Source organism: Delphinapterus leucas, chromosome 17 (assembly GCF_059928025.1).
Source record: "Delphinapterus leucas isolate spDelLeu-1000000601 "Yukka" chromosome 17, BTC_Dleu_Yukka2, whole genome shotgun sequence".
NCBI lineage: Eukaryota > Metazoa > Chordata > Mammalia > Artiodactyla > Monodontidae > Delphinapterus > Delphinapterus leucas.
In genome coordinates this window covers 37,578,626-38,601,471 of record NC_143145.1, presented here as the reverse complement: position 1 = coordinate 38,601,471, position 1,022,846 = coordinate 37,578,626, and the positions used below count along the sequence as shown (strand labels likewise).

Sequence of the window (1,022,846 nt, the reverse complement as noted above, 5' to 3'; positions counted from 1 at the left end):
AGCCCGTGTGCCACAACTACTGAAGCCTGTGCTCCACAACAAGAGAAACCACCACAGTAAGAAGCCCAGGCACCACAACAAAGAGTAGCCCCTGCTTGTTGCAACCAGAGAAAGCCCATGTGCAGCAACAAAGACCCAACACAGCCAAAAATAAATTAACTAATTAATAAAAAAGAAAATACTACAGCCTCAGGCACTAGTATACAGCTCTGGAGCTAGGAAATACTCTTTTCTACCATGGCATAGGCAGCATGGTAACAAAAGCAGCCAGACCAGAAAGTTGCTACCATCAACTAGGGACTGACTAGACATCAGGGCTTCTGCTGAAGCTGCTGCAAAAGCACCAAAATGGATGCTACATCACATGTGGAAATCCTCACTGCAAAGGCACCTGGGTAATGTAGTTTAGTTTTCCAGTTTCTGGTGTACACAGAGTCATGTAACTGTTGGGCTGGACTCTTACCAAGTGAGCCAGTTTGCAATATCTGCCACACTAATTAGAGGAATAAAGGGAATTTATTGGTTAATGTACTTGGGAAGCCTGAGGGGTAGAGCTGGCTCTAGACACAATGAGGAGAAGTTCAAACCATACTACCAGCCCTCTCTTTTTCTCTCTCTTCGTGTTTTTCAATTCTGATTTTATTCATTCAACAAACATTTATTGAGAGCCTACCATGTGCCAGACACTGTTAATAGTGTTAGGGGGCCACCCCCGCAGCCTATTCCAGCTGCATGGGTCCCCGGACCTGGCGCCCACCACCTGCAGGGCCTCTTCTGTCCACATGGGGCCCTGGGCCCAAGCCCTACCCCCACCAAAGCCTCCCCACGGGTCCTGGCAGCCCGAGTTCCACCCCTCTCCAAGGCCTCCTCTGGCTGCACTGGCCCCTGTGGGTGTTGTCCTGGGCCTGGCCCCTAGGTGTCTTGTGCAGGCATGTGTGCTCCAGGCCAGCTCCAGGAACAGATGCTGGTGAGAGGAACATTTGCAGAGGTGGGGCTGACACAGCAGGTCCAGAGACCTACCTAGAGGTCTTGGAGCTCTACTGGGGAGGCGAGGGTAGGCAATAGCTCACCGTGGGGCCAAGGACACTGATAGAGGAGGCACCAGGGAATTTTTTATTTTCGTATTTTTTAATTGTTTTTATTTTCTCTTACTTTTTATTTATTTATTTATTGCTGTTGTGGTTCTGTTTTGTTTCATTGTTGTTGATTCATTTTTATTGTTATGTTTTCTAATATATTTTAATTTTTTAAATTTAATTTAATTAAATTTTTTCTTTGTTATTGTTCTGCTCTTTTCTGTTTGTTGTTTTTTTGAGTTTTGGGGGGGGTTATTGTTTGTTTGGGGGGATGGTTTTGCTTTTTTGCAGGACAGGAACACAGCCCCACCCATCAAAAAAAAAAACGACAAAAATATGTTACAGACGAAGGAGAAGGTAAAAACCTATAAGACCAAATAAAGGAAGAGGAAATAGATAACCTAACTGAAAAATAATTCAGAGTAATGATAGAAAAGATGATCCAGAATATCAGAAATAGAATGGAGGCACGGATTGAGAAAGTACAAGAAATGTTTAACAAGGACCTAGAAGAACTAAAGAACAAGCAAAGAGTGATGAACAACACAATAACTGAAATGAAAAATACACTAGAAGGAAACAATAGCAGAATAACTGAGACAGAAGAACAAATAAGTGAGCTGGAAGATAGAATAGTGGAAATAACTGCCGAGGAGCAGAATAAAGAAAAAAGAATGAAAAGAAATGAGGACGGTCTCAGAGACCTCTGGGACAACATTAAATGTACCAACATTCAAATTACAGGGGTCCCAGAAAAAGAAGAGAAATAGAAAGGGTCTGAGGAAATATTTGAAGAGATTATAGTTGAAAACTTCCTTAACATGGGAAAGGAAATAGCCACCCAAGTCCAGGAAGCTCAGAGAGTCCCATACAGGATAAACCCAAAGAGAAACACTCCAAAACACATATTAATCAAACTAACAAAAATTAAATTCAAAGAAAAAATATTAAAAGCAGCAAGGAAAAAGCAAAAAATAACATACAAGGGAGCCTCCATAAGGTTATCAGCTGATTTTTCAGCAGAAACTCTGCAGGCCAGAAGGGAGTGGCAGGATATACTTAAAGTGATGAAAGGGAAAAACCTACAACCAAGATTACTCTACCCAGCAAGGATCTCATTCAGGTTCAATGGAGAAATCAAAAGTTTTACAGACAAGCAAAAGCTAAGAGAATTCAGCACCACCAAACCAGCTTTACAACAAATGCTAAAGGAACTTCTCTACGCAGGAAACACAAAAGAAGAAGAAAAGACCTACAAAAACAAACCCAAAATAGTAAAGAAAATGGTGAGACTTCCCTGATGGGATAGTGGTTAGGAGACCACACTCCCAATGCAGGGGGCCTGGGTTTGATCCCCAGTCAGGGAACTAGACCCCATACACATGCCACAACTAAAAGTTCCCATGCCACAACTAAGGAGCCCACATGCCGCAACTAAGGAGCCCACATGCCGCAACTAAGGAGCCCACCTGCTGCAACTAAGGAGTCTGCCTGCCACAGCTAAGGCCTAGTGCAACCAAATAAATAAATAAATAAATAAAATTAAATAAAAATCACTGATTCTTCTTAAAAAAAATGGTAGTAGGAAGATACATATCGATAATTACCTTAAATGTAAATGGATTAAATGCTCCAACCAAAAGACCGAGACTGGCTGAATGGATACAAAAACAGGACCTGTATATATGCTGTCTACGAGAGACCCACTTCACATCCAGAGACATATACAGACTGAAAGTGAGGGTATGAAAAAAGATATTCCATGCAAATGGAAATCAAAAGAAAGCTGGAGTAGAAATACTCATATCAGATAAACTAGACTTTAAAATAAAGACTGTTACAAGAGACAAGGAAGGACACTATGTAATGATCAAGGGATCAATCCAAGAAGAAGACATAACAATTATAAATATTTATACACCCGACATAGGAGCACCTCAATACATAAGGCAAATGCTAACAGCCATAAAAGGGGAAATTGACAGTAACACAGTAATAGTGGGGGACTTTAACACCCCACTTACACCAATGGACAGATCATCCAGAAAGAAAATAAATAAGGAAACACAAGCTTTAAATGACAGTAAACCAGATAGACTTAACTGATATTTATAGGACATTCCATCCAAAAGAAGCAGAAAACACTTCTCAAGTGCAAACAGATCATTCTCCAGGATAGATCCCATCTTGAGTCACAAATCAATCCTCAGTAAAGTTAAGAAAATTGAAATCGTATCAATCATCTTATCCGACCACAACACCATGACATTAGAAATCAATTACAGGAAAAAAAGTGTAAAAAAACACATTGAGGGGCTTCCCTGGTGGCGCAGTGGCTGAGAGTCCGCCTGCCGATGCAGGGGACACGGGTTCGTGCCCCAGTCCGGGAAGATCCCACATGCCGCAGAGCGGCTGGGCCCGTGAGCCATGGCTGCTGAGCCTACGCGTCCGGAGCCTGTGCTCCGCAACGGGAGAGGCCACAACAGTGAGAGGCCCGCGAACCACAAAAAAAAAAAAAAAAAAAAAAAAACACATTGAGGCTAAACAATACACTACTAAATAACCAGGAGACCACTGAAGAAATCAGAGGAAATCAAAAAATACATAGAAACAAATGACAACAAAAACATGATGACCCAAAACCTATGGGATGCAGAAAAAGCAGTTCTAAGAGGGAAGTTTATAGCAATTCAATCCTACCTCAAGAAACAAGAAAAATCTCAAAGAAACAACCTAACCTTACACCTAAAGCAACTAGAGAAAGAACAAAACACAAAGTTAGTAGAAGGAAAGATATCATAAAAGTCAGAGGAGAAATAAATGAAATAGAAATGAAAAAAACAATAGCAAAAATTAATGAAACTAAAAGCTGACTGTTTAAAAAGATAAACAAAATTGATAAATTTGAGCCAGACTCATTAAGAAAAAAAGGGAGAGGATTCAAATTAACAAATTTAGAAATGAAAAATGAGAAATTACAACTGACACTGCAGAAATACAAAGGATCATGAGAGACAACTATATGCCAATAAGATGGACAACCTGGAAGAAATGGACAAATTCTTAGAAAGGTATAACCTTCCAAGACTGAATCGGAAGAAACAAAAAATATAAGACCAATCACAAGTAACGAAATTGAAACTGCAATTAAAAATCTTCCAACAAACAAAAGTGCAGGACCAGATGGCTTCACAGGCAAATTCTATCAAACATTTAGAAAAGAGCTAACACCCATCCTTCTCAAACTTTTCCAAAATATTGCAGAGGAAGGAACACTCCCAAGCTCATTCTATGCAGCCAGCATCACACTGATACCAAAGCCAGACAAAGACATAACACAAAAAAGAAAATTACAGACCAATATCACTGATGAACATAGACACAAAATCCTCAACAAAATACCAGGAAACAGAATCCAACAACACATTAAAAGGATCATACACCATGATCAAGTGGGATTTACCCCAGGGATGCAAGAATTCTTCAATATATGCAAATCAATCAATGTGATACACCATATTAACAAATTAAAGAATAAAAACCATATGATCATCTCAATAGATGCAGAAAAAACTTTTAACAAAATTCAACAACAATTTATGATAAAAATTCTCCAGAAAGTGGGCATAGAGGGAACCTGCCTCAACATAGTAAAGGCCATATATGACAAACCCACAGCAAACATCATTCTCAATGGTGAAAAACTGAAAGCATTTCCTCTAAGATAGGAACGAGAGAAGGATGTCCACTCTCACCATTATTATTCAACAAGTTTTGGAAGTCCTAGCCACAGCAATCAGAGAAGAAAAAGAAATAAAACAAATACAAATTGGAAAAGAAGAAGTAAAACTGTCACTGTTTGCAGATGACATGATACTATACACAGAAAATCCTAAAGATGCCACAAGAGAATCACTAGAGCTAATCAATAAATTTGGTAAAATTGCAGGATACAAAATTAATGCACAGAAATCTCTTGCATTCCTATACACTAACAATGAAAGATCAGAAAGAGAAATTAAGGAAATACTCCCATTTACCATTGCAATAAAAAGCATAAAATACCTAGGAATAAACCTGCCTAAGGAGACAAAAGACCTGTACTCAGAAAACTATAACACTGATGAAAGAAATCAAAGATGATACAAACAGATGGAGAGATATCCCATGTTCTTGGATTGGAAGAATCAATATTGTGAAAATGACTGTACTTCCCAAAACAATGTACAGATTCAATGCAATCCCTATCAAATTACCAATGGCATTTTTCACAGAACTAGAACAAATAATTTCACAATTTATATGGAAACACAAAAGATCCTGAATGGCCAAAGCAATCTTGAGAAAGAAAAATGGAACTGGAGGAGTCAGGTTCCCTGACTTCAGACTATACTACAAAGCTACAGTAATCAAGACAGTATGGTACTAGCACAAAAATAGAAATATAAATCAATGGAAAAGGATAGAAAGCCCAGAGATAAACCCACCCACCTATGGTTACCTAATCTATGACAAAGGAGGCAAGAATATCCAGGGAAGAAAAGACAGTCTCTTCAATAAGTGGTGCTGGGAAAATTGGACAGCTACATGTAAAAGAATGAAATCAGAACACCCCTAACACCATACACAAAAGTAAACTCAAAATGGATTAAAGACCTAAATGTAAGACCGGACACTATAAAACTCTTAGAGGAAAACATAGGAAGAATGCTCTTTGCATAAATCACAGCAAGATCTTTTTTGAGCCACTTCCTAGAGTAATGAAAATAAAAACAAAATTAAACAAATGGGACCTAATTAAACTTAAAAGCTTTTGCACAGCAAAGAAAATGATAAGTGAGACAAAAAGACAACACTCAGAATGGGAGAAAGTATTTGCAAATGAAGCAACTGACAAGGGATTAATCTCCAAAATATACAAACAGCTCATGAAGCTCAATATCAAGAAAACAAACAACCAAATCCAAAAATGGGTAGAAGACCTAAATAGACATTTCTCCAAAGAAGACATACAGATGGCTGAGAAGCACATGAAAAGATGCTCAACATCACTAATTATTAGAGAAATGCAGATCAAAACTACAATGAGTTATCACCTCACACCAGTCAGAATGGCCATCTTCAAAAAATCTACAAAAAACAAATGCTGGAGAGGGTTTTGGGAAAAGGGAATGCTCTTGCACTGTTGGTGGGAATGTACATTGATACAGCCACTCTGGAGAACAGTATATAGTTTCCTTAAGAAACTAAAAATAGAACTACCATATGACCCAGCAATCCCACTACTGGGCATAAACCCTGAGAAAACCATAATTCAAAAAGACACATGCACCCCAACTTTCATTGCAGTGCTGTTTACAATAGCCAGGACACAGAAGCAACCTAAATGTCCATCAACAGAGAAATGAATAAAGAAGATATGGTACATATATACAATAGAATGTTACGCAGCCATAACAAGGAACGAAATTGGGTAATTTGTAGAGACATGGATGGACCTAGAGTCTGTCATACAGAGTGAAGTAAGTCAGAAACAGAAAAACAAATATCATATATTAACGTATGTATGTGGAATCTAGAAAAATGGTACAGATGAATCTATTTGCAGGGCAGGAATAGAGACACAGATGTAGTGAACAGACGTGTGGACACTGGGTGGCGGGGAGAGGGGTGGGATGAATTGGGAGATTGGGATTAACGTATGTGCACTGCCATGTGTAAAACAGATAGCTAGTGGGAACCTGCTGTATAGCACAGGGAGCTCAGCTTGGTTCTCTGTGGTGACCTAGATGGATGGGATGAGGGGTGGGGTGGGAGGGAGGACCAAGAGAGAGGGGATATATGTATACATATAGCTGATTCACTTCATTGTGCAGCAGAAACGAACAAAACATTGTAAATCAACTATACCCTAATTTTAAAAAAAAAGTAGTCCTGGGGATGGACGCCACAGTGAACAAAACACACGTAAATCTTTGCCTTCTTCTGTGCTTACTTTCCTCTCTACTAACTTTGTTCTCTGGCAGGTTCTCTGAAAATGGCAGCAGAAATGATTTCCGGTAGCCGTAAGCTTACAGGTTACTTGAGATTACACAAGGAGAAAGGACTTGTCTCCTCCCAGAGCCCAGATAAATTTCACACACAAAAAAATGATTCTAATTGGCTTTAGTATATGATGCACCTATGACCAATCAGAATACGGAGGGGCATGCATCATATGCCCACCAGATGTTGGTGAGGCTGTTCCCAAACAGAAAAGGTATGTTCCATCCCTAAACTACCCAGCATACTACACACACATACATACACACACTCAACTTTACTTCTGTACATTCATTTTAAAAAGAGTTCCTTTCTATGACAATACAAATTTCTCTTCTGCAAATGAGATACACTCTTTCTTCCTCCCCAAAGGAAGAGATCCCAAAACTCATCTAGTTACCACTTCATGCTCTAAAGTATAGAACTTCAGGTCCAGATATGACTCATCACCTAACAACCTATGGAAATATTAGAAATATAACTACCCCAACATATTCAATATTTCAATACTTAAGGGGAAACAGAAAACTACAAGAGTTCTTATTTGAAAATGGAAAACCAACCTCCAGCCACCAGTCTCTAACAGGTACCTATCCTGCTGGAAGAAAGAGCAAACATCCTGCCCTTGGAGAAGAATCCTTTTGCACTGTCAACTCCATGGACTAGTAACCAAAAGCCAGAGATCTGGCAGGGTCATGATACCCTAGCCCAGTGGCTTTTTCTCTTTGCCACAGACTTTGATGGTCTGCTCTTCCCCCTAGTCCTAGGTTTAACTGTATTCCTCCAGCTTCTGTTCCTAAATGTGACCCAACATCCCAGGACTCAAAATCTTTCTCTGGACTACATCCAGTGGTTGTCTCTCAGTGGTGGAATGACTCTTACCTTTATAGAGCAGAGAAGGAACAGCAGGAGGTGTCTGGGCGAGGTCCAGCGGTCACCATTCTACCCTTGCCAGTCTTACCTTGCACTGCACTTCCCATCACTAATTTTAGCTTCAGGTTCAAGTAGAGAATACCATACTTATACTTCTCCAAATGCACGTGGTTATCTGACTCTTGGGTATCTTGGAATGCTGGTTACAGGCAGAAAGGGCCTCTCAGCAAGTCTATATGCCATTGCCCTTCTGCTTGCTGTTTAGACTAGAGCCTGCATTTTTAAGTTTTATTGAGATATTTGCATACCATATTATTCACCCATTTAAAATGTACAAATTAATAGCTTTTAGTATATTCAAATAGTTGCACATCCATCACTGTAATCAATTTTGGAATATTTTCATTACTCCAGAAAGGAGCCCCATTCCCTCATCTCCCAGTCTTCCCATCCCTACCAGTCCCTGGAAACGACTAATCTACTTTCTGCCTCTGTAGATTTCCTTCTTCTGGACATTTCATATACATGGAATCATACACTATGTGGTCTTTTGTGACTGCCTTCTTTCACTGAGCATAATGTTTTAAAGGTTCATCCATATTTGTAGCATGTATTAGTACTTAATTTCATTTTATTGCTGAATAATATTCCACTGGAATAATATTCCACTACATATACAGCATCTTGTTTATCCATTCATCAGTTGATGGACTTTTGGGTTGTTTCCACTTCTTGGCTATTAAGAATAATGTTGCTATAAACATTCTTGTACACGTTTTTATGTGAACATATGTTTTCATTTCTTTCAGAGTATCTAGGAATGGAATTGCTGGAGCATATGCTAACTCTTTTTAACTGTTTGATGAAGCCTATTTTTTCTTGATATTATTAAAAACATCAAAAAGTCATTAACTCCAATATCGTGACGTTTTCTACAAGCCACTAAAGCATTAGTCACAGGAGGCATGTGATCAGATTTCCAAAATACAACAGGTGACAGTCTAATTTGTGTCTACCCTATAACCTAGATGTTCAGTTCTCAGGTGGGAACAGAAGAATTCTTGGGACTTCCCTGGTGGCACAGGGGTTAAGAATCCACCTGCCAACACAGTGGACACGGCCTCGAGCCCTGGTCTGGGAAGATCCCACGTGCCGCGGAGCAACTAAGCCCATGAGCCACAACTACTGAGCCCGTGTGCCACAGCTACTGAAGCCCATGCACCTAGAGCCCGTGTTCAGCAACAAGAGAAGCCACCACAATGAGAAGGTCCCACACCACAACGAAGAGTAGCCCCTGCTCGCTGCACCTAGAGAAAGCCTGTATGCAGCAATGAAGACCTAATGCAGCCAAAAATAAGCAAATAAATAGTTTTTTTTTTTTAATTTATTTTTTTTGCGGTACGCGGGCCTCCCACTGCTGTGACCTCTCCCGCCGCGGAGCACAGGCTCCGGACGCGCAGGCTCAGCGGCCATGGCTCACGGGCCCAGCCGCTCCGCGGGATGTGGGATCCTCCCGGACCGGGACGCGGGCGTCCCCTGCATCGGCAGGCGGACTCCCAACCACTGCGCCACCAGGGAAGCCCAAATAGATTTATTTTTTTTAAATTCTCATTACCACTTACCACACCTCAACTCAGACAATTCTATATTTTAGGGCCTTGACACTTGTTATATTCCACTTCCAATATTTATCTTATGATTGCAAGTGAACAAAAAGTAAGGTCTCACCTAATTGTGAGTTTGATTGTGAGATCTGACTTCAGATACAGCTGGATGCAATGGTTCAAAACTGTAAGTCAGACGCTGTCTCTCTTCTTTTCAGCAAACTTTCCTCTACTTTGGCCTAATTCTCAGTTGGGCTTGCTCCACTTGACAGCAGAAGTGCCCCCCCACCAGAAGCTCATGATTTGAGATTCCAAAAGGGATCGATATTAGTCCCTTCCAAAGAATGTTAGGGCTTCCCTGGTGGTGCAGTGGTTAAGAATCTGCCTGCTAATGCAGGGGACATGGGTTCAAGCCCTGGTCTGGGAAGATCCCACATGCTGTGGAGCAACTAGGTCCGTGTGCCACAACTACTGAGCCTGTGTGTCTGGAGCCTGTGCTCCGCAAAAAGAGAGGCCGCAATAGTGAGAGGCCCACGCACCGCGATGAAGAGTGGGTCCCGCTCCCTGCAACTAGAGAAAGCCCTTGCACAGAAATGAAGACCCAACACAGCCATAAATAAATTAATTAATTAATTTAAAAAAAAAAAAAAGAATTCCTTCCTGGTTCAAGTTCCAGGTCCAAGGTCTCAGGTCAGCTTGGGTTACATGTCCATTCCTATGGCAGGGATGGTGCAGTCAAATGATTAATATCCTCACTAGGTATGGGACAAGAGGTTTCTAAGAGAAAATATATACCGGGAAAAAAAATAGAAACAATAACTATTATACTCAGTTTCCTCATTTTCATTTTGATCTATCAATTTTCTTTGTGTTCTATGAAGTATTTTTCAAATTTGCCCCATACATCATTTATTCAGTTTTCTGAAAGGTTAAGTCTGTAATTAGCCTCTGACACTTTTGGTTTCTATTTCATTTTTAGAATATCATTTATTTAAAAAAATATTTACTATGGGTCTATTCTTCCCTGGATATTATGCTAGTGTAAGGACCCTGTGTTCAGAAAGATATTGCCTAGTAAGGAGGATGCAAATAAACGGAAACTTACAATACAGTGATACGATTAAGGTAAGCACAGTCGTCCAACTCAGCCAGGAGGATTCAGAGGTTTCTTCAAAGAGACAGCATCTTTAAAGAATGAGCCCTCATTAGATGGGGAGTGGGGACCAAAAAAAAGGAAGGGAATTTCAGGTCAAGACATAGTATGTGCAAAGGCACAAAGATGTAAAAGGGCACGCCTGAGAGAGGAACACTGATTAATTCCATGTGACTGGTACAGACAGAGCAAGGTGAGTGGCAAGAACACAGCTGATGGGGGACTTCCCTGGTGGTCCAGTGGTTATGAGTCCACCTTCCAATGCAGGGGACACGGGTTTGATTTCCAGTCAGGGAACTAAGATCCCACATGCGGCGGGGCAACTATGCCCACACGCTCTAGAGGCCGCGCGCCACAGCTGGAGAGCCCACGTGGGGCAACTACTGAACCCACATGCTCTGGAGCCTGCGCACCACAGCTAGAGAGAAGCCCGCGCACGGCAACGAAGAGCGTGCACCCTGCAAGGGAAGATCCCGCGCGCTGCATCGGAAGATCCCGCATTCCGCAACAAAGATCCCGTGTGCCACAGCTAGGACCTGACGCCGCCAAATGAATGAATGAATAAATAAATAAATATTAAAAAAAAAAAAAGAACACGGCTGATGGGGTTCACAGGGCCAGGTCATAAATAACACTGCAGCTGTGTGCCTGGGGGGTTGGACTTTATCCTGGGGGAAACGTTTAAACAGGAGAGTGTCATCATAATAGTTACATTTTAGAAGGGCAATTCTAATGGTAAGGTAGAGAGGGCCCTTCAGAAAACAAGACTATTCAAGAGGTTACTGCAGGGCTTCCAGGGTGGCGCAGTGGTTGAGAGTCCGCCTGCCGATGCAGGGGACGCGGGTTCGTGCCCCGGTCCGGGAAGATCCCACATGCCGCGGAGCGGCTGGGCCCGTGAGCCATGGCCGCTGAGCCTGCGCGTCCGGAGCCTGTGCTCCGCAATGGGAGAGGCCACAACAGTGAGAGGCCCGCGTACCGCAAAAAAAAAAAAAAAAAGAGGTTACTGCAGTCACAATAGTGAAAGCTGGTGAGGGTCCCAATTAGGGTCATGTGGCAGGTGTGTTACCTTCACGTGTTCAGCTCCTTCTCGTGATTAAGGCAGAAACTCAGCTGATGCCTGCACAGAGATTTTCTCAGCCCTTCTGGGAAGTGATCTCCATATGGCTAAATCCTCCTCATCTTTAGAGGAGGCTCAGGTGTTACCTTTTCAAAGAAGCTTTCACTGGCCACCTTATCTAAGGAAGCAATACCCCAAACACACGTACCTACTCAAATGCAACTTCCATGAGGGCAAGTACCTCATCCATCTTATTGACAGATCTGCCATACAAGTAGTAGAAACTTAAGAACATTTGTTGAGTAGATGAACATTGAATGAACAAAAGCCATTCTCATACTCAGGCAATGTGCAGAAGCCCCTCAGGCCCAGGTCACTGGGGAGAAAGGCTCCTGTGCTGAGGTCGTGGTGGAAAGGACAGAAGTCAGAGTCAGAGGGGTCTTCAAGGATGAACTTTCTCTGGGTCCTTTATCTTGTCTTCCATGTCACAACTGCTCTACTAGCCTCAAGTGTGTTCATTCATTGTTTAATTTAATCCCAAACAAACAATTAGCTCTAAAGGGTATGAAAAGCTATTTTTGTCAAAAGCTATCTTCCTCAGCCACACGGGAGAATCTATCTGCAGAATGAAGCAACATAGGGGGAAAAGAAGAAGAGGAGGAAACGGAGGAAGGAGAAAAAGCCAGAGCCAAGAGATGGAAAGAACAAGAGAGTTACAGCATCCAGCAACATCTCATCCCTCAGACTTTGCAATTATGTGAGACCACAAGGTGCCTTTGGAGGTAAGCTCATTTATGTTGGTTTTTTGGACTTTCAACTGAAAGAGTCCTGACTCAGTAAATAACAAATCGAATCGTCTCTCTGTCTCTCTACCTATCTATTAATATGTTCCTTACTTTAAGGAAGTTCACAAATTCACTTGTATGATTCTTTTCTTCATCTTTTTCTATTCTTCTAGGACTTCTCATCTTTTCCTTCAGATTTTAAAAGAGCCAGAGGGTGGAAAAAACTTTGTAGGGGTGATTCTCACAGTTTATTTTTGTTGTGTTTCTCTCAAATCTCCTTACATGTTTATGTTAGATACTACTGTGGGTCTCATGTTATCCACAGAATCTTAAAAGGGATTATTAGCATAGCTGTGGCTTTCTCCCTTTAAAATAAACCCCATCTGACTTGGAATTTGTATTCCTCAAGGGAGAGCCTTTTTCCAGATACACAATACTAAATATTTTAATCAAATATGTGATCAAAAATATTTTCCATTTTACTTCTTTTATTTATTTAATGGACTCATGTTACCCATGCTTTTTGGAAGAGAATTAATTTGGAATAAAGGCTCAGCTTTTATATTCCAAAAACTGAGAAAATAATTTCTTGTCTCTGGGACATATAAAATGTCAGTCTAATTGTGCATTGTTTGGGATAGTCATAGGTAGTTCAGGAATGGATTTTAAATTATATACACTAATACTAAATTAAATTAATTGTTCTCTTTGGGAAATCTCTGTCATAGCTAAGGGGTTGGGTTTTAGGGTATGTCTTGAGCAGGTTATGTGGATCCTTTTAGAATTCTCCCATTATTTCAGTTCTCTTCTTTCATTCCCCAGTCTGGTCAGATAGTCCCACGTGTCAACATCTTTGAATCCCAGGGCAGCAAGCTTAGGAGGTGGTTTCTGCCTTTCACCATGAGTACAGAAAAGCTCCTGGGTTGAAGCAGAGGTGAATTCATTACCAGGCATTAGGCCCTATTCTCACAGCTAGTCTCTGATCTTTCTGCCTAAGCCTTAGTCCGCCTTTTTTCTATTTCTGTTTTCCCTTCCCAGATTTGCATACCTCTTGGTTCTTACCCTCCTTCTGGGGTCTGATCTCCCACCAGCTCTGTTTCATGGCGGGTTCTGACTTTCCAGCTAATGCACATTCTGGCTTCTATTGATTCACAGGCTGCTGACCCCTGACTGATTTTTATTTCTTCCAAGTTTTGCAGCCAGACACACTTATTTGTGGGTAGGCATAATCCTGGTGCCGATTTATCACATCAGCTGCCAATGCTTAAAGACAATCAAGTGGGGAGATGCAGAAAGAGAATCAGGAACCAGAGAAAAATACAAGCTACCAAAACTGACTCAAGAAGAAGTAGAATATTGGAATAGAGCTATAACAAGTAAGGAAATTGAGTCAGTAATCAAATATATATATAATATAATGTATATATAATATATACATACAACTGACTCAAGAAGAAGTAGAATATTGGAATAGAGCTATAACAAGTAAGGAAATTGAGTCAGTAATCAAATATATATATAATATAATGTATATATAATATATACATTATATTATATATAATATATTATATATATATATATATATATATATATATATATATATCTCCACAAAGAAGAAACCAGGCCCAGATGGCTTTCCCAAAGAATTCTACCACGCATCCAATGAAGACTAACTATCAATTCTTCACAAACTCTTCCAAAAAAACAGAAGAGGAGAGAACACTTCCCAAATTATTCTATGAGGATAATTTTACCCAGATACCAAAATCTAAAAACACAACACAAGAAAACCACAGAACAATATTTCTTATGAATATGGATAAAACGGGGCAATAAAAAGAGATTTAAAAAATCCAGATTGGAAAGGAAAAAATAAAACTATATCCACGGATGACATAATCTTGCATATAGAAAATCCTAAGGAATCCACTTTAAAAACTATTAGAACTAATAAATGAGTTCATTAAGGTTGCAGGATACAAGATCAATATATAAAAATCACTTATATTTCTATACTTGTAAAGATCAATCTGAAAATGAAATCTAAAAAACAATCCAATTTATAATAGCATCAAAAAGAATAACATACTTAGGAATAAATTTAACAAAAGAAGTACAAACCTAATACTCTGAAAACTGAAAGTATTCTTAAAAGAAATTAAAGATCTAAATAAAAGGAAAAACATTCATGGATCAGAAAACTTAGCATTGTTAAGATGTCAATAATCCCCAAACTGGTCTATAGATTTTATGCAGTTCCCATCAGAATTCCAGATGACTTCTTTGTACAAATTGACAAGCTGATTCTAAAATTCATGTGGAATTGCCAGGGACACAGAATAGCCAAACCAATTCTGAAAAGGAAAAATAAAGTAGGAAGACTCACATTCTCAATTTCCAAACTTACTACAAAGCAACAGTAATCCACACTACAATGCCACATTGAGATGTGGTATGAGCTCAAGGATAAATATATAGATCCATGGAATAAAATTGAGAGCCTGGAAATAAATGCATACATCTATGGTCGACTGATTTTTGACAAGGGTACCAAGACCATTCAATTGGGAAAGAATAGTCTTTTCAACAAATAGTGCTGGGACAACTGGCTAGCCACATTCAAAAGAATGAAGTGGACCCTTCACACCATATACAAAAATTAAGTCAAGATGGATCAAAGACACAAATGAAAGAGCAAAAACTATAAACTCCTAAAACAAATTTATGGGCATGTCTTCATGGCCTTAAATTTGGCCATGCTTTCTCAGATATGACACCCAAAAGCAAGAGCAACAAAATAAAAAATTGGTAAGCTGCACATCATCAAAATTAAAACTCTTGTGCTAAGGGACTTGTATCTAGAACATATAAAGAACTCTTACAACTCAATAACTTTTTTAAAACTCAGTTAAAATTGGACAAAGGATCTGAGTATACATTTATACAAAGAAGAGATACAAATGGCCAATAAGCACATAAACAGATAATTGACAGCATTAGTTACCAGGGATATACAAATTAAAGCCATGAGGAGATACCACTTCACACCCACTAGGATGGCTAGAATCAAAAAGTCAAATAACAAAAGGTTTTGGCGAGGACATGGAAAAATTAGAACACTTATACACTGCCAGTGGGAACATAAAATGATGCAGCCACTTTGGAAAATAGTCTGGCAGTTCTTCAAATGGTTAAATAAGGGATTACAATATGATGCAGCAATAATCCCACTCCTAAGTATATGCCCAAGAGAAATGAAAACATATGTCAGAACGGAAACTTGTACATAAATGTTTAGAGCAGCATTCTTCATAATGGGCAAAAGGTGGAGACAACACAGATGTCCATAAACTGATAAGTGGATAAATAAAATGTGGTATATCCATGCAATGGAATATTTTTTGGCCATAGGAACAAATTCCTGATACTCTTCTATAACATAGCCGAACCTTAAAAACATTATGCTAAATGAAAGAAATCAGTCACAAAAGACCACATACCCTGTGACTCCATTTATATGAAAGTCCAGAATAGAGAAATCTATAGAAACAAAAAGTCAAGTAGTGGTTGCTTAAGGCGTGAGGTGTGGGTGGGGATGGAGAGTGGGGTGGGGTGATAGTCAAAGAATTGGGGTTTCTTCTTGAGGGGATGGCTGCACATATCTGTGAATGTACTAAAAACCATGGAATTGCACACTTTAAAGGGTGAATTGCATGGTGTGTAAATTATATCTCAATAAAGCTGTTAAAGGAAACATACAAACAATAAGCCAAATCCATTCAAGGGGTGTATTTGATGACTTTTCAAAACATTAGAAAGCTTTGAACATCTAGTACAGATTCCTGAAGGTTTAGTTTCAGGTATCTGTTCATTTTGCAATTAATGATGATGAACTGGGAGATTGGGATTGACATATATACACTAATATGTATAAAATGGATAACTAATAAGAACCTGCTATATAAAAAAATAAATAAAATTCAAAACAGAAAAGCAATTAATGAAGGCTAAAGGAGCATTCTCAGAAATTGTTACTTGGGAGCTTAGAATTTCTAGTTGTGACTCTAAGCACAAGTAAAGCACCTGTTATGTCTTTCAAAGGAGGATTTATTTGTCTTATTAACAAATCAAGAGTACTGAGTTTCTATCAAAGAGAGCAGAATAAAGAAAAAACATTAAATGTTTTATTTGCTCTGATTTTTAGAGAAATATGCTAGAGAATAATAGATGGATTTAAATTTCTTTAAGAGTTACTAGCACTTCAAGTTCTTCAAAAAGGAATCATACATTAAAGTCCATTTAAAACTTGTAAGAGTGATATCAATAACCATAAAGTAGAGTCTGAATGAGTATTTCAAGTTAAAATTCATTACTAGACCAACTACTGGCTATAAGCAATGAAACTAAATACAGAGTAAAAGAGTTAGGGATAAAAGGAAAAAAATAAATAAAGCCTGAGGAAGGAGCTGTAACAGTATCTGGATGGGGGGATGACAGAATTAATTAGGAGGCAAAACTAGAAAGAAGAGTAAACAAAAAACAAAACGTGAAATAATTAAATGGATGCTGGAAATATGATTATTTTGATCAGATCATTTTTTACTAATTTTCTCACATTTACCGATGGCTGAATGTGCACATAGACAATAATTTTTTATCACATAATAAAATAGTTTTTAAAAATAGTAAAGTAGGTCTGGTGATTTTTTTTTTTTAATGCTCTCTTGTACCTGCTTCCCATGTTAGCAAAGATAGGCTGAAAATTGAGGTTCCAGACTTAATCATTATTTGCCCAGTCTGAAGTAATAGTGGGAGGGAATCAAGCCTGTAAAAGGGAGATATATACACATTAGTGGAAATGTGAATGAAAAATAGGATTACTGAATATTTGTCAATTAGAGAAAAGCCAACTTGATTTCTGCAAGAAGAAATCATGCTTGACTAATCTATAAAATTCTTTCAGGAAAAAAAAAATAAACATGTGGAGAAAGGGGAAATCATGCATGTATTTTATTCATGGAAAAATCTTTGAAATTTTTTCACACCAATAGCTGTTTTTTAATTGAGTCACCTTAGGATTAGGCAGAGGGTTTTATTATGGATAAAGAATTAGTATCAAACAGTATTAAACGGAAAAATGTAAACTGTGGAATTTCCCAAGGAATCAATCCTAGACCAATCTGATTTAATGGTTTGTTATGTTTTGGAAAAGAGAGTACACAGTAAAATCTCTAAATTTGAAAATGATACTAAATTTTTACAGGGAATGATATGCCAAAATGACAGGAATAAACTATGCAAAGTAAAAATGACAGATGAATTTTGGCCTAAGTATAAGTTAAAAAACACATCAGTGGGAAAATAACCCAAGCTCTGGTTATAGATGGATTACAATTTTTAAGTCACAACGGAGCACAAGGCACTAGGCGTCACTGAGGCTGTTCTTTAAAGATATCTTGATGTGCTGTTGAGGTTCAAAAGGTCAATACAAGGTTATTGGAAACAAGACAACTGACATTGTTGATTATTCTGTGAGAAAACTGCTGTCCCGACTATTCTCAGCACATTTGGTTCTGAGACCCAGAAGCATGAATAGAAGGAGCTGGCCATGCAGAATGTGCTTTTCTACCCTGTGCAATGATTATCACATGGCATGAACATGCATGCTTACCCATAACGACAGAATGCCAGGTTGTTTGCGTCATTGGTAAGAACCCAAATGGCATTTCTTGGGCTCTTTTAGACATCAGAAAATGGAAGGAGTGACTCAGACATTTACTGAGAAACTACAATGTAAAAAGCACTTTCATTGGTGCTAGGGAAGATGCACAGATAAATTCCACAGTGTCCCTTCCTATTTGAGCTCCAAGTCTAGACAGAAAAATAAGGCCATTGCAATACAAAGGAGAGAGAGATTATGTTATATGAAAGGTATGGATGTGGGTGATCAGAAGGAGAAACCAAACACATTCATTTATTGTTCATTCAACTAACATTTATTGAGTACTACTCTTCATTCATGTATTACATCAATATTTATTTACTGTTTACTAGATGCTAGCTATCCTTTAGGTGCTAAGGACACAGCAGTGAACAAGACAAGGAGTTAAGATAGATTTTTGTTTGTTTGTTTTAAAGGATTAAGATCAACCTGATAACATCAGGTAGACAGTGTTATGAAGAAAACAAAACAAGAAATTCCCTGGCGGTCCGGTGGTTAGGACTCCGAGCTTTCACTTCCAAGGGCCCGTGTTCAATCCCTGGTCAGGGAACTAAGATCCTGCAAGCCGAATGTGATGGAGTGACTGGAGGTTGGAGGCTACTTTACATGGGATATCAGAAAAAGTCTCTCAGAGAGCTGGCATCTGATCTGACACCTGCTGATGAGAAGGAGTCTGCCACGTGAAGATGTTCAGGAAGAGTTCTCTAGGTAAAAGAAATAGCAAGTGCAAAGGTCCGGAGATGAGAAGGAGCTTGGTGTGTTTGAGAAACAGAAGAAACACCAGGGGTAGCTGAGTGAGCCTAGAAAAGTTAGACAGACAAGGCTGGAGGAAGACCTGGTTCTTCCCTTTGAGGATCCCTCAAGCCCAAGAGAAGAAAGAGAACATGTAGGCAATTACATGGGAACGCGGGGAGCGCACAGGCATATGAGAGAAATTAATTTTTCTTTAAATGTGAAACAGGCATTCAAGATGATAGGTTTTGAATTATATTTTCAGAAAGAGCTAGGAACAGAAAACTGAGGAAGAAGGACTATGGACAAGGATAGTCTCAAAACACAAAAGTCCAGACCTTGGGCTAAGATCAAACTATACTGCAGGGATAGAAGTAGCAAGGGTGGGCAATGGAGGTACTGTCCAGGGCTGGAATGCTAAGCTTCTTATCCAGAAGGATTTGAGTGATTCCTGAAACATCAATCAACCCACCCTCTTTTCCACCAGAAACCTCTCAGAACTCACTGAGGTCTCAGAGTTACATTCACTTAACTTAAGCTTTTGCCCAGTTAAAATGCAAAGATACTTTATAGTTAATTATCTTGCAGGGTATTATTAGTGCTTCATTTATTTGGGCATTTAATCTTCAAGAAGTTGAAGCACCCCTTCAAGAGGTTGAAGAAGGAATGGCAACACCTTGGTATGAATTTGTGCAGATAATTATAGCTCTTCCATCTTTATAATGAAGCAGGACATAGTAATGAGACACTTGCAACTTTTGGATCAAAACAAACTGATAGTTTTACGGAGACAGCAGAGAGGGCCATGTGAACCTAGGTTCAAAGTCTGTGGACTAGCTTCCCTGTGGGACCCGAGAAAAATTAATTATTTGGAGTCCCAGTTGCCTTATCTGAAAGAATGCCAGCCCAAGACATTTAACTGGATACGTTAAGTGAAGGTGTCTGCTGGACTCAAATGTTCAATGGTCTATGTCACTCAAGCCTGTGGCCCAAATTCCGGGTCATGGCTGGGGGTTCCAGGAGGCCCAGTCTGGGTGGTGCACACGGAATCCACAGACCCTGAGGAGAAACAGGGGAACAAGGTGGGGTCACTAGGAGAATCTAGTCCTTCTTACCATGCAAATGAGAGAAGATAGGCAAAAAAAGGAAATTTAACTTTATGCCTAAAATGATTTGAGTAGAAAAACTATGGAATCCCTAGAGTTATGATTTTCTCCCTTCTTAATGCAGGAAGCTAACACAGACATTGGTTTCAACAGTGTTAAAATAAAATAAGGTTAAAATCATTTATTGCCAGGATTTTGATAACGAAATCCAAACATAAGAACCACTAACTCCACTCATCAGAATTTAAATCAGGTTAACCTCAAATCAATCCACAGTACATCCACAGGGGGAAACCATTTACACTGCCTGACCTGGGAATCTAGCAAACAAACTTTAACTGTGTAACATCCTAGGCCTCTTTAATACCACATTAGTCTAGGTTCACGTCAATTGTTTCTTGCCAGGAAAATGGGTTTGTAAATGGGTTTCCATTTGGATATAGTTCAATGTCAGACTGAACAGGGCTTTTTGCAGGCATTGGAATGCTCAAATGTCACCAGTTACAGTCAATGCAATTTCAGCTCACGAGATTTTATTTAATGCAATTATTTAAAGAAACAAGAAGGCTGAAATAAGGATACTGGTATCAGAGGGACTGCAAAATCCATTGAAATGGCATCTACTGAAGCAGAAACCAGGTGACCTATGTTAGGCTCTTAGTTCTAAATGTAGGACTTAATTGGATGAAGTGGCATATGTCTAATATTTTTCATTCTGATGTACACAGAACAGGTTCAAACCAGCCTAGCATAGATTCAGGTACTCACCCTGTGGATTGGCCAATTTAGTTTGAGGCAAGGAGGCACTCCAAACATACCACACTCCTTGGAAATACGTTGAGTGGTATTGATGATGGCCAGAGGGTGTCAAATGCATTTGAAAGTGAGCAGAGCCCAGGCCCGCTGCCCCCTGGGTGGGGACACACTCGATTTTAGGTGGGTGTGCTCCTTTTTGTGCTGTGCACAGAAAGTCCCCAGTGAAGGATCTCGCCCCACACAGAGCACGTCAAGATAATGTGAAGGATGCTGGAGTTGCAGCTCTTGTCTTTGTGAAAATAGTCAGAATGGTGTTGGCATTATTAGCAGCATTTGCCTTCGCTTTTTATTCTCTTTGTTTCATTTCCTTTTAGGAGGGGCAGTACCACATTGAGGTGAAAGGCAGACTCTCAGCTAGTTTCCTTGGTTTTGAACACTGGCTCTACCACTTGCTAAATAGGTGACACTGGGCAAGTCACCTAACCGCCCTATGCCTCAGTTTCCCCATATATATAATGGAGATAACAGTAGCGCCCACCTCAAAGATTTGCTGTGAGGAATTCATAAAATATAACTGTTTAGAGCAGGCCTAGCTCTAAATCAATAAATAATCAATTAGTAATCAATAAAGTTAGCTATTATTATGTTTCTGCATGGGTGATTAGAACAATAAAACATGTTTACTATGAAGCAGTTAGTACACAAAAGTTTTTAAAAAATGAAAACCACCCATTACCACCCACATTCCCACTCTTCAGAGGCAATCTAAATATTTTGGAAAGGAAGTACAAGATACTTTACATGTCTAGAAATGTCCAGATTCTATATTTCCATTTGAATGAAAGGTTTTCTGGTATTAAAAGCTAGGTTGAAAATAATTTTCCCTCAGAATTTTGACAGCATAGCTCTATTATCTATAGCTTGCAATGTCAACCTGGTTCCCCTCACAGTAAGTTCAACAGTAAGAAAGTCTTAGTTCAAAGATGTGGAACATCTTGGCAAATGTTAAATGATATCGATTAAAGCTGAATAAAAGATTATTTCACAACTCAGTAATCCCTCTCTTAGGTGTACATTCAACAGAAATGCATAAATATGTTCAGCTAAAAGTCATTCTCATGCAACACTATTCATAATAGCCCCCAAATGAAAACTACCTAAGTGCCCATTAACAGTTGAATGGATAAATAACTTGTGGGATAAAACTATGCAGTGATGAGAATGGACAAACTATAACTCAACAACATGAATGAATCTCACAAATATAATGTTGAGCAAAAGAAGACAGGCACTAATGAGTAGGCCCTGGTTAATTCCATTTATATAAAGAATAAAAATCAGGCAAAATAATCTATGTTCTTAGAAGTCAGGACAGTGGTTACTTTTGGAGGGATAATGACTTAGCGCAGGAAACATAGGGGAGGCTTCTGAGACGCTAGTAATTTTCTGTTTCTTACTTTGGAAGATGGCTATAATTTGTGGAAATTCATTGAAGCACATACGATATGTATATTTCTGCATATATATTTCAATAGTTTTCTTCTTAAATTATGAAGCTCTGATGGTAAAGTTCCAAGTATCAGCCACTAGATGAAGAAGGATTGGTGGAATAGCAATTAAATAAATATTAGGAGGTTGTTGCCTCTCCTAGGAATGAGGTCAGTCCTGTATATAACAGGGCTGAAGCTAATTTATTGAGGAAAAGCTTGACTAAGCAAATTTGCTTTGAAGGGTAACCAGGAACTCAAGATGACAGTAGATATTTTTTCACCAAGTGAGAAACATCTATATGAAGTCAAGTAGTCATATAAATCCAGTAGAGAGTCCCCATGCCCAGTGCAGAGTAGCTAACATTTCATGAACTCCAAAGAAGGAATTTTATATATGTTATCTCTTTGAATCTTCGCAAGAGCGTTGAGAAATAAATATTCTGCCCTTCATTTTACAGAGGAGGAAATGGAGACTCTAAAACATATTAGACTCCCTGGAGATAGATGGGTATTATTGATGTCAGTCCCCTAACTGGGGTCTCAAGTTCTTTTGAAATTTGCTCTCACCACCTCTTGGATAGGCCTGTTCCACATGCAAGATGTTCTCCAGCATCCCCAGCTTTACGTCCTACCAATCTGGCAATCTAGCAAAAAAGCAACGATCTTTTCCGATATCTCTGGCACAAAAGTCTGGAGAAGGCTCTGACTAACCCAAGTAGAATCATGTATTCATCCCTGGACCAACTGACATGGCCGGGGAGGACAATTTTGTTCTCACCCTTTGTGGTTAGAGGAGATAAGATCATTTGCTAGCAAATCACATGAAATGAATTTCCTACAGGGAAGAAGGGCTCTGTTACCCAAAGAATGGAAAAAATTAACAGACTCCTACTACAATGCCTAAGGAAGATTTCCTGGGAACCCAAAATCTGTTGACCAGTAAGTGCTTAAATATCACTATTTCCATGCAGTATATGAATATCTTTTATTTGGGTAGCATTTAACATCAAAGAGCTTTGAAATTAATGTTCTGATTGAATTCTTACAACAAACACTGGGAATAAAAATTGTGTTCATTTCACAGATGAAGAAATAGGTCCATGAGGTTAATAATTTCTAAGGGTATAAGGTTAAACTTATAAAGTAGACCCAATCTGAGACCAGGTCAGTCTTGCACCAGAGCTTGTGTTCTTTTTGCCAAACCTCTTGGCCTTCCAACATAAGCAATACTAAGTGGCTTTTCTGTGTCACATTAGGTTTGGGGTTTTTTTAAGTTATTTTTATTAGTTATTTTTACAGCATAGGCCATTGCTTGGGGATACTCCCTGATAAAGGTATACCACATGCCTTTAAATTAGCAGCAGGCCAGTAATATTGGCTATAGAGTATCTTCCTATACATCAAAGTCCATCTTCATATTATCTTGCAATACAGTGGAACATCAAGACCTGCTGTGCCCTTGTTACTGCCCCGCAGTGACCGTCGTGTAGAACAGCCCACTAGCTTTTCTGTGAGGCCCAGAGCCTGCCCACAGAACAATGCACAGAGCTGCCTCAGTCTGTTTCTCCCTCCTGGCCATACCGTTCCCAGCCTGGGGAGGTCAGAGGCTCTGTAAGCAATGTTTCCAGGGTGCAAGACCATAGGCCCAGTGGCTGTGTGTGGCTGCTGCTCCCTGCTCTGTCTATACCCTGGAGCTGCACAGATTTCTCAGGCATGTTGCTGATAATGCAGAAATTCCAAATGTTGTGAAGTTCTCAAAGCACTTACTGTTGAAAGAGTGTCTGTGTCGAGTTTTTGAATTCCACCTCTTTGGAATTCAGAAAACTGAGTGTCCATTCTTCAGGGTCGGTAGCAGCCTTACATCATCAACAGCAAACATTCACTGAAAGCCTTTTATGTCTGGGGCTGTGGGCAGCTACCTACATTGTGTGACTGGGTCTCCTCTAGAATCAGGATCAGGCTCACCCTGTGACCACTTAATGCAGGTTACATGCCACCCCCCACCACGTGAAAAGAGACACTGATCCATGACTAACCAGCTTTTGACAAGGTGCTCCCCTGTGGAGGTAAGATGTGAGATGGCTAAATTCTGATGAAACAGAGGTAGTCAGAGGTACAACATGCTCCCAAGTGGTGAGGCATTGCTGTAGGTTGTACATGAGGTGAGTAGGAGCCCAGGAAATGTTGTATTGAATGTGCACTGTCAGATATCATACAAACGTTAACCACTGTAGATCGTTTTCCCCAGGAAACAGACTTGGGGATGGAGGTTCATTGGAAAGTGATGTCAGCACCACTGACATCACTTCCCAATGAGAGGGATTAAGGCAGCAGGATCGGGCAGCGGGAGAAGTAGAGTGATGATGCAGTTGCTATAGCGTCATCAGCCAGTCCCCCTATGGGAAGCCTCTGGAGCTGGGATGGTACTTCAGAGTTGTCCTAAACTGAGGTAAAGGGGTGGGGCTTCGTGCCCTCCCCGCAAATTCAGTTGATAAATTACTGGATGCTGGCTGACCCTGAGGAAGGGGCAGAATTTGGGGTGACTGACTTCCCTCAGCTAACAGCAATTTCTGAAAGAGGCTCAGCTCTGAACAGTCAGCAGCAGGGGAGGGAGGTGAAGAATGCCTTGGTCCCAAAAGGGTGATCTGGGCAGCACGTCACAGCATCCACTACGCTGTATTATTTAATGCACATGAAAATTCTATGAACCAGTTATTATAATGAGCATTTTAAAATGAGGAAACTGAGGCTCAGAGAGGTCATCTAACCTAACCTAACCTAACCTGTCTAGGTGCACAGAGGCAGGATTTGAATCCAGGTCAGACTGACTAAAAAATCCATACTCTTTCTCCTGCACCACCTGGCCTCAGAAGGGAAGCAAAGGGAAAAGGAGGGAGGGGATGAAGGAATGCTGGAGGCGACGACAACCACTGCACAATTTTGTCAGAAACAGATTAGGAGATGTAGACATAGTGGTTAACAGCACAGTCTCTAGACTACCATGGCTGACTTTGAGCTTCACCTGCACTGCTTACCAATCCTGGGCAAGTATTTAACTTCTCTGTGCCTGTTTCCTTACATATAAAATGGAGATAATAATAATAATATGTGCCTCAAGGGCTATTATAAATTTTAAATGAAAGAATAAATGTAGTACCTGCCAAGGGCCCAGCACTGTGCCAAGCCTGTACTAAGCACCTGGTAAACGTTATCTACTGTTATAACATTCCGTTTATGGGAACTTTTTTTTACAGTGCAGGAAATGTTTTCTTTAGGGTTCTGCTGAATCTTGCTACCATATCCAAAGAATGATGCCTCTCTCGGGGCACCATACACATAGCCTCATCACCAATGAAGTCTCCATGGACCTGGATATTTTAAGAAGCCAGTTTTTAGATGGTCAAGGTAACTTCAGAAATCTGAAAGAGAACCACGTGCCAACCACTCCTAACCCTTCAATGTATAATCCTGGAGGCAGAATAAATAAAAGAGAACTGTTAAAATAGCTCTTTCTTGTCTGCCAAACAAAATACTTTTTATTGAAGTCAGCTTTTTAGAAATCTTGGACAGTGCACGAGTAGAGGCTGTTCAACTCGCAAAGAAGCCTCACTTGAGTTTTGTAATCCAAGTCCCACATCCTGGGGAGAGAGATTATTAACCTTGCTGCTTCAGTTTCACCAACCGCTTCCTCTGGATGGCAAAGCACACGGAGCTAAACCCTCAGTACATGTTTCTTACGTGTGTGGCCAGTATTTTATTACCACATACCCCCCTAGAGCCACTCAGTGACTGAAAGTGGGTTCTGCCCTCAGCTCATTTCATCCACCATGAAGACAAATAAAAAAGGACCCAGAAAGTTAAATCAACCACTCTTTTAAAAAATCATTTTTAAGGAGAAAATTATTTATCCAAGTGTAGTGGGTTAAATGGTGACCTCACCTCCCCCACCCCGCCCAAATGATAGGTCCACCTGGAAGCTGTAAATGGGACTTTATGTGGAAAAAGGGTCTTTGCAGATGTAACTCAGTAATTCATTCTGAATTATCTGGGTGGGCCTTAAATTCAATGATAGGTATCCTTACAAGAGAATGGTGGACGGAGATTTGAGACATACAGAGGTCATGTGAAGATAGGCGTAGAGACTGGAATTGTGCAGGAATGCCTGCAGCCACCAGAAGCTGAAAGAGGTGAGGGAGGATTCTCCCCTAGAGCCTTCAGAGTGAGTGCAGCCCTGCCAATGCCTTGATTTTGGACTTCTGGCTTCTAGAACTATAAAAGGATAAAATTCTGTTGTTTTAAGCCACCAAATTGGTGGTAATTTGTTACAGCAGTCACAGGAAACTAATACACCAATTATTTCCTGTATAAGCCATAAGTATATGTGTACTATCCATCAAGATGTTTATGTTTCTGTTATATATCCAATAAATTTTAAATACCAGCTTAGGGACTTCCCTGGTGGCGCAGTGGTTAAGAATCACCTGCCGATGCAGGGGACACGGGTTCGAGCCCTGGGAAGATACCACATGCCGCGGAGCAACTAACCCTGTGCGCCACAACTACTGAGCCCACATGCCACAACTACTGAAGCCCGCGTGCCTAGAGCCCGTGGTCTGCAACAAGAGAAGCCACTGCAGTGAGAGGCCCACGCACCGCAACGAAGAGTAGCCCCCCCCTCGCTGCAACTAGAGAAAGCCTGCACACAGCAACGAAGACACGATGAAGCCAAAAATAAATAAATAAATTTATTTTTTAAAAATTCCAGTTTACATAATTCAAAAAGAGTCATGTACCACAATGTTCATTGCAGCACTATTTACAATAGCCAGGACATGGAAGCAACCTAAGTGTCCAATGACAGGTGAATGGATAAAGAAGATGTGGCACATATACACAATGGAATATTACTCAGCCATAAAAAGAAACGAAATTGAGTTATTTGTAGTGAGGTGGATGGACCTAGAGTCTGTCATACAGAGTGAAGTAAGTCAGAAAGAGAAAAACAAATACTGTATGCTATCACATATATATGGAATCTAAAAAAAAAAAATGGTTCTGAAGAACCTAGGGGCAGGACAGGAATAAAGACACAGACGTAGACAATGGACTTGAGGACACAGGGAGGGGGAAGAGTAAGCTGGTATGAAGTGAGAGAGTGGCATGGACATATATACACTACCAAATGTAAAATAGATAGCTTGTGGGAAGCAGCCACATAGCACAGGGAGATCAGCTCAGTGTTTTGTGACCACATAGAGGGGTGGGATAGGGATGGTGGGAGGGAGATGCAAGAGGGAGGGGATATGGAGATACACGTATACGTATAGCTGATTCACTTTGTTATACAGCAGAAACTAACACACCATTGTAAAGCAATTATATTCCAATAAAGTTGTTTAAAAAAATACCAGTTTAAAAAACTATGATCCAATTTTTACTTTTACACATTACATGACAATTATGCATTGCTCAATGAGTGTTTGGTCTATACATATTTTTCAGAAAAAAAAAGAAAAAAAGAGTTAGAAGGCTTTATAACCATACATGCACTTGTGGATAGGCCTCAGATCCTAACCTCCTGTCCAGATTTGAGGAAGTCACTTCTAGTATTGTGGGATTGGGCCAGTCTCCCTCCATTGTCTGGAAATATCTACTTATTTTCCCCACAACAGGCCCAGACCAGAGATCAAACATTCATAGGAGACATTCATAGGCAGGAACATTGTTCAGTGAAGTGGGCCCCACAGAAGATATACAGGTATTTTGGGGACTGTGGCAAACTGAGAAGAGCATCCTTGTCTCATATTAGAGCGTCAACTCAGCTCTAACGGCTTGTTGTCACAAGGAGCCAGGTTGAATGTTACCAAATCTGATTTTTCAAGAGACACTGGAAATTCAGAATTTTTACACAAAATCTCCTGTTTTTTAAATGTGGGCTTCTAATTCAAATTCGCCTGAAACATTTTTAGGCCAAATAAAACAGAAACTCAGATCTCTAGGTTTCCACTTGTGATTTAGACCTTTATAAATAAAGGCCATCTGACTCTTCCCAGAGGATAAAAGAAATCTAGGCCCCAGAACACCATGCCTGAGTTCCTTCATTGGAAGAGATACTGAAAAATTCCTTTCATTCTTTGCTGATCAGCCTACAGCCTTGAACACAAGATAAGTTATGTAATCAAGTTGTTCTGCCACATTAAATCTTTCATAAATTGCCCTGCTAAGTAAGCACTGTGCCAGGCATATGGTAAATGCACAATGAATAGTAGCTATTGTCTTTGATATGATGGGTATGAATTTTCCCCTCTTCCTTTGGAGAACAATTATCTTCCCCTCCACCCAAGAATAGAGATGGGGTAGGATAAGTGGTACCCAGAAAATGGTGGAAGAGCATCTATTCCTCGGGCTACCACAGTGGCAGATGGACCAAGCCTGCAGGATCTGTTCAAAGGCACGTGGTCTTATTCACTCCATTACCCTCAGTGCCAAGCAGAGCCATAGGAAATGTCCCTCGTGGCACCAAAGGCAACAGCTTTTAGTGGTAACTCTAGTCCCCAGCTCTGCTGCTCTCCATTCCTATCAAAAGCCCTGTCCCTTCTGGAGGACAATTTGGGAACAGCTGGTCTAATTGGCCCCCTTCAGCCCTTGAGGCTCATCTGTCTCTAGGACAACTCCCCTCCAACACCTGTAGAAGCCTAAGGTTTGGGGGGTTGGGTGAGGAAAAGGCTTTTAATTTCTCTCAGAAACAAAAGAAGGCCCACTACCTAGGCTGCTTAGAGGAGTGGGTCAAGGACCAAGAGAGAGATATTCCTCTCAGTTTTTGGTTTGGTTTGGTTTTCTTACAACAGGAAACAACAAAAAGTAATCTCAATGAATCAAGAAACCATTTTATTGTGTTAGGGAGAAATGCCCCTAAAATTCAGATCTCTGGCTGCCATTAGCAAAGCCAATAAGCCAAACAGTGCCCAGGAATGGAACAATAAACCAAAGACACAGGCAAGAGAAACAGAGAGGCATTTAGATTGGGAAGGACTACAGGAACACTCTCACCGTGCTGGGATCCTCAAAATTTTAGTCTCCTGGGTCTAGAGGAAAGCCTCTTGGAGCCAGAATATGTAGCTTCCATGCCTGAGACAATGATCGCCTCCCAGCAGGGCTCAGTCAACTTCATTGCTTGGTCGTCTCTAAGAAGCTGTGTGAATGAGAGAAACCCTCCATCTCTCTGTTTCAGCTTCTTCTCTAAATGGGACTCACATCAGCAACCTTGTCTGTCACAGAGAACTGTTGTACAGATCAGTATGCTTGAAAATTTGCATTTTGAAAAGTTAGAAATGCCCTTGAGTCAACTGCCAACTCCTCACAGAACAGATAAAGGAACTTTTATTCTGCCCAGAACAAAAAATCCTCACTATTCCGTTAAAACGCTAACATAGCCTTATAGTGTTATCTAAGAATTTGTTACACCTTTCCTAAACTTTTGTTAGCTAGGATGACTTTGATTAGATGGATAACTGTGATTTAGGATTGTGACATTTATTCCAAAAGGTTTTTGAAACAACATGCATTATCATATAATTAGAGGTTCAAAGAAAATAGTTCTTTTACCGTTTATGTGGGCTATGTAATGACCAGTCTGCCCATAGTTAAATACAAAAGGGCATTTTGATAACAAAGCAGTGTTAGGTCAGCATTTATAGTGCAACTATAATTTTATCAACTGTGGGTCTGGAATTTAAAATAATAGCCAGGTTGATGTTCCCCATACTGTCTCTGTTCTAGCCCAGGAGATTCTACAGCCTACTTTTCAAATTCTAGAGCTTAAGATGTTAGAACAATGTTTTCAACTATTTTTTAAGACTTTTCATTCTTAGGCTCACTTTTTAAAACTGAGCAATAATACTATGTTAATAAATCCAGTCATTCCACGTTTTATGGAAAAATAACTTTAAAAGCTATTGGAATGATTACTATATACTATTTTTTAAATGTTTTCAACACACTATTAAGACACAATAATAAAACAAAAGAATTACAGAACTTGAGGGGAGCTAAGAGAACGAGTTGATTTTATAATTTTACTGATGAAGAAGCTGGGCTCAGAGTTCTGGATGAACTGATCTGTCCCAAGTGACGTTACTAAACCATAGCCAAACTTATTGCAAAAATAACTACTGATAGAGGATTCTTTTAGGAAGATGGGTGTTATAAATTAGTATGCTTGTGTAAGCACACCCCTTCTCTCACTGAGGATGGGTTAATTGTCATAGGGTCTACATAATATAGTTAAGGAACTTATACATTTTGAACCTATAATAGGTGAACTTGAAGGTCTGCTCCCTGAGGGTATGAAGTGAAACAAACCTAATTAGGATGGGTCAATAGAGGAGACCAATTCTTAACAAATTTCCAGGAAGATATTATTAGAGCTGGTGACAGTTGTTTTTAAAGTCCAGGGACTAGACATTCCAATAGTTCACGGAGTGAGCAAATTTCATGAAAAAGATAATAGAGACATCAAAATCCTGACTAAAGGAGATAATAATGAAGTCGATGATAGAAGCTTGTACAAAGAAGGCCAGAACTGGGTCAAAAAGGACATGGTGGGAAGATCGAAAAGGTTTTAATCATATGTTGGTATCATCACCATAATAATAAATGACTGTCCAAAATTTAAGTATGCTCTTTTGGCTGCAATGGGTGCACATGTGTTACTAAAACGTGAATCCTAAAATCAGAAGCAGTTCCTGGGACCAGATTGAAATGAATTCTGTTGAAAAAGAATAAAACTAATATATTTTCTGTATAAAAAGAAACAATGTGGAGATGTTTTTTTCTTGTCCAAACAAATGATTCATCAGTTAAAAAAAAAAAGATGATTTCCATTTCCATCATTCCTTCTACACTGATAAATTGTAACTCTACTATATAAAAGAGCTTTCCCTTCTCCCTGTTTATTTATTCAATTATTTAGTTATGTCAGTATAGAATCATGAATTTTAATTTTATTCTATGGGTTATAATCCATTTCTATCATTATTTATTTTGATGCTCAAATTGTCCCAATTTGGCCACTAGGAGTCCTTTCAAGTTCCTTTTGACATATTCCTATCATTTGCAAGGGCTTCCTTGCTTTCTGTCACAACAGATGTTCCTGACTCAGCTTATATATTTTTCCCCACTCAGTCCTGAATCAAGGAGCTCTGTTAGTTTGGAAATTGATTTTCTTCATTTCTGGCAGGTTTTCTTGAATTATTTATTCGATAATTTCTTTTCTTTTTTCTGCTCTCTCTTAAATTCCTATTAGTCAGATTTTTGGCTTTCATCTGATCCTGTAATTTTCTTTCCTCAATAAAAAGTTTTATGATAGAAATTATAAAACTGCAAAAAAAAAAAAGTAGAGAGAACAGTCAAGCCAAACCCCATATGCCCATCACCCAGTACAATGATTATCATTTACCTCTTAAAAAAAGTATATTTTAGGGAATTCCCTGGTGGTCCAGTGGTTAGGACTCAGTACTTTCACTGCCAGGGCCCAGGGTTCAGTCCCTGGTAGGGGAATTATCCTTCAAGCAGCACAGCACAGCCAAAAAATAAAAAATAAAATAATAAAGCAATCCCAGATATTATATCACTTATCACCCATAAATACTTTAGTATATATCTCAAATATATAGGAACTTTTAAAAACATAACTACCATTATCACATAAACAATATCACCCTAATTTCTTTTTCTTTTGAATTTTTTATTTTGATTTTATTTATTTTTTTATACAGCAGGTTATTATTAGTTATCCATTTTATACATATTAGTGTATACATGTCAATCCCAATCTCCCAATGCATCACACCATGCCACCCCTCCCCATCCCCCGCAGCTGCTTTCCCCACTTGGTGTCCATACATTTGTTCTCTACATCTGTGTCTCAGTTTCTGCCCTGCAAACAGGTTCATCTGTACTGTTTTCCTAGGTTCCACATATATGCGTTAATATACGATATTTGTTTTTCTCTTTCTGACTTACTTCACTCTGTATGACAGTCTCTAGGTTCATCCACATCCCTAAAAATGGCCCAATTTCGTTCCTTTTTATGGCTGAGTAATATTCCATTGTATACATGTACCACATCTTCTTTGTCCACTCATCTGATGATGGACGTTTAGGTTGCATCCATGACCTGGTTATTGTAAATAGCACTGCAATGAACATTGGGGTGCATGTGTCTTTTTGAATTATGGTTTTCTCAGGGTTTATGCCCAGTAGTGGGATTGCTGGGTCATATGGTACTTCTATTTTTAGATTTTTAAGGAAGCTCCATACTGTTCTCCATCGTGGTTGTATCAATTTACATTCCCACCAACAGTGCAGGAGGGTTCCCTTTTCTCCACACCCTCTCCAGCATTTGTTGTTTGTAGATTTTCTGATGATGCCCATTCTAACTGGTGTGAGGTGCTACCTCATTGTAGTTTTGATTTGTATTTCCCTAATAATTAGTGATGTTGAGAAGTTTTTCATGTGCTTCTTGGCCATCTGTATGTCTTCTTTGTTGAAATGTCTATTTAGGTCTTCTGCCCATTTTTGGATTGGGTTGTTTATTTTTTTAATATTGAGCTGCATGAGCTGTTTATATATTTTGGAGATTAATCCTTTGTCCATTGATTTGTTTGCAAACATTTTCTCCCATTCTGAGGGTTGTCTTTTCATCTTGTTTATAGTTTCCTTTGCTGTGCAAAAGCTTTTAAGTTTCATTAGGTCCCATCTGTTTATTTTTGTTTTTATTTCCATTACTCTAGGAGGTGGGTCCAAAAAGATCTTGCTGTGATATATGTCAAAGAGTGTTCTTCCTATGTTTTCCTCTAAGAGTTTTAGAGTGTCCATTCTTATATTTAGGTCTCTAATCAATTTTGAGTTTATTTTTGTATATGGTGTTAGAGAGTGTTCTAATTTCATTCTTTTGCTTGTAGCTGTCCAGTTTTACCAGCACCACTTATTGAAGAGAGTGTCTTTTCTCCATTGTATATCCTTGCCCCCTTTTTCATAGATTAGTTGACCACAGGTGCGTGGGTTTATCTCTGGGCTTTCTATCCTGTTCCATTGATCTATATTTCTGTTTTTGTGCCAGTATCATATTGTCTTGATTACTGTAGCTTTGTAGTATAGTCTGAAGTCACGGAGTCTGATTCCTCCAGCTCCGTTTTTTTCCCTCAAGACTGCTTTGGCTATTTTGGGTCTTTTGTGTCTCCATACAAATTGTAAGATTTTTTGTTCTAGTACCATAAAAACTGCCATTGGTAATTTGATTGGGATTCCATTGAATGTGTAGATTGCTTTGGGTAGTATAGTCATTTTCACAATATTGAGTCTTCCAATCCAAAAACATGGGATATCTCTCCATCTGTTGGTATCATCTTTAATTTTTTTCATCAGTGTCTTATAGTTTTCTGCATACAGATCTTTTGTCTCCCTAGGTAGGTTTATTCCTAGGCATTTTATTCTTTTTGATGCAATGGTAAATGGGAGGGTTTCCTTAATTTCACTTTCAGATTTTTCATCATTAGTGTATAGGAATGCAAGAGATTTCTATGCATTAATTTTGTATCCTGCTACTTTACCAAATTCGTTGATTAGCTCTAGTAGTTTTCTGGTAGCATCGTTAGGATTCTCTATGTATAGTATTATGTCATCTGCAAACAGTGACAGTTTTACTTCTTCTTTTCCAATTTGTATTCCTTTTATTTCTTTTTCTTCTCTAATTGCCATGGCTAGTACTTCCAAAACTATGTTGAATAATAATGGTGAGAGTGGACATCCTTGTCTTGTTCCTGATCTTAGAGGAAATGCTTTCAGTTTTTCACCATTGAGAATGATGTTTGCTGTGGGTTTGTCATATATGGCCTTTATTATGCTGAGGTATGTTCCCTCTATGCCCACTTTCTGGGGAGCTTTTATCATAAATGGGTGTCGAATTTTGTCAAAAGTTTTATCTGCATGTATTGAGATGATCATATGGTTTTTATTCTTCAACTTGTTAATATGGTGTATCACATTGATTGATTTGCATATACTGAAGAATCCTTGCATCCCTGGGAGAAATCCCACTTGATCATGGTGTATGATCCTTTCAGTGTGTTGTTGGATTCTGTTTGCTAGTATTTTGTTGAGCATTTTTGCATCTATATTCAACAGTGATATTGGTCTGTAAATTTTTTGGGTGTGTGTGGTATCTTTGTCTGGTTTTGGTATCAGGGTGATAGTGGCCTCATAGAATGAGTTTGGGAGTGTTCCTTCCTCTGCAATTTTTTGGAAGAGTGTGAGGAGGATGGGTGTTAACTCTTCTCTAAATGTTTGATAGAATTTGCCTGGGAAGCCATCTGGTCCTGGACTACTGTTGGAAGATTTTTTTTTTTTTTTTTTGCGGTACACGGGCCTCTCACTGTTGTGGTCTCTCCCATTGCGGAGCACAGGCTCCAGACGCGCAGGCTCAGCAGCCATGGCTCAAGGGCCCAGCTGCTCTGTGGCACGTGGGATCTTTCGGACCAGGGCACGAACCCGTGTCCCCTGCATCGGCAGGTGGACTCTCAACCACTGCGCCACCAGGGAAGCCCTGTTGGAAGATTTTTAATCACAGTTTCAATTTCATTACTTGTGATTGGTCTGTTCATATTTTTTATTTCTTCCTGGTTCAGTCTTGGAAGGTGATACCTTTCTAAGAATTTTTCCATTTATTCCAGGTTGTCCATTTTATTGGCACAGAGTTGCTTGTAGTAGTCTCTTAGGAATCTTTGTATTTCTGCAGTGTCTGTTGTAACTTCTCCTTTTTCATTTCTCATTTTATTGATTTGAGTCCTCTCCCTCTTTTTCTTGATGAGTCTGGCTAAAGGTTTATCAATTTTGTTTATCTTCTCAAAGAACAAGATTTTAGTGTTATTGATCTTTGCTATTGTTTTCTTTGTTTCAGTTTCATTTATTTCTGCTCGCACCTTTATGATTTCTTTCCTCCTGCTAACTCTGGGTTTTGTTTGTTCTTCTTTTTCTAGCTCCTTTAGGTGTAAGGTTAGATTGTTTATTTGAGATTTTTCTTGTTTTTTGAGGTGGGCTTGTATAGCTATAAACTTGCCTCTTAGAACTGCTTTTGCAGCATCCCATAGGTTTTGGATAGTTGTGTTTCCATTGTCATTTGTCCCTAGGTATTTTTTGATTTCCTCTTTGATTTCTTCAGTGATCTCTTGATTATTTAGTAACGTATTGTTTGGTCTCCACGTGTTTGTGTTTTTTACATTTTTTTCCCTGTAATTGATTTCTAGTCTCATAGCTTTGTGGTCAGAAAAGATGCTTGATATGACTTCAATTTTCTTAAATTTACTGAGGCTTGATTTGTGACCCAAGCTGTGAACTATCCTGGAGAATGTTCTGTGCACACTTGAGAAGAAAGTGTAACCTGCTGGTTTTGGATGGAATGTCCTATAAGTATCAATTAAATCTATCTGGTCTATTGTTTCATTTAAAGTTTCTGTTTCCTTATTAATTTTCTGTTTGGATGATCTGTCCATTGGTTTAAGTGAGGTGTTAAAGTCCCCCACTATTACTGTGCTACTGTCAAATTCCTCTTTTATAGCTGTTAGCAGTGGCCTTATGTATTGAGGTGCCCCTATGTTGGGTGCATATATATTTATAATTGTTATATCTTCTTTTTGGATTGCTCCCTTGATCATTATGTAGTGTCCTTCCTTTTCTCTTGTAACATTCTTTTTTTTCAAGTCTATTTTATCTGATATGAGTATTGCTACTCCAGCTTTCTTTTGATTTCCATTTGCATGGAATATCTTTTTCCATCCCCTCACTCTCAGTCTGTATGTGTCCCTAGGTCTGAACTGGGTCTCTTGTAGACAGCCTATATATGGGTCTTGTTTTTTGTATCCATTCAGTGAGCCTGTGTCTTTTGGTTGAAACATTTAATCCATTCATATTTAAGGTAATTATCGAGATGTATGTTCCTATTACCATTTTCGTAATTGTTTTGGGTTTGTTTTCTGTAGGTTCTTTTCTTCTCTTGTGTTTCCCACTTAGAGAAGTTCCTTTATCATTTGTTGTAGAGCTGGTTTGGTGGTGCTGAATTCTCTTAGCTTTTGCTTGTCTGTAAAGCTTTTGATTTCTCCATCGAATCTGAGTGAGATCCTTGCTGGGTAGAGTAATCTTGGTTGTAGGTTCTTCCCTTTCATCACTTTAAGTATATCATGCTACTCCCTTCCGGCTTGTAAAGCTTCTGCTGAGAAATCAGGTGTTAACCTTATGGGAGTTCCCTTGTATGTTATTTGTCATTTTTCCCTTGCTGCTTTCAGTAATTTTTCTTTGTCTTTATTTATTTATTTGCAGTATGCAGGCTTCTCACTGTTGTGGCCTCTCCCGTTGTGGAGCACAAGCTCTGGACGCGCAGGCTCAGTGGCCATGGCTCACGGGCCCAGCCGCTCCGTGGCATGTGGTGTCTTCCCAGACCGGGGCACGAACCTGTGTCCCCTGCATCGGCAGGCAGACTCTCAACCACTGCGCCACCAGGGAAGCCCTTTGTCTTTATTTTTTGCCAATTTGATTATTATGTGTCTCGGCGTGTTTCTTCTTGGGTTTATCCTGTATGGGACTCTCTGTGCTTCCTGGACTTGGATGGCTATTTCCTTTCCCACATTAGGGAATTTTTTGACTATAATCTCTTCAAATATTTTCTTGGGTCCTTTCTCTCTCTCTTCTCCTTCTGGGACCCTTATAATGAGAATGTTGTTGCATTTAACATTGTCCCAGAGGTCTCGTAGGCTGTCTTCATTTCTTTTCATTCTTTTATCTTTATTCTGTTCTGCAGCAGTGAACTCCACCATTCTGTCTTCCAGGTCACTTATCCGTTCTTCTGCCTCAGTTATTCTGCTATTGGTTCCTTCTACTGTATTTTCCATTTCAGTTATTGTATTGCTCATCTCTGCTTGTTTGTTCTTTAATTCTTCTAGATCTTTGTTAAACATTTCTTACATCTTCTTGATCTTTGCCTCCATCCTTTTTCTGAGGTCCTGATTCATCTTCACTCTCATTATTCTGAATTCTTTTTCTGGAAGGTTGCCTATCTCCACTTCATTTAGTTGTTTTTCTGGGGTTTTATCTTGTTCCTTCATCTGGTACGTAGCCCTCTGTCTTTTCATCTTGTCTATCTTTCTGTGAATGTGTTTTTTTGTTCCACAGGCTGCAGGATTGTAGTTCTTGCTTCTGCTGTCTGCCCTCTGGTGGATGAGGCTCTCTAAGAGGCTTGTGCCAGTTTCCTGATGGGAGAGACTGGTGGTGGGTAGAGCTGGTTGTTGCTCTGGTGGGCAGAGCTCAGTAAAACTTTAACCTGCTTGCCTGCTGATGGGTGGGGCTGGGTTCCCTCCCTGTTGGTTGTTTGGCCTGAGGCGACCCAATACTGGAGCCTATCAGGGCTCTTTGGTAGGGCTAATGGTGGACTCTGGGAGGGCTCACGCCAAGGAGTACTTCCCAGAACTTCTGCTGCCAGTGTCCTTGTCCTCACGGTGAGACACAGCCATGCCCTGCCTCCACAGGAGACTCTCCAACACTAGCAGGTAGGTCTGGTTCAGTCTCCCCTGGGTCCCAATGCACACACTACCTTGTGTGTGCCCTCCAAGAGTGGAGTCTCTGTTTCCCCCAGTCCTGTCAAAGTCCTGCAGCCAAATCCCACTAGCCTTCAAAGTCTGATTCTCTAGGAATTCCTCCTCCCATTGCCAGACCCCCAGGTTGGGAATCCTGACGTGGGGCTCAGAACCTTCACTCCAGTGGGTGGACTTCTGTGGTATAAGTGTTCTCCAGTTTGTGAGTCACCCACACAGCAGTTATGGGATTTGATTTTATTGTGATTGCGCCTCTCCTACCATCTCATTGTGGCTTCTTCTTTGTCTTTGAATGTGGGGTATCTTTTTTGGTGAGTTCCAGTGTCTTCCTGTTGATGATTGTTCAGCAGTTAGTTGTGATTCTGGTGCTCTTGCAAGAGGGAGTGAGAGCACGTACTTCTACTCCGCCATCTTGAACCAATCCGTCCCAGTTATTCTTGAAACACTCTACCCTAATTTCTTAATATAATGTAATACCCAGTCCACATTCATATTTCTCTGATTATTTTTTAAAATATCTTTTCACAATTGGCCTGAAGTTCAAGGCAGGATTACATCAAGGCCCACGATGCTTTTGGTTATTAGGTCTCTAAATTTATAGCATATCCTCTACCACTCACCCCTTTCTGTCTATATTATTTATCTGTTGAATGAGCCATGTGTGACCCTCCAGTTTTCTTATCTCTCCCCAATTTCTATCTCTATGTCTCTCTTTTCTATAAATTAATTTTTTCTTATTTTTATTTAGATATAAGTAACTTATAAATTATATTAGTTTCAGGTGTACAGTGTAATGATTCAATATTTATGTATATTGCAAAATGATCGCCACAATAATTCTAGTTAACATCCATCACCATACATTGATATTTTTTTTCTTGTGATGAAAACTTTTAAGATCTACTCTCTTAGCAAATTTCAAATGTACAATACAGTATTACTAAATATAGTTCTTTGTCTGTTTTATTCTGCTTGCTGGGAGATTTCCTCAGCTCACCTTCCAATTTTTCTGCTGAATATATTTTTGGTAAAGAAAGTTAAATTTCATGTTTTCTCAATATTTGTTTATTATAGCAAACTGTTCTATTTTCATGAGGCGCTATCTTCTCTTATCTCTCCAAAGATACCTTTTTTAAAAAAATTATTTTTCTGCCCCTATGCATTATCCCTACTTCCCCTGTGTTTATTTTTTTCTGTTTATCTGCTTTAGTGTTAGTCCTTCTTGTTAGAAGCTTTCCTCGAATGTCTAGTGATGCTTGACTCTCTGTCCTTTATGTTTAGGAATGAGACTCTCAAAAGTGGATTATGCATGAGCAGGGGATGTTCACTTGTGTGCTCACTGTATAATGAGTGGGCAGGAACCCAGCCTTCTTTGTTAAGGAACCCTCAAATGTCAGTTGCTCTAGGACTTTTCTTTTGAGCTGCTGAATTTCCCCAGAGAGAAATAGTCTCCAGTCTCCCATCTGGGATGTGTAAGTTCAGCAGCCAGTGTTTGGGGAGCTATCCTACTGCCCAATATGCAGTTTCCACTTTGGACTTGTTTTCAGCGTGCACCTCATCCTACTGCAGCTGTGCCTGGCGTCCCTGGGACTAAAGCCTCTGTGGGTCAACCCCTCCATCAGGTGACCCTTCTACCTTCTGCTGGAAGGTGGGAAGAAAAGGCTGAGCACCAGCTTTTATGGTGGGGGGGGCCATATGCAGGTCTAATTCCTCTTCTACAGATATTCAACCCCACTGTTTTCAGACCCTCCTTGCCCCCTGCCTTTAGAAGTCTGGCATTATCTATTCTTGAGATTTTCAGAAGTTCAGTGGGATGAATCTGCTTGCTCCTTATTGGCTTTCTTCCTTGCAACCATTTAGGTTCTCTCTTATCCATCTGTTTTCCAGTTTCCAAATTGTTCTAGTCATTTCTTACCTTTATGCTCTCTTATACTATTATATGCATGGGTGTGTGTGTGTGTGTTTGTCCTTTTAGATTTTGCCTTTTTTATTCCTTTACTATCCATTTAGAAGGATTTCAGAAGGAAGTAAAGGTAAACATGTATAATGAATGTATGTTGTTTCACTAGAAATCCCTTGTATTCCTTTTTTAAAACTTTTTTATTTTGAAGTAATTATAGATTCACAGGAAATTGCAAAAATAGTAGAGAGGTTTCATATACACTTCACCCAGCTTCCCCAAAGGTAAAATCTTACTTAACTATAATACAATATAAAAATCAGGAAATTGACATTGGTACAATCCACAAACCTTATTCAGATTTCACCAGTTTTATATGCAGTCACATGCATGTATGTGTGTATAGTTCTGTGCAATTTTATAACATTGTAGATTCATGTAACTACCACCACAATCACAATACAAAACTGTTCTATTATCACAAATCCTTCATGCTACTCCTTTATAATCATGCCCACCCCCCCTCTCCTCACTCCCAACCCCTGGAAATAACTAATCTGTTCTCTATGATTTTATCATTTTGAGAATGTTGTATGAATAGAATCATACAATATGTAATGTGTTGATATTGGCTTTTTTCACTCAGCATAATTCTCTTGAGATTCATCCAAGTTATTGAATGAATCAACAAACCCATTATCTGTTCCTTTTATTGATGGCTTATATTCCATGGTATGGATGTCAACGGTTTGTCTAACCATTCACCAAACTGAAGGACATTTTTATTGTTTCAAATTTGGGGCTATTACAAATAAATGCATTGTTTTTCTAATAAATAAGAAACTTAAAAATATAAAATTCAGGGAAGCACCAAAATTTTGAAGATGATACCATCTTTAATTTTTTAAAAGAAGGGAAAGTTTGGCTTCACCATTACTTGTCACTGGTAAGTTCTTGTTCCAAAGTCCCTTTGCTCACCATCAAACATGAACCGTGTCCTCCACGAATCAGAGCACATCTGTGCTGGGGCAAGGAGGTGGGCCTGGTCTTGGTTCAGTTAACTAGCCAGTGATTTTACACCCTTGGCAAGATCAGGCTCTAGTATATTATGAGAAGTCTGTGAAAGTCCCTAAGGCCATTCTCCATAATGATGTGGTCGGTTACAAGTCAGTTATAGGTGATTTGTCCAACACATTTCTCATTGTTAATAGGGCAGTTCAATCGTTTGAGATTTATTTAATCTCTTTTACAAAGCCATGCCCAACCACACAGGGAACTTGGTAGTTGGTATTGCAGTATTTTCTGCAGTTTTTGGCAAAAACAATTTTTTTAAACAATGGTCCGCAGCATCACAAAACTTTTCTAAAGGATTCATTCATTCATTGAGCACATAATATGTGCTAGATACTATTTTAGGTACTTGGAAAATAATGGTGACCACCCCCTCTCCCAAAAGGATATGGTTACTGCCCCATGAAGATTATATTTTAATGGCAGAGATAAGTTAATCAAATAATCACAAATAAATGTGAAATTATAACTGGGATAAGTTCTACATAGGAGATGTACACAGTGCTATGAAACTGTGTAATGAGAGATTTGATCTAGTTGCTACTGGTTGTGGAAGCAGAAGGGGAGGTCAGGGAAGGCTTCCCCAAGAAAGTGAAAGTTGAGCTGAGATTCAAAGGCTAAATGGGTATTATATCAATCAGGGTTCAGAAAAGAAAACAGCCCATGGTGGGGGGGGAGGGGTAAATTAGGAGTTTGGGATTAACATACACACACTACTAACAAGGACCTACTGTAGAGCACAGGGAACTCTACTCAGTATTCTGTAATAACCTATATGGGAAAAGAATCTGAAAAAGAATGGACATATGTACATATACAACTGACTCACTTTGCTGTACACCTGAAACTAACACAACATTGTAAATCAACTATACTCCAATAAAATTTAAGGAAAGAAAGAAAGAGAGAAAACAGCCCATACCAGGCAGTTCACTAGGGATTTAATTTAGGAGGTGAGTTATGAATTACTAAGGTGTGAAGAGTAAACAGGATAGTGAGATTTTCAGAGACTACCAAGAACAGGAAGCTGCAGCCACCTCAGGGTTTGGGGTGACATAGTATAGAGCCCAGGAACCAGAGCTAGTGGTGAGAGCTGGGAATACAGAGGAAGGGGCTATCTGCAGATGCTGGAACCAGAGAGGTGATATAGGCACTGCTAGGAGATGTTTTGCAAGTTGGGGTGGCAGGGTTACCTGAGTTTCCACCTTTCTCCTGCCCTCTAATTTCCTTCCAGTGCTTTCCATTGGCCAAATAGAGCTAGATGCCAATTGGAAAGGAAGCCTGGAAAATGGAGTTTGCCTGGGTCAGCCCCCTACTACACAGAGCAGAAGACAGGTGGGAAATGGATCTGAGAAAATGGGGCAAAGGCGGTGGGGGACAGAGGTGGAGGGAGCAGTCAGGGGATAGCATTCTAATCAGAGGGGTGACATGTACAGAGGCCCAATGGCTAGAGGGGACACTGCACAGGTGGGGAACATGACAGAAGACAGAGAGCAAGCTGAAGCTGACAGGAAGTAGGGCCAGACCATACAGGTACAGCAAGTCATGTTAAATTTTGGACTTTAATGCAAAAGCAACGAGAGGACAAAAAAGTGTTTTAAGAAAGTGGTCACTGTAACTGACAACCGTACTTGAAATAAAAAGTAATTATCAGCTACTCTGCAGGGCTGAGGCCGTAAACTATCAACAGGAAAATGCTGTGAACACTAAGACAAAACAAAGCTCCGGTGAACCCACTGATCACCACGGTGGGAAACCACATCAAACTGGCATATAGACAGAGGGTGGGAGACACAGAATACCATTCTCCAGCTCTAACTGAAGACCTCCGCAACAGTGGTTATAGCACTTTTGAGCCCCTACTGTGTGCTATGGAAGGAGCTCAGAGAAGACAGAAGAAAATAAATATTTTTTTAAGGCTCACATATGCCAAGTGACACTAAGATACATGCATGCACACACCTACACACACATTGCCATTTAATTTTCACAAGGATCCTACGAGATGGGCGTTAACACTCCTAGGTTGCAGATGAGCAAAATCAGGGGCTCAGGAGGAGTGTTCTGTGTCACCAGCTAGGAAGCGAAGGAGACAGGATAGGAGCTCTAGTCCTCCTGATTTCAAAGCCTAACTTTTTGTTATGAACGGTAAACCCAGACCCTTCTCAGACTTCTAGTTTCTTCAACAACCCATTAGTAGCACTGAGGAACCGTTCTTAATGGCATCCAGGTCGAGGTGATAAAATAAGGCTTCCTCCATTGAAGCAGTGCTTCCCACTGTACTGTTTCCCTGGGCCAGGCGTGGTGTCAAAACAAAAGCACGATACCCAAGTTGTTGCCGTTTCTTTGTTTTAAATGGGACAACCACAAAACTGATGGGAATAAAACATTCTAAGGACCAATGATTCAATTCTGGTAGAAGGCTGGCAATCAGCTTCTTTAAAAATGTAGTCATAGGGAATTCCCTGGTGGTCCAGTGGTTAGGACTTGGTGCTTTCACTGCCAAGTGGGCCCTGGTCAGGGAACTAAGGTCCCACAGGCCATGTGGTGCAGCAAAAAAAAAAAAAAAAAATGTAGTGGCAGTAGAGATGAACTCAGGGCAGGGAGCAGCCAGCTGGGGTGACTCCATTCTGGACAAAGACACTAAAAAGAACACAGTATTAAGCAGGTCTGGACAAACCACAAAGCCAAGCAGTTACAGAGAATTTATGGCTCGAGAGCCCTCCCTGACTAGATGCCTGACAGTAGGAGACCAGCATGAAGCTGGGCAGAGGTAGCCTCTAACAGGGCAAGAGAATTGAGTCTCCACATGCTGGGGGAGGATCAAAGCAATGGCTCTGCAATCTGGAAGAAAAGGTTGGTTTGAGGTCTGAGCTGGTGGGCAAAAGCAAGTAGAGTGCACCGGGGATGGCAAAGGGTGGTCCCCAGTGCCTCCAGTGTTTGAGGTTTGCTTTGTGGGCTAGCAGGTGGACTAACTTGATTTACAGGGCAAGGGCTGGGCTGTATTCTCCTAGTCTAAACCAGTAGTTTTCAAACTTTTTAAAGCAGTGAAACATTTTCTCCGAAGGAAATCTTAAGTGGAAGTGTAAACAACCAAAACAAATAAAGTGGATTTGCTCTGGTGGAAGCCAGTGGTGGGGATCCAAGGTCCTGCCAGGTTGGACCTGCTTTCCCTTTTCCAGGCCTCCTGATGTTGAAGCAAAGAGGATTCACAAAGGGAATCACAATTTTCTCTATTGAGATTTGAACTCCAACTTTTTTTTTTTTGTGGTACCCGGGCCTCTCACTGTTGTGGCCTCTCCCGTCGCGGAGCACAGGCTCCGGATGCGCAGGCTCAGCAGCCATGGCTCACGGGCCTAGCCGCTCCACAGCATGTGGGATCTTCCCAGACTGGGGCACGAACCCGTGTCCCCTGCATTGGCAGGCAGACTCTCAACCACTGCGCCACCAGGGAAGCCCCTGAACTCCAACTTTTAAGTATGCAAATTAACTAGACCGTCTCAGGTCTCCTTTCGATGGAATTCAAAAAGAAAAACTTTGAATTAGCACACCAATAACCATTTTCAGCCTGCTCTCCAGGCAGTCCCCAGTGGTCCCTGTAATTTAGCTGGTTAAACATTTTCCTCGGGGCCAAACAGCTAAACTTGAGCCAGGTGGGCCTAAACGCATGAACCAATTCAGAGTTTACTGTCCAAAGATGAAAGAGAAAAGTCTGCCAGCATCTTCTACTCATCCACATAAGGTTCCCAAGAGCGGGATTCAGCCCTCATCCTCCCCTCCCCACACCCGCTGCAAACACACAGAAAGGCCAGCGCAATATAACTCCAAAGATCAGTCCTGCAGCCCCCTCAGACAAATTACACCAAAACAGGCCAAAGTGAACGCAACTGTCTTTACCAGTTTCGTAAGGGAATTGCCTGGGAACCATTCCTTTTCAGACCTAATTATAAAGTCAGTTTTCAATTACAGAACAAGATGGCATGAAAGCCAGTGTTTAACGAGCAGAACAAACAAACATGCAAAGATAAAATGCAGTGGGCTTTTACCTGAGGGCTGCTGCCAGCGACGGCAGAAATGGCCTCTTTCACCAAGTCTGAGGTGCCCTGGAAAACTTCATACCTCTCCAGTGAGACAGTTCCCAACCGCCACCACCCCTGCTTTACAAAGCAATCTGGTGTTAAATAAATAAACTACATTTCCCAGAATTCTCTTCGCTCAGGCGCGGGGCTATGTTTTAAACCACTCTGTAACTGTCAAAAAAAAAAAAAAGAAAACTTGAAATGTTTAAATGTGACAACATTTTGACATACAGAGTTGACTCAGTTCATTTCAAAACTCATCTTATCACTACTGCCCTTGGGTATGTTTTTAAAGATAAAAATACTAAACTATTATGCTATGCCAGGACCATCTAAGCATAACAGAAACAACAGTTCGATGCTTTTTACACTCGGTGTATCTATTACACGTCATTCAAACATTAGCATGCATCAGAATCGGCTGAAGGGCTTGTTAAAACACAGGTTGCTGGACCCCACTCCCACAATCTGTGATTCAGCAGGTCTGGAGGGGATCCCAAGAATGGCCATTTCTAACAGGTTCCCACGTGCTGATCCCAGATCACATCTTAAGAGCCACTGACTTAGATGATTTCCATGGGCTATTCCAAATCTATGGGAAAAGCAGGCACACAATTACTGATTTCTACTTATTTTGATTTCTACAAGCTTTGAACTAGCAGTATCTGTGGCAGTGAAGACCCTAGCCTTCCCTAGCAGTGTTAGGAAGGGTAAAAGGCAAAGCAACTAGTTCAGGAGGATCCAGAAACTGACACTATCTGGTCCAACACTTTCATTTTCCCAGTGAGGAAATTTAGGCTTAGAGATGTTTGTGCAAAGTCTCCCAGGGAGTTCATGATTGTGCTGGGACAGAGAACCCAGATGTCGTGGTTCCCACTCCACTGCTCCTGCCAGCACTGGAGTAAAATGGGACAAGTGGATCTGGCAAGGAACAGGGAAGCCAGCCTGACTCTGATCCATACCGATTTTTCCCTTGGCTCCTACCTCATCATTGTCTCTGCACTGGCAGAGGTAAAATTCCTCTGCTCAAATCCCCAACCCAGGACCTCCTAACCTCCCTTCTTTTTTTTTGCGGTATGCGGGCCTCTCACTGTTGTGGCCTCTCCCGTTGCAGAGCACAGGCTCCAGACGCGCAGGCTCAGCGGCCATGGCTCACGGGCCCAGCCGCTCCGCAGCATGTGGGATCTTCCTGGACCGGGGCACGAACCCGTGTCCCCTGCATCGGCAGGAGGACTCTCAACCACTGCGCCACCAGGGAAGCCCTCCCTTCGTTTTTTTATTTAGCTCCCTTGGAGCCTAAGACAGGCAGTCAAAATTGGGTGGCCAAATTGTCACAGTAGCCTTCAGTTACAATATTTGGGGGATGAATTAATGAATACAGAGCCATTTATTTGCTTTTCTATCTACCTTGTGTCTGTGACAGCAAGTAATGATAGAATCGTCCCAAACAACTAACCAGACCCTGTGCATCAATCAGCTACTCTGTTATTCTCAAGAAATTAGCATTTAAGAAAAATTGTGCACCAATCACTCCCATCAGCCACCAGGGGTCACATAAATAGGAATTTTCACTAGACCTTTATAACTCACAAACTACCCTCTTCCTCCAAAGGCCTCGGCACAACACATAATTCAGCAACTAGAGTCCCTTGAAGGCGAAAAAACAAACATCTATAAAACTAGTCTTTTTCAGATTTCAGAGACATGAAACCCTTTAGGAGTCTAGGCCAGGGTTCATAACAATCCATTATCTGACAACATAGATATACAGATAAACCATTATTTTGGTAAAGATACATCTTCTAAACACCACTGATCTGGGCATTGTGGTTGTCCTTGAATTGAAGAATGATCACATTTTATTGTCTTAGCCTTGAACATGGTTATCAATGACAGACACTGAGAGGCTTAATTTGAAAGATGGCTATGCTGTCCAACTGGCAAATGCCTTTTATTCAGTTAACAGGGACAGCTGAAAGCTTATATACTGTTGCACAAGCGAAAAATCTGACTTCCTAATGGTTCTTAAAGATGCCAGCTAGGAGCCTGTGCAGGCCAGCCTGCCAGGGCTGGGGCTGCAACCACAGCTCTGTGCTGAGGCTTTGCAGCTCGGCACCGGGTGGTGCAGCTGTTATATTGGCCAAAAAAGCACTGGCAGCCCCAGGAGAAACAGAGACTTAATTCACTTACAGGAACTTTCCTGAAAGAGTCCTTTAAAATGCATTTAAGGCAGACCAGGTGCACTTATTTTCTTTTTAAATCTCATTGCTTTGTCAGATATTCTCATTTATGGTTTTAATAGTCTTTAGGTACAACATTAGCCACCCTCTGTTGCATTATAAATTATAATAAGAACTTATAAAACATATTTAAGTATAATGATTTCTAGGTAGGTTCCTTGAAATATATAACATCTAAACATCTGTGCTACAGCACTCACAATAGATATACAGCCTGGGTTGCTATTCGGGTTGCCTAGAATTTTGTTAAAGATTTTGTAAGCCACGCATATTTTAAAAACGTAAAGCCGTTTGTGTGTGTGTGTGCGCGCACATTGCTCAGATATAAACAGTAGTAAAAGAAAGCCGATTCAATTCAATATATCATGCTGTTAAAAGACTTCCAGCTGTCAACTGTTTCCATTATAAACAGGAGTTGGGAAGAACGGGCTCCAGAGGGGAAAGAGGTTGCATAAAGATGAAACTTCATAATGTGAGAGATGGGGTGGGGATTGGATTCAAGTCATCATTTAGGTGAAAATTGCCAATAACGTGAATAATTCTAGGAAATACTCTCCGTGGTCCTTCACTACACTTTGAAAGCACCTCAGCCCACAAAGACTCCCGCACTAGCACGACAAAAGACCCCCCTATGCCAGTAAGTAAAAATGAGTGCCAGAGCCATCCTTAAAGGTAAATATTTGGGATAGGCAGCTGTTTGCATAATGTGATTTTAAGTGCGACAAGCATGCACCCCACCCAAAAAATAGCTGTGCTTACAGACCCGGGTCACGGATGCCTTGCAATTCTGCCATTAAGGAGTATTTCCATCCCAGTCAGAAACTTAGGAATCATCCTTGGTTCCTCTTTCTCCTTCTCTGACCCCATTCAATCAATGACAAGTTTCTCCTACAGAGCTCTTGACTCTGTCCCTTTATCTTCATTTCCCCTGACAGTACTATAGTTCAGGTCTCCGTCAGTTCCTACCAGGGCAACAGCAGTTCCCTCCTGACTTATCTCTGTGTCTTCAGTCTATTCTCCACGCTGCAACTGATGGGATCTTTCTAAGATGCAAATCTGATTATGACAATCCCCAGCTTAAAGCCATTAGCTGGTTCCTCATCCCCTCAGGATGAAGTGCAGGTTCCTTAACAGGGTACACGAAGCCCTCGTGGTACTGCTGTTGCTGACTGCTCAGCCGCGTCTCTTGCTAGCTCCTCCCATCACACATTCACCTTGTCTTGGTCCCTCAGCCTGGCTTCCAGGGCTTTGAGCACATCATCCCCTTTGCTTAGAACACTCCGTCCCACTTTCTACCCTTCCCGTCAAAGACTTCATAAATCTAAATTTATCCCTACTTTAGCACTTTCTTACTATGTAAGCTTTAGCCATTTGACCGTCCAACTGTTTCTCAACTAGGCTATGTATTTCATGAAAAACAGAACTGTCGCTTATTTACTAGTGTATTTCCAGGACCTAGCACAATGCTTGTCACATTACACTTAATAAATATCTGTCCATTCGATGAACAAATGAGTTCTAGTAAAGTTCTTATGTTCTATTAACATACTAATGTCGGGAATTCACACTTAGTGTGATTTTCCTTACTACAGCTCTCTGAGAATATGTTTGAGAGGGTTAATGACATAGAGGCAGAATTGGCTCTGGAGAACCAGGGAAAAGTAGAAAGGCAATGATTAGCCAAGATAGGAAGGCACTGGGAAGGAAGGAAAGAACAGGTACTATTGGAGAGTTTAGAATGGCCCTTCATGGGTATAGAGAAAATAACAACCAAAATTTGTTCCATCCCTGATAGCATCCCTGAGGCTACCACCAAGGAGAGGGCAGTTCCAAGGCCTGGGTTGAACATCGAGGTACCTGCACCCTAGCCCAGTGGCTTCACCAGAGCTGGCCTGATGGCTGTGTGCTAACCCCAGGCCCATGCTGTGGAGAAGCTACAAGGGCAAGGCAGAGGTGACTGGACAGACACACTGTTTCCTCCCGGCCAGTTCGACTGAATTTGCCTAGATAGAGATGGCTATGACTAACTTTCCGCTTATCACAGCCTTTTGAAGTATTAAAACTCTACCAGCCGCATACTTCATATATTTCCCTCCCCAAGTAAACTCTTTTGTCTATGATCAGTATAGAGGAAGCATAATGTGGAAGACAGTTTATTTATTTTACTACTGACCTGAATGAATGACTCAGTGAAGTTTCTGGGCAAGGGAAAAATATATCGTCTTCCTTCCATTCCATGATTAGGGCATTCACCAAGGCTCAGACATGTTTCTCCCATCTGGATTCTTTCCTTGGTGATCCGGTTCCATATCACGGCTCTCACTTTCAGATCTGGGTACCATACTAACAATGCCTAAATCTAAAACATCCACCCTGATCGTACGAGCATACTCCAGGCCCACATTTTCCATTGCCTGTAGGACTTTTTCCTTTGAATATCTCACCAAGAGTTCCTCCTCAACAAATCCAAATTACCTCATAGTCTTGTCTCCTCCCTGCAAAATTGACCCACAGCTGCAATGTCCTTACTTCTGCCAGTGGTACCATCATTCTCTCAGTCACATGTCAGGATACTCCACTCTTCTCACTAGAACATAAGCTGCCACCTCCTCAATGAGGCCCACCTTGACTACTCCATTTAAAATTGCCACACCATGGCCCCAGCGGTCTTGATTTCCCCCCTCACTTGCTCCACCTTTTTCATAGCACTTACCACTATCTAGCATACTAATTTACTTATCTATTTATTATTTATCAGTCTCTCTGTGACTCCTACTAGAATATAAATACCACTGGAGATAGGGATTTGTACCTGTTTTTATTCACTGATGTCATACCTGTGCCTACAGCAGTGCCTAACACACAGTAGGCACTGCTGTAGGCACTCAATAAATATTTGTTGGATTAATAATTCATGCCACAAGTATATATAACAAAGAATATATTTTAAAATACCTCTGTCCTCTAGCTAGAACTTAAGCTCCATGAAGCAGGGGACTTTGTTTTGTTCATTGTTGTGCCCCCAGGGATTGTAGGTATTCAATAAAAATCTGTTGAATAAATGAATGAATGGGAAGTCATTGAGTTACCTTTTTGTACCAAAAACGTACTAGGTGCTTGGGGATTCTAAGATAATTTTAAACAACTAACTATAATTCAGTGGGGGTGAAGAGATATGATAGGGGTAAGAACAAAATGGCATGGAAGCTCAGGAGTGACAGCACTGAAGGTAATTCTTCACACCTGTTCATCTGCTTTTTATGCCAGGCGAAGGTCCTAGAAAGAAAGTATATGGTATGGGGCAATGCTTCTCAAATGTTATCTGTATATGAGTCACCTCGGGAATCTTGTTAAAATACAGACACAGGTTTGGTGGACCTGAGGAGAGCCCTAAGCTTTTATATTTTTAACAGGTCCCAGGTGATACTGAGGCTGCTGGTCCTCAGACCACACACTGAGTTACAAGTATACTTAACTCAGCACCCATTCCCCCTTATATCCTTTTAGTAAACTCCAATTTTGTTCATGTATCTAATCTTCCCTTCCCCAGTACTCAGAGGAAGTGATCCTAGCCCCAGCCACAGGGTTAGACTGGGATGGAGCTCAAAGCCAATCAGTATAAGGCATTCTTCTGGCTGATTACTGGACGAGAATGGGGATGGGAACTCAGGATTTTTAGTCTATGTTTCGGGGAAAGGTTTCTCTTTCCCTTCTACTGTCCCTCAACAAGGAAGCATGTGGGTTGGTGACTGCAGGAGGCCATCCTATAACCTGAGCAGCAGCATCTTATGATGAAGCCAGTGCCAGGAGTGCTGAGTGAAAAGAGGGAGAGAACCTGGGTCATCAATGACATCACTTGGCTGTTGATCGTGCTGAGCCTGGAACTTACTCTGTCTCTGATCTAATAAATGTCCTTATTGTTTAAGCCAATTTGAATTCAAAACTTCTCTTATTTGCAGCAGAAATCATCCTACTGATTACACATAACTTTTTTTTTTTAGGGAATAAATATTTATTGAACACCTACTATGTCCCAGGCACCATCCTAAGGAAACTCGACAGCCATAATCCCTACCCTCATAAACTTTATAGTCTGTAAGTTAAAGTAATTTGAGCCCAAGTCAGTGAGATTAACAAAATTTCATTTTACTATTTACTTTCTTGGATGGAGACTACTTCTCCCTCCCTGACTGTACCTCTGAAATGGTTCTTATTAATTACCTGTTGCCCTGGTACAACTGCCTTAATCCTAAATCGGAGCTCTGTCTCCTCACACTTAAAAATTGCAACAGTACCCTAATACCACTCTGAGATCCAATCTACAAACAAGTAACCCATCAATCTTCCTAAAGCATCAACTTCACGGAGCAAAAACTTCCAGAGACCCTCCTTGCTTATACCAGTGATTTTTAAGCTTGTTTTATTAAAACAAGAAACAGTTCTTCAAAGGCAAAAAATGTTTTACACAGAGTCCCAAAGTATAAAATAGATAAACCAGTGTTGTGCTGTGGACATAGGGAAGGGTGAGGGGCAGACGGAGTCTCACCTGCCCCACTCCAGCCTACTCCCCACCTCCACTTGACCCTCCTAACACACCCCACCCCTGAGGAGTTGTGGTGTCTTCATTTCACACTATGTCACAAAATCAAACGCTTCCACTTGTCATTCTATTAACTGCGCCCATTCTTGATTCACTTAGGTCAGTCTTCCCACAACTCTTCAAACACACGCACTCATTCTCAAGTCTTTGCTCAGGCTGTTTCTTGCATCAAGAATGTTGTGTGTCCACCTTTATGTAAAACTGACCCACCTTCACAAGAAACCTGACAACAAAATACAACGCTCCCAGCACCCACAGAGCAGGCATCACCAATCAATCCCAATCCTTCAGGCATTCTTTCCTTTGAGTCTTTGAGTCTTTTCCATTGAGTTCACAATCCTTTTCCATGCATCATATAGCCAAGCACTATCAACCCCCAAAAAGCAAAGCGCAAAAAAATTTTTAAGTCTTTTTTATCCCCAGTATTAAGTACGGCTCTCATTCTGTCATTTTATAGACTCACATTATCACTTAGTTATAAAATAGTTCGATCTGTGTGGTTCCTCAGTTAGATTATAAATGACTGGAGAATAAGGCCTATATTTTCTCTTTCCCCTCAATTTCTAGCTCGGTTCTAGCCACTTTGCTATGTGCTAAATAAATAAACTGGATGAATGAATATTCAGGTAATGTTAACTTGTGTCTTCTAAAGCATGCTTATATGATCACCATGGAGTATCAGAACATGAGGCAGCGCTACAGCTGCTAGAACCACCTTAGGAATCAAGAAACCTGAGCTCCTCTCCCACAAACACTACGAATTACCTATGTGGCTACTTCGTCTTCTGGGCCTTGGTTTCCCTCATCTATAAGAAGGAACGTGATTAAATTATTTGTGTTGATACCGGGGCATTCTTTGAGTTTGCTGGGAGAAGCAGCACTCAGGTTACCAGGTCGCCTTGTGGGAGTGGGGCCCATTGGGAGGATATAGGGCCTCCTCCATGTCCTTGGCTGTATTCTGGGTCCCGTGACTTCCATGGCCACGTGGAGAACTGGAATAATAACTCCTGACACAGAGCACGACTGACTACCTTTCTTTGTGTGTGCGCATCATCAGTTTATCCCTATCCAGCAGACTCTGCTGGTTGCGCAGACTTTCACAGCAAACTCTGTCAAAGGCTGTTAACCTCCCTCAAATGCAGCTTATACATGATTGTCTTTGGATTGGACACCAATCTCTGGTCCAGTCAGCTGGAACCAAGGTCTCAGGGTTGGTTTCACTCAGGGACCACTCCTGCAACTTTATGTTGGAAGAACTGGTTTGGGCCACTCTTCAGAAAAGGGGGCTGCAGGTATGGCACAAACCTAGTGCTTCATAAACACTTCTCTCTCTTTTTCTAAAATGTTTTACGTTATTTAACCAAATATTCCCAATCTTCACAAAAAGCATTAAGAAATATGCATTATGAAGAAAGATTATATACCGTATTCACTTAGTAGTGACTTAATCTTTCTGCCCAGTAGAAAAGTATACAGGAAGTAGACCTAAAGAAGCGGGAAACTACACAAATGCAAAAATCCAACTCTCCTGAAGACTTTCTGGGACCCAAAGGCCTTAAACATAAGACAGTATTCCTTCAGTATTAAAAAGAAAAAAAATTTTTTTAAAGAGGACACCAGAGATTAAAGTGTTTTATAAACTTCTAATGTGAAGCTAATTCAAACACAGCCTGCCTGGAACATGCTCAGTCACAGCGACAAAATCTCCCACCTGTGGACCCTTCCCCACGCCCCTGTCCTGGAGTCCCCACCACCACGTGAGAGTGCTTTCCATGAGGGGCTGGAATGCACTTACCCATGCATCTCACACAGAGAGATAAGGGGCTGGCCCATGATCCCAAGGCCTTTGGCAATGGACACATTTTTATAAAGAGAAAGAAAAAGAAACACCACACACAACTGTGACTTTGTTTCTCAACTTATCATTTCAAAAAAAGGCTATAAAATGGAGTTTAATCAGAGTGCCATTTTTTTCCAAACAATTTTAATTATTGGAATGCAAAATTTTTTAATACTCAAATAAAACCTGGGGGAAAAAAAAGCAGAGCTTAAAATGTTAGGATCATAAACTGTTAGGCCTGATGACAGGATAGAGGATGCTGTAGGATCATCTAGGCAGCACCTCATGGGGGGAAGGAGCCTGGACTTTGCTCTCATACAACCCCAGGAATGAATGTCTATTTTGCCTTGTACTGGTTTGCTAAACCTTTTGCAAGGTGCTTAATATTAATAATAACTGTTCATCAAGTGCTTTATTCTGTGCCATAATATGCATAATCACGTTTACTTCTCACAAGAACCCTAGAAGATAGAAATTATTGCATCTCTGAGAGAGTAACTTTCCCAGTCAGCCAGCTTATAAGAGGGAAGCCAAGATGCAAAGCCAGATCGAAGTCTGTCTACTGCCTTCCCATCCACCTTCTCTGACCCTTCATTTCCTCAACTGTAGAAGGATCTCCCTTAGAGAACTGTAGGGAGACTTCAGTTTTGTTCCGTTTGTAAATGTGCGTGGAACATAGTAATTGTTCAATAAATGTGGACTAGTAATATAAGTTTACACAAAAACTGGAGTCCAGAGAGCTAAGTCACAAGGAAACCTCATGGGCAACACTGTTTTTTTTGATTTCCAGTCTGGAATTCTTTTCCTTTTTCTGTACTTAAAAAAATGTCAAATTTAACATTCCCCAAAGTGCAAAATATAGAGAGAATGTAAAATCACTCAAAATCCCATTATACCCACATAGCTTTCTGTATGTTTTCTTCTGCTGTCTTCCTATGTGTTGATTTTACATTGTTATAGTTTTATATTCTGTTTTTTTCACTTGACATTGTCATAAATACTATAAATGTCATGAATAATGTGAATACTATGTTACATACAATGTATGCTATTTGCAAATAGATGGAACATTTTTCTCTCGCCCTCACTGTCATGAGGGAGAGTAGCACAGTGATGAAAAGTTCAGACTCCCTGTGAGAGAAACCTAGAAAAGAATCCTCAGCGCCGCCATTTTATCACCATTTGACTTTAGGGAAGCTTCTTAACTCTCGAAGCCTCGGTTTATTTATCTGTAAAGTGGGGATAACGATTCCTACATCATAGTATTATTGTGAGGATTAAGAGAGATAATGCATGCTTTTATTATTCACTGTAAACACTTATTGTTAACTATAGCTATGTGTAATTCTAAGTTTCCTCTCCTTCTGCAACCAAACAGCATTACTTCACATTTTCAGTTACTCAATGGCTTTACAGAAATATGCTTAGAGATTACATAGGTTTAAGAGAGGAAGAGGAGAAAGGGAGAGTGGAGGAGAGAGGAAGACGTGGTTGCTGGGAGGCCCTGCTGTGTCCCCGGCTCAGCGGGAGCAGCGGGGGTTTCCAGGCTGAAATTCCATTCCCAGGTAGCTCACAGGGCAGAGCTGGCCTCCGCTGGGCAGTGTGGGCTGTGCCCACCTGCTCCCTCACCGCAGCCTCATTCCACGCCAGCTCCCTCGGGATGCTCGAAGCGCCGTGGCCTGGGATGGAAGCAGCTGGGGCGAGCAGGGAGGCCTTATGTGTTCTCAGAGAGCTTCTCAGTTGTCTGAAATCCTCAGCTTTTCAAAGGAAGGCTGATCCCCACATTTCACAGAAATATGAAACTGCTGTGAGTCAAATAAATCATTAACAGGCAAGCTGGGAAAGAATGGGCAATAAAGAGGGCAAAGGGTCAACCTCAGGCCTTCTCAAAAGGATTGTCTTCACATGTGGGCTCCATTCCTTATTCCAGTCACCCTCCTGACTCACAGGATGACTTCTGCTCCTCCAAGGGAGCACCTGAGGCTGTGCCAGGAAAAGTCCTGTCGCCTTCCACCCAGCTGAGCCCTCGCTGGTTCTTAAAACTCTATTCTCCTGGCTTCCCTGACGTCATCCTCTCCTGGGCTTTCTCCTCCTTTTCCATCTCACCCTCCTTTGTCGGCAGTTTCTCCTCTACTTGACCTCTAAACATCACAGTTCCTTAGGGCACGGCTCTAAGCCCTGTCCTCTTTTTGGGCTTTCCTTCTTCCCACATGACCTCATTCATTTTCATGATTTGAAATATCATCTACAACCTGGTGACTCCTACATTGTAATCTGTAGCTCAGATCTCTCTTCGGAGCCCTAACACTTACACATCCAATACCCTGGACATACAAATCTACATTTGGATGTCTCAGAAATCTTCTATAACTGAACAAGTCCAAAACGTAAGTTCCTCACATTGTCCCTTCATCCGGTGTTCCTGTCTCAGTAAATCTCAGTCACTCCCATCTGCTCAGTAGTTCATGCATGCCTGAGACCTAGCAGTCATCCTTGACTCCTGCCTCTTCCCTCCTCACCACCCCCATCCAGTTTAACGCAAAGCCCTCTCAATTCCTCCTCTACAATATTTTTGCATCCTCCCACTGTCACCATCCTCTTCCAAGCCTTCTCTTCTGATAACCAGCTAGCAATCCCCTGAGCCCTCCATGTGGCAACTGAGGATCATTTAAAAACATGATAAATGGAAAAAAAAACATGATAAATGGGATCGTGTCACTAAACACTGGTCTAAACCACTTCCCATTGCACTTTAATAGCCAGTGCATCAGGCACTGTACAAAGAACCCTACATGTATTATCTTAATGAATCCTCACAACCCTACAATTACTATCCTGTTTTACAAATAAGGAAACTGAGGCTTGGAGAAATGAAGTAATTTGACCAAAATAATAGAACTAGAATGAAGTAGAATTAGAATTTGAACTCAGTCAGTCTGAACCCTCACCCCAGGCTCTTCAATTATTGCTATCCTGCCTTTCTCCTAATCCAAAATCTCTAACACCCCTAACAGGCTCTGTGGGACCAGGACTCTATCCAGCTTTATCTCCATCATCTCCTTTATCTCCATTGTTCCTGTGCTCCAGTCACATGGTTCCTCTTTCAGTGACTCTAGTACCCTAAGCTCTTTCCTGCCTCAGGGCCTTTGCATATATGGTTTACTCTGTCAGTAACGTTTTCCCTATGTGTGAACTAACTCCTCTTCATCCTTCAGGACTCAACTCTATTGTCACTTTCTTACCGAGAGAACTTTGCCTAATTCCTTATCTAAATTATTTTCTTATGCTTTCTCACTGCATCCTGTCTTTTTTCTTCATAGCACTTACTACACACAAAAAATGTGTATATACAAAATTGTTTAATGTTTACCTCTCCCATAAACATAAGCTCCATGAAAGCATAGACCATGACCACGTTTTTCATCACTGTATCCCCTGAGGTTAGCATAGTAGCAGATGTTTTATTAATATTAGTTAAGTAAATAAATTTATTTATCTTGATGGGATAAATAATTTATGCACATCAATAAGAAAAACACTACATTCCCCGGTAGATAGAGAGGTAAATGATACCAATTAACAATGAACAAAATTGGAATAAAATAAATAAACAGGGGGATGGTCTACCTTATTAATAATCAGGTAAATTGAAACAGAAATAAGATATGCTTTTTCATCTATTTCAATAGCCAAAATGACAAAATAAATAAATAAAACTTCTTAATGTTGATGGTGAAACTGACCCTTTCATGTTTTGATTGTGAAAGTGTCAACCGGTTTAAAAAAAAAAAAATCTTACCAAAGAACAGTTTGATATGTATCAAGAATCTTAAAATATTTATATTCTTTATAATATAATTCTACTTCAGGAACTCTATTTTAAGAAAATAGCATTAAGACAGAAATTGCTTTTATGTAAAAATACTTTATCTCAGCATTATTTTTGTGTGTGTGAAAAAACTCATTTATTCCAAAGATGAACAAACACAAAGCAACCCAGCCAGGATCTATACAAAAAAGCTACAGAAACAATGAAGAAGGAAACAGTAAAACAGAGGGCTGGCAAAGATTTCTCAATAGCAATATTCCTTCCAAGGAGTGGATGGAACTTGTGACAAGTTATTTTACTGGGAATTGAAACAGGTCATGAAGAAGTGACCACTAATTACCAAGAATGTGTATCATTGGTAGAAGAGCCACAAGGGGAAAAGATTTTGAGACAGCAGAAACAGCTAAGCTCTGGGCTGACTAAACAAACGAATAAACAAAAAAGAGGAGGTAATATTACACAAAGAGGTTGCAATTAGGAGAACAAAGCAAATAGTGATTTATAGGATATAAGTGAGAAAAATAAACATAATAGACATAGAAGACTTAAAAGAATTATTGCTAGTGAGTGGAAACATACCTACATTTTGTATATTGACCTTTTCCCAGAGAATAGTGAGTGGACATTCACTTACTAATTCTAATAACTTGTCTATAGATTCTTTTGGATTTGCTATGCTTCTACTTGCTGGACAATTCTAATTTATTGAATGTCCAAATCATATCCCAGAAGATACTGACGCGGAATAGTGAAATACCTGGACAGCAGCAAAGGAAAAACATCAAATTGTTTACAAATGGGAAGAGCACACGATAGGTGTACAGAGAAACTCTGGAAATGAAGAGGGAACTCTTAATAATTATGCTGGGACAGCAGGCACTAAGTGGGCTGTCCCAGAACATACAGTGAGGCCATATGTACCTGTCTCTTGTTCTAAATTGCTTGAGTAAAAGTTATCTCAGCATTATTTGTAATAGTGAAAAACAAGGTAAATTAAGTGCCTAACAATAAACATTTGTATATCCGCCGCATTATATGCAGCCATTAAAATTATTTTTACCACAACTTCACAATGGCATGGGGAAATGGCTTGGCTGTGACCTTGAACGCATTGAATGAAAATGCATCATTTCTTATATTATATATGCCTGGACATGGGGCAACTTTGAATATTACACAATCCCAAAATATCCTATTAAAAAATTTAAAACAATTGAGCTTTTAGGGGCAGGGGACACGAAACTGGAATATGCAAACTTTTAGCGATGAAGATGAAATATTTAATTATCTTCTTATATGATTTATTAATTTAGTTTAAAATACATATCCAAAACCACATGCATAGAAAATATACTGTTAAAAATTTTTTTCCACTCTCACATTTCATGAAAAAATTTTATTCAAACTCCTCAGGGGCAAGTTTGATATCAGCGTCTTCATCATCTCTAAGGAGATACCTACCAATTTTCCAGGCCACCTCCTCTTCACTTCTGTCTAAATTGTTTGCAAAGTGATACTTTTTCCTTTTCAAAAAAATTTTTTTCATTACAAAACATTTCAAACATAAGCAGAAATATATAGAACTCTCAGCAATTACCAACTCACGGCCAATGTTTTTTTATACTCCCGCACGTCCTCCTTCCTGGATTGTTTTTAAGCAAATCCCAGACATCACATCATTTTATCCAAAAATATTTCAATATGTATCCTTGTGATAAAGGTCTTTTTAAAAATACAACTGCAACACCTTTATAGCACATTGAAAAGTTAATTATTCCTTCATATTATCAAATATTTAGTGTTTGAATTTCCGCAGCTGTCTCATAAAGTTGTTTAAATCAGGATCCAGACCAGGTGCAGCCATTTCATTTGGTCAATAAGTTTTTTAATTCTGTGTGAATCGATAGATGTCCTCCTTCCTCTTGCTCTTTCTTCCTTTTCATACAGTGTATTCATTGATTTGTCTTTGAGAGTTTCCCATATCTGGAATTTTGCTCATTCCATCCCTGCAATATCACATGACATGTTCTTCTGGTTCCCTCTCTTTCTGGAAACTTGTAGTTAGCTCTAGAGACTTTATCACAGTCACAGTCTATTTGTTCAGTGGCAAGAATATTTCATGGATGGTACTGAGTACTTTCACAAGGAGGCACATAATGCTTTGTTGTCTTTCTTTTTGCCATAATATGGCCATTACCTTGATCCACTATTGCATTAGGGGTGCAAAATGGTGAAATTCTATCATTCTTTCCTCATTTATTAGCTGGCATACTTCTACAAGGAGAAACTTTCTCACACCAACTCTTGACTACCCTAAGATGCAATATGCAGGATAAATGCTTGATTCTTTCTCTTTATTTATTAGTTTTCCGAATAAGGAGCTGATTTCCTAGCACTCATTAACAGTGACCTACAAGGTTTGTATGTGTGTGTCACTGCGTTTTGTTTTATCTTATTTAGGACATACACATTCTTTATTCCATATAAGCTTCTGGCCCTGGAAATTGTATTGCAAGATAAAACCGACTGTAGAATATTAGGACAGTGGACTTGTTTTTCAGTAGATAAGTATATTTTATTGATAGATGATGTTGAATTTCTTGTGCTCACTTGCTTTTTTTTTTGATAGAATCCTTGTACCACACAATCCACCAATTTAAAGTGTGCAATGCAATGGTTTTTAGTATATTCACAATTGTAGAACATTTTCATCACCTCAAGGAGAAATCTCATAACCTTTAACTGTCACCCACTATGTCCTTACCCCCTCCCCCAACTCTAAGCAACCACTAATCTACTTTCTGTTCTATAGATTTTTGTGTTCTGGACTTTCATACAAATGGAACCATATAATATGTGGTCCTTTGTAACTGGCATCTTTCACTTAGCATAATGGTTTCAAGGCTCATCCATGCTATAGCATATATGTGTACTTTGTTTCTCTTTATGGTTGAACAATATTCTACTATGTGGTTATACAACATCTAGTTTATCCACTCATCAATTGATAGACATTTAGGTTGTTTCCACCTTTTGGCTATTATGAATTATGCTTCTATTGACATTCATGTACAATTTTCTGTGTGGACATATGTTTTCATTTTGCTTGGGTATATATCTAATTTTAGAATTGCTGGGTCATAGGGAAATTATGATTAATCGTTTGAGGAACTGCCAGACTGTTTTACAAAGCAGCCACACTGTTCTACACTCCCATTAGCAGTGTATGAATGTTCCAACTTCTGCATGTCCTCACCAACATTTGTTGTTATCTGACTTTTTGACTCTAGCCATCCTAGTGAATGTGAAGTGATATCTCGTTGTGCCTTTGATTTGCATTTCCCTGGTGAATGATCATGCTGTGCATATTTTCATGTGCTTATTGGCCACTTGTATATCTTCCTTGGAGGAATGTCTATTCAGATCCTTTGCCAATTTTTAATTGGATTATTTGGTTTTTTATTATTCAGTTTTAGGGTAGCTGGTTTTTAAAATTCGCCACATAGTTGTATATTTGCAATATCCATTAATATAAACACAACGCTTTTTAAAAGTAATCTAGAAAAGGCTTACTTACAAATATAACCAACGCTTACAATTGTGTAGTTATGACCTCAGTGTATTAGGGTTCTCCAGAGAAACAGAACCAATAGAATATAAGAGGAGATTTATTACAAAGAATTACTCACGTGAATATGCAGACTAAAATATCCCACAATCTACAAGCTGGAGACCCAGGAAAGCCAGTGACGTAATGCAGTCGAGAGTCAGAAGGCCTGAGTACCAGGGGAGCTCGATCCCGATCTGAGGGCAGGAGAAGATGAGGAAGAGGAGATGAGTTGTCCCAGCTCAGCAGAGCAGGGGTGGGGGGGTGAGAGGGGTGAGGTGTGAATTCTTTCTTCCTCCACCTTTTGTTCTATTCAGGCCCTCGCCTCAACCGATTGGATGGTGTCCACCACGTTGGGGAAGGCAATTTACTTCTCTGAGTCCACTGATGCAAATGCCAATCTCTCCAGAAAACACCCTCCCGGACACACCCAGAAACAATGCTTAATCCTGGCACCCCATGGCCAGTCAAGTCAACATATAAAATTAAGCATCACACTCAAGAATGAACTATTGCCTTCGTATTAATTACTTAACTAACTTTTAAAGATTCCAGCAGGTGACCTGAAGAAACATGGAAAAATGGAAAGCTAGAACTGACTGCAGTTTTTTTAAAACTAAAATGTCTTCCCTGAATAACACATTGTTATTCAAAACAAAATAATTAATATTCTATAATATGATAGACTTTATAAAGACTTGAACATACAGTGACTCTCTCTTTTCTGAGGAATACTTTTTGGGAAACACTGGCTTTTATTGGATATATGTAGTACATAATTTACAACCATGTTTTTAAATGAAGCTATAGCTCCATGCAGCCAGCATTATTGGATGATTAATCATTAATCCCTCTCAGTTGCTGCAGGGTTGTAGTAGATAGCAATATTAAATGATATATACACAGGAAGTGTTCCTGAAATTTGTGTTCTGCCTGTGAGGGTGTCCTTCTTCAACTCAGACTCCAGAGGAAATGAGTCTTTCCACATCTTTAAGATGTCCTTCCCATGGTTACAGTGCCCAAGAGAAAACTGACTGGACAGAGAGATTGCAACCCCAAGGAGAGCATGGGTGCATAGCCCACTCGGGAGGCCTTAGCGGCCAGCCAGTGCACTCAGCAAGGGAAACAGAAAGCTGAAGTGTTGCAGGAGAAGCGAGGACGAGAGAATGGTCACATCCCAGGTCTTAGGCAAGTCCCTGGGATGGGCTGCCAAGTGAGCGTCCTTCAAAAGAGAGCCATAGTTAAAATGGAAGCAGGCTTTTTGAGAGGATACACATTCCATAGGCAGAATGAGGTGGTTCTCAGAAGGTGCGAGCAGGCCCCAGAGTATGGGGTTGTTAGTTTTTATGGGCTGGGTAATTTCATACTAACCAATGGAAGGAATATTCTAACTATTTTAGGGAAGAGGTGGGGATTTCCAGGAATTGGGCCACTGACCACTTTTTGGTCTTTTATGGTTGGCCTCGGAACTGTCATGGTGTCTGTCATGGCGCCAGTGGGTATGTCATTTAGCATACGCTAATGTATTATAATGAGCATATAATGAGGCTCAAAGTCTGCCGGAAGTCGAATTTTCCACCATCTTGGGCCTAGTTGGTTCTAACCAGTTTTTGTCTGTATACTGTTTTTCTCAGTGGTTGTGTCCCCCTCTTCCTTCTTTTGATGACTGTGTCCTGTCCCCTTCCTGTTTCAGAAGCACCGCCAGGCTCCTGATGATGCCCACACACAGCAAGGCAGCAGGCAACCAGCAGTTTTGCAGACTGCTGGAGGGAGCACACACTGGAGAAAGTTATGACATCCTTGGTGAGGAAGAACTAGGGACTGGAGTTATATGACACTCTTCAATTTTTTGTAGTTTGTTGCATGTAATCTTGTAAGTGAACTCCAATTCTCTTTACTAAGAGTGGGCTTGCAGAAATAAGAGTCACAGATGTAGAAAACAAACTTATGGTTACCAGGGGTAACGGAGGTGGAGGGATAAATTGGGAGATTGGGACTGACATATACACACTACTATATATAAAATAGATAACTAATAAGGACCTACTGTATAGCACAGGGAACTCTACTCAATACTCTGTAATGGCCTATATGGGAAAAGAATCTAAAAAATAGTGGATATATGTATAACTGATTCACTTTGCTGTACAGCAGAAAGTAACACAACATTGTAAATCAACTATACTCCAAAAACAATTAAAAAAAAAAAAGAGTGGGTTTGGTCCATCTCAACAAATTACTTTGTTGTCATCCTGAAGTTCTAAGTTAAAGAAGCTCTCTAATTATAGACAAATTAGATGGACCACAGCTAACTGTTAAGTCAAGATTCTGCCCTTGGGGTGATCAATAATATATCAGCAGCCTCCCTTACAAAATGACTAAGGCAGCTACAAGGGTATATTACTCATAGAAAATATTCTTAAATGAAATATACCAAAACATTGGTTTCGGTATATTTTGAGTGTTGGTCTTATAAGAGTATTTATCCTACTTTTTTCCCTTTTCCAAATTATGTTCAAAGGGCAAGTTATTTTGTTTTTTGTTTTTGCGGTATGGGGGCCTCTCACTGTTGTGGCCTCTCCCGTTGCGGAGCACAGGCTCCGGACGCGCAGGCTCAGCGGCCATGGCTCACGGGCCTAGCCGCTCCGCGGCATGTGGGTTCTTCCCAGACCGGGGCACGAACCCGTGTTCCCTGCATCGGCAGGCGGACTCTCTACCACTGCGCCACCAGGGAAGCCCCCCAAAGGGCAACTATTTTTAAATGAAAACTAATAAAATAAAAAATGAAAATGAAGTTTAATCCTAAATGATTCATATTTCTTATAGTTTATAGTTGCACTATCTAACCTTGAAATATTGACCAAAAAATTACTCCTACTCCAAAAAGATAGGTTATAGAAAAACATTAGCTGGGAATTTGCCTATATAACATCATATCTGTTGAGGTTTTAGAGAACTAAGCCCCTTTTTCCCCTCCAGAGTTTAAAACCGACTGAGAGACACAAGAGTTAGTTGAAAATCAAAACTCTTTCCTTGATTCCTACTAAGGCTGGATTAGAGGATGTGGCTTTACATCTGTGACCACAGTGGACTCACATGTTGCCCCAAATTAAACTTATCTGCCTGGTCACAGGAAGAGCTGGAAAACCAAAGGCTTTCCTCTCAAGGATGGATGGTGCCCTGCAACTATACTACGTGGGGAGCAGACCAGAGGACATGTTTTCTGCAGACAGCTGGGCCAAGAGGTAAGTGAAGTCCAAAGGGGCTGAGCCATGAAGGCCCAGTTCTTATGCCCAAACAAACCAGAGGTAGAGGGCTAGAGAGAGACTGGGAATGTTACTTTAAGGAAAGCCTTCTATATGGAACTACGAGACCAGGGGAAAAGAAGAATCTCAACCCACCTGCAACATAATAAATGGTAAAAACTTCATTCAGCTAACTAAGGCTATGTGACCCTAAGAAACAGTTTTGACTATTTCCTAAACGAAATTAATAAAACTTTTGGTGTCAAGTCAATGCAAAAAAAAAAACAAAACAAAAAACAGTCATTAAACAGAAGTAGCTCTTGTATTTTGAAAAGAAATGAGTTTTCTTTTTAAAATATGCAACACTAGGGACTCCCCTGGTGGCACAGTGGATAAGAATCCACCTGCCAATGCAGTGGACATGGGTTTGATCCCTGGTCCGGGAAGATTCCACATGCTGCGGAGCAACTAAGCCCGTGCACCACCGCTACTGAGCCCACACGCCACAACTACTGAAGCCTGCACACCTAGAGCCCGTGCTCCGCAACAAGAGAAGCCACCGCAATGAGAAGCCCACGCACCACAACGAAGAGTAGGCCCTGCTCGCCACAACTCGAGAAAGCCCATGCGCAGCAACAAAGACCCAACTCAGCCAAAAATAAATAAATAAATAAAATATGCAACAATATGTTTAATTGCCTTATGCTTCTTTCATATTCCACCAGTTAAGTGTCTTGCCCATGAAAATTAGAAAAAACATTATTATGCCTAATAGAATTATTTCTCCCTTCCCTAAACACTACTTAGCCAGAAACAAAGACATAAAAACGTCTTAAAAAGAGAGTAGAGAAACTGTTGTTTGTTTTTAAAAAAGTTAATCCAGTGTGTAAAGCTAGTAAGGAAAGCCCATCCTCTTAGCTGGAGTTGCATAACCTTCAAAGAGTCCCTGGAGAGTCATAACCAGGTATGTTGATTCAACACCCACACATGCTGTGCGCAACTTCTGGCCTTCATCCAGGCTCCTCGGGACAAGGTGTCTGCGTGTGTCTGAGCGCCGCCCAGGAGATGCCGGGGAAGGAGCTATTCACGTAGGAATTTCAGCGTTCAAGCCTGTTGCACCATGGTGCCCCACTCAGGCATTAAACTAAATCCCTTTCCACATTGCAGTGCTACTGAACCTGAGGAAAAGAATCTTCCAATCAGTCACAAGCAAATATCTCTGCTTAGGAGCAAACAGAAGTCCAGGAATGAGCACAGAGTCTTCCACAGTCATCGTTGTTGGCAGCCACAAGCTGTTAGCTGGGGCCTTTCTTTACTGAAAGACCTTGAGTTTCTTTCAGCCTCTCTGTCCTTAGCTCAAAAGTACTGAGGCTGGGGTTTCCCTGGTGGCGCAGTGGTTGAGAGTCCGCCTGCCGATGCAGGGGACACGGGCTCGTGCCCCGGTCCGGGAAGATCCCACGTGCCGCGGAGCGGCTGGGCCCGTGAGCCATGGCCGCTGAGCCTGCGCGTCCGGAGCCTGTGCTCTGCCACGGGAGAGGCCACAGCAGTGAGAGGCCCGCGTTCCACAAAAAAAAAAAAAAAAAAAAAAAAAAAATACTGAGGCTGGATTCATCAGCCTGGAACTGTGTTGAAATTCTACCGTTCTTCAGTTTCTTTCTATCCAAGTATTCCTATGGAAATCCAATAAATTAAGGTGAAAATTATGTTGGTGATTGATTGCTCTGTTAATGCCAATTCAAAAACAGATGCTTGTAAGGTAGGCTTCTGTGCATGCATGTACACACACACACACACACCCCACTCACAAAGCAAGGAGCTTGAATTATTTCAATTGTTTGTTCACACAGGCCCAAATTACTCAACCTTGCACTTCATGCCGCTGCTATTGACATGTTAATTGTACCAAGTTGTTTTTAGTTCTTTCAAACTGTCCTCATCTCTCTTTAAGTGGAACAGATTTCTAAACATGGGTCCTCAAAACAGGATGTTTGAGCCAGCACTGTGCGCTCCAGGGCATGTAAGAGCTAAACACGCTGTTACGCTGAGTATGTGCCTGAAAGACCTGTGTGTGACACAGGGCAATAAATAGTGGTTGATTGAAGGAAAAAGTGCTGAAACATTGAAGGGGAATACATTTTTCATTAAATGGAATCGTATTTTGTGTGTTGTAGGACAATTACCTATTTAGGACCATATTTTTAGAAGAACATTGGATTTAGTTCCCAATTAATCTGCCACTTACTGTGTAACTTTAGGCAAGGTCCTTAAACCCTCTCTTTGAGTTTTAGTTTCTCCTCTGAATAGTGTAGATAAAACACTCACCTCAAAGGAGGTTTGTGCGCACTGAATAAGAGACTCTATGTAAAAGTGCCTGACACAGTATCTAAAATACTCAAAAGTTATCTGGATATTATCAATAAAATAATTATTTTATCATCAGAGAAATCCTTTTGAAATGCAAATAATAATCATCGCTGATTGTGTATGTGTGTGTGTGTGTGTGTGTGTGTGTGTGTGTAATTTTAAAAACTGAGTCTTATTTTAAATGTCCCCAGGTAGGAGATAGTCATCATTCTGTCACACAGGGCACCCACCACTCAGAGAGAAAACATCCCCACCTCCACATAGACACATTCAGTTCCTCTACAAGGAGCAGTCCTCCCCAACTCCCAATGCCCCAGTGTTATCTCATACTGCCTTTTCCAGTGACAGAAATCAAGGATTAAAGGACCATTTTACTCCTTCTATTTTAAGATAGCTTTTCCAGAAACCATTAAAGGTAGAAGAAAATTCTTCCCGTTTCAAAGATCTACAAAGGAGCAGCAGATTCAACGTCTCCTGCTGGAAGCTCTGCAGAGTCTTCATTTGCTGTTTCAAATATACTTTTGATTTCCCTGCTGTGGCACAAGCCTGCACAAGCTCCAGAGGGCAAGCTTCCCTCAAATAAAGTAAATGTTAAAACTTTAGCTTCCAGCCTAGAGCTGGACATACAGGGAAGGATGCAAAAAATTTAAAAGGGAAAATAAGGAACAAGCACCATGTCTAGAGTCAGTGTCCATAACTGAGACTCAGTTTCTCTTTCTGTAAGGTAAGTACAATGGCCTTCCCTGTCCCCTCTGGTTGTTGGGAGGACCACATGGCTATGAGTGGCAGCAAAGCATTATCCAAGTGGAATGCACAATTATTAACCACCATGCATGTGACAAATACTAACTGAGATCACTGTTCCAGGCACTGAGGATTCAGCATTAAATATGCCCCCGGCCAGCCAGCTTCCTAAGTAATAGTAAAGTAATTTCAGTTTGGGATGAGTACTAGGTGGGAAATAAACAAAGCAATGTAATTTAAAAAAAAAAAAAAAAAAAAAAAAAGCAGAGGGAGATGGGAGTGGCTCTACATTAGTTAGGCCTCTCAGGATGGGGATTCTGGAGCTGAGACCTGAGGGAAGGGAAGGAGCCAGCCACAAGCAGATCTGGGAGAGGAGATTTCCAGACTGAGAAGAGCATCTGCACAGGTCCTGAGATGGACATAAGCTTGCTGTTTCAGTGGAATACGAAGATGGCCAGTGTAGCTGGAACACAGTGAGCAAACCAGAGACGAAAAAAAGGTGAAGTCAGAAAATAGATGGAAGCCAGGGCATCGAGGTCACGGTAAAGATTATTTCAGAGACCTGCCAAAATGCACACGTTTCTGAGAACCTATTTAATTGCCTCAGCACATAAAAGGCACTTAATAAATATTTATATTAGTTGGATTTCCTGTGGGTAATGCCTTGGATACATCTGTGATTAACAGCCATCTAATTGACCAGGACTCTAAGCAACCGGCAGATGTACCAACAAAGCCTTTTTTAAGAGGACAGCATGCAAATTTCTTCCCAGGGAGCAGAATCCAGAGGCAGCCTCCGTATTCATCTTGAGAGAAACCTCTCCTATCCCATTGTAGATCCCAGATCCCACCAGCCCCTTGCCAAATACCAGGAACTGAGCTCAAGTTTAGTACCATATCTTCTGGGTCCAAGGCCTCAGAAACCATCCCTGGAGTAGTGGGGTAGAGGAAGGACCACCTATTCAAGGCCCCTTCTTTGCTCCTTACTAGCTATGCAAACTTGAGTGAGTTAGTTACCTAGTAATAATATAAGAAATGTTTATATAGTGCTTTATATGGGTCAGACTCTGTTTTAAGGACCTTACTGTATTAACTCATTTAATCTTCTGTTTCACCATCTGTAAAGAGAGGATAATAACAGTACTTAGATCATAGGCTGAGATGCCAGGTATAACATTTAAATACCATAAATGGTGTTCCCTTCTTCTCCTCTAAAGACTAAAATGGATTCCTCCAAAAGCCCTAGTAGAGATAAAGTATATAAAGCACCTGGCCACAGTGGGTGCTCAACATATTATAGTTATAATGATAGCAATGTTATCAATTCTCCCCAGTGAAGCAAGCCCTAGTTCATCTGAAGGGCCAAAGCCCTACTGAGCAACTTACAGAGCCAGCTATTTGGGGTACCATTTTACTGATAACTTATCTTAGAAGCTGATTGAGAGCCTGGCACAGAACAGATGCTCAGCTGAGGCACAGTTTCACTATCAGACCAGGAACGTCATTAAAAGGTAGCTATCTTACCTCAGAGAAAACACCTGAATATCAACTATAGAAAAAAAAATCTAAATTTTGTGTTGGTGGCATTCTCCAATGTTCAAACCCGTCCCTCGGTTACAGCTGGAAAATGAGGAGGAGCCTGGTGCCTGTCAGCCATGTCAGGACCCATCTCAGAGAAAGAGGGAATAGCAGTGTTACAGCCAAGCAGAAGAAAGGGTCAGGGGAGCTTGGCTCAGGCAGATGGGCCCACAACAGTGAGAATAAGCCCTGGTAATGATGGGAGGAAGTAGAAAGATCTTTCTCTCATAAGCAAAGATCTCTCAAGCAAGATGTGCCTGTGTATCAGTATATTTGTACAGTTTCAGTATACAGTAGAAATCCTGTATCCCTCCCTGGCTAGCTTCACACACAACACACCCGGGGGAATAAGAGTGGTCTCCTCCAACCGAGCTGGCCACAGCCCTCACCTTGGAAGAAGGATCCTTTGGGTATAATACCTATATCAACAAAGACCTCTGTGAAATGACTAGACTTGAGAGCCTCAACATATCCATCCATTGGCACCTACCAGTAGATAGAGGTGTATTGTCTCAGCAGATAAGCTGGCTCCTGTCTTAGGAAACTGAGAGCAGAGGTCAGAGATAGGACACAGATAAGAAAAATCTTTGTCAGTTCTAAAACAGGCCAAAAAAAAAAAAAACAACACTGAGGTTTAAGAAAAAAAATCAGAACAATGGCTGTCTGGGGGGATTGACTGGAAAGGTACATGAGGGAACTTCTGGGGACCTGGAAATTCTATATTGTGATAGGGTATAAGTTACATGGGTGGTGTATCCATTTGTCAAACTTGTGCAGCTAAGAGCTGTGCATTTTAATGTATATAAAGTTTACTTTAAAATCTGTGAAAAAAATAAGAACGGAGTGGGGAGGGAGAGGAGAGGTATACATAATCTAGAAATAGCAGCATGGAATGGGTACAGGAGCGTTCATTATACTATTCGATTTCCTTTGTATATGTTTAAAACTTTCCATAATAAAAACCCAAAACATGCCTTTGTCAGAAGAGTTACAACCAGGGGCCAGGAAGGGACGATGTGGGATGAGGGCCCATACGGTCAAAGGGCAGCATGGGGAATGTACCAGAAGTGCCCAGGGGAGGCGAGCCCTTTGTCTCCTGCACATTTCTTGTCAAATTTAGTCCTGCATGTTGCATATTCTTTGTCTTGTTGATCTGATCCTTTTCCTTTGAATTTTCTAGCCATGGAAGAGGAAGCTAACACTTTTTATGTATTTGCACAGGCCACTGTCTTAATAGTCACAAGCACTCTAAGGGGAGGGTAGAAGGTAAACGTTTAAATGTGTCCCAGGCCAGCCCTGCTCGTACCCAGTGAGAGACTTCAGGGCAGAGGGACCCACAAACCCAAATTTCTTGAGAAACCTCCACACGAAGATCATATTCCCAGAAGAGATTGTCACCAAACAAAAACTTGGGGGATGGGGATAGGTTAGTGAATAGCCTTCATGTGTAGATGGATTTCTCCACCAGAGGTGGGGCTGACACACTGAGGCCTGCAAACTCATGGAAATTAGCAGTAATGAGACATAAACAGTCAAACCTCAAAATAACATCTCTGGCCTTTAGAATCAACACAGCTCTCCTGTCAGCCTGCACCTGGCCTGTCCGGCTGGGTCCGGGAGCCAGTGGGGTTATAGGCCCCTTTTAACAGCTGCCAAGAGCACATTACTCACGGCCAGGATGTCAGCCTTTTATGTTGCCACAAGTGGCCCAGCCGTTGTTTGGGCCTGGCGAAGTCCATCGACGGTGTTTCCCAGGGCTGAAGCTTTGCGCTCTGATTTTTCCATCAGCTCCAGTTTGTCCAAGTGTCACCAGTGTACACTGAGCAAGCCCCCTCTACTCCTGCGCTGGCCTGCAGCCATGCTCACTGCCAGCCCACATCCTCCGGTCGATGGAGAGACAGGGCAAGAGGCTGAAGTTAGAACAGCAAAGGGCAACAACTTCGCTCGAAGAACTTATCCACCTTGTCAGTGCCTGGGTCCCTAATACAGTGTCAACAGCTGGGAGGTGCCAGTTGAATGCAAAAAGCCTGCAGAGAGCATACCTGTGAAATTGCAAAAAGGCCTGATTGTAATCCTTGTGTTTGAAATACACTCTTGAAATGGGTCAGTGGCTTGAGCGGATGGGTGGCTGTATTAGATGAAAAGAGTCCCACCTATATCAAGTTGGTAAGGTCCTTCCTGGCTCAGTGGGGCCTGGCAAGATTGGATTTGGGGTTAAATGCTAGTGGGGTCGTTAGTATCCGATGATGATAACTTATATTTATCGCAGTTATTTGTTTACCGTCTTTTTTCCTCCTAGACTTTAAATTCTTCAAGGAGTTTGTCTGTCTTATTCACAGCTATGTCTTTGGGATCCAGCCCAAAGAAAATCCTCAAATAAATTTTTACTGAATGAAGGGATATGTTGAATTTTGACTCTTCAAGTTACCACAGCCTCTGAGGGCCTGGCGGCACTTCACATGACACCAGGTTCCTATGGCAGGAGACATCCTTAGCTGGGTAGCCAGGAGACCTTTCTAAACCCCTTCTCCCTTTCTCTCTCCCACTATAGAGGTTGGAAGGTCTCCCTTGCAGTTAGGGGTCTGGCCAATAACACATAAGCGTGAGTCTGCTGGGTACTTCTGGGACAGAATTTGCTTCCTGATTTAAAAAACAAAAAAAAGTCAGACAAAAGAAGAGAACTTGGAGAACTTGCTGGTATTGCTCTTTCTCCCTTCTTTTTGCTCTGAATGTAGATTGAAAATCCAGACACTCTGACAGTCATCTTGCTACCAACAGTGACAAGGCTGGGGAGGAAAATGCAACTTCTAAGGTTTATAGAGCAGAAACACAAAAATAACCCAGGTCCTTAGCCTTCACTGAGTCACAGAATCATCCCTGGAACCACCTACCTCTAGCCTTCTTGTTAAGTGAGATGATACAAACATTTGTAATGTTTGAGCCACAATTAGTCTATTTTCTATTCCCTACAATCAAATACTTCATAACTGGTACTTTTCTAATTTCCACATTAGATAGATAGGACAGAGACTGTGTTTTATTCATCTTGTTATTCCCAAGTACATAGTTCTGAACCTGGTACACAGTAAGAGCTCAATAATTATTGAATGAATGAATGAATGAATGAATGAGTGAACTAACAAATCAAGAAATGAATAAGAAGTGATTCAGGAATCATTTATTGAGCTTCTATTATATACAAGGCATTGCTGGTTGCTGAGAGAGGGCTGTGATTAGAATGTATTATTTAGCTGAATATTTTAGAGGAATAGTATTCTATAACGTATTGGTTACAAACTATTGTGAACCTTGGTTCTTGCTCTTTGATTTCTGTAAATTATGGTTTTTCAAAGTGCGTGCTGTTTGCCTATTTTCTTAATGCACACATACTCATTTGCTTTTAAAGTCTGAAGGAAAGTAACTGTTCCTCTATTATGTTTATCAGTGGAACTCTTTCTATGAAATATGGAAGCTATTTTTCATCTTTGAACTAGCGAAAATTGGTTCCGCTGAGGATTGACAAACTCTGGCTGTTTGCTGACATCACTTCATTTAGAGCACTAGGATACATACTATCCATGGGTTTTCAAAATGTTTGATGTTTGGAACTTTTAAATTAAAAAAAAATGTGGAGCCTTGATCAAATGGAAAAGTTTTAAATATATCCAATACAAATTGTAATGAAGCAAAATTTATACTAGCTTACAATCAATGACCCATGAGAGGAGAAGGTCTAACATAACAAAAAGAACAGAAAAAAATGCAAATATTATGTTAATAAGTCTGGGGATTAAGTTTGTGGGAGTTATAATAAATTTTCTCTTCCTGGCATGCTGATCTTCAGCAGGGCCCAAGTGAAACAAGTGTAATGAATTTTGCATCAACAGGTGGCAACACTTGTTTGCTTTTTAAAGTGGTTCTTGATTGCATTTCAACAAATGCACTGATAGCTGGTGAAGATGAATATATTTTTTAAAGCAACCACATCTAGAAATAACATCCTCATGCAAACATAAAATGAGAACGGTGACAGAAGAAATCATAGAAACAAACAAATAAGCCTGAAACCTAGCACTACTTGAGAAAATGGCCCAAGAAACCCCAGGGACATTTCCTCAGACCAAGATTGATTCTCCGTGAGCTGAAACTACCTAGAGTCCCATGGTAGGAGAATGAATGGTCATGCAGCCTAGATCTGTGAACAACCTATTCAGGGACCAATGGATTCCTTCCCAGGATTCTTTTTTAAAAAGGGGAATACTGCGCTTCCCTGGTGGCGCAGTGGTTGAGAGTCCGCCTGCCGATGCAGGGGACACAGGTTCGTGCCCAAGTCTGGGAAGATCCCACATGCCACGGAGCGGCTGGGCCCGTGAGCCATGGCCGCTGAGCCTGCGCGTCCAGAGCCTGTGCTCTGCAACGGGAGAGGCCACAACAGTGAGAGGCCCGCGTACCGCAAAAAAAAAATTAAAAAATAAAAAGGGGAGTACGTATAGCCATTAAAAATTTTAAGTTTGGAGTACCAGCCAAGTCATGGAAATGCATATGTGGAATAAAGTTAAGTGAAAAAAGCAGAACATGAAACTATGTATACACAGATTACAGCTTTGCAGAAACTCACGTGCATACGCTGACAGTGATGGAAGAGAATCTAGAGGCATGTCAATGGTTTTATGTTGAGCTAGCCAGTTCTTTTTCCTTTTCCTTTCTTCCTTTTGGAAGTTGTTTAGATTCATGATATAAGAAAAAAGAAAAACCCTAGCACTAAAACCATCCATGGTACCCTGAAAGATTTGTCACGCTTTCTTATGGGGCTCATGGAGGTTGGAGGGCCCAGAGAGCTCATGTCAAGAAAGCAGGGAAGCATGAAGACAAGGATGCTTTTGTTGCCCCTGAAAACTCTGAGGAGAGTGTTCCCCTCGCTTGGCAGGCCTCGCACCTTGCCTCCTCAGACTGCAGTTTGGACAGCAGGGAGAACCCTTGTCTGTTTGTGAACAAAGGCTGATTGCTTCCATTGTCAATAAACAAACATTATCTGCTTCTGTTTCTCTGCTAAATTGAATTTCTGCGTACCCTATCTGGTTATATAAAGGCTTTATGTACACAGGAAAAAGAAATGACAAGGTTGTGTAAGCAGGCAGCCCTGGGTAGAGTTGTGACGTTAGTACAGTTTTATTTCTTGGGGATCCTTGCTTCTTTTATGCATACTTTTCTCCCCTTCCAAAAGCCCAGGTGGCTCATGAAGCCACTATTTTCATCTTTCATCAACCTATTCAGGAGCCAATGGATTCCTTCCCAGGATTCTGTTTTAAAAAAAAGGGGGGCAGGGGGTGGAGATAGACAAAGGAATGAATCATTATAGACTGAATTTTGGGCATGGAGGTAGGGTTTATATTTGGGAATGAGAACTTTAAATCATACTATGTAGACAACTGTCCTTGTAAAAGCTAGAAAAGAGGAAGAAAGAGTTTAATTTACTGGCTCAAGGTCAAATGACTAAAAAGAGGGAAAGTCAGCATTAGAAGTGAGGTCTGTAGAAAGCGGTAGGTGTAGTGAGAGGCTGCAAGAGTTCAGGGGAATGGGGGTGAACCCAGCTTTCTTTTCCCATAGGAGAGTAGAATCTGTGATGGTTTCCTCCAACGGCTGAGCCCTGTGGCCACAAAATGCCTCATGATTGTTGCTGGTGGGTGACACAGTGTGATGCCAATCAGAAGGAAGAGGACAAAATCCTCCAGTTTTTTTTTTGTTTGTTTTTTTTGTGGTACGAGGGCCTCTCACTGTTGTGGCCTCTCCCATTGCGGAGCACAGGCTCCAGAAGCGCAGGCTCAGCGGCCATGGCTCACGGGCCCAGCCGCTCTGCGGCATGTGGGATCTTCCCGGACCGGGGCACGAACCCGCGTCCCCTGCATCGGCAGGCAGACTCTCAACCACTGCGCCACCAGGGAAGCCCGAATCCTCCAGTTTTGATACAGTGGAGAGGGACAAGGAAAGAGACCAGGAGAGAAACTACTTGTACCAATTTTTCAAAGCTAGAGTCCACTGGTAGGTTGTCCTGCAATGAGAATCATGTTGCCAAAGCTTCCAAAGTTTCCAAACCTTCTCCAGGGTAGCCACAAGAAGGTCAGATTGGCTGGACAGAGTGGGTGCTCTTCAAAGACCACCATCCATCAGATTCTGATTGCCATCTCTCCCTGTGCACCAGGCTGCCATAGCTCTCCTGACAATCCCTAAGACAAAGTTTTTAATCCATCTTTTGGCTCAATAATCCTAATTTTTCTGGCAGGCTTAAGGTTAGTAGTCATTTATCTTTCAGTTAAAAACTACAAAATAAAACATCCAGACCTGCAGTATCACAAGGCATAAAAAGACACTTTTTGAAAATTTAAAGAGCAATACACGAATATTCTGCAAAAAATTCATGGGCTTTCTCGAGATCATTGAGCAGATTGGCAGCAGAACTGTACTGTATGCTTCACTCATTCATTTATCTGAGGGACCCAGGTTTTGAGGAAATAGTGATATAAAATCCTTAGCAATTTACGCTATAGAAGGCAGCCCCCATAGCATTCAATGTCAAGAATCTAAACTCATTCAAATGCCTCTAATTTTAAGGAGTTTTTTTTCAGTTCTCCTTTCCATATGAAATTTGTATTGTTGTTGGCCCAAACACCACTTTTTGATTGCCCTTGCTGCTTGCTGAGAATGCAGTCTCTAAAGCACTCTGTTTAATCTTTGAATCAGCTCAGGAAGATGGAATTACCATCCCTGGAAAACTGCAGTTTTGTTTCAAGAAACTCACTGCAGCTGCAACAATAAGATGGAAATGTGACTGGCCTGGAGGAGGAGAGGATTAAAGGTATGGGATTAAGAAAGCCTTGCTTGCCCCAGTGAATAGAATGATCACATAAATCACAGGCTAACTTTGGCTCCACGCAGCTCGTATTGAAGTATGTCGTGTCACAGACTCCCCATAATTAGGATTTGTCATCTTGAGCATCAGGATGGAGGACGCAGATGCCAAAGAGGGGCCAGAGGGAGAACAGAGGATGAGGAGGAAATGAATAATTTTGGTGATGGTGACTACTATTTTGATAGGAACCAGAATGTCTGTAAGATTTCAAGAACCATGTACAAGGGCAAGAGCTGTTGGAAATGTGCCTTCCAACTTCAAAATGTGCCTAACCATAAGAACGCTGATAAGCACCGGGGGAAGAGCAGCTGGAACTCTGCAGGCTGCTTGTGTTTCCTTTCTTGATATTTATTCCGAGATCACATTTGCAGCTGCCTTTATCTGCTCCTTAGAAGTTCTTATATTTGGGGAATCATTAATTGTAAGATAAATACCTACTCACTGACATGGAAATGTAATATATCAGCCAGCTACAGAACTAGTTGTCTGCTAATGCATCTATAGTGAATCTGGAACTTTCCACCCTACCCAGGATGTCATTTATGGAGACTCAAGTTTACGCACCTCATGTTGCCTCCACATTAGTGCCCTAGGCTAAGACACTAAAAATAATGCTCTTTTCAAGAGAAAATTTTTTAAATTATGTTACCCAGTAATATGGATGGGGACATGAGAAGAGGTTTTTGAATAAGAGCCAGCCCTGAAGGAATGACCAGCAGAGAAGAAATAACATTGTGAATACAGTTGTAAGAGCAAGGTTGTTGAGAAGTAAGGTGTAGCCTGATCTTGTTAAAATGGGGTCAACACGTGTTGGGATTTGGGGCAACACAGGAAGAAGTTCGAGGACAGAGGTGAAACCGTGAGGAAACTGACCCCAGGATATCTAAGGCACAGTGTCTCAGGATGCAGCAAGCTGAGGTGTGGTCAGTACCAGTTCTGTAGCTGGCTAATAAATTACATTCCCATGTGAGCGAGTATCGACCAAACCAGTAGGTAAGGCAAGGTGCCGAGAGGATCCGGGCAGCAGCCGTGGGTAGTAGTGTGGGTGATCTACAGGGGTCACTGGACCAGAATCCAGACCAGGCTGTCTAAGGGCCACGGCCAAGCAAAATGAAGTTCATGGTGTGCCCCAGGTATATACAGAACCAGAATTTCAAGGCTGGGTAAGCAAGCAGCTATCGAGCTGAAATCAGGACATCTAGATAGGCCCAGTTCTTAGAGAGTGAGGGTGATGACACTTCCACTTTGGGGCTACATTAAGGCCCGGGCTCAGCCTCTGAGTGTGAGCTCCTGCTGATATTTCAACTTCATTCCAAATCACACTGGAAGGCAGGGCTGAGGCTGCCTGTTTCTTTCATGTCCTGGTCAGGTTTAGACCAGATGTTGGCCCTGTAGTAGACAAATGCCATTTGTCTGCCCAACAGTCCTTACTTTGGGAATGACTTCTCCATGACTCAATGTGATTTGGGTACTGCCCTCCCCAGTGCACATGGGTGGGAATGTGACTCAGGTCTGGCCAATCAGATCACTTCATTCCCCCTACCACACCGATTTCTCCAGAGATAGCATATGGCACCAGCTGACCCATCTCTTCTATTGAAGGTCTTCTCCTAATACTGGCATTTACTGAGTACTTACCATGCGCCAGGAACTGCTCTAAAATGCTTCAGATGCATTTAATCCTCATATCGATTCAATAAGGTAATGCTGTTATCTCCCCTTTACAGATAAAGGAACTGAGATAAGTATAGAGTAATTTGTCTAAGATCACACAGTCTGTCTCTAGGTGGCAGAGACAGACTATATAATTAGGCAGTTTTGTCCCAGAGTTTAAGCTACTGATGTGCAAGGGAAAACACACTTGCTTCCACTGGGATTGTAAACTTACAAGGACTATGTAAACTGGAGATACAAATGACCATCTTCCCAGGCCTCATGATGGGAGTTGTCTGCAGTAGAGGAGAATGAGGCTTTACATCATGAGTAGGAGAGAGAAAAAGAGAGAGAGAGATTGAAAAGAGGCTCTCATCATGTGGCTTGAGTTCCTGGATCTAGGTGTGCCTGAAGCTGTTCAACCCATGGACTTTGCAGTTACAGGGACCAGGAAACGCCCTTTATTGCTTAAGCTAGTTAGAGTCAGGTTTTTGTCGTTTGCAAATAAGAGTCCTGACTAACACAGGCTTGTCTGTAGGGTACTTCCGTATGCACTGGGAGGATTGGGGAAGTTGAGAACAGAAGAGATGAGTCAGGATGTTAAAAACACGTTGGCATCCTATGACATTTGTACAATTGCTATGGCATTCCGTGGCTCCAGTTGTGTGCCCTGCCTCAGGGATGGTCTATAAACATACTGACTATCCCTCCCCAGATATAGTCCACTGAACCCTGGAGAGAGGTCTAAAGTTAAAGCAATATGGGGCTATCACCTCATGAGGAGAAAATGTTTGATCTGCCTTATCAATGCCTGGGTTTATAGCACACTGCAAATAACCTGTAGAAAGCTGGTTGAACACATAAAGGCCACACCTGTGAAACTATAAAAAGCGAGATAATTGCAATGCTTGTGCTTTGCAATACACTTACATGCCTCCTTTTAAAAGGTTGGGGGATTGGGTGATTGGTTGGTGGGTCCCTCAGGAATAGCTAGTATGTTTTATACTTGTTCCACATTTGACTAGTTAAATGTGTCCTTTCTAGGTTCCTGGGCTTACAGAGAAGTGGGCCTTGCTGTGGTTTGGTCTTGGGGCTAATACAAGTGAAACTCTTACAACAGCGTCTGGGCACATAGTAAGTGCTCATTAATCTTTGGTTTTCCAACAACTTCAGTATCTGGTATTACTTTTCTAATGAACAGATTATGTGGTAGAATGAGTGGGGAAGGGTTTAACAGCTGGATGAACTATTGAAAGTCTCTAATCAATACTCCCACACATGGACAAGTCTTAGAGCTGGAAAGGTTTTTAATTCAAAGATCAGAACTGGAGAAACCGAGGTTAAGTGAATGCCCAGGTCACAGAGCTGATGAGTAACTACGGTAATTAAAAGATCAGGCTACCACAATTAAATTATGACAGCCTCTCAGTTTACATTGACAATGAGAACAATTAAATCCCTCTACTTTTTGAGTGTGGTATAATCCAATCTTTAACATCTGAATTAATTATCACCTTTTTCCCTGTCATCAAATGAACTAGTTTGGAAATCAGAAAGTGCTTGGTCAGCAAGAAACTGTAGAAAGTTGTAGCTGAAAGGAACTTTAGAAATCAAATAGGGATGGGAAGGCAGGGTTAAACAGATATCTCTCCTGTAGGACCCCTCAGTGCTAACATGACTTTTGATTGTCCAGTAGGGAATCTTGTATACACCTTTCTCAAGTTTATTTGACAATGGAATCGTTTTCCTCAGGAAAATTGTTAAAATCTTGCGGTGTCCCGAGTCCCTGAGTAGGCACACGTTTTATTCTATAAATCCTAATTATTTTCCTGCTAGCTGAGGCCCAGAGAGACAGAACCTTCATTTTCTGTTCAGTGCACTCCAACTCCCCTCACGACTGGGGTTTCTGACCTCTAGATCCCTCCCATTCTTTCAGCGTATGGGGGAGAAGTCAGAAATTGCAGCTGCCGCCCCAGGCCCCCAAACTCCCCTCCCCACTGCAGCTTTGAATTCCCTCCACGTGTAATTATAAAGTATGTGTTCAGTTATTTACTTTCCCTGTTCCATGCAGAGTGTGTTACTGAATAATACGGCTCACAAGTAAGCCCAGCTTTCCTGCTGCAAGGTCTGAATTAAAAAGTTTACAACGCTGTATCATCCCAGTTTAAAAAGAAACCACTACTTATATAGTTTTCTTTAAAAAAATAGAAACAAAAGTTCTCTGTCCTCTCAGAAATGCAAACAACATTGTAAAATTAAGACTTTTACATGGATTTTGTTGTTTCTGACGGCCCTAAATTGCCTCATTTAGAGAGGTAGAAAATACAATGCCTATGTTTCTTGAATTTCCAGGAACCGAGCCTGGCAGCTGGTTCACAGTTGTCTTTTAGAGTATGAAAGCAAGAAAAATTATAACCAAAGTGGTGTCAATTTGCTCTATTTATCTTGGGAATTAACTTTAAAGCTTAATTGTCAGAGACAGTGACCTCTATACTCATGCAAATCCCCAGGGCATTACAAAAGCGGACTACTAGAGGGGAATGTGAATGCCTTTACGGGGTGAATCGGCCTACACAGCGCCTGAAGGAAAACGCTCAGCCCAGGAGAGAAGGAGTTGACGCCACAAGTTTTGTACTCATTTCCCAGCACTCGGATCTGGTTCCTAATCGGCTGCTTCTCTCTGACCTGTGTTTCTGCCCCTGAGCTGGTCTCACAATTGCCCATGGATGTGCCTGGTCACAGAGAGACATATCTTAAAATGAGCTGAGCTGGGGTCCACCGAGGAGCCCCATTCAGCTTCTGAAGGCCCCTTAGGAGGTAGTGCAGGGGCTGGGTGGATAAAGTTCTACTTACTTAGGAGAGTTCCTGGGAAGGGTTTTGTCTGGAAACTTTCCCTTAATCTGGCAGAATTTGGAACAAATGTTTGGCTGAAACCGTATACTATCAAATTAATAGGACAATTGTAGGATAGAGAACAATAAGTCAGAAAACAAAAACACAAGCATACAGCTCCTAAAGTCTACCTTACGGAAGAAGTACGATGCTGAAAAAGTCCACATGGTCCTTGGTGGAATAACCATCCTCACCCCCAGCCTGCCCCAGCCTGATCCATCTTGCACATATTTAACTTAAAAAAAAAAGAGGAGTAAATCATCTGAGCAAATAATGCCCAGGCCTCAGCTATGGTCAGTGGTAAACCCAGATACTCAGCAGATAGCATCACTTGTAATGAGGTAACAGCGAACAGCCAGGAGAGGCAGTGGGTTTTGGTAAAAAACCTTTTATAAGTATAAAAAAATTTGTTGACTGGCCCTGCCCTAAATCATTGCCGCGTAGGAGAGGAACCCTTCAGAACAAAAACAATAACACTGAACTAGATTACACGCTAGTATATACAACGATCCCCTCTCCTGGAATCACCACAAGTTCAGAGCTGGGAACCATGGTTAAGTGCTTTCTTTTACTCTGAAAAACGGAGCTCATTAACTGACTTAGCCTCGACTTGCTCTGGGAATGTTGTTCCCTGGGACCAAATCACAACTTCAGGGATGAAGACATAGGTGGAGACTTGCGTTTAGCAAACCACATTAGTCAAATCAATTCTGCTGATCATTGGAATATCAGATAAGGCAGCCAGATCACTCTGATGAGTGGATCTCAGGATGGTATAAATAGGCCTCTGGGATACTTAGCTCCTCACTAACAGGGGGAAGTGGGAGAGGACATTTGAGACTCAGAGTTTACCTTCCCAAATCGGGAGCAAGTGAGACGCCAATGAAAGGGAAAGAAATAAGACAGAAAATATAGTCAGTAGAAAAACAGCTTTTGTGATTTGGCTTTTGAGTTTTTCTGAGAAAAACCAGATAGCAGGGAGAAATCCTTGCTGGTTTCCAAGGTTTGCCTATTCTAAATTATTCCAACACAACGTTTTAGATCACTTGTTCTCAAACAGCCAATTTAAGGACCCATGAAGGCCAGTCACCAGGGGACAGCTTTAAATATCTCGATACCCAGATCCACCTATAAAGAAAGTCTAGTATATGACCAGGGTTCTTAATGCATTAGAGGAAAATGATTAAATGGGTCTCTAAGGAAACAATGTTAAAATTGTTACAATGCAGATTCTCATTCAGTAGGTCTGGCTGCATTTCTAACCAGCCCCCAGGTCAGGCCAAAGCTGCTGGTCCTCCAACCACATTTTGAAAAGCTAAGTCTTGGAGGATGGCTGAGGCTGGAGTTCTGGTACTTGTAGAATTGGTATGGCAAAACAGGCTGCTGGGATAAAATCAACATCTTTTCCTGGAGGAAAATTCTACCTTCAGCCTAGAGATTGTGAGGTATAACAGAAAGAGCCCCTTCTGAAATCAGTAGTCCCAGCTCTGGGCTGTGCAAAAGTCAGCAGCTTGAGAAAATTACTTTCCTCCTGAGCCTCTGTGACCACACAGGTAAAATGACAGGACTGAATTATGTTGTCTCTAGAATACTTTCTCATTCCGTGATCCTAAATCCTTTAACCCGTGTACATAGAATAGGGTCAAACCAATTTAGGTGGCCTTTTCTAACTTTGCAGGTTATTAGTTACTGTATTTTAAGGAATCGGCATGAGTATCATACATCCTTTTGGTATGTTTGCTGTAAAACATGCATGTCCTTCCTATATATCAATTGTATACATTACTATTTAGACACGTAGTTACACCCTAAAGGGGGGAAGTACATTTGTATGTGGGGGGTTGATAAAAGAAAAAGCTATTGTATACAGACTGAAAAACATTATCCTTTATTTTTAAAATATTGTAAGAGCTGGTATAAACAAGTCATAGCTTACAGATGTGTATAAAAGCTGCACGAATTATGCACATTTACTATTTGGAGGAAAAAAAAACTTGGTTTTAAAAATTGTTTGGACTGTATGTTTTTTTCCTTTTTAGCAGGGTGGGGAGCCAAAGGAATTGAATTACAGGGTAGAATATAAAATACCTCCTTCAAGGAAATAAATGTGTAATAGGAACTATCTAGCCAGTTCTCTCAGGCATGGGAATCCCCCAGGGCTCGTGTAAATGTGTGTAAGTATGTCCTCAGTGTCACTCCAGATGTTTCTGCAGGGAAAGAATCCTCCTCCCCACACATTGGCATTAACGCCGTGCATGTAACCTCCATACTCAGAATTGCTCGTAGCCAAGCAGCATCCTGAAGGAGGACCCCAAGTGAGAATGGAGATACACAGGCCCTTCCCACCCACCTCTCTCTATACCTAGAAAGTCATGTTTGTTGCTAAGTATCCTCCTAGGCTTGGAGGGGTGAATAGAGCCTGTAGTAACAGAGGATAAGGCCCAGAAGCAAAGTTAACCAGGCTGAGAGGTCAGGCCAGGACAACTTTAAATGGTAATTAAGTCTTTCCACACTTATCTTTGGATATTGTCCTTGGGCTCTAGCTGAGCAGGGCCTTCTCTGCTATGTGAGGGTCCGCTTGTAGTTTTGACTCTGCCCCTCAGGGCAACCTGAGCTGCACATTTTTGCTGCAGCCTCGGGCTGTCAGGGCTGTAAAAAAGCAGACCCTAACTTCTACAGTTACCCCCCACGCCTGCTTTATATGGTGACAGGGCTAGGAGGAATCCAGGGCTTCCACTTTTCCTCTAGTGTGTTCTGTCTCATTTCTCATCCCATGTGCCAAGGGAAAAAAATGAAGTACTCCTGCAGAACGCCCACTCACGTGGCCTGCCTGACACCCAGGGCCCAGCCCACAAAGGGAATGCTGCCATGTGGTACCAGTGGTATTCCCCACGATGTCCCCAGGCAGGCTCCTAACACCACTTGTCTCCCAACCTCACCCACCTTTGTTCACACCTCCCCACTCTAAGCAGAAAGTCACATACCAGCAGCCACAACCAAGAGTAAGTAAGTAGTGGCAGTACGCTGAGGGGCTCCAAAGCATAATCCTGCCACTGTGTGTGGTGCTTAAAACCATGAAAGCAGCAAAGGGGACAGGGAATGTTATCCAGAACCAGTGACAGTGATTATGGTGCCAACACATGTAAGATTACAAATATAAAGGATCAAGCATCAGATCAAGACATTCTGTGGCAGAGACTCTTGGTCATCCCCCCAATATCCATTCTCTCCTTCTTCTTTAATAATAGAAGCCTGAACTTTAGCCAGGCATACAGCCACCCAGAGTAAAGACTACTTTTCCCAACTTCCCTTGCAGCTGGTTATGGCTGTGTGACTACGCTCTGGTTCTCTGGAATCTCCTTTAAAGAGTGGGGGCATGTCTCCCTCGCTGCTGGCTGGAATGCAGCCATCTTGGACGGTAAGGTGAAAGTCATTTCTTGAAGTTGGTGGAACAATAAGACAGAAGGAGCCCAAGTACCTGATAATCAAGGAGCTAGACACCATATTGACTATGGCTTGCCTATGTTTATGTGAGAGATAAAATAACTTCTCTGTGGTTTAAATCCATGTTATTTTGTATTTTCTGATACTCACAGCTCAACTGTATTCTAACTGATACAATCTCCTTCCCGGTAAGACCTCATGGGATGTTAATGACATCTCAAAATTAATTGCATCATTGTTTCATTAAAGAGTAACATCCAGGGGCTTCCCTGGTGGCGCAGTGGTTGAGAGGCCTCCTGCGATGCAGGGGACACGGGTTCGTGCCCTGGTTCGGGAGGATCCCACATGCCGCGGAGCGGCTGGGCCCGTGCGCCATGGCCGCTGAGCCTGCGCGTCCGGAGCCTGTGCTCCGCAGCAGGAGAGGCCACAACAGTGAGAGGCCCGCGTACCGCAAAAAAAAAAAAAAAGAGTAACATACAAAATAATAGCTTTGAAGCCTAAAAAATCTGTTCATCATAGATCTACTCCATGTATTCTCTAATTGTGATAAAATAAAACAACAGAGTACCATTACCAGAGTAATGCCCAGTACAATATTCCTATTTTTTAGTATCAACAGTAAAAATAAGTCTTGATAAAAGTCTTACTGTCAAGGCAGATGACTTTTTCTCTAGAAATACTTGTTGCAGTGACTTAATTTTTGTACTCTTGACAACTAGATACTAGACACTGGGTCAAATTTCTTCCCCTCAGTTTTCTCTCCAAATCCTTGAAGGGGTGACAAGAGTAATTTTGTGCTAAAGAGGTTATGTTAATGGGCAAGAAAAAATCATAACTTTGCATTGATATGCATTCGTGTCATTTAACCCTCAGAATATTCTTAATTTGCAGATTCAGAAACTGAGGCTCCAACCAGTGGCATGACTTATTCAAGATAATAAACTATTAACTAGGTACATTAGATCCAGGCTTTCTAATTCATACTATATCATAATTGACTATTTACTTGTTTATCTCCCCACTAGACTATAGCTCCTTATCCATTGTTGTATCCCTAGCACCTGCCACGGGGCCAACCATACTAAACATCCTCAATAAATACATGTTAAATGAATTAACAAGTCTAAAGTCCCACTCTGCCATTGCTCCCTTGCTCTGCAAGCGTTCTACAAACCAACACTCCTCATGTATTACAGGTCATTCCCAGGTCATATGGCCTGTCAAGAGAATGTGGTCAAGGATGAGACAGAGGGGAACAGGATGGGTGAACACACCCATATGACACACTCGTGTTCTCCTTCACACTCTCCTGGGCCTGGGTGGGCCCACCACATAGGGCATTTGGATGTGTGTCTCACAGCCTGGGAGACAACTTGCACTCTGTGTACTTTCCCAGGGAAAGGAAAAGGCAGGCATGGTCTAACATGCTAGAAACGTGGCTGCCTGGTGTCCTGACATCATAGCATCCACCCAGTCTGATTCCTGGAGGCAGGTCCACTTGCCAGGCATGGGCTGGGGAGGGTGTAGAGGGGGAGAACGTGGGAAGAAGCGTTGAACGCCGTAAAAATGGAGTATGTGGCTAAGACATGCAGTGTGACCAGGCACTGTGACACAGTGCAGAGCGGAAGAGTAGAATGGGGTCTTTCAGCTTCTCACATCGGTTTGTCTCCAGATCCATTGAAGCTGTCTGTGTTTTGTGCTTAGAGGCAAAGATAAAGAGCTCATCACTTCTTGTAAGACCTGGATTCCCTGAAGCAAACTGGATCTGAGCTGGTCCTGCTCCAAGTTCTCCCAGGGAACAATGAGGATGGAGCCAACCTAGCTGTCTGCCACTTCTTTTACCCCTCCCTCCAGCAAGGGTGCCAGAGGAAGAAGGGTGTTTTTCTTTCTGTGGCTCCTTACAGAGTCAGGAGGTGAAAACAGGCTTGAGTGAGCTATGGTCACCAATCATAAGGCTCTACAGCTAAATTATCACCTGGCATGATGGAAATAACATTATTGTAAAATGTCGTCATGACATTAAGGTCTTCCAGTTGGAAAGCCAAAAGTTAAGCCTGTGTGCTGGCTTTCATTTTCCAATAAATGAGCTGCTCAAACACTGACTTTCTCTCCTTGACTTGTAAAAATGACTTTAAAATGTAAGAGAAAGTTCAGTAAATGTTTTAAAGATTGCTATTAAGTACAAATACGTTAACAATTTAACAAAACCAGAGGAAACCAACCTTAAAATCCCACCTTCCTTGCCCTTGGCCCCACCCCAAGTCAGGATGAAAGTTCAGGGTCTCAAACAATAAAACAGTTGTCTAGTACCTGGTACATAGTAGACACTCAAAAATATTTGGTGACAAGGAATCCTATGTGCCTTATGAATTGGCACCTCACAGACTTTTTAGAGCGTTTGATGACTTGGCTTAGATTCAAGAATAGTGTATTAATGTTCTGGGGAATATTCACAGGCAAACAGCTACAGGGATATACATTTTCCTTTGTTAAAACTTGTATCTGCATTCAAATACTGGCCTTGGCATTTCTTAAGTGCTGGCTGCTTTGAATGTTACTATGTCAAACCATCTGCACTGGAAAGCAAAATCCTGTTAAGAAATATGATCACAGGTTGTAAAGAGATTATCATGTTCCTGACCATTATACATTTTATATTTTGAAAATCCCCATAAGGAAAGGTCATACTAAAGTGGCAACTCTTTGTCAAAGTGGAGCTGAGTACTCTTAGACAATTTATGACTAGGGTAACATGAAAATTCATTTTTGTTTGCGTGCATGTTCAGTGGCTTCCCTGCAGTGGCACACTAAAATGAAACTTTTCTTTTGACTGCAAATAGAAGACAAGAGGCTTCCAGTTAGTCCCAATATTTAAGCATCTCGCCACTGCTTAAGAGGCAGCGCCTTCCACCGTTCTCACTGTCCTACAATGAGAAAATCTCGGTGGGAAGCAAATGGTCCAGTGGAGGCAGCTCTTTGCCTGGCTGGGGACAGAAGTTCGAGTCAAGGTTCTAAAGAGAAAGTGCAAAGTGAAAGCTTAAGGGAGGCTGATTTGGTATAAGAAAACTAGAAAGTGCGAGTCTTCATTCGGAGTTTTCACTCTGTGAGGGGGAACAACAGATTTTGTACAACCAAGTGACAGTTAAGGGGATTTAACCCAATCCTAACGTGACAAATCCGCAGGTTGAGGATCACAACGCTAACGTCTGGGTACACCTGACCTCGGGAACCTGGTCAGTTCCGGACAGCTGGATGCAAGATGGGAGCCAGCGCGCAGCAGAGGCCCTGAGCAAACGTGCGTGTCAGTTTCAGGTGTCCGAAGATCTCCCTATGCAGCCTCAGGGAAATCCAAGGGCTCAGAGACTTTGAGCCCGGGTCCAAACACATCCCGCCCGCCGATTGTGACACTCCCACACCCCTGGCACCGAGCACTCTGACTCAGTGCAGGGAGGGCAGGTAAGGTGCGGGCTGTGTATGTCAAGGTGTGTGTGGAAGTGTATTGAGTAGACACAGAGTCCCTAGCATGTGATGAAAACAGGAAGAGAATAACATCAACCTGGGCGAAGAAGGCGGTCGCAGTCAGGAACTTTAAAATGGGGTGCGTTGCTCCTGTTTGGTCCTAGCAGGGATATTCCCTGAAATCACATCAAATCCAGTATTAGATTATAATAATAACAAAAAGAAAAAACTGACCATGAAAGGGGAAGGCATCCGTACCGCTTTCTCTTCCTTGCTCTCCTGCATGCACCTGGGCATTATCTCAGCACTGTCTCCAAGGACTCGGGAGGTGCCTCCGAAAAAGTCAGATGAATGAGGGAATGAATGAATGAGCGAATGAGTGAATGAGCTGCCCTAGGCCAGACATTTACACGGGCATTCAGTGGAGAGAAAGGAAAGAAGGGAAGGAGGGAATAAGGGAGGGAGAGAGCCGGAAAGACTAATCGCGCACACAGGCGATTGCCCCCCAAAAGTCAATTTTATCTAGGTCAAACTTTAGTTTGATCTAGGTCAAACTAAAGTTTGAGTGGTTCTCAAACTTTAGCGTGCATCCGAATCACCTGGAGGGCTTGTTCAAACACAGATCGTCGGGCCCCACTCCTACAGTGTCTGACCCAGCAGATGGGACCAGAGAATCTGCATTTCTAACAGGTTCCAGAAGTTGCTGATGCTGCTGGACCACATCTGACGACGGTAACTCTGGACCGATTCCACAGTCCCAGAGAAACGACCTCTGCATCTAAAAATGGAAACTCCAAGGCAATCCAAGGCCCGGCATTTTAAAAACACACCGCAGACAACAGAGCAGAGCTGCTCGGCTCCAGCCAGCTCACTGCCGCGTAGGAAAAGGAGCTCACTGGAAATCAAGATTTTCGTTAGAATTTTCCCAATGGTTAAGAATTCGCACGTAGTTTTTTGTTTTGTTTTGTTTTAAGTGAAAACCAAATAAAAATAGGTTTGCAGTCTTTTCTGAGGATGCTCTTGGCGCAGCCCGAGGGCTGGGCCAGTCCCACGCTGCCTAGGTGGAACTGCCCCAGAGGAGCACCATCCGCAGGGCTCTCCTCCTGGGAGGCGCCTGGGTCTTGTCCTCGGCAGCGGAAACCTCTTGTAAACCCGGTCTTCCTAGTCATTGACACCAGTGGGCTCCGTTCGAAGCGCACCGTGAGCTGGAAGCTGTCCTTTGTCGCGGGAGCATAGGGAGTGACTTGGCTCTCTCTGGCGAGGCCAACAGCGGTAGATCTGCTTCCCTGGGGCACTGAAGGCGAAAGCGAGTCGTTCCCTCGCGCACCCTGGGAGCCCTCGTCCAGCACGTGCCGGAGCCCGCCCGCCGCTGCTGCCGCCTGCCGCCCCGAGACCTCTCGGGACTCAGGGCGGGTGAAGGCGCAGGGCCGCTCTCCTGCTCGCGAGGGGCTGACGGACCGCCGGGCGGCCTCGTGTGGGCCTTGCCGCGGCGGCGGCCGACGACCTCCCCCGGGAAAGCCAAACTCGGACGGGACCCGGGCTCACGGCAGGGGCTGCCCCCAGGCATGCCCACCCTGGCTTTGGCCACGTAGCTAACCCTCCGACCCGGTCTTCGGCCTTCACAGGTAGCTCCTTTTTCCCGGTGACTCGGTGCAGCGCAAGCTGGTGGCTGGAAGGGCGCCCGCCGAGGCCTCCGGCGGAACGAAGCTGAGTGAGGGGCGCGGGCACCAGGAGGGCGTCTTTGGGCTCCACACGCCCTCCTCCCCACCTCCCCTCCCCCTCCTCCTCCCCCCGCCCCTGGGGAAAAGCCCAAGACGTTCGGCCGGCCTCGGGCCCCTGAGGCTATCTCGCCCAGCCCGACCCCGGAGGTGGCTGGGCCAGGGATGGCACGGCTGGAGGCGGCGGGTGGTCCTCAGGCCCCCAGACCCCGGAGGGCTCCCGCGCTATTCGCGCGCCTCGCGACGCGCATCTTCCCGCTCTCAGGCCTAAGGAGAGCACAGCCCGCCCAGGGATCCATTCCCGATAGGGCTTCAAAAGCTGGGTGAGATGAGGCGTAAGTCGTGGGGAGTGGGAGAGTCTTTCCAAATGGGGTCCCTGAGAAACCTCTCTTGCCTCTCCCGCAGGGACAACATCCGAGGCCTTGGAATCTGCTAGAATCTGAGCTGATCACCGGACCGCCGCGAACTCCCTGAGCGGGTGTCAGAACTAGTGTCTTTCCCTTGCCCTGCGAAAGTCAGAGCCGCCCTGGGCGGCGTCGTGAGTCCGAAAATCCGTCTCGGAAAAACCGGCCAGGAGGGGAGTCGCTGGGAGGCCAACGCGCGGGATGCTCACAAAGGCCCCAACGGTGGGGGTGGAGCGGCTCACTGGCCCTGACAGCAAGCCAGGCCCTCTCTCCAGCACCCGTGTCGCGCACACGACTCTGCCACCGCAGCCAAGGAGCCCAGGACAAGGTGAAAGGAACCCAGCGATCGGGAGGGTCGCTGGCAGCTGGACAGTCACCTCGGGAGCTAGCCGCCTGAGTGACTAACCCCGGCGCCCGCGCCACGTAGTGCTCAGACCGTGCCTCCAGGGGGCGCTGCGGCTCTTCCCGCGGGCCGCGGAGCTCCCGCCTGCTGCCGCGCTCTCCCACCCCAGCCCTTTGTAGAGCGCTGTCCCGAACCTACTTTTTAAAAGACAAAATTCTTAGTCTCCTGCCTCCACATCCTCAGTTCTGAGCCCAGTGCCCGCGACCCTCCTCTAGGTTTGCGCGGCCCTCCTCACTACTTTGGGGCTGGAGTGCACAAGCCCAGAGAAGAGCTGGGCTCTCAGTTCCTCCGGGCTCCGGCGAAAAGCGGCAAACAGTGTGGGAAGTTCAAATGCAAAAAGGTCCCCGCCCTGGAGAGGCAGGGAAGGCTGGAGAGAAGGGAGGCGAGCCCTCAGTCCTCACAGGCAGTGGCAGCTGAGATCCCTGTTAAAAGATGGTGTGTCCATAACTTCTGACATAAAGGGCAAAAGTCTTTAGGATGTCCGCAGCGCGCGGTTCAGACTGGTAGAGGCTCGGAGTCAACCTCAGGGAAGTGTGTGTCTGACACCTGTTCGTGGCTTAACTTGCAGAGCCTCCTGGGTGGGCCGGTGGGGCGGGTGGGGGTGGGAGGTAGGGGGGAAGGGGCCCACGCTGCCGAGCCCCCTCCTCCTCCCATTCCTCCGTTGTCCTCTCCCCGTCCTGCGTCCGGTCCTCCAGGGGAGGTTCGGGTTTGGGTTGCAACTGCTCGCGCTCCCCTCGACAGTCTGTTAGCCATTTCTCTGGAAGCGTCCTTGGTGTCGCAAGCCCAGAGCCGCAAGAACAGCAGTTGACCGGTCGGCGGAAACGTCGGCGTGAACCGCAGCGCTGCCCCTGGAGGGCGCAGGGGGAGTGGGACGGCGGTGCAGGGACTCAGCCCCCCAGTGCGCGGCTTGGCCGCTCTGTAGGCTCCAGGACTTACGGCTCTGCACACCCGGACCCACAACTCGCCGCGGGCCTATCTTCCTTGCCAGGCGTTGTCGCCCGGGGAGTCCGGCCGAGGAGGCTGCTCCTGGGTGGGCCCCCAAAGAGCGTGCGCTCTAGACGCCGGCGGGGGCAGGGGGCTTGCTTCGGGCAGAGCGTGGAGCAACTCAAGGGCCGGCCCGAGTGGCCGCAGAGGTGGCCCGGGAGAGCCCTGAGAAGGGTGCGGCTCCGCGTCCAGCCTCCAGCTTGCTCTCCGCGTGGGGCGCGCACCTGCCCGTTGCGGTGGCCGGGCCTGGAGGCTGCCGAGGCGCTGCCGCACCTCGAGCCTTCTCCCAAAGCCCGGAGCTCGCCGAAGCTTCCCTACCTTTCAAGCGGCTGCAGCGCTTGGGCAGACGTGGCCCAGACTCCACTGTGGAACTTCGGAGGCTGGGGTGGGCGAGGTAAACACGTTTATGGAAAAACCCGGGCTCAGGAGGTTTGCGGAAAGAGGGCGCAGCTCGTGAATGGTTGGAAATTATGTTCATCCTCGGGAAGAGCAGGCGGTTCCGCACACACCACACACACACACACACACACACACACGGTGGGAAGGTGTGAAACCCACCGCTGGGAGTTTCCTCCACTTGCAGAAAAGGAAATATGAAGCGTAGGAACACTCTTCAGGTCACCACCCCGGGAGTTGTGTCCTGGGGGTCTGAAAGAAGAGAAAGTTCCCTCCAAATCTTCCAAATTGAGAAAAGCTGCGGAAGGAATGAGGCGGTTAGAGAGAGGGGACCGCAGGCATCCCCGTAGCTGGGGCTCAGGACTGAGCGCTAAAATGAAAGCACCCCTATAGAATCCATTAGGGAAAACTTTTTTTTAAAAAAAGTCCTGAACTCAGGCATTCCGCTACTTCCACGCTGTTTGTCAAGTCTACTTTGAAGCAGTTCAATGCTGAAGGATATTAAACACTCGGGTCTTCATTCCAAGCTCACTTTTTAACTTTTGCAAATTTGAAATTGGAAAGAAAAGAAAAAAAAAGATCTGCTATCTCTGAATTATGTTTTACCGAAGGAACGAGAAATTCTACTTACCTCTGCATAAATAAAATGGAAGGGATTTTATCCTAATAATAATATCCCGTAGCTTCTGCCTGGCTTCCCAATCATCGCTTGACCTTTTGACAGGTTTTAGTCTCCTGCTTGTATTTGTCCACTTCCCCGCACGACTGAAATTATTTTAGTTGTCTTTTGGGGCGGCACATCCCAAACCACATTTTGGCAGAACACCTTTGAATTGTACAGCCTCTTGGCTTGAAGATCTGCGCCCCTTAAAGCGCGGACTTGCAGGGGGCTGATGTAAATCGCCTCTGGCGAACTCGTCTGGGGCGAAGGGCGTTTTGCTCAGTGCTGCTCACGCAGATCTCATCTGGAAAGAGGCTGTTTAAAATGAGAGTATGTCATCCCCTTTCTGTCACTCGGTCACCCTACTTCCAGAGTAGCTGAAGTGCATCCTGCAATTACACTCACAGAGGACCAACTCTTTAGAAGAACCTGAAAAATGTATCACTACAAATTCGATTACGTTTCCTGGCAACTGAACAATGAACTCTGTTTTTTGCTGGGAATGAAGATGTACACGTTTGAGAAGCTAGAAGAGTATTTTTCTAAATATTTTAAATGACTGCTCTTCACCCATTCCAGATGGATTCTTTATTGTTTGCCAATGGGTTGCAGATGCCCACCCCTTTAACCAAGTTGGTTAACTGTTTATGAAATGTACATTGGCTGATTAAAAGCTTAAATTTTGGAAGAAATTTCTCCTGGGATATCCCACATACGTCTTTGCAGTAATTACGAAATTAGTCAATTGTCACCTCTATAAACAAACTTCGTTTTGCAAACAGCAGGCGAAAGCAGACTGCAGATACAGTCATAACTGACCAAAAGTATGTACAAAACTATTTAAAATTGGAGGAAGGGTGATATATGCTGGAGAATACAATCTAAAAGTGATTGATTTTACCTACGAATAAGATAGTTACGTTAAACGTGTTAAGATGTGGAAACTAACGGGGCGAGCGCGCTAAGTAAAACTACAGAATGCCCTTTGAGTTTCTCTGCGGGGTCTTCGGGAGGCAGAAAACCAGTTGTTCAGTTTCTAACATTATAAGGAAAAGTGGCACCGAGAAGGAAGGGGGTGGACGTTGTGTTTGTGTGTGAGTTTTGAACTGAGTCACCTTGGCTCTGCCTCTGTAACAGGGAAACCTCGAGCAAACCTGTGCCTTTAAGACTCAGTTGCTATCCAAACACAAGTAAACAGAGTGGACCATTAGCGGGCGCCGGGCGCGGAGGCGGAGCCTGGGCGCTGGGGGCCCAGCGCGGCTGCGGGACGCCCGCCCGAAGGGGAGGCGGGGCCGCTACTAAAGCCCGGGTCTCCGGGCCGCGAGCAGCCTGGGGAGGGACGCGGGCGTGGACGGAGCTCGGCGTGCTCGCTGCTGGAGGGTGATGGCCCTGCGAGGCTGCAGACTCAGACCTTACCCCGAGTCCGCGGCGAGAGGCTCGCGGAGGCGCGAGGTTCCGGGCGAGCGCTGAGCGCGGGCTCCAACCGCCCTGGGTCTTTACACATTCTACGACCACTGACTCGGACGAAGGCGAGGATCCGCTCTCGTTTTGGCTGCTCGTCGTCCTCCAGATCATGTCCGCGGCTCCCGGGACTCCGCGCGGAAAAAGAAGTTTGTCCGGCGTGGACCCAATGACCTTTCCAAGCTGTGCGCCTCACTGCCTGGACCAGGTCTGAGTGACGCTGCCCAGGCGGACGTTTCTGGGGGAGGTGAGTGTCCACTCTGGGAAGGGGCTGCAGCCACCCTAAGGAAGGCAGGCTGCAGGGGGTGCAGGGGAGCGTTCGGATTCTCGGTCCGGCGTGCCACAAGTTCAGAAATTGAGAAAAGAAATCATACGGACGCACTCCCGGGGCATTGTATTTTTCACTTTATCGGATCCCAGGCAAGCCACTCCCAGCTAACACGCAACGACACACGCTTTCACGTACTGTTTTTAGTTTTGTTTTGCGACATTTAATCTAAGCACTCAGCAAAGCTTCTTCTAAAAGCTGATCTACGTACGTTGAGATAAAACCCCACAATATCATGTTCTTTCTCACTCTGCCATAGTGTTCCTGGTCCACCCGTCCGGGGGCAGCCGCGGCAGAGCGGACGGGCCGCGACACACAGTGCCTGCCGAGCCAGAGCGTTTCAAGAGGAAAGTAATAGTTCAGCCCTAGATAATTCTTCAACCTTGTGCCGGCCTTTTGATTTTCCTCCCATCCTCTAGTCCTGGAGGAGGGGGCAGAAGGCAAATCCCCCTGGGGTTTAAACACTCGGATTCTCGAGAAGTAGCAACAGAGCAAGGAGTTGTGTTTGTATGGTGAGGAGGGAGAAAAAGGTGTTTGTGGAGGGTGCTCTGGCTCTGTCTCACTACCTGTTAGCAGGGAACAAAAGAGGGCTGGAGTTTCCCGGAGCGAAACGGCGCAGACAGCTACTTTCTTTGCTAAACAAACTGCAGTCCTGAGCAGAACAAGAAAATTACTCATGCAGGGGGAGCGAGGGAGCAGAGAGAAACAGAACCCAGATTATGCGGAAGGCATCTTAATTTAATTAACTCCTTGGGAAGGCAGAGGCGCAGCGAAGGGGCAGGAACTTCGCGGCCCTTTCTCTCTGTTCACCTGATCCAATCTGGCCATTTTAATTTTATTATTACTTTTTAAAAAATGATCTCCTTAGATCTACTTGGAGTATAGCTCTCTGATTAATGTAAAATTTTATTGTGGCTTGGGCTGAAATTCAGCGAGCCTACGGATCCATCAGTCATTTTTCTCAGACACCAACCCACAGGTGTTAGCAGATGACCCCTGACTGTATACGATTTTTAGATAATAAAGTGTAATAACACATTACCAAAGAGCGAGCCTCCTTATCAAATGACCACTATTTTTTTCTCCAGTGTTTTGAAAGCTTCACTGAACTGAAATTAGTACGTACACCTCTCACTGGTTGACAGCCAGTGAACTAAATTTTACAAAACTTCTGTACATGTCTGGAAATTCCTGTGAAGAAGGCTGATGAAAGAAAACTAGTCTCAGTTCCACGGAAATATTTATGTCTTTTCGTTGGTTTAAGTTTCTCTCCTTGCAAAATTAAAAGTAACCAATGGTCTGAAACGGGATGGTGTAGAAGTGACAGCAGATGAGGGCTGTTATTGCCTGAAACTGAGTGTGAGAACTACATGCTCAGCTCTAGACAAAACGAAAGTACTTTAGATCTCTGCATTGACTTAAAATATCTTTTGACATATAGTTCCAGCTACTCAGCAGGAGAGTGGAAATCTAAACTCCCTAATTCTTTATGGCAAAAATGTTTAGTGGATCTTTAGGGTTGCTCTGTTTGTGAAGGATTGCTCTTCTTCTATGAAGAAACTATTTGTCCTGCAAACTAAAACGAATACACACCATGAAATAGCACTTTTGTGCCACCATGAAGCTGAATTATAAAAGAGGCATTAATTTTGGGTTATAAACCATTTGGTGAAAAGGGAAGGAAGATGGCACTCAAGTTTCTGCTGACAGAATTAACGTATAACCTTTATGGCAGAGTTCGCTTTGTGCATTTGGAATCAAAATCACAGGCCATGATATTCCTTCAATCGATAACACACCCCACACACATGCACGTACATACACAGAGAACATGGTGGGAATTGCACTTTGCCTTCTGTATTTATTTCTAAGAAATCCAGTCTGGGAAAACACCCAAATAATAATTTCGGTTTCCAATGTGGGGAGGCCAGTTTTTAATACTAAGGGAAAAATAATATTTTGAATCTCTAGAAAATCCTCCTATGCAAAAAGAAGGAAATAAAGGTATAACTTACGACTTTTAATGGAAGAGGAAGCAAATAGATTACCAGAGATGTTTGTAGAATTTTTTTTTTTCTACCTCTCTAGGAGAGGGCTTGAGGGTTGCCACTGAACAAAAATGAATTGTGATTTGTGGTGGGAAAGTTTATTAGTAATGGAGGTTTACAGTTTCGGTTGAACGGCCTGACTGAGACCCTCTGACTGTTACACACCTCTCATTAACTCCCAGCCTCAACTCCCAGACCACATACCACTGGGCAGAAGCGGTTCATTAATAAATCCCTGTCTCCAAGCCGTTCCAAACAGGAGAGGAGGGAGGGAAGGTGTGGGCCTCGCGGAGGCGGCCAGATTCTGCCTGGCCAGAGCGCTGTGTCATTAGCGCAGCCCTCTAAGCCTGCCCCCAGATAGAGCCACAGGCAAGACTTCACAACACGCTAGAGAAGAGCATTTCAGGCGCAGAAAGGGCTGATGGCAAGGAAGTCTGGACAAACTCTCCCATCTTCCTGCTGGGTTCAAAAGCCAGGCATAAAGGTTGATGGCTCAGATAGGCCTGCCTGCCCCTCTCTAGGGAAAGCGCTTAACTGTGAGTCCCAGCCTCTGGGGAGCCACCTTCAGAGGCAAGGCCCAGGCTGCAGAGCTGGCAGAACTCTCTGCTAAAAAGGGGCTGGTAGTGGGAGAAGGTGGGCCTACCCTGAAAGCAGATGAGGTGCCCCGGGAAACTGGGTCTGAAAGCAGACCTCCGTGTTGGCACTGGGGGTTCAGGGACAGGCATGTGCGTGCGCCCTGCTCAGGCCCAGGCCGCAGACCCGGGCCGGCTTCCCGGTGGCAGGAGCAACGTCGCACTCAACCCCAGGCCGACAAGCAAGCTTCCTCCAGGCAGGCAGAGGCGCACCGTACCCCATCTGCTGTGGCTCCCCTGCTGTGCCTTCCTTTTTTTCCTCCCCGGGGAACACTCTTGCCTCTCCTCTCTTCTCTTTTGCTGGGGCCTGGCCGGTGTAGGAGTCTCTCCTGGTGCCAGGTCGAGAAGCGCTCGGGCCTCCCGAGAGCTTGGCGCTCGGTCCTGGATCGGGGACTTTCTCCACCCCCGCAACACCCCACTGAGCCTGAACCATCTGGAAGGGATCTAGGTGGGGGGTGGGAGGAGACGGCCCCTGGGAAGGTGGAAGGGGTGATTCTAGGCCTCACCGGTCCCCGAGGTGTCACTTTTCTTTCCTGTGGCCCGTCACCGCTGATAAATGGGACAGAGGCAAAGGAAGGAAAAAGAAAACCTCTGAGGTCAGCGCCGGGCGAGGCGGGTCCCTCCGAGGGCCCCGCAGCCCCAGGAGCGCAAAGCGCCCCCGGCTGCGTTCCACCACCCCAGGCGCGGTCCGGGTGAACGGCGGTTGCGGGGCGGGTCAGCGGGCTCAGGGCGCAGCGCTAGGAGCCGCCCGGCTGAGCCAGGCCCTCACGCCCAGGTCAGACCCACAACCCAACGTTCCCCGGGGAGCTTGGAGGCACAGCGGCAACAGAGGCTCAGCCCGGGCCTGTGGGCGCTGGCACAGCGGGGTGTCACGGATGACCAAGCTTCACCCGATCGGGTAGGGGTGGGTGGGCTGGACTGGGTGCCGCCTCTGCTGGAGCCCCTGCTCACCTTTCTTTCTCCCCGGCCCGGGTCTTCGGCTCCTCGAATCAGTGCGTGCCTGGCATCCGATTTTCCCACGGGCGACCCGCTCGCCGCCGGGGACCACTTTTGCCCCGCCTGACACCCTGGCCCCGGGGGCTGTGCTCGAGCTTGGTGTCGACTCGCCCGCGGGGCAGGCTCTCCGAGGTTCCCTCACCACTCCGTTTGGGGGTCTCGGAGTGGGTGGGGAGGAGGACTTAGAAGGAAGGTGTTGTAACCCAAGCGGCGCCAAGGGACAGACCGAGCAGGCTTGGATAATAGTCACGACTTTCTCTCTCTCCCCCGGCCATTTTTAGGGTTTTCTCTGCGTGCCGTTGTCCTCCTGGGTTTTCGCCGGAGCCCCACGCCCACCCGCCTCTGAGTCCTGGAAAAAAAGGGTGGCTACCTCCGCCCCCCAGCACCCCGGAAAATGGGGAGCAAGGCCCTGCCAGCGCCCATCCCGCTCCACCCATCGCTGCAGCTCACCAATTACTCCTTCCTGCAGGCCGTGAACACCTTCCCCGCCGCGGTGGACCACCTGCAGGGCCTGTACGGTCTCAGCGCCGTGCAGACCATGCACATGAACCACTGGACACTGGGGTACCCCAACGTGCACGAGATCACCCGCTCCACCATCACCGAGATGGCGGCGGCGCAGGGCCTCGTGGACGCGCGCTTCCCCTTCCCGGCTCTGCCCTTTACCACCCACCTCTTCCACCCCAAGCAGGGAGCCATTGCCCACGTCCTCCCAGCCCTGCACAAGGACCGGCCCCGTTTTGACTTTGCCAACTTGGCCGTGGCCGCTACGCAAGAGGATCCCCCTAAGATAGGAGACCTGACCAAGCTGAGCCCGGGGCTGGGTAGCCCCATCTCGGGCCTCAGTAAATTGACTCCGGACAGAAAGCCCTCCCGAGGGAGGTTGCCCTCCAAAACGAAAAAAGAGTTTATCTGCAAGTTTTGCGGCAGACACTTTACCAAATCCTACAACTTGCTCATTCACGAGAGGACCCACACAGATGAGAGGCCGTACACGTGTGACATCTGCCACAAGGCTTTCCGGAGGCAAGACCATTTGCGGGATCACAGGTAAGGTGGGGAAAGAGGTTGGCCTGGGGAGGGAAGGACAGTTTATCCAGAATACCGAATCCTGATAGACATTGCAAGCGTCACTAAAATCCCCTTTGAACTAGAATATATCCCCCAAAGCCCTCCCCAGCCAGCCACAACCAACCCTCCAAATTTACCTTTGTCCTCAGCGGGCCCCTGCTGCCTGTTCTTGTTTGGGATGCAGGAGGGCCACCCCATCCTTAGGTAGTTAAAATCTGCTGGGTTGGCCTTGGTCCTGGGATCGGTTTTCCAGTTCCCACCTGGTCGACCTTAGCGGGTGGGGCAGGTAGAGCCAAGAAACCTCGAAGACCTTTCTCTGGTGGGTGCAGGTCCTGCCTGCGATAGGACCATTTCTGGAAATCTCCTCGGCCACCTCCACTGGGTTCCCTCCCTTCCCTGACTCACCCCCAGGTGCGCCCGAGAGCCTGCCACAGTGACCTTTCTTTAAACTTATTTGCGGGGGTCTTGAGATCACTGAATTTAGAAACAGCTCTTCACATTCCCTCCACATCTTCAACTATGCATTAATCAAAGGCAATTGAAGAAATACTATAATGTAAGTGTTTTCATCCAGTAAAAACTTCCCAGGAGTGGGGGTGAGAGTATCTTTTCCCTGGACTCTACTTGCTGTTGTTACCCCAAGGTAGGACTGCTGTACCGATCCTCCGCGGCTTTTAAGGGGTTCGCTAAAATTAGTCCCCCTAAACTTGGCCTTGCCTTATATCCTGATTTGACCAGTTTAAATCCCAGAGAAAACCGTAGAGGCCAAGAAGAGCTAGTTCGGCATGATTTCGAGCTCCAAAACACGCCAGAGAGGGCGATCAAGTGTAGATAAAGCCGGCGTCCAGTGAATGTTTTGAAGAGTCTGTTAGTTGAGGTTAACCATAAACAGAATTACGCGGGGGGGTGGGGGGGATGTAAAAACATAAATAATGGAAATCCTGTTTCTTTTCTTTTTTTCCCTCATGACTTCGTTTAAAGTAATTGCCAAAAGAAACTCCTCACCATGATGTTAAAGCCATTTCAATGAAACCTTATATTGATTTTCAGGTATATCCATTCCAAAGAAAAACCCTTCAAATGTCAGGAGTGTGGGAAAGGATTTTGTCAGTCTAGAACTCTGGCTGTTCACAAAACTTTACATATGCAGGTAAGTTTGTTTTCTTGTTTAAAAACAGTGACTGGTTCTGTTTTATCAGTTTTGCTCTAGAAAAGGTGTTCAATGGCAGGGTCTTTCTCATAAAAGGCTCTATTTAGATCAGTTTTCTAGGTGGAGAAAGCAGCACCCAGTTTTTCTATACATGAAATTAATTTTATTTAACAGAAAACATTTATGTGTTTTTCTTAAAGAACAAGCCACTCTCACTATTCTAAAATCCTAATTTTAGAATTATTATTTTTTTCACCTGATGTGCCCTGCATTTAAAGCTTTCGTGTTTGGGAGGAAATAAAGGTAATTTTGATAATGGAGGCATGGTGAAATCCCATACGTTCTTTCTCCCAGGGGCCTCATAATTTGTAGTTTTCAGAACATTGAGGAATAGTTTAATTTTCCACCAAAGAGGAGCCTTATTACCCGAGAGAATGTCGTTCCTTAAGAGAGGATTAGAGTTTTTCCTTCCCCCTTTTCCTGCCTATGACATGGTGATGAAATGTAAAGAGCTGGAAATCACAAAGCCCACCGCCAGTGGCCACCGGCGGTTATCAGTGTAATCCGGTCCCTGTGTGTGCCTGTGCGTGTGTTTTTGTGATTGGAGGATTAGGAGCACAGATGTGTTCCTGCAAGTCTCCTCTTTGTTGTCCTGCGCGTGTTCTGTTAACCTTGTGATACCGATAAGACAGAAACTATTGAGAAGGGTGCCGTGGTGGTGTGAAGGATTAATCCTTTGCTTGCTTCACATCTGAACAGGAATCTCCACACAAATGCCCCACATGTGGAAGAACCTTTAATCAGAGAAGTAATCTGAAAACTCACCTTCTCACCCATACAGACATCAAGCCCTACAGCTGCGAGCAGTGCGGCAAAGTGTTCAGGCGAAACTGTGATCTGCGGAGGCACAGCCTGACTCACACCCCGCGGCAGGACTTCTAGAGAAGCCCCGGATCTGTCCCGGGCCACCGCCGCCGCTCCCCTCCCCAGACACCTCTCCGCGCCTCCCACCCGGGGGGGGGGGCGCACCCCCAACCCTTCACTGACCCCCAGCTCTTCCCCGGCTGCAGCCACACCAGCAGCTCCAGGGGATTAACTCTTCTTCCCAAGGACTGAGAACTGTAGAAAGCCACACAAGTACATCTTTTCACAAAGAGCATATGCTAGTTTCTTGTAGATATTCACAGCTCATTTTAGAGCTCTGTACATAATGTCGTGGGTCTCTGTTTCGTTGTTTTGTTTTGTCTGTTTTTGTATCTTGTTGGATGCACCTAGGTATGGAAAATGGAAACCAAATTTATCTTTAAAGACTGTATTTTCAAAAATAAAATGTTTTCTTGTTTGTTTCAACACTCCTGCAAAAGTGCCTTGCTATTTGACTTCTGTTTTTCCTCTGGATTCTGGAAGAGTGGCATGTCTCTGAAATATTAAATATTGAAGGGCATTCTTTATCCCGAGGTTTCAAAAGTAAGACTTCTCACAGTTCTCTTACTGAAACTTCATCTCTTCCCTTTTCATACTGTGGCATTTTGGAATTGGTCAACTGTGCTGTCTTTCTGCTTTTTGAAGATATTAAAATTGATACCCATGAGGTTTTTCCTCCCCTTTTGTTTATTTTAATTCCTTGTGTATTATTCCTTCAGATAAAATCAATATGATAATCATTATTAATAACAAGGCGACTCCAATGGCTGACCCATTTGAAAACACAAGGTGGGAAGAAGCATAAGGAAAAAGAAGAGAAGGGAGCTTCTCACCACTTCACTTTTAGAAGTCCTTGACCTATTGTCATAGTTTATGATGGGCAACTTCTCTTGCCATTAGACTTTGAACACAATGATTTAGCTCTATAGACAGAGACTTTACCCCACCTTTAGGGGAAAAGTCTAAAATCCTGCTACAGAAGAATGCAGGCAGGTACAACCTTCAGAAGATGGGGGACAAGAACAGAAAGGAGAGACTACTCAGCTATGTTTGCACAAAATATTTTTTCCCAAGGGTGGAGACCTTTTTTTCTCGAAGGTTCGTATTTCTCTGCAAAGCAAACTGAGTTAGGTCACTAGCAAGGTTTCCATCACTGGTTGGCCTTTTGTCCCTGGGAAAATGCCGGAAGTACAGGTTATTCTGTGTATAGAGCTCATGGCAAATATGTAATCACCTTCTGAGGCATTTCAGTTCTTTCCCAAATGATTCTGGTGGAATATGACACTAATATAATGACAACCCCGTGTAGGATTTGAGTGGAAGGCTTTGGATGCAGACAAACAGTAGTACTATTGCAGAGTCCAGAAGGGAAATAATTTCACTTCAAGAAGGAACATTGGAGGAACTTGTGGCCCAGTGGCCCTGCTCTTGCAAACTTTAATACTGAGCAACAGGGTGAACTAGTTATCCTCAGATTTTTTTTTCATTTGTGTATTTGCGTGGGCATGGCATGTTTCATCATCAGGGAGATACCAGACAAAATGCCCTATGTTTGTACCTTAGAATCCTCCAAAAGAGTAGGTAGCGATTTGAGGACTAGACTCAAAATTTCTCACCTGTGCCTTACTCAAAACAACTTACGAGGCGGTTTCAAAAACTGTTCCTGACTCAGGGCTTATTCTGTTTGCGGGGTGCTGGCTGGAAGTCACTTCTCCTTCTCATGAGAGATCAATTCTCTGCAACAAAATGTCCACCCACTAAGTCTGTGTGTCTAATGCTCACACAAATGCATTTCCCAACATGGGATGGGCCCAAAGGCTTCACTGGGGAGGGGGGGCAGGGATGGAATGTGGGGATGCATGTGTGTGTGGCATTTAGAGGAATGAAACTGTTTGTTTTCTTTTGTTTGTACAGAATTAACTCAGTGACCTCCCTACCCCTACTCCCTCAAGATCCTGCCCACCTTGGCACAGAAGATTTGAATACTTTAGGGCAGGGTTACACATTGACTGTTCCTAGAGCTCCCCTAATCCAGCAGGCTTTTTCCATGTAGTCAGCCTCACTGCCCCACCCACTCCAACCTACTACCAGCGACACAATTCCGTAGCACAGGGTTCAGTCGAATTATCAAAGATTGACCCTTGCTCGATATCAAGCTCAGGCATACCCTTGAAGTCCCTGTCACAGGGAAATACAGATAGGTGTAACCAGAATACTCTTCCTCCCGATTTATTTTTTATTGAAAAAAATGGAAATCAGAAGTGAATGAGGAAAAACAGAGAAGGTGGAGAAAGCAGTTTCCCTTCCCGTATACACGCTATCAAAAGTTCAGGTAAATTTATATATAATTTATTTATGCAGTTATTTCTTTAACAAATGTTTATTATGTGCTTTTCATGTGCCAAGCCCTGTGCTAGTTTCCAATGATTTTCATGATCAGTTTCTGCCTTTCTGCATTTAGTGGCACATTTTTGGAATCTTGACTACTTAGATAATTAAAAAACCTATAATAGGGCTTAAATTAATGGACCTCTTCAATCTGGACTCTTAAACCCAGCGTCCAACTAGATTCAGAAAGGATCCAGTCTCAGAGTACACTCCACATTCTTCATGATGACAGGTAAACTTTTGAATAGTGGGTTCCTTTCCACATTCTGAGTTTTGTTTTCTTCTTCTTTACACATCCAAGTATGCAGGAAATGATTCTTACATGAGACGAACTTATGAGACATCATGGGGGAAATGATATCTTGTAGCTTATGAAATTGATTTGCTGGTTTTTTTGGGGGGGTTTTGGTTTAGAAAAGAGTCATTATCTGAGGTTTAGATTAGCCCGTGTTTTCCTTACACCCTCTACCATAGTCAACTCATGAATCAATACTCCTGGCCAGAGACCAGGAGTGGGAAATAGCACAAGTCATAACCACAGTGCTGAAGAACTTCATGAACAACAGTTAAGTATTTAGTTGTGACTTTAGTCTCATTTTGTAATCTATGTGTGGGATTTAAAAAATAAGTTTCGAAAAAAAAAAATAAGTTTCGTAAATGAATTACATTGTAATCAATTGTTAATATAAAATTCTGAATGTGTGTTAGGTGTACTTATTGATGCTAATATTGAAAGGTAGGTCCTTGGGCTTCCCTGGTGGTGCAGTGGTTGAGAGTTCGCCTGCTGATGCAGGGGACACGGGTTCGTGCCCCGGTCCGGGAAGATCCCACATGCCGCGGAGCGGCTGGGCCTGTGAGCCATGGCCGCTGAGCCTGCGCGCCCGGAGCCTGTGCTCCGCAACGGGAGAGGCCACAACAGTGAGAGGCCTGGGTACCGCAAAAAAAAAAAAAAAAAAAGACATGTAGGTCCTTGTACTACTAGTGCTTGATAAATGTACTGATTAAAATTATTATTTTGACAGGCATATCCTCTCTTACATGAGGAAGCTTTCCAAAATTTGACTCTAAGACAACTAAATATTTAAAAAGTAAACATATTTAAAATCTCAAATTATAAATGGGCCCAACCATTACTAGTGATGAAACCAGAGGCAGTTACTGGAGGTTTCTTCTACTGCTCATTTGTCAGATATTAGCATAGACATTTGAACTTCTTCACTTAAATCATGTTCAGTCAGGGACCCTTGCCCCAGTTTTGATTCTGGAAGGCCCTTGGGAAACATTAGTTCTTGAATATTGTCAATGTGATAGACTAGGTGCATTTAGATTAAACACAGTGTAGAATCCACAGCAAATTTTAACATGAGAAGTGAATTACCATGGCATAACGGACAGCCTTTCTTATTACCAAAGTAATTTTATTATAATAAAGAGAAAAAGTTGATGAAACCATGTAATGCTGCAAACAGGAATAGCTTTTGTATTTCAGAGGGTTATTTATGTTCACCCTTAATAGTGTGTTACGTTGAGACTGTATTTCCCAATTTTTCCTTCTGAAATGTAACTTGCCACTGATAACCACCTCTGCTGACAGCAATGAGCAATAAAGGGAGTGGAGATTCAGAATGATTCAGCTTTGATGACCTGAGATATTTCAAGTTCATTCCTGTTTCTTTTCTTTATAGCTTGCTTTCTTCCCCCAACACAAATTACATTACTATCTAGGCTATGTAACTTTTTTATTTCTTGAAACTATCCAAGGCAAAAGCAATAGTGAAAACCTGTAAGTAACACAAGTAGCCTACAAAAGGAAAATTGTGTAGGAAGTTATAATGCTATATCTGTTAGGATGCTTTCTGTTGCAACAAACAGAAAATCTGACTTAAAGGGGCTTAAACAATAGGGGATTTATTTTCTGACCCAACAAGAGGTCTCAGGTAAGGTCCAGGGATGTGCGATTGATTGGAGTGACAAGATCATCCCGAGCCCAATTCTTCCTACTTCCCTCTTCTTCCATCTTCATTGTGTAGCTGGCTCCCTTCATGGCCACAAGATGGATGCAATAGTTCCAACCACCAGCTCTAGTGTTTCCTTCTCACACACATCCCATAGGCAGAAAAGGGGGTTACCTCTTTCTTGTTAACCACTTTTTAAGAACTAAGAATCTCTCCCATAAATCCAGTCTGTAGACCTGCCCTCATATCTTATTGGCCAGAATTAGGTCGCCTCCTCCTTCCTTAGCCAATCACTAACAAGGGAAATAGAATTACACTGTGATTGACTTAGACTACATAAAATTCACTTTCTGTGCACCAAATGGTGCCAGCATTCCCTGAAGTTCTTGACTGCCTGAAAGACCTGAGCTCTGTCAGCAAGGAAGAAAGGAGAACTGACTATTGTGAATATTAAGCAGATGTTAAAAATGAAGTTTCCATTAGTAACCGTATGTTGGAAGAGGCTTATGTTATAAAAGCAGGATATTTAATGGTACATACAGGTATCCCCTGCTTTTTGAAAGTTCGCTTCACTTCACTTTCACAAAAGACCGACATTAGTACCTGTTCTTGCTAACTGGAAAGAAATCCGAAGAGGATTTTCACTTTTCCGAAAAAAAGGAGAAAATAGCATTCAGCATTTGTTTTGCAGGAGCTGTTATAAAGGCAGTGCCACACCCTGAGCAGGGAGAGTGGCACCACCAAGGTCCTTCTCCAGGAACTAGACTCAGCATCTCAGCATCGAGCGGCCATAGCTTTGAACTCTGTCTCCGAGCATATGTGCTTTATCTCAATTTACTTTGTGCATGCATTAGCAAGATGTGTGCTAAGGTAATTGTTTCTTTGCTTTACACCATTTCTTAGGAAAGGTTTCTCAGAAGGCTCTACTTCTGGATAGTGGGGTAAACTATATAACCAAACAAAACCTTCAAGAGACTAAGCAGAAACAAAGACTAGCAGAAGATATACCAAAATGTTAACAGGAGCTATTCACAAGTAACAAATTAAGGGTACATTCTTCTTCTCCTTTTCTTATTTTTCAACTCTTCCACAATGAATATATGTTACTGCTATAAAGGAAAATGGTAATAAAGGTTATTTTTAAAGTCCAAGATAAAGCGTTAATTTCCTCAATATTTTTATATTTCATTTTGCTTTATTGCTTCTGACCAGTCTTTGCTTTTGTCACTTTTCACATCCACCCTCATGCTTCTTCTAAACCATTCCTTTAATTTACATATTTACTTTAACTTTCCTTTTCTTTCTTCCTTGATTTCTATTCAAACCTCCTTTTCCTATCTTTTCTCTTCTCTAGGTTTCTGTATCCTGGTCCTTTTTTTCCTCCCCTTTAAGAGCTCCAATAATTCCAGCTCAGTGTTCCTCCAGGGTGTGATCATTAGAATTACCCAGGGTACTTATTTCTGGGCCCTCTCTAATTCAGTGGGTGACTTGGAATTCCTGGTGATAAAGACCCAGGACTCTGTATTTTAAACAAACACTTCAGGTAGTTCTTACATGTATTAGAAACTGAGAACTTCTGCATTAGACATCATCATCCCCTTTATCTTATCCATCAGCCATTTACTATGTGCCTACCATAATAAACATAAAACAAACCTCAACCCTCCCCCCCCTTTTTTTTCTCACTGTCCTGGAAGTTGTCAATTTTTTCTCTTTCTTGGTTCCTACTACTCTTCCATGGTCTCTCCGTCTACTTTTTCTTTTCTATTGCTGCTGTCCACAAATTTGATTTTTCCTTTTTACATGAGTAGATATCTTTTGCTTTGATGTTTTATTTTTTTGTTTTTCTTTGTTCGCTTAATCCACTCACTAATTTAAGAAGCAGGAGAAGAAAGAGAATGTGATAATTGATTAAAATGAGAAAGTCACAGAGAACTTTTTTACTTCTTTTTTCAATTGGCGTATTGAAATATTGTCACCAGATGACCTGTTACTTCGGCTTCTGTATGAAGAACAAGAATTTGCTATGAGTAATGTTTTAGGTGTTGAGGTGTGGGTGTATGCTGGTTTTAAGATCAGAGCTAAATGAAATTGGGTTTTTCTTTTTTTTTGGATTATTTTATTACCATTACACTAACATTTTAGAGCAGGAGGCCATTTTGTGATGGAAAGAGCCATGGACGTGAAGTCAGAAGATGGATTTAATTTTTTTTAAGCTCTGGAACTGTTTACAGACAAGACATTTAACCTCTCTGAGACTCAGTTTCTCACCTATAAAATGAAAATTTGCTCCACATAGTAAGCTCTTCTCTAGCTTGTAGGATGTATAGCTCTCATTGAGGTAAGCATACATGCATTGTTAGGTAAGTATTGTTGACTTCACAAAAGCTAGAAAATACCAAGAAATCATATCACTTCACTCCCATAAATTATTGTATTAATTCAGTAAAAATAAATGTGGGTTTGCAAATTAAGCTCTACTTAAAAATGTTATATGATTTGTCTTCCTAAAGCACTTGAACTCTTTTTTTATTTCTTTTTGGCTGCATTGGGTCTTCGTTGCTGCCTGTGGACTTTTCTCTAGCTGTGGAGTAGCGGGGGCTATTCTTTGTTGTGGTGCACGGGCTTCTCACTGCGGTGGCTTGTCTTGTTGAGGAGAACAGGCTCTAGGTGCACAGGCTTCCATAATTGTGGTGCGTGGGCTCATTAGTTGTGGCACACAGGCTTAGCTGCTCTGTGGCCTGTGGGATCTTCCTGGACCAGGGCTCAAACCCATGTCCCCTGCATTGGCAGGCAGATTCTTAACCACTGTGGCACCAGGGAAGTCCAGCACTTGAACTTTTAGACACTCTTTAGAAGACTGTTGATTGAAAGTAATGTTTTTAAATTGAAAAATAAATGTATTTCTTTATTATTTTTCAGATGATAAAACAGTCATGCTTATTGTAAAAAAAATTCAAATAATATAGAAGAGTATAAAGTAAAATTATTTTATTTTTCCCTCCTCCATTAATGACCCTCTTAATTCCACTCCCCAAAGGTAGCCACTATTAATATTTCTCGTATATCTTTCTAGACATTTTGCTGTGGATATGCAAATGTAAGCACATACTTAAAAGCATACACACACAAATATGATCACATTATAATATTATTTTGCAACTTGCTTCCCCCATCCTGTTTAACAATAAAACAATCTATATTGGTTCTGTTTTTCAATATCAGCACAAATAGGTATTCTTCTAAGGTAATGGAAAAAAACTCTAAGGATTTTTAAACCTGAGGATTAATTCTTTCATTAGAATTTAATATGGAGAAATAGGAAAAAACATTCTGTTACTGAAGTTATTTATAAAACGCCATCTTTAACTGACAACCTTTAGTCCCATATCTTAATGACAGCGGCTGAGAGAGTGCCTGAGGGTTTTGAAGATTCTTCAAGGTGTGTCATATTGTGGTTCACATCAGTGCACACTGATATACCTCCCTGGCAAAAACTGAAAGATACAGTTCTTAAATCCCCTGGTGACCCATTATCCATGGATCATTGACAAGATAGAATGTAATAGCTCCTGTCTTTTTACCAGGGTAAACTTCCCAGTGAAAGTGTACTGTTCATGCCCTACATCTTTTATCTAAACAAGAAAATTAATCTATGAAAAAGAAACTACATTAAGTAGATAATACAAATGCTCTCATTTTCTTTGTGATATTTTAATATTTATTGAATGAAGAAATATCCATTGAAATGTAGTAGCTGTTTAACTGTAGAGACAGACTGAAAAACTTTTCCTACATCCTACCTTTCCAAATAGATCATCTGAAATTCAAGGCAAAATGAATTGCACAAGATCAAGAATTTGGAACGTCAAGTTAAACTAAGATACTTTGCCTATTTAAGAACAGTGTTAAAACAGTAGTTCAATTGGTACTATGGGTCAGAATTTAACATTTCCCATTATTTTGCTACGGTCTGAAAAGTCAGTGCTTCTCTATCCTAAAAATTACTTCACTTGTGAACTGGGTCATAGTCCTAAGCTTTCAGAGGGACTTATTCACAGGCGTCTGCAATATTTACCATGTGGCACTGTGTTTTTGCAACATCGCACATTGACAGCGCTGTGTTGTAAATATCATTATGTGATGACAGGACATGGCCATGTTTTTATGTGATCCTGATCTAGATACATCTGAATTTCCTTATTTTATGTTAATCTTCTTGACTTCTCTAAGGCTTCTGCCCCATTTCTGTCTGGCTAGAGATAGAAAAGGTCAGAAATAAAAAGATGATGCTCTTGTCAACTTGGTTAACACTCCATTTCCTGCCCAGGTGAAAAGAAAAAAAAAAAGGAGAAGGGAAATAACTAGACCAACTATCTCCATAAAAATATAGGCAAGTGAATCAGATATTGTAGCCTAGACTAGTGAATTTGAAGAGGCATAGCCCTTCAACCAAGTGATTCCACTACAGAAACTCAAGCATATCTGTAGAAAGAGACATGGGTGAGAATACTGTTCGAAATATTGTTTACAATAGGAAAAACTCAAAAGAACATAAATGTCTACTGACAGGAAAATGGATAAATAAATCATGAATATTCACATAATGGAATAGAAGTTAAAATGGATTAGCATTACATGTATCAGCATGGATTAATCTCAAGCACATAATGTATGGAAAAAAAAGCAAGTTGCAGAATAACAAGCATATAAAGTTTGAAGACATGATCTGTAGTTTATGTAAATGTAGTAAAAGTATAAAACGTTCTTGGAAATAATAAACATCAACTTCTGGATAGTAGTTACCTCTGAGGAGAAAGAGGAAAGAAATTGGGAACTGGTACACATTGAGGGGGACTCCAATTGTATTTATGGTATTTTTTTAAAAAATCCGGGGCTTCCCTGGTGGTGCAGTGGTTGAGAGTCCGCCTGCCGATGCAGGGGACACGGGTTCGTGCCCCGGTCGGGGAAGATCCCACATGCCGCGGAGCGGCTGGGCCCATGAGCCATGGCCGCTGAGCCTGTGCGTCCGGAGCCTGTGCTCCGCAACGGGAGAGGCCACAACAGTGAAGAGGCCTGCATACCGCAAAAAAAAAAAAAACCTGAAGCAAATATAGAAATTGTGAAGATGGCAAATTTGAGTAATGCATGTAGGGGTGTTTATTATATTAGTTTCTATACTTTTCTATATGCTTGGAAATTTTCATAATAAACATTTTCTAAAAAAAAAAAGGAATCAGATTTTAGAGTTGAAGGGGATTTTAGGAACCATCTAATACTGGATATTTGATGAGCAGCTACTCTGTGAAACTAGAGATACACTGATATACCAGAAAGACAAATTCTCTACACCCTTAAAGCTTACATTCTACTGGAGAGAGGCCAAATAAAAATATACACATGTAAATATACAAAAACAGGTATTATTAAGGACAGCATGGAGTATTTTATTTCATTTGAGGATGAGGCAATTGAGGCAAAGAAAAGTTAAGTGATTTTCCCATGGTACAAGACAGTTCTAGAACCTTGCCTTCCCTCTTTGCCTTCCCACATACTTCTATTTTCCCCTTGTCACCTATTAACTTATTCTAATTATTCATGGTGTTAGTCACAAACTCATTGACAATGTCTCACTTGTTTTGTAGCCACCTTCAACGGAAGATATAAGGCAAAAGGCACAAATTTATCAAATGCTAAAACTTAGCTAAATAAGCTTTAAAATTATTGAAATATTTCGAACATGACATTAAATTTACGCAACTTTCTTATTAGGTAGATCAGGATTATCTTCATTTCATGGGTGAAGAAAGAGGTGAATGGTAGTGGGGTGAAGTGAATTGCCTAAGGCTCTGTGAGAAATAAGAGTGACAGCTTCTGGATCAGAATTCAGAACTCTGACTAATCTAGTGCAAAATTCTTGAGTACCTTTCTTTCTGATCTTTCTTTTCAGGTTGATGTGCTTCACTTCCACACATTCCTATAAAGTCATCACTGCTCTTGAAAGTTGTAAGAAGAGGGCCCATAACACTAATATTTTGTCAGACAAATTGAGCATTTTTTCACCTTCAAAGTTGCAAATTTATTGATAAAAATGTTTCATGTAAGTTTTTGTGTCCATCTAAGTGTGCAAATCCTTCTCTCCAGATAGTCTCAAAGAATGTACAGGAAAATAATTCTCCAGACTGCAACTATTCTATTCAGAGCTTTGAAGACAGATTTCAGGTGAGCTTCTATCCACTGTTAGCAAGTAAATGCAGTGGAAGAACAGAATGATTATGGTGACCTAATCTACCTACGTGGTGTTAAGACATCCATTCTACTTATAAAATGCAAGCAATTGTATAGTTTCTATTAATTATCTTCATATCTATTATTAAAATAACTGTTTTAAAATTATGATAACCAAAGATAATTGCTTCAACTTCTTCTTCCTGTATTCATTAAAAAAGTCACTTACAGAAATGAAGTTTTTATGGGGAAAATTATTCTAAGCAGAACTTAAATAGTCAACAACAGAACGTAGTATGGTCTAACACTCTTGCTTCCCAGGAGTCTATCAGCAGACTTTACCCCTGTCACTACACACTTCCCTACGAAGCTGATTATAGGGTTATGCTGTAAGTGCTCAATATTGACTGGTACAGGAAAACTCCAGAATTACTTATTATCTTAATTTTCCAATGAATTCTTTCTTTCCTTGGCTGATGTGTGAAGCTAGGCTTCTAAGGACTTCTTCAGTGTCCTTATTAAGAACATCTGTAAAGAACATCAGAATGAAGTGTTGAATTTCACCCATTTGGATTTCATTAAAGTGTCTATAGTTGTCAAGCATTTAGAAAGTCAAGACACTAAGAGTTTGGGGTTTGACCCAAAGGAAATTGGTCCTCATTTTAAGGCTAAACAGGAGGGATAACTGAGCCAAAGTTTTTTAGGGAGATTTTTTTTAAAAAAATCATTCATTTCAGATACATGCCCCTAAAGAACGAGAGCTTAAACAATCATACCTAATGATAAGTTTTCCATCTTGCCAAAGCAAAGTGTAGGCTTATTGCAGAGTTCTTAACCCAGAGTTCATGGACTTCTAGTGGGTCCATAGGCAGACCTCAAAGAGTCCATAAACTGTGAAATTTAAGCAAAATTTCATGTGCATATACACACGAGTGTTTTTTTTCTGGGAAGAGGAAGCTGTAGCTTTCATCAGGTTTTCAGAGACATATGTGATTCAAAAAAGATTTTAAAATGTTGGTTTGTTTTCTTACATATTTAGGTATCTTAACATTCTCAAAGTGTCTGAATGAGCGAAGTTTTAAATTTCTCTTTTTACTAAGAGTACATAAATGTAAATAACTTTTAAAATGCTAAAAAGGTAAATTAATTTTTAAATTAACAAATGACCAAAATTTTGGTAATTTTTGAAATCTCAGTTATGACTAAATTAACCTACATATACACTCTGATTCAAACAGGTTTAACAGAAGTAAACTGCTTGATTATTCAGAATAACATAAAAAGAGTAATTTGGTTGAAAAGTGAAAATATGTTGTACTAGTAGTATGAAGTGATAAAAAACTTAAAGCTTGAAAATTTTCCATTGTATTTAGTAATAATAATAATACTATTTGTTTGGTTAATTAATTAATTATGCTCTAATTAAAGTGGCATGAATTAATTTATATTGTGCTTGAAATCCACCTTGAGTAAAAACAGCAATTTCATTTCATAAAGAACACTAAGTACAATTAGTGAAATTCTAATGTGAAAAAATCCACTGGGTATTTTTAAGTTTGTAACATTTTAAATGAATACAAAATAATCTGATCATCATTACATTAATTCTAGCTACAGTTATATTTGGAACAGTTGGTAAAATTTAAGAGGTCATATTTTAAGTTCAAATACAATACATTATTTCTTCTCTGCATGTGATTTTTAAAAAGCATTGTTTTAAATGGATCCTATAATTACATTTGGCTTTTAAAATAGACTATTTAGTATTAAACTAACAACATTTTTTTCAATGTGGTTTTCCCAGTGAATCATCCACTTTAGACTGAACTCAAAACACAGAATGCAGAAACACAGCATGAATCTTTAATTTATAGGCTATCTGCCACTTGTCTTTGTTTCATATTGCAAAAATATATATAAAGTTATTTTTATCCCGAGTTAAACTTCAGAAATCAGTCTATTTTGATTTATCTTTGCTCCCTGTGCAGCAAGCTTTCTTTGGCCACTTCCTTGAATTACCGATCCGCTCAGATAGTTCTCAGCTTATTATACGTGAAGCTAGCTTATTTCCAAATTAACTTGGCTGGTCTCTTAATCTTTCCCATCTTCTCTCAAAACTCCTGATCAGCCCTCTTGATATTCACCAAACCAAACTTAGTTTCCAGCCTTCACATTCCCCTCCCCCTCCGCACTCCCTTGATACATATACTTTATTTTATTTATTTTTAAAATTTATTTATTTATTTATTATTTTTGGCTGTGTTGGGTCCTCGTTGCTGCACACGGGTTTTCTCTAGTTGGGGCAAGTGGAGGCTACCCTTTGTTGTGGTGCGTGGGCTTCTCATTGTGGTGGCTTGTCTTTGTTGCGGAGCACGGGCGCTAGGCCCGCGGGCTTTAGTAGCTGTGGCATGCAGGCTCGGTACTTGTGACTTGTGGGCTCCATAGTTGTGGCTCGCAGGCCCTAGAGCACAGGCTCAGTAGTTGTGACACGCACAGGCTTAGTTGCTCTGGTGCACGTGGGAGTTTCCTGGGCCAGGGCTCAAACCTGTGTCCCCTGCATTGGCAGGTGGATTCTTAACCACTGTGCCACCAGGGAAGTCCGATATATATACTTTATATCATCAACCTTTCTTTTCTTATATTATTTTTCAGACACTTTGTTCTCTCTTCAAACTTTGTCCTTCTAACTTTGCCTCAAAATATTTTCTTCTTCTTAATTTGTCTTTAAAACATACTTGAATTTAAATATTAGTGAAACAGGGACTCTTGTCTGTTCTTTGGCATCAAGTTTACCTCTTATTTTTTAAGTAGGGTTAAGAATCAGTAAAGTTATAGTGTATGAATTTTATCTCAATAAAGCTATTATTTAAAAAAACCCAAAAAACAGTGAAGCAGAGAAAAAAATCCAATAAAGTACAGGAGTGTACAGTGAAGTGTTTTGAAAGATATAAACTGCAATATGGACCCTAGATATTTATCATTATTGTAATTACTATTATATGCACTGTTTATCTTTACAAATTCTCTGAAGCCTTCCTATAAACTAATAATTTGAACTCCTCTGCTAACTCACTGTCCTAGAACTATTTATCCAAATGCAAGCTATGTGAAAGCTTCTAGCACAAAGGTTGGCATATAATAAGTCTCCAATAAGTGTTAAAAAACAAAAAAAGTTAAAGTACAATTGATAGAGTCAAATCATGTATATTAGTATAGGGTTTAAAGACTAGAAGAATTTAACTTATGCCTAAAATAGTCAGGAGCCAATTTAAAGTTATAAAAAAAAAATCTTATTCTTTGATATTAGAAATAATATATGCTGTAATAGTAATAGGGTTGGAAAACATCAGATTAAGAATTCATTTTTCAGGCCTTTCTTAGAAGACTATTAGTAAATATCAGTTGAAAAATGGTTTTGTAGAGTAATATGATGATTCCCAATCAGTTTTCTTCTCATTATGGGGATCTCACAGTTCTGGTGAACAAAGAGTATTCATTCCAACATGGTTCCTCCTTTTGAAAAGAGAGAGCAACTTTTAAATTTACTAGTAAAATATGCAACAGTGAATATGCAGTTCAAGATGTTTTAGTTGCTCAGAAGGTGCTTTATTTCAACCCCACCTCCCTCTCCAGTTCTCAAAACCAATGAAGAAGGAAACATTACTTATCAAAGAAGCTAAGGAGCAAAGCTGATGGGCACGAATTTGCTAGTCAGGAGAACTAGCCTATGTTCAAAGTGGTGGTCTTCATTATGCTTCAAGGATAGAGATGTCTTTGGATTGGAAAGGAAGTGTAGAAATGACTTTGTCCATCCCTCATATAGTATTACTAATGGAAAGAGCACTCACCATCTCATGAAGCTGCATATTCCATTCTTATATAATGCCAAATGTTAGAAAAGTCTTATGCTCAATTCAAAATCCATCTCCTTGCACCTTCCAATGATTGCCCCGAATCCTGTCCTCTACTTCCCCTAAGCTGTAAAGTTGTGGGAGGAGGAGAGGGAGGAGAATTCCCCTTCTATAAACAGATGAGATGTTTGAGTTGCACTTTGTAAAATGTTTAGAATTGTTAGGGAATGGTGTCACCACACCATCAGGTCCTCAGAAAAATGCATTGCTTATTCTTTCTTTACTTAGATTCTAGACTAAGAAGTTTTCATCTCTCTCATCCAAATGTGTCAGTGAATTTAGCAAATTTTCAGTCTTCCTGGGAGATATGTCAACAATTACCAATGGGGCTTCCCTGGTGGCACAGTGGTTGAGAATCTGCCTGCTAATGCAGGGGACACGGGTTCGACCCCTGGTCTGGGAGGATCCCACATGCCACGGAGCAACTAGGCCCGTGAGCCACAACTACTGAGCCTGCGCGTCTGGAGCCTGTGCTCCTCAACAAGAGAGGCTGTGATAGTGAGAGACCCGCGCACTGCGATGAAGAGTGCCCCTCGCTTGCCACAACTAGAGAGAGCCCTCGCACAGAAACGAAGACCCAACACAGCAAAAATAAATAAATAAATTAATTAATAAAATCCTACCCCCAACATCAAAAAAAAAAAAATTACCAATGAATCAATGTTAGCACACCTTATGGGAGGAGGGAGAGGGAACTAGAAGCTTCATTGCTTTATTTCCTTCTCTGGTGGTATGGTAGGAAGGAGGGTTAACTGCTTAGAGCTGAAGTCTTACTGGGTATGAATCCTTTAAATCCTTGGCCCAGATTAACTGAATGATCCCAGTGTTGAGCACGCAGTTCGTCAAGAGTACTTGTATCACACTGATTTGCCTGATAACAAATCTGTTTGCAACCTCCTACACATTTAATGAGGAGATTCCATTGTCCTCCTCTTGCAAGTTCTAACTTGCTATATTCCTATCTTGATTTAAAAGGGCCTGAATTGCGTGATAGTATCTCAATCTGCCAAAGACCACAGCTTCTTCATTTAAAAAAAAAAAAAAAGAAATTATTACAGATCAGGCAGCAGGACTCTTACAGTGTACCCCTGGTTGGCCCAGGTTTGGCTCTTCCTCATCTATTAATTCATCCAAATAATAACTGCAAAAAAAGTAAGAAAAAATGAGTCACTCTGGTACCAAGCCTGAGATAATGTATATCAGCTTTGATCACATGCTCTGAGGTTTGGGAAAACGAATTATTATACACCGGGTGTCATCCTCAGCTCTTCCCTGGAAACACTTTTCTTAAATGTTGCTTTTGATCATATTTTTAAGATGTAATTAAGGATTCCTTTTCCCTAGTCATGTTTTCTCTCGAGCTAAAACCTTATGGAAACAATCCAATGGAATTATACAGCTATGGTTCCACTCACAGGAGCTCTTGGTAATGATTAAGTTTGCCTGGACGAAAGGATATGGAATAGGTGTTTGCCTAGTGGGTGTGTCAATGGGGGCGTCCTTTTTACTTTTATACAACCTGAGGTCCTATGAAAATCCCTGAGACGTATCTGCAACCAAGAAATTCCTCTGACTGAATTTATTCCAATACTTCTCATTCATTTGATTGCCATTCAACAAATATTTGAGTATCTCCAAGGGTCAGGCACTGTCTTAATCTAGTATGAGAGACAAAAAAAAGAAAAACATGAATAAGTAAATAAACATTATGATCCAAGTATATGTTGTGTCTATGGCAATATGTAGAAGGTTCCCTAGTCAGAGAGAGAGGAAGGGAGGGGATAATGGATACTCAGTGGAGAAGGTAAATGGGATTTCAATGAAGAAGGAGAATTCACAAGACTTTCTCCAATGGAATTATGGTATTCCAGTAATGATCAGATAGTTACAACAAATAAGTTTCCTTTAAAGCATAATCCATGACACAAAAGTCTCTTTAGACTCTCTGAGACAAAAAGAATTTTGTAGTCAAATACATCTGAAACTTCACAATGCACATTAACAGTCAACATGGCTCTAAGAAGCCTAGTAGGAAAGAGATCTGATTAACAAAGTATAACCCAGCATTTCCCATACTGCCCTGACAACAACTCTCCACTTTTTTTCTTGGGGGGAGACCTATTGCCATCCTGACAGATGCCATTAAAAATTTTAACCTAAAGAGCATAATTTCCCATGAAAAATGGATGTTGTGGGTCAATGAAATACATTTCAGCTTTTCTATGCTTCACAGGTAAATATTACCATAAAAATGGTTAATGGAGATGGCTTTAGAATGTTGAAAACTGGACCACAACTTAGAGTCTCTTGCTTACTGAAGCTCTGTGCTGAGCCCTCAAAAAATCTGCAGAGAATCCCTACCTTAGAGGTAAACCGACTGGAGCCCTAGGGCAAAATATGTCTCTACATTCCTTGAAACAAGTGTGAAGAAACAAATAAAAGAACTGCCATTATGAATTCTACTAAAGCCATGATCAAAAGTCTCTATACTTTGAAATACCTAATCATATTAGAGGATTAAAAACACATGAGTGAACACTAACCAATAATTTATTCATTTCTTATATCTACTTACATCTTTTAATTTTGAAAACATAAATTTATGGTTCTTTCTTGATTATACTGACAAAACCTTTTTCTTACTTTCCATCTGATAGGTCCCTTTTGCTATACGTCTTGTTGTTGTACTTGGACTATAGTCAGTTTCTGGCTTTATCCAAACTCACTTTTCAGAGTGGCTTTTGAGTAGAAGAAGGGTTATGAAAGATTAAGAAGAGCTTGTATAAGAAGTCTCATCTTTTCTAGGAATTATGAAAAGGGTGTAACCCTCATATGAATGTTGGGCTTATTTTGTTGTGTTCTAATAAGGATCTACTGTTGAGGCCATAGTGTAAAGCCATACTTGTAGAGATAGACATGATCCTCTCTGAAGAAACTGAGCATCCCCGTATCAATCATCTGGAAGGGGCAGTTCCTCAGACCAATATCAAGATCTTGGAAGGTGGGTCTTGGACTTGGGTGAGAACTCCTGACTCCCTGTGGGATCACACTCTTGCTGGACTTTTAGGTATACTGACTATTTGATGATGCTCCCTGGTGGTATGGAAAAATGGCTTCTCCCAAGGGCTAGGCAGGAAGGCAGTACCCCTGTAGGGGATCCTAAGATGAAGTGACACTCTTTCAGATTATCAAGTTTTACGTTGCTCTCTGTGTTCATTCCCATCTAGCTATGCCCAAGTCTTTAGCAAAGTCTTATAATAGTTTAGACTGGTTCAGGTCTCAGTTGTACACTGAAGACCTTAGGTGAGAATTGGGAGTACATTTTCAGGCCAAGGAGCTAAAGAAGAGACAGTAACTTGTTAGCATAATTATATGTAGTTATGATTGTTAATAAGGATAATAACTATCAGGTATCGAGTACTAATTCTGTGCCAGGCACTTAACGTATGCTATCTCATCTAATCTTCACAACAATACTCAGAGGTAGGTTCTATCTGTGTCCTGTGTGGACGAGGAAATTGAGACTCAGAGAGATTGCAAATTTGCACACATCCTATAGCTACTGGGAGGTGGGATTTCAATCTAGGTTTCATCTGACTCCAGAGGCTGAACATACTCCAGTCAAATTACTTAACTTCTCAGAACTTAAGTTTTTCTGTTTGAAAACATCTACCTTCTAGGGTTGCCATAAGAATTCAGTGAAATAATGTATATAAAGGTCCCAGGCCATTGACTAGAAGACAATAGGTATTCCCCAAAATGGTGCTTATCATTATGTTTTTCTTCTGCCTTTCTGGACATTCCTTCTTAATATCTTTGAAGGCTTCCTCTTCTTTGGATAGCCTGCTAAATTGTGTTCCCCAAATTTGTTTTTTAACTAGGCACTTTCCTTAACCCAGGGCTTCAGCTACCATTTTTATGCTGGTGATTTATAAGTCTTTACCTTCAGCCCTGATCACTGCTGAACTCCAAACCCAGATATCCATTTATCTGACATCTCCACTTGGATGTCTCATAGATACACCAAATTCAATATGTCCCAAACTGAACACATCATCTTTCTGTTCCAATTCTGGCTTCTCTCTCAGTAAATGGCATCATCCAATCTCCAGATACCTAACCCAGAAGCCTGGGAATCTTTCTCTATTCCTCATTCTCGCTCATCCCTCACACTCAATTAGTCATCAGGTTCTCCCAAGTCTCTTTTTATTATCTCTTGTATTAGTCCCTCCCTCTCTCCCTGTCCTCCCTCAATTTCATTTCTACAGCCACGATCACTGCCTAAATTCAGACTCTCATCACCTCTATCAGGCACTACTGCAATAGTCTTCTAACTGGTTTCGCTACAATCTACTCAACCTATGTGCCCTCAACATTACTGACAAAACGATCTTTCTAAAAAGCAAATTGTATCATCTGTTTCCCACTTAAAATTTTTCAAGAGCTTCCCATAGCTTTCAGGACCAAGTTCAAATCCAGTACACAAGGCCCTTCAAGATACGGCTTCTTCCTGCTTCTTAAGCTGTATTTCCCACTATTCCTTTATTTTTCATCTTTACGCTTTGTATCTGCTTTAAAGAATTACTTGAACTTCTCTAAAGAAAGATATTTCTAGCCTTGGGCCTTCAGACATGTCCTTTGGATGCCCATCCTTCCTCCCCCCTCTGCGCCCCCTTGCCCAAGTGCCCCCCTTTCAACTCTTTCCTTAAAGCTCAGCTCATGGGGCACTTCTCTGGAGAGCTTTTCCTTGATCTTGACTCTGGTGTTTCTTCTTAATGCCCCCATGACACCCATATATTGCTATGTAACAGTACTTTTCATACCACCCAACTGTTTCACTAGTTTGTAAACTGGACCCCAAAGTTTGTTCAATATAGGGTCCCCAGCACCTAACCCCTAGTACCTAGCTCATAATAGATGCAGACAGACTGTTGGTTTATGAAGGAATGAGTTCAGGAAGAGAGAGTTCAACCCTTGGCTAAGTTGTATGTAAACTTAAGAAGCTAAAGAAAATTTGAGTTAAGATGCCACATTGCTGGAGATTCCTTAAATCTCATTTCTTTCTTCCCCATTCGGTCTTTTTTTCTCCATTTTACTTATGGCCAGGTTCTACCACTCACCCTAGGAACATTAAGACACAACAGCTTTTAGACACACCGTATGGAACAAGCAATTAAGATGCAGAGTATTCCAGTTGGCAATCTAGGGAGATGAGATAGTGTGACTGGGACCTACCAAACCAACGCACACCCTGCCCTCTACAAACCTGAGCTTCAGTGCTCCTTTGTAAACCTGAACCAAGGCTGAGTCTTAAGGGGTTCTGTTTGGTTTTATTTTCACCAAAGAAACTGGATACTTTAAAAATTATTATTACATTAATTGACCTCTTCACTTTCTTTTTCTTTCTCCCTTTTTTTTCAGACTTCTGTGAATGTTTTCTCCTTTTTAAGCTGTTTCTCACCTCTCTTTCTCCGAATGTAACAGATAAAAAGAGTTAAAAAGAAGAAAAGCAAAACCAACGAATTCAAACGGTCATCAAATTTTTTAAAAAGCCTCTTTATGGGGGAGAGTCTCTGAGTTGGAAAAGAGCACAGGAATCATATGGCTTACCCGACAACTTTATCTAGTAAATGGTGAAATGAAAGGAAAGAGGGAGTCAGTGTCTTGCCCAAAGACAGTTGACTTAACCAGTTGAGAGCAAGAGTTGTACTGTGGCTCTAAGTCCCCCAAATTCCGGTCTTGACAATCTTTTTCCTTGAAGACTCTCTCCACTTGTGCCCACAGGAAATACATTTGTTTATGCAAGAATATATATATATATATAATATAAATATATATATATATATTTAACACACAGAGCAGAAAGAAGCCACGTGCTCGACGCTCAGGGCTTGGGTGTGGCTCCCTATATCTTGCCCTTGGGAGAGTAAGAAATGTCGCCAAGGGACTCCAGACTCGCGAATACCAGGAGCCTGGAGCTGGACAGAGCCACTGTTCGTCTGGGGCCTTTCACCAAAAAGTGAGGTGAGACACAGAGGGAAAGCCAGGGCCATGCCTGCGGGGGCAGCAGGACCGTCTTCGAAACCCGGAGGCACGCCCTTCTCCAGCGCCTGGTGCGAGACAACTTCCAGGAACTGGTCAATAGGAAAAGTCTGCGGAGAGCTGGGCTGGCCTTACCTTTGGGCGCCGGCTCTCAGCTTCGGGGCTCGGGATGCGGCTGGGTCAGGGCGCTCCCACCGCCCTGATGGCGGGACCCGTCTGCACGCCCTGCTCGACAATGCGGCATTTTAGGGGCCTGGACCCCTGTCCCCAGTTTCTCACTGCCCCGTGCGCCACAGGCAAGAGACAGCCCCGGCCCTGTCTTTGAGTCTCCAGAGCCTGGGCAGTGCCCAGGTCAGAGATGGATGGTCTTGTGTTTTAACCAACGTAAAACTCTCCGGTTTCATCGATGGAGAACAAGGACCTTCGACTTTTCCAACGGAGGAAAACTCCTGCGTGTGGAGATCCATTTCCTTTCCTTTTAAGAGATTATTCTATATTTATGCAGCGCCCCTTGTATACCAGAAACTGTACTGTAGTTAAAGGATGAAATTAGCCTCACATCCGGGGAGAGTTTACTTCCATATAAACTTAGAAACATTAGGTTATGAAAGGTGGTGAGTGCCAAATAGATCTAAGTGGGGGGCGCGGGAGGAGAGGACGCAGGCGAGAGCGGAAGTGGGGGGAAGAGGAGAGAGGGTCGGAAGAGGAGAGGGTTGCAGAGGGTAGAAGAAGGGGGAGAGTGTTGGAGGGGAGGTGGGAGAGAGAGGAGGGAGGGGAGGTGGCGAAAGAGGAAGGAGAGAGAGGAAAGAGGGAGAGAAGGGTAAAAGGGCGGGGCAGGGAAGCACCTAGAGATCCCAGACGGACGGGTTGGGAGGAGGCAGGCGGGGAGGGAGAGGCCTAGCGTGTGTCCAGGAGGCCTCTCCTCAGTGCCCTCTTCCTTTAGGATAGTCTCTCAAGCCCCCGAAGACGCTTCCGGGATGCCTTCCCGCCTGGCCAAGCGCCGTCTGGCTGCGGCATCGCCGCTCACACCGCGTCCAGCGGTGCGCAAGCCTCCAGCTCGCCCGCCTACACCGAACAAGGGGCCCGACGGCCTCCGCCGGAACCAAGTGGTCACCCTCCTAGACAGCCCTCCTCTCCGCGCGCAGGCCGGAAGCCAGGTGGGCGCGACCCCGGCAAGGCTCCGCGCGCCAGTGGACCGCGGGTGTCCGCGTCTCGCGGCCCTGACCGCGGGCCGGAAGGTAAGCTTCTGCGGCGACCTAGGCGCTGGCCCAGATCTGGGAGAAACGCGCGAACCTGCGGACGTGCCCAGCGGGAGACCAGGCCCGGGCGCGAGTCTCCTCGGTTAACGCTTGCTTGTGCTACTTCTGTGCTGACTCGTTGATAGCCGCATTGGGGGAGTGAGAAGGGAACGCGCCCGGCAGGCCCTCGCGGGAGGTGGCGGGAAAGCAGAAGAACTAAGACTCGGGCGGGAACAGCGACTGCTCGCGGCAGCGAGGTCTCGCACCCCACGCTGGGAGCAAGCGGCGGCCGGGAACCGTGGGCACAGATGAGAGGCCGGCGCGCGGCCCAGGCAGGGTGGAAGCCTGGGGCCGGCAGCGGACGGTCAGCACGAGCGGACAGACCCTCGAGGGCCGCGGCTGAGGCGTCGGGTGTGGACTGCGTGGGGGCAGCCCTGGGCGGCGGGCCTGCCCTGGGTGCGCAGTAGAGGCCACACCGAAGCCGCCGCATCCTGGATCCTCGCCCTAGACGGAGCGGAGGCCTGCCGGGGTCACTGGGGCGCACACAAGCGTTCAGGGCTCTGTTCCTTCCCCGGGTGGGCACTTGCTCCGGACCCTGGAGGCTGCCCGCGTTTTCCCGCCTTCTGTGCGCAGCAGGGTCGGAGCGCGCCCGGCTGGCCCGCGGGCGGAGGGCGGTGGAGCCCGGGAGGCAGCCCGGCCCCAGTCCTCCATCCCCGCGGCGAGCGGCGGCCTTCAGAACCGGCAGGAGGCGCTGTGCGGACGAATTAGAACAGAATAACAGGATTTTCGGGGTGGCGTTTTCGCATTCTAGGACTGGGCTCCTGTAGTTGAGTGACCCGATTCAGACCAGCTCCTTCTTCATCTTCTCCCTCTCCACTTTAAAATGGGTGTGTTTGTGTGTGTGTGTGTTTGTGTGTGTGTGTTGGGTTAGTCAAAAGGATGAAGTGTCAGCCAAAGAGGTTGTAAGTAGAAAATCTTAAAATTTCAGATTCGCTGACGGTTTTAAAAGGAAGATGTAAGGCAGAAATTCTGATTCTTGACTATTTACAAAGGGCTCGCCTATCACTGCCAGTTGTTAAAGATCCTAGGGATCTAACACTCTTATAAGACAAACTCATTCATAGGGTTTGGTTCAAATTCTTTTCTGGAAATAAGGGTTTATACAGAACTATTTTAGCTTATTGCTCTCTGTAAGATCACATATCAGTAACAGGAACAAAAAGAAGTTAATTCCAATATATAATTGAAAATCAGTATAATTATAAAAATATTGTGTTTGGGATGGCCTTTATCAAACTATAAAAATCTTATTTGCGAATATGTAGTGATCTGTGAATCATTAGTGAATCCACTAGAATTGGAGCAGTTACGCAAAACAATGAAATGTATTATTTAATTTATCGTCATAAGTGTAGGACCAAATCAAACCAGTGAATAATCTTCTGAAAACTCCGATCGGAAGTAAAAGGAAATCCCTGAACTCATCGTGTTTATGGCCGGTGTAAACTCTTGAGTTCTGTACGAATGATGGGGCTATGAAGGGATTGAATGGTGCTGCCTTAATCTGTATGTATTTTCAGTCTCAGATCTGCCTGTTGGTAGAAACTGGTACAACTGGAGTTTGGTTTTTAAAGTGTTTTATGCCATTTTGGAAATTATTCAGCTGTGATTATAAATGCAAAATGACTAAAATGCGTGGACTATAAAGAGACATTTTATTCTGTTAATGACTAGTCTAATATATGGAAGAACTAATTCCCAAACAAAGCCTCTATCATTTATTGTACATAGTGTGATTTGGAAGTGAACCTGTTCTAGTAACAAATAACTATTTCAGGACCTCAGGATATTACACTTAAAACCTGCATGAGTTTTTGGGAAAAGGAAGAGTTTATGGTTTAAACATCCTCTGTGAAGTTCTCTGATCTCTCCCATCTGTAAACTCTCCTGGTGCTTTGTATGTCTCTCATTATTTACAGCTTTTATCTATTCCAGTTGCTTCCTATTTGTGTACATGTTTTTAATCTTGCCTCCTAGACTTTAAGCCTCTTGTGGGTAGAGACGTCTTACCTAGCATAATGCCTTGTACCATGTATTCCATTAATGTTAACTAAATGAATAAAACCAAAACTGTATACATGTACTATTCAATGTGAATTTACAAAACTTGATTATAAATTTTATGGTAAAATTTATAAGCAAATATATATTTGCCCTAACAAAATAAGTTGCATGCTCAGTATTGGTCATGATCATTTTCATTAGGGGTAGTTTATAATTTTTTACTTCATGATATAGAATTATATTTACTGCAACTTTCAACATTAACCTTATATCTAGAACAGAAGTTATAGGGATTTTCAGTATAACTTTTTATGGCTAACAGAATTCATTTACCAAATTACATACTACTTCTTCTCCAGACTACAAGGTGTATGATATAACAATCCCATTGTATATATTTTCCAGAATGGAGGACTGATTAACATTTTGTGTTTTCTAGTTTTTTTTTTAACACTAGAAAAAATTAGCACTTGAATGGCAAGATTAAAAAAAACCTGAGTCATAAGCAACTATTTTTTTTTACCCCTAAAACACGATTTGAGGCAAAGGGAGCTTCTTAAGTTCATTTATTCAGCTTCCAAAATTGGAAATGATTTAATCTCAGTGGGAGAATATGCTTTGGTCTCAGTGGAAAATTCTTGCTCTTCACACCAATAATTTTATGTATGCACTACTACCAGAAGTGTGCCAGGGACAGATATACTTGTTGACTGAAATTTATGCCATACCCTTGCAGAATGAGCACTCCAAGCTGGCTCTTCAGAATTGTATTGTATAGTAAGTTTGTTGTGACATTTGATTCTTACATTTAATTCAATTAACTCTGCATTGCAACTGCAGTAATCAGCAGCCAGTAATATCTTGATTTTCAAATTGCATGGAAGACTTGGTGTTCCTGAACCAAATGAATGGGTTTTGAGCTAGAGTATGCAGAAGCAAAGTTGTGATATAGTTTTGAAGTGTAAGGTTGGGAGAGGAGGGGATAGATGGTTTTTCTAGTCTAAGATTTAATATATAAAAGTACAAATTGTGAGTCCTTAAGAAGCAGTAATGTGATATGTTTACAGCTAAAATCGTACTGCTTTTTTAAAAAATTGAAGTGTAGTTGATTTACAATGTTGTGTTAGTTTCAGGTGTACAGCAAAGCGATTCAGTTATACATACACGTATCTATTCTTTTTCAGATTCTTTTCCCTTACAGGTTATTACAAAGTATTGAATATAGCTCCCTGTGCTATATAGTAGGTGCTTGTTGGTTGGTACTGCTTTCTTAAAAAGGAAAAAAAAAAAAAACACCCTATGAGGCTCAAAATTTAAAGTCACAATCCTAAAATGTCTTTTTTTTTGGGTTAATTTAACTACATGAAAGCAACTTTTAAGGGTTATTTCTTTAAACTTTGGAATGTAATATATTTTGGCCAGGTGACCTGAAATAGAAAACAGGTAAAGATGACTTACTGGTTAGTGAAACACCAGTCTGAAACAGACAGCTTACTTTTTTTCCCCTCTTCATTTCCCCTGGACCAGCTGTTAATGTTTAACCTTCATTTACTACTTCAAGAGTCATATTTACACTTCTCCAGCAACTCTTTATCCATATGTTCCTTGGCCTTATGCATTATATAAGGCTCTTTTGGGGCAACTTCCTAATCTTCTCATTAAGAAAATGTCACACTCACCCCAAATAACCCTATAGAAGATGTCAGATGGTATCACTACTAAAATAACCCCATAGAAGATGTCATCTGATATCACTTATAGGCCTCCTTTCATTTTTGCCAGTAACAGTCTTTGCCAGGTTGTTCCTCCCATTTAGACAGCTAGGTAGGATGTTTCCTTTTCTTTATTCAGTTGATAGAAAAAAAATCTTCTAAAAATACTTCACAATTCACTTGATATCAGATAATGAATTCAGCTTCTTTAGGAGGATCATAATACAAAGGTAATTTTTCTTTGTCATAATCAATTGTCCTATCTGAAACAAGTGATCATTATTTGGCTTATAAATTTCAAACTGGAATGTTACTGCTGTAATGTTGCTGCTTTTTACTGTGTAGGGGATGTGGCAAGAAAGAACAGAATGGACTTTACCTCTTGTCTGATAACCTGCTTATTCTAGTTCTTCTTTATATGCCAGATATTGAAAGAATTGACACGTAAGGCTTAGGAAGTGTTTTTTATGAACAAATCAATTTCATTATTTTGACTTCCTTGACCACTTAAGATAGTTATAGATATATTGGGGGAAAAGGTCAATAAATTTTCAAATTGCTTTGTCTAAGTTTGGTTATTGGTAGTTAGTGGTTAATTCAGTGAAGTTGGATTAAGATTCTTGTATTTAAAGCTTATTATAATGTACTGATTATCTAAATGAACTTTAGCCATTCAGTATCACCAGGTTCAAGGGTTTCATCTGTAAAATAGATATAATCATATTTATCACCTCTGAGGAATATTTAACATTTTAGTTTAAAAGATGCCAGATAAGTTCTATCATAAAAATAAATTTAATATATTACAACCAATATTAGATCACTTGTATCTTTGAAGTTGCTTAGAGATTTACAAATAATGTGTGATTTAAGTGAATGTGTCTCATTCCTGTCTGATTTTTTCTTGGCTTAAGAAGATACTAACTTTTACCAGAATCTACCACTCCTTTCAAGGTAGGCCCAACTGACCCAAAAAAACAGTTGAATTCAAACCTCATTTTGTCAAAAATAATTTCCTCTCTGCACAGAATTAGGCTGTCTCATCTAGGGCAGTTCTGTGTAGTGATATGGTGCTGATTCTCCACAGTCTTACCCTCCTTCATTTTTAAGTCTGTAGAGTCATCCTTATGCGTATCCATTCCTGGAATCAGGGTGAACGAAACTGTACCTGAAAATCCATATATCTAAAGCAAAAGTTGCAGTGATTTTTATCTAGTCTTTAGTGACTAATAGAATTCTTCTACTATATTACATGGTACTTCCTCTCCAGACTACAAATCATTATGCCCACTTTGACAGTTGAGAGATATTGACAGCGCTTGTTAAAATAAATTACAATTTGCAAATTTAAACTTACTACTCCCAATTCTGATGTCCTTATTGCTGAATCAGTAATTTTGGCACTGATCACAGTCTTGCATTTTAACATTTGTTTTATCCTTTGTTCTCCTTGAGACTGTAATGCTTCTGAAGGCAGGTTCTAGGTATTGTTAGATTTTTTAATGCCTCATGACCCTTGAGTATAGTTTTGGCATGTGGTATGCTCTCAGTGAAGAATTCTTCAAACATGAACTGTTTTTATTGGGTGTTGGGTACTTTTCTAGAAATATGAGGAATTAAAAGACATAACCTCTACCTTTGTGATATATATAGTCATACTAAGGTTCACATAATTTATTAGATCACAACCTTTTATGTGTAATTCTGAAATCCCAGAAAACTTATTTTGTTATTACTTTGTAACTTTTTAAAAATTAATTAATTTTATTTTTGGCTGTGTTGGGTCTTCGCTGCTGCACGTGGGCTTTCTCTAGTTGCGGCGAGCAGGGGCTACTCTTCGTTGTGGTGTGCGGTGGCTTCTCTTGTTGAGGAGCACAGGCTCTAGGCGCGCGGGCTTCAGTAGTTGTGGCACGTTGGCTTCAACAGTTGTGGCTCGTGGGCTTCAGAGCACAGGCTCAGCAGTTGCGGCACATGGGCTTAGTTGCTCCGCGGCATGTGGGATCTTCCCAGACCAGGGCTCGAACCCGTGTTCCCTGCATTGGCAGGCGGATTCTTAACCACTGCGCCACCAGGGAAGCCCTTTTTTGTAACATATTTGGTGGTAAAATCTAACCCAAGGTTAACTCATTTGGTAGAAAACCTGACTTGAACTGATGTGAAGCTTTTTATATTCATTTATTTCACTTAAGAGGAATATTCCTATGTTTAACTTCAAATATATTAATGATTTTAATTATGGTGGTGTTATGCTTTACATATGTGCTATATTACTTTTTGAAAGCTGAAAAATTCTGACTTCCAAAATGTATCTGACCTCAAGAATTTTGGGGATTGTGGATCTGTATAACATACAAAAATTTAAATGATAAAATATTTAAATACCAACTGATATAAAAATAGGAGAAATATCTCAAACCAGTACTTGGAAAGACACCTCAAACTTGTTGTCTCTGTTGGGTGTCCCTGCAAATGGGCAGGTACTCAGTCTTGGATTCCAGGGGCCAGAGGCAGATGACGTAGGAGTATTTTCCTGACATGTTCAGGCATAAGAAGAACCAGAGGATCTGTACAAACCAAGTTCTTTAGAAAGCACTGAGGATTGGAACCAGGGAAAGAGAGTTTAGTCCTCAACGGGTAAGAGATAGCCTGAAAAAAGGAGCCAGAAAGCCACCGGATAGAAGGAGGAATTAAGGGTAAGGTGAGAGTCCTGGACAGTTACAACAACCTTAAAGTGTAGAGTTGGGATGGGCTGGTACAGACAATTGTTGCTTGGATCTGAAAGGAGCCTTTAAAGCTCATTTACTTCTGCACCCTCTCCCTATTTTACAAATCAGTAACCTGAAGTTCAATAATTATTTTTCAAATATCTAGTTAGTGGCTGAGCCACAACACATATCCATGTTTCATATTGCCTATTTAGTGCTCTTCCTACTACCAAAGATAGTATTTCAGTCTGAAGTGGTTACGAATGATTTTTCAGAGGATATGAGATTTGAATTGAATTATTATAGTAGTTTGTGAAAACTTAATTCCCCATAAATCTAAGTATTTTTGTGTATATTTTGCATTTTTAAAGTACCTTGATACCAAGGACTGTCTTAATTTTTTAAATCCCTAGATGACTTAGGAAGTTTTTTGCACATAGTATAGAAGAAAAAAAAAATTGAAATGGAGCCAGACTGAAAATAAGTGTGTGTTAGAGTGGAAAGGATACCACTGGGCATCATAAGACCTGAGTTCTATTCTAGCCCTGAAGAGATTATCTGGATGACTTTGTGCAAATCACTGAACCTCTCTAAGTTCTGATTTCCCCCTTGAGAAAGGGTAAGATCAATGACCTTGAAACTCTCTTCTTCTGTAATTTAGGTCTGTGTCTGTATTTGCTAGGACAAAATAATTCCCGCAACACGTACTGGATTTAATTGTTTAAGTATTACAAAGGCATTGGTCATATGGATTTAGATTTTCCAGGGACTCTCTCTCAATGGAGAGAGATCTCTCAATATATCTGGAACATTGATTCAGATATTTTGGTAAAATGAAAATATAAAATAAATATCAACAATGCATTCAACAATAATCATTTAACATTCACTATATGTATGCAACGCATTGTATAAGATGTGTTCTCTGACTTCAAGTTGTTTAGGATTTAGTCAGAGTTTCCTTTAAATAATTTAAAAAGTAAGTAAACATAACAAGCTCAGTGGAGCTCAGATATGTTTAGTTGGAATGAATAAGTCTCTAAAAGTGTGGTATGACTGGCCGTTCAACCTTTTGTTGGGACTGTTTAAATTACTTAGCATTTCATAATGTAAATATTTTGATACCGTGCACTCCTTGATTAGTATGAAAGTGGTTTACCATCTTTGAAGAAAACTTATAACTCTTGAAAATCAACTCAGAGAATAATGTTTCGGAGTATCATCTGGGATAATATAACTATGTCCCCAAACCCCCTTTTCTGAATCCCAAGCATGTTAGAGAAGGATCATATTCATTTCACTTTATGTTGTATTAACTAATGGTAAAAATATTTGGTTGGAACTGCATAGCATTGTGATTGACTGGTGAACATTTTAATAAAGGAGATCTAAATAAAGATAACATTTTTCAAAAGAAGAACATTGCTTGTGCTTGACTACCTCTTTGGTAAGACATTTATTCAGTCTTGTCAGTTAATATAGACTGGAACATTTGAAGTTACCAGCTTGTGAACATCTTTATAGGATGAACCATTCTGTGAAATTTTCTTGCAGGTATTTTCCTAAACAAAGGCTTTTTTTTTTCTTCAAACTTTTGACTGTGATCCACAGTATGAAAAAAAATTTACATTATGACTCATTACATACATACATATATACATAACTGAAACAAAACTTTCATGAAACAATACTTACCTCACTATGTGTGAAGTATAATGAGTTTTTAAATTCTGCTCTAATCTATTTTATTCTTTTGAAATAGTTGGTCCAAAGCCCACTAAATTGATTCCTAACTCCCAAAAGGTGACAACCTGAAGTTTGAAAAGCTTGAGCTAAACTCTGTTTTGAGAGCAGTTAACTCTGTTCTATTTAACTTTTATTCCCCAGTGCCTAGGTCTGTGTTCAGCACATAGATGGTGCTCAAATAATGTTGGTTGAGTGCTTTGTTCTCAGTCTAGTTTCAAAAATGTTACTGTATCAGTGAGGTTTGTCTACAGCAGTTGCATGGAACTGTTGAAGGAGTTAGAAGAAAATTATTAGTAATTAGAAGATGAAGGTAAAACATATATGAGAAGAGGCAAAAGTCACCATTCGCTTAAAAAAATAAAAAAACCACAATAACAATGTGTTAGTAGTTCTCTTAGAAGTTATAGAATCAAGTCCTGACTTGTCTTTTTTTCAAATGCCACTATTTTAAACTCAGTATTGATTCCTCAAATAATTTTATCTTGAAATTATCATCTCACAAACAGATAGTGACTTTCTCCTAACTGCTTTTATGTGCCTGTCTGCATGTATGAAGCTTAACTTTGATTAGGTGTTATTTTTCTAAAAAATAAGATCTATATCTTGTAAACTTTCTTTAACTTATTCTTTATTACCATTCTTCAAATAATACTCTGAGCCAACTATTATTTGTATATACATCACATTTTTTTCTTTTTTTGTCTTCTAATAGTACAGAGTTTTTCTTCCCCATAGTAATGTTTGCTTAATTTTTATCTTAAGTATGGTCATTAATAATTTAAACTTTTCCATTCATACTCATTAATAACTTTTGGGAGCATTGATAAATACTTTGGTTCCTTACATGTTCAACTGAAATAACATTCTATTATAACAAATATTGTTAGAATTAAAATTTCTGAAAGATTGCCTGGTATATTCTAGCTGTTAATTTTTTTCTTTGTAGCAATAATTTGTATATAGGGATTCTGTTTAGCAAAAGAATTAGGTTAGTACAATAAAATATTCTGAGATTTGATTAATCCACATAAATAAAAGATACGTAATTTATTACCATCAGATTTGAGCAGGGTTAAATTACGCCAATAGATCAGGTAATTTATCACAACTGTTAATTTGCACTGAATGATATATTATCTTATAATTATTCTAAAAATTAATGTGTTCTTCTCAGCCATATACTAAGTTCTTCAATGGAATCTTCTCTTTTCTCTTTTTCCAATTTTTCCTCTCTTTTTCTATTTCTTTTTTGTATCACACAAATACTTCAGTGTTTTATACAATGTAGAAACTCAGTGAGTGCTTGCTGATTAACTTTAAGCTGTTTCCTAAATCATTTAGGATCTCTAAGCCTCTCTGATATTATGTAGTAGATAATGATTCAGTATTAGAAGTTAGACAACTAAGTCCGTAATTCTGTTTTCTACTAACTCGGTGATTTTAATCTTTATGTCCTTTTATTTTCTTATGTGTAATCTACATAGGGCTAATAATTGCTTTTGCCTTTTGTCTATTTCATAGCATGATATGAAGATCATATGGGATAATTACAGAATGCTCTTTGAAAATTTCAGAGCACTCTACATGTATAAACGGTTCGTGAGGCCCTTCATGTAAGGTTTTGATTAAATGAAATGATGTAAAATGACCAGTACAGTACTTAACAGAGTAAGCAGTTAATAGTAACAGCTGCCATTGATGTTACTTAACTTGCATATGTACTGATAAATTTCAGTTACTTTATCTTTCACATTTTAAAAATTTAATAGAGTCTAATAATAACTTATTTTTTGTAAATCTATTTTTGAAGCTTCTCATTTTCTATGGTTCTCTTACTTGGAATCCTCCCCCCTCCCCCAAATCTGGTCTATTGTTTTTTATACTTTTTTGCCTTTTTATAAGTTTTACATATAAAATAGTTAAAATTTATAACCGGATAATTGAAAATAAAAATTTCAAAGTAATTCTTTAAATTGACAATTAACCTATGAGATTGAATATTGTGAATTCCATGTTTTGTATTATGACAATTTGAATTATTCAATATGTAATCATATAATAAGGGGACATTTGAGTAATGGCAAGTGCTTTGAATTATATAATTTTGCTTAATTATATTTTGCCCTATAGCAGATAAATAAAATGTATACTGCATTTTTTTTTTTTTTCGGTACGCGGGCCTCTCACTGTTGTGGCCTCTCCCGTTGCAGAGCACCGGCTCCGGACACGCAGGCTCAGCGGCCATGGCTTACGGGCCCAGCCGCTCCGCTGCATGTGGGATCTTCCCGCCCGGGGCACGAACCCGTGTCCCCTGCATCAGCAGGCGGACTGTCAACCACTGCGCCACCAGGGAAGCCCTGCATTATTTTTTATAAGCAACAGATATTTTACCCAAAAGAGGAATTTTAGCCAGTTGAAGATAAAAAAGTACAAAAGCAATTTAAATTTAACAATTTAGATCACATTCAGGTAATTATATTTTACTTATTTATAATATCACTATAGATTCCTTCATATTTTTAAAAAATTATCATTTGTTTTATTGTTTTCCTTATCAAAAAAAAAGTGATCCCATTATAGTGACTGGAGCCTTCTTTCTTTAAGCATTAAAGATAATTCATGTTTTTTGTGATTCAAAATTATATAAGTGGGAGTTATTCAAGTAGTTTAACTCTTCCTAAAGAGGGAAAAAAGTGTGCTCCTGTGTGTGTGTGTGTGCGTGTGTGTGTGTGTGATTTAATTAAATTGAGTCTTTTTTTTCCTTTCAGGAACCTTTCCCAAAATGTTAGAAGAGGGATAGAAAAACATTTACAGCTTTTGTTTCACTTGGTGAACGAGTCAGGACCTGTTTGCACACAATAATCCAACATCAGCTTAAGTTTTTTGGCTCTGTTTTGCAAGAGCAAGAAAAGATTTTGCTGCCAATTCCTGCAGTATTCTTTTTTTTTTTGGTTGTTTGGATTTCCTATTCAGCACCACTTTATTTTGATTCTTTTGGTCATTAATCTGTTCATTTTGGAAGAATAAGTAATTAAAACAGTTTTGTAAAGTATTTTTTGGTGTGTGTGTGTGATATTTTGTTGGAGCATCTACAAAAGCAATAAAAATACCTGTCCAAACCCTCAAAGATGCAGATGGTGTCATGAATGTTTTGAAGACAGGAAACCATGCAGTCCTATTTTAAGAAATTCTATTTATTTTAAAGTCAAATAAAAATTTTTCCCTCCTCTTTAAAGTGCCTGACTGGCAATAGAATTTTTATGGCATCCATTTACAGGAAAAAAAAATCTAGTAGATTGAGGTTTGAATACCACATCTCTTGGAGATACAGAGATCTTTGCAGTTAACTTATGTTTTCACCTACTTACTGGCTGACCTCTTAAAAATGTGTAATTTTTCATCTGTTTTTCTATTTCCTTCAGTATAATTACATCATCTCCTTAACCAGGAGGATTGCTGTCTACTCCTCAGCTCTGTATCATTAATGAAGATCTTTGACTGTGTGTTGGGTTTCCTTGGTACAGGTTAGCACTTGACTTTTGGTTGGCTCAGATTCATTATCAGGATTTTTGTGACTGTACTATCAGTGCTTTCTTTCTTTATTTTCCATGTGGTAAATTCTTTCCTAAAATTTTTGTATTTTCTCATTTCTGTTCTCTAATTACTTTATCTTTCATAGTTGTAATAAAACTGACTAACCAAACAAAACCAAAAAAACCTAACCTTCCTGCTTTCTGAAACCTTGACTCTCTCCCTATTGAGTTTCATTTTTATTTCATTCTTCAATTATTATTACTTTTGAAAATTACATGGAATCTCTTTTAATCCCACTAGGTCATGCTCTCTTTATTCCTAACATTTCTCAAAACTGCCCCTTCTATATCAGTGTCAGTATGGTTTCTAGAGTCAACAAAGTCATCTATTTAAAACACAAACATCAACAGATTACTTCTCCCTAAATAAACATTTAATAACTCCCGATCACCTACAGAAGAAAATTAATCTTAGCATTGAATATAATAATCTATCCCCTGCCTACCTCCCTGACACTTATTTTGGAAATATGAGACTACACATAACTCCCAGAATTTACTATGATGTTTTCTTGCCTCTGTGCTTAGCTCATGTTTTCCTTTGCGTAAAACTTTTTCTCTTTCTCACCCCTTCTTTACCTGGCTAGGAAGGAAGATCTTCATCTTTCGAGACTCTGCTTGGATAACAATACTTCCAGGAGATCTTACTGGCTGCTCGTGTAACCTTTTCTCCTTTGATTTTCCGTTGGAGTCCTTGCCCATCTCTCTGATAGCACTTATCTGTTCATCTATTGCTATCATTCATTAGAGAATGGGCTCGTTGAAGGCAGGGGCCAAACTGTAGTTACCTTTGTGACCCATCTGTTGAACTGAGCTTTTCTCCACTCTGTGTAAAAGAAGTTCAATGTGCTGTGAAAGGTGTTGATAAAAGAGAAAACTATGCCAAACACACAAACACATTATAGGTTTCTGATAGCTTTACTGATACAAGGTAACTGATCCAATATCCTACAGTTCTAACTTTTTCCTACTCTGAATCCATTCATGGTGAGGGAGTGAGACACAGCATTACATCTTGAAAATTCTGGATCAAGGGAATTTTCTCTGTTTGCTTTGTGAAACTGTCTGACTTGGACAGTTTTTGACAAGAGTAATAAGCTCTCAGATTATTTTAGAAATGATGAGCTCTGTGTAGCAGGTGTCCTTCCCAGTGTAGGCTAACAACAGAAAGAAAAATACAGCTAACTGATTCCAGGTCTGAAACAGTCTCAGTCTGTAGCCATTCTCCAAAAGCCTTTGGCAGGAGATATATTGGAATGCTCTGATTGTCCACGTTCTTGGAAAGATGGAAATAGGAAAAAAGTTGCTTTCATCAGTCCAGTTTTCTACATGTCTACAGTTCATGAAGTTTAACCTCTCAAAGAACTTTTAAAAGAAAATAGAATTTTAAAACATTAAAGAAAGAGTACTAATATTAATCTCTACTTCTATCCATTCTCACAGAATTTGATTCATTCCTCACATATTTCTGGGAGAAGAATTACCCTAGAATTCATGGGAAATAAGCTTTTTAAAACTGATCATATATGTTTTGAAAGGTACACATGTACTTGTCAATTTATAAGTAAGAGGTGTTCTATAGTTTATGTTAATTAAAACAGTTCTCTATTGCATTTTTGTTAAATTGTTCAATTAACACTGTTTTTTTCAGCTACTTAAGTAGATTATATGAAGTCATGACATTACTGAAAAAGAGAAACAATTACCTTTTCAGATATAATTAAAATTTATTTACAACTGGCTAATAATTATACTGATTAGTACCTGATGCTATATTTAATTTATCTAGACCAGTGTTGTCCAATAAAACTTCCTGAGATGTTGTAGATGTTCTGTCTGTGCTGTCCAAGAGGGTAGCTAATAGCTACATGTGGCTATTGAGCATTTGAAATGTGGCTAGTGTGACTGAGGAACTAAATTTATAAGTTAATTTAATTTTAATTAATTAAAAATTAAATTTAAATTCATGAGGTTAGTGACTACCACGTTGGACAGGGCAGATCTAGGCTATACAATGTTATCAGTAAAGTTCCATAATTAGCTGATCCATAATCTATAATGCTGGTTATATGTCTTCCTACTAGACAGATGCACATTTTTGTATCAAAAATATCTTCATGGCCTGAAAAACTCAATGTATTTGATATTTTTCAGAGAACTAGGAATCTTAAAAGGTTACTATCATTGCTCTCAAGGGATCTATAATTTTGGTACGGAAAAGACAATGAATGGTGCTAGCTCTATATGAAGAATTTTAGTACAGACTAACTGGCACCTTTTATAAGATTCTTCCATCATATTTGCTGAGGACCTCTAAGATCTGGTTAACATTTTTAGAAAACTGAAAACCAGAAATTTTATATACTAGTCACCATCTAAGAATTTCACCATTATGAGGATATAATCAAACACTTTTGTTAATTGAAGTTTGTGAACTGGATTTCCTGGTAGAGGGCATTACCAAAGGGAGGAAGTTGAAAGGCAAGGGCAAAGGAAGGAATGAGGTAAATAAACTAATTTGACTTAGGAACTCTGAAATGATCTAGAACATGTGCACAGATTTTTAACTCCTCTCTGTTGTGATCCCCGGTTACTTCAGAGTTCTGGGAAGATGGATATTATGAAAGTGAGAAGACAAGGGAAAATTGCCTGGAAGATATTGTTGCTGAGTGGGTGGAGATGAGATTAATGGATAGCCCGAGAAGTCCAGAATAAATCAGGAAGTGTAGTCTAACCCCACTTATGCTTCTGTTACATTGGAATAAGTTCACCTTTATTTCAACTGGTTGTTTATTACCCTATTTTCTAGAAGATTACCATCTTCAATTAAAGTATATAATATGTTCACTATATAACATTTTAATGTTTCTTGGTTTGTGCCTAAAGAAATTTTGCTATGTGAAAAGCCATTATTATTTCTTATCTGTAGCACTTTCCTCCAAGGGGAATCAAATAAGGAAATCAATTACAGTGAATTTTCCACCAACCATTGAGGCGGTAGTTCCACCAATCTGAAACTGTTAGCCATTTAAAATAGTAGGAATGAATTATCAGAGAGTAAATAAAAACTGATTCAAGTCTTTACCGTTAATTAAAATAAAACTAATCTAAGATTTGATTAACTTTCTCTTGGAGTCATATTAAATTTTGATGATGTGTGTGTACCTCTGAGCAGGCAGGTTCTATTTAGATTTTCAATTGGAAAAGCCGAATAAAACGTCTCAATACATTCTTGGCACATTTAGAAGCATGAAGTGCCAAAAACTTTCATGAGAAAAAGACAACCAATTTTCTCAAGATTTCTAGTCCAGTTAGGGAAATTCAACAAAGAGGAGATTCTTAACTCCTAGAACTATCTTTAGCTTGTGGAAGAGAAATCAAAGACCAGAAGTTAAGTAACAGAAAGCAGAATAGTAAAAGGGTGCTGCCACCTGCATCTTTGCTTGATAAAAGGAAAAGATAAAGTGTGTGCACGTGTGCGAGCACAGGTATAAAGTGCAGCCCTTCAGCGGCTTAAGGTCAGTCAAAATAATGAGTATTGAAGCTGATTTGCTCCCAACTTTCAATTTGTTTCCAACTTTAAAAATGGTCTAATGAATATAAAGTACTCCAAATCAAAATCTCCTTTCTACTCATCAGCAACTTTCTTATTTTTCTTCAAACTACAACAATTTTATTAAGCAGTAATACCAGGATAAAAAAAAAAAGTCTTTTGCAAATATTTTGAGTCAACATTTGATTTTTTTTAGATCTGACATTCTTTTTTTTTAAACATCTTTATTGGAGTATAATTGGTTTACATTGCTGTGTTAGTTGATGCTGTATAACAAAGTGAATCAGCTATACGTATACATATATCCCCATATCCCCTCCCTCTTGCGTCTCCCTCCCACCCTCCCTATCCCACCCCTCTAGGTGGTCACAAAGCACTGAGCTGATCTCCCTGTGCTATGCAGCTGCTTCCCACTAGCTATTTTACATTTGGTAGTGTATATATGTCCATGCCACTCTCTCACTTCTTCCCAGCTTATCCTTCCCCCTCCCTGTGTCCTCAAGTCCATTCTCTACGTCTGCAGAGGTCTGACATTCTTCTTCTTTGTTTTCACGTATTAATCTACTTTTCTCTTTTCATAAGCAAATTTTCATTCCTTTCAAGTCACACACTCATGTATGGCTTTGGTTTCTTTCATTTCTCTATTTCATCCTTATATGCTACATCAGAACATTATACAAAAGTAGCAACTTGTGAAATGAAATTTGATTTTTCATTGTTTTGTTTTTCCGTACATTCAATTATTTTTTCATTTCCATTTCCTTCCCCCCCACCTCTGCCTCTCCCCAATTTTTATTCCATTTCCTCAGAAGGAAACAAACATTTATTAGGCAAGCTCTTTGCCTTTCACCTTTACAGAGAAGAAAATGCTGGCCTAGAGAAGTTATGTAATTTGCCTAAGGTCACATTGATAATGGATGAGCTGTTTTAAATACACCATCTGCCTGATTCTAAAACCGTCTCTTCTTCCGTATGCCTTGTTTATCCCTTTGTAGGCATTCTTCAATTCTGTTCATGCTTCCCACTCTTCTTCCCTTCTCTTGCCTCTTCTTTTTTTCTTTTTCTTCCCTCTTCTTTGGCCGCAGTTTTTCTCTATGAGTTTTCCTTCCAACATATGCTTTCCCAGCTTTCTCTCACAACCTCTCAAACTCTCTACCTTTTCTCCTCAGTTGCAGAGTTGTTTTTCTTCTAGTGAGAAAGCAGAAGTGGTACCAAAAAATGATTGCATTTTTTGATTAAATGTCTTAAAATTGTTTATATCTCCTGGCCTTGTAATTTTTAATTTATTCTAAGGAAATCACTGGAGCTGTATGCAAAATGTATGTACAAGAAAGAAAACCCAAGCATTATTTGTAGTTTTTAAAAATTAGAATAATTTTAACGCCTAACAGTAGGGTTAAACATGGGTTAAATAAACCCTAGAAGATATATAATGGACTATTACAGAGTTAAGTGAGGTAATGAATACGTAATGACATAGAAAAATGGTCATCATATATTATTTTAAAAAATTATTATGAAAGCTCATTTATTATAAAGTTATCCTTCATACAAAAGAGATTTAAAATGTACATATTTATGGCTTCCCTGGTGGCGCAGTGGCTAAGAAACCTCCTGCCAATGCAGGGGACACGGGTTTGATCCCTGGTCCAGGAAGATCCCACATGCCGCGGAGCAACTAAGCCCGTGTGCCACAACTACTGAGCCTGCGCACCTAGAGCCCGTGTTCCGCAGCAAGAGAAGCCACCGCAATGAGAAGCCCGAGGGCACCGCAACAACGAGTAGCCCCTGCTAGCTGAAACTAGAGAAAGCCCGTGCACAGCAACGAAGACCCAATGCAGCCAAAAATAAATAAATACATTTATAAAATGTACATATTTAATTTAAAGAAAAAAATGAATACCTATGTGTCTACCACTCATTTATTAAAATGAACAGTACCAGTTTCTTTAAATCCCCCTATACGACACTATATGATGGTAAGTACAAGAAACAAAATAGCATCTTAGAAATAGTATATAAAAATGCTAATAGTCGGGGCTTCCCTGGTGGCGCGGTGGTTGAGAGTCCGCCTGCCGATGCAGGGGACACGAGTTCGTGCCCCGGTCCGGGAAGATCCCACATGCCTCGGGGCGGCTGGGCCCGTGAGCCATGGCCGCTGAGCCTGCGCGTCCGGAGCCTGTGCTCCGCAACGGGAGAGGCCACAACAGTGAGAGGCCCGCGTACCGCAAAAAATAAATAAATAAAAAAAATAAAAGCTAATAGTACGTTCAGTATAACTTAAGTTTAGTGAAAAAAATATATGTATAGTAGAAGACTGAAGAGATACATATACACTAAAACATTAGCAATTGTTACCTCAGTCTAATGGCATTGTGGGTGAATTTAACTTTCTTAATTTCTAATATTTTATTTCATTCTTTTTTAATGAAAATTATCAGATTTATAATAAAAATACATAATAAATGTTATATATACATATAAATTTATTATCATTATGTTATTTGGTGAAAAGGGTAGACTGAAAAGTCAAGATAATTCTTTTTCCCTTTGAGGCTGGGAAGACAATATCAGAGACTGGAAAGTAAAAGGATTGTTTATAATTCACCATTAAACACAAAGGTTTTTAAATATCATTCTTTATCAGTATAACAATACTAATTCCTTTTAGGCACAAGTTCTGTACTATGTGACTGGTGTAAAAGAAGCACAAGTGTGTAAGTGCCCCAGGTATTTGGAGTAGACAGAGGAGAAGTTCTTCTCCAGTTGCTGTGGTCAAAGAGCTTATCAAGCAGGAAGGCGTTTTTTGGACTTTAAAGGGTGCAGAAGATTTAGATCAGCATTGTCAAACTCTTTGGCCTTAGGACTCCTTAATAATACTCTTCAAAATTATTGAGGACCTCAATGAGCTTTTGTTTATGTGAGATGTATCTATCCATATTTCTTATATTACAAATTAAAATCAAGAAAATTTAAAATATTTATCAATATATTTTAAAATAAATTACACATTAATATAAATAATATAACTTTTATGAAAAATAACTATATTTTCCCAAAAAAACCATTTAGTGAGGAAAATGGTAATGTTTTACATTTTGCATTTTAATATTTGGCTTAATAGAAGATAGCTGGATTCTCTTATCTGCTCTATTGTGATATCACATGTCATATGGCCTCTGGAAAACTCCACCGTACACTTGTGAGAGAATGAGAGTGGAAAGGGAAACAGCGTCTTAGTATTATTATGAACATAGTGTTGATGTCTTGGCCCCCCTGGGAACCATTCTGAGAATTATTGATTAATATAAACTGAGGGCAAAATAGAGGGATGGCATAATCTCAGAGGTGGGAAAGCATAAAGCATATCAGAGGGAGTAAACAGACCAATCTGTTTGCTGTGAAAGATTATATGGGGGGGAGTGCGAGAGATAGGGTTAGAAGTGTAGGCTGGGGGAATTATGTTATGTCAATTTAAAAATACCAACTTTCTTATTTATGACTGTAGTTGCTGACTTCTACTTTTGGCTTCAGAAAGCTTCAGGAGGGACTTCCCTGGTGGTGCAGTGGGTAAGACTCTGTGCTCCCAGTGCAGGGGGCCCGGGTTCTATCCCTGGTCAGGGAACGAGATCCCACATGCATGCCGCAACTAAGAGTTCACATGCCACAACTAAGGAGTCGTGTGCTGCAACTAAGGAGCTGGCGAGCTGCAACTAAGGAGCTGGTGAGCCGCAACTAAGGAGCCCTGGAGCAGCAAGTAAGGAGCCTGCCTGCCACAACTAAGGAGACCGTGAGCTGCAACTAAGACCTGGTGCAACCAAATAAATCTTAAAAAAGAAAGAAAGCTTCAGGAGAGGGGTGATAAAAGAGAAAAGTATAATGGCAGTATTCCTATTGAATTACTGGTTGCTTTTTCATTCAATTTATTTAGTGTCTCCTACATTTCAAGCACCAAATTAACACCTAGTGATACAAAGATGATAATGACACAATCTCTACTCTTTAAAAGCTCTCAATTAAGTGGGCAATTCAGATATTAAAAATAAATAATCCATTCTTTAAACTGGAGGAACACAGAAAAGAGGGCAGGTGACTCTGGGAGGTGTGATGAACAGGTTGTGAGATGGACAGGAAGTCTTAAAGGTTGAAGCCCAAGATACCAACAACCAGTCATATCTAACCACGGTGAAAAATACTAGGAGTATAGCATTGACAAATACAGAACTAGAATTAATACAGTAGATATGAGGAGATGGTCAAATAGTAGTATAGAATAATTTCCTGAATATATCTTCTCTTTTGGAAAGTACAAGTGTACAAAATCTCTTTCCCCTAAATCCCTACAGAATCTTTCCACTGCCAGACCTGGGAGACACCATCAATTATCTTACTGTCTCTCTTCTCTTCATTTGCATCACGTTTTTCAGTATTTTTGCTCTCCTCTGTGACCAGTAACTAGAGTGAAGGGGAGGAAGAAATTTAGATAATTACAACAGCTTTAAACCAAGTACTGGAGAACACCTTTGCTTGCCCATATAAGTATGATTAAATAAATAAGTAAAGAACCTGTCTCCCAGCACCACCTGCAGGGGATGAAGAAGTCTGCAACAGGATTTAGTACTTCTCTGCCAGAGTATCTTCAATCCAACATTCCTTTATTGAGCATCTACTAAGAGACTGATTTTAGTAGCTGAGGAGAACACAAAGATCAGTAAGAGACCATCCACTCACATTCTAAGGAACATTATTAGAACTTTTCGTGGTGACCAGAGTAGCTTGGAAGAAACTGATTAAATTTAAGGGAATCAGGTTTCTTTTGTGCAAATTGAATAGTAAAGCAACTACTACATTGCCTTTTTATACCCTCCATTGATAGAAACGGAGAACGAAGGTGATTTCACAGGTTTAAGTAGTGAAGTAATAAAGTCTGTTTTTGAGGCTTCAAGGCTGTTGAGCTTGTAATATGATGAGAAAGGCCTGTGTTGTATACCATTTTATGTGGGCCAGTTAAGGTTGTTCATTTTCGGATTTAAGGCTATCCCCAGACAACTGTCTTACAGGATGGTTCTCTGCTGGTCATAAGAGAGATCAGATGGAAGAAGATACGTGGCTGAATAGAAATCCATAAGCACCTATTTGAAATAAACTCAGAGTGTATACTAGTAAGAGCCTTTTACTTTCCTTATCAAATCATGTCCTAGAAGCTAGGAAGAATGAGGTTTCCAAAAGTTCCTAGCCTTCGATAGTCTTACAAACAAGTACAGAATGTTTTTCTGATTTCTGGCATTTAAAATAGAAGCAGAATGCACTGTATACACAAGGGGCAAAATAGATGAAAGGAGAGTTCATTACACTTTTAGAGCAAAGAAAGACCTCTGTTGGGTGAGTGATACAGAATATCATCCTGCTGATCTGCAGGATGGCTTTCAGTGTTTTTGTCTAGATTTGGAGTCTTCCTATATATACAGACAGGACTTTCAGGGGGAGCATCCAGTCAGCTATGACCCCTATCACCCGTCCCACAGCCCTAGGAAAATGCATACATGACTTTGGGTAGTCATATTCTGGTCTTTTCAGCTTCTTTGGACCAGGCATTTGAACCAATGCAGATTAAGTCCTGAATCAACTCTCCCAATTATACCTCTTTCTAAAACCACACCAGAAGTTATAAAAGCAATGGCATGGTCTGGTGAGTAAAATAATAATTGTCAGACGTAAGGGGAATCTTGGTATCATACAGTCCAGTATTTCTCAGAGTGTGAGTCCTCCATCTGCTGAAGAATTTCTTGCTATTACAAATGCAGATTTGGGCTCTACATTAAACCTAATCAATTTCAGTCCTTAAGGATGACATCTAAAAATCTGCATTTTTAATAAGCTCCTTAAATTGATATGTGCATTAATGTTTGGGAGCCACTCATCTAGTCAAACTTCTTCATATGACAGGTGGGGAAATAATATCAGAGAAATGAAGTGATTTAATCAAAGTGACAGAGCCAGTCAAAGGCAGAAACTGGATTCAAACTCAAATCTTTTGACTCCCATGTTAGAAGTCTTTCAAATATAAGTAGTTTGTATTTATTTGTAAATTCCCAATAGTCCTCAGTGAAAAGGGAATTTGAGTTCTTTGTTCCTTGATATCCCCCCAAATTTAATAATTTATCATTAGTGGGTTCCCAGTACTTGCTAAGCAAGCTGTTGCCTTGAAATGTTGGGAATATCAATTATAGAAGCTTGTGGACAAAAGTAATTTATCTTGTTACTGTTCCATTCACCATCACAATAAAATAAGCAAGATAATTTATCAACAAGGACATATACTCATTTTTCTCAAATCACAGGAGACAACAATAAAAAGTAAACGGAAAACGCTGCTACTAGTGTTAAATAAGAATATCCCACTCTCTGTAACAACATACCATATGGTATTTCCCTACCTTGTTCAGTATTTAACCTAACAATTTATTGCTAGGAGTCTTGGCAGCAAGCTGTGCAAGTTGAAGTGGAATCTGATTGAGGTGAGTTAATTAATGTGGTGGCAGCTTGGAATGTTGTCCAGCTGCCAGTGAGAATTATGTATGTTTGCCTTTGGCCCAAGTGTGAAATGGCTGGCTATTGATTTCAGAAGTGTGAGTGTGATTTTTATATCTCACACGAATGAATACATTTTTTGTATCCTACACATTTGGGGAAATGCTAAAATTTATTGGGTAATGTTATTTACCACTTGTGTGGCAGGAAGAGAAAGGTGGGATTTTGCCCCAGAGTTGACTCTGCATCTGTAGAAAAAGCAAAAGCAGGTGGCAAATAAATCTATGAGCAGGTAAATAAGCCATCTGAAATTAGCTCATCTGGGCTAATGTTTTCAGGAATAACTTTAAAAAGGAGGTAAGCAAGATTTGAACCAGAAAAGAATAGCTCTTGTAATGATGAAAGGATCCTGAAAGTAGAAAACACAATGTTAAACTTCCCTTTAAAGAAATGGTTTTTGGATTTACTATTGAATTACATTTAGAATTTTAATTTTCTCTTCACCAAACACAACCCTCTATTGAAGACATCACCTCTCTATGCAGTCTTCCGTCCTATCAATAACTGATGATAGCGATTCCTGTGAAGTGTTTTTTTTGTGTGTGTGTGGTACGCGGGCCTCTCACCGCTGTGGCCTCTCCCGTTGCGGAGCACAGGCTCCGGATGCGCAGGCCCAGCGGCCACGGCCCACAGGTCCAGCCGCCCCGCAGCATGTGGGATCCTCCCGGACCGGGGCACGAACCCGCGTCCCCTGCATCGGCAAGTGGACTCTCAACCACTGCGCCACCAGTGAAGCCCCCCTGTGAAGTGTTTTTGATGTTAAAGGTACTATGAAGTTTTGAACTAGTTGTTACTGATATGGGCAGGGGTTCTCCAGATCAAGTAGTCAGTAACTAACACTAAACAAACACAGTTCAAAATACATTTGAAGGGAGTCAAATATTATTGTTTCCCTACCATTTTTTTAATGTAAAAATACCATTAAGATAAAAGGTCTTGACAAAAGTTTACTTTAGTAGATTAAGGTAATGGATACTTAAAAATTTAATGTATACACACATTTCTTTCTTTTATGCCACCATTTGGAACAAATCTAAAATACACTGAAACTGGGGCTTTCCTGGTGGCGCAGTGGTTAAGAATCCGCCTGCCAATGCAGGGGACACGGGTTTGAGCCCTGGTCCGGGAAGATCCCACATGCCACAGAGCAACTAAGCCCGTGCACCACAACTACTGAACCTGTGCTCTAAAGCCCGTGAGCCACAACTACTGAGCCCACATGCCACAACTACTGAAGTCCATGCGCCTAGAGCCTGTGCTCCACAACAAGAGAAGCCACTGCAATGAGAAGCCCGTGCACCGCAAGGAAGAGTAACCCCCACCCGCCTCAGCCAGAGAAAAGCCCGTGCGCAGAAACAAAGACTCAATGCAGCTTAAATAAATAAATAAATAAATAAAAATAAAATACACTAAAGCTAAAGGAAACGGCAGGCAGGAGATGTAAGAGCAAATAATATGAAGAAAAGGTTGCAAACCTAACAAAACAAGTAATACCAGAACTCCTTTTTGATGATAAAAAATTTCCTTAAATTTTGATGTTGCCATGAGAATATTAATAAAACTTAAAAATGAAAGTGTTCACACTTTGGAAGATACTAAATGAAATTAGTTTATCAGGTAAAAATCTAGCAAAAATAGTATTTTAAAGGTAGAAATGTATAGAAAAAAATACAATGCAGTTCTTACCTCCTAAAAGCTTTAAGAAAATATGATGATAGCTTTCAAAACTTTTATTCAGATAACTGAGAGGTTCTGGAGGTTTGGACTTCATTTTATTGGAAGTTGGAGAAAGGTAATTTTTTTGGTCCCATGCTAAATAATAGAATATGATGTTTCCTTTTTCCCCAAGGGTATTTAATGTCATATTATTTATGATGTGTTTTTTTCTATGCTGAAAATTTTTAGTAATAGAAGAAATTATTATAATTATATATAAAGCTATAGTTATTGCCTGGTTACTTAATTTTTTTCTTTATTAGATATGGCAGTTTCAAATATGAGAAAGACATTTTATGCCTACCTTTCACATAAAAGGTCATAAAGAAAACGCTGGTAAGTATTGTACTCTTCAGATTATAGGTTTATCACATCCTTGACTTTTCAGGCTAAAGTAATCCTCAGAATCTTGTTTTAGATTATATTGCTTTCAGAGTGAATAAGAAATCAAACATTTTAATCTAATGTACACCTACTGGCCATCTCATAAAGTCGGACTTATCACAGATAACTGGCCTGAGAATGAACTTTTATAAATTATTTAGTTGTTATTGAAAACATTTTTTAAATTCAGCTTGGCATAGGTTTCTTCAGACAAAATGTTTTCCCCTTAAAATTTTCTGATGTTTATGGTATGTTTACAAGTACGTAATGACTGTGAAAGATGCCCTTACACAAAATTACCCTAAATTTGATGATTATTCTCATATAAACTTTACATTAACATAGCTAATGTGTTAAATAATTTTGGTGAAAAGCTAAGTTTTTTTAAATGTGGGGGTTTTTTTAAAGAAAAATCAGGACCATTTAATATTAATGAAAGATCCTCAAATAATTCTAACATCAGGAGATTAAAATAACACTACATTATATGTTTTCAAAATACTACAGCAAAAATTATGCACCTTCTATGTACAAAATGATACATCAATGGGGGATGATATAAGTTTAAATAAAATTTATTCTGTGGCATAGTGAGGTAATTTATAAGAAGCTTTCATTGTCTCTAGGTAATGAGTCCTGCCTTCACTTTGCACGACTTCATAAGTTCTGTGTGATAACATTTGAGTTACTATAATGAAATGGTCAGTTTTTAAAAAATTATTTTAATTTTAGTGAACTTGATGTTTTCTTAAGCATTACAAAGTCATTTGAATGCTTCTTCATTTTCCCATGTGCTCTTTTCAGATATAACTGGGTTAGTACAGTAATAGAATCATGGGTTCATAGAACTTTAGACTCTAAAGAGACTTAAATGTCCCTCAGTCTGTGAAATATAAGGTGAGTTAACTAATGTCCAGAGATTTAAAGTGACTTACTGCAATCATGAAGCAGATCATGGGTAGAGTCAGGCTAGGGACTCAGATCTGTAAGTCTGATATGCTTCCATCTGCATTAATTACTGTCCTAAGTAAGAATATGACTATAACTATATATGTGTATAATTTTTAAGAACAGTTTTAGGTTTATAAGAAAATTCTGAAGATAGTTCAGAGGGTTCTCATACCTCACACCCAGTCTATTATTAATATCATACATTAGTATGGTTACATTTGTTACAGTCAATGAACCATCATTATCATTAATTAAAGTCCATACGTTTTCCAATTTCCTTACTTTTTACCTGATGTCCTTTTCCTGTTTCAGTATCCCATCCAGGATTCCACATTACATTTTGTTGTCACGTCTCCTAATGCTCCTCTTGGCTATGAGTTTCTCAGACTTTCCTTGTTTTCAATGACCTTGACAGTTTTGAGGAGTATTGTCAGGTATTTTGTAGAATGCCCCTCAGTTGGGATTTGTCTGATGTTTTCTCATGATTACATTGGTTATGGGTTTTCAGAAGAAAGACTACAGAGGTAAAATGCCATTTTCATCAGTCTTATCAAGGGTACATACTATCAACATGACCTATCACTGTTGGTGTTGACCTTAATCAGCTGGTAGTGGCTTTCAGGTTTTTCCACCGTAAAGTTACTCTCCCCCACCCTTTTTCACCTTTTCATACTGTACTCTTTGAAAGAATTCACTATGTTCAGCCCTCACTTAAGGAGTGAGAAGTTATGCTCCATCTCCTTGGGTATGTGCATAAATTGTTTGGAATTCTTCTGCAAGTGAGATTTGTCTTTTCTCCCTCATTAATTTACTCATTCATTCAATTATTTATTAAAGTCAGTATGTTGTATAGGATATTTATTTTATGCTTTAGTTTATAATTCCATACTACTTTAGATTTTTGTTCATATTTTCCAGATTTGGCCATTGGGAGCTCTTGCAGTTGGCTCCTATGTCCTTTTGACATACCCCTATTACTCTCTCTCTGTGTGTGTGTGTGTGTGTGTGTGTGTGTGTGTGTGTGTGTGTGTGTGTATCACTTCCTTAATATCTGGCACTACAGGATGCTCCAGGCTCATCTTGTATATTCCCTGCCAGAGTCCTAAAACTAGCCAGGTCTCCAAGGAGCTCTGGGTCCTTTTATCAGAGAATGGTGTTAGAGAATAAGAGGTAGGCACTAGGTGTGATCATTGCTACTGGTGTGTCATTGCATCTATATCCTCTCAACTGGTAAAGCAAGGAAGTAATTGTACACATACATACACATATCTATAAATACTTATTTGTGTAACCAACTGCATCTATATTAAGGTAAACGTGGGTACATATTGATGTCTTTAATTCAGTATATATTTTTAAAAGGTCTTTTATTAGTTTTATATTATAAATGTAAAGTATATTCTTTTTTGAGGTGAAATTTACATAGCATAAAATTAACCATTTTAAAGTGTACAGTTTAGTGACACAGTCTTGCAACCACCACCTCTATTCAGTTCAGCAACTTTTTCATCATTCTGAAGGAAAACCTCATACTCATTGAGCAGTGCCTTCTCATTCCTCTCTCTCTCAGCCCGTCAACCACTAGTCTGCTTTCTGTCTCTACAGATGTACCTATTCTGAATATTTATTATAAACCAAACCCTATAATATGTGACCTTTTGTGTTCTTTCACTTAGCATAATGTTTTTGAGGCCCAACCATGTTGTAGCATGTATCAGAACATCATTCTTTCTTATGACTGAGTAATATTTCATTGTATGTATATACCACATTTTGTTTATTCATTCATACATTGATGGGCATTTGGGTTGCTTCCATCTTTTGGCTATTGTGAATAATACTGCTATGATATATCATAGTAGCAGAATATAGTTTCTGTTTGAATCTCTGTTTTAAATTCTTGGGGGTATCTACCTAGAGGTGGAATTAATGAATCATATGGTAATTCTATGTTTAATTTTTTGAAAAAGTTACCATACTCTTTTCCACAGCAACTGCACCATTTTACATTACCACCAGCAATGTGTGAGGGTTCCAATTTCTCCATATCCTCATCAATACTTATTTTCCCTTTTTAAAATTATAGCTATCCTAATTGGCGTGAAGTGGCATCATTATATTTTTGATTTATATTTCCCTAATGACTAATGATATTGAACATCTTTTCATGTGCTTATCGGCCATTTGTATGTCTTCTTTGGAGAAATGTCTTTTCAATTTCTTTGCACATTTACAAATTGACTTGTTGGTCTTTTTGTTATGTTGTAAGAGTTCTTTATACATCCTGGATATTAAATCCTATCAGATATATTATTTGCAAATATTTTCACCTAGTCTATAGGTTGCCTTTTGACTCTCTTTATAGTGTTCTTTTCTGCACAAAAGTTTTAAATTTTAATGAAATTCCATTTATGTTTTTTTTTTTTTGCCTGTGCTTTTGGTGTCATTTAAGAAACCCTTGTCAATTCCAAGGCCATGTAGATTTGCCTCTGTGTTTTCTATGAGTTTTATAGTTTAGCTCTTAAATTTAAATCTTTGATCCATTTTGAGCTAATGTTTGTTGTGTGAGATAAGGGGCTAAAGCCATTCATTTGCATGTGGATATTGAGTTTTCCCAGCATCATTTGTTGAAGAGATTATTCTTTCTCCATTGAGTGGTCTTGACATGCTTGTCAAAAATCAATTAACCACAGATGTGAGAGTTTATTTCCGGGCTCTCTGGTCTATGTGTCGTCCTGATGCCAGTACCACACTGTTTTGATTACTTGTAGCTTTGAAATCAGGAAGTGAGAGACCTCCAACTATTTTTTTCAAGATTGCTTTGGCTGTTTGGGGTAACTTGAAATTTCTTATGAATTTTAGGATGGGTTTTTCATTTCTGCAAAAATGCCATGGAATTTTGATAGGTATTACATTGAATCTGTATATTGCTTTGGGTGGTATTATCATCTTAATAATATTAACAATATTAAGTCTTTCCATTCATGAACACCTGCTTTTGCTTTCTTACAGGATGTAATTATTCTATCTTCTTGATCAATTGACCCTTGTATCAATATATACTGTTCATCTTTGTCTCATAACAATTTTTGACTTAAAGTCTATTTTGTCTGATGTTAATCCAGCCATCCAAGCTCTCTTTTAGTTACCATTTGCGTATAATATTTTTTTCCACCTTTTCATTTTTCAATCTATTTGTGTCTGTGGATCTAAGGTGAGTTTCTTGTAGACAACAAATGGTTGGATCACTCTTTTCTTTTTGAAACACATTCTGCCAATCTCTGTCTTTTAATTTGTGAATTTAATCCATTTACATTTAAGGTAATACTGATAAAGATGGATTTACTTCTGTCATTTTCCTATTTGTTTCCTTTATGTTTTATATATATTTTTTGTTCGTTAAAACACAAATACTGCCTTCATTTGTGTCTAAGTGTATTTTTTCTATTGTATCTTTTCATGCCCTTCTTTTTTTTTTCAGTATATTTTTTGGTTATTTTCATAGTAGTTATCTTGGAGCTTCCAATTAACATCTAAAAGTTTTAACAGTCTAGTTTGAATTTATACCCACTTAGCTTCAACAGCATAAAAAAGCTCGGTTACTGAACAGCTTTGTCTCCCCATTTTATTTTGTTATTGTCACAGATTATGTCATTATACATTATTGCCTATTAACATATATTTACAAATAGTATATAAATAAATAATTTTATGTATTTGTATTTTAAATCATATAAGAAACAAAAGAAGAGTAACAAACCAAAAATATCATAATACTGACTTCTACACTTACTTATGTAGTTACCTCTACTGGCATTCTTGCTTTCTTCATATGGCTTTCAGTTATTGTCTAGTGTCCTTTCATTTCCCTGAAGGAGTCCCTTTATTCTTAAAATTTTTTAACATCTTTATTGGAGTATAATTGCTGTACAATGGTGTGTTAGTTTCTGCTGTATAACAAAGTGAATCAGCTATACATATACATATATCCTCATATCTCCTCTCTCTTGCGTCTCCCTCCCACCATCCCTATTCCACCCCTCTAGGTGGACACAAAGCACTGAGCTGATCTCCCTGTGCTATGAGGCTGCTTCCCACTAGCTATCTATTTGACATTTGGTAGTGTATATATGTCCATGCCACTCTCTCACTCGAGGGAGTCCCTTTAGTATTTCTTTTTCTTTTTTTAAAAATATTTATTTATTTATTTTTGGCTACGTTGGGTCTTTGTTGCTGCGCATGGGCTTTTCTCTAGTTGCGGTGAGTGGGGACTACTCTTCGTTGTGGTGTGCAGGCTTCTCTTGTTGCGGAGCATGGGCTCTAGGCGCGTGGGCTTCAATACTTGTGGCATGCAGGCTCTAGAGCGCAGGCTCGGTAGTTGTGGCGTATGGGCTTAGTTGTTCTGTGGCATGTGGGATCTTCCTGGACCAGGGCTCGAACCCACATCTCCTGTATTGGCAGGCGGATTCTTAACCACTGTGCCAACAGGGAAGCCCCCTTTAGCATTTCTTAAAGGGCTGGTTTGCTAGCAGTGAACTCCCTCAGCTTTTTTAAAAATCTAGAATGTCTTAATTCCTCCCTAATTTTTGAAGAATAGCTTTGCCAGGTATAGAATTTTTGGGTGACAGTTTTTTTTCCCTTTGAACATTTAAAATATGTTATTCCACTGCCTTCTGGCTACCATGATTTCTGATGACAAATAGGCTGTTAATCTTTTTAAGAAGCTCTTGAACATGTCAAGTCACTTTTCTCTTGCTGCTTGCTGAATCTCTCAGCAAGTTTTTGACAGTTTTATTATAATGTGTCCTGGTGTGAATCTCTTTGACTTTATCCTACTTGTAGTCTGTTGAGCTTCATGGATGTATAGATTCATGTCTTTCATTAAATTTGGGCAGTCTTTGGCCATTATTTCTTCAAAGATTCTTTCTGTTCCTTTTTCTTTTCTGGGACTCTCACGTGATGAGATATTTAATGGTGTCCCACAGTCCCTTTGGCTCTGTTAATTTTATTTTTTTCATTCTTTTTCTTTCTGCTCCACAGACTGGATAATTTCCGTTGTCCTATCTTCAAGTTTGCTGATCTTTATTCTGCCTATTCAAGTCTGCTCTCAACACTTCTAATGAATTTCATTTTAGCTATTGTACTTTTTAGCTCCAGAGTTTCTATTTGGTTTCTTTTTATAGTTTCTGTCTCCTTATTGATATTCTCTATCCATATATTGTTCTTCTGCTTTTTTTGTTAGTTCTTTGCCCATGGTTTCCTTTAGCTTTTGAGTATATTTAAGATAGCTGACTTAAAGTCTCTGCCTAGTATGCCTGGGCTGCCTCAGGGAATGTTTCTGTTACCTTTTTCCTTTGAATGGGCCATACTTTACTGTTTCTTTGTATACCTTGTGATTTTTTTTTTTGTCAAAAAGTGAACATTTTGGTATTATAACTCTGGAAAGCAGATTCTCCTCCCTCCCCAGAGTTTGCTGTTGTGGCTTGTTGATGACTACAATCATCCATTTCTCTAGTGACATTCCCATACTCTTTTTGCAAAGACTATATTTCTTATTTGTGTGTGGTTATTGAATCTCTGTTGCATTATATCAGTGGTCAGTTAGTGACCTGACAGAGATTTCCCTAAGTGCCTGGAGCCAAAAAGAAAAAAAAACCCACCACACTCTCCTTATTTTCTCAGATTGGCTCTGAGCAGAGGCAGTCCTTCAGTGCTTGGACAGGCCACCTAATTCTGTCTTAGCTTTTTACTTCCTGCTTGTGCAGACCCTAAAGATCAGCCTTAGAGGTGCAAGCTTAGGGTCCACTCAGGTCTTTTTCTGAGCATGCATTGAGCTCTAGGCATGCATGTTGCATAAAAGAAGTATCAGTACTTCTTTTATTGCTAAATAGTATAACTTTTATTGCTAAATAATACTCCACTATATGGATATAACATATTTTATTTATTTATCCATCAATTGATGGACATCTGGATTGTTTCCACTTTTTGGCTGTTATGAATAATGCTGCCCTGACATCGTGGACTCTTTCTAGTCTAGTATAGGTAGATCTAACTCATTTATATTTTGAAAACAGACTTATTTATTAGATATAATTGATATACAATGCGCTGCATATATTTAAAATTCATAATCTGATGATGTGTAAGTCTGTGAATTCATCACCATAATGAAGAAAACAAACATTTTCATTGCTTTCATTTCAAAAGTTCCACATGCCACTTTGTAGTCCTATGCAACTCTACAGCCCTATCTGACTGCACCCACTGATCTAATTTCTGTCATGAAATATTAGTTTGCATTTTCTAGAATTTTATGTTAGTGGAATAGTACAGTATTGCACTTTTTGTCTAGTTTGTTTCACTCGGCATAATTATTTTGATTTTTTCCCATGTTGTTGCATGTATCAATAGTTAATTTATTGCTGAATGGTATTCCATTATATCACAACTTGCTTATCCATTACAATTACAAATGATCTTTCAAATGATCTGAGATATTACAAATGATCCTGTTTAAGCATTTTTGTACAAATCTTTTTGTGGACTAATTCTTTCATTTCTCTTTGGTAACTACCTAGAAGTAGAATAGCTGGGTTGTATGGTAGGTGAATATTTAACTTTTTAAGAAAATGCCAAACTGTTTCCAACAATGAAAAACAATGGCCATTCGGACAACAGCCAACAGTTGTATCATTTTACATTCTTAATAGCAGTGTATGAGCATTCCAGTTGCTCTATATCCTCACCAACACTTGGTATGGTCAGCCTTTTAAATTTCAGCCATTTTAGTATGTGTGTAGTGGTATTTAATTGTAGTTTTATATTATATTTTACTGATGACTAATGATGTTGAGCATCTTTTTATGTATACCAGTTTGCCATCCATTTTTCTTCTATGGAGAAGTGCATGTTCAAATATTTTGCCCATTTTAAATTGGTTTTTGCTTTTCATTATTACAGAGATTGAGGGATATGAGTTCTTAGCATATTCTGGATAAAACTCCTTTGATGGATATGTGTTTTAAAAATATTTCAGTCTGTGGCTTGCCTTTTTATTTTCTTGGCAGCATCTTTATTGAATTAAAGGCCAGCATGTAGATAAAGAAGGAAATCATCATACGGCCACAGTTCATGTGGAAGACTTGCAAGTTTTAATTGATCATGGTCTTAATACAAGTCTAGGGTGTGATGTAGCTAGTGAACTCAGGCTTTATCTATGAGTACATTTTGTAAATAATGAGAAGTAATAATCTTATGATACTTTGTACTGATCATATCACATTATTATTTTCAATTCTGGGGACTAAATGTTAAACGGAACATCGTCAAACTTAAGTGCATTCAGAGGAAGTAGATTAGGATAGTAAGAAGACAAAGAGAAAAGATCAAAGGAACTTGAGATAGTCTAGAAATAAAAGAAATAAACAGAGACAAAGTTTTCAAAAATTTGAAGGTCTTGCAGAGTAAGAGAATAGTTAAGTGCGTGGGATGTGTACTTAGAGGGACATGAATTCAAAAGCTAGTTACTCTTAATTGATTAGGCATAGTACTCAAAGGCTAAGTTTTTTCACTGGTAAAATTCATAGTACATATTAAATACTCAACAAATAATATTATTCTTAAGCTTACTATGTGACAATAGTATTGTTATGAACTATTTATTACATAACTACTTCTGGAAAATCATAGGATAATTGGGATATTCATTTTATTAATTTATTCTGAACAAAATTGGCACTTTATTTGGAAGGTCTGTCAGTGTTTTAGTTACCTATTGTTATGTAAGAAATTGCCCCCAAATCTAGAAGATTAAACAATGAACACTTATCTCACAATTTCTGCTGTGGTTTAGGAAATCAGGAGCAGCCTAGCTGGGTAATTCTGGCTCAGGGTCTCTCGTGAAGTTACAGTTAAGATGCCAGCAAGGGCTGTGATCATCTTAAGGCTGACTGTTGACAGAAAACCCCAGTTTCATCCTTGCCCCTTGGCAGGAGGCCTCAGGTTCTTGCCATGTTAACTTTCCCCTAGTGAAGCTTGAGCATTCTCATGTCATGGCAGCCGGCTTCTCCTAGAGGAAATAATACAAAGAGTAAGGAAGAAGTCACAATGCCTTTTATGTCCCACTTTCAGAAATCACATATTGTCACTTCTGCCTCCTTGAATTCCTTAAAAGTGAGTCACTAAATACAACCCATACTCAAAGAAAGGGGAATTAGGCTCCACTTTTTAAAAGGGTTATTATTAAAGAATTTATGGACATATTTTTAAAAACGAATGCAACCAAAAAGGAAATTTGTGCACAAAAATATTTTAAGGATGTTTCTGATGTTGACTTAGGAAAGAAAAGTGTTCAGCCCTCATCTCCGTAATCAAGTTTCTGGATATAGATTTCCTATAAAATCACCACACCAAATATATTTCCCTTTAAGTTTGCTTCCTAAAATATTGGGTCCACCTCAGGTAAAGAAATATTTCAATTATTTAATTATCATAAAACCCTGACCTCATGGAGAGATATCCAGTCTTTCCCTGTAAAATGGTCCTCATTGAGTTTCTGTCTGAAGTCTTTTGGCCATTCAAGATAAGAATCTTAATTTATGTTCTTCTGCTAGCTCAGGGTTAATATCTTCATATTATATGAAGACTATCTCCCCTGTCAATCTGACCTAGTATATTAGTTTCCTGCGGCTGCTGTAACGAATTACTGCAAACTGGGTGGCCTAAAACAGCACAATTTATTCTCTTTTAGTTCCAGAGGCCAGAAGTCCAAAATCAAGGTGTCAGCAGGGCTGCACTCCCTCTGGAGGCTGTGGGGGAAGAAGATTCTTCTTCTTCTTCTATTTCTACTTCTTTTAGCTTCTGGTGGCTCTTGGCATTCCTCGGCTCAGAGCTGCATCACTCCAGACTCTGTGGTCACACTGCCTCCTCCTTTTCTGCCTGTTATCTTCCTTTGTCTCGTTCTTATAAGGACACTTGTTACTGGATTTAGGGCCCACGGTAAAATCTAGAAGCTCCTCTTCTCCAAATTCTTAATCACATATTTTGCTATATAAGGTAATATTCCATCTTTTACTATATTACCAAGGTAATATTCACAGGTTCTGAGAATTAGGATGTGGTCATATCTTTTGTGGGGCCGCCATTCAGCACACTACCCCTATTATCACTATTAATTAGCCTGGCAAAATAGGATATCCTTAAGATAGTCCCTAAAATATGACTAAAACTTTTGTTTCTTTAAAATTTACTCTGTTATTAATATAATCAAATGTCTGAAAATATATAATTTCTTAGAAAAGGTGGGATTTATGGTTTTTTGAAGGCGTGATATAAACTTGAGAAATGTTGGTCTAATTGATTAATCTTTTGTTATCAAGTATTTTGTACATATATAAACATACAAAAACACCTATGTACTTACCACCTAACTCTCAAATATTAATATTTTGCATTATTTTAAAAAACATTATAGATACAGTTGAAGTACCCTGTATTCTCTTCCCTTGTTTTATTCTTCCATCTCTTCTTCTTTACAGGTAATTACTATCCTGAATTTGGTGGTTTTCTTTGTCATGAAAATATTTAATACTATTTATAAATATGTAGCTATCAAAATATAGAGCCATATATATCTTGGAATGCCATATATATGTCTATATATATTATAAATATGATATGCTATACTTATTGTTATTTTTTCTCAATGTTATATTTTTCAGATTTAGTAATGTTGTTAAATATATAATTTTGTTCAGTGTTTGTTTCATAGACTGAGCTGCAAACCATTAGTAGCGCAATCAATTTAGTAGGTCATGAACTACTTTAGAAAAAAAGAAATAGAATAACAGAGAAAATAGAATGCACCACATGCACATGTGCACCACATGCAATTTAAATATAGTTTTGTGAAAGTTCTCTCTTTTTCTCTCTCTTTTTACGTATAAATTGAGTCATGGTGTAAACTATATTTCTAACTAGGTAAAACATTTGAAAGACATAGCTCTAACTCATTTATTTTCATTACTATAAATTTCATTATATGAATGTACCACATTTTTCCTGTTGATATTCAATTGTTTGCACTATTTTACTATTAAAATTAATGCTGCAAAATACTGTTAAACAAGACTCCTTGTTCATGTATGTAAGACTTTATATTATTTACAAGTGGAAGTGCTACAGTATATGTATGTTCAGCTCTGCTGGATATTTCTAAATTCCTCTTCACTGTGGAGTTTTCATTAGCAGTGTACAACATCCATAGAATGTATTTACAGCATCAAGAGTGAACCCTACTGTAAACTATGGACTTTGGGTAATAATGATGCGTCAACATGGGTTCATCAATTTTAATAAATGTCACTGTGGTGGGGAATGTCAATAGTGGAGAAGGTTTTATGTGTGTGGGGACAGAGATTATATGGGAACTCTCTGTACTTTCAGCTCAATTTTTCCGTGAACCTACAACTGCTCTAAAATAAATAAGGTTTATTAATTAAGAAAAGCAAAAAACTTCACCTGACTCTGGAGAACTATTGCCTATATAACCAACATGGCTTAAAGGCTTATTGAGACTTAAAAAATGTATTTTTTGTGGGGGGAATATCTCAATAAAAAAATATAATAGTAGGACATTTGGGAAGGGGTACTTATTTGACGTTAAAAAAAAGCATGAGCAATGAAGGAAACATATTAGTGAAAAGGAATGAAATGTATCTTGACTACTTATGGAACAGGGCACAACAGAACACAGGTCGAAAACCACTACTTTTTGATTCTTAAAACCAAAGAAAAAAAGTCAGTGCCCAGATAATTTTTCCAAGGCAGGAATTCGGCAATTTTTTTCTTGGCTCCAAGAGAAAAATAGCACAAAAAAGGTTTAGTATTCCATGATTAGTTATTATTTTGTTTATACATCATAGTAAAAGATCTATTTTAAATACCTGGCTAGGAGACACTCAAGGTGGCAGAAGAGTAAGACATGGAGATCACCTTCCTCCCCACAAATACATCAGAAATACATCTACATGTGGAACAACTACAACAGAACACCTATTGGATGCTGGCAGAAGACCTCAGACTTCACAAAAGGCAAGAAATTCCCCACGTACCTGGCTGTGTGGCTGACAGGGTCTTGGTGCTCCGGCCAGGTGTCAGGCTTGTGCCTCTGCGGTGGGAGAGCCAAGTTCAGGACATTGGTCCACCAGAGACCCCCCAGCTCCATGTAATATCAAGTGGGGAAAGCTCTCTCAGAGATCTCCATCTCAATGCTAAGACCCAGCTTCACTCAACGAGCGGGAAACTACAGTGCTGGACACCCCATGCCAAATAACTAGCAAGATAGGAACACAACCCCACCATTAGCAGAGAGGCTGCCTAAGATCATAATAAGGTCACAGACACCCCAAAACACACCACCGGATGTGGTCCTGCCCACCAGAAAGACAAGATCCAGCCTCATCCACTAGAACACAGGCACTAGTCCCCTCCACCAGGAAGCCTACACAAGCCACTGAACCAACCTTAGCCACTAGGGGCAGACACCAAAAACAATGGGAACTACAAACCTGCAGCCTGCAAAAAGGAGACCCCAAACACAGTAAGTCAAGCAAAATGAGAAGACAGAGAAACATGCAGCAGATGAAGGAGCAAGGTAAAAACCTACCAGACCAAACAAATGAACAGGAAATAGGCAGCCTCCCTGAAAAAGAATTAAGAGTAATGATAGTAAAGATGATCCAAAATCTTGGAAATAGAATGGAGAAAATACAAGAAACGTTTAACAAGGACCTAGAAGAACTAAAGAGCAAATAAACAGTGATGAACAACACGATAAATGAAATTAAAAATTCTCTAGAAGGGATCAATAGCAGAATAACTGAGGTAGAATAACGGATAAGTGATCAGGAAGATAAAATAGTGGAAATAAGTACTGCAGAGCAGAATAAAGAAAAAGGAATGAAAAGAATTGAGGACAGTCTCAGAGACCTCTGCAACAAAATTAAACGCACCAACATTCGAATTACAGGGGTCCCAGAAGAAGAGAAAAAGAAAGGGACTGAGAAAATATTTGAAGAGATTATAGTTGAAAACTTCCCTAATATGGGAAAGGAAATAGTTAATCAAGTCCAGGAAGCACAGAGAGTCCCATATAGGATAAATCCAAGGAGAAATATGCCAAGACACATATTAATCAAACTATCAAAAATTAAATACAGGGCTTACCTGGTGGTGCAGTGGTTGAGAGTCCGCCTGCCGATGCAGGGGACACAAGTTTGTGCCCCGGTCAGGGAGGATCCCACATGTTGCAGAGCAGCTGGACCCGTGAGCCATGGCCGCTGAGCCTGTGCGTCCAGAGCCTGTGCTCCACAATGGGAGAAGCCACAGCAATGGGAGACCCGTGTATTGCAAAAAATAAATAAATAAATAAGTACAAAGGAAAAACATTAAAAGCAGCAAGGGAGAAACAACAAATAACACCCAAGGGAGTCCCCATAAGGTTAAAAGCTGATCTTTCAGCAGAAACTCTGCAAGCCAGAAGGAAGTGGCAGGACATATTTAAAGTGATGAAGGAGAAAAACCTGCAACCAAGATTACTCTTCCCACAAGGATCTCATTCAGATTTGATGGAGAAATTAAAACCTTTACAGACAAGCAAAAGCTGAGAGAATTCAGCACCACCAAACCAGCTTTATGACAAACGCTAAAGGAACTTCTCTAGGCAGGAAAAACAAGAGAAGGAAAAGACCTACTATAACAAACCCAAAACAATTAATAGGAACATACATATCGATAATTACCTTAAATGTAACTGGATTAAATGCTCCCAACAAAAGACATAGACTGGCTGAATGGATCCAAAAACAAGACCCGTATGTATGCTGTCTTCAAGAGACCCGCTTCAGACCTAGGGACACATACAGACTGAAAGTGAGGGGATGGAAAAAGATATTCCATGCAAATGGAAACCGAAAGAAAGCTGGAGTAGCAATTCTCATATCAGATGAAATAGACTTTAAAATAAAGACTATTACAGGAAACAAAGAAGGACACTACATAATGATCGAGGGATAGATCCAAGAAGAAGATATAAAAATTGTAAATATTTATGCACCCAACATAGGAGCACCTCAATACATAAGGCAAATGCTAACAGCCATAAAAGGGGAAATCGACAGTAACACAATCATAGTAGGGGACTTTAACACCCCACTTTCAACAGTGGACAGATCATCCAAAATGAAAATAAATAAGGAAACACAAGCTTTAAATTATACATTAAACAAGATGGACTTAACTGATATTTATAGGACATTCCATCCAAAAACAACTGAATACACATTCATCTCAAGTGCTCATGGAACATTCTCCAGGATAGACCATACCATGGGTCACAAATCAAGCCTTGGTAAATTTAAGAAAATTGAAATCGTATCAAGCATCTTTTCTGACCACAACACTATGAGACTAGATATCAATTACAGAGAAAAAATCTGTAAAAAATACAAACACATGGAGGCTAAACAATACACTACTTAACAACCAAGAGATCACAGAAGAAATCAAAGAAGAAATCAAAAAATACCTAGAAACAAATGACAATGAAAACACGACACACCAAAACCTATGGGATGCAGCAAAAAAAGTTCTTAGAGGGAAGTTTATAGCAATACAATCATACCTTAAAAAACAAGGAACAGGGCTTCCCTGGTGGTGCAGTGGTTGAGAGTCCGTCTGCCGATGCAGGGGACACGGGTTTGTGCCCCGGTCCAGGAAGATCCCACATGTCGCGAGTGGCTGGGCCCGTGAGCCATGGCCACTGAGGCTGCACGTCCGGAGCCTGTGCTCTGCAACGGGAGAGGCCACAACAGTGAGAGGCCCGCGTACTGCAAAAACAAAAACAAAAGAAACAAGGAACATCTCAAATAAAAAATCTAACCTTACACCTAAAGCGATTAGAGAAAGAAGAACAAAAAACCCCAAACTTAGCAGAAGGAAAGAAATCATAAAGATCAGATCAGAAATAAATGAAAAAGAAATGAAGGAAACAATAGCAAAGATCACTAAAACTAAAAGCTGGTTCTTTGAGAAGATAAACAAAATTGATAAACCATTAGCCAGACTCATCAAGAAAAAAAGAGAGAAGACTCAATTCAATAGAATTAGAAATGAAGATGGAGAAGTAACAATTGACACTGGAGAAATACAAAAGATCATGAGAGATTACTACAAGCAACTCTATGCCAATAAAATGGACAACCTGGAAGAAATGGACAAATTCTTAGAAATGCACAACATTCTGAGACTGAACCAGGAAGAAATAGAAAATATGAACAGACCAATCACAAGCACTGAAATTGAAACTGTGATTAAAAATCTTCCAACAAACAAAAGCCCAGGACCAGATGGCTTCATAGGCGAATTCTATCAAACATTTAGAGAAGAGCTAACACCTATCCTTCTCAAACCCTTCCAAAATATAGCAGAGGCAGGATCACTCCCAAACACATTCTACGAGGCCACCATCACCCTGATACCAAAACCAGACAAAGATGTCACAAAGAAAGAAAACTACAGGCCAATATCACTGATGAATATAGATGCAAAAATCCCCGACAAAATACTAGCAAACAGAATCTGACAGCATGTTAAAAGGATCATACACCATGATTAAGTGGGGTTTACCCCAGTAATGCAAAGATTCTTCAATATACGCAAATCAACCAATGTGATACACCATATTAACAAACTGAAGGAGAAAAACCATATGATCATCTCAATAGATGCAGAGAAAGCTTTTGACAAAATTCAACACCCATTTATGATAAAAATCCTCCAGAAAGTAGGCATAGAGGGAACTTTTTTCAACATAATAAAGGCCATATATGACAAACCCACAGCCAACATCGTCCTCAACGGTGAAAAACTGAAAGCATTTCCAACTAAGATCAGGAACAAGACAAGGTTGCTCACTCTCACCACTATTATCCAACATAGTTTTGGAATTTTTAGCCACAGCAATCAGAGAAGAAAAAGAAATAAAAGGAATAAAAATGGGAAATGAAGAAGTAAAGCTGTTACTGTTTGCAGATAACATGATACTACCTATAGAGAATCCTAAAGATGCTACCAGAAAACTACTAGAGCTAATCAATGAATTTGGTAAAGTAGCAGGATACAAAATTAATTCACAGAAATCTCTAGCATTCGTATACACTAATGACGAACAATCTGAAAGTGAAATGAACAAAACACTCCCATTTACCATTGCAACAAAAAGAATAAAATATCTAGGAATAAACCTACCTAAGGAGACAAAAAAACCTGTGTGCAGAATATTATAAGACTGATGACAGAAATTAAAGATGATACAAATAGATGGAGAGATATACTGTGTTCTTGAATTGGAAGAATCAACATTGTGAAAATGACTCTACTACCCAAATTCAATGCAATCCCTATCAAACTACCACTGGCATTTTTCACAGAACTAGAACAAAAAATTTCACAATTTGTATGGAAAGACAAACGACCCCAAATAGCCAAAGCAATCTTGAGAAAGAAAAACAGAGCTGGAGGAATCAGGCTCCCTGACTTCAGACTATACTACAAAGCTACAGTAGTCAAGACAGTATGGTAATGGCACAAAAACAAATATAGATCAATGGAACAGGATAGAAAGCCCAGAGATATACCCACGGACATATGGTCACCTTATCTGTGATAAAGGAGGCAAGAATATACAGTGGAGAAAAGACAGCCTCTTCAATAAGTGGTGCTGGGAAAACTGAACAGCTACATATAAAAGAATGAAATTAGAACACTCCCTAACACCATACACAAAAATAAACTCAAAATGGATTAAAGACCTAAATGTAAGGCCAGACACTAGCAAACTCTTAGAGGAAAACATAGGCAGAACACTCTATGACATAACTCACAGCAAGATCCTTTTTGACCCAGCTCCTAGATAAATGGAAATAAAAACAAAAATAAACAAATGGGAACTAATGAAACTTAAAGCTTTTGCACAGCAAAGGAAACCATAAACAAGACCAAAAGACAACCCTCAGAATGGGAGAAAATATTTGCAAATGAAGCAACTGACAAAGGATTAATCTCCAAAATTTACAAGCAGCTCATGCAGCTCAATATCAAAAAAACAAACAACCCAATCCAAAAATGGACAGAAGACCTAAACAGACATTTCTCCAAAGAAGATATACAGTTTGCCAACAAACACATGAAAGAATGCTCAACATCATTAATCATTAGAGAAATGCAAATCAAAACTACAATGAGATATCAATTCATACCGGCCAGAATGGCCATCATCAAAAAATCTACAAACCATAAATGCTGGAGGGTGTGTGGAGAAAAGGGAACCCTCTTGCACTGTTGGTGGGAATGTAAATTGATACGGCCACTATGGAGAACTGTATGGAGGTCCCTTAAAAAACTAAAAATAGAAGTACCGTACGACCCAGCAATCCCACTACTGGGCATATATCCTGAGAAAACCGTAAGTCAAAAAGAGTCAGTTACCACAATGTTCATTGCAGCTCTATTTACAATAGCCAGGTCATGGAAGCAACCTAAGTGTCCATCAACAGATGAATGGATAAAGAAGATGTGGCACATATATACAATGGAATATTACTCAGTCATAAAAAGCAACGGAATTGAGTTATTTGTAGTGAGGTGGATGGACCTAGAGTCTGCCATACACAGTGAAATAAGTCAGAAAGAGAAAAACAAATCCGTATGCTAACACATATATATGGAATATAAGAAAAAAAGTCATGAAGAACCTAGGGGCAAGATAGGAATAAAGGCACTGACCTACTAGAGAATGGACTTTAGGAAATGGGCAGGAGGAAGGGTAAGCTGTGACAAAGTGAGAGAGTGGCATGGACATATATACACTACCAAATGTAAAATAGATAGCTAGTGGGAAGTAGCCACATAGCACAGGGAGATCAGCTAGGTGGTTTGTGACCACCTAGAGGGGTGGGATAGGGAGGTTAGGAGGGAGGGAGCTGGAAGAGGGAAGAGATATGGGAACATATGTATATGTATAACTGATTCACTTTGTTATAAAGCAGAAACTAACACACCAGTGTAAAGCAATTATACTCCAATAAAGATGTTAAAAAAAAAACCCAAAAAACACATTCATGTACCAAAGTGTTCACTGCAGCTCAATTTACAATAGCCAGGACATGGAAGCAACCTAAGTGTACATCGACAGATGAATGGATAAAGAAGATGTGGCATATATATATACAATGGAATATTATTCAGCCATAAAAAGCAACGAAATTGAGATATTTGTAGTGAGGTGGATGGGGCTAGAGTCTGTTATCAGAGTGTAGTAAGTCAGAAAGTGAAATACAAATCCGTATGCTAACACATATATATGGAATCTAAAAAAAAATGGCTATGAAGAACCTAGGGGCAGGACAGGAATAAAGACGTAGACGTTGAGAATGGACTTGAGGACACGGGGAGGGTGAAGGATAAGCTGGGGCGAAGTGAGAGACTGGCATGGATTTCTGTATTCTACCAAATGTAAAATAGCTAGTGGGAAGCAGTCGCTTAGCACAGGGAGGACAGGTCAGTGCTTTGTGACCACCTAGTGGGGTGGGATAGGGAGGGTGGGATGGAGTTGCAAGAGAGAGGGGATACGGGGATATATGTATACGTATAGCTGTTTCAGTTTGTTATAAAGCAGAAACTAACACACTATTGTAAACAGTTATAGTCCAATAAAGTTGTTAAAAATATCTGGCTAATTTATCTTAATATATTGGTCTCATTTATTAAATTGCCACACAAATAAGACTAGGCCCTTTTTCTTCCCTAGCAGAATAACAGGACTTGGAGCTCCTGCTCTAGACCACCTAGGGCTTTCAAACAATTTGTGCAACCATTTATATTAAAACTTCTGAGCCATGGCTTCAACCTCTTCACTTTTCAAGTGAAGCAGATAACTAATTACTTGGATAATTTACTTGGCTGATTTAGTAGGCTTTAATAAGACCCAAGTTACTTGGGTTATTCATCAAGGCTTTTTGTGAGAGGACACCTGCTCTGAATTAGCCATTAGCTGCTTCTCTTTCCTTTTTTTTTTTCCTTCCTTCCTTCCTCTTTCTCCAACCCCCCACCTTCTTTCTTTTTGAAATTTAGTTCCTTATTTTCATTAACAAAACAGATCTAAACACCTTGGCATCCTCACTTATGCCTCTTTCCTATGGCAGTTTCTAAAACTCTTTCAAGAAACCTCAACTTCATCATATCACCAATGAATTGGGAGACTGGGATTGACATACATACACTAATATGTATAAAATGGATAACTAATAAGAACCTGCTGTATAAAAAAATAAAATTCAAAAATTAAAAAGAAAAGAAATCTTAAATCGAATTCCAATAAAGAGTTTTAGGAATTTACTTAGGAAGTGTTTTCAATTAAATGCAACGACAACATGGGTGGATATTTTAATAACCTTGTAAGGAAAGTCTATTTTCAAAATGCAGTGGTAGGTGTCTTCTTCAGAGGTTACCAAAAATAGTAAATACTGGTCAATAATTAGGCAGCATGTCCTATGCTATCACTTTAAGCCCAGTATATAGGTGTTTATCCGGTGTTGGGTGTTTGAGTTTCTTGACTTCGTAAGCTTGCAAAGTACTAGAAGGAAAGGTAGTATTTTATACATTCATTTCAGCCTAATAAAACCAATACTGACTTTTAAAGAACTTTGAATTCATTATCTATCAGCTATTTCTTTTCACTTTCTCTAAGAGTCTTATTTCCTTCTGCTATTCCTACCGCTTTTCTGAAGTTCCATATATCGGACTACAATCCAATGGACCTCCACGATTTTCTCTTTATTCCTTCCCCGCACAAATTTAAACATACTAAACCACTCCTTCGCCAGAGTAAAAGAACGCGAGAGCTCGTCTACACGTTTGGTCAAAACGCATTCTCCTAATCCTGATCCCTTCAACTTCTCCTTTCCCCCCGCGAATGAAGCTCTCGATCTAAATTTACCCCCCACCCCACCTGCAGCCTTATTATTACTGCTCTGCGCACTGAACCCAAGTTCTTTCCAGGTCTTCCATTTCCTAAGAAAAACAAAAGCCACTTGGTTTTCAGGGCTTTAAACACTAGGACCCGCTTTCTTCCTCCTCATCGGACCTATGGGCCCTCCGTGCTTCCTCACTCGGACTCGATATCCACCTCAGCTGCTCTCTTGCCGCAGCACCACTTCCGGATCTCCGGTGTCTCCGCTTTACCGGTCCGCCCACCTCCCCCGCGCACTTCCTAGAGCTTTGTGCGAAACACTAGCTGGGTAGGAGCGGAGACGCAGGCTGGCCGAGGGCCAGCGGTCTCCTCCTAGAAGACGCACTGAATGGCTTATTCAGCCTGAGAACTCCGGCCCTGCTGCGGAGTCGAGTGGTGGCGGTGGAGGGTTAGTTTGTTTCGAGCACCGAGCGGGGCACACCCGGAAGTGCGCTGTACGGGAGCTGCGCCGCCTCAGCAGGCGGGTGCCGGGTACCGGGAGGTGAAGGAGACGCCACGGTACTCTTCGGCGTGTCACCCGAGGGTGCAATACGGCGAGAGGCGTACGGCCTGCTTCTGGCTCTGTTTCTACGGTGGTAGATCCGGCCGGGTTCCGGGGGGCGAGGGCCTCCTGGGGCGGCTGGGCTGGCTAAGGGAGGGGTGCGGCGGCCAAAGGCGAGCCTGCCTCTCCTCATTTTCCCACTCCAGGGGACCCGCTTTCTTTAGGTCACCACCTCTTCCTCCCACTTCTCGCCAGGCGAGTTGAGGGGAGTTGTACTAGTGAGGCAGTCGCGGCTGGAGCAGAGTCCATTTGAGTTTTCTCTGCTTCTGGGAGAAGGCGAGCGGCCGCTTTGGTGGGGACTGTTGCTTTTCGGCCTCTTCAGCCTTTCCTGAGAAATGCCTTTTCCTTAAGGAATGCACCACAGACTCAGTTACCTCTAATGTTTCTGTCTTTATCCCTTTCAGCTTCTGACTTTGACTCCTCTGTACCTTAAAGAATGCTGGAGTCATATGTGACTCCAATTTTAATGAGCTATGTGAATCGCTACATCAAAAACTTAAAGCCGTCAGATCTACAGCTTTCATTATGGGGCGGAGACGTGGTTCTCAGCAAGCTGGAGTTAAAATTGGATGTGCTGGAGCAGGTAAGCGGTGTAGCTGTCACTGGAAACATTTTCAGCCTGCTTGGAAGTAATGTGTGCTTTCCTACACTGACTATGCTTTAAAAGCTTAGTTTTTCTGCTAATGTATTTTGGGCTATCTTGAACTAGAGACCTTGCTTTACAGAATTTTTTTTTTTATGGTTTGTTACTAGTGATGGATTATTAGAATCATAATCCCCCAAATTGCCGCAACAGATAGAAAAAAAATTTCATTGTTCTTGTCAGAATTGTTCACTCTGTTACTCAGTTCTTAAGCTTTACCGAATATGCTAATTTACATTGCTAGGATTCTGTATGACGCTGGAAAATATTCTCTTTTTCCTTTTTGGGGAACGAAGGGGTGCGAAAGACAGCAAGGTCACATCTTGAGGAAAGCTCTCTCAGTGGGAAAAATGACATTACCCATGACATCCTCAGAATATTGAATAGACAGACAGATTGAGAATGCCAGCATAGTTGAAAACTTCTTTCTTAATCACTTTTTTTGTTTCTTTTTTTTTAACATGGGAATGGTCTGATGTAAATGAACTGTAACTTCAAAGTTCATATATTTATTAATTCACTTAGTACACTTATTATTAACATATGCCAGGCAATTCTTTTAGGCTTGAGAATACAAAAATTATCTCTGGGAACTCAGGAGTCAGAGACCAACTGCTTTTTAGGAGCTAAGGGAAGACAATCTGATGGTGATGTTATTAGTAACTTTTAGTTATATTCCACTGCTTTCTGTACTATGGAATAACGTGGAGTTAACGCTGAGAAATAATATTCTTGGTTTCTTCCCCTTCCACTCTCCAAGGTTGATTATCTTAATATTTTCATTGTTTTTTAATGAGCACAAATCCTAAGTATACAGCTCAAATTTTGCATATGCATACACCTGTGTAACCACTATCCAGATCAAGAAATAAAATACTTCCTGCACCCCAAAACGCTCTCCTTGCCTTTTTGTAATTAGTACCTCACCCCTAAAACAAGTGACTTGTATTCTGACTTCTATCAACACAGATAAATTTCTTGAACCTGTTCTTGAAACTTAAATGAGAATCACTTGTGTTTGAATTCTTTTGTTCGACATTATGGCCAAGATTAACCCAGGTTCTTGAATGAATGACAGTTTATTCTTTGTATTGCCTTGTGGTATTCCCTTGGTATAAAGATTCACAGTTTATATATTTATTTTCCTTTTGAGGTACATTTGGATTTTTTCTGCTTTTGACAATTATGAAGAAAGCTCTTAAGAACATTCTTGTATTGGATAGAGGTGTTGATTTCCTTTAGATGCATACCTAGGAGGCAGGCATATATTTAGCTTTAATGGATACTGCCAAATAGTTTTCCAGGGTGGTTGTACCAATTTACATTCTCACCAGTAATGTGTGGGAGTTCCAGTTACTTCACATTTTTTGCTGTTACTCGGTAAGTTTATTATTTTTAGCCTTTCCCTGTGCTATTGGCTGCTTGTATATCTTCTTTGGAGAAATGTCTGTTAAAGTCCTTTGCCCATTTTAAAAAGTTTTTTTTGTTACTGAGTTGTAGGAATTATTTATATATTCTGGGTATCAATCCCTTATCAGATATGATGTGCAAGTATCATCTCCCATTGTGGGTTGCCTTTTGGCTCTGTTGATAGTATCCTTTGAAGAACCAAAGTTTTAAATTTTGATGAAGTCCAACTTACAACTTTTTCTTTTGATGCCTGGGCTTTTGGTGTTATATCCAAGAAATCATTGCCAAATCCAGTGTCATGAAGCTTTTCCCCTATGTTTTCTTCTAAGAGTTTTATAGTTTTAGCTCTCACATTTAGGTATTTGATCGCTTTTCAGTTAATTTTTGTATGTGGTACAAGGATCCAACTTCATATTTTTTTGCATATGGCTATTCAGTTTTTCTAACATCGTTTGTCAAAGACTGTCCTTTCGCTACTGAATGATCTTGGCACCCTTCTTGAAAATGAAATGGTCATTGATAGGAGGGTTTATTTCTGGGCCCTCCATATGATTCCATTGATCTGTGTGTCTGTCTTTATGTCAGTATCACATTGTTTTGATTACCATGACTTTGTAGTAAGTTTTGAAATCAGGAAATGTGAAATCTCCAACTTTTTTCCTTTATTAGTTTTAACATTTTTTAAATTTAATTAAAAAATTTTTTATCGGAGTCTAGTTGATTTACAGTGTTGTGTTAGTTATGCTGTACAGCAAAGTGAATCAGTTATACATATACATATATCCACTCTTTTTTAGATTCTTCCCCCATATAGGTCATTACAGAGTACTGAGTAGAGTTCCCTGTGCTACACAGTAGGCCCTTATTAGTTATCTGTTTTACATATAGTAGCGTGTATATGTCAATCCCAGTCTCCCAATTTATCCCTCCGCTGCCCCTTACCAGTTTTTTAAATGTTAGGAAAAATTAATCATGAAGTCATACTAGTTAGGAGTTTTCTTAGTTGGAAAGTTTTAATTCCTGATTTAATTGCTTTAACAGATATAGGACTGTTTAGATTTCTGTTTCTCCTTTTGTTAGTTTTGGTTAGTTACGCTTTTCAAGGAATTTCTCCATTTCCTCAAAATCAGCAAACAATGGTGTGGGCCTAACTTTGTAAATAAAATTTTATTGGAGCCCAGCTATTCTCGTTCGTTTACATGTTGTCTGTGGCTGCTTTTGAAAGCTAAAACGACAGGGTTAAGTGCTGGAACAGAGTCTGCATGGCTTGCAAAAGCCTGAAATATTTACTATCTGCTCCTTACTGAAAAAGTTTGCTTGCCTCTGCTCTAAGTTGTCATATTTAAGCCATAAAGTTGGTTTTTTTTGTTTGTTTTTCATTTTAAAGTTGCCTTAAAAAATCTAGGAACTGGTATGATATCCTCTTTTCAATGCTTATATTAGTAATTTGTATTTTCATTAGTATTGCTAGGGCTTTATTAAAATTAGTCGAAACCCAACTTTATTGATTTTTTTTCTATTGTATTCCTGCTTTCTTTGTAATGTATTTCTTTTCTTTTTTTAAATAAATTTATTTATTTATTTACTTATTTTTGTCTGTGTTGGGTCTTCTTTGCTGTGCACGGGCTTTCTTTAGTTGAGGCGAGCAGGGGCTACTCTTTGTTGCGGCGCGCAGGCTTCTCATTGTGGTGGCTTCTCTTGTTGTGGAGCATGGGCTCTAGGCACGTGGGCTTCAGTAGTTGTGGCATGAGGGCTCAGTAGTTGTGGCTCACGGGCTCTAGAGCACAGGCTCAGTAGTTGTGGCACACAGGCTTTGTTGTTCTGTGGCATGTGGGATCTTCCTGGACCAGGGCTAAAACCCGTGTGCCCTGCATTAGCAGGTGGATTCTCAGCCACTGCGCCACCAGGGAAGTCCCCGTAATGTATTTCTGCTCTTATTTTTTTTAATCATTTCTTTTTTTTCCTGTTTCTTTGGATTTGATTTGCCATTGTTTTCTCTAGCTTCTTGAGGTGGAAGCTTAGGTTGTTGATTTTCTTCAGCCCTTTTCTACTCTAATATGTGCATTGAATACTGTACATTTTTCTTTAACCGTCTATTTAGCTTTATCACCACAATTTTATATGTTGTCTTTTCATTATTATTCAGCTTAAAAAATTTCATTTTGATTTCATGTAATCCATGGGTTATTTAGAAGTGTGTTGCTTAATTTCCAAACATTTAGTGAATAATTATCTTTCTGTTATTGATTTCTAATTTAACTGCATTGTGGTCAGCACATTCTCTATAATTTTGATCCATTATAATTTATGACTTAGTACATGGTCAAAATTTTATTTTTATAAATATTCCATGTGTAATTGATGAGACATGTGTATCCTACAGTTGTTGCTTTATTCTTCCATAAATGTCAGTTGCTTCAAATTGGTTATTAGAGTTCTTCAAATCTTATAAATCCATATGGATTTTCATTGTCTGCTTGTTCTGTCAGTTACTAAGAGAGGTATGTTAATGGTTAACATCTCCAACTATGATTGTGGATTTGTCTACTTCCCTTTTATAGTTTTGCCAACCTTCACTTTATATACCTTGAAGTTACATTGTTAAGTGCATACAGATTCAGTACGGTGATACCTTATTGTTGAATATACTTAAAAAAAATAATTCTGAAATATGTCCCTCTTTCATTCACGCTAGTAATTCTTTTTGCCTTAAAGTCTTTTTAATTATACTCTTTTAAAAATTATTTCAGTTGCTTCTCTAAAGATTACAAAATGGATATTTGACTTATTGGCATCTACCTTAAATTAGCATTCTTACCATTTCCTGAATAATCTTACAATAGTTTAACTGCATTTGCCCTCTTCCTCTCCTGCCTTTTTTGGTATTGTGGTCCTTGTTTTTGTTTGTTCAGTTTGGGTTAGCTTGTTTAGTTTGGTTTAGTTTGTTTTTCTGCTGCCTGCAGGTAGAAGCCTAGGTTATTGATTTGAGATAGTTCTCTTTTTCTACTATAGACATTTACCATTTACAGCTCTACGTTTCTTTAGCTGCATCCTATGAATTTTGGTATGTTGTGTTTTTATTTTCATTCAGTTCAAACGTTTTCTGATTTTCCTTGAGATAGCAGTGTATTTTTGCAGATGTTGGATGGAATGGTTTATAGATGTAAGGTCTAAATTGGTTGATAGTGTTTTTCAGGTCTTCTATATCTTTGTTGATTTTCTGTCTGTTCTGTTTATTATTGTAAGTTATTGAATTATTTCTCTTCTCACTTTTGTCAGTTTTTGATTTATGTATTTTGGGGCTCTGTTGCTATGCTCATATATGTTTTATATTTTCTTCTTTTTAAAAAAAATTTTATTGGAGTATGGTTGATTTACAATGTTGTGTTAGTTTCAGGTGTAGAGCAAAGTGATTCAGTTATACATACACATATGCTCATTCTTTTTCAGATTCTTTACCCATGTAGGTTATTACAGAATATTGAGTAGAGTTCCCTGTGCCATACAGTAGGTCCTTGTTGGTTATCTATTTTATATATGGTAGTGTGTGTATGTTAATCCCAAACTCCTAATTTATCTCTCCCCACCACGTTTCCCCTTTGGTAACCATAGGTTTGTTTTCGAAATCTGTGAGTCTGTTTCTATTTTGTAAATAAGTTCATTTGTATATATTTTCTTCTTGAATTTACCCATCATTATAAAGTGTCCCATGTTATCTTTAGTAACAGTTTTTTTTCTTAAAGTCTATTTTATCTGATAATAGGGTAATTACCTCTCTTATGGTTACTGGTTGCATGATACATGTTCTTTTCTTTTTCCCCTCAGTACACTGCATTTTAAACTATCTTACCACTTTTGCCTTGTGTTGTATTTCTTCAAGCCTGGTACCACGCTGTTTGAAAGTTTTACAGACATGTTATTTGGCTTCAACAATTCTTTAAAATTTCATCTGCTGTATTTTCAACCTATGACTGGGATAAACTGTTTTTAATTGTTACTTACTTGCAATGGAGAACACTCATATGAAAACCAGGGGAAAATACTGCTGGAAATTAAGATCATAGAAATTAAAATTCTTTATATGCCTAAAATAGAATACCATACCATTTCCCTAAATAGCAAGAAAATATGGTGATTTGATGTATTCAAGGCAAGAAACTGGATCACATGACTTCCTGGGATCTTGTTTATTAATTTTTTTATTACAGTGTAAAAGACATATAGTGTTATATTGTTTCAGGTGTACAATGTAATGATTTGATATTTGTATATATTGCAAAATGATCACCAAAGTAAGCCCAGTTAGCACCTGTCGCCATACATAGTTAAAAAAGTTTTGTTTCTTGTGATGAGAACTTTCAAGATTTACTCTCTTAGCACCTTTCAAATATGGAATACAGTGTTATTAACTGTACTCACCATGCTGTACATTATATCCCAGGACTGTTTAAATTTTATAACTAGAAGCTTGTATCTTTTGACCACCTTTACCCATTTCGTTCACTTTCCACCCCATTGCCTCTGGCAACCACCAATCTGTTATCTGTATCTATACAGAAAAATGAAAAAAAAACACACCTTTTTCTTATTTTCAACCTATTTGTGTTTCTGAATCTAAACTATGTCTCTTGTGGAGAGCATATAGTTGGATCTTACTAGTTTTTAAAATCCAGTCTGACAATCTTTGCCTTTTTTTTAAAATTAATTTTTGTTGGAGTATAGTTGCTTTACACTGTTGTGTTAGTTTCTGCTGTATAGCAAAATGAATCAGCTATACATATACATGTATCCCCTTTTTTTGGATTTTCTTCCCATTTAGGTCACCATGGAGCATTGAGTAGAGTTCCCTGTGCTATATAGTATATTCTCGTTAGTTATCTATTTTATACATAGTATCACTATCCCAATCTCCCAGTTCATTCCACCCCGCCACCCTTCACCCTTGGCATCATTTGTTCTCTATGTCTGTGTCTCTATTTCTGTTTTGCAAAGAAGATCATCTATACCATTTTTCTAGATTCCACATATATGTGTTAATATACGGTACTTGTTTTTCTCTTTCTGACTTACTTCACTCTCTGTGACCATCTCTAGGTCCATCCACATCTCTGCAAATGACCCAATTTCATTACTTTTTTATGGCTGAGTAATATTCCACTGTATATATGTACCACATCTTCTTTATCCATTCCTCTGTTGATGAAAAGACAGCCCTCAGATTGGGAGAAAATATTTGCAAATGAAGCAACTGACAAAGGATTAGTCTCCAAAATATACAAAAAGCTCATTTAGCTCAATGTCAAAAAAAAAAAAACCCAACCCAATCAAAAAATGGGTGGAAGACCGAAGTAGACATTTCTCCAAAGAAGACATACAGACGGCCAACAAACACATGAAAAGATGCACAACATCACTAATTATTAGAGAAGTGCAAATCAAAACTACAGTGAGGTATCACCTCACACCAGTCAGAATGGTCATCATCAAAAAATCTACAAACAACAAATGCTGGAGAGGGTGTGGAGAAAAGGGAACCCTCTTATACTGTTGGTGGGAATGTAAATTGATACAGCCACTATGGAGAACAGTATGGAGGTTGCTTAAAAAACTAAAAATAGAACTGCCATATGACCCAGCAGTCCTACTACTGGCAGTATACCCAGAGAAAACCGTATTTCAGAAAGACACATGCATCCCAGTGTTCATTGCAGCACTATTTACAATAGCCAGGACATGGAAGGAATCTTTGCCTTTTGACTGGAATATTTAATCCATTCACATTTTGTTTTTATTCATATGGTTGGATTTCTGTCTACCATTTTGCTATTTTCTGAGTGTCTCATGTCTTTTTTGTTTCTCTCATAATCCTTTGCTACTTTCTTTACTATTAAGTAGATATTTTTTAGTATTGCATTTTAATTCCTTTGATTTTTAATTTATTTTGAGTTATTTTCTTAGTGGTTGCTTAGAGGATTACAATATGCATCTAATTTATCACAGTCTATTTGAGATTAATGCTGACTTTATTCCATTAAAGTACAGAAACTTTCTCTACTATAGCTTCATTTCTTCTCCCTCCTTTGTGGTACTATTTTCACATATATTGCATTTCTTTGTTATAAACCTAATATATCAATGTTATAATTGTTTTTTGTGATTGCCTTTTGAATCAGAAGAAAAAAGAAGAAAACATTTATACTGTCTTTTAATAATTATCTACATATATACTTTTATTAGTGCTGTTTGTGTGGCTTTGAGTTACAATCTGGTATTGCTTCCTTTCTGTCCAAAGAACTTCTTTTAGTATTCTGTTACAAAGAATTACCTGAGACTTTATTTTGGTATGCCTTTATTTCACCTTCATTTTTGAAGTATACTTTTGCTGGATATAGGATTTTTGGTTGATGGTTATTTTCTTTTGTTATTTAAATATATCATCTCACTGCCTTTTTGCCCTTATTGTTTGTAATGACAAGTTAGCTTTTAATCTACTAAGAGTTTTCTTGTATGTGACAAGTTGATTTTCTGTTTCTGCTTTCAAGATTTTCTTCTTGTCCTAGGCTTTCAAAGTTTTTGCTTCGATATGTCTGGGTGTGGATTTGCTGATTCTTTCTTCTGCCAGCTCAAATCTGATGTTGAGTTCTTTCAGTGAATTTTTAATTTTGTTTATTGTATTTTTAAACTCAAAAATTTCTATTTGGTTTTTTTTTTATAATTTCTATCTCATCCTTGGTATTCTCTACTTGATGAATCGTTGTGGTCATATATTCCTTTAATTATTTAAATATAGCTTCCTTTATTTCTTTGAACATATTTATAATAGATGTTTTGAAGTCCTTGTGTAGTAAGTCCTACATTTGTGCATCCTCAGAGATAGTTTCTCTTGACTACTTTGCATGCTTTTCATGTTTCACAATTTTTAGTTGAAAACGGGGCGTTTTGGATAATATGCTTTAGCAACTCTGCATTCTGATTTCTTCTCTCTGGGGATATTTGTTGTTGCTGTTGGTTTATGTATTTGTTTAGTGCCTTGCCTGGGCTAAATTTGTGGTGTCTGTTTCCTCTGCAGTGTGGCCTCCGATGACTGTGCTCATTTTTTTTTTTTTTTTCCTCCCCCAATTCTTTCTGTTTTTAGGCTTGGCTTTCTAGGGATTACCCCTGGGTCACTGTAATTGAGTCATCAGCCAGTGATTGGCTAGAGGTTGTTTAAGCTTTTGAACCAATAAGGCTTCTGCTCTTTGGCATGGGACATATGCATGTACTAGATAATGCTTTCAAAGTTCAAGGAGTTTACAAATCTGATACATGTTTTTACTTACTCTGTTTACAAGGCTTCTTGGTCAACCAAGGATGAGTAGATTGTTAGGGGTCTCTCCAGTGTCGTGTCATCTAAGTAAGCACAGCCTGGCACATACATACAGCTTTCCAGGTTACCAGGGATACTGAGGTCATAGCAAGGCCATCTTTGGCTGTCTTGTTCTCTGGATTTCTCTGTTAATTTTCTGGCTGGTCTTCTGTTTAGTTTCTTGCACCAACTGCTGTTGTGACCTCAGGGTAGCCTTCCCTTATTGCCCCTGAGATTTCTGTTGTTTTTAATAACTTTGTCCAGTTTTGTCACTGCTTTCTGGGGAGAGGATTTGCCAACCTTCTAACTTAGAATTCTTGAAGTCCTGTCTTACATTCATTTTTATTTTGTGGTAAAAAGCATATAGCATAAAATTTACCATCTTAAGCATTTTTAAGTGGATAGTTGTGTTAATTATATATATTGGGGTGGCCAAAAAGTTTCTTTGGGTTTTTCCATAATGTATTACAGAAAAACCTGAATGCACTTTTTGGCCAACCCAATACATTGTTGTTCAACAGATCTCTAGAACTTTTCATCTTCCAAAACTTAAATTCTGTACCCACTGAAAAACTACTTCCCTTTTCTCTTCCCCCAGCCCCTGGCAACCACTGTTCTACTTATGTGTCTAAGAATTTGACTAATTTAGGTACATTATAGAAGTGGAATCAAACAATATTTGTCTTTGTGTGACTGGCTTATTTCATTTAGTACAATGTCCTTGAGGTTCATTATATGTTGTAGCATATGACAGAATTTCCTTTTTAAAGACTGAATAATATTTCGTCATGTGTATATACCACATTTTCTTTATACATTTATCTTTCAATGGACATTAGGTTGTATCCACCTCTTGACTATTGTGAATAATGCTGCAAAAAATATGGTTGTACAAATATGTTTTCAGGATCCTGGTTTCAGTTCTTTTTAGTTTGTGCTCAGAACTGAGATTGCTGGATCATATGGTAATTCTGTTTTTAATTGTTTGAAGAATCTCCGTACTGTTTTCCGTAGTGGCTGCACTATTTTACATTTTCATCAACAGTGCACAAGGGTTCTATGTTCTTCATATACTCACCACACTTATCACTTCCTGTGGTGGGTTTTTTTTTTTGGGGGGGATAGGTGCCATTATAACAGGTGTGAGATGATATATCATTATGGTTTTGATTTGCATTTCTCTGGCAATTAATGATGGTGAGCATGTTTTCCTCTATTTGTTGGCCATTTGTATATGCTTTTTGAAAATGTCTATTCGAGTCATTTCCCCATTTTTAAAATTGGATTATTTGTTTTTTTGTTGTTGAGTTGTCATAGTTCTTTATAGATACTAGATTTTAACCCCTTATCAGATAATATGGTTTACAAATAGTTTCTCTCATGTGGGTTGCCTTTCCACTTTGCTGAGTGCTTTCTTTGCTCTGTGGAGGTTTTTAGGTTTGATGTAGTCCTTTTCATCTATTTTTGCTTTTGTGGCCTGCTATATTCATTTTTCAAGTATCCCTTTTTTCTGTGTGAGAATATTTTTAAATTGCTTACCTAGAATTATATTTATGAGAGCTAGTCAATACTCTAAATTTTTCATTACTATATCCTTTGTGCAGCCATAGATATTCTGGTTTTAGGGATGTATTTTTCACAATGTATTTCTGAGTAGTTACAAGTAAATAGAATATTTTTAAGTTGTACAATATATTTTGAGAAGGAAAAGGAATGAAAAGAAAATCATTTCTTTGTGGTTACCTCAGGATGATCCATTTATTATAACAGTCAGCATTTTCTTTTGCCTTTTACAAGGCATAAATGTGTTCTTATTTGTTTATCACAACAACTCTGTGATGAGGAAATGGAAATGATCTTGCTTTATAGTCATATAATTAATAAGTGTTGAACTTCAGTTGGATCTCCAACATGGGCCATATGGTTCAAAATTCCATGTTTTAATGTAGAATGCTGCCTCTTGTGTTAGTGTTTTGTTAGTTATTCAGATGATTAGTAGCATTCTGGTGATACCAAGGTCTTGAGTTTGGTTCAGGTGTCTTTTAACTTCTCCCTAAGAAAAGCCAATTTGTGCCCATAGACTGCGGTTTTGGTAGCCATTTCACAAACGTATCATTGTTACACAAGTCAAGGGTAGAGATGGAGATGTCATTGGAACATTATCCAAATGGATGTATAACCAATGGAAATGTATTCAGTGCTCATAATGAAAGTTAGGTGCAGTATAGTTGTTGATAAGAGGAAGGGCTCTGGCATCATAGTTTCTGGTTTTGAGTCACAGAGCTCCTAGCTGAGTCATTTTTGAAAGTTAGTTGACCTTTCCATGCCTCAGATTTTTTATCTGTAAAGTGGGTATAATAGTATTTACTTTTTGGGGTACTTACAAAGATTAAATTTTGCATTCAGGTAAAGTGCTTAAAGCAGTGTATGGTACACAGTAAGTGCTCAGTAAACATTGTCTTCATTATGGACACTGATCAAAATATAATCTGTTCCATTGATTAATGCTGGGAGAAAGTACTGCATCTTTAAAATTAATGAAATAATGAGAACTGTTTAAAAATTGTGACATTCCATTAGAATAGTAGAAATAGATTTTTAGTATTCTGCCCTTTAAAAAAACTTGTGAAGACATAAAGGAGGCTTATACATTTGTAATAATAAATAGTTAGCATCTTTATATTGATTGCTCTTTGAGGAAGACAGTGTCCTAAGTGCTTTATATAAATCAATTCATTTAATCCTCAAACACACTACTATTATCCAGTTTTACAGATAAAGAAACTGAGACACACATACTTTAATACAACTTGCCTATTGTCATTGTGCTAGTAAGTAGCAGAGGTAGGATTAAATCCACTTGTGCTGGCTCTAGAGTTATTGGTCTTAACCACTTTGCTGTACTATATCTGTATATATTTAGCTATGTTGCTAAACCAAGTAAGGGACAATTCTTAGATGAATGAATAGCTTAATATTTATCTTAACTTTCACAAATAGAGTTACAAGAATGTGACTGAGATATAGTCCAAATACAAATTTGTTTTTTTCTTTTGTTGGTTTGTAACATTTTATCTGAAGGTGAAACAATTTAGTATAAAGTGATTGTGGTAACATTTACGTTTTCATTTCTAACTTTTTTTTGAGAGGAAGTGCCTTTTTTTGGTCATCTTTACTGGAGTATAATTGCTTTACAATGTTGTGTTAGTTTCTGCTGTACGACAGAGTGAATCAGAGCTATATGTATACATATATCCCCATATCCCCTCCCTCTTGAGCCTCCCTCCCACCCTCTATCCCACCCTTCTAGGTCATCACAGAGCATTGAGCTAATCTCCCTGTGCTATGTAGCAGCTTCCCACTAGCCATCCATTTTACATTTGGTAGTGTGTATATGTCAATGCTACTTTCACTTTGTCCCAGCTTCCCCTTCCCCTGCTGTATCCTCAGGTCCGTTCTCTACGTCTGTATCTTTATTTCTGCCCTGCCACTAGGTTCATCAGTACCGTTTTCTTAGATTCCATATACATGCGTTAGCATACGTCTAACCTTTTTAATAATAATGGAAACCAGTCAGAAAACACTTAGAGTTTATGACCAAATAGTATCCAGGTACAATCTTTAATTAGGTAAAGCTCAATAAATTTTTTTTCTAAGTTGGTCCATTTTTATTTTGTCAGGTCATTCTCCTATCTTTAATTCCATTCTCTTTAAACTTGCCTTACAATCATATTCTGTTATTATTTCCATTTAGCAAAATAAGAAATAGAGGCCTACACAGGTTAAGTAGCTTATTAAATGTAACTTGCACAATAAGTTTTTGTAGTTTATCATTAACTATAGTTTAACAAGTTATTTGATGCTGCTTTTTAAAAAAAATAAATTTATTTATTTATTTTTGGCTGTGCTGGGTCTTTGTTGCTGTGCGTGGGCTTTCTCCAGCTGCGAGAGTGGGGGCTACTCTTTGTTGCTGTGCGCGGGCTTCTCATTGCAGTGGCTTCTCTTGTTGCGGAGCACGGGCTCTAGGTGCCCGGGCTTCAGTAGTTGTGGCTCGTGGGCTCTAGAGCACAGGCTCAGTAGTTGTGGTGCATGGGCTTAGTTGCTCTGAGGCATGTGGGATCTTCCCGGATCAGGGATCGAACTTGTGTCCCCTGCATTGGCAGGTGGATTCTCAACCACTGTGCCACCAGGGAGGTCCATTGATGCTGCCTTTTTTTTTTTAAAGACATTTATTCAGTGTCATGATCATGCAATCAACAGCATGGGTGAGAAAAAAAAAATCTACATTAAAACTCTTTGTTGGAATGCTTTATACTTTCCACAGAACAGAAACTAAAATAACCTGTTATACAGTTAGTCACAATTACAGTCCTTGAGTTTTTTTGCCCATACACATGAGTATTGTCTAAAACGTGTTCTTTGTAGCAGCTAGGCCCTGCCACCACTGTGCTTGGCTGAGTTCACAAATCTTTTGTAACCTGTAGCTTCCCTGTCACTTCTCTGGCTCTCCTCTCCTGCTAAGCTTTGTTTCCTGTCAGTAATTAAAACCTTCTGCCACTGCCATAGCTACTGCTGCTGCTGGAACCTCCATAGCCACCTTGGTTTCGTGGTTCGGCAAAGTATTGGCTTCCACCACCACAGGGGCCAGAACTTCTGCCTCCAAAGTTTCCTCCTTTCATGGGTCCAAAATTTGAAGATTGGTTGTTGTAATTGACAAAATCATTGTAGCTTCCACCACCTCCAAAATTGCTTCCATCATTACCAAATCCATTACTGCCATCCCCACTGCCACCACATCCACCACCACCGCCGCTGCCACCAAAGCCACCTCGACCACTGAAGTTTCCTCCATGACCAAAGCTGTCATTCCCATCAAAACCCCCTCCACGACCACCACCAAAGTTTCCAGAACCACTTCGACCTCTTTGGCTGGATGAGGCACTAGCCATCTCTTGCTGAGATAGGGCTTTCCTTACTTCACAGTTGTGGCCATTCACAGCGTGGTGTTTCTGAATGACAGTCTTGTCTACGGAGTCATGGTCATCAAAGGTTAAACTGAAAGCAAAGCCTCCCTTTTTGCCACTGCCTTGGTCAGTCATGATTTCAGTCACTTCAGTTTTCCCATACTGTTCGAAACAATCTCTTAGGTGATGTTCTTCAGTGTCTTCTTTAAGGCCACCAACAAAAATCTTTTTCACAGTTAAGTGGGCACCAGGTCTTTGAGAATCTTCTCTTGAGACGGCCCTCTTTGGTTCCCCAACTCTTCCATCCCTTATGTGGCCTTGCATTCATGGCTGCATCCACCTTCTCCACAGTGGCATATGTGACAAACCAGAAGCCTCTGGAGTGCTTGGTGTTTGGATCCCTCATTACCACACAATCTGTGAGCGTTCCCCATTGCTTAAAATGGCTCCTCAGACACTCATTGGTTGTTTCAAAGCTCAAACCTCCGATGAAGAGCTGCCTCAGCTGTTCGGGCTCTTTGGGAGACTCTGACTTAGACGTGACGGCAGTGGAGGAGGGAGACGTCAACGATGCTTGCTTGGCGGCGTCCATGGGCAGAAAGGAGTAATGTACCGAACGTATCTCGATGCTCTTTTTTGATGAAAAGTAATTTCCAGAATATTTTTTGTGTTGGAAATTTTATTTTTCTTTTCAGAAAGTATTTTGGATATTAGAATGAAAAAAATATTAAGCACTTCCTAAATTTTCTTTAATATTTTGTATTTTAAGGAATTGAAATTACCATTCACTTTTTTAAGTGGACATATTCACGAACTGAGGATCCATGTACCGTGGACAAAACTGGGTTCAGAACCAGTGGTAATTACCATCAATACAATGGAATGTATTTTGAAACTTAAAGATGGGATACAGGTAAGAAATTATTAAACCTAGTTGTTTATGTTAACCAATTTTAAGAAATTATTAAACCTAGTTGTTTATGTTAACCAATTTTAATAGTTATTAGTATTTGATATTTTTTTAACTTTTGGGATGTGTCAGGTTTTACATAAACAAATCTTAGCTTGTACACTTAATTTTTTTTTTACATACCTATTAAAGTAACATAATTAATTGCAAAAGGGTTTTCTTTTTTTTTTTTTAACATCTTTATTGGGGTATAATTGCTTTACAATGGTGTGTTAGTTTCTGCTTTATAACAAAGTGAATCAGTTATACATATACATACGTTCCCATATCTCTTCCCTCTTCCAGCTCCCTCCCTCCCACCCTCCCTATCCCACCCCTCCAGGCGGTGGTCACCGAGCTGATATCCCTGTGCCATGCGGCTGTACCTTACGTTTGTTAGGCAAAAGGGTTTTCTTAAATTTGGATAAAATATATCCTAATGGTTATTTTCATACTCATTTTACTTAATCTGATCATAGCCTTAATAGGGATTATGCATATTGCTTATTACCCATATCTGCCAGAAATGGGGCCTGATTGTGTCCAATTTTTAGGTGAAGGTTTTTGAATTTTTGCAAAGTGACATTTCTAAATGAGATAGAAATTTCTCAGGTTATTTTTTGAGAAGATGAAAATATATTGAATTTCCCTTCATACCTAATTTCATTGTGTCTTTGAGGTTTTGTCATCAGAAACTGATTTTTTTCTGACTTCTTTCTTTGACCCACATTACATTTCTTTTCAGTGTTTTTGTTAAGGTATAATAGTGATTTTAAGGAGTTTCTACCAAAAATTTTCTAATCTAAGAAGCAAACAGGTCTGGGCAGCAGCATATTGTGATGAATTCTTCCACTTTTATCCTGTATAAAAGTAGTATCTCTGTCTTTCATTTTTATTACTTTTTCCTTACCCCGTATTTAATTTTCAGTTTTAAGGAAGCCTTTCTAGATCAAGTGAGTTGATGAGTATTATTAAGTTTCAACTTCCGTGAAATGAGTAAAGGTTATTTATAAATTGCTAAAATCATTTCCTATTTGCAGTAGATACTTTGAGTGTCATATGAACCTACTGGGCTCAAAACTTTTTCTTTCTGTGAAATCTCTAATTCCAAACCTTTATTATGCAATTTAACTTAACTAATGTAGTTCCTGGAAGTGAGTAGACCAATGCTATACTCTCATTAAAATTTGTTTGGGAACTTTAAATATCTGGGAGATTGATTTAGGAATCTGTAGATAGTTATGTGCAACAAAGTTTTATTTTACATTTATATTTGGTAATACTTAAATGGTTCTTAATCATCATCTGTTCCTGGAATTTAATTTTTTTTTAAGAAGTCTGGACTTGGTTATACCACCCATGCGGTGCTCCATATTAAGTGAAAAAAAAAAAAAATCCAGACACTAAGTGTTTTTTCAATGGGAAGGTGGAAGTTTCAAGGCCAGATGTCCCATAAGAAACACATTTTAAAAGAGGCAAATTACAACTAATTATAGAGGCTGCAGAAAAAGATTTGTAACACATGACTTAGTGTAACCTAGAACTAATATTTGATATTGGACCATGCAGATGGCTACTGCAGGAATGATCAGATTTCCTGCTTATACGGTATTTGAGACTTGAATTTTGTGGTGTGTACAGCAAAAGGTCAAGTGTCATGAATGTAAACCACTCTCAAAACAAGTATTTTTTACAGATGTTTAAAATTTTGAGGTAGAAAGGATTTTTGAAAATTGCAGTTGACATTTGGACAAATTATTCAGCATTGTACACCTCTGGAGAGTTATACTTGAGTTTATGCTAGTGATTGGAATTAATTTCTTAGTAAAAACATTATAGATGAAACACATTTTAAAATAGTTTATTTTCCTATTTTAAGCTTTGATTAGTATAATAGGAAATTAACTTAAAAAACTATATATGTGTTAGTAAAATTGAGTAAGCCCATATTTGATTTATATTATTTCAAATTATTATAGACGCACAATGAAGAAAAGACTTATTTTCTAAATAAAATTAGTGTGGATGGTAGGTTAAATGAAGGGGCCTTTTAGAGTTATAGGTATGAATCTGTTAAAAATAATATTGTATGAGAATGTAATAAAATGAAATTTAAAAGTTAGAAATCTGAGGTTTATTCAGAAATCATAAAAAAACAATATTGCTGAATTTCTTGATAAGAAGGCATGTGTAGTTTGTAAAGTTCAATTAAATTCTAACATTTGTTGATTTTTATTTTACTCGTCAGTACACTGTAAAGCATTGCAAGATATTTATATAATTTCCACAAAAGCTACTTAGAAAATGAGATTTATAATGATTGTGACTCTTTTGATAATAGTTATAGTATACTTCCTTAACATGTCTTTGTGATCATTTTTAATTATAGAGACTTTTTTTGATGCACAGGTGACCAAGTTGTTGTGTTAGGTAAGATAAAGTCACCTTGATGTCCAGTCTGAATTACTTTAATATATTGATATTTTACTTAGTAAATATGCTATTTACTCTGAGAGACATATCTGTGTCAGTCATACCCACCTTTAGATCCTGTAGATTTGAACTGTTTTCTTTTTCTTTCTTGGACTTGAGACACAGAATTTGATTCATGACACATTATCAGTAGTGGTCCAGGTCTGACTTGTTTATTTAGCTAGTTTTGTCCACTCTAGGCTAATCTAATAAATACTTGTGGACCCAGCATACGGCTGAAGAATGAAAACCTTACCAGTAACTTACATTTAACTATGTGCTCCTCTCCTTTTGCATATTTTTGTTTATCCTCTGTGGGCCTCACCTGTAAACTAGGGCAAGACTTGCTACATAGTTCTTTTATTCTTTGATTGTTTATGCTTTCTCTGCTCATTGTGTTAATAAGTCTTGCAAAAAGCTTCTTCAACCTAAAGAGAGTAGTAAATTTATTTTTAAAGTACTAATTTATTCTGGCCTTTGTGCCACCTAGAAAGTAAACTTTCAAAATCTTTTGACCTAATAAATGTAACCATTTGTAAGGCTCTTTATAGAAGTGATACTTGTTATTCATAAAAACAAACAAACAAACAAACTTTAAAAAATCTTTTGAACCTAAACCAAAACTATAAGTACCATTCAAAACTTGAGATAAAAAACTAAGCTTTTTGTTAATGTATTGGGTTGGCCAAAAAGTTCATTTGGTTTTAAGTAAAAACACTTTTCATTTTCACCCGGAACTTTATTGAACAGCGTATTCATTAACTGAACAAACTCTTTGGCCAACACAATATGTGCTTTTTTTTGTTTTTTTTTTTGGTACGCGGACCCCTCACCGCTACGGGCTCTCCCATTGCGGAGCACAGGCCCTGGACGCGCAGGCCCAGCAGCCATGGCTCACGGGCCCAGCCGCTCCACGGCATGCGGGATCCTGCTGGACCGGGGCACGAACCCACGTCCGCTGCATCGGCAGGCGGGCCCTCAACCACTGCGCCACCAGGGATGCCCACAATATGTGCTTTTAAATCCTGGTTAGTGCTCGGAGTTACATAGTAATCTTGCCTGTCCTCTTTCCTTGCATGTTTTGATGCGGTGGAAATTGGTTATTGGAAGTTTTGCTAAGGCTATTAACAATATTTACATGGCCTTTTATTTATTTTCTTAACGCTTTAATTCTCTTATCTGAGACTGGATTAATCTGGTTGACTGCTGCTGTGGTTTGAGTATGTCCCTCCAAAATTCATATGTTGAAGCCCTAACCCCCAGAGATGATGGTATTAGGAAGTGGGCCTTGGGAAGATGCTTGTCATGAGAGTGGAGACCTCATGAATGAGATTAGTGCCTTTTATTTGTTTTTTAAATTTTTAAATAAATTTATTTTATTTATTTATTTTTGGCTGTGTTGGGTCTTCGTTGCTGCACGCGGGCTTTCTCTAGTTGTGGAGAGGGGGGGCTACTCTTTGTTGCGGTGTGCGGGCTTCTCATTGCGGTGGCTTCTCTTGTTGTGGAGCACTGGCTCTAGGCGCTCGGGCTTCTGTAGTTGTGGCACATGGGCTCAGTAGTGCCTTTTAAAAGAGGCTCCAGAGAGATCCCTAACCCCTTCTGCCAAGTGAGGATGCAATGAAAAGGCACTGGCTGTGAACCAGAAAAAGGGCCCTCGCCAGACCAGGTTGGCACCTTGACCTTGGACTTCCTAGCCTCCAGAACTATGAGAAATAAATTTCTGTTGTTTATTAGCTACCCAGTCTGTGGTGTTTTGTTATAGCAGCCCAAATGGCCTAAAACAACTACCTTTTCACACATTGAGTAAGGGCTCAGAATTGCTGACTTAGGTTGTGGAATTTATTGTACTATTATTGATTCCCTCGCTTGCACTACCACAGGTTAGTGATGGTGGTGATGATACTAGCAGATAGCGTAGTTTAGGTTCTGTGTGTAGATTCCTTCTATGAAAAATGAGACTTAAGAGTTCCCTATAAATTATGAGTAGCGTCTTTACTTCCCCTAGGGAATCCTTTTATATTGGGTGCATAAATATTTACAAATGTTACATCCTCTTGTTGGATTGACCCCTTTATCATTATGTAATGCCCTTCTTTTTCTCTTACTACCATCTTTCTTTCAAAGTCTATTTTGTCTGATATAAGTATAGCTACCCCAGCTTTCTTTTAAATGTTTCTGTTTGAATGGAATATCTTTTTCCATTCTTTCACTTTCAGTCTGTGTCCTTGTATCTGAAGTGAGCCTCTGGTAGGCAACATATAGTTAGGTCTTATTTTTTATCCTTTCACCACTCTATTTCTTGTGATTGGAGAATGTAGTCCAATTACATTTGAAGTATTTATTGATAGGTAGGTACTTAATGCCATTTTGTTAACTGTTTTGTGGCTGTTTTGTAGTTCCTTTCTTCTTTCTCTCTTCATTTGTGATATGATCACTGTCTTAGTGGTAAGCTTAGAATCCTTCCTTTATCTTTTGCATATCTGCTGTAGGTTTTTGCTTTGTGGTTACCATGATGCTTATATATAACAGCATATGTTTATAACAGCCTATTTTAAGTTGATAACAACATGTGTTTGAATGCATTCTAAAGCTCTACATTTTTATCCACCACAATGTGTTATGTTTTTGATGTCACATTTTACATCTTTTTATCTTGTGTATCCCTCAACTAATTATTGTAGTTATAGTTCTTTTTACTGCTTTTGTCTTTTAACCTTCACACATCATAGCTTTATAAGTAATTAATCTACTGCATTTACTGTATATTTACCTTTACCAGTGAGATTTATATTTACTTTCATATGTATTTTTCTTTTTAAAATTTAATTATTTTTAATTGAAGTATAATTAACTTATTATATTACTTTCAGGTGGGCAACATAGTGATTCTATATTTTTGTATATTACAGAATGATCACAGGATGAGTCTAGTTACTGTCACCATACAAATTGTTACAGTATTACTGCCTATGTTCCCTAGGCTGTACATTATATCCCCTTGATTTATTTATTTTATAACTGGAAATTTGTACCTCTTAATCTGCCTCACCTTCATTCTTTCTCCCACACCCTTCCCCTCTGGCAATCACCTGTTTGTTCTCTGTATCTATGCGTCTGTTTCAATTTTGTTATAATTTGTTAATTTGTTTTGTTTTTGAATTCCACATATAAGTGAAACCATATGGTATTTGTTTCTCTGATTTATTCATTTAGCATAATGCCCTCTAGGTCCATCCATGGTGTTGCATGTGGCAGGATTTCATTCTTTTTTATGGCTGAGTACTATTTCATTTTGTGTATGTGTGTATATACTACATTTTCTCCATTCATTTATTGATGGACACTTAGGTTGCTTCCATATTTTGGTTGTTGTAAATAATGCTGCAATGAACATAGTGGTGCATGTATCCTTTCAAATTAGTGTTTTGTTTTCTTTGGAAAAGTGGCATTCCTGGATCATATGGTAGTTTAATTTTTTGAGGAATTTCCTTATTGTTTTCCATGGTGGCTGTACCAACTAACATTCCCAGCAACTGTACGTGAGGGTTCCCTTTTCTCCACATCCTTACCAACTCGTGTTATTTGTTGTCTTTTTGATAATAGCCGTTCTGACAGGTGTGAGGTGATATCTCATTGTGGTTTTGATAATTTCATTCCCCTGATGATTAATGATGTTGAGCATTCCTTCCTGTGTCTGTTGGCAATCTTTATATCTTCTTTGGAAAAATGTCTGTTCAGGTCCTCTGCCTATTTTTTTAATTGGGTTGTTTGTTGTTTTTGATGTTGCGTTACATAAATTCTTTGTATGTTTTGGGTATTAACCCTTTATCGGATATATTGTTTGCAAATACAGTTGTTTGGCTGCCTTTTCGTTTTGTTTTTGTGTTTCATCATGCGTAGTTTTGTGAAACCACCGCCACCATGATCGAGATATAAAAGTATATCACCATAACAAGGCTTCCTTGTGCTACTCCTTTTAACTGTACTATCACTTTCCCTACCTCCTGATCCCTGGCAACCACTAACCTGTCCTCATTTTATATAATTTTATTTCAAAAATAACAAATATAAATGGAATCATACAGTATGTAATATTTTGAGCATAGATTTTTTCACTTAATATAAATCCCTCGAAGTTCAGCCAAGTTGGTATGTGTATCAGTGGTTTGTTCCTTTTCATTACTGAGTAGTATTCTACTGTATGGATATATATATATATATATATATATATATATGCTTTTTTGTGATACGCGGGCCTCTCACTGCTGTGGCCTCTCCTGTCATGGAGCACAGGCTCCGGACGTGCAGGCTCAGCAGCCACGGCTCATGGGCCCAGCCGCTCTGTGGCATGTGGGATCCTCCTGGACCGGGGCACGAACCCACATCACCTGCATCAGTAGGCGGACTCTCAACCACTGCGCCACCAGGGAAGCCCTGTATGGATATATTTATATCATGGATTGTTTAACCATTCACCCATTGAACAACCTTTTGGTAGTTTCTAGGTTTTGGTATTACAAATAAAGCTACTGTGAACATTTATGTACAGATTTCTATGCCTACATAAGTTTTTATTTTTCTTGGATAAATGCCCAAGGATGCTATTGTTGGGTCCTATGGTAATTTCATTTTTATTTTTAAAAATGATTGCTAAACTAATTTCCAGAGTGGCTATACCCACTATTCGTTTCTATGAGCAGTGTATGAGTGATCCAGTTTTTTTTGTATCATCACTAGCATTTGGTATTGTCACTATTTTTAATTTTAGCCATTCTGATAAGTATGTAGTGATGTCTCATTGTGGTTTTAATTGGCATTTTCCATATGGATAATGATGTTGAACACCTTTTCATATGCTTATTTGCCACATGTATTAGTGAAATACCTGTTCTTGTCTTATGCTCATTTTCTGATTTTGAGAGTACTTTATATATTCTAGACATAAGATCTGTCTGTCAGATATGTGGTTCGCAAATAGCTTCAATTTGTAATTTGTCTTTTCATGCTCTTACCAAGGCCTTTTACAGAGTGAAAGGTTTCTGTTTTGATTAGGTCCAGTTTATTAATTTTTCCTTTTATGTATTGTGGTTTCAATGTCAGATCTAAGAATTCTTTGCCTAGCCAAAGATCATAAAGTTCTTATGTGTTTTTTCCTAAAAGTTTTATAGTTTTACATTTAAATCTGTGATGCATTTTGAGTTAATTTTAATATAAGGTATGCGGTTTAGTTTGAAATTCATCTTTTTGCGTGTGGATGTTCACTTGTTTCAGTACCATTTGTTGAAAAGATTGCACCTCCTCCATTGAATTGCTTTTGCCATTTTGTCAAAAATCAGTTGGGCATGTTTATGTGAGTCTGTTTCTAGGTTCCCTATTCTGTCCCTTTGATTAATATATCTATCCTTGTGTCAATATCACACTGTCTTGATTACTGTAGCTATATAGTAAGGCTTAGTTAGCATTGGGAAGAATGCGTCCTCCTACTTTATTCTTCTTCAAAATTGTTTCTGGCTATTTGAAATAGTCTTCTTTCCAGGTAAATTTTAGAATAAGCTTGTTTAGAAAAACCTTGGTAGGATTTGCCAGAAATTGCCTTAAATGTATAGGTCAGTTTGGGGAGAATTGACATCTTTACCATATTGTCTTCCAATCCATGAGCACAGTGTGTCTCTCCAATTATTTAGATTTTCTTTGATTTCTTTCATCAGCATTATGTTTTTCCAGCATGTAGATCCTATATATGTTTTATTAGATTTATACCTAAATATTTTATTTTCTTTGGAGCATTTATAAATGTTATTGTGGTTTTGATTTTGGTTTCCAGTTATTCATTGTTATGCAATTGATTTTTGTGTATTGATCTTGTGTTCTGCAACTTTGCTTCATTTGTTAATTACAGGAGGTTTTTTTAGTAGATTTCTTGGGATTTCTTATCTAATCACGTCATCTTCAGGTAGAGAGAGTTTTGTTTGTTTCCAATCTATATGCTCTTCCATCCCTTTTAAATTTACAAGTTAATATTTATACCTCTTCACTGAATCTGGCTCCATGATGCCATTGTAAACACTTTGGCAGAGGTCATTAGGAACATCATTTTTGCAAAATCCAGTGGACACTTTTCATTTATCTTTTTCAATCCTCACTCAGTTACATGTGATGGTTCTTTTCCTGTCTCTCTGGCACCCTTTCTCTGGCTCCTCTTGTGACTTCATTTCTGCTACCCATCCCAGATTTTTTTTTTTTTTTGCCAGATTTTTATTTGGAGTTTCCCAGGCTTTCATTACTTTAGTCCTTGTCTCTCCTTGGGTAATTTTATTCCTAGTGGATTTAGTTATCACTATATGCTATTTATTCATAAAATGCTATTTTAGGGTCCAGTCTCTTTTTTTTGCCCCTGAGCTCCAACACCAAGAGCAAAATGGACCTTCACTTATATGTCTCATAGAATGTTCCAAACTGAATTTATCTTAAACCTCAAATCTGTTCCTCCTTATATATTTCCTATTTCAGTGAAAAATTCCACTTTTTACCTTTAATCCAAACTAGAAACCCTGACAACATGCTTAACTTTCATCCAACTCTGGATTCTACTGTTACATTATCTCTTCAATATTTCTTTTCAGTCTTCATTGGTACTTCTCTCCAAACCTTTTTTTTTACACTGCCTCTGGGCATGATATTTCTAAAATGTAAACTGGATTGGTACTACCGTGCTTAAAATTTCTTAATGGCTACCGTCCTTTTGCTTTCATAGTTCTTCTCAATTTTTTCAGCCTGACCTCTGGAATCACTTGCTTTTCTCTCATATTTCAGCTACCCTGAATCATTTGTAGTTCCTCAGACTCACACTGTCTTGATTGCTATAGCATCTATATAAATATAGTAAGCAGTTCATTCATGGACATGGGTAATAGATGAGAATGATTTTCCTGAGCACCATTTTCATTATCTTATCAATGAAGTCTAGATGCTCAATTTCCATTAATATATTGGTAAACTAGAATATCCTTTACTTCAAGCTTAGTATAAGCAATTTTTAAAAATGTCTTTTGTCCTTATAAAAATCCATAGAAAAATTCAATTCTTCATTATTTATATAGTTATCCACTTGGATGAATTGCACAAAATTTATGTGTTGCCTCTGGCTTTCCCATACTCTCTAGAGAACTTCGAATAAGTTTAATATTCACATAAACAAATTTGTTGATAGAGGCAAATCTACCAAAAAAATTCAATTAAGGTAATCAGAAATTAAATACAAATACTTTCAGTGTTCTATTGCATTTCTCAGGAAAAAAATTCCAGAAAGTTCCAAAAAGCAAGTCTTGAATTTGCCCTGCACCAGCAACTTTGTTTACATAGCATTTACATTGTATTAGGTATGATAAATAATCTAGATGATTTAAAGTGTATGGGAGGATGTGTGAGTAGGTCATATGCAAATACTACACCATTTTATATAAGGGACTTGAATATCTACGTAGTTTGTTATCCACAGGGGTCCTAGAACCAATGCCCCATGGATATTGAGGAATGACTATCTCAGGGTATATAATTTTTCAGTATTAGAAATATGAATTTTTTAGTAGTAGAAATTTGATTGTAGTAACTGTTTGGCGCACAGTGCTTTTTCAATTTTCAGGATTTTGTCTTTAGGGTAAATCTCCAGAAGTAGAATTCCTGAGTCAAAGGATATTATTTAAAAGCTTGTTTTTGGAACAAATATTGCCAAGTTGCTTTACAGAGGGTTTTATTAGTTAGCTCTTCCATCAGCTGATTGGAAGTGTACATTTTACCAAATCTTAATGGACAATGTGTATCATATTAAAGGAAAAAAGCATTTTTGAGATTTGATGATGTGAACAGTGTTGGTTTGTTGTTTTAATTTTTATTTGTCTGATGACTATGGATGTTGAACTTTGCCTGTGTATTTTAGTTATTTCCCTTTTCTGTGAGGTGTTTTGTGTCCCTTATTGTTTTCTCATTAGGGTTTTGGTGATTTTCTTAATTTTTTTCACCTTTTAGTATTAGCTCTTTTTTGGGGATTTATTTATGATTTTCCCCATTTGTTTTTTACATCTGGCTTTCTTTTTTTACTTTCAACATAAATGAACATGTTTAGATTGACACATTTGTTTTCTTTTCACTCTGATATTTTTCCATTGCTTTTAAATAGTTGGATTTCTTTCACTGTCTTATTTTATGTTTTCTATATTTCTCTCCTTTTTAATGCAACTTTCCTTTTTTCTATATTATTTGGATTGATTGTGCTTTTTAGATTCAGTTTTGTGTATTCCATTGGTTTTAAAGTTATACTTTTATTTTTGTCCTTTTAGTAGTGATTACTGTGAAATTTTTACTATGTATACCTAAACTTTAAATTGTTGTTATACTAATTTTACTCCTTCTTATTAATCAGTTTTGAGGATCTCAGAAGGCTTTAACTTATTATCTTCTTTCCATCTTATATGCTGTTATTATCTAGAATTTTAGTTTCATTTTAGTTTTATACCTCCCAAATTAATTGCTGTTGTTATTATTCTTTGTGTAATGAATACTTCTTTGATCTTATTTGCCTGTTTATCATTTTTCTTGGTTTGCTGTTTTTAGCATCTCACTTCTTTCTGGGTTTAATTTCCACCTTTATGAAGTACTCTAAAAAATATTACAAAAGAGATTCTCTTAGTGGTAAACATTCAATTTTCATTGTCTAAAAAAATCTTTATTGTAGTCTCTCTCATTGGTAGTTTATTTGGTTGCATCAGGTTGGTGGATATTTTCTCTCAGTGCTTTGAAAATATTAACTCCACTATTGAATTGGTTCTGTTTTTGCTGTTGAGATTTTTATATATTAGTGGTGTTACCATTTTATTGTAAAACGTGTCTTTTTTTTTCCTTAGTTGTAGTTAAGATCTTCTTTTTCAGATGTCTTTGCTGTTCTTCTATTTCATGATCATGACTCTAGGAGTGAATTTCTTTTTTGTTATCTTTTTTAAGATTTATTGTGTTTCCTATATCTATGGATTTATCTTTTTGTAACTTCTGAAAAATCTTTATCTCTTTGAATATTAATTCTGTCTTATTCTTTCTATTTTTGCCTTCTGAAACTTGTTTTACACACGTTACAACTTCTCAGTCTGTCCTTCGTATCCCTAATCTTTCATATTTATCTTGTTGTCTCTCTGTGCTACACTGTGGGTAGTGAGACTCAAATCTGAGTCTCTCAGATCATAAACTTTTGTGCAATTCATAAGAGGGTTTGAAGTTTACTGTACTCCAGTGGTTCTCAAAGTGTGATCTGAAGACCGCTAGGTCATGATTTACTTTTTTCATCATTATTCTCTTATGAATGTAGAGTGGGATTTTCCACAGGCTACCTGATGTATGACACTGTGGTAGATTGAAGGCAGAAGTAAATATGAGAATCCAACTGTTTTCTATTAGGCCAGATTTTTTAAAATGTAAAATAAAATAATTCCATTATTTTTACCAGTTTTCTTTTTGTTTTGGAAAATATAGCTATTTTTCATAAAAAGCAAAAACTTGAAGTTTTATAATTTGTTTATAATTATGTTAATGTGATGGATTTCTTATTTTTAAAAGCATATACTTAAACTTTTTTCTCCTTTTTTATTTCTCCTATGGTAAATATGGGTAGATGTAACCCATTTATACAAAAGGTCATTGGTGCTCTCAGTAATTTTTAAGAGGGTGAAATGTCCTGAAATCAGAAACTTTGAGGACCCTTGTGTGGAGAGTTGAGAGTAGGAAGCCACTGAATTATTTTAAGCTAGCAAGCAACTTGACTGAATTTGTAATTTAGGAAGTTGACAGGCTTTTCAAAGTTGAGGAATAGATTGGAGGAGGTGATTTCAGATAATTAGTTAAGCTCATTTTGCCATATTCTAGGAGAAAAGTGATGGGGCCTAGATGGAACTAAGTCATTGGCTGGGTGATAACTAAAATTATCATTTTAGTATATTTTCCTTTATTTGAAGGAAGCGTTGAAAAGTTCATTCAGCAAATCATTATCGAGTGCCATAGTACTGTACTAAATACTGAGAATATAGTGGTTAATGGGAGGACAAAACCTTTCTCCTCTCTTGAATGTTTTAAGGAAAAAATGTTATATCATGAGTAGCTTATGATTTTAATTTTAGCATAGAAATGTTGTCTTGTAGTCTTAGAACCATCAGATGGTAAAATACTTTGCTTTAGAGTTAGGTTTGTTTTTGAGCTGAAATAACTTGAGTAATTTAAAAACATTATTGAAAAGGAAATAAAAAACCGAAAACCAGGAACATCCACAGATAACTTGTGGATGAATCAAGATGAACATAAATGTGTTTCAAACTGTATTCTATGCCTTAAAAATTCAGGAACAGAAGAAATCATGGTTTCTTGAACTTCTACCTTTGTCTAAAACCTCCTAATCAGAGGTAGTAGAAAGAACACTCTTTTTAGTTAAGCTGTTTCAGAAAATAGCTATGTGTTATAAAGATCGAGTTCTTAAAATATATATATTTAAACTGTAGAATCTTTTATTATGTCATGTATAAGCTTGAAATTTGTGCCACATGAAAACCAAACGGCATAAGGTGGATTTTTTGGTTTAACAATTTTTTTTAACATTAAGGAGGTTTTAATTCTTGTTTGCCATTCTCAATGTTTTTGGGGGGTTCTGTTATATTTGTTTTATCCTTGGGAAGACTTTTATTTTCTTTTTTCAGCTGTAAGAGGTATTTTTATTCTCTCACAGGTCTTCTAATTTAGGAAGAAGAAAAATTGGGATTGAGATAAGAAAGGAAGGCTTTTAGTTTCATGAAGGACTTTCTAAGAATGTTATGAATGAATGAAAATATGGGGCTGTAATAGAAGTGCCAGTACAACCTTAATTATAGTGTTCAGTGCTGTGGACACTATAATTAATATGTCTGAATGCTGGGGGGAAGAAAAAAGCTGGTTTGAGACTTTGCAACTTGCTGGTAGTTGCAAGCTCTTTTTCCCCCTGTTAGCATTAATCCATCTCAATGTGTTATCTGGAAGTAAAGATAATGAACACAGACTGCAGCTTCTAGTTTTTTATTTCTGTTTGGTTCACAAGGTCTGTAGGTTCCCTTTTAATCCATAAAATGCAATGGTTCTCTGATTTTTGTTTTGATTATTAGGTGCTGCTAATTTTCTTTTTTCTTGAATTGGTTCATTTTTGCCTTGATTTTCTTTTTGAAACTTCAGGTATCTTATCTTTAGAAACTGTACCGAGCCTATATCTGATCTTAGTTTTCTATAGTCAGGTTATAATTGGGTTTTACTAGTCTGAATAACAATTTCTGCCTATTAATTGTAGTGTTTTAGATTATTCACATTTTATGAAATTTTCTGTATGTTCAGGTTTAAGTCTAATTTTTTGTTTGTTTACTATTTGTCCCATTTAATTTTTCTTCCTTTTTTTTTTCCTGCCTTTTTTTTGATTAGTTGAGTATATTTTAGCATTCCATTTTATTTTCATTATTGGCCTTTTGCTATAACTCTTCATTTTCTTATTTTGTGGTTGTTCTAGGGTTGACAGTATGCATGCTTAACTTATCATTGTCTACTTTCGAATAATAATATACTACTTAATGGATAATGTAAGTATTCTCCTTTAGTATGCTTACAACAATATGATTCTCTTTATACCCTGTCATCATTTGTGCCAGTGTTGTTATAACTCATATATATGTTACGGACCCCAGGACTACATCATCATCATCATTGTCTTCATCATCATCATAGTTATGATTGCTTTGAACAGTTAATTGATTTTTAAGAAATTAAAAAACAAAAAGTGTCTGTTTACCCACATAGTTATTTCCGGACTCTTCATTCCTGTATGCAGATCAAAGATTTTAATCTAGCAGCATTTTACTTCAGCTTAAAGAACTTCTAAAAATAGTTTTTGTAGTGCATTTCATATCTATAGACTCTTTCAGCTTTTGTTTGTTTGAAAAAGTCTTTGCTACTTTCTTTGCTTAAAAACTCTGACTTCTGGATTTAACCTTTGGGGTTATTTCTGCTTATCTGCTTATGGTTGGGGTTTTCTAATAGCAGCTGTGTCTACTTTGTTTTCAAAAGAGAATAATAGCAAGACTTGGAATGAGAGAAAGATGGCCAGCAGTTAGAAGATGAAAAGATCTTAGTAAGAGCAATATAAATAGCTTAAAGTAATTGCTTCTTCTATGAACTCTTTAAACACTTTGCTAACAAACTCTCTAATATTATTTGTCAAAAAATTTTGAACTTTATTTTTCTTATTTGTTAAATGAGAATAAAAATATCTTATAGGATGTTTGTGACATTTATGAACAATGAATATAAAGCTCTTGCATTACTATACCTGTAATAATTAATTACTCTCAATATTATTTTACAGCTTACGTCTTGTTTGCTTTTAAAAATACTCCTTTATAAATAATAAATATTCTGAAGTCAAGGACTCTTTCTTTTCCCACTGTTAACAACTTTTATCCCCTGTGCACTGTGCAGAGTATCCTGAATATAGCAGGTGCTTTCGTTCTTTTGACCCTTTACCACCTTCGTTCTACTTTATTATTTCCAGGCTCTTTTTTTTCATGTCTAGACCTAATGGAGTCTTTTCCTGTCTCATGTTACTCAACATCCACTTATTCATTAACTCACTGTAATATGGCTTCTTCCCTTACCACTCTAATTGAACTATTCTTTCAAAGTTCTGTAGTCATCTGTTAGTAGTCCTAGTAAATCTTAATTTTTGGTTTTCCAGTTTAAGATGATTGTAAATACTATAATAGTCATATTTGCCATCTTATTGGTGAAGAATTAAATTTGCCCACATTGTCCAAAAGTAGATTAATTTTAAGGAGTGAATCTTGTTTGGTGTTGATCGTTATTTTGTACATCTGCATACACAGAGGTACTGATGATGATCAGCACTCCTTAGTTGTTGAACTATTCCCGAAGGCTAGGCTCGCACCTCCAACATTGTTGCACTGTTTAGCTCAGGCATGTTTTACTGTTTGCCTCAACTTGTCTAAATATAAACTTCCCTCCAAGTTAGAGCTCATTCTCAGCTTTAGTTATCTTATTTAGTAGAACCATTATTTACCTCTGAATTGCATTTGTTTTATAAGGAAGATAGGAATTATCGTTGTTGACTATAAGTAAAATGTTTCTAATATTTACAGTGCAAATGCAATGCCAAGAAAAAGGGGGAAAATGTTATTTAGGGTCCTATTAAGTAGTTCAGATTAACAGAGGATTTTCCAGTGCATCAAAGAAAAGCCAGTAAGAGATTGGATATACCTTTAAGAAACAAAATATTATTATTCTTTTCTTATTTTTGAATGAGACAAACTTTAAACTGTTAAAGAGTATGTTTTCTGAAAAATAAGTTTATATATAAATTTTAATTTCTTAATAGATAAGAATATATTGTTGTCTTAAAACAGTTAAAGTATTTAGATCTTTCCTTAAGATTGTTTAAAGTATCTGTGAATATGAATGGATACTCAAGTATAGAATAGATGTTAGGGGATTTCAACTACAAAATAAACAAGTGTTTCTTATTTAAACAGAGATACAGTAAGCATCATGGCTCTTAAGGTTTTTTTCCTTTTTTTTTTTTTAAAACAGCACACTCATACTATAGCTCTACAGCCAAAGTCCCCTTCATAGCTAAAGTGAAATGAATCATTATAATCTGAATACTTAGCTATTATTAAATTTTAAAATTCTTACTATTGTTCTAGTGTATAATTTAATTCTTTTAACCTTTACTTCAATTATTTAAAATCTCAGCTGGCTTCATTAGTATTATTGAGATGTATTCATAGTACTATTGAGAAAATTCTACTGTGTTTTACTGAAAATTTACCTTGAAATGTATTCTTTTCTTCTTATGTACTGAATGGTCCTGGGTTTCTCTGTTTTTGGATTTATATATGATTAGAAGATGTTTCTAGCTTTTTCCCCACACTTATGTATCTTTTTCCCCAAATTAGTTTTAGATCTTATTTTCTTTATCATGTTGGCCAAATTTTTTTTTTTTTGCGGTACGCGGGCCTCTCACTGTTGTGGCCTCTCCCGTTGCGGAGCACAGGCTCCGGACGCGCAGGCTCAGCGGCCATGGCTCACGGGCCCAGCCGCTCCGCGGCATGTGGGATCTTCCCGGACCGGGGCACGAACCTGTGTCCCTTGAATCAGCAGGCGGACTCCCAACCACTGCGCCACCAGGGAAGCCCCACATTTTAACTTTTACTTTTGCATATGTTTAGAATGTGCTGTTTTGATATATATATTATTTCGGAAATGTTATATTTTTCTTTTCCTTGGGTCTGTCGAATCTTCTTCAGCCTATTTTCTTACTGAAAATTACTTTCCTTTCTCTTATTAAAGCTTTATTGTTTCATTAGAAATTAGTTAAAGGGGTAACAGTAGAAATGTCTTGTCTTCTTGGCAGTACTATAGCCAAGCAAAAATTTTATGCTTTTCCCCCTGGGCTATTTTATAAGATTCCCTCGTAATTTAGATATATTTGTGGTATTGATGTTTTTTGCCTTATAAAACAATGAAAACACTGGGTTACAGAGCAATTTCAGGTTGAATAATTGTTTATCCTGTACGTTTTTATTGAGGCAAATGTTTTAAAGCGGGAGTCATGAAACTATGGCCCATGGGCCTACTGCCTGTTTTTATAAGTAAGGGTATTTTGAAACACAGCTAAGTATTGTCTGTGGCTGTTTTATTTTATTTTATTTATTTTTTATCGAAATATAGTTGACATACAACATTATGTTAGTTCTAGGTGTACTACACAGTGATTTGATAATTGTATACATTAGGAAATGATCATCACTATAAGTTTAGTGTTGATCTGTCCCCATACAAAGTTATTACAGAACCACTGACCATATTCTTTATGATGCATTTTACATCCCCATGGCTTATTTATTTTATAACTGAGGGTTTGTACCTCTTAATCCCCTTCACCTATTTTGCCCGACCCCTCACCTTCCTCCCCTTTGGCAACCACCCATTTGTTCTCAGTATCTATGAATCTCTTTAGGCTTTGTTTTGTTTTTTAGATTCCACATATAAGTGAGATCATGTGGGATTTGTTTTCTTTGTCTGACTTATTTCACTTGTGTCATACACTTCCATCTATGTGATTGCAAGTGGCAAGATTTCTTTTTTTTATGGCTGAGTAATATTCCACTGTGTGTGTGTGTGTGTACACACACACACACACACACACCACATTTGCTTTATCCATTCATCTATCGATAGATATTTAGGTTGCTTCCATATCTTGGCTATTGTGAATAATGCTCCAGTTAATATTGGGGTGCATATATCTTTTCAAATTAGTGTTTTTTGTTTCCTTCAGGCAAATACTCAGTATTGAAATTGCTAGATTATATGGTAGTTTTATTTTTGATTTTTTATTATTATTATTTTTTTGTGGTACGCGGGCCTCTCACTGTTGTGGCCTCTCCCGTTGCAGAGCGCAGGCTCTGGACGCGCAGGCTCAGCGGCCATGGCTCATGGCCCTAGCCGCTTGGCGGCATGTGGGATCTTCCCGGACCGGGGCACAAACCTGTGTCTCCTGCATCGGCAGGCGGACTCTCAACCACTGCGCCACCAGGGAAGCCCTGTTTTTGATGTTTTGAGGAACCTCCATACTGTTTTACATTGTGACTGCACCAATTTACAGTCCCATCAACAGTTCACAAGGACTCCCTTTTCTCCACATCCTCACCAGCACTTGTTACTTCTTGTCTTTTTGATGATAGTCATTTTGACAGGTATGAGGTGCTGTCATTGTAGTTTTGATTTACATTTCCCTGATGATTACTGATGTTGATGAAGAGGCTGCTTTTCCCGATTTTATAGCCTTGCCTCCTGTGTCATAGATTAATTGACCATATAAGTGTGGGTTTATTTTTGTGCTCTCTATTCCATTGACCTAAGTGTCTGTTTTCTGTGCCAGCACCATACTGTTTGGATTACTGAAGCTTTGCAGTATAGTTCGAAACCGGGGAGCATGATACCTCCAGCTTTGTTCTTCCCTCTCAAGACTGTTTTGGCTATTCGAGGTTTTTTGTGTTTCCATACAAATTTTAGAATTATTTATTCTAGTTCTGTGGTATTTTGATAGGGATTGCACCGAAAGACACACACAACAAAACTTTTGTCCCAGTATCACTGATGAACGTGGATGCAAAATCCCCAACAAAATCCCCAGCCAAATTCAACAATACATTAAAAGGATCACACAGCATGATCAAGTTGGATTTATCTCAGGGATGCAAGGATGGTGTGATATCCACAAGTCCATCGGTGTGACACATCACATTAACAAATTGAAGAATAAAGACCATATGATCATCTCAATAGATACAGAAAAAACTTTTTACAAAATTCAACATTCCTTAATGGTAAAAGCGCTCGACAAAATGGGTATAGAGGGAGTACCTCAACATAATAAAGGCCATATGTGACATACCCACGACCAACACCATACTCAGTGGTGGGAAGCTGAAGTCATTTCCTCTAAGATCAGGAACAAGACAAAGATGCCCACTCTCATCACTTTTATTCAACATAGTATTGGAAGTTCAAGCCATAGCAATCAGACAAGAAAAAGAAATAAAAGGAATCAAAATTGGAAAGGAAGAAATAAACCTGTCACTGCTTGCAGGTGACATGATATTATAGATAAAGAATTCTAAAGAGTCCACCAAACGGTTATTAGAACTAATAAATGAATTCAGTAAAGTTGCAGGTTACAAATTTAATATACAAAAACCTGTTTGTTTCTGTAGACTAATAGTGAACTATCATAGAAATGAAGAAAAGAAACCCACTTACAATCGTGTCAAAAGGAATAAAATACCTAGGAATAAATCTAACCAAGGAGGTAAAAGAGTTATACTCTGAAAGCTATATGGCATTGATGAAAGAAATTAAAGATGACACAAACGGCAAGATACACTGTCCTCATGGTTTGGAAGAATTAATATTGTTAAAATGACCATACTAAACAAGGCAATTTACAGATTAAGTGCAATCCCTGTCTATGGCTGTTTTCATGTTTCAATGGGCAGTGACAGAATTGAGTAGCTGGGTCAGAGTCTATATGGTTTTGAAGCCTAAAATATATCTGGCTTTTTACAGAAAGAGGTTGCCTACTCTGTTTTAAAGTATACGATCATTTTAAAATTGACATTTAATTTCATTAAAATTAAAAGCAGAAAATTAAGAAAATCACCTTTTCTAGATTGATTATTATGATAGGAATTTGTATGTTGGTGGTTACTAAATTTAGAGAGCTCACAGACATATATGTTAAGGAAGGAGCTGACGTTTTCAATGTGGACAGTATAGTTATGGTGTATATTTATATTATCTTTATGTTGAAAAGTATGATTTAGAAAGGTTGATCTTTATTTAGTGTTAAATTACCAGATACTTTAAATAATAACCAAATAATTTGAGCACTTAAATAAATGGAGTCTTCCTGAGAAAATAAAAGTTAATAATGAATGATTAGAAATTAAATTATTAGAATATGTGTGTGTGTGTATTTGTGTGTTTGTTTTCATGTGTAGTGTGAAGTGGGAATATGGCTAACCAGTTCTCCCTGTACCATTTGAGTGGTCTCTCTTTTCCACTGATTTATAATGCCACTTCTATGGTATTTCAAGTATTCTTATCTATCTGGATCTGTTTCTGGACTGTCTTCCTTTTTTTTGTTGTTGTTGATTAAATTTTTATAATTCTATAATAAATCATACTGAAGGAGGGGCAGTCTCCCCTCTGTCTTTTTTTTTTTTTGCGATACGCGGGCCTCTCACTGTTGTGGCCTCTCCCGTTGTGGAGCACAGGCTCCGGACACGCAGGCTCAGCGGCCATGGCTCACGGGCCCAACCGCTCCATGGCATGTGGGATTTTCCTGGACCGGGGCACAAACGCGTGTCCCCTGCATCGGCAGGCAGACTCTCAACCACTGCGCCACCAGGGAAGCCCACCACTGTCTTTATGTGTTGTGTGTGTGTGTGTGTGTATTTTGGTATTTATTCATTCATATCTCTCTGTGAGGATCTTAATACATTTATTTTAAAATCTTTTAAGCATGTTTCAGAAGATTAATTTTATTGTGACTGAATTTCATTGATTTCTTTAGCTATGTTGGCAAAGCATAGTGGTTTGTAAGATAATTTTGAATAGGAGATCACTGTGTCTTTATTTTACCGTCTTTTCTATCTCAACCCTTCCTCTTTTTTGCTCATCCCTTCTAGTCTTGTAGACCAGTGACTTCCTCTGGTCTCTAGCCTAGAGCCAGTTCTCATCTTGGCAGTTCAGGGCTCCTGCAGTGTTGATATGGGGTGATGTAGAGTTACTTGTCTCAATTCTCATTTGCAAGGTTTTATCCTTCTGATTCCCTTGCAGTGCAGCTTGATATGAAGTTCTGGGCAGTAGTTGGCAGTAGCTCTTTTCAGCCTCCTTGAAGAGTTGGGAGTTTCACTACATTACTGATTTCAGGTGTTGAGCCTGGTAATGGTCTCCTGCCTTACATAGACCAGTTTCAGTCCTCTTTATTGCCCACCTGCCTTTGCCAGTTTTTGCACCTTGAGCCAAGCTAAAATTTTCTTTTTTTACTTTATTGTTAGCATTACCCCCCATCCAGTGTTTCCTGTTATCTAGTCTTCCATATTTTCAGAAGCATAAATAAATCCTTACCTTTCTTTTTTATTGGAAATATGGTAACTTCAAATATCACTTGTATTTGAATGAGTCCCAAATCTTTGCTTGATTACTGTTTTTTTTTTTTTTTTCTGATTACTGTTTTGATCTTTACTAGTAGATGTTTGGTTCCCTTGTGGACATATATAGTGGTGTGAAGTGCCTTCACTGGAGATGCCACATATCAAAAATTGAATCTGCTATTTTACTTTAAAAATTAGATTAAAAAAGTCAATTGGTTATTTTTGGGTAGTCTGGAGCTTAGACTCTGTCCAGTACAATTCAAGGTCAAGCATCTCTCTTTCTACCCTGAAGTTTTAAAGCTTGTTACAGCGTCATTTTGCAAAATTAGAGCAGATATAAAGAGTCTTAGGAGACTGAGAAAACGGTGGCTACATTGACTGAATTAGGATGTAAAGGACAGGGTGTTTTTGTTTTTTAAGGAATGAGGCTTAGGGGAAAGGAACAGAGTCCGTTGTGGAGTTTATGAGTTTTGTTTTAACACTGAGTTTGAGGTGCTAGCATTTAAAAAAATTCTCACTTCTATGTCTTGTATCATTTAATTTCTAAAATTTTATAATAACCTATTAATAGTATCTCTTCTTTTGCTTTTCATCACATTACCAGAAGATTCTTCTTCCTGAAGTACTTTATCTTGTTAATTTCCTACTCATAAGTTTCATTGGCTTGTCAGTATGTAGAATAAAACTTAAATTTTTTGGACTGATACTCATGTTAGAGACCATTTGCTCTAGCTTCTTTTTACAGCCTAATATTTCATTTCTCTCTATTTTACCTAAATTGGACTACTTATTCTCTTTTCAGTGACACATGTGCTTTCTTCTTTCCTCCTTTTTTTTTTTTTTGTTCAACCTCCCTCTTTTTTTTTTTTTTTTTTTTTTTTGCGGTACACGGGCCTCTCACTGTTGTGTCCTCTCCCGTTACGGAGCACAGGCTCTGGATGTGCAGGCTCAGCGGCCATGGCTCACGGGCCCAGCTACCCCGCGGCATGTGGGATCCTCCCGGACTGGGGCACAAGCCCGTGTCCCCTGCATCAGCAGGCGGACTCTCAACCACTGGCGCCACCAGGGAAGCCCCAACCTCCCTCTTTTTTTGTTTGCGGGGCCTAGTCTTTTCAAACCATGTCCTTTGTGATGTTTTCCTGACTACTGTAGCTCACTGTGATCTCTCCCGTCTCAGAATATATGGTGCTTAGTACTCTATGTTTAGTTGGCCTTCTCTCATCTGGAGGCAATAGAGCAATGTAGGTAAGATTGTGCCATTTAGTAGCAGTGTGATTTTGACCCATTTAATCTCTTTATGCCTCGTGTCCTCATCTTTAAATGGGGATCTTCTTTTATAGGGAATAGTGTCTACTTCATAGAGTTGTTTAGAGAATTAAGAGATGTGAATGTAGTGTCAGTAGTACATGACCCATTGTAAGTGCCATAAAAAAAATTGTTTTTTTCTGTGTGTCTCTTTTCCTCTCTGCCTGCCATTCTTCTTTCTTCCCTTTCTCTCTGCTTTCCTGTCTTTCATCAGTAATAATGCTAGGGGCTTTTCTATCAGATGTATCTGGGCATTCATCCCAGCTCTTTTACTTCGTATCTTTTTGACCTTAGAACCTCTTAAGCCCTAATTTCCTCCTCCTCCTTAAAGTTCTGGCACATATAAATGCTCAATAAATTTCACTGTTTCTTTTGTGTGCGTGACATATGTAATAGCTGACTAACTTGAATTGCTCTTGACCTTTTTATGCATATAAGTATTGTTCCTCAAGTAGGTAAAGTAAAGCTACCAGAATATGGGTACCATCTATTTGTATTCCCTATTTTCTCTCAAAATGCCTGACACATACTTTTTTTTTTTAAAAAAATCAGGTGTTCCTTGAGGGAAGTTATACATATAAGAAAACAAAGTGCAGTTTTATTAATCGGTTCACACACCCAGTCAACCCCAGTGAATTTTGGTAAATATTAGATGGTAGAATGTGGCTTAGGCCAGAATGCCTCTGTATATACTTTTGTTCTCTCATTCCTTAATTTCTGCCCATTTCACCTTCCAAATCTAAGGGTGGGTCTAACCACTTCAATCCAGTGGTTTAAAAACAGGGAAGGAGAGGTTGGCAATATGATATATACCTGCTGATACGAAGGAAAGGGATGTCATAGGCAATAATGAAGAGCAAATTTTTTCTAACATATGATGCTATTATATAACCAGCATAGTTTGATTGTTCTCTGGCTGGGCAGTATCCTGGGTTAGGTGGCTAGCTGTGGGTGTGAAAAGAAGGCAGAGGAGAGATGGCTAGTGATTGCATCATCTGGGGAACATGGCTCTGGTCCTGTTACTGAGTAACATGGATCTCAGGGGTAGAAGAGTGACTCCATCACACAGGTGTTTACAGTTAGTACAGTGATCTCTTTCATTATTAAAATGTAGCCTAATACATCTTACTGTATGTTAAGCTTTGGCCTGTCAGGTTAATTATTCCTGCATTTGAGAGGTTCAAGTAAAACAATGCAAGGGAGCATAAACTCTTTTCTTCTTCCCCAGCCTGTCGCAGTCCCTTATCCTCACTCTTATGGGAGAGAAGATGGAAGCAGCCTCCTCTGTGGGCTTAAGCTGACGTGTGAAGAGGTTGGGGGCATACTCTCCTTTACTGGAGTTGCTTGGCATTTTTTTTTTTATGGCTAAAATTAAGTTTATTAATATTGCTGTCAGGGTAGAGGGGTTCCAGAGATTCCCATTTTTACCACAAAAGGTAGTGTTTTGTTTTTTCTGGCTCACTCTCCAATTGTACCTCTGCGTTGCTGACTTGACTTGGCTCTCTGACTCTCCAAAGTAGAGTTACCTTTAGAGATTCTTTATTGCATCTATTGCCGTTATACCTGCTTCTGGAGGGGATAGAGGTGAATGTCTCTAAGGGCTTTGTAGCGGTTCATTTCCAAGGCCCTCACACTCTGTTCAGGAGCTTTTGGTGACCAGAACTTCCAGGTGAACCTTAGTCCTTCTCTGCTTGTCAAGTTTGGTGCCACAAGGCTGAAGAGCATAAGGCACATCGCTTCTTCTGTCTTTTGTTTTCTCCTTTTTCAACTCTTTCTTACTTTTAACCTTTGTTTTTAAACAAGGACTTCGAACGATTGAGTCACCTGTTTTAAGTTTTGTCCTCAACCTTATTCATACTATTGTGAATCTGGGAGTTGATGGTTTTCCAGTTTTAATTGACTAGCCCTGTGAGGGCTCAGGTGAAAAGCATGTAACATGATCCCATGATCAGTCATTATGAAAGTAATGGGTCTGTTTACATACGGTGTTTGCCACGTTTTCACTCTGTTAGGAACTTTTGTAAGGAAATGACATTCTTGCTTGTTTCATGAGGAGCAAAGGGCAGTATTTTCAGAAATAGCTATGTGGTCCCCAAGAGACAACATTCTTTTGCCATGAAATCTACTTACCAGAGATTTTGGAAAAATTGCATCCTAAATCAGAAAGATATAACTGTAATGTGTTTGGGGTTAAAAATTATCTCAAAACATTTTAGCTGGTATTTTTGAGAACAGAGTTTCTTGTATTAGAAATTAGAGGCTTTCAATGAATTAAAATGTGTAATAGTCCACAGTGATGCATACTGGTGAAAAGCAGATGATGGACTCAAACTAATGGTGGAAGTAATTCCAGTTTTAATAGTAAATATTATAATTGTTGTTTTGCTTTATTTTTTTAAATTTAATTTAGTTGGGGCAGGATTTGAATGGAAGCTCACTTAATTGATGCAATTAAAATGTAATTGAAATGAAAACAAGTCAAAATTATCAAAAGGATTATTTTCTAATTATAATACATATGCAACCATAATTTCCTAACCAGAATTAAGAAAGAAATGTTTGCACATTTGGTAATGTTTGTTTCATAGTACATATTCCTATGGGTACCATGATTAATGCCCATTTTTAAGGCACACTGAAATTCCAAGTTTATTAAAATTTTTGTTTAAGCAAATGAAGTTATTTAGTTTGCTTTTCTTTTAAGTGAAGAAACGTAGTTTGTAGGGAACTTTATTCAGTTCTTTTTTTTAAACTATTTGAAAACTCATTTAGTCTATGCACTTTACCCTTTTTTGCTGCTAATAACTTTTTAAAAATAAAATAACTTGTTCTTTCTTTTGCTTTAAAATGTTTGTCATCTCGTGTATGCCAGATTTATTGGACTGCAGTAGTTTTAGTGCATTTTGGCTGGAATGTTTATTATGACATCACTATAATCTATATACAGTATGTGATTTCAGATGGTTTCAGTGTTAAATATTTTCATAATTATGCTAGTTTTGGCAGTGCACTTGGAACTTTTTCACATCTCTTTAATGAATATGTTTTACTTCTGGGCTTTTGAGACAACCATATGTTTCAAAAATTAATATTGTGCTTTTAATGTTAACATTGTACAGAAGTGTATGACTACAGACATTTTTAAGGATCTAAGTTGAACTAAAAGTAATTACAGTAAGGTCTTATTCACAGTAGTAGTCTTTTAGTATTTGGAGACTATAACATCCCCCCAAATAACAGAAGATGTCATTATAAAGATTGAATAGTGAAGGTGTTTTGTGGAATGAAATGCTGTGAAGTTTTTTATTAACTTAAACGTAAGTTCGTGCAAAAATTTCCTTTATTGTTTGTTACAGTAAATTTTTAACTTTTTGTTGTAATGAAGTTTCAAACAGAAATTTTTTCTTTTGCTAATATATCACACTAGCATCTGAAGCCATGCTATATTGTAAAAGATTCATCTTTTATTATTGTATAATCCTCTTAGTGTGGTAGTGAATAAGAATTTTTGTGTCTTAAAGGAGGTCCTATCATTGTTCTTATTTGCCTCTAGTACCCTATTAGAATGGTAAATTTAGTGGGTATCCTTCTTTTTGTTCTTGAAATTTTCTCTTCAAATATATAAAAGAGAAAAACTAAATTTATCATGATTCTTTTAAGCATTATGAAATAGTTTTATTATTGATTAATGAATTGATGGTGCACAGTACACCATCTGTTGCCCTTTGTGTTGGAGAGATGTTTGATCTCTGCCTCCTCATATGCATCTCTCATTCAAGCAGAATGTGCTCTTTTATCCCCCCAAAAGGAATAAGATGATGTCAGATGCTTTTACCTTGTTTTACTACCTCATCTATTTCCTCCTTGTAATATCCGTCTTATTGAAAGAGCAATCTATGTTTATTTTTTCCATTTTAACTTGTTATTCACCCTTTGAACCACTCTTTTACTTCTCCCACTCCTGTCCCTCTACTGCAATTACTAAATGTCCTTTTTTTTTTCCTTTGGTTATTGGCACCCTCCTCCTAATTACCAAATCTTAAGTGTTAACGTCTCTGTGGTTCTTAATGTGACCTCATTTTTATTGAGCTAGTCCGTGCCTTTAGCTTCTGGTATTGTTCTCCCATCTTAAACATTGTATACTGTGGCTTTTTTTGACTAATCATTATCCTTGCATGTGCTGTTTATAGTTTTCCCTATTTAGCCTCCAATCTTAATCTAAAACATTTCTACACTCAGTTTTAACGGCCTCATCTCTCTAGTTCTTCCAAATAGAATGACTCTTTGTGTTCCTATTACTTGAAAACAAACAAAAAAGTACTCTTGTAGACTGGTTATATATGTTTTAAATAGATTCTGAAATCTTTGCGAACAGATATTATATCTAATTTGCCTTTGTAAATCCAGCAATTAACACATAAAAGCATTATATAAATGTTTGTTGAATCAAGTGAGGAAAAGAGTACTCATTTGCATTGTATAGATTTCAAAAATATGTATGATTTTTTTGAAGTTTTTATGTTATCCATATCAAAACCCAGTTAAACCTTATATCTAATCTGAACAATATTCAATTCAGTGAGCAGTGTTAAATAGGATGCCAAGATTTCTGAGGATGATTAAGATTAATCATTAAAGGTGATTAAAAAGACAGCTTGGATTCTTAATTTAACTCACAAAATAGTAAGGGTCTTAACATATAAATAAATAGGGGAATATTAAGACCCTTTCCATTTATTTTGCACTTTCAAATGGAAAATGTTTAAAAGCTTCCTTTGAATTGTCTTCTTTTGCTAAAACCATATATAAGAATTTTTTTTGACATTATCAAGTGGTGTCTTTTGATACCAACCAAAGAAATAGACAATTTATGATTTTAAACTACTACTTACTTTTAAAATGGTGTTTAAGAATGCAAATTATGAAAAATTTTGGTTACATAGATTTTTAGAGCTAAAAAAAACCCTGAAGAGTCTGTTTTATCACATTTTAGTAACCTGCACACATTCAACAAAACTTTTTAAAATTCTTGAATGGTGACTGATACTTTTCTTTCTTCAAAATAAAAATAGGATGACCATGAAAGCTGTGGTTCTAATTCTACCAACCGTAGTACTACTGAGAACACAAAGTCATCAGTAAAACCCAGAAGAATTCAGCAGGCTGCTCCCACAGATCCTGATTTGCCACCAGGTAACTTCTTTTTTATTTTTAATTTTGGTTTATTTTTGGCTGCGTTGGGTCTTCGTTGCTGTGCGTGCGCTTCTCATTGCTGTGGCCTCTCTTGTTGTGGAGCAGGCTCTAGGCGCATGGGTTTCAGTAGTTGTAGCACGTGGGCTCAGTAGTTGTGTCACGCAGGCTTCAGTAATTGTGGTGCACAGGCTTAGTTGCTCCATGGCATGTGGGATCTTCCTGGACCAGGGCTCGAACCCCTGTCCCCTACATTGGCAGGCGGATTCTTAACCACTGCACCACAAGGAAGTCCCACCACCAGGTAACTTCTAAGGGCATTGATAAAACCAAATTTTTGATTGTTATTAATCATTGTTGTAACCCTTTGTAGAATATATATTTTCCGTATTTTTTAGTGTCATAAAATATTTAAAATATATGTAAATTTGCTGCATGACATCAGAACAGATTGAAAGATGTTTGTGAGGGCTCTGGACTCATTCAAATTTTGATGCTCTTTTGCCCTAGGTTTATTCCTTAAGTTTCCTTCTTTCTTTTTTTTTTTCTGTTTACTCCTTTAAGATTAAAAGGTGGACGACTGAATGACAGTTACTTGAATATATTTTTGTCTTAAAATTTACTCATCTGTAAGTATAGGAATCACTGATCTAAACAACAAAATAACACAGATCATTTCAGACAGCTTCCAGTCTCCAGATTAAAAGCTTCATCACTTCAATTATATATATAATTCCTTTCATTTATTTTCTCATAGATTCTAATCATCTCTTGAGGATGATTAAAGGACAAATCCCAATAATTAATACATTGTTCTTACTTTGCTGCTGTTTGTCCCTATGCACGTGATCATATATCAGGACCCCTTCCCTTAAATTTTTCCTAGATTAAAGGTCAGGAATCAAATACATCTTCATGGAACACTAGTGCACATCTGGTGTTTTTAACAGCGTTTCACATTAAATAAAAAGGAGACATATTGTTCTGGGTAAGATAAGTACTCATTACATCATTAAGTTAAACAATAATCTTATCATTGTATAAAAAGTTCCCAGAAATTTAAGTTAGCTCTGTACTGCTTGAAATGTTTGTATAATAGTTATAGTCTTTTCCATGTGGCGATTTTGCAGAGCAAAGTGTCAGTGCAGGTGTTTCATTCTTTTTCTGTTTTTTTTTTTATGTTTCTGTTTATTTCTTCATTACACTCACAATCTTATAGTTATTTGTTGTCATCAGGGAAACAGAAAGAGGGATGGAAGTCAGCTCTTCTTGGGGACTCAGGACTTTCTTCCTTAGTTATATTAGTTCCAGTACCTAAAAGGTGGATCCCAATCCTGTTTTCACTCACAGAGAACTCTGAAAACAGGCTAATTTATCTGATGCAAAATCAACACCTGAGGAGACCCAAATCTTTTTTTACATTTTAAGATGACAACTGGGATTTTTTTTTTTTTTCTTTTTTTGCGGTACGTGGGCCTCCCACCGCCGTGGCCTCTCCCGTTGCAGAGCACAGGCTCCGGACGCGCAGGCTCAGCGGCCATGGCTCACGGGCCCAGCCGCTCCGCGCCACATGGGATCCTCCCGGACCGGGGCACGAACCCGTGTCCCCTGCATCGGCAGGGGGACTCTCAACCACTGCACCACCAGGGAAGCCCATAACTGGGATTTTTTTAAAAAAAATTTTATTGGAGTATAGTTGCTTCCTTACATCCTCTCCAAGCAAAGACTTGCCTCTGACTCCTACTTATAGTCTCTTTGTTCCTCTTGCTTCTTGATAAACAAAGGAAACTGAAATTTTTATTTATCTGGAGGAGTAGTGGCTTACAAATAACAGTTCCTTGATAAATGTTTAATGACGGAAAAAAAAACAATGATTGTTACATGTCAGCCCTGTGGCCAAAGTGCATTGATGCCTTTTTACAGTTAGTAGTTATCTGTCCTTCTCTTTCGATTTTATTTATCAGTTACTTCTTTTTTTTGAGGTATAGCTGACATTGGTATAACTTCTTTTCTGCCCCAAAGGTTTGTAAGCTGGTTTAAACCTAAGTTCAACCCAATTTCAAACCTATTAATTTTTGACAGTCTTCTGGCACCATCTACTTTACTTGTAAGAGGTTGCCATTAGGTACATCATTTCATAGCCCTCCTCCCTCAAATATAGGTTCTAAATTACATTTGAATTGAACATATTTAACTGGTGTTATAGTGATGTTAATGCTGATGCTTTGTGTTCTTAGGAACTTTACCTAACAGATCTCAGTATTCTCTCTGGCCTTAGAATAAATAGATTAATTGCTATGGCTGGAGAAGGTGCCAGAAGAAGTTATTTTACTTCTGAATGTTTCTAATTCTACTTAGAGTAGTTATGATGGTTAAAGAGCTTTCTAAATTCTTTTCATAATTATTAACTCCTTGGGAGAAGTCTAATTAAGATTAAGATTCTCCTTGGGTGAATCTAATTAAACTGTAAATTAAACTATAGCTTATTCTTACTTATGAAATGGGCAACCCCTTTACCCCTCCAAATTTCTGACTACATATCCCCTTAAAACTTCCTAAGCCAGCTCATTGTATACAACTCTCTCCATCAATATCCTGGCAAAGAATAATCAGTTTTAGGTTTAACTGTTGAGTCTTATTACATTTTTTTTTCTTTTAAGAACTTGTTTAAGAAAAATTTAAAGCTTTTGTCAGTTGTTGATTTCACAGATTAAAAATCTTTGGTGGGCTAACTTGCATGTCCTCAAAACAGGTCCCAGACTTTTAATGATTCTTTAGAGACTGTATTGGAATTTATACTGATATTCAGGATTGGGAGAACTGACCTATTTTTAGGAGCATAAAACATAAAAATAAACGTAACATAAAACATATTTAGTGGCATAAAACAGAGCTGTGTTCTACTGAACTACTTGAGGTAGCTTTTGGATTAACAGGTGCTTTTCTGCCTTACCTAACAGGACTCATATCCTCTTTTATGCTGTGACAAAAATCACAGTTAAAGGAGTTGCTTTAGGAAGTAACTGAACTTGTTGGACAATTACTGGCATAGCTTCCTCTTTCTTGATTTTGTCATGTAATTGTCTCTTCCCTTTTTTTCTCCTTACCCTTTTACTCAGAATACATGTATTGGGGTGGCCAAAAAGTTCCTTCGGTTTTAAAGCAAAAATAAAAGACACATTTTTCATTTTCACCAAGTACTTTATTGACCAACATATTCACAGTTTTGTTCCACTACGTTCTGCCATTTTCCAGGCCACTTCATAATTCCATCTTCCCAAAACTTTTCATCTTTTTGAGCAAAGAACAGTCTTCTAGGGAATTGCAATTTTTTCCATTAAGAGAATTTTATAAAGCCCGAAATGAATGGAAATCCGAAGGTGCAATGTCTGGTGAATATGGCGGATGAATCAGAACTTCCCAGCCAAGCTGTAACAGTTTTAGTCTGGTCATCAAAGAAACACATGGTCTTGCGTTATCCTAATGGAAGATTATGTGTTTTCTGTTGACTAATTCGGGATGCTTTTTGTCGAGTGCTGCTTTCAGTTGCTTTAATTGGGACCAGTACTTGTTGGAATTAACTGTTTTGTTTTCCGGAAGGAGCTCATAATAGAGGAGCTTCCAATCCCACCATATACACAACATCACCTTCTTTGGATGAAGACTGGCCTTTGGTGTGGTTGGTGGTGGTTCATTTTTCTTGCCCCATGATTTCTTCCATTCCACATTACTGTACAGTATTCACTTTTCATAGCTCATCACAACTGGTTTCAAAAATGGAACGTTTTCGTTACGTTTCAGTAGAGAAACACATGTGGAAATATGGTCAAGAAGGTTTTTTTCGTGCTCTCACTCCCTCTTGTGAGAAAACCAGAATCGCAACTAGCTGCTGGACAATCATCGATAGGAGGACACTGGAACTCACCAAAAAAGATACCCCACATCCAAGGACAAAGGAGAAGCCACATGAGATGGTAGGAGGGGTGCAATCACAGTAAAATCAAAGCCCATAACTGCTGGGTGGGTGAATCACAGACTGGAGAACAATTATACCACAGAAGTCCACCCACTGGAATGAAGGTTCTGAGCCCCACGTCAGGATTCCCAACCTGGGGGTCTGGCAACGGGAGGAGGAATTCCTAGGGAATCAGACTTTGAAGGCTAGTGGGATTTGATTGCAGGACTTTGACAGGACTTGGGGAAACAGAGACTCCACTCTTGGAAGTCACACACAAAGTAGTGTGCGCATCGGGACCGAGGGGAAGGAGCAGTGACCCCAGGGGAGACTGAACCAGACCTACTTGCTAGTGTTGGAGGGTCTCCTGCGGAGGCAGGGCATGGCTGTGTCTCACCGTGAGGACAAAGACACTGGCAGCAGAAGTTCTGGGAAATACTCCTTGGTGTGAGCCCTCCCAGAGTCCGCCATTAGCCCTACCAAAGAGCCCGGATAGGCTCCAGTATTGGGTCACCTCAGGCCAAACAACCAACAGGGAGGGAACCCAGCCCCACCCATCAGCAGACAAGCAGGTTAAAGTTTTACTGAGCTCTGCCCACCAGAGCAACAGCCAGCTCTACCCACCACCAGTCTCTCCCATCAGGAAGCTTGCACAAGCCTCTTAGAGAGCCTCATCCACCAGAGGGCAGAGAGCAGAAGCAAGAAGAACTACAGTCCTGCAGCCTGTGGAACAAAAAACCACATTCACAGAAAGATAGACGAGATGAAAAGGCAGAGGGCTATGTACCAGATGAAGGAACAAGATACAACCCCAGAAAAACAACTAAATGAAGTGGAGAAAGGCAACCTTCCAGAAAAAGAATTCAGAATAACGACAGTGAAGATGATCCAGGACCCCGGAAAAAGGATGGAGGCAAAGATCGAGAAGATGTAAGAAATGTTTAACAAAGATCTAGAAGAATTAAAGAACAAACAAACAGATGAATAATACAATAACTGAAATGAAAAATACACTAGAAGGAACCAATAGCAGAATAACTGAGGCAGAAGAACGGATAAGTGACCTGGAAGACAGAATGGTGGAGTTCACTGCCACGGAACAGAATAAAGAAAAAAGAATGAAAAGAAATGAAGACAGCCTAAGAGACCTCTGGAACAATGTTAAACACAACAACGTTCACATTATAGGGGTCCCAGAAGGAGAAGACAGAGAGAAAGGAACAGAGAGAATATTTGAAGAGAATATAGTTGAAAAATTCCCTAATGTGGGAAAGGAAATAGCCGTCCAAGCCCAGGAAGCACACAGAGTCCCATACAGGATAACCCAAGGAGAAACACGCTGAGACACATAATAATCAAATTGGCAAAAATTAAAGACAAAGAAAAATTACTGAAAGCAGCAAGGGAAAAATGACAAATAACATGCAAGGGAACTCCCATAAGGTTAACAGCTGATTTCTCAGCAGAAACTCTACAAGCCAGAAGGGAGTAGCATGATATACTTAAAGTGATGAAAGGGAAGAACCTACAACCAAGATTACTCTACCTGGCAAGGATCTCATTCAGATTCAATAGAGAAATAAAAAGCTTCACAGACAAGCAAAAGCTAAGAGAATTCAGCATCACAAAACCAGCTCTACAACAAATGCTAAAGGACCTTCTCTAAGTGGGAAACACAAGAAAAGAAAAGGACGTACAAAAGCAAACCCTCCAACATTAAGAAAGTGGTAATAGGAACATACACATTGATAATTACCTTAAACATGAATAGATTAAATGCTCCAACCAAAAGACACAGGCTTGCTGAATGGATACAAAAATGAGACACATATATAGGCTCTCTACAAGAAACCCACTTCAGACCTAGGGACACATACAAACTGAAAGTGAGGGGATGGAAAAAGATATTCCATGCAAATGGAAATCAAAAGAAAGCTGGAGTAGCAATACTCATATCAGATAAAGTAAACTTTAAAATAAAGAATGGTACAAGAGATAAGGAAGGACAATACATAATGATCAAGGGAGCAATCCAAGAAGAAGATATAACAATTATAAATATATATGCACCCAACATAGGAGCACCTTATTACATAAGGCCAGTGCTAACACCTATAAAACAGGAAATTGACAGTAACGCAATAATAGTGGGGGACTTCAGCACCTCACTTACACCAATGGACAGATCATCAAAAATGAAAATAAATAAGGAAACAGAAGCTTTAAATGACACAGTAGACCAGATAGATTTAATTGATATTTATAGGACATGCCATCCAAAAACAGCAGATTACACTTTCTTCTCAAGTGCGCACGGAACATTCTCCAGGATAGATCACGGCTTGGGTCACAAATCAAGCCTCAGTAAATTTAAGAAAATTAAAATCATATTAAGCATCTTTTCTGACCACAATGCTATGAGACTAGAAATGAATTACAGGGAAATAAACGTAAAAAACACAAACACATGGAGGCTAAACAGTACGTTACTAAATAGCCAAGAGTTCACTGAAGAAATCAAAGAGGAAATCAAAAAATACCTAGAGACAAATGACAATGAAAACACGACGATCCAAACCTATGGGATGCAAAAAGAAGTTTATAGCTGTACAAGCCTACCTCAAGAAACAAGAAAAATCTCAAACAGTCTAACCGGTGCTTCCCTGGTGGCACAGTGGTTGAGTGTCCGCCTGCCGATGCAGGGGACACGGGTTTGTGCCCTGGTCCGGGAGGATCCCACATGCCGCGGAGCAGCTGGGCCTGTGAGCCATGGCTGCTGAGCCTGCGAGTCTGGAGCCTGTGCTCTGCAACGGGAGAGGCCACAATGGTGAGAGGCCTGTGTATCGCAAGAAAACAAAAAAAAAATAACAGTCTAACCTTACACCGAAAGGAACTTGAGAAAGAAGAATAAACAAAACCCAAAGTTAGCAGAAGGAAAGAAATCATAAAGATCGGAGCAGAAATAAATGAAATAGAAACAAAGAAAACAATAGCAAAGATGAATAAAACTAAAAGCTGGTTCTTTGAGAAGATAAAACTGATAAACCATTAGCCATGGGATAGGAAGGGTGGGAGTGAGGGAGATGCAAGAGGGAAGAGATATGGGAACATATGTATATGTATAACTGATTCACTTTGTTATAAAGCAGAAACTAACACACCATTGTAAAGCAATTATACTCCAATAAAGATGTTAAAAAAAACCAAACCATTAAGCAGGCTCATCAAGGAAAAGAGGGAGAGGACTCAAATCAGTAAAATGAGAAATGAAAAAGGAGAAGTTACAACAGACACCACGGAAATACAAAGCATCCTGAGACTACTACAGGGAACTCTGTACCAATAAAATGGACAACCTGGAAGAAATGGACAAATTCTTAGAAAGGTATAACCTTCCAAGACTGAACCAGTAAGCAATAGAAAATATGAACATACTATTTACAGGTAATGAAGTTGAAACTGTTTTTAAAAATCTTCCAACAAACAAAAGTCCAGGACCAGATGGCTTCACAGGTGAATTCTATCAAACATTTAGAGAAGAGCTAACACCCGTCCTTCTGAAACTCTTCCAAAAAATTGCAGAGGAAGGAACACTCCCAAACTCATTTTATGAGGCCACCATCACCCTGATACCAAAACCCGACAAAGATACTACAGGAAAAGAAAATTACAGAGTAATGTCACTGATGAATATGGATGCAAAAATCCTCAACAAAATACTAGCAACAGAATCCAACACCATGTTAAAAATATCAGAAACCATGATCAACTGGGATTTATCCAAGGGGTGCAAGGATTCTTCAATATACATAAATCAATCAATGTGATACACCATATTAACAAATTGAAGAATAAAAACCATATGATCATCTCAGTAGACGCAAAGAAAGCTTTTGACAAAATTCAACACCCATTTATGATAAAAGCTCTCCAGAAAGTGGGCATAGAGGGAACCTACCTCGATCTAATAAAGGCAATATATGACAAACTCATAACAAACATCATTCTCAGTGGTGAAAAACTGAAAGCATTTCCTCTAAGATCAGGAACGAGACAAGAATGTCGACTCCCACCACTATTATTCAACATAGTTTTGGAAGTCCTAGCCACGGCAATCAGAGAAGAAAAAGAAATAAAAGGAATACAAATTGGAAAAGGAGAAGTAAACCTGTCACTCTTTGCAGATGACATGATACTAAACATAGAGAATCCTAAAGATGCCACCAGAAGACTCCTAGAGCTAATCAATGAATTTGGTAAAGTAGCAGGATACAAAATTAATGCACAGAAATCACTTGCATTCCTATACATTAATGATGAAAAATCTGAAAGAGAAATTAAGGAAACACTCCCATTTACCATGGCAACAAAAAGAATAAAATACCTAGGAGTACACCTACCTAGGGAGACAAGAGACCTGTATGCAGAAAACTATAAGACACTGATGAAAGAAATTAAAGATGATACCAACAGATGGAGAGATATACCATGTTCTTGGATTGGAAGAATCAATATTGTGAAAATGACCATACTATCCAAAGCAATCTGCAGATTCAATGTAATCAGTATCAAATTGCCAATGGCATATTTTACGGAACTAGAACTAAAAATCTTAAAATTTGTGTGGAGACAAAAAAGACCCTGAATAGCCAAAGCAGTCTTGAGGGAAAAAAACAGAGCTGGAGGAATCAGACTCCCTGACTTCAGACTATACTACAAAGCTACAGTTATCAAGGCAATATGGTACTGGCACAAAAACAGAAACATAGATTTATGGAACAAGATAGAAAGCCCAGAGATAAACCCATGCACCTATGGTCAACTAATCTATGACAAAGGAGGCAAGGATATACAATGAAGAAAAGACAGTCTCTTTAATAAGTGGTGCTGGGAGAACTGGAGAGCTACATGTAAAAGAATGAAATTAGAACACTCCGTAACACCATACACAAAAATAAGCTCAAAATGAATTAGAGACCTAAATGTAAGACAGGACAGTATAAAACTCTTAGAGGAAAACATAGGAAGAACAGTCTTTGACGTAAATCACAGGAAGATGTTTTTTGATCCATCTCCTGGGGTAATGAAAATGAAAACAAAAATAAACAATGGGAACTAATGAACCTTCAAAGCTTTTGCACAGCAAAGGAAACCATAAAGAAGACAAAAAGACAACCCTCAGAATGGGAGAAAATATTTGCAAACGAATCAACAGACGAAGGATTAATCTCCAAAATATATAAACAGCTCATGCAGCTCAATACTGAAAAAACAAACAACCAAATCCAAAAATGGGCAGAAGACCTTAGTAGACATTTCTCCAAAGAAGACATACAGATGTCCAAGAAGCACATGCAAAGCTGCTCAACATCACTAATTATTAGAGAAATGCAAATCAAAACTACAATGAGGTATCATCTCACACCATTTAGAATGGGCATCATCAGAAAACCTGCAAACAGCAAGTGTTGGAGAGGGTGTGGAGAAAAGGGAACCCTCTTTACACTGTTGGTGGGAATGTAAATTGATACAGCCACTATGGAGAACAGTATGGAGGTTCCTTAAAAAACTCAAAATAGAATTACCATATGATGCAGCCATCCCACTACTGGGCATATACCTAGAGAAAACCGTAATTCAAAAAGACATGCACCCCAGTGTTCATTGCAGCACTATTTACAGTAGCCAAGTCATGGAAACAACCTAAATGCCCATCAACAGATAAATGGATAAAGAAGATGTGGTACATATCTACAATGGAATATTACTCAGCCATAAAAAGCAACGAAATTGGGTGATTTGTTGAGATGTGGATGGATCTAGAGACTGTCATACAGAGTGAAGTAAGTCAGAAAGACAAATATCGTATATCAACGCATATATGTGGAATCTAGAAAAATGGTACAGATGAACCGGTTTGCAGGGCAGAAGTTGAGACACAGTTGTAGAGAACACATACATGGACACCAAGGGGGGAAAGCTGCAGGGGTGTGGCGGTGGTGGTGTGATGAATTTGGCAATCGGGATTCACATGTATACACTGATGTGTATAAAATGGATGACTAATAAGAACCTTGTTGTATAAAAAAATAAAGTTCTAAAATTTAAAAACAAAATAAAGGGGTTTTTTTGGTTAACTTACGTGGAACCCAAATATCAGAGCAATTTACATAACCAAGCTGGTGCAAATGATTTTACGTGGTTGATTTGGGTATTTTGAGTATGTTGGCTATCTCCCACGTGGTACAACATTGATTGTTCTCAATTAATGTCTTGATTTGATCGTTATCAACTTCAACTCGTCTATCCGACCGTGGAGCATGGTCCAGCGAGAAATCTCCAGCACAAAACTTCGCAAACCACTTTTGACACGTGCTATCAGTCACAGCACCTTCTTCATACACTGCACAAATCTTTTTTTGTGTTTCAGTTGCGTTTTTACCTTTCTTGAAATAATAGAGCATAATATGCCGAAAATGTTGCTCTTTTCCTTCCGTCTTCAGTATTAAAATGGCTACACAAAAATTCACCAATTTTGATTATTTTTTTTAAATGCACACTGATATGACAGCTGTCACAATACAGTCTTAAAAAAATTGTTTCAAATGAAGTTAAAGGCAACTAAGCACTACTAGAGTCATATTATGGAAAAAACCAGTCAAAGGTTTTGGCCAACCCAGTATATTTATGTACACACACATAGGGTGCAATGGAAATATTTAGGGTATAGATAAATTAAAAATTATGTTGCCCACTGGGTCTGAAGTTGTGACCTAGACATCTTTGATCTTCATCATCTAGCATGGAGGTTAGGAAATATTTTCTGTAAAGGGCCAGTTATTAAATATTTTAGGCTTTGCAAGCCATATATTTTCTCTTACAGCTCTTCCACTTTTTTGATGTACTGTGAAATCAGCCATAAACCGTAAATAAACTAATGTTTGTGACTATGTTCCAATAAAACTTTATTTATAACAACAGATGGCACAGCCTCATTTGGCCAGCTCTGATCTGATACAATGTCTGATTCATAATAGCCATTTATGTATTTACTGCAGTGCATAAAAACTGAACTGCATAAAATCACACAGGGTTTTCAGAGATCAATAATCAGAATCATAGAGTCATTGAAATGTAGAATAAGAAGCTGCTTCTGATTTTTCTGGTCTAGCAGTCTACCTTTTTTGGGACATGGACGCTTGAAAATCTGTTGAAAAAGTTATAGACCCACATAGGCACATTTAAAATTTGCATGTGACTTTGGGGTATTCACATACTCACTGAAGTCTATCTATAGGCCCCAGCTAAGCCTCTGATCTAGCTTATGTTTTGTGGATGAGAAATTGGAAACTTAGATATTTTGGTGTAGATGAGGAATACTTTATTATACTTTACAATACCTGTGGTATACATGAGGTATATATTATTAAATTATTAGTCATTTACTCAAGATTTTGTTTTCTGCAGAAAATATTGAATATTAAATGGAAGGCGTGTGTGTGTGTTTGCTTAATGTTTGCCACCTTAGGCTGTTAGGGCTTGGTTTTCTGTAAAAAATCTCTTGAAGGGAGTTTAATAATAGTTGGAGAGGGTATCAGATAATTTAAGAATATTTGTAATATATCAGCTGTTTGAGAGCCTGAGCCAAAAATGGCAATGTATTTTTATAGAAGATAGCACAATCATTTCTTGTCTACTTGCCTGTGGGGAAGCTCAGCAATTTCAGCTGTCTAATCACTGTTCCTTTCTGGAACATCTAAGAATAGAGAGAACCTTGTAGTAAATAAAAAAGAAATTCAGAGCTTATTTTACCTCTTCTATTTTTATGCTTTTACTGTTTTTAACATTTTCAGGAAAACCTTAAAAAAAAACCCAAAAAACAATGACCAGATGTGTAAGTTAAGTTAATATTAAGTGGTGGACACCTTAACTTCTAAATTTAAGGGGATTAGCACGACAAAAGTGTTTGTTTTTTTTATGTACCAGTCAAGGCAGTGTTCTGTCAGAAGCCCAGTTTCCTTTTATCTTGAGGCTCTGCTCTGCCCTACCCAGGCTTTGAATTATACTGCTTTCAGCCGTTTTTTAAAACATCTTTATTAGAGTATAATTGCTTTACAATGGTGCGTCAGTTTCTGCTTTATAACAAAGTGAATCAGTTATACATATACATATGTCCCCATGTCTCGTCCTTCTTGCATATCCCTCCCTCCCACCCTCCCTATCCCACCCCTCCAGGTGGTCACAAAGCACTGAGCTGATCTCCCTGTGCTATGCGGCTGCTTCCCACTAGCTAGCTATTTTACATTTGGTAGTGTATATATGTCCATGCCACTCTCTCACTTTGTCCCAGCTTACCCTTCCCCATCCCCGTATCCTCAAGTCCATTCTCTAGTAGGCCTGCAGACCTGCTTTCAGCCTTTTTAAGAGGAAAATCTGGAGAAGACCTATCGACTTCTTACTAACCCCAGGTTGGAAGTGGTATATATCCTTCTCAAATTTCATTGAGGAAAACTATCTTCATGGACGTTATGTATATCTTAGAAGTCATATCTCAGAAACAATTCTACATTCTGGAAGGGGAAGCACAAAATATTGATGGATAGCTAGCCATTTTTGCCATACAGGTGTTCTTTCTCATTAATATATTGATCATTTTAAAAGTATGTTATGCTTTTGTCAATAACCTTCAATATATCTAACGTGTATATTTTGTTTATAACAGAAAAAGTGATAACTGGAGAGCTTTTATTTCATTCTAATTAGATTGAGTTTCAAAACATTGCTTAGTGGAGGCAGGCTGTTCAGTTCCCCAAATCTTTATTGCTGTATGCTGGAGCAGCTAGTTGAAGGCTATTTTTGCCCTTAGAGAATTAATGGCTTAGTATACGAGATTTTGTAAACTACTAACTACAGTGCTAAACCAAAGCAAAGAGGAGCTCTAAGGAAGCACAATTAATATTTTTGGGATACTAAAAGAAAGGAGTGGTTATGTCCAGGTATTTGTGGCTTCTAAAACACAGAGGTAAAATGGAGAGGTAAGAAAATTGAAAATGAAAGGATGGAAAATCGTATAGTAGACAAGCACTATCCAAAAATAACATAAAGATCAGGCAAAATAAAACTTAAGGCAAAAGTATTGATGGACGTATATAATAGATGCTGAATTATAGTAAAAGGTACTGTTCTCCAAAAAATATATGATGGCTTTGTATGTACCTAACAACCTATGTTTGAAATGTGATAGATCAAGCAGACAAAAAAAAATACCCAAACTGGGTCTTTGAATAGCACAATTAACAAGATTATTTTATAGATACATGTAAAACTCTGCACCCAGCAGATAAGACAGTGTACATTCTTTTGACGCACACATTGGATATGTATAGACATTGAAAAAGACTTGGTCAAAAAGGAACTCTTGACAAATTTCAAAGAATCATTATCATAAAGACCATCCTCTCTGGCCACAATACAGTTAAATTAGAATGATTACCGATATGTTTGAATTTACTTCTATCATTTTATTATTTGTTTTGTCTTTGTAAGCTCTGATTTTCATTCTTCTATTTCCTCTCTCGTGCTTACTGTTTACTTTTCAGTGTCCTGAAATAGCTGCTCCATACTTTCTTTCCAGGCTTTCTGGCTACCTTTAGTGAGAAAGAGTGGAATGTGCTTACTTTATCTTACCCAGAACTTGGAACCTGTTAACATTTTGATGTACAACCTTTTAGAGACTTTGGTTTCTTTATGTGTGTGTGCACATACACATATAGATTGTTTTTTGTAATTTGTGTTTTTTAATGTTAGGAACATGTTTTAAGGACATTAATTTTTTCATAATGTTATTTTAATCATTGGCATGTATTACATTGTGTAACTGTTCCATAGTTTGTTTAATCAGTCCCTTTTTGTTTGTTACTTAGGTTATTTTTCATTTTCTGTTTTGTAAAATGCTTTAACAAACATACTGGTAGATAAATCTTTGCACACACCTCTGTTTATTAGGAGAAATTTTTATCAACTATAAAATCAAAATTTGTGAATAATTTTAAGGTTTTGGCATGTGTAACCAAATTATTCCCTGTGAAAAATTTGTTAACAGTATTTTCTAACAAGCACATTTTTGGTCCAATGCTGTTTTTTATTATCAAAAAATATTTCTTTGAAACTTTTATAGATGGAAAATGCTATCATATCTTTTATTGCTAGCTGGAATTATCATTTTTTTAAACCATTCTCTTTTCATTTTGTTATGAAGAATAGCAAATTTTTATATTTTGTTAGCTGATCTATATTCAGTATTTTTCAGTTATATCTTTTGGATTTTCTGTATAAAAAATAGTCATCTTCATGTAATGGTGATTTTGTGTTCTTCTTGTAAGTACTTACACTTATTTCTCTTTTTTACCCTTCCTTAGTTGTTTAGAAATTCTCTGTCTTAAATAATAATACTGGTAATAAGTATCTTCAACTTACAGCTATTTTCCTTAGCTCCTACAGTAACTGCCCTAAGTTATCTTTTAGTTACCAAAGCTGATGGATTTAAAAAAAAAAAAAATTATTGTATTACAGAACCTCTCTACTGCATTACCAATAAGGAATCCTTATTCTTAACCTTCTAAATAAGTTTTGTTTTGAAATAATTTCAACCTTACAAAAAAGGCAAGAACATTAGAGAGAACTAACTTTTCCTTTAACTATAAGTTGCCTATATTATGCTGCATAACCTCCCAAAATATTTTACACCAAAAATTTGATGAGGAAGTTTTTAGGTGCTGTAACCAAGTCATCAACCACGGAATCTCTGTTTTTGAGCAACTTGGCTTCCTAGTGACCATGTTAGGATAAACTGATTTCAAGTACTGTCTGTTTGTAACCCAAGTATTTGCCATACACTATTTAATTTAATCATATCAGATAAATAAATAAGATATAATCTTTGCTCTCTAGGATTTCATAGTTTAACAGAGAAGGTAATTATACATAAACATATACAAATGATAGGCTTATGAGGTAACATAAGCCCAAGAAAAGTGATACAGTCTCCTTAATGTTGATGTGTAGGGTGAGGGACATTGGAGAAGAGGATATAGGGCAGAGGACATTCATACTGGGCCTGAACAAGATGGGAGAATGGACAAAGTGTTTTACACAGAGGGAAGATCATGAGCAAAGTCAATGAAAATTCATAGTGGTTTTTTTGGCCCTGTGGGCATTAGATGTATGTGTTTGGAGGAATGGGGTTTGTGGGTGGGAGAGAGTTGGATAATGATAAGAATTTCTGGAAAGGTTGACTAGTAGGAGGCTGTTGTTTTAGAGCCATCTAATATGACGTCTTAGAGGTTCTTATCCCCAGAGTGACCTTGTGTTTTCAGATGCTTGTGGAATAGACCTGAATTACTGTTATTTCACTTGAACAGATATATTCCTAGGGAGTCTCTAAATATGGAGTGATGAGAGCTCTTAGATCAGCTCTTTTTTTTTTTTTTTTTTTGTGGTACGCGGGCTTCTCACTGTTGTGGCCTCTCCAGTTGTGGAGCACAGGCTCCGGATGCGCAGGCTCAGCGGCCATGGCTCATGGGCCCAGCCGCTCTGCGACATGTGGGATCTTCCTGGACCGGGGCACGAACCCGTGTCCCCTGCATCGGCAGGCGGACTCTCAACCACTGCGCCACCAGGGAAGCCCAGATCTGCTCTTTGACATTTTTCTGTAGCAAACTTTGAACTAAGTTATTATGAGGGATTAAGGAGATAGTGTATCATTTATTCTGTTGGTTAGTTCCTGTTACTTTGGCATTGCGTGGTTTAATAGGAAAACATAAATAGTCTTCTGTAGAAGTAGTCCTTTTTAGATACTTGTTTCTTTTACTTTGGTGATTTGGCTTATTCATCTCAGCTTATATAATGAGAAACTGAGAGAAGATGTTAATAAGTAGATGAAAAATCCATCAGTAGGTTTTCTGTCAGTTACAGTACATTTACAGCATTATGTTTCTTTCGTTACTTTGCATTATATGTTTTCTCTGGTTCTGTCTCTGAGAGTTTTTTTTTTTTTTTTTCTGGGGCAGGGGAGACAATAAAAACTCATAAACTCTTAAGAGGATTTTATGAATTCTCTATTGATGACAGGTTTTTCAGAAATAGGAAAACCAATGTTAGTCATGCTTCTTGACTTCTCAGAAACTGTTCATTTTTTTTTTTCTTTTGTGGTACGCGGGCCTCTCACTGTTGTGGTCTCTCCCGTTGTGGAGCACAGGCTCCGGATGCGCAGGCTCAGCGGCCATGGCTCACGGGCCTAGCCACTGCGTGGCATGTGGGATCTTCCCGGTCCAGGGCACGAACCCGTGTCCCCTGCATTGGCAGGTGGACTCTCAACCACTGCGCCACCAGGGAAGCCCGAAACTGTTCATTTTTAACATCTCTCTTGAGTAGTGATAGCATGGGGGAAATATGCATTTTAAGGTTGAACATTTTGATACTTAAAATTTCTTTTGGAAGCGTAATTTGTTAAGCATCATTTTAGCATCTACTCTCGTAAAATATTTGTTCCCTAAATTTATTGATATTTTGTATGTTAATTTTATGGCATATGGTAATTGGCACTCTAAAAGCTGCTAATATGAGAAAAACTTGAACTTAATCATTCTACCTTTTCTATTTGTATCCACTGGTAATTAATGAAGGAGTTGGTTTTTGCAAGCATTTGTGGTGGAATAAATTTAAGTAAGCTTTCTTCTAGCAGGCTTCAGTGTAGGTGTTAACAATGTCAGTTGCTGACAGAAGTTGATTCTATTTTGTCAGTAAAGTTCTGGTTTAAAGAATACAAGCAGATAGTTATTTCATGAAATAGCTAAAATTTTAATTATTTTTTACATAGGTTTTATAGTGGAAAATGCATTTGAATAAAGTTTTTAATCTTTTTCTCCTTTGTCTTTTTAAATGCTGTTTAGGTTTAGTTTCGCTTATATTTTCAATTATATTCCTCGGTAATATATCTATATACACATTTATTGTGTGAGAGACTTGTGAGATTATGAATTCTCATCATGCTTTATCTGTTTTCTTTCTTTCCCTACTTTTCTTCATTGTGTTCTTTTTCCCCTTTTTCTTTAATACTTTCTATGTTTTCTTCCTCAGTCATATTCTCCCCCTTTCCGTGTTTCAGTATTATACATTAGTAAGTGGAAATCATTGAATCCGTTATGATGGTCTTGTTTCTTCTATCTTTCTTCCTCCAGGCCTTGTTTTTGAATATCTTTATGGGTATTTAAAGTAGGAGGAGAAGACAGTAGCTGCAAAAAGAACCTTAAAGAAACTCTTTCCTCTTATGTATTGTATAATCAGTATATAGTAACATTGTTTCATTTGGGAAAGTGTTTATAAAATAGGCAGAAATCAGACAAAGTACTTGTAGATTAGGATAATCTTTGAATGGGATCTAGAATTATGTTGTTAAAAGGTATGGCTTCTATGGTTTCTCTTAGTATGTGAAACTTCATTATATAGAACTTCTTTGTAATGGTTTTTGTTGGGATGGATCTGCTACTTATTAGCTGTGTCTCTTTGGCAAGCCTGTTTACTTATCTGAATGTTAGTTTCATCTTTGCAAAATATGATAAATGATACCTATCTTTCACATATATTAAGTTTAGTAACATTTTAAGAATAATTATTTATTGATAGATTTAACTTCTAATTGGATTCTTTTTTCCCCTATTTTATAGGTTATGTGCAGAGTCTGATTAGACGAGTTGTAAATAACGTAAATATTGTTATAAATAATCTCATACTAAAATATGTTGAAGATGATATTGTTCTTTCAGTCAACATCACTTCTGCAGAATGCTATACAGTAGATGAATTGTGGGATCGTGCATTCATGGATATTTCTGGTGAGTAAACGTCAAGAAGAGTATAGCTTTTTCTATTGTTGAAACAGTTGTCTTGCATTCTGAACCTTTTTTTGGGCCACCAGGCTCCTAGATAAATCTAATGAAAGCTTTATGCCTTCAGCCTGGAAAAATGCACATATGTAAAATTTAGCATACAATTATATGAATTTTTATTCTTTCTTACCGGTCACTTTCTTGCTTCAAATATTATATATAGTATTTTACAATGCTGTGGGTTGAAGGAATAAAAATTAAATAATACTTAGTTAAAATTTTGAATGTTTGTGAAAGAGGAAAGGGGACATGTTGCTTTTGCATAGTTCAGTAATGGCAAAACAGTGTATCTGACTGATTTATGTTTTAGGTTTGTGTACTACAGAGCATATTTGGGATTTTTGGATAATCCCAAAGCCTCCTTTATTATGTGCTGCATTCTCCTTCTGCTTATAGTAAAAGAACTATTAAGTAATAATATAATTTAATAACTACCAAATATTTATTATTATTTTATTTATTATGTTCTACATGGAAGGTAGGCACTGTGTCAAGCCTTGAAATTAGAGCTCTGAAAAAAATAGTGCTGTTTCCTAGTTTTGTCAGAAGACATAATAGTTAAATAAGGCACAACACTTGTTGATACATGTTCTGATAGGGTAAGCAGTGGGTATTTTTGGAAAATATAGTAAGGAGACTATTGTGAACACCTTTTATTTGTGACTCGCCATTGTACCTAATTGTTAAAGGTGCTGGCACTAAAGTTAAGACTACCTGAGTTTGAATCCTGGCTCTCCCAACTTCATAGAGATGTATGACCTTGGGTGAGTTACTTCACTTCACTGTTTCTTTGTTTCCTCAAATACATACCACAGCATAAAAGTGTCTTATACATAGTCAGCACTCAGAAAATGAGCTATTATTATTATTTAAATTCATTTTCTCAGATTCTCATTACAATTCCATAAAGTGATATCCTTTCTCATTCGTTCAGTCATATATTCATTTACTTATTTTAAGTCCTAGTTACAAGAAAGCAAAGTGAAATTGAGTCTCAAGGTTACTTAACTTGTCTTGTTAGGGCATACAAATAGGAACTAGAAGAATTGGAATATAGTTTTGTTTTTGTATGTTCTTTAATGTTTGACCTTCACATTTTAATAATGAAGGATAATCCTGATCTTGAAGCTCTGTTGTGAGGCATAAATAAGAGCATATGCAAAGGCCCAAATTTTGTTTCTGAGACATTTTCAATGCCTCCTTCTTATCCTCTGTGGAAATAAATATTTGGTTAAAATGCCAAAATAAAAAGTTATGAAAAACAGAAAACAAGCAGAACTGGATGATGCAGGATTGAATAAATGAGTTGAAATTTTAGGGGAAGAAATGCCATTTATAGTTTTTACATAGAAGTAAAGCAAATATTACTCTGGGAAGTTATTTATAATGAATTAGAAAGAGTCTTGGATTGGGAGTTAGGGGATCTTGGTTCATATCTTCCCTCCAGCACTAACCTGGTGCAACCTTGGGTAAGTCATTTGTAAATGTGAATTATCATTACTGCCAACCTACCAGTGTGTTTATGAGAGTCAAGTATGATACCACATGAAAACTCATGATGGTGGTGGTGGTAAAGACAGCAAAGAGTATTTTCCATTTATTGAATGAGTGCTTGTTAACTGTTGTGCCTGGTGCTGTTTATGTTTTTTGTTTTTGTTGTTTTTTTAGTTAATTATCTTGTTTGAATCCTTTAGCTTCTGAGGTAGATACTGTTTCCCCTTTTATTAATTTTTAATGCAACATTTGGTACTTAAAAGGATTTATGTAACATACACTTGTTATAACACAATATAATGAACGCTTACCCTTTAAGTAACTAGAACATTAACAGTTTGCCCCTTCCAATGTATTTTTCCCTGTCCTATTCCCTTGCTTCCTCCTAGAGTTAACTGCTGTATTAAATTTTATCATTTAATTGCTTTAAAAAAGTGCTGTAAAAAGGAATGAAGTCCTGATACATGCTAAAACATGGATGAATCTTGAAAACATTATGCATACATGTAAGCATTTCTTTAGGGCATATATAGTACTTAGGAGCGGGTTTGTTAGTTGGGAGGATATGCAAATATTTGCATTTTCAAAATAATGCAGAATCATCTTCCACAGTGCTTGTTAGATAGACATAGTTATTATCCTCATTTTATAGATTAAATTGTAGTACATTATGTAAAGTAAGTACCAGAACCAGAATTCATTTTGTATCTTTTTAAGATAGTTCCTGTTATATTTGTGTTGAAGAAAAATATTTTTCAAAGCTTAATAATTTCCTCTCTCACTGAAAAATTTTCTAGGATATCCTTGAAATATAATCACTTAATATTCTTATAGCATAATGGATAAGAACGTGTGCTCTGGAGTAAGCTTGTCAGAGTTTGAATTACACCTCTGCTCTTTATAAACTGTCTAACATTACAGATTATTTACCCTTACTGTGCCTTTGTTCCACAGCTTTTAAACAGAGCCATATAAATATTATAAGGTAATGGATGTAAAAGATTTAGTGTAGTGTTTAATAGCAAATACTCAGTGAATTATAGTTATTATAAAGAGAGGGAAGGAAGCATCTAGCTGGTTTCTTTCATCTCTTGTCCTATTATGATAATTTCTTTAATTTATGTACATGTATATAACAGTAACTAAATCATTTATTTGATTTCAATTAATTTCAAAATGAAATTATATGGTGTTTGTTCTTTTCAACTAACAGACAAATTTGAAATTTATTGGCTGAATAAAACTTTACTGTTTTCATACATGTGCATACTCTTTATACTTCTTAAAAACTTAAATCCAAAAAAAGAGAAGATAATTAAATGTTGAATTAATTAGAGGTTGCCAGGATATATTCAGAAATAGAAAGTATAGTTTATTGTTTTGAAGATTCCCATGGCCATAGCATGTGGATAGTTGCTAGCTGAAAGTCACTGACCAAGTAGATTTGGGCCTAATGTTCACCTAGGAATTGCTTATTAGTTAGGAATAAATTTGCTAAAGGTTTTATTTTCTAGTTTGATACTTTACCAGCAATTGTTTCCATTTTTATTCCCTTGAAAACAAACCTTATACCATTACTGGTAATTTTGTAATTTCTTCATTAGTTATTATTTAGAGGTGTGCTGGCCACTAGAATATTCTGTGATGATGGAAATGTTTTATTTTTTACTGTCCAGTACCCTAGCCACTAACTGTATGTGGCTTTTGAGTACATGAAATGTGCCTAATGTAACCAAGGACCTGAAATTTTAGTTTTATATAATTTTAGTTAATTCATAGGTAAATTTAAATAACACCGTATCGATGGTGGCTACCATACTGAAGAGTGCAGTTTTTGAGAGTAGCAGTAAGTTTTTCAGTGTAAAATAAATGTTAAATGAGCGACTGTTACTCAAAATATTTTTTTAATGTGGTTTTTCAAGAACTTTATTTATTTATTTATTTATTTATTTTTTGCGGTACGCGGGCCTCTCACTGTTGTGGTCTCTCCCGTTGCGGAGCACAGGCTCCGGACGCACAGGCTCAGCGGCCATGGCTCCCGGGCCTAGCCGCTCCGTGGCATGTGGGATCTTCCCAGACTGGGGCATGAACCCGTGTCCCCTGCATCGGCAGGTGGACTCTCAACCACTGCGCCACCAGGGAAGCCCAAGAATTTTATTTTATTATTGTTATTTAATATTACATTGCAGATAGTGAAATGTAGCAAAATTTTTCATAAAGTTTGTCTTAAATTTGTAGTTAGGTGTCAAGCAAATTAGGGGCAAGCTGCTTCGTTTCTTTAGGCTCTATTTGATTCTTTGTACATAAAATGGGGATTATTGTGCCTAAGGTTGTTGGAAGATATAAATAATATAATAAATGAAAAGTTCTTTTATAGGTTCTGACATCATGTATTAAATGCGCTATTAATCTTATTTCTGCTATTATTTTTATTACTGTTATACTAATAAATAATTGACTTTTTTTCCTCTAACTTTACTTTTTACTTAAAATGTTTTTCTTTCCTTTTTAGCAACTGATCTGGTGCTGAGAAAGGTTATCAATTTTTCCGACTGTACAGTTTGTCTTGATAAACGAAATGCTAGTGGTAAAATAGAATTTTACCAGGATCCTTTATTGTACAAATGTTCCTTCAGAACACGTCTGCATTTTACATATGATAACCTAAATTCCAAGATGCCATCTGTTATTAAAGTAGGTGTTTCTTTTTCTAATAGTTGAGTTGCATGTTTCTACCTTATTGACTTTCATGCATGCTAATTATTATTAAAAAGCAAAGAAGAAATTAACCTCATAAATATATAAACCATTATTTTTTGTAAAAATGTTTTATTTATAACTTTTATGTTAATTGTTACATATTATAACTTTTTGTATTGTGTGTTCTAATAGAGGTATTTTGGGGACACCTTTTTTTTTGTGACTGTAGTTTCTTTTTTAGTTTGTCCACCTGATTAGTGTTTTTCTCTTCAAGTAGATAGAAGAGATCATATCAAAAAGTGTATTTATATCCATGGTGGACTGAAGATCAATCTTTATTTCAATCCTTATAAATTGTTTATGTGATAGCAATAGTTATTGACCCTTATCTTTCTTAGGTAACTTTACAAGACTTAAATTTGCTTATCTAATATCTTAGTTTATTGGTTTAGGAAATTTTAGCTTTTTATCTGTGGTTTCAAAATGTAATTACAATTTTCTGTCAATGGGAATTTTTCAGTAATGTCTTTTTTTTTGTTTTTAGATGAGCTTTATTTATTTATTTAACGTTTTTATTGGTGTATAATTGCTTTCCAATGGTGTATTAGTTTCTGCTTTATAACAAAGTGAATCAGTTATACATATATCCCCATATCTCTTCCCTCTTGGTCTCCCTCCTTCCCACCCTCCCTATCCCACCCTTCTAGCTGGTCACAAAGCACTGAGCTGATCTCCCTGTGCTATGCGACTGCTTCCCACTAGCTATTTTACATTTGGTAGTGTATATATGTCCATATGTACACTACCACTCTTTCACTTTGTCCCAGCTTACCCTTCACCCTCCCCATGTCCTCAAGTCCATTCTCTAGTAGGTCTGCATCTTTATTCCCATCTTGCCCCTAGGCTCTTCATGACCACTGTTTTTTTTTTTTTTAGATTCAATACATATGTGTTAGCATACGGTATTTGTTTTTCTCTTTCTGACTTACTTCACTTTGTATGACAGACTCTAGGCTCTAGGTCCATCCACCTCAGTACAAATAACTCAATTTCGTTTCTTTTTGTGGCTGAGTAATATTCCATTGTATATATGTGCCACATCTTCTTTATCCATTCATCTGTCGATGGACACTTAGGTTGCTTCCATGTCCTGGTTATTGTAAATAGAGCTGCAGTGAACATTGTGGTACATGACTCTTTTTGAATTATGGTGTTCTCAGGGTATATCCCAGTAGTGGGATTGCTGGGTCGTATGGTTGTTCTATTTTTATTTTTTTAAGGAACCTCCATACTGTTCTCCATAGTGGCTGTATCAATTTACATTCCCACCAACAGTGTATGAGGGTTCCCTTTTCTGCACACCCTCTCCAGCATTTATTGTTTGTAGATTTTTTGATGATGGCCATTCTGACTGGTGTGAGATGATATCGCATTGTAGTTTTGATTTGCATTTCTCTAATGATTAATGATGTTGAGCATTCTTTCATGTGTTTGTTGGCAATCTGTATATCTTCTTTGGAGAAATGTCTATTTAGGTCTTCTGCCCATTTTTGGATTGGGTTGTTTGTTTTTTGATATTGAGCTGCATGAGCTACTTGTATATTTTGGAGATTAATCCTTTGTCAGTTGCTTCATTTTGTTCTCCAAGGTACTGGTAAATGTTTTTAATATGCATAGTTATTCTCTAAGTGTAAATCTTGTGTTCTTTTATTGCATAACAGTTTTCGGTACCTCTTGTCTGTCTGTCTACCTATTTATCTGTCTTTGAAGAAGAATTCACACAGTGACTTGTGATCTTGTTAACTAAGTTTTAATGTGGAATGAATTTTTATTACTGAATTACAGGCTTTTGTACTATAATGGAAAAGCCAACCCCAAGTCTGAACACTGGGATTGACTACTGTGCCTGTTCGGGCATGGCTGTATAAATTATGTATTATTTTTACATTAGGTTTTTTTTTTTTTTTTTTTGCGGTACGCGGGCCTCTCACTGTTATGGCCTCTCCCATTGCGGAGCACAGGCTCCGGATGTACAGACTCAGCGGCCATGGCTCACGGGTCCAGCCGCTTCGGGGCATGTGGGATCCTCCTGGACCAGGGCACGAACCCGCGTCCCCTGCATCGGCAGGCGGACTCTCAACCACTGCGCCACCAGGGAAGCCCTACATTACGTTTTTTAAAACATAAAACACTTGCTATTTTATGTAGCTTTATTGTACTTAAGTTTCTATTTATATATGAAATACACCTATTTTTATTTGGTAGTGCTCAGTCATGAGTATGTTTTTTTTTTCCTTATGCATCCTACAGTGCACATTGTTTAAATTCTGCTACTTTTCCCTTCTATTTTTGAATTAGCTTCTTAGGCAAAGATAAGCATGGAAAAGTATTAATTCAAAAGTAATTATGCCACTGTCTCAGGACAGTGGACTTACTTTCCTTCTTTGACCTTAAATCTACTAGTAAAGTTGGGGAATGTTAAGGGTGGATTCAAGATATATTTTGAAAGCAAGTAATGGATATAGGGAACCCTTACTATATAAAAAAATCTTATTGATCATTAGTACAGATTTAATTGTCCATTCTAGGATGTGGCTAACTTAGAGGAAAGTAAAAATAAGTGAACTTGAGGAAAACTTAGTGTTGGCATATAAGTTTTTCTCAAAACTGACTAGCCATGATATTTTATTGTAAAAAGTACCTTTAAATAAACTTGTTGACAGGTGGTTTTTGACTTTTGTAATCACTGAGTGTGAGGTACCATTATTCTTAACTGAAATTAAATTTTGAGGTTTTCTTTTTTAGTACTACTGTGATGTAAGATTTACTGTTTCGAATTAGACCCATCATTCTTCCACCTCTTAGTGCTTGGAAATAAGTATTAAATGGACATGGTTAACCTCTTTGATCACCTGAAAGACAGGGAATTTCCCAGAATGTTCCAGACACCCTAATTATTTGTCTAAGACTCTCACATATGTTCAAGTGGCTTTTGAGTTTATTTGTATTTTGGGTGGGCTTTTTGTAATTTTCTATCTTTCGTGAGTAATAAATATGTCTTTAGAGATGTTATCATCTATGAGATGTAGAGCTTAGGGTATGTAATTTATTTAACATTTCCCCTGTTTTTGAAAATTTACTTTTTCTTAACAGTTTTTCAGAGGAATGAAATTCTACATATAAATCTTTGACCACATCTCTGATTAATTCCTTAGGAGAGATTTCTGTAATTGCAAATATCTTATTAATGGGTTTAAACTTTTCTAAGCCCTGTAATCTGTACTGCAAAATTGTTTCCAGAAAGGTTTAACCAGTGTATGTGCTCATGAACATTAGGGGAGTGCCTATATTACACTCCTGCTATCCTTAAATATGATCATGTTTTAAAAAAGCCAAGCTGTTCAGCAAAAATAATACAAATTAATATTTATTTGATTATTGTCAAAGTTAGATTTTTTTTTTTAAAGATGTTGGGGGTAGGAGTTTGTTAATTAATTTATTTTTGCTGTGTTGGGTCTTCGTTTCTGTGCGAGGGCTATCTCTAGTTGTGGCAAGTGGGGGCCACTCTTCATCACGGTGCATGGGTCTCTCACTGTCACGGCCTCTCTTGTTGCGGAGAATAGGCTCCAGACGCGCAGGCTCAGTAGTTGTAGCTCACGGGCCTAGTTGCTCCGTGGCATGTGGGATCCTCCCAGACCAGAGCTCGAACCCGTGTCCCCTGCATTAGCAGGTAAATTCTCAACCACTGCACCACCAGGGAAGCCCAAACTTAGATTTTTGAAAATATGTTCACTGGCCATTATTTTCTCTTTGAAAAATTCATTCAGGTTCTTTGTAAGTTTTTCTATTGTGGGTTAACTTTATTGATTTTAAAGATATTTACATGTATGTGTGTGTGTGTATGTATATATATAGTGTGTAAAGTATCTTATATGTTAAAGATATATATGTCGGTGTGTATAGTATTTTAAGCACATACATACATACATACACACACAGTTGACACTGGTTTTGCTAAGACAGCTTATCACTGGTGCTGTTGGTGCTGTATGGTATTTAAAGGGTATGGCAGAGAAATCTCAAATTGAATAAGAGCTTGGCAGGCCTGCGGTGCCCGCCCTCTCAACCTGTCCCCCATTTCAGGGTCTAGTCAGTGTATGATTTTTAAGTCAGTTTTAAGAAACCTGTACTCATATTTGACTATGGTATTTTACACTTCCCCACACAACTGTCTTCCCCTTCAAGTACAATTTTTTGTGCCTTTAGCCCTAAAAATATGATGATTACCATTACTTCTTTTTCATGTTTCATAGACATTCAAATACCAGTTAGTTAAAATAAACCTTCCAAGAGACTTGACTTTATGGCTTAATTGGTTTTATTCCGTGTTTATCTCACAGCAGGAAATCATTACACTGAGGCTGTCTTTATATTGAATTGATGTCTCATTCTATAAGGAGAACTTAGATTGGACTGCTTTGTGGATAATAATTAATCTTATTTCTTATAACTGATTCATGTTATAAGTTTTATACTATGTTTAAATCTTTTATTTAAAGTTGGTTTGAGAAATATTCCTGATCATGTTTTCACTTGGTTTTCCATATTTGACAATAATCATTTTACCATGTGCATACTTAGACAGTTATAATGTTAGTAATTTACTCAGCAACATGTTTTTAGGATGTGTGTATTCTTTTTGGTTCATAAAGCTGAAAAGGGTGATTAAAGTCTTACTAAAATGACATGAAACTTTTATTCTTAGTTGTGACAGAGATTTTTATGGTGTTTGTTGGAGTACTGTCGTACTCTTAACGTTATAAGGTGGGTATTTTGGTAACAAAAACTTTTGGGAAAAGTTATCTGGAAATCCAGTGTGACTGTATCTTTTCATTATCATTTCTATTTCCACTTATATAGTTTGGATTAATATAGTTTCTATCTAAAGTGTATTGATCATCATAGAATAATCTGTTTAAATTCCTAAGATTTTAAGCTGTTATTTTGGCTTAAATATTAGAAATGTTGGGACATTACTGTTTCTCCTATGGTTTCCATTTTAAGACTTAACATTTCTCTACTTATGCTAAATGGTACTCCCTTTGAATATGCTTTTGTTGATGTTTTTGTTTTTTTCAAAATACAGATTCATACCTTAGTAGAGAGTTTGAAACTTTCTATCACTGATCAGCAATTGCCTATGTTTATCCGTATAATGCAACTTGGGATTGCTCTTTACTATGGAGAAATAGGAAATTTTAAAGATGGAGAAACAGAAGAGTCTGCCTGTCACAATAAAGATATGTTAGGAAACATTGCAGGTAAATATAACAAAAACTTTTATTTTATAACTATTGTTTTTACAAAGTGTTTTTACTATTGTGAAACTGCGAAAACTACAACATTAGATTATGTTTTGCAGTGTTCTAATATGATGGTTTTTTTTTTTTTTTTTTTTTTTTTTTTTGTGGTACGCGGGCCTCTCACTGTTGTGGCCTCTCTCGTTGTGGAGCACAGGCTCCGGACGTGCAGGCTCAGCGACCATGGCTCATGGGCCCAGCCGCTCTGCGGCATGTGGGATCCTCCTGGACCAGGACACGAACCCGTGTCCCCTGCATCGGCACGCGGACTCTCAACCACTGCGCCACCAGGGAAGCCCCATGATGGGGTGATTTTATTTTGCTTGTTTGACACTAATTTTTTTCTTTCCTACATTTTGCATACTATTCTGACTTTCTGTTTTCTACATGTTAAAAAGAACTTGAATATTTATAATAGGTATAAGTGTTTGGAATATACATTACGTAAAAGTTAAGGCAGTCCAACCTCAAGATTTCTTAGTAAATTATAGTACAGTTGACCCTGAACAGCATGGATTTGAACTGCGCAAGGTCCACTTGTAGACAAATTTTTTTCAGTAAATACGTACTACAGTACTACATGATACATGGTTGGTTGAATCCTCAGATGCAGAAATGTGAATATGATGGAGGGTTGACTGTAAAGTTATATCTGGATTTTCAACTTGCACCTCTAACTGCCTTATTGTTCAAGGAACAACTATATTGATAATTTTTCTGCAGGGTCTCAGCAAGAGTTATTATAACTAATTAAGTTATTTATACTTAATTATTTTATGTAATTATAATTGACTATAATTATATGTAATTATATGCTTCATTGAAGGATACCTACTTAATTAATTGGAGCATTACTTAATGAAGTATATACTTCATTGAAAGATACTTAGTGGGTTAATTTCAGTTATTCAATTCATTATACTTTTACCAAAGCCTACTGTGTGTAAGACATTATTGCTGGGAATGTGGTAGAATGTAGAGATAAGGAAATGTGGGAAAATAGAGACAAATTCTCTTCCCTTAAAATCTTAATATACAGTGGAGTGGACAGACATGTGAACAGTTAGTTAAGCATGATGTATGGTAGAATGATAAGATGTTTGTTTAATAAAAGTATGAGTGATCTGAAGTAGAAAAATGGTGCACGGGATGATTGGCTTTGACTTGTGTTGGGTCTGAGACTCAGGAAAAATTTGGAGAAGATGATGATTAACTTCCATAGTTTGAGCCTTTAGAAAAGGGCATTTAAAACTTAGGAACAAATAATCTTATTTAAAAAAGGGCAAAAGACCTGAATAAACATGTATCCAGAAAAGATATACAGGTGTCCAACAAGCACATGAAAATATGCTCAATATCATTATTCATGAGGGGTAATGCAAATCAAAACCACAGTGAGATACTGCTTTACAGTCACTAAGTGGTGTAGTTATAATAAAAAAGACACATAATAAGTGTTGGCAAGGATTTGGGAAAATTGGAACCTTTATGTATAGCTGGTGGGAATGGAAAACAATCTGGTTTGTCAAAAAGTTGAACATAGAGTTACCATATGAGCCTAGGTAGGGTTCTATTCCTAGGGTTATATGGCAGAGAGTTGATAACATATGTCTAACATAAAAACTTGTATGTGAATGTTCATGGCAGCATTATTCTTAATAACCAAAAAGTTTAATAACCTAAATGTCCATCAGCTGATGAGTAGATAAACAGTTGTGGTGTATCTGTACACTGGAATATTATTCAACCATACAAAAAATGAAATACTGATACATGCTAAACTTTGAAAACATTAAGTGAAAGCAGCCAGTCAAAAAGGAACATGTTGTATGATTTCATTGATATGATATGTCCATGATAGCCAGTTCTGTAGAAGCAGAAAGGAGATTAGTAACCTGGGCTTGTGGGGAGGAGGGAATGGAGAGTGACTGCTAATGTGTAGAGGTTTTCTTTTTGGAGTTTCATGTTTCTTAGAACATGAAAATATTCTAAAATTAGATAATGATGATGGTTATACAACTTTGTGACTACACTAAAAACCACTGAATGGTATACTTTTAAAGGCCAGATTTTATAGTATTTAGATTATAGCTTAATAAAATTTTTTATCACCTTAAAAAAAGCTTAGGGAACATTAATAAGCATATGTAGATATAAAACATTTTATTTCATTTCACACTAGGCAGCGAATTCTTGTTAGACATTGTTCCTGTCCTAGCGATTCATTACCTAACACCTAGAACAAAACCTAGCATATAGAAGCTGTTCAATTCATTTTTTTTCACCATGCTATTATGATAAATATTAAATATATAGAAAGGTTGAAGGAATATTATACAGTGAACACCCACATACTCATCATCTAGATTCTACAATTAATATTTTGTCACATTTGCTGTATCATATATCTGTTCATCTAACACCATTTTCTCTCCATCAATTCAACCAGTTTTTGATGCCTTTCGAGGTAAGTTATGGACATCAGTATACCGCACCCCTAGACTTCAGCAGCATATCATTAACTAGAGTTTATATTTATTGATGGTTCTTTTTCTTTTTCTGAAGATTAAATTCACAAGGTGAAATGCATAAATCTTAAGTATACTATTTAAGAAGTTTTGAGAAATGAGTATGCCTTTGTGATGCAAAACACCCATTAAGATATGGGTCATTAACATCTCACCAGGTTATCTCATGCCTCTTTCCAGTCATCCCTTGCTCCAGCTGCCTGCCCACCCCCACTCCACTCAAGAAAACCCTGTTCTGAATCTTTAAAAAATCGTGGATCGGTTTTTGCTGTTTCTGGAATTTCATATAAATAGAATCATATAGTATGAATTCTCTTGTGAAAGGATTCTTTCATTAAGCATAATATTGTTTTTTACTTTTAATTTTAAAAAGCTTTTTATTAAGACAATTTTTAGAGCAGTTTCAGATTCGCAGCAAAATTGAAGGATAGGTACAGAGATTTCCCATATACCCCTGATCTCATACGTGCATAGCCTCCCCCATTGTCAGCATCCCCTCCAGAGCGATACATTTGTCACAATTGAGGAACCTACATCATTATCACCCAGAGTCTATAGTTTAGTTAAAGTTCACTCTTGCTGTTGTACATTCTATGGGTTTGGACAAATGTATCCATCATTATGGTATCATACAGAGTATTTTTACTGCCCTAAAAGCGTTGTATTTTGGGGATTCATCTGTGTTGTTGTATATATCAGTATTTCTTTCCTTTTTATTGCTAGGTACATTGTATGACTATACCATATGAATATAACATAGTTTATTTAGCCATTCCCCTGTTGATGGATGCTTGAACTATTTCCAGTTTTGGTTATTATAAATAAAGATGCCCTGGACATTCTTCTGGAAGTCTCTTATAGACATGTGCTATTCCTTCTCTTGGGTAAATGCCTAAGAATGGAATTTGTTAAGTTATATATATATATATATATATATATATATATATATATATTTTTTTTTTTTTTAAGAAAATACCAGGTTGTTTTCTCAAAGTGGTTGTGCCATTTAACATTCCTATCAACCATGTATGAGAGTTCCAATTGCTTCACATACTTGCCAACATTTGTTGTTGTCAGTCCTTTTTACTTTTAGCTATTCGGATGGATATGTTTTGGTAGCTCATTGTGGTTTTAATTTGCACTTCCCTGATCAATTATTTTGAACTTTTTTCATGTGATTATTGACAATTAATATATCTGCCTTTGTGAAGTTTATGGTAAGTATTTGCCTATTTTTAAACCATTTTTGGGTTTTATTACTGATTGGTGGTTCTTTTTTTTTCTTAATTTTTTTTAATTTGGAGTATAGTTAATTTACAATGTTGTGTTAGTTTCTGCTATACAGCAAAGTGAGTCAGTTATACATACACATGGTTCTTTATATATTCTGAATTCAAGTCTTTTGTCATATACATGTCGAATACACTTGGGGAGTATTTTTTGCTGGTCTGAGTTGCCTAATTCATTTTTAAATACGTGTCTCTTGAGCAGAGTTTTAAATTTTGATCAAATGTATTTTTCAAAATTTTCCTTTGTAACTATTCCTTTCTGTGATCTAAGAAGGTGAGTAGGTGTTTGTTTGTAACTATTGTGACTATTTTGTAACTATTCCTTTGTAACTATTCCTTTCTGTGATCTAAGAAGGTGAGTAGGTGTTTGTTTATTTGTTTGTTTGTTTATGTATGTTAAAAAGAGGGTTGCTTGCTTCCAAATGAGTCTGAATTCGTTTTTTCATCTGTCTAAAGCAGAGAACCTTAACCTTTTATTGTGTGTGCTATGGACTCCTTTGACACTCTGGTGAAGCCAGTGAACCTTTTCTCGGAAAGTTTGAAGCGCCTTGATTTTAATATGCCTTGGTGTCCTTCCCCAATTCTGTTATGTCTTGGGGATGTTTTTCTTTGCCCCTTTCTGGTGGTTCTTTTCATGGCCTCAGTAGTTTCCTTACATGAAACTGATTAATACTTAGGTGAGGACTGGAGTGGGACCCTCTCCAGGTCTCAGGAGCTCTCACCCTGAACAGGTCTTTCTTGTTTGGTACTCTGCCCTGCAAACTCTAGCCACCTCAGTCTGCCTGGACTCAATACTCTGTTTTCTCATCTAAGGATGTTAGGATACACCATTGCAAGGGCAAAGAGTATTTTAAGAATTCTGACCAGAGATCAAAGAGATGCTTTTTTCTGTTCCAGGTCACAATTCATTCTTTTTACAAGGAAGTAAGCAAAGATTTAGAACTTCAAAACCGTCTTTCATGGAAAATCCCTCTTAATTTTTAATTAATATTATGTATAAATTATAGTGACTGATTTCTTAGACTTCTCTTAGTGATGTTTCTTTCTTTTGTTTCAAAAGATCAAGCAGTGGGATACTCCTCCTGTTTATTGGTTTTGACAAGAGAGGTCCAGAGTCCATCTCTTTGGACCCAGCCTGGTCCTGGGTTGAGCTAACCTGACTTTTTGTTTTATAACCAAGATGATATTCACTGATGATGTCCAATTTGAGATCTTACAAGGGACAGTTAATAACAGGCTTTATTTATTCCCCAATAGAAACTTATATGATATTTATGGTTAATAGCAAGGTATGAAGATCAAGTAAAATGTTTTCTGGATTTGTAAGTTTTATATTTTATTTTGAAGTAAAATGGCTAAGATCTCTTGGTACTGTATTTTAGGTACTCTAGTTACTATTTATCAAGTCTTTTTTGTCCCACATGAAAGAGGTCAATAGCCATGTGTCATGACCTAAAAGTGTACGATGTTCCAAGAGTCTCCTGTCACGAGAATTAAAAAAGTTACAAAGTTTTTCTCACCAGAAAACCTGGAAGTGAATCTGAATGAGGATGATATTTAATGGAGTGTGTGTATTTATTGATTTATCATTGAAGAGTATATATGTTTGAATCTGCTGGAGGGTGCTTATACCATGAATTTTTTAAAAAGTAATTTCGTCTGTAAATTCCATGATGATCTGCATCTCTTTTGTTTGTATTGTTAGAATAACATTAAGGGACCTTGATGGATTTTGTCTTACAAAGGTGGAATAAGTTACAGTGGTTGGAATTTAAATCCTTAGTCTGCCAATTTGTAACCACATAAAAGTTCTTTGCTATAATTTTTCATCTATAGAATAGGAAAGGTGTTATTCACTAATAAGAAAGTCACTGTTTTTCTTAACTACATATGAGAATAGTTTCCTTATAACATTTCCTTTCATTCTTTGGGATAATTCTTTTCTTGGTGGGGGCACATTCTGCCTAGGAATACTTGCCATTCTCTTTCTCTGTTGGGTGCATCAGGAAATCAGGAACTTTTCTTGGATTTTTCTGATATTATGTTTCTGAGAAAAGTCAGTTTTTCAGCACCGTAGCCTTATTTTTGGAAGGTAGGTTATATGTTGTTGTTGTTGTTTAAATTAATGAGTGAAATCCTAAAGAATGAATTTATTCTTTGTATTTATCAAACACATTTAAAAGTATGTAATAAACTACTTCCCATATAACACTGTGGACTATGAAAAGAGATTTATACAGTACAATATATAGAAACTTGAAAATGGTAATGCTAAATTATTGGTTTCAAATAATAACCAATGTATGGCTTGTTCATACTTTATGAATCATGTGGGAGAAACTGTTATATAATTTAAATTCCTAATTGTCCTCTTGCTTTAATTCCCTTTATTTAAAATGACTTTATTTTGATTGTTAGGTGCTGAAGATGAAACACGAGTAGATATGCAGTATCCTGCTCAGTACAAAGGCCAAGAGCTGTATTCACAGCAAGAGGATGAGCAGCCACAGGGATGGGTATCATGGGCCTGGTCATTTGTGCCTGCAATTGTGAGTTATGATGATGGTGAGGAAGACTACCTTGGGAATGATCCTACATCAACCACACATCAACAAAAAGCACAGACTTTGAAGGATCCTATTGTTTCTATAGGATTTTACTGTACAAAGGCAACTGTGACTTTCAAAGTAGGTTTCTTTTTTTTTTTTTGCTGTTTATCTCTCAACTTTAATGCTTAAATTTTGACTTCTAGTAAGAATGTGGCTTAGTTTATTTTACACTTAGTAGATGTGAGACAAGAGTCTAACAATCTTTACTTCATAAAATTATATGTCCCTTCATCTGAAATCTCTGAATTTTGCTCTTTTTGTCTTCTTAAGGCCTTCTCCACTTTCCTTTTGTAATAGCTTCATGGAAAGTTTTTCTTTCCCTACTGAATCTTTCAATTGGCATATAGAGATGCCTTAGTATTTCCATTAAAAAAGAAATGCACATAAAAAAAACTCCCATGACTTCATGTACCCCTCTAGCTACTGCTTCATCTCTGTGTTGTCTTTTCATTACAAAATTCCTTTAAAGCGTTGTTTATATACATTTTCTCTTTCCTCATCTCTCTTTAAGATAGTTCAGTTTATTTTATTATCTAGATCTTGATCTAATGCTTTTTCAGCATTGTTTAAAATACTTTTGAGTACTTCCTCCACTAACAAATGCATGTAAAATACATTCTCAAAAGAGATTATATAATAGGTATTTTCAGGTTAAACAGTAATAAGGTGAACATCCTTTTATTTTAATTAATTAATTAATTTATTGATTGATTGATTGATTGATTGATTGCGGTACGCTGGCCTCTCACTGCTGTGGCCTCTCCTGTTGCGGAGCACAGGCTCCGGACACGCAGGCTCAGCGGCCATGGCTCACGGGCCCAGCCGCTCCGCGGCATGTGGGATCCTCCCGGACCAGGGCATGAACCCGTGTCCCCTGCATTGGCAGGCGGACTCTTAACCACTGCGCCACCAGGGAAGCCCATCATCCTTTTATTTTGAAAAGTATAATACGTTCTTCTTTGATCATATATTGTCTTCTCTGCCCCTCAGCTATAACTCATACTTAACTTTAGGTTATTTCTTGACTTTTTATAGTAGTATTATCACACATTTAATATTCCTGAACAGTACCTAATTCATTCAGCAAATACATATTAGTGTCATCTATGTACCAGGCATTGTTTTGTCTCTGGAGTTCACTGTGAACAGGTCAGATATAAATCCCTGCCTCTTAAAATGTAAATTGTTATTATAAACAAATAAGATATATAATATACCCGTTGATGATAAGGGTCATGTAGAAAAAAGAAAAGGAAAGAGGAATAGTGAATGCTTTCACTAAATGGGAAGGGAGTTTTGCAGTTTAAAAGAGGGTGATCAGGTTGCCAGGGGGAAGACGGGGGAGGGATGGATTGGGAGTTTGGGATTAGCAGATGCAAACTGTTATATATAGGATGGATGAACAACAAGGTCTTACTGTACAGCACAGGAAACTATATTCAGTACCCTGTAGTAAACCATATGTATATATGTAATAAACAGTATGTGTGTGTGTGTGTGTATATATATATATATATATATATATATATAAAAGAGGGTGATCAGGTGTCATACTGAGTGAAATAAGTCAGACAGAGAAAGACAACTATCGTATGATATCACTTATGTGTGGAATCTAAAGAAATGGTATACATGAACGTATTTGCAGTGGTATAAATGAACCTATTTGCAAAATGAACCTATTTACAAAACAGAAAGAGTCACAGATGTACAAAACAAACTTATGGTTACCAAGGAGGAAACAGCAGGGGAGGGATAAATTGGGAGATTGGGATTGACATATACACGCTACTATATATAAAATAGATAACTAATAAGAGCCCACCGTATAGCACAAGGAACTCTATTCAATAGTCTGTAATGACTTATATGGTAATAGAATCTAAAAAAGAGTGGATATATGTGTATGTATAACTGACTCACTTTGCTGTACAGCAGAAACTAACACAACATTGTAAATCAACTATACTCCAATTAAAAAAAAAATAAGTAAAAGAGGGTGATCAGGGAAGGCCTTAATGGGAAGTGGATATTTCAGTAGAGACTTGCAAAAGAGGAAGCTTTGCAGGTACGTGGGAATGAACATTCTAGGAATAGCAAATGTAGAGGCCCCCAAAGTTCAAGTAACAGCAGGGAGGCCGGTGGGGCTAGAGAAAAGTGGAAGTAGTACAAATCTAATGTGGAAGTAGTACAAAATCAGGTCAGAGAGGTTATGGGGTTGGGAGAGGTCCATAAATTGTGAAACCATGTAGATCATTTAAGGGACTTTATCATTAATCTTGGATGAGATAGGAAGGTTTTGGACAATTTTAAGCATAGTAGTTATAGGAGGATCCGAATTATGTTTTAAGTTGCATCAACTCTGTTTGCTCTGTTGAGAATAGATTATAAAGGGACAAAAGCAGAAGTAAGGAGATAGAGAGGATTGCAGTTTTCAAGCAAGAGATGATGATGGCTTGGACTAGGGTGTTAGCAAGTGGAGGTGGCAAAAAGTAATTGGATTTTGGATGTATTTTGAAGGTCGAGAGTACAGGACTTCCCGATAGATTTTATTGATTGACATAAATGAAATAAAGAAGATCCATGGGAGGCTCCTGAGCAACTGGAAGGGTTGAGTTCTGATTTTCTGAGATGAGCAGTACTATGAGAGGATTAGGTTTGAGATAAATTTCAGGAGTTTGCTTTTGGACAAATCAGTGAGGGAAACTGAAAATAAGTGACTAGTGATGTAGGTGGCAAACCAATAGAGTGCCTGTTTGGAAGCTAAGTGCCATAAATATTTTATACTGGTCATTTGTGAGAATGGATTCATTGGATTTGTCAATGTGGAAATCACTGGTAATTTCGACCAGAACAGAGATTTGAGACTGGTGGAATTGTAGTTGAAGTTGGTTAAAAACAAATGGGAAGACTGGTGGGAATGTAAAATGGTGTAGTCTGTGGAAAACTGGCAGTTCCTCAAAAAGTTAAACGTAGAATTATCATATGACCAAACAATCACACTCCTAGGTATATGCTAAAAAGAATTGAAGACTGAACTCAAGGAAGTAGATGTACCTGAGTCTTCAGAAAAGCACTATTTACAATGGCCAAAAAGTTGAAACAACTTAGATGTCCATCAGACACATGAAGGAATAATAACCTTTTCAGAAGATAGTGGCTATTGTTTTTTTTTTTTTTTTTGGCTATTCTTTTTTGATAGTACTCCAGACTCAGTAAGTGGTAACTTTAAAAAAGACCAGTTGTGTCTCCAGTTCTTGGAAATTGTCTGGTACATATTCAACAAATAAATGTTTGTTGAAGAAATCCATCATCTGTCCATCTACCCATCTCCTTATCTGCTTACCATTTTTAAAAATTTTTGGACCCTCTTTTAGATTATTTTTTCTTTGATTTTATTTGTCTTTGTGGGTTTATTTTTTTATGGAGGCGTTTTTCTGAAAAAGATAAACTCATGCGTCCAACCTGTGAAGTAGTATTACAGATACTATTCCAGGCAACTGTTACATACTGGAAGTGTAGCAAAGAAAAATCAAGTTTCTGCTCTGGTGTTTTTACTTTAGCTTATATTGTTTAACTGCTTGAAATAAACTTTTTCAATCAGTAGTAAAGCTATATAATTTATAACTGTAGCAGATGGTAGATTAAAAATATTTAAAAATAGTCTTTAAAGATTTTCCTAATTAAAATTATTCCATATTTTCTAATTTGACAAAAGCTAAATATAGACAATAAGTTTCAACAAAAGTTTAGTCATGGCTTGATTAGCTTAAAAGAGTTTTTCTTTTGGTAATAGTTTGGGGCAGAAGTGATAAAAAAATGTAAACGTTACCTCTACTATTTTGACACCATTGTTTATTATTTCTGAATTTTATGAAACAAATTATTATTTTATTAAAAATTTTGCAACTGAAATTCACTGATTTAGCTATGTTTAAATTAAAGGGATATGGGTCAATCTGCAAAATAAAAATGATAAAACAATAAACCCTTTAAATGTATAATAAAGAGCCAACTGTTGCCAACTATTGTTAGATGTTTTGCCAGTTTTAGATGATCCAAGTGAAATTATTTTTAAGTTTGTGAGGGAAGTCAGGGATTGCTAGTAAAGTACTATCTTTTTTTTTCGGTACGCGGGCCTCTCACTGTTGTGGCCTCTCCCGTTGTGGAGCAGAGGCTCCGGACGCACAGGCTCAGCGGCCATGGCTCACGGGCCCAGCCGCTCCGCGGCATGTGGGATTTTCCCGGACCGGGGCACGAACCCGTGTCCCCTGCATCGGCAGGCGGACTCTCAACCACTGCGCCACCAGGGAAGCCCTAAAGTACTATCTTTTCTGGTGACTTGTACATGTTTACTTTTAAATTTGAAATTATTCTGGTACATTTCTGTTAACTTCACTGATGAGAAGAGTTGTAATTAAACCGAGTCCGTCAAAACAGGCATTTATATACAAAACTTTTATAGACTTTTGGGGTAGTATTTGTCATTAGTCAATATATCTTTAAAAAAATTTGAAACATTTATGTCTCTCTAACGTTTCTCTAAGGGAAATATGTGGATATTTTGGAGGAAAACATTAGAATTATTGTTCAGCTTGGGTCTAAAGAATGTATGGAATTAATTTGTGGTTCATATTCTGGTCAGAAAATAAGGTCATGTTTCTACATTAGCATTATGAACAGTTGATATCAATCCAACAAAAATCATGCCAAATTAAATGTAGCATTTAAAAAATAATGTTGAAAACTTTTCTTGTAATGTTTGAGTCCTTTTAATCAATTAATTGCTTTTTTTCTACAATAATTGTAGACAGCTGAAGGGTAATCAAGTTTAAAATATTCAGTTTTACTTAAGCATTTTAGATTATAGAACTGTACTTTGAAATAACAACATTGTGTATACCATTTCTAGAAGCATCCAAGAAATAAAGGCTTACATTATATAAAAACTCGTTGGTATAAAAAATGAGAATAATTAGTTGATTCCCAGTATAAAGAGGTTATCATGCTTAGAATTATAGCTTTTCAATTCAATAAGTTCTATATGACCTAAGTTAAATATTGGTTTTTATTTTTTAAATGTGATCTTTGACTTTGCATTTAAGTTTGAAGAGTATATCCATTTCACACGAATAAGGCTCACTGAATCATTAGCAAACATGAGCAGAATACTTTTTTTTTTTTTTTTAAAGTAACATCTTTATTTTGGAATAGTTTTAGATTTACAGGAAAGTTGCAGAGATGGTACACAGAGTTCACATATACTCCTTACCCAGTTTTCCCTCTTATTAACATCTTACGCTATCACAGTTCTTTTGTCAAAACTAGGAAGCCAGCATTGGTGCATTATTGTTAAATTCCAGACTTTAATTTCATAATGACCTTTTTCTGTAACATGATCCAAACCAGGATACCACATTGCATTTAGAAAAGGAGCTTTTAAAAATAATTCAAATTATCTATTTTTTGGATACGTAGAAATAATATGCTGTAAGTTTCAGGGGAGCAAAAGTATATATATATATATATATATATATATGTATATATGTATATATATATTTTTTTTGTCAGCATCTATATCAGTACTTGTTATCTAGCAGGCACTCAGTGAGTATTTGCACGATTGAATGAGTCTGTGACACATACTGTGAGATTATGTACTTTGAAAGTAAAGCCCTTGAATCTGCCTCCCTCATAGAACTAAAAAAGTTTTGTTGAATCTCTGTGTTTCTTCACAGCTTTCTTTTTGATTACAAATAGGTAGAAATCTTATAAATGATTGAACTAAACCTGATTGAATATATTAGTGAATGTAAAATGAACTGCTGTTAAAATATATGTACATTTTTGGCAGAATATATGAGTCATTTTATGACTAGGGGACTGTTATAGCTACATAGCTTTCACCATTTTAAGCAATATTATTAACAAAAAGGAGTATTTATATTCTCTATATAAACTTATTAGACTAGCATATTCAACCTTTATACCGTGGATAATCTGTTACAGCTGTTTTTGTTGCACCTGTTTACCTGCTTCATAATTTAATTTCCCGAATCTTAAAATTGGCCTTGTTTCTATCAATTCATCATAGTAATGACAGTTTATTGCCATTTAATACTAATTTGACTTACTTAATATTCTTATATTGTTTCATAGCTCACTGAAATGCAAGCTGAGAGTAGTTATTACAGCCCTCAAAAAGTAAAATCTAAAGAAGTATTGTGTTGGGAACAAGAAGGAACTACAGTTGAGGTAATCCCATCAACATTGAATATACTTTAAAAAATCTTTGTAATTGTCCTTAAGGTTAATATTTAATAAATATAGGTTTTTAAAATCATAAATAGTATATTTAAAAATGTATTTATAGCTTTTTATTTCTGTTTTAGTGATCAGTAGTATTAATTCAAATAATAATTCTTTAACAAAGATTTTACCGTAATATGCAACATTAATTTATTCTTTCATTTTTTCATTTGACTTGTGTGTGCTCGTATGTATGTGTGGATTAATGTTCTTGAAGTGCCAGTCATTGAGGATACAAAGGTTTGAGGATACAGAGACAAGTAAGATGTTTCTTATTTTAATAGGATGTGTGATCTGAGGAGAATAAATATGGAAAGGTCATAATTCTAAAGATGTTTCAACTAATTTAGAAATTCTGCAAGGAAAGCTTGTAAAATTTTTATTGAAATTCAGGTTCATAATGCTTCCTTTCCTCTTATAGGCCCTTATGATGGGAGAGCCTTTCTTTGATTGCCAGATTGGTTTTGTAGGTTGCAGAGCCATGTGCCTTAAAGGAATTATGGGTGTTAAAGATTTTGAAGAGAGTATGAATAGAAGTGAAACCGTAAGTCAAAATCTCCCCTTTCCTCCATTTTTTTTTTTTTTGATAGAATGTAGGGATAATGAGGTGCTTATTGAAGTGTTTAACCATACCAGAAAATCTGTTAGACTACATATATCTTTGGCTTGAGAGGGGAACTTTACTATTTTCCCCTATAAGAAATTATAGAGCTCAGGGGAATTTAGAAAGTTGGTAGTACTTAACACCTGGACAGTAGTTCCAAGTACTTTCCAATTCATAAATGTTTCTTCTTTCTTGTTTATGGCAGCTACTTGGAGTTCCTTTTTGGTTTGTTAAAATGTTCTTTGCCAAAATAGGCAGTGAAAATGGAGACAGCATGCCTTGTCTTTTTACAGGACCTCAAGTTGTAGTGTGATTTCTATTGACTACTGAATTGCTGTTATAAAACCAAGGTTTTATTTTCTTTAACTGTCTAATGATTTTTTCTCCTGTTCAAAAATTTTGCATTTATTTTCAGGAAGCCTGTTTCTTCATTTGTGGTGAAAATTTGAATATGAAAGGTTTGACATACCTCACAAATTCATTGTTTGATTACCGAAGCCCAGAAAATAATGGTACTCGTGCAGAATTTATCTTGGATGCAGCTAATCATAAGGTCAGAGAATATATATTTGAGCCAAATTCTAGGTTGTGCTGGGGTGGACACTTCGTGTGAATACTTGTGATTGATGTTTCTTCTCCAGTAATATATTCTGAATGCTAGTTGTTTATTGAAACATCTAGCATATTTTTGTCCACCTTCTATATCTAGAGAGGTTTAAGGAGTGCACAAAGATCTCTACTTTTATATAGCATGCAGCCACAGTTTATCCATTCCCTACTGTTAAAATAGTCATGGAGGAAACATGTAGAATTATTTCTTTTAATTTCAGTTACTTTTGAAGTGTGGGATTAATGAAAAGAAGTGAAGAATTTAACATTTTACTATATGTAGTATTTGAATTTTTCATATAAGATTATATTAATGTACTTTTTATGGAATAAATTAAAAAACTCAAAGTTCCTGAAGATTAGTATAATAGAATCAATGATTTACATTGATTCTACAGACTTACTTCTGTAGTTGAAAGTAAAGAATTTAATTTTTACCTACATAATTAACATACATTTAAAAATATTTTAGTATATTTTTAGTGTTTGAACTGTTTCACATAAGTGTACTGAAATACTAAGGATTAACTGTATTTGAGAGTATATATTAGACCGTTTTGTGATGGTGATAAAGGTCAACACCATACTGCCCTACTCCATTGTAGGTATTCATTAACCAGACATTATTGACAAAGTGGTCAAATTGTCTAGTAGAATTATAGATGTCGTTTTGTGTGGTCCATAGTAGAGGTAACACTACGTTTTTTAGAAGCCAATTCTTTGTGTAACCTCTGTTCTTCTTTCTGTTTTGGTAATCCTTTGAGTTGGTACACATTCTCCATAAGGATATGTGTCTAATTCTTGATCTTTCAGGTTTTAAACTCAAAAGTCTGTTCTATACAATGTATGTTCTGTTTGCTTTGCTTGTTGGCAGGAGACATACACTGAGATAGCTGGAATGCAAAGGTTTGGGGCTTTTTACATGGATTACCTGTATACAATGGAGAACACCAGTGGCAAAGGTACTGGTTTCTTTCCTTTATATTTGCTTTTCCTTGAACAACAGAAACAAAGACTTCTTCAGAAACAATTGGTCCTTGACTGATTGTACTCTGTTACATCAGAGTTACCTTCTGTTACTTTGTGGAGTGGTTTAATTTTAATGTCATGTTAGAATTTTCTTAGATTCTTAACATTTTTAGTCCTTTCTTTGTGCAGCTGATTGAAAAGATTTTTATATAATCAACTAGAATTAGTTCTAATATGTACCAAATATTAAAAATTTTGATACATCAAATTTCATATTAAGTTGTCAAAGAGGATAAACATTTCCTTTTCTCTATTAAATATATTTTGAAGGTTATATAGATCTTTTTATTAAAAAAAGAGTTTGTTGTTTCAAACAGAAAAGTAGAAATATATTCTTCTAGAAACTGTGGACAGTCTTTTATTATTTTATTATGTGTTTCATTTTAGTAATCAAATGATTTCAGAAATTTAACTATACTATGTTGTGCTTATCATTCCAGCCTTTTTCATATTGAAAACTTAGTCAATATAGGGTTACCATTTTTTTGTTAATTTTTCATATTTCGATAAATGATTTCCTTGTTTCAGGTGATGAGTTAGATATTGTGAATGCAAAGAAGACCAAAGCATTTCTCAAGCAACCAATAGGTAGTGTTCATGCACTTAAATAAGTGATTCTAATATAGCATGTTAAGGACAGTAATGTAAACAGACAGCTAAAAGAGGTCCAGGTGAGAAGGGGACTACCTTTGTCTGTGGGGTTGAAGACTTCACAGAGGAGTTGATGTTGAAGGATCGTTAAGTTTGTTAGATGAAAACAGAAGGAAAGAACTGTAATTTTCTACTTCCTGCTTTCAAAATGGATTTCTAAATGTTGGTGTTCTCATTGGTCAAACCTGGATTCACTTCTTTCCCTAAAATCTTCCTGAAGTAATCTTATTCTTTTTCATGGATTTGAGTACCTTCTATATGTTGTTGATGTCCATATTTGTATTTTTAGTCCAAACTTATTCTTTCAGATTTAGAATTAAATATATCCAGTGCACACTTGACATTTTTACTTCTGTGTCTCACAAATATCTCAAAACTGAATATGTTGAAATTGAATTATTAAAACCCTCATGACTACCTACTACTTCTCCCCTATTTTCAGTGTTCTCTTACTGGAAAATTTTTCTACTGTCTTCTAATTGCACAAGCTGGAAATCTGGGAATCTTGACACACTTCTCTCCTGGCATCCAACCCATCAGTGCATTTTGTCAAATTTTATCTCTAGAGTCTCTCTTTTCTTAAGCTTCACCGTTAATGCTCTCATCCAATCTGTTATCATCTAGATTCTAATAGCTTTTTTACTGGCTTTCTCCTTCCACTCTTGCCCTCCTATAATCTATACTGCAATCAGACTGATTTAATTCTGTGCTTAAAATCTTCACTGCCTTCGCATTGCTTTATTTAAAAATAAAATTCAAATAGTTGATCAGCTTTTGCTGTTGAGTTACTTGGTAGATAATGATAACCACCAAGGAAGATAGAGACACAAAAGGAAGATTTTTGGAGGAAAAGATGTGGTGTTTTTTTTTTTTTTTTACATCTTTATTGGAGTATAATTGCTTAACAATGGTGTCTTAGTTTCTGCTTTATAACAAAGTGAATCAGTTATACATATACATATGTTCCCATACCTCTTCCCTCTTGTGTCTTCCTCCTTCCCAGCCTCCCTATCCCACCCCTCTAGGTGGTCACAAAGCACCGAGCTGATCTCCCTGTGCTATGTGGCTGCTTCGCACTAGCTATCTACCTTACGTTTGGTAGTGTATATATGTCCATGCCACTCCCTCACTTTATCACAGCTTACCCTTATCCCTCCCTATATCCTCAAGTCGATTCTCTAGTAGGTCTGTGTCTTTATTCCCATTTTACCACTAGGTTCTTCATGACATTTTTTTCCCTTAGATTCCATATATATGTGTTAGCATACGGTATTTGTCTTTCTCTTTCTGACTTATTTCACTCTGTATGACACACTCTAGGTCCATCCACCTCACTACAAATAAGTCAATTTCGTTTCTTTTTATGGCTGAGTAATATTCCATTGTATATATGTGCCACATCTTCTTTATCCATCCATCCGATGATGGACACTTAGGTTGCTTCCATCTCCGGGCTATTGTAAATAGAGCTGCAATGAACATTTTGGTACATGACTCTTTGAAATATGTTTTTCTCAGGGCATATGCCCAGTAGTGGGATTGCTGGGTCATATGGTAGTTCCTATTTGTAGTTTTTTAAGGAACCTCCATACTGTTCTCCATAGTGGCTGTACCAATTCACATTCCCACCAGCAGTGCAAGAGTGTTCCCTTTTCTCCACACCCTCTCCAGCATTTATTGTTTCTAGATTTTTTTTTTGCGGTACATGGGTCTCTCACTGTTGTGGCCTCTCCCGTTGCGGAACACAGGCTCCGGACGTGCAGGCTCAGCGGCCACGGCTCATGGGCCCAACCACTCCGCGGCATGTGGGATCTTCCCAGACTGGGGCACGAACCTGTGTCCCCTGCATCAGCAGGCGGACTCTCAACCACTGCGCCACCAGGGAAGCCCATGTTTCTAGATTTTTTGATGATGGCCATTCTGACCGGTGTGAGATGATATCTCATTGTAGTTTTTTTTCTTTTTTTGCGGTACGTGGGCCTCTCCCGTTGCGGAGCACACGCTCTGGACGCGCAGGCCCAGTGGCCGTGGCTCACGGGCCCAGCCGCTCTGTGGCATGCGGGATCCTCCCGGACCGGGGCACAAACCCGTGTCCCCTGCATCGGCAGGCGGACTCCCAACCACTGCGCAACCAAGGAAGCCCTCATTGTAGTTTTGATTTGCATTTCTCTAATGATTAATGATGTTGAACATTCTTTCATGTGTTTGTTGGCAATCTGTATATCTTCTTAGGAGAAATGTCTATTTAGGTCTTCTGCCCATTTTTGGATTGGATTGTTTGTTTTTTTGTTATTGAACTGCATGAGCTGCTTGTAAATTTTAGAGATTAATCCTTTGTCAGTTGCTTCATTTGCAAATATTTTCTCCCATTCTGAGGGTTGTCTTTTGGTCTTGTTTATGATTTCCTTTGCTGTGCAAAACCTTTTAAGTTTCATTAGGTCCCGTTTGTTTATTTTTGTTTTTATTTCCATTTCTCTAGGAGGTGGGTCAAAAAGGGTCTTGCTGTGATTTATGTCATAGAGTGTTCTGCCTTTGTTCTCCTCTAAGAGTTTGATAGTTTCTGGCCTTACATTTAGGTCTTTAATCCATTTTGAGCTTATTTTTGTGTATGGTGTTAGGGAGTGTTCTAATCTCATACTTTTACATGTACCTGTCCAGTTTTCCCAGCACCACGTATTGAAGAGGCTGTCCTTTCTCCACTGTACATTCCTACCTCCTGTATCAAAGATAAGGTGACCATATGTGCGTGGGTTTATCTCTGGGCTTTGTATCCTGTTCCATTGATCTATCTTTCTGTTTTTGTGCCAGTACCATACTGTCTTGATTACTGTAGCTTTGTAGTATACTCTGAAGTCAGGGAGCCTGATTCTTCCAGCTCTGTTTTTCGTTCTTAAGATTGCTATGGCTCTTCGGGGTCTTCTGTGTTTCCATAAAAATTGTGAAGTTTTTTGTTTTAGTTCTGTGAAAAATGCCAGTGGTAGTTTGATAGGGATTGCATTGAATCTGTAGATTGCTTTGGGTAGTAGAGTCATTTTCACAATGTTGATTCTTCCAATCCAAGAACATGGTATATCTCTCCATCTATTTGTATCATCTTTAACTTCTTTCATCAGTGTCTTATAATTTTCTGCATACAGGCCTTTTGTCTCCTTAGGTAGGTTTATTCCTAGATATTTTATTCTTTCTGTTACAATGGTAAATGGGAGTGTTTTCTTAATTTCACTTTCAGATTTTTCATCATTAGTGTATAGGAATGCCAGAGATTTCTGTGCATTAATTTTGTATCCTGCTACTTTACCAGATTCATTGATTAGCTCTAGTAGTTTTCTGGTAGCATCTTTAGGATTCTCTATGTATAGTATCATGTCATCTGCAAACAGTGACAGCTTTACTTCTTTTCCGATTTGGATTCCTTTTATTTCCTTTTCTTCTCTGATTGCTGTGGCTAAAACTTCCAAAACTATGTTGAATAAGAGTGGTGAGAGTGGGCAACCTTGTCTTGCTCCTGATCTTAGTGGAAATGGTTTCAGTTTTTCACCATTGAGGACGATGTTGGCTGTGGGCTTGTCATACATGGCCTTTATTATGTTGAGGCAAGTTCCCTCTATGCCTACTTTCTGCAGGGTTTTTATCATAAATGGGTGTTGAATTTTGTCAAAAGCTTTCTCTGCATCTATTGAGATGATCATATGGTTTTTCTCCTTCAGTTTGTTAATATGGTGTATCACGTTGATTGATTTGCGTATATTGAAGCATCCTTGCATTCCTGGAATAAAGTCCACTTGATCATGGTGTATGATCCGTTTAATATGCTGTTGGAGTCTGTTTGCTAGTATTTTGTTGAGGATTTTTGTATCTGTGTTCATCATTGATATTGGCCTGTAGTTTTCTTTCTTTGTGACATCCTTGTCTGGATTTGGTATCAGGGTGATGGTGGCCTCGTAGAATGAGTTTGGGAGTGTTCCTCCCTCTGCTATACTTTGGAAGGGTTTGAGAAGGATAGGTGTTAGCTCTTCTCTGAATGTTTGATAGAATTTGCCTGTGAAGCCATCTGGTCCTGGGGTTTTGTTTGTTGGAAGATTTTTAATCACAGTTTCAATTTCAGTGCTTGTGATTGGTCTTTTCATATTTTCTATTTCTTCCTGATTCAGTCTTGACAGGTTGTGCATTTCTAAGAATTTGTCCATTTGTTCCAGGTTGTCCATTTTATTGGCATAGAGTTTCTTGTAGTAATCTCTCATGATCTTTTGTATTTCTGAAGTGTCAGTTGTTACTTCTCCTTTTTCATTTCTAATTCTATTGATTTGAGTTCTCCCTTTTTTTCTTAATGAGTGTGGCTAATGGTTTATTAATTTTGTTTATGTTCTCAAAGAACCAGCTTTTAGTTTTATTGATCTTTGCTATCGTTTCCTTCATTTCTTTTTCATTTATCTCTGATCTGATCTTTATGATTTCTTTCCTTCTGCTAACTTTGGGGTTTTTTTGTTCTTCTTTCTCTAATTGATTTAGGTGCAAGGTTAGGTTGTTTATTCAAGATGTTTCCTGTTTCTTAAGGTAGGATTTTATTGCTATAAACTTTCCTCTTAGAACTGCTCTTGCTGCATCCCATAGGTTTTGGGGCTATGTGTCTGCATTGTCATTTGTTTCTAGGTATTTTTTGATTTCCTCTTTGATTTCTTCAGTGATCACTTAGTTATTAAGTAGTGTATTGTTTAGCCTCCATGTGCTTGTATTTTTTACAGGTCTTTTCCTGTAATTGATACCTAGTCTCATAGTGTTGTGGTCGGAAAAGATACTTGATACGATTTCAGTTTTCTTAAGTTTACCATGGCTTGATTTGTGACCCAAGATATGATCTGTCCTGGAGAATGTTCCATGAGCACTTGAGAAAAATGTGTATTCTGTTGTTTTTGGATGGAATGTCCTATAAATATCAATTAAGTTCATCTTGTTTAATGTGTCATTTAAAGCTCGTGTTTCCTTATTTATTTTCATTTTGGATGATGTGTCCATTGGTGAAAGTGGGGTGTTAAAGTCCCCTACTATGACTGTGTTACTGTTGATTTCCCCTTTTATGGCTGTTAGTATTTGCCTTATGTATTGAGGTGCTCCTATGTTGGGTGCATAAATATTTACAATTGTTATATCTTCTTCTTGGATCGATCCCTTGATCATTATGTAGTGTCCTTCTTTGTCTCTTCTAATAGTTTTTGTTTTAAAGTCTATTTTGTCTGATATGAGAGTTGTTACTCCAGCTTTCTTTTGGTTCCATTTGCATGGAATATCTTTTTCCATCCCCTCACTTTCAGTCTGTATGTGTCCCTAGGTCTGAAGTGGGTCTCTTGTCGACAGCATGTATATGGGTCTTGTTTTTGTATCCATTCAGCCAGTCTGTGTCTTTCGGTGGGAGCATTTAATCCATTTACATTTAAGGTAATTATCAATATGTATGTTCCTATTCCCATTTTCTTAATTGTTTTGGGTTTGTTATTGTAGGTCTTTTCCTTCTCTTGTGTTTCTTGTCTAGAGAAGTTCCTTTAGCATTTGTTGTAAAGCTGGTTTGGTGGTGCTGAACTCTCTCAGCTTTCGCTTGTTTGTAAAGGTTTTAATTTTTCTGTCAAATCTGAATGAGCTCCTTGCTGGGTAGAGTAATCTTGGTTGCAGGTTTTTCTCCTTCATCACTTTAAATATGTCCTGCCAGTCCCTTCTGGCTTGCAGAGTTTCTGCTGAAAGATCAGCTGTTAATCTTATTGGGATTCCCTTGTGTGTTATTTGTTGTTTTTCCCTTGCTGCTTTTAATATGTTTTCTTTGTATTTAATTTTTGACAGTTTGATTAATATGTGTCTTGGCATGTTTCTCCTTGGATTTATCCTGTATGGGACTCTCTGCGCTTCCTGGATTTGGTTAACTATTTCCTTTCCTATATTAGGGAAGTTTTCAACTATAATCTCTTCAGATATTTTCTCAGTCCCTTTCTTTTCCTTTTCTTCTTCTGGGACCCCTATAATTCGAATGTTGGTGCGTTTAATGTTGTCCCAGATGTCTCTGAGACTGTCCTCAGTTCTTTTCATTCTTTATTCTGCTCTGCAGTAGTTTTTCCTACTATTTTATCTTCCAGGTCACTTACCTGTTCTTCTGCCTCAGTTATTATGCTGTTGATCCCATCTACAGTATTTTTCATTTCATTTATTGTGTTGGTTATCATTGCTTGTTTCCTCTTTAGTTCTTTTAGGTGCTTGTTAAATGTTTCTTGCATTTTGTCCATTCTATTTCCAAGATTTCGGATCATCCTTACTATCATTATTCTGAATTCTTTTTCAGGTAGACTGCCTATTTCCTCTTCATTTGTTAGGTCTGGTGCATTTTTATCTTGCTCCTTTATCTGCTGTGTGTTTTTCTGTCTTCTCATTTTGCTTATCTTACTGTGTTTGGGGTCTCCTTTTTGCAGGCCGCAGGTTCGTAGTTCCCGTTGTTTTTGGTGTCTGTCCCCAGTGGCTAAAGTTGGTTCAGTGGGTTGTGTGGGCTTCCTGGTAGTGGGGACTAGTGCCTGTGTTCTGGTGGATGAGGCTGGATTTTGTATTTCTGATAGGCAGGTCCACGTCTGGTGGTGTGTTTTGGGGTGTCTGTGGCCTTATTATGATTTTAGGCAGCCTCTTTGCTAATGGGTGGGATTGTGTTCCTGTCTTGCTAGTTGTTTGGCATAGGGTTTCCAGCACTGTAGCTTGCTGGTCGTTGAGTGAAGCTGGGTGCTGGTGTTGAGATGGAAATCTCTGGGAGATTTTTGCCGTTTGAATATTATGTGGAGGTGGGAGGTCTCTTGTGGACCAGTGTCCTGAAGTTGGCTCTCCCACCTCAGAGGCACAGCACTGACTCCTGGCTGCAGCACCAAGAGCCTTTCAACCACACGGCTCAGAATAAGAGGGAGAAAAAGTAGAAAGAAAGAAAGAGGATAAAGTAAAATAAAATAAACTTAGATAAAATAAAATAATTAAAATAAAAAATAATAAGAAAAATTTTTTTAAAAGTAAAAAGCAAAACAAAACAAAAAACCGGATGGATAGAACCCTAGGACAAATGGTGAAAACAAAGCTATACAGACAAAATCTCACACAGAAGCGTACTCATACACACTCACAGAAAGCGGAAAAGGGGAAAAAATAATATATCTTGCTCCCAAAGTCCACCTCCTCAATTTGGGATGATTCGTGTCTATTCAGGTATTCCAGAATTTCAGGGTACATCAAATTGATTGTGGAGATTTAGTCTGCTGCTCCTGAGGCAGCTGGGAGAGATTGCGCTTTCTCTTGTTTGTTCGCACAGCTCCCGGGGTTCAGCTTTGGATTTGGCCCAGCCTCTGCGTGTAGGTTGCCGGAGGGCGTCTGTTCTCCGCTCAGACAGGACTGGGTTAAAGGAGCTGCTGTTTCGGGGGCTCTGGCTCACTCAGGCCACGGGGAGGGAGGGGCACGGAGTGCAGGGCGAAGCCTGCAGCGGCAGAGGCCGGCGTGACGTTGCACCAGCCTGAGGCACGCTGTGCGTTCTCCTTGGGAAGTTGTCCCTGGATCCTGGGACCCTGGCTGTGGCCGGCTGCACAGGCTCCCTGGAGGGGAGGTGTGGATAATGCCCTGTGCTTGCACACAGGCTTCTTGGCGGCGGCAGCAGCAGCCTTAGCGTCTCATACCCATCTCTGGAGTCTGCGCTGTTATCTGTGGCTCGTGCTGGTCTCCGGAGCTCCTTTAAGCAGCGCTTTTAATCCCTTCTCCTTGCGCACCAAGAAACAAAGAGGGAAGAAAAAGTGTTTTGACTCTTTGGCAGGTCCAGACTTTTCCTCGGACTCCCTCCCGGCTAGCCGTGGTGCACTAACCCCTTCAGGCGGTGTTCACGCCGCCAGCCCCAGTCCTCTCTCTGCGCTCCGACCGAAGCCCGACCCTCAGCTCCCAGTCCTGCCTGCCGTGGTGGGTGAGCAGACAAGCCTCTCGGGCTGGTGAGTGCTGGTCGGCACCGATCCTCTGTGCGGGCATCTCTCGTCTTTGCCCTCCGCATCCCTGTGGCTGCTCTCTCCTCCGTGGCTCCGAAGCTTCCCCCTCCGCCACCCGCAGTCTCTGCTCACGAAGGGGTTTCTAGTGTGTGGAAACCTTGCCTCCTTCACAGCTCCCTCCCACCGGTGCAGGTCCCATCCCTATTCTTTTGTCTCTGTTTTTTCTTTTGCCCTACCCAGGTACGTGGGGATTTTCTTGCCTTTTGGGAGGTCTGAGGTCTTCTGCCAGCGTTCAGTGGGTGTTCTGTAGGAGTTGTTCCATGTGTAGATGTATTTCTGATGTATCTGTGGGGAGGAAGGTGATCTCCCCGTCTTACTCTTCCGCCATCTTCCCCCTCAACTCACAAAAGATGTGTTGTGAGGTACCCGTGGACATTGGTTGAGATGCTCAGGAGTCAATTGTATGTATTAGGTTTCCTCCACTACAGCATTCGTATGAAACTTTGGTAATCTGAAATGGTGTAAAGTGAAGAAGCAGTTACCTTAGGACAGATCTTGTTAACTGATGCGCAAAATAAATTGAGAAAAGCGCGTGTGCTCAAAGACACAGTTCAAAGCTGTGGTGGCTTGATATTGAGATTCTGAGTATAGCTCCTGGGGAAGGAGTTTGCTGGTGCCACTCTAGACGCTAGGGGTGTGCGCTGCCTCTGTAATGCTTCACTGCAAAACAAGTGGTGAATGCTGTTTTCACCTTTTTGTTGTAAAAGTGAATATTCTCTTCACATTTATTTTGGTTAGGGAAACAGATCTTTTGTAAAAGTGAAATGGCCTAAAGCTAACTTTTGAAAAGCAAGGGATACCTGTATATGAAAGTACAATTCAGAAGTCTGTGTTCTAAGAACTTTGCAAGTTTTTATTGTGTTGTAGTTGCCAAATGTAAGCTGGTAGGTTTCCTTTTGTTTAGTATGATGTCTTACACATGTGCTGTGAATTTGGTATTTTGTGAGGTGGAGTATGAAGTAGTCCGCCTATCAAGTAAAGGAAACCTCTCACTGAAAATTTTATTTGTATATATTTGTTTCTGAAGTTTTTAAAAGATTGAAACATGATTTATATTTGCTAGGGTGCTTATATATTTTCTGCCTTAGAAGCTGGTAGTTTTCTACTTTTTGAATTTTTCACGTATTCCATTCCTGTGAATATTGTGCATTTTTGTATAGATATCTTAGTCTTTAACTTTTTTTAAACAAAATGTTAGATCATAACATACAAACAGAAAAGTTCTATACATTTACATACAGAATAGCAAAGAAATAGAAACACCTGTGTATTCCCCACACAAGCCAAGAGACAGGACAGTGTCAACATTGCTGGTCTCCTGTGTGTTCCTTTTCCATCACAGTCTTCTCCCTCCCTCACTGGAAGAAACTGCTCTTCTTAGGCTTGTGGTAATCATTTTCTTGCTTTTGGTGTACTGCTTACACAGATACTTTCTCAGCTGTGCAATTAGATAATTTTTTTGAGTAAATAATAAGATTCCACTGTTAATTTAACTTGTGAATGTCACATGTTCATTAAAAATGTGTTCATTCATTCACCCAGTAATCTGTTTGCTTGTTCTTTGCCTGCTTTTTGGTAGCTGCTTTTATATGTGTGTTTCTCATTGTGAATCTATATTCACTGATAATATAGTGATGGTGATAATGGCTAATATTTATTGAATGGTTTTAAATGTAAGGCACTCTTCTGAGTGTTTTACATATAGTAGCTAACTTAATCTTCATAATAACCCTATAAGTCGATAACAATATCCTCATTTTCCATATGATGAAACAGCCAGTCCTATACAGGTTTTGTAACTTGGCCAAGATCACACACCTGTTATGTGGAATTTGAACCCAGCTAGTTTAAACTCTACAGCTTGCATTGATAACTACCGTGTTCAGATTTTCTTCTTTCTTGGATTACTTGAAACAAGAAATTTGTGGAATTTTCAGTATTTATAAACCTAAGAAGAGTATTTTGAATTCTTAAAAGAGGTTAATTTTGAATTCTTCCAAGAAATATTTTATCTAAAATTCTTGGTTTGTTGTGATGACATTTATTTTTTTCTGTAGTCCAAGTTATCAAAAAGTGCCCTAAATTTTATCTTAGATATCTAAATGCATATTAAACTAATAATTTTACAAAGTTTGTAGTGGATTCTGAAATTTTGAAAGCAGATTTGATTGGTGTGCTTTAAGTAAGTTCATGATAGTATTTACTTAATGTAAAAAACTAGTAAATGCAGTAAGAAAAAGAGCTTGTATTATTTATTTTTGTTGTGATAAATGATGTCGTAGTACTTTACTCACATTATAAAATGACATATAAAGAAAAATTCGGTTAGTAAGTTTCTTGTGCTGCTGCTTGATATTAATAAGCATTCTGATAATTCATTTTTCTTTTGCTACTTGAAAGCACTCACTGTTTTAGAAACTAAATTATTTCTTATTAATATAACTTTAAATATTATTGCTGTAACTTTTAGTCTTTTTTATTTAAGAAGTTATTGCAAATGTTTTTATGGACCTAAAGTAGATAGCTGAAAACAACAGGAATATTTTAGAGACATAGAGATAAAATTGAAACTATTTAGTTATTGGATTGAGGAAAAGGATGAGAGAGAGGCATCATGGTTCATTACCCTTTTGAATCCGGATGTCTTGGGAGAGTGTTGGTGTTAATTTAGGGGAATGTTGGAGTAGAAGCATTTGTGTTTCCTAAATTATTCTATTTAAGGATTAATTTTCTAGTTCCTGGGTTAGAGCTACTTTTTTTCTTTAAAGGATGGGTTTTATACAGAGACTCAGATTCATAAGGTATAAGTAAAATACAAGCAAACTTTAATGAGAACCATTGGGGAAAGAAAGTAGGTGAATTTCTAGTAAAAGAAGACATGTAGGGATATATAGTTCTCACGAATGAAAGTAGAGTTCGTTGTGCACTGGCACAGATGGTTGGTGGAGTTGTTTTTGTAGCTTGCAGATTCCTCTTCACATAGGGAGAAGAATAATTTTCTATTAATAGGTATAAAGGTATGGGCAGATGTAGGCAGTACAGGTTCTTTTGCCTCTGGCTGTCCTGGAGAGACTGGCAAGTCCTTCATTTTAATTAGGCTAACTTGATATTGTCTTGACTCTAATAAGAATAGCCAAACATTCAGGGGTCTGGAGTGACCAAACTTATTGAGGGTGAGCACAAGTAAATACCTTGCTGAAAAGATGTAGCTAAAAGCCAGTCACAGTTTTACATTTTAGATAAGCTACTGGCATTAAAATCAAGTTGCATTATCTTAAAAAAGAATAGAAGCCTCTAGACTTCTGTTGTTTTAGAGACAATCTGATGTCTAAAAGAAGGGTCTTCTTGTAAATTGACATTTTTTAAAGAAGCCTAATAGCCTCTGTAGGACTCAAAGAAGGATATTTTCCTTGTTTTTGAATATTTTGATTTGCAACCAGAGTCCTTCTGGTTATCTTCAAGCTAACCTCATCCTAACAGGTAACTCTAGAAATGTCTGGTTTAGCTATGGAAAGTAGCATTTTTTTATGTTAATGGTATGTTATTTATACCTAATTTATAATGTGACTCTTATTTATGTATATCATAAAATATGTTTAAGATTAACTTTGTATGTTTTATTTGTGACATTTAAGTCTGTGTGTAGTCATCTTGTTAAGAATATATGAGGACTTCCCTGGTGGCGCAGTGGTTAAGAATCTGCCTGCCAATGCAGGGGACACAGGTTCGAGCCCTGGCCTGGGAAGATCCCACATGCCACAGAGCAGCTAAGCCCATGCGCCACAACTGAGCCCGTGCTCTAGAGCCCGCGAGCCACAACTGCTGAGCCTGCGTGCCAGAACTACTGAAGCCTGCGCGCCTAGAACCCATATTCCACAACAAGAGAATCAACTGCAATGAGAAGCCCGCGCACTGCAACGAGGAGTAGCCCCCGCTCACTGCAACTAGAGAAAGCCTGCGCGCAGCACAGAAGACCCAACGCAGCCAAAAATAAATAAATTTGAAAAATGTTTTTTTTTTAAAAGAATATATGAATAATAAATTTAATTATTTTTTCGTCTCTGCTACTGTGACTAGAGATTGAACTGGACTCCTTTGTTTGAAATGAAGGAAATGTATTTTTGAAAAAGTTACTAAAAGGTGTAGATATACAATTTTTGATTAACTGGGCCTTCCTAGACTCTAAAGGTAGTAAATGCTGGAAAGGTTTACTTCCCTATTTTTTTTTGAATAAACATAAGACTTAAGAAGTAAAATTTACTGTATGTTATCACTTAAAATGGTGAATTTATATATTAAAATCAAATCTCAAAGGTGTGGACAGGTTAGATAAGGAGAAATACCTGTAGGTAGTGCTAATATTTTCTTTAGAAGACATCCTTCGTTCCTCGTCGACATATGGGCAGATAAGGGATTGGGGAAATTGGATTCCACCCTGTGGAGCATGGCCATAATGATTTTATTCTGGAAAAAGTTCAAAGCGAGTAATACCTATTGTTTACTTCCATGGTCATTAGAAAACTCTCGAGGCACCTTTGAACATGTAGCTTTAAGCAATCAGTTTTTCCGTGTAACTTCTAAGATAAAATAGTAAAATGCAACTTCTTTGAGAGTCTCCTTTCCCACTCAACCTAATAGTATTGTATATAGAATTATTAGGTATAGGCCAATTAGGTTTTAGAGAATAATATTTAAGAATGACCATTTCAATTTTATAGCACATCTTATAACATTAAATAGATAACAGGAATAATTGTTTTTCAAATCAGCTGTTTTTTGTTGATAATACCTTCTCATCTACATAAAGAAAAATATAGATCAGCAGGGTTCTGTGTATCCAGTTGATGTAGAATTGGTTTTAAGGCATTAAGCTCTAAGCTAAAAAGATGAGAAATATTAAAATATATATTTGGTATATCTGATTGATGCTTACCTATTAATATAATTTTGGCTTCTTGTAGGTTCTGCAAATCAACCAGACTTTTCTTCGGGGAAAAGTGAAGATTTGGGAACACTTCAGGAAAAGTCTACCAAAAGCCTTGTTATAGGTCCTCTTGATTTTCGCTTGGATAGCAGTGCAGTACATAGAATTTTAAAAATGATTGTTTGTGCCTTGGAACATGAATACGAACCATATAGTAGACTAAAACCAGGTTTGTTTTTGGCTTAATTTTGAATCTTGCCAGTTGATCTGAATGACTGTATAATCCAACTTGTTGTATTTTGCTAACTTAACGTTTTTAGTATGTTTTGCCTATCTGATTTTCATATATTTACTTGTTAATTTAAAGAGTAAACTTACATGTGGAAGTTACAGGAGAGGTTGGTATTCCACAACTATTTGCATAAGTATGTGCTTTTTTTGCCAGCATTTGTCAGTATTTTATTTTATTTTATTTTTTTAACATCTTTATTGGAGTATAATTGCTTTACAATGGTGTCTTAGTTTCTGCTCTATAACAAAGTGAAACAGTAATACATATACATATGTTCCCATATCTCTTCCCTTTTGTGTTTCCCTCCCTCCCACCCTCCCTATCCCACCCCTCCAGGTGGTCACAAAGCACTGAGCTGATCTCCCTGTGCTATGCGGCTGTTTCCCACTAGCTATCTACCTTACGTTTGGTAGTGTATATATGTCCATGCCTCTCTCTCGCTTTGTCACACCTTACCGTTCCCCCTCCCCATGTCCTCAAGTCCATTCTCTAGTAGGTCTAGTAGGACACAGTCTTTATTCCTGTCTTACCCCTAGGTTCTTCATGACAGTTTTTTGTTTTTCCCTAAATTCCATATATATGTGTTAGCATACGGCATTTGTCTCTCTCCTTCTGACTTATTTCACTCTGTATGACAGACTCTAGGTCTATCCACCTCATTACAAATAGCTCAATTTCGTTTCTTTTTATGGCTGAGTAATACTCCGTTGTATATATGTCCCACATCTTTATCCATTCATCCGATGATGGACACTTAGGTTGTTTCCATCTCCAGGCTATTGAAAATAGAGCTGCAATGAACATTTTGGTACATGACTGTTTTTGAATTATGGTTTTCTCAGGGTATATGCCCAGCAGTGAGATTGCTGGGTCATATGGTAGTTCTATTTGTAGTTTTTTAAGGAACCTCCATACTGTTCGCCACAGTGGCTGTACCAATTCACATTCCCACCAGCAGTGCAGGAGTGTTCCGTTTTCTCCACACCCTTTCCAGCATTTATTGTTTCTAGATTTTTTGATGATGGCCATTCTGACTGGTGTGAGATGATATCTCATTGTAGTTTTGATTTGCATTTCTCTAATGATTAGTAATGTTGAGCATTCTTTCATGTGTTTGTTGGCAGTCTGTATATCTTCTTTGGAGAAATGTCTGTTTAGGTCTTCTGCCCATTTTTGGATAGGGTTGTTTGTTTTTTTGTTATTAAGCTGCATGAGCTGTTTATAAATTTTGGAGATTAATCCTTTGTCAGTTGATTCATTTGCAAATATTTTCTCCCATTCTGAGGGTTGTCTTTTGGTCTTGTTTATGGTTTCCTTTACTGTGCAAAAGCTTTTAAGTTTCATTAGGTCCCATTTGTTTATTTTTGTTTTTATTTCCATTTCTCTAGGAGGTGGGTCAAAAAGGGTCTTGCTGTGATTTATGTCAAAGAGTGTCCTGCCTATGTTTTCCTCTAAGAGTTTGATAGTTTCTGGCCTTACATTTAGGTCTTTAATCCATTTTGAGCTTATTTTTGTGTATGGTGTTAGGGAGTGATCTAATCTCATACTTTTACATGTACCTGTCCAGTTTTCCCAGCACCACTTATTGAAGAGGCTGTCCTTTCTCCGCTGTATATTCCTGCCTCCTTTATCAAAGATAAGGTGACCATATGTGCGTAGGTTTAATCTCCGGGCTTTCTACCCTGTTCCATTGAGCTATCTTTCTGTTTTTGTGCCAGTACCATACTGTCTTGATTACTGTAGCTTTGTAGTATAGTCTGAAATCAGGGAGCCTGATTCCTCCAGCTCCGTTTTTTGTTCTCAAGATTGCTTTGGCTATTTGGGGTCTTTTGTGTTTCCATACAAATTGTGAAGTTTTTTGTTCTAGTTCTGTGAAAAATGCCAGTGGTAGTTTGATAGGGATTGCATTGAATCTATAGATTGCTTTGGGTAGTAGAGTCATTTTCACAATGTTGATTCTTCCAATCCAAGAACATGGTATATCTCTCCATCTATTTGTATCATCTTTAATTTCTTTCATCAGTGTCTTATAATTTTCTGCATACAGGTCTTTTGTCTCCTTAGGTAGGTTTATTCCTAGATATTTTATTCTTTCTGTTACAATGGTAAATGGGAGTGTTTTCTTAATTTCACTTTCAGATTTTTTCATCATTAGTGTATAGGAATGCTAGAGATTTCTGTGCATTAATTTTGTATCCTGCTACTTTACCAGATTCATTGATTAGCTCTAGTAGTTTTCTGGTAGCATCTTTAGGATTCTCTATGTATAGTATCATGTCATCTGCAAACAGTGACAGCTTTACTTCTTTTCCGATTTGGATTCCTTTTATTTCCTTTTCTTCTCTGATTGCTGTGGCTAAAACTTCCAAAACTATGTTGAATAAGAGTGGTGAGAGTGGGCAACCTTGTCTTGCTCCTGATCTTAGTGGAAATGGTTTCAGTTTTTCACCATTGAGGACGATGTTGGCTGTGGGCTTGTCATACATGGCCTTTATTATGTTGAGGCAAGTTCCCTCTATGCCTACTTTCTGCAGGGTTTTTATCATAAATGGGTGTTGAATTTTGTCAAAAGCTTTCTCTGCATCTATTGAGATGATCATATGGTTTTTCTCCTTCAGTTTGTTAATATGGTGTATCACGTTGATTGATTTGCGTATATTGAAGCATCCTTGCATTCCTGGAATAAAGTCCACTTGATCATGGTGTATGATCCGTTTAATGTGCTGTTGGAGTCTGTTTGCTAGTATTTTGTTGAGGATTTTTGTATCTGTGTTCATCATTGATATTGGCCTGTAGTTTTCTTTGTTTGTGACATCCTTGTCTGGATTTGGTATCAGGGTGATGGTGGCCTCGTAGAATGAGTTTGGGAGTGTTCCTCCCTCTGCTATATTTTGGAAGGGTTTGAGAAGGATAGGTGTTAGCTCTTCTCTAAATGTTTGATAGAATTTGCCTGTGAAGCCATCTGGTCCTGGGGTTTTGTTTGTTGGAAGATTTTTAATCACAGTTTCAATATCAGTGCTTGTGATTGGTCTTTTCATATTTTCTATTTCTTCCTGATTCAGTCTTGACAGGTTGTACATTTCTAAGAATTTGTCCATTTGTTCCAGGTTGTCCATTTTATTGGCATAGAGTTGCTTGTAGTAATCTCTCATGATCTTTTGTATTTCTGCAGTGTCAGTTGTTACTTCTCCTTTTTCATTTCTAATTCTATTGATTTGAGTCTTCTCCCTTTTTTTCTTAATGAGTCTGGCTAATGGTTTATCAATTTTGTTTATCTTCTCAAAGAACCAGCATTTAGTTTTATTGATCTTTGCTATTGTTTCCTTCATTTCTTTTTCATTTATCTCTGATCTGATATTTATGATTTCTTTCCTTCTGCTAACTTTGGGGTTGTTTTGTTCTTCTTTCTCTAATTGATTTAGGTGCAAGGTTAGGTTGTTTATTCGAGATGTTTCCTGTTTCTTAAGGTAGGATTTTATTGCTATAAAATTCCCTCTTAGAACTAGTTTTGCTGCATCCCATAGGTTTTGGGTCATTGTGTCTGCATTGTCATTTGTTTTAGGTATTTTTTGATTTCCTGTTTGATTTCTTCAGTGATCACTTCGTTATTAAGTAGTGTATTGTTTAGCCTCCATGTGTTTGTATTTTTTACAGATGTTTTCCAGTAATTGATATCTAGTCTCATAGCGTTGTGGTCAGAAAAGATACTAGATACAATTTCAGTTTTCTTAAGTTTACCAAGGCTTGATTTGTGACCCAAGATACGATCTATCCTGGAGAATGTTCCATGAGCACTTGAGAAAAATGTGTATTCTGTTGTTTTTGGGTGGAATGTCCTATAAATATCAATTAAGTCCATCTTGTTTAATGTATCATTTAAATCTTGTGTTTCCTTATTTATTTTCATTTTGGATGATGTGTCCATTGGTGAAAGTGGGGTGTTAAAGTCCCCTACTATGAATCTGTTACTGTCGATTTCCCCTTTTATGGCTGTTAGCATTTGTGTTATGTATTGAGGTGGTCCTATTTTGGGTGCATAAATATTTACAATTGTTATATCTTCTTCTTGGATTGATCCCTTGATAATTATGTAGTGTCCTTCTTTGTCTCTTCTAATAGTCTTTATTTTAAAGTCTATTTTGTCTGATATGAAAATTGCTACTCCAGCTTTCTTTTGGTTTCCATTTGCATGAAATATCTTTTTCCATCCCCTTACTTTCAGTCTGTATGTGTCTCTAGGTCTGAAGTGCGTCTCTTGTAGACAGCAAATATATGGGTCTTGCTTTTGTATCCATTCAGCCAAGCTGTGTCTTCTGGTGGAAGCATTTAGTCCATTTACATTGAAGGTAGTTATCGATATGTATATTCCTATTCCCATTTTCTTAATTGTTTTGGGTTCGTTATTGTAGGTCTTTTCCTTGTCTTGTGTTTCTTGCCTAGAGAAGTTCCTTTAGCTGTTGTTGTAGAGCTGGTTTGGTGGTGCTGAACTCTCTCAGCTTTCGCTTGTCTGTAAAGGTTTTAATTTCTCTGTCAAATCTAAATGAGATCCTTGCTGGGTAGAGTAATCTTGGTTGCAGGTTTTTCTCCTTCATCACTTTAAATGTGTTGTGCCAGACTCTTGTGGCTTGCAGAGTTTCTGCTGAAAGATCAGCTGTTAACCTTATGGGGATTCCCTTGTGTGTATTTGTTGTTTTTCCCTTGATGCTTTTAATATGTTTTCTTTGTATTTAATTTTTGACAGTTTGATTAATATGTGTCTTGGCGTATTTCTCCTTGGATTTATCCTGTATGGGACTCTCTGTGCTTCCTGGACTTGATTAACTATTTCCTTTCCCATATTCGGGACGTTTTCAACTATAATCTCTTCAAATATTTTCTCAGTCCCTTTCTTTTTCTCTTCTTCTTATGGAACCCCTATAATTCGAATGTTGGTGCAGTTAATGTTGTCCCAGAGGTCTCTGAGACTGTCCTCAGTTCTTTTCATTCTTTTTTCTTTATTCTGCTCTGCAGTAGTTATTTCCACTATTTTATCTTCCAGGTCACCTATCCGTTCTTCTGCCTCTGCTATTGATCCCATCTACAGTATTTTTCATTTCATTTATTGTTTTGTTCATCATTATTTGTTTCCTCTTTAGTTCTTTTAAGTCCTTGTTAAATGTTTCTTGAATTTTGTCTATTCTATTTCCAAGATTTTGGATCATCTTTACTATCATTATTCTGAATTCTTTTTCAGGTAGACTGCCTATTTCCTCTTCATTTGTTAGGTCTGGTGGGTTTTTATCTTGCTCCTTCATCTGCTGTGTGTTTTTCTGTCTTCTCATTTTGCTTATCTTACTGTGTTTGGGGTCTCCTTTTTGCAGGCTGCAGGTTCGTAGTTCCCGTTGTTTTTGGTTTCTCTCCCCAGTCGCTAAGGTTGGTTCAGTGGGCTCTGTAGGCTTCCTGATGGAGGGGACTAGTGCCTGTGTTGCGGTGGATGAGGCTGGATTTTGTCTTTCTAGTGGGCAGGTTCACGTCTGGTGGTGTGTTTTGGGGTGTCTGTGGCCTTATTATGATTTTAGGCAGCCTCTTTGCTAATGGGTGGGATTGTGTTCCTGTCTTGCTAGTTGTTTGGCATAGGGTGTCCAGCACTGTAGCTTGCTGGTCGTTGAGTGAAGCTGGGTGCTGGTGTTGAGATGGAAATCTCTGGGAGATTTTTGCCGTTTGAATATTATGTGGAGGTGGGAGGTCTCTTGTGGACCAGTGTCCTGAAGTTGGCTCTCCCACCTCAGAGGCACAGCACTGACTCCTGGCTGCAGCACCAAGAACCTTTCATCCACACGGCTCAGAAGAAAAGGGAGAAAAAGTAGAAAGAAAGAATTAGTAGAAGAAAGAAAGCAAGCAAGGAGGAAAGAAAGAAAGAAAGAAAGAAAGAAGGAAGGAAGGGACGGAGGGAGGGAGGGACGGAGGAAGGAAGGAAGGAGGGAAGGTAGCAAAAAAAGAAAGAACATAAAGTAAAATAAAATAAGATAAAATATAATAAAGTTATTAAAATAAAAAATAATTATTAAGAGAAAAGAAAAAACGGACGGATAGAACTGTAGGACAATGGTGGAGGCAAAGCTATACACACAAAATCTCACACAGAAGCATACACATACACACTCAGAAAAAGAGGTAAAGGGGAAAAAATCATAAATCTTGCTCTCAAAGTCCACCTCCTCATTTTGGGATGATTCGTTGTCTAAAGGAGGGAAGGAAGGAAAGAAAGATCGAAAATAAAGTAAGATAAAATAAAGTTATTAAAATAAAAAGTAATTATTAAGAAAAAAATTAAAAGAAAAAAAGAAATCGGACGGATAGAACCCTTGGACAAATGGTGGAAGCAAAGCTATACAGACAAAATCTCACACAGAAGCATACTCATACACACTCACAAAAAGAGGAAAAGGGGAAAAAATCATAAATCGTGCTCTCAAAGTCCACCTCCTGAATTTGGGATGATTCGTTGTCTAAAGGAGGGAAGGAAGGAAAGAAAGATCAAAAATAAAGTAAGATAAAATAAAGTTATTAAAATAAAAAGTAATTATTAAGAAAAAAATTAAAAAAGAAAAAGAAATCAGACGGATAGAACCCTTGGACAAATGGTGGAAGCAAAGCTATACAGACAAAATCTCACACAGAAGCATACTCATACACACTCACAAAAAGAGGAAAAGGGGAAAAAATCATAAAGCTTGCTCTCAAAGTCCACCTCGTCAATTTGGGATGATTCGTGTCTATTCAGGTATCCCACAGATGCAGGTACATGAAGTTGATTGTGGAGCTTTAATCTGCTGCTTCTGAGGCTGTTGGGGGAGATTTCCCTTTCTCTTCTTTGTTCTCACAGCTCCCAGGGGCTCAGCTTTGGATTTGGCCCTGCCTCTGCGTGTAGGTCGCCGGAGGGCGTCTGTTTTTCACTCAGATAGGACGGGGTTAAAGGAGCCACTGATTGGGGGGCTCTGGCTCACTCAGGCCGGGGGGAGGGAGGAGTGCGGGGCGGGCCTGCGGCGGCAGAGGCCGGCGTGACATCGCACCAGCCTGAGGTGCGCCGTGCGTTCTCCCGGGGGAGTTGTCCCTGGATCACGGGACCCTGGGAGTGGCGGGCTTCACAGGCTCCCCGGAAGGGGGGTGTGGATAGTGACCTGTGCTTACACACAGACTTCTTGGTGGTGGCAGCAGCAGCCTTAGCGTCTCATGCCCGGCTCTGGGATCCGCGCTGTTAGCCGCGGCTTGCGCCCGTCTCTGGAGCTCCTTTAAGCAGCGCTTTTAATCTAACCCTCTCCTCGCGCACCAGGAAACAAAGAGGGAAGAAAAAGTGTCTTGCCTCTTCGGCAGGTTCACACTTTTCCCCGGACTCCCTCCTGGCCAGCCATGGCGCACTACCCACTTCTGGCTCTGTTCACGCCGCCAACTCCAGTCCTCTCCTGGCGCTCCGACCGAAGCCGGAGCCTCAGTTCCCAGCCGCGCCCGCCCCGGCGGGTGAGCAGACAAGCCTCTCGGGCTGGTGAGTGCCGGTCGACACCGATCATCTGTGCGGGAATCTCTCCGCTTTGCCCCCCACACCCCTGTTGCTGTGCTCTCCTCCGCGGCTCCGAAGCTTCCCCCTCCGCCACCCGCAGTCTCCGCCCGCGAAGGGGCTTCCTAGTGTGTGGAAACCTTTCCTCCTTCACAGTTCCCTCCCACTGGTGCAGGTCCCGTCCCTATTCTTTTGTCTCTGTTTATTCTTTTTTTCTTTTACCCTACCCAGGTACGTGGGGAGTTTCTTGCCTTTAGGGAGGTCTGACGTCTTCTGCCAGCGTTCAGTAGGTGCTGTGCAGGAGTTGCTCCACGTGTAGATGTATTTCTGGTTTATCTGTGGGGAGGAAGGCGATCTCCGCGTCCTACTCCTCCGCCATCTTCCCGGAAGCCTGTCAGTATTTTATTGTCACCTTTTGATACTCTTCCCCTTGTATACTCCTGAAATATGACCATTTTTCCACTTTAGTGGATTCTAAGGAGGAGACACGAAGAAGATGGGTTTTAAGCATATGAATTTAAAATTCAAGAAAACTTAGGTCCTACTGGTAAAAAAATTTTGTGTGACTGATATTTTCTGCATGGTATAAAGATAGGTTATCACAGTTTCATAAAATACAAATTTCCTTTTCATGCAATGAAGCACTCTAGAGCAGGACATAAGAGTATAATGAAGGAGTATAGAATAATAAAGACCTCAGCCTGTGGCATCAGGCTGAGTTTGACCCCCACTTCTTACTGACTTTAGGAAGTAATCAACATCACTGATTTTTCCATTTCTCTATCTCTATGAGTTTAATTATTGCGATAGAGTTGGTTAAATTGTCTCCCCAGTATCCATTCTCCTCTTATAGTAATAGAAATTTCTATGGTAGAAATTTTCATGATAGAAATAGACTTCACTTCCCAAATGCAGTCATATGACTAGGTTCTGGCTACCGGATGGGAGCAAAACTTCGTGTGAATTTTTGCGACAGTACTTTAAAAGGAAAAGAGTGTGCCTTCCTTTTTTACTGTTTCCCTTCCTTCTTGCTGGAAGGCAATTATAATGGCAGGGCTGGACCTGCTAGCTTCAACTCTGAGATGAAAACTGCGTGCTGAGGGTGACAGAACAATAAGATAGAGAGAGCCTAAGTCTTCAGTAGTGTGGTGGCACCATGGATCCTCTAGACTCAGATTGTTGAGTGAAAGAGAAATAAGCATTGTTTTTGTTGACACTTCAGTTATTTTCTCTTGTCACAGCAAATTTGCTGTTGTCCTAAATGATACACTTATAGGACCTACTTCCAAAGACTAATGCATGTAAAATCACGTAACATAGTGCTGTAAGTGCTTGATATGTTCATGCATTCATTTCTTGCACCTTGCTTGAATGCCTGCTCCATTGCCAGATACTCTGGTAAGTGCTAGGATAGTATGTACAGAATGGCTAGAACAGAAAACTGTGACAGCACCAAATGTTGGGGAGGATGTGAAGAAACTGGATCACTGATTCATTGCTGGTGGGAATATAAAATGGTACAGCCACTCCTAAAAACGTTTTGGCAGTTTTTTATAAAACTTAACATGCAGCTGCCATATAGTCCAGCAACTGTATTCCTGGGCATTTATCCCAGAGAAATGAGAACTAATGTTCATACAAAAAATAGTATATAATTAATTTTTCTCTTGTTAAAACCCAAGCTGGTAGGTACTCCAGGGGACTAGGGTGACTCTCTTTCATGATGTGGTCTTAGACCCAGAATTCCTTTTATCTTGTTTTTCCACCATCCTCTGAGGTATACTTCATCTACATGGCCAATGTTGGCTCACCATTACAGTGTCTAATTTTAATCAACAGGAAGGGGGAACAAGAGAAAACGGTAGACAGGTAGTTTCACTTAATGACATGGCTCTGTCATCTTATTGACCCAAACTTAGTAACATGTCCCTGCACCCAGCAGCCAGGGAGGCTGGAAAATGTATTCTCTAGATGGAGTCCATATACCTCACTTAAAATTCAGAGAGTTTTATTGCTAAAAGGAAGAAGAAAAGATTGCAATTAGCAATCTCTTCCACAGTGGAATTACGCCACACACACACACACACACACACACACACACGTTTGTATAAAATGAATTTTTACTTGAAGCAGTTTATCATTTCAGAAATATTTATGATCTCTATAAAGCAACTGCTGCTAACTGACTTTGTACAGGCAGTTCTCTGAGTAGTTAGCAGTTCCCCCCCTCCCTTTTTTTTTTACTTCATTATTGAAGTATAAGATACATACTGGAAAGCACACAAAACTAAGGGTATGGTTTTGTGAATTTTGTAAACTTAACCACATCTATGTGGCTAACTGTTCAGGAAATGGAACCTTACCACAACTCCAGTATTCTCCTTCTTGCCCTCTTTTGGTTATTACTCTGAACCCTGAGGGTAGCCACCCTCCTTATTTCTAACATCCTAGATTTAGTTTGGCATATTTTAGAATTCATGTAAATGTAATCACACAGTATATATTCTTTTGCCTGTGGCTTTAGCTTACATTATGTTTGTGGGATTCATTCTCATTTCTTTTTAGTATCCCATTTTGTGAATATACCATAACTTATTTATCCATTTTACTGTTGATGAGTATTTGGTTAGTTTCTAGTTTTTGGTTATTATGGTAGTGATGCTACCAACATTCTAGTACATACCTTTTGATTAACATATACTAATTTCTGTTGGGAATTTAAGGGTGGAATCACTTAGGTAAAACGATCATGTATGTTCACCTTTAGTAAATATCTCCAAACTGTTTTCAATTTGGTTGAATCACTTTACACGCCTACCAGCAGTGTAGGAGAGTTTTAGTTGCCCTTCATCAGGGGGTTAGCAAATTATGACTTATTGCCTCTTTTTGTACAGCTTAAGAGTTGATAATGGGTTTTGCATTTTAAATAGTTGGAAAAAATACAAAGAAGATTGATATTTTGTGACACATGAAAACTATATGAAAATTAATTTTCAGTTTTCATATGTAAAGTTTTATTGGAACATAGTCTTGCTCATTTAGTTATGTGTTGTCTGTGACTGCTTTTGTACTACAGTTGCAGAATTGAGTAATTGGGGTAAGCTGTATGACCCACAAAGCCTAAAGTATTTTTTTTTTAATTAATTAATTTTTGGCTGTATTGGGTGTATTGGGTCTTCGTTGCTGTGCATGGGCTTTCTCTAGTTGTGGCGAGCGGGGGCTACTCTTCGTTGTGGTGAGCGGAGGCTACTCTTCGTTGTGGTGCACGGGCTTCTCATTGCACTGGCTTTTCTTGCAGAGCATAGGCTCTAGGCGCGCGGGCTTCAGTAGTTGTGGCTCGCGGGCTCTAGAGTGCAGGTTCAGTAGTTGTGGCCCATGGGCTTAGTTGCTCCACGGCATGTGGGATCTTCCTGGATCAGGGCTTGAACTCGTGTCCCCTGCATTGGCAGGTGAATTCTTAACCACTGTGTCACCAGGGAAGTCCCCTAAGGTATTTTCTTTTCTTTCTTTTTTTTTTTTTAAATTTTATTTATTTACTTATTTTTGGCTGTGTTGGGTCTTCGTTGCTGTGCGTGAGCTTTCTCTAGTTGCAGCGAGCAGGAGGTACTCTTTGTTGCGGTGTGCGGGCTTCTCATTGCAGTGGCTTCTCTTGTTGTGGAGCATCGGCTTCAGTAGTTGTGGCTCGTGGGCTCTAGAGCGTAGGCTCAGTTGTGGCGCACGGGCTTAGTTGCTCCTTGGCATGTGGGATCTTCCCGGACCAGGGCTCGAACCTGTGTCCCCTGCATTGGCAGGTGGATTCTTAACTGCTGCACCACCAGGGAAGTCCCTCCTAAAGTATTTTCTATATGGCTCTTTATAGAAAAAGTTTGCTGATACGTATTTGCCAACTTTTAGTATTCTTAGTCTTTTTCATTTTAGCTTTTCCAGTGGATGTGTAGTGCTACCACATCGTGACATTATTTGCAGTTATCTGATACCTAACAATGTTAACTTGCTTTTGAAATAACTTTTGACCATTTGGATATATTATCTTTTGCTTGTTCAAGGCTTTTTTGCCCATTTTTCCATTGAATTATTGGTTTATTTTTGATTTTTAGGTAGTTTTAAATTTTTAATATGCTGTGCGTACAAGTCCTTTATGCATATACCTATGTCTATCTATGTGTCTGTCTATGGCAAATATTTTCTCCTAGTCTATGGCTTGAATTTGCATTATCTCAGTGGTGTTTTTATGAAAGGAAGCTGTTATTCTTTTGATGACAGAGATTAAAAATTTCTTTAAAATATTTTAAAATATAAAACAAATTTTTACATAGCAAAGGCATACATTTTTAGAGTAATTTATTCTTCTTTAAGGCAACATTTTTACAACTGCTTCATTGTTGAAAAAAAGAATTTGACCTTAAAATTTGGAGAACTGATTAATTTTTTCATTAATTAAGAAAATTATTTAAAAATAAATTTTCATTGCATTTTTATTATTTCATTTTAGATATTAAGGGTGAAAGTGAAACAATGCTGAATCCTGAAGAAGTGGCATCTTTGGAGGAATATATTCCTACTCGACATACAAGTATTACTCTCCTCAAATGTACCTTTACAATTTTCATGGCTGAATTCAACTTGCTGGATCATTTGCTACCTGTCATTATGGGAGAAAAGGTATATTTTGTCATTTACTACTTGTTTTCTCATACATGTATATTTATTGGTCCTGTGATATTGTAAGAGGAAGTTGATTAAGTAATAGAATATAAGAATATCTGTCTATATATAATAGTTATCCATGATGAAGTTAAAGCAATGTAACTACGATTATTAATTCTTAGAAAATAATTTATATATATTATATAAATAAATAAATAGATTAAAAAAATAACCTCAAGCTAAGGTTCTATAAAGAAATGTTGAAGAGCATTTGCCTTGTTGTCAGACCATGTACAAGCTATGACACCTTAGGACACTGCTTTGTATCTCTAAGCCTTGTTTTCCTTTTCTGAAAAACAAAAGAAAATTATATTTTTCATGTAGGCTGACAGTCAGCCAGTAAAGAAGCAACAAGCCCTGATAGATTCAGATAGTTTATTACTTACATAGACAGCAAAAGCAAATCAGTAATGGTGTTGGCTTGCCTTGTCCCTTTCAGGACAACCCTGAATCTAGAGAGCCAAATGACCTGCAGGGCACATGGTAGGGTACCTTGTTGACAAGGATTCAGTTCCACACTGCAGCTAAGCAGTTATATAGCCTACAGCTGTACTCTGAGAGAGTAGATGGAAAGCCCCATGAATGAGGGATGCTGATGAGAAAATTCCCCCATAGCAGTGTTTCTCAAGATGAGAAGTCGACTGAGAAATGGTCTTTTAGCAGTTCTGCACAAGACCGCCTATTTTCCCCTGTTCTGATAATATCATAGGGTGCTCCACCAAGGCTTAGGTCTTGTGTGGTTTAGCCTTGCCTTGTGGGCTATGTGGATTTTAAGATTGTCTGGGTGCTGGCATAGAGCAGTTCCCCCAAAGTACCTAGCTCCTAGAATGATTTTGAATATTCAGTGAGATAATGCATGTAAACCATTTTGCACATATTAGGAACCCAGTGATTATTACTGTGTTTTTTAATGAGGACTTATTAGTTGCTTAATATTTTAGGTCTGTATACAATGTATTGCTTTCTGAGTCTGCCATATACGTATAAGGTATTATCTGTTATTTTTAATTTATTATTTTGGGGGTTATATGTCTTTTAATGGTGACATGATGATGATTATGGAAGTAAAAATTGTCCTAACTTTAAATAAAAAGAACTTATGGAAGTATGGCAGAGAATTAAGATACATCAGTTTCATTTTGTATATTTGCTCTCTATCAGCCACTCATAATTGTTCATTGTATTGCTGGGTAAAGAGATCATCTGGGGAAAATTTCAGTGGAGAAGAATTGAAATATGACAGTATATGCATGAACTTTAACTATGGTTAATAAGTTCAAGAAAGAGACAAAAAAGTGGAAGATTTCAAAAGACCTCAATCCATTAAAAAAAGAACGAAATGAAATTCTGGAGCTGAAAACTATAACACAAACTAGAAATAAAAGGATGGAAAAAGATACACCATTTAAGTGCTAATCAAAGGAAAGATAGAGTGGCTATTTTAATATCAGAAAATGTAGAGCTTAAGACAAGAGGTATTGATAGAAATAAAGAGTCATTCCATAATGATAAGTGTTAAAGAGTGAACAGTAGATAATTCTCAGAGATATGTTGAATGAAAGAAGGCAGACATGAGTATGTACTGTGTGATTCTGTTTAAATGAAGTCGAAGAACAGACAAAAGAATATTGGCCACCCCTGGTGGGGATTTGATATTACCTGAGAAGGGATATAGGAAACCCTTCTAGGGTGCTTGAAATGTGTGGTGGTTACATACATAACAATTTGTTGAACTCTATGTTTAAGATTTTGTGCTTTACTGTATATTATATCTCAATAATCCAAAATAAAGTCCCTTAGTAAAGTAATTGCTCAATATGTGATGGTTTAAAAATTATTAATGAGTCAAAAAGGAAGAACTTATTTTTAGGCACAGTGTTTCTCAATAATGGTACTGTTGGCTTTTTGGACTAGGGAAGTATTATGTAGTTTTACCATCTTTAGCCAATGCCTGCTAAATGCCAGTACTGTTCCCCTATTATTATGATAATGAAAGACAGATAAAACAATTAAACTGTTCTTTCCACACCTCTGGATGGAGGGTCATACTGTTCCTCATTGAGAGCTACAGGTATGGGAATAAGTTCAAGGGCTGGAAGGGGTGGCTTGCTAATTGGGTTCATACCCTGGACATGTTGAAATTTATCTGCATTTACTTGGAAGCTTAGAAAGATTCTGTAACGCTGAAAATATGAAGCCTACCTCGAGATTCTTAGGACTTTATGAGCCTTTAGCATGTTTAATATTAGTAGATATGATGTGGATCGGAAATTTTTCTGTCCTGCAAACTTTGCTTATTGTATCTTTCAGATTGTCTTGAGTAGTGCACTTAGTCGTTTAGTCATCTAAATGTGTATAAAGGGAAAGAAGATAAAGGCTCTGAAATATCTAGGATTTTTTTGTGTGTGTGAATTATTGAGCTTAAGAAAATACCTTCAATGTACTGAGGCACGTTGTGACAATATTCTAGTTGACTGAAAAAATAAAAAGCTTTAGCTAAAAGGGCATTGATAATTTCACAGTAAATAGGCATTCTTTGAAATCTGGGATATACCTAAAAATAGGTAGAAGGTGTTTCTATTTGGTTACAGTAAGAGAGTCCCATAGAAAGGCATCATTTCTAGGATGATTTGATATCACTGCATAATGTGTCACTCTGAAGCTTGTATAGAGGGCATTGCACATCAGTCACTTTCTCCTGAAATATAAAGTGAACACTATTATTTTCTAGAACTCAAGTAATTTCATGAATACTACAAACTTCCAGTCTCTTCGGCCTTTGCCATCCATTCAGATACTGGTGGATAAAATTAATCTGGAACATTCTGTGCCGATGTATGCTGAACATTTGGTGCATGTGGTCAGCAGCCTTACTCAGCCTTCTGATAATCTGCTTCATTATTGCTATGCACATTGCTACCTTAAGGTATGAAAAGTGAATTTTCTTGTGTATTATTAGTATTTCGTTGGCTTCGGGAGAATTAAATAAATCTTTTTTTTCTTGGAGTTGTAATTTTACAGAATTAGTACCCTGTAAGATGAGATTTAAATAAGATATGATAGGTATATTCATTATTCAGCATAATTAATATAAAAGTGTATCTATTTTAAAGATTTCTTCAATTATTTGGTGTTGATAGCTTGATATCCGTAAGATAATAGTAATTATAATTTTTGAAGATTGCGTATATCATTGATTATAAGCAATGTAAAAGAGCACTAAGGATGTTTTAAAAGATTCATGATTTCTTTGAGGTGAATATTTGTGAGAGACAATGTTTTATAAAGCAAGTTTAATACATTTTTTTTAGTCATTTTCCTCTTGTTGAATTCATGTTAATTTCTTAATGCCAAGGAAAACTTTATTACTTTAAATCAAGTTATGTAAAGTTAATTATTGGAGACTTTGCTCAGCTCTTCCATCTCTTTTTTTTTTTTTTAATAAATATGTGATACATCCCACCGTAGGTACTTACAAATAGATAAGCTCAGATGTTGAGTAATAAGTGTTTTTGCTAAGCAAATACACATGTATAATCTAAGTAGAGATAGCATGTACCTAATTAAATTCTGTTTTATGGACTAAAGGAAGCTATGTCAAGTTGAAATCAAGAATAAGTACTAAAGTGAGAGAGTGGCATGGACATATATATACACTACCAAACGTAAAATAGATAGCTAGTGGGAAGCAGCCGCATAGCACAGGGAGATCAGCTCCGTGCTTTGTGACCACCTAGAGGGGTGGGATAGGGAGGGTGGGAGGGAGGGAGATGCAAGAGGGAAGAGATATGGGGACATATGTATATGTATAACTGATTCACTTTGTTATAAAGCAGAAAGTGGAACACGATTGTAAAGCAATTATGCTCTAATAAAGATGTAAAAAAAAATACTAAAAATGCACTAAATTTTATGTAAAGTACTGAAAATTAGAGAACTCCAAAAATAGACTCCTGGCTTTATTGTTTCGTGCTTTATAGTTTGATGTTTTGAAGTTCTTAAATATTTGTGTCTTTTTTTTTTTTTTTTTTCCGGTACGCTGGCCTCTCACTGTCGCGGCCTCTCCCGCTGCGGAGCACAGGCTCCGGATGCGCAGGCTCAGCGGCCATGGCCCACGGGCCCAGTCGCTCCTCGGCATGCGGGATCTTCCCGGACTGGGACACGAACCCGTGTCCCCAGCATCGGCAGACGGACTCCCAACCACTGCGCCACCAGGGAAGCCCAATATTTGTGTCTTTGTAGAGTAAAAAGAAAGCAATTTAAAGATATTAGTTTTAGATCACCTCCAGGCATATTTAAATTGAAGGTGTTAAAATTTGATTGTTTTCAAACCATGTAGAGTGGAAAAACTCATCTTTTTCTAGATGTCCATGCAAAGCCCATTTTTAAGATGATGGAGAAGGAAATTCTACTTCCTTGATGGAGGAGTTGACAGTATTATGTTACAAAGGGGTTTGGACACAGGAAAGTATGATTCTTTGGACATAATTATTATAATGATCTGTAACAAGTGTTTTATGTCATGCGGAGAGTAGCAGAAGGTATTTTAGAAAGTTAGATACATACTTGAGCTTTTTTATTCACTCCCACAATTAATACACCAAGGTGTATGATTTTTTTTTTAATATTGGCACAACTTGAATATCAGGTTATATTGTTAAGATATTTGCCTTGTTTTATCAAAGCAAGTATAATTTTAGGCAGTTCTTTCCAAGGTATTCTACTTTCGTGGGATTCATTCATTTGGTAAATACTGAGTTCTTTCCATACTGCAGACACTCAGCATTAAAGATGAAACAGGCATGCCCTGTCCTCAAGGAAAATGGTCACCAAAGCTATTGGTCACCAATATGGTTGTCATTCATACTGACATAAAAGTTATTGGAATAGTTGTTTACCACTACTATTTGTTAATATGTTAAATGCTCACTTGAATTTCCAGGGAAATGTAAGAGTTACAGTGTAGTCTAGATAAAGTTTTGGTAAGTTTGACTACAGCTATAATGGTTAAGTTAAGTGTCCCAGGAAGTCAGGTGTTGGGCATAGTATAATATATGTAGAAAAACTTTTCATTGGTATTAACAATATTGAATACTCTCGGGGCTTCCCTGGTGGCGCAGTGGTTGAGAGTCCGCCTGCCGATGCAGGGGACACGGGTTCGTGCCCCGGTCCGGGAAGATCCCACATGCTGCAGAGCGGCTGGGCCCATGAGTCATGGCCGCTGAGCCTGTGCGTCCGGAGCCTGTGCTCCGCAACGGGAGAGGCCACAACAGTGAGAGGCCTGTGTACAGCAAAAAAAAAGAAAAAAAAAGAATATTGAATACTCTAAAAAATAAAGCCTTTAGTCTTGACCACTTGATTACATTAAAAAAAATTTCATTGCATTTCTGGTGCTTCTTCAGTGGCCTAGTACATTTTAAAAAAACTTTCAGGACTTGGTAGAGCGTTTTAGTTTTGTGACTGTTTGGAACTGGCGAAAAATACCGATTTGTTTTAAAGTTTCTAGCAGTTCATGTTACTTGGGATGATTACTGTAACCTTTGAGGAAGTTTTCAAAGTTTAATTTTCATTATTACAGTGTTGAAATATTACAGTGGAGGATTTAAATGTCTATTTCATGTGTCTTTGGCATTTTAGACTCAAGTAATTTTCAATTAAATACTCAAATAAATGCTTAAGTTTTAATTTTGTGTACGTAAATGTGACTGTATTGACTATTTGACAAAATAGTATATAGTTCCCACTTCATGTAATGAAGTTTATTAATTGAGAGTTGGCATGGAAGAAAACATGCAGGTGAAACTTTCATATGTCTTACCAAGTCCTCTGTATTTAAATGCTAAACCCATTTTTGAATAAGTGTGGCATCAAGTAGCTAAGACATTGAAAGGCACCTAAAGTTTGAAACATATATAAAAAATAAGTTAGTGAAAGCATTATGTAAACTATAGAAAAATGTATAGATTTAAGGCCTTTTACTTATAAGGATCAGCTATGGCAGATGCTTCAGAGAGATCAGAAAGGTTATAGTAGAATCAAAACCCTTTGAATTTTTTGGATTTGGGAGTTTTTGACCTCCAGTAAATAGTTTTCCCTGGGGGTTTCAAGGAATTGTGCTTTCACACATGGCTGGTGGATATATAATTGGTATCATTTTGGAGAGTGCTTTCGCAGAATCTAATAAATTTGAAAACACATCTACCTTACACCCATCCATTCCAATTTTCAATATATATACTATAGCAGGGGCCAGCAGACTTTTCTCTGAAGGTTCAGATAGTAAGTGTTTTAGGCTTTGTGGGCCAAGAGGAAAAATTTAGGGTATTGTGTAGGTACTTAAATAATAGAACAAATTTCCATGAATCTTGAGTGGACAGAATTCAAAATGTAAGATAGGACTCTTTTTTTGTAATACAGTTTTACTAATGAGAAGAAGGAATTCTTTTTCTTGGGATAACATTTCACCTAATAGGGGTTTCAACTTAGTATTCCCTGTCATCAGTTCAGTTATAAATGTACTTGTGTAAAAATTATTCTTAGTTTGTAGGTAGTACAAAAACAGACAGTGGTTAGAATTTGACCTGTATACTGTAGTTTGTTGACCCTTGTCCCAGAGAAATTTTTGCATATGCAGATATGTACAGCTAGAGGTCTATAAATACCCACATGGATAGCTCTCTGAGGCATAATTTTTGGTGGGAATGTCAGGAAGCATAATGGTATATATAGTATGATGCCATTTATGTAAATTAAGAAAACAAAATAGTGCTAAAGATTGTTCACAGATATAAAAGGGTTTATAAAGGTATAACAAAAGGGCGGGATACGTTCTGAACTCCTGAAAGTAGATTTGGGTGATCTGGGCATCTAGGCTTGGTGGGGATGCCAATGAGACTAGCGTGAGGGTCATGGATCACGTAAACTTTAGTTATGTTGTAAGGTTTTAAATAATTTTATTGAAATAATTTACATACCATAAATTCACCTTTTTTAAATAATAGAAATTAGTGATTTTTAATATTTTCACAGAGTTAAAGCAACCATCACCACTATCTAATTCCAGAACATTTTCATCACCCCAAAAAGAAACCATTAGTATTTACTCTCCATTGACTCCCCCTACCCCCTGTAAACACTAATCTCTTTCTGTCTCTATGTATTTGCCTATTCTGGATATTTCATATAAATGGAATCATACAACATATGGTTTTTTGTGGCTGGCTCCTTTCGCTTAGCATAATGTTTTTCAAGCTTCATCTATTCTGTAACATGTATCAGTACTTCATTACCTTTTTATGACTGAATAATGCATTGTTTAGATATATACTATATTTTGTTCATCCATTTATCTGGTTGGTGGACATTTGTGTTGATTCCAGTTCTTGGTTATTAAGAATAATATAGCTATGAACATTTCTGTATAGGTTTTTGTATAAACACAGGTTTCATTTCCCTTGGGTATATACCTAGGTGTCGAGCTGCCTGTTCTATGGTAACTGTATCTTTAACATTTTTAGGAACTGCCAAACTTTTTATTCCAAAGGGATTCTTGCATTGTTTTACTGTCCCACTAGTAGTGAATTAGGGTTCTTATTTCTCCACATCCTCACTGACACTTGTTACTACTGTCTTTTTGATTTTAATCATCTAGGTGGTTGTGAAGAGGTATCTCCTTATGGTTTTGATATATGTTTCCCTAGTGACTAATGATGTTGAGCATTTTTTTTTCATCTGCTTCTTGGCCATTTGTATATCTTCTTTGGAGAATATTCAAATATTTTGCCCATTTTAAAATGAAGTTATTTTGTCTTTTTTATTGTTGAGTTGTAAGCGTTCCTTGTGGATTCTGAAGGATTTTATTTCATTAAAAGTATAGGTGACAACATGACATTCATTTAAAAAATTCTGGGTGATGAAAAAAATTACTTATTTATTGTTTCCTTACTTAAATTGTTGGTGGAAAAAAATTAGGAGAAAATAGTTAATTTCTCTCCATAAGAAAAGAATATAAGTATCAGTTTCAGTCCAGTGTTTCTTTTTGTTTCAATGGATACATGAATAGAAACTAGATTTAGAGGGTTTAAGGAATGAGTAGGCAATGAAAAAAAAAGGTGGCATTTTCCAGCCTACTTTTTCAAGATTTTTGCTGATGACAGATGAGAAATGGAATTTTACTGATGGTTGGAGGGGAGAGGTAGTGATGAGAAAGATTGTTTTTTCTTTAAGAGTAAGTGGTGAATCAGCCATATTTTTTTGGAGAGGGGAAGCAGGGAATAGAGAGAGGAAGCAAGGCAGAGTGAAATTGTGAGCTAATAGATGAGCCAAATCAAATGAAACATCATATTGCTGTTCCAGCAATAGGTAATTATGAAGAAGTCCTTTATCCTTTTTAGACTTCATTTTTCCCATATGTAAAATGAGGTGATTTAGTTAAATTGTTTTCTTATTGGATTCTTTAAAAGGTGGCACTGCATATTTAACTTTCCATTTAATGTCATGTGTAAGTCATCTTAGTCAAGTTGGCATTTCCTTCAGCTAAAACTTCTATTAGTAGTTGCGCTTACTGCTTCGTACATTCTTGATGCCTCAAACTGTTGGTTTGCAGTGTTGTTAATAAGTATTTTTATTCTATTTCTGAATATATGAACAATCCTGGTGAAAACAACCTCAATTCATACTGTGCTGGTTTTCCTTTTTCTAGATAAAGTATTTGTAATCTTGGTCAAGGGTTGTTGACAAGTTATTTGGTTATATAGGTATTGTAAATCTGTGTGTCTTACTGCTGTGATTTAAAAGAGAGTTGAAATTGGTTATTTTGAAATAATTATTTTTGCTGGTTATTTTGAAATAATTATTTTTGATTTCACTGTAATTTATACTTGCTTGAATGTTCTCTGGAGTCATCTCTGGACAACATGTACATTTAGTAAAAGCTTAAAAAAATTACAGAATAATATGCAGGACCTTCCCCAAAGTCCTTTGCAGTTCTGCAGACAACCAGCAGGGGATCTCCTCAACACCCAGTTTCCATCTGACTACATTAATGATAGTGTCTGTGATTATACTGTTGGGACATTTATAGAGTATTAGAAGGTGACTTGAGAGAGTTCTTAGTTGAACACAGATAATCTAGTTTGATAAAGTATTACCCTGATTCATATTCTAGAAATATTTGGAGGTTGGGCATCGTTTGAATAATCATGCTTTGTATTAAGTGGTATTAATAATTGCAAATTTCAGAAACTTTTAAATATTGGCCCTTTCCGAGGAAATATGAAATGCTGAAATTGTACAGTGCCCAGAAGTTCTTTGCATGTAGTGTTGCTTAGAGCAAGTCTTCAAAGAATATAAATGTGGAAAACTTAATTTTTAAGGCTGATCAATTAAGTATTAGAAACATGCTTTTTTCTTTTTCTTCTCAGTTCTTTATTTCTTGCATCTTGGTTAATAGTGGGATTTATAGTAATCAATAGGTATATCACTTTCATTTTTCTTGATAGTAATTAAGTAGGTAGGCCCTTTGAAATGCAGTTTTTCTTTGAAAGTACAAAATTCTAACTAATGTTCATTTTCCAAAATGTTACTTCGTTCACTGAAAACCGACTTTACAGGAAAAGATTTGACATTGTCAGTTTGATGAATGGTAGGAGCAGAATAGCTTTTTGAAACTGTTTGGAAGCAGTTTAATATTACTTTCTAAGAAATTGATCATTAGTTTATGTTCATTAAATGAAAGTATTTTGTATTGGAAATTAGTTACTGAGGTATATTTTAAACATGTTTCACTGTAGAATTTAACAGCTAATATTAATCCTAGAGATAAGAAAGTTAGTGCTTTATAAACCCAAGGAATAAAAAATAATAATGAAACAAATGTTGGGGTTAAACGGCTTTTGCATGTTGTTGGAAAACAGTAACTCTTTGTTTTGTATCTCTGTGTGTCAGTGTTTCCTGTTTGAGACATTTACTTTATTGAAAATAATGGAAGAAGAAATATATTCAGTTCTCTGCAACGTTTCATGTAAAATGTGATGTTACATTGATTCTTCCTATTAAGGCAAATGTAGTTTTCAGGAATTTCAGGGAATGCTTATAAAATTTTTGAGTGTGACATGCTAGTTTTAAGTATAAACTTATAAAGAGTAATTTATGCCATGTACCAAATTTCCTGAGGTGAAAAACCTCAGCCCTACCATTATTTTCACAAAAGAAAGGGAAAAGATGTAACATTATTTAGGATATGTTTGGATATCCTTTTTGTGTGTGCATACTGTAAGTTGAAGGCAAAATACTTTCTAAGATTGTTTTTGTTGTAGTTAATGTTCTTTTAGGAATAAAATGATACAACAATGATTTATTAACAATATCTGTGATGTGCACAATGTAGTCAGTTTAACAGAGAATATGTGCATTTTAGCAGACAATAAAATGCTAAATGAGAGTTATGTATAGAAATAAAATGTGAAACCTAAAATTGGTCAAAAGAAGAGTAATCTTGCAGGGATATGAAAGAAATATTGTGTATTTAAATTTCTTAATTCTGACTTAGTTAATGTCAGATTTAATAGAAGAAAATGTTGATGTTTGGGAAGTGGAAAAAGACATCAGAACATATTTAGTGTGCAGCTGTTGTAGAGCAAATTGAAACTGACGTATTTCATCCTGTGCTTACTAAAACTTTGTCTCTGTGAACATTTGGATCTTTTCTTTTTGTTGCAGATATTTGGTTTCCAGGCAGGACTGACCTCTTTGGATTGTAGGGGATCTTACTGCATACCTGTACCGATTATTCCCTCTTTCAGCACTGCTCTTTATGGTAAACTTCTGAAACTGTCCACATGCTGGTAAGTATTGTGTTAAAGTATGGTTTATGGTAATTTTCACTTTTTATCTTAGGAGGGGAAAAAACCCAATCGTATCTGTCTTATGCCAGTGTGTTAGTTTTATATAAAACCTTAGAAAAATATGTGAAGTTAATACTTCATGTATCTTTTTTTTACTGAGACGTTAAAAATCTCTTTTAAATATCTGAAATCTATTAGGTTATAGTATTTGTGGTGGTGATAACTGTTGTTGGGGTAATAACTATCAATCCATATCGCAGCTATAGTAAAATGTTGCTTTTTCACATTGTATAGGAACTCCAGGGCAAGTACTTTTTTTTTTTTTTTTTTTTCTTTTTTGAGAGGTTACAAAGATTTTTTTAATAAGTTGCAAATAATATCAAGGCCAAAGTATTTTTCAACTAAGTAACAATTTCATGTGTATTCCTAACCACTGAGTAAAGTATATCCATGACATAGATTTAGTATATTTGACATGTCTGTTTACAGTCACTCTGCATTTGGGCAGAAACTGATTTTAGCCCTTACTTTCATTTAGTATTGGATTCCTTTATTTGGAGGTCATTCCTCCTGAATTAAAAGAGATTTATAGAAAGAGAGTCAATAGTTACTAATCATACCTTTTTCTTTTAGTTGAAAGCAGTGTTTTTAATATTAAAGAAATAATTGTTTAAGTGTATGAAATAAGATTTAAATAAATGAAATTATATTCTAGTGAAATATTTCTGTATTTTAATCATTTCAATTATTGGGAATACATCTTTGCTTTTTCCTCCTAATTAGTATTAAGCTTATTTTTGTAGGATGTATTTTCATTAGTTATTTATGAAAAGCAGCATAACTTTCAGAAAATAGTTTTGACTTCTTTATCTAAAGTACTTCATTTGTTAAAAATATAGTTCCTTTAATAATATATAACTTTTAAAATGAAATTTGTAAAGTAAATGCTAACATTTTCAAAGAAATTTGCCTGTTGATTCAGAAAATTAAAAAAATACAGAACTTGAAGTTAATTCAGTCTTGGAACCAGTTCTTCTATAAAGTGAAATCACTGTTAAATTACTTTATTCTTAATTTCTCTTGATAAGTTTAATTTTGTCCTTAGTCATCCATAGTCCTCATATGGCACTTATGCTGTGTAGAGATTCACTTTTCAACTTTTTATTATTGTTTACATGTTGCATTTGAGCCAAGTATTATATTCTGATCTATTACAAAATACCATGGGATATGCCCCAGTTGAGAAGTCAATATCAACTTTAATAGATATTTGTATCTGCTGATTTATTTATCACTCATGACCCTAAAAGTTTATTAGATACAATGCAGTTCACCGTGGGAAACACTTAAGTTCTTTTTAAAAATAAAACAGCCAAAATTTCCAAAGTGAATTATAGCCTTTTTATGAAAAAAGCTGAATATTTAAATAGGTAAGACTTATGTCAAGGATGTGTAAGGCTTACTCTAAATATTGCCAAATTTGGTTTAAAATATATCTGCTGACATCTAAATGAAAATATTCTAATTAAATACTAAAAGCATGAGATCACAGAATGCTAATATTTATTTGGATGTGATTTTCTTTTTTTGTAGTTAAGACCACTTCTACATTATTTCAGTGGTATTTTTGCTATGCTTTACAGAAGTATGTTGTTTTGAAATAGTTTCTTTAAATTGTTTTCCTTAGCAAATACAAAGTAAACTATAATTATTCTTAGCAGCTCTAAATTGAAAGTAATCAGTACAAAACTCAATAAATTGAGATGTATCTTAGTTAAATGAAATGAATAAAATACCAGATAAAATACATCATATAATACTTGAATTAAATAGAAATCATATGAGAACTGAGAATTCTATTTAACTGTTGCAGTGAGTGAGGATTATGTCAGCTCTGTCCCCATTCATGGTCTCTCCCTTCCTCAAATTATACAAGCTGTTTCATTTGGACTTTTAAAATTGACATTTCAGAGTTTCTTAAAGCACATTTATGAAGCTGTGTTTATATTTCATGCAGTAATGAGAAGAGCGTATTTACTACAGGCCACAGCATTTGAAACAAAGGCATTTTATAGCATATTGAAAATATTTTAGTTGGTACGTTTGAGTTAGTAATGAAAATCTAGATTTTACTTAAATCAGCAAAATAGTGTATAATTTTTGTTTTAAAATATTTCTAAATTGAGATATTAATTATGTATGAAGCTGCAAACAAATAATATTTAATTTAATCGGGTTTGGTAATTTTTAAAATGTGTGGCTTAAGTAACATTTAAAAAAAGTTATTTCTCTCCCATTTAAATGTTCATGTTAATATATTTTAACCTGAATGAGCAAGCTATTACAAAACTCCAGTTTCTTAGATTTTATTTTTTTTCAAAATACTTTGGTTACATTGTATCTTTCATTCTATATTACATAGTTTTCAAACATAAAAAAAATAAACTTTTCAAAAAAATTTTTTTCATTTTTTTATATCAGGTTAACTTTAGCTCTTTTAGTTCCTTCGAACAGGACTGAAATGTGTAGGGTGTGGTGAGAAAAGCAGTGACAAATAATAATTAATGACATAAATCTTGAGCAATTAATTTAAATTTTAACTTGACTCTTTTTTTGATATGAGATGTTTAAAAAAGGGCAGTAAATGGTTGGTTAAAGGACAATAAAGTATCATAGCACTGTTTTTGCTAGCAGGATTAAGCATTGGTCTACTGTCCATAGTTATATTATAAATTTCTACAGTGATAATGCTTTTAGGCTTTTAGATATATTCTTGGCCTTAACATTTTTTTCAAAACAGAGAAATGATAAACATTTCAACTCTTTCAAAATTTCTGATTTAAATATTAATATCTTATAGAAAAGTACATATATTATGGTGTTTCATAACTGAACTGAATGCTTGGTAACCAGCTGCAAGATCAAGAAACAGAATATTATCAGCATCCCAAAAGCCTCTCTCTTTCATCCTCCTCTAGTGTTAACCATTATCTAATAGCATATATTCTTGGATTTAATATAAATGGAAATCATACAACATATATTTCTTTTTTGACTGGTTCTGTCACTTAAAATAATTTGTCAGATTCGTCTATACTGTGTAATGTAGTTTTTAAGATAGTTTGCCTTTGTCACTATACAATGTTATATTGCATGAACATTGATGATTTACACATTCTTGATCTGCAGTTTTAATTTAAAAATAGGTGCCTGAAGTTTGTGTCAATTTCTTTTTTTATTCCTTTGCCATTTTTTCTTTCCCTTAAGATGCTTCAGTTGTATTAGGGGATATTAGATGTCATTAAATATTTTTCATTTTTCTGTGTCTTGATGGGCATTATGCTAAGTGTTGGGATTGGGGAAAGAATAAAGTAGAATGCAGTGAGGGTAAAAAATATCCCCTCACCAGGAAGACTTACAGTCTAGTAGGGGAGGACACAGACACAGATGAAAACAGTTGTCATTAAATTGCAAAATTGATGCTTAAGCAGAATGTCTTTCTTGTTAGTTTAAAAAAATTAGAGAATTTCTCTAGGACCTCAGGAATGGCTTCAGAGAAATGGCATTGGAATTGGGCTTTAATGGCTGAATCAGATACCCAGGTATTCAGAGGCTGGTTAGGGTGTAGAGGCTTCTAGGTGACAGTATTGTCTGGACAAAGTCAGGGTTAGTCCATTTAGATCTGTGAAGGGATACAGTGGGGGAGGAATTTGGAAGACTACTTTGGGCCTGGACTGGTACACAAATAAGGATGTCTACACTTTTTAATATGAACACTTAAAAATAGTTAAACCAGCTAATCAGATATTCATTAGTCACATTACTTTCTGATCAGGCTGTTAAACTACAACCATAATATAGTTTCAAGTTCACTTTCTCCTATAATTGAGGGTTCAAAAATATGATCTTATTTATAAATAAATTTTGGAAGTTCAGAGAAAAATTACTTTGGCTTAGAAAGTCATGGAGAGAATGGAGAAGGTAACTTTCAAGCAGGTTATTAAAGAATGGGTAGGATTTGAAAGAGAATACTGTACTTTTTTATACAGTGTTAGGCACTTAGTTTAACAAAGTTTTCATAACAACCCTGTGAGGTTAGGTGATATTCCCTCTTATAAAACTAAAAAAACTCAGAGAGGTTACATAACTTGTCCAAAGTCACATAGTGGCTAGACAAGGATTCTCATGGAGGGTTATTTGATTCCAAAGTCCTTGATCCCTTCCTTACCCGAAAGGAGTGAAGATATAAATTATCTTTTGTTAATCATCTTTGAAAAGCTCAATATACTTTCTTGCCTTATAGTAAATATGAATTTCCATGTGTAGAGAGGCTAGTTATGATAGTACGGCTAGTAAGTCTGAATTCTCCTAGTAGCAATTAATAGTATATAGATACTACTATGCTGCTAATCTCGTAGAATTGAAGTTTATTAGAGTTAGGTGGAATCTTAGGTATTATCTCAATTTCTGAGACTTTATGACATAGCTTTGATTTATGGTCATCTATCCGAGGCTTGAACATTTTATTCAAAGGGAGTTAGCTACTTTCTGAGGCAGCCAGATTCATTGTTGGGCAGCTCTAAAGCTCTTTCTCATATTGAATGAAAATCTGTTTCATGTTTCTTCCTTTTCATAATTATTGCTTATTTATGTCATGAGCCATTTTCATACTCATAGGAATGTGGGAAAACACGTATTTCTTTACAAGATTAAGGGATCCATCTAAGTATCCATTCCTTACTTAGCACAGTGCCAGATAACTTGGTTTTGACTAGTGAAGTTATTGAACAGTTTATTTGTGGGAGGAAGATGCTTCTGTGGAATCTGTGTTTGAGTTCAGTGTTAAATAGGAAATACAGGATTTGGTGCTAGTAGGTTCATGGTATTGATAGGGACAGGTAATCCTTTTGCCTCCCTGAAATGGAAACTGAAGCAGCCATTTTTCTGCTGTAACACCAGAATAAATGCTTTTAGCTTTAATGGAAGCTGGGCCCTTCAAGTATAACAAAAATGCCCATAATATTTATTAGCAAACAGAGAATAAGTAACCCACCCAACAGGACTGAAAATGGTGTTTGCTTAACTGCCCAGTTTGAGGCCTTAGGAACATAGAGTTGGGTGTTTTTGATGTTCCTGGAGATAGATCTTTTTAATTCCCTTGTTTCCAAAGCTGTGTTTATTTTCATCTGTCTGCTTTTGTGATTCAGATTCACATTCTCTGTAGCAGAATGTCTTAAAACTGGTAAAATTTAACTGAGATGTTAATTCTCTTATCTCCACTTGAGTGGCAGCAGCCTGATTTTCAGCTTTGGTTCTTCTGGCGTCTGGAATATGATTTCATGGAATGTTTTGAACTGAAAAGAGACACCGACATCATCTATTACAATCTTCTCATTTCAGAGATGAAAAAACTGAATCCCAGAGAGGTCAAGTTACTTAGTTAAGAGCACACAGTTAATATCAGTGCCTCGATTTGATTTTCATTTTCTTGATTCAGGGCTCCTTCAACTGTATCACACCGCTTTAAAAATTATTATTGTTTTAATTTTTATCATGGTAAAATTTACCATTTTAACCTTTTTTAAGTGTAAGTTCTGTGGCATTATGTACATTCACATTGTTGTGCTGCTGTTACCACTATTCATATTACCACTATCCAGAAATTTTATATTCTGTACCCATTAAAACAGTAACTCCCATTACTCCTTTCCTTCAGCTCCTGGTAACTACTATTTTACTTTCTGTCCCTATGAATTTGACTATTTTAGATGCCACATGTAAATGGAATCATTGAATATTTGTTCTTTTGTATTTGGTATATTTCATTTAGTGTAAAGTTTCAAGATTCATCCATGCTATAGAACATATCAAAATATCTTCCCCTCCCCCCTTCCCCCCTCCTTTCCTTCCTTTCATTCCTTTTTAAGTTTGAATAATATTTCATTGTATGTAAAGACCACATTTTGTTTATTTATGCATCAGTGGACATTTGGGTTATTGCTACCTTTTAGCTATTGTGAATAATGCTGCTGTGAACATGCATGTACAAATAATCTGTTCGAGTCCCTTCTTTCAGTTCTTTTGGGTATATACGTAGAAGTAGAATTGCTGAATCATATGATAATTCTATGTTTAATTTTTTGAGAAATTGCTATTCTGTTTTTCACAGTGACTGTACCATCATTCCCATCAACAGTGCACAAGGGTTCCAGTTTCTCCACTTCCTTACCAACTCTTATTTTCCATTTTTTGATGATAGCCATCCTATTGAATATAGAATTATATCTCATTGTGGTTTTCATTTGCATTTCTCTAATGATTATTGGTTTCTTTTGAAGTATAGTTTGCATACAATAGTATGTTAGTTTCAGATGCACAACATAGTGATTCAGCATTTAAATAAATTATGAAATGATCATGGTAAGTCTAGTGACCATGTTACCATACAAAGTTTTTACATTATTATTGATTATATACCTTATACTGTATATAAGTACCCATGACTTATTTATTTCATGACTGGAAGCTTGTACCTCTCAATCCCTTTTACCTGTTTCACCCAACCCCCTACTTCCACCATCTTTTCAAGTGCTTATTGGCCATTTATAATCATCTTTGGAGAAACATATATTTAAGTCCTTTGCCCATGTTTAAATTGGATTGTTTTTATTGTTGATTTGAAGGTGTTCCTTATATATTCTGTATATTAATCCCCTATTATATATATGTGATTTTGTAAATTTTTCATCCAATTCTGTGGGACTGCATTGCTTTTCAATGTTAAGTCTGTCTACTTTAACTCCAAAGCCAGAAGCTGAGTTTATCTCCTTTATATCATTTACTTTTTGTTTGAAATGCTAACTTTTAGATTTGACACAGTTTTTCTTAAGAATTGGTATAGCTTAAGCAAGTAAAACGTGGTAATGTGTTTATTTGGAATAGGTCTACTTAATTTGGGGAAGAGAAGAAAGAGATGAATTTGTTAGAATTCTTTGGGTTGTTTACAAGTTTATCTTCACAGTAGTTTTTGCTCTTACTGTTTGTGAGATGGCTTACTTATAATAGATTGTTTCTCTACAAAATGATTTTGTAACTTTTTGTGATATAGGGAGATCTTTTTCTGCTTAATTTTCTTCTCATGTTTTAAAGTTATATATCTGTTAAGCTCTGCAAAAGGTATAGTGCTTGACGTATGGAATTTATAAGTCTTTAGGTTATAGACAAGTTCAGTACTGCAAAATAAAATAAAAATTAAAACAAATGAACAAATGAAACAAATGAACAATTAAATCAAATGACCATTCAGCTCATTACTTTCTTTTATTCGGAATAGGTTAGGAGGACATAGAAGGTTTTAGAAATAGTAGGAAGGTTGGGTTCTTAGTACCTATTTTTAACACGAATTTATAAACACCTCATGGTTCCCATTCTGGGTGGACATATATATATGTCATGTTTTGAAATCCATATGCATATTTGCTTCATCACCTTTTTTATTAGCAATAAGACTTATTAATTATGGAAACTTTTTTAAAAAATAGGCAGTGCTAAAGGAATCCAAAATTATTTTCGTGAGTATTATTTATTAAAAAAAATGCTATCATAAGCCTAGTGCTCATTGCTATTCAATTTGAAATCAAAGAGAATATTGAAATATAGCTCTTTGAAGTATTATCAAATGGTAAATCAGTTCAGCCAAGGCACATACTCTGATTACAAATTATTTCTCTAGTGATAGATATTAACGTTGAGTTTAACAATCTGATGATAGAGAATATGTTTTAACAAATACAAGCAGATATGAACACTTACCTGTGTATAGTCACATAGCTAAACATTTCAGGATAGACTGGGATTCATATGTTAGTTTCTGAAAAATCCAGCATTGTTTGCTTTTTTGCTCTGTCACATCCTCTTGAAATGGACATACATTGCAGATACAGGTTTCTGTTTCAAAGATAGGTGAATCAAGTGAATGAAAGAGAGGCGAATCAAATATTTCTTCATCAAAGTAAGATTCAAACTTATCGAAATATGTGAATGGCATCTATTCCAATCAAATAGCTGTACAGTTCTTAAAAATTTACAGATCTTTTAAAGAAGCTTAGGGAAGTTTGAAACTGAGACATACAGCAATCTTCATTTGTCTTTGACTCAATTCATGCATTCATTTTGTGTGTCATCTTTGAATTTCCTTAGAAAATACATTTTTTTGTCCATCTGAAATTTTAGATTGAGCACACAAGAATGTCCTATCTTGTGAGACCCTAAGTGTGGGGTAAGTCCAAATTTTACAGCCTTAAAGGAAACAAAATATGCGTGCTTTATTTTATCTAATTAGCCTATACATTAGAGGTGGTTAAACGTGATCACAATGAAAATAGCCCATCTGATCAATTTCTCCATTACATCATATGGTAAATTTGATTTGGAAAGTCCATAGTGCAAACTGTTCTCATTGCAGTTTTCTTTTTTGATTTGGATAACTTGCTGAATTTTTTTTCTTTTTTCTTGTAATAGCTCCCTTTGTAGCAAATGGTTAGGTCTTACTTATATTGTGTACTAAGGTGCTGTATTTTTATATGAACTGTAATCTCAGGTCAGGCATACAACAGTGGACTCATGCTGGATGCTCTGTACTTAATGAAACTTAATCTTCCATATTATGGGATTCTGTGTTGTGTGACTTGCCCTATTTTGTTAATGTAGCCATTTTTTCATTATAAATCAAGCATTTCTTTGCATATTTCTTAGAATCTTTTTTTGTTTTGCTCATACTGTTTTTGTCTTCTACTGCCTTTTTTAAAATGCTTAATTCTTCTTTTGTGTCTTCATCGTGTTGATTAAAGTAGGGAAGGCTGACCAGAATAGACAGGATGCATATTTTCTTCAATTTTTGAACAATGTTCCCTAATCCGTTACAGTTTTTTTTTGAAACTCCAGGGAGCTTTTCCACTATGTTTGTCTGCCTTTTTGCATACTTGAGCTTGTTCTTTATTATTCATTCAGGTCTATTCCACAGATGGGTGATGAATGCCCACTGCATGCCATACACTCTGCAGGGCCTGGCTAGAGATGCACCAATAAACAAAATAGGCAAGATACCTGCCCTCATGTCAGCAGAGAATACACAATAGATTAAAGGAATTTTAAGGAGAGAAAAACTGCTTTAAGAAGCAGTGTATATTGTCTTTTAAAATCTAATTATAAAATTGTCCTTTTTGCTGTTTTGGGCCTTGGAAGGAGATGCTTACATAGTTTTTAACTGCATAATATTTTAACATTATTCAATATTTTTCTGTTAAATTTTATTAATGATTTATGTTTGAAGTGAAAACAATCTAATTAGTATTAAAGCAAACAGTGATTGGAACTGAAATATAGGTTCCTACAGATAAGTGAAAACTAATTGAATTAATAAACATTGTTTTTTTATTTTCCAGCTTTATATAAGCTTTTCTAAAAATTTGATTTCTCAGCAGTTATTTTAACATCTACACGGTCTCCAGTATTTATGGAGGTTAACTTATATTAAAGCCTTTAAGACCTATTTATAAAATGCACATATTTTTAAATTGTATCCTTGCTTTATACTCTTAACATCCACTCTTCTACATTATAATGTTTAGTGTGAATACACCTCAAAAATCCATAAAGTCCTTCTAATTAAAAGCTTTATTTATTGTATTAAGATAAATATGTTCATGTGAAGATATATTCTTTGACTACAAATTACTGAGATTAATTTTTCTGGCAGTACTTTCAGAATATCATTACTTTATCATCACAGCTCATGCTGATAGTTACTTTCTATATTCATTGAGAAATACTTGTATTTCTAATTTGCATATAATTTATATTTGAAAAACTCATGAACAGAGTTATTTTTCAACTTATGTGTCTATGTGAGAAATTTGTGAGAATTTTAATAATATAGATTTAATATTAATAATAATAGCATATGTGTGCCAGAAGCAGTGCTAAGTCTTGTATGCATTATCTCTTTAATCTTCATAGTAACGTTATGAGAGACATACTATTATATACATTTTATGCATATCTTTGTCTTAGCTTCTGAATACTAATACATCTATAAATAGTTAAGCTAGAATTCAATTTTAGGTTTATTTGAATCCAGACCCAAGATTAGCAGTTCCTTCCACCATTGATGAGAGAGTGTATTGCAAGTTGGCATTAAGATCGCATCCTTAGACATCATTTTATAGGAATAGCTTTGCTAACTTGTACTTATGTTATAGTTTTATTGAGGCATACTTTATATAATATAAAATTCACCCTTTTCACGTGTAGAGTTCAATGATTTCTAGTGACTTTACCGAGTGGTGCAACTGTTAACATAAATCAGTTTTAGAACATTTTCATCCCTCCAATAAGATCCCTCTTAATCCATTTACATTTAATCCCCATCTCCAGCCCTAGGTCATCACTAATCTTCTTTCTTTCTCCATATATTTATCTTTTCTGTCATGTAAATAGAATCATACAAAATGTGGTATCCTGTTTCTGGCTTTTTTCACTTACCATAATGTTTTTGAAGATCATTCTTGACACAGCATTGTCAGCAACTAACTTGTCTTTTATGCTACATCTCTATGTTGCTTTCTTTACCCGGGTAAAATGTATTGAGGCTTACAAATAACTGTCCTTACTGTTATCCAGAGATATTTAAATTCCAGAGTTGGATGAGGGGTTTTAAAACCTTGTTACAGTTGCTGCTGTTAACTGTGGTGTTCTAAGAATATCCTTTTGTGTCATTAGCCCCTTCTTCAATCTCAAGTAGACATAAACTTTTGCCATAATTTTTGAGAAATTATAGAGGTGGGGTTGGTGTTTGAACTCCTTCTTGCTCTGTGATTATTGGTATTAAAACTCATAAATACAGAATTTAATCTGTATCAGACTTGTCTGTCTTTCTCAGGGGGATGAATAGCTGGTAGTAGGTCCTTTTTTTTTTTTTTTAATCTTTGCTAAATTAACTCACTTTGAAAATGCCTAGTCTTGTCATTATAGCACTTTATGATTTTTGCATCTTGACTATTTTTATTTTTCACATCTGCATTTATGCCCCAGGACCTAGCATATAGTTGATTTTCAATAAATGTTAATTAAAATGAACCAAACTAGAATTTAATTAATTTAATAAATATTTTAAAATCTGTTAACTTAATCTTTTGAAGAGGACAGCAAAAAAGAACAGGTGTAGTCAATCATATTAATGTTTAAGGAAGAAAAGGTAGGCAAACTACCCAAACTCAGTTTCCTTTTTTTGTTCATCTTTACTTTTTTTTAAATAAGCGAAGCTCTAATATTCTAAAGCAACTATTCTTATAGATTCTAGCATCTAAAGAGAAATATAAGTTAAATGAACCATTCTTGAATATCTTATGTTTTTATTCTCTCTGATAAATGCAAACATTCAGATATATGAGTGCTCTTGGAGTTTCTATTTCTAGATGTTAGTTTCTTTTTAGTTTCACTATGTTTTTTCTTTTAACTATTTTTTTGGAGGAATAATATTTGAAGGTGAATACTTAATTTTTAATACTTAATTTATTTCTCAAAGTATTCTTATTTTATTCTCATAAACTCCCTGTGAGTACTTTTAAAAATTACAAAAATACTTAGGGGTCTGGTTACACCTGAAAATACTATATAACTGTAGCAAGCTTTCATAGTACTTTGGAGCTGTGTAGAATGTGGTTTATAAAGTTCTCTTTAATGGTTTATAATATTAATTATACCAGTGTTTTCAGTAACATTATTTTCATTTTAAAATTAGACTATAATTTAAATACAACAAAGTTCAACAATTTTATGTGACAACAATTCAGTGATTTTTGACAGATGTATGTAGTCATGTAGCCATCATCAAAATCAAGATATGGAACATTTCTATCACCCCCAAAATTTCTCTCTTGCATTCAGTTCCTTTTCCTCCCCCTGGAGTGTGTCAGCTTTTGGTGAGGGCAGTTGGCTCATGGTAAAGGTAATGGCCTATCTCGATTCCCTTGTTGTAGGCTGACCAGGGCATGACTGGCTGGCAGCTTGTTAGCTAGTTGCCCTGCAGATGCATCTTTTGCCCTGCATTCCTGCAGGAATGTTTGAAGCCGAAGAAGCCTGTCTGTGCGGTGCATTGCAGCACTCTGGCACCTGGCATCTGAGCTGTGGGACTCAAGCAGCCAATGGAGAGCACGGAGATTTCTTGCCGCGGCTGCCATAAAAATTTCTTAAAAACAAAACAAACAAAAAAACCCTTGGAGAGCTTGACATGTGTCCCTTGAAGTTGGGTGGCCACAACAACTATGTATGTCTCATATGTAAACAACTTCTAAAAGTCAAAGTCTGACTGGAGCTGCTCGTTTAAAAAGAGAAACATGAAGTCTGCAGAAGTCTGCAGTAGGAATGAGTCACTCATCTACCACGGGCGACCAGAGGTGCTTGTTTTTCAAGAGTCAGTCATGGCCCCTGCAGAACTGAGCTAGAGCTGAGTCCTCCTAAAAGGAACCCCACATGCGAGGCCTAAATGGATGGTGGACGTCAACTCAGTAGAGCGTCTTTTTGCGGTAGAAGCCAGGAGCTGAGGGAGGAGTCGCCTATGAGGAGAGAGTCGACTGTGGGAGGTCACAGGTTTTAAAAAAATATTTCAACCAAGAGCAACTTCAACAGAGAGTTTCTGATGGCAGTACCAGAAGGTTCTTCTACGCTTTCCTTTAAAATGGTAAATGACTTGATGAGCAACATTTTTAATGCAGAAAAGCGACACCTGCCAACAAGCTGTGAACAAACCAGCGCTAAACATGCAAGGTTATGGAGACGCCAAGAGCTAAACTATGAATTCCTAGCTTTAAAAATTCGAACTAAGGTTTCTGAGTGGAGAGCCTGTCGTTTTTCTGTGAGACTCATCTAGGTCTTATTTTCTGCGTGAGTAGAGGGCACTGGTGGTCTTCTAATGTCTAGGTCCGTGCAAGGCTAAATACCAAGACTTTATGAATAATTAAGGGCTTCCTATCAAAATGTTTGTTCAGCTTAAGGACAAAGGGTTTCTGTTTTCTGGTCTTAAGGAAGAATGCAAGGGTTTGATTGGCATAGAAAGGAATGTGGGGACATTGCCGAGAGGGAGCCAGGGGGAAGGGCCCTCACCTCCACGGTCAAGTGCCAGCAGTTGATCTGGGCCAGTGCCCAGGAGCCCCAAATCTGCCTCTAGTCTGGGGAGTTTGTTGGGAAGTAGGATTGGGCCTTTAAGACAATCTTGTGTGTACCTTGTCTGCTAAACTGACGATTGTTTACTAATACTCTTGCCTAAGTTATTTCACAAGGATTGCTCCCTGCTACACAGTGTTGAAATTACATTCAGAGATTTAAGAAAAAAAAAAAAGACATGAAGAACACAGCTACAAGTAAATAGCACTTATCTTTGTACTAGTTAGATTTTTCCCTTTGATTCTTTTAGCAAGGGCACAAAGAGCATGCAACATATGTTAACAACTGGAAAGTGTTGGTCCAATGAGAACAGGTTTCCTTCGATTTTGCTTTTGGAAAATTTGGTATTTTCAACATGCAATTTTATGATCAGTTGGGTATAAAGTTGTATAGGTAATTATCCATCTATTTCCCTTGTTAAAAGTTTTAAACTTAGTAAAGTTGTTTAGTGGTAGCCAAATGAACATTTATAATTCCTTCTTAGATTATTGCCTTTAAATTTAAATTTCGGCACTGTAGAATATGACTATAAGACTTACATCTCTTTCTATGAGAAGAAGAATATTAATAGTAGCCTTTTCTCAGTATTTGGTTTTACCTATGTACAACAGTGGGAGACATTTTGTACTGTCTCGATGTCAGTATATAATATGACAACATCTTATATTAGTGACAATATCTTTTAAATACATCTGTGTTTCATTATTTTTTTGGGACTGAAACTTGAGTATATTCAAAAGAATTCTAAGTTGTTAGTATACAGTGTATTTATTAAAAGAGAAATCTCTTGGTTAGAAATCACTAAATTTAGTCTAAGTGTTGTTTTTGTTTTTAATAATTGCCTCTGAATTTCTTTCCTGTGTTTGATGATTTAATCTCTTTTAATATACTAACTTGAAATATAGGAACAAATAATCATTGGAGGTCCCTGTGCTCAAAAGATCATACAGTGCATAGTTAGTAGAAGAAGAAAATCTCCAAGAACAACATTGTAATACTCTTGTGTAGCATTTTGTACTTATTCCTCTACATACAGTGATTTATTTGAATCTCACAACCAACCTTTGGAATAAACAAGTCAGGTATTATTATCTCTTTTATAGATATGGAAATGGAGGATTAGGGAAGGTGATACTGTGGATCGAGAAAGATGAAATCACTTGTTTCAGTTGTTCCAGAGGTCTAGTTTAGTGTTGGTGTTGGAGCCATTAATAGCATGTTGGTAGCTATTAGCAAGTTCTTGATAATAGGTTTGATTTTATTCTTTATTATGATTTATAACTTTAAAAAATATTTCCAGTTTCCTAGATGAATTTGTTAATACTTAGCACTTTTTAACTTTCAACTTGTTAATTAGTCGTTTGTTTGTTTTAAAAATAATTTTTTGGTAACATGTGAGAATTGTTGTGTCATAGGCCTTGGAGTCCCATTATGAGTAAGATATGGTCTTTGCTTTCCCTAATTATGTCCTTCTCCTGCCTAAAATACTTTGCTTCTCATAGCTTTTGTGGTAAAGATTAAGATCTTTAAAACTTTCAGTGATGTCCTCCATGGTCTAGCCCCTTCTTGGCTGTCTAGATTCATCTGAGTATCTTCCTCTCTATCCCCTCCCACCTCCTTGCCTTTTTCATTGTTTCTTTTTCAGCCAAGTCTTTCACCATATTGTCTCAGTAATCAATAGCCTAAATAATTTTTACTTACTCCTCAGATATTGGTCCAATTGATATTTTCTCTGACTAGATCACATCTTACTAATATATTCTTCTTTTTTAAAAAAATTTATTTTATTTATTTTTATTTTTGGCTGTGTTGTGTCTTCGTTGCTGCGTGTGGGCTCTCTCTAGTGCGGCGAGCGGGGCCTACTCTTGGTTGCAGTGCATGGGCTTCTCATTGTGGGTGGCTTCTCTTGTTGCAGAGCCCGGGCTCTAGGCATGCAGGCTTCAATATTTGTGGCACGTGGGCTCAGTAGTTGTGGCTCGTAGGCTCTAGAGGGCAGGCTCAGTAGTTGTGGCGCACGGGCTTAGTTGCTCTGTGTCATGTGGGAACTTCCTGGACCAGGGCTCGAACCCATGTCCCCTGCATTGGCAGACGGATTCTTAACCACTATGCCACCAGGAAAGCCCCCCTAATATTTTCTTTAATGGGATATTTTTCCTATTTTTCACTGTAGTTTTCATAGAGGTGATTTTTCCACTGTTTTTTGTGATTATTTAATAGCTTTTTCCATTCTTTTTACATTAAGTTCAGTAAGGACCATCTCTTTTTCTGTGGAGGACATTTATCTTCAAAACCTTGAAACTATGGAAAGCACAACTAAATACTTATTGACATGCACTTGGTAATTTTTTCAGCCATCTTTGTGCTTTTTGGTGGTCTGATTGATTAGATTTTAGATTGTATGCTCTTTTGATAACCAAGTTTTTCTTCTTCTTACATACATAATATATGTAAAATGTGCCCTTGGCCAAAGCAAAAGCCAATGACTTTAATTAATTACTGAAATTGAACTAAAATTTTAGTGATTTCCCTAATCAGAATTCTCAAGATAATATTTGAATGTTTTTAATTACATATATAAGATATATTGCATGAACACACTTCCTCTTTCTCTCTTTCCCTGAGTAAACATTTTTACTTAAGTAGACGAACTGTCTATATTGAATAACTTGTCTGGGAGATGATGAGATTAATGAAGAGATAACATTTTCCTCCTTTTGTATTTAGTTTGTTTGCTACCACCTGTAGTTCATTGTAAGATTTTGAACTTTATATATTATAATAATCAAGGCATTCATTATATTTTTATTTTAGTGATAGACAAATTTTACTTCTCATTTTTTCTGTCCATTTGTTATCTAATATTTAAGTTCAAATATTTACTTCAGAAATTTGAAAAATGATAAAATATTTTCAAGTCTCAACACAGCAGGATATAATTTGTATTTTACAGCTATTTGCAAATGCTAAAATTATTTTAATTAAATAAATATAACAGTTAATATTTGTAGGGATGTTGAGAAAGCAATACACTGATACACTGCCTATGAATGTAAATCTTGATTCAGACAGCAAAATGTGAAGCATGCATTAAAGAGACCAACGTGGAAGAATATGTACTGATGTACAAAGATCTTGATCACTAGGACATATTGCTTAGTCATAAAAAGCAGGCTGTAGGGGTTCCCTGGTGGCGCAGTGGTTGAGAGTCTGCCTGCCGATGCAGAGGACACGGGTTCGTGCCCCGGTCCGGGAAGATCCCACATGCCGCGGAGCGGCTGGGCCCCTGAGCCATGGCCGCTGAGCCTGCGCGTCCGGAGCCTGTGCTCCGCAACGGGAGAGGCCACAGCAGTGGGAGGCCCGCGTACCGCTAAAAAAAAAACAACAAAAAAACAGGCTGTAGACTTTTAAATATATATATATATATATATCTCCATTAAAATTATAAGTGTATCTATGAATACATAAAATCAATAGAGGTCTGTAGGTATGTATGCTGAATTCATAAAAAGTGGTTATCTGTGGGGAGTGGAGTGGGATCAGGAGGAGGAAAGAGGAGCTTTAACCTTTCATTTTACCTACGATTTAGGTCAAAAATTTTTTTCCCCTTCCACGAGTATTGATATATTGCATAAGTTGAAGAGTCGTTGTGTGCAGAACTAAATACACATTTCTTAGTTTTTTAAACTGCTTTCATTTCTCAGTTGAGTAAGTGAGTTTTGTACTCATTTTATTTTGGAAAAAGTGATCTAATCTTATTTTACTGTACAGGATATGAGTAATAACAAAAATACATTTTTGGAACCAATTTGTACATTCAGACCTTGCATTTGGGGACTCTGTATAAATCTTTAGATCCAGCTGTTGCTGAGGATATTCCTTCAGTTGCTGTGAGGTGTGTTGATTTTAAAAGAATGGATGGTTGTTCCTGAAGTGTATGTATGGCAAAAATTTTATAGTACTGCTGTGAGTGTGAATGGATTGTTTAAGTTAATTCCTTTGCATTGAGGAATAAGAATGACTTCCATGTTTTTTATTTAAAATTTCAAAAGAAGAATTTTTTTTATAGCAGTGCCAGATTGGCCCAAAGCTTTTGTCAGCTCCGTATTGTAATTTGTCAGCAAATGGAACAGACAGAATCTTTTAAAGTGTTTGTTAATTAGGGCATATTCATTTTCAGTCTTCGTTACTACACAATCAAGACCTACTTGTTTCTATTTCCTTAAATTTATCCTGGAGTTTGTCCAAGTTGAGTTTTAATGAGTTGTTTATCCTGCTAGTTACATTAGGATTTATTTTTCCCTAGAGAGTAATGTTTGAATTGATAGTTTTTTAAACCTATTCTGTAATATGAACATATGTTCAGACTAGGATTTCTGGATATATGAAATAGGCATTTGTTAAATAAATTATTTTATTTTCACCAACTTAACTGTTAAAATGTAGGTTTAGTGATATTTCAAAAACATGAGGTAAGTCCAGAAGTTGTTAGATAATTTTAGTATGAATTTTATTGAGCTGTTTTATTTTAAGCCGAGTTTAAATAAATTTGTAGTGGTATAAATCACAAGGAAAATTTTACTTTTATTGTTTATTTTCATTGACTTTTTAATGAGCCCCCCAAATAGCTTAAAGTTGTAAAAGCTATTGATTAAAAATTTCTGAGGCAAATACAGTATGATGGTATGGTTTGATGAAATGGATACATAGGTGTTTATTATTTTCTATACTATTTAACCTGTTGGAAATATCTCAGCATTGACAAAAACAAAAGAGGAAAAAACCCCTCTTCATTGATATTGTTATACTAGCAGGTACATTCTATAATCTACCATCTATTGCCAAATCATTTATAAATGGTTTATTTTAGTTCAAATGCTACTGGAATATTAAACAGAAGTATAATAAAATGTACTTTTATTTGCAGTCATAGCTGGAAAATAAACCACAAAAACATGCCATACGTGTATGCTATAATTTACTTGTTTATTGTTGAATTCTGGCTTTTGTAAAGTGAGTTATTTCCTTTGATGTTAAATTAAATTGAACCTGAAGGAGAGAACTGTCCCCTACTCTTGGGCAGTATTAAAATGTAGAATAAATTAATCTTTTTGAATTTGCATATATTTAAATTTTTATTCAAGTCTGTGTTATCCATTTGGGAATCATTTTATGTGACATTTGATGGCTTGAAAGAGTACCATATACAGTAGCTGAAGTTTTTATGAAATAAGTAAAGACCCACTTGTGAAAAGAATCCTGACTGTAATTTTGCCTTATAAGTAATTATTGCTGTAGTTACAAGAACATGGCTCTTGCTACACCATAGGACTTCCTAAACACCAAGGAATATCTGGCTAAAGATAAAGTGGCTAGATTAATTATACATTTTTATATTGTAGGTTTCCAATGTCTGTTCTGTTTACTTAGTATCACTACTGGTAAACTGTTGTGCTTTTGTTTTTGTTTTGGTCAAGAATTTTGAACAGAAATTTGAGAACATAGTAGAAAGAGAACCACCACTCAATTTTTAAACCTGTAATAAGAGACAAGAAAGTGACGTAAAGAATGGCCACAATGTTAGAAAAGCAAAAGGAACCAGTAATGATAATGAAATATAAATTTATGAATTAGATTCTATTGTTTTTTCTCCTGCCTCATTTGATCTCTATTATCTTACCTGCTTGGTTTAAGGAATCTTCTATTCAGTGCATTTAAAAAATTTATTTACAAAGATTTAAAAAAAGATTTTTGGCCCCACTGCATAGCATGTAGGATCTTAGTTCCCCGACCAGGGATCAAACCCACGCCCCCTGAGTGGAAGCGTGGAGTCTTAACCACTGGACCGCCAGGGAAGTCCCTTCAGTGCATATTTATTTCCTTGTCTATTTATTATAATCCTTTGATTTTGTGGCAAAATGTGACCAGGCTTGTGGATTGAACGGTAAATCTAGGTAGAGCCACATATTGCTATTAAATATTTGAGAGCTGTATGGACAGGGTGGTAGATGTGTTAATGTGTAACTGTATATTTAAATTATGAGGCATGCTAATTAAGAGAGACAGGTGATCCCAGGGTTTTGTTTTTATTTTGTTATTTTCGAGTAAGAAAGGGCAGTCGTTAGTTGCTTGGACCAGTGTTCCTAGGAACAGAGTTCTGAATACTTCAGGGAGGTTTTAAATTTTAATTGAGATAAAATAGCATAAATTTACTATTATAATTATTTTAAACTGTACGATTCGTTGGTTTTTAGTATATTCACATTGTTGTGCAGTCATCATCACCATCTAACTCCAGAGTATTTTCAAAACTCCAGAAAGAAAACCCTGACTCTATCCGTGATTCTGGATGGAGAATGCCACATACAATATGTGGCATTTTCTGTCTAGCTTCTTTTACTTAGCGTGTTTTCAAGGTTTCTCCATGTTGTGGCATGTATCAGTACTTCATTACTTTTTATGGCCAAATAATAACTACTTTATAGTGATATACGACATTCTGTTTATCCATTTATCAGTTGCAAGTTTGGGTTGTTTCTACTTTTTGGCTAATAAAAATAATGCTGCTTTGAACATGCATATATGAGCTCCAGTATGAACAACATTTTCAGTTCTCTTGGGTATATACCTAAGAATATAATTGCTATATTTACCTTTTTGATAAACTGCCAAATTGTTACACACAGTGGTTGTACTGTTGTATACATCTACCTCCAATGTATGAAGGTTCCAATTTCTCCCCATCCTTGCCAAGACTCATTATTTTCTGCTTTTTTTTTTCTCTTTCTTCTCCTATTATGTCTATCTTAGTGGGTGTGAAGTGGTATCTCTTTGTGGTATTGCTTTTCATTTCCCTAATGATGTTGAGCATTCTTTTAAGTGCTTATTGGCCGTTTGTGTAACTTCTTTGGAGAAATGACTGTTTATGTGCATTTTTAAATTGGGCTGTATATCTTTTTGCTGTTGAGTTGTGGGAATTCTTTGCATATTCTAGGCACTAGACCCTTCGTAGATATATGATTTGCAGATATTTTTTGTCATTTTGTGTGTTGTGTTTTCACTTTCTGGATAGTTTCCTTTGATACACAAAAGTTTTAAATTTTGATGAAGTCCCATTTATCTGTTTTTCCTTTTGTTGCTTTTGTTTTTGGTACCATATTTAAGAAATTGTTCTTTAATCCAAGATTGTGAAGACTACACTTATGTTTCCTTCTAAGATTTTATGGTTTTAGCTTTTTGAACAATTTTGAGTTAATTTTGGTATATGGTGTGAGGTAGGGGTCTAAGTTCATTCTTTTGTCTTTCAATATGCAGTTGTTCTAAAACCATTTGTTAAAAAGACTGTTCATTCCCCACTTATTGGCCTTGACCATTTGTCAGAAGTCCATTGATCATAGATGTATGGGTTTATTTCTAGACTCTCAGCTCTAGTGCACTGATTTATATTTACATGTGTATTTGATTGCTGTACCTTTGTAGTAAGTTTTGAAATTGGGAAGCATGAGTCTTCCAACTTTGTTTTTCTTTTTCAGGATTGTTTTGACTATTCAAGATTCCTTGTAAATCCATATGAATTTAATTAGTTTAGAATTAGTTTAATCATTTATTCAAAATAGATGGGATTTTGATAGGGATTGTATTGAACCTATAGCTGAATTTGGAGAGTACTGTCATCTTAACAGTATTAAATTTTCCAGCCAATAAACATGGGATGTCTTTCCATTTATTTAATCCCTTCTTTAATTTCCTTCAACAGTGCTTTGTAGTTTTCAATGTAAAAGCCTTACACTTCTTTGGTGAAATACTTATTCCTAAGTATTTTATTCTTTTTGTTGCTATTATAGATGGAATAGTTTTCTTAATTTCCTTGTCAGATTGTTCATTTTAAGTGTATATGGGTATAAAACTGATTTCCATGTAGTTACCTTGTATCTTGGAACTTAGTTGAACTTGTTTTTAGCTCCATTCATTGGTGTGTGTGTGTGTGTGTTTATAGTTTTCAAGGTATGAGATCATGTCATCTGTGAGTAGTGATAGTTTTACGTCTTTTTCTACAATCTGAATGCCTTAAAAATTTTTTTTGCCTGGTTTCGTGGCTGGAACCTTTACTGCAATGTTGAATAGAATGGCAAGAGAAAAATACTTAACTTCTTCCTGATCTTGGAGAGAAAGCTTTCAGCCTTTCACCACTAAGTATGATGTTAGTTGTGTGTTTTTCATAAATGTCCTATATCATATTGAGGAAGTTCTCTTTAGTGTGTTGAGTGTTTTATATTATGAAAGAGTATTGGATTTTGTCAAGTACTTTTTCTGTGTCAGTTGATATGGACATGTTTTCTCCCCTCTTCTTTCTATAAATATGATGTATTGCATTGAGTTCTTGAGCCATTCTTTTATTTCTGGGATAAATTTCAGTTGTCATGGTGTATAATGCTTTTAATCTTCTTCCAAATTTCATTTACTGGTGTTTTACTGAGGATTTTGCATTTATGTTCACAAGGGATATCGATGTGTAGTTTTCTTGTGTTGTTTTTGTCTGGCTTTGGTACCAGGGTAATACTGATGTTATAGAAGAAATTGGGAAGGATTCCCTTCTGTTCTTTTTTGCAAAAAGTTGAAGAGTATTGGTATTTTTTTCTTCTTTAAATGTTGGTAGAATTCACAAGTGAAGCCTTTTGATCCTGGACTTTCTTGGGAGATTTCTACTTTATTTTTGAAGAATAGTTAAGTCGGAATTATAATAATTATTATTTTTAAAATAAATAAATTTATTTATTTATGTTTGGCTGCATTGGGTCTTTGTTGCTGTGCGTGGCCTTTCTCTAGCTGTGGCGAGCTGGGGCTACACTTCGTTGCAGTGCACCGGCTTCTCGTTGTGGTGGCTTTTCTTGCTGCAGAGCACGGGCTCTAGGTGCACGGGCTTCAGTAGTTGTGGCACATGGGCTTCAGTAGTTGTGGTTCGTGGGCTCTGGAGCGCAGGCTCAGTAGTTGTGACGCATGGGCTTAGTTGCTGCACGGAATGTGGGATCTTCCCGGACCAGGGCTCGAACCTGTGTCTCCTGCATTGGCAGGTGGATTCTTAACCACTGTGCCACCGGGGAAGCCCTGGAATTACAATTATTAATTGACAGTTCTTTCTTTCAGAACTTTGAATATTTCATCCCACTGCCATGTGGCCTCCATGGCTTCTTCTAAGGAATGTCTTCAAAGCTCAACCAGGCAGTTTTCAACTCTGCCACCTTTTCTTGTTGTGCATACCCTGAAAGTCAGCCAGAAGTGAGAGCTTAAGGCCTTTCTCTTGTCTTTTCTCTGCAAGTGCACAGTGCTTAGCATGTGTGTGGCCTTCCGTATTCCCAGGAAGGTGTCTGAGCTTTTCAGTGTTTTTATTCCTGAAAGCATAATTTCCCAGCCTTTCTAAGATTTTGGTTAGTCTCTTTTTTCCCCCTTGTCTTGTCTATCTATTATTCCAGGCAGCAAGGACTATTGCAGTACATTTGCCTGTAAATGTTTTCTACAAATGCTCCTGGGTAGTTGTTTTAGTATTGGGAGAGTTCTGAATTAAGAGAGAGAAAGCAGGTTCTTTGAGTTGGTCCTCCAGGTAGCCACCAGACAGGTCAGAACGAACAACCACAATTTCTTTTTTTAAGTTCATAAATTTATTATTTGTTAATAAATCTGGCAGTCATGGCTGTTAATTTTTCAGCCATGCATATGAGACCAAGAAGTACCAGAGCTCTTCCACTGACTTGACGTTGAGATCCTACAAATATTTATATCTTTTAGGAATACAGAGACGTCAAGTAACAGTTTATCAAGAAGTACAGGTCGTACTGGGGATAAGGGCTATTTGGTACTACTGCTGAGCCTGGGGGCCAGGGGATGTAACATGGGTAAATAAAAATACCACAGAGTTCACTGTTCCTACTGAGATTGAGCTGTTTAAAAATTTTTTTAGAATTTTACTTTATTTTTATTACGTGTTCCCGTGTTTGTTGCAGGCTTTTGGTTAGTTTCTAGAGTTCTGAGAAAGTTGATTTTTGACAGTTTTTGCCAGCTTTTGTGTTGCTTTTATGGAGGGACAGACTTTCGGTATACGTTACTCAACTGTCTTCGTTGATACAATTCCTCTTTTGGAGGTTTTAAGTGAAGTTTATTTCTTTTTTTAATTTAAAAATGTTTTAAATTGAAGTATAGTTGATTTACAGTGGTTCAGCATAGTGATTCAGTTGTATAATATGTGTGTGTGTGTATGTATATATATATATATATATATTCTTTTTCAAATTCTTTTCCATTATAGGTTATTACAAGATGTTGAATATAGTTCCCTGTGCTATACAATAGGTCCTTGTTGTTTATTTTATATATAGTAGTGTGTATCTGTTAATCCTAAATTCCTAATTTATCCCCCCCTTTCCCCTTTGGGAACCATAAGTTTGTTTTCTATCTCTGTGAGTCTATTTCTGTCTTGTAGATAAGTTCATTTGTATCATTTTTTTAGATTCCATATGTAAATGATATCATGATATTTGTCTTTCTTTGACTTAAAGGTGAAGTTTATGTCTATGAGAAGGTAAGAAATCATTTGATAATTCAGTGTCGGAGCAGGGAGTGGAGGTAGTTTGTTACATTGATAATGCTCATTTTTAAAACATTTTAAAAATGTTTTATGAAATTAATTCATTTTGACATAGTTTGTGATTTCTATAGTCCATTCTTGAAGTATTGCAGTTTCTTAAATTCTTTTTTTTTGAATTTTTTCAGGCTTTTAATTAATTAATTTATTTTTGCCGTGTTGGGTCTTCGTTTCTGTGTGAGGGCTTTCTCTAGTTGTGGCCATCGGGGGCCACTCTTCATTGCGGTGCGCGGGCCTCTCACTATCGCGGCCTCTTTTGTTGCGGAGCACAGGCTCCAGACGCGCAGGCTCAGTAGTTGGGGCTCACGGGCCTAGTTGCTCCGCGGCATGTGGGATCCTCCCAGACCAGGGCTTGAACCCGTGTCCCCTGCATTAGCAGGCAGTTTCTCAACCACTGCGCCACCAGGGAAGCCCCCTCTTAAATTCTTTTGAAAAAATAATGATATATATTTCTCAAAGGACCAAGCAAAACAATAGAGACATTTATATAGGGAAAAAAGGGAAAAGATCACGTAAAGTCATCCTCTGTTATCATCTTCCAGCAATGAATATTATCAATAATTCTATCCAGAATTTTTTATCTCAACATACAAACACATGCAGACATACTTTTATGTGTGGGTAACCCACCACTTCCTGCCATTACATGGAACCATATTATAATGCAACTACATACATTTTTACCATATTTCAGCATATCCTTTCATATCAGTAGGTTCATCTAACTTCATTCTTTTTAATATCTGAATAGTTTTGCATCAAGTCAATGTGTCAGAATTTATTCAATGATGAGATTTTCTCAGGTTTAGGCTATTTTAAATAATGCTGCAAACACTGTCTTTGTGTAAGTATTCTTGCAGGCTCGTGTGAAAATTCTTTTCAGATAGATTCCTAGAAGATGAGTTAGAGTCTGAGAGGTTTTGCTAATCTGAGAGGTTAAAAGAGTCATACATTGTTTTAGTTTGAATTTCCCTTTTTACTGGTGAGGCTTAAGAGTCATGTTTATGGGTCATTTCTAAATATAACACCTGCATTTTTTCCTCAACCATTTCAGTGTATCTCACAGGAACCTGTACATAACATTGTTATAGCACTCATTATGTTAAATTATAATTACTGGTTTACTTGTCTCACAACTAGATTCTGAATTCTTTGAGTGTAAAGATAGTGCCTGTATCTTCAGTTCCTAGCAAAGAACCTTGTATCTGTTAAGCTTTAAATATTAGATGTAATTGATTTTCACTATAGTCATCTGTGGTAGATTGGGCAGGGATAATTACACTTGCCTTTTAAAGAGGGAAGTGAAGCTCAGAGAAGTTATATATATCTTTTCCCTAAAAACATGAAACAAATAAGTGATTTCGCCAGAATTGGAATTGATATTTTAAAAATTTCATGTCCTACTTCTAGTACCTTAAATGAAAAACTTTGAAAATGAGGTTGAAGAGATTTAAAAATAAAAGTAAATTCCAGGAAAGTGAACCCTATGGAGTCAGACTTCGATGCAGTCTCAGATGAATGGCTGTGTAAAGCCTATTCAGATAATTCTTATGGATAAAAACCATGGAAAACCAACTTAATTAGTGAATTAGGTTATTATCAAACTGCTGCAACCACACTGCCTTCCTTGCCATTGCTTGGACTTGCCAGGTTCAGACCTACCTCAGGACCTTTTCACAGACTGTTCATCTGCCTGAATCACTCTCCAGAGATACCCACACAACTGTCACTTACCTCCTTCAAGTCTGCTCATGTCTTGCTTGGAATTAAACCTGTCCTTTTAATATGACCTACCCACCATATATGAAATTGCTCCCTCTTCAGTAGTTCCTATTCCATGCTCTGTTTTTCCATTCTCTTTTTCTGTTTCCAAGAGCATTTCTCTTCTAACTTCCTTATATCATTTGATTACTTATATTGATCAACTTTTTAATTTGTTTCCTGTCCCCATTAGAATATAAACTATGAGGACACTGGGATTTTAATTTTCTGTTTTGTTCATTGATGTTTTAAAACGGCTAAGATACTTCCTAGGTAGCTAGTGCATGACTGCTACAGAATAGGCAATTAATAAATATATGCTGATTTTATAGATTTTCTAGAGAACAGCTTTAAAATGAAGCTTGAAGACCAGCTAGGCCTAATCTGAGAACTAAACAAAGTCCCAGCAACATTATAGCTCATTTTTTTTATAGACCTAGGAACTGCAAAGTAAAAATCCAGTCTTAACTTTGAAGGATATTAGGTTTATTAGCAAGGTGGTTCTCAGCTGCAGTAGCAATGGCTAGAAAAGGAGCCCATTGACTTGAAAGATGACTGAAATTAAAAGTATACCTGGAAAATACAAAGGTAACCAATTGACATGAGACTCTGTCCGTATCTCAACTGTATAGGACTATTGCTTGAAATTCCTTTATATTCTTCTTACGGTTAAATAGTGCACATACGCTGATTGTTTTTACTAGTCTGTAGTGGACAGGTGGGAGGATAGTATAAAACAAGGGAAGTTCTGGAGAAGAACTGGTTCCTCCATGTTACATTTATTGGAATGAATGTCCATAGAATTTTTTTCTTTATCTGCTCTTTTCTCCAGGAACACTGATTATTTTCTGTCATCCATATCAGTGTCCTTTTCTAAAATCATTTTATACTTTTTCAAAAGTTTTATCTTATGTGACTTTCTGAATTTTATCTACTATGTTCTTAACTGTATTTTATGTTTTTAATTTCTAAATATTTGAGGATTTTGCAGATACCTTTCTTTTATTAGTTTACAGTTTAATTCCATTGTGATCAGCACATATACTCTGATTTCAGTCCTTTTAATTTTATTGAGACTTGTTTTTGTAAATGTAAATTGGTGCAGCCACTGTGGGAAACAGTGTGGAGATTTCTCAAAAGGCTAAAACTAGAACTACCATATGACCCAGCAGTTCCACTCCTGGGTATATATCCAAAAAAATAAAAACACTAATATGAAAAGATATGTGCACCCCAGTGTTCATAAGCAGCATTATTTACAGTCACCAAGATATGGAAACAATGTAAGTGTCCATCTACAGAGGAATGGATAAAGAAAATGTGTGTACACACACACACACACACACACACACACACACACACACACACACACTGGAATACTACTCAGCTGTAAAAAAGAATGAAATTTTGCCATTTGCAGCAACATGGATCAACTTGGAGGACATTATGCTAAGTGAAGTAAGTCAGACAAAGACAAATACTGTATGATATCATTTATATGTGGAATCTAAAAAATACAACAAACTAGTGAATATAACAGAAAAGAAGCAGACTCACAGATATAGAGAACAAAGTAGTGGTCACCAGTGGGGAGAGGGGGAGGTACAAACTATTGGATGTAAAATAAGTTCAAGGATGTATTGTACAGCATGGGGAATATAGCCAATATTTTGTAATAATTGTAACTGGAATTTAACCTTTCAAAAGTGTATAAAAAAATTTAAAAAAGGGAATAAGGCAGATCTGTTAGTAAATCCTATTTTAAGTGTTAATTAGTATTATTTTCACTGTTATTTTTGATGATTGACTTGATTTAAAAAGTATAATGCTTGAGCTGAATATATGTGTATGAATGTGTGTGGACATTATTTTAGTTTGTATTTTTATTTTTTATTATTGTTAGAGGTTCTGAAATAGTGAAACATTTAAAGTTAGTAGAATTGTGTATCTCTTTGATTTAATTCTAATTAAAATAATTTCTGTGTATACCTTTTCTTCCCTTGCATCCTAATTTACTTTATATGGTGTTGTTTATAAATGTTATTTAATATATTGTTTGTTATGCTTTGTATTTTCTTATGCAGGACCAAAAGATCTCAGATTGCTATAACTGAAGGTATATTTGAACTTCCAAATCTCACAGTTCAAGCTACAAGAGCACAGACACTTCTGCTGCAAGCAATTTATCAAAGTTGGTCTCATATTGGAAATGTCAGCTCTTCAGCAGTGAATGAAGCTTTGATGAATGAAGTTTTCCAAACTATAGGTAAGAACACACTCTTCTTGACAAGTGTATGGAAAACTTTTATTAGAGGTGACTAATATTTTATCATTCAAATTCATGTGTATAGTATGATCAACTTAAATTGTAGTGTATTTCTATGAAAGCAGATTTTTATAGCTCCTGTGTAAAATCCAAGATATGAGTTAAGCCATTCAGTTTTGTTCTCTGCCACCAACTTGTGGATATATTTTGTAGTTGCAAGAGATTATTTTTCACCAGCTCCTTGTACAATTCATCCTTTGGCCTTACTTGGATAACTTTTGAGGGGATCAGTCTGTATGGTTGAAATGGTAACCAAGTCAAGTATAAATACAATATGTTTGATTATGCTGGTAGAGTGGAATAAAATTCTTAATTATAGTACTTTAGCAATTCATAAGCAAGTTAATTTTTTTAATGTGGAAAATATTAGTCTTACACCCTGAATGAATGAATTAACTATGGAAAATTAAAAATCTGCTTTGATGCCAGTTTATTATCTTCATCTTGTCACTCACTTTGTAGATAAACAAGAAAAATTGCAGAAGGCTTGCTTCTTTTAGTTGTTTCAGCTCAAAATAATGTTACTTTTGCAGTGACACAAAAAGGATATATTTTTATTAAGTGCAATCATGCTTAAAATGATAACATTATTTTTATCTTATACCTCATTTGTTTATTAAAATAAAACTGGTTTTGTTGTTATATGACGCTTTCTAAGGTTTTAAGTTTAGACCTTACTATGGGGAATATCTTATAAATTCTTAAAAAATTCATTTTAATTAGAGCCTTTTCATTTGATATAGCCATTGCCTAATGTAAAATTGTACAGTTGTTTTGGAACAGGTTTTTAGGATTCTATAAAGAAATGATGGGACAAATGTTTCATTTGTTTAGAAGTTCTTAACTTGGGGCTTATGAAAGGGCTTCGAATTCTGTGAATACCCTGAAATAGTGTGCAGATCTTATGTGTGTATAAACATATACCCCTAAGGTCACACATATTTATGTTCTCTTTTTTAATTGATTCTTTTATTAAATGTAGTGAGTCTATTCCTTAGAGAGCCTTTTGACACATCTATTTTTTCTTATATTAACATAGTTACAATTAGTTTTTGTTTGGTTGGAATTTGATGTAATTCCTTTTGCATTCTTTACTTAAAACCTATGTGTTTTTATCTTTAGGTATATGTCCTGGAAATAACGTATAACTAGATATTATAGATCAAGTTTTCTAATTTGCCTTTTAGCTAGTAAATTCAATCCATTTATACTTGTGACTATAGTTTCTTTTTGTCTTTGTTTCTATCATGTTACTGTTTTCTTCCCTTTTATACTGATATAGCTACACTACTTTTTAAAAAATTGCTATTATTTCTTACTTAATATCCTCTTTACACTTGTTTGGAATTTGTATACTCCTATTGAACTATTATTTTTTAAATTTTTTAATTTAATTTAATTTTTTTTATACAGCAGGTCCTTATTAGTCATCCATTTTATACACATCAGTGTATACATGTCAACCCCAATTGCCCAATTCATCACATCCCCACCCCCACCCCCCCACAGCTTTCCACCCTTGGTGTCCATACGTGTGTTGTCTACATCTGTGTCTCAACTTCTGCCCTGCAAACCGGTTCATCTGTACCATTTTTCTAGTTTCCACATATATGCGTTAATATACGATACTTCTTTTTCTCTTTCTGACTTACTTCACTCTTTATGACAGTATCTAGATCCATCTATGTATCAACAAATGACCCAATTTCGTTCCTTTATATGGCTGAGTAATATTCCATTCTATACATGTACCACATCTTCTTTATCCATTTGTCTGTTGATGGGCATTTAGGTTGCTTGCATGACCTGGCTATTGTAAATAGTGCTGCAATGAACATTGGGGTGCATGTGTCTTTTTGAATTATGGTTTTTTCTGGGTATATGCCCAGTATGGCATTGCTGGCTCATATGGTAATTCTATTTTTAGTTTTTTAAGGAACCTCCATACTGTTCGCCATAGTGGCTGTATCAATTTACATTCCCACCAACAGTGCAAGAGGGTTCCCTTTTCTCCACACCCTCTCCAGCATTTGTTGTTTGTAGATTTTCTGATGATGCCCATTCTAACTGGTGTGAGGTGACACCTCATTGTAGTTTTGATTTGCATTTCTCTAATAATTAGTGATGTTGAGCAGCTTTGCATGTGCTTCTTGGCCATCTGTATGTCTTCTTTGGAGAAATGTCTATTTAGATCTTGTACCCATTTTTGGATTGGGTTGTTTGTTTTTTTAATATTGAGCTGCATGAGCTCTTTATATATTTTGGAGATTAATCCTTTGTCCTTTGATTCATTTGCAAATATTTTCTCCCATTCTGAGGGTTGTCTTTTTGTCTTGTTTATGGTTTCCTTTGCTGTGCAAAAGCTTTGAAGTCTCATTAAGTCCCATTTGTTTATTTTTGTTTTTATTTCCATTACACTAGGAGGTGGATCAAAAAAGATCTTGCTGTGATTTATGTCAAAGAGTGTTCTTCCTATGTTTTCTTCCAAGAGTTTTATAGTGTCCAGTCTTACATTTAGCTCTCTAATCCATTTTGAGTTTATTTGTGTGTAAGGAAGTGTTCCAATTTCATTCTTTTACATGTAGCTGTCCAGTTTTCCCAGCACCACTTATTGAAGAGACTGTCTTTTCTCCATTGTATATCCTTGCCTCCTTTGTCATAGATTAGTTGACCATAGATGTGTGGGTTTATATCTAGGCTTTCTATCTTGTTCCATTAATCTGTGTTTCTGTTTTTGTGCCAGTACCATATTGTCTTGATTACTGTAGCTTTATAGTACAGTCTGAAGTCAGGGAGTGTGATTCCACCAGCTGCATTTTTTTCCCTCAAGACTGCTTTGGGTATTCGGGGTCTTTTGTGTCTCCATACAGATTTTAAGATGATTTATTCCAGTTCTGTAAAAAATGCCGTTGGTAATTTGATAGGGATTGCATTGAGTCTGTAGATTGCTTTAGGTAGTATAGTCATGTTCACAGTATTGATTCTTCCAATCCAAGAACATGGTATATCTCTCCATCTGTTGGTATCATCTTTAATTTCTTTCATCAGTGTCTTATACTTTTCTGCATACAGGTCTTTTGTCTCCCTAGGTAGGTTTATTCCTAGGTATTTTAATTATTATTGTTGCCATGGTAAATGGGAGTGTTTCCTTAATTTCTCTTTCAGATTTTTCATCATTAGTGTATAGAAATACAAGAGATTTCTGTGCATTAATTTTGTATCCTGCAACTTTACCAAATTCATTGATTAGCTCTCGTAGTTTTCTGGTGGTATTTTTAGGATTCTCTATGTACAGTATCATGTCATCTGTAAACAGTGACAGTTTTACTTCTTCTTTTCCAATTTGTATTTGTTTTATTTCTTTTTCTTCTCTGATTGCTGTGGCTAGGACTTCCAAAACTATGTTGAATAATAGTGGCGAGAGTGGACATCCTTGTCTTGTTCCTGATCTTAGAGCAAATGTTTTCAGTTTTTCACCATTGAGAATGATGTTTGCTGTGGGTTTGTCATATATGGCCTTTATTATGTTGGGGTAGGATCCTTGTATGCCCACTTTCTGGAGAGTTTTTTCATAAATCGGTGCTGAATATTGTCAAAAGCTTTTTCTGCATCTCTTGAGATGATCATATGGTTTTTATTCTTCAATTTGTTAATATGGTGTATCACATTGATTGATTTGTGTATTTTGAAGGATCCTTGCATCCCTGGTATAAATCCCACTTGATCATGGTGTATGATCCTTTTAATGTGTTGTTGGATTCTGTTTGCTAGTATTTTGTTGAGGATTTTTGCATCTATATTACATCAGTGATATTGATCTGTAATTTTCTTTTTTTGTAGTAGTATCTTTGTCTGGTTTTGGTCTCATGGTGATGGTGACCTCATAGAATGAGTTTGGGAATGTTCCTTCCTCCTCAATTTTTTGGAAGAGTTTCAGAAGGATGGGTGTTAGCTCTTCTCTAAATGTTTGATAGAATTCACCTGTGAAGCCATCTGGTCCTGGACTTTTGCTTGTTGGGAGATTTTCAATCACAGTTTCAATTTCATTCCTTGTGATTGGTCTGTTCGTATTTTCTATTTCTTCCTGGTTCAGTCTTGGAAGATTATACCTTTCTAAGAATTTGTCCATTTCTTCCAGGTTGTCCATTTATTCTTGTTTCTTGAGGTAGGGTTGTATAGCTGTAAACTTCCCTCTTAGAAAAGCTTTTGCTGCATCCCACAGGTTTTGGGTCATTGTGTTTACATTGTTATTGTCCCTAGGTAATTTTTGATTTCCTCTTTGATTTCTTCAGTGAACTCTTGGTTATTTAGTAACGTATTGTTTAGCCTGCATGTGTTTGTGTTTTTTACGTTTTTTCCCCTGTAATTCATTTCTAATCTCATAGCGTTGTGGTCAGAAAAGATGCTTAATATGATTTCAGTTTTCTTAAATTTACTGTGGCTTGATTTGTGAGCCAAGATATGATCTATCCTGGAGAATGTTCCGTGCGCACTTGAGAAGAAAGTGTAATCTGCTGTTTTTAGATGGAATGTCCTATAAATATTAATTAAACCTATGTGGTCTATTGTGCCACTTTAAGCTTCTGTTTCCTTATTTATTTTCATTTTGGATGATCTGTCTATTGGTGTAACTGAGGTGTTAAAGTCCCCCACTATTATTGAGTTACTGTTGATTTCCTGTTTTATAGCTGTTAGCAGTTGCCTTATGTATTGAAGTGCTCCTATGTTGGGTGCTTATATATTTATAATTGCTGTATGTTCCTCTTGGATCAATCCCTTGATCATTATGTAGTGTCCTTCCTTGTCTCTGGTAACATTCTTTATTTTATTTATTTATTTATTTATTTATTTTTTTGCGGTACTCGGGACTCTCACTGCTGTGGCCTCTCCCGTTGCGGAGCACAGGCTCTGGATGCACAGGCTCAGCGGCTTGGCCCACGGGCCCCGTCTCTCTGCGGCACGTGGGATCCTCCTGGACCGGGGCATGAACCCACGTCCTCTGCATCGGCAGGCGGACTCCCAACCACTGGGCCACCAGGGAAGCCCACATTCTTTATTTTAAAGTCTATTTTATCTGATATGAGTATTGCTCTTCCAACTTCCTTTTTTTTTGGGGGGCGGGTACGTGGGCCTCTCACTGCTGTGACCTCTCCCGTTGTGGAGCACAGGCTCTGGACGTGCAGCATCAGCGGCCATGGCTCATGGGATCCAGCCGCTCCGTGGCATGTGGGAACTTCCCGGACCGGGGCATGAACCCGTGTCCCCTGCATCGGTAGGTGGACTCTCAACCACTGTGCCACCAGGGAAGCCCGTTCCAACTTTCTTTTGATTTCCATTTGCATGGAATATCTTTTTCCATCTCCTCACTTTCAGTGTGTATATGTCCCTAGTTCTGAATTGGGTCTCTTGTAGACAGCATATTATGGCTCTTATATTTGTATCCATTCAGCAAGCCTGTGTCTTTTGTTTGGAGCGTTTAATCCATTCACGTTTAAGGTAATTATCGATATGTATATTCCTATGACCATTTTCTTAATTGTTTTGGGTTTTTTTTTTTTAAATAGGTCCTTTTCTTCTCTGTGTTTCCCAGTTAGAGAAATTCCTTAAGCATTTGTTGTAGAGCTGGTTTGCTGGTGCTGAATTCTCTTAGCTTTTGCTTGTCTGTAAAGCTTTTGATTTCTCCATGGAATCTGAATGAGATCCTTGCCAGGTAGAGTAATCTTGGTTCTAGGTTCTTCCCTTCATCACTTTAAGTATATCATGCCACTCCCTTCTGGCTTGTAGAGTTTCTGCTGAGAAATCAGTTGTTAACCTTATGGGAGCTCCCTTCTATGTTATTTGTCATTTTTCCCTTGCTGCTTTTAATAATTTTTCTTTGTCTTTAATTTTTGCCAGTTTGATTACTATGTGTCTCGGCGTGTTTCTGCTTGGGTTTATCCTGTATGGGACTCTCTGCTCTTCCTGGACTTGGATGGCTGTTTCCTTTCCCACGTTATGGAATTTTTCGACTATAATGTCTTCAGATATTTTGTCCAGTCCTTTTTTCTCTTTTCTCCTTCTGGACCCCTATAATGCAAATGTTGTTGCATTTAATTTTGTCCCAGAGGTCTCTTAGGCTGTCTTCATTTCTTTTTATTCTTGTTTCTTTGTTCTGTTCCACAGCAGTGAATTCCACCATTCTCTGTTCCAGGTCACGTATCCGTTCTTCTGCCTCAGTTATTCTGTTTTTTTTTTTGCCGTACGCAGGCCTCTCACTGCTGTGGCCTCTCCTGTTGCAGAGCACAGGCTCTGGACGCACAGGCTCAGCGGCCATGGCCCATGGGCCCTGCCGCTCCGCGACATGTGGGATCCTCCCGGACCAGGGCACGAACGAGTGTCCCCTGCATCGGCAGGCGGACTCTCAACCACTGCGCCACCAGGGAAGCCCAGTTATTCTGCTTTTTATTCCTTCTAGTATAGTTTTCATTTCAGTTATTGTATTGTTCATCTCTGTTTGTTTGTTCTTTAATTCTTCTAGGTCTTTGTTAAACATTTCTTGCATCTTCTCGATCTTTGCGTCCATTCTTTTTCCGAGGTCCTGGATCATCTTTCTGTATCATTATTCTGAATTCTTTTTCTGGAAGTTTGCCTATGTCCCCTTCATTTAGTTGTTTTTCTGGGGTTTTATGTTGTTCCTTCACCTGGTACTTAGCCGTCTGCCTGTTCATCTTGTCTGTCTTTCTGTGAATGTGGTTTTTGTTCCACAGGCTGCAGGATTGTAGTTCTTCTTGCTTCTGTTGTCTACAGTCTAGTGGATGAGGCTATTCCTATTGAATTATTATTATTATTATTATTTTTAACATCTTTATTGGGGTATAATTGCTTTACAATGGTGTGTTAGTTTCTGCTTTATAACAAAATGAATCAGTTATACATATGTTCCCATATCTCTTCCCTCTTGCGTCTCCCTCCCTCTCACCCTCCCTATCCCACCCCTCCAGGCGGTCACAAAGCACTGAGCCAATATCCCTGTGCCATGCGGCTGCTTCCCACTAGCTATCTACCTTACGTTTGTTAGTGTGTATATGTCCATGACTCTGTCTCGCCCTGTCACAGCTCACCCTTCCCCCTCCCCATATCTTCAAGTCCGTTCTCCAGTAGGTCTGTGTCTTTATTCCTGTCTTACCCCTAGGTTCTTCATGACATTTTTTTTTCTTCTTAAATTCCATATATATGTGTTAGAATTATTAACTTAAGAAATAACTGATGCTGCCTTGGAAAACAATTTGTTAGTTCTTGAACAAGTTAAATGTAGAATTATTATATAACCCAGCAATTTTACTCCTATAAATACACCCAAGAATTGAAAACATATATCTACATAACATCTTGTACATGAATTCATAACATTATTTTTTCCTTTTTGCATGCAAAAGTATTATTTATTTATTTTTATTTAAAAAATTATTTTAATTTTCGGTCATGCCGCGTGGCTTGTGGGATCTTAGTTCCCCAACCAGGGATCAAACCCATGCCCCCTGCTTTGGAAGCACTGGACCACCAAGGAAGTTCCAAAAGTATATTTTTTTAATAATAATTTTATATATTTAAGGTATGCAACAATTTAAGAATGTTTTGATATACATGGTGAAATTATTACCAGGGTCAAGCTAACATATATATCTCCTCACATAGTTACATTGTTTTCCTGTGGTGAGAGCACCTGAAATTTACTCTTAACAAATTTCCAGTATACGTTACAGTATTAAGTAAAATCATCATGCTGTACATTAGATTTCTAGAACTTATCCTACATAACTGCAATTTTGTACCCTTTGACCAACATATCTCATTTCTCCCACTTCCTGGCCCTGGTAAACAGTATTCTGGCTTCTGCTTCTATGAATTTGACTTTTTAGAGTCCACATATAAAGGATTTCACATAGCATTATTCTCAATAGCCAAAAGGTGGATAGAACACAAATGTCTTTTAACCGATGGATGGATAGACAAAATGTGTTATATCTTTATGATGGAATATTATTCAGACATAAAATGGAATGAGGTACTGATAACATGCTGTGGATGAACCTTGAAAACATTATGCTAAGTAGAAGAAGCCAGATGCAAAAAGTCTCATATTTTGATTCTAGTTTTATGAAATGCTTAGCATATACAAATACACAGATACAGAAAGTAGATTAGTGTTTGCCAGAGTCTGGGGAAAAGGAGGAATGGGGAATGACTGCATGAGTTTCTTTCAGATTGATGAAAATGTTCTCGAATTAGTAGTGACGTTTTCACACTTGTGAATATGCTAAATTCTACTTAATTGTACACTTTAAAAGGGTGAATTTTGTGTTATATGAATTTTATCTCATTTAAAAAAATGTTTTAAATTGATGTATATTTAATTGGACTAAATTATGTGTTGTGGTCTGAATGTGTCCCGCCAAAATTCATATGTTGAAATTCTAATGCCCAATGTGATGGTGTTAGGAACTGGGGGGGCCTTTGGGAGTTGATTAGATCACGAGGGTGGAGTCCTCACACATGAGATTAATGTCCTTATTAAAAGAGGCCACAGAAGAACTCCGTTGATCCTTCTGCCATCTGAGGACCCAATGAGAATTTAGTAGTCTGCAGCAGGAGGAGGTTCTCACCAGAACCTGACCATGCTGGCACCCTGATTTTGGACTTTCAGCTTCCAGAATTGAGAGAAATAAATTTCTCTTGTTTATATGCTACTCAGTCTGTGGCATTTAGGTATAGCAGCCCTAATAGGCTAAAGCATTATGTTATTGCCATTGTTATGGCCATTATTTTATGTGGAGTTACTGTACAAAAGCTTTTCTTTCAGATCCTCACCCATAATGCCTATAGTGAAGCCTTCATTGGCAATAGCATTTATCACTGTTGGAAATTATCTAATTCATGTTTTTGTTTGTCAGGTTTCTGTTTTCTGTGATATTCTCTCCAGAGTTTTTGTTTCTTTGTCTTTTTTTTTTGGTTTACTGTCTCACAGTGTTAATCTTCCTTTATTTAAAATTTTTGTTTTTTGTCAACTGGCTTAGATAGCCTAAAAATTCATATTAAATTTTGATGGTGCTTAGTTTATAATTTTTATTCTGACAAACTAATTCCATATTTCCTTCTTTGAATTTATCAAATGGACTGTGTTATGCAAAAACATTTTTTAAAAAATTTCTTACTCTGAAAATATTCTTTCCTAATAGAATGCTGGCATAGGTCTTAAAAAGTGGAACAGACAAGTAATCACAGATTAAGTGATTAATAACCTGATGTTCTGACACTGAGAAATCTAAAATTAGTAGAACAAATTTTTTGGAGATTAAGGGAGTGGAGGAAAGTGGAACAATGTTAGGAAGATTCATCTCTTTGACAAGGAATCTTATTTTTATCAAATGAAGCAGCTATAAAATTTATCATAGATGAATTACAAGAATCAGCTAAAATATTTTTAAAAAGCTAGATTTCCAAGTGTCTAGTTTTCTTATGTCTTTTTTTGCCCCCCCCCCCCAAATCTTATTCTGTTTATTTTAGTCTTAGTACAGTGCTTGCTTATATTGTCCTCTAAATTTTCTGTCTTAAGATCCAGGAAATATATATTTAAGGTATAAAGTTGTTAGCATTTTATTATCTTACATCTGTGGGCGGTCAGTAGACAACCCTCAGCAGTGTTAAGCTTTGTTTAATGTGTTTGGTTTAACCAGTGATCCTTTGCTTTACATTGCAACTAGTTCTCATTTACTATATTAATGGAGTGATTATGCAGGCTATGTATGTTTTTAGACTTCTCAGACTTATATTCTGATAATGTTTGGAAGAAGAAACATTCTTCTATTTTACAGTTGACTCGAAGCTAAGCGCTTGTCTTCAATGTTTCTGCCTCACCTTCCATCATAATCTTTTGCCCCAGCCTACCTTCCTACTTCTTGCTATCTTGTTATTGATAGTTACTAACGCATAGCATCCAGTTTTCTCCTGTCCATGATTCTAGTGGCTTTTCCCTCTGTATCTATTGAGCATAATTCTGACTTGATAGAATTCTCCTGTATTATCCTTTTTTCTTTAATAGCTGTTTCTTTAACACAAGTCAACACAGTTTTTTCATTTGGATTAAACACTGTGGTATAGTCTGTGTGTTCCTTAAAAATTACATTCGCTTCCACATTCATGCCTTTGCCCAGGTTTACCCCTCTACCATATGCCAGAAATGCTTTAACTTGGTTTCTCTTCTCCTTCCCATTCCTTCTGTTCAGTCTTTTTTTCAAAACATCTTTATTGAGATATAATTCATCTACCATATGATTCACTTTTTTTTGGTATGCAGTATTTGGCTTGTTGTATATTCAGAGTTCTGTATTCATCACCACAATCAATTTTAGAACATTTTCACTGCCCCCAAAAGAAGTCCCACATTCTTTAGCCATCACTCCCCAAGCCTTCCATCTCCCCAAGCCATAAGCAAACACTAATCTGCTTTTTGTCTATATGGATTTGCCTATTCTGGACATTACATGTAAATAGATCATGTAAAATACAGTCCTTTGTGACTGATTTCTTTCACTTAGGGTACTTTTTTGAAGTTCATCCATATTATAGCATATATGAGTTTCTTTTTATTGTCAAGCAGTATTCCACTGTATGTATATACCATTTTGTTCATCCATTTGTCAGTTGGACTTTTGGGTGGTTTCTACTTTTGATATTTATGCATGATGATGCGATGAACATCCATGTACAAGTTTTTGTGTGGACATATGCTTTTATTTCTCTTGGGTGTATTTCTGGCAGTAGAAATGCTAGGTCATATGGTAACTCTAACCTTTTGAGGAATTGCCAGGGTGTTTTCCAAGGCAGCTGTACCATTGTATATTCCCACCTGTAGTATATGAGGATTCCAGTTTTTCCCACATTTTCACCATAATGTTATTACCTGTCCTTCTGGTTCTGGTTTGTCCTAGGGGCTATGAAGTAGTGTCTCATTGTGATTTTGATTTGCATTTCCCTCATGTCTAATGGTGTTGGCTCTTTGTATATCTTTGTGGAGAAATGTCTGTTCAAGTCCTTTGTTCATTTTTGAATTGGTTCTTTTATCTTTTTGTTTTGAGAATTCTTTATATATTCTAGATACAATTTCCTTATCAGATACATGGTTTGTGAATGTTTTCTGCAGTTCTGTGGGTTGTCCTTTTACTTTCCTGATGGTGATCTTCTAACTTTTTCACCTGTAGCCTCAAGTACATCTTTACATTGGACCTTGTTATCATTTATCAATAGAAATGCTTTGTTTCTTCTTTGTTCCTGATCCTGCTTCTTGATCTTCATCATTACTTTTAGCCCTTTTAATTCTTTCAGCCTTTTTAATATCACAGAATCCTCACTGCTCTTGTTACTCAGCTTGATTCCTGAGGCCGGCAATTTCAGTGATGCTACCCTTCTAGATTCATTTCTTCCTTTCTCCTTTCATCTTTGGTTTCTCTGTGCCTCTTCTGCAACATGTTCTGCTTGCAAATAAGAAACTTCTGTGTGTCCTACCTCTTCAGTCACCAGAACAACACTGTGCTCTCTGAACTGAACTGTTACTTATTTTGAGGACTTTTAGGAAAAATACATTTATAATTGAGTTCCTATCTTACCATTTCATTAAGTGCAGATTGTAACTTATTAGTTGCCTTTGAAATCAATGTCTTTGGTAACCACTAAGAGTTTGAAAAGAATAAAAGAGAATGAAGTAGAATGAATGCCGTATATTGGGTTGGCCAAGAAGTTCCTTCAGGTTTTTCCGTAAGATGTTACAAAAAACCTGAACAAACTTATTGGCCAACCCAATAGTAAGAAAAAGGATTATGTTTGTTATATCCATAAACGTGAAAGGTGTACGTTGTTAGTAAATACAATTATGCTTTAATTTTTTTCTTGGTGAGACTAGGAATTAAAATTCTATGCAATTGCTTCTTGAATGTTTGAGTCTTGGAAACTGAGAGGACATGGGAGATGCCCTGAATAACAAAAGGAAAAAAATCTAGTATTTTCCCAAAGAGAGAGAACTAAAAGAATTTGATAATAAATAATTAATGACATGCATTTGAAATTTTAAAATTCCTTAGCTAGAAAATGCATTATTGATTTTTATAATATTTTAGATGATGTGTCAGGGGAATGCACAGGGTCACTGACAAAACACATGTACACATAAAGCATAGGACACTCCTGGAAAATTTAAAATGTGAAAAATATTCATTACGCAATCTTGAGAGCCAAAATAAAATGGTTACTGATTTCCTGATTATAATAACAATCGATTCTCAGTGAAGAGTGACCGATATCAAGTTGTGAAATAATATAATTTTATCACTCAAAGGAAGTAAGTAGTTTGATAGTGAAGTTGTATATGTGTCCTATTTATGTAGCATTTTTATATAAAGAAAACTAAGCACAAAAATAGTCTTTTATTCTTGGTTTATAGGTACAAGATTATTTCACTGTTTTACTAACCTGATTAGTTTTTTTAAAAAAAATAACTATTTAATTTTATTCTTTTCTTTTAATAACCAAAACTGTTAAATAGGTCAGCGTATGTAAAATCAAGTAACATTAGGTTGTTGGATTTCATTGGGCCGTAGAATATGCAACAAGCTCGTGCGCCAGTCTTCTAAAATGTTGGAGTAATAATTGTGCTTCACAACTGAGATACCAAATTTCGTTGCAAGCATCAAAACTGCAAATGCCTTTAAGGAACAAAAGATGTTTTCTTTGATAGACTGTATTATAATATGTCACAAAAATGAAATAATTTTTCTACAGTCAAGTATTCTAATTTCTATTATGTGGATGAGTTTATCTAAGAGGCTTTAAGAGAATATCTATGTGAATATTGAATTATACTACATGTTCTTTAAAGTTACACTGATGATTTTTCTTCCTCAGCTCTTCTAAAAAGAGAATAAAATTAAAAGATACTAAAATAAATAGTAAAAAAGTTCTGTGCTAATGCTTCTTAGAGATTTAATTTTGTGCACTGAACTTTATTAATCCGTATGTTACGTAGATACTGGTGTGGTGAATGTCTTTCTCAGGTAAAAGAATATTTTTACTTTTCAACTATTAAAATTACTGAATTGTATTGTGGAAATCTGATTATATGTCTAAAGGAAGTACAGTTTGTTTCATTGAGCTTCAGTTAACTTATCTATAAAAGTGGTGTTAATATCTTTATTGTTTTTAATTTTATTTTTTATAACATCTTTATTGGAATAAATTGCTTTACAATGTAGTTTCTGCTGTATAACAAAGTGGATCAGCCATATGCATACATGTATCCCCATATCCCCTCCCTCTTGCGTCTCCCTCCCACCCTCCCTATCCCACCCATCTAGGTGGTCACAAAGCACAGAGCTGATCTCCCTGTGCCATGCAGCTGCTTCCCACAAGCTATCTATTTTACATTTGGTAGTGTGTATATGTCCATGCCACTCTCTCACTTCGTCCCAGCTTACCCTTCCCCCTCCCTGCATCCTCAAGTCCATTTTCTACATCGGTGTCTTTATTCCCATCAGGCCCCTAGGTTCTTCAGAACCATTTTTTTTTTTAGATTCCATATATATGTGATAGCATACAGTATTTGTTTTTCTCTTTCTGACTTACTATACTCTGTATGACAGTCTCTAGGTCCATCCACCTCACTGCAAATAACTCAATTTCATTTCTTTTTATGGCTGAGTAACATTCCATTGAAACACTACATTTTAAATCAACTGTACTCCAATACAAATTAAACAACAAAAAAGAAGGTGCTAGTTACATTGCATCTGGAAAAGGTGAATGCAAAAGGCAGGTTACCTCTTGTTGTCTTTCAGCTTTAACCACATGCTAGAGAAAAGTTTTCACTGGACATGCATCTTAACCATTAGTAGCAAAAACAATGTTAGAAGCTGGAAATACAAACTGGAGTCTATGGAATTCATGCCAGCTTATTTTGATGCAACTCTTGATACTTATTACGAAAACTCTTGATACTTATTATGAAAAGTTTAAGATAAATTCTGAAGGTATGGAGAAAAGGGAAGCCTTTTGCACGGTTGGTGAGAATGTAAATTGATACAGCCACTATGGAGAACCGTATGGAGGTTTCTTAAAAAACTAAAAATAGAACAGCCATATAACCCAGCAATCCCACTACTGGGTGTATACCTTAGGCATATACCATAACTCAAAAGGACACATGTACCCCAATGGTCATTGTAGCACTATTTACAATAGACAGCATATGGAAACAACCTAATTGTCCAACAATAGATGAATGGATATAGAAGATGTGGTACATATATACAATGGAATATTATTCAGCCATAAACAGGAACGAAATTGGGTTACTTGTAGAGACGTGGATGGACCTAGAGTCATACAGAGTGAAGTAAGCCAGAAAGAGAAAAATATCATATATTAACACATATATGTGGAATCTAGAAAAATGGTACAGATGAACCTATTTGTAGGGCAGGAATAGAGATGTAGATGTAGAGAACGGACATGTGGACCAAGCTGATCTTGTGCTATATGGCTGCTTCCCACTAGCTATCTGTTTTACATTTGGTAGTGTATATATGTCAGTGCTACTTTCTCACTTCGTCCCAGCTTACCCTTCCCCCTCCCTGTGTCCTCAAGTCCATTCTCTATGTCTGCGTCTTTATTCCTGTCCTGCCCCTAGGTTCAGCAGAACCTTTTTTTTTGTTGTTGTTTTTTTAGATTCCATATATATGTGTTAGCATACGGTATTTGTTTTTCTCTTTCTGACTTACTTCACTCTGTATGACAGACTTTAGGGCCATCCACCTCACTACAAATAAGCTCAATTTCATTTCGTTTTATGGCTGAGTAATATTCCATTGTATATATGTACCACATCTTCTTTATCCATTCATCTGTTGATGGACACTTAGGTTGCTTCCATGTCCTGGCTATTGTAAATAGAGCTGCAATGAACATTGTGGTACATGCCTCTTTTTGAATTATGGTTTTCTCAGGGTATATGCCCAGTAGTGGGATTGCTGGGTCGTATGGTACTTTTATTTTTAGTTTATTAAGGAACCTCCATACTGTTCTCCATAGTGGCCGTATCAATTTACATTCCCACCAACAGTGCAAGAAGGTTCCATTTTCTCCACACCCTCACAAGCATTTATTGTTTGTAGATTTTTTGATGATGGCCATTCTTACTGGTGTGAGGTGATACCTCGTTGTAGTTTTGATTTGCATTTCTCTAATGGTTAGTGATGTTGAGCATCCTTTCATGTGTTTGTTGGCAATCTGTGTATCTTCTTTGGAGAAATGTCTGTTTAGGTCTTGTGCCCATTTTTGGATTGGGTTGTTTGTTTTTTTGATATTGAGCTGCATGAGCTGCTTGTATATTTTGGAGATTAATCCTTTGTCAGTTGCTTCATTTGCAAATATTTTCTCCCATTCTGAGGGTTGTTTTTCGTGTTGTTTATGGTTTCCTTTACTGTGCAAAAGCTTTTAAGTTTCTTTAGGTCCCATTTGTTTATTTTTGTTTTCATTTCTCTAGCAGGTGGGTCAACAAGGATCTTGTGGTAATTTATGTCATAGAGTGTTCTGCTTGTGTTTTCCTCTAAGAGTTTGATAGTGTCTGTCCTTACATTGAAGTCTTTCATCCATTTTGTGTTTATTTTTGTGTATGGTGTTAGGAAGTGTTCTGATATCATTCTTTTACATGTAGCTGTCCAGCTAACCCGCACCACTTATTGAAGAGGTTGTCTTTTCTCCGTTGTATATTCTTGCCTCCATTATCAAAGATAAGGTGACCATATGTGCGTGGGTTTATCTCTGGGCTTTGTATCCTGTTCCATTGATCTATCTTTCTGTTTTTGTGCCAGTACCATACTGTCTTGATTACTGTAGCTTTGTAGTATTGTCTGAAGTCAGGAGCTTAATTCCTCCAGCTCCTTTTTTCTTGCTCAAGACTGCTTTGGCTCTTTGGGTTTTTTTGTGTTTCCATACAAATTGTGAAATTTTTTGTTCTAGTTATGTGAAAAATGCCATTGATAGTTTGATAGGGATTGCATTGAATCTGTTGATTGCTTTGGGTAGTATAGTCATTTTCACAATATTGATTCTTCCGGTCCAAGAACATGGTATATCTCTCCATCTATTTGTATCATCTTTAATTTCTTTCATCAGTATCTTATAGTTTTCTGCATACAGGTCTTCTGTCTCCTTAGGTAGGCTTATCCCTGGGTATTTTAATTATTTTTGTTTCAGTGGTGAATGGGAGTGGTTCCTTAATTTCTCTTTCAGATTTTTCATTGTTAGTGTATAGGAATGCAAGAGATTTCTGTGCATCAGTTTTGTATCCTGCAATATTACCAGATTCATTGATTAGCTCTAGTAGTTTTCTGGTAGCATCTTTAGGATTCTTTAAGTATAGTATCATGTCACCTGCAAACAGTGACAGTTTTAGTTCTTCTTTTCCAATTTGAATTCCTTTTACTTCTTTCTCTCTTCTGATTGCCGTGGCTGGGACTTCCAAAACTATGTTGAATAGTAGTGGTGAGAGTGGGCAACCTTGTCTTGTTCCTGATCTTAGTGGAAATAGTTTCAGTTTTTCACCATGGAGAACCATGTTGACTGTGTGTTTGTCATATATGGCCTTTATTATGTTGAGGTAGGTTCCCTCTTTGCCTACTTTCTGGAGAATTTTTATCATAAATGGGTGTTGAATTTTGTCCAAAGCTTTTTCTGCATGTATTGAGATGATCATATGGTTTTTATTCTTCAGTTTGTTAATATGGTGTATCACATTGATTGATTTGCATATATTGAAGAATCCTTGCATTCCTGGGATAAACCCCACTTGATCATGGTGTATGATCCTTTTAATGTGCTGTTGGATTCTGTTTGCTAGTATTTTGTTGAGGATTTTTGCATCTATTTTCATCAGTGATATTGGTTTGTAATTTTCTTTTTCTGTGTGTGATATCTTTGTCTGGTTTTGGTATCAGGGTGATGGCGGCATTGTAGAATGAGTTTGGGAGTGTTCCTACCTCTGCAGTTTTTTGGAAGAGTTTGAGAAGGATGGGTGTTCGCTCTTCACTAAATGTTTGATAGAATTCTCCTGTGAAGCATCTGGTCCTGGACTTTTTGCTTGTTGAAAGATCTTTAATCACACTTTGAATTTCATTCCTTGTGATTGGTCTGTTCATATTTTCTATTTCTTCCTGGTTCAGTCTTGGAAGGTTATACCTTTCTAAGAATTTGTCCATTTCTTCCAGGTTGTCCATTTTATTGGCATAAAGTTGCTTGTAATAGTCTCTTAGGACGCTTTGTATTTCTGCGGTGTCCATTGTAACTTCTCCTGTTTCATTTCTAATTTTATTGATTTGAGTTCTCCCCCTCTTTTTTCTTGATGAGTCTGGCTAAAGGTTAATCAATTTTTTTATCTTCTCAAAGAACCAGCTTTTAGTTTTATTGATCTTTGCTATCATTTCCTTCATTTCTTTTTCATTTATTTCTGATCTGATCGTTTTGATTTCTTTCCTTCTCCTAACTTCGGGTTTTTTTTGTTCTTCTTTCTCTAATTGCTTTAGGTGTAAATTTAATTTGTTTATTAGAGATTTTTCTTGTTTCTTGAGGTAGGATTGTATTGCTAACTTCCCCCTTAGAACTGTTTTTTCTGCATCCCATAGGTTTTGGTTTGTCGTGTTTTCATTGTCATTTGTTTTTAGGTAGTTTTTGATTTCCTCTTTGATTTCTTCAGTGATCTCTTGGTTATTTCGTAGCGTATGGTTTAGCCTCCATGTGTTTGTAATTTTTACCGTATTCTTTACGTAATTGATATCTAGTCTTATAGCGTTGTTGTCAGAAGAGATACTTGATATGATTTCAGTTTTCTGAAATTTACCAAGGCTTCATTTGTGACCCAAGATATGATGTGTCCTGGAGAATGTTCCATGAGCACTTGGGAATAAAATGTATTCTGTTGTTTTTGGATGGAATGTCCTATAAATATCAATTAGGTCCATCTTGTTTAATGTGTCATTTAAAGCTTGTGTTTGTTTAATTTCATTTAGGGTGATCTGTACATTGGTGAAAGTGGGGTGTTAAAGTCCCCTACTATGATTGTGTTACTGCTGACTTCCCCTTTTATGGATGTTAGCATTTGCCTTATTTATTGAAGTGCTCCTATGTTGGGTGCATAAATATTTACAATTGTTATATCTTCTTCTTGGATAGATCCATTGATCATTATATAGTGTCCTTCTTTGTCTCTTGTAATAGTCTTTATTTTACAGTCTATTTTGTCTGATATGAGAATTGCTACTCCAGCTTTCTTTTGATTTCCATTTGCATGGAGTGTCTTTTTCCATCCCCTCACTTTCAGTTTGTATGTGTCCCAAGGTCTGAAGTTAGTCTCTTGTGGATAGCATATATACGGATCTTGTTTTTGTATCTATTCAGCCAGTCTGTGTCTTTTGGTTGGAGCATTTAAACCATTTACATTTAAGGTAATTATCAATATGTATGTTCCTATTACCATTTTCTTAATTGTTTTGGGTTTGTTTTTGTAGTTCTTGTTTTCTCTTGTTTTTACTCCTAGAGAAGTTCCTTTAGCATTTTTTATAAAGCTGGTTTGGTGTTGCTGAATTTTCTTAACTTTTGGTTGTCTGTAAAGTTTTTTATTTCTCTGTCAAATCTTAGTGAGATCCTTGCTGGATAGGGTAATCTTGGTTGTGGGTTTTTCCCATTCATCAGTTTAAATATGTCCTGCCATTCCCTTCTGGGTTGAAAAGTTTCTCCTGAAAGATCAGCTGTTAACCTTATGGGCATTCCCTTGTATGTTTTTTCTTGCTTTTCTTGTTGCTTTTAATGTTTTCTTTGTATTTAATTTTTGATAGTTTCATTAATATGTGTCTTGGGGTGTTTCTCCTTGGATTTATCCTGTATGGGACTCTTTGCACTTCTTGGACTTAAGTGACTATTTCCTTTCCCATATAGGGAAGTTGTCAACTATAATGTCTTGAAATATTTTCTAAGTCCCTTTCTTTTTCTTTTCTTCTTCTGTGACCCCTATAATTCAAATGTTGGTGCATTTAATGTTGTCCCTGCGGTCTCTGAGACTGTTCTCAGTTCTTTTCATTGCTTTTTCTTTGTTTTGCTCTGTGGTAGTTATTTCCACTAGTTTACCTTCCAGGTCACTTATTTTTTCTTCTGCCTAAGTTACTCTGCTATTGATTCCTTCTAGAGAATTTTTAATTTCATTTATTGTGTTGTTTATAATTGTTTGTTTGCTCTTTAGTTCTTCTAGGTCCTTGTTAAACGTTTCTTGTATTTTCTCCATTCTATTTCCATTATATTGGATCATGTTTACTGTCATTACTCGGAATTCTTTTTCAGGTAGACTGCCTGTTTCCTCTTCATTGTTTGGTCTGGTGGGTTTTTACCTTGCTCCTTCATCTACTGTGTGTTTCTCTGTCTTCTCATTTTGTTTAACTTATTGCATTTGGGTTTTCCTTGTTGCAGCCTGCAGGTTCATAGTTCTCGTTGTTTTTGGTGTCTTTCCCCAGTGGATGATGTTGGTTCAGTGGCTTGTGTGGTCTTCCTGGTGGAGGGGATTGGTGCCTGTGTTCTAGTGGGTGGGGCTGGATCTTGCCTTTCTGTCGGGCAGGGCCACGCCCCACAGTGTGTTTTTGGGCGTCTGTGAACTTATGATTTTAGGTAGCCTGTATGCTATTGGGTGGGGTTGTATTCCTGTCTTGCTAGTTGTTTGGCATGGGGCCTCCAGCACTGGGACTTGCTGGCCATTGTTTGGAGCTGGGTCTTAGCATTGAGACGGAGATCTCTGGGAAAGCTCTTGCTGATTGATATTACGTGGGCCTGGGAGGTCTATGGTGGTCCTTGTCTTGATCTTGGCTCTCCCACCTTGGAGGCTTAGGCCTGACACCAGGGTGGAGGACCAGGACGCTGTCAGCCACACAGGTTCACTCTGTTCAGTGGCCACCAGTTGGATCCTTAGTTTCACTTAACTTCTTGGAAAACGCATGTTGTTGTTCACAAAGAGAACAGGAGGGCAGTTAGGAAATGTATCACTTCTTCTAACTGGGCTCCCGGCACCAGAATCCCTGCCTTGCCCTGTGGGCGAGCGGCTGTGATGATATCTTTAGATATACTCACAGAGTACTTGTGAGTGCAAAATATAGTATTATTTGTGGAGTTTATTTGTTATTCTTGTCCTGGCTATAGATTACTGCTGTAATCACACAAATGGGGTTATTACCTATGGAGGTAGTTGTAGGGTTGGAGGTTCTTGGAGACTGAGACACCCAACATCAGAATTGTAGCCTCCGGATCCATTGTTTTAGCTAAGGAGATATAGGGCAAAGATAAATACAAAGTAAGGCAAGAAAGTAAATAGGATAACGAAGTAGTCAACGTGATAAGAGAAGAACAAAATTCAAGGCGTTGGTTAGCTCTCATTGTTTGGACTTATTGAACAGACTGTATTGTGCCACTTTAATGTAACTGTTTACAAGACGCTACCACAGGCTCACAGTCACCTAGGATGAACCATATATTCTCTCTTCTGCTAGGGATTCCAAAGAGGTGTGGAACAATAGTGGGATACTAGAAATATTTTCACTGGGAGACTAGATACATATGAAACTCTGTTTTTTAATCTGCCTTTTCATGTACTGTACAGCTGTCTTCTAAGCATTTTTCCTCTACTGAGCTGCATATTGTAGGGACTAGATACCATAAAACTTACTTGAATAGTCTGAATTGGCTCACCTTCTTTAGGTTGATGTTTCTCATGCATTAATTTCTCTTGTGTTTTCCCAGTAATATTGATGTTGGCATGTTATGTTTCCTGTGTTACATGTGTGAAAGTTTATGCTTAGAACAATTTAGTGTTTTTCTTAAGTATCATCCTACAGAGTAAGCTAGTTTTTGAAGCCAGGCCTTTGGACCTTTCTGTTACTATTACTTGTGCTACATCAAACAACCTCTCTGGAAAATGAGACTAGAAATAAAGTAAAATAATTAAAGTTTGCTATTCCACTAGAAATTATGTAATGAAAGAATAGCAAATATTGGGAATTTAATTAAAAATATAAAGAAATTATAAAGAATAAAGCAGAGATGTTAACGTTTGGACTTTAACATATTAGTAATTGAGATTCTTGAATTACACATTTTTATTGTTCATGTTTCTGATGGTACTCAAATCAGAAATTATAACCTTTGTCCTTTTGCTAGATGATAAAATACAAAGTCACACATGGCTTTTGTTTGCTCAGGAAACAAAGACTTGTTACCAGTTTGTCCTTATTCAGGTAGTTCATTGTTTTGTTGACAATCTAGTTCCATTAATCTGGTATTTGCAGAGAAATTACTTACAGACTTTAAAATCTGTGCTGAAGGTGATCACATGGACATTTGAATCCGTTATTTAAGTGATGTCTTAATGTTAAAATAAAAATCTACTTTCCAGAATGTAACTGTAAAAGTATTTCATGCAAGATTTCATGTGGGATATCTTAATGGTTGAATAATAAATTTTACCTCATAAAAATGAAATTCAATAATACAGTAGCTTTCTCAGCTCAGTAGCATCTGGTCTATTCTCATGAGAGCCAATATTTTCCAACTCATTAGGATCATGTCGTTCTGTATGTCGTCAACATTGACTTAGCCAAGCTACCTTTACTTACATAACCGCCAAACTATTAAATAGGTCTCTTGTGGAGTGAAGTCAAATACTCCTCTTACTTTACTTCTGTCTTAGAAGAGGGGAAGAAAATGTACATACTGTAACATTTAAACATCTGGTCTAAAACCACATCAGTGTAACTCTGAGCAAAGTTACACGTTTGGTATTCTTCCCAGGTGTGCATATAAAAAGGGTTTTGGGGTTGTTGAACAGTTCTTTAACCATTTAGGAAAAAGATTGAGGCATAACGATATGCTTTTTCTATTCTTCAAACTACGTTTCCCCCCGACACCTCCAGTGTGTTCTAAAATATATATATATATTTTAATAAATTTATTTATTTATTTATTTATTTATGGCTGCACTGGGTCTTCGCTGCTGTGCGTGGGCTTTCTGTATTTGCGGTGAGCGGGGGCTACTCTTCGTTGTGGTGCGCAGGCTTCTCATTCCGGTGGCTTCTCTTGTTGTGGAGCCTGGGCTCTAGGCACGCGGGCTTCAGTAGTTGTGGCTCGCAGGCTCTAGAGCGCAGGCTCAGTAGTTGTGGCACACGGGCTTAGTTGCTCCACAGCATGTGGGATCTTCCCAGCCCAGGGCTCGAACCTGTGTTCCCCGCATTGGCAGGCAGATTCTTAACTGCTGCGCCACCAGGGAAGCCCTAAAATATACATTTTTGATCTGTTATAAAATTTTCCTTCCAGATAGAAGTATTGATTATAAAGTATCCTTGCCTAAAAGTAAAAATGACTTGAGTTAGATTTGCTTTAAAAAGTACCAATAAGACTTTTTGATGTTTAAATTGGAATAAAAATTTAATAAAATAAATTGAAGAAGACAAAAATGGAAAAGATATTCATGCTTATGAATTGGAGAGATCACTATTGTTATAATGTTCATGCAGCATAATGACTTGCCTTACGTTTGTTGGGAAATGATTTACCACAGTAAGTTTAGTGAACATCCGTTGCCTTGTATAGATAAAATAAAAAAGAAAAAATATTTTTTTCCCCCTTGTGATGAGAACTTTCAGGATTTCCTCTTTTAGTAACTCTCAAATATACCATACAGCGTTATTAACTAGTCATTATGTTGTACATTACATCTGCAGTACTTACTTATTTTATAAGTGGAAGTATGTACCTTTTGACCACCTTTATCCAATTTCCCTGCCCTCCATCTCCTCCCTCTTGTAACCACAAATCTTATCTCTTTTTCTGTGAGGCTTCCTCCCCTCCCCTCTTCTACATATAAGTCAGATCAAACAGTATTTGTCTTTCTTGACTTATTTCACTTAGGATGATCCCCTGAAGGCTCATGTTTTGTTTTTTATCGAATATGCCAGGATTTCCTTTGTTTCTTTGTGACTGAATAGTATTCCATTGTGTATTTAAACCATATTTTCTTTATCCACTCATCTGTTGATGGACACTTAGGTTGTTCTCATATCTTGCTATTGTAAATAATGCTGCAGTGAACATGGGAATTCAGGTATCTCTTGGACATAGTGATTTATTTCCTTCGGATATAGACCCAGAAGCAAATTTGTGGGTCATATGGTAGTGCTAATTTTAATTTTTTGAGGAACCTCCACACTGTTTTCCATAGTGGTTGCACCAACTTACAATCCCACCAACAGTGCCCAAGGGTTCCCTTTCCTCCACATCCTTGCCAACATTTGTTATCCCTTGTCTTTTTTTTTTTTTAAAAGCTCTCTCTTTTACACATAAAACAGTTGTTGGACAACCAACACCAGTATTGAAATTTACAAATTAGAATTTGACTTTATTTTATTCTTTTATTTTTCTTTTATTTTTTTTATTCAAACAGAAAGTTACAAAAATTATAATCATCCTCATCAGTTCACTCAGTCCCATGTAATTAACTTTTTTTATATTGATGTTTTGTTAGCACTTTTATGAATTCATCAGTTTTCCATTAGAGTTCTGAAAATGCTTATTCATTCAGTTCAGCAGTATAGTCAGTTACCAGAAAGCTGTACTTATGAGAGTCTTTTCCATGAATTCCTTGAAGATGAAACCCTTCTATAGGAACATTTTTGCAGAAGCATCAGAGTACACCCAGAACTGTCTGTAAATGACAAAAGACTTAAAAATGACCACGGTTAAAGATTTGATGAAAGTTCATAATAATGCAATTGACAAGGAAATTTAGTTATTTCTGAGATTTACATTTTTTTTTTTTTTTTTTTTTGCGGTACGCAGGCCTCTCACTGTTGTGGCCTCTTCCATTGCGGAGCACAGGCTCTGGACACACAGGCTCAGCAGCCATGGCTCACGGGCCCAGCCGCTCTGTGGCATGTGGGATCTTCCCAGTCCGGGGCACAAACCCACGTCCCCTGCATTGGCAGGCGGACTCTCAACCACTGCGCCACCAGGGAAGCCCTGAGATATACATTTTAAATTAATAACTAGAATTATGATTTATAACATTATACCAAAACATATAAGATTTTTAGAAATTTCATGTAATGTCTGAAATAAATATATTAGCATATTTCCATACAAATAACCCAAAGAAAGTTTATTATTAGTTGTTTTTTTGTTTGTTTTTTTATACTGCAGGTTATTAGTCATCAGTTTTATACACATCAGTGTATACATGTCAATCCCAATCGTCCAATTCAGCACACCACCATCCCCAACCCACTGTGGTTTTCCCCACCTGGTGTCCATACATTTGTTCTCTACATCTGCGTCTCAACTTCTGCCCTGCAAACTGGTTCATCTGTACCATTTTTCTAGGTTCCACATACATGTGATAACATACGATATTTGTTTTTCTCTTTCTGACTTACTTCACTCTGTATGACAGTCTCTAGGTCCATCCACGTCTCAACAAATGACTTAATTTCATTCCTTTTTATGGATGAGTAATATTCCATTGTATATATGTACCACATCTTCTTTATCCACTCGTCTGTTGATGGGCATTGAGGTTGCTTCCATGAACTGGCTATTGTAAATAGTGCTGCAGTGAACAATGGGGTGCGTGTTTTTTTTTTTTTTTTTTTTTTTTGCGGTACATGGGCCTCTCACTGTTGTGGCCTCTCCTGTTGCGGAGCACAGGCTCCGGACACGCAGGCTCAGCGGCCATGTCTTACGGGCCTAGCCGCTCCGCGGCATGTGGGATCTTCCTGGACTGGGGCACGAACCCGTGTCCCCTGCATCGGCAGGCAGACTCTCAACCATTGCAACACCAGGGAAGTCCTGCATGTGTCTTTTTGAATTATGGTTTTCTCTGGGTATATGCCCAGTAGTGGGATTGCTGGATCATATGGTAATTCTATTTTCAGTTTTTTAAGGAACCTCCATACTGTTCGCCATAGTGGCTGTATCAATTTACATTCCCACCAACAGTGCAAGAGGGTTCCCTTTTCTCCACACCCTCTCCAGCATTTGTTGTTTGTAGATTTTCTGATGATGCCCATTCTAACTGGTGTGAGGTGCTACCTCATTGTAGTTTTGATTTGCATTTCTCTAATAATTTGTGATGTTGAGCAGCTTTTCATGTGCTTCTTGGCCATCTGTATGTCTTCTTTGGAGAAATGTCTATTTAGGTCTTCTGCCCATTTCTGGATTGGGTTGTTTGTTTCTTTAATATTGAGCTGCAGGAGCTGTTTATATATTTTGGAGATTAATCCTTTGTCCATTGATTCTTTTCCAAACATTTTGTCCCATTCTGAGGGTTGTCTTTTTGTCTTGTTTATGGTTTCCTTTGCTGTGCGAAAGCTTTTAAGGTTCATTAGGTCCCATTTGTTTATTTTTGTTTTTATTTCCATTGCTCTAGGAGGTGGATCAAAAGAGATCTTGCTGTGATTTATGTCAAAGAGTGTTCTTCCTGTGTTTTCCTCTAAGAGTTTTCTAGTGTCTGGTCTTACATTTAGACCTCGAATCCATTTTGAGTTTATTTTTGTGTATGGTGTTAGGGAGTGTTCTAATTTCACTCTTTTACATGTAGTGGTCCAGTTTTCCCGGCACCACTTATTGAAGAGACTGTCTTTTCTCCATTGTATATCCTTGCCTCCTTTGTTGGAGATTAGTTGACCATAGGTGTGTGGGTTAATCTCTGGGCTTTCTATCTTGTTCCATTGATCTGTGTTTCTGTTTTCGTGCCAGTACCATATTGTCTTGATTACTGTAGCTTTATAGTACAGTCTGAAGCCAGGGAGTCTGATTCCTCCAGCTCCGTTTTTTTCCCTCAAGGCTGCTTTGGGTATTCGGGGTCTTTTGTGTCTCCATACAGATTTTAAGATGATTTATTCCAGTTCTGTAAAAAATGCCATTGGTAATTTGATAGGGATTGCATTGAGTCTGTAGATTGCTTTGGGTAGTATAGTCATTTTCACAATATTGATTCTTCCAATCCACGAACATGGTATATCTCTCTGTCTGTTGGTGTCATCTTTAACTTCTTTCATCAGTGTCTTATAGTGTTCTGCATACAGGTCTTTGTCTCCCTAGGTAGGTTTATTCCTAGGTATTTTATTCTTTTTATTGCAGTGGTAAATGGCAGTGTTTCCATAATTTCTTTTTCAGATTTTTCATCATTAGTGTATAGGAATGCAAGAGATTTCTGTGCATTAATTTTGTATCCTGAAACTTTACGAAATTCATTGATTAGCTCTAGTAGTTTTCTGGTGGCATTTTTAGGATTCTCTATGTGTAGTATCATGTCATCAGCAAACCGTGACAGTTTAACTTCTTCCTTTCCAATTTGTATTCCTTTTATTTCTTCTTCTTCTCTGATTGCCGTGGCTAGGACTTCCAAAATGAATTTGAATAATAGTGGTGAGAGTGGACATCCTTGTCTTGTTCCTGATCTTAGAGCAAATGCTTTCAGTTTCTCACCATTGAGAATGATGTTTGCTGTGGGTTTGTCACATATGGCCTTTATTATGTTGAGGTATGTTCCCTTTATGCCCACTCTCTGGAGAGTTTTTATCATAAATGGCTGTTGAATTTTGTCAAAAGCTTTTTCTGCATCTATTGAGATGATCACATGGTTTTTATTCTTCACTTTGTTAATATGGTATATCACATTGATTGATTTGCGTATATTGAAGAATCCTTGCAACGCTGGGAAAAATCCCAGTTGTTCATGGTGTATGATCCTTTTAATGTGTTGTTGGATTCTGTTTGCTAGTCTTTTGTTGAGGATTTTTGCATCTATATTCATCAGTGATATTGGTCTGTTATTTTCTTTTTTTGTAGTATCTTTGTCTGGTTTTGGTATCAGGGTGATGGTGGCCTCATAGAATGAGTTTGGGCGTGTTCTTCCCTCTTTAGTTTTTTGGAAGTGTTTGAGAAGGATGGGTGTCAGCTCTTCTCTAAATGTTTGATAGAATTCACCTGTGAAGCCATCTGGTCCTGAAGTTTGGTTTGTTGGAAGATTTTTAATCACAGTTTCAATTGCATTCCTTGTGACTGGTCTGTTCCTATTTTCTGTTTCTTCGTGGTTCAGTCTTGGAAGGTTATAACTTTCTAAGAATTTGTCCATTACTTCCAGGTTGTCCATTTTATTGGCATGAATTTCCTTCTAGTAGTCTCTTAGGATGCTTTGTATTTCTGTGGTGTCTGTTGTAACTTCTCCTTTTTCATTTCTCATTTTATTGATTTGAGTCCTCTTCCTCTTTTTCTTGATGAGTCTGCCTAATGGTTTATCAATTTTGTTAATCTTCTCAAAGAACCAGCTTTTAGTTTTATTGACCTTTGCTATATATATTTTTTTGTTTCTATTTCATTTATTTCTGCTCTGATCTTTATGATTTCTTTCCTTCTGCTACCTTTGGGTTTTGATTGTTCTTCTTCTCTAGTTCCTTTAGGTATAAGTGTAGATTGTTTACTTGAGATTTTTCTTGTTTCTTGAGGTAGGCTTGTATAACTATTAACTTCTCTCTTAGAACTGCTTTTTCTGCATCCCAAAGGTTTTGGATCATCGTGTTTTCATTGTCATTTGTCTCTAGGTATTTTTTGATTTCCTCTTTGATTTCTTCAGTGAACTCTTGGTTATTTAGTAATGTATTGTTTAGCCTCAATGTGTTTGTGTTTTTTACGTTTTTTTCACCTGTAATTCATTTCTAATCTCATAGCGTTGCGTCAGAAAAGATGCTTGATACGATTTCAATTTTCTTAAATTCACTGAGGCTTGATTTGTGACCCAAGATAGGCTCTATCCTGGAGAATGTTCCATGCACACTTGAGAAGAAAGTGTAATCTGCTGTTTTTGGATGGAATATCCTATAAATATCAATTAAATCTATCTGGTATCTTGTGTCATTTAAAGCTTCTGTTACCTTATTTATTTTCATTTTGTATAATGTGTCCATTGGTGTAATTGAGGTGTTAAAGTACCCCACTATTATTGTGTTAGTGTCGATTTCCTCTTTCATAGCTGTCAGCAGTTGCCTTATATATTAAGGTGCTCCTGTGTTAGGTGCATATATATTTATACTTGTTATATCTTCTTCTTGGATCAATCCCTTAATCATTATGTAGTGTCCTTCCTTGTCTCTTGTAACATTCTTTATTTTAAAATCTATTTTATATGATATGAGTATAGCTACTCCAGCTTTCTTTTGATTTCCATTAGCATGCAATATCTTTTTCCATCCCCTCACTTTCAGCCTGTATGTGTCCCTGCATCTGAAGTGGGTTTCTTGTAGATAGGCTATATATGTGTCTCGTTTTTGTATCCATTGAGCTAGCCTGTGTCTTTTGGTTGGAGTATTTAGTCCATTCACGTTTAAGGTAATTATCGATATGTATGTTCCTATGACCATTTTCATAATTGTTTTGGGTTTGTTTTTGTAGTTACTTTTCTTCTTTTGTAGGTCCTTCTTGTTCGTAGGTCCTTCTTTTGTAGGTCTTCTCTTTTGTAGGTACTTTTCTTCTCTTTTCTTTCTCTCTTAGAGAATTTCCTTTAGCATTTTTTGTAGAGCTGGTTTGGTGGTGCTGAATTCTCTTAGCTTTTGCTTGTCTGTAAAGCTTTTGATTTCTCCATGGAATCTGAATGAGATTCATGCCAGGTAGAGTAATCTTTGTTGTAGGTTCTTCTCTTTCATCACTTTAAGTATATCATGCCACCCCCTTCTGGCTTGTAGTGTTTCTGCTGAGAAATCAGCTGTTAACCTTACGGGAGTTCTCTTGTTGTTATTTGTCGTTTTTCCCTCACTGCTTTCAATAATTTTTCTTTGTCTTTAATTTTTGCTGGTTTGATTACTGTGTGTCTCGGTGTGTTTCTCCTTGGGTTTATCCTGTATGGGACTCTCTGCGCTTCCTGTATTTGGGTGGCTATTTCTTTTTCCATGTTAGGGAAATTTTCAACTATAATCTTTTCAAATTTTTTCTCTGGTCCTTTTTTCTCTGTTTTCCTTCTGGGTCCCTATAATGTGAATGTTGTTGTGTTTAATGTTGTCCCACAGTTCTCTTAGTTGGTCTTCATTTCTTTTCATTCTTTTTTCTTTATTCTGTTCCGCAGCAGTGAATTCCACTCTTCTGTCTTCCAGCTTACTTATCCGTTCTTCTGCTTCAGTTATTCTGCTATTGATTCCTTCTAGTGTAGTTTTCATTTATTGTATTGTTCATCTCTGTTTGTTTGTTCTTTAATGCTTCTAGGCCTTTGTTAAACATTTCTTGCATCCTCTCAATCTTTGCCTCCATTCTTTTTCTGAGGTCCTGGATCATTTTCACTATCATTAATCTGAATTCTTTTTCTGGAAGGTTGCCTATCTCCACTTCATTCAGTTGTTTTTCTGGAGTTTTATCTTGTTCCTTCATCTGGTACATAGCCCTCTGTCTTTTCATCTTGTCTGTCTTTCTGTGAATGTGGTTTTTGTTCCACAGGCTGCAGGATTGTAGTTCTTCTTGCTTGTGCTGTCTGCGCTGTGGTAGATGAGGCTATCTAAGAGGCTTGATGGGAGGGACTGGCAGTGGGTAGAGCTGACCCTTGCTCTGGTGGGCAGAGCTCAGTAAAAGTTTAATCCACTTGACTCTTGATGAGTGGGGCTAGGTTCCCTCCCTGTTGGTTGTTTGGCTGGAGGCAACCCAACACTGGAGCCTGCCTGGGCTCTTTGGTGGGGATAATGACAGACTCTGGGAGGGCTCACGCCAGGGAGTACTTCCTGGAACTTCTGCTGTCAGTGTCCTTGTCCCCATGGTGTGCCACCCCCCCCCACCCGCCCTGCCTCGCCTCTGCAGGAGACCCTCTAACACTAGCAGGTAGGTCTGTTTCAGTCTCCCCTGGAGTCACTGCTCCTTCCCCTGGGTCCTGATGCGCACGTTACTTTGTGTGTGCCCTCCAAGAGTGGAGTCTCTGTTTCCCCCAGACTTCGACTTCCTGTCGAAGTCTTGCAATCAGTTCCCACTAGTCTTCAAAGTCTGATTCTCTAGGAATTTCTCCTCCCCTTGCCAGACCCCCAGGTTGGGAAGCCTGACGGGCTCAGAACCGTTACTCCAGTGGGTGGACTTCCGTGGTATAAGTGTTCTCCAGTCTGGGATTTGATTTTACCGTGATTGCACCCCTCCTACCATCTCATTTTGGCTTCTCCTTTGTCTTTGGATGTGGGGTATCTTTTTTGGTGAGTTCCAGTATCTTCTTGTTGATGGTTGTCCAGCAGCTAGTTGTGATTCTGGTGTTCTCGCAAGAGGGAGTGAGAGCATGTCCTTATACTGCGCCATCTTGGTTACTCTTCTCTCTTGTCTTTAAAAAAAAAATTTTTTTTGTGGTATGTGGGCCTCTCACTCCTGTGGCCTCTCCCGCTGCGGAGCACAGGCTCCGGACGTGCAGGCCCAGTGGCCATGGCCCACAGGCCCAGCCGCTCCACGGCATGCAGGATCCTCCCGGACCGGGGCACGAACCCGCATCCCCTGCACCGGCAGGCGGACCCCCAACCACTGCGCCACCAGTGAAGCCCCTCTCTTGTCTTTTTGATGATAGACATTCTAACAGGTATGAGGTGATACCTCCTTGTGATTTTTGTTTTGCATTTCCCTAATCATTAGTGATGCTGAGGACAGTTTCATGTATCTGTTGGCTATCTGTATATCTTCTTTAGGAAAATGTCTTTTCAGGTCCTTTACCCATTTTTAAATTGTGTCATTTGTTCTTCCTGTCATTGAGTTATATGAATTCTTTATATATACTGTATATTAATCCCTTATCAGGTAGGTGATTTTGAATTATTGTCTCCCATTTCCTGAGTATTCTTTTCATTTTGGTGATTGTTTCTTTTGCTGTGTAGAGGTTTTTTATTTTTGATGTGCTCTCAGTTATTTTTTTTTTTGCTTTTGTTGCTTGTATTTTAGTTGTATATCCAATAAATGGCTGCTGATACCTTTGTCGAGGAGCTCCCTATGTTTTCTTCTAGGAATTTTATAGGTTTTATGTTGAAGTCTTTAATTCATTTTGAATTAATTTTCGGTGAGTTGTGTGAAATATAGGGGTCTCGTTTCATTCTTTTAACATTTGAATATCCAATTTTCCCAGAATCATTTATTGAAGAGATTGTCTTTTGTTTCATTCAGTATTCTTACCTCCTTACCAATTATTAGTATGCGTGGGTTCATTTCTGTGTTCTTGATTCTGTTCCATTGGTCTATTTGTCTGTTTTTATGTCAGTACTGTACTTTTTGGATTACTATAGCTTTATAAAATAGTTTGAAACTGGAACGTGTGATGCCTCTAGCTTTGTTGTTCTTTCTCAAGATTGCTTTAACTATTTGGGTTTTTTTTGTGGTTTTATGTAAACTTTAGGATTTTTTTTTTACGTATTTATAAAGAGAAATTGCTATTGGAATATTGATAGACATTGCATTGAATGTGTAGATGTCTTTGGGTAGTATGGACATTTTAACAGTATTAATTCCTCTAATCCATGAACGTGGGGTATCTTTTCATTTATTTGCATCTTCCTTGATTTCTTTCATTATTAATGTCTTGTTATTTTCAGTGTAAAGACCTTTCACCTCCTTGATTAAATTTGTTTGTAAATGTTTCATTGTTTCTGATGCTATTATAAATGGAATCATTTTCTTTATTTTTTCCAGATAATGTGTCATTAGTTTATAGAAATGCTGCTGCTTTTTTATATGTTAATTTTGTTTCCTGTCACTTTACTGAATTTGTTCATTCGATTAACAGTTCTTTGGTGGAGTCTTTAGGATTTTGTCTATATAAAATCATGTTATCTGCAAATAGAGACGATTTTATTTCTTCCTTTCCAAATGTGATGCCTTTTTTTTTTTTTCTTGCTTGATTGCTCTGGCTGGGCCTTCCAGTATTATGTTGAATAGGAATGGTAAGAGTGGGTGTCCTTTTGTTTCTGATCTTAGAGGAAAAGCTTTCAGCCTTCCACCATTGAGTATGATGTTAGTTGTTGGCTTGTCATGTATGGCCTTTATTATTTTAAGATATGTTCCTTCCATACCTGATTTGTTGAGGGTGTTTATCATGAATGCAATTTGAATTTTGTCAAATGTTTTTTTGTGACTATTGAGATGATCATATATTTTTTTTTTATTGATATGATTGTGTCACATTTATTGATTTGCATATTTTGAACCGTCCTTGCCTCACAGGGTAAATTCCACTTGATTGTGGTAAGTGATCCTTTTAATGTGCTGCTGATTTTGTTTTGCTCTTATTCTGCTGAGAATATTTGCGTCTATATTCCTCTGGAATATTGGCCGATAGTTTTCTTGTAGTGTCCTTATCTGGCTTTAGTATCAGGGTAATGGTGGCCTCATAAAATGAGTTTGAGAGTGTTCCTTTTTCATTTTCTGGAAGAGTTTGAGAGCCTGGTTGTCAACCCTGGGCCTGACTGGTCAGAACTTGCTGTCTTGTCACAGATGGACAGTCAAATAGATGAATGATGGATGAGTGGATAGCCATGGATGCACAACACCTTACCACATGTGCATACAAACTGCTGAGTGGAAACATTTCAGTGAGCGTGATAGCTTGTGGCAAAAGTATATGTTTGTCTTTTTGGACAAAATCTTTACAATTTACGATATGGAAGTATTGAAGAGGAGATGTCAAGGAAGCAGCAAAACCAAGGATAGCACCACCTGTGGATTCTGAATCTCAGGATGTGGGCAGGGCTGTGCTTTCTGATGAGTCATCTGTTAGGTCTTTGGGTAAATTAAACACTGAGCAAATTGTTTAACCAACATTGTGTCTTCTGGGACCCCTTAAGAAGACCATAGCAGACCCTGATAATAGGTTTGGGGCTGGAGCCATGTCAGTGAATTAGGATTGGAAGACTCCTGGCAGAGTGGCTTCATGCTCTTTTCTCTTCCTTTCCCTGAAGTCTTTCATCTCTTGGATCATGGCCCTGCCAAGACCAGATTTAGCCTCCATCTGCCGTTATCTGGCTACTGAAGTACCTCTGGGCTCACCCTTTCTAAACTCTGCATCAGGAGGGCAAGGATTACCTGATCAATCCACTTCTTAAGAATTATCAGTGGCTGTCCGTTGCCCTCAGGCTAAACTCAAAAGACTTTTGACTTGGCCTCTTAGGACCTGGGTTCTCCCTAACCTCATACCTCATCTCTGGTTGAATCAAATCCTGCATACCTTGCTCTACAAATTTCCTTGCCTTCATGCTCACCGCCCCCCGCCCCCACCCCCTCCCCAAAAAAGAAGTCCTGATTTATTACCTCTTTTCTACTTGAAATGTAACATTAATATTAATATTTAGTATTAGCATTAGTATTTCCTCTGCAAATACTTCTCTCATTCACCCAAGCAGAGTTAATTATTTTTTCCTTTGTGGTATCATTGTGGTTAATATATCAGCTCATTTCAACAGATGTTTAGTACCTAGTAACTGCTAGACTTGGACCCTGTTTTCAAAGATCTCTCAGTCTACCTGGGAAATATAATATTTGATGTTTGATTACACGCATTATTCTATACTGTTGCTATTTCTGTACTGAGGTTTTCTGACAAAATCTAATATGCTGTAATAGATCATATTGTTTAGACACTCATATGAAGTATCTTTCAGTTATTACTTAATCATAATAACTGGATTAAAAATGTATTGCCAATATTCAATTAAAGTAAATTCAATAAGTCATTGGTTTTACGTATCAAATATAACAACATTTACTCCAGATTTTATTGTCAAAAGTAAATAACAGATGGTTCTCTTACAAAAATTTTTATTAGTAAGTAGAAACAGCTTTTTTCTGTTTTATTGAAATTCAATTGATTATGAGAAGAAAGCATTAGAAAATTTCATGTGATTTTAGCTTAATATTTGTAAATTAGAAAGCAGAACTCATCAGTAAAATAGCTAATAATTTTTTCCATTATCTGACTTGACTTGTTTTTGTAGATCTTTCTCCATAAGAAATAGTTACTTTTTTGTAATTCCTTAGTTTTCTAAGAGCCTGCTTATACTCTGCACCACCTTACTCTTCTCCTCAATAGCTACAGCCACTTGATCTCTGCTTGGTTTTTCATTCCTGCCTCATGTCTGGGTTTGATTCTGTCATTAATCTGGGAATGATATAAGGAATACACCTCCAGGTTGACTCAGGAGCATCTACTAAACTTTGCAGTTAATCCTGCTTTGACCATGTGCCTTAGCTCTATTGACTGAACTTCTACTTGAATTGTCCAAGCTTCCATGTTAAACTGCCATTTCAGTTCCTAGATGTCAGTTTGTTCTTCTGGGCCATTCCCTGTCTCATCAAAGACTAAGGACATGAATTTCCTTTTCTAGACTGCCATAGATTCTGGAGGCTTTTTCCTAATTTCAGCCTTGTGGATGTGGTACTCCCCACTAAATGTTACCAGACCATTTTTAAAGGATCTACATACTCACTGCCAATTTTACCTTTTTTTTTTAAAAAGGTAATTATTGATTATATTACATTTGTCTGCTGGAATACTTACTGCATTGTTTCTCATTGGACAGGTATCTGATCTGACTACGTGGCTTTCAACTTTTGCATTTTTTCTGCTTTCTCTAGATCAGGGTTGGCAACTCTAGATCACTGCTTGTTTTTGTAAATAAAATTTTATTGGAACATAACTAACTTTTTCCTTTAGATATTGTCTGTGGCATCTTTTGTCCTATAATATCAGTGTTGAGTAGTTGCAACAGAGATCAAATGGCTCACAATCCAAAAACTTTTACTGTCTGGCTCTTTACCGGAAACATTTTGCTGACTGTTGGTATAGGTTATAACTTTGTACTCTTCATTTGATGCCTGTTTAAAACATTGTACTTTTTATTTTGTAGAGATTTTATGAGAAAATTAGCATATTTATTCTTGTGACTTCCATGTAATTTTTAAATTCACTTACTCAAATATTAGGCAGAAGATGTCCTAGACTTTAGATAATCTTCATTTAACTTTTTTCTTTTCTTTTTTTTTTTTTTTTTTGGCGGTACACGGGCCTCTCACTGTTGTGGCCTCTCCCGTTGCGGAGCACAGGCTCCGGATGCGCAGGCTCAGCGGCCATGGCTCACGGGCCCAGCCGCTCCGCGGCATGTGGGATCTTCCAGGACCGGGGCATGAACCCGTGTCGCCTGCATCGGCAGGCGGACTCTCAGCCACTGCGACACCAGGGAAGCCCCAACTTTTTTCATATTTTAACCAACATTTTGTTAAAGTGTTTCATCCAAAATAGAATTGGGACGTCCCTGGTGGCCCAGTGGTTAAGAATCCACCTTCCAGTGCAGGTGACGTGGGTTTGATCCCTTGTTGGGGAACCAAGATCCTACATGCTGGAGGAACTAAGCTTGTGTGCCACAACTAGAGGGCCCGCGTGCCACAGCGAAGAGCCCATGCACCACAACGAAAGATCCCGCATGCCACAACTAAGACCCAACGCAATAAAAAAAACCCCAAAATAGGTAGAATTAAGTGATTATGATAATTGATACTTTTTACCTCTGTTTAATCATCTACCCACAATAAATCAGTCACCAAGTATTGTCAAATTTATTTTCTAAGTACTTTTACAATATACCTATTTCTCTCCATTTTTACTTCTGTCACACTAGGGCAACTCCATCATTTCTTTTTCCCCTTCCAATCCATTCTCTACCATGTGCCCGAGTAAGCTTTGAAGAATTCTGATGTGATTGTAGCACTCAGCCTTCAATGATTTCCTATTAACTGTAGGATGAAGACTCAAATCTGGCTCTATACTTTATTAACCTTTCAGTTTCTCAAAAGAGCTGTGCTTCTTTTTGTCTTAGGGCTTTTCTCAAGCTTTTCCATCCTTCTGCAATGCTCTTCTCCCTCTGTTTCACCTATTTATATCAACTTACCCTTCAGAGCCCAGCTCAAATGTCAGTTCTTCAGAAGATTCAAAAGTAGAAAATAGGTTCCATGAGACTAGGTACCATGTTTCAATTTGTCTTGCTGTATCTCCAGTAGGTACTAATTACTATTGAGAGTGTCTAAAGATGGTGTTTCCTCATCTGCTTTTTTTTTTGGCGGTACGCGGGCCTCTCACTGTTGTGGCCTCTCCCTTTGCGGAGCACAGGCTCCGGATGTGCAGGCTCAGCGGCAATGGCTCACGGGCCCAGCCGCTCTGCGGCATGTGGGATCTTCCTGGACCGGGACACGAACCCATGTCCCCTGCATCGGCAGGCAGACTCTCAACAACTGTGCCACGAGGGAAGCCCCCTCGTCTGCTTTTTTGAGTGAGCATTCAGAATGTAAATAGTCGGTAAATTCTACCAATTTTTAAGATCATCTCTCTTCCCTACCCTCCCCCTCCCCCCATCCTGCAACCCCCAACATCATCTGTAGTACAGTAGATAGGAGCTAGGAGGTCTCTCTTTGCTAGTGAATGAGCAAAGTCAGCCACTTAAACAATATAATTAAATTTGGGAGATAATTGTTAGTAAGAGAATACTGTGATTTAAGTTAATTGTGAAAAATGATTAAAATAGAATTGCTATATGGGTTCTTATGTCTGGGGTTCTCAGGACCCCTGCATTTGGAAATTCTCTGGAAGAACTCAGTAGACTTGGCATACAGTTATACTTATGGCTACGATTTATTGTAGCAAGATAGTAGGGATACCTGTCTGATCAAAGGAGAAAAAGACAGGTAGTTTGGAGAAATCCATACACAACCTTCCTTCTGCCCTCTCCCTCCTGTGAAGAAGGTACACTTGAACTGCTTTTCTCTACCAACAAAATATACAGTAACGTGCACTGTTTCTGCCCAGGGAAACCTGTTAGTGATTCAGTACCCCAGACTTTTACTGGGGGCTCCTCATGCAGGCAACCTCTATCTAGCACATTCCAAAATTCCAGACTCCCAGAAGGAAAGCAGGCGTTTAGTATAAACTATATTTTTTTGTATAAAAGTCTAAGGAGAACAGACCATTCTTATCAGTTAAGAATGAAGGCAAGTCAGGTTCCCAGATGCTGTCAGTCAAGGGCCAACTTCCCAGGTAGGGCTTTCTAAGGATAGCAGCCTTAAGCTTGCTACTGTTAGTTGTGGCACGCAGGCTCAGTAGTTGTGGCTTGTGGGCTCTAGAGCACAGGCTCGGTAGTTGTGGTGCATGGGCTTAGTTGCTCAGAGGCATGTGGGATATTCCCGGACCAGGGCTTGAACCCGTGTCCCCTGCATTGGCAGGTGAATTCTTAACCACTGCACCCCCAGGGAAGTCCCTGCACAGTTCTTAAAACAGTGTTTATATTACCTGACAGCATCTGCTTTTTATTCTACTTAGGGAGGTGAGTATTTTTAGCTAGATACATTCCTACCCTGAACAAAGTTGGAGAATGAGTTTTAAGTAGACAACTATCAGTCACTTTATTCTAAGATTTTTTTTCATGTTTCCTATAGGGAAAATTTGAATGCCTGATGGGGCAAGTCATGTGCAACACTTATTCTTGTTTGCTCTGCTTAAGCTGCATTGATCTTCATTCTTTTCTTCACACGTGTACTCTAAACTCTCTTCTGCTTAAGGACTTTTTCCATGCTGTTTTCTTTGCCATGTCCTTCCCTTTTTTGCTTGGCTTATTCCCACTTACCTTGGTGTTTCAATTTAGACTGTATCTATCTGTATCTGTCTACCCTCTCCCCCAAATCTCTTAAAGGGAGCTCCCAGATCACTTTCCAACTGTACTAAGACTGTTTGCTTGTCTTTCTCCATTTCCAGAGGAATATAATCTCATCCTAACATATCACATAAATGAATGAATGAATGAGTTTAAAATTTGGGTGGAGAAGGAAAGGGGAGTGCTGGAAGAAGAGGAGGAGGAAGAAAGATTTAAATTTGTGCAACATTTTTGAGAATTATGTATTTAATAACTCAGAATTGTGATATCCAGTATGGTAGCTGTTACCCACATGTGGCTAGTCTGAATTGAGATGGCTGTAAGTGTAAAATACTTAACTGGGTTCAAACACTTTTTATAAACCAAAAGTATGTAAAATATAAATTTTTTGCATTTATTAAATATTAAATGATAATATCTTAGATATACAAAAATGTTATTAAAATTTCATCTAATTTTCCTTTTTAATGTAGTTACTACAAATTTTAAATTATATGTTGATCGAGAAAAACAGCGCATCAGTGCTTCTTTTATATTGGATTAGAAGTAGTTTGGGTGTAAAAGTGACACAAAATTTGCTGTTTACTTTTAAAATATCATTTAAGTAAATGATCAAAACAATTACAAGAGATCACTTGGCAGGTTTATTAAAATGTAGTAGTCCTTGTATACCCCTTCGAATAATAAATTATAATAGTAATAATAATTGTTAACATGTGAGTGGTTAGCATGTCCACTTTTCTAAGTGCTTTATATGTATTAACGCATTTAATACTTAGAAGTTCTTTTCTTAGATATACAATTATTCCCTTTTTCCAGATGAGGAAATTGGAGCACAGACATTACATAACATGTTCAAGGATACAGTCATGTCTGGTAATGATAGTACCTCAGAAGGTGATTTGCATGATTAACTGATGTAATATAATTTCGGATCTCTGGGAATGTGATTTATCACATACCAAGCATTCAGTAGTTTTGAGTTGAATCAAATTAAGAATTCATAGTTTTTCGTTCATACTTTTCAGCTATAGTATATATGGGTGTTTTTGTGTCCTTTATTCTTAGTAATATAGTGTAGAATCTCAGAAAACAAAAGAACATAAATATGAAGCTTATAATCCTTACTATTATAAAAGACATATGAGTTGACTCCTTTTCTATGCAAATCCTTCCAGGATAGAAATAGAGCTGTTACAAGGCTTCCCCCTCCCCCTGCCATATAGAAAAAGAAAACCACTAGCAGCTTGGCTTGCTTTGAGCCAAATGTGGTTGTACCCATTTGTTTACTTACTGTCTGTGGCTGCTTTTGCACTCTAGTGCTGGATTTGAGTAGTTGCAATAGAGATCCTATGATTCATAAAGCTTAAAATACTATCTGGCCCTTTTCATAGGATGCTTGCCTAATATAGGACCATATCAGTCCAATAAGAGAATCCAGGTGGCTGGACCACAATTAAGTTTGAATCCTAGATTTCCTTTGTCTGGGCTGTTACCTGGAAGGTGGTATACCAGTTAGGCTTGCTTGGGACCACTGTCATAGGAACGTAAGGTACATCCTGCTTAGGAGTGTTCAGGGTAGAAAGCCGAGGTTTCAAAATAAGTACATACCAGAGGTTGGCAGACTAAATCTCCTAGGCCAAATCTAGCTCGTGGCCTTCTATAAAGAAGGGCTATAAGCTAACACTGTTTTTTTTACAATTCTAAAGGGTTGGGGGAAGAAAAAGAGTAATGTGACAGAGATCGTATGTTGTCCACAAAGCCTAAAATATTTACTTTCTGGCCCTTTACAGGGAATGTTTTCTGACCCCTGTTGTCTTTATAATTCCCACTACTTTTTTCCTGATTATTACCCTGGGAGGTGGTCAAGAGGAGATGAACTCTTTGTTAGGTACTTTACTGAATTATGTGGACCTAAAGAAGGTGAAAGAGGTAGAGTCAGAAATCTTTCTTAGTTGAGTTATGAGGAGGCCATTCCAGTGCTCAACAATATTGGATGCCCTGGATTAGGTAGGGAGCATGGAATGTTCATCAGATATTCCAACTTTTGACATGGTGTGTGCCCTTTCTAATAGAAGGCACACCATTGTTAGCTGGTAAATGGCCTTGAACATGTAACAGCTTAATTTTGTTGGCCACGTTGGTATGTGCACATTGGAATTTGCTGATCAGACTGAGAGTTAGGGGTAAAATGTCTGATATAGTGAATTTGGCAGGAGTAGGCTGGGCAGGGATGGGGTGGCAACACCTAGGGCAGTGAGGCCTTCATCACCACATTATAAACTGCTTGACTTTGGGTCATGAGTGGATCATACTACGGTGACCTCTGCATCAGAAAGAGTCCTTTACTTTTTGCCCAATCCATGATTGTGGATGTTTTGCCATGTCTGATACAGTGATGGATTCAGGCAGCAGTGGTGGCAGTCTGGGTGGTGCATGTTTATTCCAGATGGTCTCATCAGTGAAAGGGTCCCTGCTGTGGGCATCAGCTTGAGTAACCCAGATGATTTGATCGCCTGCGATTTTTTTTCTATAGGTTTTTTTTTGTTTTTCCTATAGTTTCTTTTTTCTATAGTTCCCTGTGCTATACAGTAGGTCCTTGTTGGTTATCTATTTTATGTATAGTTGTGTGTGTATATTAATCCCAGTCTCCTAATTTATCCTCTCCCCCATGTTTCCCCTTTGGTAACCATAAGTTTGTTTTTAAAATCTGTGAGTTTGTTTCTGTTTTGTAAATAAGTTCATTTATATCATTTTAAAAATGCTTTTTGATTTGCTATTTCCGTTTGGCCTCGGGGTAGGGCACCTTACTGAGTCAGTTAGGGTGCCTACTTGTTCAAAGTCCACAAGTCCCAAATTGCGCCAGTCAGAATCTTTTTTTTTGGGTTTTGAACTTGGAACCAGAGAAAATGAGGTTAGTTTTCTCTAGTGGTAGAAGACATAAAATGTAGGAATTGGGAGTTATTATTGTTTTTGTTTCCTACCATGGCAAGGAAACACAACTCCAGAAAAGTAAAGTGATCTAAAGAGACCAAGGAGACAAGAGTTCTGGAGTCATTTGAGACTCTGGTACCAGTTTTTTCTGGGGCCTTGTCTTTTCCTTATCGTCACTGGGTTTTCAACCCTTCTCTGTATTCTGTAAACCAATTAATCTCAGCTTTTGGGTTAAGCTAGTTTAAGTTGGATTTCTGTTTCTGATCAATATGAGTCCTAACAAATACCTATCACTGTCTAATGCAAAGTATAATTATTGATGGTTTGGCATCTTTATCAGAGATATATTAATTGGTATTTCACCTAAACCCATTTCTATTTATTTATATTGATACCATGGAGGAGAGAATGAAAAATATATGCACATTAAATTAGGTATTATTTCTAAATTGGTCAGAGTTGTTATTCATATAAAGTGAATCTCTAAGACCAGGGAGAAGTATAAAAGGTTACAATGTACTTTGGATTAAAAGTAATAAAATTAGTACTAATTGTGACAAATGTGCCATACTAATGTAAGATGTTAATAGAGGAAACTGGGTATTTGGGAACTGTTTGTACTCTCTTCACAGTTCTTCTGTAAATCTAAAACTGTTCTAAAATAGAAAGCTTTTTAAAATAAAAATCAAAAATAAAACAAAAAAATAAAATTAGAAAGCAAAGATTTGATTGGAACAAACAAGAAAAGTTATGCGCTATACTGGACACCTAAGCGAGTATGAAGCTGTAGCTTGAACTTGAGTCAGTTCCATGGTGAAAGAGACAACCTAATTTTGGATTGATTCCAAATCAAAAGTTTCACCAGGAAGAACTAAGAAACTCTTCTTAATTTTATTCTTTAGTGATCAGAATTTTGAGCAGTATTGCTGATGACACATTAGAAAATATTTTTTAAAAAGTACCAGGGGCTTCCCTGGTGGCACAGTGGTTGAGAGTCTGCCTGCTGATGCAAGGGACACGGGTTTGTGCCCCGGTTCGGGAAGATCCCACATGCCACGGAGCGGCTGGGCCCGTGAGCCATGGCCACCGAGCCTGCGCATCCAGAGCCTATGCTCTGCAACGGGAGAGGCCACAACAGTGAGAGGCCCGTGTACCGCAAAAAAGAAGAAAGAAAAAAAAAAAAAAAGTACTGAACAGGTTTAGATAAGCTATTTGAAGAGGAGGAAAAATGAAGGCAATTATAAAATGAGAATAATGTTTCAAGTTTTTAAAGCCAGAGAGGGGTTTTAATGAGTGTTCTCTAAAGAATAAGTCTTTGAAACTTATTCTGTTACAGTGAAAACAAAACTTATATATCCTAATGACTGTTGCTTTTCTAAGTGATTCTTTTGGTCTGTAGTTTCCAATCCATAGACACTGTCATGTTCACAGATTTTAAAAGTCTCTTTGAAATTGTTTTTTTAGCCAATTTAGAAGACATATGAGGAAATTAGTACCTTAGCTTTAAATACACACTTCCTTTTCTTTTAAAGACAGTGTCAAAGAAATAAAATGTAATCTTGAATATGTATCTAGAACGATGCCTTGTGTTAGAATATAAAGAGTTGTTGCGATTTGGTGTCACCTTACTCACTGTTCTTCACTCTGAAGTGTATTTATTTCTTTCAAATATTCAGACTCACCCCTCAAATGATCAAGATTTGTCATCATTGGGACAATTCAGAAGAATGACTTATAGGCCATAAATGTAGTTGTAAATAAGGAGTACCAAAAATGTTTTGATCAATGAAACATTGATGTAGTTATTTTCTGACTACTTTGAAGGACAGTTCTTGGCTGTCTGCTAATTCACTATAGCATAGTCAGGACCTATGGTTTAAATTCTACTCCCGTGGAGCCCCCTCTTATCCAATTCCATTTACTAGTTGTGGGATCTTAGACATGTTGCTTAGATTCTTGAAGTTTTAGTTTTTTCATTGCAAAATATGGATAATAATACATTTTTCATGGTTTGGCTGTGATAAATTGCATTTATCGCAGTGTCTGGTGTAATAATTGGTAGCTACTGTTATTAATTATATTGATAGAAATAATAAAATATGTCTTGGATTATTTCATGATTTTACAAAAGGTACAGGGTTTTCTAATTCTGAAAAGGAAAATAATGAGCTAAAACTAGGAGGAATTTAGTTTTATGGAAAGAAGAACCAGTGGGGTTTTTAAATCTCTGAAACTGGAAAAGAACAGGATGACAGTTCTTCATTGAATGGTGTTGCATTATTTACTTGTTTTTAAATACTCCTTTCTTACAGAAATCATTGTGTATTTTTCTTGTAATAGCTATCAATGTACTGATCATAGGGTGTTATTTAAATATCTCCATTTCCTTTGAATGTATTTTTTTCCCCGAGACACGTAATTTTTAATGCGTACTACAAAAGATGGCCCTTATATAATTATTAAGGGTTCGTTACTGCTCTGAGCTTATCTGAGTGATAAACAAATCACTGTCGGTATTGGAGATGATTTTAAGTAGTATGTTGGAAACTTAGTTTTTTTTTTTTTTTTTTGCGGTACGCGGGCCTCTCACTGTTGTGGCCTCTCCCGTTGCGGAGCACAGGCTCCGACGCGCAGGCTCAGCGGCCATGGCTCACGGGCCCAGCTGCTCCGCGGCATGTGGGATCTTCCCGGACCGGGGCACGAACCCGTGTCCCCTGCATCGGCAGGTGGACTCTCAACCACTGCACCACCAGGGAAGCCCGGAAACTTAGTTTTTTAATTATAAAAATTATTTTTTTACTGCACATTGGAAAAAATTTTTCCCCTATGTTATACCCATTATTTCAGATATTATTGCTTAAGATAATAGTGGAAAAAGAGTTTGCTCATGAAATGAATTTATCATGAAGTAAAAGTAAAAATCTGTGGGCAAATATAAAGAAAAATATTAACAATAGTATTAGTTAATTACTTATTTAGTGCTTACTATGTGCCAGGCTCTCTTCTGAGTGCCTAATATCTATTGAGTCATTTAATCTTCAAAACAATTTTGAGAGGGAGGTTCTGTTATTATCCCCATTGTACAAATGAGACACTGCAGCTTAGAGAGATTGTCTTGCCCTTGGTTATAGATCGAGTGGCAGAGCTAGAACATCAGTCCATGTGCTCTGACAGTTTTCAAGCTCTTAGCCACTGTGCAATATTGCTGCTTCTTTACTTTATTAAGTAAATAATAGTACAAATGATACATGGATAGGGTAGCAGTAATATCATTAGTACACAAATACATGAAGTTTGTGAAAATTGCTCTAGATAATATAATATTTCTAATCTCTAATGAATATATTTCCATATATACGTATGTGGAATCAAATAGAGATGCTTTCAAAATATTTACCAAGGTTATTCTAAGTATTAAATGAATCATTATCACTTTATCATGCCTTTAATATAATGAAATAATGCTGTATTAAAAGAAATCACAGTGTTGTGAGATATAGTAACAGTTTTTTCACCACTTCTACACCTGTTTCTGTGAAAAGGAAATATTCGTACTTTATAACTAGAGAACATTTTTTTTAGGTAATTTACAACTGTATTCCAAACTGTTTGATATTTTAGTTTTAGGATTTAACTTCCCAGCAAAAGTCATGTGACATCAGCAGCGAGGTGCAGTGAAAGCTCTCTCAGGAATACTCTTAATAGAAAGGAAGACTTTAGGTCTGTGAGGTTGTGTGGGCTTGAATGTGATTTTTATTTGATATATGAGCTGTGACATAACTATTGCATGACTGAGATGTACTTGTAAGTGCCGTACTATGCAGATGGGTTTTTTCTGAAACAAAGCCAGAAACAAAATCTTGAATGTGTTCATTTAGTGGGGAAAGAATACTTCATAAAAACATATGGAAACATTTCTAAGTTTTTTTCATTAAATGAGGCTTTTACTTTCTAAGCATTTTTATGATTGTTTAAGTTTATATGTCATTTGCCTCATATTTTCCAAGTTTAGTGAGACATAGAAGTCTTATAGAACTGGGATGTTTTGAAACAACCAGATCGCTTTTAGGAATGTACATTTTAGAATTAGATTAGATGATTATTAGAAAACTAGGATTGAATCTTGGATATATTTTTCCTTAAATGATTAATCATAAGACTATCCATCTCTAATTAATTATTTTAACATGATGGGATTTGGTGAAGAGATGTATAGAGTGTTATTCTCTTTTTGCTCATTTAAAAATTGTAACAGCATAGGACAACATTAAAGGAAATCATAAAAGGGAAAAATACCACAAGTAAAACATGACTTTTTAATTTTCCATTTTCCCTTCTAACCCATGTCCCTATATATAAAGTTTTACATGGTTCTATTTATTATGTATATACCATTTTATGTTATGCTTTTCTTTTATAACATTATATTAACATTTTTTTTCCTTTTGGTGCTCACATACTTTTGTTTTTCCCATTGTGAAAGCATACAAAGAAAATTTCCTTGGATTCTGAATCCCTCTCAACTTCTCATTTTATCTTCCTCTTTCCCTTCACAGAGAAATAACTTAGAATGATAAACTTGTTGCCATTCCACTTAGCTTTGATGCTGAATCCAGTGTATGTTTTGCAGTTTTTATCTTCCTTGACTACATATTTGACATATAGAACTCTTTTTGATTTGTGGGCTTTTCTCCTTTGTCTTTCATCCTTGACCTTGAGGAAGTACATGGAGTAATCTCTTCCTGTGTGATATCAGCTACCAGCCATACACTGACAAGTGCTTTATTTAATTCTTTAGCCCAGAACTTATCCCAAAACTGATAAATTCATTTGGATGTGCCATGGTGTCTAATACTGACTATATTCAAAATGAAACTTAACTGTTTTCTCTAATCATAGCTAATGGTATCACTATTTACCCATTGTCTAACGCAAAACACCTAGGAGTCATCATGTTCTGTCAGTTCTTCCTCTTAAATCTTTCTGATCTCTGGCTGCTGCTTTGTATTAACTGTGTCTTTATTTCCAACTGGGATTATTGTAGTATTATATCAAGTGATCTCTCAGTCCTCTCTTGTTCTTTTCCAATTCTTTCTCTCTATTGCAGTCTAAGTGATCTTTATAAAATAGAATTCTGATTATGTCCTTTGGTGGCTTTCCATTTGTCTTCATGATAAAATTGGAACTTCTTTGTGTGTCAGTCCAAGGTCATTTCATGATCTCTCAGACTCATCTCTAGAAACTTTCTTCAAGTCCCTTCCTTTAGCCATTTTGAGCTACTAGGTGCCCAAATACACGTCTCCTAAACATCCTTGCTGTTGCACATGGTATTGCATCTGCCTGGAACACCTTTCTTAGCCTCATAACCATCTCTTCCTCTTATCTGCTTAACTACTTTTCATTTCAGACTTAACTGAAGTTTCATAGCCTTCAGTCTGAGTTAGGTGTACTTCTTTTATATTCCCAGAGTATGCTGTCTAACATGATGCCAGATATATAGTATATGCCTCAAAAATGTTTATAATTGAATTATTAAATAGTATTCTTCTGAGTTAATGTTTTGGGAATCCATTAACACTTGGAACTTAGGTGATTAATTTATTGGATAAAGTCTTTTGCATCTTCACACATGTTAATATTTTTTAAAGTTATTTTCCTGCAAAACTATTCCAAGAAATAATTGAATTAAAGGTAAGGACACTTTATGGCTCTTGGACATCATCCTTTGGGTAATGATTTTTAATATCAATCTTGACCAAAATAGATGTTAGAGAATAGGTATAGTGATCTTCAAAATCAAGAATATTGTTACTGGTAACATTATCTCAGTTTAAAGACTTTTTTTTTTAGCCTTACGAAGAAACTGACCTCGGTATATTCATTAATTTTTGCATTTAGTAAACATACGTGGGCACCGTTGTATGTCGCTCTTTGTGCCAGTCACTGGGAACACAAATATAGTAAGATTCCGCCCTAATTCTTTTCTTGGTTAATTGCAAAATAGGTTTCCCAAGAGCTTTGTACATAATACATGTGATATAATTCATACATGTTTATTCCACTAATTGGAGCCTGTCTGTTAAATAGGAAGATGGATCAATGTTAAAGTTAACCTATTAATGCCATAAAAGTTTAACAAATTTTTTGTTGTTTATATTTGAGAGTGGCTTCATTACATGTAAAATTGCCTTTTTCTGTATTAACATAGTATTTTTGCTTTTATCCCTTATATTAGAGGAAGGTTGTTTCAGTTAGGATCAGTTTTTCATGAGTAATAAAAATGAAATGATGTTTTTTTGTTGGAAAATATAATAGATTGCTGAATGAAGTTATTTTTTATTTAACAGCTTGAACTAATAGTATTTATAATATAGTTTACCTGTGTTTATTTCTTTACCTAAACTGTTCTGGTATGTTACATATTTCAATATTAAAATATAAGCAGATGGTTATAGTATTTCTTTGTACATGATACCCACACAAGAACTCTTTGTACTGTTGGCGTCACTGTTACACAGTTCCTTACTATAGTAAGTAAATACATTACCTCAGCCCTTAATCAGCCTACCATTGCCACTGATGACCCAGTGCTTAAGCTGTAACACTATGCTGCTGACCCAGACTCTCGGGGCTTATTTTATTTTATTTTTTGATGCATTGCTGTAGGCATTTTTAAGGGTGTGGAACCAAGCCATTTTCTCCCTTGGACTCCTTTCCACTTCTCTTTCCTATGGGAGACTTAGCCTTCCTTTAAAATACTAGGATTTTTAAATCGTTCACCTATTCTCTGATTACTGCGTGGAGGAGTAATGCTACTTGCCCACTTTAGCTCACTGAATTTAAAAAGAAAATTAGTATGGCTTAACCATTGGTGTTAAACAATTCTCAAAATTAAAATTTTCGGATTTATAAAATGCTTTTCTAGTAGACACTTTATTCTTTTGTGTATGTGTGTGTGTTTCATGGTTTAGTTTTGTTTTATGCTTATACGCTAGGGATGTTTGGCCTGATTTTGTCCCAGGAGGGTGTAATTGAGAACTGACAGGTTATATGAAGTTGAAAATAAATTTAATGAGTTGTAAAAATCAGTGCTTCATTTTTCCTTGGTAACTAATATGTTATCTGTAAGGAAGTGTCCTAAAAAGTTCAAAATGAATAGGCCTCTAAATTGCCTAGTAGCTTTCAATTTTAACAATAACTCCCTCTCGAAAACAAAATGAAGTTTATTCACTAAGAAGAATAAAGTTATTTTATTTTTAGAACATGTTAATGTTTGGGGCTTGAATATGCTGACCATAGTTACTTAAGCTTACAGATTAAATTTATGTAAAAATCATATGCTTTTAAAAGTTTATCTTTTAAAATTACTCTTATTTTAGTTCATTTAATTCATATCCTTTCTTCATCAAGAAATTTATAGAACATCGTAGTTGAACCAGGTGCATTGTAAGGCACTGGGGTTATTACTATGAGGCAGGAACAGATTAAAAGAGCCCCATCTTTAATAGGGAAATAGATATATAAATAAGCAGATAATTGTAGTATGGTAGGTACTGCTAGATGTTCAAAGGAGAGGCACAAAAAAAGATCAGTTAATTGTTTTTGAAGACTTCATGGGGGAAGTAACATTTGAATTAAGACTTATATGTAGGGGCTTCCCTGGTGGCGCAGTGGTTGAGAGTCCACCTGCCGATGCAGGGGACACAGGTTCGTGCCCCGGTCCGGGAAGATCCCACATGCCGCGGAGCGGCTGGGCCCGTGAGCCATGGCCACTGAGCCTGTGCATCCAGAGCCTGTGCTCTGCAACGGGAGAGGCCACGACAGTGAGAGGCTCGCGAACCGCAAAAAAAACACCAAAGACTTACATGTAAATAAACTAAGAATCTGCTAAGTGCCATGTGGTTACAAGTTTGGGGGAGTGTATGGGTGTGTCTGTGTGTTTGTGTGTATGAACATTAGTGGGGAATGAGGGTGGTGGTAGTTATTTCATCAGATGCTTGAAATTAAATGAATGTTCTGTGCACTGTTAAAAATGGCTATTTTAATTGGTAGGCATTAAGAGTGATTTTTTGAGTTGGAAACAGTGCTTGTGGGGTTTTCCAGGAAGCAAACACTGAGATGAAGTTCGGACTGCAGATTGTTTACTAGAGAGTAGCACCTGTGTAAAGAAAAGAATGGGAGCAGGATTGGTCAGGAGCAGCCCTCACATTGTGAAGCTGACTTGGCAAAGTCTCTGCTGACCCAATCAGGGACCTTCGGAACAAAGTTGTTGGAGGAGTCCTGCATCCGGTGGAAAATACTACTCGATCCATGGGTGGTTGAATCTGCAGATGTGGAACCCGTGGAGAGGGAAGGTCAACTGTAAGGGACTTGAACGTCCGCAGATTTTGGTATCCTTCAGGGGTGTGGGAACAGGGGTCTTGGAACCAACGTCCCACTGATACCCAGGGAAGATTGTGCGTCATTGACTGGAGAGCTGAAGCAAACTCTAAGCAAGCTAACAGCTGGAGACTGTCCGCTAATAACACTCCTTGCAGCTGGGCAGTGCGTCTTTTGTTGAAGGGTAATCGAAGGTGATCTATGTGTCTGCCACAAGGGTGGGGTGGACCTTGGGATATTAAGCATTCATTCATTAACTATCACTGGACACATGTGCTAAGAATAGTGCTGGGCATGGGTTTTGTGAGCAAAGCAGATACATTGCTGTTCTCATGTAGGGCAAAGATCTGGAAGAAGAATATTTCAAGCAAAAGGAACATTGGGTATAAAGCCCCTGTTATGGGCAACAACTTGGCGCAAAGGAGAGAAAGAAAGAAGGCCACTTTGGCTGGAGAGTTCTGAAAGAGAGAGAGAGAGAAAGAGAGAAGGGAAATGAAGTCAGAGAGTTGGAGGGAGCCAGTAAACCCCTGCAAGCCACAGTAAGGACTTTGGATTTTCTTCTAATTGCAATGGGAGGTCATTGGAAGGTTTTAACCAGAGGAATGACACAATTTGACTTATGGTTTGAAAGTTTACTTCTGTTTACCAGCTTTCACATTTAATAGTCATGGTGCAAATATGTCTTGACTTTTGACTTAATGATACACCATGTAGTCACTAGGAGAATTCTTTTACATTGCTGGCAGTGGTATAATATCTGCAGAAAAGATGCACACATACACACCACACCCACATATATACATGTTAATTCCTTTATCAGTTTGTTTAGACCCATTTCCCTTATTTCTATAGTAACTCATTAATCAGTTCTTTTGTTTTTAAGTGACTATTTGATACTCAGTTACAAGTCATATTATAATTTTTAGCTGACTATGTATAGACTTTTTTTTTTGGCCTATTCTTAGCTCTGAAAAAAGTAAGTAAACTTCTTTGTTGGAATTTTATTTAGGCATTTGAAACTCTTCATGAGAATGTGTTGTGAGTATTTAAAGTTTAACTAGTCCCTTACTGAATCCATACAGCTCTCTGGTGTAGTGCAGGACAAAATTTAAAGATCCCGGGTTTCTTGCGATAGCAGAGACCTGCACATTGCTGGCTCCCAGAGCTGCTCTTATTTTTCTTGGGATCAGAATTTTGCCCTCCTCCCATAGGAAGTTTTAAGACTCTATCTCCACCCACATTATTGACTTGCCTAATTGAGAATGATTTTAGTTATCTATGATTCTTATTTAAGGCTTGTAATTTTTGCTGAAACTGTAAGTTTTAGTTTTCTGAGAAGCGTTTTCTCAGTGCTAAAGTTTGAACCTTGGCCCCACTATTTATTAACCATTTGACTTAGGTAACTCTCCTTACCTCTTTAAGACTCAGTTTCCTTCTCTGTAGAATGGGGAAGACCAGTAGGACCTGTTTTTATAGGCCTATCATGAAAAGCAAGTGAAGTAATACAAAATGTCTGGCGTACCACGACTGTTCTATAAATGAAAATTGTTACTGTTTTCACTCTTCCTTTAATTGTAGTTTTTACTTTATTAGGGTTGTATGGAAGTACAGATTCAGTTTGGATATTCACCTAAAATCTGCTCTTTGGCTTTAGTTCTGGCCTCAGTCTTTGAAAGATTGAATAGTAGAATAGCCACTTCAGTGTCATTTTTGGCGTTCTTAAATTGGTGTGTAAAAATGCTTACAGCCTAACAGCATCAGTTTAATAAATGAGTCATGCCACTTGGATTTATTATTAATGTCTCAGTTTTCACTTTTCAATTACACGTAAGCATTCTCTATGTAACCGAGAATGAGCATTTCCTCTTTGGTTTTATGTATAGAAATTCTGTCAATGAGTTGAAATGTAAATATTTATTATAAGAGTAAAATACTATAAGTACCAATGGTTTTAAACAGTGTTAATTTTATGTGCAACAGTAATTATTGTTTTGAAAGTTCAATGATTAGGTGTAGAGATTGATAGTTAATGTAAATATTAATAGCATACCTTATTTAGGTAACTTTATGAAGATCTTTATAATTTTTCTAAGTTAAAAATGCCCTTAAACATTTAATAAAAATAGATTAATAGAGGTTGGATTATAGTTTCATTCTTTGTAGAATCTACACAATTTTTTAATGTGCTAGCATTAATAAAACTTTAAATTTGTCTTTGTTTTCTAGTTTAAAATTAGCAACAAGTCTCTCAAGATAAGATCCTATTTGGGAATTCAAATCTTATAAGGTTAATTAAACACAGAAATCAGAATGTTTGAGGAGGGATAACTCAAAATGATGTTCATTAATATCTAAGAAAATAATCTTTGATTAAAATGTAAAAGTGAAAAAATATAATAATGAGTATGAAAAGAAGAAAGTGTTAGAGAAAAGTAAGATGTCTAGAACACATTCTATTTTTCCTGATCAAAATTAAAAACTTTTACAAGAATACTTTATAGCCATTCCTATGGAAGTTTAAACTAATTATTTTATAGAGGTAAGAAAGCTTAATAACTTGGTGGAAACATCAGCATAGCAGTGTTAGCCAAAAAAAAGTCTTGTACCCCCATCTACTTCAGTGGGAATTGAGCATTTATTTAGTATTGAGTATGTGTAGACTAGAGACTACAGAAATAACCTAGCAGCTGACAGCAGATGAGAAATCGTATACTATACCGTCAAAAGTCAGCTCTTAAAATGCTTAATAAAAAATTATAATGATAATTTTTTACTGGAATATTTACTCATTTCAGAAATCCATTCTGTTATGATGATATATGGCTTTGGCTAGAGATGAGTGGTATGCTGTTTTTTTTTTTAATAATATAGGAAAGTAGTAAACTTTTTCTGTTTTCCCTTCTATGTGCCTAAAACATTTATCAGTTTACCAAAGGTATATAGAATGTTGGGTAATTTTAGAAAAATTTTTAACATCAAAATCTTGCATTTTCATTCTACAGATACTCAGAGGCCAGTTTCTATTTTAATTAATAATTTAGTAGATTGTATATTATACATGTTCAATCAGAACGATTGCCAAATATTTTTCTTCTTGCTTATTTTATTACCTTGAATCCACATTGAAAAAAAGAAACTGAAGTACCTTCTAACATAATTTACATACAAAGAATACTACCATGAAAACATTTTCTGCGCGTTATTTCGTTTTCCCCTTAGGTCAATACTTACAATATTTACTCCCAGTTCTTTCATAAGATAGTTATTAAACCACTAACTGTGAAATAGAGGGTGATACATAAATAAAATAAAATTTTGCTTTTTTGTTTTTCCTGCAGTGGAACACTGTGGTCTATTGCTTCCATTAGCAATAGATGAAACAGAATAGGTGGGGGATGGAGCTCCTAAAGTTTAAAGGCAATTGTGTAGTATCCAAATAAGTAATACAGGACATATTTTAACAATACACAAACTGGTTTAATTTAATTAACTGAGGTCTAATATGGTGTGCATCCCACTTGTGGTAAACCACAGTGGCATTTACTGGCTGATGCTTCAAAGCACTACTGTTTTCATCCACTTTTATTGGCCAAATGTATCATAGAGGCATTATCTAAGGTCTGGAAAACAGTTCTCATGGATTTGTTTTTTATAAATTTATTTTGCTCTTGGCTGTGTTGGGGCTTCGTTGCTGCATGCGGGCTTTCTCTAGTTGCAGCGAGCGGGGGCTACTCTTTGTTGCAGTGCATGGGTTTCTCATTGCGGTGGCTTCTCTTGTTGGGGAGCACGGGCTCTAGGCGCATGGCTCCTGTAGTTGTGGCGCGCAGGCTCAGTAGTTGTGGAGCATGGGCTTAGTTGCTCTGCGGCATGTGGGATCTTCCCGGTCCAGGGCTTGAAGCTGTGTCCCCTGCATTGGCAGGTGGATTCTTAACCACTGCACCATCAGGGAAGCCCCATGGATTTTGTTTTAATGATAAGTCTAATCTATAATTCATTTTTTGATATCAACTTAGCAGAATTTCTAAAATCTGTTATTAATGACTTTTAAGTGTGAAACTGTTGATTTTACCATGTTTGCTGAAGCAGAGAACAGTTGAATTAGAAGAATTCGGTTCTAGCTCAGTCAGTAGTGATCATCATGACCTATTACATTCACCCTATAAAATAACCTATATTGCTAAAAGGAGGCAAGTGGACAATGGAGAGAAAAGGATTGTATTTTTTATGTGTAGAGTATCCCAGAAACTCTTACCATTTCATAGTCTGTGTCAACTGTCTTATGCATAAAGCATTTACAAAAAAATCCAGTTCTATGATCATTTTAACTTATGGAGTAAACGAGATACCTGATTTTATATATATATATATATATATAAATAATCTGCAAATGTTTAGTTTTGCTATTACAGATACTTTTTGGATTACTTGATAAGAACTTTAAAAATTGCTATGAAATTAGAAGATTATAACTCTAAAATTCTATCACAATTATCTTTCAATATGTTGTCAATGCAAGGGTAACAATTAAGGTCTTATGTGAAAATGGTGGGGGCTAGTGACCAGAGTAATAGGTTTATTTTAGTTAACAGGAAAACAGGTCATGAAAATATATTGTCAGTAAGAAACGAATAAATATTAATAAAAAGTCATGATTAAGACAGAAACAGTGTCATGGATGCCTTTGGACGATGGGCACACTGTAATGATATGTAATCAGGAAGCATTTCTGTTACTTGACTACAACAGTAATGCAGTTTGGGGTGTTTTGTTTTGTTTTTTTTAAACTTAGGAGTAGTCAAATTCCTTACAAAACTCTCTAGCTTCGTCTCATATCACTCTCACCCCACCCTCCAATAAGTTCCATTTCCACTGAGCTTCTATAACAACTCTTGCAGACAGTCCTAGCTGTTTCCTCAGGTTCCTGGATAGTGCTTTTACATTGCCTGGAGTACTCCAATTCACTCTGCCCTCACTCCTTTTTCTGATTTACTTGTCTTTATCCTTTAGTCTCAGTTCTCTAGATCGGGTTAAGGGTCCCTTTCTATATAATTTAAAAGTACCGTATACTTTTCAAATTAGTATTTTTGTTTTTGTATAAATATATACCCAGGAGTGGAATTACTGGGTCATATGGTAGTTCTGTTTTTAGCTTTTTGCGAAACCTCCATACCGTTTTCCACAGTGGCTGCAGCTATGTACATCCCCATCAACAGTATATGATGCCAGCCAACATTTGTTATTTGAGTTCTTTTTGATGATAGTCGTTCAGACAGGTGTGAGGTGATATTTCATTGTGGATTTGATTTGCATTTTCCTCATGATTAGTGATGTTGAGCATCTTTTCATATGCCTATTGGCCATGTGCATTTCCTTTGGAAAAACGTCTGTTCAGGTCTTTTGCCCATTTTTAAATTGAGTTTTTGTTTTTTATTGTTTTGATTTTGAGTTGTATTAGCTGGTTATATATTTTGGATATGAACTCTTTATAGGTCATATCATTTGCAAATATTTTTTCCCATTTGGAAGGTTGTCTTTTCATTTTGTCAGTGGTTTCCATTGCTGTGCAAAAGCTTTTAAGTTTAATTAGGTCCCATATGTTTATTTTTGCTTTTATTTCCTTTGCTTTAGGAGATAGATTCAAAAAGATATTGCTACGATTTATGTCAAAGAGTGTTCTGCCTATTTTTCCTCTAGGAGTTACAGCTTCTGGTCTTACATTTAGGTCTTTAATTCATTTTGAGTTTATTTTTGTATATGATTTTAGAGAATGGTCTAATTTTATTCTTTTACATGTAGCTGACTAGTTTTCCCAGCATCACTTATTGAAGAGACTGTCTTTTCTCCCTTGTGTATGCTTCCCTCCTTTGTCATCAATTAATTGACCGTAAATGCATGGAATTATTTCTGTCTCTCTATTTTGTTCCATTGATCTATGTGTCTTTTTGTGGCAGTACCATACTGTTTTGATTACTGTAGCTTTGTAGTATAGCCTGAAAACAGGGAGCATGATTCCTCTAGCTCTGTTCTTTTTTCTTAAGATTGTTTTGGTTATTTTGAGGTCTTTTTTGTTTCCATACAAATTTTAAAATTATTTTTTTTAGTTCCGTGAAAAATTCTATTGGTGTTTTGATAGGGATTACATTGAATCTGTAGATTACCTTGGGTAGTATGGTCATTTTAATAATATTAATTCTTGCAATGCAAGAACACAGTATATCTTTCCATTTGTTTGTGTCATCTTTTACTTCTTTCATCAGTATCTTGTAGTTTTCTGAGTACAGGTCTTTTATGTACTTAGGTAGGTTTATTCCTAGGAATTTTATTCTTTTTGATTGCAATGGTAAATGGGATTGTTTCCTTAATTTCTCTTTTTGTTAGTTCGTTTGTAGTGTATAGAAACACAACAGATTTCTGTATATTAATTTTGTATCCTGCAACTTTATTGAATTCATTGATGAGCTCTAGTAGTTTCCTGGTGACGTCTTTAGGATTTTCTATGTATAGTGTCATGTCATCCGCAAACAGTGACAGTTTTACTTCTTCCTTTCCAATTTGGATTCCTTTTATTTCTTTTTCTTGTCTGACTGCTGTGGCTAAGACTTTCTTTTTTTTTAAAATTAATTAATTTATTTTTGGCTTCACTGGGTTTTCGTTGCTGCACGCAGCCTTTCTCTAGTTGCGGCAAGCGGCAGCTAGTCTTCATTGCAGTGCGGTGGCTTCTCTTGTTGCGGAGCGTGGGCTCTAGGCACGTGGGCTTCAGTAGTTGTGGTTGCAGGCTCTAGAGCGCAGGCTCAGTAGTTGTGGTGCACAGGCTTAGTTGCTCCACAGCGTGTGGGATCTTCCTGGCCCAGGGCTTGAACCCATGTCCCCAGCATTGGCAGGCAGATTCTTAACCACTGCACCGCCAGGGAAGCCCCAGGACTTTCAATACTATGTTGAATGAAAGTGCTGTGAGTGGGCGCTAATTTGAAAAGATACATGCATCCCAGTGTTCATAGTAGCATTATTTACAGTTACCAAGATATGGAAGCACCCAAAATGTCCATAAACAGATGAAGATGATGTGGTATACACACACACACACACACACACACACACACACACACACACACAATAGAATACTACTCAGTCGTAAAAACGAATAAAATTTTGCCATTTGCAACAACATGGGTGGACTTGGAGGGTATTATGTTAAATGAAATAAGTCAGAGAAAGACAAGTACTGTATGATATCACTTATATGTGAAATCTAAAAAATACAGCCAGCAAGTGGATATAACAAAAAAAGAAACAGACTCACAGATTTAGAGAACAAACTAGTGGTTACCAGTGAGGAGAGGGAAGAGGGCAGGGGATTAAGAGCTACAAATTATTGTGTATAAAGTAAGGTACAAGGATATAACACAGGGAATTTAGCCAGTATTTTAAAATAACTATAAATGGAGCGTAACCTTTAAAAATTTTGAATCACCATATTATACACCTGTAATTTAAATAATATTATACACCAACTATACTTCAATAAAAGAATTAAAGTACCCTATATTTCTCCCATCATACTTATCACATTTCATTGTAATTCCTGACTTAATTATTTATTTCTCTAAATAAGTTTTAGACAGTTTTTGTGGGAAATGACAATGTCTGTGGTTAGTAAGCACAAAATAAATGTTTTGAATTAATGTGTTCTGATTCTAGTATTTACCAGTTTTTAAATTTAGGAAACATTTATTAAGTTCTTAAATATTACCTCTTAGTCCTGCCTGGTGGGAATGGGAGAGAACCAGTGGCCGTGAGGCAGGGTTAGGTGGGAAAATGATGCCTGTATTGAGTTTTGAAAGATGAGTGAGGGCTTCCCTGGTGGCGCAGTGGTTGAGAGTCCGCCTGCCGATGCAGGGGACACAGGTTCGTGCCCCGGTCCGGGAAGATCCCACATGCCATGGGGCGGCTGGGCCTGTGAGCCATGGCCGCTGAGCCTGCGCGTCTGGAGCCTGTGCTCTGCAACGGGAGAGGCCACAGCAGTGAGAGGCCCGCGTACCGCAAAAAAAAAAAAAAAAGATGAGTGAATCTGGATCTGGTAGCTGGTAAAAATAGATTAAATTTTGTTATGAATTTTTTTTTCTATTTATTCTGGAAGGATTTTAGTAGAATAAAAAAGAAGCCAAGGGATGCTGGCCTATAATAAAATTCATATTTATATTGGACAAAGTAAAAATTTTATAAGAAATTAATTTCATATGAAAAATATAAAAAAGATAGTCCAAAATGTGCAGATGCTTCACATTAATACTGACAGTTATTGTCCAGTTTATCTTATTTCAGTTCATGTTAAAATGAAAAGAATTAGAAAAAAATAGTTATAAGCACTAAGAGATTAACCGGGTATTGAAGAATAAATAGCATTATGTTTAACACATAATACACCTAATGGTGACATTTTACTGTTCTATAATGATTTATTTAGTATAATGAATGATAATAGTATGTTTTAGATATATCTTTTAGGATTTCATAAAACCTCTCTCCGCTCCGCAAAAAATTCAACTCAGGTTGAAAGACTTAGCCAAATAACATGAGAAAATACCTCAAACTTTCATCTGCATAAGAATCACTTGGATTCTAAAATGCAGATTCTCAGGCCCATTTGTAGGAATGCCCTTGCATCTGACTTTTAATGAGTATCCAAGCAATTATGATACTAGTTATTGACCCTTACTCTCCTGACCAGTTAGTGGCAGGACTGATACATTCTGCATAAGCCTGAAGTTCTTTTGAACAGTACTCTCCATTCTTTCATTAGTTTTGAATATTCTTAAGGACATTGAATGGGATGTTACTTTGAATGCATGAAGCTTTGTATATGGATTGATAAAATCAGTCCAAGTACTTTATACTTATCCAATGGGTACCCGCCTTTCCAGAATAAATTGTGTTATAAGCCTTTTTGTTTATTATAGTCTGTGGAAAAATAAAAATGAACAATATTACTATAAAGGGCTGCAATGTTTGATAGTCTAAATAATAATTATTTATCTTTATTTATCTTGCATAGTTTACTTTGGTATTTCTGGCATTCCACCAATGCCATATCCTGATAGTAAGTACAGCTTAATAATCTCTGGTAAACTGTCAATTTGGTTTTTAAAGGATAGTCACTTAAAAAAACGTAATATAGCAGTATATTTTCCTTTTCTTTTTTAACCTTTTCCCAAGCTTTATTGAGATATAATTGGCATAGAATATTGTATATGTTTAAGGTATACAAGGTGTTAATTTGATTCATTTATACATTGCAAAGTGATTACTACCACAACATTAATTAATACCTCCATCCAGGCACACAATTACCATTCCTTTTTTGTGGTGAGAACATTATAAAGATTTACTCTCAGCAACATTGAAGTATATAATACATTATTATTAGTTATAATCACCATATTTTTCTAACTGACTTTGTAAGAGAATAACTTTGTTTTTAATCTTGGTTATTCCTTACTTATATGTTGCTCATAAAAGATACAAAGCTTAGGCATTTATTTTGTTTTTTACTGTTAAATTTTTTTATTAAGTTAAAATTAATACCAGGCCAATTCTTTGATGAATATAGATGCAGAAATCCTTAACAAAATATGAGTAAACCGAATCCAGCAATGCATAGAAAGGATCATACACCATGATTAAGTTGGATTCATTCCAGGGATGCAAGGATGGTTCAACATATGCAAGTTGATCTTTGTGAGACACTACATTAACAAAAGGAAAGACGAAACCACGTGGTCATCTCAAGAGACACAGAAAAAGTATTTGACAAAATTCAACATCCATTCATGATAAAAAGTCTCATAAAAGTGGGTATAGAGGGAACATATCTCAATATAATAAAAGCCATTTACAACAAACCTACAGCCAGTATAATACTCTGTGGTGAAAAGCTGAAAGAAAGCCTTCCTGCTAAATTCAGGAACAAGGCAAGGATGCTCAGTCTCACCACTTCTCTTCAACATAGTATTGGAAGCCTTAGCCACAACACTCAGACAAGAAAAAGAAATAAAATGTATACAAATTGGAAAGGAAGAGATAAAACTATCACTATTTGTAGACACCATGATTGTCTATACAGAGAACTCGAAAGTCTCTACCCCAAAGTAATTAGAACTAATAAATGAATTCAGCAAGGTAGCAGGATATAAGATTCATAGTCAGAAATCTGTTGCATTTCTTTACACTAATAGCAAAATATCAGAAAGAGAAAGTAAAAAAAAAAAAAAACCTGTTTAAAATCACATTCAAAAGTTAAATTCCTAGGAATAAACTTAACTGGAGAGATGAAAGACCTGTATGCTGAAAACCATGAAACATTGATAAAGGAAACTGAAGATGATTCAAAGCAATAGAAAGATACCACTGCTCTTGGATTGGAAGAATTAATATTGTTAAAATGGCCATAGTATCCAAAACAATCTACAGATCTAACACAATCGCTATCAAAATACCCATGATATTTTTCACAGTGCCAGAACAAATAATCCTAAAATATATATAGAATCATAGGAGACGCAGAGTTGTCAAAGCAATCCTAAGGAGAAAGTACAAAGCTAGAGGCATAACCATTCCAGACTTCATACTGTACTACAAAGCTACAGTAATCAAAACAGCATGGTATAGCAACAAAAACAGAGATACAGATCAATGGAACAGAATAGAGAGCCCAGAATAAACTCATGTACCTTTGGTCAGTTTATCTATGACAAAGGAGGCAGGAATATACAATGGAGAAAATACGGTTTCTTAAACAAGTGGTGCTGGGAAAGCTGGACAGCTAAATGTAAATCAATGAAATTAGAACACTCCCTCACACCACATACAAGTGTAAACTCAAAATGGTTTAAAGATCTAAATAGAAGACATGACACCATAGGAGAACAATGGTGAAATATTCTTTGACTAAATTGTAGCAGTATTCCGTTAAATCAGTCTCCCAAGGCAAAAGAAATAAAACCAAAAATAAACAGATGGGGACCTAATTAAACTCAAATGCTTTTGCACAGGAAAGAAACCGTAAACAAAACAAGAAGACAACCTATGGAATGGGAGAAAATATTTGCAAATGGTGATTCTGACAGCAGTTTATTACCCAAAATATATAAACAACTCATACAGCTCAGTATCAAAAAACCAAACAACCCAATTAAAAAATTGGCAGAGGACCTAAATAAACTTTTCTGCAAAGAAGACATACAAATAGCCAACAGGCATAAGAAAAGATGCTCAAAATCACTAAATATTAGAGAAATGCAAATCAAATCCACAGTGAGGTATCACCTCACACAGGGCAGAATGGCCATTATCAAGAAGTCTACGAATACTAAATACCGGAGAGGGTGTGGACAAAAGGGAACCCTCCTATGCTGTTGGTGGGAGTGTAAGTTGGTGCAACAACTATGGAAAACAGTATGGAGGTTCCTTAAAAAAGTAAAAATAAAGCTACCAGTATGGTCCAGTAATCCCACTCCTGGGTATATTTCCAGAAAAAAACAAAAACTAATTCAAAAAGATACATGCACTCCAGTATTCCTAGCAGCATGATTTATAACATCCAAGACATGAAAACAACCCAAATGCCCATCAACAGATGATTGGCTTAAGATGATACACACACACACACACACACACTCACAATAAAATATTACTCAGCCATAAAAATAATGAATATTGCCATTTGCAGCAACATGGGTTGACCTGGAGAATAGTATACTTAGTAAAGTAAGTCAGATATAGAAAGACAAATACTGTATGATAACATTAATATGAAGAATCTAGAAAGTAATGAAAATGAATATATATACAAAACTGAAATAGAGTCACAGACAGAAAACAAACTTATGGTTACCAAAGGGGAGAGGGAAGGAGGGATAAATTAGGAGCATGGAGAAAAAAGCACCCCACATTTGTAGGTTTGCGTTGGGTATGTGTATGTATTTCAGTGAGATCGTATGCATATTCTGGAACCTGCCCTTTTCACTTAATACCATGTTATGGTTATTTTTTCAGCATTGTAGTATTAATATAACTTTTATTAAATATCTGCATGCTACTTTATAATATAGGAGTACTATTATTTATTCACTCATTGCCCTCTTGATGAACATATAGGTTTTCCTCCTTTTTGCCACTACTTGTGGTGGTGCAACATAACTTTGCATATAAAATCTCTACAGTTTTGATTTTCTTTCTATGAGATGGATCTAAAATGTGAGATTGTAGGTCAAAGAGAATATGAATTTCAGCTTAATGAATTTTCTTTTGAAGAAATATAACAGTTTACCTTTTTATTACAAAAATAGGTTGTAGAATATGGGAATTACTATAAAACATGGAATGAAATAAAAGTCATCCATAAATCTGTGACCAAAATGTAATCAATGTGATAAATCACAGCATAATTTTCCAATTATTTTTTCTCATTATCTGCTTTTTCCAGTTCATTACATCAATTGTGGTATAAGCAGCTAAAGTTTATTTTTACCTCGCGAGGAAGATTTTGCAGTTATTTCAAGTTCCTAATTTATAGGTAATCTTTTTTTTTTAAACCCCTCTATTTTGAGTGTAGACTTGTCTTTGTTTTTCCTGCTACTTTTACTTAGAACAGCTGAAAACTTCGAATAAAATTCATAATACAATCTAGAAATTACAGTAGTAAAGAGAAAGGAAAAATAGCTCTGAATTAAGACAGAACGCTTGAGTTCTGGATGTGGCTTCTACGTGATTAGTCATGGAATTTTGGTTAAGTTACTTGACCTCTTAGAACCTCAGTTTCTTCCACTCTTTCCAAGTGTTGAAAATAACGACTTAGCATTTTGAGAGGGTTACTTACTTGCAAGGTGAAGAAAAAGAAGCAAAGATATCAAATGATTTGTTGATAAATGGTCTTACTCTATGTCTTAGAACCAGAAATAATTTCAGAGTTTTCAGACTCAGTAATAAGGATCTTCTTTATGCTCCCCTGCAAGTCATTCCTGATCACCTCTATAGTTAGTTCTTATTCTGATTTCTGTTACCATCAATTTCATTTTGCCTGTTTTTGAAGTTCATGTAAATGGAATCATATATATTCTTTTGTATCTGATTTCTTTTTCTCAACGGCATGTTTGTAATTCATCCATGCTGTAGCAGTATACTATATAGCTATGCTATGTAATATTATGCAGTGCTTTTAAATATTAGTCATGTATTAAAATAGGTAGGATAGGTTGATTGGTTCTAAATAAAAAGTAATTTGCAGACCAATATGTATAGCACCACGCCACCTTTATTTCATTTTTTATTTTTTTGTGGTACGCGGGCCTCTCACTGTTGTGGCCTCTCCCACTGCGGAGCGCAGGCTCCGGATGCACAGGCTCAGCAGCCATGACTCACAGGCCCAGCCGCTCCGCGGCATGTGGGATCTTCCCGGACCGGGACACGAACCCGTGTCCCCTGCATCGGCAGGCTGACTCTCAACCACTGCGCCACCAGGGAAGCCCCGGCACCTTTATTTTTAAGAAATTGGTGTGTGTATTTTTGTGTGTGTGTGCATACAGGGGTGGATATGTGTGTATTACTGGTGGATGGATAATTAATAGGTCAGATAGGTAGGTAGCCTGGTTGAAAGTTTTGTGTGGAAAAGGTTTTGTACATATAAAACAAGTGCCAGTTGTTACCTCTTGGGAAAGTGTAGAGCATGGGTGAGATGGAGGATGGAGTATGTTAGACCCATTTCTTTATAAACTTAAAAAAGCTATGTAACTATGGGGGTGTTTTGCCTTTTCATGTTTTTTTTTTTTTAAGTATTTTTTAAATGGGGGGAGGGTAAAACATCACCCTACCAATTAAATAAAAATTTGAAATATTCCCATTTTTCCCTGTTCTCCTTATTTCATTCTACTTATCTTCTGAAAATTCTAATTTTAGCGGGTAACATTTCATTTAATTTAGCTCTTAGAGGCATAAGAATTGCTGTTAAACTCCTATAAACAAGACTGTTATGCCCTTTATGGTTTTTCTTGTGTGTTGTCTACATGTGTGTGTACATGTGTAGATAACTGGCTATTTGTCTAGTATAATTAACCCTGCTTCCCCTGATTCCTTTAAGAGATCTCTTAAAAGTTCTAGTAATTATTTACTAAGTATAGTACTTTTAAATAAGTGAGATATGATTCATTTAAGTAAATGACAAACTTTTCAATATTAAACTCTTAAAGACTGATCATTTTTGGTGACTGAGGTAAACTTTCAATGTTTATATTTGGGTGTTTAAAAATATAAACAGAAGTAGAATTAGTTTTGGGTATAGATTTAACCTCTAAGGAGTTAGTGAAACCAGCTTGAAATAAATGAAATGTGTATCTTACCTTGCTATCTCTTAGTCACTCTAGTTTATAATCAAATCCACACATATTAATATCATTAGTAAATAACAATTATAAAATAAAATAGTAACCCTTTAACAGATTGCTAGCAAAAGAGGAATTAAAAAATTTTTTTAATTTTTACTTTATATTGGAGTATAGTTGATTTTCAATGTTGTGCTAGTTTTAGGTGTACAGTAAAGTGATTCAGTTATACATATACATATATTCATTCTTTTTCAGATTCTTTTAAAGTGATTTTATTACTATGCCGAGGTAGCCAGTCTCCAAAGATGGCTATGAGCTATTCTTCTCAGTATCATTCTGTAGGTTCATCCCCTTGAGTTCAAGCTAGCCCTGTGAAGACTAGCCTTTGACCAATACATTGTGGCAAAAGTGATACTGTAGACAGCTGAGGCTAGGTGATAAGCTCTGCAGCGTATGCCTGGGTCACTTAGAATATCTGCTCTGGGCGAAGTCAGCTATCACATAAAAAGTCCAGTGTCCCTGAGCCTGTCATGTTCTGAGGAAGCACAAGCTAGCCAACTAGAGTCGCTAATGTAGGGAAAGAGAAAGAGATGCCTGCCTGGCCCCCAGCTGTTTCAGTTGTTTCGATTGAGGGATCTGACATGTGAGTAATAAAACCATCTGGATCACTAGCTCAATAGAGACTTCAGGTGATTCCCACCCCAGCTACCATCTGACTTCAGCTGTATGAGAGAGACTCAGGCGAGATCCACCCAGTTGAGTCCAGAAAATCCACAGAACTGTAAGAGATAAAAATAGATTACTGTTTTACACCGCTAAGTTTTGGAATAGTTTCACAGCAATAAATAACTGGAACAGACACTGTTAACTAAATTTTGTTTTAAATGTATTTTATTGTGGACATTAAGGGCCAAGATATTTTACTCACCCTCATCATATGACACTTTTCTTGATGACAGTATTTTGGGCCAAAAGGTACTGATGTAAATATTTGAGACAGAATTGCCGAAAAAGAATTATTGTGAGGTTCAGAACCAAAACTCCGCTGGATGTAGCCTGGAGCGGTTAGGGCTACTAGGAAGCTTTAAAGAGCTATGAATCACACCTCAGGGACCCATCAGTAATATTGGGATCCAGGTTGAATTCCAAGTATTTCCTATTTATAGTTTCATAAAAGAATTAGACATGAGATAATTTACTTTAAAGCAATCTAATTAAATAATTATAAGCCTTTCACTCCTTTCCCTCATTTACTTTCTCTTTTCCTACTTTATTCATTTTTTAAAAATTATTACTTTTTATTGAAATGTATTTGACACAATGTATACAAAGTTTAATATGTACAACATATTGAGTTGATACATTTATATATTGCAATATGATTGCCACTGTGGTGTTAGCTAGTACCTCTGTTACTGGAACTCATAAAAACAGACAGTAAAATGGTGGTTACCAGGGGCTGGGAATAGGGGAATGGGAGAGATGCTATTTAAGGGTACAAACTTGAAACTATCAGACAAGTAAGTCCTGGAGATCCAATGTACAGTATAGTGGTTGTAGACAGCAATATTGTGTTATAAACATCGAACTTGCTAGGAGAGTAGATCTTATTTCCATCATGCCCAGTGTTTTATGTGTATACAGAAATGCCTGTCAGCCTCCAGCCAGAGTGACCTATAAAACTAGGGCAGTTTTCAAGCTTTTGCTGCTGCTGTTGTTGTTTTTCCTTCCAGTTTTATTGAGGTATAATTGACATATAGCACAGTATGTTTAAGGTGTATAGCATAATGATTTGGCTTAATGTACATCATGAAATGATTGCCACAGTAAGTTTATTGAACATCCATCATCTCATATAGATACAAGATAAAAGAAAAAGAGAAAAAAATTCTTCGTTGTGTTGAGAACTCTTACCTCTTTTCCTACATTAGATCCTATTTCTGTGGCTTAACTAAACTAGGATAATACTTCATAAAGTTAGGTTTCATGTTGAAGGGTGGGATTTGTATCAGACTAACATAGTTTTTAAGTACCTTTATACCTTCCAGATATAAGAAAGCATGAATCCCCTCATGTCAGAGACTGCTAGTGTTCCTTGATTACTAACTCTCTGACCTCAAGTTCACTGAAGATTAGTATATTAGGCATAATGCATTCAAGCTCATTTTCTAAGTTATCTTTCATGTTTTGTCAACTGCCAGGTGGACTTTGAGCATTTTGGGGGAAATGTGGTTAAAGTAGTCATAATTATCAACTGCTTGAAGTGCTTACTTGGTATTTTAAAGAATATTAATAAGGTCACATTTAGTTTTGTTGGGAGCTTTCACATGATTGCAAAATGACCGTGTTTTATATTTTCATTTATTTCCCCTGCCATTGTAGGTTGATGTTCTTTCATATCATATTTGAGAAGTCACTATTTGTTTACAGTCTAATATTAATATAGCATGTAACTTTTGATAGTTAAATGTCCTGTAATTTTGGACACAAATAACATTCATTGGCAAGTTCGTCTTAAATGCATATGAATTGAAAAGTAGAATTATAAATATAATAAAATGTAATATAGAACTGATAAGTATTTTAAGGTATACTTATTATGGTTTGTAAATATTATAGCCAAGGCATGCAGTTGCAGTAACTTCCAAAAACCGAAATGAATTTGAAAACCTTTTAACATTTTGCATTTAATAAACTCATTTATAGATTATCGCTTATGTTTAAAACTAAAGAACAAATTCCACTTTTCTGCACCCTTTCTAACAAAAACTTAACAAGTAGGCACACCTTTAAAAATGACACAATCCACCAGTTATTTGGTAAGACTAGCATAATCATAAATTTCCTATCCATGCTTTTTCCAAAAATACTAACCCATATTGTTCTCCCTGGACCTGTTGTAAGGATGACTAATCCAACTGCTGAGGTTTCCCTTTATGTGTTTGATGGAACACTTGGCTTGCTGGACTACAGCTGTGTGTTTATGTGCTGTGCACACCTGCAGGGGCCTGACAAATAGCTGTAGTATGCAGAGGATACAAAATTACCCTGGCAGTGCTGCAAATAAGGAAGTTTCTGTTTTGAAGTCCATATGTGTGTGCGCGCTTGAGATGCCAGCTGGTGTATTTATGTTGCATGCACAGATGTAAAACTGCCAACTGATTTTATACCAAATAAAGTTTAATCTTTTTGTACGTACTTTGTGTCAAAGTTATGAAGTGGTACATAAGAATTTTCTCACAACTTAGGTCTTTTAAAATAAAAAGTGCTATTAAAAATATGAACTCATGACATGATTAGGAAAGAGGATAGTGACACAGATGGTTTATCTTTGTGTGGAAGAATGTTACTATTGCTGTATCATTATATACATAAATAAGGCTTGATTTATTATAATAATTGGTATATATCCTCTTTTGTGGCTAGAGCCAGTCAGATCTGTGTTTAATGCAATTTGTGAATACTGAAATGTGAAAGCCAAATTTATATGGTAACTTGAAGTCTTTGACCTTTCTGTTTTTTCAGTATCCTTAATTTTAACAAGTTGAAATGATTTTGTGTATTTTGGATGACATTTTTACCAATGTATTTACATTTTTTTCTGAAAGAAATACCAGAATTAACAGGGATAATTTTTTCCAACTCTATGGAAATTTAAATACCAATATAAAAATAGTAGAAAAGCCATTTATTAAAAAAAATCTTTGAGAGGCTTTTTTTTTTAACATGCCACCTCTAACCAAATGAAGAAATCAGTTTTATTTAATATGTCCACCCTAAACAAGAATAATGATTTAATAGTTGGAAAATTGATCTTCAAATTAATATTTGCAAATTAACCTCATATCTGTTATTTAACTGCAGAGTTATTTTAGAGTTGGAATTCTTTCTTGTTTTTAAAAACACTTTTATTGGAGTATAATTGCTTTACAGTGTTGTGTTAGTTTCTGCTGTATAACAAAGTGAATCAGCTGTATGTATACATATAACCCCATAGAGTTGGAATTCTTTTGATTAGTGTTTGCTGGAGTCATTCTGTCTTAAGAACTCTCATAGCCTACCAGCTAATGAATTTTTTCAATGTATAGTTTCTAGTATTAATGGACTTCTTTTTTCATTGAACCATTTTCAAAAGTATTGATTTTTACTATATTTGAAGTATGTCTACAAATTAAGAATTTTTAGGCATTGAACAAAAACTGGTTATCTGAATGGTTATATTTGTTTTTGCTTTACCTATGATTTCTGAAGAGCTTTTATCTCATATGTGACCTGTACTGGCTTATAACTGTTTGTAAGTGGAGAGGAGTTTAAGTGCTTATCCAAAATCATACTACTTTTAATTAGACAAATGTGATGATGCTATAAAAATATGTCAGGCCATATTCTTCTAACCAGTTTTGCATTTGAAACATACTAAATGTGTTTTACATATGCACATCAAACTATATTAATTGATTCTTCATGCACTGATATAATTTATATTTGTTCTGACTTTGTGTTTGTAGAACTGCCTTATCATAGTTACATACTTGATTGTATTGGTTTAGCCAAAAAGTTCGTTCGGGTTTTCTGTAGCATCTTACGGAAAAACCCAAACGAACTTTTTGGTCAACCCAATATTTTTGCTCATGCTTTGTATGCCTTTCTAATTATCCATTATTCACTGTTATTCATATCATTAAACTGATAAATATTTTAAATAATGCCTTTATTTTTAATTAAGTAGCGCCTTAGGAGGCATGATTTCTTTTTCTTCAGTAGTAGGCATTTTGTCATAAAAGGACATGCATTTGCTATTATTTCTAGGATAAGTTTACTTGAACTTTGGATTTCAGGAAATATGACAAGGGTCTGAGCTTTTTGCATTACCCCTCACCCTTAAAATCATGAATTTTGATTGAATCAGGCTTCTGAATTCATGAAGACAACATGATTTTGAAAAAATTTTATGTTATGAGACAGAAAGGTGAAATAGAAATCGCATTTCCTAATGGCTAACCTGAGGGGTAGAATGGTTCTGATAAAATGTGCAATTAATCACACCTCGAAGTATATCAAGAGACCAAGAAATTCAAAGACAAAACAGAAAGGCAGTATAGAATAGTTGAATAAGCTGTTAATCAGGAGACAGACAGTCCCTAGCCTCGTTACTCACAGTTGTGTGACATGAGGCTAGTTTCGTGGAACTTTAGCCTTTCCATCAGAGAAAGGGTATAGTAATTACCTTTAATAAAGTTGATGTGAGTATTAATAAGGTAATAGACGTAAATCTCTTCCTAGGCTTAGGGTGTGGAGCAGGTAGGAGGTATTCAATAAATGTTCACTATTTTTAAAATAGCAGTAGTAGCAGTTTGAAATAATTACATAGGAAACAAGAGATTTATGTAAAATTAACTCAGAAAAGGGTAGAAACAGGAAGGATTAATTGTTGCCTTATATTTTTTCTTAATATTTTAAAGAAAGGACGAGACCTTAAATTTGTACAGCTAAAAGACAGAACCTTTTATTACTCATTTAAGAGGTTATATTCCATACATGGCTTGGTTATTTAGTGCCAGGGCCAGCTTCTTTTAGTAGGGTATCACTTCAAACACTGCTGCCGCCACTGCAGGTTGCAAGCACATGATTGAAGGCTTCTAGTTCTCAGCTCATGCCCAGATGTCTTTCAATAACTATAGCCAGTAATTTCTTCAAATTGCTCACTTTATCAGCAGCACATGTCATCAATCCTGAAGTGGTTGCTCAAGTCAAACTGCAGAATCTTTAGCTTACAGACGCAGCTGCAAACAGGTGAACAGGCAGAAAGTAATTTGTGCAGCTTGGTGGCTGTCAGACGAAAGACAGACAATCTGTGTTTAAAACAGATTGCAGGCCCTGTATGGGCCAGACAAAAGGGAATTCTCCAACTGCAAATAATTCCAAGGTTAACATATTTTCCTTTCTGCCATTAGGTGATTTGTTAAAATTGGAAACAATGAACATTATAAATCTACACAGAAACTGGAGACAAGATGAAAGGGAAAATCAGGTCACTAAATAGGTTTACATTTGTCTTTCCAAAGAAATACAACTCGGATTCATATACTCTATCTTCTCACAAACTAAGCCATGTTATAAAATAATTCTTTGAACCTTACAAGATTATAAATTTTTCAAGTAGCATTAAGAATTACTGATATTAAAAAACAATGAAATCTGAACAAGTACAGCTTTTATAATAAACGTTTTGGTTTCTAGAGTTAATTGTTAATTTGTGAATGTTAGAATTTGTTCTTTTAAAATGTTATTTCGTGTCTCCCTTGAAACTTTCTTAATGTAGATTTTTAAAGTAGCATATTCCAGATGTATCACACTTTTCAGCACATAAGGATCTATTATGGTTACAGAACAAAATTCTCATAGAGAAAAAAAAATTAAGGACTTAAGCATTTAAAAATGTTACCCTCACATTTTATTTTCCTGGGAGTTACTGGAACATGACTGTGAAAGATCTGAATCTATCTGTAAGATAGCTACATTTTAGAAGATTGTTCCACAGTAGTATTAAAGAGTATTCATCATTTTGTCCATATATCTCAAAATTGGTAAACTATGTTGTTAGCTCCTAAATCAGGAGGAGCACATCACTCATCAATGTTAGTTCCTATGAGTGCTCACTCACTAAACAAGAAGAAGGACTATATTACATTAGTTTAATCAGTAGTTCATCATGGAAAACTGCTGAATATACTACACACAGACATCTTTATATATTTAAAATATACATGTGTGCCATGGTGCATGCCCGCCCTGCATTGTGTGTAGCACGTAAGAAGTAGAAATTAGTCCTTCTTTGTTATTATGTCCCAGAGCTCATGTCTGTGATATACAGAATAACTATAAATGAGTATGAATGATCTGTTTTCCCTTCTCTGTTCTGGTGTGTTTTCTCCTTTCACAATCACTTTAGTGTTGTAATTGTTTTTAATGGATAATAACATTTGTAACATAGTGTTTAGGAATGTAATCTTCAGTGTCAAACTGGATGCAAGTCCCAGTTTGGTCATATTGTGTAACCTTGGACTAGTTACTTAACCTCTTCAATACTCAGTTTTTCAGTGATGATAGTACTGTTTGTCTAACTCATGTTCTTTTTGTGATACTTCAGAAAAAATAAAGCATTGTGCATGGTGTCTTGCACATATTTAAAAGGTTCAATAAACCTTAGCTATTTTCTGCTACAATTTAAACATCTTGAGGAGAGGGAGTGTGTTTGTCTTGCTCTTAGCTGATTCCTAAGCATTTGCCACCTTGCCTTGAACACTAAGAACTCAGTAACTAATCAGAATGAATTTATTATTGGTTCTGTAAATTTCAGAGTCTACTTTGCTGATTTTGTTTAGTGATAACAGTCCTTCCTTGCCAAGTACCTTGACTTTAGAAATTAGAACAATTCCGATTTTTATCTTGAGTATAGACAAAATGAAGGGATATGTGTATTTTAGTTTTTCTTATTTCAATTTACCTAACTCTAATAACTTTTTATTTATTTTTATTGAAGCATAATTGACGTACAGTATTATACGTTATGGGTGTACAATATAGTGATTCACAATTTTAAAAGGTTATACTTCATTTATAGTTATAAAATTTTGGCTATATCCCTTGTGTTGTCAGTATATCCTTATAGCTTATTTTATACATAATAACTTGATTGTGGTTATTTTTCAAATGTCATTGATTTTTTTCAGCTTTATCATGGTATAATTGACAAAATTGAAAGATTTGGTGTGTTGTATATTTGACAGTTGTGATGATTTGATGTACATATACCTTGTAAAAGGATGAACACATCCATCACACATGTTTACACACACATTTGATGAGGACATTTAAATTCTATCCTTTTAGCAAATTTCAGTTATTTAATATAGTGTTATCAACTATCGTTACCATATTATACATTAGATCCTGAGATTTTATTCATCTTATAGCCGAAAGTTTGTACCCTTTTATGAACTTCTACCTATTTCTCCCACCCTTCAGCCCCTGGCAGCCACTTTTTAATCTGTATCTATGAGTCTGACTTTTTTTTTTTTTTAAGATTCTACATCTAAGTGATACTATGTAGTATTTCTCTGCCTGGCTTATTTCACTGAATATAATTCCTTCAGGGTCCATTCATGTTGTTGCAAACATCAGGATTTCCTCCTTTCTCATGGCTGAATAATAATTTCATTATATATATGTGAATGTGTGTATATATACACACACACACCACACCTCTTTATCCATTCATTAGTTGATGGACACTTAGGTTGTTTCCATGTCTTGACTATTGTGAAAAATGCTTCAGTGAACATGGGAATGCAGAGATCTCTTTGATTCAAATATGTTGATTTTTAATGCCAGATTATTTTGTGAGTATAAGCCTCGTGGTCTTAGGCTGTGACCCATCAATGTTCCACTCGGTTCTTAGGCCAAAAATTAATGGGTGCAAGAACACAAAACTTTAGGTCTTGCAGGTTTCTCATATCCAAACTTCTTTGCCTCTAGAGCACTAGCGAGAGCTTCTGAAATATACTGTTTTCCAGGCCAAACCAGACCTTTTACTTTGGAGGTCTCTGAGGGTGGGGCTTGGATCTTGGTCATTAAAAAAAAACTTCTTGTGTCAATCTAATGTGGATTCAGGGTTGAGAACAACTGCTCTAGAACAGAGATTGGCAAAGTGCAGCCCACAAGCCAAATCTAGCCCACTGTCTGCTTTTCACAGGTACACAGTGGTTATTTAGTTATTTGTTTAGTTATTGTCTATGGCTCTATTGTACCACAATAACAGAGTTGAATAAGTACAACAGAGACCTTATTGTTCACAAAGCCTAAAATATTTACTCTCTGGCCCTTTATAGAAAAAGTTTGCCAAAGCTTGCTTCAGATTTGAGCCTGATTATCACAGCTTTGCCAATTTTCTAGACTTCCTGTTAATACTTGAGGCAATTGTTGAATTAGCCAAATTTTGGGGTATCTTTTCATTTCTTGCCTAGTGGATTGTGAGCTATTGGAGTGCAGGCACCGTATTTTATAGGCTTTATGTGGGTAATTTTGCATAGTTGGGTCTAAGTAAATGTTCATTAATTGATGCTAGCTGTTGGCCTTAGGTTATTGCATGAGGGTACCAGCAAGGGGCAGTGAGGAGCTTTTGCCTTGCACACTTTCAGTTCTTTCTTTATTTTTTACTTATTCATCTGTAATATTACAATATGTTAAAATAGAGTAGTTTACAATATTACCAAGTCATAATCTTACAATTATGGCAAATCTCCTCTATTTTTTTCATTTCTGTAATCCCCTTCAATCTTCATTACTCTTCTTATCAGTTGTACTTGAATTTTAGATCTATCTCAGCTATAAAATAACATATGACATTTTCATCATTGTTACTGTTTTAAAAATTTGCCTTCATTCATATTCAGCAGATTTTGGCAATGACTGGGATATGTATGTCTTGAAAATATTTTGGGGTCTGGCAAATATGCAGGGGATTCAATTATAATAATTGTTTAGCCTTACTTCTAGGCCTTTAATGTGTCAAAATTAAGTTAGCTTTTTAGTGTGGTTACAGAAAGTTTTTAATTGTATGTTGCTCAGGAGAAAAAACAGACATGAAGACATGGCATATAGCCTTCTGTTTTATTCCCCTGGATTGATGTATTCAACTAGTTTTCAACTATTACTGCGCAAACCTTGTTCAAGGATCGCTGTCTCACCATTTGTATTTCAAATACAGTTAGTTCACATACATGTGTTTTATATTTATTAAGAAAGTAAGATCACCATCTTAAAAAGATTTTTTCATTTGAGCTGTTGAATTAAGTGAGTATGTTATTTAGGGCAGGAAAAAAAAAATAAAGCACTCAGGCAGGTTGCTGACTGCAGTCCAAATGGCTGATCAGAGAGTCTTTATACGCATTGGTAACATGTTGTGCAATATAAGCTGAAATATATTCCACAAGGGAGGAAAACGGAATAGGTTACATACGCTCTTCCTAAGTGCAATGAATGTAAAACTCCATTACTCACTTTAGGCAGGTGCTTTTTATATGAGGCTTTAAAGAAATATAAAACTGCTGGTGAAATGATTGGTTTGTACAGACACCACTTAGCTTCTAGTGCTTTGACCAGATAAAGAGGCTAAAAGTATTGCTGCAAACATTTCTTGAATGAGTCAGGGATTGAAGGTTAATATTCTCTTGGTGTAATAACCTGTCAGTATAACTATTATATAGTATATGAAGTTTGTCTCTGACTTGCTTATGAAAAATTACTTTCAGGGACACAGGAATAATTTTCTAGTTTTTCTTTTTATCTAGTTAATGATAAAGAAATGGCACTTACCAAACTGATTTTTAAAGATACATGTGTGTATTTAAAAGTATTTTCAAAAAACTTCTTAAAGTAATATTTCATTGTAGTTTTTAGTATTTGTTCTTCAAGAACTATAGAGTATGTTATAGGCATTAAAATTTGATAAACCTTTGGAATGTAAAATAACTCTTTTTTAGGATAGCTCTACAACAAATTGATGAACATCATGAACGATTAAAAAGTATATTAATTAGTCCATAAAGATTTATAGTGATTCCACCTACACATGCCTGTATTTCTCTTCCCTTCAACTCTTAGAAGAAGCACCTGTTAATAGTTTAAACACTGAACATTCTTCCATAAATGAATTTTCATAAACATGAAGTAAAAGGGAGGTAGAAAGGGTAATAAATAGGTATTTTTCAAGTTTCTTTTAGGTTTTAAATATGTGAGCCAGTGGGTTTTCTTGTTAAACCCTCCCTAGGTGGATGGATTGATTTTTCTCTCCTCTCTTTCTCTGTATTATTGAGGTAAAATTCACATAACATACAATTAACAATTTTAAAGTGTACAGTTCAGTGGTATTTAGTGTATTTACAATGTGGTGAACATTTCACTCCCTAAAAACACCTTATACCCTTTAAGTAGTCACTCCCCAGTCTCTCCTCTGCCTCATTCCCTGATAACCTCTAATATGCTTTCTGTTTCTATGAATTTGCCTATTCTGGACATACCATGTAAAAGGAATCATATAATATGTGTTGTTTAAGTTGTTGTGTGTACAAATAGTTCAGTTTTATTGATGCATCGTATTCCATGGTATGGATTTATCACAGTTCATTTAACCATTTATCTGTTGAAGGACATGTGGGTTGTTCCCAGCTTTTTTCCTTTCTCATCTGTACCTCTTATTTCTCTTTCTTGTCTTATTGCTCTAGGTAGAACTTCCAGCATTATGTTGAATGACAGCGATGAAAGCTGACATCCTTGGCTTTGTACCAGTCTTTGAGTGAAAGCATTCAGTTTTGTACCATTAAGTAGCTTTAGGTATTTCGTAGATCCTCTTTCTCATGTTAAGGAAGTTCTTCTCTATTCCTGTTTTCCTGAAAGTGTTTACCATGAGTGGGTGTTGAATTTTGTCAAATGCATTTTCTATATCAATAGATATTGTTACGATTTTTCTTCTTTAGCTTGTTAATATGGTGGATTACATTGATCTTCCAATACTGAACTAAACATCTATTCCTGGAATAAATCCCACTTGGTCATGATTATTTATGTATAATTTATATTTATACACCCACAAACTCATTGCTGAATTCCATGTCTAATGTTTTGTTGAGTACTTTCACATGTATATTAATGAGGAATATTTGTGTATAGTTTTCCTTTTTTTGCAATGTCTTTGTTTTGGAATCAGGGTAATTCTAGCTTCGTACAATGAAATGGGAAGTGTTTCCTCTCATTCTTAGTTTTGGAAGAGATTGTTTAGAAGGGATATCAATTCCTCTTCAAAGATTTGATGCAACTTTCTCTCTGTCCCTGGATTTACCTTTTGGGAATATTTTTGTTGTTTTCTTGACTTATTGATCCATATCATTAAAGTTGTCACATTCTGTGTGCAGAATTGTTTGTATTATTTTCTCATTAACCTTTTGATGTTTGCAGTCTGTAGTGATATCGTTTCATTCCTGATTTGGCAATTTATGGTCCCTCTCTCTCTCTTTTTTTTTTCCTTTGTTAGCCTTGCTGAAGTTTTTCAATTTAAATTATTTTTAAAAAAACAGATTAAATAAACTTCATTGGTTTCTACTATCTTTATTATATCCTTCCTCTGATTGCTTTGGGTTTATCTTTCTCTTCTTATCTATGTTTCTGAGGTGAGAACCTAGATTATTGACTTCAGACTTTTACTTTTTCCAGTGTGTACATTTAGTGCTATAAAATTTCCTCTCTGTACTGCTTTAGTTGTGTTTCACAAATTTTGATGTATTTTCATACAGTTCAGTGTATGTTTTTAATTTTTCTTGAGTGTTCCTCTTTGACTTTTGGAATATTTAGATCTGCTTAATTGCCAAGTAATTGGAGATTTCCCTATTATTCTTTTCTTATTTATTTCTAATTTGAATCAGTTGTGGTCAGAGAAGAAACTGTTGACTTCAGTTATTTTAATTTGTTGAGATTCATTTATGGCTCAGAATATCATGGTCTAACTTTAGGCACTTGGAAAGAATGTTTTTTCTTTTGTTCTGTCATATCATGAAGAACTTATTGATTGGTAGTGTTTTTGCCATCTTCCATATCTTTGTTGATATTCTTCTAGTTATTCTGCCAGTTGTTAAGAGAGGTGTTGAAGTCTCCAATTAGAATTGTAGATTTGTTTATTTCTCTTTTTATCAGCTATGTCCTACAGTTTTTGCAGCTATGTTAGTTTCATTTACACTTAGCATTGCTGTGTCTTTTTGGAGTATCTACTCTGGTAATTTTTTTTTTTTTTTCTGTCTTAAGTCTACTTTATCTGAGGTTAATGTAAGCATTCCTGCTTTTTTTAAAAACATTGAGATTAAATTCACACATTAATTCATACACAACATTTACCATTTAGCCATTTTAAAGTTTGCAACTCAGAAGTTTTTATTATATTCATAAAGTTGTGCAGCCATCACCACTGTCCAGTTTTAGAACATATTTTATCACCTAAAAAGAAACCCCATATCCTTTTAGCAGTAACTCCCCATTTCCACTTAACTCCAACCCCTGGCAACTACTGCTTTTTGTATCCTTATGGATTTACCTATCCTCAGTATTTCCTATGAGTGGAATCATACAATATGTGACCTTTTCTATCTGACTTATTTCACTTAGTGTTATGTTTTCAAGGGTCATCCATATCGTGGCATGTATCAGTACTTCATTTCTTTTTATAGCTGAATAATACTCCGTAATGTACTGCATTTTATTTGTCCATTCATCAGTTGGTGGACATTTGAGTTGTTTCCACTTTTTGACTATTAAGAACAATGCTGTTATGGGAACGTACTTGTGCAGGCTTTTGTGTGGACATATGTTTTCAGTTCTCTTTCAGTTCTCTTGTGTATTTACCTAGGAGTGGAATTGCTGGATCATGTTATCTCATTGTTTAACTTTTTGAGGAATTACCAAATTGTTTTCCGTAGCAGCTGCACCACTTTACACTCCCACCATCAATGTATGAGTGTCAATATTTCTCCACATCCTTGCCAATACTTGTTATTGTCTCTCTTTTTTAAATAGCCATCTACTGTGTGAAGTGGTGTCTCACTATGTTTTGCTTTCTTTTGAGTAATATTTGTATGATCCACCTTTTTCTGTTCTTTTACTTTCAACTTGCTTACCTCATCGTCAAAGTGAGTTTTTTGTAGATAGCATATGGTTGGATCATATTTAATCCAGTCTGCAATCTTGTCTTTTAATTGCTAGATTTAGATCATTTACCTTTAATGTAGCTATTGGTTGGTTAGGCCTTAAGTCTGCCATTTTAGTTTTTAGGTTTTCCTTTCTGTTTGATCACTCTGTTTTTAGTGTCTTTATTTTTCTGCCTTTCGGTTACTTGAACATTATTTAGAATTCCATTTCAATTTACGTGTAGTTATTTTGAGTGTATCTTGTTGTGAAACTTTTTTAGTGGTTGTTTTGGGTTTACATTTTATATATCTAATTTATTATAGTCTACTGGTATCATCATTTTTCTAGTTCAACTGATGTGTAGAAAGCATACTTATCTTTGTTTCTTAACCCTCTCCTGTTTATAATATAGTTGTCTTAAATATTGAGAACCACATCAGGTGTGAATTTTGCTTCAACATGAAACATACTTTAGAAAACTCAATAAAAGAATAAAAGTCTATTATGTGTATTCTCTTTTTGCTTATTCTTTCTTTTTTCCTAATATTCCACAGTTCCTTATTTTAATTCTTTTTGTTTGGAGAACTTACTTTATTCTTTTAGGGAAGGTCTACTAGTTACAAATTTTCTTAGTTTCCCTTCATTTCAGAATGTCTGGTTTTCCCCTTCAATCCTGAAGGATATTTTCAGCAGTTGAAAAATGTTGTTCCACTTCCTACTAGACTTTATGGTTTCAAATTTAAAAGATCTGCTGTCATTTGAATTGTTTTTCCTCTGTGAGTAAGGTGTCATTTCTCCTTTACTCCTTTAAGATATTTTCTCTGTCTCTAGTTTTTAGAAGTTTATCTATGATGTGTTTTGATTTCTTTGATTAATTCGGAGTTAGCTCAACTTCTGAATTTTCAGGTTTATATCTTTTGCCGAATTCAAGAAGTTTTTGCAGTTATTTCTTCATGTACTTTTTTCAGCCCCACCTTTCTCCTTTCCTTCTGGGACTCTGATGACTTGAATGTTAGATCTTTTGTTATTGTCCTACAGGTACTTGAGATTCTGTTCTTTTTTTTTTTTTCTTCCTTTCTATTTTCTGTATAGTTCAGATTGGATAATTTCTATTGTGCTGTCTTCCAGTTTAGTGATTCTTTTTTTATCTTCTCTGTTCAGATGTTGAACCCATTCATTGAGTTCTTATTTCTGTTATTGCATTTTCCCTATTCTAAAATTTCTATTTGAATCCTTTTTTGTCATCATTCCTTCCTGCCTGCCTGCTTCCTTCCTTCCTTTGCTACATTATTATTTTCATTTGTTTCAGGCATGCTTATAATTGCTCGTAGAAACACTTTTATGATTGCGTTTATTTATTTATTTTTTTTGCGGTACTTGGGCCTCTCACTGTTGTGGCCTCTCCCGTTGTGGAGTACAAGCTCCGGACGCGCAGGCTCAGCGGCCATGGCTCATGGGCCTAGCCGTTTCACGGCACGTGGGATCTTCCCGGACTGGGGCATGAACCCGTGTCCCCTGCATCGGCAGGTGGACTCTCAACCACTGTGCCACCAGGGAAGCCCTATGATGGCGTTTTAAAAGTCTTTGTCAGGTAGTTCTAACATCTCTGTCATCTCAGTGGCATATATTAATTGTCTTTTTCATTCACTTTGGGATCTTGGTTTTTGGTATGACAATTGATTTTCGACTGGAACCTGAAAATTTGGATATTGTTTTCTGAGACTCTAGGTCTTATTTAAACTGTCTATTTTGTATGGCTTCATCTGATAATGCTCCAACTGTGGAAGGGGACATGCTCCCTTGCTACTGCCTGGTGGAGGTAGAAGTCCAGGTTTTCCATTTGGCTTCCATTGGTATCTAAGGGTGTGTGTGTGGCCCTGTAACTTCTGGCCCAAGGTGGGAATTCTAACTCTCATTTAGACCTCCAGTGGTAACTCCCTGGCTTGGAGTGGTTGGATTACCAGGCCTCATTACTGCTCACCATGAGGTCTCTACTGACACCATGGTGGTGGTGGTAGGGTGGCTCATTATTGCTGAAGGTTGGTGAAGATCCTGACTCTCTACTAGGCCTTTGACACCACTCTGGTTCTTTTTAGTTATTTCTTTGAGATAAATTCCCAGGACTGAATTACTTGGTTATGGATTATAAACTTTAAAAAAATAATGTGTAGATGTATTGTTCTCTCACATCATTCCATGAATATTTAATGCAACTGGTAGTGAAGGAGAATGGTTATTTTGGTAAAACCTCAACACCTTTAAATGTTGTTTGTTGCTTAAATTTCCAGTTTTCTTTTAACTCACTTTTGTTTTGTTACAGCAAAATCGATCTTTTGTCATACATCTTTTTATTATTTGTATCTCCTCTTAGGTGAATTTTCTTTTGTGTTCTTTACCATTTACTGATTCATAGATTTATTTATTCATTCAACTAGATTGTGGATTTCATGAGAGAAGAGCTTGAATTGGTCTTGTTTACCCCTATAACCCTAGACTGTGCTTGGTATAGAGTAGTGTATAGTAAAAACATAATGAATCAGTGAGTGAATGAATGAGACATGGGAGTCAAAAGTTAGTGTATGCATAAGGAACCATTAGTAGATGATCATCCTTAGGTGATGCAGACAAAAACTTGCATCCTCAAGTCAGGGTGATTGCCCTTCACAGTGAGAGACAGTCCAGAGTTATATGTGGTAGGCCTTTGATTTTGCCCTTGGAGTCAGTGATTGAAGTAGCAAGAATGAATCTTGGTTGCATGCAGTCACAGTTCTTATAGTAAAAGAATGCTTGTCAGGAGTCAAGGTTTCATAGTGGTTAGATTTTACTTTGCGGTAGAATTGAGAATGCCTTAGGGTGGAATTAAACTAAGGAAAGAAGAATGATCTTCTCCTATGCAGAGGGAGTGAATGTTATATTTATTTTTATTTTGGTGTGCCCTTTACCAACTCCCTCTACACACACACACACACACACACACACACACACACACACACACACACACACACACACACACACACGAGTTTCCTTAATTTAAAAGATAGTTTTGCCCTTAACTGTGATGTCTTTTACTTTACTAGCTAATCATTTAGCATCCTTATTCACATTTAAATTTTTTATTAAAAAATCTTTGACACAGTTTCCCTCTTATGTTTACAATAAGCTTTTAAAAATAGTTTCTAGTCTTCCTGTGTGATATTTTTAAATGATCTCATTTCATTTTTGCCCTCATGCCTACATAGTTTTTTTCTTAATGCCCAAGAATGATGGCTTCCTCTCCCCTTTACTCACTTTGACTGTCAGAATATGGAGTTTAATATGACTTTTACATAGTAGCCCTTCTTTAGATATTTCCACCAGTGGTTATTAATGAGAATTTAAAAAAAATTATTTATTTTTGGCTGTGTTGGGTCTTTGTTGCTGTGCACAAGCTTTCTCTAGTTGCGGTGAGAGGGGGCTACTCTTCATTCTGGTACACGGGCTTCTCGTTGTGGCGGCTTCTCTTGTTGCGGAGCATGGGCTCTAGGTGTGTGGGCTTCAGTAGTTGTGGCTTGCAGGCTCTAGAGCGCAGGCTTAGTAGTTGTGGCGCACAGGCTTAGTTGCTTCGTGGCATGTGGGATCTTCCTGGACCCAGGCTCGAACCAGTGTCCCCTGCATTGGCAGGCGGATTCTTAATATTAATGAGAATTTATTTTTATGTATTTCATTCTCATATGTGTTATGAAATACCTAATCCAAGAAGCAGGTATTTATTTATTTTTAAGCATTTTACTCTGTTATTCTAAGTGTTATTTTCTTTTTAATTCATGTATGGGTACAATACTGAATGATCATAACTAGTAATTGGGTGTTATTTATTATTTCAACTAAGAACTTTTATGTATAGAAAAACCCGGTCTAATAATGCATGACTTTATTATTTGTATCATAAAGTAGTAATTAATTATTCTTTATCTGACATTATAGCTCTAGTGTCTAGGGGGAGATATAAAAGGTTTCAAAAGTTATTCTTGCGGTATCAATTTGTAAATGAAATTTAATTAAATAAATATAAATTAATTTTTCTCATCTTTCACTAAAGTCACTCACTGACTTTAGTCCATATTTTTTCTGTCATATGTACAGAAACATAATAACTGCTTCATTTAATTACTGTAATTTTTCTTTGCCTTTAAAAAAATACTGATGGTATATGACAATATTGCTCCCTTGAAAGGCCATTTTTCCTTTCCATATCCCATTATACAGTCTTTAATCTCCTACACTGCAGCTGATCATTGTTTCTTTTTGTTTTTTTTTGCGGTACGCGGGCCTCTCACTGTTGTGGCCTCTCCCGTTGCAGGGCACAGGCTCCAGATGCGCAGGCTCAGCAGCCATGGCTCACAGGCCTAGCCGCACCGTGGCACGTGGGATCTTCCCGGACTGGGGCACGAACCCGTGTCCCCTGCATCGGCAGGCGGACTCTCAACCACTGCGCCACCAGGGAAGCCCTGATCATTGGTTTTTAAAGCTTAAAGAAATCTTAGTTGTAATCAAATACAACCAGTCTCTTTTGTTTTCTTCAGATGAAGAAACTGAGCCACAGAGATTTTAAATCCAAGATTACACAGTTATTTGGTGGCAGAGTTTATACTAGAATAAAAGTGTAGTGATTAGTGTATCATTTAGTAAACTGCCTTATTACTCCTTAATGTATATAAACTGAACTTCCCTGATAAGCTTGTGTTGTTTGTAGTAATAGTAACAGTGAGAATATACTCGCTAACATTTATTGAATACTTACATGCCAGGTGCTCTGGTAACCACCGTCCACTTATCACTTCGGGGTTTAGGATTATTCTGTAAGGTAGCTGGTGAATTATACCCACTTTACAGTTATGGAAACAAAGTAGTTAAACTAGTACATTTTGGGATTTATAATGTGTTTAATGTCTCTGCATAAACTGCAGTGTTTAACCTCAAAAAATACTTGTTGCTTCCTCATCTATCATGGATGAAATCCTAGGGAGAAAAAATTCAATTATGAGGTGTATTTACTTAAGAAACATATAGCATAGCGTGATGTGACTTCTGTGTCTGGTAGCATGGTATGCTAATTAACCTGAAATCCTTTCCTTTACGAACACCCATGCTGGATAATGTATAACACATATAATTCTAAGTGAACTGCTGAACTTGCAAGAAAGAAAAAAAAAAAGTTCCCAAGCAAGGAGGAAACGAAAAACCAGAGTAGGAAGCAGGTATTCATGCTTTGACTGTCCTAATGGGCTGTGGCAACCTCAGTTACCAGTGGGCTTGGCTTTTAATCACCAGAACAGGGTGGGGACAAGAAAGGAGGAATTGGAACGTGATTTCCATTTCCCTAAGCTCATAACTTCTAAGCGCTAGTGGAAAGATGGACTGTTTTAAAAATCTACCCCACTCTCGTTTTAACAAAGAAGCTTCTTTGTTTTGGCCTTGATGGGGAAGACAGAGGGTGCTTTCCCTGAGAATTTGTAACCACAGTCCTGTCAGCACTCAGATTTTAATTTCTTCATGGTCTAGGAACCATCAAACCAATAAGTTAACTTAAAATGTGATCCTGGGTGGACTGGTTACATCTCTGGGTATCTAATAGTAAACACAAATATTTGCTTTGGCAGATACCCTTAATTCTGGCAGTGTGTTTAAAAAAGAAAGCCTTTTGAAATGTAAGCCCAGAATCGCAAGTTACCAACGACTTGAAAATAATCCCCCAAGAGCACAGACCTCCGATGAACAATATGGACTCCTAGAATTTCAGTAATATAATAACTGGAAAAAGAGTATAAAAGTACTAAGTTTAAAATTATTAAAGAAGTAAAAAATGGAGTTGAAAATAGGAGGGAGGCATAGGTATTGTCAATAAGGACTAGAGAATTAAAAAAAAGGAAGGTCAGAAGTCACTGAATGAATGATATAGATTAGACATAGCTACAGACACTATTTGTGAACTTAAAGGTGGATATAAAGAAATAATCCAGAATGCAGCACTGAAAATAGAGATGAAAATGTGAAATACCAGTCAATGGATCTGGTCACTAGAATGAGAGGATTCTGTATAGGTCTAATAAGACTCTCAGAAAGAGAAACTAGGAGAGAGGCACTATTTAGAGACTTCTTTTTTACCCCACAAAATTGATGAAAGATGTGAATCTTCAGATTTAAGAATCATAAATCCCGAACAGGAAAAATAAACCTAAATTTCTAAGTAGATACGTTGTGGTGAAACCCCAGTGTGCTAAGGACAAGCATAAATCTTTAAAAGCAGCCTAAGGGAAAAGAAATTAATGATATGATCTGCCAACATTAATGTTAGTTTTTTAGTTTCCACACTTGGTAGTGAAGACGTCAAGGATAAAGAAAATTCTTTGTTCTTGAACATCTGTTATAATTGAGGTACTTTGGTAAGCTATCTGGAATTCTCTTAAGCCTATGAAGTCTAAATGAGTTACTGAAGTCTTCTTGTTAGACTATGTCCAGAAGTTGTAAGTTCTTCAGTATTCTAACCAGGCTCTGCCCCCTTCCACATGAAAAGATTTATTTTTCTAGTTCCTTATAGCCAGAACTGTCTAAATTCCCTCACCTGTAATCGTAGCACAAAGTTAAGTAATCTTGAAGAAGAGCAGGTTAATTCTTATTGATACTGCAAATTAGTTTTCGAGGAATGTACGTGGCTAGTATGACAACGACATGTAGGATCGAGATTCTGATTCATGGAATTTTAGAGTTAGAAGCAGACTTTATTTTGTTAATATTTACATTAAGAGTTATGTCATAAACTAGGTGGCAGAATATATTGTTTTAAATTAGGGCACCTTTTTCATCATTCTGTCAGTATGAAGCAGAGTCTTTACTTGTCAAATGTTTATTTGCCATTGTTTATGTTAAAAAAAGACAGAGAACCAGATTTGTAGATATTTAGTAAATGCCTATTGACTCTCTTTTTGCTGGAAACTACAGCAGAATGGATAGGGATTGCAGTGAGGGTGGGACAGTGAAAAGTAAGCTCTTGCTATAGAAGACTTTGTGTTTTGTTCCTTGTGAATATGTTCCTTGTGATAGTCCAATTCTATCACCTAATTATCACTGTGAGCTATACTTTTGAGATTACTTTTTGTTTTCTGTCATTTAATTGGTTATAGTTCAATGGTTATATTTTATATTCTGTTCAAAATATTAAGTGATTTTTACCCAAATATTTTGGTTTAGCCCTAGGCTGTCACTTCGTCTGCTTTTCCATGTTAAAAACAATAAAATCATTATCATCAACAGCAATAACAAAACAACCACTACCTTTTAAAGTTTGCTGTCTCCTGTTTGCATGTCTTATCGTAGGTCATTTGCAGTCTTTGCCACCTATTGAGCCTCGGAACTAACCAGCTTTCTTGGTCCACCTGTTTGTTCTTGCCTGCCCAGCCGCTCTTGTTAAGGCTTCCACCTTCTTCTCATGTGATAAATCTTCTTCTCCTTTTACTTTCTCCTTTTATTCTTCCCTTGAAATGATAATGCTTCATTTTTACTACAATATGAACCATTTAGAAGCTCTTTGCTATTGCTATTTTGTATAACGTTCCCTAATAACTCTACTCCTTCAATGCGTATTTTAAAAGAATTTACCTGTTCCCTCTACAGAAACTTTTACTATTGGTTCACTATCCTATGATTTTATTATTTTTGCGTATCTAGGATGAGTCCTGGCTGCTTGAATGTCCTGAATGACCTTTTGTTTTATTTTATTAAATTATAGTTTTGTAAGGCTTGTAACAAAAAGGTCAGTTCTGTGGGCCCTTATAATCTTCACTGGTTTTTTAGGGGCAGTCATTTTCGGTTCATTCTTAGATATTTACCTCTAAATTTCTAAATAAAATGCTTATATTGAAATTTTCTTATCTTTCATGTTTAGATATTGTAAACATACTTTCTACTACAACAACCTTAATGCCTTAAAACAACATAAGTTTATTTTATTACAGTTCTGTAGTTTAAAGTCTAAAATGAGTCTCACTAAAATCAAGGTGTCAGCAGGACTTTGTTCTTCTTGAAACCTCTAGGAGAGAATTTGTTTCCTTGCTTTTTCCACCTTCTATAGGCCACCAGCATTCCTTGGTCTGTGGCCCTCATCCCTCATCTTCAAAGCCAGAAGATTGCATTTCTCTGGTAGTGCTTCTGTCATGACATGTCTTTCTCTGACTCTCTTCTTCTGCCTTCCTCTTTCATTTTTAAGAACCCTGATGATTACATTGGTTCTACCTGGATAGTATGGGATAATCTTCGCATTTCAAATTAGCTTATTAGCAACATTAATTCTGTTTGTGCCTTAATATTCCTTTGCCATGTTAAGATAACATATTCCCAGGTCCTGGGATTAGGATATGGGCATCTTGAGTGACGGCGGAATGGCATTATTTTGCCTACCAAGAAGATTTAGCTTTTATGGCCAATACTCGCTGTCTGTATTTCTATTCTTCTTTTCTCCTAAGTCATCTAATTATATCACAGCTTTTGCTTAAATATATATTCAGTATTAATATATTATGACCGTGTATATATGAATTATAGTATACGACCTTTAAATGTTTTTTCTGATGCAACTTTTATCCTTGGAGTTAATAACTGCCTTTTTTTGTTTCATTAGTGTTCCATGTACTTAATATTAATTCCCCCAAATTCGTAGAGAAGCATGTCTTCTCTCAGTATGTTCAGATGCATTAGATAATTAGTTTTAATTTTTAAAGTATTTTATACCTTATTTATTTATTTGGGCAGTGCCGGGTCTTAGTTGCAGCATGCAGGATCTTTAGTTGCAGCATGTGGACTCTTAGTTGCGGCATGCATGTGGGATCTAGTTCCCCAACTAGGGATCGAATACAGGCCTCTGCCTTGGGAGTGTGGAGTCTTATCCACTGGACCACCAGGAAAGTCCCTAGTTTTAATTTTTGTAGTCATTATTCTTTTAGTGTACTTTCCTCCTGTTTCAATCTCTATTTCCTTCTGAACCTGCTACAGATGTCTTGAAGTTTCCTTTTATCACTGTCCTGGGAATTCCCTTTCCTCTTATATTGGATCCCCTGTTTCTTGGATCACATGTATTATTCTTTCCTGATTTAGTCCTCTTTTTGGTAGAGCACAGTTCTGTAGCTGTCTTTCTAGCAAAGGAAGTAAACTTCTTTCAGATATGGCATGTTTGAGTGAATCTTTCTTCTGCCTTCATATGTGAAGGTAGTTTGGGTGTATATGTAGATTTGTAGGTTGGGATGATTTTTCTACAGACTTTAAAAAGCATTGCTTTGTTGTCTTCTTGTTTCCAGTGTTGCTGTTGAGAAGTTTGATGCCATTCTAATTGTTTGTTTATGTATTAACATTTTTCTGTTTTTACGCATCTGTTTGTTTTCTATCTCAGAAACTTTTAGGAGCTTCTCTCTTTACCCCTGATATTTGTTTTTTCATTTGTTGCACTGGATATGTGGTGCACCCTGTTAATTTGAAACTCATGTACTTCATTTGGGGAAACCTTGTTGAATTATTTCTTTGATTATTTTCTCCATTTTGTTTTAATAGTTCTTCCTAGAACTTTTGTTTTTCACATATTTGATTGTTAATGCTGATCCTTTCATTTTTTGGTCATTTGGCCCATTTTCAATCTCTTTGGATTTTTTGTTTTAATTTATGTGGTAGATTTCCTCACCTTTATTTTCTTATTTTTATATTAATTTAAGGAGAATTAACATCATGTTTTTAATTTCTAATGGCTCTTTTCTGTTCTTTGAAAAGTTCAGCTAAACATGCTGTTCTTGTTCTAGTGTCTTCTGTACTCCCTCCAAGGATAGCAGCAGCAGCAGCAGCAGTAGTAGTAGTAGTAGTAGTAGTAGTAAGTATAATACAATAATATAATTATTATTACCTAAGTTTTCTGTTCCCAGCATTGTCTTTTTACCCCAAGTTCCTTTTCTGTGTTTGTTGTTTATCTCTACTTTTCATGTTAGTGATTTATACCTACTTTCTGATGAGCCCTCATATTGTAGAATAAAATACTAAATAACTAATTGGGAACCTGTGTGTGAGGTTGGAGCTTATTGAATGGCTGGTGTTATTGTAGGGGAATTGGACACTTACTCATTTTTGTTGTTGTTGTTTGGGGATAATCAGTTATCAGTATCTCTGGTTCCTTTTTCTTGGACTGGCCAGTTTTCACAGATAGAAAACCTTCCATTTCTTTCCTGCAGGTTGTAACTCTGGCATTCAGTGTCCCTAGAGAGTAAAAGAAAAGGAGATTTCATTATTCAGTACATCTATTTTATATAGATTTTTAAACAATCTCCCATTTTTCGCATGCAGCCTTTTCCTTGGTATTATCCCTTAGTTCAACGTCCTTCTGATTCAACCTCTCCAGTGTGAACCCTTCAGTCTTTTGCCAGGATGAGTGTGGGGTAGTTGCATGGCTTCACGAATTAAAACAAAGGATGTGTGGTTATTAGATAGACTTTCAGTCACTGCTCATCTTTTTAGCCTTATCTGCATTCCTGCCCTCTGAACTGCCTGGCTTCTTTAATTCTTATCTTTCCAGGGCTTATTGCAGATCAACTTGCTTTTTAGTTTAATAACCCACGGGCACTTTTCTCTAAGTCATCTTGTTGTTACTTGTTCATCAGCATCCATCTTCTGAAATTTTGATGACAGTTCTTGCCTCTTTGAGAGTTGCACATATAGTGCTTATCTTTTCATTTTCATTTCTTTGTTGGTTTAGGCCCGTAAAAATTAAGGAGGAAACAGAGCTAAACTTACATATGGCTTGACTCCTTAATCTTTTACTTCCACACAGATATACAGGTCATTCTCATTATTTCATCTTCTGATTTATGAATGATAATTATAAGAGTGATCATAAGTTGATTACTGAACACAGGGGCGTTAACGTGTCTGTGAGGCCAGGAGAATTATGTCGGGCAAGAAAGGCAGTGTAAAAAGAATCTGAGCTAAGGGTTCACCACAGGACTAAGAATGTGTGTTCAGAGTTAATATTTTTCAGAAAAATACTCAAAGGAGAAAAAGTAACAGTGCATTTTTTTATATTAAATTGTATTACAAAAATTCACTATTATTTTTAGATTATTCCATTGAAAGTGTATACCATGTAAAGTTGTATTTCAATTGCAGTGCCTTAGGGAGTCCCTCTTTCCTTCCTCTAGTAGAATATGACAGCAGTATTTGAGTAAATCCACATGAGAGTGCTTTGTAATGCTTTGTAAAGTCATTATTTCAAATGTAAGATATTGTCACTGTCTTTGTGATTGTCCTATTGACTCATGTCAGCTGACTATACATCTTATCAACATTTTGCACCTCTTCCCTAAATTAAGTTCTGTATAAAGTTCAGCAGATTTCTCAGAGTTAAATACCTTTAACAATAACTGTAGTATTTTGGCCTCCACATGGAACAATAATAGTGGCTTGCCTTAAGGCACATAACTACTAGATATGTAATGCTACCTGTATCTGAAGCCTTGCTTTTTCAGTTTCAGAGCTTTTGGTCTTTTTGTTTCACCATATTGCATTCCCAACAGGAGATTTCCTTTCACAGTTTCAGGAAGTTGCATTCATGTAGACAGAAAAAAATGTGAATGGTACCCTGAGTTGTGCAATGCCAAGACTCTGCTCCTTTCTACCTCCATAGTGCTTATGTTTGGGGTATTTTACAAATTTTGGTTTGATGGTAGAGTGGAAAGAAACCAAGTTTATTTTTAAATTATTTTTTATTAATACTTTTTCTTCTTTAGAGTAATTTTAGGTTCACAGCAAAACTGAGAGGAAGGTATGAGGTTTTCCATATACTTTCTGCCTCCTTCTTGGTCTGCACAGCCTTTCCCAGTATTGACATCCCCTACCAGAGGGGCACATTTGTTACGATTGATGGACCTACATTGACACATCATAATCACCCAAAGTCCATAATTTACATTACTGAGGTTATTTTTTACTAGCAGCTTTCCTCCATTGTTGAAGTCTATCAAAAGATGACTATAATTATCTTTTAAAACATCTGAGCTTGAGCCATTAAAAACAAATTACTTTTTGAAAAAGTTTTCTTAAGGAGAAAGTATGCAGGATGTTTTAGTTACTAAAACAAGTTTAAAAATATCTGAGAGGGACTTCCCTGGCAGTCTAGTGGCTACGACTCCTCACTCCCAATGCAGGGGGCCCCAGTTTGATACCTAGTCAGGGAACTAGATCCTGCATGCCACAACTAAGACCCGATGCAGCCAAATAAACAAATATTTTTTTTAGAATCTGAGAAATGTAATGATCATAAAAAGTGAAATAATTTCTTGATAGTATTAGTCTAAACTAAGATGCTTTATATATATATAAGTGATTCTGATCAGGAGAGGTTTCCGGCAACTTCTTCTGATAAGAGTCTTATGTATGGCATGCATTAGATATTAACAAAGACATATCATTTCAGATTCAAGGTAGAGTCCTAAACTTGGTGTAAACTATAAAAGAAGCAGCTTATAAAATAATTTTTTAAAAAGCCATTTTTGTCTATTCATATTTGTTTATTTTTGCATCTACCAGAACTAATTCAGTTCTTTTGGTTCTTAACACCATCAGTAACCCTTGAGAGAATCTTTTTCTTTTTCTTTTTTTTTTTTTTTTGCGGTACGCGGGCCTCTCACTGTTGTGGCCTCTTCGTTGCAGAGCGCAGGCTCCAGACGCGCAGGCCCAGCTGCCATGGCTTACGGGCCTAGCCGCTCCGCGGCATGTGGGATCCTTCTGGACCGGGGCACGAACCCGCGTCCCCTGCATTGGCAGGCGGACTCCCAACCACTGTGCCACCAGGGAAGCCCCCTTGAGAGAATCTTTGATTAGCCCTTGTCTGCTCATCACTATCTAGATTCTTTAAGTTTTTTCAAAAAATTGGCATAGAATGAGAGTCTGACTCTGGGGGCTTGAGAGTTAGAGGAGGGTATTATTCCATTTTGTATCCCTCTCATCACTTAACATAATGATTGGAGCAGCGTAAATTATCCACTGATTATAACTTCTGTATCCACAGTAGATGTTAAATATGCAGGGTAATTCAGTTTCTTTTCTTACGAAGAGAAAAGTGAACCACACCTGCCCACTTTCTGACTTGAGCCTGGGCAAAATCCTTATTTCTCTAAACCTTGGTTTTCCTGAATGTAAAGTAGAATAGTAATAGCTACCTTTTTTTTTTTTTTTCTTTTGAGATGAATAAAAATAACAAACTGGGCATAGTGCATGGCACTTAGTCATTGAGTGTTAGGTGCTATAACTAGTAGTACTGCTACAACTGTTATTACTACTGCTGCTATGTTTATTTCATATTGTTGGCATCATTTAACTTTCTGAAATACTGCTTCTTAAGTTTTTTGAGTCATAGATTTTGAGAATTTGATAAAAACTGATAAAATCATAGAAAAATGTATAAATACACAGCATTTAGACTTCTGCTTTGAGGATAATAGGTACCACTGCAAATGGAAATAACACAGGTGGTGAATATTGGGGAATAGCAACCAATTGATACATGTTTATATAACAGTCAAATAGGAATCAGTAAATTTATAGGTCCTTCTGAAGTAAAGATTACTATGTGAGAAGGTATTTCTCAAGATGATGTCTTCTAACTACTGGCAAACCATGTAGTGCGTTAGTTAAACTGCAGGTTCCTGGGCCACATCTCAGGAAGACTCTTGGAGGACTATGGGGCTTCTTGAATGCACCAGAGTTTGAGATCAAAGATTTTAGAGTAATGTTTAATATGTCTGTCATAAAAAGTTCATGATTTTCTTAATTATTCATACTTAGTTCTTCTTAAAGGAGTTTCAAATATGAAGGATAATATATATTTGATTGGAATGTGGAATGGGGAAAAGAAGGCCATTCTTCATGAATATAGTTGAAATGAGTGGTGAAGTTTTCTGTGATAGGATCAAATTGTGTTAAACACCTCAGCTCTTTCTCTCTGCTGTAGGACTGAGCAAATATTACTTAACTCCTCTAATCCATTATATCCCAGTTTGTAAAAATGAGGATAACAATAACATCTTTATCACAGCCCTGTTGTGAGGATTGAATGAGATGTGTGTATCACCCATAGTAAGTCCTCCAGTAAATGTTAGTTGATTAGAGTTCATCATCATTATCATTATTTTAGTGGTTTGCAATAATGTTAGTGTAATGTTTTAAGGTTTCTCTGCCTTTTTAATTCTCACCTACCCTTCAGGGCCAAAATGAGTCTCTCCTTTTTGAATTAAGTTTTCCCTACCATTTATGTCATGGTAATTGTTCCCTTCTGTGCTTTTATGTTCTTCAGCAAGTAGCATATAGTAGAGATGTTAATATTCACTTTTTTTGTTAATTGATATAGAATCCCTTTAGTTTCTTTTAGCTACACATGGGATGTCAATTTTGCTTATAAGCTTTTGTATTTTAACTTAGGAGCTGTTTTGAGCTATCTTGTTTCTCTCTCTTCACCCCACCTGGCCAAGATATTTTGAGGAGGCTGTTTACGTAGGAAGTTTCATGCTTAAATTAAATGTCTCTGCCTAAATGAAACTCAATTTATAAGTTAAATTTGTATCAAATTGAAAATCTTACTCTATGTTCTAAAACCAAATATGATTTTTTAGTCTCCTGATTTTTAAACAAACATTTGTTTCAAATTTGCATAAGTATAGTTATGCAGGTTCAGCCCATTTATTTTAAAATTGCATCTTTTTAACTCCTAAACACTAAACTGTGAAGCCTAACACAAATACTGTAAGAACACCTGAGGTAGATAATTAAAATATAATTAAGTCTAAATGCCTTGGTGAAGGAGTATAAAAATTATTTAAATTCAATCGGCTAGTACATTTGCAGTTTTCTTTTATTAGGTGTGAAATCTAAGAATCCCCTGCCAACTCTTGAGGGCTCAATCCAGAATGTTGAATTGAAGTACTGCAGCACATCATTGGTCAAATGTGCCTCTGGGACCATGGGATCAATAAAAATTTGTGCCAAAGCCCCAGGTATGTGCAGCTGGACTGTGTAAAACTTTATTGCCTGTGTAGGAGAATTGGCCGTGCGTTTTACAAGGAGCGTTACTGAAACAAGAATTTACTCATTGTTCCTATGAATCAGAGGTTTTAAATTTTTTTATTTTTACTTGAAAAAAATTGTTAATTGTGCCAGGATGATACTTCTTGACATTAATAGGTTAATTTTTATTTAAGGAAAAAAACTTTGCATAGTTTTAATAATGGTTATGAGGGAGGAAATATTAAAGGAAAGTTTATTCTTACACTTTTGGGGGGGGATAGGAGGTATAGATGTATATGACACTTAAAAATTAAATTAAAATGTTAGTATAATGAAATTAAACAGAAAACCCAGCTGTTTTTCAACTGAATGTTGTAATGGATTTTGCCTTCCTTCCAATATTTTATTTCATAATATTTTCCTTAAACTGTTTGTTATTTAATTTTTTCCAGTGTGAATTCAATGTCTAAATAAGGTTAAATAGGTACAGATTCCATTGAATATTTAGAATACAGTGTGTTCATGTTGTTTTATTTTATAAGCTTTTCTGAACATGTTCTACATTCATTAGCTAAATATTAAAACAACCTTTTAAGAGTTAAAAGTGCTTTTAATTTTATCAGTCATACTTTTTAGAGTATAACTAAATGTTCTGCTAGAATTACCAAGTATAAACTGAAATTTTATATTATGATGTTAGTATACTTTAAGATCAAACATCTTCGGGGTACTCCTATGTTTTATTTGATAAGAGTTTCTTTTTCATAAATATTTCTGTTCAGGTGAGAGTGGAAAAGAGAAGTTAATTCCATTGCTTCAGGGTCCTTCTGACACTAAAGACCTTCATAGCAGCAAGTGGCTCAATGAGAGTAGAAAGCCAGAATCTCTCTTAGCTCCAGATTTAATAGCCTTCACAGCCCTAGTTCCACAGTATATGGACTACTGCCACAGTTCCGGTAAGTACATCATTATTCACTTATTTGCATTTTCTTTTCCAGCAAGACTTTTAAAATTGGACTTTTTTTCTTTCCTTCTCTCCTTTCCTTAACTTCGTCCCTCCCTCCTTCCCTCCCTACCTCCATTTCTTTCTTCCTCTCTTTTTCATTTGTGTCCATTGGGATACACTCTGCAGTTACGCTCTTTGAAAATTCAAATGAAGTATTTTATATCATTTTTGATAAATGATGTGTTTACAAACAATAATGATTTTACTCTATTTTGTTGAGATAATTCAGTTGTATGTATAACAGTTAATCTCAGATTCAACTACTACTACTACTAAACCCAACTGAGTTTTTAAATATATCATGTAATACATAGAAAGGAGTAAAAGAAATTTAAAACATTGCAAAGAGAAAATATTTTTCTTGGGATAGTAGCACTTTGTGACCCATAGTTTGCCATGGTAAAGTTAGGTGTTTGGGCCTTCTGTGCTTTTACAAAAAGGAAAAGATATTGATGTTGTAATAAAGGAAAAAACTCAGAAGTCAATCTCTTATTTCTTAGAGTTAAATTTTTTTCTAGAAGCACTTTGCCTAGAATCTATTCCATTTTATTCACACCATAATAGCAGATCCACACCTCTCATGTTGAGAGGAGATACTGGAACTATCAATGAAGACTGGGGATAAAAAGGTATAGTAAGTAGAGCCTGATGTCAGCCATGAGTTCAGTTAGTATGTAGTTGGTAAAGCCAAGACCATGATGCTAGAAATAAGTTAGCTATATACAGATTTCTTAAAAGGGTCAGGAGTCTGAATTTTTTCTTTAGAATTAATCGGCCAGTGAGGTGGTTTCAAATAGCTGCCTAAGAGTAGAGCTCAGTTAACATTATATGACTAGAACTGTAGCTTATAGAAAATATGTTAAGCATGACTGCACTAAGTTCAAAGTAGAAACCATGAAAAGATTCATAATTAACTACACAGAGACTATATGGAGGTGAATATTCGAAGCAGTGTACATATGCATGGATGCAAAACCATTTGAAAGCAGAATTTGTTATAGTAGCATTTGCAGCTGAATGGCATCCACACTAGAAACTAGAAATTAGTATTTGAAAGGTGAGTCTGAGAACCCCTGAGTCAGCTTGCCTTTAAAGACAATACTCCTCAAAAAGACATTTTCAACTTGATGAGGATGGGTGTGGTTTCCTAAGGAAAAAATTGTGAGGATGAGGCCAGTACCCAAGTAAGACTGTGCCTATGGGTAGAAGATTTTACCAGTCCTTTAAAGTAGGGGCTGGTAAACATTTTACTAAAGGCAAGATAACTAACCTTTTAGGCTTTGTGGGCCGTATGGGCTCTGTCTCAGCTGTTCAGTTCTGCTATTAGAGCACACAAAAATAGTCATACCCAATATGTAAATGAATGGGTGTGACTGTGTTCCAGTAAAACTGTATTCACAAAGCAGGAGATGGGCGAGATTTAGCCTATGTGGTTTGCCTACCCCGGATTCTGGGAGAAGGGATTGGTGGTTAAATAAACATCATGCTTCCCCCCACCCTATCTATCTATCTATCTATCTATCTATCTATCTATCTATCTATTTATTTATTTATTTAACTGAGTTAGGTCATAGTTGTGGCACGTGGGCTTCTCTCTAGTTGGCGGCGCAGGGGGCTTCTTCTAGTTGTGGTGTGCTGGCTCCAGGGCACGTGGGCTCTCTCACTCGTTGAGGCGCGTGAGCTCAGCTGTTGTGGTGCGTGGACTTTCCCCGTAGCATGTGGGATCTTAGTTCCCTGACCAGGTATCGAACCTGCCTCACCTGCATTGGAAGGTGGATTCTTTACCACTGGACCACCAGGGAAGTCCCAACATCATGCTTTTTTTAATGCCTATTTAATTATATTCTTTAAATATGCCGTTTGAGAAACTCCGTTATATAATTATCCAAATAGTAGTTTTCAGTAGGTTTTGTTTTCAAATCATAAGATCATTAAAATGTTATTAGAATGACCAGACCATCTGGTTAGAATTTTGATACCTAAGAAGGGACTAAGCTTATTAGAATCTACTGCATATTCTTAAATTGGACAGGGATTCTTCATTTTTTGTCTTGTCATATACACAATTAGAATGAACTGAGTCAAGCATGTTTAAATAATCTGATCTTTCTAATAACAATATTCGTATTATTCTTTGTAATTTAAATGTATATCTAGGGTCTCAAATATATATTTGCATTTTTAACCTTTATAGCATGGGTCTAAAAGTAAACTACTATAAAAAAATTATACCTACGATATCTCTAGGAAAAAGTTTTTTTCTTACTGTTAAGGAAATTCACCTAATCTTCAACTTTAGTGTTATGTTTAGTGATATGCTGATGGATTTGCATGTAAAATTTTAATGTGATCATGCATTTGGTGCTTTGAAAATATTCCTTTGGGTGTGTTTTAATCCTAAAATGTAATGTGTTTTTACTTAAACTACATTCACATGCTTTATTTAGGGTATTTTTAAATTTAAATTTTCCATCCATCTTGGGAACTGCCACCCACATTCATGGCTTAGGTGTTTATGATATGGTTATGAGAGAGCATGTAAGTATTATTTTTCAAAGCCAGTTTTAAAGTAATACTGACTAATTTTATGTTCCTGTAATAAGATTTAAAATTGGAGGTGTGTGTGTGTCTGTGTGTGTATATATGACTGATGGTATGAATAAATTATAAAAAGATTTTCAATGAAGAAATAATTTATTAACAATCCTTTAAGATTTTACTGAAATATCATGCTTTCAGCAAGTTGTTTCCTGATCACTGTATATAAAAGATTTTTTCTCTCTTGTTTGCATATATGTGCATACACACACATACACACACACACACACACACACATTTACCCACTACTCTAAAGTTTTTCTTAGTACTTATCACACTCTGCCATACTATACATGTTACTGATTTGTTGGGTTTTATTTTTCCCTGCTATTAGAATTGAACGCTTCATTATGGCTGGAATTTTTGTCTTTTTTGGTCACTGCTGTGTTCCTAGTGTCTAGAACAATATCCCACATATAGTAGGATATCAACAAATATTTAGTGAATGTATGAGCAAGTAAGTGATGATTGCATTTGCTTTTCTTTGTTTTTTGAGGCTGGAGCACCTAAGGGAAATGGCATAGAACACAAGTCTTTATTGATGTTTGCTTTAAAAAAAAAAAAAAGATGCTGGGTAGTTGAACTCTTCTAGATGAACAATGAAAGGAAAGCACAATTAATCCCTGCTGTCGTTTTTAGAGACAGACCATCCAGATGAGGTTGTTAATGAGCTTTTCCCATTTGTTTATAGAATTTGAATGAGAGGTTTTGGAATGTGGAGTAGTAAGTGATTGGCTGACTGATTTGAGGCAAATTGTGTATTTTAGAGGAGTTTGGTGATCATTCTAATTGGCTTCTGATTATCATGGCATGATGTGTGGAAGACAACTGCCTTCGTGCATATGCTTCCAAATTGAAGGGGGATATTAAAAGTGGGGACCAGAAAATGTTGCGGATATTATATTAGGAAGTGAGTTTTGAGAGAAGCTCAATTAGGATAAAGAGGCAGAGTTTTCTGACTCTGACTTCAGAATGTGAGGGAATGGACAGCTTTATTAATGGGAATTAAGTATTAATTGACTGAAAGAAATAGTAGTATTAGTAAAACTTGTTATAAAAACAGTATTTTACAATTTAAAAATCACTTTCATATAAATTGTTTTATTTGTTATAAAACAAGACTGTTCAGCACAGCAAATGTTATTTTGTCTTACAGAGGAGGAAATAGAGGCTCAGAACAAGTCAGACTTTGAACTTGAATCTGGGGCTTCTAACTATATAACATTTTCCCACTGTCTTAGGCTATTTATCATTTTGTCTTTTATTTTTAGGATACATATTGCTAAACATTGTACCACCCAGCCTTGCACGTTCTTAACTTTGAGGATCTCTTTCTTTACTTCATATTAAGCACTATCAAAAGAGCCACACTTCCATGATGTCACAGCGTTGTTTTGTCTTTGAAGTCTTAGCAGCTCCCTTTGCACATTTCCCTCCTCCCCCTTGATCACTTTCTCTGCTTGACTGGCTCTGATTACAGTGAAGGAGCTGAAGGCTCCTATGGGAGTCCAGTGTGCCAGCCCACATTCTTCATTCATGGTTACTATTCACAGGAACCGTTTAGTGACACTTCTGTTTCTTATGTTTGTATAGATAAATAGAGAAAATAGATTCTTCTTTGGCTCCTTCAGAGGTAGAAGCACTTGGTGACTATAATTGCTGTATGTAAAATATTTTAAAATAGGTTCTAAACATTTTTCTTCCCTTCTCTTTTAAATATAAACTTTAGCTCTTTTTCATATGCTATATTTTGCCTATGATTTATAGCAGGTTCTGCTTGTTAAAAAGTTCTTAGTATTTGTTAATCCTGTTATTAATATATAAACAAATTTTAGGGTGTCTGCTATTTATGAATATAAAATGATCACAAAATACTATCAACTTAGAACCAAGGAACTTATAGGCCATCCATTTCAATTTCTAAGTCAGTGTTAGGAGTCCTTTTGATATGCCCCCCTTTCTATGTGCTTCAGATCTCTTGGCCTTCTTTCAGTTTCTCAGTTGTGATTATGCTTTTGTATATGCCTTTTTTTTTTCTGTCTGGGATTCTTAAAACTATCCTTACCCCTTCACCTTATACCTGTTGACTTCAGTTTAGTGTTGAGATCTTAGCTCAACTACTGTATCTTCAAGAAAGCCCTGATGCTGCCTTTCCCCGACCCCCCACCACCCAATTTGATTAGGTATCTCTGTTACATTCATTTTCATAGTTCACTGTACGTTTCTTTCATAGCACTTAATGACAGTATATATTTATGTAGTTGTGTGATTTGAATGCTGTCTGTCTTCACCATTTGACAGTGAGTTCTGTGAGGACAGAGTTTGTCACTGGTTGCTTATCATTTTATCTCCAGTGCCTAAAATTTCCTGACACGTATGGAACGCTTGAGAAATCATTTGTTGAATGAGTGAATAAATGGACATTTATGACAGATAGTGAAGGATATGAATGTATTTGACAGATAAATAGTAAGTCCTTAATACATGTTAACCGTCTTCCCTCTTCTCTCCCTACGTTTCTTCCTCCTCTTCCTTCTCCTTATATATGTATCTACCATTGGAGAGAATATCTAACAGCATCTTTCTTTGTTAGGTCCGATTACTATGAGGTCCTCTGTTTGTTGAACTGTAACTTCCATTTATTAGTCTTATAAGTGACATGAAATAATATATCGGCCCTAAATATACCTGACAAAACTTATTATCTTATGTTTCATTGGCATTTGTGTGTGATTGTACCTTTTCTGTTGAAACCTTAGTCTTTCTTGGCCTTCAGGTATTAAAAGATAACATCTGATGTCTTTTGCGTTTTTGTATATCTTGTGAATGGAGACACCGACTGCTCTTTATTCTAGACTATCTTTTAAAGGATATTTGTATAGTAAACAGTATTTGGGAGATAGATCTAGTGTCCCTCTGGAGCCAATGGAAGGCATGCTTACTGCCCATTATAAAAGATTTGGTTCCTCAACTCGGGGTTCATTTCTTCTATTTTTTTAAATCGAAGTATAGTTGATTTATAATGTTGGGTTAGTTTCAGGTGCAGGATTCATTTCTTATAATGCATTCCACTGCATGTGCAGGCATCCATCTGGATATGTCTTTGTTGTTACCTCTGTGGAACTTGGGGGCAAAGAGAACTGATACAAATACATATGTTGATAATCATGCTGCTTGCTGTGCCATGAGTAATAAAGTCCTTTGTCTGACTCAGGAGTCTCCTGTCTTCTGCATCAGTGGTCCCCAACCTTTCTAGCACCAGGGACCGATTTCATGGAAGACAATTTTTCCAGTGCGGGGCGGGGGGGGTGGGGCGGGCAATGGTTTGGGGATGATTCAAGCGCATTACATTTACTGTGCACTTTATTTCTGTTATTATTACATCGTAATATATAATGAAATAATTATACAACTCACCATAGTGCAGAATCCCACCATAGTGCGTAGTGGGAACCCTGAGCTTGTTTTCACTTGCCACTCACTGATAGGGTTTTGATATGAGTCTGCAAGCAATTGATTTATTATGGTCTCTGTGCAGTCAAACCTCTCTGCTAATGATAATCTGTATTTGCAGTCACTCCTGAGCTCTAGCATCACCGCCTCAGCTCCACTTCAGATCATCAGGCATTAGATTCTCACAAGCAGCGCGCAACCTAGATCCCTCGCATGCGCAGTTCACAGTAGGGTTTGCACTCCTATGAGAATCTAATGCCACCGCTGATCTGACAGGAGGTGGAACTCAGGCAGTACTGTGAACGATGGGGAGCGGCTGTAAATACAGATGAAGCTTTGCTGGCTTACCCGCCGCTCATCTCCTGCTGTGTGGCTCGGTTCCTAACACGCCACGGACCGGTACCAGTCCATGGCCCAGGGGTTGGGGACCCCTGTTCTACATCATTCACTATAGGGTAAAAGCTTAGGATCACAATCCTGGACACTACAACAATGTAGTTTCTTGGTTCTCCTTGCTGAACCATATTCATTTCCCCCCTCAAATACATTTCTTTCCTTTGTGCCTTAAATATAGGTTGTTCCTGATATTATGTCACCAGCCCTATTCTATTTGGATGATTTCATCAACACTGTGTGTGTGTGTGTGTGTGTGTGTGTGTGTGTGTGTTTAGCAACCAACCATATATCTCTTTGTCCATTTATTTTCTTTTGAGATCCAAACTCTAAATTTTAGCCACCTCTTGACCATTGCCCTGTGGATATTTTCCTGTGGCCTAACATGTTTGAAATGAAAATCAGTGTAATCTCCCCCACCCCATTTTATACTCCATCATTCAATTTCAGTTAATAGCACTGCTTACCTCTTAATGCTGAAAATTCTAGCACTAGCTTAATTGCTCCTTCTTTCTCCTCTGCATATGGTAGATGTTCCACAAAAGCTTTTTTTTTTTTTTTGGAAAAAAACTGAATAGTCCAGGCTAAACATAATAAATTTATTTTAGTTTCTTCCCATATGATTTGCCTTCAGAGTCACTGCCGTACTTCCACTACATGTTTGAAAACATCTCTTTTAAAATTTAACACGAGAACTTCCCTGGTGGCACAGTGGTTAAGAATCCACCTGCCAATGCACGGGACATGGGTTCGGGCCCTGGTCCCGGAAGTTCCCACAGGCAGCTAAGCCTGTGTGCCACAACTACTGAGCCTACACTCCAGAGCCCGAGAGCCACAACTACTGAGTCTGTGTGCCACAACTACTGAAGCCTGTGTGCCTAGTGCCCGTTGCTCCGCAACAAGAGAAGCCACCACAATGAGAAGCCTGTGCACCGCATTGAAGAGTAGCTAGCCCCTGCTCACTGCAACTAGAGAAAGCCTGTGCACAGCAACAAAGACCCAAGGCAGCCAAAAATAAATAAATAATAAATTAAAAAATAAATAAAATTTAACACAATCCTCCACATAACACAAAGTAGAGAGTGTATTTTCCACGTATATATAGTGAACTTCTATTTAGTTAATATTTGTCTTAAGCATATGTGCTACTGGAAATTAGAGTTCTTTTTCACATAAACTATTGTTAAGATAGTTTTCTGTATTTTATAATCTAAATAAATATATGCATTTACATGAAGAATGTCAGTCTTCTGTGAAATTTCATCTAATTGATTTTGGTTCACCATTATTAAAGATGATAATCTGTTAAAGTATCTGGCTGTAGTCACTTGTGTAAGTAAGATGATCATGCTGTATTTGCTTTTGACATATAAAACTCAAAACAACTATTTCTTCCTAACACTAGAAAAATAGAATTAAATGATTATGAGGATATTTAAAAATAATTTAAAACAACTGTTCCTCTTAAAATGTCATTTAAATATAATACAGTTTAAGCTGATCTTTCTATTCCCTGGTATAATCAGTTGCAGAAATAAATATAAGGTTTTAACTGTACTGGATTGCCATATATTAAAAGTTATTTTATATTTTACCCATCAGATATGTACAGCTTTTGATCATTGTTATTGGGAAGGAAAGTCACAATTATAATTCTGTTCTCTGGAAATTCATGTTCAAATTGGGGAGGTAATTTTCTTTCTGGATTAAAATATATCAGCAAACACACACACTCTTATTTGACCATTCGTAGTTGGTTGGTTAGGATATGAATTGTTAAGGAGTTTTTAAAATGGAGACGGTATTTTAGATTGTAAATTTTAATTTATGGGGAATGGTTTTTTGTTCCAGAAAATTCTCCTCATAATGTAGAATTAAGTGAATTGCCTTGAAGTTATGTTTTTAGTATTTTTGACAGGGCACATGAGTAAGAATGCTTATATATTGTAGCAATTAAAGACAATTCACATTTGTGGTTTGGGCATAAATGTGTAAAAATTATACCCATCTATCTTATTACATTTCCTCTCTCTTCCCTGAGGACTTTACTATGTAGTTTATCTGTAATTGTTGCCAGTTTTCTATCATGTTCCCACTGGGCTTCTGGTGCAAAAAATCTTATCCTCTTGATGACAGAGCTTGCCTGAATGATTTCATGCTCCTAGCATTTTTGTTCACGGGAATTAGGGGCAAAATGTAACTACAGCTGAACAGAGCTTCTATTTTTGTAATTTTGGAGTTTAGGCTCTGTTATTGGAACTAAATGAAGAGATGCAGGTGTTCTCCAGTCCAACCCCTTTGGGAATTTTGATGGTAGATGCTTGAAAAGAAAATGCATGTGTTTCCAGAGTCAAACAGCAGCTGTGAGACAAGGATTTATGTTTTTCTCAGAACTTTGGGATTTCAAAATGTTACATTTAATCACAAGCACAGAAAGGGGAGCAAATGTTAAAGATGTTACGCATAAAAGTAAGTTTACTGATTTCTTTACCATATGAACTATTTGTGGGAATATAGGAGCACAGTGATTTTTAATCATAATATAAACAATTTCTGAAGGATTATGATAGTTACCAGAACATAGCCTTTTTAGAATGCTGCATTTGTAGCACAGAGAATTTTTTATCTTACTAAGTACTATAAAAATCTTTATTTTCCATTTAGACAGATACGCACACATACACAGTGAAAGGTTTGGTGAAATATTTGCCAAATGCATTTTGATAATAACTTTTTGGGCAAAAGTTTACATCATAAATGTCTTGTATTAATGCAGCCTGATGTTTTTAAGTATAAAAAATATAAATTTCTATCTAGCACAGTAATTAAGGGAATTTACACACATATAAACCACATATGTTTAAATGTATTAAAGCAGATATATATTTAAAACATTTTTTCTTTTTCAAATCATGAAGTTTGTCTTATGGTTGATTCTCAAATTCATCTTTACTTAAGTAAAGGAAAACTCTCCTGTATTTCTTTGCCATTCTCATATTTTTATTGCTCTATTTTTTTAGTAAAATTATTCATTTATTCATTCATTCAACAAGTAGTTTTTGCAAGTTTTCTGTCTATATAAATAAAATGATGCATCAAAGTCTCTACTGTAAAGAAATTTATAATATATTGAGGAGATAGGCATAGAAACACCAAGACTGAATGAATGAATGAATGAATTACTTAAAAAGCTTACATTTTGACTGCAACTTTATCCATTTTAAACTATATTATTTTGAACAAGTTAACCTCTGAGTATTGGTTTCTCATCTGTAAAATGAGTATATTCTTACCTGATTGTTAGGATTGTTGTGTAGGTTAAACACTACCTTCAAGTCCATTGTAATTGTGAAACATAATGCAAACTTTAAGTATTAATTATTCTGTCCAAAATAGTACCCTGTGTTAATCATTTTTTTCATTAAATGCTTATGGTTTTTCTCTTGAGTCCTTTTCTTTCCTACCGTGTTCTCTACATGTCACCTGATCCCTATCCACTTTAAATTTTCCTTCAAGTTAACTCTATAAACTTGTGGGTATGCGGGTCTGAAGCTAGGAGTAAATCCTTTACCTAGTCCCAGGATCCTACCTTCTTCCAGATTGAAATGTCTCCTGGATGGCATGATGCTAGGAGTCAGAAACAGTTTCAGTAGCAACGGGAAATTGCTTTGCTTGCTTATTTGAAAGGTCCCAGATTCTGGAAGGAAGCCAGTGAAAGAAATCTCTTGAGCCTTATGGGTGACCAGTTGTTTTCCTTATTTATAGCACAAGGTAAAAAATTTTGCATTTTTTACTGCTTGTATAGTAAAAGGAAATTGATATTCAAACTAAGTAAGTGGTATCTTCATTTGTAAATAGTAAATTATTATATAAGAAGTAGTTCAGGTGGTAATGGGCTTCAAGTGAACTTCAACATAAAATGTATAATGTTGTGTGTTTTCATATGGATCAAAAAGCTACCATTATTACTTCAGTTTGTTTTTATATTTTAGATAATGATGTCTTCAAAGTGCGTTTTTATTTTTGCGTTTTCTGTTTAGATTTTGAAGTTGGCTGTATAGTAGCTGTCATATTGGTCAAATGAGAAGTAGAAGCCTTAGTGAACCACTAGGAGTTGATTTATAAAACAGGCGTGAAATTCACATCAGTCTTTGCTACCTGCCTCTTCCCCTAATTGTTTCATCCCTTCTAGAAGAAACTTGATTGCACAGATAGCTTTTGCATCCTTTGTAGTCAGTATAGTATTCACAGGAATCATCCTTGTGCAGTTACTTTGTTTTGTAAATAAATGATGAAAGTCAGTTGTCCATTAATGTGTAAGAATTTAGGAACTTTTCTGAGAACGTTTTGCTTGTTTTAGTTTCACCTGCCTCTGACTTCTGTCCTTCCTTCTCCTCCTCTTCCTCCCTCTTCTCTCTCCTCCCTTCCTAATTAATTACCCCCTCCCAAGCAGCACCATGGCACTTTGACCATATCACAGGGCAAACAGTCGTAACTGTTTATAGGATTCTTTCCCCATGAAACTGGTCAGGGTCATGACAAGTACATGATAAGTATTTGGTAGGCACAGGCTGGTCCTAATGAAATGATTTTTGCCATTTGGGTATAACCCTATTGTCTACAGGCCCACATCATTTTATTTCTAAGTTGATCTGTGACGGAAAAATGTAGTCTGGCTTCAGCCTGTTAAAGAATAATTTAAAAAAAAAGTGAAATCTTGACTCGTATAGATGTAAAATGGACAAACGTTAAAGCTTATTAACATTATTACCAATGAGAGAACCAAGCAGGTGTTACAACCAGATCAAAGGAGAGTTTAAAAAAAAAACAACGGACATTTATAGCTCAGTAATACTGTAATAAATTTGGAAATGGACACAAAACAGGCTCCTTCAGCAGTGGGGAAGGGAGGTCAGTCAAATTTCTACCTGACAGAATTTATTTGCATCTATAGTGAATAATTCTTTTGCATTGCTATCAGTTATCTACAATTTAGAGATTTGTAAGATAGTTCAATGGCAATGAAAGGTACAGAGTCCCCATAGAATCACACTTAGATAACCTGGGAAGGTGTACTCTGAACAACGCAGAGCTCTTCATTGAAGCACAATTTTTTTCCTACAAGCCTTACTAAATTCCACATGGCTAGGCTATCTTTAGCTGTGGTAGTTTAAATACAGAGGCAGGTCAGGAGTAATTTTGTGAGGCAAATATTCGGTATATGGAGGGAAAATCAAAGGAAAATAATACCACCGGCAGAGGGCAGTGATGAAGTTAACAGTTTCTTCTTGTCCAAAGGAAGTATTGATTGTTGAAGAATTCTGGGCTACTTCTGTAGACCTTAATTTGAATTTAACTTTTGAAATCTTGTCATATTAAGTTCCCTTCAGCCAGGTGCTTTGTCAATATCTGCAACTTTCCAGAAAAAGGCCTTATGTTTTATTTATTTTTTTATGTTGTTAAGGTAATAAGATGTTCTAACCTGGTTTTAAAGTAAATAGTGTGTTCTAACTTACTAAAAAGCTTTCCTGGTGAAAGTATTTGTACAACAAAAATTTGAATACCTACTCTATATCAGAGAAAGAAGGAGAGAGAGAGAGAGGGAGTGAGTGTGTGTGTACATACATATACACAGGAAAGAGGAGCTCCTGAACCTCACAGAAGTAACAGTCTCTTGATTATGACATTTTTATTTTAGTGAATAGTTATATTGTATTTTTTCTTATGAGAATTAAATGCTTTATATAGTGTTATCTAAATTATAAGAAGCCTTTCTTCAAATGTAAGAATTACATCTTATCTGATATTTTCCGCTGAAGAGATGGAGTTCTGAAATACTGTGAAAGTATTTGCAAGAATATAGTAGAGTTGTGCAGAACTCAGTTACTGATAAATAACAATAAAGAAAATTAAAAATACATCACAAGAAGATGGCTGAAGGACACAAAAGTAAGAAATACAAATGATAAAAACACATGAAAAAAATCAAACTAATAAGTAGCCAAAGAAATGGCTATTAAAACAATAGTAAGGAACAATTTTTACCTGTGAAACTGTTACTTAATTATAAAGCTGAAAGCTGAGAAGTTTATGAAATGAGCACTTAAATGAAAGTCTGGTGGGACTATTAATTTGTGCAAACTCTCCAGAAATCAATTTAGCAAAACTTATTAAGGACTTTAAAAGTGGTCATCATTCATAATCCTACTTTCAAGACTTACAGGAGTCTTCAAGACTTATATATCCTTAAAGGAGTAATCCCAGATACATTTAAAGACTTGGGTTTAAAATGTAAGGGTAGTCATGTCAGCTTATTTATAATAATCACAAATCTTCCTTGTTGTCCAATAGTAGGCAAATTATAAGGTAAATTAAGATATATCTAAAGAAGAGCATCTTTGAAATTAGGCAATAGAAAATACATATCATAGGAAAAGGTTCATAATAAAAGCTTGTGTCAAAAAAAATGTGTAAACCTACATATAATAATATTCTGGTTTTTAAAAATTTCTCTCAACATATGTATATAAATATATGTTTATATATTCTTAGAAAAGTTACTTTTTAATAGTGATTATTAATGCTTGATGGGATTATGAGTCATTTCTCATTCATATTTATACTCATAGGAAGAGTATTTGGTATTTTCTGCGAACAAACATTATTTTTAAATATTTCTTTTTCAAAATACTTATTTTCAACTAATTTATGGTTATTAGGGTTATTTTGCTCACAAATAAGCATTCTTGCACATTAATTCTTATATAACCTTTAATATTTAAATACATTTCACTTTGAAAACACATGTGTGTCCTGAAAGCCAGAGTTTACAGCTTAGTTTTTATAGATGCTTTGAGGGTTTTATTATATAGCTGAATAAAATATCAGATTTTAAGATAGCATATTTTGCATTTCTCCTTAGTTTCAGTCTAGTGATTAAAATGTTTTAAATGACTTTATTTTTCCTTTAATTTGTTTTCTATTTATAAGTAAAATGTCTTCCCATTCAAAATATAGTTGAAATTTTATTTTATTCTGAGTCAGCTATCTGCCATACATGCAAACAGAAAAACGTCAGTGAGTTTTGATTTAAGTGTCCACTTACAAGTTAGCTCTTTGAATATTTGAATGCTTAGGATATTTGAATACACATGTGAATATTTGAATACATAGGAACAAAGAATTGTCATAGTTAAAATTCAAGGCCAACTCAATAAAATTCTTCCTTTTGGTTAAACTCAATGAAGTTGAAATACTCTAAATTTTTAGTGAAAACTAGTAGGAGTCAATACTCTAAAGATAGTACTTTAATGCAGCGGTCTCCAACCTTTTTGGCCCCAGGGATGGGTTTCGTGGATGACAATTTTTCCACGGACGGGGGGTGGGGGTGGGGTATGGTTCAGGCGGTAATGAGAGTGATGGAGAGCGATGGGGAGCAGCAGATGAAGCTTTGCTTGCTCGCTCGCTGCTGCCGCTCACCTCCTACCCTGTGGCCTCGTTCCTCATAGGCTGCGGACCGGTAGCAGTCAGCAGCCCGGGGGTTGGGGAGCCCTGCTTTAATGGAAGAATAAATAAAAAACTTTAATATTTATAATTGTTCTATTTTAGGTAAAAGTAGACTTAGGAGAATGGAATAGTAAAAAGATAACTTTTAGGGAGACAGAGACATTTATTGGCATTTCAAGAACATTAGAAGTTGATAACTGTTGCTTTTTGTTGTTTTACCCTCATTTCCAAATAGTTTCTTTTTTTCTTCGTTCAAGCATTATTTATGATTATTAACTATGATTAGGGTTACTTCTGGACTTCTTGTAGAAAAATAGAACATTTTATTGGCGTGATTGGGTTAGATTTGACAGAGGGACAGGAAGAGGAAAACTCAAGAATTTAAAGAGGATTTATTTCTATATGTGAGTATGAAATTTTCTGAAGTTATGAGTTATAACTGATGAAAGGCAGACAGAGCTTAGTGAATAATCTTTGGGGGAAGAAAGGAATTGATGGGCCTAAAACTCTCTGATAGGGTGATGAGCAGTCACTGAATGGAGAGGTAAGAGGGAAGGAAGAGTAGACAACATTAAACTAGCAGTTATTGGGTAAGACTTTAAAAAAATTAATTTTGTATTCTTAAATCATTAATTGTCAGTTATCCTTAAAATAAGATTTTGTTATAATTAGTAATCCCAGGTAGAAGAATTCATATATTTTATAAGGGAGAGATTTTCAAGATAATTTCTAGTCCAGAAGAAAGGAATAAAGCAAGCATATTACAGCTGGGGTCAGATGTCATCAGAGTCAAGCAGCTAGGGAGTGGAAGAGGTAAAACTGAGTCTTCTTGTCTCGTGTTCTTTTTATTACGTAATTCAAGTAATCAGGTACATATTTACTTTGTGCAAGAAGCTTGGGATATAAAGTTGAAAACACCCTTTTACTTCTTATTAATGAGCTTATAGTTCATTGAGGGAGACTTACAGATAAGCAGATAATTAAAAGGCAGTTAAAATATTGCCATAAAAGAAGGTAGTATGTGTTCATATCCAGGGAAACCGTTTACCCACACTTGGGGCTTCAGAAAGGATTCCTGGAATCAGTTATGTCCAAGGTGAGACATTAATTATGAGCTAGAGGAGCAAAAATGGGTCAGGTTTGGGGAAACTGCAGATAAGTTGTGTGCCAGCTTGGAATGGAAGGGGAACGTGATAAGAATTAATGCCTGATGAGATCAGCAACCTCCCTCAGGTTATGAAAAGCCTTGAAAGTCATTGTAAAGATTTTGGACTGAGCTCCAAAGGGAGCAATTGAAAGTTTTTATCGTCATATTTCTGCTTTAGAAACCAGCGTAGGCTGGTCTAGAAACCAGTGTATGGATGAGGGTAAAAGACAGGAGGCAGGGACATTAAGGGAATGTTGCAATGAAAAAAAAATGATGCTGTCAATAGAATTACACAAATTTGTGGGACTGTAATGTGTTGGAGTCAGCAGGAGCTGATGGTTCATTGAATATGATGGTTAAGGGAAAGGACACAGTAGGCAAGCATGCAGTGTCTGGTTTGGAGAGCTGGAGAGCTGGGTACGTAGTACAGTGCCTTTCGCTGAGATGAGGTACAAAAGGAATGAGAAGCAAGTCTTATTTAGGGTGGTAGAGACACTTGGTATAATAGTAATATTTTTCTGGTTCTTCCTATGCCCCAGGTATTATGCTAAGCATTTTAAGTAGGACTGAAGCAGTTTGACTCTAGAACCCTTACATTTACCCATTACACCAAAGAGCAAAGACTGTGGAGGAATTCAGACCCCCCAAAATTGATTAGTCAGTTCATTTAATTCTGCTTAATTTCATTTATTGGCTGCTGGCTGCATACATAAAACTGCTGAAGGCTGGTATAAAAATGTATTCAGTACAGGTCCCCATCAAGTAGTATACACATACAGCTAATTCTAAAAAAGCAAGCTTAACTTTAACAAATACTGTAATTGATTGGGAGAAAAGTACTTCTATTTGAAAATAGATGGGGGAGATTAATTTGAATGGGAAGGGAGGATTGAATGATGTTAGGAAAGGTTTCTCAAATAAGGATAGATTTTGAAGCCTGGAATGATAAAAGGTTACATACGAGTTGAAATTCTTATTGTTTAAACATTGCAAATACTTTCAATTGGCTTATATTGTTTTATTTTAAATGTTTGGTAATTATTGGGTTGGCCAAAATGTTTGTTCAGGTTTTTCTGTATGAACTTTTTGGCCAACCCAGTATTATGAGTGCAAGTCCATATTTTTGTAAAAGTATAAAATGTTTAATTGTTGTTAAAAAGTGCATGGTACATATTTATGGTAATGTAGTTTTCCTTCTAAAGTATTTCAGTATATTCAGTTAACTATAATCAGAAAATTGTATTTTAAATTTTACAGTGTGATTGTAAAATATGAAATATTTGTAATACTTGTTATTACTGCTTTTGTTTTCTAAAACAAACTTTTAAAATTAAATATTGCTATCATTAGATTGTACTGATAAACTATGGTTTAGCTTGAAGTTAATTAGTAGGACTTGATTTTTAGCTTTAGAAAAACAAATGCACAGGTTAATAAATCTTTTTTTTTTTTTTTGATTCATTGTTAAACCATAACATAAGTAAGCCTCAGTCAGCCTGTGAAAGGGATGACTTAACACAACTGTTGATGCATTTGGAGTGAAACATCTTTATCAAGTTAGTACAAGAAGCAGTCATGCCCTACTTGAATTACTCATTTATAATAGCTGAACAGCAGCCTGCATGTGGACTTTGAAATCCTGAGAAAATAAGATGCCTGCATATATCCAAATGTTGAAAGCCTTTACTCCTCAGCAGCTGGAAAATGTTGAGCTCTGTTGTCATCTACTAGGTTTTTGGTCTTCAGGGAGATGTGATCAATTTAATTACTGACCAGCTTTATTCATTACTTTTAATGATTATGGCCTCTGATGTCAGCCTCTGAAGTTTGTAGCTTAAAAGATCATGTTTAAATATAGCATATTTAAAATTTTAAAAAATCAAACATAGATTATTTTACTTTGCTCAAGTTTATCACATATACTCAGATTACTAAATATATTAACTATTTTAGATATAATGATAGAAATTAGTTATTTACTTTAAATGAAGTCTAAAATGTGTTTGTCTCCAAGGTTCACAAAATATGCTCAACATATTGTTCTGGGTAAATTTTATGTATTAGTTCCATTCATGTGCAATATTTTTATAATTTTCCTGACATACAGGCTATGGTTCTATTTTGAATCACAACTACGTATAAACAAAGCAACTAATTATTTGTGCTTCTTATTTATCATCTTTTTAATACCATCTGATGTCTAGTCCAAAGAAGAATTTTAGAAAATATGGAATCATAAAGCATAGGCTAAGAAAAGATTCATGTTATATGAAGGAAGAAATGTATCATAACTTCGAGGCTGTTACTTGAATTCTAACTATGGAACCTAATCTTTGTATAAATCACTTGATCTCACTTTGATTGTTTCCTAATCTATTACCTGATTGCAACACCAGGCAGTGAATACTTTTCTGTGGATTGTCCATTGTATAAAGACATCCCTTTAAAGAGGTCATCATTCATGTCATAAACCAAGTGAATTTGCTAATTAATATTATTTTATTACTAATTGCAGGATTTTCAGGCAGAGGACAGTAAAATTATTCTTACAAACTTAGTATGTTATGGCAGTATTGAAGAGATGGAAGTGAAATTGAAGGTACCATGTGGCTAGTTAATAAGCTATAGGCAATATTGATGTGTCATGTTTAACCAGTTTCTTTTTTTAAGTTGGTGTGTTAAAAATATTTCTCAGTATTAAAAAGTATAAGATATCATCCTCATTGGCAAGCAATTGATGATCATATATTTAGAGGTATTATGCTGATGACATATTAGAAAATTTTATGGATTTTCATAATAACTATCCTTATGTTTGAGAAATCAATCTATAGTTAAAATGAACTAAGTAGTTTGCTTTGCTTTGTTTTGATACATGATTGTGTAACTGCAGCCTGCTCATCTAGAAGGAGTATGAGCCATAAAGAAAAGTTTTATTTACAAAATCAGACTTGCATGTGTTTCTTAATCTTTGAATCTTCTTTTTAATCATATCTTTTGATATCCTTCCCTACAGCTGCTTTATTTAGACCCCTTTAAGCAAACCTCTGTGTGTGTGTGTGTGTATGAGTGTGTGTGTGTGTGTGAGTGTGTGTGTGTGTGTGTGTGTGTGTGTGTAGCCAAGGGTGAGCAGTTTTGTTTTTTTTGCGGTAAGCCAGCCTCTCACTGTTGTGGCCTCTCCCGTTGCAGAGCACAGGCTCTGGACGCACAGGCTCAGCGGCCCTGGCTCACGGGCCTAGCCGCTCCATGGCATGTGGGATCTTCCCGGACCGGGGCACGAACCCGTGTCCTCTGCATCGGCAGGCGGACTCTCAACCACTGCACCACCAGGGAAGCCCTTGTTTTGTCTTTTTTGGGCCACGCGGCAGTGGCATGCGGGATCTTAGTTCCCTGATGAGGGATCAAACTAGTTCCCCCTGTGCTGGAAGTGTGGAATCTTAACCACTGGATCACCAGGGAAGTCCAAGGGTGAGCAGTTTTGCAGGGCTCCAGCAGGGCTCATCCCCAGCATGATATCAGTTCGTATACCGTTGTTTGTTTCATTATGCCCTTCTCTTATCTCCAGTTCCAAAATACTTCATGGGCTTTATCTTTGGTTATACCTAAGTGAATAGCACATGCAGCATTAATTTGTTCTTTGATAAACAGTAGGTCACTGTCAAGTTCTAAATAATTTTATGTCAACTTTTGAAAAATAACTTCTCAGTTAAAAAAAACTTCTAAACAAATTGTTGGTTGTAGAGTAAGTACTGAAATAGTATGCAACTGTAGCATGGTAAGGTTGCTGTGTGGGGTGTCTTCTGTATCCTAAAAAAACCACTCTTTGAAATCTATTTAGACCTTTTTCAACTCAATGAGTCGTAACTTAAACTTGTTGCTACACCCCCAGATTAGTCTGTGACCAACTGTAATACTTGTTTGGTTAAGAGTACAGTATAGGTTTCCAGATCGTTATTGCTTTGTTTCTTTCAGCCTTGTCGTTAGTTATGAAAGGGCATTTACCGGGAGATATTATGGGTCTTCCCGTATTCTGTTACTTGTACTTCTTTTACTTCGCTTACCTATTCAAGAGAGATTGCCTGTATTACTCTAGAGCTGGGTTCAAGTCTCAGCTGTATCCTTTATTGGGTGTTTGTCACATATGTAGTGGGTACCTCAAGTATTCTCATCTGGGAAATGGTAATATTAATAAATACTAGCCTACCTCATAGGGTTATTGAAAAGCTCAGATGAATTAATATAGGTGTGATTTTTTTCATAAACTAAATTCTGTGCACATAATGAAAATACTAGCTTTTGCTGGTGCTTATTAGTGTCAAGCACTATTGTAAGGGTACTACCTCATTTTATCCTCACAATAAATCTATGGAACAGGAACTGTATTCTTTTAAAAAGTTGAAAGTAGTAATTGTAGATGATCCGTTAAAGGTGTTTGTGTAAGATGAGGCAGAACCCGTATCTGACGTCCTTGGTTCTGTCCACATCAGAATATTAGTAAATGAATAAACATTTGTGTTTTATGTTTAAATAAAATATTGGGGGTATAGATGTATTCTTTCTTAGGATTTCTAACTTTACTGATTATTTTTCTCCATCACTGAACCAGTACTCAGTGTCAAATAAGAGGCTTCTCCTGTAGTTCTGTCTCTCTTTAGCTCCTTTCCTCAACTATCTCTAAGGGGACCAGTCTAAGAAAGCAGGGCCTTCTAGATTTTCTGCTGCACCAAGACTGCTATTAAGTCATCATCTAAGGGTTTGAGGATAATGAATTTTCACCTATTACTAGACTCATTTGGCCATCACTTTATAGCCAGATTACTAGTGCAATGCCTAGTAATCTCTAGTAATCCCTAGTGCTTCACATTAGTACGTCAGTATTTTGATGCTGAATATCAGTAAAAATTATGCTAAGTAACATGATGAAAAGGTCTTACTTTGTTGTTTGAAACCAGTTGAGAAAGAAAAGACATAGAGCATCATTGTTTTGCAAAATTGATGCTAGAGACAATGGGCACATATTTCTTACAAGGTGCAGATTTCCCCATAATTCATACTGTGCTTTAACTTTATAACTACATGTATTTTCTCTATAGCGATACCACCAGTGGAGGAATTGAGGTGGCATTAAGAATGAAGAATGTTTCAAGTTTTTTTAAAGGCCAGTGCATTCTAGGATCAGTGAATCCAAAGGCGAAATTCCAGTAGTAATAAGATTTTGAAGCAGCTGCAGAATTTCTGTGCATAGCTCCCCATGCCATGGAGCTTTAGAGTGCTTGTTTCTTTTGTGTGACTACTTTAGTGCTAGGTGTGGCTCAGTGCCTGAAAAGAAATCTATACTACAGATGTGTCACTAAGGAGAGCTCCTTTTCCATTTACACTGAAATCCATTTATTTGTTTCTATCTGTAATTCTCCATAGCTTCTGAATAATTTTTGATGTTTCCATAATCCTAATATATTAGAGTAATATCATTTATGACAGATAGCATAGTATAGTAGTTAAAAGCAGGGCTTTGAAATCAGACTGATTCCTGACCCCATTAGGTACCATCTCTGTGATCATGGGCAAGTTTCTTGACTCTTCAGTAACTTTGTTTTCTCTTTTTGGTGAGATGGGAATAATAATAGTATCTATGTCATAAGGTTGTCCTGAAGATTAAGTGAATTCATGTGAGGAAAGCATTTGGAGTAAGATTTGGCACATACAAATATCAGTAGTTATCACTGTCTTGGTAAACGTTTGTGACGAGAATTCCCCAAACAGAAATAAAGTAGTCTTTATTTTCTAGTTTATCAGAAATCACTTTCCTGTGAAAGGATATTCAGGTATAAGGAAAGAAGGAAAATTTTAATTAAGTTCAAATTTGCTTTTATTTTTTTTAAAGATGTTTTTTGATGTGGACCATTTTTTGAAAGTCTTTGTTGAATTTGTTACTATATTGCTTCTGTTTTATGTTTTGGCTTTTTGGCGTAGGCACATGCGGTCTTAGCTCCCCGACCAGAGATTGAAACCTGCACCCCCTGCTTTCGAAGGCGAAGTGTTAACTGCTGGACCGCCAGGGAAGTCCCCAAATTTGCTTTTAAAAAATAATTTTTTTTCATGGAATAAAACATTGTATCTAGTGGGTAAAATGAATTGATAGTATGTGTCCAGCATAATTGGATGCATAATTGGATAATTCCATTCGGTTCTGTAAAGATAACTGTTACATTTGTGCTGTCCCCTATTATTTGGAGTGCCAGTGTTTTCCCTGATCAGCAGATGAGTTTTTGGTTATCTATGAAACATTTTCTCTTGAATAATTCATAAGCACATTAGACTCAGCACTTCCAAGTTAAATTCACCATTTTACTCCAGGCCTGCACCTTAACCAGGGGAATGGTAGTATTACCAGTTCAGTCAGAAACCTAGGGATTGTCCTAAACTTTTCCCTTCCTTCATTTCCCATCTTTCCTGTTTGGGCAGTAATCAAATTCTCAGATTTTTCTATAAAACTTTTCTGTAAGACAAATCTGATCCTTTCACTTCCTTTAAAAATACTCTTCAATGGCTTTCTATTTCTTTCTGGATAAAGGAGAGACTTCTTAGCCAGATAAACAACTCTATCCTTATATCATGTAATGTTTTCACTACAATATGTGGAACCATTTTCAATTACATGAACATGACATTCTCCCTTACTGTTTCATTTGTGTATACAATTTTCAGTGCATAGGAAGCTCCCTGCTTTGCTCCTCTCCACTCTATTCATTTGAAGCATTACTTCCATTAAAAATACATTCGCAGACTTCCCTCCCAAGACAAGTTAGGTGCCCCTCATGTTTGCTACCCCTCTGCATTCTGTAGCCTCTTATGAATATTTTGTTAAACCATTTATCAAAAATTATGATGATTAATTTTTGTCAGTGTTTTCTACTAAAATATGATAGCTGAAATACAGGGACTATTTCTTGTTTATCTATGAATGCTTAATGTTTAGTTTTAGGCAAATGGTTGGTGTTGAGTAAAAGTTTGTTGAATTTATAAGTGGTTTTGAATGAGAACAAAATCTTTGGTAACAGTTACATGGTAAACTTGTCTTTAATGGAAGATAATGAGAATTAATTGCTAATAATTATTCTCAAGAGGCAAAAATAAGGAAATGGACTGAAATCCAAGCTTTTGCCCTTTTGATGATAGTCATTCTGTTAGTTTCTTCCTCTTATTTATTTACCACTTTAGCGATAACTATTTGGTCTTGTCTCTTTTTTCTTGTTAGTACTAGTTACTCTGTCAAAAAGTGCCTCTCATCTCTTTGCAGAATCACTCTTTAATTCGTAACTTTTAATTGTATTAATGCTGTTTATTGTTTTATCAGATGACTAGAAATACATATTTCCCCCTTATTTTGCATATTTATTGTTAATAAATGTGAAGTAGGTTCATTGAGCTGATTTAAGGGAATCTGACATATTGGTTAGGAGGACTAGCCCTTGGAGGGCATGAAACATGGATCTGTCATTCACAGGATAAGAGATCAGAGAACGGTGTGGCTAGGGTAAATGTATGTCAGTTAGGGAGTTTTCCCTGAGAGTGGTTAAGAGGCTAAGAATGTGAACATACGGAGGTCAGGACTATGTGGACAGAAGGTAAAAGTGATAGCTAGAGTGCCAGAAAGGCCAACTATGAATAACCTAGTTCAACCTGGCCTTAGCCAAAAGCTAGAGACTAATGTTCAGATCTATTTAGTGAATAAATCTGAGTAGTTTTTTGTGCCATTGGCGGAACAAATTAAACTTTCACTGGTTCAGTGCTTATACCTACATGGTGTAGTGTGGGAGGATTATCAGTTAGTTTGTCTTATTGGTTTTGTGGCAGCAGAAAACTCTTAAACTGAGTTTTCCCATGGAAGAGGTATCTTTCTTGAAATCCCACATCTTTTACTAAAAAATTTATGAAGTGGGATGACAGTAACTTACTGAAGAATCATCAAAGCAAGTATGTTATTAATTGACAATTTATTGACTTCATCCCCCGGGCCAGTTTAAAGAAAAGGGAGGGTGGGTTAGATTTCAAGCTATACTTTGAATGCTGTGTGAGGTCTGTTTGAGATATTTTAGTTAGGCTGTGATTAATTAACTCAATTAAACAACTGTTAGTACATGGGTAAAAGTACACTCTCTTATGGATCTGTCAAATTGGTAATAATGGGTTCAGTACTGATAAAATTGTGAATCTAAATCTGGTTAGCGTTAAGGGGCACACAGAAATTCACCTGTCATTTTTAATCTTCTTTGATAAAGAACGGCAATAATTCAAGGTTTCATGTATGTCTTTGGTATCTTTATATATATATATGTATCTTTATATATATGTGCCTATGTATATTGTATGTGTATATATATATATATATTTTTTTTCTTTTTCTTTTTTTTTGTGGTATGCCGGCCTGTCACCGCCGCGGCCTCTCCCGTTGCGGAGCACAGGCTCCGGACGCGCAGGCTCAGCGGCCGTGGCCCACGGGCCCAGCCGATCCGTGGCATGTGGGATCCTCCCGGACCGGGGCACGAACCCGCGTCCCCTGCATGGGCAGGTGGACTCCCAGCCACTGCGCCACCAGGGAAGCCCTGTATATATTTTTTTAACTTCAGAGATAATGGGATACTTAGTCCCTTTTGTTCTGTTCCCAAAGTATAATTTTATTTGTTTTTGTTAATTCTGAAAGCATTCCTATGCTATCTCATTGATTATTAGTTTTGTAATTTTTCATATTTTAACATCTCTGAAATCAGGAGTCCTTGTATAGTCAGTGATATCTCACAAGCGCTCATGGCCTGAGTTGAGGTTGAGGTCTGCCAGAGAGATTATCTCTTTGCCTCTGCTGCCCATCTGGTGGCACTGCAACTTGAGACTACCACAAGTTAAATTATCTGCTGGACGAATTTTTGGACTTCATTGATAGTGTGAATTCATACTGCAAATCTACGTGAATATCAGTTCATGGTTCACATTCCCTAAGATTTGTATATGTCTCTCCACCCAATGTGAAGCTTAAGTCAAACAAGTTACCTTTCTGCTTGATGGCTTTATTTCTTACTTCCCCTTACACTGGCAGTTTTGATGTGTCAACTTTATGCAGGACTTTCCTATTAGACTTCCTTTTTGAAAATTTTTTTTCATTTTTAGTGATACATTAAATAATGCTGAGTCTTTATAATTAATAATATCTTAGCTATAATGATATGTAGGGGCCACGATGAACCAAAAAACAACTGTATGTAGGCAACAGAAAATGGTACATACCCTTGGAGCTACTTCAAAGGTGGCATGGAATGGACTTTCTAGGGTCTTTTTTTTGTGGCTAAAAGTGAATTCATCTGCTGTAATGCTTGCCATATTTATAAGATCTCTTTTAACATTGTCCCAGGTCCGGCAATCCAACATAGTGCTATACCTTGCACGATCATTTAGTGGGCAGCCCTTGACCTGAAGTTTAGTAAAAGGTCTAGAGAAGCTGAACCATTCAATTATTATATAACCAGTGGCATCTTATTCTTATTTTTGAGGTAAGAGGTATTTGAGGATTTGTTCACTATTAATAAGGATTTGCAATAGGGCAAGAATTATTCAACTCATTCTTTTAAAGTTTTGTCATGAATTTAGGTGTATGCACCAAAGTACTCTAAAGTTCATAACTAGTAGAGGATACCTGTTTCCTATAGATTAATATCAATATGTATATTTCCAAACAACTATTGTATTTTGTCTTAGAAAATTAGGGGATCCCTGGAAAACTTTAATTCATAGTTTACATTTTAAACCTTGACTTTAGTTTTCAAACTCAGACAGTAACCCAGTTCCATTGTATGCCTCCTCTAATTTACTAACTCTGCAAATTGAACATTCTTTTTGTGAATTTTCATATTGGATGGGAGTAATATCTGAGTTGGTATACTCAATAAAAATTTATTGTTTGTAGAAAGCATTTATATAGTGGTTAATATATTAGATTATTCAGTTCATGAACATACGATATTGAACAGGAATACTGTAGGATTATCATTCTATGAACAGACATTCATTGAACATTTACTGGGAAATATGGTAAATAAAAGAGGGAGATAGATAAACAAAATTCCACTGATAAAATATAGCCTCTATATGGTACTTGTATTGAGCTATTCTTGTCCCGCACAGATCTTATTTTAGGACAGAGAAAAGAATAAACATATTTAAATTATAAAATAAGGAACTTTAGTTCAATACAAGGAAATGTCCTGCCATTGAGAGTAACTTGTGTGAAAGTTTTCATGAGTAGAGGTTACTCTTATAATTGAGATGGTTCTAATTGTGTTATTTTAAGGCCAAGCATATGGCCTAGTTAGTATCACAATTAGGGGAACAATGATGTAGTGTTGTGGTTCTCAATGCTGTAAAATCTAATGCTCCTTTTGATAGCATATATTTTTTGATGCCTCTTTACTATCTTGATGTAAAATTCATAGTTAATGTATGTTTTTAAACTGATAACTTACAGAGAAATCAATATAATGCCATAGTTGTAGGAAGGGAAAAATCAGAGGAAAGTAATTTATCCAGTATTTAGAGTGTAACTAGACTAGAAGACGTGATGAAGTGCTCAGGTTAAGATACTTAGCCTGCCACATGTGTTATATCAGCACAGTTTAAAATTTTGCTTGCCTACATGTTGATAAATTGGCGGTGCAAATACTAAAATGGAATAGCCATGAGTGAAGTGATTTTCTGAAATGGTAAACACCTCTTGGTCAAATTCTTAATGATTCATAATTTTTCTCCTGTATTCCTGATAGTTAAATTTCTGGAACTTTCAGGTTCATTAAAGTAGGTGTGAAAACTACTATGTGTTTAAATGTAAAATGGAGCTAGATTCTAGGTTCAAATAATTATGAATAGATTTCTCACTCACATGAATGTCAGGATATTTGAAAATTGTGTGGGATGAGGGACCATTCTTTGTTGTGCAAGGGACTGTTTTGAGCGTTGAACAACTTTGATGTCTTGGTTGACACCTAATGTCAGGTAGTGTCTCCTAATCATTGTGACAACCAGAAGCACTAATTTCCAAAAATGCCCCTAGAGTGTGGTACAACCCTCATATATTATGGAACCTACTGGATGTGGAACAAAGAGCTCGGGCGTACAGGCAAGAGTCATAGTCTTGGATTTGATTCTTTTGTCCTTCTTCCAGGCTTCTGATTGACTTTGTGATTTGGGCAAGTTAGTTAACCTCTCATAGTGTCAGTTTTCTTTCTGGAAAACTGGAAAGATCATATCTTACACAGTTGTTAAATGGATAAAATAATATATTTTAGGTACCTGAGATGTGCTTCATGTGGGATGGGACTGCCTCTCTATTATTCGCCACTTTATTTTCTAATACTAGTAGGCATTTAATAAATATTTGCTTACTCTTATTATTTAACTCTTATGTGTCACACTCTGTTCCAATATTAAAAGCATGTGAGGGAGTGATTGCTTATAATAGGCGCCGGGACTATCATCTGTGTCTCTACTGTTGTGTTTTGGAACTTGTGAATATTAGCTGAGAATGCTGGCTCTTTGGATTATGGCTTCAAGTTTCTAAGAGGGTATTAATTTAGAAATACAATTGTTTCCTTTCTGGTTGAAAGAGACCCATAGGGTAAGGGTCTAATCTCAGTAAGCACGTTAATTTTCCAGAATACTAACGTTTTTAGTATTTATGTTGTTTTGCTAATATCAAGCTGTTAGTGGGGGATGTGGTAAAAGGCTAAGGACTTTCAGTTCCTTGTAATCCTGATCTTTATGACACATTTTAAAAATACAGCATCAATAATTTCTTTCTTTTTCAACTCTTTTTTTCTTCCTCCTGTCATTAATGACCATCTGAAGTTTACACATTGTATTTTCTCAGTAAATATTTGCTTTTTCCTGTTATTTGACTTGTTTAACTTTCATCTTAGTCAATTCAAATGATTTACTAATAGACTACGATGGAATAGCTACTTCTGGCAATTTTAATGAGACTAATTACATTGAAAATGTTGGAGGGGACTCTGTCTTCCTTTTTAAATTGCCATCCAATTTATTAAAAAGAGGAAGCATTTAATTTGTAAATACTGCTCTACAATTTATAGAACGGTGAACCTTATAAGTATTGAGGTTCCCCTCAAATGTTTATTAAAATTTTAACTCACCCAAATATATGATGATCATTATGAACATGAGTTTTTAAAGCAGTCACCTTGCTCTGATATTTACACTGTGAAAAAACTAAAAATTTCTGTTTTCTCTTCATTTTATTCCTCCAGGTCACCTTTGGGTCAGGCATTGCTGATTTTGCAAACATGCTTACCCTTGACCTTTAGTTACTCAGTTTAATTTTGGTTCTGAGCCAGTGAGTGCTGAAATCTTTAAAACTAAACAAATGTTTAGCATTCATCGGTTTTAACCAATTGTTGTCTTTAAACATTCAGTTACTTCCACAAGACGAGTAACTATTGTTAGTTCCAGACTGTGTTACCAAAGTCTAATTCAGGAGCATGCTATAAATTACTGAAAGCCTATCTGATTATAATTCAGATTGGTTTAATTGGTTTTAGGTTATTTTAAAATCTGAAGATTCTTTTATGCACAATTTTATGAATCTGCTTAAATAAGAGATATAACTATATTGGGTAATGACCATTTCTTTTTCCTGTAAAAAGTTAAAAAAATGTTTAATCTGTTCTGTTATTACACTTATATCAGATGAGCTTTTTATTCATTTCCAGTGCCAAGTTGGAGAATTTAAAATTTGCATTTGAATAGCATTTATAGTTTCACTTTACTTCCAAATAACATTTTTTTGCTTAGTAAGCTTATGGACCATTTATTTAACTCCTACCATACAAGAAATGTGATATGAGATATCCAAAGGATTAAAACTTAGTCATAATAAATAATTAATTTCATTCGATCTCATTTCTATCTCTTTGCAACACAAGGGGTTTCTAGACTTTGTAGACCTCTTTTGTATATGCAGGAAAGAAGGTGAGACTTTTGTGTTCTTAGCGTTGCTGATCAAAGTGTAAATTCCTAGGAAGGCTTTTTTTTGTCTTCTGCGATGCAATTATTGTTGGAAGCCAAACAAGCTTTTCTCAAGTGTTAGAGAACACAATAATATCAGGGCCTATTTGTATGTGTCCAAAGACTGTGTGCTCCTTTAGTTGTATCATTTTGATGAGAGCCCTAATTTTTGGTTTCCTTGCTTTTGTCTGTATCTGTATATGACTCTGTTCTCTTTTTAGAGCTCTTTGTTATTGACTGCTCTTTACTAATAGTGTAGAGCAAAATAGCCATCTTTTTTTTTGTGAGATACTTGAGATCTCTACATCACTAAAACATACAGGTAACTCTATTAAAATGTATTCAGTTATTAGTAAGATCAAATTGAACTGTTAGATTTAGGGTTTCACTAGATCACTACTGTTTTCTGAGATTTGGGAGACCCAAGACTATGCTGATGTTCTTTATGTTGTACTGGATGTATAAATGTAAATTTGAATATTAAAAAAGTCTGAATCTTAAGAGAACATTAGAGGAAAATAGAAGTAAATTTTAAATTTCAGGATTGATCATGGTTTTTGGTCATATCATTCTAATGTGAACAGTGATTGCAGTGTTTAAACTGAAATATTAGTATTAACCAATTTTCTTTTAGATTTATTTTGCTTATGAGATTGAGAGCATGAGCATGCTCATTTAACTGTTGAATCGGGAATTTAATATGAATGCAATCCACATGCCAGTGGCAAAGATTTGTGTGTTTTTACTGGAAGTGGGAAGCCTTATGCAAGGGCTTAGTTATTGCAAGAGTCCTGCGTTGGTTCCTGTTCTCTTTTGTTATCTGCATTTACAAAGGGAGTTGAAGAAATTGGAATGGATTCAAAGAAAAGGAATAATTATTACTATTAGGATAGTAGTGAGAACATGTGGGAATTGTGCAGCAATGGTTCTTAAATATTTTTGCCTTAATTCATTGACAGTTCACACTGATGTATGTTGTCCTCTGCACCTTATACTTACTCATAAAGGTCATTAGCATGACCATACAAATAATGTTTTATCAGAAAATTATAGAACAGAATCAGAGTGTGAATTACGGTCCTTTGGGAAATTAGTGTTGGAGTGTGAATTTGACCTGCTTTCATGTCAGTTCCCTAGACTACACAGGTATGCATTATTTGATTTGGTCCCTCTCCTTTCCTACTCATTTTCTTGGTAGAGACAGTTTCAGACCTGAAAAAGTGGTCATTCTCTCCAGGTCCTGATGACAGTTCTGAGAAAGCTATAATGCCTGGTACTTAATAGTTGTCTAAGAAATATTTAATGAGGGAGCTCTTAGGCAACTAACTTCAATCCAGAATAGAATGTACCTTTCAGGTTTCACTGGGATTAATTTTTGTCCATTTTGGCAGTCTCAGACTAGTTAAAGTCCACTGTGAAGAGTCTGTAGCATGGTCAACAAGAGAGTGCAAAGATTTATTCAAGCCCAGGCTATTCGACTTAAAGATACTTGTTTTGAAGATCAGCATCCGACATGGTTTAATTATTGTCTTGAGAGCCTAATACTAGCAATGACAGGGATCACCAACGTACAGGGTGAGTGCACAGGCTTGGCTTCATTCCTGTTGAGCAAAGGAGAAAGGAGTGTAGGTGGATGTGTTTAACGGGTGTATTTTCACTTAACGTGTACGCCAAAAACTGTCCCTTTCACTTTCTTTTTCCCATTCATAACTTACCATGACTTTCTTGACTCCATCACCGTACATAAAGAGATGAGATCTCTTGGTTATGGTATCCTCAGAGAGTGTAGAGAGTTTGAACAGTAGCTCTTAAGTTGGCAGTTTTCATCTCTACAAAGGATAGAGGGAAGGAAACTAACAACTATTGAACATTTATTATTAGTACCATTACTGGACATTTGTGATTATGACTGTTATGCACTATGCTTGGTTCTTTTGTCTGACGTCTTTTTAAAATCAAAACAGCCCAATGAAAGAATTATTTGCTTCATTTTTACATGGAAAAAACAAGGGTTAGGGAGACAAAGACACATAGTTAATAAGTGGCAGAACCAGGATTTGAACCAGTGTGTTCGTATCTCCAAAGCTCTCTACTATCTATGAAACTGTCTCAAATCAGGTATCTGAATGATTGGAAATGGTTGTAATAGTTAAGTATATCTGTATAACTATAAGCACAGTTAAAAACTGAGATAGGTTACTAGGTACACTTGAATCATACTGCTCTACTCTCTTGTAGTTCTAAGTAATCAGCTTGTGTTTCAATTAATCTTTATTGTACTCTGATGCAAATTTTGCCTTTATTTGACTTGCAACCTGCTTTATAGAGTTAGTGATTTATTGAATATCGTGGAAGCAAGTCCTTGACAGGCAGTATTTTAAGGTGAAATTGCTGCGTGAGGATTTTGTTAACCTGACATTTTGTGGTTTCGCCTCATAAAACTGGAAAAGGACTCCCAGCATGGAATGTTAATGGGGTGAAGTAATGAATGCAGGCTGGGATACCAGCAACTAGGCATGAGCAATCCTGTAGTTCATACTCCATGATTCTTGGGGGGGGGGGTCTTTGCAGACGGTAGCTTTACTAAAAGATAAAAGCGGTAGGAGATCTTTTTAACTCAGCAGTTGATCAGACTCCTTCTGAAATTTAGGCTTAGAAGCCAAGCAGTGGAATGAACATGGGAAAGTAATTAAAGTTAAGCAAGTGCAATCTCTCATGATAATTTTCACTTTCTCAGACTATTGAAGTAAATAATTATTGAGTACCTATTTCCTCTAACCAAATATTAGCCTTTTTATTCCATTCAGCTTTCAAGTACTGCCTATTTCACTTGTATATCCCACTCTGTCAATAAGGTAACTAATTTAATTTTAGTGTTGTGCAGATTTTATTTCACTGGACAAAGTGATATATAATGTTTTCTTATCCATTTAATTTTATTTTAAAACGTGTGCTCTGCAGAGCCCAAGACTTCTTAGAGTTGCCATTGGGTGAGGCTCTGGACCTTTATTTCTAGATTCCATAAAAGCAGCTCTGCTTTTTTCTGATTAATTTGTTGGACTACTATGTAAGATTTGGTTTGAGTAAAGGATTCTGCTGCTAAGAAAGTTTTAAAGTCTCATGTCTTAAAATATATTTTCAAAGTTTTTGTGATTGAACTTCAAGTGATAGAGCACAAGTTATATGTAGATTACCTTGAATCCTTTATTCTAAAGAAGATAAATGATTGTTTATAGGTTGAGGGGAATTTTTGAGACTTGTTACTTTAATATAATCAGTTTTGTAAGATTATCTTTAGTTGCAGAGATTATAAATGGTTTTAAAAATAATTGTTTTTTTTTATATTTTGAGACTTTTAATTTAAAGGGCTTTTTCCTCCACTGGATAAGCTATTAAGATATCTTTTACATAAAATCTGAGGTTTTAGTGACCACCCTCATTTTCATTTAGCTCCTGAACATGTAGACTGGTATTGCTATTCTCAAAAGCCTAGTGACATATTTTAATCTATGCTCTTCTTTACTGTTTATTCAGTTAGTCAACAGGTCTTAAGGTTTTTTCCTTTAAGATTCTTTCAGATTTATCCCTTTTTATTCTTACTTCCCATACTTTAAAACTAGATTGGCAGCATTAATCACAGAATAGTTTGGATAGTTTGTTCTCTTTCTAATTTTGCTTCTTTCATTCATTCTATATAAATTGTCAATTGATTTTATTTATTGTCAGTTGGGTTTTTCAAGTGTGAAACCTCACAGTGATTCCCTATTGTGATTCTATCAGGTGAAATCCAGTGTTTCAACCTTTGCAACTGCTCATGTATTATCTAATGTAGTAAAACAAACCAGTTTAATTTTATGCCTCATTTGTTCCTCAAAATATTACTCTCTAGGATAAAAGGTATTGACACTTCAGTCTACTTCTCAAAGGCAGTTTTGTAAAATTTATTACTAAGAACAACCTTAGCAGAGTAATTCTAATCTGTGTATATTTATGCCTTAGGTTAAAATCTCAATCAACATAAATCTGGTATCTCAGGGGAAAGTTATGATTGAGTTCTCTTAAGAGCATTATATTACATGACTGGCAAGGACACTAAGCAAGATGCTAGTTCCTTGTAGAGAAAAGATCACTTTTGGTAGGACACAGGTGTATCAACTTTCAAGTATCATCCAGTTTTTCTGGGGTGGTGTTTATACAAGTGCCTTTCAATTCTTATGATACTTCTTATGTTATCCCTCTGTATCTACCTTCCAAATAGTTAAATTACACATTTTTTTCAAGGTTTTACTATTTCAAAGAAAATAACATTTTCTTTCTTTGGATTTTTTTCCCTCATTAAATTGTTTATTTGTTGCCCATATGCAATGGCTTTTGGGGACTGTTCTTCCATGTTCCCATAATTGTACTTTAATGATTGGTTTACTTATCTTTGCCACTAATTTTATTGAAAAAAATATCTTAATCATCACTTTTCCTTCTCATCTATCCTCTACTGGATTCCCTTCTACGCATCTGTGTGTATCATACCTGGAAGAATTGAGAAGATAATGACTCAAATAATTTTCTGTCTTTTATGGTTCAGATGGGGAACTGAGGTTGAAAAGACTTACATGTTCTGGCATATACAACAAGTACTCAGTATATATATTGAGTGAGTAAACTAGTGTCATTCACATTTAATGTTTGAAATGTATATCTTGTTTCCAGCTAGCTTCTAAACTTCATGAGAGCAAAGACCATGTATTCTCTTGTATGTGAATATTTCCAATTGTCGAGTAAATAAATAGTTTATGAAAAACTTAAGTAACTTGGAATAAGGCAGAATTTCTTTCTACCCAATTGGTTAAAAGTAAATTAGTCTGTGAAAGTAATTTTGCTCAAAATGGAAGTTGACAGTTTGACAACCAAGATATTACTTGTAAGAGTTGAAAAGGAACTTGAGAAATTAAAATTTTCTAATATGAAATAAATTCTTATTAGTGGACATCTAGTAAATATAATACAATTAAATTGTATACAGATAAACACCTAAGGTTTCACTCTGTTCTTTGGCCAGAATCTTATAGTCACAAAGAGAAGAACAAGTAGGATAAAACTAAGCTGCGTTTAGCCATGTGTTAGTTTAAGATGCTTAAAAAAGAAGACTCAAGTGGATGCATATTAGAAGTTCATCTATTTCAAAAGGGTTGTTTTGGTGAAAATAGATGGAGAGACTGATTTCATGAGCACCCAGATTTAAAACTATATGATGCAGTAATTAAGTATTTTCATGGGCTCCTCCCATATTTGTAATTAAATTTCATGTATTTATTTGTCTCTTATAAATGTATCATTTATCACAATTTATACCATATTTCATCAATTCCGAGGTCCATTATTTCCCCCCCCAGATTTTAACATTTCTTAAAATAAGTGGCCTTTTATTATTACTCCTGTTCTCAGTTGAAGTCTAATTCTTATAGAGGGAGTTTGTGTTTGCTTCTTCCAGTCATCTCGGACACCATCAACCTGAGACCACTTTACATTAAGTTATCTCTTAGATGGTGTTTGGACTTCACTGTTAGTATGAACTCAGAATGCCTTAATTGTGTGAGTATTGTGTTGTTTAAATTTTCTGGGGAGATTTTGTCCCCCACCCTTCACCCAGGGTAAAGGCTATTTCATGAGTTTTGTTGCTTTTCCTATAAAGTAGGAGGATTTATTTCTCTTAAATCTTACACAAAGGTGTACCCCTGGGGTTGTCCAGCTCTACGCACATATGAAACAATAGTGTCATAATTGGTGGTGTCTTTGATAAGAAGAAATACAACATTATAATCAACATAATTGGGTAAAAATGGTAGCAGTGTGAAATTGAGTCAGCCCAATTCAATTTGAAGTTTATTAATGACTAAAAATATTATTAAAGAATAGTGATTTTTATTTGGGATTTCTCTTTCAAGATGAAAATTGAACTAGTGGAGTATTTAGCCTTAATGTATTAACTATATCCATAGCTTCAAAAATAATATTTTCTCAAAAATTTGAAATAGCTCATACTTTGCAGACAGATTTCTCTTTAGTAGTTTTAATATTTTTTTTTACAGTCTTAATTTTTTTTTAAATTCTAAGAACAATTATCTTGAAAATTAGAAACTTCTGCTAATTTAAATTAACATTGTGTCTGTGCTAGATAGACAAACAGATACTTTTCTACCCGCCCCCCCCCATCCCCGCCATGGAATTAAAACTTCTTCTTTCACTCAGTGTGATTGGGTCAGCTTAGGCCACATGCCTACCTTTGAACCAGTAATAATTGCCATGGAATGCCACGTGTTGGTCAGCTTTAGTTCAGGCTTTATTTATTTATTTATTTATGCCCGCGTCGGGCCTTAGTTGCAGCACGTGGGATCTTTTGTTGTGGTGTGCGGGCTCTTCGTTGTGGTGCACAGGCTTCTCTCTAGTTGTGACGCATGGGCTCCAGAGTGTGTGGGCTCATGTAGTTGTGGTGCTCAGTAGTTGCGGCGTGCGGGATTAGTTGCCCCATGGCATGTGTGATCTTTGTTCCTGGATGAGAGATCAAACCAGCGTCCGCTGCCTTACAAGACTGATTCTTAACCACTGGACCACCATGGAAGTCCCAGTTCAGGTTCTTAAAAACCCATCAAAGGGGATGGGATTGCCATGACAAGCTTGAACCTAGAGTGGAGGTAGCACTCAATTCCGGGTTCTTGCATAAAGTTTGGGATTCTATTCAGAAGGAAGAAGAGGAGGGTGACTGCTGGAGAGGAACCAACAGCATCCTCTTTAGGACTTTATTACTTATATAAATCCTTTGTTTCACTCCCTTAAATGTCTTTGAAGAAATTACCATCTTCCAGATGATACTAAAAGCTCTTAATTGGTATGGGCTTTTGGTGTGTGTCTCCTGCTATGGTATAATATCAGTACTGAACCCTTCTACTTTGATTTTGTTGATCCTAATAAATGTTGAGCTTCACATATTATAAATTAAAAGGGAGTTGATATAAATATGTTTTAAAGATAAGCTGATAAATTTATATCATCTCTAATAGCAATAGATCCTTTCCGATTTTCTCAACTTAATCTGAAAGAGCCATATTGAGGTGAGCTTCTTAAAAAACTTGGTGCTTAGACTGTTTTAAGTAGTGTCTTAATCTTTTCTTAAAATGTCAGGTTAACAAAATCCTTGCACAGCAATTTCATCTTAAAAATGTCTGTCATAGACTTTATTCTAAATATTCAATAAATCACTAACTCTATAAAGCAGGGTACAAGTCAGATAAAGGCAAAAAATTGCATCAGAGCACAGTCAAGATTAATTAGAACACAAATGAGAAGCAAGATGCTAGATAGAGATAAGGTGGTCAGCATACATAGGATAGGATGTAAGCAGGACAGACCACACTGCCTGCATCCTGTATCCTGCGGCATGCAGTGTTTATATGTTTTTTTCTCTCCTGCACCCTAACAGATTGATAATTTACTATCTATATTTAACATGTCTTACGAATTCTGTGTTTCATAAGCTTCTTGCTTCCTCACACACAGATACAAGAGTTCTACTTATATCTCACAAGATATTTTAAAATTTACTGTCTGTGGTTAACATTTCTTACGAGTTTTATACATCTTGTTTTTCTAGACTTACACTGTAATTGAATATTCTCAAGCAATACATAAAGTGCACCTTGCAGAAATTCTTTATCAGTTTAATCAGAGAAGCAGACCACTAGGAGATACACATTTGAGAGATTTATTATAAAGCATTCTCCATACTCAGTTGTGGGAGTTGTTTAAGCAGTCTGGAAGTTGCTTCTTCTATGTTTGGTGCTGTTACCCAAAGTCATCAAGGCAGAAAGTCAAGAAGGGAAGGTTGACATGAAGTAAAGGGAAACCAGGGCAAATGGGAACCTGTGAGGATTAGTGGAAACTGTGACCTCTCACTGTTTCCTACTCTGAGGATATAGGTATGATATAGGTGTCTTGTGAGAGAATATTATATCCTTCATCACGTAGCTCACCACAAATAATGCTCCTGGCCCAGGAGTAAGTCAGAGAAGTTGAAGGAGAAGTTTTGGCAAAAGTTGGTGCTGCTTATGGGGCCGGCTGCTACCTGTGCCAAATAGGCGAGCCAGCAGATAAGCAGAGACATGCATGGACAGCAGTATCACCTCGTGAGTGTGAAACATACATGGCTGCCACTTCACTTCCACTTTTCAGATCTTGCTGAAAATATCTTTTGCAGCCAACATTAACTTTGAGTTATCTAGAGAAGAGAATTTTAAGAAATGGCTCACCATTGTATATGCCTAGGAGTAAATACCCTCCTTTGAGAAGTTTAGCTCAGGATGATTTCTAAGTTTTCATTCATTTTGGCTGTTCTTTGGATTATAGGACTTTTCTACTTGTGAAGTATGATCTTACCAGTTTTTATGTGAAACATATTGAGTGAAATTTTCAGTCTTTTGGCATTTTTTGAGCATTCTAAACCCTATATTTTAGTTTGGGGCATATTGTTTTAAACATCATCCATTTCAATAAATACTACTTAAGCAGCTACTGTAATTAGATTCTACACTATTAGATTCTATACTATTAGTAAAATGAATGACTAATTTTGAAAAAATACATTTTTAAGGGATTCTGGAGGGACAGTGTAACCTATGTATCTTGTTTGACAAAATCACCTTAAGGAATGCTGATCAAAATTTTATGTCTACATTTTTTGCCTTGACATCCAATGTATGTTGTTAATGGTTCAAGAAAATTCATCTGCATTAAGGGGAAAAGCCCTGTTAGTTCCGGATTATAAAAAAAATTGATCTTTTTGCAGTGTTACTGCCAATTTTGGTTTTGAAACAACTTATTTCTTTTTGAGCCATCAGCTGTGGTGCATTATATTAAATTTAACCACTAAGTTTTCTCAGTGATCTTTACCTTCCTATTCTGTGCTATGGCAATATTTCCTTGGGAATTTCCCTAAATAATGTCTTTCTTATGATTGTGACTGATCTAATAATGTACTACAACAAAGAAATTCTATCAGTAAATAATTTACTAACCTTCAGTGTTCCTTTAGAGCAAAATTTTTTTTTTTTTTGACAGTGGCTCTTTGGACATATTGGACCAGGTATTTCATTATTGCTGGGGACTGTCTTGTGCATTTTAGGATGTTTTTCAGCATCCCTAATCTCTACCAGCTAGGTACCAATCATACCTTCCAAGTTGTGACAACCAAAAATATTTTCTCAACTTTTTTCAGCATCTGTGTTTTATTCTGTAATTTATATTAACTCATTAGAGATGCCTGTTTCAAAGTGTTTACCTAGGATTTTAGAAAGGAGTTTAAAATATGAACATATTATTTGGAGTAGTTATCTTGGGGCTACTATTTCAGAATGTAACCGTGCTGGAATTGTTGTATAAAGGTTAAAGTACCGCATATCAAAACCTTTTGACCACACATATAATATTAAACAATGATAGTATTGTCTTCATTGTTATATTATTATGGCCATTCATAGAGAACATACAGTACTAGTCAGGGGCCAGTGATGGAGTTTGTGTATGTTTAACCAATTTTTTATTTGAAGGATGGGACTTGGGAAGAGAAAGGAGAATTAAATCTTGGGAATTTAATCAAATACTGAGTAAACAGAATCAGAGAACAGGATTTATCTTTCTTAACATCACTTAAGATACTTGTTTCTTACACCTGGACACAAGCTCCTGCATTAGTTCTCCTTTGGTCGTTTCCTTTTTCTTCCCTTACTCCTACCCTCAGTCTGAATTAATTGTATCTCCTAAGTGTTCCCTCCTTTATCCCTTCATTTTTAATATCCAAGTATTAGCCACCTGTATTTTAATTTTTGATTGTCTCTTACCTTTTAAGTTGTGGGAAAATGGAGTGCTAGGTTGAAAAGTGAAGGCATTAGAAGGAAATCATAGTGATACAAGGTTCTACCTTACGTTAATGATCCTAGTCATTGTCTTTAAACAGAATGGAAACCATCAATATCTTGTCTTTTAATGGCTTTTAAGAGAATTTTTTTAAAAAAAAGAAAGGGTTGTGGGGCTGGGGCCTCGCTTCCCCTCCTCCCCCCCTCCCTTGGTCCCTTATCCCTGGAGTGCTTTGTTAAAAAAGAATAATAAAAAGAGTAAGAAAAAGAAGAATCTCCAAGTTCCCATGGTAATTGACTAAAAGCCACTAGTCAGAAATTTCTTTTTTTTCCCCTTGTCTTAAGAAGCGGTTTAGGACTAGTTTAGTCCTTTATTGAATTATAATATTAGATGGAGTTCAGTCTCTTAAAGAAAATTCATATTATTCATGGTAAGGATTGTTCCTTCACTTTTCAGCTTAAAGCATTAAAAATGCTTTCCTTCAGTTTCTTTAACCATAGATAATTTTATTGCACATCCATTGAACTTCCTCTAATTTTTGTATCCTTTTCAGAATAAAGATAGATGGTACCATTAAACTCTTATTTGTCTGGTTTGGGACAGAAGATAATAAGGCCTACAGAAGAAAAATTAACTTAAGTGAAAAGTGCTGACAATGTACTTAGCTGTTTTTGTTTGTTTGTTTGTTTACAGGACCATGGATTGGTCCTGTAAAGTGCTTAGAAAGCCTTACTTTGGGGATCAACTTCGTTCATTTTTTCCCCCTGTTTTATTGAGAAATATTTGACGTACATCACTGTATAAGTTTAAGGAGTACAACATGGTTTAGCATGTGTTGTGAAATGATTACCACAATAGGATTTTAGCTGAACCTATTGTGGTAATCAACTTTGTTGATTTTGTGCATTGCAAGCTAGTCGTTTACCGTAGTAGCTACTACAGTGAGAACTAAATAACAATAAAACTGTCAGACTATGTAGCAACATTATTTGAATCTTGCAGTTTATAGCTTTAGGGCAGCTAAGACTCTTTTATGAGGAACTTCTCTGTTTTAATAGAATATGTTCTCATTAGCGTACATGACGCTACTAGTTATATGGGAGTAGCTGGAGAGCATGCCCATCAGTTTCACACCAATCACCTTGGGGAACTTCAACTTCAGTGGAGTCCCAAACATGCCATCCACAGCTTCAGCACCTCCAAATCCAGTGCAGATGGCCCACAGGTCACCACTAGGGCATGTGAGAGTAAGTGCCAATCAGAAGAATCCCAGGGTATGTGATTTTCCAAGGTGATACAGTGAATAATTCCAGATCCAGGCCTCCAGAAGCCCATTCTGTATATACTTGGAAGCTGTGGTTGCCAGGAATTTGTACAGTTTTTGGTTTATGTCCCTGGACTGGTATAGATCTTTGTCTCTCTTCGGCTGGGCCTTGATTAGGTGGTCACAGTGAATGGTGGATGGTATGGTACTTTTTGGCACCCCATTGCTGATGAACCATATGGGCCATGACATTCTGCCTGACTATGCAGTTGGACTGCAGCCGTAGCTACATCTTGCCCAGCTCAATCTCCTGGTTGACTGATCTCAGATTTCCATACACAATCTTCTTGAGAGGATCAGGGGCTGGTTCAGTCACTTGTAAATGGTGTTAATGTTTTTCTCTAGGAGGTCAGAGTGGATATATTCACTGGTCTCAAATTGGCTCGTGTCCCCCTTAGCCTATTGGCTGATGCCACATGGCAACGACTGCACACCCTAGGGCTTTCTGCACCTGGGTCACTAATAGGCATTATTTTGTGGAATGACAAGAGATGAGATCATATCTTACAAAAAGATTTTTTTAAAAATTTAAGTTTTCAAGTTCCAGGAAAATCTGTATTTGGACTTTAATTGAAACTTTATTGAACTTGTCTGTATTTTATCTTATGTTTATGTGAGTGAGTGTTTGGTTGTCTGTTTTATCATACCCTATGCATATAACTTTAATATATTTTATATCTTGTTTGTATTTTAATTCACTGGCTAGGACTTTCAGCATTGGAAGTGGTGGGCCAGCATCTTCTATTTCATGATTTTTAAAAAAAATCCTAATGTTTCCCCAATAAGTGTGATATATGACTATATTAAGCATGATGTGATGCTAAATATATATCTTGCAGATATCTTAATAGGTTGAGAAATTTCTATTAAACTATATGTGCAGCCCTAGAGCAAACCCATCTTAGTCATGAATTTTTAAAAATTTTTACTAAATGATAGTGTATTTCAAATTTTGTGAGAGGTAGCTAAAGCAGTGCTTAGAAATTTAATTTATACTCCTAAATAATTATACAAGCGGTCATGAAGAGTGTGTTTGTGTATAAAATAAATTGATAACAACGTAAAAAATTTTTTTCTGGAATATTTTATAAAAGATTGGAATGATCTTTAAAAGTTTTGTGGAATTTTCCTTAGAACTATTCAGTCCTGCCCCTCCCTCTTTTCTTCTCACCCATCTTACCTTCCCTCCCTTCTTCCTTTATTTTTTGTCTTCTTTTCTTTGTACTTTTTCCTTTCTACCATTGTAGCCTCCCTTCCCTCCCTTCCTCCTTTCCTTCCTCCTTTTTCCTCCTCTTCTTTGTTCTTTTAAAAATAATTTTAAACTACTGTTTCAGTCCCTCTAGTAGGTTTAGGATATTCATATTTCCTACTTCCTGTTGAGTTAGTTTTGATAAGTTTATTTTTTCTAGGAGGCCACCTAGAAAGTTTTGCCCTATTTAACTTATTATTTCAAACTTGAATGATGGTTTATATGGGTATAAAATTTTGCCTTGATACTCTTTTTTCATTTCAGAAGTTTGCTGTTAATCTAATTGTTATTCCATTTTAGGGAATATGTCTATTCTTTCTACTTTCTTTTGTATATTTTGGTTACAGTTACTTTATGTAATTTAAGCCCAATTCATTAGCTGTGGTTTTCATTTTATCTTACTGGGGAATAATTTTGCTTCCTGAATCTGAAATTTTGTGTCTTTCAGCAACCTGGAAAATTTTCCACTGTTATTTCCTTGAATTGCTCTCTCCCTCTTCTTGCTTTCTGAAACTTTGATAAAACACATGATAAAAAAAATAACATATGCTGGATACTATTATTCTATCATTCTTGTCTCTATACCCCTCTTTCATATGTTTAATCTCTTTTTTAATCTGTGTTACATTCTGAGTAATTTCTTTTGGTATCTTTTCAGGTTCACTAATTCTTTTTTTATTTGTATAATCTGCTATTTAATTTACCAACTATGTTTACAATTTCAGTGAATACAGTTTTTTAAAAATTCATTTTGAACTTCTTTCAGCTCTCTAGTCTTTTTTATTGTAATTGGTTCTTAAATTTTGCATTCCATCTTTTAGCTCTTTAATTAATTCAAACATTATTATACTGTAATCTACATTTAATAATGCTGTTATGTAAAGTTTTTTCAGGTCTGTTTCTGCTGTTTTCTTTTGATCATAGATCATGATAGCTTATTTTCTCATTTTTGTAATTTTGAATTATTAGCCCATGTTTGATAGTGCATTATCTAAATGAGTATTTTGTAACCTGTGTTGAGCATGTGTGTCTTTTAACAGTTTTTGTTTATTTCTTATCAGATTTTGCCAATTCAATTTGTTTTTATTTTAATGTCTTTGTGCTTTTCCTGGTTATGCAGATAATGTAAAATTGATCCTCTAATTCACTCTAATTCATAAAAAATTATGCCAGATTTTATTTTGCAGTGTATGTTTAGTAATATGTGTTGAAGGACCTTTATAATACCCTTAGTTTATAGGAATTCCCTTATAATTCCCCTTATTATTTTTTCCTATATATTTAGACATGCTAAAAGGTGTAACAGTTTATTTCACAAGAACATCCATAAACCCTTCTTTCAACTGATAATGTAGTTAAAGCTCCCTCTATATTTTTCCTTTTTCTCATTTCCCTTCTCCAAACCAAGAGTTGGTCACTATCTTGAACCTGGCATTTATTGTTACTGTGCATATATTCATACTTTTGGTATGTTTGTATGTATGCATATTTCATTCAACAATACATATAGTATTCTTTTGCATAATATTAGCATTATATAAGTGGTATTGTGGTAGATTATAAAAATTGATATAAATTTCTCTTCTCCCTGTGACTCTTGCAAGTTGTCACACTGTAGTCTGTCCATCTCTGATTTAGCTGGTGCATGTGATTTGCTCTGGCCAAAAGGACATTAGCAAACATGACAAAGAGATTTGAAAAACACTTGCATTTTGAAACTTGCTTTCCTGCTACATTTGGAACCCAGAGACCACCATGTGAACAAGTTTGAGCAAGAATATGAGATACCATGTTGAGGAGAGCCAAGGTGCTGTACCCTGCAGGCAATCAGCCTCTTTCTGACCTGGCAACTGACTGTGGATGTCAGAGTCAGCCTCAACTGAGATCAATCAAGACTACCAGGAGGACCTTCCAGCTAGGGCCACCCCAAGTGGGTGACCTGCAGAATAAGAAGCCAAATAAATGTTAGTTGTTTTGGGGTGGTGTGTTACCTCGCAAAAGTTAGCTGCCACAGGTATCATTCCATTTGTATTCTTTCTCCAGCTTCATTTTATTACTCAACTTATGATGCATGTATCACAGCTGTGTAACTGTAGTTCATTCATTTTTCTCTGCTTATATTATTACATTGTATGAATGTACCACAGTGTTTTCATTTTTTAAGTAATTATTTGTTGCCATTTAAAAATTATTATAAATAATGCTCTCCTGAATATTCTTGTGCATGTCTCCTTGTTTACATGTGCAATAATTTCAATATTTTAAGTTTTAGGTCTAATTTTTAAAACAAACCCTCAGTTTATAAGTTAGGAAATATTGTTCAGATCATGATATAACTTGCCCCTGTTCATTTCAGTAAGTTTAGATTGACTGAACTGATGTTATTGCCTATACCAGATAATTGTCATTTTATCTTTATAATCTGCTGGCTGACTGTGATCCAACTTGAACCATAATACCTCTGAAGTGCATGTCACAAGATTTCTCCATGTGGTACTAAGATTAATTTTATGGCCTATGTGGTTTTTTTTCTCAGCTTTATATAATTAACAAATAAATGGTCTTATATTTTAAAGTTGCTAACAAAATAAACTCTGTTTCTAGCCCATGTTTAGCACATCACATTTCTGATTATAGATGAAATCAAGATTGCTAAATAAAGCGATCATGGAAATAAACTTTTTCAGATGACATGCAAAAGTTATTTGTTTTACCTCTGCAATGCTAAACACCATGGACATAAATTAGATGATGCTATTTCCCCTGTGGAACCATTTAAAATAGCTCTCTATTCTAAAAGTCAAATATGGTGATTTTGATCAGAGAACTAGGCTTGGCATTAACATTTTAAAATTTGGTTTAAATGATGTAAGAATGGTCATATCATTTTATCTTCATAGAATAATAAAGTGCAGTCATCGTGATCCATTACTTGTAGTGAGGAAGCGCCTTTAAAAGTATTTATTTTTCAGTTATTCATAGAATGATTTGAATGTTCTGTTTTGTTTTTTATTTTATTTTATTATTATTATTTTTTTTGCGGTACGTGGGCCTCTCACTATTGTGGCCTCTCCCGTTGCAGAGCACAGGCTCCGGACGCACAGGCTCAGCAGCCATAGCTCACAGGCCCAGCCGCTCCGCGGCATGTGGGATCTTCCCGGACCGGGGCACGAACCCGTGTCCCCTGCATCGGCAGGCGGACTCCCAACCACTGCGCCACCAGGGAAGCCCTGAATGTTTTGTTTTTAAGTGTAAATTATTTTTATTTATCCTATAAATTTAGTGATAAAATGTTAGTATATAGTTTATATATTTGAAATGCAGACAAAGTTGAATTAGAGGAGTTTTTTCACAGCATGAAAACTTTCTGCCAAATGCCCATCTTTGAGTGTTACTTTGAGAAAATTTGCAACTCTCAGAAGGTTTCCAGTTTTTCATACCTAAAATAGACTATTTTCTGCCTCATGAAAAGGAAAGTAGAAGTTTATTTTTAAGAGATGTGGGATGCTTTTCATATTTGAAAATAACATGCTTTTTAAATTCTTCCTCTTACTACTTAGTCTAATAGTTCCTTGCTGGAGGTATAACTCAGTAGATCTTATAAATATATCTAGCACAAATCTAAAATCTATAGTGGTGAAAGCCAAATCTAGAACAATATGTATTACATGATTAAAGTTGCCAGATAAAATATAGGATGTCAAGTTAAATTTGAACTTCAGGTAAACACCAGATAATGTTTGGTACATAATTATATGAAAAGAAATTCATTGTTCATTTGAAATTTAAATTTAGCTAGGCAGCCTGTATTTTTATTTGCTAAATCTGGCAGCCCTAAATATGATACAATTTTTATAAAAAGTGTAATTGTAAATACATACTTTACTATAATTCTAGAAAAGAGTCTTGAAGAATACATAACAAAATAGTAATGGTTGTTATTTCTGGTGACTGGAGGGGACGAGGGAAGATTTTGAATTCTCTCTTTATACTCTGTATTGCTTTAATACATTGCAGCATACATGTATTTTTTAATACTTGTTTAACGAATTTTGACTGAAGTTGTAAAGATACAGTGGATTGCAAAAAAACAGTTGAAACCGTACCCTCATAGAGCTTATAAATTGGAGGGACAAGTAATCACACAAATAAATGTAAAATTGAAATTGCAGTAGTCTCACAGAAGAAAGAATTATTAACGTTATGAGATTATACAGTAGGAAAATTGACTTGGTTTGGAAAATGAGTTAAAACTTTCTTGAAGTGAAGTTTGAATTTAGCTGTGAAAGAGTGTAGGCATTAACTAGGTGAAGAGACTAGATTCTTTTTTCTTTCTTTTTTTTTTTCTTTAAAAGACTATTCTCATTCTTTATTCAGAATGTCAAATCTGGGAGGACAGCTTATATGAGCTTTAGTGTAGCCCTGTTTCAAACTATGTTACTTTATCATTTCAATCCAGATCATGCAATTTTATATTTTCCACAATTAAAGATTATATGTATTAAAAAGTACCCATGTAAAACATATGTACATATGTATCCCCATATGCGTACATAGTTTAATATATACACATATATATTATTGCTCATATATCTTTCAAATTTGTTAATAAGAATATTATCTTTTAGGATTTTTTTAAAACATCTTTATTGGAGTATTATTGCTTTACAATGGTGTGTTAGCTTCTGCTTTATAACAAAGTGAATCAGCTATACATATACATATATCCCCATACCTCCTCCCTCTTGCGTCTCCCTCCCATTCTGTCTATCCCACCCCTCTAGGTGGTCACAAAGCACCGAGCTGATCTTCCTGTGCTATGCAGCTGCTTCCCACTAGCTATCTGTTCTACATTTGGTAGTGTATATATGTCCATGCCACTCTCTCTTACTTCGTCCAGCTTACCCTTCCCCCTCCCCTTGTCCTCAAGTCCATTCTCTAGGTCTGCATCTTTATTTCTGTGCTACCTACCCCTAGGTTCTTCAGAACCTTTTTTTTTTTAGATTCTGTGTATATGTGTTAGCATATGGTACTTGTTTTTCTTTCTGACTTACTTTACTCTGTATGGCAGACTCTATGTCCATCCACCTCACTACAAATAACTCAGTTTCATTTCTTTTTATGGCTGAGTAATATTCCATTGTATGTATGTGCCACATCTTCTTTATTCATTCATCTGTTGATGGACACTTAGGTTGCTTCCATGTCCTGGCTGTTGTAAATAGAGCTGCAGTGAACATTGTGGCACATGACTCTTTTTGAATTATGGTTTTCTCAGGGTATATGTGCAGTAGTGGGACTGCTGGGTCATATGGTAGTCCTATTTTTAGTTTTTTAAGGAACCTCCATACTGTTCTTCATAGTGGCTGTATCCATTTACATTCCCACCAACAGTGCAAGAGGGTTCCTTTTTCTCTACACCCTCTCCAGCATATATTGTTTGTAGATTTTTTGATGATGGCCATTCTTACTGGTGTGAGGTGATACCTTATGGTAGTTTTGATTTGCATTTCTCTAATGATTAGTGATGTTGAATATCCTTTCATGTGTTTGTTGGCAATCTGTATATCTTCTTTGGAGAAATGTCTATTTAGGTATTCTGCCCATTTTTGATTTGGGGTGTTTGTTTTTTTGATGCTGAGCTGCATGAGCTGCTTGTAAATTTTGGAGATTAATCGTTTGTCAGTTGCTTCATTTGCAAATATTTTCTCCCATTCTGAGGGTTGTCTTTTGGTCTTGTTTGTGGTTTCCTTTGCTGTGCCAAAGCGTTTTAAGTTTCTTTAGGTCCCATTTGTTTATTTTTGTTTTTATTTCCATTTCTCTAGGAGGTGAGTCAAAAAGGATCTTGTTGTGATTTACGTCATAGTGTTCTGCCTATGTTTTCCTCTAAGAGTTTTATAGTGTCTGGCCTTGCATTTAGGTCTTTAATCCATTTTGAGTTTATTTTTGTGTATGGTGTTAGGGACTGTTCTAATTTCATTGTTTTAGATGTAGCTGTCCAGTTTTCCCAGCACCACTTTTTGAAGAGGCTGTCTTTCCTCCATTGTATATTCTTGCCTCCTTTATCAAAAATAAGGTGAGCATATGTGTGTGGGTTTATCTCTGGGCTTTCTATCCTGTTCCATTGATCTGTCTTTCTGTTTTGTGCCAGTAGCATACTGTCTTGATTACTGTAGCTTTGTAGTATAGTTAGAAGTGCGGGAGCCTGATTCCTCCAACTCTGTTTTTCTTTCTCAAGATTGCTTTGGCTATTCGGGATCTTTTGTGTTTCCATACAAATTGTGAAATATTTTGCTCTAGTTCTGTGGAAAATCACTTTTTTGAAAGTGATTGAACATATTTCCAAATAAGTCCTGGATTCCATATCCTTGAGGAAGGCTCCTTAAAAATTTGTGTCAGTTAAAACAATTATGAAGAACAAGAAAAGATCTTTGAAATGTACACTGTGTTATCGTATAATATTATCTTTGATTTTATGTGACTTTTTTTCATTCTATTGAAAAAAAGTTTTATAGCATATAGGTCTGTCACTTATAATTGATTAAATATGATTATATCAATTTCCAAAATTATCAGATTCATGACTAAGAAAGTAACCTGCTATATTACCATTGTTTGTATGAGAAAATGAGATTTAAGTCATTTCAACTCAGTTTTATTTTCTAATGAACATGCCATAACAATGAAGAATTTTTGTGTAGAGGACTAGATGTAGCAACACATTGCTTTCTGAGACTTAGATAGTGTTAGGAAACATTTGGTTAAGCTGAAAAATGAGTTTTAATTTTTACTATTAATAATTGAGAACTTACAACTTTGGGATAAAATCATTATTGTGAGCTTGCTACTCCAGGCCTTCTTTTCATTTTATATTTCAAAGTCTGTGCTTTCAAACAATAGAGAAGAAATATCCCAGGATACAAAGAAATGAAACTTAAACTAAAATTGGGTATTTCATCAGATTCCAGAGAATGGTTTTAATTTTCATAGACATTTTTAGTGTGTTCACATGCTAGGAATTGAATATCTTTAAATATTTATTTCAAACTGCATAAAAATTTGCCTGTGTCCAGAAAGCATGTCAAAATTGGATTTTTAAATGAAAATTGCCTATTATAGTCTATGTTAACTAGAGTTTTCTTATACAGGACAAATCACAAATCTGTTTATTTGTGGAGCTGTCTTTTTAGTTGCCTCTGTCCAGAATCAAAACTTTTTAAAGTATTAATATCAAGAACGTTGAATTCAGGCTATATCAGTGGTCTTTTGAGACATGCATCCAGTTCTGATTGAGTAGTATCCAAAGTGGACTTTTAGGCTAGGCAGAGGGAAAAGAACAAAACAAAGAAAGGAAAAAATGACCAATCATGGGAGAAGGGAAGTTGAGAGTGAACAGTGGAGAATGCTACCTAGTTCTTCTAGAGTAGAGCCTCTGAAAGAGAGCAAGGAGTTTTATCAGAATTTCCTCTCCGTTGCTGTTATTTGTTGGAGAGTGTAATTTTCTTCAGGTAGCTGGGGTGGAGAAAAGGTTAAGAGCTGCTCGACTACTTTAGCTCTAATTGGTGTCTCTGCTTCCAAGCTTGCTGTTATATTCTTTACATCACACCGATTGATTTTTTCCCCTTTAATATGAATAAATTTATGTTATTCCTCACCCTCTTTTTTTTTTTTTTTTTTTTTTGCCTGCGTTGGGTCTTCGTTGCTGCACAGGCTTTCTCTAGTTGTGGCGAGTGGTGGCCACCCTTCTTTGTGGTGCGCGACTTCTCATTTCGATGGCTTCTCTTGCTGCAGAGCACGGGCTCTAGGCGCATGGGCTTCAGTAGTTTCAACCTGCGGGCAGGCTCAGTAGTTGTGGCTCGTGAGCTCTAGAGTGCAGGCTCAGTAGTTGTGGCGCACAGGCTCAGCTGTTCCGTGACATGTGGGATCTTCCTGGACCAGGGATTGAACCCGTGTTCCCTGCATTGGCAAGCAGACTCTTAACCACTGTGCCACCAGGGAAGTCCCTCCCCACCCCCTTTTATCACATTGAGAACAGAAAATTCCAACTGCTTATTCTAACTTAAAAATCCCCTACTTACCTCTCTGACCTAATCTGTGACTCTGTTCCTTTTTCACTATGTTTTGGCTACACTGCCTTTATATTTCTGTTTAGGACTGTTCTAGCTATGCCTTCTGTTTGGAATTGTGGTCTTACTGCTTTGTATTTGGCTGGCTCTGTGTCAGCTTACAGGTCAGTTTCAGAGAGAGGTATTCATGACCACCCAATATTGAGTCACCCATTCATTTTTTCCCTATTACTGTATTATAATTCTCTGAATTATACTTATCACTATTTCATGTTTTCTTGTGTTCTTGCCTTTTGCTTACTTCTCTATTAACTACTGTATCTTTAGTGTCTAGAATGGTGCTTGGCCTATAGTTGGTGCCTAATAAGTATTTGTTGGGTGGAGGAATGTATGAATCATTGTGCTGGGACTGGATATACTATCCATATAATATCCATGTGTCTCATCCAAGTAATACTGTCCGTAATTTTCAGGACCTTTACTTGCTTGCAGTGTAAGTTTTATTGTAATGAAAATAGAAACCAAATAGTAACAGCGAAAAAGAATTTTCAGGTTGAAGTCTGGAAAGCTGGCTTTGAATCTTAGCACTTTCAGATTTAATATAAATTAGGTGTAGTCACTATACTTCTGTGACTGTGTTTCTTCTCCTATAATGTAACTTCTCATACGATTGTTCTGAGGTTTAAATGAAATAGTATATTTAGTTTTTTATGAAGCACTACACAGATTATTTTAAATTCTCCCTTATTCCCCCCTCCCCCACAAAGAAATCAAATAACTTTACCTACTTTTAATGATAAAGTAATTTTTAAATGAGCTTTAGTTTTATAATTTTACTACATGTACTGTGTAAAGATATGACTTAAAATTAAATAGCTTAGAGAATCTCTAATATTGCTTTTGAATATTTTATGAATTGCAAACTGGTGACTTAGTAATTTCTTTGATGTTTTCCCCATTAGTTCTTTCATTCCTGTCTCTCTTCCTTTCCTTTCTGTCGCAATCAGCCAATTTCCTTTTGATTGGTTCTTCATATAATTTGAAATCCAGTTTCTTTATGCTTTCTGAAATATTTATTATAGAATATGTCATTAACTAGCTAGAAACATGGATTTGTTTATTCATCTCCAGGCCTTGAGGACTATTTGGGGAAGAATAAAGCCCATTCAGCTTTTCTCTGTTAACATTTTCTATGCAAAAACACTACCTTGATCAACTCCTGAGCACAGTTTGCAGTTTTCTGCATTCATACTTCCACTCATATATTAAAATGCTCAGGATGTCCTCTCTTCCTCCTTCTCACCTGTCCAGACCTCTCTCTCCATAAATAATCAGTTAAAATCTGCCTCTTCTCTAGTGACATTCCCAGTCTGCTCTATCTGAAGTGATTGCTATTTTTAAAAACCTTATGTCGGCTATTGTTTATAATTAATCATATTTTACCCTTTCTGATATCTTATTTTGTTTTCTTTAGTCATTGGTAATTAACCACATTACTTTTTTACTATCTTATTTTGTGTCTTTTAAGTGTCATTATGTTTTTTGTTTTCCTATTGAGATTTCGAGTTCTTTGAGATCCCTTTCCATAGGGTCTGCTGTAGCATTTTTTTTTTCGTTTTATGTGCTTAATAAACAGCCATTTATTTTATTCCCAAAGGAAATAGTTTTGTATTTTATGAGTGGCAATATTGTGAACTGGTTAAGTGGCAGATTTATTGTAGCCACATTGCTTAGATTCTAATCCCAGCTTTACCACTTAATAGTTGTAGGACCTTGGGAAGGTCACTCAACCCCTCTGTGCTGCAGCTTTCTAATCTGTAATGAAGAAAATAAGAATACCTTTTAGGATTGTTGTGTGGCTTAACTGAGAAAATAAATGTAAATGCTTAACACATTGCTTGGCACATAGTTGCCACTTAGCGCACACTAGCTGTCCTCATCGATATTAGCATGATTCTTTTATGGAATAATGAAAAAGAGGCTTTGAAGTCTGATAGTCCTTTTATGACCTTGGGCAACTTTCTTTACGTCCCAAAAACGCAGTTTGGGCAGTGGGCATTATTTATTTGTTTTATGTGTGTGTGTGTATATGTATATATTCACTTCATATATGTGCCCAGTGCATATATATTTATGTTATAGTAACTCTGTCTAGCAACTCCCTTTTTCTCCATTCTGAACTGCAATTGTATTTCTGGAGCCAGGCTATTGCTTTCCTCCCTCTCTCCCACCCTTCTGCCCCTTTTCCCTCCCTCCCTCCCTTCCTTCCACCCTTCCTTTCATCCTTCCATCCTCCCTTCCATCTTTCCATCCAGCTGTGTGTTTGTCTGACTAAAAGCAACTCAAGGAAGAATGACTGTAGCAGTTGGTTTAGTGTTTTTAGAACCTGAACTATAGGAAACCATAACATGTTTTTCTAGGCGTCCATTACATTAAGAAGATAAGTAAGTATATAGAAATGAGCGAAAGTATTAATTTGGGAAACAGATTTTGGCCGTATGAATATGGGTTTCAAAATACTGGATTGTTTTATTATCACTTGTACCAGTGTCCCACATAAGAACCCTATTGATAAAGACATCTTGACTTGTGCATGACAGTAGTTTATTTATTGAGTGTAAAGTACTAATTTCATCTGACAGTAGTGTAAAGGTAGTTAGTTGCTTAGAGGGTTACCTTCTTTTCATGTAAAATATTGTAACTAAATGAGAAGAATGTTAATGCAAACCAAATGTTAACTCTAGAGGATTATAAATTCAAAAATTTTTTCTACAATGAACAGTAAAAAGCTTCTAAATTGTTGATGGTTTGCTTTTCTCTTAGACCAGAGAATGTTGTAGTCGGGCATCCACCTTGTGGGTTGCAAGAGCATCACCTTAGGCCACATCTGGACTAGCCACAGTGGTCTATCCAGCCAGTTATGAGAGGATATTAGCACTACCTTGTGGTGCTTGCTATACCGTGCCATTTACTTTTGGTGCCCTGTCATTACACAGGTCTTGATAATCAGGAAAGGATAAGTAAGGAGGACATCAGTTTGGCAGTTATCTTTCCAAAGCAAATACACGTTCTTGTCATTGGATACTTACTATCGAACCTTTAACACCCCCATAAGATTTTTAATTTGAGATCTTGCCGATTATGGTAATAATTGATTTAAGTGCTTCAACTTCTTAGGCATATGTAACAAGATAGCTTTTAAAGTGTGTAGGAGTAATATTTAAGACTACTCTGATCTTTATTTTAGGAATAAGTATTTAAGTATGGTGTATTTGTTGAATTTTGTCTTGATTGCTGTTGTAGCATATAGTATATAAACTGACTTTAAAAATATAGTTCTTTGCAAATTAAAATATATTTTTACAATTTCTTGAATAAAATTTTATAGTCATGAAATAACATTGATTTTTAAAAGCAACATTTTCATAACAGAATATTTTCTCCCAAGGATTTATTTTATACTTTTTTATTTTGAACAGTTGGATCCCTGATGTTGTTCTCTATTAAAATATTTTTAGGTTTTTCTAATTTGGCTGGAAAGCAAAACATATCATTTATATTCAGTGTAATTCCTAAAAAAAAAAACAACAATGCTAAGGATGATGGAAAAATATAAAGGATAGGAAGCACAGTAATGTGGGTATCATAATGAAGACATTTTATGTTTTAAACAGTAAAGGAACATACACTACATGTACTGAGTCCTCCGGATAATTTTAAAATGTACACTTTTTTTTAATGTAAATTTCCAAAGTTGACTGTATTGCTCAAACTTGAATATTTGTAATAAAAGTAAAGAACAGTTTAAGTGTAGACTTAAATAGAAAGTATCTAGTTTAATACATGGGTTAACCACTTAGCAGTTATGCAGTAAGCAGTGTGCTCATTCTAACTGAAAAGTAGGGCTACTAGGTTATGAATCAGTGTGCAATCAAAGTCACGCGTTAGTGTTACTTGATTACAAGGGAAAACCACTGTTTTATTCTTTCAAAACATTATGTTGTAGACTTGAAGATATTATAACTAAGACAATGATGACTTCTTAATATAACTTTATATTATTTTCTTTTTTTTTGAATACCAACTTTACTTCTTCAAATAAGGAAAAAAAAAGTTACTATTTACAATCACCTTCATTCAGAAAACAAAATGCTAAAATGTTAACATTTTAAGAATAGGAAAGGTATAATTTGAGAATAAAGATATAGTTTTCTAATTATCCTTTTCTCCTGGATTTATGCCTACTTGAGTATGATCTAATGGCAAGATCAAAAGGTGGTGTAAATAAGTCTATTATATAAGTTGGAAAATTGAGATAATTGTGGTACCGTTGACAGAAACAAGGAAACTAGCAGTGGGAGCCAATTTTGTTTGTTTAGTTCTTAGACACTTTCAGAAGGTTTCCTTGGCTATTGTCCCTTCCTCCCAGGGACATTGGTTTTGGTTTCTATAGAGTATTCATTACTTCATCATTATCCACATCACTGTGGAAAATTATTTTCTTTTGAGGTAGATCATTATTTCCAGTTCTTTTACTCTCTGTACTCTTGTTTCAGGCAGTTGTTTATGCCCACAGGCTTTGGGGGAGACAGTACTGGGATTGATTTACTATCTGTAGTAAACTTGAACAAGTTACCACCACTCATTGATTATCAGTTTCCTCATCCATATAATGAAGATGATAATACCTGGCATATAGTAGTAAGTGCTTGGCAAACGATGGCTATTACCTGGTATTATCAGAGGTGGACTTCAGGGTGATCTTACCAGAGTCTTACTGGGAAATCCATTTGACACTCACTGTGTTGTAAGGAACGGATAGGCATTCTTAGTATTGTGCCTCTCAGTATTGAGGCTCGGAGCCATACCTCTCATAACTTGCCTCATATCAAGGGCTGGCAAACTTTTTATAAAACACCGCATAATAAACATTTTAGACTTTGCAGACCATAGGTCTCTGTTTCAGTTACTCGATTTTGCTGTTGTAGTAGAAAAGCAGCTGGAGACAATATGTAAATGATTGTGGCTGTGTTCCAATCAAACTTTATTTATAGACACAGAAATATGAATTTAATATACTTTTCATACAATATTATTCTTTTGAACTTTTTCAACTTTTAAAAAGTGTAAAAACCTTTCTTAGTTTATAATCTGTACAAAAGCAGGTAGGCTGATTTTGGCTTGCAGGCTGTATTTGCTGACCCTTCCTTAGAGTAGAAACACATGGGGGCAGGATAGTAGGTAGTCTCTAAAGCAGGATATCAGAGAATCATCTTCCATAAATGAGGAATATCAGTTATACTTCTGGTGCAACTGTAAAGCACTCTGATCCTAATTAAGATAACTTTTGGCGAATAATATCATCCAGGATTGTCAGTCTTTTGCATCCTTGTGTTATTAGGTAAATGAGGTTTTTGCCCACTGGGTTCCTAATGTGCAGAATTATCCTACTCAGATGTTAGCAGTTAGGGACAGAGTAATTCTCTGTCAGCTGTCATGAAGACATATACAAATGGACGAAAACGTGTGCTATTTGGTATGGCTCCGTTTAGGCATATATACATGTTAGTGTCCTCAGGACTTCCTACGAAGGCTGGTTTAAGGTACACCTCACTATTTGTCTACGATTTTGACTCTATTAGATTTTCATTTCTTTAGTGTACCTGTCAGAGAGCACTGCATCCCCTCCCCCACAGGGTGCTGAGTTTTTCTTCCCTTACGCCTATCTCTTGGAAGACTACTGTTTCATAGGATTGGGTTACCTTAGCCAGATAATTCAACAAGCTTTTGGTGCTGGCAAATGACATGTCTAGTTCTATGAAATCTAAAGACAGAACTATTTTTAGTTCTTTATCTAATTTCATCCCAAAGATATGATGATGGTGATGATAATGATGATTGCAGCAACTATCACTTTTTAAATTTATGTGTAACAGGCATTTTATAAACATTTTCTCATTCAGTCTTCATAACAGCCCTATAAATTGTGCAGTGTTAGTCTTGTTTTACATTAAAGAAATATGCAGTGAAATGGTATGGTCAGGGACTTACACAGTCGGCGTCAGTGCCAGATTCAGACCTATACCTTTGACTTCAAAGCCTTCTGCACCTCTGTGTTTCCATTTAACTTTGTACATGTCTAGGGCATTGCTCTTCTTATTTGTTTACTTCAGTGTCTCTACTAAATAAATATTGATAAGGGCAGTGATTCTGTTTTGAATTTGTCATTGTACCTTTGGTTCCTATTATAGTAGGTGCCTAATGAATGTTGATTGAATTAATGATTGAATAACTGAGGACAGATTCAATATAATGGTGAAATAGGGGACGAATGGTCTCATGTAAATTAGGAAGTCCCTATTAGTAGTGTAGTATGAGTAAAGAGGTCATTCAATATAAAGTGGGTCTTTCCTGAGAACCGTTCAAGGGTTCTAGTGGCATTATATATGGTTATTGTCTGTTGAGACTATCTCTATTATCAAATCATTAGATATATAAAGTTATCACTTCAGGTGATTTTTTTTTTATCATATCCTTTTTAAGTAGGTAAGTCATGGTCAGGCCTAGCATAGTGCCAGATACATAATAAGTGTCTTCTCTCTCTCTCTCTCTCCCCCTCTCGCCTCCCCGTTTCTTTCTCTCTTTCACTCTCCGTATTTATGTATATACATGTACATACACATATGCATATATATGTATTCACATATGTATATATATTTTAAGATTACAAGTAATTCAGAGTTAATAGATTGTGATTATTGAAATGGGAAATTCATTAAAACTTTATGAAAAGATCCTGTGAATAGTATCACTCACACACATGCATATGTGTGTGTGTGATTGTAAAGGCATTCTACAGAACAAGCATTTCTCCCATAACGCCATACATTAATTCCTGAAAAATCTTGCATTTGGCACATACAATTAACAGAATTTCTAGGGAAAATTGGGTTAGAAGCAGTTAGCAGTCAAAACATACAGAACTTTATAACCAGAGTACTAAAAAAAAAAAAAAACAGTAACAGTTTTGGTGAAAATACTACCACAGTTAAGTCTCCTCTGGCAATTGTAATCAGGCTGTCATTGTCAGGATAGCCTTAAATCTTGGGTCTCATGATTTGTTTGAGATATAGATCTTTGAGGAAATTTGCTTTTTAAGGGTGACCACTTTCATCAAAATGAAAAACTGTGAATCAGTATATAGACTTATACATCAAAATTTTTTTTATACTTAGGGTACATGTCTTAGCCTCTTCATCTGCACTCCCATCCTCTTCAGATAGCTTAACATATAGAAGGTCTAGTGATTCATGCAACCTCTGAATCAGTCACTGTGTGAAAGAAAAGCTCGTCGATGGGATTATCAGCCTTTTCACATCATATGTTGTAAAAACTTTCTCTTTCATTGTAAGAAAGCCGATTGCTTCAAAATGTGCTGAGAAAAGCTGCATATGAATCAGTACAACCTTTTGGTTTTATATGCTGATATCATTGCCCTATTTACCAATCACAATTTAGCTAATTTGCGATAAAGAAACATGAATTATAGTATAACAAACTGTTTCAATATAGGCCTTTAGCTCAAAGTAAATAGATACTGACTTACACTTTATTCTGACTCCAAAATAGGATAAGTCCTTTCACTGTTTTTTAAAAATCTTTATTATAATTAGTAAAAACCTAGTCACAGCCTACTGCATAGCACTAGATAATGGAAAATAATGTGAATAGACATACAGTTTAAAAAGACACGGGGGCTTCCCTGGTGGCACAGTGGTTAAGAATCTGCCTGCCAGTGCAGGGGACACGGGTTTGAGCCCTGGTGCCGGAAGATCCCACATGCCACGGAGCAACTAAGCCTGTGCGCCACAACTGCTGAGCCTGTGCTCCAGAGCCCATGAGCCACAACTACCGAAGCCCGTGCACCCAGAGCCGGTGCTCCGCAACAAGACAAGCCACCTCAATGGGAAGCCCATGCACCACAATGAAGAATAGCCCCTGCTCACTGCAACTAGAGAAAGCCCGTGCGCAGCAACGAAGACCAATGCAGCAAAAAATAATAAAAAACGACACAGAAACTAGAAGTTCCAGTAAAATTTAAGTGTACATGGAAGAAATAATAAAACCTAAAATTTAAGGGGTGTGGGGAGAATAGGGTATTTAGTTGAATTACATATTTTATAAAAAGCCATTAGTGGATACTTCGAAGAGAGATAACCTCTTTGAGAACTATTATAGAACAGAGGTTATAAGTGTGAGACTTTGTAGTCAAACAGACCTGGTTTTGAATCCTGTCTTCTGAGCTTAATTGCTTTTATGATCTTGGACGTGTGACTTCATTTTTCTAGGGCTCAATTTTAACATCTATAAAATGAGTTTAGTGTATAACCTATTTCCTTAGGTTGTTGTTAAAATTAATGAGATGAGGCCTTAAAAGTTTTTAGAGTAGTGCCTAGCACATGAAAAGTGTTATTATTTATATTTTGCAACCTGAATGATAATAAGAACCACAACTCAGTTACCCTTTTTTGCATTTAGATGTAATGAAGATAACAATTTCAGGTGAGATCTTTATTGTCCCAGATAACAACTCTTTGAGATGAGAAAAATACATAGTCATGCTGACTGATGTCACTGTAATTTCATGACCACTATCCTAAAAGCAGGATCTTACTGCTTCTTTGCAATCATTCCCCCCACTCACCCAACCCCCGCCCCCCAGTCTGTTTATCCTGCGCTCTCCTGTCCTTGCTTCTGTTCTGCTCCAAAGTGACTACTACTACTAGTAGTCATTTAGGAGCAGAGCGTTAGCATCATATGGGAGCTTGTTAGAATTGCACCATCTCAAGCTACACACTAGATCCATAGAATCACAATCTGCATTTTAATAAAATTCCCCAGGTGATTCTTTTTTTTTTAACATCTTTATCGGAGTATAATTGCTTCACAATGGTGTGTTAGTTTCTGCTTTACAACAAAGTGAATCAGCTATACATATACATATATCCCCATATCTCCTCTCTCTTGCCTCTCCCTCCCACCCTCCCTATCCCACCCCTCTAGGTGGTCACAAAGCACCGAGCTGATCTCCCTGTGCTATGCGGCTGCTCCCCACTAGCTACCTATTTTACATTTGGTAGTGTATATATGTCCATGCCACTCTCTCACTTCGTCCCAGCTTACCCTTCCCCCTCCCCATGTCCTCAAATCCATTCTCTACATCTGCGTCTTTATTCCTGTCCTGCCCCAACCTCTTCAGAACCTTCTTTTTTTTTAGATTCCATATATATGGATTCCATATATGTGATTCCATATATATGTGTTATCATATGGTATTTTTTTTCTCTTTCTGACTTACTTCACTCTGTATGACAGACTCTAGATCCATCCACCTCACTGCAAATAACTCAGTTTCATTTCTTTTTATGGCTGAGTAATATTCCATTGTATATATGTGCCACATCTTCTTTATCCATTCATCTGTTGATGGACACTTAGGTTGCTCCCATGTCCTGGCTATTGTAAATAGAGGAATGGACATTGTGGTACATGACGCTTTTTGAATTATGGTTTTCTCAGGGTATATGCCCAGTAGTGGGATTGCTGGGTCGCATGGTTCATACTGTTCTCCATAGTGGCTCTATCAATTTACATTCCCACCAACAGTGCAAGAAGGTTCCTTTTTCTCTACACCCTCTCCGGCATATATTGTTTGTAGATTTTTTGATGATGGCCATTCTGACTGGTGTGAGATACCTCATTGCAGTTTTGATTTGCATTTCTCTAATGATTAGTGATGTTGAGCATCCTTTCATGTGTTTGTTGGCAATCTGTATGTCTTCTTTGGAGAAATGTCTGTTTAGGTCTTCTGCCCATTTTCGGATTGGGTTGTTTGTTTTTTTGATATTGAGCTGCATGAGCTGCTTGTAAATTTTGGAGATTAATCCTTTGTCAGTTGCTTCATTTGCAGATATTTTCTCCCATTCTGAGGGTTTTCTTTTTATCTTGTTTTGTGGTTTCCTTTGCTGTGCTAAAGCTTTTAAGTTTCACTAGGTCCCATTTGTTTATTTTTGTTTTTATTTCCATTTCTCTAGGAGGTGGGTCAAAAAGGATTTTGCTGTGATTTATGTCACACAGTGTTCTGCCTATGTTTTCCTCTAAGAGTTTTATAGTATCTGGCCTTACATTTAGGTCTTTAATCCATTTTGAGTCTATTCCTGTATATGGTGTTAGGGAGTGTTCTAATTTCATTCTTTTACATGTAGCTGTCCAGTTTTCCCAGCACCACTTATTGAAGAGGCTATCTTTTCTCCATTGTATATTCTTGCCTCCTTTATCAAAAATAAGGTGACCATATGTGCGTGCATTTCTATCCTGTTCCATTGATCTATATTTCTGTTTTTGTGCCAGTACCATACTGTCTTGATTACTATAGCTTTGTAGTATAGTCTGAAGTCAGGGAGCCTGATTCCTCCAGGTCTGTTGTTCTTTCTCAGGATTGCTTTGGGTGTTCAGGGTCGTTTGTGTTTCTTAAGCACATTGAAGTTTGAGAAGCACTGTCCTTAAGCCACTGTTTCTCATTTTATCCTCTCCTTAAACCCTCTGCCATACCTGACTGTCAGCACCTTCAAACCCATTTTATGGATGATGACTTTGCTGCCTACTTCTCTGAAAAAAAGTGAAACTATAAGAAGAAACTCTCATAACTCACATGCACAACCATCTTAACTTACCTTTCAGGATCTACACCAGTACTCTGCCTTCCTGTTACTATAGATGAAATAGCCATGCTGTTATCTAAAGCTGGTTCACTAGATCCCATCTCTTCTCCCTATTCAAGGACATCACTGCAGTAAATCTGTACTCATTCACTTTTCCCTCTCTGCTGGATCATTCCACCAGCTTATAAATAGACATGCTGTTTTGTGTCCTGTCTCAAAAAAAAAAGAAAAAAAAGGAACAAAACTTTCCTTGGATCCCACTTTCTCCTCACCAGCTACCACTGCATTTACTTGCCCTCTGCAGTAAAACTTCTCAAAAGAATTGTGTTATACCTACTGTCTCCATTTCTTCTCTTCCTGTTTCTGAATTCATTCCATTCAGTCTTTTGCTCTCCCCACTCTGTTAAAACTGCTCTTGTCCAAATTACTAGTAACCTAAATATTGTTATATTCAGCTGGCAGTTCACAGTCCTCATTTTCTCTAACTTGGCAGCAGTATTTAACAAAATCGCTCACTCTCTTTTCCTTGAAATACTTTCTTCCATTTGCTTCTTCTCTTGGTTTCTCTTCTTTTTCTCTGAGTGTTTCTTATTTTTATTATCTGGTTCCTCTTCATTTCCCATTGGAAATATGTGACATATTTCATCTGGCTTCTTCCACTTAGCATAATATTTTCAGGGTTCATCCACATTATAGTATATGTCAGTGCTTTTTTCCTTTTTCTGTGGTCAAATAATATTCCATTGTATGTATATACTACTATTTATTTATCGATTCATCCTTTATAGACCTTTGAATTGTTTCCACCTTTTGGCGTTTATGAGTAGTGCTGCTATGAACATGTGTACATATGAATATATGATTACATATATTGGTTTGAGTACTTGCTTTCAGTTCTTTGGTGAGTATACCTAGGAGTTGAATTGTCTATGTTTAACTTATTGAGGAACCTCCAAACTGTTGCCACTGCAGCTGAACCATTTTGTATTTCCACCAGCACTGTACTAAATGGTTCCTGTTTTTCCACATCCTTGTCAATATTTGTTATTTTCAATTTTTTTTAGTATTGCCTTCCTAGTGGGTTAATGATATTGAACAGCTTTTAATGTGATTATTGACTATTTGTATATCCATTCCTCTTTCTTCTTTCTGTTGAATTCTTGAGAAGACCCTTTGAAGATCTATGGAATTCTCTCTCTGTGCAGCTCTCTCTCCTCTTTGGTACTCTGTCCTGAGAACTCCAGCCACTCTAATCTCTGTGTATTCTCAGCTATGTCTTCTCTACTTGGAGAGAGTGCCGAGCTTTGCCTGGTTCCTCTCTCTGCACCATATCCTGGAAGTTCTCTCAAGGCAGTAAGCTGGGGCAATTTGTAGGGCTCACCTTATTTTTTTTATGTCAGGGTCCACAGTCCTTTGTTGCCTGATTTCCTGTGTCTTGCATACCTTTTTTTCATATATTTTCTCCCAATATTTTGGTTTTTTCACATGAGAGGGTAAATCTGGTCCTGTTACTTGGCCTGGTACAGAACCCTTTCATCTTTAAAATGGAGAAAATAAGGCTCAGAGTATGCCAAATTCAGATGAACTCTGCTGAGAGTCCTGTGAAGAATTCATTACATCTTTCCATGTACCCTCACTGTCTTGGATGTCAAACATTTGTGCTTTGGCACTCTACTGGCTGGACTTGGCACACTTCTGTGGGGGTGCAATGTATAATCAATTGGTTTCCTTTGTCAGGGGGTGTAGACATTGATTATTATCCACCTGGGAGTGGAGAACTTTCTAAATGAAATCTGAATCTTTTCTATGACTACTGGCAAGAACTGAAAAATTCCCAATAATGAAAATCACATGTTTTAAAAGAAATGGACCAAGGAATACTTACTTTGTTTTAGTGATGTTGCATTTTCTCTTTATTTGTAATGGAAATATCTTTTATTTCCAGGGATATTAAGAGACTTTGTGACACAGACCTTTTTTGTTGTTGTTGTTAAATTAAGGAGCTTTCAGTATTAGGAAAGATTTTAAAATTTTCACAACATCTGTTCAAAAACACAACGTTTCTGTAAGAACATGTCCTTGTTCTTAGTAAGTGCACACTGACATATTTAGAAATAAATGGGCACCATGTATCCAGTATACTCTCAAATGGATCAGTAAGAGGGAAGAGATATGGGAACATATGTATATGTATAACTGATTCACTTTGTTATAAAGAAGAAACTAACACACCATTGTAAAACAATTATACTCCAATAAAGACGTAAAAAAAATTCAAATATCAAATGGATCAGTACAGGATTTTATACATGGACACACACATATGTAGATGTGTGTTGGTATGTGTAAAGCAGTTGGGTCCAGATTTAGACAGTTGGGGGATTTGGTTGGAAAGTATTTTGGAGCTCCTTATACTATTCTTGTAGCATTGAAATTTGGAATTAAAGTAATCAAATTCTTTAAAAATTACAATATTATGATCAGTTACTGTACTAACTCCTAGGTGTGAAATGTGACATTTCTTTTGTTTTTGCCTTTTCAGCATTCATTTCCTCCTTATCTGATAGTAGTTGCAAGCTATATAGTTCAAGTGGGATTGATTTCACAGTGTAGTTCCAGGATTGACCATGTGACCCATGCCTAGAAATCCAGTTTCATTCCTTTTTTGAAATGATTGTTTCAGGGATGATCATATGAACCAAGCCAATACAGGGAGATTTATATCCAAGACTTTTGTTGAAATTATTGGGAAAGAGAAACTACCTTTTTGTTTCCAAGTGAGTAGGTTATAATATGGAGCCTAATTGTAGTCACTTGCCATTATTTATAAGTTTACCTGAGAACAGTGAAACCAATTTAGAGGAAAGAGAACCAACAAACTTCAGTAAGACTGTTGTTACATATATAAAATCAAATGTTTGTTTTTTTTTTTTAAAGCTTGATTTGATTAGCATTTGGTGCTTTGGATCATTCCCTTGGAAATATTGAAGAAAGAGAGATAGGATGTAGCTTGATTTTTTTGTATTCTGATTCTGTCCTTTAACCATTCTTTACTTTCCTTTTCAAATTTCTCTTTTCTTTCAGTCCATAACCATCTGTCCATAAACATTTCATTTCCTTGATGAACATAGTCTTGAGGTTTTGTTTTTTTTTCTTTGACTACAACGGTTTTAGCTGTATTTATTTACACTGATAATATTTATATATATTTTTTATATAATAACGATAATATTTATATATATGCATTACTTTCATTGTTTATTATGTTGTATCATATTTAAATTTGTGTCTATTTTTATTTTACTTATGGTTGTAATTTGATAACTATAACTCCTTCCTTCCACGTAGTTCATTTACACTTCTACTCCCAGGAATAATGTTTCCACAAATAATGTTGGCCTGTATATTATGACTACTAATAAATATGTTTACCTTGGTGTTCCATATACACCCCAAATTCCCCATTTCCCAAATTGCTGTCTTCACCTTTCTCTTCAAACCCGTTTCTTATTTTAGTCCATTTCATCAATAATTATATCACTGTATCTTCTCAGTGACTTGAGCCATTCTTTCCTATATCTTACATCTAATTTAGTTATGAAATGTTATTTCTACCCCTCAAATAAAATATTTCTGACTTTTACTTCTCAGGCTGTGCCCTTGTGGTTTATGTCCTGAATGCCTGATTAATTGTAAAAGTATCAAATATTACCTATTTTGCCTCTAACCCCTCAGTCCATAGTCCATGCTCTGTTCATTTTGATCTTTCTGAAATGCACATTTGCGATATCATTTTCTCCAGCCTGAAAATCTTCAGTGGTATTTAACACCCTCAGAATAAAATACTACTCCTTGGAATGGGCATTCATGGTCTAGTCATATGCTCATATTCATATTTTCAGCTCCAGCCTTTTAAGATTACTTGTATGTTCTTAAAGATAGTGTCCTCTCCTTTATCCATGTTTTTGCACAAGCAGGTCTTTGTTCCTGGAATGTCCTTTCCTGCTTCTTGTCAAGTTGGCAGAATCCTACTCCTTCTTTAGAATCCAGTCAGAAATCATTTATCATTGTACCTTGAATACCTAGCACAATATCTTATATGTATTAGATCTATAAATGATAGCTAAAGAATGGAAGAAAGGGAGGGAGAGAAGGAGAGAGGGCTGACCAAATTATATGAATGAGGTAAAATGAAATAGACATAGGTTTAAATAGGTAATTTAAGATCAATTTAAGACACTTGGTTTCAGTCACATGCATATTCTTTGGGCAGGGAAGTATAGAACACCTCGATTGATAATCCCACTCAACTATATATGATTTCGGGGGGGTGTGTGATAATTTCCCAAAGGGAACTTGAGTGCTTTTACCAGAAGAAACAAAAGAAGATTTTGGGGGGTTCCTCAGAAAGCAAAGCCTAAGAGAAAGGCTTATGTACTACTATTACTAGCGATTATAGTTGAAGGATTAAGGTTATGAGTCAGCAAAGGGGGGAGAACAGTATGGGGATGTATAATCTAGTTTTACACCACTATTTCCCAGGACAGTTCTTTCTGGGAGAGATTTTTTTTTTCCCCTTGCTCACATACTCCATTGGTCAAGGTTCTATTCCTCAGGACACTAACTTTGCTGCTCCTCCAGCGTCTGCATGTAGTTATGGGCACTGAATGAGGAACCGTACTGCTCCATATCTCAGGAGTCATCTGCGAGCCCTGGATCCAGAGGCAAGAGACATGTTGGATAGGCACAGGTCTAGTCACTTTGCCCTGTATGGAGTTGTTTAGGAAGCCAGGTAGTGCTGGTCACTGCTGCACTGCTGGAATGATTTAGGCTCAAGGGGTGAATTAGAGGTATCTGAGACAGGGGAACAGAATGCTAGAGAGTAAAAAACAATAACAACACAGGAAAATGTTCATCATAAAACATTAAAGAAAAAATTTATGTGATGCCAATTATATCTTTAAGAAATATATTTGTTTCCGGATACCAGCTTCATGTGGCTACAGTGTAGACATAGATGTTGAAGCAGCTGGGGTTTAAGTCCTCAGGTATTAGGAGTCTGATCTACAGCCAAATGTTAATATTGATTAACAGTATTTTCTTCCTAGTTTTTGTGGACCATAACATATCTCCACATAGCCTATATAATTTATATAATCAGTTTAAAGTCTTAATACAACATACATGAAATAGTGTCACATTGGAATATTGGAAAACAAGCTGGAGAGAGATCTGTTTGTTATCAGTAATCAAAGTGTGTCTTATATTGAGTAATATTTGGAGTATTCTTTGATTTGAAAATATTTTAAAATAATTACTTCTGGATGAAATGAAGCAACACTTAATAATAAGTGCTTGAAAGATTAAAGGTAAATGTAAAACTTTATTCATATATTCATCCACTAAATTTAGTGTTTTCTATGTGCCAAACCCTGTGCTTGGCATCGGTCATATATGAACAGTGAAGATAGTCCCTGATCTCATGAGCTTATATTGTCTCTGAGGAGGTAGATAATGTGTAAACAGAAAATTATATAATCATAAATATTAAACAAAGATACTTGATGAAAACTTAATAGAGTAGTCAGAGGCAGGCCTCTGTGAAGGATTAGAGAGATTCACTGAAGGAATAGCAGAGAATTTGGCGTGTTCAAGGGTAGATGGAATATAGTCACCATTGAAGACTGTCAGAGATGAGATTTCAGAGAGAAGTGAGTCAGATCTTGCATGACTTTGTAGGCTATGATGAGAAGTTTACATTTAATGCAAAGGAGATTGGGAAGACAGTGTTTAAGCAGAGGAATAACAGTCAGCTAAACACATGAAATCTTTAGATGTTTACATATATTGTTTTAAGTTTTTATTATAAAAGTAATTATATCTTTAGTAAATAGAATTTGGAAAGTTAGAAAATCTAGAAAGCAGAAAACAAAATTAACCCATCAACCAATCACAAACCACTGAAATTTCTTTTACATATGTTCTTCTAGTTTTTCCCTTGCTATTTATTTACCTTGTATTAGACTGTATTTAAAATTTCTGTTTACGTCCTAAGAATTTTCTTATTATTACATAATCCTCACAACCATCATTTTAATGAACATGTACTGGCTTGTCACTTGAATACATCAGTTTGCATAACCAGTCCTCATTTTTGGAGATTTAGATCATTTCGAATATTTTCTATTATAAATAACTGTATGTGAAATTGTTAATATTAAACAATTCCTATATTTGTTTAGTATAGATTTCTGGAAATGAAATTAATTAGTTAAAAGGTATTAACTTTTTATTACCAAATTCATATGCAAAATTGTTATAGTAAACTCCTACCAGCAATGTGTTAACAAGGGTCAGCAAATTTTTTCTTAAGGGGCCATATACTATATATATTTTAGGCTTGTGGGCCATATAATCTCTCTAGCAGCTGCTCAGTTTTGCTGTTTTCGTACAAAAGCAGCCATAGACAACATGTAAACAAATGGGCATGGTTGTGTTCCAAAATACTTTATATTTATTAAAATAATTTTACTAAAATATCTCATAGTCTGTAGACTGAAGCCTGTGTTACCCTATCAGTTATACCATATCCTTGCTAGTATTTTGATTTAAACTTTGAAAATTGTATGTCTAGGAGTTTTGGAATTAAATTTGACAAACTTATTTAAAATAGTTTTAAATCACATGTCACTCAAAGCTTCAATGGTTTTTTTAAAGTAATGAGGTAGTATGAAATTAATATACTTTATAATTGTGGTTGGTTTTAATAGCTATAGCTATTCCTTGTGTTCTGTATTTTATATACTTGCTCCACATTAATCTTTAATGTTACAGAAGATTCTAATCCAATTTGAACTCCAGGAATATTAATGACTTCTTAATTCTTTTAACGGCTGGCAACCATGAATTTGAATTAATACTAGAATCCTATGCAGAATCCAGAAGTCCTTGAACTTTAAAGCTTCTAATTTTATCAACTAATCTTCACACCCACGTAAGCTTTGTAACCTTGAGAACTCTATATAAGGCTAAAGTTGCTTGCTCTTCAAATTTATGTGTATCTTGTAGTGTTTTATGTCTGAGTTACAGAGGAAAGATGTCAAAACTGGAACCATAGCAAGGTAGAATAAAACATTGGCATATTTCAGAGACCTGCTGTTATTTATGGTGGTCTATATGGTGTAAATAGAATAAGATTCCAGATAACCATCAAGTGCTCTAGTAAGTATTTTTGGAAAAGAGTGAGTAGGGTAAATTAAACATGCAAATTTATATTTTCCTCCGCCATTGGTTTTTTTCCCCCAAAGGGAACTCAAGTTGGGGGAAAAATCAGTTTCAGGTTACTTTGTAAAAAACATAAACATTGGGGACTTGTTTGTTTTGATACATGCGGATAAGCAATTTTCTAAAAAAATTTTCGTTTATGTTTGAAACATGGTGATCCTAGGGTTCTTGTATTTAAAAAGCCTTACTTTCTGAAAAAGTGAAAGAAATAAGTTGGCTGGAGAAAGATGACTGATGGAATGGAGGGCAGTGTCCTGGGATTAAAAGAATGCTAGAAATCTATCCTATGATTTATGCCATGAGATTTTAAATGAAATGAGAAGTAATGCTATTAAGTATCAGAAAATACATGCTTGTCGGGTTTTGGTTAAAAAAACATTGCTGTTAATTTCCAAGTTAAGATTTATCATTATTAATAAAAAATTTAGTAATTCAAAGATTTTATAATTAAATCAAAATGTATATTCTGTCTCCTAGTTAGTTTGCTGAATATTATCATAATTTTGAAAGAGTCCTTTCTAACCACTGCTGGTACATGGAATTTAAAAACTATAGACCCCATTTAGTGTGGATGACTTCGAAGATTCTTCTTTCAGTTGATTTTAAGAATCATTATAATAAAAAACATTTATTAAGTTTCCTGCTATTATCTATAGAAAGAGATACATACATATGATCCTCAATTCTGTATGCTTAAAATTTAAGTCAGATGTAACTTCATAGAGTCAGTAAGATTAAAATGCTAAATCAGTACATTATTAATTATTTAGAATTAAGCATGATCAGAGATGATCAGTATTGGCTTTAAAATACTTAAACCAAACTAAATACTGCTTTATTCCAAGTTGTACATTAATTCATTTTTTATGCATCATTAATTCAAAAGGTAATTCTATCATATTGTTTGCAGTATCTTTGCAGTGCACATAGCCTTAGGTTATTTAATATATGCTAATATAATTAAGATGTATGTTGGAGTTTTGGGCCTGTATATAAAAGAGATGCAGAAATATTTGAAATGAATCAAACTGTCATATTAGTAATAGAAAAGATTTTACTGAGGTATGTGAGTCAATGATAATAAATTTTGTAATGATTATGTGTTGATTTATAATCTATATTTTGCTTATATTTTCCAGTAAAACAAAATAAACAAAATTTATTTATTTATTATTGAAGTATAATTGACTTACAATGTTGTGTTAATTACTGCTGTACAGCAAAAGTGATTCAGTTGTATAAATATATACATTTTTTAATATATTCTTTTCCATTATAGTTTATCATAGGTTACTGAATATAGTTCTCTGTGCTCTACAGTGGGACCTTTTTGTTTATCCATTCTATGTATAAAAGCTTACATCTGCTCACCCCAACCTCCCACTCCATTCCTGTCCCAACCCCCCTTGGCAACCACCAGTCTGTCCTCTATGTCCATGATTCTGTTTCATAGATAGATGTGTCATATTTGTGTCATATTTTAGGTTCCACATATGTGATATCATATGGTATTTGTCTTTCTCTTTCTGACTTACTTTACTTCGTATGATCATCTCTAGTTGTATCCATGTTGCTGCAAATGGCATTATTTAGTTCTTTTATATGGTTGGCAGTATTCCATTGTGTATATATACCACACCTTCTTTATCTATTTGTCAGTGGTTGTTTAGGTTGCTTCCGTGTCTTGGCTATTGTAAACAGTGCTGCTGTGAACGTAGGGGTGCATGTATCTTTTTGAATTATAGTTTTGTTCTGATAAATGCCCAGGAGTGGGATTGCTGGATCATATGGTAATTCTAAAAAATCCAGTTTAAAGTGAAGAATTGCTTTTAAAAGTTATTTTCTAGTTATAGGATCCCATATTTGTTTACATTGATTTGGTGCAGGATACGGGGATGGGGATTCTGAATAATGAAAATCCTGAGTAAAGAACAATGACACACTGAAGATAAATAAAAGAGAGACTTTTATGAGATCTGGTAATTTTCTAAATGGTTTTTACTTGTGGTGAATCAAGTTTTTGCTTTTGTTTCTTACATGAACCGAGTTTTTCACTGAAATTCAAAATTTTGATCAGGAAAAATGTGAATGTAGTTTCATGGTTTTAGAATATAAATAATATAGTAATATATTATCTTTATATCATGAAGTGATATGTTTGTTCTACCTTGGTTTATATACAGCTTGATTCATGTACTTGCAAATCTTTTTTTTTATATAGTATATCACTGATATTTTTACCTACATATACCTAGAGATATCACTATTTTATCTTTAAATATATATAAGCATGTTTTATGCTTACACTATTAACTATTATTATGTTATATACTATTCTGCACTTATTTTTGTGTCATTATATACTCTCTGCTTCATCATCTAATAGCTGAGTGGTGTAACGTTAAATAATTATAATTTGTAGACATAGATTTTTAAACATATTTTCATTACTGTAAATAACACTACAAGTTAACATCTTTGTGCACGTATTTTAAGAACATCTACAAATATTTATGTAGGATTCCAAGAACTAAAATTGCTGGATCAGTGAATTGTGCGTTTAAAATTTTAATAGGTGATTCCAAAATAGCCTTCAAAAAGACTGTACTAGTTTCCATTTCTTTCAGCAGAGCATGGGAGTGCTTTATTCTTCAGAGCTTTATCAGTAATAGACTTTAATTCATTTAAGCTTCTGTTAATCTATCACTGATAAATTATCTTATTGTTTTATCATTAATTCCTTTAGCTGTTAGTAATGTTGAGCATTAGTGAAGGCCAGTTGTGTTTATTTTGTGAGTTGTCTTTTTATATTCTTTGCCCATTTTCCTGTTTGGTTGTTTTTTTTATATCTGTATTGGAGTATAATTCTTTACAATGTTGTGTTAGTTTCTGCTATACAACAAAGTGAATCAGCTATACACATACATATATCCCCATTTTCCCTCCCTCTTGAGCCTCCGTCCCGCCCTCCCTATCCCACTCCTCTAGGTCATCACAAAGCACCGAGCTGATCTCCCTGGGCTATGCAGCAGCTTCCCACTAGCTACCTGTTTTACATTTGGTAGTGTATATATGTCAGTGCTACTCTCTTACCTCGTCCCAGCTTCCCTCCCCGCCCCTGCCCTTGTCCTGTTTGTTTTTATATCCTTTTTGCTTAGTAATTTTTAGGTCTTCCTATGTCATGAATATTGTCTTTGTTATGTTTTTTCCTAATATTTTGTTCTAGTCTGATTTTTGCCTTTACTTTTGTCTCTGGTATCTCTTATCTTTTAGAAATTCTAAGCTTTTTCCTCTCAAAGCTGTTTGTAAATACCTTTATGGTTTTAGGGTTTTATGCCATAAATATAAAGTCAGAGGTAAAAAGTTTGAAACATCACAAAGTATTAATTACTGACACTTATGGTTTGAGGTTACCATTAAATCTCATTTATGAATTCTGTTCCAATTGAGAAATAAGACATAAGAGTGAGAAGGAAACCAGTTATTAACTTAATACCTGATAAAACTGATTAAGTAACTATTTGATCTGGGGAGAAAAAAGAAGAACACCAATAGGAAATATAAAATAACAAGCAGAGTCTTTTTGAAGTCCAATTTGTCTTCCTTCTGTGGACCTCAACTGGACTGGAGAAAAACATGCAACCAGGATGAGTTCACTCACTTTGAATTCATGACCAGGGAACACAGATGGGTCTTTCTGAATGTGTCACTATTTCACACATTCTGCAATTTCCTAAAGCACTCATAACCTCTTCTGCCATCCTTATTCTTAACTTATGACATTCTTATATACTGAGAAAATGAAATTGAGTCAGTGGCTAAAATGAGTTCTATAATACTCAGTATTGCAGCTGGCCAGAGAATGGAAAGGGCAGTGGTGGTAAGAAGTGTTAATGGTGGAAGCTAATTTGAATGAAACGATGTGCAGAATTTGGATAGATGGAAATAAAAAAGTACATGTGTACACAAATGTGTTCAATGTATATTTTTTATTTAATTTAAATTGGGTTTGACAGTAACATTGATGTACGCTTGTGTGTGTATGTGTGTGTGTATATACATGTAACTAAAATAGAATGTTTTAAAGAGGTCTGCTTTATTGACCAACATATTTTATTCTTTCTGGTGCCCTTCATTCCTTTTCTAGAATTGAGTTTCTATCTGGCATAATTTTCTTTTGGACTAAAGCACTTCTCTAATAATTTTTAGTAGGGCAAGACTTTGGGTGACAAATTATTTTTTTTTGTTTTGTTTTCATTTTAAAAGGATATTGTCAATGGATATAGAAATCTAGGCTGTCTTTTCTTTTAGCACTTTAAAGGTATCATTCCACTGTCTTCTGGCCACCATTGTTTCTGATGAGAAATTGTCCTTATCATGGTTCCCTTATGTCTATTGTGCCTTTTTTTGCTCTGTATGATTTCAACATTTTTTTCTATCTTTGGTTTTCTGCATTTTGGTCATGATGTGTGTAGATCTGGTTTTCTTTTCCTTTATTTTTCTTGGGTTTGCTGAATCTGTCAGTTGATATCATTCATAAGTTTTAGAAAGAAATTTTTAAAGAATCCTTTACCTCTGATACTATATTTTTCAAATTCTAGGATTTCTGTTTGGCTCTTTTTAATAGTTTCTGTCTCTCTGTTGCAATTCCCCTTCAGTTCATGCTTGTCTACCTTTTTCACTACTTTCTTTAGCGTATTTATTAGAGTTCTTTTAAAGTCCCTGTTTGATAATTCTCGTACCTGCCACCTTTGGGACTGGTGCTATTGACTGTTTTCTCTCTCTCTTTTTTTATTTTTTTGCGGTACGCGGGCCTCTCAGTGTTGTGGCCTCTCCCGCTGCGGAGCACAGGCTCCGGAGGCGCAGGCTCAGCGGCCATGGCTCACGGGCCCAGCCGCTCCGCGGCATATGGGATCTTCCCGGACTGGGGCACGAACCTGTGTCCCCTGCATCGTCAGGTGGACTCTCAACCACTGCACCACCAGGGAAGCCCCTGTTTTCTCTTTTGACAGTATTTCTTTTTGTTTTACTGTGTGTTTCATAATCTTTTTTTTTAAATTGAATGCCAAACATTGTATGTAAAAAGAATAGAACCTATGGTAAATAATGCTTATGCCCACAGAAGGGCATGCCTCTTATTTTGTCATGTTCTTGGTATAGTTGAGTTGGGTTTGGTCTTTGCTTTCTATTCTGTGGTTGAGCTTGTTCTGATCCTGCTTTACTTATATTAAGTCACCCCAGACTTCAGATATTTTTGAGAGCAGGATCGGAATTTTTCTTGTAGTATGGTTTGTGACTTTCACTCAGTTCTCCTGACCTACCCTCAGACTTCAGCATGCCGTTTTCATCTGTCCTTATGGAGGGGTCTATCTCTCTTAGTTCCTCTTTTCTTCTCCTAGCACAGATTGCCCTGCTTGGTGCTCACTGAAATGTTCAGAGTGGCTGTGAGATTTCTCTCGATTCTCCTTCTTTGCACTCAGACTTCATCAGGCTCCATGTCCCTGCATCTCAGTGGGATCTTTTTCATCTGTCCAGTCCTGTCCCCTGTTATTCTTATGAACATTTGGTGGAGGCTTGTTGAAAAGAGATGGCAGGTGGGTAGATTCCCCTTGTGTCTACGGTTTGCAGAGATTCTACACTGTCATGTCTGCCCCTAACTAACTCTAAACATTTGTTAAAAGGTCAGTTGTTTTCTTCTTATCCACTTTCTTTTCCTCCTACTGCTGTGCCAAGAATAAAAGCCACTGTTCATTCCTTCTGCCCTATGAGGGGCCTTTCACTTTTATGATTTTTGTTCATAAAAAATCTGTCTGATGAATGTTGAAAAGCTTTGATAGGTTACATGGCTTGTTCTTATTGTTACAATAGGATAGAGTTCTCTTGTGATTTTCTATATCCTAAGAGAAGGGGAAATAATTATTAATTAAGTAACATGAGCTACCATACACACATACCTAAAAATCTTATGATTCATTTATACTAAATTTGACAATTACCTTGGATAAAGTTGCCAGTAGTTGGCAGCTCATCCCTGCTCTGTCATTTTTTTAGTGTCTGATTACTCTATCTTGCCTTTATTCCCCACCCTTGTTTTTGAAGTATTGATTCTTCCTTTTTTGTTTATTTAACTATGTAGCCAAAAGTTTTGAAATTATTCTTAAAACTAAGAGTAACAATTTCTTAAGAGCACTATGCATCTAAAAAATTCGTACTTTACTATAGTTGCATAATAGAAAAATAGTGAGTTTTAGCCACTTAAACTTAGATGAAGATTAATATGTCTGTGTTTTTTGTCTCATTCATTGGTTTAAGATAAATGCAGGGTACTTTTTCCTATTAATAACTTGATATTTTACAGGACAGTCTCATTGGTTGACAAGGTTTCTGTAGCTGATAAGAAGGATGTATGTTTAATTTTAATGCTCTGCATCTTTGGTCTCTAACCCTTACTTCAGTTCTCATTCTTCAGCTTAGGATGTAACTGAAAATGACAGTGGTGCCTTGGTTTAACTAATTGGTAAAGCCTGAATGGAATGTGGATAAGTGGGCCATTTTGGCAGTGAACAGAGGAGTAAAGCACACTTTTCTCATTAGTTGTCTCCCAGGCTAAAATTAAACAGAATAATATATTGCCAAATTTTAGTGATTTATGGAGGATCTGTTCTGAGTCAACTATCACACTAATTGTCTGCACACTTATATGTCAGAACTTGTGTGTTATTTTTAAAGGCTGTGTCTCATAAATTGAATATAATATAAAAATATCCCTTTAAATTTAGGAGAACATTATTCTAAATTATAATTTTAGCTAAGTTGGTAAATTGATAGATTATTCTCTTTTATTACCTGTTTAACATTCATAAAGTTCAAGCCTGGCTGTAAGTCATTTAGTCATTTTTGGTATAATGCAGTTATGTGACTTAATTGAATATTTGTTGGTGAAGTATTTAACTTTTTCATTAAAATAAAATAAGACTTTCAGAATTAATTGTCCATGTGAAAATATTTACCTATTTATATTTGTTTTCCTTTCCCTTTCTCTACCATCCCAATTTTAAAGGTGTGCTAATAACTTACTGAGAAAGTTTTTAAAAATTTACTCAACATGCTTAGTTTTGGGCACATATGAAAAGACTATTAAAATAACTTGCCTCATATGGAGAATTCCGTAATTCCTTAATTTACTTTTGTCTTTTGCAGTTTGTATTCTTTTAAATTTATAACTGCTTTGTTTATATAGGTTTTTTGCATATTTTCATCATAATTTAAAAATACTTTCTATGTGGCTTGTACTTGAGATGTATAATATTAGAACAAAACTTATCCTGATAGATTTACTTTTAAAATCAATTTAATTTATTCTTTTTCTTCTTTTATCATCTTTTAATGGTAACACTTGGTGCATACAAAAGAATATATGTAAGTTTTGAAGAAAAATCACGTAATGAATACCATTGACTATTTGCTAAGAAGTTGATTGTCAATTTATTTGCTTTTCTATACCTCAGGACATCTTTCTTTTTATTTAGGGTTCTTTTCTGATCTTCTTTTTCTCTTCAGTGTTTTGTTTCTTCTTTGTTTGTTTGTTTGTTTAATATAGGTTTATTTTTAATTATCCAGTTTGGATTCTTTGGGCTTCTTAGGTGTGAGGCTTAATATCTTTTGGCAATTCTGTAAAATTCTCAGCCACTTTTTTCTTTATTTCTTTTTTTGGAGCTGTATCTGGTCTTAGTTGCAGCATGTGGGTTCTTTGTTGTAGTGCACGGGCTTCTCTGTAGTTGTGGCATGTGGGTTTTTCACTCTGTAGCTGTGGTGCGTGGGCTCCACGGCGTGTGGGCTCTGTAGTTGTGGTGTGTGGGCTCTCTTGTTGAGGCATGCGAGCTTAGTAGTTGTCACGCACGGCCTTAGTTGCCCCGTGGCATGTGGGATCTTAGTTCCCTGACCAGGTATCGAACCTGCATCCCCTGCATTGGAGGACGGATACTTTACCACTGGACCACCAGGGAAGTCCCTCAGCCATTATTTTTTAACAATATTACCTCTTCTCATTCCTTAGTAACTCCTTCTGGAATCTAATTAGGTATATGTTTGTTCTTCTTACTCAGTCCTCACATCTCTTAACATCATTTTAACTGTTTTCTCTCATTTTTCTATCTCAGATACATTCTAAATTATCTTATTGTGTTTCTTCTATTTTATTAATTTTCTCTTCAACTATGTCTAATCTGCTATTTAACCTGTCCAATGAGTTTTTTACTTCAAAAACTAAATCTGTCATTTCTGTAATTTCCATTTTTCTTTAAAATGTGTTCTTTGCTGATACTTTCTCATTGTTTGTTCCCCTTCATGATTGCATACTTTTGTATTTTAAACGTTTTCTACATAGCTGTTTTTTTAGAAAATATTTATTTGGTTGCATTGGGTCTTAGTTGCGGCAGGTGGGCTCCTTAGTTGCGGCTTGCCAGCTCCTTAGTTGCGGCTTGCCAGCTCTTTAGTTGTGGAGTGCGAACTCTTAGTTGTGACATGCGTGTGGGATCTAGTTTCTGGACTAGGGATTGAACCCAGGCCCCCTGCCTTGGGAGCATGGAGTCTTAACCACTGCGCCACCAGCGAAGTCCCCATAGCTGTTTTTCTGTATTCAAATATCTTCAGTGCTTGAAAGTCTAAACTTGTTTGTTCTTTTTTCTGACTCTTGCTCACTTGCCTTTTGCAGTGCTTGCTGATTTTTTTTTGTTATGGAACTCATTCACAGATCTTAATTTGTGGCTGTTATGTTTCAGTGAATTGGAGACATCTCTCAAAGAGAAAAATTTATTCTGCATTTTGCTAGTGGCTATAAGGATATTCCTCAGCAAGAAAATCTAAAGCTCATCTACCTCTCTTTTCTGTTGTCCCCATTTTGAGAATCCCAGTTATATTCTCCCTCATGTCACCTGCACCTGTTTTTTAATGTTCCCTTTTCAAAAGTCTTTTTGGTAATTATTTTAGTGTTTACGTCCATGTTTTTAAATAACTTGGCTTCTCTTGCTCTTTTTTTTTTTGTTTTTTTTGTTTTGGGTATGCGGGCCTCTCACTGTTGTGGCCTCTCCCGTTGCGGAGCACAGGCTCTGGACGCGCAGGCTCAGCAGCCATGGCTTACAGGCCCAGCCACTCCGCGGCATGTGGGATCTTCCCAGACTGGGGCATGAACCCGCGTCCCCTGCATCGGCAGGCGGACTCTCAACCACTGCGCCACCAGGGAAGCCCTCTTGCTCTTTCTTGATTGTTCATTTTACAGCATTATTCATTGCTATCTTACTGTGGAAAATGATAATTGGCTAACTTTCACCCTCTTCAGTGCCCATCACACATTCCTCTTATGTACCCATACCCCCAGTAATCAAATGTATGATATTGTTGTATTATACATTTGATTAATCAATGAATTCATTTTTTTCAGAATTTACATAGTTCTGTCTGTAGATATTATTCATGGTATGGTCATGTTTATCCTATGGTTAGTTATCCTTTTCTTTATAACATTTGTTTTTCCTGTATTTATTAATTGTTTGTTGTTTCTAAGTTTTCCATATACTTGTCACTAATTCACTGTTGTCATCCTGGGTCACTTTTTTCCTGTGTTGGATCCTTTGTCTTCTGGATCCCAAAGTTTTTTTCTTGTGGTAATTCCTTCTTTTGACGAAATACATTCTTTATTGTTAACCACATATTATTTTGGTGTCTTTAATATTTATGTGATATTAATTATAAAATATTGTGGGCTCATGTGACAGCAAGCAGTTCATAGTAATTTAAATCTAAATGTAATTTTATTTCTGTATATGGATTTTAGAAAAGTCTTTTAACTTTTAAGATTGAATTATGTATTCTTGAATTTAAATGAATTTTTGAACTCTATTTAAATGTGTTCAACACATTTCTTTAAAATAAAAAGGATTTGATTAATAGTCTTTCATATTTCAGGCCAAATTCTGTTTCTCACCTAGTAACATATTTTGATAGAATGAGTTGTTTAAAACAATAACACTATTCAAATTAGCTCTTGCTATATATACTCATATATCTAGATACTATATTTTTGTTAGTTTGTGGAGTTGATAGTCTCTGGCATAGTAGAGCTGTTAGAATGATTTGAAAACTGGATATAATTTTGGGAGTCTTATTTTATTTTCCTTAATATAATATAGCCTTTTTTCTGTATATTAGTGGTATTTGAGAAATAGGAGAATTTAGGTTCTTATGAGGAATCTGCATTCTATTACAGGAAAAAATATATATTAAATTGTATTTTCCAATTGACTTCAGTTATGATCCCCCCGTTTTGCAGTCATCTTGTATTTAGCTTCTCCCCATCATTCCTTTCTGATATGTGTATTTGAGTGAATCATTGCTCACTAGCACATGCTTTGTTACATGGAAGGAGGGATTGCTTATGTTGTCTCAGCATGTTGCCTAGGAATCTATACCGATTTTGGGTTCCTGGGAGAAGTAGCAACGTAAAGTAGAACAGGAGTACACATGGCAAATTTCACTTGAAAATTCTGTGCAAAGCTTTGAAAAAGGAGGAAATTTCTCTTTTGCTTGCTTCGTCTCCTCCATCCTTGTATCTCAGTCTCTTTGTGGTTCAATTTTCATAGGACTTGGTATTAATACTAATTGTACTAGCTGTTTTAATTATCTGCAATATTATAGAACAAATGGGCTTTTTTCAACTAACCTGAGAATCTGTCTACCATTTATTGTGATTCTTTTTTCAGCTCCTACTACGTGGAAGGTACTTTTTCAGATGCTGGAAATACAGTTGAGAGCAAAGCTGACTAATATCCCTTCCTTCATATTCTGTACATCCTAGTGGAGCTAATACTATTTTTATCAAAAAATATATGCAGAAATGCAAAATCTTATTTACAGATATACATGACCTGCCCCACATAAATTAAGAATGGGATATCCTGCTTTAGTTAAGTTTATGTGAGCTACTTTTTATTAGAGAGGGACAAAAATGTTTTAGTTAGTAGGATGGAATTGCAACTTGTTACACTTCAGTCTTTGTGTTTCATGTCAGAATGTTAGCCTTCATTTCATCTAGGCAGCTCTCTCTCTTTGCTTCTGAACATTTAAAGCTGTAATTTACAGTGATTTATTAAGTGGTTATAATAATGCTTCCTTTAATATCATGAGTTAGTTCTGTAATATAACCAAAGAAGGGAGATAATATTCCCTTCTCATGGCCAATATAGAAATTGCTGTTTGCCTAAAAAATAAAGTTTATTAATATTTTTTAAAGGCAAATGCACATTTAATGAGATATAATTCACATTCCATAAAGTACATTATTTTAAAGTGCATAATTTAGTGGTTTTTAGTATATTTGTAAGGTTGTACAGCAATCACCATTTTCTAATTACAGAACATTTTCATCACTCCCAAAAGAACCATATACCTACTAGCAGTTATTTCCCATTCTTTCCTCCCCCCAGGCCCCAGCATCCACTGATCTACTTTTTTCTTCATGGTTTTGCCTGTTCTGGCTATTTCATGTAAGCGGAATCGTATAATACGTGGTTTTCTGTAACTGGCTTGTTTCACTTAGCATGTTTTCAAGGCTTATCCATGTTATAGCATGTATCAGTACTTCATTCCTTTTCATGGATAAATCGTTTTCCATTGTGTGATTCTGCTACATTTTGCTAATCCATTCAGCAATTCATCATGGACATTCATGTTTTCCCACTCGTCGGCTATTGTGAATAATGCTGCTATGAAAATTTGTGTACAAGTTTTTGCGTGGATATTTGGTTACAGTTCTTTTGGTATATACCTAGGAATAGAATTGTTGGGTCATATTGTAACTGTATATTTTTCTTTCTGATGAAATGCCAGACTATTTTCCATATTATTTGCATTATTTTATGTTGCCACCAGCAGTGTATGAAGGTTTGAATTCCTCCACATCCGTGGCAACACTTACTGTTGTTCATCTTTTTTATTATGGCTCTCCTACTTATTGGTGTAAAGTGACATCAAGCTTATTATTTTTAGGAGGAATGTAACAATTTAAAAATCTTGTTTTTTAGGTGCCGTACTTCTTTGTAATGTACAAGGACTAGCAGTTAATATTGACCCTATCTTATACACCTGGCTTATTTATCAACCTCAGAAGCGAACCAGTAAACATATGCAGCAGGTGAGAAATTTTTATAATTCTCTAAATAATTTTTTTTCTTATTTGTTAGAGTTATATATTTCTTCTGTTGATTTTATTTATGGAGGTACCAGAATTCTTCTACCCCTTTCAAGCAATTCTACTCTTTAATTTCTGTACAAGAAATTACAGTTCAAAGTAGAGTTGCATTGATTGTTAAAGGGACTTGGTCTACAATTGCTTGTAAAGCAGATACTTTAGAGAGACTAGGTTAGGTAGTCCTATTTTAATGGCTTATTTTCCCTCATAGTCCCTACATGTTTGTTCTCAGAGTGTCCAATACATAATAATTGCTTAGGAAATGTTAGCTTTCATTTTCATTATCTCTACATTTCTTCTTCATCTGTAGGTTTATTCAACAAACATGCATTGAGTGTGCCTAACTCTGGTATTGGGATGGTTGGTGCAAAAGACTTGGCATATGTGTGTGTTTAAAGGGGTCTAAATTACAAAGCAAAAGGAGCTAATTATAGTCCCCTGAATACTTACGTGTAATTCTCTATGTGTAATTCTGACAGATGGGTTTTATTATTCGCATTTTAAAGATGAAGAAACTGATGCTTATTGAGATTAACTTACCTATTTTCACACATCTAGTATATCTCAGACCTAAGAATTTTTTTTTTTACATCTTTTTTTTTTTTTTTTTTTTTTGCTGTACACGGGCTTCTCACTGTTGTGGCCTCTCCCGCCGCAGAGCACAGGCTCCGGACGCGCAGGCTCAGCGGCCATGGCTCACGGGCCTAGCCGCTCTGTGGCATGTGGGATCCTCCCGGACTGGGGCACGCACCCGCGTCCCCTGCATCGGCAGGCAGACCCTCAACCACTGCGCCACCAGGGAAGCCCTTTTTTACATCTCTATTGGCGTATAATTGCTTTACAATGGTGTGTTAGTTTCTGCTTTATAACAAAGTGAATCAGTTATACATATACATATGTTCCCATATCTCTTCCCTCTAGAACTAAGAATTTTTTAGGCCAAATTTATGTGACATTGAATTGCATTTTCCCATTGACTTAATTGTAATTTTGTAACATTCTACTTGGAATAGCTTTGTAATTTTTTTCTGAGGTAACTTAAAGCTAATTTATAGGAGATAAGTGTATAATTTTATATTTACATAAGAATATAAAAATTAACTTAAAAAGTGCAACCCGTGTCTCAAGGAGCATCTTTTTAAAAGCTTTTCTTCATTTTGTCCTAATTTCATTTGAAACTTCTGCCATCCCTTCTCCATTTCATGCTTCCTTTTATCAAATACATACAGAATACAGTGCAGTATTCTAGTTACTGGGGCTATAGAAACAGAAATCGTGGTTGAGAATATCCCTTTCTCTAGAGGTATTTAGTGTATTTGAGAATGTGAAGGAATGTAGTAGTAATGCCATTCTTGGTACCTCCCTTGGTATCCATAGGGGATTGGTTCCAGCCCTCCCTCCCCTGTGGATACCAAAATCCACGATGCTTAGGTCCCTTGGTGTAGTACAGTTGGCCCTCTGTATCCTCGGGTTCCAGATCAACAGAGGGCTGACTGTAATTGCTATGTTAGATGTATTTACAGGAGTATATGAAAACATAAAAGGAAACATTCTCATGATCAGGTGAGGATGGGTGTTAGAAGGAGGAATTGACAATTGAGCTGAGCGTCATAAAAGTAAGCCAGACAAGGAAGGTTGTTCTAGACTAAACTGTGAGCAGAGGCAAAGACGATGGAGTAACTTGGCAAGAAAGGGACCTTCAGTGTTTCCAGGCTAGAGCCAAGTGTTCTTATAGAGACTGGTAGAAATTGAAAACCAATTCATAAAAGATTTTATTTGTAATGGTAAGTGTTTGAGACTTTATCCCAAAGGGTACAGAGGAAGTATAGGAAACTAATACAAATAGACTTGGATTTTAGAAAGTTTAACAAAATATGGAGTATGAGTAATGGAGAAGTTAAGACGAATGGCAGGGACAATTTGAGAAAAATTTAGTTGTAAATTTTTTTTCTTACTGAGATATAATTGACATATAACAGTATATTAATTTCAGGTAGCAACATAACAATCCAATATTTGTATATATTGCAGAATCACCACTATAAGTCTAGTTAACATCCATCACCACACATAGTTAAATAATTTTTTCCCTTGTGACGAGAAAATATTTACTCTCCTAGTAACTTGCAGATATACAATACATATTATTAACAATAGTCATCATATCGTACACTACGTTTTATGACTGGAAGTTAGTACTTTGCCTTTACCCATTACACACACCCCTCCCCCAATCCCCCTGTCTCTGGCAAACACCCTCTCTTCTCTGTATGTAGAATTTGATGTTTTGGGTTTTTTGGGTTTTGTTTTGTTTAGATTCCACATATAAATGTGGTATTTGTCTTTCTTTGTCTGACTTAGCAGAATGGCCTCAAGGTCCATCCATGTTGTCACAAATAGCAAGATTTTCTTATTTTTTAGGGCTGAATAATATTTCATTGTATTATAAATTTTTCATTGGTTATTTTATAAGTGATGCAGTTATCTCCAGTACACCATAGATATCCCTGAATGTCAGGTAGCGTTCTAGCAGCTTAAGTAAATTATACATTTGTTTGATTGATACAAGTACCTTCAAATATTTTGATTTTTTATTTTATTTTTATTATATTGTTTCATAAGTATTTTTAAGTTAAATATAAATATATATATTTCTCTAAGTTCAAAACTAGTAGTTTCATTTAAAAGATAAACAAATAAATACCCATAATCCTAATCATTCAGTTACAAATAATATTGGGATAAATATCTTCATATTTGCATTTTTCTTTAATTATTAACTTAGAATATATTTTTAGAAGTGTAACTAGTAACTTCAGGCATGTGGTTTAGCATATTTTAAGGCCTTTGTAATATTTCCAGTTTGCTTCCAGAATTGGTGTACAGTTTATATTTTCGTCAGCACTTTATAGTATTACTATTTTGCTACAGTTCAGCATATCTCAAAAATATGCTTTAAAAATGCCTTTAATCTACTATTTCAGTTCTACATTTTCTCCAACATGGAAAATTGAGAGTATAGTTGAACCCTATGACCTTATTGCCCAGTTTCAACACCTATCAACCCATAACTAATCATCTTCACTTTTAAAATCTGTTGTGTGAAAAAAGGCTAGTATTCAGTAGTGGTGGAAATGTAGAAAATGGATGGACTCGTATATTACTGTTGTGAGTGAAAATTAATAAATTTGTCAGTGTCTAATAAAATTACACATGACCGTAGCCTATGACCCCAAAATTCCACTTTTTGATAGAGCTGTGTTCTTACAATGACATTCATATGAGCCTAAGGAGTCATGTATAAGCCTGTCCTTGCAGAATTCTTTGCAATGGTGTAAAACTGGAGACAACCTAAATGACTGTCTCTAACGAAGCAGATAAATAAAGCATGGCACGTTAACATGATGTATTATTTTTTTGTTAAAAATTATTCAATAGGTTTTAGTATGGAAGTCTCAAAATTCTATTTAATGCAGAAATCAATTTCCCAAGGACATACGCAATATGAGAGTACTTATATTTTTCCCAAACCACCCTGCATATATTATATATTATATATTATCTATTATATATCACATATTATATATAGTATACGTTATATATAAACTATATATATGGCATATGTGTAAGTAAATATGGGTGTAAAAAATTAAAGGATTGTATCAGTATCATAATAGTGATTGACTCTGGGAGGAATGGGCCGTTAGCAATCAGAGGGGATTTTAGCTTTATCTGTAATATTTTACTTTTCTCCTTAAAAAAAGCAAATATGATAAATTGTTAATTGCCAGTAATTATTGGTTATAATGAAAATATGGATGTTCTTTTATTCTTCATAATTTCCTATATTTTTACATTTATTAAATTAATAATAAAGGAAAATTTTATAGGAAGAGGGACAAAAGGCTTTTTAGGTATTTGGGGACCACGGGATATTGATGGGGCAACAATAGGACAGATATGGGACTAGGGTACAATGGAAATTTGGGGGGAATATCCCGTACCAGAAGGCAGAAGAATGTAAGCAGAGCAACAGGCGGTTGCTAAAAATAAATGCTCCTTCTTTTGATATTTTTGACTGGGGTATTCATATTTCCAAAAAAGCACCAGGGAAGCCCTAGAAAGGGTTTTTATTTGGCCTTTTACTGTATTTTTACCGATGTGAAAATGCACCCAGAGTCTCAACCACCAAAAGAAAGATTTTTTTGTTTGTTTGTTGTTGGGTATTTCCAATATCATAGCTTCCATCAATCTCATCTTTCACCTATTGTGCATGAATTAAATATCACACTATACAGCACGGAATTTTTCTGTAATTACATATTATATATTAATTTTGGTTCTAAACTTGGTCCTAACTTCTTTGAGTGCTTCATCAATTCCAGGTTTATAAATGATGTCCAGGAAATTCAAGGGATTATGGAATCACTAAGTGTTAGAGCACAAAGGGATTTTCTAGTAGACATCTCCACCCCCTTGTTTTATAGATGAGCAAGTTTAAATTAGACTCAGCATTTCTTATCTAGCTCTTAAATATTATTTCCTATTTAGATTTGTAAAAATATTATCAGTTTGACTAAATACTTAACATGAAAGCAGATATTCTTCATTGTGGTGTTTCCCACAATATATTTAATCTTTCATTTTCTCATTATCAGTTTTCTTGTCCTTTTACTCACCCTAGGGAACAACTTGTAAAATAATTTGGCTTTTTTTCCATTATATTATATGGTTATATAATGTACCTATGTTCTCATTGAAATATTTATTCATAATTTAGATAATATTAAATAGTTACCATAAGTTGGGTGAAACTTAAAGTTGGATCTATAGAAGTGTGGATGTTGTAGTGTTGAGGGTAACATTAGACCACACTCCAGCCTAACCAACCCCCTTCAGATTCACCATCTGATGCAGCTGTATCACAGTTATCATCTGTTGTTTCCGAAGCTGCAATTTCCTCCTCAATTTGTGGCTAAAACCCAACATTTGATGATTGTTTTCCACTCAGTTCAACATTGATCTTTGATCCTGAAGAAAACTTAAAAATAACTTTTTTTTTTTTGGCCAAAAATCTGACAAGATTGTATTGGGCGTCATCAGCAGTAACATCAGACTTTATTTCAGTGAATAAAGATGAAACAGCTGCTTTATTGTCCAGCTCAGCACTCATGCATTCAATATAGGATCGTAATGTTTTCCAGCTTTCTCTAACTATAGATATTTTTCTGTGCTTTCTAAATATGCTGTGGATATCACTTTGTCAGATGCAATATAGAGATTTTCAGTAATTCTCAAAAAAATTGGATTGTCCATATTAACATGTACCTAATCAGTTTATAGAAGTACTTCCCTAAAATATCATTTTATAAGGATAGCTTTTCATTTACTAGTGATCATAATTTTCAAAGTTAATTTTAGTTTTGATTTGCCTCTAACATGTTACCTTTATACTTCTTACTAAAATTTATGTTAAATTTTAATTAATTACAAGCTCTCTTGGTTTTTGCACAGAATTCTAATTTAAAATTGAAATTGTTAAATGTTCCTGTGTGAGTGTGTGTGAGAGACAGTGACCAAGAGGGAGAGCAAGAGAGATTGACTGATTCATTGATTTAAAATAATAAAGCCCCATGTATAGCATGGAGTATGTAATCAATTATAATATCTTTGTATGGTGACAGATGATAACTAGACATATCATGGTGATCATTTTGTAATGTACAGAAATATCAAATCACTGTGTCATGCACTTGGAACTCACATAAAGATGTACCTCAATTATACCTCAATTGAAAACAAGATATGTAGACACTGGGGGAAAATTTATCAAAATGCTAATGATGGTTATCTCTGGGGGGGTAGGGATTATGAGTGATTATTAATTAAAAATGAATAAAGCCTCAACCACAACATGTGATGGACTTTCTTCAATGATGCTGTGTTTAACCTTCTCTGCTTAAGAAATAGTAAATAATTCAGTTTTTCATTTGACTCTCTCCAGCAGCCTGTGATAGCTGTTCCTCTTGTTATGCCAATTAGCAGAAGGAAGGAGGATGAGGTGTCTGTTGGAAGTGCACCCTTGGCAAAGCAACAGTCATATCAGGCCTCTGAATATGCCAGCAGCCCTATAAAAACAAAAACAATAACAGGTATGTGTCAAGAATTCTAAAGGGTCTGTGATTTCACCCTACCTCTAAGCTAAGAAGTTATCCAGGCCATAATTTCATGAATGCTGCCCAGAGACACAAGAATCCTGGAATGGAGACAAAGGACTTTATTATCTATAGCATTAGCAGTTACCGAAGTATTAGCATTTTTTTGTGTCCCTGCACTAAGCCTAATTCCTACAGGATGGCACGAAGAGGGCCAAGTGATACCTGTATACAGTGGATTATATTACAGGAGAGGAACCTGAACTTTATAATGGGTAGAAATTATGCCTGCCATTTTCTCTAGTGGGAGGCCCTATGTGTACCTTACAAGACTGTACGCAAACCTGCTCTTTGTTCAGGAGGAAGACAATATCTTTGTCTTCTGAGGCTGTACACTGTACAGATATCCTTGAAAATAACATTGGAAACAAAGGCATTGACTGCCTCTACTTGTAAGACAGGCAAAAACACAAGAGACCCATGGAAAATCATCTCCCAATAATATCATTATGTTCCTTCTTAAAGTAAATTCTTGCAATCCACCCTACATCTCAGTCTTCTTTCCTTCCCCCTTCTATTTGTTAGCTAGATCACCTATGCAAATATAAAACATATTCTTACATAAAACAATTTCTTTTATTTCCTTTTGTGTAATTAAAAACCCACTTTTTTATTGTTTTATTTATTAAAAAAATTTTTTTAACATCTTTATTGGAGTATAATTGCTTTACAATGGTGTGTTAGTTTCTGCTTTATAACAAAGTGAATCAGTTATACATATGCATATGTCCCCATATCTCTTCCCTCTTTTATCTCCCTCCCTCCCGCCCTCCCTATCCCACCCCTCTAGGTGGTCACAAAGCACCTAGCTGATCTCCCTGTGCTATGCGGCCGCTTCCCACTAGCTATCTATTTTACGTTTGGTAATGTATATATGTCCATGCCACTCTCTCACTTTGTCACAGCTTACCCTTCTCCCTCCCCATATCCTTAAGTCCATTCTCTAGTAGGTCTGTGTCTTTATTCCTGTCTTGCCCTTAGGTTCTTCATGACCATTTTTTTTTCTTAGATTCCATATATATGTGTTAGCGTATGGTATTTGTTTTTCTCTTTCTGACTTACTTCACTCCGTATGACAGACTCTAGATCCATCCACCTCACTACAAATAACAATTTCGTTTCCTTTTATGACTGAGTAATATTCCATTGTATATATGTGCCACATCTTCTTTATCCATTTATCTGTTGATGGACTAAGATCAGGAACAAGACAAGGTTGCCCACTCTCACCACTGTTATTCAACATAGTTTTGGAAGTTTTAGCCACAGCAGTCAGAGAAGAAAAAGAAATAAAAGGAATCCAAATCAGAAAAGAAGTTATGATTTCATTTTAAGTAGTGTTTTAAATGTCTAATGTTTTCCCTTAGATATTTCCCTTAGATATTCCAGATTCCCTTAGATATTCAGATTTATTCCATATAACTCATATATCCCCAACCATATTAAAAAAGGTTTTATATTTTCAGTAACTCGAAAACACTTACTGAATATCTATAATGGGCAAGACTCTGTTGTAAGTAATTTTGAGGGTAGGAATATTAATAAGACATGATCCCTGCCCTTAAGGAATTTAAAATATGATCATATACACAAGGAAGTTCAAGCTGACATTTGTGGTTTAGAAGAAAAGTTAGTTTCCTTACCATATTTAAAAACAACAGCAGTAAAAATGCTAACATACATTTTTGTGGAGTTTTATACATAACTATTATTCTGTGTTCTATTACTTTTCTTAAAATAGGATGTTATGTTTATTTTGTGGAATCATTAGACTTCCACCTGTCAGTATCCACAAGCCTTTTGATATGTTGAGATTTTCTTTACCAATTGATAAAAATGCTTTTGCTTATTTTTTGTATTATAGGAGGATGATCTGTAACTTGTATTGATTTTTTAATATAAAATTAGATATTTCCTTTCGATACCATGCTAGGTTTCAGACTTTAGATCTCTTGAACTGGTAGGTTACATAATGGTTTATAAATATCACCTCTTAATAAGATAAAAAAAATGTCCACTAAGTATCAATTGATAAAAATAAGTTTAATTTTATAGGAATATTAACCACATATTCTGACCTCCTGCTTTACTATTTAGTCCAGTTTTTTAAATCACACTTGATAATTGGTGTAAAGTAATTGTTAAGGGCGACTAAAGATGACAGAAAATACTTATGATTTAAATGAAATTACATGACAGAACTATGTAGAAAATATCATAGATTTTAGAATGCATTTGCTATGCATGGAGAAGTTTCATAGATAAATTCACATCTCGTATTGGTTACCTATCAATTCATGAATGATATCAGTTAATATCTGAGATTTATTTTGCTTTCATATACTTTCCCACTTAATTATAAGAAATTAATATTTTATTTTGAATAAATTAAGAAAAACCCCAAACATAATTTCTCATCAGTAATTATTACTTTATAATCTAAAAACATAAACACATTCTTTTTTAAAAATTTTATTTATTTCGTCTTTAAATTTTATTGGAGTATAGTTGATTTAAAATGTTATATTATTTTCAGGTGTACAGCATAGTGATTCAGTTATACATATACATATATTCATTCTTTTTAAGATTCTTTTCCCATATAGGTTATTACAGAATGTTGAGTACAGTTCCCTGTCCTATACAGTAGGTCCTTGTTGGTTATCTATTTTATATATAGTAGTGTGTGTGTGTGTGTGTGTGTGTGTGTGTGTGTTTGTGTGTGTTAATCCCAAGCTCCTAATTTATCCCTCCCCCCCACATTTCCCCTTTGGTAATCATAAGTTTGTTTTTGAAATCTGTGAGTCTGTTTCTGTTTTGTAAATAAGTTCATTTATATCATTTTTCAAAATTAGATTCCACATATGAGTGATATCATATGATATTTGTCTTTGTCTGACTTACTTCACTCAGTATGATAATCTCCAGGTCCATCCATGTTGCTGCAAATGGCATTATTTTGTTCTTTTTTATGGCTAATATTCCATTTTAAATATGTACCACATCTTTATCCATTCCTCTATTGATGGACATTTAGGTTGTTTTCATGTCTTGTCTATTGTAAATAGTGCTGCAATGAACATTGGGGTGCATGTATCTTTCCGAATTATGGTTTTCTCTGGATACATGCCCAGGAGTGGGATTGCTGGATCATATGGTATCACCTCACACTGGTCAGAATGGCCACCATGAAAAAGTCTACAAACAATAAATGCTGGAGAGGGTGTGGAGATAGGCGAACCCTGCTACACTGTTGGTGGGAATGTAAATTGGTACAGCCACTATGTAGAACAGCATGGAGGTTCCTTAAAAAACTAAAAATAGAAGTAACATAGGATCCAGCAAATAACACATTATTCTTTATTTCAAATTACAAATGTGAACTGTGGTTCTTTGCATCTGAGTTGTGGATATTTGCTTTTTCTGTCTTTAGTGTTTCCCCATCTCTAGAACCCTTAGGTTATATATCCTGTAGGTATTTTCCTTATAGGTGAGGATGTCTATGTATCACCAGATATTTACTCAAGCAAGCATAACAATGAACAGTTATCAAACTGATGCCTGTGCTTGCTTGTTTTTGGACTGTGGGCATTTGTAGAAAGTAAAAATCCCTGGGTATAACATTTCTACTTTCTGACCAATGTATCTTTGCCCCTTGGATGCCACCATTTTCACTTCTTTGGAAAGCTTGTTGGTACTGTTCTCTCTTTTGAGAATGCTCTGTACAAATCATTTTCTTTATTTAGAATTATGTTTCAAAATTTTCTGTTTTATATTTAATTAGAGTATACAGTTCCTGTTTTGGTTTTAAGTTAAAAATGCTTTATGAGTCCTTTGAATTTGTATCTACTTCTAAATGTGGTTATCACTATTTTAATTATTACTTACATTGTATCATAAGCTATAATGAATTTGGTAAGGTATTCATAGCCTTTTACAAACCTTTTTTCTTGTTGTTTTTGTTTTACTTTTACCATCTTAACCTTTTTAAGTGTACAGTTCAGTTGTGTTAAGTATACAGATGGTCCCCAGCTCATCATGGTTTGACTTACAGATTTTCGACTTTATGATGGTGTGAAAGCAATATGCATTCAGTAGAAGCCATACTTCGAATATGAATTTTGATCTTTTCCCAGGCTAGCGATATGAGGTGGGATTCTCTGGTGATGCTGGGCAGGGGCAGTGAGCCACAGCTTTCAGTCAGCCATGCAACCATGAGGGTGAACAACCGAAACACTCACAACCATACGACTATTTTGTTTTTTACTCTCAGTACAGTATTCAGTAAGTTACATAAGTTATTCAATTATATAGTATAAAATAGGCTTTGTGTTTGATAATTTTGCCCACCTGTAGGCTAATGTAAGTGTTCTGAGCACATTTAAGGTAGGTTAGGCTAAGCTCTGAAGTTCAGTAGGTTAGGTGTATTAAATGCATTTTCAACTTAAGATATTTTCACTTTATGATGGGTTTATCAGGACATAACCCATTGTAAGTTGAGGAGGATGTGTATTCACATTGTTGTGAAATGCACGTTTTAATTTTTTAACTGAATTTTGCGAGTGGAGAAATGTGTTAATTTATGCTTGAATTCTTATTAAAATAATTTTAATTTTTACATTCTCAACCTAAGGTCCAAAGTTGGTCTTAAGTTCATCCCCAAGTTATATAGTAGTATTGGCACATGAAGACTGAGGCTTGGTGATATTGCACTGGGCTTGATTTTGCTTTTTAATTATTCATCAAGAAGCAGACATTCTCTTCCAATCTCAATTAACCAATCTTAAGTAGCTGGCTGCAGGGGGAACATGTGCTTGATGGCTGGAAATGTGTTGACAGCAGAACAGCACTGTTTCAGTGATATAGGCACGTAGGGCAGGCCAAGCCAGAATAAAAGCATGTTTCACATGAAGATAATGTATTATCACAAAATTCTAAATGATCTTCTAGAGAATCTGTATATCCTTCAAAACAAGGAAACCACTAAAAACTATGACATCTGTTTACCCTATGTTTTGGAAATGTTATGAACATTAAATTGGAACTCTTGAGGAAAATGTCTGTAATGGAGATGAAAACTTTAAAAAGCAGGATCCTTCATAAATGATAGCTCTTTAAAAAATACTAGCCATTTTTATCTTACATGTTTATATATTACCTCTTAAGTCTAAAGCACTGTAAGTACATAATTAAAATAATAGAAGGCCTTTTAATTTGACTCCTTAAATAATACCAAGATAATAGTAAATGAAGACCTGATAATTGATGTAAATTTTAGTAGATAATGCCACAAATTAAACGTATAAAACTTTAGCTTCTGACTGTGATGGAGGAACAGGAACTAGATTTATATTCCTGTTGTAAATAACTAATAAACTGGTCAAAATAAATGGGAGAACAAAAAAAGTTTCTAGACATCGGACAGTAGGCAGTGCAGTACTGTGATCCCTCGTTAAAGGGAAGCAAATGAGTTGAGCCCTAGGATTATCCTGGCTTTTTGGCTGAAGGCACATTCCAGACCACAGAGCAGGGTGGGATGTATCAAGCTGAACTCAGCTGTCTTGCTGAATTGAGGTTTAGGGAAGCAAAGGGATTGAAGTATAAGGAAGCAGAGATGACTGGAAATTATGGGACAGAGTTTCAGAGAGAGAAAGCTATGCAGCAAAAGAGCTTCAGAGATCAGTGATAGATTTCTCCTTGAGTTTTTGCTGAATAGTAAGCTGTGCCTGAATAGGATGAGACTCCACAAAGTTGGGCAAAGGATGACCAAGGACCTATGGTCTGAATGATTCCCAGAGCTCACACATGGCTAAAAGGCATTCAGGTTCCCACTGTGCTTAGTTCACAATTCCAACTGACCATTCGGGACACTCAGTGAAGACCCCAAAAAGATGACACCTCAGTATTGGAGCTGAACTTTCCATAGAGTAAAGCCTACCTAGACTCACCTTAAACACACTTTAAAAAAGCCTCTGAAGAAACCAGAACAGTGAGTGAGTTTACTGCTGGCCAAATGAAGCTCAGTGCTATTAAGAGGAATACAGCAAGATCCAGATACGTAACAACTTAGAAGTCACAGTGTCAAGCATCCAACCCAAAACTATTAGAGATGCAAAGAAGCAGGCAACTTTGACAAGGAGGAAAACTAGCAATAGGAATAAACTGAGAAATGACAGATGATAGCATTAGCAGGTATATTAAATACTTGTACATTAAAACAGGTGCTATAACTTCAGATGTTTGAGGAAAGATGAATACAATTTGGAGAGAAATAGAAGATATAAAAAGGAACCGTGCCCAACTCTAGAGATGAAAAATATAATATCTGATATCAGAAACTCACTGGGTGGAATTTGCAGTAAAGTAGACATTGCAGAAGAAGAAATAGTAAACTTGAAGACATAGCAATAGAAACTTGCCAAATTGGAGCACAAAAAGAATAAAGGGGAAAAATGTACAGAGCTTTAGTGAACTGTCAGATGATAATTAAGTTAGTCACAGTAGATCTCACTAAAAGTTCATGTTTGACTAGATACTTGAAGCAGGTGAGGGAGTGAGGCATGTAGATACCTGTAGAAAACTCATGTGTGATTATATGTATCTCTAGGAAATTGGACATACATATAATCCCACATACCCCTTCACTTAATAATTAAGGAGACTGAGTCTTTAAGAGGTCAACTTACCCAAGGTTAGAAAATATATATATATATATATATATATTTTTGCCATACGTGGGCCTTTCACTGTTGTGGCCTCTCCCGTTGCGGAGCAACAGGCTCCGGACGCGCAGGCTCAGCTGCCATGGCTCACGGGCCCAGCCGCTCCGCGGCATGTGGGATCTTCCCGGACCGGGGCACAAACCCGTGTCCCCTGCATCGGCAGGCGGACTCTCAACCACTGCGCCACCAGGGAAGCCCCAGTTAGAAAATATTTAATGGTACTTTTAAAAAATGTAATTTCTAGGTTATAGTAGTCATTTTGTGATTAGCTGCCTCTTTCATTCCTTAGTGGCATAACCAGCCCTAAAATGAGGTCTATGTAAAAATTCCTCTCTAAAACCTAATATATAACCAGCCAACTTCAGAGTATCTTTTTCTTTTTTTTTTTTGTCAAAGGAATTGTTCTAAATTTTCATCCCAGTTCCATCGGACTAAGCTAGTTAAGAATTTTGTGTCAGAGCTACCAACGTGAATATACTGGGAAACAACTCACCTCTGTGATGAGCGTGGAGGTTCTGCCTGGCTTTAATCGGGTGTCACTTCAGTGGTTCAGTTCCTGGCATAAACTCCAAAGGGAAACACTACTCCTGACATGTTTTTCCTTCCCTGATATGTCCTTAAATATATCCTGGAGTCATTCATGCTTCCAACAAAATTAAATTAAATATTTATTATGTTTCAGATATTTAAAGTTTTTGTCCAGCATATGGAAATTCTATTTTATTTAGTTCTCAAAGAGAAATATGAAAAATCATGAAATTTGAAAAGCACTTTGTTACTTTGTTTATGTTACAGATAGTGAAAGTTTTCAGACTTCCTTTTTTTTTAAAGAATCTTTCTTTTGACAATGAACTTGGGCTATTATGTAGAATATTTCTAATTATGTTTTTTTCCTGACCTGATTTCAAAATATAGTATTTTTAAACTAAGCAATAATTTAACTGTAATTTTTAAGATTGTATTAAATTTGGCTGAAGGTATCAGAAAATCCTCAGTAACAGTGATTTAAACAAGATTGAATTTTTTTTGAAAATATGTGGAAATAATGTAATTTACCAAGGACTTGTATCCAAAATATATACGGGACTCTCAAAATTCAATAATTAGAAAACAGACAACCCATTAAAAAATTTAACAAAATTTTTGAACAAGCACTACACCAATAAAGTTATATGTATGGTAAATAAGCACAGAAAAAGATGCTCAACATCAGTAGTCACCAGGGAAATGCAAATCAAAACCACAATGAGCTACCACTACACACCCTCCAGAACAGATTTAAGAAGACTGACCATACCCAACACTGGTGAGGATATACAGCACCTAGAAGTGTCATGTACAGCTGGTAGAACTGTAACATAACAAAGTCACTTAGAAAAACAGTTTGGTAGTCTCTCAAAAAATTAAACATATATCTACTTATGATATCCTTTCAGTATTTACCTAAGAGAAATGAAAGCATGTGTCCATACAAAGACTTATACTTAAATGTTCATAGCGGCATTTTTTAAAAAAAAAAAAAACAAACAAGATTGAATTTTATGGCTCTCATGTGAAAGCTTTGAGTAGGCATCCAGAGGTGTTAAGGTTCTCTAAGATCAGGTACTTTCTTATTCCCCATGGGTGGCCTGTGTTGCCACACTTGCCTTATGGTCCACAATGGATGCTTCAGCCATTTATCATATCTACATTTCAATGAGTGGGAAATGAGTAAAGGGGACGCTTTTATTTCTTTAAATATTGTACAGAAGTTGCACCCTTCACTTTTGCTTCACTTCTCTTGGCCAGAAATTTATCACATGATCATATGTAGCTATGCAGGGGTCTCAGGATGGTAGTCTCTATTCTTTAAGGCCACACACCTGGCCAAAACGTGTGGCTTTTAACTAAGAAAAAAGGGGAGAATAGATATTAGAGGTTATTTAGCTGTCTTTGCCACAACAACTTAAAATAGAATGTTACAAGCTGACTTTTAGAAGAGAAATAGGAAATAAACACTTTTCTTTTAGTGGGGATACCAGAAGACATAGCTGGTAAAAGTATTTTCATGTCTGAGGTGTGGTTTGGGTTTTTCTCAATGAGAGGTAACAGGTTTGGGAGTTATCACCATATGGATTCTAGTCAGAGCCACAGAGTGCATGATCTCTCAAGGAGACCATGCACAGCAAGATCAGAAGAAAGCCCAAAATTAAATTCTGAGCAACTTTTCATTAAAGAGTAAGGAGTAGGAGCCAATGGAGAAGATTGAGAAGCTTCATTCTGAGAAGTAGGCAACAAAGGAACGTATGATATATATATATATATGACACAAATGAAAAGTTTCAAAAAGAGGGTGTCTAACTGCATGATATGCTGTAAAGTCATCAAGAAAAATGAGGCTGAAAAACTTTAATTGGCCAAGGTCAGTTGGCCAGAGGAGCTTTGGTTGTTAGGGGATGAATGGGAGTTGAGCATGTAGGGGTAGCCTCTGTATACCACGCTTTCAGGAAATTGGACCCTGGAGAAACTTGGGTATGTCAGTAGTTACAGTGAAGCAAACAGGAGAGAAGAAAAAATTAGAGCAACAGTAAAGTTTGGAATAATTTATATACTGAGATCACAGGTCAGGTAGAATGTAAGATCTTATAAACAGATATAAGATTTAACAGATAATTGCCACTTCCTCTGAGAAAGAGGTAAGAAGATAAAGTATATACCATTATATGTCAGTTTAGTTAATTTTCTCTCCACAAACAAGTATTTATGCAGGATAAGTATTGTTATCTTTGCACTGTTACAGAGAATGTAAGAGATTAGGAAATGTATAATTTTTTCAAGTCAAGCCCCTTGTTTTTCACATACAAGGAATATGTTCCTTATACGAAAACAGGACATGACATTACACTTTACCTTCAGTTTTTTTTTAATCAGTTTAATGTATTACTCCAAGTTTGAAATTTCTTCATCGTAAAAAAAAATCATTCCATCCAAGGCAGCATAACTTGTAGGATGGTTTTAAGGAAGGAGATTTCCAAATTTTACTAGTAATATTTGCTCCTGAAGGCACTGATGTATTTTGGATTCTAACTTTTTAATAATTGTGGATTATAAGTAAAATGGGTCATACCAATATAGTTATCCATCTAAAAATGTTTAAGCAATCCTTAATTTGATTAAGCTTGAATGTTGAGCAGGTATGTTCCTAATTATAGTGTGGAAATAGTATTACTGTACAAGAAATACACTTTTGTGGATTTATGTATATTAGAAGTTGCTCACTTTAATCATGTAGCTTAGCATAAAATTCCATTCCTTTGTGATTAATTAGATATTTAGTTTCATTGGAAAATATTAAAGCATGAGAGTACACACTAATGCATAATATGTAATTGATTTTATTCTCTCAGGAGTAAAATATGGTTTAAAAAACATTTTCCCCTTATGGAATAGAGAAAGGTTTAAAATGCATTGAAGGGGACCTTCATGATGGCAGAGGAGTAAGACGTAGAGATAACCTTCCTCCCCACAACTACATCCGAAATACATCTACATGTAAAACAACTCCTAAGAACACCTACTGAACGCTGGCAGAAGATCTCAGACTTCCCCAAAAGCAAGAAACTCCCCACGTACCTGGGAAGGGCAAAAGAAAAAAGAAAAAAAAAGAGACAAAAGAATAGGGATGGGACATGCACCTCAGAGGGAGCTGTGAAGGAGGAAAAGTTTCCACACACTAGGAGGCCCCTTCACTGGTGGAGATGGGGAGGTGGGAGGGGGGGAAGCTTCGGAGCATGGAGGACAGCTCAGCAACAGGGGTGCAGAGGGCAAAGCGGTGAGATTCCCACACAGAGGATCAGAGCCAACCAGCACTTACCAGCGCGAGAGGGTTGTCTGCTCACCTGCCGTGGCTCGGGCTTCGGTGGTCGGATCCCAGGGAGCGGACTGGCGTTGGCTGCATGAACACAGCCTGAAGGGGGCTAGTGCCCCACAGCTAGCTGGGAGGGAGTCCGGGAAAAAGTCTGGAACTGCCTAAGAGGCAAGAGACCATCGTTTCGGGGTGCGCGAGGAGAGGGGATTCAGAGCACTGCCTAAACAAGCTCTAGAGACCGTGTGAGCTGCGGCTATCAGTGCGGACCCCAGAGACGGGCATGAGATGCTAAGGCTGCTGCTGCAGCCACCAAGAAGCTTGTGTGCAAGCACAGTCACTGTCCACACCTCCCCGTCTGGGAGACTGTGCAGCCTGCCACCGCCAGGATCCCGTGATACAAGGACAACTTCCCTGGGAGAACACATGGTGTGCCTCAGGCTGTTGCAACATCATGCCGACCTCTGCCTCCGCAGGCTCGCCCCACATTCCGTACCCCTCCCTCCCCCCAGACTGAGTGACTCAGAGCACCCTAATCAGTCTCTCCTTTAACCCCCTCCTGTCTGGGCGAAGAACAGATGCCAGAGGACGACGTACGCACAGAGGCAGGACCAAATCCAAAGGTGAACCCCAGGAACTGTGCAAACAAAGAAGAGAAAGGGAAATTTCTCCAAGCAGCCTCAAGAGCAGCGGGTTAAATCTCCACAATCAACTTGATGTACCTGCATCTGTGGAATACCTGAATAGACAATGAATCATCCCAAAATTGAGGCAGTGGACTTTGGAGCAACTGTAGACTTCGGGTTTGCTTTCTGCATCTAATTCGTTTCTGGTTTTATACTTATCTTAATTTAGTATTTAGATCTTATCATTGGTAGATTTGTTTATTGATTTGGTTGTTCTCTTTCTTTGTGTGATTTTGTCTGTATAGCTTTGCTTTTACCATTTGTCCTAGGGTTCTGTCAGTCGTGTTTTGTTTTTTTTTTAAGTATAGTTTTTTTTTAAGTATAGTTTTAAGTATAGTTTTTAGTGCTTGTTATCATTGGTGGATTTGTTTTTTTGGTTTGGTTGTGCTATTCCTTCTTTCTTTCTTTTTATATTTTTAATTTTTTTATTTTTAATATTTATTTTATATTTTAATAACTTTATTTAATTTCCTTCCTTTTTTTTTTCTCCCTTTCCTTCTAAGCCATGTGGATGACTAAGCCAGGGTCTTAGTGCTCTGGCTGGGTGTCAGGCCTGAGCCTCTGAGGTGGGAGAGCAGAGTTCAGGACACCGGTCCACCAGAAACCTCCCCCCTCCATGTAATATCAAACGGCAAAAGCTCTCCCAGAGCTCTCCATCTCAACGCTAAGACCCAGCTCCACTCAGCAACCAACAAGCTACAGTACTGGACACCCTATGCCAAACAATTAGCGAGACAGGAACACAAACCCACCTATTAGAAGAGAGGCTGCCTAAAATCATACTAAGTTCACAGACACCCCAAAACACACCACCAGATGTGGTCCTGCCCACCAGAAATACAAGATCCAGCCTCATCCACCAGAACACAGGTACCAGTCCCCTCCACTAGGAAGCCCCCATAACCCACTGAACCAAACTTACCCACTGGGGCCGGACACCAAAAACAGCAGGAACCACGAATCTGCAGACTGGGAAAAGGAGACCCCAAACACAGTAAGTTAAGCAAAATGACAACACACAGAAACACACAGCAGATGAAGGAGCAAGGTAAAAAGCCCACAGGATCAAACAAATGAAGAGGAAATAGGCAGTCGACCTGAAAAAGAATTCAGAGTAATGATAGTAAAGATGATCCAAAATCTTGAAAATAGAATGGAGAAAATACAAGAAACGATTAACAAAGACCTAGAAGAACTAAAGAGCAAACAAACAATGATGAACAACACAAGAAATGAAATTTAAAATTCTCTGGAAGGAATCAATAGCAGAATAACTGAGGCAGAAGAACAGATAAGTGACCTGGAAGACAAAATAGTGGAAATAACTACTGCAGAGCAGAATAAAGAAAAAAGAATGAAAAGAATAGAGGACCATCTGTGAGACCTCTGGGACAACATTAAATGCACCAACATTTGATTTGTAGGGGTCCCAGAAAAAGAAGAGAAAAAGAAAGGGACTGAGAAAATATTTGAAGAGATTATACTTGACAACTTATAATATGGGAAAAGAAATAGTCAATCAAGTCCAGAAAGTGCAGAGAGTCCCATACAGGATAAATCCAAGGAGAAACATGCCAAGACACATATTAATCCAACTATCAAAAATTAGATACAAAGAATAAATATTAAAAGCAGCAAGGGACATGCAACAAATAACATACAAGGGAATTCCCATAGAGTTAACAGCTGATCTTTCAGCAGAAACCCAGCAAGCCAGAAGGGAGTGGCAGGACATATTTAAAGTGATGAAAGGGAAAAAACTACAGCCAAGATTACACTACCCAGCAAGGATCTCATTCAGATTCGACGGAAAAATCAAAACCTTTACACACAAGCAAATCTAAGAGAATTCAGCACCAACAAATCAGCTTTATAAAAAAATCCTAAAGGAATTTCTCTAGGCAGGAAACACAAGAGAAGGAAGAGACCTACAATAACAAACCCCAAACAATTAAGAAAATGATAATAGAAACATACATATCGATAATTACCTTAAATGTAAATGGATTAAATGCTCCAACCAAAACACATAGACTGGCTGAATGGATACAAAAACAAGACCCGTATATATGCTGTCTACAACAGACCCACTTCAGGCCAAGGGACACATACAGACTGAAAGTGAGGGGATGGAAAAAGATATTCCATACAAATGGAAATCAAAAGAAAGCTGGAGTAGCAATTCTCATATCAGACAAAGTAGACTTTAAAACAGACTATTACAAGAGACAAAGAAGGACACTACATAATGATCAACAGATGAATCCAGCAAGAAGATATAACAATTGTAAATATTTATATACCCAACATAGGAGCATGACATCAATACATAAGTCAAATGCTAACAGCCATAAAAGGGAAAATCGGCAGTAACAGAATAATAGTAGGGGACTTTAACACCCCATTTTCACCAATGGACAGATCATCCAAAATGAAAATAAATAAGGAAACACAAGCTTTAAATGATACATTAAACAAGCTGTACTTAATTGATATTTGTAGGATATTCCATCCAAAAACAACAGAATACACTTTCTTCTCAAGTGCTCATGGAACATTCTCCAGGATAGTTCATATCTTGGGTCACAAATCAAACCATGGTAAAATTAAGAAAATTGTAGTCGTATCAAGTATCTTTTCCTACCACAATGCTATGAGACTAGATATCAATTACAGGAAAAAATCTATAAAAAATACAAACACATGGAGACCAGACAATACACTACTAAATAACGAAGAGATCACTGAAGAAATCAAGAGGAAGTAAAAAAAATACCTAGAAACAAATGAAATTGAAAATACAATGACTCAAAACCTATGGGATGCAGCATAAGCAGTTCTAAGAGGGAAGTTTATAGCAATACAATCCTACCTCAAGAAAGAAGAAACATCTCTAATAAACAACCTAATCTACACCTAAAGCAGCAGTTAGAGAAGCAAGAACAAAAGCAATCAGAGAAGGAAACAGAAGGATGAACCAAAAAACCCCAATGTTAGTGAAAGGAAAGAAATCATAAAGATCAGATCAGAAATAAACGAAAAAGAAATGAAGGAAATGATAGCAAAGATCAATAAAACTAAAAGCTGGTTCTTTGAGAAGATTAGCAAAATTAATAAACCATTAGCCAGACTCATCAAGAAAAAAAGGGAGAAGACTCAATAGAATTAGAAATGAAAAGGGAGAAGTAACAACTGACACTGCAGAAATACAAAGGATCATGAGAGATTACTACAAGCAGCTATATATGCCAATAAAATGGACAAGTTGGAAGAAATGGACAAATTCTTAGAAAAGCACAACCTTCCTAGACTGAAGCAGGAAGAAATAGAAAATATAAACAGACCAAACATGAGCACTGGAATAGAGACTGTGATTCAGAATCTTCCAACAAACAAAAGCCCTGGACCAGATGGCTTCACAGGTGAATTCTATCAAACATTTAGATAAGAGCTAACACCTATCCTTCTGAAACTCTTCCAAAATATAACAGAGGGAGGAACACTCCCCAACTCATTCTATGAGGCCACCATCACCCTGATACCAAAACCAGATAAAGATGTCACAAAGAAAGAAAACTACAGGCCAGTATCACTGATGAACATAGATGCAACAATCCACAACAAAATACTAGCAAACAGAATCCAACATCACATTAAAAGGATCATACACCATGAACAAGTGGGATTTATCCCAGGAAGGCAAGGATTCTTCACTATATGCAAATCAATGTGATAAACCATATTAACAAATTGAAGGATAAAAACCATATGATAATCTTAGTAGATGCAGAAAAAACTTTAGACAAAAGTCAACACCAATTCATGATAAAAACCCTCCAGAAAGTAGACATAGAGGGAACTTACCTCAACATGATAATGGCCATATATGACAAACCCACAGCCAACATTGTTCTCAGTGGTGAAAAATGAAACCATTTCCACTAATATCAGGAACAAAACAAGGTTGCCCACTCTCACCACTATTATTCAACATAGTTTTGGAAGTTTTAGCCACAGTGATCAGAGAAAAAATTAAAAGGAATCCAAGTCAGAAAAAAAGAGGTAAAACTGTCACTGTTTGCAGGGGACATGATACTATACATAGGGAATCCTAAAGATGCTACCAGAAAACTCCTAGAGCTAATCAATGAATTTGGTAAAGTAGCAGGATATAAAATTAATGCACAGAAATCTTTTGCTTTCCTATACGCTAATGATGAAAAGTCTGAAAGAGAAATTAAGGAAACACACCCATTCACCATTGCAACACAAAGAATAAAGTACCCCGGATTAAACCTACTTAAGCAGACAAAAGACCTTTATGCAGAAAACTATAAGACACTGCTGAACGAAATTAAAGATGATACAAACAGGTGGAGAATATACCATGTTTTTCTATTGGAAGAATCAACATTGTGAACATGACTATACTACCCAAAGAAATCTACAGATTCAGTGCAATCCCTATCCAACTACCAATGGCATTTTTCACAGAACTAGAACATAAAATTTCTCAATTTGTATAGAAACACAAAAGACCCCAAATAGTCAAAGCAATCTTGAGAAAGAAAAATGGTGCTGGAGCAATCAGGCTTCCTGACTTCAGGCTATACTACAAAGCTCCAGTAATCAAGAGAGTATGGTACTGGCACAAAAACAAAATATAAATTAATGGAACAGGATAGAAAGCCCAGAGATAAACCCATGCACATATGGTCACCTTATCTTTGATAAAAGAGGCAAGAATATGCAATGGAGAAAAGACAGCCTCTTCAGTAATTGGTGCTGGGAAAATTGGACAGCTACATGTAAAACAATGAAATTACAGCACTCCCTAACACGATATACAAAAAATAAACTCAAAATGGATTAAAGACCTAAACATAAGGCAGGACACTATAAAACTCTTAGAGGAAAACTTAGGCAGAACACTCTGACATAAATCACAGCAAGATCCTTTTTGACCCACCTCCTAGAGAAATGGCAGTAAAAATAAAAACAAATGGGACCTAATGAAACGTAAAAGCTTTTGCAAAGCAAAGGAAAACATAAACAAGACGAAAAGACAACCCTCAGAATGGGAGAATATATTTGTAAATGAAGCAACTGACAAACGATTAATCTCCAAAATTTACAAGCAGCTCATGCAGCTCAATATCAAAAAAAAAAAACAACCCAATCCGAAAATGGGCAGAAGACCTAAATAGACATTTCTCCAAAGAAGATATACAGATTTCCAACACACATATGAAAGGATGCTCAACATCACTAATCATTAGAGAAATGCAAATCCAAACTCCCATGAGGTATCACTTCACAGCAGTTAGAATGGCCATCATCAAAAAATGTACAAACAATAAATACTGGAGAGGGTCTGGAGAAAAGGGAACCCTATTGCACTGTTGATGGGAATGTAAATTGAAACATCCACAATGGAGAACAGTATGGAGGTTCCTAAAAATGTAGAAATAGAACTACCATATGACCCAGCATTCCCACTACTGAGCATATACCCTTGAGAAAACCATAATTCAGAAAGAGTCATGTACCACAGTGTTCATTGCAGCACTGTTTACAATAACCGGGACATGGAAGCAGCCTAAGTATCCATTGACAAATGAATGGTTAAAGAAGATGTGGCACATATATACAATGGAATATTACTCAGACATAAAAAGAAACGAAATTGAGTTATTTGTAGTGAGGTGGATGGACCTAGAGTGTGTCATACAGAGTGAAGTAATTCAGAAAGAGAAAAACAAATACCGTGTGGTAACACATATATATGGAATCTAAAAAAAAAAAAAAAAGTGGTTCTGAGGAACCTGGGGGCAGGACAGGAATAAAGACACAGACGTAGAGGATGGACTTGAGGACACGGCGAGGGGCAACGGTAAGCTGGGACGAAGTGAGAGAGTGACATGGACATATAAACACTACCTAATGTAAAATAGATAGCTAGCGGGAAGCAGCCGCATAGCACTGGGAGATCAGCTCGGTACTTTGTGACCACCTAGAGGGGTGGGATAGGGAGGGTGGGAGGGAGAGGCAAGAGAGAGGAGATATGGGGATATATGTATATGTATAACTGATTCACTTTGTTATAAAGCAGAAACTAAGACACCATTGTAAAGCAATTATACTCCAATAAAGATGTAAAAAAAAAAAAAACAAGTACAGAGAACTCAGACTATTTGAAAATAGTTTATCTTTAGAGTATTAGCCTTCAAACTTTTTTCTCAGTACTTTCCTATTGGTAAAAAATTTCAATTAAGCATCCATAGTATATCATTTATTGATTTATGCATTAAATGTGTGTATCACTATATTAATATAGAGCATGTAAGAAAATTTTAATTTTAAAATTTGTCATTATTCTGATAGAATTTTAATAATACATCAATAATATTGTAGTGAGAGTAATATTATTGTGCTTCATTTAAAAAGTTTAATACTTTAATTATAACAAAGTATTGAACTTTAATTTAGTTTAATACTCTTATAATAACAACTTCAAGATTTAATTCTTAATTCAGTTTATTTCAATAATTAATTTTAATGGCTGACATAATTGAAAAGCCACCTCGCTGAGATTCATCGATCCGAGAGGGGAAATGGCATCATTGATGCACTCAGGACAATTATTTTTCATTCTCATCCATTTTGAAACTGTCTAGTACGTTTCCATCTTTCTTATATAGATAAGGTATTCTTTCCATCTTTAATGGAAAGATATTGCCTTTTTCTTTTAAATAAGTTAGTGGCATCTTTATGTATTATTATTTTTTAGTTAATGGTATCTTTAATTTGTACGTTTGGCCATGTGTGTTTTACAGGAATCTTTTAAAAGTATATATCCAAATTATGAGGATTAATTTAGTTAAAGGTATATAATAGAATTTAGTTAAATATAGATAACAAAATTTATAAATTTGATTAACTGTGTATATGTAAATTGTAATATGCCACAGTTAACTGAAAATAAAGAGAGAAGGGCCCCTGCCAGTTCCTTCCTGTTATTGAACGTCTACTCTTCCTTCAGTATATTTAATGTAGTATTATGTGTTTCCTTCTGACATGGGGAAGAGCCTCAGTGTTATTCTGCTTTACTAAATATCAACTGTATGTCTTTCTCATTTTTAGATAAAAGTAAATATGAATAAATATTCTCATATTTGTCCCCTACAGCTCAATGGATGGCCTCGTAGTTTTGTGCACCACATATTTGGAGGACACTGCTATATTGGGATCCTATTATCTGGAAGTTTAGCATAACCTAGAGGAAGTCTGTCATATGGGGCCCACGTGGGAGGGTCGCAGGGAGCCAAGTTGAACTGAGAAAAGTATTGGCTAGTGTAAAGTATTGGCTAATGTAGTTCAGGAAATCTTCTGGGGTGGAGAATAGATTAGAGGAGTAAAAACATCAATAGCATCTCCCAATATGCAGGCTTAGGCAGAAAGGCACTGGGATAATGACCAGTAAATGTGGTAATGGAAGGAGTGAGAACCAGGTGAGCTAGGCAGAGCATGAAGGTGAATAGTTCTTGAGGAAGTAAGCCCCATGATACTCTTAAAGCATTTTGTGGCACTTCGGAGCCTATGCAGGCTGTGTAATGATACTACAAGGGCTGGGCAGTTGCAACTACTAACATTGCCTGGTTTTCTCCTAATAGGTGATTCCTTTACAAGAGAAGACACATTTCTAAATTAGAAAGGGCTCTCTGATAGCAAGAGACAAAAACTGTATTCAAATGATTTTAAATAAAAAAAAAGGGGGATATTTATTGATTCTGATAATCAAAATGGTAAGAAAGGCAAATGCAGTATAAATCTTTTCTTTGAAATGACTTAGAATCAGACTCCACACCGTGAGAACTCTTGTCTTTTCATGTTGGCTTCTCTTTCTCTTACTGAACATATTTTTTCTTTGACCTAGCCGTGTACATGGCTGTGGTACCTCTGGACTCATGTACTTAACTCTCTCTGATCAAATAGATAGTGATCTGGTCCAGTATTTGTTGAAAAATTACTCGAAGTGGTTTTTGTTTGGCCTGTCGTGGCTCATGTGCATACATCTTGGACAATTCACTGTGGCCAAGGAGGTTAGTCATTATGATTTTCCCAGTGGCAGCCAGGTTGGGCCATGTGTCCACTTCTGTGTTCAGGGGCATGAGATATGATACCAGAATATGTAGGGATAGCAGAAACATGGTTCCTGGGGATAATTTTTGAGAGTCAGTCAGCTATCCCAATTCATGTCCACTAATTTTTCATTTTATAGTTAGTCACAGCAGCTTTAAAACACAAAATGTTGATTATATAACACTTAGACTAACTCACATTCATGCATTTCTGTTTCGATAGGAATAAGGTAAATAAATTATGAAGGTGTTGCACACATGAATGGAGGGCAGGGAGAAAAATTATTTAGAAGAGAAAGACATGGAATGCGTAATATTGCAGAATTTATGACAGGTTTTCATTTGTTTCTCAACCTAGAGTTTATTCAATTGGGGAAAAAGAATTAGGAGGTGTTTTGTTATATACAGTTTTGAAAATACAGTTCTGCTTTGCACAATTTACTAATTTTGCAACTTTGTTTCATTATAAACAATTTTTTAACAGATCATTAGTTATCATAACACAACCTAAAACCTGTCAGTTAATTTTAAAGTTCTTTGAGAACATATTGTGATGTTGATAAGTGCATAGAAAGGTTTTCAAATATAAAGTTCTTCTTTGGAAATAAGTAAGTTATTCTAGTTTTTACACAAACTGGCAAGAATTCAGCTAAAGTTCAACCAAATTGTTTTGTATGCAGTCTTCTCCCCCCCGCCCCTCGCTCCCTTTTTGCAGTCAGAACAAGATTATAGTTTCCAGATGAAATTCTGAATGTCACATAGTGATGACATATATTTTCCTGGTTGGCTCGGCATGAGATGCAATTTTGCATGCCATGTCACGCTGACTTGCAGAATCCAAAAGCCATTATTTCCCAAGGGGCTTTCAGGAGTGATAGTATCAAATGTAGTTTGTATTTTGATGAAAAGTCTCAGGCATTATTGCAGTTTCTATGGCAAGTTGCTTAAAGGTTTATATATTATCCAAACTCCACAAATTTAAAAATAGAATTACTATGTAAAGGTCACTTTTTCTTCACATTATTTAATTTTATATTGCCAACTAGAGTTGCCAAAAATCATGATCAGTGTAAAATATAGATCGAGAATTAGGAAGGTATAGTAGAAAAACCAGTAGATTAGTGACCAAAAAAACCAGTTTTTGACCCAGTTCCTCTCCCTTTTCAAGCTAACCTCAGACAGCCACATTTTTTATTCATTTATAAAATGGTAATAAGTATACCCAACTATCTCACAGATTTAAGTCTTGTTATAAGACTTAAATAAAGTAAGATATGTGAAAGTTCTATAAAGTGGTAAAATACAATTCAGATAAAAAGTAAAGACATTTTTTTATGTTTGCATTTTAAAAGGAAAGCTATAGGGTTCAAGCAAGGTGAAGCTTATTTTATCTATTAGTTTTTGACACTACAGTGTAATTTTATTTTTTCTTTATTTGATCTTAATCATCTTAAACCTGCCTGAAAACCCAGTATTTCCATTCATGCCTACATAATAACATTTATTTCACACTGATGATCTTTCTATTTTACATCTGTTTTAACTGGCTTGCTTTATTATACCAGTCTTATATATATTTTTTCTTCTTCTTTTCTTCTTTTTTTAAAGGTGTCTCACATTTAGTTGCCTAGACATCTCTGTGTATCTTACAGGCCCCTAAAGCCTAACATGTATCAAATCTGTACAACTCTGTACCTTCCCCTACCACTATTGACCATGTTGCTCAAGGCCGAAACCCAGGACTCATCCTTAGTGTCTCCTCCTCCTGTCCGTTCTGCCTCCAAGTTATAGCCTTTTTGTTTCAGTCTGTTTGTATGTTGCTTCCCTAGTCAGAACCATATAATTACTTATACACAGTAAAGTGAGGGTGTGCTAATTAGTCTCACTGGTATCGTTTCCAGATTATCTCATCATCAATTGTTTAGATGACAGCAAGGGTCATCTTATTAAAAATCTAAATTGGATCATTTTATTCCCTACTTGAAATGCTTTTGTGACTTCCTATTGCACTTAAGATAAAATCCAAACTCCTTACCAAGGCTTACATAGTTTGACCTGACCTAGTCTCTGTTGGGTTCTTCCATTCCATCTTTTGTCATTTTTGTTACATTGATCCTCCTTCATTCCTTCAAACACTGCATGCTTTTTCTAGCCTGGGATCTTTTGCATATTCTGTTTCTGTTTCCATTGCTGTTTTCATAACTATGTACTTTTCATACTCTGAGTTTTTATTTAAATGTTATCCTCTCAGTAAAGGAAGCTTTCCTTTTCAGTCTTTCTAAAATAGGTCTGTGCCACTCCTCAAAGATACCCTACCATAGCACCTCTTTTCTGTTCTCATAATGTTTATCATAGTTTTCCCTTTTTTTTCTGTCTCTTCATCCAGAGTGTATGTCAAGGGCTGTATTTGACTCATATACTTTTGTATTCCCAGAATCTAACAGCTCTTTCTGGCATTGGGCAAACAGTAAATAATTGTTGCATGAATGAATAAATTATTTTTCTTTTGTTATTTTTATTTAGGGGCTTAATAATCACATTCCTTAACATTATTTACCTTCTGTCCTTTAATTGATTTAAATTGATGTCCTGTAACTTTTCAAATCTGTTCCCAGATTTCCCAGGGATATTTATTGAATATTTGGGAGAAGGTAGCAGCTTGTGGTACACTTCAAATTGGCACACAATATCCTTTCAGGGTATTCCTGCTACATCAGAAATTTACGTATATTTAAAAATGTTTAACTATGATAATAGTCCAGGTACAACCTGAGATACTGAGGTAAATTTTTATCTTTAGTCAGATAATCAGTAAGTATAACTTTGAGTTCTTTCAGTGTTCTTAGCTCTGTGCTAAGTACTTTGGGAAATTATGAGATTATAGAGGAAGGGCCAAATCTAATTTGGGGAATTCAGTGACCATTTCTCAGGAAATGGCATTTAAGATAGAACTAAAACAACAGGTTGATTGTGATAGAAAAGGAGTCATTTTGTTTCAGATCTGGTAAGCTTCAAGTTCTTTTCTATATCTTATAATCAATTAATGTTTAATCATTATTCTCTGTATTTGAAGTACTTTAATGAACTTTTTAATATACATTACAACATTTAACGTGAACAGTATTCTTGACATTGGGTATAATTATTATTAACTTCTGACACTTAGATTAAATTGCTTTCCCAAAGCCATATGGCAACTGGCACAGCTGAAACCATAAGTTGACTTTAAGTGTGGTACTTTCTGCATGGCATAAAAATGAAGGAATAATATTGTACCAAGTTGAATGATACATGCCTAAGAGGTGATTATTTTAACCAGTAAAGTCTGGGTCTCAAGATTACCTTATTTATTGTTGAAAACAAGAAGTGTAATGGATATCAGACTACAACCTTAAATGTAGGGTTTATATAGCTCCAGTGAGAATGAACAAATATATTTTCTGAACTATTTGCAGTACCAAGATCCTTAGTAGAAATATACATTTATCATGTATTTGGTAGAAATGGAAGCCACTGCACAAGGTATGAAAAAACAGAAGAGGCATCATAGCATAGTAGTTAAAAAGCCTGGACTTTGGAGTTAGACTGCCTAGTTTCTTATTCACCCAGCTTTGCCGCTTATCAGCTGGGTGACTTAGGATAGGTTACTTAACCTCTCTGTGATCAGTTTCCTTATCTGAAAATGGTGATAATAAGAGTAAATAATAGTGTCTTCCTCATGGAGTTGTTATGAGGTTTAAATTGGTGAATATTTGTAAAGCGCTTATAGCAGTCCCTGGCATGTAGTAGATGTTACAGAAGTTTCGGTTAAATAAAGTATGGCTCAAGATTGGCAGTTTTATAGAGTATACATGTGCTACCTGTAAAATATACATGATTACAGAAAAGAAATTTTTCTCTTTTTTAAAAACAAAGCTTGGCTTCCCATTGTCTTTTAGATAATATGATGGATTGAAAATTAGTATATCCAGGAATCTAAGAAAAAAAAATGGTTCTGACGAACCTAGGGGCAGGACAGGAATAAAGATGCAGACGCAGAGAATGGGCTTGAGGACATGGGGAGGGAGAAGGGTAAGCTGAGACGAAGTAAGAGAGTGGCATGGACATATATACACTACCAAATGTAAGGTAGATAGCTAGGGGGAAGCAGCCGCATAGCACAGGGAGATCAGCTCGGTGCTTTGTGACCACCTAGAGGGGTGGGATAGGGACGGTGGGAGGGAGATGCAAGAGAGAGGAGATATGGGGATATATATATATATATGTATAGCTGATTCACTTTGTTACAAAGGAGAAACTAACACACCATTGTAAAGCAGTTATACTCCAATAATGATATTTAAAAAAAAGAAAATTAGTATATCCAAAATAGTGTGCTTTACACTTCTAATAGCCAGATCATGCTATTTAATGAGAATTTTAAACTGATTGTGTTTTTCATGGCTTTTTGGAAAGCACTTTTAAGCCACATATAGATTTCAGCACCTCCTTTAACTTCTTAAATCATTCTATCAGCAAATTCAGCATTTACAATAAACGTGTGGCTTTTTTGGTTAATAGTGACTTGAAATATTACTTAGCAATCAGGTAATGGTGTCCCATCTGCTTGATAATATTATCATTTATTAGATGGATTTATTTTCAGACTGTGATAACATTATTTATACAACACTAATATTCTGTATCAGTAGATTTTAAAATTTGACCATAAGCAACTTTTGTGGAAACCTTTGGTATCCATGGTTTCAAAGAGTTTTAAAATTTGGTCTTGGGACTCCCCTGGTGGTCCAGTGGTAAAGAATCCGCCTTCCAATGTAGGGGATGTGGGTTCGATCCCTGGTCAGAGAACTAAGATCCCACATGCTGCGGGCAACTAAGCCCGCACCCCGCAGCTACTGAGATCGTGTGCCTCAGCGAAGATCCCACGTGCCAAAAACTACAGAGCTCACACTCTCTGGACCCCACGCGCCACAACTAGAGAGAGAAAACCCTGATAACACAACTAGAGAGAAGCCCTCATGCCTCAACGAAGACCCTGCGTGCTGCAATGAAGACCCGACGCAACCAAGAAAAAACAAAAAAATTTGTCTGCATTAAAAAAATATATATTTATAGAATTTATTTTCTAGAGCAGTTTTAGACTCACATTTAAATTGAGGGGAAGATTCAGAGGTTTCTCACATATCCCCTGCCCCTACACATGCATAGTCACCCTCATTATCAAAATCTCCCACCAAGGTGGTACATTGTTATAATTGATGAATTTATATTGATACATCATTATCACCCAAAGTCCATAGTTTTCATTAGGGCTCACTCATGGTGTTATACGTTCCTTCAGTTTGGACAAATGTATAATAACATGTACCCTCCGTTATAGTGACATACAGAGTCGTTTCACTGCCCTAAAAATTCTCTGTGCTCTGCCTGTTTCTCCTCTCTCCTTCCTAACTATTGTCTCCATAGTTCTGCCTTTTCCAGAATGTCATATATTTGGAATCATACAGTATGCAGCCTTTTCAGATGGGCTTCTTTCACTTAGTAATATGCATTTAACTTTCCTCCATGTGTTTTTATGGCTCATTTCTATTAAGTGATGTGTAATACTCCATTTTCTAGGTATACCGCATTTTTTCTAGCAGTTCACCTACTGAAGGACATCTTGGTTACTTCCAAGTTTTGGCGATTATGAATAAAGCTTCTCTAAACAGTTGTCTGAAGGCTTTTATGTGGTTGGTCTACATTTAAGTTAGTTATTTAAATTGGCAGAGTTCTGTAATGAGTTTATGTAGCCATTTTCTTCTCATAACTGCTAAAATATAAAAGAATAACAATGAAGTCCAAGTAAATGGAAAGTAAATTAAGGTGTGTTTTATTTAAAAAATTATAATAGCTAATTCATTGTTGTAAAACATTAATTCTGAAATATACAGTAAAAAGTTAAACACTTCCTCCCCCTTACCCCTCATCAATTCCATTTTACTGTCCTCAGAGGTAACCTCTGTCACGGGTTTGTATTTTACCCTTCTATGACTCTTTCTGTATATGAGATAGACAAATACATGCTCAAACTCACATACTGTTTTAAAAACATATTTGGATTATACTACACATATATATTTTTTTTTCACTTCATAAGATATCAAAAATATGATTTCTGTCATATGTTTAACTGTTCCTCATTTTTAAATGATTGAATTACCATCCTTATGACAGGTATTCCAAAGTTAATTTAACCATTTCTTTTTTGATGGACAGATAAGTTGCTTAGCACTTTCTTTCTCCCCTTACCCCTCCCTCCCTCCCTCTGTTTTGCTATTTCAAATAATACTGCTGATACTAAACATTTTTATAAATTGTTGGTATACATGTCTCATATGTTTCAGTATTTCTGTAGCATAGGGTCTTAGAAATGAAGATTATTTTTTAGAAAAAACTTGCATGTTTAAATTTTGATAAATACAAAATGTCCTGTCTTGTAATTCCACTCTGTGGACTATACTTATTTATATTCCCTGTATACGAAACATTCTAACAAGGAGCTTAGATAATGTTGGATTTTTAAAAATACGAATTAACTCTTTAAAATGTTTGCCAAATGACAGTTGAAAAGGATATCTGATTGTTGCCTTAATTTTTATTTCATTGTTAGCAAAGTTGAGCATCTCTTAATAAGTTTATTGGCCAAGTTATATTTTTCTATGAATTATCTGTTTATATTCTTTTCCATTTTTTGTTGTTGTTTATCCATATGCTACTTGGATATCTTCATCTGAACATGTAATGAAAATCTCAACCTGACGGTTCTAAAACTAAATTTCTTTTCCTCTTGATTCTCCTCCCCGTACAGCTCCATTCTTCCATTTGATCAGATGTAAAACCTTGGAGGCATCCTTGTTTTGCTTTTCTCTCTTACTGAACTTCTAGTCCATCAGTAAATTGTGTTGGCTGTATCTTGGAAATGGATACAGGAACACTGATTCTTCCAACCTCCATTGCTACTACCATCTCTCACAACTTGTCTTCCTGTTTTGATACTTGATCTATGTAGACAGTTTTCTGCACAGTAGCTAGAGAAGTTCTCTCAAAATAATGTCCATTAATTTCATGAATCCATTTTAATGGACATTAAAAAATTAATGTCCATTAATTTTTAGAATCCAGTTTCATATCCTGGCTCCCTCGAAGTAAAACCCAGCCTCCTTACCATGGCCTATGTAAGCCCTGTATGATTTGGTCTCTGTTGATAGCTCTGACCTTGTCTCCCACTTCTCTCTTACTCTGTTCTAGCCTTCCTTGCTTTTATACTGTTGCTTGAAAATCCTAAGTACACTCCCATCCTGGGCCTTCACATTGTTGTTCCATCTGCCTAGAATGCTCTGCTTCCAGCTCCATGGGTCTCTCTCAAACTGTTTTTGTTTCTTTTAAACAAACAATTTTTGAATTTCTAATATGTATAATGTGGTAGACTGTGGGATTATGAGAATAAAAGGTTTATGCTCCATGCCGTTAAGATATTGTAAATCTGCAGATATGTGACCCAAATTGAGAGGAGAGGGAAAGTATGCCTAGATACAGCAATTGTCATTCTCATAGTGGTGATATGGTAGCAGTTACTTCGGAGACCGTCCTATGATCATCAAACCTAACTTAGTAAAAGTCTTGAAAAGCAAGATCTGATTTATTTATTTTATGGTATTTAAAATAGCACCTGTAAATTATATGTTTGCATTAACTTAAAATATATAAATATATATGGATCTGTCCAGATATAATATATTGTTATAAATATTTAATTTCTGAAATTTACATTATAAAAATTGTCAAAGTTCTCTAAGTTCTTTATTTTAGATGAACAAAATTTTTCTTAGCATATATCTGCCTTTTATTTGTTCAATGCTGCTTTTGCTTACCATCAAAAAATAAAGAAAAAAAGAAATTGAGAGATACTATGAGTAAGCTTTTGTCATCAAGACAATTCACGTACGGGAAGATACATTTTGTATCAATTTTGGGCGAAGCAAGTGCTTTGTGGTTGAATTTTCTTTCTCATCAAGTGAGATTCTTATTGATGTATTAACTTCATGCTGAGAAATGAACAGATTGTTAGGTTACCATTTAATAAATTTTCGCAATATAAACACATCCATGTATTAAAAAAATAGAACGTTACCATTGCTCCACAAACCTACCTCCCAATCACGAATCCCTGACAAGTCATCAACACTCTCTTGAGTTTTAACAGATTAGGTTTGCTTGGTTTTGAATAATTGTAAAAATCAGTAATTCTTTAAGATAAAATGATCTAATATGATATTTTATAATCTCATATAGAAGTTTTAATTTTAAACAAGGAAAGAAATAATATTGGAAGTATTTTCTGTATATTTATGTGAAACTATAAGGTACATTTATGTTAAATAACTCTAGCTATTCTTATTCTTAGAATCCAGACCATTGTCAGTTCCTGTGAAAGCCATGCTGAATATAGCTGAAGGCTGTAGAAGTCCTGAAGAAAGAATGAAGGAGTTTATTGGAGTAGTATGGAATGCAGTAAAGGGTCTCACACTGCAGGTAAAATGAAAGTTAGAAATATCATGGTTTTAATTTTTATGATTCTTTTTAATTTTCAGAACCTTTAATATTGGTAAAATTTTCTCACTGGTGACACTCATGTATACCATCTCATTTCATAATTTAAATAAAAACTATTGGTGCACTTTGTGTATTATTAATAAAATGATATGAAACATATGCTCTTCCTGATAAAGTTATAAAATTACACAAATTTTGACATGTTATTTTAATTAAATAATTCATTTTATTTTTTGTTTCTTTTAAGCATTATTTGAAATATTTTAAATGGTCAATATACCAATAACATTCTTATCTCAGTACTGAAATAAAAAACTTAGTTGGAATTAAAATAAAAGAGTTATCTATTATTCCTACCTAATTATAAACCAAATATGAAAATGATAATTGTAACTATCTATTTTATTGTTATTAAATTTTCTTCTCACATATTTTCACTTTTAAGTACACATAATTTAATCTTATTGAATTACACTTCTTCCAGATCATGTTTTAACTGATGAAAATACACAATTAAATGCTTATCTCATTTCATAGGAATTAGGTAAGGGTAACTCAGCAGTTGCTCAGTTTTTGTATAGATTTTTTTCCTCTTTGAAATAAGATATGAAAGACTGATAACAGAGGCATCTTTGTAGAATTTTATGTGTACCAGACAGTAATATCTAAGTACTGGGGCCTTCCATTTCTGTTTAAGTTGTAGAAAATTGCAAAAGAATGTTGCTTCCACCTTATGAACAAGAAAGAACAAGGTAGATGATCTATAAAATTAAACCAGGATGCTTCACCCACCTGAACTGCAAGATAATAAATATGTGCTGTTTTTAGCTGCTACATTTGTGGTAATTTGCTATGCAGTATAGAAAAGTGATACAGACACCTATGCATAGCTATAATATAGTCTGATTACTACAACAAAACCTTATTAAATCACTTTTTAGAAATATATCTAAAAACATCTCCAGTTCCCTAATATCGTCATGTAAATATGATTACAGTTGATCCTTGAACAGCATGGGTTTGAACGGTGCAGGTCCACTTATATGTGGATTTTTTTCAACACTTCAGTACTGCATGGTCTGTGGTTGGTTGAACCCGTGAATTCAGAATAGTGAATACAAAGGGTGGACTGTAAAGTTATATCTGGATTTTCTGCTGCGAGGGTTCAGTGACCCTAATCCTTGTTTTGTTCAAGGGTCATCTGTATTTGAAATACTATTTAATACAAGAGCCAGTAACCTGGGTTTTGGCAATCTTTGACAGCCTCTCTTAGCATGCTGCTTTTATAAAATTAAGAGAAGAGGGGGGAGAGAGAAAGTGTTTTTGTCATTCTTTTGTTGTTGTTTTAACTATTAACTTGCAGGAAACATGACTTTTTCACAGACATCAGCTATATCTTACTAATCTCTGCCAGCATGAGGCCTTTGCTATTAATATTATCCTAATAACTCCTCGTGTTGACTTACCTGTGTTCCTCCTCTAGAGGTTCCTTTGATGCATTGGTGGCATGAGATAGGAAGGTGAGACAACATGAATGCAGGAAACATTTAGTGCCTTTACATTGTTTGAGATTGATTGTAGAAGCAGAAAACAGACAGTGCTCTTAAGATATTGATGAACATTTATATTCAATGTTACTTTCTTTAATCTATAATAAAGACTATCTCCTTATGATGTCTTTCATTGTATATCACTCAGTCCTAGTACAAGCATTTACCCATGCCACATGATAGAGCTAACTAGACCATGTGTGGTTTTGCTCCTGGTAACTATTTATATTTATTCACTTAATTATATGTAGCTTCTCTTATGATAAGATCTTTAATCTCAAGGGACATATATTACTGATGGGAATGAGGGTGGTACATGGGCAACTGTATCTCAGTTTTATTCTTTTTCTCAATTTGGTCAACCTCAATCTGCATTCTTAGTTTACTCTAGTCTGTGGTCATAAAATAGTAAACTTAAGAAGTCTTTCTTATTTCCTGTGTTTCTACATAATGCCTTACTGACCTTTATGTGGTCCTCTAATTTCACTGTTTTAACACATTCTGTTTCTACTATTTAAATCACCAATAAAATAAATTTTTTTTCCCTGATGAGTAATACCCATCATCTTGTTATGTATTATTTTGTGATCTTCTAGAGGGAGTAATCTATGGTGTATTTAGTAGTCAATAAATGTAAATGCTAAAGTGATTAGTTAAGACGAGTAACTACTTTGAGCACATATTTCTACTATAATTATTATATAAATAAATAACAGTGAACTTATCTGATTATAGTTCAATCTGAGACTCTAGATTATAGTTTGACACAAATAATATTTCATGGAAGAAAGGAATAATCCAAATATTATTAGATCTCTTTCTAGCACTTTACCTTACATATCATGTTTTTCGTTAGCACTGCACTTTAAGCCAGTTATATTCAGAAGTTAGTTGTATTTTGATTTCATTAAACTGGGACCAAAAACTGCGGTAGGAAAGGTATGTTTTCTTTGTGTCTTTTCTGAGACTTATTTAGTGTATAATAGATTTTCATGGACATATCTCTTAAATTTAGATGTCTATCCTACTACCAAAATTTGCTTTCTTTTGACTCTCATCTACAGCTTTCTTTTCCTGGCAACACAGCTCCTTTCTTTTCTTGCTCAGTTTTCCTCCTCTATTCTAGTGAAAGTGCTTTGATACCAAAATAACCTTATATAGTATTCGCTTCATATGTATGAAATATGTATATGTAATATATATATATATAGAGAGAGAAATAGAAGTTCCACTGTAGTGGGACTGTAACAGATCTCTTGGACTTTATGTGTCTTTTTAATATTAATTATCTTATACTTTCCTCAGAAATGTAGCTCTGGAGTCGATGAAGAGGTGGAATATAATTTGAGGATTGGCTCAAAGGCCCTGTTGCTCTTTAATATGTCCTACTTCACTTTATGAAATTCCTTATATCCTTTCTGTTAAACATTGTATTTCCCAAAAATTTCTGTTGGAATATAAGTATTTACTTAATGATCATAAGCATGTTAACCTTTTAGTACCCTAGTATAAACTTGTTTATTTTTTAAAACAGCTAGTTGCCTAGTAATACATTATAGAATGCTCTTTCCCTCCATTTATTATTCTTTCATTCATTCTCACATTCAGCACTTAATATTTGTTATAGATCATGCTAGATGTTGAGGAGACAAAAGAAATATAACAGTTCTGTTGGTCTAGCAGGAAAAAGGCAAATAACCATTCTATGAAGCATTTTGTGGGGAGTGTCTCTTAGAGAGATCCCTTAGAAAACTCTTATGATCCAAAAGAAAAATGGAGATGTCAAGGTAAATGTCATTTACTGAAAGGGTACCTAGGGCATGCTCTGCCAGGTTCATGGTGAATTTGGATACTATCTCAGATTAGTATTTATTGATTTATAGAATTAGATGTCTTTATAGCATTCTCCAGAATATAATAGCTATAAAGAATATATAGCTGTTTGAAATTTACTTTGGTTCTAAATATTATTTCATGATGATATAAGTAACTATCAAAAATAACCTTATTCCCTTTACCCATTCCATTAAAAACATTGATTAATTTAGTGTAATTACCCTTTTTTGATATCGTTTTGAGAAGTCGTTGTAACAGGAACTAAGAAAGCTATTATTAGGTTACCTGATATTTTGACGGCTCTAGGAAAATCTTCCAATTTAAGATTCCAAGCGATTTGAGATCGTTATGATATTTGTAAGCCAATAAGTAAACACATGAATATTCCACAACATAAGATATTCTGGAGAACATCCTCCTCTGCCCAGGATGAAGTAACAGGGCCCAGATTTATCTTGCTGCCTGAAACAACCAAAAAATGGATAAAGTATATTAAACGGTGGTTTCAAAACACTAGACGATAGGGAAAGTTAGACAGCAAACCCTGAGAGACTTAAGGTAAAGTCACCAGAACCTAGTGACTTATGGATTTGGAGAATAAGAGAAAGGAGGGAGTCTAACTGGCATTCCAGGTTCTGATCTGGGTAGATAGTGATGCCATTACATGATAGTGAGAAGCAGCTTTTCAAGGTTAGCAGCAAATTGGGAGTTTGAATTTACACATGTATTTGAAATGGCTGTGAGATATCCAGGTATCTCTTAGACTGAATATTCATATCTGGAGTTTAAGGAAGAAATATAATTTTGGAAATCATCTACAGATGGTTAAAACTAGGAGAATTCAAAAAAGTATGTTAAGTTGAAAGAGCAGTGGGCCAAGCAGATACCATTTCTAAAGTAGTCAGTATAAGAGAAAGTATCTTTGAAGGAAACCCTAAAGGAATGATCAGAAATGTAGAAGGAAAGGTCAGAGAGTTCAAGGAAGCCAAGGATGTATAGAATTTCAAGGAGCCATTGTTCAGCACTATCAGATTCTGGATGTTAACTCTGGGCTTAACTTTGCTTATCTGTAATATGAAATGACTAGATTAAGTAATGTTTAAGGTATTTCCAATTCTAACGTTCTTATGTAATTCTTTTGGTTCTTTTGCTTGTTTTGTAATGTTGCAGTGCCTTCATTAGCTTTATCACGAACAATGAACTTAATCTTATATGTCATTATGGATTAGTTATAAGTAAAGATACAGATGTTCCTCTTTTTATTTTTTATTTTGGCTAAATACACATGTAACATTTACCTTAACCATTTTTTTAAGTGTACAGTTTAGTCTGATGTTCCTCAGTTGACTAAGCTTATTGTGTATAAATTAACATTTAATTATGGGAGTACTAAATGATGTATATTTGTATAGATTATTTTGAAAATGATCAAGGCACCTTGCTTGCCTCACTCCTAGTCCCAGGCCTGTATTATACATACTATATATTTAGACATTTCCAAATGTTAATATATTCTGAAAAAGTTCAAAAATAAAACTAGATTCTGATTCAATGATCAAAATCTGGGCCCTAAAACTGAGTTTTTTAAAAAGTTGTGTCCATTGTCCAAGACATTTTATGAGCCAAAATATAAAAAAGAAAACCCTGAAGTTGTCATCAGATTAAACAAAACATCATAACTTAAAGCCATCGAAGGATTATTCTTTTAATGGAAGTTTGAGCAAGTAAATGTGTTTGGAATCAGAGTTTCTGGAAAGTTGATTTTGGAGCCAAAGTTGATATTTGCTAAGCATATGAACTTTTTACTTATTTTAGAAAGACGTACATTGCATTAAGACATCAACAATATTTGTGATAACCTATTTGTTTTTCAATGGGAAAAAGAACTTGCATACTTAACTGTAATTGGATTGTTTTATAGTGCTAAATGTAGTGTTGAACAATTTTTTAATATGAATTTGGTTTGGGGGGGGCCTTTTCACCATAGATTAGCATAAGCTCATTTTTTTTGCAATTTTCCTCCATCTGCTCATCAGCAAAGTTCCTATCTATTACATTTTTTATTCCAGAACCACATAATTGGCAGTGGCAAGCGGTTGACAAAATAGAAGTACTCTGGCCTAGAATTCACTAATGAAGGAGAACATTACCCTGGTTTTTGCCAAACTCAGGTCTTTTTGTCTTTTACATTGAAGATCGTGTTGCTGTCCTATGGCATTTCCTGGGTGTTTTTTGTAGTTTCTGAAGTCTTCTGACTGTGGACAGTATAGTGTAAAATGGACACTTTATTTTCCATACAAAGCATCCTGATCTCCTTTTTTTTGCTAATAATCTTTTATTCCTTTTAGGAAATGACTTTCCACGTTCTGTGAGATTTTGGTGAGAGTGTCAAAGTTTCTCAAGCACCATAAGCCAGTTAAGCTACAACAATTGAATTTTTTCTCCCAGAGAGTTATATATAGCGTATGACCAGTGATGCAGTAATCATATTGCACGATACACTTAATGTTCTCAAGTCCAGTGAACTTCCTGGCTTATCTCCAGGATGAGATAAGACGTTTTAGGCTAGACATATCAGTTGTCAATCACATTAATTATGAAAGTAATTATTTACATTTAATACTTAAAATTTGCAAACAGGGCTATATTTTTATTTATAGGCATTGAGAAAGTGACAGCAGTTGCATGGTGGTTTGTTAGGAAGAGGAAGTCTGGAATACAAATCTAGGATTTTTTTCATGTCTTCCCTTGACAAGTATCTATGGGAAAAGTGTGGAGATTTGTAACACTCACTGTGGAAAAGAAGACAAGGTGCACTTTTGAGGTTTTTAACTAATGCCCTAAATTGTGTATATTTAGATTTCTACGAAATGGGAAGATATCCCAAATATTTTCATAATGTATTGAGAATTTATAGAATAAGAAAACAATTTGGGCTGTAGCTTATTTATGTTTCATAGTGCAAATATAATACTACTTATTTTGTTGGCCTCTGTATGCATAGATAGCTAAACCATAAGCAACAGCATTTTAAAATAAAAGTATTGTGAACATCTTTTATAAATCCATGAGAACTAATATATGGATCTAGTGTATAGTAGATATTTAGTGTATGTTCATTGACTTTGTTTATTTAGTGAACATTTAGGTGGCAGTTAATATGTTACATCTTTATATCAAAGCTGAGTTCCCCCCTTTACAGATGAAGATTCTGAAGTCATGGAAAGACTAAGTAACTTGTCAAAGGTTCCACAGCTGGAGATGAACCAATCTGGGTGACAAGTCAATTTTATTAATTACTAGATGTCTCTGTGAAATGAAATGATGAACAACATGTATTAAACAATTATTTTAATTAACATCAATATCTGGTGCTAATAAAAATAATTGTGTTCACTTATTTAACAATTATTTAATACCTAGTATATGCTAGGCACTGTACTATGTACTGAGACTGTAGCATGAACAAAATAAGCACAGTGTCTGACATTATAGACTTTATTATGCTCTAGTGAAAATTATGTAAGGCTATTAGTATTTTAAAATCCTCTTGTTTCAAGTTTCTTAAATGCTAGGACTATGTCTTTTGTCTGTTTTCCTGACTTCCAGCTCAGTTAATGGTGGATGTTAAAGAATGCATGAATAAAAGAAAGAAAAAGTGAATGAAAATACAACCTGCAATGTTTCTTCACTTTTATTTTTTATTTGAAACTGTTTCCTGAGGAGTAAAATACATTCATGCAGAGAACATTTCATTCTGCAGAAATTTTCTAACTATAATTATCACTAAAGTTTCAAGGGTTTTTTTTTTTTTTTAAAATAAATTTATTTATTTTGTTAGTTTTGGCTGTGTTGGGTCTTCATTGCTGTGTGCGGGCTTTCTCTACTTGTGGTGAGCGGGGGCTACTCTTTGTTGCAGTGTGTGGACTTCTCATTGTGGTGGCTTCTCTTGTTGTGGAGCACGGGCTCTAGGCACGTGGGCTTCAGTAGTTGTGGCATGTGGGCTCAGTAGTTGTGGCTCGCGGGCTCTAGAGCGCAGGCTCAGTAGTTGTGGCACACAGGCTTAGTTGCTCTGCAGCATGTGGTATCTTCCCGGACCAGAGATCGAACCTATGTCCCCTGCGTTGGCAGGCGGATTCTTAACCACTGTGCCACGAGGGAAGTCCAAGTTTCAAGTTTTGAAGAAAGGAAAACATGTTATTTGGGAAATAGGAGCATTATTTAAAAGGGCAGAAAATATCGTGTGACATTTTAAAGCATTTATGTAAAGTTATTCTATATAATGGACAGTGGGCTAATTAAAATGCTTATTAGGTTAATGTATAAATGAAACCTGTCTTAGTCTCTTCTTTTTAACTCAGTTATGGTCACAGTTATAGATAGCACACAAATTAGAAAAATCAAAGTTTACCAAACCTTACTTATGGAGGATGGGGGTACAAATGGCATATATCTTTTCAAACAGCACTTGAAACTTCAGAAAAAACGGAACTTGGAACTTAAGAAAAAACGCATGACAATCATTTCATTTATTAAAATAATACCGAATAATTTCTACTTTATTGGTTTATCCTCAGCATATGATACTTAGATATGTAGCCCTTGACCTAATAGGAATCAAAATAGAGGTGGTTCTACTTCAAGAATTTGTAATAATCCCTTCACTTTAACACATGAATGTGTTCAATATTGGCAAAAGAACATGTTGCTACCAAAACTGAAATAAGATCCTTGAAACAAAAAGGATGTTGCCATGGAAAAATGAAGTAACACTCATTGCAGCTGTGATGCATTAATGAATAGGATATTTTTTTAAAAGATCATTTGTGTTTGGTGTGGCTCAGAGGGTCCCAACCAGATGGTTTCCATGAACATGATCTGACCCCCGGTTTGAGGACTTCTTACTGGCAGATTACTTCATTTTCTTTCCCTTGGATTGTCAGATCCTTACATTAATACAAAATTTACTGCTGCAGATTTATATTCACTTATATAAATCACTCAACATTTTACATTAAAACCACAATTTTAGACATACAGTTTAACAGTTATTTTAAAAGTGTAAAAAGATTTATGTGATAGCTTTAGTATACATAATAGATGTAACATTATAATAAGTTTGAACAATTTGGATTATGTATATGTTTTAGTTCTTATCATTAAAAGAATCCCCACAGTATACATCATTTTTTAGAAAGTTTATTTTTTACACTTGTTATGTATGTCAGGCTAACATACTGTCGATTCTGTATGCAATGCTCAGGTTGTTTTAATTTGATTAAATAATTTATTTCCAAAATAGTGGAAATTTGGAATATATTGTGATTTTGGAAATTTTGGCACAATTTAAATTTGTTTCTCAGGACATGTATGTATAAATCTGTGTACGGCAGCATATTAAACTAATTATCTCACATTGTTGGAAGCATTTTTCAACATAGCATCAATATCTAACACAGGGACTTCCCTGGTGGTCCAGTGGCTAAGCCTCTGTACTCCCAATGCAGGTTTGATTGCTGGTCAGGGAACTAGATCTCACATGCTGCAACTAAGAATTCGTACGCTGCAACTAAAAGATATCACATGCTGCAATGAAGATCCCGAGTGCCACAATGAAGATCCCGCATGCCGCAACTAAGACCCAGCACAGCCAAATAAATTAAATAAATAAACAAATATTTTTTAAAAATCTAACATAAAGTGTTAAACACTGACCCTTCATTGTTTGACCTTAAAACCATAATTAATATAGGAGAATATGCTGTCAGTGTGCCACTTTAGCTTGTGCACTTTAACATCACTAATGCAGTTGTATATTTTAAAACATAAATGTAATAACATCTGAGACAATATACACTTCTATTTCAGAAGTTAAAAATGTTGTGATCTTAAATCAACAATGAACTGCTTAACCATATACGTGCTTAAATTAAGCTACAAGATAAAATTCTAAAACTAAAAAATCTCATACTTCATGAACCAACATACTTTTTTTTTTTTGCAAAATTTTACTTATATTTCTCTTCACTGAGTTCATCAATTTGTCCATGCACAGAAATATTGAAGGGAAGATGAGTAAGTGTACTTAATTTGTAAGACTGGCAAATTATTTATCATATCAAGGAATTCCAGACCTGTTACATATCATGCTCTCACTAAGGAATATATTAACCCCAAGAGAAGGTTATTACTTTATTCTTAGTTATCTTTTATAAAATATGATCTCTTTGTTATTTTAAGTTGCGAGACTATCCAAACATTTTTCAAGCAAACAAATTTTAGTTTTTATTAGATAATACCTTTGTATGCCAAATATTTTATAGAAAATTAAAGGTTATATTTTGTATTTTCTTAAAAATAATTTAAGTATGGTAGGCTATTTGGGCAGTTTACTAACCAGGTACAGAATATTACCTTGTACAAGAGTCACCTAAGACTAATAGGCTTTAACTTACATTGCTTTTGAATTAAAAACTCATGATGTATTCAATTTTTTATTTGGTCTTGCTTAGTCTTACTTTAACTCTGTTAGGGCCTGGCAACCTAAGTAACTACACTGGGCATAGGGGAACATAAAAATTTCACTTGAAATCATAATTTAGGTAATAAGTTGAAGTATGATAAAAGTAAGGAATAACACTCTGATTTTTAAGTCTCCTGAATTTTCTTCATTACTACATGTTATAAACATGTTCTCCTTTAATGTTTGTCTAGAGATGTAATCTGAACATTTAAAATATTCTTTTCTTAAATTTCAGTATGTGAAGTAGGGACAAATTCACATAGATATAGCTGTTTGTGGTTTTTTTATTTTTTAAAGTAAGAGCAATAAAATGCTAGTCCGTTCTGAGGCCTTAGCTGGTGTTAACAAAATGTAATGAACTGCAAAAAAAGGAGGATTTTCTCACCTTTTTTTGCCAGCACATTTTCTAACTCAATCATGTTTCTTGGAAAGAATTAGGAAAGGCAGATACGTTTTCATTTCATGTCACTGTGCTCTTTTGATCAAATTTATAGCAAGAAACAATACCTTTTCAAGTGTTTGTTGTATTCTTTAGTGAAAGTAACTCATAAAGACATAAGTATGGGGCATTTTCTTTTTTTTGGCTTGCCTGTGTATTCTGGTAAAGATATTAGATGTTTGAGGATACATTTACTCTCAAATTTAGTCTGATCCAAATATTTTGATTTTGCTTTTCTTTTCTAGCTTGAAGTACAATCTTGTTGTGTGTTCATCCCAAGTGATAGCTTGCCTTCCCCAAGTACAGTTGTATCTGGTGACATTCCTGGAACAGTAAGAAGTTGGTACCATGGACAAACCAGCATGCCAGGAACACTTGTCCTCTGTTTGCCTCAAATAAAGATTGTTAGTGCTGGCCACAAGTATATGGAACCTCTGCAGGAGATTCCTTTTGTCATCCCACGACCCATCCTTGAAGAAGGTACTTTTTTAAAAAAGTCTTCCTATGGTTATTTTACTATGTTTATTATATTTTATACTGATATTTTTAGTTTTACTGCTTTTTTTTTTTAATGCCAGTGCATTTCTGAATCAGTCTTCTCATTGAAAGAACTGCATGGAAATGAACTAAGTGATTTACAAAGTGGATCTACAAAGAGAGATATACAAAGTGAATGAACTAAATGATGATGTTTATTGATAGCCACACCTTTTATATATATGGAGACTATATATATGTATATATGGAGACTATCTACAAAAGATCATATAGAATACAGTATAATCACTGAAATGCTAAGCATAGATAAAATTAACTTGAGAAGGATGTTGGTTTCAGATGTTTGCATTAGGCTGAACTAAGAATTATAAGTAGGTTGATTTTAATTTAAGCCACTTGACTTATGAATGGATGCTTCATAAATACATAATCAAATGAATACATTATTTACAGCAAGCATGCTATATTTCTAGATTCCTCATTTATTTAAATAAAGTAGATAATTGTGTGATGATTGGAGCCATGGATCTTTCTTCAGTAAATACTTGATTTCTGATGTTGCAGTGTTTTCAGTTGTAGGTTCATACCCTTTTGAACTTTGATGTATTCATTTCAAACTGTGTGAACCTGGAGAAGTTTTGAGTCACAAAGTAAATAATGTGGATCTATATTTTAATAACAAGCCTGAAATTTTTTGACAGTGCTAAATAGGTCAACACCTTGTTCATATTATTAGGATGTAAGTGTCTGAATCCTGATATCGTTCAGATTACCACAGTACTGTTATTGAAAAGCAGGTACAGTCTGCAATTTTTGATTTTGACTTAATGTCAATTTCTCTCTCCTTTTCTCTATTGAAATTTCCATTGAAATCTAGTTTTCGTAGGTTTATCAAAAGTAAGCGTGATTTTACTGGCAGAAATTAATGTTGGTACTTAATGATATGAATACCATTATCATAAAATCATGGAATTGTGAGAGTCAGAAGGAACTTCTTTAGAGTTCTTCTTAAGTGCTCTTTGTCTTGATAATTTCTCTAGCATATTGGACATAGCCATTCTTTGTTATTTGTTTTCGGTTATAGGGAATTCCTTATTATCACAATAGCTATTACATGTCATATCAAAGATATGCTAGAGTGAAGTGAGCTCATAAAGCTCATAAAGTGAGCTGGGAGTGCTTCCTCCTTTTTTTTAAAATTTTAACTCTGGAATAATTTTTGTAAGATTAAATGATTTGTACCTTGATTTTTTGTTAAAACTCATTGATAAAATTCACATATTGTAAAATTCTTCCGTTTAAAGTATACAGTTAGATGATTTTTAGTGTATTTACAATTTTTATGCAACCATCACTATAAAATTTTAGAATAGTTTTATCACCCTAAAAAGAATTGGTATATCATTAGCACCTACTCCTCTTTCTCCCTTCCCCCCAGACCCTACGAACCACTTGTCTTTCTATCCCTATGAATTTGCTTCTTCTAGACATTTCATATGAATGAAATAACAAAATTTGTGGTCTTTTGTGACTGGCTTCTTTCACTTACCATTATAAGTGGTAAGTGAAAGAAGCCATCTTTCACTTCTTTCATAGAACCATTGTTATAGTATGTATGTCTTCATTCCTTTTTATGGCTGAATAATAATTCATTTTATGGATATACCACATTTTATTTATTCATTGATTACTTGATGGATATTTGGGTTGTTTCCACTTTTTGGCTATTATCAATAATGCTGCTATGATCATTCTTGTACACTGTTTTGCATGGACATATGTTTTAATTTCTATTAGATATATATAGTAGAATTGTTGGGTCATTTGGTAACTCTGTGCTTAGCTTTTGAGGAATTGACAGACTGTTTTTCAAAATATCTGTGCCATTTTACAATCCCACATCAATGAATGAAGGTTCTAATTTATTCACGTATTTTTATGTGCAAGTATAGTTGATTTACAATATTAATTTATCCATATCTGTGTCACCACTTATTATTGTTGTCTTGTTATTGTCTTATTGGTTCTAGCCTTCTCAGTGGGTGGGAAGTGGTATCTAGTGGTGTTGATTTTCATTTCCGTAATGTCTAATGATTTTGAGCATCTTTTCATGTGCTCAGTGGCCATTTGTAGATCTTGTTCTGTATTTTCTTCTTCTATTCAAATCCTTTCTTTTTTAAAATATTTTTAAATTTATTTTGGCTGCACTGGGTCTTAGTTGCGGCATGTGGGATCTTCGTTGTGGCATGTGGGATTTTCAGTTGCGGCATGCAGGCTTCTTACTTGCGGCATGCAGACTCTTTAGTGGCAGCATGTGAACTCTTAGTTGTGGCATGTGGGCTTCTTAGTTGCAGCATGTATGCAGGATCTAGTTCCCCGACCAGGGATCAAACCCGGGCCCCCTGCATTGGGAGCACGGAGTCTTACCCACTGGACCACCAGGGAAGTCCCTTTTCAAATCCTTTGCCCAATTTTTAGTTGGGTTATTTGTCTCTTTATTGTTGAGTTGTAAGAGTTCCTTATATATTCTGATATTAGACACTTATTAGATATGTGATTTGCAAATTTTTTCTCCCATTTCTCCCATCCTCCATTTCTCCTGTTATCTGTTCACTATCTTGTTTGAATTTATTTAGTTGTTTAAATAACAGTTTTTTTCCTTTATACTGTAATATATGTTATTTTAATTCCTTTTTTCTCCTGCTGTATTGGAAAGTATTCCTTAACTGTTTTTCTTTCAATCTTAGAAATTAACACCCTTTCCTCAAAGTCAACTCTGGTCCTAGAAATATTAAGCTGCATATTTAATTTATTAAATTATGCATTAAATCAAGTTATTTACTCTGCTCCTGAACAACACACAGGTCTTAAAATACTTTAATTCAATCATCCTCTCTGGATTAATGGTTTATCACTTAAAAAAATAATTGCTTATATTTATTGCATATATATAATCAGGGCAGGGTTTGGAAAATTTATTTAGTAAGGAGCCAGATAGTAAATATTTTCAATTTTACCAGTTATGTGGTCTTGTTGCAACTACTCAACTCTGCTTTGGAGTGCAGAAGCAGCCGTAGGCAATATGTCCATGAACTGACATGACTGTGTTTCTTTGAAACTTTATTTACAAAATCTGATAGCCAGATTTGGTCATGGGCCATGTTTGTGGACTCCTATACTAGTGCCTTACTAGACATTCCTTCTTACAATTCAGTCCTTTATTCTATCTCAGACCATTTTCCTTTTGCCTTTTAGTGATGATATGTTGTTAGCAAACTTAATTTTGTTTGTTTGAAAATGTCTTTATTTTGCCCTCCTTTTTGAAAGATATATTGTTGGATATATAATTTCTTTGTTGGTAATTATTTTTGTCTGACCCATTAAAAATTCCGTTGTGTTGACTCTTGCTTTTCATTGTCCTATTGACAATGAAAATATTTATCTGCAATGTCCACTTGCAGTTTGTGTTTCTTTGAAGGTATTTTGTCCTTCCTCTCTGGCAGCTTTCAGAATTTTTTAAATCTTTGTGTTTTAAAGTTTTAGTGTTGGTGCCTTTTATGAGTTCTGCAAGTTTTCTGGCATAATCTCTTCAGATACTGCCTGTGCCTTATTCTTTCTTACATATATTTTAGAATTTTTCACATTTTTACTGTATTATTCTTGTCTCTTCTTTGTACTTTTATATTTTTTCTCTTTGACTTGCTGACCTGCATTCTCAGTAATTTCTTTAATCTGATCCTCCATTTCATTAATTTTTTAAAGCTGGGTCTAATATGCTGTTAAACAGTTATTCATTCAATTTTTTTTTTATTATGGCAATAGATTTTTTTTTAACATCTTTATTGGGGTATAATTGCTTTACAATGGTGTGTTAGTTTCTGCTTTATAACAAAGTGAATCAGTTATACATATACATATGTTCCCATATGTCTTCCCTCTTGCATCTCCCTCCCTCCCACCCTCCCTATCCCACCCCTCCAGGCTGCCACAAAGCACCAAGCCAATATCCCTGTGCCATGCGGCTGCTGCCCACTAGCTATCTACTTTACTACGTTTGTTAGTGTGTATATGTCCATGACTCTCTCTCACCCTGTCACAGCTCACCCTTCCCCCTGCCCATATCCTCAAGTCCGTTCTCCAGTAGGTCTGCGTCTTTATTACTGTCTTAGCCCTAGGTTCTTCATGACATTTTTTTTTCTTAAATTCCATATATATGTGTTAGCATACGGTATTTGTCTTTTTCTTTCTGACTTACTTCACTCTGTATGACAGACTCTAGGTCTACCCATCTCATTACAAATAGCTCAATTTCATTTCTTTTTAAGGCTGAGTAATATTCCATTGTATATATGTGCCACATCTTCTTTATCCATTCATCCGATGATGGGCACTTAGGTTGTTTCCATCTCCGGGCTATTGTAAATACAGCTGCAATGAACATTTTGGTACATGACTCTTTTTGAATTTTGGTTTTCTCAGGGTATATGCCCAGTAGTGGGATTGCTGGGTCATATGGTAATTCTACTTGTAGTTTTTTAAGGAACCTCCATACTGTTCTCCATAGTGGCTGAACCAATTCACATTCCCACCAGCAGTGCAAGAGTGTTCCCTTTTCTCCACACCCTCTCCAGCATTTATTGTTTCTAGATTTTTTGATGATGGCCATTCTGACTGGTGTGAGATGATATCTCATTGTAGTTTTGATTTGCATTTCTCTAATGATTAATGATGTTGAGCATTCTTTCATGTGTTTGTTGGCATTCTGTATATCTTCTTTGGAGAAATGTCTATTTAGGTCTTCTGCCCATTTTTGGATTGGGTTGTTTGTTTTTTTGTTATTGAGCTGCATGAGCTGCTTGTAAATTTTGGAGATTAATCCTTTGTCAGTTGCTTCATTTGCAAATATTTTCTCCCATTCTGAGGGTTGTCTTTTGGTCTTGTTTATGGTTTCCTTTGCTGTGCAAAAGCTTTGAAGTTTCATTAGGTCCCATTTGTTTATTGTTGTTTTTTTTCCATTACTCTAGGAGGTGGGTCAGAAAGGATCTTGCTGTGATTTATGTCATAGAGTGTTCTGCCTATGTTTTCCTCTAAGAGTTTGATAGTTTCTGGCCTTACATTTAGGTCTTTAATCCATTTTGAGCTTATTTTTGTGTATGGTGTTAGGGAGTGATCTAATCTCATACTTTTACATGTACCTGTCCAGTTTTCCCAGCACCATTTATTGAAGAGGCTGTCCTTTCTCCACTGTACATTCCTGCCACCTCTATCAAACATAAGGTGCCCATATGTGCGTGGGTTTATCTCTGGGCTTTCTATCCTGTTGCATTGATCTATCTTTCTGTTTTTGTGCCAGTACCATACTGTCTTGATTACTGTAGCTTTGTAGTATACTCTGAAGTCAGGGAGCCCGATTCCTCCAGCTCCTTTTTTCGTTCTCAAGATTGCTTTGGCTATTCGGGGTCTTTTGTGTTTCCATACAAATTGCGAAATTTTTTGTGTCTAGTTCTGTGAAAAATGCCAGTGGTAGTTTGATAGGCATTGCATTGAATCTATAGATTGCTTTGGGTAGTAGAGTCATTTTCACAATGTTGATTTTTCCAATCCAAGAACATGGTATATCTCTCCATCTATTTGTATCATCTTTAATTTCTTTCATCAGTGTCTTATAATTTTCTGCATACAGGTCTTTCGTCTCCTTAGGTAGGTTTATTCCTAGATATTTTATTCTTTTTGTTGCAGTGGTAAATGGGAGTGTTTTCTTGATTTCACTTTCAGATTTTTCATCATTAGTATATAGGAATGCCAGAGATTTCTGTGCATTAATTTTGTATCCTGCTACTTTACCAAATTCATTGATTAGCTCTAGTAGTTTTCTGGTAGTATCTTTAGGGTTCTCTATGTATAGTATCATGTCATCTGCAAACAGTGACAGCTTTACTTCTTCTTTTCCGATTTGGATTCCTTTTATTTCCTTTTCTTCTCTGATTGCTGTGGCTAAAACTTCCAAAACTATGTTGAATAAGAGTGGTGAGAGTGGGCAACCTTGTCTTGTTCCTGATCTTAGTGGAAATGCTTTCAGTTTTTCAACATTGAGGATGATGTTTGCTGTGGGCTTGTCATATATGGCCTTTATTATGTTGAGGCAAGTTCCCTGTATGCCTACTTTCTGCAGGGTTTTTATCATAAATGGGTGTTGACTTTTGTCAAAAGTTTTCTCTGCATCTATTGAGATGATCATATGGTTTTTCTCCTTCAATTTGTTAATATGGTTTATCACATTGTTAGATTTGCGTATATTGAAGAATCCTTGGATTCCTGGAATAAACCCCACTTGATCATGGTGTATGATCCTTTTAATGTGCTGTTGGATTCTGTTTGCTAGTATTTTGTTGAGGATTTTTGCATCTATGTTCATCAGTGATATTGGCCTGTAGTTTTCTTTCTTTGTCACAACCTTGTCTGCTTTTGGTATCAAGGTGATGGTGGCCTCGTAGAAGGAATTTGGGAGTGTTCCTCCCTCTGCTATATTTTGGAAGAGTTTGAGAAGGATAGGCGTTAGCTCTTCTCTAAATGTTTGATAGAATTCGCCTGTGAAGCCATCTGGTCCTGGGCTTTTGTTTGTTGGAAGATTTTTAATCACAGTTTCAATTTCAGTGCTTGTGATTGGTCTGTTCATATTTTCTATTTCTTCCTGATTCAGTCTTGGCAGGTTGTGCATTTCTAAGAATTTGTGCATTTCTTCCAGATTGTCTATTTTATTGGCATAGAGTTGCTTGTAGTAATCTCTCATGATCTTTTGTATTTCTGCAGTGTCAGTTGTTACTTCTCCTTTTTCATTTCTAATTCTATTGATTTGAGTCTTCTCCCTTTTTTTCTTGATGAGTCTGGCTAGTGGTTTATCTATTTTGTTTATCTTCTCAAAGAACCAGCTTTTAGTTTTATTGATCTTTGCTATCGTTTCCTTCATTTCTTTTTCATTTATTTCTGATCTGATTTTTTTGATTTCTTTCCTTCTGCTAGCTTTGGGGTTTTTTTGTTCTTCTTTCTCTAATTGCTTGAGGTGCAAGTTAGGTTGTTTATTTGAGATGTTTCCTGCTTCTTAAGGTGGGCTTGTATTGCTATAAACTTCCCCCTTAGAACTGCTTTTGCTGCATCCCATAGGTTTTGGGTCGTTGTGTCTCCATTGTCATTTGTTTCTAGGTATTTTTTTATTTCCTCTTTGATTTCTTCAGTGATCACTTCATTATTAAGTAGTGTATTGTTTAGCCTCCATGTGTTTGTATTTTTTACAGATCTTTTCCTGTAATTGATATCTAGTCTCATGGCATTGTGGTCAGAAAAGATACTTGATACAATTTCAATTTTCTTAAATTTACCAAGGCTTGATTTGTGACCCAAGATATGATCTATCCTGGAGAATGTTCCATGGGCACTTGAGAAAAATGTGTATTCTGTTGTTTTTGGATGGAGTGTCCTATAAATATCAATTAAGTCCATCTTGTTCAATGTATTATTTAAAGCTTGTGTTTCCTTATTTATTTTCATTTTGGATGATCTGTCCATGGGTGAAAGTGGGGTGTTAAAGTCCCCTACTATGAATGTGTTACTGTTGATTTCCCCTTTTATGGCTGTTAGCATTTGCCTTATGTATTGAGGTGCTCCTATGTTGGGTGCATAAATATTTACAATTGTTATATCTTCTTCTTGGATCGATCCCTTGATCATTATGTAGTGTCCTTGTCTCTTTTAATAGTCCTTATTTTAAAGTCTATTTTGTCTGATATGAGAATTGCTACTCCAGCTTTCTTTTGGTTTCCATTTGCATGGAATATCTTTTTCCATCCCCTCACTTTCAGTCTGTATGTGTCTCTAGGTCTGAAGTGGGTTTCTTGTAGACAGCATATATAAGGGTCTTGTTTTTGTATCCATTCAGCCAATCTGTGTCTTTTGGTGGGAGCATTTAGTCCATTTACATTTAAGGTAATTATCGATATGTATGTTCCTATTCCCATTTTCTAAATTGTTTTGGGTTCGTTATTATAGGTCTTTTCCTTCTCTTGTGTTTCTTGTCTAGAGAAGTTCCTTTAGCATTTGTTGTAAAGCTGGTTTGGTGGTGGTGAACTCTCTAAGCTTTTGCTTGTCGGTAAAGGTTTTAATTTCTCCATCAAATCTGAATGAGATCCTTGCTGGGTAGAGTAGTCTTGGTTGCAGGTTTTTCTCCTTTATCACTTTCAGTATGTCCTGCCACTCCCTTCTGGCTTGTAGGGTTTCTGCTGAGAGATCAGCTGTTAACCTTATGGGGATTCCCTTGTGTGTTATTTGTTGTTTTTCCCTTGCTGCTTTTAATATGCTTTCTTTGTATTTAATTTTTGACAGTTTGATTAATATGTGTCTTGGCATGTTTCTCCTTGTATTTATCCTGTATGGGACTCTCTGTGCTTCCTGGACTTGATTAACTATTTCCTTTCCCATATTAGGGAAGTTTTCAACTATAATCTCTTCAAATATTTTCTCAGTCCCTTTCTTTTTCTCTTCTTCTTCTGGAACCCCTATAATTCGAATGTTGGTGCGTTTAATGTTGTCCCAGAGGTCTCTGAGACTGTCCTCAGTTCTTTTCATTCTTTTTTCTTTATTCTGCTCTGCAGTAGTTATTTCCACTATTTTATCTTCCAGGTCACTTATCCGTTCTTCTGCCTCAGTTATTCTGCTATTGATCCCATCTAGAGTACTTTTAATTTCATTTATTGTGTTGTTCATCGTTGCTTGTTTCATCTTTATTTCTTCTAGGTCTTTGTTAACTGTTTCTTGCATTTTGTCCATTCTGTTTCCAAGATTTCGGATCATCCTTACTATCATTATTCTGAATTCTTTTTCAGGTAGACTGCCTATTTCCTCTTCATTTGTTAGGTCTGGTGCATTTTTATCTTGCTCCTTTATCTGCTGTGTGTTTTTCTGTCTTCTCATTTTGCTTATCTTACTGTATTTGGGGTCTCCTTTTTGCCCGCTGCAGGGTCGTAGTACCCGCTGTTTTTGATGTCTGTCTCCAGTGGCTAAGGTTGGTTCAGTGGGTTGTGTAGGCTTCCTGGTAGAAGGGACTAGTGCCTGTGTTGTGGTGGGTGAGGCTGGATCTTGTCTCTCTAGTGGGCAGGTTCACGTCTGGTGGTGTGTTTTGGGGTGTCTGTGGCCTTATTATGATTTTAGGCAGCCTCTCTGCTAATGGGTGGGGTTGTGTTCCTGTTTTGCTAGTTGTTTGGCATAGGTTGTCCAGCACTGTGGCTTGCTGGTCGTTGAGTGAAGCTGGGTGCTGGTGTTAAGATGGAGGTCTCTGGGAGATTTTCGCCGTTTAATATTATGTGGAGCTGGGAGGTCTCTTGTTGACCAGTGTCCTGAAGTTGGCTCTCCTACCTCAGAGGCAGAGCCCTGACTCCTGGCTGGAGCACCAAGAGCCTTTTATCCACACGGCTCAGAATAAAAGGGAGAAAAAGTAGAGAGAATTAGTAGAAGTATGAGGAAAGAAAGAAGGAAAGGAGGGAAGGAAGGAAGGAAAAGAGAAGCAAAGAAGGAAAGAAGGAAACAAAGGAGGGAGGGAGGGAGGGAGAAAGGAAGGAAGGAAGGAAGGAGGGAAAGAAGGAAAAAAGACAGAAAGAAGATACAGTAAAAATAAAGTATAATAAAGTTATTGAATTAAAAAATACTTATTTAAAAAAAAAAGGGACGGATAGAACCTTAGGACAAATGTTGGAAGCAAAGCTATACAGAGAAAATCTTACACAGAAGCGTACACATACACCCTCAGAAAAAGAGGTAAAGGGGGAAAAATCATAAATCTTGCTCTCAGAGACCACCTCCTCAATTTGGGGTGATTCGTTGTCTAAAGGAGGGAAGGAAGGAAAGAAAGCAAGAAAGAAAGAAGGAAAGAAGGTAAAGTATAATAAAGTTATTAAAATTAATTATTAAGAAAAAAAATTTTTTTAAAAACCACGGACGGATAGAACCCTAGGACAAATGGTGGAAGCAAGACTATACAGACAAGATCTCACACAGAAGCATACACATACACATTCACAAAAAGAGGAAAAGGAAAAAAAATCATAGATCTCGCTTCTAAAGTCCACCTCCTCAATTTGGGATCATTCCTTGTCTATTCAGGTATTACACAGATGCAGGGTATATGAAGTTGATTGTGGAGCTTTAATCCGCTGCTTCTGAGGCTGCTGGGAGGGATTTCCCTTTCTCTTCTTTGTTCTCGCAGCTCACAGGAGCTCAGCTTTGGATTTGGCCCTGCCTCTGCGTGTAGGTCGCTGGAGGGCGTCTGTTTTATGCTCAGACAGGACGGGGTTAAAGGAGCCGCTGATTCGGGGGCTCCGGCGCACTAAGGCCGGGGGGGGAAGGGGGGGCCGGGAGGGGCACTGCGTGCGGGGCGGGCCTGCGGCGGCAGAGGCCGGCGTGACGTTGCTCCAGCCTGAGGCCTGCCGTGCGTTCTCCCGGGGAAGTTGTCCCTGGATCCCGGGAACCTGCCAGTGGCAGGTTGCACAGGCTCCGCGGAAGAGGGGTGTGGAGAGTGACCTGTGCTCGCACACAAGGCTACTTGGTGGCGGCAGCAGCAGCCTTAGCGTCTCCCGCCCGTCTCTGGGGTCCGCGCTTTTAGCCGCGGCTCGCGCCCGTCTCTGGGGTTCGCGCTTTTAGCCGCGGCTCGCGCCCGTCTCTGGAGTTCCTTTAAGCAGCGCTCTTAAACCCCTCTCCTCGCGCACCAGGAAACAAAGAGGGAAGAAAAAGTCTCTTGCCTCTTAGGCAGGTGCAGACTTTTCCCGGGACTCCCTCCCGGCTAGCCGTGGTGCACTAACCCCTTCAGGCTATTTTCAAGCCGCCAACCCCAGTCCTCTCCCTGCGCTCCGTCCGAAACCGAAACCCGAGCCTCAGCTCACAGCCCCGCCCGCCCCGGCGGGTGAGCAGACAAGCCTCTCGGGCTGGTGAGTGCCGGTCGGCACCGATCCTCTGTGCGGGAATCTCCCCGCTTTGCCCTCCGCACCCGTTGCTGTGCACTCCTCCGCGGTCCCGAAGCTCCCCCCTCCGCCTCCCGCAGTCTCCGCCCGCGAAGGGGCTTCCTAGTGTGTGGAAACTTTTCCTCCTTCACAGCTCCCTCCCACTGGTGCAGGTGCCGTCCCTATTCTTTTGTCTCAGTTTTTTCTTTTTTTCTTTTGCCCTACCCAGGTACGTGGGGAGTTTCTTGCCTTTTGGGAGGTCTGAGGTCTTCTGCCAGCCTTCAGTAGGTGTTCTGTAGGAGTTGTTCCACGTGTAGATGTATTTCTGGTGTATCTGTGGGGAGGAAGGTGATCTCCGCATCTTACTCTTCCGCCATCTTCAAGGTCCCCCTGCCTTCACTATTCCCTAATGATTAGTTTTGTTGAGCATCTTTTCCTGTGTCTGTTGGCCATCTGTATGTCTTCTTTGGAAAAATGTCTATTCAGATCCTCTGCCCATTTTTTAATCAGGTTGTTTTTATGATATTGAGTTGCATGAGTTCTTTATATATTTTGGATATTGTGGATTCTCAGTTTCTTGGAAGGAAGTGTAGCCTTGGATCGTTCCAACTATTTGACATTTAAGCTTCTTTTCTGAAGTTCTTGACAGTTTTTTGGGAGAAAATGACTTCTGGCCCTCATTGATAATTTTGTAAACTTTTTATACTTCCTTTAATACCTTTCCACTCCCTATAAAAGCTATTATAAATTTTCACCACTTTCCTCAAGGTTATCTGATTATTTCCCCTACGCAGCATACAACCTCCTTATTACCTTAATGAAAGCATTGACAACTTCCCATCCAAACAGGGTCCTGATACAGGACTTTTACACTTACTATTCACCTTCTAGAACACTTTTTTCCCAAGTAGCCTGTTGCCTTATGTCTCTATGGAATGTCATTTTATCAGAGTGGCTTTTCTGGACTATCCTGTCTTAAAGTGGCAGCGCCTTGTTCTGTTACCCTGCTTAAGTGCTCTTCAGAACATCTAGGACCATCAACATACTATATGTCATTTAATTATTAGTTTATTATCCTTCTTTTCACAACTAGAAGGCAAGATCCATGAGAACAGTGAGGTTATATTGTTCACTGCTCTTTTCCTAGATCCTAGAATAATATCTAGCATATATTTAATTCAGTAAATACTTGTTTAACAAATGAATCTACCTTACCTGGATTAAGTCTTTCATCTGCTGATATTGCTTAGGGCCAAGCCATTTTTATTCATTTATCCATCTCAGTCCATCCCTCCCTCCCTTTCTCCTTTCCTTCCTTCCTTCCTTCATAAAGCAAACATTTATTGAGTGCATACTATATGCTATGCACTACATTTTTACAGAACTTGCTTCATCAATTATAACCTCCTTATTTAATCCTTGTTGTCATATAAAAATGCTAAAATTTCTTTCAGCTTACTCAGTTAACAGAACAAACCTCTTATTTGCAAATCCAATGGAAACGTTTTAATCCTTGATGTTCATTGATTCTTTTTTGAAATTCTTTCTTCTGGATGACCACTTTCCTTGATTTTTTTTCTGTGGATAGGGGCTACTTCTTTTGAATATCATTCATGGGCTCCTTTCCTCTACACTTTCTTTAAAGATAGGTGTTCTTCATATTTATAGCTTTACTAGGTATTCTCATCTATACCTGTACTTATCCTGTCACCTTTTCTCTGACAGTTTACAAATCTGTAAGATTGTCACATACCTGACTTCTTTGTTCCTTTTTTATATCCTTAGGTAACTGTTTGACCTAGATTGTCCATCAGTTGGCACTGATAACATGATAGAATCTTGTGCTACAGAGTAACATTTATTTTCAATACCAAAAATTGCTCTATTCCTAATTTCACAGCTAGTCCCTGGTCATACCTGTCAGCTTTAGCATGTTTTCAAAGTGGTTCACCTGAGCCCCAGGGAATGAAACCGTACTTGAGGTGCAAAGTTATGGATAAACATGATCACCAGGGCTCAGGTTTTCTTCCATATAATTCCCTTCTGTATGAGGTTTTCATGAAATATAATTCATTGATTCAGACTCTTTCATTTATCACACTTCTTTTAAAGTCTTTATTGAATTCGTTACAGTATTGCTTCTGTTTTATGGTTGTTTTGTCTTTTTTTTTTGGCCGTGAGGCGTGTGGGAGATCTTAGCTACCTGACCAGGGATCAAACCCGCACCCCCTGCATTGGAAGGCAAAGCCTTAACCAGTGGACCACCAGGGAAGTCCCCAAACTCTTTAATTTAGTATTTGGAATAGTTTCTTGAACTGAAAGGGTCCTTGGGTCATATATGAACTTCTTGTCTTCCAAAAAACTTCTTTAAATAGTAATACCAAATAATGAAAGAAGTGAAATTAATCAGGACTTTACTTTTTACCTTTTTTTTAAAAACTTTTTTGCTTTTTCTTTGATCTTTATTCTTATATCTTTTCTTTTGTCACTAAGTTGGTTCTTTTACTGTAATGAAATAGTCCACTCAGTTCTTGTGAAGGAAAAGGCATGAAATGGCTTAGCACTTCATGTGGAAAAAACAGAGGAATTAGGAATTAACATTTCTCCTCTAATACTAAGGGATAGTTAGAGCTAGGATATTTACCTAAGTCTCCTGGTGCAAAATCCAGGCTCATGCTGTAGAGGCAGTGTCATAGTGTTCTAATGCACTCAGTAAACCAGTTTATCAACTTACGTAAATTGATATACTCTGTCAGTAATATAAAATGAATACACAAATGTGTATCTTTTATTCCTAACAAATACTCGTTTATTAGGAAGGTTAACATGGCAAAGCTTTTATGCATTAGTCAGTCTTGACTTTCATCTAATAGCAGTAAACAATTATTTTGCAGAAGTCTTGGGAAGGTAATAGATTTAACTCAAATTGACTAAAATGTCTACATGTACTATGTGTTATGTTAAGGGAAATGATAAGTGAATTTACTATCTAGGATGTTTGTGTTGTAAATGATTATAAGTATTTTTTATTATTTTTGTAAATATAATGTATATAGCTGAAAATGTTTTGGAAAGGGAATCATGTCTTAATCACATTTCTTATGTTATTAAAGTTTTGAGGACACGGTGTTTGTAAAGTACATGTTCAATAAAAAACTTAATAAGGAATAATTGGCTATTCATTTATTTAAGAAAAAGCTAAAGTAGAAAACAATCAGGAAGCAAAAAATAGCATTTAAAAATAAGGATATTTAAACTACCCTATATTTATTTTTTAAGTTATAATCCATATATCATATCACTGAGTCATGAGACCCAAGAAATATTTTATGATAATGTTTCCTTAATTATGTAAGTGTCTATGTAATAATTTAAGTGAGGTAAGAAGTGCCATTAGTTAGTGGTAAGTCACTTTAGAAAATGTTTAATTGTAACGTATCTTGACAAGCTGTAGCAACTGAGGGTATGTCTTGTTAGCTGACCATATGACCTTAAATAAATTCTGCATTGCTATAATTTCGACACCTCTTTTAAAACTGTAATTACTGATATATTAATTGCTTGAAGGACAGCACTAGTCTTTGAGGTTACTTTTAGTTTTAAAAGCAATAATTGTTCTGGTTTTGCCTTGTTTATATTTGCAGTCATAAGTTTTAAGGAATTTTAAAAAACAGTATTACATTTCTTTATACAGTAATGAAAATTTGATGATTAAGTTATGATTAAACCAGTAATATTCAGACGTGAATACTAGTTAGCACTGAATGCTTTTTTTTAAAATAAATTTATTTATTTTATTTATTTATTTTTGGCTGCATTGGGTCTTCGTTGCTGCGCGCGGGCTTTCTCTAGTTGCCGCGAGCAGGGGCTACTCTTTGTTGCGGTGCGCGGCCTTCTCGTTGCGGAGCACAGGCTCTAGGTGCATGGGCTTCAGTAGTTGTGGCTCGCGGGCTCTAGAGCACAGGCTCAGTAGTTGTGGCGCACGGGCTTAGTTGCTCCGCGGCATGTTGGATCTTTCCGGACCAGGGCTCGAACCCGTCTCCCCTGCATTGGAAGGCAGATTCTTAACCACTGCGCCACCAGGGAAACACACACACCCTTTTTTTTTTTAATACATGCTGAGTTTATAAACATTTATATATGCACAAAGGCCTGTGGAAGGATTAAAAAAGTGAATCAAGCACTGAATGCTTGGGTTTCTAGATATGAAGAAAATATTTCACAAATTTGAAATGAATTATCTATTTTATCATGATTTAATAATCATATTTTTCAGTATAACTTTTATATATTTATATAAATTTAATATATTTTTAATTTATATTATGTTATACATGCAATACATTTTACATTTCCTAATACAAAGCAGTATTTTCTTCCAAAGTAGAAATTTGGTTACAGAGCAAATAAAACTATATGTTGCTCATTTTCATTTCCTTCTCTTCCAGACATTTCAGCAGTTCTCCTCTGCCAGGAGAATTGATTATGCTTTATATCTTTTTTAATGCCTTCATTCCTCGAACATTCCCACTGCTTAAATTAATATCATGTAGAATTAAAGAAACCCTTTATCTCAACTGTCTGTAAATCAGTTTAGTGCTAAGTGGTTTGGGGAAACAGGGTCAGCACTTTTGGCTCATTTATGTTTGTAGAATACACTGCATCTGTTTCCAAATTGTTAACCCTCACAATTAGCAGTAAAATATTCCTCATTACACTATTTCATATTTGAAATAAAAACCTGCCTGAGACATACTGGATTGTGGGACATAGGGAAAAGAGTTAAGAAGAAGAGGAAAGACACCTTTTTGTTTGTTTCTAAAGACACGTAATGACTAAGGTTATGAAATAAAGAAAACTGAGGGGGAGTATCTCTAATATTGAACAGTTTTCTTTCTTCATTTTCCATATTGATCTTTGTAAGGTGATTTACCTTGGTGCAAAGTATATATACTTTTTCCTATAATAAAGCACAGCATCTTTAGAAAGGGAAAGACCAATTCTCTTTGCAGAATATTGATCCCTGCCCACCAGTATTGAAGACTGTAAATTAGATGTATATGATCAGGGTCCCTCTCCCCCACTGTTGACACATGTATCACATAGTCTCACACTGAATTCTATTTATTCATTTTGTCTCAAAGCTTTGCCATACTCACTTTCTTTTACGTTAACTCATCTGAAGTTCATTAGTGTTTGGTTATCATTTTTTGAGAATTAATTTATTGGTATTCTTTTCTCTGTTAATAGTATAGAGGTTTCACAAATTCACACAGAAATGATATTTTCAGTCCTCCTGCTTTGTTTTTATTTTTTCTTGTTCTTTAGACAATTTGACTATTTCTGAATTCTGGCAGCAATAAATAATTTTTCTAAAATGAAAGACTCATTTTATAGCCTTAGCACTTTCTCATTAAAGTTAAAATACTAGTCTTGAAGGTCTCAGAATAGTACATGATCCTGGTCCGTCACGGATATCTGAGCATATTTTATGGAGTCCTCAGAACAGTATATTGCCAGTGTTGTAAATAGATGAGGTGCTTTTTATTTTGGGGTGTGTGTGTGTGTGTGTGTGTAAAAGGAATAGGTGTGCAGGTAATGATGTGTTATGTTTTGATAATTTTTTCACAGTGATTAATTGTGGGAATGTTTGTCATTACATGTTAAGCTCTTCTAGATAGAGTGTACTTTTTAAAATAGATGATATGCTTGTTAAATAAATGGACGTAAAATATTACCTTAAAAGGTTCTGTTTAAGGCTTAGAATATGGTATACCCAATTTCAGGTTATGGTCTGATTCCAAAGAAGAAGCAGAGACATATATCTGAGATAGTACCAATGTCATTTGGAATTCTTTTTTTCTATTTCATGAATTTAAATGTGGTGCTTTTTACCCAACATAATCACCATTTAACATTTCTTGGATAACATAAAATTTGAAAGACTATGTATAGCTCACTACAGATTTTAAAATATGTAACCTGAAATCATTCCAAAGTATTTTAAGACAAATTTGGCAAAGCCTTTATTTTGTAAATAGCCTGGAACTTTGTGTAGGTTTTAAAATAATTTCAGAATTAGTTACAGATGATTTAAAGTTTGTCATTCTTTCCTGGGGGCAAAATATTTTAAGTCTTAAGACAGGCAGAGTACCACGATGCTGACCACATATTATTATGCAGTTTCCATTGTTTCCAGTCAAGTTGTTGTGGACTGCTATGTAGCTAGATTTATTTTATTATCCAGGTCTCAATTTCGAAGTTTCTGATTTTAATTTTATTAACTACTTGATCAAGACATTTTGAATGTTCAAACATATGAGAATCTATCTTGTAGCATCCCCTGAGTATCACCATTCACAATTCAAATACTTATTTATATTCCTTTAGTATATATGTTTATAGCATGATCTACTTAGTTATTCACTTGGTATTTTTTTCCTTACTAAAAAATAATATGAACCTAATAGTACGATGTGATCTGGTTCCAACTCTGTGTGGGCGTGTCCAACACTACAGGGGGGAACAAAAAAGACTTGAAGGAAAAATAATAACAATGTTAATAGTGCATATTCCTGGGAGTAGCAAGATGGAAGGTGAATTATGACTGGTTTTGATTTTTTTCTTTATATATTATATTTTCTAAGTTATTTTCAGTGAGACACTAGTACCTCTCTAATTAAAAGATAAATATTTTCAATTTGTTTTAAAACTAGATACTTAAAAAGAAGTCTGTATTATACTATCTATACTATCAAGTGCTAGTAGAATTGCAAAGTCAAAAATACAAGTCATAGGAACATATTTTCCATCAAATTGGCATCCCAGTAATGAATATTTATGAATGTTTTAATACTGAGTACATTTTTAATGCTATTTCACAAAGTATTTTATCTATAGCCACAATAAAAAAAAGATAGTTTTATCTCATAAATTTATATTAACAATTTTTTTCTCTGGTAAATCAATAAAAGGAAAAAATTTAAAACAAAGAAATTTTGCTTTTAATTCTGAAATGTGAGTACTTTTATTTTTAAATAAAATATACTTGATTTAAAAATAACATATATAAGAATCACCAACTGAAGATATGTACGTGTGTCCTGGGTCTTAACCATCAGAGATTTCTGATTAAGTAGGTCTGAAGTAGAAACCAGGAATCTGTATTTTATATCAGCACCCATATGACTCTGATGCAGATGGCCCAACAGACCATAGTAAATTGTTTATTCTTTTTTTATTCTGCAGTCAGATCTGTGGTCACCTTTAGTTCATTTTCCTAATTTTCCTAATTTAACACATTCTCTGTGGTCTCCAAGATATAATGCATACATCCCAGCAGTTGCACTGTACAACCCACTAGTACAAGGGTGAGGGAAGAAAAAGTTAGAACTTGTATTTATATTTTTATCTCATTTCCTTAATTTCTACTTTTGTATGTTTTATAATGTACATAATTATTGATATAGTAGTATGTTATAATAAATACAAATATAAACATTTTTAAAAGGTAACCCTTATATAACATGTAAACTGTTTAACATGTTGGTCTCTGGGATACAGTATACGCTATTTATGATGCCATATTAACTGTTTTATATTTCAAATATTAACAGTAGATACCTTACTATCAAGTGACAATTAACTATATTTTTGTTTGTGTGCCTCCCTACCCACTTTTGTACCCATTTTCAGGTGATGCCTTTCCTTGGACAATCAGCTTGCATCATTTCAGCATATACACCCTTTTTGGAAAACAAGTGACACTTTGCCTAGTGGAACCTATGGGTTGTACCTCTACTCTAGCTGTTACATCTCAAAAACTACTCGCTACAGGACCTGATATGAGGCATTCATTTGTTGTCTGTCTGCATGTTGACCTAGAGTCACTTGAGATAAAATGCTCGAACCCCCAGGTTGGTACATTTGATTTATGAAAGGAAATTTAAAATAATGTGATTTAAGAGCAATTGTTACTCATTTTGTTGAAGGGTTTCTCTTCTGTTAAGTGTCTTAAATTATTTTTAACAGGGCCATCAAGATCAGAATGGTTAGATTAAGTATTGCTTTGAAGTTCTCTCAAGTTTTGTAATTCAAACTCTTCTGAAAATGTAATGGTGGCAGCATAAATGCATCTTTTGGCTGATGGAATGAAATCAGTTGCAGATGTAAAGTTTTTTAAACGGTGAAGAACTACTTTACTGTCAGACTGCGAGTCTATTGAAGTGATCAAATGTAATTTCCGATCAGTTTCTCACTCAAAACTTCTTTTGCTCAACATGCAGTATTTAAAAGAAAAAAAGCACTGTTTACTCTTTTAAAAAGGCATTTTGTTAATCCTTTAACATTCCAGTTGGTATAGGCCAAACATGTTATATTCTACAGTTTTATAATTTAGTATGAATTCAGATCTCCTGGGTTTGTACAAATTATTAATTACATATAATTTAATACTTGTTTCTTTGACCTCAAGCAGACTCTTGTATATTTTCTACACAGATTATCAACGTTGAATAGTATTTGAAATTATATTTTTAAAACAATACTTTTTAGAGTTTTATTGGATCTGTTAGGTCAATGTCGATAAATCTTTGTTTATTCCAGCATTAGTGGTGACGAGCTAGTTTTTAAAGTGTGTTTTTTTAAGTGGGTTCAAATATTATTCATATGTTATAGAGCCTCCTTACTGAAACCATCCTCCTTCTTTCCTCTCTTCTCTCTGCCTTGCTCCACCTACTGTATACTCTACAGTTTGGTTTAACTTTCATATATATTTGTGCATTTTGAAAAGATCGGACCTGCTAATTTAATCTTGGTGATGGCCTTATTAAAAAATACATACAGTTAGAATTATGATGAGGCAGTTATACTAAACTAATAGCTTATCCACCATTATAAAAATAATTTTATAATCAGTAGTAAATTCTTTTGAACAATAGTAAATATTCCATATTAATGGCCATTTGCCATTCTATTATGACCCATAGTAGTATAGAAGAGAATAATTATGAAATGGCTTAACTCCTCTTAGATTATTCTTTGAATGCTACTGCTGATGGTTGTTGAAATGCATTTCCTAGAGGAAGGAAAACTTGTTGGTTGAATTGTGTCTCCAACAAAAGATATGTTGAATTCCTAACTTGTAGTATCTCATCATGTGACCTTATCTGTTAATAGGATCATTACAGAGGTAATCAAGTTAAAATGAATTCATTAGGGTGAGCCCTCATCGAGTTGACTGATATCCTTATAAAAAGGGAAATTTGGAAGTAGATAGTCACAGAGGGAAGTTGATGTGAAGATACACAGGGAGAGTGCCATGTGAATGGAGGCAGAGATTGGACTGATCCAGCTGCAAGCCAAAGAACACAAGGATTGCTGGCTACCTCCAGAAGAACCAGAGGCAACGAAGGATTCTCCTGAGTCCCAGAGCATGGCCCTGCTCTGGCCTTGAGTAGGGACTCTCTAATCTCCAGAACCATGAAACTATAAGTTTCTGTTGTTTTAAGCCACCCAGTTTATGGCACTTTTATATGGCAGCTCTAGCAAACAGATTATAGAGAAACAGATTCACCTTCTTTACATCCTTTATCACAGAAGCTGTTAAACGGGAAAAAAAAGATTTAGTTCTGTCATAGCAGCAGAAGCCCATCTCAGCCCATCAGTCCCACTGATTATTCTATATACGCTGGGGAAAAAAACTAACAACATAAATGAATGTTCCCAGTTTGGTTTTTAAATAATTGAATTGCAAAAAAGACTTTAAAACAGCTATTATAATTTTTTTTTATGAGGTGTAAAGGAAAGCAACACTGAATGAAAAACGTAAGAATTCTCAATGGAGAAGTAAAGTATAAAAACAATCAAATGGGGCTTCCCTGGTGGCGCAGTGGTTGAGAGTCCTCCTGCCGATGCAGGGGACACAGGTTCGTGCCCCGGTCTGGGAAGATCCCACATGCTGTGGAGCGGCTAGGCCCGTGAGCCATGGCTGCTGAGCCTGCACATCCAGAGCCTGTGCTCCGCAATGGGAGAGGCCACAACAGTGAGAGGCCTGCGTACCGCAAAAAAAACCCCCAAAAAACAATCAAATGGAATTTGAGAATTGGAAATACAATACCTGAAAGAAAAAAACCATACCATATGGGCTTAGAGGTGACCTGCATGTGACAGAAGAGTCATTGAACTTGAACATTGTGCATAGAAATTATTGAATTTGGAAAACAGAGAAGAAAAGATATTAAAAATAGGATCGAATCTTCAGTGGTTGTGGGACGGAATGTTCAAATATATGTGTAATTGGAATTCCAGAAGATAAGGAGAAAAAGCTGGGGCCAGAAAAATATTAACAAATAATTGTACAAATTTCCCAAATTTGCAGAAAGAGATAGGCTTTTACATATTCATGAAGTTTACCCAGTCCCAAGCATGTTTATCTTGGACACGTTGTGATTAAAATACTAAAAACCAAGGATAAATTTTTTTAAAATCTTGAAAGCAGCTGCAAGAAGATACATTATATATGGCTTAATTTGAATGAGTGCCGATTTCTCATTAAAAACCATAGAGGACATGGGACTTCCCTGGTGGTCCAGCGGTTAAGACTCTGCGCTCCCAATGCAGGGGGCCCAGGTTCAATCCCTGGTCAGGTAACTAGATCCTGCATGCTGCAACCAAAGATCCCGCATGTGACAACGAAGATCCCGCATGTGGCAATGAAGATTCTGCTTGCTGCAACTAAGGCCCAACGCAGCCAAATAAATAAATATTAAAAAAACAAACAAAAAACCCCACAGAGGACAGAAGACATTAGAACAATATCTTTAAAATGCTAACAGAAAAACACTGTCAAGACAGTGTGCATGTCTCACAGAAATTAAAGTGAAATAAAGACACTGTACATGAAAGAAAACTAGGAAAATTGTCACCAGCACCTCTACTTTACAAGAAATACTGAAGGAAGTTCTACAAGTTAAAAGGGAGTGGTACCAAATGAAAACTTGGATCTTCAGAAATAAAGGAAAACCAACAGAAATGATAAATAGCTTGATAAATCTTTTTTTTTTTAACTATTTAAAAAAATATGTATGACTGTGGAAAGCAAAATCCGCAACACTGTCTGCTAGACCTTTTAGTGTATGTGGATTTAATATACAAGACAACTTGGGACTTCTCTGGTGGCGCAGTGGTTAAGAATCCACCTGCCAATGCAGGGGACACAGGTTCGAGCCTTGGTCCAGGGAGATCCTACATGCTGTGGAGCAACTAAGCCCGTGTGCCACAACTGCTGAGCCTGTGCTCTGTAGCCTACGAGCCACAACTACTGAGCCCACGTGCCACAACTATTGAAGCCCATGCACCTAGAGCCAGTGCTCCACAACAAGAGAAGCCACCGCAATGAGAAGCCCGTGCACCACAAGGAAGAGCAGCTCACTGCAACTAGAGAAAGCCTGTGAGCAGCAACGAAGACCCAACACAGCCAAAAAAAAAGACAACTTCATCATCAAGGTTAGTGGGGGATGGGCTAAGGGGACCGAGTGGTTGTCAGATTTCTAAATATCTCATGAAGTGGTACAGTATAAATTTAAAAGTAGACTGTGAAAGTTTTTCTACATAGATTATAATTTCCTAGAATAACTACTAAAAAAAAAGCAAAAATACAAAGAGATATAACCAAAATGCCAATAGATGAATTAAAATGAAATACTAAGAAGTATTCAAATAATCTAAAGAAGTGAAGAAGTGGTAACAGAGTTACATAAAACAGAGGATGGAAACAGAAAACAAAAAATAAAATTGTAGAGCTGATCCTGCCTTAGCAAGTATTACATTAAATGTTATGATCCTAACTGGGAGTGCTTAGACCAGGATTCAGCAAACTAAGGCTTGCAGATAAATTTGGCCACATGCCTTTTTTCACATACTGTGTAAGGTTACCATCATGCTACAACCACAGAATTAAGTAACAGCAAGGGAGAACACTATGTTGCTCACAAAGTCTAGAATATTTACTATCTGACCATTTACAGAAAGTCTTCTGACCCCTGGTCCAACTGCTCCTATTAGGGTAGGAATAAAGCAAGACTCTGCATATGTTGCCTAAAAGAGAAGCACTTAAAATATAAAGAAACAATATAAATAAATGCGTAGGAAAAAATACACCATACAAACAGCATAAGAAGGATGGACTTATTTATTTTAATATCAAATAAAATAGACAAAAAGAAAAAGTATTACCAGAGATAAAGAAGGACATGAAAGAAAAATGGACAGAATTAAAGGAAAAAACAGGTAATTCTATTCAATCATATTAGGAAATTTTTATACCATCTCTCTCAGTGGTTGTAAAACAACTAGATGAAAAATAAATAATTGGAGATATAAAAGATATGAAAAATACTGTGAACTCACCTTGACCTAATTGACATTTATAGAACACTATATTCAACAACCATGGAATGCACATTTTTTTCAGGTGTACATGGTCTCATTATATTAAGAGAATTAAAATCAGTAAAGTATATTATCTAACCATAGTCAAATTATATTAGAAATCAATAATAACTAGGAAAACTGTAAATATCTGGACATTAAATAATAACTCATATCTGAGAAACCAGATATCACACTTAATTGTAAAATATTGAACTTTTTCCCACTAAGATCAAGAAAAAGCCCAGAATGCCTCCTTCTATCACCTGTTCTTTGTCATATTGGCCATCTTAGCCATTGCAATTAACCAAGCAAAAGAAATAAAAGACACAAAGATAAGAAAAGAAGTAAAACTCTCCCTATTTTCATATGATCAAATATTTTACAGAAGATCCTGGAGGAGTTAAGAAACTATTACTAGAACTAATAAACTTATTATGGTTGTAGGAGACAAGATAAATATATAAAAACCAATTGTATTTTTCTGTACTAGCAGCTAACAACTGGAAAATGGAATGAATCAGTTCCATTTATATTGGTGCCAACAAACATACAGAAATGAATTTAACAAAAGATGTCCAAGACCTCTACCCTGAAAACCACAAAACATTGCTGAGAGAACTTGAACATCTAACTGGAGCAAGATACCTGTTCATAGATTAGAAGATTCAATATTGTTAAGATGGCAGCTGTCCCCAGATTGATCTAGGTATTGGGCATAATCAAGTTTAAAAACATTTTCTCCTCGAAAGACACATTAAGATAGCAGAAAGCCAGACACTTGGAAAAAGTATTAGCAACACATTTACCAAACTGTTACCAGAATATTTATGGAATCCTTTCTGCTTGGTAACCTGAAGACAAAGAACAATAAATAAAATAACATGAATACAAATAATGGGGAAAAGATTAGAACCACACAAGATGTGTGACTGGTCAGTCAACACATGAAAAGATACTCAACATCATTATTCATCAGGAAAAAACAAAATAAAACATGAAAACATACCACTACATACCTATTAGATTGGCTATAATTTAAAAGATGGAGTATTATGAACCAACTAGAACTCTGTATACTACTGATGGGAATGTAAAAATTACATAACAGCTTTGGAAACAACTTTGAAGTTCCTGGAGGGGGGGAAATAAACATACAACCCAGCCATTCTTCCCTAAGTATTTCTTCAGGGAAACAAAAATGTATATCCACTCAGAGACTTTTACATGGATGTATTTAACAGCTTTATTTGTATAGCCAAAAACTAAACATAACCCAAATGTTCATCAGTAAGTGAATTTAACAAATTAAACAAATTATGGCTTATCCATACAATGTAATACTATTCAGCCATAAAAAAGACTGAGTTATTGATAAAATGCAAGATCATGAAAAAATATTGCAGTCATTACACTGAGTGAAGGAAGCCAGACCAAAAAAGAGTACTTACTGTATAATTCCATTTATATAAAATGTTATAATGTGTAAACTACTACATTGTGACAGAAAGTAGGTTCCTGGTTGCCTGGAGGCAGGGCAGGGAGAGGGAAGGAGAAGGGGGTGGTAGGAAGGATAGACTACAAAGGGATATGAAGAAACTTTTGAGGATAATAAGAAAAAAATTTTTATTCATAGTTTATATTTAGTAGTAGCTCAGTTCCTATATAATAGACAGCTAACTACTACTTGGAGTTACCTACCAGAGACCTTATATTTTAGAGACTTATTTTAGGAGTCATTATAGCCTTGGGAGGATTGTCCTACTCCACATGTTCTGGTTATCCATAGCTATCCCAGCTGAGAATAAATTCTGTTCCCATTATGGTTTTAGCCTGGGACCCCACTATTATTAATCTTTAAAAAAATTTTTTTCTTTTACTTTGAGATACTCAATAGTATGTCGATTTCTGTTGAGTCTTACTAAATGTAGGACTGTGGCTCAAAACTACAGCTCTGGGATATCTTCTTTAGATATTCACCTTATTTAGAACTAAGCTCAGGTTTTGTTGTTCTTGTTTAAATATAAACCAGTTCTAAGCCAAGTCATCACATAAATAGAACTTATGTTTGGCCTGGTATTACCTTCTTATGTCTGCTCCTTCCTTTTGTCCTTTCCTTGATCACTTGATTCCCACGGGCTCCTTGCTGCTTCTCCCCAAATACCAAGGGCCTTTTTTTTTTTCTTTCCTGAGAATTAAACCAAGACTGAATGAACCTCATGCCCTGAGAATCCCTTTGCACCCAAAGTGTAAGGAATTTTATTTATTCACTTAATTCTACTTTATCTTCTTGATAATTCCTGATAAACCAACTTCTGTAAAATTGTTAGCACCTGCTATATCCAAAGTTGATCACCAGGTTGTTGGGAAGTTTAAGTGAGATAGTTATGAAAATACCTTGCAAACTCTCAAATGGTATATGAATGTCATTTTGTTAGTTTAGATTGACTCTGATATAAAATGTGAGATCCTCTATGTAAATTGGTATGAATATCCCTGGTGGAATGTAGCAGTATTCCTGAAGGGACAGGAAGTCACAAAACAATGTAGGACTTCGAAGAATCAACATGTACTCAAAGAAAAAAGTAAGGAGTAGGTACTCTTTTATATCCTTGTGTGCCAGATTAACCTAAATTTTAATGGTAAGACATGACACTCCAAATCTCTTTTTTGTGAGTGGTTGCTTTAGCCTTCCAGACTCCCTCTGGGTTCTGTCAAAATTACAAAGGATGATTTGATTTTTTTTTTTTCCTAAGTGAATTCAGCAGATATTTATTGAGTGCTACATGTAGGCCAGAAATGAGGGGAGAAGAATTAATAAGATAAATACATGAAGAAGGCCATGCCTACACACATCATAATCCAACTGTTGAAAGCCACAGATAAAGAGCATATCTTGAAGGTATCATGAGAAAAAAATGACACATTACATGCAAGAGAACCAAGATTTTGTTAGCTTACTTCTCATAAGAAACTGTAGTGGTCAAAAGAACAACATCTTTAAATCGTGAAAATTAAGAAAATTAAAAGCCTCTCAACCCAAAATTCTAAGTAAAAAAATATATAACATTTATGAATGAAGACAAAATAAAGACATTTTTCGTGTGAAAGAATCTGTCACCAGTAGGACTGCACTACAAGAAATCCTAAAGGAAATCCTTCATGCTGAAGGGAAATGAAACCAGGTGTTTGAGCAACTTTTCAGATGTTTATTGGCTGTTGAGTTTGCTCTTTTGTGAATTGACAGTTCATGTTGTTTACATTAATTTGTATTTTCCTGATTATTAATAAGGATGAACAGATTTTTCAGTGTTTATTGGCCAGTGAATTTGCTTTTTTATGGTTGATATTTCATATCATTTACTTAATTTTTCTATTAAATTTCTTAGCAATTTGAAGAGCCTCCCTTATATTCTATAAATACAAACCCTGTATCTGTAATGCAGTTATTTGCCTTTAAACTTTATGGCATCTTTGGCCAAAAACGTTTAATCTTCCTTAGTGAAATATATCTATATGTCTCTTTTTATTTTCTGGGTGTCCTGCCTTATAGTGTATCGTGGGCCCAAATATCCATGTGCATATAAGTTCCTAAAATTTCTTTTACTATTTTTATTTTTCCTTTTAAGATTAATGACCCAAAATAAACCTCTTTCGTGTGAGTGGTTTCTCACTGATTAATCTGGGGGCTTTTTTGTTTCTTATTTGTGTTTTTTGTGAAGTACTTCTTATCCTTTTTTGTGCCATGGACTTCTTTGAGAATGTTATAAAAGCCTTTTCCCCAGAACAATGTATATGCCCACTAAATTTCACATACACTGTCAGAAGCTTTATGAACTTTGGATTATAGCCAGCGTATAAGCTTGATTCCATTCAAGTAATTCCTACTTCAGTACCATTCTTTTGTTTATTCGTTAGAGTGACGTCAGAAGTGTTTGCTCTTGTAAGCAATTAATTAGATTCATTATTGCTCAGAGCCCTCAAGTAGTTTATATAGTCTAAAATATAGTGCAAGCTCTATATGTAGGGCAGGCCTAGACCAAATTTATTGTCATGTCTGACATTGTTGTAGATCTCTGTATCAACTATAGAGACCTAAATCGCTGTGTCAGTTCCTGGAACTCACTGCCATTAAAAGCCTTAGATGCTGTAAGTATTTAACCTGGTTGAATATTCAGAGAATTTGTTCCTAGGAGTGATTTGCACCAACCTTGCCTTTTATCTTAAGTGTTTTACTAAAGTTACCCAATTCCCTTTAATGTCTTTAGGCAATAGTCTCTCAGACCTTAAAAATTGTGTTCATTCCAAAATTAAATGAATCTTCTTTAATAAGGAATCTTCTTTAATATAATAAAATTTTAATTTTCCCCCTACCAATAAATTGATACATTTTGTCTACCTATAAGGCATTCCCCAAAACATAAAAGTATCTTTGCATTTTTGGGTTTTAAGTTGTAAAACTAGAGAAATAATGTTTTTTATGCTCCTTTTCTATCCATTTTGTCATAGTTTTTATTGCTGTAAGTTCAGTTTTCACCAAGCTAATGGAATTTGGCATTACTGTCTAAGAACATAAGCATTCAGTTCGGACAAAACTGGATTTGTAGTCTTAGACAAATCACCCATTTTTAATTTCTCTGAGCTCCTGATTTTTATTTTTATCTTTTAAACAAAAGTAGACTAAGTGTAATGCCCTGTATGAAAAGGATGTTTTTGTTTTTGGCAAAAACTCTTTCTTTTGAAACTGAATTTTAATGATTAGTAACAACCTGTGTGCCAAATGAAATAGCCTTTCTAAATTCATATTCACTTAGAGCTCTTTTTTGTTCAACATGGATCAGTAATTGCTTGTTGAAGTTCCATTCCTGCTTGGTTTCCATTGACATTGTATATCCATGGTTTTTCTTCTTCATGTCTACCTTTCTATTTTCTCTTCTATCTGACTCTCCTAATATGCTGCAAAACTTGTCATGGCCCCTTTGTCATGTCTTGTTCATTTCCTGTACTTGGCTATTGCTCTTGGTATTCTTATGACTGGAATGGCTTTTTGCACCCACTTAAATCCTATCTATCCTTCAAGAATGTATTTCCTTGAGGTTTGTCTCAGCCTCTCCAGTCCAATTAAGTCTTCTTTCTGATTGGTTATAAGATTAAATGAGAAAATGTATGCGCAGTTAATTTTTCAACAATAAAATATTACTTTTTAATATTTAATATCTTGCATATCCAATCAGTATTTGATATGCAAAATATTATTGATATTCAATCACCTTCATACATAACCCATATAAAGCTGCCTCACGTGGTGCTCATTTTTTAGAGATCTTTTTAAAAAGTTTTATTGGGGTTGACATAAATACAATAAACTGCACATGTTTAGATTATCTAATTTGATAAGGTTTGACTATGTATACCCATGAAATCATCTTCACAATCAAGATAATGCATTAATCCATCATCCTCAAAAGTTTCTTTGTGCCCCTTTGTAATCCTTCCTTTTACTCCTCCCCCAATCCCAGGCAATCACTGATACTGTCATTATTGATTAATTTTCATTTGCTAGTATTCTGTATAAATGGAATCATACAGTTTGCGTTCTCTCTCTCTATCTCTCTCTCGCCTAGCTTCCTTGATTCAGCATAATAATTTTGGGGTTAATCCTTGGTTTTGCATGAATCTCTAATTTATTTTTATTGCTAAGTATTCTGTTGTATTGTTGGTTAACTTATTGGTTAACATTTGAGATTTTTTCCAGTTTTAGACTATTACAAATAAAACTTCTATGAACATTTTTATATAGGTCTTTGTGTGGACATAGATTTTAATTCTTCTTGGGGAAACACTTAGGAAATGGCTCATTCACATTGTAGGTATATGTTTTTTTCAGAAATGGCCAAACTGTATTCTAAATTTTGCATTCCATCAGAGTAAATGAGAGTTTTAGCTGCTTGCATCTTTACTGATACTTGGTCTGGTTATGCTTTTTAATTTCAGACGTCTTAATAGGTGGGTAGTGGTAGCTCATTGTGGCTTTAGTTGGCATGGTTTTCAGTACAGCTTGAAGGATAAGAGTTGAACATTTATCTTCAGCATTTTTGCCCTATTTTTTAAAACCTCTGAATTTGTGAAGTCTGGATTCTGTGATAGCAGCTTTCTTCTTTGAAAATAATAATACGTTTAAAGTTTATGTCAGTGTTTGCTTGGCATGCTGAATACACAGTGTACTTGGTGACATTCATATACAATTTTTTAATGGTAACGGTTAAAGGAAACCAGAAGTAGTGACAATAAAAGCGGCATCAATTCTCTTAGGTAAATAAACCTTATGCCTTTGAAAGTATTTAGAAACTGTTTATGCTTTCCTTATTTGTCAGTTCTAATTGTTTAAGAAAAAGTAAAATAATCTTTTTAAAAATTTGGTTTGGAACAAAATGGTTTCTTTTTAGAAAACACTCATGATTATGAAAGACAAAAGAATATGAACTAAAATTTTTCTAAGAGCTTTTTTGTAGGATCTCTAGCCATTAGATTTTTTTTTAAACAAAAAGAGCTATAACCTGAGGTTTGAGACTTCATCACACAAAAAGCAGGAGAAAACTGTAACCCATATACTGTTTTATATCAAATAAGGATTGACAACACTGTTTTTAGGCATCTGTTCTGCCCACATAAGAAGCCAGCTTTATCATCTGGATGTGTCCTGGGGCTGAAACTTCTTATAAATATGAGAATTTCTTTCTTTCTTTTTTTTTTTTTTTTAATGGCAAGCAGAATATGGTATCCAGCTGTGGATTTGCTTATACATTGTGTTTGCATTTTTCCCCCTAGGCTTGTTTTATACAGTATATGGCAATATGTTGTCATACAGATTCCATGATTAATGCTTATTTATGAAATCTTATGTAAATATCTTAGAACTTAGTCAAACAACGTGCAAGTTAAACAATTTTTTTTTCTGAATATTGGAATGACAAATCTGAGGGGAATAGTAGGTTGGATAGTTTATGTTCTTTATCTATAGAAAAGTCTCATATGTAACATTTTCCTTTTACTATTCTGTGTTATATCTTTCTTTTTTACTTTATTTTGCTGGGCAAGAAATCCAATTTCAGATTTATTCTTCAGAAAACAGAGAAAGTTTAAATGTGTAAATAATTTAGAAATAAGAATGGTAATTATTTCATGTATAACTAAATAATCATGTTTACTAGGATATATTTGACTTCTAATTTTGATCCTGACCTCTGTTTAAAAGGCATTTCTTTGTGGTTGTTCTATTAGTCATATATTAAAAGAAATCTACTGTACCATAATAAGCTGTTTTATTAGCATTATTTTATTAGCATTATTTTCCCACAGAAATGCTAAATTGCTTATAAAATATGAAAATGTGACTATGTGGCAAATTAAAAGTATGAATAAATTAATTATATTTCTCAAATTCAATTCATGATAAAATGTTTAATATTGTATATTTTTATATGAATTATTTTTCTCTATATCTCATCAGAATTGTGGTATCATGACAAAATAGTCATGATCATATATATAATAATTACAGTATATATAATATATAATAATTATATATCACAGATTATAGGTTATGATATAATACCATGATCAGTGATACAATGATAGATTTTTGTTTCATATATTCTTATTTCCCTGGACTTGTTTTCATTTTCTCACATTTAATATTTTAGTCAGTTGTGACCAGAAGTTGAAAGATTTGTTTTTCCTTTTTATTTTTTCCCTTCTGCTTAGGTGCAGCTCTTATATGAGCTAACTGATACCATGAATGAAGTCTGGAATAAGATTCAGAGGAGAGGCAATCTCAGTTCTTTTTCAGCTTATCCGGAGTCCGTAGTGGGGCCTGTCCCTAGTTCTCCAGTTAGAAGCAGTATAGGCACAGCTCCTCCAGATACCAGCACATGTAGCCCATCTGCTGACATTGGAACTACTACTGAGGTAAGTGTTTTTGAAAAATTCTGTTACTAAATGAAGGGTGGTATATATACCACAGAGTTCTGTATCAGGATTGAGAATGAAGATGACCATACCTCTCTGGAAGCTAGTGAGTTTAAAAGGTTCGTGAGGAGCTATGGTAGCAGTGGCTGTGTATTACTGTTTCTTTTAGGTCCAAGTATTTTAATCACTTTTAGTAGTTAGTGGGGTAGTTCAGGACAGTAGGGGTTCTGTGAAATGGCAAAAACTGAGACAGTAAATGTATGGTTCCTCAGAAGTATGGAAATGTGTAGAAGCTGATACAAAAGAGGCTCAGAACCAGAGTGCCTTTGTTATCTTTAGGTTAGTGATTTTTCAGTCTTGTCTGACCCAAAGTTCTCTCCTCTTCCTTCTGATCATAGAAGCCTTTCTTTTCATTTTTAACACCATAACTTCACCCAGTGTGCCAGTGCCCCTTTTAATAACAAATGTTTTATAAAGCCCCCTTTACTATCCTGAAATGAAAATAAACATAATATGACCTACATATACATATAATTTCAAAAATATCTAGTATTTTGAATAAAATATAAAGGAGTAAAGGAAATTAATTTAAGGTATAGTAATTATTAATATATAAATGCTCAGGCATGGTTACATTAGAAGTTGTAATGAAGTAGCCAGGTACATAGAATTACTGTGAGCGTGTCTGCCGCATATAGACTTGTGCAGGTCTTTGTTAAATACCACAAGTTGGTACTGTTGTTGTTGCTGTGATTTCCTGAGGTAATGGCAAACTTGATAAAGTTTCAAACAAAAGTTTTTATTCTTTTCATTTCAGTAGTTGCATTTCTGGAACTCTTAATAAATAAAATCATGCATAAATGCAAAAATATTGTGTTTAGATTTAAAACAGAATTCAGTTTTATGCTCAAATGTTGACTTATAAGCAGGATTTTTACCTACTTCAATGTCTGTAAGATAGTGTTCATTTTTCAGGACAGTCCTATATATCATAGGACCTCTTGATACCCTAACTGCTAACCCTTAAATTCCAGTAGTGAGACCCAATCATTGAGTCAACCAAAAATGCCCTAATACATTTCTGAAACACCCCATAGAGGCTTACCACTGAGAACTACTGTAATATAATAGAGGTAGAAGTTATGTTTTTGTTTTTGCATAAACACATGCTGGAGTAGATCTGTTTGACCCCTGCATAAATAATTTCTCTATCCCTGCTCATTCCAAATCTTAAGAAACACAATGACCTAAGTGATAGGATTACTTTTTTCCCCCCAAATGAAAACCTAGGAATGTGCCCTTATGGAGTCAACGGGACATATCCTTTTAGGGTAAAAACAGTGAATCCTTTCTTGGAGATTCTTAATATTGTTAGAATACAAAAGCTCTTGCAGTAAAGAAAACTTTGACTTTCTTCAATGCAGTACTCTCCAAACTCATTTAACCAAAGACCCCTTTATCATAGCCTACATGTTAACATTGCACAAAATACACTTTGTGAAATACTTTGGTAGAGTAATCAAAGCTTGGGGTGATACACTGCTAAACAAAGCTAGTACAAGTGAAATTGATAAATGAAGTTAAATATTGTGGACATTTGGCAGAAAGGAGAGTGTTTCATTAAACAGTTGTTCACTAAGTACTGTATTCATTGGAACGTCAAGATGAAAATGAGTACCTATCTTGGGAGTAGTCTTTTAGAAAGAAATATTTAAGAAAACATTGCAAGCCCAGAAAAGACAGGGCTCATGTGGAATGGTCACACCTGTTGGTCATACATCTAGAGCCTGCCATTCACACAAGTACAGATTGAATGGTACTTTCTAGAATTGTGTAGTGTCCAACCTATACAGAAGGACATGGTGACCCTGATTATAAGATGTAAAAGAGATGAGCATGCCTTGCAATTATAGAGAAATTATTAACAAATTCATTCTATGAGATCTGTAGGTATTTTACAAAGGCAGTAACATATGAGATGGATCTTCAAAAGTGAAAAAGACATTAGTATCAATTTTGTTTTAGTAGGTATATAATAAATGTGGTAGACTAGAAGAATGGTGAGGAAGTTAAGAAAGGGAGAGATTAACAAAGGGAGAGATTTTCTCAGTCACTTAAAAAAATTAATTCTGATTTCAAAAATAAGTTCCTTACATGACTGCAATTAATTTAAACTTAGAATGTTGAGGATTTTTTTCTGATTGGGTTATAAAGATAAATAATGAAAATGCTTCTAGTGGATTAGTTTTGTATTAGGTATGGATTTAATCTGATCTGTGTGAAAAAGATCTGAAAGTGAAAGAATCTTAATGCAGATTATTCACATTAATATTCCAGAAAGACCATATAAAGCAGCTTACATAAGGTAACAGAGTTATGGGGGAAAATGTGGTAAATATTTTCAAAATGTACCCTCTTTTGTTTATGTAGCGTGGTTAAGAAAAGAAAGAGGTGAGTGATTGCTAGCAGTCCAGTATGGATTTGAAACCCACAATCACTTGAGAAGCTTGTTCGCTGAGAAATATCTTAAAATAATTTAGGTTTGTTTTCCATAAAGGGCAGGAAGATTTTTGTGTAGACAATTTTGATATGGTGATCAATGTTAAGACTTTGATTTAACTTTACAAATTAGGAGGTGTTCATGTATTGAACACTTCATGTTTAATTTCTCTTCTTGCTCTCAAGAAAATATTTATGTGGAGATCAAGATTAACTATGTTTGCATCTGAGTTTAAATTTACCTCTTTGAGAATTAGCCAGTAAATGATGACATCAGAAAATATAGTCATTGTTTTCTCCTTTTTGTATGAATGCTTCATCTATGATTAAATCTGTGGTCGTTTAATTCATCCAGAAGTCAGAATTTGTGCTCAGGCTTTCATTTCACATTTCCTTTTGTTTATAGTGCTGGTAAAATTGTGTGTAATGACCTTTGTAATTTTTATTCCTTTTGTTTTGAGTTCCAACATGGTAGATATGTTACTGTGATCCTTTGAATTCCATTTAAAAAATGTTTTTCTAATTTTCATGAAGTTTCCTGTATATTTAAATGTGTTACTGACTGAATGGAGATAAAGCCGTGTCCTCTTACTGGAGAAACTACTTAATGAATGGGGCTAGGGAGGACAGTGTGGAGAGGTTATGCATGTATTTTGTTATAATCCACAATAGGCCTTTAGGCCTATTTGACCTGGCATTCCCAGGAAGCTCTAGCATCCCTTTGCTCTTGCTAATCATTGACTAATAATCTTTTGATTATAAGAAGACATTCTGTGGACAACACTATCATGTAAGCAACAGAACTGTCTGCATACAAATTTAAATATATGGTATATGATAATCTCTAGGTCCATCCATGTTGCTGCAAATGACATTATTTCATTTTTTTATGGCTGAGTAATATTCCATTGTGTATATACTACATCTTCTTTATCTATTCATCTGTTGATTTAGGTTTCTTCCATGCCTTGGCTATTATAAATAATGCTGCTATGAACATTGGGATGCATGTATCTTTTCAAATTAGAGTTTTCTCCAGAGAAGTGCCCAGGAGTGGGATTGCAGTGAGACCTAGAGATTACCATATTAAGTGAAGTAAGTCAGACAGAGAAAGACAAATATCATATGACATCACTTACATGTGGAATCTAAAAAAAATGATAGAAATGAACTTATTTACAAAACGGAAATAGACTCACAGAGATAGAAAGCAAACTTATGGTTACTAAAGGGGATGGGGGGGAGATAAATTAGGAGTTTGGGATTAACATCTACACACTACTGTATATAAAATAGTGAACAACAGGGACCTACTGTATAGCACAGGGAACTATACTCAATATCTTGTAATAATCTATAATGGAAAACTGAGTCTGTAATGACTCAGTTCCCAGTCGTTATCCTGACTTTGTGTTTCCTCTTCATTTCTGACATCTTGAGATTTCCCTTTATTTATTTCAAGTTTAACTATTATATTAGTTAGAAAAAGATGACATTCTCTTAAGGACAAAGGTGTTGACTGGGAAGGGAAACCACAGGAGATAGTACAGTACCTGGAGCTAGTAACGCTGGGATGTTTTTGCCATAAATAGGCTTACGGGCAGGGAGAACAGGGAATAATACTGACTTCATTCTCCTCCCTCCTTTCTATCTCCTGCCATGTTCCTCATTAGCTGAAAATGACCAGAAACCAGAGGACAAGAATATTTGTACATATTGTTCGCATAGATTAGCCTCCCAGGTAGAGAGGGTATTGATGATTGAAGAGTAGGTCTGCAAGACCAAAGAAAAGATACACAGCACTTTAATGTATTAAAACAAATTCTTGTGTTTTATCTAGAATTTCAGTGCTTTTGTAGTAGAAAAGGAAAACATTCATTTCAACTTAGTGTGCCATGTTACTTGAATTTAAATTTCTTTAACATCATTGAGTACTAAGAACTAGTCTTTGGAATCTTTGTTTTTCTCATTCTGCCTTGTACATATTATATTAGATTCGCAATATCATTGGTAACTTTTTTTGCTAAATTTTCTTTATTGTGGTAAAATATAAGTTACATAAAATTTATCATTTTAACCATTTTTATATGTACAATTTTCTGGCATTAAATGAATAATCTCAGTGTTGCACAGCCATAACGACTATCCATTTCCAAAACTATTTCATCATTTCAAACAAAAACTCTTTTCCCATGAAACAGTGACTCCCCATCCTCCCAACCCCATCCCTGGTAACCTCTACTGTATTTCTGTCTCTGTGAATTTGCCTATTCTGGGTATCTCATATAAGAGGAATCGTAAGTATTCATTTAGCTTATTTCATTTAGTATAATGTTTTAGAGATTCATCCAGGTAGTAAGAAGAATGTTTTATACATCATCCATGTATAAGAATTTCAATGCCTTCTATGGCTGAGTGTTACTCCATTTGTGTATATAGCATACTATTTTTATCCATTGATCTGTTGATGGACGTCTGGGTTATTTGCTCCTTTTGGCTATTACGAATAACGCTACTATGAACATTGGTGAATAAAGGTTGATTAACTCTTAATGAAGTAATTTTTCCCTGAAGATATTATATGCATTTTATATGACTTGTGCCTGACAAACCATTTCAAAACTAATACCAGAAATGCTATTTTAATTTTTCTTTACCTGTTGAAATATTGGGTTGGCCAAAAAGTTCGTTTGGGTTTTTCCATAAGATATTATAAAAAACCCGAAAAAACTTTTTGGCCAGCTCTATATGTTGATAACTGAGTTATTTGGTATAGAAATTAGGGGGTAGAGGAAAGTGAATGCAGAATCATTAAATATACTTTATTTAGTACTGATTTTCTTACTCAGAAGAGCACATTTCTGTCATTTTAATGAGATTTGCTTAGTACCAGCATGAATGGTATAGAATTAAAATGGCATTTAATATTATCCCTAAATGTATTCAAGCATATTTCAAAGTTTTGCCAAAAAATGTGGTACTAAAGGGAAAAAAGTGAAAATTAGAAGTCGTTTATTTAGTTTCCCTAGTAACCTTGCAAACAGAAAAATAGAATGCTAGTAATTTATTTTCTCTAAGGTGTATTTTTTTTTTCTCCTGGGGAAAACTAGCTAAATTCTGTGTGCTGCTTCCCACTTTTTGTCATAGACTCTCTACTTTGTCAGCTTTAAGAATTGCCTTCCTCTGACTTTGGTATAATAATTTTGCAGAGCTTGACAAGTGAGAAAGATGTTTCTCTTAATTCCATCAATTTACAGCTATACTATTGAAAGGGATTGTTGGAAGATCATTTACTAGAAAATTGAGATGCAGTGACTTGAAGTTAGTGTCACACGAAGTAGGGACTGGTCCAGCTCATCTGAGTGTGATTCTAAGTTAATGGAATCTATAGAAGTCACTTTGGAATCAGACAACTTGAGTTTTTAATCTCTGCAGTTTATGATCACATTATTTAACCTCTGTGATTTAGTTTCATCATCTCTAAAAGCGGGGATAATGTTAATATTCATCTCAATATGTTAGTACAAATATTAACTGAGTATGTATAGTTTGTCCATATACTCTATGAATGTGGCTCATTCCTCTATTTGTATTTTCTTTAATTTCAGTAAGATTTTAGTTTTCTTTTTAGAAATCTTGACCATTTTGTTATAGGAGTACACTTATTTGGCACTTTTATTTAGCACTTTTATTCAGTTGATACGATTATATATTCAGTACTTGTTTCTTCTTTATTCCTTTAAGGTGACTAGTAACTTTGGTTGATTTTCAAATATTAAGCTGATCTTGTGTTTCTGGAACAAACCCAGCTTAGATGTAATATATTTTCCTTTTCATATCTTGCTGGATTGTGTTTGCTAATATTTAGGGTTTTGGTATCATAGTCATGAGTGATACTGGCCTTTAACTTTTCTTTTACATAATATCTTTGTTGTATTTTGGTATCATGATCACACTGTCTTCACAAAATGATATGAGAAGTGTTCCCCCTTGTTTTATTATCTAGAAAAATATGTTTTGTGTGGAAATTCTCACAGTCACTGTATATTCCCATGATAATCAACAAGGTAATCCTAATTGAAAAGGCACTTGTGTGTAACACATACCTCATCCAAACTGTGTCTTAGTTTAGGCATTCTTTGCATATAGAAGAAGTTTTAACTTAGAAGATTATTAGAAAAGAGGTAAGGACTGGATAGACAAAATACACTAATGTCATCATCATAAAGGGAATATAGGCAAGCATCTTGTTCCAGGTTCCCAACTCCAACAATGGTATTGCTGTATTCCTAGAAAATGAATTTTATACTACTCATTATTGATAAAGTAATACTTAATGGTAAAATAAAGATGTTTTATGGCGTTCTGATAGCCCAGGCTGTATAAAATGAAACTAATAAACATAATTTTTATAGATGCTAAACAAATACACTGTCTTTTGATACTGTGCAATTATGACTTTATGTCCCAGTTAATGTTTTTATGTCAAATGTTTAATTCTGGTAAAATATACACAACATAAAATTACCTTTTTAAACCATTTTTAAGAGTACCCTTCTGTGACATTAAGTACATTCACATTGTTGTGCAACCATCACCGTCAACCATCTCCAAAACTTTTTAAACTTTTCCCAGCTGAAATGTGGTACCTGTTAAACAATAACTTCCCATTTTAACATTAAGTCTTCTGATCCATGAACATGGGACATTTCTCCATTTGTTTGTGTCTTCTTCTATTTCTATTAGCAATATTTTATAGTCTTTCACTTCCTTGGTTAAGTTTATTCCTAAGTATTCTATTCTTTTTGATGCTATTATAAACAGAATTGTTTTATTAATTTCCTTTTCTGATTGTTCACTGTTATTGTGCAAAAACACAGATGTGGGTTTGTATCTTGCTGAATTCGTTTATTCTAAAATTTTTTGTTGTTGAATCTTTAGCATTTTCTACATATAAGGTCATGTTGTCTGCAAACAGAGATCATTTTGCTTTTTTCCCTTTCCAATTTTGTTGCTTTTAACTTCTTTTTCTTGCCTAATTGCTGTGGCTAAGACTTCCAGTAATATGTTGAATAAATATTTCACTTAACTTTTTAAATATTAGGCAATATTTTCAAGTTGAACATAATTTTCTTTTTTGATAATAATTTTCTGTTAAGGAAACCTTCTAGCATGTTTCAGCACTAACAGATTTTGTTCAAATAGCAAAAGACGTATTGAAAATTTGACACTGTTACTTTTTCTGTTCCCACGTTAGTTGTACTTTTATACTATTCTTTTCATCTGCAATAAGTGTTAAGTCAAACATTATGGGTTGGAGGTAAAATGATTTACACTGAGAGGTTTATATTGGTTTAGAAGTAACAGTGTTAAATAATGATTATACTGTTTCAATGCCATACTGGATGTGAACTATAAACTTTCTATTATCACCCGTCACCTATTATATTTATCATCATAGGATAACCCTAATTTGAGTAACCAGTACGTACTCTGTACCAAACAATAGTGCTTGGTACAGAGTAGGTTTTAAACACATTGTTCTTTAATATATGGATGTTAAACAATTTGGGAAGTCAACTCACTTTGACGAAATTAAATCTGATTTATTATAGTACAGGGCATAGAGATGTATATATTCATTGTCACTACAAATATATTTTGATATGAATTCATAAAAGCATATATTGAGTTTATTTTTTCTGTTTGTTTTTATGTCTTTTGTTGTTTTAAACATAATTCTTTTATATTATTTATCAGATCTGTTATCTGAATTTCTTGAGATTCTAATCCTACTGTTGTATTCTTAACCCTTGCTCTTAGTAGACTGTTTCTTTATGTGTTATGTGCTCTTCTGTTGGGAGTTCTTCACTAGTGCGACTTTATGAGACTCTTGCATAGTGTATGAGGGCCTGTTCCCCAATAGGGATTTTCTGTGTTTCCTTCTCTGAGGGACTCCAAGGGCCATCACTAGCCTGGGACCCCTTTACTGTTAATTTCGTAGCTAGATGTTTCTTGAAACATTTCGGTAGTATGAAATCAAGCCCTCAAACCTACATGTAACCCAGAGATGTGTTTAAAAGTCTCAAGGGTAACGTTTTTCCACTACTTAGGCTAAGATAGATATTTCTTTTTTCTTGGGTTTATTCTGTTGTTTTTCTAATTTCTTAAATTGGATACTTAGATTAATAATATTCAGCTTTTAAAAAAAATTAAGCATTTTAGTCCTTTATCTTTAGCAGAATTTATAATATTTAACTTCGGGGATGGATATGTGTATACACCTAATATATAGGTACACTGGGAAATTTAGCCCATCACTGCATTGCTGCTTCCCAGAGAAAATTCTGTATTACATAGAAGGGTGAGCAAAAATTTTGGTATAAAACAAGATGTCTCTGGCATGCTAATTCTTATCATAGACCCAAAGTAAGGCTTTACCTGTCCACTTGTAGAACATATTTCACTGTATTTCAGCTAGTTAAGGTTGTCAAAAATTTGTGTTCAGGGAGATGTTCAGGAAAGTGAAACACTATATAATCATGTTCATTGAAATATTTATGCCATTTTGCTTACAAGATAGCCCAACAATAAAAAGTGCCTTTGAAAGTGCTAACATTTTGATGATTTGTTTTAATAACAAGTGAACAAAGCAAATAGATACACAATACACAAATACATACACATTCACATATTTCCCTTATAAGGTCAAGTACATAAACTGTTAAGTCTTTTTTTTTTTTTTTTTTTTGCGGTACGCGGGCCTCTCACTGTTGTGGCCTCTCCCGCTGCGGAGCACAGGCTCCAGAAGCGCAGGCTCAGCAGCCATGGCTCACGGGCCCAGCCGCTCCGCGGCATGTGGGATCCTCCCGGACCGGGTCACGAACCTGTGTCCCCTGCGTCGGCAGGTGGACTCTCAACCACTGCGCCACCAGGGAAGCCCTGTTAAGTCTTTTGGAAGCTGTTCTAATTATATAAAATATTATTTTGAACTTCTGGATTTTCAGTACATTCCATAAAGGTCATGTAGGAAGGACAATTATTATGGATAGCTATATTGTGTTGATGAAATTAAATCCCTCCAATTAAGTTGTAATTTTAGGCAAACCATTAAGCATTTTTTCATTTTAACTTCTTGTATATATGTATAATGTCTTTGATAATGTCATCCTTATTCACAGCATTTTAAAGAAATAATTTTAAAGCTTTAGAAAAATATAAAATGCTGAGTGAATGCTAGAATATTGATTTATAACTCAGCCTAAGGTAAAAATTGACAGATTAACCAACAATGTTGGGAGGTTAGAGGGTCATGGCAAAATTCGAGTTGCATATTTTATTGATTCTGGAATTAAAATTACTTCAGCAGCCTAGTTCTCAAAAAAAATCCAGTATGTGCTGTGTTGTATAGCATGGAATATTGCCAGTATTTTATAATAACTTTAAATGCAGTGTAATCTATAAAATATTGAATCACTCTATTGTACACCTGAAATTAATATAGTATTGTAAATCAACTATACTTCAATTATAAATATATATATTTCCAGAAAACAATCCAGCATGAAGTGGTTCATTTCTTAGTCCCCAGTAATTATTTAAAATGCATTTATTTTCAGTTAAATCCAAAGTGAAAATTTGGGGGGAAAAATGAATGAAGGTGGTCAAAAGGTACAAATTTCCAGTTATAAAATAAATAAGCCCTAGTGTTGTAATGTATGCCATGGTGACTGAAGTTAATAATATTGTATTGTATATTTGAAAGCTGCTAAGAGAGTCGATCTTAAAATTTCTCATCACAAGAAAAAACAATTTATGACTGTGTGACAATGGATGTTAACTAGACTTACTATGATCATTTCACAATATATATAAATATCAAATCATTATGTTTTATACCTGAAACTATTATAATATTATATGTCAATTGTATCTCAAAAAAAAACAAAGTGAAGTTGTTTGGCATCAACTGCTATAGCAAAACTATTGTCAGTTTTTCAGGGATTTAAGTGCAGTTAACCTAAGCAGCAATCTACCTCAAATTATTATTCTAGACAACCTTTTAGAAAGTAAGTTTAGTTTGAACTTTTTTACTCAGTTGATATTTTAAGGCTGTCTCTTAATAGTTTTAAATCTCTTCCTCAAAATAGACTTATTTCATTAAATATTTATCTTTAAATGATTTTATCTTCAACATTTAGGGAGAAACTTTTATTCAAAATGTAGAAATCTTAGCATTTAGATTATCATCTAATTAATTGAGTAGCTGTTGAAAGAACATACATATATAATACATATATCAAAGCAGGTTATTGTTTAGCCTTCACATATGAATCAACACAATATTTTGTTGTCATGCTTTTCTTATTTCAAAATAATCATGCTGGAAAATGTCTCTAATTTGTCAATTATTGGCTTATTTTTTTATGCAAATAGTTTTATTGCATAAATATAACCTATTTATCTGAGGTCACCTTACGTTTGTTGTGCTTATTTATATTATGTATCTGTATGTTTAAATTTCTAATTAATATTTGCATTCCAAAAGTCCATAAAATTTAAAAACACTGTTTAAGGTATTTGTTGCTGAGTTGGGTAAGAACTATTATTGTTAAATTATTTCGACAATAAAGAATTCACCATAAATGAATCTAGTTTAAAAAAGTATGCTCTTAACAGTTGCTTGTGTTAAGTAGAAGAGAAGTATTTGCTTATATGATCCTTGGATGACTTATACTTTAAACTACGAGTAATTCTTTTTATGTTGACATGTTGATAAGGAGCAGTATACTTTTCAGTGGATATAGCTCTAGCTTCCTGAATATCGATCTCAGTGGTGCTAGAAGGGGAAATATGAGTGGCAGGCTTAAGTAGTGAGCTTAAAAACAGTTATTCGTTTTTCCCACCCTTCACATTGAAATGGTGAGAGCAAAGGTAGTGGAAACCACAGCAGTCCACTTGTTATCGTTGACTTAAGTACAAACAGCAGTGGAAGTGTTTAGACCTTTGGGAAGTTTTGTGATTGAAAAAGAATGCTGGAGTTATTTTGATAAGGGAGAGTAGCAGTGTGGCCAAAAGTATGATCATCCCTGAGCTCTGAAGCAGGCCAAGGATGAAGGGCTGAAGTGTTTCCTCTTCCAGATGAACAAAGATAAATTCAGCTAGCATAATAAACTCAGTATTTTGGTCAATTTGCGACAAAATGGTGAAAAAATTGAACTGTATATTTTAGACCTTGGCTAAAGAGGTGTGGGAAAATAGTTCAGCGTCTCCAATTCTGGCTCAATTTTTGCTATAGATTTAGAAATAGAGCAGAAAATTAATGCACAAACATATTTAACAATACCGCACCAAGTGTTGTAAATCCAAAATGAAAATTGAAACTGCATGAAGAAGGAGAGTAAAACTTTTTCTCAGGAGTGCTTGCTTATTAAATTTGAAGCCACAGTTTTCTTAGCATTCCTACTAAGTATACTTAATAGTGTTAAAAATCAAGGTTTCATTGATTTGAGATGGTCTTTTCCCTACAATTTCCATTCTTGGGATTATAATGTTCTTCTAAGTGTTGGAGGGAGAATTTAATTTATGAATTCTTCTGCTCTAAGGCCCAATCCATAGAGAAAGGCATACTGACTACATTATGCTGTCTTTTATTGAATTTGACTTTCTAAAATGTATCTTTTTCTGGGATTAGTTTGTGCTTTTCATTAGATGTGTTACTTTAGACAGCTAACCAGAAACCTGAATTTTTATATAGCTTCTCAAATTCTAGGAATTTCAATTTTAGCAGATTTAGGGCCACTTAGTTTTGGAAAAGCATTTAGATGAAAACATCACGAGCAGTGAGCTTTCTGCTTTGCTTGGTGTAATTGGAACAAAGGATGGCCATACTGTCTTCAATACATCATGCTGCCTATCAAACTAAGCTTAAGTACATATAACTAATATTTAAATATATATACATCTTTTTTTTAACATCTTTATTGGGGTATAATTGCTTTACAATGGTGTGTTAGTTTCTGCTTTATAACAAAGTGAATCAGTTATACATATACATATGTTCCCATATCTCTTCCCTCTTGCATCTCCCTCCCTCCCGCCCTCCCGATCCCACCCCTCCAGGTGGTCACAAAGCACCGAGCTGATCTCCCTGTGCTATGTGGCTGCTTCCCACTAGCTATCTGTTTTGCATTTGGTAGTGTATATATGTCCATGCCTCTCTCTCACTTTGTCACAGCTTACCCTTCCCCCTCCCCATATCCTCAAGTCCATTCTCCAGTGGGTCTGTGTCTTTATTCCTGTCTTACCCCTAGGTTCTTCATGACATTTTTTTTTCTTAAATTCCATATATATGTGTTAGCATACAGTATTTGTCTTTCTTTTTCTGACTTACTTCACTCTGTATGACAGACTCTAGGTCTATCCACCTCATTACAAATAGCTCAATTTCATTTCTTTTTATGGCTGAGTAATATTCCATTGTATATATGTGCCACATCTTCTTTATCCATTCATCCAATGATGGGCACTTAGGTTGTTTCCATCTCCGGGCTATTGTAAATAGAGCTGCAATGAACATTTTGGTACATGAATATATATATACATCTTTTAAAAAAGTAAGCATGCTCTGGTGTATTTGATCAGTTCACAGAGAATGAGTTTAGCTTCTGGAGTTTTTTTGAAGGTTTTAGATGGACAGCAAAGTTGGGATTTAAAAAACCCAAATACTTGGTAGCTAATCCTAAAAGAACAGAATACATGAGTGAGTGATCACTATCTCTGGCACCATCTCTTCCTGCCTTTGAGACTGAAGCTGTTCATCTTCAAACCAGGATTTATTTTCACCTGCTTAAAAGATTAAAAAACAACCCAACAGACCTTTTACAGAAAGTTTATTAGTACCAAATTTAGGACCTTATACATATCCAGAATTCAGTATGTATTTGTTGAACTGAATAAGCTTATGCTCTGATGAAGGTTTGGGGCCAGCATGTATGGCAGGTTCTCTGAAGCTGCAAGATTCCCTTCTTCTGGGCTGAGGTCTGTGATCCAAGGGTTATATTCTTGGGCTTCAGCTGCCTCTTATTGGGCTGGAGATACACTCTGAAGTACATCAAATTACAAAATAATACCATCTCAAATGTGCAAAACATTGAATATTAACCTGGGAAAATTTGTTGAGCTAAGAGGTATTTATCAAAAACCTGCTCATTTTACTTAATTTTGTTTCATTGTTATCATTTTTATTGTACCTTTCTGTAGGATATGTATAATTTGCCAAATATATTTCTGTAAAGATAACCATAACACACACACACACACTCATGCTCTGTACCTCTAATTAAGAGACTTTTAACCATATAAATCATTTAAAAAATCTGTTGTCGAATCTGCTTTTAAATGTCTCCTTAATATTAAAATATGTGAGGCGTGATGAATGTTTTGCTGTTTCTTAAATCACGGTGATTATGCTGTGTTTTACTATGGTTATTATATATTCATACATAAATACACCATAGCAGGGGTAGACAAACTTTTTCCATAAATGACAAGATAGTAAATATTGTAGGCTTTGTGGATCATAGCAGCTCTAAAGCAGCTACTTAACTCTGCTAATCAGTAGTCGTAGGCAATAGATAAATGAGTAGATGTGGCTGTGAGGTAGTAAGACTTTATTTCCAAAAATAGAGCCCAGTTTGGCCCTTGGCTATAGCTACTCTATAAGGAAATACTCATTGGTATGATCCTAACTCATTTAGAGGAACTGGAATGGCATGCATGTACACTGTAACTATGAAAACCATATGATCAGTGTATGCTTATATTACTGGCATTATGTATAAACATTTATATGATTTGCATTATCATATATGATAAGTTATAAGCAGTAATTGCAGATTTTAAATTATACATTTTTAGTTATTTTTATTTATGTTACAAAGTATTGTTGTTCTTCCTCATCCCAGGGAGATTCTGTACAAGCAGTTGATGATTCACCATTCTCCGATTCTGTTACCTTGGAACAAACTACAAGTAATATTGGTGGATCCAGTGGTCGTGTTAGTCTGTGGATGCAGTGGGTGCTCCCCAAAATTACTATAAAGCTCTTTGCTCCAGATCCTGAAAATAAAGGCACAGGTACAGGATTACTTTTCTACTGAAAAGATAAACTATTAAACACTATTTTTAGAAGAAATTGGAGACTTAGTTTTATTTATCATTGGCATTTAAATCAATCATTAAGTCTAACTCAAGTGATTTCTATTAGTAATACTAACATGTTGCCTATAATACCTAAATTTTGTCTTATTTGTATCAAAATTCACTTCAAAAGCCATGAGGTAATTTCTTCATTGGTCATATCACTAAATGTATTGCAAAGACTGTTGACTGATATTAGATGTAGCACTTCATACATTAACTGGGATTTCCCCTGTTTTGAAATAAGCATCGTATCTTAATTTTGAGGCCTATACTGATATTAATTTTCCTTATTATTTTAGAATCTTATGTGGTTAATGAACAGAAAGTCTTAGTCCCTCTGTAGATGTCAAGGATATACATGCTAACATTAAATGTAAATAGAAAGTTTTAATATTGATTGTGAACCCTATACTGATATTAATATTTGCTTCTTATTGCAGAACTTTGTATGGTCAGTGAACTAGAAGATCTCAGTGCTTCCATAGATGTCCAGGATGTGTACACCAAAGTGAAATGTAAAATAGAAAGTTTCAATATTGATCACTATAGAAGCAGGTAATTAATGAATAATGAATATGGGAAAAGCTATATTTTCCTTGAACAAAGTCTATAAAAGAATTTTTATATTTTAATTTGATTCCTTAATTTTTAAAAAAATACTGTACATATTCCCAAAGATGGTTCTTAAGAAATATATTGGTTCATTTTACTTGGTATTCATTCATATATGGAATATAATAAAGTTTTGCTTTCTAAGAAGGCAAATCTGTTCATAAATATCCACACTGCCATATTAAATGAAATAAGCTGCTTTTACTAATCACCTCGCAATTTGTTATGCATGTTGTATATTTGCCAAGATGTCTGGGACACAGTTAATGGCTCTGGTTTTTGATGAATACTCCTCATCCATTCCCTATACCATAGATTGAAATGGAGCAGCATCTCATGTTCCTTACAACTTTGAGTACTTTTCTTATCTCACAGATGATTAATGAACATGTGGTGGATATTCCTAGAATCACATTTTTCCTTCCTAATAAATTTCTATCAAAAGTAGATTATAAGTAAATATGATTTGTTTATAATAATAAGTAATGGTAGTAAAAAAGTAATGTTTTAGATATTTTCATAAAGATATATAGCAATTTTATTATTAATTTTTCCAAAATAAAAATACGAATGCTTTTAGGAGATTTTTTTTTGTTTTATAACACTACCCTGGAATTGAGTTTTTTTTAACTGAAATATAATTCACATACCATAAAACTCACACATGCTTTTGTAAAATTATTTTTTAAACAGCATCATATTTTCTACTTCATAGTATTTTGGCAAAGAAACAGCCTTACAGTCCTTTTTTTCCTGGATTCATAATATTTATTCATTCAGCAATTAAGTGTCTGCAGAAGTACACGTTTCTGTACCTTTATTGATGCATTATATACTCTAAAAGACGAAGTCTTTTTTGTTGTTGTTGCGGTACACGGGCCTCTCACTGTTGTGGCCTCTCCCGTTGCGGAGCACAGGCTCCGACGCGCAGGCTCAGCGGCCATGGCTCACGGGCCCAGCCGCTCCGCGGCATGTGGGATCTTCCCGGACCGGGGCACGAACCCGTGTCCCCTGCATTAGCAGGCAGACTCTCAACCACTGTGCCACCAGGGAAGCCCCAAAGTCTTTTTTATTTAACGGGTTTCTAATTCTGCATTAAAAACATTCGAACTTTCATTCTTTATTATACATATCATATTGTTCATGTAAATAACTCTCAACTCTGTCATAGCCAAAAAATTATGTCATAACTGTGATGGTCAAAATATTTTGTTGGGTTTATATTAATACCTGTTATAATAGTATTATTTTACCAAGTGTATGATAATTGTTTTTGTTGTAGTAACAGTGAATCATTAATTGATTTTTGATAATGGAATGGTTAGCTCTTCAGTTTCTTCTGAATGGTATATCTCTGTATCAAAATGATCCTAGCAAGTGATACATGAATTTTATTTTATTGCTGAAATAATTTCTTGATTATGTGAATATTACAATTTATGTTCTAGATTATCAATGATTTTACTGTTAAATTTATGTAAGTTTTAAATATTTAGATAATTTATTCATTCATTTAATCAAAATATTTACTGAATGCATATTATGTCCCAAGCACTATGCTAAGCACTAGGGATTTAGTGTTTAACAAAAATAGACATAAACCATGTCCTTATGGACCTTAGAGTCTCATGGGTGAGAAAGAAAAATAACCTTCGTAAATTTAGAATTTATCATTAAGACAAATGCTTCTCTGAAGAACTACCAGGGTGTGGTGCTAATGTAAATTGTTCTATTGATTGCATTGTCAGATCCACGTTTTAGTTCAGTGTAGTGTTGTTTACATCAGAACTACTTGAAATAGTTATATATGCTCAATTTTTTTAACTCAGAAAAATTGAAGAGAACAGATAAGGTGAACTTATGTTTTCCAGGCCAGGGGAAGGTTGGCAGTCAGGACATTTTGAAGGAGTATTTCTACAGTGCAAAGAAAAACCTGTGGTGAGACTCATTTAGTAATTATGATTTTTTAAAAATATATTATAAACTGTTTTTCTTTGTTCTTTCATGCAACGGGACTAATGGTTACAAGAATTAGAGCTCAGTAAATTCTTTTTGACCTTTTCTTCCAATATTACATTATAAAATAAAACTATTACTTCCTTTAAGCTGCTTGTGTTTTGTATCCATTTTCCTGTTAGAGCAATTAAGTAAATTTTTCAATAACACAAAGGTAGGATTGCTTTTATTAATATACTTTACCATTAATGTATTATTATGTTGACCTTTTAGAAGTTTTTCCTATTCATAAGTGAGTTCATGTTGGATTGTTCTTTATTATAAATTAAAAGTAGTCATTTACATTAAAAGCAACTACTTTTTGTTTACTTCCATTAACAATGCTTTTGCAGAAGATGGTCCAGGTAGAGGCCATACCTAGCAGTGGCTCAAACCTAAACCTATGCAAACTTGAGCAGAATTAAAACTATCTAGATTTTTTTGCTTATGGCTTTTATTGCTTTTTGTCTTTTCACCTTCTTTGCTCCTGTCCATCACCTCAAGCCTTGGGGAAGAGTGTTGGTCTCTGGGGCAATGTGGAGGTGTCTTCCTTTCCTGTACTGACAAGCTGAACAGACGCACCTTGTTGGTTCGACCCATCAGCAAGCAGGACCCTTTCAGTAATTGCTCTGGCTTCTTTCCTTCTGTAAGAAATCATTTTTAAATTATGCTACAGAACTCCCATTAACAGGAACCCAGAGAAGGAATTGAACTATCCATAGAGTCAACTCTTGATTTTCATCTTCCTCTGTATCATTCACTTTGTAAATGAAATATAATGTATTCTTAAATCACAGACTGGTTTTCACTATAATTTGTTTCTGGGTTACTTGAGTATGCTATTTGTCATTCTGGTTTTGTGAATATAAACTAATTTTACCATCAGCATTAGAAAATCAAAGTAGGATGTTGAATATGCTTGTTAAATTATACATGTATTGAATGATCAAGAGTTGACCATACTGCTTTTGTCATTCTTTTTATGATTCTTCCTTACATTGCTTTTTTTCCCTATTATTATACCATTTCCTTCTCAGAACTAACTCCAAGTACCTTATTTGGTGCCTGTTATATCTGGACAGGGCTGTACGTCTGTCATTTACTGGACGGAAGATGAACGGTAGACTGTATACCAGTGGGTTTTAGAAGTTTAGAACCTTTTTTTCCCTAGTGGTACAAAATATCTGAATACGTTATTAAGCAAGTTCTTTTAAGTGACATTTTTAAAGTCAGTAAAAATGCATGTAATTTTTAAATGTTAAGAGCAGATTATCACAATGGTAATAGCAGTTTTCTTAAGAAACTATTAAATCAGTGCAAACATTATTAGACATTTTCTTAGCATGTGTAAACTAGTATTTCTTTCCTTCCCCTTTTCTGTAGCTCAAAAGGAATTTAAGACATATATCTTTAAAAAGAGTATAAAAATTAGCCAAATATTTTAAATAATTGTGTTCTTAGATTTAGTGTTTAACATTATATTTGCATAGCAAATACTAGTTTCTGATTTTGAATTTTTTCTAGTCTAGTCTGGAAAATTTTTTATGTTAGTGGAAGCTCTGTTTAGATTTATTTTCTTCTCTTTAATTGTTCATTAGCATCCATGAGGAACTTTCTTTATTTTAACATGTATTCATGAAAGAAAACCAAAATTATTGTTAATGCCCCCTTTTTTTGAGTTTTTTAAAATTAATTTTTATTGGAGTATAGTTGCTTTACAGTGTTAGCTTCTACTGCACAGCAAAATGAATCAGCCATACATATACATATATCCCCTCCCTTTTGGATTTCACTCCCATTTAAGATACCATGTTAATGCCCTTTAAAATTTTATCAATTTTTCTAAATTTTTTAATTTTCTTAACATTTCATTAATCATCATTGCTTTCTAACTTTTCACTTTAAATAGTATAAAATATTGATTATTACTACATGAAAAGTAATATTTATATTATCTCAACTCCAGTTAGTATTCATTCATTCTTTAATTTTTCCCGCCTTTTATTAGGGGAGTTAGGGATATAGCAGTTCAACATACTTGCTCTCATGGGTGTTGACCTTTCAAGAGTACCTACATTCAACATGTTTAAAAATATCTTTCCCAAATCAAAACATTTATACATTGAAACACTTTTTATACTATTTACAGGATTCAAATGTTGCCATTAATTAAGATTTGAGGTGGGTTATTTAGATTAGTGGTTGATTCTACCCCTCCCCACCCTAATTCCTGGTTGAGACACCTAGAGACACTGTTGCTGTGGCCTCTTCCATTGGGGCCATACCACAGCACCCTTCTCCATCCACTGTTGCCTGCAATCTAGCATCATAGCAATAAGACTGGGATCACTTTTTCTTGTTTTACTGTATTTCCTTTGGTTTTGAGTGTAGAAAGCAAAAAGAAAGGGCAGTTAGATAAGAGGCAGTGAGAAAGTTGGAAATAGTAAAAAATGCTTTAAGGGCAAGACAATTATATGAAAAGTGATTATATTGCATATTCATGTAATGCCTACTTTCCAAGTTTTTTTTAATGGGGAGAAAATTAACTTTGAGAAAAAAACATATGCAAAGGTAAATTTTATCTCACCTTTCTTCATTATAAAGTCCAGGTTAAAAACAAAAGTAACAGTAAAAACTGAATTTCATACTATTTTCTTTTCATTAGGTGATAGGCAACAAAATGAGAGGAAGAAAATGGAAGTAGAAGAGGTTTACTAGTGATGGGATAACAGGCTCAAACACATTGCTGCTTTGCTACTTCTAACTTTTTTCTTTTTTATGTGAATGTATTTCCTTCTTGTTCTTCTTCCTTGGTTCACTTCCTCTCTTAACATCACTCTTTGGACTCTAATACCTAAAAGTCTTCATCAGGCCTTGGGAAGAGGGGTTGGGAATGTGGAATATAACAACTTAACTCTAATTTTATTTTGAGTAATATGCAAATTAGAATTTTATGTACATTAATTGGTTCAGGAAAACTATTGGTTCCATTTCACAAATGGAAATACATAACATGGTATTTCAATTTCGCGTACATAGAAAACCCCTCTCTGACCCAAATTATGATGGCATATTACTACTCTTAATGAAAAATTATCAAGAATGAAAAGATAAATCTAGATATGATCTGTTCTAAATTCTGAACGTTACAGAAAAAGTAGAAATTATAGAAACAAGCACAAAGAGGTTAATTACCTCACTCAAGATCTAGAACTACAACTCAGGATTCCTAACTTCAAGTTCAGTCATTTTGTCTTAGAGGCTTTTGCCCTGTTTATGGAATTGATCAGTAATGTGCTCATTAAGAAGTATGCTTTTATTTTTTTATTTGTAATAAACAGCTGACCAGTCATGAAAAAAAAAAGTGTGGACGTGATAAAAGATTAAAGTATCAACCGAGATTGTTTTCTGCTTTCAAATAGTTTGTTTTGTGTTTTTTTCCCCTTTTTTTAATAAACATGTATTGTGATTTCCTTTTTCTGGAACAGACAACTGCAAAACTTCTAGATGGCTCTCATCAGCAGCATGGATTTCTCTCTTTGACATATACGAAAGCTGTAACAAAAAATGTTCGCCACAAGTTAACATCAAGAAATGAGCGAAGAAGTTTTCATAAGTTACCTGAAGGTTTAACAGATGGTTCCCCTCATTTTCTTCATGAAATACTTCTTTCAGCACAAGCCTTTGATATTGTCCTTTGTTTTCCTTTACTTAATGCCATTGCAAGTATATTTCAAGCAAAACTACCAAGGACCCAAAAAGAGAAAAGAAAATCTCCTGGTCAGCCCATGAGGACCCATACGCTGACTTCACGCAATTTACCTTTGATTTATATCAACACAAGTGTAATCAGAATTTTTGTTCCAAAAACAGAAGAAATACAGCCAAGTATTGAAGGTATGTCTTCAGAATTTTTTTTTTTTTGCTATGATTTTCAATAACCTACATCTAAGGACTTTAGTTTTTCTTTTTGTAATATGGTAGCAGGTTGTAGGTTGCAGTTTGGTGTATTTTAAAAAGAGTAAATATGTTATAGTCACTTTACAACTAAATCTTTAGGAGTTATATCAAAATATTGGGTATGTTTCTGACTCTACTAATTACTAGAGTAAGAAATATGAGATTTTTTTTCTTTAGGTCTTTTGCTAGTAAAGCTTATACTTTCAGTTGTTTTGTTAAACTCAAATGTTGTGTTCTATATACCTAAGATAATTAAAAATTGCTTTAAAAAATTAGCAAACACACCACACACTGCATTAATGGCATAAATTATATTGACAATCTTGTGCAGCCTTCACCACTGTCTATTTCCAAAATGTTTTCATCACCCCAAACAGCAACTCTATGCCTTATATATTAAGCAGTAACTCCCCCTTGGTAACCTCTGATTTACTTTCTGTCTCTCTGAATTTTCCTCTTCTAGATATTTCATAAAAGTTGAATCACAGAATATTTGTCCTTTTGCGTCTGGCTTATTTCACTTAGCATAATGTTTTCCGGGTCCATTCGTGTTGTAGCATGTATCACAGTTTCATTTCTTTTTATGCCCGAATAATATCTATTGTGTAGATACACCCCATTTTGTTTATCCAGTCTCTATCAGATACTTAGGTTGTTTCCACTGTTGGGTTGGCTATTGTGAGTAATGCTACTATATACAAACGTCTGTTTGAGCCCATTTTTAATTCTTTTGGATATATACCTAGGAGTGAAATTGCTGGCTTATATGTAGTTCTTTGTTTAGGATTCTGTGTTTTTGAGTAACCATCAATCTGCTTGGAAGCCCTTTTGACTAGGACAGGATTTATGGTATTTTCTGAACAATACTGATGTGCAGGCATAGTTGAGTCAACGGGAAGAGCAATGGGAGCTCCCTCTTAGTAGGGGTGGTAGTACCTGTGTGCTGAGCACCTTCACAATGAGACACAGGTCAGCAGTTTCCGTGGTTAACTCTAGCTTCTTTTTTCTGTCATACTCAGTGGTGGTTTATTGAAACAGGTTCTTGTGTTTCATTGATTTGTGTAGATGTCTGAAGGAATACAAATCTGGCTATTTGAGAAAAGGGTGGGAAAGGAACAGCTTTATTTCCCTTGTGTGTGCATTTGTTTTGTTTGTTTGTCATTTGTTGGCTTATTGTTTTATGACCAATTAGTTATGTTTCATGACTAATACTATATATCACACAGTTTTGTTGATGTTGGTTTAAATTTCCCATTTGGCTGCTATAACTAGGAAAATCTCCAATTGATTGTAATTGCAAGAAAATTTCTAAACTCTTGCTATTTTATTTTTAAAGCTGCTTTTTTCTTTTTTTTTTGGTGGTGCTTGTGGTGGGATTTTTAAGGTATAAGTTCAAAATTCTGATCCCTAAGCACCTGCTAAGCAGGTAACCTTGAATAAGAGTATGCGGTGAGGCTGTGGGTGGGATCTTGTTATAGCCATCTTTGGAAAATATGGTCTGCCACATTTCTCTGTGGACTTTTGGTTAATTTTAATCCTTTGCTTGTGTGAATACTTTTTGTAATAAACACCTTTTTAGTGGCATTTTTCATGACTTGGGTGAGTATATATAAAATAAATTCCTAGCAAAAGGATTGCTAGATCAAAGGGTATAAATATCTTCAAAATATTAAGGGATGTCAAAATGCCCCCCTAAATGGCTGTAGCAGTGTATACTGTTTCCACACTGTCATTCTAACAGAGGTTTATGAAACTTTTTGGTCTTTTCTCAGTCTCATTAATGAAAAGTACACTTTTTTTCTAAGGAGTTGCTCAACTTCATCATTTGTTAAGAGCTCTTTGTGTTAAGCCTTTTGTTTGACCTACATTGTATTGCATATGTCTTTTCATTTTTGGGGTGTCTTTGCCTTGTGTGTGTGTGTGTGTGTGTGTGTGTTTGTGTGTGTGTCTCTCTATGTGTATATCTATATTTATATCTACATGTACACATCTTTACTTGTACCTGTTCTCATATCTGTATCTACCTGAGATGTTATGAATTGCCAAACTATGTGCCTATCCACAAAAAAGTATATAAAAATGCATGCCAAAAATTCAAAGGTTTTGACGTATTATGTTAGATTTTTTTGACACGTTATCTTTCAGCATTGCTACTCTTAATTCAAATGGTCATAATATTTTTATCAGATTAATTAAACCAAATGTAAATTATGTCTTATTGAGTGTGATAACATACTAAAATGCTGCTATATCATACTTCTCAGCCGGAACTATTTTATAAAACTATCTCCAAGCAATTTGTGCCTGTCGATCAGAGATGATTGGTAAACTAGATGCAACTACATTTCCCATTAATATACATAATCATTAGGTTACACATTTATTGAAGCTTCTTTCTGTCTTAAACTGCAAGTATGACAATAACTAATAAAACCTTTTGTTGATGGCTTTGTGTAGGGTTGTCAGTATAGTTCTGGCTTTATAAAACTTGAGACTTTAGATGTTTTATTATGTAGAGTTTATATTGAGAATCTTAAAGGAAAAATTGAAGTCTCTAAAATGCTTTTATTTTATGTTGAATTTAAGGAAACTTAGTTATGATCAACAGTCTGACTTTGTCTGACAATTACATGAAAATTCTGCTCCTTATTTAAGCTTTTGGTTACTTATACAAGCTCATAATTTCAGAGTTCATAGCCTTTTCATTTTCAATACATACTCTTGCCTCAAGAAAAGATAAAATCTTTCAGACTCATGTTTCATTTTACAGTAAATGTAAAAGTTTATAATAGTTCATCTTAAAATTCATTTAACAATAAGAAAATTATATTTAACATTCTAATATTTAAAGAAGTGATATTGAAAGTCTGGTTTTCGACTTGAATATTGCTTGCTTTATGTGCAGTTATTATCAAGATTCTGAATCTACAGGTGTTTGTCTTCCAGCTAGAGCTACTTATTTCATAACAGAGGACTGAGTTTTGGATCTAATGAGTCTTCTAGAGTGAGTAGTTCCTCATGAGACTTAATTTTTAAAAATACAGTTAAAGCAAAGAAGGAAGGCATTCATTTTTGTGTTGAAAATGCTTCTAGAGGGAACATTTCCTCATTTGGTCCAACTAGTAAATGCAGGTGAAGTAAACGAAAAAAGAGAAGCTTTGAGGTGGAGTCAAGATGGCTGTGTGGGAAGACGTGGAGTTAGCATCTCCCCACAACTAGGGTGCCTGCTGGCTGCCGGTGGAGGACTCTGATGCCCAAGGGGATGGGAGGAACCCCAGATTGAACCGGTAGCACATAGGGGGACTGAGAGAGAAGGAGAAGTGGAGGCCAGAAAGGATCGGCACCCCTGAGGCTGGGGAGGTCATAAGAGGCAGGTGGGAGGGACTCTCCAGGAAGAGCGGGAGAGGAGTGGAGGGCGATTGCCTGGCCCACTTGGGCCAGGGAGCCTGCTGAGCGCCCAAGCCGGTTCCCCCCCCTCCAAAGCCCCATCCAGGCCATGTGGGTCCTTGGGTCATAGGAGGGAGGCTGGGGAGATCAGGAGAGGCAGGTGGGAGGGGCCCTGTGGGAGGAGCAGGAGAGGAGCAGAGGGTATTTGCCCCGCCCACTCAGGCCAGGGGAGCCTGCTGAGCTCCCAGGCAGATCCCCTGCCCTCCAAAGCCCCCTCCAGGTCATGTGGGTACTGGGGGCATAGAAAGGAGGCAGAGGGGAGAACAGGAGAGGCAGGTGGGAGGGGCCTTTGGGAAGGAGCGGGAGAGGAGCGGAGGGCGATTGCCCCACCCATTCAGGCTTGGGGAGCCTGTTGAGCTCCCAGGCCGTTACCCTGCCCTCCAAGCCCCCTCCAGGCTGTGTGGGTCCTTGGGGGCATAGGAGGGAGACCGGGGAGATCAGGAGAGGCAGGCGGGAGGGGCCCTCCCAGACCCCAGACCAGAGGAGCAGGAGAGGAGAGGAGCGTGTTTGCCCTGCCCATTGGAGCTCAGGAAGCCTGCTGGGCTCCCAGGTGAGGTCCGCTGCCCTCTGAGACCAGGGGTGGAGGGCATGCCTGGGCCCCTTCTGTTTCTTGAGCCTAAACCCCATCCCCCACGGACCCCATGGCCTTTTCCTGCCCTGTGGTCCTGAGCATTGGCCCCACCCACTGCCCAAACCTCGCCCTGGCTTAGGCCATGCCTTCCACAGCCAAGGCCTTCCCCCACACACACACAGTTTTTTTCCCCCCCTCTACCTCTTTCTTCCTATTGTGGTACTGATGTACCTTCCAGTTGTTGATTCATCTATATTTTTATTTTTATATACTTTCTAACATATCTGTCAGTTTCCTAGTCTAAATTTATTTTTTACCTTGTTATTCTCTCTTTTTTTTTTTTTTTTGGCCACCCCATGTGGCTTGCAGGATCTTGGTTCGCGAGCCCGGGGTCAGGCAGAAGCTCCTGTGGTGGGAGCTCCAGGTCCAAACCACTGGGCTAACAGAGAACCTCAGACCCCAGGGAATATTCATCAGAGTGAGGTCTCACAGAGGTCCTCATCTCAGCACCAAGACCCAGCTCTACCCAATAGCCTACAAACTCCAGTGTTGGAAGCTTCATGCCAAACAACCAATAAAACAGAAACACAGTCCCACTCATTAAAAAAAAAAAAAATGAGACAGCAAAAAATATGTCACAGATAAAGGAGCAAGGTACAAGACCTACAAGACCAAATAAATGAAGAGGAAATAGGCAATCTACCTGGAAAAGAATTCAGAGTAATGAGAAAGATGATACAGAATCTCGGAAGTAGAATGGAAATATAGATTGAGAGAATACAAGAAATGTTTAACAAAGATCTAGAAGAACTAAAGAACAAACAAAGAGAGATGAACAACAAAATAACTGAAATGAAAAATACACTAGAAGGAATCAATAACAAAATAACCAAGGCAGAAGAATGAATAAATGAGCTGGAAGACAAAATGGTGGAAATAACTGCCGAGGAGCAGAACAAAGAAAAAAGAATGAAAAGAATTGAAGACTATCGCAGAGACCTGTGGGACAACGCTAAACGCACCAACATTCGAATTCTAGGAGTTCCAGAAGAAGAGAAAAAGAAAGGGTCTGAGAAAATATTTGAAGAGATTATAGTGGAAAACTTCTCTAACATGGGAAAGGAAATAGTCACCCAAATCCAGGAAGCACAGCAAGTCCCATACAGGATAAACCCGAGGAAAAACACAAAAAGACACATATTAATCAAACTAACAAAAATTAAATTCAAATAAGAAATATTAAAAGCATCAAGGGAAAAACAAAAAAATAGCATACAAAGGAATCCACGTAAGGTTATCAGCTGATTTTTCAGTGGATACTCTGCAGGCCAGAAGGGAGTGGCAGGATATATTTAAAGAGATGAAAGAGAGAAACCTACAAGCAAGATTACTCTACCCAGCAAGGATCATTCAGATTCAATGGAGAAGTCAAAAGCTTTTCAGACAAGCAAAAGCTACAAGAATTTGGCACCACCAAACCAGCTTTACAGCAAATGCTAAAGAAACTTCTCTAAGCAAGAAACACAAGAGAAGAAAAATACCCACAAAACAAACCCAAAACAATTAAGAAAATGGTAATAGAAACACATATAGATAATAACCTTGAGTGTAAATGCCTCAACCAAAAGACACAGACTGGGTGAATGGATATAAAAACAAGAGCCATATGTATGCTGTCTACAAGAGACCCACTTCAGACCTAGGGATACATTGAAAGTAAAGAGATGGAAAAAGATATTCCATGCAAATGGAAATCAGAAGAAAGCTGGAGTAGCAATACACGTATCAGATAAAATTGACTTTAAAGACTGATACAAGAGGTAAGGAGGGACACTACATAATGACCAAAGGATCAATCCAAGAAGGTATAACAATTATAAATGTTTATGCACCCAACATAGGAGCACCTCAGTACATAAGGCAAATGCCAACAACCATGAAAAGAGAAATCGACAGTAACACAATAATAGTAGGGGACTTATACACCCCACTTATGCCAATGGACAGATCATCCAAACAGAAAATAAATAAGGAAACACAAGCTTTAAATGACACAATAGACCAGATAGATCGAATTGATATTTATAGAACATTTCACCCAAAAGTGGCAGAATACACTTTCTTCTCAAGTGCACATGGAACATTCTCCTGGATAGATCACATCGTGGGTCACAAATCAAGCCTCAGAATCTTTAAGATAATTGAAATCGTATCAAACATCTTTTCTGACCACAATGCTATGAGACTGGAAATCAGTTACAGGAAAAACACTGTAAAAGACACAAATACCTGGAAGCTAAACAGTGCACTACTAAATAACCAAGAGATCACTGAAGAAATCAAAGAAGAAATTTAAAAATGCGTAGAAACAAATGACAATAAAAACATGACGACCCAAAACCTATGGGACGCAGCAAAAGCAGTTCTAAGAGGGAAGTTTATAGTAATTCAGTCTCACCCCAAGAAACAAGAAAAATCTCAAATAAACAATCTACACTACACTTATAACAACTAGAGAAAGAAGAACAAAGAAAACCCAAAATCAGTAGAAGGAAAGAAATCATAACGATCAGAAGAGAAATAAATGAAATGGAAATGAAGAAAACAGTAGCAAAGATCAACAAAACTAAAAGCTGGTTCTTTGAGAAGATAAACATAATTGATAAACCATTAGCCAGACTCATCAAGAAAAAAAGGAAGAGGACACAAATCAATAAAATAAGAAATGAAAAAGGAAAAATCACAACTGACACTGCAGTAATACAAAGGATTATAAGAGACTACTGCAAACAAGTATATGCCAATTAAATGGACAACCACAAAGAAATGGACAAATTCTTGGAAAGGTACAATTTTCGAAGACTGAACCAGGAAGAATTAGAAAATATAAACAGACGAATCACAAGTAATGACATTGAAACCATAATTAAAAATCTTCCAACAAACAAAAGTCCAGGACCAGATGGCTTCACAGGCAAATTCTATCAAACATTTAGAGAAGAGCTAATACCGATCCTTCTCAAACTCTTCCAGAAAGTTGCAGAGGGAGAAACACTCCCAAATTCATTCTACGAAGCCACCATTACCCTGATACCAAAACTAGAAAAAGTTATCACACAAAAAAGGAAATTGTAGACCAATATCACTGATGAACATAGATGCAAAAATCCTCAATAAAATGCTAGCAAACAATCCAACAGCACATTAAAAGGATCATACAGGGTTTCCCTGGTGGTGCAGTGGTTGAGAGTCCGCCTGCCGATGCAGGGGATGCAGGTTTGTGCCCCGGTCTGGAAAGATCCCACATGCCGCGGAGTGGCTGGGCCCGTGAGCCATGGCCGCTGAGCCTGTGCTCCGCAACAGGAGAGGCCACAACAGTGAGAGGCCCGTGTACCGCAAAAAAAAAAAAAGAAAACGGATCATACAGCATGATCAAGTGGGATTTATCCCAGGGAAGCAAGGAATCTTCAATATATGCAAATCACTCAATGTGATACACTATGTTAACAGATTAAGGAATAAACAGCATATGATCATGTCAATAGATGCAGAAAAAGCTTTTGACAAAATTCAACACCCATTTATGATAAAAACTCTCCAGAAAATGGGCATAGAGGCTACCTACCTCAACATAATAAAGGCCATATGTGACAAACCCACAGCAAGCATCATACTCAATGGTGAAAAACTGAAAGCATTTCCACTAAGATCAGGAAGAAGACAAGGATGTCCACTCTCACCACTATTATTCAACATAGTTTTGGAAGTCCTAGCCACGACAGTCAGAGAAGAAAAAGACGTAAAAGGAATCCAAATTGGAAAAGAAGAAATAAAACTGCCTCTCTTTGCCAATGACATGATACTATACGTAGAAAATCCTAAAGATGCCACCAGAAAACTCCTAGAACTAATCAGTGCATTTGGTAAGGTTGCCGGATACAAAATTAATGCACAGAAATCTCTGGCATTCCTATACACCAACAACAAAAAATCAGAAAGAGAAATTAAGGAAACACTCCCATTTACCATTGCAACAAAAAGAATAAAATACCAAGGAATAAACCTGCCTAAGGAGGTGAAAGACTTTTACTCAGAAAACTGTAAAAAACTGATGAAAGAAATTAATGATGACATAAACAGAGAAATATACCATGTTCTTGGATTGGAAGAATCAACATTGTGAAACTGACTCTACTCCTCAAAGCAATCTACAGTCAGTGCAATCCCTATCAAACCACCAGTGGCATTCTTCACCGAATTAGAACGAAAAATCTTAAAATTCGTATGGAAACAGAAGAGACCCTGAATAGCCAAAGCAATCTTTTTTTTTTTAACATCTTTATTGGAGTATAATTGCCTTACAATGGTGTGTTAGTTTCTGCTTTACAACAAAGTGAATCAGCTATACATATACATATATCCCCATATCTCTTCCCTCTTGCATCTCCCTCCCTCCCATCCTCCGTATCCCACCCCTCTAGGTGGTCACAAAGTACCAAGCTGATCTTCCTGTGCTATGCAGCTGCTTCCTACTAGTTATCAGTTTTACATTTGGTAGTGTATATATGTCCATGCCACTTTCTTTCTTTGTCTCAGCTTACCTTTCCCCCTCCCCATGTCCTCAAGTCCGCCAAAGCAATCTTGAGAAAGAAAAATGGAGTTGGAGGAATCATGCTCCCTGACTTCAAAGTATACCACAAAGCTACAGTAATCAAGGCAGTATGGTACTGGTACAAAAACAGAAATATAGATCAATGGTACAGGATAGAATGCCCAGAGATAAGCCCACGCACATATGGGCACCTAATTTACGACAAAGGAGGTAAGAACATACAATGGAGAAAAGACAGCCTCTTCGATAAGTGGTGCTGGGAAAACTGGACAGCTACATGTAAAAGATGAAATTAGAATAGTCCATAACACCAAATGCAAAAATAAACTCAAAATGCATTAAAGACCTAAATGTAAGACCAGACACTATAAAACTCTAGAGGAAAACATAGGCAGAACACTGTATGACATAAATCACAGCAAGATCCTTTTTTGACCCACCTCCTAGAGAAATGGAAATAAAAACAAAAATAAACAAATGGGACCTAATGAAACTGAAAAGCTTTTGCACAGCAAAGGAAACCATACACAAGACCAAAAGACCACCTTCAGAATGGGAGAAAATGTTTGCAAAGGAAGCAACTGACAAAGGATTAATTTCCAAAATATACAAGAAGCTCAGCCTGCTCAATATCAATAAAACAAACAACCCAATCCAAAAATGGGCAGAAGCTCTAAATAGACATTTTTCCAAAGAAGGTATACAGATTGCCAACAAACACATGAAACGATGCTCAACATCACTAATCATTAGAGAAACACAAATCAAAACTATAGTGCGTAGTTGGTCACACTGGTCAGAATGGCCATCATCAAAAAATCAACAAACAACAAATGCTGGAGAGGGTTTGGAGAAAAGGGAACCCTCTTTCACTGTTGGTGGGAATGTAAATTGATACGACCACTATGGAAAACAGTATGGATGTTCCTTAAAAAACTAAAAATAGAACTACCATATGACCCAGCAATCCCACTACTGGGCATATACCCTGAGCAAACCATAATTCAGAAAGAGTCATGTACCACAATGTTCACTGCAGCACTATTTACAATAGGCAGGACATGGAAGCAACCTAAGTGTCCATCGACAGATGAATGGATAAAGAAGATGTGGCACATATATACAATGGAATATTAGCCATAAAAAGAAACGAAATTGAGTTATTTGTAGTGAGGTGGATAGACCTAGAGTCTGTCATACAGAGTGAAGTAAGTCAGAAAGAGAAAAACGAATACCGTATGCTAACACATATATATGGAATCTAAAAAAAAAAAAGGGTACTGATGAACATAGTTGCAGGGTGGGAATAAAGAGGTAGACATAGAAAATGGACTTGAGGACATGGGGTGGGAGGGCGAAACTGGGGCAAAGTGAGAGTAGCATCGATATATTTACACGACCGAATGTAAAATTGTTGGCTGGTGGGAAGCAGCAGCAGAGCACAGGGAGATCAGCTCGGTGCTTTGTGATGACCTAGAGGGGTGGAATAGGGAGGATGGGAGGGAGGCTCAAGAGGGAGGGGATATGGGGACATGTGTATGCATATAGCTGATTCGCTTTGTTGTGCAACAGAAACTAACACGGTACTGTGAAGCAATTATATTCCAATAAAGTTCTTTTAAAAAATATATATATATTTAAGTTCAAGGTGGGGATAGATAAATTCATAAAGAGTAATTCACCAGTAAGATGTTGCGTTACCTACCAACATCCATATTAGGTTGGAAGGCCCAGAGTTAATTATTAGGGCCTCTCATAGATCGCATGAATAGGCTTTGTCAGGGAGAGTTATACCCTCCAGTTCTGGATTTACAGAAATAGAGAAGATCTGTGGTGCATGATGTTGGCTTAGGAGTCTTGCCTTTGACTGCAGTCTTAGCTGCGAGCTCTGACCAGGTGGACCACATCTCTTGTCTGATCCTTGCCAGAGCAAGGACCCAGAAGTCTTGCCCGTGTACACCTTCAACCACTGCCTACAGCTACTACCACTCCCACCACAGTTCAGCTGTTTATACGAAATACGTATTAACCTATATGGAATCATCATCTTTCCCCTAATCTTCAACTGTTTCTGTTAATGGTACTGTTTGCTTGTATTGGTATGAAATTTGCAAACTTCAAATGTTTTTATGTTTTTATTAAAGAAAAAAAAAGAATACCAAAATTTAAAAAAAAAAGGGCAGCTTGTTCTTTTGCCAACTATAAAGTAACTAAAGAAATGACCCAAGGCACTTTCTTGCATAAATATCTATTTTTATTATTTTTTTGTATATCAAAGGTACATTTTGATAAGCTGAATACTTTCTGTAATAAAATTGTTTTAATTTAGTTTGTGGATGATCTGCATTAAGTGCTTTTTATCATTATTATTATAACTTCATAGTCAGTTTAATATAGTGAGAATAGTTTTGGCTCTAACAGAAACAATTCTGTTCTTGGATCTGGCTTTGTATGTAACACCAAGTACGTCATTTTTCTTCCATATGTACCTCATTTACTGCAGTGTTTCTATTACATTTCAGACTTTCATATGGTCGGTAGTATCTGTAGCCTAGAAGAACAGTTAGCAAGTACACTAATTGCACTTTTGTGGTATGCTCTATTCTCCAGGCTTACTATTTATTGATTTAATTGAGGCCTTCTGCTTAATCAGAGGTTTTTACCCACATGGAACTATTTGATAAGCGTGGCATAAAATGCAAGATCTATGAAATGTAAACAGTGTTCATAGTATAAGGACCTATAATCAAGCCAGACCTCTAGTCATTTGAAAATAGTACAACTGCATGAGAAGTAGTTTTCTATTTGAACTTTTTTGCTATGGACATTTAAAAATACCATCTTTATTGTAGCATCCACATGCTAATATTTATTATGATAGCTTGTCTCTTTCTTCCCCTTTTGCTGTCCTTCCCCTTCCCCTGCCATTTTGCCTCTCCCTTTATGTACATCTTATTCTGGTTCTTTCTTTTCCTCACTGAATATCTTTCTTCTTACTTTTCTTGATTTTCTTAATTCTGACTTTCTTTTTTAGACTAATCTAAGTCAGACCATACTGAGTGTTCTGCTGAAGCAGCTGGAAATAATCTCTTAGCTTTTGCATTCTTTGGCCACCACAGTTTGGGAAATATGGATTGTATGCCTTTGTAGGCATGTTCTGTTCAGGATATTCCTGAGGTCTTGCAGCCAGTCCTTTTCTGTTCCGTTTGTGGCAGATGGTTGTTCTTTGAGAGAAATTATGAATTTTTGTATATGTTTTCTTCACAACCCAAAAAGTTGTATATTGTTAACAATTTTAAACAGCTACTACAGTAGACTCATCTGTGGGGGAAGAGGGAGTAAAATTTAATGTAAATTAATGGGGCCATCAAGAACACCTTTTCATTCCAAATAATTTTTAGAAAAAGACATTAAATTAGCCAGTGACTTATAGAAAAATTGTTGGGCTTTTTATAATGAGAACATGTGATAAAATTTTTTATTCAGTATAGAGAAAAGAATCAGAATTAATATACCTTTTTACCTTTTATTGTTTTCTGAGAATACTTAGCTTTAGATTCCATTAGGAAGTAAAACTTTTACACAAGTGTGAAATTACTATTTCTCAAGTAATTCCACTATAGAAATTATTAAAATTAAAAAGTGCCTAGAATAGAAAGTTGAAGTGTCCTTACGTATTAATCAATTACTGGGTTTTTTCTTTCTTTATAATTGCAGCCATTATTTTCTTCACCATTGCAGCCATTAAGCTGACATGTTACAGCCTAACGTGCTATTGTGTGTTTGTATGTATATGTGTGTGTGTGTGTGTGTGTGTGTGTGCGCGCGTTGTATTTAATTATTACTAATTGTGTAAATTCAAGTAACTTTGAGAATTTGTTACTGCCTTTCTGATATCCTTCAATATATTTGTAAACAACAATGCAGTGTTGAAACCCCAGGGCTGAAAATCACTTGGGAGAAAGATGTAGTATTATCAGATCATGAAATTAGATAAACATACTGCTTCAATATTACTTACATTTAATTAATATCACATGTTTTCATGTTGAGTGGAGTTTTTTTTCATTGCCATTTTAATTGTCTATCCAGAGAACTAGTTATTGGGGTGTAAAGGAAATAGTTAAGAAAAGCATTAAATATTTATATTTTAAACAAATTTTTCCTTGTTCTCATTTATGGTCTTATCTTAATTTGTCTCTATCCCATTATTCAAAAAATTTTCCTTAAAGATGAAGTTGCATACAGATCTACTGTATACCTCATTAATCTATTTCTTTTACAGCTAATCAGGCAGCAAAAGAAGACACCATGGTTCTGAAGATTGGCTCTGTTGCTATGGCTCCCCAGGCTGACAATCCCCTTGGCAGATCTGTCCTCAGGAAAGATATTTACCAGTAAGTTTATTTTCTTATGTTCAATCTTGCAACAATTTCATACTGCAAAGAAGTACACTGATCAGTAAAACTTGCGCAGTGTGGCCTGTAGAAATACTTTTCATTCGGGATCTTTTGATATTTAAAACCAGGTTTTTCTGATTTTCTTCAGTTGTGGGTTTTTAAATTCATTCAGACAAATCAAGTATTTCTGTGAAGTGTTGATGAATAACAGAATGTAAGTACCAAGTCACCATAAAACTGAAGAAGCGCAGTTTGGAAAATTTTAGCAGACTTTAAATTTGACCAAATTTCCTAATTACATGAGAAAATTAGGTTCTCTCTAGAACTACCATATCCTAATATAGTCATATTGTATCAAAATGAAGCATTTTCTTAACTATAAGCCATTATTTGAAATGTAGGACTGTGCGTGTCATATGGATCAAAGCTGTAAAGAAAAGCAAACTTCTAAGGAGAAATTTCACAGTAAACACTTTCTGTGAAAATGCCATGCTCTGGATTTTGTCATTGACTATTTGCAAACCACACCAAGCATATATGGACAACTAAACTGGTGAACACATGTAATCAACATGATAAAAATAATATATCATTCGTACTGAAGTTGGCACTGCTGCCAGACATAAAAGTACAGTTGCAAATAATGCCAAGTGAGAAAAGTCACAGAAATACAGATGAACAAGTGTCTTATTTTTCCTGCTGGTCTGTTTTTCAGATGTTGTAGTCTCCCACTCTTATCAGAAATAAATTTCTGCTGTTCTCCAATAAATGTTACTGCTCAGAAAGATTCTGATTTTTGTAATACATTTACCACCTAGAGGGTTACAGCTATTTTTACTTTAAGTGGACCTAGGTGTTTTGTTTTCTCAGTTTTTTCTGTTATTTGTGTTGACATTTTTTGCCTTTGAATTGTATATCTTGCTTGCTTTCTTGTATTACTTTTTCTGGTAGCTTATAGTATTCATCCCTTAAATAATTTTTATTTTGCTAACTTATGTAAAATTTAAGGATGTCAAAACTGAAGTAGGCCTTAGGAATCATCTAATCCAACTTCCTTATTTTATAGATTAGGAAACTGAGGAGTCAGAAGAATAATTGTCTCTAGTCAAGTAATGACAGAGCCAAGATCACAACTCATATTTTGACTTCCTCAGTATCTAGAGAAAGGATTACAGCAGAATCCTTTTGGGTGAAAACAATTTAATTTTCTAACATTTGGAAATTCTTTTAGGTATATTTATCTTTTCTTTTCCACTTCAGAGCTAAGTAGTCCTCAAAGAGTTTCCTACTTTCCTTTTGGTGAAAGAAATATGTTTCATGTTAAAAGACCCTATCACCATCAATAAAGTGAACCACTAAGATACTTCCTCTCCTCCTCTACCCTTTCCCCTTTCTGGCTCTTCAGCAGTCATTTGTGGAGATGTGGCTCTCCTGTGCCCCCTTCATTGCTTCCTCCCCTTTGTCCTTCTTGAACTTTTTTTCCCTCAGTCTCTTTTCTTATTCACTTCTCTATATTTTTACAGACCTTCCTTATTTTTCCTTCCCTTTCTGTACCTTTCTTCATTCTTTACCTTTTCCCTTTTCATATTTTTTCTTTCTTTACTTTCTACCTTCTTTGCCTCTATCTCATTTCATTCCATTTCACTATTTTAATAGTTTGACTTATTTTATAGAATATAGAAATATAATGCCAAAAAATAAAGTCTAAAAATGTACATTATCTCTTTAGATCTTCAGCGCCTCACATCCTGCCTCACACAAAATACATGTAAACATGTACACAAAAAGTACATAATAGCTATTTTATGTTTACAGAATAAATGCCCTTACTTTCTTTTTCTAATTGACAAAACCGACGCACACAGAATTTTTATGTGTTTTTCCAAAAGCATATACTTATCTAATGGCAGAGCATTTCAGAATCTATTTCTTTAGAATTCTCTTCAGTTATTTTTAAATTCATATTTCTATCGTTTAGTCCCTCCCCCTGATTATGTGATTTAGTAATGTAATTCTCCTGCTCCCTTTCCATATGTTTTTACTTCCTCTTTCTTTTAATCTGCCTTTTGTGTTTCTTCTTTCTGTCTTGTTTTTTCTAACTTCCTCTGTGTGATAAATGGCATCTATAAAAAACCCACAGCTAACATAGTTCATAGTCAGAGAGTGGGTGCTTTCGCCTTAAGATCAGGAGCAAGACAAGATATCTGCTCTCACCACTTCTATTTAGCATTGTATTAGAGGTTCTAACCAGGGCAGTTGGGCAAGAAAATGAAATAAAAGGTACCCAGATGGTAAGGAAGAAATAAAACTGTGTCTTATTGCAGATGACATGACCTTGTATATAGAAAATCCTAAGGTATCCTTTGGAAAACTTTTGGGTCAATAAACTAGTTCAGCAAGGTTGCAGGATAAAAAATCAATATATAGTTAACCCTTGAGCAACACAGGTTTGAACTGCATGGGTCCACTTATATGTGGATTTTTTTCAATAGTAAATACTACACAGCCCATGGTTGGTTGAATCCGTGGATACAGAACCATGGATATTGAGGGCTGACTCTAAGGGACTTGAGTATCTATGGATTTTGGTATTCCCGGCGGGTCCTGGACCATTCCCCCACAGATACCAAGGAACGACTGTGTAAATATCAGTTCACAATAATAATAAGCAATGAACTCTTTAAAAGTGAAATTAAGAAAGCAATTCCATTTATAATAGCATCAAAAAGAATTAAATACTTACAAATAAATTTACCAAAATAAATATACAACTTACACTCTAAAAACTACAAAACATTGTTGAAAGAAATTAAAGAAGATCTAAATACACGGGAATTATATCCCAATTACATAGATCAGAAGACTTAGTATTGTTAGATGTCAGTACTCCTCAAAATGATCTGCAAGTTCAACATAATCCACATCAAAATTCCAGCTAGCTTCTTTGTAGAAATTGGCAAAGTTTCTATATGGAAAATTATTCATATGGAATTTCAAGGAACCCAGAATAGCCAAAACAATCTTGGAAAAGAACAAAGTTGGAGGATTCACACTTCCAGATTTCAAAATTTATGACAAAACAACAATAATCAAGCTAGTGGAGTACTGATATGAAGGTAGACATACAGATCAACAATAGAATTGAGAGTCCAGAAATAAACCATCACATTTACTATCAATTGGTTTTTAATAAAGGAGCCAAGACAATCCAATGGTAAAGAATAGTTTTTCAACAAATGGTACTCAGAAATCTGTATATCCACATGAAATTGGACCCTTACCTGACATTATATACAAAAATTAAGTCAAATGGATCAGAGACGTACAATTAAGAGCTAAAATTCTGAAACTTATAGAAGGAAGCATAGGAGTAAATCTTTGTGACCTCCGATTAGATAATGTTTTCTTATAAATGACACCAAAGGCATGGGGGACAAAAGAAAAAATAGATAAAATGAACTGTATCAATATTATAAACTTTTGTGCTGCAAAGGACTCTATCAAGAAAGTGACAATCCACAGAATGGGAGAAAATATTTACAAATCACCTATCTGATAAGAGATTTATATCCAGAATAGGTAAAAAAACTCTTACAACTCAATAATTGATGGACAACCAGTTAAAAAATGTACAAAGGATTTGGATATATATGCAAAGAAGATATAAAAATGGCTAATAAGCGCATGTAAAGATGTTCAACCCCATTAGTCATTAGGGAAATACAAGTCAAAATGACACCCACTAGCATGGTTATAATATAAAAGGCAACAGATGTGGAGAAATTGGAACCCTCATACATTTCTAGTGGGAATGTAAAATGGTGCCTCTACTGTGGAAAACTGGCAATTTCTCATAAGGTTAAACATAGAGTTACCATATGATGCAGGAATTTAACTCCTAGGTATGTACACAAGAGAATTGAAACATATATCCATACAAAAGCATGCACACCAATGTTCATAGCAGCACTATTCATAATATCCAAAAAGTCAAAACTACACAAAGGTTTATCAACTGATGAATGGTTAAGTATAACGTGTTATGCCCATAAAATAGAAAATTATTCCGCCATAGAAAGGGATGAAGTATATGCTATAATATGGATCGATGTTAGAAAAACGCAAAGTGAAAGAAGCCAAACACAAAGAGCCACATATTATATGATTCCATCTATATGAAATTTCCAGAGTAGACAAAAATACATACAGACAGAAAGTAGAATAGTGTTAGCTAGGAGGGGAAAATAGAATGACTGCTAATGGGTATAGGATTTCTTTTGGGGGTGATAAAAATGTTCTAGTATCAGATAGTAGTGAGGTACAATGAATGATATATAATTAGTAAAATGAGAGTATACAAAATAAAACACTGAATTGTACACCTCAAAAGGACAAACTGGATGTCAGTTATATCTCAACAAAACTGATTTAAGAAAAAAAATATTAATTGATGTCACAAAAAGGCCCAGAGGAATTAAATTTCAGAGAGAGAAATACCCTTTCTAGGTAAGTGGACAGTGGGTACTCTTTGTTTTTTGTTGTTTTTTTACATCTTTATTGGAATATAATTGCTTTACAATAGTGTGTTGAGTTTCTGCTGTATAACAAAGTGAATCAGCTATATGTATACATGTATCCCCATATCTCCTCCCTCTTGCGTCTCCCTCCCACCCTCCCTATCCCACTCCTCTAGGTGGTCACAAAGCGCTGAGCTGATCTCCCTGTGCTATGTGACTGCTTCCCACTAGCTATCTATTTTACATTTGACACTGGGTACTCTTTTCAGCTCTGGAACTTTTTGCTTCGTCTGGCTATAAGCAGAGAGATTCTGTTGTGGGAAGTAGAAATCAAGGGACATTTATCAGTCACGTAGGCTAGAGTGACATATTGGAATCTGGAGGAGCCTCAAACATACAGTCAGTCCTCCGCAGTGCTTTTTTCTGTGTATCAAGTGTGGAAGGGAGCTGGCAAGAAGAAATTGAGTTTCTCAAAGTTTCACATTCCTTAAAAGACAAAGCCATGCTAGAGGTGCACTGTTCAGTACAGTAGCCACTAACTACATGTGACTGTTCTGCTTTTGAAATGTGGCAATCCTAATTGAGATATTCTGTAAGTATAAAAGATACTGAAGATTTTGAAGAATTAAGAAAAATATCTCATTAATAATCTTTATATCGATTATATATTGCAGTGACCATATTTTAGATATATTGAGTTAAATATATTATTGCAACTGTTTTCCACTGTTTTTTTTTAATCCTTTTATCAGTGTAACTGCCAGCAAATTTTCATTTACATAGGTGGCTCCCAATTGTGGTTTGCATTATGTTTCTATTAAACAGTGCAACATTGTAGGGAAAGGCCTGCAACAAACACAGGACGTCTCACCCTTGAGACGTTTGAAACCAAAGGTGAATTGGGTTTAGTTAGAGTTGCAAGCCAACCCCAACCTAGTTCAGTTCACAACTGGATGGAAATGATCCACCCCTTATCCATGCTGCCTGGCGAGAATAGATGTGCCTTCTCTGGGAGAAAATAACGTTGACTTCTGTTTCTGTAGCCTTTTTATACATGGTGTCTGATACATGATAAAAAAGAAAAAAGATATCCAAAAAGCAGGAAGATTTGACCCATTATCAGGAGAAAATTTAGCTAGTGGAAAAGACCCACAGATGACTGAGATTTGAAATTAGTAGACAGGAGTTTGAAATAATTGTTATTAATACTGTAAAGAAAAATGTGGAAAAAATGGAGGATTTCATAGAAATTAGCTCTATTTAAATTAGATCCTAAAACTGAATAATACAGTATCTGAAATTAAGGACTCATTGGATAGCCATAACTGCAGATGAACAAAGCAAAAGATAGGATTAGTGAACTTAGAGATAGCTTCAGAGAAATTATCCAAACTGAAGCACAAAGAGGGAAAAAAAATATTAGAAAAGGAAAAAGGAACAAGAAACAGAACAAATGGAAAACATGTGGGTCACTGTCAAATGGTCTAACATGTAATGAGAGTACAAGAAGTAGAAGAAAGATTGAATGGAATAAAACGAGTAATTAAAGAGATAGACCTTGAGACTTTTCTAAATTTATCAAGAGTCATTAACTAGCAGACTCAAGAAGCCTATCCTCAATCCAAGCAAGATAAGTGCAAAGAAAACTACACCTAGGTACATGTTCAAATGATTGAAAATCAAAGATGGACAATAAAGAGACTGCTCCCTGATGGGCTGAGGCAGGATGTTGAGCAAAGAGAGAGAGAGAGAGCAACGGCATCTGCATCCCCCAACACAGGTTTCAAAGCCTAAGACAGATCTCAGGAGAGATGAGATGCTTTTGTCTTTTCTGAAGTTTGAGAAAAATCTTAAATGCAGCCAGTTAAAAAAAAAAAAGACATATTACCTTTGAAGGAAAACAGGAAGACCAAAATAACTGAAGATCTTAAATTTGAAGATGAGAAAACTCCTAGTTGATGTGCGGCCATTCTTCAGATACTTGGCTTATCATGTGTCATTCCTTCTGAAGCTAAGAATAGACCTAGGACCATTAAATTTGTGGATATTATAATGACATTAATTGCAGCTCAGTGAAATAAAGGTCTTTCAGATTATAAAAGTCTAATCATAAATGGGACTATTTGTTCATTAGTCATTATTTGACAAATGTTTATTGGGAGCCTGCTGTGCATCAGGCACTATTCTAGATATTGAGTATAGATCAGTGAACAAGACAAAGAAAAATCCCTGGTCTTAAATTTAATGGAGGAGAGAGACAGTTATTTATAAATAAATAAAGTAAATAAATAAATAATCTGGTATATTAGACTATAAGAAATGCTGTGGAGGCAATACAGCAGGGAGGAAGATAGAAAATGGGAAGCTAGAGGTGGACAGCATGGCCCTAATCAGAGGACATCTCACCAAGAGAGCACAGGATCCTGAAGCAGGAGTGTGCCCAAGAAGCCAATGGCAGCAGAAACAGTGTGTGCCCAGGGAAAGTAGTAGGCCGTGAGGTGAGAGACACTATGGAGGAACCTCATAGGCCATTGTGAGGACTTTGGCTGTTATTTTGAGTGAGATGTAGTTGTGGGGAAAATAATTTACACATGCCCAGTTTTGAAATACTGCTTCTGTTGTTTACTAAATATCTATCTATAGAAGGAAGTGAAGGGCTCACCAGCAGGGACTAAAGATAGACAAAGATAGAAAAGGGGTGAAATATATATTTAAAAATAAAGGAAGTCACAGTTCAAAAGAGCCAATGGGAGTTTGATATTGGTCTCTAAAGGTTAAGGATTATTTCTATTATTTGTGTCAACTGAATGTGTGATATGAAGTTTTTTTTTATTACTAAGGGGTTGATTTCTTCATCAAATGAGAAACTCTAAGAGGGTTTGAGCAGAGAAGTGGCATAATTCAATTTATATTTAAACACATAATTCAGGCCAATATGTGAAGAATAGACTGTAGGCAGGGAAGGGCAAGGGCTTGTGACTACTGCAATGATCTTGGCAGGAGATGATGGTGGTTTGGCCCACGGTTGTGGCTGTGGAAGTGGTGAGAAGTGGTCAGATCTTGGAGATGTTTTAGAGGTAGAGCCAAGAGAATTTGCAGATGGATTGCACATGGGGTTTGAGACAAAGGAGATAAGGATAATTCAGTTGTATGGCATAAGCAACTAGAAGGATGACATTAACCGAGGGAAGGAAAGACTGTGGGAGGATTTAGTTTGGGGGATGGGCAGGTGGAGTTCAGGAGTTTATTTTTGAAAATGTTGACTGTCTCAGGAGGTACTGAGCTACCCATTGCTGATGTATCAAAGGCTGATCAACTACATGGAAGGCTTAGGGAGGGTTATGATTTATGTTGAATTAGACTAGTGCTTCTTAAATTTAATGTGCGTATAGATCACCTGGAGACCTTTTTAAAATGCAGGTTTTGACTTGGGAGGTATGGAATGAGGCCTGAAATTCCACATTTCTACCAAGAGTGATTGGGTATGACACTGATACTGGATCATACTGATGTGCTGCTTCAAGGACCACACCTTGTGTAGCATAATTAGATCAATGGTTTACAAAAGTTTTGAACAAAGAGGATTTTTTTAAAAATACATTTTTAATAAATGTTAATAATTTTAATGCTAAAAACTCAAGCATTATGAAAGGCTCTACCACAAAAAGTGAGTATCCTTCACTCCCATGCTTTCCCACCCACTCCGTAACAAAATCACTCAGTGGAGTCTTTTTTTAACTTCATAATTTTTACAGACTTTCAGTTGATACTTGTTACTTTTAGAATCTTTGACTCAGGAAATGTAAAATAATAAAACTTCTATTAAATTACTAATACCTTATATGAATTCATACTTTATTCTTCTTCTAAAAAAAAATTCTGATCCACTAGAAAACAACAGAACATATATAACGTATTTATTCAGTGATCATGCCCAGCTGAATATAGTCATGAGCTCCTTTCTTAACTATCTGTGCTCTTTACCTGCTTCCTCCTTGCCTATTAATCTATCTTACATCTGCTTGTTCCTGGACAAGACAATCTCCCAGTTGACTTTCAACTCAGTCTGAGATGTTCCTATTCTATGATGTGTTCAACCATTTCCCTGACTTATACCAAAGTTCTGAAACACAGACAGTCTGCCCTAATATTAAGATTTTTCCTTTATCTTGCAAAACCTCTTTTCCTGAGAGATGATTCAGGTTCTTGTCTCAAGCTAAAAGAGAAGCAGAAAAACAGTTAAGGATAAACGATTATAGAGGCAGACTTTTTTTTTTTTAACTCTTTAAATTATTCATTTATTTAATTTATTTTTGGCTGTGTTGGGTCTTCGTTTCTGCGCAAGGGCTTTCTCTAGTTGCGGCAAGCGGGGGCCACTCTTAATCGTGGTGCGCGGGCCTCTCACTATCGCGGCCTCTCGTTGCAGAGCACAGGCTCCGGCCTCTCTTGTTGCAGAGCACAGGCTCCAGACGCGCAGGCTCAGTAGTTGTGGCTCACAGGCTCAGTTGCTCCGCGGCATGTGAGATCTTCCCGGACCAGGGCTCAAACCCGTGTCCCCTGCATTGGCAGGCAGATTCTCAACCACTGCGCCACCAGGGAAGCCCCAAGGCAGACTTTTTAAAAAGTTACCTATGCTAGACTGATTTAAGGAAATTACAATAATATAGGGATTATAAAGAAATATAATTAAAATGTTTAAATGTGTTTGTAACTTAAACATTAAGAATTTAATAAATTTACTTACTCTTATGTAAATGGATTATATATATTTTTAGAAACTTCATGTTCTACAAATTCTGGCACATCATCTGCAGCTCATTAATTATAGTGTTTACGATTGTTTATTAAAAAATGGAAATAGGTCTCAGTCAGGATCTTAACCATTTTATAGGATAACTGCTATAAGAAAAATTACATTGGATTTATGTTATTTCTCTTCCTAAGACTTTTCTAAAAATCTCTGACTGTGATCCTGAATTCTATCTATAAGTAGTTGACTTGGTTTTTGTTTTAAATAATTTTTCAAAGATAGCTTTCCGTATGAGAAATAGAATAGTCCTATATCAGTCATTAGAACAGTAGGTATCTTTGAGCCATTTATGCCATTCCATTACATGTCTGTATGCATTAATTCATTCATTACTTTAATTCATTTATTTATTAAATATACATTGATTAATTATTTCAGTTATTTAACAGATATTTATTGAGTGCCGACAATGTATTTGATGCCAACAATAGATATTTTTGACTAGAACTCATGGTACCTCCCTCCATGGAACTTAAAACCTCAACCACATCATTTGAGTGAGTGAAATTACATTGTGAAGCTCTGCTAGATTTGATAACATTAATAATCTAGCAATTTTACCTTGTCTATAACACCTCCCACAATGCCTAAATTGATGAAATAAGCAAAATCAGAAGTTATGAACTTGTGCCCTAAACTTTTTTTCATGGTCCCGTTTTTATTGTAAGTGTCCTTATAGCATTCTGTCCTGCGTCTTTTGAAAATTATTATGTGAGGAAAGAATGATTCCAGAAGTGCCATCTAGTTTTGTAGTTTTCACAGGAAGGAATAGAGAAAAGCGTTCTTTAATTCTGTTCAAATTTTTTTCTTTTTAAAAGTAGCCAAGGGAATAGAAATGTTAACATTAATTATTCATGAGGCTATATAAGTAAAATATATCACTTTTTCAGTACATTTTAAGTACCTTTAAAAAAATTTTTTGTATTCCAAGTTTTAAAAAAATATTGTTTAGTTTAGTTTATCATTATTCAGTCGTCTTGTTATCAAATTAAAATACGAAAAGTTAAAATAGGAATAAAAAATAATTTACAAGTCAGTTGGTAGAATGGCTGTTTAAATATCAAATCTACCTTTATTTTAATCTATTAATAAACTAGTATTAAAATTTTTTAAATAAAAGTATAATATAATGTTTATTTTAAAAAAATAAATAATACAAAATGTGTGTCCATAGAAAATGGAATTCCAAGGCTTACTCTGAGTGCTGATTGCTCCCTTACTTTATTGCCATATATTGCCAACCTATAGTTAGGTTGACACTCTTTTAGACCATTTGTGTGTGTGTGTGTATGTGTGTTGTGTGTGTGACTGTCTCTGTCTTAAATGGATTGTACTCGACATATTGCTCTGCAACTTGGATTTGTTTTAAACTCAGTGATACGTTGTGGACATCCTTCAGTGTCATCATATTCAGAAATATTTGCCTGTTTTTGAACTAACTGTTTAAGACGGCATAGATCAGCAGACTCTTTAAAGACTACTTTTTTGTCTCTAACCAACAGAATATTCTCCATTATTAAAAAGCTTTGTGAAAACTTAACTTTTGTAGACCATATTGTGACCAAGACTCAAAACATTATTATACCTGAGAAAATGTGAGTTTCCTTCAGTGAAATAGCTACTAGGGTGGGAACAAATAGATAGGTAACAATAGGAAACTGAAATTATTATAGCTCAAGTGTTGTCTCTTACCATTTGAATTACAAAGGCCAAGTGATTCACAGTTCAACATTGCTGTATGAATTAAAATGTTGTAGGCTTTTTTGGCTTTAACATACCACATATTTGATGATGGCAGCTCTGTTTAACATGTCATAGTGCTCAATTTTTAACATGGCAGAATCCCTGTCTTATAACCCAACGTTCATCTTCCTCCATGATCTGACCTCAAGCTAGATTTCAAATCTTACCAGTAATTGTTTTCTTACACAAGACATTTGTTCAAGTTAAGTATTTTATTTACCCCAGTAATGCTTAGTAAGTCCTTTTCTATGGCCCTTGTTTATGTATGAATTTTCAACTTTCTTGAAATAAAGCTTTCTTCCAGCTTAGCCTTTCAAAGAGTTTTTGCTATAAAATCTTTACATTGGTGCAGTTATGGATTCTTTAAAAATCTTTTCCTTTGGTGTTCAGCATTGTTAGTTAAATTTTTTTTAAGAATCACATCTGTCTTTTAATGTGTCACTTAAATCATGCTCTCTTTTTGAAACGTTTCATAATCAGTTTACTTAGAAGTAATGTCTCGTTTCTTTGGCCTTCTATACTAGTGTCTGACCTACATTTCTATAATTGTAATATAATAGTAGCAGCAGCAGAAGTAGTGGTGGTAGCAGCAGTAATAGCTAACATCTATTGTGTGTTTTTTTGTGTGTGTGTCAGGGATTCTGCTTGATGCTTTCAATGTGATACCTATGAATCGCAATAACGTTAAGAGTCAGGTATTAGGTTTATCTGTATTTTAAAGACAAAAAACTGAATCTGTAGACATTAAATAATTTCTCATGAGTCACACATAAAACTGAATCTGTAGACATTAAATAATTTCTCATGGGCCACACATAAAATAAGGAACAGAACCAGTTCCCATTGCCCATGCTCTTGACCACTACATGCTGCCTGTAACTGAATTTCAGACAGACTGGCTTTAATTTAACTAACTCTAGTTAACCAGTATGAGTTTGAAACTTAATTTTTTTGAAATTTTACATTCATACTCCATTAAATTTTATTACTGTTTAGATGCTATAGTTTTTTTCTAACAACTTTCTTGTTAACAGTGAGTAAACTGAAAAAAAACTGTTAGGTACCAAGTTTAGTGCATTTTTAATGCATTTTCCTTAGGTTCTGGAAAATATTCTAAGCTAAGATGGACTTAATATTATAGATATATAGCCATAATTTATGGTAAAAACTCTTATAACCCTAGTGTTTGAGGTCTTCAGTCCTTGAGGATACTTGAAAATTAAAAGAATTTTCATTAGGTTGTACTTAATACTGCATTAGATCTACAGAAAATAGCTCCCCATTTGCATACCTAGCTAATGATTTTGATCATCATCAAGCCTTTTCTCACATCTGTTATAAGGTCTGAAGTGGGTCATGACCGGATATAAATATTAACATAGGTTTGCTGATTAATGAACTCAGTATACTTTCATGATTTTTATTTCATAAGAGACATCTTTCTCTTTTTACCTCAGTATAATTTAGTTATTACTCTAGTTCCACCTCAAAGTTATGAAAGAAAAAGAAATAAGTTAAAATTATCTTTTCTTTGGTATAATTCTCTCTTCTTCCCAGAGTATTCTTACATATCATTATTTTTCTCTAAATTGTGTTGAAGAAAATAACTGATTTTATTTTTTAAAAACAACTACGTCCTATCTATTCACATGTATTTTTCTACACCCAAATTATATCAAGTTGAATATGTATGTTATGAAGGTTTCTACTAACTTGGGCTTTTTCTCTCTAATCCTATGCAATTGAGAAATACTGTGTTTAAGCTACATATCTGAAAATAGGGCTTACAGAATTAGATGCACAAATTTGGAAGCCATTTAAGATTACATGTTGTCTCCCTATATCATTGCTCTTTCACATAGTCTAAAAATTCAGTCTTTTAATACCTATACTAAAAGATTTAAAAAATAAACTAGTGATTGTAACAATAAAATTTAGTTTATACTTCTTTCCAAAATATTATGTTTGTTAAAAGAATTTTAAAATGTTAAAAACAGAACTTTTTGCTTTTGTAGTATTTTTAATTACAAAGTTTTTAAACTTTCATCTTTTACTTGAGGGAACTATATCCTTCTTTTAATTGGACGTTTGTGAACTTCTGCCTATAGCTTTTGGTTCATGCCTTAAATATTTGTGGGTCTTCTGATGTCCCTTATGGGATTTTATCTGTGACTAATTTATCCCATAGCTCTTTAAAAACTTTGTCAGTTGTTGAATTTTTAGCCATTTCTTTTTTGTAGACATTTGCTAATCCTTTTTAGTGCTTTCAGTACTTAATAGATTTGAATCTAGTATTGGGTTTCAGCTTTTCTCCACAGAGAATTTCATTCTCTTAAAAATTGTCCACAAGCATTATATGAAAATTCCATGGTAACTTTGGCAAACTTTTTAGACATCTTTTATAAATGAGGCTTCTGACAGGTATACCCTATATGTAGGAGTTTAATTCATGGAATTTTACCTTTAAAGAAATATAAAAGTTAGGGGAGCTGATTCATTTTTACTCTTAGAAGACTTGCATTAGTAGAGTTCTTCCAGCAGTATATACACAATTTGTTTTCTGTCTCTTTATTGCTTTTTTATGGGCAACTTTTGCAACAGTGGTTCCTCTCAGTTTCTCACTGTGAACCTGATGTAACACCACCAACACAGGAAGAATGGAAAATCATGCTTTGTTCTTATCTAGTTGATGAGAAATTTTAACTTTCATTATAAAAATTAACTTTATGAGTAATATTTCAGAAGTATAAATGTTCAACACAAAAAATGCACGTTTCCTAAATGGAAGGTTTACTGGAGGCTTGTTAAACTAAGCAGAATTTTTTTTTAACTACTATAAAATGTCTTTTAATTTTGTATTGACTTTGTTGTATAATCACTGTGCTAAGATTTTTTTAAATCATAGTTTACTAAAAATCAAGAGTCAAGTACCTCGTTAAAGGTTTTAAATAAATAGACCTGATGCAATCCAAGATGGCAACACAATTCTTTCATACATTAAAACATTAACAATATCTTTTTTGTAATTTTTAACCTTCTTATGGTTGCCCTGACTTCTCAAAGGGTTAATATTCCCAATATGAACTAACATTAAATTGATGTGACCAGGAAATTCATGGTTGACATTAACTTAATTTTTAAATTTTGTTTTACATGAGTACTTCAACAATTTACATAGGCCCAAACAATTGACAATTGAAGCATATGACCTACAGAAATTCATAGATGAGATTAACATCCTTTAGATGAGCTTAACCTCATTAACAGTTGTGCAGTATGCTTTGAAAAATTATTTTATTTCAAAACAGGAAAATTATTCTTTTCTGGAAATAGTAATAATGACCTTTCTTTATTCCTGATGAATGTGCAGCTCAAGATATGGTATTGCTCCTCTATGTGTCTTTACAGTTTCTCATAAAACCTAGCTTATCAACTGCTTTAACACTGAGCTGTAGTTCCCAGATACATTGTAAAGATTAAATTCTACAAATATCTACAAAACTACACTCTCTCCCTCCCAACCATTAATTTCTTCCTAATTTTCTTTCTATATAAATGTTCTCAAAATAACCATTGTGTTGGTTTTTGGCAAGGCATGTTTCATATCTAGTGACGTTATGTCCCTAATCCTGTAATGCATAGTGTTGGTTTCAAATAACTCCCTTTTAGCAAATCAAAGAGATTGGGATAGTAGGTATTTAGAGTAACTTGCCTAAAAGCTTTGTTTGAAAATACTGTTGGCAGACTTTTAGTCCCTGTTGTGTTCTTCAGTTGATCTAGTGTGAAGGCTTTGGATTTATGTTTGGCCTTCACCAAAGTAACTGTGTCTTTTGTGGCTTCCTGTAGCAGGATGTAGGTTTCTATGAATGTGTTTCTATTTGCCGCCAAAAGCTACCTCAATAACGGTGTTGAAAATGACTATAAGTTCTACTGTCATAAATTTTAGAATGTTATATTAAATGTATTAACTCTTTTATTGATATTTTTGATGCTTTCCTCTAGAAATTCGTGTTGGAAAAAAGCTACAGAATAATAGAATTTGTTTGGATTTATTTACATCATAACAATTTTTTATCGTGAACTTGGAAAATCTATCTTATACTTATTTTAAATACATTCTGGTTATATAAAGTATGCTGGATATGTAATACCTTATTATGTGCATTCCTGATTGTGTGTTCTCAATGAGGCACTAACATCATGTGAAATTATTACCTAAACACTTCTGGGCTTAAATTCACCTGAGAGAAAGCATTGTGTACCTTCCAGATACATCTTCAGAGTTTCTGGAATATGATGACTGTTCACCAGAACCACTGACATACAAGACAGCTCTTTAAAAAAAAGTAAAACATTGTGCTACTAAGTGTCTGATGTAAAGTAAGAATTACATTTTTTCCTCATTAATAACAAAGATTGAATCTTGTAAATAAAGAGTAGCCTGCATGTTTATTCTTATAGTTATTCATATAATGTACCATGCTCAACATTCTAAAAGGATTAAACAGGAGAGATAGATGATTGATTGATTGATAAAAAAATCTTTGACCAGCTTTGAGTTTTAAGAAACTTGTGAATGTGAGTTGCAGTGTTCGCTTTGTAACTGCAATTTGAGGAAGACCCATTTTACCCTTGTTAATTAGTGGCTGTTTTCAGCCAAGCCCTTCTTATCCCCTCCACAGATATAAAAGCTAATTAGAAAGCAAGGTAGGAAGCAAGCATCTATGCATTCATTTAATATGTAAGACTAATACATACTAATACTAATATGTAAGACTAATACATACTAATACATACTAATACTAATACCTCTACACATTGTGTAAGAGCACTTGCTAACCACTAATGAGATGCTACTATACCAAAATCCTTGTAATTTTTATAGGAGATAAAGGAAATTATTATTTTCTAAAGTACCAATTTAAACAATAGCTATTAATAAATATACTTATCTTTACTTATTACTTTATTATGTGTCCACTAGGTCACTGCCCTGAAATAAACTACAATTCTAACTGTTTTATATAGTAGAAATACTTTTTGGCTGTTTGGACACTGTGCATCCTCTGTTCTGAAGAAAGGTATTTCCTCAACGTGAAATACTTTTCTTGCCCATCATTTCTAGCATTGATCTGTGAACAAAAACTTGCCTGAAAATCATTCCACATTGACAAAGGTAATGAAAAACACCAATGTGATTGCAAAAATAGATAAAAAAATAAATCAGCACAAAGCTAATTTTTTACTGGTCTGAACTTTTTTTTCATATCTATTTTTTATTGAGTTATAACTTACATTCAGGAAAGTGCATTAATTATTCGTGTAAAGCATGATGAACTTTTATATATATATATATATATATATGTAGCCATGTTACAACCACCCAGCACCCCAGAAACTTTCCTCATTCCCACCCCATCCAGTACCCTGCGCTCCAAAGATAACTGCTATTCTCACCTCTATAGCCATAGATTAGTTTTGACATAACTAAATGTTAAAATGAATTTTTAAGTTGTGACAACTTTTTTCTCAACATAATTTATCATCTGTAAGTCTACTTGACATAGTCAAGTCAATGTCAAATCATACAATTCAAGATATAAATGATTTTGATCAAAATTAAAAAGCAATTTTTAACTTCAGTTAGTCATACCTTAATATCAAATTGTATATTCATCCACTATGATATTTTCCATGTAAATCACTAATGAATATAAGGAAAAAATAAAGGTGCCATGAATGAATATTAAATTTTTTATTAATAAACATCTCTGTTCATCAGACAAATTCTGATGAAGGATATACCTTAATAACTCTGGTTATAATTGAGCTTTTGAACCAATTGCTATGAATTTTATTTATTACAACAGTTATTTAGTGCAAATTGTCATATGCATATGTCTGTGGCATTTGTACATTATATAGTATATTGCTTTTCAAAAGGAAGTAATTATTTGTATTCCAGGACTCTATTGTTCTCTAACTGAATTGACTGTCGTCCAGGTATGGGTTTGATAAACTGACACAACAGTGAAAAGAATCCCTGTCCCATGTCAGCTTATCAAACACACTGTGGACAGCATGTCTTTGGCATTTCCAGTTAAGTTCTGAGTAGAAGTCACGAAGCTCATGTTCAGTGAAGCACAACCTCAGTATTTCCAGGTGATTTTAAATAACACCTGATAAAACTGAGGTATAGTCCCACTAAACTTTAAGAATTATCCAAAAACTAGGGAAAAGAATAATATGCATAGTTACAGAATTACAATGTTATTGGTTCAGTTTGGTGACGAAATGGATATTAATGAAATACACAGTAATTACTAATATCCTGTCATTCTGGTAAACAGCATTACGTTATGCTGTAAACATATTTATGATGTAGAATAAAACAATAAAATCAAATGCTTTTTTTCTATCCTAGATCATATCACAACAGATATTCTCCTGGGAAAGTTATCCTTCAGTCTGAGTTGGTCACTAATTTTTTCCAACTTCATAGTCTTCATTTTGAATAGTAACTGAATCATTTGTACATTTTCCAATTAAGTGTAGGCATATTAAAAAGATATTCTTTTAAAATTTATTCTTAGTGTCATAAATATATTCTGGTGAAAATCTAACTTACAAGGTGATATAAGTGAAAACATGTTTACTTATATAATATTTAACTTTATTTACATATATCTATAATAAAATAGTCAAATCTGTAACATTTATGAGTCAACTTGCCTGATATTATATCATATAAAATGTGAAAACATATTTTTCCAGGTTTATTTTCTATGCTTTTAACCCTTCAAAGAAGAAATTACATTATGCAGTTACAGTACCTCATCAGTGGAGCTCCATTTCTGTGCTGCAAGTAGAAATGTAGTGCAACAGTGCTGAGCAGAAGTTGCTCTTCTCTTTTAGAGAAAATTGCAGTATCCAAGAGCTTTTTAAACAAGGGACTACTTTTAAATGTGTATGGTCACCTCAAAGGATATGTAGAGCATTTCCTGCCAGTAGGATTAGAGGAAGGAAGCACCAGGCCAAAATGTTTGATGTGTGATGTACTGTAATTCCTTTCATGTGTTCGGTAGCTTTTATATGTTGATCAGTGTTCTGCTACCAATTGTGACCTTGGTGTGGTCCAGGTCATTAAAGTTCGACCTTCCTTAGTGTATAGGGTCATTAACTATACCTAGCAGCATTATTATAATTAAGCATGCTGTTTTCTTTTGAATAACCACCTCTCATTTTCATTAAAATATTTATTTTTCATAATTGGATAATCCTCCTAGAGACTGATTTTCATGAAAGAGATGATTCAGTGTTAGACCATTTTCTTCCTGTAGTTTCCTATGAGCATATAAAGTTCAAGATGGAAACTAGCTTTTTTTTAATTTTAAAAATTCTTTTTTTCTTCCAGTTTTATTGAGACATAATTTGACATACAGCACTATGTAAGTTTAAGGTATACAACATAATGATATGACGTACACACATCATGAAGTGATTACACAATAAATGTAGTGACCATACATCATTTCATATAGATACAAAATAAAAGAAAAAAAAATTTTTTCCTTGTGATGAGAACTCTCAGGATTTACTCTCTCAACAACTTTCATATGTATCATACAGCAGTGTTCATTATATTAACCGTGTTGAACATTATATCTAGTTTTATAGTGTAGTTTTCCTGGGTGTGTGAGTCTTACAGGCAATAAAAATAAGTATTGACAAAATAGCTATCAGTAATATTACATACCTTTAATGAAACAAAGTTGATGATTACACATGTTCTTTACCTTTCTAAGATCACATATTCAAAAGCAGTTGAGTGCTAATCAGCTGTAGATTTAGGCTGTTTTAAACATAAATGAGCAACAGGGGCTAATTAATATAGTATAATGGCAAAGATTTGATAACAATCTTTGATATATTTGATAACAATCTTTGATAACAATCTAAATGCTCAACTGTAGAGGAGTGGTTAATAGAATAATGATATATCCATGCAGTGAAATTGTAAGTAACCATCACAAAGGATGGTATGGTTGCCTGTTTATTAACATGAAATGTAGTTTACATATTTGTTAAGTGAACAAAACTGTTTTAAAAACTGCATGTATAGTATGATCTTATCTATGTACATGTTCACATGTGAATGGAAAATAGCCTGGATGGTTACACACCAAATTGTCAAAGGTAGTTACCTGTGATTATTGGTATATGAGAAATTGTTTTTCTTGTTCTTACTTATGGATATTTTCCAGATGTTTTTAGACTAATTTAGACTGTAATTGCAGTTTTAAAAAGTAGAAAAAAATGGTAGTTTTACATCCATTATATCTTTAAATCTTAAGATATTGTTTTACATTTTTAGGGTTTTTTTCTGTTCACTCTGTAAAATAGATGAAAATAGGTATTAGATTGGCCAAAAAGTTCATTCGGGATTTGGCCAACGCAATATTTTATTCTTTCATATTCATCTTCTCTATAACCTTTATATTTGCTTTTTGGATATTTTAAACTTTATTTTTAGTATGATATCATTAGCTCACCCATTCATTTAGCACTCAACAATGGTAATTCTAAAGAAATACATGCTCTATTCTGGTGTGTGTGTGTGTTGAGGGTTATTTTGTTTATTTATTTGAGGAACCAGTTTAATCTTTTCCTTTCATATGAGCATTCAAATATATTCAGTATTTGTCTTTTCTCTCTCAGTGCTGGTGCTGGATATATCATTAGTACACTAATTTGACTAAGAGTACAGGCATGTACTAGGTGCCAACCAGGTATTTCTATAATATAGAAATGATAAAGATGTTCTTCTTTACATAACAAATCAGTTTTATTATGTCATTTATTTATTTTCTCAAAAATCTTTGTGAATGCTTACCATTTACTAGCTATTTGCTAGATGTTGGGCTACACTATATACAAAAAATGTAATAAAATATACACAGTCTTTACCTTCATGGAACCTTCATGGAACATAGTTTAATCATCTTTATGCTTAAAGTATATCAATTGACTGATTTTTTTCAAACACCTTTTTCTCTTGATAAAGAAATATATGGTACATTTAAAATATAAAGGCAGAGGGCTTCCCTGGTGGCGCAGTGGTTGAGAGTCCGCCTGCCGATGCAGGGGACACGGGTTCGTGCCCTGGTCCGGGAAGATCCCACATTTCGCGGAGCGGCTGGGTCCATGAGCCATGGCCGCTGAGCCTGCGCGTCTGGAGCCTGTGCTCCGCAATGGGAGAGGCCACAACAGTGAGAGGCCCAGGTACCCCCCCAACAACAAAAAAATATATATATATATAAAGGCAGAACTCACTTAAATTTTAATATTCTTAGTATATTAAATACAGTATATCTGTATTTATCTTGTAAGAAATGTTTCACTAGTTTTGTAAGTTAAAGTTATTGTCATTGTGACTTAGTCATTTTCAGGCCATGGCTTACTTATGATGTTAATATTCAAGATCAAAATAATCCTGATTAAATTTTAAGCATAATAGTGTACAGAATAAAAAAAAATTTAAATAAGACCTTTCACCAATCATTTGTAAATAATTACTCAACTGGCCTTTTAAAAAAAAGATGCAGTAGTTTTGTGCACATTCTTTTGTATTTTTTGTAGTATGTTAAGATAATGGTATACATCATGTATAATTCAAAAAATGTTAATGTTGAATGAGAATTCTGTAATTTAATATCAATGTGAGTTTATTAATGCGTACAAAATATGAATAGCAGATTATGTGCATATTTGGGAAAGGGAGTATTTTATACATAATAAAATAAAACTGATATAATGAATGTAGTAGGCAATTGTTAGATAAATTGTTGATAGAAAAGATGCTTAGAAGTAAGTATCATAATGCCTCTTTTTGGAAGCAGCTACTCTTAGTGAAGGTATATTCTATTTCTTCTTTTTGGTACTCTAAAGCAGAAAACACATTTCTCTCTATAAACAGTTATATATAAACAGTTATATATTAAAGGAATACTTTACGGTGTTCACATTAAGCAAAGAGATTTAAAATTCATCATCAGCTAGGTTGGGAGTCATTTTTGTAGCATCTCTTTAGGAGCTGTTTAGCCTCATTATTTCTCAGTTCCTAAATTGTATTTTGAATGCTTGTGCCTCAATACACATGCTAAGGTGTGAAAAATATCCTTTTTTTCCACCACTTTCATGTCTCAGTTTTATTGGTAAAATATTTCCTAGCTCTTACCCCACTTCTGACCATGTCTTTTTCAGAACTAAAATTTTGAATTTGAAGAATTCATAGGTAAAATGAAATTTCATCTTATCTAAACCAGTTTCTTTTGTATTCCCTTTGAAAGATACAAAACGTTTTTTTATATTTATTTTGTAACCAAAATCTGAAAGCTACATAATTGTTCTCTAAATTTTTACTGTGGTCTTGAGTCCCTATTTTGAGCAACTGTACTTTCATGTTTTATATGTTTGTCTTTGCTGTTGCTCAACATTTTCTTTTCAATTACAAGGTTATTTTCTTAAAATGTCATGGTATAGAGGCATAGATACTAAAGGTTAAATTTTTTTGTGGTTATTATTCTGTTTATAAAAACTGTCAAATGTACATTGTTAGATTGTTCATATGTTGCCTTAATTCTCCCTTTTCCTTTTCTGAATTAATTATAGCTTAGAAAATCTCCAAGGGTAATGTATTTAGAAACTATACTGTAGAGTAATATTATTTATCATATTTTAAGATTATAAAAGAAAATTGCTCTCTGGTATCAATTCAAGCTTATATAAAATATATTCTGAATCAGTATAACTTAAATATTTTGGTCAGATAGTTCATATTTTGCTGACTAAAGTCAACATTGTGTTATTATGACGTGATACTTAATCAACCAAAATTAATCAGTTTTTGTGTTTCTTGCCATGTTAAGAAATTGATGCTCAAAGTAAATAAAAATATCTCTATACTTTGGAGAATAAGATAGGGCAAAATATTTTTATGTTCTTATTTTCCTGAAGAAAAAAAAAGTCTTCATATTAGGAATGGCATTGATAGTGTTTCCCTTCCTGAGTGAAATAGGTAGTGATTTATTTTCAGATTCATTATGCTGAATGCAGGGAAAAAATACTATATGTGGAATTCTAGTAATATATAATGTTTTAAATTTTTAAATTATTTCTGTTTAAATTAAATCTGGATAGTGTTCAATCCTAGAGTTAATGGAGATCTTTCTAGAATCTCATCTCATGAGATTAAGTTTCTGTAAGGGAAAATTTTTGAAAAGAAAATTCTAATCCCAAACCTTGGAAAGCAGCTAGCACATGCCTTGACAGTATGTACATTTATTTAACAGAGATGTCCTCAGAATTTTCTTGTTGTAGCATTGCTGTTTTACGATCACGTAGTGTCCTAATTATACTTGTGTAATTAATCACATTTTGATTATACATGGTAAGTTAGGGAGATTTTCTCATAGAGAAATCTTTGGTGCTATGAAAACCAGAGGGAATCTCCATGGAAGAGTTAGAAATAGGTAAGACCCTTGAGGGATATGTTGAATTATAGCAAATATGCTAGGTAGAAGGAAATAAGGGGTCAAAGAAGAGAAACCAGGTACGTTTAGAGACCTGAGCAGGCTTCTTTCTGTGTCAGAGGATTTGTTTCAGGGGCATAATGAGAGAGAGGTAGGGAAAAGTAATTGAGGTCAGACTATGGAAGCTTTGAATTTCTGGTTAAAGATTTGTGCTTCATTGCCCTGGTGAATTGGCGGTGGGGGGGGGTCCTGAGTATTTTTGATCAGGTTTGTACTATATTTGGAGGATTAAACACAGTGCCAAGGACATAATAGATACTTAAAGAGCACAAATTCTGGTACCTGACTGCCTGGATTCAAGTCTCAGCTTTTCCACTCACTAGCCAACTGTCTTTGACCAACATAAGGTACTTAACTGCCTCAATTTCCTTTCTGTAATGTAGGAATACTACTACTTACCTCTTAGGGTTGTTCTGAGAATTATATAAATTAATGCATGCAAAACATTTAGAATTTGACTGGCATATAGTAAGTATTCAGAAATATTTACTGAGTACTTATTTGTATTTGCTGTCATAATTTTTATAATTGATGAGTATTTTTGAAGTAATTACTTAATCTGGCTGTACTGTTTTGATTAAATTGAGGAAAGGATTCCACCTCTAGTCCTTGCTTATGCAAGATTAAATGAGTATCACTGACAAACTAAGAAATTGTAATTTTTTCCTGTGCCACATAAAAACACATCCCACCTAATCCTACCTACCCAAGGAGGAGTTTGTGTCAGTTTAAAATTCCCAGATAATTTTCAGTTTGTAGTTTTATGCCCTACTTAATATTAGCTATTATTTTCACAGCATTTTATAGTTTAAAGAGTACTTTCACATATTTTACCTTCTTTAATTTTCATTGCAGCTCATGGCACTTCTTAGCACTGTTAATCACGTTTTGCAGTGGAGAAAAACGAAGCTCAGGGTTGCCCAAGTTCACACGGCTAGTTTGAGCTCTTAACTCCACTACATTGTGATTCTTCTTGGCCTTTTTATTGAAATAGTTACATCAGAACAATATAGAGAGTAAGAAAACATATTCTATACCCACCACTTCTGTTCTACAACTTGCTTTTTTAACTCTACCTTATATATATTAGACTCATCACTTGGATGTTCATAATCTCATTCATAGTCCGTTGCATAGATGTTCCAGATTGTTTGTCTTTCCTCCTACTAATGGACATTTGCATTTTTTATTTTTCTCTATCATATATAGTGTTAAAATGAATATTCTTCAGCACTCTCCTTATACACATATAGTAGTTTCTCTAGAGCAGTGCCTTATAAAAGAACTTTCTTCAGTGGTGGAAATGTTCTATATCTGCCCTGCCCAGTACAGTAGCCACTGGACAGATGTGGCTGTTCAGCCACTGTGACTACTGTGACTAAGGAACTAAATTTTTTAAATTGTATTGAATTTTAATTAACCTAAATTTCAGTAGACACATGCAGCTAGGGCTGTTGTACTGGACAGCATGGCTCTAGGTTATATAGACAGGAGTGAAATCATGTCATAGGTTATGCACAGCTTCAGTGCTGCTGGACATCACCAAATTGTTTTCCAAACTGATTGTATCTGATTAACATTCCCAGTGGCTGAGTGTGAGAGTTGCCATTGCTCTACATTCTTGCAAACACTTGGCATTAATACTGTTATACTAGACACTACAGACAAGATTGTCTTAGGACTGGTTGTAAGTGGAAGACCCTTAGGGAAGAATATTTGCTGTCTACAACTGGAGGCAATGCTGTGATGTCCTAATATGATTGGATACACAGATGTGTCTCCTCTAATGTATGGTGATAGAAGGGCGTTACCTACCATACAACAGGGAAAATATACCAGATTTTTAAATTAAATATGAGACTGTGTACTTGTTGCTGACTAGAAGGTTCTTGATTGGTACCTTTTGTTAAACCACCTTTATTCTGATTATTTTGCATCTTGAGATACTCATATTTTAACATCATGTATTAAGAGATTTCCTGAACTATTGCTGCATTTTTAAAAAACTACTAATTTTCCTTTACAAATAAACAGAGTTGCTTTATGATCATTGTATGTAAATTGGAGAATCTTGAGTTCTGGTCCCTATTTTTCTTTGACCAATTTTGTAACATTTGTTGGTCTGAAGCAACTCAATACATTATAAACTATATGAAATAAAAAGGAGTTTCTTTGTTATATACCAAATTTAAAGGTTCCTCATCTACCTTCACCCCCAAAATTCTTTCTACTCTAGTCTATTGTCTTGGAAATATTATCTTTATTAAGTTTAATTTGACATCTCAATTATTTACCCAACTATATCACACATATACATTTTAATAAAGTATAATCTTATATTTTATTTTGAAAACTAGTTCTTATATTAAGTATAGAAAAGAGATAAGAGAGAGGACTGAATTTGTAGTCAGAAGGTGTGGTTTCCAGTTTAGACTCTGATGTCCAGTCTCCTTACCTAAATTATCAGCCTCTATAAAATGGAGTCTACCTGTCACACCCTGTGGTTGGTGATTTACCTGAGATGATATTGAAAAGTATCTGCAAACCATTTAACTGTATATAAATTTTAGAGTGGTATTATTAATATTATTACTATCATGTGTATATTTGTGTATTTTGCATTATAAACCACTTTATAGTTAGGTAAGAGGATGAGAATAATGTGGAGTAATAAGAATGTAATTAAAGAGAAAAAAGTTTAAATGATAGAATTAGAAGCATACTAATAAAAATGAATTTGGTAAGGGATAAAGAGAGATATCTTTGTCAATATTTTTCTTAAAGATTTCCCAAGCAATTTAGAATTAGGAAATTTGCACTTATTCCAACTAATTCAGCTACAGTTTGCTTTACATAAATACTTGTATAGGGTTATAGGATTTTTTCTTATTATAGAAGGTATTTAGAAAATTTAAAGAACGTGTCTTTCCTATTTAATAATACATATGAACATTTCTCTTTCTGTGTAAACAGTCTTTCAAAACCTCATTTTTAATTACTCACCAGTGTGTTTAAATACCATTATTATTGCTGATAATCTTTAGCTGAGATTTTGAATAAAGAGGAGCCAATTCTGAATCCTGATTTAATGATGGTTTTTGAAAGGAAGTCTTCTCTGTAAACATAATTTTAGGAGTAGGAGATGATGGGTAATAATTGATTAGTAGAGAAAGAGGGAATGTTACACATGAGAATTTCATAGAAATTTTCAAGTAGGATTTTCAAATTGGATTTGGAAATAAATAGGGAACCTGTTAACTACCAAAACCAATTGTTTTAGTAATGAAATGAAAAAATGGAATAAAGATATGAAGAAAATATCTGAATGAGAAAGAGTGCTAACACAGTTGGATAAAGTCTGGGTGGTTCATGATTTATTATAATAGGAGTTGACTTGCAGCCATAGAAGATTTTATAGAATAATCCTAAATCAGGAGTGTTGCCAAAGATGTGTTGCAGAAACATTAGAAGCAAGTAGGAGGTCTGACTATCTTTTAGTAAGCACACATTATAAATTTTATCTATTTTATTACCATCTTTAGAAACCTAAAGAAATGAAATCTAAAGAAACCTGAAGAATGCAGGGGTTTTACTAAATTTACAGTTAGCCTTTCAAAGTCACCTGTGTGGGAATTGCAGTAAACTTCACTGCTAAGTAAGACCATTCTGGGCTCTAATACATTAAAAAAGTTAACTTTTATGCCACGTCCTTGCACGTTTTAGAAGTCCATGAAGGTTTTACATAAATGCACCTGTAATATATTATTATAACATTCTGGAAAAAACTCTCTGATCTCATGTTATCAGTGAATGATTATGTATTATTATTTGAGTTGAAGCTATGCAAATAAAATACACTCATTCTAAAAATTTAATGTTTGAATATTAATGAAAAAATAGTATTAAAAATTGCACTATTTTATTAGTATAAGAAAGAAGAGATTGCCTAATCTTGTGAAATTTTATAATATGTGTGGTGTATGTTAGGCTATTTAAAAATTAAAAGGCTAGAATGACATTTGACAATGCTTTTGATATTATTTTCTTTCCCATAAGCCAGCCTAACTTTTCTAAGCTTTCTTTTGTTGTCCTTTTTTTCTGAAATGTTCTCAAGCCTTTCACATCTTGTACTTACAGAATTTGCTCTTTGAACCTATGTGTGGAATTTTGCATTTGTTCCCGTTAAATTTCATCTTATTAGTTTGACTCTGTTCCAGTATTTTGTGATATTTTAGAATCCTGGTTCTCTCATTCACTATATTAGCTGTACTTCCCAACTTTGTCATCAGAAAATTTGATAAGTCAAAGTTATATGAATTCATTAAAATTAATGAATCATAAAAAAATTATTTAATTGAGCCAAATCCTCTGGCTTGTTACTAGAGACCTGACTCCATATAGATATTATTATTTGGATTGGGTATTAAACCAGCTCTAAATCCATTTTACTATGTTTTCATCAAGGCCATATTTCTTTATTATATTAAAAAAAAACTTAGTTTCACATCTTCATAATATCAAGTTCCATAATATTGATGCTGATTTCTCATTTATCATGTTACCATGATACAACCAGAAAAGAAATAGGTTTGGTTTGGCTTGATTTTTTGGCCCTGTTGAGTCTTTGTTGCTGCACGCGGTCTTTCTCTCATTGCGGTGAGCAGGGGCTACTCTTCTTTGCAGTGCGTGGGCTTCTTATTGCAGTGACTTTTCTTGTTGCGGAGCACGGGCTCTAGGCGCACAGGCTTCAGTAGTTGTGGCACGTGGGCTCAGTAGTTGTGGCTTGCAGGCTCTAGAGCGCAGGCTCAGTAGTTGTGGTGCACAGGCTTAGTTGCTCTGTGGCATGTGGGACCTTCCTGGACCAGGGCTCGAACTCATGTACCCTGCATTGGCAGGCGGATCCTTAACGACTGTGCCACCAGGGAAGCCCCCATTCTTACTTAATTCATATAACTCCTAATATATACCACTTTCTATTCTTTCTATTTCTTTCTATTTCTATTTTGATAAAGGGTTTCATCAAAACCCTTCTGATGATGAAAAATCAATTTTGTTGAAGATCAATATCATAATTAAATATTTTACAAAATTGAAGTACCATTTCCATTTCTCTATATTCTAGTACGTCTCTTTCTCAGTAATTTCTCTGAGATCACACAGTGGTTTCTTTGATCACACCAAAAAATTTTTCAATGCAGTGCATGTTCAGTTAGTGCATTTCTTTAGCACATGTTTCTAATGGGATGAGAATTGTTTGGTATAGTTTGATATACTTTTAACATCAATCATACATAGTATACCTTGTAACTTTTAAAATCATCTTGTAAATATACCCCATTTATAACATGAGTGAGCAAATGAGGACTTATCAGCACAAATCTGTGACTGAAGAAAAACTTCAAAGCTCATGTTTGCCTGAAGATAGACAGTGAAAGTCTACTTTCTTATTTGCTTAAGCAATGAGAGTATTTTGAGACTTTCTTCAAGTAGAAAGAGCTAAATGTTTTATATTCTAATGAAGTTGCCTATAATTTAGCCATCAAAAGGAAAATAATTGGTAAATACTGCTGTCATGTCATTTTTACTTTATACTCATGTGGATTTGTACACATAAATCATTTAAAATTTGTATAACTGAAAAAGGTGAGTTTTATTACCCATCATAAAACCATTATTAACATGAAATCGCTTGTTTATTTAAAACTTTGTTTTGCTTGAAAATTAATTTGTTTCTGAAATGTATGAAATTCTTAGAAAATGATTTAATAACTGGATTACTCTGTTTTTGCTCCTTTATTTTTATAACCCCCTTCTTTCTTTTGAGAATGTGAAATACATGATTAATTTATCACTTGGACTAGAAATGTAGGGAAACCATTCTCTTGCCTAATACTCTGTTTCAATTCAAGGAATTATTATAGGGCTCATTTGCTTAAATTGAAGTCTCTGCATCCTCAGTGTACTTTTGGATTTTATAATACAGAGTAATTGAGACCAATGGATTCAGTCTGAAATCAGGCCATCCGGCTTCTTTCTCATCTACTGTAGTAATAAAAACAACCAGGTGTCATTTATAACATACTAAACATGTTAAAATTATGCATTTACTCCCAGAGGAAGCCTATGTAGCTATATACCATTATCTTCTTACAGAGGAATCTGATATTCACTGAGTTAGTCGACTTCTCCAAGGATATATATATAGCTTGTAAGTGGTAGAACCAGAGTTTGAATATAATTGTGACATTAAAATTCATGCTTTTAATGCAGTGTTATTATACTGCATTTTCCTCGACCATGTACCCTAATGGTAGCCAACTGTCTTGTAGATGTGTGCCAGTCATCATAGAATGGACTGGGCCAGAAAATGTAAGGGAATGCTAAGAAACCTATCTCCTTCATTGGAGGTATAATTGAGAAGTACATATACTGGCATTTGTGAATCAGTTGTGCTGCTGAATGCATATAAAGCATAAAATAAAACTGAAGATAGAACCCTGGACATCACTAATAATTGAAGGGGCAAACAGAAGAATCTTGTAAAGGAGATTAAAGAAAGGCAGTTGAGGGAGCGTGGAGCCATGAAAGCTCATGAAGGAAAATTTCAAGAATAAGCAAGACGGCAAGAATAGCTTTATATATACTAGTTATCTACTTTGTGGCAGCTGTTACTTTGCATGCATTAACTCATTTGACTCCCCTCAGTGACTTTATTTTTCAGATGAATAAAATGAAGCACTGAAACTTTAATTTGCCCAAAGACACCCAGTGGTAGGTGGCACAGCTAGAATTATGGATCCAGACAGGCTAATTGTACAGTCTGTGCTTTTCACCAGCATGCTGTACTGCCATTTTGAATTGTCAAATGCCCAGAAAGTTTAGGTGAGTTAATGACTGAAAGTCGTCCATTGGATCTGGTAATTAGAAAATCATTTGAGGATGTTTTCCAGTAAAATTTCAAAGGCAGGATAAGGATGACACCTAATAGCTCTTGGTTAGAGGAGAAAATAAATTGTGAGGAAATAGAAATACTGAGAGGAAAATAAGGGAATATGGCAGGGTGGTAGCTAGAGGGGTATACAGGGCCTTAGGGAGAGAGTTTCTCTCTTTTACAAGGAGAATTACTTGAACATATTTTAGTTCAAGTAATTGAACTTGAATGGTAAAGTTGTGGGAGAGAAAAAGAAAAAAATGAGAGTAAAATCCCCAAGGGAAGTGAAGGGAATAAAGAAGAATAGTTGTTATTTATTCAACTTTCATATATTAAAAGCCTACCACGTTCCAAGTAATGTGTCTAAGTACAGGCTGGTGAGAAAACAGACACTGACCTAGCCTTCAAGAGTGAAGTGAATTAACAGAGATATCTTGGCCTTGAAGAGAAGAGATGCTTCTTCTAAACAATTCAGTGAAAGAGGCAGGACAAGTATGAATTTATCTGTTTTGTAAGTGAAATAGCCTCAGATTTACTGGTTCTTGTCCATGCTCCCTTCAGTTCAGATAGCAGAGATAGGATGTTCCAAGTCAGAGGGATGTGATGCTCTAAGTATCAGAATGTGGTTTTTAGAATCAATAAGGATGCTAGTTTAGGTTGTTTAAAAAAAACAAAACAAGGGACCGGGCATATTCCTCGGTCCTAGTCCAGACCTGCTGAATCAGAATTTCTGTAGGTTTAAGAACTTAACATTTGTAACAAGCTCCGGGTGATTCTTCTGCACTCTGAAGATGAGAACCCCTGCCTTAAGTCATTGGTCATGGAAATTGGCAGTTGGTCTCAGCCTGATGGTCAACCATTTACATCCCCTGCCCTATACACTCTCAAGACTACTGTCACTTATGGAGACTTAGTGACAAAGATGTAGACATTTAATTTAATCAAGACATGTAAACTTTACTTCTTTTTACATTCCCATTTTCTGGCTTGTTTAACATTTTGTAGATCTCAATTGAGCTGTAAGTAATGAATTTTACTTCTTTACAGTGAGTTCCAAAGATATGCCTATTCAGCAATGGGCGGTAAATGATTCAACATGAGCTGTTTCTTATGTAAACATACAAAAGGCCTGACCCAGACTAAATCAATTTAAAAAGGAAAACATTAAAGCTATGTTTCCTGTTATATACTTAAAGTCTTCTTTGGTTCCTTATGATTATACCATTGACCAACTATTTCAGACTTTAGTTTATCCTCCTACACCACCTGCTGAAATGGTTCAAATGGTATGGGAGATGAGTTTCGGAAGGGCAAAGCAATTACAATTATAACTCCTATATTTTAGCTAATAAAGCAGCTTTTTGTGTTAAGGGTAAGGGAGTTATGGGCATCTTGACTCACTCCCTTTCCTGATTTGAATTGCTAAAAGATTTTAAAAACTGCAATAAGGAGGGAGAGCAACGTTCATAGAGCCTTTAGAAGGATGTGAAGTTGAGACAAGAAAATTTGATTCCTATTTATGATGTCAAGCATTTCTATTAGAAATTTAGTTAGGAAATAATATGAAGCCTTTCTTATTAAGATATTTTACTTGTATTTTCTTAAAGCAGATATTGTTAATATTAGGCATTCTGGTCCTCAGTGAGGCCATAAAGTTGTTTTCCTATGATTAGCCCCCTGGTAAAGTATCATTCTATTAGAATTCTTTAATAATTTTGCAACTATTTCTTGTACTATGAAAATGTAGTGCACTAAATCAAAACTCTCTTGAATAAAATATACTTTAATTTTTGGCTTTGCAGTCAGATTGTTTTTCAATTTTAGGCTATTTTTAGTTATAAAATTCTCACTTAGGGAAAATAGCATTTTAAAAGTTATACAATGATTTCCAGTGTTTGAAAAAAATTAAATTATTTCAAATCTTATGTCTGTAACTGTTTATATTTTTATACCTTAAAAAAATATCTAGTGTACCATGAGATGCAAAATGTACCTTTCACGAAATATCTTGTTCTAATACTGCTTAATAAAAGTTAATGTATGTTATTTGAATGAAAATATTTTGAATATCTTTTCTTAATTTAGTACTGAAAAACAAAGCACTCTGAGTATTCTATATTATAATAACTGGAATTGTTTTTAAGTATGCATAAAACAAAATGGGTATATCTTATAGTTTAAAGAATAAAGATTAGTGAATATTTCAAGTTGAGGAATAGTACATTGTAACAATTGATGAATCTACATTGATACATCCTAATCCCCCAAAGTCCATAGTTTACATTAGGATTTACTCGTTGTTGGACATTATATGGGTTTGGACAGATTTATGATAAGACATGTATCTATCATTATAGTATCATATAGAATATTTTCACTGCCCTGAAAGTCCTCTGAGCATTGCCTATTCATTCCTGCCCCTGACTAACCTGTCTCAGCCATTGATCTTTTATTGTCTCCATAGTTTTACTTTTTCCAAAATGACATATAGTTGAAATTATACAGTATGTAGCCTTTTCAGATTAGCTTCTTTCACTTAGTAATTTGTCTTTAAAGTTCCTTATGTTTTTTTCTTGGCTTGATAGCTCATTTCCTTTTTCTGCTGAATAATAGGATGTGCCACAGTTTATTTATCCATCCATCTACTAAAGGACATCTTGGTTGATTCCAATTTTGACAATTATGAATAAAGCTGCTATAAACATTCAGGTGCAGGTGTTTGTGTGGACATGTTTTCACCTCCTTTGGGTAAATACCAAGGAGTGCAGTTGTTGGATCATATGATGAGAGTACGTTTAGTTTTGTAAAAAACCGCCAAACTGTCTTCCAAAGTGGCTATACCATTTTGCATGCCTACCAGCAGTGTATGAGAGTTCCTGTTGTCCCACATCCTTACTAGCATTTGGCATTGTTAGTCTTCTGGATTTTGGCCATTCTAATAGGTGTGCAATGGTATCTTTTTGTTTTAATTTGCTTTTCCCTGTTGACATATGATGTGGAGCATCTTTTGTATATCTTCTTGATCCTGCTCATATTTTAAAAACCTTTTTTCTTCGTTTTAAACAATTATTTTATATTTCATGTGTACTAATCCAGTTTGTGAAGTCTTTGAGGGTCTGTTTCTTCTGCGCATTGTATCTGTTAGTCTCTCATTTCACTTGGAACCAAATCTGCAGAAATTCTTTGAGTTCAGATTGAGTTCATCTCAAGAGAATTTCCTTTTACCTGTTATCTGGTAGCACTGTCTACCTGGCACAAGCCTTTCCAAATTAAAATTTTTTCATGCCACGTTGGAAACTCAACCTCCCAAGTGCTGTCTTACGATGGCAAAGTCTTAGAGGTATTTTTTTTTATCCCTTTTTACCCTTTGCTAAGTCTAAGGTCAAAATGGGTAAGTTGGTAAGTTACCTTGTCTCTTTCAGCATGGGCATTAGGAGGGCTTTTTTCCATTTTTTAAGCTTTTTAAAGTTTGAAATACTTGTAGATTCACATGAAGTTGCAAATACATCTCCTGTGTGCCCTTTACCCAGTTCCCTTCAGTGTAACCTTTCACCAGCTTTATCGGGGTATAATTGACAAGTAAAATTGTAAGATATTCAAAGTGTACAACTTTATGATTTGATATATGTATACCTTGTGAAAGGATTCCCCCATTGAGTTAACACATCTGTCACCTTTTGTGTGTGTGTGAGAACATGTAAATTCTACTCTCTTAGCAAATTCTTAGTAAATTTCAATTATATGATACAATGTTATCAACTATATTCACCATGATGTTATACATTATATCCTCAGACCTTATTCATTTTATAACAGAGAGTTTGTGCCTTTTAGCCAACCTCTTCCTATTTCCCCAACTGCATAGCCCACGGCAACCACTTTTCTATTCTCTGCTTCTATGAATTTGACATTTTTTTAAATTCCACATATAAGTGATATTATGCAATATTTGTCTTTCTCTGGCTTATTTCACTCAGTGTAATATAAATAAGCACTCCGGGTTTATCTATGTTGTCGTAAATGACAGGATTTTCCTTTTTTAAGGCTGAATGATATTTCATCGTATATACAGTTGACCCTTGAACACTGCAACACGGGTCCACTCATACACTTTTTTTTTTTCAATAGTAAATACTGTGAATGTAGAACCACTGAACTGTGGAGGAGGAACTGTGGATATGGAGGGCTGACCATAACTTATACATGGATTCATAACTGCTTGGAGGGTTGGTGCCCCTAAGCCCCAAATTGTTCAAGGGTCAACTGCAGATGCCATATTTTCTTGATCCATTTATTCATTGATGGACACTTAGGTTGTTTCCATACAAGGTATGGAAAAGGCTTTTGTGAACAATGCTGCCATGAACATGGAATACAGATCTCTCTTTGCGATTAATGATTTCATTTCTTTTGGATATATACCCAGAAGTGGGATTGCTGGGTCATATGCTGGTTCTATTTTTAATTCCTTGAGGAACCTCCATACTGTTTTACATAGTGGCTGTATGAGTTTACACTCCCACCAGCAGTGTACAAGGGTTCCCTTTTTTCCATATCCTCCCTGCATTTATTATCCCTTGTCTTATTGCTAATAGATATCCTAACAGGTATGAGGTGATGTCTCATTATGGTTTTGATTTGCATTTTCCTGATGATTAGTGAGCACCTTTTCATGTATCAATACCATTTGGCCAATTACATGTCTTTGGAAAAATGTCTATTCAGATCCTTTGCTGGTTTTCTTAATTGGGTTGTTTTTTGCTATTGAGTTATATGAGTTCCTCTTATATTTTGAGTATAACCCCTTATCAGACATATACTTGAAATATTTTTATTCTAGAGGTTGCCTTTTCATTTTGTTGGCAGTTTCCTTTGCTGAGTAGAAGATTTTTAGTTTGATATAGTCACACTTGTTTATTTTTGCTTTTGTTACCTTTGCTTTTGGTATCAAATCCAAAAAATCATTGCCAAGACCAGTGTCATAGAGCAGATACCCCTGTGTTTTCTTCTAGGTGTTTTATGGTTTCAGATCTTGCATAACTTCTTGCATAACTATAAGACAATATCTAAACCAGGAAATTGACATCGGTACAATCCACAATTGCATTCAGATTTCGCAAGGTTTTTGTTGTTGTTGTTTTGTTTTTTGGCCCATGCCATGTGGCATGCAGGATCTTAGTTCCCTGACCAGGGATCGAACCCGTGCCCCCTGCTGTGGAAGCATGGAGCCCTAACCACTGGACCACCAGGGACTCCCCTCACCAGTTTTATTTTTAATCATTTGTATTTATATGTCTATATGTGTGTCTAGTTTAGTGCAGTTTTACCGCATATGTACATTCATGTAACCACCGTCACAGTCAAGACACAGAACTGTTCTATCACAAGTCTTCCTAGGAGAGCTGTTTTTAATTCACCCTTTGAAGGTTGATGTAGCCCTTCGTGACCCCCGCTTTTTATGCAGTCTCCTATAAATAGATTCATCCATCTCCTTAGGTGGGCCTTGAGCTTTATCTCCTCCTGTGTGATTATCAGAAAATCACTCTCTACAGAATTCAGCAGAAACCCTAAGAGCAAAAGCTGGCTTTGGCAGGTGCTTATTTATTAGTGTTCCTAATTTCACTTTTTTGGGGTGGCTTTGCACCTTCTGTTCTCTACTTCCAGCTCTGAAATGTGTTTAAAAAGATGCTTTAAATTGTCTGCAAGCATTTTACTTGTTTCAATCAGAAGATTCACTCTGACTTTCTAATATGCCATATTTTGGAAACAGGTAACCATGGAAATATTAAAGAGCATTTATCTTTATAGTTTTCATTAAATTTTTTTCATAATTAGAAAAGTTGACTTTGTTTTATCATGGTGCCATGCATCTATGATTAGTTGACAATTAGATATATTATTCATTCAAAACCATATAAGATAATGTACTTCAGGAATGGTCATAAAATTTATAATGGACCTCTTTATGAATAGTTTAATTTTCAGTCATACATTTTATTTGTTTCTATAATAGTTTTAATATTGAAATAATTAAAACAGAGAAGTTAAATAATTTCTCCAAGCTCATGGATCATTGAAAAATCTGAGACCAGAGTTCACATAAGTCTTTTGCTTATCCTGTTTTCTACATCTCAGATTTAAATGGTTTTGCAGTTAACTTTTAAGTTGGATTTATATACCCATATACTGTACATTTCTCTGAACTTTCAAATCAGGTTAAAATGACAAGTATATTTTTCAATTTCAAAAGCGAACAGAAAGAAAAGTATAAAATCTCAAACCCTGGTTCTTAGAAAACTTAAAAGTTTGAAATTAGCATGTTTAGAAGTATTAAGCTATTGCTCAATATACAACCCATTTTTACATGAGAAGAAGAACCCGTGGAAAGTCATGTTTTCCACAGACAGATGACAGGAGGAAAATAGCTTGATTTAAGGCCAAGAGTAAACATGGGGCATTTCAAGCGTAGGTGAAAACTAATGACATTTGGTGTTTCTCTGGTTTTTATCTTATGACTTTGCAGTTTCTGCAAGTGCCAAGAAAAATAGAAAGGCTGATGTTAATGTTGGGCTAGGTTGCTTTGTTTGTCTTTTAATATAGTACTAATTTTATTTCCAAACATACTTTTTCTTCCTTCAAAGGGATTCTTATAAGTATTTTTTCTTTAAAAGTAGGCTTAGGGAATTTATGTAAATTGTAGAAAGCATTGGCTAGTTTAAAATAAGTAAATATAACTTTTATATGGGGAATGATAATCTAGGGAAATAAGCTAGGCCACCCACTGCCAAAGATATTTGCTGTATGTCAGAGTTTATGTGGCCCTGCAGCAGCAGTTTACTGTCTAAAGACTATGTGTTCTTATTGCTGTGGACAGATAGATTCTCCACTTGAGATTTGTAAACATTTGTGTCAGTTCAAATCAGTGAATTGAAACAGCATTTACTGATTGCTTACTAGGAGATGTAGTTTCTGACTTCAAGAAACGTATGCTAGGGGCTTCCCTCGTGGCACAGTGGTTGAGAGTCCGCCTGCCGATGCAGGGGACACGGGTTCGTGCCCCGGTTCGGGAGGATCCCACATGCCGTGGAGCGTCTGGGCCCATGAGCCATGGCCGCTGGGCCTGCGCGTCCGGAGCCTGTGCTCCGCAACGGGAGAGGCCACAGCAGTGAGAGACCTGCGTACCGCAGGGAAAAAAAAAAAAAAGAAATGTATGCTATATTGAGAAAGACCGACAGGTCATTGTGATATTCTTGTACTTATAAGTACAGAAGGACCCTAAGAGCACAGATTTGGGAGGAAGGGAGTTTGAAGAAATGGTGGTCAGGAAAGGCTTCATAGAAAGTGAAGTTCGAGCTGTGCCTTTAGAATTAACAGGTTTACACCAATATTCAAATGAAAGGAGAGCATTTGACCGAAATAGGTGTACTCACAATGTTGCTCCCTCTCACCTGCACCCCCATTCACTCCTTTTTTCTTTGCCTTCATTAAGGCAAAATGAAAGGGTTCATGGCCGATTTTATGGGCCCTATTTTTAAGGCAATTCTTGGGTTCATGTAAAACTTCAATCCACCTTTCCTTGCATGTCCATTCCTAGATTGTAATTTTCTAAGTTAAAAAAAAGAAAACAAAAACCAGGTTCAGCTCTTACCTTAGGAATAATGAGAGTCCATTCATTCAGTTTCTCTGGTTCCCACTATGACTTCTTGACCAATGCCTGTTTGTTTCCCTGTTCTCTTTTTTGTTTGTTTTTTTTTGTCGTTAACACCTTGTGATATTTCCCTACCTGAGCTGCCTGTTCATTCACTTGCAGTCCTCTCCCTGCTCCTCTCTTCACTTGAATTCATTAGCCTTAGCCCTCACCTTCCCTGGCCTAATGCATGCCATCTCCATTCCTGCGCATCTGGCCCAGACATCTGCCATCTTGAGTCTCAGTGGTCATCCACCTTCCATCAGTATTTGACAAGATTCTGGGCCTGACCCACACTGTTTACTTAGACAAGAGGTAGTCTTGATCACATTCATACTGTCTCTCTGTAGTTTTCACACTAGGACTCAGTGCTTCCCTCCCTTCTCCCTCCACTAATTAGCTTTATTAGTATTCAATTGATATAATTAATTGTATTTCTTTTCTAATCACTGCAATTGTATCTATACTAGTAAAACTATTTTTATCCTCTACGTAATTTCACTTTTGTGTTGATTGAAACTTTCATGGGGGACAAATGTTACTTTCCTTTTGATTACTCACTTTAAAGCATCTGTGAACCAACATAACTAAAAAATTACAAACTCAGTCTTATCCGGCTTCCGAATCCTGAATGCTTTTCTTCCCACCCTACCACACTGCCTTGCTATTTTCAGTCTAAAACCTTCATGAAACATTTAACCATTTACTTCTTCTAATCTAGCTTTAAGCTGCTGATAATTTTATTCATTTGCTTAGCCTTGGGTCCAATAAGATCAAAGTTCCAACTCTATATGGACCAGTAATCCTTACTGTGTTTCTACATCAATAAGCAATGTACTCTTGTCAACAATTTAGTCTGTATGATGATGGGTTATATAAAGGACCAAAGGCAAAAGGTAGGGGAGTTAAATAGATTAGAAAGTCTTCGTCACCTTTCCTAACAAGACATCAGAGTGCTGAGGAAGGGAAAGTAGGTGTTTAGCGTTGCAAAGAAGACAGGGTTTTGAGGCAAGACCCTGGATTTAAGTTGCAATTTTGTCCACATAGTAGCTCAGTAACTTTGGCTAAGTCTTTCAACCTCTCTGCATTATTTTCTCTTTAGTAAAAATGGAGATAATAATATGACCTCACAACATCTCAAGGATTTAAATCATAAATGTGAAAGTACTTAGAAAAATAGCAGTGCTGGGAATAATGTAAGAAATCATTATAGGGTAGATACTGTTAAGTGCTAAGTTTTGGGTATGTTTTCAAGTTATTAGTATGTGGTAACTTTCTAATACCTGCCTCATAGATTCGATTAACCCAGTAATCCAAAGGAAATAAAAGGTAATAACATGATGTTAGCGAGCAAAGTAAACATAGAATACTTATTTTATCTATTCACTTTTTTTCGCTGCCTTTACAGGAGAGCCTTGAATTTAGGAATTCTTCGAGACCCTGGATCAGAAATTGAAGACCGACAATACCAAATAGATCTGCAGTCCATCAATATTGGTACTGCGCAGTGGGATCAACTAAAACCAGAGAAGGAAAGTGGCACAGGAGGGGTGCTAACAGAGAATGAAAGAAATTCTCAGAATCCAGCCCTTGAGTGGAATATGGCCAGCAGGTGGGAAATGGTTGAGAAGCTTTCTCCATGTTCTAATATTTCATTGACAGAAGAGCAATTGATGATACAGTCTTTAGCATGCCCAACCTAAGTGTTTTGGTATTCTGCATTTCATGATGATCATTAAATATATTTTGTAATTGTAGCTGATGATTTTGCTTGGAAACCTGCTAGTCCTACCACTGTTAAACTGCAATTATTACAAATTTAAGGTCGTGTCAGAATTTTTTTTTAAAAGCTTGTTATTTGATGAAAGTTTCCATTTCAGGCTAAGGATTCATTCACATTTTCCCTTAAAATCCATTATATTCAAAGTCAGATTTTTTTAAAGTCTTTCCTTATCAGGTTCTTGTGCTTGTTGCCTTTGTAGATCTTCTTTGAAAAAAATGTTTATTCAAGTCTTTGCCCTTTGTTTTAATAATTTTTATTTTTGGCTGCATTGGGTCTTTGTTGCTGTGTGCAGGCTTTCTCTAGTTGTGGCGAGTGGGGGCTACTCTTCGTTGCAGTGCGCAGGCTTCTCATTGCAGTGGCTTCTCTTGTTGCGGAGCACGGGTTCTAGGTGCACGAGCTTCAGTAGTTGTGGCACATGGGCTCAGTAGTTGTGGCTCATGGGCCCTAGAGTGCAGGCTCAGTAGTTGTGGCACACGGGCTTAGTTGCTCCGTGGCATGTGGGGTCTTCCCAGACCAGGGCTCAAACTCACGTCCCCTGCATTGGCAGACAGATTCTTAACCACCACTGTGCCACCAGGGAAGTCCCTTGCCCATTTTTAAATTGAGTTGTCTTTTAGTTGATGATTTGTAGGAGTTCTTTTTTTATTTAACTTTTAAATTTTTAAAATTTTTATTGAAGTAAATCTATTTACAATGTTGTGTTAGTTTCTGGTGTACAGCAAAGTGACTCAGTTATACATATACATATATATTCTTTTTTATATTCTTTTCCATTAGGGTTTATTACAAGATATTGAATATTTCTCTGTGCTATACAGTAGGACCTTGTTGTTTGTTTTATATATAGTAGTTTGTATCTGCTAATCCCAAACTCCTACTTTATCCCTCCGCTTATCCCCTTTCCCCCTTGGGTAACCATAAGTTTGTTTTCTATGTCTGAGTTTATTTCTGTTTTGTAAATAAGTTCATTTGTACAATATTTTAGATTCCATATATAAGTGATATCATATGATATTTGTCTTTCTCTGACTTACCTCACTTAGTATGAAAATCTCTAGGTCCATCCCTGTTGCTACAAATGGCATTATTTCTTTCTTCTTAATGGCTGAGTAATATTCCATTGTATATATGTACCACATCTTCTTTATCCATTCATCTGTCGATGGACATTTAGGTTGCTTCCATGTCCTAGCTCTTGTAAATAGTGCTGCTATGAACATTGGGGTACATGTATCTTTCTGAATTAGAGTTTTGTCTGGATATATGCCAAGGAGTGGGATTGGTGGATCATATGGCAACTCTTTTTTTAGTTTTTTAAGGAAGCTCCATACTGTTTTCCATAGAGGCTGCACCAATTTACATTTCCACCAACAGTGTAGGAGGGTTCCCTTTTCTCCACACCCACTCCAGTATTTATTATGTGTAGAAGTCTTTTTGGTGCGGGGAGGGAGTGCCAATTATTTTATTCTGTTCAGACAGAAGAAATTTACAAGAATTTATACAGTTTAGAAATATAGAGATTCCAGTTACACTGTTATTCCTATTACAAAAAATGGCTAGTAAGGTAACCAATCAGAATTTCAGTTTCCTTTTGAAAATTGTAATCACAGAACATGGCAATAATTTGTAAAGTCTTAGAGTCTCTGAGACTCTTTATTCAAGTCATATTTTCAAGTACAGATTTGCTTACATAGATAACAAGTTAGCAATAGATGTAAATATTCATACAAGTTTCCCTATGACACGAGAAAATAAAAATATTATGAAAGGTCTCAATATTTTATCAAATCAGATTCTCTGAACTAAATTTAGGATGCAAAACATCATTTCTCCTTAAACAGATGCATGAAAGAAGAGATATCTTCTTTACCTCTTTTTTGTGTAGACTTTTTAATGATGTCCATTGTGACTGGTGTGAAGTGATACCTCATTGTAGTTTTGATTTGCATTTCTCTAATAATTAACGATCTTGAGCATCTTTTCATGTGCCTATTAGCCATCCGTATGTCTTCTTTGGAGAAATGTCTATTTAGGTCTTATGCCCATTTTTCGATTGGGTTGTTTGTTTGTTTTTGTTATTGAGTTGTATGAGCTGTTTGTATATTTTGGAAATTAAGCCCTTGTCAGTTACATCATTTACAAACATTTTCTTCCAGTCTGTAGGTTGTCTTTTCATTTTGTTTATGCTTTCCTTTGCTGTGCAAAAGCTTATAAGTTTGATTAGGTCCCATTTGTTTATTTTTGCCTTGGGAGACTGACCTAAGAAAACATTGGTATGATTTATGTCAGAGAATGTTTTGCCTATGTTCTCTTCTAAGACTTTTATGTCTTATATTTAAGTCTTTAAACCATTTTGAGTTTATTTTTGTGTAGGGTGTGAGGGAGTGTTCTACTTCATTGATTTACATGCAGCTGTCCAGCTTTCCCAACACCACTTGCTAAAGAGACTTCTCCTCCTTTGTCGAAGATTAATTGACCATAGGTATGTGGGTTTATTTCTGGGCTCTCTATTCCACTCCCCTGATCCATATGCCTGTTTCTTGTGCCAATACCACACTGTTTTGATCACTGTAGCTTTGTAGTAATGTCTGAAGTTTGGGAGGGTTTTGCCTCTAGGTTTGTTCTTTTTCCTCAATATTGCTTTGGCAATTCTGGGACTTTTATGGTTCCATATAAATTTTTGAAATATTTGTTCTAGTTCTGTGAAAAATGTTATGAGTAATTTGAAAGGGATCACATTAAATCTGTAGTTTGCTTTGGGTAGAATGGCCATTTTAACTATTAATTCTTTCAGTCCCAGAGCATGGGCTATCTTTCTATTTATCTGAATCATCTTCAGTTTCCTTTATCATTGTTTTATAGTTCTCAGCATATAAGTCTTTCACCTCCTTGATGAGGTTTATTCCTAGATTTTTTTTTGATGCAATTTTAAAAGATTGTTTTCTACTTTCCCTTTCTGATATTTCATTGTTAGTGTAAAGAAATGAAACCGATTTCTGTATGTTAATCTTGTATCCTTCTACCTTGCTGAATTTGTTTATCCGTACTAGCAGTTTTTGTGTAGAGTCTTTAGGGTTTTCTATATATAATATCATGTCATCTGCATATAATGACAGTTTTACCTCTTCCCTTCCAATTTGGATACCTTTTATTTCTTTTCCTGTCTGATTGCTGTGGCTAGGGCTTCCAATACTGTGTTGAATAGAAGTGGTGAGAGTGGGCATCCTTGTTTTGTTCCAGATTTTTAGCAGGAAGGCTTTCAGCTTTTCACCCATTGAGCATGTAGCTTGTCATAAATTAGCTTTTATTATGTTGAGATATGTTCCCTCTATACCTTCTTTGGTAAGAGGTTTTATCATGAGTGGATGTTGAATTTTGTCAAATGCTTTTTGTGTATCTATTAAGATGATCATGTGGTTTTTGTCTTTTCTTTTGTTGATGTGTGGTGTATTTGCTTATGTTGATTGATTTGCATATGTTGAACCATCCTTGTGACCCTGCGGTGAATCCAACTCGATCATGGTGTGTGATCTTTTTTATGTGTTGTTACATTTGGTTTGCTAATATTTTGTTGAGAATTTTTGCATCTATATTCATCAAAGATATTGATTTGTAATTTTCTTTTTTGATAGTGTCTTTGTCTGGTTTTGGTATCAGGGTGATGGTGGCTTCATAGGATGACTTTGGGAGTGTTCCCTCCTCCTTAGTCTTTTGGAAGAATTTGAGAAGGATTGATATAAGTTCTTTGTATGTTTGGTAGAATTCCCCAGTGAAGCCATCTGGTCCTGGACTTTTGTTTGGAAGGATTTTTCTTTTTTAACTGCAGATTCTATTTCACTTCTACTCATCAGTCTGTTCAAATTATCTATTTCTTCTTGATTCAGTTTTGGTGGGCTGTATGTATCTAGAAACCTGTGCATTTCTTCTAGCTTGTCCATTTGGTTGGCATATAATTGTTCATAGTATTCTCTTAGGGTTTTTTTTTTTTTTTGTATTTCTGTGGTATAAGTTGTTATCTCTCCTCCTTCATTTCTTATTTTGTTTATTTGTGTCCCCTCTTCTTGGTGAGCCTGTCCAGAGGTCTTTTAATTTTGTTTACCCTTTCAAAGAACCAGCTCTTGGGACTTCCCTGGTGGTCCAGTGGCTAAGACTCCACACTTCCAAGGCAGGGGGCCCAAGTTCAATCCCTGGTCAGGGAACTAAATCCCACATGCTGCAACTAAAGATCCTGCATGCTACAACTAAAGATCCCACATGCCACACCTAAAGATCCCACATGCCACAACCAAAAGATCCCATATGCCACGACTGACATCCCGCACATGGCAGCATAGATCCCACGTGCTGCAACTAAGACCTGGTCCAATGAAATAAATAAATAAATATTTTTTAAAAAGGAAGAAAAACCAGCTCTTGTTTTTATTGATTTTTTTTCTATTTTTTTTAATCTCTAATTTATTTGTTTCCTCTGTGTTATTTATTATTTCCTTCCTTTTGCTGAGTTTAGGTTTTGTTTGTTCTTTTTCTAATTCTTTTAGGTGGTAGGTTAGGTTGTATATTTGAGATTTTCTTGATTTTGAGGAAGATCTGTGTGAAGTTCCCTCTTAGAAATGCTTTTGCTGCATCCCATAGATTTTGTATGGTTGTGTTTTTTTTTTTTTTTTTTTGGTGGTACGCGGGCCTCTCACTGTTGTGGCCTCTCCCATTGCGGAGCACAGGCTCCGGACGTGCAGGCTCAGTGGCCACAGCTCACAGGCCCAGCCACTCCGCGGCATGTGGGATCTTCCCAGACCGGGGCACGAACCCGTGTCCCCTGCATCGGCAGGCAGACTCTCAACCACTGCGCCACCAGGGAAGCCTATGGTTGTGTTTTCATTGTCATTTGTCTCAAGGTATTTATTTCCCCTTTGGTTTCATCATTGATCATTGGTTTTTTTTAGTAGCATGTTGTTTAGTCTCCATGTAATCATTTTTTTTGTTTCTCTTTCTGTGGTTGATTTCTAGTTTCATGCCATTGTGGACAGGAAAGATGCTTGAAATAATTTCTGTCCTCTTAAATTTGTTGTCTTGTTTTGTGTCCTACTATGTGGTCTGTCCTCGAGAATGTTCCATGTGCACTTGAAAAGAATGTGTATTCTGGTTTTTTTGGATGTAATGTCCTGAAAATATCAATTAAGTCTATCTGTTCCATTGTGCCATTTAGGATCTCTATTGCTGTATTGATTCTTCTGACTGGAAGATCTGTTCATTGATGTCATTAGGGTGTTAAACTCTCCTACTATTATTGTATCCTGTCAGTTTCTTTCTTTATGTCTATTAGTATTTGTTTTATGTATCTAGGTGCTCCTATATTGGGTGCATGTATGTTAATGAGTATAATACCTTCTTCTTGTATTATATGCTGTCCTTCTTTATCTTTCTCTATGGCCTTTGTTTTAAAGTCTATTTTGTCTGATATGAGTATTACTACCCTCACTTTGTCATTTCCATTTGCATGAAATATCTTTTTCCATCCTGTCACTTTCAGTCTATGTGTTTCCTTTGCCCTAAACTGGGTCTCTTGTAGGCAGCATATTGTAGGCTCTTGTTTCATTACCCAATCTGGTACTCTGTGTCTTTTGATTGGAGCATTTAGTCCATTGACATTTAAGGTAAATATTGGTAGGTATGTATTTATTGCCATTTTAAACCTTGTTTTCCAGTTGATTTTGTATTTCTTCTTTGTTCCCTTCTTTTTCTTTTTGTTTTTCCTTTTCTGGTTTGATGGTTTTCTTTTGTACTACGCTTGTGTTCTCTTCTTTTTGGTTTTTGTGAATCTATTGTATGTTTTTGATTTGTGGTTACCAGTTTTTCAGTTATGTTAAACCATTACTATAACTGCTTGCTTTAGCCTGACAGTCATATAGGCTCAAACACATTCTGAAAAAAAAAGTCTACGTTTTCTTACTCCCTTCTCCCACATTTTATGATTTTGGTATTCTCTTTTACAAATTTTCATGTTTATCCTTTTGATGTTCATTGTAGTTATCACCTTCACAGAAAATTTTTCTTTTTTAATCTATGTACTGGCTTATTTAAGTGATTTACTTTCCAACTGTGATTTTCTCTTTCCTATAGATTCTTGTTTGTTTTGTATTTAGAGAAGACCTTTCAATATTTCTTTTAAGATAGCTTTAGTATTGCTGTACTCTTTTAGTTCTTGCTTGTCTGAGAAATTCTTTCTCTCTGCTATTCTAAATGATAATCTTGCTGGGTAGAGTATCCTCGGTTGTTGGTTTTTTCCTTTGAGGACTTTGAATATATCTTGCTAGTCCCTTCCGGTCTGCAACATTTCTGTAGGAAATCAGCTGATAGTATTATGGGGGTTCCCTTGTAACTAACTCTTCGTTTTTCTCTTGTTGCCTTAACAATCCTCTCTATAACTTTTGCCATTTTAGTTATGATATGTCGTTGTGTAGGTCTGTTTAGATTCCTCTTGTTTGGGACCCTCTGTGCTTCCTTTACTTGAATACGTTTACTTCCCCAGGTTTGGGAATTTTTCACCCATAGTATCTTCAAATACACGTTTGATCCCCCTCTCTCTCCCTTCTCTTTTTGGAACCGCTATTGTGCGTAGGCTGGCACACTTTATATTATCTCATAGATCTCATATGTTGCTTTCATTTTTTTTTTTTTAACTTGTCTTTCTGTCTGCAGTTCTGACTGGGTAATTTCCATTATTCTGTCTCTTCCAGATCACGTATTCATTCTTCTGTGTCATTTAGTCTGCTTTTCATTACTACTAGATTAGGTTTTATCCCCAGGCACAGGAGTGCTAGTAATCCACTTGGATGTCCTGCAGGCACTGCACTCCCAAAGCCACCAGTGGAGTAAATCCCCTGAAGTAGTGCAGCCCCTGGGCATCATCTCAGATTTCAGCCCCACCTCCATGTGTGGGCAACCACTGGCACTTGCATGCTCCCAGGCCTTGTAGATGTGTAGCTGTGCCTGCTGTGAGCACACCAACAATGAAGATGCTATGGTGGGGCCCCACCCCTCCCTTCAGAGAATGTATTAGCAACAGCGGACCAGGATATTGTGGCTCAGACCACACTCCAGTCCCTCCAGGCTGTCTCCGTCCAGCCAACCCCAGTCCTCTCCCGAGTCTGTCTGCTGAAGCTCGAGTTTCAACACCCCAGTCCCCGCACACACCAGCAGGCACATGTCTTAGGTTTGGGAGTGCATCGAGGGGGCCAGGACCATCTGTGCTGGTGTCTCTCTGTTCTGCCTGCTGTACTCTGGCTGCTGCACTCTCCTCTGAGCCTCTGAAGCTCCCTATCTATCCCAGCTGATCTCCCAGCCAAAGCAGGGGGTTCCCAGGTTGAGCAAACCTTTCCTCTTTCACAACTCCCTCCCAGGAGTACAGGTCCTGTCCTGATTCCTTTTTGTTTTTTTCTTTTGTCCTTCCTGGTTACGTGGTGATATTTCTTGCGGCTTTGGTTGTAAGAGATCTTCTGCCAGCATTCAGTAGGTATTCTGTGAGAATTGTTCCACATGTAGATGTAGTTTTGATTTATTTGTGAGAGGAGGTGAGCTCCACATCCTTCTGTTCCACCATCTTGATCTGGGCCAGGAGTTCTTTATTTTTTATGAGTACTATACCCTTATCAGATATATGATTTACAAATGATCTTTTCATTTTCTTGGTAATGATCTTTGATGCACAAGTTTTTAACTTCAATAAAGTCTCATCTATTTTTTTCTCTTGTTGCCTATGCTTTTGGTGTCATATCTAAGAATCCATTGCCAAATTCACGGTCATGAAGATTTATCCCTGTATTATTCTAAGAGTCTTATGGGTTTAGTGCTTATAATTAGGTTGTTGATTTATTTTAATGTTTTTTGTTTATTTTTGTATACAGTATGTAATAAAAGCCCAACCTCGTTCTTTTGCATGTTGGATATCCAGTTGTCCCAGCACCATTTGCTGAAGAGAGCGTTCTTTTCCCATTGAATGGTCTTGGCACCCTTGTCAAAAATTAACCAACTTTTGAACATCCAATTTATGCCATGGCATGTCTTTTACACCAAAGATACAAAATAAAATAACTTCTAATATGTGTCTATCCCTTTCAGAGCCCATCACCCAATCAGAAAAACAGACAGGTTAATTAACTATTCAGGTACAATGTGGAAAAGTCCTCTGATAGATATAAGTAAATATACTTAGGATTATAGAAAAGCCACATCAAAATTGAGATAAACACACTTCATGCATATAAGACATCGCAGGCTAATAGATGTGACATAACACATAAACAGAAGAATAAAATAAATCTAAAATTGATGTATGTATATATGGAAACTAAAAAAAAAAAATGGTTCTGATGAACCTAGGGGCAGCACAGAAATAAAGACACATACGTAGAGAATGGACTTGAGGACCTGGGGAGGGGGAGGGGAGGCTGGGACAAAGTGAGAGAGTAGCATTGACATATATACACTACCAAATGTAAAGTAGATAGCTAGTGGGAAGCAGCCTATAGCACAGGGAGATCAGCTCAGTGCTTTGTGTCCACCTAGAGGGGTGGGATAGGGAGTGTGGGAGGGAGGGATATGCAAGAGGGAAGAGATATGGGGATATATGTATACATATAGCTGATTCACTTTGTTATACAGCAGAAACTAACACAACATTGTAAAGCAATTATACTCCAATAAGATGTTTTAAAAAAAATGTGGAGTGATTTAGAAGGGGCTAAATGGAGATTGGAGGGGGAAGTGCCAAAAATGGAACCCCACGTGGCTCTCTAGCACCGTCGCTAGATAATGCTATGTGTAATTTTGCATGCTGATTATGTTCCACTTGTAATGTTGGAATTTTCCTTATTATTATAAATCCTTGGCCCCCAAATGTTCCGTTAAATGGATATTCACAACTTAAAAAAATAAAGATAAAACTAAAATAAAATCGATGTAGGTACAAATAGAGAATTAAAAGAAAGAAATGAATGACTAACTCTGTGCGTGGGTTCTCAGGGAAGGTTTCACAGAATATATGGCTTTTGAATTTGTTTCCACAAAGTACGAGTGGCAGGAGAGGGGAGGGGGCATTTTGAACTAAGAAAGCTACTGCAGTATAAAAACTTGGCATGTTTTATTCACTTCTGAATACCAAGCACATAGTATCATGCTTGGCACATAATAGGAAGTTCGTGAAGATTTGAGTGAAATAATGAGAGATCAAATGATTAGATGATTAAGTAAAGCTAACAAACCAAGTGACTGAATCTGAGTGTTCCTGAGGGATACTGATTCAAATAAAGACAAGAATTTTTAGATCTGATGTTGTTTAGTTCTGCTGATTAATCTTGACAGAAATACAAACAGAACCATAATATCATTAGATTTTTGTTTTTCAATAGGTATTACAGGTAGAACTCAAAAGATGTACAGTGAAGAATAATTTACCGCCTTCCTTAACCGTTATTAAATGGCAGTCTTTATAATGGTTTTCATTTATTCCTCCTGATACATTACTCACATTTTGTCTGTAATCATAATGTGCTTCTGTGTGAGTGATTGTGAGAAGGAAGCAGGGAAGTGTTAAGCATAAGGAATCATCAAATTTTAAAACTCGCAGATCTCTTGCTTCCAAAACCTTAATTTTTCAGCTGACGGAATACATCAGGGTTCAATCAGGGCAGGACAGCCACTATAAGTATTGTAACATAAGGGATTTATTTTAGGAGTAAGACCTTATCCAATTGTGGAAGAAGCTGGGTGACCTGGGTAAAAATTTGTAGCACCCCAGGGAACCTGGGAAGCCAGGCACGTCCAGTGGCTGGAGGGAGCACCAAAGGCTGGTAGGCAAGTCCATGGGAGGTTATTGCTTCTGCTTCTGGAGTTGAGCCTGCAGTTGCTATTGGCCAGCAGAGCCAACAATCAGGAACAAGTCACAAAGGTGGGTAGAGTGAGGACAAGCTGGAATCTGCTGGTACCTCTGCATCGTAATTTCACTGCTATTTAAAACAGTATGACTGTCAGAGAATATTGTCTGTTATTTCTCTTCCACATTCCAACTCTCTTGCAATTTTCTTTCTAAACTCTGAACCGTTCTTAGCAAGTTACAGAACAAAACCACTACAGCAAACTAAGTTTGAGGAGATTCCTTTGCTTGTCTAGTGTCACTTAAAAATACAGCTAAGTGTGGAACCTCGGTTTGCTTCCTCTTAGTCAATTACTTTTCTTGTACTCAGTACTCTGACCCCTTACTCTTATGCTAAGTTCATTGTTAGTTAATCACCTGTTTTCTTTTAGCAACCATTTTTACTGCATCTGGGCTTATTTTTATAACCTGAGGTAATGAAGTGATGAGAACTAAAATAACCTGTACTGATGTCTGCCATGTTCAGGTTACACATTAAAATCACTATTGCTGTTTGACATGGTGATTAGAGCTTTCAGGGTGTGTGGGATGGTGTGGAAAGTTTATCTTGTAATTTCCCGAAAATGCCAATGAGCCTTAATTCTCCAAGTTAATATGAGTTTCTTGTTTGTAATATTTAAAGATAAAATTTGAATGGAGTTGAAAACTACAGTTAAAAAATAAATAATTTAGTTTTTATAGCAAATGCTTTTATTTGGCCCTCTCACTATCTGTGTTTGATTTCCTTGTGTAAATTACCTTTCTGACTTTATTGAGAGAAATAGAACATATTTATTTGTTTGAGTATTTTGATGTACATGGACCACATTACATATACTACCCTTTGGCCTTTTTCACCACACATAGGATTTTTTTTTAATTAATTAATTAATTTTATTTTTGGCTGCGTTGAGTCTTCATTGCTGCGCAAGGGCTTGATCTAGTTGTGGCGAGCGGGGGATACTCTTCGTTGTGGTGCATGGGCTTCTCATTGCAGTGGCTTCTCTTTTTGAGGAGCATGGGCTCTAGGTGTGAGGGCTTCAGTAGTTGTGGCACTCGGGCTCAGTAGTTGTGGCTCACAGGCTCTAGAGCTCAGGCTAAGTAGTTGTGGCGCACGGGCTTAGTTGCTCCGCGGCATGTGGGACCTTCCCAGTCCAGGGCTTGAACCCGCATTCCCTGCACTGACAGGCAGATTCTCAACAACTGCATCACCAGGGAAGACCCACAGATAGGATTTTTTTAAATTGTTATTACTGTGTTTACTTAGCAGGCTGAATTTGAATTTGACACAATCTTAAAATCTATCTGTTCTGTGCTCCACAGGGTAAGTAACATTGACTATGTGGAAGTATGGCATTATGTTGCTATTAAAGTACCTGAAGCATGAATAATGCCTTAATTCTGAGAGATCATGACTATTCATTGTTATCTTAGATTTTTACTTTTTTTTTTTATATTTGCTTCTGATATTTTTTTAACATCTTTATTGGAGTATAATTGCTTTACAATGGTGTTTTAGTTTCTGCTTTATAAAAAGGGAATCAGCTATACTATACATATATCTCCATATATCCTCCCTCTTGCATCTCCCTCCCTCCCACCCTCCCTATCCCACCCATCTAGGTGGTCACAAAGCACCGAGCTGATCTGCCTGTGCTATGCGACTGCTTCTCACTAGCTATCGATTTTACATTTGGTAGTGTATGTATGTACATACCACTCTCTCACTTTGTCTCAGCTTACCGTTCCCCCTCCCCGTGTCCTCAAGTCCATTCTATAGTAGGTCTGCATCTTTATTCCCATCCTGCCCCAAGGTTCTTCATGACCATTCTTTATTTTTTAGATTCCATATACATGTGTTAGCATACGGTATTTGTTTTTCTCTTTCTGGCTTACTTCACTCTGTATGACAGATTCTAGGTCCATCCACCTCACTACAAATACCTCAGTTTCGTTTCCTTTTATGATTGAGTTTTATTCCATGGTAAATATGTGCCACATCTTCTTTATCCATTCATCTGTCGATGGACACTTAGGTTGCTTCCATGCCCTGGCTATTGTAAATAGAGCTGCAGTGAACATTGTGGTACATGACTCTTTTTGAGTTATGGTTTTCTCAAGGTGTATACCCAGTAGTGGGATTGATGGGTGATATGATCGTTCTATTTTTAGTATTTTAAGGGACCTCCATACTGTTCTCCATAGTGGCTGTATCAATTTACATTCCCACCAACAGTGCAAGAAGGTTCCCTTTTCTCCACACCCTCTCCAGCATTTGTTTGTAGATTTTTGATGATGGCCATTCTGACTGGTGTGAGGTGATACCTCATTGTAGTTTTGATTTGCATTTCTCTAATGATTAATAATGTTGAGCATTCTTTCATGTGTTTGTTGGCAATCTGTATATCTTCTTTGGAGCAATGTATACTTAGGTCTTCTGCGCATTTTTGGACTGGTTGTCTTTTTTGCTATTGAGCTGCATGAGCTGCTTGTAAATTTTGGAGATTAATCCTTTGTCAGTTGCTTCATTTGCAAATATTTTCTCCTATTCTGAGGGTTGTTGTTTTGTCTTGTTTATGGTTTTCTTTGCTGTGCAAAAGCTTTTCAATTTCATTAGGTCCCATTTGTTTATTTTTGTTTTTATTTCCATTTTTCTAGGAGGTGGGTCAAAAAGGATCTTGCTGTGATTTATGTCATAGAGTGTTCTGCATATGTTTTCCTCTAAGAGTTTTATAGTGGCTGGCCTTACGTTTAGGTCTTTAATCCATTTTCAGTTTATTTTTGTCTGTGGTGTTAGGGAGTGTTCTAATTTCATTGTTTTAGATGTAGCTGTCCACTTTTCTCAGCACCACTTATTGAAGAGGCTGTTTTCTCTCCATTGTATATTCTTGCCTTGTTTATCAAAGACAAGGGGACCATATGTGTGTGGCTTTATCTCTGGGCTTTCTATCCTGTTCCATCGATATGTATTTCTCTTTTTGTGCCAGTACCGCACTCTCTTGATTACTGTAGCTTTGTAGTATAGTCTGAAGTCAGGGAGCCCGATTCCTCCAGCTCCTTTTTTCGTTCTCAAGATTGCTTGGCTATTTGGGGTCTTTTGTGTTTCCATACAAATTGTGCAATTTTTTGTTCTAGTTCTGTGAAAAATGCCACTGGTAGCTTGATAGGGATTGCATTGAATCTGTAGATTGCTTTGGGTAGTACAGTCATTTTCACAATGTTGATTCTTCCAGTCCAAGAACATGGTATATCTCTCCATCTGTTTGTATCATCTTTAATTTCTTTCATCAGTGTCTTACAGTGTTCTGCATACAGTTCTTTGGTCTCCTTAGGTAGGTTTGTTCCTAGGTATTTTATTATTTTTGTTGCAGTGGTAAGTGGGAGTGTTTCCTTAATTACTGTTTCAGATTTTTCATCATTAGTGTATAGGAATACAAGAGATTTCTGTGCATTAATTTTATATCCAGCTTCTTTACAAAATACATTGATTAGCTCTAGTAGTTTTCTGCTAGCATCTTTGGGATTCTCTATATATAGTATCATGTCATCTGCAAACTGTGACATTTTTACTTCTTCTTTTCCGATTTGGTTCCTTTTATTTCTTTTTCTTCTCTGATTGCTGTGCCTAAAACATCCAAAAGTATATTGAATAATAGTAGTGAGAGTGTGCAACCTTGTCTTGTTCCTTATCTTAGTGGAAATGCTTTCAGTTTTTCACCATTCAGAATGATGTTGGCTGTGGGTTTGTTATATAAGACCTTTATTATGTTGAGGTAAGTTCCGCCCATACCTACTTTTTGAAGAGTTTTTATCATAAATGGGATGTGAATTTTATCGAAAGCTTTTTCTGCATCTATTCAGATAATCATATAGTTTTTCTCCTTCAATTTGTTAATATGGTTTATCACATTGATTGATTTCATATATTGAAGAATCCTTGCGTTCCTGGGATAAACCCCACTTGATCATGGTGTATGATCCTTTTAATGTGCTGTTGGATTCTGTTTGCTAGTATTTTATTGAAGATTTTTGCATCTATGTTCATCAGTGATGTTGGTCTGTAGTTTTTTTTGTGTGTGACATCGTTGTCTGGTTTTGGTATCAGGGTGATGGTGGCCTCATAGAATGAGTTTGTGAGTGTTCTTTCCTCTGCTATATTTTGGAAGAGATTGAGAAGGATAGGTGTTAGCTCTCCTCTAAATGTTTGATAGAATTCACCTGTGAATCCTCCTGGTCCGGGGCTTTTGTTTGCTGGAATATTTTTAATCACAGTCTCAATTGCAGTGCTTGTGATTGGTCTGTTTATATTTTCTGTTTCTTCTTGGTTCAGTCTCGGAAGGTTGTGCTTTTCTAAGAATTTGTCCATTTCTTCCAGGTTGTCCATTTTATTGGCCTAGAACTGCTTGTAGTAATCCCTCATGATCTTTTGTATTTCTGCAGTGTCAATTGTTACTTCTCCTTTTTCATTTCTCATTCTATTGATTTTAGTCTTCTCCCTTTTTCTCTTGATGAGTCTGGCTAATGGTTTATCAATTTTGTTTATCTTCTCAAAGAATCTACGTTTAGTTTTATTGATGTTAGCTGTTGTTTCCTTCATTTTATTTCATTTATTTCTGATCTGATCTTTATGATTTCTTTTCTTCTGCTATCTTTGGGGTTTTTTGGTTCTTCTTTCTCTAATTTCTTTAGGTTTAAGGTTAGGTTATTTATGTGAGATGTTTCTTGTTTCTTAAGGTAGGATTGTATTGCTATAAACTTCCCTCTTAAAACTGCTTTTGCTGCATTCGATAGGTTTTGGGTTGTTCTGTTTTCATTGTCATTTGTTTCTAGGTATTTTTTGATTTCCTCTTTGATTTCTTCAGTGATCACTTCATTATTAAGTAGTGTATTGTTTAGCCTCCATGTGTTTGTATTTTTTACAGATTTTTTTTCCTGTAATTTGTATCTACTCTCATAGCTTTGTGGTTGGAAAATATAGTTGATACGATTTCAGTTTTCTTAAATTTACCAAGGCTTTATTTGTGACCCATGATACGATCTATCCTGGAGAATGTCTCATGACACTTGGGAAAAACAGTGTATTCTGTTGTTTTTCGATGGAATGTCTTATAGATATCAATTAAGCCCATTTTGTTTAATGTATCATTTAAAGCTTGTGTTTCCTTATTTATTTTCATTTTGGATGATCTGTCCATTGGTGAAAGTGGGGTGTGCAACTTCGCTACTATGATTGTGTTACTGTCAATATTCCCTTTTATGGCTGTTAGCGTTTGCCTTATGTATTGAGGTGCTCCTATGTTGGGTACATAAATTTTTTTTTTGGTATGTGGGCCTCTCGCCGTTGTGGCCTCTCCCGTTGCAGAGCGCAGGCTCCGGATGCGCAGGCTCAGCGGCAATGGCTCACGGGCACAGCTGCTCTGCAGCACGTGGGATCTTCCCAGACAGGGGCACAAACCCATGTCCCCTGCATCGGCAGGCGGACTCTCAACCACTGCGCCACCAGGGAAGCCCATAAATATTTACAATTGTTATATTTTCTTCTTGGATTGATCCCTTGATCTTTATGTAGTGTCTGTCTTTTCCTCTTGTACTAGTCTTTCTTTTATAGTCTATTTTGTCTGATATGAGAATTGCTACTCCAGCTTTCTTCTGATTTTCATTTGCATGGAATATCTTTTTCCATCCCTTCTACTTTCAGTCTGTATGTGTCCCTAGGTCTGAAGTAGGTCTCTTGTAGACAGCATATATACGAATCTTGTTTTGGTATCCATTCAGCCAGTCTACGTCTTTTGGTTGGAGCATTTAATCCATTTACATTTAAGGTAATTATTTACATATATGTTTCTATTACCATTTTCTTAATTGTTTTGGGTTGGTTATCACAGGTCTTTTCCTTCTCTTGTGTTTCCTGCCTAGAGAAGTTCCTTTAGCATTTGTTGTAAAGCTGGTTTCGTGGTGCTGAATTCTCTTAGCTTTTGCTTGTCTGTAAAGCTTTTAATTTCTCCATCAAATCTGAATGAGGTCCTTGCTGGGTAGAATAATCTTGGTTGTAGTTTTTTTCCCTTTCATCACTTTAAATATGTCTTGCCACTCCCTTCTGGCTTGCAGAGTTTCTGCTGAAAGATAAGCTGTTACCCAGTGGGGAGTCCCGTACATGTTATTTGTTGTTTTTCCCTTGCTGCTTTTAATATTTTTTCGTTGTATTTAATTTTTGATAGTTTGATTAATATGTGTCTTGGCGTGTTTCTCCTTGGATTTATCCTGTATTGACTCTCTTTGCTTACTTGATTAACTATTTCTTTTCCCATATTAGGGAAGTTTTCAACTATAATCTCTTCAGATATTTTCTCAGTCCCTTTCTTTTTCTCTTCTTCTTCTGGGACCCCTATAATTCGAATGTTGGTGTGTTTAATGTTGTCCCAGAGGTCTCTGAAACTGTCCTCAATTCTTTTCATTCTTTTTCCTTTATTCTGCTCTGCAATACTTATTTCCACTATTTTATCTTCCAGGTCACTTATCCGTTCTTCTGCCTCAGTTATTCTGCTATTGATTCCTTCTAGAGAATTTTTAATTTCATTTCTTGTGTTGCTCATCATTGTTCATTTGCTCTTTTGTTCCTCTAGGTCCTTATTAAACATTTCTTGTATTTTCTCCATTCTATTTTCAAGATTTTGGATCATCTTTACTATCATTACTCTGAATTCTTTTTCAAGTAGACTGCCTATTTCCTTTCATTTGTTTGGTCTGGTGAGTTTTTACCTTGCTCTTTCATCTGCTGTGTATTTCTGTGTGTTGTCATTTTGCTTAACTTACTGTTTGGGGTCTCCTTTTCGCAGGCTGCAGGTTCGTAATTCCCATTTTTTTTGGTGTCTGTCCCCAGTGGCTAAGGTTGGTTCAGTGGGTTGTATAGGCTTCCTGGTGGAGGGGACTAGTGCCTGTTTTCTGGTGGGTGAGGCTGGGCCTTGTCTTTCTCCTGGGCAGGTCCATGTGTGGTGGTGTGTTTTGGGGTGTCTGTGGCCTTATTATGATTTTAGGCAGCCTCTCTGCTAATGTGTGGGGTTGTGTTCCTGTCTTGCAAGTAGATTGACATAGGGTGTCCAGCACTGGAGCTTGTTGGTCATTGAGTGGAGCTGGGTCTTGGCGTTGCGATGGAGATCTCTGGGAGATTTTCACTGTTTGATATTATGTGGTGCTGGGACGTCTTTGGTGGACCAGTGTCCTGAGCTCGGCTCTCCCACCTCAGCGGCCCAGGCCTGACACCTGGCCAGAGCACCAAGACCCTGTCATCCGCATGGCTCAGAATAAAAGGTTGAAAAAAAGAAAGAGAAAAATAAATAAATAAAATAAAATAAAGTTATTAAAAATAAAAAAGGATTAAAAAGTATTAAGAAAAAGAAAGAAAGAAAGAAGAGAGCAACCAAACCAAAAAACAAATCCACCAGTAATAACAACCACTAAAAACTATACTAAAAAAACAAAAACAAAAAACAGACAGACCCTTAGGACAAATGGTAAAATCAAAGCTATACAGACAAAATCACACAGAGACACATACATGTACACACTCACAAAAAGACAAAAAGGGAAAATATATATATATATCATTGCTCCCAAAGTCCACTGCCTCAATTTGGAATGAATCATTGTCTCTTCAGGTATTCCACAGATGCAGGTTACATCAAGTTGATTGTGGAGATTTAATCCACTGCTCCTGAGGCTGCTGGGAGAGATTTTCCTTTCTCTTCTTTGTTTGCACAGCTCCCGGGGTTCACCTTTGGATTTGGCCCCGCCTCTGCATGTAGGTCATCTGAGGGCGTCTGTTCTTCGCTCGGACAGGACGGGGTTAAAGGAGCTGCTGATTAGGGGGCTCTGGCTCACTCAGTCTGTGGAGAGGGAGGGGTACGGATGCGGGGTGAGCCTGTGGCGGCAGAGGCCGGCGTGACGTTGCACCAGCCTGAGGCGTGCCATGCGTTCTCCCGGGGAAGTTGTCCCTGGATCACGGGACCCTGGCCGTGGCAGGCTGCACAGGCTCCCCGGAAGGGGGTTGTGGATAGTGACCTGTGCTCGCACACAGGCTTCTTGGTGGCTGCAGCAGCAGCCTTAGTGTCTCATGCCCATCTCTGGGGTCTGTGCTGATAGCCACGGCTCGCGAGCGTCTCTGGAGCTCCTTTAAGCTGCGCTCTTAATCCCCTCTCCTCGCACACCAGGAAACAAAGAGGGAAGAAAAAGTCTCTTGCCTCTTTGGCAGTTCTGACCTTTTTCCCAGACTCCCTCCCGGCTAGCTGTGGCACACTGGCCCCTTTCAGACTGTGTTTAGGCAGCCAACCCCAGTCCTCTCCCTGGGATCCGACCTCCGAAGCCCAAGCCTCAGCTTTGAGACCCCGCCCGCCCTGGCAGGTGAGCAGACAAGCCTCTCAGACTGGTGAGTGCTGGTCAGCACCGGGCCCCTGTGAGCGAATCTCTCCGCTTTGCCCTCCTCACCCCTGTTGCTACGCTCTCCTCCGTGGCTCCGAAGCTGCTTCCCCCCCACTCAACCCCGCGTCTCCGCCAGTGAAGGGGCTTCCTAGTGTGTGGAAACCTTTCCTCTTTCACAGCTCCCTCCCACTGGTGCAGGTCCTGTTCCTATTCTTTTGTCTCTGTTTTTTCTTTTTTACTTTTACCCTTCTCAGATACGTGGGGAGTTTCTTGCCTTTTGGGAGGTCTAAGGTCTTCTGCCAGCGTTCAGTAGGTGTTCTGTAGGAGTTGTTCCACGTGTAGATGTATTTCTGATGTATTTGTGGGGAGGAAGGTGATATCCACGTCTTACTCCTCCACCATCTTGAAGGTCTCCTCCCATTTTTACTTTTTGAAGTAAAGTATTACCCACATGTTCATAGGAGCCCTTGCATATTTTGATTTGTGATTCATCAAACATGAGATTTTTCCAGAATTGTACCTGAAATCATATACAAGAATGTGGAAGGAAAGCATTTTCTTTGTTTTTACTCTTCCACCTGAAAACCATCACTTTTGTCTTTATTTGTAAGGATGTCAAGCTAATGCCTAAGCAAAATTATAAAACAGAAGTTAGTCTAATTCCCATAGTTTATCGATTAATGCCTGGGGTGATCTAAACCTTCTTAAATTGTATGATTTTATAATAACCCCCTTAAACTTTTTCGTGGGTTTACGTGAGAGAATGTGTTTTCTCCTGCTGCTTGAAGTACCTGGGAACTGAGTGTGAAGGGAAAAGGCGACCTGGTACAGCAGGAAGGAGCAGTTAGTTTATACTTCCCAACAGCCAGCAAATATTCTCTACCTTATATATTGGCTGAAGGTATCCTTGACAACTTGAAAAGGTGACATAGAGGTTAAAGGATAAAGATGTGTCTTGTCCAGCCTTACTCTTCTTTATATCTTAGCATAGTTACTGCAGACAATAGGCACTCAAAATCTCATAAAATATTTAAGTTGAATATAATCATCATAATCGTATATCATACATTTTATTTTAATTGCATTAGAAAGTCACCAGATAGTGTTCCTCTTGGAAGGAAAAGAAAAAAACCACACACACACACACACACACACACACTAAAATGATCTTCAACTCTTAACTAAATATTTGATTTTTAAAGTTACCTTACAAATCAAATGACTTATCCTTATGACTATCTAAAAATAAGAGAAATCTGTAAAAATAGGTATAGTTAATAAAATTATAACCAATAATTTTCCAAAAAGTATGTTATATATATTTATTGTTTATAATAAATGTGTTTGAATATTACTGTTTTTTACATTTAGGAATATCCACTCTAAGGGATTATCTCAGTTGATTACCACAAGTCTTAAGTATCTTCTGGTCTATCTTTCTCTGTAGTATTTCTAGTTTACTAATTTTTTCTTAAGTTATATCTAAAATTCTGTTTATCCATCTATTATATGTTTAATTTTAGTAACTACATTTTTTATTTCTGGATACTCTATTTGGTTGTTTTTCAAATCCGTTTTACCTTTTTTGATAGTACCTCCTGTTTTTCATTCCATCCTATATGTCTTTAATGATTTTAAAGAAATTTATTGTATTTTCCATATGTGGAAATTCCATTATCAGAAGTTCTTGGTAATGAATTTGATAATGGTGTTGAATTCTCCTCTTGCTAAAAAAAAAATTTTGGAGTGCATATAAAATCTGTGATTGGGAGTTTATCTTCAGTGGTCTTTGTTCCTGGGAATCCTTTCTGTCGGTTTGAAAGCATATTTTTCCAAAGAGGTTTTACATCTATTTCTGACTGATGCCCTGGGGTTATCAAAGGTCTGATGCCACTTTTATATGAATAACTCAATATGGGTATTCCTGGACCAACACAAGTAATATAAGTTACAGCTTCCAAACACACATGGGGTATTCCCATTATTTTTAATTTTCTCTATTTTTATTTTAATTTTTAAGTTGAAAAAGCAGGGAGATCTCTGTTTTTTCAATAATCCCTCGTGCCAAATCAGGCAAACTTCCTTGTTTTTTTCTATTTCTGATTGGAAGTTGTTTTTCTGACCTTTTAATGGCCCCAGATCTAAGTTGGCAGCTCGTTTCAAAATCCTTGCCTGTCAGGGATGTAAGGATTAGCCTGTTGTCTCAATATGGCCATTAAAAATCTATTCCCTTGGTTTACTGAGAGTGGCTAGGACCCTGAAGTCATTAACAATGTCAGTTAATACTTTGAGTTTTACTTCCCTCTTTTGTTAGTTTACTAGATTATTATCTAGTAAAATATTAGCAGAATTTAATTCTTGTTGTAGTTATTTCTTCAGTGTTTATTTTTACTTTCTTTTGAATTCATCCTTGAAAATACTTGAATCTATAAAAAAGTTTTTATGATTTAAAAAATATGTATCCTTAACTCACATACTTACCAGAGATAATACAAAAGAAATTATAGTGCTCTATACCAGTAAAGTTCTAGTTTTATAAGACTGTTGACTTAAAAAACTTTAAAAAATGTTTTCTAACATCATAGGTCTTCCATATGTTGTGTTACTTACTGATTTAATTCACATAGTGGGAAAAAATTATGATACAAACAAGTACTTTTTTTTCCCCATCAGTGCTTCAGCTAAGGTTTGCTCTTAGTTGGTTCCCTGCCATGTTTTCCATTTTAAGGTATTTTTAATACATCGTATATTTTAGCACTCCCCTATGAGAGCACATCAGATGTTACATGTTTCTCACATCGGTCATTTTATGGAATTTGAGCTATTAGGCTATAATTGTGGTGTCTCTCAGGATCTCAGCCCTTCCTCTGTATTCAGATTTTAATACTTCTTCCTGTTACCCTCTATTCACTAGATCTCTTAATTCTTTAAAATTGACTTTCTTGAAATCCAATACTTATGTGTCACAGAACCAGATGATCCAATTTGCTTTTTTGGCAGACACCATAGAAAGCTCTGCCCATTGCACAGTTTCAACAAAAGATACTAGTACTCTAGACTACTCTGGTAGAAAAGGATGTAGACAGACTTGAGTTTTATCTGGGCTTTTTCATGAGATAACTTATGCCAATTCTCTGATCTCAACTTGGTCATTTTATAATAAAAGAGAATAATAGGGACATATTTATAAGGAATATTAAATTAATGGTTCCAAGGAACTTTTGAGGTACGGCTTGCTAATAAAACATAGAACTGTATTATTTCATGAAATGAAAACTAAGAATCTGGGTAGTAGACTTGAAGATCTGCACTAGCACAAGCTTTGGTTTCTCAATAATATTTTCCAATTTTATCTTCTACGATGAACGCAATACTTCCTTTGAAATTATTAGCAATTAGCAATTTTGAATGTAGAGTAGGAATAGTGTGCTAAATAACTGATCAAAAGGTGAGAATGTATAAAGAAGAATTAAAATAGAGGTCAAATGCTGCTGCGTTATCAACTTGCCCTGCGGGCCCAGTTGTGGAACTTTTGTTCCAACTGGGTGGCCTTAGCCCAGTCCCTGAACTTCATTTCCTCATAGATAATGTGGGGCCAGTAATGTTCCTTACTTCACATCCAGGGTTGCTGTGAAGAAGAATTCAGTATCAAAGTCACAAAAGCCATTTCACAAACTGTAAAGGCAGTCATAATCTATGAACTCAGTTCTTAGAGTTAAAAAAAAAAAAGTCAAAGATTAAGAGGATATGCGTGTTAACCTACTGAGATTGGAAAGATGGCAGTTGTGAAGCAGAATGTCAGAAATATTAAAACTAGGAAATTAAAAATGATCACAAAACAGTAAGATTATTTTTGGTAGCAAGAGAGATCCTAAACTGTAAAAACAAAAGGAATTAAAATAGAAAAAGTAATTTATTGAAATGTCCTAGGATGCTACTAATATGAAATTGATTAATTATGTCTGAATTTCTCAGTGATTTTTTATATGAATCTGAAGTTAAGAATTGAAGTTACAAAATTATGATTATAAAATGTACAGATAGACACACTCAAAATAATAATGTAATTTTGTCATACATGTTTGTAGTACAGAGACTTGTACAAATTTAATGAAAATTATCCTTAAAAATGAAAAAGCTAATAATTTTTACTTTATCTTTTAGCATACGGAGGCATCAAGAAAGAAGAGCAATTTTGACTCCCATTTTAACAGATTTTTCTGTCCGAATAACTGGAGCACCTGCCATCATTTTCACCAAAGTAATTTCTCCAGAAAATATGCACACTGAGGTTAGAAATTAATTTAGCTTTTATTTTAGTCTAAATGATGGAGCATCTTTTCTTGTGTGTTAGGAGTTTTCATAGTTTCCGTGCATAGGATATCAAATTAGCGTATTATTAATAAGTTATTATTGTAGCTAATAATTATTAAGCACTTTATAGTACTATTTAGGTATTGCTTTTCATGTAATAACTCATTTAATCCTTATAATAATCCTATTAACTTCTTCTACTGTCCTCGTTTTGTAGATAAGGAAACTGAAGCATAAAGAGTTAACTTGTCTAAATATTCACAAATAGTAATAAACAGAACATGGTGTGAACCTAACTGGTCTGGCTCCTGGCCATACACTCCTGACCTCTACGGCCTCTTTCTAATGAAAGCAACAATAATATTGACAGATCACTTAGGGTTCTCACATGGATTACCTTACAAAGAGAGTTCTACATGAATTACCTTATTTACTCTTCACAGAATCCATATGAGGTAGATATTATTAGTATAAATATTTTATAGATGAGGAAACTGAGATCAAAAGAAATTAAGTAACTTGACCAATCTTACTCGCCAGTTACTAACTGATCCAGGTTTGAAGTCTAATCACTATGGTATACTGCCTCCATGACTAGAATAGAAATGTAATAATAATGTGATCCATCATAACTTTAAAAATATTCTTCATAAAAGTTTGTTATGCTAAAAACTTTATAAACTTTTTGATCATTCACAGAGTTATAGGCAGTTGTTATAAAAAGTTCAGAAAAATTAGGCACAGATTAAATATATTATTAATCTAAGGTGATAAAAGTTTACATCATTCTTTGCGTTTTTAAAAAGCAATATTTTGGGGCTTCCCTGGTGGCGCAGTGGTTAAGGTGTAATCCTGAGAGACTCACATGGTGTTGCACAAGTATGTTTTGTGACAGGCAATAAAATCTTGATAATTCTTAAGTCCAAAGGACTTGCTCCTGATCTTCCTGAGGATCTCTATCGTTTAATGAAGAAAGCTGTTGCTGTTCGAAAGCATCTTGAGAGAAGCAGAAAGGATAAAGATGCCAAATTCTGTCTGATTCTGATTGAGAGCCGTATTCACCAGTTGGCTTGATATTACAAGACCAAACGAGTCCTCCCCTACAACTGAAAATACGAGTCATCCACAGCCTCTGCCCTGGTTGCATAAATTTGTCTGTTGTACTCAAGCAATAAAATCATTGTTTAACTAGAAAAAAAAAAAAAATGCAGGGGACACAAGTTGGATCCCTGGTCCGGGAAGATCCCACATGCCGCGGAGCAACTAAGCCTGTGTGCCACATCTGCTGAGCCTGCGTGCCACAACTACTGCAGCCCGTGCATCTAGAGCCCGTGCTCCACAACAAGAGAAGCCACCACAATGAAGAGCAGCCCCCGCTTACCGCAACTAGAGAAAGCCCACACGCAGCAATGAAGACCCAATACAGCCAAAAATAAAAATAAATAAATTTGTATAAAAAACAAAAAAAATATTTTGTATGTGTTATCTTATTTGATGTTTATAATTGCCCTATAGGGAAAGTTAGGTTAGGCAGGATATCTTTATATCTACAAAAGGTGTATAAAAATTAAGTCTACTTATATCTTTCAGTTACTAAGTAACACAATTGGTTGAAAATACACAAATATATTCCCTTCATCATTACTTGAGGAATAAAATAAGAATTCTAACTATAATGAGTAAATTTTGGAAACTTTTTTGGGGGAAAGTTTATTTAACCAGAAAAAGGGGATCATTTCCGACATGCTGTTCTTTATGGCTTTATTAAAAGCTACTCTAAGCTGTGTAGTTTGTATTTGGACCCATCATAAGTCTCCTTAAATCCATTCTCTTGGATGACACTATTAAGGAGAAGGTTTGTTGGACATTTCCAAGCATTTGAACATTGTCCACATGCACTTCATGACAAGAGGCAGGGCTTCTGCTTATTAAGTGAAACTTCTGGATTGTTTTTCATTTCTGTTTTCCTTCCCTGAATGGTTTTCCAGCAATGAATGTTCAAATGACTCAGTTATGCAGCACAACACCAGTTAAGTAGTGGACAGCTACCTAATGCTGCCAAGATTTTAGCAGTTTAAAGAAGTGAAATTAATTAGTCTAGCTACCTTTGACTTCAGCACTCCATTTTGTTATAAATCATTTGGAGTGTATCCTTTGGAGAATACTCAGACCATACCACTTGTGACTGTAATTGCTGCCTATAGTTGCCTGTTTACATCTGTCTGCCCACCTAGATTGTAACCTTCTCAAGAGCAGATTGCTGTTCAAGGCCTCACTCTCTGTTTTTTTGTTTTTTTGTTTTTTTTTTGTGGTACGCGGGCCTCTCACTGTTGTGGCCTCTCCCGTTGCGGAGCACAGGCTGCAGACGCGCAGGCTCAGTGGCCATGGCTCACGGGCCCAGCCGCTGAGGCATGTGGGATCATCCTGGACCGGGGCACAAACCCGTGTCCCCTGCATCGGCAGGCAGACTCTCAACCACTGCGCCACCAGGGAAGCCCTCACTCTCTGTTTTATTCCTAGCACTCTAGTATGCTGCATGGTACTTGGGAGATGCTCACTAAATATTGGTCCGTCTGAGTGGGTGAACAAGATTATGCTAAAGAATTGCATCATTGCCTACATATTGAAACAATGATAGTAGTTTGACGTATGAAAAGCCAAATGTATATGAAATGGTGAAAAATTCTTATTGTTAGTGTGTTTCCCTGTAACTAGCACATGGCCTGGTGCACAGCAGGCCCTCGTAAATGTTTATTAAATTAATCCATTAAACTGTTGAGTGACCGTGCTCACCATTTCTGCTATTCTCATTAACATGTGAACTCAAGTCCCAGGAGAATTCATCAACATCGTAAAGGTCTAATAAGTAAGAATGATAAATGATCATCTAATGGCTATCATGTTTCTTTATCTCTATTCAACCTTTTTTTCCTTCAGGAGATTTTAGTGTGTGGCCACTCCTTGGAAGTGAATATAACCACAAACCTGGACTTCTTCCTAAGTGTGGCTCAAGTTCAACTCTTGCATCAGTTAATAGTAGCAAATATGACTGGAGTGGAACCATCAAGCAAAGCCACAGAGGTAACTATTACCTGATTTTGATTAGGCTTACTGCATTTGTGCCAACTTTACATTGATAATAGGAAAACAAAAATTAAATGCTTTCTGCTAGTTATTCTATATTTAATTTTATTCATAATATGAGCATAAATCATTTTGGATTGGTGTTCTTTATTTTTGAAATTTGTTTGGTCTCCTTCCCTGTAATTTATCATGCACCTTCACAAAATTGCTGTGGCCCAGCCCCAGAAAAGCCTCTGTTAAAAACATGATTTTATTGCCCTGCTGCAATTTTTAAAGTGCAGTGCACAAAACCTGGTGTAGCTTTCACTTACTCAGATACATTACAGGGACAGGGCCTCTTTTGGAAGTGAACTTTGTGAGAGTACTGTGGGAATATCTTCAATAAATAACTTCTAAAGCATTCGTTTCCCATGCTCAGTGAAGAATGGACACAATCAAAAAACTTGAATGCCTGCCTAGAATTTTAATTTTGATCCAGTGTTCATTGGAAGCCTACATTGTAACCACAAAGCATGTCAGCATGAAACAAAGAAAGCTGCTTGTTAGATGCTTCTCAAAATATTTTTTCTTTGCTTTTTGTTTCCGTACTTCTATAATCATATCTGTACTTAGAATAAATCTTTTATAAAATCTCTAGTGAAGAAACTGTTTATCTTTGAAAAAGGCATTGCTTATATTTTTGTCATGAGTTATGCAGAAGGCTCTAAGTGCTATTAAGGAGGAAGGGAAGGAGGAGGTGTTCACTGATAGCCACTTGATGCTAAGCAAGCGTGCCAGGTACTTTTATGTAAGTTATTAACTCATATATCTTCAAGCATGTTATTACAACCACACTGTGAGGTACATGGGAACATTATCACCATTTTACAGATTATGATATTGTGACTCAGAGGTAATAAGTGACCTGTCTGAGATCATACACACATAACTAAAAAATGGTGGATCTGAGGTTTTAATTTAAGTCTTTCAAATCAGTGCTTTTTTCATTCTGCCATGGTTGCTGTACTATAATTGTTACATTAGTCTGAATCACCTTTATTTTTTCAATTATTTAAAAATGATAAAGCTTTTAACTTTCATAAAGAAAAATTCTCTAGCTTTATCATCTTTTACCACCCATTATTTGTTTGCTCAGTATCTTTTCTAAAAGGACTATAAAGCTGTATACTCTTCAAAATATTGACTTTTTCCCCAATGTATTTTAGACAATCCGTAAGAATATAAATACATGATATGAAAATAAGCAGAGCAAAAATATTTCCCCATGGCATTTTCAATGAAGTCCTTGAAGCAAGTTGGGTTGGAAACAAATTGCTATATTATTTGTGCCAATATTATGAATCTATCATGTCAGTGAAATCTAACTCACGGATTTCTTTTTTTTTTTTTTTACATCTTTATTGGAGTATAATTGCTTTACAATGGTGTGTTAGTTTCTGCTTTATAACAAAGTCAATCAGCTGTACATATACATATATCCCCATATCTCCTCCCTCTCACGTCTCCCTCCCCCCACCAGGTGGTCACAAAGCACCGAGCTGATCTCCCTGTGCTATGTGGCTGCTTCCCACTAGCTATCTGTTTTACGTTTGGTAGTGTACATATGTCCATGCCACTCTCTCTCACTTTGTCCAGCTTACCCTTCCCCCTCCCCATGTCCTCAAGTCCACTTTCTACATCTGCGTCTTTATTCCTGTGCTACCCCTAGGTTCTTCAGAACCTTTTTTTTTCCTTTTTTTTTTAGATTCCATATATATGTGTTAGCATATGGTATTTGTTTTTCTCTTTCTGACTTACTTTACTCTGTATGACAGACTCTGTGTCCATCCACCTCACTACAAATAACTCAATTTCGTTTCTTTTTATGGCTGAGTAATATTCCATTGTATATATGTGCCACATCTTCTTTATCCATTCATCTGTTGATGGACACTTAGGTTGCTTCCATGTCCTGGCTATTGTAAATAGAGCTGCAATGAACATTGTGGTACATGACGCTTTTTGAATTATGGTTTTCTCAGGGTGTACGCCCAGTAGTGGGATTGCTGGGTCATATGGTAGTTCTATTTTTAGTTTTTTAAAGAACTTCCATACTGTTCTCCATAGTGGCTGTATCATTTACATTCCCATCAACAGTGCAGGAGGGTTCCGTTTTCTCCACACCCTCTCCAGCATTTATTGTTTGTAGATTTTTTGATGACGGCCATTCTAACTGGTATAACTCACAGATTTCTGATGTGTTTTAGGAATTTATAGAACTTAGCTAGTTGATTGCTATTTACCTACCTGCTTCTAATGCCTTTCAGCAGGGTCTGATTTGAGTAAATAAGGCACACTCAGAGTTAGATTTCTAACAGCTCTCACCTGAATATCAAGTCATTCCTCACAGTTCCATAAATGAGCTAGGATTGTTTTTGTTGCTTTAAAAATGTGTCTGTGGTCCTTATTCCTTCTTGGAGATGATACTAAAAGTACAGACAATATACTGAAATACAGTAGAGACAATACACTGAAGAATGATTAAGATGGCAAATTTTATTTTATGTGTTCTACCACAACTGAAAAAAAAAGTACAGACTCTCTGAAGACAATTTGGTCCTATCCCCAGCCTCAGTGGGGTATGTCTGTGAAATTTCAGTATTAAAAAAAAAGACTTTCTGTGAACTAGAAGAATGTTTTTCTATTCATAAATGAGTAACACAACTCATATCTGATAGTCTAAGAATATAAAGATATTGTAAGAATTGGTATAATTTCTTCCTTAAATATTTGATAGAATTCACCAATGACCCATCTAGGCCTGATGCTTTCTGTTTTGGAAGGTAATTAATTATTGATTCAATTTCTTTAATATATGTAGGCCTATTCATATCCTCTTATTTCTTCTTATGTGAGTTTTGTTAGATTCTGTCTTTCAAGGAATTGGTTCATTTTTCTGAAATGGTTATCAAATTTGTGAGCTTGGTCATAGTATTCCTTTATTATTCTTTTAATTTCCATAGAATCTGTAGTTATGTCCCCTCTTTCATTTCTGATGTTAGTAATTTGATTCCTCTCTTTTGGCTTTTTGTTTGTTTGCTTGTTTTTTGGTTTTTTGTTTTTATTTTTTTTGTTAGCCTGGCTAGAGGCTTATTAATATTATTGATCTTTTTAAGGAATCAACTTTTGGTTTTATTTGCTTTATTGGATTTTCTGTTTTCAATTTCATTGATTTCTGCTCTAATTATTTCTTTTTTCCTGCTTACTTTTGATGGCGTTAATATTTTCAAACAGTTTTTCACAAGGTTTTTTTGAAACATTAATTCTAAAAATTATTCAAGAACATGAAAAGGAGATTTTGTTAGTAGAGGAAGCATATCTACACTGTTAACAAAGGGGAAGAAAGATGGACAGATATTTGGAAATTGAAGTGAAAACAGTGAAACAATCTAAGGATTATTACTGGAACCAATATTTAATATTACTTTTAATTATATAGACAACTAACACATAATAAAACTTTCAAGTATATAGCTAAAAGAGAAGCACTTCTGGCAATAAAATGACCAGCTGATGGTTTAAGCAAATTGCCTCCCATGTTGATTAAAACTTTTCCAATATTTTTGCTCTAAAAATGTACTCATTGCTTAGTGATCAAGCAGCCTGTATTTGTACACTTTGGTTTTCAGTGTTTCCATCAAGTGTTAGGACTTCCATGATTGCTGGTTCCCAGAATATTCAATTCTTCATTTTAAATTAACCTTTTTTTTGTCTCTATACATATTATGATAGGCTGAGAAAGTACATGAGAAAAAACATTTATTATTCAAAAAGCCAAAATTAATTCTATATTACAAAGTACATGTCCTTCTATATTTTATTCTATAGTTCATGTCTTTATGATAACATCTGTCCTTATAGTACTAGTACAACAGGAATGTTATTTGGGTTTCTTACATTCTAGTTCCCTGCCATTTACATGAGGTGGGAGTTAACCTCCTAGATAACTTCATAGTCAAATCTAAATGTACAATTCTAATTTTTCTCCAAAAATAGAGCTCTACTACTCATCCTTGGTTTCTTTCCCAATGTTTAGCAGGGCAAAATTGGTTTACTCTTTAGAAGATTCTTTACCTTCTTATAAAGTGCTCTAGTCCCATAAAGGCCCAATTAGATAAAAGTGGTTGTTAGTAATTTAATCATAACATTCATGCAAGAAGAATTAACAAGTGAGATAGTTCAGTTACATGTACCACTAAATGTCAGGAAACTTTTTAAAGAGAATATGACTAAATGAAGAGTTAAAGTATTTTAATTTGTGCAAGTCTGTTTATGGGCTAATAATGCAGCCCATTTTTATATGATATCAAATAGAAACTAAACATCAGTTTAAGTATTCCTGAAGCTATTGGCATGCAGGACATGATAAGGAGTTGTTAAAAAATAAAACAAAAATTTCTACTTTTTTAACATTTTATTGCAGTTGCAGTCACCCCCAAAACAAAAATACACCATAAAAAAAGATAATTTGTATAGAATGATTATAATTTGTATCAGAGTGATTTAAACTGAGATGAAAGCTGAGTAACCTATCTGAACTCTATAAAATTATAAACAGTATAGATAAGATACTAAAACTAGTCTGTTTACTTGAAATGCTTAATTTTTTTAATAATGCAATGTTACTTTTATCGAAGTGGTGCATGAATTTTAACAACCAAATGTTGCTAAACTAAATATATCAGAATAGTGTCAGTACACTGACATCCCCACCTCATCCTGCCTAGCCATTTTTAACTCTGTAAGCCTTGTCTTCTAGTATTTATCCCATCTTTCTGAATAAAATGAATAGACTACCATCTCTTGATTTACTCATTTTAGTATTACCTATTCACTTGCTGTTTACTGTAGATGAAGATTCTGTCCCTTTTACACTTCTCTTCCACTCTTACATTTTCCCAGTATTCTTATATCATGTTTTTAAAGTCAGTATGAATTGTTTTCATTATAAAGACTATGTAAATATTGTTCATTGCTTAGTGAAGTAATATGATGTGATTATATTTCCTCTCTTTATAGTCTTCTGTTTTTCTTAAAGTTAATCATTGCCACATTCTTTTTATTTGCTCAGTTTTTTTGTTTTTTTTTTAAATCTCTACCTCTTCTCTCATTCTCTCCAACCCGCCCCAAACCCTCACCAGTAACTCTACATAATGCCTGGCAATTTAATTTTTCACACTTTGAAACTTATAAAATAATGTCAACTCTGTTTTTACCCTTGGAACCATTTTTCGTGAAGTCTTCATTTTGCCTTTTCCTTTCTGGACCAGTAGTTCTCTAGACCTGCTACACACTTGACACAACTGAGCCAGATGAGAGTAGGTTGTGATTTTTGAGGTTAATGGTAGAGTGTTGGGAAATTATAGGGTATCAAGTAAGTAATGTTTTTCCTATGAATATAAATTAGTAAAACCGCCAATATCTTTTTCCCACCATTCTAAAATATTAGGTATTTTGAGTTCCTATATAGAAACAGTATAATAGTATAGAAAAATATTGTAATAGAACTTATTATACATGCCTAATATAGTTTACATCGGTGTTTTTACAATTTGCTATAAAATAGGATATAATATATAAGTTGGACTTTTTTGAGCTATGATTAAGTATATGCCCTAGGAGCGGTGGCGAAGGTTGTTTTTGGTAGTAGTATTATTTTAGCTTGGAAAGTATCTGCTTTGGAGTTGTGCTTCATTTTAGGAATGGAAATTCTTGTTTTTTTGTCAATGGTGAAAAATTCTTACCAGGCATACTTGACCAACCTAAGGATTGCTAGGAGTCGTTGGAACTAGGAACTTAAGAGTAAAGAAGAGGGGGGACTTCCCTGGTGGTCCAGTGGCTACGACTCCATGCTCCCAATGCAGGGGGCCTGGGTTCAATCCCTGGTCAGGGAACTAGATCCCACATGCATGCCGCAACTAAAGAGGCCACATGCCGCAGCGAAGATCCCGCACGCCACAACTAAGACCTGGCGCAGCCTAACTAACTAACTAAATAAATATTTTTTAAAAAAGAGTAAAGAAGAGGGGAAGAGACTTTGAGTGGTGGTGTAGAAGCAGATGTTTTCTGGAGTAGAACTTTAGGCAAGATGAGCAAAATAGAGGCTAATATACCTTGAGAACACATGTGAGTGGAGGTAGGGTTTGAAAGCAGGAAATAAGACTGGTTCGGGAGAGGATGTCGATGTTCTGGTCTATCTCAGTGCTTTCTATCTTGAGGTGGACATGAGTGGGAGAGGCCATTTCAGAGGTTACCTATTTCTGTAACCTCTGTAACCTTTCTCCTTTAGAAAAGGAGATAGGAATATTGGATAACATGCATGTGGTGACTTGCCATCAGTGTTACTATGCTGAGTATTTGTTTCCCTTCAGAGGCACCTGGATCGACTACTTGTAACCAGGCAATAAACCCAGGCTCCAATAAAATGTGGATTCAAGCAGAGCCTTAAGTGGACAAGAGGGCCTCTGAGGAAATACCTTGAATTTCTTAAAATCTAGACCTGGAAAAGATATTAAGTATTTTACTACCTGTTCTCTCCAAGGGAAGGACTTCTTAGGTACATTGAGCTATCACACCTGTCTCAGTTTTAGTTAGGCCTTGTAAATGTTAAAAATAGTATAATTTTCTCCTGGTAAGCTTACACTTAGAGAGAAACATGCCATAGTTACTTCAAGGTAGGTGCTAAACATTAAGAAAACAAGACAAATTTTAATTTTCCAGCCACACTAATATTTATCCCATATATTGGGTTGGCCAAAAAGTTCGTTTGGATTTTTCTGTAACATCTTAGGAGAAAGCCCGAATGAGCTTTTTGGCCAACCCAATAGATTTCTTGACCAGAAATCCAGTGAATACAGTAAGTTTTCCTAAGGCACTATTAAACTGTCTGTCCTAGTCTTTTTCAGCAGTATTCATTGAGGGCTTACTCTATACCAGATATACTGGCTACAGACTGATAGAGGTATGAAAAATAAACATACTGTGGTCCCTGCACTCTAGGATTTTATAATATGGTTGAAAAATACAACACAGACAAATGGATTTACAACTAAGAACTCAGAGCAGTAAACAAAAAGTGTCAAATAAGCTCTATGGAAAATTAGTGCTATAACAAGTATTCAGAATAAGAAGAGAAGACTTTAGGCTAGGTGGTCAGAGATCTAGCTTCATGGAGAAGTTGGGGTTGAATAGGCAGAGAACAGTGACCTGCTTCTTTACTCAGTAAATATTGAACCCTTTCTGTGTGTCAAAAACTACTATGGGGCTTCCCTGGTGGCGCGGTGGTTGAGAGTCCGCCTGCTGATGCAGGGGACGCAGGTTCGTGCCCCAGTCCGGGAGGATCCCACATGCCGCGGAGCGGCTGGGCCTGTGAACCATGGCCGCTGAGCCTGCGCGTCCGGAGCCTGTGCTCCGCAACGGGAGAGGCCACAACAGTGAGAAGCCCGCGTACTGCAAAAAAAAAAAAAAACCTACTATAGATACTAGGGTGACAGCATTAAACAAAGGAGGTGAAGTTTCTGATTTCATATTCTAGTGCTCATATATTCAGTGATATGAAGATTGACACTAATAAATAATTATATCTAGATCAATGTATATATTGATATCTATATAACTAGTAATACATGACTATATGTATATACATACATACATATATACATACATACATACACATATACACACACATCCATGCACATAACTAGTTGCATTCAGCACTTTCTATTTGCCAAAAGTTATTCATGTGGTTACACCTAGCTCTAAGGGAGGCTGGAAATGTAGTCTTTCTAATACAAGGCCATATGCCGTGCTAAAAATTATTTTACCATGAAAAAAGGGGATAATGAATATTGGGGTAGAATTGCCAGCCTCAGCAACAGAGGCTTCAAGGTCACCTGGTAGTCAAAGATACCTTATTCCTTAGAAAGCAGCTTTGGCTCTCTTCAATACTTTGAACATATCCTAAAGTTCTATGCCATATAACATGGCAGAAATAATGTTATCTTTCAAATTGTTCAGTGCTGATATAGGGACAAATATTGTCTTTGCCCAGTGTTTCTTACTCTTTTCATCTGCTAATAGGACTCCCCTTCCTTTGGCTAAACAACATGCTCTTACTTTATGCAGTTTTGATAAAGAGTCCCATTACAGGGTAGACATGAAACACAGGTCTGACTCTTTTTTAAAATTAATTAATTAATTAATTTTTATTTTTGGCTGTGTTGGGTCTTTGCTGTGCGCAGGCTTTCTCTAGTTACGGTGAGCGGGGGCTACTCTCCCTTGCAGTGTGCGGGCTTCTCATTGCAGTGGCTTCTCTTGTTGTGGAGCACGGGTTCTAGGCATGTGGGCTTCAGTAGTTGTGGCACACAGGCTCAGGAGCTATGGCTTGCAGGCTCTAGAGCGCAGGCTCAGTAGTTGTGGTGCACAGCCTTACTTGCTCCGCGGCATGTGGGATGTTCCCGGACAAAGGCTCGAACCCATGTCTCCTGCATTGGCAGGTGGATTCTAAACCCCTATGCCACCAGGGAAGTCTCCTGACTAATTATTGTATCAATCCCCTTTGCCCAGTTATTGGTCCAGATATGGGCACACTACTCAGGCAAGTGCAGTGTTTCATATGAAAACATTGGGAAGAATAAGCCCTCTCTGCTAGGAATCATTAAGTTCAGATGTAGTCATATTGGAGCTTTCTTTGACCATTGTCTCACACTTCTCTTTCACTACTATCTCATGAAGGAAATCTGTGTCCAAAGAGAGGAGTTGAACTCACAGAAATAAGCAAAGCTGAAAGAAAGAGAAAGTCTTTGACATCATCTGACTCCCTTGACACAGTTCTAGTCAATGAGATATAAAGAGAAATGTTCTACAGATTTCTAGGAAAGTCTCTATGTTCTTTTTCCTCCTTCTCGGAATAACAGTGGAAGTGACTAGCCACTTGGTACCATGTGATGACAAACATGAGGACAAAAGCCATTCACTAAGAGTAGCAAAGTGGGTAGATAAAGTGATCCTGAGATGTGAGTGATATCATGAAGCCACTGCAACCAGCCCTGGACTTTAGGAAAATAAACGTAAGTTGTTAAGCCACTAATATTTGGCTTTCTGTTACATGAGGTCAAACACAATCCTAACTGATACAGACAGTGTTGCAGTATTCTGAGGTGGAGATGATAAAACCCAGGGAAAGTACTGAGCACAGAATAGAATTTGATGCTGAATAAATGCTCACAGTATGAATTAATAAATGAATTCCTTAATTCATAGGAAGTCCTATTTCTGTGCATAGAAATAAAAAAATAAGATGTATGCCACATATATTTCAAAAGAACTGGAAGAAATTGATGATTAGCTATATGTTTGGTGGAGAGAGGTTGGGTACATATTGTGAAAGGCTTTGAATACTAGGCTGAAATGTTTTAAGTAGTAGTAGGCAGTAGAGAGTAGATGAAGTTAGTTGAGCTAGAGAATGACTTCAACAGGTGTGCTTTGAAGCTCAGATCCATTTTAGACTGAACTAATCAACTGTATTAACACACTAATAGTTGATGTGTGATCTTCAGATGTGAATATTATCGTTACATTTTCTTCTATTCTAACATCATAGAATATGTTATATTCTTTCACAGTATCAGTTTATTTCAGTTAGGATTTGAAATTGCTGTAGCATATAATATCACCTATTGTTTCCAGAAGCTACAACTCTTAAAAAAAAAAACACACTTTTTATTTCTTTATTTTCATTTATTTATTTTTTTCTAACATAACTCCATACTTTATTCAGATTTCCTAGTTTTTACCCTAATGCCGTGTTTTTGTGTTTGTTTTTCGTTTTTTGAAACACCTTTATTGGAGTATAATTGCTTTACAATGGTGGGTTAGTTTCTGCTTTATAACAAAGTGAATCAGCTATACATATACATATATCCCCATATCTCTTCCCTCTTGCGTCTCCCTCCCTCCCACCCTCCCTATCCCACCCCTAGGTGGTCACAAAGCACCGAGCTGATCTCCCTGTGCTATGCGGCTGCTTCCCACCAGGTATGGGTTTTACATTTGGTAGTGTATATATGTACATGCCACCCTCTCACTTTGTCCCAGCTTACCCTTCCCCCTCCCTGTGTCCTCAAGTCCATTCTCTTGTAGGTCTGCGTCTTTATTCCCGTCCTGCCCCTAGGTTCTTCATGACCTTTTTTTTTTTCTTGATTCCATATATATGTGTTAGCATACGGTATTTGTTTTTCGCTTTCAGACTTCTGACAGACTCTAGGTCCATCCACCTCACTACAAATAACTCAATTTCGTTTCTTTTTATGGCTGAGTAATATTCCATTGTATATATGAGCCACATCTTCTTTATGCATTCATCTGTTGATGGACACTTAGGTTGCTTCCATGTCCTGGCTATTGTAAATAGAGCTGCAGTGAACATTGTGGTACATGACTCTTTTTGAATTATGGTTTTCTCAGGGTATATGCCCAGTAGTGGGATTGCTGGGTCGTATGGTCATTCTATTTTTAGTTTTGTAAGGAACCTCCATACTGTTCTCCATAGTGGCTGTATCAACTTACATTCCCACCAACAGTGCAAGAGGGTTCCCTTTTCTCCACACCCTCTCCAGCATTTATTGTTCGTAGATTTTTTGATAATGGCCATTCTGACTGTTGTGAGGTGATACCTCATTGGAGTTTTGATTTGCATTTCTCTGATGATTAATGATGTTGAGCATTCTTTCATGTGTTTGTTAGAAATCTGTATATCTTCTTTGGAGAAATGTCTATCTAGGTCTTCTGCCCATTTTTTGATTGGGTTGTTTGTTTTTTTGATATTGAGCTGCATGAGCGGCTTGTAAATTTTGGAGATTAATCCTTTCTCAGTTTCTTCATTTGCAAATATTTTCTCCCATTCTGAGAGTTGTCTTTTTGTCCTCTTTATGGTTCCCTTTGTTGTGCAAAAGCTTTTGAGTTTCATTAGGTTCCATATGTTTATTTTCGTTTTTATTTCCATTTCTGTAGGAGGTGGGTCGGAAAGGATCTTGCTGTGACTTATGTCTTAGAGTGTTCTGCCTCTGTTTTCCTCTAAGAGTTTTATAGTGTCTGGCCTTACATTAGGTCTTTAATCCATTTTGAGTTATTTTTGTATATAGTGTTAGGGAGTGTTCTAATTTCATTCTTTTACATGTAGCTGTCCAGTTTTCCCAGCACCACTTATTGAAGAGGCTGTCTTTTCTCCATTGTACATGCTTGCCTCCTTTATCAAAAATAAGGTGACCATATGTGTGTGGGTTTATCTCTGGCCTTTCTATCCTGTGCCATTGATCTGTATTTCTGTTTTTGTACCAGTACCATACTGTCTTGATTACTGTAGCTTTGTAGTACAGTCTGAAGCCAGGGAGCCTGGTTCCTCCAGCCCTGTTTTTCTTTCTCAAGATTGCTTTGGCTATTCGGGGTCTTGTGTGTTTCCATACAAATTGTGCAATTTTTTGTTGTAGTTATGTGAAAAATGCCATTGATAGTTTGATAGGGATTGCAATGAATCTGTAGATTGCTTTGGGTAGTAGAGTCATTTTCACAATGCTGATTCTTCCAATCCAAGAACATGGTATATCTCTCCATCTGTGTCTATCATCTTTAATTTCTTTCATCAGTGTCTTATACTTTTCTGCATACAGTTCTTTTATCTCCTTGGGTAGGTTTATTCCTAGGTATTTTATTCTTTTTCTTGCAGTGGTATATGGGAGTGTTTCCTTAATTTCACTTTCAGATTTTTCATCATTAGTGTATAGGAATGCAAGAGATTTCTGCACGTTAATTTTGTATCTCACTACTTTACCAAATTTATTGATTAGCTCTAGTAGTTTTCTGGTAGCATCTTTAGGATTGTCTGTGTATGTTATGTCATCTGCAAACTGTGACAATTTTACTTCTCCTTCTCCAATTTGGATTCCTTTTATTTCTTTTTCTTCTCTGATTGCTGTGGCTAAAACTTCCAAAGCAATGTTGAATAATAGCGCTGAGAGTGGGCAACCTTGTCTTTTTCCTGATCTTAGTGGAAATGGTTTCAGTTTTTCACCATTGAGGACGATGTTGGCTGTGGGTTTGTCATATATGGCCTTTATTATGTTGATGTAAGTTCCCTCTGTGCCTACTTTCTGGAGGGTTTTTATAATAAATGGGTGTTGAATTTTGTCAAAAGCTTTTCTGCATCTATTGAGATGATCATATGGTTTTTCTTCTTCAATTTGTTAATATGATGTATCACATTGATTGATTTGCGTATATTGAAGGATCCTTGCATTCCTGGGATAAACTCCACTTGATCATGGTGTATGATCCTTAGAATGTGCTGTTGGATTCTGTTTGCTGGTATTTTGTTGAGGACTTTTGCATCTATGTTCATCAGTGATATTGGTCTGTAGTTTTCTTTCTTTGTGACATCTTTTCTGGTTTTGGTATCAGGGTGATGGTGACCTCATGGAATGAGTTTGGTAGCATTCCTCCCTCTGCTATAGTTTGGAAGAGTTGGAGAGGGATAGGTGTTAGCTCTTCTGTAAATGTCTGATAGAATTCGCCTGTGAAGGCGTCTGGTCCTGGGCTTTTGTTTGTTGGAAGATTTTTAATCAGAGTTTCTATTTCAGTGCTTGTGATTGGTCTGTTTATATTTTCTGTTTCTTCCTGGTTCAGTCTCGGAAGGTTGTGCTTTTCTAAGAATTTGTCCATTACTTCCAGGTTATCCCTTTTTTTGGCATATAGTTGCTTGTAGTAATCTTTCGTGATCCTTTGTATTTCTGCAGTGTCAGTTGTTATTTCTCTTTTTCATTTCTCATTCTATTGATTAGAGTCTCCTCCCTTTTTTTCTTGATGTGTCTGTCTAGTGGTTTTTCAATTTTGTTTACCTTCTCAAAGAACCAGGTTTTAGTTTTATTGATCTTTGCTATAGTTTCCTTCATTTCTTTTTCATTTATTTCTGATCTGATCTTTATGATTTCTTTCCTTCTGCTAACTTTGGGATGTTTTTGTTCTTCTTTCTCTTATTGCTTTAGGTGTAAGGTTAGGTTGTTTATTTGAGATGTTTCTTGTTTCTTAAGGTAGGATTGTATTGCTATAAACTTCCCTCTTAGAACTGCTTTTGCTGCATCCCATAGGTTTCAGGTCATCCTGTTTTCATTGTCATTTGTTTCTAGGTATTTTTTGATTTCCTCTTTGATTTCTTCAGTGATCTCTTGGTTATTAAGTAGTGTATTGTTTAGCCTCCATGTGTTTGTATTTTTTACAGATTTTTCCCTGTAATTGATATCTAGTCTCATAGTGTTGTGGTTGGAAAAGATACTTGATATGATTTCAGTTTTCTTAAATTTACCAACCTTGATTTGTGACCCAAGATATGATCTATCCCGGGGAATGTTCCATGAGCACTTGAGAAGAAAGTGTATTCTGTTGTTTTTGGATAGGATGTCTTATGAATTATATGAATTAAGTCCATTTTGTTTAATGTATCATTTAAAGCTTGTATTTCCTTATTTCTTTTCATTTTGGATGATCTGTCCATTGGTGAAAGTGGGGTGTTAAAGTCCCCTACTATGAATGTGTTACTGTTGATTTCCCCTTTATGGCTGTTAGCATTTGCCTTGTGTATTGAGGTCCTCCTATGTTGGGTGCATAAGTATTTACAATTGTTATATCTTCTTCTTGGATTGATCCCTTGGTCATTCATTATGTAGTGTCCTTCGTTGTCTCTTGTAATAGTCTTTCTTTTAAAGTCTATTTTGTCTGATATGAGAATTGCTACTCCAGCTTTCTTTTGGTTTGTATTTGCATGGAATATCTTTTTCCATCCCCTCACTTTCAGTCTGTATGTGTCCCTAGGTCTGAAGTGGGTCTCTTGTAGACAGCATATTTATGAGTCTTGTTTTTGTATCCATTCAGCCAGTCTATGTCTTTTGGTTGGAGCATTTAATCCATTTACATTTAAGGTAGTTGTCGATATGTGTGTTCCTGTTACCATGTTCTTAATTATTTTGGGCTTGTTATTGTAGGTCTTTTCCTTCTCTTGTGTTTCCTGCCTAGAGAAGTTCCTTTAGCATTTGCTGTAAAGCTGGTTTGGTGGTGCTGGATTCTCTTAGCTTTTGCTTGTCTGTAAAGGTTTTAATTTCTCCATTGAATCTGAATGAGCTCCTTGCTGGGTAGAGTAATCTTGGTTGTAGGTTTTTCCCTTTCATCACTTTAAATGTGTCCTGCCACTCCCTTCTCGCTTGCAGAGCTTCTGCTGAAAGATCAGCTGTTAACCTTATGGGGATTCCCTTGTGTGTTATTTGTTGTTTTTCCCTTGCTGCTTTTAATGTGTTTTCTTTGTATTTAATTTTTGATAGTTTGATTAATATGTGTCTTGGTGTGTTTCTTTTCGGATTTATCCTGTATGGGACTCTCTGAGCTTCCTGGACTTGATTAACTATTTCCTTTCCAATATTAGGGAAGTTTTCAACTATAATCTCTTCAAATATGTTCTCAGTCCCTTTCTTTTTCTCTTCTTCTTTTGGGACTCCTAGAATTCAAATGTTGGTGTGTTTAATGTTGTCCCAGAGGTCTCTGAGACTGTCTCAATTCTTTTCATTCTTTTTTCTTTATTCTGCTCTACAGTAGTTATTTCCACTATTTTATCTTTCAGGTCACTTATCCGTTCTTCTGCCTCAGTTATTATGCTATTGATTCCTTCTAGAGAATTTTTAATTTCATTTATTGAGAACACACTTTTTAAACTGATGAACTAGAAGGGTGAGAGGGCTAAGATTGCCCTGAGTTATGTTCATTTGGCTGCCGTAATTACTCTGTTATTCCTGAATAGCAAGTAATCATCTTATTAAGCCTACTTACAGAGGTGGTGTACGTAGGAGTAACATTCTCATTTCCAAATCAGTGTTTTAGAGTAAATAAAACTTTTGTAGCAAAATAAAAACCATATTTTTAGGGTAAAGAATAGAACCACAGCATTGGGGATCTGAAGGTGGAGGTTCTTTGATGCACACATTACAGATCCTGGAGAGGAATGTGGACAACTTATAACACTAATTGAGTATTTCTTCCTCTGCCTTCTCCTTCTTCCTCCTCCTCCTCCACTTAACCACTTGCTTTTAGGCACTTCCTTAGCACTCCTTTCGTTTCAGTCTCTGGTAATGACTTACTTGGTAACCTGTCCCATGAATGCTTGGTACCTGTTCTTATACTGTCTTTGATAGCCATAAACTATGTTTTTTTAAGGAAAATCTCATTTACACAAAAATTACTTTAATGATCATAAAATATACAGTATTTAGTCGATGTTTCTTCAGATTTCTAAAATAATGGATATTTCCACCAATATAAGGTTTCTGTTCCCTCAGAACTTTGCTGTTATTTATTGTGTTTGGGTTCTCTACAACTATTTAAAGAATTATGAACTACAAAAAGCACTATATCCGACTGTCTATGAAGCATGGTAAAGTTACAGTAAAAAATTTTAAAAAAATGTTATAGTCAAGCTGGTCAGAAAAGGTACAGGTCCCTTAGCTCCAGCACCAGCTCCACCTTTAATCAGCTCCTGTCCTCTTAAGACTGCTATCCCCTCTCATCTGTGCTTCTCCCCAGGTCTCCTCTCCCTGTACCATATTTATATTTCTTCTTGACTGTGCTAAGTTATATGCCTTCTCTCTGACTTTGAATTCTGTCTCTTTGATAATTGCTCCTTTCTCACATATTTTTCTTGAATTTCCAGTGCTGTCTTTTAATACCGTATTCCTCATGACCTACAAAAATGTTCATCTATAATGTGAAAGCACTAGGAAAACAGGTTATAACTAATACATTATTGTCTCTTCTGAGTCAAAATATAAATGAGCTAGCTGTTCAAAATAACTGAGGGTCGATGATTTGCTTGGTTTCCTATCTGACAGTTTGTACTTTTCTACCAAGCAAACTTTTGGGCTTTCAGTTACTTTTATATAAAAGAATCAGCCTTGGGCTTCCCTGGTGGCGCAGTGGTTGAGAGTCCGCCTGCTAATGCAGGGGACACGGGTTCGTGCCCCGGTCCGGGAAGATCCCACGTGCCGCAGAGTGGCTGGGCCCGTGAGCCATGGCCGCTGAGCCTGCGCGTCCGGAGCCTGTGCTCCGCAACGGGAGAGGCCACAGCAGTGAGAGGCCCGCGTACTGGAAAAAAAAAAAAAAATCAGCCTTAAAAAAGTACTAACATCAGAGCCATGGGAATATATATAATTCTCATCTAAGATTTCATGCATTTTTAAATTGCTTATTTCTAGACCTTTGGCTCTTCATCAGAGTTTTTCTGCAGCAAATGACTAAAAAACCTCTCACAGAGTATAGAGATATATAAAATAAACACCAAAACCTAAATCAAGTATCTTCTTTCTACCCTTTTTTAAGATTCCTGGACTTTCACCAAATGTGCCATAGGTGCCTTTACACCTTTCTTTCTAAAAATTGGCCCATTCAGTAATACACTGTTGGAAGACATGAAAGTACACTGGGGTGGTTGAAATATTCTATATCTTGATTGTGGTGATGGTTATACAACTGTATACGTTTGCCAAAGCCCCTTAACTGTATGTTTTAAGGAGTGAATTTTATTACTTACAAATTATATTCCAGTAAACTTGGCTTAAAAATGTTTGGCCACTTCGTAACACAGCTTTGGAAGACACAAAAATCCACTGGCAACAGTGATTTACATTAATGTCAGAGTGTCTGTTATGGAGGTAGCTACCCAGAAGCTGTAACATCAGCTAACACTTATTGGGTGCCCACTATGTAGCAGGTGGTCTAAATGTTTTATGTAGCTTAACTCCTTTTTTCCTTACAATAACCCTTTGAGTTTGGGCCTGTTTTTCAAACTATAGAGAAATGGAAACTGAGTCTCAAGAAAGTCCTATAGTTTGCACAAGTTTGCATAGCTAATAAGTATCAAAACCAGGCTATTCCTCCCTCACCCCACCTGAGAATGTACTGGTTAAAAGTACTGTCAGAGGTAGTTCAGTGACCTAACTGGTATGGATGTGAGTGTTTTAACAGGGAGAATTAAGCAAAAACTAGTTTATACAGGCCTTATTTGTTCTTATGTAAAGTTTATTTATTGTATTGTAATAGTAAGCCATTGAAGGATTTAAAACAAGATCATGACATCATTAGATTCACACTTGGAATAGTGGCAGATGGGTTAGGTAGGGAGGCCACTGGAAGCTCTAGCTGTAATCCAGATGATGAGAGTCCAAACTGAAGTACTGATTTAAGGAAGAGGAAGAAGGCCAGTACTCGGCTAACTCTGCATTTGCTTGAAAGGATGTATAGAAGGAGGAAAGTCCTAGGAAAATAGGTTATAGCTAATTCATTATTATTCTTTTGGAATAAAATTATGATAAATGAGCTGGTTTATCTCAGCACATGTATTAAAGGAAAGATAGGGCTCTAGATCATTCTTTTCCCAGCTGTTCAAAATTGCATGACAAAAGGCAGTGACTCTCCTGCTACATATTTGCATATAGGCATCAGCTTTTCCTGAATTCAAAGGCCACAGATTGGGGTCTCCCTGCACTTTGCACCTTCTTGAGCTCTTGAATACTCATTTGATTATTTCATATATGCCCCCAAATAAAAATGTTGAAGTATTGTCTTTTTAAAAGTTCAGGAGAGGGTTATTATTTATTTGTTTATTGGCTTTATTTTTAAGTATGAAAGAGTCAAATATGTTTAAATGTCAGTGGGAAGGACTCAGAAGAAAGGTTGAAATGTATGGGATGAGAAGGGAAAATCAATAGTGTAACATTCCTAAAATAAGGAGAAAACAATACCCCATGAATAAAGGGTAGAGGGATTGACACCTCTTCTAACGTAACAGAAGGGAAGAAAGAAAGGATGGTCACATATGTAAGAAGATTTAAGAGTTTAGTAATACAGAGTTGGGAGTTGAGGAGGTGCTCATTTGATATTTTACTCCATGAAATAGGATGTAAGGGCATCTATTAAGGAATGGTACAGGGCTCAGAAATTTGAGATGGGGGGCAGGAAGCTGCTTATTCTATTGAAACTTTAATTTTTTACCTAGTAAATATAAATTGGGAGGTACAAAAATGCATGCAAATAATAGTAAAATATAAAGATTTCTAAAATTAAGACCAGAGAAACAAAAACACAATATAAATTGGAGCCACAAGGACTGAACCTCAGATTTGGCTCTTAACTTCCTGGCAGCCAAAAGAAAAGGGAGATTCAGATACTAATAAATTACTACAAGGTTTTACTGATTTTTGAAATGTATAGATCTTTAAAAATAATTTTTATATTTTAAAATAGTTTTAGAGGTACAGAAAAGTTGCAAAACGAGTGTAGAGAGTTCCCATATACCCTGCACCCAACCTCCCTATTATCAATGACAAATGTCCCTAGTACGGACATTTATCACAATTTATGAACCAATATTTCAACATAATTATTAACTAAAGTCTATACTTTATTCAGTTTTTACTAAGAACATTTTACTAATGTCCTGTTTCTGTTCCAGGATCCCATCCAAGGATACCATATTACATTTAGTTATGTATCCACAGGCTCCTTAGACTATGACAGTTTCTCGTATTTTCCTTGTTTTTGATGACCTTAAGTGTGTTGAGGAGTAGTAGTCAGGTATTTTTTAGAATGTCCTTTAACCTGTATTTGTCTGATGTTGAGGGGGGAATATCTACATAAATCATTTGGAATTCTTCTGTACTGGAGATTTGTCTATTCTTCATTTCAGAGATATATGATTAATAGATGTGCCTTTAACACTAAAAATTTTCAAAAATCAATTAATAGTATAAATTGCAACTGTAGTTAATCCCTTATATGCCAACATTTCTTTATTCTCTTAGAGCTTTAGTATCTCCATCTGCAGCATGAGAGCTTTGGACTATGCTGTTGACCTTCACTTCCCTTTCTAATCTTTCATTGGTGTCTTTGATGACCTGAGGGAAAGCCCAAGACTGACCTCCAGTGGTAATCCGTGCTGCTCTCCTAGAAATAAATGCCTGTTTGTTGAGATGAGTTGGAACAACCAGATAGTTAAGAAAAAGCAACACTCACAGCAAGGCAGTTTCTAATTTATTCTTCATTTATTGGTAGTTGATTACAAGTCTCAATTTCTCTATGATATGACTAGAGTAATTTCTGTCTAAAAGTGACCCAAAAAATGTCTTTTTCTGTTCTTCTGAAATTTCAGCCATTTGGAAGGAAATGAGTCTAAACTCTCTTTGTCAATGTATAGGTACTCTAATTCTGGGTATAATCACTTCAAAATGTTGCTTCTGCTTAAATGATTTCCTCTCAGTAATTTAGCAGAGTTTTTTTCAGTCATTAATTTTAGTTCTCTTAAACTATTTTTTGAAGTTAACTTCCCATCTTTCTCATTTTTTTCCCAAGGCTTCTCTCTCCTCATGGAACAATATTCACATGAATTCTAGATTCCCCCTTCCCCAAATAATCTTAGAATATATTTGTGAACCTGTAGAATTTGAGTGTATTTCTATGGGAGAAATTCCTCTAATATTGTTTTTAGCATTTTCCGGGGGGTGGATATAGGTTTTCTGGGATCTGAGGTTGATCCTTTTTAGAAAGAACAAATTACAAATATAAAATTAGGTTCAGGCACTGTATAAATAAAAATAAAATAAAATTCAAAAAAATAAATCAATAAAATTAGGTTCAGGGCCTCGAAAAATGTCCTATGCAAGCAAGAGTATTTGAAGCTGAAATTTCCTATTAACTTTATGCTAAATACCCCTCAACCAGTTTTGGATGAAAAATGACATTACCACTGTATTAGTTTTCTGTTGCTGCTGTAACACATTACCACACATTAAATAGCTTAGAACGACACAAGTGTATTATCTTTCTCTTCTGTTATCAGAGGTCTGATACAAGTGTCTCACTGGACTAAAATCAAGGTGTCAGCAGGGCTCTAGCTGTTTCTGCAGGTCCTAGGGAAGAATCCATTTCCTTGCCTTTTCTAGCTTCTAGAAGCCTCCTACACTCCATGGCTCATGCTTCCCCCCCCTCCATCTTCAATGTCAACAGTGGCAAGTCAAATCCTTCTTAAATCATATCTCTATAACCTTTCTTCTGTCATTGCATCTCTCTAGCCACAGCAATGAATAATTCTCAGCTTTTAAGAACTCATGTGATTAGATTGGGCCCACCCAAATAACCCAGTATAATCTACCCATTTCAAGATCTGTTACCTGAATCACTTCTCCAAATCCCTTTTGCCGTGTCAAAGTTCACAGGTTCTGGGGATTAGGACATGGACATCTTCAGGGAGCCGTTATTCTGCCTAACACAACCACATAGGAATATGGTCTGTGTCTTCTTTCCGCTTGATGATAATGACCAATGACATATTCTTACTGACTCAAAAAGGCAGCAGCAAGCTACCAAACTCAGACAAACCTAGGCATCTTTTCCAGAGTCAAACAATACATCAAAAATCCTAAGTGTATCTTTTGAGGGAAGACATGGTACAGAGAAAGTGTTAGAGATTGCTTACTGTGTATCCAATTTAAATTTGAAGGTTAGTGTTAACACTATTGTAGCAATTTGCCCCAGCTTAAAATAACAATTTTTATGAAGTAATTATATTTTCTAATACAAAAATGATTACTGGCATTGTCATAATTTTTTGTAAATCTCTGTAATGTATGGCTTAAGGGAAGACAGCTAGATTCTCATATCTGCTCTGTATTCAATCTGTTGCAATATTTGTTTTGGTTGATGTACAGGAAGAAAAATCCAGCCTCACAAAGATATGTAGTCAGAAAAAGGAGTACTTTAAAAACCTTTAAGATAATTGTGGGTATTCTTTGATATACAATAAAACTTGAGATATGGTAGTTTCTTTTTTGTCTACTCTATTGACTTTATATTTTTAACAGTTTTTTTCAGATATAATCCACATACCATACAATTAAGCCATTTAACATATGCAATTCTATGACCCTTAGTATGTTCAGAATTGTGCAAACATCACCATAATCAATTTTAGAACATTTTCATCACTCCAAAGAGAAACCCCCTACCCCTTAACCATCACCTCCCAATTCTCCTATCCCCTTCAGCCCCAGATAACCACTAATATACTTTGTTTCTGTACAGATTTGTCAGTTCTGGACATTTCATATAAATAGGATCATTTATGAGTGGATCCTTTTGCATAATGTTTATATCATTCATCTCTGTTTTAGCCGGTATCAGTTCTTCATTTCTTTTTATTGCTAAATAATATTCTGTTGTGTACATATATGTATAACATTTTTAATGCATTATTCAGTTGATGGACCTTTGGTTTTTTCCCACTTTGGGGCTATTATGAATAGTGCTGCTGTGAGCATTCATGTGCATGTATCTGTGTGGATATATGTTTTCATTTGTCGTGAGAACATACCTAGGAGGGAGATTGCTGGATCATATGTCAACTCTAGGTTTAACTGCTGTAATTTCTTAAAATGTTAGTTACAACACGGAATTTGAAGCCATAGCAATGGACTTTGCTTATTCTGTTATGTTACAATTCATTGGTTTGTCTTAACTTTTAGTGAATCTTTTATCCGTGCATGATTTTGTAACATCATGCATTGGTCATTTGGAAAATATTTATTTAGTTAGTTATGCAGATCTTCCAAAAGTGGACACATTTTATTATATAACATCAAAATGCATATTTTTTTAATATTACTACTGATCTCATCAGAAAAGTCTAAATATTGAGAAGCCATCAGGTTCATGATAGCAAATACAAGTTTTTCAAAATGCTAGTTTTTCTTGGAAGTTTAAATTTCATTATTGGCAATTAATACCGTCTGTTGTTTTCCTTTAAGGAACAGTTTATTTTAGAGAAAATATTTGTGAAATACCCAGTTCTGAATAACCATAGTTTTTTCAATCACTCTTTCAAATAAAAAAATTTTTATAAAGAATCAGCTATTATAGTATGCAGTTCAGCTACACATCTGCTTTCCCTCAAGACAACTATCATTCTTTGGTATACAGCACAGGTGCTTTGTGCATACTTCCCATTTCATCACATTGAATATTAAAAAGATATAGGTTTATTGGTCAGGATTTAATAAAATGAATAATTTTTCCTGTTTCATCAAGAACATTCTTACATGAAACTGTTATTTGGTTCATTTTTTACTGTGAGTGTATGGTGGAAAACTAGCTCATTTGGGTACTACTGCCTGTATTAATCCTAAGGTATACCCCCATTGCTTTTGCACCATCAGTCTAATGTCAACATAGTGAAAAAGACAAATTATGTCGTAGTTTTATTGCAAAATTAGTTTTGACCTTAAGGAGTCCTTGATAGGGTCTCTGAGACCTCAAGGGGTCCATGGACTACGCTTTGAGATATGCTGTTCAGACAGTACACTTTGTTTCTCCTGCTCAAAAAATGATATTTCCCAGAAATGTTGAGATTAATGAAAAGCCATATGTCATTTTTGTAGAAACAAATATATTTTTGTTATTTTAGAATATACTATTTAAAATCTTATTTCTATCTGCACTACTTTCAATAGTTCCATAATCTGAAGATATTCAGAAAGTAAATAATCTCCACCATCATTTTAAAATGAAAAAAAAAATGGAAATCAATTTTTATTTATTTGTCTAAGGTTGATTAATTAACTTGCTGTACATTTTAAGTTGAAACCTAAGCCTTCTGATTCTTAACTACAGTGCTTTAGTTTTTTAATAGGCTACTTCACTAGAAAATCTACGAAATATCATACAGATGTCTTAAAAGTCCAAAGTGTATGCTTAATTTGTCTTTCACATTGAATAATTTTCAAATAATCACCTTTCTGGCTGCAAAATCGATTATATAAATACATTTAGAAAGGGGTTGGGAGAATGGGTGATGGTATTCAAAGGGTACAAACTTCTAGTCATAGGGTGAATAAGTTCTGGAGATCTAATGTACAGCATGGTGACTGTAGTTAACACTGTATTGTATACTTGAATGTTGCCAGGAGAGTAGATCTTAAATGTTCTCACTACAGGCACAAAAACTGATAACTATGTGAGAGAATGGATGTGGTAACTATTCTTATTGGTGGTTGTTATTTCACAGTATATACATATATCAAATCATCACGTTGTACACCTTGAACTTACACAATGTTATATGTCAATTATATCTTCTTAAAGCTGGAAAAAATAGTCTTAGATTAGAAATTGAATATGAATGCTGGCGTTCTAACTTAACACTCTCAAGCTGAATTCCCCTATGCAGTGCTCTATGGGAAATGAATTCATTTAAACAGACTAAAGAAATATTTTAAGAATGCAATGTACCTTTAGTTATAAAATCTCTTACTGCTGCAAATATACATAAGACTTTTGCAATAAGCTTAATGAATTAGTTATATAAAAATATACAAATTAACTTTCTATGTAAAATATAAACATCAAATAAATTATGTATACTTTATTAGCTGGTTGATCGATTTTTGTTAGTACTTTATTAGTGATATAGTTTTGGCAGAAATGATAGAATTGAGAAGACTTTTAAAATGAATATTTATCTTAAAATTCTCGAGAATCAGGTGTTGTTAATAGCGCTGCTGATGATGGCAGTAGATAATATTCATTAACTGCTTTTACCATTTAGCAGGTACTGTATTGTGTTATTACATGCATGATCTCATTTAATTCTCAAATAGCTATGTTAGAAAGTTACTGATATTACTAAGAATTAATGGACAAAAGAACAAACAAAAACAAAGCTTTGGGTTCAGTTATCACTGACATGTATTTATTTGTCATAGGAATAATTTCACTACCCTAAAACAACTTTCTAAGCAGTCTTCTATTTCAGAGCAGGAGTTGTTTTGTGATGGATGTTTTGTTTTTTATTTTCTAAATCAGTTTTCTCAGCACAATCTGACTTTAGTTTCTATCTTAACACTAGTAAAATGGACTAGAAGGTCTCCTAGTCTTTCTATAAACTTAAAAAAGGAATTCTTTCCAGAAATAATGTTCTTATAGAATAGGTTTGATTGAATTTTCCCATAAAAAATGCAGATGGAGTTAGGATACCAGGTGATGTGTAAGAATTTCAGGAGTCCATATCTAAGGACTCAAAATGATGATGATGACGACGATGACATTTATTGTATACTTATTATTAGCTGAGTATGATGAGTACTATATGAGCATTATCTCAGTTCTCTCTAAACCGCATAAAATATAGATACTATTCTTATTCCTGTTTTTCAAAAGGGGAAACTGAGGCACAGGGGTTCTTTTGTTTAAGTTATTTTCCCAGGATCATGTAATTGGTAAGTGATGAAGCCAAGATTCCAACCCAGACTGTATGTCTATAGTACATCCTGCCTTTGCATTAGGCTAGCAATCTGGATTCATGATCCCGGCTTTACCACTTATTAATTGTGTCCTTGGGTGTATTTCTTCTTTACACTTCAATTTACTCATCTATAAAATGGGAATAAGAGTAGCAGTTCTTAGCTTTTCATAACTTTTTTAGGGTCACAAAAAGTTTGTGAGGGTAAATGAGAAAGTAAAGTGCTCAGCACAATTCTTAGTACACAGAAGTGCTCAGTAAATGATAATGTCTATGGCAATGATAATAATGAAATAAAGTTTCTCTTATTGAGTGCCTCATTTCCACCCCTGTGGCCCTTACCACTGTGCATCAATATCCTCCTAACTGACTTCATCTTCTCATTTTAAACCAGTCCAATATACACAGCAGCCAGGGAGTAATTATCCCAAAGTTTATTTAGGGCCGTATCATTCCTTTGTTCAAAAACCTTCAATGCTTTCTCTCTGCCTAATGAATTAAATAAGAACTCAGCCTGATACTGAGTTCAGCATCTTTACTTCACTCTGTATATCAAGTGGAGACAGCAGAATTCCTTTTACGTATTTAATATGTTTTGTTCAAACGTATGTTTAAGATAGGTGCTTAATATGTTTTATTGTATGGACTGGTTAGTAGCCTGGAGTGTAAGTTAAAGGTGAAAATGTTTTCATGCCTTCCTCTTGTTTGGTGGTAAAATATCATAGATGTCAAAGCATCTCAGGACCTGAATGATAGGTTATATAAATGTAAAGCTAGGTAGGGACAGTTTATTTTAATATGTTGGCATCCTATCAAAAAAGACTCCAAAAAGCCCATTTTTTTATCCCAGAAAAAAGACCCAAGAAAATATTGGCCTTTTCTCTCTGTATATGGGGGCCTCTTAGTACTTAACTTAATTTCCACTCTTCCTTGATTAAATAAACAAGAATAAATGAAATGACAAATTCAAGGGAGTACATAGATTTACACTTAGACATTACTTATAGTCTGTGTAGGCTAATGTGATTTCACTAGAGAAAAATAACTCCGAGAAAAATATTTTATTTTAAATTATTATTCTTTTAAAAGTGTTTCAGTATGAGAAGGAAGTCTCGTGGACTAGGGTAATTTTAACCTGAGTGTCATATGGGGATTTGGACTTGATCCAGATCATTTAAAAATAGCTCTACAAAACTTGATTATTTAAAACATAACTTTATGTTTTCATCATTTGGCTTAAATATAAATTTATTTTATTGTGTTTCATACTACGGTGGCAATCTAGAAGAAAAGGCAGATGCCTTTACCAAGTTTCGTTGTAAAATTTTTGCTTGCCAAAATCAGTATCAGGATGTTTCTCAGATGTACTGAAATTTGCCCCTATTTCAATGTAATAAATAGTTACTGCATGGTGTCAGCAATTACACTGTTAGTGATTTTCTAAATGAAGTGCTGTAACATAGCAAGGAGTACAGAATGGCCAGAAAAATTGGACTCAAATCCCGGCACAACCACGCCATGGCTCTGAAAGGCAGCCAGACTTTTTGACTTCTGAGCCTGTTTCCTCATCAGTAAATTTGGAATTATGCTCTGTAATTCATAAGCTTATTGTGAGGCCTAGATGAAATTATGTTTAAAAAAAAAAAAGCCACTTACGCTTGGCTCTTAGTATATTCCCATCAAACATTACAGTAGTTATCACTGCTGGAATTTGCTACCATATGTTAATTTACAAGGTTTTCTTTATTAAAGTTTATTCCTTAGATAAGGAAAACTGTATGCTTAAATATATTTTGGCAGTTTATAATGGATAATTTTCTAAATTTCCTTTGGATTTTTCCATAAATGTAAACTAAACTGGAACTTGCACACTGTGATTTATGGGAATAAACCTGAACTAGGCATCAGAGAAATTGCTATAAAATTTGCTTTGCCACTAATGATAGAATCTTGGTCAAGTCACTTTTCCACTGTGGGCTTTAGTTTCCTCCTATGTACAATGGGAGAGTTAGAGCAAGGGAGTTGTGATAAGTGAAATTAAATTCCCTTTCAGTTCTAGAATTCAGTGATTGATTGTGGATTATTCTGCTTCATTCTAAAGGTCTGACTGCTTTTCATTTTTTTATTGTCCTTGCTTTTTCTTTGATTACATGTAATATAACATACATATATGTGTAAGTGGGTGTTTTCTAAACTTGATGATGATAATCACCAGGGATGCTCATGAAGACTGGTTAAAAATCTCCAGAGATTCTGATTCAGTAGGCCTGGAGAAAGCCCTAGGAATCAGTAGTTTAGTAAGTGTCCCAGGTGATTCTTATCATCAAGTTTAAACTGCCGTGTTCTTTTTATTATATCTAAAAGCTATTCTTTGCCGGGGAGAGGAAGAATCTATGTTTTGGGATGCTGCGGACATTTACTTCATCCAATAGATGTTTAATGTACATTTACAATGGAAGATAATAAAGGAGTCTGTGAGCTAGTTGGGGAATTTTTTAAAATAACAGCACAGTGAATAACAGACGTATGAATAAAGGGATGCGGAGCAGAGAGAAGGAAGTAATCAGTTCTGCCTGTAGGGATGGAGGAGATATCAAGCAAGACTTGTAAGAAGAGGTAACATTTAGGGTAGACTGTGAAAGATAAATGGGCATTTCCCCGGCAAAAAATGTGGGGAAGGCTATCAGAAGAAGGAGGTACAATGTGAACAAGAAAGTATAAGAATGCCAGATATAGCTGGACGACTTTGAGCAATATGGTATGTGGGTCAGGAGAAATAGGCTGCAGGAAAAGTGGCCTTCAGAGTTGAAAGGGCTGTTAATATAATGTTAAAGGTTGGACTTCATTCTGAGATAGTGTGACGGAAGGAATGGAGACGTGCACAGGAATGTGTGTTTTCTAAGGTTCACTCTGCCCAGGTGTAAAGAGTACATTTGGGGAGTGACTACAAACAGGAAGACCCAGTTAGAAGGCAACTATAGTTTCTACTAGGAAGCAGTACTAGTTATTATGAAAGGCCCAACCACTGGAGTCAGACTGCCTTGAATACTGGTTCTGTCACTTACTAGCAGGCTTCTAAATTTTCTCATCTGTAAACTGGGACATACTTCTGCTACTTATTGCTTAGAGTTGTTGTGAAGATGAAATAAGATAATCTGTTTAAAGCACGTGAAATGTTTCCCACAATAAGCACTCAGTCATTGTTAGCTTCTGCCGTTATTACTGTTGCTGTTGTTTATTCAGGATTTTAAGGGCCATGATTAGACAAGAGGCAACAAGAAAAGAGAAGTTAGAATAACATAGAACACATTTTCAAGGACTTGGTGATATATTAAATGTATGAGGGTTAATGGACAGAGATGAATCAAAAAAGATTATCAAGATTTTTAGTTTGAGTGATTGGAAACCATTTAATACATTCCAGTCATTCAAAAGTGATGTTTCATAAACAAAGCATATGCTTTTGCATATCTTTTACCTCTTTATCTATTGGGGTCATAGTAGATGTTTATCATTATAAGAACTCTGTAAAGAGTATTATTAACCCTTTATCATATTGTTTGCCTATTTATATACAGAATAAATGTGGTTTTCTGGTTTTCTTCTAATGTTAGATGTTTTGGTGAGTGCTAGTTGGACTCAGAACACCTAGAGTCTGGTTCTGCATCCTTCAGTGTGCATAGAATCACAGCTGTACCACCAATCACAGTCTGTTTCAGAGAAAAGTTCATTAGACTAATTTAAGTAGTATAACCACCCTGAGAATTACTGTTATTTTTAAACTCTTAGAATCTTAGAACTGGAAGAGCCCTTAGATATTATTTAATTTGATGCTCTCTTTATAGGTGAAGACATTGACACTCAGAGAGATTAAAAATTACAAATTATTACAGCTACTCAGTGAAAGATGCAGAACCAGGTAAAAGATGTACAAAAGCAAGAGGGAATAAAAATCAGTCATAAATGAAACACCCATTCAATCTAGCTAGCAGTCATATCTTACTAGTGATAATATCATTTAGTACAAACTTTTTAGGATGTGTTTTGGTAGTAATATCAAGAGAAGTAAAATTCTCATAATTTTGTCTAGTAATTTTGCTTCTAAGAAATTATCATAAATAATTGTTAGAAATATAGGATGTATTTATGTATACAGTTATCCTTTGTAAGGTATGTTATTTTTAATATAAGTATATATTAAATGCTCAAACATGTTATAGAAAGAAGATTAAGTAAATAATTGGTATATAAGTAAATAATACGTTTATAGACATATATACATAATGCATACATACACAAAGTATAATTTAAATTTATTCCCAACAAATATTTATTGGGAACAAAACATATGAAGTCTGTACACTGAGATTATCCAGTAAAATAAAGTTTACCATGAGAGTTTTAAATGACAAGTCAGTCTTCTTCTTTATTAAAGCAACTGTAACAACAGTAAATTTCAATGTTGAAAATTAAGGGAAGTTGAAAAACAAAATTATTACCTATAACTGTACCACCCATGGATAACTATTAGAATATTTTTGTATATATTCTTCTAGATTCTCCTTCTCTTTATAACTCTGTTTATGTTTGTTCATTTGTTTTGTTTTTTCAGATTCCACATATAAGTGAAATCACACAGTATATGTCTTTCTCTGTCTCACTTATTTCACTTAGCATAGTACTCTCTAGGTCCATCCATGTTGTTGCAGATGGCAAGATTTCATTCTTTTTTATGGCTGAGTAATATTCCATTGTGTATATATACTGCAACTTCTTTATCCATTCATCTATTGATGGACACTTAGGTTGCTTCCATATCTTGACTATTGTAAATAATGCTTCAACAAACATAGAGGTACTTATATCTTTTCTTGCTGGTATTTATGTTTTCTTCAGATAAATACCCAGGAGTGGATCATATGGTAGTTCTTTTTTAATTTTTGGAGGAACCACCATACTATTTTCCATAGTGGCTGTGCCAATTTACATTCCCACCAATAGGGCACGAGGGTTCCCTTTTCTCCAGATCCTCACCAACACTTGTTATTTATTGTCTTTTTGATAAGAGTCATTCTGACAGGTGTGAGGCGATACCTCATTATGGTTTTGATTTGCATTTCCCTGATGATGAGTGATGTTGAGCATCTTTTTTCATTTGCCTGATGACCATCTGTATGCCTTCTTTGGAAAAATATATATTCGGATCCTCTGCCCATTTTTTAATCAGGCTGTTTGTTTTTATTGATGTTGAGTTCTGTGAGTTCTTCGTATATTTTGGATACTAGCCCATTATTGGATATATCATATGCAAATATCTTCTCCCATCCAGTAGGTGACCTTTTTTGTTTTATCAATAGTTTTCTTCCCTGTACAAAAGCTTTTTAGTTCGATATAGTCCCATTTGTTTGTTTTTGCTTTTGTTTCCCTTGCCTAAGGAGACATATCCAAAAACATACTACTAAGACCAATGTCAAAGAGCATATGCCTATGTTTTCTTCTAGTCTCATCCAAAAACTCTTCAAAGCAAGAACTAAAAGATCAAACTGCTTCCAAGTAATGCATCCCAGAACAAATATTTGAAGGAATATTTAAAGAAATACAGATATTTAGAGGAATATAGAAATACCTTGATTCAAACAAAGTGAAATTCATAATGTCTGGCATCCAGTAAAAACTGACATGAAAAGAAGCAAGAAAATATGACCCATGATAAGGAGAAAAATTAGTCAGTACAAACAGACCCAGAAATGGCAAAGATGATAGAATTATTAGACAAGAACATTAAAACAGTTATTATACATTATGTCATCTATATAAGATGGTAGAGAAAAGCATGAACATGTTGAGGAAAAACATGAAAAATATTTAAAAATTGAACTTCTAGAAATGAAAAGTACAATATCTGAGATTAAAAAACAACTGAATGGAATTCACAGCAGATTTGACACTGTAGGGAATCTTTAAGACATAGCAATAGAAACTATCCAAAATAAAACATACAGAAAAAAAAGATGGGGGGAAGAAAAGGAACACAGAGCATCAGTAAGCTGTGAGAAACTTCAGTCAGCCTAGTGAATGTGTAATTATGGTACCTAAAGGAGAGGAGAGACAGGCTGAGACAGAAAAGTTTTTTTAAGAAATGGTGGCTGAATATTTTCCTTATTTGATGAAAACGATAAACCCAAGAGATCCAAGAAGAACCCTAAGCACCAGACACAGGAAAAAAACTGTACCAATGTCAAATTTTTACAACCACTGATAAAGATACAATCTCTACAATAATCAGAGGAAAAAAGACACAAAGATAAATTAATTGCTGCTGACTTCTTGTTGGAAATGCAAGCCAAAAGACAGTGAAGCAGCATCTTTGAGGTACAGAACAGCTGAACATGTCAACCTAGAATTCTATATCCAAACAAAATAGCTTTTAAAAATCTGAGGGGACTTTCCTGGTGGCTCAGTGGATGGGACTCTGTGTTCCCAATGCAGGGGGCCCAGGTTCAATCTCTGGTCAGGGAACTGGATCCCACATGCATATCGCAACTGGGAGTTCACATGCCACAACTAAGGAGCCCGCCTGCCACAACTAAGACCCGATGCAACCAAATTAATTAATTAATTAATTTTTAAAAATAAATTAAATTAAGAACTGAGGCACAATAATGATTTTTTTTCAGACACACAAAATCTGAAATAATGCATCACCAGTAGACCTGCACTACAAAGAATATTAAGGGGAATTCTTTAGATAGATGGAAAATAATACCAGGTAGAAATCTGCATCTAACCAAAAGAATGAAATCACTGAGGATGATAATTATGTGGGTAACTGTAAAGGACTCCCCACCTCCCACTTTTAAATCTCTTCCAAGACTACTGATTGTTTGAAGCTAAAATAATAACTGTAATTGCGGCGTTTTAACTATGTGGAAGTGTAATGTATGACAATAATGATACAAAAGCTGAGAGAGGAGGAGTTGGAGTAAACTGTGAAAAGGTTCTTAGACTATATGTGACGTAGAAGGCAAGTCATGATAAGTTAAATTTTAAAAAGTAATTTCAACACAGATATGCACAAACAGCATTCGACTAGTCATAAGATTTGTTAACTTGGATAGGTAAATGAATTTGGAGTTAAGAATCGCATCTGTCCTATATCTCAAAAATAATTCTTTACATATTTGTTTGATCTAATTTAAGACTGAAAATGAAAGTTGATGCTATCAGATATTTACAAATAATATTTTGAATAGTGAAACCTAGATTTTTGTTTTGTTTAACGTGTAACCTGCTTTGTATAGAGTTGGGTATGACTCCTGTAAGAAACAAGAGGACGATATGAGCCTGGACTCAGACATCCATCACATTGAAAGATTTATAAACAACTTTCTACTCTCGTTTCTGCTAGGCTTTGTTGTTTTAAGAAGGCAAAGTGAATAAATTGTGCTAGTCCCAGCTCAGCAAAATTTTTATGCAGAAGAGATGTGTTGTCCTTTCCCTTTCCTCTCTCATTTTTGTCTGTTACCAACTTTATACTCAGCCCTGGCAGCTGATTCACGGTCTCTCAGCTATTACATCGTGTTATTTTCTGATACTCTGTTCTCCCCAAAATGTCCCCATCTTGGTAGGCTACACTTTGCTTTCCAATGTAATAAATATTAACAATGACATTAATGACATAGCTCCTTGGTGAACTACACTTTGATCAATCAGCTGGGGAGGAGAAGAGGAAAAGGGCAAGTAATCTACTCCTTCCTCTGCGTAATATTTTGGCGATTTTCTTAGCATCATTTCTTATTTGATAGTGACTGATAAGAAGCCATATACCAATGAGCAGTAGCTAACATACTGTGTTTCCTTAATAATAATTCCTCATGTTTCTGTTTCACAAATAGTCTATCAGTTGCTCCTGGGAGCAGTCTCAGGGCTTTTCTATTTGGAAACTGAATCCTAGAAAGCGAATGATAAGGGTAATCTTCTAGATCCTGAACTAGAACCTAGCTCTGCAGACGCCTAGTTTATTGCAGTGCCAAAAGCAGAAGGAAAAGTTTGAGGATTAAGTGACAGTATGGTTGTCTGCATGTGGGGACTGCTGGCAGCAACTCATCTAGACTTTTTAAAGCCTGACTAGAATTCATTCCTTTATAATCTTTGATAGAGATATGAATACTGTCCTTCAAGGAAGGCCTAAAAGTTTTGTGCATGAACAACCTCAGGAAACTGCTGCTACTGTTGCTAAACCCACCCTGGGAATGAAGTTCCGCAGAATACTTGCCCTTCACTGCAGCCTCCTCGCTTAATGGACCCTGCATACAGCTCTGTGAAATAAAATCCTTTCAGCTGTGTTCTCTTTTAGCTATTACATTTTCCTTACATTTTGTTTGGTTTGGTTTTTTTCTTCCTTTGGCTTTTAGGGTTAGTATAGAATGGTAAAGAGTGTGCGTTTTGGTGTAAGTCTAGCTTTCAGAGACCTGCTCTGGGACTTGGCTAAGTTCCTTAACCCTCTAAACCTCAGTTTCCCTGTAGGAATTTTGTAAGGATTAAAAGTAGTGTAGGTAAGAGAGTTAGCACATAAAGACTCAATAAATAAGTATGGTTTTTATTAACATTTTTGTTGATTTCTCAAATCATAAACAATAAGTAAAATAAAAGTGCCTTTTTTTCTTGATGAGACCCATTTCATCCCTAGATAGTTATTGAAACAAGTAAACAAGAAAATGTTCATTAGAGAATCTAGGTGATAGGTATACAGATGCTTACTGTAAAATTCTTTCACCTTTTTGTGTGTTTGAATATTTGCATGATGGCATGTTGGAAAAAAAAAAAGAGTTTACAAGAATGATGGTGTAATGTTAAAAAAAAAAAAAAAAAAGAATGATGGTGTTGCAATAAAAACCACTGAAGGTGACTCAGAAGAACTAGAAGCCGAAATTTCTCTTCTCAAGACATCAGTAGTGTAGCTTAAATGACAATTCAGATGAATTGCTGGAATGATTCTGTCCCCTTATGTTGCAGGCATTCCATTCGTGAGAAAATGCATGGTCTGAAATGCTGGGTTTCCTGCCTTGAAATTGCTTGGCATTACCCATTTTATGTGAGCAGTCTGTGACACAAAAGGATAATGAAGTATATATGAGAGCTTACTGAAAGAGCTCTGGAATTAGCAATTCAGAAATAAAAGTTTGGGAGGGAAAGCTGTATGCAGAAAGGGAATCAGGAAAGTGACTTTTATTGACTTTCTGTTACATATGTGCCAGAGGCCCTGTTTTACAAGGATGAGTGAAATATCTTCCCAACCTTGAGGGAGTTCATACTTTGTGTCAGAAGATACCCTATCAGTATATTATGGTACCCAATAAGAAATGCTGTAATAAAATTGGGTCTGAGAGCATGGTAGAGAAAGAATTACTAAAGAATCCTCTTGGGTCTTCCAGACTCCTTCAGTCAGTTAGGGAAAAGCTGTTAAAGCTTGACATTATTTCCCACAGGGTTTTGCTGTTTATTCATTGGTTTCTTTAAGAACACAGGACCCTACCTGTTCTAATGCTAATTCACTAAAATTCATAAGAAACCTAGACTCCACCTCTAAAAACTGGGCACCTACCTTCCTTTGTAAACAGAATTCCCAGGCTCTCTGCATATGGTGATATAGTTGTGAAAGACCACCTGCATACCCTCACTTCATAAATAAGAATGGAGTGCAGTCAAGGGCAGGCCAAAGTTCTTGCAAACTAAAGTGACAATAGTTAGGGCCATGACCTTGATATTAATCCCACTGCCATCTCTTTTTCCTCTCCTGCCATATGTCATCATTCTCATGTCCTACAGGTTACATCTTAAGAGTCCGCTCTGTTCCTACCCCAGTGCTTTCGAACAGTCCAGTTGACTCTTCCAGTAATGTATAATAACATGGCCCACTTTTCATTGCTGTTTCTGCTTTACCATGCTGCTTCCTATTACTTTACTGGGGCTTTTTTGTCCTTTCTGCCTAGTGAATGTTTTGTTGCAGAATTCATTATAATGGAATCAGTCCTGTGTAAGACAAGTCATATTTGTAACCATTGTCTAGGCAGCTCTTAGAAGGGTATTAGATGAAAATGGTGAAGAAACCCCCAGAAAGCTTCTCAAAACTCTTCCACCAGTTTGTTAAGAGATAATTCAAAGAACTTTATCTACATTCATTCCTTTTTGTAAGATGATGGGTTGCATGAATGAATAAATGAATGAGCAAAAACAATAGAAAAGCTATGGACAATAATATTAATAGCTTCTAACATTGACATAACTCTTTACAATCCATGAAACTTTTTCACTTACATCATTTAATCTCACACCATCCTTATAAAGTAGGAATTTTCTCCATTTTATACTGTCACCAATAAGATCTAAAGATGTTAAGGTCCCATCACAGGTAAGTGGAAGTGCCGAGATTTGACCTACAGGTCTTCTTAGTCTAATTCCAGAGCCATTTCATCCTGCCCAAATTGTTCTTCAATTTGGGGGACAAGAAGCTATAAACACATTTGGCTTTGGTAAGTGAAAGGCAATCAGGAACGTTTCTTAATTCTTAAATTGGTAGGCTAGAATTTCCAGTTACTACAGTGAGAGAAATGTTGGCTTTAATGGATTAAAGTTATTTTATGTAAGGTTTTCAATACAGTTCTAGCTAGAGTGCCTAAAAAATAAAAGGCCATAGATTTATATTTAATCTACAAATTATGCTAAGGAGAATGAACTGGGATTGTAAAGTGAGGATTATGGCAGTTCACTGTATGAGGTTAACATGTTGAAAATGGAATTCATGATGCTTCTCTTCCTCCAAACATACTCCACCCATAGTCGTTTTTCATATCAGTCATTGACAACTCCCATTTTTCCAGTTGCTAAAGCCAAAATTTATGAAGTCATACCTCCTCTTTTTCTATTATACATCACATCTTATCTGTCAGGAAGCCCTGTTGGCTTTACCTTCAAAATATATCAAGAATTCAATTCGCTTTCACCACCTTCACTGTTTCGCCCTGGTCCAGGCCACCGTCATCTCTCAGCTAGATTACTAAGTAGGTAGCCTCCTGACTCATCTCCTTTTTACACCCTATCCTCCCTACCTCATATTCTCAACACACCAGCCAGAGTGATCCTTTTAAAACCTAAGCTAAATGATTTTACTGTCCCCTCAAAAACTTTCTTCACTGTCTCCTGTTTCTTTCAGAGAAAAGCCAAAGTCTTTACAGTGATGGCTTCCCAGGCCTTCTATGCTCTGGCTCCTTTGTGACTGTCTGATCTCCTCTCTTACTCCACTCCAGTCATACTGGCCTCCTTGCTATTCCTTGAGCATACCTAGTGGGATTCCTGCCACCAAGGCATTGGCGGGGGTTCTCTGCCAGCAGTTCCTCAAGTCCTTACTCAAATGTCTCCTTTTTAATGAGGCCTACCATGACCACGCTATTTAAAATTGCAGGCCTTTCTCAGAACTCCTGGTCTCCTTTACCCTGCTCTTATTTTTCTCATACCACACTTAATTAACTAACATACTATATAATTTACTTACCTGTTACATTTATTAATTCTCCCCCCTACTCAGAATATAGGCTCCATAAGGACAGATTTGGGGACTGGTTTTGATTTAGTTTTTGTTACCTGATATAGCCCCAGTGCCTAAAATTACTGGGCACACAGTAGGAGCTCAATACAGATTTGTTAAATGAATAAATGATGGCTGTATTTAATGCCTCTGAGCAAAGAATTTACAGTTATTGAGGAGTTAGTATTATGCTGGTTCCAATAGCAGTTGACCTATATAAAGCCCTACATGATAAGACCACTGATAGAGGTAACAGAAGTGAAAGAGATCTGTAGGGTTGAGCAGTTAGTCCAGTTACAAAGCTCCTCTAGTAAAGAGTAGTGTTCTTTGTCTTTAAAGGGAAAGGAGAATGTGTAATGAAATTTCCAGTGGCTTCCTAAATATTACTTATATAGCACTTGACATGGTATGGCTCTTCCAGATCTTTAAGGTAACCAGATATTCTGTATTCACTCATTCAAACAAGTGTTTTTCAATACACCTATTATGTGCCAGGCGCTACGTAACTAGTTTCAAGTTGAAACTTGGAGCAACTACAAGGATTATGAGTTAGTATATCCATATTTAATGTAGAAAAATGAAAATTTCACTTGTTTGTTAGGTTGGCTTGCCAGCATTGCTTGTGTGCATTCCCTCAGCTTTTTGAAAATCCAGATACTCTGCACATGAGGAGATAACGCTACTTACCTGTCATCAGTAGGACATGCACTTGGACTTGGAATTGTTCTTTTTTAATAATAATGTGAATAGTGGCTCACATTTTCAAGAGTATTAGCCAGAACTAGGAGTATAGGCTGTGTCTATGAAACAAAATTATTTTCTGTATGAATCTAACTTAACTGACCCAATACTAAATGAACTAACTTGCCTAGACAATCTATTATGTGGTTTCATGAGACACAGAGAATGAAAAAGGTCAGTGATGGGTATGTCTGTCAGTTGGTGGCCAGTGGAAGTTTGATCCTAACTGTTTTTCTAATGTTCTGGCCAGCCTGGTTCTTTTGGGTTAAAGTACCATTTCCCTTTTCATGTAGTAAGCACTTTTCCCCTATAAAACAGGCCATTCCTTGGAACGGAAACAGCACTGGGTCTTAGTAACTTGGGTAGTTTTTTAGCACTGGATTGTTTAGTTTGTGAAAATATTTGATTTAGACTGAGCTTGTGGCCTGATGATGTTTAGAAGAGTGCCAAAGTGTAACTCATAGGAGATGCCAGTAAAAACCATTTCTGGAAGAGGTGAATAATGGTTGCGTCATTTTCCTGGTAGGTGTAACCAGGCTGAAAATCCATCACTGCCATTTTTTAATGTGTTCCTAAGAATAAAGTCAACTGGTATTCTGTGAACTACGTTAAGTATCAAAATATCTGCTAGTGCTTTGAGTCACTGTCCCACTGTCTTTACATTGTTAAGGAAGCTTTGTTTCATCATTGTGTTTTATTGCCAAAAACAGCAGTAATATTTTTCTCTGACTTTTAATGAGCATTTTTGTTCCAATGAAAAACCTGAACATACCAGATTTTTCATTGTGATTTAACTTTGATATCAAGGAAATTCTTATTAACAAGTTGTTGTAAAATGTTTTAAAACTTCAATTCCTAAAATATCCTCCCTTAAATAAAGTCTAAAGACCAGTATAACTGGGGGATGGGGTGGGGGGAGTCACATTTGGTTAAAATAAAACAAAGTCTTGTGAGTAACACGCAATAGTCAGGCCAACACAGCAGATCTGATCTCTAGATTAATAAAGTACAAACGGAAGATTTTAGGATTCAAACAAGTACATTAAAAAGTGTTTAATTCTCCTTGGTTAGTTCAGGGTGCTTCTAGAAATAGTGAATGTACAATTCCCTGATGCCTGTTGTGAATGAACTAGACCTCAATAACTGATAAAATGTCTTTGTTTGTATGTATGCCTTTGGCTGTGTTAGAGAGCCTATTAGGAGACCCGAGATGCTCAAGTAGATAGAATCACAAACCATCTTCTGCTCCTTGGAGAGTATGGGTACAGGACAGAGTGGGAATGGACAGGTAGAATGGAAAGTGAATTATTGGCATCTGATAGATTTGGGTATACTGATTATGGTATGGGGGGCTGGTAGCGAGATGGAGTAGTGTGATCCCTATTTTTACTTAAGCCCTTAGACCTGGATCCTGTCTTTCAAGGAAGGGATATAACTTGCCATTCAAAAGGGTGTCGTTGTACTAGGGCATGCCATCTTCATTAAGGAAGAGTGTGTGCACAGGCATAGCTGGCTAATGGAGTACACAGCCTGGCTCCATGGGAAAGTCAGGCTGCTTTATCCACAGCAGTTCTTAGGAACATTTCTCTATGACCTTAACCACAATTTATACTTGTCTATTAAAGAATAAAAAGAACAGAGTAAGAGAGAGAGAGACAAGTGAAGACAAACTCTTTTACTTTTTTTTCTTAGTTGGCAAACATTCTCAAAAGCCTTTTTTTTTTTATTCCAACTGATCAGACTGCAAGTGTCTCTTTGATCAGATATTTGTATTGTCCTTATTTTAATTTTTTACTTTATTTTATGCCTGAGTCCAGGACCACAAGGAACACTCAAACAGGAATGGGCTGGGAGGAGGAAGCTAGATAGAACCTAGAGGAAACCCACAGTTTCAGACCAGGGTTCTTGGTAGAGTGACCATATAACCTACCATCTGATCAGGAAAATTTTGAGAATAACAGTGGACACTATTAATAAAGAAGATAATAGGTGTGAAATAGGACTGACTTTGGCCATCCTTGATGTGTGGTAATTTGAATGAAGGGTTGCGTAGGAAGCTGCTCTTGCTTCAACCTCAAACTCTTCCCTTTCTAAAGGTTTCTGTAAAATAACAAGGGGAGATTGAAAAACAATGATTCAATGCAATCCCTATCAAACCACTGGCATTTTTCACAGAACTACAACAAAAAATTTCACAATTTGTATGGAAACACAAAAGACCCCGAATAGCCAAAGCAATCTTGAGAACAAAAAATGGAGCTGGAGGAATCAGGCTCCCTGACTTCAGACTATACTACAAAGCTACAGTAATCAAGACAGTATGGTACTGGCACAAAAACAGAAATATAGATCAATGGAACAGGATAGAAAGCCCAGAGATAAACCCACACACATATGGTCACCTTATCTTTGAGAAAGGAGGCAAGAATATACAGTGGAGAAAAGACAGCCTCTTCAATAAGTGATGCTGGGAAAACTGGACAGCTACATGTAAAAGTATGAAATTAGAACACTCCCTAACACCATACACAAAAATAAACCTAAAATGGATTAAAGACCTAAATGTAAGGTCAGACACTATCAAACTCATAGAGGAAAACATAGCCAGAACACTCTCTGACATAAATCACAGCAAGATCCTTTTTGACCCATCTCCTAGAGAAATGGAAATAAAAACAAAAATAAACAAATGGGACCTAATGAAACTTAAAAGCTTTTGCACAGCAAAGGAAACCATAAACAAGACCAAAAGACAACCCTCAGAATGGGAGAAAATATTTGCAAATGAAGCAACTGACAAAAGATTAATCTCCAAAATTTACAAGCAGCTCATGCAGCTCAATATCAAAAAAACAAACAATCCAATCTAAAAATGGCCAGAAGACCTAAATAGACATTTCTCCAAAGAAGATATACAGTTTGCCAACAAACACATGAATGAATGCTCAACATCACTAATCATTAGAGAAATGCAAATCAAAACTACAATGAGATATCATCTCACACCAGTCAGAATGGCCATCATCAAAAAGTCTACAAACAATAAATGCTGGAGAGGGTGTGGAGAAAAGGGAATCCTCTTGCACTGTTGGTGGGGATGCAAATTGATACAGCCACTATGGAGAACAGTATGGAGGTTTAAAAAACTAAAAATAGAATTACCATACAACCCAGCTATCCCACTACTGGGCATATACCCTGAGAAAACCATAATTCAAAAAGAGTCATGTACCAAAATATTTATTGCAGCTCTATTTACAATAGCCAGGACATGGAAGCAACCTAAGTGTCCATCAACAGATGAATGGATAAAGAAGATGTGGCTCATATATACAATGGAATATTACTCAGCCATAAAAAGAAACGAAATTGAGTTATTTGTAGTGAGGTGGATGGACCTAGAGTCTGTCATACAGAGTGAAGTAAGTCAAAAAGAGAAAAACAAATACCGTACGCTAACACATATATATGGAATCTAAGGGGGAAAAAAGGTCATGAAGAACCTAGGGGTAAGATGCGAATAAAGACACAGACTTACTAGAGAATGGACTTGAGGATATGGGGAGGGGAAAGGGTAAGCTGTGACAAAGTGAGAGAGTGGCATGGTCATATATACACTACCAAACGTAAAATAGATAGCTAGTGGGAAGCAGCCGCATAGCACAGGGAGATCAGCTCGGTGCTTTGTGACCACCTAGAGGGGTGGGATAGGGAGGGTGGGAGGGAGGGAGATGCAAGAGGGAGGATATATGGGGATATATGTATATGTATAACTGATTCACTTTGTTATAAAGCAGAAAGTAGCACACCATTGTAAAGCAGTTATACTCCAATAAAGATGTTAAAAAGAAAAGAAAAACAATGAGAAAATCAACAGAACCAAAACTTCTTTGAAAACAGCAAAATTGACAAACCCTTAGCTAGTCTGACAAGAAAAAGACAACTCAGATTTCTAAAATATGAAATAAAACGAGGGAAATTAATACTGAGCTTATAGAAATAAAAAGAAGAAAATACTATCATCACCACATACAAAAATTAACACAAAATGGGTCAAGTCCTGGACATAAGAGCTAAAACTAAGAAACTCTTAGAAGAAGACATGGGAGTAAATTTTTATGATCTTAGATTAGACAGTGATTTCTTAGATATGACACAAAAAGCACAAGCAACCTAATTAATTAATGAGATTTTATCACAGTTAAGAAAGTGAAAAAATAACCTTTGGACTTCCCTGGTGGTCCAGTGGTTAAGACTTCGCCTTCCAGTGCAGGTTTGATCCCTGGTCAGGGAGCTAAGATCCCACATGCCTCGCAGCCAAAACCCAAAACATAAAACAGAAGCAATATTGTAACAAATTCAATAAAGATGTAAAAAAAAAAAAAGACAAGAAAAAACCCACAGAATAGGTGCAAATATTTTCTAATCATGTATCTGGTAAGGGACTTGTAAAGAATCCTTACGTGTCAATAATAAAAAGGCAGCCAATTTAAAAATGGGCAAAGGATCTGAGTAGACATTTCTCTAAAGAAGATATACAAATGGCCAATGAGTACATGAAAAAACTATCAATATCATCAGCCATCAGTGCACATCAGCACCACCATGAGATACCACTTTGCACGCACTAGGATGGCTATGATGGTAAAGACAGATAATAACAAGTATTGTTGAAGATGTGGAGAAATTGGAAGCTTCATACACTTGGTGGGAATATAAAATGTTGAAGCTGTTTTGGAAGACAGTCTGGCAGTTCCTCAAAAGATTAAACATAGAGTTTATATAACCCAACAGTTCCACTCCTAGTCATATAACTAAGAGAAATGAAAACATATGTCAACACAGAAACTTGTACCTGAATATTTATATCAGCTTTATTCATAATACCTAAAAAGTAGAAGCAACACAAGTGTCCATCAACTAATGAATAAGTAAAATGTACTATATCCATACAATGGAATATTACTTAGCCATATAAAGGAAAGCAGTATTGACACATACTACAACAGGGATGAACCTTGTAAACATGGTGCAAAGTGAAAGAAACCAGTCACAAAAGACCACACACATATTGCATGATTCCATTTACATGAAATGTTTAGAATAGGAAAATCTGTAGAGACAAAATAGATTAGCGGTTGCCAAGGACTGGTGGGGAGGGAGGAAAGTGAGATTGTGAAGGAAAGTGACTACTAATGGGTATGGGGTTTCTTTTGGGAGTGACAAAAATGTTCTAATACTGATTGTGGTGTTGGTTTCACATCTCTGCACATATACCAAAGAACATTGATTTGTATACTTTACACAGATGAATTATGTGGTATGTGAACTATTATCTCAATAAAGCATATATTTAAAAATTACAAGTGGTGGTTGCCCTGTAGCTGATTTGAACTTTGTGACCCTCAAATTACAGGCATACACATTCATGACACAACCATCCTGGGCAGCTTTGCTTTTATCTGTTTTACATATTGTGCGTCCATCCTCCCCCACCTGCCCCTGCCCCACTATCCTATTACTCCATAAGATTTTCTTTGAAGAAAGAGTACTGTGGCTAAAAGCAGTTTGAAAATCTCTGGAGACTGAGCTCCAGAACCAATTCCAACTCTAATAAGCCATTATTCTGATGCACTGAACTGAGAATTTGAATTTGGCCTAGATTACCCCATTCTTGCTCCATGTCAACAAAAGGAAAGTTGTGAACAAAGAGTTTTTTCCCCCCAACATAGCTGCACACAGGTGTGACTTAGTGGAAACTGTGAAACTCAGCCAGGTCTTCAATTCCCTAGTGTAGTGCTGTATCGCCAAGCTCTGCTTCCTGTTCTTGAATACAGTGATTAGCTAAAATAGAGACACCTGGTCCCAGCACCTTGCAAAATGGATTTTTTCTTTCAACATTTCAAAATATATTTATATATTGATGAAGCCTTTCTCTGAGAAGCCATCTGTCTGAAATCTGCAGCAATAAAAACTTCCCTAGACTTTATATATTCATAATGGTGTCTGTTGCTTCACTCCTCTATTCCTTTCTCCTCCTCCTTCCTTATTTTTTCATTCATTCATTTATTTACAAAGTGTATATTTATGAAGCATCTACTGTGTGCCCAGCATTAGGTATTTAGCACTGAACAAAATTAACTCGGCCCTGTAATTATGGATCTTGCCATCTACTAGGGAGCCATATATTAACAACAAAAAGTTTTAAACAACAAAAAGTTTTTAAAATTTCAAATTGTAAGGGCTATGAAAGAAAGAAATAAGTTTCTGAGATAGAGATTATGGAGGTTGTGATTTTAAAAGGAACTCTGGAACCATATTGCCAATGTTCAAATCCCAACTTCACCATTTACTAGCTATGTGATTTTGAGCAAGTTAGTTAAGTTTTCTGGGCCTCAGTTTATCTTAAAATGGAAATAATAATAGTACCTACTTCATAGAGTTCTGAGGATTAAGTGAGTTGATGTAGAAAAGTGCCTAACATATACTAAGTGCACATAGAAACGTGCCTGACACATTCTAAGCATCCAGAAAGTGTTATCTATGTGTTGGTGGTGTTGCTTTAGAAAATATCAGGTCGTCAACTAGTTAGGTTATCATCATTGCTATATTAATCACCTTCATCACTGTCATCCACATATGCTTATCTCACCACATATACATTCTCTGTGCACAGGATTTACAAAAATGGATGTGGTGTGTTTCTGGACTCAAGAATCCTACAATCTAGTAAAGAGAGCATAAGGATTACGAGAAAATAGCAATATAAAACAGCATATGCTAAGTACCAGATACGTGATAAAGATAGTATGTCCTACAGGATTGAAGGAGAGAGAGTAGTCATTCTGGGCTCATAAAGGAAAGGGCTTCATAGAAGAAATGGGCCCTTAAGAAAGAGGGCATTCCACGCTGGCATGAATGAAGATGTGGAGGCAGGGGGGTGAGTGTGAAGTTCCAGAATGGAGAATTTGAATAGAGCAGTAATGACGGTGGTTTAGAGAGGAGGTCTCAGAATATTGGTTAAATTATTCAGTATGCAGTGGTCTGCCATGGCCAGATTCTGAGCTGGAGTGATCAAATAAGATTTCTATCACTGGTCTGAGGCCCACTACCTCATACGTTATACTTTCCTACCTGCAATCTCTCTGCTCTCCAATCTCCTACTCCCACTGCACATTTTGATGACATTAATTTTTCTCAAGCATCCTTTTGTCACTTATTTGCTTAGAAAGTTCTTCGTTTTCCATTATCTACAGCAGTTTCTCAGTTGTTAGTGTGCATAAAATTACTGAGATTTTATTAAAAGTGCAGGTCACCTCTCACCTTCAGGTAGGACACTTCTGGCGTGGGGCCTGAGAAACTGTTAAAACCCTAGGTGATTCTGACTCAGGTGATCAAGTGGCTCTGCTTTGAGGAAGACTGACATAAAACTAAGAGTCCAGGTTTGTTAACCTGCCACCTAGAATCTTGCTTTATCCAACCTAATTTTTCACTATTCTCATTAATACATCTTCAGTTTGAGCAAAATGGGACATTTCCTTTTCTGTACACTTATCTGTGCCCTGTTTTGTCTTCTGTCCCTTTTTCATTTATGTGGTTCCCTCAGCCTCAGTGTCCTTACTGCCATTTCAACAAGTCTTGCTTCTTTCAGTCTTGGTTCAGATGTGTCCTAACAAGCACCTTTATTAAGTATCTCTAACCTAGAAGGCAGGGTCCAAGTTTAACTGATTTTTATATCTACCTCCCCATGCAGGGACCTAAATGAGCACCTTGCAAATGATTCAGTTCATTTGTTCCTCCCTTAATTTATTCAGTAAAATTTTTTTAAAAAATTTTTATTGGAGTATAGTTGATTTACAGTGTTTTGTTACTTTCAGGTGTACAGCAAAGTGAATCAGTTATACATATACATATAGCCACTCTGTTTTTTTTGTTTTTTTTTAGACTCTTTTCCCATATAGACCATTCAGAATATTGAGTAGAGTTCCCTATGCAGGTTCTTAATAGTTATCTATTTTACATATAGTAGTGTGTATATGTCAGTCCCAATCTCCTAATTTATCCCTCTCCCCCCTTATCCCCTGGTTACTATAAGTTTGTTTTCTACATCCTTGACTCTACATCTGTTTTGTAAATAAGTTCATTTGTACCCTTTTGTTTTTTAGATTCCACATATAAGCAATATCATATGATATTTGTCTTTCTGTGTCTGACTTCATTCAGTATGACAGTCTCTAGGTCTATCCATGTTGCTGCAAATGGCATTATTTTGTTCTTTTTTATGGCTGAGTAATATTCCATTATATATATATGTGTGTGTGTGTGTGAGAGAGACATCTTTATTCCTCTGTTGATGGACATTTATTGAGTGCTTACCATGTATCAAGCACTGGTGATAAAGTAGTAAAATAAACACACAAAAAGTCTCTGTTTTCATGGACCTTATATTCTAGTGGGACAAATGTTCTTAAGTATATATTGAAAGTGTTTTGTTATCTGTCAGGGCTATGTGGAATAACTTTAAGAAAGGGAGAGACCAGTGCAAGAAACTAATTAAGGAACTCTAGTAATTAGCCAGTGTAGAATGGGAAGGGTCAGTGAAAACAGTAAATACAAAGGACACAGCAAGGGTAATTAATGAAATGAAGGAATGACCAGCAGTATTTGGTGGGGCCAGGAAGGAGTACTCAGTATTTGAGCCTCTTGAGAAGGAACAAATAAATAAAAAGTTAAGGTATAGAGGTGATATTTTTGGGGAAAAGGTGTTTTTAAATGTTATGGTGATCTTTCAGGTGCATGATATTAATAATGGGATATCTGAGTAGAAATGTTCAGTAGCAACTACAAATATAGGGGTCTTGTAAGAGCCCAGTCCTCTCTCCTTTTCCCCTTCTGCAACTCAACTCACAATATACTTTCAATCCCAGCTGTTCCAGGGCCAAAATCCTCCCAAGAAATATTCTATGTCTCATTCATTTGATTTTCTGAGGATGTGATATGACTCCATGCATTGGCCCCATTTCCCTTTTCTCCAAGTATTTGTCTAGAATGAGACCTAAGCCCAACTCCAAAAAACCATCTCTAATGATAGCCCTTCCTTGAATGGCTCTTAGCTGATTAGGGATTTGGCTTGCTGGAGGAACTAGGAAGACATCGTAATTGAACCAGAGAGTCTTTTAAAATGGGGTATGGTTGTGTGTCATCATCTCCCTATGTGACAATCACTGTGGTCATTTATGATTCTTGGGAAAACAGGCTAAGGTTGGAAAGGCAGATTGTTAAATCATAACACAGAGACTGATTGGGAAGCTGCCTGCAGAGCCTGGAAAATCATCTTTCTTAATTCTTGTAGTTGATCCAGGCTAAAAACTCAAATCATTTTAGACTCCTGCCTTTCTCTCATAATACCCAACATCCAGTTCGTCAGCAAATACGGGTTGTGAGTGTGTGTGTGTGTTATCATATAAAATTTTATTACCTGACTTCCCCACTAGAATGTAAACTCCATGAAGGTAAGGACTTTGTTTCTGCTATATCCCCAGCCAGTGCCTAGAGCATAGTAGTTGTTCAATAAGAATTTGTTAAGTGAATGAATAATGTGAAATAAAATTGTTATTCCACATCTTGCTCAGTAATTTTGACACTGGCTCATGTTTAAGAAACTCAAGAAATATTTTATCCCAATAAAATTATTATAACTAAAGTCTAAACATTAAGCATACTTGACTGAATAATGTTACCTTAAAAATACTGTTGACCCTTGAACAATGCCAGGGTTAATCTGTGTATAACTTACAGTCGGCCCTCTGTATTCGAGGTTCCTTTGCATCTGTGGGTTCAACAAACTACAGACTACATAGTACTGTAGTATTTACTACTGAAAAATATTTGCATGTAGGAGGATCCGCGCAGTTTAAACTTGTTCAAGTGTTAACTATAATATTTTTTTTTAAAAAAATAGAAACTTTATTCCTTAACTGGTTTAGAGAGATGTAAGTTCTTCCTAGACTTTGTTACTACTTTAATGTTTGTAGAAATGATGCTTGATATTTGGGCGGTAGTAATGTACATTTTCCTTCTAACTTTTAAACTTTTATTCAAGCAGTCCCACATGACTGGGAATATCCTTAAGGTATAGGTTGGATTACCTTCATTAATGTACAGAAAGTTTCTTTCTTAGAACTGCAAGAATTACTTGGGATATAGCAGCATATGAAAATTTACGAATGTTGTAGGGCTAGCTGACCAGAGCTAAAGTTAGGAATACTTAACCTGATTTAAAGAATACTTCAAATTTCTAAGGATTGAAGGGAGAGGTTAATATGATCAAAGCAGTTTGTGTGGAAGGCCATTTTGACCTAGTGATGATTTTTATGGAGTAGCAGAGAAGAACAAAGTTGTTCTAATAGAAAAGAAGAAATGGCTGCAGGGTATAAGCAAATGTTTCTCTCAACATCTTGACTATTTTGCATTTCAAGTCTGTTGCATCATTAAGGTATTGATAACATATGACACACAGAATCAATATATAGCTTTAATTCAATTTGGATTTAATCTGCCATCATGAAGTTAAAGGGGAGCCAATAAAAGTTTGTAAATGACCCTGTATTCTATAATGTCTTGATATCTGTCTTTATCTGTCAATATCTGTCAATAAAATCAGATACAGTGTAGAGAATACTGATATTCAGGTTCACTTTGAAGAAAATCTACAGTTAACTGAACCGGGTTTGTTTAGATTTAGTAAATAGAATATATAACAATGAAAATCATCTTAATATTTTTGTTAACTATGTTCTGTTTGACAATGAAAATCAGCTACTGGTTAAAGTTAATTATGGATATACTTAAACCATTTTCATTATTTTTCAACTTGTATTGAATATTAGGGGAAATTTTTTAACGCGTGCTTTTACTTCATTTCCATAAACTCTGCATAGTTTCTTTAAAAGAGCATATGTGATTTGAGGGATAAAATAATCAAGGATTCGTACGGTTTTTTATCGATAGAAATTTCTCCAAGTTCAACTCTAGTTTTCTTATCAGAAAAATCAGGTTCATAATTGCAAGGCAAAGGCCAACTGGCATAGTTAATAAGCATATTCTACTTCTGCAGTGCTGCAGAAACTAAATGCAAACTTTTCTGTGACTCTTACAGAGAATGCATAGGCTGGGTAAACTTTCATCTGCTTCAGGGTCAGGGCTGATTCAATCTTACTGCAAGTTTATGAGAGTGGCTGATGTGATACAGTTGTTTCTAGTAAAATCAGGCTAGCTCTAAGGAGCCAATCTAAGTCAGTCTGTAAGTAAAATTCTATGAGAAACAGACTCCAACTCAGACACAATTGTAAACCCTGATATAATGAGGACTTGCAGCTGATTTAATCCTATTGAAAATCTTTAAGCAGCCATGGGACAAAATGGTTTCCACATTGACATCAGTGGAATGAACCTTGGATTTCATCAGTATAAAGAGTTGTTACCTTGTACACATAGGAGCCACTTTTTCAGAATTAACATCATGGCCATTTCAAAGCAGGTTGTTGTTTCTAAGATGTACAGGCATCTACTTTGATTAAGATCCGAGTTCCCAGAATGTGTCAATATTTAATTTTTAAAAACTGAATTCATTATAAAAAGCAAACAAGTCAGACTTAAACTATGGAGTTAGTATAAATCAGTTAGACCTAGTCTCCTTGAACAAAAATGGCCAATCTATTCCAATTTTATATGTGAGAGACGTAGAGAAAGAGAGAGAGAGAATCAGAACTGTTTCTGAGTTAAGACTTTGTATGTGAAGTCTTGCCTGGAACTAATTTTTTTTTTTCATGAATTTAAAAGCCCCTGAAAATAAGCTTATGCTGTGAAATCATATATGTTTGAAAGGACAGACAGGTACAAAAGTCTTCAGTGTCAGCTCTGCTGATAAAATCTCAATAAGTAGGATTTGAATTTGTATGGATAGGTTGGTGTGTATACTTTTTTGTTTTTGGTTGTTTGGTTTATCTTATTGAAACAGACATTGATAAAGATCTAGGTATTATAGTCAGTTTAGCACTAGAATTGGTCCCTTTTCATAATTTACAACTTAAATTAAGACAATAGACCGAATACAACTACAGTAAAACACAACCTTGCCTGCAACTATCTCCATGCTTCTTTTATTGCAGTTAGCACTGGTCTTGAAATGTGAATATTTCAACTGATACTTAACAGGCAGTAGTGGCCTCATACTGTAACTTCAAAGAGCCGGAAAAGTAACTTCATGAAAGGGAAAACTTGAAACTATAGTACTCTTTACCATTCTATCTGTTAAGCAGTGATGGGTATCATTAGTTCTGCTCTTTTGCATAATTACTGCAGTATTGTGAAAACTTTCTGCCATCCAACTGGGAACAATTATATCATGTGGGCGCTTGTATAACATTTGACTCAGAGAAATAAAATATAAAAAGCCCTTGTTTTCTAGCACTCTGTAGTACCCAAGTACATACAGTACTTGTTCAAGTTTGTTTTTTAAGTAAAAAATAACATGGATTGGTAACACTGAAGGAGGCATTTCGTATCAAAGTCAATTTATTCTTTATAATTTTTTTTAATTTAATGTGCTTAAATTTTATCTAGCACATCACTGAGTTGCAGTGGTAGTTTGTCTATAAAATGATAAAAGTTCATGAAGTGTAATGCTGACATCACTGAAAATTTGAGACTTAAAGATACAGTTTTATTGTTCACTTGACTAAATTAAGCAAGGTGAAATGAAGTATCTCTGATTGGTACAACAATTTGCTATTTATCTAAAGCTTCCAGTGTAGACTATCTCTGTGTTAAAGGCATACAACAACCTTTCCCAGGAGCACCACCGTACCCTATCCCCCAAACCAAACTTTTTAAAGATACAGCTAGAAGAGTATATTTGAAAATATTTAGGCAATGAGGCACATAATTTTTTTAAGTTTTTAAAAATTCTCCCTTGTAATTCCAGTATGTAAAACCATTAAAACACTGTAACCAACTATTTTTTTATATTTGATTTTGTAAGATAGCATGTTTACTTTTTTGAATATACGACTACATTTTAGCAAGAGCAGCAAAATTAGAATAAATGTCACAGTGATATACAGATGTGATTGTCACTTTGATTTTGTGGTTTCACACTTGACTTTATCATAATTTGTAAGATGTGAAAAGTGAGCTCATGACTGGCAAAAGATATTTTGATCAAAGTTAAAGTATAACTGCTGCTGTTATGTAACCATAATTTTGATGAGAAGGTGGGAAAATATGTGGATATGTTTATGTCTGGTGTATAAAGATGCCTTAAAAATACAGATTAAAAGAAATAATGTGAATTAAAATATTGGAATAGGTGCTGAATTGCCATTTTTGTCAGCCATCAAAGCAAAAATTATATGTTTTAGTCTTTGTTAATTCTCGGGGTTGGTTTGCACATACTTTAAATTTTTTAATATCCACTTACTTGCAGCATATTTATTAATATGGCTAACTTTTGAATGTGCTCGTAAAAATGTTGATATGTCCAAACAAGAAGTTTCAATCAATCAAGCTTATCTTTCTCCACTCCAGAGTTCTACTGCAGAACATCTAATTAATGTCATTTGAAATTATTTTAATGCATTCTTTGGTATTGTCACATAAAGTGTGATTTTAGCCACTACTCCTGAGATACTGTGGCTCTTACCCGACTCCAAGGTGAGCTAGTAAACTTACCTATCTCAGTACATTAAAAGGAGGAATTAGCTTCCCTAGCTACTAGTCCAGCTTTCAGCACCCTTTCCGTGGTGGCTATCTGTACCACATATAGCTGTGAAAGGATGGGGAAATGCGCTGAAATGATCTAAGAAGTAAACTATCAACTTGACATGTTTTCCTAGCTATTGAAAACCTTCTCATATTGAAACCCATTGATAGTGAAACTGTAGAATTCCTGTGATTTAAGTACCATCTGGTTGTGCTCAAGGCTTTAAAGCTGTTATCTCTGCATAAAATTTCAGAGTCCTATATTTTTTTCTTCACCAAACTATCCATTTTTAAGCCACAAATATTTTTCCAGCTTTTTCAGATTTTATCTGAAAGTATATTTTAACAGTATTTAAATAGTTCTTAAACAATAACAATTTATCTTGATAGATGGCATGCTGTGTTTTTTCATTTTATTTTAATTAGCCATTGTGGAACCAAATTCCCTTTTGTTTTAGTCTTTTGAATATTGTTTAATTATAGTTATCATGCCAGATATCTTAAAGGTTATTTTACCAATACAGTTTCATTTAACATAACCCATATGGAATCAATAGCCCAGTTTCCTAAAGTGAATGCTTGGAAAATCTTACATTCATATGTTAAGAGTACACATCCTTTCCTCATTAGTTGGAAAGTACAGGGATTTTGGCACAGGTTCTGTGTGGAAGCATTGTGCAGCTTTTATATGGATTTTGTTTTTAGCCTTTGATGACACTGTTTAGAATAGGAAGTATCTAATAAGTAAAGCATTTTGTCTCAAGTGCTGCCAGTGTGTTTAATATATGCCTGGAGGTCTGAAACATTATCTTCTTCGCTGCAGTAATATGCATTTAATTCTCTGAAAGCAGAAGGTCGAACTTTTAAAAGGGACGCAAAGTACATTTTCAAACAGAATAATTCAAAACATATGGAAGAGGGGACCAGAGTAATGTACAGTTGGTTTTTATGGTTTAATCATGATCATGTTAATGCACACCAGTAGCTAATTAAAGAAAACTTTTATTGTTCATTTTAAATGCGTTAGGTAAAGAGTGGGAGAGCTGATGTAATAGCACTGCTCAGAGATACATGTTTCTGCTTCATTCACTGACAGCAAGCAGATATTGCTATTTTTGACAACTTAAATTATTAGTCCCCTTGGACAATAATAAAGGAAAAGTTATTTTCAGAGTTACTACACTGTGAACTTTTCTTTTTCCACAAAGGAATAGTAAATTGATGCCCAAGTTTAGGGCTTAGCACACATAATTAGTTATAAAACCTTCTTGATAGGCCAGATACTCTTCAATATAATAGATAAATCTGCAGTGGACTGGTGACAAGCCAATGGATTTTTAAATATGTCTCAAAATCAGCAGATTATTTATTTCAGTTCTACAAATAGTGCAGAAACTTAGAAAACTGGAGGAAGTCTTGACTTTTAACCGATTTTTAAGAATTTAGTTGTCTAATACTGGGAAAGTTGTACTCCCTCCCCCCCCAATAAGAGAGTCTTTCATCTCTGGGTCATTGGTTCAAATTCCATTCTGCTCAGTAGTGAGTAGAACTAGTTACCATCTGACTTCTGTTCAGTAACCCATGTGACCCAAGCTGATAGCTGCTGTCCTGCCCCTGCTGGTTATTTATATCGCAAGATCGTGCTCCTTGACATTCACTAGAGTCTAATGTGACAGTCTCAACAGGTAATAGGGCTGGACACTGCATTTCTTTATCTTTACCTACAGGTGGTTTGTTTTTGTCGTATTAACACTGACGGGGAACACTTTAAAGAAAGAGAGGCTAGATTTTTAAATACAAATTTGTAAATCAGAAAAAGACAATGTAATGCTCTGTGCATAGAAGGTATAGTCTCATATAGTTAATTGCGGTTGCCTTTCCTGATTGAGAGAATAAAGATAGTTGAGTTCCTGATTTGAGTTTCTTGTGCAACTCAACCTAAAGGATTTTTTTAGTTATGCTGTACACAGATATTTGGTTTGTAATGCTTCAAAATTTGGGCAGTAAATCCTAGATTACTTATGTACTTGATTTTATTATCTTTTCACATATTATTTGAGAATTCCTAACTGGTAGTGGATTTGGAGGTATATTTGAAATTTTTATAATAGATAACTAAAACCTTTCCAATTAAATTGTCCTTTTGATAATTGCCTTATTTTTATTTTACTGAATTTTAAAATTAAATACATTCATTTGCTTGGCCAGCACACAGTTATTGAGCTTTACTATGTGACAGGCAATGTGGTGTGTGCTACGAGTACTGATGGCATTCTCTCCTACCCGTAGTCTGACCTTGGGATTAATCTCTTTAAGCCTCAGTTTCCTCAGGTGTAAAATGGGGATAACAGTATCCCCTTTAAAGGGTTGTAACACTTAGTAAAGAAAATGTATGTAATGTGCTAACAATGTTTGGCAAATAATAAACATACTCAGTGTTATCTTATTTTTTATCTTCAATTGCTCACAGTCTCTGAGACAGACCAGTGTTTGAAAAGTGCTATAATAACATTAGTTTGTTACAAAAGCATAGAAGCTGAAAAGACTAACACCATCTGGAAAGGTTGAGAAAGTCTTCACAAAGAAGTTGACTTCTTTTTTTAACTTACCCTTTATTGAGTTCCTACTACGTGTGGTCAATACATTAACACATTTAATGATGCAACAACTTTGTGGGTTGAGTATTAATGTCCCCAGTGTGAGGATGAGCATCTAGCAGAGACAGAGGATTTCTTCAAGTGTGATCAGTGCAAAACGCGGAGGATGCAGATGAGGAAAGAGCTCATGAATATGTCTAGACAGACCTTAAAGAGTACAGTATACACATATGTTTACATATTAACAATTATGTATTTCTAGTCTGCAGAGCAATTTTTTCATTTAATATTGTATCAGAAACTAACATCTCATCAAACATTTATGGATCCTCTCTTCAGTGTGCTAGGCACTGCACTATTCCTTGGTGATAGACAGAAGCAAAATGATATGGCCCAATCCCTCCAGCAGTCCTTCACCTGGTAGAAGAGACAAACACACAACAGCTGCCCATTATCAGGCATTTACTATATGCCAGGCAGTGTGCTGACCTCTTTAGGTACATTAGCTCATTGAATCCTCGTACTAACCCCTTGAGGTCGGATTTATTATCCCCATTTTACAGATGAGATTATGTAGTCTTAGAGTGGATTGTAATTTGTCCAGTAATGCACAATTAGCAGGTGTCACACTCGACCCTACCTCTCTCTGACTCCAAAGCCTTTAGATTGTTTTAATACTATCTGATACTGCCACCACAGAACATTTTAGTAGAAAATAATAAATTCTAAACTAGAAGTCTGAGTTAACTATTAGGATCACCAAGCAGGAAAAGAGTTGAAAGCAAAACTCTCAGACAGGTGTCATTGTTCTGAGTCTTCATGGATAGCTAAATGTTTGCCAGCTACATCGAGCTCAGAAGGGGGCTCCAGGAAGGGAAACAGCATGGTATACCTAGAATGGTTTAAAAGAACGTGGTGTCTTCAGAGAACGGGGATTAGCTGTTTTTGTTTCAAATACCTGAGGCTGGATTTTTCTAACAACAATGTGCCTTCCTCAACAACTTTAAAATAAATTAACAAAAACTATTATTTGAAAAATTTTAATGACTATAACATCATTGTCTTGAATTATTTAACTGTCCTTTAACATTTTCACAAGCAACTTATAATTTGTAGCATGTGGAAGAATGATACTGTATTTACCAAATTAAGGAACAGCCTAAAAAATGAGAAGCAATACCCAATACTTTGGGAATATTTTTCCACTGCTGATCGTAATATAGTTTAGTGCACCCTTTATGGAAAGGTGCTGGCAATATTTGACAACCTTAAACTTCTTCATACCATTTACCTAGTAATCCCACTTCTAGGATCCTCTTAAGAAAATCTTATTAGATGTTTGTCGTAGATGTTTGTTGGCAAAAGTTGAATACCTGAAACTCCAATTATATGGGAATAGTTGAACAAATTATTCCTAACGCTAAATGAAATATTATGCAGCTTTTTAAAATGGCATTTATGAAGAGTATATTAGCATGTAAAAAAATTGGGTTGCAGGGACTTCCCTTGTGGCCCAGTGGTTAAGAATCTGCCTGCAAATGCAGGGGACACAGGTTTGATCCCTGGCCCAGGAAGATCCCACATGCCGCGGAGCAGCTAAGCCCGTGCGCCACAACTACTGAGCCTGCGCTCTAGAGCCCGTGAGCCACAACTACTGAGCCCGCGTGCTTGGAGCCCGTGCTCTGCAACAAGAGAAGCCACCACAATGAGAAATCCATGCACCGCAACGAAGAGTAGCCCCTGCTCGCCCCAACTAGAGAAAGCCTGCATGCAGCAACGAAGACCCAACGCAGAGAAAAAAAAAAAAAAAAAAGGGTTTCAAATTTGTCTCTACAGTATTATTATAACCATAAAGGGGTGGGGGTGGGAGGGAACCTATGCACAGGTAGGAAAAAAGACGAAAGGAAATACACTGAAAGATTGCCATTGGCTATGTTTGGTAATAAAATGGGGGTCAGGAGGATTTTGTTTTTCTCTCAGACGTTCCATGATTTCTTTAATGAATCTGAATGACTTCAGTGAAAAAGCAAGTGAAACATCTAGGTCTCAAATAGTGTATCACAAACTAATGGTTGGGAGACTAAAAAAGGGAACCAAAGAATCAGACTGGAGGTCTTGCTGTTGTGCTGCCAAAGTAGTCATAACTGCTGCTACCACCAAGTTGTTCTTTGTTCTCTATGTAGGCAATTGGTGGAAAATTTTGAGAAATCATGGATACATTCAGTGCACAATGGGAAAATCCACCTTCAAGGGTTTTAATTACTTACATTTTGCTTGATCACTTACACTTACCCTTGTTTCAAGTCCTGTTGTAGTAAAGGAAAATAAACATCGTTTTGAATGGTACACATTTAGTTTTCTTTGTCCTTCATAATTTAGGACTACAGACTTTTCCCTCTTTTACTATCCAAAATCCTATAAATCAGTTTTATAATGACAGGGTAAACAATATAAACTACTCCTGCGTAAAATATAATTTCAACCAATAGTAATAATGATTTGGAAACAGTTTATTATACTACTTGGAAGATCATGGTAAAGAATACTAACTACTGTAACTCTTTAAAAGGCAAAGAAAGTAAAGTCTGACACGAAAAGGTACATTTTATTTATTTTTTTTTTTTTTCTTTTGGCTTGCGGGGATCTTAGTTCCCCGACCAGGGATTGAATCCGCGCCCTCTGCAGTGAAAGCGCAGAGCCCTAACCACTGGACCGCCAGGGAATTCCTCTGAAAAATATATTTTAATGATAGAAATGCACATTTGATGTTTATCCTAAGTATTGTCTTGGCATTTTAACGTGAATAATTTTTTTGAAAGAGCGCCTAGTTTCTTTTTATGATTACTCTCAGTTATACTAGACCCATTTTTAACATGCTTCATATAGTAACACTTGGAATATAACTAGCTTAAAATATTTTATTATTTTTCCTTACAGATCTCTAAGCAAGAACAGAAAAAAATGGATACATATGATGGAACCATGGCTGACACCTCATCTCGGTACAGTGGTGCTCAGGATAGTGGAATTGGCAGTGACAGTGTTAAAATCAGAATCGTACAAATAGAGCAGCACAGTGGTACCAGTCAGCATCGCATTGCCCGTCCCTCACGCCAGTCATCAATTGTAAAAAATCTAAATTTTATTCCTTTTGACATATTCATTACTGCAAGTAGAATCTCACTAATGACCTATTCCTGTATGGCCTTGCCCAAATCAAAATCGCAAGAACAAAAGGATAGTGAAAAAACAGGCAAGAGTTCATTAAATCTCCCGGAAGTTGATTCAGACGTCGCTAAGCCCAGCCAGGCATGTATTTCCATGGTTACAGCAGAAGATCTCTTAAGCAGCAACATATCTTTTCCTTCAGGGAAAAAAATAGGGGTCATCTCTCTGGAAAGTCTGCATGCATCCACAAGGTCATCTGCTAGACAAGCGCTTGGCATAACTATCGTTCGGCAACCTGGACGAAGAGGAACTGGTGACCTGCAGCTAGAACCTTTTTTGTACTTTATTGTGTCCCAGCCTTCTTTGCTTCTGAGTTGTCACCACAGAAAGCAGCGAGTGGAAATATCCATTTTCGATGCTGTGCTTAAAGGGGTGGCCTCTGATTACAAATGTACAGGTAAGAGCCTTCAAATTTACTGGGGTGCTAATCACTACTACTACATACTAAGTTTTAGTCCCAAACTTTGAATATTGATCAAGCAGAAAACAGCTGGCAGACCAGACAAGACTTCTTTTCTCTACAGAATATGTAAATATGTAAAGTTCATGTCCCACAGCTGAATCATGTTTAAGTAAATGTTTGAAATGTAACAGGGTTTTTAGCCTTAGTGTTCTTACTGTGCCTCTGAATTTTTTTTCAGGAACTGAATGAAACAGGGGCTCTTTCTGGGCTATTGAAATGCTTAACAATTTCCAGTGATTAGGAAGCAAAGTGTTTTTTTCATATTAATAGCCCATAGGTATGCTTTCCATGTCAATGCAGCTGTTCAGGTAAAAAAAGAAAAACCTTAGAAAATGAAGTTTATTGTTTTGGTATTCTTTTGCCCTAATCATCTTGCTGTAACAGCATAATATTAAGTGTATTTGAGAAGGTTTATTAGTAAAGTAAGATGACCTAAAGATTTTATACATCTGGGCTTCCCTGGTGGCGCAGTTGTTAAGAATCCACCTGCCAGTGCAGGGGACACGGGTTCGAGCCCTGGTCTGGGAAGATCCCACATGCCGCAGAGCACCTAAGCCCGTGCGCCACAACTACTGAGCCTGCGCTCTAGAGCCCGTGAGCCACAACTACTGAAGCCCACGCGCCTAGGGCCTGTGGTCTGTGACAAGAGAAGCCGCCGCAATGAAAGCCCGCACACAGCAACAAAGACCCAAGGCAGCCATAAATAAATAAATAAAAATTTTTAAAATGCTACTTCCTTTTAAAAAAAAAGATTTTATACATCTACAACAAGCGCATTTATTAGTGGTGTTGGCCAGCTGGCTCTTCTTGCCCCATCCAAACCTTCCTTATAACCTGAGAGTGTCATATATTATAATAATTATATTGAACTTCTGAAGCTCGTTGCCTGTTGAGACTAGGAAAGTGATCAGGGGTTCAGATTTAAGATGTATGGGCTGTTAAGTAACAAGAGCTAATGAAAACAGGGCCAAAGAAGATACAGAGACCTTTCCCCTGAGTTAATGTAGAATTAGAGATTTGGCGGGAAAGACTACCAGAGAGGGTAGCTGGATCGTCTTAAGATCCAGTATTGGAAGAGGGCCCTAGCAAGCTCGGGTATAATTCAGGCATTTTATTGTTCTCAGGTGGTCCCGTGTAGCAGATGGACGCCAGCAGTGAGGTATCTGGAGAATTTGTCCAATCTGGAAGTCAAGCTGGTTCATTCTTGGCATTAAGGAGAATCATTTTACACAGCAGGCTCCTGGAGAGTAGATAGCAGGTGTGAGGGTCAGGATTCAGCCCAAGGACGTAGGTTCAAAGGAGCCCTTGGCTCTTGCAGAGGTATAGTTCAAGTCCTGTACTTTAGAAGGTGGTAACTGGCCAGTTGCTAAGGAGGAAAATCATAGCGTTACCTCCTAGGCTGCCTGCTGGCCCTCTCTCCATTGATGTGCTGGTGCTGGCTCATACTGGCTCAAAAGAGCTGATTGTTAAATTTTTAGGAACTTTGAAAGACCGTTGTTAAACCACTGGTAGTTTAAATCGCCATAGTGAGAATATTTACACCACAGATACTGGCAAATGCTGTCAATCAGCTGTCCTGCTCTGAGAGCCAGATGTTCAACATTTACCAGCCACCACTGCCTCCCTTCTTCAAACATGTTCTCATTTACTGAGCGCCTGTAATATAATGGGTACTTCAGGTCACTGGAGATGGGAGAAGTGCTGAAGTAGTTGATGTTATATGATTCAAGGACTCATGCCTGTAGACCTGATACCTGTTTGGGTGTCTGCTTAGCATTGGCAAAAAGTAGGTGTAGGATTGGGAGAATAAAAGTTAATTCCCAGCCCCTCCTTAAGTGCTTTCAGCTGCAGTTGCTTTATGGGTGGGTGGCTTTAGCAGCTTCTACTAAAAGATACTAAGTTCAGCAAAGTTATCAGGGCTCATAGCAAAGGTGTACATTTGAATTGTAACTGGTTCCTAGGTTGAAATAATAAAGTATTTTTTGTTTAAAAAAACATCCTTGTGCATAGACCAATGTGGAACCCAATTTCAGTAGATGAAGTTTAGGATGAAGGTTATGGGCCAGATTGAGTATAGGGGATTTACCTGTGGGAGGAAAAAGTCTTACATATCTCTTAAGGAGCATCCTTTGCATAATATTCTTGTGGATGCCTTTCCTTACACAAAAAGCATCTTCTTGGACATATACACTATGCTAATAGAGTCATCAGTATAACTTAGCATCTTTCTTAAAAATGAATTTAGTGATTTGGAGAAATTTGTCTGAAAACAAGTAGGTAAAATACAATGGCTAAAAAACAAAAAGTACAACTAGCAATTATTGAGTATTCAGTCTGTTCCAGGCATTGTACTAACTGCTTTAAATGCATTATCTCACTTAATCCTCATAACAACTCTGTGGGAAATATGTTCCCATCTTACATAAAAAGAAACTAAAGTTTGGAGAAGTAACTTGTCCAAGATTACAGACTTAGCAATAAACAGAGCTAAAATACAAAACCAAGATTTTTTGGCCTTCTGAGTCTCTCAACCTGTATGGCTCCATGAAGTGGACAGAAAGATGTGAATTGCAGTTGTCAGTCAACCTCCATTGTCCCTCTCCAGACCATGCAAACGGTTCCCTTTCTTTGTTTTAACTGGTGACTTTGCATATATGTGTCCATGATGTGACTACACAGTACAGCCTCTCTTGGTAAATGACAAACCTGAGCTGAAATTCTAACTCTGTCACTTAGGAGACGTGTACCTACCTATCTATGTCATAGGGCGATTATGAAATCGAAAAGAGGTAATTAATGAAAGTACTTAGCATTGAATCTAGCAAGTAGTAGGCCCTCATAAATGTTTGCTGCTACTGCTTTAGTCATTAATATCAATATATAGTAGAAAGATTACTAAATTAGGAAGCAGAAAGCCTGGGATTTAATTGTTCCTGTTAATTAGCAGAGTGATCTTAGCCCGGCAGTTCACTTCTTTGGGTTTCTGTTTCCTTATGTGTAAAATGTGATGATTATAAAAGATACCAACAAGGCTCATTCCAGATCTAAAGTTTTATCATTCTGTAATTTGGAATTCGTCTCCCCATACTTACCTTTCTAAAAATATTTAAACTAGCTTTGGCCTCAGGAAGTTGACATCTGTAAGCCACTACCCTATCAGATTACAATTTATTTTGACTTGTTTTAAAGATGCAAGTTTTCTTTTGATATTCTAGTGGAACACTAATTAGTTTATTCAGTACTTAAATACATAAATTTTATTAAATATTCATGAAGTTATTTTTCAAAAACTGATTTGAGGAATTTCTATTTTAAATTGGTCCACTTGAATGAACTATCAAAGTTCCATTACCAATTTAGTCGTCCAGAAACGCTTCATGTAGCACTTTTAATCCTGAAGAAAGCAGTGTTCCATGTCCAGGATTCTTTTGAAGCTTTGAAATAGTAACCATGTGGGTAAGAAAAAAGAGAAAAATATGAATAACCGTAACACTAACATTCATGGGGAAGAGAAGGAGTAAAGTGGAAGTGGCCAGTTGCATTTCTGGATTCTGAAGTGAAGGGACTATTGGCAATGTCTTAATTGGAGGGACAAAAAGGGGTATCACCAGGCAGCTAACTTTCTAAGAAAGGTCAAGGAAAGGTTAAAGGCATCACAAGTTAAAAATGAAAGAAGAAACATGTCTTTCTGTAGTGTTCATACTTTCTCTCTTGATTCTAAAATTAATCCTTTTTTGTAAGGTAACTCAAGTGGCAGCCAACCAGTAGCAGTTTTAGCATATATGTGCAGTTCAGTGATCACCCAATTTCAGCATTTCAGATGTGGCCAGAGGTTGTTTTGGAGATAATGGATTTTCTTTTTTAGGAGGACAGAAACATTTGATTGTAAAAAAACTTTTAGCACAACAGCGTGTAATTGTTTACTGTTTTATGTAAAAGTCAAACTATTATTATATATGCTAATGTTACTTTGTATGGAAATCATATGGAACAAAAAGTAAACAAAGAATTTTGTGTCACTCCTTCAAAACACTTATGTTCAGAAGATAATTTTCAAAAAAATCATAATTCTTATATAAATACAAAATGAACATGTCAAAGATTTTACTTAACTCATTAATTAATGAGGGAACCAATAAGAATGTTACAAAATAATTCATACACAGGAGACCTCTAAGGCCCTGGTCATCTCAGAGGTTTTGATTCTCTAATTCATTAGGATCATAAAAATGGTAAGAGCCATTTGATCACTGACTTCATTCATTGTTTAAGCATGGCTCTGGGTAATTCTAAAAAGATGGAAGTACTTTTCACATTAAATTATGAAGATGTGATTTTTATTTGACATATTCAAGAGATTGCAGTGAAGACCCTGAAAGCAAATACTAAAAATCCTTTGAGCATTGTTGGAATATAGTATTATAGCTCGAGGTAACTATTTTAAATTAATTAGCATGGTTTTTAAAATCACACCCCCCTCTTTTAGACAATCAACTTGACATTATTTTAGTATGAACTTATGATCCCTAGTGTGCCTTCATTTCTACACTCAGGCAATCTTTGGGAATAGTCATTCATTTTTTCTATTTGAACCCTGGCTATTTATCAGACATATTCAAGATGCTGAGGAACCAGTAATAAGACCCAGTTTCGGCCTTCAGGCATCTCTCATCATTTAGTAATTATACTTATTATAGCTAATGATGAACGTTTAACAGGATATGGATCTTCACGACATGGAGAGCTTGTGAAACGCTTGAAGTTAAGTAAGAGTTAAGTAAGAACTGTAAGTTCTACTTCCGGAGAAACAATTTAGAAAAGCTTAGTATCATTTGTATGGGATGGTTTAAGGAAAACTGCTAGGATTTTGAGGAATGATATAGGACTACTATTCATTTTATTTTTTATTTTTTTAGTAGTAATAGATTTTTCCCTAGCTGCAATTCAGAATAATTTTTAGTATTCTGTTTATCCATTTGCTTTTTGGCTGTGTGTCTTTGTAACGTATTTTAGTGGTTGCTCTGACGCTTCCAATATATATGCTTAATCTTTCACAGTCAGTCTAGTTAATGGTAATATTTTAACACTCCAAGAAAATGTAAAAGCCTTACAATCATAAAGGTCTCTTTACCCTTCCCCAATATATATTACATCTACACACTGAAAATCCTACCAGATAAGATTTTGACCTTTGTTTCAATAATCTTACATATTTTAAAGAACTAAAGAGGAAAAAACTAGTATGTTTTATATTTCTCCCGGGAATTTACCATGTCCAGAGCTCCTCCTTCACTCCTAAAGTTCCGGGTTTTCCCCTGGTATATTTTCCTTCAGCATTAAGAACTTCTTTAGCATTTCTTTTAGAGCAGGCCTGTAGCAACAAATTCTCTTAGTTTTCCATTATCTGGGAGTATTATTTTCTCTGTCTCTCATTCCTGAACGATATTTTTGCTGGATATAGAATTCTAGGTTGACATTTCTTTCAGCACTTCAGTGATATTGTTCCACTCTCTTCTGTCCTCTGTGGTTTGTGATGAGAAATTCATGGTAATTCCAATCCTTGTTTCCATATACGTAATGTGTTGTTTTCCTCTAGTTGCTTTCAAGATTTTTTTCTTTATCTTTGGTTTCCTGAGATTTATTATATGATGTGTCTGGCTTGATTTCTTTAAATTTATCCTGTTGGAGGTTCTCCGAGTTTCTTGACTCTGTAAATATTTTTTTTAACTAAATTTAGGAACTTTTTGGCTATTCTTTCTTTAGATATTTTTTCTGTACCAATCTTCCTACTCTCCTTTTGGGACTCCAAAGTTAAGCTTTTTTACATTGCTCTTCAGATCCCCGAGACTCCATTCACTGCTCTTTCTTTTTTCCCCTCTGTTCTTCATATTGGATAATTTCTATTGGATTTTTCTGTTTTAATATTTCCATTTGGTTATTTTTTTGTAGTTTCTATTTCTCTTCTGAGAACTTCTATATTTCCATTTATTTCAAGCATGTTTACCTTTACCTCATGAAACACAGTTGTAATTCTTCCATAATATCTTAAATGCTTGTGTCACTGCCACCACAGCACAGCCACTGCATTGTACAGCTTTACACACACACACACGCACACACACACACACAGCCCACACTTGGGGCAAAACTAGGAGAGAAAAAAGAAAACTAAAAAGCAGCTAGTTTCCCCAACAGTATTGAAAACAGGGGTCTTATCTTCCAGACAGGGTTTCTGTTGGACTTTCGGCTGTTCCTGCTATCACTGTGCACCACAATTTAGGACTCACTCTCAAGTCAAAGTTATAAGGAAAAAGAGGAAAACTGGAACAAAACAAAATAGAAAATTCACCACTATTGGGTCATATCTGCAAGTTTAACTCCCCTCCCCAGTCTGCATTGCTCTTGTTTACTTTTGAGAGTCGTCAGGTATTTGTGTTTTGTCTTTTTTCTTGAGTTTTAATTTAAGCAGCATGGGAGATGGGCTGTACTGAGCTTATTTCAATTTTGGCTGGCACCAGAAATCCTGCAATTTTAAGATAATAAAAATATTTTCTGGTCCATTAGTGGAGGCATGGTTTTCTGAGAAACTTAATACAGGATTTCCTCCAAAAGTGATACTTTAATATCTTTACATCTATAAGCACAGATCAGTTAAATATATTGTAATGAATAATTACTGCTCCCAGGGAGTTGTCAGTATTAACTTGATTCTGCCCATGTCACCATTAAGCAAAGAACATACCCAAATACTCAAAGGGTGGCAATAGTGTTCTCTCAATGTGTTCCTTAGGGATATTCTTTCATATATTATAAAATCACGTTAGAAGAGGAAATGCTGTGAAGCTCATTGTTCCTCATGTCAATCTGCCTTCTCAGCACATGTGACTATATAGACATATGTGTGTATCTTATAAGACCATTTATACACATATATATTAAAAAACCTAATTCTACATGGTATGCTACCCAGAATAAAATGGAATCTTTATGTATACCTATATCTACATCTATTTTAGAAACCTGAAGTGAAATAAGAATGATGAGAATTGCTTATGATTTTGAAAGTGTCATTAATAAAGTATAGTCCCCAATCTGCATAATTTAGTGATCTTAAATTATACCAGCTATACTTGAAAGTGTTTCATGTTACTCTCCATAATTTAAAAAAATGGCAAATTATTTGAAGTATAAATTATCAACTTCAATTTCTTTTATGACTATTAATACTAATAACCTATAAATGATTTTCCACCTAGTCCAAGTAGATAGTTTATCTGTGAGTTAACAGGTTTCTTTTTAAAATATTAAAATAATGGCCTTTTTCCATGCCCTTCTAACTTGGAGCAACCTCTAACAGAAATGAGATCTTCTGCCAGCACCTTTACATGTAGCAGCTGTATTATTGGCAATTCTCATTTAAATAAAGATGTATGTAGTTGTTTTAACATAATCGTATTAGTTGTGTTTATAAATATTTAAAAATTGGTATTTGTTTTGTTTAAGGTAATGGAGTCCAGATTTGAAATTGCCTCATATCTTGACTATGCAGCCCAAGGCAGCCTCAAAAAGTCATTTTTCTTCTTGTTTGTTTGGGGCTTTTTGTTTGTTTTTGAAGAAATGACTGTGCCATCTGGTCAATTGTGAAGGAGTTGAACCATTCTGAGTGATTTCGCTACCCCCACCCACTGCTCCCTCAGTACACAGTCATCTTATTACTCGTTAATGGGTGCTAGGGACTAACAAACTAATTTGAAAACAATTGCTTCTGCCCTCTTGCAACCTTTTTATCTTATTGTAATTTTTCAAACATCAACTAAACTAAAATACAGAAATTACGGTTGATTAGAACTTATCTTTCTAAAAAAGCAGGTTATGACACAACTTCTGTGTAGGTTAGAAACACCCATGTCATGATACCTCTAGTATGGGGCACTTCCTTCATTTTCTAGTTTTATAAATGTTACAGATACGGCTTCAGGTTCAATTAAGAGGCAAACATGGAATAGAGTTCATTTAGAGGTCAAGATTTAGAGTTAGTCGTGAGTTCTTATCCATGCTCTGCTACATACAGCTGTGTGACCTTGGACAAGTTATTTAACCTCTCTAAGCCTCAGTTCCTTATCTTTAATATGGGGATATACTGGTAGCAACCTCCTGGGGTTGCTGCGAGGATTAAACGATGTATATGAAGCTCTTAGCTAAGTGTGCAGCATAGAGCTCAGTGAATTGTTAATGTTATGGTGGTTGTTGCTTTTTTCATCATGGTTAATATGTTTAGGCTGAGTTTAAAATAGGGGTTGTAATCGGCCAAAAAAAAAAAAAATTCATGTCATTTCAGTGCCATTATAGATATTGTGTAGTTTGCAAATTTTCAGTTATAATAATTGGCTTCTTTACTCTTTCATGAATAGGTCTGCAGAAAATGTGCTGAAGACGTTTAAGTAAACCAACAGTTAGAAAATCATAAACTGGCTTCTAACACCTCATAAATCATATCTTGATTTCATTTAGTTCTTGTGACTTTAAGAGGAGGATTGAATTACATGTCTCTTTAGAATTAACAGTTTTGCTAATGTCCCTGGAAAGGCTTAGAATTAACCTGTGACTTTAATGTCATAATGATCACAACTTGAACATTTATCTGAAAATTTAGCTGCTAGGAACGTTTCTTGCTGGCCAGTAGTAATGTGAAATGAAATTATTGCTTTGACAGGCCTCAGCGAGTAAGTAGGTCTTTTAAATGGGAGGCACTCTAGTACATCACTCAGGGAGAGTTGTGGTGAGAAAGTTAAATAAGAAGGGACCCAGCCAGTGGGGGGGATTTATGTATGGGGAAGGGTTTGGGAGTGGAAATCAGAAATTTCTACTTTTAGCCGTGGCTCTAATGCCAAGGCTCTTTCATGCAAATAACTAAATTTCTTAGTGTTTATCTCTAAAATATGTACAGGCATACCTCAGAGATATTGTGAGTTCCGTTCTAGAACCACCACAATAAAGCAAATATTGCTGTAAAACAAATCACAAGAATTTTTTGGTTTCGCAGTGCATATAAAAGTTATGTTCACACTATAGTGTAGTCTGTTAAGTATGCAATAGCATTATATCTAAAACACAATGTACATGCCTTACTTGAAAAATACTTTATTGCTAAAAATGCTAACCATCATCTGAGCCTTTAGCGAGTTCTAATCTTTTTGCTGGTGTGGGGTCTTGCCTCTGTGTTGATCCGGATAGTGATTGTTAAAGATTTGGGTGGCTGTTGCAGAATCTTTACATAAGGTAACGATGAAGTTTGCCACGTTGATTGGCTCTTCCTTTCACGATTTCTCTGTAGCATGCAATGCTGCTTGATAGCATTTTACCCACAGTAGATCTTCTTTCAAACCTGGAGTCAATCCTCTCAAACCCTGCTGCTGCCTTATCAACTAAGTTTGCGTAATATTCTAAGCCCCTTGTTGTCATTTCAACAGTCTCCATGGCATCTTCACCAGGAGTAGATTCCATCTCAAGAAACCACTTTTTTGCTCATCCATAAGAAGAAACTCCCCATCCGTTAAAGTTTTATCATGAGATTGCAGCAATTTAGTCACATCTTCAGGCTCCACTTCTAATTCTAGTTCTCTTGCTATTGCCACCACATCTGCAATTACTTCCTCCACTGAAGCCTTGAACCCCTCAGAGTCATCCATGAGGATTGGAATCAACTTCTTCCCAACTCCTGTTAATGTTGATATTTTGGCCTCTTCCCATGAATCACAAATGTTCTTAATGGCGTCTAGAATGGTGTATCCTTTCCAGAAGGTTTTAATTTACTTTGCCCAGATCCATCAGAGGAATCACTATCTATGGCAGTTATAGCCTTACAAAATGTGTTTCTTAAATAATAAAACTTGAAAGTTGAAATTACTCCTTGATCCATGGTCTACAGAATGGATGTTGTGTTAGCAGGCATGAAAACAACATTGATCTCATTGTACATCTCCATCAGAACTCCTGGGTAACCAGGTGCATTGTCAGTGAGCAGTAATGTTTTGAAAGGAATCTTTTTTTCTAAGCAATAGGTCTCAACAGTGGGCTTAAAATATTCAGGAAACCATGTTGTAAACAGATGTGCTGTCATCCAGGCTTTGTTCCATTTATAGAGCACAGGCAGAGTAGATTTAGTGTAATTCTCAAGGGCCTTAGGATTTTCAGAGTGGTAAATGAGCATTGGCTTCAACTTCAAGTCACCAGCTGCATTGGCCCCTAATAAGAGAATCAGCCTGTCCTTTGAAGCTTTGAAGTCAGGCATTGACTTCTCCTCTTTAGCTATGAAAGTCCTAGATGGCATTTTCTTCCAATATAAGGCTGTTTCGTCTGCACTGAAAATCTGTTGAAAATCTGTTGTTTAGTGTAGCTACCTTCATTACTTATTTTAGCTAGATCTTATGGATGACTTACTACAGCTTCTACATTAGCACTTGTTGCTTCACCTTGTTATGTTACAGAGATGGTCTCTTTCCTTAAACCTCATGATCCAACCTCTGCTAGCTTCAAACTTTTCTTCTGCAGTTTCCTCACCTCTTTCAGCCTTTATATATAAGTGAAGAGAATTAGGACCTTGCTCTGGATTTGGCTTTGGCTTAAGGAAGTGTTGTGGCTGGTTTGATCATCTATCCAGACCACTAAAACTTTCTCCATATCAGTAATCAGGCTGTTTCACTTTCTTATCATTTATGTGTTCACTGAAGTAGCACTTTCAGTTTCCTTCAAGAACTTTTCCTTTGCACTTACAACTTGGCTAACTAGTGCAAGAGGCCTAGCTTTCGGCCTGTCTGGGCTTTTAATGTGCCTTCCTCACTAAGTTTAATCATCTCTAGCTTTTGATTTAAAGTGAGAGATGTGCAACACTTCCTTTCGCTTGAATACTCAGAGACCACTGTAGGGTTATTAATTGTCCTAATTTCGATATTGTTGTATCTCAGGGAATAGGGGGGCCTGAGGAGAGGGAGAGAGACAGGGGAATGGCCAGTCAGTGGAGCAGTCAGAGCACATACAACACTTATGGATTAAGTTCATTATCTTATATGGGCATGGTTTGTGGTGCCCTAAATCAGTTATGATAGTAACATCAAAGATCACCGATCACCATAACAAATATAATAATAAAAAAATTTGAAATATTGGGAACTTACCAAAATGTGAGGACACAAAGTGAGCAAATGCTTTTGTGAAAATGGCACCAGTCAACTTGCTCAACACAGAGTTGCCAGATTCAGTATCTGCAAAGCACAATAAAGCAAAGTGCAGTAAAACAAGGTATACCTTTATAATAATAGCTAGTCTTTGTAGTTTAATGGTTTAGTCTGAGCTCCAAATGAGATAATATTTATGAAATACCTTGGAACTATGAAATACTGAGCTATAAGTTGGGACTTCAATAGTTATTAGCAGTAGAAGGGAGAGTTTAATAGACTTTCCTTTCTGGACATGATAAAGAGATTAGTGTCCTGGCCCTTTTTAACACCGATTTTAGTCATCAACATTTACTCAAAGTGAAGGAAAAATGGCAGGAATCATTTGTAGCCACTGGATTGGCTTTCAATGTTACAGAACCCAGACTTAGAGCAGAGACTTAAGTTGGGATTAAGTTGATCATCCTTGAATTTATTTGACTACATTTTTTTGACTGGACAGCACCCTTTCTTTCCTTGTTCTGAATTTTAATCAGATGTCATATAAAATATCTGAAACCCACATTAGAATTTAACATGAAAGTAACAAAATAGGAAAGAGATCAGGAACAACACAGAACAGCGTAGAAAATACGAGGAATTCATTAAAATGATATTTTACATATTATCTGCTGATTAGCATCATTAAGTAGAAAGAATGCACTTTCTTCTAGCAAGATATGGAAGATTTGGTTCTAAAAATAAGAACCAGGGGACACTGATCATTACACATGCCAGCAGCCGTTTTAATCTTTTCCTCTTTCTCTTCCTGTGGGCTCCAGGCTTGGGATTTCAAACCAGGAAATCTCCTCTTCCCCTTCCTGTCACATCTTATGAGGTGAAAAAACACTTAAGGAGTTAGTCAAATGCCTAGATATTGACAAGGAGACGGTGGCACTGACCTTGCATCCATAGCAATTTAGAACTGGTTTCTCAGTTGATTTTGTTGTTATGCCATTGCATTGTTACTGTGTTTTATGGATCTAGGTTCCCCCCATGATTTAACTTTCAGGTATTGTAGAGGCTTCATGGACTACATTTTTTTTTTTTTAACTTTATTTATTTATTTATTTTTGGCTGCATTGGGTCTTCATTGCTGTGCACGGGGCTACTCTTCATTGCAGTGCGCAGGCTTCTCGTTGCGGTGGCTTCTCTTGTTGCAGAGCATGGGCTCTAGGTGCACGGGCTCAGTAGTTGTGGTGCAAGGGCTTAGTTGCTCCGCGGCATGTGGGATCTTCCTGGACCAGGGATCAAACCTGTGTCCCCTGCATTCGCAGGTGGATTCCTTAACCACTGCACCACCAGGGAAGTCCCTCATGGACTACATTTGCTTCTGTGGCTACATTAAAAAAATAATAATAATAAGATAGCCATTAAACTAAGGATCATAAATAAATACAGAAAAACATAAGAAACTCAGCAAACCTGTAGCTTTGCCTTTTACATGTCCAGTGGTTGGAAGGTGACTATTCTGAAAGTAACCACTCATTGCAGGGAGTTATTCTTCCAACCGTTTTTGAGCATTCCAAAACCAAGTACAACCATGGCTTCTGAAAGAGGCCCTTGGGAGCTGTAACCATATCAATTTCATAGAGGCAACTTGATTTAGTACAATAGACCCTCCCAAAATGCTTTCCTTTAAATTTTATTCAATTTCTGTTAAGGAAAACCTTTGTGTATTCTTGGCTGGTTATAAAAGGATTCAGCTAAAGAATCATCTAGGAACATCTTGTCAATGAAGTCAGAGAGCGGAAGGGAAAGTAGGGAATCTCCAAGCCTTTGCCTGTTACCCTAATTCCTCTTTAGGTATTTTCTCCCTCCCTACTCTGGCTAGTTATGAACTCTTCTTGATCTTCCTTAAAAACGAAAGCCCTGTGAAATTGAAATCCTGATGGACTCACCATGTTTACTTATAAATTACTTTAAAGTGTCACTTCAATCTCTTCTTTGTATGAAGGTTGATATACTCAGATACCTTTGTAAAAGGAGTCTCTAACTTCTAGTTTAAAAAATGGAAAGGAGTCACCTTTGGCTTGCAGATTATTTACATCCTTGACTCATATGTAGGCGAAGTATTTCTAAAGGATGAGAAAGAAGGTGAGAATATAATTCTGATAATTATCAGGACCAAAATGCAGAGAAGTTGTCAGGTGTATAATTTCTCCTTAGCCAAAAGTGTTTGATAGGGAAGTAAAATAGGTTGACTAGTATTTCAAACCTCAATAATTATTATTTTAAAAATTAAATATAAAGAAGTTTACTGGCTTCTAAGATCAAAATTGAGTGTAATTTCCACGAATAAACAAAGCTTTTTATTTTTTACCTTTTATATTATATTCCTCTGATTTTAGATAAGTGATAAAGATTTTTCAAAATTAAAAAAAACAAAAAAGTAAGAAGAATAGACACTTGAAAGATATACCACACACATATTCCTATTTTGTTTAGAGTTTGTGCTTAAAAAACAAAATAGTAACTGTTTATTGAACTCCTACCGTGACATGTCCCATACAAACCACTTACATATATTATCTAATATAATATTCTCAACATCCCCACAATTTAGTTTATTATCCCCATTTTGGAAACAAACTGGCACTCAAGGAAGTTAAAATTAAACTTACCCAGTTTAAGGAGTCAGGATTTATACCGAGATTTGTGTACCTCATGTTCTTTCATTACCCTACATTTTTTCCTGTGTTATAAAGTGATATAAACTCATCTATAGAACCAAATGTTAGAAAGCTCCATGAAAGAAAGTCTTTGTTCAGTAAGTCCTGGGCCAGTGATAAACTATTTCACAAACCTCTTGCATGTGACAGTATCTTATCACCTGTCAGTTGTCCCTCAAGAGTTAATCAAAAGTCACTTAAATGCTCTTTCATAGACATGACAGCTCTGGATACCTCAGGCCAAAGAGAACCAATCTCCCTAAGCAGCCATAGATGCCACTTTGGTTCTGTGGCAGCCTGGGATAGGCCTGGGCTCATTACCTATGACAGACTTCAGTATGCTTGTGACTAATAATAACAGGTCATTGAAAACTTTTTTAAAAGTGGTTAAAATATATAGTCTGTTTTTCTTTTAAAAAATTAAACAGTAGATCCTTCCGAACTTTCTGGAATTGGTAAAATGGAGACAAGTAAATCTCGAGAAAGGAAACTCAGTGCTGGGGGAGGCGGGGAGGAGTGGGGGAGAAAGAAAACTCAGTGCAATATGGCATCAAAGCCAAAAGTTGCTGAAATTAAATCTACAGTAATAGTTTAGGGAACACATTAATTTTAATTATATGTCATCAGTAATGCTAATATTAGCATCCGTAGGATTGAAAAAGCATGATATAGTTTCAAAAGTTGTTGATAGGGGCTTCCCTGTTGGCGCAGTGGTTGAGAGTCCACCTGCCGATGCAGAGGACATGGGTTCGTGCCCCGGTCCGGGAGGATCCCACATGCCGCGGAGCAGCTGGGCCCGTGAGCCATGGCCCCTGAGCCTGCGCGTCTGGAGCCTGTGCTCCGCAACGGGAGAGGCCACAACAGTGAGAGGCCCGCATACCGCAAAAAAAAAAAAAAAGTTGTTGATAATATCGAGAAAGATTTTGTTAGCCAGGATTGCAAGCAGCAACAAGATTACATTAATACAGCAAGAAGCTAATACCAGGAATAAGATGACAAATTATTTGCTTACTGAAGAAAACATGCTTAAAGTGAGGTACACCAAAACCCAATTAATCAAGAGTTTATTTTTCAGGATTTGTCCCCCAAATTTCAATTAATATTTTTTTCTGGTAACACAAATTTACAAGAACTCTCCATCATGGGAAAATTTTGTTCCCTTGACATTGCTCCATATTTAAGTTAGCACTCATCTTCCATAGAATGTAAAAGACCAAGGGTATCATGAGAAAATTGAATCGAAGAGTCAAAAACATTATTATGACTATAGTTACTTACAACTTCCTCCGTGAAAACATTGCCTAGAACTTTCAGGGAAAATAACTGTTGGGCTAATTTCTCCTGCTGCCCTTCTCTAACCAATTCACTTGTTAGAGGTGTTCTTGAGCACAAAAGTAGCCAAGAGAAAGGAGAAACAGGTATGCATTATCAACTCCATTGTAAACGTGTGGTTGGTAAAAGTAACTGTCACAGAAAGGAGGGGAAAATGAGGAAGAAAATGATGTTGGTTTGGAGTCTCACTCTAGTTCTCTTTGTAACAGATATTTAGCTTTCAAGTAAAGAGATTCTTGTGACACAAGGCTTTTTAAAATTCAAAGTTTTTACTCATATGGAAGAAGAAAAGAAGTATCCTGTATAAAATTAACTAGACAGAAGTATCTGGTATAAAAGTAACTGGACTTCATTATATGTTCAGTATTATGTCAATCTTAAAATGAGGAAATTCTCACTGAAATCTGTGGGAAAATGTCTCCTCATTGGGACCTTTCCAGAAATTCAGCTTATGAATTCATTTATGAAAAAGAAATATCCTGCCACATAGTAGAACAAAGCAGAGTAATCAGGAAGCTTACAAAATCTTCACACTCAGCTGTTCTGTATGAGCTTGGAAAATAAATTTTTTGTATGTAGAAGATTGCAAAGAAAATAAACAAGTTCATTTTTAAAGTTTCATTTTGAGTTGGCCACATGAGTCATGTTATATTTTATATAATTCAAATGTTAAGCAAAGACATACTTAACTCTGTGAATATCTGCTAAGGGTTAAAAAATAAAAATAATGAGCAGCACTACAAAAATCACTTTATCAGAGTCAGAGGAAGACCTCCCAAGCAGCTAAGTGAAAGGAAAGTTTTGTGAAGAAGAGCAAAGTAATCTACCAGCACAAAGAATATAATCTGAATCAAGTCTCTATAAAAGCCAAGAGTACCTTAGTCCATCTGGGAGTGTACTTGAGACTCTGAATCTTCTCTTTGAGTGTTCTTTGTGACATAATATGATGAAGTATTTTATTTTGGAGTCCAGGTCAACCCAGAAGAAAGACAAATAATTTTGTCAATACCAATGTCTCATTGAAGTGAATTCTAAGTGACTTTGAACAAGATTTATGGCTGTGAGCAGTTTGTCATTTGTTCTGACCCATTTTCCACACTCTGTTACTCCTGATAAGATATGGCTTTCTCCTGTTTCTTAGGCTTAGGGACAACAGCGTAAATGTAAACGTGCTCATCAACATCAGCAGGAGCTTATTCTTTTGAGAGCTTCCTGTACTTAAATAAATAGGTGTTCGCTGAGTATGAAGAATAAAACTGGTGAAGTCTAAAGGAGCCTCCAGTATGAAAAAGTCATCCCTATTTGTCACTCCATTTGTATTATATTCACAGGCTCCTTTAATCTTGGTTTATCTGGTGCTTTTCCAACTATATTGACCTCAAGGAATGTGTAATATGAGTCCTGTTTTCTAGGTCTGATGGTGGAATTCAGGAGAAGCTAAATTGAAGACAGTTCAGGAAGTCTAGAAGTCATGCCCCACATCATCTAGCCATTAGGGCAAGAGGGACTAAATAGTGACTTACAAACCTGAGCTATTCTCTGGGATTCTGACATATGTTTCTACTACTGCTGCTGCTTCATCTCACCACAGTGACTACAGGCATATCCAGAGTAGAGATTTTAGCCAAAACTAGGAGAGTAGCCACCAGCCCTGTCATACATTCAGTATTCATCAACTGTGAACCTGTATTTTCCTCAGTGTTCTTAATTTCAGTTATTCTCTTTTTCTAGCAGCCCTCTAAATGCAGCTGTACTTTTTAAACCAGGGGTGTAATAATATTAAACCAATAATATCATTAGACCAGTAAAACTTCGTTGGGAAATAGTCATTGAAATTTTTACTTCCTTGGATACCTTTCCTAGACTTTTACATTTTCTTTAATTTGTAATTCCTATTCTGCTTCCTACTATTGCAAGATTGTTTATTCTGACTCTATTAAGTCCCATTCCTCTTTAATTGCCCCAGTGCAGACTCCTGTGCTGGGTGCCAGATGGCAAGGCCCTTTAACTTTACACTGCAACCTGCGTAAAACCCATCTCCCCTACTTGGAAAACTCTCATTCACATCATCAGAATTTGCTGCTCCCCCAGTCTATACCTTGATGAAGGTAGGAATCAAATGTCCTTTGAAGTGTTTTTTTCTTATTTTAATTTTTGTAACTATTTGGTATGTAGTCCTATTTTTCTTCAGCTCTCAATAAATTATAGGTCCATATATCAGTTTGTGCTTAGGATCATTCTGAAGATGATTGTCTTCCAGTAGAATAAAAAGTATATATAGATATGTGTGTATGTATGTATGTATGTATGCAGATATGCCTTTTACTTTTGAATTTACTAAAGCTGGTGATCTGTTTCTTTGTTTTATTCACTTAACAGGACAGCTTAAAGCTTTTCTATATCAGTACATCAGATTCACTCCCTTCTTTTTATCAGCAGCATAGTATTCTATGAAGTATTCACAATGTAGTCATAATTTATTTTACCATTTCTCTATAGATAGATATTTAGTTTTATTTTGTTCCAGATTTTTAATATTTCACATGATACTATAGTCAACTCTTTTGGACATTTTCTGTGTATTCTTAATTATTTCTTTAAGATAGATTCCTACAGTGTCCTTTCTGATTACAAGGGCATGGATATTTAGGATTTTGGTAGACACTCGTTTCAACCCTCTTTACACTCTTATCCACCATACATGGTAGGATCAATTTTTCCTCCTCCCACACACAAGATATTACCAATCTTTTAAATTTATGCTAATCTGTGAAAAAAATGTATTTCTTGCTTTAATTTGGGTATGCTTGATTAACAGTGAGACTGAGCAGTTTTTTCCTATTTTTCATAAAACAGTGTTCTCCAGAAGGATTAAACAGCTAAAGGTAAAAATAAAATTTTAAAAATGCTTCAAGAAACTTTAGGAAAATATATAAAAAAGTATGCATGCAAAAAGCATCAGGATATAGTTAAAAGGCAACTAACATACCAAGAGAAAACATTTGCTACACATTGCAAACAAATCATTAACACCTGTAATATATAAGGAGCTCCTACAAATTAGTAAGAAAAAGAGCCCAATAGAAAAATGAATACTTATTTTTAGAAGAAGAATCCTAAATGGTCAATAAATGAAAAAAATACTCAACCTGCTTTGTTATTTACTATTAACAATATAAAATGGTTGTCTTACTATGTCAATTACATATAAATGTTTTTGATTCTTTTAAACATTGTATGGATTATCATTTTTTATTTAAACATTAATCTGTTGATGGACATCTAAGGTGTTTTCTACTTTTTGCTATGATAAACAGTTCTACAGTGAATTTGTGTGTGTGTGTGTGTGTGTGTGTGTGTTACATAGGCTTTATCAATTTTTTTAGTCTTGGCCTGATAGGTAGAAAATTCTACTTATTTTTAAAGATTTTTTTCCTTTGATTATTGCTAAGATGTACTATCTCTTAATGTTTATATTTTTAACTGTTTTATGCCATTTGTTTTTCTTTACTCATTATTTATTTTCTTCATTAAGTAGGTGCTTATTCTATCCTCAGCCCATTTTTCTATTAGTATCTATATTGATTATACGAACTCTTTATATATTCATAATATCCTTTTCTGCCATACAAGTTTGAATACGTGATTTTCATAAATTGTTTTACTTATCATCCTAAGTTTTACTTGCCAGTTTTTTTACACATCATATTAATATTTCTATATCAATTTAATTCATGTCTGTTCATTATTTATTTAGCTACATCACTTATATCTGTTTTCCCCATTAGATCATTGTTCTCTCTCTAGATTGTATCATCTTCAAAATGAAGAATTATGTCTCCTCATATAGGTCTGGCACAGTATTATTTATTTGATAATAATGGCTTCTTCTTGATGATGGCTACATAGCTGAAACCTAGAAATAGACCCTCAGGTCCTGGCAGGTTACATAGTACCTACAAACTGATTATAGATCCTACCAGCAACAGACTTTTTGCCATCCTTTCACCAGACTTGACCATTATATTTGAAAGACAGAATAGTATGCGTTACTATGGATCTACTATACATATTCTCACTGCTTTAAGTTCACTGATCATATAAAAAGAGAAGAATGCACTACCTTAGTGTTTGATCTTTACCACATAGATCTAACGTCACGATCAATTGCTTTCAGTATTTTCTTTGAAATCACATAAAGGTTCATATGTGCCAAATTTCATAAGGATCACATGATAAGGTCAAGAAATACAAATTCCAAGGCAGAATTTATATGCCCGGTTCACATATGACAGTAATACTATGTAACCATATGTTGAATATAATACACAGTATGTAAATGCTATTCTTGAAAGCAATCCAATCAATAAAAACTAAAATAAATAACACTTTAATAACACATTTCAAATCAACTGAAAATGGAATAGATGGACTCTATGGCAAGAACATCCCTATAAAATTGACATTCAGAGGCCATTAAAACCCAGAGAGTAAAACAATCCTGAAACTAAAGAAAAACTGTGAATATTTAGAAGATTTTTAAAAGCCTACTATATGGTATGCCAAGACACAGCAGTTGTTTTTATTTAAAGAGCTATTTCAATAAAAACTGTGGATTGCCAAGCATTAAAAAGCTAATTCCATTTGCCATCACCAATAGCTGAATGAAACCTTACAAAATATATACAATATTAACCTTAAAATAAAGTTTAAAATACACAGTATTTAATAGAAAAAGTCAAAACTGAAAAAAGTCAACTTTTAGTCATAATTGGAACTATTAAAAGATTGACCAATTTTATCATTTAAGAAGGTTATGGGAAAGCTACTGAAGTTAACTTCAAAAGCCTAGCAGTAAAAGTGATTGTAATGTCAGTAAAACTCTGAAACAGGTCAAATAACCCCTAAGTAGTACTAATCCACTGCATCTTTGAACATGTATATGCCTCTTTTTAAGCTGAAAAGGTTGCCCTTTTTTTCTTCAACTTGTTTCCAACATCCCATTAAAAAAAAAAAAATCTATTCAACTGTTAACAGTCAGCAGCTCAGAGTACAGAAACTTTACCTTCACTCAAAGATGATATGAGTTAAGGTTTGAAATATCTTTTCCTCTTTGGCCTGGTTCTGGAAAACATGGTTTTGTCATTCTACCTGTAGAGAGAGCGCGTCTCTTTCTTCATACAAGTATTTGTGCACTGTATGTATACAAACAAATGCATTAATGAAGGTTACATACAATATTTTAACCATTTTTTTCCTCTTCCTTATCAGCTCAAACTCTTACACCAAAATTGATGTTTGTGTTGTAATTGACATCTTTAATTTTAATTTTGCCTCTTCAGATCCTGGGAAAACTTTGCCTGAAGCCCTTGATTACTGCACAGTTTGGTTGCAGACAGTACCTGGAGAAATAGACAGCAAAAGTGGTATTCCACCTTCACTTGTAATGCTACAAATTAAAGATTTTCTTAATGGACCAGGTAAGAAAGTCGTAATTCAAACTTTTTTTCGTATGAGTCTATTAATGTGTACATAGGGTCTGTTAACAATCTTGACATTCCTTGCCAGAAATAAGTAATTCATTTGCCTTCCAGACGTGTACTCTTCTCAGGCTGCCCATTCTAGAGATCAAAAGGCAAATATTAATATACATTAAAAATTACCTTTAGTCTGACAAAAAGTAGTTATCAATTAAAAAATAATTGACTGGAAGCCAAAGACCCAAGATTTTATTTCTACCTTTTCTACTAATCGTGAGACCTTAGGCAGTTATCTAATCTCCTGTGCCTCAGTTTCCTTACCTGTAAATGAAGAGAATAAAATAGATGATGGGTGGATAGATGGGTGGGTGGGTAGATGAATGGTTAGGTGGATAGGGTACATGACATACATACGTAAGATAATATACATAAGTAGATTGGATTAGATAGATAAATACACTTATTTCAAATGCTTAGCAAAGTGCTTGGGACATACTAACACTCAATTTTAAATAGGTAGATATAGATATCAAAAGATATTGAGTGCTTATTATGTCCCAGGTACTAAGTGCTTTACATACTTGTATAAACCCAAGAAGTAGGCCCTATAATTATCCCTACTTTATGAAGAAGGAAGCTAAGACTTAGAAAAATGAAGTAAATTGCCCAAGATCATAGTAGCAGAGGAGCCATTCAAACTCTGGTCTTTATGACTCCAAAGACCTAGATCACTTTTATACTGCACTAATTTTAGCATAACTAAAGATTTTTTTCTTTCTTCTCCATCTCCTTCTCCTCCTCTTTCTTTTTCCTATTCTATTTCTTCTTCCTTCTCATGTTCCTCCTTCTCTTTTCTTTGTTACTCTTCCCTTACCTCCATGAGATCTTAGCTATTTATTTAACAGAAATTACTACATTCAGTTTCCCTTTTGTTATCTTATATTTACAGTGCTGCAGAACCTGTTAGTCATTAAAAGAATACTAGTTTCTTCATTACGAATTTAAAACAATGGTGTTACACTGTCTTAAGATCTCTAGCAGTACTCTGCAAGGCATGTATTTTGATGATTGAAAATTACCCCTCTGTGGACCTGATTCAGTTTGTGTGCCTGCTGGTGCACTTACGATCTATGACCACAGATAGGGAAGGTGGCCCATCATCACATCTGGAATAGAAAGAGCCTGAAACCACCTCAGTTGGCCCTTTCACTCTGGCTTAGTTCTTCTTAAGCATGTTTTTCCAGTGCTGGAATTTAAAAGGTATAGGAGGAATATGAAGAACTAGTTCTAATCATTAGTATCTAGCTGTGGTTTTAAAGACTCAAAGGAAGTAAAGAAGCTGATGATAAGGCTAAGGGAGTCATTAAAGTTGGAAGAATCCTTTGGGGTGAGCTGGATGATTGAAAGGAGTGTGAGTCCTCATACTTGGTTAGTGAGTGTGAAGTACCATATTTCACTGAATTCAAGCAACCATCAATTGTAGGAAAAAACATTTTGCATACCACTAAGGAAAAAGAAAAAATATCTGCTATTTAAGCTATGATACAGTGCTTTCTTACTGCATCAGTTGCAGGGCAAAAGACTGAACATGCTGGAATGAACGAAATAGGGTAAGAACATAAGGGTAGTTCATGGACAAGTGACAGGGAAACTTGCATTTACTTCTTTTTTCTCTCTTTTAGTGTCAGATTTCTTTTGCTTTCAGGCACAGTCTTTCACCTTTTGGCTAAAAAGTTCCCTTCTAGTTTACATTTGATTGATTTGTTTGTAAAAGGGATGGGATCTTCAAGTCAGTGGTAAATTGTGTACCATATTTTCATGGCTACCAAATAAATTGAACTTTAAGAGAAATGTCAATGAACAAATGAAAAATTATATGTTTATCATTCTGTCATTCAATGTGACTATGTAGCAGAAGTGCGATTTTTACAATAGTTGTACTTTTGTATTTCTTATACTTCTTAAAACTGGAAACTACATATATGCCATTTCTAATTTTATGCCCATTCAATAATAGTGATAATATATCTGGAGATTCAAACTTTTAAATTAATGAATTGAAATAGTTATTTTACAGCCATGCTTCTCAAACTGGATTGTGCATTTGAGCATCTCTGGGGAGCTGGTTAAATGCAAATGTGACTTAATAGGGATGAAATTCTACATTTCTAACAAGCTCCCAGGTGAAATGGGTACTGTTGATCTGGGGATAACACATTTTGTACCAGGATTTTATTTGACTCATATATTAATAATATATATATATATACATATATATATGACTTTCTTAATGCCATCAGTAACAATTAGTGAGACTCAAAATGCAGATATTTTGGGGCACAGGAGAGGGGGATGATACAAACAATGATGAATGGTTTTTTAAATGGTACTTTTATTATGAAAAATCAAATACAATGTCCAATAAATGGTTTAAGTTCTTCAAAGTCTTAACACATTTTAACGAAGAGCACTTTTCTTTCATAAATTATTTGAGGGAAGATTACTTTGAATGATATGTCAGTTCTGTGGGATTCCACTAGAACATTAACCTAACAGCCTTGAACTACTCCAGAATTTACTACCTTAGACAAAAAATTCCTTAAACTATTTGTTATATAAAGTATGTAAGTAGATGTTATTACATAATTGTATTCTCTCACTATACAGCTACACTATATTAATTGAGAGATCAATAGGAATAACAGGACATAATAAAGCATTTCTTGCTGTAGGAATGTATTATTTTATAGATTTTTGGCAACTCAAGAAAAATATATTTTTCCAGATTTTACATAATAGTATATTAAGAGCAATATTATTTATGCTAAGACTGGGGGAACAAACTTCAGCTTTATAATATTCCCCAATACTATCCTCTTCCCTTAAAAAATAAAAAGGCCTTTTTTTTATATTGAAAATAATGCTTCTAAGTTTTATGCAGTATTATCGTTAAGCATCTTTTGATACCCAAAGATTGTTTGTTTTATTGTTTAGTTTAATCTATATGCACATCTTATTTAAGTATCATTCCCAAAGAATGCTTTATGCTACAATGCTACATCTCTAAAATAGTATATTTTCGTTTCTTCTTTTCTTGCTCTTGAATTAAGGTTTCGGTAACAAAGAAGTTATGACGCTGAAGAGTAGAGGAAATACTGATTATAACTACCCAACCTTAAATTTTCTTCATAAAGGTGCAAACTTAACAGCTTTTAAGTTCATCCTGTCGGATGTTTTTTCCAGGGATTATTTTATCTAAACAAGGTGGTGCATATGCTGCTCTTTAGCATCTGTTTTTGGAAAAAATACTTCAGTGTTCTTGAGTATTCCCTGATTTCCTCTGTTCACTTAATAGTACCTTAGAGCAAATGGTAGGTCCCAACTTCTACATCAAAAACCGCTTCAAAGCTCTCCCAACTCCGACCTCCTTCCTTCAGAGGCAACAACTGTACTACCCATTAGCAAGGTCAGTGGCTTGGAGAAACCTGGAAAACAGCAGCTACCAGAAACCCAGCAGAACAATATCTCCAGCAGGTGATAGATTAGTTGGAACAAATTGGAACCATTGCAGTGCAGCAATCCTGGTTTCTTTCAAGCTGTTTTTTAAATGTCGTCATTTTAATACACAATCTAAGCCCCGCGGAACAGTCCACAGCAGGTTAATTTGAATCATATGATGTGTCACTGCCCTCAGCTGACATGAGCTCTATTCCATGTGTGAAGCCATAATAAATCCATTCCCAACCGAGGAAAATTCCCCGTGAGAAGGTGAACTAATCCAGGCCTCACACTGGCATGCTAGCCCGCCATAATTGAAAGCAGGGCCACCTGTTCCCAGCACAGTTAGCCGATAGAGAAAAAAATTACCATTAGATCAGATATGTCTTCTATTGAAAACTAATTCATACTTCTTGCAAATTCAAATTCAGCTGTGAACTGCTTAGTATGACATCATACAGAAACTTAGGAATGTGCCCACTTGATCCCAGTTTTGTTAACTATAGGATTTCTTAACTTTGAAATGAATTTTTTTTTTTTTTTAATTTAATGAGAGCTGACACATGAGAAGAAGAACTGGGAAGGGTGCAGATTTTTCTAATTAACTCAGGGTCATTTACAAAAATATTTGAGCTCCCTGGTATTTTTTTCATTGTTTCTTTGCAGACATATTTTTGAACACTGTCACTGTAGCCATGAAATGACATTTAAAGGACAACAAAGAAAAAATATGCCAAATTAGGAGAACATTTCCACATCATTTATGTTTTGTTGTAAATTAATTAGCATACCACAATCTTCGTATAATTTTAATTATATCAAACACAAAGTTATGACTGTAATTTCCTATTTCTTTTATTTTAGTATACCTGGTGTCTCTAGTTGAAACACCTATCCACTGATAGTTTTTCTCTTAATAAAATCATTTATTTAGTCTCTTCTTGTTTAACCTGTTCAGTAATTTACCTATGTAGTTTTCAGTTTTTCTGATTTCATTCTAGCTTTGGATTGGTTTTATTTAATTTTTGTTTGAAAATTTTATTTGACTTTTAACTGATTATAACCCATTTTGAGTATAGTTTTCTTCTTATATTTTGTGAATTAACTAAGTGTTTTATAGGTTGCAATGATTGTAATTTTTTCTTTAAAAAAATCCTAAACATCCTAGAATATCCCATTTCCACAAGCCTCTTTGATTTGAATGAAAATATATACTTAAATAATGTGAAATATTACTTTAAAAACTTCTCAGATACAGTAGCACACTATTCAAATAAGTTTGTTTATATGAATATAAAGTAGAAATTTTAAGTTTACCCCCAATTTTGTGTATTTTTGAAACATTTTTACTTTTCTTGATGAAATCTGCTTTTATGTTCTGTTATTACTGAATTCATTACTCATGACATATGTCGTCCAGACATATGTAGAAGATGACTGATTCAGGGGAATTAAGATACCTGAAAAAGACACAAATAGCCCCCTGACATTTTCTGGAGTAGAAAATGAAGAATAAGTAATATGATTTTTAAATACAAGAAGATTCGAGGTGAAAGGAAGCATCTTAAAAGCTAATTTTAATTAATTTATTCCTCTTAATGTAACCCTGATAGTTAACCCTTTGCCTCTTTTCTCTTTCCAGAAATAGGGCCAAGGTCCATACCCTAATGACTGGAGTCCTATCTCTATCTTAATTCAGTTTTACAGCCATACTAGCAGGCTATCTTCTACACTTAAGAAATGTAAACTAGTTAATAAAACTGTAAGAACCTTGACTTTTGCATTTCCTGAGGTTTATGGGTTCCAATTTGCAGTGTCAGCATTGCATTATCATAGTTTATTTTCCTCATGATTTATCAAAATAAAACAGTAAACTTGAAGTCAGGATGTCAAATAGAGAGTGGACCAATAATTTTATTTTATTATTTAATTTAAAAAAATTGAAGTAGAGTTGATTTACAATATTGTGTTAATTTCAGGTGAACAGCTTAGTGATTCCGTTTTTTTGCGGATTGTATTCCATATTAGGTTATTACAAGATATTGGGTATATTTCCCTGTGCTATACACTAAATCCTTGTTGATTATCTATTTTATGTGTAGTAGTTTGTACCTGTTAGTCCCATACTCCTAATTTGTCCCTTGCCCTCTCTCTCTCCCCTTTGGTAACTAGAAGTTTGTTTTCTATGTCTGTGAGTCTGTTTCTGTTTTGTATATACATTCATTTGTATTATTTTTTTAGATTCCACATGTAAGTGATATCATTCAGTTTTTGTCTTTCTCTGTCTGACTTATTTCACTAAGCATAATATTGTCTAGGTCTATCCACGTTGCTGCAAATGGCAATATTTCATTCTTTTTTATAGCTGAATAGTATTCCATTGTATATATATGCACCACATCATCTTAAGCCAATAGTCTGTTGATGAGCACTTGGGTTGTTTCCATGTCTTGGCTACTGTAAATGGTGCTGCTATGAACATTGAGGTGCATGTATCTTTTTGAATTAGAGTTTTCATTTTTTCTGGATATATACCCAAGAGTAAAATTGCTGGATCATATGACAGTTCTATTTTTAGTTTTTTGAGGAACTTCCATACTGTTTTCCATAGTGGCTGCACCAATTTACATTCCCATCAGCCATGTATGAGGGTTCCCTTTTCTCCACATCCTCTCCAGCATTTGTCATATATAGCCTTTTTGATGATAGCCAGTCTGACCAGTGTGATGTGATACCTCATTGTGATTTTGATTTGCATTCATCTAATAATTAGTGATGTTGAGTATCTTTTCATGTGCCTGTTAGCCGTCTGTATGTCTTCTTTGGAAAAATACCTATTCAGGTCTTTTGCCCATTTTTTGATTGGGTTGTATGAGTTGTTGAGTACAACAACTTGATATTGAGTTGTATGAGTTATTTGTATATTTTAGATATTAACCCCTTGTCAGTTGCATCATTTGCAAATATTTTCTTCCATTCCGTAGGTTGTCTTTTCATTTTGTTGATGGTTCCTTTGCTGTGAAAAAGCTTTTAAGTTTGATTAGATCCCATTTGTTTATATTTGCTTTTATTTCTTTTGCCTTGGGAGACTGATCTAAGAAATTATTGCTACGATTTATGTCAGAAAATGTTTCACCTATGTTCTTTTCTAGGAGTTTTATGGTGTCATGTCTTACATTCAGGCCTTTAAACCATTTTGAGTTTATTTTTGTATATGGTGTGAGGGAATGTTCTAATTTCATTGTTTTACATGAAGCTGTCCACCTTTCCCAGCACCTCTTGTTGAAGAAACTGTCTTTTCTCCATTGTATATTCTTGCCTCCTTTGTCATAAATTAATTGACTGTAGATTTATGGGTTTATTTCTGGGCTCTCTATTCCATTCCATTGATCTATGTGTCTGTTTTTGTGCCAATATGATGCTGTTTTGATTACTGTAGATTTGTAGTATAGTCTGAAGTCTAGAAGGGTTATACCTCCAGCTCTGTTCTTTTTTCTCGGAATTGTTTTGGCAATTCTGGGTCTTTTGTGGTTCCATGTAAATTTTAGGATTATTTATTCTAGTTCTGTGAAAAAATGTCATGGGTGATTTGATAGGGATTGCAGTAAGTCTGTAGATTCCTTTGGGTAGTATGGCCATTTTAACAATATTAATTCTTCCAATCCAAGAGCACGGGATATCTTTCCATTTCGCTGAATCATCTTCAGTTTCCTTAATCAGTGTTTTATAGTTTTCAGTGTATATGTCTTTCACCTCCTTGGTTATGCTTATTCCTAGAGTTTTGTGGGTGTTTTTGGATGCAGTTTTAGATAGTTTTTTTTTTTTTTTTTACTTTCTCTTATACTTCATTACTAGTGTATAGAAATGGAACAGATTTTTGTATATTAATCTTGTATTCTGCAACCTTGCTGAATTCATTTATTAGTTATAATAGTTTTTGGGTGGAGACTTTAAGGTTCTCTGTATAGAGCACCATGTCATCTGCAAATAGTGACAGTTTTACCTCCTCCCTTCCAATTTGGTTACCTCTTATTTTTTTTTTTCTTTTCTTATTGCTGTGGCTAGGACTTCCAATACTATGTTAAATAGAAGCAGTGAGAGTGGGTATCCTTGTCTTGTTCCAGAATTTAGCAAGAAGTCTTTCAATTTTCCACCATTGAGTATTATGTTGGCTGTGGGTTTGTCATAAATGGCATTTATTATGTTGAGATGTGTTCCCTCTGTACCCACTTTGATGAGATTTTTTCATCATGAATGGATGTTGAATTTTGTCTTGAGCCTTCTATTCTTTGTATAGACAATAATGTCAGCTATCTCTTTTATGCCTACAATTTCCAAATGCCTAGTTCTAGTTTTGACTTATTATGCAACACCAGGACTATTTCTTCATCTGCCTATGAAATGTGTTTAGTTATTTAAAATTTAGCATGTTCACATTAAGTCAAACCATTTTTCTTTCCTCTTCTTTTTCACTCCTTCTCTTAGTATGGTTTTCAAATTTCTTTACATTTGCTAGTGATAGCAACATTCTTCCACTCGTGCCTTCTCACAATTTTACTGTCACCTTCAATTCATCTTTTTTTTTTATTCCAAGTCTTTTTAGTTTTTCCTTTGAAATGGTCCTCCATTATGCCTGCTATCTCCCTAGTGGGTCTGGGCCCTCACTACTTCTTCAGTCTGTTTGCTGGCAGCCCTAATTTCAGATTCTCCTTTTACTCAATAATTTTCTCCCCTCTGCTCTTGCTAGATTAGCCTGCTCTGCAAACTCATATGAATCTTGACCACCCACCTCCCTCAGTTAATCAAATCATAACTCTTCTCAGAGCTCAAGACTCTGTAATCTGGTGTCATCTCAACAATCCAGGTTTACTGTCACTAAGAAGGTAATTCTGAGTGAGATTGTTTTGCTTCTTTGAACCTCAGTATTTTCTTCTGTAACATAAGAGAGTTTTCCTAAGATTCCTCCAGATTCTAAAATGATGGCTGTAATCCCCAGTGGAACTCTTCATTTATTTTTCACAACAAGCATTTATGAGCAATTATGATATTTCAAGTATTGTTCTAAATATTGGAAATACAGTGGTAAGCAAAAGATACACAATCGCTTCTCTCAAGAAATGCACACCATGTAGTAGAAAAGACAGGCTTTGGTTACCAAGTAGTCACACTGAATAATATATAATTACAACCTAATGTAAGTGTCATGAACTTCTATGGATTTATAAAAGAGTGGAGATTTAGGGAAGCTTCTCTGAGCTGAGTTCAGACATTTGAATGAAAAGGAGTTAACCAAAGACATGGAGGGGAGGGCATCTTTCTGACAGAATGTATGCTGAAGACCCTGTGGGGAAGGGAATCATGGCACACTGAAGGAAATGAAAAAAGGGTAGAGGGAGGGAACAGTAGGAGGAAATGAGGCTGTAGAGAGAGACAGGGGCCAGGCCTTGTTGGCCATAATAAAGGATTTGGGAGGTTTTATCTTTAGAGCACTGGGAAACCATTGAAGAACTTTAAGCTGGACATGTATGTGATGGGGGAGAGAGGAGGTATGTGTGTTTATTGATGTGGTTATATTTGCATTTTGAAAAGATGATTCTAGTTGCACAATGGAGAATAGATAAGAAGAGCTAGAGTAGGGGCAGGCAACCAATTAGGAGAATATTGCAGTAGTACTAGTGAGAGATAATGGTAAGTTTGATCAAGGAATGGTAATAGACATGGAGAAAAGTGAAAGATTTGGTAGATATTAGGGAGCGAAAATCCATAGACTGGTAATGGAATAGAGGGGATGGAGGGTAAGAGAAATTAAGCATGACTTATGGGTTCCTGGCTGATCTAACTGAATGAATATGGTGCTGTGGACTGAATTGTGTCCCCACAAAATTCATATGTTGAAGCTCTAGTCCCCACTGTGATGGGGCCTTTGGGAGATAATTACATTTAGATGAGGTCATGAGGATTGGACCCTCATGGTGGGATTAGTGCACCAGAGAGCTTGCTGTCTTTCTCTCTTTCTCTCTCTCTTCCATTTGAGGACACAGTGATAAAGCAGCCATGCAATACAGGAAGACAGTCTTCAGCAGAAACCAACCTCAGCTCATTCCCCGATCTCAGAATTTCAGCTCTAAACTGTGAGAAAATAAATTTCTGTTGTTTAAGTCTCGCAGTTTGTGGTATTTTGGTATGGTATCCCAAGCTGATGGTAATCCTATTTACTGATATAGAAAATGCTTGAAAAGAGCTATATTTTGTTTGTTTGTTATGTGTATGAGAGTAGGGGAGATCATGAGTTTTGCCTTGGATATGCTGAGTTTGTGGTAATTGTACTTACGTATCTGGAGCTCACAAGAAAGACTAAGACTAGTGATAAAGGATTGGATGTTTTGGAGTTTGGGGGATATAGGTGCTAATTCAAGCCACAGGCCTGGTTGAAAATACTCAGGGAAAAAGTAGAGAGGAAGTAGAGAAAAGAGCCTAAGACTTCATATTGAAGAAGTCCAATCAGTATTCAACTGTCTAAGAGGAAAAGGAGGAGACTTGAAAGGAAACTGAGGGCTAAGAGGAAAATTTGGAGAGTGTTATATCAAAGAAGCCAAGGGAAAAGAGTGTAGAAGTACTAGACAATGTCAAGTAGTGATACAAGATACAGAAAGATGAGAAATTGAAAATAGCTAATGGATTTACAGACATGTGACTACAAATATTATCCCTTCACCCCATTGGATTAACTTGGATGGACCCTAGTCTAGAATGCATTGAGGAGTGGAAGCAGAGAGTATAACTCTTCCAAGAAGTTTGGTTGTGAAGAAGAATAATAAGCATAGAATATGAAGGGGCATTTTGTTTCGTTTGGGTTTTTCCTTTTTAAAAAATTGTCCAAATGGGACTTCCCTGGTGGTGCAGTAGTTAAGAATCCATCTGCCAATGCAGAGGACACGGATTCAAGCCCTGGTCCAGGAATATCCCACATCCCGCAGAGCAACTAAGCCTGTGTGCCACCAACTACTGAGCCTGTTCTCTAGAGCCTGCAAGCCACAACTACTGAGCCCATGCACCGCAACTGCTGAAGCCCATGCACCTAGAGCCCGTGCTCCGCAAAAAGAGAAGCCACCGCAATGAGAAGCCCGTGCACCGCAGCAAGAGTAGCCCCCGCTCGCCGCAACTAGAGAAAGCCCACGTGCAGCAACGAAGACCCAACACAGCCAAAAATAAATAAATAAATTTATCCCCAAAAAATTGAAGTATAGTTGATGTACAACATTATATAAGTTACAGGTGTACAATATGGTGATTCACAATTTTTAAAGGTTATACTCCATTTATAGTTTTTATAAATGAAGGGGCATTTTGTATCATGGTTTTGGGTTTTATTTTTATGATGAAAGAGACTTGAATTTTCTCATGTTTAAATATCAGCCAGAAGAATCCAGTTGAGAGAAGAATTGGATAAACTAAAAAGAAAAAAAATAAAGGTGTGTTCCTTAGAAAGAATGAAGGAGAAGAATCCAATATACATATGAAAGAACTGGTGTTACCTAACAAATTAAGGAAGGAAAGGAAAATGGCATATGCAGGTAGTTTTTCAGTTTGGTAGCAGGAAATTGGAGGAAATTTAATGGCTTTAACTTTCTCCTTGAAGCTAGAAGCAAAGTCATCTGTTGAAGTTGAAGAGAAGAGAGAGAAGAGAGATGATTTCAATGGTTTGAAATCATCCTCCAATATGATTTCTTCATATGCTATAGTCATTCTCATCTCTATGCCTTTTTAAAACTTTTTATTATGGAAAATTTAAAATATATACGAAAGTAAACTGAATAGTATATAGAACCTCCTGCTTAAACAATTGTCAACTTACGGCCAATATATTGTTTCTTACATACCCCTATCTACTTCCTCACCTTCTGTGTTATTTTGAAGCAAATCCCATGATCATATTATATCACCTGTAATATTTCTGTTTGTATCTATAAAGATAAGAACTTTTAAAAACATAACTGCAATGCTTATCAAACCTAAAGAGAATAATTCTTCAGTATCATCAAATTTCTAATTATCTCATGAATATTGTAGTGCGTGTGGGTGTTTGTGTGCACGTATGGGTTTTGGGGTTTTTTGTTGTTTTTTTTTTAAACCTGGAGCCAGATAAGGTCTATGCATGGCTATTGGTTATGTCTTTCAAATTTCTTTTAATCACTAGGTTTCCTCCTCTCTTTTTTCATCTCTTGCAATTTATTTATTTTTTTTATTGAGGTATAGTTGATATTCAGTGTTTCAGATATACAGCAAAGTGATTCAGTTATATATATATATTTTTTTTAATATATTCTTTTTTCAGATTTTTTTCCATTATAGGTTATTACAAGATACTGAATATATCAATAGTTCCCTGTGCTATACAGTAGGTCCTCATTGTTTATCTATTTTATCTATAGTAGTGTGTATCAGTTAATCCAAATTCCCAATTTATCCCCACACTACTTTCCCCTTTGATAACCATAAGTTTGTTTTCTAGGTCTGAGTCTATTTCTGTTTTGTAAATAAGTTCATTTCTATAATTCTTTTTAGATTCCACATATAAGTAATATCATATGATATTTGTCTTTGTCTGTCTGACTTACTTCACTTAATATGATCATCTCTAGCTCCATCCATGTTTCTGCAAATGGCATTGTTTCACTGATTTTTATGGCTGAGTAATATTCCATTGTGTATATGGTATATATTTATATACCACATCTTCTTTATCCATTTATCTGTACATGGACATTTAGGTTGCCTCCATGTCTTGGCTATTGTAAATAGTGCTGCTGTGAACATTGAGATGCATGTATCTTTTTGAATTAGAGTTTTCATCTTTTCTGTATATATGCTCAGGAGTGGGATTGCTGGATCATATGGTAACTATTTTTAGGTTTTTAGGAACCTCCATCCTGTTCTCCATAGTAGCTGCACCAATTTACATTCCCACCAGCAATGTAGGAGGGTCACCTTTTCTTCACACCCTCTCCAGCGTTTATTATTTGTAGACTTTTTGATGATGGCTATCCTGAGTGGTGTGAGGTGGTACCTCATTGTAGTTTTGATTTGCATTTCTCTGATAATTAGCAATATTGAGCATCTTTTCATGTGCTTGTCAGCCACCTGTATGCCTTCTTTGGAGAAATGTCTATTTAGGTCTTCTGCCTATTTTTTGATTGGGTTTGTTTGTTGTTGTTTTTTTGATACTGAGCTGTATGAGTTGTTTGTATATTTTGGAAGTTAAGCCCTTATTGGTCACATTGTCTGCAAATATTTTCTCCCATTCCATGGGTTGTTTTTTTCATTTTGTTTATGGTTTCCTTTGCTGTGCAAAAGCTTTTACGTTTAATTAGGTCCCATTTGTTTATTTTTGCTTTTGTTTCCATTACTCTAGGAGATGGATCCAGAAAACATTGCTGTGATTTACGTAAAAGAGTGTTCTTCCTATATTTTCCTCTAAGAGTTTTATAGTATCCAATCTTACATTTAGATTTGTAATTCATTTTGAGTTTATTTTTGTATATGGTGTTAGAGGATGTTCTAATTTCATTCTTCTACATAGCTGTCCACTTTTCCCAGTACCACTTATTAAACAGACTGTCTTTTCTCCATTGTATATACTTGCCTCCTGTGTTATAGATTGACCATAAGTGCATGGGTTTATTTCTGGGCTTTCTATCCTGTTCCATTGATCTATGTGTCTATTTTTGTGTCAGTATCATACTGTTTTGATTACTGTAGTTTTATAGTATAGTCTGAAGTCAGGGAGCATGATTCATATATATTTAAGAAACCAGATCATTTATCATGCAGAGTTTACCACAATTTGGATTTTGTCTGCCCTTGTTCTCTATATTTCCTTCATATAAACTATTAGTTGGCTTTATCTGATTCAAGTTTCCTTATTTTATTTATTTATTTTTTAGCAAGACTGTTTTGTAAAAGGTTTTGTATTGTTCCATCAGGAGGCATATAGTGTCTGAAGGTTTCTTTTTGTGATGTTAATAGCCATTGATGCTTAATGCCTAAATTCATTGGAGGTTGCAAACAGTAATATTTTAATTCTAACATTCTTTTTTCACATAGTAGCTGGAATATTTCTATAAAGAGAAACATTTCCTTATCTAATATTTGATTACTTAGTATTGTTCAGCTAAGAAAGGTAGGATAAATCCTTTCCCTTTATTTACCCATTAAAAAAAATAAGTTAGTTTTCTAGATGGGAGGAATTTTTTCATAACGTATATGCATATCAAATTATCACAATGTACACTTTAAATATCTTGCAATTTTATTTGTCAATCATACCTCAGTAAAACTGGGGGAAAATGAGTTACTTTTCTCAGTATTCCAGTGGTGGCCATTTAGTTGTTTTTTGCTATTATTCTGAATTCATTATTTTTAGTGATGCTCAAATTGTCTCCTCATTGCCAGTGGTAGTCTCTATAAATTGGCTTCTCTATGCTTTTAATCTTCCCTTAGTCTGAAATCCTTGCTCCCTTGTCTCAAAACATTTGGCTGTTCCCAAAAATCAGATATGCTCTCTCCAAGGATGAGTATATGCCATCATTGAGAATAGGAAGAAAAAAAAAGGAAATGGGCACCAAAAACGCTCCCACAATTTGGAGCAATGGAATATACTTAGTCTTCTATGATAACTGCTTAGAGGGAGAGAAGCTCATTTAGATGAGTTCAGTTCAATACATTCATTTTAGAAAACCAATTCAATTACCCTATTATCAGAACTCTTACATTGTGTTTTATTTTGGTAGGACAGTGTAGTCAAAAAAAGTCAATGCTTGATTTTAAGTATATGTACATGAGTAATTACGCCCATTTCCAAGTATTAAGCACCATGAACTGCTGCTGGCTGACCAAGTCAAGGGCATGTGTCAGTCCATGTCTCTGAGCCTCCTTAGCAGTACATGGGACAGCCTACAACCAGTTCCATTTGGTGTACCATTGTTAATTGACACAGTTATGTCTGCTGCCACTGAGGTCTTTATACTTCACACCTTCAACGAAAACCTGTTGATCTCATGGTCAAGGGCAGCTTTCCAAGTTTTCTAACTCTCACACCTGTGAATACTCAGTCTCCACTGTCCATTATCATCATGAATACCTTTACTTTGACACTGTAACAAAAATCTGAATTTAAATTGCTGAATAAGAGGAAAAAATGTACTATGACCTAATAATAAAAAATATTTTTACTAGAGTTACTGTAACTCATAAAGTCAAGTTTGATTATAAATTTGGTCTTTGATTTGCATTTACGCTTCTACAGTGGTGGGGGGGAAAACCATCATTCCTGTGTCTGTACAAAGGCACCATGGCCACTGATTGTTTTCCTAGCAAGCCTTGCTTGTCTTAAAAAAAGAAAAATTGTCTTTTACAAATAAAATTCCAAAGGAAGAAGCACTTAACAAAGAATTTTTCTTTCACAAATGTTATGATTTGGGTATAACAAGCCATATTGAATCCATTGGGTTTTTGGTAATAGATTTCAAAATACTTCATAAATGTAAATAATATGATGACTAATGGGTCAAGTAAAGTTGGAACATTTTAAATGAGAAAATAGCTGGAACAGTTTTCAGGAAACTTTTCCAGTTGATGTTTGGTCCCCCACAAGGTGTGCATTAACATAAACTTAGGGGAATCACCTCTGGGGCTTGAATTCCCTCTCTGATTTCATTATTACAATATGATTCTTTTCCTTTCACTATTAAGTCATCTCTTAGGGTGATGGGAGCATAAAATAAGTGTAATTTATTTGTATTTGTCTAATCTCCTTTTAACTCAATAATCATTCCATCATTCTGTTTCCTGGTAGCTGTTCAGAAAGTTTTGAAGGGTAATTAAAGTCTAATAATTGACAGGCATGGGTTTACTTGGTAACTTAAAGATATAGAATGTGTTCTGGGGATGGTGAGAAATTAGATTTGGCAGAGAAATAGATGACTCAGCTGGGAGATTCTCTATTACTACACATTCTTAAAATCTAAACATTGAAAGTAATCCATTTATTAAAGTTCATTGAGGATTATGAAAAAAATTCTAAACCCTTTAAAACAAGAATCTGATAATAATTGGAATAAAATCCACATGAGCCATCTATGCCTGGTTCTTTATCCAGTCCTAGTTCCAATTCTTGTAAAACATCATTTTATATAGCTCCCACTGTTTCTGTTGAATAAAACTTTTGTAGTCCTTTAATGTTTTCATCTTAATAATGAGGTTAGTGTTTTTCATCAGTTTTTAAAAGTATGAAAGAAGACCAGAAAATACTCAATTTTTATTTTTTTATGTTTATAAATGCCAAATTTGTTTGCATAATTTTCCCATTTGTAAAAATAATTGTGAAAATAATTTTCCTATCATTTTGAAACTACAAATTATTTACAATAATTTTCTACCCCAAAAAGTACCTGACTAGTTCAAGGATGTAAAAGTCTAGAGACACTGGGGAATAAAAGTAACAATACAAATTTGTTGAATTATCAGATGTAACAGTGACTTCATGATTTTAATTGAAGGATTCACACATGCTGATGGACTTTACACAGCAATGAAGGGGGCTGTTGCATTTGTGGTGTTTCTCATTCTGGTGCGTGCTGCATATCTCTTGGTGGACCTGGTACTTTGAAAGGAATACCTAATATTACAGTATAGCCTCATTTTAGCTCTGCTTTTTGGGCTCTTGACCTGACTTGCCCAAACAGGACTGCCCCAGTCTCTCTGTGTAAACATAGGCTGTGTTTTGCAAGGAATGTGGCTCAACACTCAAGCTCTCAGGGGGTGTGAGTGGGGGACTTGTGGCCTAGTGGAGGGCACCATGCACAGAGGTTGCACTGTATGCAAACAAACATACAGAAACCATTTAAAAGGTAAATTATTTAAATGTTTTAAATATCAACTTATTTCTTACAGAAAGTTAACATAACACCTGTATTGTGCTATATATATAGCTCTAGTAGATTTTTGAACTTTCCAAAAACTTTTATCTGCTGCTGTTCAGTGACTGAGAGATTGCATTTGTACTCCTAGGTTTAAGATCACTCAAAGAATGAAGTTTTCATGCACACGTAACAGTTTGACCTAACCACACAGGAAAGATAGATCAAGTGATCAAAGTGTCCAAATAAGAAGCCCTCCTTTATCAATCCAGTGTTTTAGGAAAGAGTCATTCAGGAACCATCCCACAAAAAGTTAACATTAAAAACTTACATTTCAATTCACTAAGCAAAAGAAATATATAAGAAATGTAAATAATTAAACTTCAAAATGATTTTTTAAAATTATCCTGTAGCATTTATTCTTCTGAAGTTATTAAAGTTTAAAATCACACTGACACTTTTGGAACAAACTACATGAGAGACAGAGATACAAGATACTGGTTCAGATTTTCTTATTCATAAAATTTGTTGAGTCCTGGTTAATTGTTACATATAAACTAGTGACCTAATAGAGATTCATGACTTAAAAGAACAAGACAGGCAATTTTACGTAGTTATATATTTGTCATCTCCATTTTGAGCTATTAAACTCGTACTGAATAAATACTGGGAGCTGTTCTTGATGTTGCTTTGGGAAATTGATCTTTCTGATTTCAGACTTTTCAAAGTTATATTTAGTAGAATAAGATAGACAATATAGCTCAAATAGAGTCATAGTAGAAATTCACAAATATGATTAGATTTTAGTACACATTTCTTTTTCTGAATTATCAGCATTTGACTTCTACTGATAAAAAAGAACCTTCTTTTAAAATTTATTTTGTAGAGCCAAGTCACATGAAAGAATATATTCTCTCTCATAATTAAACTACTTTATTATTTTTTTAACATCTTTATTGGAGTATACTTGCTTTACACTGGTGTGTTAGTTTCTGCTTTATAACAAAGTGAATCAGTTATACATATACATATGTCCCCATATCTCTTCCCTCTTGCGTCTCCCTCCCTCCCACCCTCCCTATCCCACCCCTCTAGGTGGTCACAAAGCACCGAGCTGATCTCCCTGTGCTATGCAGCTGCTTCCCACTACCTATCTATTTTACATTTGGTAGTGTATATATGTCCGTGCCACTCTCTCACTTTCTCCCAGCTTACCCTTCTCCCTCCCCATATCCTCAAGTCCGTTCTCTAGTAGGTCTGTGTCTTTATTCCCATCTTGCCCCTAGGTTGTTCAGGACCTTTTTTTTTTTTTTAGATTCCATATATATGTGTTAGCATACGGTATTTGTTTTTCTCTTTCTGACTTACTTCACTCTGTATGACAGACTCTAGGTCCATCCACCTCACTACAAATAACTCAATTTCGTTTCCTTTTATGGCTCAGTTTTATTCCATTGTATATATGTGCCACATCTTCTTTATGCATTCATCTGTTGATGGACACTTAGGTTGCTTCCATGTCCTGGCTATTGTAAATAGAGCTGCAGTGAACATTGTGGTACATGACTCTTTTTGAATTATGGTTTTCTCAGGGTATATGCCCAGTAGAGGGATTGCTGGGTCGTATGATAGTTCTGTTTTTACTTTTTTAAGGAACCTCCATACTGTTATCCATAGGGGCTGTATCAATTTACATTCCCACCAACAGTGCAAGAGGATTCCCTTTTCTCCACACCCTCTCCAGCATTTATTGTTTCTAGATTTTTTGATAACCATTCTGACCGGTGTGAGGTAATAACTCATTGTAGTTTTGATTTGCATTTGTCTAACGATTAATGATGTTGAGCATTCTTTCATATGTTTGTTGGCAGTCTGTATATCTTCTTTGGAGAAATGTCTATGTAGGTCTTCTGGCCATTTTTGGATTGGGTTCTTTGTTTTTTTGAAATTGAGCTACGTGAGCTGCTTGTAAATTTTGGAGATTAATCCTTTGTCAGTTGCTTCATTTGCAAATATTTTCGCCCATTTGAGGGTTGTCTTTTCATCTTACTTATGGTTTCCTTTGCTGTACAAAAGCTTTTAAGTTTCATTAGGTCACATTTGTTTATTTTTGTCTTTATTTCCATTTCTTTAGGAGGTGGGTCAGAAAGGATCCTGCTGAGATTTATGTCATAGAGTGTTCTGCCTATGTTTTCCTCTAAGAATTTTATAGTGGCTGGCCTTACGTTTAGCTCTTTAATCCATTTTGAGTTTACTTTTGTGTATGGTGTTAGGGAGTGTTCTAACTTCATTCTTTTACATGAAGCTGTCCAGTTTTCCCAGCACCACTTATTGAAGAGGCTGTCTATTCTCCACTGTATATTCTTGCCTCCTTTATCAAAGATAAGGTGACCAGGTGACCAGGGCTTCCCTGGTGGCGCAGTGGTTGAGAGTCCGCCTGCCGATGCAGGGGACGTGGATTCGTGTCCCGGTCCGGGAAGATCCCACATGCCGCGGAGCGGCTGGGCCCGTGAGCCATGATCACTGAGCCTGCGCGTCCAGAGCCTATGCTCTGCAACCGGAGAGGCCACAACAGTGAGAGGCCCGCATACCACAAAAAACAAAAACAAAAACAAAGATAAGGTGACCATATGTGTGTGGGTTTATCTCTCGGCTTTCTATCCTGTTCCATTGATCTAAATTTCTGTTTTTGTACCAGTACCATACTGTCTTGATTACTGTAGCTTTGTAGTATACTCTGAAGTCAGGGAGCCTGATTCCTCCAGCTCCGTTTTTCTTTCTCAAGATTGCTTTGGCTCCTGGGGGTCTTTTGTGTTTCCATACAAATTGTGAAATTTTTTGTTCTAGTTCTGTGAAAAATGCCAGTGATAGTTTGGGAGGGATTGCACTGAATCTGTAGATTGCTTTGGGTAGTATAGTCATTTTCACAATGTTGATTCTTCCAACCCAACAACATGGTATATCTCTCCATCTATTTGTATCATCTTTAATTTCTTTCATCAGTGTCTTATATTTTCTGCATACAGGTCTTTTGTCTCCTTCGGTAGGTTTATGCCTACATATTTTATTCTTTTTGTTGCAATAGTAAATGGGAGTGTTTTCTTAATTTCACTTTCATATTTTTCATCATTAGTGTATAGGAATGCAAGAGATTTCTGTGCTTAATTTTGTATCCTGCTACTTTACCAAATTTAGTGATTAGCTCTAGTAGTTTTCTGGTAGCATCTTTAGGATTCTCTATATAGTACCATGTCATCTGCAAACAGTGACAGCTTTACTTCTTCTTTTCCAATGTGGATTCCTTTTATTTCTTTTTCTTCTCTGAATGCTGTGGCTAAAGCTTCCAAAACTATGTTGAATAGTAGTGGTGAGAGTGGGCAAACTTGTCTTCTTCCTGATCTCAGTGGAAATGGTTTCAGTTTTTCCCACTGAGGACAATGTTAGCTGAGGGTTTGTCATATATGGCCTTTATTACGTTGAGGTAAGTTCCCTCTGTGCCTACTTTCTGGAGGGTTTTTAACATAAATGGGTGTTGAATTTTGTCGAAAGCTTTCTCTGCATCTATTGAGATGATCATATGGTTTTTCTCCTTCAATTTGTTAATATGGTGTATCACACTGATTGATTTGAGTATACTGAAGAATCCTTGCATGCCTGGGATAAGCCCCACTTGATCATGGTGTATGATCCTTTTAATGTGCTGTTGGATCCTGTTTGCTAGTATTTTGTTGAGGATTTTTGCATCTATGTTCATCAGTGATATTGGCCTGTAGTTTTCTTTCTTTGTGACATCTTTGCCTGATTTTGGTATCAGGGTGATGATGGCCTCATAGAACGAGTTTGGGAGTGTTCCTCCCTCTGCTATATTTTGGAAGAGTTTGAGAAGGATAGGTGTTAGGTCTCCTCTAAATGTTTGATACAATTCGCCTGTGAAGCCATCTGGTCCTGGGCTTTTGTTTGTTGGAAGATTTTTAATCACAGTTTCAGTTTCAGTGCTTGTGATTGGTCTGTTTATATTTTCTATTTCTTCCTGGTTCAGTCTCAGAAGGTTGTGCTTTTCTAAGAATTTGTCCATTTGTTCCAGGTTGTCCATTTTATTGGCATATAGTTGCTTGTAGTAATCTCTCATGATCTTTTGTATTTCTGCGGTGTCAGTTGTTACTTCTCCTTTTCATTTCTAATTCTGTTGATTTGAGTCTCTTCCGCTTTTTTCTTGATGAGTCTGGCTAATGGTTATCCATTTTGTTTATCTTAAAGAACCAGGTTTTAGTTTTATTGGTCTTTGCTATAGTTTCCTTCATTTCTTTTTCATTTTTTCTGATCTGATCTTTATGATTTCTTTCCTTCTGCTAACGTTGGGGATTCTTTCTTCTTCTTTCTCTAATTGCTTTAGGTGTAGGGTTAGGTGGTTTATTTGAGATGTTTCTTGTTTCTTAAGGTATGAGTGTATTGCTATAAACTTCCCTCTTAGAACTGCTTTACCTGCATCCCATAGGTTTGGGTCGTCGTGTTTTCATTGTCATTTGTTTCTAGGTATTTTTTGATTTCCTCTTTGATTTCTTCAATGATCTCTTGGTTATTAAGGAATGTATTGTTTAACCTCCATGTATTTGTATTTTTTACAAATTTTTTCCTGTAATTGATATCTAGTCTCATAGCGTTGTGGTTGGAAAAGATACTTGATACGATTTCAGTTTTCTTAGATTTACCAAGGCTTGATTGTGACCCAAGATATGATCTATCCTGAAGAATGTTCCATGAGTACTTGAGAAGAAAGTGTATTCTGTTGGTTTTGGATGGAATGTCCTATAAATATCATTTAAGCCCATCTTGTTTAATGTATCATTTAAAGCTTGGGTTTCCTTATTTATTTTCATTTTGGATGATCTGTCCATTGGTGAAAGTGGGGTGTTACAGTCCCATTCTATGATTGTGTTACTGTCAATTTCCTCTTTTATGGCTGTTAGTATTTGCCTTATGTATTGAGGTGCTCCTATGTTGGGTGCCTAAATGTTTACAATTGTTATATCTTCTTCTTGGATCGATCCCTTCATCATTATGTAGTGTCCTTCTTTGTCTCCTGTAATAGTTTTTGTTTTAAAGTCTATTTTGTCTGATATGAGAACTGCTACTCCAGCTTTCTTTTGATTTCCATTAGCATGGAACATCTTTTTCCATCCCCTCACTTTCAGTCTGTATGTGTCTCTAGGTCTGAAGTGGGTCTCTTGTAGACAGCATATATACGGGTCTCATTTTTGTATCCATTCAGCCAGTCTATGTCTTTTGGTTGGAGCATTTAATCCATTTACATTTAAGATAGTTATCGATATGTATGTTCCTCTTTTCATTTTCTTAATTGTTTTGGGTTTGTTATCACAGATCTTTTCCTTCTCTTGTGTTTCCTCCCTAGAGAAGTTCCTTTAGAATTTGTTGTAAAGCTGGTTTGGTGGTGCTGAATCCTCTTTAGCTTTTGCTTGTCTGTAAAAGTTTTAATTTCTACGTGGAATCTGAATGAGATCCTTGCTGGGTAGAGTAATCTTTGTTGTAGGTTTTTCCCCTTAATCACTTTAAATATGTCCTGCCACTGCCTTCTGCCTTGCAGAGTTTATGCTGATTGATCAGCTGTTAACCTTATGGGGATTCCTTTGTATGTTATTTGTTGTTTTTCCCTTGCTGCTTTTAATATTTTGTCTTTGTGTTTAATTTTTGATAGTTTGATTAATATGTGTCTTGGTGTGTTTCTCCTTGGATTTATCCTGTATGGGACTCTGTGCTTCCTGGACTTGATTAACTATTTCCTTTCCCACATTAGGGAAGTTTTCAACTATAATCTCCTCAAATATTTTCTCAGTCCCTCTCTTTTTCTCTTCTTCTTCTGAAACCCCTATAATTTGAATGTTGGTGTGTTTAATGTTGTCCCAGAGGTCTCTGAGACTGTCCTCAATTCTTTTCATTTTTTTTTCTTTATTTTGCTCTATAGTAGTTATTTCCACTATTTTATCTTCCAGGTCACTTATCCGTTCTTCTGCCGCAGTTGTTCTGCTATTGATCCCTTCTAGAAATTTTTTAATTTCATTTATTGTGTTTTTCATCACTGTATGTTTGCTCTTTAGTTCTTCTAGTTCCTTGTTAAACATTTCTTATATTTTCTCCATTCTATTTCCAAGATTTTGGATCATCTTTACTATCATTATTCTGAATTCTTCTTCATGTAGACTGCCTATTTCCTCTTCATTTGTTAGGTCTGGTGGGTTTTTACCTTGCTCCTTCATCTGCTATGTGTTTCTCTGTCTTCTCATTTTGCTTAACTTACTGTGTTTGGGGTCTCCTTTCTGCAGGCTGCAGGTTCGTAGTTCCCATTGTTTTTGGTGTCTGCTCCCAGTGGCTAAGGTTGGTTCAGTGGGTTGTGTAGGCTTCCTGGTGGAGGGGACTAGTGCCTGTGTTCTGGTGGTCGAGGCTGGATCTTGTCTTTCTAGTGGGCAGGTCCACGTCTGGTGGTGTGTTTTGCGGTGTCTGTGGCCTTTTAATGATTTTAGGCAGCCTCTCTTCTAATGGATGGTGTTGTGTTCGTGTCTTGTTAGTTGTTTGGCATAGGGTGTCTAGCATTGGAGCTTGCTGGTCGTTGAGTGGAGCTGGGTCTTGGGGTTGAGATGGAGATCTCTGGGAGAATTTCCCCATTTGATATTATGTGGAGCTGGGAGGTCTCTTGTGGACCAGTGTCCTGAAGTTGGCTCTCCCACCTCAGAGGCACAGCCCTGACACCTGGCTGGAGCACCAAGAGCCTGTCATCCACACAGCTCAGAATAAAAGGGAGAAAAAAAAGAAAGAGATAAGAAGGTAAAATAAAATAAAGTTATTAAATAAAAAATATTAAAAAATAATTTTTTAAGTAATAAAAAAAAAGAAAGAAGAGAACAACCAAACCAAAAAACAAATCCACCAATGATAACAATCACTAAAAACTATACTAAAAAAAACAAGAATAAAACGGACAGAGAGAACCCTAGGACAAATGGTAAAAACAAAGCTATACAGACAAAATCACACACAGAAGCATACACATACACACTCACAAAAAGAGAAATAGGGAAATATATATATATTGTTGCTCCCAAAGTCCACCTCCTCAATTTGGGATGATTCGTTGTTTATTCAGGTATTCCACAGATGCAAGGTACATCAATAAACTACTTTGGATGGTGCCAAACTGACCTTTGCTTTTGAGTTTTACTGGTTTAACTGACTCTAGCCAGCTGTTAAATTAGAGCCTCCAATTTTCATCTACCACACTTTTTTGTATTAGTAAGATCAGGAATTGTCCTATGGCTTCCGTAACCTTTAGGAGTAGCATTCCATCTTTTTCACCTTTTGCAGAAAGGCCATCCTGATCTCACAGTTAAAGGTATTAGCGTAAGTGTTCTATTTCCTTGTTGAAGGGGCCATGGAGAATGAAAAGGAAACCTGAAAACTTACCCAGTACAGAGTTGGTTAACACTTAGGCCTAAGGTGAGCTTCCCCTACACATAAGGACACATTCCAACCCTTTAGCCTTTTGAGAGACATATGTGAGGGTAAAAAATAAATGGAGTGGAAAAAATTGTCCTGTCATGCATATGACAAAGTCATTGAAATAATTTTATTTTTTAAATTAATGTGCAGTAAAATTGTCCTTCGTTGGTGCACAGTTCTGTGAATTCTAATGAATAGATTCGTGTAACCACTACCACAGTCAAGGTACAGAACAGTTCTACCATCTTAAAAAACTCTCATGGTATTCCTTTGTAATCACACCTCCCCCTAAATCCTAATCTATGATAATTACTGCTCTCCATCACTTTAGGGTTTTTGTTTATTTGTTTTACCTTTTTGAGAATATCATACAAATGTAATCATACAGCAGGTAACCTTTTCAGACTGGCTTCTTTCACTCACATACTGCCCTTGAGATTCAGTCAAGTTGTTGTATCTATCAGTAGTATCAATACATTCCTTTTTATTGCTGAGTAGTATTCCATTTTGTAGATGTACCGTAGTTTAAGAATTCATCCATTGAAGGACATGTAAGTTGTTTCCAATTTTGGTGATTATGAATAGAGCCACTTTAAACATTTGTGTATAAGTTGTTGTGTGATTGTAAGTTTCAATCCTCTATGATAAATACCTAGGTGTGGGATTGGTGGGTCGTATAAGTCATAAGAAATTACTAAAATGTTTCCAAATAGCCTGTATCATTTGACATTCCCACAGCAATGTATGAGAGTCCCACTAGTTCCATATCCTCTCTGGCAGTTTGTGTTATCAGTATTTTTTATTTTAGCCATTCTAATAGGTGATTCGTCATCATTTTTATTTGCACTTTTCTAATTACTAGTGATGTTGTATATCTTTATATGTGCTTATCTGCCATTCATATATCCTTTTGGTAAAGTGTCTATTCAAGTCTTTTGCTTATTTTAAAATTAGCCTGTTTGTTTCTTATTGTTGAATTTGAAAGTTTTTTGTATATTCCGGATACAAGTCTTTTGTCAGATATGTGACTTGCAGATATTCTCTCCCAGTGCATAGCTTGTCTTTTCATTCTCTTAACACTGCTTTTTACAAAGCAAAAGTTTTTAGTGTGAAGTTTTTTCAAATGAATCATGCTTTTTTTGGTACTGTATATAAGAATTCTGCCTAACTTCAGTACTCATAGATTTTCTCCTGTTTTCATCTTAAAATGTTTTATATTTTACATTTTATATTCAGATCTATGATTCATTTTTAGTTAATTTTGGATATAGTATAAAGTTGAGTTCAACTTTTTTCTTTCTTTTTGCAGGGGGGCATGAGGATGTATGACACTATTTGCTGATAAAACTCTCTTCATTGAACTGCCTTTGCAACTTAAAAAAAATATCGTTTCACAATATTTGGTTGGCCTCTATAATCTGGATTCTCTGTTCTGTTCTACCGATATACATGTATATAACTTCTCCAGAATTATACTGTATTGATCATAGTAGCTTCGTAGCAAGTCTTAAAATTAGGTAGTGTAAGTCCTCCAATGTCATTCTTCTATTTCTATAGTGTTTTAGCTATTCTAGTTCCTTTGCTTTCCTGTATACCTTTTAGAATCAGCGTTTCTATATCTACAATAAATACTGCTGGGATTTTTATTGGAATTGTGTTAAATCTATAGATCAATTGGGAGAGATTTTATATCTTTACTATTTTGAGTCTTCCAATCCATGAATATGTTATGTATACAGTATATCTCTCCATTTACTTAGGTCTTTAATTAGTTTTCAACATATAGATTCTCTATGAGTTTTATCAGATTTATACCTAAGTATTTATTTTATTTGGAACTTTTATAAATATTATTTTTTGTTTAAATTTTACTCCAACTGCATATTGCTGTTTTGTAGAAACTCAACTGATTTTTTTTTTTTTTTTTTTTTTTTTTTTTGTGGTACACGGGCCTCTCACTGCTGTGGCCTCTTCTGTTGTGGAGCACAGGCTCCGGATGCGCAGGCTCAGCGGCCATGGCTCACGGGCCCAGCCACTCCGCAGCATGTGGGATCCTCCCAGACTGTGGCACAAACCCGTGTCCCCTGTATCGGCAGGCAGACTCTCAACCACTGCAGCACCAGGGAAGCCCTCAACTGATTTTTGTGTAGTGGTCTTGTATTCTAAAATCTTGTCAAGTTCACTTAGTAATACTAGGAGCTTTTCTGAAGATTTCATGGAGTTTTCTACATGGACAATCATGTCATCTGCGAATAGACATCATTTTATGTCTTTCTTTCCAATCTTCATGCCTTTTATTTCTTTTTCTTGCCTTATTGAGCTGGTTGGGATCTCTAGGATTAAATACAGAGTATGAGTAGTGAGAATGAATATCATTGCCTTGTTTCTGGTCTTAGGGGAAAAGCATTCAATCCTTCATGATTAAGTATGACATTAACTATAGGTTTTTCATCTGTGAACTTTATCAGGTTAAGGAAGTTTCCATCTATTGACAGTTTGTTAAGAGTTCTTATCATAAATGGATATTGGTTTTTTAAAAGCTTTTCTGCATCAATTGATATGATCATGTTTTTTTGTTTTGTAAACTGGTAATACCATTACTTTGATTGATTTTCTAATATTGAACCAGCCTTGTAGTCCCAGGATAAACCCCTCTTGGTTGTGGTATATTATTAGTTTCTTATGTTACTTGATTTTTTTTAATTTATTTGGAGGATTTTTATTTTTATGTCTCTGTTTTTTAGGGATATTGGTCTGTAGTTTTCTTTTACTGTCTTTGTCTAGTTTTGGTATCAGTAATGATGGTTTCATAAAATGAATTTAGGAGTATTGTCTCCTATTTTCTGTGGTATAAGAAAAAGAAGGAAAAACTGAGACATTTTTCTTAGTCCCTGTGGGCATTAGGAATTCCCTTCCCATTACTGAAGCCAGAAATAGAGGTTGTCCCCTACTACTCCCTCTATCCACACCTGATGCCCACCTCCAGGTTTTGGGCTGCCCCAGGCTATGGAATATCAGAAGAAAAATGAGAAACTCACTACCTTTTGGTGGTATTTTAAAATCTAGTCATCTTCCCCAGTCTACCTGTTACCATTTACTTTTCAAAATCCTCAAATAGCTGCTCTGTGTAGGTTTTTTTTGTTGTTTGCTTTTGGGGTGTTTTTTTGTTTTTGTTTTTAATTAAGCTTTGTGCTTATTTTTTTTAATTTATTTTATTTATTAATTTTGGCTGCATTGGGTCTTTGTTGCTGCACGCAGGCTGTCTCTAGTTGTGGTGAGCAGGGGCTGCTCTTTGTTGCAGCGCACAGGCTTCTCACTATGGTGGCTTCTCTTGTTGCAGAGCACGGGCTCTACAGTGCAGGCTCAGTAGTTGCGACGTGTGGGCTTAGTTGCTCTGTGGCATGTGATATCTTCCCGGACCAGGGCTCGAACCCACGTCCCCTGTATTGGCAGATGGATTCTTAACCACTGCGCCACCAGGGAAGCCCTCTGTATAGGTTTTTTAGCTGTAATCTCTCCAGATATTATAGCTGTATAAAGTGGGAGAGACAGGGCTCCATCTTTCCTGGAACCCTGAAGTAATTTTTAAAGAGAGGGAATTGGCAACTAACAAAGAGAAGAGCAAAGTGTATTAGATATTTTTGCTCTGGGGGGAAAAGGTGAAAGAAACTAGGCCTTGAAACTTCATTTATGATCACATTAGAAACAGGAAATATTATGTGGGTAAATATGCATATGGAGTTTGTGTTAGTTTTTTATTGATGCATAACAAATTACCACAAATGTAGTGGCTTATAGCAATACAAATTTATTATCTCAATCCTGCAGGTCAGAAGTCCAGTTGGGTTTAGCTGTATTCTCTGCTCAGAATCTTGCAAGGCCAAAATCAAGGTGTCGGTTGGGCTGGGCTCTAATCTAGAGGCTCCAGGGAAGAATCAATTTAGAAATTCATTCCATTTGTTTGCATAATCCAGTTCCTGTGGTCATAGGACTCACGTCCCTAATTCCTTGTTAGCAGCTGGCCAGTGCTTCCTTCCCTCAGCTTTAGGGTGCCCATTCCTTCTCACATGACCCCTACCATCCTCAAAGCAGCAATGACATATCATAGACCCCTTCTCACGTTTCAAATCTTTCTGACTTCCCCTTCTGCCTCCTTCATGTACTTTTTAAAGGGCCTGTATAATAGATCAGGCCCACCAGATAATCTCTGTGTTAAATTCAATTTACCTGGGATTTTTATCACACCTATAAAATCCCTTTCAGCATAGCAGTACCTAGATTAGTGTTTGATTCAATAACCAGGGGAGAGGAATCTTGGGAGAAGGGGGTCATCTTCAGAATTCTGCCTATCACAGAACCAGATTAGAAAGTTTCAGGGTGCTCCAACATGAACTGACCAAACATGTACTTCATGCTGAGTTTGAGGCCCAATGCTAAGTATTAAAGGTGAAAAATGTACACTCAAGGATCTTCTCTATTGGTGAGAGACATAATCTCATAAAAAGATACTTATGCAGGGCCAGCTTTGTGGAACTACTTCTTGGAGAACATGCTGAGCAGTATCCTGAAGATTATGCATTAGGCAAAGAAAAGGTATATTAGACAAAGGAGCAACATGATCAAAGGTCTTGTGGTATGACATAGCATGGGCTGGGGGGAGTGGGCTCTATAAACTCTTTGATATTTCTGGAGCTTTAATATTTGAGGTGAGCAACGGCTGCAGATAAGGAAAGGCAAGACCTTTTTTTCCATTCTAAGGAGCTTCATCTTTTATCCCATAGGTAAAGAAGAGCCATTAAAGAGTTTTAAGCAATAGTGAGCCAATCAGGATCACATTAGAAACAAATCATTTGGAAATTACTCTGGAGACTGGATTAACAGGAATCGGTCTAGACAGAGAAACCTTTTAGGAGGCTTTATATTAGCTGAGCAATATCAAAGGCATGGAGGGAAAACCTGGGGAGTGGCTGGAATGCTCGAGAGAAGGAAATTGTATTCAAGCAATATTTTGGAAGTAAAATTGACAGAACTTAATCACTGAGTGGGTTTGGACCAGGAAAAGAGGGAATGAAATGAGTCAAAAAGTCAGATTTTTTATTTGAGCCAGTTGGTAGATTAGAGTCATTAACTGAGACAGGGAATATAGCATGTGTGAGAGGAGGTAATGGATTGTTCTGGATGAAGTGATTTGATGAGCCTGTGGGAGTTCAGTAGGAAGGAAAAAATCATTCATTTTTTTTTTCCTTCACTACATCATAAAATGTTTGTTTTGTACTTCCTGTGGACCAAACAGTAGTTTCGGCACTCAGAATATTAAGATGTAGAACAGTCCTTATTGTTCAGGAGTTCACAGTTAGCTGGACTATGACAGATACCTAAGCAGTAACTATAAAAATAATATGAATAGGTACCTGATGATGGTACAATAAACAGGACATTCTGAAAGCAGTGGATGAGAGGCACCTCACTCGGCCTCAGGGGTCAAGAAAGACTCCCTGGAGTCTTTGAGACTCAAGGACTGAGTCTCAAAGGCCAAGTTAGACAAATAAGCAGAGTTATAGCTTTTCTGGTTTTTTGTTTGTTTGTTTCCTGTGTCACTGGGACTACCATACCTGAGATACAAGGATCCATATTGAGATAGTAGTCAACATCTCTCATATATACCATTCCGTGGATGTTTTGCCAGTTTACAGTCGGGGAAAAGGGATCCCTTAGGCTCAGCAGTTAGTATAGGTGGATATTTGGGCAACTTCCTGAGTAGGTCAATAAACTGTTTCTATGGCTACTTCTGACACTTAGTTTCAATCTCACATTATGAATCCAGGCAAAAGCAGGCAGCTTCTGGCCCCAACATCTGAGTCTTCTTTCTGCTTTGCTTTGTCTTATTTTCCCGTTGTTGCTATCATCTGTTAAGATTGTTTGTTTTTTTCACTGTGGTAAAAGGTGGTATTATTTTCTGTGAGGCCACAGAATTTCGAAGCCCTCATAAAAGAATTTGCAGGCAGAGCCGGACAGTGTATGAATCATTTGAATCATCCAATTTCCCTAAAATATTTGCCCACCAGCCTCTTTGAGTACCCCAAATTCTACAAGTCAAAAATAATTCCTTTCAAAAATGGTGCTGGTATAGGGGCTTCCCTGGTGGCGCAGTGGTTGGGAGTCCACCTGTCGATGCAGGGGACACAGGTTTGTGCCGCGGAGGGGCTGGGCCCGTGAGCCATGGCCGCTGAGCCTGCGCGTCCAGAGCCTGTGCTCCGCAACGGGAGAGGCCACAACAGTGAGAGGCCTGCGTACCGCAAAAAAAAAAAAAAATGGTGCTGGTATAACTGGATTTCTGCATGCAAAAAAAAATTAAGTTGGACCCCTACCACACAAAGCACAAAAGTTAATTCAAGAGCAATCATAGACCTAAATGTAAGAGGTAAAACTACAAAACTTGTAAAAGAAAGCATAACTGTAAATCTTTGTGACCTTGGGTTAAGCAATGTTTTTGTTTTGTCTTGTTTTATAAATTTATTTTATTTGTTTATTTTTGGCTGCGTTGGGTCTTCGTTGCTGTGCACGTGCTCTCTCTAGTTGCGGCGAGCGGGGGCTACTCTTCGTTGCGGTGCATGGGCTTCTCATGGCGGTGGCTTCCCTTGTTGCGGAGCACGGGCTCTAGGCACACAGGCTTCAGTAGTTATGGATCACAGGCTCTAGAGCACAGGCTGAGTAGTTGTGGCTCATGGGTTTAGTTGCTTCACGGCATGTGGGATCTTCCTGGGCCAGGGCTCAAACCCGTGTCCCCTGGATTGGCAGGCAGATTCTTAACCACTGTGCCACCAGGGAAGCCCCCTAAGCAATGGTTTTTGGATATGACACCAAAAGCACAAGCATAATAATAGATCTGTTGGACTTCACAAAACTTAAAAACTTCCATGCTGCAAATCATACCATCCAAAAAACTGAAAAGACAGTCCACAGAATGGGAGAAAATATTTGCAAATCCTATATCTCATAGGGACTTGTATCCAGAATATATCAACATAAAAGACTCATGCTATTTAATAAAAAGACAAATAACCCAATTTAAAAATGAGCAAAGGGTGTGAATAGACGTTTCTCCCAAGAATATATACACATAGCCAATAACATTAATGCTCAACATCATTAATCATTAGGGAAATACACATCAAAATCACAATGGGTTACCACTTCATACCCACTAGGATTGCTGTAATCAAATATGGCCCAGCAATTCCACTTCTAGGTAGATACCTAAAAGAATTGAAAACATGTTCACAAAAAAAAAATTTGCACATGAATGTTCATAGCAGTATTATCCATAATAGCCAAAAAGTGGAAACAACCCAAATGTCCATAAACTGATAATGGATAAACAAAATGTAGTATATCCATATGATGGAGTATTATTCAGCCATAAAAAGGAATGACATACTGGTGACACTTGATTCAACACAAATGAACCTTAAAAACTTTTACCATGTTAACTGAAAGAAACCAGACACAAAAAGCCAGATTTTGTGCGATTCCATTTATATGAAATGCCCAGAATAGGCAAATCTATAGAGACAGTAATTAGCTTACTGGTTGCCTGAGTGCTGGAAGTGGGGAATGGGTAGGGACCACTAAGTGGCATGGGAACTTTTTTTTTCCCCTGGTGGTGGTAATAATGTTCTGGAATTAAATAGTGGTGATGATTATACAATCTTGTGAGTATACTAAGAACCATTGAATTGTGTACTTTAAATAGGTAAATTGTATGATATGAGTTAATATGTCAATAAAGATGTTAAGAAACATAATTCCTTTAAATTAGGGTGTTGTTCTGTTTAAACGAATGTAGGGAGCAGGGAACATTTTAGTATTGCAGAAGGGTGACTCAGATGTCTGACCCTTTCCAGTGGACAACTGGCTAGAAGCAGGACTCTCAGAGTTTGCTTAGCCTGATTAAAGAAACACCAGGAAAGGCACACTTAAAAGGGATGGTAACCTGAGCGAGCCTGGGTAGCCAGGAGGAAACTCTAAGGTGCTGACGTCTGAGGAAGATGAGAAGAGGTCCTCCTATTGAAAACAGACAGAATATTAACTTAATCTCCTTGATAACTTTGCTCTTCCTAGCTTCATCTGTGATTATGTCTTTATTACATCAGGCTCCAGTGAAAAGAATACTTGTTAGGTTCAGTTAAACTCAACCATTTATTGAACACATACATATGAGAAACACACTGTGCCAGGCACTGGGTATAAACATGAGTGGCATGCTCTGCCTTGACAACCCTTACAGTCTTATGTCTTATTGATAATAAAAACAGAAGTGAGAAGGCAAAAACAGAAATGATAGGGCCTAGTTAGTTTTAATGTCAGGTGACTAAGTGAGTAAGTGGCAAATAAGGACAACATCCAGTGGATGATACACGTAAAATGGATTTTAAGAAATCTCAGTCTTACATTGGATGAGATATTTGAAACTTTATCAACGCAGAGTCCAAGGAAAGATGTAGGGACTCTTCTGGGTTTTAGTGGGTCACAGAGGGGAAACAAATGCATATACTTTATCAGAGAGTGGTAGGGGAGGCTACTTCAGTTAATCAGTTGGACAAGTATTTATTAATACCAGTGTTCGTGTCAAACATTGTGCTGGGTACTAAAGGAAGCCCTTTTAACCTTGGAAGAAAGAATGTCAGTTCATTAACAAACTGGAAAGGCTGCTTAATTTTACCTCAGAGTGGGAGGGCAGAGGTAGATGTCCGTGTGTGGCCTTTGCTCTGTCGGGAACAGACAGTCACATGGATTGAGACAGGAATGTAGGCATGTAAGTAGTCCAGGGAAACTGTTCCTTCAAGTAACTATATGGAAAGGTTAGGTGGTAAGTAAAAGAATTATAACATCTGACATCCTAATGAGTCCACAGTACAGGCGTTGGGAAACTGAAATAGGAGCTTGACAGGGAAGTAAAGGCTTATTTTCAATAGGAGAGCTTCAGTAATTTTCTTATCCTTTTCAATTCTATAGCAGACATCAACTTGGATATATCAAAGCCTTTGAAAGCAAACCTGAGTTTTACCAAGCTGGATCAGATAAACCATTTTTTAAAGAAGATACAGAGTGCACACAGCAAAGAGACCTCAGCCCTGTCAGACACCATGCTGAATAAGGATGAGCTTCCAGCCTCCAAATGTTACCGTGGAAAGTTGTCTAAGCTTAAAGTTCACGGTGATGGAGCACAAAAGATTCCATTTCAAGAAAACGTGTGGAGAACGGTTTCCTGCTTTCAAAAAATTTCTGTTCATACTACTCAGATTGTGGTCTCCATGGAAACTGTCCCCCATCCTAATAAACCGTGCCTGTTAGCATCTTTATCAACCCTCAATGGAAGCCTTAATATCAAAGCAGCGCAAAAAGTGCCTGGTAAGTCACAGAAAAGGGGAGAGGGAGATGACAATGACTTGTTAACATCTAAAACTGCATAATGTTGAAGATTTATATTAAATGAGTTTAAAAGTTTCAAGAGCCATTAGAGATTGGGAACATTTCTGGTTTTTTGCCTTATTTTAAAGAAAATGGTATAACAAATCAGTTAAGCCTAAGTATGTTACTGCGGTAAACTAAACCGTTCCTATCTACCTCTTCAGGCATGTTCCTACAGATGTCTTTGTAACTGTTCATTCCTAAATTTCTTTTTACCTAAAATAGCTGTAGTGGAAGAACAGAGTATGTGTCAAGTTTTGTGAGCCATTAGAACAGTAGCTTTTAAAGTGTGGTCTCAGAAGCAGCAGCATCAGCAGCATCTGGGAACTTGTTAGAAATGCAGATTCTCAGGCTCTACCCCTGACCTCCTGAATCAGAAAGTCTGGGCATGGGGCCAAGAAAAGTGTGTTCCAACAAACCCTACAGGTGATTCCAATGTGCTACATTAAGTTACTGGTAACAATTTATTTAAAAAAGAAAAATTGCTCTGGTGGCAGGAATGCTGCACAAAATGTGATAGAAGCCAAGGTTCAACTTTGAAAAGACAATGCCATTGAGGACTATCAGGCAGCAACACGTGCAAGGAAAGGCCATGCTTCAGTGCCTGGCTGAGCAAGGGAGCCGTGGACTTGGCAACTGAATGTCCTTGATGGGTGGAGAGGTGAGAAACTAACAGGCAGTGACATCTACATTTTCCTCCTCAACTGTTATGTGCTTTTTCACACTGAATCAAAAAGGGTAGGCAGAAGGAATGTGAGGGGAAGAGAAAAGACAAGGTACAGGTGGGGAATAACCATTTTCAATCACAGAAACTGCTACTGTTAAAGTTCAGGGCATGATGCCAGAAATTTTACTTTGAAAGTAAAAGTAGCAAAAGGAAAACATTTTTTTCCACTTTAATTTTCAGGAAAGAAGTGGGGCTAGAGGGATAGTGCTGGGGATAAAGTAAATCCTGAAACTAGGCAACTTAGTTGCTTACCAAAGAGTAATTAAGTGGCAGCTGGAGACTAACTGTATAGCCAGTTTGGGCACAGTAGTTGAAGAGATAAAGAAGGGGTTTTGTAGTTGAGAAGTATGAATTTTAGGCCAAAAAAATAAATGATTGATTTCTTTCTCATCAGAAATATTTGTGACCAAGCCAGCTAAAAGCACTGTATTTTTTTTATTGTCTTAAAAGTTGGAAATGAAAAATGTAAGGTCCGTGGGACATGAAAGACTATGAAGCACTGGAGGCTACAATGTCTGATTTATCCACAAATAAATTACAGCCCAGACAACACTGGGGCCATTCCCACGCCTTTTCAGTTTTACCTTAATCATAGCAAGGAAAGGTTAGGACTCAAACAGAATGAAAGCATTTAACATGTACTGTACTCAATTCTAGGTCCTTTTCTTTATTCATCCTCGTTTCTTGTTTCATTCATTTGCTACTCATATTTTATCTAATTTTAATAGTGTCTATTCTCAGTAAATATCTCTAAAATATAATTTAAATCCTCTCACTGAGCTTTACAAGATAGTAGATTCATTCTGGTTTTGTAACTTGTTTTTTCCCTTTATGCTAGTACCCTTACGCCTTTTACAGTTATACTCTTAAATCTAGTTAAATGCAGAAGTAGAAACTATAGCTTTGACTCAGACATACTTGGTATAACTCTACGTTATGTAGTGTCCTGCAAATGTTCTAAAGTAGTTATTTGCATCAACTAATCAGATCAAATTGAAATTAGCCATTTAATTAATAGAAACAGTTTTATTATGAGAGTATAACAAACACCAAATCTGTTTATTCTACATTTCTGCTTGATGTGATGGCATGCTCAAATGTTTAAAAGATAACAAAGTCAGCAAAATAATAATAAATTATAATTAAGTGAAGTAACATGGCAAGTTCTAGTTATTGCTGTAGAATGTTTTCTAGGAAATTATAATTAAGAGATTACTACATATTTTTCAGAAATTGATTTTTAACAAAGGAAAACTTTTTAAAAGTAAAATAAAATTTAATCTTTGAACATTAATTTCATTGTATATTTGCATATCTTAAAAATTCATGCTTTGCAACTTGGATGAAATATATGCAAATGTTTACTTAAGGTATATTTTTGGTAAGTGGTAAAAAATATTTCCCAGCAAAAAAATAAAATAACCCTCCTACCAGTAGTCATATTTCTTTTTGTATTTTTCAAGTGACATCGCTCTGTATTCAACCCAAAATTTTTCTAGTGTATCTTTGAGTTCAGTGGAGTTAATGTCAGATTTTTATAGTTTGACTCTAATACAGTTATACTGAACTGTGTCTTTGATTTTACAGTTTATGTAACTATTGTGACCATCTGCAGCAGCTGCACTTTTCAAATTATTTGCTGAACCAAATTGAGCACAGTGACAAAAGTAGTCATCTCAGATGTACTATTAAACAGAGAAAGAAAAAGGAGCATTGCCTTGGTACAGCATAGCCATCTGCTGTACAGATGTTATTGTATAGAATGACTTAAGATAAAATAATTGTAGAAAATTTTCATTAAAACCTCAACAATTTGCACTTGTTTATGCGAATCTGCATAACTCCCCAATGAGACAACACACTTGGGGTTTCTTTGGTTCTCACTCACTTTTTCTTTGATCCTTTTTGATGTGCTGACTTTAATAAACACAGTCAAAAACATTGTGCAAAAAACATCATGGAAAAAACTACAAAGGAACAATTATAGCAGCAGAAACTACTCTAATCCCTAACTTACGCAAGCTATTTTTAGTGAAATATTTTTTTTAACACTCTTTATATGACAATGTTATATAAACAGGGTAAAGCTGTCCTTTCCAGATGAGTTTTAATTTAGGAGCTGAAATAGATTTGTAATGCTAGAGGAATCTTATGTTCTAAGTAATATTTAGAGAAACACAATTGGGAATGTGTTGTAGGCATGTTTCTTCACTTGTGAAAAGTACAAAAAATATTTGAGTTTGCCTAACGATTATATTTTTTATCATCTAAACCGACATAAGGTTATGGGAAGTGTATGTGGAAAGGGAATAATAAAAGAATGAAAGAGGAAAGTTAATATTCTCCCCAAGACATTGTCAATACATTTAAATATGAAATGCTTTTATGTTCATTTACTGGGTTTTACAACAAAATATGTACAGATTATTCACCGAAATGTTTTCATCATTTGAAACAAAACGAAATGGTTAAATATTTTCCACTTAAAAAAAATCCTTGAGTTCTTCTTAGCCTCCTGTACTATTCTGTGGCCCTAAACTATCCAAGTTTCAAGGAACATGGGGTTTTTTTAATTCCACTCTGCAGATGCTAGTGTAACAGTGACTTATAATAACCTAACTCTTATTTCTGCTAGAATACTTATGTTCTCCCATGTGTCTGTGGTAAAATGGCCTTAAATTTTAAAACTTTACATACAAGATGTAATGCTTGTATTTTTTTAAATTGGTGTGTAATTGCAAAAATCTCTATGATTGTGTATAATATTGCCAAATTTTCTATGATTATGTTATTGATAACGAAATTAATCTTGTTTCAAAATCATATCTTATTTTCTGAAACATTTTAAGGCAGATATTTCTTTTGCTAGCCATTAAATCTGTCCCATTCTGTAGTATGTTCTTTTTTAAAAGTAGCCTTCCCCACCCCCCCGCACACACACACACACACACACACACACACACACAGTCTTTTTTGCTGTTTGAAGTATAGTGTTTTGGAGAAACCTTAAGTATATAGCTATAAATTCTGAACCAGCAGTGTAGCACTTTGCACAGGCAGGGTGGGGAGTGAGCTGCAGACTTTAGCTCTCCTTGTCAGAGTAAATTATGGCTCTATTAGGGCGGCACTTCTTAGATTTCGGCAAACAAGGGTACACAATTCAGGCTGTGAAATAGCTGTGCTTTAGGCTGCCTTGCTCTTTCTTGGGGGCACGTCGATTAGCAAACTCCATGTAGATAAGGGAAAGGGAAATAGGATATGAACAAGTTAGGTGGCACAAAGGGTTGGGGAAAGAGCCTAAGTGAGGCCATCTTGGCTGGCATTTTAGTCAGAATTAGGGAAAAGTTGCAAGAATCCCCTTTCCATAGGGAATTAGGGGACTTTTCATCCATACAGAAAGCAATGAGTTGAATTCCTAGTCAAAGAGCTGTGGTTTAAATAACTTTCACTACCCCAGCCTCTGTCATCCAGATGTACTTATCTTTGTGTATAAACAAAAGTAGGAAGAAAGAAAGCATAACCACATTATTTTTCATGTATACAAATGCCTCTTTTCATGTTGACTGAATTCAGGACCAGTAAAAATGTAAAGAACCTAGAGTTCCTTTTCATGTACTGAAAAGTGAAAGCAGGTTATTAATTGATACAAAGTGGAGCTCCAGCTTTTCATTCCAGAGTCAACTGGATCTCCTGAGGAAAATCTCCTTAAGGCGTTGTCATAGCCATTGGATGCTGCAGAAATGCAAGTAAGCCTGAGGGGAAGTAAAACATTAAATTATATATGACTACCTAAAATAATATATTGCAATAACAAGCCATTTACAACACCCCAAAGACTTTTGTTACTTTTAGAAAGAAATAGCATCTTTTTCCAATGCCTGAACAATAAGAAATGAATTCTTTGACTGTTAAAGCCAGAGGACAAACTTAACTTTTAAACAGCCACTGAGGATTGAAGTGGAAGTACAGTTTGTAGACAGCTATACAAATCACTAACAAACCTTAATGAATATTGGGTGTGGGCATCAGGGTCCTGTCATTTTTGACACTGTGTCTCAAGTAGCTTAAACCCAACACTCAAGGAAAGGTGGAGACCTCACTGGGTCTGTTAACATCTGGGGTTTTATTTGTCATTTTGGCCATACCCCGCAAGCGCAAAAGAAAGAGTAAAAGGGGATTATCTTGACAATGAAGTGAGTTACTGAATCTTCTGATAATGAAAAGCAGAAGAATTCTAATGCCTTTCTATAGTCCCTGAGGTAGAGGTGCGTTTATAGTTTTGCAGAAGTAAAATGTAGGCAGGCGGAACAGATGGCCCAGAGTCCGTGTAACCTGACACCCCTCATCCCAGAACTGAGGACCACTATTAATCCTGGTCAGATTCCCTCCTATTACTTTATAACAAGGTTCAAAGTTGCTACTGATGAACTGGCCTGTCCTTTTTTTACTCTTAAATTACCTGTGGATTACTGATTTTTTTTCAAAATTGATATTTTTCTGTGCGTAATGGTGGACTATTGAGACATTCAAAAAAGGTAAAATAGGAAGTTCTAAAAATTGAATGGGAAATAAGTGGAAAAAGTAAAATTCTCATAACTTTTTTTCAAAGCAATATTCTATATTTATTCTCTAGTACAGCGGGAAATAAAAACCGTAAATGTATAAGACATTCTCTTGGAAAGTAATTTTCTTGTCCTCTCTCTTAGAAATCGTATGCAATGGAGAAGAAATCCCAACATACAAGTTTTAGTCTCCCACCTGTAATTGTTATCAATAATATATGTTTAGACAGAATTTTGGTCAATAATAAGCAATGTTAATACTACTATCTTAGAAATTATCTTTTTTCACCCCCTCAAAAAGAGAGGTAAAAAATTAAGAATGTTTGATATTTTTAAAAAACTCACTAGTAGGGGCTTCCCTGGTTGCGCAGTGGTTGGGAGTCTGCCTGCTTATGCAGGGGACGCGGATTCGTTCCCCAGTCCGGGAGGATCCCGCATGCCGCGGAGCGGCTGGGCCCGTGGGCCATGGCCGCTGGGCCTGCGCGTCAGGAGCCTGTGCTCTGCAACGGGAGAGGCCACGGCAGTGAGAGGCCCGTATACCCAGAAAAAAAAAAACAAAACTCACTAGTAGATATATGCTGTTCAGGCATATTTATATGGTCACTTATTTTTTCTTGTTTTGTTTAACCAAATTATATTAATTCAGTCTTTACATCTTTCATTTGGAATATTTAAATTTTTCTGTGCTAAAGGGTCTATGTGGGTTTTTTTAATGTCTGTTACGTGATTTTTGTTCTTCGTGTACATTTTTTCTGTGCTGTGAGGTTACTATAGCTGTTTGGATTTTAATGAGAAGCCTTTAAATACATAGGATAGTAACTTCAGAAATTTAGAAGGTAACCACTGGGTGAAATTTCTGATGTGCTAATTTCCAGGCTGCCTGAAAAGTAAAAATCATCCAATAAGCAGCCATCTTCGGATGTCAGAGCACTCTCATGTGCTGTGGCACAGTGAACATGATGTACCTGCCCAGCCTTTCATAGAGGGAGATGAGCTCATCTCAGAGAGATAACCATCTCTGACTTTTTCTTCTGATTAATCACCGACCTGAACTCCATTTGAACCTTGTTAGACCAAAAACAAGTAGAATTCCTGGCCCAAACTATAAAATATAATTAAGCCCTTTTGAAATGATGTGTAAAAGAACATTGCTGTACCCCCCACTTATAACCACTACCACCACCGCAACCAATAAAGTTAAATCAAGCACTGCCTGTAATGGATTAAAATAATAAATGTTCCTGGATTTCAGTGTTTGAAGTACTTGAAGAAAACAGGCTCCCAGCAGCCTGGGTAGCTGAATGCAGGAGAGACATTTATTAATGACGAGTTCAAGGATTTGGCCTGTTTAAGATCATTACTTTGTGTTTACCATGGGTTACACATCTCTTATATTTTTATACAGCCCACATGTGTCTACATGCAATAATGAAAGCTTTTTTTTTTCAACAAAAGAATTGTTAATTGTGTAAATATGGTTCTCTTGGGGAATGTGAAGTCTTCCTAAGACTCTGCTCCCTTCTAATGAGAAATCCAGTACAGTTATTAGACTCTCCCAAGTATACCCACCTTCAAATCTTGTCTCCAGCTAGATTAGTCTTTCCCCCTATTGTTTTTAGTTACCAATTCCAAACTTAATCTAGACTGCTAGAAAACTGTTGGCCTCTGGTTATGTATTTTTTTAATTAATTTATTTATTTTGGCTGCGTTGGGTCTTCGTTGCTGCTTGCGGGCTTTCTCTAGTTGCGGCGAGCATGGGCTACTCTTCATCGCAGTGCGCGGGCTTCTCATTGCGGTGGATTCTCTTGTTGCGGAGTGTTGACTATAGGCATGCGGGCTTCAGTAGTTGCGGCGTGTGGGCTCACTAGTTGTTGCTTGCAGGCTGTAGAGTGCAGGCTCAGTAGTGGTGGCACACAGGCTTAGTTGCTCCGCAGCATGTGAGATCTTCCCGGGCCAGGGCTCGAACCTGTGTCCCCTGCATTGGCAAGTGGATTCTTAACCACTGCGCCACCAGGGAAGTCCAGGTTGTGTATTTTAGAATTGTGTTCCATTGCGCTAGACTTTGTGTGCTTATGTACTATAGAAAAAAAGAATCAATGCTTTTTATTTCTTCTCCTAGCTTTAACACAGATATGGGAAAGAACCATTTTTCTAGATTTAGATACATTTGAGGTGAAAAAAAGGGACAACTGGTAAAAATTTCCCATATACGCATATTAAAACAGTATTCCTTGGACAGGAGAAAAAAGGGCATTTGAGACAACAAAAATGCTATCAATGAAAATATCTCACTGTGAAAATATCTCACTGTGAAAAATGCTATTGGAGAAGAAAGTTTCCAGTCCTAGCAATTAAATACTAGAGATCTTTTTCTTTTTTTTCTTTTTAAATTTTATTTATTTATTTATCTATTTTTGGCTGCATTGGATCTTCTTTGCTGCGCTCGGGCTTTCTCTAGTTGCGGTGAGAGGGGGCTACTGTTGGTTGCACTGCGCAGGCTTCTCATTGTGCTGCCTTCTCTTGTTGCAGAGCACAGGCTCTAGGCGCACGGGCTTCAGTAGTTGTGGCTTGCGGGGTCTAGAGCGCAGGCTCAGTAGTTGTGGCACATGGGCTTAGTTGCCCCGCGGCACGTGGGATCTTAACAAGCCAGGGCTTGAATCCGTGTACCCTGCATTGGCAGGCGGATTCCTAATCACTGCGCCACCAAGGAAGTTTCTAAAGATCTTTTACTTAATAGTGTCTCCTTTGCATCCTAATGATGGCACTTTATAAGTTAGTATTGGGTGAAATGGATAAGAATTATTGTAGCTCCTAGAACTGGGACTGTGGAAAAAGAGAGGGTTAGAAGTAAATATCCCCCACTCCACTGAATTTGTGACAGTGTTTAGTTTTGCTGCGGTCACAGCAAATTGCCCTCCCATCCACATAAGCCAGAAGGCTATTTGCTAGGAAAGTTTCTGGCAAAGCAGCCCTGTCAGTGATAAGTGACTGAAGACACATCTTCGATGTTCTTTTGCTCTCTGGCTGGGGCTCTGGCCCTGTAGGCTATGTTGGCATAATATACTGAGGCCAAGCAAGACAGCCGGAGACAGGAAAAAGCATTTATTCACAACCCTGTTACCAATTGGAAAAATGAAATTACTAAGAGCTAACTAATAGCAGTAGTTTCTATAAAGCAACGTGGTGCTGGAAGGAGGCAGACAATCCCAGCCCTGCTACTTGCTGGCAGTTGATTGTGGTAAAAGTCACAACACAGCTCATTTCCAAAATAAAGGCAAAAATACTTAATTCATGGGGCTGTTGAGTGGATTAAGTGAAATAACGTACACAGAGTACCCTACACATTCCTTGGCACACAATTATGTAATTCCTCAATAAATATTAGTGTTTTTGTATCTTCTTCTCCCTCCCTCCCTCTCCCAACTCAGTCATACCACATGAATGCTGAGATCATAGAGCATTAAATTTTAGAGCTGAAAATTATCTCGGAGATCATCCTCTTCATCAAGAACACTTTTTGTCCTTTTCTCTCCATCATCCAAACACGCTGTATCTAGGATAAGATAGCTAGCATGACTATACCAACCAGATACTACTGTAACCAAAAAACTTAGTACACTTCGGCCCTGTCTCCAGCAAATTCATGATTTCTTTCAGGATCTTTGAAATACTTAAAATACCTCATGGACCACCATTACTATGTGGGACTCCCTAAGTGTCAGAGAACCCTAGGTTGAGGCCTACTGAGCTAGGCCTAACTCCCTCACTTAGGGGTGCCGAGATTAAATGATTTGTCCAGGGGTACTCTGGGGTGCAGTGGGGGCTATAACACACGTCTCCTGGCTTCTGGACTTTCTATTAAACCAGTCTTTAAAAACCTGGATCATGTAGATTAATACCAGTTTCTAAGCCATTGCAGTAAATCACTTAGGAAGTCATTTTGCTTTCAACATTGTTTGAGTTGATACCAGTTCTTCCATTCATGTGACTTACTTTAAAAAAAAAAATGATTCACCAGCAGTTTCCTCATTAAATTAACCAGCTACTATATTCTTTCCTCTATGAGAAGGTTGCTATACACTTTCCAATATGCATGGTCAGATTTGTTAGTAGGCTTTTTTTTTTTTTTTAACATAGCCACATGATCCAGTCAAGTTTTATTTTCCTAATAAACTGACACAACTGTGAAAACAATAAGCATGGTGGCAGTAAGCATTGGAGGGAGGGGAAGAAAGAGGCAAAGCGTATCCACCGTCACCCTTTGGTATTTTCAGTTCCGTTTTTCTAGGATCTGAGAGTTTTAAAACATTTCTCAAAAAAATACCTTTCCCAGACAAGGGCCAAGTATAAATAGCCAACTCAGTAGACATTTTTGTCTTCCATGAGTAATTCTCCCTTTCTTCATATGAAAGAAAAATAAAATCCTATTCCTGCTACTTGTCATTTTCTAATGTCCAAAAGAAGAGGTTTGGATTAGACTAGAAGTCCCAGCTTTTACTCACTGATAAGGACTAGATGAGAGTCCCTGAGGACTGGAAATCCCACCCATGAGAAATCTCAAGTGCCTTAGAGAAGGGATACGTGTTAGCAGGTCGACCACCCACTTGGACTCTCATTTTGAGGACTAGACTTTTTAGGAACTTTGTTGGGGAGCACCAGCATCCCTTTCAGCTTAAACATCTGTGTCCATGTAGCTCTCTGACAGTTTTGTTGTATTTTGTTTCATTTATTAATCTTATCCTATGTTACAACTTACTATAATAACAGATGCAGATATAGGCTTATTACAAAATAGAATGTAATTAAGTAGGATCTGAAACACTTACATATTCTGATCAAGAGGGGGAAAGCAAGCTATTTTCATGATTAAACTACCCAAGTGCAGGGACTTCCCTGGCCATCCAGTGGTTAAGACTCCATGCTTCCACTGCAGGGCACATGGGTTCGATCCCTGGTCGGGAAACTAAGATCCTGCATGCCACATGGTGCAGCCAAAAAAATAAAATAAAATAAAAATACCCAAGTGCCATTTTTATGTGCTTCAACATAATTAGTTGAAGAAACTAGAAATGAAAAGATTCCTAATCATCTCTTTAGTGGACCAGACTCAGAATTTTTTTTCTAGTCATCTAGTCATTTATGGTCATCTTTTTATGGATCATGCTTACAAAAATTTTTCTTCCTCACTTTTTGAGTCATCCTCATGCTTCACTGTTATGCAAATCAACTTCTGGATGTATCTAATACATGCTTGCTGATTTCCTAGTATCCTTAGATTATTTCCAGCTGGATAAAAATACCTGGATCTGCTTTGCTAGCACATGTCATCATTGAGTACCCTTTCTAAAGACATACAGAAGCTTGCTGTAGATTACACTTTGCACAGTCAGCATGTAGAGAGTAGGAGCCCTAGTAAAGGTCTAGTAGAGACCGACAATGTAGGGCTGGCAGCATTTTGTAAACATTCTCCAAAGCAAGTGGTTTCCATTTATTAGTCTTCTGAAGGAGTATTTTAAAGGTCAGGAAACTGTTTGTTCCTTGAACTAGATTTTTACACTCAATGAAAAGTATGTCAGTATGCAAACAAACCAAGATTATTTCTATTTATCACACAAGTTGTTTCTGAAATTACTTCTCAATGTTGATACACCTCATTTAGTTTAATTAAGTACCTGCCATTAGTTTGCTAGAGCTGAAATTAAATATATAAACACAGATTTTTGAAAGAAGCCAGTGGAAGAATCAGGCAGAAAAGCATTCTATTGAATGGAAGGAGGTAGAGAGAAAAGGTAATATACTCAGTCAAAACTGACCTTATCCCACAGTCACGAAAAGCAAGGTAGGATCCTGGGTTGGATCCTGGAACAAGAAAAGGACATGAAGGGAGAAACTGGTGAAATTCAAACAAGGTCTATGGTTTAGTTAGTAGCGTTGTATCGATGTTAATTTTCTGGCTTTTGAGACTCATTCTATAGTTGATGTAAGTTAACATTAAGGGAAGCTGCATGAAAGATATTAACTTTGCTGAAAGCCTGAAATTATTTCAAAATTAAATTTTAAAAAATGACCTGATCAGTGATTGCATAAATAGCTTTAATAATATTCATGCTTTTAAAGTTTGTGACCATTCTAAATCTTACACTTTTGTAACATATTTCTTTAATTTTTTTCTTTCTTTTCTTCTCTCGTCATTTTTAGAAATTTAAGGGAAAAATTAAAAGTACAGAAAATATAAAGGATAGTACATCAAATGCTTATATACTCATGAGCTAGAACAAATATAAACATCTTGTCATATTTGCTTATATGTAAACACACACACACATACACACACACACACAGGGGTAGAGGAGTGGTAAAACTTCACAAAATTATTCAGCCTTTTCCAATGTTCCAATGCCAAGAAGTTAGTTTTTTATAATTTTTACTTATAGTCATTTGTCCCACCTTGCATTATTAGTCCATTAGGAAGAAAAATAACACAGGCCTTTACTCCCTTTCTGTTGCCATTTATTCCAGACTTTGAATATATAAGTATCCATCTTACATGAACTCTGAGTATTCTCTGTGGCCCTGGGTTTATATGTGTGGTGATATATAAAATAAGATTCATTTTATCCCAAGGAAGATACTTAGTATGTTTCCCAATTGAAAAAAACAAAAAGGAAGGGATGATGTCCCATAGGCCAGCTTCTCACAGAGTAAAAGAATGGGGAAAGGAGAATTAATAACTCTGTCACGAGTCCCAGGGATTATTTTCATAGATTGTGGTAAAAGTGTGAACTTTGCTTTACCATTCACAAATGACCCTTTGTGAAATTTATCACCACTCTTTATTATTAAGTGATCACCATAATCTCTTATTACTGGTCATTTACACCAAGATTAAAACCACTTGAACTAACATGCTTCTCTATTATTTTGTTGTACCCTTTTAAAAATGTAGCAGGAAGTGTTCAAAAGGAAACAGAGACTCTGTTAAACTTAAAAACTGGTACTTGTGGGTGAACCTTTCTGTGGTGCCGCAAGTAACTGGATCCCCTCGTTGAGGAGCAAAGCCACAGCAGGCTGGTGTGTGTAGCAAGTGTAGTGGGCAGGTAGGCACATGGGGATGAGTTAAACTACTTATGTGTCTCAAAAGCAAACCATGCCTAATACCCTAATTTCCATGTAGGTGTATGACATGAAAGAAAAGAAAGGAGACAGAAGGGACCAGGCAGGGCACGTTTATATCTATAGGTCATGTGTTTCCGTAACGCCTTTAGGCAGTGCCTGTTCCTGTATCCTCACTGCCAACATTAGCACCTTAAATTCTCAATACCCCCTTTGTGTTCATACGAGCCCATGATCAATGCTGGTAGACCTGAGAAATAGGCAAGTACAAACTATAAAGGATTAGAAAAAAGTAAGAATAGAGTGAGGGGTAGGCTATTGGAGAAATGAAGGGGTAAAGAAAAGAACAGCGACTCAACACATAGGTATTCAATTAAGTATTTGATTAGAGTGAAAGAATTGACAGCACATAAAGTGAATAAAAAGCAAATACTAAAAGTGTTTGTATGATTAGGGAAGTATTTGTGTTTTTCAACAGTTCACTTGCTGAACAGAGTCAAAATTATAAATGTTGTTGGTTGTCTTTTTTTCCCTCTAATGCTTACTGAGATTTCAGAACTTGAGGCTAAAAAAGGAAAAATCTTGTAATGTGAAAGAAAATAGCAAATTATTCACTTTATCTTTGTATATACCCAATATATGGTAGATAACCAGTAAACGTTGGTTGAATGAGTAATGCATGCATGCATAAATATCAAGTTGGAGGTGATCCAGTATATCCAAATTCCTTATAGACAGAAGCATGGGAGTAGCACTTATTTAAGAAATTAGGCATGGTTATGGATACCATCATAAGAATTATCCTTGAAGCCATTATAGTAAAGAAGTTCACTGAAATAGCTGACACATGGTGACAGCCAGCAGCTCTAACACCTTCATTTTCTTGCCTTCAAAACTGGAAACCAAGAGGAAAGGTTACTCTCCCCAAAGTATTATTGTACCTCATTGGTTTTCATTAAGCCTCATGTTCATCCTTGAACTAGATCAAACTCCAGAGAGTATCAAACCTGAAAATCTAGAAATTTCGGCAGGTTCCTAGGCCTACTAGTCTACTTTCTAGAAAACCAGTCGTTAAATTCTGCTATTGCTGGAATATAGCTGTAGCTGGGTCAATGCCTGCCTCAACTGTAAAGTCTCTTGTATTTCAGGCACATTGTGTCTCCTCCTGCCCTCCTCAGTGCTCACCTGAGTCTGACCCACCTTCTTTCTTCTTGTTTCAGGCTCCCAAATGTTTGCCCGACCATTGGCTTCCTGTTTCTAGGCCATTTTCCCAAGGTCTCAGTCCCTACCTTTACCTTTACTCTCCTGAGAATTCTAGGAGAATTCTCATTCTCTCTACCCAAGCAAGAAAGAATAGGATTTGTATGACAGTAGGAAAATGTTCATGTGTTTAACAGTGTACACACTAACACAAAAGCTGTCAACATTTTGATTGTTTTTATGTAAAAATGCAAGTCTAGAATTTTTTTCTTATATCCCTCCTCACCCTAGCTAATAAATATCAATACTTCTAGTTGTGTAACTTTCAGGAGTTAAGAAGGACCTTCCACCAACCCTACTCACGTTCTTCTTTGAGAAGGGATAGGCACTTTCTGAGGAATATACGGTAAGGAATCATGATGCAAATTTTGTCATTCCAGTTCTAGTTTCCTCAGAAACTTAGTACAGTATCAGTATTTTGAGGCCATTGCTGCACAGTAGAAATATCCAGTAAGGTTCAGATTCTGTATGTATTAAGTTACTTCTACAAAGAAGATTTTATCATATGCTTACAAATATCTTCATATAAATGAAAAGTGCTATAGAGGAGAAAGGTAATCTCGTTCTTCTGTATGCTCCAGAAAAAATGCTTTCAAGCCCATACTTAGTGAGACTTCTAGGGATAAATATCAGCCCTTGCTTTTGATAGTCTTTTCTTTGATAGATAATTACCTTTGCTTTAATAAAGTTGTCCTTTGTTTCTGTCTTAGTTCTTTTGCTTTAATTTTGACCACTCTCTCCAAAGTGATGTTTTAGGGATGATCAGACATCAACACATCAGAAGGAGTACTCTGCAGGTTTCTCACTGTTGTAGGAAGAGATTACAAGTAAGAAAAGGGAATAGGCTAGAAAACAAATCCTGTGGTTTTGGATTAGAACCAGAGGTACCAGTATGAATTCATGATTTTTAATATATTTACTGATAGATACAGTAATTTGGATGTGTGTGTATACATGGGCAGTAGACGCACATATACTTCTTAGCCCTCTCTGCTGAGAGGCCCTAGAAACAGTGATACCCTAGCAGCAATGAGCATACCTACCACCCAGATTTTGGTTTCGAGATGCCATTCTTCAGCAAAAGAAAGCAAAGCTCTGGAGAAATGACTGATGCCAGAGATGGGATGGGAAAAATACAACTGAGCCTGAAACATCTTGTGGCCAGAAAGTAAAGAAGCTCTCAAAAAATGATAGGGGTATATCACAGTGACACAAGAACCAGCTTGGAGGGGTTCCCAATGGCCAAAGCTGGTTCAATTTAAGCAACAAAGTAAAATAAAGATAGTATTAGATTAGGACCCATAAAATAAATATCTATGAGTCCATACTGGTATAGATAAATAATTGAACTAATAAATAGAGTAGAAGGGACAGCTCTTTTTACTATAGAATACTAGTTAATAATTGTAGAAGAGTAAGAGAAATAGGAAATCAACATTACCACACACCACAGTAGTAATTGTTGCAGGCAAGAAGCATTAATGGATGCTAACATTAATGGGTAAAAGTTTGATGTAATAGAGGATATTTGCATAATCTTCAGATATCTCTCCACAGGATACTTATTGTTTACAAATGGAAAATTAACCACTTCACAGTGGCGAAATCTGGCAGACACCACTTTAGCCATGTGATGAACATTAGTATTACCAGCAAGTAGTAAAACATCAATATCACTTTCCCCATGCACTGAGAAGGGTATCACTTCTCTGGTATTCTGGCCAAAAATGCATATAACCTCATCTAAAGGGAGAACATCAGATAAACCCAAATTGAAAGATATTCTGCAAAATAATTGGCCTGGACTATTGAAGAGACTCAAGGTCATGAAAGACAAAAAAAAAAGCTAGAGGATCTGTCACTGATTAAAGGAGACTAAGGATCCTAGATTGCATCCTGGACCAGAAGAAGGACATTAGTGAAGAAAATGGCTAAATTTAAATAAAATCTGTAGATTACTTAATAGTGTTATGCCAAAGTGAATTTCCTGATTTCAGTGTCTGTACTATAGTTACATAGCTGGGTGAAAGATACATGAGAACTCTGTATATTTTTGCAACTTCTAGGTAGATCTAACATTATTTCAAAATAAAAAGGGTTTCTTTTTTTTTTTTTTTTAGAGGAAGGGACTTGGAAAGATGGCTTCTAAGGTCTCTTCCATCCAGCATTACTATTCTGTGATACAATGATGCAAAATGAAGAATGGCAAAGATTTAAGCACTTTTCTTTCCTGCCTGTCAATTAAGAAATATATTGTGACAGCTGAAAATAGGATCAGATTCTAAACTGTCATTTAGTACAGTAGGATATGTCCTGAATAACTATTGTCTTGACTAGTCCTATACTGCATAAGATGGTCCTTGCCTCCGGGATGGTCACAATCTACTGGTGAAGGTGGTGTGATCTTCCCTTTCAGTCACTTAGATTACTAAGGTCTCTCTTCCTTCATGTTTTAAAATAATAGAGTTGGGTAAAATGATATAGAAATTGGTAAGTCTTGGAAACCTATCTAAGAGTGAACCGTCAAAGTGGGTTCCAAAATTATCCAATATGGGTGCCTGATGAACATTAAATAAGGTTTTTAAAAAACCCTAGGAGAGCTTTGATATTAAACACTTCTCGTGTGAGGGACCAATAGAGCATTCACATTAACATTACCACCAGATAATTGGGTTTTTCATTGCAGGGTAATACGAAGATGCATGTATTTGAGAACAAAGGGTATCGTAATTCTAACATTCCCTTAATGCTCATTTGCTAGATGACTGTACTGAATTAAGCCTATACTTGTATACTCCCATTATGACAAATTTTTGAATAATGAATTGGTGTGTTTCACTTAGCAAGTACTTACTGTTGAGAAGTAAATATTTTAGGAAATGTAATGCAGTTAAGTCAGAAATTGTGACTTAAGTTCTAAGCTCCATTAATAAAGATAATTTTTGATTCTTGGGTATTTGAGGGCCTGTTTCAACTTTTTTATTTACTGTTCTATTTTTTCTTTTTTTTTTTTTTGCGGTACGCGGGCCTCTCACTGCTGTGGCCTCTCCCGTTGCGGAGCACAGCCTCCGGACGCCCAGGCTCAGCGGCCATGGCTCACGGGCCCAGCCGCTCCGCGGCATGTGGGATTCCCCCCGGACCGGGGCACGAACCCGTGTCCCCTGCATCGACAGGCGGATTCTCACCCACTGCGCCACCAGGGAAGCCCTATTTTTTCTTTAACTGTAACTCTGAATCAATAAAGTTGTGTAAATGAAGTGAAGTCTTAGTGCCACTATGTATTTGATGAACAAATTTAAGAAATTGATTTTCACCATCATAATTTTTAACAAAAGTCTTAACCCTAATGCTTTTGTGAGTGTGATTGTCCTCTATGGAAGATTAGAAGTTGTGTGTCTTATTTCTACAGTAGGAACATACAACATATATGCAGTTTTCAAGTCTCCACAGAGTTGAAAAGCCAACGTGGGTACTCTACTTTGAAACGTGTATGGTGTGGGCCTAAGGTGTTTTTTAATCTTTCATCTCTAAGTTTTTTTTTTCTTTAACATCTTTATTGGAGTATAATTGCTTTACAATGTTGTGTTAGTTTCTGCTGTATAACAAAGTAAATCAGCTATATGCTATACGTATATCCCCATATCCCCTCCCTCTTGCGTCTTCTCTCCCACCCTCCTTATCCCACCCCTCTAGGTGGTCTCAAAGCACCGATCTGATCTCCCTGTGCTATGCAGCTGCTTCCCACTAGCTATCCATTTTACATTTGGTAGTATATATATATGTCCATGCCACTCTCTCACTTCGTCCCAGCTTACCCTTCCCCCTCCCCGTGTGCTCAATTTCATTCTCTGCATCTTTGTCTTTATTCCTGTCCTGCCCCTAGGTTCATCAGAACCTTTTTTTTCTTTTTTAGATTCCATATATATGTGGGTTAATGTACGGTATTTGTTTTTCTCTTTCTGACTTACTTCACTCTGTATGAAAGACTCTAGGTCCATCCACCTGACTACAAATATCTCAATTTCGTTTCTTGTTATGGCTGAGTAATATTCCATTGTAAATATGTGCCACATCTTCTTTATCCATTCATCTGTCGATGGACACTTAGGTTGCTTCCATGTCCTGGCTATTGTAAATAGTGCTACAGTGAACATTGTGGTACATATCTCTTTTTGAATTACGGTTTTCTCAGGATATATGCCCAGTAGTGGGATTGCTGGGTCGTATGGTAGTTCTATTTTTAGTTTTTTAAGGAACCTCCATACTGTTCTCCATAGTGGCTGTATCAGTTTACATTCCCACCAACAGTGCAAGAGGGCTCCCTTTTCTCCACACCCTCTCCAGCATTTATTGTTTGTAGATTTTTTGATGATGGCCATTCTGACTGGTGTGAGGTGATACCTCATTGTAGTTTTGATTTGCATTTCTCTAATGATTAGTGATGTTGAGCATCTTTTCATGTGTTTGTTGGCAATCTGTATATCTTCTCTGGAGAAATGCCTGTTTAGGTCTTCTGCCCATTTTTGGACTGGGTTGTTTTTCTGATATTGAGCTGCATGAGCTGCTTGTATATTTTGGAGATTAATCCTTTGTCAGTTGTTTCGTTTGCAAATATTTTCTTCTATTTTGAAGGTTTTCTTTTCGTCTTGTTTGGTTTCCTTTGCTGTGAAAAGCTTTTAAGTTTCATTAGATCCCATTTGTTTATTTTTGTTTTTATTTCCATTTCTCTAGGGGATGGGTCAAAAAGGATCTTGCCATGATTTATGTCATAGAGTGCTCTGCCTAAATTTTCCTGTAAGAGTTTTATAGTATCTGGCCTTACATTTAGGTCTTTAGTCCATTTTGAGTTTATTTTGGTATATGGTGTTAGGAAGTGTTCTAATTTCATTCTTTTACATGTAGCTGTCCAGTTTTCCCAGCACCACTTATTGAAGAGGCTGTCTTTCCTCCATTGTATACTCTTGCCTCCTTTATCAAAGATAAAGCGACGGGCTTCCCTAGTGGCGCAGTGGTTGAGAGTCCGCCTGCCGATGCAGGGGACACGGGTTCGTGCCCTGGTCTGGGAGGATCCCACATGCCGCGGAGCGGCTGGGCCCGTGAGCCATGGCCGCTGAGCCTGAGCGTCCGGAGACTGTGCTCCGCAGGGGGAGAGGCCACAGCAGTGAGAGGCCCGTGTACTGCAAAAAAAAAAAAAAAAAATTAAATATCACAATTTGTATGGAAACACAAAAGGCCCCAAATAGCCAAAGCAATCTTGAAAAAGAAAAATGGAGCTGGAGGAATCAGGCTCCCTGACTTCAGACTATACTACAAAGCTACAGTAATCAAGACAGTATGGTACTGGCACAAAAACAGAAATACAGATCAATGGAACAGGATAGAAAGCCCAGAGATAAACCCACACACATATGGTCGCTTTATCTTTTTTTTTGTTTTTGTTTTTGTTTTCTTTCTTTCTGCGGTACACGGGCCTCTCACTGTTGTGGCCTCTCCCGTTGTGGAGCACAGGCTCCGGACACGCAGGCTCAGCGGCCATGGTTTACGGGCCCAGCCGCTCTACGGCCTGTGGGATCTTCCCAGACCGGGGCACGAACCCGTGTCCCCTGCATCGGCAGGCGGACTCTCAACCACTGCGCCACCAGGGAAGCCCCAAATTGTGAAACTTTTTGATGCAGGAGGGAGGAGATATGGGGATATATGTATATGTATAGCTGATTCACTTTATTATAAATCAGAAACTAACACACCACTGTAAAGCAATTGTACTCCAATAAAGACGTTAAAAAAAAAAACAGCCGGGCTTCCCTGGTGGCGCAGTGGTTGAGAGTCCGCTTGCCGATGCAGGGGACACCGGTTCATGCCCCGGTCTGGGAATATCCCACATGCTGCGGAACGGCTAGGCCCGTGAGGCATGGCTGCTGAGCCTGCGCATCCGGAGCCTGTGCTCCACAACCGGAGAGGCCACAACAGTGAGAGACGCCCGTACCGCAAAAAAAAAAAAAAAAAAAAGCCTTACCTATGGGGGCAGAGTTTAGGTGGGGGGTGGAACTTAGGCAGGGGTGGGGCTTTGGGTGGGGCGGGACCTAGGTGGGTGGGGGGGCGACATTCAAGCGTGGGGCAGGGCCTCTGCTTAGGACCTGCGAAAGGTGGGGAGGCAGCACGTGGAAAGGAGGGCCTCTGTAGTGTGGGGTTCCCGAGTTTGGAGGTAGGGCCCTGAGTGAGGGTGTTTGTGTTCAGTTTAGGCTCAGCTCATTGGAGGGGGTCTCCAAATGTAGAGGTAGGGCCCTGCGTGGGGTGTAGGGGCAGGGCTTGGGCTCTGCACGGCAAGAGGAAGGCTCCAAGGGCAGAGGGTTAGGAGCCCAAGAGGCTTCCTGGTGCCTAAGTGGACAGGGAAGGCACTGACCCCGTTCCCTTCTGTTCCTTCATGCCCCACCCCCCGCACCGTCTTCCCCAGGGTCTCCCCCGTGGCCACTGGACCCTTAACTGTGGGTGCATCCCTCTGGATGTAGGAACTCCTCCCCTCCCCCTGCTACCCCTCAGGGGTGCTGGTCCCAGAGGTCTGGCCTTTACTTTTGCTCCCCCTTCCCTCCCTCCCACTCCTTCAGGACCCTCGTGGCTGGAGGGGCCTCTGTCAGCAGAGGATCAGGCCCAGGATCTCAGCAGGTTCCTAGGGGTCCAAGTAGGCAGGGGAAACCTGGCCATGCTCCCTTTTGATCCTCTGCCCTCCCAATGGTTCCCCAATTTCCCGCTTCCGGCTTGGGATCCCTTCCCCTCCCCCAGCAGCCCCTCAGGGGCGCCGGTCCCACCCCGCCTCCACTTCTCCTCCCTCTTCACTCTCCCCGCACCCCATGTCCTACCCCGTCACTGGGGGTTCCTCCCATCCCCTTAAGTGTCCGTGATCCCCCACCAGTACCTGGTAGGTGCCCTAGTTGTGAGGAGACAGGAATTCCGCGTCCTCCTAGTACGCCATCTTGACTCCCTCTTTCATCTCTTTTAAGGATCAAATATCATTAGAAAAATAAGCCATGGGCATTACATACGTGGTCTGGTGAAATTCAATATTCACAATGACAATTCAGAGTATGAGCTCCTTAGGGGAAAGTTAACCCCACCACTCTAACTTTGCATCGAAATATCTTAAAGTGTGCCATTGGTTTTATGAAAAGGTTTTGATCTACACTTCAAGTTTAAGTTCAAAAGAAAAGCTACATTTTAAAGTGTATTCCTTTTCTGGGTATATTTACTTTGAACTATAGCATATAGTTTTTCTCATAAATCTAACCTGCCACTATCTGTTTTTAAGACTTTGTAAACTTCAAGTGGTTATGATGTGTGAAGTTTGGATTAAACTAAAATTTTTAGAAAACACATGTTATATATTTTGATTGTTTTGAATTTTAACATGGGCCAGTCAAAAACTTGAGTGTCTCTCAAAGTAATATACTGTACTCTGTTACTACAAGAAATCACAGAAAATTGCCCTCTCCCATCATGTTAACAATAGACAAATGAAGCAGTTGTTCTCATTCTTAAATGTAGTGTTTGAAAAACTTGCACAATTTAATGAAAATGTCTCTACTCATAAAACTTAAAATGCTCACACATGGAAAAAGTCATAACATTTTGGCAAATATTGCTTTGTTAGGAATGTGAGTGAGGTATACCTGCTTCATAACTAGAATTCTATATAAATGGCATGAAACTGTGGGGAAAAGCCAACTGAAAAGAAAACTCTGACAAAGGATGAGTTAATACTCTTAAAACATGCAGGTAGTTCTTACCCAAACATACTTTTTCTTTGACAAGGAAGAATTATAACATATACCCCTCTTCATCCCTTCTGTTTTTTTTTTCCAGGTGTAATTCTTGGATCATCATTTCTACTCAGTGTAAATGATTTTCTCCTTAAAACAAGTCTCAAAGAAAGAAGTCGGATTCTGATAGGACCATGTTGTGCTACTGCCAATCTGGAAGCTAAATGGTGTAAACACAGTGGCAATCCAGGCCCAGAACAGTCCATACCAAAGATATCCATTGATTTAAGAGGAGGTCTGCTTCAGGTCTGTTGGGATTGGCCCCATTTTTCCCATAAGTTTTAAACTAGTCTTTGTTCATTGTTTGAACTGTTTCATTAAATTTTAAATCTTGGTGTGGTGAGAAAAGGGTATTGTCAGATTGCTGTTTTACTAAACTTTTTTAACAGCTTTATTGAGATATAATTCACAAACCATACAGTTCACCTAATTAAAGAATACGATTCAGTGGTTTTTTACTATATTCACAGTCGTGTGGTCATCACAGCAATCCATTTTAAAACATTTTCACACACCCACCTCCAAAACCCTTTATCCATTAGCATTCACTTCCCATTATCCTCCAATTCCCTCTCCAGAACTAGGCAACCACTATTTTCTGTCTCTATATATTTGACTTTTCTGGACATTTCATGTAAATGGAATCATATGAAATGTGGTCTTTTGTGAATGGCTTCTTTCACTTAGCATAATGTTTTCAAGGTCCATTCATGTTTTTGCAGGTGCCACTGCTTTATTCCTTTTTATGACCAAATAATACTCCATTGTATGGATATACCTCATTTTATTTATCCATTCAGCAATTAATGGTTGTTTAGATTCTTTCCACTTTTAGCTATTATGAGCAATGCTGCTATGAACATTTGTGTACAAGTTTTGTGTGGACATGTTTGGAATGTCTGAGTCAATAAACTTTTTTCTATGTGTAGACTTTTCTAATTACAAGGTAGTCAGCCTGTCTCAAGCAGTGTCATCAGCAATAATTTAAGAACCATTTCCTAATGACAGGTCATTAGCTATTATGATGTCTGATGGCTAACATAATATATAACCTTACATTGCAACCTTTTATGCATTTGATTTGCAGCCAAGTATTGAATGTGTGAGGATATCCAACTTATTTCTTGATAATTTTCTATTTGGATAGAATGTGAATGTGTTCTTTTTTTTTTTAACATCTTTATTGGAGTATAATTGCTTTACAGTGTTGTGTTAGTTTCTGCTGTATAACAAAGTGAATCAGCTAAATGCATACGTATATCCCAATGTCCCCTCCCTCTTGCGCCTCCCTCCCACCCTCCCTATCCCACCCCTCTAGGTGGGCACAAAGCACTGAGCTGATCTCCCTGTGCTATGCAGCTGCTTCCCACTACCTATCTGTTTTACATTTGGTAGTATATATACGTCAATGCCACTCTCTCACTTCGTCACACCTTACCCTTCCCCCTTCCCATGTCCTCAAGTCCATTCTCTACATCTGCGTCTTTATTCCTGTCCTGCCCCTAGGTTTGTCAAAACCATTTTTTTTTTAGATTCCATATATATGTGTTAGCGTATGGTATTTGTGTTTCTCTTTCTGACTTCACTTTGTATGACAGACTCTAGGTCCATCCACCTCACTACAAATAACTCACTTTCGTTTCTTTTTATGGCTGAGTAATATTCCATTGTATATATGTGCCACATCTTCTTTATCCATTCATCTGTTGATGGACACTTAGGTTGCTTCCAAGTCCTGGCTATTGTAAATAGAGCTGCAGTGAACATTCTGGTACATGACTCTTTTTGAATTATGGTTTTCTCAGGGTATATATGCCCAGTAGTGGGATTGCTGGGTCGTGTGGTAGTTCCATTTTTAGTTCTTTAAGGAACCTCCATACTGTTCTCCATAGTGGCTGTATCAATTTACATTCCCACCAACAGTGCAAGAGGGTTCCCTTTTCTCCACACGCTCTCCAGCATTTATTATTTGTAGATTTTCTGATGATGGCCATTCTGACCCGTGTGAGGCGATACCTCATTGTAGTTTTGATTTGCATTTCTCTAATGATTAGTGATGTTGAGCATCTTTTCATGTGTTTGTTGGCAATCTGTATATCTTCTTTGGAGAAATGTCTATTTAGGTCTTCTGCCCATTTTTGGACTGGGTTGTTTGTTTTTTTGATATTAAGCTGCATGAGCTGCTTGTATATTTTGGAGGTTAATCCTTTGTCAGTTACTTCATTTGCAAATATTTTCTCCCATTCTGAGGGTTGTAATTTCATCTTGTTTATGGTTTTCATTGCTGTGCAAAAGCTTTAAGTTTCATTAGATCCCATTTGTTTACTTTTGTTTTTATTGCGATTTCTCTAGGAGGTGGTTCAAAAAGGATCTTGCTGTGATTTATGTCAGAGTGTTCTTCCTATGTTTTCCTCTAAGAGTTTTATAGTGTCTGGCCTTACATTTAGGTCTTTAATCCATTTTGAGTTTATTTTTGTGTATGGTGTTAGGGAGTGTTCTAATTTCATTCTTTTACGTGTAGCTCCCCAGTTTTCCTGGCATCACTTATTGAAGAGGCTGTCTTTTATCCATTGTATATTCTTGCCTCCTTTATCAAAAATAAGGTGACCATATTGTGTGGGTTTATCTCTGGGCTTTCTATCCTGTTCCGTTGATCTATATTTCTGTTTTTGTGCCAGTACCATACTGTCCTGATTACTGTAGCTTTGTAGTATAGTCTGAAGTCCAAGAGCCTGATTCCTCCAGCTCTGTTTTTCTTTCTCAAGACTGCTTTGGCTATTCGGGGTCTTTTGTGTTTCCATACAAATTGTGAAAGTTTTTGTTCTAGTTCTGTGAAAAATGCCATTGGTAGTTTGTTTTTTGTTGGTTTTTTTTTTCCATTTTGACTTTTAATTGTAATATTCTCCTTTACAGGCAAAGCAGATGTCACCATTAATGATGTTAGTGTTTCTCTAGGTATGAGAAGATGCAAGAATTTCGGCTCAAAAAATCTTCTCCTGAAAATATCTAACTGTCTGAAGGCCTGTTCTGCCAGTTTTTCCCAGAGAACAGACTGCCTCATTCCTGATGTCAACTGTGAACTCCTTTCAGGGGGTATTGAAGGTCAGCAGCTGCAGTGGCTCATGATTTAATCTTTGTAGAGACAGACAGCAAGTGCCAATGGCAAGTGCTGCTTTCCAGTCAGCAGGGCCCCTTCATGGTCATAAATTTGACCATGGTTTGTGGGGGCATTTCAATCCATGGGGCTAGGAATGCTCATTCCAAGGCCTGCAAAAGAGTTTTCTGATAGGCTACTCAATGTGCTCTTACTGGACTAGGCCACAGGAGTAGTCAAAAAGTCTCTGGACCACCTGTCTTACTAGTCTCTTACAGTCCAGGAAAATATTCCCTCTTGTTGCTTCTTCCCATATCTAGAGTTACACTATTACCATCATTGATCTTACATGGAACCATATATCGTCATTTTATGACAGGCTCAGTCACACATTTGGTAATGTAAGAAACAACAATTTTGTAAAACAGGTGAAATACAGATAACATAGCTAGCAGTAGTAGTGAAGTCATAAGTAAGAATTAAGCAAGCTTCCATTAGGTGTGGCCCAGTATATCCCAGGTTGTCTGACTTAGTCTGTTCTGTACCAATCCTTATCTTTAAGGTAAATTTTATATTGGCACTGTCCATAAGGCACCCAGCCCAGTTTCCTAGTGTTACTAGACTGATTATCCTTACTATGATTTAATTGTTCCCAACATAGAGGAGCCTTTAAACTTAAATTACCATGGCCTGGTGTTAACTACATAAATCCATCCCATAATTGTGGGAGGTCTTATTCCTTGGCTGAAATTTTGCTTGTTGCTATGATTGAGCCTGAGTAATAAAGAAAAATTTATGGCCAGAGTCAGAGTAGGATCATTAATTGGCTAGGTGAGGGGATCCCACCTAGTAATATTAATAGTGGCCTAAATAGGACTATAATTTCTCTCTTCTAGAATAAATTTCCTAAGAGCCAACCAATTAGAGCCTTGGAGTAGAGAAATCCACCAAGGTAACCCAGAAGTACCAGACACAGGTAATTCGCCACAAACCCAACAACTGGATTGAGTTTTAAAACTAGCATAGGAAAAAAAAAAAAAAGAACTAGCATAGGATCGTGCCCCATGATAGGAAAACATTTGATTCATATGCAAGGGTCCAAGAAGTCAAGAAAACATTATAAATGATCATACGAGTTAGGTCCAGGATCTTGGGCAAGCTGTCTACTTCTGATGTCGTCTTCTCATCCTAGTATGAGTGTAGTTTCTCTTTTGTTTGAGCATTGTTTTAAGGTGATTTTGAGGTCAGCCACACTCTCCATAGGCCAGTCCACTGCAGGGGCCCTTTGTGAGTGGAAATTAATCCAGGAGTCATTCCCTTCAGTTTCACTGTTCATGAGCTAGTTAAGAGTACCTGATAAGTGCCCTTCCGTCCAGGTTGGAGATAGTCTTTAAACTATGTCTGTTTCAGCATGCACAATCTCCTGGTTCCAGGTCCTGGGGCATCTGATCTTCATTCAAAGATAGATTACTAAGATAAACTTCAGAAACAAACTTAGAGTGTCCTTCAATTAAACTTTACATTAATATAGCATGACAGCAGGGAACTACCTAGGAGGTTAATTGTTAATAAATACAGACCCCCCATTCACAAAACCAGAATTTAATATTCACTGAAACATAATCTTTTTCTCTCTAAAATTACCATCATTTTTACCAAATGTAGCCAAATTAAGAGTAGTTTGTTTGCAAAATAAGTCGGGTCTCAGTAAACTTGGCCTGATGATTTATATAACTATAATTGATGATACAGACTTCTTGTGTGTGTGTGTGAAATTTTGATAAGGAGTCTCATACTGAACTTTTAAAAGATCTCTCAGGGCTAGGAAAGTCATACCAAGGGTTTATCACACATTTTGCCTAACAGATCTAGGTGAATTCCCCACTTTTCTTTTTTTTTTTAATTTTTAATTTAATTTAATTTTTTTATACAGCAGCTTCTTATTAATCATCAATTTTATACACATCAGTGTATACATGTCAATCCCAATCGCCCAATTCATCACACCACCACCACCACCACCCTGCGGCTTTCCCCCCTTGGTGTCCATATGTTTGTTCTCTACATCTGTCTCTCAATTTCTGCCCTGCAAACCAGTTCATCTGTACCATTTTTCTAGGTTCCACGTATATGTGTTAATATACGATATTTGTTTTTCTCTTTATGATTTACTTCACTCTATGACACTCTCTAGATCCATCCACATCTCAACAAATGACCTAATTTCATTCTTTTTTATAGCTCAGTAATATTCCATTGTATATATGTAACACATCTTCTTTATCCATTCGTCTGTTGATGGACATTTAGGTTGCTTCCATGACCTGGCTATTGTAAATAGTGCTGCAATGAACATTAGAGTACATGTGTCTTTTTGAATTATGGTTTTCTCTGGGTATATGCCCAGTAGTGAGATTGCTGGACCATATGGTAATTCTATTTTTAGTTTTTTAAGGAACCTCCATACTGTTCTCCATAGTGGCTGTATCAGTTTACATTCCCGCCAAGAGTGCAAGAGGGTTCACTTTTCTCCACACCCTCTCTAGCATTTGTTGTTTGTAGATTTTCTGATGATGCCCATTCTAACTGGTGTGAGGAGACACCTCATTGTAGTTTTGATTTGCATTTCTCTAATAGTGATGTTGAGCAGCTTTGCATATGCTTCTTGGCCATCTGTATATCTTCTTTGGAGAAATGTCTATTTAGATATTCTGCCCATTTTTGGATTGGGTTGGTTTTTTTTAATATTGAGCTGCATGAGCTGTTTATATATTTTGGAGATTAATCCTTTGTCCATTGATTCGTTTGCAGTATTTTCTCCCATTCTGAGGGTTGTCTTTTCATCTTGTTTATGGTTTCCTTTGCTGGGCAAAAGCTTTTAAGTTTCATTAGGTCCCATTTGTTTATTTTTGTTTTTAATTCCATTACTCTAGGAGGTGGATCAAAAAATATCTTGCTGTGATTTATGTCAAAGAGTGTTCTTCCTATGTTTTCCTCTAAGAGTTTTATAGTGTCCAGTCTAACATTAAGGTCTCTAATACATTTTGAGTTTATTTTTGTGTATGGTGTAAGGGAGTGTTCTAATTTCATTCTTTTACATGTAGTGGTCCAGTTTTCCCAGCACCACTTATTGAAGAGACTGTCTTTTCTCCATTGTATATTCTTGCCTCCTTTGTCATAGATTAGTTGACCATAGGTGCGTGGGTTTACCTCTGGGCTTTCTATTTGTTCCATTGATGTGTGTTTCTGTTTTTGTGCCACTATCATATTGTCTTGATTACTGTAGCTTTGTAGTATAGTCTGAAGTCAGGAGGTCTGATTCCTCCTCAGGTCTTTTCCCTCAAGACTGCTTTGGCTATTTGGGGTCTTTGATGTCACCATACAAATTTTAAGATTTTCTGTTCTAGTTCTGTAAAAAATGCCATTGGTAATTTGATAGGGATTGAATTGAATCTGTAGATTACTTTGGGTAGTATAGTCATTTTCACAGTATTGCTTCTTTCAATCCAAAAGCATGCTATATCTCTACATCTGTTGGTATCATCTTTAATTCCTTCATCAGTGTCTTATAGTCTTCTGCATACAGGTCTTTTGTCTCCCTAGGTAGGTTTATTCTTAGGTCTTTTATTCTTTTACTTGCAATGGTAAATGGGAGTGTTTCCTTGATTTCTCTTTCAGATTTTTCATCATTAGTGTATAGGAATGCAAGAGATTTCTGTGTATTAATTTTGTATCCTGCAACCTTACCAGATTCATTAATTAGCTCTAGTAGTTTTCTGGTGGCATCTTTAGGATTCTCTATGTATAGTATCGTGTCATCTGCAAACAGTGGCAGTTTTACTTCTTCTTTTCCAATTTGTATTCCCTTTATTTCTTTTTTTTCTCTGATTGCCATGGCTAGGACTTCCAAAACTATGTTGAATAATAATGGTGAGAGTGGACATCCTTGTCTCGTTCCTGATCTTAGAGGAAATGCTTTCAGTTTTTCACCATTGAGAATGATGTTTACTGTGGGTTTATCAAATACGGCCTTTATTATGTTGAGGTAGGTTCCCTCTATGCCCACTTTCTGGAGAGTTTTTATCATAAATTGGTGTTGAATTTTCTCAAAAGATTTTTCTGCATCTATTGAGATGATCATATGGTATTTCAAATTGTTAATATGGTGTGTCACATTGTTAATCAATTTGTTAATATGGTGTATCATATTGATTGATTTGCGTATATTGAAGAATCCTTGCATCCCTGGGATAAATCCCACTTGATCATGGTGTATGATCCTTTTAATATGTTGTTGAATTCCTTTTGCTAGTATTTTCTTTAGGATTTTTGCATCTATATTCATCAGTGATATTGGTCTGTAATTTTCTTTTTTTGTAGTATCTTTGTCTGGTTTTGTTATCAGAGTAATGGTGGCCTCATAGAATGAGTTTGGGAGTGTTCCTTCCTCTGCAATTTTTTGCAAGAGTTTGAGAAGGATGGGTGTTAGCTCTTCTCTAAATGTTTGACAGAATCCACCTGTGAAGCCATCTGGTCCTGGACTTTTGTTTGTTGGATGATTTTTAATCACAGTTTCAATTTCATTACTTGTGATTGGTCTGTTTATATTTTCTGTTTCTTCCTGGTTCAGTCTTGGAAGGTTATACCTTTCTAAAATTTGTCCATTTCTTCCAGGTTGTCCATTTTATTGGCACAGAGTTGCTTGTAGTAGTCTCTTCGGATGCTTTGTATTTCTGCGGTGTCTGTTGTAACTTCTCCTTTTTCATTTCTAATTTTATTGATTTGAGTCCTCTCCCTCTTTTTCTTGATGAGTCTGCCTAATGGTTTATCAATTTTCTTTATCTACTCAAAGAACCAGCTTTTACTTTTATTCATTTTTGCTATTGTTTTCTTTGTTTCTTTTTCATTTATTTCTGCTCTGATCTTTATGATTTCAGTCTTTTTGCTAACTTTGGGTTTTGTTTGTTCTTCTTTCTCTAGTTCCTTTAGGTGTAAGGTTAGATTGTTTATTAGAGATTTTTCTTGTTTCTTGAGGTAGGCTTGTATAGCTATAGACTTCCCTCTTAGAACTCTTTTGCTGCAACCCATAGGTTTTGGATCATCATGTTTTCATTGTCATTTGTCTCTAGGTATTTTTTTATTTCCTCTTTGATTTCTTTAGTGATCTCTTGGTTATTTAGTAATGTATTCTTTAGCCTGCATGTGTTTCTTTTTTTTAAGTTTTTTTCCCTGTAATTCATATCTAGTCTCATAGCATTGTGGTCAGAAAAGTTGCTTGATATGATTTCAATTTTCTTAAATTTACTGAGGCTTGATTTGTGACCCAAGATGTGATATATCCTGGAGAATGTTCTGTGCACACTTGAGAAGAAAGTGTAATCTGCTGTTTTTGGACGGAATGTCCTATAAATATCAGTTAAATCTATCTGGTTTATTGTGTCATTTAAAGCTTCTGTTTCCTTATTTATTTTCATTTTGTATGATCTGTCCATTGGTGTAAGTGAGGTGTTAAAGTCCCCCACTCTTATTGTATTACTGTCGATTCCCTCTTTTGTAGCTGTTAGCAGTGGCCTTATATATTGAGGTGCTCCTATGTTGGGTGCATATATACTTATAATTGTTATATTTTCTTCTTGGATTGATCCCTTGATCATTATGTAGTGTCCTTCTTTGTCTCTTGTGACATTTTTATTTTAAAGTCTATTTGATCTGATATGAGTATTGCTACTTTTTTTTTTTTTTTTTTTTTTTTTACGGTATGTGGGCCTCTCACTGTTGTGGCCTCTCCTGTTGAGAGCACAGGCTCCGGATGCGCACGCTCAGTGGCCATGGCTCATGGGACCACCCGCTCCATTGCATGTGGGATCTTCCCAGACGGGGGCACGAACCCGTGTCCCCTGCATTGGCAGGCAGACTCTCAACCACTGCGCCACCAGGGAAGCCCTCCAGCTTTTTTCTTTTGATTTGTATTTGCATGGAATATCTTTTTCCATCCCCTCATGTTCAGTCTGTATGGGTCCCTAGGTCTGAAATGGGTCTCTTTTAGATAGCCTATATATGGGTCTTGTTTTCTTATCCATTCAGCAAGCCTGTGTCTTTTGGTTGGAGCATTTAATCCATTCACATTTAAGGTAATTATTGATACGTATGTTCCTATTACCATTTCCTTAATTGTTTTGGGTTTGTTTTTGTGGGTCCTTTTCTTCTCTAGTGTTTCCCACTTAGAGAAGAAGTTCCTTTAGCCTTTGTTGTAGAGCTGGTTTGGTGGTGCTGAATTCTCTTAGCTTTTGCCTCTCAGTAAAGCTTTTGATTTCTCCATCGAATCTGAATGAGATCCTTGCCGGGTAAAGTACTCTTGGTTGTAGGTTCTTTCATCACTTTAAGTGTATCTTGCTACTCCCTTCTGTCTTGTAGAGTTTCTGCTGAGAAATCAGCTGTTAACCTTATGGGAGTTCCCTTGTATGTTATTTGTCATTTTTCCCTTGCTACTTTCAATAATTTTCTTTCTCTTTAATTTTTGCCAATTTGATTACTATGTATCTTGACGTGTTTCTCCTTGGGTTTATCCTGTATGGGACTCACTGCGCTTCCTCAACTTGGGTGGCTATTTCCTTTCCCATGTTAGGGAAGTTTTCGACTATAATCTCTTCAAAATTTTCTCTGCTCCTTTCTCTCTCTCTTCTCCTTCTGGGACCCCTATCATGCGAATGTTGTTGCGTTTAATGTTGTCCCAGAGGTCTCTTAGGCTGTCTTCATTTCTTTTCATTCTTTTTTCTTTATTCTGTTCCGCAGCAGTGTATTCCACCATTCTGTTTTCCAGGTCACTTATCCGTTCTTCTGCCTCAGTTATTCTGCTATTGATTCCTTCTAGTTTGTTTTTCATTTCAGTTACTGTATTGTTCATCTCTGTTTGTTTGTTCTTTAGTTCTTCTAGGTCTTTGTTAAACATTTCTTGCATCTTCTCGATCTTTGCCTCCATCCTTTTTCCAAGGTCCTGGATCATCTTCACTGTCGTTATTCTGAATTCTTTTTCTGGAAGGTTCCCTATCTCCACTTAATTTATTTGTTTTTCTGGGGTTTTATCTTGTTCCTTCATCTGGTACATAGCCCTCTGCGTTTTCATCTTGTCTACCTTTCTGTGAATGTGGTTTTTGTTCCACAGGCTGCAGGATTGTAGTTCTTCTTGCTTCTGCTGTCTGCCCTCTGGTGGATGAGGCTATCTAAGAGGCTTGTGCAAGTTTGCTGGTGGGAGGGACTGGTGGTAGGTAGAGCTGACTGTTGCTCTGGTGGGCAGAGCTCAGTAAATCTTTAATTCGCTTGACTCCTGATGGGTGGTGCTGGATTCCCTTCCTTTTGGTTGTTTGACCTGAGGCAACCCAACACTGGAGCCTACCTGGGCTCTTTGGTGGGGCTAATGGAGGACTCTGGGAGGCTTCACGCCAAGGAGTACTTCTCAGAACTTCTTCTGCCAGTGTCCTTGTCCCCACGGTGAGCCACAGCCACCCCCCACCTCTGCAGGAGACGCTCCAACACTAGCAGGTAGGTCTGGTTCAGTCTCCTCTGTGGTCACTGCTCCTTCCTCTGGGTCCCGATGCACACACTACTTTGTGTGTGCCCTCCAAGAGTGGAGTCTCTGTTTTCCCCAGTCTTGTCTAAGTCCTGCAATCAAATCCCACTAGGCTTCAAAGTCTGATTCTCTAGGAATTCCTCCTCCCGTTGCCAGACCCCCAGGTTGGGAAGTCTGACGTGGGGCTCAGAACCTTCACTCCAGTGGGTGGACTTCTGTGGTATAGTTGTTCTCCAGTCTGTGAGTCACCCACCCAGCAGTTATGGGATTTCATTTTGCTGTGATTGCACCCCTCCTACCATCTCATTGTGGCTTCTCCTTTGTCTTTGGATGTGGGGTATCTTTTTTGTTGAGTTCCAGTGTCTTCCTGTTGATGATTGTGCAGCACCTAGTTGTGATTCTGGTGTTCTCACAAGAGGGAGTGAGAGCACGTCCTTCTACTCTGCCATCTTGGTTCAGGCCTCGCCATTGGTAGTTTGATAGGGATTGCATTCAATTTGTAGGTTGCTTTGTGTAGTATAGTCATTTTCACAATGTTGATTCTTCCTATTCAAGACACGTTATATCTCTCCAACTGTTTGTATCATCTTTAATTTCTTTCCTCAGTGTCTTATAGTTTTCTGTGTACAAGTCTTTTGTCTCCTTAGGTAGGTTTATTCCTAGGTATTTTATTCTTTTTGTTGCAATGGTAAATGGGAGTGTTTCCTTAATTTCTCTTTCAGACTTTTCATCATTAGTGTATAGGAATGCAAGAGATTTCTGTGCATTAATTTTGTATCCTGATACTTTACCAAATTCATTGATTAGCTCTAGTAGTTTTCTGGTAGCATCTTTAGGATTCTCTATGTATCGTATCATGTCATCTGCAAACAGTGACAGCTTTACTTCTTCTTTTCCAATGTGGATTCCTTTTATTTCTTTTTCTTCTCTGATTGCTGTAGTTAAAACTTCCGAAACTATGTTGAGTAATAGTGCTGAGAGTGGGCAGCCTTGTCTTGTTTCTGATCTTAGTGGAAATGGTTTCAGTTTTTCACCATTGAGAACGATGTTGGCTCTGGGTTTGTCATATATGACCTTTATTTTGTTAAGGTAAGTTCCCCCTATGCCTGCTTTCTGCAGAGCCTTTATCATAAATGGGTGTTGAATTTTGTCGAAAGCATTTTCTGCACCTATTGAGATGATCATATGGTTTTTCTCCTTCAGTTTGTTTATGTGGTTTATTACATTGATTGATTTCCATATATTGAAGAATCCTTGCATTCCTGGGATAAACCCCACTTGATCATGGTGTATGATCACGTTACGCTAAAAGTAACATGCTGTTGGGTTCTGTTTGTTACTGTTTTGTTGAGGATTTTTGCCTTTGTGTTCATCAGTGATATTTGTCTGTAGTTTTGTTTTTTTGTGACATCTTTGCCTTCTTTTGGTATCAGGGTGATGGTGGCCTCATAGAATGAGTTTGGGAGTGTTCCTCCCTCTGCTTTATTTTGGAAGAGTTTGAGAAGGCTAAGTGTTAGCTCTCCTCTAAATGTTTGATAGAATTCCCCTGTGAATCCTTCTGGTCATGGGCTTTTGTTTATTGGAAGATTTTTAATCACCATGTCAATTCCAGTGCTTGTGATTGGTCTCTTTATATTTTCTATTTCTTCCTGGTTCAGTCTTAACAGGTTGTGCTTTCGTAAGAATTTGTGCAATTCGTCCAGGTTGTCCATTTTATTGGCATAGAGTTGCTTGTAGTAATCCGTCATGATCTTTTGTATTTCTGCAGTGTTAGTTGTTACTTCTCCTTTATCATTTCTCATTCTATTGATTTGAGTCTTTTCCCTTTTTTTCTTGATGAGTCTGGCTAGTGGTTTATCAATTTTGTTTATCTTCTCAAAGAACCAGCTTTTAGTTTTATTGATCTTAGCTGTTGTTTCTGTCATTTCTATTTCATTTATTTCTGATCTGATCTTTATGATTTCTTTCCTTCTGCTATCTTTGCTGTTTTTTTGTTCTTCTTTCTCTAATTGCTTTAGGTGTAAGGTTAGGTGGTTTATTTGAGATGTTTCTTCTCTCTTGAGGGAGGATTGTATTGCTATAAACTTCCCTCTTAGAACTGCTTTTGCTGCATCCCATAGATTTTGTTTTGTCGTGCTTTCATTGTCCTTTGTTTCTAAGTATTTTTTTATTTTCTCTTTGATATCTTCAGTGATATCTTGGTTATTTAGTAGTGTATTGTTTAACCTCCATGTGTTTGTATTTTTTACAGATTTTTCCTGTACTTGACATCTAGTCTCATAACGTTGTGGTCTGAAAACGTACTTGATATGATTTCAATTTTCTTAAATTTACCAAGGCTGGATTTGTGACACAAGATATGATCTATCCTGGAGAATGTTCCATGAGCACTTGAGAAGAAAGTGTATTCTGTTGTTTTTGGATGGAATGTCCTGTAAATATCAATTAAGTCCATCTTGTTTAATGTATCATTTAAATCTTGTGTTTCCTTATTTATTTTCTTTTTGGATGATATGTCCATTGGTGAAAGTTGGGTGTTAAAGTCCCCTACTATGATTGTGTTACTGTCAATTTCCCCTTTTATCCCTGTTAGCATTTGCCTTAAGTATTGAGGTACTCCTATGTTGTTTGAATAAATATTTACAATTGTTATATTTTCTTCTTGGATTGATCCCTTGATCATTATGTAGTGTCCTTCTTTGTCTCTTGTAATAGTCTTTATTTTAAAGTCTATTTTGTCTGATATGAGAATTGCTACTCCAGCTTTCCTTTCATTTCCATTTGCATGGAATATCTTTTTCCATCCCCTCACTTTCAGTCTGTATGTGTCCCTAGTTCTGAAGTGGGTCTCTTGTAGACAGCATATATACAGGTCTTGTTTTTGTATCTTTTCAGGCAGTCTGTGTGTTTTGGTTGGAGCATTTAATCTATTTACATTTTAGGTAGTTATTGATATGTGTGTTCCTATTAATTTTTTTAATTGTTTTGGGTTTGTTATCATAGGTCTTTTCCTTCTCTTGTGTTTCCTGCCTAGAGAAGTTCCTTTAGCATTTGTTGTAAAGCTGGTTTGGTGGTGCTGAATTCTCTTAGCTTTTGCTTGTCTGTAAGGCTTTTAATTTCTCCATGGAATCTGAATGAGACCTTGCTGGGTAGAGTAATCTTGTTTGTAGGTTTTTCTCTTTCATCACTTTAAATATGTCCTGCCACTCCCTTCTGGCTTGTAGAGTTTCTGCTCAAAGATCAGCTGTTAACCTTATAGGGATTCCCTTGTATATTATTTGTTGCTTTTCCCTTGCTGCTTTTAGTATTTTTTCTTTGTATTTAATTTTTGAGACTTTGTTTAATATGTGTCTTGGCATGTTTCTCCTGGGATTTATCCTGTATGGGACTCTCTGTTCTTCCTGGACTTGATTGACTATTTCCTTTATCATATTAGGGAAGTTTTCAACTATAATCTGTTCAAATAGTTTCACAGTCCCTTTCTTTTTCTCTTCTTTTGGGACCTCTGTTATTCCAATGTTGGTGTGTTTAATGTTGTCACAGAGGTCTCTGAGACTGTCCTCAATTCTTTTCATTCTTTTTTCGTTATTCTGCTCTGCAGTAGTTATTTCCACTCTTTTATCTTCCAGGTCACTTATCCGTTCTTCTGCCTCAGTTATTCTGCTATTGATCCCATCTAGAGTATTTTTAATTTCATTTATTGTGTTGTTCATCACTGTTTGCTCTTTAGTTCTTCTAGGTCCTTGTTAAACGTTTCTTGTATTTTCTCCATTCTATTTCCAAGATTTTGGATCATCTTTACTATCATTATTCTGAATTCTTTTTCAGGTAGGCTGCCTATTTCCTCTTCATCTGTTTGGTCTGGTGGGTTTTAACTTGCTCCTTCATCTGCTGTGTATTTCTCTGTCTTCTCATTTTGCTTAACTTACTGTGTTTGGGGTCTCCTTTCTGCAGGCTGCAGGTTCGTAGTTCCCGTTGTTTTTGGTGTCTGCCCCAGTGGCTAAGTTTGTTTCAGTGGGTTGTGTAGGCTTCCTTGTGGAGGGGACTGGTGCCTGTGTTCTGGTGGATGCGGCTGGATCTTGCCTTTCTGTTGGGCAGGACCACATCCAGTGGTGTGTTTTGGAGTGTCTCTGAACTTGCTATGATTTTAGGCAGCTTCTCTGCTAGTGGGTGGGGTTGTGTTCCTGTCTTGCTAGTTGTTTGGCTTAGGGTGTCCAGCACTCTAGCATGCTGGTCATTGAGTGGAGCTGGGTCTTAGCGCTGAGATGGAGATCTCTGGGAGAGCTTTCGCTGTTTGATATTACGTGGGGCCAGGAGGTATCTGGTGGACCAATGTCCTGAACTTGGCTCTCTCACCTCAGAGGCTCAGGCCTGACACCCGGCTGAAGCACCATGACTCTGTCAGCCACCCCCGCTCAGAAGAAAAGGGAGAGAAAGAAAGAAAAAAAGGAAAAATAGATAAAGTTATTAAAATAAAAAATAATATATTATTATATATAAAAAATTTTTAAAGTAGTAAAAAAAAAGGAAGAGAGAGCAACCAAACACAAAAACAAATCCACCAATTATAACAAGCTCTAAAAACTATACAAGGAAAAAAAAAGGACGGACAGAACCCTAAGACAAATGGTAAAAGTAAAGCTATACAGGCAAAGTCACACAAAGAAGCATATACATACACACTCACAAAAGGAGAAAAAGGAAAAAAAAAAATATATATATATATACATTAAAAAATTTTAAAAAGGAAGAGAACAACCAAATCAATAAACAAATCTACCAATGATAATAAGCTGTAAATACCAAACTAAGATAAACATAAAACCAGAAACAAATTAGATGCAGAAAACAAACCCGAAGTCTACAGTTGATCCCAAAGTCCACCACCTCCATTTTGGGATGATTCGTTGTCTATCCAGGTATTCCACAGATGCAGGGTACATCAAGTTGATTGTGGGGATTTAATCCACTGCTCCTAAGGCTGCTGGGAAAAATTTCCCTTTCTCTTCCTTGTTCGAACAGCTCCTGGGTTTCAGCTTTGGATTTGGCCCCGCCTCTAAGTGTTCTTCGCTCAGACAGGGCGGGGTTAAAGGAGCAGCTGATTAGGGGGCTCTGGCTCACTCAGGCCAGGGGGAGGGACGGATACGGATGCAGGGCAAGCCTGCGGCGGCAGAGGCCGGCGTGAGGTTGCACCAGCCTGAGGCGTGCCGTGCGTTCTCCCGGGGAAGTTGTCCCTGGATCACGGGATCCTGGCAGTGGCAGGCTGCACAGGCTCCTGGGAGGGGAGGTGTGGACAGTGACCTGTGCTTGCACACAGGCTTCTTGGTGGTGGCAGCGGCAGCCTTAGCATTTCATGCGCGTCTCTGGGGTCCGGGCTGATAGCCGCGGCTTGCTCCCATCTCTGGAGCTCGTTTAGGCAGTGCTCTGAATCCCCTCTCCTCGTGCATCCCTAAACAGTGGTCTCTTGCCTCTCAGGCAGTTCCAGACATTTTCCCAGACTCCCTCCCGGCTAGCTGTGGCGCACTAGCCCCCTTCAGGCTGTGTTCACGCAACCAACCCCAGTCCTCTCCCTGGGATCTGACCTCCGAAGCCTGAGCCTCAGTTCCCATTCCCCGCCCGCCCCGGCGGGTGAGCAGACAAGCCTCTCGGGTTGGTGAGTGCTGGTCGGCACCGATCCTCTGTGCGGGAATCTCTCAGCTTTGCCCTCTGCATCCCTGTTGCTGCGCTCTCCTCCGTGGCTCCAAAGCTTCCCCCCCACCACCACCCCCCCATCTTTGCCAGTGAAGGGGCTTCCTAGTTTGTGGAAACTTTTCCTCCTTCACAGCTCCCTCCCAGAGGTGCAGGTCCCATCCCTATTCTTTTGTCTCTGTTTTTTTTCTTTTGCCCTACCCAGGTATGTGGGGAGTTTCTTGCCTTGTGGGAAGTCTGAGTTCTTCTGCCAGCATTCAGTAGGTGTTCTGTAGGAGTTGTTCCACATGTACATGTATTTTTGATGTAGTTGTGGGGAGGAAGGTGATCTCCACATCTTACTCCTCTGCCATCTTGAAGCTATCCTGAATGTGTTCTTTATATGATTTGATGTTCCCCAAATTTGACACAAATCTGAAAAGCTTGAGGAATTCAGAGTTATAGAAAATGGCAATGACTCATTTGTTAATAGTGGAGGCATATTAAATATGAATTTGTCTTCATCTAAAAGTTGTCTTGCCTCACCTTTTTCACCAGTTTTCTTAGTGACACAGAGGTAGATGTAGGGGAGCCCACTAACTTATTGCTTTACATTGATTGGTTTGGAGATTTTCAGTATCTGTTATAAATTTTCATAGATTTACTCAGCATGTGATTTTGTGTTGTTTTATCAAGAATAGTAATTGTATTACCATTTTTCCAAGACAGCAAAGTAGCTCCACATTAAAAACAACAATAAGAGCAAAGACAAAGTATATCATCTCTACATTATAAACTCTCTTGACATTTTAAAACCTGGAGCACAGTGTTTGACTCCCCAACTTGACTTTTCACCTATCTCTGTTTTTCAGGATTCAATAAAAATAAGATTGATGAGAAAAAAATAGACTTAGTATCATACCTCTTACCTTTATTTCTGAGATGCCTTAATTCCAGAGAGTAGGACTTAAACTGAGGGTTTAAAACTTACCCACAAAGCATAGGCTTATTCTTTTCTACGTCTGTATATTCTTTTCTTCTTTGCCATATTAGCTGGTCCTCTTAGAAATTATGGTTGTATTGCCTTTATCCAGTACATTCAGAGAAATTAATATTATTGAAAATTTATGTCCTCTGACATTAATCATTATTACCCCCTGGTCATACTTCCATTATAGACTAATATTCTTCACATGCAGAAAAAGGGAACTTGATCCTCTCTGTTAGATGTAACACCAAGAGTTTGTTCTGAAACTGTACCGTAGCTCCTGTACAGTTGGTTCTCAAGGGCTGTGGGATACTGTTTGTTGGCAGTTTCTCACTAAACACTGAAGTTGGGAGCCTTTTAAATTCAGGTTCATTGAGCATCTTCTTTTTTTTTCTGAAGAGTGAAAGTGCAAAGAAAGGAACCCTATAATCAAGATGTGTTCATGTAATCTCATGACAAAATGTAGAAGCTGTTCTACAATATTATTAACATTTTGGCCTAGAAGGATCTTCATATAGTCTCTCAGACTATAATGGATGCTCTTTTCCCTCTTAGCTAAGTTAATTCATAAACATTACCTCACATCAACATATTCCATTATCAATTCAGCATTTAAAATTGATTGCTATCCACACAATATATGATATACTTGATTTTCTTGTTTTTATGTATTTACCCAAGAATAGAATTTCATCCCATAGGTCAATTGCTTCTTAAAAATTATAGTTTAATTATTATCAATAGTTAAATTAAATGTAATTACAGCCTTGAACTAATTCAAATATGATTGTACCTAATTATTCTCATGAAGTGTTTGTGTTAAAGCCAGTAAAATTTTTCATATGATTTTAAAGGTTTTCTGGGGTCAAGAACATTTGAATTGCCTAGTTCTTCTACATGAATTACTCAATGGATACCTTAAAGAGGAGGGAAATTTTGAAGTGCAAGTTTCTGAAACAGTGCCGCAAATTCCATCTCCTATGGAAAAAAATCAGATATTTAAAAGTGAACAAAGTTCAGATGACCTACGGACAGGTCTGTTTCAGTATATACAGGATGCTGGTAAGTAGCGATAGCTTCAGTGTGATTGTGTGTGTGTTTGTTTATTTTACCTGCACATTCAGTAAATAATAACACATCAAGATCACTTGAAAAGTAAGTCAATACCTGCAGCACAAAAATAGTACATTGCCATTCAGTCTCTCTTAAGGGAAAATTCTTGATTTGTTCCTGTCTTAAACCATGTAAACATGATCAACCAGCTTCTTTATATTCTTTTCTTTTATACTCATAATTTTTTCTTGTGTAATAAACCAACATGTTCCCCTTCGAAAGCATACAATTAATTATACTTTCATTTAACAGAAGCTTTGAAAATGCCTGGTGTCTATGAAGTCTTGTTTTACAATGAAACCGAAGATAGCCCAGGGATGATGTTATGGAGATATCCAGAACCTAGAGTGCTCACCCTTGTACGCATAACTCCTGTGCCCTTCAACACCACAGAGGATCCAGATATTAGCACAGCAGACCTTGGTGATATGCTACAGGTATGGAATGGCTCTTCATTTCAAAATAAAAGACAGTGTGGGAAAAATGTTGAGAGCATACCTATCTTTTCCATAAGTTGTATCAGAGAGAAATACACATGTATGTGCGTATACAAACACATACGTATGTACACATTCACACACACACACGAGACACACACATACTAGAAATTGTATAATAAGAGAATAATGTCATTCAGATTCATGGTACATGGCAATCCTGAGAGTTCTTAATTCTACTCTTCAACCTGTTACAGGTAGCTTACATAGTCTCCAGGTAGTAATGGTACAAACAGGTGTCATTGAGTTCACCACACATTTTCTGAGGACCTACCATGTGCTCACAGTCTTCAGCATTTTTAGAACTGTTCTATGAAATGAGATATGTCCCCATAAGGGCCAGAAAGGATGACTTAATTTTCATTTCATTTCCCGAGCTGAAAATGGTCTTGGGCCTCGTGGTAGGCTGATAGGAAAACCATCTAACCAGTGATTATATTCTGTATGATTTTGTGGAAAGTTTGTTGCTTGTAATTTCCCTGAGTGTGGATAGCACTATATTATTATTCTACTTATTAATATTCTACGGATCTGAATTTCTCCTAAAATTTGTTTTTCTCTTAGTTGTCCACCTATTACTAGATCACATAACCATCCACTCGAAGTCATTCCTGATTACTCTTTTTCCCTAACTGCTCACATCTAATTCATCAATAAGTCGTGTCAGCTCTACCTCCAAATATGTCCCTATTCCATCTACTTCTTTCTGTTTCTACTGGTACAACTTGAGTTCAAGCTACCATCTTCTGTTCCCTATTACAGTAGCTTCCTAATTGGCCTCTACGATTCCATCCTTGACTCCTTGTAATGCATTTTCCAAACAACAGCTAGAGTGATCTTTTGAAAATGTAGGTTAGGTTACATCACTCCCCTAACTTAAAACCTGATGGTGGCTCCCTTTAAGACTAACAGAATTTGGTATCTTACTATGGCCTGTAAGGACCTCTGATCTCTGCACTGCCTACCTCTCTTGTATGTCTTGATCACTTATCTCCAGCCCCTGGTATAGAAATACGAGCCAGTTTTTTTAATGACTGCTCTACACTTAACAACTCAGAATAATAATACAAATCAGAGGAGACCACAGTACATATTAACATTGGTATTATTATATGCTTATTTAATTTTTGTTTAAATTCCTGGTTATAATATAGTCAGATGTTCACCTTCTGAATTGATAACAATGAAATGTGTCATCATTTTGTCAACTGAACTAGAGTATGCAGAACTATCCAGTTTGCCAAGATGTCAACAGTATCTACTTTCTTTTGTTTTTTTTTTTCTTGTGGTGAGAACTTTTAAGATCTACCCTCTTAGCAACTCTGCTTTGATTCTTAAATCCTCACATTTGCTTCCCCTTCTGTCAAGGTCATATTCATGATTATCTTCTCTCCCAGTATTCTTGGATTATTTTTGCTAAATAAACTGGCATTGTCTTTGAATCCTGCTGTCTTGTTAGACTTGCCTAAATGTAGAACATCTCTAGTATTTTCAGTCAGAATGAAAATACTCGGGCTGCCCTGGTGGCGCAGTGGTTGGGAGTCTGCCTGCCGATGCAGGGGACACGGGTTCGTGCCCCGGTCCGGGAGGATCCCACATGCCGCGGAGCAGCTGGGCCCATGAGCCATGGCTGCTGAGCCTGCGCGTCCGGAGCCTGTGTTCCACAACGGGAGAGGCCACAACAGTGAGAGGCCTGCGTACCGCAAAAAAAAAAAAAAAAAAAAAAAAAAAATGAAAATACTCATATATCAAAGTTTCAGCATCATGTAAAGGCTTCTTTATAACTGATTTTGGGATTCAGATTTATAGTTACATGTTAGTTAACATAAGCCTGATAACTATTGGTTTGTAGTATTACGCCAGTTGTATTAAACAGAGCATTTAAGGTAGTAAGTACATTCACTAGTGACATGTTCATCTTCTCACTGCCACCGGAGTGGCAGGAGAGCATAGTGGTTAAGATAATGAACTATAGCCAGAATGCCTGGGTTCAAATTCTGGCTCTGCCATTTGCAAACTGTGTCACCTTTGATAAGTAACTTAATCTCTCAGCCTCAGGTTTTCTGTTTTGCTTTTCTTTCATCAGTAAAATGAGGCCACTAATAATGTAATGCTTATAGGAATTAATATTTATAAGACACATAGAACAATGCCTGGCACATGGTAAGTGCTATGTAAGTATGTGTACTACCAGTACTATTACAGTGATTATCGTCAAAAGTCTTTTCATCAAGCAGAAGCATAGGCTAGATCAGAGAGAGCTGGGGACTAATGGCTCTACAGACCAGCTGGAGTAGTCTAGGAGATCTGGGATAGTCCAAGGGGCCTATACAGTAGACTTGGAACATAAGCACTGCGTGAAGGAAGCCTGGCAGGTTTCAACAAGCAAAGAGCTGGTATCAGAGAGGTCCTGCTACATTTCATATCTTGTTGGAAAGAGGAGCTGATACATGGCAGAGTTCAAAGACAAGGACGCTGGCCTACGAAGCAAGACAGGGTTGTACCTACTGTAAGCTGAAGGGGAAACCTTGATCCCAGTGGTAAGAAAGAACACCCAGAATTGACAGCTGGGATGGAAGAACAGAGCAGGACTGGCAGAAAGTTGCCATGCTACTGAGCTCTCAGCCTAAGCTTATATTCCCCCAGCTAGGAGCAGAATTTGTCCCAAGGGTTGGGGTGACCTCATCTGTAGAAGTATGACAGCTTTTTCCTTGATTGCTTGCAGTGCCAGACCCTGAGCATACTCCTGGGGATTCAGAGACAGATAAGACACTGTCCACTCATCAGAAGCTGTCTGTCTAGCAGGCAAGTTTCTCTGGTTGTTTGGGGTAGAAGAATTTCCCTATTTTCAGCATTCAAGCATTCAAGCATTCAGCATTAAACCTCTCTGTTGTCAGAATCATTTTCCTGCTCTATGTGATTATCTCTAGGTCTGTACTGGAGGCACTGCTAAAATATTGAAGTACCAATCCTGAATAGCAGGGAACTTATAAAAAGAAAGCCCTTTATCAACATGGTATAGTGTAGATAATGTAGACATTAAAGTCTCAACTGCTGACTCCTGTTCCCCTCCCCCTTTGTATTTTACTAACTCAGTGACCTTAGGGAAACTGCTGGTCTCTTAGAGCCTTAATGTCCTCAACTGAACACCGGAGTTAATGCTATTTACCTTGCAGAGTTGTCACGAGATTTAAGTGAAATATTATCGCTAAAACAAATAAGTGCCTTACACATAGTGAGCTCTTAATAAATGTTAATTTCCTTCCCTCCACTTCTTCACAAGCAAATGCCTGGACCACTAAAAAGCCTCCTAAGTGAAATTCTAGCCTTCAATCTCTTCTCCTTCCAACCTATCCTACTAACTTCTTAAAGGAACAGGTGGATTGTGTCATTCCCTGAGAAAAACCTTCAGCGGTCCTATCACTGCTAGACTGACCTTGAGGGCCCTGCAGAACCTCCCGACCCAGCTTTGCCTTTCCTTCCCTTCTGCATGATCTATGCTCTAATCAAACTGGCCTATTCAGCATTCCCGAACCAGCCTGTGGTCTCCCACATCCATACCACTCCCTCTTCATTTGAGTCTCTCCCTTTTCTGCTGAAATCCTATCCACACATCCAGACAGCTCCAGTGCCATCTATTCCATGAAGCCTTTCCTGGACACCATCTCCAAACATGATACTGCCTTTCTCTGAAGTTCTATAACAGTTCATGGCACCACTTTTATGCTGTTTCTCACCTATTCCTCACATTTTAATTATCCATATCTTGTCTCCCTCCTAGACTGTAGGTTTCCAAAGGAAATGATCACATCTAATTTTCATTATGCTCCGTATAGTATCCATTGCAGTGGAGATGCTCAGTATATTGAATGGATCAATGAGTACATGGATGTCTGTGCTCCTATTCTGTATAATTCAAAAGCATTACATTGTTTGTCATTATTTTATGGCACTATTGAATGCATTTGGTTTTACAAACTGAATTATGGCAGGATGCACTGTGTTATGCTTCAGTGGCATTACCTACTATAAACAGGCAGTCTAATGTCATTACATTACACAGACTCTTGGTGAGATCATTGACTCTTCTGCCAAGCCCACTGCCCCCTAGGCAGAGGCTCGTCCTTAAATACAAAAACAAGTTCATCTCCTTGGTTTTAGTCCTAAAAACAGAATCAAGCTTGGATTAATTTTTTTCCTTCAGGACCATTTAATTCATAAGAAACTGACCTTATAGAGTTCACTTATATAGAACCCTTAAATATATCTGTTTATATCTCTTTCCATAATTAATATTAGGATTTATAAACAGGCTCCTCAAATGACTTTATGGAATTTATTTTGCAATTGTACTGAAAAATATGGAAAACATGTCTATAATATTAAACTAACCATAGGTTCAGAATAAAGACCCTGAAATTAATCTTCACAGAAAACCAAAGGAGCTTATTTTGTGGTCAGTTTTATCACATTAAATTTTAAGTGTTAATAGTATATTTAGATGTCAATAAAATTAGGATCTGGGCTTCCCTGGTGGCGCAGTGATTGAGAGTCCACCTGCCGATGCAAGGGACACGGGTTCGTGCCGCAGTCTGGGAAGATCCCACATGCCGCGGAGCGGCTGGGCCCGTGAGCCATGGCCGCTGAGCCTGCGCGTCCGGAGCCTGTGCTCCACAACGGGAGAGGCCACAACAGTGAGAGGCCCGCGTACCACAAAAAAAAAAAAAATTAGGATCTGTAAGTTAGAGTAATGTCATCAACCTAGAAGGAATGTTGTGCTATTTAAATGAGCTGAAATGTAAGAAATTTCTGGCACTGTGTCTGGCACATACTGTAAGTTTTCCTCTCTCCTCATCCTGTTGTGTACACTGCCTACTGAGGATTCCATTTAGGAAATACCCGTGTTCTCAGATTGTAAATTTTTAATTCATCCTTTGTAGTGGAATTGGTAATGGAGATTTTAATTCTCACACAGATCTGACATGGTGCTTGTTCTTGTTCTCTCAATACTGTATTATTCTTGTTTTTATATTTATTTTCATTTATGTATCGTACTAAATTTTTAGATATCTTCATTAGGTATGTGACAGTAGCCCATACTAAATAGCATCTTTCCCCAAGGATCTCAAGAGTGTAAAGCTTGAACATTACAATTCAAGATAAACACTAAGTGTTGGGTTGGGATCACTAAAGCAATTTAAATAGATGTGAAGTAAAGTTAAAGGAGTGAAATGAAGGATAACATAACTGTATGGATTAAAAGGAAAGATACAGGAGCTAAAGTCAGGAATTTCTCTAATGCAAGAAATACTAGGGTGTACATAAGATTACTGGCGTTAAAGTCAAATAAAAGGGAAAGAGCATGTTTAGGTAATGTAGGGAAAAATTAATACATGTTCAAAAAACCTTACATTAGAAAAATTAAACAAGATATTTAAATTCAGATCTACACCTTCAGAAAATGTGAATATAGTTAACAAATGAGAAGATAAACATATATATCTGTTATTTTTATTTCTACTTCATAGCATTTATCATCAACAAGTAATTGCTGAATATCTTCCCAATATCAATATAGGATACTACACTACAATATCAATATAGGATACTATAGACAGTGAAGATATAAAGAGATAGAAGATCTGTCCCTACTCTTGTAAGGTTTATAATCTAATTGAAAAGAGAGGACATAATTGCATATGCAAACTCAGGAGATAGAATAGCTGAATATATATTAGGATAGACCCATTATATAGAAGGAATCATGTAATTTGGGGAATTCTGACATCTGAAGAGTAAATTGAATTAATTGGCAAAAAAAGAATAAATTTGTTACTAAAGCTCTATAATTTCATAGCACTTTCTCAGTTAAAAAGGCATTTTCAAGCTTCAGAATTAGGTGCAGAACTCTTATATGACTAGAGTCCTTGAAAGATATCTTCTCAAGGATAACAGGAAGAAAAAGACAAAAGCAAGCTGTGTCATTTGTTTATTTCTGGTGGAGAAAGAGAATGGTAAGCCAAAGAAATCAATGCACTCATGCCCAATTCATTTTTGTTTATCCAGTTTAAAAGTCATGGAAAATAGTTTTTAAAGTAACACTAATATGACTATAAAAATCAAAGTGAAACCACATTGGAAGACAACAAAAAAAAACGTATACTTGGAAGCCAAGGAGAATCTAAATGGTTGAGATCTGTGTTATTTTTCCTCCAAAGTGTTAGGATCGTCTTTGTGTTTGACCCCCAACACTGTGCTAAGTGCTTTGCATACATAGCCCCATTAAATCTCGTTCTATTCTGAGGGGTGAGCATTATCCCCATTTTATGAGTGGGGAAACTTATAAAGAGACATTAAGTGTTCTTGAATCATAAGAAGTGGGAGAGCCAGAATTTCATCTCAGGTCTTTCTGACTCCAAAACTTTCGTTCTTTACCTCATTTGTAAAACAATGGAATTGTTTTGACACATCTACAAATGGGACACATCTACAATACATTTGTAGATGTATTGTCACATTTAAGTGACAGTGAGGGACTCTGTTGAGAAATGTGGAAAGAAGGAAAATAAAATTATTCCTTTGCTTCAAACTGTTAAATCATGAAATAATGAATCAGACCAAAGATATGCAAAATAACCTTAAATAAATAAAAGGACTCCCAGAAACAAGATGGTTTGGGTATAAAGATATCTAAAAAAAGAATGTTTCCTTCAGAAGGAGAACTGGTGAGCTCTAGAAGCCTAGGATGGTCATGGAAGCATTTGTTGGAAGAAGCCCTCCTGGCAGCATTCAAAGAAATGGTGCCTAAGTGTCTGGTTCACCTGGGAGCTAAATCCCCTTTATGAAGATGAATGTAGCAGCTGTCAGATCTCTGTGTCTAACATTCAAATCATCTAACCCCCCAAACAACCTTCTAATAGTTTGACTCCTGATGCAATCTGTCTACAGAGAGTTTCATACACTTCTCAGGCCAGCATCAGTATCCAGGCTGCTTGGCAGTGATACATCTTATGGTAAATTAATAACTTGGCATCTGGTTTATATATCAGTCTCTAGTGAACTTTGTTACATGACTCAGCATTCCTAAATCTAGCCAGTGCTAGGACACCATGGAAATTTCTTGAGACTGCAAGACCAATGGCCAGATCTTAAATCATGGTGAATCCATCATGCTAAGTACGCTCTTGCGGCTACCTGCCTGCCCAGCATGCTGACCTCTCCCAAATGACGGCTCTATTGTGCAGTATGTCACAAACCTTTCCAAACAAAATCCCACTCTTACTACCTTGAAGAGTTGGGAGGAGTAAAGATAATGTATGTAAAGCACCTGACATAGTGTCATGCATAGTAAAGGCTCAGTAAATTATTATTACAGTGCTCTGTAACTGCTGTCATTATCATCATATCATCATCCTCATCGTCATCCTCTCAATTGACCAAAGAACCTCGATCCCACTGTGTTAGACCAAGAAAGCCCTGTTTTCTTAGAAAGACACTTTTTGTGTTTGTAGTCTGTTAATGTCATAATAATTGTTGAGAATGATGGCTCTGCATGTGATTAATGGAATGCTTTCACTGATACGAATGGCTGCTAGACAAGACGCCACCTTCCCACATGGTCATGGTCAGTGCTCCAAGGTCGTATGTCAGCTACAGTCCTCTAGGTTGCAGGTAGCAGAAACCCCACTGAAGCTGGCCTAGCGAAGAATAGAGGAGAGAGCTAGTATCAAGATACAGTGGGGAAAACAAATACCATATGCTAACACATATATATGGAATTTAAAAAAGGAGTACTGATGAACCTAATGGCAGGGTAGGAAAAAAGACGCAGATGCAGAGAATGGACTTGAGGGCCCGGAGGGGAAGGGGAACTTGGGGTGAAGTGAGAGAGTGGCATGGACATATATACACTACCAAATGTAAAATAGATAGCTAGTGGGAAGCAGCCGCATAGCACAGGGAGATCAGCTCGGTGCTTTGTGACCACCTAGAGGGGTGGGATAGGGAGGGTGGGAGGGAGACTCAAGAGGGAGGGCATATGGGCATATATGTATATGTATAGCTGATTCACTTGGTTGTAAAGCAGAAACTAACACAACATTGTAAAGCATTTATACTCCAATAAAGATGTGAGGAAAAAAAAAAAAAGATAAAGTGGTGAGTCCTAGAGGCCAAGGGCAAAATGCAGCTGGGTCTTTAGTAAAGGATAGGGCCTGGCGTGGAAGACAGGAATCCAGGGGAGTATTTACCTACTCTTACTTTTCTCCACGTCTTTCCCCATATTTGCCTTATTCTTCCTTTTCAACAGACTAGCTTCTTTTTTCCCGTGCTTCTCAGACCACCTGGTAGTCCCCGACAACTCCCAGAGCTCCCAGAGTCACATTTACAAGTCCAACCTCTGGTCCCGTTCCACATTCCTGACTGACCTAGTTTAGTGTCAGGTGCTCTTGGCCCATTTAGCTAAGGCCATGGGGTGGAATCACATTCACCAGCATGACTGTGAATTAGGGGTCATTGTGAGCTTTGCAGATACCCGCGAAGGGATTCATCCTATATCATGTCTCTTAGTGCTCTTGTTTGCCACCCTGGCTAACCTGGCCAAACTCATGGTCAGTACTGGCCTCATGCAGTCAGCTGCTTCTTTCTTGTCTGACCAAATCTGAAGATCTTCACAGTGTATTCTACCCTTCCAAGAGGGAAGCCTTTTATATATGGTCTGTGGTTTTGGAGAATAGTCGCCACTGACAGGAGGAGGCGACTCTAAAAAGACTGCCTCACTAAAAGAAATTTACTCCTTTTTGCTGTGGTTTTTCCAGCTTTCTCTTTTGCAAATATCTGTCAAAGCTGTTTCTCTCTGCACATCACAGGCTATCTGCATCTAGAGATAAACCTCACATCACTTTTTTAAATCTTCTCATTGTCCTCCCCAGGCATCTTCTCAAAATACAGATTAGGCAAGTTTCTATGTCTTACAGATACATATGAGATATTTTCTTTTCCCCAAGTATCTTTCTTGGTCAGTGCTTCCTTTTTAATGCAGTGACTATGTAACACATTAGCAACTCCACAGATTCTGTAAATACTCTCTTGGTTCTAATGATATATGAGAGCTTTATACATAAAATAATTTTCTGTTCTTGAAACTGAGTTTACAATGTGATGCCTAATGTCCGTAGCTTAGTGATTTAATTGTTTGATTTTCTAATAACATTTTATCTTACATACTTACCCACAGACTGAAGTGAAGTTTCATTAAACCTTATAGTTGTGTGGATTTCATTCTTTTTTCGTAATTATGTGCAAAAATGTTCCAAGTCAGAGAGTAATACTCAGTATTACCCAATAAATTAAAAACCTAGACTTTTGCTGCTTTAAACTTGACATTACAAGCTTCCTGTGATTCTAAAGCACATGGACCTGATAGGTAAAGGTTACGATATTAGTACATGGTGACACTACAGAAAAAGAAACCTTCAGAGAATTACTTGGAATCTAATATGATTTGCCTCTTCCATGCACAACTTAAAAAGAATAAAAGGAAGAGTTCTTGGGTGTTTCTTTTCAGCTGTGTTGGGCGGTTCACTTATAGCTGCACATATGTTCCCAGAATCCTGAGCCTTTTTATTTTATAAGCACCTCCTGCCCACTGGCAGCTGTACTAATGTGTCCCAGAAGGCTTTGCTCCTATCCATCATCTTTAGGAGTGGTGCTTAAAGCCAAATATGAAATTCATTTTTGCTGAAATGCAGAAAAGAAGAAGTCTTGCAGGCTTTGAGGAAGTAAGAGGCAGAGCCCGACTCTTAGGAAATAAAGGAAAGAAAAAGTCCTGTGTACCCACTGGACACAATAATAAATGGTTTTGAATGATGGGTAACAGTGCTGGATTGACTGCTAAGTGTTTTGCATCCAGAAGCCATTGCCTCCTTTTTTGGACAATGAAGGGGAACCTAAAATAGAGTATTCCCTGGATATACTTTTAATTATTCTGTCTTCATAGTATTCCCTGGATACACTTTTAAATATTCTGTCTTCATAGTGTTGTAAAAGTATTTTTTAAAAAGCATCTAGAAATATATTAAAAACAGCTCCGCCTGAGAATTTTGAGGTTAATTCAGTAAATACTGATAAAAGGACCTGTGCTAGGGCCATAAGACATACAGAGGGGGAGAGGACTCTAGTTCTGCTCTCAAGGCACCTATTGTCTTTTTTTTTTTTAACATCTTTATTGGAGTATAATTGCTTTACAGTGGTGTGTTAGTTGCTGCTGTATAACAAAGTGAATCAGCTATACGTATATTTATATCCCCATACCCCCTCCCTCTTGTGTCTCCCTCCCACCCTCCCTATCCCACCCCTCTAGGTGGTCACAAAGCACCGAGCTGATCTCCCTGTGCTATGTGGCTGCTTCCCACTAGCTATCTATTTTACATTTTGTAGTGTATATGTGTCCATGCCACTCTCTCACTTCATCCCAGCTTACCCTTCCCCCTCCCCATGTTCTGAAGTCCATTCCCTGTGTCTGAGTCTTTATTCCTGTCCTGCCCCTAGGTTCTTCAGAACCCTTTTTTTTTGTTGTTAGATTCCATATATATGTCTTAGCATACGGTATTTGTCTTTCTCTTTCTGACTTACTTCACTCTGTATGACAGACTCTAGATCCATCCACCTCACTACAAATAACTCAATTTCGCTTCTTTTTAGGGCTGAGTAATATTCCATTGTATATATGGAGGCACCTATAGTCTTTTAGGAGGAATAACAATTACACAAAATAAGGCAAGGCAGAACTGCGAAGTGATATAGGAGACACATAACAAACATGCCTTTTAAACAAGGAGAGTTTACATCTGACTGAAAACATTAGGAAAAGGCTTCACGGAGGAGATGGCAATTGAGAGGATCCTTGAAGGCCAAATGGGATTTCAACATATAAAATGAGGGGAAAGGGCATATGATGAAAAAAATCAGTCTGAACAAAATTTCAGAATTGAATAAGAGAAGACAGAACTTAAGCTTGGGAGATAGCAAATAATCTGGTTTGACCAGCACAGATTATACAAGTAAGGGGTTAGTGGATAAGTGATAGGCTGCAGACCTGGGTTTTTAGTATGACCATTCCATGGAGGGAAAGAAGGTAACACATTCCAAACTTGTCCTTTTACATGTCGTGTCTCTTCTATCTTCTCTGTAACCCTGTGCACTTGGTACTGTTATCTGTACTTTAGAGCTAAGGTTACTTAGGTCTGAGAAGTTACATAATCTTTCCAAGATCATAAAGCAAGTAAGGAGGTAAAACCGAGACTCAAGTCTAGGTTTTTATGAATCCACAAGTTTTTCTTCTGTGTTGTACTACCTTGACTACTTTTTAGAGTATGGAGCTTGTATTTCATTTGATGGGCATTAGAGAACCATTGGCAGTCCAGGACTTGAGGTAAATTAATCTGATAGTCTGGTAGAGAGTGGAATGGAGTAAGAAGAGACCAAAATTGAGAAGACCTGGGAATTCCCTGGCAGTCCAGTGGTTAGGACTTAGCGCTTTCAATGCCAGGGCCCGGGTTCAGTCCCTGGTCAGGGAACTAAGATCCCACAAGCCGCATGGTATGGCAAAAAATAATAATAAATTAATTTTTTTTTAAATGATAAGACCTGTCAGGGGTCTCAGAGAAGAGATGACAAAGGCTGTAAACTGGGGGTGGGGGTGGGGTAGGTGAGGAGAGGGGAGGTAGTAACTGGTGTGGAGAAAAATAAAGGAATGCAGGAGACATTGTAGAGAAATAATCTATGTTCTTGACAACTAATATGGTAATTTAATGAGAGGGAGTAAGAGAAATCATAGATGGCAGCTAGATTTAAACTCCATAGGAAATATGGTAAGACTGTTTACAGAATTTTGGAAATAAGAGGGGCGCCTCTCGTGCTGGGCACTATCACCATGCTCCTAACTGTGCAGATTATATCTACTCCTGAAGTCAACTACAGAAGTGAATGTGTTCTCCCCTAACTACAGGTAAGAAAGCTGAGGGTCTGAAAAGTTAAATGAGTTGCCGTGCGCCTCTTCTCCCTGAGAAGTGCATGAATGCACACAAAATTTAACATACAATTTCAAGAAGTTTATAGACGCCTGTAAACTGTATATGAATCTTTGATGAAGAATCCCAAGAAGAAATACTGCCAGAGCTACTAGAGCTCTGTGTCCATTAGGATTAGGTTCAGGTGTGAGTGATAGAAAATACAAAATAACAGCAGCTTAGGCAAACCAAGCTTCTTTTTCTATCATACATGAGAATAATCTGAAGGTAGGTGGTCTAGGATTGTATGTGTCTCTACGAAGTCATGAGGTCCCAGGTGTCTTCTTGCTTCCTGCTGCTCTGCTGTTCCCAGCACTTGCTTTTCCTTCATGGTCCAAGATGGCCGCACATGCTTCAAGCATCTTGTCCTCAGTCCAGCCGGAGGAAGAAGAAGGAACCAAAGAAGAGCAGAGGAGGATGTTTCTTGGAACCCACACCCTGCACACTGCGCTGCCAACATCCCAGAGTCCAGAATTGTACCACGTGGCTACTCCTCGTTAAAGGGGAAATTGGGACTCATTTGCTAAGGAAGAAGGGAAGGAGAGGTCTCAGGAGACAACTGGAAGTCCCTGCTGGCATCACAGATGTAACTCTTGGGGATCCAGGTCCACACTGTCTGCTGTGCTAGCCAGCCCTGTGACCTGCTTCTGCTTCTGGCCTGCTTGTGAAATTGATTCATCACTTAGTCTATGGTGCAGTAAGAGAACTCACTTTCTACTTCATTAGTGAATAGTCTGCTGAAGCAGAATTTGTGGACAAAACTTAAAAAGCAAATGAGATTTTTGAAATAAAAACAAATAAATAAATAGTTTGAAATGCTAGCATTCCTTGGGCTTCAAAAAAGTAAGAGGTGGAGAAGGAATCTGTCAATAAGACGTGCTTTTAAAGTAAATGGAAAACATTTGCAAATTGGAAGAATACTGAAGTCATTTTTGTCCTGTCACTTTATTTGGTGGTAGAAATTTTATTAGCCTATTTCTCTTTTCCTATTAAATACTCTTATATTTAAAAAGGAGGGAGGGGAAGCTTTTTTTTTTCCTGGGAACGAAGAACTATGCCTAGCAATCAGCGTGTTTGATGTTTATTGCTCAGTATTAAAAAATGTTCAAGCTATAAAAATAAAAAAAAGGAAGGACAGTAAATATGAACTGATGGCCTATGATTATCTTTTTATGAATTATTCTCCCCAAATAGAAGTATCTCCCCCAATGAAAGTCACAGTAAAAACCATTATTTAAAAAGTATGACTCGTTTCCTGAAAGCTACAATACCTTGTTGAGAAAGTAACAAACAGAAAGAGAAAAGTGAAGTACAGAGAGGCAGTATAGCCTGGTTGTTAAGAGCAAAGATTCTGGGAATTCCCTGGCGGTCCAGTGGTCCACTGGTCATTGGGGAACTAAGATCCCATAAGCCGAGTGGCCAGAAAAAAAAAGAGCAGATTCTGGAACTAAAGTGTCTGGGTCCAGATCCAAGGTCCACTGGGTGATCTTGGGCAAAATACTTAAGTTCTCTGTACTTTAGCCTCCTTATCTGTAAATTAAGCATAATAATTTGAATTGTTGGGAGGAATAAATGATTGCTAGATGTGAAAAGCTCTTAGAACATTGTCTTGCACATAGTTAATGGTTTATAAACGTTAGCAAGTATTACTTTCCTCTAAGGGCTTACTGTCATTCTGTCCTAGATTTTGAATGTAGGGGAAAAACTGAGTTTTGATTACAAACTAAAAATTCTTTATCCTTTTTTTACCCATTCTTTTCATAAAGACATTGGTCTGAAAAATTCATTTCTTTCATATATTTTCAAGCATGCATGGCCTTCCAATTTTCTTATTCAACTCCTAGTTAGGAAAAGAAAAAAATCAAACTTGAGAACCTTACCTTATTTTGTAGCAACATTTTAAATGCTACATCAAAGTTAAGAATCTTGATTCTCTTATACTATTAACACTTTCTTAGCAGCTTTTTTGAGATACAATTCACATACCATACAATTCACGCATTTAAAGAGTACAATTCAATAGTTCTTAGTATATTCATGGAGTTGTACAATTATCCCCACAGTCAATTTCGGAACATTTTCATCATCTCAAAAAAGAAATCTAGTACCCTTCAGCTATCACTCTCCAGTCTCCCCCTCCCCCAGCCTTTAGCAACCACTAATTTACTTTCTGTCTCTATATATTTACCTGTTCTGGACATTTCATGTGAATGGAATCATATAATTTCTGACTTTTTGTGACTGATTTCTATCATTTAGCATAATGTTTTTCATAGTCCACCCATGTTGAATTGTGAATCAGTGTTTCATTACTTTTTGTTACCAAATAATAATACATTGTATGGATTTACCACATTTTACTTACTTAACCATTCATCAGTTGTTAGGCATTTGGACGTTAGCACTGTTTTTTTTTTTGAAACCAGAAAAGTCTTTATTGCAAAGGTACAAAAGGATCACAGCAGAGATGTACAGCAATAAATTAGGTGTGGCCAGGAGGGGACGGGCAGGCATGGGGTAAGCGTCCCAAGAACAGGGGCCATGACATAGGGTCTCTTCTCAATAATTTATATTGTGATAAAAGTTGGGCGTCGGCACTTTTTGAATTCTTATCTACTTGGTCTCTGTCCTGCAGGCTTGAGGGGAAGGACCAAAAGGTGATGACGATGATTAATAATATTTACAAGGTGTTCTTACAAGCACTACCTCTAAGAGCTTACGATCCAAGCTTCGTGAAACAAACACCTGGGCAACTATCACCCAGTGTTATATAATAAGTGTTAATGGAAGTACTGGGAAGGAAGTTCATATAAAAGTTGATGAGCTTCAAAAGTAGGCTTAAATCCAGACAGTGGAGGATTTTAAATGTTATGCTGAGACATTTGGGCTTATTGCACAAACACATTGTTCTGTGAGGGTGGTCGTTACAGTTATCAAGCTGAGCAACAAGCGTGGCTGATTACAGAGCGAAGGGTGAATTAGAGGATACTACAAATATACTTTGTTTTTATTGTGCTTCACTTTATTGCGCGTCACAGATTTGTAGTTTTTATAAATTTAAGGTTTATGGCAACCCTGCATCAAGCAAGTCTGTCGGCACCAATTTTCCAACAACATTTGCTCACTTTTTGTCTCTGTGTCACATTTTGGTAATTCTCACAGTATTTCAGACTTTTTCATTATTATTATATTTGTTATAGTCATCTGTGGTCTTTGATGTCACTATTGCAAAAAGATTACAACTTGCTAAAGGCTCAGATGATGGTTAGTAATTCTTTTTTTTAATATACACATAGGTTTTTTTTTTTTTTTTGGCTGTATTGGGTCTTCGTTGCTGCACGCGGGCTTTCTCTAGTTGCGGCGAGCAGGAACTATTCATTGCAGTGTGCGGGCTTCTCACTGCAGTGGCTTCTCTTGTTGTGGAGCATGGGCTCTAGGTGCACATGCTCAGTAGTTGTGGCTCGCAGGCTCTAGAGCACAGGCTCAGTAGTTGTGGCGCACGGGCTTAGTTGCTCTGCGGCATGTGGGATCTTCCTGGACCAGGGCTCAAACCCGTGTCCCCTGCATTGGCAGGCAGATTCTTAACCACTGAGCCAGCAGGGAAGCCCGATGGTTAACAATTTTTAGCAATAAAGTATTTTTTTAATTAAGGAATGTATGTGTTTTTAAAGACATAATGCTGTTGCACACTTCATAGACTACAATATAGTGTAAACTTAACTTTTATATGCCCTGGGAAACAAAAAAAATTTGTGTGACTTTATTGCGATATTCACTTTATTGTGGCAGTCTGGACTGAACTCACAATAGCTCCAAGGTGTGCCTGTATAGGTCGACTGCATAGAGACCTATTCAGAGCACAGTTACTCAGCAGTAATGAGAATGACAGCCAGAATGGGAAGGAGAAAATGAATGTAAGAGATAGACATCTGGAGGTAGAATTAATATTAGATTTAAGTGCCTAGATACAGATGATAATGGGGGGGAAAACTAAACCCTGTGGGTCTAGCCTAGGTGACTGGATGGATTGAACATCATTCATGGGAACTGGAAATGTCAGAGAAGAAATGAGTTAGATTTGTGGAAGAGATACCGAGTTCTGCATTGAACACTTACAGTTCAAGGTTTTATAGATGAATGATCATGATTGAAATGCCTACCACAAGTTTGGAAATGTATGCTGACAATTCAGAAAAGGGTCAGATTATTTAAGAAAGGGTTTGGGGAGTCATCCTCATAGAAGTAAAAGTCAAAGCCAGGAAAGTAAAATAGAAGTCGCACTTAGAGAGAATGAAGCATTCAAAGATACGAGAACTAAGAATAGAACCATGAGAAAACTCACTATGTCCAGTAAATAAATAGTAGATTTGGAATTGTGGTGGGTTGAATAGTGTCCCCCCCCAAATTCATTTCTACCCAGAACCTCAGAATATGACTTTATTTGGAAATAGGGTCTTTGCAGCTGTAATTAAGTTACGATGAGGTCATACTATATTAGGGTGGGCCATAATCCAATGACTAGTATCCTTACAAGAAGAGGGACATTTGGATACAGACAAGCACACATGGGGAAAAGGCCATGTGAAGGCAGAAACAGAGATTGAAATGACACAGCTACACACCTAGGAAAGCCAAGGATTGCCAAGAGCCACCAGAAGCTGGGAAGAGGTAAAGAAGGATTCTTCCCTAGAGCCTTTAGAGGAGCGTGGCCCTGCTAACACCTTGATTTCAGACTTCTAGCTTCCGGAACTGTGAGAAAACAAATTTCTGTTGTTTTAAGCCACCAAGTTAGTAGTAATTTGGTATGGAAGCCCTCAGAAACTAATAGAGGAATCAACAAAGGAGTGGTCAGAGAGGAAGACCTAGGAGACTACAGTGACAGCAAATACAGGCATAGTGAAAACTTTAAGAAGCTTGGAGAACTCAGGAGAATCATGACTCCAAACAGACAGAGTACTGTGGACTGGGAAAAATGCTGTGAATTTGACAACTTGGAGATCACTGTTGACTTGGAGAGAAGTTTTAGTCACCAGGGCACCATGGCAGAGCCATTCCCCTATAATAACCCATCTCCTTCTTGGATACTATGCTTGGGTCACATTGGGCTTAATTGTTTGACATTCTCACTAGACTGTAAGTCCCATGAGAATAAGGTTCTATTCTTTATTCATCAGTATCTCCCTGTCACCAACTGCTATGTCTCCCAGAGACCAGAACATAGCAGTTGCTTAGTAAGTATTTGGGGAAAGAATTAAAGGATGGAGAGAAGAAGTTAGGAATTAGAAGTTATTAACTTGGTTTACACAATTCTGTGGAGGAAGTTATTGGTCAGAGGGCTTAGAAATAGAGAGTTGAGTGATAAGTTTCATTCTTTGGAGACAGAAGAAATTAGAGGCAAGATGTCAATTTTTAAAAGTTGTAAGATGACAATGACAAGGCCTAAATGAAGGTTTGGTCTATATCTATATGCTTTTGTGTACTATCCAACAAACCTTGATAAATGGTAGTATGCCAAGGACTAAAAACAAACGTGGAAAAAGACCCTAAGTTTTCAAGATTGGAAGAGGCAGTTTTTTGCTTTTTTTGCCTCTCGTTTGTTGTTTATTTATTGTCTTCTTATTTAGTGCCAGCCATTGCTAAGAGCATTATATGATTACCTAACTTAATTCTTACAATGCTACAAAAACTGTTATTCACGTTTTGCTAAGGAAGCTACAGCTCAGAGAGGTTAAGTAACCTACTGAAGATGCCCTTTGTGAAACACACTTTTACATGGGATCCGTGTTTCTTAAATTTTGGCATGCATGGAGTGGTCCAAAGCAGCCTCCTTCAAGCACAGACTCTTTTTTGAAATGAACTCTTGTTTTCCAACCAAATTCTGTGTTCTACTCTATAGTGCATTTTTATTAGTTTTACTGTTATGAAAGAGTATTCCATCTCATTACCTATAATTATGTTATAAAGCTGATTGAAACCAAAGTATGTCAGACAGTTTTCTCTATCTTGGTGTCACAATGTTTTAAAAGCCTAGACTTAAACATAAATAAGTCACTGCAGATGGCAATTCTTTTTTCACTGATTTATCAGCCACATAATAGTGAATCACTGAGTAGGGATGCTCAGAATGCTGCCAGAGCAGCTAAATAATATGTTGGTTTTAGGCTACTATTAGATGGAATTTTGATAAGTGGTTTTTCTTGATAACAGTTCTTGTATCATATATTGGACTGGAATGGTTGCTTATCCAATGTGCAGTATAGGAGACAACCTCTTTTCACTATCTCAAGGAAGTAATACTCATACAAGGGCATTTTCAATGAAGAGATGACTGATAATGGTTGTTCTTCACTTTTGTGAGTCTTGCTATATATAAACTGAACCAGAATTCTCAAAGGACTCATTTTCATCACAACCAGCTTTCTTAACACAGCTCTCAAACTTCATTTTACTGCAATGATCTTGAAATATGTATAAAGTACATTCACAGTTTTATCTTACAGCTGTTGATTGGAAAGTATTTAGCCTTAGAAAAATGTTTGCTATATAAGCCAACTTTGAACCATTCTTTAAAAGAAAACAATGATTTCATTAATTTTACCCGTATTTTTACTGCCTATTGTGACCTCTCTTTTTTACTCCTTGAGGAAAAGTCATTTCCAAACATTGACCAGTACCTTTTTCTCTTTAGCTACGTCATGGTCCATCTGTGTAAAATAGTAAGCTTTCAAATTTGCTTCCTATTTCATTAAAAATATATCTTAAAAAATGATTACTCTAATTATTGAATTTTTTTATCTTTTTAAAAATACCCTATTAAGCACATTAAGAAAATTCAAAGCTTAACCTTGATGTAAGGTAATCTTAGTGATTATTGTAGTGTATTTTAGCGTATTAAGAATTTTTAAATGGTCTTGAAGAATTAACTTGCCCACAGTTTATTCTATTGTAGGCTTGGCTCCATCTACAATAGATACACAACCCTACATTTTTTTTCCAAGCAATACCTTGATCTCTTTAAAATTTATATACTATGTTGGAAACCTCCACTTGACACTTTATCATCAAGTGTAAAGTAGACCTTCATAAATACCATCTTATTAATATAGCCAACATAGACCAATAAAATAACCACATCACTAAAGTCGATGCTGTCATCTAGTGGTAGGGTAAAGAACCTTAGTTGATGGGGCAATTTTTCAAGTATGTATTGCGTATGCTAAAATTTATCATTTGATAGTATCTATTGGTGATGGCATTTTTTTAAATTAAGGTATAATTGACAGATAATATTATATTAGTTTCAGGTATACAACATAATGATTCAATATTTATATATATTGCAAAATGATCCCCATAATGTCTGGTCAACATCCATCACCATACATAGTTATGAAAATTTTTTTTTCTTGTGCTGAGAACTTTTAAGATCTGCTCTCTTAGCAATTTTCAAACATACAGAACTTTTAAGATCTGCTCTCTTAGCAATTTTCAAACATACAGTACAATTTTCAAATGATACAGTTACAATTTCAAACGTAACTATAGTTGCTATGCTGTATGTTACATCTATGTGGCTGATTTCTTTCACAACTGGAAGTTTATACCTTTTGACCCCTTCACCCATTTTGCCCTCCCCACCCTCTGCCTCTGGCAGCCACCAGTCTGTTCTCTGTATCTATGAACTGGGTTTTGTTTTTTGGATTTTGGTTATTTTAGATTCCACATATGAGTGAGATTATACAGTATTTATATTTCTCTGTCTGATTTATTTCACTTAGTATAATGCCTACCAGGTACATCCATGTTATCACAAATGACAAGGTTTCATTCTTTTGTATGGCTGAATAATATTTAATTGTGTGTATGTACCACATTTTCTTTATCTGTTCCTCTATTGGTGGACACTTAGGTTGTTTCCATTTCTTGGCTATTGTAAATAATGTTGCAATGAACATGGGGGTGCATATATCTTTTTGAGTTAGTCTTTTCATTTTCTTCAGGTAAGATACTCAGAAGTGGAATTGCTGGATCATATAGTAGTTCTATTTTTAATTTTTTGAGAAACCTCCGTACGGTTTTCCATAGTGGCTGAACCAGTTTACATTCGCACCAGCAGTACACAGGGGTTCTCTTTTCTCACCAACACTTGTTATTTCTTATCTTTTTTATAATCGCCAATCTAACAAAGATGTGAGGTGATATCTCATTGTGGTCTTGATTTGCATTTCCCTGACAATTAGTGATGTTGAGCATCTTTTTATGTACCTGTTGGCCATCTGTGTGCCTTTTTTGGAAAAAATGTCTACTTAGATCTTCTGCCCATTTTTTAATCAGATTTTTTTTTTTGCTATTGAGTTGTATGAGTTCTTTATATATTTTGGGTATTAACCTCTTATCAGATATATGATTGGTAAATATTTTCTCTGATGATGGCACTTTTTTTAGCTCTCTTTTATCCCCCCTTTTCCTTTTTATTTTCCTTTTTTGATTCAGTGCAAATGTGGCCTTTTCTGAGATGTGCATGGTTTCATCACAATTATTTGTTATACAAGCTCTGCCTTCTAAAATGATTCTTAAATCAGTTTTGAAGGAAGTTTCAAGCAATTTTTAAATTTTTCCTTGATTGATATGCTTATTATATTATTCCTAACAAAGACTTCTATCATCGCATCAATTTTTTTTTTTTCTTGCGGTACGCGGGCCTCTCACTGTTGTGGCCTCTCCCATTGCGGGGCACAGGCTTGGGACGCGCAGGCTCAGTGGCCATGGCTCACGGGCCCAGCCGCTCCGCGGCATGTGGGATCTTCCCGGGCCGGGGCACGAACCCGTGTCCCCTGCATCGGCAGGCGGACTCTCAACCACTGCGCCACCAGGGAAGCCCGCATCAATTTTAATTGAGGAAAAAAATCTAATGATTCCCTTTGAAAAACATTCTAAGTTTCTGTCATGAAAAAATTTACATATACGAAAGTGAAGAGTTTAGTATAATAAACTCTGTGTGTCTCTCACACACCATTAGTAATTATCAATGTCCTGTTGTCCTTGTTACATCTATTCCTCTCACCACTTTTTGTTGATCCTGTTATTGTTTTTCCTGGAGTATTTTAAAGGAAGTCCCGGACATCATATTATTTTACCCATTAATAGTTCAGTAAGCATTGCTAACAGGTAAATATTTTTAAACATAACTTCAGTATCTTTATCACAGCCAACAAAATGAACAATAATTCCTTAGTAACATATAATAGTCTATATTTAATTCTTCCTATTGTCTCAAAACTATTTTTTTTGAGTTGGTTTGTTTGAATCAGCAGCCCAATGAGGTCCATACATTGCATTTGATTGATATGGTTCTTATCTCTCTTTTAATCTATAATAGTTGCCCCTCTCTTTTTTCTCCCCTGTGTCATTTATTTGGTGAAGAAATTGGATCATTTGACCTCTAGAACTTCCTATATTCTGGCTCACTTTATCCTTATAATATTGTTTAACATTTTCCTCTATCCCCCATATTTTTTGTAATCTAGTAAGTAGTTGTTGTGGAAGTTTGATTAGATTTTATTGGCATTTTGTTTTCTTGCAAATAATGCTTCCCAAGTGACACAGTATTCTTCCTATTGCATCACAATGGGAAGCACATGCCATCTGCTTATTATACTTTTAGCAATGTTAAAATTGATCGGGTCATCATCCATCATCATCAAGTTCCCCATCAACCTTTTACACATTGGTTTTAGCATCCATTCATATGTACCACGGTTGGTCAGCAATTTCCTCAACCCACAGAAATTAAATCCAATGATTCATTCTTCACTAAGAGGGAAGAGGCAACTTGCATTTACTGAGCAATTTCTATGTGCCAGAAATTTTGCTTGGCAGTTTACCTACATCCTTTCATTTGCCCTTCCCAAAATCTTGTGCATTCTGTATCATCATTGTCGTTTAATAGGTAAAGAAACTGAAAATAGAGAGGTCATATAGCTAGAAGGTGACCCAGTTATGCTGGTTTTAGGAGTTGTTTTTATGGAAAATTAACCTAGAAAATATTAATTCTTATTTGTATGAAGAAGTAGATAAGATAGTTTAAATATAAAGACCAAACTGAATGAGAATGAAAACATCTAAAGCATTTGTATTGCTATCAATAAAGTGATGTCAGTGTCATATAAGCTAGGTACCTCCCTTGCCCCAATTACACACCATTGGAGTCCAGCAAATAATTTATTTCAGTCTTAAATATCCCTTTAATGAACTAAAAATGTAAGCTGTATGATAGTTCATTTTACAGAAAGCCATGATGTCTGCCAAGTAATAATTTTATAAAATGAAAACTATATCATAAAGCATTTTCTAATTCTGAGGCATGCTAAACAATGCAGTGTTGATGAGAGAAATCTTGAAATTTCTTCTTCAAGTGTTTAAACATCATTTGTCTCCATGGTTTGGAATTAGTCTTGTCCAGAGCAAGTTGATGTCTATATGACCTCCCAAAGTCCTTTCTAGTCCTGTGATTCTCACACTAATGAATTTAAACAGAAAAGGATTATTGGGCCAAAACTCGGAGTATCTTCAGAGCCAGAATGTAGGAAAAGTTACAAAATACAGATGTCTGTCAGGGATGAGGTCCAAAGGGAGAAAGAAGCAGGCCAGGAGTTAGAAATAGATATGTTGTTGTACCAAAAAAAAAAGTTTCGAACTTGGCCTTTAGCCAAAAGAATTTTTTTTTAATACTTAGATCAAACTTTTAAGCCATAATATTCAGTTGAGGTACAATAAAGTCTTGGGGTTGAGGATATGTAGTTGGAAAAAAAAATTATAGTTCATTACATTCAAGGAAATGCAGACCAGCTCTCAGTTCCTCAGACCTGTGCCAGATTATATGTTTTAGAGAATCAATAATCCTGTATTTTTCATTCAGGAGTAAAATCATTCTGATGCTCTTTGGAATTTTCAGTATTTGCATATCAAGAATTACAAATGAAAATCAGAACCTTTAAAATATTGTTTAATTATGTAAGATATGACAGAAATGTTTTTACTTTTTAACCCTGAAAGTAAGCCATTCTTTTTTTTATGGAAACATCTCTAAAATTAGTACCATTTATTTTAATTGCTTACTAAATTTTTAAGAAGTGGTTGTATTTGGGAATATAAAAGAATTTGTTCTTTGTGGTTTTTTTAAAGTGACATGTTCCAAGAATACTTTTTTCCCTTGGGCAACAGGGTCAGAGGAAGAGGATCAAGTAGGGAACACCCATGAAGGTGCCGGGTCATTCTGTGTGAATATAAAAACTGATCTATGGGCACAGCTTTTGTTGGGTTGTTGTTGTTTTTTTAATCCTGTCCATACTATTTATTAGTTTTCTGTTTTACTTTTTTTTTTTTTTGCATGCATCTCGAGAGAAAAATTTGTCCCGTAAGGTCTGTGATGTACCCCTAAAACAGCAAATTAGGTGTCTGTGGCTTTTATTCTAGTCTATGATATGTTATGAATGTAACTAAATTGTCTAAAAAGCATTCCCAAAGCTCATCTTTTCCACATTACATTCTTTCTACATGATGATTCGCTTAACAGGACATAGGTCACCACCAAATAATGGTGGTCAGTACAGCCAGAAATTCTATCTGCAGATTTATGAAGAAAGAGCCAGTCATTCCAGCCCAGGAAATTTGCCTCTCTGTAGATTTTCTGAGATGATTTTGCAAGACTTAGAAAATTATAGGTATCTGTGAGAGCCTTCTTTGTTCCCTTAGCCACCTGAAACCTGAAAACATACCAACTGAACAGAGCTGTGGTTTGATATGTTCAGTTGGTATGTAAATAGACATATTTTCTAACACCCCGTGGCTGTTCTTAATGGTAAATCAGGAAAGTATAAGGTTAAGAGTGATTGGCACTAAACTACTGTAAGTCATTATTTCAGGCAAATTTGACATGACATATAATAGGAAAAGAATCACAATCAGTGTCAAAGACATTCATGTTTCCTTGTAAGGGTATAAATCATCAGTGTGCCTGACTGCTTTTCTTTTGCATTTCACTTTGGGACTACAGTGTTGAGGTGGCCATTTGCGAGTATGATTGTCCTAGGAAACTATACAGTTTACTCATGTTTGCTTTATCAGATTTGAACATATATTTGAAATTCCAAGTAGTTTTGTGTGTTGTGAACAAAATTTAATTATATAACAGATGATAAAAAAATTAATGCTTGCTGATTTTCAAGTTTATAGTAAAATTTTATCCATTTTTTAAAAAACTGGCAGGTAATTTGTGCCAATTACCTGTCATTTCTTGTCAATTGGATTTTACGTATATTTGAAATATAACAGTTTACATTTTGTTTAATGATATGTGTTTTGTATTCAGTCATAATATTTCCAAGGTAGGGAAGACTTTGAGTTGAATCCTGAAAAGATGAAACACATCTTGTACATGTGTGAATTTATGTTATTTTTATATTTATATAGTGTTTATTTCTTGACCTCCAGGGGGCCTTCCCTGATATCCTCCATCTCCACCCAAGCTGGGGAAGTTGCCCTTCTTTAGGACACCCTGGGCCTATTTATATTACTGATTCCTTCCTTCATTTTGGGCTTCTTGAGGGCAGGGTTTATAAGATGTTTATCTTTGCTCTCCAGTGCCTAACATAGTACTTATTGGGTGTTGACTGTGACTGAGTGAAAGCTTAAAATGAAATAGAATAAGTTTAGCTTAATGCATTGAGACTGTCTCCTAAAGGTAATTGCCAAAGTAAGAGGCCCTGCCTGCATATTCATCTTCGTCTGGGCTTTACGTACTGTTGTCATGATCAGTTTGGTGGATCTGTGAAGCCTCCTGAATGAACAGGCTGAAGACAAGGATACCCTTGTAATATTTCTGGTAAGAGGATTAAACAAAGAGAATAGCAGCTAGGATTATAGCTCATTCAGCACAGGAGAGTCAGAGAGTTACAAAGGTACACAAGCTGGAGTTCCATACGCACAGATAACTATGAGATAAGATTGTATTACTAAGTGCCAGTAAGAAGAGTTTAAGCTATATGTGTTTGGGGAGTTCAGAAGAGAAATCGCTTCTAATTTTGATTATTAGAGAAGGCTTTTTGGTTTGTTTGTTTTTCTAGAAGGAGATGAAGAGAATAGGTTTGAAAGATGGATGAGATTTCAAGAAGCACAGATGGAGACAAACTGATGGCAGCTAAAGGCATATGTAGTGTAAAAGTAGGAGGTTAGTTTGGGGAGACAGGAAAGGGCCAGAATTGGGGCATAATTCCTTAGGAATGATAATGGAATTTGCACGGTTTCATTTTTACCACATTGAGATTTATTCCCCTAGCACACTTAATCCAGAATACCAGAAGTCAACCAAGGTTACTATTTTGAAAACTATACTGTACAGCCTGCCCTTTACACAGGGGTTGATTATGCAGGCTTAGTTTTTTAAATTTTTCATACTTTTTCTTCTTTTTCCTTCCTGTTATCTGCCTACAAATAACTCTTCTTCCCATAGTACCTCCATCAGAGTTAAAATCACCAGTCACTATTGCCTACTTATTAGCAGTTCTGTATAAGATCTGGTGAAAAGACAGTATGGAAAGATAAGCTCTCCCACTGATAAATAGTTAAACCACATTAATTTGGACTGTAAAGACAGGTTCAAATTTACCAGAAAAGTATGGAGTAATTGTGTGAAAACACATTTTTCTTAAACACACTTTAAATCATTTCTGGCAATATCAGGTACTTAACTATTTATGTATTACTTGTTAGTAAGTTCCATGAAGTCACGAACCGTGTCTGTCTCCCTTGCTGACCATTGTATCCCTAGCTTGCCCTTGACATAGAAACAATAAGTATTTGGTAAATAAATTAAAAATACTTGATAGACTAATTAATCTCACTTTTACACATACATTTATACATGTGTGTGATATATGTGGTACATATAAAACTATATACTAAATAGAGTATAGATATTGTCAAAAATTGTGAAGGGTTTGAGCTTTACCCCATTCGCAAGTTAACAACTTAGCCTGCCAGAGTCTCATGGATGCTGAAGAAAATATGGGAGCGCTGGATCAGAGGTGAAGGATATTTTATTACCTACAACAGTGTGTCTGCATATGTGCCAGTTCCCCAAGCCTCAGTTCCCTTAGGGTGACATGAAGAGAGCCAGGTGATGCTTAAACACACGGTGAGTTACATTAAAAGACAGGAACCCCAAACTCAGGGAACCTGAAATTTTTGAAATGGGGAGGAAACATGCCTGCCCTTTTCAGAGACAGACAGACACTGTCTCTGTCTTCCATAGCTGTTTGCTATAGAAGTGAACTTGAAAAGATAATCTGGAGCAAAGACAATGCCTTTTTCTAAGATATGTGGAAATGTGATAGACCTGTGGAAAAGTATCTCCCAAGAGACATATACTCTAAAGGGCCTCTGTGAGGGCAACACTTTTCATCTAATCAAGCAATCAGCAAATTACAGCCTGCAAGCCAAATCCAGCCCACCACCTGTTTTTGTGAATAAAATTTTATTGGCGCACAGACATACTCATTTAGATATTGCTTACATGCTGCAATAGGCAAAGTCAAGTAGTTGCAGCAGAGAGCATATAGCACGCGAAGCCTCCGGTGTTTGCCATCATCTAGCCTTCACAGACAAAATTTGTTGACTGCTCAATCTAAACATTTAACTTTATGACAAGCCTTCATAAAATATTCCAAGCTTTTTTGTTCTAAAGTATTTTCAGATTTTTTAAAGTTATTCTGTAATCCCAGTTGACTTCTTCCCAATTATTAAGGGTTACCCTGTCTGTACTATAGTTTTTTCTTATTACAAAGGGTTGTTAAGAGCAATTATCAGTGATTACTGTATTCTTAACTTTTTTAGTTTTAAAAACAATCTTATAGCAGATTATCACAATACAAGTATTTGGTTTATGAGCATTGCTTATTTGTCAGGCTGCATGCTTTTGAACCTCTGCCACAATCAGGTAACTAAAATATGCAAGTCATTATAATAAAGTGAATGAGCTCCCTGGGTTCTAGAATCCTACAGTCCCAGGTCTGCAACTTACCATTGAGATCCTTAGCAAGTTGTTTAACCCTTCTTTATTTTCCTCATCTGTATAATGGATATGCTCTTACTAACTTAAAGAATTACCATTGAGATTGAATAAAACAATGAAAATCTTAGCACATAGTATGCACTTTAAAATATAAACTTTCTTCCTAAAATATAAAGCAAAAAAGCAAGTCCTATATTTATATATCACTTTAGAGTTTTAAGAGCTAGAGTAGTCTTATTCCATCTGCTGAATTTTTTATGGATAAGAGTATTGAGGCTCATATTGGTTATGTGACTTCAAGTCAAGGCGACAAAACTAGTTTGCAACTAAATTTAGATTAGAATTAAGTTCCCCTGATTCCCAATTAGTGTTCCTTACAGCATACTATGTACATTTGACTATTCCATACAGATGAGTAAAATACCTGAACAGTTACAGCTGACACTAGAACACAGTAGTGAGTTTAGGGTTTGTGGCCTCATAAAAAGAAACCATAAAATAGTAAAGTTGCCCTTGCTCTAAGTTAGTTTTGACTCAGAAGTTCTTAATATATTTTTATTATTTGTCTTTATGGAAAATATTATCTTGAAAGATGTCATATTACACACCTGCATTTGCTTGAAACTTGGTAGCTTGATAAATTGATAAGATAACTGGGTCATATGTTAAGTTTTTTGAAAAACCAACCCAAACATAGATCCTAATAAAAGAATGTTACACATTTCCTTTTAAAGGCTAAAAAAGCATTTCTCAGGACTCTTAAATTACCATATTCTGATACCAAGGGAAAATAAAACCTGGACTTAGAGTCTTGTTTGTACTTAGAAGGTTTTCCGGACAGGAAGGCAGTCTTGATGCAATGCAGTAAGCCACAATACCAGTGGGGCATTACAGGTGAAAAATCTGCAGCTGTACCCCTTCACCACAATGTATTACAACTGTACGCTGGAATATTTCCTGTACAGAAATAGGGTTTGGTTAACTTTGTTTCCCAAGAGTAGATCACATTAAAATGTTATAAAATCATGATTTCCTGCATTTTGAATACTTGTGGTTTCTCAACTGGTTCCAATATTTTAAGTTTTCTTTTTTTTTTGTATGACTGCTATTAGTTGAAGATGTATAGAAGCTTTTCTTTTCCTTCTTCAAAATCAACTAAAAAGCAGATACATGTAAAAACTGGTATTATAAGCTAAAAAATTTGAGATTATATACATATTTGTATTTTATGCCATTATTAAATGGTAGGTTTATACTTTGAAGTAGAAGCATAGAAAACTGACATGCTGCTATTAGAATACATTTTATTTTTAATTAACTATTGAAAAGTATCTCTACTCAGTTGCTTTTGTTTTGTGTGATGAATATGTTTCTCCTCTTATAAATATTTTTTTTGTTCTTATAAATAATTGATTGTAAAAATGTTCTTCATGTTTAAAAGGACAGTTACTTAGGTCCAGTAATAATCATAAATAGAAACCACATCTGTATTTGCAGAGGCAAAGCTGGTTTTTTACCTTGTTAGGTTTTAATGTTTATATTGCTCTTTACGTATCTTAATTTCTATAGTAATACATAGATGTCCATTTATTCTAAGTTCTATAATAATATATAATAAATATATAATAAATTGTAAATAATATATAATAAATTATCCTAGTTTATGTAATGATACAATATATATATACATTGTCTCTTTCGGTCACCAATCAATCCACTATTTTATGCTCAGACCTCACATTCTATATTTTAACTATCCACTTACCTACTCTCTAGTCATCAATTAAAAACTCTTTTATCTACCTCTAATTTTTCTAGTGCATTCCCCACTGGGGAATATATTTGGTCTTATCACTACTTTGACATTGTGATAAATGTAGTGTATCCTTTTACTTGCTTAATGAGATAAAATAACTTTCTGTTAACAAAATAAGGGTTTTACAACAATTAACTCTTTCAAAAGTTATCAACTAGGAATGTTCCAGTGTGAAAAACCCTTTTCCCACCCAAGGGTGTAGGTCAGAAAGAATTCGAAGAAATCGATACTTGAGGCAGTGGATAACAGAAAACTGTAAAGCTAAACAAAAGGCTCAAAAGGAAGAGCTGGGGAATGAGATGTCCACACAGACTTTGAAAAGTTCCAACAGATTCCTGGGAAACTAGGAGAATATGTACATGCATAAATCTGTGCACTTACCCCAAGCTCTGCACATGCTAAGAATGACCTAAGAATGCCCTGTGCTCTCACCTCAGGCTGACCTTAAGGCCCTGCACAAGCAGGAAGGGAAGGCCAAGGGAGAGTTGAGGGCATGCCTTAATAGGCACATAGAGCCCCTCAGCAGAGACTGGGTATACTTGTTTCCAGGCCTTTAAGGAAATCTCTGTCTAATTATTAGCTGACCACTAAGCTCACCAAGTAGAGACTTCAGTGGCCACATATAAAGAAAACAGACTTTTTAGAATTAATTCATAAATGTTAGTAACAACAACAAAAAAAAAAGGAGAACAAATATCAATGATAAGAAGCCCTGGGGAAGGGAGTCTGATTTCCACAGTTGCCATTATTTATTAATAATATAATAATAGTAATATAGTTAATATTTATTAATATAATAAAATTGTATATCATTTATAATCTCCACTTTCCAACAAAAAAGTATGTGCTCTGCAAAGAAACAAAGTCTGACCCATATACAGAGGAAAAAAGTAATCAATAGTAACTGTCCCTAAGATGCCCAGATGTTGACCTCACTAGACAGACTTGAACTGTCTATTTTGAATATGTTCAAAAAAACCTAAAGAAAGCCTTGTCTAAAGGACTAAAGGGAAATATGAGAATGATGTCTCACCAAATAGAGAGTATCAATAAAAAGATAGAAATTGTAAAGAAAAAGAAATCCCAGAGTTGAAAAGTATAAAAAGTGAAATGAAAAATTTACTAGAGGGGCTCAATAGCAGATTTGAGCAGTCAGAAGAAAGAAGCAGTGAATTTAAAGATAGGTCAACTGAGATTATTGAGTGTTGAAAACAGAAAGATAAAAGAATGAAGACAAGTGACCAGAGCATTAGAGACTGTGGAATACCATCAAGTGTACCAATATGTGCGTGAGGGGAAGCCTAGAAGGAAAGGAGAGAAAGGAGAATAAAGACTATTTGAAAAGCTAATGGCTGAACATTTCCAAAATTTAATTAAAAACATTAGTCTGCACATCCAGGAAGTTCAATGAACTCCATGTAGAAGAAACTCAAAGATTTCCATACCAAACAATCAACCTATCCAAAAAAAAAAAACAAAACCACACTGACTGCAACTAGAGAGAAGTGGCTCATCATATGTAAGGGATACTCAGTAAGATTAACAGCTGATTTCTCATCAGCAACCATGGAGACCAGAGGCAGAGAGATAACATATTCAAAGTGCTGAAAGAAAGAAAAAGCAGCTAAAGAGAAAATAATTGCCAAATTAAGTAACTATAAATGACTGGGATTAATGGTAAGGGTCAAAATGTATTCTGCATTCAGATTTCTATGAATCCACTTTAAAGAAACTGAAACTGGAAATTGTAAATGATACGTTATGGAGTCTATTTTTCTTCTTTAATCGAAAGGTAATTATTTTAAGGAGCAAAGGATTTATAGCCACTTACTAAATGTGTAACCTTGAACATATTACCTAACTTCTTTAAGCCACAGTTCACTTATCTATAAAATGGGAATAATGTATTCCTCACTAAGATAATATACAAAAACAGTCTGTAAATTGTAAAAGGCTGTTCTTCTACCACAGCTTCCATCAGTATTTTTATTACTGCTACTACCAAAATCACGGATAATGATGGAAAAGCGAACTGTTTTACCCCTACTGTACTGACCTATTAATTGGTGCCCTGAGAAATCTGGAAATGTAGTGGGAGGAGTGATAAAGATGGTATCCTCTGATGTAACCTAGCCTTAATAACTTACTACTGAATGGAAGTTCCAGCTTTGTGCTCACTAACCAGCCCTACACAGTCAGCTAGGCTCTCTATTTCTTCATAATATAAAGGAAAGGACAGTTGAATCAGATTGATAGAATGTATCACTTGCTAAATACTACCACCTCTTTATTATGTACGTGAATACAGGGAACACACTTCCTCTGTATCCTTTTCTTAGGTTGCTTGGTGGCACTGAGTGGGCAAAGGGGCAATGGCCCAGCTTTAGCAGTCCCTGGACAAAGAATTCAGACCTGTTTATCTATAAGCAGATGGGCAGTTGCAACCCTGCTAATAGTCTTGGCAGTACTATTAAATAATAAAAACAAATTAAGTGCCAAAATATTCTTTGTACCAAAAATATTTTTAAATGGCCAACACACATGCAAATCTTCCCAAATTAGCCATCAAATGGAAACAAATCTTGGAATCATATTTTAAATGCAAAAATACATGTGCTTTTACCAACTGGCAGATATACAACCTAAAATATATTCATATGCAGAGGCCACATATGCTTAGAGTACAGTTTATTATATATGGCTGGCTAATTTTTTAGGTCCTGTCAAATAATGGATAGGAAAACAAAATGTAATAAAAATATATATAATCTTGACAGTCATTTGAAATGTACCATGTGTTACATGTGGAATGTTTTCCAGTGAAACCAATTTACTTGTTCCCACTTCCCATGACTCAGTACTAGATATTTAGGCTTTCTAAACTATTTTTGGCAACCAAACTTTCTTGGAATAGTCATCTTTCCTTCAAGTTATTCAGTGCAAGCATTAATAATAAATCCTCAGTTATAGATATGTAACTAAAAATCATTCACATCATCTCCTTCAAACCTAAAAGCACAAAATAAACTTATTTTAAATAGATCACACAAAATAGAGCCCAGATTTATTCCTGAGAAGAATTAATTGCCGCCATATGAATCACAATGTGGCTGCGTTAGATTTTGAGTTTAATTCTGTTACTGCTAGACCAGAGATTAGCTGGGCAGTGTCTACCTCTGACTGAAAGGCAAAGGAAGATTAGTGAGCTAATGAAAAGTTTGTTAAAAGTGGGTGTGATTGCAAAGTAATTTGAAAGGAGAGCTCAGTATATAGAACAAAACCTTTTTAGAATAGAAGGCTGTAAAAAAGATTATTTTTTCAGCATCTATCTTCATTCATAAATTTTAAAACTATTTATTGAGCATATACCATGTACCTGACTCTGTGCTATGAGTTTATTGGAGAAATAGCTGGAGTTCGTTAAGAATGCTTGTCAGAGAACACACGGAATGCAGCCAGGCCTCAGGAAGGAGCAGTAGGCTACTTTTAGAACCACAGCCATTGTCCCTACCCTCCTAAATGAGGTCTTAATTCCAACACATGCCTCGCTTCCCTCTTTCTAGTCACTACCCAAACTGTAAGATTTAGCCCCTCTTGCCTAGATACTGATTTGTATCCCTTTTTCCTTCCCTTACCAAAACTCCTTTCTCCTCTACCTCCCAAACCCTTCCACTGAGCCCTCTGGAACACCTGTTCTGTGACTAGTGAACTTCCCTAAACCTCAGCCTCTTCTTCAAGAATTTCCTCTACCTCTTCACCTTAAATGAAATTCTGCTGTCCCCTGAGACTCTGTACACCACTGTAACCCGCCCTGAGGTGGAAGCAGTTTATTCTCCCACATCGTTTTTACCTCAGGGTCAGGAGATAAGGTGCTCTGCTGCTCACCTATGCCACTTGCCTGTACTCTTCTCCCCTCCTGTAAAGGCTTCCTGCTTTTTTGATACTCCTTCCATCCAATTATATCACCCTCACCCCTCTTCGTTGTTGCCATCTGCTATGTATTTGGTCGTCTGCCCTCATTCTCAGAAGTCTTCAGCCGGTGGCTTCCAGCCTTTTCCTTCACTGCCATCGACATCCATGTGAGAGAGCCCCAGCCAAGACCCCAGCTCCTCACTCTAGTGACCTCCTGCGCCACTCCGTCTAAGTGCCCACTGCCACACGCAAGCCCTGGAGCCTGTCAGCATCCCAAGCTGCTCCACCTCCTAAATCGGTCATTCCAGCATCCTGCTCTTAGCCACAGTCTGTCCATCTCTCCAGCCCGCTCATTCGGCAAGCCCCAGTACACTCATTCATTAAACCGTAGAGAAATCCATAGTTCTCTGCTTTCTCCCTATCCATCAGCTTACTCTGTTTTCACATCCCCTTTCAACCATTTTACCTTCTTAATTAGTCATTTAAAACACCTTCTTGCAAATAAGTACCCTAAACTTCATTGTTCTCTCTCTTTCCGTTACACTCTCCTGACGAAAGGCTAAGTGGTTGAGTCTACAGGTATGTATCAACACAGTTAACTCCCTCTCCAACTCTCTAGAATAGCCAACTCCATACTCAAGATTTCCACTTGGATGGCTCACTGATGCCTCCAACTCAGCTTGTCTAAAAATGAACTTACGATCTCCCCTCTTCCACCTGACACCACAAACCTACTCCCCAATGGGACAAATCAATCTTACCCATCCAAGTAAATGACATCAGCACCCATACAGTTGCTTGGGTCAGACACCTGGGGGTCATCCTTAACACCTCCCTCTCCTATATCTAATCAGTCAACAGATTTTTATTCCTCAAGAATCTCCCACATACCACTCCATTGCCACCAACCATACCATAAGCCATCTACATTTCTAGCACAGATCACTGCCCTAGCCTCCTAATTGTCTGTTCACATCCATGCTTGCCCCATTCTCTTTTAATACATTCTCTACACAGTATCCAGAAACTTTTAAAAACATAAATTTGACTTTAAGCATTGCTTCTTTGCTTAAAACCCTTCAAAGATATCTCATTGACATTAAGATAAAGTCCAAAATCCTTATCATGGACTAAAATAATTTAGTTTTTATTATCTACATTTCACAAATGAGGGAACTGAGGCCCAGAGTCATTAAATAAGGTGCTCAAGGTCATAGAGCAGTGATTAAGGGTCAGGGCCAGGATTTTATCCCAAGTGAATGTAATACCAACAAGAGATTTTTTTTATGTTGGAGAAATTTTAAAAATAAAGATTATATCTATATGATTTATAAACCTGTGGCTCAATATATATTTCAGTGGACAGTTGACTAAAATTACCTTTAAAATACTAATTGTACTGAGTGTTGTTATCAGCTTTTCTTTTGAGGTTTTGAGGACAAAAATGTTCTTAACATGGGGGAAAGGATTAATATGTGACTTTTGCAAATGCACTTATAGACATACAATCTTAAACTTTTTAAACAGAAGTTTCATTTATTAATACCCCTTTATTAACCAAGGGAAATAGGGCATATAAAGGAAAATCCTGACAAACACGTAACACATATTTGATGATGTATTTCTATAGTAGTTCTCTATTGTTTTCTAAATTTTGAAAGGAGCCTGGAATGTTCCAATTGAAGTATGTAACCTCAGAACCAGCCTCACACAAAGTTGTGAACTAAATAAAATTTTTCTTTGGCTTTCTTCCAAATCTCTCTTTTTGAACTTTCACAGTTTCTCTTTGCCTAAGCCCCAGTGTTGGTACAGTTTACTTTCATTGCCCTTAAACTACCTAATGGCTTCCCACAATGGTTCCCAGCTTGCATTGCCTTTTATTATGGATTTATTCCAACTGTCTCCTGTACATCAAAACTTGCTAGTACTTTTTTCTTAAGGCCTCACTCTGCTTTCCAGCGTGACGGCCAATTTTCATAAGCTATTATACATGAATTTTCTCTTAACTAATTATTTATTTTTGCCTGCGTTGGGTCTTCATTGCTGTGCATGGGTTTTCTCTAGTTGCAGGAAGCAGGGGCTACTCTTCGTTGTGGTGCGTGGGCTTTTCATTGCGGTGGCTTCTCTTGTTGTGGAACACAGGCTCTAGGCGTGCGGGCTTCAGTAGTTGTGGCACACGGGCTCAGTAGTTGTGGTGCACGGGCTTAGTTGTCCCACGGCATGTGGGATCTTCCCAGACCAGGGCTCGAACCCTTGTCCCCTGCATTGGCAGGCGGATTCTTAACCACTGAGCCACTAGGGAAGTCCCTATTGTACATTTAATTTTAATGGAAAACTTCTGGAGACAATACCAGAAACAAGTCTTTTTTTCACCCTATTTGCTGTGTAACCTCTCTACCAAGAAGATGATTTTTGAACTTTACATTCTGTTAATTTGTTACTAATTAAAAAAAAAGATAGGTATGTTAAATACGCTTTTCTAAACTCATTTGCCCTCTCCCATGAGATTCTTATGTGTCTCACCCCACTTCCCATATCTTATCCATTTCTACTTATGACTTTCTTAAGCTAAAGGACTGACTTCCTGGCAGTCTAGAAAGGAGATAGGCAAGGAGATGTTCCTTTATCTCTCAAGTAATAGACAACATACAGGGAAATATTTTAATAGATATGCAGCAGAAAACCATATTGAACTCTGATTACAAGGTTCCTGAACATCCAGGCTCAAGGTTTATTATTTTCTTCCCACAGGTCCAACCCATTGTTAAGACATCTAACAAGCAGGACTCTTATTCACAACCTACCTGATTCTTTTAACAATACCCAAGCTTCAGAAGTGTTCTTTGAGCATGAGAAGGATAAATAATTAGTAACTAACATTTCTTAAGCTTTTATTATGTGGTATTAAATGGAAGGCTTTGTCTCTTTTAATCCTCACAACAATTCATGAGATAGTTCTGTATTATCCCCTTTTTAGGGATATGAGTACTGATGTTAGAAAAATTAATTTACCCAAGAACTCATAGCTAATGGAACTAGAAATTGAACCCCATTAGGTATAACTCCAAAGTTTATGCTTTAATCTTCTATACTTCTTTGTGGAGAATTTTTAATGTGCCATAGATGGACTGACTCACCCAGGATATGTGTATTTGTTCATTCATGAATTATTCATTCATTCATTCAGCAACTTTTTTTGAACATTCAGTGTATACAGTTTGCCAGGTTCTGTGAAAATCCAAAGCTTAGCCAAATGGAAATCATTCCCTCAAGGAATGTGTCTACCAGCGAAAATGTCATGTATAGAAATAACTGTAACATGAGGTGTATAGTGATAAGAGCTATGAAACAGATTCCCATTTTTAAAAACTATTGGAGTTCAGAAAAGGGAAAGCATTTCTCCATCTGGGAGGTGAAAAGGCTCAAAGAAAGGTGGTATTTCATTTGGACCTTGATAGATGGGAAAGATTTAAACATTAGACAGTGAGAAACCAGGGATTCTACGGGTATTTGAGGCTGAGAGACAGTATAGGAACAAAGACCCAGAGAGGGGAAAGTTAGAAAAATGTATGTCATGGAAAGCAGAAGAGGGAGAATTTCAAGAAATGGTGGCTAAAAGTAGAATTTATGGATATGTCACTTGTCCTTATCACTAACCAAAACGAAACATATGCTCTGTTTCATCACACTGTTAGCCTCTTATGCATATCCATTTTGTGCCCCTTTCTTCCATTTAGCACGTTGCCATACATGGATGCTCAAGTCCCCATTTAAGGAAAAGAAACTGTTATAGATGGAGGTAAAATTTATTCCCATTCAAAGATTTAGAATCACTTATTTAGGAAAGGAAGGTTAAGGAGAAATGTATTCATTCAGGAAGCTTTTATTAATATCCTGTTATGTTCCAAAAACTGTTTGATGCTAATATTTTTTAAAATAATATGCCATTTTTGCCTTAAGGATCACAGAGTCAACTAAAGGAGACAAACATGCAAATAAGGAATGGCGAAATGTAGTGACTTCTATGATAGAGGAGTAAGTTAGATATGGAAGTGACACAAGAGAGGCAGTGACCAGTTCTGAGAATGGTCATAATTAGGAAATGCTTCCAAAAGAGGAGACACATCTGAGCCCAGTCCTTTTTTTTTTTTTTTAAGACAAATGGGATCAACCCACATGTTCTATTTTGAAGCTTAATTTTTTTTAAGTTAATAATATATCTTGAGTGTCTTTTGTGTTAGTATATATAGGTATTCCTTATTCATTTTAACGGTTGTACAGATTCCATTCTATAGATCTGCATGTTATATTTAATTCCATATTGATGGATATTTGTATTTTTCCAATTTCTTACTAATACAGTACTGAAGTAAACACACATACGTACACACACACACACACACACTTGTATTGGAATATCTGTAAAACAAATTCTTAGATGTATCCTTCCAAGCATTTAATAGATATTGCCAAATTATTCTTCAAAAATAATGGGTAGAAATGCTTTTCCCACACCTCTACAGAAATTGGAAATGTCAGTCTTTTCAAACTTCCAGATTAATAAATAAAAATACTACATTATTGCTTTAATTTGAACTTATGTAAGTATTAGTGAAGTTGAGTATCTTTGCATGTTTACTGGCTGGTTATATCTTTTCTTGTCAGAATCTGGGATTTTACCTTATGCAAGCTAATGTTTTATGGATACTGACAGAATATATTAGACTTTTGGGTCAGAAACGAAGAATATTATTGCTCGTGGCACAGCAAACAGTGTGTGCATCATGTTTGCATTGGTTTCTCTTGCCCCCAAGTCCCACAAGGGCGATGCAGAAGGGCCCCCAGGGGGATGCTCTGCATGCAGTAGATAAATGGCACAGCATGGAACATGGAGTTTGTCAAATCAACCTCTTTTACAGCAAGTCTGCTCTTTGTCCTGGAAAGAAACTTTACCTGATCACTCAGAGATACTTTCTGCAAACAGAACCTGGGAAATGGTCCCTGTTAACAGCTTTCAGGGCCTTGCATCCTTTACATACCTGGCAAGAACATGCAGGGACGTTCAGGGCCTCTTGCAACAACTGCCTTTGCTTGTTTTTCTATGTGCTTACTTAATCATTTTCTCATTGATTTGTAGGAGCTCTCTGCTCTCACAACAAGTATTTGTAGATCTGTCATTAACTATTACCTGTTTTATCCTAACCTTGCTTTTTATTAATTCTGATGTTATCAGTTGTGAGGTTGATTTGTTTGTTGTTTCTTTTACCATCCGCAGGTTTCATGCCATACACAGAAAAGGCTACCCTATTATGATAAAAATATTAACTGATTTTTTCTCTTATGTTTTCAGTTTTTAGCCTTTAATATTTTGATCCTTTTGGAATTTACTTACATATAGGAATGATGTAGGGACCCACTTTGGTTTTACCAAATGGCTAACCAGTTCTTGCAACCTCATTTCCCATCCTTCCCATAATTGTTTGAAATGGTACCTTCATCACATACTAAAATTTATCTGTACTTACATATTATTATTTTTTTCTTCTTCTAATCTATTTGTATGTTACTACTCCAACCTTATCTTTTAATTTTAATTAGTGTAGCTTTATAATAGACTTACCATCTGGTAGAATTTGTTCTCCACTCTTTCTCCTTTATTTAAAAACTTTCTTGACTGTTTCCACATATTATTCTTGAATGAGTCTTTTGAAATAAAGTAGGTAAACAGGATGAATATAACTATGAAAAGAAATCCTAAACTACTGTCCTTTACAAGTGTATCCCCTTTTTAAAAGTCTCATTAATGTTATAACTTTTATGAAGATTCAAGTTGCATGTCAACAAATACAGAAACATCATTTCTGTTTGCATCTTCTAAAATCTTCTTTCTTTTAATATAGATTCCTTGTAGTTTGGAATACTGGGATGAACTCCAGAAGGTTTTTGTTGCATTTCGAGAATTTAGTCTGTCTGAAAGCAAAGTTTGTGAACTGCAATTGCCAGATATCAATCTTGTGAATGACCAGAAGAAACTGGTATCCTCGGATCTTTGGAGAATTGTTTTGAACAGCAGCCAAAATGGAGCTGATGACCAAAGGTAACTCAGTGAACAAAGTGAAAAATGAAATAGTGGCATTATACTAGGAAACAATCATCAAGTCATCTTATCTAGTGTCCCCTCACTTAGCTATATCGCAGCTCTCTAACAGCTGCATCTGTCTTAACTACAGATGAGAACCAGGAAGCGAGATAGAAGCTGATGTTTCAAAGTCTGTGTACTAAAATTCCTGTTACTGTGAGCTCTAAGAACCTGTTCCTTAAATATAAAAGGAAAAAAGAGCAAAAAACAAACTTCAAAAAAAAAAAATCCAGTTATCCTGAGCTAAAAAGTATAGAGGAAAAGAGCCATACACACTTCAATAGACTCTTAATGACACAGTCATCAATATGTGTAAATGTTAACCCTGGGGCATTAAAAGAAACGTTAAGTAAATTGAATTGTCTCCTTCCTTTTGGAACTACTTCCTTCTTAAGGGTTTTTTTAAAAAACTTTAAAAGACCTCCAGACATTAGGAAAACTTGACTAACCAAAATAATTTATACTCAAGATTTCAGATAGCCAAAGTTTTATTCAGCTCTTGAGTCTATTTGACTATAATGTATCTCTAGAGCTATAGACTTCAGGTATTCTGAATCGTGTCCCCAGAACTTCCTGTTCCACACCTCCTACAGGATATCTGGTTAGTGACAAAACAGGGCCAGATTGTCCCTATTTCCAGTATTTGCCTGCTTAATACATCCACTAACTTAGAGTAGAGAAAAAATGACTCCAGCAATTTATTCTTCAAGTGCTCCTTCTAGTTTACATATCCTTATTATGTCTTTCTGTTCATGCTCCCCTAAATGACAAGAAAAAGAAACTAAATCACCATCAATGGAACAGTTTTTTGAGTCATATGATATGTGTACTATGGGCCTGTGCCTATCTTGCTGCCCATCACTTTCAATGTCCTACCTTCTAATTCTCCTGACGAGTTTCCTCTAGCATTATCTTATTCTTTGTATATAATCCACCCCCTTTTTTTTCCCCCAAACAACATTTTGACACTAACAAAAAGAAAAAAACATCCACCGTTCCAACACCCTGTGATTGAACTGTTTTCTCTTTTTTGTTACCTTTATTTTTGCCCATCATTGTATGCCTTTACAGGGTTATAATCATAGCACACCATTTTGTATTCTAATTCCTGTTTTATATTATAGATAGTTGTGAATGCTTTCTCTTTTTGTAATTAATAGTAATATATGTTCATTGAAGAACATCTGGGAAATAAATAAAATAATACCACCCATCATCATATCACACCGAGATAACCTCTGTTCACATTAGTCTGTAGCATCACAGTCTTTTTCGTTGATTACTTTGTATGCTTAATAATAATGTGTTTTTTACTTTATGATTTCTATTTCTAGGTCATTTGGGCTCTTTAAAAATAATTGCCTTCCCAGTATATTACCTAGTAATGTATGACTGGTGAAAATATATTAGAGGAGTGGGGTCTTGATTTTACCTATATGAAATGCAGCAGTGAAAAGAACACCCATCCTGGGAGGAGTTAGCAGATGGATAGAAAGATTGCCTATTCTAAGCATAGGTTACCTAGTCAGAAACCAGGAAATCTCAGAAAACAGAGCTATGGGTAATGAATTTTTTTTAAATCTGAGTTTCATTATTAGTATCAAGTTAGAAATCATTTCTTGATTCTAATTATCAAAGAATGCATTTTCATCATTGAAAGAAGCATTTTGGACAAGGTTAATTCCTCTGAATCTGAAACATTCATAAAAATCACTTTGTGGTAAGCTTAGCACTGCAGAAATGTGGAACATTTAGGGAATGGAAATTTATGCAGACAGTCAAATTTAGGCAGTTTTTCACCAAGCTTTCGACATTGTAATCACAGATCTTTTGTCCTCACCTTGGATTTTTCAACTTGCCTAATATTTCACAATTGATCTTGCTTTAAATTGTTCGACATTAAGCATTTTTCAGGTAGAAATTGATATTAGTGAAATTAAATTTAAAGAGCTGGTTTAAAAATCAACATAATAAAACACTATTAAGACATTTTTCAAAGAGAACAGTAAATAAATTTCATCCAATTTCTTGAAGGAAAACATCAGTGATTTGATGATATGTCGACATATCACATAGTTAGATCCAGTATATTCTGTCATGGGAAATCTAAAACTGGATAAAAACCTGACACTTTTATGATTAGAGATTATCGTATCTTAAATAATGTTTATGGTTTGAGAAGGATATGCATCAGACTGTTGTACATTACTGGAAGAAAGTTCGTAAGTATAAGTCCCATGAAGCTTAATCTAAAAAATAAAGCATCTTGCCCACAGTTGTCAAAAGTGCAACAGTGTAGGATATTTAGTGGTAATGGCATCACTGTGTGTATGTAAATAGAAGCACTATTTATTAGGGATTTTCAAGTTAGCAGACCTGGGTTTAAGTCCTGGCTCCATCACCAACTAGCGGTTTGGCCCTGAGAAACTGATTTCTACGCTGAGGCCTTAAGGAATGGGTAGGAGCTAACCAGTCTGAGGGGTGGCAGGTAGCTTTCGATACAAAGGACTGGAGACCAAAGATTCACTCTCTTAAACCTTGGTCTGTTTATCCCATACAGGCATATTATCTTTAATTCAATCCCCGTGTATCTGTAATAATTATTTTCCACTATCTTTAATTAATGGTTTGCTTGATCATATGAAAATGAATGATGGGTAACTGTTGTTTTTTTCAAGGTAGCATTGGAAGGAGAGTAACTTAAGCTTAGTTTCCACAATAGTATTGAACTTTAGTAGAGTTTTCTTTCTATTTGTGGTGCACTGGACTGAAGCAAGAGATACAGCCTTTAAGCCCTGATCAGGGTATCCATTTCAGCTATTTATTTTTAATCTCAGCATGTATGTATTTGCCCACCCCCACTGCCCACTGCTGAAGCCTAAATAAACCCCTTTTCCCAGTAGGTCCTGACAAGAAACAGACAGCACACTCAGACTGGTTAACTGAGGAGAGTTTACTGTAAAGACTATTTACAAAAGTGTTGGCAAGGTGAAGGGATAGGAGAGTACCCTGAGGCTAGAAACCATCGGGAACCATCCCACTCTTAGTCCTGAAAGAGCCAGGTAATAGAGCCATTACCAAAACTAACCCAGAGTGGGTGGTTGTAGCTGTTTTTGGTGGAGGGACCAACAATGTGCAGAGACGTGGCTAAGAAGGAGCCAGGAGAATATGAGTCCTTCCGCCACTCTCTTCACACCTTCTGATCTCCCTTGGGCACCTTCCACTGGCCGAACCAAAAGACAAGCCAAGGACAAAGCAGCTTGTTGATACAGTCAGGGGCAGAGAAGAGGATGGGGAGGGGTAGAAAGTGGATTTAGAGAGCAAACAAGATAGCCAGCAAGCACACGCTGTATTTGGAATTTACAGTTTCTTACCTAGTGATGGGACCTAGGCGGAAAGATGAGAAATGGCTGGTGGGCCCAACTCTCAGGCTTTGGGCCACTCTACTAGGTTCCCTGAGTTTGGTATCAACCAGATGTCTTCTGGTGGACCAGAACAACTTTCTGCTTTGTTTCCACCTCTTACCCTCACCCCAAATGGCTAACTCCAGAAGTACGTGACTATCTAAAGTCACAAGTTACAGACAATTATTGTGTTACACAGTAATAGCTGTGAAGATCTTGATATATATGTCAGGTTAACTTTATGACAAATTGTTTGATGATAATGCTAAGCTGTTTACCTGTGACGAGTCTTTGGTGGTTTTGTCCATATTACATGGTCACTTTCTCACAATGTTAAAACGTGAGAGTAGATTGCTTACAAGGACTTTTTATCCCCACCCACAAAACGTTGGTTCATAGAAGAAAGGCATCCTGGAAAAAGAAGTGTGTGGCTCTTTCTTCATGTGATGAAAATGGAAACTCTGTTGAGTTTTTTAGAGTGCAAAATAAAAAAAATAAGATTTTCTCCTTCTCCCTAAAGATCCTGTAAGTCGCTGTCCACTCATATTTAGTGATCTTTGAGACAGTGGTCCACAGTTTTTTGTGTATGTGAGGAAGAGATGCTTTTTATTTACCAAACCTTCATTCTTGTGTGTATAGCCAGTGCAGGAATCAGAGGAAGAGCGTTGTGATGGTAAAGTCCCTGGATCATTTCCTTTCTCCTCACTGGTTGAACTTTCTCCTACCAGACGGTCACTGTGGCCTCTAGATATTGTTTGCCTCCATTTGGCTACTTGGATCTATACTTTTAGATGTACCTAAATTTGCTGGGTACCATTTTTTTTAACCTTTTGACTTTCATAAACCATTCAGACAACAATCTTGACGTTTGGAACTGCTTTGCCACCTTGTTACAAGATATTGACAGTAGTTCCCTGTGCTATACAGTAGGCCCTTGTTGCTTATCTATTTTAATTTTTTTTAATTTATTTATTTATTTTTGGCTGTGTTGGGTCTTCGTTGCTGCACATGGGCTTTCTCTAGTTGTGGCAAGTGGGGGCTACTCTTCGTTGCAGTGAATGGGCTTCTCATCGCGGTGGCTCCTCTTGTTGCAGAGCATGGGCTCTAGGCACACGGACTTCAGTAGTTGCAGCACGCGGGCTCAGTAGTTGTGGCTCGCAGGCTCTAGAGCACAGGCTCAGTAGGTGCGGCGCACGGGCTTAGTTGCTCTGGCATGTGAGATCTTCCCGGACCAGGGCTCGAACCCATGTCCCCTAAATTGGCAGGCGGATTCTTAACCACTGCGCCACCAGGGAAGCCCTGCTTATCTATTTTATATGTAGTAGTTTGTATCTACTAATCCCAAACTCTTAATTTATCCCTTCCCCAACCCATCCCCCACTATCCCTCTTGGTAACCGTAAGTTTGTTTTCTATTTCTGTGAGTCTATTTCTGTTTTGTAAATAAGTTCATTTATATCATTTTTTTTTTAGATTCCACATATAAGTGATATATGATTTGTCCTTGTCTGGCTGACTTACTTCACTTAATATGATAATCTCTAGCTACATCCATGTTGCTGCAAATGGCATTATTTCACTCATTTTTATGGCTGAGTAATATCCCATTGTGTATATATACTACATCTTCTTTATCCATTCATCTGTTGATGGAATTTTTTAAATAAAATAGAAACTATCAATGTGAAAAGGACAAATACTGTATAATTCCACTTATATGAGATACCAAGACTAGTCAAATTTATAAAGACAAAAGTAGAATGGTGATTGCCAGGAGATGAGGGAGAGGAAAATTGTTTAATGGGTATGGACTTTCAGTTTGGGAAGATGAAAAAGTTCTGAAGATGGACGATGATGTTAGTTGCACAACAATGTGAATGTACTTAATGCCACTGAACTGTACACTTTTAACTGGTTAAAACAGTGAATTTTAAGTTATGTGTATTTTACCACAATTTAAAAACTCTTTTCAGTAACCTCCCCCCGCTATTTTATAGCTGTACTAGGTTACAACAGAGGTGTATTTCTTATTTGCAGTTAGAGTTAAAACATTCCCCAGAAAAGACAGATCTAAGGTGTAGAGAGAACATGGTGTAGCAGGCACACACATCGTCCCTTGTCTTCTCTCCTCCATGCGGTGCTCTCCCAGGATGGACAGGACAGTGTTTTTGCAGTAGGCAGCGGAGAGTTTAGGTGAACCAGTGTTGAGAAACAGTGCCACACTGGGATGAATGACAGTGTGATATTGTCAGATCCCTCTTGGGAGCTAAAGGTAATCACCAGCAACTGACATTAAACTAAGTAACCAGTACGGCACCCTGTTTGCCAACCAGGAAAAGAGGGATGAGATTTTTTTTTCTCTTATGGAGTGATAGACATTATGCTAAGCAGTTTCTATGTAGTACCTCCTTTAATACTCAAAAAGTAAGTCCAATTACTATAGTTACTTTACAGATGAGAAAACACGTTTAGCTAGATGAAATAATTTGCCCATGATTACAGTGTAAGTGGAAGCAGTGCAAGCATTTTCATCTCGGTTTTCTTACCTCAATCATTCTCTGCTTAATCTCTATGCTATATTATAAAACTCTTATTACCACAGAGGGATACAGAGAAAAGCCCAAGGCTTTATCAATCAAGTCAGATCACTGTTGGATACCTGCAGAGCTATAGGGGTGACATCCAGGGGTGAATCTTTAAGGATTATGCCTGGGTCCCCGCAGTGCCTGTGGATCAATCAAGATCTAAACTTACTAAAACACTCCTTGTTTAAAGGAATTGATTCCCTTCTATGGGTCACCCAGGACAGTAAATAAGTCCCTTTGGCTAAAATGAAGGTATGGATATGTAAAACTCCTGCCATACTTTCTACTCTTTAGAATATTTCCCCTATTCTAAAAATTTGAATTTCCATTAGGAACTTATTGATATTTGAACTAACTACTGAATCTTGAGTTCTATGTATTACTATTTGAAAGGTTTTGCTCCTTGGAGCCATCTTTACTTTTCCATTTCTGATTATTACACATCGCATGAATTATGTTTTTCCTTTTGATATCTGGATCAGATCGAAGTCCATTGTACTTAATTAAGGAAATGATATAAATGTAGTTGCTATAAGTGTCCCTAGCAGGGTCATTGTTCTCATCTTTATGACTGTTTAGCTCTATCATAGTTAGATATTTTTAATCCTTATGTAAAAGGTAAACATGCATATGCTACTTTTATAGTGTATAGTGATGATCAAATTAAGTTGAATATCATAAAACTATAAATTTACTGATTCAAAATATAAAGCATTTCATGTGCATATACCATATTAATTTTGTGTTTAACACATTTTAATTTTGATATAACTCCAATTTTAAATAAAACTCTAACTTTTTAAATATAGATTAATCTAGTAACATTTTAGTCGGGATTTCAAGATGGAAAGAGTGCTGACCACTTGAATATATATGTTAGGAGTTACTATATAGACCTAAAAATATCTTTTAACCATTGATTTGTACATTTAATTTAGGAAAAGTGAAAAATCAATTTGTTATAAATAAAATTTTAACACGCACTTATTTGTGATGTCTTAGCAACCTTTTTCAACATGTTGCAGAATTTGCTACTCTCAAGAGAGAGAAAAGTAAATCTTGGAAAATCTCAAGAGTGTCAAAAATTGCAGTTGACAGAGAAATTCTTCAGATAAACACCTCAAATTTTGTACTTACTGTTTTAAAACTGATCTCAAAGTACTCTCACCTGGATTTTTAATATTTTGACTAACGCTATACCCTATTTTTAACAACTTCTTAAAGTATTATAAGGGAGAGATTTCATATGTGTAAAACACACATACAGGGCTTCCCTGGTGGCTCAGTGGTTGAGAGTCCACCTGCCAATGCAGGGGACGCAGGTTCGTGCCCCGGTCCGGGAAGATCCCACATGCCGCGGAGCTGCTGGGCCCGTGAGCCATGGCCGCTGAGCCTGCGCATCCGGAGCCTGTGCTCCGCAACGGGAGAGGCCACAACAATGAGAGACCCGTGTACTGCAAAAAAAAAAAAAAAAAAAAAAAGTATCTTCTTTCTAAAACACACGTACAACTAATACAGTTTGGTCTTTCTGAATAAATATAAGTTTTAATTTTACCTTGCCAATAAGATCTTTTTTTAACTTTAATTTTTTTAATTGAAGTATAGTTGATTTACCATGTTGTGTTAGTTTCTGATGTATAGCAAAGTAAGTCAGTTATAAAATGTGTATATATATATATATATATACACACACACACACATATATACACACACACACACATACATATACATACACACATGTTTTCATATTATTTTCCGGTATAGGTTATTACAAGATATTGAATATAGCTCCCTATGCTATACAGTAGGACCTTGTCATTTATTTTAAATGAGATCTTTATTTGTAACTCCACAGATAAATTCCTAGAAAGCTATTTGGATTAGTATACCCATTTATAGAAGTTTTAAAAATACACCTAGCTGCATTTTCATGCATAACGTTTCATCAGAAACATAGTGCCCCAGAGTTGTGTTTTCTTTGCATGCAGTGGAGTTTTTCTAACGTTGCGGTAAATACCACCACATAACTATAAACACCTTGAAGTTAAATATTCAGTAAACCTAGCTTTCATTTTCACCAGCCTTTTCACAACCTCCTTCAAAACTCAGCTGAAGATTCACACTCTGCAAATCCCACATGATTCACCCTGTGCCATTCTGACTTCCTCTTGTATTTCCACTCTGGCAGCACTTCCAACTTGCCTACTCCTTGTTGGTTGTTCTGTTTTATAACGTTTGTAAACATCTACATATTTTATATCACCAGTTAGACTGGGAATTCTTTGAAAACCAAGGATTTATTTCTTTAGTTTTTCTTGTCATAGTTCTCCCTAGGATACTATAAACCATTGTTTCTTCTCTAGGCTCCTCATGGATTTGGGAGCCAGGCTACCATAGCTGTAGAGCAAATTTCAGATTTGGAAAAAAGAGGGTGGAAGACAGTAAGGGGGAATAGGGCAGCATCTGTTTAGTGATCCACAATTAGCAGAATGCACCTTGGCCCCTCCCAATCCCCAGGTCTCATGCTTCTACTAGCATTGAGGGGAGGCAGCTAGGCTGCATGTTTCCCATGCACACCAGCAGCTGCTATGTACAAATTTCTTCCCTCCTACAGATGCCTTCACTATTTATTTTAATTGACTTTTACTGGTATAAAATGGTGTTGGGAGGATGGACAAGTAAAGAGAGGACACATGTGGTGTAATTGTCCATGGAGCCTTGGTTCTTCTGGACATGGTCATAACTTTTATGGCACCTAATACAGTATGCAGTAGGTAGTCAATAAAGAGTATTGGCTAACTCATATGGGAATATGGATGTGGATGACCTGGAGAAGTAAAACAAAAGAAAGATTTATGGTGACACTGAAAATATTGGGTTTTTTGAACAGCAGAGTCATACTCTGAATTGTGTTAGTCTTAACTTACGGACAACTTGTTCTCATATTAGTTTAAGTGAAATGTGGATGGAAGAAAATTGGGTTGGAGGTCAACATGGCCTGGGGTTTCAGGAATCCTTCAAAATTTTTCTGCTAATAACTCATAGAGAATAATCAGCAAGAACTTAATTTTTTTAATTAATTTATTTAATTTATTTATTTTTGGCTGCATTGGGTCTTCATTGCTGTGCACGGGCTTTCTCTAGTTGTGGCGAGTGGGGGCTACTCTTTGTTGTGTTGCACGGGCTTCTCATTGTGGTGGCTTCTCTTGTTGCGGAGCACAGGCTGTAGGCACATGGGCTTCAGTAATTGTGGCTCGTGGGCTCTAGAGTGCAGGCTCAGTAGTTGTGGCTCACGGGCTTACTTGCTCGGCCGCATGTGGGATCTTCCCGGACCAGGGCTCGAACCCGTGTCGCCTGCATTGGCAGGCAGATTCTTAACCACTGCACCACCAGGGAAGCCTCAGAACTTAATTTTTTAAAACGACTTATGTGAGCAAATATGGAAGATTTGATGAGAACATTGACTATGGATTATGGGAGCTAGCTTTAAAAACCCCTATAGAAAGACATTTCATTTATATGATGTTGGGAAATTTAGGTTATTGAACTTATTTTATTAATTATCTCCCACAGCTCTGCAAGTGAATCTGGTTCTCAAAGCACTTGTGACCAACTTGTAACTCCAACAGCCCTGGCTGCCTGTACCAGAGTTGACTCCTGTTTTACGCCATGGTTTGTCCCATCTCTTGGCGTTTCCTTCCAGTTTGCTCACCTGGAGTTCCATTTTTGTCATCACCTTGATCAACTAGGCACAGGTACTCTATTTTAGCATCAGAATAACATTCACGTAATACTTATTGTTTTATCCCTGCACAAAACTCCTGCCCTACTGACCACCACTCACAAGGTGGAGGAAACTTTTAGAAGCAGCATTCATCTCTCTAACAGTAAGCACCAGCAAAGTTATTCTGAAGCTGATTTCGTATGATAGGTGTCCCCCTTACATTTGAACCATCCTATGGACCTGTTATATAGGGTACCAGTTATATTGAATTGCCATGATTTTGCACACTTCCTAATGAGAATTTTCAAGGAAGTTACAAAAATTGCAGGTTTTACTGTTACTCCAATTATGATCTTTTTGAAAGAAATACATCTGTTTTTTTCCTATCTTATGAGCCATTACATGAATGGCATATAGTTTCCAAAAGTACTTGATATTACCTTATCTCGAAAGTACAAAACCTTCTACAAAAAATGGGCAAATTCTCCAATAATTTAAAAGACTAGCATTTTTACAAGTTTATAAGGTAGAAGAATAAGTTTTTCCACACACCAAAAGTGGCCTTTTATAAGTTTGCTCATGTTCATGAATAATTATTCCTAAAAGTCTGTACCAAACCTTTTCTACTTAATACATTTTGATTCTGGTATTAGGTTTTCAACCTACATGTAATGGAAAAATGAAAAAAATCAGATTAAAACTAAACACAGCTGCTGTTAAGCATCTTGCCTTTTCAGCAAAAATGGAGTTTAACCTGTATTTTCTAACTCTGTTTGGGTCATGTTTTTGGTTTTGAGATTTGGTGGTAGATACAGAGCACTTCTATGAAATGCTTCTTAAATATTTACCTCCTCTTCATTTTATTTGTTGCCTTTTGTGCTCACATTTTTATCTGTGCATGTAACCTTTGTAAAGAGACCTGCTGATTGAACAAAACAGTTTTGTTTGCAAATATCAAATGGTAATTCAAATGTTATATTATCTTCAAGAGAATGTTTGAATTTATTAACCAGCAAATATTGCATTCAGTAAGCAAGAAATGAATAATTTAAATGTCATCTCTTTATTTCCATAAAGTGTTGGCTCATCTCAACTGCTGTTTTTCTTGTTTGTTTTCTCAACAGCTCCACCGCAATACCTACAGCCATTTATTTCTGATAAAAATGTGCCATCTGAACTAGAATACATGATTATTTCCTTCAAAGAACCACACATGTATCTTCGACAATGGAACAATAGTTCTGTCTGTCAGGAGATGCAGTTCTCAGCTCAAGCAGACTGTAAACTTCTAGAGTGCAGAAATGTTACAATGCAAAGCATGGTGAAACCCTTCAGCATCTTTGGACAGATTGCAGTTTCCAGCAATGCAGTAGAAAAGCTGATTGATTGCTCTATCAACGTTGACTCAATATTTGTAAACTTTGGGCAACATGTAGTTCATTCTCTAAACACTGCAATACAAGCTTGGCAACAGGTATGTATATTCTAGAACAGTTTACAGTTTGTCTGTGTGTGATCTTTTACTAGGCACTTTATGTTATCACTTCTAATAATAAATTAAGCACAAACAAAAATGCGAGAGAATGAAGAATTTGATGGGCACCATAATATTTGGGGCCTCCTCTGTTTTGGCAAAGTGATGCATGTTATTTTTAAAACCTTTGGAGAACATGGGTTCTCTACACATGCATCAGAGATGATGCCCACATTTTTGTGACTAATGTACCACATCTGTGTGGAAAGTAACACATTCCCAGAAATTTTTTCCAAGTATTATGGCTTTAGTTTGCCAAAGCTCAACTTGGTATGTATCACATTGTCGAAGCAGCCATTGCAGAAATGAATAACCTGTGTGAGCCTTCCTCATATAAGCAGTTCATCTTTTCAAAGAGAAAAGGCAGTGAGAGGAAATTACGTGAACACAGTATAATTTAATTTTAGTCTTTCCCCCATTATCATTCTGCCATTTTGATTCACTAAAAAAGCACTCGATAATAGATTTTGTAACCAGCTAAAGACTCTTGATAATAATTTTTTACTTTTACCTTTTGTCAGAAATTATCCGTATCGAAAAAGAGTTAAGAATATACGTCTGTTTTGAATGACATATTTAAAATGGGGAACCTGCCCACGTCCACTAGCATGAAACTCATTTCACAGAATATTTGGATAATATCGATAATATGCTCAGTGATTTAATAACAAATCACCCCTGCTTCCCTTACTGATTTTCAGTATAACATTGCATTTCAATAAAGCTTGTGTTATTTAAGCTGAGACATTTCCCCACATTTTGTATGTTACAGGTATTTGTGCAGACTAACTCCCCAAGAGAAATGGTCCTTCACTCCACCCTGACCTCATGTGGGGATGGGGCAGTGGTGGGGGGGAGGGGCTTGAGTTCTAGAATTTTTATGGGAATGAACTCTTTTCTTTATATGCATGAAGACCTATACAAGACTAAGGAATTAATTACCTAACATGGCACTACAATAGCAAAGGGAAAGAAGATAACACATCTGTTTCATATTTTAAAATTCTTTTTTAAGGGCATTCCATGGTTTTCTTGCTGCAGAGGACATGCGTAAAATAAGAGCTAGTGTGATCTAAATCTTTGCAGCTGGTTCGAATAGCGATGTGAACAAAACCTCCGTGGCTCCAATTTCTGTTTTTTGTCATATTTTGAACAATGCATTTAATAAAAAACAAACCTAGAAAATATAAAAGAGTCATTGATAGAGCATTTAATCTCAGGATATTTTTGTCTTGGTATCAGGACCATTGTAAGAGGACTCATGTGTAGCAACTACTGCAAAATGGCCCTCAGAAATATCAGTTTCCTCCCAGGGTAAAAATATTCTCTTAGACACAGCTATACATATAAATAAAATACGGTGCATAAATATTTAAATGTTTTAAACCACATCAGAGTGTGAATGACTGACTGGCTAACACAGTGCCTTGAAGGAATATTCTGAGTTTTTTTAAAAATGGAATTGTATATTTGATCAAGTAGAGCCATATGTCACGTAGCATATCGCTGACAGGTACATTCTGTGAATAGTTGGTTCTGATTTATACAGGGATTTGGCAATGTTAACATGAGCCACAAGAGGATATACTTCTGTAATTGTTGCTATAATTTTCTTGTTTCCTCCCATGTCAAGCGTACTTGCCACCAAGTTTTAATGTGGTAGGCATCTCTAACCCTGTGTATTCTAAAGTAAATACAAAAATGCACTACTTTGAAATTACAGGACATTTGACATTGAAATGGGCTTATAGAGGGGTTATTAAGTTCATTGTTTCTAAGATGTTCTGAATGTGGTTTATCCCCTTTAGAGGGGAAACTTAGTTACCCAAGCTTGGGTTTTATTATGTATATAATGCTCATATACAGTATAATTATTGCCAACGAAAAACGTGAACTTAACAAGCTGGATAAGCAATTTGAGTTTTCCACATACTTTTTATCGGGTTCGTATCCGAGACAAGTCATTTGTATCCAGTGTGGATGGACCAGACAGTTGAAGCATGAAACAATTTGGCCTTTCACCTTTAGTTCACAAGTTCAAGATTAACAGAAGCCTTCATCAGTGTCTGATTTCTCTGGCTGTAGTTTTTTTTTTTTCTCTTTTGTAAATGATTAATGTTTTGTGAAACCAGATTAAGGACCCAAAATGCCACTTGCAGTTTGCTTTATATTTCCATGTCACGTTCCCACATTTGGACCAAATAGGATTTAAAGGAGATTTTTATTTAAAAATCAAGGTTGTGCTCATGTATCTTATCTTACACCATAATGATATCTCTCTTTAATTGCCCATATAACACTCTAGCACAAATCTTAAATGTAAATAAGCCATCTCTTAATTACGAAAGCATTCTGAGGTTGCGCTTTTATATGATGTCATATACAATATGTACAAATTTTTTTATAATATACTAGAATTTAAACATTCCAAGAAACGCTTAAACTTATTACAGTTATAATGAACTCCACAGATGAAGGAGCAGTAGAGAAACAGTTCCCTGAGGACTTTGAGTATTCTTTAGAAAAATGTAAACAAGCCCCTTGTGTTCTTTCATTTACATTTTTTCCTAAAACCCTCATCATTTATTAAAGGTCAGTTTTTAGAGATGAGGAAAGTAACATGATTTTTTTCTACTCAAGCCCCATCTGGTAACTTAACCTCTGTGTAACCAGCAGATTGATCCCAATTCATTATGAAAATTGAATTTCAGTCTCAGGATGTCTATCTAAGTGGGAGTTGGAATCATATCCCTTTCTTCATGTTTGTACTGTTGGACCTAACGGAGAGAAAAATGTTTACAAGGAGAGCAGTTTATGTTGATTATATAACGCTAAATGGAAAAATCTCATCAAAACTAATTGTACAATGTGACTCCAGTTTAATTAAAGGTTTACAAACCTTTAAATATGTAAGATATATAAGATAGGATTAGATAGGATAGACTAGAATAGGAACAGGCAGGACACTCAGAAGTGAAAAATTGCTGGAAAAAAAATTCTCCAAAATGTTCACAGCAGTTATCCCTGAGTATAAAATTAGAGACTTTGTTTTTAAAAATCAGTACTTTCTGTATTTTCTGATTTTTATACTGGGAACATATATTACACTTGTAATTTTAAAAGTTAAATTTACTCATGTTTGTTTCATAAGTGTTTATTGAGTACTTATGTGTCAGGCATTATGCTGACTACAGGAGCAAAAGTTGTAACTAACAAAAACCTGGTTCCTGCCCTTATGCAGCATAGAGTCTAATGATGGAGACAACAATGACCCATAATCATGCAAATAATTACTCAGTCCCAATAGGGATCAGTGCTTTTAAGGCAAAATACATAGTGCTGTGTGAGCATAAAATAGAGGGACCTAAGGTGATCCGGGAGGATCTCAGGAGGCTACTTTACTCTGAGGGCATGACCTGAAAACAGGAACCTGAAAGCTGAGTTGGAAGAAATTAGTCAAGCAAGGAGGAAAAGAGGTCCAAGCAGAAGAAAGGCACTGAGGCAGGAAGGAGTTTGATGCGTTGGATGAATTGAAAGGAGGCCAGTGCGGCGTTGGAGCGGCTGAAAAGGGCTGGTGGAGCTGGGGCCTAGCAGGCAAACGGAGAGTGGTTCAAGATGCAGCAGGGGCCAGATCAGGCAGAACGCCTAAAACCCACGGGCCGTCCAGTTTTGAAATCATAGCTCATGATTAAAAGCCACAGCAAAAAGTAATATGGTAGGCGGCAGATAATTACTGGTTATAACTGCTTCAGTCTCACTTAGCCAGAGACTCCTTTTATGATTCCTGTGGTTGTCAGGCAAGGTTCCACTCCATGAGAATAGAGAGGTTTGGTGAGAATAGGTGGATGATAGAGCGAACGCTTTAGGAGACCCTCAAGGGTATCTAGAAGAATGAGGTATTTCAGGGCCTCTTCACCGACTGCAGCTGTAGAGCTCTGCCTGCCCACTTTAGGGGCCTTCTGGATGATTAGGAAGGGATTGTACCTCCCAAGATAATGTTCTCATGAGGTTCTAGATCAGGTCTTGGTCCAGGCTGGATTCCAGGTGTGTTCATCCATAGACTCCTTGGCTTCAGGCCGTGTAGTCACTTAAATTTCTATGCTCATGAGTGGCATATCCCTTTTTACTCTCCCTCCCCTCAGTAAAATGGCAAATGACAGAGTGTGGCATTGTGACATTATTTAGATCCACAACCAGGAAATAGAAGCCAACTGGAGAAGCATCAGTTACATATTACCTCCCATTGTCTGCAGATTCAGTGGCTAGTTAAGATATTTTTCTTGCATTCTCAAGTTAACCATTTATTTAGCTATTCTTTTCATTTACCAAAGGTATGTTTATTATTTTTTAAGCCATAAGCTAACCAAAGTGATAAAAGAGTAAGCACAGAAATGCTCTATCACATTGCCAGTGCTTCGATGTAACAGCAACCAGTGGAGATACCATTAAGTTGAGAAGGAGGTACCAACACAGGAACGTATTACTAATTTGCTGAACCTTAGTAGATTAATGGAAGACATTTGCTGATTGATTATTAGCTGAAACAGACACCAACAACTGTTTTTCAGCTAACGTTTTTTGTCTTGAAAACTGCAGCTTGGCTTATACTGACTCTGAAGTTGATCTGTTTTGTGTGTTCAGCCTCTTAACAATAGCGGGAAAGCTATGGTTTTATTTACATCTCTCGCTGAGCAGATTTACACACACACATCCACCCTCCCCCTCAAGGGAACTGGGGATGTATTACCTAAATGATCCTTACTTTCTGTAGGGTACAAACTGTGGCTTTGGTAATTGGTCTTGATTGTCAAGTTTAGAAGGCCAGGAACATGGTAATTCTAGCCTGTGGTACTCTGCTCAAAAACGTGCGCTACCCAGTACAGCATTCTTTGTAGCATGTTAATTCATTTAAAAATGTTAAAAGTTTGAAGGATCTCATTGTTCTTTTACTCTTCTGTGTGTATGATTTATTTTGCAGGAATATAAATCAAAACATATTCTTGGAACATTTAAGATCTCTTTAAGGTATTTTTTGTGCTTATCCTGGAAGTATAGAATACTTTGTATACCAGAGCTAATGACAACAGATCTTTTAGTATTTCTGTGTTGTAACAATCGCCACTGGGCAGACAGCTGCCAAACATCTTGCAATTAATCTGATGCACATTGGCTTTCGTATTCTTTTTCTTTCAGAATAAATGCCCTGAGGTAGAGGAGTTGGTCTTCAGCCATTTTGTGATCTGTAATGACACACAGGAGACACTGCGGTTTGGCCAGGTGGATACTGATGAAAATATTCTGCTGGCCAGTCTCCATAGTCACCAGTACAGCTGGCGCTCTCACAAATCCCCACAGGTATTTGAGAAACAGCCTTACAAACACAGCAGTTTTTAAGGTTGCGGATTCATTTCTTCTGCATTTGTGTGCCTGTGTCTAGTTATTTCCCTTTTTAAGTCTCCCACGGGGTCGCACAGTATGGCTACATCTGACAGAAACTCAGAAATGTTTAGAGGAGGGAGCACAGTGTACCCATGCTCCTCTTGGAGTGGACGTTCTCTTGTTCAGCGTAGGTGCTCTTAAGGGAGCCTGGTGTGGTGATTATGACGTTGAACTGTAGAGCCAGAGTACGTCAGCTTGGATCCTGGCTCTGAATTACCTCGCTTTGCTTTCATACTTCAGTTTTCTCATGTGTAAATTGGGGATAATAATAGTACCTGTTTCATAGGGTCATGAGAACTAAATAAGTTAATATGGACAAGGCACTAAAATAGTGCTTGATATACTATAAACATTGTATGTTGGGTATTATTTTTCATTTGTTTATTCAGATTCTTACTGTGTATATAGTCTGTGGCAGTCATGTCTTAGGCACTGGGGATTCAAAGGCAGAGAAGTCTTAGTCCTTGCCCTCCAATGACAGCTCACCGTCTGTGACAAAATGAGCACAATGACAGACTATGCCCAAGGGAGCACTGAGAAAAGACATACCAAAGGATGTCTGTTTTCCAAGTAGTATAATTCCATTTTCCTGTCACTTTAGATGGGAATAATTAGAGGGATGTGCCCTGCAGGGATAACTGAGGATGAATTAAATACAAAGATGATGTCTTAAATGAGTAAAAGAAATCCTAGGAAATACTCTCAAGAATAATGTATTTCTAAAACTCTGGGTAATAAGGAAACTACTGTCTGCTTATGATTAAAAGAAAGTCATTAGATTAGAGAGTTTTCCCGTCTCGTCTATAGACCAGCTTTAGAATATGTTACACCCTCAGCTATTTTCTTTTTTTCAGTAGCTCGATTCTGATTTCTTACTTGCTTTTTCATCATATTGCCACACTATTAGTATAAAATTTGGAAAAGTAGATATAGTGCAGTTCTTCTTAAGTCTGTTTAATTCTGGGTATTCTAACAGGACATTAAGACATCATATCTCCTTTTCTAATAAACGTTCTTACAAAAATGTCGCATATGATATGATATTGCACTTGTATTTTTAGAATGAATGACATTCCCTTCTTTTCTTTTCTTTTTATTTTATTTTATTTTATTTATTTATTTGTGGCTGAATTGGGTCTTTGCTGCGCGTGGGCTTTCTCTAGTTGTGGCGAGCGGGGACTACTCTTCATTGCAGTGCAGGGGCTTCTCACTGCAGTGGCTTCTCTTGTGGAGCACAGGCTCTAGGTACGTGGGCTTCCGTAGTTGCAGCACATGAGCTCAGTAGTTGTGGCTCGCAGGCTCTAGAGCACAGGCCTCAGTAGTTGTGGCACATGGGCTTAGTTGCTCCACAGCATGTGAGATCTTCCCAGACCAGGGCTCGAACCCGTGTCCCCTGCATTGGCAGGCGATTCTTAACCACTGCGCCACCAGGAAAGCCCATGCCCTTATTTTCTAATCCTCCTTTTGAGAAATGTCTGTGTAAGTGAGTTTTTAAGTCGTTTGGTTGTTTACCCCTTGTAACATCATTAAAAGACAATTGGTTGGTTGGTTGGTTCGTTTCAAAAATAAGTAATTTTTTTCTTATTAATTGCAAAAGTAAGAACATAGAGCAGATATATAAACCAAGAAAGGAAAACGAAAAAGACCACCTATAATTCCAACCACCCAGAGGCAATCCATGTTGTACAGCCTTTTAGAGCTTTGAAAGGCTTCTATGATCATTGCATTCCCAGAAATGAACTAGTAGTGATGGGAAAGAAACCTCTGAGAAGGTGCAGTAATGTGTGATCGTATACTGTACCTGTAGCCACTTCACCCATTCATACACACACGCTGCAGGCCTTAGCCAATAAAAAGCAAAGCAGAGGAAGCTTACCTCCCTTCAAAGTCATTTTAAGCTGCATAGACTACCGTGGCCCTCAGTGACCCTCAAGATTCCCTGGAGACTGGAGCCAGGATGGGAAAGGTGATCGTAAGAACAGAAGGCTCAGGGGTGTGGAGGAACAGTAGTCTTCATGTTATGGATGTATGGTTTCTAGATGGGAAGGACATAAACAGGAAAAAAGAATGGCTAACCGCTGCCACACTATACCTTTCATATTTATACTCTTCTGCACTTGGGTCTTTTTGTATTTATTACTAGTCTTGTTTTCATAATATCCCTGTGTGATTTGTATTTTTTGTTACACATATTTTATAGGTAAGGAGACAGAAATGTTAAGCTAAGATGGTGATAGAGATGGATCTGAATCCCATGTCTTCACTCTCAATATAGTGTTATTTCCACAACATTGTCAAACTCTCCTAGGTTTTGGCAGCATGATTCGTCTGTTAGAAGAGCCAAATGGTGAGGTTTTAAGAGAAGGGCTGAGAAGTCACTGGTATAATACTCTACATTTAAAGCTAGACTAATATGGGATTCTTGGTACAAGCATGAACCCTTGCAAAGCTTTAAGGACCAAAAACAATAAGAACCTTTTAATGACAAACTGGAAACATAAGACAGGTATCAAACTTTTTTTTCCTCTTTTTAATTTGTAACTGCATCCTCTGGATACAAATTTTAAGATGAGCTACAGTCATTATAATCTTTAGACTAAAACTTAGATTGTATTTGTAAAAGGTGTCTCTTTACTACAGCTACCTATGCTACGTAAAGAAATGTGTTTTAGGACCCTCTGAAGCCAGAGAGGTCTTAGTGGGCCCAGAGGGTCTTCATGGAATTCCATACACACACAATTGCAAATTCTGCTGTGTTCTAATGAGAGGTTACATCTGAGGATCAGAAAAGCTAACCACTTAGCTTCAAACTGCACCTGGAGGTAGTCATAGACTCACAAGTGAGCAAACTGTTCCTTTTTCCAGACTCCAAGTCATAATCCTGCACTGCCCAGCAGCTTGGTTTTAGGAACATTTGTGTCTGCATGTTTATGCTACCTTGGGTGTTAGTCAATTCATAGTCTCAGGGAGGATTTCTAAAGTTCAGAGAACTTAACTCTGCTAAACAATGTAGCTTATATTGCAGAGATCAAGAAAGTGGCAATGACACCTGGAAAGGTTTCAAAGAGGTCAACATGTCATAGAACCACACAGGAGGTTGCTATCAACAGTAAGTCCCAACAGGATGGAAAAAAATATAGACACAACCAATTCCAGAAATCCAAAGCTGAAAAACCTTTTAGAATTGAAATGTTATAAACTCTCCTTATAGTTTCTAACACATGCTCTGAGGCAGAATCACTTAAAATGCTGGGTATCCCACAACAGTTGCTTGCCTAAGCAAACAAAGGAAAAACAAAACTTTTTCCTAGGGAATAATTGAACATATTCAGCTGCACAGTCATATATGCCACCACAAAGGGCCCTTAAATATTCCAATTCAGTAGACTTCAGATAAGGTTGGACGAGAACAGTAACCAGTCCTTTACTGAGAAGTGCTTCACATTATATGAAGTTGAATCTAAGGACTGGATATGTGAGTTTATGGAATCTTTCCCCAGAATATGGGCAGTATATGCAGCTCAGAGTCAAGGGAAGCTTTGTTTAATTTAGCCAGACTGACTTTAGTGGCGCTTCCATCATAGTAGGACTTGTGTGTAGGCTGTTCAAGTTAACTTCCTTTTCTGGTTAAGAGAGAGCACTGTTAGGTAATTAAACTGCTTGAAAAAGGAATGCCTCTATCTTGTATGTAAGGAATTACATTTGCTTTTACCCTCAAAACATGCCCAATTTAGGGCTTCCCTGGTGGCGCAGTGGTTGAGAGTCCGCCTGCCTGCCAATGCAGGGGACACGGGTTTGTGCCCGGTCCGGGAAGATTCCACATGCCGCGGAGTGGCTGGGCCCATGAGCCACGGCCGCTGGGCCTGCGCCTCTGGAGCCTGTGCTCCGCAACGGGAGAGGCCACAACAGTGAGAGCCCCGCGTACCATTAAAAAAAAAAAAAAAAAAACCATCAGTCAAGGTGAAAATGAGCTCTAGACAGAGCTATAGAAAATAACAAAATATTGCTCCGAAATGGATATTGTAGGAAGTTTTATAAGCTTGTGAAAATGGCAGATATTTAAAAATGCGAAATGCAACAAGGTAAGAATCAATTTGGAAGAGCAGCAGAGCATCTGGGAAATACTCATCAAAGTAATCAGATTTAAGGAAGAAAATGTAAATCAGATGTTAGTTTCATCAGGCAGAGATGGGCCAACTTTTTTGTGTAGGGCCAGACAGTGAATATTTTAGGCTTTCAGGGCCTTAGAGCCTCTCTCAGAGCTATTCAACTCTGTACAAAAGCAATGATAACAAATGAGTTTGACTATGTGCCATAAAATTTTAAAATTTATTTTAAATGAGTGTGACATAAATTTTAAAAATTTTAAATAAAATTCTATTTATAGACAACGAAATTTGAAGTTCAGTAATTTTCACACATCACAAACTAGTATGCTTCTTTTGACCTTTTTCAACCATCTGAAAATGTAAAAAACACTCTTAGCTCACAGGCTATACAAAAATAGGTGGTGTACCACATTTGGCCCAGAAGCCATGCCTGATTTGCTAACCCCTGCTCTCAGGTCTCTCAGTGGACAAAATTCAGGAGACTAAAGGTTTGATATAAAATTGTCTTTGTTCTGATCTAAATGGGATTCCCATCACTTGAAAACTTGGTAGCATTTTTCAGAAATTATGAAATGACAGGTAATAGTTTAAATCTAACACTTGTAAAATCAACCTGTGCTTACCACATAACAGTAAAATATTTGTATTGTTCTTGTTTTCAGCCCATATAGACAGGAAGTTCCGCAGTTCTCTATTTTTGGATGTAAAAATATTTAAAAGTGAGATCTGATCATTTTTCCTCCTGCCTAAAGGAAAAGTGATGGTTTTTTGAGTATCTACCTATGTTAAGGAAATTCCAGCCAGTTGTCAATTTTATTGGCTAGACTGTCATTTCTCACTCAGTCACCACTCTTTCCATATCCATTTATATAGTGTATGTGCACACATATACCTAGAGAATGAGCACATTTCTTGTTGCCACAGTCACAAGTTAAAAAATTTAAAAGTAGACTTAGGGACGCAGGTAAATATCCTGTGTTGGCAAAACTGTTCAAACCAATAAATTTGTCAAGTGTTTGCCCCTGCTATTATATTATATGGCACACAGCATATCAGAGTTTGCTTAGAAAGGGCAATGAAAAGGCACTCTTACACACTGAAAGTGCAGATGGAATTGATACTTCCTTTCTAGAAAGCAATTTGATAAAAAGCATTATCGCTATTAAAATGGTCATAGCCTTTGACCCAGTAAATCTCCTACTAGTAATCTACTCTCAGGAAACAATCCAAATTAAAGCAAAGGTTTATACACAAAAATGTTTATTATAATTTGACTTATACCATCAAAAAATCAAAATGTTCACTTTTAAAGAAATAGGTATGTAAAATCTGGCGTATCTATGAGATGAACTTTTATGGGACCTTTAAATTTTTACATAGGAAGGTGAAGTGCTACCATATCATATCAGTCAGAAAAGCAGAACATAAAATTCTACACATACAATATGATCTTAACAATGTAAGAAAAAATGCATAGAAAAATACTGGAAAATATGTCAAAATACTGGAAGATATGTCAAAATGTTACCAGTGGTTGCCTCTGAATGGTGTATTTTTTTAAGGTGGTATTTTTCCAATGTATTACATTTTTATATACTTCTCAACTTTTTAAAATAAAGGATATAGATTATTAAATCAGAGAGAAGTTAAGTAAAAACCCTGAAAATATTTATATATAGACTAAAAGACAGGAATTTCAAATGCTAATTAGAACAGTGGCAAGTGTAATGACATTGTTGGCCAAAAAGTTCGTTCGGGTTTTCGTAGCATGCCATGGAAAACCGCAAACGAACTTTCTGGCCAGCCCAATATATCAAGAATGGTTATTTTTAATGTTTCTCTTATGAACTATTGCAATAGTTTTTATCAGTTATTCTCTTAGTTACATCTTTGCCCCACTTCAATCTACCTTGCAGACTACAACTCATTTTCCTAAATGTTTTGATACTTTCCTGTCCAAAAATATTTACAGCCTCCATCATCATCTATTAAATATACCCAAGCTATCTGGCATCCAGGGCCTGCCTCAGTCTACTCACAAGCCCTCCTCTCTGCCATTATTTCTTTCTAGCTGCTTGTTTGGTCTCCTTCCCTCCCATTCATTTTTAATCAATAAGTGATCATTTCTTGTGACCTATTGTGTGTAATTAAATATGTACATTTTTCTAAGAAACTTACTGTCTGATGAGGGAGTCAGAAAAGTAAACAAATTATTATAGACATGATCTATATCTATGAGGATATTGTGGCATCCAGACAGGGAGAAATGATGGGTAACTGAATTAAAACACTAGCCATAGGGAAGAAGAGCAAGAGACCAGGAAATACAATCAACTGCATCTGGATATGGACATGGTCTTAATGAGAACTCAAAGAAAATGTTTCCTAACATGAGGAGGGGAATCTGCCAAGGCTTCCTAGTGGAAGGCATGTTTGTACTGAATTTTCATGTTTAAATAAGTGTTAGGTCAGGGAAAGGCAGTGGGGAAGCGGTTCCAGGTAAAGGAAACAACATGTGTGAAAGCCACAGAGGCATGAAACAACATGGCATGGTAGGACTTGACTAATTTGGCTACAGTGTAGAGTACATGTGTGGAATTGCCAGACAGTAAAGTAGATGAAGGCCATGAGGGCCCTTGTATGCTGTGCACATGAGGCAGAACCAGGGAGACAGGCAGGCAGGCAGCATGCCATGTTCAAGGGAATTCAGGTTTTGTTCAGAATAAACTCAGGCATAAATTTGCATGCCATGCTGAAGAGATGTGTGCTAGGAAACTGGCTCTTTGGTGGTGATGGGAATACCCTGATTTGCAGGGTTGGCCGATTATCATGGTGAAAGTACTCCTACCATCGCTGATTTCAAGCTACCAATGATTTAACAACCAGCTCACAAGATTCCTGAATGTTTAGCAATACTTTTTCACAAACAAGTATGAGCCAGCTCCAACACACCACTGTTTGGAGGAGTTATGTTCTGAAGAGCCTGGCTGTCCATTTTGAGGAGATACAACTAAATGTGATGGGCAGCTTTTGGCTACTGAAGGATTTTAAGTAGAGTCCTCACAGGATCACAGTTGCATTTTGGAAAGATTGCCGTCGTGTAGTTGAGAAGACAGTCTAGAGGAGGCTGAGAATACATGCAGAGGGTTGTATGGGCACCACTGTATAGCCCAGGAATGAGAGAGATTATAGTAACTGAGCCAAGACAGAGTAGAAGTCAGAGACTGGTGAAAATGCCTAACAGACTGATCTTTCTGTGAATAACAGCTATAAATTGTGAGCAAAACACAAAACAACTACCTCTGGAGACGAACAAAGGCAGGCAGATTTTGGAGGTGAATAGAATCTTCGAGCAAGTAACCTGCACAGAACGATTTACCCATTTTTTGTTGGCTTTGCTCTGAGGGCAACCACAGTTGTAGCAGTGCAGGGGTGGCCCACTGTCTTTCTGGCCCAAGGTACCAGGTGAAAGAGCTCAGGCAACCAAGGCTGCTAGACAGTGAGGAGAAAATCTTGGAAAATGGAAAGCCAGAGAATGGGAAAATAATATGTTGAAATTTGGCCCACCTGTCTGCTTACTACTGAACCACACATGCATGGGGCAGACTGAAAGCAGATTGTACCCAAGGCTTAAAGAACTGAATTAATCTGCACTGCCACTCACCCAGGTGTAAGAGTTTTAGTTTGACTCTAAACAAATTAATTACCTGTTAAAAATATTAACACTCTGGAGGAATTATAAGAGAATCCAGAGTGTCCACAACATAGCATCATTTACAGTGTCCACAATATGACCCCAAATTACTTGACAGATGTCAAGAATCTCAAAAAAAACAAAAAAGTTACTCAATTTCAAGGGAAAGATAATTAACAGATTCCAACACCAATGTGACCCAGAGGTTGGGATTATCAGGCATATATTGTACTTTAAAGCAACTATGGCAACAGTAAAGGAATTTTACAGGTATAATTAATTTCTAAATTAGTTGATTTTTTTAACATTTTTTCAATTGAAGTATAGTTGATTTACAATATAATATTAGTTTCAGGTATACAACACAGTAGTTCAAATTTTTTTATAGATTATACTCCATTTAAAGTTATTATAAAATATTAACTATATTCCCTGTGCTGTACAATATATCCTTGTTGTTTATTTATTTTATACATAGTAGTTTGTGCTTCTTAATCCCCTACCCCTATCTTGCCCCTTCCCCCTTCTCTTCTCCCACTGGTAACCACTATTTCTCTATATCTGTTAGTTGTCTTTTAGTTAATCAAAACAGAGATGATTCTAGGTGGGCTAATTTAATCAGGTAAAAGCACTAAAAGAGAGACTGGACCCTTTTGTGAGGAGAGAGAGAGAGATACATACATTCCTCCTGGCCTTGAAGAAGCAAATTACCATGTTGCAGCTGCCTATGAAGAGGACCATGGGGCAGGGAGCTGTGGGAAGCCACCAGCATCTGCAGGTGGCTGCCAGTGCTGGTTATTAAAAAGTCAAAGCCCGCATCATATAGACACCGGAGAATAAATTCTGCCAACAACCTGAGTGAGCTTGGAAGCGGATTCTTCCCAAGTCAAACCTCTAAATAAGAATGCAGCCCAGCTGACACCTCAGTTGCAATCTTGTGAGACCATAAGCAGATAACCCAGCTAAGCTCTGCTTGGACTCCTGACCCACAGACACTGTGAGATAATAAATGTGAGTTGTTTTAAGCTGCCAAATTTGTAGTAATTTTTTACTCAGCAATAAAAATACAACATGACACAAGAAAAAAGTCAGTAAACTTGAAGATGGATCACTAGAAATCATCAAATCTGAAGAAGAGAGGAAAAAAAAGATTCAAACAAAATGAATAGAACTGCAGGGACCTGTGGGACAATTTCAAAAGATCTAATATATGAGTAATTGTAATGAGAGACTGAGAGGAGAAAGACAGAATGGGGCTCCAAAAATTAAAGAAATAATCTCAGAAAATTTCCCAAACTTTGTGAAAGACAGAAATTTACAGAGCCAAGAAGCTCAGGAAAAACTCCAAACAGATGTTTAAAAGAAATTCACACCCAGGCACATCATAATGAAACTACTGAAAACCAAAGATAAAGAGAAAACCTTGAAGCAGCCAGAGTTAAACTATAGGGGAAACCACAATTCAAATAACTACTGACTTTTCTTTGTATATAGTGGAGGCTAATAGACAGTGGAACAAAATCTTTAACATGCTAAGAGAAGGTTTATTAAGGAGAAATCCATTTGGAAGATATTTTGGAGGTTATAATCACCAGGATTTGGTAATTGACCATGGAAGAGAAGGGCCTGGATCGACTCCAAGGTTTCAGACTTAGGGGACAGGTTGGTGGTGTTGTACTTGGCCACAACAGGGAACTGAGTAGGAGGACAGTGTTTTCCATACAGAGAATGGGGCAGATGTGAGAGCACAGCACAGGGTCCCTAAAGTCCATTTTGGACACATTTGAGTTTTAGGTTACTTTGGAGGCAGGAAGGATGATATATTAGAAACAGCACAGATTTGAAGCTGTAAACACCTGGATTTCCCTCCTAAGGTTTTTTAGCTGCGTAAAATTGGACAGTGTCGTAATTCCTTGGAGCTTCAGCTTCCTCTTCTGCAAAATTAAGAAGTTACTGTGAATATCCCATGAAATTACATTTATAAGGTGCCTACTAAAGAACTCAGCTCTGTGTATCCAAAGGTGGCTTTCCTTTCCTTTCTCATTTCTAACCAGACCTCCAAGTGGCCATGTTGAATAGGCAAATTGAATGTAATGGTCTGGAGCTCAGAAGAATAGTCTGGGCTAGAGGTAAAGATTTGGCCTCTCCTCAATGCCTAGGTAGCAGTGGGAATAGACACGAATGCCCAAGGAAAGAGTGCTAAGATCAGAGGATGTTATGAGTTAGCTCTTGCTGTAGAAAAATGTACAGTGGTGGTACAGGCGTAGGATAACTATTATAGATACTCCCGTTCATAGGAGGAGAAAATGGGAGACACATGGGAGTTACTGATCCATAGAAATTCTGAAATCAAACAGGTAAATGTTGGAAGTTTCTTAATCAGTAATCATTCATACTGCTGCTTGGGAATAATTTTCCATGGCTCCTGGCTTTGGACTTTTGGCTCAAACCTCTATGTCATCCATCCTTTTCCATGAGAAAAATATCCTTTGCTCTTCATAGTTTTCTCAGCCTGCATTCTACCAGTTGAATTATGAAAGTTTAAAGGCCCCTTTACATTTTGTACTGTCTTAGTCTCTTTCAGTCTAAGTTGGCAGTGTTTCTGCCAGTATAATTCTTTAAAGAACACTGTAGGTCTCTTGTTAATCTTACAGTGCTTTGGTTCAGCACTGTGGACAAAATCACACCCACATCTCTTCAAGACAGTTCCTTCTCTGCTTTGGGATTCTGCCCACACTGCTGGGGGACATCACCCTTAAGTGTTTCAGAAGCCCTATTGTTTGAATAGTTCATTGAGACACCAATTTAGATCTTCCTGAGATCTTAACAGAGGATTTTACAACCACATCCTTAGCTTCATTCCCTAGACCCAGCTTTCCTGGCTGTGTCCTGGATTTGATCTTTGCCTGGAAGCTCTTTCTTGATTTTTAACATCATTTCCATCTGGAAGGCTAGAAATTTTCAAAACTAGCAAGTCCTGGCTCCTGTTTATCTAACAGTTCTTCCTCATGCGTGTATCGTTCCTCTTGGACTTTGATATAAGCAGCAGATAAGAGCCAGGAGGCACTTCAACACTGCCTGGAAATCTCCTTAGCTAGATCACATGGTTTATTAGGCACATTTTCTGCTTTCCATGTTACTGCAGGTTATGGTGTTGCTGAACTCTCTGCCACTGCATAACAAGAAACCCCTTTCCTCCAGTTTCCAGTAACATTTTCCTCACTTCCTCACTGGCAGCCTCCTCTAAGGCCACCAAGTTTCAATTAATAGTATCTTTGAAGCACCTTAGATATTCACTAATACTCTCAAGTCTTTCTGGTTTTTGTGCACAGGCCTGCTCCAGTGCCCCGCCCCACCCCATTTTAGGCTTTTGTTACAGTAGCACCCCACTTGCGGGTACCACACTCTGTATTAGTTACATATTGCTGTTTAACAAATTACTCCACAACTTGAGTAAGTAAAACAACAAACATTTATTATCTCGGTTTCATTAGCCAAGAACTTTGGGAGTGGTTTACCTGGGTGGTTCTAGCTCAGAGTCTCTGATAAGGCTGTAGTCAAGACATTAGCTAGAACTGCAATCATCTAAAGGCTTGACTGGGCTGGAGGATCCATTTCCAAAATGGCTCCCTCATATGGCTCTTGGCAACCTCAGCTCCTTGCTACAAGGATCTCTCCAAAGAGTTGCTTGAGTACTCTCAAGACATAGCAGCTGGCTTCCCCCAGATCAAGTTATCCAAGATAGAACAAGACAAAAGCCACAGTGTCTTTTATGACCTAGGCTCAGAAGTCATTAATTATCATTTCTGTAATATCCTAGTGGTTGTCCAGATCAGCCCTATTCATTGTGGGAGGGGACTACACAAAGACACAAATAAAAGGAGACATGGATCATTGGGGCTGTCTTGGGGCTGAGCTGCCATAAGGATTTAAACCCCATAGAATTTAGGGGTTAGGCTGAGGAATGGGATCCATTGAAGAGGAATAAGAGGAAGAAAGAAAACCAAGACATGGCAGGAAAACTGGGACATAATCGTGTTCTAAGAGCCAAGGAGACTATCTAGAAGGATAGAATTATCAGTGTCATATGCCATAAGGAGATTGAGTGAAGCAAGAACTGGGGAGACCATTGTATCAGGCAATTGGGAGGTCACTGATAGCTCAAGGAAAGCATTTTCACTGGCAAGATAGGGATAGAAATCAGATTGAGTGGGTTGAAAAATGAATGGGAGGTGAGGAAACAGGGAGAATGAGCATGAATTTTTTTTTTTTTAATCTTGATTGGGTGTTAGCTAGAGAAAGCTGCAGGGTCAAGCAAGGATTTTAAATTAAAGTACCTTAGGCATGTTCAAATATGAGCAGAAGTAAATAGCAGATAGGTTGGTGATGCAGAAGAGAGGAAGAATGATTAACAGCATCAGGTCCCAGAAGGGAGCAGAAGAAGGCATCCAGATCACAAGTAGAAGGATTGACCCTGGATGGAATGAGGTTTATACCAAATATCTATTGCTGCTTAACAAACCACCATAAAACTTCAGTGACCTTAAAAGATTTATTAGCTCATGAGTGTGTTGGTCAGAAATCTAGGTGCACTTAGTTAAGAGGTTCTTCTGCTGATCTCAGCTGGGCTCACTCATGAGGCTGCAGTCACATGGTAGGCCAGCTGGGGCTGGGTGGTCCAAGACTGCCCCACCTACATATTTGGTACTTGGCAGACCACTGGCCAGGGTTCTCTTCCGTGTGATCCTTCCAGCAGGCTAGCCTAGTTGGGAGAACGAGAGCAAAGACTGCAAAGCCTGTTGAGCCTCAGCTCAGAACTCTCGCAGTATCTGCTGCCACATTCTACTAGGCAGAGCACATCACAAGGTGAGGCCAGATCCAAAGGATAAGGAACAAGATTTTAACCTCTTGATGCAAGTTGCTAAGAGAATTTGTGGCCATTTTTAGCTTACCACAAAAGCCTCCTTTTGGAGTGAGGATGAGTGGTAGTGGGTATTTGCTGAAAGTAAAAAGAGGGAAAAAAAGTAGGAGGCTTTTCACTCCAGGGAGGGGCGGGGTCGGGGCAGGATGAGCCTGTAGAGAGAGGAGAGGACCTTGTGTACTGAGGAGTTTCTGTCTCCACATTAAACGTGTTAGGAGGCTATGGCTGTGTTTTCAACATGAGCAAAAGTTGATTCTATTTGAACTATGAAATGATCACTTTTGCTGCCTTTGACCTGTAGGTGTGATGAAATGAGCAATATATACTAACAGACTCTTTATATTGAACTGTATCAGCATTCCTGGAATAAATACCTGAACACAGCATTTATTCTTTAAACATACTCCTAGATTTTATTTAGAAGTATTCCACTTAATATTTTTGCGTTTGTGTTCATTCATTAGTCTATAGGTTTTGTTTGTTTGTTTGTTGGCCTGTTTGGGGGATCTTTTGTTCTTTTTTTTGTCTCAGGATTATGCTAGTTTTGTAAAATAAAATAAAATTTTCTGCTAACCAAGCAGTGTTAAAAAAAAAAAAAAAAGGAGGCTTTTAAAAAAAAGTGATTTTTCCATTAGAGAAATGCAAAGCAAAACTACAATGAGGTATCACCTCACACCAGTCAGAATGGCCGTCATCAAAAAATCTACAAACAATAAATGCTGGAGAGGGTATGGAGAAAAGGGAACCCTCTTGCACTGTTGATGGGAATGTAAATTGATACAACCACTATGGAGAACAGTATGGAGGTTCCTTAAAAAACTGAAAATAGAATTACCATATGACCCAGCAATCCCACTACTGGGCATATACCCTGAGAAAACCATAATTCAAAAAGAGTCATGTACCACAATGTTCACTGCAGCTCTATTTACAATAGCCAGGACATGGAAGCAACCTGTGTGTCCATCGACAGATGAATGGATAAAGATGTGGCACATATATACAATGGAATATTACTCAGCCATAAAAAGAAACGAAATTGAGTTGTTTGTAGTGAGGTGGATGAGTCTGTCATGCAGAGTGAAATAAGTCAGAAAGAGAAAAACAAATACCATATGCTAACACATATATATGGAATCCAAAAAAAAAAAAAAGGGTTCTGAAGAACCTAGGGGCAGGACAGGAATAAAGACACAGACGTAGAGAATGGCCTTGAGAACCCGGCAGCTGCATAGCACAGGGAGATCAGCTCGGTGCTTTGTGACCACCTAGAGGGGTGGGTAGGGAGGGTAGGAGGGAGATGCAAGAACAAGGGGATATGGGGATATATGTATACATATAGCTGATTCACTTTGTTATACAGCAGCAACTAACACACCATTGTAAAGCAATTATACTCCAATAAAGATGTTAAAAAAATACAAAAATAAAAAAGTGATTTTCCACAGTGTCTAATCCTGTATCTTGCTCATAACTGGCATTTGATAAGTGTTCACCGAATAAATAAATGTTGAGATTTCTCATAACATCTGATATTTCTCAGGAACATAGATTTAAAAGCTTATTTTCACAATATGAACATTGTAAACAGCATTCTTTGCATCATATTGGATGCTTTTATGTGTATTATATAGACACACAAAAAGAGGTCCTCTGATCTCAAAATGTATGCTTTTGTATGCTGTCAATGCAGTTGGACTTATAATTAGGAGCAGCTCCTGGTCTCCCCCACCTCTACCCCTCTGGCCTCCCAGTGGCCTCTGATGAAAACTATTATAAAATAGGAAAATGCTACAGGAGGGGACAAGCAGTGTACTTCAAAGGAGACCACATTTCAGGTCCACATGCATGTCCAACTCTTCCTAATTGTGTTTAACTCTGAAGAAGTTTTATTGTTTATCATAAATTAAAAGTACATTGTACAATTACCAAATATTATTGATTTAAAGTAGACATTATTTCAATTTAAATTTGCCTTATATTGTCTCTTTCTCTAATCATGGAAATAGACTCCCAGAAACTACAGTAACACTCTTGCTGTTGTGTAGGGCACAGCTGTCCACAACTAGCAATTCCATTTAGGGAGGAAGGATTGTATGCCTTTGCTCCCCAGTGGCAGTAACAAGCTTCTTTTTATTGTGCCTGACATTAAGATAGCTAAAATCAACAGTGAGGTAAACAGTTCTTGGGACCATCTGGCAAGGATTTTAATCCAAAATATTCTGTAAACACTGACTCCATTTGAGTACCCGAGGCCTGCTATCCAGTCACCATAAACTGCATTTTTATTTTAGTTCTAAGCAGTCACTGAAACAGCAAAATAGTAGACTGTAGACTCGGTCTCTTCACCTTTCTCTCTTAAAATATTTTCAGTTTCCTGAGAGATTCCAGGACACTTAACGTTCTGTGAGGACGGTTATTGTGCCTTGTTGAAGTCACCAGTAAATGGGGCCCTAACAGTTTTGGTCATTAAGTATCTAGTGGATAGAGATATTTGGAATGTCTTCATTTACTGTTGGGAAATACACTTACTCCATTTAAATGAGAGGCAGAAGTTTGGGGTTGAGTTTTCCTGTATGTTTCAAAGTTTCTTTGTAAAAATGGTTTGCAGTATGACCTAGTTAAGACTTTTAAAGTCGTAAAGAAATGGCAAAGATAGGATTGTGATAGGGCACTTTATCCAGTCCCAGGGCTTATTTCTGGAGTTTTCTACAAGCCTGCATGAAAGGGCACAACTGGGGATTATTTCAACTGTGAAGCACCCGGAGGAATGACTACTGGTGCTGCTAATGGTCTCTCTGTCCCTTCTCTGGCAATAAATTTTAGATATTGAAATATAGCTTTGGAGAAAAATGTAACTGAGGATTCCTTAAGCTTTTTACAAGACACTCAAAGGCTTTTCACAAGCTAGTGCTCTGCAAATGTGAATTCTTGATGTCTAAACATAAAGGTCCTTGACTGAACTAATTTTAAATGTGAATTTTAATACAGAGTGCTTGGAGAAAGGGAGTACAGCTGGACCATTAAAGCATGGTATTTTGCCATTTTTAAGTAATGGGAAATACTGATTAAGAATGTTATAAAGACTTCAGCGTACAGAATGTGATTGTGTTTAATCATAATCTGTTACCACAAGTCTGTGTAACAAAAGCATTAACTCTATTAAAGACAATGGCATACCTATTATACTGTGGCACTTTTTAATTCTTTCCATGCTGAACAGGATATTGAAGAGCTTATTATCTAAAGGTCAGAATAATGCCCAAGACATGGCCAAGCCCAATGAGTGTCAGATGCATGGAATGTTGGATGACTTCATAGTTATGAAATTATTTCATTTCTCATGATAATTCCTGACTTGCCAAGTTAGTGAATTTTAAGAACTCTGAGAGCAGATTTTAAGATAAATGTGAAATAATCCATACTTTTGGAGTCAGGGACTTCCCTTCAGGCATTAGTTCATATTTGACTTGCTTGACTTACACTTGGGGATAAAATGAGTTAGGACAAGGTCTTAGATACCACATTCCCTTACTGGGAAAGAAAACCAACTTGCACAACTTTGGCTGGCTCATGTTTCTTGTTATACAGGCACTAAGAAGCAGCGGTTGCCATGAAATACTTTATTTAACCTTTATGAAAATGTTTTCTTAGTATGGCAAGGCAGTTTAGTTAAATGAAAATAAATAACTGTAAAATTTTTGGATTTCTTTTATATCCATCTGTTGACTTTTTTTTCTAATTAAAAATTAGGGATAACAATTATAATTGTCTAAATGGCCATGATGACTAAAAATAAATTACAGATTGCATAGAACTACTTGATCTTCTCTTAGGACACATGTTGGCAATGTCTTCTATTTTACATTAAACTAAATTTTGCTAAATGATGGATGAACATTTTAAAAGAACAATTTAAAAGAAAATTTTTATTCAAACTTTGGTTAGGTTTCTCTATGGTTTATATTTGTATTTAGTCAAAATTGATTTTCAAACAAACAAAAGCTGACAATTTGGCTCACAAACTCAGAACATTTATCCAGGTCTGAATATCAAACAGTATCTCCAGTTTCTTATCTTATTGGCTTCCATTTCTCAGCTTACCTACAGTATCCTTTATTACTTCCATCCAACATACCCTTATCTCTTCCACTGAAGACTTGGGTCTAACCAAGAGCATGACTATCATTCTGTCAAGAGAGAGTGTCTACACAGCACCCAAATCTCCTGGCTGTTAGTGCCACTCAATTAAGCAGTTAATGTTTGTATTTATTTTATCTAATTATTTAAAAAGGAAATGTGAATTATTTCATATTTTATAGACAGACTATCCTCTTCTGTACACACTCATAAGCATACATATCAAATTTCTCTGAATTTTTACTTTTCAACCCCTTATGGTAGCATTAAGGATGAACAGCCTCAAAGATTATCACACAGTTTTGGACTTAAGGCAGTTATTAGTGTCACAGCTCATGTTTTATCAGTCATATATCATTTCAATATAGGGAAGCCCATACCCTTTAGAAACATGAAAACAATAGATATGTGTAATGTTGAAATGACCTTTTTTTTTTTACTATGTGCATTTATATCTGATTTCATGATTAATATGTTCCAAAAAAGTTATGCGTGAAATTATATTTTAACATAGAGAGAATTTGCTTATTAAATCTTTTTTGCAAAAAAAAATTGTGAGGTTGTGAGGTAAATTATTTTTCCCTAATTTAGATAATTTCAATTTAGATAACTTTTTAGCAAAGAATACCCATTAAGCATCCTATTGTCTTGTAGATAATGTATAAATTAAAAGTGCCACTACTCTTCACCCTACTTTTTCTTCTTTTTTTAACTTATTTTTCTCTTAAGTATGTAAATGTCCGTAACAGATTGAACAGAGACTAATGTCTGAACAATGAAAAACCATAAATAAATTCTGGAATACAGATTGTAGTTATTTATGAGAAATCATTTTTAAAAAGTTTCTATGACTTGATTATAGATACACTGAAACATTGATTAAGCCTTAATGTTTGCTAGATGTGGGCCATTTGACATCCTATTTACTCATGGAAATTCAATTGATTTATCATAAACTGCATGATGAAGTAACACATACTGTTTTAAAAACATGAAGATTAATAGATATATGAATAGCATTATTTCTTTCTTTATAATTATATACATCATTTTTCTTTCATACCTATGACATTTTCTCTCGTATTTCTTCATCTATTTGTCTTTTTGCTCTGCACAATTATAAAGATTTTCAAGTTGTCCTTCCATAGTAATTATTCATACTTGCTCTACTTGCATCAGTGTAGATTGTTATTCTGCAAATGCATTCTTTGTTTCCTTGCATTTATTTCTTATCTAATTTCCTTTTCATATCATCTAGTTTTTTTAACTTCAGGCTGTTTTCTATTTATACTAGACTCTTCTTTCCTCTCAGTATTTTTCTACAGTTTTATAGAAATCATGTATTTTTGCATACTTTAGAGAAAACCAAAACCTTTCCTGATTTCTCTCCCCTGAATTCTGCACCTGGGTATTTATATTAACTAGTCTCTTCCCCTTATTTTCTAAGATGATATGCTTTTTCCTTTGCTTCGCAGTATCTTTTCATAGGTCTCATGGCTTATTTTCATGTCACTTTTGCTATTTATTAATGGTTGTATCATATGAATTGCCCTTGGTTATACTATATTATCATTTGAGGAATGGTGGGATTTTTATTCTCATATCTCCAGCTACAGGGCCAGATAATAAAGTCAGTTCCTATTCCACTTCCCATTTTCCAGCTGGCATTTCCTAATATTCTCAACTATACAGAGGTGAAAGCTTCTACATCCTCCCATGCTTCTCTGTTATCCTGAATTGTCAAAAGTCATAAAAAGCTACAGTTTCCCTCATTCACAACTACTGCTTTTTTACTTTTTTCCTGACTCTTTCTTCATCTGTGTTTGTCTTGTGATGACCATTCATAAAATAGAGTGGTAAAAGAAATAAAGAAATAAAGAAATTATTTACTATTTAAGACTAGATATAGAAAGACCAGGGAGATAGTTAATAGCATTATTTCAAACAGCCCAACAACTATCAGTTACTGTGTTTCAGTGCCTTTAATGCTTTAATCCCTCGTGTTTATTGATGACGGATGCTCTGAGGGTCAGTGGCAGTTCCTGACCTAAGAGTTCACTGCCTCTTCATCCTCGCTTTCTGTACCACTCTCTCTCAGGCAGGTCTTCTCCCTAACCCTCAACTCTCCTCCATCCCCAGGAATCTTCACACATGCCTCTTGGTTGCCTGAGAGCAAGATGTGACCTCCTGAAACAATGATTTTTTGTTCGAGTATGCCTCTTTCTTTTCCAGGATCAAAATTCAATGGTTCCGTTTGGGTTATCGTCAAAGCTGTTAGAGGAGTGTAAGCTGATGAGTTCATAATATAAAGTTAATTTTCCAAATTACATTGACAAGTTGTTTGCACAAAGGTTTGAAGCCGTAGTTTGCTACTTTTATGACTTGTCATGGTTGTGATGCAATCAATGTGGTTTTTAGACATCAATTTTGTACAGAAAGAACCACTCCAAGTTAGGTTGTCACCTGCTTTCGTTTATCAGAAGTAACAGTCCTGTATATCTTTTATTCTATTTCAATATGTCTTTTTTTCATGTTATTTCTTTGGGTAAGTAAAATATGTCAGTCTCTGGCCAATCTTTTAATTTCCCCAAGCATAATACCTCTGGAGTCCTACAACAATTTTTTCCTTCCTCTCATGAATTTTTGCACTATACTTTTTCTGGTGAAATATCTCTCCCACTATATTGTGAGAATTTTTGGTGTGTGTGTCTCATTTGTCTTTATCTCCACCATGTATAGTACAGTTAGTTGGCTTCTGGTGAACATTTAATAGATGTAGATCCTAAGAATATTTGCTAAATGGGAAAGAAAAAAAACTATTGCCCTAGGGGAAAGAACCCTCAAATTATTACATTAAACTGCTCCAAGAATCAAGCGAGTAAGTATACAGCAAGTCAGACCCTGTGTGAGGAGCCAGTGGTGGAGGCCTCAGAGATAAACTGAGGCCCATGTCACCCTTTTAGCAAAGTGCCAACAGAGCAAATGGCAAAGCTGACTAGGACAAATGGGGAAACTTCATGCAGGAAGCTGAATTTGAGTTTTTAAAATAAAAATGTCTAATTTCTTTTTACTTGAAATGCAGGCTCTGTATGCTTTCTATTAGACTTTTTTTTCATTTTAATAACATTAATTTTTATCTGATTGCAAAGTAATACATATTTATAGTATGAAATGTGGAAATTACGTAAAAGCACACAAAAACACACACAAAAAGGAAACTTAAAACCCATAACCCCACAACCCCAAGATAACCACTATTAGCATTCTGGTATATTTCTAGCCATTTTCTCCCTTAGGAATAGGAATATATACTTTTTGTTCGTTTTACAAAAATGGGATGTATACTGCACCTATCTTTTTGTAATGTGCTCCTTTTCTGGTTAATCTTTGGCTAAGTAATATTGTTCACGTTTTTTCATTCTGTGAGTTTTTCTCAATGGCTTGAGAGGATCCTAAGTATAAGAGAGGTTCTGAGTAAGCACACCTCAGTTCAAATCTTATACCTGGCCCTCTTCAGCACTGTGGCCCTGGGGAGGTCACACAGCCTCTCTGTAACTCAGCTTGCTTTTTCATCCATAAAATAAAACAAAATCAACTGCCACATAAGATTGTTTTAAGGAATTAATAAGAAAATATATAAAAAGCAGCCCACTGCTTGACACGTAGTGTGTGTCTAACAACTGATAGCTATTATTGTTTTTACTATATTTCATTTGACTAATTTCCTAGTAATGCCAAATTTTCATTATTAAAACAATTCTGGAATAAACCTACATCTAGGTAAATCTTTGCACATATGTATAATTATTATATCAGGATAAATTCCTGTTTAGAATTGATGAGCCCAGTGAGTATCTGAAACTTAGATTTTTGATACAAGGATTACCCTCCAGCTACAATTTTCATTCTAACCAACATTTTGTGAGTGTGCCAGGTTTCCCTTCTTTTGTAAGAGGTTGTTTTATGCTGATCTGTAGCCTTCATTTAATTCAAACAATCTTGAGAGAAAACCTACAAGCCCTCATATTTTGTGTCATGATACTTGTGGGATAACAGTGACTTATATCACCTCCTGAAAGGTTGATTTAGAAAGCTTCCTTTTTCTTTCTCCTCTTTCCTCCAAAATACACTGCATCAAAGAGTCCAAGCTATCCACTAGAAAATAATTCAATTTGACTTATTTCTACTTTATCATTCTTTTAGGTTGTGCTCTATAAAAGTAAAAGGATATATAGGGTCCTAAGAGTTCCAATATTGAATCAGAGTGACACCAAGCATTAGCAATTATCTAGACATTTTTCTACCTGGCTTTCAGCATTATTTCAGATACTCTGAACATCCTGAAATTCAACTGCCTTAAAAAAAGGAATAATGAGCAACATATTTTATTTTGCTTTCGTGTTAGTTTATTGGTGTGAAATGTACTATCAGTTCGACTTATGCATTCCAAACAAGCAGTTTAACACTGATCTGTTTAATTTGATCTGTAGCTTTTCAGATATTATTTTAGATAGACAAGAATGTTTTAATATTTTAACTTAATTTTCCCCCGTGATGCTCATCTAGTGTATCATTTGGGCTCTACTTTATGCTTTAATATCAATATTGCAATGTCTGAATTATAGATCTGAGGGATTGCATTGATTTATATTTTAATCTACTATTGTTATCCACATAAAGCAAATCTCCCGTATTGAAAGGTCATTCAAAAGAGGAACTTTCTGAATATTTTGATTTGATTCTCATTTTATGATATTATTTTATGCACAAATATTGCCACTAAAAGTTTTGAATATCTACTTTGGGTTATTTTTCAATAATCCTGAGTCACTTATTCAACAAATATTTTATTGAATGCCTACAATGCACTAAGCTCTTGGGATATAGATATGAGTTTAGAAGTTTAAAAAACAAATATGATGCTTAAGCTTTAATATATATATAAATATACATTATATACTATATGTTTATTTTATATATATATATATATGTATTCAGTAGCTTATTTCACTTGCATTTCACATTAATTTTTTAGAAGTCCTAAAATTTCTACAGAGAATACAATGGATTAGGGAAATTTTTTTTTAATATTTATTTATTTACTTATTTGGTTGCACCGGGTCTTAGTTGCAGCAGGTGGGCTTCTTAGTTGCAGCTCACTGACTCCTTAGTTGCGGCAGGCGGGCTCCTTAGTTGCAGCAGGTGGGCTCCTTAGTTGCGGCAGGCGGGCTCCTTAGTGTGACATGCGGGCTCCTTAGTTGTGGCATGTGAACTCTTAGTTGTGGCATGCATATGGGATCTACTTCCCTGACCAGGGATTGAACCCAGGTCCCCTGCCTTGGGAGCATGGAGTCTTAACCACTGCACCACCAGGGAAGTCCCTGGAGAAATATTTTGAAGTTATGTAATTTTCAGTTTCTTTTTAGAACATTACATATTACTACTGTACAGTAAGTTACTGTAAAATGCAAAAAATATACAAGTGACTCTGAAGACAAACTTTCAATTTCTGATTAAGTAGAAATCATCTTGATAACAATTTTAAAATAAATAGTGAAGTAAAGTTCACAGAAAAGTATCTAGTACCTTCATTTATATTTAAGATACAATTTGAAAATTTTTCTTAACCATCCCCTCTCTGTTTCTCTTCCTTGGTGTACCCTATTATCCTAGATTTCATCTTGTTTTTCTTTCCTCTGTAATCTGTCGATTCAGGAATTCTCCCTTGGATGTACCTGTGGGTGGTCCTGAGAGCTGATCCCCAAGCCCCTGATCAGTAATTCAGTTTAAGTTTTATTTTTTATTCAAAAAAATGAGTGGAAAGTTCTATGCTCCCATTTGAGGTCTTCAGTGGAATTTAATCTTGCTGCCAATGCAGCCCTGGAGTGGGAGGGTCTGCTAGAAAAAAATTAATGTAGCCCCTTGAGACCTTCCATTGAGTGTGGCTACTGTACAACCTGCCTTATACTTAGTTTCAGTTCCCATTGAGAAGTTCAAACAAGAGTGGTTCGTATTTGACTTTGTTTTTCCCCCACAATGGAAAATATTAGACACTAGCTAAGTAGGCCACAGAGAGTGAAAAGCCTGAATGGAAAAGGTGGTGAAGGAAGTGAGTCCGTAAGGGAAACTTAATAGAAAAAAGGGGAAAGAAAATTTCCAAATTGATAAGAGAATATTAAAGATATCTTGGACTCCGGGCAGAATGGATAGTAATATTTTGCTAAGCCCATTGCTTCCTTGCTCCTGTTTCTCATTCTGTTGCAGTTGTCCTGACCTCCACACTCTGCTCTCACCATCCTTTCAACACATTGCTCATCTATACAGAACGCTAATGCCTGAATAAAGCACAAATTCCTTAGCTTAGTAAATCATCAGTGTTGGCCACAATCTAGATCTACTTATCTGACCTTATCCCTAACTCTTCTTTACATGTTCCCTTTTCTCCAACCAGTTGAGACTATTAACTTTGCCCCAAGCAAACCTTCTGGCTTCACCTCTCAGATTGTCCCCTTGGCCCAGAAATGACTGTCATCCTTACTAGTTGAAATCCTACCCAAACTCTGAGACCCAAATGCTTCAGGAAGCTCTCCCAGTCACAGCAGCCTAAACAAGCCCTCTCTTCTCTAGACTTCTCTCATAATGCCTCTTGTTGATTAGTTATGCATGCCTTATTTTCCCTGTAAAATCTTAAGCTCCTTGTGGGACAAAGACCAAAGCTCTTCTCTTTATTTCCTCTATAGTTCTTAGCATATTGCCTTCCTTATAGTATCTGAATAATAAAACTGTATTGGATGAATAATAGAAAGAAGTCTCATTAGGATTAGGCAATCTAACACAAATTTCACATTTTTATGCCTGATTTTATAGTTTCTTCAGTATAGAAATAAAAACAGGTATATGAGTATTTTTTATTAAATGGAGACTTTTCAGTACCCATAGCAGTGAAATAGAGCAGGTTGGTCCAACAGGAACAGAACTTCCCACCCTCACTTGATGTCCAGGCATATCTGAGCACCCCTGTCTAGTGCCCAAATCACTTACACCATGGGAAGGAGGACTGAAGTACCACTAGGCCTCCTGAATTCCTATTTGTAGATTTTCTCTCCAAGGAATGTCATTCCTTTCTTATTAAACTATATATATATAATTGCCAATGATATTTAGATGCTTTTTAACTGTAAGCCAAACATTACAAATATTCTGTTGGTCATGCGTGTGGGGAGAAACGTCATGTTTTTCTCCCACTTAACTTTTCTGTGTGAACTAATTCCAAATGTATCTGAATTTTCATAATTCAAAGAAAATATATGTGCCAACATTTTGAGAACAAATAGCTGCGAAGCAAAACCTGCCAGCATACTCCTTGGTGACATTCAGTCATTAAAAGCTGTGTACACAGAGTGAGCTACCTAAAACTGAGCTCAGATGCAAATGTGAACACTCCTCAATTAAAATTACATTGTGTACATTAAAACTTTCTTTAGAGGCTGTGGAATTTTCAAGAAAAATACAGCTGAGCTTGACCTTAAGTACCTTACCTCATTATTTTTTTGTCATTTCCAGCTACTAGTCTCTCCAAAGAAAACAACTTTCTTTGTTTCTTTTAGTTTTGTGTGTACCCTGAGCTTTATTCCCAGTTGCTGCTACAAAAAACTGAAATGGTTCCAAACACCACTATTGTTTTTCTTTTGTTTTTTTCTGTAACTAATATTTAAACATCAAAGATACTCTGGTACTTTTATGTTGAAGAATGTATATAAAATCACATTTTCCCTAAAGGTATTTTATTTGCTGTCCAGGAATTTTTTTTTTCCTTTTTTAGCTGTTAGACTTCTTTTTTAGAAGTCATCTGAGTGGTAGCCTTTTGATTTCACAGGATCACTGGCGATGTTATGGAGGACGAACTGGAGTGGGGCCATATTAAAAGCAGGGAGGTGAGATAGAGTTTTTTTAATATTTTAAGATATTTAAAAACAAAAAAACCCTCTCAGTTTTCCACCAAAAAAATCACATTGTGATGACCAGTGACCCTAGGAAATTTTCAAATTAAAGCACTTTATAAGGGTTCCTCCCAAAGCTAAAACTAAAAAATAATGTTTCCATCAAAAAACTTCTATTGTTATGGCAATTCCCATGTAAGTCCTTAATGTATTTATTTTAAGAGCCTATTATGATAGCTCTTACATAATATTTTCAAAGTTTTATTCATTCTGTTAATTTGGAAAATGATTAGCCTTTGGTTAGCTCTTTTAAAAAATTATATATTATATGAAGGAAAATGTTAAGTTTGTATATCTAAATCTTTTTCCTAAAATGTCAGTTTTATTTCCTTATACTTAGTAATCATATAGAACATTGTTTGTTTTCATTTAAATATGTATCCTAAAGAAGCAGGCATTATTGTTGTTTTAGAATACTTGTTCAGTTAGTGGAATTAAGTTTGGAATGCTTAATTGCAGTTAGTGGGTAGGAGTAGAAATAGAAAATATTTGATGACCATGAAAGAAATCTAAATATTACCAAAAGTGGCAATACTGCATTAATAAATATGAATGTGGATCAGGAGACTCAACTGGTAAAAGTTAACAATAAATACATGCTAGAAAAAGTAGAACAGAGACATCTTCTCACACATTCAAAATGTTAAAGGTATTTCTAATTTGATATATGTGATCTCATAAGTAGACTGTATTAAATGAACTGCATCTTCAAATTTCTGTTTTGTTCTTAATCAAAAGAAAAACTAAGGAATGGCAATTTAGGGTCAAAAATAATGCTACAAACCAAATTTAGCTTTAATTACTGTCTAGCCAGAAGAAGGAATAAACTATCAGCCAAGACCACGATTCTTTGATCTCACATTTCAGCCTTCTTGTCCTCCAGATGAATGAAATGGTCTTTCCTCAAATGTTCAACAGGCCTTTTACCATTTGATAGGACAGTTATTTTTAAGAAGGTTTAAAATGTGATCTGGAAAACCACATTGACTCTATGTGGCATATTTGCTATTCTTAGCCTGGTTGAATAAGCTGGAAGTGGATGAATAATGCAGGTTAGAAAGAAAACAGATGCTAAATATTACAGATAGGAAGGTTTTCCAGCAATGAGACTTTCATTTTAGGGCTAGTTTTTGTTGGCACTTTTGGCATTATGACGAGTGTTGTTTTTCTCCCCAGCTGTTACACATCTGTATTGAAGGCTGGGGCAATTGGCGTTGGTCAGAGCCCTTCAGTGTGGACCATGCTGGGACTTTTATTAGAACTATTCAGTACAAGGGTCGAACTGCTTCACTGATCATCAAGGTTCAGCAACTCAGTGGAGTACAAAAACAGGTAAGTTTCTTTGTGTTCATGGCCCAGACAACTCTTAATCATTTGATGTAATTAATGGAAGGGAAACTTAAAGAAATGAAAATATCAATTAAAAAAAATCACACTGCCATGCCCAGCTATGCCTACTCCTACCATGCACACGAGCACTTAATAAGTTCTTTCTGATGTTCCTGAGGATGATGATGGCTTCATACCCCTTGTCCCATGTCTTTTACAAGAGCTGCTAACAAGCAGTAAACTACTGATTTTCATTTCACCTCTTCTCCCTGTCACCACCTACCTTCTGGTGGAGGTGCTAATGAGCTGTGAAATGGCCAAAGCATCTTTACTGAGAAGGAAAAGAAGTCAGGGATGGTGGGGACTCTGGATAATCCAACAGTGGATAACCAGGAGTTGACTCTCATACATGTAAGAATAACCTGTGCGAAAGTCTTGTGATTCTTTCCCATGACAGAGTGGGCCTGGTGGGTCTCCAGCAAGCTTTCTTTTCCTAGGAGTTAATATTAACTGCAGTAAAAATTCACTGCAGTCTAACTCTTGGCATATAAAACTTCAGCTCTCAGCACATATTTTTATATATTTTATAAAACTTCCTTTTGGCTGTTTTTGAAGTTCTAAGACTGCAAAGGGGGAAAAAAAGTATCTGACACTTTTTTGTGTTCTTAAGATGTGAAAATGTGGTTTTTAAAAGATGTTTTTCAAGCATGGAGCATATGACAAGAGTAGAAAGAAAAAAAGGAAGTATTAAAATCTGAAAACTGGCTTCACTGCACACATAATAACTGGATTTGTCATAAGAGTTTTAACATATACATCTGCATCTGGATTGTAACAGTCTATCCAGAGCTTATGTGAACTGAAGACGTGATAGAGACAGCACTCAGTCCCTAGAAAAGCAAAAAGGGAGCTTTCCATATTGAGCACCTGGGGCTACTCCATTGCTGTATGCCGGGGGCAGGCAGGAAGCAACTGGTGAGGTGAACAGTAGGACCTATACCATATACATTCTTGGCCTGCACCTAATCAGGGAGCTGGACTTCATGTTCTCATTATTGTGGGCAGCAGAAGTGAAAAGAAACCGCTAGTCTCAGACAAGAAGCATGGGAGAGCCTTCCCAGTCAACTGACCATTCCTCCAAGTATTTGTTGATTGCCTCCTGTAGAACAGAGAAAAATGAAAGACACTAAGTATGTAACAAAATCTTTGCTCTTAAAATGTAAATTTACATAAACCCAAGAATGTGTACGACTGACACTGAGTGTGAAAGGAATTGAGAGGTTTCACTAAGAAGATTTGACTTGAGCTGGGCTTTACAAAACATGTCGAATTTAGATTAAGAGAGGGCATTCCAGGTCAGCAGTATAGGATAAATAAAGATACAAATATGGGACAAATGTGTCTTACCCAAGGACTCATGAGGGGACCAGTGTGGCTAGTGTGGGCTTTGAGCTGGAAAGTCATAAGAACAAGAAGTGTCTCTCCTATCTGCCCTTAGAGCTCTCTTACATGGATATGCTCTCAACAAATATCTGCCCAATACACACTGGTTTTCTGATTCTGTCACTCATGGTCTCTCAAGAATGCCTCGTCTACCTTCCCATTCACCAGCATGCCTGAGAAAAGGTCATACAGCATCTGTTTGAATACTCCAAACGATGAGAGTCTCATTCTCTCACACATCAGCCCTTCCCATTGTTGGTTACTTCCAGCTGTTAATGAAATTCTTTCCTAATTTTGAGCCAAAATCTGTCACCATTCAGCCAGTTTTTACCATTCCTCAGAACTTGTGAGGCATATGCAAAAAGCACACAACTCGTTACCTCTCCTCTATGTTACAGCCCTCCAAAAACATGAGAGAAGGTAGAATATTTCCCCTTAGTTTCTTTCCCTCTAGGCTAGTGGTTTTCAAACTTGAGTATATATCAGAATCCCCTGGAGGACTTAAAACACAGATTGCTGGGTCCCACCCCCAGAGTTCCAGATTCAACAGGTCTTGGGTATAGCATGATAATTTGTATTTCTAACAAGTTCTCGGGTGCTTTGACCACCACAGCTCTGGTCTGAAGTTTCCCAATTCATTCAAGTCTCTGGCATGTGGTTGCTAGAACATTTAACAGTCAGTGGAAAGGCAGGGTCCTTCCGTGGAGAAATCTTTTCAAGGAATGTCCTTGGTAGTTAAGATCACAGGCAACCTGGCTAGCTGCGTGATCATCAGCAAGTTATCTAACCTTTGTGAATCACTTTTCTAAAATGGGAATAGTAATAATAGTGCTTTCCCTCATGAACTAAGTATGAGAATTAAATGAGTTTGTTTATGTACAGTGCTTACAACAGTGCCTGGCCCATTGTCATAATCCAGTAAATTTTAGCTACAATTAAAATAATGAACTATTCCCAGGCATAAGTAATGCTGGTTGGACTTTTTTGTGTTGCTGTATTAATGCCTCATTCTTGCCATAGATTTATCTACTTTCACGAAATGATATTAAATTTCAGGGATAAATTGATACATGCAATGTACCTGAGCAGATACTATTGCAACAGTATATCATAAGCCCAAAAAGTTGGTCATGAAAAACACATTTTTTTTTAAATTCTCACAAAACTTTAGCTACTTTTTTTCTGATTGGAAAAGATTTCTCAGTCCTAGTACTTATTACCTATATGACCTTAGGCACATTTCTTAACCTTTCTATGCTTCATATCCCTTTTGTAAAAGAAAGCACCCAAGAAATACTAGTTCACAGTGTTATTTTTATGTTAACTATTATAAAGTATATCTGGAAACACAGAAAAGCCTAATGAAGAAAACTAAAATTACCCATAAATCTACCAACCAAAAAATATATTCTATTATTACTTTGGTGTATTTTTTCTGCTCTTTTTTTCTATGCAGATACCTTTTAACCAACTTGAACTCTGATTGTAATTACAGTTTTTCAACTTGTTTTTTTCCCTTAACATTATATAATGCTTATTTTCTCATGTTATTGAAAATTCCTGAAGTTATCCCTTTAATGGTTGCATAGTGATTTACCATATGGTATATCTAACCCCATGTAGACACTTCCTTGTTGTTGGACATTTAGTTCATTTCCAATTGGTTACTATAATAGATCCTTAAATAAATATCTTTGTGTATAAATATATGTCCAAATTTCTGAGTCTGTCCTTAAAATAAATTGCTATAAAATTTAGTTACCTGCGCAAAGGATATGAATGTGTTTGTGGTGCTTGATGCACATTCCCAAATTAAAAAGATGTACTTTATTCCTCAGACAAAATTCATCGTTTTGTCTTAGCAGAGTCTTGTTGGGGCTACACTAATCTTTTAAATAATTAAATATATATTTGTTCTAAAACTTCTGCTGATTTCCTGAGTTTTTCAAACCATTAGCATTTTTTAAATCTTAAATATTTATGAGGGGTTCAAATCAGAACTAAAAAAAATTTCCATACATTGAAAGTTAAGTAGTTCTTTTAATCACTCTCTCTGTTAATGTCAAATATACAGATTTTAAGGCTTCTGGTGCCAAATCACATTTCAGAACTTTTCCAAATGTTATTTGTACTGGTAAATGTTAATAATCCTTTTCCGTGGGGAATGCCTCTCACGCTTTTCTCTGCTTCTACCTCATTTATAATAAATACTCTTAAAAAAAAAAAGTCAAATCTAGCCAAATAGGAAAGGAATCTTTGGAGAGCCAATAATGGAAGCATAACCAGCTGTTGCATTGCATTTACCTTTTTGAGAGGAAGTGTCTTCTTCTCCCACAGGAGCTAGGAAAGTCCATTTTACATTCCCACTATCATGGAAGGTATATACACATATAACTATATTTTGAGTTGTAGCATTTCTTGTCATCGTCAAATGAGATTGAGCTCTATATTGGGGCCATTAAAAAAACTTAGCAGAGTATGGACACCAAGGGGGGAAAGCAGTGGGAGGTGGGGGGGATGAACTGGGAGATTGGGATTGACATGTATACACTAATATGTATAAAATAGATAACTAATAAGGACCTGTCGAATAAAATAAATAAATGAATAAAAATTAAAAAAAAAAAAACTTAGCAGAGCGGGGAAAATTAGAACACAGAAACAGCAATTCGTTTAACCTAGAATGAAGCAAATGGAAAGTGGGTTATACTGAACCCAGGTAATACGAGGTTCAGCAGACCACCATGCCAACCTCAAACCAACTGTTGCATGTGTCAACATTGTAAAAAACCTTTCTAGTCAGTGTTTTTCTGCCTTTACCCTCTCTCCCTCCCTCTCTGTCTCTTTCCCCCTCTCTGTCTGTCTCTCTCTTTCTGTCTCTCTCTCTCTCTCTCTCTCTCTCTCTCTCACACACACACACACATGCAAAAATGTATTATTTCTTTTTAAATTGGATTTTTTTTTATTGTCAGGGTAGACTAACTAACATTCAGATTAGCGCTAGTTAAAGTACATCAGACAGGATTTCCTCAGTTGGCCAGGTTAGGAAGATAGGAACCAAGCTTCCAGAAGAGCTTCGTAGATTCCTGCCTCCCTCACATCTTCGCTTCTTTCCTGCTACCCCACCTGGGCCTGGAAATTTGCAATAAACCACAGCTGCCTAATTATGAAGCCCCATTTGGGGAGGAGAGTGTGTGTAGCTCTCTGATATACCTTAACTGCATTAATACACCACGGGACAATGGAGAATTGGCTAAAGCTTGCTTGAACAGTGACGTTTGGTTACCTTGTACCCTGCCTTTCCTGCACCCCTCTCATTTCCCCAATTCAGTGAAAATTGACCACACATAAAATTTCTCAGGGACTTTGTACATTATACCACTACTCATGCACATGTATTTGCTTCCGTGTTTTCCATCCCTTCATTGAGGAAAGCTTTACCACTCTAAAAACCTAAATGTACATATGAATGTATGTATATATATTTGTATCTTTATACATACACTTTTAATCATGGTTAAGATATCATTTTCCAGTGCATCTGGTGCTCTGGAGTTATTCTTTAATATCGCTATTCTTCTTGGCACTGATCTAATAAGAGTTCTGAAACCTGCTAAGTAAAATCATATGTGGAAATCTTCAATACACATCTTTGTGGCTTTGGGGAAAGAGGGGAATTAGTGTGAAACCTGGAAATGTGCATTAAAGAGAAACCCTACATTAAAAAAAATTAAGTAGCTGTCTTCAACTGATAAATTAATCTTGAAATTCTAACCATAATTTTCAAAATAACGGCATTGTAAGTGTTGCCACTTTGAAGAAAAGCAGGCATGGCTTTCACTGAACCCTGCGAGGGGGCAGCCATGAAGAGCCCCACGCCAAGGAGCAGCCATTTTGGATTTTCCTTCATCTAAGTAGCCTTCCCTCCCTGGCCACTTTTAAGGGTTTTCTTTTTATCAAATTTGAAAGCCTATTTAACAGGCTTTTTGGTTCAAAATGAAACTATAAAAACCCACCAAGAGGATCTTTGTCTTTAAACAAAGTGAGTCCCAGATGGTTGCAGAGATTCTGTGGTTTCTGTGAGAGACAGCCAAATCCTCTCCTAAATCTCGTGGGGCCCAAAGGTTCTGAAACAAGAGCACTGAGCACACATTGCCAGGCCTGGACACATCGGAATAAGAACAGAGTTAAATACTGCCTCAGAGTTTTCTATTGTTTATTCAAAGTTGGGCAATGCTATGGCGTCATAAGGCTTATCATGAGTGTCTAGTCTACATATGCTAGAGAAAATCTTGTGTTCATATTTCAGTGGACTTCCATGTTTGTTATTTTGAAAATATTGTTTTAAGAGATTATAATGTCCAGAGTATCTAGGGGAAATGTAACAGTTAAGCATAGCTTGGTTTTTATAGATGTGTTCCTTCTAAAGAAAATTCAGAGGAGTAGATAGTTGGAAAATAAATGTTTAAGAAAATGCTAAACCTCACTATTCGAATAATGCAAGTTGAAACAACAATAACTTTAATTTTTGGTCTGTCAATCTAGCAGATTTGCTTGGGGTAAATAATAGTTCATAGTTGCTCACATTTTTTGTGTGTGAATAATAGTTTTGTTTAAAATGATAGTTGCAAAGTACTCCTAATGACATAGGAAAATTTATCAATTAGGATGCTTTCCGCTTGAAGTTACAAAATAGGGTTTTTAATCTTCGTAGCAAGCTAAGGAGGCAGATACTATTATTGTTCCTATTTTATGTTTATTATCTCACATAACAAAAAGGAAGAAGGGAGACTCGGATGTTGGTTAATTAAGCAACTCAGTACTGTATCTGCTTCTCTGCTGTCCTCTTGAATTTGCCTTCCTGTCCTCAAGATGGCTACAAAAGTTATATCCTCTCCTAACATCTTCCATGGCAGAAAAAAAAACGAGGGTTTTCCCTTCTCAAATTGTCTCCCTTATTATCAAAGAGTAAAATCTTTCCCAGAGCCTTTTAGCAGTCTTCCCTTTTTCTATTATTCACCAAAACAGAGCTCCATGTTCACCCCTAAACTAATCATTAGCAAAGAGGTAATGGAATTACCACAATTAGCTTGTACCAACTGTGGTAATGGAATTACCACAATTAGCTTGTACCAAACCATATTCTGTTTTCTTAATTAGTAGGTATTAATTTTATGAGATACAGACAGTCAGGATGGTGAGCAACACAGACTCTGGGCCAGACCATCTGGGTAACATCAGGAAAGTTATTCACCATCTCTGTGCTTCTGTTCTTTTCCTTGTTAAGATGAGGAGTCATTGTAGCACCTGTTTTATGTGGTTGTGAAACAGGAGGGAAGGGGGCAGGGCACAACCTTTAAAAGAATGACATAGCCATAGGACATGACAAAGACTGTTTAGAACCAACTGGGTCCAAGATGGCAGAAGATTCGACTTCCAGTAGACCTTGAGCCTCATTATACAACTCATTGTGATACATTAGCGTGCTAAATGACACACCTACCAGCGCCATGACAGTTCTGAGGCCAACCATAAAAGGTCAAAAAGTGGGCGGTGGCCCAATTCCTGGAAATTCCCACCCCTTCCCCAAAACAGTTGGAATAATCCTCCCACTCATTAGCCCGTGAAATTACCCAGCCTATAAAAACTAACCACGCCACATTTAGAAGCTCTCTTGCCTTCTGAGATGGCCCACACTCTGTCTGTGAGTGTGTTTCTCTCTAAATAAATCCACCTCTTACCTATCACTTCATCTCCAAATTCTTCTGCGACAAAGCAGGAACCTTAAATTCACCAGGAACAGTTGCTGTGAGAATAAAAGAGATAATTTGTGAAAATACTTTGTATCAGTCATGGTTCTCCAAAAACAAAAAACAGAACCAGTAGGGTGTATGTGTGTACACACACACATATACATATATACGTACGTAGAGAAAGGGAGGGAGAGATTTATGATAAATTGGCTCACACGATGATGGAGGCTGAGAAGTCCTAAGATCTGCCATCTGCAAGTTGGAACACCAGAAGAGCTGATGTGTAGTTCCAGTCCAAAAGCCAGCAGGCTAGTGTACCAAGAAGAGCTGATGTTTCAGTCCATGTCCAAAGGCTGGAAAAGACCAGTGTCCAGCTCAAGCAGTGAGACAGGAGGAGTTCCCTCTTACTCAGGCTCTTTGTTCTTTCATGTCTTCAGTTGATATTATAAGGCCCACCCATGTTCAGAAGAGCAGCCTGCTTTAGTCAGTCTACCAATTCAGATGTTAGTCTCATCTAGAAACACCTTCACAGACACACCCAGAGTAATGTTTGAGTAAAATATCTGTGCACCCCATGGCCCATTCAAGTTGACACATAAAATTAACTGTCATATCCTTAGACATACATGCTATAGATGTATTACTTAGTATACATTTTATAACCTGGAAAAACATTACAAATAAGGAAAACAGTATGTGACAGTCCTGTCTTCCTCAGTCATGGTGAAAATTCATATTACACAGGATTTGCTTTCTAAAAGTATTCACTGCAGAGGAGTAAATTTTGTGTTATCTTTTCAATTTCCACCAATTTAAGAGATATTTCTTAATGCCTGCTCTGAACTATACTCTTAGCTGGATGAAAAGTTAAATAATACATGGGTTTAATGGATAATTCTGTGTGTTTTATAAAGATAATGCTTCTATGCTGTAAGAAAAACCTGAATAAGATAAAATATAATTAGGCTTCTGACTTAAAAGTTGTTTGTATTATCAGTTTATACAGAGATTTCGTATTGCATAAGAGTGCAATAAACCCTTGGAAATCAGCCGCAGGGAATAAATTGATCACAATTGTCATCTCAGCTATGAGAGCTGAAGTCTTGTTTCCAGTCCCCTTCCTTTTTGACTGCTACATTGTTCAATGCCATCCACCACCACCTTCCAGTCAGTCTCTTCTCTCGTGGCTTCAGCAACCCTGCATTCTCCTGACACTCCTTCGTCCCTTCTCTGACTTCTCACCCTGAGTCTGTACCTAAAGTCTTGGTCAGTTACTGGGTTTGAGCTTCCACCCTCTTTTCCAGGTAAACTGTCTTCCTGTCCGCACACATTTGTGAGGCTTTAATTTCACAAGTCTTCCATCTCCAGTCCCACCTTCACTCTCAAGCACATGACCAGCCTTTGTAGCTGGGCATGGATCCTGCCTACATGTCTGTCCTTTGAATTCTGCAAACTCAACATGACCAAAGCAAAGTCCCTTCTCTTCTTGGAAGCCTCTTTTTCTTCTTGTACTCTCTAAATAAGCTAACAATTTCATTTTCTTTCCATTAAAATCAGCATAGTTTACTCTGTCTGAACAAGGCATACCTTGTTTTATTGTGCTTTGCTCTATTGAGCTTTGCAGATACTACGTTTTCATCAGTTGAAAGTTTGTGGCAACCCTTCATCAGTTGAAAGTTTTTGGCAACGCTGCATCAAGCAATCCAACAGCATTGGCTCGCTTCGTGTCTCTGTGTCACATTTTGCTAATTCTCGCAATATTTCAAACGTTTCCATTTATTATTATCTTTGTTACAGTGATCTGTGATCAGTGACCTTTGATGTTACTATTGCAAAAAGATTACAACTCGCCGAAGACTCAGATGATGGTTAGCATTTTTTGGCAAAAAAAATTTTTTTAATTAATGTATTTAAATGTTTATAGATATAATGCTTTGAATACTTAATAGATTACAGTATAGTGTAAACATAACCTTCATATGCACTGGGAAACCAAAAAATTCATCTGACTCCCTTTGTTGCAATATTTACTATATTGTGTTGATCTGGAACCAAACCTGCCGTATCTCCAAGGTTTCCCTGTATTTCCAATTCATGGAATCTGAATTGATGAAGTCTTATTGATTGATGGATTGATTGATTGTCTTTCAGATTATCATCTGTGGAAGACAGATTATCTGTAGTTACTTGTCTCAAAGCATAGAACTAAAAGTCGTTCAGCATTACATTGGTCAAGATGGACAAGCTGTGGTCCGAGAACATTTTGACTGCCTCACAGCCAAACGGAAATTGCCTTCGTACATACTAGAAGACAGCGAACTGACCGAGTTGTGTGTGAAGGCCAAAGGAGATGAAGATTGGTCGAGAGACGTGTGTCTGGAATCCAAGACCCCTGAGTATAGTGTTGTCATTCAGGTATGAGAAGTAGTACAATCCAGAATAGAGCAGCTTTAAATTTTTAAATTTCTCGTTATGTTCTTTATTCAGTACAGCACTTAATTTATTAATAAATGATATATACAAAAGAGGGGAGGCCTGAAATAGTATAAAAAGGCTTTGAATATTATTTCTCAAACTTTTTCGTCCCCATCCCACGACAACACATTTGTATCAGTTCCAGTCGTTCTCATAGCCAAGACTCTACCCCTCCCAGATGGAGATGATTTCTATCTTGAAAAAGATTCTGATGCACAAGGGCTGTGGAGGGACGGGAGGGAATAAAGGGTGTCCTCCCCACTTGAGAAGCCTTATGATGATCTGCTACTTTTTTATCTCTTTCTCAATCTCCACCATCATCACTTTCATTCCCGTAAAGGACAAATCCTCTCTTTTGTTCTCCCACTCACTCTTATATCAGTCTCTCCACATACAAATCCCTTCATCTTTATGGAAAGAATTGGCCCCATTGACTCACTGCACATTCACTTTATGCCATAATGAAGTCTGTTTTTGCTTATTCTTTTTTTTTAAATGGCTTTTTTCTGTAACTTTAAACTTTTTGTATCCTCCAAATGGATATTATATCTGTGCCTTACTTTGATTAATTAGTAAACTGTTTAGTATTTAATAGAACCCTTTTCTATCTCATGTGCAGGTGCCATCTTCAAACAGTTCTATTATTTATGTCTGGTGCACAGTTTTGACTTTAGAACCCAGCTCTCAAGTGCAACAACGAATGGTAAGTGCTTTCTAATCCTAAAATATGGCATATGACTTTGACCTTTCCTGTTCTGAAATAAATTAAGGTCAGAGTGACCCAGGGAAGAGATTTATTACAAGTTTGTTTCAGCGTCAAACAGCTGGAATACTGCAACAAAGCAAATATGAAAGTTGTTCTGTCCTTTTATTTTTATAGATTGTGTTCAGCCCTCTTTTTATCATGAGGAGTCATCTTCCAGACCCCATTATCATACATTTGGAGAAAAGAAGTCTGGGATTGAGTGAAACACAAATTATTCCAGGAAAAGGACAAGAAAAACCACTGCAAAACATAGAACCTGACCTTGTACATCACCTAACATTTCAAGCAAGGTACTGGGAAAGTCCTTACATTTTCTTAAGAGAGATTCAGTAGAAAAGTAACTTTGTCCTACTGAGGGGGTAAGGGAGGATAGAGTTTTTTGTATGATTTCTTATCTTATGAGAATGTTATTTTTAAATTGCCCTGCCTAGTATTCTCTTATTCTCTTCTACAGTTTAAGATAAAATTCAGCCCCTTTGGATATAAATAAGAGGGATGATCAGAAAATGTAATTGACACATAATTTCTGTAGAGGAACAAGAGATCTCCACCCAAGCATTGGGGAGGAAAGGCCACGGCCCAGATAATTCCCCAAACTGTGTCATCATCCCTAAAGCACCAAAAATTGACTCACTCTCACCAAAAAAAATATTGGTCTATGATACATCTGATAATCATTCTTGTTTTTTCTTTCCGTTTCCTAGAGAAGAAGATGATCCTTCGCATTGTGCTGTTCCCATCTCAACATCCCTCATTAAGCAAATAGCCACTAAGATACACCCCGGAGGCACAGTTACTCAGACCCTTGACGAATTCTATGGGCCAGAAAAGTCCCTTCAACCCACATGGCCCTATAATAAAAAGGACTCTGACAGGTAATGTTCTCTAGCAGTCTTTTTCTACAAACATTTCTCAATATTAAGAAATAAATAACCGTTCACAAAAATCTTAGATACCATAAAAACATTTTTAAAAAGATGTTTGCGTGTATCTGTCAGATTCTGACCTTTTATCACCTAGTAGATGTATTCCGTAGATTGCTTCATTCTTAATCTCGAACATAATTGCATGAAAAGTTTCTTTCTCCTGGATGCAAATTTAGCATTGCATGACTCTGGTGTGAAGAGGCGTCATACAGGAGCGTTGTGTGTCTGGAATCCTTAAACACATTTCATGAATCCTGAAGTCATCATGTTTCATTGAGTCTCTTGGATGTGGTATTTGGCACAGGAATGAGCAGCTGAGCCAGTGGGACAGCCCAATGCGAGTGAAGCTGTCAGCCTGGAAGCCATATGTGAGGACCTTGTTGATAGAGCTGCTACCCTGGGCCCTGCTCATCAATCAGTCCAAGTGGGACCTCTGGCTGTTTGAGGGAGAGAAGATTGTTCTACAGGTTCCTGCTGGCAAAATTATTATCCCTCCTAATTTTCAGGTACTATAACTTTTTTTTTAAACTAATAGGAATTCTTTCCTTTCAACAACCAGCTTTTATTCTGAGGTTGCATTTATGTTCTTAACAGAATCAATCAGTTGTGGAAAACTGTCCTCCTAGATGCATATGTAAAGGGTATGGAATGTTCTTTGATATTCAGAGACATCTCAGATCTCTTTTTTTTTTCCCCATCAGCAGTATTCATGCTTGAGTTATCATTAAATTTGATAACTTGTACTAGTTACATTCTCATTTCCATTGTGTATAGGATGTTTGACAAGTATTAGGATTTGCCTGCTCAGGATATGTTAAGAATATAGAGCCATATTCTGTGCTAACCCACCCCCTAGATATTTTTGTGGTTCTTACAGAAACTCTCAGAGATGTGCAAGATGGATAAGAAGTAAAGATTTCTCAACAGCTATTTTTGTCAAGGCCCCTTTTCCTTTATAAGTGGACTTGCCTGTCCATATTCATGGATGCCCCCCGTTAGTGATAACAGCATAGAATCATTAATAACAAGGGAAGAAAAACTTAATTGTAAAACAGAATTTCATAGGAAGATTTTATATTCCATTACAGGAGAACTTTCTTGATAAGACTAGCCCAGTTCAAGAAGGCACATAAATCTGTAAGAAAATAGAGTACAAGGAATTTCTGAATAAAATGTTTTCCTGATAGGGAATAATTTGAGAGTCCTTTTTTTTTTTGAACTCCAGTTTATAAACATCTTTACCCAATTGCATTTTTCCTTTTTTTTTTTAAATAATCATATGATGTTACCTTAAGGAATTGGGATGTTAACCTACATGTACGTAGTGTTACATTTTATTCTTTTGTCAAATGAAATGAAACCTTCAGTTTTTAAGCCTTTGGTATATAGGGTAGTCACAGTTTAGATTGATGTTCTTTTTCCCTCCTTCAATAAATATAAATTCCATTGTGATTCAGAGAAAGCACTGGGAACTAAAATAAAATGTATGTTGCCATTACAAAATAAAAAGGGATTTGGTTGCCTAAGTAGACCTATTACATAATATAAAAAATTCCTACGAATTGAGGTAAAAATATCAAAGTTAAGAAAAATACTTCATAATTGAGGCATTACTTTTCCAGGAAGCTTTTCAAATTGGAATATACTGGGCAAATACAAACACCCTGCACAAGTCAGTAGCAATTAAACTGGTCCATAACCTGACATCTCCAAAGTGGAAAGATGGAGGTAATGGTGAAGTTGTGTCATTGGACGAAGAAGGGTTTGTTGCTGCCGAAATAAGACTTGGTGCTTTCCCAGGACATCAGAAGGTAAGATCAAAGTCGATAAAAGTCTGTGTGGCTCAGGGGATAGCATGCCATCCCTTCAACCTGTTTAAAATGAGTCTACCCTTTTCTTTTTTAATCCCTTTTTGGTATTACTTGTTCCAAACAATTTTTAACAGTGTAACGTGATTTCTTAGACCTCTCTGTTCTACAGTCGTTTTTTTTTTCCTTTGCTAGTGATAAAAGCTGTGTCACATAGTTTATCCAATAACCTCTCTATTTCAGAACACTCAGCAGTCACTTGATTTATTGTATGTAGGGGAAAAAAGTGAACTTATTCCCAAATATCCACAAGTTGTACTTGGCCTCCTTGTTTTAGAGCAGGAGGTAGAGCTGCTAACATTCTGAGTATTGAGTGAAAGGACAAAGGCTCCTGCAGCAAAGGTTATATTTCTGGAAAGGGCATCCTGAGCAAAATGATGTGGAGTTGTATTATTGAACAGCGGACTGGTACTCATGTTTATGAAGATGAATACCAAAAAAAATGAAAAAAAATAGTTATTTAACTAAGTATAAGTGGTATGTGCTTTTCAACATGAATCTTTTCTAAAGTAGTATATGAAAACCAGTTAAGCTGAATAATATAGTAACAAATCACATTAAACTGTATGTATGAAGTAAGTATCATAGTGTACCATGTAGAAATCTCATGCTGTACTTAATGATATCTTCGTTATTTTAGCTGTCCCAAATCTGAAAAAGAAAGGATGCTTCATCAGAGTAGTATAATTCAGAATGACCTTTCTCTGGGGAGAAGCTAGATTTTGACAGGCATCTTCAAAGAGCCTCCTGAGAAAAGTTAGGGTCGTTTGGTGACTTTTTAAAAATAAATTTCTCTGATACAAAGTAGTAGGTCTTCAGTATTCAAGGCTGGCATCCATTTCCTCAAAGTTGTCTGGGCAACACATGTTTATGCTCTGCCGGCCAAAATACTGTAACACGGGTGTAAATGGCAAAGAGCTGTAAGCGTGAATCACCCAAAGTTGAATAGTTGTAAGTTGAGAACTACCATCAAAACCTGGAAAAAAAGTTATGATATACAGTCAAACACCCAGTACCCCCAGCACCTCACAAAGTGGCCACAGCAAGTGCGAATAAATGTTAGTGAAGGAATGAATGAACTGTTGGAAAATATAATATTATTATATTTATATCTCATTATTCTCTAGTAGTGATTCTCAAACTTTTTAGTCTTTGGACCCCTTTACACTCTTAAAAGATACCGAGGACCTCCAAAAAACCTTTTGTTTATGTGGATTATATCTATTTGATATTTATCAAATTAGAAATTAAAACAGAAAATTTTAAACACAAGAATTCACAAACGTACATTTCATTAGCCATAAGCATGATGACATCATATGTCATATAGCCTCTGGAAACCTCCACTGTACGCTTACGTGAAAATTAGAGTGAAAAAGACAAATAGCATCTTATTATTATTTTAAAATTAGTTTTGACCTTGGGGCCCCCTGAAAGAATCTCAAAGACCATCTCCTCCAAGGGTTCCCAGACCACACTCTGAGAACTTTCTTGACGTTACCACTTGCTAGATGGATATCTTTGGGCAAGTAATACCTTCTCTGAGCATCAGTTCCTCATACAATGTGATAGGACAATGAGATGATACACACCGTGGTTAAGAGCAGCACCAGGGAACCAGTCTGCATGGTTTCTAATTCCAACCCTTAGACCCTCTTTATCTTTGTGACCTTGGGCAAGTTGCTTACCTCTTTTTTTCTCTTCTGTAAAATGGGGATAATATAGTAGCTACCCCATGTGGGTGTAGTGAGCATTCTGTGAATTAATATGCATAAAGTACTTTCAACAGGTGGAGCACAAGAAGGCAATATATGAGGGTCAGCTGTTACTATTTTCTTCAACATTGTCATCATTATTTAAGTTCTCAGAACTCCCCTTGGTCCAGGTACACATCCAGTGAGATAGCTGCTAGGGTGAGCATGAGGAGAAGGGGAATGCTGGATTGAGTTCTTTATGTTGAAAAGGATAAGTGACATCTGTTTATGTATAAGTGCTTTGTAAATAAATATTTTGTGAGGGAATTGGTTTAATTACTTGAAAACAAGTCTCTGTCACTATACAATAACAGGAAAAGTAGCCGGTTTGCTAAAGCACCCAGTTGAAGAGTAAATAGTGACCCTTTTTAGGGACCAAGACAATTTTGAGACTGAAAGGGAACTCTACTAAATCCTCTGGAACAGAAGATAAAATTGATACTGTCCTGTGCAAACCAATGGATAAAATGACTTTTAAAAATAATCAAGAGGTTTTTATATGCCATATGATTTTTTTTTCCCTTTGGAAGCACCCACTTAAGTATCAGATTTAATTTGAATTTATGTATTATGTTCTGTTGTTTAGAAGTTGTTAATATTTTCATTAATTGATGAAATACATGATTGGTGAGTCAAAATACTCTAAAGATTGGGCAGAATAAACAAAAAAACAGTGGTTAGATGCCACGAAGTAGGTGGCAGTGCCTTAACTGTATGCGCCTCTTCCATCCTTGTCAAGGGGAGTGCTAACCTTCTCTCCTTGCATACAACACCCATATAATATTCTAAAAATTACTCTCTCCTCAATTGTCCTGCAGTTATGCCAGTTCTGCATTTCCTCCATGGTACAGCAAGGCATACAAATTATTCAGGTTGAAGACAAGACTACAATAATCAATAATACACCGTATCAGATATTTTATAAACCACAGTTATCTATCGCCAGACCCCACTCTGGAAAGGAGGTAAGCAATTCAAAGATGATTGTTTTGTCTACGTTTTCATAAATGAATAATAATTATTATCAACTTTTTTTTAACCTGGAACAAATCAAAAGCTAACACTGAATATAGGTAAAGATTCATTTATTTTTGCTTTCATTAAAACCATGGATGCTGGGCTTCCCTGGTGGCGCAGTGGTTGAGAGTCCGCCTGCCGATGCAGGGGACACGGGTTCGTGCCCCGGTCCGGGAAGATCCCACATGCTGCGGAGCGGCTGGTCCCGTGAGCCATGGCCGCTGAGCCTGCGCCTCCGGAGCCTGTGCTCCGCAGCGGGAGAAGCCACAACAGTGAGAGACCCGCGTACCGCAAAAACACACACACACACACACACACACACACACACACACACACAAAACAAAACAAAACAAAACAAAACCATGGATGCCATGGTGAGCACTTCCAAGATACTTAATGAGGAGACATCCTACCAAGCAGGAGATCCAGACCCACTGGCAGCTGGGTGCTGCCGGCCCCATCTGCCCCCGAGGCTGCAGCGCTCTCTGCCAGAGCTCACTAACACAAGGCCCCACCAGCAGGAAGCGGGCCTGAGGACTGGCTCAGAGGCTCCTGGAAAAGAACATCTGCCTTGCAGGCCACCATGCCTGGAGGAGCCCTGTGTGAAGAAGGCTCAGCCCCAACGGAGCCCCAGATCTGGGAGCGCTGAGCTCTGTGTCCACGAGGAGAGGAAATGTGAAAATGTACCAGCTCATTTATGTTAACGTCTCTATGGCAGAATACGCGGCAAATGAATCCAATATTCAATTCTTTATACAGTTCAGATGAACAGTTTTATTTTAAGAGAGTAAGGAGATATTTTAAAAGGATTTGAAAACAGAATATGCTAAGTGGTATCTATTGTTTTACGCTATTGAAACCATCATATAGAATAGTATTATTTTTCTTTACTTTCATCTGAATTTATTGTTAGCCCTTACTTTCAGCTCCTAAAAATTACATTAGAGCAATACAGTAGGATGAAAGTCTTATTCTTCTAAGCCTACAGTGCATTATAGTATTTATAAAAATGTCAGAGTAATAGAATTTCATCTTGGTTCGTTGAAGTATTGATAAAATAAATAGGTGACCAGAAGTACCCTGGTGGGAAGTAGAGGTCAACAGTAATTGCATTGTAGGCGAGGATTTGAGGGAAGATCCAGCATGAGCCCTGATAATTTTCCTGCTTCTCCCCACCCTAGGGCTTCCTGAGGCATTGGGTCAGGGTTTTCGACACTGACATTTCCTCATCTGAAGAGGGGCATAATTTTGCATTCCTTGCAGGTTTTGGGTGAAGCTTAAATGAGGTAATATGAGTAAAAAGGCTGGGCACTCAGGAAAGGAGAATTGCCAGCAGTCACCTCAATACCAGCATCACAATGGGCTCCTTGAGAGAAGGGGAAGGCCCCCATCCTTTCTGCAGCTGAGGGGGCCCCCTTTTTCAACCCCGACCCTGCTTCGGGCAGGTGTGGGAATTGTTTAAAGACATGGTAATCCCTACCCTCTCAGGGAGACTGTCTGGGACAGTGGGAGAAACAGCCAAGAGCGAAGGAGGAAGCCTGGCTGCTGGCTAGGCTTTGCCACACACTGGCTTTGTGATGCTGGACAAATCTTCTGCACTCTGGGAAGCAGCTTCCTCGGCTGTGAAAGAGGAGGGCCAAATAAATTATCTCTAAAGGTCCTTTTTATGTCTACAATCCTGAGACTCTCTAATGTGCCAGAAACCATGTGGAATTCCAACGGACGGTTGGAGATCAGAGTTTCCTGCTCCCTCAGGATGAGCCTTCAAAAAAATTTGTCTTCTGAGCCCCCAGTTTACCCTTCTGTATCTCATTCAGATCTCTTCTGCCCAAGGTCCCCCGGGGTGCCACCCTTTCAGTCCAGCCATACCTCTCTAGGAGGACTCCCTCCCAACAAACAACGCTTCTACCACATGGCATGGCTTTCTTTGCAGTACCTGGGGGTATTGAGAACTTTGCATCACCTTTGAAGTCACACCAGTTTTATCATGTTTCATTATGCCTAGAAAAGCCGACCCTGTTCTTCCTGCTCCTTGTAATTGTCTCATTAGAGCTTTCTCATGGGAACAGGATTTCTAATATTCCCATGTCCCCCACCTGGCCACCTCCTGAGAATATATGTTATAGTTTCTCAGAAGCTGTGCTTTAAAAAGTGTAACTTCTCTGTATGACTGTAGTAACTGTGCTCTCTCTGCATTGTCTTTTCTTTCTTCAGTATTTTCATGTTCCAGACAGTGCTACTTTCAGCCTTTGCCCAGGTGGCGAGCAGCCTGCTGTGAAATCCAGCTCCCTTCCTTGCTGGGACTTAATGCCTGATATCAGTCAGTCAGCGCTGGATGCATCCCTGCTTCAGAAACAGATCTTGCTGGCCTTCTCTCCTGCCGCAGTTGCCGACAGGTCACAGTGCTGGAGCTTGCCAGCTCTAGTTAGACAAGAGTTTCCCAGACAGAGTGTGTCAGTGCCCTTCGGGAACTATAGGGAAAATGGATTCTGTACCAGGTATTTTACATTTATGTGAATGCCCTTCTTTGCTTCATCCAGGTGCCGGGAGAAATAGGAGAATATTTGCAGTGCTCACCACACGTAAAATTAGGTTTTGCTTTTATTTTTCATGGCTTCTAGATTTTGTATACAACTGGGCAAATGTTATGATCACACATGGGTTGTCCCAGTGTACTACTGATGAGATTTCTCCCTTATGCAGCTTCTACTAGGGGGAAATGTGATGTTTGTACCGTAGAATAGCAGAAATCTATCATAATGAAAAGATCACCTTCTTTTATGGCTTCTTAGCCTCTGTCAAGTGATAAGAAATAAGGGTTAAAATATGAGAGAGTCAAGTTGGAAAACCTCTTCTTTTCCCATATTTTACTTTTACTTCAAAATGGAATTTTTCTCAAGTCATTAAGAGAGATAACTTAGATAAACACAAGTCACAGAAGACTCTGTTCTGTGGTTGTTCCTGCACGCAAGTTACTCCAATTACCAATTACCAATTATGCAAATAGCAACCACAGAATCAAGCCAGAGACATGTAATGGTTTGTTCATACCGGACTTTTATTTTGCGGTCGTTTTGCATGCAATATGTCCTTTCTGTAGCTGTCAGGAATAACTTATTTATGGTATATATAAAAAGTACAAAAGAAAACATATTGTAACCTTATGAGAGGTACCTTTTTTCGTGATTATGAATTTATAGACTTTATTTGAGATTTTAGCCATCTTAACTTTGATGTATATAGAGATTTCTAGTAGTAATATTTTAAAAGATAACTTCCTGACTCGAGTTATCCTTAATAGTAAGGCTCTGTTCCCTACACACATCCCTTCTTCTTTCACAACACTCACAAACATCCATGATTTTATAAACACTTTTCACCCCTAACTCGAGAGGAATGTTTGTCCTTATGTTCTGGTTGGAGAAGTTCAGTGTGGTGAGTTTTTAAATTTTTAATTAAAACAAACTTGGGACTTCGGCGCAGTGGTTAAGAATCCGCCTGCCAATGCAGGGGACGCGGGTTCGAGCCCTGGTTCAGAAAGATCCCACATGCCGCGTAGCAACTAAGCCCGTGCACCACAACTACTGAGCCTGCGCTCTAGAGCCCATGAGCCACAACTACTGAGCCCGTGTGCCACAACTACTGAGCCTGCACTCTAGAGCTCACGAGCCACAACTACTGAGCCCATGTGCCACAGCTACTGAAGCCCGCGCGCCTAGAGCCTGTGCTCCGGAGCAAGAGGAGCCACCGTAATGAGAAGCCCGTGCACTGCAAAGAAGAGTAGCCCCCGCTTGCTGCAACTAGAGAAGGCCCGTGTGCAGCAACGAAGACCCAATGCAGCCAGAAATAAATAATAAATAAACAAATTTATTTAAAAAAACTTATTGTTTCCAAAGCGGGGTGGGGGGAGGGATAAATTAGGAGGCTGGGAATTAACATATGCACGCTACTATGTATAAAATAGATAACCAACAAGAACCTACTGTATAGCACAGGGAACTATACTCACCGTTATGTAATAACCTATAAGGGAAAAGAATCTGAAAAGAATATATGTATATAACTGAATTGCTGTGCTGTACACCTGAAACTTACACAATATTGTAAATCAACCATACTTCAAAAAAAATTTTTTTAACATCTTTATTGGAGTATAATTGCTTTTCAATGGTGTGTTAGTTTCTGCTTTATAACAAAGTGAATCAGTTATACATATGTTCCCATATCTCTTCCCTCTTGCGTCTCCCTCCCTCCCACCCTCCCTATCCCACCCCTCTAGGTGGTCACAAAGCACCGAGCTGATCTCCCTGTGCTATGCGGCTGCTTCCCACTAGCTATCTATTTTACATTTGGTAGTGTATATATGTCCATGCCACTCTCTCACTTCGTCCCAGCTTACCCTTCTCCCTCCCCATATCCTCAAGTCCATTCTCTAGTAAGTGTTAAATTTTGAGATAATCGTAGATTCACATACAGATATAGGAAATAATACAGAGAGGTCCCATGTATCCCTTACCCAGTTCCCCTATCTTGCAAAACTCAACTATAATATCACAACTGGGATATTGGCGTTGATACAATCAACATATAGAACATTTCCATCAATTAAGTGTGGTAAGTTTAATAAGGAAGTATTTTTGAAAGCAATGTGAACCTATGTATAGAAAACAAAACTTATTTTTAAAACTGAGAGACAAAATGTAAAATAAAACACTTAGAAATTAAGTTTAAAATTCTAAGATTTTATTAATATAATTTAAATCTTTATCTGTACATATTAAGCTAGATATTACATTGGAAGTGCCATATTTCAGTCTTGGCCCCAGCTCTTGGCTATCGGAAGAGCATTCTCTGTGGTTGGCTTGCCCAGCTCTTCCACAGGTAGGCTGGGAGAAGGACTTCGGTGCTAATGCAGAGACTGACGCTCAGAGAGTGTTCCATCTCCTCTCCTCCCCCCAGTCCAGCAGTGCACATGTCATGGTGTTAGTTAGTTATTTATATGATTTCCCCAAATACTAATCGACAGTTCACCTTGACATTTCAGACAAATATACAGGCTTTGGGAAGAACTCACACTGGCGAGCAGAATAGGTAATGAATGGGAAATTCTTTAGTGTGTCATTGACCCCTTATAATAAGTGGAAACTGAGGGCCACATTTGGCAAATATCTGATTTCTTTGATTAATTTCAACGATCGGTCCACAGAATTTAAGCTTCAGAGAGAATTTTTTTCCTGCTTTGTTATGAAATACTTTTGGTAGTCTCTAGGTCTAAATTGGAGCCTTTCTCTCTGCCCATTGTAGAGGTCAGCCTACGGCCACATGGCAGTTTCTCTGAGGCCAAATAGTAAATACAGCTTTGCTCTTCGTAGTCAAAATGGAGATCCTGTAAAGCATGATGACTGGCAAAGATTGACAACAAACAGATTGAGCATACCTACCTTTAGAATTAAAAAAGAGCAAGTACCCAGATTCTCTAGTCGTCCTTCTAGAAGCACATCAACTCCTCCTTTGCCAAAATTTACCAAGCACTTTTGAGGAGGAAAAGCTAGCACAAGGATATCTGTAATTCTCTCCGAGTGGTAGGAGTTATGGGGGTTTTATTTTATTTATATTTTTAACTTAATTTTATTTTTTTAATTTTTATTTTATATTGGAGTATAGTTGATTAACAATGTTGTGTTTCAGGTGTACAGCAAAGTGATTCAGTTATACATATTCTTTTTCAAATTCTTTTCCCATTTAGGTTGTTACAGAATTGAGCAGAGTTCCCTGTGCTATACAGTAGGTCTTTGTTGGTTATCTGTTTTAAATATAGTAGTGTGTATAAGATCTTTCACATTTTTTTGAATATTTTATGACAAAAATGTTTACTACTGTCAGAAAAAATTAGTAAACCTATCATTAGTGTTTGGCAGGTAATAGATAAGTGGATGACCATCCATTCTCTGGAAAACATTTCCTCTGATGTATAAGAGAGAAGGTGTTATAGAGGTTCTGAATATTGCAAATCCAAATAAACATGTATCAGGAGAGAAAGCATGCATTTTTTTCTAAACCATTTCTATCCTTTGATTCTGTTCTAGGGCTATAGCACTGACATATCAAGAGCATTTTGGAGTGACTTATTTAACCCTCTCAGAAGACCCTAGTCCTCGAATAATTTTCCACAACAGATGTCCAGTAACAGTACTTATAAAGGAAAATACTAAAGGTATATGTTATAGTATTGAATTTAAATAATACAAAACTTATATTCTTTCTGGAGGTTTTTGACTTCGTAGTTACCTGTGACCCTTAAATAAAAGTGAGCTTCTCTGAGAAGTTTCTCTTGCCCCTTTACATTTAGTATCCCCAAGTCTTTTTCTTCAAGGCCTAAGTCTGCATATGCCTTTTTTTCAATTTTAGATATTCCAAAGTGTGAGGTTTATTGCAGAAGAATTCCTCCTGAGTGCTCAATTCATCATGAGCTGTATCATCAGCTTTCCAGTTATCCAGACTGCAGGACCAGAGACTTACTCCCCAGCCTCCTTTTGAGAGTAGAATTGCTGGAGGAAACGACGAGTGAGTGGAGCGACGCCATCGACATCAACAATCAGGGAACACAGGTCAGTGAGCCGTGAGGGTTCCTGCCAAAGCCCAAAGAAACAGTCCCTTTTTAAGGTTTTGGTGGTTGTCTGTTTCTAAACATAGTTTTCTAAATGCTGAATGTCTTGTCTCTGTGTGAGGGCACATGTGTATCCACTTTTACATCTTCAATGGGCTATAAATTCTCAAACCCAAGTATGTATCTCAAAGCGTACTTTGCAACTGTTTATGAGAGGGGAGCACCAGTTAAGCAAGCCCATCTTGGGTCTAAATCCAGGTCAAAAATGCAATAAACTTGTTAACCTTCTTTACATGGAAGGTAATCTAACTGTCCAGATCTTAGGACAATTATATTGTCAACCCTAGATTAATCACCTCTTTTGAAAATTTGCTAAGTGTAAAATATACATATTAATCCTAGTAGTGTGTGAAACTTTGCAAATATAAGCACAGTTTTAAAAACCTGAACAGTTCAGATGTCCTGATTTGTCTCTGTCTTACTCTGGATGTTAGTGATAATATTTTTCTTGAAAATGGCACAGGAACCTAGCATTTCCTTTCTGCTCTACTTAAAATTTGCCATTTTTCAGTACAATTCGGTGGCATTAAATACATTCACAATGTTGTAAAACCATAACCACTATCTATTTCCAGAAATGTTTTGTCATCCTGAACAGATACTCTAAACCCATAACTCCCCATTCTCCCCTCTCCCCAACTCCTGGTGATCTCTAATGTACTTTCTGTCTCTGAATCTGCCTACTCCAGGCATCTCACGTAAGTGGAATCATACAACATTTGTCCTTTTGTGTCTGGCTTATTTCACTTCGCATAATGTTTTCAAGGTTCATGCATGTTGTAGCATGTGTCAGAACTTCATTCCTTTTTATGGCTCAATAATATTGTGCTGAACTTTTTAAAAGTCCTTTCACATGTATTAGTCCATTTGATCTTCACAACAGGCTTATGAAGTAGGTCCTACTGTAATGGTTACGGCACACATGTTAAAGTTATAAATGTACTTACAGTGATAATAATGGTTATCATTTAATAAGTGCTTAATGTATGCTAGGCATTGTGCTAAGCACTTTACATTCATTCTTACTTAACCTTTGCAGCAGCCATACGAGATAGGGACTGTCACCTCCATGTTACAGAAGTGAAAACTGAGATCTCCAGAAGGAACATGGCCTAATTCCCATGTGTTACAAGGGAAGGGACTGGGATTTTATCCAGACCTGCCTGACTGCATAGCATGTGCTATGAATGCTACTTCCTTACCTGGAATTCCTTAACTGCCCTCTTCCCCAGTCCTGCTGGCACATTTTTTCTCATCTCTCAAGGGATTCTCTCCCTACACCCCTGTGAAGTCTCCTGCCCACCCCCCTGGGACCCTCTACATACTCACACAACATTTGTAACATTTAATTGCATTCACTTCTGTAAATGATTTCCTACCAAGTCAAGATTCCTGGCAGTCAGACACCTGCCTTATTCATCCACAGCCTACAGCAGAATGCCTGCCAACACAATGAGATCTGAATACATATCATACAGAAAAATGAATGACTGAATGAATGAAAAAGAACATGAGGTTACCAAGAGAGGTCTTATAAGGGAGGAGAAGAGGGTCCCAGGCCTAACCTTGGGAAACTCCAACATGTGAGTGTCACGCAGCAACAGACTGAGAAGGATCAGGAGAGTGGCTGGGCGAGAACCTGGGCAGAAACAGGAAAGCCCCTGAGAGAGAGAGTTTACAGGATGGCAGATGGTGGGAAGAGGGCAAGCAGGGTAGCCACTGGAAGTTACAGGTTCAGAGGGAGTGGAAGTGAGGGAGTGCAGGGACGGTGAGAAGTGTTCTTTCAAGAAGCGTGGCCATGAAGCAGATGAGATCAGTGGGGAGGAAGCCCTTTATATGCTGTGGGAAAGGAGTCAGTCGAGGAGACATGAAAACACGAGCGAGGAATTGCCAGAGAGACAAGTCCAAAGCATGGGGAGTGTAATTCTACTTGAACAGAAGGGCCACACCCTCTTCTCTGTTGGCAGAAAAGAGTTGGGGATGGGCACAGGTGTAGGTAGAGATCTCAGGAGGGATGGACTGGGAAATGGAGTGAAGTGATACCCACTGGCCTTAAGTTTATTATGAAGTGTGGAATGAAACATCTGCTGAGAGACAGAGGGAAACGGGTGGGGGCCTGGGGAGAGTGTAGCTTTAGAAACAGGTGAAGGACATGGCCGGGGACAGGTGCAAGAGGGGCCCCGCTCACCTGGGAGACCTGCATTTGTGGTTCCCCAAACTACTGAGGGGTGTGATCTCCATCCGCAGTGCTCATGTGATGAACAGTGAAAATCTGCTGGGTCTGTGCAGCCTCAGAAGACGTTCCCCATCTCAGTAATTTACAAAATAAGTATCACCAGCTTCTCAAGGGTCCCTGAACTCCCCTGCATCGGTTTGAAGATGTTTGAAACCTTGCTTATATATGTCTAGGGAATTCTTTACAATAGGCATTCTGCCTGCCAAACCTTATTTTGGGGATTCCTGTTCACTCTAAATTTCCTCAAACCTTTGTAGTCAGGGACACTTCAAAGCTGAGAGGAGGTACTGTTTCCAACACCCTTATCATCCCTGGTCCTAGGACCCAGCAAAGTCTCATGTTCCCATTAATCTTTGAGGAGCTGCGTGCCATATGTCCCACAGACCACGGTTTACTTCCTATTCTGGAGGAAGATTTGTTTCAGGCCCTCACTGGCATCTCCTCAGTAACACACCAGGGCATATAAATCACTGGGGAGCTTGGGGAGCTGTGTCCTCTGATGAAAGGAAGCAGCCCTTCTGTAGGAGGGAGCTTGTCTTCCAGGAGCCTTTCCTCAGCCCTGGGTCACAGGCACGTGATGTGAATTTCAAAGCTGACCTAAAAAAAGCAGAATTAATTAAAAAAAAAAAAGCAGAATTAAAACACCATAAAATCTCCATTATGCCCCAAGGAAGAAGACTCCTTTAGCTTTTGTCAGTCATAGAGATGCCCCTGCCTTGGTCATGTAAATAAGACCGTGTCATGTTGTATAATTTTGACATGGAATATGAGAAGGAATATGCAGACAGTAACTTTATGGTTACACAAAGAAGTATTCTTTGGATCAAGAGTTAACTAGAAGACCTGAGAGCGTGTCGGCCACAAAATCCAGATGGGGGTGGGTTTTCTGGGGCTGTGTCCCTGGCTCACACCTGGTTAGAAGACATCTCAGCCAGAGGCCCCGCAGTGGCAACTGGTGCTCTTATCCCTAATGACAGTGGGTGGGAGCCTGACTTCAGGGAGGAAAAATCTTCAGATTCTCAATAAGTAAGTGAAAGCATGAAAAATAAGCTTATGTTGATCATTTTAAGTCATAATTTTGATCCTATCAGGGAGATACTTTGGAATCCTGTCACAGTGTAGGGGATTTCAACTGCTGATAGCTCAAAACCTTATTTTCGTCAAAGTTAGGCAACCTTCTTTGGAAAAATTCAAAACAAAAAAAGGTACACAGAAAACATAGTAGTTACTTTCTTACTAATATAGGCATTGAGAAACATTGCTTCAGTCGTTCAATCCACAGGACTTCTTGAGATTAAATATGCGCCAGACATTATAACCTGGCGCTGGGACTACATAAAATACAGTGAACAAACATGGAACACAGCCCTTTCCCTCAAGGAGACCATGTGTGGAGGAGATAGATGATAAGCAAGTAATCCCATGGGTCGTTGTACTGTTGTGAACTCTGGTAACAGCTCTGCAGGAGAGGCGGGTACAGGTGTGCTGTTATACGGCAGACTAATTTGAGAGGCCAAGGAGTGTGTCAGTGGGTAAGAGACCTGGCATCTATGCCTTAAAGGAGGAACAGGTATTAAGTATTAGACGAGAGAATGGGAGATTTTTCTTGGCAGAAAGAACAATGTGTTCAAAGCTTTGGTGCTCAGAGAGGGAGCATCGGCCTTTCAGGGATCTAAATGCCAGTGTGGCCCTAGTGCCAGATGAAGGAAAAGGGGGTGAGAGAGGAGGCTAGTGAGGCAATTCAAGACTAAACCTGGCAAGATGCTGTAACTCCAATCAAGGATTTGGGGTTTTATCTTAAAAGCCACGGGAAGTGATTGAATTGTTTATGAAAAGCAATTCCTGAGCCAAAGAAGAACGAGCAGTTTGAACCCCAAAAGGCAGATTAAAATTATCTCTTTGCAGGTGAATTCTCTTCTACAAAGCTACAGTAAATTCTCATGATCTTTGACTCTTTTTTTTTTTAATTTATTTTATTTTTGGCTGTGTTGGGTCCTCGTTGCTGTGCGCGGGCTTTCTCTAGTTGTGGCGAGCGGGGGCTACTCTTCGTTGCGGTGCGTGGGCTTCTCATTGTGGTGGCTTCTCTTGTTGTGGAGCACGAACTCTAGGCGCGCGGGCTTCAGTAGTTGTGGCACATGGGCTCAGTAGTTGTGGCTCACGGGCTCTAGAGCACAGGCTCAGTAGTTGTGGCACACGGGCTTAGTTGCTCCTCGGCATGTGGGATCTTCCCAGACCAGGGCTCGAACCCGTGACCCCTGCATTGGCAGGCGGATTCTTAACCACTGCACCACCAGGGAAGTCCTCGTGATCTTTGACTCTTAACAGAAGTGTTCAGTGGGGTCAGCATCATTGCTGTTTTCTTTTCCTATAAGCTCTGTACCATTTACAAAGTGCTTTCACATCCAGCCTCCGTTCTTTCATTCATTTATTCAACCAACTTTTACTGAGGACCTATCAAGGGCCAAACCTTTTTCCCTGAATAATGTATAATTCCCACCTTCAAGGCACCTGCATAGCTAAATAAATGCAGTCGAGTGTAGTAAGCCCTAAGATAGAGGCTTTGATCACTGCAAAAACTCTAAGATAGTCGGGGCAGTAATTTTGATGTTTATGTTACTGATGAGAGGATTGAGGCTTAAAAAGTAATCCACTAGATGGTTTATAATTAAGCAGCATCAGGCTGGAACCTGGGTCTGCTCACATGTGGCCCAGTCTCGTTTTTCCTATACCAAGCTAAGAGCACTGTCTGTCCTTTGGAGTCCTGCCCTGGCTACAAACATTTCCACCTGAAAGTCGATGAAAGCACAGGTTAGAAGAGGTTTTCTAATTTCCCCTTTTACCTAGAGCGAGAGTCCCTTCCATGACATCCCACCCTAGAAGATTCCGAGTGTCATAGTCATGGCTTATTCCAGCAGTGACTATGAGAAAGTTTCTGCTTATGTCAAGCTGAAAACTATCCCTCTGTAGGATCCATTCATCCATCCTTGTTTAACCTGCTGAGGCACCACAGAGTATTTACTTCCCCTTTAATAGAGCAACACTACAATCATTTGAAGGCAGCTTCAACATCTTCTCTAACCATTCCCTTATCCAGGCCAAACGTTTCTGGTTCCTTGAATCATTCCTTCAGCAAGTGTGATTTCCAGACCCATCACCACAGTTACCCTGCCTGAACACACTAGTGTGTTATGTTCTCTTTTAAAAACCTGGCAGCCAGAATTATACATACTATTCCAAATGTGGTCTAACCAGCTATTACCTCCCTATGCTTCCATTAATAAATTAGAAGATTGAGTTAGCTTTTTATTAACGAGTTCAGACTGTTTTTTATTATTGAACTCGTGGTCAGCCACATCCCCCAGATCTTTATCATGTGACCTGCTGTACAGTTGACTTTTTTAACCCAATGACAGGACTTAACATTTACCCCCGGTAAATTAAATCTTGTTGCTATTGGCCTAATCCACTTGTTGAAATCACTTTTAAAAAATTGTGATGCTGTCATCCAACATATTTAAGTATCCCTAGTAGCTTTATGTCATCTATAGATGTGGTGAGCATGCATTCTCCATGTTCATCCAAGTCATTAATAAATATGTTGAACAGGACAAGTCCAAGGTCAACATGCTGCAGTGAGTCACCAGACACTTCCCTGATGCATAGGTTCAATCAGCCACTAACACACCAAACTGTACTGTCATTTAGCCCACATTTCTTAAATAAGAAAATGTGTCTAAAAGCACTTTTAAACTATACTGTATAAGATATTTCTTATCTTGCTTGCAAGAATATCGTGAGACACTTTGGTAAATGCCTTGATGAGCCAGAACTCAAATGTGTAATGAGTCCATTTGGTGCAGATCAGACAGGGGTAACCCTGAGCACTAATGCTTAAAGGGCATGTAGTCATTTTCAGAGATATCATTAGCATCCATCCCAAAATGTTTACATAGAGAAGACGTTGTCGATCCAAGTGAGAATCTGCCTTATAAAATGTGTAGTGCCGATGTTTTGGCTTCTTGCTTACTTCAGTCGCCTCCCTCACCCCCCCATATCAGGGCCAGAAGAGATATCAGCAAGTTGATACCCAGTTGTAACATCTGCCAAGTATCTTGGTTGAGAGTCTCCTATGTGTTTACAGTTTGTTCTGGCTGAGTCACCATTGCTTCCCGAGATACTCGGGAGTAGGGATTTCCCTAAAATATTTTTCAGTAAGTATACAGAAGGAAGAATTACACCCAGAATATCTGTTATTTTCTTCTCATCCTTATCCAGTCATTCCTACCTTAGAAATTTCCCCCCCCCTTCTTTTCCTCTCTGGGAGATCTAATTCATCTTCGAGCTTCAGCTACCATCTGTGTCACCCAGTCACTCCCAGGTACCTGTCTCAGACACCCATATCCCTCCCGAGCTCCAGCTCTGTGTTTCTGGCCACCCGCCAGACATCTCTGCCTGAAAGACCTGCAGTCACCTCAACCAGCGTCATCATCTGAAACCAACGGGATCATTCTCCACCCCCTGAGCCAGCTTCTCCTAGAGCCTCTGCTTCAGTTAATATCACCACCATTTTTCCAGTATAAAAACCTTAGATAACATTGATATAAAGTTGTATTGAATGCCTGCTTTATGTCAAGCACTTTACACAAACATTGTCATTAGTCTGCATCGCATCTCTTACAGGTAGATGGTACCTGAAGCTCAGAGAGGTTAACTTGCACAGGGCAAGTGGACCTGGGATTCAATCCCAGGACTGTCTAGCTTCCAAGCCTGTCTTTTTCTGCAGCATCCCAGTACCTTCCTTTCCCTCTCTTCCCCCATTCTTCCAGTAAGCCACAAAGTTCTGGCAGAAATTCCACAGAAGTGTCTCTGTATCTGCCCCTTCTCTCTGTGACCAGGGTCTACTTCAGGCCTTTTATTCATCATCTCTCTCCCAGATTTTAAGAGTAACCCCTTAAAGGGTCTCTCTGTTGTCAGCCTTCCTATCCGCAAATCTGTCTCCACAGCTACCACCAGAGTGATTACTAAGACACAGAGTCCAGTGCAGAAAAGCCTCTTCAGTCCACTAGACTGCTTAAGACAAACCGCTACCTGCAACCAAGCAGGCTACATCTTACTGCCTTATTCCCTCTGCAGGTTAGCATTCAATCCCGTAGCATATGGGGAAATCTCTTCGTCCCTTCAAAGTCTAAATCTTGAAGTCTTCCATACTATGATTTTCCTTCCTAAGATATTCTTTTACAAACTATTTGATCTGGGGATATAAGTATATTTTTTCCTTCCCAAAATAGAGGGTGAATTGTTTTATAGATTTTTGCCAGAAGTCAGCAGAACAAATGCAATGCCTGATTACCATATCTTCAGATCTATTTGTGGAGGCTGAGACATCCCACAGTCTGTCATAGACAAGCTGGAGACCCAGGAAAGCCATGGTGTAAATTCCAGTCCAAGGGCAGGAGAAGATGAAATGAAATGTTCCAGCTCAAACAGTGAGGCAGGAAAAAAGGGGCAAATTCTTTCTTCCTCCACATTTTGTTCTATTCAGTGGATTGGATGATGCTCACCTACACTGGGGAGGGCAGTCTGCTGAATCCACTGATTCAAATGCTAATCTCCTCTGGAAACGCTCTCACCAGCACATCCGGAAATCATGTTTTAATCTGGGCACCCGATGGCCAGAGTCAAGTTGGCACAAAATTAACTATCAGAAAGGAAGTGCAAATGTGAGGTGGGAGCAAAATGAATCAGGTAAAAGAAAGACAACTGAAGAGGGATGAAGTCCAGCAAGTGTGCTGTGATGGGAATTGAGCCCAGTTATGGAGAGAATTAGTACAAATTGGAGGAGGGGGTGGCTTCAGGACTTTTAATAACAGGGATACCCGTTATGTAACTGAGCTGCAGTGCTGGATGCTTTGTAACTGCCTCTTGATTATCCCTGGATTATTCCATATAGTCTATCAGGATAAAAAAGAGAGAAAGAATGGGAGAGAAAGGAAGAGAGGTAGACTTCCAAGAATACTTTCAGTTATTTCCTAGGCGTCACCTGTAACTTAATTACTCAGTAAAATTAAACTGGGGTAATTTTTTAAAATATTGTTTGTTGGATAAAACTATAGTAAATAATCATTTTAATAAAGATAACTGAATATGTAGAAAGCACAAGTTACGTTACACTGTTCCTTATTTGTAATTGTAGTAAAAGATAATGTACTAACTGGGAGGCAGGACCTAGGCCTCAGTGGTTTTCTTATAGCCACAGTGTGTAAGAGAAAGTCTTACTGATCTAAGTGCTCTAACACAGACACAAATGACAGAACACGGAGTATTCCCCAAATGTTTTGTTGCCTATAGCCTTCCACACACATACCCATACTACCAATGTGAAGTGAAGAAAGTAAAAAATAACTAAATGACAGCATCGATCAGGACTGACTAGCTTATTCTGCAATAATAAACAACTCAAAAAAAAAAGAGAAAAATCCCCTTGGCTTTTTATAAAAAAAATCAGTCTCTTAATTCATTCTTCCCCTCTCCACCCCAGAGCAGCTCTCCTCCCCAAGATTCTAACCAGTCACCACATCCCACTGGAATTCAGTACTTCTGAGTGATGCCCTCTTAGCCTGGATGTGGCTCCTTTTCATCTAGAGATGTATGAACTCATCGGCTCCCCTCTCCCCGCCGAAACACAGGACAGGATAACAGTAATAACTCCTGCAAGCTGGAAAGAGGGAGAATGAGACACATACACAGCCTCTCAGCCATAACACATCTGAAATTTTTCTGAGCACATTTTGTGTGGGGTTTTATTCCTTGGAAACAAGGAATAGTCTTCAAGCCCTATCTCTGCTCATGGAAGAGCTCTTTTACCATTGTTCTTCCGGTCCCTGGATCTACCCTCAGAGATCCTCCTTGACCAACATCTGAAGTTGTACTGAGTCTCGAATAATCAATCACAGACTCTTTTAGTCTAGGTTCATGAGTTTATTAGGCAGTAGTAATTTCTCAGAAACTCAGCAGACTGCTTATCTGTTTGATTCCAGAGAATTCCATGTGCTAATAAACACATCCTTGGTCCTTTTAAAGACATATTTCTGTACTGTCTTGCTTCCTTACCTCTCTTTAGATTTAGGAGAGCTTCTGTGGCAAAGTTAAACTATTCATCTAAAATTTTTTTCTGAGTCACTTTAACAATTAAGAAGTTTTAACAGTGAGTTCTGATGGCTATACATAGCCCTAAGTCTGAGTAGTAATCTGCCTTCATGTTCAAAGATCAAGTTTTATCTCTTACCGTTTGGGGTTAAAAGCATTACTGACTTTGCAAAGCCCTGAATTTCTGGAATCTCTTTATTCTCTTGAATTTCTATTTGCAAACTGGCCAGTTCTTTCCTGAGCTCATCGCTTCTTCATAGTGAAACACATTGCCAGACACAGCCAGCAGCAGCCAGCACTCACTACTTATGTTTTGTTTTCAAACCTCATCTTCTAGAGCTACAAATCTATTAGGTTTATAATCTACCTCCCAAGTAATCTCAGACAAGTTTTACTAAGTGTCTTGCCACTTTGTAACATGAATTCCCATTCTCGTAGCTTTCAATATCAATTCCTACTGCCTACCATTAAGCCAAGGACTCAGATTTTAGGTTTTTGCTGGAACCCTATTTCTATTACCAATGTCTCCATCCATTAGTCTAGGCTACATTACACAGTCCTGTTTACTTCTTGCTCATGCTACATCCCAGGGTTTGTCATCAGGGGCTCTGTTCTACATGGGCACTCAGGGACCCGGGTTGACAGAGGCCCCATCATCTTCTGTCTGGCTTATTGTAGCACACCACCCCCAAACCTAGAGGCTTGCAACAACGGTGATTCAGAGGGTTTGGTTGGGTGATTTTTCTGCATGAGCCTGGGATCACTCATGCAGCTGCATTCAGGTAGAGGGTTGGTTATGGATGAGTTCAGCTGGGAAGTCTGGGCAGCTCTCTTACCACGTGGTCTTTCCTCCATAGGGAGGCTAAACCAGGCTTTCTTACATGGTTGGCAAGAGGGCAAACCCCAAAAAGCAAGCCTTATCATGCTTCTTCTTGAAGGAAATGGACACAAAACTGTTGCCCTCATGAACTTATACAGAGACCATGATGGTTAACGCCCTGAGAGGGAGAAACATTTTATACATCTCTGCCTTGGAACTTTTAGCTCTTATCTCATTATTTGTGTACTTGGCTTTTTCACCACCGAGGCTGGGAGCAACTTGAGGGCATGATTTCTTCTCAGTGCCTACCGCAGTGAGGAGCTCCTTTAGGCTCACCTTAAATATCCAATAATTGATTGAATGATTAAATGATCAAACCATTAGACCAAAACAAGAATTTATTTTAATTTCTGGGGCACCTGGCACTAATTGCTCTGGCACTTGGGTTCCCAACTCTCTAATCCCTAGAGCTCACATTGTACAAAATGCTTGGTGTTGCAGGTTATTTCTCTACATGTGAAAGGAGACAAGAGTAAGCTACAAGAATTAAAGTCTGTATTTCTTCCGTTCTAGTGATGAGTAAAAGGGACACCCAGCAGTATTTCTGTCCAGGGTCCAGGTTTTTGGCTGGAAGGCGTACCTTAAAGGTTTAGGTTAATTTGCTTACTTTCAGAGTTCCCTGGGCAGTTAACAGAAACCATCAGCTTGCCTGAACCTTATCTTAGGAAGTACACGTATCCTCACTTCAAAACGCCTGCCGATTGCTTTGAGAATGAGCAGAGCAATAAGTACTTTCCTCTTCTGATCCCCTCCCTCCCTTCTTTGAGGGGTAGTAGTTCTGGTTTCTAACACTCTCTGCTAAAACCCTGGGGTATGCCCTGAAGTTATGGACAGTCCTTGAGAGGAAGGAATACACATGGGAGCACAGGACCTTAAAAAGGTTTTTGTCAAATGAATAATCCCATGTCTGTAAGCCTGGAAGAAAGCAGTTGACTTACTTTACATATCATACAAAATAATAGCTTTTATAAATGTGACTGTCTCTCAAAGAATATCTGTTTGTTTTAGATTCGTGAGCTGAGCCATTTTTTAGGTTGGCTGCATTCCACCTTTTATCATAGTCAAGTTCAGTTTTTATCTTGGAACAAAAAAGGGCAAACTCAGGATACAGAGCCTTTTGAAACAGATATTTTTGCAAAACAGTCCATTTGGGAAATACATCCATAGAGAATACAAACTGACTCCACTCCTGCCCTCAAGAAGTTGAGAATCTCGTGACTGAGTCTATGGTATAAACCAGTGACTGTAACACAAGCAATAAGATTTGTGATCAAACAGAAGTATGGTTAAAGTGTTTTAGGAATGTAGGAGTAGGTATCAGTCTGAGGAAAGGAATGGAAAAATTAGAGAATACCTTCCTGGAATAAGGTGTCCTTACCCTATATGTGCAAAGATACACAGAATTTGGAAAGGATTTGCATGGGGGGACAGCGCGTTGTCCGCACAGAGGGTGCTGAGGGGCATTCAGGGACCTAACTAAGCTAGAGCAGTGGCCATAGAATGAAAAAGAAGGCTAGGGCAGGAGTCGGCAGAGCAGGAGATGAAAGTAGGGAGGAGGCAGAGGCGACCAGGTGCCCTGGATGCTCAGGATTTCTGAAGGAGGAGCCGTTGTACAAGAAAAAGCCCAGTAACCTTGAAGTCACTTCCAAGGGTGAGAATCACAGACTCCTGTGGTTCTGTGTACACTCTTTCTGGTACCTCTTCATTTGGTCAAAATTAGAACACATTCATTACATGCCAGGCAGACACCTAGCTTTGTTCCTCCATCCAGGAATTTTCAGTCTTTCTTCTTTTATTTGCGGTTCTAACAATAATAAAGGGTCTAGACTTGGACTGAATTGATATTGCAAATCATCAGTATCAACATTCCCAAACACAAGGAGGTTCTTGCCCTTACCCTCAGGTAATGCTGGCAGTGAACATGATGTTCTCGGAGTTGTTTTTCAAATAGTTCTGATTTCAAATATTTATCCGTTTAAGCAACGTTGGTATTTAATTCTGAAAGGACATCCGTTCTGCTGGCCTGGCACCTGGCTTCTGAGATAGAACTTTTTTTTAAGTCTTAGTCCACCTTCTCATGGAAGAAAAATTAATTTTAACTCCAAGCAAATCAAGTTATCTGACATTCTTGTTACAAGTTATGTGAGGGACCTTGAGGGGACTATAGCATGTCTTGTTGTTGGGTTTTCGGGTATGTTTTTGTGTCCCCAGCGTAAAAGGGCATCATTATGGTAGTAAGTCAAAACTCAAGAGGCTGAAAGTTTTTTGCACATTGCGTTTCAATTCCTGTGTTTTAGGGGTTTTTTTTCCCACAGAGATTCATACGCACACATAAAGGTGGCCCATGGCTGGACTCCAGCCCATACAGAGTTATTTGTCAATTCCAGAGAAGCAGAGAATGAAGACGCTCATGCCCTCTCATCCATCTTTTTTTTTTTTCTATGAACCTTATAGCTGGATATTGAAAAATCTGGATTTGATTCTTTTTTTTTCATTTCAAGTCAGCTGAATAGCCTGTAGACATGGATATAAAGAAATATAACCAGGAAGTGTTTGTGGTATTGAATCAGAACTTAAGACATTTGAAGCCTCTAAGAGTTTTATAGTGTCTGGCCTTACATTTAGGTCTTTAATCCATTTTGAGTTTATTTTTGTGTATGGTGTTTTAGGGAGTGTTCTAATTTCATTCTTTTACATGTAGCTGTCCAGTTTTCCCAGCACCACTTATTGAAGAGGCTGTCTTTTCTCCATTGTATATTCTTGCCTCCTTTGTCATAGATTAGGTGACCATAGGTGCATGGGTTTATCTCTGGGCTTTCTATCCTGTTCCATTGATCTATATTTCTCTTTTTGTGCCAGTACCATACTGACTTGATTACTGTAGATTTGTAGTATAGTCTGAAGTCAGGGAGCCTGATTCCTCCAGCTCCGTTTTTCTTTCTCAAGATTGCTGTGGCTATTAGGGGTCTTTTGTGTTTCCATACAAATTGTAAAATTTTTTGTTCTGTTTCTGTGAAAAAATGCCATTGGTAGTTTGATACGGATTGCATAAACATAGGCAGAACACTCTTTGACATAAATCACAGCAAGATCTTTTTTGACCCTCCTAGAGTAATGAAAATAAAAAACAAAAGTGAGCAAATGGGACATAATGAAACTTAAAAGCTTTTGCACAGCAAAGGAAACCATAAACATGACGAAAAGACAGCCCTCAGAATGGGAGAAAATATTTGCAAACGAAGCAACTGACAAAGGATTAATCTCCAAAATCTACAAGCAGCTCGTGCAGCTCAATATCAAAACAACAAACAACCCAATCAAAAACTGGGCAGAAGACCTAAATAGACTTCTCCAAAGAGGACATACAGATGGCCAAGAAGCACATGAAAAGATGTGCAAAATCACTAATTATTAGAGAAATGCAAATCAAAACTACCATGAGGTGTCACCTCACACCAGTCAAAGTAACCATCATCAAAAAATCTACAAACAGTAGATGCTGGAGAGGGTGTGGAGAAAAGGGAACCCTCTTGCACTTTTGGTGGGAATGTAGATTTTGATACAACCACTGTGGTGAACAGTATGGAGGTTCCTTAAGAAACTAAAACTAGAACTACCAAATGATCCAGCAATCCCACTACTGGGCATATACCCAGAGAAAACCATAATTCAAAAAGACACATGCACCCCAGTGTTCATTGCAGCACTATTTACAATAGCCAGGATGTGGAAGCAACCTAAATGTCCATCAACAGAGGAATGGATAAAGAAGATGTGGTACATATATACAATGGAATATTACTTGGCCATAAAAAGGAACAAAATTGGGTCATTTGTAGAGACATGGATGGACCTAGAGTCTGTCATACAGAGTGAAGTGAGTCAGAAAGCAAAAAACAAATATCGTATATTAACGCATATATGTGGAATCTAGAAAAATGGTATAAATGATCTTATTGGCAAAGCAGAAACAGAGACACAGACATAGATAACAAATATATGGACACCAAGGGGGGAAAGAAGGGGGTGGGATGAATTGGGAGATGGGGATTGACATATATACACTATTGATACTATGTATAAAATGGATAACTAATGAGAATGTACTATATATAGCACTAATGAGAACGTACTATATATAGCACAGGGAACTCTAGTCAATGCTCTGATGTGACTTAAATGGGAAGGAAATCCAAAAAAGAGGGGATATATGTATACATATAGCTGATACACTTTGCCGTACAGTAGAACCTAACACAACGTTGTAAAGCAACTATACTCCAATAAAATTTTTTTTAAAAAAGGACATTTGAAGCCATTTCAATAGTGTTTCTTATTGCTTTTCAACCTTATTTTGAGTATTCTTTTTGCAGGTTGTGTTCCTGACTGGCTTTGGCTGTGTGTATGTGGACACTGTCCATCAGTGTGGCACAGTCTTCATCACTGTGGCCCCAGAAGGAAAAGCTGGACCTATTTTAACTAATACCAACAGGTAGGCTTAATTAGTATCCCAGTATCAGCAGGGTATGTTTCCCGTTATAAAGTTGTAAACCTACTATTTGCCATTCTTTGTCATCCAAATATATACATTAAAGCTTTTGGTTAATTATTGTATAATCCATAAGGGTATGGTTATTAGCATTAAATTACACCCATAATAAGAAGCAATATATCATCTTCTCTGGGCACCCCTTCCAGTTCTTCTGTGGTGAGTTTAACAAGCTGATTTACAAACTAAGACATGCATCTTAGAATTATACGTTATCATTAGCATGAAATGCAAATTAATACTTCTCTATCCACATGACCACCTAGTAATTAGTAATTAGACTTAGCTACAGCAAAAATAAAGTCACCTCTTAGAGCCACATTTTCCCCCGTTCGACCTGAGTGTTGCCATCAGGTTTTACAAATGTGAACCAGAGTTATTATCCTTAATTTAAAGGAACTCATATAATTCAGTAGGAATAATATGAAGATAGTCCCTCCTTCCAAAAATTAAACAAGGGCAAAAGACAGAAAATTCTAGGAAGAGGAAACACAAGTAATCAAAGAAATGCAAATTTAAATAAGATATTACTTACTGAATTAACAATGATGTTCCATCATATACAGTCCTAGTAAAAGTGTAAATTGTTACTATTTTCTGGAAAGCACTTTAGTAATATGTATCAAGAGCTTTAAAATCCCTCTGGCTTGGAAATTCCACTTTTAACAGTTTTAAGAGCTTGAGATAAGCAATAATTAGAGAAGTAGGAAAAGGTATGCAGAGAGATTTTATCACACTGCTAATTATAATGGCAAAATATTCAGAGTACAAACCCCATCAGCAGAGGAATAGATGATACATAAATGTACCATAAATGGTATATCCACAGAAAAGAGACTTATAGGATTTTAGTGGAAGAGAAAAATACATATGATGACTTAAATAAAGCAAACAGAATATAAAATTGAACATATAAATATCCTAGTTATGTGCACATACAAGTACATGTATGCACACACATTCTCACACATACGCAAGGAAAACATTCCTAGAAATAACACTGAAAAGAAAAGAATCAAAACTGTTAATAGATGTGCGGTTATAAGTGATTATTTAATAATTTTCTGTATTTTAATTTTCTACACGGAGAATGTACTTTATAATCAGAAAATTTTTAATTTTTTAAATTTTTATTTAAAATATGAAATAGTAATATCAACTTTTATACATTTGTTTAAGCTCCTTTTTTAAAATTTCCTTGCTTTTCATATATGGTTAAGAACTCATTAATTTGGACCTTGCCAAATTATCATTAATTTGAATTTATAATATTTCAAACAGGTTGGGTAGACTGTTTCCTTTGCCCAGTAGTGTTTGTAAAAAAATTAATAGTGTAACAAAACTGGAGACTAAATTTTGACTTGCATAAACCCAAAATTTCAAGCCCACATGACAATTTCAGGAACGTTTTATTTAGGGCATTAGTAGGGCATTGTTTATGACAGTAGCAACAATCCATACATTCAGTGGTAGAAATAGGAAAGGAACAAGTATTTGCTTGTATTTCCTTAATTCATTTGTTCAGCAAGTATTTTTCAAGTGCTTACTGGATGCCGGTGCTATTGTAGGGATGAGGATATACCAGTGACCTAAAAGCCCCAAATCCCTGCTCCCAAGGAGATCACATTCTCATAGGTGGGGAAAGGGAGGACAGAGAATAAACATAATAAAAAAGGAAATTTTATGGTTCAGTAGAAAGTTGGAGTTCTGCAGGGATAAAAACAGAGCCTGGGAAGGACTAGTAGTACCTGGGCACAGGGACAGAGAGAGTGTAGTTTTGAAAAATTGATGTAGGTAAGCCTCACCAAGAAGTTAACATTTGAGCAACTTGAAAGCAGCGAGGGGGTTAATGATGTGCTCATCTGGGGTGAGCTTTCCAGACAAAGGGCACAGCCAGTTCAAAGGTTGGAAGCAGTGTGCCTGGCATATTGGAGGAGCACGGAACAGGCCAGTGCAGGCCAAGTGTAGAGGGTGAACAGGAAGGCACTAGTGCCTGGGGTCAGGGAGGGAAGAGCTAGAAGGAGGGGACACGTGTAGGGCTTCATTTTAATTGCGTGAAACCAGCAATTCATTGGAGCTTTTTAAGCAGAGAAGTTACATGATGTGACCTAAATTTTTAGAAGACCATTGGCAGCTTTATTTTTTAAGTTTACTGAAGTATAGTTGATTTACAGTGTTACAGTGTTACAATGTTAATTTCTTCTGTACTGCAAAGTGACTCAGCTATACACATATATATTCTTTTTCATAGTCTTTTGCATTATGGTTTGTCACAGAATATTGAATATAGTTCCCTGTGCTTTTGCAGTAGACTATAGAGAAGCACAGGAGGAAGCAGGGAGACTGGTCAGGAGACTATTACAGTCATTCACACTAGAGGTGGTGATGGCTTAGGCTACACTGTCAGGGGAAGTGGTAAGAAATGGTCAGATTCGGGATGTATTTTAAGGAAAAGCCAATGGGATTTCCCTGACACATTGGATAAGGGTTGAAAATAGAGGCATCAAGGAGGACTCCAAAATTTTTGGTCTGAGCAGCTGGTAGGATGTGGTTGTCATGAACTAAGATGAGAACGACTGCATGTGGGACTGGGGGTGAGATCAAGAGTTTGACTACAGACGTGACCACTTGAGATGTCTTTTGAGACCTGTAAGTCACTACTATGTGGATGGGCAGTTAGAAATACAAGATCAGAGTTCACAGGGAGTTCTAGGCTGAATATGTGACTTTGGAAGTCATCAGCATATAGATGCACATCAAATCATAGGCCTGGATGAAGATCTCCAAGGGGAGTGAGTGGAGATGGGAAGAGAAGAGGACCAAGGGCTCAACATTGGGCACCTTAACTTTAAGAGGAGGGTGTCGCATAGGTGATGAGTGACCAGACATACAAGAGCTGAGAGCAGACATGCAAAGAAAGTTTTTCCAGAAGGAGGAAGTTATCGACCCCGTCAAATGCCATTGTAGGGTGAATGAGTCACAAACTAAATGCCCATCATTTGATTTAGCCACATGGAAGTAGGCTACTATTTGTCTACTTGGGGGCCTTGACGAGACTTGCTTTGGTAGACTAGTGGGGACAAAGGCCTGCCTGGAGCACGGTTAAGAGAAAATGGAAAGTGAGGAATAGCAGACAAGGTGTATATGCTTTGGAGTTTTTATGTAAAGAGGATCAGGAAAATGAGTAATAGCTAGAGGGGGCGATAGAGTTACAAGAGGGATTTTTTTAAGGCAAGAGAAATAAGAGCATGTTTATAAGCTGCTAGTAGTGAAGAAAAAACGATATAGGAAAGGGGTGAATTTCTGGAGAGATGACCTTGACGGGAGTGAGAGCCCAGTGGTTGAGCACACGTTAGAGGGGCTCGCGGAGACGGGAGCATGGGCAGCTCAGCTCTGAATGTGGCGGGGGGAGCAGAGCACGCGGCCTAAGACGCTGGTAGCCGGGCTGTTGTGGCGTGGGTTCATGGTGAGTTTTCTTCTGCTTGCTGTACTTTTCCAGTGTAAGGCATCTCGGTTATTTTATTATGACTTTCTGCTTTGTGATGATCGTGATAGAGAATTAGTGCACAAAGAACTAGAGGGATTTGAGAATAAAAAAATCTGGTGTTGATAAGGGAAACATGATACAGCAACACGACAAGAACTGGTAATAGTCCCTTTGGGAACATTTCCCAATACTGTTGGAGTATGACCGGCTCTGTCCAGACACGATGTACTGAAAGTTGAGTTCTTATTTGTTTCTTATGAGAATCTGATGGGACATCAGGAGGTGTTTAATAAGGCACTATCATTAAAAACTAAGACATTAAGGAAGAAAGGGAGGGAGGAAAAGAAAAGCAGAGGAGACTCATGTTCTTTTCCCTTTCTCCTGTAGAACTCTGGAGAAGATTGTGACATTTAAAATGTCCATCACTCAGTTGAGCCTGGCGGTGCTTGATGACCTCACCCGCCACAGAGTATCATCTGAGCTCCTGAGACTCACACTGGACAACGTTTTTCTCCAAATAGCCCCGGTGGCTGGTCACGTCCCTGGGGAAGAGACGGCCACCGCCCTCTTTCACCTTTACTGTGTGGAGGTCTGCTGTAGGGACCTGCAGTTGGACAACCAGCTATATAACAAGTCCAATTTCCACTTCGCTGTCTTGGTCTGCCAGGGGGAGAAAACAGAATCTATTCAGTGTTCCAAGATGCAGAGTCTCCTTACGTCCAGCAAAGATTTGGAAGAATACAAGAAAAACTGTTTTATCAAACTTTGCCTCACCTTAACTGAGGGCAAGAGCTTCTTATCTGATATTAACGAGTTCAGTTTTGAATTGAAACCTGCCCGCTTATATGTGGAAGACACATTTGTCTACTACATCAAAACTCTGTTTGAGACCTACCTTCCTAGCAGCAGCCCAGCCGGTCACCCCATGGTCTTTGCAGATGGGAAACAGGTGTTGCCCGTGCAGGTCAGGCAGCACGCCAGGGCCTTGGTGCATCCTGTGAAGTTACGGAAGCTGGTGATACAGCCGGTGAATCTCCTCGTCACCATCCACGCTTCCCTCAAGCTGTACATAGCCTCCGACCACACCCCACTCTCCTTCTCAGTGTTTGAAAGAGGCCCCATCTTCACCACGGCCAGGCAGCTTGTCCACGCCCTGGCCATGCACTACGCCGCGGGGGCTCTCTTCAGAGCAGGTGAGGACACAGCCCAGGGGCCACGATGAGCTGGAGCGTGAGCAGAAAGGAAAGGCTTTGGGGTGGACTTACTGACTTCAAGACATAGGGAAGCAGCTTGGTGGGAGGTAAAGAGCACAGCCTTTGCAGTTAGATAGTAATGGATTTGAATCCAGACTCTTCCACTGCTGGCTGTGAGGCCTTGGGCAAGTTATTGAACCTCCCATGTCTCAGTTTCCTCATCCATAAAATGGGTTTTAAGATTTTTGACAGGAAAAAGTGAAAGTATGTAAAGTACCCTGAATTTTGGTTGGCACTTAATGAACACTCAATCAGTAGTAGCTGTTATATTTGCTGTTATATATATAACAGAATTTTAATCCCATTTAGCAAACGCTTTTTCAGCTCCTTGCAGGCACAAGGCTCTATGTTAGGGCACTAGTGCGGCCAGAAAAACCAGCCCAGGCCCTCAGGTCCTGGGCCTAAAAGAAATCCAGTTTTGGGCTGTTAGCTTTCTTCATTACAGTCCATGAATAGCTCCAGATGAGAAATTCAGAGGATTTGTGTGCTCGTCAGAGGCATGAAGAGCCTTCTACCTACCCAGCGCAGCCCTGCCTGTCTAGACAGATGGCAAAGAGACGGCTGTAGGCATCTCAGCCTCTCCACAGACCTGAGCCCGGGGCGGGGGGAGTCCGCAGGGGGTGCTTTGAATATGTGTACAAAATGTTGTATGGGGAGCACTGTGCACTGAAGCTTGCTTTGGAGACCAAGTTGTCTCCTGATACCCTATGGTAATTGGCTTCAGAACACGCCTTCTTGACCTAAGTTCACTCTAAAGTGGTTTCAGTCTGATAATCTGGCTCCTCGCGTTCCCATGCATTCAAGCAACTGACACCAAACAACCAGAGTGGGTCTTGCAGCCCCTTCTGGTAAAGAGCATGGAGGTCTTCCTTTCTGAAAGTAACAAAGGAGAGACCTTGGTAATGTTGTACTTGGTGGGTACATTCCCATATACGGTAACGTTGTAGCAGTGACTGACCCACAGTAGTTGCCCTACTGGTAAGATAGCATTTTCTCCATAATGGAATTCATAGAGATAGAGCGCTACCCAGAACTCTCAACTGAAAAGAACAAGATCAGGGAAGGCCCCTGCCTGGGAACTGTTATTTTGGTAGCTTGTACAACAATAAGAAAATATTTCCCTCTTGCTAAGATATTATTTAAAAATGAGCAGCTACGATTTCAAACTTAATAGACGGGTATATTAAAAACCGACTCTTTCAGGCAGTTTTTGTTTTTAACCTAGAAGCATGCCTGTAGGTTACTGGACTCTGCTCTGGAGCCTGGGAAGGAATAAGCTTCCCGTCCGTCTGGTCATCACGTTAGGCTGAGGTGTAGGGAGCGCCCATCAGAGTAATGAGCTGGCAGAGAGACTCCAACTGTGACCACCAAGGAACCACGTCCCTGCGGCCTGTGTGCTAAAAATGATCTCTCTTTGTTTTGTTTTTCATGAGCTTTCACAAGAACATTCTGTTTGGATTTTTTGTAATCCACCTAAAAGTTCTCTAAGCTGTTGTCCCAATCTCATTATATGCTGAGACAAATTCTGAGACAGAGGGCCAAGTTTTTAGGTCTGCTGGGAATTCTGTCACTGAAGGCCTGCAGAGAATCTGAAGATTATCTGGAGGAAAGCAGTGGTTTTTGAAAGGGTTGGAAATGGGAAGATGGTAGGAGGTTACCCCTGGGTAGAAGCATCTTAAAGAGAATGTACTGGCATTCTAGTAGAGGAAAGGAAAGGTCTGGCCTGGGAGTGGACAAGTTGCCTCTGCATCTCACATGGGTCAGTATTCACTCATTGGACTTGATTAAAAGGTCCCTCATGGGGATGACTGAAATACCCTGACCTCATTTGTAGGGAAGGACGTGTAGAGGTTTTAACAGTAAAGTAATTAGAAATGAGTAACAACGGACCCTATTTGAAGAAAAGAATGCGGGCTCTGTAATTTCCTGGGGTCCCTCTCTACCTCCAAGGCTCAGTTTGATGGGAAGCCAGACAGGCACTTGTTTTCAACAAAAGTCTGGCAACAAGTAAGAAAAAGATACATGTGCTTTTTGGAGGGAAATAATTAAAGAAGGAATGCCCTCAGATGCTTTGGTCCTTTTCTGGCCATCTCAGATGCCACTGAGAAGTAGCTCTGGTCCACACATAGCCTTCCCATCAGCAGTGAACCTAACCCAGGAGAGTCTCCCTCACCGTCCCATAGCCGGGGTGAGGGCTAGAAGGTGAGGCTGGGTGCTTTCCACACACCCTGTGCCCTGCTGCCCTGGCCTGAGTGGGCCCATTGTAGAGTGAGTGGTCTTTGCTTGGCAGTAGCTACGCACCTTTCTTTATCTCTCTATGGAACTTTAGGAGAGAAGGGGAATTAAGATGTTTCTAGTCCAATCTTCTGCCTCCAGGCGAACCTTACAACTATGCCAAGCTAAAGGAAATGTGTTGTCTCTTCACCTCCAGAGAAGGCCCTCCGAGGAAGACTATTCCACAACCTTCCACGGTACCCTGCCTACTCAGCGCAGCCTGGGCTCCCAGGAAGAGGGAGGGTGGGCTCTGGAGCCAGGTAAACCTGGCTTGAAACCCTCCCACGTGTCTAGACGGCGGGGAGACTGTGAGAACTGACGCAACCTCTGAGCCACAGTTTCCTCCTTGTCCTGCCTTTGAGATGGTGGAGTCGGGGTGACACTGCGTCAGAGCAGGCTCTGTCCCCTGCACCTGGTACAGTCCCTGAACCCAGGGAGAGGCTCAGTCCTTGGCTAATCTGAATATACACGGAGGCAGGTACTAGGACTTGAAGAGTTGCTGTGAGAACTGAGGGAGTTGAATGCCTGGCGCCCATAGGCGCTTCCATTTATGATCTTCATCTTCTGGAACTTACTCCCTCTTTTAACCTAAACCCTAGTGCTGTCTTCTAATGTTCCAGAGAAGAGAGGTGGGCTTAAAACTTAAGAACGTCCCTCTCTACAAGGGCTGGGCCTGGGAACCCTTCAGGGCTCTGGCTTGGCTCTTGCACCCACACCTTCCCTACCCTCTGGGACTGATGACTTGACTGGGGGTCTCTGTCACAGGCCTGGCCTCCAAAGCCCTTCTGGGGGGCAGGATCGGCTCCCACACGGGTCCTGTCCCCGCGGCCTCCCCATTAAAGCGATCGCAGCCCTCTCCTGGGCTGGAGAGGCCATGGTGTCCCCGGGGGAAGCTGTCTGTTGGGCGTCCTCTTCTCCGGAGCCCCCGGCCCTTGCCTGCACCTCCTGTCCTCTGGGCGAGAGCCCCGAGCCCCCCACCCGGGGAGGAAGGCGAAGGGGAGCTGCTCCAGCCTCCACGCCACAGCCCCGTTCCCACGGGGCCGAGCGCTCGGCAGTCAGGCCGCCGCTGAGCGGGCGGCTCCTGGCAAGCCCCAGCTCAAGTAGGAAACCGGATCCAAAGCTCGCCTCCTGGGACATTTGCAGGGAACACGCCCCTCTCGCTAACCTAATCAGCATGTCCCTGTCACCAGAGTTTACACAACTGAAGCTGGGCTCGAAGGGGAAACATTTCTCTGGCTCCAGCTCCACTCCAAAGGGAAGCGCTCAGCTTGGTAGGATTGGGAAAGATTAAAAATAACTTCCTCCATCCTCGTCAGAACTGTGCATCCCCTTTGCAACACCCCTTTTAGCATCTGGCCTCCTCCCCTGACCAGGCATCTCCTCCTCATCCTGGTGCCTCCGCTGCCCAAGGAGGTTTTAAGGATAACTTCCCAGCCTGCGAACACCTGCAGCCCCAGGGACTGCCTTTCCTCGGGGGCAGGAGCATCGTCCCCTGCACACGGGTCCCTTTTAGCAGGAATACGGGAGGCTTGGGCAGGGAAGTCATATTAAAGCTATTTGCGAGGCCGCCAAAAGGATCGTTTTGATTTATAAAGTATGAAAGTTTGCCATTTATGAATTCACAGTGAATGAGTTATTTCCCATATTTTGCTCCAAAGGAGCTTATTACATTCTCCATTCTAGTGTGAAAAATGAATTGCAGGGAAAATGGGTCACTTGTCCCATATGTTGAAAGTGCTGTGTTTAAGATTTCAGTAACCCCTTCCCTTTGGTCCCTCACAGGCTGGGTGGTTGGATCCCTGGAAATCCTTGGCAGCCCGGCAAGTTTGGTGCGAAGCATCGGGAATGGCATTGCCGACTTCTTCAGGCTTCCGTACGAGGGGCTGACCCGAGGCCCGGGAGCCTTTGTGAGCGGAGTTTCCAGAGGGACGACATCATTTGTGAAGCACATTTCCAAAGGTAGCTATTCGGGTTCCTTGTAATGAGGCCTTATTTTCATTCCTTCCCTCTCTTATTTTTTATTTTTAAAGAACGTGTTAAAAGTTTTCAGTGAATTAAGTTTGCCTCTAACTTTGTTTGGCTTGTTAGCTGGCAGTGAAGTGTTGGATCTGTAACAAAGCTCATATATAATGTCTTATGTTTTAAACAGATCATTGCTTGCCTGTAGTGTGTGAAAATGTTTCAGAAACTTCAGAATTTGAAACCTCCCAATGGGAAAACAAGGATTGGCTCAACTGTTATTCCATGTGATAAATACAGAAATATTAAAGGTGTTCAGGACTTCTGCTAAACATCAGAAATCCTACACTGTGTTGCCTCATCATATTTTTTTAAATGTAGATACAGTTGTCATAACTTTTGTAAGGCTATGGATACATTTTGACGTGGAAGCCGATTGGGAGGTGAAAGAGCCAGCTTTTCCCTAGCGCGCCACGTAAACAGTGCCACCTTGTGGCCCAGACGGGTCATCGGGCGCAGAAACCAAACTGCCGCCCACAAGAAGGAGAGCGTGCTTTCCTTTCATCCGTGTGTTTGTTTGCCCATATTTTGGTCAGGTTGGCAGTGACTCGGGAACTAACAAGGGCCATCTGAGTCCCCGTTTCTTCTCAGCAGGAGGCAGGGGAAACAGGGCAAAAGCCTCCTCCCCCATAAAAGGCTTTTTACTGTCAACAGTACTGCAACTCTGTTATGAGTGGGCAGGTTACAGAAGTCTCTAGAAGGCCTCAAACAAGACTTGAGCTCGAAATATGAGAACCCATGATCCATAGAGGGGGACTGGCAAGAGAACAACAAGAGCAATAAACCAAATTCCATGGACAATCACGGGACCACTCCCGCGGGGCCCCGGTCATCCGGGAGGCCTGTGAGCCAAGCTGCAGGAACTCACAGATGAGTCACTGGTGGATTTCTCACTCTTGACACTTGAATCTTTGTGGTTCTGTTGTTTTTATTTTAAAATAAGACAACCAACACTTGCTAAATTGCACTCCGGCAGTAATTTTAGCATAGTGACTCACTGAATGTTTTTTACACTTGTTCTCTCCTTCTCTTAGGAAAATCTGTTTGGTTTGTCTGTGTGTGTGTACGTGGATTTTTTCTTTTCAGATGACTGGTTAAGATGCAGCTGCAAAAACAACATCTTCCATTTCTTCTGAAAACTAGACATCCAATAACAGATGAACTAATTCATTAGCTTCAGGATATGTCCGTTGATGTCTTTCAGTTTTGCTCACTGGGGTCTATGCAGACTTGCTAGAGGGGATTATGACTGTCTTGAGCAAGATGCAGAAATAGCCTTTCTTGGGAAAACCAGACGGAATCGTGGCTTTCACATGCTTTACTCCCTTTGATGTCCTCACTTTTTTTCAGCTAACACCCTGAGTATCAAAATCACACATATTCCCTGTGGCATAATAATTATTTCCTGACTGTCAAATGATAAAAGTTTAGTGTCTTTCTCTACTATGACTAAAGTAATAGGGGGAAATAAATTTTATTCCTAAAGTAGAAACATTCCTTTGCGATCTGTTTAAAATTCAGCAACATAACCTTACCCTTTCAAATCAGAGCAGGCAAATTGCAACCTTCAAAACTGGACCTCAGTGAGGACTTCAAAACTAACTGTTTTAGCCAAGTCCTAACAGTCAAATGAAAGTGCATGATAGCTTCCTATGAGGCCGTGGGCATTTTTCTGGTAACGGAGATTCTAATTCTACCCCCTGTGAGGAGTGCCATCACCCCTGTCAGCAAGTGTTCATCTTCACCTCATTGTCTTAAGGCTGCTTCTTCAAACTGACCGAGGGGAAGCCACCATCACTCTCCATGGGCGAGTCCAGAAGGCGGATGTGCTTTCACCTCCCTCTCCCCTCCCCCACAGTGCTCCAGGGACCACTCCCCTAGGGGCCACCATCTATGCGACCAGGAGACCAACCCACGTGCTCTTGTGCCCTCAGGTACCCTCACCTCCATCACCAACCTGGCCACAAGCCTGGCCCGGAACATGGACCGGCTCTCGCTGGATGAGGAGCACTACAACCGGCAGGAGGAGTGGCGGCGGCAGCTCCCGGAGAGCCTCGGCGAGGGGCTCCGGCAGGGCCTGTCCCGGCTGGGCATCAGCCTGCTCGGTAAGGGGTCGCCAGGGACTGGGGCCCAGGACTTTCCACGGGCTGGTTGTGGACTGTCCATCTTTCTGCAGAGATGCTGAGGCTCAGAGAGGCCAAGGCACGCATTCTGGTTCCTACCCTGGCCAGCAGGGTTCTGGAACCGGCACCCTCTCCAGAGCCCTTGTGCGGCTGCGCAGGGCCATCCTGGGACCTGGCCGCTCCCCGCTCCCCGCCGGTCGCGTTCCCACCTTCCCTCGCCTCTGGTGGGAGATGCCTCTCTGCGTCCTTGCGGCTTCCGTAAGACATAATTCACTCCGTAGGGCCCCGCGCGCGGGGTGTCAACACAAGGAAGGCAGCCCACAGCTGCATGCTTGCTGAAGGGAGCAACGGGCAAACCTCCTGAAGCGCTTGCTGCCTCTCTGCTACAGATACTGCAAACGCCTGCTTTTGTTTGGGAAGCACTTGAGCAATGTGCAAATGTCATGTAAACTTCAGTGAGGAGCCCACTTTTCCCTTTTATTTTTTTAAGAATGCCAGATCTGCCTGACTCCAAGTAATTGCCATTTGTCAAGCGGCCAGATGGTATAGCTAGAGATGAAGATTGCTAGGGGTATTTCCAAATATTACAAATGTTTGAAAAATAAGTTGCTTTGGAAAATCTATGAAAAGGAAGCTACAGAGCTGAAATTTTACAGAGCAGGATTTTCAAGGGTATCTTTTGTTTATTTGTTTGCAAAGGAATTTAAAACTGTATTGTTTGGCAGCCTGCCTGCCGAGCATCTGAAGGAGTGTGCATCTTGCAGAGATCAAAGTGGCCCAAAGCAGGGAGAGCAAAGGTCAGAAAAGATGAGCTTGAAAGGATTTGTCCTCTCTCCAGGCTGCAGTTTTGTACATAACCCCCACCCCCCCCCCACCACCACCACCACTCACAGCGCGGCCAGCTGAGGCCCCGAGAGGAAGTCGTAAGATGTTACAAACTTCAGGTTAAGTTACTAGAAAGTGTTTAAGTCCTAACCTGCAGTGGTGTGGGACACGGTCCTGTGATAATGTGTGGGAGCGGGGACCCGGGGTGGAGCAGCTCTGGGGAAGGGCGGGGGGGGGGTGGGGGGTGGCCACGGTCCTCAGGAGCCAGCGGACCCCAGGCTCGGGTGTCCAGGTCCTTTCTCTGTGACCTCAGAGCTTCTCTTTTGTAAATTGGGGCTGAAAATTACTCTGCCGTCACTGGAAGTAATGCTGGTCGGTTGTGTGCCAGGCACAGGGTCCATGTTTGGTAAACAGCACCTTCATTATATTATGGTAGTAAAGGAACTATAAGAGTTGCCTGGTTTCAGACAGTGTCCCAGCAAAGAGAGACATCTGAGCAGTGGCAGGAGCATTTCTGCTTTAGTTTTAGTCCAGTGGGTTCAGTTGCTGTAACCACAGGAAGTGTCAATGAGGTTATCTTGGAGGCCTCAAGCCATCATTTGGGAACTGTGGGACCTCTTTCTGCTAAGAATCGTGGCTTTACGTGCCCTCTGCTCTGGGCAGGAGAGTTTCCTTCTCGCTGTCCAAGCTCTTCTTGGTTGGAGGCACTCAGCAGAGGAGACCTGAGCCGGCTGGCACGTGGCTGTTCCCATCCTGACTAACCTGTTCGCTCCCCACCCAGAGAAGCCCACATCCACTACCCATTTTCCACTGTATAAAACTGTGCCTGATGGTAGAAATCAGTTACGTGGGGAGCCATGATTCTGCCTTTGTGATGTCACCCTTTCAAGCATGGCTCCTGTTGTTAACCAGGGTAGAAAATCATAAACCTCTGAGCTTTGCTATAGCCATCATGTTTTGTACACACTCATCCATGCGAGGGAACCACTTAGCCTGTCTGTGGAAACTACAGTAGGCTCATGGAGTCTGTGGGCCCCTAAGAGCTCCACTCACAGCAGCACATGTAGAGCAGTGTGTCCGTTTCTGTGCTTCTCAGACTAAGGTTGGGCCAACCAGCTTCCTTTCCTGGAAGAGTTCAAGAACTCTCTGTATCCCACATAATCACTGGGTCGTCTCAAAACGTCTGGTCCTTGATATGTGGCAGGAAGAAAGGGGAGAATAGGACCAACCAAGTCCCCTCACCTGGGAAAGTATAGATTTGTCGCCGTTTAATCCATCCCCAGAAATGGTGTATAAAACTGCCAAATGCCAGTAAATGCCCGACTGAAGTTAGAGCTATTATCATACAATAGTTTAAAAGCCATGCTTGGTGAAATCAAAATGCTACTTCCTCAGTTTCTTCCTTTATGAGACATAAACATAAATGACCTGGTCAGTAAAAAATACATTTAAATAACACTTCTGGGTTGTCAGAGTACTTTCATGGGTCATCCTATTTGATCATCAGACCTAGGAATGAATGAGGTTAAGTGACTTGCCCAGGTCAAACCTCCAGGCAGGACAAGAACCTGGGTCTTCCCACATGTCACCCACCCTGGAGGGCTCCAAGCCTGGAAACAATCAGGATGTGGGGAGACTGAACAATTGAAAGTTCCAGGGTAGGAAAAATACATTTCCCCCAAATGTTTATGGGTTTGATGGGCCTTCCTGACCCGGCTCGGCCCTCATGAGGACACGGTGGAGTGTTATGAGGCACTTGAAAAATCAAAGGACGTCTTCAGCTGTCCTGCCCAGCCCCATCGCCCCAGAACAGCGAGGAAGTGTTGGGCTGCAGAGAGATGCCGCCGAGGCTCCTGCAGGAAATCCACAACCGTTTTCAGAAAGCAGTGGCTTTTGGAAAAACTCTGTTTAGCCTGCAGAGTTGGCATCAGGCTTGCCCGCATTTACCAGATCCGTTCCCCAGATGCCCCCACTTTCTACTACCTCTGGAGCCTGCTGAGAGAGGATGTGAGCTCCATGTCACAGCTACATGGCACGTCCCCTCCCAGATGGGACTTCTCCCTGGGGAATACCTAAGGCAGGATGTCAGAACTCGCTTCTCTGGCCCAACTTATGAAGCGCTGCTGGATTTCCCAGCAGCCACGACTGTCTTGACAGCCACTCTCGGGACGCCATTCAGAATCCCGACCACGTAGGCCTCCACCAGGTGAGTCGGGACGGTTTCCCAAGCGAATGAGTGAAGAGCTGGGCACCGAGAAGGCACTTACACACAGCCCGTCTGATGCTGCCCTCAGCCATCAGCACCTTGCTTGGCAGTTAGAAGGGAATTTGGGAACAACAGATGTGCTTCCTTCTCAGTTTGCTCATCTGTCGTGGTCAAAACAAGCAAGCCCCAAGCCAGGGTTCCTAATACATTCTGTGGGGTTCGTTTGTCCCTGGAACGTGAGCTGTGGAGCGGTGTCCCAGCCCAGGCCTGTGCCTCTGCTATTGTGATTTAAAAAAAAAATGTTCAGAATAAAATTACATGTGATTAGGCAGCACCAAAATAGCCACACAGACAGAACATTCATAGATAGCGACCCGGTGAGTTTTGCCCAAGGCTGGGGAGCAAGTCACAGAAGAGGTGAGGGAGGGTCTCTTAGTCTCCTTGCTTCAGAGAGCAAGCCCTTCTCTTCCAGCAAAGGGTAGGAAAGGAAGTACATCTGGGACTTCCCTGGTGGTCCAGTGGTTAGGACTCCATGCTTCCCCTGCAGGGGGCACGGGTTCAATCCCTGGTCAGAGAACTAAGATCCTGCATGCCACGCAGCGTGACCAGCAAAAAAGAGGAAAGGAAGCACATGCGGCTTCTGCCCCGCCCAGCACACGAGGGGGGGTCCGGGGAAGCACCCCTTCCCTCCCTGCCTCACTTCATCACATCACAGCCGGCTCCATGTGGCTGCCCTCCCCGTGGGCCTGGTGCCAGCGGACAAGTTTGGGAATCGGTCGCTGCTAACTAAAGCCTCAGACCAGAGTTGGAGTGTATGGCAGTAAATAATTTACCAGTTGTGGGATTTAGCGGGATTACACTGCCTGAGAGACCCTCTGAAGCCCTGGGAGAGCGGCCTCAGGCTCAAGCTGCAGACGCGGGCCGGGCTGCCGGTCTCTCACGCACCTGGGGCCCAGGGAGGTGTCAGTGTGTGTGACAGGCCAGCCTCCCGCCCGGCGCCTGATACTGGCCCAGGGCATGCGCTCCCGCAGCTCCTTCTCTACCTCTTAGCATCTAACGCCTTGTCACGGGGGTCAGGCTTTCCACTTTGGGGGCTGCCTGAAGAATTTATCAAAGTTTATCTATATCTATCAGAACCTTCACCGTGGCTGGTGGCTAGAGAAAGTGGAAGATCAAAGGGGAGTTTCACTGTGATACGGGTTTGCACTTAGGCAGACCCAAGTCAGAGCCTTGTGTGGATAATCACGGCTCTATACCCCTTGTGCTGGTCAGGCCTGACACATTAAAGGAAAATGGGAGATTTTCACCTGCCCCCCAACTCTATTTTAATACTGTTAACGGCAATCTGCCCTTCAGAGAAGACATTTCTACCAGAAATACAGGCAATAACTTCATTGGTGAATTTGTAATTATTTACCCCACCTTTTCTACTCTTAAGCATGGAGATCTTTCACAGAAATCAGAAAGTGAAATCGCAAAGTCTGTGTCCTTTGATTTGATGCTATTCACTTTGAACTGTCTGCTATGAAATGATTTGAAGAGACGACCCCAGGGTTCTTGCCTCTCCCAGTGCAGCCGGTTCCATTAATACTTCCCAGCTGCCCTGACTTCTGACCTCATAGACAGAGAGCAGAACATCAGATTCCTCAGACTGAAAACACGAGGCGAGCTCCCAGCCCAAACACCAAGACTGGGTGTCTTGAGGGGGTGCTGAGACTGCCATCCCTTGGCCCCTGATAGGCAAGGTGGCCCAGGCCAGCTGTGAGCAGCTTCTTCTGCTTCCCTCATCATTTCTTTAAGAGGTTTGGGAAGCGGTGGTCTAGGCTGGGAAACCGACCTGTCGCCTCAGGTCATTCTTAATCTGTCAGTGCGTGAACTTAAATGGCTGTGTCAAAATTTAGAGGAGTGGAATCCATGAAGAACATTGCCTTTACAACTGACCCAAAGGAACTGGCCTTTCATTTTACTGGATTTCGTTCAATGGAATATTACTTGAAATTAGCAGGTCATTAACTGAGAACTGGAAATCTCCCTTTACCCAGGAGACTTTGAATTAGTGGCATTTGGAATAATGGGATTTGACATGTATTAAAATTTCTACCAGGGGACTGTGCATTTTCATTAATCCTAGCAGGTCTGAGCTGAAAACAGAGAATTCTGTCAAGAATTGTAATGAAATTTCTTCCTCTTACTGGGTTAGGGAACCCTTCACTCTGACATGGCAAAAAATCTGGACTGTTGGGGCCTTTAGTCGAACTCATCCCTGGTCCCTCAAGGTAAGAGGAGCAAGGAGGGGACCCACAGAGGCTGAGGGATTCGCCCTCCAGCTCTGAGCATGGCCTGGCTGCCCTGTGGGAAAGCCGTTAGAGCAAAGAGCCGTGAGCGCAGGGTTTGTAGCTGTTCTCAAGTGAACAGTAAGTGGCCAAACCTCAGCTGAAGTGAGAGAAAAGGAAATTTTTCCAAGACTGGCAAAGGAAAGAGCTTGTTTTATAAACAGGATCAGTGAATAGCTTGGTGGTTAAGAGCGAGGCTGTGACTCTGACTCCCTGGACTCCAATCCTGGCTCAAGCACAGGGCAGCTGTGTGACCTTGGGAAAAACTCCTTAACCTCCCTGTGCCTCGGTGGCCTTGTCTAGGAACTGAGGATAAAAGCCATGCCTGATTCCCTAGTATTGTGACAATTAATGATCTCCTACAAGTAAGCTCTTAGCACATAGTAAGTACTCAAAACAGATTTGCTATAATAGCAATAATAACTATATCAGTTACTCTTATTATTATATAATTTTTAACATATTAACATGACATTACTATTAAATAATTGCCCTTATTCTTACTAAAAGAGAGAACAAGGAAAGGGGCTGGCCCTTTTCAGTTTTTTCATCCTCTTGATTCCGTGAAACTGTATTAGGCTCACTCTCCTCCGAAGGAATTGTTAGCTCCTGTCCCTAAACTGTGTTGCCTGATTCCTGGAGAAAGATGTGTGGGTGTCACTTGGGAATAGTCTGGCATGTTTATTAAATTCAAAACTGAACTTCACAGATCCTGACTATGTTGGGCCAAACCCAGTCTGAACATTGTGTTTTGATGAAGATAATAAATGTCTAACACATCCTCAATGTACTTAGATAAATGGTAAACAAATGCATAGTAAAGAGCTTTATAATGAGGGTGGGGTTTCATTTTCAATCCAAACAACACTGTGTTCCAGATTGAAGGTTTTCACTTCCTCAGGATTTTATGCATCAGTCCTTACCCGGGGCTTTTGTTGTTTTTCAGGTGCAATTGCTGGTATAGTTGATCAGCCAATGCAGAACTTCCAGAAAACATCGGAGGCTCATGGTTCAGCAGGACACAAGGCCAAGGGTGTTATCTCCGGCGTGGGGAAAGGAATCATGGGGGTGTTCACGAAGCCCATTGGAGGGGCTGCTGAGCTCGTGTCACAGACTGGCTATGGTGAGTCCTGGCGAACCGGCCCACTCAGACATCACCGATAAATTTGCGTTATTATACCAAGGTTTCCCTAAGATAATCTAGCCCCTCACATGACAGAGGAGTGAAAAATAAGATAGATAAATCTATAAATAAATAGTCCTTTTTCTTACTTCTTTATGCTTATTTACACAAAGAGTTGAATTGGACTATGACTAATAAATTACGATTATAAAGCCAGGAAGTCAATTAATAATTTCAGTCTATATAGGTCACAGAATCTTTTTACAGTCATTTAATAAAATCGACTTTAATGAAAAGTAACCAGTTAGAGGTTGAGGGCAATAAATCCAATATACTGAAGCAGAAAGTAGACTTACTTTTTCTGGTGAGCAATTTGAAAGAAAAAAATAAGTTATAAAGCAGGAAGATATCTTTAAAAGACAATGCATCTGTATTTGGAGAATGAGAGAGAGAGGAGCATGCGTGCATCGGTGGGTGCGTGCACACTTGCCCATGCAGCTTGGCGTCAGGCATGGCTTTCTCGCCAGCAACTGTGCTGCTCTTGCAGCCAGGCCCAGTCTCCTGGCCAGTGTCAACAAAGGTGCGTGATCTGCCACTGAAAACCCTTCCCTGAGCAGACAGGTGCCGAGAACTTGGGCTCATGGAACTACTGCTTTAGGCTGGTGCCAGGCCTCTCCACGCACACACGTGCGCACAGGAGCAGTGGATGCGTGGGAGAGGAAGTGCCTCCTCCTGTGCTAATTTTCTGCATTCTTGGCAGAGCACATTAAAGTGACTTTACAGAACTAGGCAACTGGAATTGTTACCTTTTTCTTTTTTTTGGCCGGACCTCGCGTCTTGCAGAATCTTATTTCCCCGACCAGGGATTGAACACACGGCCCTTGGCAGTGAAAGTGCAGAGTCCTAACCACTGGACCGCCAGGGACCCTGGAATTGTTAACCTTTTTACCTAAAATCGGTATCATCGTTTTGGTCATGAAGTGGCTGGCTGGCTGGAACCACAAACTACGGGCAGGAGCTTTGCATCTGTATCTGCATCTGGCCATAAAGTCTGCAGGGTGCATTTGACTGCGGCCTCCTGCGCCTCACTAGGTCTGACAAGGGACAGCCCAGATTAGGGCATAAAACCCGTGTCTGAAAGGAAGAGAGTGGGAGACGAGTGCCCACACTCAGGCAACCATCCGGAGAGGCTCCTTTAAGAGACCGCACAGACAGGAGCATGTGTTCCTCTCGCTCTTCCCCTCACCTCCTCCCCCTCAAGTTCTGTCTCTCACTCCTTCTGTGAATGACATTTTCACTCACAGGGAAACTGACAAAAAGAACTACTGCAACTTATAACTGGACAAAGTTAAATGCTCCCTTATCAAATACTTAACACGTTAATAAAAACAGTATTCCTTTTTGCTATAGACTGCAGTGAGGTAAAGTCAACTTATACTTCATAAATTCCTCTGGTCTTGAAAATGCCATTGTCCCTCACTGTTTCCCAAGGCTGAGGAACTCTCCCTTATGGAAGAGCACCTCAGAACAGAGCTTCACGTGGGCCTTGCTGGTTTCCATCATTCCTGTAAAACTTTTATTACTGCACTGAAGGTTTTACAAACCACTAACTCTTAGTCTAATGACTGTGCCTCGTTTATAAACATTTACAAGCCCTCAGAAAGCACACATGCTGTACCATCTCTGGTTCTGAAGAGTCTCTTTAGAGGACTGCATGGCTGCTGCTGGGTACCCTCGTTTGGTGCTGGCACCAGGGAGAGCATGTAATAAACCAGAGGCCCCAAGAGCACTCATAAATGTATATGGATTCATGTTTAACAGCTGGATTAAGTCACTTAAATACTGTATCTAGGCAAACCATGTGCCTTTGTGTGCATCTGTGTGTGTGTGTTGTTTTCTATTTCACCAGCCACAGCCCAGATACATAAGTATTGTAATATTCAGCAAGGAAGTCAACTAACAATCTTGACTTTGTGTCACATAAATTGTAAATGATGTGTAAGCTATTGCTCCAGACTGATTACTCCCAGGAGCATTATGCATCCTCTAATTGCCAGTCTATGCTTGGACTGTAGCTCATTCGTATTTCAGTTTGCAGCTAATATAAGATCACCAGGGTTAAGAGCATTGCAATGTTTAATGATTATCTATATACTTGATTCCAAAGATGTGACATCATTTTGGATCTGTAGCATTTTATGGATGGCTTTAAGCAGATGACATCACTGTAGCATGAAACTGTTTTCCAGAAAACAGCTAGTAAAACTCCCTTACTTCTCTTACCACAGGTATTTTACACGGAGCTGGACTTTCTCAGCTTCCCAAACGGCGCTATCAGCCAAGTGATCTGCATGCTGACCAAGCTCCAAACAGCCACGTCAAATACGTCTGGTAAAATTATCTAGACACTTGTTCAACTATACACGTGCGCTGTATGTTAACAGGGCCTGGCTTGCTCTCAAGCTAACGGGACACACTTCCAGGGGAGCCCAAGAGGAGCAGCTGTTTTCGGGGAAAGGCTGCCATCCACAGATCTGGGCTGGCAGCAGGATGCCCCTGCCCCCCACACACGTCCCACTCAGGGGAGGATGCACACTGGCAGAGGTGCCCGGGCCTGCAAGAGGGCCTGAGATTCTCTATGGAGCCAGTGTTCTAATTAGGGGTGACATTTCTAATGGGAAGAAAAGGAATTGCCAGAGCCAAGGGATATCTTTGTCTCCAGGAGGAGCTGGGTTCTGTTGACCAGAATCAGAATTAAAGTGACAATTACATTTCAAACTGAAATTAATAATCAGATTGGTGAGGGTCTTTGCCTTGGTACAAACAGTGAGCCCTGATAAGTGACCATCTTTTCTAAGCTGGCTTTGGCCTCATTTTTCTCCTTTGAAACAGGAAAATGCTTCAGTCTCTGGGCAGACCAGAAGTCCACATGGCCCTGGATGTGGTTCTGGTGAGGGGCTCGGGCCAGGAGCACGAAGGGTGCTTGCTGCTGACGTCAGAAGTGCTCTTCGTGGTGAGCGTCAGCGAGGACACCCAGCAGCAGGCCTTCCCTGTCACGGAGATCGACTGTGCGCAGGACAGCAAGCAAAGCAACCTGCTCATCGTGCAGCTTAAGCAGCCAAGAGTGGCCTGTGATGTAGAGGTACATTTCGGAAAACAGGGTGACCAGGGTTAGCTGCCAGCAAAGTTGAGACACAGGGTGACCGCAGGTACCAGGCATTTATGAGCCAGCAGCGTCTGGAGTGGATGCTGGAGACCAGGAGGGCTGCCAGGGGAAGGGGTGTGGGCAGCAAGGAGGCTGATGGACTCGGAGCTGGGGCTAAGCCACCATAGGAATTGAAGGTTGGCTGTCATGGAGCTGGGGTGCTGGAGCTCCAAAACAAGCAGATCTGAAGAAGGGCCAGGACCAAGGCAGCAATTCTATGCAAATACTCCACGAAGCAGGCCTCCTGGTCTGAACACAGAGCAGGCCCAAGTCTGCACGTGGCCTGGGAGTGACTGCAGCAGGTCACTTTAGCAGGGACAGGAGAGGACCACCATAGAAGTGAGGGGTGTCATGAGGGAAACAAGGCACAAGCAGTAGGCCTGACCTTTGCAAGCTCACAAACCAGGAGGCCTGACTCACTCCCCTCCCTCATTCCCAACTCCTCAGAGTTCAGGGTCAAAATTTTGTCAACTCTCTCCCATCCCCTGCTCTATATTGCGTGGCTCTGTGTTCCCTTTCCAATAGGACGCTTTCCCATCCCCTAAGTACCACAAGGTGCCTCCTGGGGATGCTGCTCAGGCTCTTGGGGCAGCTCCCTGGCCACACAGCTCCTGAGATGTGCTGGCTGCTGGCTCCCGGCTCCACATAAGTTGATGTAGAATGGATGTTCAGGTGGGGCATTCTGGGTGTCAGGGGTCAGAGGTGAGCAGCAGTGCAGCCCGGGGTGAGCAGGTGCACCCACTGCAAAACTGCTCTGCCTCTGCCCTCCCTGCTGACTGCCTGATCCACGGGGCCCTGAGAGTTGACCTCAGAGACAGACATCTTCTTTTTTCCCACACAGCTTGACGGGGATGGATCAGAGGCAAGTTGTAGCCTGCCTAACTTAGGGTCTGAGTAGCCCCAGGAAAAGGACAGTAAACCTGCCTCCAGCAGGTCCTGCCTGATTCCTTCTTTCATCATTTTCCTCCTGGTATGGGGGCCTGCGTCTCCCTCACACCACTGTTTGCGTAAAATTATTTGAGAAGATGGAAGGTAGCCAACCACAACAACTCTGAGATTTCTCTAGTTTCTTGGATCGTAATCAGTCAGGCTTTAAGCTGGGGCTTGGCACTAAGACTACATTGCTGGTTCGAGTTGATGACTTTCTGGGAATAAACAGAGGTCAGATGTCCAGCCTGACTTTATTAGATCTGCCAAAGTCTTCTGATCCAGATGAAAATAAAGCAGCAGTGATCTGGCTACAGGCCTTGGCAGGGGATAGTATCATTATCTTCAAGTCCTTGGTCCTTAACGAGAAGCTCCCAAAGCCCTGAGGAATATCTGTGACTATTGTTATTCCTTAGTTGCTTGGGAAATATTTCAGATCTTAAACTATTGAGACTAGAGAATCATCTTTAGCTGTTAAACTGTCTTCAACTGTGATCCTTCTCTTTGGCTTTTATGCTTGAGGAGGGGGTACTGTGGGGAATTACAGCTGGAGGGGAGTAAACCTCAGTTTCTCCAGGGGTTACTGAGATGACAGGTGGAGTCACCCCTCCCCCCCCCAGAAGTTGCCATGGCTAATTGAGACCATGGGATCCGTGAGTTAGAGGCAGAAGCACTAACACTCCGGACGCCATGCTCACCACGCGTTTTCCATTGGTGTTCAGTGATAACAGGGTCGGGGTGAAGGGGTGGCTGAAACAGGCAGGAAGAGATGACAGAGCAGGAATACTGCAGGTTAGCTACTGAGCTTACACAGCGGCACCCGGCACTGGGCAGACCTGGGCAAACTGGTAGATACCAAGCATGCTTTCAGCCTCCAAATTGCACTTTCTCACTATGTGTTTCCTTTACCTCTAAACCCCAACTCCTTATTAACAAAAAGTAACTGCCCAATTAATCCTGTGTCCAAACCCTAACCTCCTCCCTCACCCCAATGGAGAGCCAAGCTGCAGAACAAAATGGTCTTTTTTTTTTTTTTTTTTGAGAGATAGTAGACCCTTCCTTAATAGTGCTATATATAATCCAGTGTATTTTCAAAATGGGAGTAGGGGAGTCACTCAGCAGTGCTGCCTGACAGTGCATTTTCCTCAGGGGCCATACCTAACCTAATCCACAGATATTAAGCTGGGCTGGGAAGCCTACCCATTATCTTCCAGTGAAAACTAAAGAATAGTATTTTAAAATCTTTACATGAAATGGCTTTTCTGGGATTTTTGCTCTAGATGCTAGGAAACACAGCTCCTTTGAATTTTGGAAGGAATTAATTTGTAGCTGACATCATTCGGTATATTCAAATATGGCAGGATTTTTTTTACAAACAGCATTTGCTTTTCTTAGTTAAATGCAGCCATTTTTAGGGTAATAATTGCTTAATATGCCTGGCACATTATTGAAATCCCTTATGAGAGGCTCACAATGAGTCAGAAGGTCAATTTATTCCTTGGCCATGTTCCTTTCACAACACGGGTTTTCCTGTGCTGCTGTTCAGGAGGAGCAATTAAGACTCTTGTGTATTCAGAGCTTTCCAGCTGAATCCTGACCCCATCAAATGATATCATCAGAGCTCTGGCTTTTGCCTGGTGGTGCACAGCTTTCATCTGTCAGTGAATCTTTGGGGGCCTTTCTTTCCCAAGCTTAAAAATATGAGACTGAACTCTAATGGATGCCCTACTTATTCCTTATTTCTCTGGCAGGCAGACCTCTCTCTTTACCATCCCACTGGCTTTCTGCAGCTTTTAAGACACCCTTGGCTGCATCGTCTCTGTGCCCTACACAGAAATATATAAATTCTTTACTACTATTTCAAAACCTAAAAAGCCCTCATTAAAATGTTTATAATTCTTCCAGAGTGGTCTTCCCAACATTTGGTAGGTAAAGACCACTGAAAGGTCAGTGGCTACCTGATACCCACAGGTCAGTGGCTGGCTTACACTGGAGACTTCCCACTCCACTTGATTTACACAGTAGATAGCTACAGCATTTCAGGATGGGAGGAATTTATAGCTCCACTTGCCTTTGATGGGTACTTTCTCAGAGAATCTCTCTTAAGAACTTAGGTAGTATATCTCAGTTCTCCTATTTGAGTTCCACTGAAGATGAGCCAGACTTTTATGAACCATAAATGTACTTTGCATCCTCCCTCTTTTCCATAAAAATTTCCCCTTCCTCTGCCCAGTTTATTTTCTCTGGCTTTAAATCCTAGTATTTATAAAAGCAGAAAATGTTACAGTTCAAAAGGTATTTGTTTTTCTAATGCTCTGTCCAAAGCCACTGGGTTTGAAAGAGGTAAAGAGGTTCTGTCTGGAGAGGTTTGCGGAGACAAGCAAACAGAGCTTTTATCTCAGGGTTTAATGTTGATTAGATTCAAGCAGAGGAAAGACACTTTTCTCCTTTGTTCCTGGACTAGGCTAGTAAAGAGCCAGTGACAGATGTTTTGAGAGTTAGTGAGTAAAATATTCTGAAATCGTCAACTTCAAATAAACATGGGAGTTTTACACAACACCAAATGCTTATTCGGTGGCTTTATTAGATAACCTAAAAGGCACAACATCCAACGTCTCAAGGCAAGAGAAGGAATGATTTTGTTATGGAAGTCTCCTTATGAGTGTTTGGCAACTAAAAAAATCTTTTTTTGGAACCCAGGTGGATGGAGTTCGAGAGAGACTATCAGAGCAACAGTATAACAGACTTGTGGACTATATCACAAAGACATCTTGTCACCTGGCCCCCAGCTGTTCTTCCATGCAGACACTATGCCCTGTGGTGACTGTGGAACCTCTCCCTTCCACTGTGAAAACATACTATTATATGGTTGAGCCACACTTTGCCCAAGTCTTCATCAGTAAATTTACCATCGTGAAAAATAAAGCCCTGAGGAAAGGGTTCCCTTGAGTCCCCTCTGAGGTGTTGATTCCTGCTTGTGCAATTTATTTCTGAAAAAGAAACGTAATGAGCTCTAACAACATCTAATGTGGACAAAACCTACTGTTCTATAGTTGTTATAGTAATTTCCTAGCCTCTTCCAAAACTAATTCAGGTTCTTCCTTTTTCCCAAAACTAAGATACTTCAAAATTGAGTCACTGATTGATTGATTAAAAAACCTATTCTTTTCCCATTTGGGGACAATGAACAGAATCCTATTATTAATCTTATCACGTGCAGAAAATCCTTTTTGCTGTTTGCTAAAATTTCGACTATAATTAGGCTCTGACTCTAACACAAAACATGGTCAGGCCTCGGAAACAGATTAAAATTTCATCCCCAGTTGCATCTGTTTTTAGGCTGAGACAACTGCCTAATACCCTCATCTGCAGAGGTTCAGATTCTTTATATGAAATTAAATGCTTAGGAGCTTACTGTTTAACTTGTTAATAAATTTGTTACTTAAATGCGATGCTGTTTCTTTAAGTGAATACATTCCTAAACCTTTATGGAAATTTACAAAACATTCTGATGATTGTCCAGGTACATTTTTGGAAAAAATGTTTTTCTAGTTTGTTTTACTAGGCAAGCTTAGAGAATCTTTTGTCTACTGATAAAAACAGACCCCAGGTGCTCAGGTGAGTTTCTTAAGCAAAACACTACTGGGGAACTCCCACTACTGGATATTCTTGTGGAAGGACTCACCCTGATGCATTGACAGACTCAAGAACCCAGACATTAACCTGAATAATAGTTTATTTTGCTGACTTGGCTTGATCAAGCATAAAGATATCCCCAGTAACTGACACTCTTTTGTATTTAAAGATGGATTTGGCTTAAGATCCTGGGTCACCAGGTACCACCTTTAATATTCAGTAAAAATTTGATACTCCAATTAAAACACATTTTTACTCATTACAGCCAAACTTGGGCCTACAACCTGATACCTACAATTGGGAGATGCTAAGAAAATTCAGTTTCAAATGCCCACTTTTAACTTTCTTTAAACTTAATAAGCCTCACATGTTATTGGGCATAAGAGGTCACTGCATAGTTGTTTGCTGTTAATGGAAATTCAGGCTGAATATGGAAAACATGGTTCCATCATTTGCTGTAATCATACTCATTTAGGAAAGTTTTGTCCACCTCGAGTAACTATTTTTAAGATTGTAAATATGTATTAAGTCATATGGTAATTTTGCATACTACTTTAAGAATTATTATATGATATTGTTTAAAATAAAAGGAATCCTTGAATTACTGATAACACATAAATGTGGGTTCTTAAAATGCAGCTTTTCACTGATACTTGGGTTTATTACAGTTTACAGCATTGGAACTCAGGAATTTTGCATGAGTTAAAAAGAAAATTTTTGTTAACATAATAAAAGAACTGGTGATTAAATTAGCTGTGGCTAAAATACACTTAATTCTTAAAGCTCTCTGTAGTATCACTTTGATCACAACAAAACCACAATTATTAAAGGGGAGAAAGGTCCTAAGACCTCCCTGAAAAAATGTTATTACCACACTCTAAATTAGCAGACATTACTCAACTGCAATTCCAATTAAATAACACTACTTTTTCTAGACTAGATGTATATTCCATATTGTACAGTTAGGTCTTCAATAAAGTAATACTGAGTAAAAAACCTTAAATTTTAATTACCTACTATTACATCTGTCCAGTGGTTGGATCCAGTAGGGCAATTCAGTGACAATGAAGTCCAAAGACGTTTTACTGGAAAGGCAAGTCTCTGTTCCTTTTAAGAGCCCACAGTATAGTAGTCATGTAGGCTCATGCAGACCCCTTAAACCCATGGCCCAGGCAGTTACCTCAGTGAAATGGACAAAATGTGAGGAATCAAAAATGTCCTAAAACAATGAAAATTTTAAAAAATATTGAAATCAGGTTATCGTCATAAGATTCATAAAGTTAAAAATCCCTGACCAATTCTAATGCAAGTACCCTGAACTGTAAGTATCAGCAAGAGTAACTGCACAAAAACTTAGTGTCCACAGTATTTGTTAATCGTTTATTTATCATGAGAAACTATTCCTTAGCCCAGATATTAGTAGTTCATAGTGCAGGAACACAGGTAAGTGACAAACTTCCATGGAACTCAACCCAAAGAAATTCTGTGGAGAAAAACAGAGTGGCCAAGTTAATGACAATCGTTCTTAATACCTCACCACCCTGGAGAACCCCTGAGGTCTACTGCTACCAGTGGAAGCCACACTTCGATCACTCACCCTTAGCCCAGCAGCAGCCCTGTTCAGGCTGCCTGGGCTCCAGGTCCATTCTCCCCCATGCTCCCTAACCTCCCTGACCAGCCTCTTCTCCATTTGGGAGATTCACACCTTACTTTGGGGTTTTTGCTTTCATTTACCAAATTCTGCTTTTTTTCTTCAAGTCCACCCCACTCTGTTCCCTTCTCATACCTGTACTGTTCTTAAAAACCAGTAGCCCATCTGTTCTAAACATTTCTATTCCTATCTCCAAATCTGTTCCTTTTTCTTACTGTTTTTTAAACAATCAACTTCTTGTAAGTAAAAGGTAAAAAAAAATATTTTAAAAAATCAGCCTGTTAACATCTGATTATGAAATGCATACCCACTGTGGAAGTTTTGAAAATCTCAAAGGTACAAGAAAACAGCAATGTTAAGATTCCACACACAACCACTAGTATTTTCTTGATCTTTTTACCTTCAGCCTTTTTTTCTGTGCACTCTTTAACATAGATCACCCTTTACAAAATACATTCTTAGTTTTCTATTCTACTAATTTCTGTTACTTTGTGATTACCAATTCTAAGGGACATAATAGTCCATGATATGAATGTCATAAATTCCTTACCAATTTTCCAACCACTGGGAATAAAGTTGTTTTTCTACTATTATGTATTATATATATTAAACTGTGGCATGTATCTATCTGTGACTCAGATACCTCTTTAATATAAACTATAGAAATGGAATGTAATAGAATTGAATCTTATATTAAGCAAAAGTTATTCATAGTCAAAATTATCCTTAAATCTTTTAGAAAACTGATCTGAGTCCAGTACAGCAGGTCTCCCCCACACCCCAGATCTTGGGAAAGATCACACACACACACTCTCACACATACATACATATGGCAGTTGGAATGCTCCTTCAGGAACAGTCTGCCTGAAAAAAAAAATAGCACATTCACATTCCCCTTGTCACAGCAAACTCACACTGGGGTGGTAGACAGGATCTTTAACTCTACTTGAATTGTTCTACCTTACTATTTTGTTGAGCTTGAATGAAGTTAAACACATGAATTACAAGATTCCATAGTACAAATAGTTTCATCAGGTACTGGACACATGCTTTCAAATCAATTTAACAGATGACCTTTCATCAGCACACAAGCCAGTCCTCTTCTAGACACAGAACCGTAATCACACTGTCCATAAGGCAGTGGACCTTAACCACCCAAACCAGAATCTCTGGAAAGCCACCAAGTCACCTACGGACATCCAAATAACAAACTATAAAAGGTGTCCAAAACTTGTTTTTTAAAGCACTTCTAAAAATGTGATTTTCCTGATGCCAATCTAGCAGTAATAGCACAACATGCAAAATGATTCTGAACATAAAATTAACTTCATGTCAGCAAGATGGTGCAATAACAAAGCTCCATACCCCTACTCCCTAAGAGAAAAAGCAAAGACACATGGACCAAAGTGTCTTTGTGAGAACTGCAGAAATCAATTAAGCTGCAACAACCAAGCAAACACCTAAATATGAAAAAGCTGCACTCAAAATGGCAGGAAATGTCATACACTTTTTTCTCACCCTTGCCCCACCCCCTTCTCAGTGCAGGAGTGTGGTCAGGAGGAAAGTGACCAATTCCTGACTCCTCCTTCAGGGCAGAAGGAAAAGAGAAGACCCTGCATGCAATGTTCTAGCTTATTTTGAGGGCTTCCCAAGGGACTGCTTCTATCTTTATCTCAGAGCACTGATGAGAATGGTGACAGAGTTTAACTGACTTATGAGACACCACCAAAAAGACCAACCTATGCACTCTGGAAGTGCGAGAAGGGGCAGAGAGTTATTTGAAGAAATAGTGGCCAAAACCTTCCCAAATTTGAGGAAAGAAATGGATATATAAATACAAGATGTTACTGGAAGTCAGATGAACCCAAAGAGACCCAACACCAAGACACAGTATAATCCAACTGTCAAAAACCAAACACAATGGATCTTGGAAGCACCAAGAAAAAAATGATTCATTGCCTACAAGGGAGCCTCTGTAAGATTATCAGTGGATTTCTCAGGAGAAACCTTGCAGGTCACAAGGATGTCAGATGGTAAATACAAAGTGCTCACACACACACACACACACAAATTACCAACCAAGAATACTATAACCAGCAAAAATGTCCTTCAAAAATCAGGAAGAAAATTAAGACATTCCTAGATTTTAAAAAAAACATAAAAGATAAGGAGTTCATTACTACTAGATCTGCAATGAGAGTTCTTCAAGTTGCAACAAAATTACACTAGACAGGGACTTCCCTGGTGGCGCAGTGGTTAAGAATCCGCCTGCCAATGCAGGGGACACGAGTTGGATCCCTGGTCCGGGAAGATCCCACATGCTGCGGACCAACTAAGCCCGTGCACCACAACTACTGAGCCTGCACTCTAGAGCCCACAAGCCACAACTCCTGAAGCCCATGTGCCTAAAGCCCGTGCTCCACAAGAGAAGCCACTGCAAGAGAAGCCCGCGCACCGCAACACGAAGAGTAGCTCCCCCTCACCGCCACTAGAGAAAGCACATGCGCAGCAACAAAGACCCAACACAGCCAAAAATAAATAATAAATAAATTACACTAGGCAGTAACTCAAAAGCCATGTGGAAATATAAAGTTCACTGGCGAAGGCAAATATATGAATAAATATAAAAGCCAATGTTGTAACTGTTTCATATCCCCACTTTTAATTTTGTAGGATTTAGAGACAAAAACTCTAAAAAAAAGAAATCTATGTTAATGGGTACACAATATCTAAAAATACAATTTGTGGCATTAGTAACAAAGTAGGGGAGCAGAGTTGTAAAAGAGAATTTTTGTATGTGATTGAAATAAGTTGTTACCACTTCAAAATAGATTATAACAATAGGCTGGTTTAAACTCCCCAAAAGTCATAGATCTGAGGAATGGATACAAAACAAGGTCCAACTATGAGCTGTCTACAAGAGATTCACTTTAGATCCAAGGACACACATAGTTTAAAAGCTAAGGATGGAAAATGATTCCATACAAACAGCAATCAAGAGAGCACAACTGGCTATACCATTAGCAGGCAAAACAGACTTTAAGTCAAAAAATGTTACAAAGACAAAGGACATTATATAATGATTCACCAAGAAGACAGATTATAAATATCAATATATATGCACCAAACATCAGATCTTTGAAATATATGAAGCAAATATGAAGCAAATGCTAACAGAATTGAAGGGAGAAATAGATCTACAGTAATAGTGGGTGACTTAAAATACTTTCAATAATGGCTATAAGAACCAGACAGAAGATCATTAAGAAAATGAGTGGACTTGAACACTACAGACCAATCAGATCTAAGAGACAAATACAGAACGTTCTACCTAACATGAGAATACACATTTTTTTTCTCAAGTGCATATGGATTAATTTCCATGTTAGACCATAAAACCAGACAATAGATTTTAAAATACTGAAGTCACATAAAGTATCTTTTCTGGTCACAAAAGATGAAACTAGAAATTTATACCAGAAGGAAAATAGAAAAATCCACAAATATGTTGAAATTAAACATACCCTCCAACAACCAGTGGGTCAAAGTGGATATCAGAAAAGAAATTTAGGACCTCCCTGGTGGTGCAGTGGTTAAGAATCTACCTGCCAATGCAGGGGACACAGGTTTGATCCCTGGTCCAGGAAGATCCCACATGCCGTGGAGCAACTAAGCCCATGTACCACAACTACTGAGCCCGTGCTCTAGAGCCTGTGAACCACAACTACTGAGCCCATGTGCTCTAGGATCCACATGCCACAACTACTGAGCCCACGTGCTGCAACTACTGAAGCCCACGCACTTAGAGCCCATGCTCTGCAACGAGAAGCCACCGCAATGAGAAGCCCGCGCACCGCAACAAAGAGTAGCCCCCACTCACCACAAATAGAGAAAGCCCACGCGCAGCAAAAAAGACCCAATGCAGCCAAAAAATAAAGAATAAAGAAATTTAAAAAGAAGATCAAGTCAACAAGCTAAGTTTACACCTTAAAAAGGTAGAAAAAGGGGCTTCCCTGGTGGCGCTGTGGTTGAGAGTCCGCCTGCCGATGCAGGGGACACAGGTTCGTGCCCCGGTCCAGGAAGATCCCACATGCCACGGAGCAGCTAGGCCCGTGAGCCGTGGCCACTGAGCCTGCGCGCCTGGAGCCTGTGCTCCACAACGGGAGAGGCCGCAACAGTGAGAGGCCCGCATACCGCAAAAAAAAAAAAGGTAGAAAAAGAAAAGCAAGCTAAACGAAAGCTAGCAGGAAATAAAGATTAAACAAAACAGGGAACAGAAAAACACTAGAGATACATCAAAAAAATCAAAAGAGCTGGTTATTTGCAAAGATCAACCAATATAACAAACCTTTAGTCAGACTAAGAAAAAAGAAGACTCAACTAAAAACAGCAATTAAAGAAGGGACATTATGTCACCAAATTAGGTCACCCACATGAAATGGAATAATTCCTATAAACACACAACCTACCAAGAAATAAGAAACAGATTAACAGACTTATAACTAAGTAAGGAGATTAAATCAGCAATCAATAACCTCCCAACAAAGAAAAGCCCAGGATCAGATGGCTTCACAGGAAAATTCTACCAAACACCTAAAGAGTTAACACCAATCCTCCTCAGGCTCTTCCAAAAAACTGAAGGGGGGTGGGGGCGGAACATTTCCAAATTCACTCTGTACTTTTTGTTTTCTATATATTTATATTAAGACATCTTAAACATTTCTGTATGATGGAGAGACTGCCCCCCACCGTTTTCCTGATCCTCTCACATGTCTCTTGTGGCCACATCTGACTCACTAACTCATTCAGGAATATAAAACATTCTATAAGACCAACATTACCCTGATATCAAAGTCAGACAAATATAACACAAGAAACTAGAGAGTAATATCCCAAATACAGATGCAAAAATCCTTCACAAAATACTAGCAAACAATTCAGCAGCTCATTAAAAGGATTGCACACCATGACCAAGGATGATTCAACATATGAAAATATACCACAGAGCCACATGATCATCTCAACTAATTCAGAAAACGCATCTGAAAAATTCAATACCTTTTCATGATTAAAAAAAATTCAAATAAAGAACAGAAAGAAACTACCTCAATAAAGGTGATACATGAGAAACCCACAGCTAATATACTCAATAGTGAAAAGCTTCTCCAGGGCTTCCCTGGTGGCGCAGTGGTTGAGAGTCTGCCTGACGATGCAGGGGACACGGGTCCGTGCCCCGGTCCGGGAAGATTCCACATGCCGCGGAGCAGCTAGGCCCGTGAGCAATGGCCGCTGAGCCTGGCCCGCGTAATGCAAAAAAAAAAAAAGCTTCTCCAAGGTCAGAAAAAAAAACCAACAAGGATGCCCATTCTTACCCCTTCTCTTCAACATAGTACTGGAAGTCCTAGTCAGAGCAATTAGGGAAGAAAAAGAAATAAAAGACATCCAAATTGGAAAGGAAGAAGTAAAACTATCTCTGCAGATGACCTGATCTTATATGCAGAAATCCCAAAAAGATTTCACACACACACAAAAAACTGTTAGAATAAACTTGGCAAAGCTGCAGGATACAAAATCAACGCACGAAATCAGCTGTGTTTCTAGATACTAACAATGAATAATCAGAAAAGCAAATTAAGGAAACAATCCCAATTACATTAGTATTAAAAAAAAATACAATTCTTAGGAATACACTTCACCAAGGAGGCAAAAGACTTGTATACTGAAAGATACAAAACATTGCTGAAATTAAAGAAACAAATGGAAAGACATCCTGTGTTCATGTTCCCTTAACATCATATCCAAAAATTAACAAAATGGATCAAAGACCTAAAGGTAAGAGCTAATAAAACTATAAAACTTTCGCAGAAAATATAATACTTTACAACACTGGATTTGTCAATGATTTCTTAAACATGACACCAAAAGCACAGGCAACAAAAGAAAAATTACATAAATTAGACTCCATCAAAATTTCAAATGTCTGTGCATCAAAGGACACAACAGACTGAAAAGGCAATCCACAGAATGGGAGAAAATATCTAAATCATATCTGATAAGGAGTTTTAAATAACTCCCACAACTCAACAAAAACAATCCAATTAAAAGTGGGCAAAGGACTTGAATAGACATTTCTCCGGAGAACATACACAAATGGCCAAAAAGCATGGGAAAAGATGCTCAACATCGTTAACCATTAGGGAAAAGCAAACGAAGACCAAAATAAAACAACACCTCACACCCATTTGGATGTCTATCAAAAAACCAGAAAACAAGTGTTCACAAGGATGTGGAGTAATTGGGACCCCTGTGAACAGAAGTTGGTGAAGTGAAAAATGGTGCAGCCATTATGTAAAATAGTATGGCGGTTCCTTAAAAAATTAAAAACAGAACTACCATATGATTTAGCAACTCCACTTCTGAGTATATACTCAAAAAAGTATTAAAGCAGGGTATCAAAGAGATATCTGCACACAAAGCAGCAGCATTATTCACAGTAGCCAAAAGCAATCCAAGTGTCCATTAACATGATTAAACAAAATGTGGTATATAGATAAAACTGACTACTTAGAGGAAAAGAGTTCTGAAGACTGGTTGTACAACAATGTAAATGTACTTGACAATACTGAACTGTACACTTAAAAATAAAGTTAAGACTGTATATTTTATATATATTGCCACAGTTAAAAAAGATTTTAAACAGTAATTTCAAATAACCATATTACCTTTATATTCCAAAATCACTTTGCACTCTGAAAGATACCAGCCTTCCTCATCTCCTCAAAATCTTTTATGGAATCATAATTTCTGTAGAAATCTGCATATGCCTTCTTTCTTGGTTCAGCCACAGCAAACTAAAAGGTAACATATCACATTTAGGACTTATTTTTTTTAATTATTAGAAACAATATCTAAAGACAACATAAATCACCAAGTTTTTGTTCACCTTGAATCCTACTTATCTTGAATCCTATTATTAAGGCCCTTAAAGAGGTAATTAAGTTAAAATGAAGTCTTTAGGGTGGGTCCTAACCCAACAATGACTAGCATCCTTAGAAGAGAAGAAAATTCAGACAGGAACAATGCTAACACACAGAGGACCATGTGATGAGAGGGAGAAGACAGGAATACAAAGCCAAGGAGAGAGGCCTCAGAAATCAACCCCACAGCCAACTGTTTTTTTTGGCCGCAGCGCAGGGCATGCAGGATCTTATTTCCCCAACCAGGGATCGAACCAGTGCCTCCTGCAGTGGAAGCACGGAGTCTCAACCACTGGACTGCCGGGGAAGTCCCCCACAGCTATCTTGATCTTGGATTTTCAGCCTGGAAAAAAAAAAAATTTCTATTGTGGAAGCCACCCAGTTTGTGGTATTTTGATATGGCAGCCCTAGCAAACCAAGACAGCTTCATTTAAAGATGGAGGACAAGCTACCTGGGGAATAAGATACTTTCCCATCACACTGAGGTGGGTCGAGAAAGGGTAAGAGGAAAGGAGCACATTAAAAACGGAATTTCTTTTAAAGACTCTAGGGACTTCCCTCGCGGTCCAGTGGTTAAGACTTCGCCTTCCAATGCAGGGGGTGCGGGTTCGATCCCTGGTTGGGGAGCTAAGATCCCACATGCCTCGGGGCCAAAAAACCAAAACATAAAACAGAAGCGGTATTGTAACACGCTGAATAAAGAATTTTAAAATGGCCCACGTCAAAAAAAATCTTAAAAAAACAAAAGACTCTATATGCTATCTATGAAAATAAAATACATTTTCAAATTTAAAACACATTTTTGGACCATGAGCACAAAGTAAAAATAAAACATACATACCTTGTAGAAAGCTGCAACTCCCAAGGAGACAACGAATGCTCCAACAATATGAAATCGCAGACGCTTGCCCAGAAGGCCACGCATCTGAGGTTTTGTCAAAGAACTGGAAGCCATGGTAGTTTTTCTCCTTGACAGCTAAAATAATAAAAGACAACTCTTAGAACATAAGATACCTAAAGAACTCTTCTGCATAATGCATTTTAGTACTCAGAGAGGCACAGGCAGGACAGTGGACCGACTCCTCTCCCAAACCCTAAGGTCTTTACTGGCTTCGCGGTTTCATCTTCTCACACGGTGAACGACCACCCTAAATAAGCAAGATGATCGCAGCCCAACAGTAGTAACCAGGGAACAAGAACGACAAAAACCTCACCCAACTACAGGAAAGATTAGCAGCGGCTCTGGATGGGGAATCACAAGTGCAAACATTCCTAGCATTTACTCTACAAGCTTACTACCAATTCATTTCAGCCTGTGAGACAGCTGTTTTCCCATTTTATTGAGAAAACCGGGCTGCAGGAAGGTTACCGGACTATTTCAAGGTCACGCAATCAAGAACTAACACTAGGGCGGGACCCCAGCAGGTCCCGCAGGGCCCACTTTGTGACCCGGGCCTGAAGGCCGCCGCGCGCGGGCCGGCCTCCCGACCTTCGGCGAGCGCGGCCCGGGCAGGGTCGGAAAGGTCGTGGGCGCGCGCAGGGGGCTGCCGGGAGCCCACCCCTGCCCTCCTACCACAGGCCCGGTGATCCTCCTGCAGCTTTCCAACTCCAATCACAAACGCTACCACAAAGCTGACGCCCACTAAGGGCCGACGGTGCTCCTTAAGCCTCGGGAACGGATGAGGAAGAAACCACCTTCCCTTTTTGTAGGTAGACACTGGGACCAGACAGGTCAAAAGACGCAACCAAGGTCACGCTAAAGGCGGTAAAAAAGCAGCGGCCACCGGGCCCGGGCCGGCTGTCTCAAAAGCCCGGCGGTCCCTCGAGACCCCCTCAGCAAACCCGGCCCCCGTGGGACCCGCGCCGCCGGCCCGCCTCCCCTAAAAGGCCGCGACGCGGGCCTGCTGGGGTCGACGAGGGCGAGAGGTCCGAGGTTTTCCGCCCCAGAAATGCAGAGTAACGATTTAGCTCCAAGGTAGACCGACAGCAGGCAGCGGGAGGCGGCAAGTACGGGAATCCGAACGAGGGACGCAAAACGCCCAAGACTCACCTCAACAACGACGTCCTTGGAGAAATGGACGACGTTCCAACAGCGCGCAGGCGCATAAATAGAGAGAACGGAGCGAGGATCCGGCTACGGTGGCCCAAAGAGTACAAAAGGCCTCCAGCGCACGTCCCGCCGTTCAGAGCTGAAGATAACTTGCGTATTTAGCCTCCTCTCTGTGTAACCTTGGATTCAGGGTTTGAACTTGTGAGTCAGTTTCCTTAGTCAAGTCGAGATATTGATCTTACTCATACACAGAGTTGATATGAACTTATTGGGGAATTCAAAGATTTTTAATATGTGAATTTTTTTTTTTTAATGTACCCTACAAATACAGCACAAATCATCCTGGGCATGGATTGCTCCAACTATGTGCACAAACCAACATTTTCATTATGACTATCCTTATGCATCTAGCCACTTGTTTGGGTAAAGAGTGAATAAGACAGCCAAGTTCCAGGAACTCACAGCCCAGCAGATGAGACAAACATAAACTGAGTAACATCAATCCCAAGTAGTAGGCGCTACCGTAGACACGTGACCCTGGTGCTGCAGAAGCAATTACCTGCTTGGAAAAGCTGAGCAAGTTTGGATGGAAGTATTTGTGTGGACTTTTAGTAAAAGACAAGTGTTTTAAAGCAAGGCATGTGGAAGTTTATGGAAAGTAGTGTGTAAAGTAAGGCTCTTGTGCCTTAGGGTTGTCAGACTTGGTTTTTATCGAAATAACCTGGATTTGTACTGCATTATTCAACTCAGCAAGTACTGTGAAAGATTCATAGGATACATGATATTGATTCAACATATATAGGTTGAGCAATTACTAGGTACCAGGCTCTGCTATTAGCAGGGAAGATCATCAAGGAGGTCATGGAGTCTTTGTCCTCAACTTGTTAACAGATGGCTCTGGGGAGTGAAACCTTTCAGCCACACAGAAATGATGCTAATTGAAGGTCAAAGTGGACTTGTACCTCAACAACACTTTTTTTCAGACTTCTTATTGTTGTCGAAGACAAGTTCGTGTGCCTGAGAAATGGTGAGACCAAACAAACTGAGATGTCAGAGTTTAGAGCAGAGAAACGTTTATTGCAAGGGCCAACCAAGGAGAACAGGCAGCCCGTGCTCAAAAAAACACGAATTCTTCAATGGTTTGGGAGGAAGAGTTTTTAAGGGCAAAATTTGGGGTGAGGGCTGCAGAGTATGTGACTTTCCTGTGATTGGCTGGTGGTGAAGAAACAAGGTGGTGTTCCGGGAATCTTGTGCTCAGCCTGAAGTTACGTTCCTCCAGGAACTGAGTGGGGGCCTTAGTTCCTACCGAAGAACTCAAAGACATATTATATATCTGGGAGGTGAGTCTTAGAGAGTAAATACAGACCTCAAGTAACAGAACTAGAATTTAATATCCATTGAAACATAATCTTTTTCTTTCTAAAATTACCCTCACTTTTACCAAATATAGCCGAATTAAGACTAATTTATTTACCAAATAAGTCTGATTAATTGGTCACATAGGGTTTTTTACACTGGCTGTACTGGAACTAAGGAGTCTCAGACAACTTTTTTTTTTTTGAATTTTATTTTATTGATTTTTTTATACAGCAGGTTCTTATTATCTATTTTATACATATTAGTGTATATATGTCAATCCCAATCTCCCAGTTCATCACACCACCAACACCTGCCACACCACTTTCCCCCCTTGGTGTCCATATGTTTGTTCAGACAACTTTTAATAGGCCTCTCAAGGCCGGGAAAGTCATGCCAAGGACTTGCCATTAGATTCTGCCTGGGTGAACTTCTCTCCTCTAGAGTTCCCCAAAATATCAAGATTCCTGTACCTGCCAGGAGGCAGCCTTTCTTGTTCACCTGATAAGTCTGTTCAGAACCTAAGAGTTTCCGATTTCTGGATGGATCAGGCAGAGAGAAAAGATAAACGTTTTAGTTCTACTTACAGAGGGGTAATTTACCAAATTGCGTTGTCATAATTAGCATCAGGGGAAGGGTTTCCTTATATCTGGAAAACACAGATCAAAACCAATAATATTCCAGGGCTTCCCTGGTGGCGCAGTGGTTGAGAGTCCGTCTGCTGATGCAGGGGACGTGGGTTCGTGCCCCGGTCCGGGAAGATCCCACATGCTGCGGAGCGGCTGGGCCCGTGAGCCATGGCCGCTGAGCCTGCGCATCCAGAGCCTGTGCTCCGCAACGGGAGAGGCCACAACAGTGAGAGGCCCGTGTACTGCAAAAATAATAATAATAATAAAAGAAATAAAAAACTGTTTGACTCAGGATCCAAATAAGGGCTACATGTTGCAACTGCTTGAAATGTCTTTTACTTCTATTTTAATTTATAGGTTTCCCCGTCTCTTTTTTTTATTCTTGCAATTTATGTGATTTGTTTTGTTTTGTTTGTTTAGTGCAGTGGCTGTGTACCACTTAAAATCCTCTTGCAGTGAATTGTCCCATACCTGGGGGAACACTGACTCTCTGGTCAATAATTGTAATACACTAACGTTTTCAGCACATAGGAAACACTCATAAATATTTGTTGAGGGAGAGAAAGGAAGAGGAAGGAAGGGAGGGAGGGCTGGGAATAAGCCAGAGCTAGAGGCAATACTGGGCCCCCTCCCAGCCTAAGGGAGGCTTCATAAGGGACTCCTATGTTGGCTATCCCCACACAACTGACAATTTCCTTCCCAGATTAAGATTGTCAAGGCCTTCTCATAGCTTGCAGGTCAAGATCATGCTCCTAACATAGTGAAAGAGCAAGTTCTAGTCTGCTCCAGTCTACCTTTTCAGTTTCTTGCCCAGAGTCACCTAATAAGGAAACTAATCCATGCTCATGGTTATAAAGTTCTCTCTCTTGATACGCCCCACTGACATCCTTCTTTCCAGAAGTAATTACTTTGACCATTTCTTCGGTTGATTAGCTTTACATTTATGAATCATAGCTATCATTATGCAATCATATGCTATCATATGAAAGCATTAATACTATTCTATCATCATGCAATAATGTCATATTATAGGGAAGGAAAACTTTTCCTTTCTTCCCTTCTATTGGCTGGTCTAATAATTAAATTGACATAAGACAAATTAACAGGAGAAACACAAATTTAATTTCATATGTATAGGAGCTCATAAAAAATATGTGACTCAAAGAAATGACCAAAGCAGGCAGCTTTTATACCTTTTAGACAAAGACAATAAATTTGTGAAGAACTGACAAGACAAAGAAAATTGGACTTGAGGTAGTAAATTAGTGAAGTATCAATAATAAGATTTGTTTATACAGCCTTCTAGAGAGTTCTAAATCCTCTACCTCTAGTGATAAGGATATCTCTCTATCTCCTGCTACAGGGAGGGTGCCTTTCACATGGGAGACTTATTTCCTGCTTTCAGAGGGATAAAGAAAAGTCAGCATGTCCTTCTTGCCCAGCTGTTTCTTGAGTAACTTTAATTCAAAATAATCAATATGCCAAAGTGGTATATTTTGGGGTGGCATATTTGGCTCCCCTTCAGTATCATAGCATACCATGCTATCAAATAAATTTCTTGATCTATCAATATAAGACATTATCTATTAACTTCCTACTATGATAGATAAGCATTGAGCTCAGTTATATCTCCTTACTACCCCTCCTCTGCTTCTCCCAGTATCACCTTTTTAGTTACTCTACTGGTTACTAAGATAAAAAATATATATGCCTCATTCCATGTGTTGAATGCTCTTGTCCCCTCTCCCCTTTTTTCATAATGTGTGTTTTAAGTTCCTCAAGCTGATTGTCCCCATCAGTGGTAACAATGATATTCTAAATGTTTGCCCTTAGTGAAAGAAATCTAAAAAGATAAGAAAAAGAAAAATTCTCATTCTTCCCAGAGGAGATATTAAGACTTTTTGAGACAAGGTATCCTATTTATTATGCCAGATAGGGCATGGTATGACCAGAACAAACAATCAGTAGACCTTGCCATGGCCCAGGGGCTCAATGTCAGCCAGTCCTGCCTCTTCCCTGGAGGCTAGAGAAAAGCAGAAATCTTCTGCATCACAGAGCTCTTTCCTCAGAAGTGGTGACTTGATAACAGGCCCTATCTTACTTTCTTCAATGTGGAAATCTGTGTGAAAATAGATAATCCTATTCTGTTTTCTGTTACTAAAACTTTCCTTGTAAGTGATTTGTACAAACAAGTCTTAAGAACCATGATCTTTAAAGTTTATGTCCTGTGAGATGTAACACTGACCCTTATAAGTCTGCAGTGATCATTGATTATCTTAATAAATTGGGGGACTTCCCTGGTGGCACAGTGGTTAAGAATCCACCTGCCAATGCAGGGGACATGGGTTCGAGCCCTGGTCCGGGAAGATCCCACATGCTGCGGAGCGGCTGGGCCCGTGCACCGCAACTACAGAGGCTGCGTGCCACAACTACTGAAGCTTGCATGCCTAGAGCCCGTGCTCCGCAACAAGAGAAGCCACCGCAATGAGAAGCCCGCACACTGCAACAAAGAGTAACCCCCGCTCGCCGCAACTAGAGAAAGCCCGTGGGCAGTAACGGAGACCCAACGCAGCCAAAAATAAATAAATTTATTAAAAAATAAAATAAAATAAAATAAATTGGGCCCTACTTTAATTGATATCAGTTTTCTGAAAGTGTAAACAACTAGGACATTTCTTTTACAGATTCCCTGCTCTTCCTTTATGCATGAAGGTAAAATTGATTCTATGTCTGTGTTGAAGTTTTATTCAAATAGAGTGTGAAAACTTTGTTTCACTTTAAGTTGCATTAGTAACTTTAATATACTTTGACTTTTATTTCTGGGTCTATCAATTTTTAACAACATTTCTATACCCTTTTTAGATCATGATATTAATGATCCTACCCTTCCCTTCAGCTATCTTCATCCCCTCCTACCTCCCAAATCTTTTATAACCTATACTTTGGATGTGGGAAGGAATTCTGCCTGTAAGCATCTTTTGTTATTGTTATTATTAAAATTATGTTAAAATACACATAACATAAAATTTACCATCTTAGCCATTTTTAAATGTACAGTTCAGTAGTAGTAAGTATATTTACATTGTTTTGCAACCAGTCTCCAAAACCTTTTCGTCTTACAAGGCTGAAAATCCTCACCCATCAAACAACTCCCTATTCCACGCGCACTCCATCCCACATCACCCTACCCCTCCCTATAGCCCCGGGCAACCACCTGTTCTACTTTTCTGGGGGGAATCTTAGTTCCCCGACCAGGGATTAAATCCACATCCTCAGCATGGAGTCCTATCCACTGGACCACCAGGGATTCCCCAAATGCTCTACTTTCTATCTCTATGAATTTGACTACTCTAGGTATCTCATATAAGTAGAATCATGCCGTGTTTGTCTCTTTCTGACTGGCTTACTTCACTTAGTATAATGTCCTCAAGGTTCATTCATGTTGTCAAATTTCCTTTCTTTCCTTTCTTTGTATGGCCATTGTACATATATACCACATTTTGTTTATATATTCATGGGTCTGTCAATGGACACTGAGGTTGTTTTCACCTTTGGCTATTGTGCACAATGCTGCTATGAACATGGGTGTATAGATATCAGTTTGAGACTCTAATTTCGATTCTTTTGTTTCCTGGGATCTCTCTCTCTCTCCCTCTCAGTTATAGATATAGATATATCTGAGGACACTAATTGTAAAGTTTTTAAAGTTGTTTTTTCCATGAATCAACTCCTAGATAGTAATTTTTGTTTTGTTTTTCTTTAATGTTGCACACTTCTAGCTTCGAAGATTTTCGGTTGCCCGTGCATACTTAAGAATGAGGCAATATAAAAGTTCACTGCCAGCTCTGTGTCCATGGCAGGGCTTGTCAACTGGCAGGTGTCACTTTAGGTGAGCAGACAGGGAGCAGCCATTAGGCTTTCATTTATAAAATGAAATGAGAAGGTCATGTGCTGATCAAGGCACTAATTCACATGCTCACTGCCCAGTCTCTCACCAGACAATTCTTTTCATTTCTTTTGTGTGTTGGTGTTTGGTTTTTGGTCTTATGAATTTGTTTAAATTCCTTTTCCCCCAACTTTATTGGGGTATAATTGACAAATAAAAATTGTATAAACTTAGGTTGTACAATGTGATTTTTTTGTTCTTGTTAAAGTGTACAATGTGATACTTTAATGTATGCATACACTGTGAAATTATATACAATGGAATATTATTCAGCCATAAAAAGGAAATCCCCCCATTTGCAACACACGGATAAACCTGGAGGGCATTATGCTAAGTGAAATAGGACAGACACAGAAAGACAAATATTGTATGATCTCATTTCTATGTGAAATCTAAAAAAAAGTCAAAGTCATAGAATCAGAGAGAAGAATGGTGGTTGCCAGGGGCTGAGGGGTGAAAATGGGGAAATGGGGAGATACTGTCAAATGGTTACAAACTTTCAGTTTGTACTAAGATGAATCAGCTCTGAGCATCTAATGTACAGCATGGTGACTATAGTTAACAATACTGTATTATGTTCTTGAAATTTACTGAGAGAGTGGATCTTATGTGTTTTCACCACACACAAGAAACAAATGGCATCTTTCCATTTCTTTCGAAATGAAATCAATCAGTCAATCTTTCCCTCTCACTCTTGCTTTCTCTGTCTCTCTTTCTCTGCTTGGGGAGAATGGGTCATTCTCTACAGAGATGCATGTGTGTTAAATGTTTTGCCTACAAACTTTACAGTAACTCTTCTATTTTCAGCCCCATATTTTGCTGTCTCAGAAGACCTGGCACTTCTGAGTCCTCAGCCTCTCCAGGTTTATGAGAAGTAGTTGTACAGTCTCCTCAACTACAATATCCACCATGCCTTCTTTTAAGTGAGGTTTCTTCCTCTCTGCCTCATTAAGTATTTACCCCATCACCCACCTTCAGTCTTAAGAAATTTGTTGAAACCTCTGGTCAACTGATGCCCTCTATTTATTTTTGCGGGTTTATAACTTTATCCTTTACAGTAGTTTTTAGGGGTTTGGAGGAAGAGGAGCTAAACACATGTGCTTAATCCACCATATAGAATTACAAGTCTGAAAGTGCTGTTTAGAAATCTTACCATTTCCAGTGCTTTTCTTCTTTCCTGCAGATGCAGGCTCCCATCTGGGATCATTTCTATCCAGTCCTGGGAACTTCCTAAGTATTTCCTGCACTGCAGGTCTAGTGCCAACAAATTTCCTCAGCTTTTGTTTTTCTGAAAATGTCTATATTTAGCCATCATTCTTCTATTTTTAAAATTTTACTTTGAATTAATTTTAAGCTTACAGAAAATTGCAAGAATAGTACAAAGAACTCCCAAGTACTCTTCTTAACTGGTAACATTTAATTTTTAACCTTTTGCCACATTTGCTTAGTTATTCTATCTTTCTAATCTCCCTCTGTTCCTAGGTCTCTGTATATGTATATATATTATACATAACTTTTGATATTATACATAATTTTGTATAATATAATTTTTTAACAATTTGAAAGTAAGCTGTAGATATAATGACCCAGATTCAGGGAATTAACACTGAAACAATACTACCGTCTAATCCACAGATCCCGCTCAAATTTCACTGATTGTCCTGACAATGTTCTTTACAAGTCTACAATCCAATCCAGGATCACATATCGCATTTAGTTATCATGTCCCTTTAATTTCCTTCAATCTGGAAGATGGCCTCTGTCTTTGTCTTTCACTCCCTTGACATTTTTATTTATTTACTTATTTACTTACTTACTTATTTATTTTTGTCTGCATTGCTGCGCACGGGCTTTCTCTATTTGTGGCGAGTGGGGGTTACTCTTCCTTGTGATGTGCGGGCTTCTCATTACGGTGGCATCTCTTGCTGCGGAGCACCGGCTCTAGGTGCGCGGGCTTCAGTAGTTGTGGATTGCATGCTCTAGAGTGCAGGCTCAGTAGTTGTGGCGCACGGGCTTAGTTGCTCTGCGGCATGTGGGGTCTTCCCGGACCAGGGTTCAAACCCCTGTCCCCTGCATTGGCAGGCGGCTTCTTAACCACTGCGCCACCACGGAAGCCCGCTCTTGACATTTTTTTTTTGAAAGTTTGATATATTCTCATTTTTCAGGAGAGGTTTTTTGTTTGTTCGTTTGGCAGGAATAACACAGAAGTGATGCTATGTCCTTCTCAGTGCATCCTTTCAGGAGGGGCACAATGTCAGCTGTCCTCATTTCTTGTAATGTTAACTTTTACTACTTGGTTAAGGTGGTGTATGTCCATAAATAGCCAAACAAAGTTGAAAAAGAAGGACAAAGTTGGAGGATGCACACTTCCCAATTACAAAAATATGTAGTACTTGCATAAAGACAGACATATAGACCAATGCAATAGACTAGAGCACCGCTCCCCCCCAAAATCCCCTCACATATACAGTGAAATGACTTTCCATAAGGGTGCCAAGACCATTCAATTTTGAAAGGACAGTCTTTTCAACAAATGGTGTTGGGAATATTGCAAAAAAAAAAAATGAATTTGGACCCTTTCCATATCTTATACAAAAATTAACTCAAATTGAATCAAAGACCTAAAGGTAAGAGCTAAAACTATAAAACTCAGAAGAAAATACAAGAGAAGCTTCATGACATTGGATTTTGCAATGATTTCTTGGATATGACATCAAAAGCACAAGCAACAAAAGAAAAATTAGATAAAGCAGACCATATCAAAATTTAAAATTTGGGGCATCAAAAGACTCAATCAACAGAGTATAAGGCAACCTACAGAATAAGAGAAAATATTTGTAAATCCTATGTCTGATAAGCTGTTAGCACTCAGAATACATAAAGAACTCCTACAATTCAACAACAACAAAAAAACAAACAAACAAATTAAAAAATGGGCACAGAACTTGAATAGACATTTCTCCAAGAAGATGTCCAAATGGCCAATTAGATGCTCAACATCACTAATCATTTGGGAAATTCAAGTCAAAACCACAGTGAGATACCATTTCATACCCATCATGATGGATATTATTTTTTTTAATAGAAAATAACCAGTGTTGGGAAGGATGTGGAAAAATTGGAACTCTTCTGTCCTGTTGGTAAGAATATAAAATGTTGTAGTCAGTATGGAAAACGGTATGGTATTTCCTCAAAAAAATAATTAAACATAGAATTACCATATGATGCCACCAAAGTTTGGGGAATAGACTCTTGGATTCACATGACACACCCAAAGAAAGCACCAAATCTTGACTGGACCTGCACATAATCTGGTGAGCTGAAAGTAAAGATTTCCCAGAATTGAAGCAGATGACACCTGATGAGACAGCTTTCCCAACATTTCTGACCAGGCCTCTTGGAAGGTTGCCACCAAACCTTTGATAATGACATAACACTTCAGATCTCCAGCGTCTATAATCTGTTAACAGGACTTTAGATAAAAAGTGCCTGAGAGTCCTCCTTCCCACCTCTTCTTGCTACACAAATGTGATCTCAATAGGTTTCCAGTCTGTGTACTTTCCCTCTGACGTGAGACACTACACCCAGGAAAGATCCTTCCTGGCACTGAGGGACGAAAAGCCACTGAAACTGAAAACCTGACTCCTGATCAGTGATGCTTTCAGAGAAAGATCTTGATTAAAAGGGGGAAATGTAAAAAATTAATAAATAGAAACCTCAATTAAATAGAGCCAGGAGGGCTGAAGGGGAAGTTCTCACACCCTGTGATAATAGCAGAGCCCAACAGGAAGAAGAAAGACTCCTCTTCCTTCCTGGCAATAACTCAGCTAATGAAAAGCTATAGGGTCTTTGTTTACTATAGCCCTTCCAACCTCCTTTTCCCCTCTATAAAGGAGTTCTCCTTCCCTTACTGTGCGGGGACTTGCACATGGCTTGCCATGATTTCAGACCCTAAATTGTAATTCTCTGCTGATGCTGAAAACCACCTCCTTTCTTTTCGCTGGAGAAATAACTGGCAGTCTATTTGCTTTAGGTCAAAAGATTAATAGTTGTTTATGGCAGAAGAGGAGGTCTGATACTAGTTACTTCATCATGTCCAGAGCCAGAAGTCCACAAATATTTCTTAGGTTCTTATAGCTCAATCTTATATTTATACAGTAAAAAATTAAAGGTAAGCAAACCTATAATGTGTGATCTCCAGTTTAGTTCTGTGCAGGACAGGAAACATATGCGATCCCTGTCTGCGTGCTTCCTGTAACTTTAGTAATCTCAACTTGCACCGAGGATACAGAAAGGATGATTTATAAATTCATAAAAACAGAGCTAAAACTTCAAGAATCCACCTAAATCATACCCAAGTACCATTCAGTTTTTTATTTTAAGCCACTTAGATTTCAGGGTTTTTTATAATAGTATGGCCTGGCCTAGCTTGACCAATGTTCCAATCAAAGAATATCATAAAACTATTTTTGACAAGTAAAGTGGAAGCTATACAGCATCCATATTGTTATCACCCATGAACAACAGTATCATGAGCATATGTATTAGTATTTAGATGAAAACTTATACCCATGCACACACACATATACATGAACATTTAACTTGCCATGCCATAAAGTACATCTCAGAGATCATTCAAAAAATAACTTCCACATTAAAAAAAAAGACCTTCTCACTTCATTGGTTGAGAGTTCAAGTGGCTAATCAATTCTTACATGACCAAAAATACAAAAGTATAATCTAAGCATTGTATTATCAAAAGATATTGTATCAATGTCAGTATCTTAAGGCCAAGTATTAGAGTCTAAACCCAAAGCCAAGCATCACATTTTAGAAAAATCAAATACTTCTAGAGAGGTTATTCTACCTATCTGCCACAGAGGGATGAGATCTGCATTTACTACTTAAGCATCTATTCCGTTTCTAGGAAATAAGCAATGTTATTATTCATATCAAATGAGAAGACTAATTTGCTTCATATGAGGCTTGGACTTTAATTCTCCCTTGACACTGAGGCTAGGTGTCATAACGATAGTTGGATAGGCTCAAAAGGGAATTAATGCTGGAAGTCATCATGGTTTCATGATATAAGCTGTTAGCAGTGTAACCATGGATAAACTAACCTCTTTGTGCCCACGTTGTCTAATCGGTAAAATAATAACTTTTATTGATGGTTCTGGTTCTTGTAAGGAATGTAGAAAAAGCTAGTAATTAATAACCATTTAATAAATGTTCACGAACATCATCATGATCATTATCATCATAACTATAGTAAGGAAATTCAGATATTATTAGTGCTGACCACAACTTAGTCATTCACTTTGTACAAGAACGTGAATAAGAATGTAAGCAATAGGTTTTATCATTTTGGCCCTTTCTTTTTACCTCCTTTAGTAAAGTAGGAGTATTGTTATACGTGGCATACTGAGAATTGTGATATATGTTTTAAAAGTAGAAGTCGGGACTTCCCTGGTGGCGCAGTGGTTAAGAATCTGCCTGCTAGGACAGGAATAAAGACACAGATGTAGAGAATGGACTTGAGGTCATGAGGAGGGGGTAAGGTAAGCTGGGACGAAGTAAGAGAGTGGCATGGACATATATACACCACCAAATGTAAAATAGATATCTAGTGGGAAACAGCCGCATAGCACAGGGAGATCAGCTCAGTGCTTTGTGACCACCTAGAGGGATGGGATAGGGAGGGTGGGAGGGAGACGCAAGAGGGAGGAGATATGGGGATATATGTCTATGTATAGCTGATTCACTCTGTTTTAAAGCAGAAACTAACACACCATTGTAAAGCAATTATACTCCAATAAAGATGTTAAAAAAAAAAAAAGAATCTGCCTGCTAATTGCAGGGGACACGGGTTCGATCCCTGGTCCAGGATGATCCCACATGCCACGGAGCAACTAAGCCTGTGCACCACAACTACTGAGCCTGCTCTCTAGAGCCCTCGAGCCACAACTACTGAGCCCATGCACCACAGCTACTGAAGTCCGCACGCTCTAGGGCCCGGATGCTGCAACTACTGAAGCCCATGTGCCTAAAGCCCGTGCTCCACAACAAGAGAAGCCACTGCAATGAGAAGCCCACACACTGCAATGAAGAACCAATGCAGCCAATAAATAAATAGATAGACAAATAAATAAATAATGTTAAAAAGTAGAAATCAAGGAATACATTTCTGAACCAGGTTTCTCTATATTTCAAAAGAAGCTTTCAGTTAAATATTAGAAAAATCAGAACACGCCATCTTGGAAGAGATATTTTTAAACTGTGAGGAAAACAGCCTTAAGCAAGCCACATACATTTTTAAACTATTTTTTTTTCCTCATACACTTTTAAACTTGTTTTGGAACCAACTTGTCGTTCCTTTATGTTTGAACGCACACACATTAGACGGAACACAGGGGCTATGTTAACACAAACACTGCCATCAGAGCTCAAGGTAAATGTATTATAAATTACCTTTTCATTATTTAATCTTGGATCCCCAGGTTCTTGGAAGTATGGTGGAATCACATTCATCAAAATGTCTCAAGGGACACATAAAGCTTTCAAATACGTGAGGATTTGGATAAGGTAACTTGGCAAACAGAGCTTGAACTTGGCAGTGTAGGCTGCTACATCTACAGCACAGATTCACAAAGTATCCTTTCCATCTCCTTTGGTTGATGACCAACTAACGTGGCCAAGTCAGCTCACTAAACAAGGGTGTTATATTCCAGGCACACTGAATTCAGAATTTCAAGAGTTGCTTGTTTTTCCTCTTTATCAGTTAGCTAGAGTTGGGGAAATCCAAAAATTGAAAATTTTTATTTATTTATTTTAAGGTCACACTGTCTTTTACCAAGAATCAAAAATTTAACTATAACCTCAGAAGCGACAAAGTATGGTGCTTATAAAACCATCCAACTATTTCTTCAAAGGTTTTAAACCTACTAAAAAAGCCTGGACCCTACATGCTGCTCAAAAAAACACTGAATGGATTTGTACCGGCACTGTCACAAAATGGCATGCAAATAAAGTGACCTTAATTAGACTCAATCAAAACTATATGGCACTTTCTGGACCTGTTAAAAGCATAGTAGGCATATTAACACAAGTATTTTTAACTTTATTCAATTCCAACTAAAATATGATGGATATACCATAGCACTAACCAAGATTTTTCGAGAAGATGGTCACCGAAAAACCTTCTTCAAGCATAAAGCTGCAGATCAGAGCTTGGTTGCCTATACAGGATTCTCAGACAGGCCAAAGACCTATGGAACTGGAATTTCTCCCTTAAATTGGTCATTCTTAACGCATTCATAAGAGATTTACAAAGCCCATGGAATTGTCCATTTTATAAAGCTGGAATGCTGTTGGCTTAAGCATTACTTGGGACTTAAAAAAATCATAAAATAACCTGGTTTTACTTTATTGTTTTTTCTTGAAAAAATCTAAGTAGGAAAAAGTAGATCTCATATTTCTGTTGCACTGAAAGGTTTGAGCTTCACGATTAATAGTATTGGCGGCAGATAGTGTAAACAGTCCTCCTTAAATGCATTTTGATTAAATGCATTTAGAGTTCCACTTAAGATGCATCTTGCCATGTTCAGTATATGGTGCTAGACATGGGGTGGAAAAACAGCACATATTTTTCCAAGCAGGAGGCATGAGATTGCTAAAATCCTCAGCCTCTGCCACAACATTAATTAGTGTGTTTCACCAACCAAGGCTGTAAGATTTGTAAATGAAATTCTAGAAGGGGCATCAAGCTAAAACAGGATATGGAAGCCAAATGGAAAACATGAACCAATAAAAGAAAAAAGCTAAACTAGCTAGAAGTCTAAGTCTAGTCTTTGAAGTCAGTTCAAGTCCTGCATGCTTTAATTCTGATGTAATCTTAAAATGGTGGGTACAAACAAGAACTCAGAAACAGCTTTTGTAACTTTTGGACCAACTGCACATGAATCAGTTTGTTGATGGCTATAATGATTACACAGTGGTCTTTGCTGAATTACATCTGAATTAAAACCGTCATTCTCCTTAGGCTGAAATATAATAATGAATATTATCAACAAGGATAGCCATCCTGCAAACAATACACACCTCATGCTTACAAAAATTTTTACATAGTATATTACATTTTGTTGATATATCACATTATTTGTCTTAACAACAGTAATGCATAAGCTCTTACACGCTAGCACATTCTTCCTGTATGACAATGTGTTTGTTCCTTTTTTGTCCTGTCGTTTGTCTCATTTCACATTCTAGTTAAAGAGATGATTGCTTTTCTGCGTGAAAGAATATTTTTCTGAGACGAGAGAATTCTCTGGATTTAAAAAAACTATATTTCTGGCAAGATGGGAACTTCAAGCACATATGGCATAAAAAGACTATGTCCATAATAGTTTTAGTTGACAAAAAAATTCTTCAAGTAGAAGCAAAATTGGATTAAGTGCACTTTTTCTTGTCTGCTAACAGCCTTAAAAATGAATAGTACACACACACACACACACACACACACAAAGGAAAATGATTTTTTGTAACAATCCATTAAAATCCTCAGATGGAGTGTTATCAACATGTTGTAAAGTGCTTTTCATATTAGCCAAATTAATTATTCTTTGAAAGAAATGAAAGTTATTTTCTTTTGATGATAAGTGGAAAAGTTAACTACATAAACATTACTTTAACTTAAAAAGAAGGGCTTTTTGATAAAAACTTTATATGTATAATTTCAGTACATTTTCTAAAAACATCTTTCTTGGAGTATAATTGCTATACAATGGTGTGTTTTATAACAAAGTGAATCAGCTATACATATACATATATATATATATATACATATATCCCGATATCTCCTCCCTCTGCTCCCTCTTGCCTCTCCCTCCCACACTCCCTATCCCACCCCTCTAGATGGTCACAAAGCACCGAGCTGATCTCCCTGTGCTATGCAGCTGCTTCCCACTAGCTATCTATTTTACATTTGGTAGTATATATTAGTCCATGCCACTCTCTCACTTCGTCCCAGCTTATCCTTCCCCCTCCCCGTTTCCTCAAGTCCATTCTCTACAACTGCGTCATTATTACTGTCCTGCCCCTATGTTCTTCATAACCATTTTTTTTTTAGATTCCATATATATATGTTAGCACACAGTATTTGTTTTTCTCTTTCTGACTTACTTCACTCTGTATGACAGACTCTAGGTCCATCCACCTCACTAAAAATGACTTAATTTCGTTTCTTATTACGGCTGAGTAATATTCCATTGTATATATGTGCCACATCTTCTTTATCCATTTATCTCTCGATGGACACTTAGACGGATTCCATGTCCTGGTTATTCTATATAGAGCTGCAATGAACATTGTGGTACCTGACTCTTTTTGAATTATGGTTTTCTCAGGGTATATGCCCAGTAATGGGAGTGCTGGGTGTATGGTAGTTCTATTTTTAGTATTTTAAGGAACTTCCATACTATTCTGCAGGGTGGCTGTATCAATTTACATTCCCACCAACAGTGCAAGAGGGTTCCCTTTTCTCCACACCCTCTCCAGCATTTATTGTTTGTAGAATTTTGATGATGTCCATTCTGACTGGTGTGAGGTGATACCTCATTGTAGTTTTGATTTGCATTTCTCTAATGATTAATGATGTTGAGCATTCTTTCATGTGTTTGTTGGCAACCTGTATATCTTCTTTCAAGAAATGTCTATTTAGGTCTTCTGCCCATTTTTGGATTGGGTTGTTTGTTTTTTTCATACTAAGCTGCATGAGCTGCTTGTAAATTTTGGAGATTAATCCTTTGTCATTTGCTTCATTTGCAAATATGTTTTCCCATTCTGAAGGTTGTCTTTTCATCTTGTTTATGTTTTCCTTTGCTGTGCAAAAGCTTTTAAGTTTCATTAGGTCCCATTTGTTTATTTTTGTTTTTATTGCCATTTCTCTAGGAGGTGGCTCAAAAAGGATCTTGCTGTGATTTATGTCATAGAGTGTTCTGCCTATGTTTTCCTCTAAGAGTTTTATAGTGTCTGGCCTTACATTTAGGTCTTTCATCCATTTTGAGTTTATTTCTGTGTATGGTGTTAGGGAGTGTTCTAGTTTCATTTTTTACATGTAGCTGTCCACTTTTCCCAGCACCACTTATTGAAGAGGCTGTCTTTTCTCCATTGTATATCCTTGCCTCCTTTGTCATAGATTAGTTGACCATAGGTGCATGGGTTTATCCTAGGCTTTCTATCTTGTTCCATTGATCTATGTCTCTGTTTTTGGGCCAGTACCACATTGTCTTGATTACTGTAGCTTTGTACTATAGTCTGAAGATAAGGAGCCTGATTCCTCCAGCTGCGTTTTTCTTTCTCAAGATTGCTTTGGCTATTCAGGGTCTTTTGTGTTTCCATACAAATTGTGAAATTTTTTGTTCTAGTTTTTTGAAAAATGCCATTGGTAGTTTGATGGGGATGGCATGGAATCTGTAGATTGCTTTGGGTAGTATAGTCATTTGCAAAATGTTGATTCTTCCAATCCAAGAACATGGTATATATCTCCATCTGTTTGTATCATCTTTAATTTCTTTCATCAGTGTCTTATAGTTTTCTTCATACAGTTCTTTTGTCTCCTTAGGTAGGTTTATTCCTAGGTATTCTATTCTTTTTGTTGCCATGGTAAATGGGAGTGTTTTCTTAATTTCTCTTTCAGATTTTTCATCATTAGTGTATAGGAATGCAAGAGATTTCTGTGCATTAATTTTGTATCCTGCTACTTTACCAAATTCATTGATTAGCTCTAGTAGCTTTCTGGTAGCATCTTTAGGATTCTCTATGTATAGTATCATGTCACCTGCAAACAGTGACAGATTGACTTCTTCTATTCCAATTTGGATTCCTTTTATTTCTTTTTCTTCTCTGATTGCTGTGGCTAAAACTCCCAAAACTATGCTTAACAATAGTGGTGAGAAAGGTTTCAGTTTTTCACCATTGAGAACAATGTCGGTTGTGGGTTTGTCATATATGGCCTTTATTATGTTGAGGTAAGTTCCCTCTATGCCTACTTTCTGGAGGGTTTTTATCATAACTGGGTGTTGAATTTTGTTGAAAGCTCTTTCTGCATCTATTGAGATGATCATATGGTTTTTATCCTTCAGTGAGTTAATATGGTGTATCACGTTGATTAATTTGCATATTTTGAAGAATCCTTGTATTCCTGGGATAAATTCCACTTGATCATGTTGTAGGACCCTTTTAATGTGCTGCTGGATTCTGTTTCTAGTATTTTGTTGAGGATTTTTGCATCTATGTTCATCAGTGATATTGGCCTGTAGTTTTTTTTTTTTGTGACAGCTTTGTCTGGTTTCGGAAACAGGGTGATGGTAGCCTTGTAGAATGAGTTGGGGAGGGCTCCTCCCTCTGCTATATTTTGGAAGAGTTTGAGAAGGATAGCTGTTAGCTCTTCTCTGAATGTTTGATGGAATTCGCCTGTGGAGCCATCTGGTCCTGGGCTTTTGTTTGTTGAAAGATTTTTAAACACAGTTTCAATTTCAGTGCTTGTGATTGGTCAGTTTATATTTTCTATTTCTGCCTGGTTCACTCTCAGAAGGTTGTGCTTTTCCAAGAATTTGTCCATTTCTTCCAGGTTTTCCATTTTATTGGCATATAGTTGCTTGTAGTAATCTCTCATGATCCTTTGTATTTCTGCAGTGTCAGTTGTTACTTCTCCTTTTTTATTTCTAATTCTATTGATTTTGTCTTCTTTTTTTTCTTGATGAGTCTGGCTAATGGTTTATCAATTTTGTCTAACCTCTCAAAGAACAAGCTTTTAGCCTTATTATTCTTTGCTATTGTTTCCTTCATTTGTTTTTCATTTATTTCTGATCTGATCTTTATGATTTCTTTCCTTCTGCTAACTTTGGGGTTTTTTTGTTCTTCTTTCTCTAATAGCTTTATGTGTAAAGTTAGATTGTTTATTTGAGATGTTTCTCATTTCTTGAGGTAGGATTGTATTGCTATAAACGTCCCTCTTAGAACTGCTTTTGCTGAATCCCATAGATTTTGGGTCGTCGTGTTTTCATTGTCATTTGTTTCTAAGTATTTTTTGGTTCCCTCTTTGATTTCTTCAGTGATCTCCTGGTTATTAAGTAGTGTATTGTTTAGCCTCCATGTGTTTGTATTTTTTACCGATTTTTCCTGTAATTGAGATATAGTCTCATAGCATTGTTGTCAGAAAATATACTTGATATGATTTGAATTTTCTTAAATTTACCAAGGCCTGATTTGTGACCCAAGATATGATCTATCCTGGAGAATGTTTCATGAGCACTTGAAAGAAAGTGTATTCTGTTGTTTTTGGATGGAATATCCTATAAATATCAGTTAAGCCCATCTTGTTTAGTGTGTCATTTAAAGCTTGTGTTTCCTTCTTTATTTTCATTTTGGATGATCTGTCCACTGGTGAAAGTTGGGTGTTAAAGTCCCCTACTATGATTGTGTTACTGTCAACTTCCCCTTTATGGCTGTTAGCATTTGCCTTATGTATTGAGGTGCTCCTATATTGAGTGTATAAATATTTACAATTGTTATATCTTCTTCTTGGATTGAGCCCTTGATCATTATGTAGTGTCCTTCTTTGTCTCTTGTAACAGTCTTTATTCTAAAGTCTATTTTTTTCTGATATGAGAATTGCTACTCCAGCTTTATTTTGATTTCCATTTTCATGGAATATCTTTTTCCATCCCCTCACTTTCAGTGTGTATGTGTCCCTAGGTCTGAAGTGGGTCTCTTGTAGACAGTGTATATATGGGTCTTGTTTTTGTATCCATTCAGCCAGTCTATGTCTTTTGGTTGTAGTTTTTAATCCATTTACATTTAAGGTAATTATTGATATGTATATCCCTATTACCATTTTCTTAATTGTTTTGGGTTTGTTATTGTAGGTCTTTTCCTTCTCTTGTGTTTCCTGCCTAGAGAATTTCCTTTAGCATTTGTTGTAAAGCTGGTTTGGTGGTGCTGAACTCTCTCAGCTTTTGCTTGTCTGTAAAGGTTTTAATTTCTCCATCAAATCTGAATGAGATCCTTGCTGGGTAGTGTAATCTTGGTTGCAGGTTTTTCTCCTTCATCACTTTAAGTATGTCCTGCCTCTCCCTTCTGGTTTGCAGAGGTTCTGCTGAAAGATCAGCTGTTAACCTTATGGGGATTCCCTTGCATGTTACTTGTTGTTTTTCCCTTGCTGCTTTTAGTATTTTTTCTTTGTATTTAATTTTTGATAGTTTGATTAGTATGTGTCTTGGCTTGTTTCTCCTTGGATTTATCCTGTATGGGACTCTCTGTTCTTCCTGGACTTGATTGACTATTTCCTTTCCCATATTTCTACTATAATCTCTTCAAATATTTTCTCAGTCCCTTTCTTTTTCTCTTCTTCTTCTGGGACCCCTATAATTCGAATGTTGGTGCATTTAATGTCCCAGAGGTCTCTGAGACTGTCCTCAATTCTTTTCATTCTTTTTTCTTTATTCTGCTCTGCAGTTGTTATTTCCACTATTTTATCTTCCAGGTCACTTATCTGTTCTTTTGCCTCAGTTATTCTGCTATTGATTCCTTCTAGAGAATTTTTAATTTCATTTATTGTGTTGTTCATCATTGTTTGTTTGCTCTTAGTTCTTCTATGTCCTTGTTAAACGTTTCTTGTATCTTCTCCATGCTATTTCCAAGAGTTTGGATCATCTTTACTGTCATTATTCTGAATTCTTTTTCAGGTAGACTGCCTATTTTCTCTTCATTTGTTTGGTCTAGTGGGTTTTTACCTCTCTCCTTCATCTGCTGTGTGTTTCTCTGTCTTCTCATTTTGCTTACTTACTGTGTTTGGGGTCTCCTTTTCACAGGCTGCAGGTTCATAGTTCCTATTGTTTTTGGTGTCTGCCCCCAGGGGGTAAGGTTGGTTCAGTGGGTTGTTTAGGCTTTCTGGTAGAGGGGACTAGTGCCTGTGTTCTGGTGCATGAGACTGGATCTTGTCTTTCTGGTGGGCAGGATCTCATCCGGTTTTTTGTTTTGGGGTGTCTGTCACCTTATTATGATTTTAGGCAACCTCTCTGTTAATGTGTGGGGTTGTGTTCCTGTCTTGCTAGTTGTTTGGCATAGGGTGTCCAGCACTGTAGCTTGCTGCTCATTGAGTGGAGCTGGGTCACAGCGTTCAGATGGAGATCTCTTGGAGAGCTTTCACCATTTGATATTATGTGGAGCCAGGAGGTCTCTGGTGGACCAATGTCCTGAACTCAGCTCTCCCACCTCAGAGTCACTGGCCTGACACCTGGCCAGAGCACGAAGACCCTGTCAGCCACACAGCTTTGGGGAAGTCTGAGGTCTTCTGCCAGCATTCAGTAGGTATTTTGTAGGGGTTGTTCCACATGTAGATGTATTTCTGATGTATTTGTGGGGAGGAAGATGATTGCCACATCTTACTCCTCCGCCATCTTGAAGGTCTCCCTCTCTGAGATTTCTTTAGAGCTAAGTTCTGTAGGTCAGAAATACAGCATGGCCTGGCTAGGTTCTCTCCTCAGAGTATTGCAAGGTACAACTCTGGAGGCTGGGAAGTCCAAAATCAAGACATTCAGTGTCTGGTAAGAACTCACTTCTTGCTTTGTCCTCATGTAGTGGAAGGAGCCAATTTCAGTAGTCTTATGATGGAAACTGTATAGGTGGGTTTATGTTTATTTATACAATCTATATGTGAATAATTAATAAGGGCTCCCAACTAAGCATGTTCAGTATTTTGACCACACACATTTAATTAATTTATTTTTAATTGAACTATAGATTTACAATGTTGTGTTAATTTCTGTTATACAGCAAAGTGATTCAATTATACATATATATCCTTTTTAAAATATTCTTTTCCATTATGGTTCATCATAGGATACTGAATATAGTTCCCTGTGCTATACAGTACAATCTTGTTATTTATTCATTCTATATATATTAGCTTACACCTGCTAATTCCAAACTCCTACTCCATCCCTCCTCCACCCCCTTCCCCTTGGCAACCACAAATCTGTTCTCTATGTCTGCAAGTCTGTTTTTGTTTTGTAGATAGCTTCATTTGTGTCATATTTTAGATTCCACATATAAGTGATATCATATGGTATTTGTCTTTCTCTTTCTGACTTACTTCACTTATTATGGTCATCCCTAGTTCCATCCATGTTGCTGCAAATGGCATTATTGGGTTCTTTTTATTCTGAGTAGTATTCCATTGCATATATATACCACAGCTTCTTTATCCATTCATCTGTTGATGGACATTTATGTTGTTTCCATGTCTTGGCTATTGTGAATAGTGCTGCTATGCACATAGGATGCATGTATCTTCTTGAATTTTAGTTTTGTTTGGATTTTTGCCCAGGAGTGGGATTGCTGGATCATATGGTAATTCTATTTTTATTTTTTTGAGGAACCTCCATACTGTTTTCCATAATGGCTGCACCAATTTACATTCCCACAAACAGTGTAGGAGAGTTCCCTTTTCTCCACATCCTCTCCAGCACTTGTTAACTGTAGACTTTTTAGTGATGGCCATTCAGACCAGTGTGAGGTGGTACTTCATTCTAGATTTTTTGTTTGTTCTTCTAAAATTTTTATTGCAGTATAGTTGATCTACAGTGTTGTGTTAGTTTCTACTGTATAGCAAACTGAAGCAGATATACATATACATATATCCCCTGTTTTTTGGATTTCCTTCCCATTTAGGTCACCACAGAGCATTGAGTAGAATTCCCTGTGCTATACAGTAGGTTCTCATTTGTTATCTACTTTATACATAGTATCAGTAGTGTATATATGTCAATCCCAATCTCCCAATTCATCCCACCACCCCTCTTCCCCCCTGCTATCCATACGTTTGTTCTCTACGTGTGTCTCTACTTCTGCTTTGTAAATAAGATCGTCTATACCAATTTTTTCAGATTCCACATGTATGTGTTAATATATGATATTTGTTTTTCTGACTTACTTCACTCTGTATGACAGACTCTAGGTCCATCCACATCTCTACAAATGACCCAATTTTGTTCCTTTTTATGGCTGAGTAATATTCTATTGTACATATGTACCACATCTTCTTTATCCATTCCTCTGTTGACGGACATCATAAAATCTACAAACAATAAATGTTGGAGACAGTGTGGAGAAAAGGGAACCCTCCTACACTGCTGGTGGGAATGTAAATTGATACAGCCACTATGGAGAACTATGGAGGTTCCTTAAAAAACTAAATATAGAACTATCATGTAACCCCGCAATCTCACTACTGGGCATATACTCAGAGAAAACCATAATTCAAAAAGACACATGCACCCCAATGTTAATTGCAGCACTATTTACAATAGCCAGGACATGGAAGCAACCTCTTTGTAGTTTTGATTTGCATTTCTCTAATAATTAGCAATGTTGAGCATCTTTTCATGTGACTATTGGCTATCTGTATTTCTTCTTTGGACAAATGTCTATTTAGGTCTTCTGCCCATTTTTTTGATTGGGTTGTTTGTTTTGTTGTTGTTGAGTTGTAGGTGCTGTTTGTATATTTTGGAAATTAAGCCCTTGTTGGTCGCATCATTTGCAAATATTTTCTCCCATTCCATAGGTTGTCTTTTTGTTTTGTTTATGGTTTCCTTTGCCATACAAAAGCTTGTCCATTTGATTAGGTCCCATTTGTTTATTTTTGTTTTTACTTCTATTGCCTTGGGAGAGTGACCTAAGAAAATATTGGTAAAATTTATACCAGAGAATATTTTGCCTAAGATCACTTCTAGAGAGCTTTATGGTGTCATGCCTTATGTTTAAGTCTTTAAACCATTTTGAGTTAATTTTTGTGTATGGTGTGAGGCTGTGTTCTAACTTCACTGGTTTACATGCGAATGTCCAACTTTCCCAACACCACTTGCTGAAGAGACTGTTTTCTTCCCATTGTATATCCTGGCCTCCTTTGTCAAAGATTAATTGACCATAGGTGTGTGGGTTTATTTCTGGGCTCTCTATACCATGCCATTTTGATTACTATAGCTTTGTAGCATTGTCTGAAATCTGGGAGGGTTATGCCTCTTACTTTGTTCTTTTTCTTTAGGATTGCTTTGGAAATTCTGTTGTTGTTTTTTAAAGGAATTTTTCCTGTGATTGATATCTATTCTCATAGGGTTCTGGTCAGAAAAGATGCTTGATGCTATTTCAGTTTTCTTAGATTTACCAAGGCTTGATTTGTGACCCAGGATGTGATCTATCCTGGAGACTGTTCCCTGTGCACTTGAGACGAAAGTGTATTCTGCTGCATTTGGATGGAATGTCCTGAAGATATCTATTAAGTCCACTGGTCTAATGTGTCATTTAGGCTTTCTTCTTCTCCTGTTTTTTTTATATAGCAGGTCCTTATTAGTCATCAATTTTACACACATCAGTGTATACATGTGAATCCCAATCTCTCAATTCATCACATCCCCACCCCCACCCGCCCACGGTTTCCCACCTTGGTGTCCATACGTTTGTTCTCTACATCTGTGTCTCAATTTCTGCCCTGAAAACTGGTTCATCTGTACCATTTTTCTAAGTTACACATATATGTGTTAACATATGATATTTGTTTTTCTCTTTCTGACTTACTTCATTCTGTATGACAGTCTCTAGATCCATGTTTTTCTCTTTCTGACTCACTTCATTCTGTATGACAGTCTCTAGATCCATCCACGTCTCAACAAATGACCCAATTTCGTTCCTTTTTATGGCTGAGTGATATTCCATTGTATATATGCACCACATCTTCTTTATTCATTCATCTGTTGATGGGCATTTAGGTTGCTTCCATACCTGGCTATTGTAAATAGTGCTGCAATGAACGTTGGGGTGAACGTGTCTTTTTGAATTATGGTTTTCTCTGGGTATATGCCCAGTAGTGGGATTGCTGGATCATATGGTAATTCTATTCTTAGTTTTTTAAGGAACCTCCATACTGTTCTCTATAGTGGCTGTATCAGTTTACACTCCCACCAACACTGCAAGAGGGTACCCTTTTCTCCACACCCTCGCCAGCATTTGTTGTTTGCAGATTTTCTGATAAAGCCCATTCTAACTGGAGTGAGGTGATACATCATTCTAGTTGTGATTTGCATTTCTCTAATAATTAGTGATGTTAGCGTCTTCTCACGTGCTTCTTAAAAATTTTAAGATTTTTAGTTCTAGTTCTGTAAAAATTGCCATTGGTAATTTGACAGGGATTGCATTGAATCTGTAGATTGCTTTGTGTAGTACAGTCATTTTCACAATATTGATTCTTCCAATCCAAGAACATGGTATATATCTCCATCTGTTTGTATCATCTTTAATTTCTTTCATCAGGGCCTTATACTTTTCTGCATACAGGTCTTTTGTCTCCCTGGTAGGTTTATTCCTAAGTATTTTATTCTTTTAGTTGCAGTGGCAAATGGGAGTGTTTCCTTAATTTCTCTTTCAGATTTTTCTTCATTAGTGTATAGGAATGCAAGAGATTTCTGTGCATTAATTTTGTATCCTGCAACTTTACCAAATTCACTGATTAGCTCTAGTAGTTTTCTGGTGGCATTTTTAGGATTCTCTATGTATGCTCTCATGTCATCTGCAAACAGTGATACTTTTACTTCTTCTTTTCCAATTTGTATTCCTTTTATTTCTTTTGCTTCTCTGATTGCTGTGGCTAGGACTTTGAAAACTATGTTGAATAATAGTGGTAAAAGTGGACATCCTTCTCTCGTTCCTATCTTAGAGGAAATGCTTTCAGTTTTTCACCATTGAGAATGATGTTTGCTGAGGGTGTGTCATATATGGCCTTTATTATGTTCAGGTAGGTTCCCTCTATGCCCACTTTCTGGAGAGTTTTTATCTTAAATGGGTGTTGCACTTTGTCAAAATATTTTTCTGCATCTATTGAGATGATCATATGGTTTTTATTCTTCAATTTGTTAATATGGTGTATCACATTGATTGATTTGCCTATATTGAAGAATCCTTGCATCCCTGGGATAACTCCCACTTGATCATGGTGTATGATCCTTTTAATGTGTTGTTGGATTCTGTTTGCTAGGATTTTTTTGAGGATTTTTGCATCTATATTCATCAGTGATATTGGTCTGTAATTTTCTTCTCCTGTAGTATTTTTGTCTGGTTTTGGTATCAGGGTGACGGTGGCCTCATAGAATGAGTTTGAGAGTGTTCCACCCTCTGCAATTTTTTGGAAGAGTTTGAGAAGGATGGATGTTGGCTCTTCTATAAATGTTTGATAGAATTCCCCTGTGAAGCCATCTGGTCCTGGACTTTTGTTTGTTGGAAGATTTTTAAACACAGTTTCAACTTCATTACTTGTAAATGGTATGTTCATATTTTCTATCGCTTCCTGGTTCAGTCTTGGAAGATTATACCTTTCTAAGAATTTGTCTATTTCTTCCAGGTTGTCCATTTTATTGGCACAGAGTTGCTTGTAGTTGTCTCTTAGGATGCTTTGTATTTCTGCGGTGTCTGTTGTAACTTCTCCTTTTTCATTTCTAATTTTATTGATTTGAGACCTCTCCCTATTTTTCTTCATGAGTCTGACTAATGGTTTATCAATTTTGTTTATCTTCTCAGAGAACCAGCTTTTAGTTATATTGATCTTTGCTATTGTTTTTTTGCTTCTATTTCATTTATTTCTGCTCTGATTTTTATGATTTCTTTCCTTCTGCTAACTTTGGGTTTTGTTTGTTCTTCTTTCTCTACTTCCTTTAGGTGTAAGGTTAGATTATTTATTTGAGATTTTTCTTGTTTCTTGTGGTAGGCTTGTATAGCTGTAAACTTCCCTCTTAGAACTGATTTTGCTGCATCCCATAGGTTTTGGATGGTCCTGTTTTCATTGTCATTTATCTCTAGGTATTTTTTGATTTCCACTTTGATTTCTTCAGTGATCTCTTGGTTATTTAGTAACGTATTGTTTAGCCTCCATGTGTTTGTGTTTTTAACGTTTTTTCCCCTGTAATTCATTTCTAATCTCATAGCGTTGTGGTCAGAAAAGATGCTTGATATGATTTCAATTTTCTTAAACTTACTGAGGTATGATTTGTGACCCAAGATGTGATCTGTCCTGGAAATGTTCCGTGCGCACTTGAGAAGAAAGTGTAATATGCTGTTTTTGTATGGAATGTCCGATAAATATCAATTAAATCTATCTGGTCTTTTGTGTCATTTAAAGCTATTGTTTCCTTATTTATTTTCATTTTGGATGATCTGTCAATTTGTGTAAATAAGGTGTTAAAGTCCCCCACTATTATTGTGTTATTGTCGACTTCCTCTTTTACAGCTGTTTGCAGTTGCCTTATGTATTGAGGTGCTCCTATGTTGGGTGCATATATATTTATAATTGTTATGTCTTCTTCTTGGATTGATCCCTTGATCATTATGTAGTGTCCTTCCTTGTCTCTGGTAACATTCTTTATTTTAGTCTATTTTATCTGGTGTGAGTATTGCTTCTCCAGCTTTCTTTTGATTTCCATTTGCATGGAATATCTTTTTCCATCCCCTCACTTTCAGTCTGTGTCCCTAGGTCTGAAGTGGGTCTCTTGTAGACAGCATATATATGGGTCTTATTTTTGTATCCGTTCAGCAAGCCTGTGTCTTTTGGTTGGAGCATTTAATCCATTCACGTTTAACATAATTATTGATATGTATGTTCCTATAACCATTTTCTTAATTGTTTTGGGTTTGTTTTTTTTAGGTGCTTGTCTTCTCTTGTGTTTCCCACTTAGAGAAGTTCCTTTAGCATTTGTTGTAGAGCTGGTTTGGTGGTGCTGAATTCTCTTACCTTTTGTTTGTCTGTTAAGCTTTTGATTTCTCCATCGAATCTGAATGAGATCCTTGCCGGGTAGAGTAATCTTGGTTGTACATACTTCCCTTTCATCACTTTAAGTATATCATGCCAGTCCCTTCTGGCTTCTAGAGTTTCTGCTGAGAAATCAGCTGTTAACCTTATGGGAGTTCCCTTGTATGTTGTCATTTTTCCCTTGCTGTTTTCAATAACTTTTCCTTGTGTTTAATTTTTGCCAGTTTGATTCCTATGTGTCTCAGTGTGTTTCTCCTTGGGTTTATCCTGTATGGGACTCTCTGAGCTTCCTGGACTTGGGTGGCTATTTCCTTTCCAATGTTAGGGAAGTTTTCAATTATAATCTCTTCAAATATTTTCTCTGGTCATTTCTCTCTCTCTTCTCCTTCTGGGACCGCTATAATGCGAATGTTGTTCCATTTAATGTTGTCCCAGAAGTCTCTTAGGCTGTCTTCATTTCTTTTCATTCTTTTTTCTTTATTCTGTTCCACAGAAGTGAATTCCACCATTCTGTCTTCCAGGTCACATATCCGTTCTGCTGCCTGTTATTCTGCTATTGATTCCTTCTAGTGTAGTTTTCATTTCAGTTATTGTATTGTTCATCTCTGTTTGTTTGGTCTTTAATTCTTCTAGGTCTTTGTTAAACATTTCTTCCACCTTCTTGCTCTTTGCCTCCATTGTTTTTCCGAGGTCCTGGATCATCTTCACTATCATTATTCTGAATTCTTTTTCTGGAAGGTTCCCTATCTCCACTTCATTTAGTTGTTTTTCTGGGATTTTTTCTTGTTCCTTCATCTGGTATCTAGCCCTCTGCGTTTTCATCTTTCTATCTTTCTATGAATGTGGTTTTTGTTCCACAGGCTGCAGGATGGTAGTTCTTGTTGCTTCTGCTGTCTGCCATGTGGTGGATAAGGCTATCTAAGAGGCTTGTGCAGGTTTCCTGATGGGAGGGACTGGTGGAGGGTAGAGCTGGGTGTTGCTCTGGTGGGCAGAGCTCTGTAATACTTTAATCCGTTTGACCTCTGATGGGTGGGGCCAGGTTCTCGCCCTGTTGGTTGTTTGGCGTGAGGCAACTCAACCCTGGATCCTACCTGGGCTCTTTGGTGGGGCTAGTGGCAGACTCTGGGAGGGCTCAAGCGAAGGAGTACTTCCCAGAACTTCTGCTGCCAGTGTCCTTGTCCCCACGGGAGCCACAGCCACCCCCCGCCTCTGCAGGAGACCCTCCAACACTAGCAGGTAGGTCTCGTTCAATCTCCCCTGGGGTCACTGCTCCTTACCCTGAGTCCTGATGCACACACTACTTTGTGTGTGCCCTCCAAGAGTGGAGTCTCTTTTTCCCCTAGTCCTGTCAAAGTCCTGAAATCAAATCCCATTAGCCTTCAAAGTCTGATTCTCTAGGAATTCCTCCTCCCGTTGCCAGACCCCCAGGTTGGGAAGCCTCACGTGGGGCTCAGAACCTTCACTCCAGTGGGTGGACTTCTGTGGTACAAGTGTTCTCCAGTCTGTGAGTCACCGACCCAGCAGTTATGGGATTTGATTTTGCTGTGATTGCACCCCTTCTACCATCTCATTGTGGCTTCTCCTTTGTCTTTGGTTGTGGGGTATCTTTTTTGTTGAGTTCCAGTGTCTTCCTGTCGATGATTGTCCAGCAGCTAATTGTGATTCTGGTGTTCTCACAAGAGTAAGTGAGAGGACGTCCTACCACTCTGCCATCTTTGTTCAGCTCCAAGTCTTTCTTCTTTAAAGTGGCCATTATTTCTTAAATTGTTTTTCTGCACTTTTCTCTTCTTTCTTTTGGTGGCTCTTTTTATGTATGTTGTATACTTGATGGTGTTCCACAGTTCCCCGAGACTCTGGTAATTTGTTTTCATTCTTTTTGCTTTCTGTCCTTATGATTGACTAATCTCTATTGATCTATCTTCAAGTTCATTGATTCTTTTCTCTGCCAGCACAGATCTGCTGTTGAACTTCCCTAGTGAATTTTTCTTTTCTGACATTTTCAACTCCCTGAATTTCCATTAAATTTTTTTTTCTTTTTATTGATAATCTTTATTTAATGAAGTATTGTCAGCATTCCTTCCTTTACTTATTTAAAGTTTCCTTTAGTTATTTAAGCATGTTTATAATAGCTGATCAAAGTCTTTGTCTGTAGGTCTAATACCTGGGTCCTCTTAGAGACAGTTTCTATTGACTAGTTTTCTTCCTTTGTAGGGGTTATACTTTCCTTTTTCTTTGCATCTCTTGTACTTTTTGTTGAAAACTTGACATTTTAGATAATATATTGTAGCATCTCTGGATTGCAATTCACCCCCTATCCCAGGGGTTTGTTTTTGTTCTGTTTGTTAATTGCTTAGTGATTTACCTGGTCTAATTCTACAGAGGTTATCTCCCCTACAGTGTGAAGCTACTTATGTCTCTACTCATTGTTTTTACATTTATGCTTTGCTTCCTTGAGGTCACCACTGGTTCAGCACAACTTAGTGGTCAGCCAATGACTGGTCAGAAGTTGCACTTCAATACTTTGAGCTAGTAAGGTTTCCACTCGTTGCTGATGCATCAAAGTGTAGTTTAGGGACTGCATTCAAAGTTTACTTAGCCTCTAAGTTTGCTCCAACTCTTACTTTCTGAGTAAACAGGCCTCATATTCAACTAGAGATGGGTATTTAGCTAGGGTTCTTTCTGATCTCTCTTGAGCATGTGTGCAGCCTTCTACAAGCCCGCTAGCTTCCAAACCACCAGGAATATGTAAAATTTTATCAATGGCCATCATGACTCTCTAATTCTGATTTCTATTATATTTCTGGCTGGTATGCTAGTATGTTGCTTGCCACAAACAGTGGCATGACCTCAGTCAAGCTATGAGATTGGCCTTCCTGGATGTTTGCTCTTGTTCTTGGATTATTCCACTGTATTGACAAAACTCCTGGGAATGAGTTTTTCTACATTCCAATCTAAATCAAATCACCCCCCTCTGGCAGCAAGGTTGCTGGTCCTTATGGACTGTCCCACCCTAGTAGAACTACTACATTATGGAACAGGATTGGCAGAATGGAAGCAGGCTTAGACCAAAATTCCACAAACTCCCAACTATTCCTCTTGAGGTTCAGTAGTTTTTCCTGAATAATATTTCTCAATTTATTATATATCTTTTTTCAATTTCTAGAATCTGAAGTAGTTGTTTTGACAATTTTGTCCAGTTTTATTGTTTCTTTTTGGTGAGATGATTTGCTAAACTTCTCACTCAGCCATTCTACAAGTCCTACCCTATCTAGCAAGTAATTTTTAAAAAGTTGCTAAACTTTCCTTAAACTTTTTTTTTACCATAATTGAGATGTCAAAACTAAGTATATGCTTTCTAACATCTTCTGAAAATCCTACAGATAGGATAATAAAGAAGGTCAAAGAGAATAAACATATAATAGTAAGGTCAAAGAGAATAAGCATATAATAGTATTAAGGATTGGAAAGGAATTCATCTGTGGACCAGAGGTTTTAAGAATATTTATAAGGAAGAAAGCTATTAGGATAATATTGACATATAAACCAGAGCATAGAAAAGAAACAGTATAATTATGATGGTTTGAAAGGGCAATACATAGTAGTCACAATTCATCTTCTTGGCTAGAAATGTGAAGATACCTTGTGCAATTGACTGGGTATTTATTTCCCCCCCAAAATTTATACTTTGAAAACTTAATTCCCAGTGTGATGGTACAGGAGTAGGGCCTTTGGGAGATTATTAGGTCATGAGGCTAGAGTCCTAATAAATGGTATTAGTGTCTTAACAAAATAGACCCCCAAAAGCTCCCTTCTCCTTTCTGCCATGTGCACAAAGAGCAAGAAGACAGTTATCTATATACCAAAAGTTGGTTCTCACCAGACATAGAAGCTGCTGGTGCCTTAATCTTGGACTTCTCAGCCTCCAGAACTGGCAGAAATAAATTTCTGTTGTTTATAAGCTAGCTAGTCAATGGTATTCTATCATAGAAGCCTGAACTAAGACACTTTGTTAGATCCTGATTCTATTCTATGGGAGAAACTCCCTTGTCTCTAGTCCTCTGGGGCTTGTGACTTTGCCTTCTGAGACAAATTTCCTTATCTATTTTCCTCTAGGCCACATCTGAAGTTGGAATTGGAAAGTGGACCTCTTTGGAGGTTGTATAAATTTCACAGCCTGCTTTCTAATGTAAGTTTGGGGGCTGGTGTTTGTTTTATAGATGGAAAAATTACTGGCATTTTCAGGCCAGATTTGTGGTTTTGTTGAGAATACAATTCCATGAAAATTTAGTAAACTTTCAATCTATTTGCTACCAGTTGGTTCCATGTCAAAATTTCTTCTTGTCATGGTTCTTAAGCCTTCCAACTCTCTTATTTATTCACTTCTGTGCTTAGCAAATTTAATTCTCCGTTATTTTAATGGTGGCTATTTTAAGGTCATCTAAAACAACAGGCTGGATTAGGAAGGCATCACATCTACAGGGCCACCACAGTCCATATGAAAAGTATTAATGAGCAATTTTTGAAAATGGTACTGACCAAAGGCTCTGCTTTATGAGGCATAGTTGCAGTTGACCTTCCCAGCTTTGGGGGTCCAAATTATTAGATGTTATATTAGTTTTAATTGTAAGCCACAGTCAGAGAATGTGACTCCCTTAGCTTTCATTTTTACTTGTAAATGGGTTAATTCTTGCCTGATATATCTCTCATGATACCTTGCTAAAAGCAGCATGGAACAGCTAACACATAAACACACACCAACATTCTATCTTTTTGTTTTGTTTTGTTTTTTGGACCACTTCCTTTAGAAAGCTATGGGTACAACAAGCACATGGTCTGCTCTCCACGTTATCAGCAGTAACAGGTTCACCAAATATTCTTCTATGACATTACAAATGTAACCACCTTTCTAACCTTCCATTATATGTTTCCTTGCTGCATAGTGACTGATTAATCAATGTCACATATTTTAGGTTTTCGTTATGGCAGTACTCTACTCTTGGTAGCAGTTTTTGTATCACTTAAGGTAAAGTATAAGCTGCTATAATAAAAAGGCACAAAATAAAGTTACTCAAATGAGATAGGGGTTTTTCTCTCACCTAACAGTCCAGAGCAAGGCATCTCTTCTTCACGAGGTCATCCAGAGACACAGGCTATATAATTCCTTAGGAAGATGCCCCATCTATACGGTGGGACCTTGTTAGCCAGCACTATAATTGTGATCCAGCTTACAAAAAGAGGAAAGAGAAAATGGTTGGCAAGCATTTTCATTCTTAAAAGACTTGAATGGATATTTCACACTTTTATTAGATACCCTTGGCCTGACATTGGTCAAATGGCCATATCTACTTCAAGGGAGACTGGGAAATGACAATTAATTCCAGTTAGGTAGTCATGGGCACAGCTAAAACTTGGTGATTTCATTATTAAGGGTAATGTGTTGGATAGATGTTGGGAAACAGCAAACTATCACAGTGGGTTTGAGAAGGTTGATTACCACTTAACATGATATACTGTTGATTTTTTTTTTAAAGAAGCACATACACATTAGTTTTATAATAATTACTTTAAAGAAGATGTTTCTAAAATAATAGCTATTTCAGGCCAGGCCTACACCCTAGGCAACTGACTCTGGAAGAGAAAACGGTGTAGAATTTTATAAACTTTTAAAAAATTATATGATTTAGGTGTACAGAATTTTAATTTAATGTTGATATATACTACAAAGTGATCACCATCACAAGTCTAGTTGCCATCCATCACCATACAGTTGATCCCCTTCACCCACTTCACCCACCTCCCAATCCCCTTTCCCTTTGGTAACTGCTAATTTGTTCTCTGTATCTATGAGTTGTTTTTGTTTTATTTTGTTTGCTCATTGTTTCTTTTTGATTCCACATATGAGTGAAATCATATGGTATCTGTCTTTGTCTGACTTATTTCACTTAATACATTCAAGGTCCATCCATGTTGTCTCAAATGGCAGAATTTCATTCTTTTATGGCTGAATAGTATTCCATTGTGTATATATAAATATACACCATATCTTCTTTATCCATTCATCTATCGATGGATACTTTGGTTTTTTCCATATCTTGGCTATTGTAAATAATGCTGCAATGAACATAGGGGATATATTTTTCAAATTAGTGTTTTCATATTCTTCAGATATATACCTAGAAGTGGATTAGTGGGGTCATACAGTAGTTATATTCATAATCTTTTGAGGAATCTCCATACTGTTTTCCATAGTAGCTGCACCAATCTACAGTCCCACCAACAGTGTACAAGAGTTCCCTTTTCTCCACATCCTCTCCAACATTTGTTATTTCTTGTCTTTTTGATAATAGCCATTCTATTGGTGTGAGGTGATACTTCATTGTGGTTTTGATTTGCATTTCCCTAATAATTAGTAATGTTGAACATCTTTCCATGTGCCTGTTGGTCATCTGTATGTCTTCTTTGGAAAATGTCAATTCAGGTCCTCTGCCTATTTTAAAATCATGTTGTTTGCCTTTTTTGTTGAATTGTATGAATTCTTCATATTTTTGGGGTATTAACCCCTTATCAAATATATGATTTACAAATATCTTCTCTCTTTAAGTAGATTGTGGAGTCAGGTCCACAAAAACATTGCTAAGATTGATGTCAAAGAAGATACTGCCTGTTTTCTTCTAGGAATTTTATGGTTTTAGGTCTTACATTCAATACTTTAATTCATTTTGAGTTAATTCTTGTATGTGGTATAAGATAGTGATCCAGTTTTCCCAACACTATTTATTGAAAAGGCTGTCTTTTTGTCATTGTATATTCTTACTTCCCGTGTTGTAAATTAATTGTCCATATATGTGTGGATTTATATCTGGACTCTCTATTCTGTTCCATTGATCTGTGTGTCTGTTTCTGTGAGAGTACCATATTGTTTTGATTATTGTAGCTTTGTAGTATAGCTTGAAATCAGGGAGCATGATGCCTCCTGTTTTGTTCTTTATTCTCAAGATTGTTTTGGCTATTTGGGTCTTTTGTGGTTCCACGCAGATTTTAGGATTATTTGTTCTAGTTCTGTGAAATATGCCATTGGAATTTTGATAGGGAGTACACTGAATCTGTAGACTGTTTTAGGTACTATGGACATTTTAACAATACTAATTCTTCCAATGCATAAACACAATACTTTTCCATTTATTTGTGTCTTCTTCAATTTCTTTCAGCAGTGTTGTATAGTTTTCAGTGAACATGTCCTTTATCTCCTTGCTTAAATTTATTCCTAGGTATTTTATTATTTTTGATGCAATTGTAAAAGGGATTGTTTTCTAAATTTCTCTTTCTGAAAGTTATTTATTAGTTTATGGAAAAATAAGAGATTTCTGTATATTGATATTGTATCCTGTGACTTTATTAAATTCACTAGTTACAACATTTTTCTTTCTTTTTTTTTTTTGGTGGACTGTTTAGGGTTTTCTATATATAGTATCATGCCATAGGCAAAGAGAGAAAGTTTTACTTCTTCCTTTCCAATTTGGATTTCTTTCTCTTACCTAATTGCTATGGCTAGAACCTCCACTACAAGGTTGAATAAAAGTAGTGGTAGTGGGTATCCTTGTCTTGGTCCTGATCTTAGAGGAAATGCTTTCAGCTTTTCACAGTTGAGTATGTTGGCTGTGGATTTGTCACATATGGTCTTTATAATGCCGAGGTATGTACCTGCTATACCCACTTTGTTGAGTGTTTTTTTTTTAATCATAAATGGATGTTGAATTTTGTCAAATGTTTTTTCTACATCTATTGAGATGATATGATTTTTATTCTTCATTTTGTTAATGTGATGTACCATGTTGATTGATTTGCAGATGTTGAGCCATCCTTGCATCCTTAGAATAAATCCCACTTGGTCATGGTGTATGATTGTTTTAATGTATTGTTGGATTTGGTTTATTAATATTTTGTTGAGGATATTTGCATCTATGTTCAGCAAGGATATTGGCCTGTAATTTTCTTTTTTGGTCATTGTCCTTGTCCTTTTGGTGTCAGGGTAATGCTTGCTTTGTAAAATGTACTTGGATGTGTTCCTTCCTCTTCAATTTTTTTGGAACAGATTGAGGATAGATGTTAACTCTTCTTTGAGTGTTTTGTGGAATTCACCAGTGAAGTCATCTGGTCCAGGGACTTTCTTTGTTGGGAGAATTTTTATTACTGTTTCAACCTCCTTACCAGTAATCAATCTATTCATATTTTCTATTTATTCCTGAGTCTTGGAAGATTATACATTTATAGGAGTTTATCTATTTCTTCTAGGTTATCCAACTTTTTGACATGAACTTGTTTATAGTAGTCTCTTATGATTCCTTGTATTTCTGCAGTATCAGTTGTAACTTCTTTCATCTCTAACTTTATTTATTTAAATCCTCTCTTTTTCTTGGTCAGTCTAGCTAAAGATTTGTCAATTTTTCCCCAAAGAATCAGCTCTTAATTTAATCAATTTTTTCTACAGTTCTTTTTAATTTTTGAATTTTATTTGTTTTATACAGCAGGTTCTTATTAGTCATCAATTTTATACACATCAGTGTATACATGTCAATCTCAATCACCCAATTATAGATTTTTAAAGTTTCTATTTTATTTATTTTTGCTCTGATCTTCATTATTTTTTCCTTCTACTAATCTTGGGTTTCATTTGTTCATCTTGTAGTTCCTTTAGGCATAAGGTCAGGTTAATTATTTGAGATGTTTGTTGTTTCCTGAGGTAGGCTTGTATTGCTATAAACTTCCATCTTAGAACTACATTTGTTGTGTCCTATAGATTTTTGGTCACTGTGTTTCTATTTTCATTGACTCCAGGCATTTAAAAAAATTTCCTCTTTTGTTTCTTCAGTGACCCATTGTTTAGCCTCCACATGTTTTGTTTTGCTTTATTTTTGCATTTTTTCCTTGTAGTTGATTTCTAGTCTCATACTGTTGTTGGAAAAGATGCTTGATAGTATTTCAATTTTCTTAAGTTTATTGAGACTTGTTTTGTGGCCTATCATGTGATTTATCCTGGAGAATATTCCATATGCACTTGAGAAGAATGTATTCTGCACCTTTTGGGTGGGATGTTCTATATATCTATTAAGTCCATCTGATATCATGTGTCATTTAAGGTCATTGTTTCATTATTGACATTCTGTCTGGTTGATCTGTACATTTTTGTTAGTGGAGTTAAAGTTGCCTGCTATTATCACGCTACTCTCAATTTCTCCCCTTATGTCTGTTAATATTTGCTTTATATATTTAGGTGTTCCTGTGTTGGGTGCATATATATTTACAATTATTATATCTTATTGTTGGGTTGGTCCCTTTATCATTATGTAATGTCCTTGTCTCTTGTTACAGACTCTGTTTTAAAGTCTATTTTGTCTCATATAAGTATTGCTACCCCAGCTTTCTTTTCGTTTCCATTTAAATGGAATATTTTTCCATCCCCTCACTTTCAGTTTATGTGTGTCTTTTGATCTAAGTGAGTCTCTTATAGGCAGCATTTATGTGGGTCTTGTTTTCTTGTATCCATTCAGCCACTCTATGGCTTTTGATTGGAACATTTAGTCCATTTACATTTAAAGTAATTTTTGACATCCTTATTGCCATTTTATTTGTTTTAGGATTGTTTTTGCTCTCTTTCCTTGTGATTTGATGACTATCTTTAGTGTTATGTTTGATTCCTTTCTCTTTCTGGTATATCTATTACACATTTTTGGTTTGTGATTACCATGAGGTTTATGTGTGTATCCCTGAACTACTTATTGTGCATGTAGACAATTTTACTACTGTCTTTTAACCTTCCTACTACCTTATAAATTGCAGACCTAGTCCCTTTACTGTACGTTTGCCTTTATTAATGATATTGTGTGTTTGTAATTTTCATATTTCTAGTTGTGGCCTTTTCTTTTCCACTTAGAGAGGTCTCTTTAACATTTCTTGTAAAGTTGGTTTAGTGGTACTGAACTCTTTTAGGTTTCTATTATGAAACTATTTATCTTTCATTTAAATCTAAATGAAAGCCTTGCCAGTTAAAGTATACTTGGTTGTAGATTTTTTTGCCTTTCATCATTTTAAATATCATGTCTCTCCATTATAGCCTGCAAAGTTCCTGCTTAAAAGTCAGCTAAGAGTCTTATGGGAGTTCCCTTATTCATAACTAGTTGCTTTTTCCTTGTTGTTTCAAAAATTTTCTTTCATTTTTGCCATTCTGATTACAATTTGTCTTAGTGTAGATCTCTTTCGTTTCATTTTCTTTGAAACTCTCTGGACTTCCTGGACCTGGATATCTGTTTCCTTCCCCAGGTTAAGGAAGTTTACCATTATATATCTTCATAGAAATTCTCTGCCCCTTTCTCTATATTCTCTTTATGCACCCTTATAATGCAAATGTTAGTACACATGTTGTCCCAGACATCTCTTAAACTATCCTCAGTTTTAAAAATTCTTTTTTCTGTTCAGCTTGGGTGACTTCCACCACTCTGTTTTCCAGTTTTCTGATTCTTTCTTCTGTATCATCTAATCTACTGTTGACTTCTTCTAGTGTATTTTTTTCACTTATTGTATTTTTTGGTTCTGTTAGATTCTTCTTCATAATTTCTCTTCTTTGAAAATCCCACTGTGTTTTCCATTCTTTTCCCAAGTTTGGTAGGCAATTTTATGATCATTACCTTGAACTCTATATTGGGTGGATTGCTTATCATCACCTCATATAGTTCTTTTTCTGAGGTTATGTCTTGTTCCTCCTTTTGGAAGATATTCCTCTGTTTCCTCATTTTTCCCAATCCTCTCTGTTTATTTCTATTTTTAGGTTGGTCAGTTATATTTCCCAATATTGGAGAAGTGGTCTTATGTAGAAGTGGTCCTATGGGGCCCAGCAGAATGCTCCCCTCTGGTCATCAGTTATATGCTCTAGAAGAGCCCATGATGTGGGCTGTGTGTGCCCTTAGGTTGCAGTGGGTCTGACTACGCTGGGTGTCCTCATAGGCAGGGCTGGACCTTGGCGCAGCTGGCTGAGTCTGTGTCTTTTGAAGAGGCTGTTGGCCTACTGAAGGTCAGAACCTGGTCCTCATGCAGCTATCTACATGGCCTGAGGGGAGTTGAGGCTGGTACCGGCCTGCTGGTGGGCAGTGCTGGGTCCCTGTGTGGTTGACTGCTTGGCCTTGGGGGGACTTGATACTGGTGCCATCCTGCTGGTGGACATGTTAGCACCCAGTGCTACTAGGCTAGAGAGATTATTCCAAAGTGGCATTTGCCATCACCATTGTTATTGCAGTAAAATGATTACCTCCAAATGGCTGCTGCCATGTTTCCATCCCCAAGGGGAGTCCGAGCCGACTCCTGCCTCTCCAGGATGTTGTCCAAGATCAATAAATGGGTTGGACACAGGCTCCTTTCAAACTACTGCCTCCATGGTGGAACTCAGAGCATGTGAGATTTTTTGCATGGCTTTAAGAATGGAGTCCTTTCCTGGGAAAGAAAAACAGGACTGGAGGGATCAGGCTCCCTGACTTCAGAGTATACTACAAAGCTACAGTTATCAAAACAGTATGGTAGGGCTTCCCTGGTGGCGCACTGGTTGAGAGTCCACCTGCCGATGCAGGGAACACGGGTTCGTGCCCCAGTCCGGGAGGATCCCACATGCCGCAGAGCAGCTGGGCCCAGGAACCATGGCTGCTGAGCCTGCGCACCCAGAGCCTGTGCTCCGCAATGGGAGAGGCCACAGCAGTGAGAGGCCCGCGTTCCGCAAAAAAAAAAAAAAGAAAAATAATTGTCTTTTCTTTATGCTTCTTGACAAAATCAAGAAGGATATCAGATGTAAACATATAGCACAGTTAGAATTTATTTAGTTATTTGTACAAATCCAAGGCAGATTTTTGTTTTGTTTGGTTTGGTTTTGGCTGTGTTGGGTCTTCATTGCTGCATGTAGGTTTTCTCTAGTTGTGGCGAGTGGGGGCTACTCTTCATTGCGGTGCACAGGCTTCTTATTGTGGTGGCTTCTCATTGTGAAGCATGGGCTCTAGGCACACAGGCTTCAGTAGTTGTGGCACATGGGCTCGGTAGTTGTGGCTCACAGGCTCCAGAGCACAGGCTCAGTAGTTGTGGCACACAGGCTCAGTTGTCCTGTGGCATGTGGAGCCTTCCCAGACCAGGGCTCAAACCCGTGTCCCCTGCATTGGCAGGCAGATTCTTAACCACTGTACCAGCAGGGAAGTCCCCCAAGACAGATTTAATGGCACTTTTAAGATTACCTAAAATATAGTATATGTTACATTAAATCTAAGTAAGGAATTTATTTTATGTTTTATTAATTCAATAAATATTGCCTGAGTATCTCCTTCAGGCATTATACTTCCAAAGATGATGTAAAAGGAGAAATTATTCAAGTGGATGTAATACACATATTCACTAAAACAAGTAAGTTGTCGTTAATTAGAAGGCACTGTTGGTAGTGTTATGGAGTTAGCAGGTGTGATACTTTTTACAAAAAGGATATGATAGAGAACTAGAATTTGAAGATTCCATTGTAATTAGGGATTTCAAAAAGTAAAACATAAAAACATTCCAAAGTCTAAAGTAGTAGTTCTCAATTAGGGATGATTTGGCAATGTCTGGAGATAGTCTGGGTTGTCACAACTGGGGAGGTGCTACCAGCCCACTAATTCTACCTACTTCTACCAGTAGATAGAAGCCAGGGATATTGTTAAACATCCTCCATTGCATAGGACAGCCCTTCACAGCAAAGAATTAGTTGGCCAAAAATGTCAATAGTGCCAAGGTTGAGAAACCCAGGCCTAAAGTGACTTAAGTGATTGAATGTGATTTAATAAGTATTAATTTATTCTCTGAAAGACACAATGACATGTAAGCCTATTTTCATAAATATGAAAAATGATGTAGTTAGAACAAACATAATATATTTTATACAACATAGACCCATTGCTCTGCATTTATAATTACAAAAATACCAATGGAAAAAATTTTTGAATAGCATTATATTGACTTTCTTAGATGAGCAGTGATTTTTACCTTCTGAAGATTTTACAATGCAGATATTTCTTTCATTTCTTCAGCAAATTTTTAAAGAACATCTATTTTCTAGATGTTCTATGTAAGATGCTGAAATTCAAATAACAGCATTAATCAGAAACTAAACAGAAAATTACAATCAACGTGACTAGTGCTATTATAGAGTAATGAACAAGCTATAGTGTTAGGACAGAAGAGGGAGTGGTAACTCATGTAGCTGTTCAAGAAATCTGGGATAAGAGAAGAATATCAAAGATAGCATCCCAGAGGAACAAATGTCTGATCTGAATCAATGTTTATATCTGAAGATAGGAGGGCCTTATATGTATGTCATGCTAAATAAAAAACTTCTATTTTAGAGATACTAATTAAAACTCACATCCAAGGTGGTAAGAATCTGAAATAAGGCAGTCATCCAGTGGGGGGATGAGGGGAGGAGAAGGTGCACTGAAGATATGTTAAGAAGAATCAGTAGAACCAGTCAGAAGATACTTCCTGAGAACTAATATAAAGAAATTGACTCTAGTGGTAAAAAGTAAGACTAAATCATGCTGTGAGATGCTTTGAGGGTAAGCCAAAATGAACATGTAAATATATATAATATAAAAATTTCCATCAACATATATATTTATTTATTGTGTCATTAATAATGAACTAGGAAATTAATTATTCTTAATTTTATTTTAAGAATAAAACTGACTATAGAATACTTTAAAATATTGGCGTGAAGCTTCAGAGTCCCCATCCAACATGTAAAGAGCTTAGAAGTCATCATTACCACCCTCACAAAAAGAAAAAAACTAAACAAACTGAAAATCAAGAACTCTTCTTGTACCCTACTAACAACTGTGGTAACAGGGTAAACTGCTGCTCCTAAAACTGGAGAGGTAGACAGGCAGAAACAGAATCACAGCTAACCAGAAGCAGAAACCCAGGAGCAGAAGCCAGCAGCTGGACCTAATTTCAGTAGGAAAACTTTATTCATTTATTTAAAATTTTATTTTTTTATACAGCGGGTTCTAATTAGTAATCCGTTTTACACACATCAGTGTATACATGTCAATCTCAATCTCCCAATTCATCAAACCCCACCCCCCCCGCCCCCCCCCCGCTGCTTTATCCCCTTGGTATCCATATGTTTCTTCTCTACTTCTGTGTCTCAATTTCTGCTCTGCAAACCGGTTCATCTGTACCATTTTCTAGGTTCCACATATATGCGATAATATATGACATTTGTTCTTCTTTTTCTGACTTACTTCACTCTGTATGACAGTCTCTAGATGCATCCATGTCTCTACAAATGACCCAATTTCACTCCTTTTTATGGCTGAGTAATATTCCATTGTATATATGTACCACATCTTCTATATCCATTCATCTGTCGATGGGCATTTAGGTTGCTTCCATGACCTGACTATTGTAAATAGTGCTGCAGTGATCATTGGGGCACATGTGTCTCTTTGAATTATAGTTTTCTCTGGCTATATGCCCAGTAGTGACATTGCTGGGTCATAGGGTAATTCTACTTTGAGTTTTGTAAGGAACCTCCATACTGTTCTGCATAGTGGCTGTATCAATTTACATTCCCACTAACAGTGCAAGACGGTTCCCTTTTCTCCACACCCTTTCCAGCATTTGTTGTTTGTAGATTTTCTGATGATGCCTATGCTAACTGGTGTGAGGTGATACCTCATTGTAGTTTGGATTTGCATTTCTCTAATAATTAGTGATGTTGAGCAGCTTTTCATGTGCTTCTTGGCCATCTGTATGTCTTCTTTGGAGAAATGTCTATTTAGTTTTCTGCCCATTTTTTGATTGGGTTGTTTGTTTTTTTAATATTGAGCTGCATGAGCTGTTTATATATTTTGGAGATTAATCCTTTGTCCGATGATTCATTTGCAAATATTTTCTCCCATTGAGGGTTGTCTTTTCATCTTGTTTATGGTTTCCTTTGCTGTGCAAAAGCTTTTAAGTTTTATTAGGTCCCATTTGTTTACTTTTGTTTTTATTTCCATTACTCTAGGAGGTGGATCAAAAAAGATCTTCCTGTGATTTATGTCAAAGAGTGTTCTTCCCATGTTTTCCTCTAAGAGTTTTACAGTGCCCAGTCTTATATTTAGGTCTCTAATGCATTTTGAATTTATTTTTGTGTATGTTGTTAGGGAGTGTTCTAATTCATTCTTTTACATGTAGCTGCCCAGTTTTCCCAGCACCACTTATTAAGGAGGCTGTCTTTCTCGCTCATATATCCTGGCCTCCTTTGTTGGAGATTAGTTGACCATAGGTGTGTGGGTTTATCTCTGGGCTTTCTATCTTGTTCCATTGATCTGTGTTTCTGTTTTCGTGCCAGCACCATATTGTCTTGATTACTGTAGCTTTGTAGTATAGTCTGAAGTCAGGGAGTCTGATTCTTCCAGCTCTGCTTTCTTCCCTCAAGACTGCTTTTGATATTGGGGGTCTTTTGCATCTCCATGCAAATTTTAAGATTTTTTTTTGTTGTACTTCTGTTAAAAATGCCATTGGTAATTTGATAGGGATTGCAGTGAATCTGTAGATTGCTTTGGGTAGTATAGTTATTTTCACAATATTGATTCTTCCAATCTAAGAACATGGTATATCTCTCCATCTGTTGGTATCAGCTTTAATTTCTTTCATCAGTGTCTTACAGTTTTCTGCAGACAGGTCTTTTGTCTCCCTAGGTAGGTTTATTCCTAGGTATTTTATTCATTTTGTTACAATGGTAAATGGGAGTGTTTCCTTAATTTCTCTTTCAGATTTTTCATCAGTAATGTATAGTAATGCAAGAGATTTCTGTGCATTAATTTTGTATCCTGAAACTTTACCAAATTCATTGATTAGCTCTAGTAGTTTTCTGGTGGCATCTTTAGACTTCTCTATGTATAGTATAATGTCAAATGTAAACAGTGACAGTTTTACTCGTTCTTTTCCAATTTGTATTATTTTTATTTCTTTTTCTTCTCTGATTGCCATGGCTAGGACTTTGAAAACTATGTTGAGTAATAGTGGTAAGAGTGGACATCCTTCTCTCGTTCCTATCTTGAGGAAATGCTTTCAGTTTTTCACCATTGAGAATGATGTTTGCTGTGGTTTTGTCATATATGGTCATCATTATGTTGAAGTAGGTTCCCTCTATGCCCATTTTCAGAGAGTTTTTAGCATAAATGGTGGTTGAAATTTGTCAAAAGCTTTTTCTGCATCTATTGAGATGATCATATGGTTTTTATTCTTCAATTTTTTGATATGGTGTATCACACTGATTGATTTGCGTATATTGGAGAATACTTGCATCCCTGGGGTAAACCCCACTTGATCATGGTGTATGATCCTTTTAATGTGTTGTTGAATTCTGTTTGCTACTACTTTGTTCTGGATTTTTGCGTCTATATTCATCAGTGATATTAGTCAGTAATTTTTTGTAGTATCTTTGTCTGGTTTTGGTATCAGGGTGAAGGTGGCCTCATAGAATGAGTTTGGGAGTGTTCCTCCCTCTGCAATCTTTTGGAAGAGTTTGAGAAGGATGGGTGTTGGCTCTTCTATAAATGTTTGATAGAATTCCCCTGTGAAGCCATCTGGTCCTGGACTTCTGTTTGTTGGAATATTTTTAAACACAGTTTCAAATTCTTTACTTGTGACTGGTCGGTTCATATTTTCTATTTTTTCCTGGTTCAGTCGTGGAATGTTATACCTTTCTAAGAATTTTTCCATTTCTTCCAGGTTGTCCATTTTATTGGCATAGAGTTGCTTATAGTGGTCTATTAGGATGCTTTGTATTTATGCAGTGTCTGTTGTAACTTGTACTTTTTCATTTCTAATTTTGATTTGAGTCCTCGCCCTCTTTTTTTGATGAGTCTGGCTAATGGTTTATCAATTTTGTTTATCTTCTCAAAGAATCAGCTTTTGGTTTCTTGGTCTTTGCTATTGTTTCCTTTGTTCCTATTTCATTTATTTCTGCTCGGATCTTTATGATTTCTTTCCTTCTGCTACCTTTGGGTTTTATTTGTTCTTCTTTCTCTAGTTCCTTTAGGTGTATGGTTAGATTGTTTATTTGAGTTTTTTTCTTGTTTCTTGAGGTAGGCTTGTATAGCTATACACTTCCCTCTTAGAAGTGCTTTTGCTGCATCCCATAGGTTTTGGATCATTGGGTTTTCATTTTCATTTGTCTCTAGGTATTTTTTGATTTTCTCTTTGATTCCTTCAGTGACCTCTTGGCTATCTAGTAACGTATTGTTTATCCTCCATATGTCTGTGTTTTTTACGTTTTTTCCCCCTCTAATTGATTTCTAATCACAAAGTGTTGTTTGTGGTCAGAAAAGGTGCTTGATATAATTTCAATTTTCTTAAATTTTCCGGTGCTTGATTTGTAACCCAAGATGTGATCTATCCTGGAGAATGTTCCATGTGCAGTAGAGAAGAAAGTGTAATCGGACAACAGAGTTAAGAAGAACTGCCATCCTGCAGCCTGTGGAACAAAAACCACATTCACAGAAAGATAGACAAGATGAAAAGGCAGAGGACTATGTGCCAGATGAAGGAACAAGAAAAAACCTCATAAAAACAACTAAATTAAGTGGAGATAGGCAACCTTCCAGAAAAAGAATTCGGAATAATGATAGTGAAGATGATCCAGGGCCTCGGAAAAACAATGGAGGCAAAGATCGAGAAAATGCAAGAAATGTTTAACAAAGACCTAGAAGAATTAAAGAACAAAAAAACAGAGATGAACAATACAATAACTGAAATGAAAACTACACTAAAAGGAATCAATAGCAGAAAACACTGAGGCAGAAGAAGGGATATGTGACCTGGAAGACAGAATGGTGGAATTTCCTGCTGTGGTACAGAATAAAGAAAAAAGAATGAAAAGAAACGAAGACAGCCTAAGAGACCTCTGGGACAACATTAAATGCAACAACATTCGCATTACATGGGTCCCAGTAGGACAAGAGAAAGGACCAGAGAAAATATTTGAAGAGATTAGAGTCGAAAACTTCCATAACAAAGGAAAGGAAATAGCCACACAAGTCCAGGAAGTGCAGAGAGTCCCATACAGGATAAACCCAAGGAGAAACACACTGAGACACGTAATAATCAAATTTGCAGAAATTAAACACAAAGAAATATTATTGAAAGCAGCAAGGGAAAAATGACAAATAGCATACAAGGGAACTCCCATAAGGTTAACAGCTGATTTCTCAGCAGAAACTCTAGAAGCCAGAAGGGACTGGCATGATATACTTAAAGTGATAAAAGGGAAGAACCTACAACCAAGATTACCTGGCAAGGATCTCATTCAGATTCGATGGAGAAATCAAAAGCTTTACAGACAAGCAAAAGGTAAGACAATTCAGCACCACCAAATCAGGTCTACACAAATGCTAAAGGAACTTATCTAAGTGGGAAACACAAGAGAAGACAAGGACCTACAAAAACAAACCCAAAACAATTAGGAAAATGGTTACAGGAACATACATATCAATAATTAAGTTAAACGTGAATGGATTAAATGCTCCAACCAAAAGACACAAGCTTGCTGAATGGATACAAAAGCAAGACCCATATATATGCTGTCTACAAGAGACCCACTTCAGATCTAGGGACACATAGAGACTGAAAGTGAGGAGATGGAAAAAGTTATTCCATGCAAATGGAAATCAAAAGAAAGCTGGAATAGCAATACTCATATCAGAGAAAATAGATTTTAAAATAAAGACTACATAAGGCAACTGCTAACAGCTATAAAAGAGGAAATCGACAGTAACGCAATAATAGTGGGGGACTTTAACACTTCACTTACACCAATGGACAGATAATCCAAAATGAAAATAAATACAGAAACAGAAGCTTTAAATGACACAAAAGACCAGATAGATTTAATTGATATTTATTGGACATTCCATACAAAAACAGCAGATTACACTTTCTTCTCAAGTGTGCATGGAGCATTCTCCAGGATAGATCACATCTTGGCTCACAAATCAAGCCTCAGTAAGTTTAATAAAATTGAAATCATATCAAGCATCTTTTCTGACTACAAACAACACTTTGTGATTAGAAATCAATTAGAGGGGAAAAAACATAAAAAACACAAACACACGGAGGTTAAACAATACGTTACTAAATAACCAAGAGATCACCAAAGAAATCAAAGAGGAAATCAAAAAATACCTAGAGAAAAATGAAAATGAAAACACAATGATCCAAAACCTATGGGATGCAGCAAAAGCACTTCTAAGAGGGAAGTGTATAGCTATACAAGCCTACCTCAAGAAACAAGAAAAAAACTCAAATAAACAATCTAGCCATACACCTAAAGGAACTAGACAAAGAAGAACAAACAAAACCCAAGTTAGCAGAAGGAAAGAAATCGTAATGATCCAAGCAGAAAGAAATGAAATAGGAACAAAGGAAACAATAGCAAAGACCAGGAAACCAAAAGCTGATTCTTTGAGAAGATAAACAAAATTGATAAACCATTAGCCAGATTCATCAAGGATAAGATGGTGAGGACTCAAATCAAAATTAGAAATGAAAAATTAGAAGTTACAACAGACACTGCATAAATACAAATCATCCTAAGAGACCACTATAAGCAACTCTATGCCAATAAAATGGACAACCTGGAAGAAATGGAAAAATTCTTAGAAAGGTATAACCTTCCACGACTGAACCAGGAAGAAATAGAAAATATGAACCGACCAGTCATAAGTAAAGAATTTGAAACTGTGTTTAAAAATATTCCAACAAACAGAAGTCCAGGACCAGATGGCTTCACAGGGGAATTCTATCAAACATTTATAGAAGAGCCAACACCCATCCTTCTCAAACTCTTCCAAAAGATTGCAGAGGGAGGAACACTCCCAAACTCATTCTATGAGGCCACCTTCACCCTGATACCAAAACCAGACAAAGATACTACAAAAAAAATAATTACTGACTAATATCACTGATGAATATAGACGCAAAAATCCAGAACAAAGTAGTAGCAAACAGAATCCAACAACACATTAAAAGGATCATACACCATGATCAAGTGGGGTTTATCCCAGGGATGCAAGTATTCTCCAATATACGCAAATCAATCAGTGTGATACACCATATCAAAAAATTGAAGAAGAAAAACCATATGATCATCTCAATAGATGCAGAAAAATATTTTGACAAAATGCAACACGCATTTAAGATAAAAACTCTCCAGAAAGCGGGCATAGAGGGAACCTACCTCAACATAATAAAGGCCATATACGACAAACCCACAGCAAACATCATTCTCAATTGTGAAAAACTGAAAGCGTTTCCTCTAAGATCAGGAACGAGACAAGGATGTCCACTCTTACCACTATTATTCAACATAGTTTTCAAAGTCCTAGCTACAGCAATCAGAAAAGAAAAAGGAATAAAAGGAATAAAAATTGGAAAAGAAGAAGTAAAAGTATCACTGTTTTCAGATGACATTATACTATACATAGAGAATCCTAAAAATGCCACCAGGAAACTACTAGAGCTAACCAATGTATCCGGTAAAGTTGCAGGATACAAAATTAATGCACAGAAATCTCTTGAATTCCTATACACTAATGATGAAAAATCTGAAAAAGAAATTAAGGAAACACTCCCATTTACCAGGGCAACAAAAAGAATAAAATACCTAGGATTAAACCTACCTAGGGAGACAAAAGACCTGTATGCAGAAAACTATAAGACACTGATGAAAGAAATTAAAGATACCAACAGATGGAGAGAAATACCATGTTCTTGGATTGGAAGAATCAATATTGTGAAAATGACTATACTACTGAAAGCAATCTACAGATTCACTGCAATCCCTATCAAATTACCAATGGCATTTTTTATGGAACTAGAACAAATCATCTTAAAATTTATATGGAGACACAAAAGACCCTGAATAGCCAAAGCAGTCTTGAAGGAAAACAACGGAGCTGGAGGAATCAGACTCCCTAACTTCAGAGTATACTACAAAGCTAAAGTAATCAAGACAATATGGTACTGGCACAAAAACAGAAACATAGATCAATGGAACAAAATAGAAAGCCCAGAGGTAAACCCACACACTTATGGTCAACTAATCTATGACAAAGGAGGCAAGGATATACAATGGAGAAAATACAGTGTCTTCAATAAGTGATGCTGGGAAAAGGGGACAGCTATGTGTAAAAGAATGAATTAGAACACTCCCTAACACCATACACAAAAATAAACTCAAAATGGATTAGACCTAAATGTAAGACCAGACACTATAAAAGTCTTAGAGGAAAACATAGGAAGAACACTCTTTGACATAAATCACAGGAAGATCTTTTTTGATCCACCTCCTAGAGTAATGGAAATAAAAACAAAAATAAATAAATGCGACCTAATGAAACTTAAAAGCTTTTGCACAGCAAGGGGAACCATAAACAAGACGAAAAGACAACCCACAGAATGGGAGAATATATTTGCAAATGAATCATCGGGCAAAGGATTAATCTCCAAAATATATAAATGGCTCATGCAGCTCAATATTAATGAAACAAACAACTCAATTCAAAAATAGGCAGAAGACTTAAATAGACATTTCTCCATAGAAGACATACAGATGGCCAAGAAGCACATGAAAAGCTGCTCAATATCACTAATTATTAGAGAAATGCAAAGCAAAACTACAACGAGGGGGGCTTCCCTGGTGGCACAGTGGTTGAGAGTCCACCTGCCGATGGAGAGGACATGGGTTTGTGCCCCAGTCCGGAAGGATTCCACATGCCACGGAGCAGCTAGGCCAGTGAGCCATGGGCGCTGAACCTGTGCATCCGGAGCCTGTGCTCTGCAATGGGAGAGGCCACGAGAGAGAGGCCCACGTACCACAAAACAAACAAACAAACAAAAAGTACAATGAGGTATCACCTCACACCAGTTAGAACGGGTATCATCAGAAAATCTACAAACAACAAATGCTGGCAAGGGTGTGGAGAAAAGGGAACCGTATTGCACTGTTGGTGGGAATGTAAATTGATACAGCCACTATGGAGAACAGTATGGATGCTCCTTAAAAACTAAAAATAGGGCTTCCCTGGTGGCGCAGGGTTTGAAAGTCCACCTGTTGATGCAGGGGACACGGGTTCATGCCCCTGTCCGGCAAGATCCCACATGCCGCAGAGTGGCTGGGCCTGTGAGCCATGGCCACTGAGCCTGCGTGTCTGGAGCCTGTGCTCCGCAACAGGAGAGGCCACAACAGTGAGAGGCCCGCATACTGAAAAAAAACAAAAACAAAAACAAAACTAAAAGTAGAATTACCATATGATCCAGCAATCCCACTACTGGGCATATACCCAGAGAAAACCATAATTCCAAAAGACACATGCACCCCAATGTTCATTGCAGCACTATTTACAATAGGCAAGTCATGGAAGCAACATAAATGCCCATCGACAGATAAATGGATAAAGAAGTTGTGGTACATATAAACAATGGAATATTACTTAGCCATATAAAGGAATGAAATTGAGTCATTTGTTGAGATGTGGATGGATCTAGAGACTGTGAAACAGAGTGAAGTAAGTCAGAAAGAGAAAAACAAGTATCGTATATTAATGCATGTATGTGGAACCTAGAAAAATGGTACAGATGAACCGGTTTGCAGGGCAGAAGTTGAGACAGAGATGTAGAGAACAAACGTATGGACACCAAGGGGGGAAAACCACGGTGGGTTTGGGATTGTTGTATGCTCTATTGGGCGATTGGGAATGACATGTATACACTGATGTGTATAAAACTGATGACTAAGAAGAACCTGCAGTATAAAAAAACATACAAACAAAAAGACCACTAGTACTAAACTTTCTTTGGGTTATTTGTATGGAAATATGTTAATATAAATGTTTCAGACATTACATGAAACTTCTAAAAATCTTATATGTTCTGGTATGTTACAAGTCATAATTCTAGTTATTACTTTAAAATGTATATCTCAGAAATAACTACAAAAAGAAGAAAGTGTAATCTGCTGGTTTTTGGTGGAATGTCCTATAAATATCAATTAAATCTATCTGGTCTATTGTGTCATTTAAAGCTTGTGTTTCCTCATTAATTTTCTGTTCGGATGTTCTCTCCATTGGTGCACGTGAGGTGTTAAAGTCCCCCACTATTATTGTGTTACTGTCAATTTCCTCTTTTATAGCTATTAGCAGTTGCCTTATGTATTGAGGTGTTCCTATGTTGGGCGCATATATATTTATAACTGTTATATCTTCTTGGATTGATCCCTTGAGCATTATGTAGTGTCCTTCTTTGTCTCTTGTAACATTCTTCGTTTTAGTCTATTTTATCGGATATGAGTGTTGCTACTCCAGCTTTCTTTTGATTTCCATTTGCATGCAATATCTTTGTCCATCCCCTCACTTTCAGTCTCTATGTGTCCCTAGGTCTGAAGTGGGTCTCTCGTAGACAGCATATATATGGGTCTTGTTTTTGTATCCATTCAGCAAGCCTGTGTCTTTTGGTTGGAGCACTTAATCCATTCAGGTTTAAGGTAATTATTGATATGTATGTTCCTATGACCATTTTCTTAATTGTTTTGTGTTTGTTTTTGTAGGTCCCTTTCTTCTCTTGTGTTTCCCACTTAGAGAACTTCCTTTAGCATTTGTTGTAGAGCTGGTTTGGTGGTGCTGAATTGTCTTACCTTTTGCTTGTCTGTAAAGCTTTTGATTTCTCCATCGAATCTGAATGAGATCCTTGCCAGGTAATCTTGGTTGTAGGTTCTTCCCTTTTATCACTTTAAGTATATCATGCCAGTCCCTTCTGGCTTCTAGAGTTTCTGCTGAGAAATCAGCTGTTAACCTTATAGGAGCTCCCTTGTATGCTATTTGTCATTTTTCCCTTGCTGCTTTCAATAATTTTTCTTTGTGTTTAATTTTTGCCAATTTTATTATTAAGTGTCTCAGCATGTTTCTCCTTGGGTTTATCCTGCATGGGACTCTCTGTGCTTCCTGGACTTGGGTGGCTATTTCCTTTCCCATGTTAGGGAAGTTTTCAATTATAA

The 1,022,846-nt window shown here is 37.1% G+C and overlaps 4 protein-coding genes, 1 long non-coding RNA gene and 2 pseudogenes across 20 annotated transcripts; 2 read left to right on the top strand and 5 right to left on the bottom strand.

Annotated features, from left to right (window-relative positions):
- Nucleotides 1-62,927: 62,927 nt before the first annotated feature.
- On the bottom strand, nucleotides 62,928-89,062 carry LOC149746939 (uncharacterized; annotated as a pseudogene).
- Nucleotides 89,063-97,272: 8,210 nt separating this feature from the next.
- On the top strand, nucleotides 97,273-101,091 carry OSR2 (odd-skipped related transciption factor 2). 2 transcript variants are annotated; one of them, XM_022584535.2, is made up of 3 exons: nucleotides 97,273-98,570; nucleotides 99,642-99,741; nucleotides 100,583-101,091. In XM_022584535.2, exons 1-3 carry the CDS (start codon nucleotides 97,915-97,917, stop codon nucleotides 100,655-100,657), a joined length of 831 nt encoding a protein of 276 aa, XP_022440243.1. In that variant the 5' UTR covers nucleotides 97,273-97,914; the 3' UTR covers nucleotides 100,658-101,091. The 2 variants fall into 2 exon arrangements, with proteins under 2 accessions (XP_022440243.1, XP_022440242.1); XM_022584534.2 differs by having other exon boundaries at nucleotides 100,501-101,091.
- A 53,924-nt stretch (nucleotides 101,092-155,015) lies between these two features.
- LOC149746938 (uncharacterized) lies at nucleotides 155,016-159,200 on the bottom strand. Its single transcript, XR_016388369.1, has 3 exons — nucleotides 159,111-159,200; nucleotides 158,557-158,612; nucleotides 155,016-155,513 (listed from the first exon to the last, which is right to left on the bottom strand). It is a non-coding gene; the product is annotated as an uncharacterized LOC149746938 (long non-coding RNA).
- Nucleotides 159,201-166,753: 7,553 nt separating this feature from the next.
- Nucleotides 166,754-961,903, top strand: VPS13B (vacuolar protein sorting 13 homolog B). Of its 14 annotated transcripts, none has more exons than XM_089898526.1 (62): nucleotides 166,754-166,920; nucleotides 167,478-167,656; nucleotides 182,205-182,348; nucleotides 210,019-210,139; nucleotides 227,816-227,983; nucleotides 232,044-232,225; nucleotides 237,378-237,552; nucleotides 243,827-244,095; nucleotides 250,177-250,272; nucleotides 250,748-250,870; nucleotides 251,346-251,483; nucleotides 252,414-252,501; nucleotides 266,217-266,408; nucleotides 278,498-278,667; nucleotides 281,444-281,638; nucleotides 289,432-289,556; nucleotides 317,256-317,437; nucleotides 409,622-409,756; nucleotides 410,549-410,722; nucleotides 489,562-489,671; nucleotides 495,733-495,880; nucleotides 523,783-523,910; nucleotides 534,525-534,759; nucleotides 553,455-553,675; nucleotides 565,953-566,156; nucleotides 580,622-580,793; nucleotides 581,300-581,414; nucleotides 583,343-583,409; nucleotides 586,955-587,363; nucleotides 600,342-600,453; nucleotides 639,144-639,347; nucleotides 662,005-662,131; nucleotides 665,092-665,235; nucleotides 721,271-721,958; nucleotides 742,584-742,721; nucleotides 775,661-776,056; nucleotides 797,636-797,838; nucleotides 815,763-815,970; nucleotides 816,274-816,458; nucleotides 855,285-855,481; nucleotides 865,085-865,266; nucleotides 866,360-866,709; nucleotides 871,963-872,124; nucleotides 898,249-898,404; nucleotides 907,749-908,012; nucleotides 908,692-908,775; nucleotides 908,953-909,128; nucleotides 909,543-909,713; nucleotides 910,069-910,270; nucleotides 911,387-911,575; nucleotides 914,205-914,351; nucleotides 916,618-916,901; nucleotides 920,490-920,617; nucleotides 920,812-921,011; nucleotides 935,706-935,824; nucleotides 939,756-940,561; nucleotides 944,678-944,854; nucleotides 946,849-947,019; nucleotides 953,348-953,524; nucleotides 955,813-955,915; nucleotides 956,417-956,666; nucleotides 960,357-961,903. In XM_089898526.1, the coding sequence occupies exons 2-62, from the start codon at nucleotides 167,510-167,512 to the stop codon at nucleotides 960,603-960,605; spliced, it is 11,982 nt and encodes a 3,993-aa protein (XP_089754652.1). In that variant the 5' UTR covers nucleotides 166,754-166,920; nucleotides 167,478-167,509; the 3' UTR covers nucleotides 960,606-961,903. The 14 variants fall into 14 exon arrangements, with proteins under 14 accessions (XP_089754652.1, XP_089754655.1, XP_089754657.1 ...); XM_089898529.1 differs by lacking the exon at nucleotides 166,754-166,920 and adding an exon at nucleotides 166,929-167,030; XM_089898531.1 differs by lacking the exon at nucleotides 166,754-166,920 and adding an exon at nucleotides 166,945-167,107 and having other exon boundaries at nucleotides 495,736-495,880.
- On the bottom strand, nucleotides 180,664-182,063 carry LOC111180388 (heterogeneous nuclear ribonucleoprotein A1-like). The gene is given in 2 exon segments (XM_022584717.3): nucleotides 180,664-181,742; nucleotides 181,744-182,063. Coding segments are annotated over 2 exon segments (1,014 nt in total). The 5' UTR covers nucleotides 182,028-182,063; the 3' UTR covers nucleotides 180,664-181,012.
- LOC115801949 (U6atac minor spliceosomal RNA) lies at nucleotides 914,052-914,159 on the bottom strand (annotated as a pseudogene).
- Nucleotides 961,904-962,653: 750 nt separating the features above from the next.
- COX6C (cytochrome c oxidase subunit 6C) lies at nucleotides 962,654-972,050 on the bottom strand. Of its 2 annotated transcripts, XR_002646207.3 has the most exons (5): nucleotides 971,971-972,050; nucleotides 970,762-970,896; nucleotides 969,666-969,794; nucleotides 963,771-963,807; nucleotides 962,654-962,775 (listed from the first exon to the last, which is right to left on the bottom strand). XR_002646207.3 is itself a non-coding variant. In XM_022584718.3 (4 exons), exons 2-3 carry the CDS (start codon nucleotides 970,873-970,875, stop codon nucleotides 969,681-969,683), a joined length of 228 nt encoding a protein of 75 aa, XP_022440426.1. In that variant the 5' UTR covers nucleotides 970,876-970,896; nucleotides 971,971-972,049; the 3' UTR covers nucleotides 962,654-962,775; nucleotides 969,666-969,680. The 2 variants fall into 2 exon arrangements, 1 of the variants encoding a protein (XP_022440426.1); XM_022584718.3 differs by lacking the exon at nucleotides 963,771-963,807 and having other exon boundaries at nucleotides 971,971-972,049.
- Nucleotides 972,051-1,022,846: the final 50,796 nt, after the last annotated feature.

Coding starts and splice junctions, on each gene's coding strand:
- OSR2 (XM_022584534.2), top strand. CDS start 97,915: ATGGGGAGCAAGGCCCTGCCAGCGCCCATCCCGCTCCACCCATCGCTG. Junction 98,571..99,641: donor GACCATTTGCGGGATCACAG/GTAAGGTGGGGA, acceptor ATTGATTTTCAG/GTATATCCATTCCAAAGAAA. Junction 99,742..100,500: donor ACAAAACTTTACATATGCAG/GTAAGTTTGTTT, acceptor ACATCTGAACAG/GAATCTCCACACAAATGCCC.
- VPS13B (XM_022584711.2), top strand. CDS start 167,510: ATGCTGGAGTCATATGTGACTCCAATTTTAATGAGCTATGTGAATCGC. Junction 580,794..581,299: donor TCCTGAAAATAAAGGCACAG/GTACAGGATTAC, acceptor TTCTTATTGCAG/AACTTTGTATGGTCAGTGAA. Junction 935,825..939,755: donor ATTTTAACTAATACCAACAG/GTAGGCTTAATT, acceptor TTTCTCCTGTAG/AACTCTGGAGAAGATTGTGA.
- COX6C (XM_022584718.3), bottom strand. CDS start 970,875: ATGGCTTCCAGTTCTTTGACAAAACCTCAGATGCGTGGCCTTCTGGGC. Junction 969,795..970,761: donor GAGTTGCAGCTTTCTACAAG/GTATGTATGTTT, acceptor GTTACCTTTTAG/TTTGCTGTGGCTGAACCAAG.